At 43.2% G+C, this 1,071,628-nt stretch overlaps 24 protein-coding genes, 6 long non-coding RNA genes, 1 other non-coding gene and 1 pseudogene across 63 annotated transcripts in view; 13 read left to right on the top strand and 19 right to left on the bottom strand.

The window, feature by feature from the left end:
- LOC127599708 (multiple epidermal growth factor-like domains protein 11) overlaps positions 1-59,392 on the bottom strand; it is a 145,915-nt gene extending 86,523 nt beyond the window's left edge. Inside the window, 5 exon segments of the mRNA XM_052063863.1 lie at positions 1,901-1,993; positions 26,504-26,604; positions 30,082-30,183; positions 31,462-31,601; positions 59,217-59,392. Coding sequence (XP_051919823.1) covers positions 1,901-1,993; positions 26,504-26,604; positions 30,082-30,183; positions 31,462-31,577 — 412 coding nt within the window. The 5' untranslated portion in view covers positions 31,578-31,601; positions 59,217-59,392.
- Positions 1-84,436, top strand: part of LOC127599794 (ras-related protein Rab-11A) — a 180,330-nt gene extending 95,894 nt beyond the window's left edge. The window contains exon 4 of the mRNA XM_052064035.1: positions 84,290-84,436. Coding sequence (XP_051919995.1) covers positions 84,290-84,339 — 50 coding nt within the window. The 3' untranslated portion in view covers positions 84,340-84,436. The remainder of the gene's footprint in view (positions 1-84,289) is intronic.
- dis3l (DIS3 like exosome 3'-5' exoribonuclease) lies at positions 61,806-90,592 on the top strand. The gene is made up of 18 exons (XM_052063873.1): positions 61,806-62,073; positions 63,592-63,745; positions 67,994-68,122; positions 68,752-68,887; positions 72,268-72,435; positions 77,827-77,905; positions 78,019-78,198; positions 78,308-78,477; positions 81,142-81,303; positions 81,414-81,664; positions 86,376-86,468; positions 86,734-87,022; positions 87,169-87,404; positions 88,337-88,491; positions 88,613-88,791; positions 88,902-89,047; positions 89,296-89,467; positions 89,887-90,592. Exons 1-18 carry the CDS (start codon positions 61,944-61,946, stop codon positions 90,220-90,222), a joined length of 3,165 nt encoding a protein of 1,054 aa, XP_051919833.1. The 5' UTR covers positions 61,806-61,943; the 3' UTR covers positions 90,223-90,592.
- A 3,277-nt stretch (positions 90,593-93,869) lies between these two features.
- tipin (timeless interacting protein) lies at positions 93,870-108,648 on the bottom strand. Its single transcript, XM_052064023.1, has 8 exons — positions 108,553-108,648; positions 96,872-96,971; positions 96,635-96,728; positions 96,131-96,206; positions 95,928-96,050; positions 95,789-95,843; positions 95,523-95,720; positions 93,870-94,579 (listed from the first exon to the last, which is right to left on the bottom strand). Exons 2-8 carry the CDS (start codon positions 96,957-96,959, stop codon positions 94,353-94,355), a joined length of 861 nt encoding a protein of 286 aa, XP_051919983.1. The 5' UTR covers positions 96,960-96,971; positions 108,553-108,648; the 3' UTR covers positions 93,870-94,352.
- LOC127599766 (uncharacterized) lies at positions 102,351-107,559 on the bottom strand. Its single transcript, XM_052063990.1, has 6 exons — positions 106,890-107,559; positions 106,398-106,515; positions 104,527-104,704; positions 103,156-104,412; positions 102,913-103,004; positions 102,351-102,696 (listed from the first exon to the last, which is right to left on the bottom strand). Exons 1-4 carry the CDS (start codon positions 107,397-107,399, stop codon positions 104,079-104,081), a joined length of 1,140 nt encoding a protein of 379 aa, XP_051919950.1. The 5' UTR covers positions 107,400-107,559; the 3' UTR covers positions 102,351-102,696; positions 102,913-103,004; positions 103,156-104,078.
- Positions 108,649-112,824: 4,176 nt separating the features above from the next.
- On the bottom strand, positions 112,825-122,985 carry lctla (lactase-like a). 2 transcript variants are annotated; one of them, XM_052063950.1, is made up of 15 exons: positions 122,707-122,985; positions 122,468-122,626; positions 121,122-121,282; positions 120,709-120,796; positions 120,298-120,407; positions 120,067-120,195; positions 119,895-119,990; positions 117,479-117,533; positions 117,065-117,226; positions 116,013-116,287; positions 114,824-114,950; positions 114,557-114,756; positions 114,415-114,478; positions 114,207-114,280; positions 112,825-113,193 (listed from the first exon to the last, which is right to left on the bottom strand). In XM_052063950.1, the coding sequence occupies exons 2-14, from the start codon at positions 122,586-122,588 to the stop codon at positions 114,207-114,209; spliced, it is 1,662 nt and encodes a 553-aa protein (XP_051919910.1). In that variant the 5' UTR covers positions 122,589-122,626; positions 122,707-122,985; the 3' UTR covers positions 112,825-113,193. The 2 variants fall into 2 exon arrangements, with proteins under 2 accessions (XP_051919910.1, XP_051919909.1); XM_052063949.1 differs by lacking the exon at positions 114,207-114,280.
- Positions 122,986-134,061: 11,076 nt separating this feature from the next.
- crybgx (crystallin beta gamma X) lies at positions 134,062-140,292 on the top strand. The gene is made up of 6 exons (XM_052064093.1): positions 134,062-134,176; positions 134,515-134,563; positions 134,764-134,885; positions 135,874-136,009; positions 136,173-136,312; positions 140,028-140,292. Exons 1-6 carry the CDS (start codon positions 134,133-134,135, stop codon positions 140,290-140,292), a joined length of 756 nt encoding a protein of 251 aa, XP_051920053.1. The 5' UTR covers positions 134,062-134,132.
- A 908-nt stretch (positions 140,293-141,200) lies between these two features.
- On the bottom strand, positions 141,201-175,875 carry cars1 (cysteinyl-tRNA synthetase 1). 2 transcript variants are annotated; one of them, XM_052063896.1, is made up of 23 exons: positions 175,742-175,844; positions 174,158-174,385; positions 169,110-169,201; positions 168,437-168,525; positions 168,244-168,340; positions 166,994-167,092; positions 165,996-166,145; positions 165,691-165,831; positions 164,494-164,582; positions 164,282-164,403; positions 153,458-153,570; positions 153,226-153,354; positions 152,987-153,116; positions 148,569-148,672; positions 148,362-148,459; positions 146,772-146,961; positions 146,479-146,547; positions 145,692-145,773; positions 145,468-145,548; positions 145,077-145,144; positions 143,708-143,767; positions 143,527-143,610; positions 141,201-143,208 (listed from the first exon to the last, which is right to left on the bottom strand). In XM_052063896.1, exons 1-23 carry the CDS (start codon positions 175,761-175,763, stop codon positions 143,065-143,067), a joined length of 2,481 nt encoding a protein of 826 aa, XP_051919856.1. In that variant the 5' UTR covers positions 175,764-175,844; the 3' UTR covers positions 141,201-143,064. The 2 variants fall into 2 exon arrangements, with proteins under 2 accessions (XP_051919856.1, XP_051919857.1); XM_052063897.1 differs by lacking the exon at positions 174,158-174,385 and having other exon boundaries at positions 175,742-175,875.
- A 14-nt stretch (positions 175,876-175,889) lies between these two features.
- On the top strand, positions 175,890-190,581 carry pex16 (peroxisomal biogenesis factor 16). 2 transcript variants are annotated; one of them, XM_052064006.1, is made up of 11 exons: positions 175,890-176,159; positions 176,267-176,302; positions 177,828-177,904; positions 178,146-178,279; positions 179,661-179,761; positions 179,920-180,000; positions 182,740-182,892; positions 188,463-188,535; positions 189,242-189,361; positions 189,878-189,942; positions 190,441-190,581. In XM_052064006.1, the coding sequence occupies exons 1-11, from the start codon at positions 176,027-176,029 to the stop codon at positions 190,497-190,499; spliced, it is 1,032 nt and encodes a 343-aa protein (XP_051919966.1). In that variant the 5' UTR covers positions 175,890-176,026; the 3' UTR covers positions 190,500-190,581. The 2 variants fall into 2 exon arrangements, with proteins under 2 accessions (XP_051919966.1, XP_051919965.1); XM_052064005.1 differs by having other exon boundaries at positions 175,891-176,159; positions 182,737-182,892.
- Positions 190,582-191,129: 548 nt separating this feature from the next.
- On the bottom strand, positions 191,130-208,991 carry arfgap2 (ADP-ribosylation factor GTPase activating protein 2). The gene is made up of 16 exons (XM_052063957.1): positions 208,852-208,991; positions 207,848-207,966; positions 201,896-201,968; positions 201,583-201,714; positions 201,179-201,259; positions 199,937-200,042; positions 199,367-199,423; positions 197,893-197,945; positions 197,612-197,748; positions 197,382-197,513; positions 194,265-194,393; positions 194,016-194,168; positions 193,821-193,947; positions 193,229-193,316; positions 193,004-193,128; positions 191,130-192,923 (listed from the first exon to the last, which is right to left on the bottom strand). The coding sequence occupies exons 1-16, from the start codon at positions 208,921-208,923 to the stop codon at positions 192,903-192,905; spliced, it is 1,605 nt and encodes a 534-aa protein (XP_051919917.1). The 5' UTR covers positions 208,924-208,991; the 3' UTR covers positions 191,130-192,902.
- A 595-nt stretch (positions 208,992-209,586) lies between these two features.
- On the top strand, positions 209,587-241,441 carry LOC127599722 (uncharacterized). 2 transcript variants are annotated; one of them, XM_052063900.1, is made up of 14 exons: positions 209,588-209,934; positions 219,066-219,262; positions 222,962-223,099; positions 223,311-223,428; positions 223,863-224,049; positions 233,544-233,685; positions 233,811-233,966; positions 234,076-234,131; positions 236,365-236,409; positions 237,584-237,759; positions 237,907-238,307; positions 238,771-238,867; positions 239,901-240,180; positions 240,271-241,441. In XM_052063900.1, the coding sequence occupies exons 1-14, from the start codon at positions 209,815-209,817 to the stop codon at positions 240,459-240,461; spliced, it is 2,304 nt and encodes a 767-aa protein (XP_051919860.1). In that variant the 5' UTR covers positions 209,588-209,814; the 3' UTR covers positions 240,462-241,441. The 2 variants fall into 2 exon arrangements, with proteins under 2 accessions (XP_051919861.1, XP_051919860.1); XM_052063901.1 differs by lacking the exon at positions 240,271-241,441 and having other exon boundaries at positions 209,587-209,934; positions 239,954-240,175.
- A 2,610-nt stretch (positions 241,442-244,051) lies between these two features.
- On the top strand, positions 244,052-244,849 carry LOC127599828 (uncharacterized). Its single transcript, XR_007962180.1, has 3 exons — positions 244,052-244,217; positions 244,376-244,496; positions 244,602-244,849. It is a non-coding gene; the product is annotated as an uncharacterized LOC127599828 (long non-coding RNA).
- Positions 244,850-252,638: 7,789 nt separating this feature from the next.
- On the bottom strand, positions 252,639-306,039 carry ppfia1 (PTPRF interacting protein alpha 1). 12 transcript variants are annotated; one of them, XM_052063845.1, is made up of 32 exons: positions 304,899-306,039; positions 303,012-303,281; positions 287,246-287,347; positions 286,853-287,017; positions 286,668-286,742; positions 282,299-282,400; positions 281,326-281,559; positions 280,603-280,749; positions 279,268-279,402; positions 273,577-273,660; positions 273,350-273,481; positions 272,186-272,248; positions 272,038-272,117; positions 271,762-271,912; positions 269,826-270,049; positions 269,506-269,737; positions 263,963-263,992; positions 263,100-263,224; positions 262,809-262,978; positions 261,583-261,676; positions 261,193-261,204; positions 260,247-260,328; positions 259,931-260,131; positions 259,667-259,729; positions 259,235-259,261; positions 258,371-258,546; positions 258,151-258,248; positions 257,887-258,062; positions 254,893-254,961; positions 254,629-254,797; positions 254,371-254,444; positions 252,639-254,122 (listed from the first exon to the last, which is right to left on the bottom strand). In XM_052063845.1, exons 2-31 carry the CDS (start codon positions 303,279-303,281, stop codon positions 254,389-254,391), a joined length of 3,744 nt encoding a protein of 1,247 aa, XP_051919805.1. In that variant the 5' UTR covers positions 304,899-306,039; the 3' UTR covers positions 252,639-254,122; positions 254,371-254,388. The 12 variants fall into 12 exon arrangements, with proteins under 12 accessions (XP_051919805.1, XP_051919804.1, XP_051919807.1 ...); XM_052063844.1 differs by having other exon boundaries at positions 252,639-254,144; XM_052063847.1 differs by lacking the exon at positions 261,193-261,204 and having other exon boundaries at positions 252,639-254,144.
- Positions 306,040-313,778: 7,739 nt separating this feature from the next.
- Positions 313,779-331,784, top strand: LOC127599751 (src substrate cortactin-like). Its single transcript, XM_052063965.1, has 15 exons — positions 313,779-313,947; positions 314,962-315,070; positions 315,171-315,244; positions 315,324-315,453; positions 316,255-316,365; positions 317,863-317,917; positions 318,639-318,749; positions 320,749-320,859; positions 322,460-322,570; positions 326,133-326,188; positions 326,265-326,334; positions 328,178-328,428; positions 329,750-329,867; positions 331,107-331,175; positions 331,387-331,784. The coding sequence occupies exons 2-15, from the start codon at positions 314,987-314,989 to the stop codon at positions 331,521-331,523; spliced, it is 1,488 nt and encodes a 495-aa protein (XP_051919925.1). The 5' UTR covers positions 313,779-313,947; positions 314,962-314,986; the 3' UTR covers positions 331,524-331,784.
- Positions 331,785-336,073: 4,289 nt separating this feature from the next.
- Positions 336,074-531,727, bottom strand: LOC127599696 (SH3 and multiple ankyrin repeat domains protein 2-like). 4 transcript variants are annotated; one of them, XM_052063831.1, is made up of 23 exons: positions 531,503-531,727; positions 519,748-519,951; positions 519,128-519,199; positions 504,298-504,406; positions 503,045-503,196; positions 498,664-498,831; positions 494,878-494,994; positions 490,739-490,816; positions 473,825-473,891; positions 434,547-434,961; positions 422,693-422,832; positions 422,190-422,303; positions 416,425-416,506; positions 406,544-406,626; positions 404,672-404,796; positions 372,649-372,784; positions 371,266-371,346; positions 368,318-368,341; positions 367,377-367,415; positions 366,709-366,821; positions 365,032-365,137; positions 361,167-363,639; positions 336,074-343,094 (listed from the first exon to the last, which is right to left on the bottom strand). In XM_052063831.1, exons 1-23 carry the CDS (start codon positions 531,710-531,712, stop codon positions 342,566-342,568), a joined length of 5,637 nt encoding a protein of 1,878 aa, XP_051919791.1. In that variant the 5' UTR covers positions 531,713-531,727; the 3' UTR covers positions 336,074-342,565. The 4 variants fall into 4 exon arrangements, with proteins under 4 accessions (XP_051919791.1, XP_051919792.1, XP_051919794.1 ...); XM_052063832.1 differs by lacking the exon at positions 367,377-367,415; XM_052063834.1 differs by lacking the exons at positions 367,377-367,415; positions 368,318-368,341.
- Positions 344,358-349,901, top strand: LOC127599838 (uncharacterized). The gene is made up of 2 exons (XR_007962189.1): positions 344,358-346,364; positions 346,815-349,901. It is a non-coding gene; the product is annotated as an uncharacterized LOC127599838 (long non-coding RNA).
- LOC127599835 (uncharacterized) lies at positions 522,200-639,977 on the top strand. Its single transcript, XR_007962186.1, has 2 exons — positions 522,200-522,391; positions 639,821-639,977. It is a non-coding gene; the product is annotated as an uncharacterized LOC127599835 (long non-coding RNA).
- Positions 581,281-586,134, top strand: LOC127599750 (tubulin alpha-1C chain-like). Its single transcript, XM_052063964.1, has 5 exons — positions 581,281-581,453; positions 582,863-582,887; positions 583,400-583,622; positions 584,731-584,879; positions 584,961-586,134. Exons 1-5 carry the CDS (start codon positions 581,296-581,298, stop codon positions 585,936-585,938), a joined length of 1,533 nt encoding a protein of 510 aa, XP_051919924.1. The 5' UTR covers positions 581,281-581,295; the 3' UTR covers positions 585,939-586,134.
- LOC127599693 (golgin subfamily B member 1-like) lies at positions 588,914-651,723 on the bottom strand. 5 transcript variants are annotated; one of them, XM_052063820.1, is made up of 30 exons: positions 651,545-651,723; positions 648,540-648,593; positions 640,334-640,489; positions 639,202-639,339; positions 636,264-636,377; positions 633,592-633,744; positions 633,288-633,467; positions 633,022-633,144; positions 632,839-632,952; positions 631,032-631,335; positions 629,506-629,621; positions 628,373-628,490; positions 628,150-628,241; positions 627,894-628,044; positions 621,152-621,258; positions 619,702-619,792; positions 617,639-617,772; positions 617,392-617,439; positions 614,915-615,024; positions 614,463-614,631; positions 612,002-612,106; positions 600,639-611,870; positions 600,322-600,395; positions 596,686-596,713; positions 594,480-594,626; positions 594,138-594,254; positions 593,722-593,813; positions 593,278-593,370; positions 593,077-593,194; positions 588,914-590,071 (listed from the first exon to the last, which is right to left on the bottom strand). In XM_052063820.1, exons 2-30 carry the CDS (start codon positions 648,582-648,584, stop codon positions 589,913-589,915), a joined length of 14,628 nt encoding a protein of 4,875 aa, XP_051919780.1. In that variant the 5' UTR covers positions 648,585-648,593; positions 651,545-651,723; the 3' UTR covers positions 588,914-589,912. The 5 variants fall into 5 exon arrangements, with proteins under 5 accessions (XP_051919780.1, XP_051919779.1, XP_051919783.1 ...); XM_052063819.1 differs by having other exon boundaries at positions 619,669-619,792; XM_052063823.1 differs by having other exon boundaries at positions 607,413-611,870; positions 619,669-619,792; positions 651,545-651,721.
- LOC127599747 (uncharacterized) lies at positions 597,671-647,165 on the bottom strand. The gene is made up of 2 exons (XM_052063959.1): positions 644,007-647,165; positions 597,671-598,839 (listed from the first exon to the last, which is right to left on the bottom strand). Exon 1 carries the CDS (start codon positions 645,893-645,895, stop codon positions 644,309-644,311), a length of 1,587 nt encoding a protein of 528 aa, XP_051919919.1. The 5' UTR covers positions 645,896-647,165; the 3' UTR covers positions 597,671-598,839; positions 644,007-644,308.
- A 249-nt stretch (positions 651,724-651,972) lies between the features above and the next one.
- LOC127599801 (guanylyl cyclase-activating protein 2-like) lies at positions 651,973-656,547 on the bottom strand (annotated as a pseudogene).
- A 5,846-nt stretch (positions 656,548-662,393) lies between these two features.
- guca1g (guanylate cyclase activator 1g) lies at positions 662,394-675,251 on the bottom strand. Its single transcript, XM_052064045.1, has 4 exons — positions 674,939-675,251; positions 674,695-674,844; positions 667,977-668,073; positions 662,394-663,796 (listed from the first exon to the last, which is right to left on the bottom strand). Exons 1-4 carry the CDS (start codon positions 675,131-675,133, stop codon positions 663,675-663,677), a joined length of 564 nt encoding a protein of 187 aa, XP_051920005.1. The 5' UTR covers positions 675,134-675,251; the 3' UTR covers positions 662,394-663,674.
- Positions 668,095-674,529, top strand: LOC127599718 (uncharacterized). Its single transcript, XM_052063895.1, has 2 exons — positions 668,095-668,783; positions 668,862-674,529. Exon 2 carries the CDS (start codon positions 670,146-670,148, stop codon positions 672,651-672,653), a length of 2,508 nt encoding a protein of 835 aa, XP_051919855.1. The 5' UTR covers positions 668,095-668,783; positions 668,862-670,145; the 3' UTR covers positions 672,654-674,529.
- Positions 675,252-681,599: 6,348 nt separating the features above from the next.
- LOC127599816 (retinal cone rhodopsin-sensitive cGMP 3',5'-cyclic phosphodiesterase subunit gamma-like) lies at positions 681,600-696,168 on the bottom strand. Its single transcript, XM_052064060.1, has 4 exons — positions 694,063-696,168; positions 682,471-682,586; positions 682,349-682,386; positions 681,600-682,264 (listed from the first exon to the last, which is right to left on the bottom strand). The coding sequence occupies exons 1-4, from the start codon at positions 694,189-694,191 to the stop codon at positions 682,188-682,190; spliced, it is 360 nt and encodes a 119-aa protein (XP_051920020.1). The 5' UTR covers positions 694,192-696,168; the 3' UTR covers positions 681,600-682,187.
- Positions 696,169-742,331: 46,163 nt separating this feature from the next.
- On the bottom strand, positions 742,332-754,895 carry si:dkey-85k7.12 (up-regulator of cell proliferation). The gene is made up of 5 exons (XM_052064059.1): positions 753,653-754,895; positions 752,914-752,949; positions 749,647-749,748; positions 749,364-749,435; positions 742,332-747,125 (listed from the first exon to the last, which is right to left on the bottom strand). The coding sequence occupies exons 3-5, from the start codon at positions 749,684-749,686 to the stop codon at positions 742,444-742,446; spliced, it is 4,794 nt and encodes a 1,597-aa protein (XP_051920019.1). The 5' UTR covers positions 749,687-749,748; positions 752,914-752,949; positions 753,653-754,895; the 3' UTR covers positions 742,332-742,443.
- A 2,469-nt stretch (positions 754,896-757,364) lies between these two features.
- On the top strand, positions 757,365-758,619 carry LOC127599821 (uncharacterized). Its single transcript, XR_007962173.1, has 2 exons — positions 757,365-757,457; positions 757,574-758,619. It is a non-coding gene; the product is annotated as an uncharacterized LOC127599821 (long non-coding RNA).
- Positions 758,620-769,281: 10,662 nt separating this feature from the next.
- LOC127599714 (serine/threonine-protein kinase BRSK2-like) lies at positions 769,282-892,062 on the top strand. 9 transcript variants are annotated; one of them, XM_052063880.1, is made up of 20 exons: positions 769,282-769,682; positions 819,781-819,875; positions 837,185-837,270; positions 839,468-839,608; positions 840,102-840,218; positions 843,812-843,845; positions 844,863-844,931; positions 850,992-851,138; positions 851,430-851,461; positions 852,127-852,291; positions 852,442-852,539; positions 853,558-853,711; positions 855,086-855,145; positions 870,598-870,658; positions 878,398-879,055; positions 880,030-880,078; positions 880,402-880,525; positions 882,266-882,446; positions 884,272-884,364; positions 889,607-892,062. In XM_052063880.1, the coding sequence occupies exons 1-20, from the start codon at positions 769,589-769,591 to the stop codon at positions 889,822-889,824; spliced, it is 2,676 nt and encodes an 891-aa protein (XP_051919840.1). In that variant the 5' UTR covers positions 769,282-769,588; the 3' UTR covers positions 889,825-892,062. The 9 variants fall into 9 exon arrangements, with proteins under 9 accessions (XP_051919840.1, XP_051919841.1, XP_051919842.1 ...); XM_052063881.1 differs by having other exon boundaries at positions 769,283-769,682; positions 853,561-853,711; XM_052063884.1 differs by having other exon boundaries at positions 769,284-769,682; positions 890,092-892,062.
- On the bottom strand, positions 871,025-886,499 carry LOC127599842 (uncharacterized). Its single transcript, XR_007962193.1, has 2 exons — positions 886,260-886,499; positions 871,025-872,984 (listed from the first exon to the last, which is right to left on the bottom strand). It is a non-coding gene; the product is annotated as an uncharacterized LOC127599842 (long non-coding RNA).
- Positions 892,063-893,009: 947 nt separating the features above from the next.
- Positions 893,010-924,534, bottom strand: LOC127599712 (ankyrin repeat and BTB/POZ domain-containing protein 2-like). The gene is made up of 19 exons (XM_052063874.1): positions 923,076-924,534; positions 922,806-922,863; positions 920,259-922,042; positions 910,481-910,630; positions 906,910-907,117; positions 905,687-905,839; positions 905,165-905,330; positions 903,429-903,518; positions 903,245-903,346; positions 901,100-901,196; positions 899,886-900,021; positions 899,507-899,745; positions 898,865-899,043; positions 898,664-898,769; positions 898,495-898,597; positions 897,972-898,044; positions 897,812-897,880; positions 896,391-896,504; positions 893,010-893,580 (listed from the first exon to the last, which is right to left on the bottom strand). Exons 3-19 carry the CDS (start codon positions 921,106-921,108, stop codon positions 893,335-893,337), a joined length of 3,081 nt encoding a protein of 1,026 aa, XP_051919834.1. The 5' UTR covers positions 921,109-922,042; positions 922,806-922,863; positions 923,076-924,534; the 3' UTR covers positions 893,010-893,334.
- Positions 924,535-924,832: 298 nt separating this feature from the next.
- Positions 924,833-980,521, bottom strand: si:ch211-71n6.4 (USP6 N-terminal-like protein). Of its 3 annotated transcripts, XM_052063941.1 has the most exons (16): positions 977,777-977,910; positions 958,446-958,815; positions 942,879-942,952; positions 939,326-939,430; positions 938,127-938,212; positions 938,002-938,041; positions 937,309-937,389; positions 936,878-936,985; positions 933,179-933,288; positions 931,839-931,887; positions 929,592-929,712; positions 929,294-929,388; positions 929,114-929,179; positions 926,939-927,038; positions 926,118-926,270; positions 924,833-925,608 (listed from the first exon to the last, which is right to left on the bottom strand). In XM_052063941.1, the coding sequence occupies exons 3-16, from the start codon at positions 942,942-942,944 to the stop codon at positions 925,007-925,009; spliced, it is 1,782 nt and encodes a 593-aa protein (XP_051919901.1). In that variant the 5' UTR covers positions 942,945-942,952; positions 958,446-958,815; positions 977,777-977,910; the 3' UTR covers positions 924,833-925,006. The 3 variants fall into 3 exon arrangements, with proteins under 3 accessions (XP_051919901.1, XP_051919902.1, XP_051919900.1); XM_052063942.1 differs by lacking the exon at positions 939,326-939,430; XM_052063940.1 differs by lacking the exons at positions 924,833-925,608; positions 926,118-926,270; positions 926,939-927,038; ... (10 more) ...; positions 942,879-942,952; positions 958,446-958,815 and adding exons at positions 964,079-965,164; positions 965,951-966,178; positions 968,305-968,472; ... (4 more) ...; positions 973,870-974,290; positions 980,243-980,521 and having other exon boundaries at positions 977,777-978,047.
- LOC127599839 (uncharacterized) lies at positions 939,449-942,872 on the bottom strand. The gene is made up of 2 exons (XR_007962190.1): positions 940,562-942,872; positions 939,449-940,414 (listed from the first exon to the last, which is right to left on the bottom strand). It is a non-coding gene; the product is annotated as an uncharacterized LOC127599839 (long non-coding RNA).
- A 61,302-nt stretch (positions 980,522-1,041,823) lies between the features above and the next one.
- Positions 1,041,824-1,041,895, bottom strand: trnae-cuc (transfer RNA glutamic acid (anticodon CUC)). The gene has a single exon. It is a non-coding gene; the product is annotated as a tRNA-Glu (tRNA).
- Between the last annotated feature and the right edge of the window lie 29,733 nt (positions 1,041,896-1,071,628).

Below are 1,071,628 nucleotides of genomic sequence, written 5' to 3' on the forward strand. Positions count from 1 at the left end.
GAGGTCATTCCAGAGAGAGGGACCCGCAACAGAAAAGGCTCGATCACCTCTGAGCCTCAGTTTAGTTCTTGGTACTTCTAACAAAGACTGGTCCACAGACCTGAGGCGCCGGGCAGGTGTGTAGGGGGCGGATGAGCTCAGAGAGCTAAGGTGGCGCGAGATTATTCAGAGATTTGTTAACAAAGAGGAGGATCTTGAAAATAACTCTAAAATGAATGGGGAGCCAGTGAAGGGATGCCAGAGTAGGAGTTATGTGCTCCCTCTTACAAGTACCAGTCAAGAGGCGAGGAGCAGCATTCTAGACCAGCTGGAGGCGCTTGATGGAGGATTGGCTCACTCCAAAGTAAAGGACATTGCAGTAATCAATGTGACGAAGGCATGAATTACTGTCTCAAAGTGTTCATGTGAAAGGAGAGGTTTTATTTTGGCCAGCTGTCTAAGGTGAAAGAAGCTGGATTTATCAACGGCACCAATTTGCCGATCGAGTTTGAAATCACTGTCCAGTTTAAGGCCCAAGTTTGAGACTTAAGATAAGATCAGCTGTCCACTGTAGTCACTCAAAGGGTTAAGTACTGTCAAACAAAACCGCTTGCTGTTTTTTTGCCTCTTATTTTTTTATTACACTTGATTCTCACACACGTGCAGATGAGTTCTGCAGGTGGCTTATTAAAATGCAGGTGGCAGGTGACCTCAAGACCAACACGAGTTGATATGACAAAAGCATATCAAATAGATATGATGGCCCAAGATCCTAAAGACGTTCAAAAAAAAACAAAAACAAAACAAGCATATGAACCTTGGAATTGATCCTGAAACACACGGGGAGTCAATCCAGTGATCTTAAAAGCGGAGTAATGTGCTTTTGTTCTCTCGCCTTGGTCAGCCCAGAAGCAGTTTTGAAGTAATTGTAGACTGGAGTTGCTCTGTTTAGGAATACCAGAGATAGATTGCTATGGAGATAGATTTGTCTCCAAATTCATCACAGAAATACATGAGTGAGTTTCATGTTTTTCTGTGATCCACAAATATCTGCACGAATATCTGCACATTTACATTGAATTCAGCAAAACAGGACCATAATTTGTTTCCCTCAAACTTGCTGTATATTTTTCCTGACAGTGGTTCCGTCCTATCCTCCGCATGTCTGTCGATGCTTCAATTTTTTCCTTACCTGTAGGAGGTGGCAAATTTACCTAATCCATGTTTTGGACATGCCTCAGTTCCATAAGCCCCCCAGGCAGCAATAAAGCAAGGTAAACAATGCAGTGTTTGTGTGACTGATGACATGTCAATACGGCCGCACACAAACAGGTTGCAATGTAGGCTGTGAGAGAGGTTGCAGAGTTCTGGAGAAAATAATGAGACGGATAATCCAGCGAACTACAGCAGAATGATCACCATTCATCAAAGGCACTTTTTACTCTTCAGCTTCTGTGAGAAAAACTAACCAAAAAAAAACAAAAACAAATCATAGCCCCAAAAAATATTTGCTTTCCAAACCCAACATGTTCTCTGATAAGTAATGTCTCAGAATTAAACATTTTCTTCTGTGTGAGAACTGACATTTGCTCTGGCCGCATGAAGTTGATGAGTTCAACGATGCTCTCAACTTTTGCTGGTTTCTTTGAAGGGTTACATTTTTGTTTTTTGTTTTTTTTTCTCCTTGGAATTTAATGTGAGTTAATTACTTAGAGAGCCAGTCTGTACAAAATGATCGAGCCACTTGGCATTCAGGTTACTTTTTTTTTAAGATAAAATAAAAATCCACAAAAAAACCGAGATATAGCTCCACGTAACGTATCCAACACAAACTTCACTTCCCTCATACAGTTTTTCAGGACCTCATGCAGCGTTGCAGTGGATGCCAGATCTGTAAGCAGACAACTACATTTGAACTCACCGCTGGAGCAGTCCAGCCCTCCCCAGCCAGGCTCACATTGGCAGGTTTCAGGAGAGATACACCGACCATGGTCACACTCCTCAGTACACAAAGCTGAGATTAAAACAGAACAAAAACAATGTTCACCACAACCAGTTATCATACTCATTAAACTCTGAGAGCTGAATAAGACCCTGATGATGTGATTAAACTACAACCAGTGACTGACATAGATTGCTGCATCAAAATTTTAAATTTAAGTATGAATTTATCTGCATTGAAAAAAAATGCTTATGTGTGATTTGTTTATCAAATCAGTTATTCTTCTATGGATTTCACCATTAAAATTTGATGTTAATACATACAATCTACATTCGTGATGGACAGATTATATTATCAGGGATTATATTTTGCATTTTGTCAATGATCACCATCTGCCATTTTTTAATGACGTAATCCAACGGACGATAAACGGTCATTTGAAAACTGGATTATTTTGGCTCAGATGACTGTAGCGAGCCTCTGCCTGCTGTGACAACTCTCTAGCATTGGTCTGTCCACAGCACTTGATAGGTTTCGTGTGGAGTGGGAAACAGCCAGTCGGCAGTGAATGCTGCATCCTGCACAGTTCATAATTCGCCACCAGCCAGGCCACCCGTCGGTCATCGTCAGTCCGTCATTATTCCAAGCCAATCAAATCTGGCTTCGTCAGTCCATCCTTGTTATTTTAACATTGTCTCCATCATTGCTAAATTATAGTTCATAACTGCAATTATCCATCATTCCATCCATTTTCCGATCCGCTTATCCTCACAAGGGTCGCGCGGGGTTGGGGGGGGGGGGGTTCTGGAGCCTATCCCAGCCGTCTCCGGGCAGTAGGCGGGGGACACCCTGAACCGGTTGCCAGTCAATTGCAGGGAACACAGAGACGAACAACCATCCACGCCCACACTCACACTTAGGGACAATTTAGAGCGTCCAATCAGCCTGCCATGCATGTTTTTGGAATGTGGGAGGAAACCGCAGTTTATATATAGCGCTTATATAATATATATAGCGCTTATATATATATAACCACAGTACCCGGATAAAACCCATGCAGGCCCGGGAGAACATGCAAACTCCACACAGGAAGGCCGGAGCTGGAATCAAACCTGGTATCTCTGTGCTGTGAGGTCAATGCGCTATTCACTGGGTCACTAGGCTGCCACTGCAATTGTGCTTTGACTCTTCCTTATTTTTCGGCCAAGGAAGAACAAAGTTGACAGTTAGGAGTGCTATCTAAATTATGGGACTACTTAAAGACACCATACAACATTTATTATTCACCCCCCCAACAAACACGCAGAAGACATGCCGTGCATGTTTCCGTCCATTGTGAGTGAAACAAGCGTCTGTCAGTGACGGACTGAGCGGTTTAAAACAAGAACACTGATTGAAAGCATGTTTGCAAGCTTTTATGTGACAAAACCCCAAAATTCGCCATTCTTGCAAGTGTCCTCTGCTTCAATGAGATGCAAGCTCACAACAATAAGCGACAGAACTCTTTGGTCTGATAGACCACAGCTGAACTATTGGGCGTGAACATTGTAGGACATCAATGTTGGGAGGAAACCGGGCCAAAACCATTCTTACAGTGAAGCATGGTGGTTGTCACGCTGCAGCAATGTTTTTCAACAGGGAGAACTGGGGAATTAGTCAGGACTGAGAGAAAAATAAATACAGCGATTTGCAGGGATATCTTGAGCACACAGCCAAGGCTTGAACAAAAAAAGAAAAAGAGAGTGGCTTCGGGACCATTTTGTGAATGAATTGAGCAATTGAAATAGAACACCCCTGAAAAGAGATGACATCTTGGAGAAAACTTGATGCTCCAACGATTGGTGTGCCAGGCTTGTGGCATCATATTCAAATAGAACTGGGAGTGTAATTGTCGCCAAAGGTGCATCAATATCAAGGGACTGAGCAAAGGCTGTGCATACTTATAGAATGCCAGGCATGCCATTTCTTAGTCATTTGCTTTGAATACTTTTGCAATAATATCTACCCCAAAAATGGTTCATCTTGTCATTACAGGTTGTGCATAGGGTGTAGTAAAAATAAATTCCATTTAAGAATTGTTCCGTTTTACAGCTGCAACATTACAAAATGTGGAAAACGTGTTGTTAATGCTTTCCAGATGCACTGTACTTTTTTCATTTGAAAAATAAAACCCTAAACAAACCAAAACAAACAAACAAACAAGCAACCGGCTGTGCTCACTATTTACAATTTTAATTTTAGCTGAGACATTTTGGGACTGACCCTTTTTCACAATCTGAACCAGTTTTATTTTTCTTCTATGATACATAGGCCATAGATCAGGGGTGGCCAACCAGTCGGAGACTAAGAGACAATTTTTTTTACTGCAAAGAGCCACATCGTGCGGGCACGCACGCACGCACGCACGCACGCACGCACGCACGCACGCACGCACGCACGCACACACACACACACACACACACACACACACACACACACACACACACACACACACACACACACACACACACACACACACACACACACACACGAGCTGCAGTGGTTACTTACTACTTAGGTCAGCTTACGACATATTTGATGGAAGATCAACTTTTCAAGCGACGAACCTCCCGCAATAAACCCGATCACATGCAAGCATATACACACGCACGCGGGCCCCCAACCACACACGTGCGCATACATATGCATGCACGGCGAGATGGGCGACAGACTTAGTATTCATCTGATTGGTTGCCCTGTATGTCAATCATAAGCGCGAAACACCGTGGTTTGCCCATGAGCTGTGATTCAGTTGTCATCTGATTGGTCGCCCTGTATGTCAATCAAGTAACGGAATTGATGATAGGCTGATATAGTAAGTTCTATGTATTTAGTGCCGTTGTTTGAATGACAGCGCCACCGCCGAGGCGTTTTCGACGCTTGTCATGTGAAAGCCCGGGAGCCGCATTGAACCAGCCAAAGAGCCGCATGCGGCTCGAGAGCCGCGGGTTGCCCATCCCTGCCATAGATACTCAAGACAAAAAAAAACAGACAAAAAAACCCTAACATTTCCATCTTCAAGATATTTTCTGGAAACTATACAGATGGATATGACCTTCGTGCATAAAGCGTTCGTTCCAGTTCAATGTCAACTATATCCATCCATGCTTTATCCGAACCGCTATTAAACTTTTACCAAAAACTACAAAATGCGTGCTTAAGATAGGTTGGAAAATGGCTTACTTTAATCTCTGAAAGTAAATGAGTGATGATGCTCATGCTTCTGTTTAAATGTTACGCAACGAATAAAGTTTAATGATGTCTTGAATAAATTTGAGATTGACACAAGCAAAGTTAGGTGCAAGATGCAAAGCTTTATTGTGAACACTGATATATTTTGAGAAAAAAAAGTGGCAGTGTCAGCTGCACAAATACTATAAATGCATGTCATAGTTTAGCTAACGTCCTCAACATTTTTTTTCTGTTACATAACATCTATCCATCCATTTTTAACACCGCTTATCCTTAAGAAGGTCGGGGTTGCTAAAGCCTATCCCAGCTCACTGCGGATGAAAGGCTTACTACACCCTGAACTGGTCGCCAGTCAATCACAGGGCACATACGTACCCACATCACACGTGACTGAGTGGCAACCGATGCCACACTGCCCACACATTTATGCGTTAGTTTTTAGCTACCCTGAGCGGCTTACTTACATTAGGGAAAAGTTGCTGCGCATTGGGGAGTCTACGCTCGGTCTTTTTTCACCAGCACACGAAAATCCACAAGGTTTGTCTGAGCAAATCGCGAGCGGAGCGGCTGCGCTATACGGAGCATGGAAACGCCGCTGGAGGAGGGGGAAGCAAGCCGGCGTGCTCGTCAAGCTACGGCAGCGCGGATTTCTAACCCCGCTCCCATCTATCCATCTTGCTAATCTACGATCTCTGCCAAACAAGATGGATGAACTTCTTCTCCTCACAAATACCAACAAAACCTTTGCACGTTCTGCTGCGCTCTGCTTCACTGAAACCTGGCTCAGTGGCCGCCACCCGGATTCCGCGCTATATCTACCCGGCTTCCGCCTTCTCCGAGCCGACCGCGAAGTTATCAGGGAAATCGAAAGGTGGTGGGATTTGCTTCTATCTCAACAAAGAATGGTGCACTGATGTCACCAAACTTGACGCACACTGCAGCCCGGACCTGGAGTCGCTGTCTTTAAACTGCGAGTAATTCTACTCGCCACGTGAGTTCACCTCCTTTTTACTAGTCGGTGTTTACGTTGCGCCACAAGGTAACGCTAACACGGCGATACAAACGCTAGCCAAACAAGTAAACAAACTCGAACTAAAATACCCAGAGTCACCCCTAATCTTTTTGGGCGATTTTAATAGAGCACATCTCAACCGTGAACTTCCCAGATATAAGCAGCACATCGACTGTTTCACCAGAGAAGGCAACATTCTAAACCACTGCTATACAACAATCAAAAATTCATACCGATCGATCGCCCGTGCAGCATTGGGTCTTTCTGACCACAATTTAATCCACTTAATACCTGCATGCAGACAGAAACTCAAATGTGTTAACCCTGTCGTTAAGACTGTGAAAAAATGGACAGATGAAGCAAAGCTAGCTCTACAAGAATGCTTAGACTGCACTGATTGGGGCGTCTTTGAAACTTCAACGGGCACACTGGATGAATACACAGACACTGTAACATCATACATCAGTTTCTGTGAGGACATGTATGTACCAACGAAGTCCTTGCGCTCCTTTAAGAATAACAAGCCATGGTTTACTCCCAAACTCAGGCAACTCAGTAAAAAGAAAGAGGCCGTATTTAATAGTGGAGATCGGGCACTGTACAAACACACCTGAAACCAATTGACAAAGGAAATTAACATCGCATAGAGAAGCTATGCAGAGAGGATGAAAAAACAGTTCTCTGCTAACGACTCTGCATCTGTATGGAATGGCCTGAAAGCAATCACTAACTATAGAATGCCATCCCCCCAAACAGTGAACAATAAGGGTCTTGCTAATGAACTAAACATGTTTTTCTGCCGATTTGAAAAGGACACCCCCATTTCCCACACACACCCACCTCTACCAGAAACCACTCTATCTACCCCCCTCCCACCCCACCCTCTTTTTCTCCACTACAGATCCATGAATAGGACGTGAGACGGCTCTTCAAGCAGCAGAAGATCAAGAAAGCTGCGGGGCCTGACAAAGTGTCCCACTCCTGCCTTAAAGTCTGCGCTGACCAGCTGGCTCTGGTCTTCACACAAATCTTCAACAGATCCCTGGAGCTGTGTGAGGTCCCATCCTGCTTCAAACAGTCTACCATCATCCCAGTTCCCAAGAAATCGGCAACATCGGTACTGAACGACTATAGGCCTGTTGCCCTGACGTCTGTGGTCATGAAGTCCTTTGAACGCCTTGTGGTGACCCACCTAAAGGACGTCACCGGACCCCTCCCGGAACCTCTCCAGTTTGCCTACCGGGCAAACAGGTCTGTGGAAGACGCAGTCAACATAGGTCTGCACTACATCCTCAAGCACCTCGACAGCACAGGGACCTACGCAAGGATTCTGTTTGTGGATTTCAGCTCTGCGTTCAACACTATCATCCCGGAACTCCTCACCCCCAAACTTCTCCACCTCGGTGTGTCCCCTACGATCTGCCAGTGGATCCTCAGCTTCCTGACGGGACGGACGCGACAGGTGAGACTGGGAGCAACAACATCATCAACACGCACCACCACCATTGGGGCCCCACAGGGATGTGTCCTCTGTCCACTGCTCTTCACCCTCAACACAAACGATTGCACCTCAACAGATCCAGCTGTCAAACTCATAAAGTTCGCAGATAACACCACAGTCATCTGTCTCATCAAAGACGGCGACGAGTCTGCGTACCGCCAACAAGTGGAGCAGCTGGAGCTCTGGTGCAGCCGACACAACTTCGGGCTGAACACGCTCAAGACTGTAGAGATGATCGTGGACTTCAGGAAACATTCTTCTCCACAGTTGCCCCTCACACTATCCAACTGCCCTGTGTCAACCGTCGAGACCTTCAAGTTCCTGGGAATCACAGTCTCCCAGGACGTGAAGTGGGAAGTCAACACCATCTCTATCCTGAAAAGGGCCCGGCAGAGGATGCACTTCCTGAGGCTGCTGAGCTGAAGCATGGCCTGCCACAGGAGGTGCTACGACAGTTCTACACGGCAGTCATCGAATCAATCCTGTGTTCTTCCATCACGATTTGGTTTGGGGCCGCCACAAAAAAGGACAGTTTCCGACTTCAACGGACAGTTAGGACGGCAGAAAAAAATCATTGGCACCGCCCTACCCACTCTTGAGGACTTGCACACTGCAACAATCAAGATAAGGGCACGGAAAATCCTCCTGGATTCCCCGGACCCTGCCCACCACCTTTTCCAGCTCCTCCCCTCAGGCAGACGCTACAGATCCATGCGCACCAAATCCAGTAGACACTTAAACAGCTTCTTCCCTCTAGCCATTAACTCCCTAAACAGTCACTGACGTAGTAACTCTTCTTGTACTACAAATACTGCTACTGGTCACTCAAAAATGGTTCAATGATTTTGTTGTTTACGATGATACTAATGCAACGTGTTATACCGGAGACAAATTCCTTGTGTGTTCTACATACTTGGCCAATAAAGATGATTCTGATTCTGATTCTGACATGAGTCAGGCAAGTACACCACTACACCATCAGCGACTTCTATTACAGAACATCACGGATAAATTTAGATGTCGACTTAGTAAAAATAGGATGAAACAAACTTATTTGTGCGAAAAAAAAATATTTATTTTAAATCGCTCCTCTTGTTCTACAGCAATTTTTGTTATGCATTGCATAGTTTTAGGGCAGTGGGTAGTGGGGGTGTTTCAGGCGTATGGGATACCAAACCCCCAGCTGTGGGCTATTAGTAGTGATGTGCTCCACGGTTCGAATCCCTGAAGCATGTGCCGAATAATCTCAATGAGTGGTTCATGAATGGAGAGTCGAAATGCGTGTTGATGACGTTGAAGCCCTGCGAAGGGGGTGTACCACGTGACTGATTCAAGAAATGATACGATAGGTTCTAATGTGCCAAATAAAAGTGGCAAAGAAACGCTATGAATTCCCCTTCATACCAACTTACTATCACATACCCATCCACCCCTGCTTTCATCAGTACCATGTGAAAGAGTTCAAAAGCAGCTGAAATTCTCTGCAAAAAAGAAACCGCCTGAGTTCAAAAACTTTGGATACAATATTGTTTTTAAATAAAAATGTATAAGCACTTTATTTTGCCTCCTTATTTCACATTTTCACTTGTTGCATTAGCGCAAACATGGACTAAGTAACACAGAACATTTCATGTAAAAACACTCGTCAAATGCATCTTATTATGTGTTCAGAGCATGATTTACACCCCACCATTTTATTGCATGCACCAAGCATGTTATACATTTTCCTGTCCACATGATAGCGTAGTCGAGGAAATTATTCATCTTGAAGCGTGTGTGAAGTATTTCCCTGCAGGACTTCAGTGCTTTATGGGGCTTCATTTTGCCATCACTAGCTGTTAGGTCCCAGTAGGGCCGATGTCAAAGTTTGGTCCACCGTCTGTGGCAGGAGGCAGGGGTAGAGGGGCGGGGAGTACGAGCAGAACAGGGACCGCAAACTCTCCATAACCTTTATGGACACGATTTACTCGACTAGACGCCAGCATTATATTTCTACTCTTTGCAGATGATGTGGTTCTGTTGGCTTCATCAAGAAGTGATCTCCAACTCTCACTGGAGCGGTTCTCAGAGTGAATTAGATGGAGAATCGGCACCTCCAAATCTGAGACCATTGTCCTCAGTCAGAAGAGGTTGGAGTGCTCCCTCCAGGTCTCGATAAGATCCTGCCCCAGGTGGAGGTCTTGGGTTCTTGTTCAAGAATGAGGGAAGAATAGAGCGGGAGAAGGATGGGTGGAATGGCGCAGCTTCATCCAGGAGGGGCTGAGAGTAGAGTCGTTACTACTCCACATTGAAAGGAGGCAGATGAGCTGGCTAGGGCATCTGGACAACTCCATGATGAGCTGTTTTGGGCAGTACCCGAGGACCATCCAGAACACACTGGAGAGACTGTATTTCCTGGCAGAGAACGCTTCGGCATCCACCCGGAAAAACTGGACCAAAGTGGCTGGGGAGAGGAAAGTCTCAGCTTCTTTCTTAAGGTTGTGACCTTGAGACCAAATCCCTGCTAGGTGGAAGAACGGGTGGATGGATGTTTTTAAAAGACGAAGCCAGTATACCCACGCACCAAGCAGAAGCACATCAATTCCACATCACTTACAAACAAGATTCAAAATCCAGTGTTTATGGACTTTGAGGTAGACGTGGTAACCACTACCCATAATGCGGCCGTGAATCTTATTTGTGGATGTTGTGACGATGACTACGATGAATGATGCTGTGCTTGTGCTGATACCCCCCGCGCCATCTAGCGTCGTGAAAGGGTATAATGTCAAAACCCCGAATATAAGACGACCCCCACTTTTTCAGTCGTATTTCAATGCAAAAACAGCCGTCTAATATTCGGCCCAATACAGTAAAACATTGTATGTACGTGATGTGTGTCAGTTGTAGCTAAACCCACACACTTAAACTTAATGGAGTGAAAAGATCAGAGGACTCATCTTCATTATCAACTGCACAACTTGTTCAAATTCGACAGGCTGAACTTCTGTATCATCCCTTGCAGCTCATTTTGCGAGGATCACTTGTGCATCAGACGATGAATACTGCATCATTCATCAGGTAGGACGTGTGTAGGCAGACGACAGGCTGACAGCTCAGAGACTTTTGCTTCTCTATCACAGAGATATGATGTGCTACTTATCTTTCTTTCCTTCTGTCGAAGTAAGTGCCAGCTCAATAACAAATAAAGGTAACCTAAAATAAACTATGCAGAACTGCAGACTGATAAAATATGCCTGTCCGCAAAATGTGATCTTTGTAAGTGAATCTGCAAATTTCGAGGTCACCCATTTTAATTACATGGTCACAGCGAATATGTTTACACCGAATATGTTCACACCTCATGTTCTGGTTTCTGATTGGTGCAGGTTCAGAAACCGATGTGTCTTTTACCTTTCATTTGGCATTATTGTTTTCCTTTGACTAGAAATTACATTTTGAATTACTATTAGGTTGCCATTCACACATCTCTGCTCCTCGTGTTTCCTTCACTGGTTTTCAAGGTGCGGGGTTCGATTCTGCCTCAGGCCTTCCTGTGTGGAGATTGCATGTTCTCCGCATGCCTGCGTGGATTTTCTCCGGGTACTTCGGTTTCCTCCCACATTCCAAAAACATGCATGGTGGGTTAATGGAACACTAACGCGCTCATACTCACACCTAAGTCTGAGTGTGAGCGAGAATGGTTGTTCGTCGATGTGTGCCCTGTGACTGGCTGGCAACTGATTCAGGGTGTCCCCCGCCTACTGCCCGAAGACGGCTGGGATAGGTGATTTCTATACATATACTATATATGTTTGGAAATCCCTTGTTACATTTCGGCTTGTTGGTGATGTTTGTATTGCCGCCACATTGATAGTTTTACAGTGTGCCAATAAAGAAAGAGCCTTGGCTAAGGGAAAAGGGGGTGGTGTAGTAAGGTGGGGGATGGACTATTACTCACTGGTCCAGAGGCCCATTTTCATTCATCCATCCATCCATTTTCCGATCCGCTTATCCTCACAAGGGTTGCGCAGGGTGCTGGAGTCTGACACCCTGAACCGGTTGCCAGCCAATCGCAGGGCACACATAGACGCGCTCACACTCACACAGAGGGACAATTTGGAGTGTTCAGTCAAGCCTGTTTTTCGAATGTGGGAGGAAACCGGAGTACCCGGAGAAAACCACGCAGGCCCGGGGAGAAGATGCAAACCTCACAAAGGGAGCTGGAATTGAACCCGGTACCTCTGCACAGTGAGGTCGACGCGCTAACCACTGGACTACTGGGCCACGGCCAATTTCCAGACAGGTAAATTTGGGATTACATTTAGGGATCAAGGAATTAAATTGGAGAATCATACAATTTTGGTTGTTTGTAGTCCAGTCCGTGAAATTTCTACAGTTTGTGATGGTTGGGGTGCTATATAACATGCCATTGTTTGGCCATTGTGTTTTCTGAAGTCAAAAATCAACGCAGCTTTTCGCCAGTAAAATGTAGTGCTTAAGGGGGATATTGATTTCATGCACCAGGAGGACTTGGCACCTGTTCCCACAACAAAACTACCAAAAGCTGGTTAAATAACCGTGATACTACTGTCCTTAAGTGGCCCGCAAATCGAACAGACCTGAAAAGTTACAATCCCAAAAAAAGTCATGAAATATCTAAAAATATCTCACCAGTATTGTGACAATTTGATTTTCTAGGACGGTAATAAACTTGGGGCGGCCGGGTAGGCCAGTGGTTAGCACGTCGGCTTCACAGTGCAGATGTACCGGGTTCGATTCCAGCTCCGGCCTCCCTATGTGGAGTTTGCATGTTCTTCCCGGGTCTGCGTGGGTTTTCTCCGGTTTCTTCCCACATTCCAAAAACATGCATGGCAGGCTGATTGGAGGCTCTAAATTGTCCCGAGGTGTGAATGTGAGCGTGGATGGTTGTTCATCTCTGTGTGCCCTGCGATTGGCTGGCAACTGATTCAGGGTGTTCCCCGCCTACTGCCCGAAGACGGCTGGGATAGGCTCCAGCACCCCCGCGACCTTGGTGAGGATTAAGCGGTTCGGAAAATGGATGGATGGATGGTAATAAACTTGGGCGGAACGGTGATCAAGTGAATTGTTGATCCACTGGACCAATGGGCACTGTGAGGCAGATATGATGTGAGGCAGAGGTGCTGATCTTAGTGCTACACTCCTTCTCTGTTTTTTGTTCACCCCCCCCCCCCCCCCAAGTTTCGTGGCCTACCGTAGGAAACCTCGCCTTCCCTGAAGGTCAGCCCGCCCCACTCTGTGATCCTTTCTCAAGGTTTCCTACATTTTTTTTTTACCGAAATAGGATTTTCCTTGGTCAGATGGGCAGTTTAGACCCAGGGTTTGCCATTGATTTTGTTGAACTGTGGGCCTTTAAAGCACTTTGAGACTCTTTTGTGATTAACAGATATACACGAGAAACAAACTTGACTTGTCAGTGTGATGATGAGACAAATGAGATCACACTTGTTCCGTAGAGCAGGGGTCCCCAACCACCGGGCCGCAGGTCATTTGGTGCCGGGCCACACAGAAAGAATAACTTATATTCCTTCCATTTTGTTCATTTCGGAATATGAAAGATGTTTTATTTTGAAAAATTACCGGATTCTCTGTTATATCAGTCTACAGTATTTTACTCTTGTTGTAGGTGAATGCGCGCTTCTCGGTCACGTGATAGGTTACCGCATAAAAAACAAACACCTTTGAAAACTTTTTTAGGGAAGGGAAAGGCCCAGCCAGGAGACAGAAGATGAGTCTACGACTTTCAAGAAAAGAAGGCTACATTTAATAGACAGTATCAGAAGTCCTATTTCAAATATGGCTTATCTCAACGGGAGATTCACTCGCACCAAGCCTACTTTGCAGACTAAGCGGCGATGGTGAGTCGTATTTTTCATTCACTTTTTATTTGCGGCGTATCTTATTTTGAAGGCACGAGTAAACGTTCCCATAGCAACCAGAGAATGTTGCGGCCAGATAGGACGTTCCTCGTGTCATGATTCGTGTTTATTATTATGTTCGAAAATACCACACTTTTCATGCAGGTCATTATATTGTTGTGTCTATCCGGTCTTAAAAGCCGGTCCGTGAAAATATTGTCTGACATGAAACTGGTCCGTGGGGCAAAAAAGGTTGGGGACCTCTGCCGTAGAGTACAACCTGAAGATCAAATTCCACAGCCTCAGTAGTTTGGATAGTACAACATCACCAAGTCTGAAGTTGTTTGACATTAACATTGAAGATTTTGCAAAATTTTCATTACTGCATGCATGTTCCTTTTTATGACCCATTAACAGAGTAATCAATAGATTTCCCAATATCAGATTTATTACCAAGAAGCAATGTAAAAACAATTAAATATTCTACACTATCCAAAGAAAGGGTACGGTTGGGGTCTATTTATGTATGTTTTGCATATATTCAAACAAATTTTAAGTTATAGAACAAAATATAATTTATTATAAGATATACTTTATTTTTGGGGTGAAATTGTTAACGTTCAACATACACCTCGCAATATTAAAATTGGATGCCCTTCAAAAATACATTGCGACAATAGCAGTTCTCTCAAGTTACTGTGCGTATGTGCATGCGCTGTGTTTTGGCAGAGTTCTGGACACCAAAATAATTTGCACCGGGCCCTATAAGCCTAATGTTACACTTCTGGTTGGATCATAGCAACGTATTAATGCATAATAATAATAATAACAATAACTTATTGGATCTATACATACACTAACTTTAAGTGTAATGGTATTTCTCTGAACAGTGTTAAATATTTTTACACAAGTCATTCATAAATTTGACACTAAACTGAGCAGAAAAATAGAAAACTATAAAACTCAACTCTCTAGGTGTAAAAATGACACTTTGTTTTTTTATAGTGTTGATGTTTTGTTTTTCATGTTCCCGTGGGAATTTATTCATCTTTATATGTCAAGCTGTTGTGTTCTTTTCGGTCTGCAGCTGGGAGCAGACTCAAACGAGTCGCACCTGTCCCTCATCAGGCATCACATAACCTACTGCCTTTAAAGAGCCGGCGTCACTTATTGCCTTGCTCATGACGCTCCAAGTGCTAATTCCAAGACGTTATTGGCCCTTTTTTGCCTCATAGACTTGCCTCGTACTTCATCGTATTTTCATTATGCGTTCCCGGTGGATGTTCTCTGTGTCTTGGATTCTCTTATCCTTGATTTGACAAGCAATTTGTTTCTCTTGCTCCTTGCTTTTTACGAGCGGTTTTGGTTTATTCTAGCCTTTTCCTGTTTTGTTTGTTCAGAATCAGAATCAGAATCAGAATCATCTTTATTGGCCAAGTATGTAGAACACACAAGGAATTTGTCTCCGGTATAACACGCTGCACTAGTATCATCGTAAACGACAAAATCATTGAACCATTTTAGAGTATACCAGTAGTTTTGTAGTACCATTTTGTGGTGCAAGAAGAGTGACTATGTCAGTGACTGTTTAAGGAGTTAATGGCTAGAGGGAAGAAGCTGTTTAAGTGTCTACTGGATTTGGTGCGCATGGATCTGTAGCGTCTGCCTGAGGGGAGTGGCTGAAAAAGGTGGTGGGCAGGGTGCGGGGGATCCAGGAGGATTTTCCGTGCCCTTGTCTTGATTCTTGCAGTGTGCAAGTCCTCAAGAGTGGGTAGGCCGGTGCCAACGATTTTTTCTGCCGTCCTAACTGTCCGTTGAAGTCGGATTTTGTCCTTTTTTGTGGCGGCCCCAAACCAAACCGTGATAGAAGAACACAGGATTGATTCGATGACTGCCGTGTAGAACTGTCGTAGCACCTCCTGTGGCAGGCCATGCTTCCTCAGCAGCCTCAGGAAGTACATCCGCTGCCGGGCCCTTTTCAGGATGGAGATGGTGTTGACTTCCCACTTCATGTCCTGGGAGACTGTGATTCCCAGGAACTTGAAGGTCTCGATGGTTGACACAGGGGAGTTGGATAGTGTGAGGGACAACTGAGGAGAAGAATGTTTCCTGAAGTCCACGATCATCTCTACAGTCTTGAGCGTGTTCAGCCCGAGGTTGTGTCGGCCGCACCAGAGCTCCAGCTGCTCCACTTGTTGCCGGTACGCAGACTCGTCGCCGTCTTTGATGAGACCGATGACCGTGGTGTCGTCTGCGAACTTTATGAGTTTGACAGCTGGATCTGTTGAGGTGCAATCGTTTGTGTAGAGAGAGAAGAGCAGTGGCGAGAGGACACATCCCTGTGGGGCTCCAGTGCTGGTGGTGCGTATTGATGATGTTGTTGCTCCCAGTCTCACCTGTTGTGTCCGTCCCGTCAGGAAGCTGAGGATCCACTGGCAGATCGCAGGGGACACACCGAGGTGGAGTAGTTTGGGGGTGAGGAGTTCCGGGATGATGGTGTTGAACGCAGAGCTGAAATCCACAAACAGAATCCTTGCGTAGGTCCCTGTGCTGTCGAGGTGCTTGAGGATGTAGTGCAGACCTATGTTGACTGCGTCTTCCACAGACCTGTTTGCCCGGTAGGCAAACTGGAGAGGGTCCAGCAGGGGTCCAGTGACGTTCTTTAGGTGGTTCAGCACAAGGCGTTCAAAGGACTTCATGACCACAGACGTCAGGGCGACAGGCCTATAGTCGTTCAGTTCCGATGTTGCCGATTTCTTGGGAACTGGGATGATGGTAGACTGTTTGAAGCAGGATGGGACCTCACACAGCTCCAGGGATCTGTTGAAGATCTGTGTGAAGACCGGAGCCAGCTGGTCAGCGCAGACTTTCAGGCAGGAGGGTGACACTTTGTCGGGCCCCGGAGCTTTCTTGATCTTTTGCTGCTTGAAGAGCCGTCTCACGTCCTGTTCGTGGATCTGTAGTGGAGAAAAAGAGGGTGGGGGGGTAGGTAGAGTGGTTTCTGGTAGAGGTGGGTGTGAGTGGGAAATGGGGGTGTCCTTTTCAAATCGGCAGAAAAACATGTTTAGTTCATTATCAAGACCCTTATTGTTCACTGTTTGGGGGGATGGCATTCTATAGTTAGTGATTGCTTTCAGGCCATTCCATACAGATGCAGAGTCGTTAGCAGAGAACTAGTTTTTCAGCCTCTCTGCATAGCTTCTCTTTGCGATGTTAATTTCCTTTGTCAATTGGTTTCGGGCATGTTTGTACAGTGCCCGATCACCACTTCTAAATGCGGCCTCTTTCTCTTTCCTGAGTTGCCTGAGTTTGGGAGTAAACCATGGCTTGTTATTGTTAAAGGAACGGAAGGACTTCGTTGGTACACACATGTCCTCACAGAAGCTGATGTATGATGTTACAGTGTCTGTTTATTCATCCAGTGTGCCCGTTGAAGTTTCAAAGACGCCCCAATCAGTGCAGTCTAAGCATTCTTGTAGAGCTAGCTTTGCTTCATCTGTCCATTTTTTCACAGTCTTAACAACCGGTTTAACACATTTGAGTTTCTGTCTGTATGTAGGTATTAAGTGGATTAAATTGTGGTCAGAAAGACCCAATGCTGCACGGGCGACCGATCGCTATGCATTTTTGATTGTTGTATAGCAGTGATCTAGAATGTTGCCTTCTCTGGTGAAACAGTCGATGTGCTGCTTATATCTGTGAAGTTCACGGTTAAGATGTGCTCTATTAAAATCGCCCAAAATGATCAGGGGTGACTCTGGGTATTTTAGTTCGAGTTTGTTTACTTGTTCGGCTAGCGTTTGTATCGCCGTGTTAGCGTTAGCTTGTGGCGCAATGTAAACACCGACTAGTAAAAAGGAGGTGAACTCACGTGGCGAGTAGAATGGCTTGCAGTTTAAAGACAGCGACTCCAGGTCCGGGCTGCAGTGTGCGTCGAGCTTCGTGACCTCAGTGCACCATTCTTCGTTGATATAGAAGCAAATCCCACCACCTTTCGATTTCCCTGATAGCTTCGCGGTTGGCTCGGAGAAGGCGGAAGCCGGGTAGATGTAGCGCGGGATCTGGATACGGGTCACTGAGCCAGGTTTCAGTGAAGCAGAGCGCAGCAGAACGTCCAAATGTTTTGTTGGTCTTTGTGAGGAGAAGAAGTTCATCCATCTTGTTTGGCAGAGATCGTAGATTAGCAAGATGGATCGATGGGAGCGGGGTTCGAAATCCACGCTGCCGGAGCTTGACGAGCACGCCGGCTCGCTTCCCCCTCCTCCGGCGGCGTTTCCATGCTCCGTACAGCGCAGCCGCTCCGCTCGCGATTAGCTCCGAAAAACCTTGTGGATTTTCGTGTGCTGGTGAAAAAAGACCGAGCGTAGATTCCCCAATGCGCAGCAACTTTTCCCTCGTGTAAGTAAGCCGCTCAGGGTCGCCAGAAAATGACAAAAACAGGGATAATACTAGAGAGCGTGTGACCGGGGCTGCCATAGCTGTCGGCGCCTGATGACGTGTTACCAGCGTCCTTAGTTGTACTCTGTTGGTCTTACATTTTTAACATATTTTTGTTTGAAAGCCTCTTCTCTCTGTCTACGTTTGTGGCAACTGTGTTCTGCCTGGATTCCTTCCAACCATCTGACAATATATCTTAGTAATTGCATTTGGTACAAACACACAGTCTAACCCTATGTTACAGTCATTGCAATGCTCTTCTCAACTTGTTTTTGGTCTTTGGATGAAAGACATCACATCAGTCCATCAGCCAAGCATTTGTATTGTGACATGCAGCTCAACAAATCCAGAGTTGGGAGGGAAAGAAGTGATGTTCATGTTGGCCATCCTGCATTTGGCATCTTGCCTTGTTTTTGGTTCATTCCATTAGGGCACAGGTGTTAAACTCATTTTTGCAGTGGGCCACATTGTAGTTACGGTTTCCCTGAGTGGGCCATTATGACTATGAATTTTGTGAAACCGTAAAAAGGTTTGATCACCTCCACATATTGCATATACAGTGCACAACAAATTGTCACGTCCCGTGCCCGCCAGCAGGTGGCGGGCTTTTCCCTCCGCCAACTGCACACCTGTCCGTTATTTCGGGTTGATTATCTGCCTTTATTAAGAGGCTCTGGCAGTCCACTCACTGCCGGAGAATTCCACGCCATGCCATTGTTCTCTCGTGCTAATTCCTCTATTGTCGACTACTCGTTGCCTTCTTGCCTTGCGGCCATTACTCTTGCTATTCGCGTTAGTCACTAAATTGTATACATATATATTGCCTAATCAGTACTTCCTCGCACTTTGTTTTTTCAGCGAGCGTTTTCGGTTGTTTCCTTATTTCCTGGTCCTTAATTGACCAGCGCTTTTTGTTACCGTTTCCCTGTCGGGCTCTTTCTGTTAGTCATTAAAGACTCTTTTGTTTTTCTGACAAGATCTTTCCGTGTCTGCTTTACTGGGAATCCACCCCTTTATTTTGTTCTGTACGAGGCGATCTGTTCATCGCCTCGGGCAGAACGTGACACAAATTGGTGGATACCTAGTTTTGAAATGAGTCAAGAATAATGATTACTTCAGCCATTGTTTACGTTAATGTAGTACGTAATGAGATTATGCTTGCAGTATCTCTATGTAATGATGGACTACATATGACAATTTGAAATTTTGGTTCAGACTTCAGCAAGCATCATAGAAAAATTGACATGCTTGATTTGCCCTCGCTGGCCACACAAAATGATATGGTGGGCCAGATCTGGCCCCCAGGCCTTGAGTTTGACACCTGTGCCATAGGCCTACCCGATTTGCATGAAAAACACCTTTAGTTTCATTCAGCAGGTAATGCTCAATCGACGAAATGGTAGGTTGGCAACAAAAATTCAAATGTTTAAAAAAATAATTTTACCATGGAAATGGCAATCTACAGACAGTACTCCTAATTCCAGCTGCCGAAATTAAGAATAAATAATATAACAGGTGGTCTAAAGCAACATCTGTTGCTTAAAGCCGCTAGCCCACTGAGCAGTGAGTATTTGCCAGTGTTTTTGAATGCAGCGAATGTTAAATATTTGCCAAATGGTCGCCAGATGTTGGCCGTTAGGGCATTTTGAAATTGTTGAAAATGTCCTCGCGCCAAGAAAAATCATGAAAACTGTTGGCAAACATCTGGCGAACATTTGGCGAAAATTATGAAACAATTGTTCGACCTCAGTGGGAGAAGGGCTTTCAGATCTGTTTGTATAAGATGTTCATTCTTTTTCATGTTAGGCCAGAAGGGCTTGTATGTTAAGCATCTAGAACAGGCATGTCCAACTCCGGGCCTGGAGGGCGACTGTCCTGCCTGTTTTCCATCTCTCCCAGCTGCAATCATCAGCTCATCAGCCAGCTCTGAAGTAGCATTACAACGATCCTGATTATTTGACTGACCGAATTTTCAAATTTTAATTAAAAAAACAAACAAAACAAATGCAGCCATATCGGCACTCATATTGCGGAAAGACATATTGTTGATGCGCGAGAGAGGAGGTTACCCTGAACTACGAACAAAAGCTGACGTGACTCAGAGGCTCTGCACATGCACACTCAAATAAGGCGCATAATTGCTTCCCAGTGAGACGTTGACCCATGAGAGCATGAGTGGATTTATCCCGTGAGCTGATTGGCTGAGTATCATCGCCACTTTGTTGACTACAGTACATGTCGTATATTGTATTTTAGTGTTGTGTTCGCAATAACTTTTTTTGCAAAAGCAATAACTTTTGTTGATTAGATAAGCTGTGCTCCAACCCCACGCCACCGCTGAAGCAATGTGTCCCGGCTGTGTGGGAGCACGCTCGTCCCTCCACACAGATGGCACCATCAACAGGGACACATTATTTCAACGGGGGTGGCGGTGAGTTGGTTTGCTAACTTGACAGCGTCCGGGAGCCTTATTTTGAAGGTTTCCCCACCCGCTCAGCTGTTTTTTTAGACACATCACAAGAAAGCAGAGACAGCTCAGATGAAGGCTAAAGTGACAGCCAAAACTGTCAGCTTCGTAAAAGTTTTTTTCTTTTCTAAAAAAGAGCATTGAATGATAAAAAAGAAACCTTAAAGCAATTTCAACGAATAAGAAGACAAAATGAACATCACAACCCGACCCATCTCCACATTTTTTTCTAATTTAAAAACCTCAGCTAGACCATCAGCGCCTCCAGCCTATGAGTGAAGTGAGAACCACCTTGTACACCACGAACAAAAGCCACTTCACCTCTCTCAGAAGCCAATGATGGATGTTAATTCCTGTATAAGGTTGGATAATTAAAGATTTAAATACATACATGTACTGTTGTAATCTCTGTCTCAAATGTAAAGTATAAATCATGTTTACATATTTTACACATACTGGTACCTGTGATGTTTCTTGCTTGCAAAAGCATCAATGATCAGACAGATAATGAAATCGTGGACAGCGGCTCTTCCATCCAGCTTACTTGCGGATGTACATGTACATAATTGGTATGCTGTCAACTGCTTGTAGTCTTAGACCTTCACCAACAGAGAGTGATAACATACTGTGGAACAGCCGTGAGATCCCGGTTGACATGTGTATGCAAACATTACATCCACATACAAACACGAAAATTCCTAGTGGGGGCAAATCCTACTTATGTTGCTTTGTGACTTTTCACTTTTTTACCAATTAACAATGGAAAATAAGGTATTACTGTACCTAATTTGACGTGGATTTACAAAAGCATTTCGTAAAATTTTCATATGTAGAGTAATAATAATAAATAATACATCAAAACAGATTTTTGGGAGTATTTTGATGGTATATGAATGAATGAATGAAACATTTTTTGGAAAAGTGTTAAAGCATTGTACAGCACTTTGAGTTGCATTCTTATGGATGAAAAGTGCTATATAAATAAAGTTTGATTGATTGATTGATTGATTGAATGACAACTGAGCAAGAAATGGTATGCAGCCTGCAATAAAGTGTTTTATACAAAGTAAATCATAAACTATTCTGCAAAGCCACTATGGACGCCCGTCAATTTTGATTTGTGCCTCAAGCAGCTTTCTTTCTCTATGAAAGAAGGGAACCTTTCAATTTGCTCATGTTGAGAATGTGGCGACAAAAAAGCTGTCCTAATTTGTTCATGTTAGAAAAGCTAGAAGGCACACTTTGTACATAACCATGACTCGCATTCAAACCTGGCGCGATGTGCCGCTGGATGACAGAAGCAACGCTGCACAATTGACTTGTGGGTTATTTGTCTAGGTCCTACAGGAGAATCAAATGAGGTTGTTTACAAGCTGATGCTGAATAAAGGCACGCCATGTGCTTTCTCTTTTGCATCGGCTCCCCCCGGGCAACCCATTCACTTATGAAAAAGCAGCACTCGGCTATAGAATTTACCATCTAGAGTGGATAATTGATTTCTTTTGGGGAAAATACATGAGTATGAGATAAAGAAAGGTGATTAGACAAGATAGAAAACATTCATCTTAAAACAAGTTCTTGGGGAAAAAAAATCCTCAATTTCTGTACCAACAATATAAATACAGTTAAACCTTCTCTTCTGATCGCAGTTGTGATCCTAAGAGTAAATCAAAAGGAAAAGAGGCATTGGTCTTTTGAGTGTAGTTAACTCAGCCATCTTGTGTTGCCTTTTAAACCATTTAGGAAAAGGTTCTAAAGAGGGAGAATAAGTTAGGAATAAAACCTATTGCAGTAAAAAGTGTCAGTAATCTTCTTCAAAAACTATCTCTTGACTCAAATGGCTAAAGGCAAAATAACAGCATGATTTGTCAAAGTCGGTCATCTTTCGGTTTTATGTTAAATTGGACGGAATGAATATGTTTGATTAGAAACACATGAGAGATTATGCTCTAATCATCCCATCCGATGTTAAGGGGAGCATGGAATGATTATCATCATAACAAAATAATAATTTAAAAAGAGCCATTGATTTTTCAATTTCAGAAATTCCAGCTTGAGATTTGTTTTCCTTTGAGGACAAAGATATGAGAAGTCAACCTAAGTAGTAAGTGTCACGTTTCGGTTTTGCGGTCTGGCCAGCAGGTGGCATGAGCTGTCTTCCTAGCACACCTGCTGGCAATCGTTAATCAATAGAGACACTATTTAAGGACTCCAACGTTCTACACCTGTTGTGGGAGTATTGTTTATGGCATTGCTATCCTCACTGTTCCTTGACTTAGTGGCTTTTGACCTCGTCGTGATTTCGTGTATAGTTCTCAGTACCAAGTTTTGTGTAAGTACTGTTTTATTTTGATGATCTGGCTTTTGTGCGTGTACTAAGTGTTACATTGTTTTTTGTTCATAGTTTGCGTGCTTTACTTTCCTTTCTTGCCCTTTTGTGCAAGCACCTTTTGTTATTTGTTTGTCGGTACTCCCACCACATGGATCCTGTAGACATTAACAAGATCATGACCGCCTTGACCAGCCAGGGGCAACTAGTGGGCCAGAAAAGGCAGGAGCTCACAGAGCTCCGGGAGGCAGTCTCCGTCTTTGCCCAGCGGCTGGAAATATTGTGTTCACAAGGGGAACATGCGACCCCCCGAGAAACGCCACCCCCAAGGGTCCTGGCGGTTTCATCCGGGACACCCTCTTCCCCGATCGTCGGGCGAGAGCCCAATCTCACCCACCCCTCTCGTTACGGGGGAGAGCAGGCACTCTGCAAGCAATTCTTACACCAGTGCTCTCTGATATTCGACCAGCAACCAGCTACGTATGAGAAAGATAGCACGAAGGTGGCGTTCATTATGAGCCTGTTGACTGGTCAGGCGGCGTCTTGGGCAGTAGAGATCAGCAATGCTCAACCCGGGCTTCGGTCTTCCTTCCCAGAGTTTGTCGTCGAGTTCCGTCGCGTATTTCAACATCCGGTTATGGGAAGGGAGGCCGAAGGTCGGCTATTAGCTATTCGGCAAGGACGACAATCCGTTGCCGAATACTCCATCTCATTTCGTATTTTGGCCGCCCGTAGCGGTTACGGGGACCGCGCCCTGTGTGGTTTGTTTCGCCGCGGGTTAAGTGCTGCGTTAAAGGACGAACTGGCAACCCGCGACGATAGCAACAACTTGGAGGAGCTCATCGATTTGGCCCTCATTGTGGACAACCGCATGCGGGAGCGTGAGAGGGAACGTATGGAAGAGCGAGGAACTACCCGTTTTCCACCCCGACGTACGGGTCGTCGGCCGGCAGAGCATGGATCCCGGCGACCACCCGGACCCGAACGTCATTCGTGTTCCGATCCAGCCGACGCAGAGGAGGAGCCCATGCAGCTGGGAGGCGGACGGCTGGGACCAGCGGAGAGAGAGCGTCGGATTCGGGATCGGGCCTGCTTCGACTGCGGTCAACCTGGACACCGGGTTTCCAACTGTTCCTTGACACCGGCCCGCCCCTCCGGGCGCCCCGAAAACTGTGAGTTTGTGCCCGGTACTGCGTCACGGGAGTCGAGACGGGAAGAGGTCCATCCGGGACATTCACCAAGACTTGAGTTGGACGGTAATATTTATGGTCCGGTTCGGGTCATTTCTGTTCGGGCCTTGGTGGACTCTGGGGCGGACAATTGTTTTTTAGACCCCAGCTTAGCTAAGGAACTGGGTTGGCATGTTGAGGTCCTAAGAGAGACAAAGCGGGTTCACGATCTTGACGGGCGACTCCTGGCGGAAGTGAAAGAAATCACCGCGCCGGTGAAACTAAAATTATCGGGCAATCACATCCAATACCGTAGATTCTATCTCATGCGGTCTCGATCCGTACCGTTAGTGTTGGGGTTGCCGTGGCTGCGCGAACATAACCCTGTCATTTCCAAGGGAACGTCCGGCAATCGAGAGTTGGAGCGCATTTTGCTATACTCACTGTTTGCGCTCGGCGGCAGAAAAGAGATGGCCGACCCGTAACAAGCCACCAGAAGGTATTTGTTTGGATAAGGTTCCACGTATTTACCATGACATGCGCCAAGTGTTTAGTAAAGACCGTGCCCAGTCCTTGCCGCCTCACCGGCCTTACAACTGCGCCATCGACCTGTTAGAGAACGCTCCACTCCCGAATTCCCGTTTATCTCAGGTCTCTCAGCCGGAACAAGAGGCGCTGAGAGAATACATCAATAGCTCACTCTCGGCTGGCCTCATTCGGCCGTCTAAATCCCCATTGGGGGCCGGATTCTTCTTTATCGAAAAGAAAGACAAGACGTTACGCCCGTGTGTCGATTATCGGGGCCTGAACGAAATCACCATCAAGAACAAATACCCACTTCCGTTATTAGATTCGGGGTTCGCCCCCCTCCAATCCGCCACTTTTTTCTGAACCTGTTTTGTTTTGTTTATTTGGATGACATCTTAATTTTTTCCCGGACTCTTGCAGAACATCAACACCATGTCAGGCTGGTTTTGCAGCGTGTACTAGAAAACCGGTTATTCGTAAAAGCAGAGAAGTGCGAGTTTCACGTCGAGTCCATCTCATTTCTGGGTTTTATCGAGAAGGGTCAGCTGAGAGCTGACGAAGCCAAAGTTAAGGCCGTAGTAGACTGGCCCACGCTCACCAATAGAAAGCAGTTGCAACGTTTCCTGGGTTTCGCTAATTCGTTATTCGTTTGTATTTATCTCCTGGTCCTCGTTGTGGACCAGCGCTTTATGTTCTCGCATTATTTTCGGTGCGATTAAGACATTAAATTGTCTTTACGTCGGAGACCTTGTGTCTGTCTACGTTTTTTGGATCCCCCTCCCAAACTCGGTTTATCCGAGTACCAGTAACAGTAAGTAGCACTATGAAATTCGTCTTGTCTTCTTATTAGTTGAAATAAGTTAAAGGGTTTTTTTTTGGGGTTGGGGTGTGAAAAGAAAAACTTTCACCTAGCTAACAGCTTCGACTGTCATGTCAGCCTTGTCACTGCTTCGTTGTGGCACGTCTATACATATACAGTAATCCCTCATTTATCGCGGTTAATGGGGACCAAAACCACCCGCGCTAAACGATAATCCGCGAAGTAGCGTCCAATTAACATAAACAGGTAAAAAAATTTTTTTTTTTTAAAGTCCGCAAATGGTCCGCGAGAAGCTGCAAAAGAACAGCGAGTCACATAGAGCAACATATAAGGTACTGTACTCCATGTATATGTAAGTAAATAAATAAATATTTTTTCCAATATGTTTGAAAAAATATGCGATGCACTGAACCCGCGATAAACGAACCGCGAAGTAGCGAGGGATCACTGTATACATATAGATAGATAGATATACTGTATACACACACACACACACACAAACACACACTCATTTTTTTCGTGGGCCACTTTGGAGTTACGTCTTCCCTTGGAGGTCCGTTAAGACGGTGAAACCGAATAATTGTTAATCATTATTGATCAAGCGATTGTAAACAGAGTAACAGAATTATTCCAAAATGTCACTGTTAGTTATTATGTACGACAATTTGAGATTTCAGCAAGAAATTACAGATTTAAGCAAGGATCATGGAAGTTGACACAGATGATTTGCTTTCGCGGGCCACATAAAATGATGTGGCGGGCTGGATCTGGCCCCCGGGCCTTGACTTTGAGACCTGTGTTTTAATGCATATGAATACAGGATAGAGTAGAAGATGATTACCGAGTTAGTTCATCCCTCCATTTGACCAGGTTTTGTACCGCTTAAAATTCACTGCGATTTGAGACAATCACTTGTATGCTTTCAAATATAAATCTTCACTGTCATTGAGTGTCCTCCATAAAAGTAAATTAAATCTGTCTTCGCTGTCATTGGGTGTCCTACATCAAAATATATTTTGATATACAGGTATTGCAGTTTAAACCATTATTAATTTAAATGTAAATAAAGTATTTTTTTAAATCATTCTTTAAACTTTGTCATGATAAGACGTGACATTTTTTATTTTCTATTAGTTGTCAAGCAAAACATGCATTCCCATAGGACCCATATCATGTAAATGCAATGAATAAAAAACTGCCACAACTTACGAACACACAGGTCTCCTCTTTCAAAGAAACCAGGGCAGCACTGAGAGCGTCGCCTGTACATGGTTCTCACACCTCTTCTGTAGGCTGTCTTGTAGCTGATCCTGTATGAGATATGAACAGAAATTCACTGGTAGTTGGGGAAGAAACATGACCATATTGATGCAATTGTGTATCGATGAAAATAGTGTACGACATGACTGATTTTGACTCAGAGTTTGAACTATTTTGTTCAGCAGCAAATGTGCCAAACAGGGAGGAACCCGAGGCTCAAACTTCATGACCAACAAGTATTTTGACCAGACTGAAAAGTCAAACTCAGCTTTATGTATGGGAGTTGGTGATGGATTTCTGCAGGAAACAGTCCTCACCTGCACCGATGAACATCCAGGGTACGGACATAGAGAGGGTGACCTCCTACAAGTACCTGGGTGTTCTCCTCAACAATAAACTTGTTGTGTCTACCAACACAGACGCCCTGATCAGGAAGGGACAGAGCCGCCTCTTCCTACTCAAGAAACTAAGGTCTTTTGAGGTGCAGGGGTCACTCCTTAAGACCTTCTATGACTCTGTGGTGGCTTCGGCCATCCATTATGGCATTGTCTGCTGGTCAGGCAGCATCTCAGCCCGGGACAGAAAGAGACTCGAGCGACTGGTCAGGAAGGCCAGTTCTGTCCTGGGTTGCTCCCTTGACACTCTGGAGGAGGTGGGCAACAGAAGGATGCTAACTAAGCTAAAAGCTATGATGAACAGTCCCTCCCAACCCCTTCAGCCCACCCTGACAGCACTGGGTACCTCCTTCAGTCAGAGACTGTTCCACCCGCGCTGCAAGAAGGAGAGATACCACCGCTCATTCCTACCGACTGCTGTCAGGCTGCTCAATAAACAAACATGAAAACCTGGTCTCACCCCATCCATACATTGTAAATAGCAGTCACCTTACGCAGCATGCATGCAGTTGCATATATGCGTATATCTCAGGGATGGCAATGGCTAGTGATGAAAAAAGCGGAAAGGGGCATGGCCTGGACCGGGCGACCAACCACAACAAGTAAGACATCCTACACGTCCAATCGCATGGCTGTTTACAATCGGTAGATGGAAAGACTGAGGGAGAGCTCGTGAAAACTCGACATAAGGTACCTGACCCCCCCCCTAAAATTTTCTCAACGGATTTAGACGATTCACAAAAATGATCAATTTAAGAAATAAAACGGTGGATTTCTGCGTATCCGCGGAAAATTGTCTAAAATTGTCATCCCTGAGTGAAAAATAGAAATATATTTTACATTTGGTTTTATTCAAATGCAATAGACTTCAACTTGCCACATGCATAGAACTAAAAGTACGTACATCAGACACAATGTGACTTACAAACCTGTCCCACAAGAGGAAGAGCAGAGAAAAATCATGTTGCTTCATTTAATTCAGTGGTTCTTAACCTGGTAGATTTGTATTTCTCTTTTTTTTCCACTAGTTATACTGTATATGTGATTTTTTTTATTTATTTATTTTAAATGTAACAATGAAGATTCCAGGGCTGCTTGGTACTGTACCTTTAGTTATCATTCCAGTAGAGGCAGCACCAACGGTATGTATGAAACATGAGTTGCCACGCATATGTGGAGGCATCAGGAAGGAAGGCTTATCCACTTCTCCAGCTTGTCACTGTTATATGGAGCATAATCACTCATACTCTGCATGTGCACTGTGAGGGCTATAGCACTCACCTCCCCGCAAACCCAACAATCTCAACTGCAAACAAATTAATCTTGTAACTGTTGGGTTGTAACAAGATAAGTATCCAGAAAAAGTATGACTGGTTAACAAATGTTTTTAAAAAAAACATTTAATCAGAGATGGAAGTAAATGTTTCTGGATTTATTTGTGTCCTAATGCCAATAATAAGAAAAAGAATAAGAACAAGAACAAGTACATGTACTATAGTAATATCCATCCATCCATTGGCCAAACTACTTTTCCTCATGTGGGTCACAGACGCGCTGGAGCCTATCCCAGCCGCTTTCGGGCGGTAGGCGGGGTACACCCTGAACTGGCCAGTAGCCAATTGCAGGGCACACTTAGACAAACAACCATTCACGACGTTTGCATTGTGAGGCAAATGCACTAACCAGTCATCACCATTGCACTTGTTAAGTAATATATTTAGTAATATGAATTAAGGGTTTGTTTCAGTCACGGGTGGAACTTCTTTTCTGAGATGTCATAGCTGTGGTGTGCACACGTTTTTGTAGGTCAAACTTAAAAACAAAAAATGAAATTAGAGAAAAAAGCTCATGTGCTAGAAAAAACAATTACGACTTTTGAAATCAGTGTCAGTGACACATTTAGGGAGAGTCATCTACAAAGTCATCTGTGATTAAAATGTGCTGTTGATAAGTGTAGTTATCAAATGCAACTTCAATTTATCAAACCTGGATTCAATATTTGTTAATTTAACTCATGTTAGATGCTCATGCTCGTTATACGTCTTTGCAAGACCAATTTATTTGAATGTTCTGCTTTGCCTGGAGTTCTTCAAATATGTGTTAAAAAGGGTTATTGAAATAAATAGGTTTTCCAGGTATGAGAATTTCTCTCTCTCTCTCTCTCTCTCTCTCTCTCTCTCTCTCTCTCTCTCTCTCTCTCTCTCTCTCTCTCTCTCTCTCTCTCTCTCTCTCTCTCTCTCTCTCTCTCTCTCTCTCTCTCTCTCTCTCTCTCTCTCTCTCTCTCTCTCTCTCTCTCTCTCTCTCTCTCTCTCTCTCTCTCTATATATATATATATATATATATATATATATATATATACACATATATGTATATATGTGTATATATATATATATATATATATATATATATATGTGTATATATATATATATATATACACATATATACATATATGTGTGTGTGTGTGGGGCTGGATGCCATGAAGAAAGAGGCCCTTGTTGCTGCCAAATTTGCTAATGCTCTTGTTAAAATCGTGCAACTCTATTTCAGAAATATTTAAGACTGCTGATCAAAAGTCATGATTGTGTTTAGAATGGAATCTCTTAATTAAAAAAAATCTTGTACAAACATGGTACAATCATACCTCTTCGGAAAAGATGAAAGTAACTTAAATGTCGAAGTGAGTCCCTCCTCCCCAATCAAGGACGATGTTTTCTGACTTTTTTTTCCCCTCTTAAGTTCAATGACTCAGCTCTTAGCTGAAGGAGCTTAACTGGTGGCTATAAAGCTTAATGTGATCATTAAAGCCAATACGCTGACAGTCCTTCATGAAAATGACCACATCAGACAGGGTCGAACTGCCAAGTGTGAGCTAGACTGCCGGTCACACTCCGGTACAGCAATACTACACTGTCCTCTACTCTACATACAGAACCAGACAGCAGGAGGGATCTGGGAACACATGATTCCGTGTCTTCACTTGATAATTGACATTTTGACAGTGAACCAAAGTTAAGATTTTCTTCTTTTATATTACAAAGAACAAATGCCAACATTTATATTCCTGAATCATATCTATATAAGAATGGCTAATGAGGAGGAAACTAAGTAAAAACCTCCATAAAATGTTCATACCTGTGTCTTGTGCATTTGAACCAGTTGAGAATGTCAGTGCAGCGAGTATAGTAGACCTGGTCGAATGGATGAGCGTAAGACTCTTGGACGGTCACTGCGTAACTAGAAGAACAGTACATGCAGAACGTTAATATGCTGTGGCAGCAAAAGTGACAGCAACTTTCTCATCTAAAAAAAATGATGTAATAATGAGATAATCAAAAGAGCTTTGTGCAGCAGAAACTTCAATGGTTAATTCATAGACTTCTTTGACAAGGTTTTTAAGGTTTCATTAAAAAGTAACCAGAGCAAAGGCAGTGTTAAAGGACACCAAATGATATTCAAGGATTCATCAATGAATTTCAATTTATCAACTCAATTATGTGATTTTTACTCCTGTATGGTAATGTGTACTTTTTCCTTGAAAATCAACCGTGATGCATCCTATCATTCTTCATTATCCATTCATACACCCATCCATCCATCCATCCATCCATCCATTGTCTAAGCCGCTTATCCTCACGAGGGTCGCGGGCATGCTGACAATTGCAGGGCACACAGAGACAACCATTTGTGCTCACAATCACACCTCGTGACAATTCAGAGTATTCAATCAACTTTACCATGCACATTTTGGGAAAGGAGAAAACCAGAATGGCTACCCAGAGAAAACCCACGCAGGCACGGAGAGAACATGCAAACTCAACACAGGAAGGCTGGAGGCGAACCAGTCGTTCCTCCGAGTTTATCGATCACCGAACCAGCACCCGCTGTTACCTTGGTCAGAATTTCCACTTTGATTTTACGCTCTAGCTCTGAGTGGTAAGGCCACTCAAGTGGTGACATTAGCATCATTTTGAATTTACAGTCTCAGTCTGTCCTCAGGAGTAAACCTTTTTTGCTTGATTACTGACAAAACTGTCAGCCTAGATTTGTAACAGGAGTCTATTAGTTCACTGCATTATTTTAAGTGGCAATATTTTATTTTGGGTGGCCAGGTGGGCAACTGGTTAGCACGACGGTCTCACAGTGCAGAGGTGCAGGGTTGGATTCCGGCTCCAGCCTTCTTGTGTGGAGTTTGCATGATCTCCCCGTGTCTGCGTTTAGTGCGGGTAGTCTTTTTTCCACTCACATTCCAAAAAACATGCATGGTATGTCGATTGAATGCTCTAAATTGTCGCAGAGTGTGACTGTGAGCATGGATCATTGTTTGTCTATGTGCCCTACAATTGGCTGGCAACCAGTTCAGGGTGTCCCCCGCCTATTGCCCAAAGACAGCTGCGATTGGCTGCAGGATGCCCGCGACACTTGTAAGGGACAAACAGTTCAGAAAATGAACGAAAATTAATGAATATTTATATTGTGCGCTGTATATTGGCGATTTGAGTTTTGGAGCCTAACCTCTCCCAGTGGCTACACACGTTGGGATCATCTGGGTTTAGGGTGGTCACCAGAGAGATGAGGCCGAAAAGTCTGAGCCACAGCAGCACTTGGGGGGAGGGACCAACGACTCCCATTGTCCTCCACCCTCTTTCTTGAAGCTGAAGCAGAACATGAAAATCAGGTAAGCATACTCCGTGGTAGCATGCACATGACATAACATAACATAACAACCACTGGGAGGTACGGTTGGGGGCAAAAAAACGCTTCTGACAGCAGTAATTAAATAATTAAGTAATAATCTAAAGGGAGGAGAAACAAAACATCAACTCCAACTGGAAAATATGTTTTATATTAATATTGTATGACCTTTCCAGAGTATAGCTTTAAATAATGCTGCTATTTGTGGTGGTTTGCTTCATGATCATTAAATTAATTTAAAAAGGACCCACGCTAAACGGACAGGGACCGAGATGACGCACTAATAGCAGAAAGCCACCAATAATAGATGCCTGCATTGATATATTAAAAAAAAAAAAAAAAGAACCGTCTCACCCCCCCCCCCCCCCCTCGGGTGGTGTCCGTCCCTCATTCAGCTCAGGTCCTCTACCAGAGGCCAGGAAGCTTGAGGGTTCTGCGAAGTATCCTTGCTGTTCCCAGCACTGCACATTTCTGGACTGAGATGTCCGATGTTGTTCCCGGGATCTGTTACAACCACCCATCTAGTTTGGGGGTCACTGCCCCGAGTGCTCCGACCACCACAGGCACGACTGTAAATTTCCCCAGTGTGGGACGAATAAAGGATATCTTATCTTATCTTATCTTATCTTTACCTTCCAGGCTCTCTCCAGCTCCTCTCTGAGCCCTTGGGATTTCTCGAGTTTCTCGTGTTCCTGGGACCGCTACATCCGTTACAACGGCTTTCCTCTGCCCTTTATCTATGATCACGATATCTGGTTGGTTCGCCATTACCATCTTGTCAGTCTGGATCTGGAAGTCCCACAGGATCTTCGCTCTGTCATTCTCCACATCTCCATATATATATCCCTGCAGCCAGCGACGACTGCAGGGAAGCCAGCGACGACTGCAGGGAAGCCAGCGACCGTGAGGAAGCCGGGAGAAAACCAGCCTGCGACCACCGTGAGGGAGCCAACGACGACCGCAAGGGAGCCAGAGACGACCGAGAGGAAACTAGCGACGACTGCAGGGGAGCCAGTGACCGCGAGGGAGCCGGGAGACAGCGAGCCTGAGGCAGCCGGGAGACAACCAGCCAGCGCGCGTGAGAGAGCCGGGAGGCAGCCAGCCGGCGAGCGTGAGGGAGTCGGCGACGACCGCAAGGGAGCCAGCGACCACGAGGGACCCAGTGATGACGGCGAGAGAGCGAGCGACGACAGCGAGGGAACCAACGACGGCCGTGAGGGAGCCATCGACGACCGCGTGGGAGCGGGAAATTCACATCCCAAAAACATGAACTTCCAACCCTTTGAAGATATTGACGATAAGCCATTCGATCCCGAGAACAACTTGGACCCAGACAATAACTTCTTCAACAACAAACAAAGGGTAACAAACTTTGACTATTACCTGGATGAACAATTCAACACTAATATAAAATTGGAAAATGCACTTTCGGTAATACACTTAAACAGTACAAGTCTCTATAAAAACTTAACAAAAATTAAAGAATACCTGACTAAATTCAATAAATTTAAAATAATTGCCATATCAGAAACTTGGCTTGAAGATAAAACAACTGAAATGGAAATAGAAGGTTATGAAATGTTTGCAACTAATAGAGAAAACAAAAAAGGAGGGGGGGTTGCAATATATGTAGACAAAGCACTAAAATGCAGTAAAATCGAGAGATTGACAAACACAATAGAAAACCTAATGGAATGTCTAACCATTGAAATACACAATAAAAAGGCATCAAATATCATCATAAGTTGCATCTATAGGACACCAGGAACATGTATTGACACATTCAATAAAAAACTAACAGATATGCTCAGTTATTACAACGATAACGAAAACATGAATAATATGTGGTGACTTTAACATTGACCGCCTCAATGGCCGTTATGGAGTTTGTGGAAGCAATAGCCACTAATATAGACAACAAAGAATTTACTGTTGGGGTTTTCCTAGATCTAAAAAAAGCTTTTGACACAATAGATCACAGTATCTTATTGAAAAAACTAGAAAGATATGGCATTAGAGGTGTAGCTTATAAATGGATAAAAAGTTATCTAGAAAACAGATATCAGTACGTGCAACCGCACAATAAAAAAACGAATCAATTGAAAATCACTCACGGAGTTCCTCAGAGGGTCAGTGCTTGGTCCAAAACTATTCATCTTATAAATGATATCTGCAAGGTCTCAAAACTATTTAAATGTGTCCTATTTGCTGATGATACAACTTTTTACTGTTCTGGAATAAATCTGAAACAGCTCCTGACAACCGTAGAAAACGATTTAAACAAATTAAAAAACTGGTTCGACAGAAATAAATTGTCACTTAACCTGAAAAAATCGAAGTTAATTGTTTTTGGCACAAGACCAATCAAACACCAAGCTAAAATTAAGGTAAACTCAATTGAAATAGAGAGAGCGTATGAAACCAAGTCTCGGATTAGTAATAGACTCAAAACTATGTTGGAAACCACATATCGATAACGAGAAAAGAAAAATAGCCAAGACCGTAGGGAAAACCAAGGAAGTGCTAAATAAGAGATCTTTGTACACATTATACACTTCCTTATTATTACCATATATGCCTGCAAAACAAACACACTCCCTATTCTCAAACTACAAAAAAAAGCTATTCGAATTATTAATAGATCAAAATATACGGAACCCACAAATCCACTATTTATCAAATTAAATACGATGAAATTTTATGACCTGGTTGACTTTAAAATCGCCCAATTAATGTACAAAGCACACAATAACCCGCTCTGCCAAAACATTCAGAAGTTTTTCGAAATTTGAGAAAGCAACTATGAATTAAGAGCTGCCAACTTGTTCAAAAAACTCAAAACAAGAACAAACATCAAGCAAAGAAGTGTATCTAACAAAGGTGTTAATCTGTGGAATAATCTCGAAACGGACCTAAAAATGAGTAAATCGCTTGCTGAGTTCAAAAACAACTTCAAAAACATAGTACAAACAACCTACATCAATCAGAGTTAAAATGATAAATTCTAAACATTAAATATAATGATAAATCAGAACTAAGTTGATAAATAGAGAAAGGTATTGAAATATCCATTATGAATACAAGAGAAAATTGACACAAGAGTGTCAGGGTGAGGATGTATATAATCCCGATACAAACCAAAAGTTGTAAAAATATCACGGTTAAGGGTAAAGTATGAGCCTTATATATATATATAAGATAAGATATCCTTTATTCGTCCCACACTGGGGAAATTTACAGCCTCCAGCAGCAAGAATGTATGTAGAAAGAAGAAAGAGAAAAAAACAACAAACTACTATTACTACTAAGCAGTACTATTTACAATTTTCCTTCACATCATTTAATTATTATTATTATGATTGTTATTTTTTATTCATCAGCCTGACAGCAGTTGGTAGGAACGAGCGTCGGTATCTCTCCTTCTTGCAGCGCGGGTGTAACAGTCTCTGGCTGAAGGAGCTACCAAGTGCTGTCAGGGCGGGCTGGAGGGGGTGGGAGGGACTGTTCATCATAGCTTTTAGCTTAGTTAGCATCCTTCTGTTGCCCACCTCCTCCAGAGTGTCAAGGGAGCAACCCAGGACAGAACTGGCCTTCCTGACCAGTCGCTCCAGTCTCTTTCTGTCCCGGGCTGAGATGCTGCCTGACCAGCAGACAATGCCATAATGGATGGCCGAGGCCACCACGAGTTATAGAACGTCTTAAGGAGTGACCCCTGAACCCCAAAAGACCTCAGTTTGTAGACCAGCCCAGTTTGTCGTTCAGAAGAACACCAAGGTATTGTAGGAGGTCACCCTCTCTATGTCCATACCCTGGATGTTCATCGGTGCTGGTGAGGACTTTTTCCTGCAGAAATCCACAACCAACTCCTTAGTTTTCCTAGGGTTGATCTGGAGGAGATTCTGCTGGCACCAGTCCACAAAGTCCTTTGTAAGTCCCCTGTACTCCCGATCGTCCCCTTCTGTAATGAGGCCAACAATCGCAGAGTCATCGGAGAACTTCTGAAGGTGGCAGTTTGGAGTGACGTGTCTGAAGTCCAAGGTGTAGAGGATGAACAGGAATGGAGCCAGAACAGTCCCCTGCGGCGCTCCAGTGCTGCAGAGAAGCCGGTCCGACTCACAGCTCTGCAATCTCACATTCTGTGGCCGATTTGTGAGGTAGTCTATGATCCATGCTGTGAGATGGTGGTCCACTCCGGCGTTCTGCAGTTTGCCTCCCAGCAAATTGGGCTGGATGGTGTTGAAGGCACTATATATATATAATATAATATATATATATATGGGTGGCCCGGTAGTCCAGTGGTTAGCACGTCGGCTTCACAGTGCAGGGGTACCGGGTTCGATTCCAGCTCCGGCCTCCCTGTGTGGAGTTTGCATGTTCTCCCCGGGCCTGCGTGGGTTTTCTCCGGGTGCTCCGGTTTCCTCCCACATTCCAAAAACATGCGCGGCAGGCTGATTGAACACCCTAAACTGTCCCTAGGTGTGAGTGTGAGTGCGAATGGTTGTTCGTTTCTGTGTGCCCTGCGATTGGCTGGCAACCGATTCAGGGTGTCCCCCGCCTACTGCCCGATGACTGCTGGGATAGGCTCCAGCACTCCCCGCGACCCTAGTGAGGATCAAGCGGCTCGGAAGATGAATGAATGAATAGATAATAATAATAATAATAATACATTTTATTTGTGGGCGCCTTTCTAGAAACTCAAAGACACCTTACAACAAGCAGTTAAAATCACGAGTACAATGTTAAAAACTACATCAACTAACATAAGAAAAAATACAACAAAAATAAATAAATAAAATAATGGCTTTATGGTCTGAGTGAATAGGCTTGTCGAAACAGATGTGTTTTGAGGCGGGATTTGAAATGTGTTAATGAGGCTGTATTACGAAGGTCAGCGGGGAGTGAGTTCCATAGCTGGGGAGCAGAGCGACTGAAGGCTCTATTTCCCATGGTGACGAGGCGAGCAGGGGGGACAGAGAGGAGGACAGAGGAGGAGGAACGAAGAGAGCGGACAGGCGTAGGAATATGGATGAGGTCAGATAGGTATGGAGGGGCTAGGTCATGAATGGATTTGAATGTGAGGAGCAGGATTTTATATTGAATGCGGTGTAAAATGGGGAGCCAGTGGAGATGTTGAAGGACAGGTGTAATATGGTTTATGTATGGCGTGAGTGTGATAATGCGGGCGGCTGAATTTTGGACCAGCTGAAGCTTATGGAGGGTTTTTTGAGGGAGACCAAACAGAAGGGAATTACAGTAATCGAGTCGCGAGGTGACGAGGGTGTGTACAAGTATATATATATATATAAGCGGCTGGATAGCTCAGTTGGTAAGGCATCGGTTTGGCATACGGGAGACGGTGGTTCGAATCCCGCTTGGGGCAAAAATGAGCACATAACACCATCCAGTGTGGGTCCTTGGGCAAGACACGGGATGTACCACCGGACCATAACTGAAGTGGCTGATCTCAAGAAGTCCTATCAGTGGCTAGAGAGGGCTGGCCTGAAGGACAGCAGAGAGGCACTCATCCTGGCTGCTCAGGAGCAGGCCTTGAGCACCAGAGCCATCGAGGCCCAGATATACCACACCAGACAAGACCCAAGGTGTAGGTTGTGCAAAGAGGCACCTGAGACGATCCAACACATAACTGCAGGGTGTAAGATGCTGGCAGGGAAAGCCTACATGGAACGCCATAACCAGGTGGCTGGCATAGTCTACCGAAACATCTGTGCGGAGTATGGACTGGAAACCCCAAGGTCAAAATGGGAAACACCTCCGTAGGTGGTGGAGAATGACAGAGCGAAGATCCTGTGGGACTTCCAGATCCAGACTGACAAGATGGTAATGGCGAACCAACCAGATATCGTGATCATAGATAAAGGGCAGAGGAAAGCCGTTGTAGTGGATGTAGCAGTCCCAAGTGATGGAAACATCAGGAAGAAGGAACATGAGAAACTCGAGAAATACCAAGGGCTTAGAGAGGAGCTGGAGAGAGCCTGGAAGGTAAAGGTGACAGTCGTGCCTGTGGTGGTCGGAGCACTCGGGGCAGTGACCCCCAAACTAGATGAGTGGTTGCAACAGATCCCGGGAACAACATCGGACATCTCAGTCCAGAAATGTGCAGTGCTGGGAACAGCAAGGATACTGCGCAGAACCCTCAAGCTTCCTGGCCTCTGGTAGAGGACCCGAGCTGAATGAGGGACGGACACCACCCGAAGGGTGAGATGAGGATATTTTATATATATATATATGAAATAGGGGCAGGGTTTTTGCAAATTAGATCTCCATGGGCACGAGCTGTCATTTAGAATGAATTCTGAGTCATGAGAATATGCACTGTGATGCAAAAAAAATAAAAGAAAGAAAAAAGGCTAGTGCGCACGTGTGATGAATACGATGTTTTTTTTTAAACTTAAGAACATTTCTATGCATGTATTAGTGAATGAGGCCCGATTACATTAAATAAAATTACTGATAAAGACGAAATAAACATGAATAACAGAACACCTCAATTTGAGTAATTGTTGGCCCAAACAAGGTTACACCCATTTTAGAGAACAGTGCATCATCATAAAAATGTTAACGATAAAGGTAGACCTAACAGCAGGCGACGTGCTGGGAACCCAAAATACACCTAAGTGACTGCAGTCCTCGTAAAAATATACCATTAAGAAGTACCACGGCTATATCTGATCCTGACCCTTTAATGAACGCTAAAACCAGAACTCCAGTTTCATTAACAATACTAATCCCAGGGTTTTCCTCCAATGTGCCACCAAAGAGCCACTAAGATCTTAATGAAATGTCTACCTGCCAGAGCCTAGCAAAGCCATCAAATCTCAGAGCTTTATTAAGGAACTTAAGGCCTCATTGACCAGTTCACTCCCCTGTGGCCCTTATGTGGCTCTTTAATGATGGACAACACCATTTTGCTGACAGAGCGAGCTCACTCGATGGTCTCTCTGGGGTTTTGGGTAGACACAAAATTATGATGCACAGTTTCATGTGACTGAGATCGGTTCAAGGAGATGAAATTCAGAAGCAGGCAAGAAGATAAAGCTAGTAGAAAAATGGGGTCGTCATGCTGCAGCAGAGAACACATTGTGTTTTAGCATCAGACAAAAAAAAAAGATACAAGAGAATTGATTAATATCTCAAACGATTCATCAAAGACTGAATATCCTATTTCAGGTCTTTGGAGAGGCAAATTCTAAATTATCTAACACTTCTGTCAAACAGGTATAGGTTGTCAACAAACTCACACTAGGAGTGACTACATCATAAATATAAATAAAGTGAATACATTTTGTGCAAGTGATATTTAGCCATCAATTCATCCATTATTTGATCCAGCTTATCCTCGCAAGTTGAAGTTCAAACAAATTGGAAGAAAACCAAATCCCATCGCAGTAAATATGATTTTAGATAACTGTGGAGATGAAATATATATATATATATATATATATATATATATATATATATATATATATATATATATATTCAATATATTCATTCATTCATCCATTCATCTTCTGAGCCGCTTGATCCTCACTAGGGTCGCGGGGGGTGCTGGAGCCTATCCCAGCTGTCTTCGGGCAGTAGGCGGGGGACACCCTGAATCGGTTGCCAGCCAATCGCAGGGCACACAGAAACGAACAACCATTCGCACTCACACCTAGGGACAATTTAGAGTGTTCAATCAGCCTGCCACGCATGTTTTTGGAATGTGGGAGGAAACCGGAGCACCCGGAGAAAACCCACGCAGGCCCGGGGAGAACATGCAAACTCCACACAGGGAGGCCGGAGCTGGAAACGAACCCACGACCTCTGTACTGTGAAGCCGACGTGCTAACCACTGGACTACCGGGCCGCCCTATCTATATATCTATATATCTATATATATATATATATATATATATATATATATATATATATATATATATATATATATATATATATATATTCATCTCCACAGGTATCTAAAATCATATTTACTGCGATGGGATTTGGTTTTCTTCCAATATATATATACTTCGCCCTATAGGAGACAGGTATCAAACTCAAGGCCCGGGGGCCAGGCCTGGCCCGCCACATCATTTTATGTGGCTCGTGAAAGCAGATCAAACATGTCAACTTCCATGATGCTTTCTAAAATGTCTACCAATTTTTTAAAATTCGCTTATGTAATAAATAAGAGAGATATTGGAAGCATGTTCTTGTTACCAAAATTCTCATGATAGTAACTTAAACAACAGTGGAATCAATTTATTCTTCATTCAAGTTATTCTTCATTTCTTTGTATGGTTTCAATTATAACAGACCACCAAGGGAAACGGTAACTCAAATGTGGCCCCCGACAAAGATGAGTTGGACACCCTTGCATAACGGAGTGCATGACAGTCAACGTAAACATATTTTTAGGTTGGGGACTGACTGCTCATTTCAGGTTTAGTGCAGATGTAAGCTTTTAGAGCAGGGGTGTCAAACTCATTTTTGTCATGGGCCACATTTGAGTTACCGTTTCCCTTGGAGAAGAAGCCAAGAATAACATTTTATTCCGCTATTGTTTCAGTGACTGTAATGAGAGGTTTGGTTATAAGAAAATGCTTACAATAGCTCTCTCATTTATGACATATGAAAAATGTAAATGTTGGTACACAAGTACATGGCTTTCGCGGGCCACTTAAAATGATGTGGCAGGCTACATCTGGCCCCCAGGCCTTGAGTTTGACACCTGTGTTTTAGAATGACAATATGGCATTATTCTTTTTCTAGTCCATTTCTGACAGTAGGCCATGGCATTATAGACAATATTAACTTATTGTCATGTTGAGGCACGCATCCAGTTTGAAGATCATTTCTGGGCATTCTGGAATTGGTTACACTTTGGCAAGAAAATTGCTGACACTGTGTTTTGACACTGCGCAGCACCTAATGCTTATACAAAAAAAAAAATGAAGACCTTATCTTGCGCACATGACTAATATATCCAGTCCAAATTCTGAAGTAAGAGAAGTTTGTTAATGTATGGTTCATTCAAAGGCATCTGCAGACAGATTGTGTCCATGATGTTGTTGACGTAATAAGAAGTTGTTCTTCAAGTAGTTAGCAAACCATAATCACAGTGACACAGACTGAAGACAGGAAGACAGCTCTTGCCTCTTTTGTGCGATGCTCAATTGAAAGTGCACTAACCCTTGAAATCAGCCTAATCCGCCCATTCACTTCCTTTCATCTAGCCTGGATCAATAGTCAACAAGGCAATCCCGCCCAGGCTAGAATGACGGAATTAATAGTTATTGAGCCTGTCAATGAATTGATCAGCTAAGTCCCTTCTGCAATTAAGATGTCATACTTTTGTTGATGAAGGAGTTCTTCCATTTCACTGCCAGTGGTTTTCAATTATTAGCACTTATCACGCTTGCAAAACAGGATCAAAGAAAATGGCTGAACATATCTACGGTGACAAGGTTGAATTAATAATGCATAGGGCTGCCGAAGCTATGATCAGCAACAAAAAAAAAAGTCAATTTATTTTGCATCATCATACAAAATATACATGAGATTTAAAAAAATGCTACAGAAAAAACAAAAAACACTGACCTGTATCACAGGAATTCACGCATGTTTAAATTTAAATTAGAAGACTCTGACTTTACCCTGTAGCCTAAGCGAGCGGTCAATAGTTCCTATCCTTATTCAAGCAATTCAATATTTGGAGAGGGCTCAACAAACTGTATATATTTTTAACTGATGGAAGTGCGTCATTGATCAACAGTACTCTGAAACGAGGATCTCACTTAACATCAACACTTTATAATTCTCAACTCATATTCAATTTCAATATTATACATTAAACATTAGGGCGCCCCGGTAGTCCAGTGGTTAGCACGTCGGCTTCACAGTGCAGAGGTACCGGGTTCGATTCCAGCTCCGGCCTCCCTGTGTGGAGTTTGCATTTTCTCCCCGGGCCTGCGTGGGTTTTCTCCGGGTGCTCCGGTTTCCTCCCACATTCCAAAAACATGCGTGGCAGGCTGATTGAACACTCTGAATTGTCCCTAGATGTGAGTGTGAGTGCGAATAGTTGTTCGTTTCTGTGTACCCTGCGATTGGCTGGCAACCGATTCAGGGTGTCCCCCGCCTACTGCCCGAAGACAGCTGGGATAGGCTCCAGCACCCCCGCGACCCTAATGAGGACCAAGCGGCTCGGAAGATGAATGAATGAATGAATACGTTAAGCATTTACAATTCATTGGATGAGGCTGGACTGTTACTGCTTTATATACAAATAAATTCTGAATGTTTGGCACTTGTAAAGTTTTGTGTGACTGTATTCTCCCAAGAAATCATCATCAAATTTCAGAGTGTGCAACCTCGGGGGATATTTCACTGTAAAATGTTTTGTTTACCCAATTAGGAGAACTTGAAGAAAGAAGTATTGAATTGCAAATGATTAGTATGATCACAATACTATAAAGTATGTATATATATTTAATGCAGAAGGACAGGAGACAATACAGCTGAAGAGTTGACAGAACACACAATAACACATTTTAACATCATGGAAAGAATAGTGTTAAAGCTATTATGAAAGGAGAAGTTATGAGAGCCGGGTACTTGACACTGAACAGAGAGTTAGCAAAAGTTTATCACAGGACTGACACAGTTCGGGAACGAACTGAGTGGCGATCGGATCCCATAAACGTAGACATGAACAAAATGTGAACAAAAATATGTATTTAATAACAAAAGCGCAAGGGCAACGTATAAACAGAAATCGCTGGTCAAAAAGAACCAGGGAAAACATTACATGAACAAAATCCGCTTAAAAAGGCAATGAAATAGTATAATAAATCAAACGTTTAGAGTCCAATTTCACAAAACAAAAACATGAGCATGACAAAATCATATAAATACTTACAAGGCGAGAGACTAGGGAGCAAAAATGACAATGACAAGATCGAGACGTCAAGAAAACAACACTTGAGCAAGAGCAGCAACAAGGTCAATAATCAAGACGGAGACGTGGCGCTTGGGAAGTCCTTAAATACATGGCTTAACAACTTGATGATCGAAACGGCAGCGGGTGTGCACACTGGAGGCAAAGCCCCGTGCTGCCACCTGCTGGAGACGCACAACAACAGGACCATGACAAGGACTTAATAATGTCAAGGCTCAAAATGTTGGGGTTTGACTGATTCCTACTACTGTGTTAATTAATATCAATGTAATTGATAACTTGCCTTACACCACCAATCTGAAAAGCCTTTGTACACTGTCAAGTCTTTGGGCGCCGGTATTTTTCAATATAAATGTAATGTATAATTGCATTTAGTTGGTCCAGAGAGCTGAGTAAGATCTCTCTTTGTCCTCATATTTTGTGAGTGTGAGTGTTCAGTATTCCAAGTAAGCTTCCTGGTAACTTTTTCATTGCAACTGAAGCTAGTGCAGGGAATACATTCCGAATGATGAAATAAAGGTTCAGCAATTAGTAAAGTACACACACTCAGGACAATGGACTTGCTTGAGGCAATGTCAGAGATTTTCTCGGACAAAGTTAAAGAAATGACTCTGCACACAGGAAAATTGTCTTCAATATCGGCGGGAGCGGATCTCTGAGAGTGAACAATGGTTTAGTTGCTCCGATGATCACACACTCGAGCTCCCCTCCCGATAATTCAGACTTTTATTGTAACATACAAGGAAAACACTGCCCCCGATATTTGCATACCGCACCCCCGGTCCGGCCCCTCGGTAGTGATTGGTTACCTGTTTTTAAACATTGAACCACAAGTACGTTGGCGCCTTTTCTGTCTGGTCTAGATCGAATTAACATGTTGCAGACTTTGCGGATGGCCAATGTCGCCTGGGCGCGACGGGTGTTCTCAACTCGTCTTTTGTTGTTCAACCGCTGTTTCCGAATGATTCATTTCCCTTGGGCCGAGTTTGGCCCTTTCCCCCGTGATCGCCCACCTGCATTGACGTGCTAATTGTGGACTTCAACAGCCCTCCGGCCAGGTGGCCGGCGCCGTTGTGCACAGGCATTTGGGGGTGCTGGATACGCACCCAAGCGTTTAGATGTGCCCAGATTAAATGAAACTTTAAACATGATACAATTTTGCTCATAGATTCCTCTAACAGGCAGTCATTTTGTACCCTCTTGCTCACATCAACTGTTGGCAGCCACATGAACTGATGGCTTCCCCAAAACAAGAACTCAGCATGGGAATCACCAATCATCGCGTGCTCTACCTAAAAAAAAAAAAACAAAGCATTTAAGGTTAAAAGGGTTTCCTCCACACTTCTCTCACTGCCTGCCAACTATTAAAGGATCTGGGATAAAGTGTCATGATCTTTTTAGCGGTGAAAAAAAACAAGCCTCTGAATGTGGTTCATAATGTAGTTCAGTAGTTTGATAAAAAGTAATTTGATATGTTTCCGCTGCACACCGTTCGAGCTCTCACAGCACATCACTGTGCCCTGGCACACTGGTTGGGAATCCCTGATGTAGTTTACAGGTCCAAAGAGGAACAGCATGACAGCTACATTCACGCAGACCTCCCGCATGGCAACCGCTAGACTGAACTCTATTCTGCTCAATACGACATGGTCATTAAAGAATTTTATTTAGAAAAAAATAATCAATTCATTGGTTATTGATTTCTCACCTATTTTGTAAAAATGACCTTTGCCAACTTAAGACTTCCCTCACTCCCCTCAGGCAGGCGCTACAGATCCATGCGCACTAAATCCAGAAGACAGCTTCTTCCTTCTAGCCCAGGGGTGCCCAAACTTTTTGGATCGAAGATCTACTTTTTGATCAACTAACCTCACGGGATCTACCCTTACCGGCGCGCGCACGCACACACACACACACACACACACAAATTTAAGATTTACCTGCTTTATTTTATTTAAAAATTTTTTTTTTTGTGAAAATGAGACTGATTAGTGTGCAGTGTATATTAACACAAAAGTTATATTACTAACATGTACAAAGACACACAAATGGTTGTTTGTTTTTTTTGCTTCTCGACACTCCTCGGATCTACTTGGGACCTGTCTTAGATCTACCGGTAGATCAGGATCTACCTAATGGGCACCCCTGCGGTCTAACCATTAACTCCCTAAACAGTCACTGACATAGTCACTCTTCTTGTACTACAAATACTGCTACTGGTCACTCTAAAATGGTTCAATGATTTTCTGCACCAACTGTACAAATTGTCATTGTATTGTATTCTACCACTGTTCACTTTTGCTCTGCTTGATACTTTGCACATTGCCTCACAGTTGTCACTGGGTGGTACCACCGCACTACGGTTTACTTACATTACGAAATGTCCTTGCATACCTATTTGTCATGTCCTTGTTTACGATAATACTAATGCAGCGTGTTTTACCGGAGACAAATTCCTTGTGTGTTCTACATACTTGGCCAATAAAGATGATTCTTATTCTGATTCTGAAGAGAAAGTCATTGTAAACTAATGCAACCATCCACTATGAGTTCAAAAAATAAATACATTAATTTAAAAAAAGGCTCATTTTAAGAATTGACCTGAATCCGCTGGCCTGATATTTTATTGAGGTTAATGCATTAGTAAAAATCCACCACGCTTTCCAAGGATTTTCCAGTGTTCACCAACATACACTGGTGCACATGCTGCAAAAGAAAGTCTGTTCATTGTACGATGCTGCTTAATGAGTACAAACTAAATAACGACCGCTAGTTACTTTCCTTTTTGAACAAAGCCTGAATCAGGTTGCCGTCTGTGGAACATGAATAGTTGATGTGGCCTGACCGGTTTCAGAAACAAGGGTGCCCCATTTTCCTTGCTTACTAGATGAGAGTACGACCAAAGTGGACTGGACTTATTGCGGAGGGCAAACACCAGCAGGGCGGAAGCCAGCAAAGACTGACACGAAGATGATCAAACACGGTGCATCTCCTCACTGCAAACTCAAATGACATTCAAAACTTCATTAAAGTGATGAAATCTCTGGAAGAAAGGACAGGACATGAAGACACTGCGAGACACGCACCAGCGCAACGGCTCAGTTGATCAAAAGTCCTGCTTTTCTTTTGTGAGGTCATTTTATTTAAATCTCAACCTCACATGCCACATTTGAGTGGCATTTGTGTCTTAAAGAGCACTCACAGACAAGGGGGCAAAGACACTGAGATTTTGTGAAGTTCTTTTAGAACAAACAACTGATGCAAACTCTCGGCACCCCGGTCGGCACTTGTCTCCCGAGAGCCCCGCTATGTCAGCTGCGTAATTTATGAGTGAAATCTGTTAGGTAGTCAAGGTGCTGTAGCCTGTGAGGAGGTACCGTATTTCTAAAGCCCTTGCACAACTCCCATAAATTACCGGCTGTAATTTGTCAGGCAGGCTGGACCCTCCACCCATCTTTATATTGATTAAAGGCCTAAGTATGGTGCTGATTAAGCACAAGGCATTTAAGGATCAATCCAGGCTGTATCGGACCATATGGATTATGCGTAGACTTCTATAATATAGCCATGCACAAGTAGAATCTGCCTGACGATAACACCTGCCATTTCGTACATCAATAACAATGTTGCAAATTATAGCCAGATTGAGGAAAAATGGATGTTGCTTGGCCAAGGAAAGTTAAAATACATTTGTTTCATAAGAAATGTGTCAACAAAGCGGGTACCTTGGACACACAAGAGTCTGGAGCAAACACGTACAGCAAGCAAGGCTATTTTCAAGGGGTATTTCACTTCTCATTGCACATGCATACAAGGGAGAATCATTCAACAAAGAAGAGGAGATAAGATGTTAATAAAGGTTCATTGCATATTCCACGGCGAATGCCTGCCGTTCAAGGAAACTGCTGGTGGGATTTGCACAAACCCAAAAATCGGTGGCATAAAACAAGCATGCGTTGAACATGAAGCAAAACCAACTACCGGTACATTGCTTTTTATTAAATGCATACACTTTAGACACATCCCCATTTGATTGTTGATTCGGGAACATTTGGTTGTGATTGAGTTTGAATATGATTCATGGCAAAGAACAACTGTGTATTAATGACTAAAATAACATTTCTAAAGCCTAAATGTTGTCCTATTTGCAACAGAATGTTTTTTAATGCCTTTGAAAGCTCACAAAAATGTCAGAGGAGGTTTGATCCACTGAATCTGCATATTTCAGGGGTGTCCAAACTTTTTGCCAAGGGGGCCAGATTTTATGTGGTAAAATGTCGGGGGGCCGACCTTGGCTGACATTCTTTACATTGAACAACAATATTGTTCAACAAATTTTAGTAAGCCAGTCTGTTTCACATTTCCATTTTTATTTTAATTTCAACAATCTTAAGAATTTCTTTTGGTTCATTTGAAACAGGTATATCACATGCAACTGATTATTCACTTGACTTTTTCTTAAACAGAAGTCTCCTGAGTGCAAATTGATTGATTTGAAACATAAAATGTATCACCATGACTTTTAAACAGTCACAAAACCTTTGACTCGAACAACAGGCAAATGAACAAGCAATACACATATCCATAACTGCAAGGACCATTTGAAATATGACATATCAGTCAATATAAACACGGAGTGATGTCTTGTTAACTCGTGAGTGATGCCCTCTAGTGTCTAAATGCTATTACTCATTTAGTGAATGATATTACTCATTTAGCCACTAGAGGGAAGCAGTACTCTATGAAACATCACTCACCAGTCTACGAGACCTCAGTCAATGCAACACGTGTTCCATTGCGCCCAACCTGCGGGCCAGACGGCACTGATTTTATGACAGGGGCCGAGGGCCGGATGAAATTCGACCGCGGGCCGGATTTGGCCCCTGGGCCGGACTTTGGACATGCCTGGCATATTTGTTTTGCCTTTGAAGTGGCATTTTGGCTATTTTAGAGGGGCAAGACTCATTCCAAACGTAAACTGGTTGTCTCGGGTCCTGTTAAAAGAGCAACGTGAAAAAAGAAAAGCAATATCCAGCGTTACTTACGTGAAATGAGACGACTCGTATGAAAGTATTGTACTGAGCCGTGCAATCGGAAATGAACATCGTCACTTTTTATCAAGGGTGTTTTACTATTTTAGCTTTTCAAATGAAATTAATAGTAAACCTCTTTGGCACTTTTGTGACAGCTCCTGGTAATAAATGAGACTCACGAGGCACATCGTTTATTACTGTGAGGCACCCTCATCCATTTCTAAAGTTCAGAAAATTCCGAAAGAGTTTTGTCTGAACATGACTTTGACCACGGTTAACTACTTTTTACAGTTCACCGTATTACCGTTAAAAATATTGAAAAGTGGTGAAAATGTGACTTTCGAACAGGTGCCATGAAAAAGACATTGCAAAATCCAAACAAATTAAATAATCGGATCCCTGGGGGAGATTTGTTGAAATATGATTCTATATGAGCTGAAAAACTACAAAAAGCATCAAATGCATATACAGTACACGCCTTTTTTCCAAAGGGCATAATCAGCTTGGATGGCATCCATCCATAACCACCATTGCCACTTGATTCACGCTGAACCACTGCAATTCACCCAAATTGTATTATTCGACTCGATAGTTGACAGCTTTTCTTCCGCACGTTGAATACTGGTTGCTTCTGTTTCACTACAGACCACTAATATTTCAAATTGTCTTCCTTTTTTTTTTTTTTTACTGCCCCAGTTTATCTTATTTCCTTGTTTGAGACATACTTTGGTTGCACATGATACAGGAAAATGTGCGAGTTACATTCACAGCACAGTGTAATCCACACCTTGGCGCTCAGACATGTCTTGGTAGCATGCCCGGCAAATCATTTGTCTTGAATCAGCACAACAGCCTGCTGGTCAAGGGACCAAGACGTGTATACTGTAGATTACGGCGTCCCTGGAAGACCTGTCACAAATGTTACTAAATCAGCTAGATCCAAAATGCTTCTCAGAGACAGCAATTATGGTTCGCTGAGAGTCCAAGAATATAGAATAGCCTGATACATACTAGTGGTTTGCAAGGTAGGATGAAAGGTCATTGCGGGTAAAGATTTTTAGAGAAAATAATTTACTTTCTTGTTTGTTGTTTTTTTTTTTGGGGGGGGGGGGGGGTAAGGGAGCATTAAAGCACTCGTACCAACGTGACCCGATGAAATTCTGAACAGCTCAAAAATTACCGTTCCTAGTCAGGAGTATATGAAACTGTAAAACTACTCAGAGTATTATTTGGCCAAACATGCTTGGCCCTATTCCCTCCACCGTGCAGGAAATAAAAATGTTTTTGGACCAATGTTGTCATTTTTGCTAGTTTGAAGGAAAGTAGTTGCGAGAGGGACAGAAAAGTCACTAAATATTTTGAAAGCATTGCTGAATTTTCAGGACCCAGTCACTCTTGCTCGCTACCTGCCTTGTACTAATGACCACTCATAAAACAAAAGTCCAAATTTCAAAATAAAAGCACTGCATATTTTATAATTTTATTTTGACTCATGATCACTGTGAGGGTTGTTCAGAGACTGTGGGTGGGCCGGATTTAGCACCTGGACAGTACATTAGCCAGGTCTCGTATCGAGTGCTACCAGCGTGAGAAACAAAACGAGATCGTGTGGGGGATACAGGTAAAAAACAGCAAGAGCTAAAATATAAAACATTTAGCTGTAGCTGTAGCTGTAGGTGTAGTTAATTACAAACCGCGACACTGAAGGGTGCCAAAACATGTAAGAAGTCTGCAAATTTGAATGATAACTTACATAGGCGACGATGGTCACCGAAACATTAGCTTAGGCCACTGTTTTGTCATTCTAACTTTGTGTTATTTATTGAGAAATTTGGATTGAAACCCTTATTTTATAGCTGAAAAGATCCGGTATTAAAACTCAGTGGGGTGATTAATCCTAACAGCTCTGCCTCCCTACCCTCCCAGAATCATCCTTTCAAGTTCACTTGCTCTCATGCTAGCTAGTCAGATCAACTGAGCGTATTGGCAGACAGTAAGACAAGTTGTGCCAAGAGACTGTCGATGAGTGGTGATGTCCCCCCAGAGTGTGCTGGCACATTAGAAGATATATCAGCACTATTTGTAAAACGTCACGCACAGCGACGAACAAGACGGTCCACCATTCCTTCAAATAAACCGGATGATGATTGAACTTTACAGAGATACCAATTTTTAAATAAAACAGCTAAACCGGTTTGAAGCACTACTGTTTGGGTGTGGGGCTGCGTCAAACGCAGCAATGTTTATTTTTCAATTTGAGAAAGCTTGCATTGCAAAAAAAATCATTCCTAGGATGTACTTGCTAGAGGCAATTTTCTTTTTTAGTTTCCATCTTTCTGAATGCCAACTATTGCTGCCAAAGCTGTACCATATTTTAGGTATTGGACTTGCAGGACTGTTTCAACATCTACTGCAAACATTGATATGGAAAACAATGTCATCAATATGACTTTTTTTAAAAAGCTTTGAGGACAGCGTAGGAAAAGTAATACGACAAATGACAGAAAACATTTGATAAACTCATGGTGTTCACAGCCTCTCATTATTGACTGCCTGTAGAGTATCACGTATCACAGCTCACAAGTGTTTAAAACTTCAGTGGACTGTCATTCATAATCAGTATTTTGCTGTCACCCTGCTACAAACATTAAAGCAAAAGTCTCTGAAAGTTGCCTCAGATAATCGCTTAAGAATTCATACCTGAGCACATGCAGGTGCTTCTCATCCACAGCAGGACACAAATCAGCATTTTTCACCATTAGAAGACTGAAGGTCGTCATTATTGTCTTCCTGTACATCAAGCTGTTACATGTCGTTCTAGGATGAAAGTAGGTGAATGTCTACGTTTAACGTGATTTTATGTATTGAAGAAAGAGTTCATTCGCACTTGAGTTCCTCCTGCGTCATCCAACGGTCATTGTAGCCACCAGATAGAATCTGTCATATGTATGTTTCTGTAATCACTGACTGCGAATATGTGCCACAGTGACAATGAGCCTATTTGTTTTTGTCACTCATTGGAAACGTATGCCGCAGTAACTGAATCACTCATCGCACGCTGAATCATTATAGTCAGCCAACCACATGTAAATGCCCTAATCCGTTCCAAACCCCCCCCCCCCCAAAAGAAGTTCTGACTGTTTTCTAAAGCCGGAAAATGCATCAAACTATGCAACTAATACATGTTACAATCAGATTATTGCACTATAAATTAGAGTCATGCATAATGTCAAAAACAAAGAATAGAGTAAATAATAAAAATGACGGTCATTTAACTATTAACTGGGTCCTTCGTGTTTTTTTGCCCTCTTTAGTTCATGTTCTCTCTCAGAAGTGTTTTTTGCCTGGCGTTTTGTAAAGAAGTGATCCAAAGACGTTTGCTTTTGTCGGCTTTTGACAATCCTTCGAAAATATCCAAGGCAAACATCAGCATAGTGAGCGATCACAACTACTGGTGAACACTTTCTGGGTGATTCATTTACACGTAAAAAACTATCGGAGCGCCTCATGGCCCGAGAGGCTGATGACGAGGACGCTGCAGAGACATACAGTACATCTATCTATCTATTTATCGATCGACACACTTGGACACATTCGGTAGAGGTCCCTCTTAGCCAATGGGATACCAGGTTGATGCCTTGTAATAGCCAATGGCAGAGCAGCTATCAGTATGTTGCGTTCATGAAACTCGGAGCTGACAATTGCAGCCCATACTGTATTTTTACCTTTCGTATCTTGAAATTTATTATGTAACAAGAGGCAATATTTTCCTGTTGAGGCGTTTCAAACTTGACAGTTTCGTATGAAGAGACGTTCGTAAGTAGAGGTACCACTGTATATCATTATTCTGGGTGCTTTTCAATCAATATTTCGTCCATTTACATAATCCATATTCCTGGGGCCTAAACCTCCCCTGCCCAAATTTGAAGATTTTTTTTTCTTTTTTCAGAAATCTACATTATTGGTCACTCCACATGTGCATTCTATTTTTTTCACACAAATTACTGAAGTGTTGAATATGGCTTGCTCACTTTAACGACGCAATGTATAGGGTAAATAAATATGCCATTTGTCTCCTGCACTGATCATCAGAGTGAAAGCTTATGATTTTTTAAATACAAGTATTCCGCCTGATGCCTGCGATATGAACTTTGTATGGACATGTGCTCATTGGTCCGTGTACTCTGTTAAGAACCCTGCCGTAAAGAACGCAGCGCATCTTATTGAGACGCGTTGGCAGCGGTGACCGCTTGGACAGTTACTGGCCCTATCGAATAGAACAGGAAGGGAATCAAGTTTACAATGAGCATGTCATGCTGTGCTCGACTCGATTTAGTATAATCCACTATAATCCTTCCAGCTCTCAGGGTGTTCTAGAAGGGAACCTGACAAGGCTGGTTTACGAAGTAAACTGCTCCATCTGAAGGCCTAGTCCAAGTAGAAAAAGTCACTTCACACTAAACATTCAGATGAGAATGTAGGCATCCACAGCAAGCATTTCATCAACTCACATGTTTCCTGCTTTCTTGTGTTGCGGCACTTTGACAGCTGCACTTGACTCCCAAGGCAAACCAAACAGAATATATAACACAGAAAATGGACATTAAAAATTTAAACAATTTAATTTTGTCACATTTGATCATTTTCTTGAGTGTTTTCAGCAAAAAAAATAATAAATCTGAACCGTATTTGACTAAAGTGCATTGGGATGGCTCTGTCTTCCGTCGTGTCTGCTCACATCACAGTACCCCATCAGCAAGCAGGAATTACAAGATCACTCAAAAATCAAGACTAGACTGTTGAGGAGGCGGGCGAAGGGAGGGTTAGATTATGGTTACGGCAGCCAAAACAACAGCACTTCCACCAACCGGCAAACAGAGAAGCTTGACGAGGGAAGATGCAGAGTCAGTGACAGAGAAACTGAGACCTCACTGGTGCTCTAGAGTGAGATTAAATGGTCTCTGTTGAAGTGAATCTGGAGCTCCTTTCAGTTGGCATAAATCAATCTCATCAGAGGTGCCAAAGTGGAGCTATTTATTTGCCTTTGCCTTCTTGAGGACACACCGAACTCAGAAATCACTGAAGCCATTTCCATTTCCGTGTGTACTGTACGTTTACATAGCTGACTCGGCTTCCCGCACACTGATAATGAGATTAATTTTAATGTCCGCCCTAGTCAATGGTGTGACGTATACAATACTGTACATGCTTTTCACTTTTCAACACAATGTCCGGGCTTTCGCCTGCCCAATTTCACACAGCTGCTATCCTGCCTCTGGTACACCTTCGACACTAACAAGGATGCTGGAAAATTTGTAAATAAATTTCAACCCCCATTCCATGTTGGCAAATTTTACATAGAAAAAGCAAAGGAAAAGACATCTTTTAGTGGCAAATTGAAAATGGGTTGCATCCGCTGTGTGCCCAATTCCCACTTGTTACCGCGAAGTGGCACCATTCAAGATATTCATCATGGCATAACGATTTATTTTTTTTTAAAAAAACATTTCCTGGCAGGTACTGTATAGAATTTAATATTTTCAGACTGGAATCGGGCCTGTTCTGAATATGGCTCCAAAATCCAAAATGTATCAAATATCTGCCAATGCAAATGTAGCATGAATGGACAGGGCCGATATATCATCAATAAAGAGCCGGAGGTCATTGAAATACACAAATCAGTGACATCAATGCACGTGTCTGCCCAAACAACACAAAACACATGTTGTTATTTTGCAGTGTTCATGTGGCACGGCTGCCTATAAGTAACTGTTCAAAAACTGATATTGGATATATCGATCCATTTTCTGATCCGCTTATCCTCACAAGGGTCGCAGGGTGTGTTGGCGCCTTTCCCAACTGGCTTTGGGCAGTAGGCGGGCGGACACCCTGAACTGGTTGCCAGCTAAATCGCAGGGCACGCACAGACGAACAACCATCCAGGCTCACATTCACACCAAGGGACAATTTAGAGTGTTCCATTAACCTGCCACACATATTTTTGGAATGTGGGAGGTAACCAAAGTACCCAGATAAATCCCACACAGGAAACGGGGAGAACATGCAAACTCTACACAGGAAGGCCGGAGCTGGAATCAAACCCGGTACCTCTGCACTGTGAGGTTGACGCGCTTATTGGATATATGTTACTTGACATTTTAGGGGAATTGGACAGTAAAAAAAAAAGAAAAAAAAAAGAATATTGTCATTAAATCAGAACTGGGCATTTGGACCTGCAAAGCCTACATGGTCCAAAGGTGTGGATGTGAGCTTGAATGTTTATACAGTATGTCTCGACGTGAGGGTAAGCACTGTGACCGACCGGTATACAGTCCTTTTCTGTTTTATCGAAATTAAGTAACTTCACATCTTATATAAACTACCCATTGGAATTGTAAGTAGTGTTTCGAGCAAGGTAATCTTTCACCAGGTCAGAGTGATGTGTACTGAGCAGTAAACGATTTGGGGGAGCTTCAGCTGTCATACGTCTCTGCACAAACTTTGGATGACAATAAATGAAGCAAAATGCAAATTCATGATTCTGCTTGCCAAGAAATCTTAGACTTGGCTACACCAAACACACCTGTCTCACTTTCTAAGCATTTGTCCTAAAAAAATGTACCTATAACACACAACAACCCATGGAGCCTTGATAGCAAGTAAAATGCTGTGTATTCATTCTTGATAAGTAACAAAACACTGTCTAATGAACGTGTTATGCTGCCAATTGCCCCGAGGGGCGTCTTCATGGTTCAAGTCCATCACCCTCATTCCTGTCTACTCAGAGTGCCCACAAGGCAAGAAGCACTCTCAAAGTCTTTCACGTTGCCTTTCTATTTTGGCTTTTACGACACTTTGTCTTTGTATCGGAAGGAATAAGAGAGCCGATGGGCTGCTGCCCTTAATGGACTCACCCTTTTACCTTCACCTCGTGTGCTATTTGAATTTCATGACTGATGTTTAGCTTTTGCGTCATCTCAAGTAGAGCTCAGACTTCTTCGGAGCGTCTTCAAAATTCTTGACCATGTGTGACCGGCTGATTATGCTCTGCCAAATCAAATGAAAGCTTTTTATTTCCATTTCTGATATTTGTAAAAATAAACACATCATAATTGCATTTGAATAGAGGATGAATGGATTAATTAATTACTGCATGAGTTTATGCAAAGGTCGCTGGCTGCATTGACTGAAACATGTAGATACTAGACCGTGTCCTTGAGAAACAACGGCCAGTGTTCGCCCATTTATCAACACTGATTACACGTATTGATTTGACTGAAGGTGGAGGCTTCCGAGATGAAAGGGTTCAGTAGACTGGAAACATCGCGTCTGCTTTGTCACAGGTCGGAATACTGTCTTATAAATATTACCAAGATCTACAGAACCAACAACAAACACAATTACATTTGGGCACGGTGATTTATTTTATTATTTTTTTTTAATTGTTACTCTCCACTGGGGCTTGTGAAGTCACACTTTGACTTTCAAATATTATGGCTAGCCCCTGGTTTTAGCACATATCCTTATACAATAAAGACGTGGTGCTTTCAATAGGCAAGTTTCACATATTCATATTTTTACCATTAGTAAAATGGAGAAAAAAAAGTGACACGCACAATCAATTTCCTGCTTGCTTGTTGACCGCTATAAACACTGCAAATAAAATTTTTTAAAAAACTTATCGGGTCAAACTGTTGCATTAAAAATATACATTAACTCTAAAGGCAATTTCCGAGATGTGCAGCACGTAACTGCCACTTGTGTAAAGAGAACGACAGGAATGGTAGAAAGAAAAGGGAAAACAGTCAAACACTCTACATTCACTTTGACAGGTTGAGACGACGTCAATGGCGACACTCGAGTTGTTTTGAATGCAAGCTCTTCTATGTTCTTCGTCACGTCACCCCTTGTTGAGGCTGGTCCTCGTTTTGAAATAATGGGCATCAGAAAAGGCAAATGTGCAAAAACATGTGAAAAATAAATGTTATGCTCGCTCAACTGAGGTGATATGTAATATCTTGTGTGCCATCTTCATCCTAATTTGTGAACTGGCGTCAAGCAAGAGTTCAGCCTGGTTCAACTTCAGAGGTATTGCAACTTTTTTTTTTTTTCCCGGAAATTTTTGTTACATTTTTGTATTTGACTTTAATAGCGCGGCCCGGTAGTCCAGTGGTTAGCACGTCGGCTTCACAGTGCAGAGGTACCGGGTTCGATTCCAGCTCCAGCCTCCCTGTGTGGAGTTTGCATGTTCTCCCCGGGCCTGCGTGGGTTTTCTCCGGGTGCTCCGGTTTCCTCCCACATTCCAAAAACATGCATGGTAGGCTGATTGGACGCTCTAAATTGTCCCTAGGTGTGAATGTGAGCGTGGAGGGTTGTTCGTCTCTGTGTGCCCTGCGATTGGCTGGCAACTGATCCAGGGTGTCCCCCGCCTACTGCCCGAAGACGGCTGGGATAGGCTCCAGCACCCCCGCGACCCTAGTGAGGATCAAGCGGTTTGGAAAATGGATGGATGGATGGATGGACTTTAATAGCCACACTGTATTTAAAATGTTTAGGTACATTTTTCTTTCCCAATGAACAAATACATTCAAAATCTTTCTGAGCAAAAGAAAAGAGTGTATAGACCTACCTGGGTTTGAATCATCCTATTGACATACATGTACCGTGTATGAATTACATGAGATATTTCTGCTCAGATTTTTTTATCTTCAAAAAAGAGCTGACATTTGTGTCTAAATAATACATACATCATGAGACAGAGAAATGAAAAAGCAAAATGGAAAGACCAGATGAATGTGTTGGCAATCTGGGTGCTTCCAAATCTCTCAACGACATAAGATAAGACAAGACAAGACAAGACAAGACAAGACAAGACAAGACAAGACAAGACAAGACAAGACAAGACAAGACAAGACAAGACAAGATAAGATAAGGTATCCTTTATTCGTCCCACACTGGGGGACATGAGAGACTACCGAAGTGTGGAGGTACAGAAGTGTGGAGTAAAACGACTTTTTCCTGGCAAATACGTTCAAAAGTACTCACAAATATTTTTCAACGCAGTCGCAAGGAGGTGTCAAACCTACTCGCAAGTACGTTCGGACATACTCGCAAATACGTTTTTTTAGGCTAAACACTACAAACCTAGTATTTTTCCATGATGCCATGGGGTGTTGACTTGTGCATGCATTATGGTAAAAAAAATGCTGAACGTAAATCATGCACTGCAGACAAAATAAAACCATCAAATTTTGAATGTATAATATTTCCTTATTTAAATTTTTAATGTACTGGTACTGTATATTCATCCATCCATTTTCTGATCCACATATCCTCCCTAGGATCGCAGGGTGTGCTTGGGCCTATCCCAGCTGTCTTCGGGCAGTAGGCGGGGGACACCCTAAACCGGTTGCCAGCCAATCGCAGGGCACACAGAGATGAACAACCATTTGCACTCACAGTCACACTTAGGGCCAATTTAGAGTGTTCCGTGAATTTGCCATGCATGTTTTTGGAATGTGGGAGGAAACCAGGGTACGTGGAGAAAACCCACACTGGAAGACCGAGGCCCTGCACCTCTGCACTGGGGGGCCGACGTACTAACCAGTCGACCATGGGCCCGCTTTGTGCTGGTATAATGCAGGTCAAATGCTATCAATAGCCCATGGCACCAGAAAGAAATGCTGCATTTGTAGCATTTAGCCTACAACTACATTTGAACTTATTTGCAAGGACGTTCGAACCTATTTGCAAGTATGTTCCAATGTATTTGCGAGTACGTTCAAACATATTTGTGAGTATGGTTGAACAAACTTGCGAATAAATTTGAATGTATTTAAACACATTCGAACGATCTGGCAAGTAGGTCTGAATGGATTCGCCCGTCAAAATATTTTTACCTTACATTAGCAGCTCCATTCAGAAAAGAGAAAATGCTCAGTGTGTCCTGAAAATCCCAGAAGAAGATTATACTGCCTGTCACAAATTTATTACTGTATATGTGAAGGGCACACGTCACGCAATAGCCATTTATTTCCTAACTATATTATTAACATGCCAAACAACGGCCATAAATATTCTGAGATTAAATTTATTTTAAGGCTGTCCCCCTAATAAAACTTTATTTAATAATCAACGTTGTTGAGCTTACTGACACAATCATGAGTTTATATCTCTTACTGGTAACTCTGAAATGCTGCACTGAAATCACGCATAAAACTTGTTTCACATATTTTGATAATCATTCAGAATTAAGAATTACTTAAGGGATATTGTCTTCTGAAAGATTTGCTTTCTACATCTTAATTTATGTGGTCACAATGATAATCTTTTTTTAAACCTGAAATTACACCTATTACAAAGTGAAAAGGTGAGCAAACATCAAGTTTTGTCCAGTTGAATGAATCACACCAATCTGGATGTATTTGTAAACTCTGGCACAAGTGTTCCTGGCCTGAGTCTTTAAGATTAACTGTGGCTCCACCACTTCAACCAACGCCAACAAGTAGCCACCCCTGCAGTCTCATTTTGAAGAAAAAAAAACATTTAATTAAAGTAAAAGCTACCGAGTCGTCAAACACTGCATTACTGTTATTGCAAGGGCACATTTGTGACAAATGTTTCTGTGACATAATGTAGAGAGCACCACTCAGCGGAGCTTCTCACTAAATGGAATAACTTATGGAGAAAGAAAACAGAAATTGAATGTGACTTCTATCAAGCACTCGCCAGGCTCGGTGTTTTATTTACTACCATCGGGTTATTTGTCACGGGGTCACTCGGAGGAAATGCAGAGAATGTTCCATTTATTTGACACAGTGGAACTCAGTACCTTTGAAGCTCGGTGGGCAAGTGTTCGGAAAAACAGAAGCCACCTTCAAAACACAGCCTGACAATCTTGCTCAAGTCCGTCATCTAGTGGTACTACTAATTTCGGAGCCTGTGTAAAAGTCCGATTTCTGCTCTGCCTCAAGGGAATCAATGCATGACTGTCTGTTGTGAAGTCGCAAGGGAATCAATGTAAGAACAACAAACAACAATGATCATCCTGACATGTGTAATTAGTATCAAATATCTCCATTTCTGGAAATAGTATCCTGCTAGAAAATTGCCTCAGTGGGACTTCTTTGTTTGTTTGAGTGGCATCACCATCAGTAACAACTCACTTTACTTTTCTGTTAAGTTATTCAAATGTGATGTCAGAATTTTGAGGCTTCTTATTTTCGTACTTTATCCGCATTTACTGAGGCAACCACGTGTTTATTCACAAATATTATATATGTGTGTATAAATACACACACAGTATATATGCGTCAGAATACCGTATATTCATACTAATTTACCGTATTACAGTGAATAAAATTTGACAGTACTTTACGTTAAGAGTGAACTCTTAAAAATATCACCACATTCCAAATTCAACTGCTTAGAAAAAGTGACAACACTTTCGGAAAACAATGATCTACCGCGGCGTTTACAAGGGAGGGTGGAATGCGTGCTTTTAAATAATAAGAAACGTGAAACCAGGCGTCACGTACATCAAAATGAAAGAAGAATGATCTATAAACATCAGCTTGAGCGCTTACCTTTACGATGCGTCCTCAGAAAAGTTCATTATCGTAACTTGAATTTAAAAACTGCACGATGGTTACCATTTTTACTTCTGTATATATTTTTTTCCGTGAGAAGGCAATACTGAATTGGATGCTTGTAGTTAGGAACTTGTGCTCAGTGTGGGCTGATGTTCTTGCTGCAGCCTTTCTCCCGGTGCAGCCAAAGAGTAGCATAGGAAGCAAGATGAGTCACCCGCGTCAATACTGCCTCGGCTGTTGATAAACTGCGCCTGGTACCTTTTTCAGAGAGAATTTTTAAAATGACTCTTGTTTTGTTGCACTTTGGATTCTCCGGAGCCCTCGCCAACTGTCAATACTTGGATATTAAACAATATTGTATATGAGTATGATGCCGTGCAGTTTTACACAACTGTAAACTACACTGACGATATTAAACACGTCGTTCATACATAATAATTCCGTCAGGGTCGTACAGGTCATAGCCTTCACTTTGTAATGCCAGACATCGTGATTTTTTTTGTAACAGATGTTATTAAAATGGTGTGATGGTCGCCACTTGTCATAATATAGTGCCCAGCAAGGTTAAGACAAAAATGTTAGGATTACTGGATTCCCCAAGGTCAGCGATTCTCCACCATGTTGCCGTGGCAACCTAGTGTGTGATAAAAGATCATGCAAGGATGCTGTGAGTAATTTTCCAATTTCACTTCAATAGAATTAAAAATATATATATTTCTTGGTTCATCTATCAATGCCGGTGAGGTACAGTGACAGGCGGAACAATTAAATGCGTTTCCATTTGATTGCAGAGTGAAAAAATAAACCTGTGTATTTCCACGTGTTGACATTCACATCTCAATACTCTAAATCAGGCATGTCCAAAGTCCGGCCCGCGGGCCAAATCCGGCCCGCGGTCGAATTTCATCCGGCCCTCGGCCCCTGTCATAAAGTCAGTGCCGTCTGGCCCGCAGGTTGGGCGCAATGGAACACGCGTTGCATTGACTGAGGTCTCGTCGACTGGTGAGTGATGTTTCATAGAGTACTGCTTCCCTCTAGTGGCTAAATGAGTAATAGCATTCACTAAATGAGTAACAGCATTTAGACACTAGAGGGCATCACTCACGAGTTAACAAGACATCACTCCGTGTTTATATTGACTGATATGTCATATTTCAAATTCCTGTTTCAAATGAACCAAAAGAAATTCTTAAGATTGTTGAAATTAAAATAAAAATGGAAATATGAAACAGACTGGCTTACTAAAATTTGTTGAACAATATTGTTGTTCAATGTAAAGAATGTCAGCCAAGGTCGGCCCCCGACATTTTACCACATAAAATCTGGCCCCCTTGGCAAAAAGTTTGGACACCCCTGCTCTAAATCGTCATTTCCTGCAAGTACATCTACTTTCTGTTCAACTAAACAGGGCCAAATTTCGAACTAAGTAAATTTGCAAGTAAAGTGAGACAAGATTGTTGTTATTTCAATATTCATACTTTTGTGGCATTTTGTTTGGTGGATTACCATGAAATTAGATTTTTTTCTGCAAAAAATGGTTACCACTTTGGCTCATGAAAGGTTGGGAAAAACCTCCAATAGTTGCAGATTTGTAACTTTTTGACTGGTAAAATGTCAGCAGCCACTGTGGTGCCCGTGATCACCAGGTATAGCCCGAAGGACCACGTGGTTAGCCGCGGGTCTTGTATAAAAATAGTTCACCAGTTGATGTGAGATTGTTTTCAAGGAATGTTGTTGAAGTCATCATCTGAAAATGTCAACTATTGTAAAGTTTCATGAAAATAACGTGTTGCATCTGGTACATGCTCAGCGTTGTCATATCAAAGAATAGCAATAATAGTAAAGATAACATTTCAATTTGGGCGGCCCGGTAGTCCAGTGGTTAGCACATCGGCTTCACAGTGCAGAGGGTGCAGGGTTCGATTCCTCCCTGTGTGGAGTTTGCATGTTCTCCCCGGGCGTGCGTGGGTTTTCTCCGGGTGCTCCGGTTTCCTCCCACATTCCAAAAACATGCATGGCAGGCTGATTGGGCGCTCTAAATTGTCCCGAGGTGTGAGTGTGGGCGTGGATGGTTGTTCGTCTCTGTGTGCCCTGCGATTGGCTGGCAACTGATTCTGGGTGTCCCCCGCCTACTGCCCGAAGACAGCTGGGATAGGCTCCAGCACCCCCCGCGTCCCTAATGAGGATCAAGCGGCTCGGAAGATGAATGAATGAATGAATGAAAAATAACAATAATAAAGCTGCGATTGGCTGGCACCCGGTTCAGGGTGTCCCCTGCCTACTGCCCGAAGAGAGCTGGGATAGGCTCCAGCAGCCCCCGTGACCCTTGTGAGGATAAGCAGATCGGAAGATGAATGTTTAAATAAACAATAATAAAGCAACTACTGTACATGGACAATGTACAATTACGATTTAAATGTCCAAAAAATGCCATTAACTTTCTTACGTCTTAAGCTGGTCTATAGTAATGGTTTAACATGCATTTGTTGCCCTGGTAATTTAGTATACAGTATTTTCTTTTGCAAAGAAAATAACACCGTTATGTCCAATAGAACCTGAATAAAGGTTTTGACGTTGCGTCGTGACGTCATTTGTTATGCCCGTCTTTGCACTTCCGAGCAGTTGAGCTAATATGTTTCCAACTGTTTTCTCGCGTTACAGTCGAATAGATATCGAATACATCCTGACGTACGTATATTGCCTACCTCTTGACTTAACAAAATGATTAAGACAGAAAAAATTCTCCATCTGAAGAGCAGCCGGGGGCGAAAAGTCCGTGTTGTCCGCGAACATTATTTGAGGGAGCGAGTTCCATGCTACAGCTCTCTGTGTCTTGCCGGCTGTGACAACGGTAAACGTGATCCAAACAGTGAATGTGCTTTTTTAAAGCCACATATTCATATACTGAAGCTACTATTTTTACTCAAGAGCAGAACTGTTGGTGAAATGTATTATCTGACAGCGTTAAAGAGACGGTGGATATAATGTTGATTTTTTCAATGTTCATAATTTTTTTTAAACACTATTAATTTCATTAATATTCAAAACAATATGTTCTATCACACCAAGGTAAACATTTCAATGTAATTGTAGGTAAAGTAATCTCTAAATATAAAACAAGAGGCTGCCTTGTTTTGCCCGCCATCTTTCTGCGACAGATGCAACAACAATGCAATGCAGTTGTGCAGTCACTTGAGGGAATACTAGAAATTGTTTGTGATGACGTTTAGCTTGCACCTCTGAAGAAGAAAATAGTGGTGGGTTTGCGAAGTATGGTCTCTCTGCAGCTCCGCAGTGCGCGTGCTTTAAAATGCACGCGTTTCGATATTGGCTTGTTGCATTCTATTAGTTCACCGCTCGATGTAACTAAATTCTACACACTGTACCTTTAAAAGCCACACACCGCTCAAAATTCATTTTGATTCATCAGTACTGTGTATAAAGAATAAAATTGCAAAGACCAATGGCATATGATTCACTGAAAAAAAATTACGTCTATTAAGCTTCAAAACAATTACATAACATGGACGCTGCCATGTTGGACAAACCTGTATTTGTGAGGTTCACGTAATTCCTGAGACGTGTTATGTACTGACTGTGCACCAGACTGCATTTTTTGGATGTGTTTCCTGGTCTGTTGTGCTACAAAAATGCTGCACGATGTCATTAAGTAGTCCCACAGTTTAAACAGCTTCCATGTTTCTTTGAAAAAAAAATGCATTACCGCTGTAAATGTCTTTTTTTAAATTATAAATCATCAGTATGGCAGCGTACAGGGTGTGTAATCATTTTGATTATTAATCCTCTTAACCTTTTTTCCCCCACAGAATCAGACACCTATGATATTTGTACTTTTAATATTTATGTACACTACCTAATAGAATGAAGGAAAATAAATTTTGAATCGTGTGTTCCTTTAAATAGGTAAGATTACTGAAAAATCTCTTCAGTTAAATACAATGTTGAAGGTTCATCGTTTGTCAAGTTACTCTCAACAGTACGTGGCTATTTTTGCTCTTTTGAATACTTTGGAACACCATGCTGCAGTGAGGTTAGTGCAAAATACAACGATCACAATGAAAAGTATACGATGGCTACAAATGCAATAATAATATTTGCATTTACAAGCATTATGTATGTATGTAATGGTCTCACTTTATATGCGGATCTTACATTGGACGACACAAGTGATGTTTTCGTGGTGACAAGAATGTAAATAAGTGATTGTCTGTGCCAGTGCAAGTTGTCATGGCTGTAGTATAGAGACAATTTAAAGAAAATAAATATACCATATACTAAATAATCCAGTGGCTGCATAGGAAAGAGAACAAAAGTGTTTCCCTTTTGATTCCCTATCCAACCTTCACAGATGGCAAGGTGTTGCCGGGAGATTTGACCCACTATGTGGTGCCTGATGTCAGAGTGGTGGTTGACTACCAGGAGATCTTGGAGTTCAGAGAGCTGCAGGGAATCATCTACACTCAGACAGCCTGCCAAGCCGTCTATCACTGCAAAGGACGCAGGTGTGGACACTTGTTTTTTTTTTTCTAATTTGCCGTCATTATAGTTGATAAAGCACTAAAGCAGTGGTCACCAACATGGTGCCCGCGGGCACCAGGTAGCCCGTGAAGACCACTTGAGTAGCCCGCCAGTGCCTGGACATTGTGATTTGCTAGTAGAAATTATGATTTAAAAATGCAAACATTGGCAGTACTGTGAGACATTTCGAAACACGATCAAAGTCTGACAATTTAAATCATCAAGTATTAAAAATAACCCATCCTCATATTATTGAAGGTATTTTGGACAAATATGTTATTTCAGACGGGCGGCCCGATAGTCCAGTGGTTAGCACGTCGGCTTCACAGTGCAGAGGTACCGGGTTCGATTCCAGCTCCGGCCTCCCTGTGTGGAGTTTGCATGTTCTCCCCGGGCCTGCGTGGGTTTTCTCCGGGTTTCTCCGGTTTCCTCCCACATTCCAAAAATATGCATGGCAGGCTGATTGAACACTCTAAATTGTCCCTAGGTGTGAGTGTGAGCGTGGATGGTTGTTCGTCTCTGTGTGCCCTGCGATTGGCTGGCAACCGATTCAGGGTGTCCCCCGCCTACTGCCCGGAGACAGCTGGGATAGGCTCCAGCACCCCCCGCGACCCTAGTGAGGATCAAGCGGTTAGGAAGATGGAAAAAAAAAAAATGTTATTTCAGACGTGTATCAATTTGGTAGCCCTTCACACAATCGGTACACATGAAGTTGCTCTCACCCTCAAAAATGTTGGTGACACCTGCACTAAAGTGTGTTGTTTTTATTTACTGGTATTGAAAATCTACACCACATGACACCGAGGTGACTCAAACTGCAATAAAACTGCAATGGTAAACCTTAAAAAGTACTAGATGGCTCGCTGTATTACAACCCACCAATAATTGTTGTCTTTGCCTTAGTAGGCTCTTTTTTTCTCGCAGAACTAAATACTGTACATGGGTGACATAAGAACTGTGATTCTTTTATTTTATTCAAGTCAAATAATTTCTAACGCCCAGTTGCTTCATTAGGTGCCAGCCGATATCTGGAAACTGAAAATAGAAACAAGGAAAAGGGGGGAAATGCATAATTATATGGGGGGGGGGGGGGGCTATAGGGGATAAAGAAAGTAATAATCTTATGTGCGGGGGAGTTGTAATGATAAGTGAGCAATACATTTTTCGATATCTTTTTTTTTTAAGAAATATGCAAGCCTTAGAACAAACAGCCTGTGTTGAAGTTGTTGTGCCTGTTTGTGTAGAATGAATGGAAAGAAAAAAGAGACTTTAGTTGTATCCACCGTACTTGCAGTCTGGGTTTGTGGAGGTTTTTTTTTTTAATAAATTGCAATACTATAAACGCCATGCCAATGTTCATTGGTGCAGTACTATCAAATACTGAGTAGCCGGCTATTAAATCCAAATGCAGAACCAAGACACTGTCATTACTTTGATGGAGACAAAAAAAAAAGATGGCTTTGAGAAGAGGTGCAATCAGTACCTTCATGTTATTTTGTCTCATCAATATTATTCTTGTTCATTAAACTTGTTTCAGTATACAGTATCCTTTTTAATAACATCCACTAACCTTAGGAGTTAAAAATAATTGTCATGGGGTGACAATAAGGCAGACAGAATTTCAGAGAACATTTAGAATCCAATTTTGAATTGAGTAATTTATTCTTGATAGATTGTTTGCCGATAGTAGGTAGGCAACTGGAGTGCCAAGGAATTTGCTAGCGATGGCGACTGCTGACTCGTAGATCCGCCAGTGGCTGGCGTGCATGTGGTGCAGTCGTTGAAGGCAGCTCTCTGGTTGCCATGATGCAGTTTAATGGTTTGGAACAAGTTGAACGAGCCCCGGAGGTTGGTTATTAAAAGTTCAGAGGTCAGAAGGACTGATGACTAAACTCTAACTTTTAAAAGTCATTTCAAGCTTTAACAAAGGTCCACAACAACAGCGACTCGGCGCAAAAGTGATTACTTTTGTTCAAAATTAAATAACTTTCAATGTAAATACTAAAATAACTCATTTGGTGAAATAAATTGGAATAAATAGTCTGATCATATATCTAACTAAACGCTTTATACAGCAAGGCCGTTGTACGGGAGTTGACAGCGGTCACCCTCGTTAAATCGGAGCTTTGCTGATGAAGCTAGATGAGAATGAGCCGGTGACTTGAAATGCATCTCTCCAACACAAACATCCAGGAGTGCTGTTGACGAGCTTGATGAATATTGTAGAAATAAGGAGTCCCACTTGACTGGTTTCATTGCAATTTGTCGAACATTTATGCTGACTGCGCTGTTCTAAAATGTTGCATCGTTAATCTGATGAACTTTTACTTCTTACAATGTTAGGTGGAAATCGTTGATGTCATGCTGATGTCATACCGGATCAGAAATTACATTGTGTGGTCCTTGGAACACATGAGCTCTATTGAAACACAACATATGTGACTTAAGATCAGAGGTGTCAAATTCATTTTTATCGCGAGCCACTTTGGAGTTATGTCTTCCCTCGGAGAGCCGTTGCGACAGTGAAACCGAATGAATCATTAATCATTACATCATATTATTACTTGTACACAACAAATCAAATTTATGGATTACTAGTTTTAAAATTAGTTACTCTTTTTTTGTTGTTTGTTCAATTATTGTTCCCCCCAAAATATAGCAAAATGTCAATATAATTTATTACGCATGACAGTTTGAATTTTCAGTCCAGATTTGCGCAAGGATCACGGAAGTTGACGCACATGATTTGCTTTCACGGGCCACATAAAATGACGTGGCAGGCCGGATCTGGCCCCCGGACTTTGAGTTTGACACCAGTGCTTTAGATTGACTGAAGCTGTTTCTCTTGTTAAGCAAACATAATAAATGTTGAAGTCAGTGTCAAATAGATCCATGCCGCATTGTACAGTCTTCATATTTGACAGGTTACAAAAATGGCATTTCACCATGCTGAGGAAAATGCGGCTGGCATATAGACTCCACCATGCAAGCAAATTATGAGCCCAATCATGAGAGCAAGAGAGCAGCGTAATCAGCAGCCAATGTTACTGCTCAAATCGGAAGTAGAAAACGTCACTAGAACAACTAGAAAACACCACTTCAAGCAAAACTGTTTTTTTTCTTAATTATTGTTTCTAAACCAATTATTGTTGTTTATTTGGTATTGTTTAATTATGGAAAAAAACAACTACAATGAATATCACACGAGAGAGATTGATGTTTTTACTCACCAACCTTTTTGTTATTAGTTGCGTTTACATGGAGATTTAGTGTTTTTTGTCATTCTGATTGAAACCTTTCCGAATGAAAATCTCTAGCCACCTGTTTAAATTTGACGTGATCTTTTCCGATCCGCCGTTAAACATGCTCCACGCCGTTAATCCGATCAGCCGTGTGACACACGCAGATCGATGTGAACATCGTGTGATTTATCAGGATGGAGTTCTTTAGCACAGTCTATTTACCACGGCACTTGTGATACTTTTAACCTTCTTAGTAAAGTAACATATTGATTAAAACAAGTTACAAATACTTAAAAACAAGTCCTCCCGTTGGAGACGAACTCTGATAAGACACTGCTGTTTTAAAGTGCGTATGCGACGACATCACTGCGCATTTACGTCAGGACAGGAACGAAGCTTGGCTGTTCGAATATCTCTGATAACATGTGATGCGTTTTCATGCAGTGTGAACTATAAAATTCAGATTTTTTTCAAATCCTACCTGGGCCCCTCTGGATATAAATCAGACATGAATGTGATGCGTCATCACCCATGTGTGCACTCTCCGTGGGCAAGGAGACAACTGACAAATTTCCGTGATTTGCTTTTTTTGTTTTTAGTAACAGCGTTGCCTTTATATTTAACTGTAATTTAATCCACTTGAAAGATGAAGCGTAAAGTTGATATACAGTGTATGTGATGATCGTAATACAGCCACGTCAAATGGTTGATTTATTACACGTGGCAATGACGTGACGTTACTTTTAGTAGTCTCCATAAAATGATAGTGACGAGGTTGCCCGATTGATAGGATAATCCACTCTCAAACGATTTGTTTGTGACAGCCCTAATTAATTTGATCATCAATGAGGTGTTGCTAATTATTTTATCTCTACCACCACCTGAGTTTTACTACTTTCCTCCTGTCAGGCAAAACATTTGTATTTGAAAAGGATTGTTGCTTGTTTGTCTCACTCTTTTTTTTTTCTTTGTTGATATTTGTCTGTGCAGGCAATATAACCGCTTGCGAAACCTGCTCAAAGACCCCCGACATGACTGTGTTCTGTTTGCGAATGAATTCCAAGAGTTTTCCTTCTGTCAGCGGGAGAATGGGGAGAGTCAAGAACAGTGGCAGACAAGGTGAGCCGCTCCTGAAAAAACAGACACTCAACATTATGTTCAAGCCAGAACCAGTACGCTGTTGGTGTGTACAGATCTCAATCAAGTGTTGCACAGAAGAGCAAAGTCTGGAGCGAACTACTGTACTTTTTGCGTTCATCAGGCTGCAGTTTGCATGTTTTAACCTACAGTATGTTCTCACTGTTCTTGGCCTTGTTAATATTGCCAGCCAAAATCGGACTTTTCGCCCATCCAGATTGAAACCGAAAGGCTCTTTTGTATAGACCGAGCAATCGCAAAGCATATGAAATTGTTATTTGCGAGACAGCTTGAAGCCACATTCAGGAGGTAGTTTCATATCGGATTTGGAGAGGACACGTCTCAGTCTGAACAGCTCCAAACAGCAATCAGTTTTGACTGTCCGTAATGTCAATCTTACTGACGCAAGACACAGTGCGCCATACCAGGGATGGGGCCAATCAAATAGAGTTGAAATATTGCTCATGTGTGTTCCACATTCCTGATTGAAAAGGTAATCTGCAATAGTTGTAGTTACGAGTGTCAGTATTAGTTTGTAAGTGAATGTACATTTTTCCATTTCATTCATAGCATAGAAGATGCAGTGACTTCATGTTTGTTTGTGTGTGCAGGTGTGTGTACTCTGCAGCAGTTTGGTACTATAACCACCTCGCTGGTATGATGGATGTGGTGATGATAACAGAAGACCAGGACATTATTGCTCGGTATAGCAGCCTCCACACTGGAGTGTACGTCATCTCTGTCCAGGTACGGGATTGAATACAGCTCGGGTTCCCACATCACGACAATATACTGCATACAGCAGGGGTCACTAATCTTTTTGTAGCCGAGAGCTACTTTTTGGCTACTGATTTGTGCAACGGGCTACCCGTTTGATACACACACACGTGATGTTAAAACACAGTTTGAGAGTTCTGATGAAATACCGTTGCTGTGTCAACTCGCTGTTCGGCAATGAAATGCGAATTTTTAGGGTCTTTAGATGCATTAAAACTCATGAAACATTGCACATCCATCAAGCCTGACAAAGTGGCTGGGAAATTGAAGAAACATGAACTCTAACCAGATGAAAACAAATCAAAGAGAAGAGATAATGCTTTACTTGTGGAACGCTGAGCCCTCTTTCGAATGCTTTCTGCCATTTTGTTTCTCGCATCGAAAACTGCCCAAATCGATCCACACTATCTGCCTCAGTCGTCTGCCTAAATCAGGGGTGCCGAAACTTTTCGGATTGAAGATCTACTTTGCGATCAACGAACCTCCTAGGATCTACCCTTATCGGCATGCGCGCGCACACGCACGCACACACGCACACGCACACACACACACACACACACACACACACACACACACACTCACACACACACACACACACACACACACACACACACACACACACACACACACATGCACGCTAGTGATGGGAATTCCGGCTCCTTTTAGAGAGCCGGTGCTTTTGGATCGGCTCCCTAAAAAGAGCCGGCTCTTTTGGCTCCCAAATGGCTCCTCAGTTTTTTTTGTTGCTTAAATTAATTTAATACCAAAAATAACGTAATATTATGTGTAAAATGAAGTACGAATGCAAAAAATAGACATTATATCAAATATTTATTATTTATATGACTTTATTTATATTCTTCTGAACATACTCTACAAAAATAAAACAAAGTACAAAGACCCATCTCAAAACAAGGTCGTCAAAAAGTTTTAGTCTCTGAATGTGTATATTTATAAGCTTTTAACTATTTACAGTAAAACAATATAAGTAAGCTTTGAATACCACACAACAAATTATAAATTAAAAAAAGCTGCATCCAGGTAAAGGTTTTAGCTTGTCTTTAGCGAAGATTGGCATGAAGAAAAACCAAGTGCCTCAGCTTTGAGGGGTTGATCCTCTTTCTCCTCTCTGCTAATATTTGCCCTGTTTTGGAGAAGATTCTCTCTGAGGGGACAGATGTTGCGACAACACACAGCCAATACAAAATGGATGAAAATCCCTTGCAATCATTTTACCCAGTTCCTCGTCAATTTCTGTTCTGTTTTGCTGGTTTTATAGCTTTTTGCATAAAGTGGCTCATAGAGCTCTGGGTTGTACATCTAGGCAGTTGTGACATTGCAGCAGCAGCAACAGTTGCAGACACACTAGCACCTTCATTAATAGCTGGTTCCCTTGCTTGTCTTTTCTCTTCAAATTGTACTGATGGGTGGATATTTCTGATGTGCCTGTGCAGGTTATTTGTGGAGCCTGATCTATGGGATATTTTAACCTTGCACAGTCTACACGCTGCCTTTGAACTATCAATTAAATTGAAATGAGTCCATATTTCACTGCGTTTCCTATCAATTTTCTCACCTTTCCACTTTCCACCGTGTTGTTTTTTTTCACTAACTCTCTCGTCTCCTCGTCTGTCTTGTTCGCGTGCTGCGCAGTGTGCTGCTGTGTGTCTCTTCTCTAACCCCTCCCCCTTCTCTAAACTGCGCGTGTGTGTGTGTGCGTGTGCGTGTAACCCTCCCCTTCCGGCTCCCAATCAGGAGCCGGCTCCCAATGAGGTGGGAGCAGGCTCCCATCGTTCACTTCAAAGAGCCGGCTCTCGGAGCCGGCTCGTTCGCGAACGACACATCACTAATGCACGCACGCCATGATGAGAAACAGCCTGAAACTGAGGCATGCGACGCACTTTTGCAGCCTGTTAACTATCGTAGCTCACACATACCGTTTTAAAGTGCTTCCCTGGGCCCTCCTAGATTCCTATTCTTTGCCCGTGCCCTCGGTGAATTGTACAAAAAAAAAACAAACTCAATAAGAATAATGACGATAAAAGATAGAGCGCAACAGCTCTGATCACAAGCTGCAATTGCAGACTGCTGAGCGCTAACAACTTCCAGTGACGTAATCACAAGCCACCGTAAATTCAAGATTTACCTGCTTTATTTTATTTTAAAAATATTTTTGGGGTGAAAATGAGACTGATATGATTAGGGTGCAGCGTACATTAACACAAAAAAAATGTTACTAACATGTACAAAGACACACAAATGGTTGTTTGTTTTTTTCTCCTCGACCACCTTCGGATCTACTTGGGACCTGTCATAGATCTACCGGTAGATCAGGATCGACGTAGTAGGCACCTCTGGCCTAAATCATCTGACTTAGGCAGACAGTGTGGACTGTAACGGGTTATTAAGATTTTAATAAGTCTTTTGAGTGGCCAAGGACATTGGAAGAAAGACTTTAAAGAATTATGTTGCGCCGGAAGGAGTGTAAATTTATGCATATATCACAAGTTGGCCCCAAACATTATGCTATATGGCTAACGACATACAGTATTATAATTAGGGCTCGGGTTAAAAAAAATCCGCTAACATAGCTAAGTTGACAAAAACAACATAAAAACGGGGGTCATCGCTATTACCAGAGTCATCAACAAATCAGGTACCGGTAATCAAGATTTGTGAGTGACAGGCTAAATGTTTTATATTATTATAAGTATTTAAACTATTATTAAACAGTAGTGACATTCTTTTATGTGAAGACACTGATAATATTCATCATTTTGTTTCACTCTGTTCCTATGACATGTATTTCAAAAAATGCATTTTCAAATGATCACTTATACAACATTCCTAGAAAATGACAATGCCCCATCACTGGTGAGCTATTTTTGGAATAGGCCATCTTGGTCCTCTCATCCAGTGTATACCACACACAGCCTTTTTGTTACGATCCCAACCTTAATTTAGTTTGGTGCTGATAATAGGCGTAGACTATGCTGCGTCATTGGAATTTTTCTGCTGCATTTTTAGTAAGGGCCTTTCGGCCAGGTGTTGATGAGTTTAATCACAAATTTCCAAAACAACGGTAATGTATGTGTTTTGCACATCACACATTTTCTTTAATTACAGAAATTCTCCTCATTCCCGACTTGGTCACTATTTGCCTTGGGCGGGGGAGTGGAGGGGCTGAAAAACTCAACTATTTACCATTGTGTGCTCTTTGAAACGCCCTAGAATAGCACAACATGGTGCCAAAGCTCTGTCGAGTTGAAAAGTAGTACAGGAGAGCTCGCTTCTGTAATTTGCCACGATGCATAGTACAAACCTGTTGAATTTGTGTCATTATTTTCTAGGAATATTTGCAAAACTTCTGGTCAGAGCTACGGGCGGCTCATGAATTGTACAGCTCCATTTGCCAGGCTCTACAGCAGAAGGAGAGTGAGTGCACTGAAAAAGAGTTTACTGACCACTTACCAGCTGAAATCCTGGAGGCTGGTATCAAATCTGGACGCTACATTCAGGTACCACATCTCTTTTTGTGCTTGAGCCTAACTTCTGCATCATAAAGCATCAAGAGTATGATGATTCAAAGATGTATTCAGTTTCAGAACAAAAGAAGATATCTGATGTTTTACAAATTGTCTGCGGAGCACCATTGACATTTTTTTTCCTCCAGATTATTTTACAAAACTGACCCACTTCTGTGTGCTTTGTCATATGCACATTTGTTAATCACAAAGTCTTTTCCTGCTGCAGCTTTTTGGCATGTTAAATTTGATTCAAAAAGATGAAATGGACCAAATTTGGACAGAGGAGGTTTCCAGACAGTGTCGACATGTTATCCTAACTCAGACCAGTTCCCTCGGTCATATGAACACAATCCTTGATAAATAGGCGCTGGAGGAGCTGTTTTTACCTTTAATTTAACGAGTTCACAATTGAAATAATTTCACAGACTTTCTCTGCCCGCAACTTGGCAAGCTACGTTACATGAAAACTGCAGGTGTCGCTTGACAACAAGGAAGCACTGGCATGTCCAAGGCCAAAATATTAATGAAGACACCTTTGGAACTGTTACCAATTTTGAAAAAAAAAAAGCCAAATTTGGCTGTTTTAACAAACAGCTTGCAACTAAAATGAACTTGGTTGTGAAATTTCACGCGTGATCTGTGGGTAGGCATGCAGAGGCCGAACTATTATGTATATAAAAGCAATTAAAAAGTCAATATTAGTTAGTCTGCACATCCAGTCAGTATATTCATTCATTCATTCATCTTCCGTACCGCTTGATCCTCACTAGGGTCGCGGGGGTGCTGGAGCCTATCCCAGCCGTCTTCGGGCAGTAGGCGGGGGACACCCTGAATCGGTTGCCAGCCAATCGCAGGGCACACAGAAACGAACAACCATTCGTACTCACACTCACACCTAGGGACAATTTAGTGCTTCAATCAGCCTGCCACGCATGTTTTTGGAATGTGGGAGGAAACCGGAGCACCCGGAGAAAACCCACGCAAGCCCGGGGAGAACATGCAAACTCCACACAGGGAGGCCGGAGCTGGAATCGAACCCGGTACCTCTGCACTGTGAAGCCGACGTGCTAACCACTGGACTACCGGGCCGCCCCCAGTCAGTATATGTAAATTTATTATTGTGCTGCACCATCCTGGTCTTTCCCGTCATTTTTAATTGAATTCTATTCTCAGTACTGTTATCAAAGCTAGTCATTTGTGTTGACCAAATAATCACAGTAATTTTCAAAATTCATGATTTATTCAATTATTGGTTGCAGTTGAGTTATCGCAGGCAGTCGATGGAGCCACTCGCCATCATACACACGTATTCAACTTTGTTCGGACATGAATGTAATCTTTTTTCCTCTCATCTGACGACTTTCTATTCACCTTTGGCATTGATGACTGCATGCCAGCAGATTATTTATTCATAATAATTAGTATTAAATATTATGTACCGGTAGTTATTTATTTTCCCTTTTATGCAGATTTTCCTTTTTGATTTTTTCTGAAGTACTTGTCTTCACTTGCTTGACCTGGATGCTAGCCCAGCTGATTCGCCGGGTGCGATGCAGGTTACACCCTGTCATGATCAACAATTGTGGCTCCAGATTGGAATGTGAGGACACGAAAAACATGCAAACTCATCACAAATTTGAAAGGAAAGTGCATCCTACTCATTTGCTAGAAAATGACTCAGCCCGAGTCTTAAAGCCTTCTAAAGGGCCCTCTGTAAAGCCAGAATGCCTTATTACTCTGCTTTAATTTCAAGATAAACAAAAGCAAGCATCACTTTTTCTTCAGCACGGTGGCTCGGCTGATAAAATAAAACAGCACTACCAATCTTTGTATTCCCACCACTCTCAGTGAAAACGATTTTTCAACATTGTATAACCATAAAATTGTTCCTGTTCAGGACCAAATCTTGATCACCTCCTACTGTCAGATATGTCAAGCGCTATAATTAAAAAAAAACAGAAATCCCAAACCATAAAGGTTTATATGCAAATCAATCCATAAATTATTAGAAGCAATTGGAATTGGAAAGCTCTCTACTGAACTCTTTCATTCCACAAGAATTAGGCCCCGCCTACCATGCACGTACTTGTACGTCTAAGTCTTTTTTTTTTTTTTGCGTGATAAAGTGAGAAGGGCCTGATGCAATCTGTGAATGAGAATAAGCCGTTTGCATTGTAAATAATGTAAAAAAGCGACCAGTAGGTGGCAGTGGTGCCTTACGTGCTTGAAATACAATACAATACAATACATGCCGATTTATATAGCGCTTTCACATGCTTTTACTGAAAAAACTCTTTTTCTCGTTTTTGTTTTGCCCAGGAATCGCCATTTTCATGAAACCTAGCCATTTTGTAATGCAGATTGCTGAAGAATGGAAAAAGAAAAGAGAAAAAATTCTTCTGAAAGAAGAGAGCCTAAACTTTATTTTGGCTCCATGTTTATATAGCATTAGAACCAAATATTCTGTCAGCCTTGCAAGATCAGTTAAAATCCAGTAAAACGCTGTGATTGAGGGGGTTGCTCCAGTGAAAATGGCTGGGATTGAATGAGTTAATGTTGAGGTATACTGTATAATTTTGGTGGTTGAGGCGCGGAATTCTGCGAGTTGATGGCTGCAGACAGCTGCAACCACCCTTGCTGAAGTGATCGTTCCCATTGGCTCATCAGTTAAGTTACCCCAAAACATTTCGACCTCCTCCCGCCTCACTCCTCCAGTGTATATTCACCCACATGAGCGAACACGCGATACACGTGGCGGGTCTTCGTCATTCGCCAGCAAAGCAGACGTCCGTCAGTGACGTTAGTACTGAGGGAATGCCTACCTCTGCGTAGGCACGACTGCAGCGCTTAACACAAAATGCCCAAACTACGGCCTGCAGGCCATTTGCGGCTCGCCATCATCCATTTTTTAGTGGCCAGTGGCATATTACTAAATCTGACATTTGACACGGCCCACAAGGATAGCTTGAAAAAAAAGACAAAGGTGTTCAGAGTGAGAAAGTAGGATATAAAAAAAATGGGTGCCACTACTCTTCATAAATTGATTCACATTCTGAACAGCTTTTCTAGGTATGCAAAGATCAAAATGAACGATTACATTTACAACTAAAACAACACAATTTCTCTTCAAAACACTGAAAGCTAGTTGAAGCATTTGGAAACGTAAATTGTTTCTTGCACATTCTACTGTGTCAAGGTGTGACTAAACATGTCACATTTAATCATTGTCGCGTAACTGTTCGAAATAGGGTCAGCTTGATACAGTTTGCTTTTGTTTTGGTTCTGAATGTGGAGATGGGATTCGGCTTCTGTTCAGTGCAGGGGTGGATCTTGTCTCGTGTGATACAGGGCTATTGGCCACCCTAAAATCTTGAAAAATCCTAAACCATTTGCCTTATCACCATAATAGAAAGCTGCTATGTAACAGTTTTCCAGAGTAACTAGAAAATGTTCACAATATGTCAGTGCTCGCTTGACTGATTTCAGATTGTTTAATGAATTCAAGTGGCCGTTGCATTTTTAGGAAATGCGGCCCTCGAACGAAAACGTTTGGACACCCTTGGCTTAACATGATCAAGATGTCTTTGTTGTCAGAGTATTTACCACAAAGCTAGCGCATGTTTTTATGACCTCTGCGTTGGATTATTGTAATTATCTTAGCTGGCTGATCTAGCATTTTTTTCGCCAAATGCTATGGCCCGTGCGACTCGAACAAAGAGAAGTGACGTTTCACAAGTGCTCGTATTCAAACACCGTTTCCTTGTAAAATTAATAATTGAATTCAAAATCGGCACTCTCTGCTTGGCTCTCGACGAAGGTGGACGCTTTTCTGTTCTCCTCCTGTCCTCCCCCTCACCTTCCCTTGCTTGCCACCCAGTCTATGTGCTGTCCTTGTCTGACTTTCCTAGCCTCCTATTGTATTTTAATCCTAAAAACAAACCATGGAATTGGTTGGACTGGTCTCTCGATGCAATCGACAACATTTTCTCGACGAGAAGAGAAGGCAATGGGGAGCCTACTTGCCCCTTGGGGACATTTGCTGCCGGGTACACCCTAGATCCCTGGAGGAAGCGGAGAATGGTGTGCCTGTCAACACTGTCCGTTGAGGATGTGGAAGACATCTACATTATCGGCCTTCTGATAGCAGGTATGCTGCTGTTTGGTGTGAGCAGTTTCCTGTCACTTCCTATCACAAAATCCAACCGACGGGAGCGGCTTTATTGCAAGTGAAGAAGCTGCCGGTCTTTCTAGATGGCATGGCACGAATGTCCAACACTCAGACCCAAGCGGTGACTGAGTTCAACCGCAAAATGGATGCGGTTTTGGAGCGTCATTGCAAGATGGATAACAACTTGGAGAAGTTGCAAGCCGCGCTCAGAAAAGGAATCGCGGATTTGGCTCATCGGCGCCATTGAAGAGAAACAGGCCACGGACTCAAGGCTGTCTGGAATTGTTGGCAGCCTGTTCCTAAAACATCTGCTATCTGGACATCTCCCCTGGAAGAAAGTACGCACGGAAGCTAGTGCCCTACCGTCACCCCCTCCTTCTCGGCCATAGACTGATAAGCCAGGACTGTCTCCATAAGAAGACCTTGACGAAGCAGCTGCAGCCTGACACGCACACACAACCAGACTATCACACGCGCATACACACCCTTGTATCACCGCCTTTATTGTTCCCTTTTTTTCCCTGCGACATGAACTGATCTGCCGAGCGCTCAAATGGACTGTGCAGCTCGTCGGTCGGGCCGCGTCGTGCCCCCCCCCCATCCATCCGCCCCCTTATTACATGTTATGTCTTGTGACTTGTTGTAACTGTCATATGCTTGTTTACATGCTGGGGTCTTTTTTTCCTGGACTTAAATTATCCTCAGACGAGGATAGTGCAAGCATGTTTTTTTTCCCTCTCCTTCCCCAGTGGTTTCCTTTCTGAACTAAGATCTCGGAGCGCTGTACACACGGCGAGTACCGACAGGCCCTTTGCACTGTATCCCATGATCGTCATTGTTTTTCATGTTTCTTGTGCAGAGCGTGCCTGTTAAGTCCTAATTGCCCCACGGGGATAAATAGTTTCCTGAATCTGAATCTGAATTCTTCTCGCCTATATTTTCAATCCACTGATTGAAAGGGATTTCCTCGCAGTTGGAGTTTATGCACAAGTATGATTTGGCCAGCGTCACAGCACCATCTCGCCAAGTGTTTGCGTCTTGACTATCTTGTGGCCACTTTGCATACAGAGAGTGTTGTTGCTTTGCTCAAACTTACGTGTACCTTTTATTTCAAGCTCCAGTCAGGTTTGGCATGCCAGAGTCACCACATTTTGTTCCCCGCAAAATCTTCCTTCGATCAACATCAATCACAACGTTCCCCTCTGTTTGTTCAGGGAACTCTGAATGTCAACAAACACAGAGCACAGACGGAAGCTTCTGTCAGAACGGAGGGTCTCTCAGAGAAAGATACAGGTACGGTATTCCAGCTGGGTTTTTTCGTTTTGTTTTTCTTTGCGAGACATCCTCTTGACTGACCTTGTGGTTTAACGCTCTTGTATTCTCTGTCCGTCCTTCATCTGCTGTAGAGCTGAGCAGCGAGGTGTTGGTATATGGAAACAAGCATCGTAACAGGGCTGTGCATGGCGACGTGGTCGCGGTGGAGTTGTTGCCGAAGAGCGAATGGAGAGGGAAGGTTAGCACCCTGACCGAAGGACAGCCGGAGGAAAAGAATGGAGACGACACCCAAAGTCAGCCCATGCCTACAGGTGGGGCCCTCTCATCTGAAACTCCTCAACGTCTTTTGTCAAAAGCAGTCCAAAGTGACTTGTTCTCGTCCATGTTTTAAATCCACTGTCTGAATTATTAAACTTGCAGGATGCGTTGTGGGGATCTTGCAGAGGAATTGGAGGGACTATGTGGTCACGTTTCCTCCGAGGGAGAGCACACAGTCCCAGAGCAGGAATTCTCAGCGCATCCTGACTGTGCCTTGGGACCATCGCATCCCAAAGATCCGCATCAGCACGCAGCAGGCCGACGCCTTGCAGGTCAGCTTTGCGTTTTACTGTGGTAAAAAAACAGCCAGAAGAGTGTTTCGTAATTGAGTTGGAAATTAGATTTTGAACTGTTAATTTGATTTCAGCCTGAACATCAGATAAGCTGTCAGAAGAAGGAACAAAGAAAGATGTGGGAAAGGAGTTGGGTTTTTTGTTGGTGTTGTATTTTCGCCTTTAATAGTGCCTGTAAAGCCTCAGGCTAATGCAGTGGATTCGATTGCCTTTCTTTTTTTCTTCAAAACTTCAGTATGAAAGTATCACAGAGGTCAGTTGTGATTCGAGGTGTGACTCCTTACTACCCCCTTGATTCCATGATTATTATTATTTTTTCAATAATTCAGTTTGATTCATTATCCCCATGCATCACATTCAGTATGACAGTATTGTTTGGTTTTCATCAATAAATACAAGCAGTCAGGTACAAGCCTATTTTTATATTTTATTAAGGTAGTGCATTTTCTATAAAGTGGTGACATGAAGGGATCTTATATAGCAACTTCAGCATCCTCAGCAAATGTCGAAACCTGCCGTTGACCCATAAAGAATACTGCCAGACATTTTTACGATGAAGGCTCCCACAACCTGACTTACTGCTGACAGACACACGTCAATTCTTGCTTGCGGTGCTCCGCTGTGCATTTTCCACGGCCCTTGAAGTCAGCAACGCAAGCCTGTCCACTCAAAGTGTCTCAATAAAGGGCAGATGAATGATGGAAACAAAGTCCAACTGCGCTCGAGGGGTCTCAATATTATTTTTGTGCATGGTTTTCATGCCTCATATTTCATATTTAACTGCCTCTGTAGTGTCCTTGCTTAGATGTAAGGGCTTATTCTGAGCTAGGCAGCAAGCTGGAGACATGATGCAAGGCATTCTCATAGTTGTTTGTAGCTTTTAATCTAAAATGTCATTTGGTAGAATAAAAACTACGTGCATGGATTCCAAGCGGTTATACAGGGTGTCCATAAAGTCTCTTTACCATTTCAAAAATGTATTAAAAAACCAATTGATTCGATATTTTTTTCAGATTTGTTCTATTGTATTCAGCGTGTATTAAAGTTTTTTTTAACCTCTTTTAATACACTTCTACATGCGCACCATTAGTTGCACGAAGCACATCAAGACAGTCCTTGATTTCTTGCCATGTTCGCTGTAGCATAGCCTCATCAATTGTGGCAATGGCATCAGTCATCCTTTGCTTTATATGTCAGTAATGTCCCTTATCTTTGTTCGATACATGATATCTTTAACATAGCCCCATAGAAAGAAGTCCAGGGGAGTGATACCCGGTGAACGTGGCAGGCCGGGAATTGGCCCATCCCTTCCAATCCACCGGTCTGGAAATGTTTGATTGAGGACCCCACGAACATGCAGCCCCCAATGTGGTGGTGCACCATCTTGCTGAAAAATAATGGTTGGTTCAAGGTCATTCAGTTGTGGTGCCACATACTCAGTTAAAAGGGTCATGGTAAACATTTTCAGAAATTGATGTCTCGTTGAAGAAAAATGGACCAATTATTCGATTGCACATAATCCCACACCGCACATTCACCTTTGGGCAGTGTGATTAAAAAACTTGAATAAAAGAACAAATCTGAATAAAATATCTAATCAATTGCATTTCTAATCAATTTTTAGAATGGTAAAGAGACTTTATGGACACCCTGTACAGTATATGTAGTAATCCTTCTGGATTTTCCTGAAGGCACACTTAAAAGCATTTAATTTTCTCAAAGTCAAGTTCAGTCAGCTTTATTGTCCAATATGCTCTATGTGCAACATACAGCACAGATGGCATTTCTTTTTGCTCAACCACAGTGCAAACATGCAGTGCATTGAAAACACACAGCTAAAGATAAGGGCAGAAAAACTGAACTGCATAAAAAAGACAAGGTCAAGTTATTGTCAAATATGTGTAAAGACATGAATACATTATACACTATATACAAATAAAACAATAAATAGCAATCAACAGACAACCAAGGGCACTTGCGGTTATTGCGAGTTAAAGTTGGGTAGTGCGTTGTTTAAGTGCAATAATCGGATGTCAGATGCTGAGGGAGGGTCACAGTTCTTTAGCCTGCGAAGACAATACCAAAAGCATAGTTAACTACTGACTAAAGGAAGGAAGAAGGAGACGAGTAAGACTTCTAAGTATATTTAGCCTCTTGTGGATGTGATCCCACAAGGTTTGTGTGCCTTTTTGTTCAATCATTTGTCTCCCTAACTTTTGTCTTTAATTGATTGTTTTGTAATGCCATTTGTATTTCTGTTTCATGTTCGTGTTTGTGATCAATTCTCATGGCTTTGTTACAGCTGCAGCGGTTGTGAAGGCTCTATAATATTTACAAAGTTGTATTGGATTGTATAGAATTCCCTTTAGTGTATCACCATCTAGTGGCCACAATTGTAGCTTCTATTCTATGTGCTTTATAATGCGGTGCGCTCGATATTTGAAAACAGCTTTAAAATAGGCCATTCGTTGAAGGTGTGCCTTACAATCTGAAGCACCTTATAGTGCAGAAAATACAGTGTGTGTGTGTGTGTGTGTGTGTGCGTGTGTGTGTGTGCGCGCGTGTGCGCGTGCGTGTGTGTGTGTGCATGTGTGTTCTGGAATGAATTATAAAAACATAACCTTCCTCTCCGCTTTGCTTCAGGACCAGAGAGTGGTAGTACGCATTGACTCATGGGAAAGCACGTCATTGTATCCCAACGGACACAGTGTGAGAGTTCTGGGCCGGGCTGGCGAGCTTGAGACTGAAGTACAGACCATCCTCATCGAAAACTGCATCCACGTTCCTCCCTTCTCCGATGCACAGGTCAATGGACGAACGCATACACATAGATTCTGTTCAAATTATGTCGTGAAGAATGTCACAGCACTGGAATGTATTTCTTTTCACCTTGCCTTGTGTCTGGTTGTCCCCAGCTGAGAGAAATGCCTGCAAATTCGCCCGAGAAGCCCTGGAAGGTGGATCCTTCTCAGGTGGCTGTGCGAAGGGACCTGAGGGACAGTCACTTGGTGTTCAGCATCGACCCCGCGGGCTGCGAGGATGTTGATGACACGCTGTCTGTGCGGAGCCTCGCTGGAGGGAAGGTGCTGGAGCTCGGCGTCCACATTGCTGATGTGACACACTTTGTTTCTCAAGGCTCCCTGACTGACTTGGAAGCACGCGCAAGGTGAGTGACGGTGTTGTGCCCTGCAAAATAAAAATGATTATGTCCACGTGGAGGGATGACCGCTTCTCAGTCGTCGTCTTGATTTTTCTTTTCAAATCTAGTCTAAGATTGTTTTGTTTTGTTTTTTAAATTGATGAAAATGGGACAAGCAGTGACTTTTAAATGTCGTCACAGTGCGATTGAGAGATCTAATCAGCTGTAGTGAAATGGGATGAATGCGATGAAATGAAATGCAAACTGAAATATATAAAGTATGTGACAGTATGCTTGTTTTAACTGACAAGATGGACTACTTAGAGGGACAATCCAAAAGAAATAACTTGATAATCGATGGAATTGAAGAAAGGCAAGGAGAAACGTGGACCGAAACGGAGGAAAAAGTGCAGAAAATCTTCAAGGACCAACTGCAATTAAAGGAGACAATCGAGGTGGAAAGAGTCCACCGCACGGGGAGATACGAATCGGGAAGACCTCGACCAAGACCAGTCGTGGTGAAGTTTGAAAAATATAAGGACAAAACAATGATACAACAGAGAGCAAAATACCTAAAAGGCACCAAAATTTACATTCATGAAGATTATACAGATACTGTACGTCAAAAAAGAAAAGAATTGCTTCCAAAACTAAAAGCGGCACGTGAAAGAGGGGAAATTGCCTACTTGAGGCACGACAAACTCATCGTCCACCCCCGCACCAGTACTCCAATTCAAAGGGCTCCACTTCAACATGCTGAGAGCTGATTACCACCAGACGAAACTTAATGACTAAATACATATAGGAAACAAACAACACAAACATGGACTTTAAAATCTTTGATTACGCTGAACATAAGACATTCGATCCAGAGAACAACTTGGATCCAGACAATAATTTCTTCAATCATAATCACAGCATCACAAACTCAAAGTATTATACTGATGAACAATTCAACTCAAATGTAGAACTGAAAAATACATTTTCAGTGATACATATAAATAGTAGAAGTTTATACAAAAATTTCACCAAAATCGAAGAATATTTAACTACATTGAATAAATTTACAATTATTGCCATATCAGAAACTTGGCTTGATGATGAAAAAACAAGTGAAATGAAAATTGATGGATATGAAATGTATGCAACTCATAGGGAAGACAAAAAAGGAGGGGGAGTTGCAATATATGTAGATAAAACACTGAAATGCTGCAAAATTGAGAGCTTGACAAACACAACTGAGAATCTAATGGAATGTCTAACTTTGGAAATACACATGAAAAATGCATCAAATGTTATTTTAAGTTGCGTTTATAGGACACCAGGATCTTGTCTAGACACATTTAATAAAAAACTGACAGATATGCTGAGTTGTTCTAATGACAAGAAAACACGAATAATATGTGGCGATTTTAACATCAACTTATTAAACCCAAATGGACACAAAAAAACAACAGATTTCATAAATACAATGTATAGCAACGGTCTATTCCCAGTCATTCTGAGACCCAGCAGAATAACAGTGGATACGGCCACATTGATAGATAACATATTTATAAATAAGATCGATCACAAAAAGGAAAGTGGACTTCTCATAACTGATATAAGTGACCATCTACCAGTCTTTGTAGTCCTACACAATTACTTTGCTAGAAAAACAAAACCAAGAACCCATACATCAGAAATAAGACTTAGAACCCAACATTCCATTGCAGCTTTCAAGTTCGACCTAGACAAGCAAAATTGGTCTGAGGTCTACACAAATGATGATCCAAATACTGCGTTTGAAGCATTTCAGTCAACCATAACCTCCTTATACGATAAACATTTCCCAGTAATTAAAGTCACCAGAAAATTCAATGGACAAAGTAAGCCATGGATAACAAAAGGCAGTGAAAATGCATGTAAAAAGAAAAACACTCTATACAAATCGTTTCTAAAATCCAGAACTAATGAAGCTGAAACAAAATATAAGACTTATAAAAACAAATTAGTAAATATTATAAGAGCTAGTAAGAGAGACCATTTTCATGCATTATTAGAGCAAAATAAAAGCAATACTCAAGAAATCTGGAAAATCTTAAATCATGTAATTAGAAATAACTCTAATAAAGTAGATTATCCGGAGTATTTTATGAAGGACAAAAATACCATTATTGAGGAAACGGCAGAAATAGCAAATGAATTTAATGAATATTTTGTTAATATCGGCAGTAACTTAGCAAAACAAATTCCCGATCCAATAAACTCTTTAGAAATACATAAACACATAGAAAAAAATCCTTCCACAATGTTTCTTACTGCTGTGAATCAAAATGAAATATTAAATATTGTAAAAACATATCAAAGCAAAAAGTCAACCGACTGTTTTGATATTGATATGTCAATAGTAAAACATATTATAGAACTTGTAGTGCGACCCTTTACATATATATGCAACCTGTCATTTAAAGTCGGTATTTTTCCATCAAAAATGAAAACAGCTAAAGTTATTCCAATTTTTAAAAATGGTGAAAGACATTTCATAACAAATTATAGACCTATATCACTGTTACCACAATTTTCAAAAATATTAGAAAAATTATTTTCTCGTAGACTCGATAACTTCATTGATAAACACATGGTATTAAGTGAAAATCAATATGGCTTCAGAGAAAAACGGACCACCTTATTGGCAGCAATGGAGTTTGTGGAAGCAATAGCCACTAATATAGATAATAAAGAATACACGGTCGGGATTTTTCTAGATCTAAAAAAAGCTTTTGATACTATAGACCATGCTATATTATTGAAAAAATTAGATATGGTATCAGAGGCACAGCACATAACTGGATTGCAAGTTATTTAGAAAACAGATATCAGTATGTGCAGTTCAAAAACAAAAAATCCAACTTACTGAAGATTATCCATGGAGTGCCCCAGGGGTCAGTGATTGGACCAAAACTGTTCATTTTATATATTAATGATATCTGTAGTGTGTCAAAACAATTCAAATGCGTCCTTTTCGCCGATGATACAACCTTTTACTGCTCTGGAAAAAATATGACACAACTCATGAATATTGTAGAAAACGAATTGACAAAATAAAAAAAATGGTTTGACAAAAACAAATTATCTTTAAATTTAACAAAAACTAAGCTAGTTGTTTTTGGCACAAGACCAATTAAAGACCACATTAAAATAAAGATAAATTCAATTGAAATAGAACGCGTCTATGAATATAAGTTTCTTGGACTAGTAATAGATACCAAACTATCCTGGAAGCCACACATAGATAACATAAAAAGAAAAGTATCCAAAACTATCGGGATACTCCACAAAACGAAGGATGTGTTGAATAAGAGCTCTTTGTATACATTATATTACTCATTATTACTACCATATCTGACCTACTGTGTAGAAATATGGGGAAAAGCCTGTAAAACGAACACACTCCCTGTTTTAAAATTACAAAAAAAAGCAATCAGAATAATCAACAGGTCGAAATATATAGAACCCACAAATCCAATATTCATCAAATTAAACACAATGAAATTCTACGACCTGGTTGACTACAAAATTACTCAATTAATGTATAAAGCACATAACAACCTCCTTTGTCAAAATATCCAGCAGCTTTTTGAAATTAGAGAGAGCTGGTATCATCTAAGGGGCACTAATCAATACAAAAAATCCAGAACAAGAACAAACATTAAGCAAAGGTGTGTATCAGTAATTGGTGTCAATCTATGGAATAAGCTTGAAACGGATCTGAAAATGAGTAAATCGTTGGAGGAGTTCAAAAACAAATTCAAAAGATTAGTGCAAAATAACTACATGAATCTGAATTAAAATAGATACATTTGATATACTTATAAAATATAGTAATATAACTGTTTGTTCTTGTTTTGGATTTTGATCAACTTAACAGTTGTATTCAAGGAATGCTAATTATAATGAATATCAGAAAATTGAAATACAAAAGAAGAAAGAATAACAATATATATACAAACCAGAAGGTGTAGAAATAGAATAGCATAGTATACACAAGGGTAAAAATATTTAATGATATGTAGTTTTTCATTTCTTTGTTTTGAAAAATGAACAATCAGTTACATAATAAGGGGTAGGACTAGATAAGTTATTTACTTCCTCCTACTCCTTTGAGCATATAACTGTGATGTGGTTTTTTTTCTCTTTTAACTATTTCTAATTTTCCTTTTATAATTTTGTTTGACCTTTGTCAACCTGTTATTGCGTGTACTATATATGCTCAATAAAATAAAAAAAACAAACAAACAAACAAAACAAATCTTAAAGGGCGGTCATAGGGCAGGGGTCACCAACCCAAGGACCACATCGAGCAGTGGGCGGTAGCTCTCCAGTGTTGGAACATTGTGATTTCCTTGGAATGTTGTAGACATGATCATTTGAGAATAATCATTTCAATCAAAATTTGGAGGCATTCTTTTATGTGACGGGAGTTATATGTAATATACGGCATCTCATGGTACGATTAGGTGGTGTCACATCCCGTTTTGCCACAGGAGCCACAGCAATTCAGGGTCTATGAAAGCTGTTTGGGAGCGATCAATCACAATGTGTGACAACGAATGGGCCTCGATACTGCGAGAGAGCTCTTTGGGCTAAACATTTTTATTGAGCTGCCGTATGTGACCAAACCCCACCCACCTTTACCATGACCGTATTGACAAAAATATCAAATGTCCACATTGCCAATGCCTCACATGTGTTTCAGGGCTACAACTTACTACCTTGCAGACCGCAGGTATGACATGTTGCCAGGGATTCTCAGTGCGGATATCTGCTCTCTTTTAGGAGGACTCGACAGGTGAGTGGGAGTGTTTTATTTCACCGTGATTTACAGTCACTCCCAGTTTTTGTTTTTACATGACATTTCGTTTGTGAAAATCCACAATGGAAAGACCATATACTGCGTATATACTTTAGACGCAGACTATATATTCATACTTCACTCACTACCTTAAAACAAAAAGTAGCTGAGCTGCGATTCAATTTGCACCACTTGGAGTACTACGTATAACACATTTCTACAATTTTTAGGATTGATTCTCTTATAAATGTGTTAAATCCAGGTATGCAATGAGTGTGTTGTGGGAGCTGGACGCGCAAACCCTCGCCGTCAACAATGTGTGGTACGGCCGCACCGTCATTCGCTCCTCCTACCAGCTGGACTATGAGCTGGCTCAGGCCCTTCTCAATGGAGAGCAGGGCGAGGTTGCAGAGCTGACCCGGCTGAACGCTCGCGAGAAGGACGCCAAGTTGGCTGAGCTCAGGCACGCTCTGCAGGTGCTGACCCACGTGGCGCGACACCTGCGGGCGCAGCGAGATCAAGGTGGTGCTTTGGAACTGGAAGGGGTGGAGGTATGAGTAGTGTACCATTATGAATTTGTTGCACTAAAGGGCCAAGTTGGCATTGTGATCTCCCTGTACAGTGCAGTACCTCAACTTCCAATAAATTATGACTGCTAAAACACATCTTTTCTGGTCTTTTGTCATTTTGGTACCAGGTGCGTGCACAGCTGGACAATGAAAAAAATATCACGGCTCTGGTTCCGCGTCAGCCCCTCGAGATTCACGAGACAGTGGCCGAGTGCATGATCTTCGCCAACCACTGGGTGGCGCGCAAGATCCACGAGGCCTTTCCCCATCAGGCGCTGCTTCGGCATCACCCGCCTCCGAGACAAGAGTTCTTCAGCCAGCTGGTGGGCAGCGCCAAGTCCAGGGGCTTCACCATCGATACCAGGTTTGTCACAACAATTTCTCATATCAGGTTTTGCTTGTGGTGGTGAGAATATTTGCACAAAAATAGATGTTGGGAGCTCAAGAGCGTAATGTACCATTGCAGTGATTCACAAACAGCCTGTGCATTCATGCGCCACTGGAAATGATCAAATTTGTTGGTCCGAAAAATATTTATTTATTTACAAAAGGTGAAGAGCACAAATAGTTCATCTACCTATGCCATTGATGCTCCTCCCAGTTCATGACCATTTTTTTTCTGACATAAAACATGTGGCTTCGCTCAATAAAAGTTGAGAAATCCCGGTCTAAAGAACTAGTATTACATACTAGTTCCCCCCCTCCCATGAAAAATGTGTGTGTGTGGGGGGGGTGGGGGGGAATAGTACATCTTTATCTATCTATATCAGGGGTTTCTAACACCGAGCCTGGAGGGCTATTGTTCTGCCTGTTTTCCAGCTCTCCCAGGATAACACACCTGATTCAAATCATCAGGATCGTTCTAATGCTCCTTCAGAGCTGGCTGATGAACTGATCATCTAAATCAGCTGTGTTGCAGCTGGGAGAGCCGGAAAACAGGCAGGGCAGTAGCCCTCAAGGAAACCCCTGATCTACATGAGACTAATAAAGGTTTTCTTAACTTATATATCTGTATGTGTGTGGGTGATTAGCGCATCTGCCACACAGTGCATAGGTGCAGGTTTTGATTCTGGCTCTGGCCTTCCTGTGTGGGGTTTGCATGTCCTCCTTGTGTCTGTGTGGGTTTTCTCCCAGCCTATCCCAAACAGCTGGGATAGGCTCCGGCATGCCCCGCGACCCTCGTGAGAATAAGCGGATTAGAAAATGGTTGGATCGATGGATATACGGACACACACACACACACACACACACACACACACAAATACACACACACACAGTGACTTTGTATCTGTGTAGGTCCAATAAGGCTTTAGCTGACTCTCTGGACCAAGCTGTGGACCCACAGGACCCACTGCTGAACAAGCTGCTAAGAATGATGGCTACCCAAGCCATGTCTCAGGCAATGTATTTCTCTACCGGTGCAATTTCCCAAGACACGTATTACCACTATGGTATGTATGACACGACCTTTGACACTCCTGTAGTAATCCTTGGATATTGAGAGGCAATGAGCCATAAAGTTACTTCTTATGACATACTGCGCTAAGCCTATGACTAAATGACACTTTTCAGGTTTGGCTCTGGACCGCTACACACATTTCACGTCGCCCATTCGTCGCTATGCCGATGTGGTAGTGCACCGCCTTTTGACCGCAGCCATTGACTTGGAGAGTGGGCGGAGCCCTGCCAAAGCGCTAGCTAGTAACAAGGAGCTGGAGGAGTTGGCTCATCATATCAACAAGAAGAACAGGGTCAGTTCTTTTGTCTCTCTTCCAAAATTAGTATTTCCCAGATTTGATAGTTCTGAAGTGAATGCTTAGTCGGGTACATTCAGGGAATGACCATCATGTGACATTTTCAGGCAGCCCAACAGGTGCAGAAGGGGTCCACTGAGTTGTTTCAGTGTCTATATTTCAAAGAAAGGGACCCTGACAAGGACCAGTGCTGTGTGGCCGATGCTGTCATTTACGCCATCCGAGACAATGGTGTATTGGCGTTTGTGCCGCTGTAAGTTTTCAACTTGGCCAAGTCCTATTTCCCAAGTATTGCAATTAGATCCAAATCAACATGGAACTGTTTGACAGAGCTTTGACAGAGCTACTCAGCTAGCCATATAAGCGTGTGACGTAGTATGAAGTAGTGCTGTTTTTAGTGTTTTTATAAGCAGTTCAGAAAAGCAAATCGGGAATATATGCTTGCTTGCTCTTGACATCACAATTCATCACAATTTCACATCCAAAATGGTGCCTGCGTAGGTATGGCATGAAGGGGCCCGTCTACCTGAAGAACCGAGACGGTCAGGTGCTCTCTGCGGGACAGGACGGCGGCTGCGAGTGGCAGAGCGGTTCTGTGCACCGCTATTCAGACCATATTACGACCACGTCCCTCATGGGAACCACCACCTTCACGCTGTTCAGCCACATCACTGTAAGTGGCCCGGCCATAGTTTTACAGTACGCCATTGCTGATTTCTAATAGATGGTTTTGCTCTATCGAATGAAGAATGCGCTTAACACAACAGTTAGCAGTTGCTTTACTCACTTGATGTGGTAAAACTTGAATGAAAGTTTCCTTCCAAGTTTTTAAAGTAGACACTCGTCAAACAGGGAATTTGTTTGTGTACTGCCAATTTCAGTCCCACAGTTTTCTTTTGTCTACAATTTACTGTATACTTTGAAAAACTGTGAGCAGCCATAGCACAAATTAAAAACTCAGCAATATCCTCCCAACAATTACAGCAACGGTTGTGTCAGCTATTCTACCTTCTTCACAAGCGTTATTACAGTATTTGCATTGTTATAATCGAGGTGTGATGTAATCCAACTTGAGTTCTCTTCTTCCCTTAGGTTCGTATCTCCATACAGTCTTCACGTTGTCACGCCGACAGCGTCAACCTCGAGCTCATCAGCAACAGGCCGCACCAGAGCGTGACGCTCAGCCAGGCTCAGTCGCATGGCCGCAGCCAGCTGGTTCAGGAGGTGGTGCGCATAGCGGAAGAGGCGTCACAACAGGCTCGGGGCAAGGCGACACGCCAGCCGAAACTGTCCAGAGAGGAGCAAGAATTCTGCCAAAGCAAAAGCCCGAACCTCTATTTACTCTTGGAGGAGATCCGAGAGCTTTCACTGAAGGACCTTGAATATACAACTCCAGCCTTGAGACAGTCATGTACTCTGAATGCCTGATTGGACGTGGACTCATGACACTCTTTTCAGACTTTTTTTTTAAACAGGAAAAACGTTGTCCTTTCTTCTTTTTCCAGTCTTTAGCAATCGGCATTACAAAATGGCTAAGTTTAATGAAAATGACTATTCCTGGCAAAAAATGGAGAAAAAGAGCTTTTTGTAAAAGCATGCATTTCAAGCATGTGAGGCACCACTGCCACCTACTGGTCACTTTTTTACATGATTTACAATAAAATACAATACATGCTGATTCATATAGCGCTTTCACAATTTACAATGCAAACGGCTTACTCTCATTCACAGATCGCAACAGACCCTCCTCCTCTCCGACGCAAAAAAAAGACTTCGACCACAAGTACGTCCTTGGTAGGCAGGGCCTAATTTAAAAAAGATGTACAAGTACAATAAATACAAGATATTAACTGTTCAAACTGATCAACTTGATTGTTTTCAGCAAAGGATCATTAACTTTGAATTTTATGGCTGCAACCCGTTCCTAAAAAAATGAGACAGGTGGCAAAGAAAAGGCTCATCAAACACTGATTTAGAATATCCTACAGATGAACAGGCTTACTGGGAACAGGTGGGTGCCATGATTTGGTATAAAAAGTGCTTCCCTGAATTGCAAAAGCAAAGCCAAGATGAGGATTGCCTCTTTGTTGAACAACTATGTGAGAAAATAGTTGAGCGGTTTAAGGACAACATTCCTCAAAGTACAATTGCAAGAATTTTAGGGATGTCATCATCTTCCCTCCATAATATCAATAAAAGGTTCAGAGAATCCACTGTATGTTAAGTGGCAAGACCGAAAACCAACATTGGATGCCTGCTGCAGCCATAAAGAGTGGACCAGTATCGAACAGCATGGATCATAGACTACCTCACAAACCGGCCGCAGTACGTGAGGGTGCAGAGCTGTGAGTCGTACAGGCTTCTCTGCACCACTGGAGCGCCGCAGGGGAAAGTTCTGGCTCCATTCCTGTTCATCCTCTACACCTCGGACTTCAGACACGCCACTCCAAACTGCCACCTTCAGAAGCTCTCCGATGACTCTGTGATTGTTGGCCTCATTACAGAGGGGGACAATCGGGAGTACAAGGGACTGATGAAGGACTTTGTGGAGTGGTGCCAGCAGAATCTCCTCCAGATCAACCCTAGGAAAACTAAGGAGTTGGTTGTGGATTTCTGCAGGAAAAAGTCCTCACCAGCACCAATGAACATCCAGGGTATGGACATAGAGAGGGTGACCTCCTACAATACCTTGGTGTTCTTCTGAACGACAAACTGGACTGGTCTACGAACACGGACACCCTGATTAGGAAAGGACAGAGCCGACTCTTCCTACTCAGGAAAGTGAGGTCTTTTGGGGTTCAGGGGTCACTCCTTAAGACGTTCTATAACTCGGTGGTGGCCTCGGCCATCCATTATGGCATTGTCTGCTGGTCAGGCAGCATCTCGGCCCGGGACAGAAAGAGACTGGAGCGACTGGTCAGGAAGGCCAGTTCTGTCCTGGGCTGCTCCCTCGACACTCTGGAGGAGGTGGGCAACAGGAGGATGCTAACTAAGCTAAAAGCTATGATGGACAGTCCCTCCCACCCCAATCCAGCCCGCTCTGACAGCACTAGGTAGCTCCTTCAGCCAGAGACTGTTACACCCGCGCTGCAAGAAGGAGAGATACCGACGCTCGTTCCTACCGACTGCTGTCAGGCTGCTGAATAAAAAAATAATAAAATTAATTAAATGATGTGAAAAACAAGGGCGGTCCGGTACTCCAGTGGTTAGCACGTCGGCTTCACAGTGCAGAGGTACCGGGTTCGATTCCAGCTCCGGCCTCCCTGTGTGGAGTTTGCATGTTCTCCCCGGGCCTGCGTGGGTTTTCTCTGGGTGCTCCGGTTTCCTCCCACATTCCAAAAACATGCGTGGCAGGCTGATTGAACACTCTAAATTGTCCCTAGTTGTGAGTGTGAGTGCGAATGGTTGTTCCTTTCTGTGTGCCCTGCGATTGGCTGGCAACCGATTCAGGGTGTCCCCCGCCTACTGCCCGAAGACAGCTGGGATAGGCTCCAGCACCCCCCGCGACCCTAGTGAGGATCAAGCGGCTCGGAAGATGAATGAATGAATGAAAAACAATTGTAACTAGCACTGCGACCTTATCCATATTTGTATTTATATTGCACTTAATTGAACGGTGTTTGGGGTTTTTTTTTCCTTCTTTCTACCCACAATCTTGCTGTAGACTGTAAAATTCCCCAGTGTGGGCCAAATAAAGGATATCTTAATCTTAAAATTCCAAGTTAATTATTTGCTAAAAACAAAAAAAGTTTTATCAGTTTGAACAGTTCATCAATCCATCCATCCATTTTCTGATCCGCTTATCCTCACAAGGGTCGTGCGGTGTGCCGGAGCCTATTTCAGCTGTCTTCAGGGCAGTAGGCAGGGGACACCCTGAACCAGTTGTCAGTCAATTGCAGGGCACACAGAGACGAACAACCATCCACGCTTACACTCACACATAGGGACAATCTGGAGTGTTCAATCAACCTGCCGTGCATGTGGGAGGAAACCTGAGTACCCGGAGAAAACCCACGCAGGCACGGGGGAGAACATGCAAACTCCACACACGAAGGCCGCAGCCGGAATCAAACCCGGCACCTCTGCACTGTGAGGCCAACGCACAAACCAAATCAGCACTGGGCCGCCTGAACAGTTAATGTCTTGTCTTTGTAGTACTGTATATTCAATTAATGTTGAACATGTTATATATATATATATATATATATATATATATATATATATATATAAAATGATTTGGAAATCATTATATTCCGTTTTTGTTTCTGTTTAACACAATTCATTTCCCAAATTCATTGGAATTCGTACAACGAACGTATGAGTGATACATTAATGAGGACAAGTGGTTGCAGCTCAATTTTGCTGTTGTGCAGCATGCAAGCAGGTGAAGTTGCCGCACGAGGCTACTGTGCGACCGGCTGTGAGTTTGAGTGATCGTTGAGCGGGAGAGAAGCTCCGCAGCTGCCGCTTTTCATTGGGGACGCAGACTGTGGAATGAGAGAAGAGTCGCCAAACACAGTGCTAGTTGTGTTCATACATTTTGGGGGTAAGATGAGCTTCTCTTGCAATCTTGGAGTACTCGCTTTTGGGACATGTTTTGTAGTGCAAGATCATTCATTCATTCATTCATCTTCCGTACCGCTTGATCCTCACTAGTGTCGCGGGGGGTCGCTGGAGCCTATCCCAGCTGTCTCCGGGCAGTAGGCGGGGGACACCCTGAATCGGTTGCCAGCCAATCGCAGGGCACACATAGACGAACAACCATCCACGCTCACACTCACACCTAGGGACAATTTAGAGTGTTCAATCAGCCCGTCATGCATATTTTTGGAATGTGGGAGGAAACCGGAGCACCCGGAGAAAACCCACGCAGGCCCGGGGAGAACATGCAAACTCCACACAGGGAGGCCGGAGCTGGAATCGAACCCGGTACCTCTGCACTGAGAAGCCGACGTGCTAACCACTGGGCTACCGGGCCGCCCTGTTTTGTAGTGCAAGATGTGTGATATATTTTTAGATTAAATTTCAACAAATCAAGCATTGTGGTGGTGCTTTTACATGAAGAAGCTTAAAGATTGTACAGTCATGACATGCATTTAATTTAATACAAGTGTTAGTTTAGTGTGGAAGCAAACAAACAACACCCGGCCTAAACTCAAACGTGTCAATGAGCTAATTTGTTTTAGAGTACAAGGGGAGAAGGCTTCCTTCTGATCTGAGCAACCTCGACAGGAAAGAAGATGGGCACTTGAAATTGCTAACAAAATTTGCAGTATGCCTTTGTCTTTTCTTTTCACTTGACTTCACATTCTAACAGAATCTGCATACATTTGCTTTTGTGCTCTACTTTAACTCATTCAGTACCAGCCAATTCTGGACCAAGTCTGAAAAGACGTTGAAAAACGTCTTTGGGAGTGAATGTGTTAAGTGGAACGTAATTGCAACAGATTTTGAATCGTAAAACATCCCTTTTAATTACAACATGTATGATCTGTAAAGAGGAACAGCAGTTGAATGCAATGATTTAAAGCTAAATTGAGTCAAATAGTTCACATTATTCAGCATTCATCTGCATCGTCACTGCTCTTGCTGAGTGGTGGGGTGGGGTGGGCGCTCTCACAGCTTTCTAACAAAGTCGATGACTGGGAGGTCTTAATAGGCTGCTGGGAGTAGCTGATCCTGGCTGGTTCTTCATCATCATCATCCTCTTGTCCTTTGGAACGGTTGACACTGACAGCATGTTCTGAGTTGTTCACGGAGGACTCGCCTGCTTGCAATGACGAGTCTGAAGGATCACAATTTATACAGGAATTAGGAACATGACATCACTCATCATTTACAATGGCCAATGTTCCTTCTAAGCGTGTGAGCCATTGAATACTCCTCTCACACTCGTAAAAGCGGCAGACAGCCACCAGCATGCTCCCTGTTGTACTTTATAATTGAATAGACTTGGCAAGTAAGTTAGGATTTGGAAAGAAAGCCTCTTTGTCAGTCACCATACAATGTAGATACATTGATACAGTATCTCGCGCACCCAATTTAACATTTTTAATCCAATTGGATTTTTCATCTGAGGAACCAAGGGCGGCCCGGTGGTCCAGTGATTTGCGCGTCCACCTCGCAGTGCAGAGGTTCAATTCCAGCTGCGGCCTCTTTGTGCGGAATTTGCATGTTCTCCCCGGGTCCACTTGGGTTTTCTCCGGGTAGTCCGGTTTCCTCCCACATTCCAAAAACATGCAGGGCAGGCTGATTGAACACTCTAAATGGTCCCTAGGTATGATTGTGAGCGTGGATGGTTGTTCGTCTATGTGTGCCCTGCGATTGGGTGGGAACCGGTTCAGGGTGTCCCCCACCTACTGCCTGGAGACAGCTGGTATAGGCTCCAGCACGCCCCGTGACCGTTGTGAAGATAAAGTGGTTCAGAAAATGGATGGATGGATGGATCTGTGGAAGTAAAACCTTTACAATGTTTGACAGATTGATGGCGTGTGAAATTTCTGACAGACGCGCGGTCAAATTAAAGATTAAAGATGAGAGACCGACGATTACAGTTGAACTAGGATTGAAACAATGATGGACTGAAGACTGACTGGTGCCAAGGCCGCTTCTGAATGACAAATGACAGTTGCCACCACCTCTAAAACGAGGGGACATTGTCCACTGAGCAAAAGGAGTCTCATTTACAAACTTTGTCTTTGGATCCATTGAAATAAAGACACATTTACCCGAGAGCTGCTGCTGGCGAGCGAGCCTCTTCTCCAGGGCCCGCTGTCTGTTGAGCTCCATGCGTTGGCGCTGCTCATCTGTGAGGGAGGCGGCAAGTGGGCCAGCGGGCGCTGGGGTGGAGTGGATCGGCAACCTCTGACTGCTAAATGGATCGGAATCTCCCACCATGTCGGATTCGGGAGGAACCTCATCGTCCCCTAAGTATGGTAAATATTCAATGTTTAGAAACACGAACCGAAGGCACAATTTCCTAAGAAACACTTACCAGTAAAATCTTCATGTATCAGTGGCATGTCCAGGCGTATCCTTTTAAGACAAGTCTGCCGCAAGAAAAACATCAGACAACGACAAGTGCTGCAGACGTAGGGAACGGGATGGTTTGAATGTCCGTCTGTCTGTCCTACCTGCACCTCCTTCTTGGCGCCCAGCTTCTCCACTTTGTCAATGAAATCTTCAAACTGAAGTTTGGGGTACAACCTGTGCGCCCAGTTCTCCATCTTATGCATCAGCAGCCGCACGTCCTCCGCCTGGAGAGAGGAATACCACACACACACACACACACATTATGAAGCTCACTACGTTCAGAGATGTGACAAGAGAGTCTGACCTCATGCCCTTTGCCTTTGAAGTGGACATGGTCAAAAAGTGTTCGCAGAGCCAGAAGTCCTTTTTCAGACGTCAGTCTGAGGGGGGAAAAACAAAAAAAACATTTAACGCTGTGTTGTTCATGCTCAGTAGTTAATATGTAGGGACATATCAAGCCAATTCTTAGATAAAAAGTCCATCTAAAACAGTGGTTTTAACCTTCTTAGAGGTATCGAACCCAACCAGTTCATATACACATTTACCGAACGCTTCATTAGTGAAAAATAAATATATATATTTTTTACAAATTCAAGATGTAAAAAAAACCCCACATTTTTTCAAAACAGAAAAAAGTAAATGTCAAGCAATGTCATGCGATCATCTGCAGCCGGCGATGGCCAAGCAGGCGTGTCATAACTTATTGACATGTTGAGTCAGGTGTGTCTTAACCTCCATGGCAGAGGCTTCGTCGAACCCCTGAGACCGATTCACCGAACCGTAAGAAGTGGTGGGGGTAAACAACAACCTGTGGGAGTCCAACTTGGGCTGTGGTCTCTTCACTGTTTTCCTTTTGGCAGCGGGAACCTCAGCAAGCTTGGACACCTCACCAGCTTCTTCATCTGCATCGACAGCAAGACACAGTCATGGAGGGCATTTGATGATTAGTATTATTATCATCCAATCACTGGGGCAGGAGTGCCATTCTTTTTTGTATAATTGCCACAGTTTGGATACGAACAGCAGCGCGCGGGTGACTTCTCACCAAACGGGTCTCCTCGCTGGCCCGGGGACGGAGGTGGAGGGAGAGGAGAGAAGGTCTCAAAGCTGTCGTTTTCACGAGTTTTAACCATGATATCCAGCACCTACAGAAAGTGGCAAATGGGTATGAGCAACTCATTTTGTATGCCAAGTACCACCTCAAAAAATACTTGGCTCGAGGTTATTATAGTTAACGGAAACTCATGACTCAACTACAACTGAACTCATTCAGTACCAGCCAATTCTAGACCAAGTCTGAAAAGACGTTTAAAAACGTCATTGGGAGTGAATGAGTTAAATTGAGAGGAAATAAAAGAAAAAATTAAGTTGATAAAACTGACGGCAATTTTAGCAAAAAATGTCCTTCATTTTCTTCTAATTCAATTTATACCATACATAAGCTTTCTACTTTATTTCACACTTTTTGGGGGCTAAGTTTAACTTGGAGTTGACAAATACTTCCTATAGTTGAAGGGGAAAACAAGCATATTTCAGAAAAATAAATAAGTCAAAGATGCCAAAGATTTATTCCCCCCAAAATATTTTAAATTACATGCACCTATCACATGATGCAGTTTGAAAATGAAAAGTGCGCGCTTGAATAGAATTTTTAAAAAAACACACGCACACAACTTAATGATTCATTTACAATATGTTGCACATCAGGTTTTTTTTAATGTACCTCAATAAACGTTGAAAAGCAAACAAGTTGTAAAATATTGAAGGCAAATATTTAGTGCTTCAAAGTGAAATCCACGGTGCTGCCGCAACAAAAAATGATTTTTGAAATAGATTAAATTGACAAAAACATTTCCCCCATAAACTGATTAGAATTCAGCAGCATCCTATGCCTTTTTGGCTGGTGGCCCATGAATCATATTGTGATGGCCATGCCTAAAACAGCACTGACCATGTATCTTCATTATGTAATTAAATTATTTGCGTCATTAAATATTGTGTATGGTGAAATTTTTTTTGCATGTTTTTTTTTCCAGTATAAAATCTGAGTATTTAGCATTGGACATTTTCTGCGCTGTATATGTTATTGAAGCCATTCCTAATGTAACGTCTTTGGCAACCTGAATGTGAATTTCCCAATCAAAGGTCATTGTCATTGTAAGAGGACAGCAGACGGAGGGAGAATAGCTCCACAGCAGTCTTTATTCAGCCGCCTCCTTTTTGAGTGACCTCTTAACCCCTTTTGCATTCGCATCATCGCATGTATAACCCTTCGCCAATTCAATTCCATTTCAACAGCCCCCCCCCAATAAATATCAAATATAGATATCAATGTAAAAATAAATCCCCCTCCGTAAGTCGTCACCTTACCGTGGTGGAGGGGTTTGTGTGTCCCAATGATCCTAGAAGCTAAGTTGTCTGGGGCTTTATGCCCCTGGCAGGGTCACCCATGGCAAACAGGTTCTAGGTGAGGGGCCAGACAAAGCACGGCTCAAAAGACCCCAATGATGATAAAAATAAATGGATCTAGGTTTCCCTTGCCCGGACGCGGGTCACCGGGGCCCCCCTCTGGAGCCAGGCCTGGAGGTGGGGCTCGTTGGCAGGCGCCTGGTGGCAGGGCTTACACCCATGGGGCCCGGCCGGGCACAGCCCGAAGAGGCAACGTGGGTCCCCCTTCCCATGGGCTCACCACCCATGAGAGGGGCCAAAAGGGTCGGGTGCAATGTGAGCTGGGCGGCAGCCAAAGGCGGGGACCCTGGCGGTCCGATCCTCGGCTGCAGAAGCTAGCTCTTGGGACATGGAATGTCACCTCTCTGGCAGGGAAGGAGCCCGAGCTGGTGTGTGAGGCAGAGAATTTCCGACTGGATATAGTCGGACTTGCCTCCACACACAGCCTGGGTTCTGGTACCAGTTCTCTCGAGAGGGGTTGGACTCTCTTCCACTCTGGAGTTGCTCACGGTGAGAGGCGCAGAGCAGGTGTGGGCATACTCATTGCCCCCCGGCTCAGTGCCTGTACATTGGGGTTCACACCGGTAGACGAGAGGGTTGCCTCCCTCCGCCTTCGGGTGGGTGGACGGGTCCTGACTGTTGTTTGTGCATATGCACCAAACAGCAGCTCAGCATACCCACCCTTTTTGGAGTCCTTGGAGGGTGTGCTGGAGAGTACTCCTGCTGGGGACTCCATTGTTCTGCTGGGGGACTTCAATGCTCACGTGGGCAATGACAGTGATACCTGGAGGGGCGTGATTGGGAGGAACGGCCCCCCCGATCAGAACCCGAGTGGTGTTTTGTTATTGGACTTCTGTGCTCGTCACGGATTGTCCATAACGAACACCTTATTCAAACATAAGGGTGTCCATATGTGCACTTGGCACCAGGACACCCGAGGCCGCAGTTCGATGATCGACTTTGTAGTTGTATCATCGGATTTGCGGCCGCATGTTCTGGACACTCGGGTGAAGAGAGGGGCGGAGCTGTCAACTGATCACCACCTGGTGGTGAGTAGGCTCCGATGGTGGGGGAAGATGCCGGTCCGTCCTGGCAGACCCAAACGTATAGTGAGGGTTTGTTGGGAGCGTCTGGCGGAATCCCCTGTCAGAAGGAGTTTCAACTCCCACCTCCGACAGAGCTTTTCCCATGTTCCGGGGGCGACGGGGGACATTGAGTCCGAGTGGACCATGTTCCGTGCCTCTATTGTTGAGGCGGCCAATCTGAGTTGTGGCCGTAAGGTGTGGTTGGTGCCTGTCGTGGCGGCAATCCCCGTACTCGCTGGTGGACACCAGCAGTAAGGGATGCCGTCAAGCTGAAGAAGGAGTCCTATCGAGCCTTTATGGCCCGTGGGACCCCAGAGGCAGCTGACGGGTATCGACTGGCCAAGCGGACCGCGGCTTCGGTGGTCGCCGAGGCAAAAACCAGAGCGTGGGAAGAGTTCGGTGAGGCCATGGAAGCCGACTTCCGGACGGCTTCGAGGAAATTCTGGTCCACCATCCGACGTCTCAGGAGGGGGAACCAGTGCACCACTAACACTGTGTACAGTGGGGATGGGGCGCTGCTGACTTCGACTCGGGACGTTGTGAACCGGTGGGCAGAGTACTTCGAAGACCTCCTCAACTCCACCAACACGCCTTCCTTGGAGGAAGCAGAGCCTGGGGACTCTGAGGTGGGCTCTCCTATCTCTGTGGTTGAAGTCACCGATGTGGTTAAAAAGCTCCTCGGTGGCAAGGCCCCAGGGGTGGATGAGATCCGCCCGGAGTTCCTCAAGGCTCTGGATGTTGTGGGGCTGTCCTGGTTGACACGCCTCTGCAACATCGCGTGGTCAACAGGGAGCGTGCCTCTGGATTGGCAGACCGGGGTGGTAGTCCCTCTTTTTAAAAAGGGGGACCGGAGGGTGTGTTCCAACTACAGAGGGATCACACTCCTCAGCCTCCCTGGTAAGGTCTATTCAGGGGTGCTGGAGAGGAGGGTCCGTCAGGAAGTCGAGCCTCAGATTGAGGAGGAGCATTGTGGTTTTCGTCCTGGCCGTGGAACAGTGGACCAGCTCTACACCCTTAGCAGGGTCCTTGAGGGTATGTGGGAATTCGCCCAACCAGTCTACATGTGTTTTGTGGACTTGGAGAAGGCGTTTGACCGTGTCCCTCGGGGAGTTCTGTGGGGGGTGCTTCGTGGATATGGGGTACCGAACCCCCTGATACGGGCTGTTCGGTCACTATACCACCGATGTCAGAGTTTGGTTCGCATTGCCGGCAGTAAGTCGGAATCGTTTCCAGTGGGGGTAGGACTCCGCCAAGGCTGCCCTTTGTCGCCGATTCTGTTCATAACCTTTATGGACAGAATTTCTAGGCACAGCCAAAGCGTTGAGGGGGTCCGTTTTGGGGGCCTCAGTATTACATCCCTGCTTTTTGCAGATGATGTGGTCCTGTTCGCTCCTTCAAACGGGGCTCTCCAACTCTCACTGGAGCGTTTCGCAGCCGAGTGTGAAGCGATTGGGATGAAAATCAGCACCTCCAAATCTGAAACCATGGTCCTCAGTCGGAAAAGGGTGGAGTGCCCCCTCCGGGTCGGGGAGGAGATCTTACCCCAAGTGGAGGAGTTCAAGTATCTTGGGGTCTTGTTCACGAGTGGGGGTGGGAGGGAGCGGGAGATCGACAGGCGGATCGGTGCACCGTCTGCTGTGATGCGGACGTTGTATCGGTCTGTCGTGGTGAAGAAGGAGCTGAGCCAAAGGGCGAAGCTCTCAATTTACCGGTCGATCTATGTCCCAACCCTCACCTATGGTCACGAGCTATGGGTCGTGACCGAAAGAACGAGATCCCGGATACAAGCGGCTGAAATGAGTTTTCTCCGCAGGGTGTCCGGGCTCTCCCTTAGAGATAAGGTGAGAAGCTCAGTCATCCGGGAGGGGCTCAGAGTCGAGCTGCTTCTCCTCCACATCGAGAGGAGCCAGATGAGGTGGCTTGGGCATCTGATTCGGATGCCTCCTGAGCGCCTCACCGGTGAGGTGTTCCGGTCATGTCCCACCGGGAGGAGACCCCGAGGAAGACCCAGGACACGCTGGAGAGACTATGTCACCCAGCTTGCCTGGGAACGACTCGGGATCCCCCGGGGAGAGCTGGAAGAAGTAGCTAGGGAGAGGGAAGTCTGGGCTTCCCTGCTAAAGCTGTTGCCCCCGCGACCCGGCCCCGGATAAGCGGTAGATGATGGATGGATGGATGGTAAAAATAAATAATTTCATGTTAACTCCCCCCCAAAAAGTTTACAAATCAACTGTCGTGTTAAAAAGATGATTGACTAATGCAAGTGCACAAAACTTTAAATATTCAAGTCATGTACAACTACATTGTCAAATGTGCTGAATGTATCACATACAGCACATATTTCATATTAAATATTTAAAAAGCAAGAATGTATGCATTTCATTCAATTTACTGATGAAATTTATATTCCCCAGTCAGACCAGTGTCCGTGAACTTTGGGTGCCCCAAAAATTGGGATCACTTGGGCGACCGTTGGTGCAGAACACTGTTCAGTTATTGGTTTGGTCTGTAACATGTCAGGATGATAAAGGGAAAAAAGTTGACCATTGTTTTCCAAAGGAAAAGCAGATGTTTGCAAATGTCTCATTTTGATTTAACACAAACACAAAAAAAAAAGTCTAAACTGCTTTCCTGAAGGGCTACAGAATTCACGGAATCTTTCCTGTGGAGAGGCTAAAATTTTAGTATTTTAATTATTTCAAGTTAAACAATGGCTAGAAATGATTAATCAATTCAAAAAAATAATTGATTCAATTGAACATTGGTTAATCATTGAGCTTTGATAGCACGACTGCATACTATTCATTCTCGTGCTACCACATTTAAAGAATCACTGGATACCATGAAAAAGCTTGTGGCTTGGTCTCATGCCGATACAAATACAATGTACAAGCACACCAAACACTATCATCACAAATATAGTTACAATAACACACTATTGCTCTCACAGGAGTCGCACTAAAAGGACAACATGACAGTTGTGAATTTCCCTTTTGTTTTTTTAATTCTTATTCTTATTCAAGCGTACATTGGTCATTTGTCAGAGTCATTAGAGATATTTTGCTGAGAGGAGGTTTGCGAGCTGGTGTTGGGTCGACAGATCAGGTTGGTCATTCCTGCCTGTGTGATGATGCGGACGCAAACAAAATTCCCAGATGCTCTCAGACACAATGTGGAACTGTGAGACTTCAGTGTTCGGTTCCGTCCCGTCTGTTCAGTCGATCAAACTAGGCTGACAGGTCCTCTGGAATTGGGATTTTTAGGACCTCTTCCAAATATGGGCCAGGATCTGGCAACACCTTTTCAAAAATGAGGTCTAACACCTCCTCGACATAATCTGAAAATCAGAAAAGATAAACGTATTTGAAAATGTGCATTAACCCGGTGGCACCGTCAACAGTTCTCCATGGTTTTCACTTACATGATTATATCTCTTTACTATGAGGGCCATTTGAACAATCCTTAATAGTGCATATTTTCAACTTCTATGATGGCTATTTGCACATTTTAAAAAAAAGGTAAATAATTTGTAACTTGGGTAAGGTTGTTTTACCTGGTTGAGGTGTGCATTCCCCTTCCTCAAGAGCTGATGTTGTTTGAGGGCGCCCAACATTTTTATTAAAGTGCAATGCTGCCAGGTAGAGTCTTGGCAAGACCAAAAAACAATAATAATAACAATTTTTAGACAAGATAAAGATCTCGAGTGTGTATCTGTATATATTGTAAGTGAATATAGATAAATACAAACAGTATACATCATGAATGTTCAGGTCACAAGCTAGAAATTGCAGATTACCTGCATAACATTCCAAGAAAAGGAAAGAACACATTCTTGGGTGCAAAAGACAGAATGACATCGTGAAAGGACTCCAGGGATAATGTCTGGTAGTGAGGGCTCAACCTTTGCACATCTTTCAGAACTTTCCTGCTTGTCAGCACTTTTTCCAATCTGCAGAAAGCTGCTGTTCCTGGGAATGAATTTATAAAAACATTTTGCAGGAATAAAAATATCATTTGAGAGTAAAATAGAAACATTTCATTGTGAGCGTACCGTGGGTTTCAACATGTCCTCAAACAAATCCTTACAATAGTTTTGATTTCCACGCATTGGGAACACTACAGACTACATCCATTTTCCTAACCACTTTATCCTCACAAGGGTCACGGGGCGTGCTGGAGCCTACCCCAGCCGTCAACCATCCGCGCTCACACTCACACCTCGGGACAATTTAGAGCGTTCAATCAGCCTCCTATGCATGTTTTTGGAAAGTGGAAGGAAAACAGAGTACCCGGGGAAAACCCACGCAGGCCCGGGGAGAACATGCAAACTCCACACAGGGAGGCCGGAGCTGGAATTGAACCCAGTACCTCTGCACTGCACAGTCGACGCGCTAACACCCATTCCCATCCATCCGCCCTCTCATTACATGTTATGTCTTGTGACTTGTAGTAACTGTCATTTGCTTATTTATGTGCTTGGGTCTTTTTTTATCCTGACTTAAATTAACCTCAGAAGAGGATCGTTCGAGTGTGTTTTTTTTCCCCTCTCCCTACCCAGTGTTTTCCTTTCTGAACTCTGACTGTAAATTTCCCCATTGCGGGACAAATAAAGGATATCTTAATTTCTTCTCCTAGATTTAGTTAAATTACGTCTTTCACGCTACTCTACAGTGACGACACTTTAAAACTGCACTCCAAAATTGACATTTGCAAATTCTCTTATAGGGCACTTTTGAATGCATTGTTGCAAACACAGCCCAAGTCTTTATCCATTACCTTTTTAAGTTTGAAGAAAGATGAGCCTGTAGTATACACAGCAGCTGAAAGCTTGAGGTTTCCCACAGGTGTGTCTCCAATAATTGGCTGACTATTCCATTTTCTGGAGTACTGACAGTGCCGGCAATGCTGCGTTACAGAGAGGAATGTGCCTCTGCTTCTTGTCTGCACATCAGTAATCCGTTGACACACAGGGCACACCTCAAACAGCTCCAGTAGGCACCTTTCATGGACAACATATGCTGCCATTTTATGAACAGGATCAGAAGACTCCAGCCTATCAGCACAACAAGATATAATAGAGATGATAATAACTTCCATATTGACATATTTTAAATTTAAAAAACAAATAGTACAGTAATCTATCAAAATAGTGATGTTATTAACCCACGTTGCATTTGTTAAATCAGTTAAAACTGTGGCAGGGTCCTCACAGGTTGGATCCAGTGCGTCTGGAATGTCCATAAAAGAGCTGCCCTCTAGTGGGTTTTCCATATCCTCCTCCAGTTCCATGCGAGCTCTTTTACATGGTTTTGGGGAAGCAACAGGTGAGCTTCTTACATCTACTTCTGTGTGGGACAATGTTTCCAGTGAGCCATTGATTAAAAACAAATTATAATAATAATTTTAAAAATTAAAAAGAAAAGAAAATGAAATTCTTGAGAATGGTACATAGACCATACTGTACTGTACTCACTGTAACTGTACTTTCCGCCTACACTTGAGTGTTCTTGTTATCTGTGTGTGTGTGTGTGGTGCCGAGTGCAGCTCTATCTACAGGTCCATGGGAATCTGTCTATTGCCATGTGTTGGGGAGGCTTATTGTCAATCATAACATACTATTAGAACGCCTCAGAATGTGTATTTGGTATTTCAGGCTCAGCTCTTTCCTTGTTTCATTCTTTCTTCTCAGAGAGGACGCACCATTCATACGGCATCTGATTTTGTGATGTTACATGTGGAGTGTCAAAGGGTACCGTACTTGGCCCTCTCTTATTCACCATTTACATGTTTCCACTCGGTGACATCATCCGTAAATATAACATTAGTTTTTACCGTTATGCTGACGATGCACTATATATGCGGTTGCTGTAATCTCAAACTGTGCCGTGCTGAGATTAAACAATGAATGACTTTTAATTTTTGTCTTATTAACCCTGATATAACCCTCATTATGATTATCGGCCTTGGTCAGCATCGGAACCTATTCAAGGACACTACTGTCAGCCTCGATAAATGTACTATTACCTAAGGTGATTCAGCAAAAAAACGTGCCGTTATATTTGATTCAACGCTCTCTTTTCAAATGCACATTAAGAACATAACGAGAACTGCATTTTTTCACCTTCGCAATACCGCTAAGAGACGTCCCATTTTATCTCCTGCGGATGCAAAAATCATAATTCATGCGTTTGTTACGTCTCGCCTCGATTATTGTAACGGATTGCTCTCTGGTCTTCCCTTTCCAGTCCAAAAAGCTTGCAGCTATTACAAAATGCTGCAGCTAGACTCCAAATGAGAACAAAGAAGTTCGATCACTTTACCCCAATACTAGCCAACTTGCAGTGGGTTCCAGGTCATTTGAGATGTGATCTCCCATCCGCGGCCCCTTCCCAAGGTTTCTCATTACTTCCCAGATGTAATTTTTTTTTTTAGGTTTTTCCTTTGCCTTCCTGGGGTTTAAGGGGATGTCATGAATACTCGTCAGCTATGGGCATGAGAAGCCCTTTGAGACTGCTTGTGAATAAGGGCTAATTAAATAAATGTGACTTGACTATTTTACTTTCTGCCATCAAGAGGAACAGCATGCAGTTGTAATGCATGTCACTACGATGTCGCTGGCATGGATTGATTCATTCATCTTCCAATAGCTTTATCCTCACTAGGGTCGCGGGAGTGCTGCAGCCTATCCCAGCTGTCTTCGGGCAGTAGGCAGGGGACACCCCGAATCGGTTGCCAGCCAATCGCAGGGCACACAGAGACGAACAACCATCCACGCCCACACTCACAACTAGGGACAATTTAGAGCGCCCAATCAGCCTGCCATGCATGTTTTTGGAATGTGGGAGGAAACCGGAGCACCCGGGGAAAACCCACGCAGGCCCAGGGAGAACATGCAAACTCCACACAGGGAGGCCGGAGCTGGACTTGAACCTCTGCACTGCGAAGTCGACGTGCTAACCACTGGACTACCGGGCCGCCCTGATAATCATATATTTGTAATTAATAATTTCCCTTCAAAATAGGTAGAGTTGGGTGTACTTTTGAAGTTAGGTTGGAGTGTTTGCATGGACAGCTGTGTGCCAACTCTGCGTGTGGCCGGGGGGTCCGTCTGGCAGGCCACATGATGTACCACGGCTGCCAGTGCAGACTTGGTTGCCTATGAACCATGGACAGTAACTATTTATGCATCCCTATTCCATGTCAATTCGTCTCTAAGTAATTTCTCGCACTCAAAAATGTTTTGGGGTGTGTCAAGCAACTATAGCTATTATGCACAGTAAATATCAAGCCGATAATTAAAGGATATTAGGAATTATGATGTTATACCAATAAACCCAATAACATTAAAAAAAAAATCATAATAAATAAGAAAACCAAGAATGAAGATGAAATTCTAGCGAAACGAGAACTGCACGTGGGTGGAGAAATCATGGTCTGCTTTCAATGCATGCGGCCAGTCGTAAATTCTCTCCTCGCTCACATGGCTGAATGTCTTAAGTGAAGGGGAAAAAAATTGGGGGGAATACTTACACTTTCCTCATCTGTATCTTTGCCACGGACACTCGGTATGGATCCATCTTTTATAAAGAGTCTCATTGCCAGACCAGCTTTATACTGACCGAGGTTGCTAAAGCAGACCGACGCAAAGTGGTTGGCACAGACGACAAGATTTTTGCTGACAGAGGACGGAATGTTTCCATTGTAAATAAAATGAATCCACTTTGTCCTGATGTCCTCTCTGGCTGGCAGGCGATGTAGTGATGTGTGCCCATCTAAACATCCAACCACGTGGCAGGTCTGCTTCGCTTTTGACTTTGACATAATCGCAGTATCGTGTAGTCTGGCACTCACCTGCGAGGGAAAATTGTGGATCTTCACCCAGGTAGCTGCCAAGTCATGTGTGGAGAAACTTGGTGTAAGGGTGGTATTAATTAAATAAGTCCAACTCTTAAAGACTGAAGGGCCCCAAAAAAACATTTGCTTAATGACATTTCCTGAATTAAGCAGCTCATAAAAATGCAATGTCATTTGCACATGCATTCATGTCACTTCTGACTTTGGAGTCTGGTTTCACCATGCCATCAAGGCAGTATTTTACTGGCACAGGAATAACTGTGATACAGCTGCAGCTGTTGTGAAAGCGCTATATAAATCAGAATGTATTGTATTGTATTCATAATTTGAAGTCATGGACTCACTGAAAAAGAAGACAGTCAAATGCCCATTTTATTATTTTGTGTCTGAATAGTGTTCAAACATAACTAGAATTTTTGTACTAAGTAGCAAAGTAAGAGACTGTAAGACATCAAGTAAGATATCAAATTAAATTGTATTCCTATTTATGAGTCTTTGTCAAATCTAAACATGAAATGGCTAGATAGAGGTTGAGTTACACAGTCAAAAATTTACAATCATTTATTTTTTTTACTGTGTATAACTGATACAGCTGCAGCTGTTGTGAAAGCGCTATATAAATCTGAATGTATTGTCTTGTATACATAATTTGAAGTCATGGACTCACTGAAAAAGAAGACAGTCAAATGCCCATTTTATTATTTTGTGTCTGAATAGTGCTCAAACTTAAATGCAGAATCTTTGTACTAAGTAGCAAGAAAGTAAAAGACTGTAAGACAGATATCAAATTAAATCGTATTCCTATTTATGAGTCTTTGTCAAATCTAAACATGAAATGACTAGAGATAGAGGTTGAGTTACACTGTCAAAAAATTTACAAGAAAAACAAAATTAACATCCAAAAAACATCACAGAGACACTAAATTGATTACAGTACAACCTTTTCATTTTGGCAAATAACATAGCTAACGGAACCTTTCAATCACGCATGCGCAGTAGTGGGTGAGCAATGCGCAACCCCCACTTCCGCCCCAGCATCATGGCGGGAACCAAACAAGGATAAGAAGCTAAAGGCTTAAATGCTCTTGCTGTTTATATGACACCACCACGTGCATTTGCCATTTTACACCACTCTGCTGTTCACATATAATTTCTTATAATCACAAAATCACAACACAATTCTTAAGAGATGGCTTCCACGCTAAATTTGACAGAAACAGCTACGTTCGCGTTGAACGTATGTTTGGAAAACAAATGTAGCGTTCCGGCACGCACTGACTTGAACTCAAAGCAACTATTTAACATGCAATACAGCACAATTTAGAAAGATATGCCTTACCTGTCAGCCAAACCAGCGAACGCCGCAAAAGAACATACGGACAATTCCGACAACAACTTCCGGTATGAACCCATTTTTTATAGACCTTTATAGATAACATTTTACTCACAAAGTTATACGTTGACGTCCCCGCCATATTGAATGTGGAACAGTGAGACGATCGTCGAGGTTCCTTAACTCTGCTGCTTGGAGTCGAAGATATACCGGTAATAATAATATAGGCCTGGTTTCACTGACAAGGCTTTTATGAAGCCAGGAGTAGGCCTAAGTCAGACGAACAAAGCTGGGTCATTCACTGGTGTCTTGTATGAGCGTATCTTGCATATTTTTTTAGGTTTTGGAGAGGTTTTAGAGGTTTTGGAGAGAAAGTCAGAGAGGCCAGGCTGAGATGGTTTGGAGATGTCCAAAGGAGAGAGAATATTGGGAGAAGGATGTCGAGTCTTAAACTGCCAGGCAGGAGGCCGAGAGTAAAACCAAAGAGGTGTATGGGTGTAGTGAAAGAGGACATGAAGGTTGCTTGTGTAAGAAGAAGAGCGTGAGATGAAAATGAGAATTCTACAGGTTGAATTAGATATGAAATTAGAAGCGAGAGCAGTTCAAAGAAAGATGCACGAGACACCTTTGTAAAGAAATGAAATACATTGTGAAATTATATATTTTTTCTCATTTGACAAGTATTTATTGGAGTCACCACAGCCTACATTTTAGAACAACCTTGGTTGAGTTTCTCATTTAATTTTTCACCACTATACATAGACATATGTTGTCTACACTGAACACTATTAAGGCAAAAGCAAACCATAATCAATGCATTCCACGGTGAAATGTATCTATTTTCTCACTCAAGCGCTGCAATGTGAAAGCGGCTCTGAGTGCAAATTCTCGTTGGTTATTTGCTGTCACAGGCATGGGCACGTGGATCATTCTGGTCTTCTATTGGAAGGTCAGGACAATCCTGCTACTTCAAATAGTTGAGCAGCACAGCTATAGCATTGATGACCTTGCGGCATCTTCTTGGCTCAAAACAAAGTATATTGCATAAAGAGTGGAAATCGATTTTTCCACCCTCCAAACATGCACTCAACCTCTAGTGCGAATCTGAGCTCTGTTGTATACTTGCTGCTAAGGTGTTATGGGATGTGACCATGGTGGGAATAAATATGAACTCTGAGAATATTCACTGCCACCAAGTTGTCGTCCACTATGTTAACCTCTCTCAAACTGAGCACGCAATGAAGAATTTCCTTTCCAACGGGCAACAATGTTTAAAAAGTCTAAATTGGAAGTGTGCAGTCAGTATGCAGCCTGAACATTAGTGGAAAACCAGTTCTTACGCTTCCTGTTCTCCTCAGCATCAGGAGTTGGTGGACACTTGATTCTAACATGACATCCATCGGTACAGCCATTCACTCCTGGGAAGTTCCTATATTTGTAGAATCACACTTTATAGCTCTCTTGCTCAGCAGCATCAGGGAACTTCATGTACAAATTTCTCAGTTCACAAGTGGCACTGCAGACATTCCGAACTACTCTACACAATGTTGCTTCACTGGCACCACACCAATCACCAGTTTCACGATGAAAAGTTCCAAGAATGTAAAAGTGATCAGACCCTGGAGAGAACTGGGTACTGGCCTTCCTCTTTGAGTTATGGAAGAAAGTCTATGCTCAAGCAAAGCGGTTAAATCCAGTTCTGTACTTCTTTGTACATACGAAAGCGGTCTCGGAAAGTTCTTTCATCTAACCGATGACTCCTACCCACGAGTATTTGTCTGGCTGTTTTCTGTAGCAGATATTGGTCTTCATTTAGATATAGCAAATACTACATGCTCCCAAACCATCTGTGCGCTCCCTTTCATAAACAGTATTAAAATGAAGTTAAAGCCGCCACTTTGCAGGATGAATATTTCATTTTGGTCCTAGAGTAGCTCTAATCCACCTTTTTGAAATTGTCTTTGTTTAATCCAGAACAGATAAAATCAATGATTATTTTGAAATAAGTGCACCTGATTGAAAGTTAGCCTGGGACTAGGCTTAACACTGCTCTCCATGGCTTTGAGGGTGTGAGGGTCGGCCGAGATGTCGCAGTGTCGGACCTGGCATACGCAGATGACATCGCTCTACTTGGAAACACGTTCGAGGAAGTTGAAAACGCGCTGATGAAAATCCATCGAACGGCCCTGACCGTTGGAATGCGCATGAACGCCTCGAAGACCAAGATCATGTCCTCCCTCACCAACCCAGCTGACCAACGATCACTGTCACTGGAGGGCGTGACCCTGGAAAACGATTCCTTCACATATCTCGGCTGCTCTGTGCTTCCGTCGGGGCAAGGAGAAGCAGAAGTCGTGCATCGCATCGGGGCTGCCAGATCCGCCTTCGTGCGCCTACAACGCCATCTGTGGGGTCGGCGCGAGATCTCGGCAGTGACAAAGGGGCGTGTCTACCAGGCGATCGTGCGGACCATCCTGCTTTTTGGCTGTGAGACCTGGCCTATGAGAGTGGCTGACCAGCGCAAGCTGGAAGTCTTTGATAACGATTGCATCCGCCGTATTCTCCGCCGCCGCCGATCGGACCGGGTCCCCACTGCTGACCTTCGTCGCTGCCTGCACCTTACCATTCCACTTACCAGCGCACCTTACCATTCCACTTACCATTCCACTTACCCTTACCAGCGTGTCTCCTGCAACGCCGACTCCGTTGGTTCGGGCATGCGGCACGCCACCAGGAGGGAGAGTTGATCAGGGATGTTCTCCTTCCTGCTCCTTTGCCAGCCTGGCGCAAGCGGCGTGGTGGACAAGTCAAGACCTGGGCCACCACGATGAAAGAAGACCTCGCGTATCTTTCCGGCCCCTTGGTGGTGGGTCTGAGACGGTGGAACCGGGACTGGCTGAAGCTGTCGGTTGACCTGGCACAGGATCGCCGCGCTTGGGCCGCCATGATCAGGGATGTCGTGCGCGCCAAAGAAGAAGCCGGTTCAACCCGCCCAGGGTGAAGGCCGTTGCAAACAAAAACTGGGACTAGGCTTAAGCGTTGACTGCGTGACCCATCGTTTCCCAGTCAAAGCCAGACGCTCCATTTTTTACACCATCATTTGACAAACAGAATTTACTGACTCGATGGTCAAGTGGGAGACTGGTTAGTACGTCCGCCTCACAGTGCAGACGTTGCGGGTTCGATCCCGACTCCGGCCTGCCCAGGTTTTCTCTGGGTCCTCCGGTTTCCTCCCACATTCCAAAAACAGCTTAATGGAACACTCTAAATTGTCCCTTGGTGTGAGTGTGAGCGTGGATGGCTGTTCGTCTATGTGTGCCCTGCGATTGGTTGGCAACCCGTTCATGGTGTCCCCCTGCTCAAAGATAGCTGGGGTGGACTCCAGCACGCCCCATGACCGTTGGGAGGATAAGCGGATTAAAAAAAAAATAGTGGAATGATGAATTTACTGACTTTTTGGCATGAGATTTTTTTTTAAACACAAGTCTGTTTTATTAAACTCAGTGTTGCAACAAACAAACAGATCCCGATTTGATCGAATGATTATTGTACAGGTGTGCCTTCGGTGCTCCACAATAAAAGGACAAGTCTGCAGTGTGGGAGTCTGTGTGTAGCTTGCTGTGCCACATCTCTGAGGTGAATGGAATTCTCAAGCAAAGGAGAACTGCTTATGATTAATACATACATGTAGAAGGATTTGTTGCCAATAAGTGAGAGAAGCAGGCATTTTGTGTTGATAAAAAAAAAAGTTGTTTTATTTATTTATTCATTTATTTTACTCAGATCATGAAAAACTGAAGCAAAATCATACGTATCACTTTTATATTTTTGTTCAGTTTTTGGTCTTACAAGTTTGAAAGGCAGTTGTTTCCATCCATATTCCGATCCGCTTATCCTCACAAGGGTCATGGGGATTGCTGGTGCCTTTCCCAGCTGTCTTCAGGCAGTAGGCGGCGTATAACCTGAACTGCTGGCGAGCCACTCGCAGGGTACACATAGACGAACAACCATTTGCGCTCACACTCACACCAAGGGACAATTTGGACTGTTCAATCAGCCTGTGATGCATGTTTTTGGAATGTGGGAGGAAACCGGAGTACCCGGAGAAAAACCACGCAGGCAGGGGGGAGAACATACAAACTTCACACAGGGAGGCCGTAGCTGGAATTGAACCCAGTACCACTGCACTGGGAGGTCGAGGCACAAACCACTGGACCACCGGGCCACCGCAGTTGTTTCCATTCGTTGCAAATAAAACCAGTCAACACAACCATGGTGTTCTCATTTCTAAATCAAATAGCAAACTTTAATTCACTCTCGCAGACAGATCGTGACAGTTGGAGGCTATTTTTATATCCCACTTAGAGTTTGAAAAGTTTATTCAAAAGAGAACATCGAGACACGCGTACCATATCAATCAATTCTGATGACTATGTATGTGTTTCTGATTCTGACTCATTCTCAGATTGGCCTAATTCATTTCTCCAGGGCCACTGAGGTCTGATCATGTCAAGGGGGATCTGTGAGTGTCTCAAAAGCGTCTTTGCAGCAGGAACATGAGGAAGACTGCACCGAGGAGGATGCACAGCGTACACACGGTGGGAACCACAATCTCCGTCACCATCTCCATGTGGCCAATCAGTGGATCTGAAACACATAGAAGAAGAGAGACCGAAACGTCAGCAACCTTTGGCGATCCACAGGTCTTCATTCTTAGCTTTAATTAAAAAAAAGCTCTGATGAGATGACTCTTATTTATTCGAAATGTTGCTCACTGTTTTTCACTGAGCTGTCTTCTGTCCTGCACATGCTAAATTAACATGAAATAAATTGAGATTTCAAATCAAATGTTGCCTTCATATTCCCTCCAGACTGCTAAAGATATTCAAATGATCTGTAGTAAATAATTAACATGTACTCGCTGACCAAGATTCAACATGAGCTGTGTTTCCATTACTGTCTTTTCAAAAGACAGTAAAGTCTCAGTTAAGATCTGCACTCTCAAAGAGGAGTTCATTTCACAAATGTTCATTATTGAATTTGAAGTTCCTCTAAACAACACTGAATCACTTCTATTTTGACCTTCTCATGCAATTAAATGAAGTTGACTGAACGTCAGAAAGTCGTCTCTCCTGATGTGACGACACAGCAAATTACAACCGTAAAAATCAATATTCGATATCTCTGTCACAAAGTCAATCAAAATTGAAGATTATCTTCTCTTAAGAAAGCCCAATTGCATCACTGATGCATGTGGACCTCAAGTATCTGTATGCTGTTGTCAGTTAAAATGTTTTAGGACAAATTACTCATGTGATTGAAGGAGACGGTACCGTATGTCAAAACATTTGACCGATAATGCATATAATGAAGCGTTTAAAGTACTTAAATAATAGAAGGTCATTTGTTGTCATTATCATATATTATGTTTTCTAAACTGTAATATTTTGGATTGCGTGAACTATGAGCGATATTGTGAACGTGAGATGAAAATCTTGCATTAGCCAAAGTCATTCAACAGGAATCGCTATGTATGTATTGGTCAATTGCTTTTCTAATGCTATTATGAAACCCATCGATGTGCTGCATGTTAATATTCAAGTAAAATCAAGTAAGTTTGCTGGGAGAATGGTGTAGATCTGCGATTTCAACACTTGTACCTAAACTTCATCATGAACTGGCCAAGTCTTTTGCAATCCTGAATGTTCCTGACCTCCCTGGGATTTTCTTCTAGCTGGAGGGGCAAAGCAAAGAAAATCCCCATTAGAAAGCAAAGTAACAAGTTTGTGTTTGGTTCCATTTGGTTTATCAGTCCCGGCTGTAAAAAAGAAATACAAAAATAAAATTCAAGTGCTGGATTGTGCTTACCTGCTGCCAGGAGCTGATTGCTGGAAGAACATGTCTCGATTGCTTTCCTCTTCCAACTCTCCACCTGTAGGAATCGCCGAACCTCAATGAATCCCGTACGGTCTCATGGAGAAATCATCTGAAACGTGGTGTGTGTCGTTACCTCTCTCTGACTGGGGAAGCCATTCGAGCTGATGATGCGTTTATAGTACTGGACTGAAGCCTTTGGGTACCGTGGTTTATTTTTGTTCCTGAAGTCCACATAGTAGAGGCCAAATCTCTCGGAGTAACCGACATCCCACTCAAAGTTATCCAGGAGAGACCAGGCGGTGTAGCCCTTCACATTCACCCCATCTCTTACAGCTGGAACACAAATCAATCAAAAAAGGTTTACAGGAATGGTGTGCTATCTTCAGCATAGTGGCCTCACCTTTAAGCATCTCATTGATGTAGTCTTTGAAGTACTGCATCCTCCAGTCATCACACAGGTCGGTGCACAGCGTCTTTTCTGACACACCATTTTCTGTCACGTAGATCATCGGGTTTCCGTACTGACTCTGTGGGAGAGAGTTCCAAATATGTGGCACATTGTCCTGCCCTTGCCATTGTATGAAGCATGTGTCCTTGAAATGGGTGTAACCCTTTCATGCACCCTGTAACCTGATAACACGATAACTGCAGTAATCATGCGCCGACGCCACTCTCGCAGACGCATTTTGCCTCCGCGCCGGCCCTCTCCGGCGGTGCTAACCGCTGTCCCTCAAAGGCTTAATATTTCACCTTTATTTGTTTATTTATTTTATTTTTAAACGTTTTATTATCTGGGTGGCCCGGTGGTCCATTGGTTAGTGCATTGACCTCACAGTCGATGCAGAGGTTCAATTCCAACTCTGGAGTTTGCATGTTCTCCCCGGATCTACGTGGGTTTTCTCCGGGTACTCCGGTTTCCTCCCACATTCCAAAAACAGGCTGATTGAACACTCTAAATTGTCCCGAGGTGTGAGCATGAGCGTGGATGGTTGTTCGCCTGTGTGTACCTTGCAATTGGCTGGCGACTGGTTCAGGATGTCCCCTGCCTACGACCTGAAGATAGCCGGGATAGGCTCCAGTGACCCTTGTGCGGATAAGAGGATCGGAAAATGGATGGATGGAGGGTTTCATTCATCTTCCGAACCGCTTTATCCTCACGAGGGTCGCGGAGGGTGCTGGAGCCTATCCCAGCTGTCATTGGGCAGTAGACGGGGGACACCCTGAACCGGTTGCCAGCCAATCGCAGGGCACACAGAGACGAACAACCATGCACACTCATATTCACACCGAGGGACAATTTTGAGTGTTCAATCAGCCTGCCATGCATGTTTTTTGGAATGTGTGAGGAAACCGGAGTAAACTCACACAGGCCTGGGGAGAACATGCAAAATCCACACAGGGAGGCCGGAGCTGCAATTGAACCCGGTACCTCTGCACTGTGAAGTCGACATGCTAACCACTGGACTAACGGGCCGCCATGGAGGGTTTCATTATGTTTAATAATACAGTGAGTTACTTATTTTGTTGAGTGTAATCAGAAGCAATGTTCACATCTGAGTTATGTTCTACGATGCAGTTTTGTTGTGTACCTTGACAAAGTTCAACATGCGTCTGAAGCCCCAAGGCACAGAGTAGAGCCATTCGGAGCCAGGGTCGGGCCACTTTGGGTCAACCAGCTCCGCCAGGTCCCGATCTGCAAAGTAGCTGTCCCCAATGCTTGATGGATAATTTTTTTGCGTCACGTAGCGAGTCGTGAAGTGCCCGAGGCCCAGGAAGTCACAGGTACCCCTGATGTCACTCTTTTCCTGCGCTGAGAACACGGGGAGCCGCGAAGCTCCGAGGCCCTGTTGGCCACTCTTCCTGCCTTATGGTGAGAGGATATCCAGTAAGGTCCAAAAGAATTTGGACAGGGACACTCCTTATCCCATCACAGTGGTGAAATAAACCTGATTAAAGTTTAGACTCTCAGTTTTAATTTCTGACTTTTACAACGATGCAAACCCCAATTTCAATGAAGTGGGTACGTTGTGTAAAATATGAATGCAAACAGAACTACAATGATTTGAAAAGCCTCTTCAAACTATCTTTAATTGAATATGTTACAAAGACAAATTATGTCATGTTGAAACTGATCAACTTTTTTTTTGTGGTTGTTGTAAATATCATGTTCAATTTGATGCCTCCTATGCGTTCCCAGAAAATTGGGAGAGGGGAAACAAAAGATAGTTGAGGATTGCTAAAAAATAAAAATAAAAAGAAGAAAAAAAGCTTTAAAAAATGTTTGCCACGTTCTACGGATGAACAAGTTAACTTGAAAGTGTCATGATAGGCCCCCCGCCCGAAAGCTTCAGTTGTTCACAAGTCAGGACGGGGTAAGTTTTCACCGCTTTATGAACAACTGCGTGAGCAAATAATCCAACGGTTTAAGAACAATGTTTCTCAACATGGAATTGTAAGAAATTTAGGGATTTCACCATCTACATTCCACAATATCATCACATCTAAATGGCCTAGTCGAAAAGCAACATTGAAATCCCGTGATCTCTGTCACTGCAAATATTTCACCTAACTGGTGAAAGGACAAATGAATACCGAGTAAAAATGAGCAGTAAGTAGCCCGTAGCACGTGAGCAAGGCGTACCGATGTATTCTTTCATAACCTGAGGGTAGTCTCCCCTGAAGATGGGTGTGGCAAACCATCCCAAGTAGAACTGGATGTATCGCTCGGCTGCTTCAATATCTTTCTGGTTGCTGGCGTCCACTGGTTCACCCCAATCAGCTGTCAGCGAGATTCCGACTAGGCCTAAGCGCACAAATATTTTTGTGTCATGATGACGTCAAGCGGAATCCTCATGTCTCCATATATAAAATGTCACTTTTCAGGAAGACGGGGAAAAAAGTGTGTTTCTAAAATAAACAGACCCAAATAAGTCCGCTAGTATAACTGGGTGGGGAAAAAGAAGAAATTAACCAAGTTTGGGTATGAGAGGTTTCCACCCTGCAGTAAAAAATGATGTGACCGTTGTGAGTCATCTGGTTTCTGGTTGCTTGATACCTTTCTGTTTGCTCCTCCAGCCCTTGTCATATGTGTGCCACACCTTCGCATGTGCCTGTGGTAAAACAAATAGAAATGTTCAGATCTCCACGTGCAAGAGTTAATCACCAAAGTCAGTCAGATGATTGTAAATGTATTCATTGAATTCAACGCAAAAAAATCCCCTGTTGAGAGAATTTTGAGAATATTGACTTTTGAGAAGATGAAATTTGGAAGTTTTGGACAATTTTCAATTAAACAAGGTGTCGAAACGATAAATTGATTATCAAAATGTTTGCCGGGTCTTTTGCTAAGCATAGAGCTATACTGGGGCACAGGCCCCCTACGACACTTCCGCGGTCCATTATCCGTACCGGCCTTCATTCATCCATCCATTCATTCATCTTCCGAGCCGCTTGATCCTCACTAGGGTCGCGGGGGGTGCTGGAGCCTATCCCAGCTGCCTTCGGGCAGCAGGCAGAGGACACCCTGAATTGGTTGCCAGCCAATCACAGGGCACACAGAGACGAACAACCATCCACGCTCACACTCACACCTAGGGACAATTTAGAGTGTTCAATCAGCCTGCTATGCATGTTTTTGGAATGTGGGAGGAAACCGGAGCACCCGGAGAAAACCCACGCAGGCCCGGGGAGAACATGCAAACTCCACACAGGGAGGCTGGAGCTGGAATTGAACCCGGTACCTCTGAAATGTGAAGCCCACGTGCTAACCACTGGACTACCGGGCCGCAGAGATATTTTTAAAAAATTTAATATAAATCCTGTCGCGGAAATATATATGCCCTAAATCAGGGGTGCCCAAACTTTTTGGATCGAAGATCTACTTTTCGATCAACTAACCTTACGGGATCTACCCTTACCGGCACGCGCACATGCGCGCGCGCACACACACACACACACACACACACACAAACACACGCGCGCGCACGCGTGTGCACGCCATGATGAGAAACAGTCTGAAACGGAGGCATGCAACGCACTTTTGCAGCTTGTTAACTATCGTAGCTCACACGTACCGTTTTAAAGTGCTTCCCTGGGCCCTCCTAGATTCCTATTCTTTGCTCATGCCCTCGGTGAATTGTACACGAAGCAAACTCTGAATGAGAATCATGACGATAAAAGATAGAGCGCAACAGCTCTGATCACAAGCTGCAATTGCAAACTGCTGAGCGCTAACAGCGGTGACATAATCACGCGCCACCGTAAATTTAAGATTTACCTTTATTTTAAATTTTTAAATATTTTTTAGTGAAAATGAGACTGATAATATGATTAATGTTCAGTGTATATGAACACAAAAAAATATATTAATAACATGTACAAAGACACACAAATGGTTGTTTGTTTTTTTTCTTCTCGACACTCCTCTGATCTACTTGGGACCTGTCTTAGATCTACCGGTAGATCAGGATCTTCCTAATGGGCACCCCTGCCCTAAATGGACTTGATCGCCATGGCAAGAATTTAATTGATGGTGGCCAGTCCATTGAAATTATAATAAAATATAATGAACCAGTCCATGGCAGAAAAAAAGGCTCTACAACATCTGGTTCCTCCTGCACACACACAAACATACACACACAGCCCCAACTCCACTGTGCGTGTGTGTGGTGTGTGTGTGTGTGTGTGTGGTAACAATTTTAGCATTTGACAGGCAAATGTATTACTCTCCGAATATAGGAGAAATAATCAATGTCAGAACAAGACTAACTTATTGCAGCATAACAGAACATATCCGTTCTGTGCAAATAAATGCAAACGGATATTATACAGACTGTTTTGTTCCATATGCGAATGTCACATTGATGTGCTTGCATATTTTCAACAGGTCTGGCTAGTAGGGGTCTCTCTGATGCTCCACGTGTCATTGCAATGACTTTTTAGGGTTTTGTTATTGACCTAGACCGGGGATCGGCAACACGCGGCTCTCGAGCCAAATGCGTCTCTTTAGCGCCCCCCCCCCCCCCAGTGGCTCCGTGGGGCTTTTAAAAAAATCTTTGAAAATGGAAAAACATGGGAGGGAAATATATTTTTTGTTTTCATATGGTTTCTGTCAGAAGAAAACATGACACAAACATTACTAACGTTTTCCGATGGTGTAAAAATGTGTTGAATAAATAAATGTCAACATTTCGTCAACGAATATTTGCATCACAGCCCGCGACACACGTTTCTATTCGCAGGGCGGAATGTCAACAACAACAACCCACCTGACTGGGTTGTTGTTAAAAAATATATATATATTTTAAACAGCTGCCTTCCATGTACGATTCACCAAGGGTACTTGCTAACAATGGGACTCTGGGCGCCCAAGAAAAGCATTTTTAAACGGTACACGTGAGCTACGATAGTTAGCACGCTGCGAAAGTGCGTCCCGTGCCTTGTGCAAAGACACAACACTTGAAACGAAATACCTTGATGATATGGTGTGCAGCTCTGTAAGCTCCCATTCCTTTCATCTTCAAGCCTGGTGCATGTTCCCCCGTTTCATATCCTTCCACAGCAATCGACTGGAAACACAAGCCCTTCTATGACAATTCCATTTCATGGCAGGGAAGGCAACGTGTCATCTTTGCTTTTACATACCCAGGGATTGTTGAATGTGATCCAATACTTCACTCGGCTGCCGAACCTTTCAAAGCATAAATTGGCAAAGTCGTTGAAGTACTTGACCATGCTGACGTTCTGCCAGCCACCATATTTGTCCTGTAACGCCTGGGGGGGGGTAAAAACATTTCAGATATTTTTCTTTTTTTTTTTCAGGTTGTAATCAATTTTTCCAAAATTCAAAACAAATGTCATCGATTTGTTGTCAACCTGTGGTAAATCCCAGTGATACAAAGTAACAATGGGTGTGATCTTATTTTCCAGCAACATGTTGATCAGGTCATTGTAATATTTAATTCCTTTTTCATTGACGTATTCACCTGAAACAGATTCATACAGTCACATGGCCAGTAATGAAGTCAATCATTTGATACGTTCTTCACTTTAAAAAAGAAAACATGCCTTTGCAACATTATATTTACAATTGCATTTCATGTGCTTGTTTTAAGTTGATGCACGAAGAACAAAATCTATCCATCCATCCATTTTCTGATCTGCTTTATCCTCACAACGGTCCCCGGGGGTGCTGGAGCCTTTCCCAGCCATCTTCGGGCAGTAGGCGGGGGGCACCCTGAATCGGTTGCCAGCCAATCGCAGGGCACACAGAGACGTATACATTACCTTTGATTCCGCTTGGTAAAATTCTTGGCCAGGAGATGGAGAAACGATAATGATTCAGCTTCATGTCTTTCATTAAGTTAATGTCATCCTTAAAACAAAACAGCAAACATTACAATGTCACATTTTTGCTTTTTTTTTTCAGAAAAAGAAATACATTAAAGGTTAAGTGTGAAGTATTTTAACCCTTTCAGGGACAGTGGCTGCTACAGTGGACAGCTTATCATGTTATCAGGCCATCAGGGGGCATGAAAAAGGTTCAGCAGACTTTCACAACCCACCCGGGTTCATTTGTCTAAGGTTTGGTGTCTTCGATGCATTTACAATCAGTGTAATGAAGGGACAAAAGTGAGGAACAATATTGCACCGCTCCAGACATTCTTAAACACTGAATATTCATTTTAGGGCTTTCTCACCTTACATTTGTAGTACCCATCACACGAGGAATCCCCAGTTTCATTTTGAAATATTTTCCCCTTTTTATGGGAAAATGCGTCCCAGATGCTCATTCCCTTGCCATCGACATTCCAAGCTCCCTCGGTCTGATAAGCAGAACTGCCTGCCCCCCAGGTAAAACCTGCAGAGAAAATCACTCGAGTTACTCTTTTGCTTAATTTTTCATCATAGGCAAATGATTGTTAATGTTGTGCTTCAAAGACTTTGTTTGCCCTATTTAGCTTAGCTACTTCCTCAGCCACTACAATCTGCATATTGTTTAATTAGTACTGCAGTATTACCTTTGTGAAGGTAGATTTTTTGATACTTTTGCATTGGAAATTATGAGACTGAAGTCTGAGAGGAGAGACGTAATGGGGCCAATATTCGGCCAGTAATATTCTTCGACGAACGTGTGTGGTCCTGGTTTTAGCCGCCGGCTGTAATGCGCTGAAAAATAGTCAATGACGTGTCATTTTCCCCAAATTCACGAGTGACAGCCCACCCCGGCCTATGAGTATTTATATAGTTCAGTTTTAATACAAATGATTAATTACCGTATTTTTCCGAAGCCACTATTGAAGCTCCTATTCTATGCGCCTTATAATGCGGTGCGCCCTATACATGAACACAGGTTTAAAATAGGCGATGCATTGAAGGTGTGCCTTACATTCCAAAGCGCCTTTTAGTGCGGAAAATACGGTATTTCATATTCATTCTGTTGAACTTATTGCCATCTTCTCTGACAGTTGATGATTATACTTAGTCGTATTCCAGATCATCTCTAACAGTGTGAAGTCGCATGGCAGGTTCCAAAACAAATGACTTGGTGATTTGGGAACTTTTATTTACTTGCACAAAGAAAGATCGAATAATATTGACTTTGTACACTATTAAATTATTGGTGCAATACTGATGTTAAAACAAGTCAAAATGTAAATACTTTGTGATTTGGTATGATCCAAATGCAAACCGGTATCATTTTTACACTTTTTTGCCCCCAATGTTTTTTTTTCATTTATTTCAAAACATTTTATACTTAATGTGTTTTGTTAATTTGTCAGTGCCCTGCCCCTGTGTTTCATCAAAAATATACAGTATATTTGATGATTAACAGCGATTTTTGTTGTTGTTTTTTAAGAATTGTTTCACGAATTGAATAATTGTAGGATATTTTGAGTCCATTGTTGTGGACTTTGTTAGCATTTTGAAAATGTCCAGTTAAACTGCCATGGTTTTGAAAATGCCTGAAACAACTATGCAAAAGACATTCGCTACTCCTTGACATTTAGGATTGGTAAAAGGAGGTTGATGTTTGGACACTTACCTGTTGGGAAGGTCCCATAATAGAAAGATGTTCTTTCAGTCTTCGCCCAGTCAAAGTCCTCCCTGGCTGACATACACAGCACCAATGCAAACACGTGGCATAACTCTAGGCACCTTCGCATTGTGATGGTTGGTTCGGATCCTTCTTCTTTGATCACACCTACAGTAAAGAATAACAACATTAATAAACTGCACTTGAACAAAAAAAGGCTCAAGTGAAGACAGAAGAGTTGAACACACGAGTGTCAGATGTCCAGGTGTTGATCAAAAATCATTTTACTCAAACCCTAAACCTCAGGAATCATACTGTAATTTAGAAGATTGCTGGCTCTGACTCAAGAATCATTTGAGCCAGCTGGAAGACACGCTGACACAAAACCCTATGAGAGACAGAAAATATGCCAGCTTGTCCAGCGCTGCCAGGACAAGGGACATATTTTGTGACTGTCGTTTAAAAATGCCAAAATAATAAGTTCCCCGTGAGTACACCCTGGCTGCGGTGTAGCTCTCCCAACAATGGGCCGGGCTGGTCCGCCTACATGAACAAGTACATATACGTGTCTGACCTGCCGCTTATCCTGCATTGGAAACTTGCGGGAAGCTACTCGAAAGCAATGGAAATGTCTCCAATCTTCTGGGCTAGTTGAATGGGGCACCACTGTCACCCAGTGAGCGGTAACAAAACACAGTGAAGCATCCAGGGCATTTACTGCTTTCATCAGCTCACATACAGCAAGTCCACACACACGTGCGCACGCATGCACACTTCTATTTAAAATCAGCGAAGTGTGAAAATCTGCTGTGGCCATCAGATCTTTTGGAGCAAGTAGATTTTGCCACTGCAAGCACTGCGAGATTCTTAATTTAAATAAAATAGATTGGGACTCACCGTTTTGATTGCAACTATGACTCAATAGAATGTCTCTCCTTCGTAAAGTCACTTTTATTCAATAAATCGGCCTGCTAGGGTTCTTTATTTGCCCTCAAACAAATCTTGTGGCATTTTATGAAGAATGTGTGAAACAGTTCCAGTTTGCCACTATTTAAAGCACCGGTGTCAAACTCAAGGCCCGGGGGCGAGATCCGGCCCGCCACATCCTTTTATGTGGCCCGCAAAAGCATATGGGCATGTTTCTTGCTAAAATACCAAAATTGTAAATTGTCTTTGCTTTCAAAAATGTTGATATTGCAAGCATTTTTCATTGCCAATCCCCCGTTGTTAGCCAGTTAGCTCCGGGAGCTCGCTGGCTGCCTCCCTATGGAGTCTAAAAAAATATTAGCCTCTGAAAGCCACAACCAATTGCCACCAAAATTCATGTGCATATCCCCGCTATCATCCAATTCAATGTGTAAAAATAAAACAACAATCGGCACCATATTTTGTGGAGGTGATAGGCCTGATGACTTTTCAACAAAAGAGCCCACATTCAATGTCTTTTAAATTTGATGCAGAACACACAACAGAATGTGATAAAGCAAGCAGGAAACAATATTACAATGCTTACTTCCTTCCTTAAATGACATAGTCAGGCTGAGTTGTGCAACAAGCAGTCCCTTCACACACATTAAAGGCATTAAGATATGCTGAATGTAGTCATAAAACAATCTATTGAATGACTATGGATTGATTTTTACAAACATTTTACACCAAAAAGACACACTTACAGTTAGTTATGTCATATCCAAATCATGTTTATTCAAATCTAATGGGTAAAAGGACATGACTTTGAACCATATTAGTCAGAATGTTGCAAAGCTAAAAATGCATACATGATGATCATTAGACGGACACAAGACAAGTGTAAGACTGAATGCATTGGTAATATGTTGGAATACAAATCAATTTAATCGAATCACTTTGACGACTGTAGCTACTAAGAGCCTAACCGACGACCAAATGTCATCTGTGTGGTCTATTTTATAAAGCTTTGAGGCTTTGACTTTTTTCCGAATCAATATGGCAATGGCCTCAAAAGCTTCACAAGGCTTCATCAGCCCATCTCTATCTGTCATGATTTGGTTTGGGACCAACAGATGGCACTGTAGGGCTCCCCCTGCAGCTGCACACCTGTTAGTCGTTATGTAATTATTAGTTTTATAAAAGGACTCCCACCCGAACACTCAGTCATTGTTGCTGTTGGCTACCGTCATGTTTGTTTGGTCAGTCATGTTTCGGTCATGTTTTTGTTATTGAGAGTGTTTAGTAGTGATGGGTCCATGAGGCCTCATGAGGCGTGTCGACACACTGACACACTGTGTTGATACTGTGCTGATACTGTGTCACTGACCACTGCCACCTGCTGGACCTTCAAGATCCCTGCATCCAACCCACTCAACAGACTGAACTGACTGATAATTTTTTTGTATATTGAACATATAAAATATACAATTCGGTAATAAATTGGCAAAAAGTGAAGGTAAGATATAAAAAAAGGAAAAGAAAATAGTCATCATCACAAATATGTGTTCAAAGGAGTAGAAAGAAGTAAAAAAACCCTAGAGTCCTACCCCTTCTTATATATGAATTGATCATTTTTCAAAATAGAAAAGAAAGTCTACATATCAACAAATGCTTTTACCCTTATGTATGCTGTACTTATACATTTTTACAACTTTAGGTTTGTATATACAGTACATACTCATTGGAGCACAAGTATATGTCGATTTTCTCATATTCATAATGGATGCTACATTTCATTAATATATTAAATAATCTCATCAATGTATTCCTGATGTATTGCTATATTTCATGGGTGTATCGAATTTATTAGCTTAATTCTGATTTGTGTAGTTGTCTTGTACTACTCTCAAATTCATTTTTAATCTCAGCAAGAGAGTTACTCATTCCACAGATTTACACCTATTACAGATACACTCCTTTGCGTGATGTTTGTTAGTGTTTTGGATTTTTCTGTATAGGTTAGTACCCCTTAAATTATGACAACTTTCTCGAGTTTTAAAAAGCTTCTGGATGTTTTGGCAAAGGTTATTGTTTGCTTTGTACATTAATTGGGCGATTTTGAAGTCAACCAGGTCATGAGATTTCATTGTTTAATTTGATAAACAGTGGATTTGTGGGTTCTGTATTTGGAGCCAGTGATTGTTCCGATTGCTTTGTATTGTCGTTTTAAAACGGTGTTTTACTGGCATTTCCCCATATTTCCACACAATAGGTCAAATATGGAAGTAATAAAAGTGTGTACAAGGATTTCTTATTCAGCACATCCTTAGTTTTGGGAGGATCCCGATGGTTTGGGATATTTTTCTTTTATTATCTATTATGTAGCTGCCAGCACGGTTTTGCATCTACAACTGTTCCAAGACATTTTCATAAGGTCATTCATCGATTTGATGAAGTGTATACAATATCATTCACATCCATGCATTCATTTTGCAACATTCAATGTGTTCAAATAATGTGAAGATCATTTGAATGAGGATGCTTGTGGGCTTTGATTTCACATTTTTATTGAGAAAAATAAGATGCTCCAATGTTTTAAACTTCAGCCTGTTGCGTCTTTTACAAGCAATTTCTCCTGCTGTGAAGAACACACGCTCACAAGGGACGGATGTGGCTGGCGTACAAAGGAACTCCTTTGCGAGGTGGGAGAGGTTTGGGAAAGAAGTGTGTTGGTCCTTCCAGTACAGCTGCTTCCTGGAACCTTGATTGTCAAACATGGAGTGGAGAGTCAACCAATAATTACTGATTGTCAATTAATCATCAACATAGCAACCGTGAAAAGACGAGTGAACGTTTGTATACCTGGCGTAATACCGGGTGTATCGCGAACTTCATTCTCATGCTTGGCCCGATAATGCCTCAGCATGGTGGAGGTGCTTCTGTTGGCGAATTGACTTGGCAAATTCGACATTTCACCTGTAATGAAATGTGAATAAGAAGTAACTAAGAGTTACCTTGAAATGTATTCGGATTAACAACACGCCAATAATCTGAGAGGCACTCGGCGAGTGCCTCTCGCCGAGAGGCTCTCGGCGACAGAAGGCGATTTGAATAAATAAATAAATAATACATTATTCTCCAGGACATCAAAATGGTCCCACACGGCGGATGATTTGCGTCTCTGCTCCATAATCGGCAAGGAAGGCAAGGCACGAACACGAAGTCTGCACTGACACGAGCTTCGACAAGCGAGCGTGAGTGAGGTCTGGCTTGTTTCGGCAGGTGTTCCTTATAAACACTGTGTGGCGGGCTTTTGCTGCGTCAACGCCCTCTGCACTGAGTCGACGCCCCCTGGACTAAGTGGCGCAGCCTGTACTGTGCCAAGCAGCCGATGCAGGTGCAGTTCACGTGTCAATTAGCAGCCTGGACTGTGTCAACGCAGCCGATGTGTCAATTAGCAGCCTGGACTGTGTCAACACAGTCGATGTGTCAATTAGCAGCCTGGACTGTGTCAACGCAGCCGGTGTGTCAATTAGAAGCCTGGACTGTGTCAACGCAGTTCACGTGTCAATCACGTGACGTAATGAGCCAGCACATGCATCGACACGTGGTTTGCTCTGTGAGCCCGGCGCATGTGTCAATGCATCGGTGTCGCTGGACCCATCACTAGTGTTTAGTTTCTGCCATGGTTTTGTTTGTTACTTTGGATTTGTTTTGTTCTTAAGACTTTGTTTTGGTTTTAGTTTTCTCTGTTTTAGTACAATTTGTCAAGTACACAATGCTCCTCCCTCCTGCCTTCTTTTTGGTGTCCTCCACCACCTTGCAACGTGACACTATCCAATCTCCTCAAGGTTAATCTTAATACTTTCACCTTTACACACAAAATTCATATTTACTAACAATACAAGAGATACACAAGAAAAAAAGCAGCTCCCATTCAGGTTTTTTTTCTTTTTAATTAACCGGCTCGGCGCCCCAGCCTCTCCAACTCTAAGACTAACACAGACACCAGAACAATGGACATGGATTACTCAACGTGGGGAAGGTCACGCGATGTTGTATTACAGGAAGACAAACTACTGCACCCTAGGTACCACTCTATAGAAGCCTGCTCAACAGTTAAGCTATTCCAACTGTGTCCTTTTATCAGCCCAAATCCTACTTCCGCCTCCATGCTAAGCACAGAGTTAGGCATTCGACACAGAGACCTGCCTTCACACCCACGGACTACGTCAACATGCGGAAAAATTTGCTACTATATATCTGAAATCACAAAGTACATGTCCTCGCCATCAAACTAATAGAGGCAATGTCCGAGTTGGCTAGTGTGCCCTCTGGCATGGAGCCAATGCCCTTGAGGTTGCATTGTTGGGCCCACCTGCGACATTTCACAAGTACATCCACTCAAACGGATTTAATCCGATGAACTACAACAAGTGCTTTTCACTCACCGAACACCCAAAAGAACAAATACTGAACTCTGGATTATTCTTCTTCAAAACCTTTGTCCACTTTTCAGTTCACAATATTACAATTGCAACGTTAGCAGCAAATCAGGAGAATTTGAGTGCACACTTTTCACCTTACCTTTTTAGACAGATGTCCTTGATATTGTGCAGGGGATAGGCCGACCATGGCATACCCCCCGCCCACATAGCCCTCCTCCCAAAAAAAACAACGCACTTTAACTTCTCCAGAGATTACATCAGGTATCACGAATTGTTGGAGTTTTGGCGTCATCTTTTTTACCAAGGACCCAAAGCCCAAATTCATACACAAAAGCCCAAATTAGTGCACTCTTGCCACACTGGCCAATGTACACGGACTGAATCTGGTGCTGTCTCAGGCTGCGAAAGGCTTATCTGAGTGCAGAAATAGTTTTTGCATCACTCAGTGGGTTTGCCACATTTTTCTTTAAAGTCCACAAAGATGCCACGTTTTCTTGAGTCTGCACGCTGCTCAACATTGCCCAGAAACTCCATTTCTGGATGAAATTTTAAATCACGGATAGTGAGGACCGTGACAAACAATTATAATGCCTTCCTGCAGACTTTTGAGAAGATCATTGGAGGAACAGAACACATATCAGAGGTTGGCAACCCGCAGCTCCGGAGCGGTATGCGGGCGGATCTTTCATCCAATTGTTTTGGCTCTGTGTAGCTTGTGAAAATAAATTGTGGCAGACAAGACTAGTAAAGCTGTATCATTGAAATGGCTTGTATGAGTGGACCTTACATTTGTTTTAGTTAGTCCCAGACCCCTCTCCGTGAGCCGTCACCTTACCGTGGTGGAGGGGTTTGTGTGTCCCAATGATCCTAGGAGCTAAGTTGTCTGGGGCTTTATGCCAATGGCAGGGTCACCCATGGCAAACAGGTCCTAGGTGAGGGACCAGACAAAGCACGGCTCACAAAGCCCCTTATGAAAAATAAAATCGATGGTACTCAGTTTCCCTTGCCCGGACGCGGGTCACCGGGGCCCCCCTCTGGAGCCAGGCCTGGAGGTGAGGCTTGTTGGCGAGCGCCTGGTGGCCGGGCCTACACCCATGGGGCCCGGCCGGGCTCAGCCCGAAGAGGCAACGTGGGTCCCCCTTCTCATGGTCTCACCACCCGTGGGAGGGGTCAAAGGGGTCGGGTGCAATGCGAGCTGGGCGGCAGCCAAAGGCGGGGACCCTGGCGGTCCGATCCTCGGCTGCAGAAGCTAGCTCTTGGGACATGGAATGTCACCTCTCTGGCAGGGAAGGAGCCCGAACTGGTGTGTGAGGCAGAGAAGTTCCGACTGGATATAGTCGGACTTGCCTCCACACACAGCCTAGGTTCTGGTACCAGTCCTCTCGAGAGGGGTTGGACTCTCTTTCACTCTGGAGTTGCTCACGGTGGGAGGCGCAGAGCAGGTGTGGGCATACTTATTGCCCCCCGGCTCAGTGCCTGTACATTGGGGTTCACACCGGTGGACGAGAGGGTTGCATCCCTCCGCCTGCGGGTGGGGGGACAGGTCCTGACTGTTGTTTGTGCATATGCACCAAACAGCAGCTCAGCATACCCACCCTTTTTGGAGTCCTTGGAGGGTGTGCTGGAGAGTACTCTTGCTGGGGACTCCCTTGTTCTACTGGGGGACTTCAATGCTCACGTGGGCAATGACAGTGAGACCTGGAGGGGCGTGATTGGGAGGAACGGCCCCCCCGATCAGAACTCGAGTGGTGTTTTGTTATTGGACTTCTGTGCTCGTCACGGATTGTCCATAACGAACACCTTGTTCAAACATAAGGGTGTCCATATGTGCACTTGGCACCAGGACACCCTAGGCCGCAGTTCGATGATCGACTTTGTAGTTGTATTATCGGATTGGCGGCCGCATGTTCTGGACACTCGGGTGAAGAGAGGGGCGGAGCTGTCAACTGATCACCACCTGGTGGTGAGTAGGCTCCGATGGTGGGGGAAGATGCCGGTCCGTCCTGGCAGACCCAAACGTATTGTGAGGGTTTGTTGGGAGCGTCTGGCGGAATCCCCTGTCAGAAGGAGTTTCAACTCCCACCTCCGACAGAGCTTTTCCCATGTTCCGGGGGAGACGGGGGACATTGAGTCCGAGTGGACCATGTTCCGTGCCTCTATTGTTGAGGGGGCCAATCTGAGTTGTGGCCGTAAGGTGGTTGGTGCCTGTCGTGGCGGCAACCCTCGTACTCGCTGGTGGACACCAGCAGTAAGGGATGCCGTCAAGCTGAAGAAGGAGTCTTATCGAGCCTTAATGGCCTGTGGGACCCCAGAGGCAGCTGACGGGTACCGACTGGCCAAGCGGAACGCAGCTTTGGTGGTCGCCGAGGCAAAAACCAGAGCATGGGAAGAGTTCGGTGAGGCCATGGAAGCCGACTTCCGGACGGCTTCGAGGAAATTCTGGTCCACCATCCGACGTCTCAGGAGGGGGAAGCAGTGCACCACTATCACTGTGTACAGTGGGAATGGGGCGCTGCTGACTTCAACTCGGGACGTGAACCGGTGGGCAGAGTACTTCGAAGACCTCCTCAACTCCACCAACATGCCTTCCTTGGAGGAAGCAGAGCCTGGGGACTCTGAGGTGGGCTCTCCTATCTCTGTGGTTGAAGTCACCGATGTGGTTAAAAAGCTCCTCGGTGGCAAGGCCCCAGGGGTGGATGAGATCCGCCCAGAGTTCCTCAAGGTTCTGGATGTTGTGGGGCTGTCCTGGTTGACACGCCTCTGCAACATTGCGTGGTCAACGGGGAGAGTGCCTCTGGATTGGCAGACCGGGGTGGTAGTCCCTCTTTTTAAAAAGGGGGACCAGAGGGTGTGTTCCAACTACAGAGGGATCACACTCCTCAGCCTCCCTGGTAAGGTCTATTCAGGGGTGCTGGAGAGGAGGGACCGTCAGGAAGTCGAGCCTCAGATTGAGGAGGAGCAGTGTGGTTTTCGTCCCGGCCGTGGAACAGTGGACCAGCTCTACACCCTTAGCAGGGTTCTCGAGGGTATGTGGGAATTCGCCCAACCAGTCTACATGTGTTTTGTGGACTTGGAGAAGGCGTTTGACCGTGTCCCTCGGGGAGTTCTGTGGGGGGTGCTTCGTGGGTATGGGGTACCGAACCCCCTGATATGGGCTGTTCGGTCACTATACCACCAATGTCAGAGTTTGGTTCGCATTGCCGGCAGTAAGTCGGAATCGTTTCCAGTGAGGGTAGGACTCCGCCAAGGCTGCCCTTTGTCACCGATTCTGTTCATAACCTTCATGGACAGAATCTCTAGGCGCAGCCGAAGCGTTGAGGGGGTCCGTTTTGGTGGCCTCAGTATTGCATCCCTGCTTTTTGCAGATGATGTGGTGCTGTTGGCTCCTTCAAACAGGGCTCTCCAACTCTCACTGGAGCGTTTCGCAGCCGAGTGTGAAGCGGTTGGGATGAAAATCAGCACCTCCAAATCTGAAACCATGGTCCTCAGTCGGAAAAGGGTGGAGTGCCCCCTCCGGATCGGGGGGGAGATCTTGCCCCAAGTGGAGGAGTTTAAGTATCTTGGGGTCTTGTTCACGAGTGAGGGCAGGAGGGAGCGAGAGATCGACAGGCGGATCGGTGCAGCGTCTGCTGTGATGCGGATGTTGTATCGGTCTGTCGTGGTGAAGAAGGAGCTGAGCCAAAGGGCGAAGCTCTCAATTTACCGGTCGATCTACGTTCCAACCCTCATCTATGGTCACGAGCTATGGGTCGTGACTGAAAGAACGAGATCCCGGATACAAGCGGACGAAATGAGTTTTCTCTGCAGGGTGTCCGGGCTCTCCCTTAGAGATAAGGTGAGAAGCTCGGTCATCCGGGAGGGGCTCCGAGTCGAGCCGCTTCTCCTCCACATCGAGAGGAGCCAGATGAGGTGGCTTGGGCATCTGATTCGGATGCCTCCTGAACGCCTCCCTGGTGAGGTGTTCCGGGCATGTTCCACCGGGAGGAGACCCCGAGGAAGACCCAGGACACGCTGGAGAGACTATGTCACCCAGCTGGCCTGGGAACGCCTCGGGATCCCCCGGGGAGAGCTGGAAGAAGTAGCTAGGGAGGGGGAAGTCTGGGCTTCCCTGGTAAAGCTGTTGCCCCCGCAACCCGGCCCCGGATAAGCGGTAGGAGATGGATGGATGGATGGATAGTCCCAGACTGTGGAGTCCTAGAGTAAGTTTAAATGATGACACCTTCCAAATGTTCCATGATCCCAAACCATGTGTGTGCTCCCTTTCATAAATAGAACAAAAATAAAGTTAAGACTGTCTCTATTTATACCAATTTCATTTTAGTGCTAAAGTACCTCTAATCCACCTTCTTACCTTTGTTTAATCCAGAAAAGACACCATCGATGACTATTTTAAAATAAGTCTATTTCTTGCCTGTGAAACCCCATAAGTGTATGTTGTTTGTCTCGAAAACGTGTACGTATCACTTATGTTCTGTGAATGTACGTTAGGTGGCAGTGTTGCTATAAAAGTACTGTTGAGATGGAAAAGGAAGGAGAGGAGCTCTTTAATGGCACCTATTTGAGTTGTACAAACTAGTGTCATATCCTGTTAAGAAAATACCGTGTTTGGCTACATTCTGGCCTTGTTATTTTGACACCACCACTTCTTTTTTCAGATGTTCTGCAATTTTGGTGATCAGCATTTGCCTTCTTCAGAGACGTTTGCAAGCACTTGACACGTCAGTAGGCAGATTTGACGCGGAAAGCCCAACACCACCAAAACTGCTCAATATCTGTACAAAGCATTTTATTTGTGTTTGTTTAATTGTAGTTGTAAATTGTAAGATTATTGTGATCTTGAAATATTAAAATATGATTATTCATATATTGTATTTTTTTTTTTGTCGCTCAAAAATGCGTCACGCTCTCTGCCAGCCCGGCAAATCGCGATGCACAATATGCATTTGGAGTCCCGTTGATCTTCCGATTCACTGATGCATGTGAGCCGCTTTTCTCCAAAATGAACAATGTTAAAAACAAATACCGCTCCCGCCTCACAGACGGAAGTTGACAGTCCTGTGTAATGATTGAGGTGACTTCCTAAAGCTGCAGAGGTGCAGGAACAGAACTTCCATTAACCAAGTAAAATAAATATTCAGGCAATTGTATATTTACTTCTTTGTTCAGTGAAATAGTACTTTTTTTTTTGCACTGTATTTTTAAATTCCGGTCAATGCTCAAGGATGACTTCTCACGACATTTTTGTTTGCTAGTTCAGCTCTAGAGATTTACTCTAAATTCAACTTTTAATTCATTTGAAAGATACCATCAACAACACACTATTTTATTTTACAAATGTGTGTATATGTGAGTGTGTGTGTGTATAATATATTATATTATATTATATTATATTATATTATATTATATTATATTATATTATATTATATTATATTATATTATATTATATTATATTATATTATATTATATTATATTATATAAAAATATATATATTGTTTTTTCAATGGGTTACATCTCAAAGCATTTGCTGTGTGTATTACACTTCTCCCCAAAAGTGTGTTTCAACGCAATGTAGTTAGAGCTATATGAAACTGTTGGTGGAGTCTACACTACAGTGAGCAACCTCTCAGGGTCGTAACCTTTTCAGTGAACACAGTAGCCTGGAACTACACACAAAGCATGAATACAGTCATTATCAAGTGATGCATTGTTTACAGGCCCTTTTCCAAAATGCTGAATTGTTCAAAGCGAAACCAGCTAGCATGGCACTTTTCTGTGCACACAAGAACATGTCCGAATGTCAGATGCTTCTCTCACCTTGTTGCATTTGCAATTCTCTGACCTGATGTGTTCATGTCGACAGAGAAGACCATTGAGCATGTGCGTTTAGCATATCTATAGCCCTGACACCTGTTAAGAGAACCACGGTGAGCCTCCTGGATCCCCCGCACCCTGCCCACCACCTTTTTCAGCCACTCCCCTCAGGCAGACGCTACAGATCTATGCGCACCAAATCCAGTAGACACTTAAACAGCTTCTTCCCTCTAGCCATTAACTCCTTAAACAGTCACTGACATAGTCACTCTTCTTGCACCACAAAATGGTACTACAAAACTACTGGTATACTCTAAAATGGTTCAATGATTTTGTTGTTTACGATGATACTAGTGCAGCGTGTTATACCGGAGACAAATTCCTTGTGTGTTCTACATACTTGGCCAATAAAGATGATTCTGATTCTGATTCTGATTTCTAGCAGCTGTCAGCTCAACCTAACATGCTCTATTTAAGGAGCTTTCTTGCGGTCTCACTGAGCTGACATGAATATCTTTAGTAAGGTCCCAGGATTAGTTCAACAAACCAGGTATGTTGACAGCCATGTGCAGAACATGCAGGTCCTCTGTTCAGGTCAGTAGAAGTTGGTGGCGTTTGGATTCGCTGTTCACCACTGCTGTGTTCTTAGTGAGAGCCAAGTTTTCCGAAAACATCTAAAACGGCCGAGGAAACATGCACATTTTAGTCGCAAAAGTGTGGCTAAAATTTGAAGGCCTGAAATAACAAAAACTGGTTTTGCCTTTTTTGTCGTTATTATGATTAATGCTAAACTGAATGGGATTGATTATATTTTTTTGAATAGACAATTGCAGAGGATTTTCCTGATTGGATATATATTATGTGATGAAAAAATGTCAATATCTGCAGCAAGCTGGGGTCTGTGCTCCAACGTGCCTTCTACGGGTCCAGTGGGAGGGTAAGTCCCTGTATAACTTTATTTGTTGGTCAAAGCACTGAACCTATTCTGGTAGATGCTCTCCAGTGGAGATGCTATTAATGCTCTCTTTCAGTTGCATAATTACTCAGAACCAAATTTAGACAAACATGCTGTATAATGCTGCTTCTGATCAAGTGACGACATGACAGCCACGTCGACTGTTTTTATTTTCTTTCTAGGTGACCCTTTATGAGCAGCGTAACTTTGCAGGCAGACATTTGGACCTTACTTCTGACTTTGCAAGGCTCAGCGACAAGAATTTTTCAGAGAGATGCAACTCTGTGCAGGTGGATAGTGGAGCGTAAGTGCACACTGCAACTTACAGGTGAAAAGGGGACACAGCGACACTCCGATGCATAGCTGCCCCAGTCAATGGAAATCGGTGCCAGCTTTTCTTTCTCCTCTATATCCTGGTAATCAGAATTCAGATCTTTAAAAACACATACGATATGAAAAAAAATGATACCGTTAATGTAATATTTTTATCCCTCCAGATCTCACACGTCTTTTACACTTAAATTACAGTCCAGAATACCTCATTTGTCTATTTTGTAAAGAGTCATTAATAATTGAATGCCAGTCTTTAAATGTGGAAATATAATGTGTACCCAAATGAAATTAGGTTTTGATAGTTAAAACAAAATTGGAATATGTTGAAGCAGTGTATTCCATTTATCCATTCATTTTCCATTTCACTTATCGAGAACCGCAGCATTTGCTGGAGTCCATCTCAGCTGACAAAGGTTCCGGGGTCACTTGTCATTCACATGCCATGTACAACCAATCACACTTAGGTGCAAAGCTTTAGTCACTGAACGGACATCAATCACACAGTGGAGTCATCAAAATTAGTTTGCCCCTAAGTGAGTGTTGAGCAGCGTTTCCCAATTTTCATTTTGAAATGTATTTTTCATCCATCCATCTGTCCATTCGTTTCCAGACTACTTATCCTCAGGGCCACAACAGGGAGCTGGAGCCGAGACTTTGGGAGAAACACGTAACATGTCACATGAAAAATATTTAATCGTCAGCTAAATTCAACAATGATTAATATTTTGATTATTTATTAGTTCCCATGGGAGACACAGCCCTGCTTTGGACAGAAGCATTACTTGCAGTTACATCCAGATTTTCTCCAGCTGCCGTACTCAAAGGACATTCGCAGGAAAAGTTTGAATTTAATTTATAATGCGCTCATGATTTTGACTTTCACTACTTTACCAAAAAGAGTTGAGCTTTGAGGTCCGATCATAAAAATGCAGCTCATCACCTTTCTTCACCCACTGCAGATGGATCGGTTATGAACATGACAACTTCCGAGGTCGCCAGTGCCTGTGGGACATGTCTGACCGTGGCGAGTACAACTGCTATGACAAGTGGTGTGCGCAGGTGGATCACATCTCATCTGTCAGAGCCGTCAAGCAGGTGAAAGGGCGCACATAACACACCGGCAGGTGCAGACGAAACCCGTCATGCTGAAGGTTTCAGGAAGCTCCATTCTTATGGGTTGATGCCACATAGAAGACTGTTATTTCTGATGGAAAAATTGCTCCACGAAAATAACTTGGATAATGATGTTGCTTTGCAGGATAGCAACCCTGCGAAAGCTCAGCTGTTTGAGCGAACCGGTTTCTGCGGTAAGAAAATGGAGATCCAGGATGACATTCCGAACCTGATGAGCCGCTATAGCCTCGACAGAGTAACCTCAATTCGTGTACTGGGAGGAGCGTAAGTACAGCAAGATTTCATCCGTGCTACTGAGGGGCCACATAAGAGTGATTCTTGCGAACCAGATGTATGACAAGGATGCCATTTTAAATCACATTAAAAGATGTGTGTGTCTATTTTTTTAGTGGACACATGTACAGAATAGTATTTTAATATATATGAATGGGCAAAGGAGGGCGGCCCAGTAGTCCAGTGGTTAGCACGTCGGCTTCACAGTGCAGAGGTACCGGGTTCGATTCCAGCTCCGGCCTCCCTGTGTGGGGTTTGCATGGTCTCCCCGGGGGGCCTGCGTGGGTTTTCTCCCGGTGCTCCGGTTTCCTCCCACATTCCAAAAAACATGCATGGCAGGCTGATTGAACACTCTAAATCGTCCCTAGGTGTGAGTGTGAGCGTGGATGGTTGTTCGTCTCTGTGTGCCCTTTGATTGGCTGGTAACCGATTCAGGTTGTCCCCCGCCTACTGCCCGGAGACAGCTGGGACCTATCCCAGCACCCCCCGCGACCCTAGTGAGGATCAAGCGGTTTGGAAGATGAATGAATGAATGGGCAAAGGCTTCAATGGCGAAAAGCAACAAAAAAACAAACAAACAAACCAACCCCAAAAAACACTTTAAGCAGTCTTTAAAAATCCCCAAATTAATAGGTCACTGTTGTCTACTTTTAAAGGAAGGCTTCATTGATTTTATGTGTGTGACTTGACTGGTATAGTTTAGCTTGGAAAAGGTGCATAAGCTCTTAAAAAATATATCTCTATATAATTTGGCATTGAGATTGCTTTTGGCCAGGACCCGCTCCTTCTTTTTCTCTGATGCCAAAGTACAGTCTGCCGGATGGAGATGCTAGTAAGCAATGTCTGCCCTCTAGTGGTGAACACTGTTATTTCAGCGTAAAACTGCTCAGCTGCAGGAAACCTTCTACAAGTCCATCTTCCAAGCACAACAACCCAAAGCACCTGGGGATATCAACTCAATGCTTAGAGCAGGGGTGTCAAACTCATTTTTGTCGCGGGCCACATTCTAATTACGGTTTCCCTTGGTGGGCCGTAATGAATTTTGGGAATCCATATCAACGTTTAATCACCTCCACATATTTACATACATGGCGCACAACAAATTGATGGATAACTAGTTTTAAAATCACAATTCAAGAATAATGACTGCTATTGTTGATTACATATGACAATTTGACATTTTGTTTTAGACTTTAGCAAACATCATGGAACTTGACATGTTTGATTTGCTTTCGCAGGCCACATCAAATGATATGGCGGGCCAGATCTGGCCCCCGGGCCTTGACTTTGACACATGTGGCTTAACGAGTTCTGAGTGTAACCTGATAGAGATGCAGTCAAGAGTATTTTTTTTTCCAAGATGGCGCCCGAGTAGGCAGCCTTCGGCAAGTGCTCTTCAAGAGCCTTGCTTTTTTGTTCTTTTTTACTGTTTTTGTCTTTTGTTTTGTCACATGTTGTTTGTTGTTTCATTGTGTGGACCAGATATGGACTGTTTTCAGCGCTTTTTGGCCACGACATTCGTCAAAGGAGTATCAAGCAGTATCTGTGCTTGGTGGTTGCGCCTTCTCGGCAGCACGCCTGGACCAGCACAGATTTTGATTGGGAGGAATGTCGGCGCCATTGACTGTCGGTGCTGGACAGACCTGGGGCGCTTGTGTTTTTTGCGCCAGTAATGGGCAGCATTTTTCACAACCCCGATTTGTTCAGTGGCTATGTCAGCGCTGTTGGACAGTTGGCGATGAGGAGAGAGGAGCGTTGGCGAAGAGCGCCGATGCGTATTTGGGACCGCGAGTCACCGCTTGGAATTGAAATGGATTTCCATGGGACAGGAGAAGTGAACCAATCTCTTTTTCGTCAATGGATGCTACAGCTTCCTGTTGTAGTGATGTGTCGTTCGCGAACGAGCCGGCTCCCAGAGCCGGTTCTTTGAAGTGAACGATGGGAGCCGGCTCCCACCTCATTGGGAGCCGGCTCCTCATTGGGGAGCCGGATGGGGAGGGTTACACACGGACGCACGCACGCACGCACACGGACGCGCGCGCTGCAGTTTAGAGAAGGGGGAGGGGTTAGAGAAGAGACACACACAGCAGCACACTGAGCAGCACGCGAACAATACAGACGAGGAGACGAGAGAGCTAGTTAGTGGGAAAAAAAACAATACGGTGGAAAGTGGAAAGGTGAGAAAATGGATAGGAAACGCAGTGAAATATGGACTCATTTCAATTTAATTGATAGTTCAAAGGCAGCGTGGAGACTGTGCAAGGTTAAAATATCCCATAGATCAGGCTCCACAAATAACCTGCACAGGCACATCAGAAATATTCACCCATCAGTACAATTTTAAGAGAAAAGACAAGCAAGGGAACCAGCTATTAATGAAGGTGCTAGTGTGCCTGCAACTGTTGCTGCTACTGCGATGTCACAACTGCCTAGATGTACAAACCAGAGCTCTATGAGCCACTTTATGCAAAAAGCTATAAAAACCAGCAAAACAGAACACAATTGATGAGGAACTGGGTAAAATGATTGCAAGGGATTTTCATCCATTTTGTGTTGGCTGTGTGTTGTCGCAACATCTGTCCCCTCAGAGAGAATCTTCTCCAAAACAGGGCAAATATTAACAGAGAGGAGAAAGAGGATCAACCCCTCAAAGCTGAGGCACTTGGTTTTTCTTCATGCCAATCTTCGCTAAAGACAAGCTAAAACCTTTACCTGGATGCTGATTTTTTTCTTTTTGTTTTACAAATTTTAATTTATAATTTGTTGTGTGGTATTCAACGCGTACTTATGTTGTTTTACTGTAAATAGTTAAAACCTTATAAATATACACATTCAGAGATTGGAACTTTTTGACGACCTTGTTTTGAGATGGGTCTTTGTACTTTGTTTTTATTTTTGTAGCACTCCATGTTGAGTATACAATATAATACATGCTGATTTATGTAGCGCTTTCACAACAGGGGCAGCTGTAACAAAGCGCTTAACAAAACAGTATGTTCAGAAGAATATAAATAAAGTCAAATAAATAATAAATATTTGATATAATGTCTATTTTTTGCATTAGTACTTCATTTTACACATAATATTACGTTATTTTTGGTATTAAATTAATTTAAGCAACAAAAAAAACTGAGGAGCCATTTGGGAGCCAAAAGAGCCGGCTCTTTTTAGGGAGCCGATCCAAAAGAGCCGGCTCTCTAAAAGGAGACGGAATTCCCATCACTATCCTGTTGACTTTGAAACTTAGCTTGTAGCCGACGTGTGCACATTTTGAGCATGACGTCTCTGATCCACTGGTTAAAGGACACTTTGATTCTCTCCTCTTTCATCTCAAACTGCTTCAAACAACAAAGCGTGTGACGGAAAAGTTGTTAGGACTGCACGACTGTCCGTGTTTTATGTTATGTGTTGTGTTTATTATTTTACTTTATGTTAACTGTTTTGTAAAGCGCTTTGTTACAGCTGCCGCTGTTGTGAAAGCGCTATATAAATCAGCATGTATTGTATTGTATTGTATTGTAACATTGCTGAGCTGTAAGTTCTGGAAGGAGGAATGGTCCAAAATACCTTCTGACCTGTGATCAGGTCAGATCTGCAACTACAGATTTTGGTCGAGGTTAATACTGCCGAAGGAGGCTTGAGCAGTTTCAAAATACTTTACAGACTTCCAGGTTTACACTGTTTAACCTGTGTGTCTGTACTGTAGGTGGGTTCTGTATCAGGAGCCAAACTACAGAGGAGCTCACTACATTCTGGAGAAACGAGACTTCAACAACTTCTCAGACTGGGGCAGCCAGAGCCACACTGTGGGCTCTATGAGAAGAGCTTCAATTAATTCAGTTCATCGACAGTCTGTCCTACTGATTTTTTTTTTACACAACTATGTTCACTGTACTCACTTAAATAAACTGATACAACCCCGACCCCTCCCAAAATCACTTTATTCAAAGAACTGGAGAAAACGTCAATGAAAGTCAGATGCCAATTACAGCATGCAGTGAAAACAAACAATCTATCAGACGTTACATTACAAACACACAAGTTTGACACCAAACAAAAAATAGCTGTCATTTTTGTTTTAAGGACCTCCAGAAAATAATATAAATTTAGCATATTATACATTGTCAAAATATGGACAAATCTGAGCATCGATGAACGCGTACACTGAGGGAACCAGCATTGCAGTCACACCGACTAGCTGCAGCTTTCTATAAGAGACTGGCTGGGGCAGCAGAATGGCCATTTTGGTTTCTTTTGCACAACAAAAGTTCATAAAACGAGTAAAATTGAGACAGGTCCGACATGGAGAAACCGGTCCAGGACTGCGATTGAACCTTGAAATCAGAAATTAACCACAAACTGGGCCACAGCTTCTTCTGTTGGTGATGCGTGGGAGGTCTTGAAGGCATTTATCAAGGGTCATGCCATTCGTTATTGCTCATTCCGGGAAAAAAAAAAATCTCAGAAGGTGTAACAACTTGGAGAGGAAAAATTGCTCCGGCAGATTTCAATTAAGCAGGATATGCGCTCCGCCAACTTACTGTATCCACTTTGGTAAAACTTGCGTGATGAAGTAAATTTGATCTCGACCCAGAGTGTGGAGTTTTCTTTGTTCGGTCTTAAAATGAGTAAGATGCCTGCTCGGTACATCAAAATAAAGGAAGCCCAGCGAACTTTTCCGGTTATCAAAACACAGGATGGGACTCTGGTGTTCGTTCCCTGTGCATACAACAGGTTTAGGGACTTTTACTACATGAAAAATGTGTGTGTGTAATATGTACACACACTTATTTGAACACGCAGGTGTGTCACGCGTCTTCCGAGTTAGAAAAATATGTACACTCATTTTCAGAAGACACATTCCTTAAAAAAAAAAAAAAAAATATTGCAGTTTTTATTTGAAGACATTTCCAAGAGAATATCACATTTGTATTTGTCGACAGATACTAGTCTTCCACACTGAATCCTGTTTGAGCAAGGAAGTAAATGGTAAGTAAACATAAGGTTGTGACAATGACTGAATATACAGTATATCAATATACGGTAAATAGAATATCCATCCATCCATCCTTTCTCCGAACCGCTTGATCCTCACTAGGCTCGCGGGGGATGCTGGAGCCGTCTTCGGGCAGTAGGCGGGGGACACCCTGAATCAGTTGCCAGCCAATCGCAGGGCACACAGAAACGAACAACCACTCGCACTCACACTCACACCAAGTGTCAGGTTTGTCCAATTTGACACTCAGGAATAAACAAAAGGAAGCGACAGGAGACTCGATTCTGGTACAAGGAGGGAACGAGGAGAAGCGTTCGGTTTCAGTTCTCCGCACGTAACGATCTCCCCCTTCACCTCCTCATTTATTGGGAAAGCTACCATACTACATAGGTGTGTCCAACCTAAAGGGTGGGGGCTGTTGAACACACACACTGAACTTGTTTGACTATGTGTGTGTATGTGAGTGCAAATTACTTACATGTGTGCAATTGTCACAAAAACATCGCGCCGCAGCTGGTGTTGATGGCTCCATTCACTATTCACCCTTGCTCACTGTTTAGTCTTAATACTTGTATCTTTATTAAAAGCAGAAGCGTTCTTCATTGCAGGCATAATCAATTTATGATGTCAGGCATAAGCGAATGTATGACGACTAAAAATCAATCCAACACCTAGGGACAATTTAGAGCATCCAATCAGCCTGCCAGGCATGTTTTTGGAATGTGGGAGGAAACCGGAGTACCCAGAGAAAACCCATACAGCCCCAGGGAGAACATGCAAACTCCACACAGGGAGGCCGCAGCTGGAATCGAACCCGGTACCTCTGCACTGTGAAGCCGACATGCTATCCACTGGACTACCGGGCCGCCCTGGTAACTAGAACACCGTGTCCAAAAACACACCAAGTCATTTAGAATTACTTCATCAAATAATTTAGTCACCTGATATGAACTGTGGGCACCCGTCTTTGCATTTTAAAAAGTCTTCATATCGTTCCACAATTTGTGAGGTATCTACCCTTGCCTTACATTTGGAATCCTTCACATGTATTCTGCTATTCGGAACGGAATCTTCAATTGGGAGTTATAATCGAGACACATTCAATTTTGAGTGATTTTTAGGGCTACACCGAATAAATGTGACCACTGGCTTCTTTTTTTGGGGTTTGGCTTTCTGAATCTGGATGGGCCTGCGTTTCACGAACGCTGCGGAAAAAGTGGCCAATACTGTCACCGAATATAGCATTTGATTGATGGAAGGTCGTGGGTATAGGCAACAAATGCCTGCGACACTTTCAGAGCAGAAGGACCTTTGATCAAAGCACACAAAATGTGTTCACTGTGAGATCTTAGAAGCAGAGAGGATACCCCCACATTTTTGCGTTTGTTAAGGTGGCTCAATCATCTCAGGCCTTTACCCTGTTGCTAGTCTGCAGTCTTGTCAGTTTGGGGCTTTCAAGCAATGGCGTGCTGTGTGTTGAGGTTCATGGTGAGGCATTGGCAAAGTCAAATGTACACATTTAGGAGCTAAACACAGTGATGTATTTGCCGTGATTTTAGGAGACGGACATTAAAAATTCACTTTCCTTTTTGATTTGAAGGCAATTTTCAAATGGTAGACCAATATTGAGAGTTTAAGTCATGGTATACAAAAATGCAGCAGTTTTGTGAAACAAGACATTATTGGTATTTTTAAAAAAAACTAAACACAGATGATTGAATCAAATTTTTGAAAAATATTAATTCAATTATTTTTTTGCCACCACTGACTGCACGCCTTTGCTCAAAAGATACTCTTTATGTATCTTGTCTTGGTTTTCAAAAAGCTTGCGCAGCTTCTTTTCTTGACCTTTGCTGAGTTCCTTCCCTTCAGCATCATGAGTGGGGAAACCCTGTGGACAGACGAAGAAATGACATCACAAGAACTGTACACGCCCGAAACAATTGGTTCAAATATAGGAGGTTCAGCATGGCAAAAGGTCAGGGACATGGTACTTTTTCATGAATGCAAAACTGAAATTTGGCCAAGTCAGATGCGTTGGTTCACCAGCCTCACACAAGAATAATTTGTAAAAACCGACCAGATATTGCTCGCTTTCATTAAGGGTTTCCCAGGTATATCGAATTCCAGAAAATGCTTGCATTTTTGCTCATACTATTTTGTTGTCAGTTGACAGACGTCGTTTCAAAATCTAGCCAGGTTGTGTTACCGTTTTATCAAATTTGGAATATTTGTCCGTGTCTGCGAGGAACATCTCAAATGGAGGGATCTTCATTTTAGCCAGCTTTGCCATCTGAAACACAAAAGCCATGAACAAACAAATATATGTGAGAGTTTGAGTCACTGTAAAGGATATATTTTTTCATGAGCTTGAAGGGATCAAAACCTACCTCCAGTTCTTCTTTCTTCCTGGCGGCCTCCTCTTTCTTCCTCTGCTTCTCTTCCTCCAGCTGCAAAAACAACAGTTCACACCTTCAGTCTTGTTTTCAAATACACTACATCAATTTTGGAGCCTCTTATTCACCCAGATGCCACAGCGACAACGTCGGTTGTTTCGGGAGGCAAATACAGAAGGGTTCTCGGATGGCTTCACTCTTGAAAACAAACCTGAGGCGAGCAGCATGCTTCGGAACTTCACTCCCTCATTACCTCAAGTAGCATTGTGCTTGCCTAAACCGCTGATGTTAATTTAATTCATCAGAAAAAAATTCTTGTTGACAAATACTATAAGCCCATGTATGCCAGCGACATAGGAACACTAGAACAATTAAATGCTCTTCCGTAAGATGGCAGAAGGTAGACTAAACTTGTAGATCCACCAGCTGCCATTCATGAATACAGAATAAGTCATGATTTCAGCTTTGTGTTCACACAAACAGAGCCAGATTTCCTACTGTATTAGCGAGTAAATTGCAACATTGTTTCGGTTTCGTTCATGTGAGGGGCCGTTTCGGCTGTTGCTCATCGTAGTGTGCGTGTGTATGGTTGGACGCCCACTTGTTCATTGTTGAAAATACCTGGCTTATGGTCTTCTACATACATTCTTGCTGCTGGAGGCTGTAAATTTCCCCATTGTGGGACAAATAAAGGATATCTTATCTTATCTTAGTACTGTAGGAGTCAATTCTGTCATTATCATGTTGGTGTGTGACAGTTACAATAAATCTGTCTGAGCAGATGTAAATGTGTGTGTGTGTGTGTGGAAAGGATGCAGTGATGTTTATGTGTGCCCGTGTATGATGTGGCTCTTTACAGTAACGCAGTAAAAAAAAAAAAAAAAAAAAAAAAAAAAAAATAGATCTTAGTCTCTAACTGGTTGGCCACCCCTGAACTAGTGACTTTGACTAGGTTTGCCAGATTGGCATGAGTGAAACAAAACCCCTCTTTATTTTGTCTTTCCTTCCTTAAAAGGCAAATTGTGTCAAAGGGCAGATATCAATCTATCAACAAAATGACTTGCCAAGACATGTCGTTCAAGACTAAGTCAAGTCAATTAAATGCCAAGTCATGTCGGTCTTAAGGTTTTGGCAAGAAAGTTGCAAATCCTAAAAAAGCAACTTGAGTCTCACAAAATAAAGTCATTGATTCGAGTCCCCCATCTCTGCCTACAAGCACTAAGCAGCTACTTACAGTATGTATTTGAGTATCCTGCCCTTTCGTGCTGTGACACATTTTTTCAAATTTGAATAACCGCTCCTGCAAGGGAAGCTTGTGCTCACAATCACACATTGTAATTGAAAAGCTACCGCTGCTCCTTACCTTGACCTTCTCTTCCCTTTCTTTCAGTAAAATCTCCTTGTCCACCAGTTTCACCACGGATGCCAGTCCTGCCACAAAGTCACATTGCATCAGTACATGATAAACGACGCTAATTAGCAGTTTAATAAAACCGAATTTGGGTTCAACTGTCATATTAAAAAAAATATATATTTTATAGGGTGAGAGAAAAGCATAAATACCTAAATACCGGTAATGTACATCGCGCTTCTCTTCTCGTATTTCACTTCTCCAAAGAAAACATGATTCAAATTATTTTTTGTGCATGGCTATTCAGTGCCACCTAAAATGTGTCATTATTGTCAGACCATAAGCATCTGCCCACCATATGATTAAAAAAGGGGTAGACAGACAGACCGCTAGCTAGATTTACCTTCATGATCTTCAAGTCGGACACCCAGCTCCGGTAATGTTACATCACGGACATCATCACAAAGCTGCAGCAACTCCATGACTGGTAAAGAAAAGTTCCAAACAAAAACACACGTTTACACAGCTCTTGAATAAAACTAACACGTTTACACATTGTTTAAGAGTCTCACTTTAAATGTGACAAGAGAATTTCAAAATGGAGCAGAATTTGTTGGGTCTTCTTACCCTTCTGCTCTCTGGCAATTGTTCGGACTTGCTCTCGGAACTTCGAGAGGACTGAAAGGTAAGGCATCACAGTGCTCTCCAACTAGAAAAGACGACAGGAAATAATTCAGCATCTCTTGATCATGAGTAGCCATCATATGAAAACATCAACATGAACAACCGTAGTTTTAAATGTTGTACAGCAATTCATTTTGACACGTTAAATCAAATCCAAGAGATTTGATTCTTAAAACAGTTTTCGCGGACATCAATGACTTCCTGCTGTTTTTCAGCTGGTGAATAACCAGCCGTTGCTGCGGTTGTGAAGAAAGTATGTTACTTTCAAACCACTGTTAATTTCAGATTAACAGAGGTAAGCATGTTAAACAAAAACATCGGAGGGAATCTGAAGACGCCCACACAACCAAATCAGTAAACAAATAAAATATTGTCGTGATATTCCTGTAGTGTCAGTTCCCATGCCAACTACAACAACAAAAGTTGTGTCCAGGCTGCCTAACAAATGTGGTATTATAAATGACTTTGGTCACTAGCACAATGATATGAGGGAAAATATTTAGTTTGGTGGTCCCCTAACTGTTTCAGATACAAGACGCTGTTTCATGAGGATCTGTGTGACTCCTCATGGCAGTGATGTGGTGAAGTTCAATGGCAGGTGATGCACAAATAATTATGAGGCAAACCGAGTGCAGGCCTAACATTTAAAATAGATCTATAAGTGGAAACTGAGTGAGGAATCCTGCAAATATTGGTGGGATAGTGTCCAAAAAAAAATGTTGCATCTTACGTCAACATTCTGTCCTTCTCCTCCAACTGGGAAGCCAATGGGCTCTGATCCTTCAATTGCACCAAATGTCTAGATGACATGGACAACTTTTATGAGAGAGTGTTACATAAACATACAGACCAAACAACAATTTCACACTATCATAATTTGAAAGTAGCAAAATAGGGAGCGCCGATGTGGCGTGACCAATGGGACTTAAAAAAAAGTGAATTGGTCTTAACAATGAAGCATCCTGAAAAATAGAATTTGCAGACAGGTTAAAACGAGCATGACATGCCTTTCGATCTTCTCACCTTGAGCATTTGGGTGAGATACATGGCGATACTTTCCATTAGCATGCGGTTGGGTGCCAGCTTAGCACTTTTCTTGCTGGCGATGTAGCTGTTACTGTGGCTAACCAATTGCCTCATCTCCTCCATGACTGTGCGGGTGTCAATGTTGTCACACAGAGCCTCGTGGATGGCTGACTTCCTGTCGAAAAAGCTAAAGAATACAGACGACACTTGAACAATTTTGAATGATTTGCGACTATCATATTCAATTTGGGGCCTCGTGAGGAAAAACTAACAAACTAACAAACAAATAACCCCCCAACAGTACTCAAGCAAAAACAACTTCCAATATCTCCAAGTCTCAAGTCTAACATACAATTATCTAGGGCCCCTGTCATTTCAATCGCCAAATTTCACAACATTTTTAGCCTGATTTCACCATAACCAACACGCTGTTTGTTATAGCTATGATTGGTAGTAATCCTGCGCATGTTTCTTTCATGCTTGCCGCATCGCATGGCCGCATGCCACGCCGCATCAAGTATTAGAAGAGAAAATTCTCATTAGCACAGAGCTGTGTCCCCACATTATTGCCACTGCATATATTTTGCCAGCAAAGACTGAGTTTCACCTGTCCACATGAGAAGGAAGAGATGAGGAGTGTCAGGAAGCAAAAGGGGTAGAGTTCATCCGATTATAAGACAGGGATTGGCAATGGCTAGTGATGAAAAAAGCGGAATGGGGCGTGGGCTGGACGGGGCGACCAATTACAACAAGTAAGACATGATACACGTCCAATCGCAGGGCTGTTTACAATTGGAAGATGGAAAGACTGATAGGGAGAGCTCATGAAAACGCGACGATAAGGTACCTGACCCCTCTAAAATTTTCAACTGATTTAGACGATTTACAAAATTGATCAATTTAAGAAATAAAACGGCGGATTTCCGCGTAAAATTGCCATCCCTGATAAAAGCACAACAAGATTCTTGACGAATTTCGGCTCCTCTGTGAGCCACGGCTATTTGGAGACCGCTTTGAGGTGTATCTCACTTTTTCCAAAATTCTCAGTACTGCCAAAATATCTGACTCTTTACATCTTAAAATCACTCTGCCGCCAAGTCTCCAATTGGATGCCATATCTGACGCCACAGCAGCACTGTGCCCTTACTAAAAATGTGCCAATTCAGGTGGTACTGTTGCAACTGCAACTTGGACACATTGTAAAACAATAGTAAAACACAAAATCCCAAACAAAAATGATGCTCAACATTTCCGTCAATATACGTTTTACATGAAAAACGACCAAAAAACCCCCTAATAAAAAAAAAATCCAAACTATGAAAAAATATTAATCCTTTAAGTTAGTGTTTATCAGGTTACAGGCTGCGTGAAAGGGATAAAAACCAAACAGAAATACTACACCAAGAAGGTTGTACTTTTCATTGAAACTTGTTTGAGAGAAAATTACTTCATGAACTCCTAAATTGGTGGAGGGGTGGATCAGAACACGAGAGAGCCACATTTTGTCCAGTTTATGACCATTTCTTATCACGACTGACCGATAGAGGATGCAAGCTTCAACATGTGACATTGCCCTCTCTCTCGTACCTTTTATTAAGTGCTACCTCTGCGTCATCCCACTTTTCAAACTGCCCAGTGATGTCTGTAGGTGCACGCATAATATCCTTCACATTTAAGAAGAACTCCTGTTGATCGAAGGGATGAAAATAGCACGTTACAAAATAGCATTCTGGTTTCATTGACGATGAACAGATTTTTTTGGCGCAAAAGATCCATTTGACCTGTATTACATACATTCAGGAACTTCTCGAACTGGACAACTAACTCCATAGTGTTGGGGGAGTAATCCAAGGTGTCTTTCCATGAATGCATCAAGAAAGCTAGACGAAGCTGGCGGGCTGCAATAAGAACCAGAGAGATTAATTAGACTGTTTTTCTTAAGTGCTCTCAACATGTGACAGTAGTAGATTTTATACCAATCTGATTGAATGGATCGAAGCTGGTCAATATTTAGTATTTTATACAAAAATCGGGGATCGATTGTCATGTCAGTTTGGCTGCGATGAAGATGTACAGATTTGCCCATATTTACATACAACTGTTGTGACGTTATAGCTCAACTCGTGTTTGGCATGATCAGTGTTTCCCGTATCCTTGATTATCAAAAGTTTAGTCCGTCTGTCAACAACGGAGCTACTTCTGCTGGTTGTGATTGGCTGGAAATTCACTTAACTTACACAGGAGAGATGATTTTAAATTAAAGAGATGGGACATACTGTAGCCGGTTCTTTTTTTGACATAAATAAAATGTTTTTCTGCCTTTATCATTCTTTGGATTGCACGACTGTCCGTGTTTTATGTTATGCGTCGTGTTTATTATTTTACTTTATGTTAACTGCTTTGTTACAGCTGCAGCTGTTGTGAAAGCGCTATATAAATCAGGATGTATTGTATTAAAAAAAAAGACATGAATTATGGGATGTATTGTATTAAAAAAAAAGACATGAATTATGACTACTGTATTACTTTTTGAAGATAATATTGCACAAAATTATTTTCTTGTCGGTCTAAAAATGCCCTCATTGGGCATCTTCTTCTCACTGGAATTAATATTAAGTTGCATTGGAAACTGGACCAGAGCCAGCTCAGATGTTTAATCAATGGGTGTGTACACGAGACTGGAATTTCATTTCCAACTGAATAGGATGGATGAGTAAAACTTCACCTAAATTGAAAAAAATATATATATATATATATATATATCCAACAAGCTCAGACAGATTAAGATCCTTAAATTGATATAATGCAATATTTTATTTTTCCTTTGTGCGTGTAAATGTCTCAAATGTCCATCCATCCATCCATCTTCTACCGCTTATCCGGGGCCGGGTCGCGGGGGCAACAGCTTTAGCAGGGAAGCCCAGACTTCCCTCTCCCTAGCTACTTCTTCCAGCTCTCCCCGGGGGATCCCGAGGCGTTCCCAGGCCAGCTGGGTGACAGTCTCTCCAGCGTGTCCTGGGTCTTCCTCGGGGTCTCCTCCCGGTGGGACATACCCGGAACACCTCACCAGGGAGGCGTTCAGGAGGCATCCGAATCAGATGCCCAAGCCACCTCATCTGGCTCCTCTCGATGTGGAGGAGAAGCGGCTCGACTCGGAGCCCCTCCCGGATGACCGAGCTTCTCACCTTATCTCTAAGGGAGAGCCCGGACACCCTGCAGAGAAAACTCATTTCGGCCGCTTGTATCCGGGATCTCGTTCTTTCAGTCACGACCCATAGCTCGTGACCATAGATGAGGGTTGGAACGTAGATCGACCGGTAAATTGAGAGCTTCGCCCTTTGGCTCAGCTCCTTCTTCACCACGACAGACCGATACAACGTCCGCATCACAGCAGACGCTGCACCGATCCGCCTGTCGATCTCTCGCTCCCTCCTGCCCTCACTCGTGAACAAGACCCCAAGATACTTGAACTCCTCCACTTGGGGCAAGATCTCCCCCCCGACCCGGAGGGGGCACTCCACCCTTTTCCGACTGAGGACCATGGTTTCAGATTTGGAGGTGCTGATTTTTATCCCAACCGCTTCACACTCGGCTGCGAAACGCTCCAGTGAGAATTGGAGAGCCCTGTTTGAAGGAGCCAACAGCACCACATCATCTGCAAAAAGCAGGGATGCAATACTGAGGCCACCAAAACGGACCCCCTCAACGCTTCGGCTGCGCCTAGAGATTCTGTCCATGAAGGTTATGAACAGAATCGGTGACAAAGGGCAGCCTTGGCGGAGTCCTACCCTCACTGGAAACGATTCCGACTTACTGCCGGCAATGCGAACCAAACTCTGACATCGGTGGTATAGTGACCGAACAGCCCATATCAGGGGGTTCGGTACCCCATACCCACGAAGCACACCCCACAGAACTCCCCGAGGGACACGGTCAAACGCCTTCTCCAAGTCCACAAAACACATGTAGACTGGTTGGGCGAATTCCCACATACCCTCAAGGACCCTGCTAAGGGTGTAGAGCTGGTCCACCGCTCCACGGCCGGGACGAAAACCACACTGCTCCTCCTCAATCTGAGGCTCGACTTCCTGACGGACCCTCCTCTCCAGCACCCCTGAATAGACCTTACCAGGGAGGCTGAGGAGTGTGATCCCTCTGTAGTTGGAACACACCCTCCGGTCCCCCTTTTTAAAAAAGAGGGACTACCACCCCGGTCTGCCAATCCAGAGGCACTCTCCCCGTTGACCACGCGATGTTGCAGAGGCGTGTCAACCAGGACAGCCCCACAACATCCAGAACCTTGAGGAACTCCGGGCGGATCTCATCCACCCCTGGGGCCTTGCCACCGAGGAGCTTTTTAACCACATCGGTGACTTCAACCACAGAGATAGGAGAGCCCACCTCAGAGTCCCCAGGCTCTGCTTCCTCCAAGGAAGGCGTGTTGGTGGAGTTGAGGAGGTCTTCGAAGTACTCTGCCCACCGGTTCACAACGTCCCGAGTCGAAGTCAGCAGCGCCCCATTCCCACTGTACACAGTGATAGTGGTGCACTGCTTCCCCCTCCTGAGACGTCGGATGGTGGACCAGAATTTCCTCGAAGCCGTCCGGAAGTCGGCTTCCATGGCCTCACCGAACTCCTCCCATGCTCGGGTTTTTGCCTCAGCGACCACCAAAGCTGCGTTCCGCTTGGCCAGTCGATACCCGTCAGTTGCCTCTAGGGTCCCACAGGCCATAAAGGCTCGATAGGACTCCTTCTTCAGCCTGACGGCATCCCTTACTGCTGGTGTCCACCAGCGAGTACGAGGGTTGCCGCCACGACAGGCACCAACCACCTTACGGCCACAACTCAGATTGGCCGCCTCAACAATAGAGGCACGGAACATGGTCCACTCGGACTCAATGTCCCCTGTCTCCCCCGGAACATGGGAAAAGCTCTGTCGGAGGTGGGAGTTGAAACTCCTTCTGACAGGGGATTCCGCCAGACGCTCCCAACAAACCCTCACAATACGTTTGGGTCTGCCAGGACGGACCGGCATCTTCCCCCACCATCGGAGCCTACTCACCACCAGGTGGTGATCAGTTGACAGCTCCGCCCCTCTCTTCACTCGAGTGTCCAGAACATGCGGCCGCAAATCCGATGACACGACCACAAGGTCGATCATCGAACTACGGCCTAGGGTGTCCTGGTGCCAAGTGCACATGTGGACACCCTTATGTTTGAACAAGGTGTTCGTTATGGACAATCCGTGACGAGCACAGAAGTCCAATAACAAAACACCACTCGAGTTCTGATCGGGGGGGCCGTTCCTCCCAATCACGCCCCTCCAGGTCTCACTGTCATTGCCCACGTGAGCATTGAAGTCCCCCAGTAGAACAAGGGAGTCCCCAGCAGGAGTACTCTCCAGCACACCCTCCAAGGACTCCAAAAAGGGTGGGTATGCTGAGCTGCTGTTTGGTGCATATGCACAAACAACAGTCAGGACCCGTCCCCCCCACACGCAGGCGGATGGATGCAACCCTCTCGTCCACCGGTGTGAACCCCAATGTACAGGCACTGAGCCGGGGGGCAGTAAGTATGCCCACACCTGCTCTGCGCCTCTCACCGTGAGCAACTCCAGAGTGAAAGAGAGTCCAACCCCTCTCAAGAGGACTGGTACCAGAACCCAGGCTGTGTGTGGAGGCAAGTCCGACTATATCCAGTCGGAACTTCTCTGCCTCACACACCAGCTCGGGCTCCTTCCCTGCCAGAGAGGTGACATTCCATGTCCCAAGAGCTAGCTTCTGCAGCCGAGGATCAGACTGCCAGGGTCCCCGCCCAGCTCGCATTGCACCCGACCCCTTTGACCCCTCCCACGGGTGGTGAGACCATGAGAAGGGGGACCCACGTTGCCTCTTCGGGCTGAGCCCGGCCGGGCCCCATGGGTGTAGGCCCGGCCACCAGGCGCTCGCCAACGAGCCCCACCTCCAGGCCTGGCTCCAGAGGGGGGCTAAAAAAAAACTACAACAAAATATGAACACCAAAAGTACAGTACATGATTTTATTTTTAAGTGTGTTAAATATTCTCTCCAATTATGTGTGCCTTTAAAAACCTCAGGAATTTTATCTTGGGTGACACTGCTGTTGTTTTTGGTGCTCAGTCATCCAATAAAATGACACATGGTAAAAGAAATTGTAAATTTCATTCTGAGAAAAAAGAAAACTAAAAAGATGTACCTGTATTTTTTGCCAAGGCCTCCTTGATGGTGATAAAATTCTTCAGAGATTTTGACATTTTGCACCCTGCAATTGTCAGGTGACCAGTGTGCAAGAAGTAACGGACCCAGTGATCATTCTCAAAGTAAGCCTAAGGAAGAACGAAACCACAAATTGGATCTCTTTGATGATAAGCAGCTGGACATATTTCACATAACCTTCAACATTGATAGGGAAAAAAAAAAAAATTACTGTTGTACCTCAGACTGAGCCAGCTCGTTGTCATGATGGGGGAATCTGAGATCACAGCCACCACCATGAATGTCCATAGACTCCCCCAGCATGGAGCCAGCCATGGCCGAGCACTCAATATGCCATCCAGGCCTTCCCTATTAAAACATTCAAAAGGCCAAAGTCTTTATAGTTTCCAAACTTTGATCAATTGAACATAAAAGGCTCTCAATTAGAAAGCAGAAAGGAGACAATTCTCACCTTTCCCCAAGGAGAGTCCCACGAAGGCTCTCCTGGCTTGGATGCTTTCCACAAGGCAAAGTCATTAGGTGACTTTTTCTCAATTAATTGGTCCGCAGAAATGCTCAGGTCACCTACAAGACAGACAAAAAATAAATACATATATTAAAACACATGAATGATCGAGATCAACCCCCACCCCCCCACCCCCAATACGGTGCCGTAGTTGGCAGCCGTCGGCAGGTGCTCTTCAAGAGCCTTGCTTTTACTTTTATTTTTTGTCATAAATTTTATTTTTTGTCTACGTGGCGCAGCGGTAGCGTGCTGGGCTCATAACCCAGGGGTCGATTGAGCGAAACCATCCTCTGCTGTCTGGACTGCCCACGAGATTCAGAGGGAAGAGGCGGTGGCGGCGGAGGCACGGCACGGCACGGCACGCTCGACCAACAAGGCAGCGCGAGCAAGCGATAGCCAGCCGGCGTGGTTGGGCGAGAGGACGCTTCGGGACTCCGGTGGCGGCGGCGCCGGCAGCCAGAGCTACCACCACTTGAGACCAGCCTGCTGAACGGCTAATCCGGCAGCAGCGGCGGAAAACTTCGAACACTGCGGCGGTTCCGTCAGGGGAGGCCACAGGCTCACTGCCACGTCACCAACTTCCGGGTTGGCACAAAGATCACAGCACACCTCATCAACTAGCTGACAGCTGACTAGCAACAAAACCCGAAAAATGCCGCCCAAACGAGGACAAGATATTAAACAGGACGAAGAATTCATGACCCTTACGCAAGTCAACGAACTACTCACGCAACAAAAAGAACTGTTCACAGCACTTATTCAGCAACAACAGGATCACTTCAAAGGATTTGTAAAGATGATACTGGATTCAACAAACACACGACTCGACAATTTTTCCAGGGAAGTTCAAGAACTGAAAACAAGTCTTAATTTTACCCAAAAGGAGGTTGATGACATTAAAAAACAACAAACGAATGGAACTGACCATTGCAAAGCCATGCAAACTGAAATCTATAAAGTATGTGACAGTATGCTTGTTTTAACTGACAAGATGGACTACTTAGCGGGACAATCTAAAAGAAATAACTAGATAATCGATGGAATATAAGAAAGGCAAGGAGAAACGTGGACCGAAACGGAGGAAAAAGTGCAGAAAATCATCAAGGACCAACTGCAATTAAAGGAGACAATCGAGGTGGAAAGAGTCCACCGCACGGGGAGATACGAATTGGGAAGACCTCGACCAAGACCAGTCGTCGTGAAGTTTGAAAAATATAAGGACAAAACAATGATACTACAGAGAGCAAAATACTTAAAAAGGCACCAAAATTTACATTAATGAAGATTATACAGATACTGTACGTCAAAAAAGAAAAGAATTGCTTCCAAAACTAAAAGCGGCACGTGAAAGAGGGGAAATTGCCTACTTGAGGCACGACAAACTCATCGTCCACCCCCGCACCAGTACTCCAATTCAAAGGGCTCCACTTCAACATGCTGAGAGCTGATTACCACCAGACGAAACTTAATGACTAAATACATATAGGAAACAAACAACACAAACATGGACTTTAAAATCTTTGATTACGCTGAACATAAGACATTCGATCCAGAGAACAACTTGGATCCAGACAATAATTTCTTCAATCATAATCACAGCATCACAAACTCAAAGTATTATACTGATGAACAATTCAACTCAAATGTAGAACTGAAAAATACATTTTCAGTGATACATATAAATAGTAGAAGTCTATACAAAAATTTCACCAAAATCGAAGAATATTTAACTACATTTAATAAATTTACAATTATTGCCATATCAGAAACTTGGCTTGATGATGAAAAAACAAGTGAAATGAAAATTGATGGATATGAAATGTATGCAACTCATAGGGAAGACAAAAAAGGAGGGGGAGTTGCAATATATGTAGATAAAACACTGAAATGCTGCAAAATTGAGAGCTTGACAAACACAACTGAGAATCTAATGGAATGTCTAACTTTGGAAATACACATGAAAAATGCATCAAATGTTATTTTAAGTTGCGTTTATAGGACACCAGGATCTTGTCTAGACACATTTAATAAAAAACTGACAGATATACTGAGTTGTTCTAATGACAAGAAAACACGAATAATATGTGGCGATTTTAACATCAACTTATTAAACCCAAATGGACACAAAAAAACAACAGATTTCATAAATGTATAGCAACGGTCTATTCCCAGTCATTCTGAGACCCAGCAGAATAACAGTGGATACGGCCACATTGATAGATAACATATTTATAAATAAGATTGATCACAAAAAGGAAAGTGGACTTCTCATAACTGATATAAGTGACCATCTACCAGTCTTTGTAGTCCTACACAATTACTTTGCTAGAAAAACACAACCAATAACCCATACATCAGAAATAAGACTCAGAACCCAACATTCCATTGCAGCTTTCAAGCTCGACCTAGACAAGCAAAATTGGTCTGAGGTCTACACAAATGATGATCCAAACACTGCGTTTGAAGCATTTCAGTCAACCATAACCTCCTTATACGATAAACATTTCCCAGTAATTAAAGTCACCAGAAAGTTCAATGGACAAAGTAAGCCATGGATAACAAAAGGCATAGAAAATGCATGTAAAAAGAAAAACACTCTATACAAATCGTTTCTAAAATCCAGAACTAATGAAGCTGAAACAAAATATAAGACTTATAAAAACAAATTGGTAAATATTATAAGAGCTAGTAAGAGAGACCATTTTCATGCATTATTCGAGCAAAATAAAAGCAATACTCAAGAAATCTGGAAAATCTTAAATCATGTAATTAGAAATAACTCTAATAAAGTAGATTATCCGGAGTATTTTATGAAAGACAAAAATACCATTATTGAGGAAACGGCAGAAATAGCAAATTAATTTAATGAATATTTTGTTAATATCGGCAGTAACTTAGCAAAACAAATTCCCGATCCAATAAACTCTTTAGAAATACATAAACGCATAGAAAAAAATCCTTCCACAATGTTTCTTACTGCTGTGAATCAAAATGAAATATTAAATATTGTAAAGACATATCAAAGCAAAAAGTCAACCGACTGTTTTGATATTGATATGTCAATAGTAAAACATTATAGAACGTGTAGTGCGACCCTTTACATATATATGCAACCTGTCATTTAAAGTCGGTATTTTTCCATCAAAAATGAAAACAGCTAAAGTTATTGCAATTTTTAAAAATGGTGAAAGACAATTAATAACAAATTACAGACCTATATCACTGTTACCACAATTTTCAAAAATATTAGAAAAATTATTTGCTCGCAGACTCGATAACTTCATTGATAAACACATGGTATTAAGTGAAAATCAATATGGCTTCAGTGAAAAACGGACCACCTTATTGGCAGCGATGGAGTTTGTGGAAGCAATAGCCACTAATATAGATAGTAAAGAATACACGGTCGGGATTTTTCTAGATCCAAAAAAAGCTTTTGATACTATAGACCAGGTGTCACCAACATTTTTGAGGGTGAGAGCAACTTCATGTGTACCGATTGTGTGAAGGGCTATCAAATTGATACACGTCTGAAATAACATATTTGTCCAAAATACCTTCAATAATATGAGGATGTGTTATTTTTAATACTTGATGATTTAAATTGTCAGACTTTGATCGTGTTTCGAAATGTCTCACAGTACTGCCAATGTTTGCATTTTCAAATCATAATTTCTACTAGCAAATCACAATGTCCAGGCACTGGTGGGCTACTCAAGTGGTCTTCACGGGCTACCTGGTGCCCGCGGGCACCATGTTGGTGACCACTGCTATAGACCATGCTATATTATTGAAAAAATTTGAGAGATATGGTATCAGAGGCACAGCACATAAATGGATTGCAAGTTATTTAGAAAACAGATATCAGTATGTGCAGTTCAAAAACAAAAAATCCAACTTACTGAAGATTATCCATGGAGTGCCTCAGGGGTCAGTGATTGGACCATAACTGTTCATTTTATATATTAATGATATAGTGGTGTATGGGGTGTACGGGAGAGGTAGTACCCTTGAGGGCGATACGGTCGCAGCTGCATTGCTGATGCTTTATAGCTGGTTGATCCCTAACTGGTCCTCACCAACACCCAGCTCTTGTCTATGGCTCCAAGTAGCAGAGTTTCTGCGGCCACACCACGGTAAACTGCTTCGACCGGCAGGCTAAACTAGACAAGGGTAACCGGGGGGTCCTTGGCCCCCTGGTGAAGAGCTTGGAGAGGAGATAGGCACCACCAAGTTTAATCGCCTACTGAAATGTCATGAGGAATAAACAGTCAGGATCACACATGCCGGATCGGTCGAGGCCCGGAAAAACAACGACCGCGCTACCCACTGATTTGCCCCAGGGTGGGGACGACAAGTTTACTACTGGGACAAGAACACCATCAAGTCATCACAGCCTCCCAAGGAGTGATACCGTCATTGGTACATGGAATGTCCGCACACTGTATGCCTGTGGGAAAGTGAAAGAGCTGACCCATGAACTAGACAGATACAGGTGGGACGTCTTGGGAATGGCTGAGGTTAGGTGGACCAGCTGTGGTGAGACCACCACAGAAGAAGGTCACAAGATATGGTATAGTGGAGAGGAATCTAGACACCAACATGGAGTTGGCTTTATTGTCAACAACAGCAAAATTAACTCAGTCATCAGCTGCACGCCTATATCCAGCAGGCTCATCAGCATCCGGATCGCTGCGCGGCCCATGAATATTACCATCATACAAGTGTATGCCCCAACGATGGATTATGATGATGATGCAGTAGAAACTTTTTATGAGGAGTTAGAAAATACCGTCAAGGCAACACCCAAGAAGGACTTTCTCATTGTCCAGGGAGACTGGAATGCCAAAATAGGCACAGACGCACATGAGCACTGGGAAGGGACAGCAGGACGTTTTGGGCTAGGAGAAACGAATGACAGAGGGCTAAGACTTCTGGAATTCGCAAGGAGCCACAAGCTCACCGCAGCCAACACACTGTTTCCACATAAAATCTCCCGCAGAACGACATGGCATTCACCAAATGGTGTGACACACAATCAAATCGACTACATATTCACCCCACAAAGATTCAAGTCAAGCATCAACAAAGCCCAAACCAGAACGTTTCCTGGTGCGGACGTGGGAAGTGACCACGATATGGTACTGCTGACGCTCAGACTCAAACTTAAAACACAAAAGCAACACAGTACACCACGCATCAGGTTCAACTTAGACAAACTGAAAGACCCACAAGTTGCAGGAATATTTGAGGCAAGCATAGGAGGAAAATTTGCAACACTTAACCTACTACAAGACATAGACTCATTGACAGACACTATGGAGAGCATACTCGTAGAAACAGCGACAGAAGTATTGGGGAAGTTTAGAAAGAAAAATAATCCGTGGGTCACAGATGATATCCTTGATTTGTGTGACCATAGAAGGACATTAAAAAGGACCAAGAAGGATGACCCAGAGGCAGCAGAACAGCACACTCTGGTGAACAAAAATATCAGGAAGAAGATGAGGGAAGCGAAGGAGAAGTGGATCACAGAACAGTGTGAAAACATAGATGCAGGGATACGACAGGGCAACAGTAAAGCAGCATACGCCACATTGAAGACACTGACAAAGACACGGCAACATACAGCAACAATAATAGAAGATGGGGACGGTGCTCTGCTAACCGAAAAGACAGCAGTAACCAGAAGATGGACAGAGTACTGCCAGGAACTCTACAATTTCACAATAAAACCCAACCTTAACATAATCACCGACGCCACAAAGACTACCAGCGAAGATGCCGACGTGCCAATACTCCAGGCTGAAGTGGAGGAGGCAGTAAGGAGCCTGCAAATTGGCAAATCACCTGGCATCGACAACATTCCTGCAGAGCTTTGGAAACATGGAGGGCATGAGACAACAAAAGTACTCACACACATCTGTCAAAATATCTGGGTAACCAAGCAATGGCCCCAAAAATGGACACAATCTCTCGTTATTCCCATCCCTAAGAAAGGGAACTCAAGGCAGTGTCAGAACTACAGGACCATCAGCCTGATCTGCCATGCAAGCAAGGTGCTACTACGGATCATCCTGAATAGACTAAAGAGCAGGGCAGAGGAAATCATTTCAGAAGAACAAGCAGGATTCCGACCAAAAAGGAGTACCACGGAGCAGATCTTTAACATCAGATTACTCATCGAGAAACACCTCCAGCATCAACATGACCTTTACCACAACTTCATCGACTTTAAAAAAGCCTTTGACCGTGTGTGGCATGAGGGGCTGTGGCAGGTGCTCCGAAACTACAACTTCAACAATAATCTCATCCAGGTCATCCAATCACTCTACACAAATTCAAGTAGTGCAGTTCTCATTAACAACACTATGGGAGAACTTTTTAAAACATCGATCGGTGTCCGCCAAGGATGTCTTCTGTCCCCTGTCCTATTCAATGTCTTTCTGGAAAACATCATGGACGAGGCCCTTGAAGAGTTCCCCACCTTCATATCCATCGGAGGAAGACCCATCTGCAACCTCCGGTTCGCTGATGACATAGACCTTATGGGAAAAAGCGAAGCTGAACTCCAGGATCTTACCACCAGACTGGAAGAGGTAGCGAGGGCTTATGGCATGGAGATAAGTGCAGAGAAAAGCAAGATACTGGTCAATAGCCACAGTAAAACAACACCAACAAGCATCACATTGAACAGGCAAACCCTGGAAGTGGTTAAGGACTTCAAATACCTTGGGTCCTTTGTGAGTGAGGATGGCAGCTCCACAAAGGAGATTAAAGCAAGAATAGGCATCGCAACATCAGCCATGACAAGACTGGCCAGAATTTGGAGGAGCAATACCATCAGCTTCACGGTGAAGGTCAGGCTGTACAAGTCCCTGGTACTCTCCACCTTACTATACGGCTGTGAGAGTTGGACACTCACAGCAGACACGGAACGCAGGATTCAGTCCTTTGAGAACAAGAGCTACAGAAGGATGCTCCATATATCTTATAGAGAACACCGGACAAATGACTATGTCAGACAGCTAGTCACCACCCTCGCTGGAGAACAGGACCCCGTACCGTCAACGGTAAAACGTCGCAAAATGGCCTGGTATGGCCACGTTACAAGGCATACCTCGCTATCCAAAACCATCCTACAGGGGACAGTGGAAGGGAAACAGAGAAGAGGCAGACAGAGAAAGTGCTGGATGGACAACATTAAGGAATGGACTAACTGCAGCTTCCAGACCCTGCTACGAACAGCTAAGGACCGAGAGTGCTGGAGATCCCTGACTGCCCAGACCTCCACCATGGCACCCCGACGGCCTCTTAGGCCATGGGATGAATAAGAATAAGTGTGTCAAAACAATTCAAATGCGTCCTTTTCGCTGATGATACAACCTTTTACTGCTCTGGAAAAAATATGAAACAACTCCTGAAAATTGTAGAAAACGAATTGACAAAATTAAAAAAATGGTTTGATAAAAAACAAATTATCTTTAAATTTAACAAAAACTAAGCTAGTTGTTTTTGGCACAAGACCAATTAATGACCAAATTGAAATAAAGAGAAATTCAATTGAAATAGAACGAGTCTATGAATATAAGTTTCTTGGACTAGTAATAGATACCAAACTATCCTGGAAGCCACACATAGATAACATAAAAAGAAAAGTATCCAAAACTATCGGGATACTCCACAAAACGAAGGATGTGTTGAATAAGAGCTCCTTGTATACATTATATTACTACCATATCTGACCTACTGTGTAGAAATATGGGGAAAAGCCTGTAAAACGAACACACTCCCCGTTTTAAAATTACAAAAAAAAGCAATCAGAATAATCAACAGGTCGAAATATATAGAACCCACAAATCCAATATTCATCAAATTAAACACAATGAAATTCTACGACCTGGTTGACTACAAAATCACCCAATTAATGTATAAAGCACATAACCTCCTTTGCCAAAATATCCAGCAGCTTTTTGAAATTAGAGAGAGCTGGTATCATCTAAGGGGCACTAATCAATACAAAAAATCCAGAACAAGAACAAACATTAAGCAAAGGTGTGTATCAGTAATTGGTGTCAATCTATGGAATAAGCTTGAAACGGATCTGAAAATGAGCAAATCGTTGGAGGAGTTCAAAAACAAATTCAAAAGATTAGTGCAAAATAACTACATGAATCTGAATTAAAATAGATAGATTTGATATACTTATAAAATATAGTAATATAACTGTTTGTTCTTGTTTTGATCAACTTAACAATTGTATTCAAGGAATGCTAATTCTAATGAATATCAGAAAATCGAAATACAAAAGAAGAAAGAATAACTATATATATATACAAACCAAAAGGTGTAGAAATAGAATAGCATAGTATACACAAGGGTAAAAATATTTAATGATATGTAGTTTTTCATTTCTTTGTTTTGAAAAATGAACAATTCAGTTACATAATAAGGGGTAGGACTAGATAAGAAGATATTTACTTCTTCCTACTCCTTTGAGCATACAACTGTGATGTGTTTTTTTTCTCTTTTAACTATTTCTAATTTTCCTTTTATAATTTTGTTTGACCTTTGTCAACCTGTTATTGTGTGTACTATATATGCTCAATAAAACAAACAAACAAACAAGGCGTTTGTTTTTTACGTCGTGTGGACCCGATGTGGATTATTTTAAGCGTTTTTGGCCACGACATTCGTCAAAGGACAAGAATCTGTGCTTGGTGGTTGCACCTTCTCGGCAGCACGCGTGTGCCAGTACCGATTTTGATTGGGAGGAATGTCGGCGCCATTTGACTGCCTGAATTTGTTTTTTGTGCCTGTAATGGGCAGCATTTTTCACAACCCGTTTTGTTCGGCGGAGATGGTGGCGCTGGTGTTGGTGAGGCTGGATGGATGGCTTGTGGAGCTGGCCTGAGGAGAAAGGAGCATTGGTGTGGAATGCGGATGCGTATTTGGAACTGAGAGTCGCTGCTTGGAATTGAAACTGATTTACTACATGAAACAGGAGAAGTGAAGCGATCTCTTTTTTTCGTCAATGGACGCTACAGCTTCTTGTTTACTTTCAAACTTAGCTTGTTGCCGATGTGTGCACATTTTGAGCGTGACGTCTTTGATCCAATGGTGAACGGACACCTTGACTCTCTCCTCTTTCATTTAGAATTGCTTCACACAAAAACGCATGAGGGAAAAGTTGTTAAGATTGCACGACTGTCCGTGTTTTTATGTTGTGTTGCATTTATCATTTTACTTTGTTTTGTAAAGCACTGCATTACAGCTGCAGCTGCTGTGAAAGCATTGTATAAATCAGGATGTATTGTAAAATTATACTGTATCTCTGTAGGTGGCGCGTTAGAGTTTTAGCTTTTGAGAGGCAGTGATTTCCTTTTAATAAACTCGTGTCGACTTGATTTTTCTGTTTCGTTCATCTTAGAGGCCGTTACCGCTGTTGCTCATCAGGGCACACGTGTGCAAGTGCTTTATCCTCACGGTCACATGCATGCTGGCATCTATCCCTATTAGGGGGGGGGGGGGGGGGGAGACACACTGAACTGGTCGGCAGCCAGTTGCAGGGCACACAGACGAACAACCGCTCACAATCACACCGAGGGACAATTTACAGTGTCCCATTCATATACGATGCATGTTCTTGGAAGGTCAGAATTGCAATAATTGCAAAATATGTCATTATTTGGCGGCCCTGGTCCAGTGGTTAGCACGTCAACCTCACAGTGCAGAGGTACACCGGGTTCAATTCTAGCTGCGGCCTCTCTGTGTGGAGTTTGCATGTTCTCCCCGGGCCTATCTATGTCCCACTGAGCAAGAAAGACGCCTTCTCATTAAGGCCACTCCTATCCTGTCTGGAAGAAATCAAAACCCAGTTTGGTCCCAGTGGCCCTTGTACATTCCATCCTGTAGACTTGGGGCCCCCTGTCTTCTTATCTTAAGTCAACAGTCTCAAACTTGGGCCTTAAACTGGACAGTGATTTCAAACTCGATCGGAAAATTGGTGCCGTTGTTAAATCCAGCTTCTTTCACCTTAGACAGCTGGCAAAAATAAAATCTCTCCTCTCACATGAACACTGAGACAGCAATTCATGCCTTTGTCACATCCCGGTTCGATTACTGCAATGCCCTTTACTTTGGAGTCAGCCAGTCCTCCATTAAGCGCCTTCAGCTGGTCCAGAATGCTGTTGCTCGCCTATTGACTGGTACTCGTAAGAGGGAGCACATAACTCTGGCATCCCTTCACTGGCTCCCCATTCATTTTAGAGTTATTTTCAAGATCCCCCTCTTTGTTTTCAAATATCTGAATAATCTCGCGCCACCTTACCTCTCTGAGCTCATCCGCCCCCTACACACCTGCCCGGCCCCTCAGGTCTGTGGACCAGACATTATTAGAAGTACCAAGGACTAAACAGAGGCTCAGAGGGGATCAAGCTTTTTCTGTTGCTGGTCCCTCTATCTGGAATGACCTTCCACGTAACATTCGGCAAGCCTCCTCGCTGCCCATCTTTAAAACCCACCTCAAAACTCGCTTGTATTCTTTGGCATTCGACTCAGCATGACTTAGTTTTGTTCTTAGTTTTACCGTTTGGTGCTTTCTACCGCCTTTATTACCGATTTGTCTTACTGTTTATTGTGCATGTTAAATTGCTCATGTACAGCACTTTGTATGCAGCGATGGCTGTTTGAAAATGCTCTATAAATACTGTTGACTTGACGACTTGTGAGGATAAGCGGATCAGAAAATGGATGGATGTTCTCATCTACCTTCTCCCTCTTGTAAAGCCTTCTGATCTCCAACTGCCTCTGGCACAAGTTTGGCATACGAGTGCTGTGGACTGGCATCAAACTTTGCAGTGTTGAAGTAAACGGAGCTATTCGATTCATACCTGAAAACAACATTTTACTTGTTACCATTTTCAGTGAAATGATAAAGGATGTGTGTGAAAAGCCATAAATGTTGGCACATTGCACTTTACCCATATCCATTTGAGACAATCTTCTTCACAAACTCCACAATTTCTGGCACATACTCGCTCACGCGAGTAAGGACATCAGGAGGAAGAACCTGGAGAACAAAGATAATTTTAGCACAGTACGGTCGAGCACCGCATACTCTCGGTTGAGCAGCCGTGGATTTGCATATTTTCTGATTCTCTTTCAATTTGAAATTATATTTTAAATATTTTGTTTTGTTTTTTTAAGGAGGATTTCTTTTTGACATTGCCAGATTTATTTTGTATTTAATATAGAGTATTGATTCAAGACCATTGTTACATTTTTCTGTGGTGTACTCCAGGACAGACACTGAGGGCCGAATGCACAAAGAATGAAAAGTGGCCGCCCTTAGGGCTGCTCTTCATTTGCAACCATAGTTTGCAAATGAACGTCAAATTCACAAAGGAAATTGGGATCACGACACACCAGCGCAAACATGCCCACAAACTGACAGTTGAGTGCAGTTTGCTTGATGGGCCCAGTTAAGAAGAGACTCTTTCAATCAGTTCCTTTCACAATTCAAAACGCACCTGCTTATTCCACCTGTCATTTTGACTTAACCCTTTCAATTTTTCTTAATTATAATTAATTTCTCTCATTGCAGTTTTTATAGCTCATTTGTGAAACGTAATTTAACATTGTCGTGTCATTCAGTGCCAAGAAAGGTGCCTTCAAAAAATGCATGAGGCTGTTATGATGATTATTATTATGACAGAAAGATGAAATTATCATAATGTGAGCTTGGGGCCGTGACCGAAGACTGGGACTTTCATCTGACTGGCCCAGGCTGAATTGCTGTCTATCGGCACAAATGTATTAGGTCGAAAAGGGATGGGGGGGGGGGGGTGTTAGTGATGGGGTAATTCTGGATGACATGGAACACAGAGCATTCCCTTACACTGCTCTGGTAATGCATTCCCTTGCTCAAAAGAGGCTTCAACTGACTATAATAATAATAATAATACATTATTATTATTATGATCGCGGCGTCACTCAAACTGCGTGTGGCTATTAGAGCTGACATTCGTGAATTAAATGTCGTTTGTCAATGATACGCATCTACTCCATTTTCACCAGCTAGTACCACACAAAAGCCACGCAATCCTTCAGTGAATTCAGCTCAGAGTGGTTTGTGACCCGCTGAGACATTTCAAATAAAACCACGCCCTGCTACCTACGTTCAAGGCATTCATGTCTTTATGGTACTCTCCCTCCCAAAAGTTAGGCAGACTTGTGAAGATTGAGTTGTCCGTGACTTCACTTCCAAACTGACTGTCCAGCCAGTCAGACAGCATGTCCTTGGAATTTGCCAGTAGTGCCTAGGGTGAAAGATACACTTTGTGTATTTTCATGTTAAGCATCTTACCATAATACTGAAACCTAATCTACAATAATCAATTAAAAAGCTACACTGTAAACACAGTTGATTTTTCAAATGCTTAAAAGGAAGGAATTTGTTTTGATAACGAAGGCCAAGTCTTACCTGGGCCAGAGGTTGCACCACATCATCTGCTGCTTTACTCTCCAACGCTGCCTGAAGAGGCTTTAGAGCGCCAGTGATGGAGGCATCGAGCCTTTCTAGCATCTGTTTCTTATCTGCGTCAGTAGTTGTGGCCAAACGGGCCTGAAAGGGCTGAACATAAAAAGCATTTTCATATACAGCCACTTGCCAACCCATTCTCAAATACAGTGGTACCTCGCGTTACGAAATTAATTTGGTCTGGGAGAAATTTCTTAAGAACATTTTGTAAGTAAAGATGCGTTTTCCATGTAGATGCCCTAATCCGTTCCAACCCCCCCCCTCAAAAAAAAAAAAATTCAGACATGAATGTTTCCTAAAGCATAACAATGCATCATAATATGTAACAAATTAATGTTATTAGATATTTGCACAAGAAATGAGTTATGCAAAATGTTAAAAAAAAAATAATAATGATGTTCATTTAACTAGTCCATGTTCTCTCTCAGAAGTGGTTTTTGCTTGTAACAAGACAGATTGCAGTGATTACCGAAAATCTAATTTACTGACTTGCAATACCTTATAGCCGAAAGAAAAACATGCATTTGAAAATAGCCGGCATCTTAACAATAAGGTGGTAATATTAGCAAACTAGTTCAAAGTGGGATTCATGAAAGGTTATGTAATATACAATCTTACATAATTACAAAAAAAACTCAAGATGAATTCCTTTCATGTATCTTTTCAACAGCTGAATAGTCATCACTTCCACAATGGTTTTTAGTTCATCAAAAGATTATTCATATAATACCTGATGACTTTGAAATAAACATTATATATAAACATTTACATCAGGTACCAAATGGTCAGACTTACTTAAGCGCGTTACGACTGTCAAGACATTTGTAAGTAGAGGTACCACTGTATCCACCTTTAAACTTTTTAAGAGTGATCTTCGCATGTTTCGACACACAAACTTAGGGCTGATAACGGCATGAAAGTTTATTTCTGTAACTTCTTACCCCTCGGGCAGTCAGCACATCCTTCAGTATTTGAGCAGCTTGTGGTTGCTTCTCCTTGTACTGTTCCATTAGATAGTTTTGACGCGCCCTTTTGATGATCTGACAGAGGGAAAAAGGTTCAGATAATTTCTCGGATGGACTGCTTTAAATAGGTAGTAGAATTAAAATTAGAAGTCCCTTAACTCATTCAGTGCCAACCAAATCTGGACCAAGTCTGAAAAGACTTTGGGAGGAAATTAACTCAAATGAGTTAATTTCCTGGAGCGGTAAAGGAAAATGTCCTCAAGTGGTAATAAACAGGGCACTAATAAGGGCTCTGTTGTCATCTTTGTGAGCATCTGTTCACCCAAGTGTTGATGAATCATTTCATGCACCCTGTAACCTGATAACATGATTAGCTGTCCACTGTAGTAACCGCTGTCCCCGAAAGGGTTAATATTCTTCTCTTTTAAGATAACAGGCTTGAGAATTTCACTTTTTACTTTTTCATCCACCTTATTTTCTGTCACATTATTACTGTATATGTTTTATGTTCAATAAACAAACTCGCAATATAGAATGCCATGATGTGTCAGGAACAAGAAGAATATCTGCTGTGAAAGTATAGCAAAAAAAAACAAAAAAAAAACACAAGACCATCTGACTGGTGAGTTATCTAAAATGTACTGCAGCCATACATTCCTGGGACATGGGTGACCTCTGCTTGAGGAAGAGTTTGCATCAAGCATCAGAAGGCAAAACCAGTTTGGGGGTGAGTCCATAAGTGGGCGCCAAATTGCTCATGCAAATGACATATATTGTGGATTCAGTTTTAATTCTGTAGCTGCTTCGAATAGTGTCCACCACCTTGTTTGGCCATCCTTGAGTTGTGAATTTCACTATTAATCACGGGACTAGGCAGGAACAGGAGTGAAAATCAGTGGGGACAGACTGAAGCGGGAACTACAACCACAAATTCAACGAGAGTGGAAACGACAATGCAGTTAGATTTAATTTTCATTCAAATCACATCGATTTCCCCTTGGCATCAAATTTAACAATGCGTGGCTCCAGTTGCGGTCACGTCATAGTTGGAGGGCGGGCACTTTGTGGAAAACAGTCCTTTCCCAGTCACCCGCAGCATTGCAAATTGGATTTTAAAACCTGATATTCATATTAAGCGATAGTCTGTCAGTATTCATTTTTTCTCCCAACTCAAATCTTCTGAGAATAAGTGAAACTGAAATTCAAATTTTGTAGCTTGTACTTACTTTGTCATCTATGTCTGTGATGTTCATGCAGTAATAAACATCATACTTGAAGTAGTCCTTCAATACCCTTCGGAGGATATCAAAAGAGATGTATGATCTGGAAAGACATCAGGAATCAGAAATGTTCGGAACGAAGGTAGGTGCTTTGGTGTGGTCTCGGCAGACGGGATGCTTTTCACCGTGTGGCGCCTACCTGGCATGTCCCATGTGGGAGGCGTCATATACTGTCGGCCCGCAGCTGTACCAGGTGACCTTGTTTCCATTCTGAGGAACAAATAGCTCCTAAAATATTTCACAGGAAAGAAGTTAATAGTTGATGATGACATACTTTGTTGAAAACAATATCAACTTATCGAGATCCTTAGTTAGGTTTCTTAATTTATTCATTTTCACAACAAGCCATTCACTCACAAATCATAATGTGGACATTGTCTCAAAGGGGAAATCGGCAAAAGCAGGACATTCGTTTTTAGGAGAATTAATATTGCATGAATGAATGCCCATTGTTGGCACTGAACACACTTAATGCATGAAAGTGTCACTCAATGTTCCCCATCTGCGCATTCGCACAAATTGAGCATTCCTTGAACCATGGAATAAAATGGGAGTTTGAGACTTTTTATGTCATGAACCGGCCAAAATTGACTTGTCAAGACATCAATGTAAGGGAATCAATTTAAGCAAATGTAACTGAGAATTATATCGCTTCAATTTTTGAAAATCTTTTCAACACTAACAGAATGATTTTTTCCCCGTTCAGCGGGAGGTCATTCGTAAAAGAGCGGACCAGCAACAGAAAAAGCTCGATCTCCTCTAAACCTCTGCTTAGTTCTCACATTTTTTTGTTCAACAAATATCTTCCATACCTTTGCTCTGGTGAGACTATTGTAGAGTCGAAGCCGAGGAACATCTGTCCCAGATGGCGGAGACCACTGGGGCTGCACCCTCTTTCCTTTCCCTGAAATGAGATTGGCAAAAGTATGACACAACAGCCAACATTTACTTCTAATTTGGCGTATATTCCATGCAAGCACTGATCTGGACCGATGTCATTCCTCGGTCCACCTTCTAGAAACAAGATTCGAAAAGAATTGGGTCCTTGTTTAGGTATAAGAAGAAGAAGAAGAAAAACCTTTATTAGTCTCACAATGGAGAAATTCCAGATTCACAGCAGCAAAGTTATGAAATGAAGAAGTAGAACAAAAAAAAAATAGGAGCTGCTGGAAAGGCAGCCACTCTCGCGGCGCCATTTTGAAGTCAAAAATAACAAAAATAACAACACAACACAATCACAATAAGACAATCATCCATGAAAGTACAAGTCCCATCAGTTTTTTTGGAACACAATAACCAAGTGCACATGCATTACAGAGAAGGAAGGATGCATTTTTTTTAACTAATAATAATAATAATAATGCTCTTGCGACGCGGGGGCCCAGTCTCATTCGGCTGGGTCGTCGCAGTGCGTAGAGCCGATCAGCTTCACCAGGGTCCGCCAATGACCACGGTCATGGGCCAGGTCCGCTGCATCCTGCAGGGTAAGGCCCTGGTGTTTGAGATCTTCTCCGATGACATCAAGCCATCTGGTGTGGGGTCTGCCGCGTGGCCTTTTCCAGCCGGCTGTCGCTGGATCAAATGAGAAGATGGCACGAGTTGGGTGTTCCGGGGGTAATCGGAGGAGATGACCAAGCCAACGGATGCGCCTCTGAGCGGCCAGTCGGGATGCAGGGGGCTGAAGGGTATGTTTTCGGAGGTCTGAGTTGGAAACACGGAGGTGCCAGCTGATGTTCAAGATGGTTCTTAGTGACCTGCTGTCAAAGCCGTCGATCCTCTTGGCCTGGGTCTTGTTTAATGGCCAGGATTCTGCACCATACAGGAGGATGGGAAGAACTGCTGCGTTATAAATGCGCATCTTGGTCTTTTGGGACACTGAGTGGTGGCGCCAGAAGGGCCGCCACAGTGACTGCATTGCGAGGGCGCGTCTGCGGTCAATCTCTGGCTTGAGATCGCCGCTGCTGGTAATAGTGGAGCTCAGGTAGATGATGGAGTTGACAAATTGCACTTCGTCTGTGCCAAAGATCAAGGGGGAGGGGTTGGGTCCGTCACGATATACATAAGTTTGGTTTTCTGCCAGCTTACTTGGAGGCCCAGCTTTGCTGCTTCTGTTTGGTATATGGAGAGGGCACTGCTGAGGTGATGGAGGGAGTTGCTGAACAGGGTGGTGTCATCAGCGTATTCAAGGTCGGTCAGGTGGAAGTTGCCGAGCGACACGCCTGAGACTTGCTCCCGGACTCGGATCATAAGGTGGTCAATGACACAGTTAAATAGATAAGGAGCGGCCACGCAGCCCTGTCTGACCCCGCTGTTAATGGGGAACTCTTCTGAGTTGTTGTAGAGTCGCTGGAACAATGTGGTTATTTTGGGTGGCACTCCAAGGTATTTCAGAATGTTCCAAAGGGAGAGGGGGTCGACTGTATCAAAGGCAGCTTTGAGATCTATGAAGGCTATAAAAAGATGTTGGTCCTTCCAAAACTCTCTAACCTTCTCAACAATGAGTCTAACTGCTGAGATGTGATCTATGGTGGACCGGTTGGGCATGAAGCCAGCTTGTTGGGGGCAGCGATGGCTTCGAATGGCGGGAAGGGCGTGGGTGAGAAGGATCCGGGTGAACAGTTTTGCGGGTATGGAGAGCAGTGAGATGCCTCTGTAGTTGTTGCAGAGTTGCTTGTCACCTTTCCGCTTCCAGAATGGCAGGATGATGCCTCAGGTCCAGTCTGTGGGGGGCTGTTCTGCCACCCACACATGGTTAATGATGTGGGTGAGCCACTGGGCCATGGACTCACCACCTTCTTTGAGCAGCTCTGCGGTGATGGCACAGATTCCAGGGGCCTTGTGATTTTATTGCTGCTCTTACCTCGTCGATTGTGACTGGGTCAGTTTTGCAGTTGGGGTTGGGGGTGGTAGAGTTGGCAGCAGTGACAAGACGGAGGTCGGTGGGAACTGGAGGGTGATGAAGGAGGTTGCTGAAGTGCTCTTTCCAGAGTTCAAGGCAGTCTATTTCAGTGTTGATGCGATTTCCACTGGCATCCTTCATGAGGGCGGTCTTGATGTGTGGTCCGATGCGGGCTTGGCGCAGCATTTGAAAGACCTGTCTAAGGTCATTGCGCTGTGCTGCTGATTCCATGCTTTCGGCCTCTTCTCCCCAGTATCTCTCCCTGTCAGTTGCAATTGCCGCATTCCGTGCTGCATTGAGCCTCCGGTACTCTGTGATATCACCGCGCAGGCGAGCAGCACGGCGGCGGTCAATGATGTCGAGGGTCGGCTGTGAGATCCATGGTTGTTTGGGAAGAGATCTTGATCTTCCCAATACGTCCTGGGCAGACTGGTTGACCTTAAATTTGAAAGTTTCCCAGTCTGCGATGTCATCAACGGCCAGAGCGGTGAAGGCGTTGGTGAGGGAGCGGCGATATGCGGAGGCAGTGGTGGGGTCGCAGAGTCTGGAAGACATTAAGCGTGGCTGTGGCCTGATAGATGGGTCTGGTCGTATTTTAAGTCTTAGCTGGGCAACCAACAGGCGGTGGTCAGTGTTGCCCAACTGTGCACCTCTGAAGACCCTGCAGTTGGTGACAGAGGATCGCCAGCGGCGGGAGATGATGATATGGTCTATCGCCTTCCGGGTTCTTCCATCAGGGCTATACCAGGTCCAGTGATGGATCTGCTTGCGGGGGAACCATTTTTTAACTACCCAATTTCATTCCACCGATGTGACATGACTGTACATATTGACCGCTCAAGTGTATGCATTTTTGTAACCTGATACATAACATCCATGATCTCTCCTGTTGGTGATGGACGGTGACCACTCAAGCAGCAGACTTTGCAATCTCCCTCTGGAGCAGCCTCATTTGAGGGAGTCGGCCAGTTAGGCAGAGTGACACGGTTGACCGTTTTGAATTCTTTTTTGACGGCTGACGCAACTGGAACACTTTTTTAAGATGTGCCTTGGGTGTGTCCTTGCAGTTAATAATTGGTAAATGGGCTGGTACTCAAAGCACTTTTACACTGTTTCCTCATTTACTTGCTGTTGACACAGCATCAGGAGCTACTGGGGGTTCAGGGTCTTGCTCAAGGATACTTCAGCAAAGTTGCAATGGCCGGAGATTGAACCCCAAACCCAGGCCTGAGGATTTCACGGTAACGATCGTTACCGATAGCGTGTCGTTTCCGGGCCGTCATTTTGACGGTACCGAAAAATCGTTTCCCATAAAAGTCACAGCACACGAGTTGGCTGTACATGATCGAATGTGTCCTGTGTAATCAACGCGATTTCACTGTGCCTGTATGTGGTGTGCGAGTGTGTTTCTTCTCATTTACTTTCATTTCGTTTGTTTTTTCAGTGTTGGAGGAGCGGAACAGATAACGTTATGTGCGTATGTGGTTTGCTATTCTAGTCCGCAAATTGAGAAAGCGCGCGGATTACGGTTTGAGGTGGAGGCGAAAAAACCCCACACAAAAAGGTCTACTAATTATGACATTTAAGAAATGGGAATGCCAGTCACATTTTTCGAAAGAATCGTCTGAAGGGCGTATCACTACACTCTCCTCTGATGTACGCACAGAACATGAGAATACTGTACTTGCCTCAATACTTCCAAGGCAAGTATTGAAGTTGGTCATTCGATCTACAGGCTAATCGCTATGAAAAATATTATGAAACAGTATTGGTTATTCTATAATTTACTGGTTGTAGCATGGCAACTTTATGAATAAAACAGTTGTCACAAGGTGTAGTAATGCTAATGTTAACCGTCGGTAGAACTAACGATGACGTGTGGTAGATTCTTTCATCAAATTGATAGAATATTACACATGCATCGTTTTGGGAAGATGTCAAGCCACATCAATATTGTGCTTACCTGTATTAATGATTACCAGTAAATTAATCTTTGCAATGTGAGACTGGAAAAAATACTCAGATTTTGTGGTTCTGCTGTATTCATGATGCCATATGAGTACACCATATTTTGATCCATTTTTGTTGTTGAATAAACCTGGAGTACACAGCTGCTGATGTAATGTTCATTGTTAATGCATAGTTTTCAAACATTTACCCTTGAAACTTTTTACTTTTGAGTATTAAAATTCTTGATTATGAATATCATTCAAAATAGAAAAATGGGTTCCCATGATGAACGTGTACGAACCCAAAATTAGTTACTGTGGTTTCCCATTGGGTAATCCGACGGAACCAAAAAACGGTTACCGTGAATTTCCGAAATCCTCAGGCCTGCAAACCTCAGGGTTCACCGAGCCATGCCACCCCCAATTGAAGACTGAAAATAGTTGACTCGATTCAGAGTCAACGCTACAATAAAACTTGCATCAGATCAAAGCTTGTGTCAAACTTGAAAACAATTACCATGTGATCATCAGTTAATTTTCAAGGGCGCATGCAAGCACCGGCCCACTCAAGGTCGGAAGAGGTGGAACAATTGCATGGCATCTATCCACCTGGAATCATTAACAACCTAAACAGATTTTGAATGACAGTGAACAGAAAAAAACAGCCACTGTGGCAAAACAAGAAAATAAACTGTGTCGCTCTCATTTATTGCCCATTTCTTTGTGCGATTACCCGTAGAAAACAAGTACTTTTGGGGTGTGCGTTTGAATGTCTTCATCTACAGCACTCTAAAGTTTTCAACCATAATTTCAAACTGTGTGCAAATTCTGCAAACAAAACCATTCCAACAAAACAGTTTCAGTATCTCAACACCTGACCTTTACATGCATGCCATTCGTGCTAGGGTTCGTTGAAGGGGTGACTAACCACTTCCCCTGCCTGAGTACCTCAACACCCTAGCTGGTTCCGCAGACAAGTCTAGTCTTCTCACATCTTGGACTGTCTACTCACTGCTGCTGTCTGGGCTCAGGTCCTGCTGCAGGGATGTTATGTGTCTGTACCAACGCAGAGCGTGGACATGTTGTGGGTCTGGGGGCCTGTGGAGAAGCTTAAATGCTTTCCGGTCAGCCTGTGAAGGGCTGAAACCAGCCAGGTAGCTGCGAGTGGTTAGGTAGTCATTCAGTGCCACTGCCAGTGCGGCATCCTCTTTTATTTGGAGCAAGAAGCCATACTCAAAGGCTGCAAGATAGAAAGAAAGCAAATAGTTGCAGATAAGACTAGGCTGCACCAGCCTGAAACAGGTATCCCCTGGACAGCTGTGATTAGATTAGGTTAACCAGTCAAGGAAAAATTAGGGACAGTGCAAATGAAGGAAATTAGCAGAAACCTCACAAAAGTTAAGCAGCAACTCAAACGCCAGTTTGTCATCTACTGTACTTAGATTTCATCTTTGATATAATGGCATGCATTACTGTTGCCCAGCGATATTTTCTCTTCATTTTTTGTGAATTGTCATTTACAAAATACAGAAGGTACCACACAATGCAATGTACCTTCATGTCTCAGAAATGAGAAGCTTTAATCCTTATGATTAAAAATAAATAAATAAAATACAAATAAAAAAAGATGCTTTCACAGGTACTGCATTAAGAGCAATCAAAATATTCTTATACGACTATAAAATGCGACAAGGTTTCATATTTTGACCATCATCATTATTGTACAGCTGTTCTAGATAAATTGTAAGGTATGAGATCTTGCTGGTCGTGCATTTACAGAAACATCATTATCCACAAAAAATTAGGGCATAATATGATTACGAATATCCAAAGCATACCAATTGCCGTAATAACACATCAATTGAAGTCAACAGACACAAACAAATAAAAGAAAGCTGAGCAATTATTTGGATCCCTGGCGGGTAAAAAAAAAAAAAACTTTTGCTCGATCCTGCACACTAAAACCGAAACCGAACGTTTTCCCGTGAGCGTCCTCCATCGACTAAGAACGAAAATGAAGACAAGTCATAATGAAACCGAAACAATCGGTAAGTGATGGGAGCAAGCAAAAACATCAAAAATGAAGATTTAAATCGAGCCTACAACAGATTGCCAGTGTTTACCGAATTTCAAATTTAGTGACTTTAAGTACCTTAAACGAAAAAAAAATGTCTTTGAAAATAGCCGGCATCTTAACAATAAGGTGTTACTGTTAGCAAAGTAGTTCTCAGTGGGATTTATCAAAGGTTATGCTATATAAAATCCTGCATAATTATAGGAAAAACAAGAAATTCATTTCGTGCATATTTTAAATAGCTGAATAGTCACCAACAAAGTCATCACTTCCAATATGGTTTCTAGTTCGCCAAAAGATTATTCATACAATACATGATGACTTCGAAATAAACATTGTATATAAACATTTACATCAGGTACCAAATGGTCAGATTTACTTCAGCGTGTTACGACTGTCAAACACGCAAACGAGGCATGGCCACATTTTACAGTCAGAGAGCTAAGCTACGTATGATTACATGAGTAAAAGAAAAGCTATTTTAGAATTACGCTACAAAGGAGTTTAAGTAGAATAAAGTACCTTGCTCTCCTGAGGTGGACATTGCGACTCTGCTGGATGCTGATGCAACAATAACGTGTCAGGAAGAAGAATCCTGGGTTTAAGTACTCATGGAACCAATGTCCTTGAACCACGTGACTTGAGCAGCGGGACTAAAATAGAGGGAGGACCACTTTTTTGGAAATGTGTCCGACAAGCGGAAGTGAATAATGTTTACTTGTTCTTCTGTAGTTAAAAAAAAACTTTTTAATAACGGTGTTTGGAACAACCTTTAAATGTTCAGTGTGGATCTGAGTCGGTGCTAAAATGTCTCGATTTAAAGAGCACATTGATAAAGTGACTCGGGTTTATCAGCGTTATGCAGAGTATGTAAAAAAGAATCCGATTGCAACGGCCCAGGTGGAGAGCGCAGTTCGGACCATCTCTTACCTAATTGCAGGTGAAAGACTTCCCTGAATATTAACAATTCTTAACATGTACAAAAAATGCAGTTCACCTCTAGAAACCATCATCATCAAACGCTGTTTTTTCTTTTTTTTCGGACAGGAAGATTTGCCGATTCCCATGAACTGTCTGAACTTGGTAAGACAAAACTAAGTCACTAGCTTGCAAGATTCAGCATATTTATGTTGCCCCCCCCTCACACCTTTGATTGAGTGTATTATCCATCCATCTTCCGAACCGAGGCATGAGAGGCAAAATGTTAAGCGACCACAAAAGTCCAGTTGTGATGGAATCACTCCACTCAGCATGCATTTGGTTGGCACCAAAATGCATGTCATTAAGATGACAAAAAAAACTATTTGATACCACTGTTGTTTAGAAACTTTTGCTCTGCTTTGCCTTGCCTCTTTATTTTTAATATTTTCAATTTACTTATTTGTTTTGTTTTATTCAGTTAAATCTCTGCCAATGAATAAAATGTGCATTCCCGACTAAGGTTAAAAAAAGTATTCAAAGGCAAATGCACATTTTGACACGAAATGTTTTCAATCCACTGTGGGGAAAAACGAATGAACAATTAATTGACTCATTCTTTTACTTTTTTAAAGTATTATTAATCATATCCCTTTGTCTTTCTGGCTATACAGTAGCTCATCTTCCCATAAATGACATCATATTGTTCTTTAGAAGGCAAACTAGTTAAGACTGAATCAACACAGCCTATGCTGCTTTTAGTCAAGTAGTGCAGTTCATTTTGCCTGAGATCCTTCAAGAGAAGATTAAGAGACAATCAATTACACACAATCAATGTAATTCTTAACTATGCCAGTCCCAAGTACATTCCAGTCCAACAAGTTGCAAATGAGAGAATATATACAGTACAGTTCAGTGGTCACATTAAACATAAACGTGTAAAATAGGTTCAATCGCAGAATAAGTATTGATTCTAAGTTGCAGCATGCAAGTCGGTGGCCATTTAAATAATTCAGTAAATTATTCTATTTAAAGGAGTTACTGGAATACGCCTGCATCACATAACTTTCAATAGAATTGCCATTATCGATGAGAAAGAATGAAACTGAAAGCATGTCAAAAAGGAAACAGAAATGAGAAGATGCAATGAAGTTTCCAAGACATTTTTTGTAGATCACCTTTAGGCTGTGAATCTTGAAAATGGTAGTCCCCCCAAAAAATAAATATATATACATGTACACATTTTTTTCATATAGATAGAGGTCTTGCTCAGAAAGCCTCTTAGGTTTTGATAGCACACACATTCGTGCAAATATAATTATTATACTTTATAATAATTATTTTCAGTATGTATATAGAAATTGCAAAACTGGCCTTCCTGTAATTGCAATAGAGACACTATCAAAGATAAATGGACTCAAAGGAAAGCCAACAACAGTCTCTTGTATTGTCCTAGTTGACTAAAAATGAAAATGAAACCAACTCCGAATGAAACAGAAAGAAAGGGCTCGGCTGATGCAACAGATGGTAAGAGGTCAAAATGTCATTGACTTAATTCCTATTTTATTTTACATGATGTGAAGTGAACACATTTACATACAGATGACACCGGACAGAAGGGCAATTTGTTGCACGTTTAGGTTAGGATTGACATGTGTCAATGTTGATGGGATTCTGTTTGTGTTTGCAGTCTATTCTGCTTCCAATCTCCTGGTGCTGTTTAATGACAGCATTCTGCGCAAAGGGCTCAAGTGTGCCCTAACTGTGGTGAGCACCGTTCAAAGATGATGAAGTGCCATACATGTTTGAAGAAATTGTCTTTTAGATGCAAAGACTGCTGCAAAGAGCTTGAACCAGACGTCTCATTTCAGAAAGCAGGATGAATCATTGTAATTGTGATTGTGCTTGCACAAGTCGAGTGGTCGCAGCCTGGATATGTACATATGTGGAAAAAGAGTCAGTTTGCAGTTGTCGCCGTAATGTTAAAAAATGTTCTCCATTGTTCAAGTCCATCTCAGAGCAGAGAATCCTGACCTGGCTCTCGGTGTTGGAGTATGTGGAGGTTTTCCTTGAGATGGGCACCCAAAAGGTGTGCGGTGAAGTTGGCTGCTGGCTGGTCATTGGACTCATTCAAATTTTTAAGTAAGTGACTTTTAATAGGATTAGAATTTTGAATTTGTGTCAACATGGCATGCTGTACGTAAGGTTGGGCAGGACAGATGTACGTTATTGTGAATTTTTGTATAATTTTGCCGCACCTCCACAATAAATATGAAATAAAACAATGAGGATATGATTCATGTGTAGACTTTCTTTTTTTTAATTATTAAATCCATTTCAGTTTTCCCATTTACACTTGAGGCCTTGTAATATTATCAAGTCAGCAGTTTTGACAGGAATGACTGTGTGATGAGATTTCATGGTTACTTTGTAAGCAAAGTTTCATTTCTTCAGTGTTGTCATGGTAAGATACAAAAATGTGAAGGGTGTGCTCACTCTTCTCCAATACTGCATGCGTCTTCCAATTGACTGGCAACCGGTCTAGGGTGTAACTTGCCTTTCACCCCCGAAATCAGCTGGATAGGTTGCAGAGACTACAATGAGCAAAAGTGGCATAGAAAATTGCTGGATGGTTCGCAAGGTCAGTTGCAACCAATGTTCCCCCTAAGCTGCACACATGAGCAATTGAGCACCGCTCGCACTCTCTCAGCGCACATGGCGTTGCTGGCGCACACCCCGCACGCACACGATACATTTTTACACTCGTTCCTTCATTTCCACCCAACTTTAATCTACAAACGGGACACCACACTATTCCCACTTCCAGGAGTGCGACCGAGGGTGCGCACACCGTTGTTTTACGATACAATAGTTTACCGCATTCATCATGTTACACATACTGTACCCAGTACAGCACATTTGACAATAAAGTTGTCTTAAAGTTTACTTAGCGTAATTATGTTTAAATTAAAATAGAAGTAACAAACTTGGGTCGATTTTATTTGTGTCATAAAACTCCATTCAATGATTTGTACTGTTTTGATAGAAAGGTGGGTTTGACTTTTTTTCATAACAATACAATCGTCAACTCCACAAGCCATCCGTCCAGCCGCTCCAACCCAGACTGTCCCAACAGCGCCACCATCTCTACTGAACAAAACGGGGCTGCGAAAAATGCTGCCCATTACAAGCGCAAAAAATCACACACACACACACACACACACACACACACACACACACTTGTTACGATCGCAGGTTTTGGTCAGGTATGATACTGGTTTGGCCGCTGACGTTGCTCACGTGGTTCAAGGAATGCTCAGTGAGGTTTGTGGGAATGCTCATACGCCTAGAAAATTAGAGGTAACATTGGTTGTAACTATCGTATTTTGTATGTGTTTCGGTATACGATATAAAATGTGTATTATTGAACGTGCTGTATTTGCCAGGCAGTGCAGTGGAATTACAGGTTCACTGTCTGATCCTCCTCAGCTTACTTAATTTTTCTATCCCATTTCTCCCAAAGGGCAGTTTTTCGCCTTGTGCTTCTTTTGTGGTACAAATCGGGCATTCAGACTTCACCGCCCATCATCCCCCTTGACCGAGGTGCAGAAATTGCTGCAGAAGGTCAGTGATGTAAACTCTGGTAGTTTTATTTTTGTGCTTGACAATACAAGCTAAGAATCCCCTCCCCTCGTCCGCCTAAATATTGTACCAAACAAAACATTTGTGCACATGGTTCATTCCAAACCAAAAGGAAATGACCCATTTCCTGTTGTGCACAGAGGATGGGAGTGTGGAGCAGCAGGACGACGCCTGCTTTGTAGGCCAGAGGTCAGGCCGTGTCATCAGATCCCTGCATGGCGGTAAGAATTGGGTAACAATTGTTGCGTCTCATTATATTTTGCCATATGAAGACTGTTTTCAAACAATTGGAAGATTTGGGTGATAGGATCCTCATGATGTCTGGATAAAGAGGACTGGAACTTTTTCCAAGTCTAATCATTCTTACAGACAGGGGTGCATATTAACCTTTTGGTGTGGTTATGAAGGGAGCACAGAGGTTGTTGGTTGGTGCTCATTATTTTCGCAGCCTGCTGACCTCACTGGCAGTAGCGATTAACTCATTCAATTCCAGCCCTTTTCACTGGAGCAACCCGCTCAATCCCAGCGTTTTACTGGATTTTGACTGATCTTGCAAGGTCCACAGAATATCTGGTTCTAATGCTATATAAACACGGAGCCTACCAAAATAAAGTTTGTCCCCTCTTCTTTCAGCAGAAAAAAATATATTTTTCCATTCTTCAGTAATCGGCATTACACAATGGCTAAGTTTCATGAAAATGGCGATTCATCGGCAAAAAACGGAGAAAAAGCTTCTTGTAAAAGCATGCATTTCAAACATGTGAGGCACCACTGCCACCTACTGGTCGCTTTTTTACATGATTTACAATGCAAACGGCTTCTTCTCATTCACAGATTGCATCAGACCCTCCTCTCTATGACGCAAAAAAAGACTTTAGACGTACAAGTACGTTCTTGGTAGGGGCCTAATTTTAAAAAGACGTACAAGTACGTCTTGTGGAATGAAAGAGTTGAGCAGTGCAATAAATAAACAACGGAACTAAAAATAATAAAAACAAATGCATAACAGGGCTATATGCAAGGGACACACTTATTGTTAACCTTTGTTTATATTTACTGGTCTTTATGATTTGCATTAATAACCTTTGCATGAGTCTCCTCTTTGTAATGAAATAAAAGAAAAATCAGACGTTAAAATCGGACATGTTTACATGAACATTTGAATCTAAAGAAGCAGAGAGGACTAAATCAGATTCTTTCTCCCTCTTTGAACAAGAAATACTGCACTGTAATTTACTTTTCACATTGAAATAACTTCCATTCTAATTTTAATACTTAAGTGCCTATTTTTCAGACTATAAAGCGCACCTAAAAGCATTCAATTTTGCCAAAAGCCGACAGTGCGCCCAATAATATAAAGAGACTGTAACTCTCTTTATATTCGCCATTGAGTTGTTTCCCCGTTAAGTGTTCCTATACCATCTAGTGGCGATTATTAGCAGGAACCATTTGTAACCTTAGAGCAGTGGTTCTTAACCTGGGTTCAATTGAACCCCAGGGGTTCGGTGAATCAGTCTCAGGCAGAGCTTCTGCCATAGAGGTTGAGACACACAGAACTCAACATGTCAATTAGTTATGACACGCCCGCTTGGCCATTACTGGCTGGTTCATAAGAATAAGAATAAGAAAACTTTTTTTACAGTAGCAAAGTTATGAAAGGAAGAAAGTAGTTGAACAAAAAGTATAGGAGCTGCTGTAAAGCCAACCACTCTCGAGGCACCATCTTGAAGTCATAATAACATCATAACAAAATAATACAACACTACGCATAAGACACAGACAGTCATTCAATCTTAACCACATTTTGTGCTCAATTAAAAATGTATACTTTATACTTCTACTCATCTTTGTGTTGACTTTTTACATTTTTAATAAATGTGTTTTTTTAATGTCTTGAATTTGTACAAAAAAATCATATTTTTATCTTTCACAAATGAAGGGTGAAGAATGTGCATATGAACTGGTTGGGTTCGGTACCTCTAACAAGGTTAAAAACCACTGCCTTAGAGGGTTCTGCTTGACACGAATTGATATGTACATTCGCCACCACACACTCAGGCAATTACTTTGTGAGCTCTGCGCAGCCATTATTAAACGAAAATGATACCAAAAGCTAAGTTAACTACTGACTAAACGAAGGAAGGAGGAGACAAGGAAGACCTATACAATATTGTAGCCCATTGTGGATGTGAATCCACGAGGTTTTTGTGCCTTTTTGTTGAATCAATTGTCTTCAGAACATTTATTGTTTTGGAATGCCATTTGTATTGATATGTTTCATGTCCGTGTGTGTGACCAGTTCTCATAGCTTTATTACAGCTGCAGCAGTTATGAAGGCTTTATATCAACAAAGTTATATAAGTTTGTATTCCCTTTAGTGTACCACCAGCTAGTGGATGCATAGCGCAACCGCAGCCAATATTGTAGCTTCTATTCAATACGCTTTAATAATGCAGTGCACCAAATATATGAAGACGGTTTTAAAATAGGCCATTCATTGAAGGTGCAGGTACAGTGCAGAAAATACGGTATATATTACATATTACAATGGATAATGACATGAAATGATTCTATTTATTTCATGATGTGAATTTTAGGCCATCAGCCCTCAGCCTCCATTTTTACCCAGTTCATTATTGACAAAATGATGGAAAAACAATTTCCATACAATCTTACATGCACGTGCACTGAACATGTAAATTGGTGTAAAGGTTACATGAGCTGTATCAAATATTCTGCCTTTAGAGAGCTCATAACACTTAGTTTTCACACAATCAGATTTAGAATTACCAACAGTATTTGACAATATTGTGGTTGACAGTGGTGTGTAACTGCACTGCATCATACAAGCTTTGTCAAGGACTTTGGATAAATAGTTGTATATGAGTCAATATTAAGAACACGTCTTGCCAGTCACAATGTATCTGAGGCTAATTTCCCACTTCTGTGTGATGTAGCAGGGTCCTCTGTGCCACCCCGGCAGTGGGGAGCAGCCAGTGAGAAGAAGAGGAGTCGGAACTTGAGGGAAGAGAAGCTCCACAGCAAACCGACACCTTTGAAGCTGCAAGAGACCGTCGCTGAGACTGTGTCCATCAGTCGACCTCTTGTGCATTGTATCCTTTCTTATAGTACCACCTGTAAAACAAAACAGAACAATCTCTCTCTCTCTCTCTTTCTCTCTCTCTCTCTCTCTCTATATATATATATATATATTCATTCATTCATTTTCTGAACCGCTTAATCCTCACTAGGGTTGCGGGGGGTGCTGGAGCCTATCCCAGCCGTCTTCGGGCAGTAGGCGGGGGACACCCTGAACCGGTTGCCAGCCAATCGCAGGGCACACAGAGACGAACAACCATGCGCACTCACACTCACACCTAGGGACAATTTAGCGTGTTCAATCAGCCTGCCATGCATGTTTTTGGAATGTGGGAGGAAACCGGAGTACCCGGAGAAAACCCACGCAGGCACGGGGAGAACATGCAAACTCCACACAGGGAGGCTATATATATATATATATATATATATATATATGCATATACATATATACTAGCTGGTTCGCCGCCCTCCGGGCGGCTCATCAGCTAGTTCCTGCGGAAGGCTGGTAAGGTGGGCCTTCGGCCCACAAAAGTGTTGTTGCTTGGTTCAACTTTTTGTTCATCTTCATTGCTTATCGCGAAAATAAAGAGATGTTTAGCTCTACTAAATAACTAACAATTTCATTGCAATGCTTGTGGGTAGACAACATTTTTTCGCTAAGATGCCTGCGCGATCGTAGTGAGCCCCTGCCTGAGCGGCGCAGTGGCGGCGCGCAGCGGCGCGGTGAAGTAGGTACGTTTTGAAAAGGGACGGACGGAAGGACAGACCGCGTGCGGGACGACGCGCAATATATATATAGATAAGCGGCTGGATAGCTCCTTTGGTAAGGCATCGGTTTGGCATACGGTGGTTCGAATCCCGCTTGGGGCAAAAAAAAAATGAGCACATAACACCATCCAGTGTGGGTCCTTCGGCAAGATCCTTCACGCTAATGCCTACCTCATACAATGATGAGATGATCAGACGTTGCCCGGCCAAACAAGGTCTGCGTCAGGTGCTGGGGAAACAGAGCACCTTGATGAAAAATGGGCTACTGGAACAAACCGGAGATGGGCGAGATGCGATAACATGGCTCTGTTGGAATTCTACTACTCAAGCAACCCTGGTCAGAGGGGTTACATGCAGAGAATGTGGGCTAAATGGTTACTTCGAAACCCACAGTCACGGTTGACCACGAAACAACTAGTAGCTCAGTGTTCCAACATCCACAAACGGCAACTGCTGTCACAACTTGAGATTGATGAGGTACAACACAGGTTCCATGGTGAAGGGCCCCAGGCTGCCAGATCAGAGGAGGAGGTCATACAAGAGATTGGGAGGCAAGCCCCAATGAATTCAGATGATGAGATTGGGTGGCCAGCCCCAATGAATGAAATGCTGAGCGAGGCAGCAACTGACCTGAAAGCTAAGATCATGGCGAGAATGAAAGCTGGGCAACCTAGAAACCGATTACAACGGCTATGTGAAGTAGCATCTGAAAGTGTCATAGAAAGTGTGAATGCAGCAATGAGGGCGATCCCTACCGTAACGATCACAGAAACCAATGAGCTGATATACGCTTTAGCATCAGTGATCCAAGAGATGCTTGGCTATAAGAGCAACCATGGAAGCCATGAGATACGTTACCCACCGTGGAAAAGACGGTTGGAGGCTGAGATCAAGGCGGCCCGGAAAGATGTGAGTCAATTGACGGAGGCCCAGAGAGGTGTGATGAAAAGGCAGATACCAGAGAGGTACATCCTGATGACCATACCTAAAGCACTCGAAACTGCTAAACAAAGCCTCCGAGCCTTGTCCAGCCGCCTAAAATGGTACACGAAAGAGAATGAGGCCAGACGAATAAACAGGCTGTTTGAAAAACAACCTGCGAAAGTGTACGCTCAGTGGCAGGGTCCTAACAACAGAGCTGACCCACCAAGTCAGGAAACTGAAAGGTACTGGAAAGGCATATGGGAGAAGGAGGTTGCACATAACAGCAGTGCACAATGTCTGGTGACCATGAGAGAGGAGCACAGCAACCTCCCTGAATAGAACCCAGTTACCATAACAGTAGCAGACATACAGGAAAGAGTCTCAGATATGAAGAACTGGACAGCACCAGGCCCGGACATGGTCCACACCTACTGGCTAAAGAAACTCACAGCACTCCATGAGCGCCTAGCAGCACAAATGAACCAGCTGCTGAGGGAAGGGACTCACACTGGATGACCGAAGGGCGAACGATCCTGATCATGAAGGATCCCTCAAAGGGTGCGGCCCCATCCAACTATCGGCCAATAACCTGTCTCTCCACAACATGGAAGCTCATGACAGGCATCATTGCGGCTAAGATAAGTGGACACATGGATCAATACATGAGCGAAGCACAGAAGGGCATTGGTAGAGATACCAGAGGAGCCAAACATCAGCTCCTGGTTGACAGAACAGTCGCACAAGACTGCAGGTCCTGACGTACCAACCTGTGCACAGCCTGGATTGATTACAAGAAAGCCTATGACTCGATGCCACATACATGGATCACTGAATGCTTGGAGTTGTATAAGGTGAACAGGACCCTAAGAGCCTTCGTTGCGAACTCGATGAGGATGTGGAAAACCAAAGCCTACATGGAACGCCATAACCAGGTGGCTGTCATAGTCTACCGAAACATCTGTGCGGAGTATGGACTGGAAACCCCAAGGTCAAAATGGGAAACACCTCTGATGGTGGTGGAGAATAACAGAGCGAAGATCCTGTGGGACTTCCAGATACAGACTGACAAGATGGTAATGGCGAACCAACCAGATATCGTAATCATAGATAAAGGGCAGAGGAAAGCCGTTGTAGTGGATGTAGCGGTCCCAAGTGATGGAAACATCAGAAAGAAGGAACACGAGAAACTCGAGAAATACCCTGGGCTCAGAGAGGAGCTGGAGAGAGCCTGGAAGGTAAATGTGACAGTCGTGCCTGTGGTGGTCGGAGCACTCGGGGCATTGACCCCCAAACTAGATGAGTGGTTGCAACAGATCCCGGACATCTCAGTCCAGAAATGTGCAGTGCTGGGAACAGCAAGGATACTGCACAGAACCCTCAAGCTTCCTGGCCTCTGGTAGAGGACCCGAGCTGAATGAGGGACGGACACCACCCGAGGGGTGAGATGAGGATTTTTAAAAATATATATATTATATATATATATATACCGTATTTTCACGACTATTCGACGCACCGTACGGTTGGGCGCAGTCTCATTAATGGGTGACATTTCTGAATTTTACACATAGACAGACCGCACTGTACCAATGGGCGCAGTTTTACAGTGGTAAAACATACGCCAGCTTAAACATACGGCATGCATGCGCGCACGCTAACACGTTAGCTTGAAGCATACGGTAGCATGCCAAGACATACAGATACAAGCTAAAAACACGTTTTTAAAAAGGCAACGAAAGCAGAACTGAGTTCGGGTGTATTTTATTTAGCCATCGTACAATGTTCTCACGTTTTTCGATCAATCATCACCCAGAAATCCATCAAAGTCCTCATCCTCTGTATCAGAAGCAGAGGACTGCACATCCCAGTTGTCATTGAACGCATCACATGCTAGTGTGAGTTGCTACGCATTGCAGAGCGGAAAGAAGGAGCAGCAAAGACAACATTTCTCTCGTATGAAGCTTTCCCACATTTGAAAGTAAAGAACAAAGCGAAACATGGTGGCAACGCGTGGCTCTCTCGCTCTCTCTCTCTCTCTCTCTCTCTCCATATATGTATAAATACACGCCCACCCTTCCCTGATTGGCCGACTTCTTTCCCGCATGCCTGGCCACAGTCACTTCCGCCTTTTCTCTAGAAAAACAGCGTGTCGGCTGTCAGTCAGATTTTGGAACTCAGCGCATACAAAGGACGCTCCGCACCATAAGGCGTCCTGTCCATTTTGGAGAAAATTTAAGACTTTTAATGGCGCCTTATAGTCGTGAAAATACGGTGTGTATATTTTATATATATTATGTGGGCGGCCCAGTGGTTAGCGCGCCGACCAGAGGTCGTGGGTTCGATCCCGGTTCCGGCCTTTGTGTATGGAGTTTGCAATTCTTCCCGGGCCTGCGTGGGTTTTCTACAGGAACTCTGGTTTCCTCCCACAATCTAAAAACATGCATGGCAGGCTGATTGAACACTCAAGATTGTCCCTAAGTGTGAGTGTGAGCGTGGATGGGTGTTCGTCTCTGTGTGCCCTGCGATTGGCTGGCCACCGGCCCCGACCATTGTGAATATAGCTGTTAAGAAAAGGTAGAGAGAAGGAGAGCGGGGGGGGGTTTACAAATATACTTTATAGCAGTGTGAGTTGGTGGGATGTGGCCCCTAGGCCTTGTGTTTGATAGCCATGATCTAAACCTGGGGTGGCCAACCAGTCAGAGACTAAGATCCAATTTTCTTTACTGTGTTACTGCAAAGAGCCACATCATGCACATGGGCACACATAAATATCACCCATCCCTTCGTCTCATGTACACACACACACAGACCTCTGCTTTGCCACATGTATTATAAATGACACAAATTGACTCCTACAGTACTACGACCACAGGACAGTCATTTTCAACAATGAAGATTGTGTGCACTGTCTCACACACACAAACTCTCAGTTCAACCACGTCTGAAAACAAAAAATATAATCACGTTTTTCTCTTACTATGTTGTTTAGTCTTAGAGCAGGGACTTAGTATACAGGGCTGTCTAAGGGGGTGTTCACATACATCAGTGCTGCACTGATGTATTTTGTAGCGATATATCTTACACCAGTGTATATTTTGTGGTGCGTTCACATGTATAAAGCTGCTTACTTAAGAGAAGCATGTTAACCCTAATGCAGCCCCACTTGCATTCACACGGCGCTTTCTGCGTCTGTGCAAAACGGAAATAAAACATGCGCATGCATAAAGTGTACTTACTTTTCCCCGCCTTGTCTGTGACATATCGAATGACAGAAAGAAAGGAAAGAAGTGCAAAATACCCTGGATGCAAGTTATGCAATACCCGTATGCAATCAACTCTCTCACGTGTAGCGAGTCTACCCCTGTAGTGTTCACACGTCCCATTTTGTATCGGTGCTGCCCCGCAAATAAGCATTTACTCCAGAGTAAAATTTTAAACCACCTCCCGAGCAGGGTAAAATTTGCTCCGGTTTAAGCTGTTTTCAGTGGCTGCACCGGTATAACTTTGCCATGTGAACACCCCTAAACTCAGGTCCTGGAAGGCCGCTGTAGCTCCTGGAAGGCCGCTGTAGCTCTTGGAAGGCCGCTGTCCTGCATGTTTTCCAAGTCTCCCTGTTGCAACACACCTGATTCACATGATCAGATCATCACCAAGCTCTGCAGAAGCCTAACATTGAATCTGTTCATTTGAATCAGGTGTGTTGCAACAGGGAGACTTGGAAAACATGCAGAGTTTGACACCCCTGATTTAAGGTTTATGAACATTACGAATAAGCCATTGTCACATAAATGAAACAATTAAAAAAAAACAATTTTGTACAATTGAAAAAAATGTGATTGTTCCCATTGAAGCTTTAATTATGCGGTTGTCCTTAATGCGTCCTTTTTGACTGCAGTACTCAGCCTTGGACTGTGCGGAAAACAGTCTTGGAAGCCATGGCTTATCTCCGCAGGTCTGGAGCTTTCCAGGTTTGTAAATCTCCCCTTTTGCATGATGCTGTTCTTGTATCTGGACCAGTTGTTATTTTCGACTTGGTGTCGGGCATAACTATAAGTGGTGGAACGGTTTTTGAAAACCGTCTAAACCGACACTCTCGGGTTGGTTCCAATTGGAACCAAATGGACTGAGCACAATGGACGGAATTCATAGGCACCGACGCACCTCTTCATTTTTTTACTGTGAGTGTCTGAGCTTTATGAATCCTTATAAAGCTGATTGATAAGAACAGCTGTTATCTGGGTGCCTATTTTGTGGAATTTTAATTTTAAGTTGTAGTGTGTTCTTTTTACGGTTCTGAATGTGGAGATGGGATTTGGCTGCTGTTAAGTGCAGAGCCGCATCTACTCTGTGAGATCGAGGGCTGTTGACCACCCCAAAAACTCGGGGGTGGGGGAGGGGGTTGGGGATATTCAACTATTTGCCTCAACACTTTGAACAGAAAGCTGATGAAATTAACTAAAGTGCTTCCTTGACTGATTTCAGCGTGTTTCAAAAAGTTGACACATTTTAAAGTGGCCCTTTCACCTTCCATTTTTTCTGTACGCGGCTCTCAAATGAAAAAGTTTGGACACCCTTGCGTGAGGATGTTTTTGTTTTGTCTTGACATCTTTAGAACAGTGCACAGAGTTTTCATTGCCTCTTGTTTTGTTTTTTTCGGTGTATTTTCTTGTCTAGCTTTGCCGTGCTCCATGAGAGAATATTTGATAACCGATGGGAGAGGGAGGAGATGAGGAGAAGAACCTTTCTTTTACTCTACTACCTTGTCCGTTCTCCATTCTATGACAGATATTCAGAGTGAGTATGTTTGAAGGCCACTTTCAAGAAAACTTTGAGCTTTGTGCGCTCATCGTATGAAATGACCGAAAGTTGGAGAGAAGTACCTTCTGGTAAACGTATCAGAAAAACAAGGCAGAAGTCCACAGCAAAAGTGCATTCGGGACCTTAATATCGCCACTATCATTTTGCAACTCTCGTAAACCACCAAAACTATACAAATACTGTATGCTATATAATGAAATATATTCTTGTGTGCAGATTGCTTCACACATCGTTTGCTAGCCCAACTTGTTTTGCTGCGGAAAACCAATCAGAGTGGAAAGATTCTGAAATTATTGAGGCAAATTTTAAATTGGTTTGAAACGGTCCCATTGCTAATATGTGCCATTGGTGTTTGTCCGTGTATCAGCTATGGAATTTTTACTTCTGCCAAACACGCTAATCTATCTTTCGCGACAGTCCTTGATGAAAGGAATGTTACGTGTTGTTTAAAATTAAATACATTGGAGTAAAATACTTTTCCTTTGCGTGCAGGGAAAAGATTCTCTTCCTGCTGCGACTTCTGGCCAAGCATGTTCCTGGAATAGGCCTGATAGCGCGTAAGTACTCCTGATTCAGGTGTTTCAACTTTTTAAAACCACAATAAGATGGACATTCCCTGTTTTGATTCAACACTCATTATTTGACAAATAAATATGATTTTGTGTGTGTGTGTGTGTGTGTGTGTGTGTGTGTGTGTGAGTGAGACATGCTCTTGAGTCGTCTAGAAATTACATCAGACACAAAGCAATGGTAATGCTTGACAGCAAATTACTGGTGTTTAATACTCTTGCACCGAAATGAAGTATTTCGCCTGCAAGTTACTTTTGAAATCTGATTTCAGCAGGGGCGATGCAGTACAAAGTCAGATGCAATAGTTACAATGAGAGTTAATATCATCAACATCAATAAGTATCTAATTCCTTTGTTGAATGGTGACTGGGTCCAGTGACTTCAATGGTAATGAGGATCAGCGTCTCAAAACAATTTGTTTCCAAGTGTTGCAGGTGTTTTGAATCTTATTGCCCCTCGCACTAACAAATTGGTTGTTTGTTCAGGGCCTCTCATGGATTACCTGCCCACCTGGCAGAAGATCTACTTCTACAACTGGGGATAAAGCAAAAAAACAGATAGCCGTTGGAAGTAGACACGCTGCCACAACACAGAGTCCATCTGTAATAAATATTTAGTAACACTTTTTTCGCAGTTTGTCTAAGATAAGATATCCTTTATTTGTCTCACTTCCCTCGACATGACTGCAGTTTTAGTTCCATCTGTAGCAGAACACTCATGAAGGTGCGTTACCACCAGGTGGAGACCGGTCAACTTTGTGGCGTTTGCAGCAATGCAAAGAATGTGTCCACAGGAAGCAACATGACTGAGAATAACATGAAAAGTCTGAAAGAACTCCTCAGCAATTCCTTTGTCTCAAAGCTCACATTCACAGACTGATTTGATAATAGGGCTGACAAGTTTGTAATGGAGGCAGTTGACAGTAACCAGAAGGTGCACATCACTTGGCCGGTGATGCTGCAAAATCACTTTTGGAGCTGGTGTAACTATCAAAAACTGCACATTTACTCCAACTTTATTTCATACAGAGTACCTTTTGAAGCAAAATAAACTCATTTTACTCGGTCTGTTTTCTTTGCTCTGAAAGTACACTCATTTAAAGTGGTGGCTTGAGGCATACTGGTTAAATTGTGTGTGCTATGCTTGAAAACAGGGCCCTCCCCTGTTTTCAAGCACGAGGCTATCAGTTTTAATGATCAGACAGAAATGTACAAGTGAGCTCACAGCTCCCGAAGATCGTCACCAGTCAGTGCTTTGTGCAAAATGATACACACTTGGCCTGAACACTGAATGCAAACTTTTGACTTCAAAGTGATGCTAAAAATATATCGTTGCACCTTTTTATTTAGTATCACAATGACAAAACCGGACAAAACATGGAAGTATTTAACATATATCAGAGACCAAAGAAAATATAGAACTCTGACAACATTTTGAAAATCTAAGACCCAAACAAAAAATGTCCAACTTTAGATACAACTCTTGCTTCTGATAGACTACAACCACACGTGGTTTGCTTTATGAAAATAAAAACTCAAATGAACTGACTCACTCTAGCAACAGTCTCTAAAAAGGTGGGGAGTGAGAAGGAAGATTATCGTTATTCATGCAAAGCCTTTCCTTCTCTCTGTTTCATCTTGGGATGGGTACCAAAGACAGTACTATTTTTGTTAATGTTTTTTTTTTATGGACCGATTTGAGTCAGTACTACTGAGCACCGATTATCATGAAATCAAAATTGTCGGTTCTAAAGTATGTCTTCCGAAGCTGTGGGGGATGACGAGGGTTGGCGATTTTCCGTGGCGCACTTGAACATAACGGTGCACATCCACCAGCCTAATGACCTCACCCACTCACATCGGATTTAAAAATACATTTTCAGGTTTGGAAGCGAGCGAAGTTTGCTTGCCGCCATGCCAAACAAACACAATTTACGGAGTATATTGTAGCAATGGTGAAGCCTCGCACTTCCTAGCATGCTTTGGTTGAGCGCAGGGCGAAGTGGGGCGGGGTTTCTCTGTACTGGCGCTGGCCGGTGGTTGCCGAAGTCCCCAGGTCTCTGCAATTGGTACGGACCTGAGAGGGACGGGCCGGCTGGGTCCTGGCTTTCATCCATGCAGGGAGCCCGGCCGCTGCACCTGGCGCCAGAGAGGCCCGTCTTCTCTCAAGGAGTCGAATAATGCTGTGAAGGTGCGTGACTTCACCATTGTTACAATATTGATCCGCTGTTTTTGAATAATACTTAATACATCATAAGACTACATATTTTAAAATGTCATATGGGTGAGAAGTAGTGAAATCTTGTGGCCAAAATGTAGCGAGCATCAAGTACCGGTTTGGGTACATTCAAAGGATAAATTTGATTCCAGTCATTCTCTCTCATGTCCTCATTGGCGTCCTCTTCCAACAGTTTTTTTTTGCTATATTTCGGTGCAAGCTGGGTTCCAACTCATCACGTGCCGTGCATTCTTGAAAAACAAGTGCACAAGGAATGATAACACTAATACAAATGATTTAACACGCTTCCTTGCATTGTTCATGGCAAAGAACCGTGCCCTCTACTTTGGATATTGAAATATTAATGTATTGTTTGCGTTTTTTTAAGCTCTTTGTAATTGTAAAATTGTTAACCTTTATTTTTACTCCATCCTCGTTAGCTCATTTGTTTTCAATTCACGGTGTTTTGCTATTTGTCAAATTGTATTTTGAAAAATCATTGTTAAATTGAAAGATTTTGATATTACTGTTGAATAAACTGACAAATTTATTACCACAAACAGCAGAACCGTGGTACCGAAAATTGGTACAGTTGAATACCGGTATCGATTCCCAGATACCGAGAATCGGAACCAAACCAGTTTAAATATGAAAGGTATCCATCCCATCCCTAGCAAAATGCACCAGTCAAACGGGGCCGGTCATCTCGGGGCCAGTGTCTCCAAGCTGCTCAGTAGGAACCATAGCGATCCTGAGGCCGCACAAAAATTGCACAGATATGAGTGAACATTCATTTAAGTGGGTATTTCCTGAATTACGATCAAGTCTCACCTGGATGGTATTCATGACCCCGTTGGCAAGGACGGCCATCTTGCCCGCGACAGTCTTCACTCCTTGCTTGAACTGGGTGATGTCTGGACCAGTGGGAAGGACGTTGTCAAAGCCTGATGAGCGCCCTGAGGCCAGCATTATAAGAAACAAAACGGAAGCAGAATGTCAATCTGTGCCTTGACTGACAAGTAACAAGAGAATGTTGCAAGAGGTGAGGCGTGGTACCTTTATTGTCACTGCCATCTCCAAACAGGTCAGCCGAACTGATGGCCGTGCTTCCAGACATGCCCTCCAGTCGGCTCTTTGCCTCATACTGGCACGGAGAAACCAAAGTCAATGACTCACATCGCCACAAATCTCCATCAGACATTCTGTGCTTTCAGAACATTTCTTTTCAACCACAGACACTCTTCAAGGTTACAGTTGTTCACTGGCTCAGTTCTGCACATTTCTGCAGATATGTGCAAACGTGGGGGGAAACACAGACAGTTAATGGCTGTTTCGAGCTCCCTGTCAAGAACCAAGTCACCACTGTCCCACATGCATTTGAGCACACACTATTGAGCACAGTCTCAAGATTTCAACCATTGTCCACGATTTATCACAACCTAAAATCCACTGCAGGAGACATGGGTCAAATCTGACTGAAAATTTGGAGGACCTTTGGTGTATTGATCATTTTTAGAAAAGACCATCAAATTTCAGGGAGAAAGTATGACACTGCTGTCAAATTTCAGAAGAGCCTTTCACCCGAGCAGTGTGGAAGGGTGAAGAAGCAAAGTTGATGTTTTGACTGGACCCAATCCGAAAGGCTCACCTCAACGTTGCTTTCACGGCCAAAGAACATGTCCGAAGAGATGGCCTTCGCATTCGCAAACTTCTGCCTGGCCTCGCTCGACTCCGACACTGGGGCGGAAACTTCAGCTTTTCTTCTACTGGGAAGTCTTGAATGGATGCGATAACAATTAACTTTTCCATGCCAAGATGCCCAATACACAAGTGATTTTAATACCTCTCTCCTATTGGCTGAATACTGGAGATGGTCACTTCCTCTTTGGGCTCTTCTTTCTCCAGAGTCCAGGAGGTGCTAAAGGAGGCGGCCCCTCCTTCTGTATCCCAGCGCGATCCAAAACTGTCACCCACCAAGAATGGGTTATCCTTATATCTGGACAGTTTAATAAACAAGATGGAGCCTCTTATTTCATGACAAGTGTCCAAATAAAATCAAACAAGAGGTGCAAAGTGAAGATGCCACATGTACTTAGGGGGTCCAGAGGTGAAACCGGGCTCATCAAACATGTCCAATTTAGAACGAGTCGAGGTCTTGGCTCCCACTGGGGTTTCCTGCTCAATCACCTTCATCTCAGACATAACTGAATGCGACACAGCACTAAAAAATAAAAAATACAATTTTAATACCACACAGAGATTACCGAAGGAAATTCAAAATGCAGTTTCTACAAACGAAATTAATTTATTCAGGCACAAAAAAAAGCCTACCTGTCTATGTGCAGAAGTACCTAATTGTAATTCACCCCCCACCTTGTTAAATCACAAAGCAACTGTGACGAATAACATTTTCGGGAAAGCCGAGTTAAATCTCCAAGGCAAACACCCTTGCACCACATTTGTTGAATCAAGAAATCCCATAAATAGCACCTGTCAGACAAAGTGACGTAGGCTACAAGATCTCAAGAAACAAACACATCATGTCACGATTCGAAGAAATGCAAGAAGAAAATAGGAAAAAAGTTATGGAAATCTATCATTCTGGAAAAGCCATTTCCAAGAGTATGGGGCCTCAGCAAACCAATGTCAGAGCCATTGTCCAAAAATTGAGAAAACTGTGAACAGTGGCAAACATTCCCAGGAAGATTCATCCAGGGGGTGGCAAAACAATCTCGATTAGAACAACAACCAAAGAACTCCAGATCTTGCTGGCCTCAATTTTAGTAATTTTTTAATATAAGAAATAAAACTAAACTCTGAGTCAAAAATGCCGCCCACATTTTTCACACATTGTGAGGGTTTAAGATGCTGTAGTTTTGATAAAAGTTTCTCTCACTGATCTTCAGGGCCAATAACTAAACCCCAGTTTTGTCCTGATTGAGCTGTAGGAAATTCCCTACCATCCATGACTTAATATCTGAAATACAATTTCAAAGGGTGTCAATTGGCTCTGTGTTGACAGAAATGGCAATATATAGTTGTGTATCATCAGCGTAGCTTTGGAAGCTGACGCCCGTGTCTCCCTGTTGACATCCCCAAGAGGAAGCATGTTAAGATTAAAACGTATTGGGCTTAAAATTGAGCCCTGAGGAACCCCACATTTAATTTCATGGACTCTGGAGGAACAAGTATCCAAACTTACAAAATAACATACAGTATATCTGTGAGATAAGAATGAAACCAGTTGGAATGGGACAATGAATTCTGCGTCTACCAGAAAATCCTAAGGGGGGAGGGGGTCTAACAATTAGTTTGCGCCCTCAAACTCAAGCGCTCTTGGATCATACAGCAGGACCATGATCTGAAACACACCAGCAGGTCCACTCTGAATGGCTAAAAAAAAAGACAAATTTTGGTTTTGGAGTGGCAAAGTCAAAGTCCGGATTTGAATCCAATTGAGATGCTGTGATGTGACATTAAACGGGCAATTCATGCTAGAAAACCCCTCAATATGGCGGAGGTGAACGAAATTTGCGAAGAAGAGTGGACTAGAATTCCTCCACAGAAATGTGAAAGATGCATCATCAATTCGCGCAAACGCTTGATTTCAGTTATTGCTGTCAAGACTTGCACAACCCATTACTGGGTTCAGGGGGCAATTACTTTTTCACATAGGGACAGGTAGATTTGGATTTTTGTGTGACTAAAGAAATTCGATTTTTTTTCTGTTTCCCCTAGACCTCCCACAGTTGACCCAACCAGTTGAGCGCGATTGACTAGTTGGGCCCTCCTGGTCTATACTGACAACATAGTAATGACGTGAGGGGAATTAGTTTTCTAAAGAGGCACTGTTTTTCCACTCATTTGGAATTTGTGCGGTTGTGCAGCGTCAGACAATGAACAACATTCAACTGTAAAGTACGTTTAAAAAAAATGTTACTAAACTGAATTAGAATAATTTTATTCTAGAAAAAAAACATGAAAACACATTCCTTGATGAATTCAAGCTTCAATAATGTAATGATTAAATTCAAGTCTCCAGATTGGCCCTAAAATATGAGACCGCACAAGTACAATTTTCATACACTCACCCAAGTGTGACTTGTAAATCTATAGGTTTTTAAAAAACATATTTTTGTGCCTGACACACTTCCACTCTGCACTTTAGTGGTCAGTAGCACTAAAAAGTATGAGGAACGCTGCCCTCAAGTATGAATTATGATATATTTTTAATTATGTTGTGCTTGTGCATTGGCTGAATGTCTGTGCACACTGAATACCTTTGTAATGGATTTATTTTTTCAAACATTAATATTAATGTGTGTAATGCCTTGATTTTAGTGATCTTATATCACACAGTCGTAGCCATAAATGCAATTGTAGAGGAAAAAGACAAAATATGAACTCACCCCTAGAGGTTACAGCATTATTTTACGAATATGAAATAATGGCAGCCACTGATACATATTATAAAACTAAGCTCAGAGGCAAAAATGATGGCGTTTCACACATTGTGAGGGTTTAAGATACTGTAGTTTGGGTAGGCACTGATATATATAACCCCAATAACCTCATATGCCAAAGAAGAAAAATCCTCGACTGGTCGCCAGTCAGTTGTAGAGCACAGAGAGACAGACACCCACTGACGCTGACAGTTAAACTGTTCAAGTGGGAGCTGAACCAACGCTGCCTGCACCAAAATCAGACAAACTAATTCAGTTCAACTGCAAATTCTGTTGTCGATAGCGGCATATGTGTGCGAAATTTCCTGATCATACTTGCACCGTGTAGCTAAACATTAATTTTACATTGAAACTGTATATGGTCAGCTTAAGGTTTATTTTGTGTCAAAACGTGCACAGAAAAATGTGATTTGAAAATGTAGAATTTATCAGTAATGGAGGGAAATATGAACATGCCACAAAATGTTCTTCCAGAATTCCTAAAATTTTAAGTTAGGGGGGCCAATTTGATCCTAGTTTAAAAAGAAAAAAAAAAGAAATGTTTGTTTGTAGCGCTGTAAAATGACCCGTCAAGCAGCATAGCTCGGCTGAGCCGTCTGTCTGTTGTCGAAGAGTGACGACACATCCCCTCCATATTATCAGTGGCTAAATATTGTGTCCCATGTTACCCTGCAGGCTCTGCAAGATCACAAAGCCAAGTAGTGCATTAAACAAGACTTGACACAATGCATGCGTTGTTACGTCACCTCCTGTTTCCGAAGCCCATGCCCAGTCTCTCGGCCTGCTCCCTCTTCTTGCCTTCCAGGTTCTTCAGCTTCTTTTCCTCAAGCTTTCGGTCAATCTCGAGCTCTTTGTAGGCCAAACGCATGGAAGCCACACTGCAAAGGCGAAAATGAGGGTCAGCACAATTTTGAAATGCTCTACTTTCTCTTCAAGGGCCCATCCCTTCACACGAGAGGTTTATTGAGATTCTCACATGGACTCCTCCGCTTGTTTTTTTGCCTCGGCTGCCTGCTCTTCTCGTATCTTCTCAGCCACTTGGGCTTGTTTCTCCACCTCCGAAAAACTCTTGCTGCTCACCTTCTGAGCGCCGAGGCCCTTCTTTGCCCCCAGCTGCATCATGAGAGCATAGCAAACATCGTTGGCATCATAAGTGTATGCCCATCCAAATGGCTGATTTTTTTTTTCTTAATCAGCAAAGATGGCAACCACATGTTGGATGTGTAATGGATTGGTGAAATACAAATATTTGCTCACCCCTTTTTTGGCAGCCATTGGCTTCTTCTTCCCAATAATGGTTGGCTTAACATCTGTAAAATGAAGGGCAACCTGTTCATAAAGTCAAGCATATTATCTGAAGCATGAAAGAATTAGTGTGAGCAACTCCCAACACGAGACAGCAAACCAAGGCGTCATAAACAGTTGTGTGACTGCCAACATCCCCAATGAGTCATTTGCTCTGACGTTCTGGCAGGTCAGTAAAGATGAGCAAGTTTCAGCTCACAAACTACTCAGAGCCATGCTTGACTTCTTAAGAACATGTGTCATGAGAAAAAAAAGTACCGGTATATTCAGAGAACTGACAACGGGAGAAGAGAATCCTTTCATCTCTCGCATGCCAATGCTATGAGCATTGTCGTATGTCTGCGGCTCCCATTTGTCCAGGTGCCTTCACATTTGAAACGCTGACAGCAAAATTGTTGTAATACCAAGAAGTGAGCACGTAGAAATGACAGACCCAGACCTGGGTGTGTTATTACATGGACTGACAGAGGACTTGGTTGTAAACTGTACAGCTTTACAAAGTTGGAAAAAAAGGGCGTGTGCATGGCTGGGTGAGAGATGACGTGTTGGAGACGACATGTGTTGGAGTCATAATCTAGTACACGGGTCACCAACCTTGTTGAAACTAAGAGCTCCTTCTTGGCAACTGATTAACGCAGCGGGCTACCAGTTTGATCGTATGCAGGTGGGAAATAAATTTGCTCCAACCTCCTTCATATGTTATAAGTAATGATTACTGCTAATGAGATTCAATTCTGAGGAAACACGGATCACATGAGCGATTCCTCACATTAATTATAATAATAATAATAATAATAATAATAATTATTATGAAACAGATCACTATCAATTGGCCACACTTTATCATGAATATCTGCCAGTGTTCACATTTAGAAATGATTGCTACCACAATATTTCTGGAGTCTCACAGTGTCTAATCACTGGTGAGCTATTCTTGGAATAGGCCCGCGGGCTGTTCATGTCGTCCTTGAGGGCATCCTGGTGCCCGCTGGTACCACATTGGTGACTGCTGGCATGACATTTGGTTGCTGTGGCAATTCTCGGATGCTTTGGTCACATGTAATAAATGGTGAATGCCGAGTAGGGGCGTGCTTACCAGTAGTGAGGGGGAGAGAGTGGAGCGGGGTCGCCATACTTTTTGTTGACCACTCTGCTATGATACGCTGCGCTAGCTGTGTCATAATAGGTACACAAACCAATCCAGTGTGCGTGTATTTTTGTGTGTAACTGTGAAAGACACTGCTCTATTACTTGAGCATTCAGAACTCTGTGTGCTTCTCATGGCAATGTGATAAGCGGCGCATCAGATGGGTAACAGGGCCGAACTACTTTCTAAAAAAGCGACAAGGCTGTTTGATGACGCTGTGACAAGTGTGAATTTTATGACAAGGATGTGCATGAGCAAGTTCAGAGTTAGTGGGCTTACCAATTGTGGCTCTGGGTGATGTGCTCAAACCATCGATACTCGGCCCGTCCTCTGGCTCTGAATAAAGCAAAACAAACAATCAATTCATTGCAAGTTGCACATCTGCAGTATGTGAATGACTTGCTTCCGATGACTGAAACGAGGAGTTCTTCTAACGACTGGTTTCAAAACACATAAAAGAGGGCAGAGGATAACAATACAGCATCAGTATATCTCCAAAACAATCTGAATTCGTTTGACTCCATGACTTTCCAATGTTGGTCCTTTTCGCCACATTCAAATTTTTGGAGACAATTCAATTGGTGGTTTCCTTATCTGAAAGCAATGATCATCAACTTGCAATAAATAAAGGCGTACATTATTTACAATATTTATCTCTATCCAACATTGGCTTCACTTCCAAAAAGTGTTGAACTTGTGTGTGTGTGTGTGTGTGTGTATACAGTATATATTAGATATATGTGTAAAATACATGTTGAGTGCTGCGCTGAGTGTTGTGAATTGTCCACATTATGGCTGTGTTTTGTATAAAGCTGGTGCAATGATTGTGGTGGTGCAAGTTCTCCTCACGGCTGTCATCTTGGCTTTTGGCCATGGTGTCCCTCGGCTGCACAGCAACAGTGGCGCCATTCTGCTCCAGCTTTGAGGCTGTTGTCATGCTCCAGTCATTACAAGACTGAAAACGGCAAAACAATTCAAACAAAACAAAAATAACATTTTAAAACTCTTCAGTCTTAAATGTGTCTTAATTTGCCATGTCAAACCATAATTAATTAATAGTCCATAATTAAGAAGTTATACACAGTACATATACAGTATATCTTAATTCATCAAATCAGAGTGTATTTTTTGGTGTTTTGCGTGATATGATTACATTGTGCTCACTGACAATTCAGTGGTGTCCAAACTACGACCCGGGGCAATTTGCGGCCCAAGCATTTTTTTAGGGAGATTTTCAGATATTAACACAAAGCAATGTGTTCATTTTTGAGTGGAAGCACTGGATTTTGCAAGAAAGGAGACTGTATTGACAAGACTTTTGCCGTGTTTGGCCTAAGCAAATAAAGAGAAATTTAACGGGAGCACAACAATTTGTAAAGGCATCTCGACCAGCATTATGCAATGCAAACAGCAACAAACATGAAGAATCAAACAAGGCAGTTACCATGAAAAGGTCGTAGGACAGACCAAAAAGGTGCTGCTGCCTTATTTATTTAAAACTCGATCATGAACCTCCTCGTGCTCAAAGAATTACTTCTTATTGCGGAGAACGCATAGTGTCACGCTGCTGCAAAACAACATGTAAGCCCTTGGCAAAGTTGTATACCGTTACATACAGTTGTTCTTTATACGGAACAATCACAGCAGCAGGTTAATTTAATGTTCACACAAAACATTAAAGAAAGGACGACAGTGCTGATTAGAGGGTGGAGGTGGTTGCACACCAGTAATGTTACTTTCGGTGTTGAAAAGGACCCTCAGATTACCCTTCATTAGAGGAGATAAGATTCGCAAAATATGAGGCTTTGGTTTCCTTAAGCATAGAATTGAATTCAACTAACAGTTCTTTCAAATTAAAATGTACAAGAAGCTTGCTTCAGTTACACAAGCGCCCGGCTCTGCGACATTTGTGACAAAGCTAACAAATGTAGTCATTTACAAAGGGTTAGCGGTAGTCATAATACAAGGCTGTATGGGAGCAATCTCATTCAGAATGGTAGAGCACTGCCAGTTCAACGTTAGAACTTGAGTATCGACATCATCTTCAAACTTGGTGTCAAAATTTTCAAGACTGTAATCTTCCCAGCCTACCTGTGTGTGTTCTGCAAAGAAGTCTTGTTCGTTTTTCTCAGGAGCCGCTGCTGTTAGCCCCCCAGAAGAGTCAATCCATAGCTGCATTTTCAAAAATGAGGATGGGCACAAACATCAATTAAAGCCACTTTGAATTCTAACATTTACATTCATAGCATGTTGACAGCTATAGATAGTGTCATTCGTAAACACTCTCAACCTATGGCCTACAATGCGGCTTACATCCCTCGAGTCTGATTGCGTCTCAACAACCTCTGACACTAGACGGACTGATGTACTCTACTTTGATTGGTAATGATGTCTGTCGGCATACAAAATAGAACAAGCCATTATACAGTGGCAACTTAAAAAAAAAACTCTCACGGACATCCTTCCCAACTGGTTGAACTGTACTTAAGACTCACATCTGTTCCGTACTTGGACAGTGCAGTGTTGGCTTGCTGTCTAATCTTCTCCCTGTACATTTGCGCTGCACGGCTGTTATACTTGGCATTGTTGTCGTTTGTGGAGCAGCCATGCTGGCGGAAAAAGGCAGTCTTCAAACAGAAAGAGAAATTGGGTTATTTCCAGCATGCCTCGAACCGTCAATATTGCATTTGGACTCTGCGATTGAAAACTTACAAAAGTGTTCTTTTTTTTATTCATTTATTTATTTATTTTAAACTACTTTACTTTGGTCAAACGTGTGCTTTACTTGTCAGGCCAGTGTCAACTTACTGCATTGGCATTGCCTCCAACCTGCATACATCTAAGCTGAAACCAGTTCCAGTTGGAGTCTAACTCAGTGGATCTGAAAAAAAAAGGGGGTGAGTAAAGCATCCTCGGCAAGAGGGACAAATACAATTTATTTACAGTCGTAACAGACATCCATCCATTTTCCGAACCGCTTGATCCTCACTAGGGTCGAGGGGGGTGCTGGAGCCTATCCCAGCCGTCTTCGGGCAGTAGGCAGGGGACACCCTGAATCAGTTGCCAGTCAATCGCAGGGAACACAGAGACGAACAACCATCCACGCCCACACTCACACCTAGGGACAATTTAGAGCGTCCAATCAGCCTGCCATGCCATCCATCCATCTTCTACCGCTTATCCGGGGCCGGGTCGCGGGGGCAACAGCTTTAGCAGGGAAGCCCAGACTTCCCTCTCCCTAGCTACTTCTTCCAGCTCTCCCCGGGGGATCCCGAGGCGTTCCCAGGCCAGCAGGGTGACATAGTCTCTCCAGCGTGTCCTGGGTCTTCCTCGGGGTCTCCTCCCGGTGGGACATGCCCGGAACACCTCACCAGGGAGGCGTTCAGGAGGCATCCGAATCAGATGCCCACGCCACCTCATCTGGCTCCTCTCGATGTGGAGAAGCGGCTCGACTCGGAGCCCCTCCCGGATGACCGAGCTTCTCACCTTATCTCTAAGGGAGAGCCCGGACACCCTGCGGAGAAAACTCATTTCGTCCGCTTGTATCCGGGATCTCGTTCTTTCGGTCACGACCCATAGCTCGTGACCATAGATGAGGGTTGGAACATAGATCGACCGGTAAATTGAGAGCTTCGCCCTTTGGCTCAGCTCCTTCTTCACCACGACAGACCGATACAACGTCCGCATCACAGCAGACGCTGCACCGATCCGCCTGTCGATCTCTCGCTCCCTCCTGCCCTCACTCGTGAACAAGACCCCAAGATACTTAAACTCCTCCACTTGGGGCAAGATCCCCCCCCCCGACCTGGAGGGGGCACTCCACCCTTTTCCGACTGAGGACCATGGTTTCAGATTTGGAGGTGCTGATTTTCATCCCAACCGCTTCACACTCGGCTGCGAAACGCTCCAGTGAGAGTTGGAGAGCCCTGTTTGAAGGAGCCAACAGCACCACATCATCTGCAAAAAGCAGGGATGCAATACTGAGGCCACCAAAACGGACCCCCTCTACGCTTCGGCTGCGCCTAGAGATTCTGTCCATGAAGGTTATGAACAGAATTGGTGACAAAGGGCAGCCTTGGCGGAGTCCTACCCTCACTGGAAATGATTCCGACTTACTGCCGGCAATGCGGACCAAACTCTGACATCGGTGGTATAGTGACCGAACAGCCCGTATCATGGGGTTCGGTACTCCATACCCACGAAGCACCCCCCACAGAACTCCCCGAGGGACACGGTCAAACGCCTTCTCCAAGTCCACAAAACACATGTAGACTGGTTGGGCGAATTCCCACATACCCTCGAGAACCCTGCTAAGGGTGTAGAGCTGGTCCACTGTTCCACGGCCGGGACGAAAACCACACTGCTCCTCCTCAATCTGAGGCTCGACTTCCTGACGGACCCTCCTCTCCAGCACCCCTGAATAGACCTTACCAGGGAGGCTGAGGAGTGTGATCCCTCTGTAGTTGGAACACACCCTCCGGTCCCCCTTTTTAAAAAGAGGGACTACCACCCCGGTCTGCCAATCCAGAGGCACTCTCCCCGTTGACCACGCGATGTTGCAGAGGCGTGTCAACCAGGACAGCCCCACAACATCCAGAACCTTGAGGAACTCCGGGCGGATCTCATCCACCCCTGGGGCCTTGCCACCGAGGAGCTTTTTAACCACATCGGTGACTTCAACCACAGAGATAGGAGAGCCCACCTCAGAGTCCCCAGGCTCTGCTTCCTCCAAGGAAGGCATGTTGGTGGAGTTGAGGAGGTCTTCGAAGTACTCTGCCCACCGGTTCACAACGTCCCGAGTCTAAGTCAGCAGCGCCCCATCCCCACTGTACACAGTGTTCGTGGTGCACTGCTTCCCCCTCCTGAGACGTCGGATGGTGGACCAGAATTTCCTCGAAGCCGTCCGGAAGTCGGCTTCCATGGCCTCACCGAACTCTTCCCATGCTCGGGTTATTGCCTCGGCGACCACCGAAGCTGCGTTCCGCTTGGCCAGTCGGTACCCGTCAGCTGCCTCTGGGGTCCCACAGGCCATAAAGGCTCGATAGGACTCCTTCTTCAGCTTGACGGCATCCCTTACTGCTGGTGTCCACCAGCGAGTACGAGGGTTGCCGCCACGACAGGCACCAACCACCTTACGGCCACAACTCAGATTGGCCGCCTCAACAATAGAGGCACGGAACATGGTCCACTCGGACTCAATGTCCCCCGTCTCCCCCGGAACATGGGAAAAGCTCTGTCGGAGGTGGGAGTTGAAACTCCTTCTGACAGGGGATTCCGCCAGACGCTCCCAACAAACCCTCACAATACGTTTGGGTCTGCCAGGACGGACCGGCATCTTCCCCCACCATCGGAGCCTACTCACCACCAGGTGGTGATCAGTTGACAGCTCCGCCCCTCTCTTCACCCGAGTGTCCAGAACATGCGGCCGCAAATCCGATGACACGACCACAAGGTCGATCATCGAACTACGGCCTAGGGTGTCCTGGTGCCAAGTGCACACGTGGACACCCTTATGTTTGAACAAGGTGTTCGTTATGGACAGTCCGTGACGAGCACAGAAGTCCAATAACAAAACACCACTCGAGTTCTGATCGGGGAGGCCGTTCCTCCCAATCACGCCCCTCCAGGTCTCACTGTCATTGCCCACGTGAGCATTGAAGTCCCCCAGCAGAACAAGGGAGTCCCCAGCAGGAGTACTCTCCAGCACACCCTCCAAGGACTCCAAAAAGGGTGGGTATGCTGAGCTGCTGTTTGGTGCATATGCACAAACAACAGTCAGGACCCGTCCCCCCACCCGCAGGCGGAGGGATGCAACCCTCTCGTCCACCGGTGTGAACCCCAATGTACAGGCACTGAGCCGGGGGGCAATAAGTATGCCCACACCTGCTCTGCGCCTCTCACCGTGAGCAACTCCAGAGTGAAAGAGAGTCCAACCCCTCTCGAGAGGACTGGTACCAGAACCTAGGCTGTGTGTGGAGGCAAGTCCGACTATATCCAGTCGGAACTTCTCTGCCTCACACACCAGTTCGGGCTCCTTCCCTGCCAGAGAGGTGACATTCCATGTCCCAAGAGCTAGCTTCTGCAGCCGAGGATCGGACCGCCAGGGTCCCCGCCTTTGGCTGCCGCTCAGCTCGCATTGCACCCGACCCCTTTGACCCCTCCCACGGGTGGTGAGACCATGAGAAGGGGGACCCACGTTGCCTCTTCGGGCTGAGCGCGGCCGGGCCCCATGGGTGTAGGCCCGGCCACCAGGCGCTCGCCAACGAGCCCCACCTCCAGGCCTGGCTCCAGAGGCGGACCCCGGTGACCCGCGTCCGGGCAAGGGAAACTGGATACCATCGATTTTATTTGTCATTAAGGGGCTTTGTGAGCCGTGCTTTGTCTGGTCCCTCACCTAGCCTGCCATGCATGTTTTTGAAATGTGGGAGGAAACCGGAGCACCTGGAGAAAACCCACGCAGGCTCGGGGAGAACATGCAAACTCCACACAGGGAGGCCGGAGCTGGAATCGAACCCGGTACCTGTGCACTGTGAAGCTGACTTGCTAACCACTGGTCTACCGGGCCGCCCTCGTAATAGACAATGATATATAAAAAGAAATTAGAGAATCAGGTTTCCTACTCATTTGAGTTTTGAAAAAGTCCATACTTCGGTATCCAGAGTTCTCTGTAAAAGTGACATTTGTGGAGGATAGTTGCCTCGACTAACTCCAGTTACAAGTGATAATTGTACACCTCCAATGGCCAAGCTCTGCAGAAGCCTAACATTGAACCTGTTAATTTGAATCAGGTGTGCTGCAACAGGGAGACTTGGAAAACAAGTAGGAACAGCGGCCGTCCAGGACCTGAGTTTGACACCTATGTTCTAAGGGAATGTGAATACTATTCAATACCTCAGCAAATACATTTTCCAATTTGACAATGTTTAATAAACATCAACTTTAAGTATGACAATGAAATCAGTTATTACTCATATATTTGGTGTATTTATATGTGACGGTTGACACAAGCTCTCTGTCGGTCTTCGTTGACAGGATGGCAGCATAAAATTGTCCAAAGCTCTCACTGAAGTGTGCAATTTATATTTGAAAGTTGTTGTGCGAGGAAGTGTTTTGCCATTTTAACTCACAATTTTGTTGTTTTCTTTGGGTTGATTTCATCATTCTTGTCTGTAAGTTCATTGAAATTTTATGGAGTTCAGACTTTTGCCGCTTATGTCTCTTCCGTTTCCCCACCTCAAGTTTTTAGCAGCATCCTAGTCATAAAATATGCCATTATCACCAAATAAAGTAAATGATTAAATCACTCATTATTGTTTGAAATTTGCAAATTTCTGTCCTCAGACTCCCTATCAGATAATCTTTTTGAGCCATGATCTACTTTTCAAGTAGCCAAACTCCCCTAATCGAACATTTTTCTGTTGACGTTGTGGGTCAGAGGTGAGTTGGTACGACGCGGGTGCACATTTATCCACTCTTGATGGTGGATCGACTTGGGGATCGAACACACACTGCCAAAACGTCTCCGGTTTGGGGGCGCAGAGTACCGATCTGTGACCCAAAATTTAAGCACAACAGCTCAGCCGAGTACCATAGGGGCAGGAAGTGAGCTTTTGTGTACAAAGGAGTCTGTCTTACTGTAGAAAAAATAATACACACTGGGTGTGCAGTGTGTAGCATATGTTAACACAAAATATCAAATCATAATAATAAATCTATTGTCAAGGAATGTGAGCACTATTTGACTGTTGGTGTTTTATGGAGACAGCTTAAAGGGGAAGCATTTCTGCTACAGCCCCATGCTGTTCAGCAGAAATGTCGGTGCTGTTGGACCATCTGTGATGGTATGGATGGACGGCAGAGCTGAGGATGAGAAGTGAGGTGTATCCTTAATTTGGGGCCCGAAGGAGATGTGTACAAGAGTCGTTTTTGAAAAGTAAAGTGTAGAGGATCTAATTGGAACAGGAGACGTGAATCATTCTTTCTGTGCGCGCGTGTTACTCACCAACAGATGCTACCGTTGCTCGTTTACTTTCAAAGTTAGTTTGTAGCAGATGTGAGTGACATCACCCATGCATTGATTAAATCTCTCATCAAGTGCATGTTGGAGTGAAGAAGATGATTTTTGTTGGTTTGTATAATTAATGTTTTGGCTTGTGTTCCGTACAGTGCTTTGCTGCAGCTGTTGTGAAAAGCACTATATAAATTGGGCATAGTTGAATTGGGGCATGCTTCCCTCCAATAAAAGACGATTTGATACAGATAGGTTCATAGGGCGTGACACGATTCAGGGATGGTTCGATTTGAAAGTGTAATTATTCTATTCAGCTTTATTTAGTGCACTCACAACTTTTTTTGTTACAGCTCTAACATACACCGATGTCATTATCTGAGCTAATCAGAACCGTGTACACACTATGCCATGATAGAATATTGTGCACTCTCAAATACACATTGCAGCTGTGCTTCAAAGTGCCTTAAAAAAACACACAAATCTGAATGTTTTTGTAGATATCCACAATTTTTCGTTATAGAAAATGAAACTGTTTTAACAGTCTTGGAAACTTAGAATTTGATATAATTTACATTTTACTACACAATAGTGTCCATTTTCCATACTTTCGACCTGGAAATATGTTAAATGAAATGTGTTTCTTTTGCACACATGTGTAGGAACTTTGCTGCAAGACACTTGTCAATCATGCACTTGCATATTTGTCATTCTCTTTTTGTGACCAAAAAAAAACAACCCCGGAAGCCCACCTGATGAAGCTGAGGTGCACTCCAAGGGAACGGTGGATTCCAGAACAGTCAATGCACAAGAAGACGCCATATGGAATGCTCGCCCAGCTAGGGTTTTTCGCAGAACAGTCAAAACACACCTGTAGAGGGATAGTGCATAAACACTCCAATTTAAGCACCTTGCACCTCTGAAGTACAAACGCTTCTTAAATTTTCTCCACATCACACATAGACTTGTGGGTGACAGTAATTAATCCATGCTATTTTGTTAATCTAAGTTATTACAAAATAATTTAAAACATGTACAATAGAGACCGGAAACTACTGTATACTGTATCGTGATCACATACAATCTAATAAGAGCCGATACAGGAGTTGTAATCATATGTTCTGACTTTAGCATTGATTCACAGGGTCAAAGGTATGCAGCTGTATTGTTTTCATAACCATGTTCTGAAGTAGTCCCGAAGTGTATTGTCATTTTTAATCTTGTTGCTAAATACAAAGATATGGAGGCAAGTGCGAGACTACAGGATAGCGCTGTCGTTATTCAATTGAACGTAATCGGAAAATCGGCTACAGTTAAGAGTGGATGAGTACAGTAGGTGGGAAATTTTACTTCAAGTAATTGAAAAGCAGAACTACGACTGCAATAGGACGTGACATGAAACCCACCATCCTATAAAAATACCTATCAAATGAATTACTAACTCCACCACTCCACTTGAAAATGTAACGTGACTGTAATTTATTCCTGTAAAGGTGGATCGGTTCATTCGCATTTGGGCCCTATTTTTGACGTTGCTTATGTGCCATATGTGATTAGCTTAGAACGGCCAGCACAAGTCGTATACGTGGCCTTCATATTCGCTGGTTCACCGGCAGGCTAGCAGCTGTTAGCCACAGCTAGCTTCGACCGAGGAGCTGGGCCTCTCTTCACAAGACACGAAACGAGCCAACGACTATCAAACAAAGACACATCGACCGGGTGGAACACGTACAGTAAACGTGACCTACTGAATTACCTTGTTGGTAGGAATGGATCTCAGTCGTTTGAAAATAGTAAGTATTTCAGTCTTGTTTGGTTCGGTAGCCATCTTGCCACTCCAACGATTTACATACGATGACGTAACTACGGGAAGTCATGTGTCCCAAACTGGACATATGCGATTCTTACACCGGAAAAGCTGTCAGACCAAGAGAGCAGTGAGATTATGGTGCCAAGAAGCTCATTTAATATCATCTAAGGGTCGCCAATTAATTTTTCATTGGATCCCACGAAAGTGAGTCCTTCATAAAAATACAGGGTAAGAGTAGCTAAATGTGATTAATTACGGCTGTTAAAAAAACAGCAACACAAACTAGTCAGTTCTTATTCAACTGACTTATAATTTACTCATTCAAATACAGCAGGAACTCCGTTTAATTATGGATAGATCATCTAAACAATTTTGCATAATAGTGGATATCGCTGCTGGGGGAGTACAGTAGTTTAATATTTGAATAACAAGCCTTCAACTCCCACCATCACAGTACAGGAGTCACATTGCAGAACACATTCATTCTTTATACATTCTTACCCACTTATTTTTCCTCATCGCTATCGTTAGTTGTCTGTAACCTTCGACTGTAGTCATATGTCTTTCACAGTCTAGTGCTAAAACTGGCTCAGATTCCATTCTTCATTTTTCTAGAGAATGAAAAATAAACCAGTTTAACCAACAACAAAAAACGAACAAAAAACCCAGTAGTTTCTTGCTCTCAGTTCCTCAGGTCAGTCATGCAACTATGACTTTACATACCCCTGAACTGAAGTTCATCCTATAATTATCAAGAATGAGATAAAGAAAATTATGTTTGAGGTGAGAAAAGAAGAAAAACATTTCACTTGGTATCAGGTTTGACCTGTTAGGTGGACTTCAAAGCAAAACACCTTTCAGAGCTGAGGAACTGACAAAGCAGACGAAGAACAGATTCCTGAAGACATCATGGCAGCATGTGTCCTACTAATGCTATTGGCAGTACTGAGGTTAACTTCAACTGAAGATTTTCATGGAGATAACATTAGTTTTATTAAGCCACACAAGGACCCTGATGGAAATATTCAGGTATCGTGTCCCACTTTATGCTAATGTTATGATTCATGTTTTCCGACTCAAGGCTTTGTGTGACATGCGCTAATTAACGAATGGTGCTTTTAATAGTAACTCAGTAATTAAATGAGTAAGATAAAGTAAACTTAGCAAGAATCACAACAACAATCAACAATCCCCTTCGCAATATGGTTTGGGCCTCCAATTGGATTGAATCGCATGGCTCTAGTCTGAGTGGAAATTTTCTCCCAATGTTTGTATAGTTTTTTTCTCTGATTCTTCCTGTTTTGGAAACTTAAATTACTGCAGAAAACTTTAGAGAGCTATTTACCTGTTTTGGTTTTCATTTAGCTTAAAACATGCTGATGACCCTGGAAGGTCCCTACACTTTTTGTTTGAATTTTAAAACAAAGCTCTCTATTCTCTATGTTTAAAAGTTCTTCATGATTATTTTTTTTAATGTTCTGCCAAAAATAACCTGGATAGTTCAGGAGGTCACTTGCCAAAGCTCATATCTCTCCCAAAACAGTTTATCCATGTGTCAAGGTATTTAAATGAGATATCTATCTCATATAAATCGTCAAAAATGCATCGTTCCTCTGCCATTTATAAGCGCTACAAATTAAACTGCTGAGATTATTTGTAACTATGGCAGAGGTTGAGCTAACAAAATATAATTACGTGTAAAACTGGAGGGTTGGGGGGAATTTCCCTGCTTGAGATAAATAAATAAATAAATAAATAAATAAATAGATGAAAAAACTGCATAGACCAGAATGGTTTGGTTGTGTTTTCATGCGGGTGTTGCTCGGGTCACAAGTAAGAGCAAAACAGCAGTAGCACAAAAAGCAAAACGAAACAGTTCTGCAGGCAATTGATCTCAGTTGTTTATTTTCCCCCTCAAGAAAAACTCTTCTTTTTCAATTGGGTGATAGAGGCTTTTGGTTACATTGCTGGTGGAAAATTTTGAAAACATTTGTCTGGGTCTATTTTTTTTTTTTTTCACAAAAACCTTGCGTTTGAATAGGGCGGTGAAGACTTCTTATGTCCACTGAAGGTCTCTGCATGTGAGTATGAATGTTTGTCTGCCTCATTGTGTCAATCCTCTGACTGAGATATGATGGATAAAGTGCGGATTTCTGACCTCAAATCAACTGGGATAGATGACAGCTTTCCTGTTCCCCCGAACAGGATAAGTGCTATAGAAATGGATGTATGAGAGTAATTGAACAATTCAATTCATATAAAATATTAGTCTGTTTTCAAGTTCTAATTTAAGCTCAGCAAGGGGAACACTCGTCGTTCAGCATTGTCACGGTTCTGTGTCAGTCTGGCCAGCAGGTGGTATCAGCGGACTTTTGTGCACACCTGCTGCCAATCTATGATTAGTCTCAGTCTGTATTTAAGGAGCCCTCTGATATGCACATATCGCTGGAGTATTGCATTTTTGCCTTGCTACTTCTGTGCTTATTGACTGCTATTGCTATAGACCTCGTCGTGTTTCGCTTTTTGAACTCTCGGTGCCCATTACTTTGTAAGTATTAGTGATGGGTCCATGAGGCCTCATGAGGCGTGTCGACACAATGACACACTGTGTTGATACTGTACCGATACTGTTTCGCTGACCACTGCCACCTGCTGGACCTTCAAAATTCCTGCAGCCAACCCATTTGACAGACTGAACAAACTGATTTGATGATGACGTGTATACAATGCACTACCTCACTCTACCCAATGACTGGTACTGAATGAGTTAAAAGCTCAGTGTAGCCACAAGCGCCATTGTTTATGTTGTTTATGCTGTTTATATTGTCTATACTGTTCAGATTACATGTCTTTTTTTATATAGTGTAGCTGCTATCTTTTCTTAGCTGCGTGTGTTTAATGCACAGCATGTTTACATGCATGTATGCACTGAGGATTGAGAGGAAGAAATTTCATCTATGCTGCATGTCATACATAAAGCATATTTGACAATAAAGATGACATTGACCCTTGACAATATCATTCACATCCATGCATTCATATTGTATCATTCAATGTGTTTCAATAATGTGAAATTCATGTGAATGAGGATGCTTGTGGGCTTTGTCTTCACAATTTTTTTTTATTTAGAAAAATAAGATGCTCCAGGCTCCGGTTTTCCTCCCACATTCCAAAAACATGCGTGGCAGGCTGATTGGACGCTCTAAGTTGTCCCTAGGTGTGAGTGTGAGCGTGGGTGGTTGTTCGTCTCTGTGTGCCCTGCGATTGGCTGGCAACCGATTCAGGGTGTCCCCCGCCTACTGCCCGGAGACAGCTGGGATAGGCTCCAGCACCCCCCGCGACCCTAGTGAGGATCAAGCGGCTCGGAAGATGAATGAATGAAAAAGATGCTCCAGTGTTTTAAATTTCAGTCTGTTGCATTTAATGCATGCTATTTCCTCTGTTGTGGAGAAGACACACACACAATGGAATAAGACATGTAAAAAATCCGAGAGGCACTTGGTGAGACAAGGAGATTTTAATGAATACCTTATTCTCCAAAAGGAGATCAAAATGGCTCTACGCGGCGGACAATTTGTATTTGTCCGGAAGCTGCTCCATAATATGCACGTACTGTAGCAACGTCACTCGAGTGAAGCGCGTCTCAGCACTCAGCAGTCGATAGTCTGCTGCTCTCAGCTGTGCGCGCGAGCACGTACTTGCGGCGCCGACCCAACCCACGCCACATATTAAGCTTTGAACTACGACAACAGCTAAGCTAGCCTAGCCGATGTAATGATGGTCAGCAGACAAGGTTTACGTTTTATGTGACTTTTAATAGCAACGTGGCAGAGTCATCAAACATGCGGTGTGCTGACTCGCAGTCACTTTCTGGAACTCCCCCTTAGAGGCGGGACCTCTCAATCAACTGGAGTATGACGTACAGTACAAACGTTCATAAAACACTTCTCATATAATAATAGCCTATTATATGACAGCCGGCATGACGCTAGAAGTCAGACGGACCCCTTTTTTTCTGATAATCAGTGTGTTTTCCGTATTGCCCAAACATATATTTTTATTCGAGCGAGGGTGGGGTTTCGGCAATCGTCATCGTGTAGCCAGACGCACTTCCTTAGGATACACTGTGCGGGCTTTTGCTGCGTCAACGCCCCCTGCACTGAGTCGACGCCCCCTGGACTAAGTGCCGCAGCTTGGACTGTGCCAAGCAGCAGATGCAGTCTAAACTGCACCGGTGCAGTTCAGGTGTCAATTAGCAGCCTGGACTGTGTCAACAGCCGATGCAATCTAAACTGCGCCGGTGTGTCAATCACGTGACGTAATGAAGCGGTACATGCACCGACATGTGGTTTGCTCTGTGAGCCCGGCGCATGCATCAACGCATCGGTGTCGCTGGACCCATCACTAGTAAGTACGGTTTTTAGTTTGTGAATTGGCTCTCGCTTGCATGTAGTGGTTACATTGTTTTTTGTTTGCCTTCGCAATTCTTCTTTTCCCCCCTTGCCTTTTGTGCAAGCGCTTTTTGTTATTTGTTTTTGTGCCCTCTGGTCCTTGTTTTGACCAGCGCTTTATGTTACAACTTTGTCGGTGCGGATTTTTGTATATTAAACCCTTTTTTCTACGGAGAACTTGCTTGGTGTCTGCACTTCTGGGATCCCAACCTTATTTTGGCTTGCCCGAGCGTGACAGAATACTCCAGCCAACATGGATCCCGCAGACCTCTACAAGGTTATGACCGCCTTGACCAGCCAAGGACAACTGGTGGGTCAGCAGGAACAAGCGCTCGCGGAACTCCGGGGCACAGTCTCCCTGCTGGCCCATCGACTCGAAATTTTGGGTTCACCGGTGGAGCGGGAACCCGATATCCCACACCCACCGCGTTATGGTGGTGAACTTGGGCTCGGTGAACAATTTCTTCACCAATGCTCGTTGGTGTTCGACCAACAACCATACAGCTATGCCAAGGATAAAACTAAGGTGGCATTCATAATGAGTCTGTTGACTGGTCAGGCGGCGTCATGGGCGTTGGAAGTGAGCAATGCTAAACCCGGCCTTCGGTCTTCCTTCCCTGAATTTGTGGCAAAATTTCGGCGGGTCTTCCACCATCCAGTGATGGGAAGAGAGGCCGAAGGTCGTTTACTAGATTATCGGCAAGGCAAGCAATCAGTGGCCGAATACTCTATTTCTTTTCGTATTCTGGCCGCCCGTAGTGGTTACGGGGACCGCGCCCTGTGTGGCTTGTTTCGCCGCGGGTTGAAATGTATCATTAAAGGACGAACTGGCAACCCGCGATGACAGCACCAATTTGGAAGTACTCATTAAGCTGGCCCTTGTTATGGACAACCGCCTGCGGGATCGCGAGCGGGAACGTAGGGACGAACGGGGAAATGCCAGTGTCCAGCCCCGACGTGCGAGCGGTCGGCCGGATTACCGCGAATCCTGGCGGCCGTCTGGACCAGAGCAGCACCCCGGTGCCAGGATCGTCGCCGCTGAGGGAGAGCCTATGCAGCTGGGCGGAGGACGTGTGGGGCCGGAGGTAGGACGACGACGGATTCGTGACCAGGCCGACGGCGGCCAACAAGGACATCGAGTTGCCGACCGTCCGATGACCCCAACCCGCTTTTCTACTCGCACGTACAACCGTGAGTCTGCACCCAGCACACAATATCGGGAGCCTAGAGGAGGGGAGTCCAGGTCGGGACTCTCCAAGAGACTTGAGCTGGACGGGGCAATCTATGGTCCTTCAAGGGCTTTTCCGGTTCGGGCACTGGTGGACTCAGTGTCAATAAAATAATCGTCTGATCCCAAGTTGACTAATGACCTGGGTTGTCCGATAGAGGAGTTAGATGTGGCTAAACGTGTTCACGATCTCGATGGGCGACTCCTGGCGGAGATAAAACAGATCACGCGCCCCTTAATGTTAAAGGTCTCTGGTAATCACGTTGAACAGAGGCGATTTTATCTTATGCAGTCTCGGTCCGTACCTGTTATCCTTGGGTTACCCTGGCTAAAGACCCATAATCCTGTCATCGCATGGGATCGCACCGCAATTGAGAATTGGAGCCCATTCTGTTACGCGCATTGTCTGCGGTCGGCAGCTGGGGGTAGAGGGCTACCTCGCACCGACCCGCCCAAAGCCATTTGCTTGGACAACGTTACAGATCCATGCGCACCAAATCCAGTAGACACTTAAACAGCTTCTTCCCTCTAGCCATTAACTCCTTAAACAGTCACTGACATAGTCACTCTTCTTGCACCACAAAATGGTACTACAAAACTACTGGTTACTCTAAAATGGTTCATTTAAGGTTCAATGATTTTGTTGTTTACGATGATACTAGTGCAGCGTGTTATACCGGAGACAAATTCCTTGTGTGTTCTACATACCGGTACTTGGCCAATAAAGATGATTCTGATTCTGATTCTGATTCTGATCTATCATGATTTACGCCAAGTGTTTAGTAAGGATCGTGCTCAATCCCTACCTCCACACAGACCGTACGACTGTGCTATCGACTTGCTGTCTAACGTCCCTCTACCGAGTTCTCGACTTTATCAGGTTTCACAGCCAGAACAAGAGGCTTTAAGGGAATACATTGATAGTTCACTCTCGGCTGGCCTCATTAGGCCATCTAAGTCCCCATTGGGGGCCGGGTTCTTCTTTATTGAAAAAAAGGACAAGTCGTAACCACCATGTGTAGACTATCGGGGACTAAATGAGATAACCATAAAAAACAAATATCCTCTTCCACTATTGGATTCTGCATTTGCCCCCCTCCAATCCGCAACCGTTTTCTCAAAACTAGATCTACGCAGTGCTTACCATTTGGTCCGCATTAGGGAGGGGGACGAATGGAAGACTGCTTTCAAAACACCATTGGGCCATTTTGAATATTTGGTCATGCCTTTTGGGTTAACCAACGCTCCTGCCGTGTTTCAAAGTTTAATCAACGACGTGTTGAGAGATTTTTTTGAACGTGTTTTGTTTTGTTTAATTAGATGACATATTGATAATTTCAAGGACAATCAAGGAACATCAACACCACGTCAGGCTGATTTTGCAACGTCTAATGGAAAATCGTCTTTTTGTAAAAGCAGAGAAGTGAGTTTCATGTTGGGTCTATTTCATTCCTTGGGTTCATCGTGGAGAAGGGCCTGCTGAGAGCCGATCCTGCCAAGATTAAGGCGGTGGTGGAATGGCCGACACCCACTATGAGGAAGCAGTTACAACGTTTCTTGGGGTTCGCTAATTTCTACCGTCGTTTTATTCGTAATTACAGCCAGAGAACACTTCCATTGACCCGGTTGACGTCCGTCAAAGTCCCGTTTCGGTGGGATTCAGAGGCCGACGGGGCGTTTGCCGAATTAAAGAAGTCATTCACTAAGCCGCCCGTGTTGCAACACCCTAACCCTGATATTCCGTTTGTAGTAGAGGTGGACGCTTCGGATTCAGGAGTGGGGGCAGTGCTATCTCAGCGTTCACCAGTCGACCAGAAGATCCACCCTTGCGCCTTCTTTTCACGACGTCTCAGTCCTGCTGAAGCCCACTATGATGTGGGAAATCGAGAATTGTTGGCCGTCGTGCTAGCCTTACAGGAATGGAGACACTGGCTCGAAGGAACTAGAGAGCCGTTCACCGTGTACACCGACCACAAGAACCTCGCATACATTCGCTCGGCCAAGCGTCTGAACTCCTGTCAGGCCCGGTGGGCACTCCTGTTTACACGCTACAATTTTACGCTCACCTACAGCCCCGGATCCAAGAATGTGAAACCTGACGCCCTATCTCGGATCTATGACCCAGCGGCCGAGAGCGGTGTACCCCAGAGCATCCTACCGGACCACCGCCTCATGGGAGCGCTTAGGTGGGAGATTGAGCGGACGGTACAGGAGGCCCAAGGAGGCACGCCACCAGGAGGGCGAGTTGATCAGGGATGTTCTCCTTCCTGCTCCTTTGCCAGCCTGGCGCAAGCGGCGTGGTGGACAAGTCAAGACCTGGGCCACCACGATGAAAGAAGACCTCGCGTATCTTTCCGGCCCCTTGGTGGTGGGTCTGAGACGGTGGAACCAGGACTGGCTGAAGCTGTCGGTTGACCTGGCACAGGATCGCCGCGCTTGGGCCGCCATGATCAGGGATGTCGTGCGCGCCAAGGAAGAAGCCGGTTCAACCCGCCCAGGGTGAAGGCCGTTGCATACATACATACATACAGGAGGCCCAAGAGGGAACCCAAGTTCCTGCGGGATGTCCTTCCGGAAGGCTATTTGTGCCCCCACATCTGCGCGCAGAGGTGTTGCAGTGGGGACACACATCGAAGGTGGCATGCCATTACGGGGTTAACCGGACATTGCATCTCGTCACTCAGCGGTTTTGGTGGCCTGAGCTTCGAAGGGATGTTTTGGACTATATCAAAGCCTGCTCCGTCTGCGCATGCAGTAAGGTCTCACATCAGCCTCTGGCTGGTTTGCTACGACCCTTACCTGTTCCTCCTCGACCTTGGTCCCATATTTCAATGGACTTTGTCACTGGCCTCCCTGTTTCCCGGGCAAAGACCGTTATCCTCACCATTGTGGATCGCTTCTCCAAGTCCGCCCTTTTCATTCCGTTGTCCAATCTGCCGTCCGCCCTAGAAACCGCCGACCTCCTCATCAGCCACGTCTTTCGCCTCCATGGGATCCCGCTGGATATTGTGTCGGACCGGGGTCCCCAATTCGTCTCCAGGGTGTGGAAACGGTTCTGTCGCGCCATGGGGGCAACGGCAAGCCTGTCGTCGGGATACCACCCCCAGTCCAACGGACAGACCGAACGGATGAACCAGGACCTGGAGGCGGCGCTACGTTGTGTATGTCTCCACCGTCCCTCATCTTGGGCCGTCCACCTGCCTTGGGTGGAGTACGCGCATAACACCCTGGTCTCCTCAGCCACAGGTCAGTCTCCCTTCATGTCTGCCTATGGCTATCAGCCTCCGCTTTTCCCATCACAGGAGGGGCAGGTGGAAGTTCCGTCGGTACAGCACCATCTCAAGCGGGCCCATCACGTGTGGAGGGAGACCCGGGCAGCCCTGTCGCGCACCGCCACCAGAAACCGGCAGATTGCAGATCGGCGACGTCGCCCGGCACCAAGCTATCAGGTGGGGCAGAAGGTGTGGCTGTCTACGAGGGATCTGCGTCTGGCCGGCACTTCGAGCAAGTTGGGGCCCCGCTTCACGGGACCGTTCATGGTGGAATCGATCGTCAGCCCCGGCTCCGGCTGCCGCCCACCATGAAGGTCCACCCAGTCTTCCACGTTTCCCTGCTTAAGCCGGTGGCCTCCAGTCCCTTGGCTCCGCCTCCCACCTCGCCTCCTCCTCCGCGGATTGTCGACGGTGACCCGGTGTACACGGTGAGGGAAATCCTGGACTCTCGGCGCAGGGGTAAGGCGTTCCAGTACCTGGTCGACTGAGAGGGCTACGGCCCGGAGGATCGGCAATGGGTCCCCCGCTCCTGGATCTTGGATCCGTCCCTTCTCCGCGCCTTCCACACTGCGCACCCATCGAAGCCAGGTGGTCCGCCAGGAGGCGTCCGTTGAGGGGGGGGGGGGTACTGTCACGGTTCTGTGTCAGTCTGGCCAGCAGGTGGCATCAGCGGACTTTTGTGCACACCTGGTGCCAATCTATGATTAGTCTCAGTCTGTATTTAAGGAGCCCTCTGATATGCACATATCGCCGGAATATTGCATTTTTGCCTTGCTACTTCCATGCTTATTGACTGCTATTGCTATAGACCTTGTCGTGTTTCGCTTTTTGAACTCTCGGTGCCCAGTACTTTGTAAGTATGGTTTTTAGTTTGTAAATTGGCTCTCGCTTGCGTGTAGTGGTTACATTGTTTTTTGTTTGCCTTCGCGATTCTTCTTTTCCCCCCCTTGCCTTTTGTGAAAGCGCTTTTTGTTATTCGTTTTTGTGCCTCTGGTCCTTGTTTTGACCAGCACTTTATGTTACGACTTTTTCGGTGCGGATTTTTGTATATTAAACCCTTTTTTCTACGGAGAACTTGCTTGGTGTCTGCACTTCTGGGATCCCAACCTTATTTCGGCTTGCCCGAGCGTGACAAGCATAGTGTACAAATGGAAACACGAGTGAGTTCTAACATTCATCTGATCTATTCTCCACAACTTGTGTCTGTAGGTGGCCTTCCATCACCGACAGAATGGCAGGAATAACTGTGTTCATTCAGCACCTTTTACATGTGAGGAGTGTAAAAGCTTCGTCCAGAGTATTGTCATGCAAACAGACCAGGACAACACGGGCCAGGGCAGATGGTGTCAGTCTGGCAGACTGACCCAGGCAAACGTCTTACCGAATGTTTCCCATATTTCTCTGAGGTACATGACCAAAGGCTTTCAGATTCCTGATCATTTTTAATGGCCTATGAACATATGTTACACATAAGCCGTCAAATGAAAAGCTGTTCAATGTTGACATTTTCTTCATGTATCTATTCGTATTGGAAGTTGCCAAGTTTATATTCATTTTATGGAAGACTATGTGCCATAATAGCTTTATGATAGATCATTGCACAATAATAAAGAAAAGGGGGTTAACTTAAGGTAAAGAATATGTATATCTTGGGCTGTCCAATTATTGACAGCAAAAACAATTGTCATAGCAGCATATTTTCTGCACTATAAGGCGCTTTTTATTATAATGAATGGCCTATTTTAAAATGGTTTTTGAATATAGGGTGCACTGCATTTATTATAAGATGCATGGAATAGAGGCTACAATAGTGGCTGCAGTTACGCTATGCATTCACTAGATAGAGCTACACCAAAGAGAATTCATACAGTGTAACCTCAGAAATAAGACCACCTATGTTACTGCTCAAGGTGGTCTTATTTTCGGGGTGGTCTGATTTCTGAAGTGGCATGCAGTAATGATAATGCAGAAGTAATGTGGCTCACATGCAACAATATACTGTAGCGTCATGTACACACAATGAGTAATAAATGATGGATTGTACATGCAACTGTATTGTACACAAAAGAAATTTAAGCATTTGAATAGTCTATGTATGTATAAGGCAAGAGAAAAAAAACTACATATCACCGCTGGCTCGCTCTCCTGACAGCTTAGCGCCTCCAATGTTGTGCCTTGTTTTGAAACGATCCAGCCAACCGTTGGACGCTTTAAAGACTTCGTCCTTTTTAAGCTCCTTCGCGTATTCTCATGCCTGTTCCTGGATCATCTGTCCTCTGATAGGGATATTCTGGCTGTGCGCTTTCTGAAACCATCGCCAAGTTAGCTCGTCCACGTCGTCGTAGTCACTTCGGTAGCACAGGCGTTTTCTAGAAGAGCTAGCGTTTGCTTGGTATGCGTCTAGGAGCTCCCGTTTCTTCTTCAAAATGGTTTGGATTTGAGTTTTTCCAACTCCAAATCGCTCAGCCAATGTTCGCTGGCTCGATCCTGGCTGCTCACTGGTTCGAATAACTTCAATTTTCTGTTGTAGCGTCAAATCAATTCTCTTCTTGCTTGCTACCATTTTCACACCTGGTCGCAATTATGAGGCGATAGCTTCCTGGGACCGGATATCGCGGTCGCAATTCTGAATTCCGGGGTGGTCTCATTTCTAGGGTTTCAATACAATAAAATACATAGGCGTTCTATTTGGGACTGTACAAAACCGGTCGTATTTTTAAGGTGGTCGTTTAAATGAGGTGGTCGCATAGCGGGGTTTCACTGTACAATACAGCTTTATTTAAATAGAGCTTTCACAACCACTGCAGCTGTAACAAGGCCATGAGAACTGGTCACAAACACGGACATGAAACATATTAATACAAATGGCATTAAAATACAATAAATGAAAGACAAAAGTTATGAAGACAATTGATTCAACAATAAGACACGCACATTTCGTGGGCTCGTAATTCACATATCCTTAGAAGTTGCTTATTTCGTTCTTGCTTTGTTTAGTCCAGGGGTCGGCAACCCAAAATGTAGAACCAGACCCATATTGGACCAAAAACCCCCCAAATATGTTTGGAGTTGCAAAAAATTAAAAGCCTTATATAAGCCTTACATTGAAGGCAACTACATGCTGTATGAATCTTGTTGAGGAGGGGATTTGTCCATTTCCTTACGACCCTCCTTGGACACAGGTTCTTTTATTTCTCTTTAAGGTGGAAGAAAGACCCAACACCACGTCGTCTTTTCTGCAGTTTATCACAACACAATACGAATCGATTCAGGCTCCCGAAAGTTTCAGATTTCGTCAGGAAGCGTAGAAAAAAAAATCCATCCAGTCACGAGATTATATCGAGAGAATATGATAATGAGAGGCAGGCAGTTCCGCTTCCATGCAAATTCTGGAAACAAAGAAATTAACATGTCATTTGACCCGGTGTGGCTGGAAAATTTTGGGAGTGGTGAGGTGAGACCAGACCACCACTCCCCACCATTGTCTTCGGTCTGAGCTTTGATGTGATGGCATGAACACACATACAGTATTTGAAATAAAAGTTCCTCTTTTGATGTTAAACATGTCCTCTGGAGGGGCCCCTAAAAGTAGTGGGGGTCAAGGGGCACTAAGGGTGATTGTAATTACAGTAAGCAGGAAATACCTTCAACAGCATACTACGTTCTTTCTTTCAAGTGTTTGAGCAGCTCCAAATAACAGAGGGGCTAAAAAAAAATCACAGTAAGGAATAAATTCCTTAATCTATATTAGCTATATTTGCCTACTATCAAAATGACTAAGTTGGCTACAAATACACACGATTCACGATTAAATGTTTTTCCCCTGCAATGCATTCTGTAGAGAAGCGGTGCCCAACCTTTTTTGACAGATCTACTTTTCGATCAACCAACCTCCCACGATCGACCCTTTAACGCACACGCGCATACACACGCATGCCATAATGAGCAACAGCCATAACAGCCACAAAGATGAACGGGGTATGGGATGCACTTTTGCAGCGTGTTTACGATCGTAGCTCACGTGTTGCATTTAAAATGCTTCTCTCAGCCATCCACATTCCCATTCTTTGCCAGTCCCATCGGTGAATTGTACATGAAATGCTGTTTTTTTTTTTTTTTTCACGACAGCCACCTGTCTGGCATCCCGTTCTGCTAATAGAAACGTGTGTCGCGGGCTATGACGCAAATCCTCATTGACAGAAATGTTTACATTTGATATTTATTCTACACCATTTTAAAGCATTGGAAAACGTTAAGAATGTGTGTCTTGTTTGTCTTTCTACAACAGCCATATTACCCCCCCAGCCCATCTTTATACATTTTCAAACATTTTTTGAAAAAGCTCCAGGGAGCCGCTAGGGCGGCGCTAAAGAGACGAATGCGGCTCTAGAGCCGCGGGTTGCCGACTCCCGGTTTAGCCAATGGTTAGCTATGCTATTGGTATTATATTCATTTTATTATGGCTGCGCAGAGCTCACAAAGTAGTTGTCTGTTTGTTGGAGTGTATGTTGGCGATGCACATGTCAATTAGTGTCATGTAGAACCCTTTTATGTTACAATTGGTTCCTGCTAATCACCACGAGATGACATTGAAACACTAACAGGGAAACCACTCAATGGGAATATAAAGAGACTGTGACAACATATATGAGCCGCATCAGATTATCGGGCACACTGTCGGCTTTTGAGAATATTGAATGCTTTTAGGTGCGCCTTATAGTGCGTAAAATATGGTATTTATCTCAACATGCCACTTGACAAAAATGAAACAGTGAGTACCCGTTTGTAAGTCACCCTGCTGTGCTAAACCCGCATGCTTAATTTTGGACCAATTTACTATTTTTTTCATGTTAAACAGGGGAACCACTTTACAGTATAAATCAAGTCTACCGGTACTTCTTATTTGATAGGCGGCTTAAGTCACTCAACCCTGGAAATTTTGCGTTGTCAGCCCCTTTCATTCTCTTTCATTCTAGTCACCGACATTTGTGTCACATTGGAACAGGACCATATTTCTGGAATGATGAATGTTGAAAAAAATGTGTTTTGAGGCATATTTATTCTGAAAACTAATGAGAGAATGGCGATGACAATATTTCTTTCAGTAACAAAGGTTGCTGTTGGGCAACTAACAATGACATGAAAACTAATTGGACAGACTATGCCCATATGGACCTCAGAACACGATCGGACACTGAAGCCCTTAACAACTGTCCCGTAACAACTACGGTGTCCTCCCTAAGGTAAATAAACGTTTCCTAAGACCCAATATGCAATAAACCACATGACAGAAGATTAAACAGTTAATTTTGAATTAACTATATGTTTGAAGTACAGTTGTTATCAGCAAATGGATGGATGGGTTGGATTGTGGAACTTGCAATTTCAATGAGCTCCTGATCAAGGACTGAGGTTTTTCTGTTGACTATGAATAATGTGACTGTTTTCATGCAGGGTGCACCAGAACTGTTTTTCAAATATTCATCTTTTAGCATATGATCCAGATGGAGATCACGTGAAGTGTCACTTGCCTGCAGATGCTGCGGTTCATAAAAATATCACTCTCAATGAGGTAATTCCTGAATATTTGTTACCTATTTGTTAAAAGGGCAACATAGTTTGTGGCTTTTTATGTAAGCATGGCCAACCAACAAGATAGAAAAATATGTATTCGGTTGACCGCCGCTCTTAATGGGGGATAGGGACCAATAATGAAAATCCACATAAATTGACAGCCATTGAAATGCCTTGTGGTGGGAGGGAGAAATTGTTGCTTAAAAACCCAAAATATTTTTCAAATTATGTTGAGTTATATTTCCTCCGTGAAAAAATGGAGGGAAATGAAGAGAAAATCCTGGCAAAAAAATTCACACATTTGCGTTCCCGCGGGTGCTGAGTATGCGGGGGTCGACAGTACCTCTCTGCGTTCAAAATACAAAATTGTCAAAGAATAATAGAACATGAATGGTAATGACCTGCTCCGTTTCATTTTTTTCCTTGAACCAGAATACTTGTGCACTTGAAAAGACAGGGCATGTCAGCGAAGGTGTCTATGTATTTGAAGTCATGCTTCAGGATTTTCCCACGAAAAGAATCAGTTTGTCCAATGGAAATGGAACCTTGAAATACTGGGAAACCTCAGATGAAAACGCATCACCTCTTTGCAAGCTAAAACTGCAGTTCTTACTCGAAAGTAAGTGATTCTTTATCTATATATATATTGCGCGTCGTCCCGCACGCGGTCTGTCCTTCCGTCTGTCCCTTTTCAAAATGTACCTACTTCACCGCGCCGCTGCGCCGCTCAGGCAGTGGCTCACTACGATCGTGCGGGCATCTTAGCGAAAAAATGTTGTCTACCCACAAGCATTGCAATGAAATTGTTAGTTATTTAGTAGAGCTAAACATCTCTTTATTTTTGCGATAAGCAATGAAGATGAACAAAAAGTTGAACCAAGCAACAACACTTTTGTGGGCCAAAGGCCCACCTTACCAGCCTTCCGCAGGAACTAGCTGATGAGCCGCCCGGAGGGCGGCGAACCACCACCTTACCAGCCTTCCGCAGGAAATAGCTGATGAGCCGCCCGGAGGGCGGCGAACCAGCTAGTATTCTCTAATTGTGAAGAGTTGACAAAACTTCTTTAACAGATTGACACCAGGAGAAAAAAACAGATTGTAACACCAGTCTGACATGCTGGACATGTTCTTTGACTGTCCGGAGAAATAAATTAGATTGTCAACAAAGCAAACAAGAAAACTGGTCTCATCAGATGTCATTGATGAGAGCCTGAAAAACAGCTGCTACAGTTGTAAGTCCAAAAGGCATTACCAGATACTCCAAGTGGCCAAGAGAGAGAATCCCCCCTTTTATTCTCACCAAGAGGTCCAATTTGGAAAAGATTGTTGCTTGATGGAGCGGGCCAAAGGCCGAGTCAGTGAATGAAAGAGGATACGTGTTCTTCCCCATAATGTCATTTAGGATCCGGTAGTCCTTAAAGGGCCGAAAAGTGTTGTCCATTTTATCAACAACAAAGAATCCTGCCCCCAGTGGGGGCATAACGAGGGACTAATTAGTCCTGCAGCAACGGAGTCGGCTATATAAACCTCCATGGACTCCCTGTCAGGCCTGGACAGGTAAAAAAAAATTGGAAGTGTAAGGAGCACTTATCACACTCGTAAGTTCCATGAGGTGGGAGAGATGACGCATGATCCTTAAACCTCCTTTCGGTCATTATGATGGTGAGCTTAACCGTTACAGTGGACAGCTTGTCAGGTTGTCAGTGTGCATGAAAGGGTTTAAGTTAGTTAGTGAGTTAGGGAATGTAGCAGTTTGCAGTCATTTTATCTTCATATACAGTATACCGTTGCAAACTAAGAACTCAGGTCCTCATTTGGTACAGTTGAAATAGCTATGCCCCTAACAAACAGTCATAAGTCTTCCTTTACATTTGACCGTTTTAAACTCATTTATTTAAGGTTATTCACAAACATTGTACTCATTATGTTATATATTATGTCATTTTTCATTTGCACTACAAATGGAATCTTGCTACTTATGGTCATTTAGTCACCGTTAGAGTGTGCCGGTGTGGGTTTTCTCCGGGTACTCCGGTTTACGGTTTACTCCCACATTCCAAAGACATGCATGGCAGGCTCACTGAACACTCTAAATCAGTGGTTCTTAACGTTGTTAGAGGCACCGAACCCAACCAGTTCATATGTGCATCCACCGAACCCTTAGCGAAAAACAAAAATATGATTCAAGAAGTGTTCCGGGCGGCCCAGTAGTCCAGTTGTTAGCACGTCGACTTCACAGTGCAGAGGCACCCGGTTCAATTCCAGCTCCGGCCTCCCTGTGTGGAGTTTGCATGTTCTCCCCGGCCTGCAGGGCACACAGAGACGAACAACCATGCGCACTCACATGCACACCTAGGGACAATTTAGCGTGTTCAATCAGCCTGCCATGCATGTTTTTGGAATGTGGGAGGAAACCGGAGTACCCGGAGAAAACCCACGCAGACCCGGGGACACATGCAAACTCCACAGAGGGAAGCCGGAGCTGGAATTGAACCCGGTACCTCTGCACTGTGAAGTCGACGTGCTAACTACGATCGTGCGGGCATCTTAGCGAAAAAATGTTGTCTACCCACAAGCATTGCAATGAAATTGTTAGTTATTTAGTAGAGCTAAACATCTCTTTATTTTTGCGATAAGCAATGAAGATGAACAAAAAGTTGAACCAAGCAACAACACTTTTGTGGGCCAAAGGCCCACCTTACCAGCCTTCCGCAGGAACTAGCTGATGAGCCGCCCGGAGGGCGGCGAACCACCACCTTACCAGCCTTCCGCAGGAAATAGCTGATGAGCCGCCCGGAGGGCGGCGAACCAGCTAGTATTCTCTAATTGTGAAGAGTTGACAAAACTTCTTTAACAGATTGACACCAGGAGAAAAAAACAGATTGTAACACCAGTCTGACATGCTGGACATGTTCTTTGACTGTCCGGAGAAATAAATTAGATTGTCAACAAAGCAAACAAGAAAACTGGTCTCATCAGATGTCATTGATGAGAGCCTGAAAAACAGCTGCTACAGTTGTAAGTCCAAAAGGCATTACCAGATACTCCAAGTGGCCAAGAGAGAGAATCCCCCCTTTTATTCTCACCAAGAGGTCCAATTTGGAAAAGATTGTTGCTTGATGGAGCGGGCCAAAGGCCGAGTCAGTGAATGAAAGAGGATACGTGTTCTTCCCCATAATGTCATTTAGGATCCGGTAGTCCTTAAAGGGCCGAAAAGTGTTGTCCATTTTATCAACAACAAAGAATCCTGCCCCCAGTGGGGGCATAACGAGGGACTAATTAGTCCTGCAGCAACGGAGTCGGCTATATAAACCTCCATGGACTCCCTGTCAGGCCTGGACAGGTAAAAAAAAATTGGAAGTGTAAGGAGCACTTATCACACTCGTAAGTTCCATGAGGTGGGAGAGATGACGCATGATCCTTAAACCTCCTTTCGGTCATTATGATGGTGAGCTTAACCGTTACAGTGGACAGCTTGTCAGGTTGTCAGTGTGCATGAAAGGGTTTAAGTTAGTTAGTGAGTTAGGGAATGTAGCAGTTTGCAGTCATTTTATCTTCATATACAGTATACCGTTGCAAACTAAGAACTCAGGTCCTCATTTGGTACAGTTGAAATAGCTATGCCCCTAACAAACAGTCATAAGTCTTCCTTTACATTTGACCGTTTTAAACTCATTTATTTAAGGTTATTCACAAACATTGTACTCATTATGTTATATATTATGTCATTTTTCATTTGCACTACAAATGGAATCTTGCTACTTATGGTCATTTAGTCACCGTTAGAGTGTGCCGGTGTGGGTTTTCTCCGGGTACTCCGGTTTACGGTTTACTCCCACATTCCAAAGACATGCATGGCAGGCTCACTGAACACTCTAAATCAGTGGTTCTTAACGTTGTTAGAGGCACCGAACCCAACCAGTTCATATGTGCATCCACCGAACCCTTAGCGAAAAACAAAAATATGATTCAAGAAGTGTTCCGGGCGGCCCAGTAGTCCAGTTGTTAGCACGTCGACTTCACAGTGCAGAGGCACCCGGTTCAATTCCAGCTCCGGCCTCCCTGTGTGGAGTTTGCATGTTCTCCCCGGCCTGCAGGGCACACAGAGACGAACAACCATGCGCACTCACATGCACACCTAGGGACAATTTAGCGTGTTCAATCAGCCTGCCATGCATGTTTTTGGAATGTGGGAGGAAACCGGAGTACCCGGAGAAAACCCACGCAGACCCGGGGACACATGCAAACTCCACAGAGGGAAGCCGGAGCTGGAATTGAACCCGGTACCTCTGCACTGTGAAGTCGACGTGCTAACTGGGCCGCCCTGTTAAAACATTGAAAGAATACATTTAAAAATCACCCGGCGTACTATCACGACAGTCACACATTGCGTACTGAGCAAACTAAATGTCCTGCGGCACCGATTGGACAAGCGATGTAATGTGATCATCTGCCGCCAGTGATGGCCAAGCGGGCGTGTCATAACTAATTGACATGTTGAGTTGGGTGTGTCTTAACCTCCATGGTAGAGACTCCGGCGAACCCCTGAGACTGATTCTTATTGAGATAACCTTAAATGATATTTCAAAGCTTTTTAAAATTTAATCTGCTATAATTGTCAAAGTACAGCAAGCGTCAGTGGAGAGCTAATGTGAATGAAGCATCATGTAATGTATAGGTGTCAAACTCAGGTCCTGGAGGGCCGCTGTCCTGCATGTTTTCCAAGTCTCCCTGTTGCAACACACCTGATTCAAAGGATCAGATCATCACCAAGCTCTGCAGAAGCCTAACATTGAACCTGTTCATTTGAATCAGGTGTGTTGCAACAGTGAGACATGGAAAACATGCAGGACAGCGGCCCTCGATGACCGGAGTTTGACACCTATGGTGTAATGAATCTTTAGCTGAAGCAATATCCCAGCGGTTCAGGAGGCTTTATTTTGGTCATCACTTGGCAGAGACAGAAGCAGGTAGCAAAACATGTCGACAACAGTTTATTCTCAAGAAGGAAAGGGGAACTCAGCATGCAAACGGTGGAGGCACAGAGGACTGGCTCATTGGCATTTCAATCACAGTGTGATTATCTGTTTGTGCCTGACTGCGAGCACCGTCTGGTATGGCTAAAGAGGCCGATCCGGGAGTGACAGTTCCTGTTGCAGTGGATGCACCTGAACACACAGTTGGAGGGGGGCGCTTGTTTGTCCTGGCTGTTCTTTATCCTGGCTCTCTTGCCTTCTGCCGATGCTCTCATAATCTCCTACCCTCTGCACAGACCACGTGCCAGTTCTTGTTTCCACTTTGGGCGGTTCTGGGCCAGTGACTCCCATCCCTTCACATCCAACTCAACAGCCTTCAAGTCCCTATTGCAAACGTCTTTGAAACGAAGCTGTGGCGGCCCTGTGTTCTCTTTCCAACTGCAAGTTCTTCATAGAGCAGATCTTTGGGGATCCTACCGTCCTCCATCCTGCGGACGTGGCCGAGCCACCGAAGGCGACACTGTTGAGCCTCTTTTCTTCCAGGACTCACTGCCATACAGTAGGGTGCTGAGAACACAGGCCCTGTAGACTGCCATCCTGGTGTTGGTCGTCAACTTGCTGTTCTCCCACACGCGTTTGGTGAGCCGGGCAAGAGTTGTGGTGGCTCGGCCGATCCTTCTGTTCAGTTCAGGGTCCAAGTCAAGCGAGTCTGTCACCGTGGAGTTAAAGTAAGTAAACTCCTTGAGCACATCCAGCTGGTAGTTGTTAATGGAGATGGTGGGTTGGCTTTCCGTGTCCTGAGTCAAGATGTTGGTCTTCTTGAGACAACTGATGGTCAGCTGAAAGTCGCTGCACGCCCTCGAGAAACGATCCATGAGATGCTGAAGATGTTTTTCCTTGTGGGCAGTGACAATCGCATCGTCCGCAAACAGCATGTCTCTGATCAGGACTTTGCGGATCTTGGTCTTGGCCCTCAGTCTCGCCATGTTGTAGAGGCCGCCGTCAGAGCGAGTATGGCGGTAGACACCCTCAGTGGAGTTCCCGGAAGCATGCTAGAGCATGACAGCGAAGTAGATGCCGAAGAGGGTTGGAGCAAGCACACATCCCTGCTTAACACCGCTTTTCACATCGAAAGAGGAATATGTTACGCCGTCAAACTGGACGACACCCTTCATTCCGGAGTGGAAGGAACGAATGATGCTCAGCAGCCTCCCCGGGCAACCAATCCTGTCAAGGACTTTGAGAGGCCGTCGCGGCTCACAAGATCGAAGGCCTTGGTCAGGTCAATGAAGGCAACATACAATGACTGGTTCTGCTCTCTGCATTTCTCCTGGATCTGACGGAGCGAGAAAATCATGTCGATGGTGGATCGTTCCGACCTGAAGCCACACTATGATTCGGGGTACACCCTGCCAGCGAGCTTCTGGAGTCTGTTCAGGACCACACGGGCGAAGAGTTTCCCCACGATGCTCAGTAAGGAGATGCCTCTGTAGTTGTTGCAGTCACTGCGGTCACCTTTGTTCTTGTAGAGCAGGGGTGTCCAAACTTTTTGCCAAGGGGGCCAGATTTTATGTGGTAAAATGTCGGGGGGCCGACCTTGGCTGACATTCTTTACATTGAACAACAATATTGTTCAAGAAATTTTAGTAAGCCAGTCTGTTTCACATTTCCATTTTTATTTTAATTTCAACAATCTTAAGAATTTCTTTGCGATTGGCCGGCAACCAATTCAGGGTGTCCCCCGCCTACTGCCCGAAGACAGCTGGGATAGGCTCCAGCACCGCCCGCGACCCTAGTGAGGATCAAGCGGCTCGGAAGATGAATGAATGAATGAATAAGAATTTCTTTTGGTTCATTTGAAACAGGTATATCACATGCAACTGCTTATTCACTTGACTTTTTCTTAAACAGAAGTCTCCTGAGTGCAAATTGATTGATTTGAAACATAAAATGTATCACCTTGACTTTTCAATAGTCACAAAACCTTTGACTCGAACAACAGGGAAATGAACAAGCAATACACATATCCACAACTGCAAGGATCATTTGAAATATGACGTATCAGTCAATATAAACACGGAGTGATGTCTTGTTAACTCGTGAGTGATGCCCTCTAGTGTCTAAATGCTATTACTCATTTAGTGAATCCTATTACTCATTTAGCCACTAGAGGGAAGCAGTACTCTATGAAACATCACTCACCAGTCTACGAGACCTCAGTCAATGCAACACGTGTTCCATTGCGCCCAACCTGCGGGCCAGACGGCACTGATTTTATGACAGGGGCCGAGGGCCGGATGAAATTCGACCGCGGGCCGGATTTGGCCCCCGGGCCGGACTTTGGACATGCCTGTTGTAGAGGGTGATGATGTTACAGTCACGCAGGTCTTAAGGTACCTCACCGTCTTCCCAGCACTGGCAGAATAGGTTGTGTAGGTGGTGCAGCAGAGGTTCTTTGCCGGTCTTGATCACATCTGCTGGGATACCGTCAAGGCCAGGAGCTTTCCCGATGGGCAGGCTGTCGATGGCTTTGCTGAGCTCCTCAAGGCTTGGTAACTCGTCTAGCTCCTCCATGACGGGTAGGCGCTCAACAGACTCTAGGGTGGCATCGGAGATGGTGGTTTCTTTGCTGTAGAGGTCTGAGTAGTGCTCTACCCACCGCTCCATCTGCTTGCTCTTGTCTGTGATAGTCTCGCCTGTCTTCGTCTTGAGGGGGGCTGTCTTGCTGAGTGAAGGATCTATGGCTTTCTTTTCCCGTCAAAGATGCTTCTGATGTTGCCGGTGTCTGCGGCTCGTTGGATGCCATCACAGAGATCCATTCAGTACTTGTTGGCGCAGCGCCTCGCTGTAGCCTGGACTTGACTTCTGGTAGCTCGGAGAGCCTGCAGTGTGGACTGGCAGGGATGCTGGTGATGTTTCAGCAGTGCTGTGTGCTTCGCTTCCATTACGGCACTGAGTTCCGTCACGTTTGCCTCAAACCAGTCCTGGCTTTTCCTTGTTCTCTTGCTGAAGATGAAATGGGCAATGTCGTGGATGGTGTTGCGGAGGAGGTCCCACCTCTGTTCCGCGTTTCCTTCTGGTGGTTTCTTCTCCAGGGCGTCTTTCAGGTGCCGGGCGAGTGCCTCCACCATGTCCACATGGTTTGCCTTGGCTGTGTCGATGCGGGGCTTGCTTGGTGGCTTGGCTCGGTGTAGCTTCTTGGGCTGGAGTCGGATCTTGCAGCAGACCAAGGAGTGGTCTGTGTCGCAGTCAGCGCTGGGGTAGGAGCGTGTGGTGAGAATGCTGCTTAGCTGCTTACGGCGGGTCAAGATGAGGTCCAGCTGGTGCCAGCGCTTTGAGCGGGGGTGGCGCCACGACACCTTGTGCTGCGGTTTGCTCTGGAAGAAGCTGTTGGTGACACACAGGTCTTGAAGTGTGCACAGTTTCAGGAGACGTTGTCGGTAGTTGTTCATGTCACCCACTCCCAAAGGGCCGAGGCAACTGGGCCATGATGTGTGGTCGGATCCAACGCCGGCGTTGAAGTCCCCAAGAAGAACAAGTTGGTCGGTGGGTTGATCTTTCTGGATGGCTGCCGACAGCTGGTCATAAAACTTGTTTTTCGCCTCCTGCATGGAGTATAGAGTAGGGGCGTAGACGTTGAACAGGGTGACAGTGCCGACTGCAGTGTGAAGTCGCAAGGTGAGAATACTCTCAGTCGCTTCTCCACCAGGCTCTATCATGCTCAGCAGGGAGTTCTTGACAGTGAAACCAACGCTGTGCTCTCTGGTCTCGTCGGCAGCTTTCCCGCACCAGTAGAAGGTGTAGTCTTTCTCCAGGAGAGATCAAGTTTCAGCAAGGCGGGTTTCTTGCAGCACAGCAACGTCAATGCCTCTCAGCAGCTCGTTGCTGATCACTGCTGTCTTGCGGACATCGCTGATGTCCATTAGGTCTGACGTCAGACCGGTTGTCCTAACATTCCATGTTGCAAGTTTTAACAAGCTTTTGCTCCTTGTTGTGTTACTTTTGTTGTTTCCTGGTGCATCGGTTTTACAGTCCACCTTTCAAACTATTCCTGGTCCTAATCCCTACGCACCCATTAAGGAAAGTGAACTGTGGCGGGGTAGCACCTTACTGTCAGGTGTGTATGGAGGACCTGGTGTTGCCTATGCGCTAGATACCCCCTCTCCACGCCGTTGATGTTGTCCAAGGGAAGGACGGGGCCCAAGCAGCTTGGCATCGACGTCGCAGAAGTTGCCGGGCCGCTGAGAGAGTTTCACAACGCACTGCCTTAGGGACTCCAACTCCGGATTTGGCCTCTGGGTTTACTCCCGAAGGAAGATTGCCGACCAAGGCTAAGGAGCTCCTCCCACCCCACGGGTCGCAACTCGCGGCAAACGACTCTCCCCATTTGTCGCCTCTTACGAACAGCAAGGGGGTGCTAGGGACTTATTCTACACTGGGCCCCCACAGGGAAGAGGAGGACTGGCTCACTGGAGAATATTCAACAGAAGTGCAGTGGACACCAGCAAAACATGTGGGATGGCATTCCCAAATGATTCTCCAGCAGCATCTTGCTTGCAGAACAGGCCTTTTATGGAGAGGCTGGTGACCATAATGCAACCTGGTGCCAGCCCTTCCTGCCAGGAGAAAGAGCCCCCACACACACGAACAGACCTGCTATGCACTCTAAAACAGAATCACGACAGTCATGCCTCAACCCCTGCGACCAAACTCCTTTGAATTCTGCATTTTCAAGTGCATTCATTTTATTTCAATGCACTGCAGCCATTGATGCCAAGATTTCAAAGTCACGTTCCGCAGGAAATCATGCAACTCCCATGCAGTCATGATGAGTTCAATCAAACAAAACATGGAATTTATGTGGTTGCTGGCTGACCCGGAAAAAATGATACATTTCATTTTTGTAACTCAGCCATTTTGTTTGACTGGCACTTCCAATTCCATAGCTTTTAAGTTTATTGTGCGCTTGCAGTGCTCTCCCAAAACAGAGGGGGCATTTCTGCAAAGTGTCAGGCGTCAGCTACAAACATGGCCGAAGAGCTGTATTTGTTTTCCTTTCAAGATGCACAAACAAAGTAGCAGCCAGTAAAGTCCTTTGTTGTTTTTCTGTGTCTCAGTAATTGTCTTTTTTTTTCAGTCCTGCCTTCACTGCCGATTTGTGAACTTGGTCATGTGCAACCCAAGTTCTTGGACCCAACACCCAAACATGGTGATGTGCTTCATGCTACAGTTGGTGATGAATTTATTCTTCACGCCAAAGCACAGGCTCATCGTGCTACGTAAGGCCTCCCTTCCATTCATCATTTATTATCTCGAAAACATTTCTAACATAACTGAGATACATGCTACCAAGACATTTAGAGATGATTACTTGGCTTTTTTTCCTGTCTTTGTCTTCTCGAAGCATTAATGGCTTTCAGGTCAGCGGCCCGCACAATATGAATAAAGAGTTCGCTGATGGTGAACACGGGATAGCTGGTCTTACCTTAACCTGGACACCACAACATAGTGATGTGTACAGAGTTGTACCAGTCTGTTTCACTGCAGAGACAAATGAATCGTAAGAGCTCAATGATATTGACAATGTTGGATTCATTTTTGTTGTTGTTTATAAAAAACAACAACGACAAAATTGGTAACATTGACCTGTTATCTGCTATGTATTTCAGCCAATCAGCGATGAGGTGTGTTGTTGTCATGGTGAGCAAACCAGCAGCCTTTCATGGTTCGTTAATCCAATTTATTATTATTATTTTTGTTCTTGTATTATCCATCCATTTTCAACACCGCTTATAATAAAGAGGGTTGTGGGAATAGCTGTAGCCTATCCCAGCTAGCTGACTTCGGGCGAAAGGAGGAGTAACCCCAGAACCTTTCCCCAGCCAGTCAAAGGGCACATATATAGAGACAAACAACCATACACACCCACATTCACACCATTCCTAGGTGGGAACCGATCCCACGCTGCCCGCACACAAGTCAGGCCAGTGTACCACTACGCCATCAGTATTCATTCATTTTCCGATCCGCTTTATCCTCACAAGGGTCACGGGGCGTGCTGGAGCCTGTCCCAGCTGTTTTCGGGCAGTAGGCGGGGGACACCCTGAACCGGTTCCCAGCCAATCGCAGGGCACACACAGACGAACAACCATCCACGGTCACACTCACACCTAGGGACAATTTAGAGTGTTCAATCAGCCTGCCATGCATGTTTTTGGAATGTGGGAGGAAACCGGAGCACCCGGAGAAAACCCACGCAGGCACGGGGAGAACATGCAAATTCCACACAGGAAGGCCGTAGCCTCTGTGTGTGTGTGTGTGTCTGTATATATCTATATATATATTGCGCGTCGTCCCGCACGCGGTCTGTCCTTCCGTCTGTCCCTTTTCAAAACGTACCTACTTCACCGCGCCGCTGCGCGCCGCCACTGCGCGCCGCCACTGCGCGCCGCCACTGCGCCGCTCAGGCAGTGGCTCACTACGATCGCGCGGGCATCTTAGCGAAAAAATGTTGTCTACCCACAAGCATTGCAATAAAATTGTTAGTTATTTAGTAGAGCGAAACATCTCTTTATTTTCGCGATAAGCAATGAAGATTTAACAAAAAGTTGAACCAAGCAACAACACTTTTGTGGGCCGAAGGCCCACCTTACCAGCCTTCCGCAGGAACTAGCTGATGAGCCGCCCGGAGGGCGGCGAACCAGCTAGTATATATATATTCATTCATTCATTCATCTTCTGCACCGCTTGATCCTCACTAGGGTCGCGGGGGGTGCTGGAGCCCATTCCAGCCGTCTCCGGGCAGTAGGCGGGGGACACCCTGAATCGGTTGCCAGCCAATCGCAGGGCACACATAGACGAACAACCATCCACGCTCACACTCACACCTAGGGACAATTTAGAGTGTTCAATCAGCCTGCCATGCATATTTTTGGAATGTGGGAGGAAACCGGAGCACCCGGAGAAAACCCACGCAGGCCCGGGGAGAACATGCAAACTCCACACAGGGAGGCCGGAGCTGGAATCGAACCCGGTACCTCTGCACTGTGAAGCCGACGTGCTAACCACTGGACTACTGGGCCGCCCGTATATATATATATATATATATATATATATATATATCCATCCATCCATTTTCCAAACCGCTTAATCCTCACTAGGGTCGCGGGGGGTGCCGGAGCCTATCCCAGCCATCTTCGGGCAGTAGGCTGGGGACACCCTGAATCGGTTGCCAGCCAATCGCAGGGCACACAGAGACGAACAACCATCCACGCTCACATTCACACCTAGGGACAATTTAGAGCGTCCAATCAGCCTGCCACGCATGTTTTTGGAATGTGGGAGGAAACCGGAGCACCCGGAGAAAACCCACGCAGGCCCGGGGAGAACATGCAAACTCCACACAGGGAGGCCGGAGCTGGAATCGAACCCGGTACCTCCGCACTGTGAAGCCGACGCGCTAACCACTGGACTACCGGGCCGCCCTATATATATATATATATACTGTATATATATATATATATATATATATATATATATATATATATATATATATATATATATATACAGCATTTAACATTTGTTTTTATTGAATACAAAAATAAAAACGAACAAATCTGCCCTAAAGAATAATTTCAAGTAACTGAATTTTAAAAACAAAAGTCAAACAAAATCAAAACTATTATGAAAAATCTAAATCTAAATGATATTCTCGATCCCACTTGACTTTGGATGTGAGATGGCGTATGGTATGTTTAGGTTCAGTGGTGGCATGCGTGGTCACAGAAAACCTGTGCACAAACGATGTAGTGTGAGCAAATTATAGCAACATGTATGCTGAGAAGAAAGAGACCAGTAACAAAATGCATTTAATAGCATAATCAAATTTGTATCGTCTGTCCGTCACACTCTGATTTTCATTACACTTTGGATTGTTCCTAATATTGTGTATTTTTTAGATGGAGTGAATGAGGGAATGTTTGAATCATCATTCACGCTCACAGGTACAGTGTTCATTTAAACTACCATGCTTCTTTTGTGAAATGGGCAAGGAAGCCAAAGTCCCTTGAGAAAATGAACTTATGCAAACATGGAGAGAATATACAAACTCTACACAAAGGGCAGAGGTACCAACCACTAGTCTACCATGCTGCAACATTTAGATCAAAATTTTAATTTTAGAATCACTGTCGGTGTCCTCGTTCACTCGTTTGTTTGGTTGCAGGCAGCATGGGTTGAAGTCCCAGTGTCAACGCGTGTATGAACGATCTCGATGTGTGCCAAAGGGTTAATTGTCGACCAGTGTAGGTTATCGTCTGCTTTTTGCCTGAAGTCCATACGACCCTAAAGTGTTTCGTAAAATGGTGGATTTAAATTTTTACAATGTTAAAGATAATACAATGTTTAATTTATTAATGAACCACAATCAGAAAGCTTATTTGGTTTGAAGAATAGTCTACTTTCTGTATCGGTGTACAATACCTGGACTCGTTGTACTAGAGAAGAGAGGTCATATAAATAATACAAATTTAACTTCATCCTATCATGATCCCGAGCTCATCTTACGTAGCGAATCGAACTAGAAAACTATTCATCCATCCAAAATTTGAAACCGCTTATCCTCAGGGCATGCTGGAGCCTATCGCAGCTGCCTACGGGGAGTAGGCGGGGTACACCCTGAACTTGTTGCCAGCCATTCACAGGGCGCACATAGACGAACAGCCATCCGCGCTCACACTCGCACCATGGGACAATTTAGAGTGCTCAATCAGCCTGCCATGCATGGTTTTGTAATGTGGAAGGAAACCGGAGTTCCCGGAGAAAACTTACGCAGGCCCGGGGAGAACATGCAAACTTGGAACCTTGTAATTGAATCCTGCATCTCTGCACTGTGAGGTGGATGTGCTAACCAATCTGCCACCATGCCCCCGTCATCACTTATCAGGAAACAAAAACAAAAAGAATTTTCAACACTTGAGATCAGTGGTGCCCAAATCTGGTCCTTGTTAGCCCCATCCAACCCAGTTTTGCAAATCCTTATCAACCTTCTCAAAGCTTGCTAATGAGCTGATCAATTGAATCAGGTGTTTTGGAGGAGGGGAAAACATTTTAACATTCAGCTTGAAATGATCTTTTACTGATTGGTTGATACTGTATCTTCATGAAATGTGATTACAGGTCCAACAGTTGTGACCTGCGCAGCCAACCGGATGATGGTTGCTATTAAGAGATCGACATTGCCTGATGTGGATGTCAACTCCCTCTCACTGAATGACCCTTCATGTTTGGTCACTTATAATGCCACTCACATCATTGGCTCCATGTTGTTCAGCAATTGTGGCACAACTATTGAGGTGACTGTTGACTTTTTCCCCCCTCCATATTTCCCAATTGATCACAATTATTGTGCAACAACGGGGGTATTCTGAGTACATCTCAAATGTTGCCCGTTTGTTCTCATCCGTCAATTTCACCTCACTTCCTTTTCTCTTCAAAAACAGGATGAAGAAAAGTATATTTTTTTCAGGAATCAGATCCAAACCTTACGCAATCCATTGAAAGTTGTATTCCGAAGAAACACTGTGAAGATTGGGTTCTCTTGCCAGTTCCCCAAAAGAGCCACAATCTCCTCAAGTTATGCCATTCAGAAGTCTGATTACATTTTCAGCGACTCCAGAGTCGACACTTTTAGCTATTTATTTGACGTTTATACGGATGCCAGCTTCACAAATAAGGTGCAGCCAAGTGCTTTCCCAGTGCAGGTCGACTTTCTTCAAAACGTTTATTTGAGCCTGAAGGCAGAGTCAGGACTGGCAAATGTACGTTTGTTTTTGGACTCGTGTAAAGCCACCCCGGATGACAACCCTGACAATGATGACTTCTATGACCTTGTCAAGGAGGGGTGAGTACTGATACAAACTGTTTCGGGCATGGGTTGTCAAACTCATTTTTGTCGCGGGCCACATGGGAGTCACCTTTTCCCTTGAAGGGTCATTATGACTGTCAAACCATAAGAAGAAGTCAGAAATAAAAGATTGTTGAAGCCACTGTAATGAGAATGCTTACAACATCTCTTATTTATTACATATGAGAATTTGAAAATGTAAAAGATTTTCGCAAGCATCAATCATGGAAGGTGACATGTTTGATTTGCTTTTGAGGGCCATATAAAATGATGTGGCAAGCCAGATCTGGCCCCCAGGCCTCGAATTTGAAACCTGTGGCTTAGGGTGTCCAATAATTAATGGGACCATCCTGTGAACACATTTGGGCCTTTCACAATAAAGAGGAAACTATAGGAGATATAATAATGAGTAAATCACTGAGTGTCAGCTATGTTCTACATGTAATGTTTTCCCTTACAGGTGTGTCAAGGATCCGTCTTTAAGAGTCGAAACGGTTGATAGATTGTCGTTCCACTTGGAGTTTCAAGCGTTCAGATTTGACGGAGACAATGATCAGGTGACTGAACATCACAATCCTCCCTATCGCTCATTTAAAAGACTTTCCAACTGCATATAATATGCAATCAAATTTACTTCCACAATAAGAATGACAACATAAAAAAAAAAACATTTCATTTGTCCCTACCAATGCTGGTTCAGTATACATCCGAATAACTCTGTTAGAAGAATCTATGAGGAAAAATGTATCATGTATTTGGGCGCATCGAAGCGTTTGGGTGCATACCGGCACCCCCAAATGCCTACACACAAAGGCGCCGGCCATTTGGCCGGCGGGCTGTTGAAGCCCACAATTAGCACGTCAATACAGGTGGGCGACCACAGGGGAGAAGGCGAAACTCGGTCACAAAAGGGGAATGAATAATCCGGGAACAGCGGTTGAGCAACAAAAGACGAGTTGAGAACACCCGTCGCGCCCAGACGACATTGACCATCCGCAAAGTCTACAGCATGCTAATTCGATGTAGACCAGCCAGAAAAGGCGCCAATGTACTGGTGGTTCGAGGTTGAAAAACAGGTAACCAATCACTACTGAGGTGCCCGACCGGGGGTGCGGCATGCAAATATTGGGGGCAGTGTTTTTCTTGTATTTTGCACATGTTACAATAAAATGTGGAACTCGCGGAGACGGGACTTTGAGTGTGATCGCGGAGCAACAACCGTCGTTCGCTCTCAGAGGTCCGCTCCCGCCGATATTGAAGACAATTTTCCTGTGTGCCGAGTCGTCCCTTTAACTTTGTCCGAGAAAATCTCTGACAAACTCTTACTAGGACACATTTTTCAATAATTTAATTTAAAAACAGTTGAGGAATGCTCATCAAACACAAATAATTCAGTCACCTGTCAGCAAATAGTGTTTGCATCTAGAGTTTGTCAAAACAAAAAATGAATAAATGAATCTAAAAAAAATCTCAACTGGTTGTCCACGACCCCACCAAAATCGGTCCCCAAACGCCTCCAAACGAGAGCTGTCGATTCTAAAATGTTTTCAATGAACGTTCATCAAATAATACCGACATGCCACCTTACAGGTCTACATCACCTGCACAATCCTCATGTGTGACGTGAACGATCTCCTGTCCAGATGTGCCATGGGTTGTCTGAACGAGGAGTTCCGCAGGCGCAGACGAGCAGTGGGCATGCAGACCTCCACGCAATCCCTGACTCAGGGTCCTTTTCAATTTGTCAGCGAGGCTCTTCCTAGTGGAGCTGTACATCACAACAATGCTGAGATGATGCAAGCTGACGCGAGAGAGAACGCCGACATGGACGATGTTTATGTGATGAAGAAGAGTGACACTCCAAAGCCAGGTTGCCTTTCTATACTGTAGATCACCACATATGGATCTCATGCACCTGTTAACCGTATCATTTAACATCTGCACTCATGTCTTCTGTCAGTTTCTGGAGAAACCAAATTGAGCAGAGTACGAATGGAAATGAAGAAGATGCTCAGCACCAACATCAGCACTATGGTCTTTGGTGGTGCGTGCTCATTGTCTGTGGTAGCGTCGGCTGTGGCTATCGCCTACCACGCACGAAAGAGCAAAGGAAATGACCAGAAGCCTCTTCTGGCTTCTTCATGTGACTGATTGACTGACTTACCTGTTTATGGTTGAATGGATTGGTTGGGACCTTTGCCTCTTGGTTGTGAATGTTGTCATGGCAATAAGTTATTTACAGTTAACTTGATAAGGACAAATATGCTAAGGGAGAAGTGTGTAATGAGTTTGGTCATCAAAGTATGATTAAAAACAACGGTTATCATACATATATTGTCCAGTAATGAATCTCAGGACAATGACGTATTATAAGCATATACTGCGATTGGCTGGCAAACAGCTCAGGGCGCTCAAGTCAGTTCCAAAATAAGCTGCAGTACGCCTGCGCAATCCTCAAGAGTCAAGAGGATTAAGTGACTTGGATAATGGTTGGATCAGAATCTGACCACATCTCCCAAAGTCCGAATGATAATGAATACACATCTTAATACACACCAATGCTGGAAAACCTAGAAAACAAATCTGTTCCACCATTGACTTGGGCAAATTGAACTTTGGGATACGTTGTGTCTGTCTCTTTTGTTGAATCTTAAAATATCCATGCATTATCTGATCTGATAATTATACTTCAAAAATGTATGAATTAATATGAACACATCCACTAAAGCCTTTCTTTTCAAATGAATGTTAGAGGGTTTATAGTATTTGATTATTTTACCATTATATTTGAATGCATCAGGCATAATTCCATCAATGCGGCCATTTTTTGCTACAACACAACTACATTGTGCGGTACTTTAAAAAAAAAAAAAACATTGCCACTGACGAAAATGTAGATGGAGAGTAAAGTGAAAATGACACAATGTATGAATTCTGGATGCCAAAAAGAGGACTAAGGATTTTAAAAAAAAGGATAGGAATTGTAAATGTTTTTTGAATGCACTGAATTTTTGTATGAATGGCAGAGGGCCAATTAAAGCTCTGTGTGAACATAAACCAAAACAGCTTGACTGAATAAAGATTGAAACTGTCAATCATATACACTATAGTAAAAACAAACTTCCAATCGGTCTGGTTTTTCCAGTTGTTTGTAATTAATACTATCCACGTCAATACTGCGAGACGTTCTCTGATTGCTTGGTTTGTGAGGTCAGGTTCACGCTTAACCTAAATGAATATTGGGTTTTAGTTTACAAAAATGTTAATGCTATGGCTGTAACTGCAATCTAATGTCCATTTTCTACAGCGCTTCTCATTCGGAGCCCAGATATACTGGACCATATCCCAGCTGACGTTGGTTACAACAGTTGCTTTGAAATTATTTATGGTTGATCTTAGGGTTCATAGCAATTTACTAAAAATAATTGATTGGATTTGTAGAATACAGAAAATTTTGCGGAATGAATGAGGGATAAAAAAGTTCAGCTGCATTGTTCAACACCATCGAAGCATATTTCAAAACACAATTTAACACGTTTTGCAATCACCAATCGTGTCACGTGAGGAAATTCATCAAGGCATGTTAGCACGCTAATGGCCATCAGCAACAGTTATTTATTTTACGAAAATGAACGAGGTGAAAAATTTTAAGTTGGAATGGGAAAGAGGAAAGGTGGACTTGTACTTTCCTCATTCATTTGAATACTTTTTTGTAGAACATGTGGAATTGTGAGAAAACTGGGGGCAGAACTTATTGTAAAAAAAAAAAACAAGCACATATGTCTGGAATTTTGTAAACATGTTTACACAAGATTTCATGTGTTGAATAGGTTGAGAAATAAAGACAAAAAAGTAATTGTGAGAATGCTCTTTACTCTTCACACAACAATACAGGATCAGAGAAATAAGACCAAAATAATGAAATAAACTTAAACAAGAGTGAACATGAGATTACTCGCAGGACAGTTGTGATCTGCAGAAAGCATTTCATGCTACGAATCATATCTTGATTCATAAACTGGAGCATTGTGGGAATCCCACAATGGCCCTGACAAGGCAAATAAGACACTTAAAATAAAGGCTGCCGTTTGTGAAATTGGTTGCGTTTCAAAATTTTGGGACATTGTGTGTGTGGTAGACCCACAGCCGGTCAATGTTAGGAACAAAAATGTTCATATAATATCTTGATAATATACTGTATGTAGTTTACTACCGACTGAAATTTGATTTGTTTGCAGTAGACAAAAGTACTCAAGTGAGAAAATGCAACATACCGGTAGTTTAGATATAATTATTCATTCATTCATCTTCCGAGCCGCTTGATCCTCACTAGGGTCGCGGGGGATGCTGGATCCCATCCCAGCTGTCTCCGGGCAGTAGGCGGGGGACACCCTGAATCGGATGCCAGCCAATCACAGGGCACACAGAGATGAACAACCATCCACGCTCACACCTAGGGACAATTTAGAGTGGGGAATCAGCCTGCCACGCATGTTTTTGGAATGTGGGAGGAAACCGGAGCACCCGGAGAAAACCCACGCAGGCCCGGGGAGGACATGCAAACTCCACACAGGGAGGCCGGAGCTGGAATCGAACCCGGTACATCTGCACTGTGAAGCCGACGTGCTAACCACTGGACTACCGGTCCACCCTAGATATAATTACCTCGGAGTTCAAATAAATAAATAAATAAAATATGGTTTGCTAAAAACAGGTTAGCAACAAATTTAAGACAAAATTAATTGCATTTGGAAACAACCAAGTAAAAGTATGAATTGACTAATAAATACAGAGATAGAAGAGGAGATCAAAAGCTATTCAATTCTATTGTATTTATAGAGCACTTTCGAACAGCCATCGCTGCATACAAAGTGCTGTGCATGGAGCAATTTAACATATACAATAAACAGTAAAACAAATCGGGAACAAAGCTAGGGAACAAATGTCCAAATTACCATCAGGTAGGGTTATTGCAAAAAGTGCTTCCAGACAATAGTGTGAGGCGTTTCTGCAGGAACAGAGACTAAAACAAAATTACGAAGTAGACTGGACATAAACCACACACTTAAGCTGTCATTGTCTCCTATTACCCCGAGATGGGACCGTCTAGTTGCAGAAAATCAAGCTCGGGGCTGTGGTGAGTTGTCATTTTCATGCACTTTGACTTTGCGTTGTATCGTATTTTGAAGGCATTAAACATTACCTTAGCAATCAGCGTTGCGGCCAGATTAGACGCTCCTTGTGTTTATTATTATATTTCGAAAACCCCAGTTTTCATGCAGCTCATACCATATTATTTTGTTGTATTAACCCGCCACATCTTATATGCCGGTCCATGAAAATAAGGTCTGACATAAACCGGTCCGTGGGGCAAAAAAGGTTGGGGACCCCTGCTATTAGTGATGGGTCCAGCGACACCGATGCATTGACACATGCGCCGGGCTCACAGAGCAAACCACGTGTCGATGCATGTGCTGGCTCATTACGTCACGTGATTGACACGTGAACTGCGTTGACACAGTCCAGGCTTCTGAGTCCAGGCTGCTAATTGACACATCGACTGTGTTGACACAGTCCAGGCTGCTAATTGACACGTGAACTGCACCAGTGCCGTTTAGACCGCATCGACTGCTTGGCACAGTACAGGCTGCGCCACTTAGTCCAGGGGGCGTCGACTCAGTGCAGAGGGCGTTGACGCAGCAAAAGCCCGCCGCACAGTGTTTATAAGGAAGTGGGTTTGGCAACACAATGCCACTTGCCGAAACAAGCCAGACCTCACTCACGCTCGCTTGTCGAAGTTCGTGTCAGTGCAGACTTCGTGTTCGTGCCTTGCCTTCCTTGCCGATTATGGAGCAGAGACGCAAATCATCCGCCGTGTGGGACCATTTTGATGTCCCGGAGAATAAGGTATTATTTATTTATTTATTCAAATCGCCTTCTGTCGCCGAGAGCCTCTCGGCGAGAGGCACTCGGCACTCTCAGATTATTGACATGTGTTGTACCATTCTAATCCGAATACATTTCAAGGTAACTCTTAGTTACTTCTTATTCACATTTCATTACAGGTGAAATGTCGAATTTGCCGGGTCGAATTGTCATACACCAACAGAAGCACCTCCACCATGCTGAGGCATTATCGGGCCAAGCATGAGAATGAAGTTCGCGATACACCCAGTATTACGCCAGGTATACAAACGTTCACTCATCTTTTCACGGTTGCTATGTTGATGATTTAATTGACAATCAGTAATTATTATTGGTTGACTCTCCACTCCATGTTTGACAATCAAGGTTCCACGAAGCAGCTGTACTGGAAGGACCAACACACTTCTTTCCCAAACCTCTCCCACCTCGCAAAGGAGTTCCTTTGTACGCCATAGTGATGTGTCGTTCGCGAACGATCCGGCTCCCAGAGCCGGCTCTTTGAAGTGAACGATGGGAGCCGGCTCCCACCTCATTGGGAGCCGGAACGGGAGGGTTATAGTGATGTGTCGTTCGTGAACGAGCCCGCTCTTAGAGCCGCCTTTTTTGTTTCTCCAGTTGTTTCCCCCCCCCCCCCCCCCTTCGGTTAAAGCCGCACGTGATTGGTCAAGATCTGTGGTAGACGGGGGGGGGGGGGGGGGTTCACACACACACACGCACACGCACGCGCACACACACACGCTATAGTTTAGAGAGGGGGGAGGGGTTAGAGGAGAAGAGACAGCAGCGCGCGAACGAGACAGACGAGGAGACGACAGAGCTAGTTGGCAAAAAAAAAAGAACACGGTGGAAAGCGAAAAGGTGAGAAATGGATAGAAAACGCAGTGAAATTTGGACTCATATCAATGTTATTGATAGTTCAAAGGCAGCGTGTAGACTCTGCAAAGTTAAAATATCCCATAAATCAGGCTCCACAAATAACCTGCACAGGCACATAAGAAAAGTCCACCCATCATTACAATTGCGAGAGAAAAGACAAGCAAGGGAACCAGATGTTAATGAAGGTGCTAGTGTGTCTGCAACTGTTGCTGCTGCTCCAATGTCACAACAACTGCCTAGAAGTACAACCCAGAGCTCTATGAGCCACTTTATCCAAACACCCATAAAACCCGCAAAACAGACCACAATTGACGAGGAACTGGGTAAAATGATTACAAGTGATTTTCAGCCATTTTCAATCGTGGATGACAAAGGATTCAGAAGATATACTCATGCTCTCAATCCAATGTATGCAATTCCAAGCAGGAAAACGCTTTCACAAAGAATCATCCCAGGCCTCTATGACAGAGAACGTGCTGCACTCCAAGAACGGGTCCAAAAAGCCATCGCCAGACCACTACATCCTACATGTCAGTTACATGCCACTTTGTTGAAAATTTCAAAATGGTGACCTGTCTGCTGGATTGTTTTGAGTTCAGTGAAAGACACACTTCTGAGAACTTAGCAGAGGAGCTGCTCAAAGTGGCCAAAGAATGGAATGTGGAAAACAAAGTGGTTTGCTGTGTAAGCGACAATGCAGCTAACATCACCAAAGCATAGTGATGGGTCCATGAGGCCTCATGAGGCGTGTCGACACACTGACACACTGTGTTGATACTGTGCTGATACTGTGTCACTGACCACTGCCACCTGCTGGACCTACAAGATCCCTGCAGCCAACCCACTTAACAGACTGAACTGACTAATTGTTTTGTATATTGAACATATAAAATATACAATTCGGTAATAAATTGGCAAAAGGTGAAGGTAAGATATAAAAAAAGGAAAAGAAAATAGTAATCATCACAAATATGTGTTCAAAGGAGTAGAAAGAAGCAAAAAACCTACCCCGAGTCCTACCCCTTCTTATAAATGAATTGATCATTGTTCTAAATAGGAAAGAAAGTCTAAATATCAACAAATGCTTTTACCATTATGTATGCTGTACTAATACATTTTTACAACATTAGGTTTGTATATACAGTACATACTCTTTAGAGCACATGTATATGTCGATTTTCTCATATTCATAATGGATGCTACATTTCATTAATATATTAAATAATCTCATCAATGTATTTCTGATGTATTGCTATATTTCATGAGTGTATCGAATTTAGCAGCTTAATTCTGATTTGTGTAGTTGTCTTGTACTACTGTCGAATTCATTTTTAATCTCAGCAAGAGAGTTCCTCATTTTACTGGTCCGTTTCAGAATCATTCCACAGATTTACACCTATTACAGATACACTCCTTTGTGTGATGTTCGTTCGTGTTTTGGATTTTTTTGTATAGATTAGTACCCCCTAAATTATGACAACTTTCTCAAATTTTAAAAAGCTTCTGGATCTTTTGGCAAAGGTTATTATTGTGTGCTTTGTACATTAATTGGGCGATTTTGAAGTCAATCAGGTCATGAGATTTCATTGTTTAATTTGATAAACAGTGGATTTGTGGGTTCCGTCCATTTGGAACCAGTGATTGTTCCGATTGCTTTGTATTGTAGTTTTAAAACAGTGTTTTACTGGCATTTCCCCATATTCCCACACAATAGGTCAAATATGGAAGTAATAAAAGTATGTGTACAAGGATCTCTTACTCAGCACATCCTTAGTTTTTGGGAGGATCCCTGTGGTTTGGGATATTTTTCTTTTATTATCTATTATGTAGCTGCCAGCACGGTTTTGCATCTACAACTGTTCCAAAACATTTTCATAAGGTCATTCATCGATTTGATGATGAAGTGTACAATATCATTCACATCCATGCATTCATTTTGCAACATTCAATGTGTTCAAATAATGTGAAGATCATTTGAATGAGGATGCCTGTGGGCTTTTATTTCACAAATTTTTATTGAGAAAAATAAGATGCTCCAATGTTTTAAACTTCAGCCTGTTGCGTCTTTTACAAGCGATTTCTCCTGCTGTGGAGAACACACGCTCACAAGGGACGGACGGATGAGGCTGGCGTACTAGTGATGGGAATTCCGGCTCCTTTTGGAGAGCCGGCTCTTTTGGATCGGCTCCCTAAAAAGAGCCGGCTCTTTCGGCTGCCAAATGGCTCCTCAGTTTTTTTGTTGCTTAAATTAATTTACTATCAAAAAATAACGTAATATGTGTAAAATGAATTACTAATGCAAAAAATAGAGAGTATATCAAATATTTATTTATACTCAACATGGAGTACAACATGGAGTGCTACAAAAATAAAAACAAAGTACAAAGACCCACCTCAAAACAAGGTCAACAAAAAGTTCCAATCTCTGAATATTTATATTTATAAGCTTTTAACTGTTTACAGTAAAACAACAAGTAAGCATTGAATACAACACAACAAATTATAACTTAAAATTTATAAAACAAAAAGAAAAAAGCAGCATCCAGGTAAAAGTTTTAATTTGTCTTTAGTGAAGATTGGCATTAAGAAAAAACAAGTGCCTCAGCTTTGAGGGGTTGATCCTGTTTCTCCTTTCTGTTAAAATTTGCCCCGTTTTGGAAAAGATTCTTTCTGAGGGCACAGATGTTGCGACAACACACAGCCTCCGTGTCATCACATGTGTAAGGCGTGGGTACAGTGAATCCTTGGCCTCCCACCAGCTCAAAGGGTCTGCACTTCTCTGGAAAAGGGGCTCCTCAAGATAGGATCTCACTTCCAGAATTGCATCTGATGAAGGATTCCGTCTTGTAGTGCTTCCAGTTACTCGTTCTTCAAAGAACCTCCAAACAGCACATGCTTGTGGCTCTTCTTGTTGTTGCTCTGCTCCCTCTTCTCCCTCTTCGCCCCCTGGCAGTGGAGTTGTCTGGCTGGCTCTTGCTGCTGCTGCAGTTATTCTTTGAAGAGCTTCATCAACCGCTCTATTGTCAGTGAAGGCCAGCTTCTTGAATCTTGGGTCAAGAATGGTGGTTTCTGACAGAACAGTGTTCCATTCCATTCTGTGGAATTTTCTGTCCATGGATGCACAGAGAGCATCCACTAACTCTTTCACCTTCCCTGTGGTTACGCTGGTCTGATGCTCAGCTGTCACTTTCTGAAGACCCTTGCACACACAGCCTTGTGATGACACGGAGGCTGTGTGTTGTCGCAACATCTGTGCCATCAGAAAGAATCTTTTCCAAAACGGGGCAAATGTTAACAGAAAGGAGAAACAGGATCAACCCCTCAAAGCTGAGGCACTTGTTTTTTCTTAATGCCAATCTTCACTAAAGACAAATTAAAACTTTTACCTGGATGCTGCTTTTTTCTTTTTGTTTTATAAATTTTAAGTTATAATTTGTTGTGTTGTATTCAATGCATACTTGTTGTTTTACTGTAAACAGTTAAAAGCTTATAAATATAAATATTCAGAGATTGGAACTTTTTGTTGACCTTGTTTTGAGGTGGGTCTTTGTACTTTGTTTTTATTTTTGTAGCACTCCATGTTGTACTCCATGTTGAGTATAAATAAATATTTGATATACTCTCTATTTTTTGCATTAGTAATTCATTTTACACATATTACGTTATTTTTGATAGTAAATTAATTTAAGCAACAAAAAAACTGAGGAGCCATTTGGCAGCCGAAAGAGCCGGCTCTTTTTAGGGAGCCGATCCAAAAGAGCCGGCTCTCCAAAAGGAGCCGGAATTCCCATCACTAGTACGCCAGCCTCATCCGTCCGTCCCTTGTGAGCGTGTGTTCTCCACAGCAGGAGAAATCGCTTGTAAAAGACGCAACAGGCTGAAGTTTAAAACATTGGAGCATCTTATTTTTCTCAATAAAAATTTGTGAAATAAAAGCCCACAGGCATCCTCATTCAAATGATCTTCACATTATTTGAACACATTGAATGTTGCAAAATGAATGCATGGATGTGAATGATATTGTACACTTCATCATCAAATCGATGAATGACCTTATGAAAATGTTTTGGAACAGTTGTAGATGCAAAACCGTGCTGGCAGCTACATAATAGATAATAAAAGAAAAATATCCCAAACCACAGGGATCCTCCCAAAAACTAAGGATGTGCTGAGTAAGAGATCCTTGTACACATACTTTTATTACTTCCATATTTGACCTATTGTGTGGGAATATGGGGAAATGCCAGTAAAACACTGTTTTAAAACTACAATACAAAGCAATCGGAACAATCACTGGTTCCAAATGGACGGAACCCACAAATCCACTGTTTATCAAATTAAACAATGAAATCTCATGACCTGATTGACTTCAAAATCGCCCAATTAATGTACAAAGCACACAATAATAACCTTTGCCAAAAGATCCAGAAGCTTTTTAAAATTTGAGAAAGTTGTCATAATTTAGGGGGTACTAATCTATACAAAAAAATCCAAAACACGAACGAACATCACACAAAGGAGTGCATCTGTAATAGGTGTAAATCTGTGGAATGATTCTGAAACTGACCAGTAAAATGAGGAACTCTCTTGCTGAGATTAAAAATGAATTCGAGAGTAGTACAAGACAACTACACAAATCAGAATTAAGCTGATAAATTCGATACACTCATGAAATATAGCAATACATCAGAAATACATTGATGAGATTATTTAATATATTAATGAAATGTAGCATCCATTATGAATGAGAAAATCGACATATACATGTGCTCTAAAGAGTATGTACTGTATATACAAACCTAATGTAAAAATGTATTAGTACAGCATACATAAGGGTAAAAGCATTTGTTGATATTTAGACTTTCTTTCCTATTTAGAAAAATGATCAATTCATATATAAGAAGGGGTAGGACTCGGGGTAGGTTTTTTGCTTCTTTCTACTCCTTTGAACACATATTTGTGATGATGACTATTTTCTTTTCCTTTTTTTATATCTTACCTTCACCTTTTGCCAATCTATTACCGAATTGTATATTTTATATGTTCAATATACAAAACAATTTATCAGTCAGTTCAGTCTGTTAAGTGGGTTAGCTGCAGGGATCTTGAATGTCCAGCAGGTGGCAGTGGTCAGTGACACAGTATCAGCACAGTATCAACACAGTGTGTCAGTGTGTCGACACGCCTCATGAGGCCTCATGGACCCATCACTACCTGCTATAGAGCATAGGTGTCAAACTCCGGTTGTGGAGGGCCGCTGTCCTGCATGTTTTCCACGTCTCACTGTTGCAACACACCTGATTCAAATGAACAGGTTCAATGTTAGGCTTTTGCAGAGCTTGGCGATGATCTGATCATTTGAATCAGGTGTGTTCAACAGGAAGACTTGGAAAACATGCAGGACAGTGGCCCTCCAGGACCTGAGTTTAACACCAATGCTATAGTCTATAGGGTGTCTATACTATAGACACCAAATATATCGCACTCGAAACCCACAGGGAGTCTACAGAGAATTAGAAATTACGCAAAAGTTTTTCTCAAAATTTTATAGTCTATGCAAAGGGCACCCAGCATAACTTTCAAGTCATCAACTGCGAGTCAGAATAATTGGAATGTTTTTAAGCAAACCTCCCTCCCAATGACAACAGTATTTTTAATGTTTTAAAGGTTCACAATAGGGTTGATCGTCAACAGGAGAGGGGCTGGGGGTAGAAGTTCATCTCATTTTATGTCCATAGCAGTTCATGATGCAGAGGAATGGTAAGGCATTATTTTAAAAAACATTTATAGTAAAGCCGGGTCCGGCCTTCCTGAGTGGAGCCGTCCTGTTCTGTTCTCTCTGTGACTATGTGGGTTTTCAGAGTCCTTCCATTTCCTCCTACATTCCAAATAATGTATATGCATGGCAGGTCAATGGAACACTCTACACCAGGGATGCCCAACCTTATTGACCAAAGATCGACTTTGGAAACGATTAACCTCCCGCGACCGACCCAATCGCAAGCATGCAAGGATACAAACTTGCACACACGCGGGTGGCAACCATGCACATGTACGTATATGAACGCACGCCACGATGAGCAACAGCCGTAACGGTCCCGACACTGACCAAAACTTAGAGACACACAAACCCCCCGACCCCTCGCGATCGAGTTGGGATCAGTCCGCGGGCTATCGGTCGATCGCGAAGTGATGTGTTGAACGCACTATGGAATGTGTTACAAAGCCTTTCATGGACCAAGGAATAATGAAATTTGATTGTAAGACTTAAAATTTATATGTTGGTGATCTACTTGATAAATCAAACGTACCCTCAACTCATTTTTTATTTTTTTGTAATTTCAGTGTGTCTAATGTCCAGCAGAATTTTTTTGTTGTTGTCCATGTTCAAGCTAACACCAAGCTCAAATAGTGATCCCACGCTATTTCGCGGTTCGATTATCGCGGCCTCGGTGCATCCCGTTTTTTTTCTCCAAAGTACAGTACTGCATTCAGAAAAAAATGACTCGGCGCGACGTCAACCAATGACAGCACGAGTGGATCTATTCCATGATGCAGTCATGTTGATTGGCTGTGCATCTTTGCAGCCCTGTCCAGCAACCGCCCCAAGTTTCTTATCACATGGGTTACTGTTTGATCAGTGTCTAATCACGTGGTTGTCTAGATCAGTGTTGTGTTTACTACGCATATTAGTGTGTGCCAGTGTGCATGAGAGAGAGAGAGAGAGAGAGAGAGAGAGAGAGAGAGAGAGAGAGAGAGAGAGAGAGAGAGAGAGAGAGAGAGAGAGAGAGAGAGAGAGAGAGAGAGAGAGAGAGAGAGAGAGAGAGAGAGAGAGAGAGAGAGAGAGAGAGAGAGAGAGAGAGAGAGAGAGAGAGAGAGAGAGAGAGAGAGAGAGAGAGAGAGAGAGAGAGAGAGAGAGAGAGAGAGAGAGAGAGAGAGAGAGAGAGAGAGAGAGAGAGAGAGAGAGAGAGAGAGAGAGAGAGAGAGAGAGAGAGAGAGAGAGAGAGAGAGAGAGAGAGAGAGAGAGAGAGAGATTGGGCCTGTACGAAAAAAACAGCATGTGTCTCTTAGCCTCCCTAATTGTCTAATCATAAACGCATAGGCAGTGCGCAGCGGGATAGCTGGCCAGCAGCTTGCTGGAGGCTACACTGTCAGAAGTGCAATAAAGGAATGCTGATGAATGTTTATTACTGTGTAAGGTTTTAAAATTAAAGATTTAAGTAAAATGTGTACTGCTAGAGTCTTTGTCTCAACATGTAAATTATAAATACTGTTTACATATTTTAAACATGTTGGTACCGACAAAATATGTTAGACATACAGCACATTTGACAATAAAGTTGTATCCAATCCAAAAAATCCTTATGCAAAAATTCCTAGGGGGGCGCGGTGGGTGGGGGCAAACCCGACTTCGCGGAATTTCGTCTATCGCGGGTGATCTCGATCCCCATTAAGTGCGATAAGTGAGGGAATCACTGTACAGGTTTTGAAAAATCAAAGTTTTGGTCTTTAACTAAAAAAGGAAAATCTGTTTCAGTATTTTATTGAAAGTAAGCAATAAATAATACTGTGATAAAAATAGTTTAGAAGTACTCAGACTGTACATTGTTACAGGAACAGACAATAGAAAAGGGAAGAGCAGGACAAACAAGAGCAACATGATTTCCACAGGGCATGAATGAGAGAAATTACAAAAAAAATGAAAATAGAATTTGCAGTTTAGACTGTACTAAAGTGTTAAAGCCGGTTTCTTCCAATTTGCCATGGAGCTTCATGTGAAACCATTGTGAGAGAGACAAGACCTAAGGGGTAGAAACCGCCCCAACAACTACATAACTTCAGCTTTGATCGTGAAGACACAACATAAATGAGTAATAATAAATAAAAACAAGAAGACAGAGGCTAGTTAATAAAGAATAAGGCTTGATATAAAGTCTTTGTAAAAAGTTTGTAAGAAATGTTTGAGCCTGTCTACTTGCAGCAGGGATTCACAGAGGTTTCAGGTTCAGTGAAATTGGTCCGTCCAAGCAAAGAGTCTTTTCTATTCTTCTGTATGTTAAACCTCTTCCTGTGCAGATAGGTCGTCTCCAAAGATGAGGGCTTTTTCTTTGTGTGGTTGAAGAGACGGGCTAAAAGTTGGTCGGGACGGGAAAGGGAGAAAGGAAAAGGAGTTCTTGCGAGCAAGGTGAACGAGACAACCTGGAATTTTACTTATACTCGCATTTAAAGTGGCCCTACCTTTATTTTTCCAACTACTGATATATGGCTTTAGTTTTTTTTAATTCAAAACTTTCCATTTGGATGCACGCACACGTACACATTCACACATGCAATACTGTGATTCACGTGATATGTGTTGTCAACATCACCTGGCTTGCCAGCAGTTATTTTAATGGTGATGGTCACAGTGTTGATCAGTTTGCAAAATGGTCTCCAGCAGTTTCTGATATTCACACACTCGCTGACCTACTTAACAGCCGCATTTCCATACAAATAAAAACACAAGTAATATGCAACAAAAAAATTGAGCAGTTAAAAAAAAAAGGGGGGGGGGTTGGTAACGATATACAATTAAATTATATCACAGGTCAATTAAGCATTGATTATATTTCAAATCAACAAGGAAGAAAAATACATCCGATCAAATAAAGATTATAAAAAAGATTAGATAAAATGTCGGTTGGTAGAAATATACAAACTCCAGACAATTGAATCATTCAGTTACATAAATCTGAGAGGTGAAGAGTACAGGAAGGAAATGTAAAAAGTTGAAAGCGATTGAGGCAATAAGATTACACTATATCCTAAAATCATATAACTGTCCCATTGGTTTACATAAATAACAAATGCGGATACATCGACACAGTTTCCTCTAGGGACACTGAGATCGGTGAGTGAGAGCTCTCTCTGTGATGGGATATATTTTTTGTGTCCTTAAAACAAAATCTGTTAGTTCATCATCCTGGTCTTGAAAGCAGGGAATTCCCCTTCATCTTCAGACCAGCGGTTACCTATAGAAATAATGAGGATAAACTGAGATGGGAAAGAAGGGGTGTGAACAGACACAGGAGGGGAAGCAGAATAGAGGACAGGGACGGATGGGAGGGAGGGAAACAAAAAGAGCAAAGAGAAAAGGCGTGAAACGTGCGTCGCTCGAGCTGAAAAGATCAATAAAGCTATGCTCTGCTTGTGAAGAGGATCGCTTGCTGAGATGCAAGCCACACCAATTGTGTGCCCGTGTGATGTGATGTGATCTTACCGTTGTGTGAGGTTTGTGTTAACAAGAGTAGGTCCTGACTGTAGCAGTGTCCAGCCTCTGTATAGACTGGCTTCCTGCGTGTGCATGTTGGCAAAACAAAAAAATAAAAATCACATGCAAAGACATGCCGTTAGTCACAGCATCGCAAACTGCACAGCAAACAGGCCATTCAAGATCAATGAAAAGTACAAACCCTTACGAGGCCACAACAACAAGGCATTTGTAGCGCAAAACCATGCACTGGCAACTGTCACTTACCTTCCATTGGACTCCTCTTTGGCTGTGTGGAGGCAGATGAGGCGTTGCTGCCGGTCACCCTGAAATTGGCAGGCAGAGTGTCTGACACACCCAAAGACATCCCCCTCATGTCTTTGGGCCTGAACTTCTTTCTCCATGACGGAGCTCGACGGAAGTTCTTGTCGTCATCCTGGAATAAAGAAGATTCAAGAGAGAGACAGAGGGGGAAAAAAGTTGGCTTTTTTTCATCCTCTCTTGCGTCTGCAGACGTGCTTTGTCCATCACCTCTTCCAACCTCCTGTTGGTACCAATGGCCAGCAAGCTGTTGTACTCCCGCTCAAGAGTTGCTCTGGCCTAGAAGAGAAAAACTGAAATTACAGGCTACATCTTTTAGTTGCTATATTGATGAGTGTCTTGCATTAGCAAGGCCCACATAAAAACAAAACGCAGCATTATGGGAGTAAGCAGACACTACAATGTATTGCTGCCACCTGCAGGACTACATATGAAAAATATCACACTTTCAGCATTTTCTTTTGTTCCGGTGAGTCAGATGCAGGGCGGGGAGTGGGACTCATTATCAGCCCTGGAGTTTCAGGGCTCAGACCGGCCCACTTTAGGTCATAACATTTTACTGAGATCCACATGTACTCATCAGTGTGGCAATCTATAACAGCGGACCATTTCCTCCAACAATATTAATTGTATTTGATGAAAAATCAAAATGACAATTACATGTGCTTAGTTGAACAAGTATGAGAACATAAATAGTTCAAATGGGCAAAAGGACAGGAAGGGACCAATTTATCAGATGCTGTTTCGCTACCACGGATAAGGCAACTCAGACTGCATTTCCTGATGGTGTTTGTATTTTCAGGCCTATTCACACAACTTCCAGTGAACTACTTAGCAGACAGACTGAACTTTACGACTGCCGCACAGCGACAGTAAACAGAGATTTTCCCATCATCCTTCGTTGCCGTTAGAAATACCACTTGTGACTGTGTTATGGCCGTTAAATGCATTACACTCAGGCCTGAGGATTTCGGAAATTCACGGTAACCGTTTTTAGGTTCCGTTGGATTATCCAATGGGAAACCATGGTAACTAATTTTGGGTTCCGTAGACGTTCATCATGGGAACCCATTTTTCTATTTTGTCTGATATTCACAATCAAGAATTCTGATACTCGAAAGTATAATGTTTCAAGGGTAAATGTTTGAAAACTATGCATTAACAATAAATATTACGTCTGCAGCTGTGTACTCCAAGTTTATTCACAAAGTCAATGGATCAAAATATGTTGTTTAACACACTTATTGTACTTCAATTTAAAATTCACAATTATTGTATTCTATTGAATTTTGAGATATTGCAAGATTCATTTTGTCAAATGTTTATTCAATATCAATGAAATACTATGGCCATCAGAAACACATACCTGTACGTGTACACAATACTTCAGTCCCGGCTATATAGTATGGGCCACAACTACAGCTGACACGGGTAACTTGATTATGTGTGTGTACTACTTATGTAAATAAACATATCAATGGCTACTCACCCCATTATTAATACAAAAGCATGTAATAGGAATTCAATGATTGAAATCATGTGATGAATCTTTAAAAAATGACATTACTATATAGAGACTTATTGTTGCTGGCTTGACGTCCTCCTCCCAAGACGACGCATGTGTAATCTACTATCAATTTGACCAAAGAATCTACCACATGTTATCCTTAGTTCTACCGACAGTTAACATTAGCATTACTACAGCATGTGACAAAGGTTTTATTCATAAAGTTACCATGTCTACAACCAGTAAATTATACAATAACCAAAACTGTTTCATAATATTTTTCATCGTGATTAGCCTTTACATCTAATGACCAGCTTGCCTCGTAATCGTGCCTCCCGTCGTATCTCGCTGTCGTGTTGTGTGCATACATCACAGGTGAGTTTAGTGATACGCCCTTTGAACGATCCATACGAAAATTTGACTGGCATTCCCATTTCTTAAATGTCGTAATTAGTAGACCTTTTCAAACTGTCATTCGCACGCTTTCTCACTTTGCGAACTAAAATAGCAACCCGCATGCGCACATAACATTATTCCCCCCCACACGATCGTGACCATGAAATCCTCAGGCCTGTACTTTGTGCAGACAGGGAGAACAGTTACAGTTAGGGCTGATCCTGGTACTCGTTTTAGATAAGTATCCGTTACGGATAGTGATATTTTTGATGAGTATGAGCTGTTATCATCTGTACTCGTGCTGAAGCAAAATCGTGATTGGGTAACTAACTACTTATCGATTCACTCTTCCCGCTCGGTGTTTGGCCAGTCACACACACAGCAACCGCCCCTCCCGAACCGTGCCTCACTCGTATACACGCATGCAGACACAGTGACTGATTATCTCTCTGTGCTTGCTTGGCTTGACTCCAGCTTGAGTCAGTGAGTCACTTAGTTTTCCTTCAGCTGGTAAACTTTGTTCATAATGTAGGCGGCGCATTTAACAAGACAGAGCTGTTAGTGGCTCGTGTTGCCTCGGTCACGCACTGTGTGTGCGCTTCATCTTCTTGCTTTTAATGTGGCCGGTGATATGAAGTCAGTTGGAAAAACAAATACCGTGAACAAGGCAGACAGTTTATTCTGCCCACTCGGAGTACCAATACGGGTACAGATAATTTAGATGGGTGAACAGATAGAAACAGCGCTGTACTCTTATCGTTTGTTGCTTGTAGTTGTGTATTGTAAATAGTACTGCGATTTATCCATTTGTGTTCATATTGTATTTAATTGAAAGATGTTTGTTGTTTTTTTTTTCCTCTTTCTCCTTTCTTCTTTCTACATACATTCTTGCTGCTGGAGGCTGTAAATTTCCCCAGTGTGGGACGAATAAAGGATATCTTACCTTATCTTAAATTATTCTTAGATTTTATCATGAATTGTTATCCCTTGGTGACACACAAGGACGTCAGTGTTATACATCATATAATGACCTGCATGTGCGTGTTAGTATATTTGTACAACAAGGTGAAAGGCGGATTCACGCATCGTGGAGTAGTGGCCCAGAGCACCGTACAGTGTACAGTAGCTCCGCCCAGTGGGAAATCTCCAGAATGTAAAGATTAATCGCTCGGGGCCTAGTAAAATACATCTGTACATAATTCTAACGATGGTTATTTTTTTGCAACAATTTGTTTTGGAAATGTGTTGTTCTGTTGTTGGTTTCAAGGTCTGGGTAGTACAGTGTTGGTGTACGACTATACCTGAGTGCTCTGTGTGGGAATCTGCAGCAGTAGTGCCAGGGTGTTGTGATCGAAGGTTTCATCCAGGCAGAGCAGTGCGCCATGGACACCACTCTCATAGAGGTTGGCACTGTATTCTTTCAGCCCAATAGCCTGAACCCAATTGATCAAACGCTCATTGCTCCACACCAGCACATCTGAAATCAGAAATTGGCAACTTATTATGCACAATTCTGTCACCATGGTGACTTTCAAATGCATACTTATTTTGACTGCTTTTGTTACCATTAAATTCCAGCTGAGACTCTTCCCTTCTCCTCTCCAGTTCTTTCCGGTCATAGTTGAGCCTCCTCAAACACATTACTCCACACTGAAAACTGTTCCTATTGAATAGAAATTGACCGTTGTTGACGAGTTATTTGCAGCAAATTGCTTTACCAAAGAGTATAGCATGCCGTATTATGATTAGAAAATGGAGAGACTGCTCCTCTCCATTGTGCATTACCTGTGGAAGCTGTCAACCATTTTCAGCTGTCCGCGGAGGTCTTTCTTGGTAAGGTGATCAAGCATGCGGGCGTCTACCAGAGACTCCATAAAATATGAGCGGTACTGTGGCAGACCCAAGCTGGGAAGCCACTCATTACCAATCCATTCATGATTCATATCTCCGTACGCCAGTGTCTAGGGGGGAAGAAATATATATACATATGAAAATATTCTTAGACAATCATCAGGAAATATACAAATTAAGAAACACACAATTATATAAAAGGGTAATTTTATATGATAAAGTGGCATCACTTATTTAAAAAATTAGTGAAAACGTATTACATGAAATGTTTTCTCTCTCTCTCTCTCTTTTTTTTTTAAACAGACGGTAACTACGAGCCAACCGATATGGGTTTTTTTGAGAATGCCGAATTTTTGGCAGAAAGACCCAACACGCACATGCGCGCGGGCGCACGCACGCACGGACAACCCATCTCCTCTTTTGCGTTTAAAAATTCTAAATTGAAAAATGGAAAACAAGCCTTCATCTGATTTTCTATTATGTGTTCATCAAACAAGTCAGGAAAAAAAATACACCCGTTTTTGTTTATTTCCCTTGACCCGGAAGACGTTCTTCTACAACAACCTTTGTCGTTCACTTTGCATGGATGGAAGATAATGATTAGATTATTTTTAAAACAGGCCCACGGGCTACACATGTAGTCCATGGGGGCTACTTGGTGCCCGCGCGAGTATTACGTGAGAGACTCTTGGTTGAGTGTGTTGAGTATTGCAATTTTGGTTTTGATATTACATCGTTCCAGACTTAGTTGTTGAGCATAAGATAAGTGAAAGGGTGACATGCATCATATGTTCCAACCTGGGCCCAGCTACTTTCTTCGTCCTCCTGGTGTTAGCATGGTTAGTGAGCATGGCGACGAGAAAAGAAAGGCTGGGTTAGTGAGACTGCAGCGCTGGGTTAGAAGAGCTGGAAGTCAAGTTTTAATGTCATAATCAAAGTCAAGGAAGATGACAAAACTCATTCTGAGCAGAGACACACAACATAATCCGAAAAGTCAGCATAAATCCATTCCAAGCAAACTTTGACAAGACATCTTGGACAAGACAGTGTTCCAAGTAGCTCACAATGTTTAGTTTTTTTTTTTTGTCCATGTACAGTGGCTAATCACAACAAAACCAGAACATTCTTATCAATTTGCAAACATAGATATTTGGCCAACATGGAACAGGCCCAATAGTCACCAAAGTTGTGAGAAACAAACCAGGGTTCAGCCAGTCTGGAAAAACTAACCGTGGGCGGTGTAGCTGCCAAACTTTCCATTTCTTCATGTGTGACCCAAACGTTTCCTGTGGTCTGATCATTTGACACCCCCAATCACAAGTGAGTGAAGTGTGCAGAGAAGGGACAGTGGTGCAGGACAGAAGAGAAAAAGATCAGGAAGCATTGGTTGTTATAATAAAAAGTAAATGCTTAAAATGTTAATCGGTGTGCGTACCATGCTCAGTGGGATTAAGAAATGTTACAGAGTGTGTTATTTCTGTATGAGACAAATACCGTTCTGGAGGTGGGAGGGGCAGAAGGACTGGTGAGCGACATGATTTCCTGGATGGCAAGACGAAGTTTCAGACGATGTAATGGGTTGCTAATGCCAATCTCCCGCTGGATTTCGGTGTCAGAAAGTGCTGACATAATGGCTCCGCTCTTTACGTTTGCACGACAGGCGGCGACATACCAGGCTGGCATGCCCACCCACAGCTGGGCAAAGGATGAGAGACAGGAAAGATTCATCACAGAACCAAAAAAAAAAAAAAAAACAATGTTATATGATAATAGTTAATTGTAATAATATGTTTTCAGATCAATGCAGTACCTCCAGCCAAACGACAACGGTTGGTCCATCCCACTGGGCAAAAGGCAGGCCCTGCCTGCGTGCCTCATCTAACAGATCGTGCCTGACAGAAAAAAATGTTACTTAAAACAAGATTTAATTTGAGCTAAATTGAACTAAACCCAATCTAAGCACACAAACCTATCCCAACAAAAGACATTCATTATCATAGCAGGCAAAAACAAAGAGAGACATGCAGTGCAAGAAAACAAGACATTCTTATCTGTAAAAACACAGATGCCTTTGAAGACCAGAAGTGTGTCAAAATCTTCAAAGCCCTTTCAAAGCCATGACTATGCAGGTTCAAACAGAAGAGCATTTAGTGATGCATGTGAAAGCTAATTGGTAGCCAAACCATTTCTCTTAAAATAGAAAAGAGGCACAGCCTGTATCAAGAGAAGTATTAAGGACCTTTACAATCAGTGTAAAAATATATTATAGTCAATCCATATACAGTTCCGGTTCATTATTAAGGAGCTGTGTAACTAAAAGACAATCCCTGTCAAGTTTTCAGAAAGCTGGAAGGCATATGTTAGGGCCCTGACAGGGAATTCATTCACTGGTGTGGAAACGCCATGTAATCAATGCTAAATGTGTAGATGACCACCAGAAGGCGCAGTTCCTCGCACATGCACACAAAAGGTCAACAAAACTAGGAAAAAGATTGTTTCAATAATGGTTTTCTTCAAGACGTTTTCAGGCACTGACTGATTATGCATTCTGCCACATGTTTGTATAGAAACGTATTTAGCAACCATTTTCCCTCTGTGCAAAACGTCATGCTTTTTGAGCTAAATACTGTAGCCAAAATCAGCACAAAGATTCATGTTAGGTAAAGAGTAGTACGGGAAAGTGATCAGACATTCGGGAGAACCGCAGCCATGAAGACCCAAGTGTGGGAAGAAAAAGCAATCGTGAATCAACTTACCCTGTCTTTGGACTACACAGAGAATGAGCAGAGGATGATAAAAAAGGGGGAATTGGCAACACAAACATACAAAAAAATAACACGAATTGATACTAAAGTACCTAAAGCTATGCCTCATTGAAATTAAATCTATAAAAAAACAAAAAAAGTGAAAAGAAAACGTGGGGGGAGGTGACTGCAATGGAAAAGCTTATGTGGAATGGAAACAATATAATAATAATCAACTGATGATGGGAGTGAGCAGGAGGAGCCAGGTGGGCAGGCAGTGTGTGCGTACATGAAACAGCATTGGAATGTAGCAGGAGCACAAATCCAAAGGATTTACAATGAACACTATTATATGTGTGAAATGAGTGGAGTACAGTCTTTCAACAATCGAGTGACACCTACTTCTTCTGTAGTTTTCTGTTCTTTTCTGCAGGGCCCCCCAAGGTGCCCATTCCTAAGCCATCCTTAGGTGAGCTCTCCGCTTCAGGAGTTCCAGCTAGGAACAAAATCACAATGTTCAATGCTGCTGAAAGACCTTCCACATTGCTTAATTCTATCCTCTAGCGTGGGTTGTTTAACGCAATGAAAATGTAAAATTTAAATATTTATGAACTCTGCCATCGGCTGGTGACCAGTCCAAGATGTCCCATGTCTTTTGCCCAAAGATGCAAAATGGATGGATGGACCGTGGAGGTAAATAGCCTACACACTCCCTGTTCAAAAGCAAGGTTTTTGGAATAGATAAAAAGAACTGCATGTTTGAAAATATGATAAATTCACTCCAATACTGTGTTGTCACCATGGAATAAAAGGTGAGCGTGCACCACGAGCCTCTACGAGATGGATAAACCCGGCTCTTACCGAGGATATATTCAAGGCTTAGAAGGAATACATACTTAATAAACTGCACTGGGATGACTTTCAGCATGTACATACATAAATTACTCGCTTGCCTGGCCCTATTACCTGTGTAAAACACTAAAAAAAAGGCTGTGCCTGTCAGTCAATCTTCAGGGTTTAGAGAGGCTTGTCATATTTCATTTTTGTGCTCTCAACTCACCATTATTTAGAAAGTGGTTTCACAACAATTGCAGCTGCCCTCAAGAGCTGCACACAAAACAAAATGTTTTGTGCTTTGCACAGCATTTACATTCAAATTTTGTTTTAATAAACTTTTATTGACCTCAATAATGCAGAGTAGTTTCTCATATCCCTCTCACGCTTTGTTGGAGAAATACTAATCTCAGATCATGACTACTGTTGAGGTGTCCTTGACTTGAGAATTGACCCCTACCCTAAACTCCAAGAGGAGAAGTGAACCTTTCACTCCAACATCCCTCTTTACATGCGTGCATGTCTGTTCTCTGGTTCTTTGTGTAATGTACAAAATAAATTCAAAGTGGTGCGCAGCTGTATTTCCTCCTGAGAGATTATAATGAGTATGTATTGAGTGCTTGAGACGCACTACCAAATGCCCTGCACGTCATGTGCTGTACAGAATGAGCACTGTTCACGTCTGGTTTATATATTCCAAAATCATATGACGGCCAGTATTTTACGGGGGAAAAACTGCTGCGATATAAACCAAAGCAGAAATTTTAACACTGTGATCTGCACTACTCCCTCACCTTGACTGGGAGAGTCCTTTCCAGGAATGCTAGGACGGCCCTTCTCCTTCTTCCCAAAAAGGCGTCCAATGGAAGACTTAATGCTCTTCTTCTTGGCTGCCTTGTTGAGAGAGTCCTGGCTGCTGTTGCTGCTGCTGGGGTTGCTACCCTGCCCATCTTGCACGCCAAGACTGGAAATACAATTTAAAAAAAAGATTACCAAGCATTCGGGGATCAATGGCACAAGATTTCCTCCTGTTGTGTCAAACTACATGTATAAAATATGTTTTAAGTGACAAGGAGAACGCTGACCCTCGAATGTCTCTTATGTCCTCATGGCTGGCAGCATGACCTGCTTCCCTGTTTAGGCGCATCGAGCGTGGAGTGGTGGGGGGTGATGTCTCACACTGGATAGTAGTTTTGTCATCCTGAGCAGGCTGTATAAACAGCAGAAGAAATGAACGAGATCCAGCACTCAAATTTCACCGTTCAGGCCAGAAGTAAAATTAAAGGATTTGGACTGAGGCTGTGAAACAGAATGCCATACAAAATCATAACCTTTACACCAACACTTAAAAGTGGAATAAAAATATGACTATGTTGCATTTTCCTTTGACATATTTACTCCATTCAGACAAAATAAAATACTCATGGTAGACAACAATTACACTCTTGAATTACCTCTAAACAAGAGAAGTGACTACAGTATTTTCTTGATGACAGTTGTGTTGATGACAACCGACTGGATCACAAATTTGTACAGTGGACCTCCACTATTTGCAGGGAATAGGACCGAGTGAGATCACAAATAAATATGTCGAAGTGGCGCTTGCCGAAAAGTGATTGCATAGACTATATTAATTAAAAAAAAAAGATCTAAAACAAATTATGTTCCCAAAACCTTTTTCGCAACACATAAATCAAAAATTCTGATCATGATGAAGAATTACCGTGTAGCGGGCAGTCCGGTGTAAAACAACATTTGACTGCAAAACAGAGTGTAGGCGTTAACATTGATGGTGCAGATGGGGTGGCTTGGTGGGAAAACAAGAAAAAGAAGAAAATCCAAAACAAAAACTAGCAGGGGTCCACTGTGCATCACTGCAGAGAGAAACTAAAGCTAAACAGTTTGGTTCCAGAGGGGAGTGAGGCAGTGCAGTGGGCTTATAGTTTACCTTCCTGCGGTGCTTGCGCAGGTCACTAGGCTGAAGCATGATAAATTAAAAAAAAAAAAGAAAAGACAGGAGAAAAGCAGTTAGTGAGAAGCAAGACAGAACACCAGTGAAATCAAGCCATGCGCAAACACCCCAAGCGGAACACATGAGTAGCTACTGTTTGTGTTGAATAACCAAACTAACGCCAAGAGGACAGTCAATGACTGATTATGAATAAAATAGTAAAATCACATGTTCCTGAATCGGTCAGGCACACAACACAAGTGAATAAAGAATGGCAACAACAAACAACCAAGCTGGAAGTTGCAGAAAGTCAGAGCATTTGGATAGGTGCAGCCAAGCTCAAAAACCCTTCTGAGTAGGCAAGCAAATGTTTGGGTTGGTCTAAAAAAAAAAAAAAAAAACAGTTAGCTAGCTGGCTTGCTGCTATACGTGTCATTGCACCATATGGTCAAAGTCTTATTACATATGTATAGGCCAGAGAAGTCAAGTCTTTTTTCCATTATTCGCCTTGAAAGTAGGCTGCACGCTCCCCCCTCCCTCCCGCATTCCATAGAGGCCTGGCATGAGCAGAACAAATAAATCATCAGCTTGCCACATTTCTGTGGAAGTTTGTTTTGCCCCAAGAGCAAAATACAGATTCATTCATATCCTTCTCTCTACTCGACATTGTGAGGTCAGGGCATGGAAGAGATTAGTGAGCTATAAAAGGGAAACAGTAAGTGGAAATTGAGGGGTGAGCAGAAAAGTAAATCTAATCAGCCAAAATGTTGCTTTCTATGATGTCCCTTGTTTTAGATAAAGGGTATTCAAAACAGCTTCAGTGGTGAGTTAACTGTACCGAAATGACAAGCGTTCCGTATAACAGCGCTGGTAATTATTCCTGAGGAAAGCAACTTAACTACAACAAACACACCTCGTCTTTTTTCCTCTATGTATTTACAAATTCAATTTCAAGGAGTTGAGACATTGCGTTGAACATCAATATTAAATGATTTGCAAATGATATTCTTTTATCCACCCACCTGTTCGCAAGGAGCTTCATTCACAAGCAAAGATGGGGTGAGGTTCACCTCTTTGTGAACAACTCCGTGAGAAAATAGTCAAACAGTTTCAGAGCAAAGTTCCTCAACCTACAATTGCAAAGAATTTTGGGATCCCATCATAAACGGGCCATAATATACAACAAGCAAGAATGGAGGAACTTCCACCTACAAAGCTTCAACAATTAGTGCCCTCAGCTACCAAATGTTTATTGAATGTTTTTAAAAGAAAAGGCGATGTAACAGATGATCCTCTCCCAGATTTTTGGAACAAGTTGCAAGTTTATCGTTTGAACATTTCATCTATTTTCTTTGTAGTTCATTCGATTAAGTATACTGTAGGTTTAACATGAATCATTGTACTCTGTTTTTATTCGTATTCAACACAATACCGCAACTCCTTTGGAAGTGGGTCCGTATAATTTTCTTCCCTCTAAGTAATGAACTGAAAGAGATGGTTAAAAAAAGGAACCCCAAAGACTCAGGAGTGACTTTTTTCACCTTTTATAGTCTTATGCAATTTCTTAAATTTATGTGTGGATTAGGCTTTGCCATTATCTTTTATACTGCCCATAAATGCCAGCATTTTTTATGCCTTTTTTGCCGCATCGCTGTTTGCTGTAAACACCACTGGCGACATGGTGGGGTGGGATCGAGCTGGCAATTGTCCGGCTTGGGAAGTAATCTCGGATGCGGTACGATGCCTGTAATGACACGGCATGGATGTTCACTTTACACCTAACTAACTTCTCCTTCTGTGCTGTACTGGAAGCAACTGCTGCTGTCCCAACACTGCCTTTTGTGTCAAACAATAAGCACGCACTAACATCATCATGTTCAATTATCTGATTGCAGGATGCCATGTTGCTGTGTCAAAACACACAGTAGCAATATTCTGCACTGATGAGTGGGGGGGAAAAAAAGCAAAAGTAGGTAATTATGACGATTATTCATCAATTATTTCTAGATATTTACATAAAGTAATGGTATGCATAAAAAAATTCAAAAGAAGTAACAAAAATACATTAAGGTCCTAATTTGCTAATTCATCAGGAAAACAAGAGGAAACAATTGGTAGCCCTCAAGTTATATGAGGACTCGACAATTCTTGCAGCTTATTGATTCCTGAAAAATCTGACTACCACAACCAAACTGGAAACCAATACGCCAGACCCCAATTAAAAAAAAAAAAAACTCGTTGGACGATAGCCAGACTGCACCTGTCATAGAGTGGAAGTATGAAAATGTGAAGAGATTTGCAAGTACCTGAAAATATGGTACAAAGCTACAGACTTGAGTATGTGGAATGAAGTCAGTTGCTCCAAAAGGTAGGTAAGTTACTGTTGGCTGGTAGAGGGAGCTCTGGATGATGCAGGGATCAACACAATAATGCTATAGTTTGTGGGAGGGGGCAGTCACATGTAGACATGGTTATACGCTTGCATACACACAACAAGTAAGTGTACTTGTAGGAGTAATGAAGGGAAACCTTGGAACAGTACAAAAAAAAGGTTGACAATACTAAACAGATAAATGAAGCATTGCACAAACGCATATAATAAAGAAACCATGAGCAATCTGGCAAAATTGTTTCAACTGGATTCAAATTGAACTTTGTATATGCCATGTGAAATTAGCACATTTAATACAAGAAAGAAATTAATAATGAAAATAACACAATGGTCGCTATTCACTCATCGATCACATTTTGCACAAAATTGACAACAATTAACAAATTCAGAGACATGAGATAAGCCCAAATGTTCATGAAGATGCCATGGGTTTGTGAAGCTCATGGTGCTTGGAGCCTTGAACATGGCGTGACAGTGTGACAATAAGCCGGCGGCTGCTTGATTCTGACAGTAGAGGTAACAACACAGTTTTAAATTGGAGTTGAGTGGATTAACACTGAAAAAAAACCCAACGTAATTTTCAGCACAGTACGCTACATCACTACTTTATGACACTCTGTGCGTGTCAAAGCCTCTGCAGGTAATTTCGCTGAAAATAGCTTGCGGCCTGTGTCTCATCGCTAAGCAGATATGATTTGTAAACATAAAATGTGATTATTGTTAGAAATTTGAGTGAAAAATAAAGTGCATGCGAGTGTGACAGTCGCCTCTGGATTGTTTAATTGTATTTTATTAAAAAAAATAAAAATAAAATGAAGTCCTCATGCCCACTGCAGGCAGGCCGGAGCGGCATTATTCGAGTAATGGATGGAATAATCGATTCTCAAAAGATTAGTATGTGGCAGCCCTAACAGACATTTATTATAGAGCTGTCAGTTTAGCGCATTTGTATTGGCATTCATTTAAATGAATTTTAATGGGATTAATTTTTTTGTCGCGAGATTAACGCGGCACACATCACAGCGGATGTTACGTTGCTCTATAAATAAATCAGAAACAAAACAACAAGCCCGCTGCATAGGTCCACGCACGTTTGTTTTGCCAGCCACGGCAGCGCAAGACACCGATAACGGATACTTAAAGAGTTTATGAAGGGAAAGTTTACTTTTTTTTTCTTCTTTCTTCTTTCTACCTACATTCTTGCTGCTGGAGGCTGTAAATTTCCCCAGTGAGGGACAAATAAAGGATATCTTATCTTAAAAAGTTGCCAGATTGCTCCACTGACAAGACAAAAGTTACTTGTATCATATACAGTAGGTATACGATGTATGCCACTGACGCGATTGTTACTTGTTTGGAACTATTTTGTGTGGAAGGTTACAGTGTTCCGTGTCCGTATAAATAGAGCGGGTGGAGCTTCTCTCTGTTCGTCTGACAGTGACGGTGCGCTGAGGAGGTGACATGACAACAAAAGTTCAGCGGTGCAGTGGTAGCGACCTAGCGAAAATAAAACGTCTCTCCGTTTCGCTCTGTTCTTTACTTTCAAATGTGGGAAAGCTTCACACGAGAGAAATGTTGACTTTGCTGTTGCTGCTCCTTTCCGCTCGGCAATGCGTAGCAACTCACACTAGCATGTGATGCGTTCAATGACAACTGGGATGTGCAGTCCTCTGCTTCTGATACAGAGGATGAGGACATTGATGGATTTCTGGGTGATGATTGATCGAAAAACGTGAGAACATTGTACGATGGCTAAATAAAATACACCCGAACTCAGTTCTGCTTTCGTTGCCTTTTTAAAAACGTGTTTTTAGCTTATCTGTATGTCTTGGCATGCTACCGTATGCTTCAAGCTAATGTGCTAGAGTGCGCGCATGCTTAAGCTGGCGTATGTTTTACCACTGTAAAACTGCAGCCATTAGTACGGTGCATCCTGTGTATGTGTAAAATACAGAAATGTCTCCCATTAATGAGACTGCGGCCATTAGTACGGTGCGTCGAATAGTCGTGAAAATACGGTACTAGTTTACCTTAGATGTGCACTTGATAATGTTATATTGGTCTGTTTTGATTCCATAAAAAGAGCTGTTAAATCAGCTGCTGTGTGACAACATTTTTTTCACTGTTGTTGATGGACAGTAATATTGTGTGAGAGATTATGTGTGAATAACTGTTCCAACTGAAAAATGTTCATGTAAAATTGAAAATCGAAATTGTTATTTCAGTAAATATTTGCATTTTGCACATAGAAAAGTGATTCATGATTCCATGTTGATGAGAGCAGTAAAATGGGGAAAAATAGGCCAAAAATATATAAACAAAAATTCAGAAGCGAACAAAAATGCATGAGTAAATTATTAATTTTTATTTAAAATTAATTAATTTTTAATGAATTTGAGTTAATTATGACATTTGCATTTTTCATTAGATTAAATATTTTAATCGTTTGACAGCTCTAATTTATTACATAAAGATACTTTTGTTTCTTGTATGAATCCATTGACAAGTTGCATTATGTGCTGCTGGTATGAGGCCACACTATTTACAGAACACATGCGGCTCTGTTATGGTGATCTACTATCGGCCACACACCAGACGCAAACTGACCAAATCAGAAAAGTTGCCTTAAACATAAATAGTAATTGAAGCGAGAGTAAAAAAAAAAAAGAGTTCCTAGAGAGAATAAGCTGTTTAGAGAATGAGTCTTATTTGAGCAAGGGGAAGATGAACCAAAGTGAGACTGTCTACTTGCTTCCACAATTTTAGGAAATACTGGTGCAGTGGCAGTTACCTAATCATCTGAAAAAGTTTGTTAGTTCAGCACACCATTTCACATCCTAAGCCAGTCAATCATTTTAATTTTCTTTTACTTCATCGATAAAAAAAACAGACACAAGAAACAATGCGATTTTGTTTATTACCTGCTAAAACTTTGAGAGATATGTTGTGAAAAAGGACCAATCCTCGCTACTGTATTTGCCAGATGCCGTGCATGGAATAAAATGATGTGCGCTGACAATATTGATAAACTCTGAATTGATCAATGTGATAAATAATGGAGGGTAATTGTGATTTCGGTTGAATCCCACAGCTGTTAAACCAGAGAGGTTCATGTGTAAATAAACAAACAAATAAAATGAAGTCTTACCAGGGTCATGACACCCATCCGGTCTAATTCTCTGTGGGGGCTGCGAGGAATACGTCTTGGTGTTGAATGTCCTGAACCTGGAGGAGAGCTGCCAATAGGAGAGCCTGCACACAGTGAAGGCGGCAAGGAGCTCATTGAGCGGAAACGTCCTCCAAGGCTGTCGCCGCTGCCCACCCTGCACTCAATTTCCTCAGCCCGGATGGCTGTGTTTTCCTTCTCTTCTTGAATTATTCTAAAGGAATAAAGAAGGCAATAAAATGATTGTGACCCACACTGAAACAAAACAATTTGTGGTGTTTTTTCTGTCTTGGCTGTAGTACCTAATTTCATTGTTGATGGCATCAAGCTGCTCCTGCAGCATTAAGGCCAGAGTCTGTGCATCTGCCTGACCACTAGGGGACAGAAGGTCAACAGAGCTGAAGATAGTCTCTCGATCCTCCTCCAAGTCTGAGGCATCCATATCACTCTCAAAAGCCTGGGCCACATTAGCAAGCACATTGGCCTGTTGGACACGCTCCCACTCCTGCTCATTAAGAGTCTGAACCTGCGTTGAATAAACATAATTATTGGAAAACAAGAATGACAGGGGAGATTAAACAGTCACCTATGTATTTCATTCGTCATTAGTAAAAAACAGCCAAATTGACGTCACTGTTTATTTTGCTCATGGTGACTTACATGACGCTGATATCCAAAGGTGGACGCAAACAGAAAGACAAAGCAGATTTTAAAAACCAACATCAACAATTACGTGTGAATAAATTACACATGATAGAAGGGACAAAGAAACAGAAGTAGGATAAAACCCAAAACAAAAACAAAAAAAACAAAAAATATCACTGTTAACAAAGTGCCATTAATATTGCAGAAAAAAATCTGTTTTAAAGAGCCTGGAAAGTCATTTTTGAGATGGCATAGCAATATGAAGTGTGGACTCCAGCGATATGAACTATGCGAGCCTGGAGTAAAGAGAAGATTGATTTAATGGCCAGTGAGCTGCTTCTACATTTTTACAATGAGCTCTGCAATTTTATCCACTGGTACACATGAAATTATAAATTTGGTCATGTAACGAGGTTTGTATTGCATATACTTGACAGCACACAGACATGCATTGCAACTCTCATCACTGAAGTCAATTTCTCATGTGTGCCATCGAGCAGCGGTTGCCCCCCCCCTCTCTCTCTCGACTATCGTCCTAATTTTGATATAAATATCAAGAATGTTCATGTCTTGATGATAATATGATCATGCCAAAACGCCCATCCCTCATATTGAGTTCCGTCATTTCATCAGTAGCTATCCACCATTACTCAGTAATAACAACTTTGGCCCATTTCGTCTGCTAAAATATGAGTTCCTGAAGTGTCATGTATTATAGTGTTATTTGGGTTGCAGTGTCTCGTGGAACCACGTACGGGTCACAGGCAGTGGTAAATTGGTCAGCCGCAGCGTCAGTCCGCTAGTGGGAGCTAGTGGCTACCTAGAAGGCTAGTTCGCTTCCAGACCATCGGCAAGACTGTCCAATTCGCCACTACCGAGCTCTGTGCGTTGGTCCACGCAAGAGGCGCTTCAGGGAAAGTTCACAATTTTTTAAACACTGTGGCACACATTATTCAGAGTGTGGTCCACACTTCAGACATACCGTATGTGATCACAGAGCTTTGAGCACATACAGCAAGATGCGTGTGAATCGAGTGGACCGTGTTCCCAGTCTATTTACAGTGGTCTCATTTTTTCAGCCTTTTGAAGCCTGATTTCATATACTTGGCAAGTTAGCAGTCTTGTTAACAGACTCTTCTCTTTGGTGTATCGAATTTATACATCTACATTACTCTACAGCACAGCTCTTGCGCTATATCTTTGATCGTCATTATTCTCATTCAGAGTTTGCTTCGTGTACAATTCACCGACGGCACGGGCAAAGAATAGGAATCTAGAGGGCTGAGGGATGCACTTTAAAACAGTACGTGTGAGCTACGATAGTCTACAGGCTGCAAAAGTGCATCGCTTGCTTCTGTGTTTGGCTTCTCATCACGGCGTGGGAGCGGTAAGGGGCAATCCGGGAGGTTGTTTCAACAAAAAGTAGATCCTCGGTCCAAAATGTTTCGGCACCCCTGCTTTACAGGGTCTTTAAATGCATCCAATTTAACAAGGGGCGAATGTCACATTCAACATGTGATCCATTATATACTAAATCAATATCATGTGAGCGTATGCATTTCTACACTAAAGTAATTAAATAAGACAGCTCACCTTGGATGGTTCATCTCTAAGCGCTGCTACTCTTCCTTTTTGGGGCCGCCTCAATACAAGAGCGCTGCCGTAGTGGTCTGAGTTACTGTCCATCATAGAGGAAGCAGAAACTGGATACCTAAAGTCTGGGGTACTTCCCAGCTGTGATCGACTAGCAAAACCCACCGAACAAAACAATTAGTAAGAATATCATTGTGTTTGTGCACATTTAATGTATACTTAGACACGCCACATATCACAGAGATCACAGATGGAGGTTAAACACAAACCACTTACCCATGTAATAATGAGTTGCTTCTGCTCCTACCCTGTTCATTCTCAGCCCTTAACGTTTCAATCTGAATCAATAGCTGCTCCTATAGGACAGGATGTTTCAATTTTAAGACAGAGAAACCTTATACCTTTAAAGACATACTTGATTCACCTTTTCATGGTGAGAGTCCTCAATCAGTTTCTTGGTGTGCTCCAGTTCCCTTATGAGGGCATTCTGAAGAGAGAGTAACAAAGCCCCGACCACACTGAGCAGTAAATAATTGCGAGTCTTTTTGAAGGCAGTGAATGTTACATTCTCGTAAGGGTTATTTCAAGGCCGCAAACATTTGCCAAAACTGTCGCCAGACATTCACCTGTATTTTCTTGTTGCAAGAGTTTTGAACAGGTTCAAAATTTCCTTGCGAGAAGGGGGAAAAAAAAAAAAGAATTGCGAACATCTGCAACCTTGAACAAACCCTGACAAACTCAGACGAGAACCACAACATTTGCTGCTTTCGCAAATATTCGCAATTGTTCGCTGCTCAGCGGAATAGGGGCTCAAGACAGAGTAACTGATTTGCACCATGACTTGTCACAAACAATGAGTAATAAAGGCGGAGCACTTTAGGGACAGTAGTGATAGGAGCAGCAATTATTCTGACTAGTGAATCCTTAGTTGGCTGTACCACCCAGGATTTGGTCCCACACTTTTTTTAGGAAGATACAGCATGATGATATCTGGCATATCATAGTTTCAAATGATGAAAATATTAACAGTGACTCATGATATTTGCAAAATATTACGCTGTGACAAGAACTCTGTTTGCAACAAGCAGAGGCTGATATAGGACTTTGCAATAGTCTTCCAGAGAGAGATTTGTTGTTTATTTAAGATTTGACACCCCAACCACTAGACTGAAAGATGAAGACCGATTTGATTAGGTATTGCAAGTAGATGACAAGCATGCAGTCTCTGTTGCCAAAATGTGAAACGGGGTCGTGAGCACCTTAGTGAATGGAAGCGAGATGAATGGGAAGCCGTCCTTTATGAAGCAAATTGTGCTAGTTAATTTAGATGGCTGTTAACGTGAAAAAGTACGGTACACATTCAGTCTTGGATATTTATTTATTTTAGACGGAAAGGATTTAACCTGATGCGTGTCACAGATGGGATTTCTCCACCTTGGGTGCGCAGTCTGACAGACAGACACTTCTCAGCGCCTTAGCTTCATTTTCTCTCCCCAAGTACCATGAGAAGCATTAAAAAAAATGACACTCGCGCTGCTGCGACAGGATGACTAAATGAGTATTCACAACACAAATGAATGAGTACTACCTTGTCCTCCAGAGCAGACATCCTCTCTTTAAGGTGAAGCTGGAGTCTCTCGTTGGACTCAGACAGGAGCTTGTCCACTGTCTCAGAGAGACGCTTGTTGTGCTCCTCATTCATCTTCTCTCTTTGCCTTGCCTGACAACAAAATCAAAAAAGCAAATGTTGATCATTTCCAGTGGACATTTGTCCTATTTAATAATTATGGACTTCCCATCTTGCCCATTTCTTACCCTGAGCAATTCCTGGTTCTTCTCCTCCAACTGGGCCTCCAGCTGCTTCAATCTCTCTTCCACATTACCATGGCGTTCCTCTGCCTGAACAAGACAAACAAAAAAACCAAATGCATTTATTATTCATAGTGCTGGTACTTTGCTTGTCCAGTGGCTTTCCATACTCAATTCTCTCCAAATTAATGTCTCTACAGCTAGGCTATGGTCTCCCTTGTAGTGGCCAGTCATCCTTGAGAGGGTTGAGGGACAAAGCCGAAATCCTTCAAAAGGATGAAGCCACCTAATTCCATAGACAAAGCTATAGCATGTAGTACATTTGTACACAAACAACAGCTACCAGCAGTCACAATGCACAAGTTTGGAACAAGTCAAAGGTAACTAAAACTCCAAAAGCAGATCTATCATTTCATCACGAAATAAGATGACAGACATCTATCTGTATATGTATAAGAGGTATTAGCGCGATCAAGGCATCTGTGGTGACACATTTAAATTGCTTTTGATTATCATTTTGTATGGCAGGCTCTTCCAGTTTTTTGTTTTTTTGTCAGTGGGAAGGGTCTTGTCGGGTCTATTTGTAAACCAATTGGCACTTCCTGTTTGTGTTAGCAAAGATTGTGTGTTTGAGGAAAAGAGTGGCAATACCAGCCACAGAGCACTTAAGTGCATAAACACAGACCTGTCACCACGGTTGGGCCATAAGAGACTGTGCCTGCCCACCAAGATGCTTGTGCCCCACATTTGTGGTCCGGATTTCTAAAAATAAACTTCAATATTATTATTTGTAATCATAGGAAATATTTTTGTGTTGTGAAATAATGTTGAGTTGCTTATCACTAAGCCAGGGATGTCAAACTATTTTTTTGTCGCGGGCCACATTGTCGTTCCGGTTTCTCTTGGAGGGCTGTTATGAATTGTGGGAAACCATATAAATGTTTCATCCCCTCCACATATTACATACAGAACGCACAACAAATTAATGAATAACTAGTTTTAAAAACAAAAGTCAAGAATAATTACTCTTCGTGTGGATTACATATGATAATTTGATATTTTGGTTCAGACTTTAGCAAACATCATGGAACTTCACATGCTTGATTTGCTTTCGCGGGCCACATAAAATGATGTGACGGGCCAGATCTGGACTGCGGGCCGTGACTTTGACACCTGGGCAGTAAGCCATTAAAAATTAAGAATCAGTGGTGTAATTTTTGATTGATGGCGAGTCTTACCTGCAACAGCCAATCAGGATCATACTAAAAATAATCTTGGGTATGCAGGCAGAGTTCTGCACATTTTTCAAATGAAGCAATTTTATGCCATGTCGGGAGAGATGTCTGGAAAATACTGTATGTATGTACTGTATTTGTAAATAACGAGAGCCGAGGACACCGCAGGAAGTTGGCACTTGGAGCAGCAGATCTAAAAGTCAATAGAAGTGTGAAAAAGCGGACGCTGCTCAACTTAAAACACTAATCACTTGACACCAAAATATATGTGGATAGCTCTACTTATACCCACATTACCCTACAAAAATATCAAAGTTTCCCCGATATTTTGTATTTTATGGACAAAGCGCTTCTCTCATTAAGTGACAGAAAGCGTGGTTGTAAGCGTCTCTACGGAGAGGAAAATGCTATCGCCGTGATGGCATTTTCCGATACTATCATGCTGATAAACTTTCAGAGGTTGTTGTGAGTGTAAGGGAAGATGTCAACGTATATTTTGGTGATCATTGATCACAGTTTCAAATTAACCGACATATAGTATCCGACATTATACGTTTAGACTGTCTTGTCACGTTACACTACGGCAAGTGAGGAGGATTCTATTACATTAGTGTCAACAACGAAAAAGACATTTGAACTTGGGCTTGACAATATGTCTCTCATATTGAAATCAACACATGAACATTCAGTTTATTATTATAAAATGAGGACAATATTAGTCAGGTGACCTTGCCACGCTTGTGTTGCATGTAAAACTCAGTTCAACCAACCACATTCTTCCTTCTAAGTTTGCCACTGATGGGCAGCTAAAACCAGCTGATGACAATCTTGCGGAGGGCGAGAGTGCGGAGGGACACACGCATCCGCTGCTGCTGAGCCAAAGACACTCATGGAATCCACTTACATGTTCGCTGTCAAGTATATACGGATGGTACACATATGTTTTAGAACACTCTGTGACCATATTTATAACCTCCAAGATACTAGTAGAAAAAAAAAATGGCAGAGCTACTTGTAAAAAATGAAAATACAGCCCGCACCTCTTCGACCCATTCAATTCCTGCGAGGCACTATCCTATTTCGTTTGCAACCCATGTCTTCATTGACTGCCACCATTACTTTATATTTTCATAAATATTCAAACAATGTAACATTGTATAGACACCCTCATATCACTGGGAGTCGACACATCGCATGGCCATGTAATCAATGCATCCACAACAATTGTCATGTGTGGGGGTGAGTGGTTAACTTTTTTTTAAATTTCAAGCCACACAACACATCTATGCACATTCCGAACCACTTACACTTACTACGGTTGTGCATGGACAAATTGGTACAGAACAACACACACATTGATGCAGTTAACACAAGTGCGCACGCAAACACAACAAACACTTCTGCTATCGCATAAAATTATTGACCATTATAGGACAGTTGCAGTACAATGTAAATTTAATCATTTTTAATTTATTGCTGATTTTATTACGGTTTATGGCTGTCAGTAAGTTTAGAAAAAAAAAACCCTACACTTTCTGGATCCTGTTGGATTGATATTTTGTTTTTTTTTCTTTTGAAAAAATGTTTAGTTTTCACTGAACAAATGGTTAGAGTATATCTTTATTGTATCATTGTTGAGATATCTGATAGTAATTTTAGCCATATTGCACAGCTCTAATTTCAACCCATTCCAAATAAGAAAGCGTGGGGGGCCGCAAACCCTTTGGACATCTAAACTGAAGATACATTTTCTTTTCCATTTTTCTTTTTAAAATCTGCTGCCGAGACCTGTTGAAATGGGTTGCCTATTAGAAGCATATATGTGACTAGCTGGTTCGCCGCCCTCCGGGCGGCTCATCAGCTAGTTCCTGCGGAAGGCTGGTAAGGTGGTGGTTCGCCGCCCGTAGGGCGGCTCATCAGCGAGTTCCTGCGGAAGGCTGGTAAGGTGGGCCTTCGGCCCACAAAAGTGTTGTTGCTTGGTTCAACTTTTTGTTCATCTTCATTGCTTATCGCGAAAATGAAGAGATGTTTAGCTCTACTAAATAACTAACAATTTAATTGCAATGCTTGTGGGTAGACAACATTTTTTCGCTAAGATGCCCGCGCGATCGTATTGAGCCACTGCCTGAGCGGCGCAGTGGCGGCGCGGTGAAGTAGGTACGTTTTGAAAAGGGACAGACGGAAAGACAGACCGCGTGCGGGACGACTCGCAATATATATATATATATATATATATATATATATATATATATATATATATATATATATATATATATAAAAAGATGTGTCTATTGTGTTCGCCATAAAATCGGGAAATAATATTTGTGAAATTGAGTTGGCGTGATATATTGCACAATGGTTTGGTATTAATACAGTGAGTTCTTGCGTTGAAACACTCAATAAGGCGTTTATGTAAATGTATTGTAAATAAATATTTAATATAAAACTTGCCAGCGGTTGTCGCAAAGGGTGCCATAAGACTATTGACAGGGAGTGCTTCGCGAATATATCCAAATATATGGCGCAAAGTAAGTGCTGTGTAGGATATTAATAATGATTGCCCCCTATGCATTTCAAGTGATCCTCTTAAGGCTCTGGCAACGGGTCTGACTACAGACAAGGGTAAATTAGGGCTACAACCCCAGCTAAATAAGACCGTTTTAAAATATGATCTGTTCCCTCATCGAACCAAGGCCTTCTTTGCAAGAGAATACAAAGCCTATTTGATACTCTTTTAAATTTTGTGATATGCAGTAAATGTTGCCATGAAAAAGTATTTGTCTTCTTCTCAAATTCAATGTACTTCAATGTTTAAGATCAAACAAATGAAGCATAAAGATAAAGATGACCCAAGTAAACATTAAAAAAGTTTGGAACCTAAAAAAAAAATAAAGTATGCATCACATAAAATCATGTTTTTAAATGGTAAATGTATTTATTCAACTATTCAAAGCTACCGGGACTTTGTGAAAAAGTACTTGCCCTTTCAACTTGATAATTGGTCGGGGCATCTTCAGCAGGAACAACAGAAATCAAGCGTTTGTCTAGAACTGACAATGAGTCTTTCACAGCCGCATAGAGATATTTTGGCCCACCCTTTAATGCAGAATTGTTTTTTTACAAGGGAGGAGGGCAAGTAATTTTTTTTTTAATATCCCGCCCCCAAATCACCATTTAAAAACTGAATTTTATGTGTACTTGGATAATCTTTGTCTGATACTTAGATGTATTTGATTTTAATCATTCAAGGGGTGAAGAATGTGAGAAAGGCAAATACTTTTTCACAGCACCATAATCCAAGAGATTAGTTATGTACAGTCAAACCTCGGTTTTCGACCGTCTCTGTTCTCGACCAAAAATTTCGAGTTTTTTATGCCTCGGATGACGACCGAATTGCGGTTCTCGAACAAACTGAGCGCACTTGAATGCGTCAATTGACTCCTCTCACCTTCCTTACACGAGGAAGTGGCGCTTCCTCAGTTAGACGAGGAAGTGACGCTTCCTCGTGTAGTGCTCCATTGTGAACAGACTTGTTCAATAAAGGGTTTTTTTTAAGAGCATGGTTTCGGTTTTTGAACAGCCTTCTGGAACGGATTATGGTCGAAAACTGAGGTATGAATGTATTATCGTATTACTATAGATGTATCATGGCCTGGTTAAATTCAGTAACAGAACAAAATTTAGTTGATTGGATCTAGGAAGAGTTAAAAGATTTTGTCCTCCTGAAAAAGTTGGTCTACCTTTTGAGTCTTAGAGCCTTTAAAGCCGCACGGAACACACTACAGATACAGTATAGGAAGGAAGTGATGAAGGTAAATGCATGATCACAAAAAAGTTGAGCACAACCTGATGAAATAGTTGCAAATTCAACACAGAATTACACTTTCGGTTCATTACTTTGAAAACCTCATTGGCCGAGTTGAATTAGAAATAAATCTCTCGAAATTAGGGATACCTACATGGAATACATCGAAAAAAAGGGAAAGATACCCAACTAACACCATCTTTTTTTCTGGATCCCCTCTGGGTATCAATCATGTGACTCCAGCACATTACAGAGATATTGTATTACATAAAACAGATGCCACACTTAAAAATCTGATGACCTTAAATGTGAATAACACTGCATAATTAGGAAATATTGGGAGCCAAAACTAATGCTTAAATGGTGCAGGCGGCCTGTTTAGTTACGCAAACACTTTCCGGGATACAGCTTGTAACTATAAATGGACATAAAGAGGCCAACGATCTCCAAACAAATCTCCAGTACTTGGACCACAAAACAATGGTTGCCCCTCTACATACCAGACAGTTCCCACCTTAACTCACATCTTTCTGGGCCAAAAATGAAATAGAGAGGCTTTGAAAGTGTAGCAGTAGAACTGCACAGCAAAAATTTAAGTACCTCTATCCATGCAGTAAATAAAAAGTGAAATTCCCAGTGATGGGCAGATAGCAATACCTTTGTGAGGGCTGCTACTCTTTGTGCTAGCTCAGCCTCCACCTCTGGCAGAGTTTCTGCTTTGCGGATAGTCTGCTGCAGCTTCTGCTCAGCTAGTTCCAGTTTCTCTTGAAGCTGCCGGTTTCTGTCCTCAGTCTGTGCAAGAAGGAAATCGTCATTGATAAGACGTTGAAGACCTCTATGCGCGCACACACACACGCGCGCGCGCGCGCACGCATGCACGCACGCACGCACGCACGCGCACACACACACACACACACACACACACACACACACGCGCACACACGCGCACACACGCGCACACACACGCACACACACGCACCCACACACGCAAACACACACACACACACACACACGCACACGCACACGCACACGCGCACGCACACACACACACACACGCACACACACACACACACACACACACACACACACACAAACCCCTGTTAGACGTACCCAGTTTACGTTTTCACCCCGATAACGTTCACATTTCAAAAGTTGCGATTTCACGTAATGAGTTTTTTATTTGTCGATTTTGCTTACAGCGAACACCGTTGTAATGTAAACTTCAGTACAACGACCAGATTTTCCCCCACAAAATAGTGAAAAGGCCTTTGTTACAACGATCCGTGGGAAGCCAACTGCCACCGTGACTTTGCTTATGAACAAAATGTACAGCGCGGGACTCCGTGCCGTTGTTTGGCAATGCTACTGATCAACTCCTTCATTGTTGTACTTCCGGTGGCACAGCGTGAAAACATGTCTGGTAAATTTAAGCAAATCTCGCTTTCTGTGAAGGCTGAAATTGTCTCTCACTTTCAAAAGGGAGTCTCCCAGACAAAGCCGAGCACGAAGTCACGATTTTGTCAATCATCCATAATGGCAACAAAAATCATGGCAGAGTTCGAGGCCTACAGATTGAAAGATGATCATAAATGGCCTCGAGGCGCGCACCTCCTGAACCGGAGAAGGCACTGATAATGTTTTCGGTGATGACGTAGAAACGCGACGGTTTGTTTAATTTCTAATAAAATATTTTTTTTTCTTCATACTGGATACATGTATTTGTAATTGACATATTTATGCGATATTACATGTTGGTATTTTTAAATGTTCATACTGTATTATACATCGTAGCTGGCGGCCATTTTAATGGAAATGGTTACAAGGAACTACCGTTATAACATACAAATTCATTATGTCACTCATAATGACCGTTATAACGTACAAATTCATTATGTCCCTCAGTGACATGATGCAGCGAGGTTCATCAGTAAAGTTGTGCTTAGAACTCAGTTAAAATGCTCCAGCAGACATCAATGTAGTTGGCTAACTTACTTGTCTAAAGAGCGACTCCTTGTTAGCCACTTCATTCTCCAGCTTGTCATTCAGGTCGTGGACGGACGTAGCCTCCCGCTGAGCAGCCAGGTAGCGCTTCTCCAGAGTGGTGATCCTCTCTTCCATATCCTCCTTCTGAGCCATAGACTGTAAGGGGGAACAAATACATAGACATTATTGCTGAATTTTTAATCATAAAACCAAAATACGAATGTGATCTCTTTTTCAGTTTACTTCAGTTGACAAACATATGAAAAGATTCCAATTGCGCTGCTAACACAGACAAAATAGCACAGGAAAAACATTTCAATTAAAGTAACTAATATTTACCAACTAAATACAATATACAGTATTATCTACGCTCGTTGAGATTATAACCATGCCCAAAAAACGTTTTCCAAAAACCCAGTCCGAAAAAGTTACACCTTCTCTGTACCTCCACCTTAAAGGTTGACCAAAATCCGGAAATTGAGGATGGTATCCGTAACCAAGGCACCAAGGTTTCTCTCAGTACTCATGTGCATGTCACCATCGCAAATGTCTTCTTTCTCCTTAATGTACACTTCAACGTGTATTGTTTCCCAAAGTGGGATATGTTAAAAAAATAAAAAACATAAAACAGGAAAGGAAATAAGGAAGAAAAAATATGATCATTCCCCTCTGGCTATATTATACTAAAAAATTAAGGATTAAAACAATGCCACTAAACAAAATTGTGCTTACTTCTCTGATGTCTCTCTGTAATCGTGTATTCATGTCTTCAGACTTTATGAGGTCTTTTCTCGCTATATCCAGATCTTCCTCCAGCTCACTGATTCGGGAGACCATTGCAGCCATGCGCTCCTTCATCTGGCCCAGATCATCGGTCTGACGGTTCACCACCTCCTGGAGTTCTCCAACCTTGTTGAAAGCAGGAGCAGACTCATCCTCCTGACTGAGTGATCCATCAGATGACCGCTATGGATGAATAAATAACAATAGTCTATATTAAAAGTAGAGATGCAACTTTGGATTGTTTGGAAGTATTAAATAGAGTGGTAAAAAATATTTTAATCAACCATTACTCCATTTTAGGTAAATATATTGATGTGATCTAAATTAGTCTTTGTATCAGAATTAAATAAAGAACATCATTATAGTGTATCGCCACACAGTGCTGAGGCATTTCGGCGAATAAGTCGCTCACAATGGCAAAGAGAAGCTAACAGGACAATTAACAATGCAGTACAATGGCTGACTGGCGACGTGGCAATCTTTGAATGACATCACTTGCGGGAGATTGCCGAACAAAAGGATTTTCGTTGTTAAAAGCTCACCCGGAGTGCTTATTGTGTTTTTGATAACGTATCGGCCGGATGTGAGCCTTCATGGTGCAGACATCGCTTACATATGCGATTTATGTCCACATACGAAAGAGGCCTAGGTTGGATTTGACAAAAATCTGAATTGTACTGTTGACCCTGAAAAAAACACAAGTGTCAAAAATGAGTAAAACAAAAAATTATAAATGGAATTGAGCTTCAATGTGAAAATGGTCTTAGTTTTTCCAACCAATCTTGTGAATGCACATACTCATGCTGTAATAGCTAAACGCAGAAGGATTTAATTAAATTAACCACACAGATGGCTGACACTTGTCACACAATGGCTTTCTCACACGCTTGTCTTTCAACCATGTGCTAATAAGTAACCTCACCTTTCCATTAGTGCTTGGTGTATTTTCAGAGTTGTGGTTGACCTCACTGGTTCCATCTGCCAATCCCCTCTTCTGGCAGCTCTGCTCCCTGAGGTAAGCCAACTGCACAGATAGTTTGTTAACACACAGTTAAGCCATTGATTCATCTGAGACCGAATTTCGATTGATCATACATGTTACTTTTTTACAACGATGGGGGTCGGGGGGTTGTGTGTGTGCGCATATATATTATATATATATATATATATATATATATATATATATATATATATATATATACACACACCGTATTTTCTACACTATAGGGCACACCAAAAAGTTTTCCATTTTCTTCAAAGCTCACCAAGCGCCTTAAAATGCGTAGCGTCTTTTGTATTGTCATTACGGTAATATGTCGACTCCAACATGCTTCCAAAGTTATGACTTGCTGTTGGTTCAGTGAACTGTGTCACTGCTTTATTAAGCAGGTTTGTGTTGTAGCTCCGAAAAAAGGAGAGCTGTGGGGTTCATTTTTTAAAACAGTCTCAACAAATACACATACGTCTTTGTCTGTCTCCGTGCCTTCTTGCATTCGACTTGAGAGGCGTTCAAGACCACATCCGAAAAACGTAAACTAACGATTACTTCACTGAAACTACAAAAATGGAAAATAATATATCAAAACTGAAAAGCAAGAGAGGATATCACAAAATAAATTCCATAGCCCCGCCCCCATCCAGAATTTATATTGTCATTTCATCTTTTGTGAATACACAACAAAGGAATAAATAACTACGACTGACATTTTGTTGTGTTATTTTGACTTCAAGATAGCGCCGCGAGAGTGGCTGCCTTTCCAGAAGCTCCCATTTATTTAGTTCTTCTACTTCTTCCTCTCATAACTTTGCTGCTTTGAAGAGATAATTTCTCCATTGTGAGACTATTAAAGGTTTTCTTATCTTATCTGATTGTACTGTTGGAGCTACGATAATGGAAATGCCAATGCGTTTTTCAGAGGTGGTCATGAACGTCTCAAGAGTTGACCGGAAGAAAAGAAGGGAAGGAGACCAACAAAGAAGCACCTGTATTTGTTGAAAAAAAGAAGAGCTTCGGTGGTGGTTTTATTTATTTTTTTAAACACAGACTTTATTAATGGTTTTCAGTCTCAGCAAATACAGGTAATGTACGTCTTTGTCAGTCTCCGTGCCTTCTTCCGTTCCACTCGTTCATGGCCGCCTACGAAAAACGTAAATTAATTCTTACTTCAATGAAACCACAAAGAAAATCAAGAGACGAAATCACAAAATAAATCCTATAGGGGGGATACAGAATTTATTTTGTGATTTCCTCGCTTAATTTTCTGTTTTGATGCATTATTTTCAATTTCCGTGGTTTCATTCCAGTACAGTAATAGTAAATTTACATTTTTCAGAGGCGGTCGTGAACGCCTCTCGAGTTGAATGGAAGGAGCGTAGTACCATCTAGTGGAAGCATTGTAGATTACGCCTTTTAATGCGAGGTGTCTAATGTATGAAAACATTTTACAAAATAGCCATTCATTGAAGGTGCGCCTCATAATCCAGTGCGTCTTTTAGTGCGGAAAATACGGTATATTTTATATATATATATATATATATATACATACATACACACACACACACACGCACACGCGCACACACGCGCACCCAGGACTTTGAGGGCATGAGTGTGTGTGTCTCAGGAACAAAAGATGACTACAGCATTAAGTGCTTCATCATGAAGCATAGATAAAAATCTAGGACAGTTCAACATGCTCTAGGGCAGTGGTCCTCAACTAGAAATGCTGTAGGTCCACTTTTTTTTTATAAGACCACGGTCCGGTCCCATGCACGGTGGTCATGGGGAGCAGCTATATGCCCATTTAGTATGGTCAAGCCAAGCTTATACAAATCAACACTCCTCACAACCAACCAATAATGGGGTGCATGAAAATAACAATTATTCACTTTGCCAGTACACGGCAAATAATGAGAGGTATTGTGTTGAGGCAGAGGAACTCTTTTATTTTGTTAAGTTGTGCCTGCTTAATAATAGAAATAGCCCTTTTAGGGAAATACGACATTTTTTACTTTAACTTTGTTAAACAGTAGTTGTCTTTTTTTCCCCTTAATTTAACAAAAGCAAAACAAAATATTCATTTTACCAAAATAAATACTAAAAATGAAAACAAAAATATTATTTTCATTTGTACAATTCCCCTTTTCACATCCCCTCTAAAATCATTGAAAAATATATCAGAAGAGGAGTTAACCATCTTAAATACTGACACAAGGGAGCACAGGAATGTGCAGTGCTGTTCTTCCACTAAAGGTGAATGCAATGTCTGAGGCATGCAAATATTATTTGAGGACGCCATTGGGATGTTCATTTAACATGTTGCGGTGTTCTGCTGTTAAACAGCTGCAAAGATCCCAGGGTAGACGGGAGCAAAACTGCACACAATCGAAACGTCCCGCGATTTGTCTTGTCTAATTGTCTTGTGCGGCTCTCCTGTGCTGAAGCTGTGAGCATACTGTGGCGTCGCGCATGCGTCTGTTTCCTGACACAATCATCCATTTTGAATGCGTGACGCTGATGTATGGGCACACCTTAAGTTCAGAGGAGCCAATCAGCGCATCGTTATCGCCGACATGCCCCCGGTCTGCAGTTCGTCAAACATTATACACACACACACACAGAGTCGCGCTGTTGCATCCTCTGCAATACATCTGTTCGTGCACGCAAATAATACAACGGATAATTTTAACAAGCGATCGCGGTAATGCGCAGATTATAGTCCAAAAATGGAAAATGTATAACGTAAAAATCACTTTATAATTTATTATTTTATACAATTTGCCGAGGGTTCGGACAGAGGAGGCCCGGACAGAGGAGGTCGGCGGTCCGGACAAAGGAGGTCGGCGGTCCGGTCGTGGATCGCGGTCCGCCAGTTGAGGAAGAGGGCTCTAGGGTTTTTGTCAATCTTAATCCCATTCAACAGGAAGAATTCAAGACTCGTCTGTCCTTCAAAATGATGTGCACATATAGTAGTGGCATCGGCTTCAGGATGAATAAACAACAACCAGTATGGAATTAAAAGAGAAAAGTGCGTGAGCAGTTGTTAATATTAAATCATGTTAAGTCCAGTAAAACCAATGTTTTATTTTCAAAATGATATATGTCAACTAAAGGCGTAAAATGTATTACAATTTTAAATAGTAAAAATAATCATTGATAGCCATCTATTCAGACTCGTCCAAATTCTCAAATGTCATTGATTTCTGCAGTCATTCATGAAAGCAGACTGATTATCTTAACAGACTGATTATCTCTAAATTAAAAAAGAAAAAAAGAGTAATAATAAATAAAGGGAAAATTAACCAAAGAAAATATCTATCTACATTTTTGGAAAGAAATAATGAAACGGGCCTTTGTGAAAATGTTGGCCATCTTAATTTTTTAGGCAATTACTGCAACTAATCAATTTGTGTAATTTTCAGACATCTGCACCTCTCAACAGGTGTTGTAACCCACTTGTTATGGCATCTCACTCCTTGCACAGATGTTCAATAGGATTTAGATCAAGGCTCAAAACAACTCCAGAATACTGTAGTCCAATGGTTTGCTCTGAGTCATTCTTCAGTCTTTTAGCTGTGTTTATACGATTATGACTACGATTATGTAGTCATAATCCTGTTGCAAGACCCTCGGCCTGAAACGGAGTCCAAGCTTTCGGACACTAGGAAGCACATTTCTCTCTTTGATTTCTTGCTCCCCTGTTTACACAGATGTTCCTGGCTTTTGTCTTTCCCTGTGTGTCCGTTTGTATGTTATTCCTCGGCTGACATGGTATTGTATTAACAACGATACAAGTATTTCTGAGTTATTAATGTTGTGCTGCTGGGGCGGCGTCACCAGGTTTCCATAGCTGGCACTTTTAAGCAGCAGCATTGATTTTTGAGAAAAGTCACCATAGTCCATTTGAAAAACAAACAAAAATACATTTATATAGTCGAGGTGGAATTAGATCTGGTTGAAAATATTGTTGAGGCTGAACCTGAGGATTATAGAGGCCTGGAAAGAGCAGCCTCCCATCAGCGAAGACGAGACGTGGTGACACAGTTCAAGGCATCATTATAATAAAATTTTGGTTGTTCAGGATGGTCATGACATTCTTGGATGTATAGGCCAGGGAGTTCGACCTAAACCCCGACCCCTGACCTAAACCTTTTAGTGATTTATGGACCACTGTCTCCCTGTGTGTGTGTGTGTGTGTGTGTGTGTGTGTGTGTGTGTGTGTGTGTGTGTGTACTGATAGAATGAAGTAAGAAATCAACAAATGAATATTTACAGACAACAGAAATCACCTCACCTCTTTATGCGACATAGTGAGCTGTTCCTCCAAAACACCGCATCTTTCCAAGGCGACTCGCAGTCTCTCCCTTACCTAGAAAATGTGAACAATTTCAGACAATCATACCATTCAACAGTCATGAAACTGCATGCATACACCGTAACCTCATGGTAAGCGCTGCATTATATGGATCTGAGTCCTACCTTCTCATCAAGGGCTTTATGGTGTTCAAAAAGTGACTTAAGGGCTTTGAGGACTTCCACTTCACTTGAGACTCCAGCAGGAGACTGAGCTTGCCGTTTCACTACTGTCATTCTCAGACTACGTTCGTGACGAGAAACCAGGCACTCCAAATGCTCCAGGAGGAGCTGCACAAAACACCAATTATGGAAGAAAATAAGAACAATCGCATTGCGTTACACAGACAAACGTTACATTAATAATTGCCACCAATATTTTTACTAGTATAATTCAGGACAATTATTTCCATTGTTTAAACAAACATAACTTGGTGATTCAAAACTGGAAATGCTGAATGTATAGTGCAAGTCTCAAATGTTACCCTTGTTATTAAACATGACAACATTTCAACTCACCCGTGTGTTGTTTCTCTCAGCTTTCAGTTCTGCAATCTCTTCCTCCTTTTCTAAAAGTTGTTCCCGGCACATGTTCACCTCCTTTGTTAATGCTGCAAACTCCTACAACAAAACAAATGTAAAAACAAAGTCTTTATACCAAGCACACAAAAAAAATGCATTAAAAAAAAAAAGATTGGTAGGTATCAATGCAATTTTAATTGCGGCTACTACAATGGGACTGCTTATTGATCCGGTGCATTAAAGGCATTCTTATCTATACTTTTTTGGTTTAGAAAAACACAAAAATATAATATTTGAACTCACACTACTCCTTGCCTTTGCAACTGTAATGACATTGTTAAATAAATAAATTTACTATAATTTACAGAAAATGTTTTTATTTTAAGTCATTTTTATACAGTATCAGGCAGGTCTCCTCCTACAAATACTTGGGGATTTATATAGATTGCGTGCTTAACTGGCAGACACATGTATCAAAGGTCTGTTCGAAGATCCATCAGCGCCTTCATTTTTTGCGACGTCTCAGGAATTTGGAGTAGGCAGAAGCATTCTGTTAATCTTTTATAGAGCAACCATCGAATCAGTCCTGCGCTTTGGAATAACCATTTGGTTTGGGAACCTAACTGTTAAATCTAAGGCTCATATAACCAGCTTGGTTAAGACAGTAGGGAAGGTAATAGGACAGCCCCCACCCCCTGCTCCCTCGGACATATATGTGCAGTCCGTTACTCAACAGGCAAACAACATTTTAAACAATCCTTCTCATGTTGCTACACTCCCAATTTGAGCTCCTAAACTCAGGAATGAGGTATAGGACTCTTCTCTGTAAATTAAACCAGTATAAAAACTCATTCATACTACAGGCTATCATTTTAATCAATAAACAATTAGAGGGAGGCAGACAGACAAACGGAAGAACACTAGTGTGGTGGGGGTGTATGTAATTGTCCTAATTATGTATGTGTATGTCAATGTACACTATGTAGCAGCACAGAGGGACTGTCCTCCGAGACATGTTTCTCCTATGGGAGACCTAATAAAAAGTCAAATCAAATCAAATACTGTTAAACGTGGTATCAACACATTAAGTGTAAAGAATTGTCCATGTCTGGTGCATACTAGTGGGCTGCAAAAAGCACTTCTGTGAGAGATGCACCTTTTTTTAAAAATATATATTTGTTAAGATTGCTTGTGTTTCTCCGTGATATTTTAATGATTGATGGCACTTGGTCCAAGGTGCACTAATTAGTGATGTTGCGACATCATCCCTCCATCCCTGTCCCTCTCCAGTCTGCAGGCATAACCACTCAAAACTTTTACATTCGTCTAAAGCAGGGGTGTCAAAGTCAAATGGACGGAGGGCCAGATAAAAAATTTTGCTGCAAGCTGAGGGCCGGACTGATCGAATGTTCATTGAACATTTTAAAAATGACCACATATAGTTTACTGAACCAAGGTTAATTGAAACTGAAAAATTAAAACACATTCCAATATGATCAGACAAATGAAGCAACATTTTCTTATCTCCGTCAGTAAACTTTAATTTTCAACAGGCATAAAAAAATGGAACCTTTAGTTTTGTTGTTCTTACAACACCATAATGATAGTATTGTATAACCATCTTGCCATTAACTCATTCAGTACCAGCCAATTCTAGACTAAGTCGGAAAAAACGTTTAGTAAAAACAGCTTTGGGAGTGAATGAGTTAATTAGAGCGCACAAATCTACCAAAGCTGAATTGTTGTTTACAGTTAAATTCATTGATATTGTGTAATATTTGTATTTGTCTGTCCGGCAGTTTGCTCTTTTGCAGGCTATTTTCGGTTTCATAAAAAGATGCCCGGCAAACAGGAGGTACCATTATGATTTTGGAGGTGGACGGTTCCAATGATACGATCTTGAGGCAAATGGTATACTACACATTCCGGTACGCCACCTTTCTCAAGATCCTCACCAAATTTGTAATTGGTTCTAGCTTGTTCAAAGCCCTCCACATTTGTGCGTAGACCTTTGAACTGTAGTTGTCCCATTAGTTTAATTTACAAACTCAAAATAACTACTGTGGGTTAAAAAAAAAAAAAGAACTATCACAACGATTGGTGGGACAGGGTGAAGATCATAAATTATTGTGTTTATTGAAATTGTTTTAAAATACAAAGGCAGACAGAAATAGAGCATTCAGTACACAAACAGGGTCTTGGGGTGTGTGGGGGTTGTTCATGTATCCAGGAAGTAATGGAACCGCCTGTTCATTTATCCCCCAAAGTATTCTTTTTATTCTTCAGCCCAGTCACTGAGCTCCTCCAAGGTCTGGCCCAGATTCTGCCTATTGGCTATCAAGGTCTGCCCTCTGACAGCCAATGATACACCACAGGAGGCAAGCCTTTGAGTAATTACAGAGTAGCTCACTTCCTACATTCCAGAGCATTAGCAAAGGTTGTGCAGTACAGTGCCCTTTAAGATTCGCGATTCACTCGCATTGTCGGCCTTCAACCCAGCTTTTCTTGTACAATAATTGGGCCTCTTTTGCCCTGAAAAAACAAAAACAATCCCTGAAAATCTAAATCGAGAAATTCACAAAGATGACTTGCAGCAAAGTGACAAGGAAAATACAGCATTTTCAAAAGTTGTAACTGACAAGACAGAAGTCAAAGACGAGCCGAGTCTACGGTTTATTCCCCATATAAACAACAATAGCTCATTTGGTATTCTGTTTACACAACATAGCAGCAAGAATAATGCCTCCTAACCCGGAAACCAAAAGTCGTACAATGCCCCTCAAGGCATTGGTGAATGTCTGAACTATTGTGGGCACCACATTTAAGAGTATTTGTAATAATGATTGAAATTAAAATGTAATTATTGTTCCTGTTCTTTCAAATTATCTTCCAAATGTTTTTAATTGGGGAAGATTAAGAAACCAGGGTCCATTTATTACAAAGCAAAAATACCTAAACATCTACCAATAATGATGATGTGAAGAAAAATAAAACTAATATTTTTGTGTGGTTGATATAAGCTTTCATGGCTTATCTAGTCTGGGCGCCTGTAATTTGGTGTGAGCATTTGTAAATGAGGGGGATGTTGATTTGAACTTGACAGAGCTGCCCTGTAAGCCTTTGAACAGAAGAACGGATTAATGGGAAGTACATGAATGTGTGCCAACCTATTAAAGCTACAGTGTTCGAAAACCCTTTTCAGGTACAAGTGCACAACACAAGGCATGGAGCCTCAGAGAGCACGATCAAACGGCACAAATGAACTACTTTTTTGTATTATTGTTGGGGTTAAAGCAAAAAAAATAAATAATAATAATAGTAATAATAATAATTATTATTAATAATAATAAAAATTGGACTGAAAACTTGTTCTGCTTAAAATGACTGCAGTCAATTAATGGTCAATATTTTGCTGTGCAGTGGGGTGTACATTGATTCGTTTTAAATGATGTCGTAAATGACAAGTAAATATTTTGTCCAAACGGGGATTGAGATTCGAACACAAAATATGAAATCATTCAACCGTGTACTGGATGCATTAAAGCAGTGGTTCTTAACCTTGTTACCGTGGTACCATTGACCGAACCCTTCTTTAGTAAAAAATAAAAATGGTATTTTTTTCAATTTCAAGACATTAAAAAGTGCATTTATTAAAAACATAAACAAACACAAATAAAGTATGTTTTTTTGAACTCTGTGGTAGAGGCTCTGTCGAACTCCTGAGACCGATTCACCGAAAAGCCTAGGGTTTGATCGAACCCAAGTTAAGAACCACTGCATTAAAGTAAACAATGAGTGTCAATAAGGGGGCCGTTCCTGCAACTTTTTGTGCATTCCGATACATTTTAATGAGTACAAGGCCCTCTATAACCGAAAAAATATTAAAACTAGAATCTGCATTTAGTGGCATAAAACACTCACACTTCAAATTTTAAATTGGACATTTAGAATACAGTCCACATTTTTGTCTGTTGTCAAATGAATGGCACAAAGTTTACTCTGTCGCACCTTGAGGTTGCTGAAATATGAAATGCATTTCAAATGAAATTTTTACTCTTATAATGTAGTTTATAGTTTTGAGGCAAATTTGGCTTTGTAGCTTACAGATATGTCATGAGTGCAAAGATATGACACGTGTATATAGATAGTCTTGCCAGTACATTCTTATCAATAGTGCATCATTGGATGCCACTAATGCTTGAGATGTGGTTCAGGAGAAGTCATGCTCTGCTATGAAAGCGCACAATTGCACTTTTAGGTCGCAGACACAGAGAGCCATTGATGCCGGTGCGTTTGTTGTTGTTGCCAGGACCCCGGGTGGTTATGAGTTGTGCTCAAGAGAACCAACTGCAGCCTCGTGTGTGGCTTCTGACCAATTTGGTTGAATGGCCCATATAAGCATGAGCAGAGAGTGAGGGATTCTCTCTTTAATACATTTATCTAATAACAATCAATACATTTACATCATTAATAAGCTTGTGAGGACAAAAATGAAAACTACATGCAGCTACGTAGTTGTTGGGTGTATGCATGACTTCCCCATCTGGAAACGACACTATTGATTTATGACCTCATTAAGTGCAACCAGTGGCGAACAAGCTCGCTTGTCACCAAATAATTTACACTAATTAAACTTGTACTTGAAGCTCTGTCGTGAGGATGTGTCACAATCGCTAACCAGTCTGTCAAACTCTCAGCTCCTTCAGCTATTTGACATTTAGCAAGGAGGATCCCTTCTATCAGGCAAGCCAGGCTTATTTAGGGGCCAACTATCAGCTTTCTTCTCCCTCCAAACAAACCATGAAGACAAACCCACCACTCTGCCTCTGTAGGAGACGTGTCAGTGGGTATGTACGCATCACACTAACTGCATTTCTGCTACAAAAAAACAAAAACAAAAACCAAACAAAAAATCCCAACCAAAAAAATGTGACATTGTGAAATATAAAACTAAACTACTTCACTTCTATTTGGCAAGATATTTGCACATTTGAATCACTTCATAGATTTGTTACATTTTAAATGAAAATCGTTTTCAACCGATACTGAAAATCTCGTAATGTCAAGTAAAAATCACAACTCAGGACGGTTTTCTGATTGAAAAAAACAAAACAAAACAAAAAACCAAGTAAGATTCAACATTTCAAAATTCAATACACCATCAATCCAAATGGCTTATCCTCTATCCATCATCCATTTTCTGAATCACTTATGCTCAATAATATCATTTTAATCTTCAAGGCAACTCCTCCCATCTGATATACGGGATGCCATAACAATAATTTCCAGTTTAGCTGTGCGGATTGCAGTATTTTGTATATTTTTCTGTTCGAACACTGATGAAATTGCCTTTTATGTTCTTCAAAGATGAAAGAAGCATTCATGTGGTTCCAGAGAGACCTTGGTGAAAATTGTACACAGACATCCACCCAAGCACTTAATTCCAGTCTTTCACGAAAACACCAGGTTCCAATCATCCATCCGTTTTCCGAACCGCTTTATCCTCACAAGGGTCGCGGGGGTGCTGGAGCCTATTCGAGCTGTCTTCGGGCAACAGGCGGGGGACAACCTGAACCGGTTGCCAGTCAATCGCAGTAACGGCGGGTTATTTTAGGAATTTGTATGGTTCTTTCACTCAATTTATTATTCCTTGTAATCCCTTCGTCAGAATGATACTTTCAAGAAGAATATCTTATTCACCACCGTTGTGGCTGTGTTTTCTGTTTCCGTAGTAAAAACTCATGTTGTTTAACCGCAGTAGTACAGATCAGGCCTGGGCCTGCCAATTACTTGCATTTAGGTGACGTAAGCATTCCAGCGATGTGAAAGACACATCACCACCACTTATCACAAACACTTGATTTCATTTATTGTCGTCAAATGTGGCACAACCCATTATTAGGTCAAGGGGGCAATGGCTTTTTCACATTGGGACAGGTAAGTTTGGATCTTTTTTTTTTGGGGGGGGGGGGGGTCTAAATAAATTCAATTGGCATTCAGAAACTGCATTTTGCATTTCCTTAGGTTGTTTCTGTGTGATAATTGGTTTGATGAACTGGAATCTTTGTGTGTAATAAATTGCAAAGACATCAAAAAGGGGAAAATACTTTCACTGTGTACAACCTATTGTTCATTTTAGTCGCCACATCTTTTGGCCGCCTGCGGCCCAAATTGGACGCAGCATACAGCCCTGTAAAAGACTCACAACAAGGCCGCCATCTTTGTGAGCTCCTTCACAGGCTTGGTTGTTTTGATCGTGTGGTCTATGCACACGAGATCCAGACACTCCTAAGTTCAAGTGCAGGAGCAGAATATGGAAAGGACTGCTTGCATATGGCCCTCTGTGAGCCGTCACCTTACCGTGGAGGAGTGGTTTGTGTGTCCCAATGATCCTGGGAGCCAAGTTGTCTGGGGCTTTATGCCCCTGGCAGGGTTACCCATGGAAAACAGGTCCTGGGTGAGGGACCAGACAACGCACGGCTCAAAGACCAAAGAAAATTAATGGATCTAAGTTTCTCTTGCCCGGACGCGGGTCACCGGGGCCCCCCTCTGGAGCCAGGCCTGGAGGTGGGGCTCGTTGGCGAGCGCCTGGTGGCCGGGCCTACACCCGTGGGGCCCGGCCGGGCTCAGCCCGAAGAGGTAACATGGATCCCCCTTCTCATGGGCTCACCACCCATGGGAGGGGCCAAAGGGGTTGGGTGCAGTGTGAGCTGGGTGGCAGCCAAAGCCGGGGAACCCTGGTGGTCCGATCCTCGGCTACAGAAGCGAACTCTCGGGATGTGGAATGTCACCTCTCTTGCATGGAAGGAGCACCAGCTGGTGTGCGAGGTGGAGAAGTTCCGACTGGATATAGGCGGACTATCCTCCACACACAGCTTGGGTTCTGGTACCAGTTCTCTCAAGAAGGGTTGGACTCTCTTCCAATCTGGAGTTGCCCGCGGTGAGAGGCATAGAGCAGGTGTGGGCATACAGAATCCCCGATCAGAATGAGTTTCAACTCCCACCTCCGGCAGAACTTTTCCCATGTCCCGGAGGAGGCGGGGAACATTGAGTCCGAATGGACCAAGTTCCATGTCTCTATTATTGAGGCAGCCAATCTGAATTGTGGCAGTAAGGTGGTTGGTGCCTGTCGTGGCAGCAACACCCGTACTCGCTGGTAGACACCAGCAGTAAGAGATGCCCCAAGCTGTAGAAGGAGTCCTATCGGGCTTTTATGGCCTGTGGGACCCCAGAGGCAGCTGATGGGTATCGACTGGCTAAGCGGAACGCAGCTTCAGGGGTCGCTGAGGCAAAAACTCGGGCGTGAGAAGAGTTCGGTGAGGCCATGAAACCCGACTTCCGGACGGCTTCGAGGAAATTCTGGTCCACCATCCGGCGTGTCAGGAGGGGGAAGCAGTGCACCACTAACATTGTGTATATTGGGGATGGGGCGCTGCCGACCTCAACTCGGGACACTGCGAGTCGGTAGGCAGAGTACTTCGAAGACCTCCTCAACTCCACCAGCACGCCTTCCTTGGAGGAAGCAGAGTCTGAGGACTCTGAGGAGGGCTCCCTCATCTCTGTGGTTGAAGTCACCTATGTGGTTAAGAAGCTCCTCAGTGGCAAGGCCCCAGGGGTGGATGAGATCTGCCCGGAGTTCCTCAAGGCTCTAGATGTGGTGGGGCTGTCCTGGTTGACACGCCTCTGCAACATCGTGTGGTCATCGGGGAGAGTGCCTGTGGATTTGCAGACTAGGGGGTGATGTTTAAAAAGGGGGACAGGAGGGTGTGTTCCAACTACACTCCTCAGCCTATTTCAGGTCTATTTCAGGGGTGCTGGAGCGCAGGGTCCGTCAGGAAGTCGAGCCTTAGATTGACGAGTAGCAGTGTGGTTTTCGTCCCGGCCGTGAAACAGTGGACCAGCTCTACATCCTTAGCAGGGGCTTCGAAGGTCTGGGGGAACTCGCCCAACCACTCTACATGTGCTTTGTGGACTTGGGGAAGGCGTTTGACCGTGTGCCTCGGGGAGTTCTGTGGGAGGTGCAGGGTACCGAACCCCCTGATAAGGGCTATCCGTTCCGTATACCAGCAATGTCAGAGTTTGGTTCGCATTGCCGGCAGTAAGTCGGAATTGTTTCCAGTGGGGGTTGGACTCCGTCATGGCTGCCCTTTGTCGCCGATTATGTTCATAACCTTTATGGACAGAATTTCTAGGCACAGCCATAGTGTTGAGGGGGTCCGTTTTGGTGGCCTGAGTATTACATCTCTGCTTTCTGCAGACAATGTGGTACTGTTGGCTCCTTCAATCAGGGCTCTCCAACACTCACTGCAGTGTTTCACAGCTGGGTGTGAAGCAGTTGGGATGAGGATCAGCACCTCCAATTCTGAAACAATGGTCCTCAGTCGGAAAAAGGGTCGAGTGCCTTCTCTGGGTCGGGGAGGAGATCTTGCCCCAAGTGGAGGAGTTTAAGTATCTAGGGGTCTTGTTCACGAGTGAGGGCAGGAGGGAGCGGGAGATCGACGGGCGGATCGGTGCAGCGTCTGCTGTGATGCGGACGTTGTATCGGTCTGTCGTGGTGAAGAAGGAGCTGAGCCAAAGGGCGAAGCTCTCAATTTACCTGTCGATCTATGTCCCAATACTTAATTTAGCTATGCGTATGTGATAATTACAAGACTTCTGTTTGAAGTGTATCTTCTGGTAAGAAGGGCCCACCCAAAAAAAAAACAAAACAACAACAAAAAAAGATGACGTACGTGGCTAAAGAGTAAAATTGACTTAACATATTGACAGGCCTAAATTGTGGATTCATTAAATTTCTATTTGGGTCCAAAGGCCATTGATAGCTTATCAGAAGACCCCCAATCACTAAATTCAAGCCACAGTACACTTCACAACAATGAGGCATGGCGGTGCAACCATAACGGTATCAGGATGTTTCTTTGACCCACTGAAGAGACGGGCCTATTTACCGCAGAGCAGGAATCCTAGGTTGATTAAACCAACAAACATGGGTTCGTCCATTATAGCCGACTGACTGTTAAATTAAAGTACTTTTTTTTCGTGGATTAAAAAAACCCAATAGAGTCCAAAATTATTGGAAATAAATGAAAAAACTATTGGAACCGTTTTGGAAAGATTTTAGGGCCGCCAAACACTGACTGATGTGTTTGAATCTGACTGAACACTCGTGCAGAGTTTGGCAACTTTTTTTTATAAGTAGCTGATCACTGGCACTGGTTATGTGGCGATTCAAAATTTGAATGGCAATATCGTAAACTTCAGCCAATTACATTGCACATAAAATTGGACATGCTAAAAATACATTTGTGTGTTTTACGCAACCAAAAGCTTGTGGTAAAAATGTACACGAGTGGTATGTACCACTCTGGGTACAATTAAGTGAATGTAAGCGAGCCCCACCTTTTAATATAGCCACACAATTAGCCACACTTGAATCTTTATTCTAACCCACATTCTCTTTATGAAGCAACCTGCATCTTTCTTGACTGACACAATCTTTTTATGGATTAAAAAAAAAAGTGGTCCAGTCCGAAATATTGTATAAGGAGCCTCAGAACCCATAAGAAATTGCTCAGTGTGTGGACTTAGTGGCCAACTGACAATTTTTTTGCGATAAGATATCCTTTATTCGTCCCACACTGGGGAAATTTACAGCCTCCAGCAGCAAGAATGTATGTAGAAAGAAGAAAGAAGAAAGAGAAAAAAACAACAAACTACTATTACTACTATTAGATGGTCTGGTCTAAGTCTGGTTTGGAAGCATAGCGCAGTGTGCGGTAGATCTTAAGGGGTGTTCACACGGCAAGATTTGGTCCGGCGTAGCCCCGGAAAAAGGCTTACACCGGACCAAATTTGATCCACCTCAGAGAGGTGTTTTAAAAATTTGCTCCGGAGCAAATGCTCGTTTGCGAAGCAGCACCGATGTAAATTTGCACATGTGAACGCAACTGGGTTAAATTTGCTCCAGAGCAAATGCTTGTGAAGCGTACGTACGGCGAAAATGCGTTGCTTTGGTGGCCTGTCGGACTTCCATCATGTGTTTTTTTTAATAACGACTCAAGACTTGGCTGGTAACATCTTTCCTTTTGTGGGAGACTGAACTGTTTCGGAGTTGTTTGTGTAGTTTGTTCCTTTGTTGCGTGTTCACAACCCCCCGCCGCCCATGATTTATTTTGTGATTTCCTCTCTTGATTTTCTGTTTGGCGCATTACGTATTTGCTTTTCTGAGTGTCATCGAAGTCATCGTTGATTTACGTTTTTGGGGGTGGTCACTCTCGAGCAGAAGGCACGGAAACCGAGAAGGAGAAGGACGTGTCTGTCCAGTAGTCGTTTGAGTTGTGTATACGTTTTAAAAAGAACCAACACGACAGCTCATTTGTCTTCTGTCGTTTTGCTCCGCTGCAGAAACTGCCGTGTGAACGCAAGTGGGGCTGCACCGATGCTGTGCCGGTGCAGACACGATCAGCGGCTTTGTACGTGTGAACGCGCCACACAATTTGCTGCGGTGCAAAATATATCGTAACAAACTACATCGGTGCAGCGCCGGAGCAAATGTGTGCGGTGTGAACACCCCTTTAGGCTGTGGTCAAATAGGTGAGCGAGTATGCCTGGTGGCACAAATGACGCAGTTGATGCGACGTGAATGGGAGTGAGACCGCAAATTTGCTTATTTCCCGGCGTTTGAAGATTTGAACTTGAAGCTGCATTGCGTTGCAAACACCCAGTCAGCATGGAATCACAATTTGATTTTTTGAAATAATTCAGCCATATCAGTCAGTCTTCATTTTCATCAGGGCTAAGTGAAACTGATCCGTCGATTGAATGACTCTGGTGGCTCTAAACACATCTCATTAATGCAGCAAACAGCTGGACAATTCAGCGGTCCGTGTATTGAGCAGTGTCCAAGGACTTGACTCCGAGGCCAAGGCCAAGGACTTGACTCCGAGGCCAAGGCCAAGGACTTGACTCCGAGGCCAAGGCCAAGGACTTGACTCCGAGGCCAAGGCCAAGGACTTGACTCCGAGGCCAAGGCCAAGGACTGATTTTGAAACTGAGGCCTAGCCGAGGACATGTATAAAACATTGCTATCATACCACTTGGCAGGTCTTCATGATTTGCAACACCCCTCCATCATAACCCTTTGCACTCCCTAATGCTTGAATGAAGTGTTTTTATTCAAAGAGTAGAACAGTCGGGGTATGTGTTATTTATACTGAGAAAAAAATAAAATCATATGGTATACATCAGTGGTCCTCAACTAGAAATGCTGGAGGTCCACTTTTTTTTTTTTATTAAGACCAAGGTCCGGTCCCATGCATGGCGGTCATAGGGAGCAGGGCTATATGCCCATTTTGTATGGGCATATATAAAATAACAATTATTCACTCTGCCAGTACACAGTAAATAATGAGAGGTATTTTGTTGAGGCACAGGAACTCTTTTATTTTGTTAAGTTGTGCCTGCTAAGAAGATGCATCAAAATATCCATTTCCTTTAACAAACAAATCAATGCCTCATTTCCTTTTGTACAACAAGTGGCAAGAACTCAGTCTTTAAGGTGCAAAAAAGTGTACATTATGTGCATTTAATGAGAGAAGTTACATTTTGTGCTTGTTGCCAAGACTTTGAACTTTGGCATAAAAGGTGTGATGGCCAGGCGGAGACACTGATGCAAGTGTTCATTGGTGAGTCTAGTAAGGTACTTGTTCTTCACAATATTCATTGTGGAGAATGCAGACTCACATCTGTAAATTGACCCAAACATTGTGAGAATGTTAATTGCCAGCTTGGGCAGCAGAGGATAATTAAAAGAGCTGTGCTCTGTCACATAGTGGCGTTTAATATTTTGACTATTGACCAGAGCTACCGTCGTTAGGCATATTAGACACAGTGGCTTGGTGCTCGACAGAGGTAGAATGAAAGCATAGTTGTCAGTCCATTCTTCATTGAAACGCCAATTTTCACTGTCCACCTTTCTTTTTGAAGCAATTTTAGAGGACGCCATTGTGACGTTTATTTACCTGTTCTGCTGTTAAACAGCTGCAAAGACCCCCTGGTAGATGGGAGCAAAACTGCACACAATTGAAACCTTCGTCTTAATTGTGTGTGCGGCTCTCCTGGACTGAAGCTGAGCACACTGTGGCGTTGCGCATGCGTCTGTTTCCGGCCACAATGAACTATTTTGAATGCGTGTGTATTGGGATAGACGCGTGCTGACGCTTATGTATGGGCACACCTTAAATTCAGTGAAGGCAATCAGCGCCTCGTATATGCTGACGCTTATGTATGGACACACCTTCAGTTCAGAGGAGCCAATCAGCGCATCGTTATCGCCGACATGCCCTGCTCAACCAGGGTCTCCAGTCAGTCAAACATTATACACACAAAGTCGCGCTGCAGCGGTCCTCTGCATTGCATCTGTTAGTGCACGCAAAGAATACAACGGATAATTTTAACAAGCGATCGCGGTAATGCGCAGATTATAGTCCACAAATATAAAATGTATAACTTAAAAATCACTTTATAAATTATTATTTTATACAATTTGCCGAGGGGCCGGACAGAGGAGGTCGGCGGTCCGGTCGTGGATCGCGGTCCGCCAGTTGAGGAAGAGGGGTATACATTTATGAATTAATGTTTTAGTGCAGTAGTTTCTTAATATGAAGTAAATACTCAACAGGCATGACGTGGCACGGTACACAAGTTGAGAAGTGACTTTGCATAGAAGTCAATCACTGACTGCAGAAAAAGCGCTAATCTCTCAGTGATAATTTTACAGTTTACCGGCAGCGAGTCCCAGGGACTCGCTGATCAGAAAAGTATGAGTGCCATTATGGATTGAGAGAGTCCCAAATTTCAAATTTTGAAAGGGTCTACTTATTCAATTGCATCTGATAATAACACAAACAACAACATATACATACAATGATAAACAAATGCTGCAAAAATATAAATAATTCAGGAGCAGGCCTGAGGATTTCGGAAATTCGTGGTAACCGTTTTTCGGTTCTGTCGGATTACCCAATGGGAAACCACAATAACAAATGTTGGGTTCCGTAAACGTTCATCATGGGAACCCATTTTTCTATTTTGACTGATATTCATAATCAAGAATTCCGAAACGCAAAAATATAATGTTTCAAGGGTCAATGTGCATTAACAATGAACATTATATCAGCAGCTGTGTACTTCAGGTTTATTTCAAAAGATAAATGGATCAAAAACTGGTGTAATCATGTGGCATCATCAGGGTATTTTTTCCAATCCCACACTGCAAAGATTGACTGGTAATCATTAATACAGGTAAGTATTGATGTGGCTTGACATCCTCTTCCCAAAACGATGCATGTGTAATCTAGAGATCAATTTGACAAAAGAATTTAACACACGTCAACATTAGTTCTACCAACGGTTAACATTAGCATTACTACACCTTGTGACGATGGTTTAATTCATAAAGTTACCATGCTACAACCAGTAAATTATAGAATAACCAATACTGTTTCATAATATTTTTCACAGCGATTAGCCTAAAATATAATGACCTATTTGCCTAGTAATCGTGCCTCGCGTCATACTTCGCTCTCGCGTTCTGTGCATACGTCACAGGTGAATTTAGTGATACGCCCTTTGGACGATTCATATAAAAAAATCAGACAAGCATTCCCATTTCTTAAATATCGTAATTAGTGGTGAATTTTTTTCGCCGCCATCTCAAACTTTCATCCGCGCGATTCCTCAGTTTGCGGACTAAAATAACAACCCGCATGCGCACATAACGTCATCTGTTGTGTCCCCCCCCAGCCCCCAACACTGAAAACAAAACGAAAGTAAATTAGAAGAAACACACTCATCACATCACAAACACACATACAGGCGCAGTGAAATCGCGTGGATCACAGTCAAATCAAGTGCGGTGACTTTTATAATTAAACTTTTTTTCGGTACTGTGAAAATGACGCCATGGAAACGACACGCTACCGGTAACGATTGTTACTGTGAAATCCTCAGACTTGCCGTAGTTTTTTTGTTTGTTTGTTTGTTTGTTTTTCCTGAGAAATTTCCTTGCGTTCCAAAAACGCACATTGTTTGGAACTGTGCGTCCCGTGGGAAAATTATGCGCCTAGGACACAGAGGTAGAGATGGCTGAATCTCAGTCTAACCATTCTCTGAGTACTACTATTATTACCACTACCACTAATACTACATTAATTAATACCTTCAACTTCACAATAATAATAATAAATTAAATCAACCATGATTTTAAACTATGTATTATCAATATTCATTATTCCAAACATGAGAAAGCAAATTCAGCAAACATAACTGGAATCGAGCAAAAGGACTCCAAATCCCAACGGCCAAACCCGGAAGTGAAGTGCCGACATTATTGACTCCAGCTGTAACGTAAATGACTTGGTTCAAACAAACATTCTAGTGCGACCGCACAAACGTGACGACTGTGCAAAAATAACTAAATAAAAGACACCACTGTTACAGAAAGGCTTTACAAGCTATTTAAACTGCCGATCGCAAATGCAACAAACCGTGATTGAAACTAACTGTGATGCCGCTCTTTACACGTAGCGCTAACTGTTACCTGTCAGTGGCAGACCCGCCCCCCTTAAAGCGACAGAGTTAATCCATCAATATGGGTGGGTTTCCTTCGATGGAAATTATTAGATTCCATCGTGATTTTTGCGGTCCTTATACAAAGGGATTCAAGGCTCTAATCCCTCATTGTGTCCGAGGACCGGCAATCCGAGGCCAAGGCCAAGGATAAGGACTTGACGCCCGAGGCCAAGCCAAGGACCAAGGACCGCCCCTCGGTCCTCGAGGCCAAGGACCGGCTCGAGGAACACATCTCTGGTATTGAGTATCAAGCCTTTTATAAGATCATGTACGCATACTTGTAACACTACTCCAAGAAGCGGTCCCTGATACTACTACATGGTAACATCAACGCATCGAACATCCATCATTATATTGCAGAGCTGTCGCACATAGTCGTTGACATTCACAATTTTTGTTTTTCGCTCAACTAAGTGACATTATACATAACATTACACACGCTATATACATTAAGTAAATTCACAAGTGTAACCATGCATGCTTTGCACAGATATGCTAGAAGTCTTTACGTCCATCTATGTGGCCGGTGGGTCGGGGGAAAAAATGAGCACGTAAATCAAGCACTGGTGCTCCTCTGAGAACGACAATTTCTTTTTTGGGGGGGGGGTACAACCCTGCTTGTGTCACAAATGCTGATTCTTGATCAGCTACACATCTGAGGTGGAAACGCTAATCAAAACGTTTCAAAGAGACTTCTGTCATGGCGCAAAACACGAACCAGGAAAGCATTCATTTGGGACACAAGGCAAATGTTTTAATCATGCCATATAGCCCACTAGAAGTGTGGCTTTTGATAAAAAATAAACTTATTTGCGAAAAGATAAGTCGCCACCTATGCTTGTATTTGGAGATGAATGGTTTTCAGTTGAGACTGTCAGCATCAAATTGTCGAAAATCAAACGATTGGAGAGCATTATTTTTTTTCTTCAAAATTGACGACTTTTTTATGGTATGACAAAATGTAGGATGGCCTTCCCATCCATAAGCTGAAACTCATTTTGGAACTGGACTTCTTTGTGATGCTCACAGGTCAATTCTGGACATGGGCAAAGCAAATGTACATCAATAACACATGATAAGAAAAAAAAATGAAGAAAGGATGATTATGTGCTGTGTACTTATACTGTCTTACCTGCGGTAAAGCAGTGTTGAGCTGTCTCTGAAGAGAGTCCCTCTCATGGCCGATCTCATGCAGCTTACCCTGAGCCAAGCTCAGATTTTCTTGAGTCTCTCTCAGAGTCTCAAGAAGACGATCCCTCTCCTCCAACATGGACACCATCAAAGACTCAAAATGACCTTCAGAGTCTGACTGTAATGGGGAGCCGGACCCTCGACGACCTGTACCACCTCCTCCATTGGGTCCTTCTGTCTCACTGATGGTGGGCATCACTTCACACATCATCTATGGATTGAAAGAGAAGTTAGGACATTGACAGGAAAAGAATCACAACAATATGGAAGCATCACAATTAAACAATACTGCTGTCTTTTATAGCCAATGCAAAAGTGGCTATGAGTAGAATTGGTGGCTGGTGGAGGAGAGGCTTTATATTTTCAAAAATATATATGAAATGTTCGAAACCTACAGCTACTAAGATCAGTAGATTTCATATAGCAGTTATCCCTGCTCGTCCATAACCAAAAAGTATGACAGAAAACAACTATGTAAGCACACGGAAGAATGTGACTAGCCAAGTTATTTGATATTATAGTTCGAGATAGGATATTTTTATATTAAGTATATTCATGTCTTGGCATTTATAACGTTGAAAATGCATTTGCTGTGACACAGTCAATAGTCAACAAAACATACCTATTGCAACAGCCTCTTTATCAAACAAATTGGTTGAAACTGCGACAAAACACAACAACTGTAGTTCCATTTTTGGAAGCTTATGGGTAAAGGCTACCATAACAACCATGTAACAAAGTTTTACAGAATTACAACCAGTCTCTACAACCTGGAGTTTTAGGTCCTTCACGCAGATTGCTAGAAATCAAATACATTGGATTTTGCATTCCAACAAGGGAACAGATTAAACCTGGAAGAAGTTAATGGATGCAAGAAAAACACCAGTTGACCTCACATGCCAACAGCAATTACCTTTCATGAACTACTTGTGGAACCGCATATTTGTTTGTACTTACAAGTAAACCGGACAAAATGCCTACACTTGTGTCTAGCCTTCATCAAAACTGAAGGAAAAAACCCTAACCAAAATCACATGGAATCAGGTGCCGTGAAACGAAATTACTCTGTGCCATATGCAGGCAAATAGTCCAGTTCAAACCTGCCATTCCGTGTCGCTGAGTTTTATATCGAATAGAAATGCCGGAAAAAATGGAAATGCTGGCAACTACTGGGAATGTAAAAGGGGAGAGAGCTGTAATTGAGCTGTGATGCTCCCCATGTGCGAGCTCGTTAAATGGAGACAACAAGCAAGGGGGACGAGAGGTGTGAAGTTTGATTAAAATTCAGTTCTGTCAGATGCCGTGTGGCTGTGAGAAAACAAACATAATTGTGACAACATTCCGTTCTGCTGGGTTCTGTGCAAAAGGCAAATAAATGCCAGACCTACGCTTCCAGCAATTTTTGCAGGGTATCTGTGTCCAACAGGTTATGAGTTCATGAGATGATGGTGATAGGGATAAGCATGTGTCATGACAGATGGGAGGTGCAAATACATCAATACCATGTACACCAAAATACAAAGTTTCAATAAATGGAACGACATTTGAAACTTATCCTTGGTCAACATCTTTTCTCTGTAGAAGACCTAGCTTCAGGACTTGCATTCAATGGTCTTCAAATAGGTACACCTCAAAAACACCAAATATTCTCTACATTTAGTCACCCATTTGCACGTGTTACTTGTTACCGATGCAATATACTCAGGAAGTTGGTCAGACGTCAGAAGTCCAACAAAAAAAAAAGTTTGACGTCTGTCCATATAACACAAACCACTATAACTTTGCGTTAGTGGTTGTTTTTGCACTTAGATAATGAAATTACAAATACCTTTAAAATTAACAATATTCCCCAGTGGCAGGTAAACGAGGTCCAGGTACTCGTTTCAGGTCGTGAGGGGAATAGCCAGATACCCAGACATTAAAATATTGACTCCTCTCAGAAGGTGGAATCGTGTGTATTAAGGCTTTGGGTATGTTTCCACTGTAGACAAGGCCTCAAAGCAAGCCCATTGGAGGCAGGATTCCAACTTCAGCTGGCTAACTTACACAGAGCTAGCTAGCATTAGGCAAGTAAACTGGTGATTGATTCAGTGATTGCATACCTACAAGTGTTTTCCTTACGTTTCAAACAAACGACTTTAAAAAATAAACCTTTTCCGGGTGGATTTATCGCTTTCAAACATGTAGACAGCAAACGATACAGCAAGCAATGTGACGTGGAAACTGCTGTGCGCTCACTAGCCTCAGCTTAATTTAAAGCTAAATTCTTTGGCTTTAAATCCGTTTGGAGTCAACAGTTAGTCAACGTTAGCTACTGCCAGCTACGTGGCTAACGTTTGCTAGTTGGAAAGAATAACTTCGCCGAGATAACGATGCGAAGTTAGCTAAAAGTTGATCAAATGCCAACATCTCTCGGGTCTATGTGCCAGACATAGTCTAATGTGTCGACACGTTCTTACAATACCGAGGTAATACGATAAACTAGACAAAAACGATTAGTCGCTCAAGTAACGTTAGCGCGTCAGCTAACATTAGCTTTCCGTCGACTCCGAGCTGTAGCGTCACCACATCGAGATCAACTCTCAAACTTCCAGAGAACGTTGAACGCTAATTTTCGTCGAGCTGGGAAATCCACAGGTCGCATAACATCCCATTGTTCGGGTTCACGATGTTATATCCTTTCCTTTGGGGGATATTTCCACGTTAGCGTCTGTCAGTCCAGTCCTTCCCTGACGCGACTGCCTGCCAGCTTGGGCAGTCGGGACAGCCAATGATGGCCTTTCGTGAGCTTTTTCATGAGCCTGGTCGTCCGCGGCAGGGGAGCTTTTCTCGTCTTGACAACAGGAGAGGAGGGGGGAAGCTGCCACGCTCTGCTTCTTCTTGACAGGACCCACCCCCCCCACCCTTAAAAAAATAAATGACATAAGCATTTAAAATATTTACTTGGTGTTCAACGGTACAAGCATAACACACCTTCAGTTTATTGTCGAGCAATAACAGCTTGGTTAGCATTACTAATTATTTGTGGATTGTAACCGGCAATGTAAAGCTAAAGTAAAACCTATTCGTGCAATGTAACAATGTGCGTATATAGAGATAACATACAAATGCCTTAAAGTACACAATTTTTATTCCAACGTTGTATTATTTTTCTTTTTCCTCGACGGTAGTTGTAACTAGGAGGCATTACAATACAGGTACTTCTTTTCAAAACATTGATTCAATTTTAATGGCCCAAAAATGTGAGTAAGGGATTACTGCATTAATGTTACAAATACTGTATAGTACTAGACTTAAAAAAATGCCTTTTTATGTGACCTACATTCTTGGTTTAATTGCCGATAAATCAATTGCGCCATCTTGTGGGGAATGAAGGCAACATAATTTGCAATGATTTTTACCCTTTATTGAGCATGTATGAATAATTCAATTTTACGTCCAAAATTATTCATTCACCACGTTATTTTATGATAAATAAGGTTCGCGTTTTATATTTTGAAATCTAAGATAAGATAAGATATCCTTTATTCGTCCCACACTGGGGAAATTTACAGCCTCCAGCAGCAAGAATGTATGTAGAAAGGAGAAAAAAAACAACAACAACAAACATCTTTCAATTAAATACAATATGAACACAATGGATAAATCACAGTACTATTTAAAATTTTCCGTCACATAATTTAATTATTATTATTATTATTATGATTGTTATTTTTTATTCATCAGCCTGACAGCAGTCGGTAGGAACGAGCGTCGGTATCTCTCCTTCTTGCAGCGCGGGTGTAACAGTCTCTGGCTGAAGGAGCTACCAAGTGCTGTCAGGGCGGGCTGGAGGGGGTGGGAGGGACTGGCCATCATAGCTTTTAGCTTAGTTAGCATCCTTCTGTTGCCCACCTCCTCCAGAGTGTCAAGGGAGCAACCCAGGACAGAACTGGCCTTCCTGACCGGTCGCTCCAGTCTCTTTCTGTCCCGGGCTGAGATGCTGCCTGACCAGCAGACAATGCCATAATGGATGGCCGAGGCCACCACCGAGTTATAGAACGTCTTAAGGAGTGACCCCTGAACCCCAAAAGACCTCAGTTTCCTGAGTAGGAAGAGTCGGCTCTGTCCTTTCCTAATCAGGATGTCCGTGTTTGTAGACCAGTCCAGTTTGTCGTTCAGAAGAACACCAAGGTACTTGTAGGAGGTCACCCTCTCTATGTCCATACCCTGTATGTTCATCGGTGCTGGTGAGGACTTTTTCCTGCAGAAATCCACAACCAACTCCTTAGTTTTCCTAGGGTTGATCTGGAGGAGATTCTGCTGGCACCAGTCCACAAAGTCCTTTGTCAGTCCCCTGTACTCCCGATCGTCCCCTTCTGTAATGAGGCCAACAATCGCAGAGTCATCGGAGAACTTCTGAAGGTGGCAGTTTGGAGTGTCGTGTCTGAAGTCCGAGGTGTAGAGGATGAATAGGAATGGAGCCAGAACAGTCCCCTGCGGCGCTCCAGTGCTGCAGAGAAGCCGGTCCGACTCACAGCTCTGCAATCTCACGTACTGCGGCCGATTTGTGAGGTAGTCTATGATCCATGCTGTGAGATGGTGGTCCACTCCGGCATTCTGCAGTTTGCCTCCCAGCAAATTGGGTTGGATGGTGTTGAAGGCACTATTGATATAATGATTTAATATTAACAGTGTACTTTGTTACAGATCATTTATTCCAACGTTTCCCTTTCAGTTTTATCGGGAATTCTTATTATTTTATTCCAAGACCAAGATTACACACATCCATCCATGGAGACGGTGCCAGTGTGATGTGTTTCAAGTCCGTACTTAAGCGGTGAGTGAGTGGGCAACACGTTTTTATCTTAACATTCGCAACGCGTTAATTTTGCTACTCATATGCCGCTGACTTGTTGATACAGTGGATCACAGTATTCTGCTGACTCGTTTGCAGCACTTGGTGGGCATTGGCGGCAGTGCTCTTGAGTGGTTTAGGTCCTACCTAGCTGACAGGACCTTTTGTGTCAGCCTTGGCTGCTCTGAGTCACGCACTGCTCCCATGTCATGTGGTGTTCCACAGGGCTCAATTCTGGGGCCTCTGCTGTTCTCGCTGTATCTGCTCCCATTGGGTTCCATCTTAAGGAAACATGGTATTCCCTTCCACTGCTATGCAGATGACTGCCAGATCTATGTCCCACTGAGCAAGAAAGACGTCTTCTCATTAATGACACTCCTATCCTGTCTGGAAGAAATCAAAACCTGGATGGCACAAAATTTCTTGAAATTCAACGAAAAGAAGACAGAGGTGACAGCTGGCAAAAATAAAACCTCTCCTCTCACATGAACACTTTGAGACAGTAATTCATGCTTTTGTCACATCCCGGCTAGATTACTGCAATGCCCTGTACTTTGGAGTCAGCCAGTCCTCCATTAAGCGCCTTCAGCTGGTCCAGAATGCCGCTGCTCGCCTCTTGACTGGTACTCGTCAGAGGGAGCATATAACTCCCACTCTGGCATCCCTTCACTGGCTCCCCATTCATTTTAGTTATTTTCAAGATCCTCCTCTTTGTTTTCAAATCTCTGAATAATCCCACGCCACTTTACCTCTCTGAGCTCATCCGCCCCTACACACCTGCCCGGCGCCTCAGGTCTGTGGACCAGTCTTTGTTAGAAGTACCAAGAACTAAACTGAGGCTCAGAGGGGATCGAGCCTTTTCTGTTGCTGGTCCCTCTCTCTGGAATGACCTCCCACTGAACATTCGGCAAGCCTCCTCGCTGCCCATCTTTAAAGCCCTCCTCAAAACTCACTTGTATTCTTTGGCGTTCGACTCAGCATGATTTTACCATTTCGTCTTACTGTTTATTCTGTATGTTAAATCGCTCCATGTACAGCACTTTGTATGCAGCGATGGCTGTTTGAAAGTGCTCTATAAATACTGTTGACTTGACTTGACTTGATCTATGCTGTCCGGTTGGAAGGAAAGGGAGCGACTTAGTTCCACGTGTCACAGCGTGCGACCACACCCGGGAACATCTCCAACTTCGAAAAGACATTCAGATGAGTGACTGGACGTGGAACCGGAACAAAGCCAATATGCGGTCCAGAACCAAAAACATGTACTTCTCCGATTGCACTGGTGATTTTGATCATCAATAATAATAAGAAGAAGAATAAGAACACATTTATTTTGAAAGTGCTTTTCATCATACTCAAAGACACAAACGAGTATAAAATATGGGATGAAAATGTATACTTTCAAGCCAAGCATACATGATTTAAAACAAACACAGAAGAAGGAAAAACAAAGCAAAAATGGGTAAAAGAGATCAAAAGGTGTTAAAAGCATTGTTTGTTGGTTTGTTTATTGAACATAAAACATATACAGTAATAATTTGACAGAAAATAAGGTAGATAAAAAAGTAAAAAGAAAGACATCAGTCTTCATTCAACACAGTTATTATGTTCAAGGGAGTAGGATGAAGTAAAAAACGCATCTAGTCCTACGCCGTTATGTGTTTATATCTACTAAATCATTTTTATATCAATCAGAAAAGAAAAAAGTAAGAAGAAGTCTCCATTAAGGTTCAAACTTTACCCTTAACCGTGATATTTTTACAACTTTTGGTTTGTATTGGGATTATATACATCCACACCCTGGCACTCTTGTGTCAATTTTCTCTTGTATTCATAATGGATATTTCAATACCTTGCTCTATTTATCAACTTAGTTCTGATTTATCATTATGTTTAATGTTTAGAATTTATCATTTTAACTCTGATTGATGTAGGTTGTTTGTACTATTTTTTTGGAATTTGTTTTTGAACTCAGCAAGCGATTTACTCATTTTCAGGTCCGTTTCGAGATTATTCCACAGATTAACACCTTTGCTAGATACACTTCTTTGCTTGATGTTTGTTCTTGTTTTGAGTTTTTTGAATAAGTTGGTACCTCTTAATTCATAGTTGCTTTCTCGAATTTCGAAAAACTTCTGAATGTTTTGGCAGAGCAGGTTATTGTGTGCTTTGTACATTAATTGGGCGATTTTAAAGTCAACCAGGTCATAAAATTTCATCGTATTTAATTTGATAACTAGTGGATTTGTGGGTTCCGTATATTTTGATCTATTAATAATTCAAATGGCTTTTTTTTGTAGTTTGAGAATAGGGAGTGTGTTTGTTTTGCAGGCATTTCCCCATATTTCCACACAGTAGGTTATATATGGTAATAATAATGAAGTGTATAATGTGTACAAAGATCTCTTATTTAGCACTTCCTTGGTTTTGTAGAGGATCCCTACGGTCTTGGCTATTTTTCTTTTTACGTTATCGATTGCATTGCGGAAGAGGTGAGTTTTAAGAAATGATTTGAAGGATTGGAGGTCAGTACAGTTGCGGATGTGTTGTGGTAGAGAGTTCCAGAGGATGGGGGCGGCGACAGAGAAGGCTCAAGCGCATTCAAGCACAAGTAACTCGTCAAATCATAATGTTCTCTCCTATTTATGAGGCGACAGATGGTTTTGGTTTTGGTAAGAGAAGATACACCGACAACGATTTTGTGATCACAATGTTTATTGTGATCAAGAAAAGGATTTGTAGAAAGAAGAATTTACTTCTTACTGTGTTGAACTACTTCCTTTGTTGCTTTCTAATCACACCTACCTGTGTACGAGTTTTCTAGTAAAAATGTTTAACATCATATAAGGAGCTGTTATATCAAATATTTATGTTTTGCTGGCGCCAACCAGAAAGGACAGGCTGAAGGGCGGGGGAACTAGTTGTCTATCTCCTCATACACATCAATTTTTATGAACACCCTGGATTACACTGGATTTTTGTCTTTGGGTCAATGTTTTACATGGGGCACAACTGTGCACCTCTCATTTGCATATTGCCTCAATATTAGCACGTCTACTGTCTGTTCAAGCGCACGTCTAAAAGCAGGCTCACATCAATTCCTGCTGAGTTATGATGTTGCAATACAGAAAAGAAAAGAGAACACAAGACATTCAAGTGTTGGGTCTTGAATCCACTTTTAGCGAAATAAAAAAACCTGTGTGCAAAAGATCGATAAATGGGCAAAATTGCTTTGCAGGTCTTAACGAAATAACAGTCAAGAATAGGTACCCACTCCTGCTAATGGACTGTTCTTCAGTTCTTTACACACTGATACCATTTTTGTCTAAATTCAATTAAAGCAATCCATTTGGTTCGAATTAAAAAAGGGGATGAGTGGAAGACATCTTTTAATACTCCTATGGGTTGTTTTGAATAAATGGTTTTACCTTTTCGACCAGGGGTGGGCAATTATTTTCCCAGGGGGGCCAAACGAGAAGCAGAAAATATTGTGGACGGCCGGGCCAAAAGTTAGAAATCTACTCCTGATTTCGATTTTATTTCTACGTTGAAATAAGTTAATGACATTGTTTACAGAAGCTGATAAGAGTATGTATTATTATTTGTCAAATGTAGTATTATTTCTAGATAATGAAAGTGCAGTTATTTTACAGAAAAATGATTTATTCAGTGAAATTCTGCAAAACAATTCTAATTGTGAAACACTTGTAACTCTTTTTCAGTAAGATGAACACTACAATGCTTTTTGATTTTAAAATTCCAATGAAGATAGCACAATGTCTTTGTATGCCAGTAATAATGTAACAGAACTCACGTTTTTTTTGTCCCAACTGCCAAACAATGTAGAAAAAATACAACCAAGCTTGTTTCAGTGTTTTGATTTTTTTTTTCTTGTTCAGGAGAGATCAATCTAGCCCAGGGGTAGGCAAACCGTTTGGTTCGGGTGCCACATTGATTTCTAAATTTGACAGGTGGACCGGGTCAGCACAAGATACGGTACATATAAACCACTGATTTTGAACCCTGAAACATATACAACTTCCGCCCCTCCCGTAAAGACGGAAGTCCCTGGTGAATGTCTTCCTTTTGGGTCACCACTGGTCACACATTGTGCGAGATCTTGCAAGTCTGGCTTTGATGGAAACATCCGTTGAAACATTTTACAATTGTTTGTCATCATTCCGGTCTACAATTCTCCATAACCTATAAACAGTACCTGAAGCGACTTTACAAAGACTGATATGAATTGTACATATGGGATGGTTCTTAGTCCACTCTGGTCAAACAAATCAGCAACAAGATGGTCCATCAGTAACCTGCACTAATGCAGTACCGTAGTCAAGTACAAATTAAAGTATTAGTTTGAAAAACAATTCTAAGACCACAACATTATGAAACAGCTAAACGTAAGACGGTATGGCCGTGCTCTGTTCCGCCGCGTACAGACTTGCCATGTTTGTTTAATATTCAAATGAAATGTTCAAAACTATGATTTGAAATGGATAGATGAATCAATTAAACTCAAATTTTTGTGTTTATGTACAGGTGCTTGTCATAAAATGAATATCATGAAAAAGTTTAGTTATCTCAATACTATTATTCAAAAAGTGAAACTTGTGTATACATACTTTCATTCCAGATGGATACATTTCAAGGGCTAATTCATTTAAATTTAGATGTTTACATCTGAAAACTAATTTAAAAAAACCCTCATTCACTATCTCAGAAAATTTGAATATTTTGAAAGTCATATGCGAGACATGGGTTTCAACTGTCGCATTCCTTGTGTCAAACCACTCTTGAACACCAAACAACGTCAGAAGCATCTTGCCTGAGAAAAAGGACTGGACTGCTGACGATTGGTCCAAAATCATGTTCTCTGAGGAAAGCAAATTTGGCATTTCCTTTGGAAACCACAGTCCCAGAGTCTGGAGGAAGCAGGGGGAGTCATCGAATCCACGTTGCTTGAGGTCCACTGTCAAATTTCCACAGTCAGTCATGGTTTGGGATGCCATGTTATTTGCTGGTGTTGGTCCTTTGTGTTTCCTGAAGTCCAAGGTCAATGCAGCAGTCTAGAGGGAAATTTTTACATCACTTCCTGCTGCTGACCAGTTCCATGGAGATGTAGATTTCATTGTCCTACAAGACCTGGTGTCTGCACACAGTGACAAAGTTATCAGTACCTGATATAGGGACCATGGTATTCCTTCTTCTTGACTGGCCTGCAAACTCGCTTAACCTTAACCCCATAGAAAATCTATGGGGTATTGTGTAGAGGAAGATGCGATACACCAGACCCGGCAATGCAGAAGAGCTGAAGGCCACTATCAGAGAAACCTGGGCTCTCATAGCACCTGAGAAGTGCCACACACTTATCGACTCCATGCAACGTCATATTGGTGCAGTAATTGTGGCAAAAGGAGCCTCAAGTCAAGTCAAGTCAACAGTATTTATAGAGCACTTTCAAACAGCCATCGCTGCATACAAAGTGCTGTACATGGAGCGATTTAACATATACAATAAACAGTAAGACGAATCAGTAATAAGTAATAGCCTCAACTAAGTACAGTATTGAGTGCTGTACATGTACATAGTTTTCAAGTTTATAGTTTTCGGTCGGCCATTTATAAAACTCCTTTCTTTGTATAGTTTTATTCTAATTTTGTGAGATAGTGATTTTTAAAAAAAGATCCTTTTGAGGTATATGTACAGTAATCATCTAAATTGAATGTATCAGGCTACACAAGTTTCACTAACATTACTGAAACAAATAATCTTTTTCATGATATTCTAACTTTTTGTCGAGCACTTGTAATGTCAACGTACGGCGGTCGACAGATCAAAGGCATTACGCAAGAGCGCACCACACGCCCATTTGTGTCGTCATCACGTCTGACAACGGGATTCAGGGAGAACAGGAAGATCCCGACAGCGTTGAGCGTTCCTCTCCATCTCGATCAGGGCGAAAACACGCTCACGTTATTTTTTCCTGAAGATCCGACTGAGTGGATTCTGGACGCAGCTCCATTTGTCTTGGACGGTGAGCGTGGAAATCTTAATTCCATTCGAAAATGTCTTGGCCTCTCCGAGTTTGCGCCGACTGCGTAATCGCAGTTGGCAATGTTAGCATAAGCAGCTAGCTATGTGGGGAAAAAAGGAGCAGGAAATGCCGCAGACAGACTGTCACACACAATTCCGCAACCCAAGCACAACGCTGTTGGCACCTGAAATGCGTGTGAACATATGCCGACATAATTCACAAAAATAAGGGGCTCACCTTTTTCCACAGCTTCCTGGCAAGACGGCACGTAAAATTTGAATGTCATTGGTCAAAGGGTAAAAGACGTTCCATTTGTGCTGTTTCCGTTTCAAACAATTGCTGTGTTATATGTGCTGGGATTTAGCTCCCTGAATATGAAATACCTGGCTGACTTTATAAAGTGCACGCTTCAGCCACTTTACGTGAGTCATCAACTTCATCAACGAAGAAAGGATTATTGGGGATTACCCAATTCGAACGTATACCCTCTGTCGGACACTCTTTGTTAACCTTATCAAAATCATTCCCAAACGACTGCTGTCATAATCAGAGAAATGCCAGATATTCAGGGTTCGTGCACGAGTCGTAGAAGGGTGTGGTTGTGTCGTCGGAGTTCGGCATGTCATGTTGGCAACACACAGGCGATTGCTTCCTGGTCTGTGTGAGCTTGTTTGTGACTACACTTTTTTTGTGAAGATCGAGGAAATTTCCACTTTTCGACGCTTTCCCATTTTTTCCTTGTAATACACAGATCTAAAATGACATCAGGAGGAACAATAATGACCACCGATCAAGCAATGCCAAAGCTAAACACCATTGTTTGACATTTAAACACCATTGTTTGACATTTAAACATTTGATCTCTATTTTGTGTCAAGGTATAGACCTTCAATGTGATTCCAATAAACAGTACATGGAGCTAAATGGACATACCTGTATATAAAATTGTCATCAAATTTAACATGGTTAATATCATCTCTGTTTGCATTATTGAATGCGTTTTTGTACTTCAAGAGTGTTTGACAAGAGCTCACGAAAGATGTGGAAGGCAGCAGCAGGACAGTCAGTTAAAGTGACTGTAGATGATGGAGGTGACGACTGGGAGACTGACCCCGACTTTGAGGTAGCTTTGCACACCATCTTCAGCCACGTCTCCTTTTATGTGACACAGAGTCATTGTCCTACTCACCATCTTTCTGTGTATTTTCCCCTTACGTTTCCAGAATGATTTATCCGAGAAGGAGCAGCGTTGGGGTGCTAAGACAGTTGCTGGCTCAGGACATCAGGGGCACATAAAGTGAGAATGTAGTTTTCTCTGTCTGCTTGCAGGACCAACCACAAATGTGTCATTAACTTATTTGTCCCCGTTGGAATAGTATCCACCAGCTGCGCGAAACCGTGTCAACGGAGCATACTAGCTTGAAACAGCAGGAGCTGGATAACATGCCCAAGGCATCGCATGGATATGGAGGAAAATTTGGGGTTCAGCAGGACCGCATGGACAAGGTGCAGGAAAGCAAAATCTGCTGTTGATTTTATTGAGGTTGTGGATAATGATTATTTTAATAATCGATTAATCTGTCTATTATGCTGTCGATTTAAAAACATGTTTTCACTTCCATTTATTAAAAAACAGGACATTCTTTCAAATTGACAGTGCAAAAAATGCAGAAATTAATCATGAATCAGTGACTGGTTTGTTCCGTAACATATCAGAAAATAGGCAAATTGTTGACTGTTGTTTTACCCAGTCAAAGCAAATGTTTTCTGATTTGTTTGCTTCTGCACAAAGATAATCCGTCTGCTTTCATGGAGGACGACAGAAGTCAGATAATATTTCCCGTTGAGGATTTGTACAGATTTAAATTAAAAAAAAATCTCACTGATTCATTGATCATCAAAAAGAATAATTGCTTTATATTGCCTCAAGTGTTTATTGACTCATTATCTTTGAATCACTTTAAAACAGTTTTTGAGATGTAGTACTTATTACTTGTCTTTCATTGGCAACACATCGGGAACTCAATTGTGTTGTTTCACAATCATCTGTCCTGGCAAGAAGCTCGGTCCATTCAGTCTTTCCTCTTCAGCTAGCGCAACATGAATTTGATGAGTGAGCGATACTTCATTGTGTGTGTGCATGAATCTCTGATGAGCTAGCTCAGTTTCCAGTGATACCGCTCATTTTTTACCGCCCTCTCTCTCTCGTTGATCACCCTATTTTAATCACCGCCAATAACAGAATGCATTCTGATGGATGACTCCGTATTGTTGTGTCCTGACGATATTGGGGTATATTTTGTACAGTCTGCTGTGGGACATGAATACCAGAGCAAGTTATCCAAGCACTGCTCCCAGACTGATAACTCGAAGGGCTTTGGAGGGAAGTATGGAGTTCAGTCTGACCGCGTAGACCAGGTATGTCCGATTTCTGATCACTTATTGAAAACTTCAAATGTCTGGATGAATTTTAGTAGTAGGAGGAGCATCAGCAAAAGTAGTAGCTGTTTGTTGAAATGACACCCAGCAGTATTGAGGTACCGTAATTTCCTTGAAAGGGAGCTGAGCAGCAAATTTTGCATCAGACAAATCAGCCAGGGCCCTTCGCTTTAAGATAAGATATCCTTTATTCGTCCCACAATGGGGAAATTTACAAGCAGAACCAGAGCCAATAATTTTTTGCTTGCAAAACCATGTTGAATGTTCTTTGGCTTTGATCACTGTTGCCTTGGTGGAATAAGAATTAAACAACTTAATCCATCCGTTTTCAACCATCCCATTTTCGTGGTATTCCGCGTCCCTGCTCTTGACCGAAGTCAACATAAAATGGCCCTCGCGCCTCAATTGCAAATGTCTCACCTGTTTTCTGGCTTTGGTCTCGTGATGGTTGCAATGCAAGCGCAAGGGCACTTTTGACGTCAACTCAAGTCGATAGAAGAGGGCCAAAATGACTGTCTCCTGACATGGAGAAAAATGTATGGATTCATTGACTTTCTTATTCCACAAATACTTTATCAATCCGAATATTGTTTAGACTGGGGGTCGGGGGCACATAAAATATATTTTTGTCAAGAACGTTTTTGCCTTGAGTTCCCCTTTTTGCTTTGTCTTTTTATTTACGCGTGGAGTTGCGGTTATTTATTTTTCTTACATTTCCATTGTGCTATTAAATATAAGACACCCAGGTTTACATATTGTAATCACAAAAAATGCAGTTTAATTTTTCCCCCATTGCTATTTTCCTCCATTTTTCTTGAAAGACTTCAAGACCCACTCAAAGCTTTTTGTACAACTACTCACCAAGTTTTGTTTCTTCCCCCTCTATGAAACACACTCTTTGCTTATATGCAAATGTTATATGTCCGCACCCCTTCCTTTTCTATTTTTTTCCAACATCAAAGTTCATGAGCCTTTGTGTCGAGATGGCGCGTTCAACATCACTTTTGTTTGAAAGTCCATTGTAAACTTTAGCGTTCCAGGCGCCTTGTTGGCTCTGCAAATTGTATGTGCTGTAATACTGACTGCCGCCACACATGGAGGTATCGTATTGTTAGCTGGTCGCTATCGAATAGCTGCCATTCAGATATTCAATTGTTCTACACGGTGCACACATCATCAAAACATCACACTGCTGACCCGCGATGCCCTTTTCCATTTACACATGCGTCACAGCGACTTTGACCCTCCCTCTGTGAAGGCAGAATGCAGAACCGCTCTCACCCCTAAGTCCGTCTACTGTGTTACTCATTCATACTGAACTGTTGAATGAGCGTTGTAAAGGCAGGGTTGTAAAGGTGCAGTAAATCCACATTAAAGGGATTTCAATATTGATACATGTGTCATTATTACTTGTATTTTGTTGACCTAAATCATTTGAAATACTGTATTGTTTTCCTTTTTCTGCTATTATTATAGTCTGCGGTGGGCTTTGAGTATGCTGGGAAAACAGAGAAACACGCCTCACAGAAAGGTGACGTTGCAACTTTGGTAACTGAGCTCTAACCCCATATCACAGTTTGAAATTTGCAGTTTTATCTGAAGCGTTTGGTTACTTGACTGTTCCTGCATCAGTCTTTGATATTTATACTGATTTACACTTGAAGAGTAGTTTTTCTCCTCAAGATTGTTGAATATTTGGCAGGAAACCAATGATTTGTTTGTTCCCTAAGCCCCGCCGGTCTCTTTTGGAACATCAACTGTTTATAAGGGAGAGACTGCAGCTGACAAACTCGTATGATCCCGATGACAACGTCCTCTAATCAGCAGTTCGATGATCCTTGATTACAATCTCCCTTTTTTAATTTTGTCCTTTGGTTCAAAGCTTGCAAATGTTATTTCAGCCATTGAAATTTAAAAAAATACTTACAAATGACTTTTTTTTTTAATCATTTAAAAATGAAAAGGCATAAGCACAGTTTATAAAACGAACGCCTTCCACAATCCCATTGGGCTGTATATGTAAAATAAAAAACCATGCATAATTAATTTAAGAACTAAATGCATTAATTCTGAATGAAGTCAATACACATTTTTATCATTCCATTTTATGAATATTTAATATGTCACATTTGATATTAAAACCTCCCCAAAATGCCAGGGAGTTTCCATGTAGGCTTAGATATTGAAGTGACCAGCCCTTCGATTATGTCTCACCCTGACCACTAAACATCTCACTTTTGCTTTATTTGTAGACTATAACACTGGGTTTGGAGGGAAGTACGGTGTCCAGGCAGATCGCGTTGACCGCAGTGCAGTGGGCTTTGATTACCAAGGCAAAACCGAGAAACACGAGTCCCAGAAAGGTTGGTTTTCAGTTCAAACATGAAACGCACATGAGGGCCTTCCAAATGAAGAGACCACAGGAGGGAAAATTCTTGTAATCCATGCCAGACTGTGTTGCTGTCATTCCTTGTCATTTTAGTGTGATTATACATGTTGAGCTGAGCGTCTGTTCTGTTTGGGGCAGTATTTGTTTCCAAAATGACTTAATTCCACTGGCTCATGGTTGTTATGCCAAACCCACTACTACCTAGAAGTACAACAATAAAACGATCAGTTCACAGCTAATTGATTGATCAAATAAATCGGTGATTACTTTGACAATCAATGAATCACCTTGAGACCGTGTTTATCTTAACATTGTCCAAATCCTTAAAAGTTCAGCCTTGCAGCAATAAATATTCTCAGATTACTGTTGCCCTCCATTGATTATCTTTGTGCTGGATCATAATAAGGTATATGCAAATATCTGTTTTTCTCTGGGGAAAACAATTAACACCTTTGCCAATTTTCTAACATTTTATGGACCAAACTAGTAACGGAATCAAAAACATTTTGTGTATTTTTTGCATTGTCAATTTGTCATGTTTTGGAATAAAGGGGTTGAAAAAAATGGAGAGATATTTCCAAACCAGTTAATTGCTTAATCAACTAAATAACGGACAGACTAATTGATTATCAACACATGAATGTACAGCAAAATATGAAGTACATAATTAAATAAAGCCCTACCTGTTTATACAATTTGATGGAATTAGGTTACTATTTTCTCAAATTCTTTTGGCCACGTAAAGAAATGTTTTATAGTTCTCCACTGTCTTTAAATTCAAGGTAAAATGTCAACACTTGACCTGCATTTATGAGCCTGTCCAAGCAGCGCGCTCAAGGTGCTGTGGCGGGCAAGACGAGAGACACACTTGGAGTGTACCACTCATAAAAGTGTTTGCATCTTCCAAGTTATGAAGAGTATCCATCCATCCATTTTCCGAACCGCTTGATCCTCACTAGGGTCGCGGGGGGTGCTGGAGCCTATCCCAGCTGTCTTCGGGCAGTAGGCAGGGGACACCCTGAATCGGTAGCCAGCCAATCGCAGGGCGTTATGAAGAGTAACTGATCATTATTGAATTGAACCCCACTTGAAACATGAAGCATAAAGTGGACATATAGTACAGAGTGTAACAATAATAATAACTGAGCCATGGGAGAAGGTTGATTTGTGATGAGTCAGTGGTGTATCATCGACTTTAATTGCGATCTCCAGGAAATTATGTTGCGAGACAATCGTCTCATTTCTGCAAATATTCGTCCCTCTGCCCCCTTGCTCCTCTGTTAAAGTCCTTGTGTCTTTGATCGGATCTCTCGTTGGAAGGGAGGACAGTGCAAGCAGAGAAGCAAGGCCGTAGGATGTAGTAAACAGAGAAATGAAATGAACAATGACATGCAAGATAATATTTACTTCCATGTAAAAAGTGCCTGGTGACGGCTTGTTTTGTGTGCATGCACGCATGCATGTCACTTCACAGGCGAATCCTCCTCATTAGAAGTCCGATTTTTTTTTTTTTTTTTTTTGGTTGTTCTTTCAGGGAGGGTAATGTGAACGAGTACATAAAAGGATGGGAATACAAAACATCCCAATTGGTCATCATGCCCTGCATGCAGTGTGAAAGTAGCCTAATTGTGAGCTGTCTGGTCCCTTTCGAATGCTGCACGGCCTTTGACGGCTGCCGTCGAGGCAGTCCTCAGCGGGCCACGCAACCTCCTCCGGCGGCATTTCCCCGTGTCAAGGCACCACATTCACTCAATTCAGCGGGCCCTCGGCACATGTTTACGTTCTCGCAATTACTATTTTAGCTGTTATTTCAGTGACAAAAGTCATTCTGACTGAAACAGGAAATCCTTTTTCCGAATTTTCACTACTCCATCCACGTGCGGACCATCGTCGTTTAATCATCCTGTTTCTTTCTCTTTTTTCTCCTCATCGGAATGCCTCCTGCTTCACCATTTGCTGTGGCCTTTGGGCAGATTATACCAAGGGTTTTGGTGGGAAGTTTGGCGTGGAGACCGACAAAATTGACAAGAGTGCTGTGGGCTTTGAGTACCAGGGCAAAACCGAGAGGCACGAGTCTCAGAAAGGTTGGTATCATTGTATAGAAATGAACAAGTGACTGACATTTGACACAAGTTCACTTATATTGTCTGCATACTGAAATGCACATAATTTTGTACCCATTCCCATTTTTTAAAGGTTCCAAAAGGGGCTTCACTTGTTTTTTAAAAACATTTTTTGAGTGTAGCAATTTGCCATGCTGTGCATTTGGCACTATCACTTCATTGTTCATCCCTTCAATGAATCACCTTGCTTAAAAATTAAATGGGATCGTTCAGACAGCCTGCAACTCTGCACACCAGCTACAGTGCCTATTCGTGCGGTAATTCTGTTTCCGCGGCGGACGTTTCATGAATATTTCATTGATGCCTGTAACCCAAGTTGGATGTTTAAGGTTAAATTGCCAGTTTGTCACTTTCTCTTATCTCAACCTGAGAGATCTTAAATTCTGTGTACATTGTCATTCAATACATTCTGAAATATTCTTGCTGAAGGTAGATCACGGACCAAATATACAATACTTCTTGATATCGCCAGAATACTTAGAACAACACCTTTCGCGTAATGAAAGGGAAGGAAGGTGGTGAAAATGTTTTCAAAAACCTAACTGAGCCAGAGAGTTACCTGCTGTATCCATGTTCGATGTTTAAGAGATCTATAAATTGATTTGAACACTTAGAATCTGCCCAATATAAATCAGTACACAGTCTTTGAAGTCTTTTAAAAAAATGTTTCCTATATATACATTTCCCACTAAGCACAGGAACATCCGTGATAGATTTTTTGTGAATTCATATTTTCTAGACCTTTAAGGCTTTTATTTTCATGTCCAGATTTTCGCAACTCCAATATTGATACATTGTATTTTTGTGTGCACATCATCAAGTCTCTTTTGCAGTCAATGGCACATGTTTCTGGGAATATTTTGCAGCGTAGCATGCCAGAGAAGACAAAGTAAGGGTTTCTCAACAAATCTGTGGAGTTTTACTGATTTAGCTGAATTAATGTAACATGACAGGAAAAATGATGGCGACATTTGTAACTTAACCATTATTGACGCTTCAGCCTTCAAATTGTTGACTTTTGTTTTGTTTTGTTTTTGGTTTTGCTAACGTTCAGATTTTTCGTATCTATTCCCTATTTTGTCCACTGTGCTAAAAATGCCATTGCTCAAGTGTTGTTGTTTTTTTTGTTCCCAGAAGCTCTGAATGAGAATGTGTGGTCTGTCCAGACTTGCCTGGACTCTAAAGCACAGCACTGCAGAGAAACTATCCTGTAGCTGCTTGTCTGACAAACTTGACAATGTGATACTGTCCTGCTTGCTTGGCTAACTGTCGACTGCAGATATGTCTGTTTGAAAATAAGGGACGCCAAGAATTTCCCATCATGCTTCCAGTAGCCACATTTTCTAAATTGCAGCAAGTTGCAGCAGTGACACGAGCTTGCATCCTGACTACTTTGGAACCACATTTCTCTGCGTGATCTGCTCCCATTGGTTGTATCCGACAAAAACTGTATAAAATTAATTCCCCCTTCAGTTAATTCTCAAAATAAAATTTCAAAGGTCGTTTTTTTCCTTGCTCATTCAGTAAGTGGACAACAACTCTTTGTGTCATGTGTCTCCAGACTATGTCAAAGGATTTGGTGGCAAATTCGGTGTGCAGACAGACCGTCAGGATAAATCTGCTCTGGGGTGGGACCACCAGGAGAAACTACAGCTCCACGAGTCACAAAAAGGTACCATCTTTGACTTGTTCAGACATACAGTACATGGATGTTGCAGATGGCCGCCCATGAAATATGAAGTTTGCGTGTGCATCTATACTGTGGTGCCTTGGATGGATAAAACACATGGAATAAACGAGATTCCCTTAAGATCCTTGTTAAGTCATCAATTGTGCTCAGAATTTGGACAAAAAGACAAAGTTAGAGCAGTCAATTGGCCGAAAAAATAGCCTCCACTTTTCACAGATATTTTGTTGGGAGACATGATTATTTCCCAAATTGGTGATAAATTGTCAAAAACATTGCCTGCTCAAGGTGAATTTTGGCAGGATTTGAAAATAAATTTTAATAACGGCGATACATTGTTGGCTTGATATCTTGTCATATTTACATCCAGTGCGGTTTTTTTTTCTCTCCGGAATTATTGTGACTCATCAAAGCTCAAGTGCTTCAAGTTTAACACTGCCTGAGTACACCATTATGTTCATCCATGATAGTTTGTTCTGAAAAGAAATAAGAAAATGTCCAATTTCTCCTCTGCAGGCTTTGAAATGCCTTCCTCTTTTTCTGATGGGGCTTCTCTTTTGGTGTTTGATGTGATGTATTGCAAAGGATAATTACTTCCTCACTGTGTGAGTCAAACCAAAAGGGGAACAAAGAAAGAAAGTTGGAGGCCTGGCTAAAATGTAGAATTAAACGTCAGGCATTGATTCAGGAGATACTCTCACACAAAGCAGACTGGAAAAAAATCACTGCCTGTGTATCATTGTAGCTTTGAATATCGCAGGTTGAAAATAGTTGAGTCAAAAACATACAAAGTCATAAGCACTGTCAAGACCAAATGGGTATTGGACCTTTAATAACCCGGTCTGTGTCTCCGCCACGAGAGGTCTGCCCTTGTTATTATCCATGTTTGTATTGTATTGTATGATCTTTGTTTGTCCATACTGTCTGTATTTGTGTGTGTTATGTTGCAGACTATAAACGGGGGTTTGGAGGTCAGTATGGGGTAGAGGTGGGGAGGCAGGACCAGAGTGCCCTGGGCTATGAGTACAAGGAGAACCTGGCCAAGCATGAGTCACAGAAAGGCACAAATAATTTTCTCAACACCTTCCCGTATTTTAGAACGCCTGGTCTATGTCTTGCCATCCCTTGACAAAATACATGTGGTATCATCAGCTTCAAAGCCAATGATTGACTGATTGTTTTTTTTTTATTTTTTGTCGTTGATTATATCCCTTCTTTTTCAGTTCATGGCCATGTTCTACTTTGCCGAAACACTGGCTCTCCTCTTTCAGTTAACTCCCACCACTGCTGGGCTGTGCTCCGCTGTCTCATACACTGAACTTTGCACGTAATTTTATTTATTTATTTATTTATTTATTTATTTTTAAAGAGGTTTCTAGTGCTGCTATACTCCATCGTCCTCCAATGTCAGTTCAACTGAGGCCAGGATGTTGTGTCCCCACAAGGCTAAACTCTGTATTTTTATTGATATTGCTTTCGTGGGATAAGAATTAAAAAGATGAGTGCATATCTTTCATCCGTTTTAGGAGGCTGCCATTTTGGGTTTGACTTGCGAGCGTGGTCACAGCTCACCTGTTTTCTGCGTTTGGTCTTGTGATGTTCACGTTGCTTGCCCAAAGGCAGTTTTGACAGTTTCAGAATGTGGTATTTTCTTTCAACAGCAGAGGGCAGTATCGAGCAAAGTGGCTTGCTCCTGAGATATTTTTAATAATGAATGGATTCATCTAATTTCTTAGTCCACAATCTCAATATAAACATGAGTACAGAGTTTAGACTCATAGGGGCACATAGAACATATTTTTCCAAGGGAAATTTTTGCCTTGAGTTCCGCTGTCATAATCTTAATAGGTTGTTTCAAAGCTGCTCAATGTAAAAAAAAAAAAGAAACGAAAAACAAAAGCCCTCAGATTGATGGCAAACAGGTGGGCAGTAAATTCATAAATGGATGGCCTACTCGGTATACCCAGCCTATTGTAAATGCACGTATTATGAATGAGATTACAGGTCCAAGTTGTGGAATTCTCCAGGAAAGTACTACTATTTTCCAAAACGGTTGGTTGGCCTGTGGCAATGTTGTTTCTCCCCTCTCCTCCAAACCTACTCCTGAGCCTTCATTAGAACTTCCAGTAAATGTAGCAAATCTACAACAGGCACGAGTAACCGTATGCCGAAATGGTAATTTTAAGGCAAGAGTGTCCAGCTCTGGTCTTCGACGGCTGATGTCCTGCCCGTTTTAGATGTTTCTGCTGTAACACGCCAGATTTAAATGATCAGCTCATCAGCAAGCTGTTCAAAGGTGCAGAAGGAGCATTAGGTCTCTATTACGACTGCCTTCAATGATGTCATGCAGTAGGGCTGAACGATTTAAAAAAAAAACATCAAATTGCATTTTTTTTCCTTCAATATTCCCATACTGATTTAGTATGCAATTTTTTTCAAGGTGCTTCTCACATATTTTTTAAAAATAAGCCCAACCAATAACAGACGCTTTATTACATACCGTAAGTACACAAAAGCCGACTAACCAACTTTTTTTTCTTCCAAATTGACACCTTTGAAAATTGCGTTTTGCTACATTGCAATGTCGATTTGGATTTGATGAATTTTCAGGTCCAATCACAAGGCCCCTATAGGAGTACATAAGATGGCTGTGCTACATTCCATAATGACAAACGTGAAATTTGAATCACATTTTTTTTCTGGCAATATAATGTATTGGTTAGCATTCAGCACACTTTGGACTTGCATCTTTGAATCTCCATCGCTATATCTGTGGCGTTTTCTTTGGGTACTTGGACGTCTTTCCAAAAACATCGGTGAATTGAAGAGACTGAACTGCGCGTAGGTGTGACTGGCGACAACTCCAGGGCGTACCCTGCCTCTCACCCCAAGTCAGCCGGTTAAGGCTCCAGCTCACCTCGACCCCAGCGATGACAAGTGGTTAGAAGTTGAGGATGGCTGGATACATTGTTGTGCCTCAATGATCAGTTTCCCCTGCAGTTTCTCGCACTGCTATGATGCGTATTTCTTTTGTTTGTTATTTTGGGCCAGTGCATTTTGTTGCATGATAGTCGCTTAGTGGTATGATCATTGCATTTTTAGCGATGTCTTCCAATGAGACCAAGCAGAGACATGGCTGATTTTGAGTTTGTGGCAAAAGCGAAATGGCCGCTTGACTGTCCAAGCGCCTGGCTTTTAAGATTGCCCGTCTGCTGTGCATTTTTCTGTTTCTCCCTCCCTGAAACAGGTTTGCATGAGTCCATCATCCTATTCTTCTGAATCTTCCAGTTTTAGTGTTGCGTGAACTAATTCAACCACAGTCTGTTTCATCGGAGCTCTTACGAGGTCTCATACAAAGACTTTTTGTAGGTACCGCTCATGAATTTGAATATAGTCACTAAATTAATGCAGAAATGAAAAGCAGCTGCACAAAATTAGAAGCTGTACAGAAAACGGATGGATAGTTGTTTGGAAAGTGACTGTGGTTGAAATACCTGGGGTAAAGTCAAATGGATCCTCCAATTCATTACCTCTTCTCCTCCCCTAGATTACTCCAAAGGGTTTGGAGGAAAATTTGGTGTCCAGAATGACAGGATGGATAAGGTACATTTCTGTTTGCATCCTTGTGTACATGTCCATGTAGATGACTGTGACACATTTCTTTGGCTGTGCTCGACAGAGTGCAGGCACATTCGAGGATGTTGAGAAGCCCAAATCATCTTACCAGAAAACCAGACCTGTGGAGGCTGGTAAGCATTGACCAGTATCTGTTGTTTCTCGCGACCTCAAACTTGACGTTGCGATGCCTGGCAATTTTGAAAGCTGAGAAAACTCCACTACTTTGAATGCACTGGACTAGCCAAGCTAACAAACACAAATAGAGGCTGTTTTCCTGACAGTCACTCATTTTTTGCAAGGGAAAAACTGTTCGGATTTTGATAAATAATTAACTTATTCAATTCAGTGGACGTTTCGTATTCATCAAGTGGAGTCCTGCTGTTTAGAATTCAGCCCAAGCATCCGTATAGTACTCGCACTCGGCACCTATCCTTAGTAATGACTTTAACAGGTCACTGATGGTGGCTGAGTGACATCGCTTTGGTTTTACTATCAGCACTGCTTTTGAGTAGAAGATAAATATTATGAGGTAAAGTCTGAATTCTACTGAAGGCTAAAGTTTGTTAAGGTAGCGAATGTTGAGTTAGCATCAGGATTTGTTCAAGCCCAACTGTTTTGTTTTTTCTTGAACATCTTGCGACAAAAAGCAAAACACAAAAGTTTGCGACCATTAAAATTGTTGGCAAACGTCTGGCAGCCTTTAGCGGCCTTGAACGAACCTTGATGAAAAATTAACATTCAGTATAACAGTTGCAAACCGTCACCACTCAGCGGGATACAGGCTTAAATCTCAGCTTGTCATCTCGATTAACTGTGAACATGTTAGAAGTCAGACAGGTTTTGGCACCTCACACCTGAATAGAATACATTGTCTTCCCTGAGCCCGTTTGTAATCTTAAACGTTCATAAATGTCACCAGCACTTCTCATTTGTCTGTCTCATAAATATCACTACAACACGTATGTAGTCTGCCTACAAAACGTAAGAGCACAGATGTTTCTGCTCCTGTACGACAAGTGCTTCCGGTGAAACTCCATTTAGCAATTTGCCTTTTCTTAATATTAAGCGCTATTCTGATTGTTTAATGCTTTATTTACGTCTTTGGGGGAAGTTTGTGTCTGTCGAGGCATCTGTGATTGTATGAAAGGATGAAAATGAAATGATTTTCAGATGTCTCAAATGTAACGGCAAGTTGTGATTGTATGATTATGAATGTGGAGGGATATTGCTAGTTTTTCAGGTTACAGCTATGTGTTACGCAGTGTGAGAAGCATTACAACAGAGATCCAGTCGCTCATCCATGCCAAGGATGAGGTTCCACTGAGCGCGAATGCGAATAATGTAAAATGTGTATGTTGTGGTCGGAAATAGAAAGTGTGTTGCGATTGTTAGAAAAGATGATGCGCTATCAAAAAAGCCTTTGATGTTCAACTCGAGCCATGCAGTGAGTCAGCGATAGTCACAGCATGTTCCACAGTTTTATGTCTTTATTTTGCCATCAAAAGCCCTTTCTCAGTCTTGTTTTATCGTTAGTGGTGTCACAAGAACAAAAAGCCATCATCAAAGGCAAGGTTCTGCTTGGTGTTTCTTTTCACAAAAAAAAGTTTTCTCTGCTTTCTGAAACCGGTGTTAAGTTTATATGGCCAAAAATACTACCTGTTTTGATCCCAGTGTTGTTAGAGGAGAGGGCTTTGTAGGTGTAGCCAACATCATATTGTTTTGTTGTTTATTTACACGTCAGCGAGTAGGCTTACTGAATCAACAACGCCTCTGCTGGTTGTAGCCAAGTAGTTCATTCACCATTTTCCTCCAGTTCTTTCAAAAATGCTATTGAGCAACAATTTGATACAATCGGTATCAATTTAGACAGATACTGGAACTAATTCCTGGTTGTGCACTTACAAAAGCGGAAGTGGTTGCTTTCAAAAACTGATCCCCAATCTCATTTCTCCAATTGTTTTTCCTTTCATCCAGCGGGCAGCAGCACAGGAAGCATTAAGGCCCAATTTGAGAATATTGCCAGGCAGAAGGAGGAAGAGGACAGAAAGAGAGCTGAAGATGAGCGAGCACGTCGACAGGCCAAGGAGAAACAGGAGCAAGAGGAGGCACGGCGTAGAATTGAACAGCAGGCCAAAGCTCCTTCTCCGGTTCCTGTTGCGGCGAGCCCGAGTCCCACTCCCAGCCCGACTCCACCGGTCCAGACTTCTTATTCTTCAGCATACGAGGTGTGCTTCCAGACGTAGAGGACTTTCTACTTTGTTTGTCATACGGTCATAAATTAGACAGAAAAGAAGACTGCAGTTACACAGCACAGTACTCTGTGTTGACATTTTCACAAAACTGCAAAAGAAACAGGAACAGCTCTGCCATAATCTACTGTCAACTTTTTCCCCATCCCTGTTGTTGCACTTTTGAGAACGCAGACAACTTTGGCCAGATCAATTAATCGGCCTGAAACTATATACCGTATTTTCCACACTAAAAGGCGCACTGGATTATGAGCCGCACCATCAATGAATGGCCTATTTTGCAATTTCTTTCATACATTGGTCGCACTGAATTATAAGATGCAATCGACATCTGCATTCACTAGATGGAGCTACGCTCAAGCAAATGCCAACAGAACGATCAGATGTCAGTAAAACGTAATTAATATAGCAGCGACACAGTTCACTTAACAGCAAGTTATAACATTGACTCGTTAACGTTGAACTCTCTTGCCGCTGCTCTATTTCCATGTTCAACTGCGTAACTGATCGCCTTAAGTTTGAACTCTGCGTTGTAAACGTGTTTATAACAAAGAGCCATTTTGGGGTTTCAAATATTACCGTAATGACCAAACGCAAGGTGCATCGGATTTTAAGGCGCGCTGTGAGCTTTTCAGAAAATGGAAGGCTTTTAGGCGCGCCTTATAGTGCGGAAAATACGGTAGTAACAGTCCAAAAATCCCATCCAAAGAAAAGACCAAAAAACTATAAATTTTTCTCTCTTGTGTCAAGAAATAAGGGAATCGATGAAAGTACTTATTGTATTCATTTTATTTGTAGAGAGAGAGTGAGGGAGAGAGTTATTCATTGGTTATCAAAAAAATGTATTCTGCCACAGGCCTAAAAAATTGGTTGGGCCGCTGTACCAACAGTTTGCACCCCAGACTCCCAAGTGATCTACAAACAGCATGCAAACAAACATACAAAGAATGTGTTCTACAGACTACCTTATCCTAGTCAAGTCAGTTTTATTCATATAGCGCCAACAGAAATCTTCTGAAGACACTTTGGAGATTGTGCAGAGAGGACAATGGGCCCAGTAACAGCTGTTGTGCATGTCGCCTGTTTTAGGACACCATAAATAATAGCAAAGAAACTTCATAGCAACAAGATAGAGTTGCTATGAAGTCAATTACATAATGTACAGTAAAAGAACGCATGGTGTGCGTCATCTGGTCGTAATCTGCAAAGATTTACCAGTAAATCCACGTATGTGCTTTCTAAGCAGATGCCAACGGTAAATCCGCACACTTATAACGGAACATATTATCATCATTAGATTGCAGATGATTTTACCAGCGAAGCTGCTGATGGGAATGGAGACCAGCTGTATGATGACCCAGAACCACAGGGTCACTACGAACAGCCGGAGTCGCTTTACCAGAGCCCGCCTGAGGGTAAGCTTCTTGATATAATCTATACCGGGGGTCGGCAACCCGCGGCTCCAGAGCTGCATGCCCTAGTGGCTCCCTGGAGCTATTCTTAACATTTTCCAATGCTGTAAAAATGTGTAGAAAATTAAATGTCAACATTTCTGTCAATGAGGATTTGCATCACAGTGTAAGCGCGTGCGGTAACGGGTCAATCGCAGGAGTTTGGTTGGTCGAAAATTAGATCTTCCGTCAAAAAAACTCTACAGGATGCAGTGCAGGGAAAAAAAAAACATTTAATCATGAAGGCTCATTGTGTATTTGTATCAAACTTAGTCAATTTGATAGTCAACTGATATAGCTAATATAGATACACACCGCATGTGTTGCCTTCAATGTAAGCCTCAGTTTCAGGCTGCTCATCATGGCGCGCGTGCGTGCGTGCGTGCGTGCGTGCGCGCACCCCTGGGCTAAGGAAATCTAAGGAGCTTCATGAAATGTTTTGTAAAAGATCTGTTCGTTAAATTTCAACATTTTCCGAATGTTCTTGTGCTTCTTTAGACCAAAACAAAGGAAAGACATTATTTTGGTTATTTATAGCAGAGTATGGTATAATTTTAATGGTCCGGCCCACTTTACATCTACCGAGGCCATATGTGGCCCACCATATGAAATGAATTTGACACACCTGATGTGGAGAAAAGTGGGTCGAAGATTGGCCGGGTTAACCCACAGCTGAGGAGAAGTTATGATGTAATTTACATTTCAAAAACCAGAAGCCATTCATTTACGAACGTGATTGCACTTTAGTTTACATATTTAAATATTCAGATATTAAGATTTGAATGAGGCAAAATAACATGCTTTTTCTCTCAAATATATTTTTATACTGCAGTCATTTGTTTCAGATGTACTGTAATTATTTTCTGTATACAAATTTGGTGTTCAAAAAGTATTTTTTCAAACTTGAGTCTTGAAAAAGAGGGGGTCGTCTTGTAATCAGGGCCGTCTTATATTCGGGCCAATACGGTATTTGTTTTTGTTGTCTTTTGCGCTGATTGGTCATTGCAGGCTCACTGTCTTCATTACTAATTCTTGATAACATTTTATGAGTCAATTTAGTTTTAGCAAATGTGTCATGTTTTAAGGATATATCAAAGTGGCAGCCCCTTGCAATTATCATTATTATTATGATTACATATTATTATTATTATAGTACTGAAGCTCTCAGTCGGCGAGCCCTAATGAACGGCCGTTCTGTTGCAGAGACGCAGCAGTATGAGACCGGTGAGGACGCCGGGGTGACCGCGGTTGCCCTGTATGACTACCAAGCAGGTGAGGCTACTAAAAAGCTGTGAAAATGTTGGTGCTGGAACATGTTTTATTAATGTATTGCATTCATCATGGGAACTTTGTTCCATCTTAATAGAATAAGATGGCAGAAATGCTTGAGATGTTGGATTTAATTACTTGATTCTTATTTCTGCATCTCAGCTGCAGTTTATTTGTGTCTACGTTCATGACCAATGAGAACTTCCCATTTCAGCTGGAGAAGATGAGATCTCCTTTGACCCCGATGACATCATCACCAACATTGAGATGATTGATGAGGGCTGGTGGCGTGGCGTTTGCAGAGGGGCTTACGGTCTCTTCCCCGCCAATTACGTTGAAGTTCGGCAATGATGTCACCGTACCCAAAAAGGAGAGGCTGTCAACTTCGATTTTTCTCATGCGTTGGTCTATTTTCTCTCCTTTTAATTTCGGAGCGCTCCAACACTGTGCAAGACATCTTTAAATCGGCATTCTTCTGCTCTGCGCCTTTTTCCATCAGCACCTCAAGTATTTGGTTTTGCATTTGTTTTTTGTTTGTACGTTGACTTTGTTCCTTTGAGTGAAGCACACTCTTACCTTAGAATGACTCAACTCCTGGAGAACATGAAAGTAGACCAAAAAAAGTTCAAGCTTTGGCTGCATTGATCTACAACTGAAAAAATAAATAAATAAAAAACAGAACCGGATGCATTTTCCACACATTATATATCGAGATCAAAAGGTACTGCACCTATTAAGATTAGTTTTTACCAAAGACCTCTGTGTTAACAAAAATGAGCATGAGGGAAATATTAAGGGGGTGACTGCATAGGAATTATGGCCTGTCCAGTACCCCCAGCAGGGACCAAAACAATTTGACGATAACCCCTTGTACACCTCCTTGGTCTATATTTCCTTAGGTGCGCAGTTACTTTCACTGCGACCAATTTTGATATTGCATAAAAACCTGAAGCTTTGTTTGTAAATTAATGCAGCATACAAATCTGTTTTAGTCCACCATCTTTGGACACAGTCGTACAGGTTTTCATCTTCAAGCTGTTCACAGGTTTCAGGGGACCTTCATCTAAATGTACACTTGGGCAAATCACAAACTCAATATTACACGACAACTCACTGTTGAATATTGTTGATCGCATTGAGTTGCGCAGAGAGCGATCAAGAGTTATGATACTTAGAGAGATGGTCTGGTTAAAAATGTTTAATGTTCCATTGCGGGTTGCTGTTTTGCTTTGTTTGTTTTGGATCTGGACACGTCTTGTGGATTTGTATGTGTCCAAAATCTTGCACCTTGTGTCTTGGCATTAGGTGTGGCTGTGTCACTGTTCAGGAGAATTACTAACATGGTGACTAAACGTGTCCAGCTCAGTAAGGAAGAAAAAAAAGTTTGCCTGCAGTGGAGGTATCATATCAAATTGTTATTGGAATGTTCTCTCCAAGCACTATATATTTGTAACAGGCTGCTGGTTGGTTGTGTAGCGTAAATAGGGTGTGCGTGTGTGTGTGTGCGCACGCGTGCGTGCATACATTGGTGAGCGCATGCCTGCGAGAAATTTTATTCTTTTGCATCTTTTGGGGTTTTATAATAAAGTGACCTTTTCAAATGATTTTTTTCTGTTCTTATGCTTGAGTTACATCAACCCTGTTTTTTTTCCCCCCCCCGCCAATAAAGACATTTATTGTACAGTGGTGTATACTGAATGTTATTACCGGTACTTTGATTACACATTCGGACGATATCAAGTTTGTTGGAGAAAAATTTTGACATTCACAAGTTGCAAGTATCTGTTGTTTCCACTGCAGCCATTTAGATAGGAAAGCTACATTCTCCAAATAAGGTCAGCATTTGAAGCTGTTATGATTTGTTATTTTGAGAGGTAGAGAATGTTGAGGAATGGGAGCTGTCAATTTGCTCTTGGCCCTTCCTTGGTTACAGATTCTTTTATCTCTCTATAAGGTGGAAGAAGACCCAACACCACGTAGTCTTTTCTTCAGTTTATCGCAACGCAACACGAATCGATTCGGGCTCCTGTGAGTCTCAGATTTCATCAGGAAGCCCCGAAGAAACACATTCATGAGATTATATAGAGACAATATGATAATGAGGGGCGGGGAGGTACGCCTCTCATGCAAATCCCGAAACAAAGAAAGTAACATGTCATCTGACCCGGTGTGGCCGGAGGAAGCCAGGAGCGGTGAGGTGAGACCAGACCACCACTACCCCCCATTTGGTGCGATGGCAGGAACACAGATACCTGAGATAACAGCTCCTCTAAAACATGTCCCGTGGAGGGGGGCCCCAGAAGTGGTGGGGGTCGAGGGCACTAAAGTTGATTGTAATAACATTGAGCAGGAAATACCTTCAACCGTATTGTAAATTGTTTCTTTCAGTGTCTGAACAAACACAACCAACAGGAAGGAACAACACCATAAAGTATAGACCACTGCTGCTGGTCACAGATCTTGAGATTAGGGTTCCTCTTTGAAGGCACTTGAGAGCCTTCAGGGACTTTTATGAGGTGGTGGAGGCAAGAAAACCCTTGGGGGGCTGTTAATTAACCAAAGGGAAATGGGCTCTAAACTTCACAGTACATTCTTTGTTTTAACTACTTCAGCAGATTCTCAGGAGAGAGACTAGTGTCAATAGTTCTCATACCAAGATAAAATTCAACAATGTTCTACTACTACTTCTAGCGGAATAATTCCTTAACAAGAACTATTGTCCTTTGTTGGAATTACAGTGAATTATCTTTAATGGTAAATGGTGCTCTAAATCTTTCATCATGCCTAATTTTGTGCTTACATACATTTATGGAATGAAAGCAGCAAAATAATTTTGATCGATGCATAATACATGCCATTTTTTACATTGTCGATGAGGAGAGAGCTGTCTCAAAATCATTGACAGTAATACATCCACCAAAATATATTTGCGATTTTTATGTGTTTTTGTTATGTTATACCTGCTTTTATCATTGTTGATAATTGTTTATCATTGACTGTGTGTGAATTGTCGAATGTGCGTTTGTAGATCAGCGGAAACACAACGTTCACGTGTTGCAAAGCCACCCATTTCCCGACCGCTAAGAGGTAGTGTTGCCGTGTCCATTGAACGGAAATGGGCTGGATTTTTTTTTCTTTATATTGTAGATACGTCCGTTTTGCGATCAGCTTTATCCTCACAAGGGTCGCGGGGGTGCTGGAGCCTACCCCAGCTGTCTTTGGGCAGCAGGCAGGGCACACCCTGAACTGGTTGCCAGCCAGTCGCTGGGCACACACACATAAACAGCCATTCACGCTCACACTCACATCTATGGACATTTTAGAGTGTTCCATTAACCTGCCATGGATGTTTTTGGAATGTGGGAGCAAACTGGAGTACCTGGAGAAAAACCACACAGGCACCGGGAGAAAATCCAAACTCCATATAGGGAGGCCTGAGCCAGAATCGAACCCTGCACCAATGCACTGTGCGGTCGACGCACTAACCCAGGCGTCAGCAACCCAAAAATTTTAAAGAGCCATATTGGACCAAAATATACTATTGGAGCGACAAAAAATAAAAAAGCCTTATTATGAAGGCAACACATGCTGTATGTATCTATATGAGCTATATTAGCCTGCTATCAACATGACTAAGTTGGCGACAAATACACAATGAGCATTCATGATTAAAAGCTTTTTTCCCCTTGCAGTTCATCCTGTAGCGGAGGGGTGCCCAAACTTTTTTGACAAAACATCTACTTTTCGTACAACCAGCCTCCTGCGATCGACCGGTTACCGCACACGCGCGTATCCGCACACACTTACACACGCATGCCGTAATGAGCGATAGCCATAACGGCTACTGAGATGAACAAGGCATGGGACGCACTTTTGCAGCGTGCTAAGTATCGTAGCTCACGTGTACCGTTTAAAAATGCTTCTCGTGGCCACCCGGATTCCCATTCTTGACAAGTACCCTGAGTGAATTGTACATCAATAGCATTTTACAACAGCCCCGACTGACATCCCGTCCTGTGAATAGAAACGTGCGTCGCAGGCTATGCCGCAAATGTTGACATTTAATATTTATTCGACACATTTTTACAGCATCGGAAAGCGTTAATAATGTTTGTGTCAGGTTTGTCCTCTGACAGAAATCATATTAAAACAGAAACATATATTTCCCTCCCATTGTTTTCCATTTTCAAACATTTTTGAAAAAGCCCCAGGGAGCCACTGGGGCGCTAAAGACCCGCATGCGGCTCGAAAGCCGCGTGTTGCCGATCCCCGCACCAACCAGTCGACCATCGGGCCAAAACACACTATGGTATTACAGGTACATTATTGTTTCAATATTCGGCGGCACGATGGGTGACTAGGTAGTGAGCATGTTCGCCGCACAGTGCATAGGTGCAGGGTTCGATTCCGGCTTCGGCCCTCCTGTGTGGAATTTGCATGTTCTCCCCGTGCCTGTGTGGGTGTTCTCCGGGTACTCCGGTTTCCTCCCACATTCCAAATACATCCATGGCAGGCTGATTGAAAATTGTCCTTAGGTGTGAGCGCGAATGCTTGTGTCGATGTGTGCATTGTGATTGGCTGGCAACCAGTTCAGGATGTCCCCCACTTGTTGACTAAAGACAGCTGGGATAGGCTCCAGCACACCCCGCGACACTTGTGAGGACAAGCGGATTAGAAAATGGATGGATGGATAGATAACGCAACTTGGTGAAAATATTCCTCGGAGAGATGAAGCTTTTCAAGGTGTGAAAATGGGCCGAATTTATATATTAATATCAATGATCAAGTCTACACAATATATTTGATGTCACCCCTTCTATCTCCAAGCCGTTTTGTTGCCAGCGCGCAGTGCCCCAGTGACATGCCCGCACAAACAAGCAATCAGTGAGGGGACAACAACACTAGTGCAACGTTCTATTTATTTTTTTACAGTGACTTTTGGTTGCCATACAAGAATTCTTGAGGATTTGAGGAGGCGGGAGGGAATGAAGAGTGCACTTACAGGAAAATTCTCTCTATTCATTTCAGTAATTAGTTGATTCTATGATGACTTTCGAAGCACAAAATTACAGCAACATAGAAAAAAAATAACAAACACAAGTCTTTTCACAAATTACTGGAAAACAGCTTAGTCTAGATCAAGACTTAATCAAAGAATAAAATCTAATAATGGAACCAAAATATGTTTAGAAAAAGACAGAGAGGGTTAGCCAAATGTTGAACGATGAGAATAGTGGGAGCAGCATTCAAAGGCGGCAGTGGAAGTGGGTTTAGTGAGCCATGTTTTTCCTAAACAAAGGATTCTCACGACATCTACTCGGCTCTACATTTGCAACACAGAATATGGTTTGGTGACCTGTTGACCCACAATGATTTTTTTCCTCCTTTTTTTATGTTTTTGGGGGAGAAAAGGGGGGCCTTTATGTACGTGTTGTTTTAGTTCCCTACTAAGTTGGCCAGCAGACATATATATATATATATATATATATATATATATATATATATATATATATATATAAATGTACAGATTTATATCGATTTGTTTCAATACACAGGCTGCACTCTCTCGAGGCAGGATTTTGTTTCGAGAATGACAGATTAGGCAAGTGGCGGTCAGAAAATACCTGATTTTTGTGGTCACTCGATTGGCCAACATCGCCGAAATCTACCACATGAGTCGATAAATTGCATCTAGGCAACAGTTCGTTTAAATACAGACAAGTAAGCATAAGGTGATATGTCACTTTATAATGGGAAATTAAAACATAACAAAGGAGATTCATTCAGATTAAATATTGCTTCTTACAAAACCTTAAATGATAATATCCACGGTCGTAGCCATTTAATATTTCTGTATTTGGCAAATCCACACACCAGTGCCGAACACCTTTTTCAAGATAATCTCTATAAAATGTAATAGAACTCTATACAAATGTTTAAAAATACTGTGCTTGTCGACCCCTGCTGACACACGTCACTCTTTTGTTTGAAAATAAGTTGCAGCTTTATAGCTGCGTTGTCCCGTGCCGGCCTCTGCGCCGCTAATGTTCACAGAACACACAGCATTTGTCGTTTCATCCGACGCCTCCGAGGCAGCCCAGCGTGATAAAAACCAATCTCGAAAAGTACCGTTGATCTCTTTGCAGACACGAGGGTTGCCGATGTACCAAAATCACACACTAAGTAAACTCCGAAATAATCCGCTTAGTCGCAAACGGCAGATGTGGGGACGGAACCAAAGGGACCCGGCACCTTATTTAAGGCATCCTCATTGGGATGATGGGACGCTGCTTTGGATGTCAGGTCTGAAAGGAACCCTTCCTAAGATTGTTTCCACTCTAAGCCTTTTAATAATTCTATACATGCACACAATTAGACTCTTGTTAAAACACTCTTATATACACATTTCAACCCTGTATTGGACTTGCGCACCACCTAGCCAGCTCCGGCATAATAAAAAGCGATCCAATTACAATGCTTGATACTGTTTTCGTCTAATCCAAGCCGATAGGTGCCTGATTGTTTCTTGCGATGGTTAGGGCTCAGGGGGAGCGAGTGGATGTATGTGCGTGTTCACACTCTTTCGGCATAAAACCCTGAAGCCGGCAAAGCAATTCTTTTGTGACGGTCTCAAGCTATGAACCAACTTCAGAGAGGAATATTTCCACTGTTTATCTCGAAAGACAAAGCGCTACGACATGTGTGCATCCCTACTATTTTGGTTTTTTTGCTCCACTCCATAAAATGTATCTTAGTGCAGCATCGTTTATGATATGAAGGGATGTCATCTTGAGGCTTTTCCATTGATACGACCATCTTGATTACTCACAATGAAGATGGCGTTGCCTTGAAAGGGAGCTTTTGTATAAAACAAACATATTGAGTTATACTGCAGCTATATATCGGCTTCATGTAAGTAATTAGTTGAATTGAAATACCGCTTTTTCCACACTAAAAGGTGCACTGGATTATGAGGCTCACTTTCGAGGAATGGCCTATATTGTAATTTTTTCATATATTGGATGCACCGCACCTTAAGACGCAATCTACAATGCATCCACTAGATGGAGCTACGCTCAAGGAAATGTCACTCGAGCGAAGCGCGCCAAAGCTGTCTATAGTCCGCTGCTCTCTGTTGCGAGCGCGTGCACGTACGCACATGGTTCAACCAATCAGCGCCGACGCAACCGCGTCACAGATCAAAGAAGCTTTGAACAAGCGACAACAGCTAAATAGCTTCGGTTTTGAGGTGCGTTACTACAGAACGATCAAATGTCAGTAAAAATTATTTAATAAAGCAGCGACCCAGTTCACGGAACCAACAGCAAGTTATAACATTGACTCGTTAACGTTGAACTCTCTTGCTGCTATTTTATTTCCGTGTTCTATTGTATGTCTCCAGCAAGGAGCCATTTTGGGGGTCGACATATCACCGTAATGACCATACACAAGGCGCATAGGATTTTAAGGCGCGCTGTGAGCTTTTCAGAAAATGGAAGGCTTTTAGGTGCACCTTTTAGTGCGGAAAATACGGTAGAAAGGATTAAAGGAAGATTGAATTCTGGATCCAGATGAATAAAATAGTCTTCAATTTGACAACTCTGCAATCTAAAACAACGCACTTGTACTGATCGTTTTCAAGGACAAGGGGATCAGTCCCATTCCGGGTATCTCAAAGCTGCGTTTACTCGGTGCATAATCAAATATATATTATATCGTGTTTGCAGCTGTTTAAAATTCCTGAGCCAGACTGGCCGTTGACTCCTTTTTTTTTTGGTGTGGAAAAAAAAAGACTCACCGTTGGGCTCTAGATGACAAAACGTCCACACACAAAAATCTAATAGCTCCTCATAGTGACATCAGACCACTTGTGAATTACTTTACCATCTATTCACTTACGCTCTATACTTGTTAATGAAAGAAAACACCAAGCAATCATGTAATAATGGCCAAGTTATACTGAGAAAAGCGTCACGGAAGAGAAAAGCACACAGGTAACGTGCTCAGCAATCGCATGTATTGGTCGTATTTGTAAAAGAGGTATACAATACTCATAAAATTTGCGGTAATATTTTGACAAATGTGTTGTGAACGTGTCCAGTCAAGTGACGTGCAAGTGACGGATGGATGTGGCATCCCGCAAGAAAACAGGACTTGTGAAGGAAGAGCAGCAGCACTTCTTTTTCACCCCGTTGATCACCGGTTGTGGCAACACTGCGCAGAGTATCACATTATTCTCAAAAACCGAGTATGCTAGCAACGCTCCAGACTCAGTCCTTCTCGTATTGTTTTGTTGCTCCTCGCTGCCGCTTTCAATCTGTCGAGCTGTGCTTTTACTGCTTGAGTCGCAATGGTTTGTCTTGCTGGCTTGCTAGAGTGGGGCCCAAGTTACGATCACACATTTTCAAACATAAAACAATTACATCAGTGACATTTTGGTTTGTCCAATTGGAACAGTGTGGAAGTTCTTGAGCAGCAGTGGTCTGATATCACGTGAAAAGTGTCCATTGTATTTGAAAAAGGCTAACTATATATATATATAGATATATAGATAGAGAGAGAGAGAGAGAGAGAGAGAGAGAGAGAGAGAGAGAGAGAGAGAGAGAGAGAGAGAGAGAGAGAGAGAGAGAGAGAGAGAGAGAGAGAGAGAGAGAGAGAGAGAGAGAGAAGAGAGCGCTATGGTCCCATTGTAATAAATAGTATACAATCTTTTAACGTGGGGTGCACAAGTGCCTGGTTTTTAAATGTCTCCTTTCTCCAACACACCTGATTTAACAGGTAGATCCAGAAGTATTTGGTCAATGACATTTTTTTTTGTCTGTTCTCACAACCACCATGGATTCGACAAAAGCTTAGTGAAGTGTAGCGTGACATGACTTCCATGCAATCCATCTACTATTTGTTATTTCCATTTTCAATCGACAATTTAAAAAAATATAAGTGATTATCCGGTTATTTCTTGAATATAATGTAAAAAAAAAAAGTGAATTTTGATATTTCAGTTTTGGGCTCAGGTCAAAACTACAAAACGGAGAATGTCATTTTAATTGGTCGGGTTCACAATAAGCATTAGCATAGCTAAGTTAGCATCTTAGCCACCATAATCATTCCGGACCACGAGCACCATCCAACAAATGGCCGAAGCATCATCGGCTAGACTAAAAGTGACACTGTCTATTAAAGTGAAGCACTGCTTTTGGCTTCATGCATTATTATGTCTGACACAGAAGATATGTTTAGCTGAAGTCAATCAGAACCAGTTAGCAAGCATTTTGTTTTCCTTCTGCAGAAAATAGAACAGATATTCTGGGGCCCTGCCTCTGAACCTGATCAGGACACCCCCCCCTAACTTGCACCGTATTGTGTTTACATTCATGAAAGCATCTCTTCGTTATCGATTTTGAGAATGCATATTTTTGACTCTGCCTGTGAATACTGTTTTTCACCGCAGAAAGTGTTCTTCCATCATCGACTTCAATCATCCTCCCTAATTTTATTCAAGCTGGTGATTGGGGTTTCTAATCGCAAATGTTATAATTCTATTGTCGATTTATGTTGTTTTTTGGAGTCTTTGTTGCATTGGGATCTCTTTGCTTCATTTTTCTTGAAAAAACTAAGTGGACCATACTTAGAAAAATAACCTTGCGAGTCCAAATAATACTTTTGACCTCCTGAAAATGGATCTGCCATCTCAAAAATGTCTAAGTCCAAGATAGTAACTCGTCAGGCTGAAAATCTACACTTTGATACAATTTTGATTGTTTCATTGTGAATGAATTGTCCCAAATCACAAGTGTGATGTTTCGATCTGGTTAAGTTCGGTTTTGATTCATGTGCCCTTTTTTTGCCACCTGTTCTCATTATCAGTGTTCCTTCTGTGTAACCAATTTGCTCCCTCAACCCTTTGTGTGTTGTCCAGGTGTTTCTCGTTGTCTCGTCACTTAGCTTGAATTTAGTTCCCTGAGTTTCTGCCACTCTTTGTTGGGTCATTGTGAGCTGTGAGTATGTGAGCATACGTGTTCTCCTGTCATGTTTTGTTTCCTGTCTTAGTTTTGTTTGTTCCTCGTGATTTCCAGGCATTTTTTTTGAGTACTTCCAGTTAGTGTTTTTTCCATTGTACTCCTGTGTGTATTTTTTGTTAAATACCTTTTGATCAATCAACCCTGCTTTTTGGGGTCCTACAACTACCATTACGCGAAACGTGACAATAAGTCTGTTATTATTTAAATACTTCTGGACCTACAAATTTGAATTGCAGTATTTTGTTTGCCCCAAAGATACTTTCCATTTTACTTTACTACATGCATCTCCTCCATTAGCCTTGAGCTAATCAGTCAAAAACTGCTCCTTGAAGATGTCTAATGAACTCAGCCGTGAGTCGCGGGGGTCACCACTGCAGGGATTCACCGTGCTGCTCAGAGGAAGGAATTAGTAGAAGTCAAGCTCGGGTTTCTCTGTATGGAATATCCTTAATATGTATCAAGCACACACACGCCTACACACCAAGAAATCACAAGCTGATACGAGTTGACCCCGATTGAAGTGCTCCAACGTTGTTGAAGCCTTTGGATGGCATCACTACTGGCGTTGGCCTTTTGGCAATGCGGAGGCGGCCTTGGCGCCACACTAGGAGCAAACGGCTCGAACGACCACCTCGATCCACATTCTACTCTCTCGGGAGAAGGCGGTCGCAGTGACGGTGTGTCGATATTCATGCTTCATGTGTGCATGTCTGCGAAGACGGCGTCTTCTTCCTCACGAAATTGTGTGCAGTAAGTGTGCGTGTGTGCTTCTTGTGGCCATCACGTATGAATTCAAATATGAGCTAATAGTTCAGGTGAAAACCAAAAGTGTTTCTCTATAACCTTAGATGGAGTCAGAAATATAACTCCGGTAGGACTCTAGTGAAGAAATATTCTCATATTATTCTCTAGCAAAGATAGAAAAGGATCAAAAAGAAGGAAAAAAAAAAGGCCAGCTCTGCTGGTTTTCATGCACCCACACGTGGGGCACAGGGAAAAGGTCTGTAGTATTCCAAAGCTGTAGTTGGATGAGCGTGAGTTTTTCATGTGGAATAAATGACTTCCAAAGTTTGAGGATCCATTGATCCGGGCGGGCGGGGACAGTCCCTCATCCCGGCCTCTCCCTCTCGCTCCCCTTGATGTCACCCAGCAGCTTCCTCTCCTCCCAACGTCCCACAATCCTCTGATGCTCGAGGCTGCAGGAGGGGAGGCTGACTGGACCGGAGTGCTCAGATGAGGGTGAGAGAGGACAAAAAAAAAAGGCAAGAGGCATCATCGACTTGGACAAAAGCTCCCATGACTGGAGTAGACGTCCTCTGAAGAGATTGCTCAAAGTGTCTCCTGCGACGCGCTCTTCGCTGTCCTCTGGGCTTATCTGTCCTGCAGCAGCTTGAGGGCCCTCTCGATGTTCATGCGGTGGCCCACCCTCGTGACGCCGAGGTCTATCAGGTCCTCTTTTTGCAAGGAAGGCAGGTGGGCGCCCTCGATTTCATTATCCAGGAAAGCGTCTCTGTGCTCGCCCAGGTGAAGGCTCTCCAGCCAGTCGGCCACATCGAATTTGCTCCACAGCTCGACGGGCTTGGAGGCGAAGGGCTTGCCCGAGGCCACCACCGCCTGCATGAGAGTCAGCGGCGACGGCGACCGCGAGCTGCCGCTCCCGCCGCATGACGAGCTCAGACTGTAACCTCCGCCGCTGCCCATGGGCGGGGTGGGCAGGCCGAAGACATCTGTGAGCGTGGGTGACACAGAGGGTGGCAGCGAAGAGCAGGGGGTGAGGGAGGAGGCGGAGTCCGGAGGGCTGCAGGGGTGTGTCTGAGAGGGGAGGCTGCTAGGAGGTGTGGAGGTGAGGGCGGCGGTGGCGGCAGCGTTGTTGCGCATCCCTGAGTCGTCTGAGGGGGGCCTGCAGGAGTAGAGAGGAGGTGACAGGTTACCATTTGTGACATTTGTGGTGCAAATAAAAAAAAAAGGAATTTCTGAACTGTACACCTGCTATTGGCATCTAAAAACTACTGTCCTTTCTCAGTTTTGGATTTTTATCTTTTCCAATGGTGAAGCACAAACCGACAAAAATGGTCATAGTTTATTCGTCAACTAACTCCATTCACAATTTATAAAACGATTCAAATGTTTCTTATCAATTTTGACAGGGTACACCACCTGAAATATGGAAGAAAACAGAAAGTGATGAGAAACCAGCAAATAAAACAACCTCTTCTGAATGACAGAAAACAGACTGCATTTGTTTACGTACAAAGATTATGAGTGGGATTACTAGGACGAGGATCAGCAACACATTTTTATTTTCCAATCAGCATACAAATGTAATGCTATTAAAAGAGCGGTAGATGGCAGTGTGTACAAATTCTTTTTTGGACCTAAAAAAAATCACGACCGGATGGCAATTTAAAGCCTTTTAACTTGCTTCTAGTAGATGATTTTGCCATGAAAAGATGATCCAGACTAAATTCAGCTTGACAGGGGCATATTCATTAAACAATGTTGACAATTTAGTAAATGACTGCTCGTGTCGTGTTTATGGACTCTGAATAGCAAGCGACCACGTCAGGCTGCCTTTTGCCCAAAGTCAATTTGCAGAGTTCCCAGTGACAACAGGATAAACGGTACGTATTGAAAAAAGATGGATGGAAGTTTGCTATGGGGTACATTGTATTGCATTCAGGCAGTTGCACTCATTTGTTTGATCATTTCAATGTCGCCAAAAAAAGGTCACTAACCAAGGGCCAGTTGTCCAAAGGTAATCTGAATAGATTGGAGTTATTCAATCAAAATTTGAAAAGGAGTTGTTCAAAAAGGGAAAGCAGGATTGTGAATTGGATCAAACCTTCAGTTTATAATGTTCAAAACATTTCAGTAGGCTCTAGATACCTTTGATCAAAAAAAGAAAAGAGAACGCCATTATCATGATCCCACCAGGAGGCAGGCTTTCGAGGTGCATTTCAGTAAGAAATGTAGCAAAACTTTAAAGCAAAGCATAAAAAGTCGTCAAATAACCAATTGGTATGATTTTGTGTTTAGTTTTTTTTTATTTGTACATTTGTTGAACTGTTAAAGTGATGAATTTGACAAACTTTCAAATAAGCCTTTCAATGAAGTAAAAATGAAATCAAAATAAGTTTGCCTAAATAAACTAGCTCTCGCCCCCCCCAAACAGATATCAGTGATATATTCCATTTTTCAGTGGCATTCATAACTTTATGTTAATTTCAAAGAGACAACATTATTTAGTTTGTTAACTTTTGGTCATTTGATCTACCCCCCCTCCCCCACACAAAAGACTCCTTCAAAATAACAACAATGTATTTGTTTAAGGATATTTGTTATTTGTTGTGGCTCAAATGTGCGTTCGTAAAATAAATCATAAATAGAAACACATCTCACTAAAGTGACCCCATGTTGGCTCTTCTACCTGTTCTTGTCATAGCAGGTAGGCCACATTTAAGAAATGTTGAAACGGTTGATCTGGATCAGAATTAATCAATCCAATGTTGCTTTAAAAAAAATGGCATAAAAGTAAAACGGATTACCAGATAGCAAAAAATCTGAATTATTTTATCCAAATGACATTTTTTTGAAGAACTGTCCCCAAATATGAGGAATATCTCACAGTATCATTAAGTACAATTCTAAACCACTGCAAGTTACAACCACAAAAACAAACAATGTCTATGCTGAGAGCATGAAACAGGCCACATCTGACCTTGACATAGTCAAACTACTTTTTTTTTGTTACCAGCAGCTTGCTACATCTACCCTAGATATGTCGCTTCCCTGCTTGGAACATATGGAACAGCCCGAGGGGAAGTGATGGGGCCTGGGGGTCATTCTGCCAAAATGGAACTGGACCATTTACATGGCATGGCCACTTACAGGATGAAGTTGGGCACTTTTCACCATCAGCCTCTTCACAGGAAACCGTGTAGGATGGATGCAAAGGAGACAGAGGACATTTGAGACACAAGATGTGTGATAAACATCATGTATGAACACGCACGCACGCACTCACATACACACGCATGAGATAGGAGGCCCAGAAGAACATGATGCATTAATGAACTGACAAGTCCCTGCCATCTGTCTGCCTTCTGCTTTGTCGAAGCCCATAACGTCATAACAGCCCGTAACGTAATAGCGACCCATACCATAATTAATATTTCCTTTTTAAAATGTGATAAAAGTCCCGAACCTAGAACACAAAAACATCTTTATAAATGTAATAACCAATCCCATAATTTATTAATATACTACCATCACTTTATTATTATTTAGATTCTTTGATATAAACGATGAAAATGCATGCTCTCTTGTTTCCTTGTCTCTATTTGTACTATTTGCTTGTTTCACTTAATGCTTAGAGATATTATGTCTAAGACTACCCTTGGTCCCTTGGTAACATTGATGGACAGAATTTCCAATTGTGTTCCCAAGACATTTTGACATAACCTGAAAGGCTAAGGAGCAGCTGACAGAACTCGAGGTCATGCTAACCATCAACGTAAAGAGACAAATACATGGAGCAAGGGAGACCGAGTGGGAGAGAGAGAAAGAGAGACAGACAGATGCATTTTCGCAGTGAGAGGATATTGAAACATCAGAAGTTAAATCAAGCAATATTTGCGTGTTATTACGCTATGGGCTCAGTTATTACATTTTAAATGGTTTTTGTTTTTTCCCGTTCCTGATCAAATGTTATTACGTTTTAAATTCAAGGCTTTTATTACGGTATTGGTCAGTTATTATGTTATGGGTCTATTACAGTAAAAAAACAACACACACACACACATTTATTATGGTATGGCCTGTTATTACATTATGGAGTTCTATATTTCACTCATCCTGCTCCCTTTATTTTTTTCTCATGGACCAAGATGCATTGGACTTCAGCCAAGCTCCCCCCAAAAATGATACTGAGACTTCTATCATCTATTAAGCCACTTTTTGTTCCAAGGGACCTCTGTAGATTAATTGCACATTAGACTAATTAGCAGAGTGCCTCATTTTCCTTCTTTGACTTTATTAATATTCTTTGCACCAAAATTCACATGCAGAGGTGGGCGGTACACCCATGCAATCGAGTCTCTAAATTTCACAGCATTTCTCTTTCTCTTTGCCTGAACTGCTTCCAATTGTGAATTTGTAAGATGGAGTTTGTGTGTGTGTGTGTGTGTGTGTATATATATATATATATATACACACACACACTAGCTGGTTCGCCGCCCTCCGAGCGGCTCATCAACTAGTTCCTGCGGAAGGCTGGTAAGGTGGGCCTTCGGCCCACAAAAGTGTTGCTGCTTGGTTGAACTTTTTGTTCATCTTCATTGCTTATCGCGAAAATAAAGAGATGTTTAGCTCTACTAAATGACTAACAATTTTATTGCAATGCTTGTGGTTAGACAACATTTTTTTCGCTAAGATGCCCGCGCGATCGTAGTGAGCCACTGCCTGAGCGGCGCAGTGGCGGCGCGGTGAAGTAGGTACGTTTTGAAAAGGGACAGACGGAAGGACAGACCGCGTGCGGGACGACGCACAATATATATATATATATCTTCATTTTTTGTCCAGTCAGATTTCAAACTGCTGCCACGCCAACTAAATTTCCCAGAGCTTTCAGAATCAGCACTGCTGGCTGATGGAACTTAAACAACATGAGCAGTGGGATTATTTATTAAACCAATCAGATTGGAAATTCATCATCATTGGCTCTTGGTGTCAGAATTTGCTTGGTGAGTACAAGCCATTTTCATATTAATATAAACAGCCATGGGGGGAAAAAAAGACCACTTGTGTTTCTTCATTTCTTGGTGCTTTTAAATGCCTAATGCAACTAAAGGTACATTTGTTTGGACCACTCTATTGATGACAACAAAACAGCTCATATGCATCCAATTTAAGATCAAAACAGTTTCCAAAAGGCTCTTTTGATAATAACCAAAATCACTTAAGTTCTTACATCAATGTAAAGCCAAAAACGGTGCTATTAGGCATTGCGTGTTTCCTTTTGTGTCAGTTTGTCGCTTGATACACTCTGAGTGGCACCAAACATGAAACTCAGCAAGAAATGAAAGAAAACAAAGTGGTCTCTTAATTTTGTTTCATGGCTGTATTTATGTAACATTCATCATTGACAGTGAATAAAAGGTATTTTATTAAAATCGTTTTGTCATTCCATCTGGACTGCTTTGAAGTGGCTGAGATGCGAGTTGTTAGATTGTTTTTTATTTTTATTTTTTAAATCCATGCATATTTTATACTGCTTATCCTGAATAGGGGCGCAGCGGACTTCAGGGACCCTGGATTGGTCACAGGTCAATTGCAGGGCACAAATACAGTAGAAACCCCCAAAAACCGTACACTCATATCTATGGATGATTCAGAGCAAGGGTACCCAATATCCATCCATCCATTCCATTTTCCGAGCCGCTTGATCCTCACTGGGTTGCGGGGGGCGCTGGAGCCTATCCCAGCCGTCTTCGGGCAGTAGGCGGGGGACACCCTGAATCAGTCGCCAGCCAATCGCAGGCTGCCCAATATGACAATTGCGATTAAATCCACATTGAATGCCCACAAATAACATGGATGTCCCACCTCTGGTCACACGTAACCCAAGGATGCAACTGAAGAGTAAAATATTGACACAATTGAGGAAAAAAGCTCTCGACATGTATATGAAATGGTTCAACTCCCTCAATAGGAATAAACATATTATGTGGACCAGATTGTGACACGTGAGTGGATTTTCTCTCCCATCTCATTCGCCTCCCGCAAAAAACCCAAATCCTATCCCATCCCAGTCCCAGAACATCATAAAAATAAAAATCCTGTCCCATCCTGCTCCCGGTGAAAACAACTCTCACTCACATGGCATGGGAATCTTGCAGGATTCCTGAAAAAAATCTAACATCTCTCAACATCGAATGTGCACATGTATAACTGACCTCAACAAGCTGGCTTCCTGCCCAACCGGTCCCTTATAAGCCACATCTCTGCTCTTCGACTCATTGTTGAGAAGGTCAGAGAGTTTTGGAAGGACCAACATCTCTTTATAGCTTTCATAGCTCTTAAAGCTGCCCTTGACACAGTTGACCACCTCTCCCTTTGGAACATAGTGAAGTACTTCGGAGTCCCACCCAAAATAACCACATTGTTCCAGCGACTCTGTGAGTTGTGTTCGTGTGAATGGAAAGGACTCAGAGTGACTCCTCATTAACAGCGGGGTCAGACAGGGCTGAGTGGCCGCTCCTGATCTTTTTAACTGTGTCATTGACCACCTCATGATTCGAATCCGGAAGCAAGTCTCAGGCGTGTTATTTGGCAACATCCACCTGACCGACGTTGAACACGCTGACGACACCACCCTGTTAACTCCCTCCAACACCCCAGTAGTGCTCTCTCCATATACCAAACAGAAGCAGCAAAGCTGGGCCTCCAAGTAAACTGGCAGAAAACAAAACTTATGTATATTGCTGACGGACCCCACCCTTCCCCCGTTTTTTGGCTCAGACGAAGTACAATTCGTCGATTCCGTCATCTTCCTAGGCTCCACCATGACAAGCAACGGCAATCTCAAGCCAGAGATCGACCGCAGACGCGGCCTTGCGGTTGCAGCTATGCATCTCGACTGGCCGCCCAGAGGAGCATCTGCTTGGACATCCCTTCCGATCACCCCAGGAACACCCCACTCCTGCCATCTTTTCATTCGACCCAGCCACCGCCTGGCTGGAAAACCCACGCAAAAGACCCCACACCAGATGGCTTGATGTCATCAGGGAGGATCTCCAGCACCAAGGGCTTACCCTGAAGGATGTGTAGTGTCTGTTTTATATTAGTATTGTGCTACTTCATAAAATACGTTAGCTAATCGTAGTAGATAGAGATAACGAGCATGTGGTTGTCAAACAGAAATGAATATGTCAAACAAACGTGAAACCAAGAAGCTAATTGTATATTGATGAAGCATGTTAGCTACTTACATGTCAAACAAATGTGAAAATGAGAAGCTAATTGTATATTCATGAAGCATGTTAGCTACCTACATGTCAAACAAATGCAAGAATTGGAGCGAAATGCATATTAATGATACTTGTTAGTTGATTACATGTCAAAGATGGAACATGGAAGATGGGACATAACGTATACTGATGATGCTTGCTAGCTATTTCGTGATGGCCCTCAGTAGATTAGCAAAATTACACTCCATCGGATTAGCTACACGCGTGTCGGTAACGACTGTGGTATGTTCTCAGTAATTACTTTAGGTTGCCAAGCCGACGAAGACACAATCAAATCTAAAGATTCGTGTGCATTGAGTTAGCATGACTACGGGAATACGAGAACATCAGAAATCCACAAGCAATCACATAAAGGCCCAGTAGGGGCCCCTATTATATTTTTTACAACAAAACAATTGTGACACCATTATAATCCAAAAGCCAAGTTGTGAAGTAATTGTAGATACCATTAAAATCTAGCTAACGAAGAAAGCCGGAGCCAATCAAAATTACACAACGCATTATGATACCATTAAATGATCAAATGATCGTAGAAACTAACCAATGAAATGAGAGGGGTTGGCCCCTCATATCGCTATAAAACCTGTGTGTAATCTCGGGAGAATTCAGAGTTTTTCCGATGTGCACATCTGTACCTCTCCGGGTTCTGATTGAATAAACTCGTTTGTGACCAGCCTCCACCTCGGCCTCTGGACTTAGTCTGTATTTAGACTTTAAACGATCTCGGCTTCAAGCTCTTAGAAATATCTGGTGTGTCCCCTGATCTGCGGCTCGACTAAGGAACGGCTCTTTTTTTTTTGGTGTCGGCCCACCGGACCCCTTTTGCAGAGAAGCCAAGATTTTGATGTCCCCAGCCACTTCACTAGCTTCTGAGGGGATGCAATGGCGTTCTCAGGCCAGCTAGGAGACTTCCTCCCGGTGGAACGTGCCCAGAACACCTGACCAGGGAGGCCTCTGGGAGGCATCCTCATCAGATGCCTGAGCCGCCTCATCTGGCTCCTCTCAACGTGGAGGAGCAAAGGCTCGAGTTTGAGCTCCTCTCGGATGACCAAGCTTCTCACGCTATCTCTGATGCTTTCGGTCACGACCCACAGCTCGTCACCATCGGCGAGGGTAGGAACGTAGATCAGTTGGTAAAATGAGAGACTCGCCTTTGGGCTCGGCTCCTTCTTCACATGAGGGACCGATACAAAATCTGCCTCATTCCAGCTGCTTGCACCGCGGTATCCACCTGTCGATCTCCTATTATATTCTTTCCTCACTAGTCCTCACTTGCCCCCCCCCCCAAAAAAAACCGTATCATCTACCATCTACTAAAAGTACTATTACCAAAGAATAAGTTTGTGTTCTTGCAGTAAATGGGGTTGGAATGTTTTATCAAATTAAATAATCATTAGCAGTCATCATGGTGAAGTAGTGGTTAGTCTGTTTCACGGCTTTGAGGTTTGGGATTCCATTGTCTGACGATATGAATATGAGTTTGAACGGTTGTTTGTCTATATGTGCCAATCCAATCAAGAATTTTGTTTTGGAGACTAAATATATTGTGCTCCTGAGTTAATGTTGCTGAACTAAATTTGAATTTATTATTTATTGATATTATTTCATTTACCGTAAATTCCGGTCTACAGACCGCACCCGATTAAGAGCGCATGCTCAGATTTATGAAGAAAATCAATTTTGTAATTATATGCGCCGCACCGTACTATAAACCGCTGGCCAATGAGTAGGTGGGGGTTTGCTTCTGCGTCCCTGCCGCCGTGGAGCGGTCCCCCGCTGAACCCCCCCAGAAAAAAACGGCAACATTTCTTAAGGTGAAAATAATCTCCATATTTTTATGAGCATGATAAATGCATTTGCACAACGAAATTACGCTGGCACACATAATAAGAGGCCAGACAAAGAGAGATCTTGATGTGTATCTGCGTAATTACGAGGAGAAATACTGCAGCCCACTAGGCTTTAAATCGAATAATGCAAATCATATAAATGGGAACAGATATATGAAATTATTTCTAGAGTCAGCCGCTTAAAAATGATCATCGTTGGCAGCTTTAGGCCCGATGCTGCATGGCTCAAAACATAGGTAAAATGTGTTCTCTCGTGGCCGCTTGTTTTCAGTATGACGGGGAGTCGCCTTTTTTATTTACAGTCTGAGTAAGAGGTAAATCAAATGTCAGAGGGTCTTCGTCCATATTTATTATTTCATCTGGGGTGATGGAATTCTTCTCTATCTTTGTTTGTGTGAATGTGTGGAACGAAGCAAGTTTGTCCTCGTAATTGGGAGGGAGCTGCTGCCACAACATCGTGCGTGCCCTAATAGACAGCCTTCCATTTCATGAATTTATAACACCACGACGGCCCACCTTTAAAACCTTTAAAAGCTTTGTTTGTCTTTTTAGACTGGCACAGTTCTTCTTGCCGGAGCCTCAACCTTCGCACCATCGATTCATCTATGTCAAGATTACGGGCAGCAGCTTGATTTCCTTCTTTTACTGCCAGAGTGATCGCTTTTAGTTTAAAAGCTGCATCATATGGTTTTCGTCTGGTATTCTCCATGTTGATCAGGGTTAGAAGAAAGACTGAAATAAGGAAGTTGTGATTACCGGTAATCATACAATTTCATTGGACCCCTGTGTACTACTCATTCATTTTATTGGTCGACTGTTGCTGGGTAACACATTTTCCCCCCCGCTACGGCAAAAAGAGGGAAAGTTGTGATTAGTCATACAATCTCATTGGACTCATTCATTTTAATGTCACGTTTTTCCCGCGATGGAAAAAAAATAAATTTAAAGTCGCTTCATATTACACGCCGCAGTGATGAAAGTGTGGAAAAAAAGTAGCAGCTTGTAATCCGGAATTTAGGGTACTTTTCAGAATGAAATGGTGCAATAAGTTGGTCAAAAATGTTTACCCTTTACCCTTTAAACAAGGATGTTTTTTCCCCCCGTCAATACTACATACTAAAAAAACGCTTTTAATAAAGTTTTCTTAGCTCTAAGTTGAACTATATTTCTTTCTTTAATGTTAATGAGGATACAATCTAATGCTGATGTGTACATATGACAATTTTATAGACAAATGATATTTATAGTGGCGGCAGAGGAGGGGGTGGAGGGATTGTTTTCTTCTTGTTAGGGTGGGCGTAATAGAAATAGATTGAGAAGCACTGGAAGCAACCATAATTATGTTATAGCTTACCTGACTGTCTGTGGTCCGCCTGGGATGGTCAAGTTAAAATGTACTTGAGCTTGTGAATGCATCACTCTGTTTGTGACTGTGGGAATCAGAGAGAGTGAGAGACAGCTAGCAAGCGTGTGTAGGGCTCATGTTTTGGTGTCACTACAGCCTTACCGAAGTTGTCTTGTGTTGTAAATAAACATCAGTTAACTGTTTAACATCTCTCATGATCCTCTAGAACAGGGGTGCCCAAACTTTTTGGACCGAAGATCTACTTTTTGATCAACTAACCTCCCGGGATCTACCCTTACCGGCACGCGTGCGCACACACACGCACACATGAACGCCATGGTGAGAAACAGCCTGAAACTGAGGCATGCGATGCACTTGTGCAGCCTGTTAACTATCGTAGCTCACACGTACAGTTTTAAAGTGCTTCCCTGGGCCCTCCGAGATTCCTATTCTTTGCCCGTGTCCTCGGTGAATTGTACACAAAGCAAACTCTGAATGAGAATAATGACGATAAAAGATAGAGCACAACAGCTCTGATTACAAGCTGCAATTGCAGACTGCAGAGCGCAAACAACCTCCGGTGACGAACTCACGCGCCACCATAAATTCAAGATTTACCTGCTTTATTTCATTTTTTAATTGTTTTTTTTTTGTGAAAATGAGACTGATAGGATGATTAGGGTGCAGCGTACATTAACACAAAAAATATATATTACTAACATGTACAAAAACACACAAATGGTTGTTTTGTTTTGTTCTCCTCGGATCTACTTGGGACCTGTCTTAGATCTACCGGTAGATCAGGATCTACCTAATGGACACCCCTGCTCTAGAAGATGTTATAATTTATTGTTATCAAAATATTGTTTGGTATCGTCAGGCAGCAAGCCTCGATGTCAAATAGATTAAGTTAGTCCTGCCCCGGTGTCTCATTAAACTCAGAGGACGCTATTTTGGTAGACTGGCGAATGAGGATTGGCCGGGAAAAGCCTACTTCCATCCCTCAAAGGCACACCCCAAAATACCTGTGCAAAGTTTAGCAAAATAGCAAAACAAAGAAAACTCCACCCTTGCACACAGTTGTAATGCACAAAAAATACTTCTAGCTGCCTTTCACATAAGTTGTCATACTTGACAGACCATTTGAACACATGTAAAAAACACAAATCGTTTGTGGTCAGCCTGGGCTGGCACATGGAAAATGCCCTTGACTTTTTACGTTAATTGGTTGCGCGGTCGATTTGGAGTGAATCCTAAACTGGTGATTAAAACATTTATAGACACTGTGGAGACAATCATAAAAAACATTCATAATTAAAAAAAAAAATAAAGCCCTTTCCGCACCCGGTAAAAAGCCATCTATGAGAGTTGTATTAGTAATTGAGAATAAATGCATCTTTGGGGGCCAACTGTATTTTTTTTCAATCATTAAACATCATTTGGATTTTACCGTCAGTCAATGAGTGGTTGAGGTCTGGAGCCCGTGCACATGACAAGTCAGTGGGTGAGAAGAGAAAATCACTCTTGATAACGGCAAATAATGAACGGTTACCTTCACTGAGTGGATGGCATTATTTTGCAAATTGCAGATGAGCGATGTACGATGTCTAGTGTGACATTTTGTTTATGGCGGTGTATCCCAACCTTTATTGAGCCAAGATTCTAAACAAAAATGTCACAGAAGTAGATGCACAGGTTAAAATATCATCTAACCCTGCATAGCTTTCCTTTTTTTCCTACCTATTGCTATGTGCCGCTGGCATCGGTAAATGAGCAAAAATATTAAAAATTAATATTATTTGCAGTCAATAGACAATGGCTAATTCAGACCATTTAAATCCAGTTGGATATTAACCTTAAGCGACAAAATTATGACGCAAAATATTGACACTTTTTCCATTTAAGAGTACTCCACTTTTGTTGACAGCGGATTAGACATTGCCTGTGTGTTGTTTTATTTTGAGGGGACAGTGCAGTTATACAAGCTGTACAATTGACGGCTTTACGGTGTAAAGTGCAAAGCGTCATTTCTTCAGTGTGTTGAGAGATGAAAGAATATTGACAAAATGTGAACTCACTTTTGTGAGATACTCTCAAATGTCAATACACTACATTTTCACACAGGAGGTAAGTCATATTTAGACCAGATATTTGGAAGAAAATGAAAGAAAAGCAGTAAGTACAGCAGGAACTGAAGGTGCTCCTTTTTTCGGCGTGACAACTTATTGCTACATCAATGCGTAAACTGGTTCATACACGAACACCCTGTCCAGTTATTTAGCCACAACTTTCCATGATTATGTAAAGGCAAAGCACACCAATTTGAGAGATAGGTGGACCGTATCATCAGTGGACATAAAACTGGGGGGAGCAGAAAGAATTTGAGTATGTCCTGTTCTGGACTTCGGTGATGCGCAGCTATATCGATGCCGGTGAGGTGGTGGGAGACTTGCTTGCACCATGCCCACACACCCTCACATCTTATGATTATTTGCTTCTTTCTAGCACATCCACTTCACACATGAAGGGTCACAGTCATTGGTGAACATGCACATGCTGCATTTATTTATAGAAGCCAGGGCTCTCTCTCTCTCTCTTTCTCTTTTCGCTCTTGCTTTCTCGCACTAACTCACTTACTCACTCACTCACTCACGCTCGCACGCACACACACACTCAGCTGTACCCGGTTACGTAATGGTGGTCTACAAAAGCAGCGTGGCATGTGACCTGAATAAAATGATGTTGAACTCCGCTGTGGGTTAGGCTTGCCATCCTCCCGCTCACACACGCACGCACACACGCATGCGCGTGCAAACATGTCCCTCCAACTCAGGCTGACATCACCGCAGGCCTCAAGGCTGCTCTCATCAGCTGGTTGCCTGGCAACCGCTTCGTCCACAGGCACAACCAACGCACATTTAATCTGGGAGGCTAAGAGAAAGGGATAAAAAAAGATAGAAAGGGGGGGAAAATCCCTATCAGCATCCAAAGGAACAGAAAAAGGGGATCTTAGCACTGCTACCGAGGTTCATTCCAGTACAGTGACGAAGAAGAATGAGGGCAGGAGAGTGTGCACAATAGCAAGTGAGCCGAAGATGAAGTAAGTCAGGGTAAAAAAAAGTGAGTGAGAGGCCGGCCATGTGTGAATCTAGGACATCTTCTGTTTGTATGTTGCCATCTGTTTGGTAGCCAGGAAGGCAGGCCCCCCTATCCCCTCCGTAGATCACTTGACATGAGGGCATTGTCACTATCTGGTCAAATACTTTGTGTGAAGGATGATCATTGGAGACCCCAGGGGTGTATACCAACGGATTTATACGCCGACACAACCACACAATTGCTTAAGAACAACAAACAAAAACATCAGATTACAAGCAATTGGTAGACTCCACCAGGACGTTCAGCGATGCTTTTGGGCTCAGGACTGAATACGACCTGTTCATCAGTCCGGCCTCACAGTGACGTTCTTGTTCTGATCACATCAGACAACATTCCGTCAAACTATACTCACATCAAACGACACCTACGGTGCAATATTTTGAGCTATATAAGTCTTTGCAATTAGAGACCAGTATAATATACTATGGACATGCCACAGCAATAAAGACATTTGGGGCAACTCCAATGGTTTGTGCCTACAAGGGGACATGCAATATTATGCAAAACCGACATTTAATTGCTGGTATTCAAATGTGAGAGATCATTTGAATGAGACAGGACCGTCGGCCAAAACCATCTGATTTCAACAGGCTTTGCCTCCATTTCAGTAGTCATCACACAGTGACCCACAGAATAGTCAAGTCAAGTCAAGTCAGCAGTATTTATAGAGCACTTTCAAACAGCCATCACTGCATACAAAGTGCTGTACATGGAGCGATTTAACATATACAATAAACAGTAAGACGAATCAGTAATAAGTAATAAGTAATAAGGCGGTAGAAAGCACCAAGCAGTAAAACCAATAGCAATCTAAGTCATGCTGAGTCAAACGCCAAAGAATACAAGTGAGTTTTGAGGAGGGATTTAAAGATGGGCAGCGAGGAGGCTTGCCGAATGTTCAGTGGGAGGTCATTCCAGAGAGATGGACCAGCAACAGAAAAGGCTCGATCCCCTCTGAGCCTCAGTTTAGTTCTTGGCACGTCTAGCAAAGACTGGTCCACAGACCTGAGGCGCCGGGCAGGGGTGTAGGGGCGGATGAGCTCAGAGAGGTAAGGTGGCGCGAGATTATTCAGAGATTTGAAAACAAAGAGGAGGATCTTAAAAATAATTCTAAAATGAATGGGGAGCCAGTGAAGGGATGCCAAAGTAGGAGTTATATGCTCCCTCTTACGAGTACCAGTCAAGAGGCGAGCAGCGGCATTCTGTACCAGCTGAAGGCGCTTGATGGAGGACTGGCTGACTCCAAAGTACAGGGCGTTGCAGTAATCGAGCCGGGATGTGACAAAGGCATGAATTACTGTCTCAAAGTGTTCATGTGAGAGGAAAGGTTTTATTTTGGCCAGCTGTCTAAGGTGAAAAAAGCTGGATTTAACAACGGCACCAATTTGCCGATCGAGTTTGAAATCACTGTCCAGTTTAAGTCCCAAGTTTGAGACCGTTGATTTCAGATAAGGAGATAGGGGGCCCAAGTCTACAGGATGGAATGTACAAGGTCCACTGGGGCCAAACAATATCACCTCTGTCTTCTTTTCGTTGAACTTCAAGAAATTTTGTGCCATCCAGGTTTTGATTTCTTCCAGACAGGATAGGAGTGGCCTTAATGAGAAGGTGTCTTTCTTGCTCAGTGGGACATAGATCTGGCAGTCATCTGCATAGCAGTGGAAAGGAATACCATGTTTCCTTAAGATGGAACCCAATGGGAGCAGATACAGCGAGAACAGCAGAGGCCCCAGAATTGAGCCCTGTGGAACACCACATGACAGGGGAGCAGTGCGTGATTCAGAGCAGCCAAGGCTGACACAAAAGGTCCTGTCAGCTAGATAGGACCTAAACCAATCAAGAGCACTCCCGCCAATGCCCACCAAGTGCTGCAAACGAGTCAGCAGAATACTGTGATCCACTGTATCAAATGCTGCAGTTAAGTCCAATAAAACCAGACACACGTGGTCTCCAGAGTCATTTGCCAGGAGGATGTCATTAGAAACGCGTAACAGGGCTGACTCCGTGCTATGCATCGTCTTGAAACCTGACTGGAAGACCTCCAAGATGTTATGTTCATCCAAGAAAAGTTTCAACTGCATGTGCACCACTTTTTCCAGAATTTTGGAAATGAAAGGCAGTTTGGAAATGGGTCTGTAACTTGACAGCTCATCTGGATCAAGACCAGGTTTCTTGATCAAGGGTTGGACCACAGCATGTTTAAACTGTTGGGGAACTACACCAGAAGAAAGGCTGCTGTTGATGATATCCAAGACCGATGCACCAACACTCGGGAGAACCTCCTGAAAGAAGCGTGGGGGAAGAGAGTCGCAAGGGGAGCCAGATGGCTTCGTCTGAATACCTGCAGTTTAGACAAGAACTGCTAATCTCGAGAACCAAATCATTTTGAATCCACTGACAAATGACGAACATGGCGTTAAGATAAATGAACAACAAACTATAAAGCAACATGCCCGGCGCCTCAGGTCTGTGGACCAGTCTTTGTTAGAAGTACCAAAACTAAACTGAGGCTCAGAGGGGATCGAGACTTTTCTGTTGCTGGTCCCTCTTTCTGCAATGACCTCCACTGAACATTTGGCAAGCCTCCTCGCTGCCCATCTTTAAAGCCCTCCTCAAAACTCACTTGTATTCTTTGGCGTTCGACTCAGCATGACTTAGCGATGGCTGTTTGAAAGTGCTCTATAAATACTGTTGACTTGACCTGACAACGTGTGCACCAGCCAGCACCACAAGATGAAAACTGTCAGAGTTATTGCAGTAGAAACATTGGCAACAAAGTAATGGGGGAGGGAAGGGAGGGATAATTTAGATGCATTATTCATGATCCATTCAACGCATACATCTTCATGAAGAGTGGAATGAGTGTTTACTACCACATCTGATATTGGCAATTCAGCATACAACATTTTTTTGTCATCCTAGCATGAATCATTATGCAGTAATATACTGTACGTAAAGGTCTATTCAGATCACCTATATTGCACTGGATATTGATTTTCATGAGAAATTGCCATGAGTCTGTTTGTGACCAACAGGTCTCCCTGCAGCTGCACACCTGTTGGTCGTCATGTAATTATTGCTTTAAAAGGACTCCCGCCACGACCACCCGGTGTCGGGTCATTGTTTGTTTGTCCTGTCATGTTTGTTTCTGTCATGGTTCTGTTCCTGTTAGTTTTTTGCCACAGTCATGGTTTTGGTTTGGTAATTTGGATTCCTTGTGTTCTTAGAACTTTCTTTGTTTAGGATTTAGTTTTCTGTGTTTTTTATCAATACAACTCGTCAAGTTCACCCTGCTTCTCCCTCCTGCCTGCTTTTTGGGGTCCCCCACCACCTCGCACCGTGACAGAAATAATGATCAAAAAAGATAAGTACAACTGCGTTTTCAGAAATGACAAGGGGAACCAATCTCAAGGGGACTGCCTTGTGAACACACTGACTGGAGTTTGGTTTGTTAATTTGTTTTTGATTTACACACTGATTCCGCTTCAGGTGCATCTTGGGTTTCATTACCTTATTCCAGGACCGTTTCACATGAGTAAAAGGCGAGCCTAACAGTGGCTCAGTCATCTGTATGCCAGACGATTTGTCACCTCATAATGGATCCTTTCCATGGTCTCATTAAACTACTTCATCTCTTTCAGGAGTTGCCTCCAACTACCAATGCTGGAGCGCTCTGCTTTCCTCAATCAGTTTACCTTTGGTTTCGGTCCCAACTGAATCATTATTGTTGGAGAAACTGCTGGAAGCAAATTACTGCGCTTGTAGATAACCTTTTATATTGAAATAGTTTGCTATCTCACATTAACAAACACAAGTAGCGGAGGTGAACATAACTCCTGGAAGAGACAAACGGGAAGCGGTCTGACAACACAAGGGGCTACTGTATTTTATTTCATTTCAAGTAAAAGAATATTCACAAGCATGAATTACATAAATGAAAAATTCAAGAAACGCTGCAGGTAAACTAACAAATGTGAAGCACGCTCTTTTTCGTCTATGACACATTCCTCACTCCAAATTTACGGACAACTTTGCAGTCTTTCAAATCTTTTCTTGACGATGGCAGGGTACGATTGGATATGGCCGTATCAAATTGTGACATGTCCTAAGTCCATGTTAAAAACGAATACCCAAGCTGAGAGCTTCATATGACATGACAACAGCCGATGGACCCTACCTGTGAGGGTGGACTTGGGGGACATGAAGGAAGAAGAGATGAAGGAACGACAGGAAACTGGAAAAAATGGAGATGAGCTGAAAATGAAATGAGTACAAAGTGTAAGGTCAACAGACCAAGCACTGATGATGGAAATGACGATAACACGGTCACATGTGGCATGAAGCGTGAATGGAATGATGCAAGGCAGGAGTAGCTGCTGGGCATCTCAGTGTAATTAAGAAAAATGGACGCAACCATTCTGATCTAACTCTGTTTATTGGAACAGAAAAAAAGAAGTGCCCAAAGCAATCAACAATTTTTCTACACCTCTCTGATGAGCGATGGACTGTCCATGCAAAATGCATGACACCATTGAATTATTTATTCCGCTTTTTATTTCCTCCCACATACTGAGATGTGAGGTTAAAAAAACATGAGCCGATGTAGTTCAGGTACTGTTTCCACAAAACCGTTGTCCCACATCTTTGAGTTTTATAAAATGGATTTTTACTCATTCTGTCTCTCCTAAAACATGATGAGATCATCGTCAAGTAACATGTTTGCACTTGTCATTTTCATGAAAAAGTGGGGCGGGGGAAATGAGCATCGGCCAAAAGTCAGACAAGCCAAATGACATAATGAGACACAAACTTCAAAGCACTGCTCTTAACTCTAGAAAAACAAAAGATAAATCCCTATCTGGCAATAAAGCCTCAAGCCGGCATACGACATTCTTACGACAGTCTGGTTTGACGACAACCTTTCATTAAATCACACTTTTACATTTCTATCAATTTAACTTGACAGAGGTATACAAAGCCCTCAACACAAGATATCCATTCAAAATCTGCCGGTCCTGATAAATTGGACTACTTTGAAGCTGGCAGCAAATCTCGCTGCTCCAGCTCTGCCATACATTTTTAATCCCTCCCTGATATTCCCCAGGTGGGGAAATTTGCCTTTGTTCTTCCACTATGCCGTCAATTCAGGCCCGACCAGTTGCTACACCCAAAGAAATTCTAAGAGAGTAAAGCATAAGATTTAAAATAGTCAAGTGCGGTGTAATTAATTAAATATTGCAAAACTACATTTACGAATACTAACTCAAATCAACAAGAGCATCTTAGCAGCTGCAGCCATTTTCAGCAAGCATTCTTCATAACTACGGGTTATAACCCCAAAACAACCCGAAAGTGCTCACAATCTGAGACTGCTAACAAAAAACAAATCATAGGTTGGAGTGTCTCTTCTAGCATTGGCAATTAAGTAGCCCAATCTCAACACCCACTATCTTTCAAATATTTCTGAGATATGCATCACAGCATTGGCGCAAAAACTGTCTGAACAAAAAAACTAAATGAGAAATACTGTATGTTTAACCAGCAACACCACAGCAGTTTAAAAGAAAGGAAATAAGTGTGCCATTCTATACCTTGTTCCAAAGGCCCCTTGGTTCCCTGTGGGGGAGTCGAGGCTTTCTCCTGACTTGGGTGGTCTATCGCGATTCATGTGTTGCAGAATGGAGCTCAACTCTGTGATAACTATGTTCTTGCTGTCTGGTGTAGACGGAGGACTATGAAGCTCAGGAGGTTGATCACCCCATAGCTTTGATGTTCTTTGAGTGGGCGTCCTAGGAGGTTCAGAGGAGGAAGGAGGAGCCTGAGGTGGTGACCCATAAGATTCCGGTGGTTCTTCAATTAGAGCATCATGATAAAGTGAGGTTCTGTTGATGACTGATTTTCCTTTGGGTTTGGGTGGTACAGGGGGTCTATCCACTAGGAAGGAATGCCCATCTGCAGTAGCATAAAGGCTCTCCAGGGTGGTGTCACAGAAGCCTCCCTCTGACGAAAGGGTGGAGATGCTAGACACGGTGCTAGTGGTGTCCATGTGCTGAGGATCCCCACTGCTGCGGCTGTCTACCTCTTCAATGCCGGAGTCACCGATCCCTGACTCTGGGTCTGGCGGGGGAGGAGGATATGAAGGGGGAATACTGTTCGTCACCTGTTTATGTTGGTCAGTGACAAGTGGAGGGGCATGGGCATTGTATGGGGGTAGCAGAGGCCCCCCATTCCTTCTCTGTTGCTGAAGCATCTGTGCAATGGCACTAGCCTGGTCATCGGGGATGTCAATGCTGTTTGCAAACTCTAGGGGAGGTGGGAGAGGCTCTGTGAAGTCAAAATCCTCGTCAACGTCAACTGACGCAAGAGGAGGAGGGGGGATACGGAAGGGTAGCTTCACAGGTTCATCCAAGGATTCCCCTAAAGGAATGCTACGTCTTCGCATTGAGGAGGGCTGGGGATTAATTGACAATGTTGGGCCACTGCGGGGATCAGGTTGATTGGGGTCTTTCAGCTCAGACGGTCTGTTGCTATCCTGCCCTTCCAACTCTTGGTTATTTAACTTGCTTGCCTCTGTACTGGTGTGAACCATTAGCAGCCCTGCTGACTTGGGTGTGTCAGCCACATCCGCTGGCGCACTTTTCCTCTCCTCAAGTGCCTGATGTTGTCGTTCTTCCCGGCCCGGGTTAGACTCGTATTTCTGCTCAGTCATCTGCCTCCGCAAGCCACCTCGCCCTGGGCGGCCCATGGTTGCAGAGGAGATTGCAGCAAAACTTGTCTCAATCCCAGACCGCAACTTGGTATCAATAAAAAGTGGCTGGTTGAGGTCTAGTTTGTGGCTTGGCTGCAGGGGGAGGGACTGAGCTTCATGTTTGGGAGTTTGCGGAACCTGAGGAGGATTTTGATGATGATTTTGTTGCTCCTTCATAGCTCGGTCACGAGCCGCGAGTGCCAAAGCAAGAGGAGAATTAGGGTCCAGAGGTTTACCAGTGACAGGGTGACGGTATGTTCCATTGGCCCGGTAGTGGCTCTTTGGGGGCGTGGCTGGGAGACTAACAGGGCTGTCCAAGTTGGGACACTGTCCTGTTTTTGTGTTTAGAGGCTCCCGAACAACGGTGGGCTCTGGAGTGTTGAAATCTGTCATGTTTCCACTGCCGCCCCCGACAGGAGGTCCGAGGTTGACTGGTGGAGCCATCATCCTTCTAAGTCGCTCATCACTACTAAACATACCTTCATCGATAGACTTTGACTGCCTAAGGCGAGGGGTTGGGGTAGGACCGATTGAGTCATCATCCCCCATATCTATTGACTGGAAGGCAATCGAGTGTTTTTTTGCCTCGAGCCTTTTCTCCCGGTCCCGCACTGCCCCAGCAATAGCTGCCGCAAATGGGTTGGCGAGAGACATTGGATCTTCAGGGCGCAGACCACCACTTCCACCAACAGTTGGCATTAAAGATGGGTGTTCTGGAGTCGTGGGCTCTATCTCCATACTGCTACCCTGGCTGCTTTTGCCACTGCTGCTGGTGGATGGCTCCTTGACAATGATGGTAGGAATGGGGATGGAAGAGCATGTTCGCTCAACAGGTGTAGTCGGCATGGAAACTGGGCCCGAGGGGCTTGCTGGAATATGACATGTTTTTTCTGGGCTGTCCTCGACATTTGACTGTTTTACTAGCATGCCCTTCCTTCGGGCTGGTTTCGCTGGCACATACAAATTTTTATTGCCAACCTCAGAGTAAGGGTTTTCAGGCACCGACGTGCGCCCTCGGGTGCGTGGGCTCTCAAAATGCTCTGAACTCTGTCTGTGATAGCCCCTCCTCAATGTACCAATATCTGTAGTTCTACTAATAGTCGTTACTGCGTTAGGCGAGTTCTGGGTGAAGCTGGGTCTCGTGGTACTGTAACTCTTGGGTGTTGAACCAGCTGGTGAGTTGTATGCTGGTGGCGAGGGGGGTGAAATGGCTGGGGGAGGAGGGATATCCTCGGAAGTATCTGGCATTGAGAGGCTGCGAGAGAATTTAAGATGAGGAGGCGTAAGGAACCCCTGTTTTTCCTCCTCTGTTGTACCTTGAAGATATTGATCAGAAAGAAAATAGAGAATAAATAAATTAATAAATTAATAATTGATCACAAAATTTATGTTTCAAAGGATGAATTAACGAAGAGTTTAGATGTGAGTTCATAATTTTAATTTTACATAATAATTAGGTTGTCCCTTCAGGAATGTACAGAGAGAAAGTGTTAATTCCGCAGAGAACAATGCTCATTCTGCGGAGAGCAATTCTTGATTCCGCGGCTTGAAAGGTGATTTTCTGCATACGGTGTGATAATAAATTAATAGGAATTTAGCCACGCAGATCATTAATTTCTAACACGCAGCATGACATCATCTTTAGTAGATGTCACCATGAAATGAAGAGATTTAAAAGCCTAGCTTCATTCCCCCAAATATTTCTACCTCCTCCCGCATCCCTCCTCTGTAGATATGAGAGGATAAAATGAGCCCCTAGATGCTATACCAAATCTACTTCTGTAAACACTGTCTTTTGTTCGCATCACTTAACGTCGTGCCTCGTGCATGTCACATCACGGATGCTTTCTGTTCACCTTTTTCTTTGTAATGTGAATGAGCATATAAAAAGATTGGACAGAATTCATGTGTCATAAAAAGATCGGATTAAACCAAAAAAAAAAGAAAAACTAACTGGCCATCGTGCCCTGCAGTGCAACCATTGTCTTAGATCCTGTCTCTCTAATTGCGACATCTATCTGCCAGAATGAAAACTACATGTAAATGTAATATTCTGCACCTCACCCTCTTTTCCATGAACTGCTTTGTATTCCACTATGATTCCCGGGGGTTCTAATTCGGGTTAGGGTAAATCATTGCAAATGATTTTAACTTACAATGGACAAAACGACAATCGTCAATTCCAAAATAAATGATCAAAATATTAACATGAAAGTTGATTTAAAAACTATGCATAATGTAATAGATATGGAAGGTCAGCGTACAATTATTGACAAAAATAGTTTTGATTTTGACAAATGGATATGAGCTTGCATGGCTTCACATTTGCAGAAGATGCTCTGTTCTTTCACATGGTCATTATTGAAGGGTCACGTCTAGAAACCTTGTCGTCATGTAGCTGACCAAAGAATGTTATGTCAGAAAAGGGCCTGATTGCTGCCATGATAATATTGTTAATCAGTGAGTTATTAATAACATATTGCATCTCTACATACAGTGGCGAAATGCTGGTCATGATTGTTCATTTTAAGAACGTCCAGTATTATCAATGGAGCCTTCACTTTGCTAACGTTATCACAGTAATTTATGCATAATTAGCTTTAATACCACTGGAGTACAACAAGCAAGTCCTCCGTGCATTAAAGTGCACAAGAGGTTGCCAGTCAGCAGCCTTTCCATCGTACACACACACTTCAGAGTTGTCATACCTATGGACTTTTGCTTCCTAAGCATGCCCTTCTCTGGTAATCCCAGAAAGGCCCCTGGCACAGTGGGCGGAACCACTGCTACTCCCTGGCGGTCATGGTACATGGACTGCAAACGTTAACATTGCCAAAAAGAGAAAACAAGCATTTTGAACATTTTGAACGTGATAGGGGTGCCTTCATAATTTGACTGAGAGTTGCATTATTGAAGCATTCTTGCTGAAAGTCTGTGTGTGCATGAAATCAAAGTACATGTCACTTCAGACCACATCCATCTGCTGACATGATTGTCTTGGAGCAGGATGTGGTTGCATGGAATATTCTGTTACGACTTGGCGTTGAGGCTGGAAGGACTCAGGTATCTAAAGCAACAAAAAAGTAGGCTTGGATAAAGGACGATGGAGGGTGGGGCTGGTTGCTGGACAGTGAGTAAGGTGCCTAACGCCTCACTGCTTGGAGGTGGAGCATAGCAATTTCAACCCAACTCCCTTGCGCGCCTCATTGTAGACCCACTGACTGTTTGTGGATGTATTGTCACATATTGTATGTTTTTTTTTCATGGTTTTCTGGCTTTCTTTCACATTCTAAAAACATGCATGTTAAGATCACTGAAAATGTGAATTCTTCTAAAAGTGTGACTGTGAATGGTTGTCTACGTATGCTAAGTAATTGGCTGGTGAGCGGTTTCGATTTGCTTGAAGTCAGGTGGCAGGGGTACGACACACCACACATACTGTATATTATATATCCATCCAACATCGTTATCCTAACACGAGGGCCTGCTGGAGTCTATCCCAGCCTTCTTCGGGCAAGAGGCAGGGTACACCCTGAACCGGTTGCCAGCTAATCAAAAGGCACACCCAGTGATCAACAACCATCCACACGCACAATCACACCTAGGGACAATTTGGAGTGATCCATTAACCATGCATGTTTTGAGAATGTGGGAGGAAACCATAGTATCTGCAGAAAACCCACACAGGCATGTCATTAGCATATCCAATAATTTTTTTCAACTGAATTAATCAAGAAACACAAATTGCTCAATCTTAGTTAAATGGAAAACTCAGATCTTACATTAAAATGAAAGGAAATAGAATTGATCTGTTCCAGCCCCAGAACCAAGTCGCCTTTGTGCATGACTTTGCGTATTAGGAACCGTGAGTTGCCGCTTGGAATTGAAATGGATTTCCATGGGACAGGAGAAGTGAACCAATCTCTTTTTTCGTCAATGGATGCTACAGCTTCTTGTTGACTTTGAAACTTAGCTTGTAGCCGACGTGTGCACATTTTGAGCATGACGTCTCTGATCCACTGGTTAAAGGACACTTTGATTCTCTCCTCTTTCATCTCAAACCGCTTCAAACAACAAAGCGTGTGACGGAAAAGTGGTTAGGACTGCACGACTGTCTGTGTTTTATGTTATGTGTTGTGTTTATTATTTTACCTTATGTTAACTGTTTTGTAAAGCGCTTTGTTACAGCTGCCGCTGTTGTGAAAGCGCTATATAAATCAGAATGTATTGTATTGTATTGTATGACCATGTACGAGAAAAAAAAGTGACCTCCCCAGATCTCATCAACACATTTTTCTAGATATGTACCTCTTATGATTAGAACTTAACCCCCCCCCCCCCCCCCCCAAAACAAAACATAGTTGAGTTCAGTTGTGTTATCTTACATTTAGTTCGGTGGGTGTAATCAAGCAGCGACTGGATGGGCGTGGCTTGATTGTTGCGATCTTCATATCAACCGGCGATGTCTTCTGGGCATGCGTCATCTCTTCAACTTTATCTGCAAAAAACAAAAGCAATTCTTAATTTCAGGAAGAAAGAAGACAAACTGCCAAGCCGGATTTCAGTTTGCAAAGCTTCAATCAGGATCTCATGAGGCAAATGCAAGCGAATGATTCACAAGATCCTCCCCTGCACGCTTATGTTGTGGATGAAACGTAATACAGAGGGAGCAAGTGGGCTGAGACGGAATGTCTTGGCTGTGTCAAAGCCTTGGAAGCCGTGCAAACTCTTTCGAAGCAGCCGACTCAATAGCATCATCCAAGTCTTCGGGTTGTTCCTCAGTCACTACCAAATGAGCAATTCAGTAGTTCATCTCACAAGTATGCCGTTATCTTCTGTCTGGTCTCGCTCTCTCTGTTGTTTGTCGAATCTCCAAATAGATCAACGGCATACTTGGCAGGACTGAACTCCCCTCCGTGATGATGCCAATTGATCAAGGGCCCACTTTGTGTTTTGCTCATGGAAGCTACATGCTAGCCCTGATCTGGCCTCACATCACCTCCCCCGACTCTTTCTCATTAGAAAGCTTCCATGCATTATGGGGTGTGATTACTTAGAGTGACTCGGAAAACAATCCTCTTCTTCTGCACATCTACACATAGGAGGGGAATGGGGAGCGGGGTTAGGGTGTGGGAGGGGAGGAAAGGAGCATCAATGACCTTAACTCCTTTACTACAGTCACACACACACACACACACACACACACACACACACACACACACACACACACACGCACACACACACACACTAAAATACACATTTCCTTTCTCTTGAACCTGCCTCTCAATTGGATTTCAGCTACATCATATCACAAAACACTGTTGCCTTGGAAACCTATCTCCGACTGAAACATTTCTTCTTTCTTTCTTGGAATAAACCTGTCTCCTCACACAGACGCACACGTGTATTGTACGCACACACAAACACATTAGCCTGCAGTGACATGCGGGGTTCAAGAAAAGACGCACGCACACATGAAGAAAAAGAAATGACTTTTTTTTTTAGGTTTGACCTGATAATTTTGTTTGTTTTGCTGACATACACAATCACAAACACATTTATATTTCTCAGCATATCATGTTTTGGACAGATTTCTGATGTTAGCGGTATACAAGAAGATTGTGTGTCATTCTGCATAAAAGATTTAGGAAACAATTTGTGATGGGCTACGATTTAAAAACATCCCGACAGTGTTATATCAACTTAAAACAAAAAGGTCCAAAAGAACAATAAACAATACATTGTGGTACAGCAAGTGCGTCGAATGGGCAGAAGAACTTGGAATACATTTTCACGTTACAACATCGACTCATGCAGTGGCTAAGAAAGACAACAACAGTATCAAAAATATGACATTGAGTGACCCTATTTCGGTTAACTGAAGTAAGTCACTCACAAAATAATAAATATGGGAGTGTTAGCTGATCGCAGAAAGGTGGAGAAAATGAAGTAAATATCGAGTGTCGTTGTGTTAGCATGCCTATGATAACTTACCACCTTTCTTTTTCCTTAGAGTGGCTTGGGGTGACAGAAAATATTGTTGAGTCTTGCGAGTACAAGACAGACCCCATTTCTTTGGAAAACAATTTGCTTCTCATCATTTAACATTTGTTTCTATGCTACACCAGTAAACCCATCTTCCATTCAAATAAAATATAACTGTACATTATCGTTACCAGGCTGGCTATGATACATTCAAGTGCAGTACACTTACCAACGCTAGAAAATAGGACTATTCAGTAAATGGAACGTAAACATGTAAGATCAGCAGCTGTGGAGAGAAAAACATGCTGACCACATTTATTTTTCCATCAGCATTTTTCTGCGAAAGTCAACTTGTTCACCAGCCATTAAAAAAAATAAAAATACCCTTCACCCCTTTCCATGCTCTTTGTTCACCTTTCACACAGGGCACACGACTGCAGTTAGGGATGATGAATCCAAGTGTTTACACTAAAGCATGAGCTGCTTAGAAAAAAGAAGTCAATGACAAGACTGGCACATTTATTTTAATCATTTGCCTATAAAAGCACACAAATGTGCACGAAAATGCATTTTGGGGTCTTGGTTTCCAGAATTTGAATTGTATGTATGCACACACGCGCACACACACACACACACACACACACACACACACACACACACACACACACTAGGGTAGTCTAAATTAACACGTTATGAATGAGTTAACACAAAGCCCCTTAACACAACAACAAAAATTGTATGCCGAATAACACATCCCCCTTTATTTGTAAAGCCCTGTACTTGGGGAATTCTGGTAGCGACGCAGCACACGAGTCAACGTCAGTATTACCCTCCAGAAGAAATGCACTGCAACTGCAGCCAATATACACATGTGTTTAAAGAGGAGAACACTACAGTGGAGGAGCAACCATTTGGACTGTTGGTGTACCACCACCTCTCCCCTGTATGAAGAGGGGAACGCATTTTGTAGGTGATTAGCATGAGGACATTGGTTGTTGCAGCTCACAAATGGCCCTTTTCCACCGCGCTTGTGCTAGTGCTAGTTCCGGGCCTGTGCCCAGTTCTTTCTTTTTCCACCACCAAAATTGGCTCTATCTCTGGTGCGTGAAACTGGTGCTTAAGCTGGCCGCAATTATTTGTTGGGCCGGACTCTGGCACCAACTACAGCGGGGGGCGGGGTTATCATGACAATCGCAGATGTAGATGAATGATTCCCTGGACGCACGGAAGTTTTGCACAAATTATTGAGTGGTGAACTCTCACCACAACAGCAATCGCGGATTTGCCGAGAGAGCATGCGATCTCTGACTCGCAGCCGACCTCGAGATCATCTATTATCATTAAGAACACGAGACATGCAGACATGCAGTCAGCAAACGCTTATATAAGCGTTTGCTGACTGCATGTCCCTGACTGTTTTATATACTACTTGTACTACAAGTATAATCAATGCTATGATTAATTACCTAGCAGATGCTTACAGTACATTATTATTATTATTATTAATAGCACAGGCGCTCTTGGCTAAATGTTTGGAAGCTTTACGATGACGTAATGACATAGCTTCCTCTTGGATCTCTGCTGGTGGAAAACCAAACACGTTCTTTGTACTAACTTGTTAAGCACCAACTAAGCACAGCGCTGGCCCTGGCGCCAAACAAGCACCAAGTTTTGGAAAAGAGGTAAAAGGGGTCTGCATGGCCACTCTCAGGGCCTTTTGAGAGCCAAGAGCTAAATGTATGGCCGTCTTGTTGTTTAGAAGGACTCCAAATTACTTGCTCTTTAGACGCGAGCCGTATTTCATTCTATTTCCCCATAAGATAGCTCGTGTAACATTATCAGTTTTATTTCTGGCTTGTTTGCAAGAAAGCCAGTCACTCAGGACATTGTGCATTAGTACAAATCAAATAAGTAAATAACAAAATAAAGGGATGCAACCTTGTTCAAAGGCTTCACTGTAACACAATTTTGCAATAATAAAAAATACAAACATAATTATGAATATATCCAGGTGCCACGGTGGGCGAGTGGTTTGCACATGGGCCTCACAGTACAGAGGTGCAGGGTTCGATTCCGGCCTCAGCTTTTTTAAGTGGAGTTTGCATGTTTTCCCCGTGACTGAGTGGGTATTCTCGGGGTACTCCGGTTTCCTCCCACATTCCACGAACATGCACGGCCGGCTGATTGAACACTCTAAATTGTCCCTCGTAATGTGAGCGTGAATGGTTGTTGGTCTATGTGTGCCCTGCGATGGGCTGGCAGCCAGCTCAGGGGGAGGATAAAGCAGTTCAGATAATGGATGGATATTTAATGCATACATTTGACTACACTTTTGCTCATCACCTAGTAACTGGACACACTATCTACTACTATAAATTCACTATAAATTCAAAATCAATCTTCTGCCTCTATGTCATGCTACTTTCATTCTGGCTTTTCATACCCTTTCATATTTCCTTCCTCATTATCACCTTGTACACGTCTTGGCAACTTGGCAAGCGCAGCCTATTAATGCCAATATAAGACTCTGAGGTGATGCTCAGAAACACAGATACTGAAAACTAACGGACAGACAAATAAATACATTCATATCATACTAATGAGAATGAGAATGTATTGGTTTGTTGTTGTCATCAGCAGCTTCCATGCATTATGTTGAGAGTGGACAGGAAATGAGGAAGGCGAGACCAGCTCACGTGAATTACAGTACATTTGATGGAAACTCGAACAGCGCCATTGCCAACCAAAAATCATTCGGCTGCTGCAAGCTGGCGGGGAAAGAAGCGGGGCAAAATGGGCAGCGAAAGGTTGTGCAGCATAAAGCGCTTACCTTTATCCACTAGTTATTCAAACAATTAGAATACGATAAAGGCACAAGCAAAAAGAGAAGACTTGTTAGACAATGACTTCCCAACCACTGACCATGTGGAGTCAAATTAAAGGTGTCAAGCTCTCACCGAGTTCCTCCAATTCGGATGTCATTGACTTGGAGCGCATGGACAGGGCAGTCGTGGGAGCTCTCTTTGGTGGCGGAGGAGCTGAGGGTCAGATGGACAGAGTTACCACGGGTATCAGTTGTGATGTTAAGATAGTGGAGGTGATCAAATAACATTTTATGATTCTAGGTTTGATCCAACGTTTTTCACTCAATGAAAACATTTCATTAATTGAACCGATTCTATTGACGGTCTGGTTTAAGTTAGCACTTCTGATTAGCTGTAGTCACAAGATGCAGATCTACCAAAGGCTTCAATATAAGTGCCTGTAGTGCACTGAAAAAAAAAGCAGACACTGAATATGGATATAAATAATGCAGAGGTTCAAATACTCCAGAAACAGCCTTACAAATGTTTTATAAGGAAGGAAAGTGCATTTCCTAAATGGAGAGGAGACACACAACAGTGACGTTGGTTATCTGTTCTGAAAACTCTTTTCGTTTTGAGTTCATTTCGGTTTGTCAGTATATAGCTCAAACAGTGTACTGGACTGTCTTTTGAAAAACACTCAATGTTAAGGTTAAAATTGCCATACATGATCAAAATTGGTGATTCTTTGGCCTTTGCTAAAATCTCAAGTACTGTTATGGCCTCAACCACATTAAACTATTGGCTATATTTAACGCAGTGTAGTGTACCACAGTCAAACCTTGGTTTTCGAACGTCTCTGTTCTCGACCAAATCGGTTTTCGACCCAAAATGTTGAGTTTTTTTATGCCTCGGATTACGACGGAAAATCGATTCTCGACCAAACTGAGCGCATTTGAATGCGCCACTTGACTCCTCTCGCCTTCCTTACATGAGGAAGTGACGCTTCCTCGTGTAGTGTTCCATTGTGAGCAGACGTGTTCAATATATATATATATTTTTTTTAAAGAGCGTAGTTTCTGTTTTCGAACAAATTGGTTTTCGAACAGCCTTCTGGAACGGATTATGATCGAAAACCGAGGTATGACTGTACAGTCTGCACTCGTTGATCATCCTCAAAATAAACTTCTGAAGCCTGAACAATGCAAGTTATGTGACAAACCACTAGAAATACACCGTACCTAAATTACGGCTAAACTAAAGAGGGAAAACAAATTGGATGGTCAACACTAAACTCAGTACATCACCGAACAAATGTGACATTTCAGAATCCACTCCATCGAGTAATTTTACCAGTTCAAATAATAACACGAAAAAAGGAGCATGGCTGATTTTTTACAGACCATAAGTTGATGACGCATGGAAAAGGTTCTCCAGTGTATCGTTTGAACTTACAAAGAGTAACGAACCTGCTATGACGTGACAACATTTTGCTTAATGGGAACAATCCTGCTGCAGGATTTGATAACATTCTACCTTTTTTACGTGCTGTGTCCTCGGGGTCCAGATTCCGGCTCACTGTCACCACCTTGATCCAAAGGCGGTTCCCACCTTGGCGGATCATGTTGACCACCTGTCTGTGGCCAACTTTCACCACGTTCTCTTGATTCACCTAACACATGAACACACACACACACACTCACACAAATGAATTTAGTGGTAGGGGTTTGAGAAAGCTATTCAGCCAAGAAAATCTGACGTGAACACTTCTGTGCACATAGAGTAAAAATTGTAATTAAATGGTTAAAAGTACATGTCACCTGGGTGCATAGTTGAACAAAGTGAAGGCAGACGAACGCTAAGCTGTGCTCATTCAGACCTGATGTATCTGCAATCTGCATTGTAACCCGGCTGATTTTAAGAGTAAAATATCGTTGTTTGGGAGTTTGAACAGTGTTGCACAGTAGGTCACGTGAAGATGTAAAAGACTCATTGGCAGTTCAACAAAACACTTGATTTCAACCAGTTATTAAGTTTAGGGAGCAAGCACTTTTTCCCCACATAGGACCAGGTAGATCTAAATACCACATTTTCTATTTGGTTTATCATTGACTACTATTTAAAACTGTGAGATAATCTTAAACATGAGCAAAAGGTTACGCGGTGAAATGTTTTGTAAACTGCAATGCCCGCTGACAATATGAACTATATCCACATGTGAGATCAGCTAGAAAAGAAACCTTTACAGTCTCACATGATAGCTATGGAAATTCAGGCTTGATGGACTCCTCTGTACACGTCCTTTTCCTCTCCAGTCCCGCCCCCGTCTACTCTTTCATACAATAACATCTATAATATTATGGATCATAAAAGTGGAGGATGATGGAAATGACAGCGGTAGGAGATAGACGGCATGAAAAAGGATTGGAGGGAAAGACAGGGAAATCTCTTTGGGTTTTAATCGCTCACGTAGTACAGTGCTGGGATCACACATCACCAGGAAAGGGATTGTATTAATTAGAAACACCACAACAGCTGTTTCACAATGACCTCCTCCACACACTCGTGCACGCACTCGCACACATTACTTTGCATAGGGTTAGGATTATGTAATTTACTCCTTCCTCCACCCTATTATACAATAGTGATGGTTACAGATAGAGACGTTCAGTACAGCTCATGTGGACACACAAGTAACTTTTCTGCAACTAAGGTATATTTTATCCTCTTTGTATCAAACTACTGGGACAAAAAGTACAACAAATCAATCCTAAATTAAATATCAACTTGTGATATTAAACGCATGTCCTTCCTGGAGGTACTGTATACTGTCCAGCCATCGATTTTCTTTTTTTTTCCCAGCACAAGTAGTACTCAAAATTATTATATCAGTGGATTCTATCTCAGCTGACTCGACATAAGAGGTTATACATGATGGACTTAAATCCTGCGGGCTTCATTAGTATCACATTTTTTATACCTCTAAGGTACTCAAACCCCCTGACCAAATCAGAATCAGAATCGCCTTTATTGTCATTGTATTGCATCCAAAGAAATTTGGGTGCCACTCCTTAGTGCATTTCGAAAAAAATAAATAAATAAAATAACAGTTTAATAAATACTAAACTCAGCAACAACACAACAACAACAGCAGTTGTGGTAGTGTCACACAATCACACAATGATTAATGTAGATGATTGTCAGGAAAATTAAGTAACAGCTCATTCCAATGAGGGCTCACTATTTTGCTCAAGGATACTTCCACCCATCCATCCATCATCTACCGCTTATCCGGCGGCAACAGCTTTAGCAGGGAAGCCCAGACTTCCCTCTCCCTAGCTACTTTCCAGCTCTCCCCGGGGGATCCCGAGACGTTCCCAGGCCAGCTGGGTGACATAGTCTCTCCAGCGTGTTCTGGGTCTTCCTCGGGTTCTCCTCCTGGTGGGACATGCCCGGAACACCTCACCAGGGAGGCGCTCAGGAGGCATCCGGATCAGATGCCCAAGCCACCTCATCTGGCTCCTCTCGATGTGGAGTAGAAGCGGCTCGACTCTGAGCCCCTCACGGAGGACCGAGCTTCTCATCTTATCTCTAAGGGAGAGCCCGGACACCCGACGGAGAAAACTCATTTCGGCCGCTTGTAACCGGGATCTCGTTCTTTCGGTCACGACCCATAGCTCGTGACCATAGATGAGGGTTGGAACGTAGATCGACCGGTAACTTGAGAGCTTCGCCCTTTGGCTCAGCTCCTTCTTCACCACGACAGACCGATACAACGTCCGCATCACAGCAGACGCTGCACCGATCCGCCTGTCGATCTCCCGCTCCCTCCTGCCCCCATTCGTGAACAAGACCCCAAAATACTTGAACTCCTCCACTTGGGACAAGATCTCCTCCCCGACTAGGAGGGGGCACTCCACCCTTTTCCGACTGAGGACCATGGTTTCAGATTTGGAGGTGCTGATGTTCATCCCAAACGCTTCACACTCGGCTGCGAAACGCTCCAGTGAGAGTTGGAGAGCCCTGTTTGAAGGAGCCAACAGCACCACATCATCCGCAAAAAGCAGGGATGCAATACTGAGGCCCCCAAAACGGACCCCCTCAATGCTTCGGCTGCGCCTAGAAATTCTGTCCATAAAGGTTATGAACAGAATAGGTGACAAAGGGCAGCCTTGGCGGAGTCCTACCCCCACTGGAAACGATTCCGACTTACTGCCGGCAATGCGAACCAAACTCTGACATCGGTATTATAGTGACCAAACAGCCCGTATCAGGGGGTTCGGTACCCCATACTCACGAAGCACCCCCCACAGAACTCCCCGAGGTACACGGTCAAACGCCTCCTCCAAGTCCACAAAACACATGTAGACTGGTTGGGCGAATTCCCACATACCCTCGAGGACCCTGCTAAGGGTGTAGAGCTGGTCCACTGTTCCACGGCCAGGACGAAAACCACACTGCTCTTCCTCAATCTGAGGCTCGACTTCCTGACGGACCCTCCTCTCCAGCACCCCTGAATAGACCTTACCAGGGAGGCTGAGGAGTGTGATCCCTCTGTAGTTGGAACACACCCTCCGGTCCCCCTTTTTAAAAAGAGGGACTACCACCCTGGTCTGCCGATCCAGAGGCACCCTACCTGTTGACCATGCGATGTTGCAGAGGCGTGTCAACCAGGACAGCCCCACAACATCCAGAGCCTTGAGAAACTCCGGGCGGATCTCATCCACCACTGGGGCATTGCCACCGAGGAGCTTTTTAACCACATTGTTGACTTCAACCACAGAGATAGGAGAGCCCACCTTAGAGTCCCCAGGCTCTGCTTCCTCCAAGGAAGGCGTGTTGGTGGAGTTGAGGAGGTCTTCGAAGTACTCTGCCCACCGATTCACGTCCCGAGTCGAAGTCAGTAGCGCCCCATCCCCACTGTAAACAGTGTTAGTGGTGCACTGCTTCCCCCTCCTGAGACGTCGGATGGTGGACCAGAATTTCCTCGAAGCCGTCCGGAAGTCGGCTTCCATGGCCTCACCGAACTATTCCCACGCTCTGGTTTTTGCCTCGGCGACCACCGAAGCTGCGTTCCACTTGGCCAGTCGATACCCGTCAGCTGCCTCTGGAGTACCACGGGCCATAAAGGCTCGATAGGACTCCTTCAGCTTGACGGCATACCTTACTGCTGGTGTCCACCAGCAAGTACGGGGGTTGCCGCCACGACAGGCACCAACCACCTTACGTCCACAACTCAGATTGTCCACCTCAACAATAGAGGCAAGGAACATGGTCCATTCGGACTCAATGTCCCCCGCATCCACGGGGACATGGGAAAAGCTCTGCTGGAGGTGGGAGTTTAAACTCTTTCTGAAAGGAGATTCCGCCAGACGCTCCCAACAAACCCTCACAATACGTTTGGGTCTGCCAGGACGGACCGGCATCTTCCCCCACCATCGGCGCCTACTCACCACCAGGTGGTGATCAGTTGACAGCTCCACCCCTCTCTTCACCCGAGTGTCCAGAACATGCGGCCGATCATCGAACTGCGGCCTAGGGTGTCCTGGTGCCAAGTGCACATATGGACACCCTTATGTTTGAACAAAGTGTTCGTTATGGACAATCCGCGGCGAGCACAGAAGTCCAATAACAAAACACCACTCGAGTTCTGATCGGGGGGGGGCCCGTTTCTCCCAATCACGCCCCTCCAGGTCTCACTGTCATTGCCCACGTGAGCATTGAAGTCCCCCAGCAGAACAAGGAAGTCCCCAGCAGGAGTACTCTCCAGCACACCCTCCAAGGACTCCAAAAAGGGTGGGTATGCTGAGCTGCTATTTGGTGCATATGCACAAACAACAGTCAGGACCCGTCCACCCACCTGAAGGCGGAGAGAGGCAACCCTCTCGTCTACCGGTGTGAACCCCAATGTACAGGCACTCAGCCGGGGGGCAATGAGTATGCCCACACCTGCTCTGCGCCTCTCACCGTGAGCAACTCCAGAGTGGAAGAGAGTCCAACCCCTCTCGAGAGAACTGCTACCAGAACCCAGGCTGTGTGTGGAGGCAAGTCTGACTATATCCAGTCGGAAATTCTCTGCCTCACACACCAGCTAGGGCTCCTTCCCTGCCAGAGAGGTGACACATTCCATGTCCCAAGAGCTATCTTCTGCAGCCGAGGATCGGACCGCCAGGGTCCCCGCCTTTGGCTGCCGACCAGCTCACATTGCACCCGACCCCTTTGGCCCCTCTCATGGGTAGTGAGCCCATGGGAAGGGGGACCCACGTAACCTCTTCCGGCTGTGCCCGGCCGGGCCCCATGGGTGTAGGCCCGGCCACCAGGCGCTTGCCAACGAGCCCCACCACCAGGCCTGGCTCCAGAGGGGGGGCCCGGTGACCCGCGTCCGGACAAGGGAAACCTTGGTGTACATATATATATATATACGGTATTTTTCGGATTATACGTCACTCCGGATTATAAATCACACATGCCAAAAAATGCATAATTAAGAAGGAAAAAACATAGAAGTAGCACTGGAGTATCAGTCACATTTTGGGGGGAAATTTATTTGATCAAATCCAATGCCAAAAACATACATGTCATCTTTAAAGGCAATTTAAAATAAAAATAAAATAGAGAACAACAGGCTGAATAAGTGTACAGTATACTAACGTTACATGACTGACATGCCTGGTAATGTCATTAACAACGTAACATATTAAGAGTTATTCAGATAACTCTAGCATAAAGAACATGCTAACAAGTTTACCAAACTATCGGTTTCACTCCAAATCACTAAATCCAATGAAATCTTCATCTTCGGTGTTACTTTTTAACAACTCCCCCAACTCGGGAGGTAGACGATGTGCCGCTTCCTTTTCTACATCGCTTACGTCAGACTTATCGTTGATTTATCAACACAAGCCAAGAGCGCCCTCTTGTGTTTTAATGTGAAAATAACATGTGAAATGACATAATCATGTGTTAATAATTTCACACATAAATCGCTCCAGAGTATAAATTGCACCCCCGGCCAAACTATGAAAAAAACTGTGACTTATAGTCCGGAAAACACGGTATATATATTTGGAGGAGCAGGAAGTTATCGGGTAACGCTATCGGTGGAAAAACAAAAAACTATTATCAGGCATCCATAATTGTACTGCCATAATTTATACTGTACATAGAAACTAGCAATTTGTGTGTGCCGGCTTCCTGTCAAATAAAGCAACAGACAGTATTTAACTGTGAAACCCAGTAACCAAAAAATAAAAACCTGGGACCACCTAGCTCTTTGACAACATTGTTGAACAACCAATCTACTATACAGTATATGCATACTGTGAAGCAGTCATTATTTCCCATCATGTTATCAAGTGGCTACTAAGTGGCAACCTGAGGCCTTCCCAATCTGGATAAGTTAGGAGGTCCCTCATGTGTTCCAATTCTTCTTCCAATTAGAGGTGTCCAGACATCCTGCGGCTTAATTAGATGAGTCATTAGCTTCTTTAGATGCAGAGGAGTGGAGACACTACTCTGAGCTCCTTTATTTGATGTCCAAATTCTTAGTCCTGGTTTCACATTTCACTGCAATCTCCTTTGTAACCAGAGATTTGGACCTCATACAACTTTATGGTCTGTTGTAACTTGACAGATGATGCCTCACCAGTGCTTGAGAGTACCATTGCCATTGAAAATCAAGAGATACTGGACATCAATCACTTAGGGCAACAATTAAGTCTCATTGCAAAAAAAAGAGAAGACTAAAATGTGATTCTATCATCAGATCAAGAAGCACTGGTTTCCATTTTCCCTGTTTGGAACGTAAACGAGCCTTGCCAGATGAGTCACAATATTATCGGCAGTGAGAGTTGCCTGGTCACCATCTTAACCCTTTCAGGGACGGTGGTCACTACAGTGGACAACTTATCATGTTCTCACATTACAGAGTGTATGAAAGGGTTCAGGTGTACCCGCCACTCACCCAAAGTCTCCCGGGTTTGTCTCCAAGACTCTCGTGAGGATAAGCGGAACAGAACATGGATGGATGCATGTTGAGATATTAGGGCCTATTTGGAAAGTCATGTCTAATTTGTATGCCCTTTCCTCACGCTTGGTTGGAATCAGTCATCGGGTCGAGAAGAAATGAAAAGGTGCTTCCTTTCAAACGTAGGAAAGGAAAGCACAGTCTTAAAAGAATTTCACTTCTCTTTTCCTACCCAACATCATTATTATTTTTATTTTCATTGTACAATTGCTGACATAAGACCATGTCTGACAGACTTCACCTACAAAGTATTTGCATCATAATAAAATGATAGAAGTATCATCAAAAGTCATTCACAGGGTCCACCCATCTAAATAGTTTCCACAACCATTCAAATAAAGATACCACAGTAAATGTTTTTGTGAAGGATCCTCTGAAGATGTTTTCTTCAAAAAATATGCAAATATGTTCATAATTTGTTTTCTTTTTGTATGGTACCACATCTTTCCTTTTGTTGGTTTGACACATGCGCAATTGTTGATGTCCTAATCCCCAAAACGTTGAAAATGAAGTCAAACAATGCATGAGGACAAATCAGACACTCCAATTATCTGAAAGGCATTAAATCTGGATCTATCTGCTTATATTTGAAATGTATTTTTGTAATACGGTATTCTGCCTATTTGCCACCCCAGGTGATTGTGTTTGAAGTTTGTGTTTTCTGAATATTAACAGGCGGAAAAAAGTCTCTATGTTGCTTTCTCTTTTTCTATCCCCTTTCTTTCACTCGAAATGACAGCATATCACTTGCGCATGTTTTGGTACTTCATAATTTATTTGTTTACCACAGTTTTTTCTGTGTGGACAGTTAAGTTTGTCTTGGAATTATTTAGGAAAATTTTCATGTTCACATTGCTTCTGTTCACTAGCCTGTAATCTTGATGCATGTTTCTTTATATACATACTGTTCTTTATACCCACTATACTGTCTGTCCTTTAAAGAAATGTAAATAAAAGTTTGTTGCTATTTTTTTTGTTTCTAGCGTGAAACTGGAGCGGCATTCTCACAGGATGGGAGTTAATTTTAACTTTAATTATGAGATTGTGATGGTACAGGAGAAAAGGTTCAGGATGGTCCAGTGGGTTTGGGGTCAGGCAGGGGGTGACCTGGACAGATACGCAGCTATTTTTAATGTCGCTGACCTCCTAAATGGGAGCGGTACAGCGTAGGAGTCATTCTGAACAGGAGCAAGACAGGAGTGAGAGTTGTCACACGGAGTGAGATAAGACAGGGTTTTTTTTTACTATGGTCTAGGACTGGGATAGGTAGGCATTTTTTTCTGTGGGATTGGACGAGAGTAAAAGTCGCCTCCAATGTCACCTTGCAGTCCCCATTCAGCAGATGAGCATTCAGGGACTCGGAATGGCGCAAAACACTTTTATCCCCAAATCCTCTCAGAAAATGGCACAAATTGAATGCCACATTAGCAGGCTTCACGGTTTTCTTCTTGATTTTTATATATCCAACATTTTAACGAACATATTTTCTATTGATATTGATCATGTTGTTCATCCATTCATCCATTTTCCGATCCGCTTATCCTCACTAGGGTTGCGGGGGTTTGGGGGGCGGGGGTGGTGGAGCCTATCCCAGCCGTCTTTGGGCAGTAGGCGGGGGACGCCCTGAACCGGTTGCCAGCCAATCGCAGGGCACACACAGACGAACAACCACTCATGCTGAAGCTCACACCTAGGGACAGCTTAGAGTGTTCAATCAGCCTGCCATGCATGTCTTTGGAATGTGGGAGGAAACCGGAATACCCGGAGAAAACCTACGCAGGCCCGGGGAGAACATGCAAACTCCACACAGGGAGGCCGGACCCACATGACATTGAGCTTGTCACACGGCGGGGTAACCACAATCAAACACATGCCAACAAGAAAGGAATAATTTCCACATTTGTTTGCAAAGTTGCAAGGATAAATTCAATGATAGCATACAACTGTGACAGATGAAGCCTGGAGGCCAATGCTTCCTCGAAATTGTTCTCACATCCTACTTGGATGCCAAATGTATACATTGCATCCCAAAAATGATAATAATAAATCAAATTAAAACCTGAGATGCATGGGCTTTTTGTATTTTCATATTCACATCATACAAAGCAATGGAAAAGTTGATTTGACGCATGTGGTTGACAGAGTGGGAAAGAAAAATCAGTAAAAAAAGACAGAAAATGATGAGAGTGTGGGAGGATTTCAGACTGAAATGTGCACCGGTGTTATTTAATCATTGACACACAGACCTTGATCGAAGGTGCCCACTTGTGTAATTTGACCTAGTCTCAGGTCCTATATGCTACACAGCTTCTTTACAGTGACATTAATATTGTTATACATTACATTAATATTGTTATACATTACTAATATAACATGCCATGAACTGGTGCATGCGTACCAGTTCAAGGCGTCCCCTGCCTTCTGCTCGAAGAAGGCTGGGATAGGCTCCAGCATGCCCCACGACCCTTGTGAGGATAAAGCGGTTCAGAAAACGGATGGATGGATGGAAAATAGCAAATACTGTATTCAAGCCCTAATTTATTAACAATTATTATGACGGATTTCTTGATAATTCAAGTCAAGTTGGGATGATTCACGACATAAAACGTTTTATAAAATCCTTAGTCCTAAAGCGATTCTTACAAACTTGGGCTCATTTGATCTGTGTCACATTTCTATACAATGATATCCTATATTATGATATACAGTGTATAGGTGGTTAGATACCCCTCCGTGAGTCGTCACCTTACCGTGGTGGAGGGGTTTGTGTGTCCCAATGATCCTAGAAGCTAAGTTGTCTGGGGCTTTATGCCCCTGGCAGGGTCACCCATGGCAAAGAGGTTCTAGGTGAGGGGCCAGACAAAGCACGGCTCAAAAGACCCCAATGACGACAAAAATAAATGGATCTAGGTTTCCCTTGCCCGGACGCGGGTCACCGGGGCCCCCCTCTGGAGCCAGGCCTGGAGGTGGGGCTCGTTGGCAGGCGCCTGGTGGCCGGGCTTACACCCATGGGGCCCGGCCGGGCACAGCCCGAAGAGGCAACGTGGGTCCCCCTTCCCATGGGCTCACCACCCATGAGAGGGGCCAAAGGGGTCGGGTGCAATGCGAGCTGGGCGGCAGCCAAAGGCGGGGACCCTGGCGGTCCGATCCTCGGCTGCAGAAGCTAGCTCTTGGGACATGGAATGTCACCTCTCTGGCAGGGAAGGAGCCCGAGCTGGTGTGTGAGGCAGAGAATTTCCGACTGGATATAGTCGGACTTGCCTCCACACACAGCCTGGGTTCTGGTACCAGTTCTCTCGAGAGGGGTTGGACTCTCTTCCACTCTGGAGTTGCTCACGGTGAGAGGCGCAGAGCAGGTGTGGGCATACTCATTGCCCCCCGGCTCAGTGCCTGTACATTGGGGTTCACACCGGTAGATGAGAGGGTTGCCTCCCTCCGCCTTCGGGTGGGTGGACGGGTCCTGACTGTTGTTTGTGCATATGCACCAAACAGCAGCTCAGCATACCCACCCTTTTTGGAGTCCTTGGAGGGTGTGCTGGAGAGTACTCCTGCTGGGGACTCCATTGTTCTGCTGGGGGACTTCAATGCTCACGTGGGCAATGACAGTGATACCTGGAGGGGCGTGATTGGGAGGAACGGCCCCCCCGATCAAAACCCGAGTGGTGTTTTGTTATTGGACTTCTGTGCTCGCCACGGATTGTCCATAACGAACACCTTGTTCAAACATAAGGGTGTCCATATGTGCACTTGGCACCAGGACACCCTAGGCCGCAGTTCGATGATCGACTTTGTAGTTGTATCATCGGATTTGCGGCCGCATGTTCTGGACACTCGGGTGAAGAGAGGGGCGGAGCTGTCAACTGATCACCACCTGGTGGTGAGTAGGCTCCGATGGTGGGGGAAGATGCCGGTCCGTCCTGGCAGACCCAAACGTATAGTGAGGGTTTGTTGGGAGCGTCTGGCGGAATCCCCTGTCAGAAGGAGTTTCAACTCCCACCTCCGACAGGGCTTTTCCCATGTTCCGGGGGAGACGGGGGACATTGAGTCCGAGTGGACCATGTTCCGTGCCTCTATTGTTGAGGCGGCCAATCTGAGTTGTGGCCGTAAGGTGGTTGGTGCCTGTCGTGGCGGCAATCCTCGTACTCGCTGGTGGACACCAGCAGTAAGGGATGCCGTCAAGCTGAAGAAGGAGTCCTATCGAGCCTTTATGGCCTGTGGGACCCCAGAGGCAGCTGACGGGTATCGACTGGCCAAGCGGACCGCGGCTTCGGTGGTCGCCGAGGCAAAAACCCGAGCGTGGGAAGAGTTCGGTGAGGCCATGGAAGCCGACTTCCGGACGGCTTCGAGGAAATTCTGGTCCACCATCCGACGTCTCAGGAGGGGGAAGCAGTGCACCACTAACACTGTGTACAGTGGGGATGGGGCGCTGCTGACTTCGACTCGGGACGTTGTGAACCGGTGGGCAGAGTACTTCGAAGACCTCCTCAACTCCACCAACACGCCTTCCTTTGAGGAAGCAGAGCCTGGGGACTCTGAGGTGGGCTCTCCTATCTCTGTGGTTGAAGTCACCGATGTGGTTAAAAAGCTCCTCGGTGGCAAGGCCCCGGGGGTGGATGAGATCCGCCCGGAGTTCCTCAAGGCTCTGGATGTTGTGGGGCTGTCCTGGTTGACACGCCTCTGCAATATCGCGTGGTCAACGGGGAGAGTGCCTCTGGATTGGCAGACCGGGGTGGTAGTCCCTCTTTTTAAAAAGGGGGACCGGAGGGTGTGTTCCAACTACAGAGGGATCACACTCCTCAGCCTCCCTGGTAAGGTCTATTCAGGGGTGCTGGAGAGGAGGGTCCGTCAGGAAGTCGAGCCTCAGATTGAGGAGGAGCAGTGTGGTTTTCGTCCCGGCCGTGGAACAGTGGACCAGCTCTACACCCTTAGCAGGGTCCTTGAGGGTATGTGGGAATTCGCCCAACCAGTCTACATGTGTTTTGTGGACTTGGAGAAGGCGTTTGACCGTGTCCCTCGGGGAGTTCTGTGGGGGGTGCTTCGTGGGTATGGGGTACCGAACCCCCTGATACGGGCTGTTCGGTCACTATACCACCGATGTCAGAGTTTGGTTCGCATTGCCGGCAGTAAGTCGGAATCGTTTCCAGTGAGGGTAGGACTCCGCCAAGGCTGCCCTTTGTCGCCGATTCTGTTCATAACCTTTATGGACAGAATTTCTAGGCGCAGCCGAAGCGTTGAGGGGGTCCGTTTTGGGGGCCTCAGTATTACATCCCTGCTTTTTGCAGATGATGTGGTGCTGTTGGCTCCTTCAAACGGGGCTCTCCAACTCTCACTGGAGCGTTTCGCAGCCGAGTGTGAAGCGGTTGGGATGAAAATCAGCACCTCCAAATCTGAAACCATGGTCCTCAGTCGGAAAAGGGTGGAGTGCCCCCTCCGGGTCGGGGAGGAGATCTTACCCCAAGTGGAGGAGTTCAAGTATCTTGGGGTCTTGTTCACGAGTGGGGGTAGGAGGGAGCGGGAGATCGACAGGCGGATCGGTGCAGCGTCTGCTGTGATGCGGACGTTGTATCGGTCTGTCGTGGTGAAGAAGGAGCTGAGCCAAAGGGCGAAGCTCTCAATTTACCGGTCGATCTACGTCCCAACCCTCACCTATGGTCACGAGCTATGGGTCGTGACCGAAAGAACGAGATCCCGGATACAAGCGGCTGAAATGAGTTTTCTCCGCAGGGTGTCCGGGCTCTCCCTTAGAGATAAGGTGAGAAGCTCAGTCATCCGGGAGAGGCTCAGAGTCGAGCCGCTTCTCCTCCACATCGAGAGGAGCCAGATGAGGTGGCTTGGGCATCTGATTCGGATGCCTCCTGAGCGCCTCCCCGGTGAGGTGTTCCGGTCATGTCCCACCGGGAGGAGACCCCGAGGAAGACCCAGGACACGCTGGAGAGACTATGTCACCCAGCTTGCCTGGGAACGACTCGGGATCCCCCGGGGAGAGCTGGAAGAAGTAGCTAGGGAGAGGGAAGTCTGGGCTTCCCTGCTAAAGCTGTTGCCCCCGCGACCCGGCCTCGGATAAGCGGTAGATGATGGATGGATGGATGGAGGTGGTTAGATATTTTTTTTGTAACATACCGATATCGGGTAACTTCTGATCTTCGATTTTGGACAGCTGTGACACTTTTTTAGCCACTGTGTGAATGTCTAATGTTGCTCAACGTGGAAGGCTAAGGGAGTTTGTGTGAATGCTCAAACTCGTGGAAAGTTAGATGGCAAGACACCACAGCAATACAACACAGCAACTTTATGGTTGAACATTTAGTCTGATCAATAACATACCAAAACACACATACTGTAGTAAAACAAATAAGCCTTCTGTCATCTGAAGCAGAAGAGATGAGTAGACAGTTTAAAAGTTCCACAACATTAAGCATCAACCTGCCCATTTAACTGAAAGTGGTCAGATGGGAATTAATCTGATTTTCTATCCACTTTGATGACAATCATGTTTTTCTACTGCAGTTACTAATACCTGATGCGATAAATCCATTCTAATCCGCCCAATAGAGGCATCAACAATTATGACACAACAATTATGACACACTTCTAATCTGGTCTGTGGTGATGGAGAGGTTTTAAGGTCATCTCATCCCTCCACTAAAAAGAGGAAGGAGGGATGCGGGTCAGAATAACCACTTTATTACAAATTGGGCCACAAGACAACCAAAGCGTATGTGACCAATAACAATACATAATGCAGTGAAACTCCTCTACAACGAAACCTACATGGGCGAAAATATCCAGCGTGAAAAAATATCTTCATGCATTAACACCTTCTCCTACAACAAAAAAAAACCTCTATTGCGTTATACGAAAACTTATTCTCTGCTCTTGCCTCGCGACGAGATTCACAACAACGAAGTCTAATGCAACAGCGACCTCTACTGCTTCGTAAGGAAACGACAACAGCAACCACCACACTGGTTTACACATGTGCAGTAGTCCAGGAAGTATTTGTTATTGTTAGTTTCAGATGCAGCAAGAATGTTGCATTGCTAAAATGTCTACAAAATGGACCTTTGGATGTCAAGCAGCTAAGACGAGAAGAGCTCTGACACTGGAAGAGAGGGTAAAAGTGATTAAAATGAAAGACGGAGGAAGAAAAATAAAATACATTAGCCAAGAAATTGATGTCAGTGAAAGTGAATGCTTATCGTAAATTTCTCTTCCCTTCTTTCCCTTTTTTTCTTTCTACACTGACTATATGAAGTGTCAAATAAGTGTGTGCTCATACTTATGCACTATTGGAATAAAAATAAAGAGTACAGGTACGTTTGTGTGTGCGTGTACCAATACGTTTGTGTGTGTGTGTGTGTGTGTGCGCGTGTGTGTGTGTGTGTGTTTACATCTGAAATCAAATTTGCTACGGTGAAAAGTCCCCTGTTGTGAAAAATTTCGTGCCCCAAACATGATTTCGACCTCCTAAGCTCTATCAACCACTTGGGTTCCATCACCATTGACGAAGTCTTCCATTTAATGCTGCCCGTCCATTAGCAATCTGAAGCTGCCCTTGTTTTCTTGAATTGTGCTTTTGGGTTAGTACTGGTATCTTGACAGCCATGCGATGACCCAGCTCCCATCCTATCACTATGGTTCCTGACTGCTTATCTTCAAAATCGTATTTTACAACAGTTTTAAACGGATATTGTCTTAGTTAAATGTTGATTCATCCATTCTACAGACCCCAGGCCACATTTTCCAAGCACCGGATCCTTTTTGATGCTGTAAAGTCATATTCAAGCTACACTACTGAGACTGCATCTCCAGAGTCTCAGTGAGGCTTTACTCTTAAAAGCTGCATTATCAGTGTTTCCACAGTGACACATAGAATGTTCGTGGTTGCTTAGCAACAGTTGCTGTGTGATACTGCTGGAGGTGGGAGTGGTGCTGAGGTTTTGATCACTGTTGGAGTGGTGGATCATCATAGCAAGTCATTATTCATCAGGAATTCATTTTATTGTTTTTTTTTGTTTTTGTTTTTGTTTTGTTTAGTTTTTTTGTCAATACGCGTCTTTGCCAAATGTCACTCTCCATTTGCTTCTCCCTGTGAAGCCAACTTAAAAGGTTTTGGTCTCATGCCGCATTTCAACGGTGTCCAATGTTGGGCTTGATTTAAAAATAAACATCAGCTCCCAGAGCACAGTGGGTTCAGGCATGCTGCTCTTTATGTGCTGCACCGAAAAATGTATTATTTATGGGAAGTGATGCTGCCACTCTGTTATTTTAAGACTGTAAGTAATGTAACTTTTTATTTCTTTTGGGCTTGAGTGTGTTCATAAAGAGGCGGCCCGGTAGTCCAGTGGTTAGCACGTCGGCTTCACAGTGCAGAGGTACCGGGTTCGATTCCAGCTCCGGCCTCCCTGTGTGGAGTTTGCATGTTCTCCCCGGGCCTGCGTGGGTTTTCTCCGGGTGCTCCGGTTTCCTCCCACATTCCAAAAACATGTGTGGCAGGCTGATTGAACACTCTAAATTGTCCCTAGGTATGAGTGTGAGTGCGAATGGTTGTTCGTTTCTGTGTGCCCTGCGATTGGCTGGCAACTGATTCAGGGTGTCCCCCGCCTACTGCCCGAAGACAGCTGGGATAGGCTCCAGCACCCCCCGCGACCCTAGTGAGGATCAAGCGGCTCGGAAGATGAATGAATGAATGAATGTGTTCATAAAGATCTGTGAAGGTAGATTGAGGTGTTGTGTTAATATTGAGTAAATGATGAGCCAAATTTCAAATGAGCACTGCCGGCCACACACTACAACGGAACCCCTCCCAATCTAACTTAGTAACAACTAAGTTACAATGACGTTTATGTCATAAAAGTGTTCATTAAAAGCAAAATCGGCAAATGAAAAATTAATTACCGTAAATGAAATTGGTACTTTGAAATGTGAATATTATGGGTGTGAAAACGTAAACCAGGTACGGTGAAAAGAGGTTCGACTGTACTGCCCGAAGACAGCTGGGATAGGCTGCAGCATGCCCGCAACCCTCTTGAGGATAAGTGGGTTAGAAAATGGATGGATGAACCGTAAAAGGAGTCAGTGATTGTGTTGTGGTTCTTTCACATGACTTCTCTGAAGGCAGCGTGGGTTCAGTTGCCACTCAGTTTTGGTGTGAACCTGAGTGTGAATCTTTGTCTCCCTCTTTGTGTGCACTGCGGTTGACTTGTGATCAGTCCAGGGTGCAATAGGTCAGCTGGGATAGGCTCCAACCCCACCGTGGCCTTGAACAGGATATGCGGGATAGAAAATGAATTAATGAATCGACTGTAAGGGGAGCCTGGGGAAAAAGGGCCTTATTTTGTAACTACATCAAGTATTCTGAATCATGTGCCTTTTCCTGGCTGGTAACACAATAAAACAGACATTGAATTCAACTTTTCAGTATGAACATAAAACTGCATGTTACCACAACGCATGTAGTACAACTTAAATAAAACATGAGGGAATTTTTTAAATGAATTATTCACTAATGGCACTAAAATAAAAGGTCAAGCATAGAATCATTTATTTTAATGAGCTCGGGTCAGCTCCGTGGCCACGCAAGCAGAACTGGGGTTCGGGAAAATAAGGTCTTACTCAGAGGACATGAACATAACGAAAGCTTATAGCTTTGAACCGCTTTTCCTTATGGGGTTCGCAGGCGTGCTGGAGCAGTAGGGAAGTAGGCCGGGTACACCCTGAATAGGTTGCCAGTCAATCACAGGGCACACACAGGCAAACAACAACCTTTCATGCTCACAATCACACATAAGAATATTCTAGAGTGATCAATTAAACTACCATGCATGTTTATGGAATGTGGGAGGAAACGGGAGTACCCAGACAAAACCCACACAAAGACGGTGAGAACATTCAAACTCCAATCAGGAAGGCTGGAGCTGGAATCGAACCATGCACCTTTGCACTGTGAGGTGAATGTCACCACACACCCTTGCACGTGACAGTTGTGTATGCATTGATGCATTACATAGTGATGTAACGTGGACTACCAGTGATTTGAACAATGCCAGCCTGGATTGCATTTTGAGGCTCCATATACAATATGTCGCATTGTATGACTTTTTCATTAGTCCACAAAAAGATGGTGGCAGTCACCGAAGACGCGCATTGCGACAGAAATAGGACACAGCCAGCGTCTCGCTGGTCCATTCAAGTGAATGTTCGTACATTTTTATAACAACATCTTTTCCCGAAAATTCCCAATGGTCAACGCATCGTTGGTCTTAACCGAAGTGCTGAACCGCATGGACAAAGCAAATGCATGCAAACAACCTACTGACGTCAAGCAATGAAAGATTGATGCTGCTCTGAGCTGTGAATCACGCATGTACCTGCTAATGTGTAGTGTACACACACACACACACGCACACACACATACACTTGGGATATGGGATGCAAACTGACAAGGACAGTACATGAATAAGAACAGAATGTCATTCTAAAGACATGATCTCCACCGTTTTAGCCCATATGCACAGACGTGGGAAATATAAGCCATCATGGCTCAAAGCGGTGGAGTGAATGAGAAAGGGCCGAGGATCAAAGATGTGACCATTTTCCAACCAAAGATGAGCTGCGACAGATAACAAGCTGTGCGAAATCCCCTCAGTGAGTCTGCCTTGCACTGCCTATGACAGCTATAGGCTAAACAACCCGTATGAAAACACTTCTGAAATGATCACTATGGCTATACAGTAGTTACAATCACTTTCTAACACAAAAGAGATGGACAGAGGGAGAGGGAAAAATGTGCAGTGTTCATGACACTTCACTAAAGCTAGCACGAACTGTGTATGCATACAACTTCATTCATAATGCGACCCAAATATTGTAATAATGTTGTCTGAAATTTCTCCCTTTTCCCCAGTCATGAAAACGACCACATTCATCTTCCACCCTTTACTTATTTTCTCTCCAAAGGCCAACACAAACATGGCAAGCTGTAAATTTCAATGCACCATTGCCATGACAACAACCCGAGGTGGACGCACACCGCCGATGCAATAGCGCTGTGTATAGAGCCTGATATTCACTCATTCGTAACTGAAATTCAATGTATGTTCCATTGGGCACTGTCATGGCTTGGTAAATAAACAAATGATGCTGCACAAGACACAAAAACATTGTCTCAACAGAAAAAGAAGTTTAATGCATTGAATCTGTTACCATCCTTGAACACTTTCAAGTCCTTCGAGTCAGAATGAAATACAGTGAACCCTCGTTATCGCAGAGGTTACATTCCAAAAAGAACCTGCGGTAGATTAAATCCATGAAGTAGTCAGTTTTCCATCCATCATCCGATCCGCTTATCCTCACAAGGGTCGCGGGCATGCTGCGGGCAGGAGGCAGGGGACACCCTGAACCGGTTGCCAGCCAATCGCAGGGCACATAGAGACGAACAACCATCCGCGCTCACACTCATACATGCGGATAATTTGGAGTGTTCAATCAGCCTGCCATGCATGTTTTTGGAATGTGGGAGGAAACCGGAGTACCCGGAGAAAATCCACGCAACCCTGGGGAGAACATGAAAACCCCACACATGGAGGCCGGTGGTGGAATTGAACTGCACTGCACTCTGCACTGTGAGGTCGACGCGCTAACCACTAGACCACCGGGCCGCCTGTCGTCAGTTTTATTTTTTACAATTATAACATTCAATAATGTACTGTAGAATTTTTAAAACATTAAAAATAAACATCTTCCAAATAATTATGCGATATATATTTTAGAAAATACTGTAAAAGAATACTTTTACGGGGTTGGACACATTTTGACTCACGTGTATTTCACAGTTCATCTGACTTTGGAGCATTTTTTTCTGCTGAAGGCAGTGTTCCCCCCGAGAGAAGAACATTCATTCATTCATTCATCTTCCGAGCCGCTTGATCCTCATTAGGGTCGCGGGGGGTGCTGGAGCCTATCCCAGCTGTCTTCGGGCAGTAGGCAGGGGACACCCTGAATTGATGCCAGCCTATCGCAGGGCACACAGAAACGAACAACCATTCACACTCACACTAACACCTAGGGACAATTTAGAGTGTTCAACCAGCCTGCCACGCATGTTTTTGGAATGTGGGAGGTAACCGGAGCACCCGGAGAAAACCCATGCAGGCCCGGGGAGAACATGCAAACTCCACACAGGGAGGCCGGAGCTGGAATCGAACCCGGTACCTCTGCACTGTGAAGCCGACGTGCTAACCACTAGATCACCGGGTCGCCTGTCGTCAGTTTTATTTTTTACAATTATAACATTCAATAATGTACTGTAGAATTTTTAAAACATTAAAAATAAACATCTTCCAAATAATTATGAGATATATATTTTAGAAAATACTGTAAAATAATACTTTTACGGGGTTGGACACATTTTGACTCACGTGTATTTCACAGTTCATCTGACTTTGGAGCATTTTTTTCTGCTGAAGGCGGTGTTCCCCCCGAGAGAAGGTAATTTTTGGGATGTGCCGTATTTTCCGGACTAAAAGGCGCACTGGATTATGAGGCGCACCTTCAATGAATGACCTATTTTGTAATTTTTGTCACTTTTGTCACAATTTTTGACCCACTGAATTATAAGACGCAATCTACAAGGCATCCACTAGATGGAGCTACGCTCCTTCTGTTCGACTCGCGAGGCGTTCATGACCGCCTCTGAAAAATGTAAATAACAATTACTTCAATGAAACTACGAAAAGAACGTATCAAAACAGAAAATCAAGTGAGGAAAATCACAAGATAAATTCTATAGCCCCCCCTACAGAATTTATTTTGTCATTACCTTGAGTGTAGCTCCAACAAAATGATCAAATGTCATTAAAATGTAGGAGACTGGACTGTCTCAGAAGTGTTAGTGTACTGTATTCACAAACGAGGAAATCACAAAATACATTCTATAGGGGGGCTATAGACTTTGTCACATCCTGGCTCGATTACTGCAATGCCCTTTACTTTGGAGTCAGCCAGTCCTCCATTAAGCGCCTTCAGCTGGTCCAGAATGCCACTGCTCGCCTCTTGACTGGTACTCGTAAGAGGGAGCACATAACTCATACTCTGGCATCCCTTCACTGGCTCCCCATTCATTTTAGAGTTATTTTCAAGATCCTCCTCTTTTTTTTCAAATCTCTGAATAATCTCGCGCCACCTTACCTCTCTGAGCTCATCCGCCGCTACACACCTGCCCGGCGCCTCAGGTCTGTGGACCAGACTTTGTTAGAAGTACCAAGAACTAAACTGAGGCTCAGAGGGGATCGAGCCTTTTCTGTTGCTGGTCCCTCTCTCTGGAATGACCTACCACTGAACATTCGGCAAGCCTCGCTGCCCATCTTCAAAGCCCTCCTCAAAACTCACTTGTATTCTTTGGCATTCGACTCAGCATGACTTAGATTTGTTCTTGGTTTTACTGTTTGGTGCTTTCTACCCCCTTTATTACCGATTTGTCTTACTGTTTATTGTGCATGTTAAATTGCTCCATGTACAGCACTTTGTATACAGCGATGGCTGTTTGAAAGTGCTCTATAAATAGTGTTGACTTGACTTGCTATATTTTGTGATTTCCTCGCTTGATTTCTGTTTTGAGGCATTATTTTCAACTTTCGCAGTTTCTTTGAAGGAATCGTTAAATTACGTTTCTCTGAGGCGGTCTATGAATGCCTCTTGAGTCGAACGGAAGAAGAGAAGGTACGGAGACGGACAAAGATGTACCTGTATTTGTTGAGACTGTGAAAACCATTAATAAAGTGTGCGTTAAAAAAAAAACAACAACAACACCACAGCTCTCCTTTTTTCGGAGCTGCAACAAAAAATTGATAAAGCAGCAACACAGTTCACTGAAACAACAGCAAGTTATAACATTGTAAGCATGTCTACACCAAGGAACCATGTTGAAGTCGAAATATTACCGTAATGACCATACACAAGGCGCACCAGATTTTAAGGCACGCCGTGAGCTTTTAAGAAAATGCAAGACTTTTCGGTGCACTTTATAGTGCGGAAAAAATTATCGTCACTCAAAGTTTGTTTCATCTGCAATTCACCAATGGCACTGACAAAGAATGAGAACATGGAGTGCCAGGAGAAGCATTTTAAAACGGTACACGCATATACGATAGTTTCTTCACACAACACGCTGCAAAAGTGTGTCCCATGCCTCCGCGTCAAGTCTCTGCCTGGGTGCACACGTGTGTGTGTGTGCGTGTGTTTATGCGTGTACGTGGACTAACGGGTCGTCATCAGGCGCCGACAGGTATGGCAGCCTCGGTCACACGCTCCCTAGTATTATCCCTGTTTTTGTCATTTTCGTTTGTTTTTGGCGACCCTGAGCGACTTACTTACACGAGGGAAAAGTTGCTGCGCATTGGGAAGTTTACGCTCGGTCTTTTTTCACCAGCACACGAAAATCCACAAGGTTTTTCGGAGCTAATCGCGAGCGGAGCGGCTGCGCTGTACGGAGCATGGAAACGCCGCCAGAGTAGGGGGAAGCGAGCCGGCGTGCTCGTCAAGCTCCGGCAGCGCGGATTTCGAACCCCGCTCCCATCGATCCATCTTGCTAATCTACGATCTCTGCCAAACAAGATGGATGAACTTCTTCTCCTCACAAAGACCAACAAAACATTTGCACGTTCTGCTGCGCTCTGCTTCACTGAAACCTGGCTCAGTGACCGCCATCCAGATCCCGCGCTACATCTACCCGGCTTCCGCCTTCTCCGAGCCGACCGTGACACGGAGCTATCAGGGTAATCGAAAGGTGGTGGGATTTGCTTCTATATCAACGAAGAATGGTGCACTGATGTCACGAAGCTCGACGCACACTGCAGCCCGGACCTGGAGTCGCTGTCTTTAAACTGCAAGGCATTCTACTCGCCACGTGAGTTCACCTCCTTTTTACTAGTCGGTGTTTACATTGCGCCACAAGCTAACGCTAACACGGCGATACAAACGCTAGCCGAACAAGTAAACAAACTCGAACTAAAATACCCAGAGTCACCCCTGATCATTTTGGGCGATTTTAATAGAGCACATCTTAACCGTGAAATTCCCAGATATAAGCAGCACATCGACTGTTTCACCAGAGAAGGACATTCGAGACCACTGCTATACAACAATCAAAAATGCATACCGATTGGTCGCCCGTGCAGCATTGGGTCTTTCTGACCACAATTTAATCCACCTAATACCTATATACAGACAGAAACTCAAATGTGTTAAACCGGTTGTTAAGACTGTGAAAAAATGGACAGAAGAAGCAAAGCTTGCTCTACAAGAATGCTGAGACTGCACTGATTGGGGCGTCTTTGAAACTTCAACGGGCACACTGGATGAATACACAGACACTGTAACATCATACATCAGTTTCTGTGAGGACATGTGTGTACCAACTAGCTCCTTCCGCTCCTTCAACAATAACAAGCCATGGTTTACTCCCAAACTCAGGCAACTCAGAAAAGAGAAAGAGGCCGCATTTAGAAGTGGAGATCGGGTATTGTACAAACATGCCCGAAACCAATTGACAAAGGAAATTAACATCGCAAAGAGAAGCTATGCAGAGAGGCTGAAAAACCAGTTCTCTGCTAACGACTCTGCATCTGTATGGAATGGCCTGAAAGCAATCACTAACTATAGAATGCCATCCCCCCAAACAGTGAACAATAAGGGTCTTGCTAATGAACTAAACATGTTTTTCTGCCGATTTGAAAAGGACACCGCCATTTCCCACACACACCCACCTCTACCAGAAACCACTCTACCTACCCCCCCACCCTCTTTTTCTCCACTACAGATCCACGAACAGGACGTTAGACGGCTCTTCAAGCAGCAAAAGATCAAGAAAGATCCGGGGCCCGACAAAGTGTCCCCCTCCTGCCTGAAAGTCTGCGCTGACCAGCTGGCTCCGGTCTTCACACAAATCTTCAACAGATCCCTGGAGCTGTGTGAGGTCCCATCCTGCTTCAAACAGTCTACCATCATCCCAGTTCCCAAGAAATCGGCAACATCGGAACCGAACGACTATAGGCCTGTCGCCCTGACGTCTGTGGTCATGAAGTCCTTTGAACGCCTTGCGCTGAACCACCTAAAGAACGTCACTGGACCCCTGCTGGACCCTCTCCAGTTTGCCTACCGGGCAAACAGGTCTGTGGAAGACGCAGTCAACATAGGTCTGCACTACATCCTCCAGCACCTCGACAGCACAAGGACCTACGCAAGGATTCTGTATGTGGATTTCAGCTCTGCGTTCAACACCATCATCCCGGAACTCCTCACCCCCAAACTACTCCACCTCGGTGTGTCCCCTACGATCTGACAGTGGATCCTCAGCTTCCTGACGGGACGGACACAACAGGTGAGACTGGGAGCAACAACATCATCAATACGCACCAGCAGCACTGGAGCCCCACAGGGATGTGTCCTCTCGCCACTGCTCTTCTCTCTCTACACAAACGATTGCACCTCAACAGATCCAGCTGTCAAACTCTTAAAGTTCGCAGACGACACCACGGTCATCGGTCTCATCAAAGACGGCGACGAGTCTGCGTACCGCCAACAAGTGGAGCAGCTGGAGCTCTGGTGCAGCCGACACAACCTCGGGCTGAACACGCTCAAGACTGTAGAGATGATCGTGGACTTCAGGAAAGATTCTTCTCCACAGTTGCCCCTCACACTATCCAACTGCCCTGTGTCAAACGTCGAGACCTTCAAGTTCCTGGGAATCACAGTCTCCCAGGACATGAAGTGGGAAGTCAACACCATCTCCATCCTGAAAAGGGCCTGGCAGCGGATGTACTTCCTCAGGCTGCTGAGGAAGCATGGCCTGCCACAGGAGGTGCTACGACAGTTCTACACGGCAGTCATCGAATCAATCCTGTGTTCTTCCATCACGGTTTGGTTTGGGGCCGCCACAAAAAAGGACAAAATCCGACTTCAACGGACAGTTATGACGGCAGAAAAAATCGTTGGCACCGCCCTACCCACTCTTGAGGACTTGCACACTGCAAGAATCAAGACAAGGGCACGGAAAATCCTCCTGGATCCCCCGCACCCTGCCCACCACTTTTTTCAGCCACTCCCCTCAGCCAGACGCTACAGATCCATGCGCACCAAATCCAGTAGACACTTAAACAGCTTCTTCCCTCTAGCCATTAACTCCTTAAACAGTCACTGACGTAGTCACTCTTCTTGCACCACAAAATGGTATGACAAAACTACTGGTTACTCTAAAATGGTTCAATGATTTTGTTGTTTACGATGATACTAGTGCAGCGTGTTATACCGGAGACAAATTCCTTGTGTGTTCTACATACTTGGCCAATAAAGATGATTCTGATTCTGATTCTGATCACAGGAGGGTTGTTGCTTGTTAAGGCGATCTTCGGTCAAAAAAGTTTGGGCATCCCTGCTGTGCAATGTGCAGAGCCTGTTGACATTGGTCTACAGTCCCTTAGCCAATTAGGATGGCTACAGACACAATGCACTGAAAAAAAAGTACAAAAAAACCTGCATAATAAAATCTCTGAAACAGCAAAGCCAAGAAAGGTGAGCTGAGTTATAGTGTGGGTTCAGTGTAGAAAAAAATAAAACCAAATATTTAGAGTTGTGCATGAATAGAGAAGTTAATTGACCATTAAAGACGAAAGCCGAATCAGCCTTTTTGCATAATAGTTAAAACAGCTCATATTGTCTCATGTATTGGCACGTGTTTTGGGTGGTGAAACTTATGCCTCCGGGGCGGCCCGGTAGTCCAGTGGTTAGCACGTTGGCTTCACAGTGCAGAGGTACCTGGTTCGATTCCAGCTCCGGCCTCCCTGTGTGGAGTTTGCATGTTCTCCCCGGGCCTGCGTGGGTTTTCTCTGGGTGCTCCGGTTTCCTCCCACATTCCAAAAACATGCGTGGCAGGCTGATTGAACACTCTAAATTGTCCCTAGGTGTGAGTGTGAGCATGGATGGTTGTTCGTCTCTGTGTGCCCTGCGATTGGCTGGCAACTGATTCAGGGTGTCCCCCGCCTACTGCCCGAAGACGGCTGGGATAGGCTCCAGCACCCCCGCGACCCAAGTGAGGATCAAGCGGTTCAGAAGATGAATGAATGAATGAACTTATGCCTCCGTATGTGTGATGTAGTGTTGCAGAATGAATCAGGTAAAACGGAGAGCTAGCAACAAACTTTTTAATGATACAAAAAAGGATGACTATTGGGTGTAACCATGCCAGAACCGGGGCGTAGTTTCTGGTGTCATTTCTGCTTTCCATCTCCCCCACCCTCCAATGCCCTCTCTCTCGTTAACGGCCATACCACAGGGAACGGCAGAACTTGAGACCTATCTGCAAGGTTTACTAGAGTATGTACATAGGGAGTACACGCCATGTGTGAATAGGGATGGGAACCGAAGCTGCGGTACTAAACTGATCTTGGGGAAGAATTAAAAAAAAATGTAAGCTCCACTCTTAACCATTCTCTTCACGGTCTTGGAGAAATTACTCAAATTAATCAGCAATTTCGGCTATATGAACGTTATTTTACACCTTCTGCCTCCTTGTCGTTTCCAACTAACAAAAAAACAATATGTTCGTGTAAAATGCATGTTCACAATCGGAGGCGACCCGTGCCACTTCACTGCTGTGCATGTTATTTTGATGGGTGGAATCAGTACAGTATTTGCTTAACGGTGGCAGTGACTCTGCCGTCTCAGCCCCATCTACTTGGGCTTCAAAGTCACATCGTCACCGCGCTTGGGCGCAGGGGCAGTGAGGTCAAAACATACGCATCGCTAGCTGGCCTTGTTTACATTGGGTTAGCTCTGTTGTAACGAACGTAGCAGCATGACTAATTGGTTTACACTCAATGAAATTATTATAGTAACGTAAAAGTTTAGTCATTCTTTGTATGATTGCAGATACCCATTCCTGTGTGTGAACGCATGCTAAGTTCAAATGAGCATTAAACTGAGCTGTTAAGCTGTCAGTCTATATAACCTAGCAAGACAGTGTATCTTTGTTTACCAGCTGCTGGTCTCTCATGCCAACAAGTGAGACAAATACAAAAATACCCTTATTAGCTTAGCGCTCGCTAGCAGCTGGTGTGACACAAGCGGACAGATTTAAATTGGTCCAAAAGAGAATCCTGGGTTCTTCTGTTCGCCACTATATAGTGATCCTTGAAGTTAAAGTAAAATATTCCTCTTTGTAGGTTAATGTGGCTTCATTAGTGCGTCAGTGTACACTTTGAAATGTAGGGCACATTTCACAAAAATACTTAATGTGATGCAAATTTGCCTTTCATGGCAGCAGAGTGGTGAAAGCAAAGCAAGCATGTTGTGGCTGATGACTGATTTCATTTCTGACAGAGGGACAGTCGTGTCTGGAAGCTCGTGTGCCACACAGGTTACAACGGGTACTGTAATGTCTTAACGCCATATATGTCATGTTAGGTTATGGTAATATATTGTAGCATCTACTATGGATCACGGAGGCACTAGTCAGGGAACTCATGTTTATGAAAAACCAAAACACAACTACTGTAGGGCCGTCTGACGCCGAAACACAACAGCACACATGCTCTCTCTCTCTTGCCCCCTCCCTCTCTCTCACTCCCACACTCGTGAACAGATTGACACATTCAAAAACTCAGAAAGAGGAGCACTCATAATTAGAGAACATGACAGAGTTGCTACAAACCCCCCAATGGCAACACACAACAAAACACACATACCCAAGTTCGTATTACAATGTAGTACGTCAGCGTCCTTTCTACTCTTGAAGGATTTGTTTTATCATTTCGAGTACACACCTCATTTTAATTTTGTAGGTGAATTCAATACTATTAAATTACATAGATTTGTGAAGCACAACAAAATGTTTTTGATAATTGTTTATTAAACGAAAAGAAAATGAATCATGATTGAGAAAACGTTAATTAAAAGTTGAATGGACATTCATCTTAAATGCCTTTGTTTTTAATATTTACACATATCTTAAAGAATTAGAGCTAGAAGCTGATGATGGTTATTCTGTGGATGAGCAGCTTGCTGGAGTGATATATTGTGACGTACGTAGAATAATCTCGACTATGACTGGTGACTAGTCAAACGAGCACAATCGCTTTTGTAGCAAATCCACAACATGTTTACCCACACTAGAAGCCAGCCAAACCTCATTGCTAGCTTGCTTGTTGTGGCGTAAAAAGTACAGAGGTTGCCTCGAGTGCCTTCGTCCTGCCCACAGGTGATGTAAGCGCATTAAGCCAATGTTAACATGCGTGCATCCAACCCAGCAAAGCCTTTTGGGACAGTCTCCATGGTTTGGCAAAACTCAGTTTTGCAAGTGAGTGTGTTTTAATGAGAGCCATAATATGCTCATTTTGAATCGCAAACTGTGATGCAAAACTGTTCATTTTGAGCCTTGATGGTTAACCATACTTAAAATTAAGCATTCTGTCATTATTGACGGAAAGTCCGCTAGTCCTTCACTGAGGAATGCCCGTTTTGCTGACGATTGATGGAAAAAAAATAATGAAGCACTGACAGTGGTGGATTTTCATCCGTCAGTGTAATCAGCACAACAAACATTTTAGGAGTTAAAACAGCTACAGGCAGCCACAAACATGACTCCCACCGTACTTTTACAGTTCAATAGACTGGCAAATAAGTGTTTAAGTATGTGTGCTCATAGGGCAGGTGCTATCTGATGTAGATTTACCATTTTAATGAAATTGGATTTTTCATCTGTTGGAGTTTCTTTTTGTGGAGAGGCAGGGGGATGGATTGACGATAGACAGACTGGTGGACTGGTGAAATTTACTGACGGAAGCAATAACAGAAGCGCAGTTAAAATAACAATGACGGACTGACCGACCGACCGACAGTTACAGTTTGGTTCGGCGGAAAATAATGACGTATTGACGATGACGTATGGGTGCCCAGGCCGCTGACGGATGACAAGTGTCAAAGGTCTGTAAATTGCCCACCTCTGCTCATAATTACCCGAGGATGTGACTTAAGATAGAAGGAGACGCATAAGCTGTGAAAAGAGGTCAATGGGAAAAATATGAGAACCAAGAAGTCGAGTGTAAAAATTATCAAGAGCAAGAGCTCCACGCACACAAAAACTGACGCTCCATTTAGCAGCATCACAAACTAAACCAATTTCCATGGCAGGGCCGCTTATAAGAGACACGGTAATTATGAAGTTATAAGAATGCTTAAAATAGACATGCAGCTTGTCCTCTGATTGGCTGCTCTTCCAGTGATATAAATTGTAAATGAGGTACATGCTGGAATACTTGCTGGTTGCAGTCGATTGCAGGAACCAAAGAGACCATTCATGTCGACAATGTTGGATAACTTCAACGTATTCAATTAAACTTCAAATCATGGAAAGAACATGCAAATTCTACACAGGAGGGCCTCAGCCAAGATTCTAAAACAAACCCTCCCAACCACTATTCCAAGGTGCTACCCATGATGATTTGGGGGTTGGGGGGGGGGGGGGGGGTGTATACCGTAAGCTTTTGGTTGTTGTACTGAATACAGCAGTGGTTCTTAACCTTCTTGGGGGTACCGAACCCAACCAGTTAATATGCACATTAGCCGAACCCTTTGTTAGTGAAAATTTTATATATATTTTTGTCAATTTCAAGATATTAAAAAAAAAAAAAACCTCTATTGTAAACAGAAAAAAGAAAATCAATTTCATGGGATAACTATACTTTTTTTTTTAATTGAACGACATACTATCATGACAGTCACACATTGACTACGAAGCGAAATAAATCTCCCACAGCACCGATTGGACAAGCAATGTAATGTGATCATCTGCAGCCAGTGATGGCGTGTCATAACAAATTAACATATTGAGTCGGGTGTGTCTTACCCTCCATTGCAGAGGCTCCGTCGAACCCCTTAGACCGATTACTCGAACCTCTAGGGTTCGATCAAACCCAGGTTAAGAACCACTGGAATACAGTGTATCTCACTCATCTTCAAGTTTCTGGCACATGCCTAAGGTTTTGTCCATGCATCCATCCAATGTATTGCTTATAATTATTAGAGTTGCAAGTGTGCCTGAACATATTCAAGCTATCGGCGGCGGAGAAGTCAACTACACCCCAGACCTCGTTTTTAGGGGTAGCACATGAAATGTAATGGGGGAGCCCAATTACTTTTATTACCCTACAAACAACTGCGTCCATGCGTGCGTCCCTCGTCTGCAACAGTGGAGTGAGAGAAGCACTAGTTTACTAATTAATTCTGGCGCTCGAAAGGAGCCCTCACAATTTACAACGTCACTCGATGCGCTGAAAACATTATTGTTGTGTCGTCACGTGGTGGAAAACAACATTGTTGTGCTTGCGTGCGTCATTGCGATTAATGCTACGTGTGCTCGGCTTGCACAATCCTCTCGTTTTGAGCCTCTTTTTTCTTTTCTCAGTCTAGCGAGGATAGCCCATTTTCCACTCAAAATCTCTCCATGTGCTACATTTTTCAATCAGGAAAATTATAATGGCTTGCATTTTCAATTTGATCAATCTGTTTTGGAGAAATAACTAAATAGCTAACTACTTTCAAAACGTTTCTGCCCTTTCAAGTATGATGTTACTCAACATGTGTTCATCTCAGTCACGATTGTTACAACGCAAACAACATAGTGAAGAGATACGACAGGACCATAACTACCTTGGCCACTGGCGATGCAGAAGTAGAGAATTGACGGTACAAACATGTAAGAATGAGCTTGGTGATCTACATATGAACATTAATATTACACTGGTTTGGGGTACGCCTTGAAAGGTGTACTGTCTATGTACAGTACGTTGTTCAAAGAGGGTTCCAGCTGATTCAGGATGTCAAGTTTAACTTCCAGGATTTCAAAAATTACAATTAAAAATATTATTTTTGTTTTGTATGACATTGGTGGGGGGCGGGGTGCTGGGGGGTCAGTCAATATTTGGCATTTCCTCATTTGGGTCAACAATGAGCTGGAGCTTCTCCAGCTGACTTTGAACAAAAGGCGGAATACACCTCAAACTGCCGACCCTTCATCGGGCCCATGTAGACAAACAAATCAGTGCAGGTTCAATTCCAGCGCCGGCCTCCCTGTGTGGAGTTTGCATGTTCTCCCCGGGCCTGCGTGGGTTATCTCCGGTTTCCTCCCACATTTCAAAAACATGCATGGCAGGCTGATTGAACACTCTAAATTGTCACGAGGTGTGGGTGTGAGCATTGATGGTTGTTCGTCTCTGTGTGCCCTGCGATTGGCTGGCAACTGGGTGTCCCTCGCCTAGTGCCCAAAGACGGCTGAGATAGGCTCCAGCACCCCCCGCGACCCTTGTGAGGATTAAGCGGATCAGAAAATGGATGGATACAAAATGAATGTGAGAACTCCACAAAAGGGATTCTACTCGAATGTCAGAAATGCAACACACACGTGATAACCACAAGTTAATCTTTTTATTTCAATCTGTACAAAGATGCATAAGAATTAATTCAGGTTTTCCCACAATGCTTTATAAATCTGGTGGGCTGCTAGGCTTTTTTTTGCCCGCCGCCAGGCTCAGGTGTGATGGGCAATTTGGGGTGCGCAGGCATCCTTTCAAGACGTGGCAACTAAAAGGAGTTAAAGGCGGTACACCTTCAGAGACTTCAGAACCAGCTGAAGTCTCCTCGACTTTAAAACCCCTGTTTATTCCAAATATTGAGGCCCGGGGTAAAAAATGTTCACAAGTGCGCTTCAGGCAGCCGCCAGAGCGCTTGGACACCGGACTGTTATGATGACAAACGAGCCGTGCATTTTCCGATTCAACTCTACTTTTACCTTCGCTCTTGGATACTTCTAACCATGTGGACTTAATTGACATGGATGACAGTGCAAATTAAGAAGATGAAGCAACTTTTTACTGCACTTTCAATATCCCGGATGAGAAAATGCGACCCGAGGCACCTGCGTGGATTGTTGTCAGGTCGGGCTAGCGCCATAGTTGACGGAGGCAACGGAATCAAAAGCGGTGCAGCTGAGAAGGGCCAATCACAGGGGGCACGTAGACCAACGACCAAAGGAACTAAGGCCCCACACCGAAAAAGTCCACATTTGGAATGACACAATCTGTTGGCATTTTCACAGATGTTGTCAACAAAAAGAAAAAGATCAACTAACTTGAATAACGTTGAGTCTGTTAGAAAAAACACAATTTGTCATTTGATCAAAATGTGGGTGACCATTAATGCAAAGCAACCATTCACCAGGAAGAATACAATATCGGTGGACGCTAAAATCAAAACATTTTATCATTCATTCAGTCATCTTCCGAGCCGCTTGATCCTCACTCGCGGGGGGAGGGGGGTGCTGGAGCCTATGCCAGCTGTCTTCAGGCAATAGGCCGGGGACACCCCCAATCGGTTGCCAGCCAATCGCAGGTCACATAGAGACAAACAACTATGCGGGCCCACACTCACACCTAGTAACAATTTTGAGTGTTCAATCAGCCTGCAATGCATGTTTTTGGAATGTGGGAGGAAACCCGAACACCCGGAGAAAACCCACGCAGGCCCGGGGAGAACAAGCAAACTCCACACAGGGAGGCCGGAGCTGGAAGCGAACCCGGGACCTCTGCACTATGAAGCCGATGTGCTAACCAATGGACTACCGGGCCGCCTAACATCTCATCAACAATGACAAAAGTATGTTTTATCCTGGGTTGATAAAACAAAGCCAGAAAAACAAACAGTGCTTCCACTTTGAACTGTTATGATAAATAGGGCAGCATCATGAGTTGATCTGGTGACAGTAAGCTAAACTAATGGCAAACCAAAACAAATAACATATTTTTTGCAGGTTGCTCACAGGCAACTCTCGTATTAGTGTCACCAGCCAGCAAATCAATTTCAAAAGCAGACAGTGGCATTTCCAAGCTTATTTGAATTGCCGTTACTGTGTTTCTGAAGCAACGGTAATGTGGTGAAAAACATGAGGGGGTGTCTAATAATTGTATTCTATTGCGTTAAAAGGATCTTTTCGGGGGTTATATAGGGGAGGTTACAAGTTGATTTTCCATAATGCAGCTAGCATCAGAACGCCAGCAGTAATGTCACAAAATAACGCTGACAAGGTTCAAAACATAACAAATCCTACAACTTAGTTAACTCGAGAGTTTTTTTCATCGGTTGATGAACTACTGTCTCAATAAAAAAAAAGTGCCATAAGTTAACATAGGGCATGATCTAGTGTAAACAAACCATATGTATAGCCAGCCGAATGGAAAAAAAAGGTCTTATATGTCTATGTATTACTTTGCTGACACTATTATTCCAAAACACTTGAAGATTGAACTCAACATCCTGATTTATCAACAAGAAAAAAAAAAAACCAAGCGATGCCAAATTTATTACAAGTTTGATTTTGTTGAATGCAAACAACTCACCACCCATTCCACCTGACTAACATTACATAAATCCTATTCGCAAACCAATTGCACTGTCAATAGAGCGAAAAAGAGTTGCAGCAGCTCTTACCTCGATGAGGAAGTCCCCCGTCCGGAGGCCCGCCTGCCATGCCACGCCCCCCTCGTCCACCGACTCCAGATACTGCAAAGCAGGGAAGGCCGGGGTGGGCGTGAACTCCTCAATGGGCGTATCCGCTTTGCAGGAACAGCGACAAAAAAGGGAAATGACAAAATGACCACTTGCACAATCTGATGATTTTGGTTAATTTGTTGCTGATGGACGTTGGTATATTCCAGTACTGGTCTACAAACTACAACCACAATAACACACAAGCACTTGTATTTTGAAAAGAATGAGGTAAAAACCCATCATTTCAAATTCCAATCGAGTAAACAGCAGCATTGGAGGAGGAGGTTTCGAAAATAAAGCACAGCCTTAGACAAAAGTTACCTTGAAATGTGTGGTGAATCAAAGCCAAGTCATTGAGAAATCTTTACACTGATGAATTGCCGAGTGCTGTAGAAAAAGTAGTCCACTGAAAGTGCAATTATGTGTATGGAGGAGCACAACCCCTCCCCCCATGAATTGTGCACTACCCAAAACAAAATGATTTGTTTATCAGCGATTCTCTTTGACTTTGTCATTAATTGGGCTTGAACTGACTTTGTGTTGCTTTCTTTCCCCACACACACATGGTTGCAACTGTTGCTTGCTCACGGGGAGGTTACAAAATATTGTGGGCGGAATGGCGACATGTGACACTTCCTATAAGTCATCCCACTGGAAGAGCGATAGCCTAGAAGTATGTGCGAGTATTGCGTGATAGGGATGAGCATGTTTAGGTGTCTGCGATTGGCTGGCAATTGCTTTAGGGTGTCCCCCGCCTACTGCCCGAAGACGGCTGGGATAGGCTCCAGCACCCCCGCGGCCCTGGTGAGGATTAAGCGGTTCGGAAAATGGATGGATGGATGTTTAGGTGTCCGGCTGTGAGGGTGACAGTGAGATACGGACAAAGCAGTAAGAAAGGATGGGAGACGAGCAGGGAGCAACGAACGGCAGAATATTAGGGAGCAAAAGAGGATGTAAGCCTATGTGACAGCTCGAGCATGAGTGTTAGTCCGTGTGGTTTTTTATGTGCATTCCCCCCATTGCAGGATAAGCTTGGCTGGGTCAGTTCCCCAGGGTGGTGGCAGTGTGTGTCAGAAAGACTAGAACATTCCTATTGTTTTTCAAGCCAAACCTCTCCTCTTCGCCCATCTCTACCTCCCCCCACTCCCTTTCTTTTTGTTTCTTAAAGATGGGAGCACGGAACACGAATTGTATCTCTTGACGTAGCCGCAGCATAGACCCATCGCTCCACACGCAGTAGCCAGCGAAACACAACGTGGATTATGACATGGTGAGAATTGTCATAGAAAACGACGCAGCGGTCCAAACTGTCTATTTTTAGAGTCAATCTCAAGGCTTGGCGAAATATCAAACAGCCTGGCGAGGACACTCACATCACAGACACTTCATGCTGTTTTCAAGAAAGGTGCCGATGGGATCTGCAAGGTGCATCAAAAACCACAACTGGAAAGACGGATTTGTGGAATGTTGTGTCTGCCATGAATGGTGGTGAAATGTGAAAAAAGAACATGAGGGGAACATCTTCAATTGCATCCACCAAAAAAAATGTAAAGAAAAGAAAAGAAAAAACGAAGAAAAAAAGAAAAACCTCTGTATGCATGCTGGATAGCAAATAAAGTTGCTTCCAAACCCAAAATGGTGAACTAACCCACCGAAGCACTATTCTTCTAAATGGGATGAGTCAATCTCCCACAAAATATTACACATCTCACATCATCATGAGTGAATTTGGAACTCCGACTGTTTTCATGAGTGACTGACTTGTGGGAAAGGCAGAAAATAATTTCAAATTCAAAAAAGTGTGAGAATTACCTTTTGCTCCTCGCAGGACGAAGCCAAATCCTTCATTCTCCTTCTTCTGGAGTACGACCGTCTTCTCGTCCACCACGCAGTCACTGTGGAGAAGATGCCGAGCAGAGCGGCCGTTAGCACAGCCCATCATTCGCAGCATGGCCACGGACGCCCTGGCCGAGTGGAGGTTCATGCTGGAGGAGAGCGAGTCCGGCCGGGGCAGGGCTACCCCGACCCCACCCCACCCCAGCGGGCTCTGCGTATATCACACGGTATGACAGTGGCCCCGGCAGCCTGGCGACAGCATCTCCAGGAAAGAGGCGACCCCCACCCAAAAAAAAAAAAAAAGACGACGTAATTCCCTTCTTTGCCACCACCTTCTTCGTCTTCTTCCTCCGCCGGCGCTCCCGGGGAGCCTCCTGAGCGCAGTAGCGGGCTTGACGCCGCGGTTACCCCCGCCGCTGCTGCCGCTGCTGTTGCTGCTTCCTCTGCCGAAGCTCCGGCCAGCGATGTCCGTCCGCGCGCTCCAAAGGAGGCGACATCGGGCTGGGCGGAAGCGCCTCACGGCCCGAGAACAAGACTGGGCTCGGGAAAGCGGAATCTCATCGTTATGAAAACTCGATGAGGATGGGGCGCTATCGTGATGAGGTGTGAGCCACTTCCGAGACCAGCTGTTACGGCGTGCGTGCGCGCGTGCGCCGTGCGAGGACGCGTGGCCCTCATTTGCTACTGCCTGTGTTGAACTCACCGACTTATCGGTTAATTGATTCCAATAAATCATGAGGCGTGATGGCTGTCAGTTCAATTCCCTGTCCTTTGTTATGCCTTTGCAGTTTCACTAATTACTCCCAATAACAACTTCTGCTGTCGAACAGAACCGATTTTTGCCGAGTCGAAAATGTGCCACCTGTAAGATTATGTTAAATTATTAATTATTTTCATTTGATATTTGAGCATTATATTCTTTTATGTTATAGTTATCAAAATTATATACTGTTTAATAATTGTTGAAACATTATTATGTTCTCTTGCGTCCGATTAGCTGAAGAGAAGCAGCAAGTGTTTTGGTGACTGAAAGGGGGTTGGTTGTGTTCTCGTTTATCCGTTCGGAGGTGCAGGCGTTCTTTTTTTCTTTCTCCTTTTTAATAAACTGCATTAAAGGATTCCATATCTCCATCTGTCATTCGTAAAGAAGAGCCATTCACTGAAGAACAACGAACCCCTCAACGAACTATAACCAAAAAATCGACAAAAAAAAAAGAAGAATCAATTAGTCTACTTTTTGCCAAATTGAATAAACTGTGGCTCCTTGGTTGAACGTCAATGGAACATAAATTGACACATTTAATTAGTTCCAATAAAGCAGGGGTGTCAAACTAATTTTTGTCGCTGGCCACATTGTAGTTACGATTTGCCTTGGCGGGCTGTTCTGAATTTTGGGAACCATATAAATATTTAATCACCTATACATATTACATATACAACACACAACAAATTTATTAACAACTAGTTTTAGAATCAGAAGTAAAAAATAATGACTGTTATTGTGGATTACATATGACAATTAGAAAGTTTTAGTTCAGACTTCAGCGAGCATCATGGAACTTGACATGTTTGATTTCCTTTCGCGGGCCACATTAAATGATGTGGCGGGCCAGATCTGGCCCCCGGGCCTTGAATTTGACACCTGTGCCATAAAGAGTCCATTTACAAAACAAATCATTTAGAAAAAAATAAGGTTTCAATGAAGTGAATGGAAACAATGATTTTTTTCAGAGTGAAGTTAAAAATTAATATAGTACAATACAGATATAAGTTAAAAACACAGTTTATTGCTGACTAATTAAATATGTTCGTGTATTTCTGGTTTTGTAATCATCAGGGAGCATTCTTTGCCCATTTATTCATAACAGCAGTCTTAGCTTTGTCAAAACAGTTACTCCTTTAAACATTGGCTGCTTTTATTGCCTCTTTATTCTTGGCAAAAAGGAGGATGGTATTTTATGCTTAACCAAACTCCAAAGCGAACATGAGCATCTCATTTTCATGTTACGCTCCTTCCTAAATTTCTTTCAATAGAAAATTCATTTAGTTTCCGAATAGATTAACGAGCATTTTCAGTTTCTTTGGATGTATATTGAGGGCAAATTTAGAGCAAAGAACATAGATCAGTGGTGTCAAACATAGATTTCAACATAGACAAATGTTCTTGTGCTTCTTTAGACCATAACAAAGGAAAGCATCCACTGTATTTTTCTTGAAGTCATCCAACTGGTGCAATAGTCCTACTACCTGACGTTACATCTTGAAGTTGTGTAAGGGATTAGACAAACACAATATTATCATGTTTTAAAGTTTAAATTTTGTCGCATGTTTGATTGACCTCGAACACATGTGTTCACACATCTTGCACACAATGGAGCACAAAGAATCAGGGGTCAAATTAGGGGTGTTCACACGGCACACATTTGCTCCGGCGCTGCACCAATGTATTTTGCGATATATTTTGCACCGCAGCAAATTGTGTGGAGCGTTCACACATACAAAGCCGCTGAACGTATCAGCACCGGCACAGCGTCGGTGCAGCCCCACTTGCGTTCACACGGCAGTTTCTGCAGCGGAGCAAAACGACAGAAGACAAATGAGCTGTCGTGTTGGTCCTCTTTAAAACGGATACCCAACTCAAGCGACTACTGGACAGACACGTCCTTCTCCTTCTCGGTTTCCGTGCCTTCTGCTCGAGAGTGACCACCCCTGAAAACGTAAATCAACGATGACTTCGATGACACTCAGAAAAGCAAATACGTAATGCGCCAAACAGAAAATCAAGAGAGGAAATCACAAAATAAATTATATGGGCGGCGGGGGGTTGTGAACACGCAACAAAGGAACAAACTACACAAACAACACCGAAACAGTTCAGTCTCCCACAAAAGGAAAGATGTTACCAGCCAAGTCTTGAGTCGTTATTAAAAAAAAACACATGATGGAAGTCCGACAGACCACCAAAGCAATGCATTTTTGCCGTACGTACGCTTCATAAGCATTTGCTCTGGAGCAAATTTAACCCAGTTGCGTTCACACGTGCAAATTTACATCGGTGCTGCTTCGGAAACGAGCATTTGCTCCGGAGCAAATTTTTAAACCACCTCCCTGAAGTGGATCAAATTTGGTCCGGTGTAAGCCTTTTTCCGGGGCTACGCCGGAGCTAATTTGCACGTGTGAACGCTATACTGGGGTAGCCCCGGCGTAGCACCGGACCAAATCTTGCCGTGTGAACACCTCTTTTGAAGTGAAGGGACCCACAAGCGCATGGTACCTGACCACATCAGAATCAGAATCATCTTTATTGGCCAAGTATGTACAACACACAAGGAATTTGTCTCCGGTATAACACGCTGCACTAGTAACATTTCAGAAAGGAAGATTTATCTCTCCCGAGTAAACACATTATTAACTGACAAATTGGAAAGGAAGATTTAACTTTGGGCGAAAGGGAGTACTCAGTACGCTCTAACATGAGAAAGGGTCCCTAGCCAGGTTACGGATGTATTCGTTCGTGGAAAGGCAACTCATTAAAATGTATGTTTCTGTTGGTTTATGGAAGTGGACGCTGGTACCAGGGGAATGCCTTGGCCTTCAGGGTTCCACTGAGGGGGCGACCCATTGGGGCCGTCCAGGGGCGGTGTATGTAAATGAAGATGGGAGTGTTTTTCTGATGTATTACTTGTAATTTGCAAACACAATCAATAAAAAAGCCGGCAGAGGCTGCAGAGATCGGGTGTCAGTTGAGGAGCGTACACGGAGTGGCTTCATAGAAAACAGCGCCTCCTGCCGGCAGTGAAAGTCGATCTGTTCCTGCGCTCAAACCTTTGTTCAACTGCCTGAGCGAAAATCTCTGACAAATTGTTGTCTTCTTTTGAAAAAATCTTATCACTTCTCATTGTCATCATGGTCAATGTGATGTGATGAAGAAAAGCAGCACAAGAACCAGTTGTGAAAGAGTGTCCACTTACTATAATTTGTCTTATATCGGATGCAAGGATTACACTGAAGACACACATGGGCCATGCCAGAGAGAAATACTAAACAGAGCTCAAGAGAGCTCAATAGAGAGAAAGAGAGAGCTCAAGAGAGAGAGAGAGAGAGAGAGAGAGAGTGGTGCAATCCTAGCAACTGTTCCCTTAGCAACACGATCTGTCTGGAGAGGAAGGCGGCCCGCACTGTTGGTACACTGTAGGTTATCTGACTGCATTCCCTTACACACATATGTGCACACACGCATGCACGCACGCACACACACACACGCACACACACACACACACACACACACACACACACACACACACACACACACGCACACACACACGCACACACACATGCACGCACGCACGCACACACACACGCACACACACACAAACACACACACACACACAGACACACGCACACACACACACGCCTTCATCCACCCAAATCTGACAGCTTCGCTAGGTCAGTGCACTGCAGCGTGTAACACAAACCTGACAATTTAGCCACAATGTAATCTTTTTCAACAAGTGATGGCAGGGGCTGCGGTGGGCGTTAAAGGAATGGGACTCTGAATGAGGACATGCTGGACGACACACTGTGAGGATGAAGTGCAACTTTAACATCTAGATTTTGAACTGTAAAATAGGAGGTCGGCATGAACAATAGTGAAAAAGGGATGTTCGGCAAAGACATATTCTAAACTCGCTGAACTTGACAACTAGCAATTGTGGACAGGGATTCCGAACCTCCGAGAATGGACAGCGCTTTCATCTGCATAGAGTCGTCTGCGGCATGTGACTTTTTAATAGGCCCTCAGTCAACAGCTTCATCAGCACTTTATCGAGAGCTGATGCATCATGTCGAAAAAATAACATCTGGCTCCTCTGCCTGTCTACCTCTCTCTCTCAGCATGCAGCCCCCAGGCAACCAAAATGACTGATTGTTAGCACACTAGTCTGATGTCAAGGGCAATGGAAGAGACCATGCCACATGAATACCAAAACAAAAAATCATCATCCTTAAGTGTACATTTAAGCAGAACAAGTGTGGTTGAAGCACTAACATCCATCCAGCAATTTTCTACATTGCTTGCCCTCATTAGAGGTCACACGCTGACCTGTCCAATGCATTGGGGGGGACCCAAATATTGTGACCCTAGAAACAACTTTCGGCATGATAGGCTGTTGCACATTAGATTCCATCAATCAAACAATATCACACCAGTATTTCTTTATAGTTTTAATGTCTGAGTGATGAACAACCCAATACTAGCATTTCTTGGCCCAAAAGAACTATGATTGTAGTTGTGCTACTTAATCAATGATTCACAGCAGTGTTGGCCAAAACAGCACTTGAGACCAACTCAAAACATAGGCCCCTTTAGTTCTGTTCACTTGCTTGTACTCTTGAACCTAAAGAGCTGTAACTAGTTTTGATATTGAACTTGACTATTCTAGTTCTCGAAAGTATAATTGTTGCAGTAATTCATTGTCTGGACCATTCAAATTATTTGTAAATTTGACTTGACTTGGCTTTATAAGTTTAGTTTGGTGAGAACAATAGATTGTGGGTTTTTTGTTTGTTTGTTTGTTTGTTTGTTTTTAAGACAGAAATATACACCCATGGTGTTGGTCTGGATGAGATGCTTCAAGTGTTAGCAAGAAGGAAATGGCCCCTTCCACAGGTGCACGTCTGATAAGACGGCACTTTTTTTTTCCAGCCGCTTTTGTTGCTACTCTATTCCAGGCGGCAACTACGCCAAATGGAAAGCTGAGTAAAATAATTATTTGTCTTTCCTTCATATTTCTTCATACTCTCTTTCCAATGTGGTAGTTTAACCAAGTGACACTTCAGGTGAAGCTGCCATCGTTGTGTTTGGCCATTGTGCAAGAGTGGTGTGTGTGTGTGGGGGGGGGGGGAGGTGCTAATGCACTGCATTGGCTACTAGCCACTGGCTACTTGTTCACTAACCAGCCTGTTTCGATCGAAAAGTGAGTATTTCTGTTGCATTATTGTGGGCTACAGGCAAACGAATGCCCATTCTTGTTGTTAAATGATGGGGCATCATGTGAAGCCAACTGTGACAGAAACAAAACATATTTTTTGCACCTGCCAATGCTAGTAAGCGTAGCTATATTTCAATATACAATTACTATACAAAGAATTTACTGTTGGGGTTTTCCCAGATCTAAAAAAAGCTTTTGACACAATAGATCACAGTATATTATTGAAAAAAAATAGAAAGATACGGCATTAGAGGTGCCATAGTAGTTTTTTAGAAAACAGATATCAGTACGTGCAACTCATCAATAAAAAAACGAATCAACTGAAAATCACTCACGGAGTTCCTCAGGGGTCAGTTCTTGGTCCAAAACTATTCATCTTATATATAAATGATATCTGCAAGGTCTCAAAACAATTTAAATGTGTCCTATTTGCTGATGATACAACTTTTTACTGTTCTGGAATAAATCTGAAACAGCTCCTGACAACCGTAGAAAACGAATTAAACAAATTAAAAAACTGGTTCGACAGAAATAAATTGGCACTTAACCGTTTCTCGGATTAGTAATAGACTCAAAACTATGTTGGAAACCACATATCGATAACGTAAAAATAAAAATAGCTAAGACGTAGGGATCCTCTACAAAACCAACGAAGTGCTAAATAAGAAATCTTTGTACACATTACACACTTCATTATTATTACCATATATGACCTACTGTGTGGAAATATGGGGAAATGCCTGCAAAACAAACACACTCCCTATTCTCAAACAAATAGATCAAAATATACCCAACCCACAAATCCACTATTTATCAAATTAAATATGATGAAATTTTATGACCTGGTTGACTTTAAAATCGCCCAATTAATTTAAAAGCACACAATAACATGCTCTGCCAAAACATTCAGAAGTTTTTCGAAATTCGAGAATGCAACTATGATTTAAGAGGTACCAACTTATTAAAAAAAATCAAAACAAGAACAAACATCAAGCAAAGAAGTGTATATAGCAAAGGTGTTAATCTGTGGAATAATCTCGAAACGGACCTGAAAATGAGTAAATAGCTTGCTGAGTTCAAAAACAAATTAAAAAAAATAGTACAAACAACCTACATCAATCAGAGTTAAAATGATAAATTCTAAACATTAAATATAATGACAAATCAGAACTAAGTTGACGAATAGAGAAAGGTATGGAAATATCCATTATTAATACAAGAGAAAATGGACACAAGAGTGCCAGGATGTGGTTGTATATAATCCCGATACAAACCAAAAATTGTAAAAATATCACGGTTAAGGGAAAAGTATGAGCCTTAATGGAGACTTCTTTCTTCTTACTTTTTTCTTTTCTGATTGATATAAAAATGATTTAGTAGATATAAACACATAACGGAGTAGGACTAGATAAGTTTTTTACTTCTTCTTACTCCCTTGAACATAATAAGTGTGTTGAATGAAGACTGATGTCTTTCTTTTTACTTTTTTATCTACCTTATTTTCTGTCAAATTATTACTGTATTTGTTTTATGTTCAATAAACAAACTCGCAACTCGCATATACAGGCTATCCATAAAGTCTCTTTACCGTTTCAAAAATTTATTAAAAAATGCAATTGATTCGATATTTTATTCAGATTTGTTCTATTGTATTCAGCGTTTATTAAAGTTTTTTTTAAACCTCTTTTAATACACTTCTACATGGGCACCATTAGTTGCCCGAAGCACATCAAGACAGTCCTCGATTTCTTGCCATGTTTGCTGTAGCGTAGCCTCATCGATTGTGGCAATGGCATCACTCATCCTTTGGTTTATATGTCAGTAATGTCCCTTATCTTTGTTCGAAGCACAATATCTTTAACATAGCCCCATAGAAAGAAGTCCAGGGGAGTGATATCTGGTGAACGTGGAAAGAACATTAATTTCTGCAAATGTTTACCTTGACCTTTTAACTGAATATGTGGCACTACAACTGAATCAACTTCAACCAACCATCATTTTTCAGCAAGACTGTGTAACACCATATTGGGGGCTGCATGTTCGTGGGTTCCTCAATCAAACATTTCCAGACTGGTGGATTGGAAGGGATGGGCCAATTCCTTGGCTGCCACGTTGACCAGGTAGGTAGCAATGGATGACCGATGCCACAATTGATGAGGCTACGCTACAGCGAACATGGCAAGAAATCGAGTACTGTCTTGATGTGTAGAAGTGTAGTAAAAGAGGTAAAAAAAACCCCTTTAATAAACGCTGAATACAATACAACAAATCTGAATAAAATATTGAATCAATTGCATTTTTAATACATTTTTAAAATGGTAAAGAGACTTTATGGACACCCTGTAGAATGGAGTTTTTCTGTTTCCGTCTACCGTGACTTACACATGAAGAAATGTATGTTTTTGGTGTTGGATAAAAGGGACAACACTGCCTGCTATTTTAGCACAACGTAGAGTGTGCGTTTGTGCATGCAGAAGCTGGGGGACACGCATGTTCAACATTGTGTTGCGTGTGCCATTGTCCACAAACTTTTTCGTGCTCACCAAATGGTGGTGATGCTGAGATTGCAGAAATCTGGTCAGCTTGGATGATTTGTAACTTGTGCCAGCAGGCTGAACAGATGTAGACAAAGTGACTCATTCTTCTTTCTTGTGTTTTGTTTATGTACATGTAATTTTTAAGTAACAGTGAAGTGTAAATATGCAGTATAATTACTTTTTTAAATCTATTTTGTAACCAAAAAAATAAAATAAATGTGTACTCTACCAAAAATAGCATGACCGAGAGAGGTGTACACAACTGGCGCCTGAGAAAAAAAAACAAAAAACATCCATAGATATGAGGAGGTAGATACGATGCTTCTTTTGACTTGTGTAATAAAAGCAACGCTTAGCTAATTTTTCATTCATTTTAATGGGTCAGTCACCTTTGCTAACATGGCCGCAACAAATGTACTTGGACTGCTTTGATGGAAAAGTTGCCCCTGCCATCATCGGAACCACATTGGTGCGCTTCTTAGCGTGCTTTAGTCCAGGGGTCGCCAACCTTTTTGAGAGTGAGAGCTACTTCATGTGTACTGATTGTGTGAAAGGCTACCAAATTGATACACACCTGAAATAACATCTGTACAAATTGCATTTAATAATATTAGAATGTTATTTTTCATACTTAATGATTAATTTACATTTTCAGGCTCTGATCATCTTAAATATTGTCTCACAATACTGCCAGTGTTTGCATTTTTAATTCATAATTTCTACTAGCAAATCACAATTCTAGCACTGGTGTGATAATGGAGCGGTCCTCACGGGCTACCTGATGCCCCGGGGCACCCCGTTAGAGACCCCTGCTTTCGTCTATTCTAATGTTTAGCTTTGACAAGAGAACAGCATAACCTTGAAACACGTGACCAGTCTCAGACTTCAGGAATGGGTCATTTCATGCCAAATCACCCAGTGGGAAGGTAGCAAATTTTGCAAATCAATATAATGGCGTTAAAATGGTGACTGAATAATTTGGGGGCTAAATGGACACGACTTTCCACAAACCCGCAAATGCACACAAGCACAAACACATTCAGGTGGGACCGGAAGCAGTGAACAAGACAGCAAAACAAAGGAACTTTTTGGCACATGATATCTTGAAATGCTTGGGATTGAATATAACATGTAATTCAATTATTTACTGAAGTAGAAAGCAAAAGCTTGTCTTCCGTATTGCACATGTACTTGTCTGATGATTGCAACTTCATTCAATAAAGTGCAAAATACATTTGACGTTAAATTGTGAAGAGGTTTTAAAATATGGAAAGGTCGAAGATTGTCCCTCTTTTATATTGAAATGAAGGAAAACTGGGTAAGGGTTTACCTGGATGCATCAAAGCTGTCGTAGGATCCCACAGTGTAGTGTCTGAACAGTTTCCGTCTGTCAGCACGGTCCGCGCGGGAATCTGGCACAACACAACAATGAGATCAGTGTTAATATCCCGTCATTGGCAGTACATGAAGATGAGGTACTTCAGACAGCTTTTCAGGCAATCCAATGAAATGCACACACACAGAAACACACATTTGTCTCAGTAACTATAGAAAACACATCACATCTTCATCAGTTTTTCATAAATTGATGCAGAATTGCAAAACACCGTTGCCGTATGTTGACTCATTCATGAACAGAGTTGTTCAATTCTTACACAGCGTTGCATACTCTTTACTCTGAGCACACTGGACCCAACCTCAAAATACAGCTGCGGAATTACAACATTTAGGGACACACACATTAATTTGATTTGCAAATGAAATCTTCATCCCACTCGTTTTCATTACATGACGGATAAATGGGTTGAAAGCGTGAAGCAGAAGTTCGTTACAACAAAGACATATTCAAGAGTAGGAATGAATTTAATTTTTTTTTTGAAAAAAGAAACTCAACCAATGTACTGGTTGCACTGCTGCGAGTAGATGAAAATTGTAGTTGCGCCGTCCCAAACTTTAGGGGCAAAATACAACCATTTTGGGGCAGGTTGGAGCATTGCTTTCCCACTGGGGTATAATTTGGAATGGTTAAGGTCATCTCTTTTGTGGGTGTGTAGAGGAATTGTGTGTGTGTGTTGGACTTAACTGCAGCATTTGATACAGTGGATCACAGTATTCTGCTGACTCGTTTGCAGCACTTGGTGGGCATTGGCGGCAGTGCTCTTGAGTGGTTTAGGTCCTATATAGCTGACAGAACCTTTTGTGTCAGCCTTGGCTGCTCTGAGTCACGCACTGCTCCCCTGTCATGTGGTGTTCCACAGGGCTCAATTCTGGGGCCTCTGCTGTTCTCGCTGTATCTGCTCCCATTGGGTTCCATCTTAAGGAAACATGGTATTCCCTTCCACTACAGTGCAGATGACTGCCAGATCTATGTCCCACTGAGCAAGAAAGACACCTTCTCATTAAGGCCACTCCTATTCTGTCTGGAAGAAATCAAAACCTGGATGGCACAGAATTTCTTGAAATTCAACGAAAAGAAGACAGAGGTGATATTGTTCGGTCCCAGTGGCCCTTGTACATTCCATCCTGTAGACTTGGGCCCCCTGTCTCCTTATCTAAAGTCAACAGTCTCAAACTTGGGCCTTAAACTGCACAATGATTTCAAACTCGATCGGCAAATTGGTGCCGTTGTTAAATCCAGCTTCTTTCACCTTAGACAGCTGGCAAAAATAAAACCTCTCCTCTCACATGAACACTTTGGAACAGTAATTCATGCCTTTGTCACATCCCGGCTCGATTACTGCCTTCAGCTGGTCCAGAATGCCGCTAAGAGGGAGCACATAACTGCTACTCTGGCATCCCTTCACTGGCTCCTCATTCATTTTAGAGTTATTTTCAAGATCCTCCTCTTTGTTTTCAAATCTCTGAATAATCTCGCGCCACCTTACCTCTCTGAGCTCATCCGCCGCTACACACCTGCCCGGCGCCTCAGGTCTGTGGACCAGACTTTGTTAGAAGTACCAAGAACTAAACTGAGGCTCAGAGGGGATCGAGCCTTTTCTGTTGCTGGTCCCTCTCTTTGGAATGACCTCCCACTGAACATTCGGCAAGCCTCCTCGCTGCCCATCTTCAAAGCCCTCCTCAAAACTCACTTGTATTCTTTGGCATTCGACTCAGCGTGACTTAGATTTGTTCTTGGTTTTACTGTTTGGTGCTTTTTACCGCCTTTATTACCGATTTGTCTTACTGTTTATTGTGCATGTTAAATTGCTCCATGTACATCACTTTGTATGCAGCGATGGTTGTTTGAAAGTGCTCTATAAATACTGTTGACTTGAATTGACTTGACTTGTTAATGATAAAGAACAACTTTTTAAAGCACAAAGGTGGCTTTTTTGAAGAAAAAAAAAACAAAAACAAGGGGGCTAAATGAGTACTCAGCTCTCCACTTGTCAAGTATCATTAATATTTACTCTGCTTTTAGCCTTTCAAAGGAGGCCGTCTTTTGCTTCCTGACACTAAAACCTGTCCATCTGTCTTTCCATCCATACTAAACTCTTCTTGTCTTTGTTGTTCGGAAAGTGGCCACATGATGCCAAATAATTTGCTTACTAAGACGCATGTCACAGTCGGTAATTTTTGGGACTCTTCCGAAGAGTCATATTAACATTTCAGGTGATGATAGTCATCGGTCAAATAGCATTTAAATGGGTTTTTAAAAATCATAGCAACAATGTAAGATGAAAAAGTTGAAAATAAAATACTTGGACAACTGCTTTAGTAATCCAAATCTCAGTATTGAGAACAGAAATATGACAAGCATTGTAACATTTTTGAATGTTTGCATCATTCACATAACCAAGATCTCTACAATCCCTTTAATGACTTTGCCATTGAAGCCGATGCAAAAATAAATAAATAAATAAATAAATGGAGGGTGTGTAAAATGATTACATATTAGCGATTCCAGACAGCAGCAACTTCAAAATTAACAAATCTAGAATGGAATAAAATTCTATTCTAGATTTGTCATTTCAGCGTAATTTTTCCTTGTCTTAATGCGCCATCTTTTACTTCGCATAGACACTCAGACCAGCTGTCACACTTTCACAGAAACGGCATTCCCCCTGATCCGGCTTACATCTTGTCATCTTTGCAGGAACATTTTCTTCTCCCCCTATCTCTGTGCCCACAGTGTCACATTGAAGGAGGGAGGGTGCAGCTGGAAGAAGATGATCAAGCAACAGCACAACAGCAATTTGGGAAAAAAAAAAGAAGCGAGGAGTGGTACAATCTAAGAATAGAAGAATGAAACACCTACAGTGTACATGCACACACGCACACACATGAACACAAACAGTTGTAACTCATGTAGGGACTGGAAAATTACAAATTACGAGGTTTCCCCCTCAACATTTCCCATTTTGCACTCAACAGTATCTTGAGTACCCCCAACCTATCAATTACCTTCCAAAAGGCAATATAAATTGGGTTAGGTGGTGACATGATCATCCAGCTTCGGCATCCCAGTGTGGAGTTTGCATGTTCTCCTGCGTGGGTTTTCTCCGGGTGCTCCGGTTTCCTCCCACATTACAAAAACATGCATGGCAGGCTGATTGAACACTCTAAATTGTCCCTAAGCGTGAGTGTGAGCGTGAATGGTTGTTCGTCTCTGCGTGCCCTGCGATTGGCTGGCAACCGGTTCACAGTGTCCCCCACCTACTGCCCGAAGACAACTGTGATAGGCTCCAGCAACCCCTGCGACCTCTGTGAGGATAAAGCGAATCCATGGACTACAATGTTTGCATATGATGTGGTGAGTGTAGGCAACAGATGGAAGCAAACCTAGAAATGGCATTGGGAGACCTGGAATGAAGGCCGGTCGAAGCAAGACCAAATACACACTTTGACACTTTGACAATGAAAGGGAGGTCAGTGGAATGGTGACGTTACAAGTAGTCGAGACGGAGAAGGTGCAGCACTTAAGGTACTCAGGATCTACCGATCAGAGCAATGGAGGTGTGGGGGAGAGGTGAAGAACAGCTTAAGGCTGCATGGAACAGGTGGGGGAAAGGGTTCAGGGTGACCTGAGACAGAAGGGCAACCTGGAAGATTTACAGAAAGAAAACAATGTTATGTATAATTTGGGGACAATGGCAATGACCAGAGGATAGGTGACGGAGTTGGAGGTGGCATATTTTGAGTTGCTGAGATTGTATTTGGTTGTGATGAGGATGGACAAGATCATGAATGAACTCGTCAGAAGGACAGAACAGATCGGAAGGTTGGGAGATAACGTTAGAGAGAACAGATTAAGATAGTTGTTGTTCAGAGGAGAGACAGTGGACAGATATACTGTATCTGTTTAGAATGCTGGAAATTGGAGCCACCGTGTAAGAAAGGAAGAGGAAGATAAAAGAAATGAATGGATGCGGTGAGGGAAGCTTTAGCACAGGGGTGTTAAACTAATTTTTGTTGCGAGCCACATTGTAGTTACGGTTTCCCTTGGAGGGCCGTTATGAATTTTAGGAAACCATATAAATGTTTAATCAGCTCCACATATTACAGACACAGCTCACAACAAATTGATGGATAACTAGTTTTAAGATCAGAATTCAAGAATAATGACTGTAATTGTGAATTCCATATGACAATTTGAAATTTTGGTTCAGACTTTAGCAAGCATCATGGAACTTGACATGCTTGATTTGCTTTCGCGGGCCACATAAAATTATGTGGAGGGGTCAGATCTGGCCCCCGGGCCTTGGGTTTGACACTGTTGCTTTAGCAGATAGAGATACTGTGACATGAAAGTGATATTAAGCACAAGAAGTCAGTGGGAGCAGTTTAATAACCCGACTCAGTTGGTAATTATTTTGACATTTTTTTTTAGTCCCCCGAACAATCAGCACATGCGCATGCATGTCTCAGCCATGGTTTTAACTGAGGCTACATGCCTGGGAGTCACCATGCTCTGACACTACCCTTGGACGTTCCATGTTCGCAAGCTGAGCTTCGGGCACTTTGGGTAGGACACAACATTAGACGAGCTCCTCGTGCCAAAGGCCTTCAGTCAAACTGTAAAATAGGCCACCCAGAGGAAGGCAAAGAACCAGAGAGAGCAGAACAATTTGCTTCCCATCTGCCTCTATCATTGGTGACACGCGAGCTTAGGAAATAGATGAAATCCGAATAAGACCGGACAACACTGTGCTGTATGATTATGCCATTCATCAGTCAGAGAGCATAATACAAAGAGATGGAAAAAAATTCATAGAAGTCGAAAAAAATTCAAGACATTTACTCACTGGAGTCAGTCTATACAGGGCAATATTTAGAAGCGCATGAACTAGGATGCATTGTGATGCTGATGGAAGACCTAGTGTGGTGTGATACATTCAATAACTAGCCCCAAGAGGAAATCAAACCGCATTTGAGTTTGCGTGGTAATGCAACACTTGGCTTTGAACTCCACAGCTTCGGGAGACACAAAGGCTGAGACACATGACATTTATGTGTTTGAGAAAAAAATAGCCACTTGCTATTTTGCATGGCCTTGGAAACTTTAGCATCCTGTATTGACCTTGCCGCCATGCTTCGCACAGAACTACATGCGGCAGCCATGCCCTATACCAGGGGTGCCCAACCCACGGCTCGCGAGCCCATGCGGCTCTTTGGCTGGTTCAATGCGGATCCCGAGCTTTCACATGACAAGCGTCGAAAACGACTCAGCGGTGGCGCTGCCATTCAAACATCGGCGCTAAATACACAGAACTAACTACGTCAGCCTATCGTCAATCACGTTACTTGATTGACATACAGGGCAACTAATCAGATGACAACTAAATCACCGGATTCAGATGCTTGCATATGCGCATTCGGGTCGATGACGGGAGGTTCGTCGCTTCGAAAGTCGATCTTCGGTGAAATATGTAGCAAGCTGAGCCAAGTAGTAAGTAACTACTGCAGATCGTGTGCGTGTGTGCGCGCGCGTGTGTGTATGTGCGCGATGTGGCTCTTTGCAGCAACACAGTGGGTATAAGTCTCTGACTGGTTGGCCACCCCTGCCCTATATTATAAATCAATGTCCCCCCCCCCCCCCCCCCCCCACCGCCCTCCCGACCCACCCAAGAGTCTTCCTCTGGTAATTTAACTTACAGCTCCTCTCCTCAGTGGCCTTGGCCAGGATCTCCTCCACACAGTCGGCTGGGAACCAGCCCACCTTGCCACGGGCGCTGCCCTCCCAGTAGCCACCTTCCCCGATGCTCAGAACTGGCACGCGGGAAAAGGAAAGAGGAGGTGAAAAAGGACATAAGTCTCATGTACGTGAAAACTAAAAAAACTCTCGTGAACATGAAAACTCCTGCTACACATACGTACGGAAGAGGATTATCCTCCTCCGTATACACAAGACTTGCTTATGGCAAAACATTTTCGGGCCAAATATGGTATATAGAGGTAGACCGTTTCAAGACAAGTACCTGACCATATTCCAGACACATGACATGATGTACCAGAAAAAGCACACTGGATATATTTGTATGAGAAACTAGACAACATTTACATTAGGTTCGGACTATTGCAGGAGGAAATTCTGAAAATGATGCAATGCAAAACTCTAAATCGATCACCGTGACTGTGTATTAAAGGTAAGACCTTACCTTTGACTCGATCATTCTTATAGAGGTTGATCTCTCCTTCGGCCTGGGGAGTGTAAGGACGAACCACCACAAAGTGTCGCCCTGGGACAGCGCTGTACAGCTTCCTCCTGCTGCCTAAGGCTTCGCCATGACTGCTGGGACTGACAAAAAAAGACGCACTATTACTGGAGCGTAACATCCAGATACAGTCATTTGATGGCCACGTTTGTTAAGACTTCAGTAGACCCACCCTGATCATATGCACGTTTTATTTCACCTTGGTGTTCAATTTTTGTGCTGATTAAAATCCTGCAAGGGGAAATTCAACAGACACTGCGACTTATCTGTGTCGTACACTTCAGAGAGAACCAGATCACACATGCGACTGAGATGACAGAGTGAAGTGGGTGCATAAACAGTGTTTGAGCTGATCAAGGGCACCTCAACGGTAGGATGGGAACAAGCTTGGATCTTTTGCTATTTTACCTTGAGTCCACAGCGGGACTTAAACGTGACCCTCCAGGTCAAGTTCTTTCAGATAAGCAAATGCGGCCCACTCACAAATCCATTTTGAACAAATTCCAGTCAAGTCAGACTCAGAATCATCTTGTTAAAAGTGAGAACCACTCTTCCATTTTCTGTCCTATATGGTTTGTACAGTACATCCTAATTGTGCAAAATTTGAAAAAAAAAAAAACAACAACAACAACATTGCAACACCTTCAAAAGTGCTTTCTAACCAAATAAATACTGCATCTCTGCAGATGGGGCACTCAAAATGTACATACACTGTACATAAACTATTTTAACATATTAGTTTGAGTTAACCCACTGATGCAACGATTTCTTGGCAGGAAATTGATTCATTAATCTCAACTCACAGGATTTCTCTGTGACTCAAGACCAAAAATCACTTTGGGAAATTAAGCCCAAAAAACTACATAAATAAATTCAAACCCTGAACCAGTTAACAGTGAGGCACATGTGCTAACCACGAGGTTACTTTGCTGCTGCTGCTAAAAACATGTGATTTCATGTTTTATACTGATCAGGTTTAAAGACAGCAGAATCTCAAGTGCTTCTTTGTCAAGTCACTGGAGTAGAGAAAAGATAACTAACAGCATTACAGTGTTAGTTGCCGGACTACACGTGATATTGTAGCGCCACTTACTGGTCAATCTTCACACTTCCACAACAAATACAACATCAATGAATTGGATTTACTTAGTCCTAAATATATTCGAACCCCTTGGATATTAAAGCAAATAAGTAATAACACGACAGACTTTTTGAAGACCCCCGCCCCCCACCCTCAGCTATAAATCAAGATTCCGTTTCTATAATTGACATTGAATGTATGGAACAATCAATGGGTTCTGTTTAGCATAAGTTATGTCAGCATAAAGAAATTATATATATATATATATATATATATATATATCAAGCAAAAAATGTTTTTATGAGAATGACATCCAGTTTTTAAGAATCACATGGACTCAAATGGGCAGGGAAGTGCAAACTACAGAAGTGTGAAGAGGAAATGAAGAGAAGGAGCGATGGATTGAGATAAAGGGATTTTTTTTTTTAAGTGGGTCACCTTGTCCTGTAGACTGCACTCCTCGTCAAACCTTCATGGGCCTTTGGAGAGTTAACCCAGTTCAAAACCGAGCGTGCATGTGACTGCTTGCACACTTTCGAAAGGAAAGTCATGAACTGCAGGCAGAACAGCAACTGTGTATCCCGAGCAATGAGAAATTCCATAAAAAGGCAAATTACTTCCGTGACATGTAACACTTCGCTGATTTGATTGACGAGTGGGATCTTGTGTCAATACGACACAATTCCTCTTCTCCTTTTCATTTTGTAACTATAGATTCTCTCTGTGTTTCACCAAGCATTGCAGAATCAAGGCACTTAATTGACATCAGAAAAATCGTATGGCGCATGATCAAATTAAAATGTTTCTAAAAGTATGAATCATAAAATAATGTTTCATTGAACTAAAAGCTGAAACACTCGCAGAAGGCCTTGACTTATTTAGTTATGTGAAAGGCAACAGGTAGATAGATACACAGGCTTTTTTGTACCTCCTTTAGCTGTCTAATGGAAGAGCATTTAATTTGTACTGCCTGCCAATATATGTCGCTTGCATCAATAGATGAACAAAGATATATTTGTAATTAATACCTCACCTCCCAAAAAATTATTTTTCTTCTTCTTAAAAAATGCTAATTAAATAGGGCTGGGAGTTGAGGCTTTGACTCAATAAAGAAAATACTCCAAAGCCCAAAATATTAATAAAACATATATTTTAAAATATTGAACCCCACCCTCCAACAATCTATAGGTACCAGCCCAGAAATACCCCATCCATTTAAGAAAATGAACAGATTTTCCCCAAATTCCTGATAGCCACTCTGCCAGCTGCATACCATTTAACATTACACAGGCACTTTGCTAACACGTTCCATCTCTTTTGCAGTGCATTAATACAACAGCAAATAATCAAAAATGGCAATTAAGCAAACAATCCTTTTGCTACAAAACACTATGTGAGAATAGACTTGCAAGAAACATAAGCAGATCAAAATTACTGTTATAAGCATTGAATAAGCCACGAGTATCACATTTCATTTGCTGCAGACTGGTACAGCTACTGCCATTCAAATTCGGAACGTTCCTGTGAGAGACCGACATTAGCTTATACACAGTTCATGACAAAGAAGGAAAATATCTGATGCTCCTGAAGGAAGAAACTAAAGATGCAGCAGCTTAGCCAAAGACTTATGCGTGTATGTAGTATCCTTATGTGAAGGTATCACAATACAATCAGAATCTAATACATTCCTTTGGGAATAAATACCAGCTATTGTCTTTTAGAATGTGATCGAGCCAGGATAACATAATCTCAATAATTGGTATTATGTACATTTTCAAAGTCAGTGATAAAATTTTAAAACACATTGGGGATTTTCATTCTGCACACCTTTGACATGTAGATAACCAGTGCTATAAGTAGGCCGCTCACAGCTGTATGGAGTACCAGCACTTCTGAATTTTGTCCTCGAGCATCCTGAGACGTTTGACGGCGTACCGGGAGCGACTCATGAGCTCACAGTACCTTCTCTCTCGATCTATTTTTAATAATAATAATAATAATAATACATGACATTTGTAAGCGCCTTTCACAACACTCAAGGACACTGACTTTCTCCTGAACTTACAAGTTCTTCAGAATCAGAATCATCTTTATTGGCCAAGTATGTAGAACACACAAGGAATTTGTCTCCGGTATAACACGCTCCACTAGTATCATCGTAAACAACAAAATCATTGAACCATTTTAGAGTATACCAGTAGTTTTGTAGTACCATTTTGTGGTGCAAGAAGAGTGACTATGTCAGTGACTGTTTAAGGAGTTAATGGCTAGAGGGAAGAAGCTGTTTAAGTGTCTACTGGATTTGGTGCGCATGGATCTGTAGCGTCTGCCTGAGGGGAGTGGCTGAAAAAGGTGGTGGGCAGGGTGCGGGGGATCCAGGAGGATTTTCCGTGCCCTTGTCTTGATTCTTGCAGTGTGCAAGTCCTCAAGAGTGGGTAGGGCGGTGCCAACGATTTTTCTGCCGTCCTAACTGTCCGTTAAAGTCGGATTTTGTCCTTTTTTGTGGCGGCCCCAAACCAAACCGTGATGGAAGAACACAGGATTGATTCGATGACTGCCGTGTAGAACTGTCGTAGCACCTCCTGTGGCAGGCCATGCTTCCTCAGCAGCCTGAGGAAGTACATCCGCTGCCGGGCCCTTTTCAGGATGGAGATGGTGTTGACTTCCCACTTCATGTCTACAGGCCTATAGTCGTTCAGTTCCGATGTTGCCGATTTCTTGGGAACTGGGATGATGGTAGACTGTTTGAAGCAGGATGGGACCTCACACAGCTCCAGGGATCTGTTGAAGATCTGTGTGAAGACCGGAGCCAGCTGGTCAGCGCAGACTTTCAGGCAGGAGGGGGACACTTTGTCGGGCCCCAGAGCTTTCTTGATCTTTTGCTGCTTGAAGAGCCATCTCACGTCCTGTTCGTGGATCTGTAGTGGAGAAAAAGAGGGTGGGGGGGGGGGGGTAGGTAGAGTGGTTTCTGGTAGAGGTGGGTGTGTGTGGGAAATGGGGGTGTCCTTTTCAAATCGGCAGAAAAACATGTTTAGTTCATTAGAAAGACCCTTATTGTTCACTGTTTGGGGGGATGGCATTCTATAGTTAGTGATTGCTTTCAGGCCATTCCATACAGATGCAGAGTCATTAGCAGAGAACTGGTTTTTCAGCCTCTCTGCATAGCTTCTCTTTGCGATGTTAATTTCCTTTGTCAATTGGTTTCGGGCATGTTTGTACAATACCCGATCTCCACTTCTAAATGCGGCCTCTTTCTCTTTCCTGAGTTGCCTGAGTTTGGGAGTAAACCATGGCTTGTTATTGTTGAAGGAGCGGAAGGACTTCGTTGGTACACACATGTCCTCACAGAAACTGATGTATGATGTTACAGTGTCTGTGTATTCATCCAGTGTGCCCGTCGAAGTTTCAAAGACGCCCCAATCAGTGCAGTCTAAGCATTCTTGTAGAGCTAGCTTTGCTTCATCTGTCCATTTTTTCACAGTCTTAACAACCGGTTTAATACATTTGAGTTTCCGTCTGTATGTAGGTATTAAGTGGATTAAATTGTGGTCAGAAAGACCCAATGCTGCACGGGCGACCAATCGGTATGCATTTTTGATTGTTGTATAGCAGTGATCTAGAATGTTGCCTTCTCTGGTGAAACAGTCGATGTGCTGCTTATATCTGGGAAGTTCACGGTTAAGATGTGCTCTATTAAAATCGCCCAAAATGATCAGGGGTGACTCTGGGTATTTTAGTTCGAGTTTGTTTACTTGTGGCGCAATGTAAACACCGACTAGTAAAAAGGAGGTGAACTCACGTGGCGAGTAGAATGGCTTGCAGTTTAAAGACAGCGACTCCAGGTCAGGGCTGCAGTGTGCGTCGAGCTTCGTGACATCAGTGCACCATTCTTCGTTGATATAGAAGCAAATCCCACCACCTTTCGATTTCCCTGATAGCTCCGTGTTGCGGTCGGCTCGGAGAAGGCGGAAGCCGGGTAGATGGAGCGCGAGATCTGGATGGCGGTCACTAAGCCAGGTTTCAGTGAAGCAGAGCGCAGCAGAACGTGCAAATGTTTTGTTGGTCTTTGTGAGGAGAAGAAGTTCATCCATCTTGTTTGGCAGAGATCGTAGATTAGCAAGATGGATCGATGGGAGCGGGGTTCGAAATCCACGCTGCCGGAGCTTGACGAGCACGCCGGCTCGCTTCCCCCTCCTCCGGCGGCGTTTCCATGCTGCGTACAGCGCAGCCGCTCCGCTCGCGATTAGCTCCGAAAAACCTTGTGGATTTTCGTGTGCTGGTGAAAAAAGACCGAGCGTAGACTCCCCAATGCGCAGCAACTTTTCCCTCGTGTAAGTAAGCTGCTCAGGGTCGCCAAAAACAAACGAAAATGACAAAAACAGGGATAATACTAGGGAGCGTGTGACCGAGGCTGCCATACCTGTCGGCGCCTGATGACGTTCACTAATTTGCGTACTGTAAAAAATGAGTGTGTGTTTCTTCTTTTTCTTCTTTTTGAGATTTGTGACAGATATTGAACTGCCTCTTACATTGGGCAGCGGTTCTCTGCGTGCCGTGGGGGGAGTCTTTTGCAATAGATGTGACTTCCTCTGGTCAATTTCACATCATCTGCTTGCAAATCCATAGATAACTAAGTGCTTTGCGTGCGTTGACGTCTTGAAGGAGGATTCCAGTCTCCTTGTTGCTGAAGTTGGGGTCTCTTCCAGCTTCTGTTGCATGTCAAGACGTTTTAAGTGAGTCAGTTGTGCCACATTTAAAGGGATGGAAAGAAGCCACTATATTGACTGGGCACGGTTGGAGTCGGCTGTGCTGACGCTCAAAAGGCGCAGACAGCCTCTGACTAATGTCAAAATGTATCTTTAGTTATCCATAGTCCATGACTCAAATCAGTAAAAGCGGGTGGTGATGACATACGTTAATATTACAAGTAAAGAGCAGCCAGCTAGATGAGCTCTTTTGATTCATTTGTTGCTCGCGATATCTAATCAACAATAATTGCACAGAACAAGAATGGCCAGACTGTTGGTCAAATGACCAAATAAGGTATTAATTAAAATTGTATGTACATGTGTGTGTGTGTTTTCAATAATATTTATTATCTATTATACACTGGTTTAGTAATGAACATAATGATTTGCTGCTACTCACCGCTTAATCTACCTGGCAACAGTCGATCGAATAAGGAGAGTATGGCACTTATTTGATTTCCATTTATAGCACTGCAGAAAACATAACTCAATAACTTGCAAAACCGAGGCACAATATGAATGCATATATGTGAAATAACATTGCATTTTCTTAAGAGAAAAAATCCACCATTCTTATATGGAATCCGGAAAACAATGTGGGACTGCGCCACTTCTGTTTTTTTGATGCAACTAAGATTGATGTACAAGGTCAGCAGCAGAGAAACCATCAGCCATGCGTTTTAGCAATTTCCCAGGTGGCTCTGAGGTGCTAATTAGATAGTGTTGATTAAGACCAAGCGTGCATAATGTGTGCTATTATTGTACGATCACCAGAGAAAAGGAGTGAAAGGGAAAAGATGCAGAGATAAACATTGGAGAAAGGGACATGACGATAGCATAACACTGCCACACTGAAGGAGCACAGATAGAGGGAAACATTATCATCTGTAATCAGATTACCAATGTCAAGATGGTTGCAAAAGCAGACAAAATTAATTCTGCAGTCTCAGGCTGTGTAGGTGAGAAACACAACGTGTCATGAGACTTGTTTCATTGAAGGATAACAAAAATATGTGATATGTTGTCAGACTCGACCCAGATCTCACAGTTTCGGGCAGGGGGGTCAAACAAATAATTGTCGCAGGCCACATTGCAGTTACCGGATGATTGGGAAACATAAAGAATTTCTTCAACCAACTATTGTTTAAGTCACTGTAATAAGAGTTTTGGGAATAAGAAAATGCTTAAATATCTCTCTTATTTATTAAATACGTATAATTTGAAATGTTGGTATGGATTTTAGCAAGCGTCATAGAAGTTGACATGTTTGAGTTCCTTTCACGGTCCGAATAAAATGATGTGACCAGTTCTGACACCCCAGCCCTTGAGTTCGAAACCTGTGATTTTGGGGGACACGTGAAATGCACGAGTAGGCTCAATTTTCTATTGTTACCCTTACAAACAAATGTGTGTGTTGGTGGCGCAAATGCAACAGTGGAACATCTCCAGCGTTGGTGAGAGAAACACGACCTTATCAATCATGTCGGCTTCGGTCAGGGTTTATGATATTGCTCACTACCACTGAAAACGTTCTGTCGTGTTTGCTTCCTGTTGTGTAATGTAACATAAAATTGTGCTGACGTGCTTTGTTGTTAGTTGCTGAACATGAAAGGCACAACAACTCGCTCTTGTATCAATTCAAAGTAGCCCCAAATAGTGGTGGATGATTTATATTCTGCCACAAAATCCATCAAATTGGGGTCTGCAGGCCTCTCAACTTCGGTCCAAATTCCCTGTGCGGATGTCACTCGGCAGGAGTGACATCCGAGTTAGGAGTGTATTTGTTATTGGCTGACAGCAAGCGTGAAATGACGTTTGTGTTTGGCGGGCCTCAGCGTTACATTCAAAGGCAAATGTACAAATGAGGCGTACGTGCAAGTGGGAAAACCTATGTCTGTGATTTTGAGATAGTAAGCTCTCAAATGTTCGTTTCTAGATATCACTCCTTTCTTCTTTCTACATACATTCTTGCTGCTGGAGGCTGTAAATTTCCCCAGTGTGGGACGAATAAAGGATATCTTATCTTATCTTATAATGACAACTCAAAAACGGCACTTTGGGCGACTGGTTTGCACGTCGGCTTCACAATGTAGCGGTGCAGGATTCGATTACGGCTGAGGCCTTCCTGTGTGGGGTTTGCATGTTTGCCCCGTGTCTGTGTAGCTTTTCTCCGGGTACTCTGGTTTCCTCACACATTCTACAAAAACTCACGTGGTTAATAGAGCACTCGAAATTAGGTGTGAATGTGAGCGCGAATGGTTGTTCGTCTCTGTGTACCCTGTGGTTGGCTGGCGACTGGTTCAGGGTATATCCCATTTTCTGCCCAAAGACATCTGGGATAGGCCCCAGCATGCCCACGACCCTCGTGAGGATAAGGGGATTTGAAAATGGATGATGGATGATAAATCGTTTCGCCACACAGCAAGCATGACCACATAGGGCGGTCAACATAAGGACATCAGCAGGGGCAATGCCAATGCCAAAACACACACGCGCACACACACACACACACACACACACACACACACACACACACACACACACACACACACACACACACACTCACACACACACACACACTTCAAACCTATTTGGCCGTTGATTAGATTCCATCAATCAAACACCGACCTATGACCAGCACGTTGGGAAGGGTCTGTGTCTTGCGTACTATTTTAAGACCAATTTATTTTTTGCATTCTTGCCTATGTACTTCTTTAGACCTCGAAAGATAATAGTCATTTTTTCTCTGGTGTTATTAATTCCTTCAATGAACTATGCGTTATTTAACTGGAAGTGTAACACTACTACTGTGACTTTACTGTTAAATGTAACAATGTCGATCCCAAGTTTGTCCTAACATTCATCCCATATTCTTTCTCACATCTCATCAGGAAGCTGTTGCCATGACACTGCAGGGGTGACTGACAGCTGCAACAGTGCACGTGTGTGCCAGTATGAGTGTATGCTGCATGTTTGCGTGAAGCGTGGGCTCCCGCGTGTGTGTGTATTTGTGTGTGTGTGTGTGTATGCGTGCCCTGCAACTAGAAAACACCAACTGGGAGCACGGGGATGGCACAGAGAGTGTGGGTGAATGATTGATGATGAGGAGGTGCGGGTACGATGGGACGAAGGGTGAATATAAGAAAAGCGGAAGGCGTTCAAAGACAGCTGGGTGGACAAGCACGGAAGGTTCACATCCAAGTCTTTTCAATTTACTTGAAAAACAACAGAAGTTACTTTTCTTAACACTTTGGATGAAAAGGAAAGCAACCGAGTTGGAGATGGATGTTTTTCCTTTGACAGTAACGACAAGGAAAACTGATGTCACCGTTTCATTGAGGTCGTTTCCGATGTTTCAAAACTCTGAACATTGTATTACCTTTCCAAACTGTGTGGGAATTTTCTGAAAACAGTAGCTTGTCCCCCAACCAGCTGACAACATTGTTCATGTGCAATTAAAACAGGCAGATGATTTATACACAATTCATCTACCAGGAAACGTCATGTGCCCAATATTCCGCTATGATCCAGCCATTCAGCATATCTGGGTGGCAGCAGCCAAAGTCGCGATGTTCAGATCACCCTGTCCTCAATCCTATACTGCTCCTGTTCCATAAGGGTAAAACCTGAGGTGTCCCAAGGCTAGCCGTCAGACAAAGCATATCCTCGGTACTTCCAGAGGCTTACTACTGGTTGGACATGTCTGAAAGACCTCACCAGGGAAGTGTAGGGGAAGCATCTGAGCTACACTCAATGATCTCACCACTCAAGCTGGCTTCTGAACATATAGGACGTAAAAGCAAAACTAAGGCTCCTTGCTGGAAGACTGGAAGATTTTCTCTATGTATGAGGCCTGTGACGGAAACAAATGTCAGCCGCTTCCGTCTACAAACTTGTCCTTTCCCATTAAAGCCGAGGTGTCTTGACTGAACACATTTCAGCTGAAGGTGTGAATATCGCACAAGTCAAAAAAGAAAAATGCAGAGGTGAAGTAAAACCTGACTGGCTTTGAATAGCTGTTAGTTGAGACTTGAAGCCTCTGTCAACAGCCACATTACTTCGTTGACACCCCCGACGATTTTGGCGAAGCGCGCCATACACTTGAGAGTGATGTCTTGTGAGACAACCTTCCTCCTCCATTTCTCAGGCCCTTCTTTCATCACACCATGACGGTAAACTCTTCATTCTTTTCTTTTATTCAGCCATCATCAAAAGCCTACTCTCCATCCTTTATATTACTGCTGTACTTTCACACTGTCTCTGTAATATACAATGTCTCTCCCTCCCTTCTATGACTTTGTACAGAGAGTGGGTAGTGTCAGTTCTGCACAGTGCTTCCAAATGAGTCCATCTGCCAAGGAGGAGGAGGAGCGGTAGGAGGAGGCAGAGGAAGAGGGCAGTGAGCATGTGTCTTAATCGGGATTGACAGTTACATCGCTCCAAGATAAACACCCGTCACACGTTAATCCTCAGCTGATCACATTCTCTCGCTCATGCCGCAGATTGTGGACGGACACAAACAAATCAGGTGGAGGTGGCGACCCACACAAACGCGTATGCGCATCACATGCCCTCTTTATTGTTTTTCGTATAAAAGGTCATGCTGCATGTCGGCGAGCTCTGATGTGCTATGAGGACACAGCTGGAGTTCTCTTCTCACCTCTCATTTATTAAATGTATTACTTTCAACATTAGTTCAGCCAAATTACAAAAAAAAAAAAAAAAAACCTCAAGCCCAGCAACACGTTCTGATATTGTTTCAGTGATTTTATACATTTGACTGTGGCTGAAATAGCTATATATTATCTTATGACCAGTTAATATCTTATATATTAAATGTTGTCTAAAAAAAACTAGATATGAAATGTCTATCAGTCTTCATGAAGATAAGTATTCTTTGATCGAATTGTTTACTTTTAATTCATTGAATGATCTATTTTGTCCTTTCCTTTCTCTGCTACGACTTCTGCCCAAACTTCTGCAATATCTGATCTGTTGACTCCCTGGAACTGGAGTTGTTGTACATTTACTTTAGAGTTTGGAAAGAAACCTTCGCACCCGAGGAAGATCAACCGATCAGAGACAGAAGACATGGCAAATAAGATGTCAATCATTTTCCGTGCACTCTCGCGTAGCCCGATCATTGGCACACATGTGCCGCCTCATGCTAAACTGTTAGCTTGCGCTTTAACAGGTTTATGACTATTTTGGAATCCACCTCAGGAAAATGAAAAATTGCCCACCCCCCATTTGCTAACAACTTGGCAAGAGTAGCAAAAAGAAGCAGAGTGAAGGGACTTCACGCAGCTGAGAAGAAGAAATGAAACGAAGCAGAATCAGCAACATTTCTGCTCGACACATCACTTTTTAAAAAATACTATTATTTGTACTTTGTAAAAAAATAATTCTGAAACAGATACATTTCAAGTGAGAGCATAACAAATAATATTACTGAGCTAGCATTAGCACTGTAAACAAGCCAACATCAGCCATGTTTACAGTGCTAATGCTAGCTCAGTAATATTATTTGTTGAAGCTGGATAGTTCTTTGTGACAATTCATTGCAACAACCCACGTTCACAATTGCATGACATGATGACTGGCCATGTTTGAGAACTTGGGCTTCTACATGTCAGTACATGGCTTTGGTCAGACGTGGGGTGGCAGGCAGGTGGATTTGTGAAGTGACGCAAAAAACAGCAAGCTCCCTCTTTAAAACTACTTTTAAAAACTGAACTGTAAGTTTTCTGGTTCTGATCCCAGAAACACCTCTGAGTGGGATAAAATGCAGTTCTACGTGCATGGATCTAAGGAGACCACAATCATTCATACATATCAACAAACGTGCCAGATCAATGTGTCAATACCTGCACGGTCAACATAAATTAGACTATTGAAAAGATATTTGGAAAGTCCCATAACAAGCGATAAATCTAAAAGATGAGATTGCTGAGTTGAAATTACCCACCTGGGTTGGCGGTGTGAGGGGACAGCCCGTCGAGCTTCCTCCCCAAGCCGGCTGAGTGAAGGCGACCGGCTCCTTGACCCCCTTCCCATGGTCCGAACAACCACATTGCCATTGGGGCTGCCGCTGGGCATCTGCTGAAGCTGCTGAGGTGACAGGCTGCGATGTAAAGCTGAGGAGCCAGGCTGCGAATGACCCTGCTGGGGGGCCCTGTTTGGGTGTTGCTGAAGATGGGGTCCCCAGTGGCTGGGTGAACCGTGCTGCTGGTACTGACTGACCGTTAGGTTGTTGTCACTGTTGGAACGCAGCAGGACACGTGGAGCCGATAAGGATGTGACGGACTGGCTGTTTCCACTGTTGGTGCCAGACGATGGACCCTGGCGTCGTTTGGAGTATGCTGGAGCCTCACGGAAAGGCACTGCAGGGGAGTAACGGAGGGAAGACGTCATTTGACAGTCCCGATCAATTGTAGGTGAAGGAGACAAAGAGCACGAGGCCTGAAAAAGCAATATTAGCAGATGCGCATTTTGAAAACCAAAAACCAGTATAGATGAATCAAATTTTTGTAATCAGCACTGCGTGTAAAGTTCACACTTTTAAATACATGAAATATATATTTTTGTTTAATATAACATGTTTTTACTGTCTACGCACAAGACTTCTGGAACGCTTCACACTGACCTGATTTTTCCAAAAGCTCTGTTTTAAGGACAAAAAAGTATGTTTCAGTATGGACAAAAGGAAGGCAATTACTTCAAGTTGCTCTCATTTATGGACATTTTAGAAATACAGTACACAAAACTAGTGTCCGACAAAGCTCGATGCTTTCTTTTTCTCCAACAAAACAAAAAACTGAAAAAATATTTCAGGTGATCTCAACCACTGCGTTTCCAACTTACTTCCCCCTCTGACAGCCATAATGTGTTCCCTCCAAAAAAAAAGACAAAACCTCCCCTTTCTAATTGCCCCCCATCACTGATAACACCAAAAACTGTCAAGAATGGTGAAGAAATTCTTGACAACCAACTATCTTGTTCCGCCCGCCTCTCGCCAACAACTCAATCTTGGACACCCTTCATTGTAATTTAATTGCAGACTTTGATGACAATTACAGATCACCTAAGTTCTGGTTCCTTACGGGTTTACGCGTGCAAAAATGCATGCAAACATGAACATTCACACAAACAGATTCGGAAGATGACCTACGAATTAGACGTACCCAGCATTGCATCTGCCACTCATGCAAAGCTGTCAATCAGCTCATTTTGCTCATTTTGTGAGCAGATTAATTGTGACCGCTTATCCTACATCTTTAAATTCTGCATCTAAAAGGCAGGCGCTAAATCAGCACGCAAAGTTTTGCCAGTATAGCACAGATGAGAAGCAGGGGAGAGAACTTTTCAGCTTGCGGAAACATTTTAAAACCCGAAAACAAACAGACAAAAACATCATGACGCATCGTCTATGCGGCAAAACGAATGTGGAGTTTCACGCAGCAATGAAGCAATTTTAAAGCGCTGTGCTAAATCTGTCAAAATTCTCCTTCAAAGATTTGAAAAATGGATGGACAGACCGAACTAAATTCATACAAGTCAGACAACTTAACAAACATACTCAAAGAACCCTTAGTGAGATATTCTGTAGCTATTAAAGGCTCCATTGTTGTTGTCATTGGTTTCAAATGATCCTTCGTATTTGTGATCAGTTTCGGTGTCTTGGAAAATGAGTGACAGCCGACGTCTAGCCATCTATCGACCGTCCTTATTGACTTCTTGTGTTTTTCCACACATTGTGCTGAGATTTCTCAATCGATAACCCCGCAATCAAATCTTTCATCTAAAACCAATATCGGACATGAATGTCATCTCCCCAGCAACATAGAGTGACCCATATTGAACCGAGCATGTTCCTTGGCGACACGCCGCATTCTGCTTTCTCTCTAACCTTCATCTGTATTTATCAGAATGACTGTGAGTTGTATTCCACCAGCCGGTGACGCATGTGCTGAAGCAGTAATGGAGGGAGGCCATGATTTCCCCACGGACACTTCCCTTCGTTACACTGCGAAATGACAAGCCATCACCGGCGCTCCTTGTGACCACAGCAGACGGCCTGAAGCCATTTCGATAAGGAGCGCATGATAACGAGCTGATTAGTAAAATCGCAGCCAGCAAGCGTTGTCTGCGATTTGCTGCGGTGAAGTTCATGCTCTTCGCTTTTTTTTTTGTTTTTTTGTTTTTTGAGCGGAGAGAACCTTAAAGGTTTCAGTGAGTCATTATCACATTCCCAGAGCAGAATCAAAGGCCTTTATCTCTCCGTACACTACAGACGTGTTGATGAAGGAAAGAGGTGCTAATATCTAATGAGCTAGCACATTGTGGTGCCGCCACTCTATCCGTGTCAGTCGCACAGCTTCCCGTGTGGAGCTGCTTTTAGTACTCCCTTGGATAAGCAACCTGGGTCCACTTAGTGATCTCGCTCATTTATGTTCAGGTAAAAACCTGAATTGATAGAATATACAAAAATGCAAACGTGGAACACATCAAAACTTAATGATTGGTATTTTATTATTTTGATGTTATTTTAAATTTCAAAAGCAAATAGTATCAGCACGTCGGGCTCACAGTGTAGAAGGGCAAGGTTCGGCCTCCCTGAAGTTTGCAGGTCCCCACCCTGCCTGTGTGGGTTTTCTACGGGTACTCTGGTTTCCTCCCACATTCCAAAGACATGCGTGGCAGGTTAATGTAAAACTTTAAATTGTCCTTAGGTGTGAGTGTGTGTGAGTGCAAATGGTTCGTCTGTGTGTGCCCTGCGAGTGGCTGGCAACCAGTTCAGGGTGTGCCCCCACCTACTGCCCGAAGATGACTGGGATAGGCTCCAGCACGTCCCGCGAACCTTGTGAGGATAAGCGGAGCAGAAAATGGATGGATGGATAGAAGCAAATAATATGCTATTATTTGTTTACGATATTATAACATAACAAAACTGGCCAGTTAAAAAAAATCATAAACTCCAGGGGTAGTGTACTCCGGTTCTTTGAGAGCTGTATCTGCCTGTTTTAGATCACTCCCTACTCCAACACATCTGATTTAAGGGTGACCAACTGTCCAGGGTTTGAAGCTCATTCCATTGCGTCCCGCAAATTCAGGCCGCGTCCCGTGTAAAATCTGTGTTTGCTCTAATAACAAACTTGGTCACTATGTCGTCCTGAGCCCGAGGCAGCCAATTTAATAGTAGTTGAAAGCTCTGTCGCTGCACCACCCCTCAGTTGAACAGCTGACTGGGGTGACAGGTTGCCATCAACCGCTTTTTGGTTGTCATGAGGCTGAACGTGCGTGCAGCAAAAGATCGACAAGTCAGACACGCTGGCACATGAATGAGCGCGAGCTTTCGATGAAGTCGAAAGTGGAGAAAGAAACTCATGTTGGTGAGCCGAAAAGAGAAGATGTGTGTCCAGGAAAGATTGGGAAAGTCAGAACTTGTGGGGAGCAAGGGCTGAGGGGGATACTGAGAGGGTCTTTTTTGCAAAATGTTGTTTTCAATCAGACATGGAGGGGGATGCGATGTCCAATGACACAGGCTGACGGAGACACAGCTCTGTGGAGTTGTGCAGGAATTCTCGACCAGTGTGCCGTGGCTCATTATTGTGCCTAAAGAGAACATCAGGTGTGGTGTGGGGAATGATCCAAAATCAATTATGCAGATGAAAAGTGTGTTCTTTTATCATTAAAAAAATCTTCCTGTTAATTTATCTATGCCAACCATCTACAGGAAAAGGAAGAACAATCAAATGCTCTTCCACTAGATGGCAGAAGATGCATCATTAACCTGTTGTAGAGTTCTTTTTAAGTTACTATTATATGTTTTCAAATCTTTAAATGACCTCACCCCTCCTCACCTCAGTGAGGTCCTCCGCCCCTACACATTATTTGAGGTACCAAGAACTAAGCAGAGGCTCAGAGGAGATCGAGCCTTTTCTGTTGCTGGTCTCTCTCTTTCGAATGACCTCCCAGTGAGCGTCTGGCAAGGCCCCTCGCTGCCCATCTTTAAAACTCGGCTCAAAACTCATTTTTATTCTTTGGCTACTGAGTCAGCATAAGGACTTGATTTTTAGTTTTACTGTTTTAGTGCTTTCTACTGTCTTTGTTATTAATTTATTGTTTTAATGTTGATTGTTTTATATTATACTATTATAAATGATATTAGCTCAATATACAGCACTTTGTATACAGCGGGGGTTGTTTTAAAGTGCTTTACTAATACAGCTGAGTTGAGTTGAGTGTAGCCTTTTTTTGTGAGTGCTTTTGCTTAGTGGTGTGCCGTGACATTTTTTCCCCATGTGAAATATGTACCTTGGCTCAATAAAGGTTGGGAAACACTGGCATAGTGAAAGCCCATATATTATAAGCTATTCAAATTAATTGAAGTTATGTTCCTTAGTGGCCTATTCATGATCATACATCAGCAGATGTTCAGGGTAATAGGGCGTTGTTAATATATAAATAGGTATGTGCTAAAAATGTGTAAACCGCTGTTAGTGAGTCTGTCCGTGGCATGGAGATGCTGCATCGCTACCATGCCGAGATGTTGTCCCTCCGAAACATACCCCTTGTCCCTCCTTGGTCTTATTAGCGGGTAATCACCTTGATTGATCATGATCATTGCAGGCTTCGATATGAGCTTGCTGATGAGCTGATCATTTGAATCAGGTGTGTTGAAGTAGAGAGAGAGAGAGAGACACACATATTATCTATCTATCTATCTATCTATCTATCTATCTATCTATCTCTATATATATATAAAATCCTCGTCTCACCCCTTGGGTGGTGTCCGTCCCTCATTCAGCTCGGGTCCTCTACCAGAGGCCAGGAAGCTTGAGGGTTCTGCGCAGTATCCTTGCTGTTCCCAGCACTGCACATTTCTGGACTGAGATGTCCGATGTTGTTCACAGGATCTGTTGCAACCACTCATCTAGTTAGGGGGTCACTGCCCCAAGTGCTCCGACCACCACAGGCACGACTGTCACCTTTACCTTCCAGGCTCTCTCCAGCTCCTCTCTGAGCCCTTGGTATTTCTCGAGTTTCTCGTGTTCCTTCTTTCTGATGTTTCCATCACTTGGGACCGCTACATCCACTACAACGGCTTTCCTCTGCCCTTTATCTATGATCACGATATCTGGTTGGTTCGCCATTACCATCTTGTCAGTCTGGATCTGGAAGTCCCACAGGATCTTCGCTCTGTCATTCTCCACCACCTTCGGAGGTGTTTCCCATTTTGACCTTGGGGTTTCCAGTCCATGCTCCGCACAGATGTTTCGGGAGACTATGACAGCCACCTGGTTATGGCGTTCCATGTAGGCTTTCCCTGCCAGCATCTTACACTCTACAGTTATGTGTTGGATCGTCTCGGGTGCCTCTTTGCACAACCTACACCTTGGGTCTTGTCTGGTGTGGTATATCTGGGCCTCAATGGCTCTGGTGCTCAGGGCCTGCTCCTGAGCAACCAGGATGAGTGCCTCTGTGCTATCCCTCAGGCCAGCCCTCTCTAGCCACTGATAGGATTTCTTGAGATCAGCCACTTCGGTTATGGTCCGGTGGTACTTCCCGTGTAGGGGCTTGTCCTCCTATGATGGTCCCTCTTCCAGCTCCTCATCCTCTGTTCCCTATTGTCTGAGACATTCTCTGAGTACGTCATCCGTTGGAGCCTTCTCCTTGATGTAATCATGGAGCTTGGATGTTTCATCCTGGACAGTGGCTCTCACACTTACTAGTCCCCGGCCTCCTTCCTTTAGGCTTGCGTACAGTCTCAGGGTGCTGGATTTGGGATGGAACCCACCATGCATGGTTAGGAGCTTTCGGGTCTTAACGTCCGTGGTCTGAATCTCTTCCTTTGGCCACCTTATTATTCCTGCAGGGTATCTGACCACTGGCAGGGCATAGCTGTTTATTGCCCGGGTCTTATTCTTGCCATTGAGCTGGCTTCTTAGGACTTGCCTCACTCGCTGGAGGTATTTGGCCGTAGCCGCTTTCCTTGTTGCCAGTTCGAGGTTGCCATTGGCTTGGGGTATACCGAGGTACTTGTAGCTGTCCTCAATGTCTGCTATTGTTCCTTCAGGGAGTGAGACCCCTTCACTACTTTCCTCTACCTTTCCTCTCTTAGTCACCATTCGACTACATTTCTCAAGCGCGAATGATATCCCGATGTCACTGCTGTAGATGCTGGTTGTGTGGATCAGGGAATCTATGTCCCTTTCGCTCTTAGCATACAGCTTTATGTCATCCATGTAGAGGAGGTGACTGATCATAGCTCCATTTCTGAGGCGGTATCCATAGCCTGTCTTGGTGATTACTTGGCTTAGGGGGTTCAGTCCTATGCAGAACAGCAGTGGGGAGAGTGCATCACCTTCGTATATGCCACATTTGATGGACACTTGGCTTGCCATTGGCTTCAAGTGTGGTTTTTCCACATCCTCATCGAGTTTGCAACGAAGGCTCTTAGGATCCTGTTCACCTTATATAACTCCAAGCATTCAGTGATCCATGTATGTGGCATCGACTCATAGGCTTTCTTGTAATCAATCCAGGCTGTGAACAGGTTGGTACGTCGGGACCTGCAGTCTTGTGTGACTGTTCTGTCAACCAGGAGCTGATGTTTGGCTCCTCTGGTATCCCTACCAATGCCCTTCTGCGCTTCGTTCATGTATTGATCCATGTGTCCACTTATCTTAGCCGCAATGATGCCTGACATGAGCTTCCATGTTGTGGAGAGACAGGTTATTGGCCGATAGTTGGATGGGGCTGCACCCTTCGAGGGATCCTTCATGATCAGGATCGTTCGCCCTTCGGTTAGCCATTCTGGGTGAGTCCCATCCCTCAGTAGCTGGTTCATTTGTACTGCTAGGCGCTCATGGAGTGCTGTGAGTTTCTTTAGCCAGTAGGTGTGGACCATGTCCGGGCCTGGTGCTGTCCAGTTCTTCATATCTGAGACTCTTTCCTGTATGTCTGCCACTGTTATGGTAACTGGGTTCTGTTCAGGGAGGTTGCTGTGCTCCTCTCTCAGGGTCACCAGCCATTGTGCACTGCTGTTATGTGCAACCTCCTTCTCCCATATGCCTTTCCAGTACCTAAATATATACACACACACACACACACAGATTCCTGCACTTGCTGCACAGTGAGGACCGAGTAAAAAGGCCTACAAAGCGAGGACCACCCTTTCTGCTTGAAAAAGAAATGAAAAAGACACATTTCTAGACACAGGAGGGCGCCCTTAGGCAATACATTCCTTTAGATTAAATAAAACACCAAAGGTTAAGAAAAAGTTTTTAACTAGATAAGTGAGGACCGGGCACTGGCCATGCGTTCTTAATGATTGTGAAGTAGATTAGGTGCCGTTCACCTTACTAAACATTTAATGATGTAAATTTATAATCAGATATATTATTTTTAAACAGTTTATCACCATTAACAGGGTACTGTCATTTATTTAGTTTTATTTAGTTCTGATATTTGTGTGTTCAATACGCCACATGTTTGCACTGTGGCTGAGAGAGGAAAGTATTTTAATCTGTGCTGTACATTACACAGAGAGCATATTTGACAATAAAAGCTGACTTGACTTTATGATTTATTTTTGACAAACAAAAGTACTCTTATTCAAAACTTACAAGAACACCTGAAAAACTTCAACCTTCAAAACGCACACTAAAAAAACTTGCTGCGCCACAACCTGACACATGAACCCACATATACCCTACCAAATAACTGTGCTTTCAAACTCTATTCCTTTTCTCCCCTCTCTCTCATCCCATTCCCTCTCTCCCTTCATCTATCTCCCCCCTATGTCTCTCCCTCTCTCTATCTTTCATCTTCAAGCTTTTTTCCCAATTACATATCTTTTAATAATTTCATTGTGGAATATCTCTCCATGTGCGGTCTTCAAGGTCTGGCGATGCTTGACTACGACACTTAACGCAGTCATCTTTCCTTGGAACTTTCTTTAATGCTACAAATTTTGAAAGGTGTCGATCAATTGCTGCTCTTTCCTTTGGAGTCCGGGTCTCTTCCTTTTTTTAGTTTCCAATTCTGGAGGGGAAAAAAAGAGGGTTATTAGTGGTTTAGTTGAATATAAACAGACATTCTTGAAGTTGTATTAAAATCTGAACACTGCCTTGACTGATAACAGGACCAGAATAAAAACTATCAAAAATGCATTGATTCAAAACATGTTTTAGGCATCTAGTTTAAAGCAACTTTTTGACTTAAAAACACCTCAGCAGCAATTTCCCTCAAGGCATGATTAATGAGTGTTATGCTCTTTACATTATTTAACATTTTTCAATATCCTTAAAATTAATGTGGGTTTTTTTGCCTAGTTTCCGCCTTTAATGTCTTGTTTGTCTATGTGGGCCCCCCAATTGGGTGGCAACCACTAAAGGGTGTACTCTGACTACTGCCCAATGACGGCTAGGATAGGCTCCAGCATGCCCCAAACTTTTGTTTTCTATTTCTGAAGCCTTCTATTGTGAAGCACATTCAGAAAAAAACAGTCTTTGCAAGTACAGTGATCCCTCGTTTATCGGGGTTAATGGGGACCGAAACCACCCGCGATAAACGAAAATCCGCTAAGTAGCAAAACCCCCCCACCCTCCGTATAGGTATTTGAACATGTGTATGAGTATAAATATTTATAAGGCCAAATGTAATGGTATACATGCATGTTTGTAGTAATTAACAGTACTTAATGCTATATACTAATATATTTAAACATGTATAAGTTAGGTTAGGTTAGTGTATAAATAACGAAATACAGTAAACACAGTCCTGTATATGTTGCTCTATGTGACTCGCTGTTGTTTTGATCATTTTCACTGCCTCTTGAGGACCTTTTGCAGCATTTTCACTTTTTTTTAATGAATATGTTTGAAAAAATCCATGACACACCGAGGCCGCAATAAATGATAATCCAGCGGCACTGTTGACGTTCATGTTTCGAAGCTACAATCAAAGCCTGAACCACTGTGCCGATTTCAGAGCAACATATGTGGTGAATATTATCTAATAAGGTATGCATTACCAGTTTTCCTTGTTTGCAGTGAAATGTATTATTTTACAATCCATTCAAATGTCAGATACCAAATATGTAACTTCTGGTTGCTGATGGTGTATTGCAGGAGTGACCAACTCATTTTTGGCACAGGCCACATTGTAGTTATGGTTTCCCTTGGAGGGCCATTATGAATTTTGGGAGACCATATACATATTTAATCACCTCCACATTACATACACCACTCATAACATATTGATGGATAACTACTTTTAAAATCAGAAGTAAAACGATTGTTCTTGTGGACTTCATATGACATTTTGAGATTTTGGTTCAGACTTTAGCAAGCCTCATGGAATTCGACATGCTTTATTTGCTTTTGCAGGCCACATAAAATGATGTGGCAGGCCAAATCCGGCCCCTGGGCCTTGACTTTGACACCTGTGGTGTAGTGGTATACTCGCATGACTTGTGTGGGATCAGTTTCTGCTCAGTGATGGTGTGAATGTGAATATTTCTGGCTGCAAACATGATTTCGTTGTCGAGAGGTTCGACTGTATCTCTCCTTGGTCAGATTTTTTTTTAAATTGGATTCAATTACAATCAGTGTGTTACTGTAACCAAATTATATCATAACCCTGTAAGAGAAATTGCTATACAATAGAAATTGAAGACAATTTTACAACTGAGGAGACCACTTCAACGACTCGTCTTTCCATCTGCAAGTCACAGTGACTTGTGCTGTTTGAGTTTCTTAAATTGTTATACGGATCTATCCAACAGAAATTCATCTTACCAACTTCACTATGTTCTTTTCGAACTGCTGTCTTCTTCTTCCCAAGAGATCTGTGTCCAGTCTTTTTGTCCTCTTCATCTAAGAAAGTTGGCATGTTAGTATAATGGTAATGAAACTTTGAGTTGTGTTGACGATGCACTGACTCACCGCTGTCTTCAACATCATCGTCGTCATGTGTAAGTGTTGCAATCCTCTTTCGTTTGGTGGCGCTCCCTGATGTTGATGGTTGTTCTTGGCCATGTGTGAAAGATGCGTCATAGACTGTAAATAATAATAATAATATACTTTGGGTGAATATGCTTTGATGATACACATTTGTAATTCCTGATATATTGGAATGTACAAAAAACAATCAGGACTTGGAGCGGGGGTGTCAAACATACGGCCGGCGGGCCGTTACCGTCCGACAAGCAGGTTTGATCAGGCCCGCAGGATCATTTAAAAGTGAAAAAAATGCAGAAAAGACATGGAACGAAAATTTTGAATAACATGCAATTCATGGAGTATCCGCTAGGGGACACACCGTTTTGATCAGAGTAGAAAGACACATTGTTTTGAGAAGAAGACAACAGCAGTCTAAGTCTGTCACTGAGACGGACGGACCCAAAACAGCAGATGCTATCAAGGACATTTTAATTCATTATTCTTTACACATTTAATGGCACTCTCTTTAGTTTGTAAGGTATAGGCAGGGATTAAATTTATAATTTATATGCACAAGGCTTAAAAATTCCTTTCTTCACAAATCTCCTTTAATCTAAAAGCGCATCACTGTATTTTTCAACACCAATTACTTGTTTAGTGCCCTTGTACAATCAGTTGCGATGCATATATGTGAATGAAAAAAGTCAATCGTACATTTGTCTAAGGAAATCTAAGGTGCTTCATGAAATGTTTTGTAAAAAGATATGTTCATTAAATTTCTACATTTCCGAATGTTCTTGTGCTTCTTTATAGCAGAGTACGGTATAATTTTAATGGCTCGGCCCACTTAACATCTACCGAGGCCAATGTGGCCTGAGTTTGACAGAGTGAAATGAGTTTGACACCCCTGACTTAGAGTAAGAAAAAAAATCGTACTAATGCCAGGTCTGTAACATGTCACTTGTGCCAATGTTAGAGACTCACCCAATCCATGTCTTCCCAACATTGTCTTTTTTTTCTTGACAGTCTTCTTAACTGTCTTATGGCACACCCCTCCATCTATAAAATAATGTTTTGATAGAATCAAAGTTCTTTCCACATGCATCTCAGAAATATGCCAATAATACAGCAAAAGAGGATTCAAGTCGGACAAAAAAACATTACCGCCATATTCACTGCCAGAAACATCACTCATGTCGTCATCAGCGTCATCAGCATAATTTCTTTCTTTAATTGACTGCATCTTCGGTGGCCTTTTGTAGGTGCCTTGGAGCAAGATGATGTACTCAAATGAAATTCCTTACATCTCAGAAACATAGCAATGGTGCAGTGACAGATGGTCCAAGTCAAACTGAAAGCATTACCTGTGCTTTCAGTGTCCAAGTTGGTACTGTTACCGCCTCCATCATCTTCATCATCAGATCTCGTTGCTACAGCTGAATGTGGCACTTCTCATTCTGTGAAAGATGACATTTACACCATGTAAATATGGATGGAAGACATTCACTCTTGCTCCGAGAATGAAAGGGTTTTCTCATTTATGCAAATGGTCTGGACACAGAGAAAATGAGAGCTGTCAAGGTGAAGGAATTACTAAACATCCATCCATTTTCCAATCCGCTTTATCTTCACAAGAGTCGCAGGGCATGCTGGAGCCTATCCCAGCTGTCTTTGGGAGGTCAGCGGGGGACACCCTGAACAAGTTGCCAGCCAATTGCAGGGCACACAGAGACAACCATCTCAAACTCACACCTGGGGACAATTTAGAGTGTTCAATCAGCCATGCATGTTATGGGAATGTGGGAGGAAACCGAAGTACTTGGAGTAAGCCCATGCAGGTATGTGGTGGGAAAAATAAGCAAACGCCACATAGGAAGACTAGGACCGGAATTGAACACTGCACCTTTGCACTGTGAGGTCGACAGGCTAACCAGCTTTAATCAGTAGTAGTTTAACGGTATTAGAACGGTATCGATCGCATGTTATCACTAACTCCCTGTTTGATTAAAAGTTCTGTCTTTGATCATTGTTCGTTACTTTTAATCCACAGGACAGATGTGTGTCAGAACAGCACACGTGTGAGGATAGTGAGAGGCAGCTGCCTGTCAAGTTGCTGCAACATCCCCCCAAATAACTCGACATACATATGTGCGTGCTTTTGTTTGCTTATTGTTATCATTGAAAAAAAGGTTCTGGTTAAAGGTGCCAGAGGCAGAGGCAACTGGGATCAAGTGGTGTCTAACTAAAAATTGTTGTAACTTAGAAGTAGGTCATTTGGTCAACATTAGGGCTAACGTTTGAATGTGATTAATTTGAAATGATTCAAGGTTTCTATATTAATTCCAAGCATGAACTCTAGAGCATATATTGGCATCCCTCTTCCTGCTATGACTACTAATGTTATTTTTATTACATACCATCTTGAGCTTCCTGTCGTCTCCCTGGATCTGGTCTTCTCTTTTTGCCACTTTTCAGACCTTTGGTTGAGGTGGCTGCATGTGCTCTTCCTTTTGAAATATTCACAGTCAGAAATCAGAAAACATAATTTTACACTAAAATATGAAGGTAAAAGAAAATATGCCGATAAAGACATGCACACTGTCGTGGAAACAAAGACAGAGGGAGAAAAGAATAAATGGAAGGGGATGACTTTAAGAATATATTAATTTACATACCAGTGATAACAGAGTCCAGGGTTTGCAGACTCTTTCCCTTCAGCGACTCTGTCCCACGTTCCATCGCAAACAGTAGTTTGGCAATCTTGGCCACTTGGAAAGTTTTATCGGTCTGCCGATAAAACTCACAATGGACTCTAATGTCGTGTCCCATAAAACGAGCAACTTGCTCGAGTTCCTGATTGTTCAGGTCGAGAAGCTGACATAAGGTAGCAACATGCTTCCTTAATTTTGTTGACCTCAACAGTTCTGGGTTTTTGGCCTTGCTCTCTTGTGCGTATTTTCTGAGGCACGTGTCACATCCACGAAGATTGGTGGTAGTTCCTTTTTTGGCCATCATTTAACTTCTCTGTTCCTTTCGATTTCATACCTTTTTGTTTTGATTTACATTTTGCCTTGAGGGCCTTAGCTTCATGCAAATCAATGTGGTCCTTTTCTGATCCACTGCTGTTGGACGACCGGGACCCCCTCCCTTCACTGAATGCTGGTTTGTGGTCATCTCCACTTTGGGCGGATGACACAGACTCCTCTGATGATGATGATGGTGTTGACCTTGTGGAGAAGGCTCCGGAATGAGTCTCAGCACCAGGCCTCTCTTTGAGAAGAGGTGTATGTTGCCCTGATGGTTGGGCTTTACGCATTTGAGCCTACACATCAGGGCAGAAGAGGGAAAAACAGGGAAAATTGTTAATTTTGTAGACAACTGAGATGGTGAAAAAGAGTTTTATGCTAGATCTCGGGAATTCTGTACAAAGTTTATCTGTCTTTGCCAATGTTTTCAACACTTGTCTTCCAACTTGCATTCATGAAAATACGACAATGTTTTGTCGTCACACATTTTCACAGGATGGAAAGTAGACCAGATGGAACTAAAACCTCCATTAATAAAACAAAGTATGAGTTAATCAGCATGCATTTTCTAGTCTCATGGAAAAGAGACAAATAATATAATTTATTAAATTAAAAACTGGGCAAAAATCGATGGACATTTTAGTTGACAGGCAGAAAAAAAGAGTAAAATGAATATGATTATGTAAATTAACTCAAAATACGATAGTAATAAATAAAATGGTACAGAGTAGTATTTGAACCTGTGATGATAAAACTCATGTTGGATACACGCTTCGGATGCTCTGTGAAATTAAGCAACTGGCATTTAAAAACACAGTAAAGCAGCTCGCGTTGGCCTGCAATCCGCCTCATTCATTCGGTATTTAATTTAAAAAATACATTTTTCTCGAGAAAAAATGGTTTCTGGCTAGACTAAACATGTCTAGTTTAATATAATACAGCGAGCCAGAGCACTGGTTCATTTGTCTACTTATTTCAATTCGGTATGAGTACAGAAACTAACAATTTCTGTCTCATTTTTGCCGAAATATAAACCACATAAATTCAACGCGACGCGGCCTTGCCGTAACCGCCTGAGCGCAAGCCATGTGCGTTGTTCCTAAATTGCTGTGTTCGTAGTTTGCCATTGTTTCTTCGTGTAGAAAAAAACTACATAAAGCAGCTTTAAATTAAAACCAATTGACGGCCTAGAGTTTACAGTACGCCGCGAGTAACAAGTCCTTCGGTGCTCAGTACGCAGATTGTTACGACGACACTCGTATTCGCGGGTACCCGTCTCTCGACAAAGAAAGGATGATTACTTACCTGAGCATTCTCATTCTGACGGTGGTGCTCCCGGTTAGGGGCAAGTCTTCTCCGTGTTTTCTCCATGTCGTTAAAAAGCCAAATGGTGTTGGTTGTCCCGGTATAGAAATATAAATGGCTGGAGTGCGCCGAAAAGTATCGCGCGAAGACAACGCTCCTCCAGCCTTTGAAGCCAACCGCTTCTTAATTGATGCGAGGGGGAGAGTGGGGGGATGGGCAGAGCAGCAACTTCGGAGCGAAAACTCTACTTAAACATGATTAACCCTTTCATGGTCTTCTCACTTTAACGTTTCATATAACATAATCAGAAATTCACACAAATTCTTAAACTACATAAAGTATTGTAACAACAGTCTTCTCCGTGTTTTCTCCATGTTGTCAAAAAGCCAAATGGTGTTGGTTGTCCCGGTATAGAAATATAAATGGCTTGAGTGCGCCGAAAAGTATCGTGTGAAGACAACGCTCCTCCAGCCTTTGAAGCCAACCGCTCTTAATTGATGCGAGGGGGAAAGCGGGGGATGGGAAAGAGCAGCAACTTCGGAGCGAAAATTCTACTTAAACACGATTAACCCTTTCATGGTCTTCTCACTTTAACGTTTCATATAACATAATCAGAAATTCACACAAATTCCTAAACTACATAAAGTATTGTAACAACATTTCAAAACACTTTAGTTATTAATTTATCAATCAAAGAAATTAAAACAAATAAAACACCTACACTGTGTATGCAATGCTCTGCTTCGGTTATTACAGTTTGGGATATTGTCAAAGCTGTTCCATATTTATGTTTGTCCATTTTTCCTACTTCCAAGACTACAACTTCACTTCAACAAGGTGACCGGCTCCCTTCCGCATCCAGCATTTAACAGTGCTGCCATTGAAACCAATATACCACGAAACTGTCAGAAGGGCTCAAGTTGTAGTTTATCAATGTAGTCATCCAATAATACTGAAATAACAACCTATATTTCCAACCTGCCTTTCCAAAAAGATGTGAAATGTTTCTTAATTTAATACAGGGGTCTCACACTCACGGGCTACAAGACGCTAATTTCAGGCCCCTCACCTTGATGTGAAACTTTGCGTCAACGAAGCGAGTCTCCACTTTGTCCCCCCCCCCCCCCCCCAGAAACCAAATATATGTCACACCCTAATTACTGTCCATTGCATTCTTAAGTACTCATCAACGAGTGGGTACTTAGCCACTGACAAAGACGCAGTTGTCCTGCACAATCTCTAATGTAGACATCTTTTTTTTTCAAACCAAAAGTTCATTTTTACAGTGTAGCCATGTGAAAAGCTGTTCTAAAAGGACATGCATGGATGAACAACCATCCATACTGACACTCACACCTAGGGACAATTTAGAGTGTTCTATTATTCTTTCATGCATGTTTTTGGAATGTGGGAGGAAACCAGAGTACCTGGAGAAAACCCACACAGGCCCGGGGAGAACATGCAAACTCCATACAGGGAGGCTGGAGCCAAGATTGAAGGTTATCAGAACCTAGCAAGGGGCCGGTTGTGATTTGCTGTTGTAGGAACTGATTGACTAAAGGGCCGTTCACACGGCACACATTTGCTCCGGCGCTGCAACGATATATTTTGTTGCGATATATTTTGCACCGCAGCAAATTGTGTGGAGCGTTCACACGTACAAAGCCGCTTCACACGGCAGTTTCTGCAGCGGAGCAAAACGACAGAAAACAAACGAGCTGTCGTGTTCGTTCTTTTTAAAACGTACTGTATATACAAAACTCAAGCGACTACTAGACCGGCACGTCCTTCTCCTTCCCGGTTTCCATGCCTTCTGCTCGAGAGTGACCACCCAAGAAAACGTAAATGAACGATGACTTCAATGACACTCAGAAAAGCAAACACTAATGCACCAAACTGAAAATCAAGAGAGGAAATCACAAAATAAATTCTATGGGGGTGGGGGGTTGTGAACAAACAACAAAGGAACAAACAACTCCGAGACAGGGGGTTCGGTACTCCATACCCACGAAGCACACCCCACAGAACTCCCCGGTCTGCCAATCCAGAGGCACTCTCCCTGTTGACCACGCGATGTTGCAGAGGCGTGTCAACCAGGACAGCCCCACAACATCCAGAGCCTTGAGGAACTCCGGGCCTTGCCACTGAGGAGCTTTTTAACCACATCGGTGACTTCAACCACAGAGATAGGAGAGCCCACCTCAGAGTCCCCAGGCTCTGCTTCCTCCAAGGAAGGCGTGTTGGTGGAGTTGAGGAGGTCTTCGAAGTATTCTGCCCACCGGTTCACAACGTCCCGAGTCGAAGTCAGCAGCGCCCCATCCCCACTGTACACAGTGTTAGTGGTGCACTGCTTCCCCCTCCTGAGACGTCGGATGGTGGACCAGAATTTCCTCGAAGCCGTTCGGAAGTCAGCTTCCATGGCCTCACCGAACTCTTTCCATGCTCTGGTTTTTGCCTCGGCGACCACCAAAGCTGCGTTCCGCTTGGCCAGTCGATACCCGTCAGCTGCCTCTGGGGTCCCACGGGCCATAAAGGCTCGATAGGACTCCTTCTTCAGCTTGACGGCATCCCTTACTGCTGGTGTCCACCAGCGAGTACGAGGGTTGCCGCCACGACAGGCACCAACCACCTTACGGCCACAACTCAGATTGGCCGCCTCAACAATAGAGGCACGGAACATGGTCCACTCGGACTCAATGTCCCCCGTCTCCCCCGGAACATGGGAAAAGCTCTGTCGGAGGTGGGGGTTGAAACTCCTTCTGACAGGGGATTCTGCCAGACGCTCCCAACAGACCCTCACAATACGTTTGGGTCTGCCAGGACGGACCGGCATCTTCCCCCACCATCGGAGCCTACTCACCACCAGGTGGTGATCAGTTGACAGCTCCGCCCCTCTCTTCGCCCGAGTGTCCAGAACATGCGGCCGCAAATCCGATGACACGACCACAAGGTCGATCATGGAACTACGGCCTAGGGTGTCCTGGTGCCAAGTGCACATGTGGACACCCTTATGTTTGAACAAGGTGTTCGTTATGGACAGTCCGTGACAAGCACAGAAGTCCAATAACAAAACACCACTCGAGTTCTGATCGGGGGGGCCGTTCCTCCCAATCACGCCCCTCCAGGTCTCACTGTCATTGCCCACGTGAGCATTGAAGTCCCCCAGTAGAACAAGGGAGTCCCCAGCAGGAGTACTCTCCAGCACACCCTCCAAGGACTCCAAAAAGGGTGGGTATGCTGAGCTGCTGTTTGGTGCATATGCACAAACAACAGTCAGGACCCGTCCCCCCACCCGCAGGCGAAGGGATGCAACCCTCTCATCCACCGGTGTGAACCCCAATTTACAGGCACTGAGCCGGGGGGCAATGAGCATGCCCACACCTGCTCTGCGCCTCTCACCGTGAGCAACTCCAGAGTGAAAGAGAGTCCAACCCCTCTCGAGAGAACTGGTACCAGAACCCAGGCTGTGTGTGGAGGCAAGTCCGACTATATCCAGTCGGAACTTCTCTGCCTCACACACCAGTTCGGGCTCCTTCCCTGCCAGAGAGGTGACATTCCATGTCCCAAGAGCTAGCTTCTGCAGCCAAGGATCGGACCGCCAGGGTCCCCGCCTTTGGCTGCCGCCCAGCTCGCATTGCACCCGACCCCTTTGGCCCCTCCCACGGGTGGTGAGACCATGAGAAGAGCTTTAAGCTAGCATTTTCAAATTCTGATTAGAGTCGGCATACTTGAAACATGCAATATTCCACAGTATTTAAGTTTGAGTCATTCGTGTGGACATGCAGCAAGGTCATGAGCAATATTTCTTCTAATTTTCCATTTTTAATAGCATTCACACAAACTGCCTGAGTATTACTTGGACCACGGTGAGCAAAATCAAACAAGCGTTACACCTGTCTAAAACCTGAGATCACAAGTTACATGAAGCAGATATGTTACAAAACAAGCAAAAATCAAACCACTGAATAGAGAGTTGTAACATATATACCAGCCCTCATTCGTTACTTTTATTTTAGCATGGGTCTTTTCAAGAATAATCAAGTCTCAATACAACCTGTAGCAATATGGTCCCACACTGCCTACTCATTAATCATGGAAAGCATGTCATTTAGTTAAACACAAACATTTCTAGTCTCCTGTCCACCGAAAAGTGTGAAAGAGGTTTAAACAAACAAAGAGGCTCATTTAAGGGGCTCGTAAACTATGTCCACATATGGTTTTCGTGAATTAAGCGGTCTCAAGGGGTGTTCACACGGCAAAATTTGGTCCGGTGCTACACCGGGGCTGCCCCAGTAGAGCGTTCACGCGTGCAAATTAGCTCCGCCGTAGCCCCGGAACAGCTTACACCGGACCAAATTTGATCCACCACAGGGAGGTGGTTTAAAAATTTGCTCCGGAGCAAACGCTCGTTTGCGCAGCAGCACCGATGTAAATTTGCACGTGTGAACGCAACTGGGTTAAATTTGCTCCAGAGCAAATGCTTGTGAAGAGTTTACGTACGGCGAGAATGCGTTGCTTTCACGCTCTGTCGGACTGCATGTGTTTGTTTAATAACGACACAAGACTTAGCTGGTAACATCTTTCCTTTTGTAGGAGACTGGACTGTCTCTGAGTTGTTTGTGTAGTTTGTTCCTTTGTTGTGTGCTCACAACCCCCCACCCCCATATAATTTATTTTGTGATTTCCTCTCTGATTTTCTGTTTGGCGCATTACGTGTTTGCTTTTCTGAGTGTCATTGAAGTCATCGTTGATTTGCGTTTTTCGGGGGCGGTCACTCTCGAGCAGAAGGCACGGAGACCGAGAAGGAGAAGGACGTGCCTGTCCAGTAGTCCTTGAGTTGTGTAATCGTTTAAAAAAAACAACAACACGACAGCTCATTTGTTTTCTGTCGTTTTGCTCCGCTGCAGAAACTGCCGTGTGAACGCAAGTGGGGCTGCACGACGCTGTGCCGGTGCTGACATGCTCAGCGGCTTTGTTCGTGTGAACGCTCCACACATTTTGCTGCGGTGCAAAATATATCGCAACAAAATACATCGGTGCAGGGCCGGAGCAAATGTGTGCCGTGTGAACACCCCTTCAATGTTGCCTGCAGCTGCGCGTTGTGCGCGCCAGCATCACCGTGTGCGGCTGGGAGCACGAGAGCTACGCAAAATTGCTCACGAGCACAATTTAGAGGGAACATTGGTCATGCGGACATTTGGCGACTGATTCACAGGCTCTTCTAAGGAAAACCATGCCTGCAAGCTGAATTCTCGCAGTATTTGTGAATTCACACCAACTCCAGAATCCATCCAATAAAATAAAAATATGTGCCATCCTGGGCGGCCCGGTAGTCCAGTGGTTAGCACGTCGGCTTCACAGTGTAGAGGTACCGGGTTCGATTCCAGCTCTGGCCTCCCTGTGTGGAGTTTGCATGTTCTCCCCGGGCCTGCGTGGGTTTTCTCCGGGTGCTCCGGTTTCCTCCCACATTCCAAAAACATGCGTGGCAGGCTGATTGAACACTCTAAATTGTCCCTAGGTGTGAGTGTGTGTGCTAATGGTTGTTTGTTTCTGTGTGCCCTGCGATTGGCTGGCAACCGATTCAGGGTGTCCCCCGCCTACTGCCCGAAGACAGCTGGGATAGGCTCCAGCACCCCCCGCAACCCTAGTGAGGATCAAGCGGCTGATGAATGAATGAATGAATATGTGCCATCCTATTGTCAATCCCCATGATAAGTTATTTTATGATAAGATATTTGATTAATTCGGCTTGATGCACTCAGCAGGAGTTGGCCACCATGTGCAAACACGATGCAGTCTCTCAACGGCTTTCAATTCTCGCACACATTTTATTCATAAACTCCTGTATGTAAGTGTTCTGCCCACAGTAAAAGTTTCGGGCCATTTCATTAATAGAAATCGTGTTTAGAATATTCATTTAGTTATCGCGGTGCATTGTGGGTAGCAGACGCCGTGTTGGTAGCAGACTAATCGTTCCAGAAAGCCCGATTGTGGTCGTTGCAACTGGTCCTCCTGAGTTATATTCCTTTCGTTTCACCTTCGAAAGCAATGGCTGTAAGTCTGCTTGTGCTTAGAATTATTTAGAAATGTGTTTCGGAGATCGTTTTTCTTCAATTGTTGTCATTGAAACTCGCTAGCTCAGAGTACAGTACTGCTAACGACATAGCGATGATGCTAAATGAATGCTAACAACATAGCGACGATGCTAGGTCGGTGCTAGCGAGCTAATTAGCATGCGAAAGAATCGCGAAAACGCCTTGTTTATCGTTGTTTGTCACACATCGAGCTGCATTTATGTCTTTGTTTAGTACCAGATGATTTGTGTTGTATTTATGTACACGAGGTTAGTGTTTAAATCTGTTCATTTCAGTTTCACTCTACATTTCATTGAGCTGATGTCACAGTTGTTCACTGTATGTGTACACATTGAAGAGATATGTCAGATCGTTTTAAAGTGCTATTTTCTTTGTCCAATTGTAATGGTCAGACAGTTTAAAATTATGCTAAATGCAACGTTTATTTGTGCCTCAACAAAAACAACTGATGAAAAGTGGCTTTAACGAGCCTCAGACCTCTCTTTTGTGATGTAATACATTTTTCTACTTGTTTAAGTACAGTACTTTTGGATCTAGACAATGTAAAATGTAATGTAGACAAGAAAAAAATTCTATGTCCCTTCATTGCGTTCTATTGAATACAATTAAAGTTTTGCAAAAATGATGGTGGATTTTGGGTAGGACTGAGGCTTTACTTAATTTGGGTACTGTTATTATTAATTGCATTTCCAATTTTAATCGGATACATTTAACCAAATCACATGGAAATAATAGGAGTCCAACACAAACTCAGAACAAACACATTCAATAAAATACATTCCTCACAAAAAAATTGAATTCACATAACTTGTAAAGGTCTTTGAAAAACTAACAAAAAAAGCTATGATGGCCAGTCCCTCCCACCCCCTCCAGCCCGCCCTGACAGCACTTGGTAGCTCCTTCAGCCAGAGACTGTTACACCCGCGCTGCAAGAAGGAGATACCGACGCTCGTTCCTACCGACTGCTGTCAGGCTGATGAATAAAAAATAACAATCATAATAATAATAATAATTAAATGATGTGAAGGAAAATTGTAAATAGTACTGCGATTTATCCATTTAAGATAAGATAAGATATCCTTTATTCGTCCCACAATGGGGAAATTTACAGCCTCCAGCAGCAAGAATGTATGTAGAAAGAAGAAAGGAAAAAGAGAAAAAAAACACAAAATAATAATTTTTATCCATTTGTGTTCATATTGTATTTAATTGAAAGATGTTTGTTTGTTTTTTTTCTCTTTTTCCTTTCTTCTTTCTACATACATTCTTGCTGCTGGAGGCTGTAAATTTCCCCAGTGTGGGACGAATAAAGGATGTCTTATCTTAAATAACTATTTCTCAAGGTGGCTCTTCAAAGAGCAACAAGGGGATTTGTCATTTATAATTTTGGTCCAGTACCAAAATTCGACACTAGTTGAAGTAGAGAGCAAAAAGTGTGAAATTGTTGCAGTACCAAATTTTGACACGAGCTGCAGTAGAGAGCAAAAAGTGTGAAGTTGGTGCAGTACTGAATTTCGACAGAAGCTGCAGTAGAGAGCAAAAAGGGTGTGAATTCCCGGCGAAAAATTCTCAACATGGACCCATTCTGGGGACCTTTGGGGAAAAGCACAGGGTACCCGTTTTGGACACTTTGGAGTTGATTTAGAGGGTGTCAAAGTGAGGACCGGCCAAAATGTCCTCACTTCGTCAAAATGTCCTCACTCCGTTGGTTAAAAACTCACGCCGGTCCTCACAATGTAGTGAGTACAAGAACACACACACACACACACACACACACACACACTGTACATATATAGGTCGTAGTTCAGTCTACAAGAATCTGGCCTGAAGAAGTGAGGTCGGCCAAGTCCCATGACAGCCCAAAGTACTAAAAGTGGGACTCGGAGCGAGAGAGGTACATTTCTATTGAACCATCTTGCTGCTCTGGTGCTTGTATGTGAGCAGAGGGACTAACAATAGTAAGAAAGAAAAAAAAACACTTTTTTGCACAACTTTTATTTCAATTTGTTTATATTCGACAGTGGGATTTTTGTCACTTTAAAAAATACATGGTATACAGTATACTGTATGTCCATTTCCAAGCAGTAATGCATATGCAGGTATGACTTATTTCAATTTTAAAGTGTCAATTACCTAACACAGTTTATTGGTTAGGGCGGCCCGGTAGTCCAGTGGTTAGCACGTCGGCTTCACAGTGCAGAGGTACCGGGTTCGATTCCAGCTCCGACCTCCCTGTGTGGAGTTTGCATGTTCTCCCCGGGCCTGCGTGAGTTTTCTCCGGGTGCTCCGGTTTCCTCCCACATTCCAAAAACATGCGTGGCAGGCTGATTTAACACTCTAAATTGTCCCTAGTTGTGAGTGTGAGTGCGAATGGTTGTTCGTTTCTGTGTGCCCTGCGATTGGCTGGCAACCGATTCAGGGTGTCCCTCGCCTACTGCCCGAAGACAGCTGGGATAGGCTCCAGCACCCCCCGCGACCCTAGTGAGGATCAAGCGGCTCGGAAGATGAATGAATGAATGAGTTTATTGGTTGTCCAACAACTCTATTTGGACTTGATGGATCAGTTCTTAACAAAACGCCAGGCAGAAACTACCGGTACTTCTGAGAGAGACTATGAACTAAACAGGGCAAAAAAACGATGGGGACGCAGTTAAACGCCAGTTAAATAACCATCATTTTTATGGTTTACTCCATTCTTTGTTTTTTTACATTCTGCACAACTCTCATTTATTGTGCAATAATCTAATTGTAAGATGTATTTGTTCCATATTTTGAGGCATTTTTATGCTTTAGAAAGCATTAATGTCTGAATTTTCTTTTTTTGGGAGGGGGTGGGGGTTGGAACGGATTTAGGCATTTACATGGAAAACGCACACCACTTTCAAAGTTTTCTAGTCAAGAAATTTCTTCCAGAAAAAAAAAATATTTCATAAGTAGAGGTACCACTATATGTGGAAGCTTTTCTATCGTCCATGGCTTAGATTTTAAGTCATACTTCTTGGCAGTGATATATAGTTATATGTTTACTGTCTTTATATCCTACAGTCTGTGGGAGTTTTATCAACTTTTGTTGTCCTGCTGTCCATTTTTCACTGATTTCGGCATTTGTTGTGTTAAGTTTTCAACTCCTACTACTTTGCATTTTGCACCTGTCCTGTAAAGCATTTCATAAGCATTATCTGTGAAAAGTGCAAAAGGCAATACTTACTAATAGAGCTGTCAGCGTACCGTAAGTTACCAAAACAATAAAACGTCACGTCAATTAAAGGCAAGTACAGTCAAGTGTGCAATGAGTAAAAATAACCACATTTCATTCATTCATCAAATCAGGAACGTGTCTAGACCCACAAAATTTCAAATCCTTAAAGGTCAATTGAGAACCTGACCCAAACTTTCAGGAGCCAATAGAACAAAAACTAAAATGCTGGATATGAGAAAATCCGAAACCAACAGAGACTTGACCCCGGCGTGCAATGCAGATGGTGAGGCCTTGTCTTCCAGGGGAAGAGTGTGACAATTGCACGGACATAGATAATACGGACATGAACTTTTCCAACGAGCAATTCAATACAATTAAATTTATTCAAGAGAGCTTGGCTTTTCAGATCATCTTATTTACATGTTAAATATTATTTATCAAACAGCTGACAATTCTCTCTCATTAGACTGAATGGAGTCAACTCTTTTTCAACTTTCTCAACTTTTTACTCACCGGTAAAAAAACAAAACAAAACAAAAAAAAAACCCTCAACTGCAGCTCATCACTCTTGCTGCCTACACCTGCTTCAATCAAAGCAGGTTACATTATGTGCTAATGAACCAGAATTGCCTCGTGTACCTCATGTGACGTCACAAAAAATGCAATTCTCGGCCAATCTGTTTGAAATGTTGTGAAATTGAAAACTCAAGCGCACACAAGGTTATGAGATGAAATTTGTCAATTCATCAAATATGAACATGTGAGAGTTTTTCCTACATTTTGGAAGTTTCACTGTGTCTTGCATGCAATAGGGAAAATTATGCTGAAGAATATTGTCTCACTTCTCACCATTCAGTTTCAATCATTATGCCAGGGAGCAGTTGCAGGTTCAAATAGACACCATTCAGGATCAAATTCAGATGACACTCCATTTTAACACTGTAGAATCAGATCGTTTGCAAGTCATTTAGCACCATGCTCTCCACAAACATGCGGTGTGATAAACCGGAGAGGGGGCACCCATCATCCGGGCGTACCCCAGCCCAGTGTCGAATGGCGTTCCGCGCGGCCGGGGGGTGGGGTCCCCCTGCCCGCTAACCTTGACCAAACGGGGGGCGGCGACGCTACGGTATCGGCACTTCTAGGCGGGATTCTGACTTAGAGGCGTTCAGTCATAATCCCGCAGATGGTAGCCTCGCACCATTGGCTCCTCAGCCAAGCACATACACCAAATGTCTGAACCTGCGGTTCCTCTCGTACTGAGCAGGATTGCTATTGCGACAACACATTATCAGTAGGGTAAAACTAACCTGTCTCACGACGGTCTAACCCAGCTCACGTTCCCTATTAGTGGGTGTTACATTCGAGTTGACACAGCCTATTTTATTAGTGAGAGGTGCGAGGGCCTCGTTACAATGTTTTTAACACTGGTCGATTTGCATTTTACCTCCAAAATAGTCACTTTTCAGGGGACCCCAACAAGGCCAGGTTTGTTCAACCATTCATTTGTGTCATCAAAACAGGTATTACATTTCATAACTTAAGATTGGTCAATAATTTGCAAAAAATAACACGGACACATTTGGATTGAACAATAGTTTTGGTTTCTGAAAAAAAACAAAACAAAAAATGACATTTACAATTTACCAATTGTGACATTGTGTTTTTTGGCCTTTAGATATAGTGTCAGAAAGAGTTAGCTATTTGAAATTAAAACATCTATCTTATTGAATGGCCTACAAAAGTCAAACTTTTACATGTTTCTGCATTTTTTTTACATTCAAGATTATTTTAATGGTACGACAGCTTGAAAGGCATGCATCCATGTATCCATTCAGCTTCATTTATCCTTTTCTGGGTCCTTTTTTGGCCATTGGGCTTTTCAAACAGTAAACCTTTGGACAGAGAGCCAACACTGGTGAGCTGGAGTCTACCTGACTGCGAGAAGTGAGGCACACCCTTGAATGGTCACTTGTCGATTGCAAGGCGCATATAGCCACACATTCTCACCATATAGGCAATTTAAAATCTTTAAATCAAATTTAAATTCTTCAAATCAAATTCAAATTTATTCTACCTTCTGCTGAAACATAAACTACCGGTATATGAGAAAACTACTGCCCCAACGTGATTATTAAGGTATCCTACAGTAGTTGTTAATGCTTTAAAGAAAACCGAACGTGCGAATGTATTGTATTGTATAATATTGAGCTGTAATTTAAAACATGTCACTTTCGTGTTGAACACGATCCACATTCTTGACACTGTTTTTCCTCACCGAGATGCAGCAGGTGAAAGCAACAACACGCTTTTTCCATTCACACTCTGACAGATGGATGGGCTCTTTGGATTCCGTTCGGTTGAGGGTAACAGAACATAATTACGTCGGGTGTGAGCGTGTTTTTTCCCCCTCTTCGGAGTTCAATTTTCTATGGCTTTAGGTGACCCAAAAACTGATCCAATGTCTCTCTTTCTCGTCCGAGAAAAAAAAAAGTCAATTAGCGGATTTCTCTTGTACTGTTACCTAAATAGGCAGCGACCTACCTACATTCCAAGAGAAATATTCAAAAAAGACGAGCACCTTGAGTGACACTTTTAACACACAGTGTTATCACGTCGGCTACCATTATAAACTTTAATCACATAACTTCTCGATAGTAAAAAAAGTGATAAAAGGTCCTACCTTCCTTTTTTAAGGCATTGATGATGGACTTCATTGTGGCTGCTCGACTCACAGTTTGATCATGTCCCGTTACTTTTTTTTTTAATTCCCCCCGTCCGATTGCCGTTTCAGAACCAGGGAGAGCGAAAATGCGCAAAAGAGAAACGGCGGGCTGCAACCATGATCCCGCTCGTTCTTTTCTCTCCAACTGCCGGCTTGGAGAGTGTGTGCCGCCCCTTCCACTAACGCGCGCTCCCCGTCGACTGACACAAGCTCGAATGAACTTGCACCGCCTCTCTCACACACACACGACAACGAAGCGCACAATCGTTCTTCGTACTGGACCGGATTGTATTTAAAGTGGCAACGAAGACGAGGAATGCGTGGCTACAGTCACACACTGACGATCTGTATTAGAAGATAACGATGCAAAGTGAGAAGGAAGATTGCATTAATGGTCACACAAAGCAAAGTACCGAGTAGCAACCTTATAAAGCTTGAAAGAACAGCAGAGGCCACGCAGGGTATTTCCAAGTGGCAGAAATCCAAAATGATGACAAAAACATTTGTGGTTGTGCCTCCAGAAAGACTATAGGCACACACAAAATGTTTCTTCTTCATCTTGTTTTTTTTTTTTTTAGATTCCCTTTAAATGACAGGTGTCAAAGTCAGGGCCCGGGGGTCAGATCCAGCCCGCCACATCATTTTATGTGGCCCGCGAAAGCAATTCACGTGTGTCAACTTCCACGATCCTTGCTAAAATTAGCACCAAAAATTTTATGTATTACAAAAAATGTTGAGATTTTGTGATACTTTTGTTACCCTGTCACTCGCTCAAACAATAATTGAACAAAACTGGTAATACATCAATTCGTTGTGTACAAGTAATAATATGTATACATTTATTCAGTTTCACGGTCATACCGGCCCACCAAGGTAAGATGTAACCCCAAAACGGCCCGTGACAAAAATAAGTCTGACATCCCTGCTTTAAATGATAAAAATATAGTTTATCCATCAGAATGTGCAGGTGATTCTGGCGGAGCAGCCACTTCTACAAGGACAGACTGGGAAACTAAACCTCCATAACTGGGTTAACGGAACACAATTTCTAACAAGTAAGGGAAATGATTCCCGAGCATTTATTGATGATGTGACTGTATGAATTTTGAAGTGTTTCGGGCAACATTATCTTCTCATATTCAGCCAAATGAAACCAAGTCAGTCGAAATATGATTAAAATGACAAAACTGAATAGACAGAACTTGAAAATTTTGTATGAGCAGACGTTCGTATGTAGAGATACCACTGTATTAGAAAGTGGGCGGCTTGCATAACAATTCGAAGATTGTATTAAATGGTCAACTGCATAGCACGTCTGCCTCACATTGCAGAGGTGTAAGGTTCGATTCCGGCTCCGGCCTTCTTGTGTGGAGTTTGCATGTCCTCCCCGGGCATGCGTGGGTTTTCTCCAGGTACTCCGGTTTCCTCCCAAATTCCCAAGACGTGCGTGGCAGGCTGATTGGACACTCTTAATTGTCCCTGGGTCTGAGTGTGGGCGCGGATGGTTGTTCGTCTCTGTGTGCCCTGCAATTGGCTGGCAACCGGTACAGGGTGAACCCCACCAAGTGCCCTAAGACAGCTGGGGTAAGTTCCATATGTTTGAGTTTAGTTTTTCCAATGTATTCCTGTAGTTTTAAAAAATACTGTATGTATTTTCTTCAATCGGCGGCCCGGTAGTCCAGTGGTTAGCACGTCGGCTTCACAGTGCAGAGGTACCGGGTTCGATTCCAGCTCCGGCCTCCCTGTGTGGAGTTTGCATGTTCTCCCCGGGCCTGCGTGGGTTTTCTCCGGGTGCTCCGGTTTCCTCCCACATTCCATAAACATGCGTGGCAGGCTGATTGAACACTCTAAATTGTCCGAAGGTGTGAGTGTGAGTGCGAATGTTTGTTCGTTTCTGTGTGCCCTGCGATTGGCTGGCAACCGATTCAGGGTGTCCCCCGCCTACTGCCCGAAGATAGCTGGGATAGGCTCCAGCACCCACCGCGACCCTAGTGAGGATCAAGCGGCTCGGAAGATGAATGAATGAATGAATTTTCTTCAATCCACCTTGCTCCTCCTGCCTCCCTGCTTTTTGGGCCCATGACCATCACGGACTCATGACACTGTTGAAGCACATTTTGTATGTTTCATTTCACATCTATATTATTTAATTTCAATTTTGTCTGTTTAACTGTTTGAAAAAAAAATATTCATCCGTTGATTAATGACATCATTGAGGTTACGTTTACAGTCACAAAGATGAGACTTGAATCAATGTCCCCAAATGTATCGACCTGACTGCATATTTATTTATACATGCTGCACTTAGATATTGAATAGCCTTTCACTTTGTTCAAACATTTCTACCTATGAGGTACTCATACCTGTGAACTCATACGGTTTAGCCATAGTTCATACGGATTTTGTGGTGAATCTTACGTATATGCCCATATTGCACAAATCATACGGATTCTGAAAATTTCCGTTTTTTTTCCCCCAAACAGGTAGTTCCGTTTGCTTTTGCCCAGAATGGTGCTCGTCTACTCGAATGCTTTCATTTCCGGAGTACAACTCTGAACACAGTAATGCCACTAAGTAGAATGATGATTAGACATTAACCAGACATTGTATTATGGAGGGCGGCCCGGTAGTCCAGTGGTTAGCGCGTCGGCTTCACAGTGCAGAACACTCTAAATTGTCCCTAGGTGTGAGTGTGAGCGCGAATGGTTGTTCGTCTCTGCGTGCCCTGTGATTGGCTGGCAACCGATTCGGGGGGTGTCCCCCGCCTACTGCCTGGAGACAGCTGAGTTAGGCTCCAGGACCCCCCACGACCCCAGTGAGGATCAAGCTGTTCGGAAGATGAATGAATGAATGTATTATGGAGATCTACAATAAATATCATTGAAAAGTTTGTGGGGTTTTTTTCTGTGCCGTTATTTTGACATATAAAATGCTTTGGTATGTTATAAGGATTTTTTGCTCTTTATAATGATTTTTTTGGTAGTTTATAAAGGTTGGCGCTCCGAAAAGTTGACAGGTATGGGTACGGTACTCAAAGATATTGCTCGGTTACGCCAGATAGAGGAGAAGAAGATAAGTGAACAAGCAATGGAGGGGTGAAGAGCTTCTGCGTAAAACAAACCCTTGGTGTTGCTTAGCAACTTAGGGGGGGGGGGGAGAACTTAATATATCATTAAAGCTACAAATGCACACCAACATACATGAACTGTATGATGAAACACACATCAAAATGAGATGCGTGCACTTGGCAGGACTTGCTGCTTTGTTGTGCTTTTATGCCACTCATGACTTGATGTTGTAGTACTTGGGAATGATGGCTTGTCTAGGTAGGAGTTGTCTCAAATTTGCTGTCCTTCTTGCCTCAATAGCTCCATAATGGTGACAGCAAATTGAAGAATTGATTCCACCTAAGAACCACATTCCAACTCTGATGAAAAGCCTGTTGTACTGTCCAATTTTAATTGATTTTGCCTATTATACCGACTGACTAAAGAAACAGGTTGGCATCAGAGTGAATAAAATTTGGTTATCTAACGAATGAGATTTTGACATTTTCATTCTTCTCAGTCACATGCAGTCAAAAATAACCCGGACCGAAGAGAAAAAAGAGGAACATTGGAATAAATGAATAGATTAGAGTGGAGTGATCGTTTGTTAATATGCACAGCTAAACTACCGGGTAATCATTATTCAGAAACACTGATAACATATCTTGACAACTTGACTGTCATGGCATGCGTTTTGTTTTTGTTTGTTTTGTTTGTTTTAAATGTGGTTCCTATTTCTTCATCGGTCTAAACTAAACTAGGAGCGTCAAACTCATTTTTGTCGTGGGTCACATCGTAGTTACGGTTTCCCTTGGAGGGCTGTTATGACGTTGAATTTTGGGAAACCATATAAATGTTTAATCACCTCTACATATTAAATACACAGCGCACAACAAATTGATGGATGACTAGTTTTAAAATCAGAAGTCAGGAATAATGACTTGCTTCAACATTGTTCACATTAATGTAATAAGGGGTTTGGTCATGAGAAAGTGCTTGCAATGTCATGTTATGATGGATTACATATGACAATCTGAAAATTTGGTTCAGACTTTAGCAAGCATCATGGAACTTGATATGTTTGATTTGCTTTCGCGGGCCACACAAAATGATGTGGCGGGCCAGATCTGGCTCCTGGGCCTTGACTTTGACACCAGTGAGCTAAACTAATTTTGGAGCAATCCATAAGAATCAATTTTCAAAGCACTAAATCAAATCACGACACATGAACTTTGAGCTTCTTGAACAAATGATTTTAAAAAAACACTTGAACTGGTGCCGATATAGCCCGCCACACAACCAATTTAAATTAACTTTGAATCTCTGCATTACAAATGACAACTAAGGAAATGTGCACAGTACTGGACATAATAAAGAAGCTATTTCTCAGTGGGCGAGGGGAATGTTCATCTTGACTGAATGACATGACAATGTTGACTTTGACTTCAATTCAGCGATATTTTTTCAAGCACTTCAGCCACTGCAAGTCAATCTCATTGGATCAGAATTTCCAGTTTAATTGTCATCACCTTTAAACCTAAAACTCTGGAAAGTGTGACTGTGGTGCCATCTCCCAAAGGGGAACTTAGGTCACATTTTATCTAAAGCAAAGCGATTTAAAAATGGAATTGGATTGTTGAATTGAATTGAATTGAATGAGATTGTTCCCTTTCCAGCAAAGTATCTCTGCTATATAACTTTGCTCTGGATGAGTAAAAACTGCTGTGAGCGAGTTAAACTGTTGTTTGTTTTTATTTCTGTCGCACACACACGCACTCTCTCACACACACACACACACACACACGTAAAACCAAACCAAGTCATTTGCTCGACAGTGTATAATCTAATTTACTCAAAAGTCTGAAAATAGAAATGAGAGAAATAAATTGTGTGTGTATCAGACATATTGCATGTGAGTGTGTACTTGCAGTGCATTTACAAGTGTGGTCAATCCAGCTCCGTGTTGGATTATCACGCAGTTGCAGAGGCACATCTGTCCATCATTCTTAGACTGGTTTATAGTTGTATGGAGAGCCACAATGAAGCAACAATCTTCTACACACACCGTGACTGTCATTATTACTCTTTTCTCCAACAAGTCAGCAGTCCATTATGCAGTTTGCATTTTGTCACACGGTCTTTTAATTTTTTATTTTTTTTCCCAGAGACTGTTGATTAATAGCTCAAATTCATTGCAAAACCAGGCAACACTTAGTTGAAGGTTATGACTTAGTTGACTTCAACACTTAGTTGAAGGTTGAACACACGCATTGTCACAATACGCATGTGGATATGATGACGACAGGGTGCAATCATACAAAAAAAAAGTTATTGGACTACTTACACTAACTTGTCGGAAACATACCGCCTGATCCACCCTCATTCACCAAGAATTGTTTCAAATAGGTTTTTGTTGAAGAAAGTTGAAAGAAGTGTGTGGCTTGCACCAAACCGGGAAAAAAGACAACAACAAAAAAATGTAAAACCAAAAAGACAAAAATGGACATGCACAGACGAGCGACAAAATGTAATATAATTGAGCAAACAATCTTCAGAACAATTAAATGCAACATGGTCGGGCAAAATAATGGTTCCGTTTTGCCTTATATGAAAAAGTTTTTGGAAATCTATAAAAAATGTATACGAGTGGTCAATGATATATACTTTAATCATCATCTGTCGCATGAGTCATGAAGATTACAGCTCTCTTATATCTGATTGTAAATTCAAACTAGGCGAATGTGGTGGACTGTTTATATTATTAAAAAAAATTACAATACCCTACCATAAAATAACATTTAAATTAAAAAAAATCTGCTACAGTAAGAATGATTTAATCCATAAAAATAGGGGACAGGAAAGGGTTCCCAAAGACATAAAAAACAGTTCTATCAATTTTAAATAGTTCCCATTCGTTTTAATAACTCGTCGGTGACATACTTTTCGTCAAAGTACCCTCAAAAATTACTGCACACTTAACCAGTTTTGAAGCCTTCTGGAATTAAGTTTGTTTTTCGGGAAGTGTATTATTCTCATGCAAATAAAACAACCACTGCTCACCCTCAGCACCTACAGCTGAGCCACTGACATGCCACCTTCTGTTAATAATAATGATAAAGATCAAAGCTAAGGGGTTAACGTCTACTTGTGGACGCAGAGCATAGATAATAAAGAACAAAAGACAGTCCCTATGAAGAAAAGTGAACAATTTCCCCTTTTGGAAGCCACATACACCACACTTCGTATATTTACCAAACGGTCAGTTACGGAAGCCCAAACAGCAAAGGGAGAGCCAAAAAATTTTCAGCAGTGACAAAACATCTCACTGAGAAATGGCCAGAGGTGGCCGTGCATGCTTGTGTCACTATTACACCATCTACAGTCGGGGTTTCATGAAATAAAATGGCACACATGCTGCATGCCAACGTTTTCATCATAATCATAAGCAAGCAGGAGTAGAAGTCTAAGTAAAAACACGCCAACGTTTTGCTGATTGTCGTTTGCGAGCAAGTCCTATCATAGACAGCATTTACATTCCACGTACAAAGAGTTTTTCTTGAGTATGTCGACGCCGCAGCCGTATTAGATGTGGCAAAGTGAAGCAAATTGTGAAGATGCTTCCTCGTTGGAGATGTATCATCAAGCAGAAACTCACTGGATTAAGACGGAATTATTGCTTTTGATTGTATGATGCTAGCAAGCCTCCTCGCTGCCCATCTTTAAAGCCCTCCTCAAAACCCACTTGTATTCTTTGGCGTTCGACTCAGCATGATTTTACTGCTTGGTGCTTTCTACCGCCTTTATTACCATTTCGTCTTACTGTTTATTGTGTATGTTAAATCGCTCGATGTACAGCACTTTGTATGGAGCGATGGCTGTTTGAAAGTGCTCTATAAATACTGTAGACTTGACTTGTTGACGAGCTCCGTTTTATATTTGCTGAATTTGCGACAAATAGGAAAGATGGGCAGATGGGCTGACATATCGCTTCGACCTGGTTCAGCAATTGTCTCCTACAGAATTGACAACAAAAGGAAAAGAATATTAATATTCATTTTAGATTTCCAATGCGTTTATGGCTCCCATTGAAGATTGTATTAAATGGTTCAAATTCCTCTTTTGTTGCCGACACTAATGTAATATGTCCGTCCTCACTTGCCATACGTACCATGAGCGTCTAAATGTAGGAATCTAAACGTTGTGTAATGTGCCAAAACTGCAATCCATGGTCACCAAAAAATATGTTGACATCTTCACTTATGCTCACACCAACCTTTGAAATGATCGTCCAAGGATCTTAAGGTGTTTTCCTCTTCATAGAAGCGCTCACTACAAAGCTTATGTCACCTTACGAGAGAAGCACCTCATCCATAAAATACACAACACATGACATGCCTTATCACATTACACAATGCCGCACTTTGAAAAAATATGCAGGAAATGGGGGTCCGTGCAGGACGGACGGATGGACCGTTCCATCCCAGGGATGGAATGCCCATCTCTGCTTCAGTTCGATTTTCACTGTGGTCTCAAACCCCTTGCAGCAGAATGAGTAAGGGATCTTATTGTTTTTGAATGTGTGGTGTTAAGTTAAAGTTGATCAATTTGAACATTAAATATCTTGTCTTTGCAGAGTTTTCAGTTACATAAATATTGAATGAACCTGATTTGCAAATCATTGTAGTCTGTTTCCATTTACGTTTAACACACCGTTCCAACTTCATTGGAGTTGGGTTTGTATATTTCATTTTGATTTCACAATGTCACACAAATGATTACGAACAAATATGCAGCACGTCTCTTGAACTTTGCTCATATGCTCAGTTTGTTTCACAAGCAGCTAACATTAAAATATATATGAACGTCTGCAACGCAAGCAAAGAGTATCAGCAACTAAAGATTTATGGAGCCTTACGTCTCTCTCTCTCTCTCTCTCTCTCTCTCTCTCTCTCTCTCTCTCTCTCTCTCTCTCTCTCTCTCTCTCTCTCTCTCTCTCTCTCTCTCTCTCTCTCTCTCTCTCTCTCTCTCTCTCTCTCTTCTCTCTCTCTCTCTCTCTCTCTCTCCTCTCTCTCTCTCTCTCTCTCTCCTCTCTCTCTCTCTCTCCTCTCTCTCTCTCTCTCTCTCCTCTCTCTCTCTCTCTCTCTCTCTCTCTCTCTCTCCTCTCTCTCTCTCTCTCTCTCTCCTCTCTCTCTCTCTCTCTCTCTCTCTCTCCTCTCTCTCTCTCTCTCTCTCTCTCTCCTCTCTCTCTCTCTCTCTCTCTCTCTCTCTCTCACATACGCACGCACACGATCGCAACACATACAAGGTAGAAAAGAGCGAGCACCCCCCTCTGCAACAGGCTGAGCCCATAGTGGCCTGTGGGAGATCCAGGAGGAAAAATGTTCCCCATCCCCAACATATAGCATGAACAAATAAGTGGAGCAAAGACGTCCAAACAATGACTGAACACCTTGCAAAAAATCAAACCTTTGTGTGCTACAAAGAGAGAGAGAGTTTACATTGTTGTTGTGTTTGAAGATATCCTGCATTACGTTTCATTTTCCATTCCAATTTGACCAGGTCAGTGCTTACTGATTCTGCGTTCTGATGAATGGTTTCCATGAGAGAGACATTTGCAGGATTGGGTTTTTAGATTAGATTCATTTTTGTCTCACTCATCATTCATTTCCCACTCAAACGCATCTTTTTCTCCTTCCTTCATAAATTCATTTGCTTTCATCTTTTCCTCATTTTCTCCGAGGCCCTGTAATCCCCTCTGTGCTCTACAACCTCATGTCCTGTGCTGAGCCACAATCAAAAACCCTTGGTGCATTTCACCAGTAATATTGCATATTATCTACTGCACATATTGAATAAACCTGGAAGTTTCAGCAGATCAATGCTCGTTAGTAAATGCATCTATAGGTCCTTTTGCATATTGTGAAAAAGTTCATTATTTTCTGTAATGTACTGATACACATGAGACTTTCATATATTCATTCATTACGCACAACCGAAGTAGTTCAAGGCTTTTATTGTTTTAATACAAGCTTCAGATTTTTTTTTGTCCCGGCCATGGAACAGTGGACCAGCTCGACACCCTTCGCAGGGTCCTCAAGGGTCCATGGGACCTCGCCCAACCAGTCTACATGTGCTTTGTGGATTTGGCGAAGGCGTTCGACCGTGTCCTCGAGGAGTTCAGTGGGAGGGTGCTTCGGGAGTATGGAGTACCGAATGCCCTGATGTTAAGGTCGGGCTGTTCGGTCCCTATACCACCGATGTCAGAGTTTGGTTCGCATTGCGGCAGTAATTGGAAATCGTTTCTAATGGAGGGTTGGACTCTGCCATGGCCCGCCCTTTGTCGCCGATTCTGTTCATAACCTTTATGGACAGAATTCTAGACACAGCCAAGGTGTTGAGTGGGTCCGGTTTGATGGCCTCAGTATTACATCTCTGCTTTTCGCAGATGATGTGGTACTGTTGGCTCCTTCAAGCAGGGCTCTCCAACTCTCACTGGAGCGTTTCGCAGCTGAGTGTGAAGCAGTTGGGATGAAACTTAGCACCTCCAAATCTGAAACAATGGTCCTCAGTCAGAAAAGGTTGGAGTGCCCTCTCCCGGTCGGAGGGGAGATCTTGCCCAAGTGGAGGAGTTTAAGTATCTTGGGGTCTTGTTCACGAGTGAGGGCAGTAGGGTCGGGGAGTTTGCTGTGATGCAGACTCTGTATCGGTCCGTCGTGGTGAAGAAGGCGAAGCTCTCAATATACCGGTCGATCTATGTTCCAACACTCACTTATGGTCACGAGCTATGGGTCATGAACGAGATCCCGGTTACAAGCGGCCGAAATGAGTTTTCTCTGCATGGTGTCCAGGCTCTCCCTTAGAGATAAGGGTCGAGACGTTTCTCCCCCACGTCACGAGGAGCCAGTTGAGGTGGCTCAGGCATCTGATAAGGATGCATCCTACGCGCCTCCCTGGTGAGGTGTTTAGGGCATGTCCCACCGGCAGGAGACCCCGGGGACGACCGAGGACATGCAGGAGAGACTATGTCTCCCAGGTGGCATGGGAACGCCTCGGGATTCCCGGGAAGAGCTGGAAGAAGTGGCTGGAGAGAGGGACATCTGAGCTTCCCTGCTAAAGCTGCTGCCCCCGTGATCCATCTCCGGATAAGCGGTAGAAAATGGACGGATTGATGGATGAACGCTTTGGACATTGCTGTTTAGACACTTGTACCAAAGAAAGGGTGGCAATCATTGCTTATAGTCTGCATATGTAGTAAAACGTGAAATGTAGAACACATGGCCACAGAGTGATCGAATCAGCTACTATTGATCGCTTTCAATGATCACACCTTTTTTTTCATGAATAATGATCGTCCACCGATAAATTGGAGCATCCCAACTAATAGTTTTAATAATTACATTTATCACAGCAGTAATTTCAATATAATTACCACATTTGTGTGAAATATTATCGTTCCATCCCCTCTTATTTCTGGTAAGCTCCCATACTGTACCGGATGTACTGTAAGAGTCTGATTGGGTTCAAAAGGGCAAATGAAGGTAAATGCAGCAAGAGGTTAAGTTTGTCAATAATTTGAGATTCCACTTGTTTGAACACTCAGGGGTCGATTTACTTCTATCCCATAAAATGGGTGCGAAATTGGGTGTTTACTCTAGGGTGTGCCGGTTTCATCAATGATTGCGATGTGGATGCTCCCCTTGGGTAGATGCCCGAGCTGCTGCCCTGTCGGCCCTCACCTCTGCACACACCTGAGACCGCCATATTTAAAAAAGAGTTTTGCTCATTAGGGCACCATTCACCATGTATGAAAATCAAGCTTGAAATGTGGAAATTGGAAGTATTAGTTAGTGGAAGGGGATACACACACATTACTTACAAAGTAGAAAAAAAAGACTCGGTGTGCTATTACATCATTCTGAAGTTCCATACTGAATAGACAATCTGTTGCAAGATTTTTGTTTTTGGCATTTCAAAAATATATGTTCAAAAATAATGTTCTACGCCTTTGCTAAATTGGGCCAGCTTTGCTTACTGATTTGTACCTGAATTTTAGACACTGAATTTAAAAAGTAAAATCAGCCATCGTAGTACGTTTCAGGTATGATAAATCACACAGAGCATGCGAATTAAATCTATTATCGCAGGGGTGCCCATTATGTTGATCGCGATTGACCGGTAGATAGTGGACTGGTCCCAAGTCGATCACGAGGGGTGTAGAGGAGAAAAAAAAAACAACCATTTGTGCATGTTAGTAATATATTTTTTGTGTTAATGTACACTGCTCCCTAATCATCCTATCAATCTCATTTTCACAACAAGTATTTAAAAAAAATAAATAAAATAGAGCAGGTAAATCTTTAACTTCCAGTGGCGCGTGACCTGCGTCACCGGAAGTTATTAGCGCTCAGCAGTCTGCAATTGCAGCTTGTGATCGGAGATGTTGTGCTTTATCTTTCTTTTATCATTATAATTATTCTCATTCAGAGTTTGTTTCATGCACAATTCACCAAGGGCACAGGCAAGAAATAGGAATAGGAATCTAGAGGGCTGAGGGAAGCACTTTAAAACAGTACGTGTGAGCTACGATATTTAACAGGCTGCAAAAGTGCGTCGTATGCCTCCGTGTCAGGCTGTTGCTCATCATGACGTGTGTGTGTATGTGCGTGCATGTTTGCTGTAACGGATCGATCGCGGGTGGTTGGTTGATCGAAAAGTCGATCTTCGGTCCAAAAAGTTTGGGCACCCCGGTATTAGCGTACGCTTCTCCCAAAATACAATTTTTGCGTGTTTGGCAGATTCTATGCTGGGCTGTTAGTAGATCAGCTTCCACATTTGTCTGCGTGAGCAATCAAGTTTGCACAAATTTTTGCACGACCATAATTTCAGTCAGTCAGGTCGTCAGTTTCCTGAATACAGTAATTGAATCAGTACATCAACTGAAATACATTTGGTGTGTTAAATATTATATCATGGAAAAAGCGATGGATTCAGCCACAAAAAGCATGACGCAGAGGAAACAGAGGGGTCGTCATTACACTTCCATTGTTTTAAAAAGCAGAGAGGTTCAATGGTTCAATTAGCATGTTGAAAACAAAACAATGATTAAAACTCTGTGAATGAGTCTCCTTTGCCTTAAATTCCAAATTTTCAAACTGCAATTTGCTACAGAGCCGTTCTCACTTGAGATTACAAAATACAAATCAAGCAGTAAAACGCAGACATTGAGTGAAATTGCTGTGGTTTACTCAATACTTTTAAAGATCAAGATTAGTTTGTGCATGTTTGTGTTGGTTGTGGTTTTATGTCCCACCCAAAGATATGACTTTCAATATAATAAATGACTCCACAGTCGAGTCGTACCACTCCTGAAAAATTCTATCCAATTTCCAACTTTGAAATCCCTTATCAACAGCACAGAAAAAAAAAATCTGACACCTTCATCCCAAATGCTGCACACCATGCACGAAACTGAACATCATGTTGTATAACACCCCATAAACTCACCCAAATTGAAATAGATGTAAGAGCCTTTTAATCCATTTCCCAGTTTCATCACATCCATCGTGCAGACACCCCCCCACTATCACCTGAGGAAATCAACCAATCAAATTCATCCATGGCCCATCGAGGATTCTAAGCATTGGTCTTTTCTGTCAACCTAATCGGACTGGGATTGTCTTGGTGTAAACAAAAACTTTCATCCTCTTGCTTCTCCTAATCCCATCGTGGGGATTAAACTGGAAGGTTGTTTAAAAAGATCGTGGCATGGAGGATTTGTAATGTATCCCAGCGGGGATTCAGAAATACACACTGGTGGCTGAGAATGAATACAGTCGGCAAGGGATGGAAAGCTAAATTCAGTCAAGGGGGATTGAACCTATATTTGTCTCCTTACTCACCTATATGGGTCTCTTTGTGGTTCTTGATCAGCTCAGCAAGATCAAAGTTCCCAGCAATAATTGCAACCTGAAGAGAGAAACGGAACAGCTCTAATATAGAAAAGATACAATGTCATAAACACTCACCAAAACTGCTCTGCAATCACTTGACAGCTAAAGATTATTGGGAAGGTTGCATTCATTTTCACCAACAGCTGGGTATTACACACGTGTCAACAGATTTAACAAGAAATAAAGGAGCTGTGCGTATTCCACGTAATCTCTGTCACGTTGCCAATCATTGAAGTTGAATGCAATAAAATTAAAGTATTCTTTCCCCCTCCTTTAGTGTAAGTCAGGGATTCCTCTGACTTCTAATCTTCATGGTTTTAACCATCTGTGGCCAGGAATCTTATAATCTGTGACACACACACACACACACACACACGAAGATACACACATGATACTGTGTGCAGTCTTCATGAACATGCAAGTCACATGTTCATATGTCTGTGTGTGTGTGTGTGTGTGTGTGTGTGTGTGTGTGTGTGTGTGTGTGTGTGTGTGCGTGTGTGTGTGTGTGTGTGTGTGCGGAGAGGGGGGGGCTGCTTTTAAGCTTTCTGTTATCTCATCAAAACAGATGACTGGCATTGCTTTTACAATGTTCTGGGTATTATGAAAAGTACCATAGGGCTTTTTTTCCAATCATCTTTAGTTAATTCAAAATCAAAACATGTTCTGAGATAACTAGCGCAAACAACAGGTCTTGTAAGTAACAATGGTTTCCTTGATTGTAAATGATATTGGCTAAATTAAAGTGGATGGTGTGAGATACTGCATATGTTTTGTTTCTGTCCACTAGAGGACAGTAAAGGGATTTTTTCTTTCTTAGAAGGCCGGAGAGGTTTTTTCTCTCAATGACCCACATCTCCTGTTGACATGCACCTGGTGCTTACGGCTTCAGCAGGCACACTGATATGGGACGTTACAGGACCTTTCATATCCACTGATTTGGAATACACAGTCTTCATGGGCGCACGCATACACACACACACACACACACCTCAAGGGAGACCCAGCAGCATTATATAAGCATGCATGTTCTCAATTCTGCAGAATATATCAGGAAGGAGAGAGCGATGGAGAGCAAGTGAATAATAAATCTGCAGTACGATGCCCCCTTCCTCCACAGTTGACCTTTTCTTCGAAAAACATTGAATTTCTCAGAACAGGCACTTGGGGGTGTGGGGGGGGGGGGGGGGTCTCTTTTGATTACTGTATACCAGAATCAGAATCAGAATCAGAATCATCTTTATTGGCCAAGTATGTACAACACACAAGGAATTTGTCTCCGGTATAACACGCTGCACTAGTATCATCGTAAACAACAAAATCATTGAACCATTTTAGAGTAACCAGTAGTTTTGTAGTACCATTTTGTGGTGCAAGAAGAGTGACTACGTCAGTGACTGTTTAAGGAGTTAATGGCTAGAGGGAAGAAGCTGTTTAAGTGTCTACTGGATTTGGTGCGCATGGATCTGTAGCGTCTGCCTGAGGGGAGTGGCTGAAAAAGGTGGTGGGCAGGGTGCGGGGGATCCAGGAGGATTTTCCGTGCCCTTGTCTTGATTCTTGCAGTGTGCAAGTCCTCAAGAGTGGGTAGGGCGGTGCCAAATATTTTTTCCGCCGTCCTAACTGTCCGTTAAAGTCGGATTTTGTCCTTTTTTGTGGCGGCCCCAAACCAAACCGTGATGGAAGAACACAGGATTGATTCGATGACTGCCGTGTAGAACTGTCGTAGCACCTCCTGTGGCAGGCCATGCTTCCTCAGCAGCCTCAGGAAGTACATCCGCTGCCGGGCCCTTTTCAGGATGGAGATGGTGTTGACTTCCCACTTCATGTCCTGGGAGACTGTGATTCCCAGGAACTTGAAGGTCTCGACGATTGACACAGGGCAGTTGGATAGTGTGAGGGGCAACTGTGGAGAAGAATCTTTCCTGAAGTCCACGATCATCTCTACAGTCTTGAGCGTGTTCAGCCCGAGGTTGTGTCGGCTGCACCAGAGCTCCAGCTGCTCCACTTGTTGGCGGTACGCAGACTCGTCGCCGTCTTTGATGAGACCGATGACCGTGGTGTCGTCTGCGAACTTTGAGTTTGACAGCTGGATCTGTTGAGGTGCAATCGTTTGTGTAGAGAGAGAAGAGCAGTGGCGAGAGGACACATCCCTGTGGGGCTCCAGTGCTGGTGGTGCGTATTGATGATGTTGTTGCTCCCAGTCTCACCTGTTGTGTCCGTCCCGTCAGGAAGCTGAGGATCCACTGGCAGATCGTAGGGGACACACCGAGGTGGAGTAGTTTGGGGGTGAGGAGTTCCGGGATGATGGTGTTGAACGCAGAGCTGAAATCCACATACAGAATCCTTGCGTAGGTCCCTGTGCTGTTGAGGTGCTTGAGGATGTACTGCAGACCTATGTTGACTGCGTCTTCCACGGACCGGTTTGCCCGGTAGGCAAACTGGAGAGGGTCCAGCAGGGGTCCAGTGACGTTCTTTAGGTGGTTCAGCACAAGGCGTTCAAAGGACTTCATGACCACAGACGTCAGGGCGACTGGCCTATAGTCGTTCAGTTCCGATGTTGCCGATTTCTTGGGAACTGGGATGATGGTAGACTGTTTGAAGCAGGATGGGACCTCACACAGCTCCAGGGATCTGTTGAAGATTTGTGTGAAGACCGGAGCCAGCTGATCAGCGCAGACTTTCAGGCAGGAGGGGCACACTTTGTCGGGCCCGGGAGCTTTCTTGATCTTTTGCTGCTTGAAGAGCCGTCTCACGTCCTGTTCTTGGATCTGTAGTCGAGAAAAAGAGGGTGGGGGGGGTAGGTAGAGTAGTTTCTGGTAGAGGTGGGTGTGTGTGGGAAATGGGGTGTCCTTTTCAAATCGACAGAAAAACATGTTTAGTTCATTTGCAAGACCCTTATTGTTCACTGTTTGGGGGGATGGCATTCTATAGTTAGTGATTGCTTTCATCTCCACTTCTAAATGCGGCCTCTTTCTCTTTCCTGAGTTGCCTGAGTTTGGGAGTAAACCATGGCTTGTTATTGTTGAAGGAGCGGAACGACTTCGTTGATACACACGTCCTCACAGAAACTGATGTATGATGTTACAGTGTCTGTGTATTCATCCAGTGTGCCCGTTGAAGTTTCAAAGACGCCCCAATCAGTGCAGTCTAAGCATTCTTGTAGAGCTAGCTTTGCTTCATCTGTCCATTTTTACACAGTCTTAACAACGGGTTTAACACATTTGAGTTTCTGTCTGTATGTAGGTATTAAGTGGATTAAATTGTGGTCAGAAAGACCCAATGCTGCACGTGCGACCGATCGGTATGCCTTTTTGATTGTTGTATTGCAGTGGTCTAGAATGTTGCCTTCTCTGGTGAAACAGTCGATGTGCTGCTTATATCTGGGAAGTTCACGGTTAAGATGTGCTCTATTAAAATCGCCCAAAATGATCAGGGGTGACTCTGGGTATTTTAGTTCGAGTTTGTTTACTTGTTCGGCTAGCGTTTGTATCGCCGTGTTAGCGTTAGCTTGTGGCGCAATGTAAACACCGACTAGTAAAAAGGAGGTGAACTCACGTGGCGAGTAGAATGCCTTGCAGTTTAAAGACAGCGACTCCAGGTCCGGGCTGCAGTGTGCGTCGAGCTTCGTGACATCAGTGCACCATTCTTCGTTGATATAGAAGCAAATCCCACCACCTTTCGATTACCCTGATAGCTCCGTGTCACGGTCGGCTCGGAGAAGGCGGAAGCCGGGTAGATGTAGCGCGGGATCTGGATGGCGGTCACTGAGCCAGGTTTCAGTGAAGCAGAGCGCAGCAGAACGTGCAAATGTTTTGTTGGTCTTTGTGAGGAGAAGAAGTTCATCGATCTTGTTTGGCAGAGATCGTAGATTTGCAAGATGGATCGATGGGAGCGGGGTTCGAAATCCGCGCTGCCGGAGCTTGACGAGCACGCCGGCTCGCTTCCCCCTCCTCCGGCGGCGTTTCCATGCTCCGTACAGCGCAGCCGCTCCGCTCGCGATTAGCTCCGAAAAACCTTGTGGATTTTAGTGTGCTGGTGAAAAAAGACCGAGCGTAGACTCCCCAATGCGCAGCAACTTTTCCCTCGTGTAAGTAAGCCGCTCGGGGTCGCCAAAAACAAACAAAAATGACAAAACGGATAATACTAGGGAGTGTGTGACCGAGGCTGCCATACCTGTCGGCGCCTGATGACGTTTACAAGTAGGGAACTTCATTTTATGGAATATCATTTATAGCTCAAATTGCCTAGTCCAGGGGTGCCCATTAGGTAGATCCCGATCTACCGGTAGATCTAAGACAGGTCCCAAGTAGATCCGAGGAGTGTGGAGAAGAAAAAAAACAAACAACCATTTGTGTGTCTTTGTATTAGTTATATAATTTTTGTGTTAATATACACTGCACACTAATCATCTTATCAGTCTCATTTTCACACAAAAAAAAATTTAAATAATCAAATAAAGCAGGGGCGGCCCAGTAGTCCAGTGGTTAGCACGTCGGCTTCACAGTGCAGAGGTACCGGGTTCGATTCCAGCTCCGGCCTCCCTGTGTGGAGTTTGCATGTTCTCCCCGGGCCTTTGTGGGTTTTCTCCGGGTGCTCCGGTTTCCTCCCACATTCCAAAAATATGCATGGCAGGCTGATTGAACACTCTAAATTGTCCCTAGGTGTGAGTGTGAGCGTGAATGGTTGTTCGTCTCTGTGTATCCTGCGATTGGCTGGCAACCGATTCAGGGTGTCCCCCGCCTACTGCCCGGAGACAGCTGGGATAGGCTCCAGCACCCCCCGTGACCCTAGTGAGGATCAAGTGGTTAGGAAGATGAATGAATGAATGAATGAAAATAAAGCAGGTAAATCTTAAATTTGTGTGTGTGTGCGTTGTGTGCGCCGGTAAGGGTAGATCCCGTGAGGTTAGTTGATCGAAAAGTAGATCTTCGATCCAAAAAGTTTGGGCACCCCTGGCCTAGTCAATACAAAGGCATAGTTTAAAGTGAAATGACAGTTCATTGTGCCAAATATATCAAGTCCCTATTTAGACAATTAAATGACTCATGGGGCGTTGACAGGGAAGGGTTTTTCTATGTGAATGTTGGCTCCATTGCCAATACGTGTCTCTCGTGTCGGCATGCGTGACAAAACACTGCAGGCTCTTCTCGAAGGAATGCACGATGGCCGCGCACGCTCGGTGGACGGACTCGAGTAACACATCTGGATGAAGTGACGTGGTGATACATGAATTCGTCAACTTAACTTTGACCTCATTCTTCATTTAATGATGACTCCAAGTGTGAAGCAACATCTCACTGGACTGGTCAATGCCTGGATGACCGAGTTTTTCACCCTCTCTCTTGGCCTGTCAATATTGAATATTTTTAGAATTAATTGTTCTTTGAATTATTCTCTTGATTACAGTGGAGGACAATGTAAAGGATTTTTTTTTCTAGTACGTCAGGTTTTTTTTCTCCTCCGCTTACCCTTCAGATTGGCAAAATTCCACTGATCAGCTCTTGTAAGATTACACTAAGAAGAGTTGATTATGTTTGGACTCATCTATAAAGCTACATGGCAACTTGTTCCTGCAGTCACAATTGAGACAGTGCGGAGAGTAGTGTGAGCAGTTGGTAGGTCGGTACTATCAATACCTGCAATAGAAAGCTAACATGAATAGGAATTAAGAGGATGAGTACTGGCTTTACTCTTAACCTTGACTGCGTGGGCATACCGTTGTAAGCTCTATTTCATTTTATGCTTTTTGTTGTAGTTTTCAAAGCTTTTATTTTTCCTTTAAATTCTGATAGGCCCTTGACCTTTGTAAGCTCCTGGGCTGCAGTCCATGTCAGCCCGTTGGTTAAGGCGCGCCTGTGTGCAGGCTTTCCCTGTCAGATAGGTTGAGAAACTCAGTCATTTGGGAAGGGCTCAGCGTTGAGCCGCTGCTCCTCCATGAGGAGCCAGAAGTGGAAGCGACTTCGACTTTGCACCATCTTTGCTACCTCAGATGAGTCAAGTCATGTCAAGTCAACTGTATTGATAGAGCACTTTCAAACAGCCATCGCTGCATGCAAAGTGCTGTATGATGAGGGGAAGGAAATGGATTGGTACTGAAAATTACTGCAGCCTAAAATGTAACAATTTTTAGCACAACATTCTGTCGTCTTTTTATTATAATTTTTGCTGTTGTACAAGATATACACGTTAAATACCATATTTTACCAAAAGCATTCCATTTTCCCAAGAGCCGAGAGTGTGCCCTATAATCCGATGCACCTATTATGTGGTGTCACAGTCTCTTTATATTCCCTGTTGAATTGTTTCCCTGTTAGTGTGTTCCTACTCCATCTAGTGGTGCTTATTAGCAGGAACCAATTGTAACCTAAAAAGGTTCTGCCCGACACTAATTAATACGTGCATTTGCCAACCCACACTCAAACGGAGAACTACTTTGTGAGCTCTGTGCAGCCATAATGAAACATAGATAATACCACAAGCATCGTTAACTACTGAATAAATGAAGGAAGAAAGAGACAAGCAAGACTTTCATTCATTCATTCATCTTCCGTACCGCTTGATCCTCACTAGGGTCGCGGGGGGTGCTGGAGCCCATCCCAGCCGTCTCCGGGCAGTAGGCGGGGGACACCCTGAATCGGTTGCCAGCCAATCGCAGGGCACACAGAGACAAACAACCATCCACGCTCACACTCACACCTAGGGACAATTTGGAGTGTTCAATCAGTCTGCCATGCATGTTTTTGGAATGTGGGAGGAAACCGGAGCACCCGGAGAAAACCCACGCACGCCCGGGGAGAACATGCAAACTCCACACAGGGAGGCCGGAGCTGGAATCGAACCCGGTACCTCTGCACTGTGAAGCCGACGTGCTAACCACTGGGCTACCGGGCCGCCCACAAGCAAGACTTATACAACATTTTAGCCCCTTATGGATGTGAGCCCAAGAGATTTGTCTGCCTTATTGTTGAATCACATATCTTCATTACTTTTGTCTTTTATTTATTATACAGTATTTATACAGTATGTTTCATGTCCATGTTTGTAACCAGTTCATGTGTTTGTTACAGCTGCAGTGTTGTGAAGTTTCTTTAAAATAAAGCTGTACTGTGTTGTATTGTACAGTATTCCCTTTGGCATAGCTCCATCTGGTGGATCCATAACGCAACCATAGCCGCAATTGTAGCTTCTATTCTATGCACCTTATAATGCAGTGCGCCTTATATATTAAAACAGTTTTAAAATAGGCCATTTATTGAAGGTATGCTTTGTCATCTTAGGCGCCTTATGGTGCAGAAAATACGGTATTTGAAGCACAATAGTCTAGGCAGCAGATTGAAGCGGACTTTTTAATTGTATGTTGCATCACTGAAGTTACTGCCCATCCATCATATATGAAGTTTCAAAACAAAGTATTGCTTTTTTGGGGGGTTTCGTTTTTTTGGGGGGGGGCTGCTTTATAAAACGTCTGTAGATGTGTTTGGATATGTGCCTGCTGCATGTGTTAAATGCAAACATCGAAAGCTCGACACACTAATTCTAGTGTAATTAGATGGCTAGCTGATAAGGGGTGAAAATATAGCTGAAGCTTTTGCTTTCTTTTGAGGGGCTTGGCTGAGCTTCACACTCCCTTTTTTGTTTTAAAGTAAAAGTCAGATGCTGAAATCATTTCAGGTTTGAGCCCAAGCAGTATGCATACACAAGCTCCACCTCTGGTCAATCCAGTTACATTAGCATCCCCCCAATTGTGGGAGTGGGGTGAGCTGTGGTTCACTTTCATTTTGCATGAGACAAGTGCCCTGGAATATTTTAGCCTTATTACAGGCCAAAGTATGTCACAAATGTGTTTAAGACACCTGACAATTGTATTATTTTATGGGGGGAAATCGCACAATATAAAACCTTTATATTCCATGTAGGGTAATTGTAAATGATGACGCATGACAAAAACAAGATTTTTAAAAAATCGACAAAAGCAACGGGAAACACAGTCACAATGTATTCTTCATTATCATCGCACCACCCACCATCAGCACCACTACTGCCAACACCATCATCACCGCCCTCACATTGATTCTTTTCTTGTTCCAGCTGGTTGCCATGGAGACATATGATTGTGTATAACTGAAGTAAATGTGTTGGGGGAGGGAAGGAGGAGCAGGAAGAGAGTGGGGCACTTGCAGCTGAGTTGAACACCGGAAATGAGTCTGCTCAACCACGGAGGTGGGAGCATTCCCGCTCACGGGAACCAATCAAGAGTCCAAACGGGGAGTAAGCACCTGATGGTATAATTAATCAATTATGGCAATTAACATGCAGGGGGGTTCCTTTGAATTCCAACCATGAGATGGTAAATCACGATTGAAAGGTATCATCCGTCCTTACGCATTTCAAATAAGAAGTCAACTTTTGTTTGTCTTGCACAATAAACAATAGAGTTAAAGGTGGCTGCTAAATGTTGGGATAACAAGAATTTGGTTCAGGTTTCTCGTTCTCTTTCTTATTCAATTCAGTTCTCATTTTGCCGTTATACAGAGCACAACAGATTGGAACCAAAAAATTTTTTGACTTTTAGAATTTCAGCGGTCAACACCCCAAAAAAAGCCGATCCTACTTAGGAATCATTTATTAATAATTAATATCTGAAATCTTAACAAAAATCAATACATTTTAAAATGATTTCTTTTCAGTCGTCCCTGACACACTGGCCGTCAAAGCCGTCTTTTTCCACCTTTTTGATAGCTCTCTGTCCATTGTACAAGGTAAAGATGTGGACATGCGGAATTCAAGCTGATCGTGGAACGCAGAATGAGAGTTGAACCGCTGCCATCCAAGACCAGATTGTGATGTTTAACACCTGAGATTCAATGCCCATGTGCAAAAAGCAATTATTTCTGATATGCTGATGTCGGTTCACAATTGATCATCGGCAATGGCTGCGACCACACGCACTAAAGTATGTGAGGTCCTGCTTCTGCAAATTGGGTCTGAAAGAGAGATGCAATAGAAATGATAGCTTTACTGCTCTACCTCTGATGCACCAATATACAGGGACGGTAAACTGCAACTACCTTGTATGGGCTTTTCTGCGACCAGTTTCAGTTGCTGTCATAAATTTTGTCTTCAGTATCTTCAATACATTGTGACATCATGAGAGGTTCACCAGGGAAAAAGGAGTCTTCTTGGATCAAAGTTTCAGCAAAAACAAGTTTCTTTTTCTTCCTTTTACAAGTGTCAGAAAAAAAGGTTAATTTCTGTGTCAAAACAGATTTGCGAAAATGTAAAGGTTCCAACTAAAGTCTGTTCTCAGAATTCAAAAACAACTTTCCTCCACGTTGCGTGGGCTACTCCTTGTGGCTCTTTCCAGTCCTCTTCCTTCCTCTTCTCGCTTCCTCTTCTTTTATGTCCTTTCTTTTATACCAAGCCTGCTTTCATGAAATGGCTTCAGCAGCAACACCTGTTGGGGTTGTGAGACATGCTGGGAAACCTATAGTTCGTATTGTCAGCCAATTTGGCGTGCGCCACAGGCTTCTGAAACGCAATGTAACGTCCTTTTTATTTTTTAGATTTTATTTTTGGCAATACCACCTAGCACGAGTATAAGCATGATCAGATGTTATTTTCGCCCGTAATGGCACATCTTACATGCTGATCAATTTTAACATGGGCATACTTTCAGCTTGCTTGATTAAAGTTACTGCTGTGTGTCACTGTCATGCATTTATGGATCATTCCAAAATCTGAGGTTATTTTGCGTCCCACATAAAAAATGTACTTTTACTTGTCCTGAGACCAAAGTGTGAAGGTTTTACCCAAAATTGTCCTACAATTCTGGAATGACCCTTAGAGTGTCAAACAATAGCAAGAGAACTTTTCTAGTGTTAGCATGCTTTTATTTTGAAGGCCTCTACAGGATGTTTACACCAATGATGCCCGAGTGTTGCCAAACTGATGGGGAGGGATTTTTGCCTACGGTTACAAATAAGAGCCAACAATGTGGAATATGCATTGCAATCTGTTTGGCCTGATGGCTGCACTGCCTTGTCTGGAACCTGCAAAATCAGCCATGTTTCTGTTATGATAAAAACAGTCCTGAGCTTAGCGATTTCCTTTCATGAGCAGAGGATTCGTGTGCATTGTGTATGTCATCGAAGCGAGAAAGAAAGTTGGAAAGTGGCTCACGAGGAGATTTTAATGAATAGAATGGTGAATTAAATGAGGTCCATGAGAGGATCAAAAAGGAAAGATGAAAGAGATGACAAATCAAACATAGCAAAAAGTGGAGTTGTTCAAGAATTTTTCGCACCCTAAATGCCCCTTATGAATGAGGAGGAAATGGGCATGTGACAGATAAATTTTGTTGCAATACATTTTTTTGTTTTTGTCAAGAATAAAGAACTGGCTGCGGTACACACACATAAACACACACGCACACACACACACACATATTCAGACGGTACACTGACACATGAGATTATCAAACGGTATGGCCACACACCCACGCAGTGTAATTAGGAGCACAAACATCAGCACAACGAAAGCGTGCCTCAGTCAGCTGTGCCTGAACTCCCGCGTTAATAATGTGGCTCCTAATGATGTTGCTTGAAAGCGGTTGTCAAATGTGCAACGTGCCCACTCTTTTTAAGGAGGATTAGACTTGCTGATTATACCACTAAAGAGCTACCATTGAAGAGTCAGAAGTCCTTAGCAGTATTCTGCCTATGGAAATACGCCGTAGCGTAAGGTAACCGGAGTAATGCTGTGAGCAATCACCTATTTCACATGAGCGTGATTGTACACAATCTTGAATTGAGAAAATGTTGTTTCCGTACCATTAACAAAACCAAACACAAATTATCATGGAATGGTCGGCTTTTAGGGCGTTTGAATGCTTTTAGGTGCACCTTATAGTGTGGAAAAAACGGTACACAAAACAGTACAGGGACAGACTAGACTGGGTGTTTACTTTGGGTGCATTTGGAAATGCACTCTGTGCATTTCACGTCATGGCGAAGCAGCCATGAGCTGTCTTGTCACAAATCTCGCCTCTTCTTGTGAGCCGAATGAAGCAAATAGCATTGGAAATCTGTAGGGTTGAGGTTGACTGCCACATTTAAGGGAAAATTGCAGAGTTTGTAGTATGTTTGTTGTTTTGTGACACCAGTCCCGGAAGATTTCTGGCACATATCATATATTTCTTGGATTAGCTTCTTTGCTATCTGAAAATGTTATTTTCATTAAATAAGTTTTAGGGCGGCCCAGTGGTCCAGTGGTTAGCGCGTTCTCCGTGTCCTCCAGTTTTCTCCCACATTCCAAGACAAGCATGGCAGGCTGATTGCACACTTTGAATTGTCCCTAGATGTGAGTGTGAGCGCGACTGGTCGTTCATTTCTGTGTGCCCTGCGATTGGCTGGCAACCGGGTGTTCCCCGCCTACTGCCCGAAGACAGCTGGGATAGGCTCCAGCACCCGCCGCGACCCCTGTGAGGATAAGCGGATTGCAAACCTTAGCATCTTTACTAGTTCTGTAGAACCTTCTTACGTTTTCTCCAGTGACCAACTGCAATGTTCCAAATCTCCTCGGATGCCAGCCACTCAGAACACAGGCACAAATCAGCTTTTGCTCTTACGTGTAGGTGGAGAGTGCAACCATGATAAAGATAGTAAGTGCCAAAGAGCGCTATTTTCCTCTTGAAAACAAGTGAGTCCACAGCATGTCTAGTGGCTGCTTGTCGTTGTGTTGGGGTCACTGTCAGTAGGAGAGCTTCTGTTTGGGCCTCTTGTGTTTGACCTTTTACAGATTTTGCCCAGATTTTTTTGCTGAGAACTAGCGGCTCTCATGTAAACCTGTTTTCTGTCTGATAACGATGCCCTGCTTAACTGGAAATACATGTTAATGGCTGGTCAGCAATTGTGTTTCTTTCCCTTGCTAACAGTTAAAGATGCTAAATTACCCAACATTGTATTTTAATATTGCCTAATCTTGCACAAGGAGTTGCCAAGCCTTGTGTGTGGCTTCACAAGAATAATTTAAGAAAACATTTATAGCCTTTTCCTGCCCTAATTTTGTCAGAACACAAACCCGTGACTGTGAAAGACCTAGAGAAAGTAAAACGTCTCCAGTGATGTCATCGAACCAAGTGTAGTCATTCGAAATGAGGTCTACACAAAACCGTAGAGAGACTTCCGCGCAAGAAGGACCAACACAATCAACATAGCCTGACTGTGTTAGGGGGAGTTAACCCCCCCCACCCCCTTCCAGAATAGTTTGCCCGCTTCCAGAATGGTTTGCCCCTGCAGCACGGGGGAAGTGCGTGCCCTTTTTTGTAGGGCGGGCAGTTTTGATTACAGCGGCACATAATGAACACTGGTGTCTGGTGTCTCGTTATTCTTCAACAAACATACAGAAACAGACTGCTGTGTTGAAAGCAAACTTGATAAAAACGAAGTATGCAACCATGGTTTAAATCCACTATAGGCTGAGTACTAGTGTACCTTAGATGTGCACTTTATAATGTTATATTGCTCTGTTTTGATTTCATAAAAAAAGCTGTTAGAGCAGCTGTTGTGTGACAAAATATTTTTTTCACCGTTATTGATGGACAGTAATATTGTGTGAGAGATTATGTGTGAATAACTGCACCAATTGAAAAATTGTTCACGTAAAGTTGAAAATCGAAATTGTTATTTCAGTAAATATTTGCATTTGGCACATAGAAAACTCATTCATGATTCCATGTTGATTAGAGCATTAAAATGGGGACAAAATAGGACAAAAAATGTAAAAGGAAATTCATAAACGATAAAAATGTGTGAGTAATCACGATTAATTTTTTAGTTCATTTGAGTTAATTATGACAGTTGCATTTTTAATTAGATTAAATATTTTAATCGTTTGACAGCTCTAATATATAGATGGGTGATGGGTGGCTGGTAGATAGATAGATAGATAGATAGATAGATAGATAGATAGATAGATAGATAGATAGATAGATAGATAGATAGATAGATAGATAGATAGATAGATAGATAGATAGATAGATAGATAGATAGATAGATAGATAGATAGATAGATAGATAGATAGATAGATAGATAGATAGATAGATAGAGCGGCTGGATAGCTCAGTTGGTAAGGCATCGGTTTGGCATACGGTGTGACTCGCTGTTGTTTTGCAGCTTCTCGCGGACCGTTTGAGGACTTAAAAAAAATATATATATATATATATATTTACCTGTTTATGTTAATTGGATGCGACTTTGCGGATTTTCTTTTATCGCGGGTGGTTTTGGTTCCCATTAACTGCGATAAATGAGGGATTACTGTATTGTATTGTATCCTTTCAGTGTAGCACCATCTACTGGATGCATAGTGCAACCCCAGCCACTATTGTATGCAGGGATATGCATAATGCCGAATTTATGAAAACAGTTTTAAAATAAGCTATTCATTGAAGATGCGCTTTATAATACGAAGCGCCTTATAGTTTAGAAAATACGGTAGGATTCAAGTTCAATTTTGGTGATGGTCTGCACTTTACTGAGCCCCAATTTAGTTGACAGTGTTGTAAACAGTTCAAAAAGATTTACTCCAAAATTTTCGAAATTAAAACCATGTGTGTGTGATTTGGGAGTACAAACATTCTGTTTTTCAATATTATGATTATGCACAGATAAAAGGAAAAATGAGATAAGCGTAATCATTTCACATGAATTTTTTGTGGTAAACGACTGCTCGTCCTCGCAGCTCAGAATCATACCATTGTTTCTAAATTCTCTATATTCACTCACAGGATGAATAAAGCATCTGTTTATGCATCCATCCATCTTGAAGAGGCCTGATTGTTCATCAGTCCAGAAACAAATATTGGCTGCAGTGGTGTGTTTTTTGAAGCAGTCCACGAAGACTGCAAACAACTTCCTTGCATGACCGTGCTGGATTTGCAATTCGGTGTCATGTCTACCAAGGCTTGTTGACTTTGTTCCCTTCCTGTTTTATTAAATAGTTATAATTGACTCTTTGAATCATTTCAACCATCTGGTATGAGCAAGGTTTCGTTTCTTGATCCCTCAAGTGCACACAAAACTACTTGCTGGTCATGTGTGTTATTACTAGCAGTTATATTAAAAGCGCACAATGATTTTCACATCTATTATGACTCTTGAGAATGATGAATTACAAAAAATATATGATGTATAAATAAATAAGTACATACATAAATAAATAAACATTATGGCCAAAAAGGGAATAGGCCTAAAACAATACATTTGACTGTGTCACATCATGCAATGTGAAGATGCAGTATGTGATTCTGCAATCAATTCGTACTCTCAATACAGACAGTGGATGGAGTGCCACAACACTTTATGATACCTTAGAAAAGGACTCTCCGACGATTTCCAGAATTTGCCTCAGCATTCACACATACAGTATATGTTGCTCTACACACCATCAACTTTATTATTGTTCTTTTTTATTCCTCCCGTTTTTTGACTTGTTACTCTTTCCACATTTTTCAACCGATTCTTACCGTTTCCATTCTTACCAACCTCACCCTACCCAACCTCACCGGCTGTGCTTGGAATTTTCTCATTCCAAAGGTTTTCCCAAACGTCAACATTTTTCAACCAAAAATATCCCAATTCATTCCCAATGGCACATTGATCATTTGACATTTACATCTTTCTAATATGACATTCAAAACCATAAGCAAACATGCCAAAAATTCCCACTTACCAAAAAGTACCAAACACATTTTCCCCATTAAAATACCCACAACAAAATTTCTAAATTATTTTCTTTTTGTTTTTACTCCTAATTTCTACGGCTTTGACCGATTCAAACTGTTACAACTTTAAACTGTCCATTTTATCATTATCGAACACTATTATTTTCCATACGTCTGAGCATTCACACAAACTCTTTGGACCTTCTTTGGACCACAGCAAGCAACAACAGATACTCACACTAGAGGGTGATATTTTTTCATTAATGCCACAGGTCCCAGGAATCCAATAGGATGGGAGTCAATTTTGACTTTAATCAAGGGTTTGGGACGGTACAGGATGAAAAGTTCACAGGCGCAGATGAGAGTGGGATTATCCAGGAGGGGGGAAAAACTCAGACAGATACACAGCCATTATTAATTCACATGACCTACAAAATGGGAGTGGTACCGGAGTGGGAGTTGGTTTCACTGGGAGTGAGATGGGACATTATTATTTATTTATTTTTTTGTGTCTTCAGGGCAGGCCGATATTTTTTTCTGAGGGAGTGGGATGGGACAGAGATGAAAGTCCACTCCTATGTCACCCTCTAATTCACATGGTGGCTCGACCAGTATCTCACCCGTCCGAAACGGTTACATGTCACTGGTACACATTTTGGCCTGAAATGTTCCCACACCTTCAGTCTTTTCTGTCTTTTTTGAGGAATTTTCCTTTCCCACTCCATCAACCACTTGGGCCAAATCAACGTTTAAATTTTCTGTATGAGGCGAATACAGGTTGTGTTTTTTTTTTAATTTAATGTAGTTTGCTATGTATATATTTGATGTGTGCTGAGGGGAGTAAAACGGTGCGCAGTTTAGAGAGAACATTAGCCACAAGACATGATTATTCTACTCCGTACCACAATGACATAAAAACGGGAGTTCAGAACATTCTGATATGTACCACCATTCCTCTACCAAAGCCAACAATGGGATGTAAATAAAGTACTTTGTCGAGGCTAGTTAAATTGGCACATTGGCAAATATGGTTAGCACATCAGCAAGCATCCTAGCATTACTTGAGCTGTGTTTCCATTTACTAACACTAAACTGCTCTTGTTGACAGATTAAATGAAGAGCAAATTAATTGGAATATTGCACATACAGCACATTTGACAATAAAGTTGTACTTGATACTTGACTTGATACATGATTTTGTTCATCGTGAATTACAACTATACCCTAGTCTCCACGAATCATCACTTTTATTATGGCTAAATTGTGTTATCGTGACTCCTTTCCACAATGTTGTATGCCGTAAATGTGTTAAGTTTCAGACAGGTGCGATTTGTCATGGGTGACGCAGCGTTCCTGCAATACTAGCCAGAAATAACAACAATTCAATGATACCAGCAATCTTCAGGAGTTGCTGAATGAAATAGGCCTCAAGTCTAAAGAGCAAATGGCTTGGAGTCACTCCATGTGACAAGTTGGGCATGTACGGCAATTGGCACTCAAAGGGATCGAGGAGTATCCATGCAGACCCCTTTGCGAGCTCAATTAACCTAGCTTGGTGCTAACTCTTAACCGGCAGTCCACCATATTATTATGTGAAGAAACTTCTTCACTGGGATACTTGCTAGTGTTTTACACTATACTTTTTTATGGTAATACGGTATTAGAATTGTTTTCTTTACTGACATTTTCTCATCATATAACGTTTTTTTTTCAATCACATTTGCTGTTTTAATTTTTTTTGTGTGGGCCCCTATTATAGAGTTAAATGTTAGTCGAACATTATAAAATAACATTTGTATTTTTATTTTTACTAATACATCATTGAGCTAAAACTTGAGATGTTGAAGCTGACAAAACATATTTTTAAGCCATAAAATATCTCAGTGAATAAAGTTAAAGACGCATAACTTCCCACAAAATGTCATTGAAACGTAACACATCTTATCCAGTTTTACCAAGAGAGACATTTGCAATCCCTTGTGAGTAGCTGACCTTGACCATATTGTACTGTTTCAATGGAAACAACGTGAAATGTACACTAAATGCTTTCCCTATTTGGTGAAAGCTAAAATCAATTTGTTTTAATGATTAATATACAATGGGGGAAGACTTTTTCAGTTTCTCTTATTTTTAACCGTACCTGAAAAGGACTCTGGCTGTTGTAGTTCCTCACTTCTTTATCAGCGCCACGAAGAAGCAGCACTTTGGCACAGTTATCCTGAGGAGAAAGAAGGCATATTTTAAGAAAGAAGAAAAGGGACAACCCATGACAACACCGAGGCTCTTCAATTCTCCTACTTTGGTCAGGAGAAAGGTCACTTGTCTTCCCATGAAATGAGAAGAATTGTCCAAAGCAAAAGAAGTCAGTCGAGCAGGAACTGTTTAATATCATCCCATCCCTGGCGTAGGGAGAGGAGAGACAACAGAACATCTACCACCTATGTCAGGAATGCAGCCTTGCTGGCTGTTATGTGTGTTTCTATTCCTCCACTCCAATGATGGAGAGAGGGAGGACGAGAGAAATCGAGAGAGAAGAGCGAGGGAGAAGAACAGAGAGATTGAGACTGCTGAGGGGCTCGAATCTGCTGCACAAATCGCCCACAAAGTGCTCAACCACGCATGGACTCTGCGCACACAAACACACACACACACAAACACACACACACACACACACACACACACACACACACACACACACACACACACACATACACAAAGACTTTTTTTAGATCCATAACAAGCTATTGAGGGTTAGAAAATGGCTCATACTGACACCGACTCCTATGCAGATACTGATACATAGCAAATGTGAGCATTAAATCATATCACGGATACAATTTTGTCAGTGTTACACCAACGCTGGTGTTGTTTTTATTTACACATTTAATATCACAGTATTAGATGACTTGGCAGCGTATCTCGGGTGTACTTTTTTAAATAGAACATGATCCTGCAAGGAGAAACGTAATACTATTTTTTTAATAGATGCAAAACCACCATATCACAATCATCTGAGGTGTTGGATTCAAGCATCTTCGGCCATTCCTTAAATTCAACATTGCATCTGAACTTGTGTTACGGTAAATTGTACCGTATTTTCCGCACCATAAGGCGCTTCGGAGTGTAAGGCGCACCTTCAATGAATGGCAATGAATATTTTATAAATGGGAGGGGAAAAAGCTTATTATTCGGCTGCAAACTGAGGAAGGAGGTTGTGATTCTCGGGTCGGTCGCTGTCTTCCAGCTCAGAATTGTCATCTTGTTGCAGGGTCTCGAAAATGGAAGCGTGATGTGTATAGGCACGACAAAGTTCCTCGACAGAGTAGCCGTAGTATGGCTTTTGATTGACAGTTGATGGCCGAGTGGTGGGTGGGTTCAGCGTATTCAACATGTGAGAGCAGAGACAATTTTGATTTTACACGATTTTGAAGCTCTACTTAATACATTTGTCGATAATTTTAATCATCCAAATTTGACAGGGTGTGCGAAATTTAAAAGAGGTTTACTCTTGCTTCAGCAGGACTGAGCAGAATTACCAAAGTCATTATTGGGAAAAAACAAAGAATGCAAAACAAATTCAACTAACAACAGTCCAGTTGCCTCGATTTAATCTCTCCAGACTATCACGATTTGGATGACTGAGAATTTACATAGACAAAAAAAACCAAACAGTATTTTTAACCAGGATTTTTTAAAAATTGACATTCATACAGGTAATTCAAATGAAAGAGGCAATATGCACATTTAAAAAGACTATATTGACGCAGTCACATGATGTTAGTGGATTCTGACAACAACAGAAGTGAAGCTGAAGCTGGGGGATGGGGGGGGGCATGGTTATGGCTTTTTAGCAAACGTAAACTTCGTGTTCCAGTCCTTACTGTCCATACACTGTAATCATAACCAAAGTCTTTTCAGTCAGTCTTTTCAGGCTTTCCTGCCACCCAAGCAAAGTTACTTACGTCCGAATCACCGCACTCATTGTGACTTAGACTGGTTCAAACACCTACAATGTTAAAAGACATTACTCAAACATTGTGTCTGAGGTGAAGGTTTCCTTTATTAATAACTACTAATTGTCTGTTCATAATACGCAATTCAACTAACTTCCACCTGGAGGAAATCGAACCAGCAGACGTGGTCAAAAGTGAAATGAAATCACAGAGTCTACCCATTAAACAAACACAAACGTGCGCCCGCATGCACAATTGCACGAATGCACACACACACACACACACACACACACACACACACACACACACACAGAAACATTCATTCATTCATTCATCTTCCGAGCCGCTTGATCCTCACTAGGGTCGCGGGGGGTGCTGGAGCCTATCCCAGCTGTCTTTGGGTAGTAGGCGGGGGACACCCTGAATCAGTTGCCAGCCAATCGCAGGGCACACAGAGACGAACAACCATCCACGCTCACACTCACACCTCGGGACAATTTAGAGCGTCCAATCAGCCTGCCATGCATGTTTTTGGAATGTGGGAGGAAACCGGAGCACCCGGAGAAAACCCACGCAGGCCCGGGGAGAACATGCAAACTCCACACAGGGAGGCCGGAGCTGGAATCGAACCCGGTACCTCTGCACTGTGAAGCCGACGTGCTAACCACTGGACTACCGGGCCGCCTCACACAGAAACAGTTTTAACATTATGTCTTAAGCATTCATTCATTCATTTTTCAAACCGCTTTATCCTCACTAGGGTCGTGGGTGGGGGGGGGGGGTGCTGGAGCCTATCCCAGGTGTCTTCGGGCAGTAGGCGGGTGACACCCTGAACCGGTTTCCAGCCAATCACCTGGCACACAGAAACGAAGAACCATTCGCGCCCACACTCACTCCTCGGGACAATTCAGAGTGTTCAATCAGCCTGCCATGCAAGTTTTGGAATATGGGAGGAAACTGAAGTACCCTGAGAAAATCCACGCAAGCACGGTGAGAACATAAAGGAAAGCCAGAGGTGGAATTGAACCCGGTATCTCTGCACTGCGAAGTCGACATGCTAACCACTCGACTGCCAGGCCATGTCTTAAGCAGTGGATGATAATAGTCTTGAATCAATTTGTGAATCTTTGCACAGCTCAATAGTAACGAGCCAAACACAGCCGGAGAGGTGTCAAGAGTAGTGCATTCATTGGACTTTACATTGATCTGATTGGCTGGTTCGGATGCCAGATATTTGGAATTTTAAGCAAAATCAGTAACTGGTTGTAATGTCATAATTTGCTGATCACTCAATCATGTCATTGATCGGCAAAATATGACATGACAGGAAACGCAATCTGGTTCACACCAGGGACATTTTGTGGCAATAGTTTGAAATATCTTTTTTTTGGGGGGGGGGGGGTAACGCTCCATCCTCAATGCCATTTTTCCTGTTTTCTGTAGAATCTTTAGGGTTTAATTTTTCCATTTTCATTTCTCAATGTCTTTCAATGGACATTTTTCAGAACTTTGCCTATTCATGCACCCGGTCACTCCTGTCACGTCCCGGGGTTGCCAGCAGGGGGCGGGCTTTCTGCCCGCCGTTTACACACCTGTCACCCATTAGGGAGTAATTGCTCAGCCTTTATTTGGACGCTCTGGCAGTCTACTCACTGCCGGAGAATTCCACGCCGTGCCAAAATTTCTCTCGCCCTATTTCCTACTTGCATTGATTCATTGCCTCTTAGCCTTGTGGCTGTTATTACGCGTCATTGTTCCTCTTACTAGTGAAATTTATTCTTTATCTAATCTGACCCTCCTTGCTATCTTTTTCCGCAAGCGTTTTCTGTTGTCCTTTTATTTGATCCCTGGTCCCCATTTTGACCAGCGCTTTTTGTTATTCTCCCTGTCGGGTTATTTTGTGTTCGTATTAAAGACTATTTTTGTTCTTTGACAAACATCTTTCTGTGTCTGCTATTTCGGGGATCCTCTTCCTTATTTTGTTGTGCACGGAGCGATCATTCTATCGCTTCGGGCACAACGCGACAACTCCCAATTTCCCGCAATAGCGGGGGTCGACTGTACATTAAGTAAACAAAAAAAAAGTTTAAATAAATTAAAGTTTTAAAAAATTGGATGGATTGGTCCACCACACCCCCAACTTGCTGATCAAAATGTAATATTTAAGTAAGGTACAGTTATTTCTACTGTAGCTGTTATCTTATATTTTTCCAATAATGTTCCTTCCCATTTCTTGGACACATGTCTAACTGGATAATTGACACCTAGCTATATGTCGATCTTTACATTCACAATATTGAAGAAACTTTGTGCCCACTATACTCACCTGGTTATAGAGAGCACAGATGTGTAGGGCAGAGTTTCCTGAGGCGTTCTGAGCACTCATGTCTGCTCCGTAGAACAGAAGATGCTCCAGGTGTTGCACGTGTCCATGTCGGCAAGCCTAACAACACAAGGATTGCAGCACATATCAAAATATTAAATCCAACTGTTAATTCGACCAGCGCAGGCGTTGCAGTACCGTTCATTTACACTAGATGACAGCGTGCTGCAAATGAGCTGAGAACCAGAATAACAGGAAACCATGCTCAGTTTGAACCCAGCCACGAAAAAGAAAAATCATGAAAGTGAGCAGTAGATTAAAGGCATTAAATACAGTAAAAAATACGATAAATGCATCAATCAGAAAAAAGGATTCAAGTGTAAAAGCAACTGCATTTATTGAGCAGATCACCAGAAATGTGCCTCAAGCAAGAGAGTCACATTCTGTTTCACCCAAATACATATAGAGTGAACTACAGCAGTATCAAAGAGAGAGAGTTGTGTTTGTCATATTTAAAATGTGATCAAAGTTGGTCAGGCCACCACTTAACGATCCAAAAACCATGCATCCATCCATCCATCCATCCATCCATCCATCAATTTTCTGATCTGCTTTATCCTCACAAGGGTCGTAGGGTAATGTAAAACATACTAACATATATTACAGGAAAAAAAAAATCTGAATTATTTCAAGTGATCCCTCATCAAACAATAGCTTACTGGAGCTCTTGCTGTTAGAATGTGAAGTTATGATTTCCCGAATGATGCAGAAATGACTTTGAGGACATGTAATTTTCCATATTTCCACATGCAGTCTTTTCTGAGTGAGTAACACCAGAAAAAAACTAGAATGTCGAGATATAGTTACTTCCAAGAACATGTATAATTACATTTGATGTTTTACATCTTTAGTGCGTTTTTTAAAATACAAGGTATTTTGGTCAGTAATAACTGAAAAAAAAATCACTTTCAATATGACATATTCGTGGATACAGCTTGTAGTTTTACAAATATTGAAATATAGACTCTGGAGTCCCCACAAGATTGTAGCGCTGTGTAACTATGACATATGGGTGAACAGACAGTTTCTCTACCCACCATTTAATTTTCTTTCTTTTTATTCCCTAAAATTGTTCTGAGTTACAGTTATACAGTAACACCGAAGGTTTGAAGAAATCATGGTATTTTTGCATAATCCAACCAAGGACCAAAGAAATAGGGAGTAAAAACAATGGCTATTTATTTGGCCTTAGAATTGTAACAGTTCTTCTCCATCACATGGACTGCCTTATACTGAAAGGTTGAATACACACACATTAAATAATTTGTATTTTTTTAATCTTAAATGAGTATTTATCTTTGATGGACCCGATATGCAAAGATGAAAAAAAGAAAAGTTTAGGTCGTGTGTGTGCGCGTGTGTGTGTGTGTGTGTGTGTGTGTGTGTGTGTGTGTGTGTGTGTGTGTGTGTGTGCGTGTGTGTGTGTGTGTGTGTGTGTGCGTGTGTGGTGCTCAGGTAATCTCAACAGTCAACACAGCTCACCAAACACATGATGATTCTCATCCACCACCGGTCAAGCATCCAATTCCCGAGAGAGAGCTCTCGTGTGATCACACATGATTTGATAAAAATACAAAGACAACCAGGCTCTTCCGGGTATGCACCTATAGTTGGATGACCGCAGCTGGTGGTAATGTCGGCAAGGTAATACTTCGTTTGGAAGGTATTTCATGCCGTCTGGGGACCGCACGTTCATCCAAAAACAACTAAAGACAGCTGGGAAAGCCTCCAGCACTCCCATGCCCGAGTGAGGCAAGATAAACTCAGCTTCGAAACAAAGTTTCATGAAGCACAGTAGCTTTCCACCCAATTGTTTTGCTCATGATTCATGACTGGTGATTCATTTTCTCTATGGCGCATCAAGTGATCAAGAAGACCATACAATAAAATCTAGAGCAGGGGTCACCAACTTCGGTTCTCAAGGGCCACTATCCTGGCCACTTTCCTTTCTCCAACACACTGCATTCAAATGATCAGCTCATCAGCAAGCTTTGCAGAAACCCGATCCTGATCGTGATCATTTGAATCAGGTGTGTTGGATGGAAACATCTAAAACATGCAGGATAAGGGCCTCGAGGACCAGAGTAGGTGACACCTGAAATACCGTGCAAATATGACTTAAGTAAGAAATACATCATAAGTACAATGTTTATAAATATAAATAAGTAGGAGTTGAAAACTGACGAAATTTCGCGAGGTATAATGATACGCACAAATCGAGCCCTCGTCTTCATCGGTCACATGACTTGTTGGGAAACGAAACTCGCGCCGAATCGGGGCTTCATTTGGACCGCCCACTCTTGCTCGAAACACACTCAAAAGCATCAGTATGTCACTAAAAAGCGGTTCATAAAATGGATGGATAAACATCGGGTAGGATATGACTGTGTTTTATTTACTGACGATTTCACGTCATAGCTTGCAGAGTCAAATAGCCTAGGGGTACTCGGCTTGTAAATACTGAAAGTTCCATGTTATGTTCTATATGCATGCAGAAACTATGAAAAAAAATCACTGTGGTCTGTAAACACAGAGAACTGTACAACACAATTGTCGCCCACAAGGCAGCAGTCTTGGAGAATGATGAGAGAGGAAATTGGCATGTCTGGTAACACTATTTACTTGGGATCACATCAATCCCGTTGTAATCCCAAATATTTCATGAGAGGGATGAGGGGGTGGCCTTTTAAAAAAAAAGTTTTTCATGTGGGTGCGTGTTTTTGTGTTCGCGTACACGACACCCAGCCTAGCGTCCACAAAAAAATACTTGTTTCCATTTTTTTTAAAGCAACGAGTCGGTCACCTTTAACTTCCATCGCACGTGACCTGCATGACAAGAAGTAAATAGAAGTCACATATAGCTTGCAGCTAATGATCAGAGCCGTACAGAAATTTGGAGGGTTTATTTTCATCTGAAGCTTGTTTGTTTGATCTGCAATGTAACAATGGTCGTGGCAAATAAAGGCAATCTGGTGCAGCATTTTAAAATGGATCGGGATGTTTCCTGCAAAAAGAGCACAATGTCTCGTGATTCGAAGAAAAGAAGAAAAAGTGTTGTGAGGTTTTGTACTGCCGGCTGGTCTGCGATGTTGACACTTAACGAGTCGATGTCGGGAGCTTCCCTGTCAGTTTTTGCACAACCACCAGCCGACTGACTGACTAGTGACATTCATGCAATCTTTTTCTCTGTCATATCGGAGAAGGTAGAAATCTTCCTTTTCTCTGTTGCGGCATGACATGAATGAAGCGGCAACATTTGTACTCTCAAGATTAAAACTCCCACAATGTGAAATTGTCATTTCGCCTTTGCTGTGAATGTAACATAAGAACATACTTGCAGGAATTATTCTTTCTATTGTATAAGCAGCCAAAAAGCTGCTATTTGTGTCTAAACCGTGAGCGATTTGGAAAGGCAAAGGATTTGGAAGTGAGATATGAGCAGTCTGATAAAACTGATGGTCTACACACACACACACACACACGCAAACACACGCACACACACACACACACACACACACACAGACAATGTGGAGACGCTTACAGTGTTGTCATAGCTGCAGGGCGTCTTGCCCAGCATGTCTTTTATCTTCTCTAGCGGGTAGCAGCTGCCACACTGTGTGTCCACGTATTGACCAAAAGCAAGCTACTCCATATAACTCGTTCAAATTGCCTCTGTGAAAATGAGTGCATCTGCTGAATGAATGACGTGGGGCGCTTGTGTGGGTATACCTGGTGAATTTCATGCCAGCCATTTTCATCCTGACAGCACACAGAGGCGCGATGGTTTAAAAGGAGCTCGCCGCAACCTGGGTCTCCTCCCACAACCACGCTGTGATACAGAGGAGTCAGACCACGACTGTCCTTGTAGTCTGGAGATGCTCCCAGCTCCAACAGTGTCTGTAAAATGAGTACAATGAGGGTGTGAGTGGCGAGTCCAAAACAAATAGGACAGAAAAAAAGGGTCCCTGAATTATTGAGCAAGCTCCGTCACCCATTCCAGTTTCTGACTGAGTCAAAACGTGGTCAGTTGGTTTTCTAAGTGCCGTAACATTGTGCCAACCATGTAGCGTGGACCAGAAAAATATACATGTGAGCTTCTCTTTCGACAGTACATTGTACATAGTGCAGACAAAAGAAATCAAGCATGATGTCAAGCCTCACAAACTGCAATAAAGCTACAAATCTTGCAGTCACAGCAAACTAGAAGATAGTCGTGTCACAGATTTTTTTTTCATCGGGTCACATCATTTCTGTCCTTGTTCGATGAACATATGGGCAGCCCTGTCCACTTTGATGTTTGAATGACAATGACAGGGGAAGGACAATGATGGTGCTGTGCCAGTGGATCGAGAAATTGCACAAACCATGAAAATTACAGGTGAACATGCAGTCTTGGTCATGGCTGCCTGGTTAAAACACTGGACAGCTTAAGTGCCACTGAGTCGCCATCACCAGAAAAAAAATGTGTATGATTGCAAAGTTTGACAGGAGTGACAGTAACTGATTGAAACACTTACTGTAATAGGAATAGTTAACAAATGCTAAAAAGGACTCCCTTTCCTCACATCCATATTCGATCGCTTGTGTCATACCGTATTAGCCCGAATATAAGACGGTGTTTTTTGCATTGAAATAAGACTGATAAAGTGGGGGTTGACTTATATTTGGGGTCTAGACATTATACCCATTTACGACGCTAGATGGCGCCAGACATCATTGAAGCGAATGCTGAACTTGACTCCCAGGCCAAAGTGAACCCCTGCCACGAAGAATAAAAACAAAAATAAAAAATAAAAATAAATTTATTATAAATTTTAAATTTAAAATAAAAAATAGCAATCAGAAATAAAAGAGAAGAAAATAATAGAAGAGATAACAGAAAATGGAGAAACGTCGTGACAATCTGGAGAAAAGTGGGTCGAGGATCAGCCAGGTTAACCGGCAGCTGAGGAGCAGTTATGATGTAATTACATTTCAAAAACCAGAAGCCATTCATTTACGAATGTGATTGCACTTTAGATTTGAATGAGGCAAAATTACATGCTTTTTTTTCTCAAATATATTGTTGTACTGTAATTATGCTCTGTATAAATATTTATTTGGTGTTCAAAAAGTCTTTTTTTCAGACTTGAGTCTTGAAAAAGAGGGGGTCGTCTTGTAATCAGAGCTGTCTTAAATTCGGGCCAATGCGGTACTTAAATAGTACATAGTTTTTTCTGCGGGAGGAGGGGTTGTTTTGTTTTTTAGGTCATTACACTAGAACCCAAATGGCATGTGTGGAAATTCAAAAATTCGAAAGGGCTTTTGGCTGCGGGAACCTATCGTGGTAAACGTGGCTCAAAGAGAAGGTGAGCATAGCAATCCAGTTTGTGTGGGACAGGCTATTGGATGAGGGTTTTGGCTTTCTTTAAGTGGCGTAAAATATCGCAGTGGCTCCAACTGCCATCAGTCCACTGGCTGTTGGAGCGGTGCACGATGCCGAGACACACCATGACTTCCTCCCTTGCTGTGCAAGAATTCTTATTTTTGAATTATGAGAATAATCGGCTTCACCCTATGCTTAATGCTTGGATTTCTGAGGTCACCTCGCACAAAGATGATTTCACATGCTGCTTTTATGCGAAGACAATGGGGGAAAAAAATAAAACACCAGAACTGATTTAAACATGTCACATGCAAAAAGATGAATATTAGCTGGTCAGGCGCCCCCCCCCCCCTCTTCCCATTCATCCTTCCCCTTATTACATGTTATGTCTTGTGACTTGTTGTAACTGTCATATGCTTATCTATGTGCTAGGGTCTTTTTTTTTTATCCTGGACTTAAATTATCCTCACAAGAGGATAGTTCGAGCATGGTTTTTTTTCCCCTCTCCCTACCCAGCGTTTTCCTTTCTGAATTCTGATCGTAATTTCCCCATTGCGGGACAAATAAAGGATATCTTAATTACAATTGTAAAACTGCCTTTTCACAAAGGTCAATGAGATTTAGGCAATGAAACTGATGTATCAGGAACATCAAACTGCAAAAGGTCATGGTTAGCATATGCCTATAGAAAACCAGTTGTTATCCCTTAATCCCTCTATAGGTGAAAAAAAACATGAGTATGTTTGGTTGCCTGTGGAGTCATGTCGGAACATATTTTCTCTCAGCAATGGGATTACAACCGCGAGATGTTGACAAAAGCAGGTGTGACTAAAACATGAAGCAAGCAGAGCATTAACATTTATGGGTCTGATATATGAATGATATATGCATGTGCGGGCGGCCCGGTAGTCCAGTGGTTAGCACGTGGGCTTCACAGTGCAGAGGTACCGGGTCCGATTCCAGCTCCGGCCTCCCTGTGTGGAGTTTGCATGTTCTCCCCGGGCCTGCGTGGGTTTTCTCCGGGTGCTCCGGTTTCCTCCCACATTCCAAAAAACATGCGTGGCAGGCTGATTGAACACTCCAAATTGTCCCTAGGTGTGAGTGTGAGTGCGAGTGGTTGTTCGTCTCTGTGTGCCCTGCGATTGGCTGGCAACCGATTCAGGGTGTCCCCCGCCTACTGCCCGAAGACGGCTGGGATAGGCTCCAGCACCCCCCGCGACCCTAGTGAGGATTAAGCGGTCCAGAAAATGGATGGATGGATGGATGGATATGCATGTGCAAAAACAGGTTTAAACTTGGCTGCTCATGCAAAGACCTGTGGTAGCTGATCGACAAACTTGGTGCACCCAGGAATGAGACTCTCAAACAGGCAATAGTTTTGTGCGGTTCATTTCGTGAATTTTGATATTTGATCAATTTAGCACACTCAATGTGACTTGCCAAGCTCCACATGAATTGCCACGGTTGATTTTGCATCTTTTAAATACCGTGTCTGAAAGTTGTCCACCCAAAAGAAAAACATGTGTATCAACTTGCATAATCCATCCATCCATTTTCTGGTAAGCGTTATCCACACAAGTATCGTGGTGCATGCTGGAGCCTATAGGAGTTTATTGTGTTCAATCAGCCTGCCATGCATGTTTTTGGAATGTGGGAGGAAACCGGAGTACCTGGAGAAAACCCACGCAGGCACAGGGAGAACATGCAAAATTCACACAGGAAGGTCAGCACCGGGATCAAACCCACAACCTTTGCACTGTGAAGTTGACGCGATAAAAACTCAACCACCGGGCCACCCGACTTGCATGATGCTTAAAAAATGTACCAAAATGTCAAAATGTCATGTGTAATGGATTTTGCAATAATTTTGTTACGTTGTCTACAGTCACTTGAACAATAATTGACAAACTATTATAATTGACTGCCCTGCGATTGGCTGGCAACCGATTCAGGGTGTCCCCTGCCTACTGCCCGAAGACAGCTGGGATAGGCTCCAGTACCCCCCGCGACCCAAGTTAGGATCAAGCGGCTCGGAAGATGAATGAATGAATATTATAATTGACTGATTTCAAAACTAGGAATCAATTAATTTGTTGTGTACAAGTTATAATGCCATGAGATGATCAAATATTTTTGTGGTTTCACTGTCATAAAAGCCCCGTGTGGGAAGACGTAACTTCAGAGTGGCCCGTGACAAAAATGAGTTTGACCCCCCACCCCTGATTTAGAGCTAGTCACAAGAAGGTATCATGCCATATCGCTAATGACAAAACTCCTTTCAACGCTGCATTTTCTTGTGTCCGGGTCATTTGTGCACACTCTGGAGTTGTTTGGAAGTGGTGTCCAAAGCTTGAGATGCAGTGTTACGCAGTATAGGGAGAGAGGGAGATGTGCTTAGTGCAAGTAAATCAAACCAAACATGGCTTTCATGTTATAGCTGGCTTCCCAAATATATTGCAGTGATACATTTCTTTTCTGGAAATGTTTGGGTTTTATTCATTTCTTCCACAATTACATTCAATTCAAACATTTTAAATGTAATTTTGTGCATATGGTACTCTACCAAAATGTTCATGGAGAAAACCATCAGAGCTACCTAAAGCGCAAAACCGTATTTTCAATACGTCAGTTTCCACAACTGTTTGCCAACAGCACACGCAATCGGTTAAAGTGAGTGAAAAGAACACACAACTGAGCACCTGCTATTTTGGCACTTGGTGAATCAGGCCCAATATTTTCTCTTACCGTGAGCGTAACTTGGTTCTTGGAACGTGCTGCTTTATGGAGGGCTGTCATGCCGTCTTTGGCTCTGAAGTCCAAGTGGGCACCCCCATTCTTAAGAACCTTGATCATCTCCACCACGTTATCCAGATGTGCTGTAAAGGTCAAAGGGCTCTCTAGAAGTGACAGAAACATACAGTAGAGTGTGATTGGTATTTTAAATAGCAGACATGATGGTATTCTTGGGTATACAATATACAGTACATCAACATGGCTTCAGATTGTTTTATTTTACACCATTTTTTATTCTTACGTTTACATTTTACAGCTCCTCACAGGTACAGATAGAGAGCAGCCAACTTGGCTTCTGAGAGGTAAATGATGCCCTCTTGGCATTCATTGCAGCCTGATTATCTCGGAAGGTGGGGCTCCAATCTACACACCCTTTTCAATGTGTCTTCTTTTTTTCCAAATGGGCTTTGAGGGTTTTTTTTTTCTTGCCTGGTTGTGGGGTTTGGATCAGAGGATATCGACTTTATCTTTATCAAGTTTTGAAGGTAAGATCAATTTAAACGTACCTATTCCATTAGAAACACTCGCCCCTTTATTTGATAGATATAAAATATAGCAACGCCGTTTGATTCTGTAATTGTTTGACAGTATTTTTTATTATTAAGTATTATTGCTTGTTGTTATTATGCTATTGTTCCAATACTATCTGCATTCTATGACATGCTGATACCAATCTATCTCAAATTATACAGTGGCTTCAATTCATAATTATTCTCCTGCTTCTGTGAAAATAAGTTAATGGAAAAGATAATATGATGACACATTGTAGATAAGACTGTTGAGTCCAGTGTCATTTTAAAAATGGTATTTAGACTAAACTAACTGCTTAAGTCAATGGGGTTGTTGATGTTTGAATTAGTACAGGTGCAGTTTCATGAATGACAGGGTATGTATGGTTTGGGTTGAAAGGATAAGGTCGTACCAGGAAATAAGATTCTTGGAATAACTAACTGCATGTTTCCACCTTTGTGTGTCACTTGTGAGTTCCATGTCAGAAAACTCCAAATAAACAAAATAAACAGCGGGCATACAGTCACACACAAAAACAATTAGCAAATTTAATAATAATAACATATTTCCTAATTTTTATTGTTACGATTATTATTATTATTATTAGTAGTAGTAGTATGGTTGTTATTATTAGTAGTATTAAACAATTCATTGCTATATTCAAAGCTTCGAGTTAACATTTGGTGTTGACTTACCACCAGTGTCACTGTCATGGTAGTTGGGATCAAGGCCTTTCTCTAACATCTTAGACACTTTGTCCACCTGATTGTGGAGTATAAGGTCCATGAACTTCTTCAGATTGGCCTGCATAGCCACAGAAGAAAATAAATTATTAGAATTAAAAAATATATTTCTGTCACTCGTGGTGCAGTACATTCACCTGACTTTGGTGCAGACATTGAGGGCTTGCTGTTGGTGTAAATGTTAATGTGAATGATTTCCAGTCCCTCAATGTGCACTGCAATTAACTGGCGACTAGTTCAATCAAGGTATGGTCCACCTTTTGCCTGAAGTCAGCTGGGATAGTTTCCAGCTCCTCTCGACCCTGAACAGAATAAGCGGTTGTAACGCACCTCTCAAGGGTTAACTGCATAGGAGAGAAAGGAATCACTCTCAGTCGCCGGAAATGTGATACAAAAATCCTCTTCCCCACAAGGGTCGCAGGGCATGCCGGAGCCTATCCTAGCTCTCTTCGGGCAGTAGGCGGAGTACACCCTGAACTGGTTTCAGCCAGTCGCAGGGCACACATATATGAGCAACCATCCGCGTACACACTCACACCAAGGACAATTTAGAGTGTTCAATCAGCCTGCCATGCATGTTTCTGGAATGTGGGAGGAAACCGGAGTACCCATACAAAACCCACACAGGCACGGGAGAACATCCAAACTCCACACAGGAAGGCTACAGCCGGAATTGAACCCTGAACCTCTACACTGTGAGGCTGACGTGCTAACCAATTGACCACCGAGCCACGCAAGATTAACCTCAACAAAAAAATAAAAACTGAATCAACCGCCCCAATTGGCTGTAACAGCGTAAACGGAAATGGATGGATGGATAACTTAAGGCGGGTTGGAGATCCAGAACTGATTGAAATTGAGGTTGTGCTACACAACACTGTTGGTGTTGAACAATAACAGGAGCGTGATAAAATAAAAATAAAAAATTTGACGGAACTATGTTATAAAAGGTTACTGAAAGCAAGAAGCATAGAGGGGCAGTGGGGCAGAATTTAGTGAGCGGTGACAGAGAAGAATGGATGTTCTTCTTTCCGGTTCTGTTCCCATTTGCTTTCATTCCAGGCCGCATGATAAAAATAGATAGGAGAACAGCTCCCTCAAGGACAGGACAAAATGAGGGAATGATATAGCAGAAGAATATGAAGCCAATATGTAGTGATCAAAGAGTGGGAAGAAAATCTGGGATGACGAAGACAAAAGGCACAGAACACCTCAGCATATATTAATCCAAATATCAAACTGGGATCTAAATGTAATTGAAAGATTTCCATCCATCCATTTTATAGGATTGCAGATGTGCTAGACTCTAGCAGCTAGAGCCTAGCACAGAGAGGGTGAGTGGTGGGGGTACACCCTAAGTGGTCACCATCCAGTCACAGGTCACAAAGAGACAAAAAAAACTGTTTGGCAGTTTGATTTTAGCGGTATAGATAAACGGATAATTGCAAAAAGGTGAAAATTGCAATTCACCACAAATTGCAATATTTGTCACTCCGCTCATTCAGTTGACAAAACGAAGCTTTTTACATGGGACTATTTCTCAGCCCCATGTATCGAGATATTTTACTACACAGTGCATGATAAAAAGTGGGGGGCATACAGGACCACACATTCCTAACCGGATGTATGCAAAATGCCAATTTAAATATGTCAATGTCAATTTTCTTTCTATGTTACGTTTCATATGGTAAGCATAAGGTCAATATGCTTCAAGATAAAAAGCAAGATGGCAATACATTAATAATTCACATTAATATAAACAAACTGACAAACCGAAAAGCTACCGTAATTTAAAAGTTAGTGAGTGTTGGACCACTAACTAAAAGCACCTTCAGCTGATGTTGAATGTATAGGAGGTACATCAAAGAGAGATATCCCAGTGGATCAAAAGTGTCTATCTAATATCACCCCCATTAAGAGATATAAAAATGAATAAAATCGATTCTGGACTTTACTGGAAGCCAATGAAGATGTTCTGGTGTGATGTGCTTATATCTGTTTGTTTTAGCACCATTTTGAATCAGGTAAAGTTTTTTAAGTGCTGGATTTGTTAAATCATCAAAGCACTTAACAAATGGTCAAATGCACTCTTGGAAATCACGGAAATATTCATTTCAAAGTTGAGATCTTCGTAAAAAAAAAAAAATGACACGTCGGTTTCTGATGTGCTCAGTGGGTTTTACAGAGAAAGGAGTCACCAGCAATGAAACCAGATGCATCGGAGCCTTTGGGTCTACAAATAAATTTCTGTTTTGTCATCAAGTTGAAGAAAATTCTCTCTCAAGTGTTGGAGTTGGCATTGCAGTGAATGAAATCCTCAAGTGGGCGTAGATGTCAGGTCAGAGATTTTCTCGGACAAAGTTAAAGAAATGAAAAGTTAAATGATGTGAAGGAAAATTGTAAATAGTACTGCGATTTATCCATTTGTGTTCATATTGTATTTAATTGAAAGATGTTTGTTGTTTTTTTTTTCTCTTTCTCCTTTCTTCTTTCTACATACATTCTTGCTGCTGGAGGCTGTAAATTTCCCCAGTGTGGGACGAATAAAGGATATCTTATCTTATCTTAAAAACGACTTGGTACACAGGAAAATTGTCTTCAATATCGGCGGAAGCGGACCTCTGAGAGCGAATAACGGTTAGTTGCTCCGCGATCACACTCAAAGTCCCGTCTCCGCGAGTTCGACATTTTATTGTAACATATGCAAAATACAAGAAAAACACTGCCCCCAATATTTGCATGCTGCACCCCCGGTTCGGCCCTCGGTAGTGATTGGTTACCTGTTTTTCAAACTTGAACCATCAGTACATTGGCGCCTTTTCTGTCTGGTCTACATCGAATTAACATGTTGCAGACTTTGCGGATGGCCAATGTCGCCTGGGCGCGCCGGGTGTTCTCAACTCGTCTTTTGTTGTTCAACTGCTGTTCCCGAATTATTCATTCCCCTTTTGTGACTGAGTTTCGCCCTCTCCCCCGTGATCTCCCACCTGCATTGACGTGCTAATTGTGGACTTCAACAGCCCTCCGGCCAGGTAGCCGGCGCATTTATGCACAGGCATTTGGGGGTGCTGGATACGCACCCAACCGTTTCGATGTGTCCAAATTAAAATGAAACTTTAAACATGATACAATTTTGCTCATAGATTCCTCTAACATGTCATCAGCATACGAATGATATGATATGTATGCCGTAATCAAAGCAAGTGTGAGCATGTATCAATTAAACAGTAGAGGGTCAAGAATAGATCCTTGTGGAACACTACACGGAAAGATGACATGTACTGACTTGCAGTCACCGAGACAAACTGAAAATGGTCTATTCATGAGAGAGGAGGAAAACCAGTTAGGACGAGTCTCCCTGGGGCCGATATGGTGTTCAAGACGATAAAGCAAAATGGTACGACTGCATCAAAAGCGGCACTAAGATCGAGCAGAACAAGGATAGAAACTTTAATGTTGTCAAGATTAATTTTGAGGTCTTTGCCAACTCGGAGGAGAGCGCTGTCTGGACTCTATGCATGGCAGCGCATGACATATTTCCGGTGGAAAATACAGAGGCGTACGAGCTTTTGGCTTAAGACAATTTTAAAAATAACGTAATTCTATAAAATTGTCTTAAAAATAAAATAATTATTTTAAATTGTCTTCACATTGTTTTTTGTAATACAGTAGATACATTCCATAACTCAGAGCTGATGCTTTACACAGGGGAATTGGCCTCTGAAATTGTGACTTTTCCAAAATAGAGAAATCCTTCCAGCCAACTCTGTGGTATGCTGGCAATTATGTTCAACCTTTTTATTTGCAAGGCACCCGACCATGAGAGAGAGGATTTCAGCGGCGCCATCATGAAGCTTCATGGGAACATTTATCCTCATCCTGCAGTTCGTAGTATACGCTTGTCATTACTATTTTATAATTTGTCTTTTGTTTTTAGAAGCTCAAATTTGTTGAATCTGTTCCATAGAACGTGACAAAGGCTTTGTACTCTCTTCTGTGGTTGTTTTTGTGCCCTCAAAGTTGAGCTGAGCATGTCAAAATAAACCGTGCAAGTCTGTGTTCACAAGGTCCAACATGTACTGTGATTAAGCAAACGGCTCATTAAATGCTTTGGTCGCTTCGCCGCCACTTGGATAAGTGAAGCAAATAATTAAGGTAATCTGCCATTTATGATAACTTGGCATAATTCCAGCAGATTGCGAGTATATTTTAAAGAGTTGATACTATTACCATGTGCAGGACTAGCGACTGGAAAATAGCATGTCTCTATAACCCAAATACGGAAATGGTGCGTGCATATATTCCATTCATCCATCCATTTTCTAATGCGCTTTATCCTCACAAGGATCACGGGGCATTCTGGAGCCTATCCCACCTGTCTTCTGGCAGTAGGTGGGGGAGACCCTGAATTGGTTGCCAGCTAATCACAAGGCATACACAGGCGAATAACAAATTTACTCACACTTACACATCGGGACAATTTAGAGTGTTCAATCAGCTAGTCATGCATGTTTTTGGAATGTGCGAGGAAACCGGAGTACCCGGAGAAAACCCACGCAGGCACGGGGAGAACATGAAAACTCGACACAGGAAGGCCAGAGCTGGAATCGAACCTAGTACCTCTGCACTGAGGTAAACTGCATATTTGCAGGTCAGCACTCAACAATTTGCAGACTCACCGATTTTTTTCCTCTACTTTTTGGGGACTTTTAAATGATTGTACAGTCAAACCTCGGTTTTCGAACGTCTCTGCTCTCAACCAAATCAGTTTTCGACCAAAATATTTCGAGTTTTTTATGCCTCGGATTACGACCAAAAATCGGTTCTTGACCAAACTGAGCGCACTTGAATGCGCCACTTGACTCCTCTCGCCTTCCTTACGCTTCCTCGGGTAGACGAGGAAGTGACGCTTCCTCATATAGCATTCCATTGTGAGCAGATGTGTTCAATATATATATATACACACACGCACACACACACACGCACACACACACACACACACACACACACACACACACACACACACACACCCAGGGATGCCAAGCGGCTCGATAGCTCAGTTAGTAAGGCATCGGTTTTGCATACGGGAGACGGTGGTTCGAATCCCGCTTGGGGCAAAGAATGAGCACATAACACCATCCAATGTGGGTCCTTGGGCAAGATCCTTCACGCTAATGCCTACCTCATACAATGATGAGAGACAATAAAACGAATGACATGCCGGCTCGGCCAAACAAGGTCTGCGTCAGGTGCTGGGGAACCAGAGCACCTTGATGAAAAATGGGCTACTGGAACAAAGCGGAGATGGGTGAGATGCGATAACATGGCTCTGTTGGAATGCTACTACTCAAGCAACCCTAGTCAGAGGGGTTACATGCAGAGAATGTGGGCTAAATGGTTACTTCGAAACCCACAGCTCAGTGTTCCAACATCCACAAACGGCAACTGCTGTCACAACTTGAGATTGATGAGGTACAACGCAGGTTCCATGGTGAAGGGCCCCAGGCTGCCAGATCAGAGGAGGAGGTCATACAAGAGATTGGGAGGCAAGCCCCAATGAATGCAGATGATGAGATTGGGTGGCCAGCCCCAATTAATGAAATGCTGAGCGAGGCAGCAACTGACCTGAAAGCTAAGATCATGGCGAGAATGAAAGCTGGGCAACCTAGAAACCGATTACAACGGCTATGTGAAGTACCATCTGAAAGTCTCATAGAAAGTGTGAATGCAGCACTGAGGGCGATCCCTACCGTAACGATCACAGAAACCAATGAGCTGATATACGCTTCAGCATCAGTGATCCTGGAGACTCTGGGCTATAAGAGCAACCATGGAAGCCATGAGATACGTTACCCACCATGGAAAAGACGGTTGGAGGCTAAGATCAAGGCGGCCCGGAAAGATGTGAGTCAATTGACAGAGGCCCAGAGAGGTGTGATGAAAAGGCCGATACCCGAGAGGTACATCCAGATGACCATACCTGAAGCACTCGAAACTGCCAAACAAAGGCTAAAGCGTTACACGAAAGAGAATGAGGCCAGACGAATAAACGGGCTGTTCGCAACACAACCTGCGAAAGTGTACGCTCAGTGGCAGGGTCCTAACAACAGAGCTGACCCACCAAGACTGGAAACTGAAAGGTACTGGAAAGGCATATGGGAGAAGGAGGTTGCACATAACAGCAGTGCACAATGGCTGGTGACCCTGAGAGAGGAGCACAGCAACCTCCGTGAACAGAACCCAGTTACCATAACAGCGGCAGACATACAGGAAAGAGTCTCAGATATGAAGAACTGGACAGCACCAGGCCCGGACATGGTCCACACCTACTGGCTAAAGAAACTCACAACACTCCATGAGCGCCTAGCACTACAAATGAGCTGAGAGATGGGACTCATCCAGAATGGCTAATCGAAGGACGGAACATGAGAAACTCGAGAAATACCAAGGGCTCAGAGAGGAGCTGGAGTGAGCCTGGAAGGTAAAGGTGACAGTCGTGCCTGTGGTGGTCAGAGCACTCGGGTCAGTGACCCCCAAACTAGATGAGTGGTTGCAACAGATCTCGGGAACAACATCGGACATCTCAGTCCAGAAATGTGCAGTGCTGGGAACAGCAAGGATACTGCGCAGAACCCTCAAGCTTCCTGGCCTCTGGTAGAGGACCCGAGCTGAATGAGGGACGGACACCACCCGAGGGGTGAGATGAGGATTTTATATATATATATATATATATATATATATATATATATATATATATATATATATATATATATATATATATAATTTTTTTTTTTTTAAAGAGTGTGGTTTCGGTTTTCGAACAGCCTTCTGGAACGGATTATGGTTGAAAACCGAAGTATGACTGTATATTCCAAAAATGAAATGAGAATTTTCGACCCTCTTTTTGTGCCTAACGGAAACTTAGCACAAATCACAGTCTAACTGGGTGGAGTTGTCTGGGTTTTTTTGTATTGACCAAGATCCACGCAGATAGAATGCGGCCTTTGCGCCATTGTGCGCCATTGCAGGATAGAATGCAGACGACTCACAGCCAATCAAAGCAGCTTCCCTCATTCCCTTTAAAATGAGAAAGCAGAAATTTACCTTTTGGACTTGGTGCATGATGTGAATGATGTAATTGGGTTATTGGAGACTGTCTTGCACCGGTGATCGTGAACCCTTATGTGACCCTTTTTTCCATTGTGCATACTGATGCGTATTTATGACAATAAGCCCCTGGTGTTACATTACGCACCATTATGAGTATTGTGCACATTGGTTAGGGTTCAGTCTTTTCTTTTTAGAGATACAAGGGAAGCAGGACGAATGACGTAACGCAACAATCAGATTTTGCAAGCCGTTTTAACACTGCAAGCCTCCATTTTAATAAATACATTTAGTGAATTGTAAATGTTTTCGATGATTGAATTTGAAATTAAAATACATGCATTTGAACACATGGAAGGAATATTGTACCTCACAAGTAATTTCAGTAACCTCTAAGGATTACAATACTTTCAATCAAAGACACAAAATCAAAAGAGGGCCAAGCCTGTGATGTTGTGTCACAGACCCTTTTCCTTCTGTGTTACTGTTAAAGCTTGTTCCCTGTGTTTTTTTTTGTTCCTTTTAATTATCAGGCTGGGCGGGTCAGGAGGGTTCACACACCTACAACTGATCCGCAATTACCTCCCGAGTATAAGACCTCTGCTGATTTGCAAGCAGGTGCCAGATGATTCACGTGTTATGAGTGATATTTTGGCCATTCCCGATGCACGCGCTCAGTTCCCGAAACTTTCATTTGTCATCCTATCAGTGTCTCCCTGTTGAGCCTGGTTCCGCATTTCCTTCAGACTACTTGATTCAACAATGATCCATTGTGCCGTTTCGTCTCGTCATCAGCTTCACAACATTAAGCCAGAAACTCACCTTCTTGTTGCCAGCCAACCCTTGTGTCCTGACCGAGATCATCAGACTCTCGCTTTCATTAAACAGTCCCTTAAATCTCTCATCAAAAGTCTCCTATTTGCTTTTGGGTTAACTGCTATCTTTGCTTTTGTTATGCCATAACAGAGCTGTCAATATAGTAAAAGTAAAAGTGGTTGATATTTAGTGCTATGTGGCATCCAGGAAAGATTTCCACTTGTAGGCATAGCTGCACTTTGCAACAGTAAAAATGGCTCTTAAAAAATTGGCCAAGTAATCATTAATAAGTCACTCACAATTGCGCCAGATAACCACTGATGATATAAACGCCTCAGTTGTTATACCATGCAGGTGGTGCGACTCATGCTGGATATCCAAGTGCGTCACAGGATGCTGTTTTAGGCACTCAAAAAAAAATCTGGAAAATTTAAATACTGAAAAACAGCAACGCTGTGCTCCACGGGTCTCGGTCATTGCACATATATTCTGCAATTATTTTCCAACATACAGCATGCATTCAAAACAAATCTCTGAAGTCACTTTCCAAGGTCTCATACAAGCTGTCTGTGCCAAGCAAATGTTGGGTGAGCACAGATGGATGGCTGCTCCTTCGACGACAATGATGAGTCACTGCTCGTTTAATATCTGGAAATGCCAGGAGTTCATAGACATGCCCCAAAATAATTCATTCATTGGATTGGACAGGAAAGAAATTGCAAAATGTATCATCAGCATTCACTTTTACTTATATAAATTTCTTGCATGATGTATTTTATTTTGCTTTCTCCATCTTTCATTTTTATTACTTTTATCCTGTCTTCAAGCATTGAAGCTTTTGTTTTCTTAACTCCTTGGTCTGCAAAGGTCCGTTTTGTAGTCATTTTAGCAATGCAACGTTCATGCTCTGTCTGAAACTAACAATAACAAAAACGTCCTGTACTACTGCACATGTGTATGCCAGTGTGGTGGTTGCTGTTGCCGTTTTGGAGCTAAGCAGTCGGAGTCGCTGTGGCAGGCTGAGGTTGGATTTGACTTTTGCGGAAGGCTTGTTTTCGTCGTAGTGAACCTCATTGCCAGGCAAGGGTGGAGAAAAGGATTTTGTATTTTCGTTGTAGGGGGAAGCAGAGAAGAGGGAATGGCTTTCATGCATGAAGTTTTTTCACACTGGGTGGTATTTTCACACATGTAGGTTTCGTTGTAGAGGTGTTTCACTGTAAGCCAAAAAGAGTGCCTGCAAACATTTACACTTTGGCACAACAGGATCTTATTCACTGTGGGAGAGCTGCCTTGGGCTTTCTTAAAACAGCTTGGCAGGGGAAACAAATCTTCAAATCGCCCAACACCCTTGACTTTTACTCTTGTGCGTGGGACAGGGAGTGACGAAATGCTCTGCTGTTGGAGCTGGCAAGGAAAAAGAGACTCTTCATGAACATGGGATGAACCACGACTTTTCATACACATCGCCTGCCAACGAGTTGACAAGAAATGAGCTTGATACGCTTACTGTATTTGAAGTTCCCGAGGTGAAGCGCACGTCACTTTTATCTTCACCGTAATAGTTAAAGCAATAGTAATAGTAAATAAATTAACTAGCATAATACATTTGGTGTTTCATTGTAGTGTTGCATCCTTCTACAGCAGTTGATGTTTCACTTTTCAACATTGCCCGTGGAGTCGCTTTTTTTCAAATTGAATGAGATGCGTTTCCTCATTTGGAAATCTTTAGCAGTTTTTAAGTCTTGGGACCTGATTTACTAAGATAGCAAAGAGAGGTTGTTCGATAGTGAGCTTGCTGACGAACTTAGGGGCATATTATCCCGTTGGCACCCAAGTCAATTCCTTACGTGTGTTTCTTAGGCACTTTCATGAGACATGAGAATCCCATGGAGACCCATTTTTGAAAATATGGTACACTTTGAGAATGAAATAACTTGCATCGTGGATGCAGAGGTCATCGCCAGTAATGTGTGCGCGGATCATGAGCAGGCTACATTGAAGGTGTGTGTGTTTTTGTATTTACTTTTTCAGAAATCCAATCAAAGCTATTTTATCAGATTAACATGCTCCTAAAATTTAGCACACGGTGCAAATTGAGAATTGACCAGATTGCCAAACCATGCACGGTGAGCATGGCGCTTGAGATACCACCCCCCAAAAATATTTTTAATTGAATCATATTTGTATATATTCATGCTATTTAAGCATTGAAAAAATGTCCATATGTCTCATATATGTGTGTGTAGGTGTTAGAGTTTTTCTCGGACAAAGTTAAAGAAATAACTCGGCACACAAGGAAAATTGTCTTCAATATCGGCGGGAGGGATCTCTGAGAGCGAACGACGGTAGTTGCCCCGATGATCACACACTCAGCTCCCTCTCCACCAGTTCGAACTTTTATTGCAAAATACAAGAAAAACACTGCCCCCATGATTTGCATACCGTGCCCCCTGGTCCGGCTCCTCGGTAGTGATCTAATCTACCCGAATACACAAGTCACAGACTTTGCTGATGACAAATGTCCACCTGGGCGCGACAGCTGTTTCCAAACCGTCTTTTGGTATTCAACAACTCTTTGTTCCCAATTCGTTAATTCCCACTTTGTGAGTGAGTCAAGCCTTTTCCATCTGTTCGACCCCCTTGCTTTGACGTTATTACTAAAAAAAAAAGCCCTCCGCCCAAACGGCCGACACCTCTGCGCTGAGTATGTCCACACATGCACAAATTAACCGAAACTTTAAAAATGATACAATTTTGTTCATAGATTTCTCTATCAGTAGGTAAGTAGGTTAGGTAGGCAGGTGGGTGGCTGGTAGATAGATAGATAGATAGATAGATAGATAGATAGATAGATAGATAGATAGATAGATAGATAGATAGATAGATAGATAGATAGATAGATAGATAGATAGATAGATAGATAGATAGATAGAGATATAGATAGATAGATAGATAGATAGATAGATAGATAGATAGATAGATAGATAGATAGATAGATAGATAGATAGATAGATAGATAGATAGATAGCTTCCGATCTTTGCCAAACAAGATGGATGAACATCTTCTCCCCAAGACCAACAAAACCTTTGCACGTTCTGCTGCGCTTTGCTTCACTGAAACCTGGCTCAGTGACGCCACCCGGATTCCACGCTACATCTACCCGGCCTTCTCTGTGCCGAACGCGACATGGAGCTATCAGGGAAATCGAAAGGTGGTGGGATTTGCTTCTATATCAACAAAGAATGGTGCACTGATGTCACGAAGCTCGACGCACACTGCAGCCCGGACCTGGAGTCGCTGTCTTTAAACTGCAAGCCATTCTACTTGCCACGTGAGTTCACCTCCTTTTTACTAGTCGGTGTTCACACGGCGATGCACTAGCCGAACAAGTAAACAAACTCGAACTAAAATACCCAGTCACCCCTGATCATTTTGGGCGATTTTACTAGAGCACATCTTAACCGTGAACTTCCCAGATATAAGCAGCACATCGACTGTTTTACCAGAGAAGGCAACATTCTAGACTACTGCTATAAAACAATCAAAAATTCATACCGATCGGTCGCCCGTGCAGCATTGGGTCTTTCTGACCACAATTTAATCCACTTAATACCTATATACAGACAGAAACTCAAATGTGCTAGACCGGTTGTTAAGACTGTGAAAAAATGGACAGATTAAGCAAAGCAAGCTCTTCAAGAATGCTTAGACTACACTGATTGGGGCATCTTTGAAACTTCAACGGGCACACTGGATGAATACACAGACACTGTAACATCATACATCAGTTTCTGTGAGGACGTGTGTATCAACGAAGTCCTTCCGCTCCTTCAACAATAACAAGCCATGGTTTACTCCCAAACTCAGGCAACTCAGGAAAGAGAAAGAGGCCGCATTTAGAAGTGGAGATCGGGCACTGTACAAACATGCCTGAAACCAATTGACAAAGGAAATTAACATCGCTAAGAGAAGCTATGCAGAGAGGCTGAAAAACCAGTTCTCTGCTCACGACTCTGCATCTGTGTGGAATGGCCTGAAAGCAATCACTAACTATAGAATGCCATCCCCCCAAACAGTGAACAATAAGGGTCTTGCTGATGAACTAAACATGTTTTTCTGCCGATTTGAAAAGGACACCCCCACTTCCCCACACACCCACCTCTACCAGAAACTACTCCATCTACCCCCACCCTCTCTTTTTCTCCACTACAGATCCACGAACAGGATCCACGAACAGGACGTGAGACGGCTCTTCAAGCAGCAGAAGATCAAGAAAGCTGTGGGGCCCGACAAAGTGTCCCCCTCCTGCCTGAAAGTCTGCGCTGACCAGCTGGCTCCGGTCTTCACACAAATCTTCAACAGATCCCTGAAGCTGTGTGAGGTCCCATCCTGCTTCAAACAGTCTACCATAAACCCAGTTCCCAAGAAATCGGCAACATCGCAACTGAACGACTATAGGTCTGTCGCCCTGACGTCTGTGGTCATGAAGTCCTTTGAACGCCTTGTGCTGAACCACCTAAAGAACGTAACCGGACCCCTGCTGGACGCTCTCCAGTTTGCCTACCGGGCAAACAGGTCTGTGGAAGAAGCAGTCAACATAGGTCTGCACTACATCCTCAAGCACCTCGACAGCACAGGGACCTACGCAAGGATTCTGTTTGTGGATTTCAGCTCTGCGTTCAATACCATCATCCCGGAATTCCTCACCCCCAAACTTCTCCACCTCGGTGTCTCCCCTACGATCTGCCAGTGGATCCTCAGCTTCCTGATGGGACGGACACAACAGGTGAGACTGGAAGCAACAACATTATCAACACGCACCACCAGCACTGGAGCCCCACAGGGATGTGTCCTCTCTCCACTGCTCTTCTCCCTCCACACAAACGATTGCACCTCAACAAATCCAGCTGTCAAACTCATAAAGTTCACAGACGACACCACGGTCATCGGTCTCATCAAAGACGGTGACGAGTCTGCGTACCGCCAACAAGTGGAGCAGCTGGAGCTCTGATGCAGCCGACACAACCTCGGGCTCAACACGTTCAAGACTGTAGAGATGATCGTGGACTTCAGGAAACATTCTTCTCCACAGTTTCCCCTCACACTATCCAACTGCCCTGTGTCAACCGTCGAGACCTTCAAGTTCCTGGGAATCATAGTCTCCCAGGACATGAAGTGGGAAGTCAACACCATCTCCATCTAGAAAAGGGCCCAGCAGAGGATGTACTTCCTGAGACTGCTGAGGAAGCATGGCCTGCCACAGGAGGTGCTACGACAGTTCTACACGGCAGACATCGAATCACTCCTGTGTTCTTCCATTACGGTTTGGTTTGGGGCCGCCACAAAAAAGGACAAAATCCGACTTCAACGGACTGTTAGGATGGCGAAAAAAATCATTGGCACCGCCCTACCCACTCTTGAGGACTTGCACACTGCAAGAATCAAGACAAGGGCACGGAAAATCCTCCTGGATCCACCGCACCCTGCCCACCACCTTTTCCAGTTTCTCCCCTCAGGCAGGCGCTACAGATCCATGCGCACCAAATCCAGCAGACACTTAAACAGCTTCTTCCCTCGAGCCATGAACTCCCTAAACAGTCACTGACCTAGTCACTCTTCTTGTACAACAAATACTGCTACTGGCCACTCTAAAATGGTTCAATGATTTTCTGAACCAACTTTGCAAACTGTCATAGTATTGTATTCTACCACTGATCACTTTAGCTCTGCTTGATACATTGAGCACAGCGTATGAGCACAGCGTGTTGAGCACATTGTCTCACTTACATTATGAAATGTCCTTGCATACATATTTGTCATGTCCTTGTTTACGATGATACTAATGCAGCGTGTTATACCGGAGACAAATTCGTTGTGTGTTCTACATACTTGGCCAATAAAGATGATTCTGATTCTGATTCTGATTCTGATTCTGATTCCTGATGGTCTGATTGTTTTTATCAGGTGTTTTGGAACATGGAGACGTTTAAACCAGACAGGCTATGGCTTTCGAGAAACTGGAGTTCCCTACCCGTGCTTTATAGCCATTAATAAAACACCTACAATCTGTCAGTTTAACTGAGGCTTGACGGGTTGGGACATAACACCATCAGCATACTACTGCCATTTACATTCCTTTGCAAACACCCATCCATCCATTTTCTAATTCGTTTATCCTCACAAGGGTTGTCGGTGTACTGCCTGTCCTAGCAGTGGGCCCAACCTTGAACTGGTTGCCAGCCAATTGGAGGGCACACATAGACAAACAACCATTTGCGCTCACAATAACACCTATGGACAATTTAGTGTGTTAAGTTAACCCCCCCCCCCCTGAACGTTTTATTTATGTATGTATGTATTCATTTAGTTGTTCAATTGTTTATTTATTTATTGTCGTCTGTTGGGAAAAGCAGAGTACCCCGAGAAAAGCTACTGTATGTAGGCACAGGAAGAACATGCAAAGTCCACACAAGAAGGCTGGAGCCCGGGAATCGAACCCCGAACCTCTGCACTGTGAGGCAGACGCTAACCGGTTGATCACCGTGCCACCAATCAGGAATGAATTTATGTAAAAGCATAACAGAATCGATGCCAACTCTGATCCTATATCCTGACCTGCAGGAGAGGCATGGGTGTAAAAAACCCATTTTTTCAGGAGTGCAATGGAGTTCATTGAAATCACACAATTAATGTCATCTTCCCAAGGCAACTAGTTCTACACTTTGCAGTAGTCAGTTAAAAGCAACTTCCTTAATCTCGAGACTAAATATTATCGGGTCATAATTATAATAATATACATAATTTTGATAATTTTTATAAAGAATATAATATTTTTTTCTGTTGTAGGCAAATTCTTACCTTTGTATGAAGTTTGGCAATCTGTTTCTCATCCAAATTGGGCTGCCTGTAGACTCGGCTCTTGTAGCGAAACTGTAATGGCAAAGACAAGTGCTAAAAATGTAATAGATGAAATATCCCTGTGGATAATAGTCTACACCATTCGAGTGTTGGTTTCAGCAATTTATTAATACTTAATTTAATTTGAGGAAAATGATAAAACATGACTCAAACATGTTCCGACCCTTTCATAATGTATTTCTGCTCATATTCACAAATCCACACCAAGGTATCTCTTTTCAACGCTGGTGCAAACATGACACAGGCAGGTTAAACCCGCAGATGAGCGCAGACTGGCGAATCTGCGAGAGGGAGTGCTGCGCTGCTGTGTGAGTGGTCACAGCTCACTTCAGTCATGGCCAGTCAAAGCAGATCCTTTTATTCCCATTTTGTAAGGCTCGCTAATTGCTCACTAGCGTCTCAACATGATGGAAGCAAATCGGAAGTGGGCATTTGGAGAGCGCACAGGCCCTGATAAACATTTGTAACAATTACCTGTAGTCTGACACAATTTGCATATTGTGTATTTTCTGCTTACTAATGTAATTATTGTGACAAAAAATATCTAAATGGATGCGTACCTCCAAACATGGAACACCTTTGCTGATTGGCTGAGGGTAATCTCGGAGGTTACGTTCTTCGTCCAGAAACTTCCCATCTCTTCCACCGTTGGCGGGCTGGAAAAGGCCGTAGTTGAGCACATCCTTCAGGCTCTGATTAAGTGTACATAGGATCCTTTGCTTGGCAACCCAGACTGTGGAGTTCGGATTGAACCGCATACATTTCTGGGAGTGTAAGAGAAAGCAAAATAAGTAAGAAAAATTAAAGCAGCAGTTAAAAAAAATCTGCACAATTGTAATCTTTTTAATCTAAATAGATTTCACATTGATGTTATGTTCACAACCTTTTCGTAGAACATCAAATTTTTCTTTGGGGAAAAAAAAAAGGTTCGATTTGGACAATGTTGACACAGCTCTCTACTGCTAAAATAGTCCAATTCAGAGGTGGCGGAGAGTGGGTTCAGTGACTGTGCCCTATGAACCATCTTCCACCGCAGACTTAGCACTTCAAGGATGAGCTGGCTGTGCACGATGACTCTTCCTCCCTTGAATATCTCATTTGTTTGGACAATCGACTGAAGGAGAGACACCGGGAACATGGAGCAGAGCGGTACCAAGCCTGAGCTCCGTCCAATTCCAGCTGTCCATGGTGAGGACCCGATGCAGCTCGAAGGTGGACGACTGAATGCCAAGGAGAGATTGCGGTGATTCTCGTCTGGTGCCTGTTTCTACCGCGGTCTAGAATCACAGAGTAGCAATATTCCCGACAAGACCTTCACACATGAAGTTTGAACATGTCCTCTTTATGAAATGTGTAAAAACTCAATAATGCAATTTCCAAAAGTTATCACTGAAAGATCACCAATTGCCAAGAATAACCAGTCACCACAGCTGCAGCACACCTGCCGGCCAACCTTAACCTTACTGCCAGCAGAAGAACAATTTCGAGCTTGGCAGTAAAATGCCTAAAAAGAAGACAAAGGTGGCAAACAATGGACAATGCATCCTGCCTGATGGCACCAGCAACCACATCAGCGCTCCGCTTCACCCTGCATTACAATGAATCTTTCATTCGTATACAGTACCACAATATCTCAGCAAAACATTGGAGCTGTTTACATAGACAAAGAAAAGAAATTACCTTCTGTAAAGCACACAATGAGTGAATCTGAAATAAGCTGCTGCGGCTGCTCATTGTATAGTTAATCACAAGTCATATGAGAGTTTGCGTGCCAAATTATTATTCTGGTTCTGATTTACTAAAGTTTGTGTGTGCCAAAATGAGCAGGAGCTTGATTGCTCGATAATTACCATGACATACAATATCTTCCATTGAACATTGACATTTTAGAGCATCTGAATAATCTAAGAGCTGACTTTTAGGCAGTCACAAGGAGTCATATCATGATGTCACCTATGACACTGCGGTGGCTCAGAGACGCAGTTGCAAGGAAAGATTACTTTCCAAGCACTGCAGGACTGAGAGATTCAGGTGGTTATGTCTTCCGGCCGCCATTGGACTGTCAAATGGATCATGTTACGGTAGTAGTAGGTAGTAACTTTATTTGGATCATAGATCATGGATCATGGATCATAGACTACCTCACAAATCGGCCGCAGTACGTGAGATTGCAGAGCTGTGAGTCGGACCGGCTTCTCTGCAGCACTTGAGCGCCGCAGGGGACTGTTCTGGCTCCATTCCTGTTCATCCTCTACACCTCGGACTTCAGACACGTCACTCCAAACTGCAACCTTCAAAGTTCTCCGATGACTCTGCGATTGTTGGCCTCATTACAGAAGGGGACGATCAGGAGTACAGGGGACTGACAAAGGACTTTGTGGACTGGTGCCAGCAGAATCTCCTCCAGATCAACCCTAGGAAAACTAAGGAGTTGGTTGTGGATTTCTGCAGGAAAAAGTCCTCATCAGCACCGATGAACATCCAGGGTATGGACATAGAGAGGGTGACCTCCTACAAGTACCTTGGTGTTCTTCTGAACGACAAACTGGACTGGTCTACAAACACGCACACCCTGATTAGGAAAGGACAGAGCCGACTCTTCCTACTCAGGAAACTGAGGTCTTTTGGGGTTCAGGGGTCACTCCTTAAGACGTTCTATAACTCGGTGGTGGCCTCGGCCATCCATTATGGCATTGTCTGCTGGTCAGGCAGCATCTCAGCCCGGGACAGAAAGAGACTGGAGCGACTGGTCAGGAAGCCAGTTCTGTCCTGGGCTGCTCCCTCGACACTCTGGAGGAGGTGGGCAACAGAAGGATGCTAACTAAGCTAAAAGCTATGATGGACAGTCCCTCCCACCCTCTCCAGCCCGCCCTGACAGCACTTGGTAGCTCCTTCAGCCAGAGACTGTTACACCCGCGCTGCAAGAAGGAGAGATACCGATGCTCGTTCCTACCGACTGCTGTCAGGCTGATGAATAAAAAATAACAATCATAATAATAATAGTGAGGCGGCCCGGTAGTCCAGTGGTTAGCACGTCGGCTTCACAGTGCAGAGGTACCGGGTTCGATTCCAGCTGCGGCCTCCCTGTGTGGAGTTTGCATGTTCTCCCCGGGCCTGCGTGGGTTTTCTCCGGGTGCTCCGGTTTCCTCCCACATTCCAAAAGCATGCGTGGCAGGCTGATTGAACACTCTAAATTGTCCCTAGGTGTGAGTGTGAGCGTGCATGGTTGTTCGTCTATGTGTGCCCTGCGATTGGCTGGCAACCGATTCAGGGTGTCCCCTGCCTACTGCCCGGAGACGGCTGGGATGGGCTCCAGCACCCCCCGCGACCCTAGTGAGGATCAAGCGGTACGGAAGATGGATGAATGAATGAATAATAAGAGTAATTAAATGATGTGAGGGAAAATTGTAAATAGTACTGCGATTTATCCATTTTGTGTTCATATTGCATTTAATTGAAAGATGTTTGTTGTTTTTTTTCTCTTTTTTCTTTCTACATACATTCTTGCTGCTGGAGGCTGTAAATTTCCCCAGTGTGGGACGAATAAAGGATATCTTATCTTATTTATTATTTTATTTGATGCTTTTGTTTCTCTTTCGAGTTGACTTTGAACATTCTAATTAAGATATCCTTTATTTGTCCCGCAATGGGAAAATTACAGTCAGAATTCAGAAAGGAAAACACTGGGTAGGGAGAGGGAAAAATTCTGTATGGAAATCATTTTTGCTACGGGACAGGACCTCTCTCTCTCTCTCTCTCTCTCTCTCTCTCTCTCTCTCTCTCTCTCTCTCTCTCTCTCTCTCTCTCTCTCTCTCTCTATCTTGTGCATTTGAGTCATTTCATTTCAAGAGAATTGCTACTGGCCTGTCGAAGAGTAGTTTTGTGGGTGTGCCTTTTCAAGTTTTCAAACACAATGTAAAGCACTATGGACACACATTTGGGAGAAGTTAAATCAAACAGCTGTGATTGGCTGGCAACTGATTCAGGGTGTCCCCCGCCTACTGCCCGAAGACGGCTGGGATAGGCTCCAGCCCCTCCCGCGACTCCTAACCATGCATGGGAATGGCAAAACAAACTCAAATTTTCCAATTATGGGTAGGCTCCAATTAATGTCGAGATTATGTGCCTTTAACTAAGAGAGACCTAAAACAATCAGTCACATGGGAGTGGGGGGGGGGGGGGGCATGATAAAAAGTCTCCTTTGTTTTATGTGATTTCCTGAGAGCATTGTATCTGCTCCCATTTGGTTCCATCTTTAGGAAACATGGTATTTATTTCCACTGGTATGCAGATTACTGTCAGATCAATGTCCCACAGAGCAAAAAAGATGGTTTCTCATTAAGATCACTTTTATTCTGGCTGGAAGAAATCAAGACCTGGATGACACTAAATTTCTTGAATTTCAATGAAAAGAAGATGTGATGGTACCAAATCCACCCTACACAAAGTCGACAGTTTGTCCCTCACAGTTGATAATTCCACTGTATCACCTGGGTGTCATCCTCGACAGCTCGACCCGTTCCGCATATTTCCACCCCTGTAATATCGACCGTCTCCGTCCCTCTCTCACTCCTCACACCACTGCTATCCTTGTTCACAGTCTCGTCACCTCCCGTATCGACTATTGCAATTCACTTCTTTTCGCCATCCATCACAAATTCCTCCATAAACTTCAACTCGTTCAGAATTTAGCAGCCTGGATCATCATGAGAACCCCCTCCTTCCATCACATCACCCCCATCCTCCGACAGCTCCACTGGCTCACTGTCAAACTTAGAATCAAATTCAAAATACTTCTCTATACATTCAAAGACATTCATAACCTTGCCCCCCCCCCCCCACCCCTATCTGTCAGATCTTCAGATTTCCATTCCCTCTCGCTCCCTCAGGTCCTCATCATCCCTCCACCTCTCTGTACCCTCTGCCCGTCTCAGCACAATGGGGTGCAGAGCCTTCAGCCAGTCTGTCCCCAAACTCTGGCACTCACTTCCACCCAATATTCGTAATATTGACTCTCTTCCCACATTCAAAATCCAGCTCAAAACCCACCAATTCAGACTTGCATATTCAACTTAAATCTATCTCTTCTTTTATATATAATTTGATCTGTGGTTTTATTGCTTGCCCTTGGTTGTAAAGTGTCATTGAGTGCTGTGAAAGCATACCTGTCAACTCATACGGTTTAGCCATAGTTCATACGGATTTTGTGGTGAATCTTACGTATATGGCCGTATCGCACAAATCATATGGATTCTGAAACTTTCCAGGGTTTTTCCCCCCCTAACAGGTAGTTCTGTTTGCTTTTGCACAGAATGGTGCTAGTCTACTCGAATGCTTTCATTTTTGGTAACTTTCCAGTAAATCACGTGGTTCCTTGTTGAAAACAGCAGAGTATTTATTGCACATTAATCAGGCATTGTATTATAGAGATCTACTGTTAGAGGAATCTATGAGCTAAATTGTATCATGTTTAAAGTTTCATTTAATCTGGGCACATCTAAACGTTTGGGTGCATATCCAGCACCCCCAAATGCCGACACACAAAGGCGCCGGCCATTTGGTCGGCGGGCTGTTAAAGTCCACACTAACACGTTAATACAGGTGGGTGACCACAGGGGAGACGGCGAAACTTGGTCACAAAAGGGGAATGAATAATTCGGGAACATCGGGTGAGCAACAAAAGACGAGGTGAGAACACCCGTCGCGCCCAGGCGACATTGGCCATCCGCAAAGCCTGCAACATGTTGATTCAATCTAGACCAGACAGACAGAAAATGCGCCAATGTACTGTTGGTTCGAGGTTGAAAAACAGGTAACCAATCACTACTGAGGTGCCCGACCGGGGATGCGCTATGCAAATATCGGGGGCAGTGTTTTTCTTGTATTTTGCATATGTTACAATAAAATGTAGAACTCGCGGAGACGGGACTTTGAGTGTGATCGCGGAGCAACAACCGTCGTTTGCTCTCAGAGGTCCGCTTCCGCCGATATTGAAGACAATTTTCCTGTGTGCCGAGTCGTTTCTTTAACTTTGTCCGAGAAAATCTCTGACATCTACAATAAATATTATTGAAAATTTCGTGGGTTTTATCTGCCGTTATTTTGACATATAAAATGCTGTGGTATGTTATAAGGATTTTTTGGGGAGTTTATACAGGTTGCCGCGCCGAAAGGTTGACAGGTATGTGAAAGGCGCTTACAAATAAAATGTATTATTATTATTATTTGGTCCCAGTGGCCCTCATACATCCCATCATCCCATCCTGCAGACTTGGGCCCCCTTGCTCCTTATCTTAAAACAACAGTATCACACTTGGGGCTTAAACTGGACATTGACAGGGTTTTAAATTGGACCGTTAATCCCAGCTTCTTTCAATTTAGGCAGCTGGCTAAAGTAAAACCACTCCTTTCTCATGAGCACTTTGAAACAGTAATTCATTCCTTTGTCACATCCCGGCTGGATCACTGTATTGCACTTTACTTTGGAGTCAGCCAATCCTCCATTAAGCGTCTCCAGCTGGTCCAGAGTGCTGCTGCTCGCCTCTTGACTGGTCCTCATAAGAGGGAGCACATAACTCCTACTTTGGCATCCCTTCACTGGCTCCCAATACATTTTGGAGTTCTTTTTAACATCCTATTATTTGTTTTCAAATCTTTAAATGACCTTGCGCCACCTTACCTCTCTGAGCATCTCCGCCCCTACACACCTGCCTCAGGTCTGCGGACCAGACATTATTAGAGGTACCAAGAACTAAGCGGAGGCTAAGATGGGATTGAGCCTTTTCCCTTTCTGGTCTCTCTCTTTGGAATGATCTCCCACTGAACATTTGGCAAGCCCCTTTTGCTCCCCATCTTAAAAACCTGTCTCAAAATACATTAGTATGCTTTAGCTTTTTACTCAGCATGAGACCATTTTTTGTTTTACTGTTTTAGTGCTTTCTACTGTCTTTGTTATTAATTTATTGTTTGTTGTTGTATATATGATCTTTGCTCCATGTACAGCACTTTGTATACAGTGGTGGTTGTTTTAAAGTGCTCTATAAATACAGTTGAATTGAGTTGAGATGAAGAGAATTGGTCGAAAATTTGACCTCTGCCATGAGACTCCCGTCAAGATCAATCGCTCTATTGACCTCGGTAAGTTCCTCTGTCGGACAGCCAAGAGCTTCAACCACACATGTAATTGTGGGCTTGGAGGACAATACTGATAAATACATACATGATATGTACTTAATGTTTATTGTTTCATAACAGTTGGCCTATTTTGCAGTCAAGTCAAGTCAGCTTTTTTTGTCAAATATGCTCTATGTCGAGTGTAAGGTTGTGGCCAATGTGAAGGTAGGTCTCTCCTCATTATTACCTGCTACTACTCTGTGAATGCATTGTTTAATAATGTTGTAATAGCCCATGCTCATATTACTCAAAATGTGGTTCCTGTGATTGGAAAGAGTAGAACCTGTCAATGCTTTGTCAATACGTCAGCATTGATATGTACTGTATGTACATACATTTATGAGTTTACATTTTAGACTTATGTTTATGTGTATGCTTGATCACCCCAGGGCATGTACTTTAATGCATATTTTGGGTGAAAGGACGCGCATGCATTGTTGGGTATTTGACCATTTTTCCAATAGTAGTGGTGGAGTTTACCATTGTGTGTTTACCATTCATGTACCGGTACTCAAGAATTTTTTAGCTCAATAATTTTTTACACTTATTACTTTGTATTTTACTCACACACACAATTATGGTTGGGCTGAAAATTGGGGTGTATGCTTTCACTAACACGCTCGTTTTCAAATATATAAGTGATGGGCCGTGTGTGGGGAAATCACGCATCTTCAAGTACTTCAGAGGAACTAGTGTGATGTGTTTAGTTTGTAGACCTCGTGTTCTGCATACTCATTTTCATAATCACGCCTGATTGCTACATGTGGGCCACTCTGTTAAGTATGCGCAGTCGCGTGCATGCTCTTTTGGCTACATGCTAGCCTTAATGTGCGTGTGCTTGCATGATACATGTGACCGCTTTTTACATACTTAGGTTGAAGGGAATTGCATGTACCGGCAGACACATGCATACGTTCTAGAGGGGAAGGGAAACAACCATCCCTGAGAGGGTGTATTTGACCTGTGTTTTGGGCTGCAAAAAAACCTCCCAAAAGACATTGTCGTGAAAGCTGACACAAAAGTGTAGATGTTAGAAAGCGTAATGAAGGAATGGTTGACCAAGTGTTACGGCAAATTTTAAAATGTATTTATTTATTTAAAGCGGAACCTGTATGTATTTAATAATTCACTTGGGCCATTGACTCCCCAGACACTTCATTGTGTAATCTCATACACCAGGGGTGTCAAACATACGGCCAGCGGGCTGGAACCGGCCCCCAAGGAGGTTCCATCCGGCCCGTGGGATCATTTAAAAGTGAAGAAATGCATAAAAGACACGGAATTAATAGTTTTAATAAGGTGCAATTCATGGAGTATCCGCTAGGGGATGAACTGTTTTGATCAGAGAAGAAGACAACAGCAGTCTCAGCCTGTCACTGAGACAGACCCAACACAGCAAACGCTATCAAGGGCATGTGAATACTTTATTCTTTACCGATTTTATAGCACTCTCCTTAGTTTGTAAGGTGTCGGCAGGTATTAAATTTAGATTTTATATGCACGTGTAAATGGTCTAAAAATTCCTTTCTTTATAAATCTCATTTAATCTTAAAATGCATTACTATATTTTTCAATACCAATTACTTGTTAAAGTTGTGTGCCTTTGTACAATCAGTGGGATCAGTTGCACTGCATACTGTATATGTGAATGATAAAAGTAAATTGCAGGTTTGTCTAAGGAAATCTAAGATGCTTCATGAAATGTTTTGTAAGAGATATTCATTCATTCATTCATTTTCCGAACCACTTGATCCTCACTAGGGTCGCGGTGGGTGCCCAGCTGTCTTCGGGCAGTTGGGGGGGGACACCCTGAATCGTTTGCCAGCCAATCACAGGGCACTCAGAAAAGAACAACCATACGGGCCCACACTCACACCTAGGAACTATTTTGAGTGTTCAAAAATGTTTTTGGAATGTGGGAGGAAACTCGAGGACCCGGAGAAAATCCACGCAAGCACGGAGAGAACATGCAAACCCCACATAGGAAGACCAGAGCTGGAATTGAACCCGGTATCTCCGTACTGTGAAGTCAACGTGCTAACCACTCGAATACCGGGCCACCCTGTAAAAAATGCGTTCATTAAATTTCAACAGTTTTCTAATGTTCTTGTGCTTCTTTGGACCAAAACAAAGGAATTACATATTATTTTGGTTATTTATAGCAGAGTAAGGTATAATTTTAATAGTCCGGCCCACTTAACATCTACCAAGTCCGTATGTGGCCCACAATGTGAAATGAGTTTGACACCCCTGTCATACACCATAAGCCGTCCAGGGGAACAACATTAGACACATCGACCCATACATCATATTACACTCATATCGTATAAAAGCAAAATACCGACTGCTGTCAGGCTGATGAATAAAAATAACAATCATAATAATAATAATAATTAAATGATGTGAAGGTAAATTGTAAATAGTACTGCGATTTATCCATTTGTGTTCATATTGTATTTAATTGAAAGATGTTTGTTGTTGTTTTTTTTTCTCTTTCTCCTTTCTTCTTTCTCAATACATTCTTGCTGCTGGAGGCTGTAAATTTCCCCATTGTGGGACGAATAAAGGATATCTTATCATATCTTAATACCTGGGGCATACCGGGTAATTAAAAATGACGGCTTTATGAGGACGTCATGCAAATAAATCATGCACAATTCCCAACAGCACACGCTCATAAAATATGTCATGAATGCAAAGCATCCAAATATTTAGCGCAACTATAAATAATAGTGCAGTTGTAAATTCACGTGACTTCATTGCATGGAAAATGGGTTCAGTTTGGTTCAGTTTTTTGTGAACATGGGTGGACGCCTGTCTCTATTTCTCGCATTGAAAAGGTAGTTGCCCTTTTCTCCAAATATTCCTTTTTTGGGATAGTTCCACCACTTTCTTGTTTATAAGTAAATATTAAAAAAGATAACCCAAGTAAAAACAAAATACAGCTTTTAAAAGGTAAAGGATGTGCCACAACTTAAGACAGCTATCATTGGGTGAGAAGCAGGCTTCCCACTGAACTGGTCGCCAGCCAATGGCAGATTTTATTTATTAAGGAAAAAATGATTCAAAGCTACCTGTGCTTTGAATGGACTGTGTGAAGAAGTAATTGGCCCATAAAAGTAATAACTGCGTATAGAGGGCCCCTAAACCAAATAACACATCTGTGGAGAGATTTGACCCATGCACATGTCAATTTGTGTTGGGCAAAACCCTTTTAGGTTACAATTGCATTCTGCTAATAATTTCCACTAGACAGCATAGGAACACGAACAACTCAACTCAATGCGGAATATAAAGTGACTATAATGCCATACATAAAGTGCATCGGATGATAGGATGCACTGTTGGCTTTCGGGAAAATTGAATGTTATAAGGTGCGCCTTATGGTGCGGAAAATACACGATATACAATTACACTTAAACATTTAGGGAGGGTAGCTTGGTCAAAAAAGTAAGAATTTGAGACCAGGGCAAATACTTTTTCACAGCACTGTATGTCCCCGTGACCACTCCAGTACGAGGATAAGCAGTATAGCAATGGTCACCGGCCTTTTTGAGACCGAGCGCTTCTTGACTGACTGGTGCTGATTAATGCAAAGGGCTATTAGTTTGATGTGCTTATTAAATAAGGAATGTGCTCAAATTACCTTAATTTTATGTTATTATTCCAGATATTCAACTACACTATGTAAAGGGACCGATCATGTTAATGATTTCTCGTAATAATCCAGTAGTCAAACAGGTAAGTATCAATATGAAACATGTTTCTATAAATCTGTGTTTACATTTCCAAATGACCACTTCTACAACATTCCTAAGAAGTCAAAATGTCCAGTCACCAGTGAACTAAGTTGAGAACACTCTTCTGTTCCTTGGGAGATACTTGGTGTAAACGAGCACCAACATGGTGACCCCCTGCACTATAGAAAATGCACAGATGGATCCACACATTCCACAGTCTGAGCTGTTTATTTGACTTTCGAGTTCGATTTATTCAAAGTCAATTCAGAACCTAAAGCAGACGAAATACCAATTGAGATGAAATTCCATTTGTATTGTGTCTCTCACTATAGTTTCAGTATGCAACATCCGTTTGACCCAAAGAATGCGCGGATGTTTGAAGTTGTGAGAGATGGCACTAACATTTTCAGAAGTGTTTTAATCTTTCTCCTAATTTCAAAAGATTGAAATAATCAGAATGCTTACAGAATACAGAAACTGCCAACATATAATGTTGACAATAAAATTGTTACATATTAATTAATTCCACAGACAAATTAGAGAAGATGGTACTGAAGTATAGAACAGCATAGTTAGAAGCATAGGACAGAAATTGGAGCAGAGAGCGACCTAAACCTGTATAAATTGTTGAGATATGTATGAAGAAGGCGGCCCAGTAGTCCAGTGGTTAGCACGTCGGCTTCACAGTGCAGAGGTGCCGGGTTCGATTCCAGCTCCGGCCTCCCTGTGTGGAGTTTGCATGTTCTCCCCGGGCCTGCGTGGGTTTTCTCCGGGTGCTCCGGTTTCCTCCCACATTCCAAAAATATGCATGGCAGGCTGATTGAACACTCTAAATTGTCCCTAGGTGTGATTGTGAGCGTGGATGGTTGTTCGTCTATGTGTGCCCTGCGATTGGCTGGCAACCGATTCAGGGTGTCCCCCGCCTACTGCCCGGAGACGGCTGGGATGGGCTCCAGCACCCCCCGCGACCCTAGTGAGGATCAAGCGGTACAGAAGATGAATGAATGAATGAATGAATGTATGAAGAAATAAATATAACAGAAAATAGACTTTTGTTGTCAATAACATTCATGATGTAGGCTTTAGAAGCTCGAGAAAATGACAACCTCACATATTTTCTGCATGCTCAGCTTAAAAAAACAGGTGAGTCGTGACTGGGTGTAGATGGAGCCTTGAGCAACTGTGATTGTCATTTTCACTGTACAGAGAGCGGCAAAATGCCTGCGACTGACGATGGCGAATAACAGGTGGATTTATTCCATCTTATTCCAAAATATGAATAAAAATGCAGTGTTTACACAAGTGAAGTAAGACACATAGAATATAATATTGTCGTGCACATTTTTGAGTTGACATCCACTCTAAGGCCCCCTTGCCTCCATCATCCATCAAAGTCACTCACCGTCTGTTGCAGGTCGGGGATGATAATCCGGATGACCTGTGAGTTTATGTGTACGTCGTCTATCTGGTGTGACAAAGGCTCAGCGGTGGCCCTTATCGTTTCATAAATGGTTTCTTCATGGGAGCTTTCAGAGGCGCAGTCGTCGGAGTAATCAGAAAAACTCTGGGCCATCTCATCCTCACTAGAAGTGGGGCTCCGCGGGATCGTCATCAGGCCTGTCAGATTTTGCTGCGTCAGACAAGGAAAAGCAGGAGTCAATCAGTCAGTCTTCCTCAGTTGCTTCATTACAATACATTCAACCATTTTGGCGGTTTTCTATGACGTTGTTGATGAAGTTTCAAATTACGAAATGCCTCAACAGGAAATGATTGCCTCTTGTTACGAAAGCAATTTCAAGATACGAAAGGTAAAATACAGTAATGTCTGCTACTCGCTGCTCTGCCACTGCCTCTTACCGAGCATCTTCCTGCCTTCCCATTCGATTACAGTGCCCTCTACCGTACGGATCTACTTATGTAGCTAGGTAATATATAGATATATATCGATGCGGCGTCCTTGTCATTCGCCCCTCAGACCATGAAGTGTTCAGCTTGTTTTAAGTAAATGTGAATCACCCAGAGTAAGTGTTGAGTAGTCCGGCGATTGCTCACTATGCTGATATTTGCCTTGGACATTTTCGAAGGATTGTTAAAAGCGGACAAAAGCAAACGTCTTTGAATGCGTTCTTTACAAAAAAAAATTCTGAGAGAGAACAGGGGACTAAAGAGGGCAAAAAACGATGAGGACGCAGTTAAAAGTTGTTTGTTAAGCGCTTTGTTACAGCTGCCGCTATGGTGAAAGTGCTATATAAATCAGCATGTATTGTATTGTATTGTATTGTATTGTATTGTATTGTAAAAGTTAAATGATCATCACTATATGACCATCACTTTATTCTTTACTCTATTCTTTAGAGGGGGTTCTACATTAAGCACAACTCTCATTTATTGTGCAGTAATCCTTTGTAACATGCATTAGTTACATATTTTGTTTCATTCTTATACTTTAGAAAACATTTGTCAGAATGTTTTTTGGGGGTTGGGGGGCTTGGAACGGATTAGAGCATTTACATGCAAAACGCGTCTCTACTTATAAAATGTTTTAGTTGAGACATTTCTCGCAGAACCTATTCATTTCATAAGTAGAGGTACCTCTGTAGAAGACATTCATAAAATTTGGAATGCATAAATATTTGGAGGGTGACCGATGTGCAGTATATCATGTATCTCTTAATCAGGTCACAATGTTGCTGCGGCAGCTGAAGCTGTTCCTTTGAGTTACAAGGTGTGACACTTTTCAGAAGAAACTATCATAATGTTGCTCATGTTAGCTGACAGCCAACCCCTTGGAATTGAAACCGAGAGTAACCTCCAAAGAGCTGACTGTGGAAAAATAGTCACTCACACAGCTGACAATTGCACTGTATGTGGCGAGAGTTACAATTTTCCAGAGCATGATTGAAAACCATTCAAAATTAACCGAGCATTTGTTTTACAGTGTCATAAGGATGAGTGATAATGTGGTACAATTTTCCATCTTTCATGAAATGCACAGCAGCAGTTCAGGCAGGCACTGACTGCAAAGAATTGTAATTGAAATGGCAAAAAAGATTATATTCACAATTATGTCAATTTGCACAGTTACTACTGAGTGGTGAAAACTCAAAATCAAGATACTCTGCATTAAATTCACGTGGCACATGCCATTTTGTTGAGCTGTCTTAAATTAAAGATGGGAATCTACACTTCACTCATATCTTGGTTTATTGATTGTTTGCATACCGGCATGTAAACAAAGTCATCGAAGGTCAGATCATAGATAATCTGTCATGGTCCAAACCTAACATACAGTTGTGCTCCAAAGGTTACATACCCTTCGGGCCAGGGGCAGTCGAAAAAAGGCAAGACCTCTGTCAAGGCTTAGGCTTCAACATTTATCAGTCACATTTGTCAGGCATAGGTAGTATTGGTGTGTTTGGCAAAGCATGTCAATTTGAGAAAAGAATAAAAGGCACGTAAGGATACAGATAGTCTTCAGTATTTTAAAAAAATAAACACAGATTGCATGCCTGTGTGAACATAAGAGATTAAAATGAGAGAAAAGAGCAAGCTCTTCGTGTCATAGTTAATCATTTTTGTTCTGGCTTGAGCGAGAATGCTCATTGCTACATGAAAGTGCACTCTTTTCTCAAGTATGCTTTTAAGAAATTGGCTAACTTTCAAATTGCACAGACACAGAAGTGACTTGCAAAAAACTACCGGTAGTAAAATATTTTCGACAATTGGCATTCTGCTTGCATTTGTTTATCTGCACTTATTTGCTCTTTCGAATGCTCTTAATTCAACTCCTATCAATGTTTTTTTTATTTCATCCAGACAGCATATGTACCACTGCTTAATTGTTATTGTCCTCAATTACATACGGGTTTCCTGCGGCGATTATGATTTGATGTGATGATTTTGACAAATCAAAAGTCAACCGGATGGCAATCAATCCATCATTGGTCCCTAGAGGCACCAAAGGGTGGTGATGTTTTTAAAGCAATATAATAAAGCTCATATGCATGCAAATTAAAAGCGCAATTGTTTTTGTTTGATCCCCTCTTCATTTAAACGAGAATGATGGGAGCTGACTGAGACTGAAAAGGAGAGTGACAGGCGTAATCACCAAGGCATTCATGCTGCTCGGCATGGCGCTTTTTTTGTTTGGCTTTATTCAAGATCCGTCTTCTACCAGGGGAATCATCTGGCCCCCCTCATGGGATTTTTTAAAAATATTTAATATGTTTGCGAATAATATTTACTACACATTTACTGCATTACAACTCAAAACATCATTATGTACAGTTTGATGTTCATAGCATCTACCGATGTCAGGCTGCTGAAAAACAATTGTAAATAGCACAGCCACCTTATCTATATTTATATTTATATTGCAATTAATTGAACGGTGTCCAGTCCATTGAAACTTTACATTCACTTTATTTTGTGAATGCAAACACTTTGTTTTTCTTCTTTCTATTCACAATTTTGCTTCTGTAGACTGTAAATTTCCCCAGTGTGGGACGAATAAAACATATCTTAACTTACCGGTAATCTTAATGATTAACCCTTTCAGGGACATCGGTTACTACGGTGGACAGTTTATCATGTTTTCAGGTTACAATTTAGAGTGTTGAATCAGCCTGCCATGCATGTTTTTGGAATGTGAAAGGAAACCGGAGTACCCAGAGAAAACCCGCGCAGGCCCAAGGAGAACATCCAAACTCCACACTGTCACGCCGCGTGCTCGCCAGCAGGTGGCGGGTTCTCCCGCCGCCTGTTCGGCACACCTGCCCGTTATTTCGGGCTGATTACGTGCCTTTATTAGGCGACTCCGGCAGTCATCTCACTGCCGGAGAATTCCTCGCCGAGCCATTATTCGCTCTCGCTATCTATTTGCGCTATTGCTATTTGCCTCGTTGCATACTTGCCTTACGACCTATACTTATTGCCCACTTATTTCGACTTTCGATATTTCGTATTTTTATACTATTTCCACCAGCGCGATTATCTCCTCGCGTTTGCTCTAGCCGCGAGCGTTTTCTGTTTGTTTCCTGATCCTTATTTGATCAGCGTTTTCTGTTAATTTCCTGATCCTTATTTGATCGGCGTTTTCTGTTACCGTTTTTCCCTGTCGGGCTCTTTCTGTTGTTTTTTTCGTTCTGTCATTAAAGACACCTTATTTTGTGACAATACTCTCTCTTGTCTGCTTTACCTGGGATCCAACTTATTTAATTCATTTGTTCTGCTCGGAGCGATTTTTTTTCCCCTCGAGCAGAACGTGACACACACAGGGAGAACGAAGCTGGAATTGAACACGTTACCTCTGCACTGTGAGGTCAATGCGCTAACCACTGGCCCACTGGGCCGTCTTGTTAAAAATATTTAAATATGGGTGGTCAGTCAGGAAAACATGGGACTCTAAAAATGCAGATTTTCTTCTAATTTGAGGCACGGTCAATTATGCATGATGGAAGACACTATAATGAATATCTGAACTACAAAACAAAGACTACCCACACGAAGGCACCATCCTGAAGCCCATTTTTACATTAATACCATTCAAGTTTAATGTTCAGCAGAAGGTTTAATGGAAAATGTTCCATTATACAAACATGACCCAGTTCCGCCAAATGCTTACATCTGAGTCCTGTCTACAGCCAATGAATATTCATGAGAAACTATATTGAGTAACAGGAGGGAAAGGAGGGAATAAACTATTCAACCCGACCTGCAAATGAGGCCCCAAAATATTCAGTACAGTATGTTTCATGACAGTCAGTATACAATTATAAAATTGTACAATTATAAAATGGTATACTGTCAAATATCAAATATGACATCAGTGTACGAAACCTGTTGGCCAACTTTGTTGTTCAAGCTCATCACTGCCTTTGCACTATTACTTGGAACGTGCTCCACCTTTAGTGGACGCAAATGGATGAGAAGTCAGCAGATGGAGTTGAATTCAATCTGATCAAGACATAAATAGAATCTGCCAGACAAAGTGAAGAAGGCTATAAGATCTCAAGAAACAAACACATCATGCCACGGTCCAAAGATTTTCAAGAAATTAATGGACCTTGAGACATAAGTGAAGAAGTAAGTTACTTTACCAAAAGAATAATTTGCAACAACCCCATTGGGCGGCATCGGATAGTGATTATCTCCTGCTCTTGTGCAAGAAAAGGGTTGTGCTTAAAATGGTGGTATTAGTGGAAAACAATTTTCAGTAACTTTATTCGTCCCACACTGGGGAAATTTACAGCCTCCAGCAGCAAGAATGTATGTAGAAAGAAGAAAGAAGAAAGAGCTAAGGAGCCCATTTTGATTCGGCACAATGCACTTACAAATGCCCTACTTAAGTGAAAGTGCATTCCCAATTGACTGTGTATATTAAAAAAAAAACATTTGAATTGTTTAGCATTTCGAATCAAGGTATGTGTGGGGATTTCTTTTCTTGATATTCATCCATCCTATTGAAAAGGTTAACTTGCAAGTAATGCAAAAATGAAACCTGCAGTAAATTTCAGATAAAACTCTATGGAAGACTTTGTGAGGTCAAAAGTCACATTTGCGGTCAAGTGTGGCCTGTACAGTGGATGACTGGTCGATTGAGGTTGTTTTTCTCCTTGTGTCTACAAGGTACACCCAAAGGACAAATATGCCTGAGGTAACACCATCTGAGGGTTTTTTTTTTCCTTCCTCGGGAATGTGAGCTCAGGATAAATTCTGTCAAGGGGGGAAATTCTTAGAATTGTTTTTGTTTTCTCTTGATTTCGCGAATGTGATTTGGCTACACATGTCAGAAGAGAAAGAGGCATAGTTTACAGATCAATGACCATTCCAGTATTTGGGAAGATTGCAAAGGGGTCGCGAGAAGTAAACAAAGATGTTGGGCGTCAGAGCATCTGTTTTTGGCGGAAAATGTCTTCGTTTACAGGGGCAGAGAGTGAAGGAGGTGAGCTATGGAAGGCCCACAAGTACGGATGTGATGGCACCACGAATGGCACATTCAGTGAAGGGCACCGTGCCAGCAGTTGACAGACATCCACTCTTGCTGTATTGGGACATAATTGTTTGGTTTGAGGGTTTAATAACCCGAATAATAGAGAAATAATGCTCCACTTGGGCCCGGTTAGACAAAGTCGCTGTGCTATGACTGGTACAAGACATGTTCGACTTATGGTTGGCTGCTGTAGGCTTAAGGGTGGCTGTTGCCTGTCACTAGGCTAAATTCTGTCCTTGTCGTATCACTAAGATAGATTAAGATTAAGATTAAGAAAACCTTTATTAGTCTCGCAATGGAGAAATTCCAGATTCACAGCAGCAAAGTTATGAAAGGAAGAAGTAGAACAACAAAAAAATAGGAGCTGCTGGAAAGGCAGCCACTCTCGCTGCGCCATTTTGAAGTCAAAATAACAAAAAATAACACAAGACAACACATAGGACAGAGACAGTCGTGCAATCTTCACCACTTTTCTGCATACACTTTGTTGTCTGAAGCAGTTATAGATGAAAGAGGAGAGGATCAAAGTGTCCTTTCACCAGTGGATCAGAGACATCATGCTGAAAAATGTGCACACGTCTGCTACAAGCAAAGTTTTGAAAGCAAACACGAAGCTGTAGCGTCCATTGACGAAAAGAGATTAGTTCACTTCTCCTGTCCCACATAATCCGCTTCAAACTCCAAGCCGCGACTCCCAGCTCCAAATCCGCATCGGCACTCTGCGCCAACGCTCCTTTCTTCTCATCGTCGGCTCCTCAAGACCTCCATCCATCCAGCCGCAGACCGTTCAACAGCACCGATCTCTCTGCTGAACAAAGCGGGGCTGTGAAAAATGCTGCCCATTACAGGCGCAAGACACAAGCGCCCCGGGACTGTCCAGCAACGACAGTCAAATGGCGCCGACATTCCTCCAGTCAAAAACAGTGCTGGTATACCCATGCTGCCGAGAAGGCGCAACCACCAAGCACAGAGTCTCCTCCTTGATTAATGTCGTGGCCAAAAAATGCTGAAAAAGGTCCACATCAAGTCCACACGACGTAACAACAAACACAAAGTGACAAAAGAAACACAAGAACAACAAAAAAAAGCAAGGCTCATGAGAGCACTTGCTGACGGCTGCCTACTCGGGCGCCATCTTGACTTGCCTGAGATGTCACTTGTGAAGGTATATGAACTGTGTTTTTCAGGAAACAAATGGACTACGCACTCTCTCAACATGTCATGTATAATTATTTGTATAATTATGGTAACTGGGTTCTGTTCAGGGAGGTTGCTGTGCTCCTCTCTCATGGTCACCAGACATTGTGCACTGCTGTTATGTACAACCTCCTTCTCCCATATGCCTTTCCAGTACCTTTCAGTTTCCAGTCTTGGTGGGTCAGCTCTGTTGTTAGGACCCTACACTTTCGCAGGTTGTGTTACGAACAGCCTGTTTATTCATCTGGCCTCATTCTCTTTTATGTACTGCTTTAGGCGGCTGGACAAGGCTTGGAGTTTCATGTGCTTCAGGTATGGTCATCTGGATGTACCTCTCGGGTATCGGCCTTTTCATCACACCTCTCTGGGCCTCCGTCAATTGACTCACATCTTTCCGAGCCACCTTAATCTTGGCCTCCAACCTTCTTTTCCTTGGTGGGTAACATATCTCATGGCTTCCATGGTTGCTCTTGTAGCCAAGCATCTCAAGGATCACTGATGCTGAAGCGTGTATCGGCTCATTGGTTTCCGTGATCGTTACGGTAGGGATCGCCCTCAGTGCTGCATTCACACTTTCCATGAGACTTTCAAGCGGTACTTCACATAGCCGTTGTAATCGGTTTCTAGGTTGCCCGGGTTTCATTCTCACCATGATCTTGCACATCATTGCGCATTCATTGGTGCTTGCCTCCCAATCTCTGGTATGAACTCCTCCTCTGATCTGGCAGCCTGGGGCCCTTCACCATTGAACCTGCGTTGTACCTCATCAATTTCAAGTTGTGACAGCAGTTGCCGTTGTGGATGATGGAACACTGAGCTACTAGGTTGTTTTATGGTCAACCGTGACTGTGGGTTTCCAAGTAACCATTTAGCCCACATTCTCTGCAGGTTAACCCCTCTGACTAGTGTTGCTTGAGTAGTAGCATTCCAACAGAGCCATGTTATCACATCTCGCCCATCTCTGCTTTGTTCCAATAGCCCATTTTTCATCAAGGTGCTCTGGTTCCCCAGCACCTAACGCAGACCTTGTTTGGCCGGGCACCGTCTGAGCCGGCATGTCATTACTTTTATTGTCTCTCATCATTGTATGAGGTAGGCATTAGCGTCAAGAATCAGTTATGTTTTCATTTTTTTGCCCCAAGCGGGATTCGAATCACCGCCTCCCGTATGCCAAACTGATGGCTTACCAACTGAGCTATCCAGCCGCGTTATGTATATATGTGAAATTTTGGTTGCTGGTGAACAAAATATCAGTCGGCGTTGAAGGTTGGGGACAACTACCCTACCCAATCTCCTTCAATACTTACACACACACACACAAAACCCCATTGCTTCACTATTAAGGGGTGAAATATGTGTCACCAGAAACTAAATCTGAAGCATTTATATTTGAAGTTGAATGGCTGAACTTCAATAAGTGCATTGAAAAACTGAATTCATAAATTGAATAAAGAGATTGCGGCACAGTGGTCAACGGGTTAGCACAGGTGCCTCACAATGCAGAGGTCTTGGGTTCAAATTTGGCCCCGGCCTTCCTGTCTAGACTTTCCATGTTCTCCCGGTGCCAGCGTGGGTTTTCTTCGGGTACTCCGGTTTCCTCCTTTCCACATTCCAAAAACATGTATGGCAGGTTGATGGAACACTCTAAATCAGGGGTGCCCAATGCGTCGATCGTGATCGACAGGTAGCTCGCGGACTGGTGCCAAGTCGATCGCGAGGGGTGGAAAGGGAAAAAAAAACAACAAACATATGTGTATCTCTATGAATGTTTGTAATTATTGTTTTTGTGTTAATGCACAGTGAACCCAAAACATCCAATCAGTCTTACTTTCACAAAAAGTATTTAAGAAAACAAAAAATAAAGCAGGTCACGTGCGGTGGCGCGTAACTGCGTCACTGGAAGTCGTTAGCGCTTAGCAGTCTGCAATGGCAGCTTGCGATCAGAGCTACTGCGATAGAGCCTTTATTATTATTATTATTATTATTATTATTATTATTATGTATTGTTGTTGCAGCGGAGACTGTGGAAGAGAAGTGAAGAATAGAGTGCAGGCAGGATGGAACAGCTGGAGAAAAGTGTCAGGATTTGTGATACAAGGGTGTCAGCTACGGTGAAGGGAAAGGTTTACAGAACAGTTGTGAGAGCAGCCATGATGAACGGTCTTGAGACACTAGCAATTGGCAAAAGACAGCAGGCAGAGTTACAGGTGGCTGAGTTAAAGATGCTGAGATTCTCCATAGGAGTGACAAGGATGGACAGGATCAGAAATTAGGTCATCAGAGGGACAACCCAGACAGGAAAGTTTGGAGAAAAAGTTAGAGAGGCCAGTCTGAGATGGTTTGGACATGTACAGAGGAGGGACAGTGGATACATTGGGAGGAGAATGTTAGAGATGGAGCTACCAGGTAGGAGACAGAGAGGAGGGCCAAAGAGGAGATTCATGGATGCCGTGAGGGAAGACATGCAGGTAGTTGGAGTCAGAGTAGAGGATGCACAGAACAGGGAAATTTGGAAATTAATGACTCGCTTTGGCAACCCCTGAAAAGGGACAAGCCGAAAGGAGAAGAAGAAGATTATTATTATTATTGTCAGGCAAAGTGCATTTCGTGTACAATTCACCGATGGCACTTGCAAAGTATGGAAATTATGGAGTGACGAAAGAAGCATTTCAAAACTATACACATTACAGGCTGCAAAAGTGAGTCACATGCCTCCGCGCCAGGCTGTTGGTCATCATGCCATGCGGATATGTGTGCCTGCGCATGCACATGTGCGCAGTAACGAGTCGATCGCGGAAGGTTGGTTGATCAAAAAGTAGATCTTTGGTCAAAAAGGTTTGGGAACCCCTGCTCTAAATTGTCCCTAGCTGTGATGATTGCGAGTGTGAATGGTTGTTTGTCTATGTGTGCTCTGTGATCGGCTGGCAATCGGTTCAAAGTGTACGCTGCCTCTGCCGAAGACAGCTGGGATAGGCTCCAGCACGACTGCAACCCTTGTGAGGATAAGCCGCTTGGAAAAATGGATGGATGGAGTAGTCGATAGAATTTTCAGCAGTTTTTTTTCTTCTTTACACCCCTCGCGATTGACTTTGGACCAATCCGCGATCTACCAGTCGATCACGATCGACTGAATGGGCACCCCTGATTTAAGATAAGATAAGATATCCTTTATTCGTCCCACACTGGGGAAATTTACAGCCTCCAGCAGCAAGAATGTATGTAGAAAGAAGAAAGAAGAAAGAGAAAAAAACAACAAACATCTTTCAATTAAATGCAATATGAACACAAAATGGATAAATCGCAGTACTATTTACAATTTTCCCTCACATCGTTTAATTACTATTATTATTATGATTGTTATTTTTTATTCATCAGCCTGACAGCAGTCGGTAGGAACGAGCGTCGGTATCTCTCCTTCTTGCAGCGCGGGTGTAACAGTCTCTGGCTGAAGGAGCTACAAAGTGCTGTCAGGGCGGACTGGAGGGGGTGGGAGGGACTGGCCATCATAGCTTTTAGCTTAGTTAGCATCCTTCTTAGAGTGTTCCATTAAACTACCATGCTTGTTTTTGGAATGTGAGAGGAAACAGGAGTACCCGAAGAAAATCCAGGCAGGCACGGGGAGAACATGCAAACTCCACACAGGAAGGCCGGAGCCAGAATCGAACCCTGCATCTCTGCCATGCGAGGCCAACATGCTAACCAGTCGACCACCGGGCCTACCCTGCTTGTATTTATGACTTTGTGTGATTGCTCGTGCAACCAGTGTACAAACATGTACAGATGTGCAAAGTGGAAGTCCCGCTGCTGGTGATGTGCGCCTAAACTGTCAACAAATAATTCAACAAAGGATTATTGAGCCTGCTGTTATTGTTATTGTCACCTCTGCAATAATCACACAAGCAAGATGGCTGGTCAGTGGAGACCAGTCATTGCTTTCTTTCCATACACTGAACCTGGCTTGGAGCACAGATCATTCATTGCATTAACCATATATTTTAAGAGTGAACCAAATACCTCTATAACTACTGAATTATACTGTCTGCAAGTTGAGATGGGGTCAGCATTTTAAAATGCTGTCATGTTAAGATCATGGTTCATCCATCCATCCATTTTCTGATCCACTTTTATCCTCATAAGGGTCGCGGGGATGCTGGAGCCAATCCCAGCTGTCTTCGGGCAGTCGGCGTGGGACACCCTGAACCGGTTGCCAGCCAATCACAGGGTACAAAAAGACAACCAAACATCTGCGCTCACACTTACACCTCAGAACAATTTAGAGTGTTCACTAAGCCTGCCATGTATGTTTTTGGATTGTGGGAGGAAACCGGAGTACCCAAATAAAACCCACACAGGCACAGGCAAGACATGCATAATACACCCAGGAAGGCCATAGCGGGGATCGAACCCACGACCTCTGCACTGTGAGGTTGGCAGGCTACCACTGGAGCACTGGGCCACCTGATATCATCATATTGAATACAAATGCTTTTCTTGTCACTTGTAGGCTTTGTCACGTGATTTTTGAGCTTGTACGTATGTGTATGGAAGTACATGCAATTTTTTTTATCCACCTAAACTCATCAAAGGCAGACTTTAATCTGCTGGCGCCCAGAGTCAAACCCATGACCTCTGCACTGTGAGGCGGACGTGCTAACCGCAGCAACTGCAGTCAGAGAACAAAACTTAATTTTAATTAATTAATTAAATTTAATGTATGATCTGTACATTGTCAGTGAATATACATCTGACGGCTACTTTTATCCTTGGAATTTGCCGGAGAGCAAATTATGAAAATTAAGACTTTTATTAACATTGCTAATTTCCACAGCACAAATAAATATGCTTTATTTGCATATAATACACATGTACACGTGAAAAAATGTCAATGAAAAAAGTAACAAACTCCTATTGTCTAAAATAACACTGTATACACCTGTGTGTATTTTAACTACCGGTACCCCAAAAAAGAATCATTGCCATCATTAAAATAAAATAAAATACTATTATATAGCATAATCATCTGTGTGACCATTTTCAAAAATCTAAAGACCAGTACTGCATTAATTCAACTGTTTTTGCTGAGGTTTCCTCAAATGAAATCAGTGAAAGGCTCATTTGTCAGTCTGGTTCCGGTTATGAGATTTGATGTCATTCATGTCAGAAAAGGTATTCTTATCTTGATGGTCGTGTAACAATGATTCCTGGCCACAGCAGATATCGCTTCATCTCATATCTTACAACCATATGTGGGCTTTTTGTGTTGTGAATTGTCCAACACGCTCCTGCCAGAAGCCTCTCCCTCCAGCAACAATCACCACATACCATAAAAAAATATCTCTGTGTCTCAAAACATGCTGTTTATCTCCCGTTTTTGGACCGAGGTCCAGAACGCTGACAGTATCAAGTTTTGGAAATCTCATGTTTTGATGCTCCTGTTGAAGTTTGATATCATTACAAAATGTGAGACACTAGCTTTTTAGGGCAAGGTTTTCTCTTCCTTTGAACGTATATTGTATGCAGCATGTTATTTTTTGCAAAAATGCAGCAGAAAGGTTTGGCGAGGAGGAGAAGAAAAGGCCGGGAACAACGTACGCAAAGAATCAAAGAGCGGTAAGGATCCACAACATCAGGCAGGAGATGAAAACGCTGAAGTCCCAGTACAAGGCGGCAGGACAAGAGGAACGCACTGGCCTGGCCCAGCTAATGTGCATCCTACGGAAAAAGATTAGAGTTCTCCGCCGTGCAGAGTGGCACCGGAGGCGGCGACGCGAGAGGGCACGGAAGCGTGCTGCTTTCATCGCTAACCCCTTCAAGTTCACAAAGGATTTGCTGGGGCAGAAGCGGAGTGGCAATCTGGTCTCCTCGCAGGAAATCATAAACCAACATCTGAAGCAGACGTACAGCGACCCCGCAAGAGAGCAGGAGCTGGGAGAATGCAACATCCTCATAGACCCCCCTGAACCTGAAGAGCAGTTCGACATGTCGGAGCTGCAGCTAAAGGAAGTCAGGGAGGTTGTCCGCAGAGCAAGGGCAAGCTCTGCTCCAGGACCGAGTGGCACTTCATACAAAGTGTACAAGAACTGTCCCAAACTCCTGCTGCGTCTGTGGACAATCCTGCGAGTCTTCTGGAGAAGGGGAAGGATCCCTGAACAATGGAGAATGGCTGAAGGGGTATGGATCCCGAAGGAGGAAAACTCCACTCAGCTAGACCAGTTCCGCATCATCTCCCTGCTGTGTGTTGAGGCAAAGGTTTTCTTCAGTGCTGTTTCCAAGCGGCTGTGTACCTACCTGGCAAAGAACTCCTACATCGATATATCTGTCCAGAAAGGTGGCATCTCAGGAATTTCAGGATGTTTGGAACATACCGGTGTGGTCACACAGCTTATTCGGGAGGCCAGAGAGAACAAAGGTAACCTATCAGTGCTGTGGCTTGATCTGGCAAATGCATTCGGCTCCATTCCACACAAGCTCATCCAGCTCACTCTGACAAAGCATCATGTACCCAGCAGATGCAGAGATCTCATCGCTGATTATTACAGCAATTTCAGGATGAGGATCTCTTCAGGAGCAATGACATCCAGTTGGCAGAAGGTGGAGATCGGCATCATCACAGGGTGTACTATCTCTGTGATACTGTTCTCGCTAGCCATGAACATGCTCACAAAATCTGCTGAGCCAGAGTGCAGAGGGCCCCGCACGAACTCCGGACAACGGCAACCACCCATCAGGGCATTCATGGATGACCTCACAGTCACGACAGAATCAATCCCAGGCTGCCGGTGGATTCTGAAGGGTCTTGAAAAGCTGGTGGCGTGGGCCCGGATGCGTTTCAAACCCGCCAAATCAAGATCTATGGTGCTAAGGAAAGGGAAGGTGGAAAAGAAGTTCCGGTTCACCATCTCAGGCACAGCCATTCCATCAATCTCAGAGAAGTCAAGAGCCTAGGGAAGGTTTTCGACTGCTCTCTGAGAGACACAAAATCTATCCAGTCGACATGCACGGAGTTGGATGGCTGGCTGAAATCAGTGGACAAGTCAGGCCTACAGGGGAAGTTTAAAGCCTGGGTATACCAGCACGGCATTCTTCCCAGGATCCTGTGGCCCCTCCTGGTCTACTCCGTCCCCATCTCGACAGTTGAGACCTTAGAGAGGAAGGTCAGCAGCCACCTCCGGAGATGGCTAGGATTTCCAAAGAGCCTGAGCAGCATCGCTCTCTACGGAAACAGCAACAAACTGCAACTGCCCTTCAAATCCTTGGAGGAGGAATTTAAGGTCACCAGAGCCAGAGAAGTGGTTCAATACAGCGACTCAAGAGATCCGAAGGTGGCTAAGGCTGGGATCCAAGTGAGGACTGGCAGGAAATGGAGGACAGAGGAAGCGGTTGAAGAGGCAGATGCAAGGCTCCGGCACAGGTGCTTTACTGGAGTGGTCACACGAGGTCGAGCTGGGCTAGGATCCTTTCCATCTCCCCAGCTGAACACCAAGGGGAAGGAGGGGCGACGTCTTGTCCAGGACGAGGTGAGAGCAGCAGTGGAGGACACAAGAACCTGCAAGGCTGTGGGAATGAAACAACAGGGTGCTTGGACAAGATGGGAGAACGCAGTTGAGAGGAAAGTGACCTGGGCAGAGCTTTGGAAAGCAGAGCCTCAACGCATTAAATTCCTCATCCAGGCAGTTTATGATGTGCTCCCAAGCCCGTCAAATCTGCACACATGGGGCATAGCAGAGACACCGGCATGCTCGCTCCAAGCGAGGAACCCTGGAACACATCCTCAGTGGCTGCACAAGGGCACTTGGAGATGGACGGTACAGGTGGAGGCATGATCAAGTCCTTAAGACTATCGCGGAAGACATTACCGCAGGGCTGGCATGGGCTAAACAGTTCCGGCCCTCCAATAAAACCATCGCCTTTGTCAGAGCTGGGGACAAGCCTACCGCGGCCAGCAGAACATCATCTGCAGGCATCCTGACATCTGCAAGAGACTGGCAGTTGTTGGTGGATCTTGAAAAAAAGCTGAAGTTCCCCAGCCATATTGCAGTTACCACCCTACGACCTGACATTGTCCTCGTATCGGAGTCCACCAAACAAGCAGTGCTGCTGGAGCTGACAGTGCCGTGGGAAGATCGCTTGGAAGAAGCCTTTGAGAGGAAGCTCTCCAAGTACGCAGGACTGGTCAGCGACTGCCAGCTGGCTGGTTGGAGAGCAAGGTGTTTCCCTGTGGAGGTTGGTTGCAGAGGATTTGCAGCCCGTTCCTTGGCCCGAGCCTACTGTAGTTTAGGCATCGATGGAGAGAGGAAAAGGAGAGCCATCCACAATACCACTGAAGCGGCAGAAAGAGCCTCAAGATGGCTGTGGCTCAAAAGAGGAGATCCATGGAGTCATGGTAGCTAGCTAGCTGTCTGGACACAGCTGTCGGGACTTGATCAACCCCGGCTGGGTCACCTGGAGGAGGGCGTCTGATAGTTGAAAGACCCGAAACATCCAGTGAATCCAGGAACATCACTGATGATGTGTCCAGACTAGGCATCAGTAGATGTATGTACACAGCTGAAGTATGCCAATGCTCGAGAAGCTGTCCATGCCATTAGCAGTGAGGCTCGTTGGTATTTCAGAACTGCCGTGTTTTTGTTCATGCATTAAGAAGTATTAAGTGAAAGATATCATATTTACAGTACAATTCACATGTAATTACACATATACACTAGAGGCAAGAAAAATTCACATTGAACTCAGATCAACACCCCCCCCCGGTCCCCACCCCGCCCCCACCCCGCCCCCTTCCACACTTTGAACACGTGTTAAACGAACAGAAGCTCAATCTTGTAGAAAGACATGTACTCATAATAAATCGTCAAAACATAAGGTCCTCACAGCTTTTGGGATGAATGTGCGAATTCCACACCCAGAAAGCCGCGACAGCTCAAGATCATGTTGATGCATGCATTAAGGGCTGCTTTTGTTCATGTAAAGGAGAGTGAAACATTTGATACTTGAGTTAGTTTTCAAATACAAACACAAATCATACTTTTGCAAACATCCATCTCATTGCCAAAAGACACAATCCTTACCGCCTTTTTCTATATTGACCAATGATACTAGGGACATGGACACTGGAGAGAATAAGAGTGATTATGAGTATCTCTGGACACTAATTTGAAATACGCTCTTAAAAAAAACAAAACAAAACAAAACAAAAAAAAACTACCTCACCAAATAGGAAAAACTACATGGTGCTGGGCTGAAATATAGATATTCAAATTACAATTAACAGTATGAAAAAAATGTACTTATGTTAAGAAGAGTGGCAGTAACCGTATTTTCCGCACTGCAAGGCGCTCCTAAAAGCATTCAATTTCCTCAAAAGCCGACACTGCGTCTTATAATCCGATGCATCTTATAGATCGATCAATATTCTGATTTCTTGGACGTAGTATTTTAAATATTCTGTAAAGCGCTTTGTTACAGCTGCAGCGGCTGCAAGCTCGAAATAAATGAAGCTGAATTTATATTCCCTTTATCATAACTCCATCTAGTGGATGCATAACACAACCGCAGCCACTGCTGTAGCCTCTATTCTATGCGTCTTATAATAAGGTGTGTGCCCTACATATGAAAACAGTTTAAAAATAAGCCACTCGTTGAAGGTGCGCCTTACACTCCGGAAAATACGGTACTTATATGGGAGACGTAAGTCATTTTCATTTGGTTATTTGTTCCCCTTGCTTCAAAATGCAGCCTACACATTTTTGGCTTACAGGATGCACTCATCATCAATAAGATGTCACTGCAAAAATAATGCAAACAAAGAGAAGTGCCACAACAGCAATAAGTGGGTTGAGTGTACAAAACCCCTGTCTCATAAATTGGTGTGATTGTCTTCCAGTGAGTGTCACATTTTGGAGACATCTAATGCATGCGTACTGAGTGTTTTTTTAGGGGAGGCGTCTTCCCCAAAGTTGTTAATATAGTAGAAAAATGAGTGACTCCGTATGTTAATCCGTTTTCATGTCCTGTAGGTGTAATAGCCAACCGTTGCTGTCCATATCATGGTTATATTTCTTCTATATATGACGAATAAGAATAATTTTTGCTCAATATGTGGATTAAAAAGAAAAGAACATAAATGTCTGCTACACTGTGTAGGCCTTTCACCCCCTGAAATGCAGTTGAAGTGTCTTTTTTTTGGAGGGGGGGGGGGTGGACCAGACAAGATTGACAGTTCAGATTTTGCAATCTAAATCAAACTCAGAGGCTACATTTTGCATCGCAAAGTACAACGAAACTACAGCAGGATTACTTTTGGTTGTCGTATCGATATGAAGCGATTCCCCGGCACTATTTTACGCCAGCTCGGTGTTATACGTGTGCGTTTGTAGTTCCTTTGACTAGCGGCATAACCTTCTAGTTACGCAGCTCTCCAACAAATCTGATCACGAGGAGATGCTGAACATACAAATAAACCATGAAAAATACATAACAAAACTGTGGTTAGATACGTTGACTGTCGAATATACATACCGTTTTTTTTTTTTTTTTTTAAACTGTGGATTGGTTCCCACGAATAACAAAAAGCAACACATCACTCCCGCCCAGCCCCCCTCCCGTCCCATTTCCTTTTTCACAAAGCAGGAATGACGTCCATAAACGCTGCATCTAAAGAGCATAGAACTCGGTCAACAAGAGAAAATAAACAATACAAATATACCTTCATGTTAATACTTAATGATACAATGTACACAATGTGTTTTTCCCCCCCCAAACAATCAAAATGAGTAATGCAAAACTTTTTATCTCGTAATGCCCTAGCTATAGAGCATTTTTCCGACACTCTGAAATCACAGTATTTTTCAAGACAAAATCATATCTACAATAATCAGCACTTGTTTCAAACCCTAACGAAAAGTAGACCCCGCTGCCCTCCCATCACCTGAAAAGAGAATCTATAAGTTTACGCTGACTCTAATGCACAATTGTGGCGACCAAACATCGCGTGATTGATGTCCGATCAATGGAACGCTACCACTTCAAATGAAATATAAAATTTAACAAAAAATAAAAAAAATAAAATAAAAAAAAGAATTACACGTATTTCAAACAGGTTCGGTGTACATGGTGGAACCAGAGATTTTTCGTGCACTTTGTATTCATGGGCTACATGGGGGGAGATTAAGGTGAGAGGACTGGGGAGGGGTTCAAGGACCTTGCTCAGCTGATGCCTGACCGGACAAGCCACCACTGATTTCATGAGCTGCAGTAGAGGATTTCTGATTACAAGAAGAATCAATAAAAAGTCAATGGGGGCATCTTCTCTCTCTCTCTCTCTCAAGAGCTTTTGCTTCTCTTTTTTTTTCCTTCTTCTTCTTTTTCCCATTTTTAGTAGCAAAAATATCATGCAGTCTCTAGTTGTTGGTGGATCTTGAAAAAAAGCTGAAGTTCCCCAGCCATATTGCAGTTACCACCCTACGACCTGACATTGTCCTCGTATCGGAGTCCACCAAACAAGCAGTGCTGCTGGAGCTGACAGTGCCGTGGGAAGATCGCTTGGAAGAAGCCTTTGAGAGGAAGCTCTCCAAGTACGCAGGACTGGTCAGCGACTGCCAGATGGCTGGTTGGAGAGCAAGGTGTTTCCCTGTGGAGGTTGGTTGCAGAGGATTTGCAGCCCGTTCCTTGGCCAGAGCCTACTGTAGTTTAGGCATCGATGGAGAGAGGAAAAGGAGAGCCATCCGCAATACCACTGAAGCGGCAGAAAGAGCCTCAAGATGGCTGTGGCTCAAAAGAGGAGATCCATGGAGTCATGGTAGCTAGCTAGCTGTCTGGACACAAGCCGGGACTTGATCAACCCCGGCTGGGTCACCTGGAGGAGGGCGTCTGATAGTTGAAAGACCCGAAACGTCCAGTGAATCCAGGAACATCACTGATGATGTGTCCAGACTAGGCATCAGTAGATGTATGTACACAACAGGGATATTGTTCGTAAGTTATAATCTTATCTACATTTTCTTTGTAATGAGCATCACCCCCCCCCCTCCCTCCGACAGCTGATATTGTAGTTTTTTTATGCTAATTCCTAAATAGAGACAGCACGTAGGATGACACTGAATACCAAGCGTTTGAACTAACATATTCAAATGAAAATGAGACACTAGGCGACGCTACCGGTATACAGTTCAAAACATATTTGTCACATATTATATTCATCGTAAAAATATGACTAAGGGTGTAGCAACAAAAACGATCCACTTGATTGAATTTGCCTCTTTGGTTTCCTGAGTCATGATTATTGTAACTGTCAGGCCCGGCTCCGTTTCTTGTAGTCATTGTTCACATCTTTTGAGGAGACGAGCGACTACACCACCAAGTTCCCAAATGACCAAAATGGAGCGTAGCAGACCATACTCATTTTCCTCTTCATTATCTGATGTGTCACTCTTCCGCATCTTTGCTTTCTAACTCTTGTTGTGTGATTAAACAATTATCCTCCGAGAGGCAGACACTAAAGGTTTATCAAACCAGGCAGAGGCATGAAAACCCAAAGGCTTTTATCCTCCTCTTATACTGCAGATGACGTGTAGGTGCTAAAAAGTAATGTACCAAGCTATTGTTGGTGTTTTACAGGCTATCTAATAGTTCTCACTTTGCATCTTTAAAAAAAACCTGGTCGCAAGACAGAGTTAATAATGATTATTATTGTGGCATTTTACGGCGTAAACAGCCTATAAAGATGTGAAGTGAGGATAAAGTGAATCTCACTTTGAATTAAAGCACCGCCAGTGGCCCAGAGAAGTAATTGTAGTCCAAGTGTGGATTCGTAAAGAAGTAATGAAGGAGAAACAGAGAGATGAATGGCTGCTGTTCACTGAAGCAAAGTCTTATCTCTCCTTATCTTACCCTCCCTCCACAAATGTAATTTCCTCTTATCAGTGATAAACAGACCAAAATAACAACAATACAAGAATGCAATCAATTGATCAATTCTTGAGCTTGTTTTATTTTTATATTTTATATACATATATTAAAAAAATATATAAGATGGTGCCCCCTGAGCAGCTGCCTCTCCAGCATGCAAATTTACCCAGTGTGGAACAAATAAAGGTTATCTTATCTTATCTTATCTTGTTTTTTTTTGTTTTGTTTTGTTTTTTAGTTGAGACATAATGTTATGAAAATGTAACATCACAGTGATTGTGAATAAAATTGTCCCAGTTCTGCATGTTGACCTTGCAAAAACAAATCAAACCTCCTCAGTGAGCACATTGTAATAGCTTTCATTTTTTAATACAACATGATATAAATCAGCAACCCTACGTACCGTTTGCACAACAGTGGTTAACCGTGGCAACCAGAATGTTTTTTTACGCAAAACTTCACGAAATTGAATTGAACATGATGACGTTGAAATCATTGTAAAGTAATTCTTACACCGAGCCGTCTCTGTTAGTATGTATTTGCGACAGTACCCCTATGGATCTATAAAACACCATCCCACTTGTTTTTTTCCAGTCACACATACAGTCGTCAGTATCACATATAGTCTAAACCAGGCATGTCCAAAGTCCGGCCCGCGGGCCAAATCCGGCCCGCGGTCGAATTTCATCCGGCCCTCGGCCCCTGTCATAAAATCAGTGCCGTCTGGCCCGCAGGTTGGGCGCAATGGAACACGTGTTGCATTGACTGAGGTCTCGTAGACTGGTGAGTGATGTTTCATAGAGTACTGCTTCCCTCTAGTGGCTAAATGAGTAATAGCATTCACTAAATGAGTAATAGCATTTAGACACTAGGGGGCATCACTCACGAGTTAACAAGACATCACTCCGTGTTTATATTGACTGATATGTCATATTTCAAATGATCCTTGCAGTTGTGGATATTTGTATTGCTTGTTCATTTCCCTGTTGTTCGAGTCAAAGGTTTTGTGACTATTGAAAAGTCATGGTGATACATTTTATGTTTCAAATCAATCAATTTGCACTCAGGAGACTTCTGTTTAAGAAAAAGTCAAGTGAATAAGCAGTTGCATGTGATATACCTGTTTCAAATGAACCAAAAGAAATTCTTAAGATTGTTGAAATTAAAATAAAAATGGAAATGTGAAACAGACTGGCTTACTAAAATTTGTTGAACAATATTGTTGTTCAATGTAAAGAATGTCAGCCAAGGTCGGCCCCCCCCCACATTTTACCACATAAAATCTGGCCCCCTTGGCAAAAAGTTTGGACACCCCTGGTCTAAACCATTGCTGCCTGACAGCGTGAAAATTAACAATTGTGGCACATGGTCCAGTGATGCATGTTGACATTATCCATGAACAAATGCCACAGTAAGTATGGATACTATTCAAATCTTCAAATGGCACGTCACAACAACAAGCAAGGCGGGGAAGCCAAAAAAAAAAAAAGAAGAATTAAGTAATTTAAGGCGCAGTTGCAATCTGTGTTTTCTGTGCCATATTTAGAATTGGAATGGCAGGTTAATCGACTTTCAGGTCGCAATTGTATGTACAAAAGCACGGAGCGAAGGGATGATGATGATTGCATTCATTTGAGGGGCTGCCACCCTCACTTCCAGTTTAAGTTGCACAATGGCTTGTGCTTTTCTTATGATCAAGCTATTCACAGGAGATGGAGGGAAGACACACAATACAAATGAAAGTTTGAGAGTGGGGCTGGGGCTGGGGGCATACTGAACAAAAGAATTGTGCCAGATTTTTTTAATGTTTTTTCATTGATTTACTGTCTGATTGACAGTGAAATAACAAAGTCTTGAGAAATGAGATCAGAAATACTTAATTATATTATCTCAGTGCCGTGAAAAAGTATTAGCCCCCTTCCTGATGTCTGTGTCCTAGGCATATTTATCAAACACAAAGATTCCTGTTCATCAAACCAATTTTATTGTCACACAGAGACAACCCAAGGAAATACAAATTGCTGTTTCAAAATTCCAATATAATTTATTGAGACGCACACAAAAAACACCAATTCAACACCATCCAGCGCAACTTACTGGGAGACAAACTGCAGAACGCCGGAGTGGACCACCATCTCACAGCATGGATCATAGACTATCTCACAAACCAGCCACAGTACGTGAGGGTGCAGAGCTGTGAGTCGGACAGGCTTCTCTGCACCACTTGAGCGCCGCAGGGGACTGTTCTGGCTCCATTCCTGTTCATCCTCTACACCTCGGACTTCAGATACGCCACTCCAAACTGCCACCTTCAGAAGTTCTCTGATGACTCTGCAATTGTTGGCCTCATTACAGAGGGGGACGATCGGGAGTACAAGGGACTGACGAAGGACTTTGTGGACTGGTGCCAGCAGAATCACCTCCAGATCAACCCTAGGAAAACTAAGGAGTTGGTTGTGGATTTCTGCAGGAAACAGTCCTCACCAGCACCGATGAACATCCAGGGTATGGACATAAGGAGGGTGAAAGAGACTGGAGCGACTGGTCAGGAAGGCCAGTTCTGTCCTGGGCTTCTCCCTCGACACTCTGGAGGAGGTGGGCAACAGAAGGATGCTAACTAAGCTAAAGGCTATGATGGACAGTCCCTCCCACGCCCTCCAGCCCGCCCTGACAGCACGAGGTAGCTCCTTCAGCCAGAGACTTGTCATGTTCCTGTCCTTGGCCTGGCCAGCAGGTGGCAGACTGAGCAGACTTTCTGGCTGCACACCTGCTGCCAATCTTTCAATTACTGAAATGTGTATTTAAGCACCCGCAATCTGTCTTCTGAATGTCGGAGTATTGTTTATGCCTTGCTGTTTCCATGCTCATAGACTATTCTTGCTGTAGATCTCGCCGTGTTTCGCTTTAGAACTCTCGGTACCAATGGTTTTGTAAGTATTGGATTTTATTTTGTGATTTGGCTTTCTCTTGCGTGTATTTTGATACATTGTTTTTGTTTGTCTTCGCGATCCTTAGTTTCCTCCCTTGCCTTTTGAGCAAGCGCTTTTTGTTGTTCGTTTTTTGGGCCCTCTGGTCCTTGTTTTGACCAGCGCTTTGTTATCTCTTTAGTTGTGGCGATTTTTGTATTAAAAACATATTTTTGCAACGGAGACCTTGTTGACGTCTACACTCTGGGGGGTCCAAACTTAATTTGGCTTGTCCGAAACGTAACGAGACTGTTACACCCGTGCTGCAAGAAGGAGAGATACCGCTGTTCGTTCCTACAGACTGCTGTCAGGCTGCTGAATATTTTTTTCAAAATGATTAAATGATGTGAAAAACAATTGTAAATAGCACTGCGGCCTTATCCATATTTGTATTTATATTGCCCTTAATTGAACTGTGTTGGTTTTTTTTCTTCTTTCTACCCACAATCTTGCTGCTGTAGACTGTAAATTTCCCCAGTGTGGGACAAATAAAGGATATATTACTTACTTACTAAAAAAAAAAAAAATCTAAGCCTACCTGTCCCAATGTGAATAAGTAATAATAGTTCCGAACCCAACAATGTGTTGTGCCAAGCTTGGCAGCAGTAACTGAAATTAAGGGTTTACGCTAATTGGAGAGGAGTCTTTCACAATTCTGTGGAGAAATTTTGTAAAATGTAAATGTAAAAAGAACAACATTTAATACAAAACATTTAGGGCAGCGGTGGTTAGTGTGTCAGCCTCACAATGCAGAGGTGCAGAGTTCGATTCCTTCTTGTGTGGAGTTTGCATATTATCACCGTGCCAGTGTGGGTTTTCTGTGGGTACTCTATTTACTCCCACATTTCAAAAACAATGCATGATTGGACACTCCACTATAAATTGTCCCTAGGTGTGAATGCCGATGGTTGTTTGTCTGTGTGCCCTGCGATTGGCTGGCAAACGGTTCACGGTGTCCCTCGCCTACTGTCTGAAGACGGCTAGGATAGGCTCACACAAGCCCCAGGCTCGCGTATCCCTTGTGAGGATGCGCGAATCAGAAACTGGATGGACGGATGGGTTTTAAAGGTGATATAGTCTTTGATGAAAAAAGTTTGTCTAGCACTGACCAAGAGTTATGTAATTTTAATTAAACAATTTTCTCTTGTTGGATAATGGATGGATATAAAGAAATAAAAACCAAACCATATATATTGACAAGGTAAATATGTATAGTAAACTACAAGCAAAAGTAGCATCATAGGCTTCATATGGAAGAGACATTTCAGCAGGGCATCAGCTATAGCTCCCAGTAATGTGGGTCATGTTAATTACCGTGTCGACAATAACCTGATATTTATTCCGATCATGAAGTGCATTTCATCTAAAGATGTAAACATAAACATACTGGGATTTCATGGTTCTTTAAGTTTGTTGTCTAGTTTGGATTGGAGAAGCCACTGGAAAAACTATAGCGTGCAGGAGTATCCATTTGGAGAGAAGAACTTTCCAACCACATGTACACACGCTCAGGCTTTTCTGACACACACTCACACAAACACGACATCCACAATGTGATTGAAACTTAACTGGCAGAGAATGTAAAACAACTGCCTGAGTCTGCAGTGATACATCTATCCAAACGAAATGCACTGCTTTGCATCAATTAATCATATTAAATGAAAGCAGCAGTAAGAGAAGGTGCACAAAAAAGTCAAGTTGCCTGACTTTTGGCAGCACAACCCAAGGCAATGCCTAAAGCACATTGAGGCACAATTTCCACTAAGAACAATAGCGTACGGTCTTACCAAATACAGCACTAGAAGCAGCATCAACCACCAGAGTGATGGCGCAGCTGGAGCCTCCACCAGTGATCAGCAAGTAAGATGGGCTCCAACCATTCCTCTTGGAATTCTTTGAATCACTTGAAATCGGAAATGAGAAGGAGGGCCACCTGCTGTCCCTTAATTCTTTCACTGCCATTGACAAATAAATTCGTCACACAAAATCATCATGCCCGCTGCCTTTGACGAATGTGTTTGTCAAACCGTTTTTCTTTCTTTTTTTTAACAGGATGGGTGGACCAGTGCTACGTTAGTAGATGAGTTGATGAGTGGGCCAACGTCCGAGCCATCTTTTGTAAGTCTTCAAGGGAGGACGCAATTATTTAGCCCCCTTTAGATGGCAGAACCGCTGTTGATGAGTGATCAGCCAATGTGAAAAAACAAGAAAAGAAGAAAGAAAGTGGGGTGGGGGGGAGAGGTGGGATGGGGCCTAAGACATTCTGTACTATAGAACTGAGAATTACAGATGGCTGACGGTTAAAGTCGAGGCAGCCGTTGACTGGAAACGTACATCAAGAAAACATTGCTGAAATGCTGAAATAATGTGGCACATTACATTGTCAGTAATGGTGCCAGTGCAGCAATGACAAGAAGTGTTTCATTCGATTAACCTCATTACTCAAAACTTAACACTGCTGTTAATGCCAATATATTTAAATGCTGTTCCTTCACTGATCATGACTGCATATATTTCAATGATGTCCAGATCATGCATCCGTCAAGAGGGCCCTTCCCTCTACCGTTGGGAGAGCAAAGAAGATATTTTAAAAAAAAACACAGTGGAGCAATCAAAAAATGTTATTTTGTGGTGTTTATTTTTCTATAATTCACAGGATGGCAGAGCTGTTTCTCTCCGACATATTGTGAATGTGTGAACACACTTTTAGTTGGTTCTCAAACTCAACTCAAGATATATATTTTTTTCTCAAATGTAAAAATTGTCAATAGCTATAATCGGGGGGAAGATATGCCCCCCTCCCACACACACACACACACACACACGTGCGCGCACACGCACTTGTATACACATGCACAAATACACACATTAACATGCTTGTACTGTATATTGTTCAAGGATCACACAGTTTGGTCAAATTTGAAAATTGTAAATTCTGGAGTTATACATTGCATAAAAATTCTTTCACCATCAAAACCTTCTTCTCAATGTTGGTTATGATGTTCGAGATGTTTTTTTTTCACTTTAAATTAGAGCTGTCAAACGATTAAAATATTTAATCTAATTAAAAATGCAATCGTCATAACTCAAATGAACTAAAAAAATTAATCGTGATTACTCACATATTTTTTATCGTTTCTGAATTTCCTTTACACATTTTTTGTCCTATTTTTCCCCATTTTAATGCTCTCATCAACTTGGAATCATGAATCAGATTTCTATGTGCCAAATGCAAATATTTACTGAAATAACAATTTCAATTTTACATGAACATTTTTCACTTGGAGCAGTTGTTCACACATAATCTCTCACACAATATTACTGTCCATCAACAATAGTGAAAAAAAATATTTTGTCACACAACAGCTGCTTTAACAGCTTTTTTAATGAAATCAAAACAGAGCAATATAACATTATAAAGTGCACATCTAAGGTAAACTAGTACTCAGCCTATAGTGGATTTAAACCATGGTTTCATACTTCATTTTAAAAATTAATACACAGGAAGCCAGAGCCTGAATCGAACCCTGCACCTTTGCACTGTGAGGCCAATGTGTAAGTACGCTAAACAGCAGAATACACACCCTCTCTACTCATCATAGATTATCTTAATACTATGCCAGGAACTCATTTCTAACATCTGAGTGGTGGTGGAGACTTCACACTTCAATTCATATGAAAGGCTGCCTGCATGCCTCAGTAAGTGCTGTTGCAGCAAATGAGCTGGTAAAAATAAAAGTTCATACACAATCGTACGTGTGAACAGCAACTATGAACTGTAGTGCATCTATCCAAGGGAGATGTTGATTTGGTTCAAGAAACCAAAACCGAATAGATGTGGAATAGAGCTCCCAATAGGGGAGTTGCACGATCGCTTATGACAAACGTTTTCATTTGAAGGCCACCGACAGAAATATGGAAGGCTACAAGGGATGCCTTGAAATCCTTCTACTTCAATCTGCTTTACTAAATGCACTAAAGCAAGTCAATCAAGCAATTAGATATTGTTTCTATTTTCTAGTCATTAGTCTGGAACGGGGGTTGGAAACTCGGCTTCTTCAAGAGCCATAACCTGTCTGTTTTAGATCTCTCTTTACTTTCGATCTCTATTTTCAAGATTTTGAGGATGTCCTCTGATCTGTGGCCACACAGACGGCGGCTGAAGCAAAATCTTTTGAATGCTTAGATTGCAAGAGGCAAAACAAAAAAAAATGATTTTTTTAAACCATTGAGTTAAAAAAACTTACAAATGGATAATTGTGTCCGTTTATGATAGATTAAGAGGAATCATTCGGGAATACTGTGAATCGAGTCAGAAATTCGTGTCATTATTATCATCCCAGAGAGTTATGAGCAAATGCCACAGACTATATGGGTGGTTAAAAATTGTAATGTGTATGACTCCCTTTTTTTTTGTTGATGCTACAACTACAGTAGGCAAGAATACTTCAAAAATATAATGCTAGAAGCAAACTCAATTCTTTGTTTGGTTTCCAATCTTTACTTTCTCATTCAGACTATTTCAATGATAATTATTATTGATGTTGATGCATGAAAGCATATGTTTACTTGAATTGAGTTCAGTCAGAACGAGTGAAGTGGACTGATTCATATTTTGTCGACCCGTGTTCACAAACGCTTATTCTGATTTTGAAACGAGATATTTCATTATGTATTATTCTTTTTGTTTAAAAATAGGACACTCTTTTAAATTTTGGGAATAACTAGGGACTGTTTGATTTAAAACGTATCAGAAAAAAAAGGAAACAAATCTTGATAAATGTTCATAAATGCTAACAAATATCTTGCTTTGCAAAACAAAATTTCTGCTTTCCCTGAAGACAACAGATATTACATTCAGCAGACTGCTTCTTTTGGTATACTGTTTTTGCCTCTTACCTCAACCTGAGTTTGACAGTTTGGAAATTGAGTTATACTTCCAGTAAATGTGAGTGTATGACCATGAGTTGGTTTAGAAATTTACATCCACCCCACCCTGAAATAATAGCTACACCCCTCGACAAGAATAGCATGAGAGAATTTTATTTTAGGCTGGGGGCGGCCTAAAAAATGTTTTGAAAATGTGCTATTTCCAGGAATAATTACCGGTACTACCAAAAGGGATTGAAATACACTATTGGGAGCCCTGATGCTTTACACGCAGAGGTATGACCGTCGGGACCACCTGCATGTTTTTCGTGTAGTTGCTCTATTTGCTCACCTGGTTGCCTAATTTGTTGTTCATGGGAATGGTATTAAAACCATAAATTAATAAGACATTTGTTGTCAGCGGCTTACTAATGCAGTATACCCGCGTGTCACCCCTCAAGGCGGCTGGATAAACGGAGGAAAAATCTGCGTGACAATCTCTTGCTTTATTAGAATTAGTGGGTGTCCAGTATAACACACACAGCATATATAGTAGGGATGTGAATCTCAGCACTGAGGACGATTCGATACACATCTCGATGCACTACCAGCGATGCAATACTTAAACGATACATGGAATTTTCTGGCGACACGATGCGATACGTTTCACCGTCTTCACGATGTGATACGATGCGATACGATGCGATACACATTTAGTTCAAATCACTGCGATCCGATACGATACAGTGCAATTTGTTGTGATACTGTGTGTGCAATTAAACATGATGCAAATACGCAAAGAAAAAAAGTTTTAAAAAAGATGGAATTCAGTATGGTATTGCAAAAAGTATACCACTTTATTCCTTATAAACAGTAGAACGTGTAACACAACTTATTTAAGCCCTTTCACAATTGGGTTTTGTGCAAAGAAAACGTAAACAATTTGGCACCTGAGACTCACAGCTGTTGCTGTAGTGTAAACACAAACAGACTACTCACTGAGTGTCTTATATGAAATATCCATCTCCATAGGACAGAAAAAAATACAATTGAAACAATGTGGCAGTTAAGCTGCTGTGTGTATTGTAGCGTACACAGACCACTCTCACTGAGTGACAGTGAGTGTCAAAATGAAATGTCCAAAAGAGTCATCGATATATAGTTTTTCCTTGCGCGGTCACAGTGAGCTGCAAGGGGACCCCCAAAATAAGAGGCGATTTTTTTCTGATCCTGACCTGGTTTGCCAAGTTTCTCCGGTGTCCAACGAGGAACTGGACGGGGGTGGGGGGGGGGGGGGGGGAGAACCTTGTCGGTGATGTGGTGCCATCGTTTTAAGTGGTCTGCATATTTGTGGCGCTGCCGTTGTATGGCTTCGTAGTGCGACATTCTTTGCAAATTACCGAGGTTTTATCAAGCTTTCCATCTTTCTTTTCGAAGCCGTATTTTCCAAACATAATATCTGAATGTTGCGGGTGCATTAAATAAAGTAGTTTCCTCGCTGCTGCTTGCGCTAACTTCCATAGTGTTTCGCAAGTAGTGTACTGGACTGTATGTACACTCACGACTTCCGTCCGCATTCAACACAAAACGCAAAGTAATGATGGTGCGTTCAATGCGCCTAGGAAAGGGCAGACAGGTGACGTTTAACATGAATAAAACGGTGCTTGAAACGGATTTTACCAATACCCACCAATGCATCGTGATGAATCTCGATTTCACCCGTCAATCGCGTCGTACCCAGTGAATGAGCCGATGCACTCGCATCGCGCACGTGCGCATCGATGTATCGATTAATATCGATTATTTTCCACACCCTTAATATATAGTGGACAACACGGAAGTTGGAACAGGTCCTTCAAAGTAAGACAGGAAATAATTGAGAGCATATTTGTCTGTTCACAACATTGTACCTTCGTTGTCGCATATTCGTATTTCGTGCACATGTTCTAGCTCCGATTGCATGGCCACAAATTCGTATTTGGACTGCACGTTTTATCGACTGTAAATTGTGCTGATATTTTGTTGTCAGCCAGGAGCTTCATAGATTCGAGAAAGAAGAGACGGAAAACCAGCTGTCATAACTTTCGGGAGTTTGTTCTAAAATAAATCGTCGTCAGCAAGCATGCCGTTTCGCAACTCCGCGATGAGTTCATAAATAAAATGACTTGACATCTTCGGCTCCGTAACTTGTCAAATTCCACTTAAGATAAGAATCAACGAAGCACTTCAATGTTAACAAAACCACACCCAAACATAATACAATGTGTCAATCCAAGGTCGATGGAAAAAAGATAGCGAGCGAATTTTATTGTCAAAACCACAAGTTCAAGCACCAAGTTATTTACGCTTACCTTGACTGTCTTTGATCCACTCGACCTGCTTTAATCACTTGTCTTTTCGTCCAGTTTTTCTCTATTCTTTTAACATGACGAATTGTTTTTGATCCCAGATTCCGGAGGCACCCGGACAAACTTCCACGGAAAGCGCTGCTATGGAAACGAGCGGCTCTGTTCTGGGCACACCGAGAGTAGCGAGAACGGATGGGGAGGAAGAAGCGGGTGGAAGGGCTTTAAACTTCGATCTGCCGGTACGAAACCCGACTGTCTTGGCGTCGAAATTCGATGAGAAGCACCAAACTGCCGACCGGTGAGGACCCGAGTGAGCGCACGGGAACAGATGCGCTGCAGTGATCTGGAAGGTTGGCGTGGAGAGAAGCGGAGAGGGAGGGACCAGACACAGGTGGATCCATGCCCGAGGAACATAGGCTACTCTATTTTTGTCACCTCAAACCTCAAATGGTATTGATATTTCTAAAACAGCACTCCAAATCCAGCACGGATACCCTCGTGAACGCTTTCAACTGCAGCTTATCATGTTATCAGGTTACAGGGTAGGTGAAAGGGTGAACCATCAGAGGTTTGAAATTATTTTATTACTGTCGTACTTTGGCTATAATTCGTTACGAACCACCGAAATCTACTTTCCTCAATCCGATTGAGGATTTGTTTTTCTGCTTGGAGCTGGAGAGTGTGTGGGGGTTCAGAGGTCACTCCTCCATCCAATGGATGCTGCGAGTGAGCAATTCACAGGGGATCAGTATCGGGGGTGTTGACATGAGACATTTACACAGTTTCTTCCTTCGCTGCATCACAATGGAGAATATCAGTTGAAGGCTCAAATCTAGAAGGCCAACTTGAGAGCAGCGTGTCAATGGCCAGGGGGGATGAGGATGGTGGCCAGGAAACGAGGTGACGACACCAACCAGTGAAAGGGTTAATGCGGTTGCAAAACTTAATTTACAGCCCTGAAGGCTATGTATATATGTATTTTGTTTATATTTCGTACATCGATAGAATACTGTATCCGTGTTCTTTTAATGAACTCCACAGTAATGTGGATGTTACTTTGTGTGTGATTAAAAATGATTACACAAATTCCTTGGCAGTATGAGCAGTGTGTGTAACGCCAACAATTGGAGTTATGCTCTTATTGTGAAACCTGATATATATATATATTATATATATATATATATATATATATATATATATATATATATATATATATATATATATATATATATATATATATATATATATATTGTATATATTATATATATATAAAATATATAAAATTCGCTCGCTATATATATATATATATATATATATATATATATATATATATATATATATATATATATGATCCTCACTAGGGTCGCGGGGGGTGCTGGAGCCCATCCCAGCCGTCTCCGGGCAGTAGGCGGGGGACACCCTGAATCGGTTGCCAGCCAATCGCAGGGCACACAGAAACAAACAACCATTCGCACTCACACTCACACCTAGGGACAATTTAGAGTGTTCAATCAGCCTGCCACGCATGTTTTTGGAATGTGGGAGGAAACCGGAGCACCCGGAGAAAACCCACGCAGGCCCGGGGAGAACATGCAAACTCCACACAGGGAGGCCGGAGCTGGAATCGAACCCGGTACCTCTGCACTGTGAAGCCGACGTGCCAACCACTTGGCTACCGGGCCGCCCATATATATATATATATATATATATATATATATATATATATATATATATACACACACACCCTCTGCCTCTCGGCCCTGCACGGGATGGTGGAACACCCGGCGAAATGCTGTCACGAACTCAGGGAACGACGATCGGAGATTCGGCTTGGCGTCGCTGGTCGCAATCGCCCATGACGCCGCCGGACCTGTCAACAAACTCATCACATAGGCGGCATCATTAGCGTAGGCAGACGGCTGTTGGTCGAATATGAGTGAGCACTGGTGAAGGAAGTGACCACACTGCCCATGCTCACCCCCGTAACGAGGGGGGTGTGGAAGCGATGGCTCCCTCGACATAGTGGTATGTGAGAGGGGCGCTTCCGGGGTGGTCGGACGGGCCCCGGAGGGAGGGGGTCTCCGTTCCTCCACCCGCACTAAACGAGGTTCGAATTCGTCGAACCGATGAGCCAGCATGGAGACCGCGCCTCGGAGTTCCGAAATGGCTTGGCCCTGCTGACTCATCTGTTGCTCTTGTCGGGTAAGAGCGGACAATATTTTCTCGATATCTGCGGGATCCATGTTGGCCTGAGAATTCTGTCACGTTAAAAATGATTACACAAATTCCTTGGCAGTATGAGCAGTGTGTGTAACGCCAACAATTGGAGTTATGCTCTTATTGTGAAACCTGATAAAAAAAAAAAATCCTCATCTCACCCCTCGGGTGGTGTCCGTCCCACATTCAGCTCGGGTCCTCTACCAGAGGCCAGGAAGCTTGAGGGTTCTGCGCAGTATCCTTGCTGTTCCCAGCACTGCACATTTCTGGACTGAGATGTCCGATGTTGTTCCCGGGATCTGTTGCAACCACTCATCTAGTTTGGGGGTCACTGCCCCGAGTGCTCTGACCACCACAGGCACGACTGTCACCTTTACCTTCCAGGCTCTCTCCAGCTCCTCTCTGAGCCCTTGGTATTTCTCGAGTTTCTCATGTTCCTTCTTCCTGATGTTTCCATCACTTGGGACCGCTACATCCACTACAACGGCTTTCCTCTGCCCTTTATCTATGATCACGATATCTGGTTGGTTCGCCATTACCATCTTGTCAGTCTGGATCTGGAAGTCCCACAGGATCTTCGCTCTGTCATTTTCCACCACCTTCGGAGGTGTTTCCCATTTTGACCTTGGGGTTTCCAGTCCATACTCCGCACAGATGTTTCGGTAGACTATGCCAGCCACCTGGTTATGGCGTTCCATGTAGGCTTTCCCTGCCAGCATCTTACACCCTGCAGTTATGTGTTGGATCGTCTCAGGTGCCTCTTTGCACAACCGACACCTTGGGTCTTGTCTGGTGTGGTATATCTGGGCCTCGATGGCTCTGGTGCTCAAGGCCTGTTCCTGAGCAGCCAGGATGAGTGCCTCTGTGCTGTCCTTCAGGCCAGCCCTCTCTAGCCACTGATGGGACTTCTTGAGATCAGCCACTTCAGTTATGGTCCGGTGGTACATCCCGTGTAGGGGCTTGTCAACCCATGATGGTCCCTCTTCCAGCGCCTCATCTTCTGTTCCCCATTGTCTGACACATTCTCTGAGTACGTCATCCGTTGGAGCCTTCTCCTTGATGTATTCATGGAGCTTGGATGTTTCATCCTGGACAGTGGCTCTCACACTCACTAGTCCCCGGCCTCCTTCCTTTCGGCTTGCGTACAGTCTCAGGGTGCTGGATTTGGGATGGAACCCTCCATGCATGTTAGGAGCTTTCGGGTCTTAACGTCCGTGGTCTGAATCTCTTCCTTTGGCCACCTTATTATTCCTGCAGGGTATCTGATCACTGGCAGGGCATAGCTGTTTATTGCCCGGGTCTTATTCTTGCCATTGAGCTGGCTTCTTAGGACTTGCCTCACTCGCTGGAGGTATTTGGCCGTAGCCGCTTTCCTTGTTGCCAGTTCGAGGTTGCCATTGGCTTGTGGTATACCAAGGTACTTGTAGCTGTCCTCAATGTCTGCTATTGTTCCTTCTGGGAGTGAGACCCCTTCAGTGCGGACTACCTTTCCTCTCTGAGTCACCATCCGACTACATTTCTCAAGCCCGAATGACATCCCGATGTCGCTGCTGTAGATCCTGGTTGTGTGGATCAGGGAATCTATGTCCCTTTCGCTCTTAGCATACAGCTTTATGTCATCCATGTAGAGGAGGTGGCTGATTGTAGCTCCATTTCTGAGGCGGTATCCATAGCCTGTCTTGGTGATTACTTGGCTTAGGGGGTTCAGTCCTATGCAGAACAGCAGTGGGGAGAGTGCATCACCTTGGTATATGCCACATTTGATGGACACTTGGGTAAGTGGCTTGCCATTGGCTTCAAGTGTGGTTTTCCACATCCTCATCGAGTTCGCAACAAAGGCTCTTAGGGTCCTGTTCACCTTATACAACTCCAAGCATTCAGTGATCCAAGTATGTGGCATCGAGTCATAGGCTTTCTTGTAATCAATCCAAGCTGTGCACAGGTTGGTACGTCGGGACCTGCAGTCGTGTGCGACTGTTCTGTCAACCAGGAGTTGATGCTTGGCTCCTCTAGTATCTCTACCAATGCCCTTCTGTGCTTCGCTCATGTATTGATCCATGTGTCCACTTATCTTAGCCGCAATGATGCCTGACATGAGCTTCCATGTTGTGGAGAGACAGGTTATTGGCCGATAGTTGGATGGAACTGCACCCTTCGAGGGATCCTTCATGATCAGGATCGTCCGCCCTTCGGTTAGCCATTCTGGGTGAGTCCCATCCCTCAGCAGCTGGTTCATTTGTACTGCAAGGCGCTCATGGAGTGCTGTAAGTTTCTTTAGCCAGTAGGTGTGGACCATGTCCGGGCCTGGTGCTGTCCAGTTCTTCATATCTGATACTCTTTCCTGCATGTCTGCCACTGTTATGGTAACTGGGTTCTGTTCAGGGAGGTTGCTGTGCTCCTCTCTCAAGGTCACCAGCCATTGTGCACTGCTGTTATGTGCAACCTCCTTCTCCCATATGCCTTTCCAGTACCTTTCAGTTTCCAGTCTTGGTGGGTCGGCTCTGTTGGTAGGATCCTGCCACTGAGCGTACACTTTCGCAGGTTGTGTTGCGAACAGCCTGTTTATTCGTCTGGCCTCATTCTCTTTCGTGTACCGCTTTAGGCGACTGGACAAGGCTTGGAGCCTTTGTTTGGCAGTTTCGAGTGCTTCAGGTATGGTCATCTGGATGTACCTCTCGGGTATCGGCCTTTTCATCACACCTCTCTGGGCCTCCGTCAATTGACTCACATCTTTCCGGGCCGCCTTGATCTTAGCCTCCAACCGTCTTTTCCATGGTGGGTAACGTATCTCATGGCTTCCATGGTTGCTCTTATAGCCCAGAGTCTCCAGGATCACTGATGCTGAAGCGTATATCAGCTCATTGGTTTCTGTGATCGTTACGGTAGGGATCGCCCTCAGTGCTGCATTCACACTTTCTATGAGACTTTCAGATGGTACTTCACATAGCCGTTGTAATCGGTTTCTAGGTTGCCCAGCTTTCATTCTCGCCATGATCTTAGCTTTCAGGTCAGTTGCTGCCTCGCTCAGCATTTCATTCATTGGGGCTGGCCACCCAATCTCATCATCTGCATTCATTGGGGCTTGCCTCCCAATCTCTTGTATGACCTCCTCCTCTGATCTGGCATCCTGGGGCACTTCGGCATGGAACCTGCGTTGTACCTCATCAATCTCAAGTTGTGACAGCAGTTGCCGTTTGTGGATGTTGGAACACTGAGCTACTAGTTGTTTCGTGGTCAACCGTGACTGTGGGTTTCGAAGTAACCATTTAGCCCACATTCTCTGCATGTAACCCCTCTGACTAGGGTTGCTTGAGTAGTAGCATTCCAACAGAGCCATGTTATCGCCTCTCGCCCATCTCCGCTTTGTTCCAGTAGCCCATTTTTCATCAAGGTGCTCTGGTTCCCCAGCACCTGACGCAGACCTTGTTTGGCCGGGCGACGTCTGAGCCGGCATGTCATTCGTTTTATTGTCTCTCATCATTGTATGAGGTAGGCATTAGCGTGACACTTGGTCCTTGGTGTTATGTGCTCATTTTTGCCCCAAGCGGGATTCGAACCACCGTCTCCCGTATGCCAAACCGATGCCTTACCAACTGAGCTATCCAGCCGCTATATATATATATATATATATATATATATATATATATATATATATATATATATATATATATATATATATATATATATATATATATATATATATATATATATATATATATATATATATATATATATATATATATATATATATATATATATATATATGTGTGTGTGTGTATGTCACGTTCTGCCCGAAGCGATAACGGATCACTCCGTGCAGAACAAGGAAGTAAAGGGTTGGATCCCCGGAAAGCAGACAACGAAAAAATCTTGTCAAACAAAAGGTGTCTTTAATGACAAAAAACAGAAAGAGCCCGACAGGGAAAAACGGTAACGAAAAACGCTGATCAAATAAGGACCAGGAGTAACAAAGAAGGAGAAAAACAACTGAAAACGCTTGCGGAAAACAAAACACGAGGAGGGCCTGAATTGGCGAAAATACGATAAGTACAATTGTTAGAGTCTAAACGCGAAATCACAAGAGTATCGGCCGTAAGGCAAGAAGGCAACGAGTCAATAACGAATAGCGAAATAGAGCACGAGAGAATATGGCACGGTGTGGAATTCTCCGGCACAGAATGAGCTGCCAGAGCCACTTGATAAAGGCCTGATAATCACCCTCGAATTAAGAACAGGTGTGCAGTAGGCAGAGGGAAAAACCCGCCACCTGCTGGCAGTCACGGAACGTGACAATGTGTGTGTGTGTGTTTATACACACACACACATACATGGCACACACATACATGGCGCACACACAAAAATGGCACACCTTGAATGCCATTTTTGTTTAGAGAAATTACATAAAAATAGGTGCTACACAAATATGATTTAAGATTAAGATTAAAATATCCTTTATTTGTCCCGCAATGGGGAAATTACCATCAGAATTCAGAAAGGAAAACTCTTCTGAGGATAATTTAAGTCGCGACGCGGCCGAACATGACCAGCTGCACGGATTCACACGACCGCTCGCATGTCAAACCACGTCACGGGGGGGAAAAAGAATTGGAGCGATGAAGACGGTGATAACAAGGATGTGTATGCGCGTGTGGTTGTCCAGTTGTGTATGCGTGTACAGGTCATAGCTGCTTCGTCGAGGTCTGTTCATCATGAAGACAGTCCCAGCTTATCAGTCAATGGCCGAGAAGGAGGGGGGTGATGGTGGGGGCCCTAGACTCCATGCGTGCTTCCATCCAGGGGAAAGGCCAGATAGCGTTGTTTGTTTTCTAGGGACGACCGCCAACAATTCCAGACAGCCTTTCGTCCTTGGTCTGTATCTCTTCACTATCGCCAATCAGCCGGATCCGAAAACTCTTTCCACAGCGCGAATTCCAACTTCGGTGTTATCGATCACGCGGAGTCGCTCCAAAACCGCATCAATATTGCGGTTGAGCTCAGTCACCGCTTGAGTCCGAGTGTTGGACATTCGCGCCAAACCATCCAGAATGACCGGCAGCTTCTTCACTTCCAAAATGTATTGACAATATGACAAATTTATTATCATTGCTGATGTTATTCTGGCTTTCTCCCACATTCCAAAAGGATGCAGTTTGGTTCAAGACCCTGAATTGCTCAGGTGTGAATATGAGTCTTAATGGTTGTTTGTCAATACAGTTTGTGCCCTGTGATTGACTGCGACCAGTCTAGGTTGAACTCCGCCTCTTGCCTGTCAGCTGGCATTGATACCTGTATCCATTACCTGCCATCCTAATGAAGATAAGTGGTAGAGAAAATGTATGGATGGATGGTTTCTTCAAAAGGGTCCAGGCACATTTCAATTGTGTTCATTTATTCATTTACAATCACTTATTCTGTTCTGGGTTGTGGGTGAGCTGGAGTCTGTCCCAGTGAACTTTGTGGAAGAGTTTAAAATAGCTGGCACACACTGGACTGGTCACTTGCCAAACACAATGTTATGACAGGTGTAGATTTTGGTTTTGTTCAGCATCAGTATAAACATTGTAGGAAATTGTATTCATGTTACGTTAATATTTTTTTTTATGTTTTGAGATCAGAGGGAATAATGAAGGCTAAATATACTTTATGTTGAACAGTTTTGACGACTCTGCCTCATAAAAAAAAAAAAAAAAAACCTGTTGGCTAATTGTTAAAAAAAATCTGTAACCTGCCCTTTGAGCAAACAGCGATCTGTGAACTTGTGCCCTCCCTCTCCTTTTCACTTCCTCTTGCTGTCCGTGTGTGTCCCAGAAATGGTGGAGTCAAGGGTGCCCCCTGCAAATAAATGGTCATTACCATGACAACCACTCGACAAGCTGGAATTGGAAGATGCTGGTCATGGCAACAGTGGCAGGCAGCCAGTTCCAACAGTGTTTATACACACACACACATACATGGCGCAATTTATATATATATATATATATATATATATATATATATAGTATACAGTATATACAGCATATGCCTTATATTGCAAATAGCTCAGACTCAAGTTGGGATAAGAAGTGTGTGATTTTCAAAACTTTCTTTCAGCTTTCCTTCTCTGAAATCACTCTACACACTGAGAACAGTTGACTGGGTGGCTCTCTCTTCTCCTTCCTTGGAGGAAACCTGTATTTTTAGTTTCAGTTCACTCAGTGGCCATTACAGATGACTTTAGTACATAGCTTACACACTGGATTGGAGAAAAGAACAGGGGATTGTTTGTTCCCTTCTCATGACGTTCACGTTTTCTCCTTTTATGCTTCTGTTTGTCAGTGCTTTGCTTTTCAACCTGTTTTGTATCCACCCATCCATCTATCCATCCATTTTCAACACCATTTATTCTGAACAGGGTGGTGGGGGTGCTGGAGCCTATCCCACTTGGCTTCGGGGTAAAACAGACAACACCCTGAATTGGTCGCGAGTCAGTCACAGCGCACACCTGTTGTGTAGCTCCAATAAAAATCCTTCTGCTCCTCCACTGTTGGTACCGCTTGTTGTTTCCACAAATAAATGACATTAGTCAAGGTAGAAGGAACAACATAAATTACAGCAGTGACCTAAGTGCTCTTCATTAGATCAATTCAAATACATTTTTGAAATTACAATGACATTTTCTCAGTCGGGTTGTTCACTAAATTTCTTTTACTTTTAATTTAGAACTGGGATCATGTCATTTCAATTGAATTTATATAATTGAGTGAGCTTCCGCTTTTTTCTGTTGTTTTCTAATTGGCTGTGGTTCTGTATCACGTCACAATTTTTTAAAACGTGTTGAGTTTAATCACACAGGAGTCGAAGGAGGGGATCACACTGGGCCAAATTTTGTGGTTTTATTATTATGAGTATACCCCCCGATGTTTCGGCCCAATTTCTGATGTTGGGCCGAGAGGTGAATAAGCCATTATTCTTGACTTCTTTATATGGCTTCCCTCGAAGGGAAACTGTTCCTCAAATGTGGCCCACAATAAAAATGAGTTTGACACCCCTGCTCTAGATTGTAGAGGTGTGAATATGAGCCTCCATGTCTGCCTGCATGTGCGAGCTGGGAGCAGTCTAGGGTCTTCCCCCTGCAGCTTGCGCAGCCTGCAGGTATAAGCTCCAACTCACGTGCATCCCGAATGATGACAAGCAGTACAGAAAACGCAGGAATGGATTTTCATTCACTTCAAGTTTGAAAATGATTTGATTTCTTCAGAATTATTGGGGGCTGAGCATCCCTTCATTTCATACCCTATACTGGTCTCTCTCTGGGTAAGCAAATACTGTCACACTTTTCTATGATTGTTATATGTTTATTCAATAACCATAAAAAACATATTTACGGCATATCGTTACCGTGATATAAACTAGCCGACATCATGATCAAAGATTTTTCCACATCGCCCAGCACTACCTTTGGAATGAAGTCCAAACCCTCTCAATGCAAAAGCTTAAGTAAATGCAGGAAGACATCTGATTACTGTCACTTTCTTCGATCTCATCGTGTTATGCAATTGTTGTGATTACTTTTCTGACATTTTTAAACAACAACAACAACAAAACTCCGGATGTTAAATATATATTAAATAAGAAGGAAACAAAAATTGCATCAGAAAATCAAAAATAAGGCCCGGGCCCTGCCCTCCATGTTTCTTTTTAGTGTCGGGGGGTGTTTTGTGTAAGAATGTATTCAGCGCTCATTGACCTAGAAGAAACCGATAGAAATAAAACATTTCTTTTGTAAAGCTTTGCAATCCTTGCACTTGTATCCTATTAGAAGAGTTTCCTATGGGCGGTAAATAAACTATAAAGCTGACTTAATCTTTGGGCAAAATATGATAATTAACTGTAAGATCTCCACCCAGTGAGGCTCTGCTCTGCATTTTCTCTTTGAACTGGCTGATAAACAATGTTTCTCAGGGTCCCTTTGTATCTATGAAAATAAACAATTAATATTAGGAATGCAAGATGAGGAAAATGAAGAAGAAAAGGAGACAAAGAAGAAGAAAAATGACAACTCCTCGCATTTATAGACAGGAGGAGTGGAAGCGACTTGCATTGGATTCTAACCTTGGCCACTATGCGGAGCAGGATTCTGGTTATTAAAAGCCAATTTAAACTTTATATGAAACATTTTTACCTGTGTGGAGTTTGCATGTTCTCCCCATGCCCGTGTGGGTTTTCTCCGGGTACTCCGGTTTCCTCCCACATCCCAAAACATGCACGGCAGGTTAATGGAACACTGTAAATTGTCCCTAGTGAGTGTGATTGTGAGAGCGAATGGTTGTTCGTCTTTGTGTGCCCTGCGATTGGTTGGCAACCAGTTGGGGTTTATCCGGCCTACCGGCCGAAGACAGCTGGGATAGGCTATAGCACGCCCATGACCCGAGTGAGGATAAGTGGATTAGAAAATGGATGGATGGATGTTAGGAAAGGCCCTTGAAGGAATGGATAGTGACTGTTTTGGATGATATTCGCTGCGCAGATATGTACAGTACACATGTATGTTATGATAATTTTCACTCCTACACACTATGTACTCCTGCTGCATTTCATGAGAGAAGAAGAATTTCCTCAGTCTGTCAGTGGAGCACGGCTGTGATGGTAATCTGTCACTTAAACAGCTCCACTACCTGGAGATGGTGCCTTGCAGTGGATACTGCGGATTGTAACTGGTCAGAGGCATGTACAGTGTTCTCCTTTCTACCCAACTCTTGAGCACACGACAAAGCCCAATGCTCCTCCTCTTGATACTACCACCAGGACACAAACTGTTACTTAACACTTGACAGGTTAAAAAATAAATGTATGAATCGGGGGGAAAAATCCTTATATGACAGACTTTTATTTATCAAACTGTATCTATCGACATCAGGGGTGGCCAACCAGTCAGAGACTAAGAGCCAGTATTTTTACTGTGTTACTGAAAAGAGCCACATTATGCAGGGACTTTTGGCATTCCTTCTCTTGAACAATCCTCTTGAAATCTGGCTTGTATTCCTTTGTTGCCACTAGAAGCAGGCACTAACCTGCACGCGAGCTGCAGTGGTTACTTATTACCGGTACTTGGGTCAGCTTGCTACATATTTGTCCGAAGATCGACTTTTGAAGCGACGAACCTCCCGTATCGACCCCATTGCGCACGTGCAAGCATACACACGCGCACTCACGCGGGCGTCCAACCACGCACACGTGCACATATGCACGCACCCACGTACGCATGCCAAGATGAGCGACATCCGGAATGTCACCGAACATGAACGAAATCGAAACTCACAGACACACAAAGCCCCCCCTACACCCTCATTTCCTCCTCCCAACCCTCGCGTCGACTTGGGACCAGTCTGGCTCCTGGTGGATCGTGATTGACGTATTGGGCACACCTGCCTTAAAATCAGAGGTAATTCGCTGAGTAGCTTAGAGCTTAGCGCCATTGTTTGTGCATGAGTGGTGATAGTTGTCATCTGACTGTTTGCCCCTGTATGTCAATCAAGTAACGGGATTGATGCTGGGCTGACATCGTAAGTTCTGCTGCACATAGCGCCGTTGTTTGAATGGCAGCGCCACCGCTGAGACGTTTCCGATGCTTGTCATGTGAAATCCCCTGAGCCGCATTGAACTAGCCAAAGAGCCGCATGTGGCTCTTTGGCTAGCCGTGGGTTGGCCACCGCTGATCTGCAGTATCTAAAAAGATCTATCCATCTATGGATAGATGGAAAAAATGCTGCACCCAATTCATGATGGACGACTAAACCTAAATAGGTTTCAATTCAAATGATGAGAAGAGTGGCTGCTCTCCCCATCTGTGCCCAAAATAATTCCTCAAACATATTCCTCAGTGTTCCTGGTCTCAAGTTTGTTTCCAGTCAACTTCCCTCAGAAGGTGGCAGTTATTTTTACCCTTACATATCAAATTCACTTTCTCAACTGCCTCATTTTACTCGATTGTCCAAGCGTGCCCCTGGCAAAGAGTGAACCATGATGAAGCAGAAGAGCTTTGATTACAGAGGGAGTTCATTTATTTATTTTTGGTCATCTTCTTCTTTTTAATTCTTACCATATCTTCAGCTAACTTCCTTTCTGGCTTCCACTCCCAGATGAACAATCATAAGAAAAAACCCGACATTTAATTGCTCCAGGAGTCTTGAGTTTTTTTTTTCTTCCATAAAAATATCTACAGATACAGGCTTGGGTGACATGGTTGGTAAGGGCTAAACCGATTAATTAAGTTTACTTTTCTTTTCATGGCCCAACAAACACACAAACAAGAGCTTTAGTGATATCACAACACACACCAACGTCATGACACTTCCGTTGCTTTACGACAGAGTGTCATAACACTTGTCCAAGTATGACATGTGGCCACACTATGCTACAAGTGTGTGGATGTAGTTTACAAAGTAGACGAGAAGCACGCTCAATTGCAAAACATGCATGTGTCATGATTCGGTTTATGGACCAATAGGTGGCACTATAGGGCTCCCCCGGCAGCTGCACACCTGTTGGTCATAGGTAATTTGGGCCTTAAAAGGACTCCCAGCCCGAACACTCTGTGTCCGGTCATTGTTTGCTCTTGCCACTGTCATGTTTGTTTGTTTGCTGCAATCAGGTTTGTTTGAGTCATGTTTTGGTTGCTGTTCTGTTTTATCTTCAGTTATGATTTGTGTTTGCTACTTTGGACTTTGTTTGCTTAGGATTTAGTTTTCTGTGTTTTATCAATACACTTCTTCAAATACACCCTGCTCCTCTCTCCTGCCTGCTTTTTGGGGTCCACCACCACCTCGCAACGTGACAGCATGTCTAACCTCAAATATAATAAAAGCACATGAAGTGGATTAATTTTTTTGCTCTCAGCACATCAGCGAATAAATAAAGTCCACCACTTTGCCGTAAATCGAGTGATGAGGAAACGTTGTTTTATGTATGCTTGGAGGAATATGGGGCTTTGAACTGGTAGCGAGGGAAGACCTTGTTGTCATGGCAACTAATCAAGGCCAACTGCCTTTCATGTTAGATGTCCATGAAGGGCTGATGTTGGCCAAACAGACTCATTTCATTATAATAAGCCACATCTCTAACTTCCTGATGCAACTACTGGGCGTCAAAAAATTGTTTTAAGAGCCTGATTTAAATGACAACGGATTTGGAAATTGTTTGCTTGAAAGCTCCAACTTTAAAAATCAACAATCAAAAAAAACTGTCATGGAGGGTGGGGTGAAATATCAGTGTATGGTTTTAAAAGAAACACATCAAAACACATTTGGGGCTGGGGGGTGGGGGGGGGGGGTGGATAGCTATTTAGCTGTTCATCCACATACACAGCAGCGGCAGACCTAATTGCAAAGTGGGCCACAATATAGGGCAGTCTGAGAAAAAAACCCATGAAGGGCTAAAAAGAGGATAGGAGGCAAAGGAGAGCGGCGACGCAATGCAGGGTACAAACACAGCACATCCTATGACTTAATATGTAACCATCGCATGTTCAATGGCAGAGAACATTCATGTTGCCCTACACTGTATTACAATCGAGTATGTGATCACATTAACTGCTTGCAATTGGTAATCAGCTGAAAATTTCTCAAGTAATTTAAAAAACAATTCTAATTAGTTAGATGTTGAGATGGGGGCCCGGTAGCCCAGTGGCTAGCACGTCGGCTTCACAGTGCAGAGGTTCGATTCCAGCTCTGGCCTCCCTGTGTGGAGTTTGCATGTTCTCAACGGGCCTGCGTGGGTTTTCTCCGGGTGCTCCGGTTTCCTCCCACATTCCAAAAACATGCGTGGCAGGCTGATTGAACACTCTAAATTGTCCCTAGATGTGAGCGTGGATGGTTGTTCGTCTCTGTGTGCCCTGTGAATAGCTGGCAACCGATTCAGGTGGTCCCCCGCCTACTGCCCAAAGACAGCTTGGATAGGCTCCAGCACCCCCCGCGACCCTAGTGTGGATTGAGCGGTTCGGAAGATGAATGAATGAATGAATAGATGTTGAGTTGAAGTTATATTTTGTTTAGTTTTACAGTACAGTCAATGAACCAATAAACACTTATCAATGATACTTTTTGCTACGTTAAAGAAATCTGCTGGAGTTTGCCCTGTTTGGAAATACTGTGTAAGTTCCAGAATCGGAAAACAAGCAAACAACAAACCAAAAAAAACTGAGAGGTTGACAATGAATGAGCTGTGACTATATATACAGTGCCGTGAAAAAGTATTTGCTCCCCCCTTCTCACTTCTGTTATTTACCGGTATTTATTTATTTATTTATTTTTGCATATATATCGAATGGCAATTGAATTTATTATGGCACCAAAAAAAAAAATCCAAACCTTTCTGATCCTATGTGAAAAAGTAAAATAAAAATATATTTTTTTGTTTTTACTGGCAAGACCAGTGTCATCAAAAAGAATTGAGCAAAAGAACGAAACATGTTTAAATGTTGTCAATTTGTAAAGATTTTCAAGACTTCAAAAGTGGGCCAAAATTTAGCTCTTATTTCCAATTTAAAACAATGGAATGCCCTGTGCCTGAATGTCTTTTGCAAAGTGGTGTAAGAGCCAAGAGAAGCCTTTTCAGTCAAAATAAGCATAGGCAACCACTTTGATGAGGGCCTTGAATGCAGTGCCTGATAATGAGCTGGCTATAAAATGGCATTATTAAATAACATCAAATCTATAAAAGCTCCTGCATGTGAACGTGAAGCTTTGATAGCCTACGTCATTATTTCAGATGGGAATAACTCCACTCTTGAAACTCTTTGAGTTAATGTTATTGCAATTATGGCCATTGGTTTGCATTTATGTCACATTCGTTGGTCCCATTTCATGGTACTTCCAAAAGCAGGTAGTTTTATCACTAAGCCAAATGGAAGGAAAAGCAAATAATGTTTTCAAAATGCTACAATACTCATAGGACAGAGGTTACACTGGAAGTGTAATGAAAACATTGTATACCATCAGACATTAATCCTGCAAAGTATAACCCAATTGTGATGACGACGGCACTTAACGCCATTGATCCTACTGAGAGGATGAGGTCAAAGTGGGGCCACTGATAAATGCATACCCACAGGTTTATCTGAAGATTTCCCTTGAGATCTAAAAATCTTTATTTCTACTTTTGGTATCACAGAGAATCTTCATTGATTTCCTGTCATGGAGCAAACTTCTGTATGGTGCTTCGTCATCATTAGTGAACAGAGCAGAGCAGAGCAGAGCAGAGCAGAACTTGTCTCTGATTGTCTGAATTGCCTACAGTAACTCTTCTGTGCACGGTGGTGGAACAATTCTCACATTGTAAGTCATAAGAATTTTCATTCGAATACCAGCCTTGGTATATGGATTGTTCAAGTAACAATCAATTGAACAATGAGAAGTGAGACACAATGTCTCACAGGTGTGCAGCTCTTCCCCATTGACTGACAACAGAAAAATCAACAGTTGATGCAGAATGAGGTTTAACGAGTTGAATGAAAGATTTCTCATTCAAGTACTATATGACAGACTGGAAGTATTATGGAGGGGCCCGGTAGCAAGTGGTTAGCGCGTCCACCTCACAGTGCAGAGGTACCGGATTCGATCCCAGCTCTGGCATTTTTGCGTGGACTTTGCATGTTCTCCCCGTGTCTGTGTGGCTTTTCTCCGGGTACTACAGTTTCCAAAAACATGCATGGCAGGCTGATTGAACACTCTTAATAGTCCTTTGGGGTGTGAGTGTGAGCATGGATGTTTGTTTGTCTCTGTGTGCCCTGCGATTGGCTGGCAACCGGTTCACAGTGTCCCCCGCCTACTGCCCGAAGACAGCTTGGATGGGCTCTAGCATTCCCCGCGACTCTTGTGAGGATAAAGAGGATCAGAAAATGGATGGATGGACTTTGGCTATATTCACACTGCAGCTAAATTCTGTTTTTCCCATATGCGACACGTATCAGATTTGTTTATGCAGTGTAAAACATACAATTACAATATTTTTCTGAACTCGGCCTTTTCTATATGAGGATACAAATCGGATATCTATGCAATGCGTCTGCAGTAAGAATGCTCATCTGCACACATCAGATCAATATGTCATCATATCCTCACAAGGGTCACGGGGGGTGCTGGAGCCTATCCCAGCTGTCTTCGGCCAGTAGGAGGGGGACACCCTGAACCGGTTGCCAGCCAATCGCAGGGCACACAAAGACGCACAACCATTCGGTACAAGGAGAACATGCAAACTGCACACAGGAAGGCCGGAGCTTGGATCGAACCCATGACCTCTGCAGTGTTAGGTCGATGCGCTAACCACTCGACCAGCGGGGCGCGAACAGCTTCAGTGAAGGACATAAAATAAAAGAATTGGTTTGCTAGGCAATCGCAGGGTACACACAGACAAACAACCATCCACACTCGCACCAAGGGACAATTTCGAGGGTTTCATTAACCTGCTTGGCATTTTTTTGTTTGTTTTGAAATGGAGTAACCAGAGATTCCCATCTTTAAACTCGTCTCAAAACGCATTTGTATTCTATGGCTTTTGACTCAGCATGACTCAGACTTGATCTTACTTTTGATGTTTTTTGCTTTTTACTGTCTTTGTTATTAATTGTTTTATTGTTTTTATAAATGATACTTGCTCCATGTACAGCAATTAGTATACAGTGGTGGTTGTTTTAACGTGCTCTATAAATACAGTTGAGTTGAGTTGAGGGAAAACCCACACAGGCACGGGAAGAACATGCAAACTCCACACAGGAAGTCCGGAGCCGGAATCGAAATCGTACCCTGCTCCTTTGCATTGTGAGACCGACACACTAACCAGTCTCCCACTGTGCCGCCCTCACACAGAATCAGAGGTCATCAATCAATTCTGTCAAAATTAGATTTTGGTGAATACGGTCGATGGGCGGGGCCAATGCATTTGAAATTTGACAGTAAAAATCTTTGTTTACAGTGTAAGACTGGCATGGCTCAGGTGGTAAAGTGGCTTTTTCAACCTGAAGGTCGTGGTGTGGTCATCAACCCTTGAGTGACTTTTTAAAAATAAAACGATACTATGCAAGTAAAACTATTTTTCAAAAAATATCACATCATTTTTTTCATTGCTCAATAGGTGGTTCAGTGCCTTAATTTTCATCATCTTGACAGCAGTTGGGCAAAAGTTCTTGTCTTTTTTGTATTATTAAATAGAATTACTAAATTGTGATAATCCAATTGTCACAATAAGTCACAACTTGTCACAAGGAAACAAAGTGAGTGTTATCTGTAATTATGTACAATATTTTGGGAGTATCATTTATTTCATTGCCTTTAGCATGCTTCAGAATTTCTTGTTGACATCTTAGAATGTAGATGGGGGGGGGGGGGGGGCGTCACACATTTATTGAACGCCCCTTTCGTGAATCCTGCTTGTTCTCATTCCACCACCATATGTCCTTTTTCTTTTTTTCCCGATCGCTCTCCTTCAAAAAGCACATTAATCATCGCACTCGCCCACGTTTTCACCTCTACCTCCCCTTTTCCTCGTATTCCTCTGGTGTTTCAGGCAAGTGGGTCAGTGGCAACTGCAGGACTGCCTGAGAATCACGTGCACGAAAGGAACAGCGGTTAACCCAAAGAAAGGTTTTGGAAAAAAAAGAAAAACGTGTGTCAAGAGTGTTCCTCCAGAAACCACCAAATGGCTTAATTAAAGCGTGTGAAGACTGCTGCTCAGTGGCAAAAGTAGGAACAGAGGCTCGCCAAGTTTCTTCAGGTTTTTGTGACGTAAAAAAATCTACACAAAATAAATCAAAACAATATCAACTAACTCGTTGACTAACCCGTACAACTGAAGTGATAAATATACATTCTCCCGAGGGGAAGTCAAAATTAAGAACTGAAATGTGGTTGAACAGATTAGCACATCCTTTTATACTCGGTCGTGTTCAAAAATGTATTGTTTTTCTTTTGTTAAATGGTAGTCATCCTGTTAGCTGTATCATGTCAAAACCGCTTGGATGTTATTGATACTATCATTTAAATGCCAAATATTCGCATTCAAATCAGTAGTATAAATAATTGTTCAGTGACTCGGTTCGATCATTCCGGGATTTGAAACGGGTCAATTATGCCATCTAGTGGATTCTGGTAAATATCGAATGCCACAAACTGGTAACATCCTTTATCAACTCCTTTACAGGAAGTTCCTGCGACCTTTGGCACGTTGTTGTTTTGCGTTCACACCGCACCGCAGTTCCGTCGAACATTTATGCATTAAGTTGAGATGACCACACAGACGTATTTACAATGTAGGTGACTACAGAAAAAAAGAAACAATAATGGCATTAAGAACACGTTTTCAATTTGTGAAACGAATGAGATCCTGTTATGAACCATGAAAGAAATATCCATCCATTTTCCGATCCGCTTTAAACCTCACAAGGGTCGCGGGAGGTGCTGGAGCCTATCCCAGTTGTCTTCGGGCAGTAGGCGGGGGACACCCTGAACCAATCGCAGGGCACACAGAGATGAACAACCATCTGCGCTCACACTCACACCCGGGGACAATTTTGAGTGTTCAATCAATCTGCAATGCATGTTTTTTGTTTTTTTTTATGTGCGAGGAAATCGAAGTACCCAGAGAAAACCCACACAGGCACGGGGAGAACATGCAAACGCAACAGAAGGGAGGCCGGAGCCAGAATTGAACCCTGCACCTCTGCATTGTGAGGTTGACGCTCTAACCACGAGCTCACCGGACCGCCCGTTGCAATATAATAAAACAAATACTATTACAGATGGTAAAAGGTCAATTTACTCTTTTGTTTTGGCTGACATGCATGTATTCCTGACAAAATATTGAGAATGTTCCTGAAAGGCACATAGGTGTTTGCATATCTGGAAACAACTCCCGAACCCAGATTATGCAAACACCTTGTGCACTATCAGGAACCATTCCTCAATCATCTTTGTCAGGAAGATGCATGTCAGCCAAAACAAAAGAGTAAATCTGCAACCGTTTTACTGAGGTTGTTGTCAGTATTGTAGAAAAATTCTGCATCGTAATATGTACACTGTAGGACGGGTGGCACTGTGATCGGCTGGTTCACACGCCCGCCTCACTTCGGGGAGGTGCAGGATTCGATTGTGGCCTTCCTGTGTGGAATTAGCATGTTTTCCCCATGCCTGTCCGGGTTTTCTCTGGGTACTGCGATTTCCTCCCACATTCCAACAACATGATTGGCAGGTTAATGAAACACTCTAGATTGTCCCTAGTTGTGAGCGCAAATAGTTGTAGGTCGATGTGTGCGCTGCAAGTGGCTGGCAGTCAGTTGGGGAGTACCCCACATCCTGCCCGCAACCCTCATGAGTCATGAGGATAAATGGATTCGGAAATGATGGATGGATCATGTGTCCACCCATTTGGTTGCTTGAATTACTGTAAAATATTAAACACAGCTGTCAATATGATGCAATCGTTTTGCCACCATAATAATTTCAGGCAGAAAGCGACACACATAATTAATAACTAATAATAAGAATTATTATTAGTGAATAATTAATCATTCGTTAATTTTAATACAGCAGTGATTTACGTTTGTTTCCGAATACGTGCATCCCTCATGACGGCGTTATATATTTGACATAATAAGCGTGACTGGAGACATGTCGGGCGCCGTCAGTCTTTGGCACGTCCGCCAATCTCAGTTGCGTGTTGTCAGTTACAACGCATGGTGATGACGTCACTCACGGAAAGCCTTTTTGACGTTCTTTTCTCTTTTCCTCAGGGCTTGCATACGCTTCCCGAGTTCAACAGACGAGTGAGCGTGCTACTTCTTTGTGCAAAGTCAGCGTGTATCCATAAGAGTGTTTCCTGCTCTTTTACAAAGTGAGTCAAATCATATCACGTCTTAACAGTCAAGGTGTTATTGCTCGGGAGTCGATTATCGGTAAGCTCCATTATTTCCAACAAGATAGAAAATGATAACGGTGGTGAACATTCAGGCTTTGTTGTTTGTATTTTCGTCAAATATGGTTTTGAATAATTGCGTTAAAACGAGTACCATCGCTGCATATAGAATCTTCCAACATGTTGTATTTACTGTCCTTTATGACTCGTATGTGGTTGATTGCGTAAACAAAGTATTAGTAGCCCGACATTAGAAACCACAAAAAAAAAAAAAAAAAATCTAGTTTGAATACTTAACTGACAGCAACAAAAGTTGAAAATCATTAAATTGGTCAACAGCAATTTTTAATCCGAGATTGATGTCTCCCAAATTTATTTTTCATGCAGATTTTTTTTCACGGCTTTACCTTTTGGCTGACTCATCAGATTTTTGAGATATTTTCATCTTGTTTTTCAGTTTGCACGTAAAACTACGTTTTCTAGTAAGTGTTCAAAGTTATAAAACCCACCTGTCACTGAACCTAACCCTGAATTCATAAATGTTACGTATTATGTATATATTGTGAAAACCTGACGTGTTGGATAATAAAAAAGAATTGGAATCAGAAAAAAGCATCGAAAACAGTTTTTGCATCTGTTTTAAAAAAAATACAAAATAATTGGAAACCAGTTGGGTATACGAAAAAAGAAGAATTGGAATCAGAAAAAAAAGCATCGAAAACAGTTTACTCGCATCTCTACTTAAAAAAATTACAAAATAATTGTAAACAAGTTGGGGTTTTCCCCCCTAAAGGTTGGTGCAATTTATGTACAGTATTATGTCAAAATGGCCATAAATCGTGTACTTGGGTTGAGGGATGGGGCCAGAGCTGCTTCTTTTGGTGTCCATTAGTTAATGCGGGCTACCAATTTGATACACACTTCTGAAATAACACTTCTGCTTAAATTAACTTCAACAATGCTATGCGGTATTATGATTTATAGTCATTTATGTGAAGACTTAACAAACTGGCAATGTGTGTATTGTAGATTTTTTACGAACAGAAGTATATGCCATTATCTCCTTAGATGAAGTTAAGTGGTGAACTGTATACACTGCCGTGAAGATAAAATATTCCTTTATGGCTAAAGCATCATTTGAAGATTTGCCAGAGGTCACAATGTATTGTGACGAATCAGAACAACAGAGAAGTTGATCGGACCATCTTTGTGGTCGGAACAGGGACAATCCGAGCGGGAAAGTTCCGACGTCCCACATTCTTTGAATGCAGCATGTTTACTCTGCATCACTATGTAACAGTCGAACAGTGAGATTTTCTGCCACTTTATAAAGAAATGAACTCAATCACATGGTTCTAACCTGTCTAAACTGCTGCTCCTTCTTTCAGAAACCACTCTCCTTTAGGAAATATGGTGAGTGTGATTTGATTTCCCTTGGAGCATTTGATTTGAAATTCAAGCTTAGAAACTGGATGTGTTACCACTTTTGGTCTTTCTAAAAATAGCCATAATTTTTGAACCAAGGATGAAAAGGTGGTGGAGCAGCAACTTTCGAGAAACTTTCAACGGGAAATGTTACAAAGGAACTAATAATACTCAGTTGGCTAAGTTAGACATTTCCCGTGGACAATTAACTAAAACATTGGGGGCAATTCATAGAAACTGATTTACTGGTAAATGATCACACAAACATTACCATTAATTCTCCGTTAGTCCCTTGGAAACTTACTGTTGTTGAGACTTTCTTCTTGACCCATCCGGTGTCACCACAGCAAATTATATGCAGTTGATAAACTGAAGAAATGATAAAAAATTGAATTGTTTCACAAGCAAATATTACGTTGAGAATCCTTATCAAAGATGTTAGAATATATTCAATAGTAATGCTATCCCGATCAGTTAACATGATATTCCCTTCCCTGCAGCGTGAGTGTATCTCAGTGCACGTTGGACAGGCTGGTGTTCAGATTGGCAATGCCTGCTGGGAGCTTTACTGCCTGGAACATGGAATCCAGCCCGATGGACAGATGCCCAGTGACAAGACAATCGGAGGTGGGGACGATTCCTTCAACACTTTCTTCAGTGAGACCGGAGCGGGAAAGCACGTTCCCAGAGCTGTCTTTGTGGACCTGGAGCCCACAGTCATTGGTAAACGAACTCATCTCTGAACTGTTGTACATCAATAGGAACTAAATATAGGAACTATATAAGGAAATAGGAAGTCGTTCAATGCCCGTTGTTTTAAAACAAAGAGAACCACTCAGCTGGGATTCAGCTCCAGCACACCCGCGACCCTCCTGAGGTTCAGATAACGGATGGATGGAATCTGTTGAATGCCAGCCAATTTCGAGCATCTTTCATGGCTCACAGAATGTTTGTTTTATGATGAATATGGAAACACAGAGCATGCCAAATAAAGGATTACTTACTTATTTTGCTCTACCTTATTCCATATTTTTAGTAATCAGGAACCAGGGATGGTTTCACCCAAATAACCCAGTTTGGACCCCCCCCCCCCCAAAAAAAACAACGCTTGAAAATGTGATTTTTATGCTGATAAAAAAAATCCTGTCCCATCGTGAGACAAACTATGGTGAAAACTACTCTCATCACGTCCTGTTCCTGTTCAGCATGATTGCCAAAAATATTGCATTTTACTCATTAATCAACATTTTGTTGACACCCGTTCTCCCCATGGACTTTCACTATTTTGTGCAACATTGTTTTCCCTGCTAGATTATCCCGCTCCTGTTTGCTTCCATTAATTTTTTATCCTTTAACCTTATGATGAAAGGTAAAGTTGACTCCCATCCCATGGGAACCCTGAGGGATTCTCAAAAAACGCAGCCTCTAGTCTGTGCGTATCGTGCAGTGCGTCACGGGTTCTACTTCTAAATTAAAATAAGCTGTTCTCTTTTCGTTTTTTTATGACACTCTTTGTAGTAAAATTAACGTAACAAACGCACAAATGACCTGAAATGGTCAAATTTCCAGAGATCTTTCATGTTGTCAAGCATACAGTTTTGATACACAGCTCTCATCCAAAAGAAAGCCAATGCTGACATTTGCTGTCTGTATATATATAAATATATATATATATTTTTTCACTTTACCATTTTACTTATCAAACCAGAGTTGGCCAACAATTTTCTTCGCCCAATTCCAGAACAAAACAGTTGTTGACTCCTCATTAGGGACGCATTCAAATAGTAAATTTAGCACTTCACGTGAACTTAAGTTGGTTTGTTTCCCTTAGACGAGGTGCGCACAGGAACCTATCGACAGCTCTTCCACCCTGAACAGTTAATTACTGGCAAGGAGGATGCAGCCAACAACTACGCCCGTGGCCACTACACCATCGGCAAAGAGATCATTGACCTGGTGCTCGACAGAATACGTAAACTGGTGAGAAGCAAAGTGCACATTGAATTGCGATGAACAAAGACGAACGTGATGGCCAACACATTTCTCCCCCCGTGTCACCAGGCTGACCAGTGCACTGGCCTTCAGGGATTCCTGGTTTTCCACAGCTTTGGGGGCGGTACCGGCTCCGGGTTCACCTCCCTGTTGATGGAGCGCCTGTCTGTGGACTACGGCAAGAAATCCAAGCTGGAGTTCTCCATTTATCCGGCACCACAGGTGTCCACGGCTGTCGTGGAACCCTACAACTCGATCCTGACCACGCACACCACCCTGGAGCACTCTGACTGTGCCTTCATGGTGGATAATGAGGCCATTTACGACATCTGCCGCAGAAACCTCGACATGGAGCGTCCCACATACACCAATCTGAACAGATTGATCAGTCAGATCACTTCCTCTATCACGGCTTCCCTTCGTTTTGACGGCGCCCTCAATGTCGACCTGGCAGAGTTTCAAACCAACTTGGTACCGTACCCTCGTATCCACTTCCCTCTGGCTACCTATGCCCCCATCATCTCCGCTGAGAAGGCTTACCATGAGCAATTAACTGTTGCTGATATCACTAACGCCTGCTTTGAGCCTGCCAACCAAATGGTGAAATGTGATCCTCGTCATGGCAAGTACATGGCCTGTTGCCTTTTGTATCGTGGCGATGTGGTGCCCAAAGATGTAAATGCTGCCATTGCCACGATCAAAACCAAGCGCACCATCCAGTTTGTGGACTGGTGCCCCACTGGTTTTAAGGTGGGAATCAACTACCAGCCACCCACTGTGGTTCCTGGTGGAGACCTGGCCAAAGTTCAGAGGGCCGTGTGCATGCTGAGCAACACAACGGCCGTCGCAGAGGCCTGGGCTCGGCTGGACCACAAGTTTGATCTGATGTATGCCAAGCGCGCTTTTGTTCACTGGTATGTGGGGGAGGGAATGGAGGAGGGAGAGTTCTCTGAGGCCAGGGAGGATATGGCGGCTCTGGAGAAGGACTACGAGGAGGTTGGGGCAGACTCTGTTGATGATCAGGGAGAGGAAGGAGAGGAATATTAAGAAGTACAAAGGAACTAAAATACAGGAAAACAATGCTTGCTTAATTCCTCTGTGATCCTGCATGTATTTGTTGACTATCAGAAAATAAGTTGAGTTGGGCCACTCGAAAAGTTAACTACCCCACATTCCCTTTCTTTTTTCAAATCAGTTACGTATTTTGGACACAATTGCCAATTAAAGATTATTACCAACCTTGTTATCTGTATATTCTCATTCAACTCAACTGTATTTATAGAGCCACTTTAAAACAACCACGCTCTATTAGAAATGCTGTTCATGGAGCAAAAATGATTTAGACAACAACAAACAATAAATTAAGACAGTAGAAAGCACAAAAACAGTCAAACTACAAATCAAGTCTCATGCCGAGTCAAAAGCCAAAGAATAAAAATGAGTGGGACCGGCAACGGAAAAGGCTCAACCTCCTCTGAGCATCCGCTTCGTTCTTGGTGCCTCTTATAGATCTGATCTGAAGTGTCTAATTCTAATTAAATCAAATTACACACTATTGCCCCTACGCCAGGGGTCCCCAAACTACGGCCCGCGGGCACATTTGACCGGCCCTCTAACCCTCCCGTTGTCCTAGGGTCAAAATGACCCGTCACCGTGCTAAAAAAACCCTAAATTATATATTTTTTAACTTGAAATGTTATGACTTTTCCTAGATTGTTCCCAACTGCAGAAAAATTGAAATGTTTTTATTCACATTTCCATGGACGCTGTACAAAAAAAAAGTACAAAGGTGGTCTTCGGGGCAAAATGACCCATGACGCAAATAGGGTTGAAATCAAGGTCACAAAGTTATCTACACACCATAGAATGTTTCATTGTTTTAGTTGTGTCTCACATCAATTACCGTAGTAGAACACATGAACAAGACGGTAGCAGACATAAACAAGACAAGATAGGTGGCGTGCTCGTACATGGCAGAACTCTGTGGATTTCAAGAGAGTTGTTTATTATTTCCTGTTTTTTGTGAAGAACTCAGAGAGGTTTATTTAGTTATTTTGTTTCCTGACTTTTGGAAAGGGTTATTTGGTTATGTGTGGCTTTCTGGGAAACAATAAATTTTTTAAGCTCCTCTACGATCGTTGATGTTACAAACTGACACCGGCCCCCCATCAGAGAAGGGAAAAGTTATGTGGCCCTCACAGGAAAAAGTTTGGGGACCTTTGCCCTACGCGCTCCATCCCTATGCGGGTTCATAGGGGCAGAGGAGCTCAAGAGAGGTAAGGTTTAGCGAGGTACTTTAAATATTTGAAAACAAATACAGTAATAGGATCTTAAAAAGAACTATAAAGTTCCAAAGGGAGCCAGTAAAGGGATGCTAGAGTAGGAGTGATGTGCTCCCAGTACCAGTCTATCAGCAGCATTCTGGAACAACTGGAGATGCTTAATGGAGGATTGGCTGACTCCAAAGTAAAGTGCATTACAGTAATCCAGCCGGAATGTGACGAAGGCCTGAATTACTGTGTCAAAGTTCTCTTGAGAGAGGATAAGCTTGTCTTTAACCAGGTGCCTAAGATGAAAGAAGCTGAATGTAACAACAGCAACAATTTGCTGGTGCAGCCACTGTCAATCACTGTCCAGTTTAAAACCCAAGTGCGAGACTCTTTGCTCAAGATAAGGACCCTCGGGGCCCAAGTCCTCAGAACGGGATGGGATGTACAAGGACCACTGGTACCAAACATCACTTATGTCCTCTTTTCATTGAAATTCACAAAATTCATTCTTTCAGGTCATTGTTTTCAGGGCATTCTCTTTGAGAGAGTCAATTACAATTGACTCAATATGAATATGGTAATGAACAAGGTTTAGTACAAGGTCAATCATACCTGCTCCAATTGCAGTGATCTCCAACCAGGGTACCACAGGAAATTACCTAATTTAAATTTTAATTATTGAAAAAATTAATCACTATATCTTTGTTAATCCAAGAACAACTCAATGCTCTTCCATCCGATGGCAGATGGAACCATGAACTTGTTTATCACCTATTGTCATTCATACGACTCTTGTCAGCTTTGTTAAAAAAGGCCCATATCTCACTTTAGTCTATTTGTGACAAAATTAAAATAAGATCAGCATTTTAAGTGGTGATACCTTTGACAATTGTTTGGTAGTGCGGCATAAAGATGTTTGACCCCCCCCCCCCTTAAAAGTGTTCATTTCACGGATGATTTTCGGTTGTTACCGAAGTAGATCGAGCATTACGATGCTTCTATTCAGCCAAATACTCAAAAACTACTGTATTTGGAAAATCACAGAAGACCGTCTGAATATAACAAATGTCAATATTCAATGACTAAGTACAGTAAGTCAATGGCTAGATTTCAACTAGAGCATGATTCTTAATTACAGACAAAAGTAAAGTCACAAGCAGAAAGGAAAGCTGGCTCTGTCATATACTACTTCCATCTAAGTAATACATCCATCCATCCATCCGTTTTCTGAACCGCTTAATCCTCACTAGGGTCGCGGGGGGGTGCTGGAGCCTATCCCAGCCGTCTTCGGGCAGTAGGCGGGGGAATACAAATTTGTTTTATTTGCAGTATGTTATGTGGTCCAAATAGTAAAACACCCAAGTACTAATTTAACGTCACATCCATGTATCACATACCAGGTATTTGAACACTCCTTGTCCTCGTACTTTTGCACCTGTGCTTATTAAACAAATCTGAATTGCTATTGCTGTTAAACAGTAGAGAAAACAGCATCTTTGAAGAAGATGACTGCATGTGAGATGTTATCTATCTGAAATCCCTTGTTTGTTTCAAGGATGAAGGTCATTTATTTCAACCCTTCTCGAGAGAGAGGACAGCGATTCAAAAGTTAATCTCCCAGACATGAACGGATGCACCCCCGCCCAAAATATATCCCGATCTAGGTTAGAATTTCATGCATGAAAGGGTTAACATCCGGCCTCGTCAAAATTAAACCGTAGGAAACAATTAGTCATAGGCCAAGACAATAAAGAAAATCAACTGGCTTTTATTCTTCTCTTTAGATACGGTGATCTGAAAATAGTTCAGAGAAACAGAGTATTGCACCAAGTGCAGAGCTTCACGTCATCAAGGTCGACAATATCACAAACTCTTGAAAACCGTGGAAGTAACTGCACATTTTTCAGTAGTGTAATCTTTCATAAATACGTTCTGTTTACTCCTCACATCTGTATATACAGAGCACGTGACCATTGTGACATTTCACAGATCAGATATATATATATATATATATATATATATATATATATATATATATATAAAAAATCAGTAGATTGGGCAGAATAATATATCTGTGATGTCCATAAATAGGAACAAAAACCCTCAAGAGTGTTTTTTGCGTTGATTTACAATAACACAGGATATGAAATGAAGCATCCTACTGATCTCAGTGTTCGGATTTCGCGTGTCTGTCATTGAGATAATGAAAAACCCAGGTGCAGTTACAGTGCATAGATTTAGTCAGCATATGGATTACGTGCAATGTTTTAGACCGCAAGGAGAAATTGTACCAACATTTGTCGAAAGGAAACAACCACAAGAAGCGTGAATGTGTTGTTGTTGACAGTGAAATCAGGATGTGAGTTTAGATTTCCTGTATTGAGGAACATAACAGAGATGGCTTTCTTCTTGTTCGTGGGATTTCGTGAAGACTTCACATCCAAGGCTTCTCTCCTAGTCCTTATTTTCATATGGTTCTGGATAGGCTATTATCACTCCTTTAAGGCCTTGTGCGGCAAACCGAATTTACAGATTATGTGATTCACACCGTGCAATTTGTACAGCTACAACCAAATCTGTTCAGCAAAAATGACAATTGACTCTCCCAAGGATGAACATCCCGGTTACCTGACAGTGCCAGTGTTTTATAAAGCATGTCGAGTTGGGAGTGTGTAATATACACGTAAATTATTATCTAGTCAGCTGTTGATTTTAACCTTTGGACCAACGTCCAACTTGTTGATTACCTTTTCAGAGGGCACCGGTAAGGCACATTAGGACAAGCAGGTGAATTGTAACCAAGTAAGCAAGAAAGAAGTAACGTGAGCGTGCACGGCCCGTCAGCAGCCGGGAAAAGTACAGGCTTCTTCCTCTGAACCAACGTCTGCATGCCAGCATCCCACCTTTCACCTGGAAGTACAAGTGGCATACAAATCAAGACACTGAAATCTGGTTGGGGGAATAATTGCATTTCGAATAAGGCCCCAAAAAAAACTTGGGTAACAGAACACGCTGTCACAGTTTCTGCTTGGAAAAAACATGACTGTATAACGGGTGGAACCGATTTGTCGACACATCCACTTTATCACTCTGCAATTGTTAGCGCTTGACGACGATGAACCCTTTCATGCCACCCTGTAACCTGATAACATGATAAGCTGTCCATTGTAGTAACCGCTGTCCCTCAAAATCACCACTCCCATGTTTTTACATTAATACCAAGTGTAGAGAAATATTTGATTAAACATTAAACAGAATGGTAGCACAGGCTGACAACCAGCCGAAATGCTTCCGGGTTGAGTGAACGCTGGCGCGTGTTGGCTGCCGCTGCTCAACCCGTATTGTTTCATGTTTTTTGTTATTGTAAAGTGTCCTTGGGTGTCTTGAAAGGCGCTTATAAATAAAATGTATTATTGTTATTATTAAGTCAGCATATTTGATCAACCTATACTGTGATCGCCAACAGTGAATATCTGTTAAATTGATTATGATTTTTAGTTGTCACACATTTGCATATTATGAATGATAAATTCATTATGCCTGCAATGGAGAACACTTATGCTTTCAATAAAGATGTAATTATGCTTTTCATAAAGATATGCTCACATTTATAATCAAGAATGCTAAGTGCACTGTGTGACAGGCGCAATCACCTTTCCGAGAAAGTCGTTGGGAAGAGATCAGGTAATAAGACAAAACAAGAGCAAGGTCTGACGGAGCTGTCAACACCAGCTGCAACCAACTTACTTGGTGTTTTTGTAATGATTGGACACATGTAAATAATTTTCACTTGCATACACACACACAAAGTCAAACAAGTTCAGTGTTTTCAGTCTTCAACAGCTCTCACCCTTTAGGTGTGACACACCCATGTATAAGATTCCCAATGAGAAATAAATGAGAGGGGGAGTGGGAAGCAATTAAGCATTCACTTAGAATTTCATGGCTGCAACACATTTGATTTAATAAATGTTTGGGAACTAATGTTGGAAGCGTTGTAGGAAATCTTTGCCATGTTTGCTTGATGTACAGCTTCAGTTGTTCAACAGTCTGAGGTCCCAAGTTCATTGGAATTGGGTTTGCAATTTTGAGTATTACCACAACCATATGACTGACCTAAATACATTTAAAAAAGCATATACCACCATACAATATGGTATGTCCTTTTTTTTGGTGTGAAATCCCAATGGCGATTTTATCATGTTTTTTTCCATCTACAATTATTCAGGATATTTTGCAAATGATTTCAGAGAAAGAAAAAAAACAATTAACCATTTAAAATCTTAGTTCTCAACAGAAAATGGATAAATATATATATTTTTTACAATACTGTACTCCGTTTTGCGATACAATTCTCTTTAAAGTGGTTGAGGCTTCTTTAACTTCTATAGGTATGTATGTCCAACCTTTTTGAAACTAAGAGGTCCTTCTTGGCTACTGATTAATGCAGAGGTCTACCGGTGTGATAGGATGCATTTTTGAAATAAATTTGCTCAAACCGCCTGGATATGTTGTAATTAATGATTAGCGGTAATGAGATTAATTTTTGAGAAGACACGGATCACATGAGGCATTTCTCGCAACAATATCAACTGGCCACACTTTATTTTAAATATTTGCTACTGCTCACAAAATTATCACTTCTACAATATTCCTGAGTGTTTCAACACCAGTAAGCAAATTTTATTATTATTTTTTGAATATGCCCACGGGCTACTCGCTCCTTGGTGCCCGCGGGTACACGTTAGCGACCCCCTGGTCTATTACTATGAATAAAGTGAAATAAGTCTTATTTTATATTGGCTTACAAATAGCAAGGTGAAGTGCGATGTCCAGGTGAGATGAGTACAGCAGATGAGGTTCAGGGCTTTTAACTTTTAACTCCACTTTGTCACGTATGGCATTACAAGTAAAGTTAAGGAAGGCAGTGTTGGAAAAATATTGGCCACTGTGTAACTTGTAATGAGTGTCAAATACTTTAGCAGTCTAGACACTTTCGATGGGGATCGTATCCTTGCCAAGATAAAACACAACTGTCTCCGTTATGTCTTTCCAGCTTGTTTTGTCATGCGGAGTTCTTTTGAAATGCCTTAATCTCAGAGGTTTATTTTGCTCCTATATGGATGAAGGTGATCTTTGAAGTGCAAACCTCACTGCAAATTTTGGAAACAGTCGTTATTTGCTGTTTGGTGCTTTGGGAAAACCCAACCCAGTTCCATATTATCAACATTGATCCTTTCATGACCAACTCCTCACTTCTGCATTTATTAGCAGCCATTCTTCCTTTTACATAGTTGGGGGTGGGGGGGTGGGGGGGGGGGGGGGGAATCAAAATGGGAGGGACTAAACAAACCAAGAGACTACCTACAGCTCACTGATTGGTTAATTGGTGTGTCTGTCGCGAGGACGTGAAGTGGACTAGTCAGTGGGGTGATTTGGCAGAGTAAATGAAACTTTGTGCCTGCGAGGGATAATAAGTGGAACTGCATTAAAGAGCGGACGTCTGTGATCCCTGTGAATGTGACTGGATGAGTGAGTCAGGTGTTGGGGGTGACTGCACACAAGCCGAGGAGCATATACCTATGACAGCAAAAGGAAGCTTGTATTTGGAACCTGAAGGATAACAGTCACATGCACAGCGAATTGACAATGACAAAAGTTTAAATGGCGTCACAAATTTGTCATCATTGATGCAACGATCATCACCTTAGCGCCGACTACCAAAACAAACCAAAAAAATATGAAGACATTCAACCCCTGACAACATGATGAAAAAGCGCCAACCGCTGCAAGAAGAGGGTTACATGGCAGAAACGATGCTTAATAACCATCACAAAATGAATATCACGAGGCCCACTGGGAAAATCAACCCCCTCCGCCCCCTGTAAACTCCTAATCTAAAAGCTGCATTCTACCTTCCGTGTTATCAGAGGCTGGTTTGGGTTGAGGCTCACAGCTTCGCACTCGTCATCTGCTTCCATCTCGATACTGCTGAAGTCTCTCCGAATATCTTGAGGCAGTCTTGAACTGATGCTGCATATCAAAATATTTACTTTTGAGCACATCCTCACTGTGGTTATATGTCAGTTGATACAGGAGGTTTTTTGTGTCAAGACCTCTTTGTGCTGGCCTGGGCAAGATGCAAAGTCTCTTCGGCAGACTCCCTTCGGCACCGTTCATCTGCCAGACTCCGCTCTACCTCAAGTAGCCTAAAAAAGTGGAGCAAAAGTGGAACAGTCAAGGTCCCTGACTTTTGACAGTCCTGAAGTAGTATGGAGAACTACTTGTGCTGTATTTGAAAAACCATATCCAGAAGTAGCTAGTCAATGCAGAGTGTTCATTTATTCAACTGCAGATCGGGTGAGGCATGTATTGTTTTTGGAAGACATGACACAATATAGAGTATCCTGTTCATGAAAGAGCTCAATGACTCTTTTACTGATGTGAAAAATGGAACACTAATCACGCGTGACTCGCTGTGATGAGCCTTGACTGGACAACCTAAGATTACAACAACCAACACGACCACCGCCACCACCACCAAGTCTGAGCGACCTCACCTTTCTTGGAGCTGGCTGACTTCAATTGTTTGAGCAACTGTGTTGTTCCTTTCCTGAGGACCTCCGGGAGCCACCTCTAAATTGTCTGAACCCTGAAAGACAGGTAAGCAAATACTATTAATTTTTGTAAGACTCAAAACAACATTATACTAACTAAAAACATAAAAAGAAACATGAATTGTACAAGCATCAGAATGAGTGTACTCGAACAGCAGCAATGGAATTGATTGTGATCACTCTCGCTCGATGTAAACCCAATCGCAGAACAGCTAACTGAAAATACATCTTCGAGATAGAGGCCATCGGAGCATTTTTATCTACAAACGCTGAAAATGGAAGACAATTAAAATTTGGAGTGAGCACGATACACTATCCAAGCAGAAGATAAAATACATGGACTTCTCGAGAACCTTTACCTGGGCCTGGCCTTGCATTTCCAGCCAGTGGCATTGATTTTGGGTGTCCCTCAGGGTTTGGGACACGGCAAGTAGCTGAGCAGCCACAGCGGCCTTTTCCTCCACCGCCTGCTGTAGCTGTTAACGTGGACAAGAACATGAAGGATTTGCTGCATTTTTTTTCTTTCTATGATTAAAACGTCAAGCAACGTGGCTTAATTTTATTGCAAAAACTCCAGATTTTTCTGGGTGGGGGTGGGGGGGGGGTTCCCTTTGGCTCCTTGTGTGTGTAAATAGTTCAACTGTAAAGCGCTCTGAAAGTGAGATGTCCTGCAAGTTGTGTCATCCTCAAGTCTTTCAAACCTTTGAGTTAAGTTGCTGAAAGCACTGGTCTCGCTGCTGGATGTCATACAAACAGCGCTGCAGCTCTCTGTGCAGATGGACTCTCTCCACCTCCAGTCGACTCACCGCCTTTTCCATTTCACTCTGGCCTACCGGATTCACCGTTTCCTATTGTTATGATGCATAAATATTGACAGCGATCAATGGTTGACCACACACTCGTTATGAAAAAGTAAACATTGAAGCCCTCAACATTTTTTTAATGTGGAGGACAAAAGAAACCCCTCTACAATCAAATAGAGCGCTACATTCAGAATCTCTCTCAACTTCCTCTTCCAAACTTTTAAAGTTCAGGGATCAAGCTGGTTGTATAAGGTTACATAAAACCGTTGGCACACGGCGAGGCCGAACGTGACTGAACTGCAAAGCAGCGTGAGGGGTTCGGCAACCATGTTGCGGCCGACTGCTGGCAATTAGTTTTGCAGCAATTTGAAATTTGAATTGCAGATGAATCGCGTTGCAAAGTTACAGATGTCACGGCCAGTCAACAATGCCATGTCAGGTCACACCTTTGTGTTATTTTTGAAATGCCTTCTGCAGGTACCAAGCCAGAATGCCAAAGCCGTGTCCACTAGAAAATTAAGCTGAATTTCTGTCAGATGGTTTTTGGCGCTACCATAGTGCCAAGGAAATATGATGAAGTGGCGTACTGATTGAGTGACAAGCTTCATATGTCAGGATGGGGAAAAGTTTAACCAAGGAGGTGGATGAAGTCCACCTTGCCAGTAATTGACGCTATGGTGGTTTGACACATTGGTAAATAATCATCTGCGTCAGAGATGAAAGGCCATAACAGTTGTTTTTGGTCTAAGTGAAATGGAAATTTATCTAACAAGTACACAAGGTATTCTCGTGATTAGTGAGTACTCAAGAGTGAATGAATACTCGTACTGGTGTTGGGTCTGAAAAATTGTAGAGAATTGTAAATGTTTAGAGATTTAGCCATCCCGTTACCTCTGTGTCCCGCGTCCTAGACGCATAATTTTCCCGCGGGACGCACAGTTCCAAATAATTTCTGCACTCAGTGATTGACTTCTATGCAAAGTCATTTCTCAACTTGTCTTCTGTGCCATGTCATGTCTGTTAAGTGTTCATATTAAGAAACTACTGCACTAAACCATTAATTCATAAATGTATATACCGGTACATATACATGTCCTCAGCTAGGCCTCAGCTTCAAAATCAGTCCTTGGTCCTTGGCCTTGGCCTCGGAGGCAAGTCCTTGGTTATTGGCCTTGGCCTCGGAAAATTTCTCAAGTCCTTGGCCTCGGAGTCAAGTCCTTGGCCTTGGCCTTGGCCTCGCGTTGCCGGTCCTTGGACACAACACTGGTAAGTAGGACTTGGTCACAGGGCAGGGAATTACTGTAATTCAATTTCACTTATTACCTATAGGAAAGAGTGCTTCTTATTGAGCTGAGTTCAAAGGAAAGAATTGTTGTCGTTAGTGGTTTTAGTGTAATACACGTAGGGCCGCCACACACTGAGCCATGTGGAGGAATTCCACTGCACAATTACAGTGCGCGGCGGTTTTGCCACAAGATTTGAAGTGAAGCCGTGTCTTGCCTAGTGATTTTCAAAATTTCCATTGGAATTGCATGACGTGGCAACGTCGTAAGTTGCAGCCGATCAAAATGCACTGAAGCTTTCACAAGGAAGAAAAATCAATTTCCGGGTAATAGGAGGGCACCAGGGCCTGGGACACAGCCGTCAACCATGCTCCGTCAAGCGATCGAAATACAGCATATATGGCAAACATATTGTGTTTTACAACAATACTTAAGCAGATTTTGAATTCCGTATAGACGTGTAGATGAAATTGCGAAGCTTGTGGTAAAAATGAGAATTTTGATATAAAATTGAAATATATCATAGTAGAACTGCATTTTTCCAAGCTAAACTAATTACTAGCCGCCTTAAAAAAAAAAAACATGATATGGTACAATATTTTCTATGACGAGCTCACGAACAACAATACAGGCTTGTACAGTTCACATCACAAGGGGTCCTTATGATAAATTGCCCAATGAGTGGGGATGAGTGGCCAACTGTCGTTTATTTATTTATTTTTGTGATAGTCGGGTAGCAGTTGGTTTCGGAAGCATCACGCAATGTGCAACAGCCCTGAGATTACATGCCACAGTCAAAACATGATAGTACACAAATTTACCTCAACCAGTTCTGTGCCTCTTTCAGACCTGCAAGCAGTAGAAAAACGTTAATTCGCGGACATTTCTTTGGTATACAAGTGTGACAATATGATTACTGTCTGTGTGTAAATAAATAGATGCAGGAAAAACACAGATGTGATAGTTTTGCTCTTTGGTTTCATTTCGTTTGTTTGTTTATTGAACATAAAACATATACAGTAATAATTTGACAGAAAATAAGGTAGATAAAAAAGTAAAAAGAAAGAAATCAGTCTTCATTCAACACAGTTATTATGTTCAAGGGAGTAGGATGAAGTAAAAAACTTATCTAGTCCTACCCTGTTATGTGTTTATATCTACTAAATCATTTTTATATCAATCAGAAAAGAAAAAGTAAGAAGAAGTCTCCATTAAGACTCATACTTTACCCTTAACCGTGATATTTTTACAACTTTTGGTTTGTATCGGGATTATATACATCCTCACCCTTGAAACTCTTGTGTCAATTTTCTCTTGTATTCATAATGGATATTTCAATACCTTTCTCTCTTTATCAACTTAGTTCTGATTTATCATTATATTTAATGTTTAGAATTTATCATTTTAACTCTGATTGATGTAGGTTGTTTGTACTATTTTTTTGAATTTATTTTTGAACTCAGCAAGCGATTTACTCATTTTCAGGTCCGTTTCGAGATTATTCCACAGATTAATACCTTTGCTAGATACACTTCTTTGCTTGATGTTTGTTCTTGTTTTGAGTTTTTTGAATAAGTTGGTACCTCTTAATTCATAGTTGCTTTCTCGAATTTCGAAAAACTTCTGAATGTTTTGGCAGAGCAGGTTATTGTGTGCTTTGTACATTAATTGGGTGATTTTAAAGTCAACCAGGTCATAAAATTTCATCGTATTTAATTTGATAAATAGTGGATTTGTGGGTTCTGTATATTTTGATCTATTAATAATTCGAATTGCTTTTTTTTGTCGTTTGAGAATAGGGAGTGCGTTTGTTTTGCAGGCATTTCCCCATATTTCCACACAGTAGGTCATATATGGTAATAATAATGAAGTGTATAATGTGTACAAAGATCTCTTATTTAGCACTTCCTTGGTTTTGTAGAGGATCCCTACGGTCTTGGCTATTTTTCTTTTTACGTTATCGATATGTGGTTTCCAACATAGTTTTGAGTCTATTACTAATCCGAGAAACTTGGTTTCATACGCTCTTTCTATTTCAATTGAGTTTACCATAATTTTAGCTTGGTGTTTGATTGGTCTTGTGCCAAAAACAATTGACTTCGATTTTTTCAGGTTAAGTGACAATTTATTTCTGTCGAACCAGTTTTTTAATTTGTTTAATTCGTTTTCTACGGTTGTCAGGAGCTGTTTCAGATTTATTCCAGAACAGTAGAAAGTTGTATCATCAACAAATAGGACACATTTAAATTGTTTTCAGACCTTGCAGATATCATTTATATATAAGATGAATAGTTTTGGACCAAGCACTGACCCCTGAGTAACTCCGTGAGTGATTTTCAGTTGATTAGTTTTTTTATTGTTGAGTTGCACGTACTGATGTCTGTTTTCTAAATAACTTTTTATCCATTTATAAGCTACATAATATACTGTTCATAATATTTCTGCTCATAATATACTGTGATCTACTGTGTCAAAAGCTTTTTTTAGATCTAGGAAAACCCCAACAGTAAATTCTTTGTTGTCTATATTAGTGGCTCTTGCTTCCACAAACTCCATAACTGCCATTGAGGTGGTCCGTTTTTCCCTGAAGCCATATTGATTCTCACTTAACAGCGCATGCTTTTGTATAAAGCTATCAAGTCTGCGAGAAAATAGTTTTTCTAATATTTTTGAAAATTGTGCTAGTAGTGATATTGGTCTATAATTTGTGAACAGATGTCTTTCTCCACTTTTATAGATTGGAATAACTTTAGCAATTTTCATTTTTGATGGAAAGATACCAGCTTTGAATGACAGGTTGCATATGTGCGTGAAAGGTCGCACTCCATATTCTATAATCTGCTTGATTATTGTCATATCAATATTAAAGCAATCAGTTGACTTTTTATTTTTAAAAGTTTTTATAATATTTGATACTTCTTCTTGTTTTACAGCAGTAAGGAACATCATGGAGGAGTTTTTTTCTACGTATCTATCTATTTCAAACAAGTTTGTTGGATCAGGAATTTGTTTTGCTAGGTTACTGCCGATGTTGACAAAATACTCATTAAATTCAGTTGCTATTTCTGCAGTTTTTTCCAAAATAGTATTTTTGCCTTTGATAAAATACTCTGGATAATCAATTTTTTTAGGACTATTTCTGATTACTTGGTTAAGTATTTTCCATATTTCTTGTGTGTTACCTTTATTCTCCTCTAATAGTGCATGATAATGATCTCTTTTACTGGTTCTTAAAATATTTACTAGTTTATTTTTATAGGTCTTATATTTTTTTCTGCTTCAGTTCTGAATTTTAAAAACAATTTATATAAATTGCTTTTCTTTTTACATGCGTTTTCTATGCCTTTCGTTATCCATGGCTTACTTGGGTCTTTATACTTTTTGCAGACTTTAGTTAATGGAAAATGTTTATCATATAAGGAGATTATGGTAGACTGAAATACTTCAAACACTGTACTTGGGTCTTTGTTTGAGTAGACCTCGGTCCAGTTTTGTTTTTCTAGGTCTTGCTTAAAGGCATTGATGGAACGTTGGGTTCTTAGTCTTATTTCTGTTATACGAGTTGTTGAATTAGCTTTTCTATCGAAATAATTATGAAAAACTGCAAAAACAGGTAGGTGGTCACTTATGTCATTAATGAGAAGTCCACTTTCCATTTTATGATCAATCTTATTTATAAATATGTAATCTATTAATGTGGCCGTTAATGTTTCTTCGATTTCACATTTTCACAATTCCCAGTCAAACATCGGATATTAAATGAAGCCTAGTATGCCTTCAGAGCAAAAATAACCCTATCAATGGCACTGACTGCCGCAGTTGAAGTAGCAAACATCCCGGGTCCCAAGTTAGGGTACCAATTTGAAGGATGCAAGAACAGCCGATGCGAGTCTGCGCCACTATGCTGCATGCTAGCTAAGCCAACACTTATGATGGATAGACCCTCCCAGGCCCTCCAGGCAAACCTGACAGCACTGGGCTGCTCCTTCAGCCAGAGTCTGATACACCCGCGATGCAAGAAGGAGGTAGTGCTGCTCGTTCCTGCAGACCGTCAGGCTATTGATTAGACGCCCCTGAAAACATGGACTCACCCCCACTCACCCATTTTAAATAGTATAGCCACCTTATGCAGCATATATGCTTATATCTTGTGTAAAGTTCATTTTTAAACTTATTTTGTGCTTGCAAATACTTTGTTTTTCTACTTTCTTCCTTTCAAAATTTTGCTGCTGTAAATGTTGAAGGTCTTCATTGTGATAAAGGTTTTCTTATCTTATCCAGTAGAAACCACAAGTTTATAAACCTTACCTAAAATCACCCATATGTGGTGTTTTGTCACTGTCTGATGGATAGATTTAAAACTAATTTAAAATATAACATTTTGACTGCTTGGGTTTAGTTCCCCTTCATGAGTATCCACTACATGCAAGTATTTCAACATTTATTTATTTTTTTACCTTAGAACAGTTGTTTCATTTGGCAAACTACTGGCTTCTACGTCTGGTGTCAGTCGAGGCCGCAGCTCATTCATCTGCAAGACAAGCAACAGAAGACAAACAGCGTGTCGATTAAATGAATCTTGAACTCCCAGAGAACAGTCAACGTTATTGACAGCAGCTGATGTACATCACACCCGAACACCATGCAGAAGGTACCAGTGAAATGTTGAAAAAAAAGCAAATTTGACTTGACCCCACATGCCGAATGCAAAAGGAAACACTGTAAGGACACTGAAGTGCAAATGACAATCAAACCTGCAGATGACATTACTTACCGCCCCATGTTTTTCAATCTGGGAAGCACTTCCTTTTGACTTTTTCTCACTCATGGTACTGACAGTTTTCAGGCCTGACCATTGCCTGGATTCAATCACTCTCGTGGCCTCTGCCAATTCATCAACCAGCCTGTCACGATCATTTTGGAGGCTGGCCATGGATTTGGAGAATGCAGAGAGCTGCCTGCTGTAGGTGGAATTTTCCAGGTCAACCTGTTTCAGTTGCTTTTCCTTCGCTGACAGAGTTTTTCTTAGCTCGCCCAGCAACTTGTTGAGCTCCGCATGAGTGTTTTTGCTCTCCAAAGCTCGTAATTGGTCAAGAAGGATCACCCTTTCTTTGGTAAACATCTCCACATCAGATGTAGCATCCTGGAAACCGCGCTGAACTTTGTTCAGAGCTGCCTGAGTCTCCCTGAGCTCTTCATCATACCTGTTTCGCAAGACCTTGAAGTCTTCAATGAGCTGGTCGCGGTCATTCTGCAAGGCTGCCATGGCTTTGCAAAGGGACTCATTTTGAGCCTTTGTTTCTCCGTTTTGCCTTTGGGCCTCCAACAACTGTTGCTCCGTTTCCAATAGGCCTTTTGCTGTGACCCTTTGTTCAAACCTCTCTTTCTCAGTCCTCATTAGCACCGTCTCACGTTCACAGGCAGCCCATTCAGTATTGTGTTGGTCATCTGAATTAGCTAGTTTTTTGTCAGTTTTAGTTTCAAGCCGCTCCATTTGTTTCGTCAAGTCATGAATTTGGGTTTCCTGAGATAGAAGTTTTTGCTGAAGATCAATACATTCGGCTGTTTTAGTCCACTTTGCAACCACTTTGCCCTCAGTTGTAGCCTTCTGACTCACTCCATCACTTTGCAGTTTTGTCACCTGCGCTCTAAGTGTAGAAAAATCCACCTTCCTGACCTCTATTTCGTTTTGGAGAACTGACAGAGCTTCTGTGTGATCTTTTTCAGCTGCAGTCTTTTGCTTTTCAAGATTTTTTATTACATCCTCCTGCTTTTTTAGCAACACTTTTAACTGATTGTCTTTTAAGGATAAAACTTGATTCAAATCCTCTCTGTACCTAATGAGTTGGGCCCTGAGCATAGCGTTCTCTGAATTTAGGTCATCCATCTGATGTAATAATTTCTTAATTTCATGTTTCAGGCCTTTGGTTGCACCACCTTCATTGTCAGGCGAGTATTCTACACTTTTAAGTTCTGCATGGCTCTTTGCCTCAAGTATTCTGTGTTCGGACATCAGTTGCTCTTTTTCCCTCTGTAAAGACACAAATGACTTCTTGACCACTTCCATCTTAGCTGACATCTGCTCTTTTTCCTGCATTGACCTGTTCAAGCTAATTTGCAGACTTCTGACTGTGGCCTCACATTCTCTGAACTCTTTATCGGCCTTTTCTCTTTGGTATTGTAAAGTTCTTAACCTGTCCTTATAGACAGCTTCTTGGGAGTGACAATTAGTCTGAAGCTGCTGAAGATATCCTGACATGTGGTCATCCCGACAGGACAAAAGAAAGGAGATCTCAGCATCTTTGCTTTGGAGTAGGGTTTTCAATTGAAGGGAAATTCCCCTTTGGGTCTCAAATTCGGCCTTTGTTTTGTCATTCTCAGCCCGCAAAACAAGTAGCAGTGAGTCTAAGTCAGCATTTATCTTTTCTGTCAAATTGCAATGAAGATGTAAACGTGAAATCTCATCTTCTTGGTCAGCAACCTGTATTTCAAGAGTGGTTCGGTCTTGTTCCACCTTCTTAACTTGAGCACCGAGTTCATTTACTTGCACGGTCAAACGTTCGACAGTCTCAGAGAGATCCGCGTTGCTCGCACTCAGAACCAAGATCTGCCTATGATGAGCAGCAGAAGCAACTGAATACATGCTTACGGCACTCTCCAGTCTCGATTTGGTTGATCGGAGATCATTCAGCTCTTTTTCGCTCACCCTCATATCCTCTAGCAATCTTTTCATGGCTGAACCTTGTTCGGTGAGCTGGTTATCTTTCTCCAGCAAGGCGTTGAGGTACAAATCATTCCAACGTTTTGCAGCGTTTGCCCCGTGAGGCGTGGATGACAAAGCAGACAGTTTTGCTTCATTAGTCTCCAACGCTCGCTTTAGAAACTTCATCTTCAGATCTTGAGAGTCCATTTGTTGCGTTAGCTCAGTGACTTTCTGACACTCTTCATCATTCAAATTCTTGAGATCATCGATCTGTTTCTGCAACATCATGTCATTGTCATTAAATGAGTTGAATTCTTTTTCGACGGGAGATTCCTTTAATTTGGTTTTCTTTTCGGATCTAACATTTTCAAGAGAGAGTTTAAGGTGGTCTCTTTCCAACTGAAGTTTTCCAATTCTCTCTGTGGCCACCTGGATGTGAGTCTTGCACGTGATCAAATTGGCTTCAACTTGTTTGTTTTGCTCTTCAACAACAGAGATTTTATCAGAGCATTTATTCAAATCTTTTTTCAAGTTTTCACAGGAAAACTCTGAGGTTTTCAAAGAGCTCTCCAAATGCAAAATGTGCTCTTGGTATTTAATGCAGTTTTGTTGCAACTGATTTATTTCTTGATGTTTTTCTTTCAGAAGCTCTTGCAGCTCTTTATTGGTGATCTTGGACCCTTCCTCACCTCGCTGCATAGCCTTGAGCTTATTCTCAAAGTCTCGGACTAATTTAAGATGCCCATGCTCTTTTTCTTGGCGAAGTGTGTCATTTATCTCCTTGCTAATTGTAAGCTGAGAAGACAGCTGCAAGTTTTGGGCTTGCAAAACACTGATGGATTCAGAAAGGGCATCGATTTTTTTAGAATTGTTGAGGACCACGGTTTCCAGGTACTCATTTTCATTTTTTACCTTGTCTGAAGACTCTTGAACATTTTCTAGCTCCTCTTGCAGAAGACACTTATCATCCTCTAATATTCTAACCTTCTCATTGAGACTGATAGTTTCTTGGTTGTGCAGCTTCATCTTATCTTTAAGATCATGAATGGCATCGTCTTTTAGGCGCAGCTGCATTTCATGATCATTGTGTAGTTTTTCAATTCTTTCCGAAAGAGATTTAATTTCTTTCTGCAAAACATGACAGCTTTCGAGTTGAGCATTAAATTCAGCCTCCTTGGACTCAATCTGGGCGGTCAATGAACCATTCACACTTGGTGTCTCATCAAGTTTATGCTGCATGCTCATTCTATAAGAGCTCGATTCCATGCACCGTTTTTCGAATGAATGACTAGTTTGAAGCTTTTCAGTCAGTTCTCTGTTTTTAACCTGCATATCTGCAATCTGTTCTTTACAAGCCTCCAATGCTGACTTGAATTGTAGAATTTCGGTCTCGCAGTGTTGATTTGTCTTTGTCAGCTCACATATTGCCATTCTGTGGGCTTCATTGATCTCAGCCAGTTCTTTTTTAATGCTATCATTGGCTTGCTGCAGACCCTCAATCGTGTGTTGTTTTTCTTCTGAAAAAGTCTGCAGTTTCTCTTTCAGTCTTTCGTGTTCCTCCTCCACTTGCTTCGCTTGGCCCTGCAGAATTTCCATCTCTGTATCAGATTTGTGCAATTTTCTCAGGGCTTCCTGTCGATCGCTTTTGGCCCCTTCCAAAAGTTGTCTCATCTTGTCCATTTGTGTGCCTACATTCTCATATGCTTGTAAAAGGGTCTCATAGTCTTGCTTAAGTTCTGAATGCCTTGATTTCCATTTGGTCAGCTCCTCTGTCTGAGAGTCTTTCAGAGATTCCAGCTGGCAGGAAAACGCTTGCTTCTGCTGGGTGATATTCTCTATGGTTTGCTTCAAGCTTTCACATGCGTCTGCTAGACAACAATTCTCATGAGAGATACGATCAACTTCCGATCTAAGCTTCTCTTTATCAGTATTAATACATTTCATATTGATTTCCAGGTCAACATTATGTTGTTTTAGTCTTGAAAATGAGGATTCTAGGGCAAGACATTCAGCTTCCTTTGTGTTGATGTTTGCTGACAGATTTCCAACTTGCTCTTTCAAAGATGCATTTTCCTTCATGAGTTCTTTCCTTGAGACTAAAGCTGCTTGAAGTTTCTTCGTTAGGAGGGTCATTTTATAATGGCTGTCCTCATCACTGACTTTGCCACAATCTTGCGATTTATGAAGATGGTCGATTTCTCGTTTCATCTTCGTAATGGAAGCTTCATGGTCCGAACTAAGCTGCTGCAACTGCAACTGAAGTGCAGCGATCAGCTCATCCTTTTCTGACATTGCGGACTTAGCATCCTGAGGTTTCTGAGCTGTTTTCATGTCTTCAGCCCATCTATTCGCAGAGCTTAACTCCTCTTCCTTCACATGTTCTTCCTTGTTCCTCAGCTCTTTGAAATGGTGGCACTGGTTAAGCTGTGCATGAAGTCTACCTAACTCTGTCCTGAGGTCATTCATTATTCTCAAGGCATTTTCATTGTCTTGCTTCAATGAGACCATATCTGTTACTTTTTCAGTACAGTCCAACTGTGCTTTTCCAAGCATCTTAGTGAAACTGTCTTCCTTCTCACACAGCAGTTGCTGTGTCTCTGTCAAAACACTCTGAAGAGTTAACACTTGATCCAAATGAGTCTTATTTTTTTCCATTGTGTCTTGACACTTTTCACCATTTGTTTTCAGCTGACCTTGCTTCTCCTGTTTGAACACGACCTCAACACCTTTAAATTTTTCTTCGGATTTCTCAACCAACACTTTCTCTTCTTTTATTGCACTCTGAGTTTGGAGATTTGAGGCCAACGCTTCTGCGCTTTCCTCCATTAAGGTGAGAGCCTTGTCTTGAATTTCCAATTGTTTTGGCAATTTTGATAAAGGATGGCAATCTCTTTCTCTTTCGGCCAGGGAAGTCTTTAAATATTGCACAGTCGCATCCCTCTCTTGAACGAGGTGTCTTAAAATTTTCAGTTCATCTAAATTAGACAATGAGGTTCTCTGGAGTTGTTCCAGTTCCGCAAGACTCTGATTATATTTTAACTGGATGGCAGTGAAGTCATTTGTCTGCTGACAGTGTTGCTCCAAGAGTGCATTATATTCATTTTTCAGTTCATTGAACCTTTTGGTTGATTGTTTTTCAGTGTCTTCAGCGTTCGGCAGCGTCTCTTGTCGTGCAAGTGATGCAGCCTGGGTCTTGTTCTCAAGCATTGTCTTTTCTTGCTTCATTTGTGTCTGCTCGTTCTCTAACACATCAGCATTATCAACGGAGAAAGCATCATTAGATTGATCTGTACATCCTGTGATTTTATTCTGAAGCTCTTCCACATTTTTCATTAGGCTCTTCTTATCTCGTTCAAAACTATCTTCTTGCTCGGCAGCCCTTGCCTGAAGCTGGTGGATTAGGATGCTTTTCTCATTGAGTTGCTGCAACATTTCTGCCAGGCAACTTTCTTTTTCACTCACTGTCGATTGTAAAACCTTTGTTTCAGATTCCAGCTGTTCAGCAAGTTTTTCCGTTTGCATTTTGTGATAATGGATCTCCCGTTCTTTATCGAGGCATTCCTTTTCCAGAAGAGCAATCCTTTCCTCATACAGTTCTGTGGCAGACTGCGCTTGTGTTGTTGCTTCCACAAGTTTTTCTTGTAAACGTGAAACATCATGATCATTGTTGACACCGGCATATTTTTTTTCAAACTCCTCCACTTTTTTCAACAGCTCCTTTCGAACAAGAAGAGAGGCTTTAAATTTTTTCTTGATTATATCATTGTCTTTAGAAATCCTTGCAATCTCACATTTTAGGTCAGTGTTTTCTTGAAGCAGCCCAAGCTTTTCTGAAGTCTGAGTTTCATTCTCGCTTAGGGAACATGAATTACGTTCCTCTAGCGGCAGAGAAATCTCGTTAGACTGCCTAGCGGATGTGTGGTAATCTTGTTGAATCATGGCGAGTTGTTTTGATAGATAAGCGTTTTCCCCATCAAGTTTCACTCTTTCATTTAAAGCAGACTCCACGATTTGGGAAATGGATGCATCCTTTTCTTTTAACTGCTGACTGAGCCCAACAAGTAACTTCTTTTGATGACTTATCTGAATGGTCATTGAGTTGATGTGATCATCTTTTGTTTTAAGTTCGCCATGTAAAGACGAGTGTTCAAGAGAAGCTTCTGTCACTTTTTGTGTCTCACTCTTCAGCTGACTTTGTAAATTCTCGATTTTCTCCTGTAAAAGGGAAATTTCTTGCCTTTTTTTTAAATGACTCTTGTTTTCTTGATCAATTGAATTTGGCATTTTTTCAAAATCTGCTCCTGTACTATCCAACTTATTTTTCAAAGCATCTATCTCAGAGTAATGACTTGCCTCAACTTGTTTTATTAATTGAAGTAAATGTGATGTGTCCTCACGTGAAGGAGCGAAGACACGGGCTTCAGCACCACTGAATTTTGCTGCAAGTTGTTCTACCTCCCATTCTGCAGCCTTAAGAGTCTGTTGCAAATTTTCCGTCTCATTATCCTTTTCCTTGACTAATGCCATGACCTTTTCAAGTCGCACCCTAGATGTTGATGCCTCAAACTCTTTTGCACTGAGCAGGTCAGAACCTTTGCTAATAGCGGAGAATGCTTCAGCCAGTTTTTCTTGTAAACTGTCTAGGTCCTGTTTTAAAACATTCACCTTATCGTCTTTAGATGCAATTTCCTTTTCAACCTTACTCAACTGTTCTACCAGTAAGGTCTTAGCATGTTTTTCTCTGTCTAGAACGAGGAGCCACTCTTTTTCAGTGTCCTGTAGAATTTGCTCCATTTTATGGATGCTACCTTTTAATCGAGAAATTTCCTCATCTTGAGCACTAACCTTTGTTTGAAGGCTCTCCTTGTCGCACACCATTTGCTGGATGCTTTCACTCATGCTGCTGGTCTGCTGCTCCAACTGAACCTTGAGCTCCCCCTGGGACTCGCAAATTTGATGATGTCGCCTCTCCAGCTCTTCCTTCTCTGCAAGATGTTTTCTAATATCCTCGACTAAGCGTGTATTTTCATTGTTGACGGCTGTGAGAGAGCTCTGATACTCTTCCTTGGCCAAATTAATCTCTTCATGAAGCTTCTTGTTTTGCAAGTCAAGTTTCTGCATTTCAGAAATCAGGTGAGATGTATGTTTGGCTTGGGCTGTGTACTGATTGTTAATAGCATGTAAAGACATTTCTCTCTGCTCCAGGTTTTCTGTCAATGTGTTCATCTGCGCCACAACTTGAAGATGTTGAGCTTTTAGTCTTGCTATTTCAACTTTCATTGGATAGACACTTGTTTGATGTGAGGCAAACGCGTCATCCTTTTCCTTTGACAGCTGGGAATACAGGTTCTGTGTCTTCTCGAGTTCACGTTGGATTGCAGACAGCTCTTCTCTCAAAGTTTCTATCGTGGTCTTTGCTGTGTCGCGTTCATCTGATAGGGTCTGAAGGGTCAACACTTCGTCGGTCCTTTGGGACAATTGCTTTCTCAGATCCTGCAAATCCTCCAAATTGGCGGCGTATTTTTCTTGCAAGTCAATGAGGGCATTTTGCTTTTCCTCAGCTGACATTTTGTGTTTGGAAACGTCAGAGGACAGCATTTGCATTTCACTTTGTAACTGTGACACTAACTCTGTGCTTTCCATGAAATGAGTTTTGAAGAGCAACAACTCATCGGCCGTTCGCTGTAAATCTTGAAGAGATTGCGATTGTTCCATAAGACTACAGTCTCGTTCTTCCAAGGCCTTTTTGAGATTTTTTGTTTCTACTATTTGCATTTGGAGAGTACTGTTGATCTTGCAAGAATTTTCTTCAAGGTGTGAAATTTGTGCTTTTAGGATTTCACACTCTTTTTCTTTGTTTTTTAGGTTAACGTTCAAAGTTTCATTCGCAAGCGTGACATTTCGTTGATCTTCAAGACTGGACTGCTCTTTTCGCTCCAATATGTCTTTTAATGTTGTTGACTCTGAAGTAAGAGTTTGAACTTGATCTGTAAGTTTGCAAACAGAATCTCCAAGCTCTGTAACTTGAACCCTTAAACTAAATGTTTCATTATCTTTCCGTTTCAGCTGCTCCTCCTGCTCAAAAATCCTTCCTTCAAGTTCTTTCAGGGAGTGATCTTTTCCTTGGACGGTTAAACTAAGACAGTCCTTCTCTGACCGCGCAGTTTTGAGTTGGAGTTCGCTCTCATTAACTGCAGTTTTTAGGTGAGCAAGTGCTTCCTGTGATTTGGAAAGCTCAACAAAAGATTTCTGAAGCTCAGATTTCAATCTTACATTCTGATCATTTAGTGCTTGAATGGCATCTTTAAAATCAATGACCTCTGCTTTGATATGTTCATTCTCTTGTTTGAGTCGAGAATTTTCTAAAGTGATCGTCTGTACAGAATCCTTTAGGGTGGCAATTGTAATCTGCATTTCTGCTAAGTTGTTGTTCACGGCTAGAAGTTGACTCTCAAGTTTAGTCACGCATTGACTGCGTTTACTGAGCTCTTCTTTCTGGTTTTCAAAATCACTCGTTACATCTTGTAACATGTGTTCCTTTTGTTCTAACTGTTGCTTTGCCTCGAAGCATTCCTGCCTGACTGACTCAACCTCGCGTTGCATCTGCAACACGAGGTCCTTCTGCAGCTTAACTTCATTCTGATGAAAAAGACACTCATCTGATTTCTGCTGAAACATTGTGTCCTTCTCCATTAGCCCCGTCTTTAGGACAGACCCCTGTTCTTGAAGCATGGATATTGTGTCCTGTAACTGCAGTTGTTGGACCTGCTGGGCCTCCAAGAGAGATTTCTTTTTGAACAAAATGTCTTCTTTCTCAACCATTGAGAGGTTTAACTGACTAATTTGATTTTTTAGGTCATTCACTTGCTCTTGCAATGTTTGAATCTGCTGTTCCCTTTCACTCAGTGTTTCAGAAAGCGCACTACATTCATTTGTTTTCTCAAGCAAGTATTCTTTGTTTGACATTTCCTTTTCCTGGAGGACCTGCTTTGCATTACTTATGGAACCAATAAGCTCATTTTTTTCATTCAGAAGAGTATTAATTATCTTCGCATCATTTGTAACTTGTACCTCAAGTTTAAATTTCTCTTCTTTGAGCAGATTAGTCTCAGTTTTTACTTCCAAAGCCAATGAAATGTTGTGTGCCAACTCCTTTTGTAGTCGTTCATTCTCTTCTGTAAGACTAGTTATAGTCAAGCTAAAACTGGAGTTCTGCTCAAGAGTGACTTTAAGCTGTCTGTCAAGGTTTGTAACAATTTGTATTTTCTCATCAAGCTCCTTTTCTCTAGATTTGAAAACTGAGTGAAGTTGATGGTTTTCCTCCGCGATTGTCTGCATTTCAGCTTTAAGGGTTCTCAGCTCGGTTTCACTGGAGTCTGCTTCGGATTTGAGTTTTTTGGACTTTTCTTCCATTTCATTTTTTAGAGCTTTCACAGTCTTGTTCACACTATCAAAGTCATCTTTGTGTTTTTGGCACTGGTGAGCCATATTATCCATCATCCTTTCTCTTTCTTCCAGATCCTTCCAAAGCTGAGAGCGTTCGGAATTCAGTGATTCCAATTCCACTTGGAGCTCAGATACATAATTCTTATGGGAAATTATTTCATCCCGCAACCGGTGACACTCTTCCTGTTTTTCCTTCAAAGTTGTATCCTTCTCCAATAGCCCAGATTTCAGACTGCAACCCTGTTCTTGAAGAAGAGACAATGTTTCTTTAAGCTGCATTTGCTCACTTCTTTGAGCCTCCATTTCTGCTTGAAGATCGGAGGCAAACTGCTCTTTTTTTCCTACTGTCACACGCAACTCATCTGGGCCAGAACTGGAGCTCTGTAACTGCCCTTGCAATTGTGTGATGGCATCCTCTTTCTCCCTAAGTAACTGTTTGAGATGACTACACTCATTTGTTTTGGCCAGGACAACCTTGTCATTTGAGAGTTTGCTTTGCTCAAAACGTCTTTTTAAATCGCTAGCTTGTAAAATTAAATCTTCTTTATTTTTTTCTAATTCGTGAATCATATTGTTGTTTTGTAAATGTTGCGATTCCAATGTGGATAATTTGGCATGCAAAGAATCTCTTTCAAATGCCATTTCTGATATTGTTGCTACCCTTTCAGCTACTTCCAGCCCAAGTTTTTCATTTTCCTTTGTTAAGTTTTGTACTTGGTTCTTTAAATTGTTGTTCAGTTCAAGAGCAGATGTCAACTTGTCATTAAGTTGGTTTCCATTCAGATTCTGGAGTTCAAGGTTTTCAGTGAGATTTTTAAGCTTTTCTTGCAACTGCTGTTTCTCAGATTCCATGTGTGTTAAGAGGTCCTTCATTTTGGAGATATTTTCAATGCCGTCATCAAGTTCTTTGCGCAATTTCTTATTTTCAGATTCTCTCATTTGTAATTCTGCATTATAGCTCTGTCTCTCATCCGTTGCCTGTTCAGCGTTTGCCTTCATTTGGTTTTCCAGAGATGCTATGATTTCCTTGTATTTCTCCATTTCTTGTTGAACATTGTCCTCACTCTGTGCTCGGTCCTTTAATTCTTTGGACAAGGACTCTATGTCATGATTGAATTTTTGCACTTGGGACAGGAGTTTGTTCTTTTCATCCTTGACAGTTTTCAATTCATTTTCATATGTCTCTTCTTTATGACGAATATTTTTCTCATTGTTTGTATTTATTTCCTTGAGCTGCAAAATGAGTTCATCAGACTCGTGTTGCTTTTGGGTAGCTAAATTCAATTGTTCCTTTAGAGAAGTGATAAGTGCTTCACCTTCCGAAATTTGAGTGTGATGGCTCACAATCTGTTTCTGAGTCTGAGATTGGAGGTTCTGAATCGATTTTTTATCTTCCTTGGCCTGTTTTATTAGGCGGTCCATCTCTGCTACTTTAGATTTGTTTTCTTCTTTGGCCTTGTCTAACTCCATCTCAACATCTTTTAGATTGTCAACAAGCTCGGCCATCTTACTATTAAGGGCTTGCTGATCTGCAGTCTGCGAGTCTCGAAGAATTGCAGCCTCTCGATGTGCTTTTGTCAGTGCATTCTCTACTTGAACCATGTTTTCTTCTTTGAGTCGAAGCTCTTGTTTGAGGAATGTAATTTGTTCTGTAGACTCCAACATGTTGCTATTGAGTACTTTGTCTTTTTCCAACAGAGTTTCTTTTAGACTATCAATCTCCCGCTCACAACTTTGAAGATCATGAATAAGTTGGGCTCTTTCTTCCAGGTGGGAGGTGTTTAACTTGTCTAATTCCTCATTTGTTTGGTCAAGCTCCGATTGTAATGTGTCTAAGATGATGTCTTGCTTCAGACTCTGCAAAAAAAATAAACAAACAATCAGATAAAGTATCAAGAGCATGGGATGATTTCGACTTTTTTTCACTAAACATAAAGCTGCCAAAATGTGGTTATTATTGTCTCAAAATAGATTAGAGTGAAGCACACCTTGTCTCTCAGCCCACTCATCCTCTGTGTGAGGTCAGTAACCTCTGCTTTTAACTCAGAGCAGCGATTTTCTGAGATACTGCTTTTCTTGGAAACACTCTCAAGCTGAGGATAAGAAATTAGACAATTAGACCAACCATATCAAGCCAACAACACTATTAAACAACACTAAAGATGGCCATAAATCTTCAGGAGAATAGGTTTAAAATGGGGCTCACTGTGAAAAATTGAGTTCTTACAGGCTTTTAAACAAATAGTTGAGGCTCTGTCGTGATCAATGTGTAAAAGGATATTACCGTGTGACCTCCAGGTTCATGTTTTTAAGAAAAGCCTATAGATCTGCCTTTTCATATAAACTTTCCATTAGCATTTCCTCATTTTACCTATTTTGTCGTGCTACCCTTTTTTTACACTTGTCACAACTAGGATTTTACTCGATTTCATCATTTATTGTGAATGGTTGTGTGTCCATCAGTTCTTTGCGCGTGGCTGGTGACCAGTTCAGGGTGTAACCTGCTTTTGGCCCAAAGGCAGCTGGGAGCAAAAGCGGTTCGGAAAATGAATTCATTGTATACCGTAAATTCCGGATTACAAGCCGCTACTTTTTTTCCACACTTTCAACACTGCGGCGTGTAATATGAAGCGGCTTTTAATTTTTTTTTTCCATCGCGGGAAAAACATGGACCAATAAAATGAATGAGTCTTTCACTGAGGTCCAATGAGACTGTATGACTAATCACAATTTTCGCTCTTTTTGCCGTAGCGGGGGACAAATGTGTTACTCGGCAACAGTCGACCAATAAAATGAATGAGTAGTACACAGGGGTCCAATGAAATTGTATGTTTACCGGTAATCACCACTTTCTTATTTCAGTCTATCTTCTAACCCCGATCAACATGGAGAATACCAGACGAAAAGCATATGATGCAGCTTTTAAACTAAAAGCGATCACTCTGGCAGTAAAAGAAGGAAATCAAGCTGCTGCCCGTAATCTTGGCATAGACGAGTCGATGGTCCGATGGTGAAGGCTCTGGCAATAAGAACCGAGCCAGTGTAAAAAGACAACCAAAAATTTTAAAGGTTTTAAAGGTGGGCCGTCGTGGTGTTATAAATTCATGAAATGGAAGGCTGTCTATTTGGGCACGCACGACGTTGTGTCAGCAGCTCTCTCCCAATTACGAGGACAAACTTGCTTCGTTCCGCACATTCACACATACAAAGATAGTGGAGAATTCCATCAGCCCAGATGAAATAATAAATATGGACAAAGACCCTCTGACATTTGATTTGCCTCTCACTCGGACTGTAAATAAAAAAGGTCACTCCCCCATCATACTGAAAACCAGCGGCCACGAGAGAACACATTTTACCTGTGTTTTGAGCCACGCAGCATCGGGCCAAAAGCTGCCAACGATGATCATTTTTAAGTGGCTGACTATAGAAATAATTTCATATATCTTTTCCCATTTATATGATTTGTATTATTCAATTTAAAGCTTAGTGGGCTGCAGTATTTCTCCTCGTAATTACGCAAATGCACATCAAGATCTCTCTTTGTCTGGCCTCTTATTATGTGTTTCAGCGTAATTTCGTTGTGCAAATGCATGTATCATGCTCATAAAAATATGGAGATTATTTTAACCTTAAGAAATTTTGCGTTTTTTTTTTTTCTGCGGGGGTTCAGCAGGGGACCGCGTCAGCGGCCTCACCGGGAGGCGCTCCAGGCGGCAGGGACGCAGAAGCAAACCCCCACCTACTCATTGGCCAGCGGTTTATAGTATGGTGCGGCGCATATAATTACAAATTTTATTTTTCTTCATAAATCTGAGCATGCGGTTCTTAATCAGGTGCGGTCTGAAGCCTGGAATTTATGCTATATTCTGTCCTCATGTTGCTTTTATGTTCCAAGGTATGTTTGACATGTTTTTATAATTTTAGTCTTACTAATATCATTTACAATACAATACAATACAATACATGCTAATTTATGTAGTATGAGCCCTCTGCACCGGGACCTGTGGCACGCCATGGGATCAGGGTTCGCCATGCGTGCAAGCCCTTCTGTGTCGGTGCACCTTGCCTGTTGTTGTCTGAGGTCTGGTCTTCGTGCAGACAGTTTTCTGAGATTATATTTCTTCCCCAGGAAGTTCTGGACACACTCTCAGGTTTATTTGGTTATTATGGTTTTATTCCTAACCTGTGTGCATGTGTTTTGTGCATTTCTGTGTCCCATTAGGCAAATAGATGACAGGTAGATTTTAGTCCACATAGAGTACCTTTGAGCTGCATTCTGCGCATAAAGGGTACTGTACAAATTGACTGATTGATCTATTGAATTGGCCTTGAGGAAAAAAAATATTGATGGATTGCTCGGTATTGGACTTGAAACAGGTTTAATTCGCACAGTATGCATGCCCAGCTTTGTAAACAAAACAACAACAAAAGATTGCCAACACTTACTTTTTGCTCAGTCTGAAGGAGTTTGTCAGACATCTCCTTGTTCTTAATCTCTTTTTCACTCAAAGATTCTTTGAGTCTGTTGATAAGCTCAAGTTTTTCCGTTGTCTTGGCTAAGGTGTTTTCCTTCTCAAGGAGTGAGCTTTCCAGGCATTCTTGTGCGTCACTGAGCCTAAAAACAATAATCATAACAGGGAGTATTACATTTCTCAAATGAATCGTAAATATTTGCTTCCTTGTAAAACAGCAATGTTTTCACATCAGGTATTCCAAAACTTTAAATATTAGTTGTCAGTTGACATACTGTAACTGACCACCAATCACAAATAATGTAATCTATTCATCTACAAAACAGCACTAGAAACATTGCAATCTTAAAACCAAGTTGAGGGTGTGGGGGTGGGAGGGTGGTGGGGGGAAGCATACATTTTAATCATCACTGGAATAACACCTACCCCTTAAGTTGTTCATTGAGACTGCTAACCAGCAGCTGATGTTTTTCTGCTTCCCTATTCTGCTGACTACGCACACTGGCAAGTTGGGTCTGTAATTTTTCGGTCTCGTTCTGTAAGGACAGAAACATTACCGGTAATCAATACAGCCAGGATTTAAGTAACTTAAAGTCCTGGATATACACATGTGGACAAAACTTTTGGTGCCTCTTGTTAGTGAAAGAAAAACCCACATTGGTCACAGAAATAACTTAAATCTGAAAAAAGTAATCATTTAAATGGAAATAAACCAATAATAATCAGACATTGATTTTTCATTGTGGTTTAAGAGTATTGTTTAACAAAACAAACACACTCATGAAACAGGTTTTGGTAAAAATGACGGCACCCGTAATATTTTGCTGCACAACCTTTTGGCAATCACTGCAATCAAATGATTTTTGTAACTTTAAAAGAAATGCATGCACCTCTCAGTGAGTTATTTTGGCACATGAGTAAACGGCTGCAGTTGTCTCACATTTGACGGGCATTTTCTCCAGACAGCATGTTTCAGCTCCTTCCACAGATGCTGCTTCTCAATCTGGTGCTTCAACAGTATGCTTATCTAACAGTACTTTGTTTTGAAAAACACCAAAACGAAAATATTACAATTAACCGTTTAAAAAAAAATAAAAATTAATTGTTTTGCCACTCCAACTTAAAAATAAAAACAATAATTTACAGAAAAACTAAATAATTTGAACAAATCATTATTATACTGGGAAACATTCGACAAAGAATTTAGTGTAAAAGGCAAGGCAATTTTTATACCCACGGCAACTAAATGTACTTCATACAACCTAAAGCACAACATCTAAAAGCATTAACAAATCTGAAAACATTCACAGCTCAGAGAGAACAAAACTAGCTTATTAAAATAAAATGATCCTGATTCTCTGAAGTTGTTAATGGTAATATGGAACACAGATGAAGAAATCCCTAAATTCCTTGCAACTCTACATTGCACAATATTGTCCTTTTTTTTTCAGCTCACAGTTATTCACAAAGAGCTGCACCTCACCCCATCTTTGCTTGTGAATGACTGAGCAATTCAGGGACGCTTCTTTTATACCAAATCATGTTCCCAGTTAGCCTATTCACCTGTGGGATGTTCCAAGCCGTTGTCTGATGAACATTCCTCAACTTTCTTAGTCTTTATTGTCACTTATCTCTGATTTTTCTCGGAAACATATTGTCACTATAAAATTCCAAGCCAATCATTATTTGCTAAAATCAATAACGTTTTATCAGTTTGAACATCAAATATCTTGTCCTTCGGCCTCCTCTGATTGTGACTCATTAAACGTTTGATTCTTTGCATCATATCTTTTCTAGGGGTGCCATAATTTTTTTTTGCCCAGGCTGGTTTCATGAGTTTCTTTTACTTAAATAATTCTCTTGATTTATAATTCAAAATCAACGTCTAAATTTCAATGGTTACTTTTCAATAAATTTTCAATTATTGTAATTGTAATAATCAATTTGTCAGATACAACTTATTTCTCCAACCACTGCTGGTTTCTATTCTTGGTAATTACGAGGGGCATTCAATAAAAAAGGTGAATTTTTCAGTATTAGAATTTCTAATACAGATATAGTTTACTTTCTTTTTTTTTTCCAATAAAGTCTCCCAGCACTGTCACACACGTTTCCCATCTGTGCACAAGCTTCCATATCCCTTCAGCATAAAAATCTTTGGACCGATGTCTCAACAAGTCACTCACAACACTTTTAACTTCGTCACTTTAACAACTTCGTGCCAATTATTGTAAACTGCTGAGGCAGGTCAAGAAAGACATAAATAACAAACGTGGGGGTCATCAGTCAGAAGGAGTCATCTTGAATCATGACAAAGTGAAGCTTCACAGCAGTCCAAACGGTGCAGCCCATCAGCGACCTAGGCTGGGATCTGCTCCCTCATCCCCCTTCCGGCCCAGAACTTGCTCCTTCAAACTTTCACCTGTTTGGTCCCTTCAAAGCATTCACGAGAGGCACAAAGTTTGAAAGTTGGGATGGGAAAAGTGTGTGACAGTGCTGGGAGACTACGTTGGGGGAAAAAAAGTTAGTATTAGAAGTCCTTACAGCGAAAAATTCACCTTGTTTACTGAATGACCCTCATACTTTGTCTATGTGTGTTTAATTACCACTGCACACAGACGTCGATGACCAAAAAAAGTCGTAATTACCTGTTATTGTCACAAGTTGGAAAATTGGTCTGTAGAACATTATCATTAAGGGTATGCAATTTACCCATTAATTTTTCAAGTGCGTCAGGAAAGTTACCACAAGCAGTGACGCAGAGACCAAACATCGGACTTTCTTTGAACACTGTTCACAAAACATGCAATGTTATATTCATGGTTAAACACACACGCCACATCATTAGCAGTCACCGCCAGAGGTGCTATCCAGCGCACACATACGTCAGAGACCTAACACACCTGAGGGATGCAGTTTGGCTGCTCATCTTCATTTACATCAAACGTCACCTGTGTTAGAAGGGTTTGTTTCGATATCCCAGGAATTAGGGGCAGGGACATCCAAATGAATCGGCATTTATTCATCAGTGGGTAAATGTTTGTGTGTTAGTGAACGTTATGCTGTATGGGGGGGACGACATGGTTTGATGTCTCTCTAAGTCTTTAAGATCAGAGTTTGAAGTCACATGTGGGTGAAGGATGAGACTACCTGTAAGGTCTCAATGCGTGCCTGCAGCTGTAGACGATCTTCAAGACCTTGACAGCGCTCTTCTAGGCTCAGTATCTGCTCTTGTAATTGATTTCTTTCCAGCTCCAGCTCTTCCACAACAGTCCGCAAACCACCTTTAATTTTTAGGAAGTAAAACAAGCAGAAAGAAATGTCTCTGCTCAGTGTATACAATCTCATGCCAGTATTTACGTTGCATTCTTAAGTTAACTTTTATTCATCAATACTCATACAGTACTCATTTGGGGCTTTTACGTAATTGTTGAAACCATTCTTATTCCCGACGCGAGAGCGAACATTGCCAATGATTGTGATGACTTAAACAAGAAAAGGTCATGGGCAGTGCATTATTTACGGCACGTAAATGCTTTGAATCATCACCCCGACGCCTCACAAAGAACATCCAGTAAATACCAAAGGCAGTTTTTAAATTATGAGTTAATCTTTATTAACTTGAAAAAACAAATCTTTCTGCTGTGTTGTATTATTTTGTTATTATGTTGTTATGACTTCAAGATGGCGCCGTGAGAGTGGCTGGTTTTACAGCAGCTCCTGTCCTTTTGGTTCTTCTACTTTCTTCCTTTCATAACTTTGCTGCTCTAAATTGGGAATTTCTCCATTGTGATTCTTATTATTCTGGAACAATTTTTATCGATCTATCTATCTAGCATCGTTTTTGTTACGTATTTAAAAATCTGTGACTTGTTTAATAATCTCTCTGACAAATTGTTCTTTAATTAGGCGTCCCACGAAAATCAAACCTGCGTTGATATCTGAGCTGAATATCAGTGATCTAGGAAGGAGAAAAACTTTCCCAGAAAACCCTATGAAAACTTCAGAGCGAACTTCTACCACTCCATCTATCTACAATGACTTTTTGGCCAGATGCATGAGTATGTCTAATCGATCCTAAAATTGGTTCCTACTCTCATCAAATCAAGTCAAGTACAACTTTGTCAAATGTGCTATATGTGCAACATAGAGCATAGATGAAATTTCTTCCCTCTCACAACAATCCAGTCTTTGTCACCCCGACACGGGAGGGCAGCGTTGCCTAGCCTAAACAATATGCTGGTAACTTTCTATTTGTGACTCTACGGTTTTAACTGTAATGTCTTGCCAGAACTAGTTAATTAGTGTCGGGCAGAACCCTTCTAGGTTACAACTGGTTCCTGCTAATAATCACCACTAGATGGCATAGGAACATTGACAGAGAAACAACTCAATGAGGAATATACAGAGACTACTGCCCGAAGACAGCTGGGATAGGCTCCAGCACCCCCGCGACCCTAGTGAGGACCAAGCGGCTCGGAAGATGAATGAATGAATGAATGAATAACTCCATGTATAAGTCGATTATAGGGCACACTTTCGGCTTTTGAGAAAATGGAAGGCTTTTAAGTGCGCCTGATAGTGCAGAAAATATGGTACCGTAATTTCTTTCCCATGCCCACAAAATTAAATCGGGTCATTTGAAGCATGTAGTCTAAATTCAGTGCAAAAAAGCCCACAATAAAATGCATTATTATTAGTAGTATTATTTTTAAAAATGCAATCAATTGGGGGGGGGGGGGGGGGGGGCAATATTGCAAAATACAATATAGGCCCAAAGTTTGGCTCCAGTTTCATTCAAAAGCATGAGAAAGTGTGTCCAAACGCTTTGACAGGTTGTGTAGATAACTTCAGCAAAGTTCGGTACATTCACAATACTAACCCCAACAAACTAGTCAGTTCAACCAGCATGCACGTTGTGATGAAAATGCAAGAACATGAATGTGATCATTTGATTTAGTTGGACAATTTTCACAAAATGAACATTATTCTTAAAATCTTCAAAAGTAAGGCTTGACATATGATGGAAAGGCAAAAACAACCAAGAAGTACAAAAAAATGAATACAACAAAAATCAAAACATCTCCCAGTATTTATAATGTAATGAAAAACAAAAGACTGACCCAAATGTGAGGACAACCAGGTACATGCTGGTATAAACTGTCTAGCAGTTCTCCCACCTGTGCCAGATGTACTGTACTCAGGCCACCAACCTCCCATATTTTCTCCTTCCATTGGAGTGGTGCTCTCCGAGGTGCTGTGGTAGTCCTGGAATGGGGCTTTTCCATCAAATTCAAAATCCTCCTATGAGTAAAAACAATTCCATCAAACAGATGACATACAACAACTACTGTACCTTTTAAGGAACAAGACATTCTAAATCTCGCAAAAATAATCTCTTTTAGAGTAGGGGCTATTATAGAAGTTGAGTTGTTGGTAACGCATAGATTATGTCTACATGTCAGGTACTAATGCTTTGAGTGCAAAATAAAAACCTGCACACATAGCAATATGCATCTCACAATAATTGCAGGATGTTGAAATGCGGAATGGAGAGCAATAAAAAGCAGATCAAACGATCAAAGTACCATGATTTTGTAGAACAAATGGGGTTGGATATAAATGTCAGTATGTAGTAGAAAGTGAAATACAGCTGAGAAACATTTGAAAAAGGGTATTATAGGGCAGCGTAACGGGATTGGGCTCGCAATGTCTCAGCACTGACAGGGCAAATTTGAACTGGATTATTTAGAACAACGGTCCCCAACCTCCGGTCCGCGGACCAGCACCGGTCCATGGGTCATTTGGTACCGGGTCACACAGAAACAATAAATAACTTAAATTACTTCCATTTTATTCATTTCAGAATTTGCAAGATGTTTTATTTTGAAAAATTACCGGATTCTCTGTGACATCCGTCTACAGTGTCACTCTTGACTGTGTCAAGGCGCGCTTCTCGCTCACGTGATAGGCTACCGCTAAAATGAAACCGAGAAGCTCGCAAATTGAGTAAAAAAAACAAACGTCTTTGGAAAGTATCTTTAGGAAGGGGAAAAAGCCCAGCCAGGAGACAGAAGAGGAGTCTACGACTTCCAAGAAAAAGGCTACATTTAATAGACAGTATCATGAGTTGGATTAATCTCAATGGGAGAATCCCACACACCAAGACCACTCTGCATAATATGTACCGATGGTGAACCATACTTTTCATGCACTTTGTATTTGCGTTGTATCTTATTTTGAAGGCACGTTTAAACTTTGCCATAGTGACCAGACAGTGTTGTGGCAAGATAGGACGTTCCTCGTGTCATGATTCGTGTTTATTATTATGATTAGAAAATACCACAGTTTTTATGCAGGTCATATTAAATTGTGTTGTATTTATCCGGCCTTAAAGGGCGGTTCCCGAAAATATTGTCTGATATTAAACCGGTCCGTGGAGCAAAAAAGGTTGGGGACCGCTGATTTACAATATACAGTATGTGAAAGGATTTTATAGCCACAGATAATATACATTGGTGTTGTTGCTCTTTGTTCAACTTAATTCTCCCCAAATAATTCTTTAGTGAATTAAAATGTCACAGAAAACCTGAAGACATGATATGAGATGGTATAACTAAACAGCGAAGAGCAAACTCACAGAAATGTATTGTATGTGCCTACCTGCACGCTTCTTTGGTCTGGTCCAGCCAGCTTCTTGGTCCTGTGTTGGCTGAGGCCCTGAGCTTGAGCCAGTTCCTCCTCCAACTCCTGCTGCCGAGTGGCCAGTGCTGAATCGGAGCAGCCAGGAAAGAACCAGTCATCCTCAATCAGTTTTGTGCCACAGGGATGAGGGTTGGATTGAGGATGTCAGTATGGTTGGGAAATGGCATGAAATAGGGTTTGGATAAAACTAGTTAAGACAAGAAGATGGTGATTGCAGATGGTGGTTGTAGCGGGGAGAGGGAGATTGCCTTTAGAATTGTTTTATTTTAAACAGTGAATGCAGTAAAAGACAAAATAATGGAGGCATGGACTGAGTGACTATCGAGAAAGAAGAGGAACAATGTGCTGAAAGAATGTGGTCGCAACTTGCATGTTTCGATTGGGAAGAAAAAGTTCACTTTCTTCAAATATTTGGGAGATGAGAGAAGAAAATTGACCGAAGGCACAAAGTACAGACCAATTTTCAAAAAATCTTCATGGAAGTCAATCATCATGATCGTTGACTAAAGTCCATCAAGAATTGCAAATCAATTCTTTGATTGCAGTCGGGATTTTCATTTTGTCAGACGGGATGAAAGATCCTCAGGGTGGCTATTTTTCATTCATGTACAAAGCATGTTCCCATCCGTTTTGTGACAACAGGCTGACAGTGTGTAAGTAGAAGGGGCAGCTCATCGCAAGAGAAGTCAACAGTAGAATGGACATAAGGAAATTACTTAGGATGTGGGAATATAATCGCAGGAAAAAAAAAGAAGTGAAGCGAAAGGCCCATCTTACAACCTTGTTCACGGATATGTGCAAGCACTACCTCATAGAATGATTGCTATTGACAATAACAACTCGGGATGTTCGGTGCCACTTTATTTTTCAGACCGATACCAGTCTTCAACTCTTGAGTAATAACACGTACGGATACCACAAGTACTTTTTATACATTAAATTTCCCCCTGAAAACAATTTTAAGAAAGAGATATATCCCAAAAAAGTTTTTCCCCCTTAAAAATGACATGAAATTAAGGGCAATTAACCCTCGTAGTGCACCGCTTGCGATATATATAAAATGATGTTGAGTGGTTCGCGTGTCGACATCACAGTGCAGAGGTGCAAGGTTTGATTCAATGAATATTCATTCATTCATTCATCTTCCTAACCGCTTGATCCTCACTAGGGTCGCGGGGGGTGCTGGAGCCTATCCCAGCTGTCTTCGGGCAGTAGGCGGGGGACACCCTGAATCGGCTGCCAGCCAATCGCAGGGCACACATAGACGAACAACCATCCACGCTCACACTCACACCTAGGGACAATTTAGAGTGTTCAATCAGCCTGCCATGCATATTTTTGGAATGTGGGAGGAAACCGGAGCACCCGGAGAAAACCCACGCAGGCCCGGGGAGAACATGCAAACTCCACACAGGGAGGCCGGAGCTGGAATCGAACCCGGGACCTCTGCACTGTGAAGCCGACGTGCTAACCACTGGACTACCGGGCTGCCTGATTCAATGAATATCTTTCAAAAATCAATGCGATTGGTCAGTCCCATGTGGCAAAAATATTTGCAAAAAGGTGGCACGGTGATCGACTGGTTAGCAGTTGCGCCTCCCAGGCGCTTACTTACTAATATCATTTACAATACAATACAATACATGCATTAGTAAGTAACACTGCGTCTTCGGGCAGTAGGCGGGGGACACCCTGAATCGGCTGCCAGCCAATCGCAGGGCACACATAGACGAACAACCATCCACGCTCACACTCACACCTAGGGACAATTTAGAGTGTTCAATCAGCCTGCCATGCATATTTTTGGAATGTGGGAGGAAACCGGAGCACCCGGAGAAAACCCACGCAGGCCCGGGGAGAACATGCAAACTCCACACAGGGAGGCCGGAGCTGGAATCGAACCCGGGAAAATCAATGCGATTGGTCAGTCCCATGTGGCAAAAATATTTGCAAAAAGGTGGCACGGTGATCGACTGGTTAGCAGTTGCGCCTCCCAGGCGCTTACTTACTAATATCATTTACAATACAATACAATACATGCATTAGTAAGTAACACTGCGTCTTCGGGCAGTAGGCGGGGGACACCCTGAATCGGCTGCCAGCCAATCGCAGGGCACACATAGACGAACAACCATCCACGCTCACACTCACACCTAGGGACAATTTAGAGTGTTCAATTTGCAAAAAGGTGGCACGGTGATCGACTGGTTAGCAGTTGCGCCTCCCAGTACAGAGGTGCACAGTTCAATTCGGGCTCTGGCCTTCCTGTGTGGAGTTTGCATGTTCTCTCTGTGTGGGTTTACTCTGCACGCTCCGGTTTCCTCCCACATTCTAATAACATGCGTGGCAGGTTAATGGAACACTGTAAATTGTCCCTCGGTGTGAATGTGAGTGTGAATGGTTGTGTTTATGTGTGCATTGCGATTGATTGGCTGTTAACTAGTTCAGGGTATACACCGCCTACTGCCCAAAAACAGCTGGGATGGGCTCCGGCACGCCCGCGACACTTGTGAGGATAAGCAGATTTAAAAATGGATGAATGGAAAGGGCAATTATCTCTTATCTTATTTTCATGTGTTCATAAAATACATCTTCTGTTTGGAACACACAATAAAATGAATTTAAATAAATAAATACGTAAAATGAAACAAATAATCCAGTGGCCAGAAAAAGGCCCAGTCAAAATATGTGGTTGTCCAACTTCTGTTCAGTTCAAGATCTCTTGAAGAGCTCTGATGTCTTTTGCTGCTTTTGCCATTGTTTTGTCTCATTGGTGTTTGTTTATTGTCCTTCATCTGGACCCATTGTGGACTGTTTTTAGTGTATTTGCGTCGACATTTGTCAAAGGAGAATAAAGTTACTTGTATTTTGTTAAAAGAGGTTGGGCGCAGTCTTATCTATCTTAAGGCAGACGTAGGAGCCAGCCAAATCTATTGTTTCCACTGCATGGTAACCACATGACCGGGACGCTTCATATAAACAAGCTTCACATTGCTCGCTATCATAAAACTGCAATCACAGTTTAGGTGAGCATCCCTAGTTATCTCTAGTTATCTATGTTTTGTGATGAGCATAATGTCTCGGTCGCCCAAGGTACTCCTTACATCTTACTGTCAAAACACTCACTGCCCATAAAATCCAAAATATAGGTTTCTCCACTAAATAAAGATGAACATCGGGCCACTTTGTAACATATTTCTCCCACATTGTAATCCCATAAGGATTGGAAAATTGTTTCCATTTGGCAGTGTTAGTTTCCATGTGTCTAAGCATTCACCCAAACTCCCTGAGTATTCCTCAGACCACAATGAACAACAACAGAAATGAACACGGCGGCAAAACCAGTATATCATCTGTCCAAAAGCTCAGATCATAACACGTTACAAGACGCAGGTAAGTTCCCCCCCAAAATTCTCAAACCATCTATATATCAAAATTGAGCATGCCATTGCATAGATTTGTGACCAATTAAAGTAATTTGTAAGAATTGGGAAAGGACCTTTGTTGTAAATCAGCCCTACTTGACTTGTCCAAAGTCAATGTAAGTAAATGTGAAGTTTGTAATCATCATAATTGTTCATACATTTTGGCTTCAGTATTTGCTGTCTAATAATATCTAAACTACGATCAAGTGGAGAGTGACAGGGGTGATGTTTTTCATCATGATATGTGAGTAGACAAGTGGGTCAAAATGGAAATTAAATGTTGAATAATGGTATTACGAATCACAGTAACTGTTGAGATCCTGTAATTGTTAGATAATAATCCCAAGGAGGATTTTAAAAGAAAGAGGATCAGGGTTTTTCCTGCTTTCAAAATTGCAAGGCGGCCGCTTTCCAGCTAATTTTCTGCCGACCCCAGCCAGACCGATTGATGTCGCTCAACACAGAGTAAAGCTCCAGCTTTGCTGATTGAGCAATTGAAGTCCCTTTGCCGCAGCTATGTATTTTAACTGCTGTTGCAGTGGTGCGCCACTATGGAGGAGATATGTCAACAGCTGTGCACAATAAAAACCTGAAGCAACTACTGAAAAAGAAAGAGATCAAAATGTGTTTTCCCCCCGCTTGTCGACACAATTCGTGTCCTGATTAGAAACAATATTAGACAGGTAGAAGATGCAAAATAATGTATGAACATTATTTTAGCCTATATCAATTGAAAATTAATGAGACTAACTTCTACAAAAGCATTAACAGCACCGTTTAGGGTGGAGCTTGTTGATATTGCAATTTTTAAAAATTCAGGCCCAGGGACAGTTTAGTACCGGGGCTTGGCACCCAGCACTAGTCTTTTTTGACCTGTTGCACTGGTGCGTAGGGCTGGCACAAGCGATTGTGTTCAGAGTCGATGATGACCAAATGTAGTTGCGATTAGTAGACTAATCATGATACCCGTGTGATGAGAGATGAGTCTGGTTTTCAAGGCAAATACTGACTTTTCAGAGGAAAAAGGCAGGGCCTTATGTACCATACGTTTTGGATTTGACAACTCTGTTGGTAAAAGAAGGTTCTCCAGAATGGTTCCTACTCGATGATGTTTAACACTCAGTGTGTTCCAAAGTATTCAAATTTTGGGGGGGATTGCATGGCTTCAAATGTATTACTACATCCATTCATTTTTTGTTACACTTATCCTCACAACGGTCCTATCCCAGCTATCTTCGGGCAGTAGGCTGGGTACACCCTGAACTAGTTGCCAACTGCCAATCGCAGGGCAGACAAAGATGAACAACCATTCGCACTCACAATTCATTTATCACTCCCCTCTGTCACTGTCAAACTTGTGTTTAAGACTGCTGTTATTTGATCCCTTCTTAAGCGACATGGTAATACGACTTCTGAGTTTTGTAATGTTACATGCGTAGTCCCCACATTTTTCACTGTTATGCTGATGATACCCAACGATATATGTTGTTAGAAATTACTAATCCGATGTAATCTAGTGTGCCTTGCTGAGATTAAACAATGGATGTCTTTTAATTTTTTGCTTCATAAGATCGTTAAAACTGAGATGTTGATCATTGGCCCTGCTCGTCATCATCACCGATGCAAGGACATTACTCTTGAGTCTCGATAAATGTAACAAATAACTGATTTTTTTTCTCGATTTCATTTAGTGTTTCTTAAGGCCAGAAAGTTGCCATTTGAAATGACTTTTATTTTGTAGCATGTCTGTGATGTGTTTTTTTTTGGGGGGACAAAATTTTACTAAATGAACATCCTCAGAGACTGGTCATTCCATCATTTTTACCAAGGGTTTGATATGGTTCACTCAATTCTATGAATTCTTATTGCAATTAATTTTAGTGTGGTCAACAAAGAAATATTGGAGACAGAATTCAAAAGACAGAGAAACAGAGGGAAGAAATCAAAAGCAAAATCACACCAAACAGTGGGGTAGGAAGGCGAACTGAAACTAAGACTCAAATGTGCAGTCTACACCTGCACTGGCTGTAGCTCAACCCATTAAAGACAACATTCTGGGAAGCTGCAGCTAGTACAGATAGGAAGAGCTGCACCACTGCTAAAGAAGTAGCCTGCATGCACAAAACTGATGGGAAACTGCTCTGTGTGGCTACTCCCATCCATGGAGCAGGAGCTGGAGAGGGCAATTGGGGGCACAGGTCCTCATGATGGGACAGCACAGTGTCAATGAAGTATTCCTCATTAACGATGGAGAGAGCAATGAATAAAACAAAGAAAGGGAAAGTTATGTTCAGTCAGACAAAAGGACAAATAGTGAACAATAATAAAAAAAAATCTAGTTCCCTCTGCAGCAATAATTATGGTGACAGTGAAGAGGATGGTGGTGGGAGTTAGGATAAAAAAAGGGGTGGAATTCACAATGATTTATCAGTTCATGAGTACTACTGTACATTTATTTTTCGACACCAAAGAAGACATCATTTAACTAACTGGTAAGGATGTAACGGTAACAGTAAACCCTCATCATTTCACGCTTCGGGGGTTTCTGGTCTCCACTAACCGCGAAAACCGAGGGATTACTGTATTGCAAAAATTGCCACAATATCGTTGTTGTCATGTCAGGATATTAAAAGCAGCACATCTGTTGAAAGGGCCAGACTGTTTTCCATGTGTGCTGTTCCAACACCCTCTGGTTGTTGGTTTATTTGTGAAGTTGAACTTGAATTAGGCATTGGGCTGCGCAAATTCCCAGATGAAAGTGAATGCTAACATGTTTGAGTTGATCCACAAATGGGTGCGTTATTGATTGTATTATTGATTGCATGTCATTTATGTACACTGAGGTTAATGCTACCTGTGCTATTTGAACTAAGTGTATAATTATTAACGCAGCTAAATAGCGCTGGATAGACAAGATATTTACATGGAATCGCTCCCGTTTATTTTACTTGTATTTGTATTTTGTGTTTGACAGAGCTTGGTTTGTATCGCCAACCTCACCACAATATCATGATCATTATTGTATCATGAGGTTCATATTGTGAGAATATGGTTACATCCCTCCAAACTGACCAGAGATTTGGACTACATTCATCTGAATAAAGGCATGGCCATGAGTCAAAGGCTTAATACAATTCATTACACTTATCTTTTACTGCCGTTTGCACCATATTTGAAACATTAATTAACCATTGAAAGTTGAATAATGTTTTTAAAATTATTTAATTTAAAGATGCGTAACATTACTTATCGTCATCCTCTGGCCAAGTCCTTACCCTCTCTTTCTTCCTCCATGTGGCTAATGCGAAGGACCATGGCAGCCTTCTCTTCCCTGGCCTGATCCCTGGCACTCACGGCCTCGTCGACCATCTCCTGCCATTCCAAAACCTGGCTATGAGCATCATCAGCACTTCCGGATTCGCTTGCCTGTGGTCAAAAAGATTATGGGAAGTCAAGAAACAATATACATAGCACCTCATTGAAAATGCAAGCTTGGTCAGACTATTTGAAAAATAATCCTGGACCGCAGACCTGAGAAGTAGCTCTCTTTGTAAACTGCTCCAGGTCTGCTTGCAGTGTCCTCTGTTGCTCCTCATAAACCACCAGCTTAGCCTCTAGCATGTCTGTTGATAAAAGAATCAACACGCTGTGTGAGAATAGATTTTTATGCGATAAATGGTCAACATTAAGATTTAAATCTGCAGGTTTTCGGAATTGAAAACAAAACATGCCACCGCAAACTCAGTTTAAGTACCATGGTTTGCTTTGAGCTCCTCATACTGCTCCACCTTCCAAAGGTTTTCCTCTCGTTCCGCCTCCAATTCCGTAATTCGACTTCGCAGAGCAGTAAGATCAGGAGGCGCAATACCAGCCTTAAAAGGAAATAGTAAACATTGTTGATGGGATGAACTATTAATCACTTTCTGATCTGCATTTTTGCATTTTTATCAGACGTCAGGCAATAAAAGTAAAAAGTTAAATGCTGTTTTGCAGAGGTAAATTTATTAGATAATGCCATTTTCTTTGTCGTTACTTTGCTTTTATGTACTACTGTAGTAACTCTACTTAATATTGGGACAGCATGACTCAGTGGTAGAGTGGTCTTTTTCCAATGCATAGGTTGATGGTTGAGACCATGTTGAAGTGTCCTTGAGCAATATATACTGAATCCCGAGTTGCTCCTGATGCTGCGCCATCAGTAGGTGAATGAGGTAACACTGTAAAGAGCTTTGAGTACCTGAAAAGAGCCATAAGTGACAGAGCATTCAACAGTGCGTGTTAGAATGCAGTGGCTCTTCTGATGAACGTAGTGGAGCATGCAAACTCATGATTTTCATGTGCAAAGTGAGCATAAAAGAATATAGACATACACTCAAGCTGTGTGACCAGATTAAAATGTGTACCTTGCACACACTGAAAAATTCTGCACATTTGTGAGCATTTTACAAGCAGTCTCAAGCCATGATAGATAGATAGATTTATATCATATGACACCGTGTGTGAAGGTAAAAATTAACATTCTGCTTGGATGTCAGGAAGCATAGTTTGTGAACCAGCTGCAGCTGTTGCGAAAGTGTGATATAAATAAACATGTCTTGTATTGTACTGTTTAACCCAAGTGATAGTTCTCGATAAAAAATGTTTGTAAACTGATTTGTTAGTGAACCAAGGTTTCACACTAAAGGTGTTCCACCTTAATTGCTACATTTTTTTTCCTGGAGCTATGTAACAGCACAGTGTCAGATTACATATCCTTGTCAGTGGTATGATATTAACATTTCATCAAAAGTAGAAAATAAATTAAATCACAATAAACATTTCAACATTCATGAAGACAAGCATAAAAGAAACGCCTGATTAAATTTCTGGGTTGGTCGGTTATCTGACCTGACTTTTTTTCAGCTCCTCCTCCAACTGTCTGATCCGAGATTTCGACCAGGCTTTCATTTTTAGGAACTTGGCCTCCGATTTGCTGGCTTCATCCATTTTTTGCTTTGTTTGGGCTGACATACGGAAGAAAAGTAAAGGTAAAGAAATTGAATCAGTTCCATTTCCACAAGAACAATGAAGGGAACCTACTGATTGACTGTTCATTTGCATAAGAGTGGTTATTTATTTACTCCTACAACAAGCAATAAATAAATACATAAATAAAACATTTATTTACCGGTATATAAACAAAGAAAACCCGGCTAATATACAAATCCACGGCCGCCTGTAAGCTAATAATGACTGGGATTCCATATGCCTTTTAGTCAAAAAGTCAAAACATTAAAATGCATTTAAGTACTTCATTTGAGCCAATGAGGAGCATGGCGCATACACACTGCGAGTGTTCAAAATAGTACCTACCACTTTGACTCAATGTGAGCCAGGGAGATAAATTGTAGACAGCAAATAACCAAAGATCCATAAACCTTTGTGGGATGGTACTGAGCTATTCTCCTCATCAAGTCACAAAAGCATCAGAAGGGATAAGAGACGTGCTATGGAGGAAATTCAACTCTTTCCGTCATTTAACAAGGTGTGTGACCTTAATTGAGTGTCAAGAGTTTCATTAAGTTGTTTTACTGGAGTTTCTTCTCTTCTCATAAATATCACATTGATTCTATTCAAGATTAAAACAGTGGTGAGGTGGAGTCACAGGCAGATTCTGTCATCAAGACCATGTTGATACCCTTTGTGATTTATGAGTATGACATCATTATGCCAAGATCTAAAAAGATCAGATGTTTTTAGGGCTGTCACTCTTGAATCTTTTTAGAATCGATTATGCTTTCGCTTACTCCATCCATGAATAATCAACGCGCGCACACACACGCACACACACACACACACGGGTAAAATGTTTGATTGCATTAAGAACATATCTACAAATAAGACTGAAAGTCATTCAGTGCCAGCCATTTTGGAGCATTTTTACATTTTCAAGACCCACGGGAGATTGTGTTTAATGATCCTAGATACACCATATCTACCAAATCAAAGAATATATTCTCTTGTCTCATTAGGGGGGGAAATGTCTGATTGTTCTGCCTTTTTCTATTCTTTTATAATCAGCGGTAGAGAAAGGTAGGTTGCATCAAATGCAGCGATTTCTCCCACTGGACTTACAAACTGTGCTAATCTCATATCTAAAATGGGGTATCATTGATGCCATCATCTACTGGTGGTTGTGCATCAGCAAAGTCTGAAATTCAGGGTGAAGGAGCATCGGATTCTCCCTCACCCATTTCCGTTGAAAAACGGAATTGAAGTATACTTGTCAACCACAATGAAAGAGTTAAAAACATAGTATTGAGAAAGTTCTGTAATTTGTTTGGCATGGACTTCTCCACAGTGACATTCAATCTAGGTACGAACAGCAGAAAATGTCAAACCACTGAGGTGATTGGTTTCACAAAAGCACCGACCTTCCAACTCTGCGATCCTCTGGACAGAGGCTGAATCGTCAGATATGTTTTCAGTTTTTGGAGCCTCCTGATCGACAGATTGCGACGTGACTGCATTTCTTCTCAGATCATCAATCTGGTAGAGAAGATCCTGCTGAGTTTGATTCAACTGCGCCCGATGCTTCTCTGTCATTTGTCGAATCTCGACCTGCTGCTTGTCAATCAGGTCGCGAAGTTGGGCTCGCATCACATGTTTTTCTGCCTCCATTTTGGATTCAAGGCTCTCTCGTTCAACGTGTAGTCTCCGAATCCGCTCTGTTAGCTCCTGGCAATCAGAATAAGGGAGCTCATCACAGGGGGGCTTCAGGGATTCTATCATAGAAAGAAAACTAGATACTATAGTACATGCAATAAAACTCAACGTCCTTTGCTTTAATTGAAAGGGCGTGTCAGAGGAAGTGGCTTAAACCCTTTTCGGCAACGCAAAATTAGCGGTTTCTCGTGACGCTGGACCAGCTGGCCAATAAGTGCTGATGTAACAGCCTACCAGGAAGAAAAAAGGTTGCATATGTAAATAAGAAATGGCCTATTTAGATATATACTGTCCACAGCAACACTTTAATTGAATTTGTTTATTTAATTAAAACAATAAAAAAAATTATGGAAAAAAGCAATTTTATATTTATATACATATTTATAAAAAAAAGAAAATTGCCAAATGACTCAGAGGTTTTGTGCATGGCTGCAACTTGATTGGTTCCCAACGCCGACGTCCACCAATGACAGCATGAGTGGATTTACTCTTTGATCATGTGTAAGTGTCGTTTACGATGCGTGCTAGTGTGTGCGCCATGCGCGCATGTGTGTTGGTTCACTCTGCTCGTGCGCGAACGCCCACGTGGGGCATGTGTGTGCGCGGATGTGTGTGTATGTGTGTGGCTCGGGGAAGTGCGAGACAGAGAGAGAGAGAGAGTGAGAGAGAGAGAAAAGGCCTATAAGAAGAAAAGTAGCAGTATCTCTTCCATCCTTAATTGTCACATCGGCTGCACACTGCGAGATCGCTGGCCTGTATGTGCACAGCACATTTCGTCCCTCTCGCATTTTTTGGCTTTTTTTTAGTTTACTTCACGGATTTCACTTATCACGGGTTCTTTTTGGAACGTAACCCCCACAATAAACGAGGGATTACTGTACATCAAACTTGACAAATATAAATATCAACATTTTCTTATGTTAAATGTAATTAAGTCTTGGAAGTAGAAGTGTTTTTAGGGAGTTTCAGATCCGTGTGTTGGGCAATTAATTTGCTGGCCTCAAACTGGAAGAAGTGCACCCATATAAACACTTCTACATTGCCCGCCTCTCATTTTCATGACCTCCAATTTCCTTAAAACATCAGTGCAGGTATTATGGCAGCTATTATTCTGTTTTGTGCTCCAGTGTCCAGGCATTACATTAAAGAGAATCTCTCTCGCTTTTAATTTGAAGGAGCGACATTGTTAAGTGAAATATATCGCAGTTTACATTTTATCAAGGAAATGGAGTGGCATAAAAGTGAAAAGTAAAAGTTGCTGTTAAGTAAATCAAGGACAATACTCTGTTACATAACAAGACAGGTCATTTCAGAGGGTTGGGTTTTATCAAACTTAAGTAAAAAGACTACTTGTTAGTCTAAGGGATATTCAAAAGCACAATGCACTATATCTTTCAAAATTAACAGCAAACCTGTCAAGAAATTACGCTACTTTACAGCTATTTCCTTTGTGACATTGGACTATCTCATGTGATTAAGGTGCCAAATAGATTAGCATTGAGTGCATTTCCTCACCTTTATCTGCTGGTCCCTGCCATCCACCTCTGTCTGAAGAACATTAATGACCTGTGTTTTTCCAATCAGCACCTCCTCTTTCTCATGCAGTTTCTGTTTTAAAGCCTTCAGAAGCTGATAAAAATACATGCATGAAAGATTATTCAACAAGTTTTTTTTTTTTAAATAATGTTTGTGACCAACCTGCTCAAGATCAGCACTGGCATCAGACTTTGCAGCAAGTTTGAAGAGCTCCTGTTCATGCATCTGGTTGATTTCAGTCAGCTGATTATCTTTCTGGATGATTATCTCTTTGAAAGTTTGAATCTGAATACAAAGACAAAATAGATCATGGGTGCATATCGAGATGAAAATATATTTGTGTTATGTTATTCTATTCGCTAGAATTAAATATATTTTGTGCCTATCTGAGTATGATATTATCGAACAACAACAGCACAAAAACGTACATTCTGCTTGTACATTCTCTCTTTCTGACTGAACTGCCCCTTCTCTGTGTCCAGAAGCTCTTTGAGGCTGTCTGTCTGCTCTTGGAGCAAACTATAGCGTTCCTCTGCTTCTCCAACCTTCTTGGTCAGGTTCTGCACCAGCTGCTGAAGTTCCTGCATCGCTCCGTTGTCTTCATCTACCTGAAGAAGTATTGTACAGTTACATTTCAAAATATGCAAAATGTGACATTATTATTCTTGTTTTTTATTGCTGGATTAAATTTGAAGAACAGGGTTATGCCATTGTTGTCCTGTGAAAAACAACCTTCTGCCGCTTTGGTGTAATGGGCTGGTCTCCTGCCACTGCTGTTTGCAAGTGAATAATGTAGGCCTCCTTCTCTGCTAGCTTCCTGTCCTTCTCTGTCAGCATCACATCCATTTCTTCACCTCGGAGACGCTGTGCTTCTACCTCTTTCCTCTAAAAAAACATTGTTAACATACAGACATCAACTTTACTGTTAGTGTGGAGTCAATAGTGATACCGGTTTATTTTGTGTTCCTTAGTCTGATAGTTGGGGGTAAGAAGCTGAGCAAATGAGGAATTTCTGGTCCATTTGGATTTGAGCATCTTGAAAGAAAGAGGATTGACCAGTGTGCGCCCAGTTTTAATAAGATCAGATGTAATCTGACCTGCATGACCCAGGGGACATCCAGGTCCCAGATGGTTGGGATCTTAAGGCTGATCCCCTTCACAGCAGCGTGCTGCATACAATCTGTGGCTGTCACTGGCCCCCCTGTACCACATGGTGATGGAGGAGATGAGAATGGGATTGATGATGGCTGTGTAGGACCGCACCAACATCTTTGTTGACATCTTGAGTTTGCACTGTCTACGGGGCTGTTGGTACTGTAGGCTAACTGCAGTGAGTCCAGGAAAGGGGTGGTGATTGACTTGAGGTCACGGAGGGCCAGTTGTTCAAAGATGTTTTTGCCACAGGCCTTTTGGCATTGAGTCCTGAAATGTGGGGCTTCTTGTACATTTGTGGAGAACTCCATCAAGGTGTTGAAAATGTCAATGAAGACTGGCTCTAGCTGAACCAGTGTCTCAGTACTGTCTTTGGGGGAGTCGGTAACCAAGTCTGGGCCCAGGCCCTTCATCCAGTTCTTTTGGGAGGGACCCAAGCCGTTCCCAGGCTAACACAAAGACAGCCTCTCGAGAATGTCCTGAGTCGTCCCCAGGGCCAGCCTGTGAAAACTGGCTTTGAGATCGGCCGTGGAACAGAATTCTTTTGTGTGTGGTGTGTTGTCATGACATTATCGGAGCAGAGTACATACAATACAAGATTAGCTGTTCAAACACTGTTCATGTGTGGTAAGGGTGTGGAAAATAATCGATATTAATTGATGCATCAATGCGCATGTGCGCGATGCGTGTGCATCGGCTCATTCGCTGGGTATGACAAAATTGACAGGTGAAATCTAGATTCATCACGATGCGTTGCCGGGTATCGGTAAAATCCGTTGCAAGCGCCGTTTTATTCATGTTAAACGTCACCTATCTGCCCTTTCCTAGGCGCAATGAATGCACCATCATTACTTTGCGTTTTGTGTTGAATACGGACGGAAGTTGTGAGTGTACATACAGTCCAGTACACTACTCGCGAAACACTATGGAAGTTCGCGCAAGCAGCAGCGAGGAAACTACTTTATTTAATGCACCCGCCACATTCAGATCTTATGTTTGGAAATATTATGGCTTCGAAAAGAAAGACGGAAAGCTTGATAAAACCTCGGTAATTTGCAAAGAATGTCGCACTACGAAGCCATACAACGGCAGCGCCACAAATATGCAGACCACTTAAAACGATGGCGCCACATCACCGACAAGGTTCCCGCCCCCTCCCCGTCCAGTTCCTCGTTGGACACCGGAGAAACTTGGCAAACCAGGTCAGTATCAAAAATCGCCTCTTATTTTGGGGGTCCCCTTGCAGCTCACTGTGACCGCGCAAGGAAAAACTATATATGGATGGCTCTTTTGGACATTTCATTTTGACACTCAGTGAGAGTGGTCTGTGTACGCTACAATACACACAGCAGCTTTGACGCTGTGACTGCCAAAATATTTTCCAATGTATTTTATTTTCTGTCCCATGGAGATGGATATTTCATATAAGACACTCAGTGAGAGTAGTCTCTTTGTGTTTACACTACAGCAACAGCTGTGAGTCTCAGGTGCCAAATTGTTAACATTTTCTTTGCACAAAACCCAATTGTGAAAGGGCTTAAATAAGTTGTTTTACACATTCTACTGTTCATAAGGAATAAAGTGGTATACTTTTTGCAATACCATACTGAATTCCATCTTTTTTTAAACTTTTTTTCTTTGCGTATTTGCATCATGTTTAATTGCACAATATCTCAACAAATTGCATTAAATCGTATCGGATCGCATTGATTTAAACTAAATGTGTATCGTGTCGTACCACATCGTGAAGACGGTGAAACGTATCGCCAGAAAATTCCATGTATCGTTTAAGTATCGCATCGCTCGTAGTGCATCGAGATGTGCATCGAATCGTCCTCAGTGCTGAGATTCACATACCTAATGTGTGGGTTCCGGACCAGATTAAAAAAAAAGGGGTTAAGATATGAAGCAGAGCGCACACACACGTATGCACACACACGCAGCCCCCCCCCCCACACACACACACACACACACAAGCTGTATTGGTTCCGGGCCAGATAAAAAAAAAAGTGTTAAGATTTGAAGCAGAGCGGGTGCACGCACGCACACCAAAACTGTTGAATGCCTGGTTGTCCACCTTGTGTGTGGGGTCTGGCACAGAAAAAAAAATCTTTCAAGATTTGATAATCCTTTGTGTACCAGTCAAGTCAAGTCAACTGTATTTATAGAGCACTTTTAAAACAGCCTTTAATTTACCAGGCCTTTATCAAAGAGAAAAAAAAACTGTAAGATGAAATGGATGGGTTTCTTGCCTTCTTTTCAACCTCCTTCTTTCTTTGTGCCAGGTGTTGTTCTAGCTCCTCAACTTTTTTCTTCAGCAAGACAATTTTCCCCCGAGAAGCTGGATCCCCTCCTTCTGATGGACCCTACAAAAATATTGAATAAATTGCGACTGAAATTGCGTACAGTGGACATAAAAAATAAAAAGTATAACCTAGATCATTTTTCTTTTAGGTCAACTTTAATATATTTTTACGTCCACATCGCTTGAATAGTTATTAACATTTAATGCATTAATGGCGTTTTTTTCTTCCCAAATGTGACACATACCAGATTTTTTTCAGGTAATGTGATTTTATCAAATCCAAGCTGGGCCTCTTTCATATGTGGATATCAATCAAATATGATATCCACATATGATGATGATGTGTCAGCAGTACGAACACTCCTCCACACACATCTGATCTATGTTATCAAAAGCCCAGTATGCACTCCACCACCAAGGTGGGATAGATTGCTCGGCTACGCACTCCACCAGGGTGGGATAATTGCTCGGCCGAGTGGCGACATCATCTGTGAATCTGCAAAGTTGTCTTGAGTAACACTTGTGGCTTTACATTTGACTTAAATTTAATCACAATTGAAACATGAAGCATATGGTGGACATTACAGTTACAGTAGTAATCTCGCCTGCAAACTGTTCATTTTATTTTTTCCCAAGATGGCGCCCGAGTAGGCAGCCTTCGGCAAGTGCTCTTCAAGAGCCTTGCTTTTTTGTTCTTTATTGCTGTTTTTGTTTTGTCACGTTGTTTGTTGTTTCATTGTGTGGCCCTGATATGGACTGTTTTCAGCGCTTTTTGGCCACGACATTCGTCAAAGGAGCAGTATCTGTGCTTGGTGGTTGCGCCTTCTCGGCAGCATGCCTGTACCAGCACAGATTTTGATTGGGAGGAATGTCGGCGCCATTGACTGTCGGTGCTGGACAGACCTGGGGCGCATGTGTTTTTTGCGCCAGTAATGGGCAGCATTTTTCACAACCCCGATTTGTTCAGTGGCTATGTCAGCGCTGTTGGACAGTTGGCGTTGGTGCGGCTGGATGGATGGCCGCTGAAGTTGAGGATGAGGAGATAGGAGCGTTGGCGAAGAGCGCCGATGCGTATTTGGAACCGTGATTCGCCGCTTGGAATTGAAATGGATTTCCATGGGACAGGAGAAGTGAACCAATCTCTTTTTTAGTCAATGGAAGCTACAGCTTCTTGTTGACTTTGAAACTTAGCTTGTAGCCGACGTGTGCACATTTTGAGCATGATGTCTTTGATCCACTTTGATTCTCTCCTCTTTCATCTCAAACTGCTTCAAACAACAAAGCGTGTGACGGAAAAGTGGTTAGGACTGCACGACTGTCCGTGTTTTATGTTATGTGTTGCGTTTATTATTTTACTTAATGTTAACTGTTTTGTAAAGCGCTTTGTTACAGCTGCCGCTGTTGTGAAAGCACTATATAAATCAGCATGTATTGTATTGTATTGTATTTATTACGCGCGGCAATGAAGTGACATCATCATTAGTAGAAGTCTTCATTAAATGAGATTGAGGGACGTTGTCAAATATTTCAACCTCCTCCTGCTTAGCTACTCTGGGGATGAGATGATAATGTAGTGTGAATGTAGTCAATTACTGTACTCAAGTTTGGGGTGAAACGAGTCCTTTGGTGATTCAAGGACTTTGATTCAGAAAAATTGCCACAGATTTTTTTTCTGCCTTCAGTACCCATTTATTTGATATGCACATTGGGAAGACAGTCAAGTCTCTCGGAGGGCTGTTACGAAAGTGAAACCGAAGAAATGTTTATTAGTAGATTACTAGATTACTGGATTGGACTAGATTGGATTACTAGAATTGAAATCACTCAAATCAACCATTAGTTTGTTGTTGCTCAATTATTGTTGAGATCAGTGGATTGAGGCTAACAACATTTCAACGTGATTTATTACATGTGACAATTTAACATTTCGGTACAGGTTTTAGCAGTGAGGATGATTTGCTTTTAAGGGCCACATAAAGTGATGTGGTGGGCAGCATCTGCCCTCCGGATCTTGTCTTTGACACCTGTGCGCTAAACTCAGAAAGGATCCGAAGAAAAGCAAAACTGCTAAAGGAAGTGTTCTTGGAAGCGCTTGTCACACAGGAGCAGAAATATATGTGCTCTTCTTGCGTTTTGTAACCAGGCAACCAGGGAAATGGTACTTTGATTTAAGAACATTTCAAGTTATAGAGGGGCTCACGGGACCAGTTAAGTTTAAAATTTGAGGTTCCACTGAATTTATTCACGGGACCAGTTAAGTTTAAAATAGGAGGTTCCACTGAATTTATAATGCCACATGTACATGTTGGTGAATTGGATAAGCGGCCACTACATCACCAAAATACCCAAGTAGGTACACGTGCAGGTAACTGAGTGTGAGCAATTGAGAAAGCCGGCTCAAATGTGCACACATCGTCCTTTTAAAAAAAGGCAAATAGTGCTCATTAAGTTATGTGTCAAATTAGACATGCAGACTTGGGGGTTTATTTATTTATTTGCGGGATAAGGATTTAACCTGAAGCATGTACCCATGCCTCTCAAAAGATTTCCCATTTGCAATTTAGTTGAGCAGGTTACAGGTCATTGTAATTGTGTGAAAGGTTTAGAAATTAATCTTTTGTCTTTACATGACAAAAACCTGCCATTTGAACAGAATGTGTAGACATTTTAGCTGCATGTTAAATAATCTTATTTGAATCTATGACGACAATTTTACAATGACAAACATGATACATATAAGTAACATTTTATGGAACTGGAAATGTATAGGTTAAAAATTCTCTTTTGAAACTCCTTCAAATAGTTGGATTACAAATGAGGATTAAGTTCAATGAAATTGTGCAGTTACATCCACTTCTTGTTTGTGCAGAGTATGGTATCTTTACCTTTTTGTTGTGTGTGGGTGTATTTTGGCCTCCCATTTGTTTTTTCAGTTCTTCTAGCTGTGTCGTAAGAGACGTCACCTTGGCCTTGTTTTGGAGACGCAGCTTTGACAGTTTCGCTTCACATGCCTCCTTCTCCATCTGAAACAGTGACCGCATGGTATTTGTTCATTCTTAACAGAAGCCAATCATTTAACTGAGTGAGAAACAGGGAAAGGGTGGGACCAATAAGGATTTCTTGAGGCCGATGCAGATTTTTGGCAGAAAAAAAATACATATTAGGAATTAAGTACATTCAATTCCTTTTTAAATTGTGGATGAGTCCAAAAAAATCCACCTGCAGCATCATCAAAGGCCTTCATAAGGTTTTTTTCTCCATATTTGTGCCGCCTGCGATTGAATAACAAAACGTAACAGCAACCTGGGGCGGCCCGGTAGTCCAGTGGTTAGCACGCGGCTTCACAGTGCAGAGGTACCGGGTTCGAATCCAGCTGCGGCCTCCCTGTGTGGAGTTTGCATGTTCTCCCCGGGCCTGCGTGGGTTTTCTCCGGGTGCTCCGGTTTCCTCCCACATTCCAAAAATATGCATGGCAGGCTGATTGAACACTCTAAATTGTCCCTAGGTGTGAGTGTGAGCGTGGATGGTTGTTCGTCTATGTGTGCCCTGCGATTGGCTGGCAACCGATTCAGGGTGTCCCCCGCCTACTGCCCGGAGACGGCTGGGATGGGCTCCAGCACCCCCCGCGACCCTAGTGAGGATCAAGCGGTACGGAAGATGAATGAATGAATGAACAGCAACCTGCTCCACAGAAAACTGAAAAGCAAGCAAAAAAAAAGGTAAAAAAAAAACAACAACAACAATTTAAGCAGAGTAATAGCGAGCTGCGGCCCAGCACTGCGACATAAGCATTTAGCAATTGTACTTGGCACTCAGTCATGAGCAAGGTTGCACGCTTGTTTTTTTCACACCTTCAAAATATATCAAATCAGAAATTGGATGGATATAAACCACACCATAACAAGCAATTACCAGAAACTATTTATGGTTTTACAAGGCCTGGACTTAAAATTACCAAAAATAAGAATAAGTTATGGAAAATGGATGGATGGCTATATAGTAAAGACTTAGTCAAAACCTTGAGCTGCTCATCCTTGGTGCAAAGTACTGCATCCTTCTCCCGAATCAACTCTTTCAGCTGTGTGACGAGCTGCTGAGTTTGAACAAGTCTGTCTGTCATTTCTTCAGCTTGAACCTCTCCACTTAAGATGCCTCCATAGGGAGAGCCTGGGGCCTGGAAGAGAGAGCAGGAGAGACTTGTGAGTACTTGTCCACATTTCAAAATGCATTAGGCTGACAATGATGCACCGCTGGTATATCTCCGGCAAGTAAGGCTGCAAAATGTGAAGAAAAACTCTGAGTCTTACAGAAAGTGTAGGTGAATAAAGGGATTGTCCTGTTATTAAAACTGCATAGCTGTATGGTCGCGAAAATATCAGCCAAATTGCCAGTTCAAAAGCATTGGTCCTGACAACAAAAATAATTCTAGAGTAATTCAGCATTTTATCAAGATACATTTTTTCCCCCATTACTCCGGGAATAATGAATATTCCTTAAAATGTAATAATAATTTTTAGGTTTTGATTCTACACACTGACATTGCCTTGTTATATAATATAGTCTACCTTCCACAACGGCTTTGTCCTCCGGAGATACCTCTCGAGTCAAACTAGCTTCATATTTGGAAGATTACGCAGAGTCATTGCTGCCCATTAGCTTCACGTTCAGCTGCACGTTCGGTCTTTGTTATGATGACTTCCTGTTAACTGCTGCTTCTTCTAATTATACGCGGATTCTGTTTACTTACTTTACAACTTGCAAACCAAAGTTAGAATAAAAGCTGGAGTCTGACTGGCTGCAATCACACACATTTCTGCTGTATCTGATGAGTAAATATGCTCACAGCGGGTCACCAATATTCCAATTCTCAATCATATAACCAGTCCTACTTATACTGCCCTTCGGAAGGTAATCAACGGAATGGGACGTTCAGGGAGGCTTTCGCTTCGAAAAAAATATACAGTATATATTCTTTTTTTTTTTTTTTTAATCTGGAATCTGTCTCTGTGCGGCCTTGTACCATATGGGCTGCAGCCTGGTAACTGGGGGTCGGGGACCACTGCGGGAAGAAACTAAGAGGACATTGAATACCCTCATCATTTTCCTGTGAAAAAAAAATAAAAAAGCACAGCACCGAATTGACGAGCATCTACCTGTAACTTGAAAGGCTAGCCAAAAATTTGATGCTGCTAACACAGAAGAGCCTTAACTGCCTCAAAAGCCTTTTGACACTGGGTGGACCAGATGAACTCCGCCTTAGTCTTTAAGAGATTAGTCAGGGGAATACAACATCGTATAGGTTTTAGAGAAAGCAAGATGGTAGCCCGCCATGCCCGGGAATCCCATAAGTTCCTTTCTTTGTAGATGGCTGTAGAAATTCCTTCTCTGGCTGAATCTTTGCTTCCGCTGGAAGATCAAAATCATGACCTACTATCTTGCTAAGGTACAGTAAACTGCAGCTTTGGTAAGATCACATGTTGCTTGGTTAGCAGTCAACCTGGCCCACACCAGTCATTCAAACAAGACTTGCACATTCTGGACATGCTCCTCCCAAGACTTCAAATAGATGCCATCATCATCGAGGTACACAGCACACCCAGGCCTGACACAACCAGATTCATTTATATTTATATCTCTCTATCAACACATACACATATATGCAAAATGCATATACAGGTTATCATTAGTTCTATTTTCTAATGATATGCGTTGACATCAGTGACTCATCTTTTGTTTGTTTGTTTGTTTGTTTATTGAACATAAAACATATACAGTAATAATTTGACAGAAAATAAGGTAGATAAAAAAGTAAAAGAAAGAAATCAGTCTTCATTCAACACAGTTATTATGTTCAAGGGAGTAGGATGAAGTAAAAAAAACTTATCTAGTCCTACCCCGTTATGTGTTTATATCTACTAAATCATTTTTATATCAATCAGAAAAGAAAAAGTAAGAAGAAGTCTCCATTAAGGCTCATACTTTACCCTTAACCGTGATATTTTCACAACTTTTGGTTTGTATCGGGATTATATACATCCTCACCCTGGCACTCTTGTGTCAATTTTCTCTTGTATTCATAATGGATATTGCAATACCTTTCTCTATTTATCAACTTAGTTCTGATTTAAAGGTAGGTTGTTTGTACTATTTTTTTTGAATTTGTTTTTGAACTCAGCAAGCGATTTACTCATTTTTAGGTACGGTTTGAGATTATTCCACAGATTAACACCTTTGCTAGATACACTTCTTTGCTTGATGTTTGTTCTTGTTTTGAGTTTTTTGAATAAGTTGGTACCTCTTAATTCATAGTTGCTTTCTCGAATTTCAAAAAACTTCTGAATGTTTTGGCAGAGCAGGTTATTGTGTGCTTTGTACATTAATTGGGCGATTTTAAAGTCAACCAGGTCATAAAATTTCATCGTATTTAATTTGATAAATAGTGGATTTCTGGGTTCCGTATATTTTGATCTATTAATAATTCGAATTGCTATTTTTTGTAGTTTGAGAATAGTGAGTGTGTTTGTTTTGCAGGCATTTCCCCATATTTCCACACAGTAGGTCATGTATGGTAATAATAATGAAGTGTATAATGTGTACAAGGATCTCTTATTTAGCACTTCCTTGGTTTTGTAGAGGATCCCTACGGTCTTGGCTATTTTTCTTTTTACGTTATCGATATGTGGTTTCCAACATAGTTTTGAGTCTATTACTAATCCGAGAAACTTGGTTTCATACGCTCTTTCTATTTCAATTGAGTTTACCATAATTTTAGCTTGGTGTTTGATTGGTCTTGTGCCAAAAACAATTGACTTCGATTTTTTCAGGTTAAGTGACAATTTATTTCTGTCGAACCAGTTTTTAAATTTGTTTAATTCGTTTTCTACGGTTGTCAGGAGCTGTTTCAGATTTATTCCAGAACAGTAGAACGTTGTATCATCAGCAAATAGGACACATTTAAATAGTTTTGAGACCTTGCAGATATAATTTATATATAAGATGGATAGTTTTGGACCAAGCACTGACCCCTGAGGTACTCCGTGAGTGATTTTCAGTTGATTTGTTTTTTTATTGTTGAGTTGCACGTACTGATATCTGTTTTCTAAATAACTTTTTATCCATTTATAAGCTACACCTCTAATGCCATATCTTTCTAGTTTTTTCAATAATATACTGTGATCTATTGTGTCAAAAGCTTTTTTTAGATCTAGGAAAACCCCAACAGTAAATTCTTTGTTGTCTATATTAGTGGCTATTGCTTCCACAAACTCCATAACTGCCATTGAGGTGGTCCATTTTTCCCTGAAGCCATATTGATTCTCACTTAACAGCGCATGCTTTTGTATAAAACTATCAAGTCTGCGAGAAAATTGTTTTTCTAATATTTTTGAAAATTGTGGTAGTAGTGATATTGGTCTATAATTTGTAAACAGATGTTTTTCTCCACTTTTATAGATTGGAATAACTTTAGCAATTTTCATTTTTGATGGAAAGATACCAGCTTTGAATGACAGGTTGCATATGTGCGTGAAAGGTCGCACTACATATTCTATAATCTGCTTGATTATTGTCATATCAATATTAAAGCAATCAGTTGACTTATTTTTAAAAGTTTTTATAATATTTGATACTTCTTCTTGTTTTACTGCAGTAAGGAACATCGTGGAGGAGTTTTTTTCTACGCATCTATCCACTTCAAACAGGTCTGTTGGATCAGGAATTTGTTTTGCTAGGTTACTGCCGATGTTGACAAAATACTCATTAAATTCAGTTGCTATTTCTGCAGTTTTACCAAAATAGTATTTTTGCCTTTGATAAAATACTCTGGATAATCCATTTTTTAGGACTATTTCTGATTACTTGGTTAAGTATTTTCCATATTTCTTGTGTGTTATCTTTATTCTGCTCTAATAGTGCATGATAATGATCTCTTTTACTGGTTCTTATAATATTTACTAGTTTATTTTTATAGGTCTTATATTTTTTTTCTGCTTCTTCAGTTCTGAATTTTTAAAAACAATTTATATAAATTGTTTTTCTTTTTACATGCGTTTTCTATTCCTTTCGTTATCCATGGCTTACTTGGGTCTTTATACTTTTTGGAAACTTTAGTTAATGGAAAATGTTTATCATATAAGGAGATTATGGTAGACTGAAATACTTCAAACGCTGTATTTGGGTCTTCGTTTGAGTAGACCTCGGTCCAGTTTTGTTTTTCTAGGTCTTGCTTAAAGGCATCGATGGAACGTTGGGTTCGTAGTCTTATTTCTGTTATACGAGTTGTTGATTTAGCTTTTCTATCGAAATAATTATGAAAAACTGCAAAAACAGGCAGGTGGTCACTTATGTCATTAATGAGAAGTCCACTTTCCATTTTATGATCTATCTTATTTATAAATATGTTATCTATTAATGTGGCAGTGTGAACTGTTATTCTGCTAGGTTTCAGGATTACTGGGAAAAAGCTGTTGCTGTACATAGTATTTATGAAGTCAGTTGTTTTTTTGTGTCTATTTGGGTTTAATAAGTCAATGTTAAAGTCACCACCTATTATTCGTGTTTTCTTATCGTTGTAGTAACTGAGCATATCTGTTAGTTTTTTATTGAATGTGTTAATACATGTTCCTGGTGTCCTATAGATGCAACTTATGATGATATTTGATGCCTTTTTATTGTGTATTTCAATGGTTAGACATTCCATTAGGTTTTCTATTGTGTTTGTCAATCTCTCGATTTTACTGCATTTAAGTGCTTTGTCTACATATATTGCAACCCCCCCTCCTTTTTTCTTTTCTCTATTAGTTGCAAACATTTCATAACCTTCTATTTCCATTTCAGTTGTTTTATCTTCATCAAGCCAAGTTTCTGATATGGCAATTATTTTAAATTTATTGAATTTAGTCAGGTATTCTTTAATTTTTGTGAAGTTTTTATAGAGACTTCTACTGTTTAAGTGTATTACCGAAAGTGCATTTTCCAATTTTATATTAGTGTTGAATTGTTCATCCAGGTAATAGTCAGAGTTTGTTACCCTTTGTTTGTTGTTGAAGAAGTTATTGTCTGGGTCAAAATTGTTCTCGGGATCGAATGGCTTATAGTCAATATCTTCAAAGGGTTGGAAGTTCATGTTTTTGGGATGTGAATTTCCCGCTCCCACACGGTCGTCGATGGCTCCCTCACGGCCGTCGTTGGTTCCCTCGCTGTCGTCGCTCGCTCTCTCGCCGTCATCACTGGGTCCCTCGTGGTCACTGGCTCCCTTGCGGTCGTCGCCGACTCCCTCACGCTCGCCGGCTGGCTGCCTCCCGGCTCTCTCACGCGCGCTGGCTGGTTGTCTCCCGGCTGCTTCAGGCTCGCCGTCTCCCGGCTGCCTCGCGGTCACTGGCTCCCCTGCAGTCGTCGCTGGTTTCCTCTCGGTCATCACTGGCTCCCTCACGGTCGGTCGTCGCTGGCTGCCTCGCGGTCGGTCGGTCTTGAAAAAGTTATTGTCCGGGTCCAAGTTGTTCTCAGGGTCAAACGTCTTGTGGTCAGTAGGGTTGGAGGTCATCAAAGGGTTGGAAGGGTCATCAAAGGCTTCGAGGTCCATGTTTTTTGGTATGTGAATTTCCTGCTTCAGTAGGGTCAGAGCTTTTATTGTCTGGTGGTGAAAAATTCTCAGTATGCTGCTTGATGGTGTTGAACTCGAGCCTGTTGTGTTGGAGTACTGGTGCGGGGGTGGACAATAAGTTTGTTATGTCTTAAGTAGGCAGTTTCCCCTCTGTCACGTGCAGCTTTTAATTTTGGGAGGAGCTCTTTTCTTTTTTGTCGTACGGCATCTGTAAAGTCTTCGTTAATGTAGATGTTGGAGCCTTTTAAATATTTTGCTTTTTGTAGGATCCTTGATCAGTCCTTGTATCTTAGAAATTTCACCACAACTGGCCTTGGTCGAGGTCTTCCAGGGTCTTGTCTTCCTGTGCGGTGAGCTCTCTCCACCTCAATTTGCCCCTGTATCAGCAGTTTCTCCTTAAGGATTTTTTGAACTTTTTCCTCTGTTTCAGTCCACGTTTCTCCCGGTTTTTCCTCAATTCCATCAATTACTACGTTGTTTCTTCTTGACTGTCCTTCCAAGTAGTCAACCTTGTCCGTTAATACAAGCATGCCGTCACATACTTTGTAGAATTCCGTTTGCATGTCTTTGGAATGGCCAGTTTGACAGATTAGATTTTTTTTAATGTCGTCTTCCTCTTTTTGGGTAAAGTTGATGCTGGTTTTTATTTCTTGGACTTCCCTGGTAAAAGTGTCAAGTCGTGAGTTTGTTGAATCTATTATCATCTTGACAACTCCTTTGAAATTTTCCTGTTGTTGTTGCAAGAGCGCCGTAAAAAGTTCTTTTTGTTGCTGGAGTAATTCATTTACTTGAGTGAGGCTCAGGGAATCCTCTTCCTGCTTTGTGTCTTGCTTCTGTTTGGGTGGCATTTTGTCGGGTCTCGTACGTGTCCAGTAGGCTTGCTGCTGGGTGTTTCTAACGTGGCAAGTGGGTTTACCGGCTCCCTCACGCTCGCTGGCGTTTGGTTGGTTGGTCTCTGGTCGTGGGTTCCAGCTGCGTAGCGACTTTTCGCAGTTAGCTTCCGTGCTAACGTCCGCGGTTAGCTTCCGTGCTAACGAGCTAGCGTTTTCTGCAAAACTACCCAGAAATAACACCAATGATGATACACAAACTATTTTCATGGGTTGCTGAACAAACTACTGTGTCTCAAGTCTAAAAAGGAAGTGACATACAGTCACTCCAAGTGACAAGCTGGGCATGCACTCAGCTATTTGTTCTAAAAAAGGTCTGGGAGTGCCCATGCAGACCCCTTTGAGAACTGTACCAACCTACAGTAGCTCGGTGCTACATGCTAAAGAGCAGTCTACCAATTGTTTTCATTTCATCAATGCTTCTGATATATAAAATATCTAATACTTTAAAATGCCATTTCAGGCTTTAATTTTGACCAAATACCTGTAATGATTTTAAAGGATTTTTAATATCATGCAGAAACACTGATCCTGGTATAACAGTTAAAGATCTAAAATTACTGAGTAAATAAAATACAACATTTTCCCCCACTGATTCCAATCTATTTTTTCAACAAAATATAGAATATTTAGTACAAAAGAAACAATATCCCATTGAGTTTAAATAATTAATGTTAACATTTTTCTGTTTTGATTCTTCTTTAGTAAGTCACAGGTGAGCCATTTTTAGAACAGACCTGTGGGCTACTCATTTTGTTAGGTACGACATCAAGCTGATAATCGGTCCATGTGTAGCTTTCACTTTGAGTAATTTTAGAATGTTCCACTGATTGTTGTATAATCATCTACATTATGTTATTTTTGCATTTAAGTATATTACAAATCAATTTCACTGATCAGTTGCATACACATTTGACTTCGTGGATTTCATCTTTCCCTCATTCATGCGATACTTTGCAAAATGTACTGTACTCTGGGATATGTAGAAAAAATTTACATGTGGAACATTGTCCGCTGAGGATGAGGCAGAATTTAAGCTCTTGAGCCCTGACTGCCATGTCAAAAGCCTTGTGCTCAGCAGTCCCGCCGATGCCACTCTATCCAGACAAAAACAACAAACTGGGAAGTTGGTACTACATTTGTGCGTACAAAAGGGGCAGAAGATGAGTAAATTCACACTTAAAAGTTGTCTCATTCAATTCTTGCAAAAAGCGATTGTCAATGATCACATTCTATCCCACCGTACACCCTCCAATGACACCGTCAGAGAGCTCAATTCCCTGAGGTGTTCTGTGTTTTGTGTTATTATAGCAGCGAAACAGGCACCACTGCCACACGAAACACGTGATGTTGCGGCTAACGACAATCAAATGTAGCTGAGAGATTTTCATACTGTTTAGCCATGTTGGCAAAACGTTTTCCTGACCCTTTCAGTGCAAACCCTGAAAAAGCAAATATGATAAACTATTGTCTATTTTGATCACAAATCAACAATATGTCAATATTCCATTAAAAGGTTCGACCTGGGGGTGGATTACATTTGTCAAATGTAACCAAGTGAAGAGTTTGATCATTTTTGACATGTTTGTGGCTATGTTGTGTAAGTTATGTGGCTCACACATAACCACAATGTGTTTTCAACATTGCTGAGTTTCTCACTGGGCACTAACGCCAGTCACTTGATCCAAAAATGTGACCGTTTAAGTCATTAAAAGTTATGCACAGATACTTACTCCTGAGCCAGACTCTCCCTCATCATTGGAAAACCATTTCAACATGGTTCAGACCTTAAAACACAGGAAACACAAACATAAATTATTCACAATCAATAAACACTCATTTGCTAAAGGATTTTGAGGTTTATTATGATTATGTCGGACAGGCTGTTTCAACAAACCCATCAATGACTGGGAGGGGGGGGGGGACAGTGGTCACTGACATAACCTAAAAGTGACCAAATTAATAATTAATAAAAATCTACTGAAAAAAAATAACCAGTGAAACTCAGTCACTGTTTTTTTGGTCCAACAGAAATATGTGGCAACACAAACACAATAATGGGGTCCCCATTGTTGAACATTTTTTGAGGGATTCCTGCAAACAGTTTTTCCCTTTCATTCATTCAACACACTTTTGTTCGACTACCGGTACTTATGAGTCGAACAGGTTTGAAAGGTGCCTTCTCCAGATTGTGTTTCATCTTTTTTCACACATGTACAATAATAATTACCATATTTTCACAACCGTAGGCACACTTAAAAGTTCTTAATTTTCTCCAAAATGGACGGGGTGCCTTAGTCCCAAAATCTGTAAATGTGTGACTTCGATGAGGGCTCCGCTTGGCTGACTGATATTGTGCCGGCACACTGCTTATATAGATGAAAGGTGAACACGACTGCCACAATTTGTGAATGGATTGTGGATGCTTGGGCTAATGTCTATGTTTGCGCTATTGTTCAAGCTTTCGCAAAAGCCGGCATCATTTCTGAGTAATGCACAGCAACAAGGCTGACTCTAACAATGATGCGAGGGAACCTGGCATGTTTGATGGAGAACTACCTCAGCTGTTCATTTCAGATACAGAAGATGAGGACTTGTTGGATTTGTGGAAGAGGATTGATCAAAAAAGAATGCGAGTTCATTGTTAAAAACAATAAAGTATAAGCAAACTCTGTTTGATCCTGCTGCCTTTCTAAAAACATACACTGGCATGGATGCATGCTACCGTATTTTTTAAGCGAATGTGTGTTTCACCATGCCTGCGTCCAATAATAAATTGCACCTTGTGAATGTGATTGAACCCGTAACTAAGATTGCACCTTTTAATACAGTCCGCCATATGGTCCAAAAATATGGTACATCAATTGCCAATATTAATTAATGAAAATTATAGTTTCAACAAAAGTTACTGAAGTGATAATTGTGGGCTTTAACAGAGGGGATCCATCCATCCATCAATTTTCTGAACCGATTTATCCTCACAAGGGTCACGGGGCATTGGAGCCTGTCCCAGCTGTCTTCGGGCAGTAGGCGGGGGACACCCTGAACCGGTTGCCAGCCAATCACCGGGCACACAGAGACGAACAACCATCCACGCTCACACTCACACCGAGGTAGAATTTGAGTGTTCAATCAGCTTGCCATGCATGTTTTTGGAATGTGGTAGGAAACCCACGCTGGCCCGGAAGAACATGCAAACTCCACACAGGAAGGCCAGAGCCGGATTGAACCCACAACCTCTGCACTGTGAGGTTGACACGCTAACCACATATACAACATTTTTGTATTTACAGGTATGCTACTTACCAGGACAAAAGGGTGGGTGGCTCTTTACTTCTTTTTAATTTTCGACAAAAGCTTTTGAGATAATCACACAAATCAAAAGATTTCTGGAACCCTCCCTCCGGCCAGGTGGTGGTGCCTTTGTGCACAGGCATTTGGGGGTGCTGGATACGCACCCAAATGTTTAGAAGTGCCCAAATTAAATAAAACTTTAAACATGATACAATGTTGTTAATAGATTCCTCTAACAAACCCTCAATGATATTTATTCAAGGTATTTTCTCAAGAGGCAATTTCTCTCGCTCAGGTCTGAAAGGTGATCTTGCCAAATTGCATCCTTTACCTCATCCCACAATCAGTCCAACATTTTGTGGTTTAGCCATTCTTGGGTACTTAGTATTATTTGTTTTGCGACAATATCCTGTTGGAAGACTCCTGTCCTGCTGTTGAGGCCGAGCTTTCTGACACTAGCCTTGATAGTCTTCAGAAATGTCAACAAAATTGGAAAGAATTGAGCATTGACAGCACATGCAAAAAGCATGAAATATTTCAGTAGTAGAGACACAAGTCTTATGGTTATATTTGTGTTTGTATTTTTTGTATAAACTTCACAGAGGAGGTCAAGACTGACTCCTAGAATGGTCATCACGTTAGTTTGCACAGTTCAAACAATTGAGGTTTTGAGAATTTCATACTATCACTGTGATCAGTTACAGCGCATACAGTAAATGTGCACAATACAGTAAATTGAATCAAATTGCTAATTTTCCTTCAGAAACTAATGTGGAGGACGTTAATGTTTTGTAAAAAAGATCATTAAGTATAAAGGTAGAAACAGCAACATATTTTTATATTATATATATTAATTATGGTAAGACTTGATTTACTTAGTCCGGCCCAGTTGATATCAAATTACAACAACAATGTTTAAATCCGTGGTCTAGTTAATGAATTGCCACTGAGCTTGTCAATGTTCTCAACAGACCCGGCTGACAGTAAAAATCTGGTCTGACCGGATTCAGTTCACATACGACACAAAATAAGCTGCATGTATTACTAACTTGCAATTGGAACAAGAAATACAGCACTGTTGCATTGGCATAACTGATAAATAAGCGAAGGAGCAATAAATACGTATTTTTCCTAGCTATTATTAGTTACGATAACTAAAGAACACTAATTTAGTACGTTGTTTATCGCCAACCAGTGACTTGGGCTAATAGCAAATAGTTCCCTTCCGAGCCTGTTAATTGCAAACGTGCACCGTAGTATAGCTGGGCATGACAACAACTTAGCTTTAATATGGGGCTGAGATCCACATTTAGACTAATTCAAGGCCTCCAAGTATATAAAGTCTAGTTGGCAACTTATCTCGCTAGCTAAACGCTAGCATCGGAGTCGAATGTGCAAATGAGCGCTTTGAAGCCTTCGACAATCGGTCATCAAATTTACTTACCGGGGACATAAATTTATGACGATTCCATCGATGATCTCCCCACATGGGCATCTCCCCAGGAATGCATCACTTTATTACAGCAACCACAACATTGGAACCAGAATGGCAAAATGAATTGACCAAAATTGTCAACAACCAGACAGCTGAGAAAGCAGCGCATGCGCACATTCCTCCGCTATGGTGTTAGCAATAGGCAGCACACTTGCATACCTTGAATTTAATTATGAAACTTTTTTTTTAAAAAGCAGGGTGGAAAACATCGATGCCAACAGTTAGTCCCCGCATGGGGATGTTATTTACTATTATTGTTTACCTATATAATGACTTGAAAATGACTTGCTGTCTTTGACGTACGTTACAGTGTCAAATCATTTAAAGGCCCAACAAACAGGTTTATTTTGTTGTTTTGTTTTCCATCCATCCATCCATCCATCCATCCATCCATCCATCCATCCATCCATCCATCCATCCATCCATTTTGTAATCTGCTAACCTCACAAGGGTCGTGTTGGAGCCTATCCCAGCTCACTTTGGCCACTAGGCGGGGGTACACTCTGAACTGGTTGCCAACCATTACAGTATTTTTTATTTATATTTTAAAATTATTTTGAAAAATGATGGTTTTGGATGTGTGGAGGTGTGTGCGTGTGCCTTTAACTTGTGAGATAACGTTACGGTTTTAAATATTTAAAAAAAATCTTAATTTCATGACTGTTTCATGACCGTCAAATAAATAATGGGGTGATCAAGAAACACAAAAATGATTTGAATTCATGCATCATTGTCCATGCAAAATTCAATATGGATTTTATTCAATGATACACTAACGTTTTTGTCTCATTTTTATGTTGACATTCAATATTTTGACAGTTCATCAACAAGTTCCATTCCGTATATGAGTTACTGGCAATGAGGTGCATTAAATGCATATGCGTTTGAAATTCGTTTTAAAACTTAGAGAAACATTTATAAAAGTACCAAGCAAAAATGTTATTGTAAAATATGTGTAGGTAGTAAGAGAAACATAATGTTTTCTCCACATCAAATGAGGCTGTCACTGTTGTCTTCACTTTTTACTTTAACATTAACTGGTAAATGTATTTACATATTCTTATTGAATCTTGATCATTTAAAAACACATTCTTCATCCCCGCGACTGGACCGCACGTGGTTTCCAAATTCAAGACAACTTGCCGGCCTGGTCCTTCAACGGCTGAAAACTCTCTTCCTCGTGTAGCCTTCGTGGACCGCATAAAACATGGCAAATTTGAACAGGCTTAATGTGAATTTGGACACCACGTGAAGTCGAGTCAGGACAGAAGTGATGTCGTCCAGCTAAGATGTGACATTCCGAAGACCCAGCCTGTGAATTTGGACCTAGCCTATCCCAACCTTTGGGTGGTAGGCAGGGAACCCAAATGTGTGTTATCTTGAGGTCACAAATAACCTCTGAATTTCAATTCATTTCATCCAGGTCTTGAATAAGCTAAGCAGCCCCACACCATCACACTGTCTCAGGTCGAGGAGCTGTAGTCCACCTGAAAGCAACGCAAACTGTCATTCATATCAGAGTACACCCCTGACATTCAAACTCAGTGAATGTTTGTAAAAAAGAATAAATTCATCGGTTTAAACATTATATGTCTTCTATTTGTGGTATATTGATTGAAAATTATTCGTGAATCACTCTATTCTGTTTTTATTTACATTTTACACAACATCCCAGCGTCACTGGAATTGGGGTTGAAATACACACACATTTACACCCCCCAAAATCATAATAAAAAATTCTGACATCCTATGTAACCCAAGACAAATGTAATGGTATCTTATCTCTTTGTGGCAATGTATGTTGAAGGCTTGATCGTTTGTCTTTGTCATTGACATTGCAGTTGGAAATGCTGTGTATTTTATGTAAATAGGAGGAATCCTTTCCAGATCTTTTCACAAATTTGACCAGGAAAAATTTAAAAACAACACAAACTGTTTTTACATTCCAGTAGTGAGATAGCCGCACACCAGGCACACTGGTACACGGTGATGGGAATAAGTTTAAAGTACATCCAAGAGAGCACCAAGACAGCATCTACTCCACCGTAAAGGGAGATAAGTGGAAAAAAAACAAGAACCAGTAAATCTTCAGTCTACTTTTTGGCATATCAAAAATGTGAATGGTGTATAAATTCACACAATGTTCCGTGAGAATACAAGATTAAAACTGCAATGAGGTATTTTTGCAAAACACAGGACCCAGGCATATACATCAGTATAATGAATGAGTGCATTATGAGTTTGGGTTCTTCTCTTGCTGCTCAATAAACCAGTCACAGGGTGTGAAATCCAATTTGAGTTGATCCATTACCCATGGGTCCTTTTCTGCTCCTTCAATAAATTCCTCCAGGGAAATTTGACCTGACAAATGCAGAAGAGAAATTGCAAGTAACACAACACAACACAAAATCATTACAGTATTGAATTTATGACTTGGAATTATGATGTATCTTCACATTACTCTCTATATAGTTCCTCAAAGAAGGGATGTGAAATCAACCACTGTTTTTGAGACAATTGAATGACTTATTTACAATAATTGTTTAAGTGAACACAACTTACTGTCTTCATTTTTGTCCACTTGGGACACCATCACATATATCCTCAATGTTCTCTGGAGCACCAGGGTCAGTGTGCTTCTTTAATTTGTAGATAATCTGGGCAGATAAAAAACATTCATCGATATGTGAATAAGGATTACATTCAAATTTTCATCATTCAAATAATTCTTTCCACAGCATGATCTTTTCATCTTAATTTGCCATCTCTACAAAGTTTCCACAATTACCCAAAGGAATATTGTTGTATAATATTTGTAGTGATTTACACTACACTACTATAAGAATTGCAGTCTCTCATTTTAATGAGAAAAAAAGACATTATTTCAAACACTTTTCTAAATCGATGTTTATCCTTTGTATATGTTTGGACTATTTATTAAAACACCGATTGGGTGGCAACCAGTTCAGGGTGTAACCTGCCTACTGCCCGAAGACATCTGTGATAGGCTCCAGCACGCTCTCAACCCTTGTGAGGATACGCGGATCAGAAAAAGGATGGATGGATGGATGGATTCAAACATATGGAAACTAAATTGATGAAAATATATATCATGCTTGCATTTTATCATTTAATTATTCATCCTCTCGAAATAATTTGGACAATTCTTAAGGTAACCTTTCCAAATCCCACAATGGGGAAATCTATGCCTCCAACTTTGTCATGTTGCGCTTTCGGTTCCAATTCTGACTGGTGAAGTCGATAAAAGCTTAACCTTTCAACCACCCTCTAACCTTATAACATGATAAGCTGTACACTGTAGTAACCACTGTCCCTGAAAGGGTTACCGGTATTACACCAGCTCATAATCCAAAGTATACCACATCCTGTGTAGTTCATGATGTCATTTATGGCTGCTAATGGGACAAGTGCATTGGTGCTCATGTTCTGAGGTGAACAGCGTTCCACATCCAACAAATTGCTTCAAAACAGATTTGACGGTGCTTCACAGTGCACATATGCAGAATACAAAAACCTTTGCGGTGCTCCAAAAGCACACCCGAGTTTGAATGCTTTTTACTGAGTGAACATAAAAATTAATACCACAAAAGTCACAAATAAGCCGATAGTGAAGGTGGCTATAGTGGAGGCTGGCAAAACATGTGCGGGGGAAATTATAACAAGAACAACACACGAATAGAATAGAATAGAATAGAATAGAATAGAATAGAATAGAATAGAATAGAATAGAATAGAATAGACGAACACCATTATGGTGTGTGTATAAAGCCAACAAATTCTCACTTTAGCTAAACATATGAAGTTGTGGTTCTATTTTTCTACCAACAAATTGCAGCATCACACTTGAGTCAATCACTTGAGCAAAGCCTAATGACAAAAACGAGGTACATTACAAACCTTGATAATAGGTCTCACTTCTCCTCTGTCCAGCCGGCCATTCCCATCTCTGTCATATACCTTGAAAGACCATTTAAGTTTGTCCTCCAGTTTCCCCCGCAAAACAAGATGTACAGCTGCCACATATTCCATAAAGGCTAGCTTTCCATCCTAAAAAAAATACAAGGACAAAATAATCTCATGTATCATATTGCATTTCAGCTAGGACATACAAAGTGCAACATTTCAGAATCAAAGGTGGAAACAAAGTGGTCTCTGTCGAACAAATAGGAAATGTTACAAAATATTAGGTCATTGTAATAATGCTCCTGGAAACAAAGAATATTTATCTATCACATTACTACAATCTATGACATTACCTTATTTGCGTCAAACGATCGAAAAACATTTTCCATGTAGGCCGATTCTTCCTCTGAGGATTCGTTGTTAACTCGAAAAATTTTCTTGAATTCATGCAAGTGTAAATTGCCACTTGGACATTCACTTGCAAACCTACGGTACAGTGCCTGGATGTTTTTGCAGGGTAACTTCTTTATCAGAACCACTCTGTGCTTGACCCATTATTTTCAACCAAATCATATAAAAATGATATACCCTCCCTCAAAGAATTAGCAATATAAAAGTTGTCAAGCAACATCACTATGGATTATCAATTATTCCTGGGATTCGCCCACAGATTAATCAGTGCAGAATAAATTGAACTATTTCTAAATTTCACCCTAAATTGTATCTTCCAGTACATTTGTCTTAAAAAAATAACAATAAAAAAAAAGAAGTATCTATGCCTTGTTCTGGACAAAGCAAAACGTCATCCATAGTAACTACTGAAGAATTGGCTGTTAGTCATAAGCAGGAGAGCAAATTGGCCTATGTACAGAAGTGTTACACAGAGCTCTCAAAGGGATTAAGGATGACGTCATGAGGTTTTAGTTCAATGACTATTTTAGTTCAATGACTATATTACTGTCCATTTTGGTTTGTCTGTCCATATTTACTTAGACTAACCCACTAAAAATAGACCAGTTCTCCCTCTGCTGCCTTCGCCAATCCGCTTGAAAGCTTCCCTTCTCGGATTAGCCCTCTCACCGACTTTATTTTGACTAGTTAGGAGTAAACAAATAAAAAGTCTCGTGTCAGAGTAACCTTCGTTGTGATGTCACTTCCAGTCTACTTTTGCAGGCAAAGATTATAAGCTTGATGTTGGCAGGGGGGTTCTCTTTAACTTCCTCAAATGAATGGTGTGGTCATAAAAATATGCAGCAGAGTAATTTATCGTGTAAACCACCCGACGAACAACAGCATGGTGAATATTTACAAAAAGATGACCAAAGGCACAGCAAAATAATTAAAAAAAACACGACTGACAAAAAAATATAGATATTTACAAAACCACAGAGTAACATCCATTGTCAGTTAACGTTTTCTACTTGCTGTTGTTGTTGACAGGTAAATATTCACCTGTATTGTGGTCTCTCTCCCCCCCCCTCCCCATACCCCAAACTCGAAAATGCTCTTTAGTGTTTCACTTTTCATCTCCATTATCTCCATTACCTCAATCATCATCTTCCTTTCCTCTGTAAAATTCGAGCACCCTGTCATTCCATTATCGTCTGTTTCATTTTCTTGGCATCTGACACACAACCCTGTCGGATGTTTGCCTAAAGTAAATAGTGTACTGTTTAGCTTAGCTTGTATGTCCTATTCTCAGTCTGCTACCCACTGTTTCCACCTTCCCGCTCCCGCCTCCTGGACTCACATTTCTCACTTGATTTCGGAGCATGTCTAACTGTCTACCCTTTACTTCCTGATTCCATTCCTCATCTTTCATATTACATGCTTCCCTTCTGTCTTTAATAATTTCACAAGTGTATCAGTGTTTACTCTCACGATGCTTGTTTGACTATTTTGTGTTCCCTGGATTCCCACATGTGCAGGGATCCACAGAAATTTGACACGTGTGCCTCATTTCCTTCCTGCTGTTATAATCTTGTCACGTTTTCTCTTTCAACTCCTGTCTAAATCAAGAGGTTCCCATCTCAAGACTCCATAGCACTGAGCGGCTGAGTCACTACAGATCAGGGCCTGACTAACCACTACTACTTCTTCATCCACTTAAAAGCCAATATCAATACATAAGTCATTCAAAAGTGTATATACTTCAATTATCACTAGTCCTTCTCATCTCATCCCGTCACTTAGCACAACAGCTGTTTCTTTACACCCTGTTTCTAAATCCATTGACCCTTCTGAATAAATTGCGCAATATCTGTGTAATTCTTTCCCACTTCATCAACAAACTCATTTACCAAACGCTGCTAAATTCCAATCATCCTTAATTCCTAACATTTCCCACGCAACTGTGATATGCTCTGACATACATGCAGTGACACTGCTCCTACCCTTCTTCTTCTTTTAGTTTTTTTTTTTTGGCGAATTTGATTTCCCTGGCCTCTCCGTGAGCCGTCACCTTACCGTGGTGGAGGGGTTTGTGTGTCCCAATGATCCTAGGAGCTAAGTTGTCTGGGGCTTTATGCCCCTGGCAGGGTCACCCATGGCAAACAGGTCCTAGGTGAGGGACCAGACAAAGCACGGCTCACAAAGCCCCTTAATGACAAATAAAATCGATGGTATCCAGTTTCCCTTGCCCGGACGCGGGTCACCGGGGCCCCCCTCTGGAGCCAGGCCTGGAGGTGGGGCTCGTTGGCGAGCGCCTGGTGGCCGGGCCTACACCCATGGGGCCCGGCCGGGCTCAGCCCGAAGAGGCAACGTGGGTCCCCCTTCTCATGGTCTCACCACCCGTGGGAGGGGTCAAAGGGGTCGGGTGCAATGCGAGCTGGGCGGCAGCCAAAGGCGGGGACCCTGGCGGTCCGATCCTCGGCTACAGAAGCTAGCTCTTGGGACATGGAATGTCACCTCTCTGGCAGGGAAGGAGCCCGAACTGGTGTGTGAGGCAGAAAAGTTCCGACTGGATATAGTCGGACTTGCCTCCACACACAGCCTAGGTTCTGGTACCAGTCCTCTCGAGAGGGGTTGGACTCTCTTTCACTCTGGAGTTGCTCACGGTGAGAGGCGCAGAGCAGGTGTGGGCATACTTATTGCCCCCCGGCTCAGTGCCTGTACATTGGGGTTCACACCGGTGGACGAGAGGGTTGCATCCCTCCGCCTGCGGGTGGGGGGACGGGTCCTGACTGTTGTTTGTGCATATGCACCAAACAGCAGCTCAGCATACCCACCCTTTTTGGAGTCCTTGGAGGGTGTGCTGGAGAGTACTCCTGCTGGGGACTCCCTTGTTCTACTGGGGGACTTCAATGCTCACGTGGGCAATGACAGTGAGACCTGGAGGGGCGTGATTGGGAGGAACGGCCCCCCCGATCAGAACTCGATTGGTGTTTTGTTATTGGACTTCTGTGCTCGTCACGGACTGTCCATAACGAACACCTTGTTCAAACATAAGGGTGTCCACGTGTGCACTTGGCACCAGGACACCCTAGGCCGTAGTTCGATGATCGACCTTGTGGTCGTGTCATCGGATTTGCGGCCGCATGTTCTGGACACTCGGGTGAAGAGAGGGGCGGAGCTGTCAACTGATCACCACCTGGTGGTGAGTAGGCTCCGATGGTGGGGGAAGATGCCGGTCCGTCCTGGCAGACCCAAACGTATTGTGAGGGTTTGTTGGGAGCGTCTGGCGGAATCCCCTGTCAGAAGGAGTTTCAACTCCCACCTCCGACAGAGCTTTTCCAATGTTCCGGGGGAGACGGGGGACATTGAGTCCGAGTGGACCATGTTCCGTGCCTCTATTGTTGAGGCGGCCAATCTGAGTTGTGGCCGTAAGGTGGTTGGTGCCTGTCGTGGCGGCAACCCTCGTACTCGCTGGTGGACACCAGCAGTAAGGGATGCCGTCAAGCTGAAGAAGGAGTCCTATCGAGCCTTTATGGCCTGTGGGACCCCAGAGGCAGCTGACGGGTACCGACTGGCCAAGCGGAACGCAGCTTCGGTGGTCGCCGAGGCAAAAACCCGAGCATGGGAAGAGTTCGGTGAGGCCATGGAAGCCGACTTCCGGACGGCTTCGAGGAAATTCTGGTCCACCATCCGACGTCTCAGGAGGGGGAAGCAGTGCACCACGAACACTGTGTACAGTGGGGATGGGGCGCTGCTGACTTCGACTCGGGACGTTGTGAACCGGTGGGCAGAGTACTTCGAAGACCTCCTCAACTCCACCAACATGCCTTCCTTGGAGGAAGCAGAGCCTGGGGACTCTGAGGTGGGCTCTCCTATCTCTGTGGTTGAAGTCACCGATGTGGTTAAAAAGCTCCTCGGTGGCAAGGCCCCAGGGGTGGATGAGATCCGCCCAGAGTTCCTCAAGGTTCTGGATGTTGTGGGGCTGTCCTGGTTGACACGCCTCTGCAACATCGCGTGGTCAACGGGGAGAGTGCCTCTGGATTGGCAGACCGGGGTGGTAGTCCCTCTTTTTAAAAAGGGGGACCGGAGGGTGTGTTCCAACTACAGAGGGATCACACTCCTCAGCCTCCCTGGTAAGGTCTATTCAGGGGTGCTGGAGAGGAGGGTCCGTCAGGAAGTCGAGCCTCAGATTGAGGAGGAGCAGTGTGGTTTTCGTCCCGGCCGTGGAACAGTGGACCAGCTCTACACCCTTAGCAGGGTTCTCGAGGGTATGTGGGAATTCGCCCAACCAGTCTACACGTGTTTTGTGGACTTGGAGAAGGCGTTTGACCGTGTCCGTCGGGGAGTTCTGTGGGGGGTGCTTCGTGGGTATGGAGTACCGAACCCCCTGATACGGGCTGTTCGGTCACTATACCACCGATGTCAGAGTTTGGTCCGCATTGCCGGCAGTAAGTCGGAATCGTTTCCAGTGAGGGTAGGACTCCGCCAAGGCTGCCCTTTGTCACCGATTCTGTTCATAACCTTCATGGACAGAATCTCTAGGCGCAGCCGAAGCGTTGAGGGGGTCCGTTTTGGTGGCCTCAGTATTGCATCCCTGCTTTTTGCAGATGATGTGGTGCTGTTGGCTCCTTCAAACAGGGCTCTCCAACTCTCACTGGAGCGTTTCGCAGCCGAGTGTGAAGCGGTTGGGATGAAAATCAGCACCTCCAAATCTGAAACCATGGTCCTCAGTCGGAAAAGGGTGGAGTGCCCCCTCCAGGTCGGGGGGGAGATCTTGCCCCAAGTGGAGGAGTTTAAGTATCTTGGGGTCTTGTTCACGAGTGAGGGCAGGAGGGAGCGAGAGATCGACAGGCGGATCGGTGCAGCGTCTGCTGTGATGCGGACGTTGTATCGGTCTGTCGTGGTGAAGAAGGAGCTGAGCCAAAGGGCGAAGCTCTCAATTTACCGGTCGATTTACGTTCCAACCCTCATCTATGGTCACGAGCTATGGGTCGTGACCGAAAGAACGAGATCCCGGATACAAGCGGCCGAAATGAGTTTTCTCCGCAGGGTGTCCGGGCTCTCCCTTAGAGATAAGGTGAGAAGCTCGGTCATCCGGGAGGGGCTCCGAGTCGAGCCGCTTCTCCTCCACATCGAGAGGAGCCAGATGAGGTGGCTTGGGCATCTGATTCGGATGCCTCCTGAACGCCTCCCTGGTGAGGTGTTCCGGGCATGTCCCACCGGGAGGAGACCCCGAGGAAGACCCAGGACACGCTGGAGAGACTATGTCACCCAGCTGGCCCGGGAACGCCTCGGGATCCCCCGTGGAGAGCTGGAAGAAGTAGCTAGGGAGAGGGAAGTCTGGGCTTCCCTGCTAAAGCTGTTGCCCCTGCGACCCAGCCCCGGATAAGCGGTAGAAGATGGATGGATGGATGGATGGATGGATGGATGATTTCCCTGGTGCATTGTTATCATTTTATGTTTGAGCATTACATTATAATCTTTCACGTTAAGGTTACCTAAATTATATTTCCTCTAATAATCACTTAAACATGTTTATGTTGAGAGCGTCTGATTGGCTGACGCAAAGAAGGAAGTGTTTTAAAAGCCGGAAGGTGTGTTCTTGTTGGTACTGCGGAGGCAGACGTTAAAAAAAAAAAAAAAAAAGAAGTCCAACTCTCCTTTTTGCCCATTCTTGACATAGAGCCATCCATTGCAAATATAAACCCCTCAATTGATACAGTGACTCCCCACCACACTGCTCCTACCCTGAACCATTTTCTTTTAGTTTTTGGCAAATTTCATTTCCTTGGTGCATACCGCCACCTACTGTAGAGGAGATCGCAAGGGGACTTGGCAAGTAATGTTATCTACCGTAGCTTGCCGGTCAAAGACCAAGGAAACAGGAGAAACTAAGGATGACACACACGCACTGTACACAAACAATATATCTTTATCCTAGAGATCTAATCATATCATTCAATATTGCATCTTCCTTAAAAATGTCTTCTTTCTCTTTCCCTCCACTCTACTTTGTATTCTGTGTACTGACACTCCAATAGTAAATGATCCACACTGCAGTCTCTACAACCTGATAAACACCACATTGCTCATTGCGCTTTCTCATCAACCCTAGTGCTCCATTATATCCCAAATTTATCCGACTATATACTACTTATCGCTTCTACTTAATCCTAATATGACCTAAATGTAAACTTTTTTGTAAACCAGTTGGATGGAGAGCTTAATGGGTTCAGAGGACTTCATCTGCCCATCACCCCAAAAAACAGGCCTTTTATGTATTGTCGGCCACATAGCATAATTGTCATTTATCAATATTTTTGGAAGACAAGAACCCCCTCACACACACACACACACACATTTTTTAGAACACACATTTTGGGGTTTTCTTAATATTGTAACAAAACATTCAACCAGATGGGTGTACAAGTAAGCGGCAGGAAAAATACCCAATTAAAAATCACGATGTTCTGCTCTGTATATGTCCATTCGCATTTAGTTTTGTTTAGTTGGTGATTGTCAGGACCGGGCCACCTTCATGGTTTGTGAGCTACTATTACAACTACTGCTACTACCTGTTGTATTACTACTGTGATTATTGCTATTGCTACCTAAAAAGTGAGCCAGTCTGGACGGTAGTATAAATGTTAATGCGTGCATGTGGGCAATAAACAGAAGGAAAAGAAAGTCAAGTTTGTATCCCGCTTGTCTGTTCTGTCCACCCTTACAGAGGGAGTTAGTTTGACAAAAAAATCAGTTGAATTTTACACTGACTATTGGTCTCGGTGTGCTGTTTGCACAACTATTCAGTGGCAAGAACTCATACTGTTGTATTTTAACCATTTGTAAAGGAGATCACAAATGATTTATCCAATTAACCAGCATAATGTTCTATGTTTATTTCAATCCTCTCTCAGCATCACTTTACGGTTTATGAAAGAATTGTAGAATATTTGTCAAAAGCTGAAATAATAATGGGATTTGATTCATTTGTCCATCTCATCAAAACATTTCAGATAAACATCCATTGTGTCCGCAACGATGCTTAGCTGCCATACAACAAAGCTTTGCACACAAATACCAAAGGTGGAATAATTGGAACTTGTATTTTGCCGTACGTGCAAGCGCATTATTTAAAAGGAACAAGAAATGAAATGATTCAACTAGATAATGGGCCGAGCAAATTTGAAATGTACTTACATTTGCTCTTTAATAATACCATTTCTGAAGAACAATGAGCGAAGTATTTTCTGCATACTTTCAGAGTTTTTATTGTTTTGAGTGACACAAGACAAGCCACACAAATCACAAATTATTACAACTTTCACTCTAATTCTCAAATTTAAGCATTTGGTTTCCAATCTAGGGCAGCCCGGTAGTCCAGTGGTTAGCACGTCGGCTTCACAGTGCAGAGGTACCGGGTTCGATTCCAGCTCCGGCCTCCCTGTGTGGAGTTTGCATGTTCTCCCCGGGCCTGCGTGGGTTTTCTCCGGGTGCTCCGGTTTCCTCCCACATTCCAAAAACATGCGTGGCAGGCTGATTGAACACTCTGAATTGTCCCTAGGTGTGAGTGCGAATGGTTGTTCGTCTCTGTGTGCCCTGCGATTGGCTGGCAACCGATCAGGGTGTCCCCCGCCTACTGCCCGGAGACAGCTGGGATAGGCTCCAGCACCCCCCGCGACCCTAGTGAGGATCAAGCGGCTCGGAAGATGGATGAATGAATGTCTCTCTTGAACCAAAGCTGAGGATCCTCTCGCTCAGATCACGGAAGTTTTCCACAATTTTGGATGACCCAGCTAGCAGCGTTGACATTCACCTTGAAGAGGTTCATTACCCATTCATCCTTCTGAGCTCCCTCCATGAACTCTGCTAAGGATATCTGACCTGTGTGACACAAGCACATAAGTGACTTCAATTCAAAGAAGCTTATGATTTCATAACATCATATTGAGAAAGTCCCTTGAGTCTTTATTTCAAATACATGCAGAATTTTAACCCTAGAATATCAGCATATAACAAGAACATTTTACTTGAGTGACGTATTGATTCCAATGATATTAAAATTAATTTTGAATGACATGTTCATTGCTGGCGGCCCGGTTGTCCAGTGGTTAGCGCGTCGACCTCGCAGTGCAGAGGTTGTGGGTTCGATCCCGACTCCGGACTCCCTGTGTGGAGTTTGCATGTGTTTGCTGCGTGGGTTTTCTCCGGGTACTCCGGTTTCCTCCCACATTCCAAAGTCGTGCATGGCAGGCTGATTGAACACTCTAAACCAGGCATGTCCAAAGTCCGGCCCGCGGGCCAAATCCGGCCCGCGGTCGAATTTCATCCGGCCCTCGGCCCCCGTCATAAAATCAGTGCCGTCTGGCCCGCAGGTTGGGCGCAATGAAACACGTGTTGCATTGACTGAGGTCTCGTAGACTGGTGAGTGATGTTTCATAGAGTACTGCTTCCCTCTAGTGGCTAAATGAGTAATAGCATTCACTAAATGAGTAATAGCATTTAGACACTAGAGGGCATCACTCAGGAGTTAACAAGACATCACTCCGTGTTTATATTGACTGATATGTCATATTTCAAATGATCCTTGAAGTTGTGGATATGTGTATTGCTTGTTCATTTTCCTGTTGTTCGAGTCAAAGGTTTTGTGACTATTGAAAAGTCATGGTGATACATTTTATGTTTCAAATCAATCAATTTGCACTCAGGAGACTTCTGTTTAAGAAAAAGTCAAGTGAATAAGCAGTTGCATGTGATATACCTGTTTCAAATGAACCAAAAGAAATTCTTAAGATTGTTGAAATTAAAATTAAAATGGAAATGTGAAGCAGACTGGCTTACTAAAATTTGTTGAACAATATTGTTGTTCAATGTAAAGAATGTCAGCCAAGGTCGGCCCCCTGACATTTTACCACATAAAATCTGGCCCCCTTGGCAAAAAGTTTGGACACCCCTGCTCTAAACTGTCCCTAGGTGTGCGTGTGAGCGCGGATGGTTGTTCGTCACTGTGTGCCCTGCGATTGGCTGGAAACCAGTTCAGGGTGTCCCCCGCCTGCTGCCCGAAGACAGTTTTGATAGGCTCCAGCACCCCCCCTCCCCGACCTAGTGAGGATAAAAGCGGTCTCCTAATCAGTTGCCTTGGGTAAATGTTAAAATTCTTTGGCACTATGCCTATAGTTAAGACGTTGTGGCATCCATTTCAACTTCAGTTCAGGTACCAAACATGCCCTGAAAAAGGCCACATTGGTGGTTTAGGATTGTAGTGGGGATTCAACAGCGGCACCCCTCCAAATTACAGATTACACACTACCTGCGGACCCAAGAGGTGGAGCGAATTCATTCATGAGGCTCAAGATTGTAATCTTTGTAGAACTTGGGAAAATAGTTTCACGCAAGATACCTTTGTTGCCATTACCGAATATCCGCCGTTGTGCGATGACATCATTTAGGAACAGCGGGAGAAAAAGATGAATGCACTTTAAAACATCCATCCATCCATTTTCCGATCCACTTTATCCTCACTTGGGTCTGTCTTCGGGCAGTAGGCGGGGGACTAGCCAATCGCAGGGCACACAGAGACAAACAACAAGCCGCACTCACACTCACACCTATAGGAACGATTTTGAGTGTTCAATTAGCCTGTCATGCATGTTTTAGGAATGTGGGAGGAAACCAGGGTACCCGGAGAAAAGCCACACAGGGTGAACATACAAACTCCACACAGGAAGGCTGGAGCTGGAATCGACGGGCGAACCATTAGACACCGGGCCGCCCGCACTTTAAGATTAATATTAAGATTAAGATATCCTTTATTTGTCCCGCAATGGGGAAATTACAACCAGAATTCAGAAAGGAAAACGCTGGGTAGGGAGAGAGGGAAAAAAACCACGCTCGAACTATCCTCTTCCGAGGATAATTTAAGTCCAGGATAAAAAAAGACCCTAACACATAAATAAGCATGTGATAGTTACAAGTCACAAGACATAAGATGTCTTGTGACATGAATGGGAAACAGGATGAATGGGAAACAGTGCCTTCATTTCCTGTGTCAGAAAGGAAGCACCTTTTCTTTTCATCTTGCTTTGATCTAATGATGTTTTCAATAAAGTTTCAAGAAAGGTTGAATAAAGGTTAGGAAACTTGACAAATTTGTGATTTTTTTTTTTTTTGAAACAGTGGTTTGTTGACGTGAGACGGCTCTTCAACCAGCAAAAGATCAAGAAAGCTCCGGGGCCCGACAAAGTGTCCCCCTCCTGCCTGAAAGTCTGCGCTGACCAGCTGGCTCCGGTCTTCATACAGATCTTCAACAGATCCCTGGAGCTGTGTGAGGTCCCATCCTGCTTCAAACAGTCTACCATCATCCCAGTTCCCAAGAAATCGGCACCATTGGAACTGAACGACTATAGGCCTGTCGCCCTGACGTCTGTGGTCATGAAGTCCTTTGAACGCCTTGTGCTGAACCACCTAAAGAACGTCACTGGACCCCTGCTGGACCCTCTCCAGTTTGCCTACCGGGCAAACAGGTCTGTGGAAGATGCAGTCAACATAGGTCTGCACTACATCCTCAAGCACCTCGACAGCACAGGGACCTACGCAAGGTTTCTGTTTGTGGATTTCAGCTCTGCGTTCAACACCATCATCCCGGAACTCCTCACCCCCAAACTACTCCACCTCAGTGTGTCCCCTGCGATCTGCCAGTGGATCCTCAGCTTCCTGACGGGACGGACACAACAGGTGAGACTGGGAGCAACAACATCATCAATACGCACCACCAGCACTGGAGCCCCACAGGGATGTGTCCTCTCGCCACTGCTCTTCTCTCGCTACACAAACGATTGCACCTCAACAGATCCAGCTGTCAAACTCATAAAGTTCGCAGACGACACCACGGTCATCTGTCTCATCAAAGACGGCGACGAGTCTGCGTACCGCCAACAAGTGGAGCAGCTGGAGCTCTGGTGCGGCCGACACAACCTCGGGCTGAACACGCTCAAGACTCTCGAGATGATCGTGGACTTCAGGAAACATTCTTCTCCTCAGTTGCCCCTCACACTATCCAACTGCCCTGTGTCAACCGTCGAGACCTTCAAGTTCCTGGGAATCACAGTCTCCCAGTACATGAAGTGGGAAGTCAACACCATCTCCATCCTGAAAAGGGCCCGGCAGCGGATGTACTTCCTGAGGCTGCTGAGGAAGAATGGCCTGCCACATGAGGTGCTACGACAGTTCTACACGGCAGTCATCGAATCAATCCTGTGTTCTTCCATCACGGTTTGGTTTGGGGCCGCCACAAAAAAGGACAAAATCCGACTTTAACGGACAGTTAGGACGGCAGAAAAAAATCGTTGGCACCGCCCTACCCACACTGCAAGAATCAAGACAAGGGCACGGAAAATCCTCCTGGATCCCCCGCACCCTGCCCACCACCTTTTTCAGCCAGTCCCCTCAGGCAGATGCTACAGATCCATGCGCACCAAATCCAGTAGACACTTAAACAGCTTCTTCCCTCTAGCCATTAACTCCTTAAACAGTCACTGACATAGTCACTCTTCTTGCACCACAAAATGGTACTACAAAACTACTGGTATACTCTAAAATGGTTCAATGATTTTGTTGTTTACGATGATACTAGTGCAGCGTGTTATACCAGAGACAAATTCCTTGTGTGTTCTACATACTTGGCCAATAAAGATGATTCTGATTCTGATTCTGATTGATAGTTTTACAGTTTCATAAATGTTCAAGTCAGATTTATTTTTTTTGCCACGGGTAAAAATCTGAGTCTGTCCTAATCCTTTGCGACCATGTTCAAGTTTTTAAGATACAGTCATTATTTAAAATGTAATAAAATGATTTAGGATTTTTATGGGGGGTGGGGGTTTGCGTTAAAGAGGGAAAAGGAAACACAAGTGTGCTCCTCAAAACTGCTTTTTCAAATGCGTTTGTTCAGCAATTTATTGAACATGTTTTCAATCCAATTAAATAAAACACCACCACAGAATGCTCCACCGCTGTATACATAATCACTTGTACTATTCTTTTTCAAATGACAATGATTCCTTACCATCGTTATTCTGGTCAACCAGTTCAAAAATTCTGTCACATACTTCGGACGGTGTCAAATCCATATCGATTGTCTGGCTCTTGATTTTGTAGAGAATCTGTGTGATAAATGTAATACAGGTCACACACACACACACACACACACACACACACACACACACACACACACACACACACACACACAAGCATACATTGGACTGCGGGCATATATAGTATCTCCTAATAACTGTTGCTTATCCAAAGTTTTGAAATGTTGCAAAAATAAACCAAATGTTATGTTCACGGTTAAAAATCAGAACTATTTATGTCAGGTAAATCAGTTCATATGATGGTGGGCTAATTTGACTTGGGTTTAGAGGCTTACTGTAAAGTCCAGCCAGATATAGATACCTAACCTAACTTCTCATCCAATGAAGTGAACCGACCCATATGTGACTTTACAGTCGTAAGCTGTTGAGGGCAGTTCATTAAGCACACTTGCAAGGATTAATGTAACTGGCGCCAAGACTGAGTTGTTGGTTGCCATGACAGCAAAAAAATAATTTATTTTAGGCTTGTTGTTTTGCTAAAGTATTTCATATTTTTAGTGAACTTTCATATTTGTTTTTCCTTAACTCCTCTGAATATGTTATTCGGAATGTTTGTTAAAAATCACTTCCGGGTCAAGTGCTGTGTATAGCGAGGAATGAGAGAAAGATCGAGAAGACAACGGGAGACGGAGAGAGAGAGAGTCAGAGAACTACGATACCGTGTGATCTACGTGATTTATCGTTATTTGATCTACTTTCGGTTTACCAAGGTGCACACGGTATGTCATTTTGTGTTATTTATTTAATGTCCTGTTCAAGATATTATAATTTTGATTGTTGTTCGAAATATGTTTTAGTTTTCACGGTGTTCCATGAATAAACGTTTTGGACATCAGTACGAGGCGTCATCCTTGACCGGGGTAGATACAGTGAAAACGTGTCCTCATCCATCCTTCTGGAGGCTTCGGCGCGCAGGTGCTTCCCCCACGGCAAGCTAAGCTATCGGCTTCGGCGCACATCACGTAGCAAGCTACGAGCTACATCGAGCGTCGTCGCACTCCACCCGCGTGCCACGCAGCTATCCACGAGCTACTTCGATCGTCGTCGCACTCAACCCGCAGCAAGCTACAGGCCTCAGCATGCATCGTCGCTCCTCAACCGGCAGTAAGGCAAGATTTTAACGCGCGACGGTGCTTCTCATCCTGTAGCAGCTAAAGGTTTCGGTGGACATTAACCAGAGTTGGTAAAGGCCTATACAGCTTCCAGTAGCTCACAAAGTAGATGGATAGAACATAGGCGAAGATTATCATAAATGAGAACTAATGAATGTGAGTTCTTGAATGTGTGAAAATATCTGTTGAATGTTTGACAAGCGCATCATTGTTATTATTGCTCTGTAAAACTCAGGTTCTGAAGTTTGAAAGCTCCAAAAATGTCTCAATATAGTGACAGTCGGTGTGATGAGATGCAAGAGCATGAAAATGTGGAAAGGGAGGCTGAGGCAAAAATAAGAAAATCCTCTCGTTTAAGACATTTGACACCTAAAATGCAGGAACTAAAGGAGAAAGAGTTCATTCAAAAGGAAGGCAAGTTGAATGTAACTTATGAGAAATGGAAAAGTCATGTTAGAGAAACCCGAAGAAAGTTAAAACAATGGTGCCCTGAGCAAGACATGTACGACATGATGGATGAAGTTGAGAAGCTAGAGGGTGAGATGAAAGAAATATACGACAGTGTCCGAAGCCGGACAACACCAAGTCAAGAATTACGGCGAAAAGTTGATTCATGTGTAGCGGCAACAGCAGACTTACTGCAAGTAATGAGAATCCGTCTAACAGAATATGAAGAAGATTTTGATGCTGTGGCAGAAAACGCAAAATTACACATGCTGCTAGATAACGAATATGCCAGGTCCATATATGGTTCCACCGCCTCCATTGTTACAGCACCCAGTGCCAAGCCTTCCGGACACCCGTCCGAATCACCAAGCATTTCAGTTAAGCGGGCCGAAATGGCTGCTCTTCTGGCTGCGAAGGAAGCTGAGATTAACATGGAAGAGGCTATTGAAGCTCAACGTCAGCAGTTGAAAAAACTTGAAAATCAGAGAGACATGGAAGTAATTAAGGCACAGTTAGGTGTATATGAAGAAGAGGAAATTAAGGAAAGGAATGGTACGAGCAGCCCCGTACACACCAAAGAGAATGTTGCCTTTCCTTCTTCTCACCATGCCCCACGTCACGAACAGCAAACTACAAAATGAGACAACCTTGGTTCAGATATTACAGGAATCATTAGCACTCAGTCGCCTTCCAAACCCAGAGCCTACAGTATTCTCAGGTGATCCTCTGAACTTTATACAGTGGAGTACAAGCTTCAAAGCTCTGATAGAGAGGCGATGCTCAAACCCTGCAGATAGGTTGTTTTATTTACAAAAGTACATAGCAGGGGAGGCAAAATCTTCTCTTGAAGGCAGTTTTTATAGAAGAGATGAAGAAGCCTATCAGCAAGCATGGGATCGACTCAACACCAGATATGGTAATTCCTTCATTGTGCAGAGGGCTTTCAGAGAAAAACTCAACGGATGGCCAAAGATTGGTGGGAAGGAATATTTCAAATTGAGAGAATTCAGCGATTTCCTACAAACTTGTAGCAACGCTATGCCTTACATAAAGGGTCTGCAAGTTTTGAACGACTGTGAGGAGAACCAGAAAATGCTGGTGAAACTACCCGATTGGGTGACATCCAGGTGGAACCGTCATGTCACAGAGCAGCTAGATGAAGGTAAAGACTATCCAAGTTTCCATAACTTTGCAACATTTATATCTAAAGAGGCACGCATCGCTTGTAATCCGGTGTCGTCTCTATACGCATTAAGACAATCTACTGAGATGACAGTAAAGGGAGGTAGGCAATCAAAAGCAAACACATTTGCTACAAAGGTGAGGATCCAAGATCCGCAAACCTCTACAGCCGATCAAGACCCCAATGAAAACGATTTACGAGATGCCGAAAATCCAGGCATATGTTTATGCTGTGGAGAAGAACACTCTATACATAAATGTAAGAAGCTTATGAAAATGTCTTCAGAGGAAAAGAGAAAATACATCTATGAAAATAAGCTATGTTTTGCATGCCTGAGAAAGGGTCACAATTCTAAGGCATGTAGAAATAGAGCCATGTGTGGAGTATGCCTAAAGAGTCATCCAACCGCATTACATGAAGATCGTTCTCCAACGGAGACAGCCTCAGCACAGAACACCACTGAAGAAATCACATCCTCACTATCTTGTTGTGTCAAGGGAAGTGATGTTGTGAGTACATCAATGATTGTGCCCGTCTGGATCTCAGCACCTAACGCACCTGAGACAGAGACCCTAGCTTATGCGCTGTTGGACACACAAAGTAGCCACACGTTTGTTGATCAAGAGTTGTGCGCAAAGCTTAAGGTAGACATGGACCCAGTTAAACTGAAACTCTCCACGATGATGGGAAAGGACTCAGTGATAAAAAGCGAAAGAGTTTGTGGACTTAAAGTAAGAGGATTTTCCTCAAATATTTCAATTGACCTACCTCCGGCCTACACAAGAGACTTCATTCCTCTTGACCGGACACATATTCCTACCCGCAAAACAGCCACTTCATGGAAACATCTTGTTAACATAACTCAAGAGATACCCCCACCAACGGATTGTGGCGTTGGATTATTGATTGGCTATGACTGCTCCCGAGCCTTGATTCCAAGAGAGGTCATTACTGGAGGTGACTACGAGCCTTACGCTGTCAAAACCGATCTTGGCTGGAGTATTGTGGGAGGAGTAGCACAATGCGTAAATGCAGGCGATGTGACTGGACTTTGTCTTCGAGTATCTGTCAAAGAGTTACCACCTGTAACACCATCAGCCATCATTAAAGCCCTTGAGTCTGATTTTGCAGACACAAAAGCAGGTGAAAAAAGCATATCTCAAGATGACATTCTCTTTCTGCAAATCTTAAAAGGAGGCTTCCAACTAAATGAACACGGTCACCTCGAAATGCCACTTCCTTTCAAAGCACGACCTCACCTCCCAAACAATAAGGTCCTGGCTTTGGCACGACTGAAACAACTGAAAAGGAAGTTGGACAGAGATCACAAGTTCAAAGGTGACTATCTGAAGTTTATGGAGGGCATCATTAAAGATGGTGATGCAGAGAAAGTACACAACCCTGCAGACCATGCCTCCAGAGGCCTGAACGTGACGGGTCTCATCAACTCAAATTGGCTCACCGGTCCAAGGTTTTTATGGGAGAGGGATATAGCCATAAACGAGGTGACACCTGAGCTACTGGTGGGAGATCCGGAGGTGAGGATTGTACAAGTGTTAAAGACAGAAGCTGTAAGGCAATTTGACATTCAAGAGCTTCTGTCACGGATTTCAAAATGGGCAACAGCATTTAACGTCATTGCTCGCATCCAACGGCTAGCCAAGAGAATCAAAACCACAAAACCTGTAAACGTAGAAGAAAAAAGGCAAGCTACACTGACCCTTGTTAAACTGACACAAAAGGATGTCTTCCAAAAGGAGATGAGCATGCTTAGCGAGAAATCAGGAAAACTGCCTTGTAACCATCAACTTTATCAGCTTGACCCGTGCCTCAAGACGGCATATTGAGAGTAGGAGGAAGACTAAGAAAAGCAGCTGTGTCGCTTGAATTAAAACACCCAGTAATACTCCCTAAAGACGGTGCTCTCACAAACCTCATTATTAGTCAACATCGCAACAAAATACAACATCAAGGCAGAGGACAAACTCTCAATGAGTTACGGAGTAATGGATTTTGGATTGTTGGTGGGAGTAAAGCTGTAGCTCAACACATCAGACGGTGTGTACAATGTAGAATTCGCGCACCACCAGAGGAACAGCGGATGGCAGACTTACCCAGTGACCGGGTTGATGCAACACCACCATTCGCTTACTGTGGTATGGACTGCTTCGGCCCCTTCCACACCAAACGGGGAAGGAAGGAGCAAAAACGGTATGGCCTGCTCTTCACGTGTCTGTGCTCCAGGGCAGTGCATATTGAAATTCTTGAAGATATGACAACCGATGCCTTCATCAATGCCTTGAGATGCTTTGTAGCTATCCGTGGAGCCGTTAGACATATAAGATCTGATCAAAACACTAATTTTGTGGGAGCAAGAAATGAGGTGGCAAAGGCGCTAAAAGAATTAAATCAAGAAAGATTAGCCTCCTACCTTACAGACAAACAATGTGATTTTCAGATGAACACGCCACGCTCTAGTCACACTGGCGGGGTATGGGAACGTCAAATCAGGACAGTGAGAAGTGTACTGAGCACTGTCTTGGCCCAAAGCGCTGGAAGGTTAAATGACTCTTCCCTAAGGACTTTCTTTTATGAAGCTATGTCCATTGTAAACAATCGGCCCTTAACTGTTGACAACATCAGTGATCCCACAAGTTTGGAACCTCTCACGCCAAATCATTTGATTACAATGAAGTCTTCTTTACCACTTCCCCCACCTGGCAAGTTTATCCAGGAAGATCTCTACGTCAAAAAACGGTGGAGAAGGATTCAATATCTTTCCGAACAATTCTGGCACAGGTGGAGGAAGGAATACCTTGCAAACCTTACCCTGAGGCAACGATGGCTTACACCAAGGCGCAACATGGTAGTTGGTGATGTTGTGATCATCAAAGAGGATGATGTCCCTCGCAACGAATGGAAACTTGCTAAGGTTATTGAAGCAAATCAAGATGATGACGGACTGGTGTGAAAAGTAACCGTACAGATAGGAGAACGAAAGTTAGGGAGAAAGGGAGAGCGCCTCAATAAGCCTTCCGTCGTTCAAAGAGCCGTACAGAAGTTAGTGGTTCTAGTTGAAGGCAACTAGGGAGAAAGCATCAGATGCTGTAAGTTAAGGTGTCAAATATTCAATCTAGAATAGGTCAATTTTTGGAATATGTAAATTCCATTGTTTGTTTGAATGACATTAAATTTGTCTCGTTTAAGGACACATCAGAACAAGGGTGAAATTACTGTTGATTATTTTCAAGGGTGTAAAGTATTTTTTCATTTACAAATGTTACTCCAACAGTAATTTGGTGGGAGTGTAACTGGCGCCAAGACTGAGTTGTTGGTTGCCATGACAGCAAAAAAATAATTTATTTTAGGCTTGTTGTTTTGCTAAAGTATTTCATATTTTTAGTGAACTTTCATATTTGTTTTTCCTTAACTCCTCTGAATATGTTATTCGGAATGTTTGTTAAAAATCACTTCCGGGTCAAGTGCTGTGTATAGCGAGGAATGAGAGAAAGATCGAGAAGACAACGGGAGACGGAGAGAGAGAGAGTCAGAGAACTACGATACCGTGTGATCTACGTGATTTATCGTTATTTGATCTACTTTCGGTTTACCATGGTGCACACGGTATGTCATTTTGTGTTATTTATTTAATGTCCTGTTCAAGATATTATAATTTTGATTGTTGTTCGAAATATGTTTTAGTTTTCACGGTGTTCCATGAATAAACGTTTTGGACATCAGTACGAGGCGTCATCCTTGACCGGGGTAGATACAATTAACGTTATGAAACGTTTTCATCATGACATAATACAGAATGGCAAAATATTTTTCATTCGATGACAAAACACAAATCACAGAAGAGTGGTTAGGGCTCGTGATTTGGCTTACCCTTATTAGCCGTTTCACCTCTTGCCGGTCTAATTTGCCATTCCCATCCTTGTCATACATCTTGAAAGACCACTTGAGCCTGTCCTCAAGGTCCCCTCGTAAGATCAAATGAAGCGCTGCAACATACTCCAGGAAATCGAGAGCATTGTCCTGTGATCAAAACCGAGATTTTACAAAGACGGGGGTGGGTGCATTAACAAAGATTATAACAATTCGACGTCTTGTTTTGTTTGACTTCTTTTACCTGATTGGTGTCAAATGAGTGGAAGATTGTCTCAATGAAGAGAGACTCCTCCGCAGAGGTGCTCGGCACTCCGAAGATCCTCTTAAACTCATGTAAATGCAATGCGCCGCTTGGACACTCCTTCATGAAAATTATGCACAGCTCCTGAATCTGTGCTAAATCCATCTCCTCGCCGTGGCTTTCCTCGTGTCCCATGGCCTTGATTTGTTTTGAAAAAAAACCCCAAAAACAAAGGCTGCTGAAAATGCTAAGATGTCTCCAGGTCACAAAGACGTGGACTACAACAGTCAGTCAAACAGAATGTCCAGGTTCTCTCTTTGCAGGGAGCAATAAGGTAGGCTCTTAAGAGGACAAGCGGATTAACTTACTGACCACTTCATTGCTGCCTGACGAGATGCATGCTGGGAAGTTTACCAAGTTGTCAACCTGGGTTGGTTTATATAATTCCGAAATTCAGCTATCGCTCATTATCAAATGCCTATCTGTGCTGTTAAACAGATCCACCACTAGGTCTCAAAAGTAATTTGATATTTGATGGACAAATTGCCCTCGTCTATGTAAATGAGCCTCATTGATAAGCCTCAACGTCTAATTTACTAACACCAACACGAATAGCCACGTGCAATTTGAGTGAAGCATAACGTCTATTCACTGTATTCCTTCACCGCATCAGCCTTTGCGTGAAATATGGGTGTTGCGGTACAGTGAAAATGCCGTTTTGTTTACATGGAAATTGTGCGAGTCCACTTTCTATAATAGTTTAACTACCGGTACATTCCAAACTGTCACTTCAGACGTGAGGCAAAGAGCAATCTCAAAAGCTATGAGGCGGATCAGTACTACAACTAACGCATTAATAAAGTTGGTTGTGTTTTGTTTAAAGAGGTTCAATACAGTCTTACTTAAAGCAGACGGAGGACGCTGCCAAATCTCCTACTTCCCATTTACCAAAACATGAAGGCAAACACCCATGTTGAGATGAGTTAAGTACAAGTCACTGGCGAAGAACAGCGTAACTTCTGAATCCGCTAGCGCAAATTTATTTGATATTTGAAGAGCGAGTATTTTCCAAATGTCTATCTATGGCATTCACCATGTCTCATGAAAATGCCACGATCTGGAAAATTTGGTAGACTGGCGTCTGTGCAGTCGGCATAACTTCATTTTCATGCCAGGGCAAATTGAGTCTTGGTGCACCCATCCGGGCATTTTGGCCTATGGAGTTGCTGCATTTCCGACGCACCTACAAATTTGGTAACAGAAGGTAGTCTGCTCTCAGAGTAGAAATGGGTGCATCGTCATTTTCGTGCAGGGGATATGGTTGAGTTCAGCTTGTTTGTGAATTTGGTAGATATGCTACACCTCACTGAATGCCGACTGCTGTCAGGCTGCTGAATAAAAATAACAACAATAATAATAATAATTTAATGATGTTTACAATTGTAAATAGCAGTGCGATTTATCCATTTTGTATTTATATTGCACTTAATTGAACGGTGTTTTTTTTTTTTTCTTCTTTCTTCCCACATTCTTGCTGCTGGAGGCTGTAAATTTCCCCAGTGTGGGACAAATAAAGGATATCTTATGTTTCCGCCTCGCCCCCCCAGCGCATCTGCAAATTTGTGTACAAAAAGTATCGGTAGCTCAAATGTAGCGCTTTTGGTGTAATGCAGTGTTTCTCAAATAGGGGGCGCGTTTGACCTCAGGGAACATGCATTTTATTTGTTTTGGGGTTTTTTTTATTGTCCGAGAATAAAGTGCAATTGCACCTCCACTACATTAGAGGCACTGGCGTTCTCATTGGCAGAGTGTGCGTAGGGAGCATTCGCTCTGTGTTTTGTTTGCACTGAGCATGCGCGCTTTGCACACAGCACAGAGTATGAGTAGACACGAAGTCGACAGGCGGAGAGAGACGGAGATGAGACAAACGAAAGTCCCCCAAAAGCTAAGACGAGGAAATATGACGAAGCGTATGCAGCAAGGAAAGACTAATGACTGTGTCTAAAAATGTTGGCAGCGGACAGCATGAAGCCAAATAAATTAACCTTACACCCCAATCACGCTGATGAGCCGCTTGAGATTTTTTCCAGCGAAAACGTGCCGAATATTGCCATCAATCATCCGGCTTTGTGACTGCTACTCATAGCCATTAATCCAGACATCATCTTTGATTTAAAAAAAATCAGCACAAATTATTTTATATATTTTTGTTTTGCTGGTTAACGTTTTTTTTTTTTTTTAAATATTGTGCTCTGAGATAATGCATTCAAACTACCGGTAATCACCAACATTATCATATATTGATTATATGTAATTCAATTTATCAGTATCATATGTTTGGCATGTTCAGTCAAAAAAATATTTACAGTTAAATTAAGGATTTAATTTTATTTGGGAATTTCAGATGCACTTTAAATATTTTCTGTTACAGTTACTAAATCTATTCTTTGTTGTAAATTGGTCCATATTTCTCTTTTTTATTCCCTTATACATTAATAAGGATGCAGTGTTATGCAAAGGTGTACTTATAACAATTTTATAGACAAATTATACTAATTATAGTCACGCGGGGTGTTGTGTCCGAAAAACGTGAGGACATGACTTGCTTTTTCAACGGTCTTTTTTATTCCCTGATGTCACAGGTCTCAGTTGTCACCCAACCCACCAATGCTTTGCGACACTGCCGTAAAATCGTGTAGCAGTATGGTAAACGGCCATATGCTACATTTACCCCCTCCCTTGATGGAATCTGGAAAACTTCTCAAATCACAAACAACTAGACAAGGGACAGAACAAAGCCCTTCCTGAGCTGAGCAAACCGGGTAGACTGCCGGTTTACCCGCTTAGCCTTGTGGGTATTCTGCCACGCAACAGGCTAAGCACTAGCTAGAACTCAGTCACGTAGTCGTCTAAATAACGAGGTCGGAGGCGGACCCGAGCTGGACCAGGCCCCGGTCCCTCGGGCACAGCTGGTTCACCATGTTCTTGAAGGCGCCTCACCGGTGTCCCAGGACAAGCAGTAGGAAAATCGTAGTCCCTGTCGGAGAGGTCCAGATCTGCTACAGGTCTTTCATTCAAAGGAGTAGGTGATGCCACTCTCCTGAGGCGGCTGGCATGCCAACGTGACCCGTCGGCCAGACGGAAGGTGGCTGGTCCAAGTTGAGCAGTAATCTGGACAGGCGCTGTCCAGAATGAGTCCAGTTTGTGTGAACGGCCGGGCCGGCGAATGCGGACCCAATCTGACACCGTAAGTGCGGGTTGCTTCGCCCGGTGCTTCTCATCAAATCGCCGCCTCATCCGCTGCTGCTCATTGGCCACCCTGCTGGCTGGAGAGAATGCTGATGCTGGAGTGGCTCTTGTTGGAGGACGGAGGCGATCAAGGGGCAGCTGCAATTCGCGTCCCAGCATAAGGGAAGCTGGGGAGGTGCCAGTCGTGGCATGAGGTGTTGCTCTGTAATGCAACAGAGTGCCCTGTAGTGCGGAAGAGAAAGGAAGGCCATCCGCCAGGTGTGCTCTTAGTCCATTCTTGAGGGTTTGGTTGAATCTCTCTACGCCCCCGTTGGGCTGGCGGTGATACAAGGCGGTCCTGATATGCTTTATTCCCCTCGCTCCCGTGAAAGCTGCGAAGTCGGCTGAGATGAACTGAGGCCCATTATCCGTCGTGATAATGTCAGGCACGACCCATCGTGCAAAAAGAGAGGATAGGAAGCCCGTGACGACCTCGGTTGTGATAGACCCAGCAGCCAGAACCTCGGGCCATTTTGAGTGGAGGTCGTATGCCACCAGGAGGAAACGCTGGTGATGAGGCATGGCATGGAGTTCACCGCAAATGTCGACCTGGATATGAGTCCATGGGCCGGCCGGCCACGCCACGGGTTGCAGAGGGGCGGAGGGGTGTGGCCAGTCTTGCCACTTGTGAGGCACGCTGAACAGTCCTTGACCATGGTCTCCACATCGTTGTCAATACCTGGCCACAGACCAGGCCCCTGCAGCGTTGCTTGACCCTCACGATACCCAGATGACCCTCGTGAACCATGGTCAGGATGCGAGGCCTCAAGGTGACAGGAACTACAGTGCAGAGCCCCCTAGCCACACAGACATCATTCCAACAAGAAAGCTCACCCTTCACCCGGTGAAAAGGTGCAAGTTCCTCTGAGATCTTTGCGGGCCAGCCCTCACGGATGAAGGTCCGGAGCTTGGATAGTGTTGGGTCTACGGTGGACGCTGCCTGAAGGTCTTGCAGTGAGACGGCGGCTTGGAGGGGTGTGTGGAGATGGAGGATCAAACCTTGTTCCAAGGTGTCACGGTCTGTGTCCGGTGCGGGACTGGGCGTGGCCCGGGAAAGCAAATCTGCCACCACGTTGTCCCTACCTGGTGTGAACTGGGTGGTGAAATTGTAAGCTTGTAACCTCTCAGTCCACCTATACAACCGCAGCGGCTTGTGCCCTGACCCGGTTGTAGGTAATAAGGCTGTGAGAGCCTTATGGTCGGTGCGGAGTGTAAAGTGTCGGCCATACATGTGCCACCTCTCACATGCCCAAACACAAGCCAGAGCCTCCCTCTCTCCAACAGAGTACTTCTGCTCAGCAGAAGTGAGTGACCTTGACGCAAAGGCTACCGGGCGCTCCGTCCCGTGATGGAGCTGAGACAGCACAGCCCCAACCGCAGTGTTGGATGCGTCACAGGTCACGAACGTTGGGCTTTCCAAGTCAAAATGGGCGAGTACTGGTGGGGAGGTGAGCTGTGTCTTGAGCCGGCGAACGGCTGCTGAGCATACCGGCGTCCACGACCACACGGCGTCCTGCTTTAGGGTGTGAGGCCGAGCCACAGTTGGCACAAGGTCTGCGTGTGGCGGCCCCTTGACGTCTGGCCACATTTACCTCGGCACCGTCGTAGGTGGAGGCGGAGTCTGGGGCCTGAGCAGTCGGAGCGACAATCTGAGCCAGAGCAGGAGAGCGTGAAGCGGTGGGTGTGTCTGGATTCGCGAGCCGCGCTGCTAAGTGTGTTGCATTCTCGAGTTGGAACGCCATTTCCACAGCCTTCGACAGCGGGAGGTCGTCCGGCGACAGTAACAGTTTCTCCCGGAGCTTGGGATCAATCGTGTGCTCCGCTAATTGGTCCCGAATCATCTCCTCCTCCAAGCGGCCGAATTTGCAGAGGCCCGCCAAGCACCGCAAATCGGCAATGTAGTGGTGTACCGGCTCGCCCGTGTGTTGCCGTCGTTAGCGAAAGGTAATGCGCCGGACTATCACGCTCTGCGGAGCAGCGAAATGTCCAGCCAATAAAGAGACACAATCTGCATAAGTCCGTGCGGGTCCGAGAGTACGGAAAATGCGCTGCCCCTCGACGCCCAAGCTGTGCACTAGCATAGCCGTTAGCCGTGCGTCGCTTGCCTCGTTTAGTCCGATCGCCGTCAGATATGTTGTAAAAGAGTCATACCAGCGGGACCACGGGACTGGTGGCTCACCGGGGAGCGCAAGGAACGAGGGGAGGGGAGCTGCGTTAAAGTCCATCTTCGTCGCCAAAATGTTGTGTCCAAAAAACGTGAGGACACGACTTGCTTTTTCAACGGTCTTTTTTATTCCCTGATGTCACAGGTCTCAGTTGTCACCCAACCCACCAATGCTTTGCGACACTGCCGTAACATCGTGTAGCAGTATGGTAAACGGCCATATGCTACACGGGGGTTGGGGGAGGGGTGCGAGATGTTTTCCTCTTCCTAGGTGGGGCATGACAGAAAATAATTGAGAACCACTGGTGTAATGTGATTTTGGTTTATTGGATTGAGGTGCAGGATGTGTGGTGGACATCATGGCATTTCATTCATAAATGTAAGCGTGGGTCAATCCCTCTGAAACATTGCAGAAAATAATTTAAACGGATTGTGATAATTAACATCTGAAAAAAAATATTTTCATAGTGCACCTTGTCACTATTGGGTTGGTGACGGGCGTGGTGGGGGTGCATGCAGAGAGCTGGGCCACCATGCATCCACAGTGCCTGTACTCCACCAATATTCCACTGGTCGACGTAAATGTATTCGGTGCACATTGATCGGCTGATCACTAATTGATTGATGTGCATATTAAAGGGGCTTCCTGGTGGGATAGAGGGGGTGTATACTTTGAGAAAGGTGCGTCCACATCATGAATATAAAAAACAAATATTTTGTATCACAGATGCCATCCTGAGTTGTACTTTCCAATGCGGATAAAAGGCGATTTGGTGATCAACTGGTCATCATGTCTGACTCACAGTGCTGCGGTTGAGGGTTCAATTCTTTCTCTGACCGTCCTGTGTGGACTTTACATGTTCTCTCTGTGCCTGTGTGGGGTTTCTCCCGTTTCCCTTTTCCTTGTAAATGTACTACACTTGTATGTGTCTGCTTTGGGGCCAATCACCTGCATTTTACGCAGCTCTAGATAACAGAATCATCCATCCGAATGGAGTTGCACACATCCTCTGTCTAGAGACTGACGACAAGAATTCTATTTTTACACGTCGTAGTTCATTGAGCATTTTCTTCATGATGTCATTCCATCATCAAAAATACCTCACAAGATCTCAAAAAGTCTGAGGAGACTTTTTCTTCCTTTTTTTCCCCCAACTAAACTTCATTCCAACTGCAATAAATAGAATTAAAAATAAGCAACACATCAGCCCAGTGGTTTGATACCTCTTTAATTTAAATGTACAATCCTTATTGATACAAGTGTTTTTTCCAGGTAAGCAATGCTTGTTTGCTAGTTACCAGGTACTTGTAATCTCCACAATCTTATTTTCAGGGGAAAATGAAATGGAAACAACAGTTTCCAGTATTAACAAATACTTTCTTGTCTGACATTGTTGCCAAGAGGTTTTGCTGTTTGTATTGTAAATGATATAATTTCGGGAATGTCAAATTAGCATTTCCAAAAATAAAAATTGGTTTCTCTAAATGACCATTTGCGTATATAGATTTTTTGTATGGAGGGATGTTCTGTTCATTTAGTAAAACTACTGAAAAGCACATTTGTAAGATAAATAAACTGTAAATAGAGATGTAACATTTGAATAGCAGAAAGTGGAGAACGTTTTTCCAGAAAATGCAAAGATGCAGTATAAATCCAATTTGGCGAGTGGTGACAAGAAAACCTCTGTGTGAACCTGAGCTTCACAATTTCTCCCACAGATATGAATTCACTGTTCAGTATCGCTGCTTTTATGGATATACTCAAGTCAGCCAGTCGTCGAAGGCAGTTTTGTGATTCTAGACAATGCCAAACTGAGCCAGGTCGCTTAGTTCTATGTCACCAAATGCCTCCCAGGGACAGATGACTGCAGAGTCTGAACAGTAGATGGACAAAAACATCATATAAAGTTAAACTAAATACCCCAAAATGTTCAAGACTCCCCTTTTAAATGACTTACCCCCAAGTACCTCCATCCCTGGAACATCATTGTCAAACCTTTTTGGGGAAAAGAATATAAGCATCAATGTTTGCTGATGAATGTGTAAATTATGTCCAAATATCGAATATAGAGGAGCTTACCCCTTCTGCCCAGCTTTGGGAGCCTTGCTCTTAAACTGTCTGGTTTCCTTCTTTTTGAATTTAGGAGGAGCGGCCTTGTTTCCTTGTTCTCCTGCTGATGTGTTCATCTTGGAAGCCTTTAATTAAAACGTGGAAAAGGGAAGCCCTAATTTCACTGAGCTGCTCATTCAAACATGTCTCTTGTGTTGTGACCCCACATTCATCATACTTTCATACATCTTATAGAATGACTCAAGTGTAGCAATGACACATTATTTCCAACATACTTGCCAATACGTTTGAATGTACTAACAAGTACATTTGAATTAAAATGTCGGTCCAAAATTTTACTCCTCATTGGCAGTTTCACACTTCTGTACATTGGTAATGGTGACTTGTAAAAAGAAGCGTTCAAAAACATGGATGGTTTTGATTTTATACTGTCAAATAAGGTTTGTGGCTGGCTACCAGTTCGGGGTGTCCCCCGCTTGCTGCCCGAGGACAGCTGGGATGGGCTCCAGCACCCCCGCGACCCTAGTGAGGATGAAGCGGTTCGGAAGACGAATGAATGAATGAATGATAAGCATGAGGGAATGTTTCATTTAGTAACAAAACTTTCTTTGACTTCTTTCATCCAGTAGATGTCCCCATGTGGCTTTCACTGAAGCACCAACGTTCCGAATCTATTTTAGCAGAATTTGAAGGAAAGACTCAATCAACACTTCATAAAGCATGTGTCCATCTCGGCAGGTGCCTGTCTGATGTCCCAAAGCAGAAGCTCCTCCTCCTCATCCATACAAATAAAACTTTCCTTACATGATTGTGTTAAAAATAGTCGCCATCGTGTTGCCTTAACTCTTATTCGCTGATTCTTCTTTTATGCTTGGGCTTCTTCTCAATTTTCCACCTTTGGCTGTGCTACAGCACCATTTCAGACATAGCATATCGTACCTTCAGCGGCTTGTGGGCACACACGTTAATTGAAGCGTTTCCATGTTTACAAGATTTTTTTTTTTTTTTTGAAGGAACAAAACCGGTTCTGTTTCTGCGCGACCAGCAGACTTCAGTCTAAACTTTACAAATGAGAACATTTTTATATTTTAATGATATTTGTGCCAGTGCTGAAGTCAAAAGTAAGCTGCAACACAATTAGTGTGCATTAGTGGCCAAAGTTTGCTTCTAACGAGATTACTCGCCTCCATCTCATGTTCTGTGACAAAAGTGGATTAGAACAAGGATTATAATCTATTATTCACCAAACGGATCCCTTGGGCAAGGTCGATCTTGGGAAAGAGGAAAAATTAACATGGGATTAAATCAAGTGAGTAGGAAGGTTAGTCTAGCATGCCGTTGTTCTTCAAGGCCAAGTAGTGTCAGAAACTGCAATGTCAGCAGGTGCAGTGACATAGTGAAGCTTCTCGGAGTTGTAGAGCCACCAATTTCGCCTTTTACTGAACAAAACCTCTGAGGATTTCTTGATATGGCAACGCAATCCATCCATCCATTTTCCGAACCGCTTAATCCTCACTAGGGGTGCGGGGGGATCTGGAGCCTATCCCATCCGTCATCGGGCAGTAGACGGGGGATACCCTGAACCAGTCGCCAGCCAATCGCAGGGCACACAGAGAGGAACAACCATGCACGCTCACACACACACCAAGGGACAATTTAGTGTGTTCAATCAGCCTGCCATGCATGTTTTTGGAACGTGGGAGGAAACGGGGACACCCGGAGAAAACCCACGCAAGCCCGGGGAGAACATGCAGACTCCACAGAGGGAGGCCGGAGCTGGAATTGAACCCGGTACCTCTGCACTGTGAAGTTGACGTGCTAACCACTGGACTACCGGGCCGCGGCAACGCAATGTTGGAACGAATTCAACTTTTCCACCGTGGAGCGTGGTTTCAAATTTTCGCATATTCAAGCCCCCCCACCACACCCAATCACTGCGTCCCCGTCTTAACGAATGACACTTCCAATAGGATATTTTGGAATTTTTTACCCGCAAGCCTCCTTTTCACGGTCTCACAGACTATTTGTTTTTATCTTATTGTCCCGCTTATAATCTTTACAAATACCTTTCAAATTAAGTTTGATCCTTGTGAAAATTGTAATCTTGAAAATGATTTTTTTTCAACATTTGTTGGCTCATTCATATTCAAGTCCATGATAGAGCAGTTTAGTTTGACTCTCTACACTTTACTACTTTAAAAACTACATTTACCATCAAAGAAGAAATGTTGCATTTGTTTTTGAGAAACACTGAAGGCAGGAACAATTGATACCAGTTGTAGTTAATGTAATAAACGTTGTATATCATCATATTATCTACTCTAAGAAACACCACATCCGACATAAATACTTGATCAGATGTTTACATAAAAGAATCAGTATGGGAAAATAACACCCCAAAAAAATTTACTTGTTGTTTTAGGAGTGCTGTCTTCCAAAGAAATTTCTCTTTGCAGAGAAGAGTCAATAAAGTAGCTGCAAGACAAAGACTGAGCCTTCTTTCTTCTTGCAGTCTCTCTATCGGTCACCTCATCATGTTCTCACCTTACTTTTATAGCCATGGTTTAAGCACCTCCCAGCAATGGTTAAGTGACAGATTTGGTGGTCGTAAACCGAGTGGTGTTAACGGGTATTTTGAGTGTTGATCTAACAAGGGGTTTAAAATGATCAAATCCAGTTATCCTTGGTTTAAGGTAAATAAGCCACTGTGGGCAAACCCTGAAAGAACAAATGAATAACGACGAAGTAATTCAGTCAGTCAAAATTGTAGACTTTCTCATGATGTCGAAAGATTGACAAGTACTAAATCTAGTTCGAAACCCTACACAACTAAAACAAAATCACATTTTCTTGGACTAAGGCCCTCTTCGTGTTCCTCGCTATGGCTCCTCAGTTGTTTGGTGCTAAGCTGTACAATGGCTTGAAAAGAAATTTCTTCAACCCAAAATATATTTTTGAACAAAAAGTATTTTATATACTGGTAGCTTATGCCCATGCATTACGCAATGTGAAAAGTGTGACGTCACGAAGGTCCTACCCTTAACTGACTTGAGCTGGATTATCTATACGGCTATCTCAAAATATGCCACTTTAAAGACAGAGGTTATAAAAAGATTGCTTTCATAACTACACACACCAAAAAAAAGCGCCATTTTCTTTGAACACAGGTCCCAACGTGTGGCAAGAGACATTTCTTATGATCTAATAAAATGTATTATTATTATTACAGCAGGGGTGTCAAACTCATTTTTGGTGAGGGCCACATTTTAGTGACCGTTTCACTTGGAGGGCTGTTATGACTGAAACCATATAAAGAAGTCATGAATAACTGTTAATTCAACCATTGTTTTAGTTACTATCATGAGGGGTTTGGTAGCAAGAAAATCCTTAGAATAGATCTCTTATTTATTACATATGAGAATTTGACATTTTGGTAGACATTTTAGAAAGGATCATGGAAGTTGACATGTTTGAGCTGCTTTCGTGGGCCACATAAAATTATGTGGTGGGCCAGATGTGGCCCCCGGGCCTTGAGTTTGACACCTGCGATCTACGGGTTTAATGGGACCTTTACTCTTTGAGCTGTTATAGTGGACCAACATTCCCAGGAAATTTGGGCACAAGAGCATTCCTGGGATCAGAGTTGCCATGTGCATACACAGTACCAACCAAAATCTAGTTTAGGTCCATTTTGACAGCAGTTGATTGATGACAGTGTTGCTGCACTTGAGTTGAAACGTAACTTAGTCACTTGAGTGATTACTTTCTTTAAAGGTAACAAATGTAGATTACAAGTTACTGTAATGACTACATTCAGCAGATACAGACAACCCCGTTTAAGATACAAACGACATCCGGTTACTTTTACTAGTAACCTCCTGCTTTTTTTGGTTTGTTTTTGTTATCTTAATGAAGCCACTGTCAAAACTCTGTTGACAGCACAGAGTATACAACAAATCTTAATATTTTCATTTTTAGGGGTCACAAACCTAAAACAGAAATCTCCCTCTGACAAAAATGTGAATTTGAATCCTCCCACAAAGTATTTCACAATGTTCGTGACAGACAGTCGCCCTCTCTTTCCTGAGTGTTCTGTAATCTAGTTATTTGTTTAAGATAAGATAAGATAAAATATCCTTTATTTGTCCCACACTGGGGAAATTTACAGCCTCCAGCAGCAAGAATGTAGGTAGAAAGAAGAAGAAAAAAAACAACAAACACCGTTCAATTAAGTGCAATATAAACACACAATGGATAAATCGCAGTGCTATTTACAACTGTCTTTCAATTCATTTAATTATTATTATTATTATTATTATTATTATTATTATTATTGTTATTTTTATTCAGCAGCCTGACAGCAGTCGGTAGGAACGAGCGTCGGTATCTCTCCTTCTTGCAGCGCGGGTGTAACAGTCTTTGGCTGAAGGAGCTACCAAGTGCTGTTTAGTGACTTTAGTGAGTACTAGTGTGAGGAATGTCAATATCTCGGCTTGACAGTGACTAACAATGGAGACCTCAAAACAGAGGTCGACCTTTGCCGCGCCCTTGCAGCCTCTGTCATGCAGCCCTTGTGGAGACCGCTGTGGCGCCACCGGCACATATACCGGGCAACAAAATCTACAATGCCTCAGTCGTCTCCGTCCTCCTGTACAGCTCCGAAACCTGGCCACTGAATAACATTCTTGCGGCCAGGCTTGATGGCTTTGACTCCAGCCCTCAGGAGGATTGAAGGCATCTCGTGGACCCAGCACATCACAAATCAGGCTATAAGAGACAAAACCAAACAGCCACCAGCCTCTCGTCTCACAGTAATGTGCCGAGTGCGATGGTATGGCCATGTCATCCGCCTGCCCCAGGAACACCCAAGCCGCACCATCTTGGCCTTCAACCCCCAGCAAGCTGGCTGAAGACGACCCAGAGGTGCCCCCCACACTCGCTGGCTGGATGTAATAGACGTGGACCTTGAGGCCTGCAATGTGACCCTGGCACAAGCTCAACATCTTACCCATAATAGACCCAGATGGAGAGACCTCGTTGCAATGTTTGGCTCTACACGCCATGAAGTGCAAGAGGACTAAAGAAAAGGAAAGAAAGAAAGTGTGAGGAATCAGGTGTCCTTCTGTATCTTCTTATTCATTATTTTTTATATTGCAATACGTTTGTCAGGGCGGCACCATGGCTGAGAAGAATGTGCTGTGATTTTGCAAAGTCTATGGATATTGCAGTTTTCCAAACACGTTGAATATTGTACTTTGTACAGTAGTTGGGTAAAGAAAGGAGAGTTAAATTGTTGAGTGGAAGAAAAGATAGAATGAGATTAGGTCTGTGACACGGTGTAACCTGGTGAGTGTATCCGTGGCACAGTTCAGAAACAGAATTAGATTTAGTGGCCATGTATGCAAGAAACACACAAGGAAATCACTTCCCAGTTACAACCGGTTCACAAGAACATAGACAAGATTGACATGGATGAGACAGAACAAGGAATCTGTCAGAAGTCATAGGTTCAATTCCGGGCTGTGTGGAGTTTGTATATGTTCTCCCCGTGCCTCTGTGGGTTTTCTCTGGGTACTCCGGTTTCCTGTCACATTCCAAAAGCATGCATGGTAGGTTGATTGAACACTCGAAATTGTCCCGAAGTGTGTCCATGTGCGCCCTGCGATTGGCTGGAAACCAATTCAGGGTGTACTGCTCGAAGACAGCTGGCATAGGCACCAGCACACCCCCAAGCCTTGTGAGGATGAGTGAATCGCGCTGATAGATCTCCATGTTCATGTATGCTCATTCTGGTTAAATACAGTACATACTGTATTTTAGCAAGGGGAATATTCCTGTCCACTTTCAATCCAGATCTGTATATATGTAACTAAGCAGACCTCGTCAGTTGATTTACTCAGTATTTATGTAACTTTTAGGGAGTATTTAAATCGAGATCAGACATTTTAGATGACTGTTATGTACCGGTAGTATCTGGAGGTTCAATAAGAGTTTTGTCATTCCAGACAGTAGATTTAGGAGTATTTATGGAACAGAGATTTCATAAATTGATTCACTGCTCTGGGAATTATTCATTCATTCATTTTCAGATCCGCTTATCCCCACCAGGGTCTCGGGGGGTGCTGCAGCCCATCTCAGCTGTCTACTGGCAGTAGGTGGGGGACACCCTGAACTAGTTGCCAGCCAATCACAGGGCACATAGAGAGGACTCATACTCACACCTAGTGACAATTTAGAATGTTCAATCAGTCTGTCATGCATGTTTTTAGAATGTGGGAGGAAACCAGGGTACCCGGTGAAAACGCACGAGAACATGCAAACTCCACACAGTGTGGCCGGAGCTGGAATTGAACCTCTGCACTGTGAGGTCGATGCGCTAACCACTGGACAACCGGGACGCCGCTCTGGGAATTAATGACTCTCATATGTTGACATTTTGGTTGGCTTCAGAGGATTTTTAAGGACTCAAATTGGGCTCTGGCTCAATACGTTTTCGAATGACTGCATGGATGTTTGATTCAAACCATACGAGAAAAATAATGCCATATACTGTACATCCATGAAAATGGGTTTTCTCAGTCTAGAGGGTGCTGAAACACTCCCACTGAAAATGGTTCACGTATCCACATCAAACAAATAAAAAGTGAATGTCACAGAAAAGGTTATTCAAATATGAATTTATTATATTTGTAACATTCGTTAACATTAAACAGCACACAAGCATAGATTTACATTTTATGTGTATACAACCCAAGCAGGAGTACAGTGTGTTACACTTTTACAAATGCTGGGCTAAAGAAGGACAACAAGGTACTATACTCCTAAAAGTGACTAGAAGAAAAGAAAAGATTCTTAATGTTGAAGCTGTAGCAAGCGGCGCAAAATGTGAAATGTTACACCTCAAGATCTTCTTCCATGTCACATCACACGGCTGTTCCCATTTAAGACCCAACCAGCTTTCCAGTAAACATTCAAAAGAACAATCAATCTGAATGAATTGCGTTTTGGTAGCACAGTGTTTAGACAATCCCAAACTGGGCCAGATCACTCAGCTCCATGTCACCAAAAGCCTCCCAGGGGCAGATGACTTCTGCATCTAAAGCAAAGCGAGAAAACACATGTTCAAACAGTGTTTGGGCTTTCTCGCTACTTACTTAATCCAGTGACAGGTACCTCTGATGCCATCCATCCCAGGAACATTATCAAATCTAAGAAGAAGATTTCTCCTAATTTAATTTAATAAGTTAACATTGTAATGACCCAGGACTTGTGTTGACTGTTAACTTACTCCTTCTGTCCAGCTTTGGGAGCCTTGCTCTTAAACAGTCTTGTCTCCTTCTCCTTTGACTTGGGAGGATTGGCATTGGTGCCCTCTGGTTCCGCCGCTGCATTCATTTCTAGGAAATCAATAAATTACTGCATTATTTCCAACCAATACAGTAAAACATTTAATGAATGGAACACACTTTTGAAATAAAATAGGACCAAGTGAATACACGGCTGCCGTTATTTCGGTATACAGTAGATGCCCACATTTGTTCACTATTACAGTATATTCCCGTAAAAAGCTGTTCTAAAAATACAGTGTATCAAACCATTTTACAAACAGGTTTTTCTAAGAAGTCGTGTCAGGGGTTGTCACAGCAAGTCATTTGTATGTTTGGCAGTTTTTAAACACCAGATGTCCTTCTTATGCGTGCAACAAAGCCATTTACTGTGGTTGTTGGTGGTGAGTGGGGTTGAAGGGGGGGGGGGGGTTCTCCATGTTGACTAGGATATGAACCCCAACCACAGTGTCCAAAATCAGCAGTGTCACCCACTGAGCCACCCAGCCACTCTCAACGTTTTCTAATAATGTTACACTCAGGGCGCTATTTTCAACTCCGGTTCAAGTTTAGTGTGAAGGCTAACTGTGCATGTATGGATGGAGATTTCTTTTGGTATTTTCGTAGAGCAGTGAAGTTAGAAAGGGATGCTTGCACGGAATCCCCAAAAAGTGAAGGAAACACATCCTCTAATTCCTTTTAATTTCAGCGTCGGCAAACCACGCGGTCTGCACAGCGAAAGTATAAACACATCCGCTGGAGTCCAGATAGGAAATAAGATGCACAAAAAGTATGTTATAGAAACTGCAAGATCCCCCCTTGTGGAAAAAGGGTAGTCACTGTGAAGTGTGCACTTCATCTTCCACCACAATCGTGCGTCTGTTTGTGATAACCCTTCACTACCAACACACACACACACACACACACACACACACACACACACACACACACACACACACACACACACACACACACACATGCACACACACACAAATACACTAAGTAGTGACAAAGCAAGACAGAGTGCTTTTATAAATTAAAAGGCGATAATAATAATGCACTCAATGAATTGATTTGTATAGTGATTCAGAGGATTTGATGTACTCTGTTATCATATTTATTCATGAAATACAATTACATCCACCATACACGTCTGTATAGTAGGTATAGTAGTAAGGTATAGTACCCCTGCCTCAACTCGCGGATCGCAATCCACTACCGGACCGCCGACCTCCTCTCACCAGACCCATGGCAAATTGTATAAAATAATAATTTATAAATTATTTTCTTTTAATTTATTATTTTCACAAATGATCTTCTCATGGCAGCAGACTCTGGCCTTCTCTCCATCCTCATCCTCCTTGACCTGAGTGCAGCCTTCGACACAATCTCTCACTCCATCCTCCTCAATAGACTCTCTACCATAGGCATCACCAACACCCCTCTACATTGGTTCCACTCATATCTCACTGGCCGCTCTCAGTTCATTCAACTTGTTTCTTTTACTTCACAATCCCTCCCCGTTTCTTCTGGTGTTCCCCAGGGTTCTGTCCTCGGTCCGCTCCTCTTCATTGTCTACCTCCTTCCACTCGGAAACATTTTCCCCAAATTTGGCTTACACTTTCACTGCTTAGCGGATGACACCCAGCTCTATCTCTCCAGCAAACCCGACGCTTCTCTCCCACCCTCGTCCCTCTCTCACTGTCTCTCAGAAATCAAATCTTGGTTCACCCACAATTTCCTCAAGCTAAACAGCAATAAAACTGAACTCCTACTCGTCGGTACCAAATCCACTCTAAACAAAGCCGACAGTTTCTCCCTCACAATTGATAATGCCACTATATCTCCTTCCCCCCAGGTGAAGAGTCTGGGTGTCATCCTTGACAGTTCACTATCCTTTCACTCCCACATCAATAACATTACCCGGTCCGCTCATTTCCACCTTCGCAATATAAACCGCCTCCGTCCCTCACTCACGCCGCACACCACCGCTATCCTTGTTCACAATCTCGTCACTTCCCGTATCGACGACTGCAACTCACTCCTCTTCGGTGTCCATCAAAAATTCCTCCATAAACTTCAACTTGTTCAGAATTCAGCAGCCCGGATCATCACGAGAACCCCCTCCTTCCATCATATCACCCCCATCCTCCGACAGCTCCACTGGCTTCCTGTCAAACTTAGAATCAACTTCAAAATACTTCTCTATACATTCAAAGCCATCCATAACCTTGCGCCCCCCTATCTGTCAGATCTTCAAATCTCCATTCCCTCTCGCTCACTCAGGTCCTCATCCTCCCTCCACCTTTTTTCTACCCTCTGCCCGTCTCAGTACAATGGGGTGCAGAGCCTTCAGTCGCTCTGCCCCCAAACTCTGGAACTCACTTCCTCCCAACATTCGTAATATTGACTCTCTTTCCTTAATCAAAACCCAGCTCAAAACCCACCTATTCAGACTTGCCTACCCGCCTTAAATCTTTCTTTATTTATTATTTTATCTGTGTCTTACTATTGGTCTTGGCTGTACAGTGTCCTTGAGTGTTGTGAAAGGCGCTTACAAATGTGATGTATTATTATTATTATTATTATTATTATTATAAAGTGATTTTTCCGTGATACATTTTATATTTGTGGACTATAATCTGCGCATGACCGCGATCGCTTGTTAAAAATATCCGTTGTATTCTTTGCGTGCACTCACAGATGTATTGCAGAGCACCGCAGCAGCGCGACTGGACTGTGTGTTTTTTTATGTTTGACTAACTGGAGACCAGGCGGCCTGGTAGTCCAGTGGTTAGCACGTCGGCTTCACAGGGTTCGATTCCAGCTCCGGCCTCCCTGTGTGGAGTTTGCATGCCCGGGCCTGCGTGGGTTTTCTCCGGGTGCTCCGGTTTCCTCCCACATTCCAAAAACATGCGTGGCAGGCTGATTGAACACTGAATTGTCCCTAGGTGTGAGTGTGTGTGCGAATGGTTGTTCGTTTCTGTGTGCCCTGTGTGCCCTGCGATTGGCTGGCAACCGACTGCCCGAAGACAGCTGGGATAGGCTCCAGCACCCCCGCGACCCTAGTGAGGATCAAGTGGCTCGGAAGATGAATAAATGAATGAATGAATGAATAACTGGAGACCCTGGCTGAGCATGGCATGTCGGCGATGACAATGCACTGATTGGCTCCTTTGAATTTAAGGCGTGCCTACACATAAGCGTCAGCACGCGTCTTTCCCAATACCCACTCATTCAAGATGGATGATTGTGTCAAGAAACAGACGCGTGCGTGACGCCACAATGTGCTCACAGCTTCAGCCCAGGAGAGCCGCACACAGACAATTAGACACAACGAATCGCGGGAGGTTTCGATTGTGTGCAGTTTTGCTCCCGTCTACCCGGGGATCTTGCTGTTTAACAGCAGAACACCGCAACATGGTAAATGAACATCACAATGGCGTCCTCTAAATTTACTCCAAAGAGAAAGGTGGACAGTGAAAATTGGCGTTTCAAAGAAGAATGGACTGACAAGTATGCTTTCATTCTACCTCTGTCGAGCACCAAGCCAATGTGTCTAAATATGCCTAAAGACGGTAGCTCTGGTGAAGAGTCAAAATATTAAAATGAGTATTTTGTTTTGTTTTTGTTAAATTAAGGGGAAAAAAGACAACTACTGTTTAACAAAGTTAACGTGAAAATGTCTCATTTCCCTAATAAAAGGACTATTTCTATCATTAAGCAGGCACAACTTAACAAAACAAAATAGTTCCTGTGCCTAAACACAATACAGTACCTTTCATTATTTGCTGTGTACTGGCAAAGTGAATAATTGTTATTTTCGTGCACCCCATTATTGGTTTGGTTGTGAGGAGTGTTGATTTGTATAAGCTTGGCTTGACCATACTCAATGGGCATATTGGTCTTATTAATTGGTATTATTGGTCTTGGTCTTATTAAAAAAATAAGTGGACCTACAGCATTTGTAGTTCAGGACCACTGGTATAGTCCTTAAACTTCAAAATGTCAACCTGTCCAAAGTGTCAACGATTTTCACCTCTTGAGCCTGCCCAAATCCAATCTTCAAATCAGTCTGATGTGTCAAAATAATTAACCCGTAGGTTCGGAAAACAACCCAGCATTTAAAGTGTTGACCTGACGAGTCATAAGTCCGATGCCCCTCCACTATGTATCGACTGGGATAGGTCAATTATTGATCCGTAATTAAATTTCAAGTCACTCCAAACTTCAGTACAACTCATAAGACAATGTATGGTGCCAGCAGGACCCTAACCTGTATGTCAGTTTGGGGTTTGGTTGAATCCAGAAGAAGACGACGCAGTCTCGAAGGCCTGAAAAGAAAAAGATGCAAAACAAAGGTAATTTTCTCTTTCTTTTTGCACTCCCTGTTCTGTGCTTTCATTGTGCCGTCCCCGTTATATCATGGTCATCCACAAAGCCGTAAAGAGAGCTGAGGCAGGGATATTATCATGAGGGATTATCTTCAGAATTTGAGGACAGTGTGTACCCGTGTTGCAACATGTGCCTCATCTGTTCATTCATGTTAATTTTTCATGTACACAGGCTGCTCATTCTCACCAGTAATTCTGCTTCAATGCAGCATGATGCAGCACAAGCTGTATCCGGTAAATATTACTGCTGATTGCAGGACTCAATTTAACATTTTATTATAGTTGTAGAATATACAGTAGTAGTGTATTGGACAGTGGACCTACACCCTACAGCAGGAGGTCCCCAACCAGGGGAAAATTTAGATTTTTGTCTAATTGCTCAATTTTGAAGGTAAGCCCCCTATCATGATTTTACTTCCATTGTGTAAGATAGCAGCATTTTCACCATGTACAGTAAGTATTTGTGTTTGATTGACAGTAAAAAGCTGAGTGGGGCGTTACTTATATAGGAGAACTTTTCTACGTTTAGTACTAAAAGCACTTTACACTGTTTCCTCATTTACCATCTGATGACACTTCATGAAGAGCAAAAGGGGGTTCGGCCACTCTCCCACTGAGCCATGCCACACCGAATGTTGGTTTGCTGTTCAACAGTTTTGTGCCATTCTTGACTGTTTTTTATTTTTTTATTTTTATTTTTTTGCAAGAGAGCCCTTTGTACCTTGCTGATGTACATGGTACGTGGTTATTTTGTAGTTTACTTCAAACCCTTTGTTGTTGGGTGAATGTAGTGGTATGTAAAATTGAGAAATCTCATGTGAAAAATAAAATACATTAAATGGATGTATTTGGCATTCCGCTTGCATTTTGAATTTTTGTCCATATTTCCAATGGTTCAATGTGGTCCCCCAGCAGCACTGATGGAAAACGGTGGCCCCCTACAGTATTTAAGTTTCCCTTTTGTAGTATGGGGCTAATGAGTTGCAAAATTCTACTGGTGCCTTAGTTTTTTTTTTCTGTTCTGGCAACTACAAACAGTTGCTGCTTTTCATTGTTTATACACAGTGGACATGTGGATAGGACGTCTGCCTCATAATCCTGAGGGTGGGGGTTCAAATTTGGGTGCCTGCCTTCCCGTGTGGGGATAGCATGTTCTCCCCATGCTTGTGTGGGTTTTCTGCACTACTTCGGTTTGTTCTGACTTTCCAAAAACACGCATGTGAGGTGAATTGAGACTCTAAATTGTACATAGATGTGTGTGAAAAATTGTTCTTATCTATACACGCCCTGCGATTGGCTGGTGGCAGCTCCAGCTCCAGCTCACTGTGATATAAGTGAGGACACGTGAAATAGAAAATGAATGGATGGATTCATTGGTTTGTTGATTCTTCTCGTTCTGAATGTTGAAGGAAAAGAAAATTACATTTTGACTCCTCCAGTACCCTATTTTCAAATTAATCAATTGTCCTAAAAACAGTATCCTGACACATTTAAATTTGATTAGATTACAGAACATTCGATCATATAACATCTGGATATTGTCTACCAAAAATGATGCATTCTTTTTACAAACTTAATAATGAAATTTTACCAAAGCTAAATCACGGGTGTTTAAAAACTAAAGATTGTAAACTTATTGCAGGTGATGACACACGGCAAGGTAAACAGAATGTTATCACCGTCACAAACAGCAGTAAATATGGAACATGCTGCTAAGTCCTTAACTGGATTACACAAGGTGGCCTCTTCTGTGAAAGTATTATGCATAGTTGCATATTACAATTCATACATACTGCAGTACCCGTATTTAAATGGTAAATGGGCAGTAACTTGTGTAGATTTTTGTTACAACCTGAATTTGGTCTGAAAATAGGGAAAAATAATCATGACAATAATTGTGCTGTTTCCTCAGCAGACTTTATTTGTGTTTACGATTTGCAGTACAATCCAAAGAAAAATGCCATATTAAATGGACATTTACATGAAATAAAATCATACATTTGCAGTCAATTCTCTCTTTACCCAATGATTTCTGCTCAACAAGAAAAGGCACCGTTACGTTTTACAAAATGTCTAATATTCAATGTAACATCAAAAACCTTCCATCTTCTCATACCAGTGGAACTATGGTTACATTTAGCTCCAAAGATAACTACCTTCCTCTATTAGCAAATGGACACGCACACACACACGCACGCACGCACACACACACACACACACACACACGGAGTCACGGACGCTTTGCATGCACTCACGCTCGCACAAGCACGTGCAGTCATTGACGCACACAGTTGTTGACGCACGTCCACGCACGCACGCGCGCACACACACCACTCGTGAAAGGGGTAGTCCCCTTTATTGCGCCTGAATATGTTGAAAAGGCCTGCAAATTGCCCAGTTTCTAACTAAGGGGCGTCAAACTCATATTTGTCACGGGCCACATTGTAGTTATGGTTTCCTTTGGAGGGCCATTATGAATTTGGGGAAACCCGATAAATGTTAAACCCCTTCTTCATAGGCTCAGTGCCTGTTAATTGGGGTTCACACCGGTAGACGAGAGGATTGCCTCCCTCCGCCTTCGGGTGGGTGGACGGGTCCTGACTGTTGTTTGTGCATATGCACCAAACAGCAGCCCAGCATACCCACCCCTTTTGGAGTCCTTGGAGGGTGTGCTGGAGAGTACTCCTGCTGGGGACTCCCTTGTTCTGCTGGGGGACTTCAATGCTCACGTAGGCAATGACAGTGAGACCTGGAGGGGCGTGATTGGGAGGAACGGCCCCCCGATCAGAACCCGAGTGGTGTTTTGTTATTGGACTTCTGTGCTCGTCACGGATTGTCCATAACGAACACCTTGTTCAAACAGGGTGTCTGTTGGATTCACCTGGCGCTTTAAGAGGGGCGGGGCTGCCACTGACAGGCGACCGTTCGCGCGAGGTACAAAAAGCAGAATCGCATTATGTTGCGTGAGTGAATACACTCACTTCGTCGTCGGCATGGCCCAATGGTTATTAACTGCTTCTGCTACTGCTTCTGATACTGCTACTGCAACTACTTTCATTTCATCTACATCTACTTTTGCCGCAAAATGTCCAAATAAATGTATCAAGAAAGTACAGAAAGAGTGATCCTTCCATGCTGGCCGATGATCCCTTTTCAGAGGGCCGTGAAAAACGGAATTAACTGAACAGTAATAACCATCGAGGTTGGATAGGATCCCTCAATGAGTTTCAAGCCTTGAAGAGGAATCACTCTCCAAGCAAACCAACACCTTGTCTATTCAGTCCTGAGATTGGCCAAAGGAGCACCGCCAACTAGTGGGAAAGACCCTGGTAAAATAAGCTCTGGTCAGACTAGGAAAATGGACTCCTGTGAACTTGAAACCCTCAGAGTGAAGCGCTCTGCTGCGCAATCTTCTTTCACAAAGAGGACCAATAAGCTTGCCTCCAGAGTCAACCTGTTGGGAGGGAAAGCCCTAATTGATGAGCTGAAGGCCCTTGAGGTAGACTATGAGATGGTCAGTGATGCAGGATTCGACTATGCTGAAGCCCTCAGTGCGGTAAAGGGAACCGAGGATGAAGAGGACAAGGCAGAAGAAGAAGTGGCTTGCATCGCAGAGAAAACAGCTGAATGCCTGCGCAAATATACTGAAACTGTTGAGCTCATCCAGGAAACAATCTGGACGAAGTTCGCTGCAGATGACATCATGGAATGTATTTCCGGTGCAGAGGCTAAAATGGTTCAACTGGAGAGCTGCAACATAAACAAATTACATAAAACTGACTTTGAGCTCACCAGAAATGGCCTAAAGGAGAGGGTTGGCGAGCTTGAGAAAAAATGCAGTCACTGGGACGCATTAATCTCATATGCCAACACAAAGGTGTTGAAGGAGAAGGTTCGAGCTCTATGGTGCCGGGTTAGAGACTTTGAGGATAGCTGGCGAAAAGAGACGCAGAAAAGTCGTCCGATGTGGATGACAAGGCCCCACTGAAAAAAGGGTCAGACAAAGCAAAAAGCATGCCTGATCCTGTCACCCCCACAGAGCCTACATTCACCGGTCTGAGTCTCAAGCATGAACTTCCTTCAGGCAACACCACCCCAAGTGTTCCATTTAATCCCACACAAACAACCATCTCAAATCCAGATACCAAAATCAAGACATCTAGTGGACCAGTTGGTGGCAGCATTGGAGCAGCATCAACTGCCTTGAGAACACCGCCAATGGACCAGAGTGCTCCCCGAGGTAACCCTGACATGTATCCTGGAGGGTACGAGTCCATCGGTTCCCTCTCGAGAGAGCACGGCTCCCCACATTTTCAGGTGACATGACGGATTACTTCCGGTGGAAGGCTGAGTGGGGAGAACTGGAGCAATTGGGGAACCCTTTTAGGACGGCAAGTATAACAAGATTCCATCTCCTAGGAAGCCTTAGTGATAGGGTGAAGAAGGACCTGGTCCTGTCCAGTTGCGGGTCCGCTGAGGAAATGTTCCGGCGTTTGGACAACAGATACGGGAACAAAGCAAGGATTGTCCAAACAAAAGCAAATGAGGTTCAAGGCCTAGCCCCTGTAAAGGGGGATCACCCTAGAAAAGCGATAGAGCTAATCCAAACAGTGGAAAGGGCTTTAAGCAACCTTCTTATCCTGGGTGAAAAGGATGTGATGAAGAACCGACTGGTGGCACAGTCACTTGAGAGTAAGTTACCAAACTTTCTAAAGGAGAAATTGGTAGCTTACAAGAATGAGCCAATGAATGGCTTTGCCCTGCAGAACCACTTTGAGTGCCTTCTCCAATTCCTAAAGAGACAGGGGGTCATTCTTGAGGAGCTGGACCAGCTTGAAACAAGTCTTATAGAAAAGTCTCCATCTGAGAAACGTCCGATAGAAACAATCGAGAAAAGGGCTAAGAAGGCTTTCTCCAGAGTCACTGCAGGTCAACGAGGTTCTGCGGGAAGGCTACAAATCGCATGCTCTGCCTGTGGTGATGAAACGCACACTGGAAGGCTTTTTGCATGCAAAACATTCAGGGATATGGACCTGGCAAGAAGAAAGTCTCACCTAAGGACCCATGGGATATGCAATCGATGCTTAAGCATTCATCCGCAGAATGGCTTTTGCAACCCGGGGTTCCTCTGCAGTAAAGCAGACTGCCGTCAAGATGAGGCTCACCACTACCTGCTGTGCCCCAGGTTCGCCACTCGAAAAGACGGTGGCAGTAAAGACCCAGTGAAGGTGGCAAAAAATCCTCTTGGCCTAACAAGCCAGCAGAAAGAGTTTCTTGCTACACTATCCCCAGAGCAGAGGACAGAGTACAGGAAAGTCTTCTCAAACAAAACCACCGCACCAGTACTGGAAGTGTACCAAAAGAATATCCAGTGCTAATGATGCTCCTCAAGGTTACGAGCAATTCTGGCCATCTGATTGGTACATTGATTGATCTTGCTTCAGATACTAATTACATCACAAACACTGGAGCCAAGCGTTTAGGACTATGTGGTGAGGACATCAAACTGATTGTGCATGGAGTTGGCGGGATGAGGAAAACAGTCATGACCAGGAGATATACCCTTCGGTTGAGGGTAGAGACTCCTGAGGGAACAGTGGGAGTGCACAAGATTGTCTGCTATGGCCTGGAATGCATCGCAGAGGTCACCCAGAAAGCAACACCATACCAGCTTCAAGGCTTCTTCCCTGGGGTTGCTACTGAGGACTTGGTCCGGCCCACCAAAATCGATCTCCTCATTAGTCACAGGGAAGGTCGCCTGGTCCCACAACCAGTTCAGAGAAACGAGGACCTGATTCTCTGGGATGGCCCACTTGGAAAGACAGTTGGCGGGACCCACCCTGACCTCGTTGAGAGGGTGGAACTAACCTTCCGCCAATTCGACACTCATGAGAACTGCCTCAAAAGTGTATGAGGAGGTTCTTGTGGACTCAAGTGATCCAAACCCTCTGTTGACAGAGGACGAAAAAGTCATTAGTAACACCACTATAGCTAACAAGGAAGTGTTAGAGTGGTTCAGGTGGGACAGTATCGGGGCAGCGTGCGATCCTCAATGTGGGGGCTGCAAATGTGGCACGTGTTCCCCAGGAGGAAAGGAGATGACTCTCGGAGAAGAAAGGGAGTTGGAGAAAATCAAGAATTGCCTCACCTATGTCCTAGCAGACAAACACAGCCAGTCACCCCACTGGGACGCCGCGTATCCCTGGCTAGGAGACCCGGCCTCTCTCCCTGACAATCGCAGAGCTGTGGAGGCTACTTTCAGGAGAACCGAAACTAGGTTGCAACGAGAGCCCGCCTGGAAAGCAGCGTATAGTGAGCAAATCCACGACATGGTCAGAAGAGGTGCAGCCGTCAAGCTCTCAGAAGAACTAATGTCCTGGAAAGGGCCTAGGTGGTACATTAGCCATTTGGTCGCCCCAAACCCCCACTCTGCCTCAACCCCTGTCAGGATAGTGTGGAACAGCAGCCAGGAGTTTCAGGGTTGGAGCCTGAATGACCTTCTCTACAAGGGTCTGGATGTACTTAATCCAATAAGAGGAGTTCTCTTACGGTTCCGAAGCGGACGACATGCTGCCCTGGGTGATGTACGAAAGATGTACAACTCCGTTTGGCTTAAAGACAAAGAAGTCCACTTGCATCGATTTCTGTGGAGGGATGACCCCCAGAACGAAATAGAAACGTTTGCAGTTGTCCGAGTGAATATTGGCGATCAGCCAGCAGGCTGTATAGCCCAAGTCGCAATGCGACAGACAACTCAACTTCCACAGTTATCATCAATGCTCAAAGAACGCAGAGTCATTGAAGAGGACTGTTACGTTGATGACATCCTGACATCAGACAACAAAATCGATGTGCTATGAAGGATAACTGTTGGTGTTGAGAAGATATTGAAGGCTGGGAGTTTTTCTCTAAAACCCTGGGTCTTCTCTGGCCAAAGTGGGAGGGGGAAAGCCCAAGGCAGTCCCCAGTCTGGCACTCCAAGCACTCCGACAATCCTCATACTCCCAAATCAGCTGCAAGAGGAGGACAGTAAAGCCCTTGGCGTTGGGTATGAGCCTGAGTCAGACAAGTTCTGCATCCTTGCTTCGATCAACTTCTCGAAGAAAAGGGGGAAGATGAGGACTGGGCTCAACTTAAGGGAGGAGGAAGTCAGGAGGAGCACTCCTGAGCCACTAAGCCGACGTTTGCTTCTTGGCCAAATCGCCAGCCTCTATGACCCAATTGGTCTAGTTACCCCTGCAAAACAGAAGGGAGTAATCCTTGTAAGTGAATCCTTTCAAGAAGCAAGAAAAGATCGTCCTGTGAAAGATACATGGGATGATCCGCTGTCACCAAGACTCCGGGAGGCAGCTGTTACACTCTTCGAGGAGTCTGTAAGGCTCGGCCAAATAAGATTCGACCGAAGCCTCACACCCACTGAAGTCTTAGGCCCCCAGTTGGAATTACATTTTCTGATGGGAGTGAAGCCTCTTACGGAGCTGTACTTTATCTTCGCTGGGAAACCAAGCCTGGTCAGGTCATCGTGAGGCTGGTGGAGTCTAAGGCCAAGCTTACTCCTCTCGACCAGAAGGGGGATGGAATTAAGGCTGAACTGTGCGGTGCGGTGATCGCTACTCGCTTAAAGAAATACTTTGAGAGGCACTGCCGCATCCCAGTCGATCACTGGGTACACTTAGTAGACAGCCAGACAATCCTCGGTGCAATCCAAAAGGACAGCTATGGATACCAAACCTTCTTCGCAAACCGGATCGGAGAAATCCAGAAGACCGGTCCGGTGGACACCTGGAAGTGGGTTGAAGGATGCCTTAACATCGCAGATATCCTCACAAGGGGTGCGACCCCTGAGAAGTTGGCCGAAGACTCTGAGTGGCAGACCGGGCCTCAATTCCTCAAATGGCCTGACATCAGGAAAGTAAAAAAAAAAAAACGATTGTGGACCCGAACGCCATCAGAGGGCAATTCCGCTTGGGCCGAGTCACAGCCACAAGATCCGACAAGCACGGAATCGTCAGGGACGTTGACGTCAAAGTTTGTGCCGGACTGCCAATGATGAACACTGAGAAAAGAGACAGAACGCGTCAACAACTCCCACCAACCATCATCCTGCAAAGAGATGTAAGGAGGCTGGTTGTGCTTATCCCAGCAGAAGACTTGACTCCAGCTGCAACTCTGTGACCCGGACTCTAGCTCCAGTCAAGACCCTCTTAAGACATTATTTGGCTGGTTGGTGTAGGCGGATCGCTGCCACCGTGCCCACACAAAATGTACACCGTACATACACGAAGTTGAGCACCCATGCCTCATAAAGCCACTGATCCGCTTGGGGGCTATGCTCTTCACCGAAAACAGGAGGCAACATTGGACAAATGGTCGGGGGAGAAAAAAAAAAAAAAAAAACACGGTTGTAATGTTTATGAACTTGTCACTGAATGGGGTCTTTAATTATGTGTTGATGTAAGTTCCCTGGATGGGACATCGGGAACTTAAGTGGGAGGTGTTGGATTCACCTGGCGCTTTAAGAGGGGCGGGGCTGCCACTGACAGGCGACCGTTCGTGCGAGGTATAAAAAGCAGAATCGCATTATGTTGCGTGAGTGAATACACTCGCTTAGTCTTCGGCATGGCCCAATGGTTATTTACTGCTTCTGCTACTGCTTCTGATACTGCTTCTGATACTGCTTCTGATACTGCTACTGCAACTACTTTCATTTCATCTGCATCTACTTTTGCCGCAAAATGTCCAAATAAATGTATCAAGAAAGTACAGAAAGAGTGATCCTTCCATGCTGGCCGACGATCCCTTTTCAGAGGGCCGTGAAAAACGGAATTAACTGAAGTGTCCATATGTGCACTTGGCACAAGGACACCCTAGGCCGCAGTTCAATGATCGACTTTGTAGTTGTACCATCGGATTTGTGGCCGCATGTTCTAGACACTCGGGTGAAGAGAGGGGCGGAGCTGTCAACTGATCACCACCTGGTGGTGAGTAGGCTCCGATGGTGGGGGAAGATGCCGGTCCATCCTGGCAGACCCAAACGGATTGTGAGGGTTTGTTGGGAGCGTCTGGCGGAATCCCCTGTCAGAAGGAGTTTCAACTCCCACCTCCGACAGAGCTTTTCCCATGTTCCAGGGGAGGCGGGGGACATTGAGCCAGAGTGGACCATGTTCCGTGCCTCTATTGTTGGTGGCTGTCGTGGCGGCAACCCCCGTACTAGGTGGTGGACACCAGCAGTAAGGGATGCCGTCAAGCTGAAGAAGGAGTCCTATCGAGCCTTCATGGCCTGTGGGACCCCAGAGGCAGCTGACGGGTATCGACTGGCCAAGCGGAACGCAGCTTCGGTGGTCGCCGAGGCAAAAACCCGAGCGTGGGAAGAGTTCGGTGAGGCCATGGAAGCCGACTTCCGGACGGCTTCGAGGAAATTCTGGTCCACCATCCGACATCTCAGGAGGGGGAAGCAGTGCACCACTAACACTGTGTACAGTGGGGATGGGTTGCTGCTGACTTCGACTCGGGACGTTGTGAACCGATGGGCATAGTACTTCGAAGACCTCCTCAACTCAACCAACACGCCTTCCTTGGAGGAAGCAGAGCCTGGGGACTCTGAGGTGGGCTCTCCTATCTCTTTGGTTGAAGTCACTGATGTGGTTAAAAAGCTCCTCGGTGGCAAGGCCCCAGGGGTGGATGAGTTCCTCAAGGCTCTGGATGTTGTGGGGCTGTCCTGGTTGACACGCCTCTGCAACATCGCGTGGTCATCAGGGAGAGTGCCTCTGAATTGGCAGACCGGGGTCGTAGTCCCTCTTTTTAAAGGGTGTGTTCCAACTACAGAGGGATCACACTCCTCAGCCTCCCTGGTAAGGTCTATTCAGGGGTGCTGGAGAGGAGTGTCTGTCAGGAAGTCGAGTCTCAGATTGAGGAGGAGCAGTGTGGTTTTCGTCATGGCGGTGGAACTGTGGACCAGCTCTACACCCATAGCAGGGTCCTCGAGGGTACGTGGGAACTTACCCAACCAGTCTACATGTGTTTTATGGACTTGGAGAAGGCATTTGAGCGTGTCCCTCAGGGAGTTCTGTGCTTGCGGATATTTATTTCTGAATTAAGTGTTGAGGTGGCAAGAAAGAAATTGACTTTTACAAAGGAACCATGATGTTTTTGTTATTTGTATGAATTGATTGGAGAAATGCATTCACTGTTTTTCAAATTTCAATTTTGGATCTGAGAAATGTACCTTAGTGACTGCGAAAAATGGTGAGACATGAAAATACATCACTGACAAAATTGTTGGGATAATTTATGACATACAGTCTGAATGACAAATATGCTGCTGTTCCTGAACACCATCCATCCATCCATTTTCTAATCCGCTCAACCTCACGAGGGTCGTGGGTGTGCTGGAGCCAACCCCACGAACCAACTTCAGTAGGTGGGGGACACCTGGAACTGCCTGCCAGCCAATCGCAGGGCACACAAAGACAAACAATCATTCATTTAGAATGTTCCATAAACCTGCCATTCTAGAATGTTGATATGGCAGGAAAGCGGGGTACCCGGAGAAATGTCAAAACGCAGGCATGGGGAGAACATGCAAACTTCACAGAGGAATGCCAGAGTCGGAACCGAATCCTGCACCTCCGCCGACGTTCTAAACGTTTCCCACCGTGTCACCCCGAATTGCATTTATTGATTGCATAATTGAACAGTACTTTTCCCTCTCCACACGGTTTTAGATTCTTCGACCAAAGTTGGGAATGCTGTTGGTGGGTGTGGCATCTTTACAGTAATTTTGTCACTTAAAAAAAAAAACTTTCAGACCCCAAACCAGATGTACCGCTCTCCTCTCCCGGCGTGGAGGACGGCGCAGGTTTTAGCCCTCCAGTTAGACGTTGTCAGACCGCGGTGCTCCTGGCACACCCCAACGTGGAGTTATTGCACGGTCACCGGCACAGCAGCTCCTATACAGGCAACAACGTCCGACAAAGGAAGGACTCTTCCTGGTGCACGCTGCAAGTTTGGCCAGTATTGAGTACAAACACAAGAAGGAAGTCAGAGAGGGAATCGCAGTGAGGGAAGAGGCGGTGGTGGCGGAGGAGGCAGCGGCGGCGGAGGCACGGCACGGCACGCTCGACCACCAAGGCAGCGCGAGCAAGCGATAGCCAGCCGGCGTGGTTGGGCGAGAGGACGCTTCGGGACTCCGGTGGCGGCGGCGCCGGCAGCCAGAGCTACCACCACTTGAGACCAGCCTGCTGAACGGCTAATCCGGCAGCAGCGGCGGAAAACTTCGAACACTGCGGCGGTTCCGTCAGGGGAGGCCACAGGCTCACTGCCACGTCACCAACTTCCGGGTTGGCACAAAGATCACAGCACACCTCATCAACTAGCTGACAGCTGACTAGCAACAAAACCCGAAAAATGCCGCTCAAACGAGGACAAGATATTAAACAGGACGAAGAATTCATGACCCTTACGCAAGTCAACGAACTACTCACGCAACAAAAAGAACTGTTCACAGCACTTATTCAGCAACAACAGGATCACTTCAAAGGATTTGTAAAGATGATACTGGATTCAACAAACACACGACTCGACATTTTTTCCAGGGAAGTTCAAGAACTGAAAACAAGTCTTAATTTTACCCAAAAGGAGGTTGATGACATTAAAAAACAACAAACGAATGGAACTGACCATTGCAAAGCCATGCAAACTGAAATCTATAAAGTATGTGACAGTATGCTTGTTTTTACTGACAAGATGGACTACTTAGAGGGACAATCTAAAAGAAATAACTTGATAATCGATGGAATTGAAGAAAGGCAAGGAGAAACGTGGACCGAAACGGAGGAAAAAGTGCAGAAAATCTTCAAGGACCAACTGCAATTAAAGGAGACAATCGAGGTGGAAAATGTCCACCGCACGGGGAGATACGAATCGGGAAGACCTCGACCAAGACCAGTCGTGGTGAAGTTTGAAAAATATAAGGACAAAACAATGATACTACAGAGAGCAAAATACTTAAAAGGCACCAAAATTTACATTAATGAAGATTGTACAGATGCTGTACGTCAAAAAAGAAAAGAATTGCTTCCAAAACTAAAAGCGGCACGTGAAAGAGGGGAAATTGCCTACTTGAGGCACGACAAACTCATCGTCCACCCCCGCACCAGTACTCCAATTCAAAGGGCTCCACTTCAACATGCTGAGAGCTGATTACCAACAGACGAAACTTAATGACTAAATACATATAGGAAACAAACAACACAAACATGGACTCTAAAATCTTTGATTACGCTGAACATAAGACATTCGATCCAGAGAACAACTTGGATCCAGACAATAATTTCTTCAATCATAATCACAGCAGAACAAACTCAAAGTATTATACTGATTAACAATTCAACTCAAATGTAGAACTGAAAAATACATTTTCAGTGATACATATAAATAGTAGAAGTCTATACAAAAATTTCACCAAAATCGAAGAATATTTAACTACCGGTACATTTAATAAATTTACAATTATTGCCATATCAGAAACTTGGCTTGATGATGAAAAAACAAGTGAAATGAAAATTGATGGATATGAAATGTATGCAACTCATAGGGAAGACAAAAAAGGAGGGGGAGTTGCAATACATGTAGATAAAACACTGAAATGCTGCAAAATTGAGAGCTTGACAAACACAACTGAGATTCTAATGGAATGTCTAACTTTGGAAATACACATGAAAAATGCCTCAAATGTTATTTTAAGTTGCGATTATAGGACACCAGGATCTTGTCTAGACACATTTAATAAAAAACTGACAGATATGCTGAGTTGTTCTAATGACAAGAAAACACGAATAATATGTGGCGATTTTAACATCAACTTATTAAACCCAAATGGACACAAAAAAACTACAGATTTCATAAATACAATGTATAGCAACGTTCTATTCCCAGTCATTCTGAGACCCAGCAGAATAACAGTGGATACGGCCACATTGATAGATAACATATTTATAAATAAGATTGATCACAAAAAGGAAAGTGGACTTCTCATAACTGATATAAGTGACCATCTACCAGTCTTTGTAGTCCTACACAATTACTTTCCTAGAAAAACAAAACCAATAACCCATACATCAGAAATAAGACTCAGAACCCAACATTCCATTGCAGCTTTCAAGCTCGACCTAGACAAGCAAAATTGGTCTGAGGTCTACACAAATGATGATCCAAACACTGCGTTTGAAGCATTTCAGTCAACCATAACCTCCTTATACGATAAACATTTCCCAGTAATTAAAGTCACCAGAAAATTCAATGGACAAAGTAAGCCATGGATAACAAAAGGCAGTGAAAATGCATGTAAAAAGAAAAACAATCTATACAAATCGTTTCTAAAATCCAGAACTAATGAAGCTGAAACAAAATATAAGACTTATAAAAACAAATTAGTAAATATTATAAGAGCTAGTAAGAGAGACCATTTTCATGCATTATTAGAGCAAAATAAAAGTAATACTCAAGAAATCTGGAAAATCTTAAATCATGTAATTAGAAATAACTCTAATAAAGTAGATTATCTGGAGTATTTTATGAAAGACAAAAATACAAAGACAAAAAATTATTGAGGAAACGGCAGAAATAGCAAATTAATTTAATGAATATTTTGTTAATATTGGCAGTAACTTAGCAAAACAAATTCCTGATCCAATAAACTCTTTAGAAATACATAAACACATAGAATCCTTCCACAATGTTTCTTACTGCTGTGAATCAAAATGGAATATTAAATATTGTAAAAACATATCAAAGCAAAAACTCAACCGACTGTTTTAATATTGATATGTCAATAGTAAAACATATTATAGAACTTGTAGTGCGACCCTTTACATATATATGCAACCTGTCATTTAAAGTTGGTATTTTTCCATCAAAAATGAAAACAGCTAAAGTTATTCCAATTTTTAAAAATGGTGAAAGACAATTCATAACAAATTATAGACCTATATCACTGTGACCACAATTTTCAAAAATATTTGAAAAATTATTTTCTCGCAGACTCGATAACTTCATTGATAAACACATGGTATTAAGTGAAAATCAATATGGCTTCAGAGAAAAACGGACCACCTTATTGGCAGCAATGGAGTTTGTGGAAGCAATAGCCACTAATATAGATAATAAAGAATACACGGTCGGGATTTTGCTAGATCTAAAAAAAGCTTTTGATACTATAGACCATGCTATATTATTGAAAAAATTAGAGAGATATGGTATCAGAGGCACAGCACATAAGTGGATTGAAAGTTGTTTAGAAAACAGATATCAGTATGTGCAGTTCAAAAACAAAAAATCCAACTTACTGAAGATTATCCATGGAGTGCCTCAGGGGTCAGTGATTGGACCAAAACTGTTCATTTTATATATTAATGATATCTGTAGTGTGTCAAAACAATTCAAATGCGTCCTTTTCGCTGATGATACAACCTTTTACTGCTCTGGAAAAAATATGAAACTACTCCTGAAAACTGTAGAAAACGAATTGACAAAATTTAAAAAATGGTTTGACAAAAACAAATTATCTTTAAATTTAACAAAAACTAAGCTAGTTGTTTTTGGCACAAGACCAATTAAAGACCAAATTAAAATAAAGATAAATTCAATTGAAATAGAACGAGTCTATGAATATAAGTTTCTTGGACTAGTAATAGATACCAAACTATCCTGGAAGCCACACATAGATAACATAAAAAGAAAAGTATCCAAAACTATCGGGATACTCCACAAAACGAAGGATGTGTTGAATAAGAGCTCCTTGTATACATTATATTACTCATTATTACTACCATATCTGACCTACTGTGTAGAAATATGGGGAAAAGCCTGTAAAACAAACACACTCCCTGTTTTAAAATTACAAAAAAAAGCAATCAGAATAATCAACAGGTCGAAATATATAGAACCCACAAATCCAATATTCATCAAATTAAACACAATGAAATTCTACGACATGGTTGACTACAAAATTACTCAATTAATGTATAAAGCACATAACAACCTCCTTTGCCAAAATATCCAGCAGCTTTTTGAAATTAGAGAGAGCTGGTATCATCTAAGGGGCACTAATCAATACAAAAAATCCAGAACAAGAACAAACATTAAGCAAAGGTGTGTATCAGTAATTGGTGTCAATCTATGGAATAAGCTTGAAACGGATCTGAAAATGAGCAAATCGTTGGAGGAGTTCAAAAACAAATTCAAAAGATTAGTGCAAAATAACTACATGAATCTGAATTAAAATAGATACATTTGATATACTTATAAAATATAGTAATATAACTGTTTGTTCTTGTTTTGGATTTTGATCAACTTAACAATTGTATTCAAGGAATGCTAATTATAATGAATATCAGAAAATCGAAATACAAAAGAAGAAAGAATAACTATATATATACAAACCAAAAGGTGTAGAAATAGAATAGCATAGTATACACAAGGGTAAAAATATTTAATGATATGTAGTTTTTCATTTCTTTGTTTTGATAAATGAACAATTCAGTTACATAATAAGGGGTAGGACTAGATAAGTTATTTACTTATTCCTACTCCTTTGAGCATATAACTGTGATGTGTGGTTTTTTTTCTCTTTTAACTATTTCTAATTTTCCTTTTATAATTTTTTTTGACCTTTGTCAACCTGTTATTGCGTGTACTATATATGCTCAATAAAACAAACAAACAAACAGACAAACAAGCAAACATGCTGTTTAAAAACAATTCATAACAATTGCTGAGGGTGTGTACATTTACCTCTTAGTTTAAGCCTCTTGATCATTGATAGTCCTGATCCTGTGCCTGCTGTCCTGTAGTTAAGTTGTTTTTTTCATGGATAAAGCAGGCCTCACATATTCAACTACTGATTCACTCCAGTTTAGGAAGACAAATGAAGTGCAGGAATGTGGACCTGCTAGGTGTTTTGTGAGAAAAGTGATGTCATTTGTGGGAGGAACATTGGTGCATGCACTGTTTAAAGTTTTGAAATTGTCTTGTCATTCCAAATCTCAAGATCAGATTTAAATTCTATAAAGAACATAACAATGTTCTATGAAATTTTATGCACAAACAAATGTGTCTGTCGATAAAACCATCTTTTGTTTTCTCCTCTTTGGTCTGTGAGGTGAGGACCGATGGCTCTGTTTTCCTGCAGTACTATGCAATTATAGTGGTAGACAGAGATAAGCACTGTTGGGGGAAGAGCGGCCTCCTCTTCCCCGTATGTTCGTTGAATTTCCGACGAGGAGAATGTTGGTAATCCAAATAAAGGCTGGAGGCGATGAACAGTTCCTTCGAAGGCTTTTAATTTATTTTCTGCAGTTTACAAATCGATTCGGGCTCCTGAGGGGTCCAGATTTCAATCAGGAAGCATAAAAGAAACACATTCATGCGATTATATCGAGACAATATAATAATGAGAGGCGGGGAGGTACGTAGATTCATTTTTAACAATGTTCATTTTCAACAAGCAAAACTGACTTATTTTGAACTCTTTTCTTCTCTTCATTTGTCTACCCCACGCGGGCACACTGCATATCAATTTTGACCTCACAAATTTACAGACTGCAAATGATCTCCTTTAATGCTGAAAGTGTCTCTCAAACCCTTCAGCGCTTGCTCCTTTGTGATTCTCTTCCAGGCCTGTGGAACATTTGCCGGCTTGGCCTCAAACTCTTTTGCAAATTGGTTATTGTAGCGTACCAGGACATACTTCCAATAGTCTGATGCTTCCATTGTGGGATCTGGGGGAATGTGCCAGTCAGGAAAGACGGTTGCGTAGTCTTTGTATTGAACCCACTCTCCTTCTTTTGTGGGGTTGGAAAATATACAATCACTCTGCACGTCAGTTGTACACAGAGATTCAACGAGGTCTTCTGTGATATGATTCATGTAAGTTCCAAGACCCTGTGGTCGATGTACAGCCGCATGATGTTTTCTGTGTTCTTTGCCACCTGCTTCACAGGGAACTTTACAAAATGGACACTGCTGTCCACATCCGAATGTTCTCGTGAATAGCTCATTCTGTGGTTTGATTGCAAGTTTATTGAGCGTTTCGGTTGTGCTGTCAGTGTTGGAAAATTCATCAAGGAGTGTTTCCTTTAATGTCATCAAGGCTCCAATGAAGCTTTGTTTAAATGACTCGCACGTGCTTTGGATCTGGAACAGACTGTGCTGTTGTGCCTCTTCTGATATTACAATGTCTTTAATCAGACATTTGCGCACTTGGTTGACGAGATTCGGAATGTTTGTGTCATCATCTGACAACTTTTTTGAGGCCTGCTCAATTGCATTTAATAACTTACAAACTACATCCTCCAACTTCTTCTTCTTCAATTTGCACAATAAACCGTCTTGGTCCATTTTTTGGCGTATGTGATCACGGATCTGATCCTTCACATACGTTTCATAGTAACAAATGTACTTGACAAAACTGTTGAAGTCATCTTTCAGCAGTAACTCTCTCTGAATGTCGAATTGGAAACACGAGCGTGAACTGTAAGTCATGGAATGACTGCTTGTCAAAATCTCATCGACAATGTCAATTCCCAAAGATCGGTTGATGCAGTCTTCAATGGCCGGCTTGATACAAAGCTGGACAAAATTGTTTGCTTTGCGTTGGCAGTGATCGCTCTCTTTATATAAATCCAGAAAATCCGACAAGTATTGTTGCTTGTACCTTTCCAACTGCGTTCGGGGGTCATTGTTCGACAGGAATCGTTGGTGCATCTTGAGAAATTCTCTTGCGGCAATGCCACAGATATAAAGTTTGAGGTCAATCTCGAACTGAGTATTGGTTTGGTGACACTTGTATCCTTGATCAAGCAATTCATCAATCCTCTGCAGCAGATCCCTTAGGAAAGAGTCATGGTAGTCACCATTGGACTTCGTTTTATCACGGATAAACTGAATGGACGTTGCAATGACATTGTCTGCAAACAATTGTAAATTGCCCTTGTACATATGTTGAAATTTCTTCATGATGGAGTCAACATGGTCGCTTCTGGTCTTAAACGGGCCCATTCCAAAATGCATGAGGTCTTCAATCTTTCTGAAGTTCTCATTCACGTTCCGATGGAGAACATTTTTCCTCAGTTGGGCGAGAATGTAGGCAGGTATGTCCTGTTCGTTCACTGTGGGTACGTTGGCCGTAGTGGTAGCCCACATTTTGTCAAACTCCTCTCTCAGTTGGTCATCAGACAGCCTGACGTCTTTGAAGTCATTCAGAAGTTTCATGACTCTCTTTTCAATCACACCACGGTACTCTCGTTGGATGTCCTGGGCCTTTTTCAAACCGGTCTTGAGCTCAAGGACTCTGTCCAAATTAGTATTCACTGAATACAGAATATCCTTGGACACACTTGTGATACTATTAATGAAGTCCGTTTTGTATTTCTCGATCAAATTGACACGGCCGTCTTTCTTTTGGTAATAATCATAGAGTTTGGCATTCAATTTGCCTTTTTGTACTTCAATTTCCCCGCATAGTTCTGATTTCTTTGATGCCACCACTGCGTCCCATGTTTCCGAGTCAGCCTCACTGCTTGCATTTAAGATTTCAAATTCTGCTGCTGTCTGCCAAGAGAGGATTTCTTTTCGCATCTCCCATTCCCACTGTGAAAACTCTTTGCAGAGGCTGTCGTAAGCATGGGCCACAAGTGTGTTTCTGAAACTAAAGATGAAGTTCTCATACTTCACTGACTTCCACAGACTTCTCATCCATTCGAGAAACTCGGGGAGCTTTGAGAAGGCATCGCTCCTTTGTTTTCCAACTGTCTCCAGGAGATTTTTCTTAAACTCCGCGACAGCCTCACTGTAACCAATGTTCACTGGTGCCATTGGAGGCGTCCCATGCCAAAGTCCCGGGATATTCCAGTTGTTGTGTTCCAAGTCATAGTCAACCACATCTGTGAATGCCTGAATCAAAGGGTTTCTCTCCATTTCGGATGCAATTTCTGTCATTTCGTTAAGTTGGTCCAACAAATGTTGACGTTCTGTCAAGTTTTTGGTATGAGCTGAGACTCCGGCCACATTTTGGTGCACGAAATGACAGATTGGTTTTTTCCCTATTTGTTTCATTCTCATGATGGCATGGACGACAATTTGCAGGACGTCTTTCATTTCGACTGCATTCTCCATTGCAATGTTGATCACGGTGACATCACTCAAGCCGATGACGAAGGTCGCCAGTTGGTTGTCATGCTCGTAGCTATCTTCGAGTTGTGCAAGCTCAGGGGATTTCAGACCTTCGGTATCAATGAGAAGGATGAAGTCGCAACCCAACTCAGTTTGTATATCGTCTCCAACTCTGAGGAACAGCATGTAAGCCCCTCTTGTACATCTGCCGCTGCTGACCGGAAAGTGAACGCCAAACATGGTGTTGAGGAGAGTTGATTTTCCAGTACTTTGAACACCAAGCACAGCCAGAACTAACAGCCTGCTCTTCCCTCCGACCTTCTTGTGAAGCTCCATGAGAACATCTGTCACCCACTTCTCTGGGATGTTTGATGCATCTCCGTCCAAAAACTCCAATGGATAACCATCCAACAGCATTTCAGCAGCGACAGCAGGCAAATGAACCAATTTCTCCGCGCTATCGTCTGACTGCATGGAAACCTCGTAGTTGAGTCCCATTTCTCTCATGTAATGTTCCACTCCTAAGGAGCTCTCAGACAAATTCTGATCAATCTCCGCAATGAGTTTGGCGTCTTTATTTCTGCATTGCTCTTTGAATTTGTTACGCAGAGCAGTCAATTTTTCACGTGAATGGGTATTAAAGATGAACTTCATCCACTTCAAGAAATAAGTCCTTCTCTCTTTGTCACTCATTGCCAAAGTGTCAATAAAACATTGCATTCCTTTGGGCCGCTTCTGTTTCTTTTGCGCTTCCCAGATTTGTCTTATCTCATCCTGAAGCTGAGCTTTGTAATGCTCAACGCCAACAGTGGCAACCTCATTTATTCGGCATGCCTTCATCTCCAATTGTGAAAGCCTCTTCCAATTTTTTCCTTGCAAAGGAAGTTCTTGTTTTTTGTAGTGTGGTATACTTCGGACACTAAGGCCCCTCATGATCTCTTCAGCAGCTTTTTTCTGCTCGAGGGTTTGGTTTTCATCCAGACGCAGGCCCAATTCAATGGCTTTTTCAACCATATTTTCAATACTTGTTGTGCTTTTGACGTCACGCAGTAAGTTCTTGATGGCTCCACAAAGTCGCTGAGAAAATTCTGCCACATTCACCCGTGAGTCTTTGATTTTAACCTTGCTATTTGGTATATCCAGTTCTTGCAGTGTTTTCTTGACAGACACCATGTCGTCCCGCCCATTTTCTTTGCGATTAACAACAAAATAGATTTTGGATTTTGCAGCTTGAAGAGCCGTCAGAATTTGATGCTCCTTGTCTTCAATTTTGTCCAAGAATACAAAGATTGCATTGGACACTTCATAAAGAAAAGTAAATTGTGTGAGTGACTCACAAATGTTTCCTCGCAAATTGGCAAATGTAACTGGCTCTGGGAAGACGTCAAGATTTGTTCTCCCACAAGGAAGGAACCAGCAGACCTCCACCAACGTATTTGAAATTTTCCGAGGCCGTGTCCCTCCTTCCATGTCTCTGTGTAAAAACATATTGTGATTCTGCTGGCCGCGACTGAGGATGTGATTCAAAAAACGAGATTTAGATAAACTGCAGTTTTTTAGCCTCACAAAGGAAAAAAATGGAATAGGTGCTTGCGCAATATTGTTCTCGACGAATCCTCTCGTTTGACACAAATCATGTGGACACCACTCTTTGACGATTTCCCTCAGAGCCCACAGCATCAGAGTACACTGGTTGTTGCAATGGGGCAACAGCAGTGGGACCGAAAACTGACATAAAGACATCTTGAGGGCCATTTCCTGCTGCAAGAAGCTGTCAGCACAAAGAAATAGACCTACTATCACGTCAAGGGGATGAACTGTGCTTTCTGATCCACATGCCGTGTAAATGTCCAGGAGGTCAAGACTGTCTTCATGTTCTTCATGGCTGCTTAATATTCGAGTGCAGTACCTGCATCCAGCATTGATTTGGAACAGTTTTCTGAGGAAATAAAATGGTATTTCATCCTCTGATAGAACAACCTTTTCGTAGATGCTGCTTTTGTTGACTTCCAATAGAGATTGAAGAGTGAGTTTGTTCGGATAGTACTTCTGCAGCCCAACGTTGGAGAGGAAGTCGAACAGAACTGTAAAGGAGAAAGAGAAGATGATTTATTTAATTAACCATTTCAAACACAGATTTGTGTTCTACTTGGATTGTGCCTGAACTTGAAATGCTGAATGACATGCATCTCTCTCATAAGCACATCAAGAAGTTAAACCAACATTTTTGCAAAGCTACAAGCAGACAAAACCCTGCATGCCCCGAAAGTCGGGTGGGGTGTTTCACTGGACACTTATATCTAATTGTATCATCTTAGCTCAACTCAACTGTATTTGAAATTCGTATTTGTATTGTGAAAGGACACTTTGATCCTCTCCTCTTTCATCTATAACTGCTTCAGACAACAAAGTGTATGCAGAAAAGTGGTGAAGATTGCAGGACTGTCTGTGTCCTATGTGTTGTGTTGTGTTATTTTGTACTTCAAAATGGCGCTGCAAAAGTGGCTGCCTTTCCAGCAGCTGATATATTTTGTTGTTCTACTTCTTCCTTTCATAACTTTGCTGCTGTGAATTGGGAATTTCTCCATTGCGAGACTAACAAAGGTTTCCTTATCTTATCTTATCTTATTTATCGAGGACTTTCAAGCCATCGCTGCATACAAAGTGCTGTACATGGCTGAATCATATGCTAATGTCATGCTTGCTGTGTACTGTGCCTATCATTGCTCCAAGCTTTGGGTATAACTCCTGCATTATACAACGCAAAATTGAATATGCTACGATTATATGCGGCTCCAGTGCGTATTAAAACACGCTAGCCGTGTCAATTTCAGTTTAGTTTAGCGGTCAGCATGGCTTGCAGCTTATTTGCCACCACGAAGAAAATACATTGTCGTTAAAGTTGACACGATAGCGTGAATGGTGGAAAGCCTCATGAAGGAATGATTGACCGAGTGTTACAGCAAGCCGGGATTTTTTTCATTTTCATTTTCAAACAAAGCATTCCTCGACATGGAACGGTGCCATTTTTTCAACCAGCGGTGTGACTTCCGCGTTCAGGCGAATTAAATGTAAAAAAAAAAGTATGGTATGTTAAATGTTGAAACCTCATTCTGTGTTGACTTTGGCTTGAGAGTCAAGAAACTGTTCTATCCCTATTTCCAGCCTCCATGGGCAGGTTGCACATGATTTTTTTTCAGCTGCACCCAAATTGAGTTCAGACCAAAGCCCTATTGTCCTCTTCTCATAATTAGACATGTAAAATATTTTATTGTCGATACTTTTATAAATGAATTTACCTGTTGGGTTTTGTCCTTCGGTGCTCACTGCAGCCATGTTTTGGGATGTGATGGCTTGTCTTTAACAACCTAGAGGCAACACCATTGTTAGGTCTCTCCTGTGTTTTTTTATCACTCAATTTAACCCCCAGAATTGAATTGTCTTTTGAAAAAAAAATCACTTTCACACCCAAAATATTTCCATCCATCCTTTCATTTTCTGATCCACTTTATCCTCACAAGGGTCGCGGCACCCAAAATATAGAATACCCAAAATGTTGCTGATTACTGGTTTATCTCTCTCTCGCTCACACACACACACATGCACACAATTCCCTGGTGAAAATGTGTTTTTCATTATCCACATCTCAAAATTTCACTTACCTTGCATGTCAGCCTCCAGCATTCTAAAGCTGACTGTACCACCGTACCACCGTATTTAAGGGCATTTAACAGAAACAGAAAGCATTTGAGAAACCTGAAAAGCAGGTCTCCTTTGAATTGTTTTAGCTCCTTCTTTGGCTGTTAGCGTTACACACTGTACATGGGAAGGTACTGTGCAGAAATATTAACTTAAATATTTGTTGTTAGCTGGTTTGATCCGATAGTATTATTTTGGTCAGTCATAAAACCATTGATTGATGTTATATCAATTCAGTATTTTGTTTGATATAATGCTATTGTGTGGAAGTGATTGACAAGAAATAGCAAAGTCAATACTTTTTTGTTGTTAGTATGACGATGTGTATTGATTCCTTTTGGACTGGTCCTGAAAACACCCCCAGCAACTACATTGCATCATGGCGTGATGCAATATAGTTTCTGGAGGTGTTTTCAGTACTAGTATATATGTTTTTCTGTACCATGTGGCAAGTAAGTTGAGGTAAAGGACAACATATTTTCACTTTTCATGTCACTATGTTCCTCAATGGAACTATGTGAAACTGTACCCGGAGAAAACTCACGCAGCCATGGGGAGAACATGCAAACTTCACGGAGAAAGGCCGGAGTCGGAAGCGAATCATGCACCTCTGCCGACGTTCTAACCCGTCCCCCACAGTACTTCTCCCTCTCCACACTGTTTTAGATTCTTCTACCAAAGTTGGGAATGCTCTTGGTGAGTGTACCAAATCTGCAGTATTTTTGTCACTTCAAAAAAAAACTTTTCAGACACCAAGCATGATGTTTAAAATAAATTCATACCAATTGTAAGGTAAGTGTACATTTGCCTCTTAGTTTAAGCCTCTTGATCATTGATACTCCAGATCCTGTGCCTGCTGTCGTGTGGTTAAGTTGGTTTGTTCATGAACAAAGCAGGCCTCACACATTCACCTACATAGTCACTCCAGTTTAGAAAGACAAATGAAGTGCCGGAATGTGGACCTGCTAGGTGTTTTGTGAGAAAAGTGATGTCATTTGTGGGAGGAACCTCGGTGCATGCACTGTCTAAGGTTTTGAAATGTTCTTGTCATTCTAAATCTCAAGATCACATTTAAATTCTACAAAGAACATAACAAGACTACGAAACTTTATGCACAAACAAATGTGTCTGTCTATGATACCATCTTTTGTTTTCTCCTCCTTGGTGTGTGTCTGTGTGGTAAGGACCGATGGCTCTGTTTTCCTGCAGTACGATACAATTATAGTGGTAAACAGACATAAGCACACACACACCACAACCTTGTATAAACATTATGAGTGAGTCAGTATGCAGAACAGTGGATGTACTGTTGGCTGGTTTCTATGGATGGAAGAAAGTAAAAGTGACTGGTAATGTCACTTCTTAAGAACATTTACTGATCAGTCATGGTTACAGTTGTAAACAATAGTAATTCGCCAGTTTAGTGAGAAAGTGCTGCCTCTGTGACTGAAAATAGGATTTAATCTTTGTATCCACACATTTTGCTCGCTTCGTGGCAACGCCCTACCTCTGGACTCATGTTGGCATGGTAACAAAAGCTGTACTCACCATTGATCTAGTACGAAGCATGGGACAACCATTGGCATCTATCTATCTATCTATCTATCTATCTATCTATCTATCTATCTATCTATCTATCTATCTATCTATCTATCTATCTATCTATCTATCTATCTATCTATCTATCTATCTATCTATCTATCTATCTATCTATCTATCTATCTCTCTCTCTCTCTCTCTCTCTCTCTCTCTCTCTCTCTCTCTCTCTCTCTCTCTCTCTCTCTCTCTCTCTCTCTCTCTCTCTCTCTCTGTCTCTGTCTCTGTCTCTCTCTCTCTCTCTCTCTGTCTCTCTCTCTCTCTCTCCTCGTCTCCCCTCCATCCATTGCCCTAACCTGAAGTAGAACGAATGAATTGTGTGTTAATTTGGCTAGGTGATGTGGATCACAGATTATTTGTGCATTGATTGAATGTAATAATCTCCTGTTTACGTAGATAAATTCCCTGTCTGATGGTGCAGTCGTCCCCAACCAATGGTCCGGGTGATATGTTTGAGAATTGTGACATTACGTGACCAACTGCGAGTTTTGAGCATCACCTGTTGTGAAAGCGCCACATTAATAAAGATGTATGTTATATTGTAGCAAACGTGGCAGAAATGTCCGCCAATAAATGAAAGAAGAGGCAATAAACACAAAGTAACAGTTACAAATTGACCAAACGTACAGCTAGACAGGGAGCTGACAAGCAGCCCAGACTTCCAAAGACTGCAATTGCTTGGTAACCAGTTCAGGGTGTAACCCGCGGACTACCCAAAGACATTCATTCATTCATTCATCTTCGAGCCACTTGATCCTCACTAGGGTCGCGGGGGGTGCTGGAGCCTATCCCAGCTGTCTTCAGGCAGTAGGCGGGGGACACCCTGAATTGGTTGCCAGCCAATCGCAGGGCACACAGAAACGAACAACCATTCGCACTCACACTCACACTTAGGGACAATTTAGAGTGTTCAATCAGCCTGCCACGCATGTTTTTGGAATGTGGGAGGAAACCGGAGCACCCGGAGAAAACCCACACAGGCCCGGGGAGAACATGCAAACTCCACACAGGGAGGCCGGAGCTGGAACCGAACCCGGTACCTCTGCACTGTGAAGCCGACGTGCTAACCACTGGACTACCGGGCCGCCCTACCCAAAGACAGTTTTGTGGAATTGACTTCATCACACCTGCAAGCCTTGTGACGATATGCCGATGGACTATTTTGACAAGAGAAGCTCCTTCCCAACGTTTGTGTGACTGTGTCTGGGGGAGGAGTAAGCTGTTATGCATGGTATCCATCTATCCATGCATTTTCCGACCCGCTTTATCCTCACAAGGATAAAAAGCAAGAGAGTCCAACAAACCTGATGAATTATTTGAACCCAAGTGAACAGCATGAACATGCACAGTAGGTTATGTCTTGATTATATGTTACGACTGGCGCGGCACCACTTCCAGTATCTCTTGGCAGGTGCCATGAAAAATTGGCGAATTGACATGCCCAGAAGATGGCCATGTTTGGAGGGAAAATATTCTCTCAGGGGTCATTCATTACCATTGAAACTGAGTCATAAATTGCTTGTTTGTCAACAGGTTTTCATGAGGTTTACTTTTTATGTCAATACCAGAACATGTGCTGTCAATACAGAACGTCTAAAAATTGCTATTTTTTAGCCTGTGAAATTCCCAGTTCTTTTGGTGTCAGTCTACGTCACGAGGCGCCACTGCATGCAGCACAGGGTGCCCGCATCCATTGTTTTGCACTACATTGTGATTAGCAGATGAATTGTATTGTTTTGCAGCAGTAGTTGCTGTGAAAATATTGTCATGCCCTTCAATGTGGACGGAAGGATGCACACAGTCGCCGATGCAGTCTGTTCGTTTTTAATAAACAAAAGCAGGCAGCAAACAAACACATTTACAGGAGCTGCTACTGGCCACAACTCACACCCATGCCCTCCACACTCAGACTAACTGCCGGAGCCGCTATTTCCCCAACCTGACCGGTCACCTCTCTATGACGTCACCTGTGACTCAACTAACCCAGCGCTCGAACACACAAATAACAACAAACAGATATTACAGTCACAAGACGTAACATTTAATAAGGGGGAGGATGAATGGGAAGCGGGGAGAGGGGGGGGGCGGGGGGTAACCGCGACACCGTGACGAACCACGTCATGGGGGAAAAAGAATCGGAGCGATGAAGACGGTGATAACAAGGATGTGTATGCGCGTGTGGTTGTCCAGTTGTGTATGTGTATGCGTGTACAGGTCATAGCTGCTTCGTCGAGGTCTGTTCATCATGAAGACAGTCCCGGCTTATCATTCCATGGCCGAGAAGGAGGGGGGTGATGGTGGGGGCTCTAGATTCCATGCGTACTTCCATCCAGGGGAAAGGCCAGATAGCGTTGTTTGTTTTGGAGAGACGGCCGCTAACAATTTCAGACAGCCTTGAGTCCGTGGTCTCTATCTCTTCACTGGCGCCGATCATCCCAAATCAGAAAACTCTTTCCGCAGCGCGGATTCCAACTTCTCCATGTTGTTGTCGATCGCGCGGAGTCGCTCCTAAACCGCAACAATATTGCGGTTAAGCTCAGACACCACTTGAGTCTGAGTGTTGGATATTCGCGCCAAGCCATCCAGAATGACCAGCAGCTCCTTCACTTCCAATAGAGCCGCTCCCGTCGTTTGAATTTTGCGATAGAACAGAAAGCTGCCAACACCAAACAGCAGCATACTTGTTATCAAAAGGTCAATAATGTAGATATCTTCCACATCCTCCACGGACAGTACTGCCAGGCACACCAGTCTCCACTTTCTCCATGGATCCAGGGCGTATCTGGCAACAAGTGTCCCCGGAGGGCAAGCAGGGTCCCCACTGCCTGCTCTTTTCGTCGAAAAACTTTTGTCGATTACATCGAGAGATCAGCCAACTAATTCCATGGTTAGTTCTTCAGATGAAAAATACGGTAGGAGGCTCGGAAAAAGTTAGACAAAGACAGCACAAAGACTAAGTGGCGAGCAAGGAAAGGGTGGGGTGAGGGCAGGAGTAGTGCAAAAAAAGCGTCCGCCTTCGTCGAGAGCCAAGCAGAAGGAAGAAGCGGTTGGGATGAAGATCAGCACCTCTAAATCTGGAACCATGGTCCTCAGTCGGAAAAGGGTGGAGTGCCCTCTCCGGGTCGGGGAGGAGATCTTGCCCCAAGTGGAGGAGTTTAAGTATCTGGGGGTCTTGTTCACAAGTGAGGCCAGGAGGGAGCGAGAGATCGACAGGCGGATCGGTGCAGTGTCTGCTGTTGTCAGGCCGGTCCAAATTGACACTCAGGAATAACCAAAAGGAGGAGACAGGAGACTCGATTCTGGTACCAGGAGGGAACGAGGAGAAGCGTTCGGTTTCAGTTCTCCACACGTAACCCTAACGATCTCCCCCTTCACCTCCTCATTTATTGGGAAAGCTACTACATAGGTGTGTCCAACCTAAAGGGTGGGGGCTGTTGAACACACACTGAACTTGTTTGACTATGTGTGTGTATGTGAGTGCAATTCACGTACATGTGTGCAAATGTCACATAAACATCCCGTTGCAGCTGGTGTTGATGTCTCCATTCACGGTTCACCCTTGCTCGCTGTTTTGTCTTAACAGTTATCTCTTCCCAACCACGTCCTCGGAAAGGTGGTTGCGGCGCTAACCTTTCACACAGTACAGCAAGCAAAAGTGAGCACATAATGAAGAATATATGATTATAGATGTGAGTAAATAATAAAGGATATATCTTTATTGAAAGCATAAGCGTTCTTCATTGCAGGCAAAGCCAACTAATGAATGCAAGCATAAGCGTTCTTCTTTGCAAGCAAAATCAAACTATACTGACAGGCAGAAGCATTCTTCATTGCGAGCATAAAATGACGACACGAGAATCAACCGAATAATACGTGAATGTATGATTACTAAAAAATAATAAATCCAACAGCTGTGATGCAGACGTTGTATCGGTCTGTCGTGGTAAAGAAGGAGCTGAGCGAAAGGGAGAAGCTCAATTTACCGGTCGATCTATGTCCCAACCCTCATCTAAGGTCACGAGCTATGGGTCGTGACCGAAAGAACGAGATCCCGGTTACAAGCGGCCGAAATGACTTTTCTCCACGGGGTGTCCGGGCTCTCCCTTAGAGATAAGGTGAGAAGCTCGGTCATCCGGAAGGGGCTCAGAGTAGAGCCGCTTCTCCTCCACATCGAGAGGAGCCAGAAGAGGTGGCTCGGACATCTAATTAGGATGCCTCCTGGACGCCTCCCTGATGAGGTGTTCCGGGCATGTACCACTGGCAGGAGACCCCGAGGACGACCCAGGACACGCTGGAGAGATTATGTTACCCAGATGGCATGGGAACGCCTCGAGACATGCCAGGAAGAGCTCGAAGAAGTGGCTGGGGAGAGGGAAGTCGGGGCTTCGCTCCTAAAACTGCTGCCCCCGCGACCCGAGTTAAGGTATGTTCTTCAACTTTGAAACCTCATTCTGTGTTGAGTTAGCTTTAGAGTCAGGAGACTTATCCATCCATCCATCCATCCATCCATCCATCCATCCATCTTCTACCGCTTATCCGGGGCCGGGTCACGGGGGCAACAGCTTTAGCAGGGAAGCCCACACTTCCCTCTCCCTAGCTACTTCTTCCAGCTCTCCCCGGGGGATCCCGAGGTGTTCCCAGGCCAGCTGGGTGACATAGTCTCTCCAGCGTGTCCTGGGTCTTCCTCTGGGTCTCCTCCCGGTGGGACATGCCCGGAACACCTCACCAGGGAGGCGTTCAGGAGGCATCCGAATCAGATGCCAAAGCCACCTCATCTGGCTCCTCTCGATGTGGAGGAGAAGCGGCTCGACTCTGAGCCCCTCCCGGATGACCGAGCTTCTCACCTTATCTCTAAGAGAGAGCCCGGACACCCTGCGGAGAAAACTCATTTCGGCCGCTTGTAGCCGGGATCTCGTTCTTTCGGTCACGACCCATAGCTCGTGACCATAGATGAGGGTTGGGACGTAGATCGACCAGTAAATTGAGAGCTTCGCCCTTTGGCTCAGCTCCTTCTTCACCACGACAGACCGATACAACGTCCGCATCACAGCAGACGCTGCACCGATCCGCCTGTCGATCTCCCGCTCCCTCCTGCCCCCACTCGTGAACAAGACCCCAAGATACTTGAACTCCTCCACTTGGGGCAAGATCTCCTCCCCGACCCGGAGGGGGCACTCCATCCTTTTCCGACTGAAGACCATGGTTTCAGATTTGGAGGTGCTGATTTTCATCCCAACCGCTTCACACTCGGCTGCGAAATGCTCCAGTGAGAGTTGGAGAGCCCCGTTTGAAGGAGCCAACAGCACCACATCATCTGCAAAAAGCAGGGATGCAATACTGAGGCCCCCAAAACGGACCCCCTCAACGCTTCGGCTGCGCCTAGAAATTCTGTCCATAAAAGTTATGAACAGAATCGGCGACAAAGGGCAGCCTTGGCGGAGTCCTACCCCCACTGGAAACGATTCCGACTTACTGCCGGCAATGCGAACCAAACTCTGACATCGGTGGTATAGTGACCGAACAGCCCGTATCAGGGGGTTCGGTACCCCATACCCACGAAGCACCCCCCACAGAACTCCCCGAGGGACACGGTCAAACGCCTTCTCCAAGTCCACAAAACACATGTAGACTGGTTGGGCGAATTCCCACATACCCTCAAGGACCCTGCTAAGGGTGTAGAGCTGGTCCACTGTTCCACGGCCGGGACGAAAACCACACTGCTCCTCCTCAATCTGAGGCTCGACTTCCTGACGGACCCTCCTCTCCAGTACTCCTGAATAGACCTTACCAGGGAGGCTGAGGAGTGTGATCCCTCTGTAGTTGGAACACAACCTCCGGTCCCCCTTTTTAAAAAGAGGGACTACCACCCCGGTCTGCAAATCCAGAGGCACTCTCCCTGTTGACCACGCGATGTTGCAGAGGCGTGTCAACCAGGACAGCTCCACAACATCCAGAGCCTTGAGGAACTCCGGGCGGATCTCATCCACCCCCGGGGCCTTGCCACCGAGGAGCTTTTTAACCACATCGGTGACTTCAACCACAGAGATAGGAGAGCCCACCTCAGAGTCCCCAGGCTCTGCTTCCTCCAAGGAAGGCGTGTTGGTGGAGTTGAGGAGGTCTTCGAAGTACTCTGCCCACCGGTTCACAACGTCCCGAGTCGAAGTCAGCAGCGCCCCATTCCCACTGTACACAGTGTTAGTGGTGCACTGCTTCCCCCTCCTGAGACGTCGGATGGTGGACCAGAATTTCCTCGAAGCCGTCCGGAAGTCGGCTTCCATGGCCTCACCGAACTCTTCCCACGCTCGGGTTTTTGCCTCGGTGACCACCGAAGCCGCGGCCCGCTTGGCCAGTCGATACCCGTCAGCTGCCTCTGGGGTCCCACAGGCCATAAAGGCTCGATAGGACTCCTTCTTCAGCTTGACGGCATCCCTTACTGCTGGTGTCCACCAGCGAGTACGGGGGTTGCCGCCACGACAGGCACCAACCACCTTACGGCCACAACTCAGATTGGCCGCCTCAACAATAGAGGCACGGAACATGGTCCACTCGGGCTCAATGTCCCCCGCCTCCCCCGGAACATGGGAAAAGCTCTGTCGGAGGTGGGAGTTGAAACTCCTTCTGACAGGGGATTCCGCCAGACGCTCCCAACAAACCCTCACTATACGTTTGGGGCTGCCAGGACGGACCGGCATCTTCCCCCACCATCGGAGCCTACTCACCACCAGGTGGTGATCAGTTGACAGCTCCGCCCCTCTCTTCACCCGAGTGTCCAGAACATGCGGCCACAAATCCGATGATACAACTTCAAAGTCGATCATCGAACTGCGGCCTAGGGTGTCCTGGTGCCAAGTGCACATATGGACACCCTTATGTTTGAACAAGGTGTTCGTTATGGACAGTCCGTGACGAGCACAGAAGTCCAATAACAAAACACCACTCGGGTTCTGATCGGGGGGGGGGGCCGTTCCTCCCAATCACGCCCCTCCAGGTATCACTGTCATTGCCCACGTGAGCATTGAAGTCCCCCAGCAGAACAATGGAGTCCCCAGCAGGAGTACTCTCCAGCACACCCTCCAAGGACTCCAAAAAGGGTGGGTATGCTGAGCTGCTGTTTGGTGCATATGCACAAACAACAGTCAGGACCCGTCCACCCACCCGAAGGCGGAGGGAGGCAACCCTCTCGTCTACCGGGGTGAACCCCAATGTACAGGCACTGAGCCGGGGGGCAATGAGTATGTCCACACCTGCTCTGCGCCTCTCACCGTGAGCAACTCCAGAGTGGAAGAGAGTCCAACCCCTCTCGAGAGAACTGGTACCAGAACCCAGGCTGTGTGTGGAGGCAAGTCCGACTATATCCAGTCGGAAATTCTCTGCCTCACACACCAGCTCGGGCTCCTTCCCTGCCAGAGAGGTGACATTCCATGTCCCAAGAGCTAGCTTCTGCAGCCGAGGATCGGACCGCCAGGGTCCCCGCCTTTGGCTGCCGCCCAGCTCACATTGCACCCGACCCCTTTGGCCCCTCTCATGGGTGGTGAGCCCATGGGAAGGGGGACCCACGTTGCCTCTTCGGGCTGTGCCCGGCCGGGCCCCATGGGTGTAGGCCCGGCCACCAGGCGCTTGCCAACGAGCCCCACCTCCAGGCCTGGCTCCAGAGGGGGGCCCCGGTGACCCGCGTCCGGGCAAGGGAAACCTAGATCGATTTATTGTTTTCATCATTGGGGTCTTTGAGCCGTGCTTTGTCTGGCCCCTCACCTAGAACCTGTTTGCCATGGGTGACCCTGCCAGGGGCATAAAGCCCCAGACAACTTAGCTTCTAGGATCATTGGGACACACAAACCCCTCCACCACGGTAAGGTGACGACTCACGGAGGGGACCAATTTGTCAGTCAAGTTTAAAATCACTGTCCAGTTTAAGCCCCAAGTTTGAGTCTGTTTACTTAAGATAAGGAGACAGGGGGCCCAAGTCTACAGTATGGGATGTACAAGGGCCACTGGGACCAAACAGAATCACATCACAATAAAGATTGTCTTTGATTGGGACAGAGTACCTTTCTAAAATTTCGAGATTCGAGCCCTTTTGAGAGAGAGAATCGAGCGTTTTTGCGAAATTAAGGTTCAAGCATTTTTGATTGATTGTTGTTGGACTGTGTACCTTTGAGAAAATAAAGAGAATGATGAGGTTTGAACACTTCGATTTAAAACAAATATGGAGGGAGAGTTTGTTAGGGAAAGTGAATGGTTCAATTTGCGACAAATACCAAACCATTTTGAAATAGTGTTCCTGGGTGAACTGGTGAAGATGTGTGTGTGTGTGTGGGGGGGGGGGGCAGCGATTGCCTGAGAGAGGACGAGAGAGTGAGAGAGAACAGTGAAAAGAGTGTATGAGTAACTGTGAATGGAGGTTCGCAACCTCATCCGAAAATTTGCAAATGGGGATACAAATCAGTAAAAAGGTAGAACCACGGAGGAAAAGGATCCTGATAAGAAATTAACATGTATGGATGGGAAGTTCGTAAACAGCCAATGATCTTCCAATACAAGTCGTCTACATATGTGGATAATATATGATTTTGCTGGCCAGCTAAACACACATAAAATAGCGCACCTGCAGGATTAAATAGCAACTGTATAACTATAGGCTTGTTTGCTTAATTGTTCGAAAATTGGACCTTTCCTTCTTGGCTTCCTGTTGGAATGCAGTCCGATTTTGAAGAAATGCGGAAAGAGATTGCGGCTTGGTCAATAGTAACTAAGCCGTGACCAAAAGAACGAGATCCCGGTTACAAGCGGCCGAAATGAGTTTTCTCCGCAGGGTGTCCGGGCTCTCCCTTAGAGATAAGGTGAGAAGCTCGGTCATCCGGGAGGGGCTCAGAGTCGAGCCGCTTCTCCTCCACATCGAGAGGAGCCAGATGAGGTGGCTTGGGCATCTGATTCGGATGCCTCCTGAGCGCCTCCCTGGTGAGGTGTTCCGGTCATGTCCCACCGGGAGGAGACCCCGAGGAAGACCCAGGACACGCTGGAGAGACTATGTCACCCAGTTTGCCTGGGAACGACTCGGGATCCCCCGGGGAGAGCTGGAAGAAGTAGCTAGGGAGAGGAAAGTCTGGACTTCCCTGCTAAAGCTGTTGCTCCCGCGACCCGACCCCGGATAAACGGTAGATGATGGATGGATGGATGGAACAAGAAGTAGACGTTTGGTTTACTGTATTGGCCTGAACTCACCTTATGTGCCAGTGTGTGGGTGCGTTCTTGAATGAGATGAAGTGTTTGGCTGATGACAAGATTAAAAGTTTGGAAATACTTACTTGGTTGAGAGTGATAACAAGGTGAATATTTTAGTTTGTCTGTAGAGTTATGTCTACGATGAGAAGACATCGCATGCCAGAGCATTTATTAATCTTTGCTTTTGTGTAGATAAGCACAGTTTTTGGCGCGACTCATGACGTCATGTTTGTTTCATGTTCTAGCTTTCACAGTGTAGAGCGATTGTACGACGCACAGTATTGGATACTTACAGAGGGTGAAAGGCACATGAAATTGATAGTGAGACAAGACATAAATTGAAGAAGAAAGTTTAGCATGTTGAGAATAAAAACTAAAGAGGAGCAGACAAGTGAGGTAGACACAGTGTGAGAGAGGAGGTCATGACCCAGAAAGTCACAAGATGTTTAGAAGATTGTTTGTAAATTACAAACACACAATTGTTCCTGTGCTCTTCAAAACTGAAGCTGTCACCCCAATCCTGAAAAAAAAACGGTTCAGATCCCAATGACTTCGATAACCTACGCCCCATTTCCCATCTTCCCTTCATTTCGAAAATTCTGGAGAAAACTGTCGCCTCTCAGCTCCTCTCCCACCTCACTGACAATAGTCTTTATGAACAATTCCAGTCCGGCTTCCGTCCCCGTCACAGTACTGAAACAGCCCTCATAAAAATCACAAACGATCTTCTCATTGCAGCAGACTCTGGCCTAATCTCCATCCACATCCTCCTTGACCTGAGTGCAGCCTTCTTTGATCTGGGCAATCGGCCCCCGTCAGGGACTTGCCCCCCCTCCCGGGTCCCACACCCGGCACGAATCCCGTTGGTGTCTAGCAAGGTTCCCCGCCAACATTTCCTTCCCACACCTCCCGCAAGCTACCCTTCTCCCTCCGCGCCCACCCTCCCCATTCGCCCTTCGCCCCGCCCCCCCTGCCCACCCTCCACGCGCCACGCCCGCTCCCTCCCTTCTCCCTCCTTCCCTCTCCACCTCATACTCTCTGCAGACTCTTTCACACCCTCTCACGTGCAGCAAAAACTGAAAAAAGGTGAATCTTATATTTGTCTCATTTCTTTTCACAAAATCTGCCTTGAAAATGGATTTAGAATGTTGATTGGGACTTCAAAACACTACAGGATCAAAGCTTGAGGTCTCCCCAAGAAGAAGGTTGAACATGTATGTGTGCAGTGAAGGCCTTGATTTGGATGACTTGTGAGTGTTACATGTCATGAGTTTTTAATTATTTGTGTAAGTTGAGGGGTTTGTTGTTTTTCAGTGGATGGCTCTTCTTTGCGAATGACAGTTGGAGAGATGGAATCCTTTAATGCAGTTTATTAAAAAGGAGAAGAAAAAGAAAAAAAAAAACGTCTGCACCTCCGGGCGGTAAACGAGAACACAACTCCGTAACTAAAATTCTCTTACTTTAACAGCCAATCAGAACCTATCGACATAAAAAAATGTCTAAGCAATTATTAAACAACAAAATATAATTTAGGAATGCTTAACATGAAATAATATGATGCTCAAACACAAAATGATAATTAATAATATAACATAAGCTTACATTCTTCCCCCTCCCACCAGAGAAATGTCCTCATTTCTACTCTGATCATTCAACTGTGGAATCCAGGGTACAACAAATGAACAACATTATGCAGGGGTGGTGCGCACCAGGATGTCAGAACAAAGTCCTCGAAACCAACATGGCCTGGGTGTGTCAAGGAACTAAGGGTGTGGAAAATAATCGATATTAATCGATACATCGATGCGCACGTCCGCGATCCGAGTGCATCGGCTCATTCACTGGGTACGACGCGATTGACGGGTGAAATCGCGATTCATCACGATGCATTGATGGGTATCGGTGAAATCGCGATTCCCTCACGATGCATTGATGGGTCCGATTCAATCGCCGTTTTATTCATGTTAAACGTCATATATCTGCCCTTTCCTAGGCGCAATGAATGCACCATCATTGCTTTGCGTTTTGTGTTGAATACGGACGGTAGCCGTGCGTCACATACAGTCCAGTACACAATGAGCGAAACATTATGGTAGTTAGCGCACGCAGCAGCAAGGAAACTACTATATTTAATGCAGCCGCAACATTCAAATCTTATGTTTGGAAATACTACGGCTTCGAAAAGAAAGACGGAAAACTTGATAAAACCTCCGTAATTTGCAAGGAATGTCGCACTAAGAAGCCATACAACGGCAGCACCACAAATATGCAGACCCACTTAAACCGATGGCACCAGATCACCGACAAGTTTCCCTCCCGCTTCCCCGCCCAGTTCCTCGTCGGACACCGGAGAAACTCTTGGTAAACCAGGTCAGGATCAGAAAAAAATTGCCTCTTATTTTGGGAGTCCCTTTGCAACTCACCGTGACCGCGCAATGGCTATAACTAAGGCCACTGCTTATTTCATATGCAAAGACCTCCAGCCTTAGCGTGGTGGACAACGAGGGTTTCAGACAGCTCGTGCACGTTTTGGAACCCAGGTATAAAATACCAGACAGGTCTGTGTTCACTTACAAACATATTCCCGATGTGTACAACAAAGTGAGAAGTGAGATTACTGTGTCGCTGAACAGTGCGCAAAGAGTTGCACTTACAGTGGATGGGTGGACATCTTGCACTATAGATTCATATATATATATATATATATATATATATATATATATATATATATATATATATATATATATATATATATATATATATATATATATATATATATATGAATATTTCATATAAGACACTCAGTGAGAGTCTGTTATAGCAACAGCTGTGAGTCTCAGGTGCCAAATTGTTTACATTTTCTTTGCACAAAACCCAATTGTGAAAGGGCTTAAATAAGTTGTTTTACAAGTTCTACTCTTTATAAGGAATAAAGTGGTATCCTTTTTGTAATACCATACTGAATTCCATCTTTTTAAAAGCTTTTTTTCTTTGCTTATTTGCCTCATGTTTAATTGCACAATATCGCAACAAATTGCATTGTATCGTATCGGATCGCATTGATTTGAACTTAATGTGTATCGAATCGTATCGCATCGTGACGACGGTGAAACATATCGCCAGAAAATTCCATGTATCGTTTAAGTATCGCATCGCTGGCAGTGGATCGTGATGTGTATCGAATCGTCCTCAGTGCTGAGATTCACATCCCTACAAGGAACTGGGACTTGAGGCCAATGCTGCAGGCAGAGCTGGAGACCTTCTGTCCACAGCAGCAGATCCGAAGGCAGACCGCAGCCTTAGGTCCACTTGCACTGTCCCGTCAGCCGGAGTGTGTGGAGATTGACGACTCTAAAAACTGGTGATGAATCAACGCTGAGGCGTCCAGGTGGAGCAACACCCGCAGCAGCCACAGAAGTAGCAGCTGAATGAGCCACTTCAGGGGGTTGACTAACGGACGTCTCAGAATTGGACATGGGGAGCTCAAAAAGGTTGAATAATGACAACAATAATGTCCAAAAATAAAGCAGGGGGGGGGTTGAAATAATCAAACTGCAGGAAACCTCAAAATCTCATCCAAAAAACTGACTAGCAGCAGTCATTCAGTAGAGCGCAAAAATCCACGTGGCTAGCAAGATGACAGTTAGCAAGAAAAAAAATCGTTGCATAAATAGAGTCAAAAAGCCACAAAAAACATACCAACACCGTTGCCACCAATGTAAGTTGAGGGGTTCGTTGTTTTTCAGTGGATGGCTCTTCTTTGCAAATGACAGATGGAGAGATGGAATCCTTTAATGCAGTTTATTAAAATGGAGAAAGAAAAAGAAAAAAAATGTCTGCACCCCCGAACGTTTAACGAGAACACAACTCCGTAACTAAAATGCTTCTGCTTCTCTTCTCCTGCTTCTCTTACTTACTCTAACAGCTAATCAAAACCTATCAACATAAAAAAATGTCTAAGCAATTATTAAACAACAAAATATAATTTAGGGATGCTTAACATTAAATAATATGATGATCAAACATAAAATTATAATTAATAATATAACATAAGCTTACATTTGTTTTACAACTGCTCCTGTTATGCTACTATTTGACGGTAAATTCCAATTATGATTGACATTATGACATTGTTTTCTGCGCATTTCTCTCGAAAACTGATAAGAACCATCATGGCTGCTAACGTGAGAGAAATGATGGTCTTGTGTTATGAAATTATGTAAATTTGTTGATAACTTTGCTGTCATTGAGTTGGATTGTGCCCTCTAAATTTAGTTCAACACGAGTGTTTATGTTTAAGGGTCACGTGTGGGCAATTTGAAGTTGGCTTTGTTCATTTAGAATGACTGCGTGTTATAAGGTCAACAGGCATTTTTGAAAACCGCACCCAAGGTGGTGTTAACCAAGGACAGTAAAAAAAAAAACAGAATGAATACACAGGATTTAACCCTGTAATATTCTTACCACTTCCTGGTGTCTGTCTGTCTGTTTCTTTGTTTGACATTTAAACAGATTGTTAGGAATTGACTGAAGAGCAGAAAAATAATCACAAATCTGAAAGACAAATGCTGTTCAGTTACCACATTTAATTGGGATTCGTAAGTGCACAGTGCACACAACATGCGTTGATGACAAAACAACAAAAGATGCAACTTCTAAATTTTTTGGAGGGGGACTACGTTGCACACTGACTGTAAGCGATGGGATAACATTTTACAAATTGAATTCTATTTAATATGCGGCAACAAATTCCAATCGATGAACGGAGATAAAAGGGGGACTACATTGCAAGATGGGGTTTATGTCAGCACTGACAGTGAACCCGTTTTGCCCAAAATTCTTTTTACGTCATAGATTACATCACGCATTGGCAGGGGGAATGGTGTCTCTGGTTAAGGAACATTATACAACCTACTGTTTTAACCTATGTCGAGAACACATTGTGTTCGACATGCATTCAATTTCATCAATGACTCTCATTGATGAAATTGAATGCATGCTCAGTGATCATTTTAAAGTTTACCCCCAGCGAGTGCCAGGGACTCGCTGATCAGAAAAGTATGAGTCCCATTATGCATTTAGAGAGTCCCAAATTTCGAATTGTGAAATGGTCTACCTATTCAATTGCATATGATAAAACACAAACAACAACAACATATACAGGACATACAATTATAAACAAATGCTGCAAAAATTTAAATAATTCAGTAGCAGGCCTGAGGATTTCAGAAATTCACAGTAACCATTTTTCGGTTCCATCGGATTACCCAATGGGAAACCACGGTAACAAATTTTGGGTTCCGTAAACGTTCATCAAAATGTGTCATCGTTAGTTCTACCAACAGTTAACATTAGCATTACTACACCTTGTGACGAATGTTTTATTCACAAAGTTACCATGCTACAACCAGTAAATTATAGAATAACCAAGACTGCTTCATCATATTTTTCATAGCGATACAGCGAATGACCAACTTCGTCGTATCTCGCTATCGTGTTCTGTGCATACATCCCAGGTGAGTTTAGTAACACGCCCTTCGGACAATTCATCTTAAAAGTTGTAATTGGTAGACCTTTGTGAGTTTTTTTCGCCACCATCTCAAACTTTCATCCATGCGATTCCTCAGTTTTTAAATTAGAAGAAACACCCTCAGACACCAGACCACAAACACACATACAGGCACAGTAAAATCGCGTTGATCACACAGGAGAGATTCGATCGCGTACAGTCAACTCGTGTGCGGTGACTTTTGTGGGAAAGATTTTTCGGTAACGTCAAAATGACGCCAAGGAAACGACACGCTACTGGTAACGATCGTAACCGTGAAATCCTTTGGCCTGCCTCAACCATCTGGTTACCTCTGCGTCCCGCGTCCTCGACGCATAATTTTCCCGCGGGACACATATTTCCAAATAATGTGCGTTTTTGGGACGCAAGGACATTTCTCAGTCAAAACAACAACAACAACAAAAAACTACGGCAGGCCTGAGGATTTCACGGTAACTGTCGTTACCAGTAGCGTGTCATTTCCGTGGCGTCATTTTAACGATACCAAAAAATCGTTTAACCATAAATGTCACCGCACACGAGTTGACTGTACGCGATCGAATCTCTCCTGTGTGATCAATACGATTTCACTGTATGTGTTTTTGTGGTGTGGTGTGTGAGTGTGTTTCTTGTAATTCACCTTCGGAGGGGTGGGGTGTAACAGATAACGTTATGTGCGCATGCAGGTTGCTATTTTAGTCCGCAAACTGAGGAATCGCGCAAATGAAAGTTTGAGATGGCGGGGCATATCACTAAACTCACCTGTGATGTATGCACGAGAGCGAGATACCATGAGGCACGATTACGAGCCAAGTTGGTCATGAGGTCTATAGGCTAATCGCTATGAAAAATATTGAAACAATATTGTGTATTCTATAATTTACTGTTTGTAACATGGCAACTTTATGAATAAAACATTTGCAACAAGCTGTAGTAATGCTAATGTTTACTGTTGGTAGAACTAATGATGATGTGTTAGATTCTTGTACTTACCTGTATTAATGATTACCAGTAAATTAATCTTTGCAGTGTGAGATTGGAAAAAAATACTCTGATTTTGTGGTATGCTGTATGATGATGTATCATGTATCATGATGCCCAAAAGTACATCATATTTTGATCCATTTATTTTATTGAATAAACCTGGAGTACACAGGTACTGGTGGAATGTTCATTGTGAATACATAGTTTTCAAACATTTGCCATTGAAACATTATACTTTTGAGTTTAAGAATTCATTCATTCATTCATCTTGATTATGAATATCAGTCAGTACCTCAACTTCACCTGTTTTAAGGAGGTCCAAGCGTTACATTGTGGAACTGAATGCAAGCTGAAGATACAAACATTTTTTTTTTCCCAATCCATTTCCTCCTGCCACCCCTTGCGGTCGACTCGCAACCAGTTCGCTGGCTCCCGGTCGATTCTGTTCGAGGTATTGGGCATCCCGCCTTAAAATCAGAGGTAAATCACTGACTAACTTAGCGCTCACCGCCGTTGTTTGCGCTTGAGCGGTAATGCAGTCATCTGATTGGTTGCCGTCTTTATCAATCAAGTAACGGGAATGATGATAGGCTGACGGAATACGTTCTGTTTGAATGGCATCGCCACTGCCAAGGCGTTTTCGACGCTTGTCGTGTGAGAGCCCGAGAGCCGCATTAAACCAGCCAAAGAGCCGCATGCGGCTCAAGCCGCGGGTTGGCCACACCTGTCATATGTGATCAACTCTAAACCTACAGCACCCTCTGTTGGCTATATGTATTACAATCACATATCAAAACATCCGCTTTTCTTTCGACAAATTACGACCCGCTGTTTTTTTTTAATCCGGCCCGCCGATGGTTGGCACAGTACACAATTAAGGTTCGATGTAAATGTTTGTATTTACTCATTTGGACTTTTAATGACAGACATTTCAACGTCAGGTGGTGCAGTTACTTGAAGTTGCAGAGCAGAGCAAAGGGAGGGAGGGGGACACGATACGGAAGTCCGCAGTAGTAGCGCTAAATCAAGTAACTCCGCTCGATACGACGGAATAAGTGTGTCCGCGCCGCTATTTTCAATCATTGATTCCAAAACGACGACATGCAAGGGACTCTTTATTGCAGTGAGTTTTACTGGAATTGCGAACATTTTTACGTCCTGTAGATCATGGCATCCAAACGAAGAGGAACAGTAAGTGAAGTGCATCTGATTAACCCTCGTAGTCCACCGCTTGCGATAAATGTATAATTATGTCTTTGAATCAAAGGCAAAGGCATTCGGAAAAACACGAGAGAGCTGAAACGTATGGGGGGGGGGGGGGGTCTAAAATGGCCTAAATTTCATGACGTCACCGGCTGATAATTCTCAGGCATTGCAGCAATAATAAGTAATCTTCACTATTTACATATTTTGCACCATAGAGACCGATTATAATTCATATTTTTGAATGCATCGTAAACCTAATGTGTAAACATGCATTTCACGCAATTTTTACGTCAATCGCTTTGTTTTCACTTGGACAGACGTATGCATGCCACATTGTTGGGTTGAGGTCATTCCAATTGTGCAACTTTTAGGTGGGGCCAGAGGATCGCAAATGAGTTTGCCTTTTTGCAGGAGGCTTCAAACTAATGCATTTTACATGAACACGTCCCGTCGGGATTGTTAGTAGGGCTTGGTTGGGATCTCCAGAGACATTTTTTTTTCCTTTTGCAAAAAATAAAGAATAAAAAATCCCAAAGAACTAATAAAAACTATATATGTATGGATAGCACAGATGCCTCTGAACATTTTGAGTGTTTGAAAAAAAAAAGAATGTTTGTATAACAGAAAATACATCATTACAAAAATTGTAAAATGCGTAACTGAGGGTTTTTTTCATTTGAATGACCCAAGGGTTAAACGAAGCGGGTTTCAAAGTCCGAAACATTCAAGAGGCGCTTGGAGTCTGAAAGACTCAAATCTACGCGACTTTGAAAAATAAGGAAGCGATTCTTGCTCAGTCCGATTCTGCGGGTTTCCATGCTCAGGGTGAATTGTATGCAGCTCGACGGACAGTTGTGCGACGCTTGCGATTCATTAACAACTCAGCAGGTGATTGGCCACATTCAAGAGGTGTGGTCCTGTAACTCAGAAGAGCTAGATACGGATCAGACCTGCTGTCTGTTGCCTTTTTAAGAAGTTGCTTGACAATATGCACACCTTTTTCTGCTTTACCATTGGCTTCTGCGCGTAGGGGACTAGATGTTACATGACGAAAGCCGTACTGCATCATGAAGTGCACGAGTGGTTAGTCATGCAGCACATAAAGTCTGCCCTCCCCCACCCTGGACCCCTACCAGTTTGCACATCGGCAGAAAAGATCAACTCGACTGCCGATGTGTCAGCGCTGCTCCTGTCTTGGTCGGGCTGGGTCGGGTCATCTGCACATCAGTGTTCTCCGCTGCAGGGTCTGCAGTGTTGACGGCCAGCCCTGGAGTACCCTGTCGAGATGCCGTGATCAGCCCTACATGATGACCACTCGGCAGGATGAGCACCCCAGAGCTCCCAAGGCCAGCACACATTTTGCAGCTTTCAGAAAGTCCCATCGTAGAATAAAGGGATCACTCATGTCAGCTACCCAAGCTGAATGGGTTGTCGACAAACCCCCAAAGACAAACACAAATGTCCCTTTGCCTCTCATCTCACACAAAGTTGTCATGGGTTGACGCCTTTTGCCGTACTTCTTGAGTGTTTCCATTGGCTCAAAAGTGGCATGACGTATCCATGTAGGCAGCTCCCTCATCACCACTTCCAGAAATTCTGGGATTACCTGCGGCTGCTGCTACAAAATGTACGACCCCTGTCTCATGGTCTGAATACTTGGTGGCACCATGATGCCTCTCACGGTTCACTCTTGGTACTGTATCAATCTGAAATTTCCTAGAGGGTGTTGATATTGTTTATTTCACGTAGCAAGGTGGTGGTGGACCCCAAAAAGCATGCAGGAGGAAGGAGCAGGGTGTACTTGACGAATTGTATTAAACATAGAGAAAACTAAATCCAAAACCAACAAAGTCCAAAGTATCAAACAAAAATCATGACTGAAGATAAAACATAACAGCAACCAAAACATGACTAAAACAAACCTGATTGCAGCAAACAAACATGACGGTAGCCAAGAGCAAACAATGACCCGACACTGAGTGTTCAAGCTAGGTGTCCTTTTAAAGCCACGAATTATCTAACGACCAACAGGTGTGCAGCTGCAGGGAAAAGCCCCACAGTGCCACCTGTTGATCACAAACAAAAACAGGACAGTTTAGTTTGTGGTTTATGACACAATGTTTGTCTTCTACAGTACATCACACACGATTTGAGCACTAAGAACACACTTGCTACACTTTGCTCATCATCTGTGAGATCTCGAACAAAAATTGGTTAAAATGATAAATATCAGCAAGTCCATGAAACCCTTTATTGACTTGGCCACAGCTAGCCACATGATTCATAAAATCTGTGCAGTATTCTTGCATTTGTGATTATTGAACCAGTTAAAAGAACTATTAATCTGGCCAATTCAGGACCCAAATACTTTCAGATTTTTCGGACGCGCCAAAGAATTGGAGCAGCTGTTGAAAATATTCTGTCTGTGTCTAAATACAGTATTTAGTGGTATAGTACCTTGATTTAACAAGAGTGTGACATTTTTTGAGTTACCCTTGTTACAAATTCTATGACTTTTTATCAATTATTTAATTCAATGACAAAGCATAAAAATTGTGTGATATGAAATATTCCAATTCATGTTTTAAGTTTACACACACAGACACAGAGAGACAGAGAGAGAGAGAGAGACAGAAAGAGAGAGACAGACAGAGAGAGAGAGAGAGAGAGAGAGAGTGATATGAATGTAGCGGCTGGATAGCTCAGTTTGGTAAGGCGTGGGTGAGAGACGTGGGTTCGAATCTCGCTTGGGGCAAAAATGAGAGCACATAAGACCATCCAGTGTGGGTCCCTGGGCAAGACTACGCCTACCTCATACAATCACACAGTCACGGTTGACCACGAAACAACTAGTTGCACAGCGTTCCAACATCCACAAACGGCAACTGCTGTCACAACTTGAGATTGATGAGGTACAACGCAGGTTCTATGGTGAAGGGCCCCAGGCTGCCAGATCAGAGGAGGAGGTCATACCAGAGATTGGGATGCCAGCCCCAATGAATGAAATGCTGAGCAAGGCAGCAACTGACCTGAAAGCAAAGGTCAGGGCGAGAATGAAGGCTGGGCAACCTAGAAACCGATTACAACGGCTATGTGAAGTACCACCTGAAAGTCTCATGGAAAGTGTGAATGCAGCACTGAGGGCGAGCTCTACTGTAACAATCACAGAAACCAATGAGCTGACATACGCTTCAGCATCAGTGATCCAAGAGATGCTTGGCTATAAGAGCAACCATGGGAGCCATGAGAAATGTTACCCGCCAAGGAAAAGACGGTTGGAGGCTAAGATTAAGGCGGCTCGGAAAGATGTGAGTCAATTGACGGAGGCCCAGAGAGGTGTGATGAAAAAGCCGACACCCGAGAGGTACATCTAGATGACCGTACCTGAAGCACTTGAAACTGCCAAACAAAGGCTCCAAGCCTTGTCCAGTCGCCTAAAGAGGTACACGAAAAAGAATGAGGCCAAGCGAATAAACAGGCTGTTTGCAACACAACCTGCCAAAGTGTACGCTCAGTGGCAGGGTTCTAACATCAGAGCAGACCCACCAAGACGGAAACTGAAAGGTACCGGAAAGGTATATGGGAGAAGGAGGTTGCACGTAACAGCAGTGCACAATGGCTGGTGACTTTGAGAAAGGAGCACAGCAATCTTCTTGAACAGAACCCAGTTACCATAACGGTGGCAGACATTCAGGAAAGAGTCTCAGATATGAAAAAACTGGACAGCACCAAGCCCAGATATGGTCCACACCTACTGGCTAAAGAAACTCACAGCACCCCATGAGAGCCTAGCTCTCTAGCTAGCAGCACAAATGAACCAGTTGCTGAGGGGTGGGACTCACCCAGGATGGCTAACTGAAGGGCGAACGATCCTGATCATTAGGATCCCTCAAAAGGGTGCAATCCCATCCAACTATCGGCCAAAAACCTGTCTCTCGATAACATGGAAGCTCATGTCAGACATCAATGCGGCTAAAATAAGTGGACACATGGATCAATACATGAGCGAAGCACAGAAGGGTATTGGTAGAGATATCAGAGGAGCCAAACATCAGCTCCTGGTTGACCATACAGTCGCACAAGACTGCAGGCCCCGACATACCAACCTGTGCACAGCCTGGATTGATTACAAGAAAGCCTATGACTCGATGCCACATACATGGATCACTGAATGCTTGGAGTTGTATAAGGTGAACAGAGCCTTCATTGCGAACTCGATGAGGATGTGGAAAACCACACTTAAAGCCAATGGCAAGCCACTTACCCAAGTGTCCATCAAATGTGGCATTTTCCAAGGTGATGCACTCTCCCCCCTGATGTTGTGCATCGGACTGAACCCCCTAAGCCAATGTTGGAGGAATCTATGAGCAAAATTGTATCATATTTAATATTTCATTGAATTTGGGCATGTCTAAACATTTGGGTGCATATCCGGCATCCCCAAATGCCTGTGCACAAAGGCGCTGGCCACCTGGGCGGAGAGGTGTTGAAGTCCACAATTAGCACGTCAATGCAGGTGGGCGATCAGAGAAGAGAGGGCTAGATTCGGTCACAAAGGGGAAATGCATGATTCGGGAACAGCGGTTGAACAACAAAAGACGATTTGAGAACACCCGTCGCCACATTTGTCGTCCAAAAAGTCTTGAGAGTTCGGGCTTGAGAAATGTAGTCGGATGGTGACGAAGAGAGGCCAGGTCGTCCACACTGAAGGGGTCTCACTCCATGAAGGAACAATAACAGACACCGAGGACAGCTACAAGTATCTCGGTATCCCACAAGCCGATGGCAACCTCGAACTGGCAACAATGAAAGCGGCTATGGCTAAATACCTCCAGCGGGCGAGGCAAGTCCTAAGAAGCCAGCTCAATGGCAAGAATAAGAACCGGGCTATAAACAGCTATGCCCTGCCAGTGATCAGATACACTGCAGGAATATTCAGGTGGCAAAAGGAAGAGATTCAGACCACGGACGTTCAGACCTGAAAGCTCCTAACCATGCATGGAGGGTTCCATCCCAAATCCAGCACCCTGAGACTGTACGCAAGCCGAAAGGAAGGAGGCCGGGGACTAGTAAGTGTGAGAGCCACTGTCCAGGATAAAACATCCAAGCTCCATGAATACATCAAGGAGAAGGCTCCAACAGATGACGTACTCAGAGAATGTCTCAGACAATGGGGAACACAGGATGAGGTGCTGGAAGAGGGACCATCATGGGATGTACCACCGGACCATAACTGAAGAGGCTGATCTCAAGAAGTCCGATCAGTGGCTAGAGAGGGCTGGCCTGAAGGACAGCACAGAGGCACTCATTCTGGCTGCTCTGGAGCACTCCCTGAACACCAGAGCCATTGAGGCCCAGATATACCAGACAAGACCCAAGGTGTAGGTTGTGCAAAGAGGCACCTGAGATGATCAAACACATAACTGCAGAGTGTAAGATGCTGGCAGGGAAAGCCTACATGCAACGCCATAACCAGGTGGCTGGCATAGTCTACCAAAACATCTGTGCGGAGGATGGACTGGAAACCCCAAGGTCAAAATGGGAAACACCTCCGAAGGTGGTGGAGAATGACAGAGCGAAGATCCTGTGGTAGAGGAAAGCCGACAAGATGGTAATGGCGAACCAACCAGATATCGTGATCATAGATAAAGGGCAGAGGAAAGCCGTTGTAGTGGATGTCGCGGTCCCAAATTATGGAAACATCAGAAAGAAGGAACACGAGAAACTCTGGAAATACCAAGGGCTCAGAGAGGAGCTGGAGAGAGCCTGGAAGGTAAAGGTGACAGTCGTGCCTGTGGTGGTCAGAGCATTCGGGGCAATGACCCCCAAACTAGATGAGTGGTTGCAACAGATCCCGGAACAACATTGACATCTCAGTCCAGAAATGTGCAGTGCTGGGAACCCTCAAGCTTCCTGGCCTCCCGGGCTGAATAGGGGGACGGACACCACCCGAGGGGTGAGATGAGGATTTTTAAAATAGATATACAGTATATATATACATATATATATACATACACACACATTATATATGTTTTGGTCATAACACAGTACTGCTTTTATTGTCCAAAGAGGGCAAAAATACACAGGAAAAAATAAGAACTACTGAACATCTTGAGAGGTTGAAAGAAAAGTAAACATTCAGGAATAATACATTTACCATTTTTGTATGTTGCGTTATTTAAACTCATTTACCGGTACAGCAACTGCAGCACAAGGTTAAGAGCCATTGCTTGGTCGTTTTTTTTTCTTTCTTGTTTTGCTTTGTCTTGCTCGCAAGTTTTCTGGAGATGAGCTTTTAGCATTTCACCTCGAGATGGCGGCAGCAAACTTCACAAGAAAGTGAATAAACTGCCCATCAGTAAAATGGCTCTTTTTTGTGTGCATGTATTTTGTGTAATTTTGCCAACTGTGGCTCCAAAGAAAGTGGGTGCTGGAACAAAGTGGATGATGTCCCTTGGCCCCTCCCGAAGTACTCCATGTGCAGTTTCCCAGTTTGGCAGACAGGAACAGTTCCTCATTAAAAAAAGGTAAGAATGTTTGTTTCAAGCAGTTTATTTACTCCCAGCTGATGCTGACTCAAAACCAAAACAAAACAATAAGAATAACAACATTTGGGAGTTCAACCAAACCACTTGACTTTTGTCTTTTGGAAGTCCTCTACCCTTATCCAAACGCATAATGTGGAACGTCATAGATAGGCGAATAATATTTCACGATGCACTTAAATTCATTTCTGACAGTGTTTATTTTCAACGAGCAAAACCGTGACATATTTTGAACTCTTTTCTTCTCTTCTTTTGTCTTCCCCACGAGGGCACACTGCAAATATTTTTTTACGTTACTCATTTACTGACTCTTCATTTATGCCGAAGGTTTCTCTCAAACCCTTCAGCGCTTCCTCCTTTGTGATTTTATTCCAGGCCTTTGGAACATTTGCTGGGTTGGCCCCATACTCTTTTGCAAATTGTTTATTGTAGCGTACCAGGACATACTTCCAATAGTCTGATGCTTCCATTGTGGGGTCTGGGGGAATGTGCCAGTCAGGAAAGATGGTAGCGTAGTCTTTGTAGTCAACCCACTTTCCTTGCGTTTCGGGGGTTCGAAAACGCATGTTACTCTGCACGTGAGTGGTACACAGAGATTCAGCAAGGTCTTTTGTTTTATAATCCTGGCATCTTCCAAGACCCTGTGGTCGATGCACAGCCGCATGATGTTTCTTGTGTTTTTTGCCACCTGCTTCACAGGGAACGTTACAAAATGGACACTGCTGTCCACATCCAAATATTCTCTTGAATAGCTCATTCTGCGGTTTGATTGCAAGTTTATTGAGCGTTTCGGTTGTGCTGTCAGTGTTGGAATATTCATCAAGGAGTGTTTCCTTTAATGTAGTCAAGGCTGCAAAGAAGCTTTGTGTAAATGACTCGCACGTGCTTTGGATCTGGAACAGACTGTGCTGTTGTGCCTCGTCTGATATGACAATGTCTTGAATCAGATATTTGCGCATTTGGTTGATGAGATTTGGAATGTCTCTGTCATCATCTGACAATTTTTTTGTGGCCTGCTCCATTGCATTTAATAACTTACAAACTACATCCTCCAACTTCTTCTTCTTCAATTTGCACAACAACTTGTCTTGGTCCATTTTTTGGCAGATGTGTTGAAGGATCTGATCCTTCACATATGTTTCATAGGAAGAAATGTACTTGACAAAACTGTTGAAGTCATCTTTCAGCAGCAACTCTTTCTGAATGTCATATTGGAAACACGAGCGTGAACTGTAAGTCATTGAATGACTGCTTGTCAAAATCTCGTCGACAATGTCAATTCCCAAAGATCGGTTGATGCAGTCCTCAATGGACGGCTTGATACAAAGCTGGACAAAATTGTTCGCTTTGCGTTGGCAGTGATCGGTCTCTTTGTATAAATCCAGAAAATCCAACAAGTACTGGCCCTTGTACTTTTCCAGCTGCGTTCGAGGGTCATTGTTCGACAGGAATCGTTGGTGCATCTCGAGAAATTCTCTTGCGGCAATGCCACAGATATGAAGTTTGAGATCAATCTCGAACTGAGTATTGGTTTGGTGACACTTGTATCCTTGATCAAGCAATTCATCAATCCTCTGCAGCAGATCCCTTGGGAAAGAGTCATGGTAGTCACCATTGGACTTTGTTTTATCAAGGATAAACTGAATGGACGTTGCAATGACATTGTCTGCAAACAATTGTAAATTGTTGTTAGATCTCTGACAATTGTCCTTGTACATATGTTCAAATTTCTTCCTGATGGAGTCAACATGGTCGCTTCTGGTCTTAAACGGGCCCATTCCAAAATGCATGAGGTTTTTAATCCTTCTGAAGTTCTCATTCACGTTCTGATGGAGAACATTTTTCCTCAGTTGGGCGAGAATGTAGGCAGGTATGTCTTGTTCGTTCACTGTGGGTACGTTGGCCGTAGTGGTAGCCCACATTTTGTCAAACTCCTCTCTCAGTTGGTCATCAGACAGGCTGCAGCCTTTGAAGTCACTCAGAAGTTTCATGACTCTCTCTTCAATCACACCGCGATACTCTCGTTGGATGTCCTGGGCCTTTTTCAAACCGGTCTTTCGCGCAAGGACTCTGTCCAAATGAATATTCACTGAATACAGAATATCATTGGACAGACTTGTGATACAATTAATGAAGTCCGTTTTGTATTTCTCGATCAAATTGACACGGCCGTCTTTCTTTTGGTAATATTCATAGAGTTTGGCATTCAATTTTCCTTTATGTGCTTCAATTTTCCCGCATAATTCTGATTTCTTTGATGCCACCACTGCGTCACACGTCTCCGAATCAGCCTCACTGCTTGCATTTAAGATTTCAAATTCTGCTGCTGTCTGCCAGGAGAGGATTTCTTTTCGCATCTCCCATTCCCACTGTGAAAACTCTTTGCAGAGGCTGTTGTAAGTATGGGCCACAAGTGTGTTTCTGAAACTAAAGATGAAGTTCTCATACTTCACTGACTCCCACAAACTTCTCATCCATCCGAGAAACTCTGGGATCTTTAAACAGACGGAGCTCCTTTCTTTTCCAACTGTCTCCAGAAGATTTTTCTTAAACTCCGCGACAGCCTCACTGTAACCAATGTTCACTGGTGCCATTGGAGGAGTCCCATGCCAAAGTCCCGGGATATTCCAGTTGTTGTGTTCCAAGTCATAGTCAACCACATCTGTGAATGCCTGAATCAAAGGGTTTCTCTCCATTTCGGATGCAATTTCTGTCATTTCGTTAAGTTGGTCCAACAAATGTTGACGTTCTGTCATGTTTTTGGTATGAGCCGAGACTCCGGCCACATTTTGGTGCACGAAATGACAGATTGGTTTTTTACCTATTTGTTTCATTCTCATGATGGCATGGACGACAATTTGCAGGACGTCTTTCATTTCGACTGCATTCTCCATTGCAATGTTGATCACGGTGACATCACTCAAGCCAATAACGAAGGTCGCCAGTTGGTTGTCATGCTCGTAGCTATCTTCGAGTTGTGCAAGCTCAGGGGATTTCAGACCTTCGGTATCAATGAGAAGGATGAAGTCGCAACCCAAATCAGTTTGTATATCGTCTCCAACTCTGAGGAACAGCATGTAAGCCCCTCTTGTACATCTGCCGCTGCTGACCGGAAAGTGAACGCCAAACATGGTGTTGAGAAGAGTTGATTTTCCAGTACTTTGAACACCAAGCACAGCCAGAACTAACAGCCTGCTCTTCCCTCCGACCTTCTTGTGAAGCTCCATGAGAACATCTTTCACCCACTTCTCTGGGATGTTTGACGCATCTCCGTCCAAAAACTCCAATGGATAACCATCCAACAACATTTCAGCAGCGACAGCGGGCAAATGAACCAATTTCTCCGCGCCAACGTCTGACTGCATGGAAACCTCGTAGTTGAGTCCCATTTCTCTCATGTAATGTTCCACTCCTAAGGAGCTCTCAGACAAATTCTGATCAATCTCCGCAATGAGTTTGGCGTCTTTATTTCTGCATTGCTCTTTGAATTTGTTACGCAGAGCAGTCAATTTTTCACGCGAATGGGTATTAAAGATGAACTTCATCCACTTCAAGAAATAAGTCCTTCTCTCTTTGTCACTCATTGCTAAAGTGTCAATAAAACATTGCATTCCCCTGGGCCGCTTCTGTTTCTTTTGCGCTTCCCAGATTTGTCTTATCTCATCCTGAAGCTGAGCTTTGTAATGCTCAACGCCAACAGTGGCAACATCATTTATTCGGCATGCCTTCCTCTCTAATTGTGAAAGCCTCCTCCAATTTTTTCCTTGCAAAGGAAGTTCTTGTTTTTTGTAGTGTGGTATACTTCGGACAGTAATGCCCCTCATGATCTCTTCAGCAGCTTTTTTCTGCTCGAGGGTTTGGTTTTCATCGACACTCAGGCCCAATTCAATGGCTTTTTCGGTCATATTTTCAATACTTGTGCTTTTGACGTCACGCAGTAATTTCTTGATGGCTCCACAAAGTCGCTGACAAAACTCTGCCACATTCACCCATGAGTCTTTGATTTTAACACTGCCATTTGGTACATCCAGTTCTTGCTGTGTTTTTTTGACTGACGCCATATCGTCCCACCCATTCTCTTTACGATGAACAAGAAAATAGATTTTGGATTTAGCATCTTGAAGAGCTCTCAGAACTTGGTGCTCATTGTCTTCAATTTTGTCCAAGAATATAAAGATTGCATTGGACACTTCATAAAGAAAAGTAAATTGCGTGAGTGACTCACAAATATCTCCTCGCAAATTGGCAAATGCAACTGGCTCTGGGAATATGTCAAGATTTGCTCTCCCACAAGGAAGGAACCAGCACACCTCCACTAACGTATTTGAAATTCTCCGAGGCCGTGCCCCTCCTTCCATGTCTCTGTGTAAAAACATATTGTGATTCTGTTGGCCGCCACTGAGGATGTGATTTAAAAAATGAGATTTAGATAAACTGCAGTTTTTTAGCCTCACAAAGGAAAAAAATGGAATTGTTGCTTGCACAATGTTGTTCTCAACGAATCCTCTCGTTTGACGCAAATCATGTGGACACCACTCTTTCACGATTTCTCTCAGAGCCCACAGCATCAGAGTACACTGGTTGTTGCTGCAATGGGGCAACAGTAGTGGGACCGAAAACTGACATAAAGACATCTTGAGGGCCATTTCCTGCTGCAAGGAGCTGTCAGCACAAAGAAATAGACCTACTACCAGGTCAAGGGGATGAACTGTGCTTGCTGATTCACATGCCGTGTAAATGTCCAGGAGGTCAAGACTGTCTTCGTGTTCTTCATGGCTGCTTAATACCCGAGTGCAGGACCTGCATCCAGCATTGATTTGGAACAGTTTTCTGAGGAAATAAAATGGTATTTCATCCTTTGATAGAACAACTTTTTCGTAGATGCTGCTTTTGTTGACTTCCAATAGAGATTGAAGAGTAAGTTTGTTCGGATAATACTTTTGCAGCCCAAGGTTGGAGAGGAAGTCGAACAGAACTGTCAAGGAGAAAGACAAGATGATTTATTTAATTTGCCATTTCAAACATATTTGTGTTCTTGTTGGATTGTGCCTGAACCCGAAATGGTGAATGACATGTATCTCTCTCATAAGCACATCAAGAAGTTAAACCAACATGTCAATATGTTTGCAAAGCTACAAGCAGACAAAACCCTGCATGCCCCGAGAGTCGGGTGGAGCGTTTCACTGGATACTTATATACAAGTGTAGCATCATAACTGAATTATGCTAATTGCATGCTTGCTGTGTACCGTGCCCATCATTGGTCCAAGCTTTTGATACATCTCCTGCAATATACAACAACTCACAAAAAGTTTGGGACATTTCACTTTCAGGTGGATTTTATGGAAAATGTACGAAGCTCACGCTACAGTGATATATCATGAAAGTAGGGACATTTAAGTAGAAAGATGACTGGTGATTTCCTCATCTCAGACAATTTCGTAAAACAAAAGTTAATAACAGAGGGTACACCACAACAAAAAATTCCAACGTCCTTCTCACTGATGTACTGGCGTAGTGTACAGTCATTCTTTTCTGGTACCGTTTCGTGACTCAATTTTATCTCCAGCGTCCAGAGATTTGCTAATTTGCTTGCCATTTTGCTGTGCAAAATTGAATCCGCTCCGACTTAATGCGGTTCCAGACGGAAGTCTGGAAAAGTGGACTCACCCAAGCACTTAACTGCAGTGTTAAAAAAACGCTAGCCGTGTCAATCTCAGGTTAGTTGAGCCCAAGGTGTCAAACTCAAGGCCCGGGGGCCAGAGCTGGCCCGCCACATCATTTTATGTGGCCTGCGAAAGCTGCTCAAACAAGTCAAGATAGTGACTTAAACAACAGTTAAATCAACAGTTATTCTTTTTCATGGTTTCAGTCAAAACGGCCCTCCAAGTGAAACAGGAGCTAAAATGAGTTTGACACCCCTGGTTAAGCAGTCAGCATGACCTATAGCTTATGTGCTACCATGAAGGCAATGATTACTGTCTCAGGAGTGGTCAATACAGTCAGTACACTTAGTAGATGCACACAGATACTTCCTCGATTCAGTTTGACCACTACTGGAAGCTGGCTGTTTTGTACATACAATACATGCTGATTTCTATCTCTTGGTCCAACAGAAACGCAATGATATATTATTTCACCATGTGCTGTGTGTTTGTCTGCTTTGCTGCATGGCATAGAAGGGAATTTCTTAATGCTTACCCGAATGAGTACACAGCTTTTCAAGTTTTCAAAAGTTAAAGAAAAGTACCGTAATTTCCGGACTATAAGATGCTACTTTCGTCACAGCTTTCAACCCCGCGGTTTATTCAATTATGTGGCCTGTTTAAAGATTTTTCCAACGGCCATGTGACACCGTCATGTGTCACAGTGAAAAGGACCAGCCACAAGGGGGCGCATTACACCTGTGTTTCGAGCTGTTCTGCAATCCGGAAAGCTGTGTGGCCAGGTCTACGAAACACTTGACCGAACACAAAATAATGTTTATGAAGGCTTTATTCATGACTGAACACAGAAAATATACAGCATTCATGAGCTAAAAGACTGATATTTCAAATGGGACTAACAACTCCAAACTCCAAAAGTATCCAAAAATAGGACAAAAGTTGGCGCTTGTGAGCGCTTTCAGGCATGTTGTAATATCAGCAGAGTTACAACGCCGTTTGCAGATACAGTACATCCGAACTGAATGAGCACAGCTCAGCGTTCGTCTCACGAGATTATCTAACACTCCTTTCAAAGTAACTGTGTTCCATTTGTTAAATGAGGCTGCACTTACTTCAACAGTCATGGTATTATTCGCCTTGTTTCATATGCCAAAAGAAAACCTCCCGAAAGACATTGTCGTGAAAGTTGACACTAAAGCGTGGATATTAGAAAGCCGAATGAAGGAATGGTTGACCGAGTGTTACAGCAAGCGAGGATTTTTTCCCCCCCCGATTTAAAGAAAAGCATTACCCGACAGGGAAGGTTGCCTTTTTTCTGTGTTCAGGCATTATTTGAAAAAGAAAAGTTAAGGTATGAAACCTCATTATGTGTCGAGTTTGGCTTGAGAGTCAAGAATCTTTGTTCCATCCCTCTTTCCAGCTTCCATTGACAGGTTTCACATGATTTTTGTTTTCAGCTGCACCCAAATTGATTTCACCCCAAAGCCCTATTTTCATAATTAGACATGTAAAATATTTTCTTGTCTATTCTTCTAAAATAGAATGTACCTGTTGGCTTTTGTCCTTCAGTGCTCACTGCAGCCATATTGTGGGATCCTCTGATGGCTTGTATTTCACAACCTAGAGGCAATATAATTGTTCAGTCTCCTGGGTTTTTTTTTAAACACTCAATTTAAAACCCAGAATTTAATTGTGCATCCTTCCATTTTCTGATCCGCTTCATCCTCACAGGGGTCGTGGAACCCAAAATGTTGCTGATTGGTTGATCTTACACACAAATTACTTTGTGAATATTTGTTTCTCATCATCCACAGCTCCAAATTTCACGTACCTTTGTTGGATGGGGCGAGGGGCTTTTTTCCACTCTGCATGTTCATTTAATTTTGGGTCGTGAGAATGTTGGTTATCCGTATCCAGGCTTGTCTTGAACAACCTACAGACAATAACATTGTTAGGTCTCTCCTGTGTTTTTTTAACACCCAGAATTGAATCGTCTTTTGAGAAAAAAATATAATTCACTTTCACCCCAAAAACATTTCCATCCATCCTTCCATTTTCTGATCCACTTTATCCTCACAAGGGTTGTGAGACCCAAAATGTAGAATACCCAAAATGTTCCTGATTCTCACACACACACAAATTACTTGAAGATTTGCTTCTCATCATTAACATTGTTCAGTTAATTAAGTTTTTCACGTCCCTCTGAATAGGGATCGTCGGTCAGCATGGAAGGATCACCCTTTCTGTACTTTTTGGACACATTTATTGGAGCACTTTTCAGCAGTATCAGAAGCAGGTAATAACCTAAAGCACACGTAAATGCAGTAAAATAAATAAATAAATAAATACAACTCTCTTTCTGCATCACGATGTAAATATGTATAGAATTGACAATTGTTTTATTTTAACAATACATTTAATAAATAGTTTAATCAACCATGATTTCACTATGCATTATCGTCATTATTTTAAATGTAAGAAACCATACATCACAAACTTATCAAGTCGACTCGAACAAAAGAAATACAAGTCCCAAAGGTGCAACCCAGAAGTGGAGCGCCGACATGATTAAGCCCAGCTGCAACGCAATTTACTTCGTTTGCAAATTGCACCTGGACAAACATAACTATGCAAATGTAACCGAGTCTCTGGAAAGACTAGACACAAAATAATTTTTATGTGGGTTTTTCCCCGACTGAACAATGAGAAATTGTACAGCTTTAAAAAGTCTGAGATGTAAACTGAATTTTAAAAGAGTTCGAAAAGGGATCTAAGAGATTAAAGAAAATTAACACATTAAAGACAATTACGCCACAATAGACAACAGCAGTGGCTTGCTTAATAGGGAAACAGAAATAAAAACACATTATTTCCAAGCCACAATACTGTACTTCTTAGTGCAAAACAAATAATCATTACAACCCAATGTTTTGAGATGCAGACACACTTACTCGATATGTTCCGGTGTGTACAAAGCACGTGAAAAAACACAAATGATATCCCCTCTAAAGAACAGATAACACAGTTCATATAATTTCACAGTCCAAAAAAACCCAACATATTTACATCTTGTAACATTGCGAACACTTGCGCTGTACAGCTGATCACACAACTCACGAGTGGTAGATTTTAAATCCCTAACCACGATATTGTGCTCTACAAATACCATTCAACTAATTAATCATCTGTCCAAAATTAACACCTCGCATGCGTCATGGTAAACTAGTTACCAATTACCTGAATATCGCCAGGGTTACGACGACGATCATGGGTGTATCAAGTTGGGACAAGCAATGGGCACTAGTGATGCTTTTAACTATGTACAGTAAAACAACATAGGTAAGCTTTGATTACCACAAACACATTCGGAATTAAAATTTGATATTTTAACTTTGCACAGTCTACACGCTGCCTTTGAACTGTCAATTAAGTTGAAATGAGTCCAAATTTCACTGCGTTTCCTACCATTTTCTCGCCTTTCCAGTGTGTTGTTTTTTTCTCTGTAGCGCCATCGAGCGCTCTCTCGTCTCCCTGTCTCTTCTGTTCGTGTGCTGCTCGTGCTCACAGTGTGCTGCTGTTGTGTCACCAACTCATCCCCCTTCCCCTCACTGCTGCGTGTGTGTGTGTGTGTGTGTGTGTGTGTGTGTGGGGGGGGGGGGGTTATAAGTAACCCTCCCACCACGGATCTTAACCAATCACGTGTGGCTTTAACCGAAGGAGGGGGGGAAAACAGAATTAAAAAAGTGGCTCCTATTCGGCTCAGACACGACAAACTGCCACCTTCAGAAGTTCTGCGATTGTTGGCCTCATTACAGAAGAAGAAGAAGAAGAAGAAGAAGATCGGGAGTACAGGGGACTGACAAAGGACTTTGTGGACTGGTGCCAGCAGAATCTCCTCCAGATCAACCCTAGGAAAACTAACTAAGGAGTTGGTTGTGGATTTCTGCAGGAAAAAGTCCTCACCAGCCCCGATGAACATCCAGGGTATGGACATAGAGAGGGTGACCTCCTACAAGTACCTTGGTGTTCTTCTGAACGACAAACTGGACTGGTCTACAAACACGGACACCCTGATTAGGAAAGGACAGAGCCGACTCTTCCTACTCAGGAAACTGAGGTCTTTTGGGGTTCAGGGGTCACTACTTAAGACGTTCTATAACTCGGTGGTGGCCTCGGCCATCTATTATGGCATTGTCTGCTGGTCAGGCAGCATCTCAGCCCGGGACAGAAAGAGACTCGAGCGACTGGTCAGGAAGGCCAGTTCTGTCCTGGGTTGCTCCCTTGACACTCTGGAGGAGGTGGGCAACAGAAGGATGCTAACTAAGCTTAAAGCTATGATGGCCAGTCCCTCCCACCCCCTCCAGCCCGCCCTGACAGCACTTGGTAGCTCCTTCAGCCAGAGACTGTTACACCCGCGCTGCAAGAAGGAGAGATACCGACGCTCGTTGCTACCGACTGCTGTCAGGCTGATGAATAAAAAATAACAATCATAATAATAATAATAATTAAATTATGTGAAGTAAAATTGTAAATAGTACTGCGATTTATCCATTGTGTTCATATTGTATTTAATTGAAAGATGTTTGTTGTTGTTGTTTTTTTTTCTCTCTCTCCTTTCTTCTTTCTACATACATTCTTGCTGCTGGAGGCTGTAAATTTCCCCAGTGTGGGACGAATAAAGGATATCTTATCTTATCTTATCTTAAGAGCCGGTTCGTTCGTGAACGATACATCACTAGTGGGCACAGTTCAGCGACTACCTTCTCGTGCATGTCACCCTTACTTCCCTTCCTGGTCTGATTCTCACACGCTGCATATGTTCCCGCGTGTTTTGATCTAGTGTGGCTCTTAAAGTGACAGTGCTACATTTGTTAAACACTACAAACGTCTAAGTAAGGTTCACCTGATTACACAAAAAATTGTTAAATAAAGACACCACTGTGCTAGCAGCACGTTAGCCCCTGTGATTGCATAGCGATGCGGCAAACATAAAGCACAACGGACACATTGCAAAGCAGACAAACATAGCACCCGATCATGATGGAATCTAAAAGCTAACTTTACATATGTGGTAAAGAAAAGCACACGCGTGGCTTACCATTGGGCCATTCCGACGACGAAGCGAGTGTATTCACTAACGTAACATAATGCGATGCTGCTTTTTATACGTCGCGCGAACGGTCACCTGTCAGCTTAAAGCGCCAGGTGAATCCAACACACATCTCCAAATTTCACTCACCTTTGTTGCAGGGGTGCGGGGGTGGGGGTTTCTTATGGTCGTTTAATTTCGGATAGTGAGAATGTTGATTATCCGAATACAGGCTGGAGACGATGAATAGTTTCTTCGAAGCTTTTATTTCCAGAATATTCCGGGCACCAATGAGTTACAGACAATGACTGATGTCGCAAGTGCAAAGACGCAAAGTACTCACAACATATTTATATTATCAGAAGGGCGTAACAGAAACTGTTGTGCAGCATCGAGACTTTGCACTAGGCAATAAATTTCTATTTACACCGGTTCTAGCTGGTATCAACTGCCGGATTCCTATGCCCTGGGCAACAATTTAGCATGGTTAACTGATATGTATGCTTCAAGGACACATCAGGCTATAAAACAGAGTCTCATTGCGGACATGAGGAAGTTATACAGGCATCACTAAATGTGGGCAGAAGACACACTTCACCTTGCATGTCAACCTCTAGCATTCTGAAGCGGACTCTGTACCACCGTATTTTAGGGCAGTTAAATAGAAACAGACAGCATTTGAGAAACCTGAAAAGCAAGTCTCCGTTGAATTGTTTTAGCTCCTTCTTTGGCTGTTCGTGTTACAAACTCTACATGGGAAGTAACTGTGAAGAAATAGTGACTTAAATATTTGTTGTTCACTGATTTGATCCAACAGTATTATATTGGTCAGTGATAAAACCTGTTGAGGTGTGCGCTTCGTTCAGGATGCATTAGGGATAATAACGACGAGAGATGAATTTTCTTGCTTAACTCAAACTTGTGTCATGTTTCTTTGCCGTCTGCACAGAGAGCAGCCCCTTCTCATCACCACTGCACAGGAAGAAGTATTTCGCGCCGAGTATAGACTGGATATGGCGTTGTATCTTGGGTTGCCAGACCCGTTCAAAATAAAGAACACATCACATCATTACAGAAATGAGGATACAAGATATCGTATCTTAACACCCCTACTTCTACTCAGTTTGCTGTAATGTAAACAAAATTAAATGCACCAAAATAGAAAACAATGTGGACTCTGGGTCACACATTTCAAATCCCAAGAACACTGGGTGCAAACTCAATTAACTTTGTCAGAAGTGCCTTTTAAGTATCTTAACACATGTTTCACAGTGACCCACTGCTCCTCTGTCGGTTCTGCAAAATACTGTGACAACCTGCTTACCACAAAGCTTAAATCTGGCCTGGTACAAGTGGTCAGATAGATTAGGCAACCTACTGCTTCTCTGTAGGTTCTGACATCACTCATTTTCACTGCATCATTTGAATATTCCAGCTTTTGTTCACAGGGCGTTTTTCGTACTTTACAGTCTTGCATATTGAAACGCTCTAATATCTTGTTAACGTATTTCTCCTGTGACATTTTTACACATCCATCAGACAGATTGAAATCGATACCTAGAAAATGCTTGAGTGTGCCAAGATCTTTCATTTTGAACTTTACAGAAAGCATCTCTTTCACGTCTTTCAAAATCATTTCATTGCTGGCCGCGATAATCAAATCGTCGGCCCATATGATTTTGATCACCTAGTCACTTTTTGACTCTTTCTTGACGCTGTCTTAAATTCTTGGGCAGCTTGCTACCAAAACAACATCTGCTATCTCGACCTTCCCCTGATGAAAGTATGCACGGAAGCTAGTCCCCCACCATCACCCCCTCCTTCATACATTCCCTTGTTTCACCGTCTTCATTGTTTATGTCTTGTGACCTGTTGTAACTGTCATATGCCTGTGCACAAGTTTTTTTGCCTCACTCAAATTATCCTCAAAATGAGGGTAGTACTAGCGTGGGTTTTTTCTCCCCCTCTCCCTTCCTTGTGGTTTCTTTCTGACTTCCGGATTGAGTGAACGCTGACGCGTTTTGGCTGCCGCTGCTCAACCCTTATTGTTTTGTGGTTTTTGTAATTGTAAAGTGGCGGCCCGGTAGTCCTGTGGTTAGCACGTCGGCTTCACAGTGCAGAGGTACCGGGTTCGATTCCAGCTCCGGCCTCCCTGTGTGGAGTTTGCATGTTCTCCCCGGGCCTGCGTGGGTTTTCTCCGGGTGCTCCGGTTTCCTCCCACATTCCAAAAATATGCATGGCAGGCTGATTGAACACTCTAAATTGTCCCGAGGTGTGAGTGTGAGTGCGAATGGTTGTTCGTCTCTGTGTGCCCTGCGATTGGCTGGCAACCGATTCAGGGTGTCCCCCGCCTACTGCCCGGAGACAGCTGGGATAGGCTCCAGCACCCCCCGCGACCCTAGTGAGGATCAAGCGGTTAGGAAGATGAATGAATGAATGAATGAATGTAATTGTAAAGTGTCCTTGGGTGTCTTGCAGGTGCTTATAAATAAAATGTATTATTATTATTATTATTATTATTATTATTATTATTATTATTATTATTATTATGATGATGATCATATCACTTGTTGTTCCTCAATGGAACAATGTGCAACTGCAGTCTGCGGCTCTTCTACATTCCTCTTTGTCTTCTAGTTCTCTGAAATCATAACAGCATCAGTGATTATATCGGCAATTATTGCAAAAGAACATCATAACACTAAGGAATTGAATTAGATGTAGAAGCATGATCCATATCCCTGGAATAGAATTTTATTTTCATTGTCATGTTAACAATACAAACCATTTTCCCAAATTGCTTTTAACCTTCTTTCTGGCATCAGTCAGGAAGACAGAATGCTCACTTTAAAGTCAGAATTTTGAGCTAAAAGTGAGAATTTAGCCAACTTTTTTTATTTTTCATTGACCTGAAAACTTTTCTGTAGCATTCTTTCCATTTTAACCCTCAGGATGCCCCAGTGGGAACAGTGAAGAAAAATGCTGTGTGAATTCTGTGATTGGGTTTTGTGGCTGTAGAATTTATCACAAGTTTATAGTGTGCCTCAGCACATCGGTAAATGTTTCGATTAGGACATTGGCACAAAGTTCAGTTTTTTAACCCACGAATTGGGTGAGTAAAACGTGCTGTATGTTGATGCAGGTGTGATTAATTTTCTGTTCTTTAAGATTCAGATAAAGTGGAAGACGATGCAGTGTACTGCTCTCTTAATGGCATACAGTAGATGGCACCATGCTCACATTTATAAGCAACATGATATTTGACTTGGAATGAAGCTTAGACTGTATTTCAATGTTTATAAATATGCTAGTTTTGGGATTATGTTTTATATATCATGCACGTCACTTCACTAGATTTCATATCATATTAAATATACAGGGCGGCCTGGTAGTCCAGTGGTAGCACGTCGACTTCACAGTGCAGAGGTACCGGGTTCAATTCCAGCTACGGCCTCTCTGTGTGGAGTTTGCATGGTCTCCCCGGGCCTGTGTGGGTTTTCTCCGGGTACTCCGGTTTCCTCCCACATTCCAAAAACATGCATGGCAGGCTGATTGGTCACTCTAAAATGTCCCTAAGTGTGGGTGTGGGCGTGCATGGTTGTTCGTCTCTGTGTGCCCTGCGATTGGTTGGCAACCAATTCAGGGTGTCCCCTGTCTACTGCCCAAGGGCAGCTGGGATGGGCTCCAGCGCTCCCCGCGACCTGATGAGGATCAAGCGGTTCGGAAGATATTAAATATACAGGTATGTGCAAGAAACTGGACTCCTTGGCCAAAAAGAAGAGCATGTTGAACCTGAAGGATTGGGTACAAAGTTTGAAGTGCCATTTGTACTGGTGTGCACTTTCCTCCCAGACACCGGAGGAAAAGAAGCAGAAGTGGCTGGCATGTGTGGACCACCTACAGAATGTGCACGATAGTTGTTTACATGCTCCAATTACTAGAGAAAAAGCGTGGCTAGTGCCACTTTTTTGGTTCGATGTTGCCTGCTAGTTAATCCTAAAAAATAAAAATATTGTACCTTGTAAAATCATTTAAAGGTACTGAAGTCAATGTCGCAGTGGTGGAAATCCTGACAAAGACCATGTTTGTCAACAATGTCATGAAGATTTCTCACCTCGGACAGACCAGTGGATGGAAGCTTTTCACAGTGTGGTGAATGACTTTGTCCCAAAGATGTACCACTTCTCGTACAGAGGAATGAAAATGTCAGTTTTCTTTAACACACCTGTTAAAGAAAACTGACATGCATGAAATGTAGACGATAGTGAAATGTAGAACTTTGAGATATAAAGTTATTTCATCACAATTTGACAATTTTTTAATAAGATAAGGCATTTTTTGTTCTATTCCAGAATAATTCTTGCTGCTCTGCATTACAATGAAAATGCTGGCAGACCACAGAAAGTGACAATGCACAACAGCAGTCTGTTGTGCATTGCAACAGTACAGAACAGACAATGCAACAGTAGGAATGCACTCCTACTGTATCGTTTATCCCAAATATAAGAGTGGTGGGTATTCTCCGGGAAAGATATTGGTGGATACAACTTATGGTAAGTTAATAAATAAAAAGTAATTCCAGGCAAATGCATGACATACTGAGTATAATCCATATGTCGTCCAAATATTTATCATCCCAATATGTTGTTGTTGTTTTTTTTTTTTGTAGACTATGTGAATGACTGCCTGTAAGAGGTGATGAAACTGACTGCCATTCAAAATAAGTACAGAACTGGTGATGTGTGTGTTGACCTGCAATTTCTGACAGCAGCACTGAACAGGCCGGACAAGTCAGCTGTTATTGCCGAGCACCAGACTAGATTCCTCAAGAAATTAATCACAGTTCTGGAACATTTCTCTGTGAAACACGAAACCCTTTGAATACAGCTGACTCCTCTTCTCCTAGTGGTGGAAAATGTGTCCTGATACAAGACATGGCGCATGCTGGGAGCATATCACGGTTGTCCTCACCAAGAAACTTCCAGCACCAGCGCATCCTATGGCCCATCAAATGCCTTGCCTTTGTACTGCTGCTTGTAGGTCATCCATGCCACCTGTAATCCATGTGGGTCTAGGCCAGGGGTGGGCAAACCTTTTGGCTCGGGGGCCACATTAATTTCTAAAATTTAACAGGTGGGCCGGGTCAGCACAAGATACAGTACATATTAAAAAACTGCATATGTTGAAAGTCCATACCAAACATCAACAGATCAAAAGCAAAACATATTTTTTTAATGAGAACAGTGACACAACTATGGTATATAGTAGGGTTGGGCAATTATTTTCCTGGGGGGGCCAAATGAGAAGCAGAAAATATTGTGGAGGGCTGGGCCAAAAGTTAGAAATAGAAAATAAAGAAGATAGCACAATGTCTTTGTACGCCAGTAATAATGTAACATTCTCCTCCACCATCACACTCAGCACCGGTTCTCCTCAAGGATGTGTACTGAGCCCCCTGTTGTTCACGCTCTACACATTTGACTGCTCTCCAACTCTTATTAGTGGTCCAGTTTGCGGAAAGTTTTTAAGATGATAACAATCAAACCATTCTAGGAAATGTTAATTTACTCGAGCCACAAGCAATTCACTCTGAGCATTGACATTGCCAGAATCGGACTGAGTAAGAATCGCTTCCTTGTTTTTCTAAGTCTTGTAGATTTGAGTCTTTCCAGGGGTCTCCTGAATGTTTCGTACTTTGTACCCGCTTCGTTTAATCACATACATATCACTTTCCCTTCCATGGTCATTACTCTCTCCCTCTTTCTTCATCTTCCCCTCCCTCCCTGTGCTCTGCTACTTGAAGTAACTGCGCCACCTGGTGTTGAAATACCTGTCATTACATGTCCAAATGAAATGAATGCAATCAAACCTTAATTGTACGCCAATCTCCGGCGGGCCGGATTAAAAAGACCAACGGGCCGGATCCGGCTTGCGGGCCGTAGCAAACACTGCTGTAGGCATATGCTGGCATTTACCACAAGTACACTTGAAATAAAAAAATAAATAAAAAAAAGTAAAATACTGAGCGATGACACCATGAGCATAAATTGTATTGAACAAGCATATTGCTATACCCATCAATCAATAATTCTGTTGTTAATGAAAACATTTGATTCAAATGGATTTGCAATACTGGACAAAAGTTTTAAAAAGTCATTCAAAAACTCAAGTACAAGTCAAAAAATTATTTGCAAAAAAGAATACTCAAGTACCGAGTAGGCTAACTGCTTGACTGCTACACCCTGCCGATGAAACTCATTCTGGCCGCTTGTATGTGGGATTTTATTCTTTCAGTCACGACCAACAGTTTATAACCATAAGTTAGGGTAGGAATGTAGGTAGACCGGTAAATTGAGAGCTTTGCCCTCCGGCTCAGCTCCCTCTTCACCACGACAAAGCGTTCCAGATGCCATTTCACTGTATGTGCCGCACCGATCCACCTGTCAATCTCCCGTTCCATCTTCACCCCCCAAGATACTTTTCTCCTCGTTTGAGGCAGGATCTTATCCCCCAACTGGAGAGGGCACTCCACCCTTTTCCATCTGAGGACCATGGTCTCAGATTTGGAGGTGCTCAATGATAATTTTACAGTTTACCCCCATCCAGTCCCTGGGACTCGCTGACCAGGCCTGAGGATTTGAGGAATTCACAGTAAACGTTTGTCGAATTACCCAATGGGAAAACACAGTAACTAATTTTGGATTCCGTAAACATTCATCAAGGGATCGCATTTTTTGATTTTGACTGATACTGTATTCATAATCAAGAATTCTGAAACTCAAAAGTATAATGTTTCAAGGGTAACTGTTTGAAAACTATGTATTAACGATGAACATTACATCAGCAAGATAATTCAGGGCATTAATGACCACAACTATCGAATTCACAGACGCCTGATATTCTCCATCCATAGCAAAATTATTGCAAAATTATTATTTGTTGGCAACAAGAATGATTGTCTTGTGCCAGCCCAAAAACACAAGATGGTGTTCAAAAATTGGTCCAGTCTAAAAAATAAAAATAAAAACACACATTAAAGTTGCATTTTTGTTGTGGTTATCATAAGCAAATGTAGCATTTGTTTGTTACTGTAACTTTGCTTAGCTCTCTGCATTGACTGATGAATAAAAGTGCACTTGTCTAGTCAAGTGGCTGGCAAACCACTGTTATGTTCACTGCCTTGTTCGCTAAAAAACTCCACTGTTGTGCTAACACAGACACTTTATCATGTCAGACAGTCAGGCCCCTTGTAGGACTAGGATATTTAAGACGTATTATTACACATGTGAGGCGATTAGAATGTCTCACTTGTATAGGTGCTGCAGTTACTGTCTGCTACAACTATGAGCCATTAAAACCATCGAGGGGGAACACCACAGAGTCCTGAATTGAGGAGAAAACTCAAAATTGATCAGTGCATGAGGGCCACAACCTCCCCCAGCTCACATTTTGGGTGGCTGTTGTGGGGGGAGTGTCACTGGTGTTGTTGGTGTCACTTTAAATTAAAAGGAAATCATTTGGGTAGAAGCTGTCTCTTGGCAACTGGGTCTGACATAATACTATGGTGGCCCCGTCTTTGTTCGGGATACAGTTGTAGGGGTGGGGGTGGGTGTGTGTGTGTGTGGGGGGGGATTTGTGAGTAGATAAGAGGGAGGCAGATGGGGTTGGGGGAGAGAGAGGGTGGTAGCAGGACCCGGGATCCATCTGCCATAAAATGTGTTGCCTTTTGTTGTGGAGGCGACATATAGCTCACAACTGCCAAATCCAGTAAATGTGGTCAAGCTCTCTGTCCCCCCCACCCCCCCACCCCACTCTCTCTCTCTCTCTCTCTCTCTCTCTCTCTCTCTCTCTCTCTCTCTCTCTATTTCGCTCTCTCTCTCTCTCACCCTCACCCACTCTCTCTCCTGCCACACCCTCTCCCTCACCTTCGCCCTCTCTCTCATTACTGCTTTCTCACTTTCTTTTTTCACTCCAGTTTTCTCTCTGTCTTTCTCACACCCACACAGTCTTTGTAACACTTTGTAAACTTAGTTTTTATGTTTTTCAAATTTGGAATGTGGTTTGATTGATGGTGTCACTCCTTCTCATTCATATCTTGACCTGAAATGAATCATGCATCCTAACATGCAAGCGAATGTGTTTGTGCACACCTGTTTGCTAATTTGACAGGTGTGTTTAAAAAAAAAATGCAGCTGAAATACAACAATTTTAATCTTCAACATACATCAATTAAAAAAACGTACAAAAGTATAAAAGTTATTGCAGTTTTTTTTACAATAAAACAAGAATACTAATTACTAACAAATGGGACAAATTATCTGTCTGATGTTAAGGCTGTTCATTAAAGCTGGCAACTATTAGTTATAACATTATAGGTTTATCTCGCTGTGTAGCTCAGACTAAGTACAGATGTCTTCGTGAAAACGGTACAATACAACATACAACAACACAACTAATTCTGTGCACACAAAAATAGTTGACCTCATATATTAACTCGTATAGTACTCATACCGTGAAGGAAAAAAATCACTGGTCAAACTGTGAAAACAAAATGCACCGATAGCTTAGGTAGGATTGCAAAAACTTTAATGACAATTTTGTGTCCATTAACCTGCCGTGCATGATTTTACAATGTGGGAGAAAACCGGAGTACCTGGAGAAAACGCACGCAGGCACGGGGGAACATGCAAACTCCACACGTTTTTTGCAGCCCCAAAACTGTATGCGGCTATTAGCGATGCTGTTAGTGAATTAGACGTTGTTTATCAATTAGACTCATATGCATAAAGGTGGGTAATTTCTCTGCCAAATTTAGGCATATTACCTCATTTAAATATGTGCAAATACCACTGTTGCACCGAGACGCATTCTCGTTGGCATCCCAATTAGTGACGCATTTCACCATCTGCACCTGCTTTGTTGATTAGATGCTATTTGTTTGCTCAATTTTTTTCAGTTAGCGCTGACCAAAAGCCATGCAATCCTTTTGTGAATTCGGCCCTCTGTGATAAAATTAGGCGTTGCAACAGTAGTATAACACAGACCCGACTCAACATCTCACACTGATAATCGTTCTCTGCCTCTTCCGTGTCTTTGTCCTACTCTGTGTTCTCTCTGAAAGCTAATGTCTCCAAAGTCCTCAGTCTCTCACTCTCTCTGGCCTTCATCGGGCACTGTCTAGAGATTGGCCTCATATTGTTTGTGCTGAAACAGAAGAACATTTGTTTCTGTCTATTTTTAACTCTCGACAAAAAACAATGCAGATGAATATCCAACATTTCACCACAACTACGAAAAGCCAGCATGGAAGGATTCCCGATTCAATAAGAGTTCCTCCCATTTTTTTAACGGAAAACGTTTCCTTCACTTTAGGGTTTCCCAATTCAGAGCTATTACTAAACCTGTTTTGTGAAACAGACCCCTGCTTATTGGAAGAAGCCAGGCAGTCACATGACTGCATACAAAGTCTCTGCGACCCCACACAGATGCAAAATTTCTAAAGTGACTGTGTTACATGAAGCATGACAGAAATCTATAATTACCCTTCGAATAAGCTCGAGCCAAGCCTGGTAATGATAGGCACTTTAGAAAATGGATGGATAGACTATGAAAAAGCAACAGCTAAAGTATGTCATGTGTCATCTGCGTTTGCCCAAACAGTCTACAAGAGTTTCACTTGGAACTTGACAAATATACAAAAGGCCGTCTCAACCTCGGAAACTGTATTGGTCCATCGAACACAACCAGCAAGTCAACCACACTACGTGAATGCGAATTGCTGTTTGTCAGACCCACCGTTGGAGTTCTTTGTTGCTTGCCGTAGAAGGGGGTGTGAGCAGGGGCCTAGCCAGAAATATTTCAGTGGTATGGCCAGGGTGACACAACACCTTAGAAAGAGATGCGAGTTGGCAGATTTTATATTGGTTTTGAGTGTTGAAACATATCAGGATTGCTTGTAAAAGTGGGTGAATGCACCTGTCAAAGTATGTATAAAAACATCTAATTAAATTGTATGCACTTATTTATCTCTGCCTGGCGGGGCTATTTTGCTATTTCAACTGAGGCATGTGACGCACTTCTGCAGCCTGTTAACTATCGTAGCTCACAAGTACCATTTTAAAGTGCTTCCCTGGACCCTCCTAGATTCCTATTCTTTGCCCGTGCCCTCGGTGAATTGTACACGAAGCAAACTCTGAATGAGAAGAATGACGATAAAAGATAGAGCGCAACAGCTCTGATTACAAGCTGCAATTGCAGACTGCTGAGCACTAACAACTTCCGGTAACGTAACCAGGCGCGACCGTAAATTCAAGGTTTATACCTGCTTTATTTTATTTTTTTAATATTTATTTTGTGAAAATGAGACTAATAGGATGATTAGGGTGTAGCGTACATGAACACAAAAAAATACGAACGTATGTTACGAACATGTACAAAAGACACACAAATTGTTGTTTGTTTTTTTTCTCCTCGACACTCTTCAGATCTACTTGGGACCTGTCTTAGATCTACCGGTAGATCAGGATCTACCTAATGGGCACCCCTGCATTACACTATAACCAAATGGTGACCAAACTACGGCCTGTGGGCCAGATCCGGCCCGCCTCCACATTTGGTCCGGCCCCCCTGAACAATACCATAGAGTATTTTGATTTATTTTTCATCTATGTATATTTGTATTTTATCATAAAATTTGGCTTTGCCAATAAAATATTCCTTAGTTATGAACTATTTTCATGATTAACTATTAGCTAGTAACAGTTTCATAAACACATATAACGTGACATTTGTTCCATCCTTCTGCGGTCTGTGCCGGTATCTGGCAACCCCAGAAAAAAAAAAATCCTGAACCCGTCCCTCTCAAAGACAATGTAATCATGGCGAAAAGGTGAGGTAAGAGAAAAAAAATATTTAGAATACAGGGAATTTGACCCAAAATGGAGAAACGATTTTTTTTTCAATGCAAAGAAAAGATTGTCTGTCTCATCTGTCGGTGGCGGTATTCAAAGAATACAATCTGTGGAGACACTATGAATCCCGTCTGTTATGATTCGGTTTATGGACCAACAGGTGCCAGGTGGCATCCTGGATTTGGTGGCTCCTTCAAAAATTGTGCTCCCAAAGCCTAAACCCGAGCCATGGTTTAACGACATTACGCGCGCAGCTAGGCAGGAGTGTCGCAAAGCTGAACACTGGTGGAAAAAAGACAAATTGCATATCTCTTATCAAATTTGGAAAGACTGGTGGCGTAACTACCAGCTCACAGTAAAAGAGGCCAAAAGAGAATATCTGTCGGACCTTATTCTAGCTAACCGTCACAACCCATCCGCACTATTTAAAACAATAGATTCTGTACTCAAACCCCCTCTGCCTACTTGCTCGGATTCCTCACCCGAGATGTGCAACAGATTCCTTCAGTTTTTCATTGATAAGGTCTCTACAGCTAGCACTCCGTTCTCAAATACCGCATCTGACCCCTCTGTCCATGTTCCATGTTCAGCTGTACTTAATTCTTTTGATACTGTGTCCTTGGCGCTTTTGGAGGATGTAGTTTACCAGACGAAGCCATCTGGCTCCCCTTGCGACTCTCTTCCCCCACGCTTCTTTCAGGAGGTTCTCTCGAGTGTTGGTGCATCGGTCTTGGATATCATCAACAGCAGCCTTTCTTCTGGTGTTGTTCCCCAACAGTTTAAACATGATGTGGTCCAAACCTTGATCAAGAAACCTGGTCTTGATCCAGATGTGCTGTCAAGTTACAGGCCCATTTCAAAACTGCCTTTCATTTCCAAAATTCTGGTCAGCCCTGTTACGCGTTTCTAATGACATCCACCTGGCAAATGACTCTGGAGACCACGTGTGTCTGGTCTTATTGGACTTAACTGCAGCATTTGATACAGTGGATCACAGTATTCTGCTGACTCGTTTGCAGCACTTTGTGGGCATTGGCGGCAGTGCTCTTGAGTGGTTTAGGTCCTATCTCGCTGACAGGACCTTTTGTGTCAGCCTTGGCTGCTCTGAGTCACGCACTGCTTCCCTGTCATGTGGTGTTCCACAGGGCTCAATTCTGGGGCCTCTGCTATTCTCGCTGTATCTTCACCCATTGGGTTCCATCTTAAGGAAACATGGTATTCCCTTCCACTGCTATGCAGATGACTGCCAGATCTATGTCCCACTGAGCAAGAAAGACGCCTTCTCATTAAGGCCACTCCTATCCTGTCTTGAAGAAATCAAAACCTGGATGGCACAAAATTTCTTGAAATTCAACGAAAAGAAGACAGAGGTGATATTGTTTGGTCCCAGTGGCCCTTGTACATTCCATCCTGTAGACTTGGGCCCCCTGTCTCCTTATTTGAAATCAACGGTCTCAAACTTGGGCCTTAAACTGGACAGTGATTTCAAACCCGATTGGCAAATTGGTGCCGTTGTTAAATCCAGCTTCTTTCACCTTAGACAGCTGGCCAAAATAAAACATTTCCTCTCACATGAACACTTTGAGACAGTAATCCATGCCTTTGTCACATCCCGGCTCGATTACTGTAATGCCCTGTACTTTGGAGTCAGCCAGTCCTCCATTAAGCACCTTCAGCTGGTCCAGAATGCCGCTGCTCGCCTCTTGACTGGTACTCGTAAGAGGGAGCACATAACTCCTACTCTGGCATCCCTTCATTGGCTCCCCATTCATTCATCCATCCCATCCATCCATCCATCCATCCATCCATCCATCCATCATCTACCGCTTATCCGGGGCCGGGTCACGGGGGCAACAGCTTTAGCAGGGAAGCCCAGACTTCCCTCTCCCTAGCTACTTCTTCCAGCTCTCCCCGGGGGATCCCGAGACGTTCCCAGGCCAGCTGGGTGACATAGTCTCTCCAGCGTGTCCTGGGTCTTCCTCGGGGTCTCCTCCCAGTGGGACATGCCCGGAACACCTCACCAGGGAGGCGCTCAGGAGGCATCCGAATCAGATGCCCAAGCCACATCATCTGGCTCCTCCTCGTGGAGGAGAAGCGGCTCGATTCTGAGCCCCTCCCAGATGACCGAGCTTCTCACCTTATCTCTAAGGGAGAGCTCGGACACCCTGCGGAGAAAACTCATTTCGGCCCCTTGTATCCGGGATTTCGTTCTTTCGGTCACGACCCATAGCTCGTGACCATAGATGAGGGTTGGAACGTAGATCGACCGGTAAATTGAGAGCTTCGCCCTTTGGCTCAGCTCCTTCTTCACCACGACAGACCGATACAACGTCCGCATCACAGCAGACGCTGCACCGATCCGTCTGTCGATCTCCCGCTCCCTCCTTCCCCCACTCGTGAACAAGACCCCAAGATACTTGAACTCCTCCACTTGGGGCAAGATCTCCGTCCCGGCCCGGTGGGGGCACTCCACCCTTTTCCGACTGAGGACCATGGTTTCAGATTTGGAGGTGCTGATTTTCATCCCAACCGCTACACACTCGGCTGCGAAACGCTCCAGTAAGAGTTGGAGAGCCCCGTTTGAAGGAGCCAACAGCACCACATCATCTGCAAAAAGCAGGGATGCAATACTGAGGCCCCTAAAACGGACCCCCTCAAAGCTTCGGCTGCGCCTAGAAATTCTGTCCATAAAAGTTATGAACAGAATCGGCGACAAAGGGCAGCCTTGGCGGAGTCCTACCCCCACTGGAAACGATTCCGACTTACTGCCGACAATGCGAACCAAACTCTGACATCGGTGGTATAGTGACCGAACAGCCCGTATCAGGGGGTTCGGTACCCCATACCCACGAAGCACCCCCCACAGAACTCCCCGAGGGACACGGTCAAACGCCTTCTCCAAGTCCACAAAACACATGTAGACTGGTTGGGCGAATTCCCACATACCCTCAAGGACCCTGCTAAGGGTGTAGAGCTGGTCCACTGTTCCACGGCCGGGACGAAAACCACACTGCTCCTCCTCAATCTGAGGCTCGACTTCCCGACGGACCCTCCTCTCCAGCACCCCTGAATAGACCTTACAAGGGAGGCTGAGGAGTGTGATCCCTCTGTAGTTAGAACACACCCTCCGGTTCCCCTTTTTAAAAAGAGGGACTACCACCCCGGTCTGCCAATCCAGAGGCACTCTCCCTGTTGACCACGCGATGCTGCAGAGGCGTGTCAACCAGCACAGCCCCTCATCATCCAGAGCCTTGAGGAACTCCGGGCGGATCTCATACACCCCTGGGGCCCTGCCACCGAGGAGCGTGTTAACCACATCGGTGACTTCAACCACAGAGATAGGAGAGCACACCTGAGAGTCCCCAGGCTCTGCTTCCTCTAAGTAAGGTGTGTTGGTGGAGTTGAGGAGGTCTTCGAAGTACCCGGCCACCGGTTCACAACGTCCCGAGTCGAAGTCAGCAGCGCCCCATCCCCACTGTACACAGTGTTAGTGGTGCACTGCTTCTCCCTCCTGAGACGTCGGATGATGGACCAGAATTTCCTCGAAGCCGTCCGGAAGTCGGCTTCCATGGCCTCAACGAACTCTTCCCACGCTCGGGTTTTTGCCTCGGCGACCACCGAAGCTGCGTTCCGCTTGGCCAGTCGATACCCGTCAGCTGCCTCTGGGGTCCCACAGGCCATAAAGGCTCGATAGGACTCCTTCTTCAGCTTGACGGCATCCCTTACTGCTGGTGTCCACCAGCGAGTACGGGGGTTGCCGCCATGACAGGCACCAACCACCTTACGGCCACAACTCAGATTGGCCGCCTCAACAATAGAAGCACGGAACATGGTCCACTCGGGCTCAATGTCACCCGTCTCCCCCGGAACATGGGAAAAGCTCTGTCGGAGGTGGGAGTTGAAACTCATTCTGGCTCCCCATTCATTTTAGAGTTATTTTCAAGATCTTCCTCTTTGTTTTCAAATCTCTAAATAATCTCGCGCCACCATACCTCTTCCGCTCATCCGCCCCTACACACCTGCCCGGCGCCTCAGGTTTGTGGACCAGTCTTTGTTAGAAGTACTAAGAACTAAACTGAGGCTCAGAGGGAATCGAGCCTTTTCTGTTGCTGGTCCCCCTCTCTGGAATGACCTCCCACTGAACATTTGGCAAGCCTCCTCGCTGCCCATCTTTAAAGCCCTCCTCAAAACCCACTTGTATTCTTTGGCGTTCGACTCAGCATGATTTTACTGCTTGGTGCTTTCTACCGCCTTTATTACCATTTCGTCTTACTGTTTATTGTGTATGTTAAATCGCTCCATGTACAGCACTTTGTATGCAGCGATGGCTGTTTGAAAGTGCTCTATAAATACTGTTGACTTGACTTGACTTGACTGTAGGGCTCCCCCGGCAGCTGCACAGCTGTTGGTCATAATTAGGGCCTTAAAAGGACTCCCAGCCCGAACACTCAGTGTCGGGTCATTGTTGCTTCTTGCTACTGTCATGTGTGTTGCTGTTTGCTCTTGGTTTCATGTTTAGTTCATTGTTATGTTTTAGCTTTAGTCAGGGTTTTTGTTTGATACTATGGACTTTGTGTGTTTTGGATTTAGTTTTCTTTATTTTAAATACAATTCTTCAAATACACCCTGCTCCTCCCTCCTGCCTGCTTTTTGGGATCCACCACCACCATGCTACGTGATACCGTCACAACAACAAGTACGATTTATTGCATGGGCAAATGAGAGCAGACAAACTGTCAACGCTAAAAAGAGGAACGTTAGCTCAGCAAAATACATTTGTACGCCAAGCTCAGCTGAACCAGCCATCTGTTCGGGCTAGCTTTCGGTTTGCTCAACTGATAGCAAGCAGCGGTAAGGAGAGTTTGTCAAGAAATGCACGAATGCTGTCGCGGAGGTGGTGTTTCCCGAGAAGAAAGACGTCTTTAATACCGCAAGTGTATCAAAAAAAGTTATTTGATTTTGTGTGGGTTTCTGGGAAACGATACATTTTTCCGTCTAGGTACTCTTGCAGTCACACATCTGCTGTTACAAACCCCCATCAGAGAAGCGAAAAGTTATGTGGCCTTCACAGGAAAAGGTTTGGGGACCACTGCCTTACAGTGAGAACAACAACAAACGACAACTACAACTACAAAATCAAGAACATGCATTTTATTATGCCACTTTTCACTCATCCCAGCATGAAAGTAAACAAGCATTAACTGAATATTTTGTATATTTTTGTGAGATGTCCATTTTATAAGTGGAGGTGAACATTTGCAAAGGCGACTTCCTACACGTGATTATGCTCTGGCAAAGTGCTTCGGGGGAAAAAAAACCAAGCAACAACGTGTGGCGCTCCTTTGAAAACGACAGCAAAACTGACCTGGGCAGGTTGCCTGTGGCTGAGGGACGTTTAAAGCTTTTATTTTGAAAGAAACAGCCGGAAGTACACTGCATCATTTTCACATCGGGGTGTAGGGCGAGACGGAGACAACGGCGGTTGATGCTGTCCCATCATCAGTTCACACCCAACGGCGCTGCAGCGCACCGCTCCGCGGACTGTACCGCCATGATACTCCGGTTCAAAACCTTCAACTGAACCGCCTTGAGGACGACTAGATCCGAGGACAGCAAGGAAGGGACGTGGATATACACGCAAGCGGGCGTACCTGCGGACACGCCGACAGAGGCAAACTCCACTGCGCAGCACGATTGTGGTTCTCTCCCCAGAAACGTGTCCAAGTTGGACAAGAAATATATCCTCGCTCCTGCGTATCAGTTCACGCCTCAACATGTCTTCGTCGGGCAAGGAGGCTAACAGTGGGCATTGTGCCAACTATGTGGGACCCTATCGCTTGGAGAAGACGCTGGGAAAAGGACAAACAGGTTAGTGATCCCGAGTAGCTACAGCGGCGGATGCGGCTGCCTTGTTGGTCCTCGTCATCGCCGCACCTGCCTTGCTGACATAGCATGTGAATCGAAGGCTGTGCCTTGAGGTTGTCGGGATGTGGGCAATGGGAAGTGAGGAACGCCTGGAATTGCAGATGTGAATGTTGCGTTTGCGGCTGTGCGGTGAAGGTCGCTCTCCTTGTGGTGATGATGACGGTGGTGGTGGTGGTGGTAGTATGCCTTTAATCCTTGTTGTCAGGCAGAGAGCGCACAGTGATAATGGCATGTAATTCCCTTATAGCATCCATTCATCACATGGCTGCTCTCCGCAGAGGCCGTTGCGCTGTCCGAATATCAGTTCGGGCTGACGCACGCACACGCACGTCCTCAATTGTGAGCCTTTGTATTAGCTTGACAAGTTGATTCAACTTTGTGGTTGTTGATGATGTTTCGTTTACTTCTTCTCCACGGCGCCAGATTTAGTAATAACTCCGAATCTGTTCACCCTAAAATGAGGAAAACTGAGTTTTCCGTTTCAAAAATTCAGGTAACTCAAACCGGACAAAGGTGGGTAAAGCTTGTTTCAGAGAGATAGAAGACTTAAGCTCTCGGCCAGTTACTGCAGTAACAGAGTACCGAACCTTTTCTCAATGAACCTTGAGTTTCTCTCTCTTTCCGCCGTCTTTCAGAGCCACGCGGGCCAATTCATTCCCTCATTCATTCAGCAGGCGAGTTTTGACGTAGCCTAGTTCGGCTGTCATTTAATTAAAAAAAACATGCACACAAACATGGCACGCGCTTTTGATAATGATCACATTGATGAAGGTGCAGCATTATTGTGCTGAGAACTGAAAATTTATCGGGAGGTGGTTATCAAACCATGCACGAATGTTTTAGCATTTTCAGAAAATTGGCTTTTTGAGTGGTACCGTTTTATGTCCATCATCCACATACACAACCTAATCTGCCCTTAAATTTGCAACCTAACCAATCATAGTCATGCTCTGACATCCTGGCAGATATTGTGTGTTGCTCTGTTTCTTTTTTTTTTGTTTGTTTGTCTTTTTTGGGGTACAATGTTGGAAAAACTGAGCATTTAAATAAGGCAACTCTATGCAGAGCGGTCAGAAAAGGGTGTCATGCCGAGGTTGGAACAATGTTTTTATATTTCATCTTCAGCTGTTGCCAAGTGTGTTGACCCCCCCCCCCCCCCCCCCCATTGGATTGCACCAAAAGGAAATAAATCAATAGGCAGCAAATTTCCCCTGCTGTATTATTGTGATTGCAAAGGTCTACATTGAAAGTTAGGCGTTGACCCGAACAGCCGTGTTCTCCCACGCCGTCTCCCTCTCTTTAGCAGCTGCATCGGTCTTCCTGAAAATGTGTTAAAACTCGCTGCAAGAGCACATTAATATTTCTAGTTTAGTGGGGTGAAGAAAGCAGTCACCCTCTTCCGCATTTCCATTGTGACTCATCGAATCAGAGATCCATTGATGCTAGCTTCTCATAGTTGTGGTGCATGCGCTTAACTCCTGGTGAAAACACGCCGGGTTGATTAAACTTATTCAAATCCGATTTTCTGGATCCAGAAAATCAAGGTTTCCGATTGCAGAGTAGATCAACTCAAAGTTCAGCATTAGACACAGTTTGTTGAACACTCTTTGTGAAAGTAAAGTACTTTATGTCGTGTGTTCAGGATTTACATTTCAAAACAAAAGTTCAACATCATGGAAATTAACCCGCAGCCTTTCAATCGACTAAAATACAAGGAATTTAAAATGGTAGTTTTAATGGGGTTTTGTTATTGATATATTTAAAGATCTGAAGTTGGAAATCATACAAAATATGATAGGATAGGAACTCACATGTGCAGTTGTCACATTTCGGTTTTTCGGTCTGGCCAGCAGGTGGCAGGAGCGGTCTCTCTAGCACACCTGCTGGCAATCATTAATCAATAGAGACACTATTTAAGGACTCCTACGTTCGACACCTGTTGTGGGAGTATTGTTTTTGGCATTGCTTACCTCATTGCTCATTGACTAGTGGCTTTTGACCTCGTCGTGTTTTCGCGTGTAGTCTCGGTACCAAGTTTGTGTGTGAGTACCATTTTGTTTTGATGATCTGGCTTTTCTTGCGTGTACAAAGTGTTACATTGTTTTTCGTTCGTAGTTTGTGGGCTTTACTTTCCTTTTCTTGCTCTTTTGTGCAAGCACCTTTTGTTAGTCGTTTTTGATTTACCTCCTGGTCCTCATTGTGGACCAGAGCTTTATGTTCTCGCTTATTTTCGGTTCGGTTTGGACATTAAATTGTCTTACTTCGGAGACCTTGTTTTTGTCTACGCTTATTGGATCCCCCTCCCTAACTCGGTTTACCCGAGTACGTAACAGCAGTAAAACAGCTAAAATGGCTTTAAAAGGAGGCGAGGTCAACATAACCAGCCATTAAAGAACCCAGAGGTTAAAAGTGGAATTAATTTATTTCAGCCACAGAGGTTCTCAGTAAACTGCACGGGCTTTCTTCAGGTTCCATTCTCAAAATATGCATGGCAGGTTAATTCAAGACCCTAACCTGCCCATAGTTATGAATGATTGTTTATATGTGTGATTGGGTGGTGACCCGACCAGGATGTATCCTGCCTCTTGCCAAAGTCACCTGAGGTTCCAACTCAGAGTTGAGGACATGTAGTTGAGAAACTGGATGGACCTTTCAGGTTCAACTCCTACATCAGAAAAGCTTTATTAATTCTACAAGTAAAGTAACATTTGAACATGCTTGAGTGTAATACAAGTATAGAAAAGTGAACCACAACATTACATAATACAAATAACCGGTACGATGCCTGACAGACACTGAGGGAGATGGAACAGGAAAGTGTTTGCAGAGTGACCCCAAAGACATTTTGTAGGTAATGAAAGACTCAATGTACGTGTACCCTATTGATCTATTGACAGAGCGCGTGGGGCCTTCTTTGCAGAACCAAACACGATCAAAATCACAGACCTGCATTTACAATTTAAATAAAGTTGTAATCATTTATCCATTCTTTTATCTTCATTTCATAGTGATTGTCTTGGCCTACTGGTAGTTTGTTTGTGTGTGTGTGTGTTTTTTTTCCCAAATTGTATTGTCCAATCAAATTTCAACTTCAATGTGTTGCCGTGTACATATTAATTCATGCAGCGCCTTCGGGTCGTCGGGTGCAGCACATGCACCCACACACACACACACACACACACACACAACCACTGAAATCTCTGGTTCTTTTTTTAGCCAATCAGATTGTAGATTTACCTGTGGAAGGTCATCCCGCAGTCCTAGTACAATACAATACAATTCATCCTGATTTAGAGAGCGCTTTCTAGTGACAAATGAGTTTGCTCATCCTCTCACTGGTTCAGCAACTATCGTTTCTAATTGATTCAGCTCGATGTGCAGCCGTAGCTTAATTTACGATGGAGGATGGTGTCAAACAATGTTTAAAGTTTCACTTTCAAGAAAAACTGAACGACTTTATGAGGCTAGGTGAACCAACACTGCTTTGCTGAGTGAATTGTTTCAATCTGGAATATTTTGGGTGGGCACTTTTGGACAGATCGGTATTCCGTCCCTGGTACGGATTTGTCTGTCCGTCCATCCTGCAGGGATGCCCATAGCAATGTGTGTGAAAATGATTCCACGGCATGTGTGCTTGCCTTGCATTTCGGTCTTTTGTTGTTGCATTTTTCTTTCCCGCTCCGTCAATCACATGTGCCAAATATATATTTTTGATTTCTTTTTTCTCAGGTTATTAACGATTAATAATTACTTTAAATTTACTGTCTTAATGCGCTGCCCACATTTGTTTTGTGTGGAGAGGGTGAAAGCAGTGCGCAATTGCCCACACACGCATCTTAGAGGGTACATTGTCCAGTACGTCCCTGGTGTGTATCCACTGGAGTTGTTTGTGGTGTTTCAGGGTGCGGAATGATTCTAAATAACCTCATCACATCACAGTGGCTTGATACTAAAATTGGCACAGAATAAAGTGGATGAAATGACAACCTCATTGAACAAGCTTTCCTGGCGTTTAGAATTTATTGCATGCTAAAATAAATGTTTGTGTCAGCACAAAAATACATCAATGTCAAGGGTTTGGTTTTAAGAATATGCAGTAACAGCCTGACAACACTGTAACTCTATTTACCATCATATAGTCACCCAGTTAGCGCAGCTGCACCACGCACTGTATGAATGGCTCAGGTTTAGTTCAGCTGTCCCGCCATCTGTTAAAACATGGAATCAGAAATGTGAAAGGTATTGCCCTGCAGTCCCAGCATGGACAAGAGTCGTGCCTCATTTGCCGAGGGTAGATGAAAGAGTCACAACTGGTTAATGACTTTGTACCTATAGTTGGAATTTAATGACTACGTATAACAATATCTCACAATAAATTTACAATTAATTTGACTAAGCTATGTAAATCTGTGCATTGAAGTCATATGATTGTCGATCCGGTGAGTTGTCAGTGAGCTGCCGTCAGTATTTCAGGCTGGCCGACTACGGCCGAGTCATCGGCGACAGCTAAACAGCGTCCAGAATGGACACACCGAGACTACAGGGGTCCGATCACCTGACAAATAAAGAATAAAACAGTGTTTTGCTTCTTCACAATGGCCCGCAGACCTCAATGACATGTTTTCCAATTGCTTTTCATTTCGCCAATCACCACGTTGTGCGTGTGTATGTGTGTCTGTTCTTTTGATTTCTATTGTTTTTTTTTTTCCTTATTTGGCTCTATGTGATTTCTGCCATTTTCACACAGATGCAATGTTCTGAGATCACTTGATATTGTACCAGAATGTCCATCCATCCATCCATTTTCTGATCCGCTTTGTCACGTTACGCACAAAGCAGGGAAAGGAACTGCTTCGTACGTAACAGAGCAAACGAGAATAAGTGGATCCCCGAAATAGCAGACACTGACAAGGACTTCATCTCAAAATAATATTTATTATAAACAAAAACTCCACCTAATAAAAAACAGAAAATGCTGGCAAAAACGAGAACCAGGAAATAATGTAACGCGAAAACAAAAAGCACTTGCAAAAAACGGCAAGGAAAATGATTAGACGATTACTAGTTCAAGTGTACACTTTGAATCATCACAATGGGGAGACAAAAATGTAACAAACACCAATCGTATTAGAATAATGTTTACAAACATGGGCAACAGCACTGGCACGGCATGCAATAAGTCGACAGCCGGAGCGCCTGGATATAGCAGGTGCAATCACAGACAAATAGGCAGCAGATGTGCAGGCAGCAGAAATGAACGCCTGCCACCTGCTGCCAAATACGGGACATGACACGCTTTATCCTCACAAGGGTCACGGGGAGTGCTGGAGCCTATCTCGGCTGTCTTCGGGCAGTAGGCGGGGGACACCCTGAACTGCTTGTCAGTCAATCGCAGGGCACACAATAGGTGTGTTCACACGGCACACATTTGCTCCGGTGCTGCCCCACTTGGGTTCACACGGGGGTTTCTGCAGCGGAGCAAAACGATAGAAAACAAAGAGCTGTCGTGTTGGTTCTTTTGAAAACATACACAACTTAAGCAACGACTGTACAGGCCCGTCCTTCTCCTTCTCAGTCTCCGTGCCTTCTGCTCAAGAGGCGTTCAGTGACCGCCTCCGAAAACGTAAATTAACGATGACTTCAATGACACTCAGAATAGCAAACATATAATGCGCCAAACAGAAAATCAAGAGAGGAAATCACAAAATAAATTCTATGGGGGGTTGTGAACACACAACAGAGGAACAAACTACACAAACAACTCTGAGACAGTCCAGTCTCCTACAAAAGGAAAGATGATGTTTGGGGACCCCCCCCCCCCCCACGTTCTAGTTGAGATGGTATATCCCAAGAGGCAAGGTGCCACTTGCTACTGTTATTGCCAGTTGCCATTCTATAATCTACTAAAGCACCAGTCAACTGTCATCAAGTCTTGTGTCGTTATTCGACAAATAGTTAACGGAAGTACAACAGCACGAAAGCAAATCCCCCCAAACAAACGAGCATTTGCTCCGGAGCAAATGTTTAACCCTGTAGCATTCACACGTACCATTTTACATCGGTGCTGCCCCGCAAACGAGCACTCTGCGGTAGACCGGAGCAGCACCAGACCAAATGTCACCCCTATAGATGAACAACCATCTGCGTTTACACTCACACCGGGCCGCCTTGTACCAGGATGTATTGAAAATAACTGTGTAATGATGTGTCGGCCCGGAGCCAGACCCCACGCCTTCTCCCGGAGACCAGGGGCGCGCCGAGGCGTTCCGCCTCTTCCCGGGCGTCAGCTGAAGGATCCGGTGGGCCGACAGAAAAGAAGCGAAGAGAGGTTTCTTAGTTGAGCCGCAGATCAGGGGACACACCAGAAGTTTCTAAGAGCTTGAAGCCGAGATCGTTCGAAGTCCAAAAATAAACTAAGTCCAGAGGCCGAGGTGCAGACTGGTCACAAACGAGTTTATTCAATCAAAACCCGGAGAGGTACAGATGTGCACATCGGAAAACTCTGAATTCTCCCGGGAATACACACAGGTTTTATAGCGATATGAGGGGCAACCCCTCTCATTTCATTGGTTAGTTTCTACGATCGTTTGTTAACTTAATGGTGTCATACTGCGTTGTGTAATTCTGAATGGCTGTGGCTTTCTTCGTTAGCTAGATTTTAATGGTATCTATAATTACTTCACAACTTGGTTTATGGATTATAATGGTATCAGTTTTTCTGTTTATAAAAATGTAATAGGGGCCCCTACCGGGCCTTTGTGTGATTGCTTGTGGCTTTAACCATATCCGTATGCGTGGCCACCTAGGGATGATTTTTGCTGGGCAGACTACAGGCATTTTGCTAATCTTAACAATGACCATTTCAGGACGGCTAACTTGCTTTGCTATGTTCTGCTAATCTTAACAATGACCATTTCAGGACAGCTAACTTGCTGCGCTATATGTTCTGCTTATCTTAACAATGACCATTTGAGGGCAGCTACCTTGCTTTGCTATAATAACCACATTCCATTGTAGGGTCGTTACCTTGTGTAGCTATAGCAACCATACTCATCTCCCGCACGCTACATTGGAATGTAAAAGGCTTGTATTCTTAACCTTCAAACATACACCGTTTAACATAGAACAGATTCCCCAATACACACGCACTCAGTACTCTCTTTGCTGCGTAGGTCAAGCCGTTGATGAAATGATATAGAAAAGCATTGAGTGTTTTGTCCGAATGAAACCTATTAGAGGAGGTCAAAAGTTGGTAGCTAACATGCTTCGTAAATATACAATTAGCTTCTTGGTTCCACATTTGTTTGACGTATTAATTTCTCTGTTCGACATCCGTATGCCCGTTTTTTTCTCTATCAACTACGATCTATTAACGTGGTTTAACACAATATTAATCGGAGACGGTTGTTAGCTAGCAAATCAGTGCATGCGGAAGAAGCAAAGCAACAGATAAAAACATCGCATGAACTAATAAATGAAGCTCATCAAAAGGCTAGTTTTACTTACACTTGATCAAGTTTGCATTATGAGTGTCTTGAGAAACTTTCTGAATATGGATGCATTTTATATCATGAAACCTTGACCGTGGATGATCAAATAAACACTGACTTTAGGATCAAGTTGCATGCGGGGTCCATTGGAATGTGTCATCCAGGTTACTTCATAGAAGAATTATGAATGAATGCTCTGAGCCAAGTCCTCCTTTGTGAGTCAGTGACGTCACTATCCTAGTTCTCGTGTCGACACGAGTGCTGTCAACAGTGGATTATACCTTTGTGCTGCAGAAGCTCCTGCCCATGATACTTTTTCTAGAGCAGGGGTCTCAAACTCCGGTCCTGGAGGGCCGCTGTCCTGCATGTTTTCCAAGTCACCTTGTTGCAACACACCTGATTCAAATGATCAGATCATCAGCGAGCTCTGCGGAAGCCTGACGTTGAATCTTTTCACTTGAATCAGGTGTGTTGCAACAGTGAGACATGGAAAACATGCACGACAGCGGCCCTCCACGACCTGAGTTTGAGACCCCTGTTCTAGAGTAACATTTCCTGATACTGAAATTTCTTCATACTGAAATTTGAATTTTTTTCATGAAGTGAAATGTCTTTTATATCTAAAAACGCCCAATCTAGAATAATGCACTTTAAGTCTTTAACTGAAAGTTGGTTCCACATACAGTATTAAATTTCTGCAAGATCACGGCAGACTGTCAAGGTTTGACCACTGAAGTCCAAGCCGTGGAGCCATATGATTGTGTCGCCCTTATTTCAAACCAGTTCTCAGGTGTCTAAATCTGTATATTTACATATACGTAATACCTTGATATGTAATGCTCAAAATACCAATTACAGCACCCCTTCAGCCTCCCAGCAGCGCAACCAAGACACACACTATGAATTGAATCAAAAGACTGTTGGAAATAAATTATTAACATTTAATGTAACTTGTAAATGTATTAGTGTTTAGCCCAGCAGATGCTTAGGGGCTCTCACTGCATGCCACTGTGGCAAGCGGGTTCTGTTTGCATAAGCGGAGCCCAAACTCTCGTCAGACAATGAAATCATTTTCACTCGTTGAGTCACAACTTCATACAAAACGCTTCATAAAGTTCTCAGTTAGTGCATTTTGTCCACCTATGAGGCACATCATACAGCGGAAATGTAGCCAAACACAAATACCCACCGCCCTCACCCCTACAACAACTTCTGAGCGCCACTTATCAGAAGATAATGCTGTTTGCGGCTGCTGCAGCCTACAATACTCAATGCAACTCAACTTGAAAGTGGCAGATATTCGCAGGTTAGTTAGTAGGAGTCAGTAATGAGAAATTTCTTGTAGGGGAAGTTATTATATAAATTACCCGAATTGTGACGACACAATTCTCAACATGAAGAATGGCTTACTAAGACACATTTTCAGCAAAGGGCAGCCAACAGGTTTACTTGGTTGTTTAATTGGTGAGTGCGCAGACACTTCAAAAACAATTTATAAAATACAAGAAATTAAACTAGCAATTTTCAATAATAAATACAATTTATAGCTCAGAAATCATATACTACAACTAAGGTAATAAAAATCACTGTCAAAAATTCTTTCGATCTGGCAGAATGTTTATGTCAGCTTATTATGCGAGCTGTCAGAGCAGCTGTTTACACCTCATTTTAGAGATCATTAAAAGATTAACTCTTTGTGAAAGGCGCTGGTGTCAAAGTCAAGGCCCAGGGTCCACATCTGGCCCGCCACATCATTTTATGTGGCCCGCGAAAGCAAATCAAGCATGTCAAGTTCCATGATGCTTGCTAAAGTCTAAACCAACATTTCAAATTGTCATATGTAATCCACAATAACGGTCATTATTCTTTACTTCTGATTTTAAAACTAGCTATTCCTCAATTTGTCATGTGCTGTTTATGTAATATGTGGAGGTGAGTGAACATTTATATCATTTCCCAAAATTGATTATGGCCCTCCAAGGCAAACCGTGACTACAAAGTGGCCCGTGAAAAAAAATGAGTTTGACACCCTTAGTGTATGGTGACTTCTATTTTATATACCGGTACCAGAGATTGCTGTGACATGAGCTGGCCCATTTAAAGCAGAAAGTCAGGCCGAGGCGTTTTCAACGCTTGCCGTGTGAAAGCCCGGGTGGCGCACTGAACCAGCCAAAGAGCCGCATGTGGCTCGCGAGCCGCGGGTTGGCCACACCTGATCCATTGTAAAGGTTTATATAACTTTATACATAACTCAGACATTTTTTCATAGCCCCGCAATGTTCAACGCAGCATCCTTCTTGTGCTAATTTCTGCTATGTAAATTTGAAATTATTTATAGTTTTTTTAAATAAAGGGATGGAAATATACATTTTGGATTCATCGATGAATTCTTGAAATAATTGTTAGTTGCAGGCTTAATGACAAAGTTTTAACTCTGGGACTTCTTGAAAATATACTTGATCTCCATGGCAAATTTTGTTTTGAAAGTCTAGGAAATTGAATTTGTGCTTTGTGGTAGCATTCTATTAAGCTCTGATTCAATTTGTCATTTCTTTGGTTTATCGTGTTCAAAATGTTTTTCATCATCCTCCCCATGAAGCAAACCTAGAGTGGAAATGTTTAGTGTTTTGTCTCATACACACGGGACTGAACGAGTTTTGTGAGAACGTTAACCTCATATACATGTGGACATAAAAGAATGTGCCAGTACTCATGTGACAACTGCGGTGGAATCTCAAGAATTACCCCAGTTGCTTGTTATTAATATTACTAGTGTAGCTTTACTACCGGAGACAAATCCGTTGTGTGTTCTACATACTTGGCCAATAAAGATGATTCAGATTAAGATTCTGAAGAAGAGTCAAGCTGTTGGTTGGCGACTGTTGTTATGAATTGAATGCTCCAGTGCTGAATTGGCAGTAAGGGGAGGTCTGTATGGCATATCATTAAACCTCCTCCTTCATAATGCTCACTGTGTGTGTGTGTGCGTGCGTGTGTGTGTGTGTGTGTGCGCGTGTGCGCGTGTGTGTGTGTGTGTGTGTGCGCGCGTGTGTGTGTGTGTGTGTGTGTGTGTGTGTGCGTGCATGCGCGTGTGCGTTCTGAACCCAGGGGACTTCTGAGGCTGTGTACCAAGCTATTCTTAGCTTGTTGAAGTAAACGTCATTTGCTCTTGTGTTTTTTTTTCCTATTAATATTATTCCGCAAAACAGTTTTACATAGATTCAATTACGACATTCTCGGCGTGCATTGTTAATGATGGTTTATGGCCGTGACATTTCCTTCACGTTCAAATTTAAATTCTATGTCTAGTTCATTTAATCTCTTGTTTTTCAAACGGAATTCGTTTTGATTCACATACCGAAACCACTTTGGGAGAGATCATCCACGCTAATCTGGCCATCAGGCTTCACTTCTGTCATGTTTAACACCATCACTGATAGGTAGGCTAGCGTACTGTTCTCAGCAATGAGACTTCAGTTGAACAATGCAACCATGGTGTGTATCCAGCGACTGGATGGTGTGAGGCTGTGCTGAAAGAACAATTACTCTGTGTATTTGTGGGGTGTGTGAGAGAGATTGAGCAAGCGTATGTCAGGACTGAAGCACTCCTCTTCATATTTTCATTCCCTTGGCCTGATGCTCATTTGCAAAGTCTTGGTCAACAGTAGGCATGGTTGCCATGGTTTCGTGTGTCATCTCGTGACAATGATCACTCTCTTCCTTCAAACTGCCCAAATGCTTTTTTTTCTCGGGCTCTCACTCCTTTTGTATGGGTGGGTGATAGAATGCTTACATCTCTTTTCAATTCTTCTTTGTAATTGATTTCGAAATATTTAAGGTTATCGAAAAATGTTTTTAAAAAATATCTTATTTCTGTCTTCTTTTGGTTTTCTTGTGCCCTTGACTCATGAAAGCTTATGTTTACAGCCGAGTGCTGACTGAAATTTGTGTTTCCACTGCTTTTATTTAGAGATACAGAGGCTGCCTTTGTGAATAACTACATGATAGGCACTGACGTCATTCGTCTTGTAGATGTGAAAATTTGAAAAAGCATCCCTGGTCCCAGTGGTAAAGTGTGCGTGTGTGCGTGTGTGTGTGTGCGTGTGTGTGTTTGTGCGTGTGTGTGTGTGTGCCTGTGTGTGTGCGTGCGGGTGTTTGTGCTTACTTGTGGTTGCGCATGCCTGTGCCTGTGTAAACGCAGGAGAGAAAGCCCAGCACAGATGGCTGCCTTTAGGTGGCTGAGATATCCAGCTTCATTATCAGCAGGTTGCAGGTGGCAAAACTCCCACCATTTTCAACATGAAGGCTCATGTATTCTGCCATATGTAAGTGTGTGTGTGTGTGTGTGTGTGTGTGTGTGTTTGATGTTGTGTATCAGCAGCATGCACACATAACACAGACAGGTATCTTTTTTTTTGTCCAAAGGTTGCCACATTAAATGCAAATGAGTAAAAAATATACGATCCAAGTTTTCATTTTATTTCTCCAAGGTGTGATTTTGTCACGTTGTACCCGAAGCGACAGAATAATCGCTTCATGTACAACCAAATAACTGAAAGTGGATCCCCGAAATAGCAGACACAGAAAGAGGTTTGTCAGAGAACAAAAGGAGTCTTTAATACAAACACAGAATTACCCAACCGGGAGAATAACAAAAAGCTCTGGTCAAAATAAGGACCAGGGATAAAATAAAGAGAACAACAGAAAACTCTTGCGGAAAAAATAGCAAGGAGGGTCTGATTGGACAATGCTATAAATTTCACTCGAGGAATAACGACGCGCAATAACAGCCACAAGGCTAAGAGGCAATGAATAATTCGAATAGGAATTGGGCGAGAGAATTTGGCACGGCGTGGAATACGCCGGCAGTGAGTAGACTGCCAGAGCGTCCAAATAAAGGCTGAGTAATTAGTCACCAATGGCTGACAGGTGTGTAGGCGGCAGGCAGGAAGACTGCCCACTGCTGGCAAACACGGGACGTGACAGATTTACCTGTTAAAACTTAGCATAAGTGTGTGTGTGTGAACTTCCACAGCATCAGCGGGATCTCGTTGTTCAAAGCTATTTCCAGGACATTAAATATCACGATGCACAAAAGACAGTCTTCATGGAATTGGGATGACATGTCACAGCACTAAAATTGATGGCGACAAGGAAGTTGGTCAGAGAGGCTGTCAAGAAGCTGAAAGAAACATTGAAGGAGCTGCAGAATTTCTGGCAAGCAGTGGCTTGGCTTTAGTACACGCGACAACAATCCTCCATCTTTAAAAATGTGGGCTTAGGGTGGAGAATAATTTATCTTTATTTATTTCAGCAACTATTATTAAAGGAGTAACATTTTAACTGACGGTGCCAGGGTCCCCTTGCAATAACTTAACCGAGCGTACGTTTGCAATTCGAAACAGCACCACTTTAGCCACCACTTTCCAGAGCAAGATAAGAGTTACATTACAGTGGCATGAACACTGTAAGACATGCTGGGAAATGCCCCCACCTCTGATTTTACAACATGCCACAGCATCGTTTAAAAAAAAAAAAATTATGGCCTTATGGAACAATAGGCTGTACCCCCAATCATTTCGTTGCTCTTTCAACATGTGGCTCCAATGCTTTGGATCAATGCTTTGGATCAATTGGTGTATGAGCAGCTGAGTGAATTGACACCAGCCTTCCCAGTATGGCTAGCGGCACTTTGCATGCAGTTGTTGAGAATTCCCTTTTTATGGTTACCTTTGAGTGAAGCTTATTGTGTGGTACCTTAATTTGTATGTGTCAGCTATTGCTTACAGAAATTAAAAGCTGTTCCTCCCAAAAGTCAAAGTACACCTGTCCATTTCCTGTGTGACTCAAAATGGTCTCTTTATTAACATAAATTTACATGCTGCTGCTGTCAAGCACAATTTTCTCGAAACCACTATTTCTCAGTGATTCAAACATACCATACAAAAACTTCACATCCAAGAGCGAGAATAGATTTTTTTTGAAAAATAAAATATGAAATTGACTCTTTTTGGATTTACGAGATTTCCCCTCAACACGGGCGATGATATGGGTCGCAACACAAAACCTTACCGAAGCATAAATGGCCATGGTACGCTAAAAACATGACAAAGATTCTGCTCGGCCTCACAGTGCAAAGGTTTAGGGTTCCGGCTCTGGCCTTCCTGTGTGGGTTTTCTGCGGGTTCTCCGGTTTCCTCCCACATTCCAAAAACATGCATGCTAGGCTATTGGAACACTCTAAATTATCCCTATGTGTGATTATGAGCGCAAATGGTTGTTGTATGTGTGCCCTGCGATTGGCTGGTAAGCAGTTCAGGGTGTACCCTGCCTACTGCCCGGAGACGGCTGGTATAGGATCCAGCACCCCCCACTTACTCTTATGAGGAAAAAGCGGATTCGAGAATGGATCGATGGATTGAATCATGCCTTTTTCAATTCACATGTATTTAACAACAACAACAACAACAACAAATCATTGAATTTTAGTCTGTTAAAATTGGTTCATCCTTTTTGGCATTCAAGCAAGAGTGTGCTTTGAGTTTTCACACACTTTGCGAAAGAGTTTGACACCCCTGCTTGGGGGTGTGCTATTAGCCATGAAAGCACCCCGCTTCTCACCACAGTAAGTTCTGTTTCACGTACACCGTTTCTTTCCAATGCTCGCTGACTCCAGCGACAGCAGTCATTCCCTCTTGTTTTTGCAATCTGTCGGAGGCTAAATCTCAACACTCTCTCTTCATCCCTGCAGCTTGAATGAGTCATTATTGGGAGGAAGCCTGATTTTCATCTTCTTAACCAGACTAATGCTTAGCCAGGCCCCCCCTTGCGGGACAAATTCTACTGATGCAGCCACATGTGGTCACATGCTTCAGCATGAAACAAGTCATTCTGCGGAAAAGGACACTGAGAAATTATGACCAAATTGATCCTGTCAGGGTGGTGTTTGTCAATAATTGCGCAAAGAATCAATTTCATGGTGTTGTGGGGGAAAAATGTGGCTACTTACTGATACAGTTTCCACGGTAAAAGGATAAGGATATTAGCCAGAAACAGACAGAGAGATCATAGCTAAGGACAGGAAGAACAAAGTTCACCAGATTGGAATCACAATTAAGAAATTCTTGTCGATCCTATCAGTGAGAAACGTGTTTGCCTCTGGCTCACTTGCATATTGCCATGCAGTTCTTTGTCCACTGATTGCAAAATTGAATTTACATTTCTGACAGTTACTACAAAGCCTAAGAAGCTGAGTGTTGTTTGAATAAGATTATCAAGAAGAAAACAAAAACACACTCAAAATAAAACAAACATGTTTTGGTTGTCATCCCAGTTGACTCAATAAACAAAACAAAAATGGCAGGTAATTTCTGCCCTTCTTGCAAGGGGGCAATACATGATGGAGAATTAGAGGCAGTGACAGTCTCTGGCATCAGTAATGCGGGCCATATTCACCCATGTTCATTGGAGGGAAAATAATTCTCCCAACAAGTTAAGTCTGTCCTTTGCGCCCATTCATGCCAGTTACACACTCTTGGTGGAGCAATCCTCACATCTGAACATCCCCTGTCAAGAGCTGAACTTGCGCATATTCATTCTCCTGTGGACTTAAGCTGTTTGTTTCTTACAGGCTACAGAGGCTATAGTCTAAACCCTGGGAAAGTGGAATTGCATATTGGATTTGTTTGGATGCAATTACAGTAGAATATGCATCTACTAATAATATTGTAATAAACTTTAAGCCAAGATGGTTGCATGCAAAGGTATAACGACATGTCATGATTGACATTCGAGACCGAACATTACAGGTGCGTCATACGCTTCCAGCGATGATGAAGCGAATTTTGTGTCTTTGATTCTTATAAATGAATCAATAAAAGAAATTCAACACACCAGTATTTACAATTGTTATTGTTTATTTTGGTCCCAACATGCTGAGTTAAGGTACCGTATTTTCTACATTTTAAGGTGCACTTAAAAGCATTACATTTTCTCAAAGGCCGACAGCGCATATTTAAGGTGCACTTAACAGCATTACATTTTCTCAAAAGCCGACAGCGCGCCTTATAATCCGATGCACTTTATATATGCATCAATATTCTGACTCATTGAATGTACTGTAGTATTTTAAATGGTCCGTAAAGCTGCAGCAGTTGTGAACGCTCCATATAAATAAAGCTGTATTGCATTATATTCCCTTAGCATAGCTCCATCTAGTGGATGTATAACGCAATCGCAGCCACGATTGTAGCTTCTATTCTATGGGCCTTTTAATGCGGTGCACCCTATACAGTATCACCGTTTAAAAATAGGCCATCCATTGAATGTGTACCTTATACGCTGAAGTGCCTTATCATGTGGAAAATACATTTTAGCTGGTTTGTACACCATTTCATACTGGTTGCATTTTCTGAGGTTTTTTTTTTTTCCCTCTCCCTACCCAGCATTTTTCCTTTCTGAATTCTGATTGTAATTTCCCCATTGCGGGACAAATAAAAGATATCTTAATCTTCTATGACACTTTTTTGTTTCTCCCAGATGCGCTGTGTTATAGCTGTCACATTCCCCGACTGGGCAAGTTTACACATATTTTCTTCATAGTCTGTCAAAGTATAGTATGTGTGGAAATTGAGGAGAGAATTCTCTTGTGTGAAGGGATTCTTGGCTGTCCAAGCTGTTTCGAATTTGCCATGTATTAATTCATGTGCTTGTGTCCTGGACCTCTCCCTAAACAATTAGCATTATTGTTTCCTGGGAAAAACTTTAATTAGCCCGTGCAGTGAAAATACACACATAGATCATCGACTTGGGAGTGCAAGAGATTGCTTCCTTATTTGGGGTAAATAAGCAGCACATGTTTGGACCAATTGAGTCAAAATATTTTTTGGAACAGAATGGATTGTGTTGCCACCTGCTGCGGGATCTTGTTCGCTTTCATCAGTGAAGGATATTGAATATGTGTGGTTGACATGTGCATGGATCATTAAGGGAGAAATTAGGTGTTTGAATCCTGCTGGTGGCAACAGAAGCCATTCATTTCTGTCTTATCCATCGTATCAGTCTCCTTGCGGCTGAAGCTGGAGGTAATAAAGTAAGTTTCAAGAAGCAAGAATAATCATCCGTCTGATGTACTGAGAGCTATCAAGTGTTTCAGCACTTAATCCCATTTGTCAAGAAGTTTGATAGCTTGAAATATGTCTATTCACGTGGTCATAATTTAAAAAGAAAATTGCCAATTGCAATGATGATGAAGTTACAGCCCACTATGGTTCACGAAATGTTGAAAGTAAGTGTTTAGAATTGATTTCCAATGGTTGTTGTTCTTCAGGTAAGGGCACAATTAAAAATTAAAGAAAGAGGAGAGCATACAGCCAATATTACTAAGTCATTTAAAATTATTTCAATTATAAGTTATTATTTTGAGTGAGTTGTCATGAATTATATTCAATGACTGTGTAGTAACACTCACAGAGGCTATGAGAGCTGGCAAACATGCCATCACTCTTGGCACACACTTCCAAATGGTTGAGGGAAAGAGTGATGACAAAAGATCCCAGCACAGCATCAATCATGATGCACACACGACACAAGGAATGATCGATTTCAATTTTCGTTGTCAGATCCATACCAGTATGAGTACTCAATTCAACTCTTGGGTGGTTATCAATAGCATTAGCAAGTACCACTCCTACTTTTGATTCATTAAAATAAAGAAATAATAATAATAATATTAGTAATAAAAATAAAGAAATACAAGGACGCATTACTTTTGAAGAAAGAACTATTTATCTCACTGTGGCATTTTTCCATAAAATTGCATGTAATTAATGGCAATTGTCTTATCTTTTTCCATTTATTCATCAAACACACGTTTGATGGAACACACATTAAAATGAATACGAATGAATATATTTATGTACAAAAAGGTGGTTGAATGGTTAGCGCGTTGACTTCACAGTGCAGAGGTGCAGCGTTTGATTCCGGCTCCGGCCTTCATTAGCGAAACAAAAAAATAAAGTAGAAATGAGTTGATGAGTATGTGGAAAGGATTTCCTGCCTTGGTGGGAGACCTGACGCGGGGGCCAGGCGATGCAGTTTTGCAGCCTATTAACTATCATAGCTCACCTATACCATTTTAAAATGCTTCTCTTTACGCTCCAGATTCCCATTCTTTGCCAGTGCTGTCAGTGAAATGCAGATGAAACACACTCTGAATGAGAATAATAATATTAACAATAAAATATATGGTGCAACAGATCTGATCGCAAGCTGCAATTGCAGACTGCTGAGCGCAATCAACTTCCGACGGCGCAAGTCAGGCACCACCGTAGATTAAAGGTAACCTGCTTTATTTTATTTTATTTTTTAAATACTTTTTGTGAAAGTGAGACTGATAGGATGATGAAGGTGCAGTGTGCATTAACACAAAAAGTATATTACTAACATGCACAGAGATAGTTAGATGTTTTTTTTAAAATATTGTATGGTTGTAGCTTATTGTGGTACATAGAAATTAAATAAAATGAAAGGTGTGAAGCTGCTTGTTAAGAGGTTTATTGTTACTTTTGCTATAGGAATGCACTTTCCTACCTTACCTTTCATTTCTCTTCTTAACCCATGAACGCACTTCCACTTCCCAGAATGATTTGCGTGGCTATACTTGTTCTTATATTCAAATAAAATCCTTTTCTATCTATACCTCAATCGAAGGTTATCAAGTAAAAATGGGCAATGCTAAACTTGTAGATCTTGTAATCCTTGCAGCCCAATAGACAGCCCTTTCACTTTAAAAAAAAACTGATGAAATTCTACAGACATGTTATTGTTCTCCCTACTGTAAACAGTATGTTATCACAATCCAAAAGCAATTTGGATTTTACGCCTCAATCAGCTCCTACCATGTGCGGGCATGGGTCACGGTGTACTACGGTTCATTCCTGATTAACTCTGTGCCAGTTCTCAAGCTGGGGTAGGACTATATACTAGAGCTGTTAAACGATTAAAATATTTAATCTAATTAAAAATCCAACTGTCATAATTAACTCAAATGGACTAAAAAATTAATCGTGATTACTCACACATTTTTTATCGTTTCTGAATTTCCTTTTACATTTTTTGTCCAATTCCCCCCCCCCCCCCCCATTTTAATGCTGTAATCAACATGGAATCATGAATCAGTTTTCTATGTGCCAAATGCAAATATTTACTGAAATAACAATTTCGATTTTCAATTTTACATAAACATTTTTCACTTGGAGCAGTTATTCACACATAATCTCTCACACAAATATTACTATCCATCACCAACAGTGAAAACAATATTTTGTCACACAACAGCTGCTTTAACAGCTTTTTTTTAATCAAATCAAAACAGGGCAATAGCAATATAACATTATAAAGTGCACATCTAAGGTAAACTAGTACTCCGCCTATAGTAGATTTAAACCATGGTTGCATACTTCGTTTTTCTCAAGTTTACTTTGAACACAGCAGTCTGTTTCTGTATGTTTGTTGAAGAATAACGAGACACCGGACACAAGTGTTCATTATGTGCCGCTGTATTCAAAACTGCCCGCCGTACAAAAAAGCGCACGCACTTCCCCCGTGCTGCTGGGGCAAACCATTTTGAAAGGTGGGGGGGAGGTCACTCCCCCTAACACAGTCAGGTATGTTGATTATGTTGGTCCTTCTTGTGCGGAAGTGTCTCGACAGTTTTTGTGTAGACCTTATTTCGAATGACTATACTTGTTTCGATGACAACACTGGAGACGTTTTATTTTCGCTAGGTCGCTACCGCTGTCAGACAAACACAGAGAAGCTCCACCCGCTCTATTTATATGGACGCAGAACTCTGTAACCTTCCACACAAAATAGTTCCAAACAAGTAACAATCGTGTCAGTGGCATACATTGTATACCTAGAGAGAGAGAAGAACAGATAACTTTGGTCTTGTCAGTGGAGCAATCGGGCAACTTTTTTAAAGTAAACTTTCCATTCATAAACTCTTTAAGTATCCGTTTTCGGTGTGGCTGGCAAAACAGACATAGGCGTGGACTTCTGCAGCGCGCTAGTTGTTTTGTTCTGGTGTATTTATAGAGCAACGTAACATCCGCTTGTGACATGTGGCGCGTTAATCTCGCGAGAAAAAAATTAATCCTGTTAAAATTCATTTAAATTATTGCCAATAAAAACGCGTTAAACTGACAGCTCTACTATATACATTTTTTTTACTTCTTCCTATTCCCTTTTGAACATGGACACTGTGCAAAACGATGACTATAGATGTGCCTTATTTTGTTTAGATTTTATATATCCATACAATAAAAAAATAAAAAATCCTCGTCTCACCCCTCAGGTCGTGTCCGTTCCTCATTCAGCTCGGGTCCTCTACCAGAGGCCAGGAAGCTTGGGGGTTCTGCGCAGTATCCTTGCTGTTTTCAGCACTGCACATTTCTGGACTGAGATGTCCGATGTTGTTCCCGGGATCTGTTGCAACCACTCATCGAGTTTGGGGGTCACTGCCCCGAGTGCTCCGACCACCACAGGCACGACTGTCACCTTTACCTTCCAGGCTCCAGCTCCTCTCTGAGCCCTTGGTATTTCTCGAGTTTCTCATGTTCCTTCTTTCTGATGTTTCCATCACTTGGGACCGCTACATCCACTACAACGGCTATCCTCTGCCCTTTATCTATGATCACGATATCTGGTTGGTTCGCCATTACCATCTTGTCAGTCTGGATCTGGAAGTCCCACAGGATCTTCGCTCAGTCATTCTCCAACACATTTGGAGGTGTTTCCCATTTTGACCTTGGGGTTTCCAGTCCTTACTCCGCACAGATGTTTCGGTAGACTATGCCAGCCACCTGGTTATGGTGTTCCATGTAGGCTTTCCCTGCCAGCATCTTACACCCTGCAGATATGTGTTGGATCGTCTCAGGTGCCTCTTTGCACAACCTACACCTTGGGTCTTGTCTGGTGTGGTATATCTGGGCCTCAATGGCTCTGGTGCTCAGGGCCTGCTCTTGAGCAGCCAGGATGAGTGCCTCTGTGATGTCTTTCAGGCCAGCCCTCTCTAGCCACTGATAGGACTTCTTGAGATCGGCCACTTCAGTTATGGTCCGGTGGTACATCCCGTGTAGGGGCTTTTCCTCCCATGATGGTCCCTCTTCCAGCGCCTCATCCTCTGTTCCCCATTGTCTGAGACATTCTCTGAGTATGTCATCCGTTTGAGCCTTCTCCTTGATGTGTTCATGGAGCTTGCATGTTTCATCCTGGACAGTGGCTCTCACACTCACTCTGAGACTGTACGCAAGCCTCCTTCCTTTCGGTTTGCGTACAGTCTCAGAGTGCTGGATTTGGGATGGAACCCTCCATGCATGGTTAGGAGCTTTCGGGTCTTAGCGTCCGTGGTCTGAATCTCTTCCTTTGGCCACCTTATTATTCCTGCAGGGTATCTGATCACTGGCAGGGCATAGCTGTTTATAGCCCGGTTCTTATTCTTGCCATTGAGCTGGCTTCTTCGGACTTGCCTCACTCGCTGGAGGTATTTGGCCGTAACCGCTTTCCTTGTTGCCAGTTCGAGGTTGCCATTGGCTTGTGGTATACCGAGGTACTTGTAGCTGTCCTCAATGTCTGCTATTGTTCCTTCGGGGAGTGAGACCCCTTCAGTGCGGACTACTTTTCCTATCTTAGTCACCATCCGACTACATTTCTCCATCCCGATGTCGCTGCTGTAGGTCCTGGTCGTGTGGATCAGGGAATCTATGTCCCTTTCGCTCTTAGCATACAGCTTTATGTCATCCATGTAGAGGAGGTGACTGATCGTAGCTCCATTTCTGAGGCGGTATCCATAGCCTGTCTTGGTGATTACTTGGCTTTGGGGTTTCAGTCCTATGCAGAACAGCAGTGGGGAGAGTGCATCACCTTGGTATATGCCACATTTGATGGTGTTTTGAAACAGTTCTGATACTCAATTTGAATGAATATCAAGTTTTATAAAGGATCGTCTGAGATAGGCACTCAGAAATAATGACAAGACACTTCTGGCTACCAACAATAGGCACTTTATTGGTCCCACACAGAAATGACAACACAGTTCAAACAAGTTGTATGAAGCTAAAGAACTCTTACCGTGTGCCAGTAGCTAGGAGAGCCAACACCCTAAGCAGAGTGAGCTTCAATACGAGCTAGGCGTTTGTACGGTAACCCATAGCGGACTCTGCTGAGGAGCATCGCTCCCCTCCTTTTATAATCAAGTGGCATTGATCTCAATCAAGTTTTGACAATTCAAACAAAGCAGACTATGAAGTCGTCAAGGCAGGCTAAATAGTTTATCTCTGAAGTCGTCAAAGCAGGCTCCAGAGTCCATCTCTGAAATTGCTTAGGCAAGCAAGTCACCAAGTCATGCAATCATCTCAAAGCAGTTTTTTTCACTGAGAAGAAATACATTGATTAAAGAAAACATCACAAAATATATTAATATACCAGATGGACACTTGGGTAAGTGGCTTGCCATTGGCTTCAAGTGTGGTTTTCCACATCCTCATCGAGTTCGAAACGAAGGAACCTGCGTTATACCTCATCAATCGCAAGTTGTGACAGCAGTTGCCGTTTGTGGATGTTGGAACACTGAGTTACTAGTTGTTTCGTGGTCAACCGTGACTGTGGGTTTCGAAGTAACCATTTAGCCCAGGTAGGCATTAGCGTGAAGGATCAAAATGGTTGGATTGATGTAATTGTTTTTTCGCATTTCATGTAATTCTGCGCCAGTGAGCCGCCCACGTGACAAATGGGAAAACACCTTCCTATCTGAGAACAGATGTACCGAGCTCTCAGTTGGCACATCAGCACCAGTGAAGGTGCTGATGTACTGGAGGAGGAGCTGGCTGCAGCTTCCAACCTCCCTGAAGCATAATCTGACATAAGAGTGTGTGTGTGTGTGTGTGTGTGTGTGTGTGTGTGTGTGTGTGTGTGTGTGTGTGTGTGTGTGTGCGTGTGTGTGTGTGTGTGTGTGTGTGTGTGTGTGTGTGTGTGTGTGTGTGCGTGTGTGTAGTCAATATTGGGGGCAGGTAGGTTGATGTTATGGGTATTGGGTGAAGAGGCATGAGAAATCAATTTTGTGTTAACGCTGGCAGGTAACTACAGGTACCTCAGCTTTCCATTTTCACGGCTCATTCCTTGAATCTGGGGAGTTGTCGGTCAGAGTTGAAATACATTTTATCAAAGATCTTCATTAAAACGTGTAAGGTAACTAATAACATTTATTTGAAGTTTAATTGTGCTTATTTGGCACTTCAAAAATATACTGCATGTATTGTTAATTTGATTTATTGAGGTCACTTTTTCTGATTTGGGAATAGATTTTTTTTATTGTATTCAGTTGTTTATTATTTGTATATTTTGAGGTCCCATGCCATTAAAATATTTTCTTTTCGCAAGGCAAGGGTGAGCAAGGTTAAACGATAAGTTGCATCCATATTAGATGTGGTTTAAACAAATACGAGAGCGTAGAAAGAAGTCTTAAGATTTAAACATTTCATCAGTGGGTGCTATTCTAATTTAATTGGAGAAGGCATCTCAGAGTGCTGAAAAGTGAATGCCCTGGAACAGGGGTGTCAAACTCACACTTGCAATTTTGGTATTTTAGCAAGAAACATGAAGGGCTGGATCTGGCCCCCGGCCTTGCGTTTGACACCCGTGCTCTAGAACCTGTGGACTTCAATTTCAGCTCTCAGTGTCATCAAAAAACATACATGTTGCAAGCACAAGACTTGGGATGTCGTGATTACCTGATGATTTTCACAGCACTACCAACGTGTCAGGCTGCAGTGGTTGGGAATCAGTGCTTGATGGAACTTATTGTTTCATAAGAAATGGATCAGATACTTCACCCAGTGGTTGTTTGTATCATGATATATATTGATAATCTTATAAAGAGAGCTGGTATAGCTCACATACACACGCACACACACTCACAAATTTTCCCTCATGATGACATCAAACTGTTTAGAAATGAAAAAAAATAACCCATTCGGGCATATATATCATGGATGCTTTGTGTTTTGTGCATAAATAAAACAAATGCATCAGGACAATGTTTAACTCTTCTTCAACAAATCACATCAAAGGAAGGATGTGGAAGGTGTGCACTTTGAATGCAGCTGACACAACGAATTATTTCCCTACTCGATCAATCACCAATCGTCGCGGCATCTCGCACCGGCAAGCAACTGCTCCGATATAGCCATCATTACCATACGGCTTGGATTATTTAAGGTAAATACAAATGAATAAGAAAGACACTTAAGATGGGAGTACATTCGAATTTGATTTAACTTTGCAGCTGATAATTTTTTAAATGAGGGAGCAACCTCACGTGAAAATGCATCAGGACAATGTTTAACTCTTCTTCAACAAATCACATCAAAGGAAGGATGTGGAAGGTGTGCACTTTGAATGCAGCTGACACAACGAATTATTTCCCTACTCGATCAATCACCAATCGTCGCGGCATCTCGCACCGGCAAGCAACTGCTCCGATATAGCCATCATTACCATACGGCTTGGATTATTTAAGGTAAATACAAATGAATAAGAAAGACACTTAAGATGGGAGTACATTCGAATTTGATTAAACTTTTCAGCTGATAATTTTATAAATGAGGGAGCAACCTCACGTGAAGGTTATCGATACTGAGGCCAAATTCCTTTTTACTCTCAGTGTTGAGTGCGGCGGCCCGGTGGTCCAGTGGTTAGCGCAGTGACCTCACAGTGCGGAGGTACCGAGTTCAATTGTGTGTAGTTTGCATGTTCTCCCTGGGCCTGCGTGGCCCAGGGAGAACATGCAAACTACTGGGTACTCCAGTTTCCTCCTACATTCCAAAAACATGCATGGCAGGCTGATTGAACACTCAAAAAAATTGTTCTTAGGTGTGAGTGTTAGCGTGGGTGCTTGTCCGTCTCTGTGTGCCCTGCGATTGGCTGGCAACCGGTTCAGTGTGTCCCCCGCCTACTGCCCGAAGACGGCTGGGATAGGCTCCAGCACCCCCCGCAAGCCTTGTGAGGATGCACGGATCGGAAAATGGATTGATGCATGGGTGTTGTGTGTGTTCCAAAATAGAACCAAAAACTATGCAGAGTTGCCTTAATGCTTTGAAGAATAATATAAAAAATATATAACAAATAAAATAAAACAAGCAAGAAAAAAATTCTTTCTGCTTGGCTTTCGACAAAGGCGGACGCTTTTTGCACAGCTCCTGCCCTCACCCCCACCCTCTCCTTGCTCGCCACTTAGTCTTTTTGCTGTCTTTGTCTAACTTTTCCGAGCCTCCTATTTTCATCCGAAGAACTAACCATGGAATTAGTTGGCTGGTTTCTCGATGCAATCGACAAAAAATTTTTGACAAAAAGAGCAGGCAGTGGGGAGCCTGCTTGCCCCCCGGGGACATTTGCTGCCGGATACGCCCTGGATCCATGGAGAAAGTGGAGACCGGTGTGCCTGGCAATACTGTCCGTGGAGGATATGGAAGACATCTACATTATTGGCCTTTTGATAACAGGTATGCTGTTGTTTGGTGTTGGTGCTGTTCTATCGCAAAATTCAACCGATGGGAGCGGCTTTATTGGAAGTGAAGAAGCTGCCGGTCATTCTGGATGGTTTGGCGCGAATGTCCAAGACTCAGACTCAAGCGGTGACTGAGCTCAACCGCAATATTGATGCAGTTTTGGAGCCACGCCACGCGATCGACCACATCATGGAGAAGTTGGAATCCGCGCTGCGGAAAGAGTTTTTCGGATTTGGCCGATCGGCGCCACGGACTCAAGGCTGTCTGAAATTGTTGACGGCCGTCCCTCCAAAACAAACAACGCTATCAGGCCCTTTCCCCTGGATGGAAGTAGGCATGAAATCTAGGGCCCCCACCATCACCCCCCTCCTTCTCGGCCATGGACTGATAAGCCGGGACTGTCTTCATGATGAGCAGACCTCGACGAAGCAGCCATGACCTGTACACGCATACACATAGACAACTGGACAATCACACGCGCATACATATCCTTATTATCACCGTCTTCATCGCTCTGATTCTTTTCCCCCGTGACGTAGTATTATCTGCAGAGCGCATCGGGGACCGTGCAGCTGGTCAGTCAGCTGCGTCACGGTCGCCCCCCCCCCCGCCCCTCCTTCCCCTTCCCATCCATCCGCCCTCTCATTACATGTTATGTCTTGTGACTTGTTGTAACTGTCATATGCTTATTTATGTGCTTGGGTCTTTTTTTATCCTGGACTTAAATTATCCTCAGAAGAGGATAGTTCGAGCGTGGTTTTTTTTCCCTCTCCCGACCCAGTGTTTTCCTTTCTGAACTCTGACTGTAGGTTTCCCCATTGCGGGACAAATAAAGGATATCTTAATATCCTTTAAGATAAATCTTAATAATTCAAATGCACTGTGCCAAAGCAAACGCAAATAAACACTTGTTTTGGTTGTTAGGTTTGTTTTTATTTAAACTTTAAGTTTCATTGTTATGTGTTGCCATTGAGGGATTGTGGCAAATATGTCATGCTCCGAGTGCTCTGATTACCAGCTGTAGACAGATAGATAGATAGATAGATAGATAGATAGATAGATAGATAGATAGATAGATAGATAGATAATCATTGCCACAAATTGAATCACCTACTTGCATTGGTGCATTCTGAGCACACACACATTTGCTCACACGCAAACAGAAACTCAGCATTGCCAGCACTTTTACCACAAAGGCAGGTGGGTGGGATCAAGAGGAGGCTGGGGTGCAAGAGAAAGTAGGAGGGGGATGGGCATGCATGGTGGAAAAAGAATAAAAGCTATGGGTTGCGGGGAAAGATAGAAGAGTGGGGGAGGGCGGGATTATGAGCTCCAAAAACTGAGAGCTCGCAAAAAAAAAAAAGAAAAAATGGAAGAACTGCCAAACTGCCACAATGGAAGAAAAAAGAGAGCTAAAGCATCAGGGGAAGTCATGGTGAGAGATTGCACACGGGATAAACAAAAAAAAAAGAGAATGTCTTTGTGATGGGCAGTGTGATGCCCTGATTGCCAAGTGTTAAAGCTAAGTGAGAGTGGTGTCATCATTTTCAATTGGCACCAATTTTTCTGAGAGCTTAATTAGCACTGTGGTACAGCCAATTAGATACTCCGTGTGATAGTTACACCTCATTTAATTTTTTTAAGCCTAGAAAGAGGACTGCATTTGAGTTTGCTAGATGCAGAGGTCAATGCAAAGATGGACAATAAAACATCAAACACAATATATGTTGTGAAACAGTTCTCTCAAGTAGAATCAAGTCTTTCAAATGGCAAACAAAAAGTAATATGTACTGTACATATTTCCCTTTTTTTTAAAAAATGATGAGTACATCAGAAATTGTCTTCCATCGCAAGCCATCAGTACAATCGATATCTATCTTATCCAATCGATGGCTTGGTGCTTCAGAACACAGCGAGCCATCTGGTGAGATCTGGATTCACACCCTTGGCTGTGGAACCGTTGAGAACATGGCGCAGAAACTCGAACCGCTCAATTTGCATAACTGAAATTGATGGGCAGCACAAAGACTACCATTATCACCAATTTCCAAGTTGAATTCAGCAAGGGGCGGCAAAAAGATCACATCACAATTTTTTAAAAACTAAAAAAACCATCATGATTTTATCATGAGTCTTTTTTTTGGTAGATTGTTTTATTTAGACGATACAGATAATACATTGTGAGCGCGGCGACCTCACATTGCATAGGTGCCGGGTTCCATTCCAGCTCCAGCCTCACAGTGTGGAGTTTTTATGTTCTCCCCGGCCTGCGTGGGTTTTCTCCAGGTACACCGGTTTCCTCCCACATTCCAAAAACATGTGTGGCAGGATGATTGAACACTCTAAATTGTCCCTAGGTATGATTGTGAGTGTGGATGGTTGTTTGTCTGTGGGTGTCCTGCGATTGGCTGGCAACCGGTTCAGGCTGTCCCCCGCCTACTGCCCGAAGATGGCTGGGATAGGCTCCAGCACTCCCCGTGACCCTTGTGAGGATAAGCGGATTGGAAAATTAATGGATGGATGGAGATAAAACATTCAAAACATGTGCAAAACCCTAAAATAAGGTTTCCGAACAGGTTTTTATTCAAATAGTTATTTATCAAAATGTGCAATGAACGTTAACATAAAAAGGCAAAGAACAATAACCTATTTTAAAATCCTCAAATACAATTGAAAAAAAATAGACTGTCTGAATTTGCTATTCAATCTTATCACAGCATTCAGAGTTTTTCACGGCTGACATGTTTTTTTTCAAATGGAATGCCCTTGTTCAATGACTGGGTTACCGTGGGCTGTATTAGCTCGGCGCTAGCAGCTGTCTCTGGTTGCCATCTGTCCAATCTCCATTTTGTTTGACAGTCGGCGTCGTCTTTTGGGTGCTGTCTCCTCAAGTGATTAAATAAGTTTGTCGTGTAGCCATCCGATGTCTGAATCGAACCTCTGCAAACTTTGCATGTGATTTTGGTTTAGCCCTTGGCCTCTGGGAAAAAAACAAACCAAGCCCACCCTGTGGAGGTGGATTTATTGTTTTTTTTTTTTTTTTTCGGGACCAACTCTGTTCCACTTTGGCTTTCGGTCATGGCTTTCCGCGATACAAACAAATAGGGAAGGCAGGACATCGACTGCACTGTGCACTGCGCATACTGTGATTTAGTTGGTCAGGTGTGGGTCAGCGGCTCTGAGCCCCGATAGTGCTAAACTGGATAGAATTGGCCTCATGTAATTGTTATCACTTATGGTGGCCTGAAAAAACTGCAACATTTGCTTTTAAGTCAATTCACAAGCCAAGCCTATAAATAGTGCAAGCAAATCTTCCCATGAGAGATACAGTTTATTTCTGTATTCTCTTGCAGTGGAATACTGTGAAAAAAAAGCATGTGTGCATCTGTTTTTTTTTTCAAGCACCAGAAAAAAATATGGTGGCCGCTAATTTCCAAACATGAGGTTTTAACATTCATTTTGTTCATTTTGCAAAGACACATTCTTCTCTTGCTTGATGATTTCATTTTGAAAATATCCTGCAATGTGGCTATTCTTTAACCAGTGAATTTGTGTGATTGCTGTCCATCTGTCTTCAGACTGTCTCTCTGTGCCAGCTGCTGTCTGCATTCAATTCATCCACAGCTAAGGCCAGAAGAGCCAGCTCTTTGTGGCCCATTGTTGCTTCATGATGGGAGGTTGGGCCTAATTGGCTAGAGTCCTATCTGTCACACAGTATGGGCCCTTGAACGTGGAAGAAGTGTGCTGATTAATTGGTGGCTTTTTAGTTTGGGACTCTTCAAAACACTTGAGTGTTGCCCTTGAAAGCCTCACTACACCATTGTTTGCGGACCGATGCTTAGCTTTAGCCGTTGAAAAAGACAACTGCAGCGCTGTTTCATGTATGATACCCTCGAAAAACTCAGACATACTTTTCAGTCAGCTCCAATGCATGTTTGCATTTCATATAACGGAACTACAATTCTATTTTGATCATCATCATTCCTTGTAAACAAAGGCATTGTAGAATTTTGAAATCTTGGAGCCAAATAATGCCGGTATCCATCCATCCATTTTCCGAACTGCTTGATCCTCACTAGGGTCGCGGGTGGTGCTGGAGCCTCTCCCAGCCGTCTTCGGGCAGTAGGCGGGCGACACCCTGAATCAGTTGATAATGCAGGTAATTTTGGAGAAATACAGGTCGAATGCTTGAAATAAATTTACTGGATTTTACAAGGCGCACCGAAAAGCATTCAATTGTCTCAAAAGACTGTGCGCCTTATAATCCAATATGCCTGATATGGATCAATATTCTGATTTCTTGGATATTTTAAAATTTCTGCTAAGTGCTTTGTTACAGCTCTATATCAATAAAGCTGTATTGTATTGTATTGTATTGTATTGTATTGTATTCCTGTAGAGTAACTCCATCTAGTGGATGCATCATGCAACCGCAGCTACTCGTAGCTTCTTTTCTATGCGCCTTATAATGCGGTGCGCCATATATCTGAAAACAATTTTAAAATTCACTGAAGGTACGCCTTATACGCCGAAACACCTTATCGTGCATAAAATACAGTACATGCACAGCAATTCTTTAAAAGTATCTGGGCCCTACTGACATGAGTATATCGTCGATCAATCCATGATCAAATGTCTCCAGCACTCATCCATTGGAGATTTGCAGACAGCTCGGGCCTATGTGGCCGACAAGGAGTGAGAGCCACAATACAGCCTGCCTATATTGCCGGTCAATCAGAGCGCTGACACACGGCGGCTTTTACGGTACGTCGCTGTCTTTACAGCTGTCTTGGGGACATTGCTCCCCAGGCTCAGCCTCTGTGGTTGCAGCGTGACAGAACGGTTGCAAGATGAAGAAATTATGAGGGATGGTATTTTGGGAAAGGGGAGGGACCTGGACAAGAGTTTGATGGATGGAGCAAAGTTTAATTTAATTAAGATGTGACTGTGGGTGAGGAATGCGATCTATACTTACCCGATCATCCCTTTGTCTCTGCATTGTCAGGTCCAATGGAGGCTTCAGTCTAGCTCAGCATCTAACAGACAGACTGGTATCTTTATGCAAATGGAGTTGTCATTATCTGTAGAGGGCGACATGACGAAAGTAAAAGCAGACGCAAGCGGACTGAATTGGGGTATCGAAATGAAATGACATTGGTCAAAGCCGGAGCTAGTCATCACTTGCAGGAAGTTACGCTGCTGAAAGGGGCAGCTGAGATCAAACGATTCAGCCATCAAGGTGTTGTTTTGGAAGAACTCAGGAAGGTCCACCAGTGCATGAACACACACAAACACAATACTTGTCTCATTCACCAGTTGTCTAGCTTTCTGTTGTCGACCATTGACTCCCTCTCAGAAGGAGAGGGTACGCAGCAGCTTGGATGATATGTTCAGCATAAGCGATGCAAATGTGTCTTGCTGTTGGTGGTGCCATGGTTTTGAGCAGTTTACGGTATATTTAGATGTATAATCCTGTACCAATCCTCTAACTGGTTTTGCAGCTATCACTTGGGTGCTGAGAGATTCTTGGACACTCAGCTGATATAAGCTGTATATATATTTGATGGGTGACAGTATAATGACTTTTTGTCAACAGTTCATACCACATGGTGCTCTTTCCACCCTAACAAGGTTTTCCTCATTTGCATTCTAGAATTTAGGAAGAATCTATTCTCATCTCGGTTGAAAATGGAGGAATTTCTTGGGATCATTATATTTGGCAGAGGAAGGTTCTGGGACGGTCTGTGGTGGATTAAACTGTGTCAAAGATGGGAGCTGCTGACCTTTGTCCTCACGTTGCCTCAGCATGCAGGTCTGATTAAAGCTCGGTTGGGCTTGGCTTCTGGTCAACAATGGACTTATTCGTAGTTTAAATCGTTTCTATGGAGTGATTATTCTATCCAAATGACCAAGCAGTTTATACTTCTTGACTCCAGACAGGTGCCCTTGAGCAAGGTACACCCTTCATATTCACCCCACCCCAAAAACAGCTTACAAGGGCTCATCGCTCCTCTTCTGTTGACTTCTCCGTCCATGCCTATCATGTGTGGTCAGCTCCTCTGTGTGGTGGGCATCTAAATATACAGCTGAGTGTAAATCAGATTTTCCCCTTGAAGGAACACAATCGGTATAAAACAAATAACATAACTGGAGGTTACACATCAATAGGGCTGTTCACACGGCACACATTTACTCCGGCGCTGCACCAATGTATTTTGTTGCGCTATATTTTACACCGCGGCAAATTGTGTGGAGCGTTCACACGTACAAAGCCGCTGAGCGTGATAGCACCGACACAGCGTCTATGCAGCCCCACTTGCGTTCACACGGCAGTTTCTGCAGCGGAGCAAAACGACAGAAAACAAATGAGCTGTCGTGTTGGTTCTTTTTAAAACGTATACACAACTCAAGCGACTCCTGGACAGGTACGTCCTTCTCGGTCTCCGTGCCTTCTGCTCGAGAGTGACCGCCCACGAAAACGTAAATTAACGATGACTTCAATGACACTAAGAAAAGCATACACTAATACGGCAAACAGAAAATCAAGAGAGGAAATCACAAAATAAATTATATGGGGGGCAGGGGTTTGTGAACACAAAACAAAGGAACAAACTACACAAACAACTCTGAGACAGTCCAGTCTCCTACAAACGGAAAGATGTTACCAGCCAAGTCTTGTGTCGTTATTAAACAAACACATGACGGAAGTCCGACAGAGCACAAAAGCAACACATTCTCGCCATACGTACTCTTCACAAGCATTTGCTCTGGAGCAAATTTGACTCAGTTGCGTTCACACGTGCAAATTCACATCAGTGCTGCTTCGCAAACGAGCATTTGCTCCGGAGCAAATTTTTAAACCACCTCCCTGAGGTGGATCAAATTTGGTCCGGTGTAAGCCTTTTTCCGTGGCTACGCCGGAGCTAATATGCACGTGGGAACGCTCTAGTGGAGCAGCCCTGGCATAGCACCTGACCAAATCTTGCCGTGTGAACAGACCTAATGTTCGGCCAGGTTTGACTGATGAGGCTGTAATAGATGTTTAACAGGGCATGGCATGGCAATTATGTAATCGTGATTTCGATTAGGGCTTTTCATCGTCAAATAAACTCTTTCAGAAAAATAATCAATGTGCCGAATGGAGTGACATGTTTTTTGTAGTATGTACAATGGTTGTGATGCAGTTTCCCATTACACCTGAGGACACCAGGTTACATCACTGACAATGTGTTCAGATACATGTATTTTAGGACTCGTATTTCATGATTTACAAAACCAGTAACTTGTTTTCTAGTTATTGTGTTCCTTTTCATATTTGACCCGCCCCCTAGACTTTTGTTGTTGTTGTTTTTTTGCATTTTGATGCAACAATGCACATCCATATTATAAGAGGGCAAAACAACCTGAAAACAGATTATACTATTTTCACAAGCAGAATTATTTCCAATTTCATTAATTACGACTGAGACTAAAGTGTTGGATTGTCCATCTATGTTGAGCTCTACAGTGTTGTCATATCATTCACAGATAAAGAAAACAACATCAACCCAAAATGACAAATCCTTTATTTCATTTAATAGGACGTTATTATTAAAATGTGCTATTCCAGCTTTTACCACATCATCATCATCATCATCATAGCTGGCCCGTGGGCCAAGCTGCTGTGCTATATAGTTGCAAATCTGTCATGAATAAATGATTGCATATTTTTGGTGTAGTTTCCCTGGAGCTGCCTTTGCTTCGAGTTGCATGTCCTCCAGATCTAAATCCAGACGCTGACACGAAACCAATTTACATTGCTGTCCTGTGTATGGTTGTTGTAATCTTTACTCTCCATAATGCATACACTAATATTCAGGCTGAAAGGCATATTCGCACAGAGGTATTTGGCACATCAGACACACATACGCTTCAGCCACCATTAAAAGAGATTTTCTGCCCGACTTGTTCATTAAAACCAAACCTCCTTGTTAAATGACGATGTTAAATGATCCATTCGTTCTTGATAGAAATGACTGCAAATGTGATTACCAAGGAGGGTTTGGCTTTTTTTTTCATGAAATGAAATGAATGGAATGGCAGATTAGGAACTTTAAACATCTACAATGTCTTTTTTTTTTGTTTGTTCGTTTGTTTTTCACACAAGACGCTCCCAAAGAGCCACCAGATATGTGTTTAGGCTTTGTTCTTGTTTATATAGTGTTGATCATATTTGCATAAACGATCGATAACTTATTATTTGAAATGTACGTCCAAAAACACAGATTGTAAAGACAAGAAAATTGATCCAGAAAGGGATGATTTTTCAAAAAATATTTCAATAATATTCCACTGTGAGGTCATAGGACAATTGTAACACATAAAATAACCCCCACCCCTTATCCCCATTCAGATCAAAGCATCGTTCAAATGTGAACTAAAAATGTGAAGCAAAGACGTGTGTCGTGAATTGTATCGCTGTGGCACATTTTTTTTCATTTTTGCAATGCTACAATGTATTGTGGATCCCGGACCAGCTTCATGTAAACAAATCCAATGAATTGTATTGATGCAATTTTATATTTTAGTACAGGGTTTGCTACAAATTCAACAAGAGTACCACGAGTTTTATGTTGTTGGTATGATGTCAAACTTATTGTGAATTACAAAAAATAATATACCTGTAAATGGAGAGTAATAATTATAATATTTTTTTTAATTAAAAAGGTATATTTCTGTGCATTTTTTTTGCAACTCAAACAACAACAGCACACATTGATATGCACTTCACGAACTACCTTCATGTATTTTTGTTGTTGATGATCCAGAGATTTTCTCCCTTGTTTTTCACCAGTGAGAAGACCTATTTAGGGAGATAAGCCAAGAGTGACTGGGGGACTCGGGTACAGAGTACAGAGTGTGAACTGCAGGATATTTCCTTTGTTTGGAGATTTGCTTGTGTGCACAGAAACGATTGCGCTGGGGTCAAGCCCCCTCTCACCTGATCTTCCGTACCTCCTCTTTTCTTCACACCAGCCGTTCCAGTGGAAATGGGATGTAGAGCAATGAGAGCTTAACCCCAACCCCCATCGTCCCTACCACCACACGCAGATGTTGCATGTCTGCAACAACTCTAAACCCCCCTCTATCGCTTCTTTTTTTTTTTCATAAAACCTCCCTTTACACTGCGGATGAACCTCGTGCTCCACTTTTCCATTTACCCCAATAGACGTCAGGACATCCTTTTGTGTCTGGAGGAAAAAGGAATTTAATTGGAGCACGGAAATGCAAGCTAAATAAGTCTTTTTTTTTCCTTTTTCTTTTTTTGTTTACAAATATGATGAAGGGACATGAATAAAAGTGTGTTGAAGGCTTTAGGACTGAATATACACCCAAAGACAAAGATATATACAGCGCATTAGAGAAACTGAAATGTTTCATTACATAGCATTGTCCATCATGGACAGAGATGTCCCATTTTTTTTTTTTTTTGTTTTACTTGTCCAAAGAGCTCAAATTGCATGAATTGACACTCTAAAAGATGGCATTACCCGAAATGAAAGATAGTAAATATGTCGTGTGTGCTTTCGGTGTGTGCACTTCAGTCGTCAGTCTTGCTGGCCAAAAGCTACAGTTAGTACAGTACTCGCTGCGCCATCAGTCGGATGGATTGTGCACGGCCACTTGCAGAGACCTTTGATTGCAGCTCGGCGCCTGCAGAGGTTGAGACTCTGCCCACGGAGACTGACAGCTCAGCCCTTCAGCTCACTCAGCAGCATCACATATTCCACACTGAGACACACAAATGCGGGTTAGCTGGATAAACTCGAGCCTATCTACAGCCCAAATGAGGAAGAGGCCAGCTTTATATTCAGGGTGATTTATCTTTTAATAGTTGTTCAAGCTGTGTTCAAGCACATAGTTGTGTTGGCAATATCACGTATATCACAATGATTTGAGAACGTTCTTTTTTTTCTAATTGTATTCATCAGTTATTTATATATTTATATATATATATATATATATATATATATATACAGTATATATATATGACAGAGAGAGAGAGAGAGAGAGAGAGAGAGAGAGAGAGAGATTTTTTTAAAATCAATGTTGGACTCATACGCTCATCAATTCTTGTTAATTACAATCTTCAGGGTAAAACTTTTTGTCTATATGGGTCCTCAAATTGGGTGGTAGCCAGTTCAGGGTTTCCTTGCCCAAAATCCGCTCAGACAGGTTTCAACACACCTTGTGCGGAATAGTGGATGGATGGTTATGGAGCACGTTTTAGAATGATGTATGTCTGGATTTCAGTCGTATCTTTTGTCGCGAAAAATAAATATGTTATGTGCATTTGTATTCAGCTCCCCCCATGTCAATATTTTGTAGAGCCACCTTTCCCTGGAAAAACAGCAGCAAGTCCAACGGGGTATGTCTCTACCATGTTCATTTAGAGGTGGAGGTTTTGTTTCTCCACTGTTCTCTGAATAAAACCTCGAGCTTATCCAGATTGGATGTTCAAGTCTTGACACAAACGCTCAATAGAATTTAGGTCCAGACTTTGACTGGGCCGTCCTCACACATGAATATTCTTCGATCTAAACCATTTCATTGTGACTCTGGCTTTGTATGATTATGATCGTAGTCTTACTGAAAGCCTGAAAGCTGAGTCTTCTTGTTGAACATGCAAGTTGTCACATTTGCCCATTGTTCTGAAACTGCACAGTGCTGTTATCTAATCTAGCCCTTGGATTTTGAAAGACAATGACACCTCAGGGCACAGTTTAAAATGCCTGCCATGATTTTTGTCCACATTGTAAGCAAAGACCCAACGACTCCTGTGATGCTTTGTATGTATTTTGAATCTTCTTATAATTTATATTTATCATTAAACAAGCTGTTGATGCTCGCTGTCTGCCACAATACCTTTCACCAATGGTGAGCCTCTAGATAGAACACTTACGTTTTGAATCAGCCACTTGGAGCCACACACAACGACACTTACAAATATTGAAGCATTTATTTAGCGCAGGGGGTGGAATTTGTCTCTTTCCATTCCTTTCAATGGAGATTGGGGAGTATTAACATGTGTAGCCTGAAGTAGATTATGACTGAAAACTAGGTTAAAATGAATGTTTGGGAGCTGGACCTAATGCCAGCATTTGTTGCCTTTAATTGAATTGGGACGTAAGACCAAAACATGTAATGGCAAGAATACAGTAGGTTGTTGAAGCTGTGAGTGTGTGTGTGCATTGTGTGTGTGTGTGTATGTGCGCGTGTATGTGTGTGTGCGTGCGTGCGTGTGTGTGTGCGTGTGTGCGTGTGTGCGTGTGTGCGCGTGTGCGTGTGTGCGTGTGAGAGAGAGAGAGATTTGCTTGGGCTACAGCCTTTGCTCCTTATCTCTTTGTCTGAGCTTTAAAACTGTTCAATAAACGCTGTGTGTGAGAGTCACGTTATTTACTTTGAGTTGTTCCTGGTTCAATCATGGGCCCTAAATGTCATCCACTCTTCAGATTAAATTTGATTGAGACATTTAGCAGAAAGGGGTAAAAAAGCTCTTGGACCTTTTGAATTTGTTTTTCCTTTAACGGATGCCCTTTTTTTCAAGAGAAAAGTACACACATTTTGATCATATAGTTGGTTGAAAATGTCAACAAAATCAATCAACAAAAACTTTGTTCACTCCAGTCACCGTTGACTGCTGTAACCTATTTTCATAATTATATTAGAATTAAATCGATTAAATATCTCTCTTCATGTGATCTCTGAAGCAGATTGAAGAGATGACCTCACCATTAACAAATTCACTTCAATACAATATTGGTTAGCAAATATGGGTACACTAATAACATAAATATATTTATTAATTCATTCATTCATTTTCCAAACCACTTTATCCTCACTAGGGTCGCGGAGCTATCCCAGGTGTCTTCGGGGAGTAGGCGAGGGACACCCTGAATGCTGAAAACTAGGTTAAAAGGAATGTTTGGGAGCTGGACCTAATGCAAGCATTTGTTGCCTTTAATTGAATTGAGACGTAAGACCAAAACATGTAATGGCAAGAATACAGTAGGTTGTTGAAGCTGTGAGTGTGTGTGTGCATTGTGCTTGTGTGTGTATGTGTGCGTGTGTGTGTGTGAATGCTGTTGTTGAAGCTGACGCCTTCAGCTGGTCCAGAATGCCGCTGCTCGCCTCTTGACTGGTACTCGTAAGAGGGAGCATATGACTTCTACTCTGGCATCCGTTCACTAGCTCCCCATTCATTTTAGAGTTATTTTCAAGATCCTCCTCTTTGTTTTCAAATCTCTGAATAATCTCGCGCCACCTTACCTGTCTGAGCTCATCCGCCCCTACACACCTGCCCGGCGCCTCAGGTCTGTGGACCAGTCTTTGTTAGAAGTACCAAGAACTAAACTGAGGCTCAGAGGGGATCGAGCCTTTTGCTGGTCCCTCTCTCTGGAATGACCTCCCACTGAACATTCATTAAGCCTCCTCGCTGCCCATCTTTAAAGCCCTCCTCAAAACTCATTTGTATTCTTTGGCGTTCGACTCAGCATGACTTAGATTTGTTCTTGATTTTATTCGTTGGTGCTTTCTACCGCCTTTATTACCGATTCGTCTTACTGTTTATTGTGTATGTTAAATCGCTCCATGTACAGCACTTTGTATGCAGCGATGGCTGTTTGAAAGTGCTCTATAAATACTGTTGACTTGACTTGAATTGGTTGCCAGCCAATCGCAAGGCACAACCATCCACGCTCACAATCATACCTAGGGACAATTTAGAGTGTTCAATCATCCTGCCATGCATGTTTTTGGAATGTGGGAGGAAACCGGAGTACCCGGAGAAAACCCACGCAGGCCCGGGGAGAACATGCAAACTCCACACAGGGAGGCCGGAGCTGGAATTGAACCTGGTACCTCTGCACTGTGAAGCCGACGTGCTAACCACTGGACTACCGGGCCGCCCTAACATTAATATAATGAACCAATTTTGTTCAACCGTGACTAGTTTATAATCTGTTACAATCGTTTTTCCATTTGGCTGCTGCAGACAATGCTTGAGATGGTTGGAGGAACAGATAATTAACACTCGCAGCCTGTCTAAATTATTAGAGCTCAAAAAGAGTGTCAGTCTGACAGCGTGTTCCGTGCACTATTCATGTGCATCTTTGTGGTGGACGCTTTCATTTTTTGGACTCAATTATAAATGTAGGGGGGAGCGAATGAGAAGGGATGATGTCATCGCTCCTGCAGCATGCTTTGTTGTTCTGAATTATTATTATTATTATTATTAAAGTATTTTTACAACCATAGGGCACACTTAAAAGCCTTAAATTCTCTCCAAAATGGACAGTGTCTAATAATGCGTCTTGTGTATGCACCAAGTTCCAAAATCTGTGAATGCTGTTGTGTGACTTTAATAAGGGGTCCGCTTGACTGACTGATATTGTGCCGACACGCTTGTTATTTTGAGGAATGGCAAACATAACTGAGGGTAGCATGCGGATGTTAAAGTGGGAAGCTGGGAATGAAAGAGGACGCTAAAGGCACATCCCCAGTAGGTGTATACAGTATAGTACATAGGACATGCATTGTGCGAAACAACATCCTGTAAATGGCATCTACGAAGTGACATGCTTTCGAAGCACAGTTTGAACTGCAAGCTATCAGTTACGTGGAGGACCAGGGGAATAGAGCAGCGAGATCAACTGGTGCTCGATTCTTTCATTTAAATGAAATATCCATCTATCCACACCGTGGCGCAGCAACATCCTGCCGATTACAAGGAAAAGCTATCAGTTAGGCGGAGGATCATAGGAATCAAACAGCCGTGAAAGAATTCAACATCAGCTAATCCACGGTGCTTGCTAATTGTGTTTTATGAAATGGCATCATCTATCCATTCGGGTCAGGACGACCGTGGAGCAGCAAGATGCTGCGGATTACAAGGAAAAGCTGGCCATTTTCGTCTCCTACTGCAGTAGAAAGTGTAATGCTCTGTGTTACATTAAAAAAAACACTTTTTGGGAGATTTTAATCCTTGAATTTGCCGCTCTGCCGGCCTCACTTGGCTTCCATTACCAAACACATTTCAACATACCCGCTTGGGCTTGGCAAGCGATGAAGGACAAGCATATTTTGCATTTTGAAATTAAACAAAATAATTGCTGGTAAACACATGCAGTCCAACAACAACACTAACATGGGCGAGGAGCCGCTCACTTCCGACATCCTGATGAACCACACTGAAGCCAAGAAGGGCACCAGCACGGTAGTAAGACGCACAAGCAAAAATCAAAAACTGTGAAAATGTGGTTGCACAAGTGTTAACACCCCCCTATAACTGGGGATGCAGCTGTGTTCAGATGTAACCAATCACATTCAAACTCATGTTAAATGGGAGTCAGCACACACCTGCCACTATTTAAAGCGCCTCTGATTCACTCCACAATAAAGTTCAGATGCACAATGTCCGAAGAGAGCTTGCAGTATCAGAGCAATTTTATTGTTCAAGGTATCGGTCAGAAGGGGAAATGAATTTGCAAGGCATTAAATAAACCGGGCGGCCCGGTAGTCCAGTGGTTAGCACGTGGGCTTCACAGTGCAAAGGCACCGGGTTCGATTCCAGCTCCGGCCTCCCTGTGTGGAGTTTGCATGTTCTCCCCGGGCCTGCGTGGGTTTTCTCCGGGTGCTCCGGTTTCCTCCCACATTCCAAAAACATGCGTGGCAGGCTGATTGAACACTCTAAATTGTCCCTAGGTGTGAGCGTGAGTGCGAATGGTTGTTCGTTTCTGTGTGCCCTGCGATTGGCTGGCAACCGATTCAGGGTGTCCCCCGCCTACTGCCCGAAGACAGCTGGGATAGGCTCCAGCACCCCCCGCGACCCTAGTGAGGATCAAGCGGCTCGGAAGATGAATGAATGAATGAATACAATACAATACAATACATGCTGATTTATATAGCGCTTTCACAACAGCGGCAGCTGTAACAAAGCGCTTTACAAAACAGTTAACATAAGGTAAAATAATAAACACAACACATAACATAAAACACAGACAGTCGTGCAGTCCTAACCACTTTTCCGTCACACGCTTTGTTGTTTGAAGCGGTTTGAGATGAAAGAGGAGAGAATCAAAGCGTCCTTTAACCAGTGGATCAGAGACGTCATGCTCAAAATGTGCACACGTCGGCTACAAGCTAAGTTTCAAAGTCAACAAGAAGCTGTAGCATCCATTGACGAAAAAAGAGATTGAATTAAATAAACCAGGGTTCACCAACACGGTGTCCACTGGCACCTTGTCGCCCGCGAGGACAACATGAATTGCCCGCCTAATCTAAAAATAGCACAACTTGCAAGTGAGCTGCATCAATGATACATTTTTTACTGCCACTATTTTTTTTAAAAACACCCTTGCATTTATATAGATTTAAAAATAACAATGTCTTTAAAAATAAAAATAAATAAACTATGTTTATTATCCGACAAGTTAAGGTGAACTCTACCTTGTTCGAATTTCAGTACTCTACACATGAGAATGCAGATGTGAGGAAGTGAATGGGAGGAAGAATTGTTTTTACTACCAGCAAAGGAAGCTGCGTGAGTTTCATTTGCGGAGTAAATGCGGCGAAAGCAGAGCGGCACAATATGGAGCAACACTTCACTTTGCGTTATCAAAGTTACAACGCTAACTACCCCCCGGGAAGCATTCTATGGTCAAAGAAGATCCGTGAGCTAAATGCAGCTTTGGATAAGCAGCAGTCTATTTTTACTTAAAAGCAACCAAAGCCTCATTTAAAGCTACACATTTTCTGGGAAAGAAGAAAAATGTCTTGTTGACATAGTGGCATGCGCACAGCAGCTGTGAAGGTCAATAGCCTGTTTGGTTCAACCCATCTATGTGAGTCTGCATTTTTCTTTTTCGACCTTTATCACAAACAAACACAGAACACGGGTCATTGACGCACATCTGCAAGATTCACTCAGACTTACAGTGTCAAGTTACACACCTGATTATGACTCATTGGTAAACAACACACAATGCCGGTCGGTCTTCACACACAAAAAAAAACCCAATGTTGTCACTTGCAGCATAGTAGTGTCATGATAAAGGTGAATTCAAATGTGTCAATATTGTGTAATTCAAGGCTGGAATCCATCAGTTAATTCATTCAGTACCAGCCAATTCTGGACCAAGTCTGAAAAGACGTTTAAAAACGTCTTTGGGAGTAAATGAGTTTTAATCACCTGGTTGAATCTGAGGATCATTTTCTTGTTGTTCGGTGACTTTGCACTGTACTACATAGAAAAAGAAAGTGTTAAATATCTTATCTGTCCTGAGTTATTGATAATTAATCATATATATATATATATATATAGAGGGGCGGCCCGCTAGTCCAGTGGTTAACACGTCGGCTTCACAGTGCAGAGGTACCGGGTTCGATTCCAGCTCCGGCCTCCCTGTGTGGAGTTTGCATGTTCTCCCCGGGCCTGCGTGGGTTTTCTCCGGGTGCTCCGGTTTCCTCCCACATTCCAAAAACATGCGTGGCAGGCTGATTGAACACTCTAAATTGTCCCTAGGTGTGAGTGTGAGTGCGAATGGTTGTTCGTCTCTGTGTGCCCTGCGATTGGCTGGCAACCGATTCAGGGTGTCCCCCGCCTACTGCCCGAAGACAGCTGGGATAGGTTCCAGCACCCCCCGCAACCCTAGTGAGGATCAAGCGGTTAGGAAGATGAATGAATGAATGAATGAATATATATATATATATATATATATAGAGAGAGAGAGAGAAACGATTGTAACAGATTATAAACTAGTCACGGTTGAACAATATTGGTTAATTATATTTATTTCCGTCTGGCCCGGTGGGGCAGTGGTTAGCGCGTCGACCTCACAGTGCAGAGGTATCGGTCAAGTCTAGCTCCGGCCTCCCTGTGTTGAGTTTGCATGTTCTCCCAGGCCTGCGTGGGTTTTCTCTGGGTACTTCAGTTTCCTCCCACATTCCAAAAACATGCATGGCAGGCTGATTGAACACTCTAAATTGTCCCCAGGTGTGAGTGTAGATGGTTGTTCGTCTGTGTGTGCCCTGCGATTGGCTGGTAACCGGTTCAGGGTGTCCCCCGCCTACTGCCCGAAGACAGCTGGGATAGGCTCCAGTACCCCCCGCGACCCTTGTGAAGATAAAGCGGTTCGGAAATGAATGAATGATTGAATATTTATAAATGGCGTGGTGGAAGAGTCGTGAGCGCATCGACCTCACAGTGCAAAGGTACCGAGTTCGATTCCAGCTCCAGCCTTTCTGTGTGGAGTCTTCATGTTCTGTGAGTGCGGATGGTTGTTCGTCTCTGTGTGCCCTGCGATTGGCTGGCAACCGGTTCAAGGTGTCCCCGCCTACTGCCCGAAGACGGCTGGGATAGGCTACAGCAAGCCCCGTGACCCTTGTGAGGATAAAGCAGATCGGAAAATGGATGGATGGATTGTTAAAAGGTGGTGTGAAGACGTTTTACAACCACTGTAAAATTTTGTTTAACTTTATTTTTTTTAAGTTCATTATTTTTCTTGCTTTTATTCAAAAGCCCATGCAGCAGTCGTGTTGCCGCACAGTTTGGAGGTGTTGGAGAGCGGTGGGGAGCGTTTAGCTTTGAGTTGCACTAAAAGAAAGGAAGCAAATGAGGTGAAAAGCAAAATGTGACGATGGAGAGGATAAAGACTCAGCTGGGGTGTTTCAAAGGGCGATCCGTCAAGAGAAGGGCCAGTAGGTTTGAATGAGCGAGCTAAAAATAGTTGAGTATCTCTGAAGACATCATGGAGAGTGGAGGAATCACCTCTGCAGCCTCCAGCAAAACGACCAACAGAAGCAGCAAGCAACTGAGCATATTGATGTGTACTAGTCACTGTGGAGTACTTGGCTTACTTGTATGTAAACTGAGCCTTACACGGCATGTTTGATGTGCCTGTGCTCCTTAATCAATTCATCACCATGGATACAGAAACCAACCATGACTCTGGTATTCTTGATTACATTTGTCCATGCAGTGTGCTCAGCATGACATATTCTCCAGACACCAATCACTCATTAGCTTTCTGAACAGTAGCACAGTTTCACTTATTTTTGTCATAGTAGTGTGAAGGAATTCATCTTGGGAGGCAGTTTGAATGCCACTAGATGTTTTTGGTGCTAAGCCTAATATTTATGTTTGCGTCATGCCGTTTCAAATGAGTTAACAAATGTGACATCGTGCCGAAAGCATATCGCTAGCTCTGATATCTGCTGTCCCTGAGCTGTACGATGCAGTCTTCCAAATAACCAAGCATGCTGTTTTGTTCATTTTCTGAGTCAAGGTATTTTACAATTAATATATATTTGATAATCTCAACTCAACTCAACTGTATTTATAGATCACTTTAAAACAACCACCGCTGTATACAAAGCGCTGTACATGGAACACATATATATACAATAAACAATAAAACAATAAATGAATAATGCACACAGTAGAAAGCACAAAAACAGTAAAACGAACATCAAGTCTGAGTCAAAAGCCAAAATGAGTTTTGAGATGAGTTTTAAAGATGGGCAGCAGGGGGGCTTGCTGAATGTTCAGCAATTATATTATCATTATCATCATTAGCAATTATATTAGTTTATATATTAATGGTGATTAATTGATTGAGTAAAAACCAAAACCACCACCATAATGAATATATTATTTTTTAAATTAATGAACACACACATTTTCAAATGATTCAGCAAACCAGATTAAAACAAACAACAATTGTCAGAAACTACAAAAAAATAATCACATGATTAAAAAGTAAATAAATGAATAACTTATTGTATATTCATGAACACTGACATTAATTGTGGTGAAGGCCTGTAGTTCCTGTCCTGGGTTCCTTTTCCATGTTTTGTTCATTTGTGGAGAATGACTCCCACAGTTTCACACGACAGCTCTATCAGCAGACACTTGCTTTTTATGACCCACAGTGCCACATGCTCCAACATTGGACACTAGCCAAAACAACACAAAATAAACAACACACATGGTGAATTTTTTTTTTACTTGGCCAGACAAAAACGATCAAACATTAGCTACTAGCCTAAAGCTCGTGTGACAGAAAACTCACAGAAATTAGGCACACTTAGCATGGCTAGCTGCAATTACAGCGTCCAATGACCAGTCAAATCACAGCCTTGGCGATTTGGACTTGAGTTTTATGTAACAGCATTTATATTGCAGCTCCATTAGGATATGTTCATGCAAAAATGTCTTGATGCGCAACAAATGTATTTTGTTCTTTCTATGTAGCCCCACTCGTGTAAACACGACATATGATTAATATAACACTTGTGGAAAATGAGTTAACCAATAAAATTTACACGGTTTGGTCCTTCTCACTGGGCAGCCATTTTGCCACTTTCAGGCTGAATTATCCAACAGCTCGTTCTCGGCGCGCCTGATCTTTTAAAGACAGCTGATGGTAATGCATGACGCCACAGCTCTGGAGGGAATGCCTTTCGATCCCGCCAGAAACTGAACCACAACAGAACAGAAACATGACAACTATAACATCCAAACATAACAGATTGAGAGAATGAAGCAGTAGTATGGGTAAAAAATTGGAACTCATGAATAATGCCTGCTGTTTTTCTCACATTTGGAGAGCCGATCCCAGCCATTGTTGACCATCCGCCACATTACTTTCGCATGCCACCTCGCCACGTGGGATCGCCGCACTGGAGACACACCTATTCACACTGTCATGTTTTAGTTTGGGACCAACAGGTGGCACTGTAGGGGTCCACTGCAGCTGCACACCTGGTGGTCGTTTGGTAAATAGTTGTATAAAATTCTCGCCCGAACACTCGTGGTCGGGTCATTGTTGCTGTTGGCTACTGTCATGTTTGTTTGTTGCTGTTCGTTGGCTGCTGTCATGTTTGTTTCAGTCAGGTTTTGGTCATTGTTATGTTTTATCTTCAGTCATGTTTTTTGTTTGATACTTTGGACTTTGTTTGTTTTGGATATAGTTTTCTGATTTCTAATACAATCTTTCAAGTACACCCGGCTCCTTCCTCCTGCCTGCTTTTTGGAGTCCACCACCACCTTGCTACGTGACACAGAATGTGTGGACCAAAGCCACTCCTGCCATCGAGTGATGATAAATCATTCTGAAATCATTCCCACAGCCTACTTACTGAGGAGCAGCACGAAGCTCTTTATTGATGAATAAACATTTTTGCATCTTAGCACTAAATTAAAGGCTTTTTGCGAACTTATTTTTACATTTTTCCTTCATCAATCTGTTGCTTCAAATGAAGACAGTTGGATGTTAAAGAGGACATTACAAAACCCTTTCTTATAGTTTTGTTGAAGTGGCCGATGCATACCATGAGCCCCTAAATCACAGCAGTTATAAACTTTCATATGGAAAAAAACCAAAACAAAACACTTGCTTAAGACCATAGTTGATTCAAATGTCCTCTGTCTGCAGTATTTGACACCGTTGGCCCCTAGGTCCTCAGAGATTGGTGCTCCTACCTTTTTTATTCATTTTTTAACCTGATACCTCTTGGCTTAGTCATCAGTCACTTTAATGAGGTTTAATACCACTGCTATGTCAACGACGCAGAAATCTACAGGACAGGCACAGACCTTTCGTCATCATAGTCACATCATTGTCATCGTCACTGCCCACTGTGTCTGTGTCCTTTAGATGAACAGCTGCAAAACTAAAACAGTTTTACTTGGTGGCCTATAAAATATTGAACATCAGCCATAATTAGCACTGCTTTCTCTGACCACAACCTTTGAATATCAGTCACCTCAGTGTTATGTACGAATCTTTGGATCTCACATCAATCATCACTACAACACCGTCTTTCATCATTATCAGAGCTCTTTTTGACTCTCACCCTTCCGAACATGGAGAAGCTTGTCCACAGCTCTTTTCCCCCTCCAGACTGAATTAATGTAATGTGCTACTCATCAGGATCCCGAGCAAAATCATCCAAAACTAGAAGAGGCTGCTAGGATCCTGATGAGAGTACAAAGGGAGCACGTCACTCGCCTGTCTTTCATTCACAACACTGAGCATACTGATATTTGTACTTGAATGTTTGGTTTCACAACAAGTGCTTGTGTGTTACTGAGAAAGAAGCGATTCGTCGATTTCCACACACACCCACATGCACGCGAATAGAGTAATTGAATAGTGGACTTAGAGCAGCTGTCGGGCTCAGCTGGTCTACGGCCTTGGGGACCATCGGTGTCACCACACTTTAAACAACCTCTGAGGTGTGTGCGGAGGTGGGGGGGGGGGTGTTGGTTTATCTGGAATCATCTGTATGAAATGATCAGGGGCAATAAAACTGGGGGGGGGGAGCGTTTTCAGGGCCATTGGGTCTTCAAAATACAAAGACTAAATTGTATTATTTCATGGATGCACCGTTATTGCTTGTATGAGTAATACGTGAATCAGAAAAAGAGCACTATTCAGTCTATGACAGTCAACTTAAAGAAAAAGCATGATCAGAATGAAATAATCAAAACCCACTTGCTTTTATTGTATTTAAACAGCTTGAAATGGCTCTTTTCAACTTCATTTACAGTACACATGCACACAGGTAGCAATGAAAACAAGTGACGCGTACATTCCATTGTGTTTCATATTGCAATTGCATAAGCTTCCATTTCAAGCCGAAAGTAGAGCTTTTTTCCCGCCGCAGTATTCTGCAGTGTTCTACAACCTGTAATCTCTTTGTATGAGAGTCTTTGCCGTATTAGCAGAATTTAACAGGCGCGCCTTTGCGAGGAAATCATCAGCGCATGATTCAGAGCCGTGGTCTGACAGGCAGGTCAGGTCAGGTCAGAATCATGATCAAAATTAATTTGCACAGGAAATCTAGTTATCCCCACGTGATAGACGCACGGAAAGGCGTGAGAAGCAGAACTGAGCAGCGAATAGTAATCTCTGGAGAAGGTGAGGATAGAGGCTAATTATAAAGCTCTGGCTTGAGGCACCACCGACAGGGCTGAATATTTTACTAGATTTGCATATGAACTCTGGTCATGGATGTGTAATGGGTTCAAATGTGTGTTATACTTTTCTCATGTCAAAGTGTTCGGAATTTCTTTGATCTGGTTTGATCTTGGACTTTTTATCATCTGCTTTTCAGAATTAATGTAATTGAAATTTACCTGACTGTTAGTTTGCTGAAATTACCTACAAGAGGCCCTGCCGCAATAAAAACCTGCAGGATACAACTGCTTTTGAATTATTCAGCAGATAAATGCGTGTACAATAATATAAAACATCCAGCTGTGTTGTAAGCCAATATACGACTGCTCAGGGTGGAATGAATAATATCAATTGAAAAGCAGTCATTACTTTAGTATTATTGAATTCATGACGGTTTATTAAGGTTTGTTGAGTTTAGGTTTCATCTGCATTTCCTGTGTCGGACTTTCTCAGAGTGGAAGATGAAGATTCTTGTTCCAGGTATGAGAATGTTGATTGCCAAATCCCAACTTTTGGAAGATGACATTTAACCAATGACAGATTCAAAAAAAATAAATGATTTAATTGGCAACATGGTCAGATTTGGCTGGGTCCTGCTGTTGTCGCTCAATAATTTGACCCAGCAATCGGTGTGTGCACAACACAGGTATCCATTTGAAGCGCTTGTGACATCAATTAGAAAAAATGTCGCCATTGTAAAATACTTAGGGCTGAATTCACTAAAACGATTGTATGGCTTTTGCTTGGAGTGAACCGGTAAAAATGGAGCAAACACATTGTGATTTGGTACAGGCACCCAATGACTTGGAGTTCTTTGCACATTTTTAAGCAGGGAAGCACAGACTTCCTTCTCCCTAGTCACTTTATCCAGCTTCTCATGGGAGATCCCTGTTACGTTTTGGACAAGCCGAATTAAGTTTGGACCCCCAAAGTGTAGACGTCAACAAGGTCTCCATTGCAAAAATATGTTTTTAATACAAAAATCGCCACGACTAAGAGATAACATAAAGCGCTGGTCAAAACAAGGACCAGAGGGCACAAAAAACGAGCAACAAAAAGCGCTTGCTCAAAAGGCAAGGGCGGAAACTAAGGATCGCAAAGACAAACAAAAACAATGTATCAAAATACACGCAAGAGAAAGGCAAATCACAAAATTAAATCCAATACTTACAAAACCATTGGTACCGAGAGTTCAAAAGCGAAACACAGCGAGATCTATAGCAAGAATAGTCTATGAGCATGGAAATAGCAAGGCATAATCAATACGCCGACAACCAGCAGACAGATTGTTGGTCCTTAAATACACAGTTCCTTAATTGAAAGATTGGCAGCAGGTGTGCAGCCAGAAAGTCTGCTCAGTCTGCCACCTGCTGGCCAGGCCAAGGACAGGAACATGACAATCCCAGGTCGTTACCAGCCGAGAGACATACACTCTCCAGTGTATACTGGGTCGTCCTCAGGGCATGCCTGCAACACCTCATCAGGGTAGCGTTCAGGTTGCATCCAAAAAAGATGCCCGAGCCACCTCATCTGGTCGCTCTCAATGCAGAGGAGCAGCTTCTCGACTTGGGGCAGGATATCAACCCTGATCTGGAGAGGGCACTCTAGCATTTTTCGACTGAGGACCAGAGTCTAAGATTTGAAGGTGCTGATTTTCTTCCCAAACACTTCACAACCCTGACAGACCCCATGAACCCTGCTGACTCGCAGTGGTCCCTCTCCCTTCAGTAAACTTTGGCCCCTGCCAAGTGGTGGTGTCTGCAGGGGAGTTTCTTGTCCCACATATGCTTGTAGTTCAACTGAACTTGGAAAGGAAAAGTGTGCAGTCATTCCATTCCATACATTAACACAAAAGATGTTTTAATTTGCAAACCACACAACTCCACTTGAGCCCCGTCCACTGTTCCGCTCCCCAAAAAAGAAAATGCAAAATGCTTGATACACAAATGCACCATCTGGTGTATTTAAAATTATTTTCACAGGGCATGCTTGTATTAATTATCTTGTTGATGGTGAAAGGGTAGCAGGCTCTATAGAAAGTGAGGAGGGGTGGATTTATTTTCTCTCTATTCATATTTTCTGGTGAAAGAAAAAGCCAGGTTGAATTTTGGAGGGCCAAATAACCAGATATAATCATATTTATTGGTGTTTATTTCTCTGAGCCTACATTTGTTGGTAGTATATTGAATAGGGTCAAATTAATTCAAGTTGTCTTTCAAAAATAAACTTGCATTAACGATTTGGCCTGTTCCCCTCTGCTGTGTTATTTTGATATTGTCTAGTTTATTTAAACATTAATGATAGAGCTTAGCCCATGACCATCAAGCTCGTGTGATCTGAAATGAAAGCCTTAAATGTGACCAACATTCAAAGTTTAGAATGGAAGGACAGAGTGGATGCTTGATGATGAACTCATCAGTCAACTCGTTACGCTTCACATGTATTATCTTTCACAAATCTGTTTTTGTCTGTTCCAGTTGGTAGTGGATAAAACATATTGGATCAGTGATATTGGATCAGTGTATCTACCTAAGGCGGCTAAAATGTTTTTAGTTTATTTTATTCACCTCTTCTGATAAAATTCTTTTGGTTCGTGTTTGCCAATATTGTTGAAAAGATGATGATGAAAAGATGTCTACAATCAACAGAAAATGATAACAGATTCTGCTGTTTCTGGAACCATTTCTCATTGCAATTAGGTTGAATGGTTGGAACATATCTGCCTTTTTTTGTGGTTAATAATTGCTCCTGGTCACATGACACAACCTACAGCTGTAATCAAATTGATTTGACTTGACTTGACTTGACCCACCTGAAGCGCAATGATACAAATGCGTAAGTGTCCTTATCCTTATCCTCATTATCTTTGTCCTTATCCTTATCCTCATGAAGGCCGCAGGCCTTCTGGACCTGCGATTGGCTCCAGCAGGCGGTGTAGATGTTTTTTTTGTTCAGGGTCTAAATTTCATGCAATGCTTTTGTTGCAGGACTGGTCAAGCTGGGCGTCCATTGTGTCACATGCCAGAAGGTTGCTATAAAGATTGTCAACAGAGAAAAACTCAGCGAGTCTGTTCTTATGAAGGTAAGACATTTCTATCATTTGAGATGAGAGTTGGAGTCGCTGCTTTTACTTCAGAAGTGAAGAGTTGTGTCGGTTCTCACTGTAGAAGACATACACTATTACTGAAATTTGATTCATTGTTAATGGAAATCAAATGACAGAATTGTGAATTTGTTTGAGCCACTGCACTTTATCAAGACCGAGACTGCATCTGCGGTCGCCATAACATTTTTCTGCAATGATGTACATTTTGCAGGTCAAGCATGTCAAGTCATTGCACTGCCTAAAACTAGATGAGTATGATTATCAATTATTTTAGGCTGGATTAATGCAAAAATAAAAAGTTTCCCTCGCAACCCCATACACGCACAAGCGGGCGTGTGCGCGCACACATGCACACACACACCAGGTCCACAAAAATGTTGAAAATTGACACAATTGTGATCATTCCAGCTCTGTACAACACCACAATGGATGATGGATATGAAATGATGAAAGAATCACAATGTGCTTTAAGTGCAGACTCCAAGCTTTGATTTAAGAATATATACATCCAAATCAGGTGAACGGTGTCGGAATTCCAACACATTTTATATGGGCCTTTCTTTTTAAAGGACCATAAGTAATTGGCCAAAATCACGATAATAAATCAGATTGTCACTTTTCAACAAATTCTTTGCAAACGACGACAGCCTGAGGTCTTGAACCTATGGACATCACCAGACGCTGCATTTCGTCTCTGGTGATGCTTTGCAAGGCCTCTGTTGCAGCTGTCTTCACTCCTTGTTCTTCCTGTTCTTGTGGCATTTTACTTTGTTTGGTGAAATGCATGTTCAATCACATTTATTGCATACCATTGCACTTCTTTGGTTGCTTTCGCAGTATGCTTCAGGTAATTGTGGAATTGCACTCTGAAGTGGCATCCACTGAGTTTTGAAGCAATTGGTGAAAAATGAGAGGCTAGTATTGCACTTAGGAAGGCACACTGCTGCTTCTTTCAGCAATCACTTCATCAATACATAGAAGAGATCCACACTTCCGCTGGCACGATGACCACCATACTTCACTGATGAGGTGTGGTATGCTTTGGATCTTAAACAGTTCCTTCCTTTCTCCACAGTTTTCAATTTCCATCATTCTGGTACTGTCACGTTGCGTGGTGGTGGTGGACCCCAGAAAGCAGGCAGGAGGGAGGAGCAGGGTGTTCTTGAAGTATTGTATTTCATAAAACACAGAGAACTAAATCCAAAACAAACAAAGTGTTCAAAACAAATCCAAAGTATCAAACAAAACCATGACTGAACCTCAAAAAACTAGAACATGACAGAAACATGACCGGAACAAACATGACAGCAGCAATTCAACAGCAACAAACAAACAAGGACCCGACAATGAGTGGTCGGGAGGGAGTCCTTTTAAATGGCTAACAACATAATGACCAACAGGTGTGCAGCTGCAGGGGGAGCCCTCCAGTGCCACCTGTTGGTCACAAACCGAAACATGACAGGTACAAGTTCATCTTAGCCTTATTTGTCCATAAGATGTTGTTCAAGCACTGTACAGGCTCTTTTACACATTTCTTGGTAAAGTCTATTTCTAGATTTCTAGTCCATTAGATCAGTGATTGGCTCATTTTGCTGTCAATCAAAAAGAGATTCACCCTCAGACAGATCATCCAATCATCATGCAGAAAAGCTGAGCTTCCTGGCCAGCGGTTAAACGCCCACTGCCCATAGACTCCCAGAGACGCTGAGCGTCCAATGGGCAGGACAAAACCAGCATTTATCTAATGACTCGTCTCGTTTCAGTGCATTTGGACAACAGGCTCTGAACTCTCTAGACACCCAGCGGCTGCGCTATAGACGCTCAGCATCCACACAGTTTAAAGCACAGTGAAGCTGCGGGAATGAATGAGAAGAGAATCGCGTCGTAACCAGTAATAAGAAGCTGATTCTGAACAAAAGTTGAGTGCGTTGTAGCGCATATTTAGTCAATCACTTGTACACACAATTGTATGTACACACATATATTTGATCACTTACTTTTTGACATTTTAGGGGAAGCAGTCTTAGAGCAATCACCTCTGCATTGTATACATAGTTCAGTATTGTATAATGCTGTAACTGTGAAAAATAAAGCTGATTATCAAGTACAGAGTACAACTTTATTGTCAAATGTGCTGCACATTTGCTTGCCATTTTGGACTGTGAAACATACAGCACATTTGAAATTTCGTCCCTCTCACATATTTTTGCTTTTTTTTTATTTTTATAAATCCTACTTCACAGATGTCACTTATCACTTTTTGGAATGGAACCCCCGCGATAAACGAGAGATTACTGTACTCCTAGTGGTGAAACCTCTGTTATTTCCGAGAGTGAAGTCCTCTCTTCATTGTTGACTTGGACAGATATACGCACTTCCTGGGGAGTGTTCTTGGTCTGGGCAACTGTTGTTTTTCTTGTCGAGGGAAATGAATTTTCTGTTCCCTCCACCGTTGTCTTCCAGGTATTTTGGTGTTACTGAGCTCGCCAGTGTATACTCTCTTTTTAAGAATGGACCAAACAGTTGATTTGGCCACACCTAATGTTTTGGCTTTGTGATGTCTTTTTTTTCTTTTGAGGTGATTGATGGCTTTGTTCATTGATAGTTTTATAGAGTCCATATTGAGAGATGACCTCACTAGATTCCAAGTGAATATACCTTAAGTGAAATGAACTCTAATCCTTTTATCTGATCCTTGTAAATTATGTAAAGAAGGAATGACGCACACCTGGTCATGGAACAGCTGAATTGGCAATTGTCCAATTACTTGTGGTCCCTTCAAAATGCGTTGTCATTCCGACACTGTTCACATGATTAGGATTTATAATACCTCAAAGTGGCGGCCCGGTAGTCCAGTGGTTAGCACGTCGGCTTCACAGTGCAGAGGTACCGGGTTCGATTCCAGCTCCGGCCTCCCTGTGTGGAGTTTGCATGTTCTCCCCGGGCCTGCGTGGGTTTTCTCCGGGTGCTCCGGTTTCCTCCCACATTCCAAAAACATGCGTGGCAGGCTGATTGAACACTCTAAATTGTCCCTAGGTGTGAGTGTGAGTGCGAATGGTTGTTCGTTTCTGTGTGCCCTGCGATTGGCTGGCAACCGATTCAGGGTGTCCCCCGCCTACTGCCCGAAGACAGCTGGGATAGGCTCCAGCATCCCCCGCGACCCTAGTGAGGATCAAGCGGCTCGGAAGATGAATACCTCAAAGTAAAGCTCAGAGTATGCTCTTATTGCACATTTTGATTGTTTCATTTCAAATCCATTGTTTTGCATTAACAGCTTTGACACTGTTAATGTCCAAATATTGATCGACCACATATAAACGGCACAGTGGTTGACTGGTTGGAAAATCTGCCTCACAATACAGAGATCCCAGTTCAAATATGGGCTGACCTTCCTGTGTGGAGTTTGCATGTTCTCCCCGTGCTTGCGTGGGTTTTCTCAAGGTTCTCCAGTTTCCTCCCACATTCCAAAAACATGCATGGCAGGCTGTTTGAACACTCGAAATTGTCCCTAGGTGTGAGTGTGAACATGAATGGTTGTTTGTCTATGTGTGCTCTGCGATTGGCTGGCAACCAGTTCAGGTTGTACCCCACCTACTGCCCGAAGACACCTGGGATAGTCTCAAGCACACCCGCAACCCTCATGAGGATAAGCAGTTTGGATTATGGATGTATATATTTTTTGAACAATGATGATTATAGAAGAATTACTGTGTAATTTAACAGTATGCAGATTTTTTTTCGGAAAATGGATGGATATATATATATATATATATATATTTCTCTCAAGATCAGCATTATTTTGGATATTCACTGCCTTATGATCGTCAAATGAACCCAATCAGATTTTTTTACTGTGGAATAATTTCAAAACATGGAATATTAATAAACTAAAATAATTAAATAAACAAATAAACATCCATCCATTTTTCGAAGCGCTTTATCCTCACAAGGGTCGCGCAACACATAACAATGAAACATAAAGTTTAAACAGCCTGGCATCGGCGTGGAAGACGCCATTATCTACCTCCTCCACTCAGTGCTGTCACACTTGGAGAAGGCTGGGAGCACTGTGAGAATCATGTTCTTTGATTTCTCCAGTGCCTTCAACACCATCCAGCCCAATTTGCTGGGAGGCAAACTGCAGAACGCCGGAGTGGACCACCATCTCACAGCATGGATCATAGACTACCTCACAAATCGGCCGCAGTACGTGAGATTGCAGAGCTGTGAGTCGGACCGGCTTCTCTGCAGCACTGGAGCGCCGCAGGGGACTGTTCTGGCTCCATTCCTGTTCATCCTCTACACCTCGGACTTCAGACACGACACTCCAAACTGCCACCTTCAGAAGTTCTCCGATGACTCTGCGATTGTTGGCCTCATTACAGAAGGGGACGATCGGGAGTACAGGGGACTGACAAAGGACTTTGTGGACTGGTGCCAGCAGAATCTCCTCCAGATCAACCCTAGGAAAACTAAGGAGTTGGTTGTGGATTTCTGCAGGAAAAAGTCCTCACCAGCACCGATGAACATCCAGGGTATGGACATAGAGAGGGTGACCTCCTACAAGTACCTTGGTGTTCTTCTGAACGACAAACTGGACTGGTCTACAAACACGGACACCCTGATTAGGAAAGGACAGAGCCGACTCTTCCTACTCAGGAAACTGAGGTCTTTTGGGGTTCAGGGGTCACTCCTTAAGACGTTCTATAACTCGGTGGTGGCCTCGGCCATCCATTATGGCATTGTCTGCTGGTCAGGCAGCATCTCAGCCCGGGACGGAAAGAGACTGGAGCGACTGGTCAGGAAGGCCAGTTCTGTCCTGGGTTGCTCCCTTGACACTCTGGAGGAGGTGGGCAACAGAAGGATGCTAACTAAGCTAAAAGCAATGATGGCCAGTCCCTCCCACCCCCTCCAGCCCGCCCTGACAGCACTTGGTAGCTCCTTCAGCCAGAGACTGTTACACCCGCGCTGCAAGAAGGAGAGATACCGACGCTCGTTCCTACCGACTGCTGTCAGGCTGATGAATAAAAAATAACAATCATAATAATAATAATAATTAAATGATGTGAAGGAAAATTGTAAATACTACTGCGATTTATCCATTTGTGTTCATATTGTATTTAATTGAAAGATGTTTGTTGTTTTTTTTTTTTCTCTTTCTCCTTTCTTCTTTCTACATACCGGTACATTCTTGCTGCTGGAGGCTGTAAATTTCCCCAGTTTGGGACGAATCAAGGATATCTTATCTTATCTTAAATAAAAACAAACCTAACAACCAAAACAAGCGTTTATTTGCGTTTCCTTTGGCACATTGCATTTGCCCCTCCGTGAGTCGTCACCTTACCGTGGTGGAGGGGTTTGTGTGTCCCAATGATCCTAGAAGCTAAGTTGTCTGGGGCTTTATGCCCCTGCCAGGGTCACCCATGGCAAACAGGTCCTAGGTGAGGTGCCAGACAAAGCACGGCTCAAAGACCCCTTATGATGAGCAAAATCGATGGTACCCAGTTTCCCTTGCCCGGACGCGGGTCACCGGGGCCCCCCTCTGGAGCCAGGCCTGGAGGTGGGGCTCGTTGGCGAGCGCCTGGTGGCCGGGCCTACACCCATGGGGCCCGGCCGGGCTCAGCCCGAAGAGGCAACGTGGGTCCCCCTTCTCATGGTCTCACCACCCGTGGGAGGGGTCAAAGGGGTCGGGTGCAATGCGAGCTGGGCGGCAGCCAAAGGCGGGGACCCTGGCGGTCCGATCCTCGGCTGCAGAAGCTAGCTCTTGGGACATGGAATGTCACCTCTCTGGCAGGGAAGGAGCCCGAGCTGGTGTGTGAGGCAGAGAATTTCCGACTGGATATAGTCGGACTTGCCTCCACACACAGCCTGGGTTCTGGTACCAGTTCTCTCGAGAGGGGTTGGACTCTCTTCCACTCTGGAGTTGCTCACGGTGAGAGGCGCAGAGCAGGTGTGGGCATACTCATTGCCCCCCGGCTCAGTGCCTGTACATTGGGGTTCACACCGGTAGACGAGAGGGTTGTCTCCCTCCGCCTGCGGGTGGGGGGACGGGTCCTGACTGTTGTTTGTGCATATGCACCAAACAGCAGCTCAGCATACCCACCCTTTTTGGAGTCCTTGGAGGGTGTGCTGGAGAGTACTCCTGCTGGGGACTCCCTTGTTCTGCTGGGGGACTTCAATACTCACGTGGGCAATGACAGTGAGACCTGGAGGGGTGTGATTGGGAGGAACGGCCCCCCCGATCTGAACCCGAGTGGTGTTTTGTTATTGGACTTCTGTGCTCATCACGGATTGTCCATAACGAACACCTTGTTCAAACATAAGGGTGTCCATATGTGCACTTGGCACCAGGACACCCTAGGTCGCAGTTCGATGATCGACTTTGTTGTTGTATCATCGGATTTGCGGCCGCTTGTTCTGGACACTCGGGTGAAGAGAGGGGCGGAGCTGTCAACTGATCACCACCTGGTGGTGAGTAGGCTCCGATGGTGGGGGAAGATGCCGGTCCGTCCTGGCAGACCCAAACGTATAGTGAGGGTTTGTTGGGAGCGTCTGGCGGAATCCCCTGTCAGAAGGAGTTTCAACTCCCACCTCCGACAGAGCTTTTCCCATGTTCCGGGGGAGGCGGGTTCCATTGAGCCCGAGCGGACCGTGTTCCGTGCCTCTATTGTTGAGGCGGCCAATCTGAGTTGTGGCCGTAAGGTGGTTGGTGCCTGTCGTGGCGGCAACCCCCGTACTCGCTGGTGGACACCAGCAGTAAGGGATGCCGTCAAGCTGAAGAAGGAGTCCTATCGAGCCTTTATGGCCTGTGGGACGCCAGAGGCAGCTGACGGGTATCGATTGGCCAAGCAGGCCGCGGCTTCGGTGGTCACCGAGGCAAAAACCCGAGCGTGGGAAGAGTTCGGTGAGGCCATGGAAGCCGACTTCCGGACAGCTTCGAGGAAATTCTGGTCCACCATCCGACGTCTCAGGAGGGGGAAGCAGTGCACCACTAACACTGTGTACAGTGGGGATGGGGCGCTGCTGACTTCGACTCGGGACGTTGTGAACCGGTGGGCAGAGTACTTCGAAGACCTCCTCAACTCCACCAACACGCCTTCCTTAGAGGAAGCAGAGCCCGGGGACTCTGAGGTGGGCTCTCCTATCTCTGTGGTTGAAGTCACCGATGTGGTTAAAAAGCTCCTCGGTGGCAAGGCCCCAGGGGTGGATGAGATCCGCCCGGAGTTCCTCAAGGCTCTGGATGTTGTGGGGCTGTCCTGGTTGACACGCCTCTGCAACATCGCGTGGACAACAGGGAGAGTGCCTCTGGATTGGCAGACCGGGGTGGTAGTGCCTCTTTTCAAAAGGGGGACCGGAGGGTGTGTTCCAACTACAGAGGGATCACACTCCTCAGCCTCCCTGGTAAGGTCTATTCAGGGGTGCTGGAGAGGAGGGTCCGTCAGGAAGTCGAGCCTCAGATTGAGGAGGAGCAGTGTGGTTTTCGTCCCGGCCGTGGAACAGTGGACCAGCTCTACACCCTTAGCAGGGTCCTCGAGGGTATGTGGGAATTCACCCAACCAGTCTACATGTGTTTTGTGGACTTGGAGAAGGCGTTTGACCGTGTCCCTCGGGGAGTTCTGTGGGGGGTGCTTCGTGGGTATGGGGTACCGAACCCCCTGATACGGGCTGTTCGGTCACTATACCACCGATGTCAGAGTTTGGTTCGCATTGCCGGCAGTAAGTCGGAATCGTTTCCAGTGGAGGTAGGACTCCGCCAAGGCTGCCCTTTGTCGCCGATTCTGTTCATAACCTTTATGGACAGAATTTCTAGGCGCAGCCGAAGCGTTGAGGGGGTCCGTTTTGGGGGCCTCAGTATTTCATCCCTGCTTTTTGCAGATGATGTGGTGCTGTTGGCTCCTTCAAACGGGGCTCTCCAACTCTCACTGGAGCGTTTCGCAGCCGAGTGTGAAGCGGTTGGGATGAAAATCAGCACCTCCAAATCTGAAACCATGGTCCTCAGTCGGAAAAGGGTGGAGTGCCCCCTCCGGGTCGGGGAGGAGATCTTACCCCAAGTGGAGGAGTTCAAGTATCTTGGGGTCTTGTTCACGAGTGGGGGTAGGAGGGAGCGAGAGATCGACAGGCGGATCGGTGCAGCGTCTGCTGTGATGCGGACGTTGTATCGGTCTGTCGTGGTGAAGAAGGAGCTGAGCCAAAAGGCGAAGCTCTCAATTTACCGGTCGATCTACGTCCCAACCCTCACCTATGGTCACGAGCTATGGGTCGTGACCGAAAGAACGAGATCCCGGATACAAGCGGCTGAAATGAGTTTTCTCCGCAGGGTGTCCGGGCTCTCCCTTAGAGATAAGGTGAGAAGCTCAGTCATCCGGGAGGGGCTCAGAGTCGAGGCGCTTCTCCTCCACATCGAGAGGAGCCAGATGAGGGGGCTTGGGCATCTGATTCGGATGCCTCCTGAGCGCCTCCCCGGTGAGGTGTTCCGGTCATGTCCCACCGGGAGGAGACCCAGAGGAAGACCCAGGACACGCTGGAGAGACTATGTCACCCAGCTGGCCTGGGAACGACTCGGGATCCCCCGGGGAGAGCTGGAAGAAGTAGCTAGGGAGAGGGAAGTCTGGGCTTCCCTGCTAAAGCTGTTGCCCCCGCGACCCGGCCCCGGATAAGCGGTAGATGATGGATGGATGGATGGCATTGCATTTGAAGTTTTTTTTTTGCTTATTTTATTAAATTTTTTATAGTTTTTATATTATTCTTCAAAGCATTAAGGCAACTCTGCATAGTTTCTGGTTCTATTTTGGAACGCACGCAACACCTGTTCATCCTCACAACGGTTGCATGGGGTGCTGGAGCCTATCCCAGCCGTCTTCGAGCAGGAGGCGGGGGACACTCTGAATCGGTTGCCAGTCAATCGCAGCGCACATAGAGACGAACAACCATCCGTGCTCACACTCACACCTAGGGACAATTTTGAGTGTTCAAACAGCCTGCCATGCATCTTTTTGGAATGTGGGAGGAAACTGGAGAACCTTGAGAAAACCCACGCAAGCACGGGGAGAACATGCAAACTGCACACAGGAAGGCCGGAGCTATAATTGAACCCAGTACCTCTGCACTGTGAGGTCGACACGCTCAACACTGGACCGCCAGGCCACCCATAATTAAACATTAAAAAAATAATAATTCGGAACCAAACCAGCTGATCCTGATCTTTGACCAAAAGCACCACATAGCTACAGTACTTTGCAAAGAACCTGCTGATTTCACCACACAGTGCAATTTTTGTGCCATCTTTTGTTGCGGGTAACAAAGGTAAAAGCAGAAGTGGATCCAAAAGCGAATGGCAAGAAGGATAAGTGTAGGGTTAAGTGGTCTGGGAGGGCAAACGCGGAGCCAGGCTGGGCAGGGAGGCACTGGAAAAAGACTCAAAATCAATTGGTTTTGCACCAAAATCCAAAATGGCAAGCGTGTGCCCTCGTAATGGCCAAAATACCACTCATAATGTGCGAATAATCTGGCACCCACTTGCAGATCAGCAGAGGATTTATGCACAGGAGGTGATTGCTGATCAGCGGCAGATGTGGCAACACCCTCTGGTCCAGCCTGCTAATTAAAGGAAAGAAACAACCAGGAGGTCCCCAGAAGTGGACTTGCCAAAATAAAATGAGCAAGTGATATTAAATACACAGAAGGAAGACAACACATCCTTCTTATTATCGTCTCTCTCATTTTGTAAACATTGGGCACTAAATTGTCTCTACACAAGCTCGCTCGATGTTCTCCAGATGTTAGAGTCTTTTCTGTCATCCTTTTTTGTACAGTACATGCATATTATTTTCATGAATGAGTTCCATCAGTCAGGTATTTGAGTACACTGCCCAATGTTGCATAATTGAGTTTTTTAATTAATTAGTTCCAACTGATGGTGGTCTCTCTCTAATTCATCGACAGGTGTTTGTGTTGTGTCTTTGCAATCTAATGTTAGAAAATGAGCTAAAATCAAATTTAAGAACCAATTTATCCTGGTTTTGGTTGGTGGGTTGTTTGCAATGTAGTGATGATTGAGTCATCTCTGAACTGCTGTCAGTGGGCCCTATTTTCTTGCTCGCCACAAGTCTAATGTTCAGTGCAATCTGTGCATGGGTGGAGTTTACCTTTTTTGGGTGTTTTTGTGGGTGGGTGCAGTTAAAAATGGACATCAGCACCATTGTGGAACTGAATACAGCTGACTTGTTTCCAGGCCAATTCAAGCGGCTCCCCTCATTCCCTTTAAGTACAGCACGTGTGGTCTACATGGCGGATGCATAATGGACATGCCCGAGTCCGTGCAGGAGATCGGCAGGGGCAAAGTACATTTATAAAGAAATGCAAGAAGCTCTTCACTTGTGGTAGTTGGCCACTTCTCAGTGGGCACTTGGAGACCGCCCTCAACAATCGTGCGTCTGTCTGTGCATGGCAGCATCAACCAATACCCTCCACAACCCTCCAATCCCCTTCAACACAAACAACCACACCAGTTGTGGGCCAGTACGGCGTGGCCTTATATAAAATAGCAGTAAAATTCTTATTCTAATTATTATGAAGGCGGCCCGGTAGTCCAGTGGTTAGCACGTCGACTTCACAGTGCAGAGGTACCGGGTTCAATTCCAGCTCCGGCCTCCCTGTGTGTAGTTTGCATGTTCTCCCCGGGCCTGCGTGGGTTTCCTCCCACATTCCAAAAATATGCATAGCAGGCTGATTGAACACTCTGAATTGTCCCTAGGTGTTAGTGTGAGCGTAGATGGTTGTTCGTCTCTGTGTGCCCTGCCTACTGCCCGAAGGCAGCTGGGATAGGCTCCAGCGCCCCCCGCGACCCTAGTGAGGATCAAGCGGTTCGGAAAATGGATGGATGGATGGATAATTATTATGATTATGATGATTATTCAGTGTTTGTTCAATGAATTAATTTCTACAGCATAATCATTCAGAAGGTTTAATGCACTGATGTCATGTTTCTGAATGAAATATGATAACATCCACCACATACATCAGCAGAGGGCATATTCTTTCTATCTGCGCCTGGATCAAATCCAACAATATCTCATTACACCACTTGAGCCACAACTTAGACCTGGGTCCACATGGTCTAAAGTCTAGTCCACTCTCTGTCACCCGACTGTCAGGTATGCCGAGTGTGTGTATTTAAAAAAATAACACCCTCGATCTGCCAGAACGCCCACAAAGTCGCAGTCTGCCAAATTCCCAAAAACTTATTTTTAGACGAGCAGGAACATAACGTGCGAAAATAGTGCCCACTCTGTTGTGTTGCTCGACAAAATATGTTGGAACTCTTTTAGGCAGGATATAACTACCATATTTTCCATACAATAAGGCGCACCTAAAAGCATTTTTTTTTAAACCGGCAGTGTGGCTTAAAATCCGATGCACCTTAAATATGGTGTTACAGTCTCTTTATATTTCCCATTGAATTGTTTCCCTGTTACTGTTCCAATACCATTAGCAGGACCCAATTGTAACCTTAAAGGATTCTGGCCGACACACACTCAAACAGACAACTCCGTTCTGAGCTCTGTGCAGCCATAATGAAATGAAAATAATACCAAAAGCATAGTTAACTACCTACTAAACCAGGGGTGGGCAATTATTTTCCCGGAGGGGGGGCCAAATGAGAAGCGGAAAATATTTTGGAGGGCCGGGCCAAAAGTTAGAAATAGAAAATAAAGAAGATAGCACAATGTCTTTGTATGCCAGTAATAATGTAACACTATCCTCTACCATCACACTCAGCACCGGTTCTCCTCAAGGATGTGGACTGAGCCCCCTGTTGTTCACACGCTACACATTTGACTGCTCTCCGACTCTTATTAGCCGTCCAGTTCGCGGAAAGTTTTTAACATGTTAACAATCAGACCATTCTAGGAAATGTTCATTTACTCGAGCCACAAGCAATTCACTGGAAATTGCCAGAATCGGACTGAGTAAGTCAAGTCAAGTCAAGTCAACAGTATTTATAGAGCACTTTCGAACAGCCATCGCTGCATAAAAAGTGCTGTACATGGAGCGATTTAACATACACAATAAACAGTAAGACGAATCGGTAATAAAGGCGGTGGAAAGCACCAAGCAGTAAAATCAAGAACAAATCTAAGTCATGCTGAGTCGAACGTCAAAGAATACAAGTGAGTTTTGAGGAGGGCTTTAAAGATGGGCAGCGAGGAGGCTTGCCGAATGTTCAGTGGGAGGTCATTCCAGAGAGAGGGACCAGCAACAGAAAAGGCTCGATCCCCTCTGAGCCTCAGTTTAGTTCTTGGTACTTCTAACAAAGACTGGTCCACAGACCTGAGGCGCCGGGCAGGTGTGTAGGGGCGGATGAGCTCAGAGAGGTAAGGTGGCGTGGGATTATTCAGAGATTTGAAAACAAAGAGGAGGATCTTGAAAATAACTAAAATGAATGGGGAGCCAGTGAAGGGATGCCAGAGTGGGAGTTATATGCTCCCTCTTACGAGTACCAGTCAAGAGGCGAGCAGCGGCATTCTGGACCAGCTGAAGGCGCTTAATGGAGGACTGGCTGACTCCAAAGTACAGGGCATTGCAGTAATCCAGCCGGGATGTGACAAAGGCATGAATTACTGTCTCAAAGTGTTCATGTGAGAGGAGAGGTTTTATTTTGGCCAGTTGTCTAAGGTGAAAGAAACTTGATTTAATAACGGCACCAATTTGCCGATCGAGTTTGAAATCACTGTCCAGTTTAAGGCCCAAGTTTGAGACCGTTGATTTCAGATAAGGAGACAGGGGGGCCAAGTCTACAGGATGGAATGTACAAGGGCCACTGGGACCAAACAATATCACCTCTGTCTTCTTTTCGTTGAATTTCAAGAAATTTTGTGCCATCCAGGTTTTGAGTTCTTCCAGACAGGATGGGAGTGGCCTTAATGAGAAGGCGTCTTTCTGGCTCAGTGGGACATAGATCTGACAGTCATCTGCATAGCAGTGGAAGGTAATACCATGTTTCCTTAAGATGGAACCCAATGGGAGCAGATACAGCGAGAACAGCAGAGGCCCCAGAATTGAGCCCTGTGGAACACCACATGACAGGGGAGCAGTGCGTGACTCAGAGCAGCCAAGGCTGACACAAAAGGTCCTGTCAGCTAGATAGGACCTAAACCACTCAAGAGCACTGCCGCCAATGCCCACAAAGTGCTGCAAACGAGTCAGCAGAATACTGTGATCCACTGTATCAAATGCTGCAGTTAAGTCCAATAAAACCAGACACACGTGGTCTCCAGAGTCATTTGCCAGGAGGATGTCATTAGAAATGCGTAACAGGGCTGACTCCGTGCTATGCATCGTCTTGAAACCTGACCTCCAAGATGTTATGTTCATCCAAGAAAGGTTTCAACTGCATGTGCACTACTTTTTCCAGAATTTTGGAAATGAAAGAGTAAGAATCGCTTCCTTGTTTTTCAAAGTCTCATAGATTTAAGTCTTTCCGACTCCAGGTGTCTCCTGAATGTTTCGTACTTTGTTACCCGCTTCGTTTAATCAGATACTGTACATATCACTTTCCCTTCCATGGTCATTACTCTCTCCCTCTTTCTTCGTCTTCCCCTCCCTCTCTGTGCTCTGCAACTTGAAGTAACTGCGCCACTTAGTGTTGAAATACGTGTCATTACAAGTCCAAAGGAAATAAATGCAATCAAACCTTAATTGTGCACCAATCTTGGGTGGGCCGGATTAAAAAGACCAACGGGCCGGATCCGGCCCGCGGGCTGCGGTTTTCCCACCCCTGTCAGTCTGAGTATCGTTTAGTCACTAAACGATACTCAGACTGACAGAACCACCTCCCGCCTGCTTCGTGTCTTTATTTGTGGGGCTAAATAAAAGTAGGGTTGGTTCAATTTAGTATATATGGAAAAACTTTGCGCTTAGCACGTATATATAGCACGTGGCGGTATGCACTTTAGAGCTGCAATCTGTCAATGAAGAAGAAGAAAGAAGTGGTAGATGTTGAAAAGTATTTTTTGACAGGTGTAGGAATGCAAGCAACTTGGATTGGATTGGACCTTGGGTCACAATGCAGAGGATTATTCTGGTCAAACCATTTTAAACATTAAATGAAAACTTTTTGGCATTTTAGGAGTTAAAACGGTGGTAAGCAGCCACCAACATGTTCCCGCTGTACTTAACAGTTCAAGAGACTGACAAATAAGTACCGGTATATGTGAAATGTCCGTACGGTGGTTGACTGGTTGTCACTGGTTAGAATTTTCTCCGCTTCCCTCCCACATTCCAAAAATATGCTCAGTCGGTTAATGGAACACTCTAAATCAGGGGTGTCCAAACTTTTTGCCAAGGGGGCCAGATTTTATGTGGCAAAATGTCGGGGGGCCGACCTTGGCTGACATTCTTTACATTGAACAACAATATTGTTCAACAAATTTTAGTAAGCCAGTCTGTTTCACATTTCCATTTTTATTTTAATTTCAACAATCTTAAGAATTTCTTTTGGTTCATTTGAAACAGGTATATCACGTGCAACTGCTTATTCACTTGACTTTTTCTTAAACAGAAGTCTCCTGAGTGCAAATTGATTGATTTGAAACATAAAATGTATCACCATGACTTTTCAATAGTCACAAAACCTTTGACTCGAACAACAGGGAAATGAACAAGCAATACACATATCCACAACTGCAAGGATCATTTGAAATATGACATATCAGTCAATATAAACACGGAGTGATGTCTTGTTAACTCTTGAGTGATGCCCTCTAGTCTCTAAATGCTATTACTCATTTAGTGAATGCTATTACTCATTTAGCCACTAGAGGGAAGCAGTACTCTATGAAACATCACTCACCAGTCAATGCAACACGTGTTCCATTGCGCCTAACCTGCGGGCCAGACGGCACTGATTTTATGACAGGGGCCGAGGGCCGGATGAAATTCGACCGCGGGCCGGATTTGGCCCGCGGGCCGGACTTTGGACATGCCTGCTCTAAATTGTCCTTAGGCGTGATATTGAGTGTGAATGGTTGTTTGTCAATGTGTGCCATGCGATTGGCTGGCAACCAGTTCAGGATATATCCCACCTATTTCCTAAGGACAGCTGGGAGAGGTTCCAACATGCCTGCAACCGTCATGAGGGTAAAGCGGTTCAGATAATGGATGTATAAATGGTTGTGATTTTTCATATGTTAGTCTATGGCGTCTTTTTTGGAGGGGGGCATGTGGAGGGGAGCGGGGGCTAACAGACTGATGATAGACGGACTCGCAGAACGGCAAAATTTACTGAAGTAATAGGTGATGGAAGTACTGTTAAAATAACGTGATGGACTGATCGACTGGCGATTACTGTTTGGTCGGCTTGAAAAAATGACAGCCTGACGATGATGGACGGTTGCTCAGGCTGCTGACAGATGACTTGTAACGAACCGTCAACATTTTGTCAATTGCCTACCTCTGATAACAAAATTGTTATTTGGGAAATACTCTTTCTCTCTTCACTTAAAGGGGCCACATTCACACAGACACAGATAGCACATCACACACATTATGATGTCATAGTAATGATCATAACAATTAAAAATAGTAAAACCATTTCAAATTTCATCCACGTTTATCATAAACCATACACTGTTTTATCCCGACTTACTCCTGTAACTGTTGTTGACGGTGCTTGGGTTGGTGGAGCAGAAAATACTCTTTTCAGTTCATCACTCCAATGATTCACTGCTGACCTGACCTTAATCTAGTTGGTCACTACATCAGTCAGCCATCCTTGGGTGCAGTTCTTAGGGAGCTTTCGCCCTTTTTGATGCAATCATTGAGGAGACTTTGACGTTATCTCTCTCCAAACTATAGATGTCAGGAAGAGAAAGAGAATGAAATGAACACCATTTAAATGCTGTCAAACGTATGTGTTTGAAATACATTACTGACACATTGTAATTTTGGCTGTTGCTCAGAATGGTATGAAATAGTAATATTGCCCCTTGTGAGGATGAGCGGATTGAAGAATGAATGAATGAATGAATGAATAAAATCTACCTGGCAATAATTTATGCTGTTTTTTTTTTGAAGGGTGAAGGCTGGAAAAAATGAATATCTCCATTAATTTCAATAGTAAAAGATTATTATAGATTGAAGTGTTTTGAGTTACGTGTGGTCACGGAATGAATTCTTGAAGTGTGCACTCATGTATGTTTGTGTATGTGTGAGTGTGTGTGTGTGTGTGTGTGTGTGTTTGTGTGGCCGGGTGTGTGGGTGGGTAGGTGTGTGTGTGTGTGTGTGTTTACAGTATATGCTCCTCGTTTAACTAAATAATCTCAAACACGCTCTTTGTAGTTATTCTCTTGTTTTAGAATTCAAGAATTTAGTTCCACCTCTTCTGGACGGCCCATCCATCATAACAACAGATGGCGGCTTGATGAGAGAGTGGATGTTCCAATTTATCACCACTCATGCCCTTCAACTCTCTATCATGCTTCAATTAAATGAGGATTCAGAAGCAAAGCTCTGGAAACAAAGTCCATCCTCATAATTCATTAAGGGATATACAGTATTCACACACCTTAAACAGGCCAGGCGTCGTTTACCACACTGGTTCAGACCTTTGCTTTTATGGTTCTGGTGCAGATCAAACAACCAGATCGAGACACATTGTTTGAGGTGGTCTTGGTGCGCCTCCAAACGGCACTTCGCTTCAGGTGTGGGGGAAAAAAAACCAAGAAAAACCCAAAACACTGCTGATCCGCACCAACTACAGGATACACGTGCCGTTTGGCGCCTAACAAGCCATCGTAGCCAGACTTCATGGGGAAAAAAGTAGCCTGTAGTGAATGCTGTACTTAAGTTTATATCTGATCCTCCATCTTCTGTTTAGCTACGTTGCTACCAGCATTCTGTGGGTTAGGGCAAGCAGAGCACATCATTTTCCTAGGGTTACTGAAGTCATTCACTGACACTGTTCCAAAATTACCCCGCCCAGGGCCGTCACCTTATCGTGGTTGATGGGTTTATGAGTCCCAATGATCCGAGGAGGCATGTTGTTTTGGGCTTCATATCCCTGGTAGGGTCACCCATGGCAAAAAAAATGATCCAATGTGAGTGACCAATGTGAGTGACCAGAGTATCTATGAGCCAAAGTATGGCTCATAGAATTTATATGATGAATGAAATATTTGGACCTCGATTTCCCGAGGATGTTTGTTGTGTAACTCTCTATAAGTTAGTTATGTATGTAATTTTTTTCCCCTTATTTGACTAACACATGTATTTGTTTTCTTGTCCAGGTTGAGCGGGAGATAGCCATCCTGAAACTCATAGAACATCCTCATGTATTAAAGCTACACGATGTCTACGAAAACAAGAAATACCTGTAAGTACAATTAATATATTTTTGTCATAGTAAATAGTCATAAGTACATAAAAATAAAAACTATGTATGTACTCTATTTACTGTATATATTAGGGATGTGCATCCCATCAATAAAAAATGATTCAATACATAGTTTGATACATATTTCGATACATCGATAACGATACAAATGAAGAACTGTACATTTTCAAGTGGAACAATTCAATTTAGTTTGATTGAGTGGAATTATGACTCGACTCAATATGCTGTGGTTGTAGCTTTTGTCATGTTATTTAATATGCAACTGTATTCAAAATCACTCCAACGCCCAAACTATTCGAGTTAATTACATTCAAAGAAACTAAATCAAATCGTCAGCAACAACGAACCAATTTATACCTGGAGTGCATCCCTCATCAAAGGCAGTTCGTTTTGTCTATCATGATATGGGGTGTGATTCAATTCAAGGACGGTGCATTATAAAATGTAGCGATCCAATTTGGTCTGGTTTAATCAAAAATAGATGTGTAGCGATCAGGGTCTTATGCTGCTGGTCCCGACACAATACCGATACAGTATATGCAAAGTAAATGCACTGCACTAACCGTCCCACAGTAATGTTGTTGAACAGAATTTAAAAAATGTGGAAATAAAGATTAATTTTCTCACACTGAGCAGCTAATGTCGCTCCTGAGCAGACCTCATAACATTTAAAATGCACTTTATTTTTAATGTTTACTGAATGCACATTCAGATGTAACTTTAATATTTACTGTATTCTTTATTATCTGTATTAACTTTATTATCTACTTTTACGTAGGATGCTTTCTCCCCAACTTGCTTTGGCACTGTATTTTCCGCACTATAAGGCGCTTCAGAGTATAATGCGCACCTTCAATGATTGGCCTATTTTAAAACTTTTTTTTAATATAGGACGCACCGCTTTATACGTATTAGAATAGAAGCTACAATAGCAGCTGCGGTTGCATTGCGTTATGTATCCACTAGATGGAGCTAAGCGCAAGGAATGCAATACAACACAATAGGGCTTTGTTTTTATATAGCTTTCACAACCGCTGCAGCTGTAACAAAGTGCTTTACAGAACATTTAAAATACTACCTCCAAGAAATCTGCGTATTGATCCATCTGAGATATGAGGCGCATCGGATTAAAAGAAACTATTCCCATATCTGTCCAGCTCCCCTTTGAACATTGCGTGCAGGCATGGGTGTTCTTACGCTTTTGAGTTTGGTCTTTCACGCATTACGTCAACTAATTATTTCTTTGGACTTTATTTTGTCTTGTTGTCAAGTAATGAAGACAATCAGGGGAAATTTATCGGAATAAAAAATTGTTTTTACAAGTAAAATATTACGGAGTCAAAGTGAAAGTGACCAAGAATGAATGGATGAAATAAAGTACCGATTTGTGAACATGCTACCGAGGTACAGTAGCGAAGTGCTTGTACTTTGTACTCAATGATGTTACCCAAGTCATTGTGTAAGATGTAGATTGAAACTCCATACATTTTTGTCTACATTCATTTATTGTGTATAGTGGCTCTGCTTAGTTAGCATAAATGAATGCCTTATTTTGTTATTGATCGATGCACCACTGTCAAAGGGTGCAGTAATATGCTGTGAAGACAAGCATGGTTGGAGATGCAAACAGTTTGCCATAGAACATTGCACACTCACAAACCACATGCGAAGGCATTTCAAATTTAAATAACTGTGACAGTTCAACGGTTGAGCAGATCTCTTAATCTGCTAGTCCATCAGGATGTGGAAAAAAGATGAGACAGCAACGGCCGCCAAGAATCACCACTAAGCCTGAGACAAATGAATGGAGGTGAAAATTAAAACATTCTAAGCATACCCAAACCCAAACAAATTTTTCTCTGTCATTTCCATTCAGTGGTGACTGAATATGTTCCAATCCCAACACAGTGTACCTAAGGCCGACCTTATGAATGCAGTAATTGGTCTTCTTATGATGGTATTTGAAGAATTTAACCAATGGAAAACCCAACATTTATCGCATCCACAAAAAATGAACTAATAAACTATTTTATTAGATTCTCAACAAACAAAATATTTTTTATCATACAGTGAAAAAAATGGTGTTGTTGAATATACTCCTTTCACATGTAAATAACTTACTTTAGTCGAAATACTCAAGGACGAGTTTAAAGTGTAAAATCTTGCCTCTTTGCAGGTACCTGGTGCTAGAGCACGTGTCTGGTGGAGAGCTCTTTGACTACCTTGTGAAGAAAGGCCGACTGACGCCAAAAGAAGCACGAAAATTCTTCCGACAGATCATATCAGCTCTGGACTTCTGCCACAGCCACTCCATATGGTGTGTCACCTTTAATATCTAACCCAGGGATGGGCAACTTAAATGCTGGAGGGGGCCACAGTTTTTCATCGGTGCTAATGGGGGGCCACATAGGACCACACACCTCCTAACCAGATGTTTGACAAAAATGCTGATGGGAAGATAAAGAAAACATGTGCATACATGCAAAATACCTGCTCTGCATATATTTCATTTTTGATCGTGCAATACAGTTAGCAATATGCTTTTCGTGGTTTGTCATCCGCGTTTGTTTGGAAATGGACCATACTGTACATATATTTTCTGAGCAAATGTTATTGTTTTTAACTTCAAAAAAATGTGTCACAAATTGGCAGTAATAGGAAGATTCAATCTGCATTATTGAGGTTACAAACCTGAGCTGCGAACAGTGGTAAAGCTGTGTTTGTAACGAACCTTACAGTTATATCACGAGCAATGTTTAGTGTGTTTGACTTTTGTAACCGTTTTTTCTCTTTCGCGTCCTCTCATCCAGCCACCGAGACTTGAAGCCGGAGAATTTGTTATTAGATGAGAAGAACAACATCAGGATAGCAGACTTTGGCATGGCGTCTCTGCAGGTCGGGGAGAGTCTGCTGGAGACCAGCTGTGGGTGAGTGTCTAAAATACAAAAAGGCGCACAAATTTTTGATTTGCTTTTTAAAATCTTTCCAATATTTTGATCAAGATTTAATGAAATTTTTATTAAACAGCTGCATGCTATATAATGTGCACTGTACAGGTCACTGTTGAGTACTATAGAGGGAAGATGCTGGCAAGGGCAGTCAGCATGCTTACCTTAAAAATATTCTCAAAAATATTGCAATTAGTTAAACGGTTGTTGACTTAGTTAATACTTCCCTCCATCCATCCATTTTCCGATCCGCTTTATCCTCACAAGGGTCGCGAGGCGTGCTGGAGCCTATTCCAGCTGCCCTCAGTTTTTCAAAAATATTTTGCTTAAAAATTGTCAGCTTGATACTGCTGGGTAGTTGTCATTCATAAAGTGCCTTTCCACTGATGCTAAAAGGGAAGGTGCACTCCTGAAATTTATCGTGTTTAAAATCTCTTTCTGAAGCAGTCCATGATCCTTTAAATTTTCTTCAAATATACAAATAATTAAATGAGGGCAACATGTGGTGGACTTGTTCGCACATCCGCCTCAGTGCAGAGGTACAGGGTTCGATTCCGGCTCCGCAGGCCTGCCTGGGTTCTTTCCGGGTACTCTGGTTTCCTCCCACATTTCAAAAATGCATGCCAGCTTAATGGAACACTCTAAATTACTACGAGCGTGTGATTGTGAATCGTGAATCGTTGTTTCACGATTAATATTAAATAAATCCATATTTGAAATAATTGAATGTTCAATTAAATAAATAAATATATGGGTCCATCAATGTTGAAATTTAAAAAATCAAAATAAATATAAAAATAATTAACTAAATATGATTAGATAAAATAATGAATCTTTTTTTAATTTAAACAATGTACTTATTTAATTTTTGCACTGTTGGTCCTCTATAACCTACCACAGTCACCTGTTGATAATGATGTTGATAATATTTCATAATGATACACAGCCAAATGATGCAAGGACCTATACACAAGTCCTGGAAGCTGCAAACTGTTCATATGAAGTAACATGACATAGTTGAGTAGCTGAGTGTCAAAAAACATTCAATTTATTTCCCTTGGGGAAGTACTTGGTTGATTTGGCAGTTTGTTTTGGCTCATGATCATTCGGCGTGACAAAGTCGATTTGGTCGCATCATTCTTTAACTTTCTTTTAAATGTTTCTGGAGACTACGTTAATTGTGCCGCTGCCATTATGGCGCATGAATGAAGATTAATGAGCCTCTGCTGGAAGAAGTCATGTAAAACAAAGCCGCGATATGACCTCCTCTGGGTTTCAGAGATGAGCTTGTATAATTTGTATCATTTGCATATCCTTTCCATCACTATTTGTCTATGAAATCCAATCCCCGGTAGAATTCTTTTAGCTTGCCGCTATGCTCTTTTGGCAAATTCTAGAATTGACTTCTGATTACGCCTGCTACTTCTTTGGATCCTATGGTTTTGTCTTTGAGCTTTTGTTCATGGAATCTTCTGCCAAAAGTAGCTTGTGATACTTTGATACAGTCTTTCTTTATGATGACAAATCATTGAGGGATTGTGCAGCCATCTTTTCATGAGTAAAAAGTCGGATGACTTTTCGCTTGGTGTATGACAATGACGAAAATAAAAAATGCTACTCGGGGAGGTGTCGCTCTGAGCAGGAAGACTGAAAACATGAACAGGTGAAGGAGATGGCATTTCCATTAATTTTTGTAAATAAGGGATAGAGTGCGCATCCACATTTGTTCAGCACAGACATTTGAGGAGACACTTAAAGGGAGTCACACTATCTGCTTCATTTATTCAACAATGAGTCGACACAGGCAGTGGACTCATAAAACTCTTTGCACAAATGTCAGAATAATGACTCTATTAAGCAATGCTCGGAATGATTGTTACGAAGAATTCACGTTCAGGATTTTTTTCTTTCTTTTTTTTTTTTTTGCACTGTGATTTCTATCTTCAGTTTTAAAAGTCCTGATCAATATTTTAAGCCAGGGGTTGTTTTCGCAGGCACATATAGTTTCTCATTTTTCATCTTCCCTGGCAAGAGTTGTAGTAAAGCAAAGCAAGTTGTAAATATTGATTTGTAGCTAGACCAACAGTTAACCTTTTGCGGGTTCCTTAAACAATCGTCAAATGTTGAAAAACGGTCATTTTTCTTCTACGTGTGTTTATGTTTCTCCTCAGAGATATTTTATCAATGTATTTTTTTGGAGCACAAAAAAGCTCTAAACCAGGGGTGCCCATTAGGTAGATCCTGATCTACCGGTAGATCTAAGACAGGTCCCAAGTAGATCCGAGGAGTGTCGAGAAGAAAAAAAACAAACAACCATTTGTGTGTCTTTGTACATGTTAGTAATATATTTATTTGTGTTAATATGCACGGCACACTAATCATCTTATCAGTCTCATTTTCACAAAAAAAAAACATTTAAAAAATAAAATAAAACAGGTAAATCTTAAATTTGTGTGTGTGTGTGTGTGTGTGTGTGTGTGTGTGTGTGTGTGTGTGTGTGTGTGTGTGTGTGTGTGTGTGTGTGCGCGCGCGCGCCGGTAAGGGTAGATCCCGTGAGGTTAGTTGATCGAAAAGTAGATCTTCGATCCAAAAAGTTTGGGCACCCATGCTCTAAACAATAAATTATAGTCATGTCAAGTCAAGTCAAGTCAACAGTACCGGTATTTATAGAGCACTTTCAAACAGCCATCGCTGCATACAAAGTGCTGTACATGCAGCGGTTTAACATACACAATAAACAGTAAGACGAAATGGTAATAAAGGCGGTAGAAAGCACCAAGCAGTAAAATCATGCTGAGTCGAACGCCAAAGAATACAAGTGGGTTTTGAGGAGGGCCTTAAAGATGGGCAGCGAGGAGGCTTGCCGAATGTTCAGTGGGAGGTCATTCCAGAGAGACGGACCAGCAACAGAAAAGGCTCAATCCCCTCTGAGCCTCAGTTTAGTTCTTGGTACTTCTAACGAAGACTGGTCCACAGACCTGAGGCGCCGGGCAGGTGTGTAGGGGCGGATGAGCTCAGAGAGGTAAGGTGGCGCGAGATTATTTAGAGATTTGAAAACAAAGAGGAGAATCTTGAAAATAACTCTAAAATGAATGGGGAGCCAATGAAGGGATGCCAGAGTCATCATTTATATGACAAGCGCATTTTTTTAAAAACTCGACGCAACTGCTACAAACTAATTGTGTGATGTAAAAAAAAGGCCTGAACATCCTTTTATTTTTTAAATTTACATACGGTATATTTTATTTATTTTTATGTAAGGAACGGTCAAATGTTTGTCTAGCCATGTAACTCAAACCAGCAAAGTAATATTTTATTACGTTATTGCTTATTTCATGAAGCAATGTCGTATTTAGTTTTGCTTGTATTGCAAAGTTCAGGTTCCCAATGTTATGTAATGTCATGGAGGGGTTTGTTCAACCCCTCTCAGCGAGAAGGTTGTGTGATATTTAGTCATTTCTTCTTCAGTATGTTGGCTGCTGGCTGTGTTTCCTTTGAGTGAATATGATGTGTGATTTAGTGGACCACTTTGAGTACTATCCAGCATCATTCCCTCTGTGCCTCTTTTACAGATCGCCACATTACGCCTGCCCAGAGGTTATCAGGGTAAGTGCTCTCTCCTTTGCCCTCTTTCTGTTTGCTGTCTTTTATGAAACAATAGTAGCGCCAACCTCCTGCAGCGACTCTTACGTCACTGTTGCAATCTCTTGGCATTCACTATATTCAGCTTTTTTTTCTGGCCTCAGACTATTTTCCCTTACTGAGAGGAAATATACTTGATGTCACTGCTACTCTTATATTATTTATTATGCAGTCATGCCATTTTTGGCTCTCTTTGTTTTCATGTTTTATACCAGAGCAACCTTTTTGAAACTGAGAGTTGCCCATTTGATACATGCTTCTAAAATAACAAATCATCAAAAAACAACATCCTCAAATTAACTGTAATTATTGTATGTGTTATGATTAATAAATGATATTCATCTATGTGTAGATATTGATCATATTACTGTAATGTACTTCACAATCAGAAACAGATAAATACCAGTATCCAACACTTTTAAAATTTAAATTTAAAAAGATCAACTCTACAATGTTACAAGGAAATCACAATGTCCCATGGCTTCTAAGCTACTTATACAATAGGATCGCGTGCTACTCATGTGGCTGACCAACCTGATGCCCATGAGCACCTTGTTTGTGACCACCTCTTTGCAATTTTGCTGATAACTAAACCTTAATAATACCGTAGATGTAATTTATGAAACGTATAAAACATTAATTCTTTTTAAATAAAAAAATACAAAGTACTTCATAAACCAGTTGTTGACTCCTCTAAATGGCAATGTTGGTTTAAAGAAAAAAAATGGAAAAAATGTCAATCCAGTGTGCTTTCAGTCCTATGTTTAACAGAGTGCCATCTAGAGGAGTCAAAAATACAAACATGGTTCATGAAGCATCTTGAAGCTTCATTTGCCCCATCTTTACTGTACAATATGTGAGCTTTTTTTGGTGCCAAGACACAGATGACAGTGATTTGTAGTTTAGTAAACTATCTGCATTTAAATGATATATCGTAATGTTCTGTGGGTTTATTTTTCTCTCAATGTATATGTCTACAAGGGGGAGAAGTATGATGGCCGAAAAGCAGATGCATGGAGCTGTGGAGTCATCCTGTTTGCACTTTTAGTGGTGAGTTGTTTTTTTTTTTTTAATCCCACTTGGGTGGTTTCAAACTTGTTTTTGTCATTAAGTCTTCCCTGTTCTTTTTTCAAACACATATTACAGTATTTTCATTCTTTGCTGATATCATCTTAGGCCAAATGTTTCTGCAATTAAATTTGATTGTGGTTTCAGCAGTTTGCATTATGGGAACTTAAAAGGAAATCCTCTTGAATGGCATATACTGGGTAGTGCAGTGTTCAAGTAGTTAGCAAATCCGCGTCACACTTTGGAGGTTGGGGCTCTGAATCGTGACTTGCATCAGTTTTCTCTGGGTATGCTGACTTCTCCGCAGAATCCGAAAACTTCTTTGGTTAATTGAAGACTCTTAAGTTGTTCTTAGTTTTGAATGAGTGTGTGCGTGTGCGTGTGCGTGTGCGTGTGCGTGTGCGTGTGCGTGTGTGTGTGTGTGTGTGTGTGTGTGTGTGTGTGTGTGTGTTTGTGTGTTTGTGTGTGTGCGAGTGCATGTAATGAAAAATAATATATTGCATCAAATTATGTTCCCCTTTAGTTCAATGGTCGATGCTTTACATTGCTGTTCTTTTTAAAATCCAATAATTGTCATTGATGGACATATTTTCTGTTCAAAAATTTTACATTCAAAATGCAATTGTGTTTGGCTCCAATAAAAACGTATCCAGTTCTTTACCGACTTTGCCACGGATTCGATTGTAGGAACACATCCGATATGCAGTGATGACACCGTACACCGAGGTAATTTTATAATCGAGGCTTTCATAACATCCATCCGTCCATTTTCTGATCGACCTATCTTCACACGGGCCGCGGGCCTGCTGCAGCCTGTCCCAGTTGTCTTCTGGCACGAGGTGGGTACAACCCGAACTGGTTGCCAGCCAATCGGAGGGCACACATAGACAAACAACCACTGCTTTCATATTATATTTAATATAAGTAGGCCAATATATGTTTTCTTTTAAACAATAAACTTGAAATTATCTTGAATATTCTTTTTGTTTTTATTGCTATCACATTGTAGAATAGTGTGGAATTGATTGAAGCAAAATGAAATATTCAAAAGTGTCGTCTTTACCTGATTTGAAACATGTTTCAATGGAAGTAAACATTGATATAGGGTCATGTTCTATTTTGTGTTCGTATCTTTATATCAGACTCCAGAGGAGTAGTACCTCACCAATCATGAATTTAATACTGTCAAGAAATGGACACCGGTCTCAAGGTGTACATGTCATTTATTTTAAATTGGGGGGAAAAGGCCCATTGTGGCATTTTAGTACAAAACTGCAGTGAAGAAATAGGAATGGCATACATTGTAAATTGCTCTTATTGGTTTCGCGGCGCAAATGATCATGGTCGATGTGGTTCACAATGCGGTGTTCTGCTGGTCACATGAATAACACTTAACATCAAGGCACTCATTGCCAATTCACACATTGTGAGTCGAATAAATATGTGGAGAGTAGCTCAAAGGTGTTTCCTTCCCCTTCATCTGGCAATTAGAGTGGGTCCTAAACAGCAACTCATTCATTCATTTTCAGTACCGGTTCTCCTCATGAGGGCCGTGGTGGCGTGCTGGAGCCCACCCCAGCTGATTTCGGGCTAAAGGCAGCAGCCCGAACTGGTTGCCAGTCAGTCACAGGGCACTTATAGAGAAGGACAACCATTCATACCCGCAGCAACATATCACTGAGTGTGAACCAATTCCACGTTGCCAGCACACAAGGCAGGAGAGTGTACCGCTACACTATCAGCAACTTATTGGTCTTAACCATTGGTGGCCAAAACATGCATAGCAGTAATTCAAATTAAACTGTGTAATTAACCAGAAGGTTGTAGAACTGCTCAAATGGAACACAATCTGGCCCTCGAAGCAGATGTCGTGGCTCTTTTAATATTGCGATATTGTGATTTTTTTTCCCATTATCTTTAACATAACTAGTAATTTCTGGATGGCGAGAAGAAGTTTAGTAGAATAAATTATTATACTTAACTTCTTCTTTAAGATATGATGATTATTAATCATATCTTAATGGCGGACATGAGAGTTGTGTGAGACATGACTGTTGAGAAAAGATTGTGGTCACACTGTTCAAAAAAAGTGTTGTTATTGTATTACTATTTGTTCTCAGACTACACACACATACTTCATTTTGGAAAATAAAGGTGACGTCAAAAGGAAACGCCTGCACTCGTTTGTGACTTGCAATTGCAACAATCAACTTTCATGTCTCTATTTTTATATCACAAAGATGCACCTTACACAACATCAAAACACTGTAATTCACACACACACAAAAAATAGAGTGCTCTCCTTGACATGCCCTAACAGCATGTTTACTTGAGCATTTTATGTCCTGGAACACTGAAGTCTTCTTCTATCCATCTATCCATCCATTATGCGAGCCGCTTATCCTCACAAGGGTCGCCGGTGTGCTGGAGTTTACCCCAGCTGTCTTCAGGCAGTAGGTGGGGTGAACCCTGAAATGGTTGCTAGGAAATCACAGGGCACACATAGAGCAGTGCAGGTTGTGGGTTCAATCCCGGCTGCGGCTTTTCTGTGTGGCGTTTGCGTGTTCTCCACAGGCCTTACGTGGGTTTTATCCAGGTACTCAGGTTTATTCCCACATTCCAAAAGCATGTATGGCAGGCTGATTGAACACTCTAAATTGTCCCTAAATTGTCATTAGGTGTGAGTGTAAGCGCAAATGGTTGTTCAGTGTGTGCCCTGCGATTGGCTGGCAACCAGTTCAGGGTGTACCCTGCCTACTGCCCAAAGGCCGCTGGCATAGGCTCCAGCACCTCCGAGTGTTAAATAAAGCAGATCGGAAAATGGATGGATGGATGGATGGGAGTGAACCAGAGTAACCTGCGCCCCTGCACTGTGAGGCAGATGTGCTAAACAGTTGACCACTTTGCTGACATGTTATACTTTATATATAACCTTGTTTTATAAAGTCACTGGCAAAAATGTTCTGTTTTAGATTACGCCATGCAGTCACTGACCACAACAGTTGATTATCAGGCCAAATGATCATTTTCAGATGTCATCCACATAATGCTTATAAATCTGGTATGACAAGTATCTAAAACATCATGATATGGCAAAAATATTTTTGTGGATTTTGTTATAAGGGTTAATGAACATCTCAGTTGCCAAAAATAAAAAAATTCTGGCTATTCCTTGATTACAGGGCTAAAAGCCACACTTTCAAAATGAGATACATTTTAAAGACCAATCAATCTGGTGCAGTTCAATACTGCTCTCTTGCAAGCTGAAGCAATACGAAAAATGAAAAGTATACTTCGCCATCGTCACCAATACCACAGTGGATACACAACACAGGTGGGAACATAAGCGTAACTTTCTAATTATGCTTCCTATTGAATTATACATTTTAACAGTCAAACATCTCCAGTAACAGTCGATGATGGTCAAGCATGGTGAACGAGTCTTTGGCGAATATTCGCGCGAATTTTCCTGAAGCACACAGTAAAATGGCTCCAATGAAAAAGGATCACAGCAGATGTTTTCTTCTCATCGCTGCACCAACTTTTTCAATGACAATTTAGTTGTGGAAGATGCATGTTACGTAAATTGCAATCTGTGCAATCTGCATGTGTTTCATTTTGATTATACAATCAGTGTCAGTGGCCATCTGGCTCTGTTCTGCTCATTTTATTGACGTCACCAAGTGATCTCCTCAGCTGGAGAGTACAGAGTCACAGACCTGCTTCATCATCACTGGCACTGATGACCGATATCTCTTACACACAGCATCCTCTTTGTCAAAGTTCAACTAATACATCAATGAGCATCTGACAGTCTATTTCCATGAAAACAGAAGGTTGCTTTTGTGTGTGCTTGTAAAATTACACTGCCTCTATACCTCTAAAGTCCCCCAACGACTGTCGGCCAGGCTTCCACTGGATCATTCTAAGTAAGGGCTGGAGTTTCCATGTTTGACCTAGTTGCATCACAACTTCTGGCACTGATGACGTCAATGAGCTACAAGAGTGTGAATTTGTGTGTCTGTGCAATTCTCCCGTAGAATGATGATCATCTACGCTGTTTCAGATATCCATTAAAATAAGTTCTAAGTGATGTTGAAGTAAGACGTTTGGACTCACTGTTCAACAGCCATAGAACCAGGAAAATTGTATTGTATCCTACATTAGGTGCACAGCATTATAAGGTGCATAGAATGGAAACTACAATAGTGGCTGAGGTTGCATTATGCATCCACTCGATGAAGCTACACTAAAGGGAATACTGTACAATACAATACAGCTTTATTTATATCGCACTTTCACAAACGCTGCACCTCTAACAAAGCGCTTTAGAGAACATTTAAAATTCTGCGTCCAAGAAATCAGAATATTGACCCATATATAAGGTGCATTGGATGATTAAGCGCACTGTTGGCTTTTGAGAAAATGTAATGCTTTTATGTGCACCCCATAGTGCGGAAAATATGGTGTGTGTGTGTGTGTGTGTGTGTGTGTGTGTGTGTGTGTGTGTGTGTGTGTGTGTGTGTGTGTGTGTGTGTGTGTGTGTGTGTGTGTGTGTAAGGCAGCCCGGTGATCGAGTGGTTAGCATGTTTCCCTCACAGTGCAGTGCAGAGCTGCAGGGTTCGATTCCACCTCCAGCCTTCCTGTTTGCATGTTCTCCCTGTGCCTATGTGGGTTTTCTCCAGGTACTCTGATTTCCTCCCACATTCCAAAAACATGCATGGCAGGCTGATTGACACTCAAAATTGTCCCTCGATGTGCGTATGAGCGTGGATGATTGTTTGTTTCTGTGTGCCCTGCGATTGGCTGGCAACCAGTTCAGGGGGTCCCCCGCCTACTGCCCAAAGACGGCTGGGATAGGCTCCAGCACCCCTGCAACCCTTGTGATGGATGGATGGATGGATGGATGGATATTTCCAATTTGAAGACTCAATTGCAATTTCAAATTAACTGCAACTAATTAAACAAATGGAATGACAAAATTGACAAATGTTATATTACAAAAACTGCCCCCATTTAAAGTTCCATCCATCCATCCATTTTCCGAACCGCTTGATCCTCACTAGGGTCGCGGGGGGCGGGAGGGGGGGGTGTAGCGCTGGAGCCTATCCCAGCCGTCTTCGGGCAGTAGGCGGGAGACACCCTGAATCGGTTGCCAGCCAATCGCAGGGCACACAGAGACAAACAACTATCCACGCCCACACTCACACCTAGGGAGAATTTAGAGCGTCCAATCATATGCATATTTTTGGAATGTGGGAGGAAACCGGAGCACCCGGAGAAAACCCACGCAGGCCCTCTGCACTGTGAAGCCAACGTGCTAACCACTGGACTACCGGGCCGCCCCCATTTAAAGTTAATTATTGCAATTTTTTTTTTCAAGTCGAAATACTCTTAAGTAAATTTGCATGTAAAATATTGCATTTACATCCCAGGAAAACTAAATGTTCGTCTAATTGGCAGCACCAGTTACAAAAATACATTAAAAAAAACAAGTTTCGATTGCTTTCATATCAAATAAAGCATCTAATACATTAAGCTGTAATTTATGTTGTTCCTCTTGAGGAGCCACTCATGATTTCTTGTTTCTTTTAGACTGGGACAATTTACAGTCACACAAATAGACCACTGTTAATGTAAACTTTATAGCAAGTTGACATGCTGTGGAACTCATTTTTTAAGCTGTCATATGAAATTTGTACCAGTCGAGGGTCTTGCCAGACATATTACCGCATACATATGCGGCCAGAGGTATACTCTCCCAGTTTGCAAGACACACGCCATGCGATTTCCGTGACAGTTATCTGGAGTGGCACCTGGTGGTCAAAACAGGGTAGCACATCATCACCCCAACCCCCGCACTCTCCCCGCAAACCTCCCACCTCCACCCCCGATATCCGCCAGTGCTAGTGATGTAAATAAGCGGTAATAAAATAACTTGGTAGCACACGGGGAATGCCGTTCTATTTACGTTCAATAATGAAAATAAGGACAGTACATGTAATGCACCGTTAATTTGAGTTTTCCACTTTTAATCACCAGGGCGCTTTGCCTTTTGATGATGACAACTTGAGGAATCTTTTGGAGAAGGTGAAACTCGGAGTTTTCCACATGCCTCACTTCATCCCGCCAGAATGCCAAAACCTCCTTCAGGGCATGATTGAAGTGGACGCTTCGAAGAGACTGACGGTAAGCCACGTATGATCATCACTCTAGCACCTGAGACGTGCCAACAAATAACTCGTTTGTTCACTTTCAGTTGTTTACAGCTCATAATTCAATTTAGGTTATTCAGGCAAAATATACAATTCGGAGACAAAGCTGCTGCACTCTAATATCATTGTCAATTATCAGTGCGATCAGGTTCAAATATGGAACTACATTCATCATAAATCATTAGAAATTACGATTAACACATTTCCAATGGCACCTTATGGTTCAGTTAATCTTTGTCTTTGTTTTTTCTCTGTTGTGTTGCAGTTAGAGCAGATCCAGAAGCATTCGTGGTACCTGTAAGTAAATCAACCATGCTAAAATATAATGAGCATATTGAATGTTACTGGAGGACATGTAGCACTATTTTTAATTCTTGTTACATGTGTGACAGTTGTCAACTGTCGTTTGAAGTGGCCTAAAACATTTTCTACTACCCGACAAGTGTATTTAAATCAAACTTAGTATCCCAGCATGTGTCCACTATATTGCACCCCAACAAGTACGTGGCAATAGCATTCCGGTAACATCGTCGGGCCACCATGTCGTAGTTATAGTTTCTGTGGAAGGGCCATTAAGACTGCGAACCCAAATAAATGATTTATGATTGTCATAAACTCAACAAATTGAGGAAAAGCTCATTTATGTAAAAGGGGGCAACAAAAGAGCCTTGCATTAATGCCATGTTTTTCAAAGTGAAGGCAATTTGTAATTTTGGTATTTTAGCAAGAAACATGAAGTCAGTGCACATGGTTTCCTTACGTGGGCCACATCAAATTATGTGGCGTGGCCGGATCAGGCCCCCGTGCTTTACATTTGACACCTTCGACTTTGAGTGGCAAGTGACACAAACAACAGCAAGATGTTGCAGCCTAACGTGGCTACCAAATCTGGGCTAATGACTGACACTGAAAGCAGTTTGGGGCTACGGTGAGTGAGTTGCGTTGTACGTGTTGTGTTGTAGCGCTGGAAAAAATGAGCCTGAGCCCGAGCAGCCCGTCCCCAGGAAAGTGGCCATCAGAATGCTGGCTACAGTGGAAGAGATCGACCCAGATGTCCTGGAGAGTATGCATTCCCTTGGCTGCTTCAGGGATAAGGATAAGCTGACCAAAGACCTACTGTCTGATGAGTGAGTTAGAAGTCAACATGCAACTTGCTTGGCATAGGGGTCATTGATGCACCAGTCACACAACTCCCTCCTCTTGAATACGCATCGTGTTGTCATGTCAACTGTCATACCAGCATGCACTTCGCCTCTTTGCCTTCCCTCTGTCCTTAGTGACAATCAGGAAAAGATGATCTACTTCCTTCTCCTTGACCGCAAGGAGAGATACCCAAGCCACGAGGACCAGAACCTTCCTCCACGCAGTGAAATCGGTATGGCTCATCCAAACGGAAACACAAATGTGATATTCATGGTGTACGGAAGACGTGGTTTAAACTCCAAATGCTCTTTGGATTTCATCCTGTGTCATCAGTATACGTTTGGCTGACTTTGTGGTTTTGAAACAGTGAGATTTTTACAATGTACACATTAAATGGTAAGGTCTATACAAGGATTATCTTATTTTATTCATCTATTTACAGGCACTTAGTTTCTTTAGTCAACTGCTAACTATGGAAATCTTCACTGTAACTCTTACTACTTATACATCATACGCACAGAGAGCGAATCAGATTATTGATTCAATTATCGTGTATGCAGCCATTGTTGAGCCTTTTAATTGGGCTTTTGGGGTATTACGTCCTCCAAAAAACCTTGGTAAAATGTATTTACATTTGGAACCTTCTGATTGCATGTAAACCAGTTCAAGGCGTCCCACGCCTACTGCCCAAAGACAGCTGGGATAGGCTCCAGCACCCCCCGCGACCCTTGTGAGGATGAGCAGATTGAAAGATGACGCATGTAATGACGCTTAAATTTTGAAACTGTCACTGTGTTTCATACAATTCTCATACTTGTCCAAACTATTTACTTTCTTAGTCTCAACCCAACTCAATTGTATTTATAGAGCACTTTAAAACAACCACTGCTGCATCGGTGTATAGGAGCGGAGAAGCTCAGAGAGGGGTAAGTTGGGGCGAGTCCATTTAAAGATTTGAAAACAAATAATAGGATCTGAAAAAGAAAAAGAATCTAAAATGTATAGGGAACCAGTGAAGGGATGCCAGCGTAGAAGTTATGTGCTCCCTCTTTCGAGTACCAGTCAAGAGGTGAGCAGCAGCATTTTGGACCAACCGGAGACGCTTAATGGAGGATTGTCTGACTGCAAAGGAAAGTGCATTACAGTAATCCAGCCGTGATGTGACAAAAGAATGAGTTACTGTTTCAAAGTGCTCATGAGAAAGGAGAGGTTTTACTTGAGTCACTCACTGAACTCGGAATTGTGCTCAGCAGACCCTCCCAGGAAGCGTGTGGACTCACCCATGCTTAGCCGTCACGGGAAGCGGCGACCAGAGAGGAAGTCGATGGAGGTGCTTAGCGTCACAGAGGGAGGATCACCCATCCCCGTACGGCGAGCCATCGACATGGCAACTCATGGTCAAAGGTAGGAGACTCAGCGTTTGGCTTTCGTTCTTTCTTTTCACCTTCACAGAAAGTTCTTAACATTGTCATTATTTAAGATACCGTATTGGCCCGAATATAAGACGGCCCTGATTATAAGACGACCCCCTCTTTTTCAAGACGCAAATTTGAAAAAATAGTTTTTGAACACCAAATTAATTTTTATACAGAAAATAATTACAGTACATCTGAAACAAATGATTATAATAATAGGAGAAAAAGCATGTCATTTCATGTCAAATCTTAATATCCAAACATTTAAATATGTAAACTAAAGTGCAATCACATTCGTAACTGGATGGCTTCTGGTTTTTGAAATGCAAATTAAATCATAACTTCTCCTCAGCTGCCGGTTAGCCGATCTTCGACACACTTTTCTCCAGATTGTCGCAACGTTTCTCCATGTTCTGTTATCTCTTCTATCATTTTCTTCTCTTTTCTTTCTTACTGATATTTTTTTCTTCTTCGTGCTACCGCTATTTTTATTTCTATTCTTCGTGACAGGGGTTCGCTTTGGCCTGGGGAGTCAAGTTCAGCATTCGCTTCAATGGTATCTGGCTCCATCTAGCGTCGTGAATGGGTATAATGTCTGGACCCCCAAAATAAAACTTTTTCAGTCTTATTTCAATGCAAAAAACACCGTCTTATATTCGGGCCAATACGGTAATTGACAATGCCAGAGACTAAAGACACTTTTATTATTGTCACAACAGGGGAGGCTTTTACTCAAACATAAGAAGTATGGGATATTTTTTATATTCATTGATACTTAGACATACAATAGTTGACTGGGAATTTACTCATTCACCTACATGATTAAGAGTGCCAGTAAGGTTCAGTCAATAGGTCAGAGACTGAGTTCCAAATACTGTATGCCCTGATCCCAAGTCAAACTAATCTGACTTAAAATAGTTTTTAAATAACAAAGATCTGGCCCTCGCCGACACCAGTTTTTAAAAAGTATTCCTAAATCCCATCCAAAATAATGTCAGATAGAGCTTTGAAAACACAATGGCCCTTCCCGGTGCCTGCCAATCCTAGTTCTGCCAATCCTAGTTCATCTCAAAAAGTGTCTCAACGTTTTTCCTGATTCGATAGGTCAGCACATGTCATTGAATTTTCAGATTTCCTCAGCTTTCACCGAGTCAGCAGGATTTTTGTACGATGTTGTTATTGGTATTATGAGTACGTTTTCATTAGGATTATCATCATCATAATCATCGTTACTATTAACTTGCTCAATATCACAGCGATTGATTGTAGCATTGCATGCTTGTACAGTCGGATTCCTTATATGACAGCCTTTCTGTCTGTTTTTCTTTCTTGTTTTGTTTTTTTCATCCACCCCCACTTTTAGCAAATCTGTTTTCAGTAAAAGCTTGGATATCACAAACGCTAACTGCAGCATGGAAGAAAGGTATTGGTCCATTTTGTTCATGATAAAATATTTACTTCTCATTTCATTGGTGTTTTTGTGTGGCGTCCATTTAAACTCTTTTCGTCTGAATTTCATGACTATTTTTCTGTGGTTAAAGCCTCATCAACATACATTCATATTTGTGTTACATATTATGTTTTTCTAAATGTGAATCCTGGTGGAATCGTATCAGTTACAGCAAGGAAGACATTGAAATGTTTTTCTTTTATTAATTATTATTTATTTATTTACTGCCTCGCAGTTCTGAGTTTCAGAGTTCTGGTCTTCATGTGTCGATGCTCCAACTTCCCTCCACATTGCAAATTTCCCCCTGGTGTGAAGGGATTTTGTCTACACGTTTTTGGCACCATGACTGTATTTTCCAAGATTATCCTGCATTTTCCTGTGCTTCCCACCTCGAACCCAAATTATGAAAATACATTTGGAAAATGTTCTGTAATCTTACCAAGAGATAAACAGACGTCATCAAAATATGAAAAGTCCGAAGCAATAAAGGGACAAACCATAACAAATTAATAGGTGCAGGAAGTTGTCGTGAATGTTTGTGTGTCCTCCGGGATATTGACTCATGATGTATTGTTTTCACTTTTCACTTCCAATAAAGCCAAATTGTCCATGAGCAGTTAAATCTACAATTCTTCAACGACGTCAGGAGAGCAGTGTCTTGGCAATGAAAGGAAGAAGGAACATGAAAAGTTAATGACACATGAATGAAATATTGAAAAGCTTATGAAGTCGGGAAACAAAAACAACACATAAATCTTGCAGATTTATGCTTGCCCTTATATTGAAAGATAAATTATTAATCTGTTATGTTGTATTTTGTCTATTTATTTTCATTTTTATTTTATTGAAAATATACTCAGAGTTCTATCCAATGAAATTTGTAAACATTACATTAGCTAGACTATATATTGATACGTTCACTCACCTGCCAAAAGCATTGAAATAGTAAGCACACTTCCAATAATTTTGCTTTCAGAATATGAATAGGAGACAAGAGGTCAATGTTTCATATTTGATTTCCACACTCTGAAAAACACTCCTGAGGATAACAAATTTAGTTTTAAACCACCGTTTTTCATTTGATCAAAGGCGTTGGACCACGTCACAGAGTGTTGTGTTTTCATTGCCTCAGTGTGTCCCACTACGCTGATTATTGACACAAAATTAATGAAAAGGATCCATTTGTGATCGCAAACATGCAACCGCACCTGTGAATGTTGTTTTATGCTTTGGCATAAATAGCTTCTTCTGGGATGGGCTCATTAATCTTCAATGATGATGTAAGACATGGTGGCAGCAACAAAAGGAACTCAGAAGAGTAGAGGAACATTTTGTCTGTCAATTTAAATCCTCTACCATGGAGAAAGAAAATAATGACTCAAAACACAATGCCAAAACATCAAAGGCGTTCATCAAAGGCAAGTACCGTAAGGTAATTACACCGCCCACATCAGCGCATACATTTAGCTTCAAAAGTGATTTCTCCACCCCCCCCGCCCCCCCCCCCCCCAAAAAAACAGGCCACTGTGAAAGCCTTGAAAACCATTTTGCCAAGATGGAAATGAATCTATTTTAAGTTAATCTGTTCCTAAAATATTGCTCACAGGCAATATGCTATCTCCAAAGTCGTGTGTCAAAACATAAATACAAATACCTGAAAAGAAAAGTTGAAATGTTGACCTTTTGTATAACCTCCTTTGACATCAAACCCAAATGCTTTTCATCTACTCATCCATCAAAAATAATAGAATATTTGATATTTTTTCTAGCATGGACCAGGTCGTGATGAATAACAGTGATCAATTAACAGTTGAACATCATTCTCATTTGAGTCACTGCTGCTCCAAAGATCTGAGATCAGATGTCACTCAAGCCATCAATTGTTTTATATATATATATATATATATATATTTCAAATCCTGCCGACAACGCCAAGCGGCTGGATAGCTCAGTTGAAGCGGCTGGATAGCTCAGTTGATAAGGCATCGGTTTGGCATACGGGAGACGGTGGTTCGAATCCCGCTTGGGGCAAAAATGAGCACATAACACCATCCAGTGTGGGTCCTTGGGCAAGATCCTTCACGCTACCTCATACAATGATGAGAGACAATAAAACGAATGACATGCCGGCTCAGACGTCGCCCGGCCAAACAAGGTCTGCGTCAGGTGCTGGGGAACCAGAGCACCTTGATGAAAAATGGGCTACTGGAACAAAGCGGAGATGGGCGAGAGGCGATAACATGGCTCTGTTGGAATGCTACTACTCAAGCAACCCTAGTCAGAGGGGTTACTTCGAAACCCACAGTCACGGTTGACCGCGAAACAACTAGTAGCTCAGTGTTCCAACATCCACAAACGGCAACTGCTGTCGCAACTTGAGATTGATGAGGTACAACGCAGGTTCCATGGTGAAGGGCCCCAGGCTGCCAGATCAGAGGAGGAGGTCATACAAGAGATTGGGAGGCAAGCCCCAATGAATGCAGATGATGAGATTGGGTGGCCAGCCCCAATGAATGAAATGCTGAGCGAGGCAGCAACTGACCTGAAAGCTAAGATCATGGCGAGAATGAAAGCTGGGCAACCTAGAAACCGATTACAACGACTATGTGAAGTACCATCTGAAAGTCTCATAGAAAGTGTGAATGCAGCACTGAGGGCGATCCCTACCGTAACGATCAAAGAAACCAATGAGCTGATATACGCTTCAGCATCAGTGATCCTGGAGACTCTGGGCTGTAAGAGCAACCATGGAAGCCATGAGATACGTTACCCACCATGGAAAAGACGGTTGGAGGCTAAGATCAAGGCGGCCCGGAAAGATGTGAGTCAATTGACGGAGGCCCAGAGAGGTGTGATGAAAAGGCCGATACCCGAGAGGTACATCCAGATGACCATACCTGAAGCACTCGAAACTGCCAAACAAAGGCTCCAAGCCTTGTCCAGTCGCCTAAAGCGGTACACGAAAGAGAATGAGGCCAGACGAATAAACAGGCTGTTCGCAACACAACCTGCGAAAGTGTACGCTCAGTGGCAGGATCCTACCAACAGAGCCGACCCACCAAGACTGGAAACTGAAAGGTACTGGAAAGGCATATGGGAGAAGGAGGTTGCACATAACAGCAGTGCACAATGGCTGGTGACCCTGAGAGAGGAGCACAGCAACCTCCCTGAACAGAACCCAGTTACCATAACAGTGGCAGACATACAGGAAAGAGTCTCAGATATGAAGAACTGGACAGCACCAGGCCCGGACATGGTCCACACCTACTGGCTAAAGAAACTCACAGCACTCCATGAGCGCCTAGCAGTACAAATGAACCAGCTGCTGAGGGATGGGACTCCTCCAAACTCCTTGGCTTACTCGCAGTTGGAGGGTTCCCCCCGAACGGGGGGACAAATCAAGGAACCAATCCCTGCACCCCGAACGGGGTGCCCTTACGGCCGTTTTTTTTTTTTTCGGCTAACCGCCCCCTGAACCTGGCAGGGTGGCGGGCGGACCTTTTGCTCCAGGCGGGGGACATAGAGACAAATCCGGGGCCCACACAGACACTCTCACGCACGCAACAAACACACACACAACAAACTACCTGGACATGCGACATTTGCACACAACAGATTACAAGAAGACAGACATCCTTCAGATGCAACCACCACACACCACACTGGGTACACAAACATTGCACAAACATAAACACTAGACAATACAACATAACATGGAAATGCAGACTACATCCCAAAACACCACCACGAACAACAACACCTCGTAGGACACCAACAGGCAGCAGAGCACAAACAGACCAAAACAACACACTCGCCTCACCAACACTACCCTCAAACGCAACACGGACAGACAACTCCAACAGAGATACAACAAACACAAGACCACCCCCCCAAACCTGGACCTGCAATAGCTGCAATAGAATCATCACACGCAGACAAACCTCACTCAGATGCAACTCAACACACCCACACTGGATACACAGACATTGCTCCGGCATCACCACCCGCCAATACACAAACACGTGGACATGCAGAACACACACGCAAACAACAAACACCCCAACACCACAACCCCCGAACAACCCACAAAGAACAACACCCACCAACAAAAACAACAAACACACACTGACCATACTACAAATAAACATCAACGGCATCCAAAACAAGAAAACAGAACTAGAAGAACTCGCCTTACAACAGCACGCAGACATCATCACCATACAAGAAACCAAACTAGAAAAACAACACAACACACCTCGTCTCACCAACTACACCAGCATTAGGAAAGACAGAGAACACAAGGGAGGAGGAGGACTGCTCACATACATTCACAAATCAGTCACTTTCACTCCCATGAACATCCCCAACAACATTAACACCAACACTACAGAAATTCAAACCGTAAAGATTCACATAACCAACCACAAAAGACTACACATATGCAACATGTATATACCCCCCAGAGATACCACCCGACCAGACCACGCCACAGAAGACACAGACATCACCAACACCTTCCAATACATAAACTCGCTGAACAACACCATTCTAACCGCAGACATCAACGCTCACTCAACACAATGGCACTCTCCCTACGACGACCACAGAGGCACCCTCATTGCAGACATACTACAGAACTCCCAACAAATCACTCTAAACGCAAACACACCTACCAGAAAACCTACAAACATCAACCAACAACCAACATCACCGGACATCACAACAGCCAGCAACAGCATCACAAACAGAACAACATGGACCACAATACACGCACTCAGTTCAGACCACCTTCCTATCAAAATCACACACAACACGCGTGCTCCTTTCCGCCTACAACAACACCTTCAAACTTACACAAATTACAGGAAAGCAGACTGGGAAGGATACACCTCTGAAATAGAATCAGCACTGGAGAACTTAACCATACCTGACAACATCCACACAGCCAACACCATGCTCACAAACCTCATACTTACAGCAGACAAACACCACATACCCCACGGAAAAATAAAAAGCAAATCACTTCTCCTACCACAACACATCAGAACACTCATCAGCCAAAGAAACGACATCAGACAACAAAACCACCAAGACCCACGCATCACAGACCTAAACAAAGAAATAGACACACAAATCCAAAAACACAAACAAGAGCTATGGAAAGAACACTTAACGGATGCATGGAACCACAGACACAAACAATACATACTCTGGAACACAGTAACAAGACTATCAAACAAAGAACAAAAAGCACCAGAAAACACCACAATACAGTTCGGACAACACACGGCAATATCCAACAAACAGAAAGCACGAGCATTCAACAAACAATTCACCAACATAATACAACACAAAACCAACAGAACATACAGACAACTACAACGCAAAATACGAAAACTCAACACCACGCCCATAACCATCACAGAACAACAAGTCAAACAAGCACTACAACGCTCCAAAAACAACAACTCCACAGGCCCAGACAACATAAACATCAGACATCTGAAACACCTAGGCCCCAAAGCAATAACACTACTCACACACACTTACAACACATCACTCAACACCAACACCATCCCCGCAATATGGAAGACTGCAAAAATAATCCCAATACCAAAACCCAACAAAAACCACGCACTCGGCCCATCCTACAGACCAATAGCACTACTCAGCCCAATAGCCAAAACAATGGAAAAGGTAACACTACCCTTCATTACCAACAACACTCAACTACCCTCTCACCAACACGGCTTCCGAAAACAACACTCCACAACCACAGCACTACACCACATACACAACATCATAGCCACAGGTTTCAATCAACAAAAACCACCACAACGAACAGTTGCCATAGCCCTAGACATGTCCAAAGCCTTTGACACGGTAAACCTACACACACTCACAAACAAACTCAACAACACTAACACCCCAAACATCATCATCAAATACATCTTCAACTATATAAGGGGACGCAGACAATACACTCAATACCGGGGGGAAACATCAGAACACAGAAACACGAAAACGGGGGTACCACAGGGGGGAGTACTTTCACCAACACTATTCAACATATACATGGCAGACTTACCACAACCACCTCCAAATGTACACACAGTTACATATGCAGACGACATCACCATTCTATCCACACATGTCAAACCACAACAGGCACAACAACAAGTACAAAAATATCTCCACGACATATACAACTGGACAAAACAGAACCAACTCACACTCAACGCAGACAAAACCACCACCACTCTGTTCACACCGGATCCGGCAGAATACAGCAACAGGCTCACTTTACAAATAGATAACACCACCCTACCCACAGTCCGCGAACCCAAAATACTGGGATTAACATGGGACCCCAAACTCACCTTCTCAAAACACACACAACACACTCTAACCCCCCACAGTCCGCGAACCCAAAATACTGGGATTAACATGGGACCCCAAACTCACCTTCTCAAAACACACACAACACACTCTAACCCGCGCCAAGCAATCAAACAAAATACTTAAAGCCTTAACAACCACTCACTGGGGAAAATCCAAAGAAACTATACTCACCACATACAAAGCAACCACACTCACACGCCTCGAATACGCAAACACTATATGGTCACCAACACTATCGGACACAAACAAGACAAAACTCCAGACCACACAGAACACAGCACTCAGAATAGCAACAGGATGCACACAAGACACAAACATACAACATTTGCATGAGGAAACAAAAACTCTCCCACTGAACACCCATCTAAAACTACACGCATCGCAAATCAGACAAAAATCCCAACACCCAACCCACCCACTACACCCACTCACTCAACAACCACCACCACCCAGACAAAAGAAACAAACAATCTTCCACAACAACAACTACACACACAACAAAGACACAGCACCACAGGACACCAACAACGACACCATAAAGCAGAACATGAAAGACATACACACCCACTTTGTACAAACACACTTGGACACCAGACAACACAACAAAGTAATACATGCACCAGCACCAGAAATAGACCCATCAGAGCAAGACCTACCACACAGAACCAGACAACTCCTAGCACAACTCCGAACCAACAAATCACCAGCCCTCCACTCCTACCTACACAACATTACACCGGACACACACCCAACACCACTCTGTGCGCTATGCGGCACGCAAGTGCACGACACACAACACCTGTTCACCTGCACAAACATACCCACCACACTGACTCCGGAGGACCTCTGGCGAAACCCAAGCGGAGTGGCGGCCCTGCTCGCCCGCTGGGCGGCGGAGGGGGGTCTGGGGATCCGGGAGACGGAGTGAGGGCCCGGTCCCCCAATGTCGGGGCACGGGTGGGGTCGACAACAACAACAACAACAGGGATGGGACTCACCCAGAATGGCTAACCGAAGGGCGAACGATCCTGATCATGAAGGATCCCTCGAAGGGTGCAGTTCCATCCAACTATCGGCCAATAACCTGTCTCTCCACAACATGGAAGCTCATGTCAGGCATCATTGCGGCTAAGATAAGTGGACACATGGATCAATACATGAGCGAAGCACAGAAGGGCATTGGTGGAGATACTAGAGGAGCCAAACATCAACTCCTGGTTGACAGAACAGTCGCACACGACTGCAGCTCCCGACGTACCAACCTGTGCACAGCTTGGATTGATTACAAGAAAGCCTATGACTCGATGCCACATACATGGATCACTGAATGCTTGGAGTTGTATAAGGTGAACAGGACCCTAAGAGCCTTCGTTGCGAACTCGATGAGGATGTGGAAAACCACACTTGAAGCCAATGGCAAGCCACTTACCCAAGTGTCCATCAAATGTGGCATATACCAAGGTGATGCACTCTCCCCACTGCTGTTCTGCATAGGACTGAACCCCCTAAGCCAAGTAATCACCAAGACAGGCTATGGATACCGCCTCAGAAATGGAGCTACAATCAGTCACCTCCTCTACATGGATGACATAAAGCTGTATGCTAAGAGCGAAAGGGACATAGATTCCCTGATCCACACAACCAGGATCTACTGCAGCGACATCGGGATGTCATTCGGGCTTGAGAAATGTAGTCGGATGGTGACTCAGAGAGGAAAGGTAGTCCGCACTGAAGGAGTCTCACTCCCAGAAGGAACAATAGCAGACATTGAGGACAGCGACAAGTACCTTGGTATACCACAAGCCAATGGCAACCTCGAACTGGCAACAAGGAAAGTGGCTACGGCCAAATACCTCCAGCGAGTGAGGCAAGTCCTAAGAAGCCAGCTCAATGTCAAGAATAAGACCCGGGCAATAAACAGCTATGCCCTGCCAGTGATCAGATACCCTGCAGGAATAATAAGGTGGCCAAAGGAAGAGATTCAGACCACGGACGTTAAGACCCGAAAGCTCCTAACCATGCATGGAGGGTTCCATCCCAAATCCAGCACCCTGAGACTGTACGCAAGCCGAAAGGAAGGAGGCCGGGGACTAGTGAGTGTGAGAGCCACTGTCCAGGATGAAACATCCAAGCTCCATGAATACATCAAGGAGAAGGCTCCAACGGATGACGTACTCAGAGAATGTCTCAGACAATGGGGAACAGAAGATGAGGCGCTGGAAGAGGGACCATCATGGGAGGACAAGCCCCTGCACGGGATGTACCACCGGACCATAACTGAAGTGGCTGATCTCAAGAAGTCCTATCAGTGGCTAGAGAGGGCTGGCCTGAAGGACAGCACAGAGGCACTCATCCTGGCTGCTCAGGAACAGGCCTTGAGCACCAGAGCCATCGAGACCCAGATATACCACACCAGACAAGACCCAAGGTGTAGGTTGTGCAAAGAGGCACCTGAGACGATCCAACACATAACTGCAGGGTGTAAGATGCTGGCAGGGAAAGCCTACATGGAACGCCATAACCAGGTGGTTGGCATAGTCTACCGAAACATCTGTGCGGAGTATGGACTGGAAACCCCAAGGTCAAAATGGGAAACACCTCCGAAGGTGGTGGAGAATGACAGAGCGAAGATCCTGTGGGACTTCCAGATCCAGACTGACAAGATGGTAATGGCGAACCAACCAGATATCGTGATCATAGATAAAGGGCAGAGGAAAGCCGTTGTAGTGGATGTAGCGGTCCCAAGTGATGCAAACATCAGGAAGAAGGAACATGAGAAACTCGAGAAATACCAAGGGCTCAGAGAGGAGCTGGAGAGAGCCTGGAAGGTAAAGGTGACAGTCGTGCCTGTGGTGGTCGGAGCACTCGGGGCAGTGACCCCCAAACTAGATGAGTGGTTGCAACAGATCCCTGGAACAACATCGGACATCTCAGTCCAGAAATGTGCAGTGCTGGGAACAGCAAGGATACTGCGCAGAACCCTCAAGCTTCCTGGCCTCTGGTAGAGGACCCGAGCTGAATGAGGGACGGACACCACCCGAGAGGTGAGATGAGGATTTTATATATATATATATATATATACATATATATATATATATATAAAATGTTTTTGTTTCCCCCCTCCGTGAGTCGTCACCTTACCGTGGTGGAGGGGTTTGTGTGTCCCAATGATCCTAGAAGCTAAGTTGACTGGGGCTTTATGCCCCTGGCAGGGTCACCCATGGCAAACAGGTTCTAGGTGTGGGGCCAGACAAAGCACGGCTCAAAAGACCCCTTCTGATGAGTAAAATTAATGGATCTCAGTTTCCCTTGCCCGGACGCGGGTCACCGGGGCCCCCCTCTGGAGCCAGGCCTGGAGGTGGGGCTCGTTGGCAGGCGCCTGGTGGCCGGGCTTACACCCATGGGGCCCGGCCGGGCACTACCCGAAGAGGCAACGTGGGTCCCCCTTCCCATGGGCTCACCACCCATGAGAGGGGCCAAAGGGGTCGGGTGCAATGTGAGCTGGGCGGCAGCCAAACGCGGGGACCCTGGCGGTCCGATCCTCGGCTGCAGAAGCTAGCTCTTGGGACATGGAATGTCACCTCTCTGGCAGGGAAGGAGCCCGAGCTGGTATGTGAGGCAGAGAATTTCCGACTGGATATAGTCGGACTTGCCTCCACACACAGCCTGGGTTCTGGTACCAGTTCTCTCGAGAGGGGTTGGACTCTCTTCCACTCTGGAGTTGCTCACGGTGAGAGGCGCAGAGCAGGTGTGGGCATACTCATTGCCCCCCGGCTCAGTGCCTGTACATTGGGGTTCACACCGGTAGACGAGAGGGTTGCCTCCCTCCGCCTTCGGGTGGGTGGACGGGTCCTGACTGTTGTTTGTGCATATGCACCAAACAGCAGCTCAGCATACCCACCCTTTTTGGAGTCCTTGGAGGGTGTGCTGGAGAGTACTCCTGCTGGGGGACTTCAATGCTCACGTGGGCAATGACAGTGATACCTGGAGGGGCGTGTTCGGGAGGAACGGCCCCCCCCGATCAAAACCCGAGTGGTGTTTTGTTATTGGACTTCTGTGCTTGTCACGGATTGTCCATAACGAACACCTTGTTCAAACATTAGGGTGTCCATATGTGCACTTGGCACCAGGACACCCTAGGCCGCAGTTCGATGATCGACTTTGTAGTTGTATCATCGGATTTGCGGCCGCATGTTCTGGACACTCGTGTGAAGAGAGGGGCGGAGCTGTCAACTGATCACCACCTGGTGGTTAGTAGGCTCCGATGGTGGGGGAAGATGCCGGTCCGTCCTGGCAGACCCAAACGTATAGTGAGGGTTTGTTGGGAGCGTCTGGCGGAATCCCCTGTCAGAAGGAGTTTCAACTCCCACCTCCGACAGAGCTTTTCCCATGTTCCGGGGGAGGCAGGGGACATTGAGCCCGAGTGGACCATGTTCCGTGCCTCTATTGTTGAGGCGGCCAATCTGAGTTGTGGCCGTAAGGTGGTTGGTGCCTGTCGTGGCGGCAATCCCCGTACTCGCTGGTGGACACCAGCAGTAAGGGATGCCGTCAAGCTGAAGAAGGAGTCCTATCGAGCCTTTATGGCCTGTGGGACCCCAGAGGCAGCTGACGGGTATCGACTGGCCAAGCGGACCGCGGCTTCGGTTGTCGCCGAGGCAAAAACCCGAGCGTGGGAAGAGTTCGGTGAGGCCATGGAAGCCGACTTCCGGACGGCTTCGAGGAAATTCTGGTCCACCATCCGACGTCTCAGGAGGGGGAAGCAGTGCACCACTAACACTGTGTACAGTGGGGATGGGGCACTGCTGACTTCGACTCGGGACGTTGTGAACCGGTGGGCAGGGTACTTCGAAGACCTCCTCAACTCCACCAACACGCCTTCCTTGGAGGAAGCAGAGCCTGGGGACTCTGAGGTGGGCTCTCCTATCTCTGTGGTTGAAGTCACCGATGTTGTTAAAAAGCTCCTCGGTGGCAAGGCCCCAGGGGTGGATGAGATCCGCCCGGAGTTCCTCAAGGCTCTGGATGTTGTGGGGCTGTCCTGGTTGACACGCCTCTGCAACATCGCGTGGTCAACAGGGAGAGTGCCTCTGGAATGGCAGACCGGGGTGGTAGTCCCTCTTTTTAAAAAGGGGGACCGGAGGGTGTGTTCCAACTACAGAGGGATCACACTCCTCAGCCTCCCTGGTAAGGTCTATTCAGGGGTGCTGGAGAGGAGGGTCCGTCAGGAAGTCGAGCCTCAGATTGAGGAGGAGCAGTGTGGTTTTCGTCCCGGCCGTGGAACAGTGGACCATCTCTACACCCTTAGCAGGGTCCTTGAGGGTATGTGGGAATTCGCCCAACCAGTCTACATGTGTTTTGTGGACTTGGAGAAGGCGTTTGACCGTGTCCCTCGGGGAGTTCTGTGGGGGGTGCTTCATGGGTATGGGGTACCGAACCCCCTGATACGGGCTGTTCGGTCACTATACCACCGATGTCAGAGTTTGGTTCGCATTGCCGGCAGTAAGTCGGAATCGTTTCCAGTGGAGGTAGGACTCCGCCAAGGCTGCCCTTTGTCGCCGATTCTGTTCATAACCTTTATGGACAGAATTTCTAGGCGCAGCCGAAGCGTTGAGGGGGTCCGTTTTGGGGGCCTCAGTTTTACATCCCTGCTTTTTGCAGATGATGTGGTGCTGTTGGCTCCTTCAAACGGGGCTCTCCAACTCTCACTGGAGCGTTTCGCAGCCGAGTGTGAAGCGGTTGGGATGAAAATCAGCACCTCCAAATCTGAAACCATGGTCCTCAGTCGGAAAAGGGTGGAGTGCCCCCTCCGGGTCGGGGAGGAGATCTTACCCCAAGTGGAGGAGTTCAAGTATCTTGGTGTCTTGTTCACGAGTGGGGGTAGGAGGGAGAGGGAGATCGACAGGCGGATCGGTGCAGCGTCTGCTGTGATGCGGACGTTGTACCGGTCTGTCGTGGTGAAGAAGGAGCTGAGCCAAAGGGCGAAGCTCTCAATTTACCGGTCGATCTACGTCCCAACCCTCACCTATGGTCACGAGCTATGGGTCGTGACCGAAAGAACGAGATCCCGGATACAAGCGGCTGAAATGAGTTTTCTCCGCAGGGTGTCCGGGCTCTCCCTTAGAGATAAGGTGAGAAGCTCAGTCATCCGGGAGGGGCTCAGAGTCGAGCCGCTTCTCCTCCACATCGAGAGGAGCCAGATGAGGTGGCTTGGGCATCTGATTCGGATGCCTCCTGAGCGCCTCCCCGGTGAGGTGTTCCGGTCATGTCCCACCGGGAGGAGACCCCGAGGAAGACCCAGGACACGCTGGAGAGACTATGTCACCCAGCTTGCCTGGGAACGACTCGGGATCCCCCGGGGAGAGCTGGAAGAAGTAGCTAGGGAGAGGGAAGTCTGGGCTTCCCTGCTAAAGCTGTTGCCCCCGCGACCCGGCAACGGGTAAGCGGTAGATGATGGATGGATGGATGACAATCTCTGCGCGCATTCGCAACGAAGTGCATCAAAATGTATAAATAGTGATATTAGTGATTGTAGATCGTCAATGTACATTGAGACAGACACTGCTCTCCTGACGTCGTTGAAGAATTGCAGATTTAACTGCTCATGGACAATTTGGCTTTATTGGAAGTGAAAAGTATATATATATATAAAAGAAAGAAAAAAAGTGTTAAATATCTTATCTGTCCTGAGTTATTGATAATTAATCATATATATATATATATATATATATATATATATATATGATTAATTATCAATATCTCTCTCTCTCTCTCTCTATGAGAGAGAGAGAGAGAGAGAGAGAGAGAGAGATATCGGGTGGTGTCCGTTCCACATTCAGCTCGGGTCCTCTACCAGAGGCCAGGAAGCTTGAGGATTCTGCGCAGTATCCTTGCTCTTTCCAACACTGTGCCTTTCTGGACTGAGATGTCCGATGTTGTTCCCTCTATCTGTTGCAACCACTCATCCAATTTGCCCAGAGTGCCCTAACCACCACAGGCACGACTGTCACCTTTACCTTCCAGGCTCTCTCCAGCACACTTGTACATATTAAGAAAAGCCAGACGTCACAGCGTTTAAAAATAAATATATATACTATATCATTTGATGGACACTTTGGTAAGTGGTTTGCCATTGGCTTCAAGTGTGGTTTTCCACATCCTCATCGAGTTCGCAACGAAGGCTCTTAGGGTCCTGTTCACCTTATACAACTCCAAGCATTCAGTGATCAATGTATGTGGCATCGAGTCATAGGCTTTCTTGTAATCAATCCAGGCTGTGCACAGGTTGGTACGTCGGGACCTGCAGTCTTGTGCGACTGTTCTGTCAACCAGGAGCTGATGTTTGGCTCCTCTGGTATCTCTACCAATGCCCTTCTGTGCTTCGTTCATGTATTGATCCATGTGTCCACTTATTTTAGCCGCAATGATGCCTGACATGAGCTTCTATGTTGTGGAGAGACAGGTTATTGGCCGATAGTTGGATGGGACTGCACCCTTCGAGGGATCCTTCATGATCAGGATCTTTCGCCCTTCGGTTAGCCATTCTGGGTGAGTCCCATCCCTCAGCAGCTGGTTCATTTATACTGCTAGGCGCTCATGGAGTGCTGTGAGTTTCTTTAGCCAGTAGGTGTGGACCATGTCCGGGCCTGGTGCTGTCCTGTTCTTCATATCTGAGACTCTTTCATGTATGTCTGCCACTGTTATGGTAACTGGGTTGTGTTCAGGAACGTTGCTGTGCTCCTCTTTCTGGGTCACCAGCCATTGTGCACTGCTGTTATGTGCCTTCTCCCATATGCCTTTCCAGTACCTTTCAGTTTCCAGTCTTGGTGGGTCCGCTCTGTTGTTAGGACCCTGCCACTGAGCGTACACTTTCGCAGGTTGTGTTGCGAACAGCCTGTTTATTCGTCTGGCCTCATTCTCTTTCGTGTGCCGCTTTAGGCGGCTGGACAAGGCTTGGAGCCTTTGTTTGGCAGTTCCAAGTGCTTCAGGTCATCTGGATGTACCTCTCGGGTATCGGCCTTTTCTGGGCCTCCGTCAATTGACTCACATCTTTCCGAGCCGCCTTGATCTTAACCTCCAACCGTCTTTTCCATGGTGGGTAACGTATCTCATGGCTTCCATGGTTGCTCTTATAGCCAAGCATCTCAAGGATCACTGATGCTGAAGCGTATATCAGCTCATTGGTTTCCGTGATCGTTACGGTAGGGATCGCCCTCAGTGCTGCATTCACACTTTCCATGAGACTTTCAGGTGGTACTTCACATAGCCGTTGTAATCGGTTTCTAGGTTGTCCAGCTTTCATTCTCGCCATGATTTTAGCTTTCAGGTCAGTTGCTGCCTCACTCAGCAGTTCATTGGGGCTGGCCTCCCGATCTCATCATCTGCATTCATTGGGGCTCGCCTCCCAATCTCTGTTATGACCTCTTCCTCTGATCTGGCAGCCTGAGGCCCTTCACCATGGAACCTGCGTTGTACCTCATCAATCTCAAGTTGCCATTTGTGGATGTTGGAACACTGAGCTACTAGTTGTTTCGTGGTCAACCGTGACTGTGGGTTTCGAAGTAACCATTTAGCCCAGATTATCTGCATGTAACCCCTCTGACTAGGGTTGCTTGAGTAGTAGGATTCCAACAGAGCCATGTTATCGCATTTCGCCCATCTCCGCTTTGTTCCAGTAGCCCATTTTTCATCAAGGTGCTCTGGTTCCCCAGCACCTGACGCAGACCTTGTTTGGCCGGGCGACGTCTAAGACGGCATGTCATTCATTTTATTGTCTCTCATCATTGTATGAGATAGGCATTAGCGTGAAGGATCTTGCCCAAGGACCCACACTGGATGGTGTTATGTGCTCATTTTTTGGCCCCAATTGGGATTCGAACCATATATATGTTTTTTTTTTAATGCTGTGGCATCTGGCTTCTCTTAATACCTACAAGTGCGCTTTCTGCCTATTTATTTGTGTTCTCTGTCTTACTGAATTGAATAATTAATGCCAGCTGACTTTCATTGTTTTGTGCATATGTGTGTAGGTCACGGTCAATCAGCGGAGCGTCCTCCGGTCTGTCCATCAGTCCACTCAGCAGTCCAAGGGTAAGCGTCTATCCTTGATACCGATTGGTTTCCTTCAGTGCAGCCTCACTGGCTTGCTACGCTGCCATGCCATGGTGTGCACACACATGCAGATACTTTATTGTATGTAAGACACTCATCGCCAGCTCCTAAATGACACTGTCCATCATCAACCTGTGTGACAGGTCAGATTTCTAAAAAGATGTAAGTTGCTTCCGCCTTTTATTGTATAATTTGTCATCAAACAACAAAAGCCTCAAATGGTACAGGATGGTACACGTAACGGTATTTTGGACCATAATTTTCGATGTATGTTTAGCACATCAAGAGAACAACGTTTTCTCCGTCAGAATTACCTTTTTACCCCGCTTGTCAGTATATCTTGCATTTTGTAGTGCACTGAATATGAGGAATGTGACAATATCCAAATGTCAAAAGACAATATCACCACACAAACCTCACATAAATTATGAAAAAAATAATAATCCAGATTATTTTTATTGAGACCTGTTTCACAATAATAAACAATTTAGTGATGCTTAACTAAGTATTTATGTAATTACTAAAAGTCAAGTACCAAATACACAGGGCATGTAATCATAGCCTCATGCCTAATCATTTCTGCACCTTCAACATGCTATTCTATTTTTATTCTTGCAGTCGTTAAATAAAACTATAATGTAATATAACTATTAATAAAATTAATTAGTCATTAAGTCAGATAAGAATATACTTAAATAATAGCAATTTAGCAACGCTAAAAATAAATTTCAGGTGTTCCTTTGCATTTTGGCCTCTTGTTGGCAGTGAGGTGCCGTGCATGGATGGAGTGAATGAGAACAGAAGTTGCGATTTACCTCGATTACTAACACTTGTTTTTCACAAGAATTTTTGCCTTGGAGTGGAATTATTTACACAGTGTTCGTGTCTGAATATTCTCTATTTGATGGTGTGACACTCCCAAACACCATGTTTTCTTTCACTTTAGCATTTGAATGGGATCCACCATTGGTTTTATCATGAGCACTGGTGATATTTTATTAACGAAGCATGTTTTGTATTTGAATACATAATTGTGCAAATCTTTTTTATTGAGTATTTAGTCCTACAGTAGGCAGCCTGGTAGTCCAGTGGTTAGCACGTTGACTTCCCAGTGCAGTGGTACCGGGTTCTATTCCAGCTCCGGCCTCGCTGTGTGGAGTCTGCATGTCCTCCTTGGGCCCGCGTGGGTTTTCTCCGGGCACTCCAGTTTCCTCCCACGTTCCAAAAACATGCATAGCAGGCTGATTGAACACACTAAATTGTCCCTAGGTATGAGTGTGAGCGCGCATGGTTGTTCGTCTCTGTGTGCCCTGCGATTGGCTGGCAACCGGTTCAGGGTGTCCCTCGCCTGCTGCCCGAAGACAGCTGGGATAGGCTCCAGCACCCCCCACGACACTAGTGAGGATTAGGGAATCCATCCATCCATCCATTTTCTGAACCGCTTAATCACGCTGAACCACGACAGACCGATACAACGTCCGCATCACAGCAGACGCTGCACCGATCCGCCTGTCGATCTCCCGCTCCCTCCTACCCCCACTCGTGAACAAGACCCCAAGATACTTGAACTCCTCCCCTTGGGGCAAGATCTCCTCCCCGACCCGGAGGGGGCACTCCACCCTTTTCCGACTGAGGACCATGGTTTCAGATTTGGAGGTGCTGATTTTCATCCCAACCGCTTCACACTCGGCTGTGAAACGCTCCAATGAGAGCTGGAGAGCCCCGTTTGAAGGAGCCAACAGCACCACATCATCTGCAAAAAGCAGGGATGCAATACTGAGGCCCCCAAAACGGACCCATCAACGCTTCGGCTGCGCCTAGAAATTCTGTCCATAAAGGTTATGAACAGAATCTGCGACAAAGGGCAGCCTTGGCGGAGTCCTACCCCCACTGGAAACGATTCCGACTTACTGCCAGCAATGCGAACCAAACTCTGACATCGGTGGTACAGTGACCGAACAGCCCGTATCAGGGGGTTCGGTACCCCATACCCACGAAGCACCCCCCACAGAACTCCCCGAGGGACACGGTCAAACGCCTTCTCCAAGTCCACAAAACACATGTAGACTGGTTGGGCGAATTCCCACATACCCTCAAGGACCCTGCTAAGGGTGTAGAGCTGGTCCACTGTTCCACGGCCGGGACGAAAACCACACTGCTCCTCCTCAATCTGAGGCTCGACTTCCCGACGGACCCTCCTCTCCAGCACCCCTGAATAGACCTTACCAGGGAGGCTGAGGAGTGTGATCCCTCTGTAGTTGGAACACACCCTCCGGTCCCCCTTTTTAAAAAGAGGGACTACCACCTCGGTCTGCCAATCCAGAGGCACTCTCCCTGTTGACCACACGATGTTGCAGAGGCGTGTCAACCAGGACAGCCCCACATTATCCAGAGCCTTGAGGAACTCCGGGCGGATCTCATCCACCCCTGCGGCCTTGCCACCGAGGAGCTTTTTAACCACATCGGTGACTTCAACCACAGAGATAGGAGAGCCCACCTCAGAGTCCCCAGGCTCTGCTTCCTCCAAGGAAGGCGTGTTGGTGGAGTTGAGGAGGTCTTCGAAGTACTCTGCCCACCGGTTCACAACGTCCCGAGTCGAAGTCAGCAGCGCCCCATCCCCACTGTACACAGTGTTAGTGGTGCACTGCTTCCCCCTCCTGAGACGTCGGATGGTGGACCAGAATTTCCTCGAAGCCGTCCGGAAGTCGGCTTCCATGGCCTCACCGAACTCTTCCCACGCTCAGGTTTTTGCCTCGGCGACCACCGAAGCCGCGGTCCGCTTGGCCAGTCGATACCCGTCAGCTGCCTCTGTGGTCCCACAGGCCATAAAGGCTCGATAGGACTCCTTCTTCAGCTTGACGGCATCCCTTACTGCTGGTGTCCACCAGCGAGTACGGGGGTTGCCGCCACGACAGGCACCAACCACCTTACGGCCACAACTCAGATTGGCCGCCTCAACAATAGAGGCACGGAACACGGTCCACTCGGGCTCAATGTCCCCCGCCTCCCCCGGAACATGGGAAAAACTCTGTCGGAGGTGGGAGTTGAAACTCCTTCTGACAGGAGATTCCGCCAGACGCTCCCAACAAACCCTCACTATACGTTTGGGTCTGCCAGGACGGACCGGCATCTTCCCCCACCATCGGAGCCTACTCACCACCAGGTGGTGATCAGTTGACAGCTCCGCCCGTCTCTTCAACCGAGTGTCCAGAACAAGCGGCCGCAAATCCGATGATACAACAACAAAGTCGATCATCGAACTGCGACCTAGGGTGTCCTGGTGCCAAGTGCACATATGGACACCCTTATGTTTGAACAAGGTGTTCGTTATGGACAATCCGTGATGAGCACAGAAGTCCAATAACAAAACACCACTCGGGTTCAGATCGGGGGGGGCCGTTCCTCCCAATCACGCCCCTCCAGGTCTCACTGTCATTGCCCACGTGAGTATTGAAGTCCCCCAGCAGAACAAGGGAGTCCCCCAGCAGGACTACTCTCCAGCACACCCTCCAAGGACTCCAAAAAGGGTGGGTATGCTGAGCTGCTGTTTGGTGCATATGCACAAACAACAGTCAGGACCCGTCCACCCACCCGAAGGCGGAGGGAGGCAACCCTCTCGTCTACCGGTGTGAACCCCAATGTACAGGCACTGAGCCGGGGTGCAATGAGTATGCCCACACCTGCTCTGCGCCTCTCACCGTGAGCAACTCCAGAGTGGAAGAGAGTCCAACCCCTCTCGAGAGAACTGGTACCAGAACCCAGGCTGTGTGTGGAGGCAAGTCCGACTATAACCAGTCGGAAATTCTCTGCCTCACACACCAGCTCGGGCTCCTTCCCTGCCAGAGAGGTGACATTCCATGTCCCAAGAGCTAGCTTCTGCAGCCGAGGATCGGACCGCCAGGGTCCCCGCCTTTGGCTGCCGCCCAGCTCACATAGCACCCGACCCCTTTGGCCCCTCTCATGGGTGGTGAGCCCATGGGAAGGGGGACCCACGTTGCCTCTTCGGGCTGTGCCCGACCGGGCCCCATGGGTGTAGGCCCGGCCACCAGGCGCTTGCCAACGAGACCCACCTCCAGGCCTGGCTCCAGAGGGGGGCCGGGGTGACCCACGTCTGGGCAAGGGAAACCTAGATCAATTTATTTCATTCATCATAGGGGTCTTTGAGCCGTGCTTTGTCTGGCCCCTCACCTAGAACCTGTTTGCCATGGGTGACCCTGCCAGGGGCATAAAGCCCCAGACAACTTAGCTTCTAGGATCATTGGGACACACAAACCCCTCCACCACGGTAAGGTGACGACTCTCGGAGGGGGCGCAGAGATTGTGAATTGAGTCAAACTGTGGAGGAACTCAAACGTGTCACGTTCCCCTTCATCTCGCAATTAGTGTTGGTTTTCAACGAAAGGTGGCCGACAGCCAATTCAAAGCTGCACTAATAAACTAACCACCAGAGGGTGCCTGAACAGCACAACTGGAAAACAATCTGGCCATTGGAACAGATGTGCTGCTTCTAATCTCGTAACATGACGACAACAATTGTGTCATTTTAATGTCACTACATTGCCGTTATCTTTAAATCCCCACAGAATAATGTAATTTATTTCAAGGATACCGTTATTTAAAAGCGACTCTTTCGAATCGTAAATTGCCTGTTATTCCTTGACAAATTGTTTACATGTGAGAGTCAAGTACTGAAAAGTAGTGGTTCTCAACTGTCACTATGGGAACTGAATGCTCCTATTGTTGCAAAGTCGCGACTTGCAATAATAATAATAGCGCCTTTCACAACACTCAAGGACACTTTACAATCAATAGCAAAACAATAAAACCACAGATAAAATTATAAATAAACATACAGAGACAAGAGCGATACTTGGTTATTGTATTATGGGTTACATTTTTGCATGTACTATATCTGAAGATCATTGCGTGCAACACGTGTTGCAGGCAATAGAAAGTACGTCAAGAGTTTACACTTTGTCACTGTTACATTCAGCGGTGAAACTGAAATTATTCCACATTTGATTTTTGAAAGAAGTCAGTGCATCTGTAGACTCTTCCGCTCATGTGAGTGCCCATGTTTTCTGTTTTACCATGACTGTGAGCTGCACTTTGAAACCAGATTACAGTTACAACTCTGAGTGGGCGAAAGCGCAACAGTGACTGGATATTACCTCACAGGGGACATTTTTTTCTTCTGCCTGCGGATGCACACAAAAAATACAGACACACACTAAAGCAAGACGTCAATGCAAAATGAATTGCAAAACCGAAAAACCACAATCCAAAAGGGTTTACCCCGGCAGAATGTACCGAATGATTACTCGTTGCATCCACATCATCCGGGATTATTTGATTTTAATTACCGGTAATGTGTTTCCCTCGTTGCTAACTCAATAGATGTTTATAATGAAACGGCACTGTCATTATCTATTGGATTGGTAGACGTGAAGTTTCTTGCAGTCGTGAATTTTAGTCGTGTCTTTTTTTTTTTTATTTAATATACTGTTGGAAAAAAAAGTGTGCAAACGCTTTGGAACTACCTGGATTTCTGCATAAAATGCACATAAAACATGATCTGATCTGCATCTAAGTCACAACAATGGACACACTGTCTGCTGAAACTAATTCAACACAAACAATCGCTTTGTAGTCTTTGCATGTTTTAATTGGACACACCATGTAGACACTCACCGTGCAAGGGTGGAAAATGTACAGCTCCAGTTCAGAAAACTCTGAGGAAAGTTGATAACAGTCATGATCATTTGAATAAGGTGTATTGTAGCTTTGGAGAGAATGAAAACGGGCAGGGCAACAGCTCATGACGACCGAGTTTGGACACCCCTGTTCTTGTCTAATGAATGGATTTGGGATTGAATTGCTACCTCTGGGCTTGGATACGTTGCTGTCTTTGAAATGAATTCCAAATTAGAGTTACAGTACTGGTTGTAGAAAAGTACTGTGAAACCACACTGTCAAAAATGAAAAATGCTGCATATTTATAGTCATTTTCTGCAATTCGACAAATTAGTGAAACCCCACCCCTCCCACCCCCAAAAAAGAGAATGCTTGTGTCCTGCTCTTGATTGTTTATTAGTCATTTCTGCAAAATATGTAAAGTATTTGTAATTGGAACGAACACAATCCGCATGAGCGCGCTGCCATAGGCTGGAGCATACTGATGTGGCTCACGCGTGGAGGCAGCACTTTCCCAGCATCAGAGGGTCGCTGTGTTTATATGCTGCATGCGGAGTTTACATTAAAAGGATTACCGTATTTTCCGCAATATAAGGCGTTTCGGAGAATAAGGCGCGCCTTCAATGAATGACCTATTTTAAAACTGCGCACCGCATAAGGCGCATAGAATAGAAGCTGCAATAGTGGCTGAGGTTGCGTTATGCATCCAGTAGATGGAGGTACGCTAAAAGCAATACAATACAATACAGCTTTATTTATATTGCGCTTTTGCTACCGCTGCAGCTGTAACAAAACGCTTTACAGAACATTTAAAATACCACGTCCAAGAAATCAGAATATTGATCCATATTTAAGATGCATCGGATTATAAGGCAGGTTTGAGAAAATTTAATGCTTTTAGGTGCACCCTATAGTGCGGAAAATACAGTATTTATTTTATTTCATTTTCACATGCACAGACATGCACTTGAAGACTGTGAAATACCATTTGTGGTCAAGTGGTTGTCAAACATGTTTTATTGCCACAAGAACAAACTGGATGGTTATGTCTGACTGGAGCTGCTACAGTTTGTTCAGCTGTGGATTTTCGCTATTTTGATGAGGTCACTCATTACACAGCCTTGCGTATCCACAGCAATGCATGTGATCTGCTGTCTTGGGTGGAGGGTTAAGCTTTGTCAGTTTTCAACTGGTTCACTTGCTCTTGGTTAGGGGATGCACCGATATATCTGGCTTGGATTGCTGTGGTGGACCTTCGGGTGAAAAAAATCCAAATAAGTGATTGGCTGTCATGTGACGACCACATTGGCATAGATCAAGAACGAGTGGAGGGCAAATAGAAATGAGGCCATTTTGAACTCATCCTGTGTTGAAATTATTATGAGGGATGTGATGCTTGGTAATTCTGATTAAAAGTGCTGTTAAAAAATGATTGTAAAGATAGTAGAGATCTAACACGAAAAAAGTTGAATAAAAAAATAACCAAAAATTGAGTTAAAAAAAAAGAGGACAGATCGACCCAACTTTGTGAGTCATTCATTGAACACACAAACACAAACAACACAAAAAGTTGGGTCGTTTTGTGGTTTATTCATTCGACCCAAAAGTAAACGCAAAAGTTGGATCCGTCCATTGTTATTTTGACCTAATTTGGGTTAATTTTGACCCGGCAGTTCCGAGAGTGATATAAATACATAAAAGTGGCCATTGTATGTCAAAGTGAGTGGAAACCCAGGTCAGCTGTTTTGATTTCGGTGCATCTCCGCTGTTAATGCATCATGAATGCTCCACTGCTGCCTACTGATTGGCTCATAAACACTTTGCTAATCGCATGTTCTGTTTTTTTTTCTTTCTTTCTTGCACTCTCACCACTTCCTGCCTGCTCCACTTCTCACCACACGCTTTTTTTGCCATTTCCTGCTGTGTTTTATTTATGGGAATGAACTTTTATCGGGCCATGGCGATGCCGCACTTTCTCTTGGCTGACTCTGCTGTCATGTTTACTGGTGCATGACAAATCACAGCCCAACAGGCGTTTTTTCATCCCACCCCAGTCCCCAGACCTGTGTCAGTCCCCCAATTGCAGCCCCACCCATTCACTAGAGGTCCGCCTTAATGGGGTGGGCGCTCGCACACCCAACTCCTTCCAACCCAAGAGGGGGTCTCCCCTCATGCACCCACGCACGCAGACCCTCCCTGCCAAGCCCAAAGTGTCTGCGAAGCCTCTGCTGACTACCAGGTCCAACCCACTTCCCAACACGGCCCAGACTTCCTCCAACCCCAAGTCTGAGCCCTCTACACCCAGCCAGCCTTTAGCACCCTGCAACCCGAACAGCCCCCATGTGAGGCGCCACCCCCCGCTTACCGTCCCCCCAAAGCTCTCCATCCCCCTGTCTCCCGTGCCTCCTATGTCACCCCTGCGGCGCCACCACCTGCACCCTGACCACAATGGCAAATCTTTCCCCAACTCGCAGGTTACCCCCCATCCTTCCCCCAGAGGAAGCCCTCTCCCCACTCCCAAAGGCACCCCGGTGCATACGCCAAAGGATAGCCCAACTGGCACACCTAGCCCAACACCTCCACCCAGCCCCTCGATCGGGGGCATGCCCTGGAGGACGCGCCTCAACTCCATCAAGAACAGCTTCCTGGGCTCCCCTCGTTTCCATCGCAGGAAAATGCAAGGTAAAGTTAGAGTGGAGGATTGACATCTTGAGACTGGCCAACCATATGGGTACCATAGTTTTGTGAAACAGTAAAAACAAGTTACTGAGCTAACACTAAATGCAACCCAAAATTTAAACACAGTGATATGACATGGTAAGATATACAGTGGATGGCATGGTGGTAAAAAGTAACTTTTTCTTTATCTACAGACCTAATCTATGGATAAAAACTGAGATGTGATTGTCTGAGATGATTAATTAGCAACTCGCTTATCACTGCCGCCAAGTCATTTTCACAATGTGTTGTTAACACACATTGTACATGACAAAATAACAGCCATGGTTGGTGATCATGCATCAAAAGACTGTTGCAATACAAATGATAAGGCTCTTTCCACATCACAAACACTCATTTTGGATTACTTTGAGAAAAAAATTACACTTACCCAGATCTGCGAAATAGACAGCTCGTAATTTTTGGGGTGTTAAATCAATTGAGCGGTATGTTAACTAGTTAGCACATATGCCTCATAGTTCAGAGGTTGTGAATTTAAATTGCTATGTGGAATTTCCATATTCTCACAGTTATTTTGTGGGTTTTCTCCCCACATTCCAAAAACACAGATGTTGTGTTCACTGACCACTCTAAATTGTCCTTTGGTGTGAATTGTCTGTCTATTCTGTATGTCCCCTCTAATTAGTAGGTAACCAGTTCAGGGTGTTGCTCTGCCTCTCAAAGTCAGCCGGGATACCCTCCAGCATACTGTACATGTGCCCCCAATCAGGAAAACTGTAAAAAAAAATGGATAGATAAATCAATTTGTTGGTTCAGTCTGAACATGTTTAACAGTGCAACATCTCAAGCCATTTGGCCACAAAACATATTTCATCCTTTCATCGCATTTTGGAAAAAAAGCTCTTTAAACAGATATGTATACACACACACAAGCACACACACTCAAATGTCGACTGACCAAGTTCTTGCATGTGCAGTGCCCACACAGGAGGACATGTCCAGTCTCACCCCGGACTCTTCTCCAGAGTGAGTAACACAGCAGTACATTTTAGGATTCTCCAGGATCACAAACTGCTTGAGAGAATGGTTTTCTGTTTTTGTTATTTGTTTTTTTTTTTTTTGGGGTGGGGGGGGGGGGGGTAAATTAACAATGAATACTTTTTTAAAGTATTTCTGACTATATGTGGTGGGTAGTTTTCAATGTCTTCGATAAATTGAAGCAAATAATGAAAATTGATTTTTCATGAAAAAGTGGTTTCAAAAAGTAATACCTGCAGGAGCGTAAGGTTATTGATGAGATCTGTTTTTAAAGTTTCACTTTTGATCTCATCTGTCTAATTCCTCTGTAGACTTGCAAAAAAGTCATGGTTTGGGAACTTCATCAACCTGGAGAAGGAGGAGCAGATCTTCATTGTGATCAAAGACAAACCTCTGAGCTCCATAAAGGCAGACATCGTCCACGCTTTCCTCTCTGTAGGTCTCTTTCATTGTCTTTTCTCGATGAACCCTCCTGAAACGCACTTCAGCTTTTATTTCCGGGTAATTGCATGAGAGTCTTTGCTTAAGAAGATGGCACGTTTGGTTTGAATCCACAAGTTAGAGGTGTAACTAACATGACGCACAGTGGTGAAGCTGATGTGAAGATCAATCAGAACCCTGGCACAATACAGCGATGTGGAATGCCCAAAAGACAGAAAAAAACCACTTGCGCACAAAGTAGCAGACTTTGACAAATCAAAGCAGGAAAGTAAATATAGTAGCTGCTGATGTCAGAAATGTGTGAGGCCCCAAAACAACAATTGTTAGTGACATCAAGAATAACAACAACCTCCGCAGGTTACAACCATCTGTTTTGTTAGAAGAATTCATGAACAATTATACAGAAACTACACCAGAAAATCCAAATCAATCTTCACGTGTAATAGGAAGGCCACACTGGGAATTGCCAGAAAGTACAGAAAAAGATCCCAAAAATCTGCTAGAATGTTTCAGGGATTTACAAAATGTTTTTGTCTACAGAACAAATACATTTGGAGGGGATCTTTTATATGCATTAAAGTTAACTAAATATATGTACATTGAGAATGTCATCACATTACCAAACTCGTAACAAAACTATGTCTGAAAACACTATGCCTGGAATTGGAGGGACTAGCTTTGTTTGACTGCTTTTCCTATGTGGCATATTTTCATTTCACAAACACATCACCATTGGGCCTTACATGTCTTGCTCTTCATCGTTGACCCTGGAAAACACCACAGGGTATTTTAAATTAAAGGTCCCCTATCTTGGTAGACTGGCCCCCGTGCACTCAGCGTCAAAAAACGTCCCTCACTTCATTTTCAAGTCTCGTCTTTCGTGTTTGGGACCATGTTGTGCCCATTTGGGCATTCTGGCGCATGAATTTGCCTCAACCTGGACTCATCGGATCATTTGATAACAAAAAGTAGGCCGCACTTGACATCTTTTTCATGCAGGGACAATGGTCTAGTTGAGTGTGTTTGTGGATTTGCTCGATGCTCTGTGCCTCATTATGCATTTCTGCCTCGCCTCCAATACATCTGCAAATTTGGTTTCAAAAGTAGACAACATTTTAAAAGGAGGTCTATTGTGCAGGGGAGATGGTCAACCGCGATTTTGTTGTATTTGATCAAGGCTGATCGTGGTTTGCTTAACAACCCTTAACAACCTTGGAATCCCCCCCCCCCCCCCCCATTGACGTTTCGATATTTGGTGTACGTTTATCAATCGAGTAGTATGCATGTTAAAGGGGCATCTTGTTGGGATAGATGGGGTATGTACTTTGAGAAAGTAGAAGAAAATATGAACATATTTTTGATTATGTAGAACAAATGCCAGTGTCGTTAGAGCCCAAAGTTGCGTGGCTCAGTCAGGCTTGGCTTACTCGGGTGTGCGCTACGTCCACCCTGAATTTGATGTCAATGAAGGATGCCATGAGGATTGGCCGGCAAAAGTGTACTTCCATCCGACAATGGTACACTTAGGCGCAATTGCTTTGTTTCTACCAGGGCAAAGTCTAGCAAAATACCACGACAAAGAAAACGCCACTCATGCGCAGTTAGACTGCGCTTTGCGCTAGACTTGCACCCAGCAAGAAAATAGGATGCCAAGTCTTCTATGCCCTTCTTTTTGCTTTATGCTACCGTTACATCTGCTTCACTGATGCAGAAATGGTCTTCTCTCCTTTTCAGATACCCAGCCTGAGCCACAGTGTCATATCCCAAACTAGCTTTCGGGCTGAGTACAAGTGCACGGCTGGTCCAACAGTTTTCCAGAAACCTGTGAAGTTCCAGGTGGACATCACCTACTCAGAGAGTACCTGTGCCACAAAGGAGAATGGCATCTACTCTGTCACCTTCACACTGCTCTCAGGTCAACTATATAGCACACTGCACACTATTTTATGATGCAGTGACTGTCCATTAAATTAACTGCATGCCAAATAACCTTTGCACTCAAAAGAAAATACAGTACATATCATTAATGAAGTGAAAATTATTGTTCAGTCAACTAAATTTAGTTCACAAATATGCTTTAAAATATTTGAGAGACCTTTGTATCTATCATTTGAAATATTGAGCACCTAAAATTTCTACAGAGTTAATTTTAAATTCAATGGACAACTGTTATTACGGAAGAACACAATGTGGGTGTTCGACTGGTTAGCATGTCTGCCTCAGAGTGATTCCGGTGACGTTTGCATGTTCGCCCCGCGGCTGGGTGGGTTTTCTACTGATAGTCCAGTTTCCTCCCATATTCCAAAAACATGTATTGCAGGTTTATGGAGCACTCTAAATTGTACCTAGGTTTGATTGTGAGCACGAATGTTTGTTTGTCTATGTGTGCCCTGCAATTCAGTTCGGTTCAGGGTGTATGCCGCTTGCTGCCAGAACACAGCTGGCATTGTTTACAGCTCACAGGTGACACTTGGATAATAGATGGATGGATGATTCTATACTATTATATCCTACTCTGTTGTATTCTCACAAATAGACTTGCTCCTGCACATTGATGGTATCCTCATACAGGAAAATAGTTAGCCTCCAGCATAGCGGTGGGTAACCTGTAACTCTATAGCCATCTTCTCTCTAAACACTTGGAGGAACAAGAAGAATCATCGTTTTATTTCTCATGTACACATATGATATTTGACCACTGGGGATCCAGATACTTCAGTTTCTTCCTGCAGTCCCGCCAAAAAGTCTATGTTTGCTTTCCTGAACACTCTAATTCAGTAGGAAGAATGGGAACGTGTTGTCATCTGAAAAGAAACCCAAAGTACAAGAGTGTTCCAAAGGTCTTGGGCACATTCTGACATTGAATATCTCGGAAACTATTAAAAATATAAAAAAACATCTGGTAAATTCAGAAAGCTTGTAATCTCAATTTTTACATGGAACGTTCAAAGACGTTCAATGTGAGCACCATTGGTCACACGACACACATTAAGATTAAGATTAAGAATTAAGATTAAGAAAACCTTTATTAGTCTCGCAATGGAGAAATTCCAGATTCACAGCAGCAAAGTTATGAAAGGAAGAAGTAGAACAACAAAAAAATAGGAGCTGCTGGAAAGGCAGCCACTCTCGCGGCGCCATTTTTGAAGTCAAAATAACCAAAAATAACATCAAGCCAATTCTTGCCAAACGCGTCCCAGCATTGCATTGTCATTGGTTGCAACAGCTTCTGTTATTCGTGCCTTCAACTTAAAGCATAAGCACTCATCCGTTTTGAATTTACCACGCCATCTCACGACGGACTTCCTCTCTGGTGGCTCTTTTCCGAATTATCTGCAAAATGCATGTTGAACAACAGTCCATGATTCAGTTTTTGCAAATTCAAGCACACAAAACGCCTTTTCTGGTTGAGTGAATGCCATTAATGGGTCTGAAAAGAAATTCAAAAATCAATAGCCTTACGAAAAATTTAAGGTAATTAGCTTTAAAACGGCACAACTTTTATTTTACTACCATTCATAGTTAAGATAGTTAAGGAGTTATGGGGACTTCAAATGTGACCAAGACTTTTGGAACACCCTGTATTTGAAGAAACCAATCCTTGCTTGAAATCAAGAAAACGCTACAGATCATGTTCCACTTCAGTCTGGCTGGATTCCAATCAAGAGCGTGACATACTCCTCCCTGGGTGTCGTTGATGACGTTTCAAATGTTATAAGAATAATTTGCTTCATCATCAGGTCCCAGCCGACGTTTCAAGCGTGTGGTGGAGATTATTCAGGCCCAATTGCTCAGCTCCAATGACCAGTCAGGCATCCAGCCCCAGATCTCCGGTAAGTTATTAAACTCTCCCTCTTCTCCTTTATCCCCCAAACGTTTTCCTCACAGCTCCCTCCTGCCTCACTTGGCCCTGGCACTGATCACAGCCACACTCGGCTTTAACTAAATCAGCTCGGCTAAAAGCACTGCTTTTGCACACCGCATCCCAAAATGCATGTACGCGCCAGCAAACCATGATCGGCAACATGCACACTCAGTATGAGGTAGTCACAAGGTTTGCAATGCGTAAAGGGTCTTCCATCCCCACTGTAATTCATCCCCGTTGAGAAGAAATCCCACAGGCTTTTGAAGAGAAGCACATTTCGGCTGTGAATTAGATTTTTTTTTTAAGTTATCAGTATGCTGAGTACCTACCATAACTACAATCGTAAATGATGGTATGCAGTCATATTTTGGATTGGATTTAACGTTTTGGGCTGCCTTAGGACAGACGGATTTTTGAAAAAAAAATGTCACTTCACGTTCTATGTCTTAATGTGACGCGGTGGAATTCTCCCCATTTTGTGGTAATTGAGTTGATAATGGTTCAGTTTTGTGATGAAACAGAATAAGAACCCAGCCACATGTCAGAATCACACTGCTTTCCATGTGTTGCTTACATTGCTGCCATCACCATCAGGACGCATATGTTTGCCTGTCTGACAGGTCCAAGCATGAGTGTAATGCTTTCTAAAATGAAGCATGGCCTGTGATGTATTATTTACAAATGTCAAGAATCTCAATAGAGAGTCTTAAAGAGAGATGTAGAAGATAATCTGATGTGTCCAAGGTGCGCATTCAAGTCTGTTTAACTGCAGGACAAAAAATGTCTTTCAAGAGGAGAAACATTGCCCACATTGAATTTCCCAGTATCCTCGCCAAGCTTATAGTTAATGAAATCTAACTTGATAGCTGAGAAGACTGAAGTATGTTTACATGTATTTCTTTTTGTATTTGTAAATACTTGTAGACTATTGGTAGTCAAGTGTATACAGTACTTTTTGGTTCCATTTTAAAATACACTAAACATTCATCCATCCATCCATTTTCTGCTCCGCTGATCGTGTTAACCAGTCTGCCACCATTCCGCCCCTATACTAAACATTTACAGCTAAAAATCTGCAGGCCACATTATCGTCTTCAATTTAAGTTGCAACATCGTTTATAAACGACACGTATTAATTGTGTCAGCAATGCTGGTACAAGATGAAAGGTTTAATCAAAACTGAATGTGCTAGCATCTTAATTGCCTTTATTTTTAGTTTGTATAGACCTAAAAGAATCCAGGCTATTAAAGAGTGATGATGATTATTCAAGAGCAGCTGCTTGATGGTGTGATATGCTGCGATTTATATATGATCAGGTTTCTCGATTTATTCCGACCGTTTTCTTTGACTAGTCGGCAGGCAAAATAATTGCTTTCGGCAATCCAAGTTCCATCCAGCCATCCATTTTCTACCGCTTATCCTGGGTCGGGTTGCGGGGGCAGCAGATTTAGCAGAGAAGCCCAGACTTCTCTCTCCCTAGCCACTTCTTCGAGCTCTTCCCAGGGGATCCTGAGCCGTTCCCAGGCCAGTTAGGTGACATAGTCTCTCCAGCGTGTCCTTGGTCATCCACGGGGCCTCCTGACGGTGAGACATGCCCGGAACACCTCACCAGGGCGACATTCAGGAGATATCGTAATCACATTCCTGAGCCACCTCATCTGGCTCCTCTCAATTTGGAGGAGAAGACAACACTGAAGACGAAAACCCCACTGCTCCTCCTCAATCTGAGGCTCGACTTCCCGATGGACCCTCCTCACCAGCACCCCTGAATTGGGCTAACCAGGGAGCCTGAGGAGTGTGATCCCCCTGTAGTCGGAGCACACCCTCCGGTCCCCCTTTAAAAAAAAAAAAGGGACCACCACCCCGGTCTGCCAATCCAGAGGCACTCTCCCCGATGACCTTGAGATGTTGCAGGGGCGTGTCCAAACAAGACAGCCCCACAACATCCAGAGCCTTGAGGAACTCCGGGCGGATCTCATGCACCCCTGGGGTCTTGCCACCGAGGAGCTTTTTAACCACATCGGTCGGTGACTTCAACCACAGAGATAGGAGAGCCCACCTCAGGGTCTTCATACTCTTGTGAGTGATTGTGAGTGTGAATGGTTGTTTTTCTATGTCTGCCCAGTGATTGACTGGCAACCACTTCAGGGTGTACCCCACCTACTGCCCGAAGACAGCTGGGGTAGGCTCCAGCCATCCCGTGACCCCTCAGCTTGGATTATGGATGGATGGAGACACTTACTAAAACTAAGAGACCTGCTCGAAAAACAAATTAAAACCACCCGCACTGCTGAGGCATTGTTCCTTAGGAAGCACGACAATAGCATCGCAACAAACCATAGCCCTGAATAACATAAATGGCAATGGGTACTATAGAGATATATTTGACCAGATAAAAGAAAGAAGGCAACAATACAACGACTGGTATCTTCTAAATCTAGTCAGTTAAATATCAATTCAATTAAAAAGATTGTGTGAGTGCGTCTGCGCTAGTATATGTGTACCTGTGCAAACCTTGCATGGTAATCGCTAACGCCGTGTTGTACGTCGCTACTCATCAGCTTTCCATTTGAAAATCCACCGCAGTGAAACATGATGTATCATGCAAGTCTCTGTGTTTCTGGAGAATAAACATGGTAAGTGAATCAAAACAACAAGGCGACAAGATGGACAAGATTTGGAGACCAACTTTCAGCTTCTAAGTAAATTTGCATTTATTTGTCGGCTGTACTGATGCATGTTCTATCCTCTCTTGACTGTGTTACTGCACTTACCAACTGCCTTTGTCTTAATGGATGGATGTTGTTGTGATGGAAGTAAGATGGAGAGCTAAAAGGAGCTTTGGAAGACGTTTTTGCAATTTAAGACAGATCTACGACAGGCTTGATAGAATGACCTAGCAAATGCAGCTCAACTCCACTTTACTGATAAAGCGCTTTAAATTAGAACAGCTGCAGCTGTAACAAAGTATGTAGGCTGGAACATAAAAGACAATAAATGTAATAGCAGTTATACGAATGGAAGTGGATAAATCGAATAGATATACAGTACATATATGATAAAAATATGCGCTTCCTTCACATTGGCATTTTGGATACAGGAGGCCACGAGTTATTCCCTCTTGTTTCAGTCTACATGTTGTTTGAATTTGCTTGTCTATGAGAGAGACGAACAAGACTAATCTTTAGTGTGCGATGTGAGGTCGCCGGAATGTAGAAATATGAATAATGCAATCACAAGAGGCATGATATCTGTTTTAATGTAAACAAACAACTGCAGTTGTCTATCCCACACACACATGAAATTCTTCAAATCCCCTTCAAATCCTTGCTCTCGCTTCATTTGACTACTTCCCTCTCAACTGATTGATACTCGGTACTTCAAGTGAAAGAGTAAGTTCAAGTTTGAAAATCGGCCATAGGAACACAGAATATATATTTTTACAAAGCCTACATTTACTGCCCCAAAACTGCAACTGTCTGGAAGCTTGTTGCAAATGAATAAACTGTAATGCTTGATTTCAACCAAATAAAAGTGTTTTTTTTTCAACAAGTTTTGTTTGAACAAGAGCCGCAAACAAGCTGCAACTGAAGGTGGTGTCAACAAAAGCCTGGAAATTCACAAATGAGTGTCCACGGGCTCCAGATGGCTACACTTGTTCTTTGCTCACTTTCCAGAATAAATCCAAATAAATCAGCGGTGCATGAAATGATCCATTTCTAAATGTATTAATTGGATCGGTGGCTGCAGAGCCAGATGGGTTGTGTGGTTCTTCTGCGGGCCACTGTCATGAGTTGTCTTCCACTGTGCCAATTAGCCCTCCATCTCAGCAAAAGAAAATGAGACTGATTAAATCAATTTGATATGCATCCCTCACCAGAGTTGACAACGCCCACTTTCTGCTCTCTATGGTCCATTGTCTTCAGTTCTGAGTTCGGGTGCTTTCAATCTGAGACCCCGTAATTGAACTACAGTTCATTACTATTCGGTTCTCAAATCTGTATTCAATTATATCTTGTATTTGGAGATCATTTGAATGTACCAACGTCATGTAACTTGTGATCTCAGATTTTGGACAGGTGTGATACTGTTTTTGTCCAAATAGGGGTGGATCCCACAAATGTAGACAGGGACAAAAAGGTCTTTACGAAAAGCTTTATTACAGAAGGCGCAAGACCGACAAAGGACAAATTAGGTTGCTGGTACTCAGAATCAGGATAAAGCATAAATAACAAGAAGCGCTTGCAGAAGGCAAGGAGAAACGAGCGTAAATCTTTTGTCATAAAAAGACAAGGAAATCCAATTATGAGAAAAATACAAACGAGCATGATGACTCATACAACATAAAAACAATTTACAAAACCAGATAAACTATGGCATGAACAAGAGCGGAATGAACCAGGTAACAAACATCGAGAAAATAATTACTTGCGACGAGAGTCGTGAGCAAGGCGAATAATACAACAGCAAATGGTCGTCGTGGCAGTCCTTAAGTAGTCCAGTGCTCAAAAAGCACCTGTACAGGGCGCCGTGTGCGACGTGGTCCGTTCCTGAAGCCGATTGGCTGGTGTGAGGCATTTTATAATGTGGTCCTAAAGGCAAATGTGGCGATTTTCTGTGCGTGGCCCCTCGGCCCATCGCACCAAACGCCTCGTGTAACAGTGCCCGACCACGTGAAATGCATTGACTTGATGTATGGAATCGCACCACCAGAAATGCTCACCTCACGTATGAACGCAGCACAAATGTGTTTCATGTCAAAGAGTTCTTTCTAATGTGGTCCAAATTTCATCGTGTGCAGCCTTTGCTTTTTTCAGTAAAAAATTCTCAGGATGAGATTGCCTACACTGACCAGTCACACTATTATGATAAGCATCTCCTGCCTTCTTAAGGATAATAATGTCACATTTTTAGTGACACTGTGTGTCATTATTTTGGTTATAGATAGCGGGGGTGGTGGCAGATACAATGAGGTGACTTGCAAAGCAATAAAAACAGAAGTCAGAGCGGATGATGTGTGACCATCGAGAGCCTGTCGGATGCAACACACCCACACGTCCCTCTCAGATGTGCAAGAGTCTCGTTTTCTCCAGCTCTGTTCTTCCTCTCATCCCTCTCCTCATGTTAACTCCATAGCTCATCTGTTTTTTGTTCTCTCTCTCTCTCTCTCTCTCTCTCTGTTTTTTCTGTTCTTTATCCGTCTGTGTAGGCAGCCCGTTGAGTAACTTCTTTGACGTAATTAAACAGCTTTTTTCAGACGACAAGAACACCCAAGCGTCCCACTCCCCCGGCGCTCCTGTCGAGTCTAGCTCCCCCGCCAAGCATGCTCCCGGCAGCAGGTCCCACCAGCCCCCGCCCAATGACTCGAAATGCCCCGCTGGCAAAGACAAAACAAAGACGGCTACCAGGACACAAGAACAACCTTAAGGAGCAGTCGCTGTGCATGTCTAGATGAGAAAGGTTGTTAACGGGTCATGAAACAAGATGGAGAGCTGCTTGTGTGGCCCTTTAGATGGGACACACCACTCAAATATTTCTTTGCCTTTGGATTTTATACAGCATAATGGGAATGGCTATTTCAATTAGTTTGTAGCAATTGTACTGCAGCTGTGTTGGCTCCGCCTTCTGTCACACTCTCTTTCCCCGGGGTGTGTTCCTCCCATGTTTGATAGATTGACTTGTCTCTGTTACCAGGGATCATCCACAATAACTATTAACCTCGGCACCTCCTTGAGAACGGCCTCCAGTGGTCGGCCTGCTTGCGGCCCTCCGTCGCCACCAGCGTGTGCAGAAAAGACTGAGCACTCGCCGTCACTTGGCTCCACTTCCCTCTCTTCAAGCCCGTTGTCAGTCCCATTTCACGCCCCCCCCCCCCCCCCCCCTCGCCCCGCCAGCCCAAACTCTTCCTGGATGAGTTGTAGGATGGAAAAAAAGTAGTAGCCTTAAGACAGGACGTTTGTCCATTCGCACACATCTTCAACTTTATTTTTGCTTCAGTTCCTCCCATCTGTACATGAAAACACGCCGATGTGAACAAAACAAAAATGTGGGATGTATGGACTTGCACGCAAACGATAGGAGGGGGAAGGAAGCAGAGCCAGATGGTGAGAAGGATAACTTATATGGTCTGTGATTCTTTATCAAGATCTCTTTCATTGAATTTTTAAGCTTTGTTTCGAATGCGGCCCAATCATGCGCGGGGCTCGGGATTCTGCATTAAATGAATGACCTTCTGTTGTACAGATTAAGTGTTGTTTCGTAGCTACATAAACTGTTGTTGTGACATGTTTTTCGAATTATTTGGAGACGTTCTGTTCTCAGTAGTGAAGGCCTGGTCACATCGGGAACCCATAACTATAAGAAAACATTGAATCCTAAAATGAGTCATTTGCTGACATTTGGAATTGCAAAGATGATATTTTTTTTGGGGGGGTGGGGTAGAATTTTACAGTTTGTTTTACGTTTGAAAACACTATCCCTGCAGATGTCAAAGCAGTTAAAACAACATTTGCGTTACAACTCACCAGATAATTGATGTAAGTGGGCTGGCATCCCTACGAGTATTTTTTATTTGGCGTTTTTTTTAAATTCGTAATTCCAACACGAAACGACGACTGAATCCACTCACCATTTGGCATTTATGTGCATTTCTTTATTTTTTTTTTACAATGAATGCAGGATGCCTTGACCTGCTGTGACTGGGCCTCTCTGACAACACATCTCATTTTCCTTTTGCACTTTTAATGAGTGGATCAGAACATTTAAACCCTGACTTGAAATGTTTTTTTTTTGGGTTGGGGGTGGTTATCGAATGCAGGATGAAGATTGAACCAATGCTATGTCTATTTTTGTACTTTATTTTTGTTATTAATTTATTCTCTTATTTATCAAATATGTTGAAGCATTTTTGGTCCCGTTATTTGCTTTTGCCATTTTTATTTAAGTTATTTGGCGGCAGAGATGTTTTGTGGAAGTTCGTTATTTTTCTCTCTCTGGGTGAAAGTAACATTGTAATATACGTTTGGGGAAATGATTGACCCTAATTTAAGAATGTAGATGTAGCTCTTTGAAAGGAACAATCCCTTTGTTGTTAACTATAAGTTTGTATGATGACTCAGATCACACCAAGCTCTCATCTTGTAAATAAGACAGGTTGACTTACAAGCTTGTTTCAACACACCAGGAGGATTCCTACTTAGTTTTGACCTCCAAAGGTTGTTTGCATGTTCAGCATTTGTCTTTTCTTTGCATGTCGTTGTAAGACTTGTTCTCCTGTTCCCGTTTTCTCTTTCAACTAATTTATGTTACCAATGTGCTTTGGTTTTATTTAGTCATACTTTTTCACTCTGACCTTAACCACTTCTTTTCGTTGATGTGCATACCATTTGCCATGGTACCATCCTCCCGACTTTGTGTCTCTCCACGTGGGACCTCGCTGGCGACCGGGTCACACACTCAGCTGCGTGGCTGTTGGCTATTCAGTGACGAGTTAAAAGCAATATCTTTCATTGTTGGCTTTCCTCTTTTTCTACATTGTGAATACAGAGCACACAACATGGACTCTGAGGATAACGAATGAGCGGGATCACCAGTGGCAATGCATTCCCTCGTGATGTTACTGTGAACAACTTCAGTGCAAAAGGAAATAAATCTGTTGACTTTGGAGATGGGTGTACTTTTGTTAAAACTGTTGAGTCAACACGTCAATGGTTTACACAGTTGGGTTTGATTATTGTGCTGCATAATCTTTGCAGTGATTCTTCAGATATTAATCCCTACTTTACTTGATCTCATAAAGACACGCGTCGGTCTAAAGAGGACCATTGTAGACTCCTTTGCTGTTAAGGTGATATGAGAAACAAACAGTTGAACGATATTTTTTTAATGTGTTATTTTAGAATATCAACGATTTCAGGGCATCAGTCTCACAAAACTATTGTAGAAAATGATTTAGAGGGGGAAAATTCAGGTCATTCAAAATAAAGCATTTTCAACGTGCAGTATGTGTCTGGTGTGTTGTGGTCGAAGTGTTGTTTTGCGTGTCATCCTTCTAATGTATTGACCACCCACTCACTCTTGAAGGAGAAAGTGTTTCTTCATTTTTAGTGACACAAAAGGATTTGGAAAAACAATTCAGGGTTCATTGCACGGTGTAAAAAGAAATGATAAAGATGTGTCAATACATTCAAGTAGCGCACATTGCCCTGAAATTGAAATACGTTGTAAAATTCAGAATTAGACCAGACTTTGGGGAGGGGGGAAATACGAATCTAAAACCAGTCGGAACTTCAACTAAATTTCACTTTTTGTTAGACTCGTCTGTACCTCACGAGACATCAATTTTCAAACATCAAATGAGTAAGCTTCATGTGCATGTTATTAAATGTATTTGATTTTATTTGTTGCAAGGTGGAAGAGAGATAAACACATCCACCTCACAATTCAGAGGTTGTGTGTTGAAATTCGGGCTCTGGCCTTCCAGTATGGAGTTCACGTGTTTTCCGCCATTCCCGTGTGGGTTTTCTTCTGGTATTTCTGTTATTATTCACATTTCAAAAAGATGCACGGTAGATTCATCAACACTCTAAATTGTCCCTAGGTGTGAACGTGTGTTTGTCTATATGTGCCCTGCGCCTGGCTGGCGACCAGTCCAGGATGTGCCCTGTCTCTCAGCCAAAGTGTCCTTGGATAGGCTACTGCACCCTTGCAACCCGAGTGAGGATAGGCAGTACATAGAATAGGTGTATTGTTTTCAATTTTTATTCTATAACAAAAGACCAGCCTGACAGGGATCAACATTAAATGGTGAGATAAAAAGTTGTGAAGAGAGTAAGAAAAATATACTGTATATCCCAAGCGTAAGTAGAATCACATTCATGCATCATCTCGCCAGTTCGTTTTCCCATAAGATATGGTATGTTCAAGAACATGATGGTTTTACTCGCGACAACTAGTATGGAGAACGTAAAGTCTATTAATCAGTGCTGCCTCCAGATTCTTAAGGAGGCCAGTCTGGTTCTGGTCCAGTCCCAGACTATACCACTTGCCCGTCCTTGTGCAGAACTGCTCCTGAGCACTCGCACAGAACAGCAGGCGATGGAAGTCCTCCCTGCTCAGTAGCTGCTCCATGTTCTTTAGGAAGAATCCTTCACAAAACCTGTACAGGTCATCCGCTCTGTGGAACTGTGAAAACACACACGTAGCATTACCGGTATATTGATGGTGACTTGAGACAAATTCATGCAGGTCTTTAAAATGTATCTTGTTTTCTCAACATCTTCATCACTAAACCATAATTGGTGTTTAGTTTTGTCAATGGAAAATTTTGTGTCTTCTCATAGGCTCACCACCTGTGTGAGCGACCATTGGGGTCCGGTGGCCTCACACCGCCTTTGAGTCAAGGGAATGGTCCCTGACTATTGTTGGTGCCTATGCACCAACTGAGGACATGCTTTTTGAACATACTGACATTCACTCTGGTAAACGAGAGGGAGGCCTCACTCTGCCTTCAGGCCAGGGGGATGGGTCCTGACTGTTGGTTGTGCCTATGCACCGTTCTACTGGGCGACTTCAGTGCCCACATGGGCAATGACAGTGAAACCTGGAATGGCATGATTGGGCGGACTGCCCCCTCCACAATCAGAATCTAAGCGGTGTTATGTTAGTAGTGCACCATTAACACTGTGTTTAATGTATATAGGTCGGAGCTGACCTCAACTCGGGATGTTGTGTCATTGAGGAGAATACTTGGAAGACACCCTCAATTCCACCGACACACATTCTTTTGAGGAAGCAGAATCTGGAGACTCTGGTAAGGTCTCTGGGAAGGTCTCCAGAATTCCAGGCAAGTCACATCGGCTGGAGGTTATGGGGATGACCCAGAACACGTTGGAGAGACAATGCCTGCAGCCTGGCCTGGGAATACCTTAGCATTCACCAGAAAGATCTGGACGAAGTGACTGGAGAGATCAAGTCTGGCCCAGGGTTGTAGTCCTGAGGTCCGGACTTACTCCTTTTTTTGGGGAGGGGGGGGGTGCTGGGGGTTGGGTTTTTTTTGTTTGTTTTTTTTGGTCTCGGACTCGACTCAGACTCCTTGGCATTTGACTCTGACTTGTATCGGACTCAGCTGTTGGACTAGTAAAATATAAAAATATATATTAATGTCGACCTGTTTTTTATTTTATTTTTATTTTTTTGTGGCAGCGACACATTCATGTTCGTTCATTTGCTTTGAATTCGGCGCTGTTTTGTAGATGCCTTTCCTCCTCATCTCTCCCCAGAGGTTGACCGCCATTAATAAAGCAACATTGTTTTTGAAAAGATTTTGGTTGTTCATCTGCACACTTGATTAATAAAGCAAGCGTTCCATGCAGTGTTGTAACTGAATGAGTTCAATGACCGAAAGGTTATGGTCATTCACATTTTGGGCTAATGTGAACTGAACGAAGTGTATTTCTGCCTGATCAAAGTATGTGCAAACACATTCATTCTGGTACCTGAGAACGACAGTTCATTATTCTTTTCAAGAGGGCCACATTTCATTTGTCTTCCAGGAGAAAACCCGGAAGACGAGCAAAACAAATGGTCAATGAGCTTTCATATGTCAGGGTGATAAACACCGTATTTGGAAACCCAAGCAGTACAGAGCCTCCCGCAGTATGTTAAGCATAATGATGGCTTGGAGGTGGGGAGGGGGGATGGTGGATTTGGCAGAAGTATTTGGTTACTAACAAATAGTAAGGTCCTTGTGTGTTACTTCTAAGGTCCTTGTGTGTTACTTCCTGAAAGACATTAGACAACCTTGCGGGGGTCTCAGCACGCGTCTGGGTAGCCTGAATACCAGATGTTAATGGGCGCAGACAAATCTTGACCAACTCTAGTATAATCATTAAGCAGGGAATGTTAATATAAAAGAAAAAAAACATACTAACCATGGCCATCAATGTCTCATTTGGATGAGATCACCATGCATCAAAAACTCTTGTGAACACGGCGGACCTCTGGAAATTCAAAAGCTACAAGCCTGTGATTGATCCAAGTGTCACGTTAAATCCACAACGATGAGTGTCGCAGAAGAGAGGATCGTTTCAGAATTATTGAAGTTCCTTTTGTATTTGTTACTTAACAACAATCTTCATGAGTCAATGTATTGTGCTCTAATGTTGAAAAACTGCAGTCTTAATTTCTCATTTAAAAAAGAGCCTTCAAGCAACAAGTTGGTTTTTGTTTTTTTTTAAACCAAGAAATCGTCAGGTTCGTGAAGAAATGTGTAAATTGAACTTTCCAACTTTCCAATTGACCACTGATTTCATGCCATCTAAAAGTGTTGAGCAAAATGACACTCTTCAGTTTTTTTCGGCCATTCATCCATTTTCTAATCTTCTTATCCTCTCGAGGGTTGCGGGGCATGCTGGAGCCTTTCCCCGCTGTCTTTGGGCAGAAAGCGGGGGACACCCTGAACTGGTTGCTAGCCAATCGCAGGGCACACAGAGACGACAACCACCCGCGCTCACACTCACACCTTTGGACAATTTGGAGCCTGCCATGCATGTTTTTGGAAAGTGGGAGAAAACCCACACAGGCACGGGGGAGAACTTGCAAACACCACACGGGAAGTCCATGACCTGGAATCGGACCCTTCACCTCTGCACTGTGAGGCCAGCGTGCTTACCAGTCGACCACCGTGCCTTTTTCTGGCCGTGGAATTTGCATTTTTCTTATTGTTTACTCTTGATCTCATCTGGACTTGGACACGGACCTTTTTAGACTCTGACTTGATTTGGATTCACTCTGACCTTTGTGACACGAATTTGATTTGAACTCAATAAAGGTGGACTTGACTCCAACCCTGGTCTGGCCTTCCAAGCTAAAGCTTTTGCCCCTGCAATCCAACCAACGGGTAAGCTTCTATGAAGAATCAACCACTCAATGAGAGATATTCTTTTGAAAACACTTCAGCCAAATTGGTAGGCTCGATAGGGTTGAAAAGATACCTTGCTGGTGTTGTAGATGTCAACAGCATTATCCAAAGTCAGGCTTTGCGACAGCTTTATCTCACAGCATTTCTGCAGACCTGTAAGCTGGAAGAACCTGGCAGCAGGCAACAGCTGCAAAATAAAATAAAAACAGTATGTTTACATAATATTAACAGTAAGTGTCAAAAACATTGATTCATTGATAGTGTTGCATCGCTATTTCTCTCAGAAGGGACCTTGATATGGCATGCAAACGCTGGCATCGGTACCTGAGAGTACGTAAGTAACGCCCTGATGCCATTTGCTGAATACCGATACTACTATAAAACTAAACACAGCGGCTTGTGTATTACTCTCGCATGGCTCTCACTGATCTGTGATCGCACGTGTTCAGTTCATAGCTCTCGCTAAGGACCCTAACTTCTGATTTCATTTTACACCCAATGCTTTGTTTCCGCTGGCATATTCAAGGAATGATAACATGAAGACGAGCTTAGGTTTATCAGTCATTGATCTACTTAATGTATAGTTTGGTGAAAAGGCCACCATAAGGACACCTGACCATTATATCTACACATTTGAAGCAGTCGCTCAAAGACGATGATGTAGGGAAAGATGACGGGGTTGGGTTTGTATCAAATTTAATAAATGTAATTGCACTCCTGCATTAGACAATGAAAAACATTTTTTTGTGTTTTTCTTAAATACACTTTTTTGTGATACAAAGTTTGCCCTTTTACCTCTGTGGGGTTGGGTAAATTAAAAATTGTCAAACAATCTAAAGAAATCGAGTTCGAGGTGGGGCGGTCATCGACTGGTTTGCGCGTCGATCTCACAGTGCGGAGGTACCGGGTTTAATTCCAGTTCCGGCCTCCCTGTGTGGAGTTTTTGCATGTTCTCCCCGTGCTTGTGTGGGTTTTCTCCGGGAACTCTGCTTTCCTCCCACATTCCCAAAACATTCATGGCAAGTTCACAGAACACTCTAAATTGTCCCTAATTGTGTCGGTGAGTGCAAATGGTTGTTCGCCTGTGTCTGCCCTGCACACCCTGCGACCCTTGAGGATAAAGTGGATCCAAAAAATGGATGGATGGATCTTGAGTAGATCTGAATTTTCACATTCCTGAATCTACCATCCCAATCTGCACTCTTCAAAAGGTGAGATTATACAGAACTCCAGGTTACTTCCTGCACACTGAGGTAACAAATGTCCTTTAAAAATGAAGATATGTATTTGTATTGTATTTGACAGAAAGGTAAAGATGCAGTTTTGATCAAGGTGTGGTTTTAACAAAAAAATGAAATATGATGGCGGATTTGTTTTCAGATTACAACAAAACTATTCTTTTTGCTCGTTTATTTCTAACTTTGGAAAACAAATTTGCATAGCCGTTGTGAGGACTTGCAACACTGCAGCAGGTAAAACGCTCAGGTACTTTACCTTCCTGGCTTCGGAAAGTGAGACAGTCAGCCCCTCGGTCCCGCCACAATAGAGAAATCTCATCATTGTCTGTTGAGATACACACAACGTGGCAGCAGGTAATGAGGCTAGTCAAGTACAGTCAGTCAATTACTAAAAACATAAGCGAATAACAGTCTACCTGAAAAATGCTGTAGGTAATGTGACTGACGTGGATGACGTTGTCAAGGGAGTTGCTCAGAATTTGTCGGAAGCTGTCTTGACAAAAGTGTCATTCGTTAGTTTTCTGAAACCATAAATGATCATTCAATGTAGATTCAAGAAAATGTCCACATTTTTAAATCAATATATGGAGTTCCTACATTCCTATTATATTCTACAAAATGATGGCACCCAGGGATTAAGAATCTTAAAGAAACAGGAACTTCTAAAGTTGTGTACAATGCTTCGATTCAAAATTCAACATTATGTTATAGGTTATCATTTTGCAGAATATTTTACAACCCCGACCACAAACATAAGAAGAGTAAAAGAAATTGTTGTCACATGTATGTATTACATAACCAGTACTTACTTTACAGCATCAACATTTTGTTGAAAAATGATTAGAGGCATTTCATACAAGAACTGACAAGGGTTAAGTCACAAAAATGACATTGTGTAGTTGATTAAAAAAAACAAACAAACAAACAAAGGAATCATACTGTTCCGAAACCGACATCAACAACACCCGGTGAGCAAAGAATGGGCGTCCGTTCACCATGAACGTTACATCAGACATTTCACGGTTATTCAGGAAATGAAGATCTGTGGACACGTGCAACATTTAATCCTTTGGTAAATTCTGATAATAATTTTGCAGTGCGAGAGTACCAAGTTGTGTTGACTGTGTGACATCAATCGGTGGGATCGCAGGAACAGCGGAAAAGCCATAGCAATGAGAAATAACAGACGCCAGCCTTTTGGTTATAACATAGTCCTGTAGATGGAATTCACAAATTCAAGTCGACTTTATAAAGAACGTTTTGCAATGTTTAATAATGGAGATAATAATAAGAAATAAGAAACATGTACCTTACTGTTTTCAAGCATGTTGAACATGAGCTGAATGCCCTTTGACACCAGTTCAGGGGTGTAGTCCTCGCTTCTTATGGAGCGGAATTCTGTGAGCAGAGAGATGATGACTTCGTCCCGGGACAGTTGCTGAGCTCTGCGGAGGGACTCCAGCCAGATGTGAAGCCTCCAAGGCACACCTGGACAAAATATGCCACATACATCGTTTATTATTTTACTGCGATTGGCTGCTATCCGGTTTCAGGGTCTCCTCAGCCTTCTGCCCAAAGACGGCTGGGATAGGCTCCAGTATGCCCCGAGACCCTCGTGAGGATAAAGCGATTCAGAAAATGGATTGAATGGATTGATGGTATATTGTTGTTTCCTTTACTTTTATTATGTGCTACTACTTATTATGGTCCTGGAATGTGTGCAAATAATTGGCCAAACCACAGAGTGTCGTTATTCTGCTGCATTTTCCTGAGGACTGAGTAGGCACCTCACAGTTATTGTGATACTTGTGGAATGAAAATCTATTTGAGAGATTATCGTCCTGAGGTGTACTAACACACAGGACAAATGAGTGAAAGTAAATTTATGTGAAACAAATGCAAAAGAAGCTTTCGGGGCTCAAGCATTCCAAGGTTCTCTTCATGTGCTCACCCATTGCTCGTAGCTCCATGGTAATGTCCAGGTAACCATGCTCTGCACTGTAGTATGCTGCTTGCTGAAGGGCTTTCATCCTGGTCTTACATAGTTTCGGGATGGCTTTTGAGCAGTCGGAAACAGGAGACCCCATTGGAATGGGTGTCTCCTCCACTCCTTCAGCGAGGATCTCCTCCAGAGAAAGGATGTCCTCCTTCCTCTGCTGTGGTTGGAGCAGCAGTCTTCTCAAAACGTTTCTAGACAAAAGCAGAAAGTTGATTTGATCACTGATATATCATGGACATCAGGTGTGATTTGGACACTATGTGGGGGTCAAATTTAAATAGTAGGCATGTCCATATTATTACAAGGCCCAAAAAAAGGGTCAATGTCTCACCGGTGTCCGTGTGCAGCCGCATAGCTGAAGCAGTTCATCTCCTCATACAGAGGTGATGGTAAAGAGCTCCCGTGATGCACTCTGAGCAAAGGATCAGCTCCATGGTTGAGCAATAAACTCACCATCTCATAGTGACCTGGAATAGCAATATCGAAAAATCTATTTTTGGTACCAGGTCAAAACTAAGCAATTCATACCGAAACATTAAACGTGTTGTGAATATTAAAGTTCTTTTCCCATTATACAGCATGCTGTATTCGCCACCCAGTACATATACTGTCCAGAAATGATTCATTGATCAGCTGACAACTAATGGATTAGCAGAATTTTAGCTTCTCAACAGTAACTTACAGTTTCTACAGTTCGTCATAAAAACAGACTTGCATGAAATCTAAATCAAATCTTAACTTTTACTTTGGAAAACAGTGGTTGACATTTTTGTTCATTTTCTGACATGTTATGGACTAAAATATGATCAATTTGTTGGTGCATTTTCTATGTATGTCCTGTTTAATGCATAAAGGGAAGGATATTCATTTTTTAAATCTGATTCATCTACAAAATTATTAAAATAATCATAAAATCATATCATCGGTCTTGAACTAAAGATTATATTAATATAATCTGTCCGTTATTTAGTACAAAGTAGATGAATGAGATTTTTTTTAAATCACGTTTTAAGTTCTATCCCTTGATTCAAGAAATAGGACATAATTTCAAATTGGCACATATATATCGAATATAAACCTCTTTTTTTCCCCTAATTTATAACAACTTAATCATTAATGGAACAACCACACATATTTCCTTGATGGATGAATAAAGTGTCTGGTTGTCGCTAACTATCTATCCACCCATCCATCATCCAACCATCCATTTTCTGATCCGTTTATCCTCACAAGACTCGCGGGGAGTGCTGGAGTATACTCCCAGCTGTCTTCGGGCAGTAGGCGGGGGACACCCTAAACCGGTGGCCAGCCAGTCGCAGGGCACACACAAACGAACAGGCATTCGCTCTCACACTCAGACCTATGGACAATTTAGAGTGTTCAATCAGCCTGCCATGCATGTTTTTGGAATATGGGAGGAAACCGGGGTGCCTGGAGAAAACCTGTGCAGGTATGGGTAGAAGATGCAAACTCCACTCAGGAAGGCTGGAGTCGGAATCGAACTCTGAACTTCTGCACTGGCGAGGGTTACGTTAATTTCAGTACCTGCAGCAGCAGCAAGCTGCAGCGGCGTCTCAGCAGAGTTCTCCCTCCCATCCAACAGGACTCCACCCTCCACATCGGCTCCGGCCTCCAGCAATAGCTACCACGGGGACAACAGGAACAGCATCTCCTTTACATTATTGATGTTGCTGTTTATCCAGACACGCTCGTTTGCTCATTGTCAGTCTCGCATCGATGTGGTGGATCGGCTATGTCCTTTTCCACTGCAGTAGCATCGCCAAGTACAAATCAATTCCAATGAAGTTGGGACCTTGTGTTGAACATAAATCAAAACAGAATAATGTACATTGATTTGCAAATCCTGTTCAACCGATATTTAATTGAATACACTATAAAGAGATGATATTGACTGTTCAGACTGATAAACTTTATTGTTTTTAGCAAATAATGATTAACATTCAATTTTAGGGCTCTAGTCTAAAAAGCTGGGACAGCTGGCAAAATACTAAGTTGAGGAATGCTCATTTGGCACTGAACATCCCACAGGTAAACAGGCTGACTGGGAACAGATGGGTACCATGATGAACGGAGATTTCCTGAATTGCTCAGTCATTCAGAAACAATGATGGGGTGAAGTTCAGCTATTTGTGAACAACTATGTGAGAAAATACAACAGTTCAAAGACAATTTTTGAACATATAATTTCAAGGAATTTAGGGATTTCATCATTGACGGTCCAAAATATCATTGAAAGATTCCGAGAATCTGGAGCGATCACTGCATGTAAGTGGTAAGGTCGAAAACGAATGAATGTTGAATGTTTTCAACTAAAATCTTGTAATGTGTTTTATTTTCGGTAGTGAGGCCTACCTAGTGTGTTTTTTTTCCCCCATGTTGAATAGTGTTGGCATGAACATTGCGTATGAATCGAAACACTCTAGTCTATAGTGTCATTACGACATCACTGTCAACACGACATTCCGATGCGTGTTGAACGTTTCACATATTTGTAAATGTTACTCTGACAGATGTATCAGATGTGTGTGGATGCATCGGGACATTTGATTGATGGTGGCAAAATTAAAACCCGAGGTATTAAATTAACACAGATGCATTTTCAGTGTACGGATCCTGAAACAATGATGAACTCCTTTCACTTAACTCACAGTAAAGTATCAAACCGAGGCCAGTTTATTTGAACATAAAGCAGGAAGACAAAACTCATTCTGTTATTTAAATCACAACAGGTGAATACACGGGGTAAATATACCTTCTGCAATCTACTGTATTTTTATTGCATTTAACCCTTTCATGTCTACTGTTTGTTTGTTTGTTTATTGTTTATTGAGCATATATAGAGTAGAAAGAAGCAAACAACTTATCTAGTCCTACCCCTTGTTGTGTAGTAATATGAATTGATCATTTTTCAAAACAATGAAGAAAAAGAAAAAATCTACATATCATCAAATACTTTTACCCTTATGTATACTGTACTTATCGATGTATACACCTTTCGGTTTGTATATATATATAAAAATTCTTTCTCCTTTTTATATCAATTATCTCATATTCATTATAAATACTGCATTTCTTGAATACATTTAATAAGTTGATCAAAATCCAAAACAAGAACAAACTGTTGTATTACTATATTTTATAAGTATATCAAATGTATCTTCTCAACTCTTTTGAATTTGTTTTTGAACTCCTCCCGTGACTGTAACCTGATAACATGGTAAACTGTCCACTGGAGTAACCGCTGTCCCTCAAAGGGTTAATTGTTCTGGTTGTTACTAAATGTGAGTGACATAGATATTTGTAATCAATACTGAAGTAATTGTCATGCAGATTGAGGGGGAATCATTATAGTTTAAGGTGATCAAAATCAGGGCAAAGGGCAGCATACATCCTGGACTAGTGACAAATCAGTCACAGAGCACAGACAGACAATTTAGAGTGAGATGAAATGCACGTTAAGAATGTGAGAGGAAGCGAGCTCAGCCAAGATTTGAACCAGGAAGCTCACTGTGGCAAACGTGCTAGCCACTCGTTAAACCGTGCTGCCTCCTATACAACATACCAACGACATATCATCTGACCTTTTGGCAAGGCCTTGGTAGCTCAAGAAAATGAGTGGGTAAATAGAATAGATAATCAATTTTAATCCAGAATTTAAAATAATCGAACCTGAGTGACAGACAGGTGACTGTGCAGCACAGCAAAAGTTAGAGCTACCCAGTGTCGACTGCCGGGGTGGACAGATGGGTTTCTGACAGAGCAGCTGGGGACCTATACAACAGCAACATTGCAGAGTCTTACTCCACGTGTGCAGGAAGAATGTGTAGGAGAACCAATAGCTGCTTTTTTCTGCCTGCAAATCCAAGTTAGCCCCAGCATTTATGAGCATCTGCACCAGAGCTTCGTCTCCACCAGAAGCAGCATACATCAAAGGAGTCATTCCCTACAAACACAAACATACAGTCATATTTTTTCTTTCTGCCTACATTCATGCTGCTGGAGGCTGTAAATTTCCCCAGTGTGGGACAAATAAAGGATATCTTATCTTATCTTTAAGTGCCCAGTGTGATATACTGTGATGATCTCCAGCCATGCATTTCTCGGGAGATTTGACATGCATTCTCAATTTTGATTTGACAGTGATACTTTTCAGAATAAAAACGAAAATAATTTTTATTGACTTATTACCTATGTTAAGAGCTGCAGCTGTTCTGGAAGTGCGGTATAAGTAAAGATGTATTGCATTGTATCATGGCATTGTATTTTTCTTTGAGAAGAAGTTTTTGTAAGCAATAACTTCACCTTGGATAGAGTGATGACACCATCAGCTGTGCAGTGTTCCTTAGATTCCTAAACCTATTAGCTGCCATCATTGTTGGATGCCTATTTGTTAGCAAATGAAAGCCCAATCTGAAAAACGCCCCTCTTAACCAAGATTGTTAAGAAAGTGTTTTTTTAATCAACACAACAATTTCTAGAACTTAAATGATGTTTTTGAAAAATATAAATCAGTTTTCAGACCTCATCCCACTCAAGAGAGCTCTTCTTAAAGTACTAGAAGATCTTACAAGACTGAGGCAGGAAAGGCATAGCAGCGTTTGATACAGAAGGTTGGAAAACAGGTTGGAATATTGAGTAGAACTAAATGGAAGTGCCCTAAAACGGTTCAGGTCTTACTTTGAAGGACAGAGTCACATTGTGACATTTGGAAGTTTTAAATCTGATTACATGGCCATGATATCTGGTGTGCCTCAAGGCTCAGCCCTAGGACAATCTTTTGTTCAGCCTACATATGTTAGCCATTGGTGAAAATCTTCAGAATGCTAATGTTAGCTATCGTGGCTATGCAGTTGATACGCAGCTAGGTCTATTAAATAATAGACTACAATTGACAATACTTCAAGTGAGGTGCTGTATCACAACGTGGGCCGGAAAATGTGTTTTTCTTTAAAAAAAAAAACATGGGGGGGGGGGCGTAAGGGGGGTCATATTACCCCAACAGCAAAATCACATTTAATCCAGACCAATTAATTCATAACAACCACTGGCTGTGTCAGTGGTTTAGGAACGTGTAGGGTTACACAAATAACCCAGTTTGGGTTATTTTTGAACCAGCGGTTTTAAGAGTGGTCTTTTAGCGCATTTCTACAATCAAATTTTCCATTATCATATTCTCACACTATACTTTCTTTGAGTAATTTTAATAAATGACCTTTTATTTGTCTAGTTTGCGTTTGCATGTTTCCCCTTTTTTAAATGTCTCTTCAAATATGTTGCCCTTAAACGTTGTTTTTTAAGTATGTGAAGCATTGTCAATGAAATGCATGATACAATGTAAACAACTCTGCCTTGCCCTGCTTTTTCTTTGGACATTACATGTCTGTGTCTATAAACGCACAGCTTATGTGGCTATTGCAGGCTCATTGTTGCTTCTTGTGAATGTACATTTTGACCAATACCAATTTTATCAATTTCAAGTAATTTCTGGGACCATTGTGGGTTTTCATATGATCTTCAACCCACTGCCTCTCGATACCTGTGGCACACAGCTCAATTTCTTTCCAAGGTTTTAGCGCAAACTCTCCCCACCTGATCATCCATGGTATCAACTCCCTGAGCTCCCAGAAGCTGTGTGGCTGTGTGGATGAGATCTGCTCTGCCACACGACAGCATTTTAAAGCCTAGATCCATCTGGAACTTCATGGAAGCCGCTTCTGCACCTAGACACTTAAATGACTGTAAACAATACTCCAACCTGCACGGAACAAACAAACAAATACAGAGTTTACTCAAAGTTGGAATTGACATATTTGACAGTGTTTAGATTATCAAAGCAAAATGTTGGAGGTCAGCTACTTCTGACACAGAGAACACCATGATGTATATGCATGATGTATATGCACAAGAAATATGCAGTTGATCCTGGGTAATTGCTTTTACATATTTGAGACAGCATCTACGTTGCTGGTGCCAAATATTTTTTCAACATTGTTTGTTATTTTGATCTTATTGTTTCCTTTACAGGCAATGTAATCTCTGGGAAGGTCAGCCTTTGTCGCATGCAAAATGGTCATGGTGGGAGAGTGTAATTTATAAATGTGTTTGTCTTACTTAAGCTGTCTTGGTTCACAGTCCAATCCAGGTAGAAGCTGCCGGGCTGTCTGTCTGACATCCTCGCTGTCCACTATCTGGCTGCAACGATGTTCAGCATGCACCAGAGCCACACGAATCCACTCAATGAGCGGTGGACGCAGCAAAAATGGCCTGGAAGATGTTAGCATTTAATAGGAAAAAAAGTCAATATTGATGTTTTGATCTTGTCTTCTGGATAATTTTTTATCATGGTTGACAAATTTGCCCTTGCAACCTCAGCAAGTCCCATTTGCCCATTCGTCCCCCCTTCATTGTGTTTCATTCATCCAATTTTGTCCCATTTAATCCAATCTCCCTTGGACGCTGATTTGTTCATTCCTTCTCCAGGGCCTATTTTTCCTCCTCGGAATCGCGGTCATTTCAGCTCAGGACTTAGATATCTTAACTTCCTTCACTATAGATGACAGAGGAAGTTGGTGCAACCTTGATTCCCAACCAACTTCACAGATAGGTACTCATTCTTGATCTTCCTTTCTCCTCGTGTTGTTAAGGTCATCATCATTCCACTTTCCCACAATGTTTTGCTGCATTTTACACCTGTTGGTTCCTAATGATGATACAACTGGATTACTTTGGCCTAAAGTTAATTTTGGCCCATGCCGGCATTCAGTCCAGAACAGGTTGTCGCAGTAAGATTGTCCATGTAACAACTTAAATTCGATTGTGGATACCTGAACCCCTGCTCGCCCTCTCATTTATTTCTCATTGGAAATCTAATACGTGGGTGTGTCCAACCTAAAGGCTGAGAGTTGTTGAATACACACTGAATTTGTATGACTATGTTTGTGTATGTGAGTGAAAATTAGGTACATGTGTGTCAGTGTAGAATCATTACAAAAACACCAAGTTGGTTGCAGCTGGGGTTGACAGCTCCATCCACATCCAACCTTGCTCTTGTTTTGTCTTATTACCTTATCTCTTCCCAACCACTTACTCGGAAAGGTGGTTGTGTCCCTGAACTGTCACAGAGTGCACTTACCATTCTTTATGATACATGTGAGCATATCTTTATGAAAAGCATAATTATATCTTTATTAAAAGCATAAGCGTTCTTCATTGCAGGCATAATCCATTTATCCTTGTAGGCAAAAGCGTTCTTCATTGTAAGCATAATCAATTCATCATTAATAATATGCAAATGTATGATAACTAAAAATCATATAACGTACAAAATAGCACACCTCTCTCTTCTCAACATCGTCATTGGAAGTTCGACATTTGGATTTTCCAGTGATTCCATCTGCTGGCTGGACAGGAAGTAGTAGAGTGTGCGAAGGGAATCAGCAGCCCAGCACACTGAGCGTTGATTGGCTGAGCGAGGAGGACTGATGGAAGAAGTCGAACTTCGCAGACGATGCATGTGGTGCATCGCTCTAGATACCAGATCACCTGAGCAAAAGCATCACATGTTTTAGGAATAATTGGAGAAAAGTCAGCTGTCCACACAGTTATTTTCAGTGTCAATAAACTTCCATTCATCAATCCATCCACTTGCAAAACAGCTGATCCTGCTATCCTACTCAGTGTCATGGGATGCTGCAGCGTAACCAAGCTGACTTTTGCGAACTGGTCACCGGTCGGTAGAAAGGCACACACAACCACATTGTCACTGAGTGAGGGTGCCGGTGCAAATCCTTTTGATTCCTCAATTATTCGATGGAAAAGTCCATTGGATATCCATTCATGCGTCCATTTTCCGACCCGCTTCGCCTCACAAGGGTCACGGGGGGTGCTGGAGCCTATCGCAGCCATCTTCGGGCAGTAGGCGGGGGACTCCCTGAACTGGTTGTCAGCCAATCGCAGGGCACACAAAAACGAACAAACATCCCCACTCACACTCACGCCGAAGGACAATTTAGAGTGTTCCATTAACCTGCCACGCATGTCTTTGGAATGTGGGAGGAAACCGGAGTACCCGGAGAAAACCCATGAAGGCATGGGGAGAACACGCATACTCCAAACACAAAGGCCAGAGCTATATTCAAACCCACGACCTCTGCACTATGAGGCAGACGTGCAAACTAATCTGTCAACCACCCCAAAAAAAGGATATGCCAAAAGCTTGGTTGGCAAATATGCAGTGACACATTTGAATCTGGCGCATCTACGGTAATCGTTTCAGTTGGCAAGCACAGCTGTGTGCCATTTATGTGAACTGGATTCGATTGTTGACAGTTTTTTGCTTGAATTAACTTTTATTCGATAAACGTTTACAGTATTTTAACTCATTTGGTGATTGTGATTGCTGGAAAGAACACAAACATTATAAAAAAATAAAACATTTAAGGTAACATATGTCAAATATTTATGGAAAATAGTGATTACCAAACAAGAGGACAACTTACTGTTTGATGATATGAACAAATCATATTTGCCTGTTGGACTAGCGATGCCTGCCCACAGCACACAGCGATACACAAAGCATGCACAGCCCTTCGGCAGTCGTACGAGAGTCTCCAAACTGAACACATGGTGATTGCATTCCCTCCTTCGACCACGACGGCAGTCCAAATAAAGAACCTCTACTCTTTCCAGACGTATTATTGTACGAACCCGCTTGCACAAAGCGACACATACTGTAACATAATAACCATCACCACACCAAGTTTCAGAGCAAAAGGCATCGGCTAGACTGGCCAACATCGACTGCCCAAAAATTATGCGAAAGCTTAAATTTGAGAATGCCCTTTACTTTGGAGTCAGCCAGTCCTCCATTAAGCGCCTCCAGCTGGTCCAGAATGCCGCTGCTCACCTCTTGACTGGTACTCATAAGAGGGAGCACATAACTCCTACTTTGGTTTCCCTTCACTGGATCCCTATACATTTTAGAGTTATTTTCAAGATCCTATAATTTGTTTTCAAATCTCTAAATGACCTCGCGCCACCTTACCTCTCTGAATTCATCCGCCACTGCACACCTGCTGGCGCCTCAGGTCTGCGAACCAATTATTAGAAGTACCAAGAACTAAACTGAGTCTCAGAGGGCATCGAGCCTTTTCCATTGCTGGTCCCTCTCTCTGGAATGACCTCCCACTTAACATTTGGCAAGACTTCTCGCTTACCATCATTAAAACCCGCGTCAAAACTCACTTGTATTCTTTGGCATTTGACTCAGCATGACCCAAATTATGATCTTAGTTATACTGTATGGTGCTCCTTACCGTCTTTGATACTGATTTGTTCTTTTGCTTTACTGTTGTATATTTTAGTTGCTCCATGTACAGCACCTTGTGTGCAGCGATGGCTGTTTGAGAGTGCTCTATAAATACATTTGAGTTGAGATGAGTTGAGTTTGAGAACATCTGCCGCATAAGCGCAGGTTAGCATTAGCTAACATTGTTGAGAGCGTTGACTTTTAAAAATAATGATTAGCCAAGTTGCCAACACGAGAGTGGCAGTAATTGTGTTTGACCGCAAGGCTAAATTAACCGATAAGTGTAATTGGCAGCTTGGTTTGGTGGCTACATTGAGTGTCACAGATCGGTCGTAAAAATGTAAACGTTCTAAACGACCCTACTTCTCCATTCCTGCTTACTCTCTACACCTCGGACTTCAGCTCCGTCACTCCAACCTGCCACCTTCAGAAGTTCTCTGACAACTCCGCGATCAGCGGCCACATTACAGTCGGAGATGATCGGGAGTACACCCTTACTCTCTCCTGGGCTGGTCCCTTGACACTCTGGAGGAGGTGGGCAACAGGAGGACCTTCCCACCCCCTTCAGCCCACCCTGACAGCACTGGGCAGATCCTTCACCCAGAGACTGATACACCCGCGCTGCAAGGAGAGGTATTGCTGCTCGTTCCAGACCTGAAAACCTGGACTCACCCCCGCTCACCCATCTTTAATATGCTGATACTGTATCTATATTTTATTCATTCATTCATTCATCTTCCGAGCCGCTTGATCCTCACTAGGGTCGCGGGGGGTGCTGGAGCCTATCCCAGCTGTCTTCGGGCAGTAGGCGGGGGACACCCTGAATCGGTTGCCAGCCAATCGCAGGGCACACAGAAACGAACAACCATACGCACTCACACTCACACCTAGGGACAATTTAGAGTGTTCAATCAGCCTGCCACGCATGTTTTTGGAATGTGGGAGGAAACCGGAGCACCCGGAGAAAACCCACGCAGGCCCGGGGAGAACATGCAAACTCCACACAGGGAGGCCGGAGCTGGAATCGAACCCGGTACCTCTGCACTGTGAAGCCGACGTGCTAACCACTGGACTACCGGGCCGCCACTCTATATTTTATTGTTTATATTATTTACAGTATATACTTTTTGTTCTTCTACTCATTCATTCGTAATGTTGTTGCTGTAAATCTGAAATTTCTCCATTGTGAGACAAATAACAGTTTTCTTATCTTACTTGATGGCTGTAGTCCAATTTTACAAATAATTTACAACAAAAGTGAGGCAAAACAATGTTGTAATGGTAAGCCATTGACAATATAGCAAGCCAAATAAACAACTTTGAATCGAAAAGGCATCGAAATGGGTAGGGCTAAGAAAAAAAACCTGCAATGAGATAATGAAATGCTATGGCCTGCATGGTGTGAAGGTGCCCTTGTTTCATTCTGGCCACAAGCCCTATATTGTTATGAATTGTGTGGGTGTTGGCAGGTTAAAGATCATGAGGCTACCACTGGTCACAGTTTAAACAAACATACACGAAACACAGAAGCTAACTGTAATGATAGCGGCACACGCACAGAACCCCACCCCGACCCCCCAGCATACACGCACACTTACTGAGTTCTGCAATGCTGCCCACACAGGTGACAAGCAGGGCGTGTTGCAACATCCGCAGCTCCATCTGAATATATGTGTCTTCCTGGCTCTCCAGCGATACCTCAGGAACGATTTTGGAATGCTTGACATGAGCTGGCCATGACATCTCACCTAAGCACATGCACAAACTCAAACAGTCAAAACAAGTTACCAAGAAGTCACTCTTCAGTACTTTGTATCTGTGCAATACATTTTTGGTTTTGCAAGCAAAATTGATTGTGTGTGCTATTCAAGAGAAAAAAAGTTTTGTAAATATCCATCCATTTTCTAAACACTGTTTTGGTGGTGCGGGGGGCTTGAGCCCATTGATTTAGAACGCAAGGCAGAGAATGCCCTGAAATGATTGCCAACATCTCTGAATGGGAACTGAAACCCATCAGTCACATTACACACACAACAGCGGCATATCACAGCAGCTCGAGGCACACTTATTGTACTCTCTTTAACTCTCAAAAAGGGGACAGGCCTAGACTACACACAGAGGCAACTAACGAGAAGGTCTGCACTTCTTTCACTGGGCAAGAGGGTTCAAAGGGCGGGAGGGTTGCTATAATTGACTTGTTCTTTCACTTTATTGCCCGTCACTAACTGAATGAATTAATGATTGAAGGTTATTTTTATTAACAGCATGGACGTACTGTATTGGCTCGAATATAAGACAGTGTTTTTTGCATTGAAATAAGACTGAAAAAGTGGGGGTCGTCTTATATTCGGGGTCGAGACATTATGCCCATTCACGGTGGTAGATATTGAAGCAAATGCTGAACTTGACTCCCCAGGCCAAAGTGAACCCCTGTCATGAGGAATAAAAATAAAAATAGCGGTAGCACGAAGAAGAAAAATAAAAAATAGCGGTAAAAGAGAAAAGAGAAGAAAATAAGAGCAGAGATAACAGAAAATGGAGAAACGTAGCGACAATCTGGAGAAAAGTGGGTCAAAGATCGGCCAGGTTAACCGGCAGCTGAGGAAAAGTTGTGATGTATTGTAATGTACATTTCAAAAACCAGAAGCCATTCATTTACGAATGTGATTGCAGTTTTGTTTACATATTTAAATTTTCAGGTATTAAGATTTGAATGAGGCAAAATTACATGCTTTTTCTCTCAAATATATTGTTATAATCATCTGTACTGTAATTATTTTCTGTATAAAAATGAATATGGTGTTCAAAAAGTATTTTTTCAAACTTGAGTCTTGAAAAAGAGGGCGTCGTCTTATAATCAGGGCCGTCTTATATTCAGGCCAGTACAGTACTATGCAATTCTATCATAGTGGAGGTAAATGGCAAACTAAATAAAAACAAACCTCCTCAACAGCAGCAGGCATGCATTCTTTTATCATCTCCGCATTTGTGAACGTTTTTTTACATTTCTTGCCAAGGATCCATGCAACGGAGAGAAGCAGCAGTTGCTCCCTCCTGGACTGTGTCAGCCCGAGCCAAGTCACGGCATGTTTTATTAGTTTTCAGTGAGGTTTTTAATCTTTTCCTTGCGCAAATTTGAACTGGGGGGATAGTTGGGATCAAACTTGTCATGAGTTGTGATGAAGGGCCTCAGAAGGTCGTATTGTGTTGGGACTGAATTGACTTGGTAACAGCGCAAACACATCGGTCTGCCTGGAGAAGTTTCAATGCATGAATATCTGTTGGTCCACTAGGTATTAAACGCAACCTTTCCTGTGTTTGGACATTCTGTTTCAGGTCGGCTTTGCTACATGTCACTATAGGCTAAAGCCGTCAACCAAAGACATTCTCCAGTCAAACCAATTAAAGTTTGTGGGAGTGTTGGGATGCACAATGCACATCCCTCCCTGTCTTTTGTGCTGGAGCAACTATTTGCTGACACTGATATTCCTGACAATGAAAAGAGCATCAGTGAGAACAATTGCGAAAAGCCTTCGCTGACCAAGCTCGCGAGCTAGTTTGAAATCGTCATCAACAAAGAGAGTATGTGAAATATGGTGCACACTCTATATTCTGCAACCCTTCAACTCCTTTGAGTCAGTACATTGTACTTTAGGATAACTTTACACTTATTCGGCATAGCAAGAATTCAGTGCAAATTGTTTCTGATTTATATCAATTCTCCAACTCAATGCTGACCAAGTTGAAGTTCTGCATCCACTATGAGTACAATAGAAGTGGCTCTGTGAAGCACAACTGATCACAGACAGACATTTACAAAACTTAACAGCTTGGAAGAAGAACTTGTGCAAACTTGAAAAACAAAAACAAAAACAAAAACATGAAACACTCATTTCAAGCCAGGACCCTCCAGCGGTGGAACATCAGTGCTACCCTCTTCTGCATGATTATGACCAATTTTATCAATTTCAAGTAATTTCTGGGACCATTGTGGGTTTTCATATGATCTTTAACTCACTGCCAATTTCTTCCCAAGGTTTTAGCGCAAACTCTCCCCACCTGATCATCCATGGTATCAACTCCCTGAGCTCCCAGAAGCTGTGTGGTTGTGTGGATTAGATCTGCTCTGCCATGCCTAAAACATGAAACACTCATTTCAAGCCAGGACCCTCCAGCGGTTAATCATCAGTGCTACCCTCTTCTGCATGATTAAATGTACAGTACATGATTTGAGGGTGGCCCGGTAGTCCAGTCGTTGTCTTCACAGTGCGGAGGTGGCGGGTTCGATTCCAGTTCTGGCCTCCCTGTGTGGAGTTTGCATGTTCTCCCCGGGTCTGCGTGGGTTTTCTCCGGGTGTTGCGGTTTCCTCCCACATTCCAAAAATGTGCGTGGCAGGCTCATTGAACACTCTAAATCAGGGGTCACCAACCTTTTTGAAACCAAGAGCTACTTCTTGGGCACTGATTAATTTGAAGGGCTACCAGTTTGATACACACTTAAATAATTTGCCAGAAATAGCCAATTTGCTCAATTTACCTTTAACTCTATGTTATTATTAATAATTAATGATATTTATCTTTGTGAAAACACTGATCATGTTAATGATTTCTCACAACAAATATATAGAAACAGATAAATATCAATATGCAACACTTTATTTTTATATTTTTCAAACATTTGAAAATGATCACTTCTACAACAGTATTATGAAATCACAATATCCCATTTTAACTAGCTAGCCACTAACATTTTTTAACAAATCATGAATTACTTTGCACCATGTTTGTACAAATAATAACTCATGTAAAATACAAAAATCAACTCTCAAATTTTTAAATAAATCATGTCACACTTTGAACTGGACACCAAATCTGTTATCTGTTTCTATGTCAATTAGTGGGAAGCCTGGCATTGCATGCTGTTAACCAGTGTGTTGTACTCTGGTGTGTAACTTGACACTGCAACTCTGAGTGAGTCTTGCAGATGTGCATCAGTGAGGCGTGTTCTGTGTTTGTTTTTGATGAAGTTCATGTCAGAAAAGGCTGATTCACAAAGATAAGTTGAACCAAACAGGCTTGCAACCTTCATAGCTGCTGCGCATACACCACTGTACTTTTCTGTGTCAAGAAGGCACCAAAAGTTTGGTGCAGCCTGATGGGCTTTGAGGTGGAGGTCATTTTGCAGTGTTACAATTTCAATCTCCACCTGTTCAGCATCCAGGCTGAATGTTGCACTTAACTGCTCAGCAATACATGATATGTCCACGTTCATGAAAGGGTTAGAAATGAACGACACACATGGCTCAAGCTGATCCAGGTCACAAAACCTGTTCTCAAACTCTTGACCAACTCTGTTTATGACCTGAGAGTACTTTTCTGCAACTTTGTCAAAAGCCTCAGATGCAGAAGCATTGTCTTTCAGCACCATCTGCACAGAGGGAAAGTGCAGCACTTTTTTTCTCTGTAAATGCACAGAGAAAAGGATCATCTTAGCTTTAAATGCATTTAAAGCACTTATATCGGCGACAGTCTTACCTTTGCCTTGCAGCTCACAGTTCAAACTGTTCAGTTTCCCAGTAATGTCCGTTAAAAATGCAAGGTCAAGTATCCACTCAGTGTCCTCCAGCAGCACGGTGTCCTCACCCCTGGACTGCATGAACTCTTTGATTTCACCCAAAAGTGACAAAAAACGTTGCAAAATTCGTCCCCTGCTAAGCCATCGGATTTCTGTGTGCAGTAACAGGTCACCATATTCAGCTGACAGGTCCTCCAAAAGTACCTTGAATGTTCTGTGCTGTTTAGCTCTGGAGCGGATGCTGTTTATGATCTTCACGACGGGTGTCATTACGTGCTCAAAGCAGATCACTTTTGCACATAAGGCCTGCTGGTGTATGATGCAGTGGTACTGCAGAAAGTTTGGGAACTCTGGGTCAGCTTTACAGTGAGCAACGAATCCTGTGTGTCGGCCAATCATAGCAGGAGCTCCAACCGTAGTCACTGATACCAGCTTTTCCAGCGGCACCTTTTTTTCCACCAAAAACTCCTTCACTGCGTCATAAATGTCAACTCCTCTCGTAGTTGTCTTCAGGGGCAGTAGTGTCAGAAGTTCTTCTTTTGTGGAGAAATCATCAAACACCATCCGGATAAAGACCATCAGCTGAGCCGTACTGCTGCCGTCCACCGACTCGTCACACTGGATGCTGAACCACCGGCACCTCACCAGATCACGGTCCAGCTGGTCGGCCAAGTTCCCAGACATCATCGACACTCTTCTTACGATTGTAGTTGCCCCGAGTTGAACATTGGAGAGACTGGAGAGTACATCGGTTCCATACTTCTCGTCTTCAAGCACAGTTTTAGCAATTATCATCATTACTTCTTTGACAACATCCCCGTCTGTAAATGCCTTCTTTTTCTTAATCAAGAATTGCGTAGCTCTAAACGAGGCTTCGGTTGCTTTTTGGGAGTTTTTAACCGGTCTAGTGAAAAAAGACTGCCGTTTGCACAAAGCAGCCTTTAACTCACGGGCTTTCTCTGCTCACAGTGCGCTGCCCGGTGGGTAGTTAGCGTGGTAACTTGTGTGACATGTAGTGAAATGTCTCTCCACATTGTGCCGCTTTGCTACCGCCATAGTTGCCCCGCAAATGAGACACACGCAGGATCCTTTCACAGTGGTAAAAAAAAACTCTTCCTCCCATTCGTCGTGAAAATGATGTTTTCTTTCTTTTTTCTGCCATTTTTTGGGGTAACTCTTCTCCTCAGTTTCGTTGCGTCTGCTAGCTTGTTTGTATGAGCGCAACAAACGCTATGAACTATACTAGGTCAGAGTTCATTTATATTAAACACAAAAAACATTTTAAATTTTAAGTGTTTTTATATATATGTTGTCATTTGTAAGTTACATGCAAGTCTGATTTAAACAACAATAGCAAAAAAAATAAATAAATAAAAAATAGAGGCAGCTCACTGGTAAGTGCTGCTATTTGATCTATTTTTAGAACAGGCCTGCGGGCGACTCATCTAGTCCTTACGGGCGACCTGGTGCCCGCGGGCACCGCGTTGGTGACCCCTGCTCTAAATTGTCCCTAGGTGTGTGTGTGAGCGTGGTTGGTTGTTCGTCTCTGTGTGCCCTGCGATTGGCTGGCAACCGATTCAGGATGTTCCACGCCTACTGCCCGGAGACAGCTGGGATAGGCTCCAGCACCCCCCGCGACCCTAGTGAGGATCAAGCGGTTCGGAAGATGAACGAATGAATACATGATTTGACTTTTTAAGTGGTTTCAAAATGTTTTGTCTGGTATTCTCCTTTCCTGGAAGACAATTTCTGAAGCAATTCATTTTTTAATCTGCGCAAAGCATAACAACATGAGGAATTTTTAACCATGCCAATATTTGCAGTTTAATTCTGACTTGGCTTCAAACTTCCAAAATGTATACTACTCACAAAAACGTTAGGGATATTTTACTTTTGGGCGAACAAAATGCTTTCAAACTTTTGCAAGTGAACTTACTGTGCCCTTCTCTAAGTTTTTGAATGCACATTTCCAACTGTTGATATGTTTCGGTACTTTTTGCACAGGTGGCTGTACTCTACCAAGGAGCTTAACGGCAAAAGTCACAACCGGCGTCCTTGAATCGACCAATAAATGTCCTGGTTCACTTAGAGCTGGTGTTTAAAAAGTCGTCCTCATCATGCTTGTCACATTTTGCCATCATGAGATCAAGACGACACCTACCAATGGATCAACAGAACTTTGCCTTTTGAGATGATTCAAACATGATGTTTGTTCTCAGACAGGAAGTGGCCACTGAGCTTAGAGTGTCATATAGTGTCATCAGCAGGTTGCAATAGAGATACGGAGAGACTGGAAGAGTCACAGAAAGATGTAGAAGTGGACGTTGTTTGGCCACATCCCATGCTGATGGCCGCTACATTGGCATGGGGCACGTGTTTGTTGAGTTATTGACACGTTGAGATTTTTTGTTGTGGTGTACCCACCATTGTTGTTCATTTTTGTTTCAACGAATTTTTTGAGATGATGAAATCACCAATGCATCCTTCTACTTCAATGCCCTACTTTCATATGACATAGCTGTCATGTGAACTTTTTACATTTTCCATTAATTTTACCTGAAAGCCAAATATCCCAAACTTTTGCTGAGTATAGTATATGTGGAGGGATTTTTAAAAATAAAGTTGATGCAATGCCACATCTCTGTAAAGCAACATTTTCATTGCCTACCTTTGATGTTCTTGACTGGTCTGTATTTGGAAATAAGTGTGTTAAAAAATCAGCGTGACCAGAAGCATTACTGTGACCTAGGAAAATCACCTGGGGGAAAACTAAATAGATTTTTAGGACATTAATAATAATAAAATAATACTAATAATATATTTTGTTGACAAGAAACAATTGTGCCAGAAAATTGGTTTCGATTACTCTGTTGTGTTTAGGAAAATTGTGAACTGGGCTCTATTCATGCATACACAACAGGAGACCAGTCTTTGGAGAACAAAACACAAGCCACTGTTTTGTGATTCTACCTGTGGCCCCTAAAAACACAGGCGCGCACACACATACAGCTCGTCGACTGCGCCGAACACTGCACGGTTTATATTCAGACTTGAGAGCGATTAAGCCATTTCCCTCAACTAGAATCAATGAAAAATAAAAACACTTAACGAGGCCATGTTTCAAAAGCATCTTTGGATCAAGTATTCGTTTATGTGTGTCTCCCAAATGAAAACGGAGCCTGTGAGAGAACAACAGTCCTTTTCTGCTGCCAAGAATAAAGCAACTCCTGTGTTTAGCTACGGGACAACACATTTTCTCCCCCGAAAAAGTTTGTTTTAATTAATAAGTTATGGCTGAGGTCAACATACCCTTGCAGTTCAACAAGAGTATAACAGGTCTATGTGTACGTTTCTTTTGTCTTACAATGTGTGTCCAAAAACTAATTCATACATGAATAGTATCCAAGATTTGGAAATTCTATGCAATCATGGAATTCCCGTTACAGATAAACTGACTTGTAAGTTCACCCAACAGGGATTCATTTCACAACAAAACGGTTAAGATCATTCTTATTTCAATTTACCTGCATTTCTTTTTATTGTGCGAACATTATTGTGGGCAAAGGGTGTGCAAAAGCATGACTTATTTTTAAATCATGGCAAATTTCAATTAGACTGACAACCAACAGACAAATAGGAAATTCAATGTGTCACATAAAGAAACAAACATAGCTACAAAATGTAGTGAATTAAAGCTTTTTTAAAATCCCTCACATAAAGTGCGTGCCACATATTTATTATTATTTTAAAATTGTTATTCTATTTTTAGAGAATAATTATATCACTAGTTATCAATAAAAATGCGTTAACAAGTTTCAATCTACTTGTAGTGTTGATTTATTATTATTATTATTATTTGACAGTGACAAAATCATTTGGGGACTTAATTTAAAGTGGAGAAAAAACATTTTCTCAAATTTCCTTGACTGAATTCTTTCTGTCGACTTCACAGTGCAGAGGTACCAAAATTCCAGCTCCGGCCTCCCTTTGCGGAGTTTGTATGTTCTCCCCGGGCCTGCGTGGATTTTCTCCGGGTACTCCGGTTTTCTCCCACATTCCAAAAACATGCATGGCAGGCTGATTGATCACTTTACCTCTCTGAGCTCATCCGCCCCTACACACCTGCCCGGCGCCCCAGGTCTGTGGACCAGTCTTTTTTAGAAGTACCAAGAGCTAAACTGAGGCTCAGAGGGGATCGAGCCTTTTCTGTTGCTGGTCCATCTCTCTGGAATGACCTCCCACTGAACATTCGGCAAGCCTCCTCGCTGCCCATCTTTAAAGCCCTCCTCAAAACCCACTTGCATTCTTTGGCCTTCGACTCAGCATAATTTTACTGCTTGGTGCTTTCTACCGCCTTTATTACCATTTCGTCTTACTGTTTATTGTGTATGTTAAATCGCTCCATGTACAGCACTTTGTATGCAGCGATAGCTGTTTGAAAGTGCTCTATAAATACTGTTGACTTGTTGACTTGACTCTAAATTGTCCCTAGGTGTAAGTGACGGTGTGCATGGTTGTTCGTCTCTGTGTGCCCTGCGATTGGCTGGCTACCAATTCGGGGTGTCCCCTGCCTACAGCCCGAAGACAGCTGTGATAGGCTCCAGCACCCCCCGCGACCCTCGTGAGGATGAAGCGGTTCGGAAGATGAATGAATGATTTCTTTCTTTTTTTTTTCCATCAGAACCGGCACTAGAAATCGACCACTTGTTAAAAGAGAGAAGTGTATGGTGTGTTTTGTTCAAGGGATGTGACAGGCAGCTCTTGCGTGTTTGTTTGGTGTGTGGAACAGACACTATTGAGTGCCGTGAACCGCGTGCCTCCTGCAGGCTCAGATGGAATCAGAGCCCCTTTGTGTTCTCTGTGGGGTCACGGGCTAACAACACTCGCTCACTTCCTCCACCCGTCTTTTCCTGTTCAGCCTCATCGGAGCTTGGCCTGCATCCCAGCATGCAATGAGCCAGAGACAGAGAAGCATGACGCCTCCCTACAGGGTGGTATACTTGATAGATCTGCTAATGTATTTACTTTTCTTCCTGATGTTTAATTTCAATGTGATCATAATAAATACAACAATACTGACTGTGAAAAATCCACTGCTTCTAGAATTCATAGTTTGTATTAATGGTGTGAAATAAATTGTGGATAGAATTAGGTGGCCTCTTTTTAAAGATTAGATCTGTTGATTTCTCTGCATCATCTTGTCTAAATACTTGCTTGGTTCTCTGGCTCTACACAGATTTTTACCTCACACAGTCCTAAGAACCTTACATCAAATTGTTATGAGATATGGATGCCAAAAGAATGCTGTTGTCAGACTTTGCTCGGCATTTTTTTTGGAAACATGTTTTGTTTTTGTTGTGCATCGCATCCTCCAAAACCACACTTGATCGAGGACCTGAATAATATCGAGGACCTGTCGGGTGCAATTTTTTTTTCAAAATTGGTATCTTAAACATATCGTGTTTCTTACCAACCAGAAAGCATTATGACCACTTGTTCCATCTAAAAAGATACCGTATCACAGCCCGGGCCTTTACAAATATTATGCTCTGATATGGAGATTACAACAACAATGTATTTCTAACTGTGGGGTTGCTGCTGTGACTGTTAGGGCCCCTGCCACTGTCACATAGGGTCCATAAATTGACAACTTTTATCACTCATTTGATCGTGCAAGTTGTCACCATTGACTTGTACTGATTACATACAAGCTGAAAACAGCGAAGCACATAGTAGTTGGTATTTTTCGACTGACATCAAAAATAAACAAATGTTTTGTTTGTGTAATTGGGAGTTACTGACCATTTGCATTTTTGCCACAGATGAGATGTTCGTAGACCTGGAGCAGCCCCCACAGCTCCGTGTCGTTGTTGACGGACGCTTCCAACATCTCGGCGGTGATCGGATAGCAGGTGATGCTGCCGGCCCTCTCATCACTCAATGTGGGGGTGAACCCGGCTGCCTGCAACGCACGACCCGCGACTTCCTCCGCTAAACGTTCAACACATGTCGTCAGGTAGACAGCGGCGAAGTCGTGTACGCGCACCGACACGCGCGTTTCGACCATCCATCTGAAGAAGCGAGCCACCGAGAGGGACAACCCGCACCGCGCGGATTTGCCAAGCTGACGCACGGTATCCCAGGAGCTCATGCAGTGCAGGGACACCGCCCTCACCGCGGAGAAAATGCACTTGTCGGCCAAAGTCCAGCTCAGGACCAGTCTCACGGCGCTCTGCACCTCCTGCCGTGTGCATCGTTTGTGGAGATCACTCAGCCGCTGTGCTTCTCTGGAGATCCGCACCAAAGCCCTCCCGAGCAGCACGGAAAGTCGGCGGACTGCTTCTGCGGTGAACGCATCATCCGAACCGATTGCCTTCTGCACGACTTCTCTCAGCTCCTGCTCGGTCCATGGATACTCTTCAAGTTCGGGTAGGATGGGACATTTGGCCACCCAGTCCGTCGCATCTTCTGGAAGCGTGCTCAGCGTGTCCCAACTTCCGTTTCTGCTGGACAAGGAGACGGTGTGACCCTGCTGATTCTGACTCAGCCTATCAAAGGAAGACCGCCTGAGGGAACGGCAAGGATATCGAGCCGCGATGCCCGAATCGAGGCTCAGTGACTCCACGTTTTTCACGAACAAACCGCTGGACATGATGCAGAATTGCAGATCAATGTATGGGACTTAAACTCATGGAGCGGCTCGGGGCATTCAGAGTAAGATTTTCTCCGGGCTGGTCTGACTGCCAAAGGTGGGGGGAGCTATGAAAAGTGTGACTGCGCACAAGCCAACTACGATGATGCCCAGTAGATCAAAGTGACCCAAAACCAGTAGCACCGTTCAAGTTACGCCACATCTGCTCCACAGCGCTACCTGGCGTTTTGGGTGGGACACCGTGGCACCACCGATTCAGTTTTTGTCCCCTGAATGCTTTAACTCAAACAGTGCTTGTTGTGGCACAATTTCTAAACACTACCACTCACAAAGTTTGCAAAACTGAAAAGCATAAACTCTGCTTTGTTTTGAGTTTGTAAATGTTAGGATGCATTGTTTGTCCACGGTGTCGCCTCTCCCTTTTGTTGTTCCCTTCACTGGTCATTGCGCTTCAAACGCAGGATACATCAGCCTTAAAAAAAAAAAAAGAAGAAAAGTATGACTTGAGGCCTCTGCCATGGCGGGCTGGCTCACTGTTAGAATTGCACCGAATGAATATGTCCCCTTAGCCTCCTTTTCTATTCAGTAATTTATTGTTGGACTCAATTTGAGTATATCAGTGGCGTACTTGGAATATTTAATGCATTAAGCGATTTTTAATGGAGATCACTCATTTCTTTTTCAGACGGATTTTTTTTTTCAAATCATTGACGAATCACACTTGCAACGAACATGTTTAGATTATTAATTAAATATGTAGGTCCCATAGCAAGTTTTTATTGTTTAAAGACAGAGGACAGTGCAGCCTTGTGCTCAAAAACAGTAAAACGCCGCCATCTTGTGGTTGTTTTAGGTTCAGCATCGCTTTCGCACAGAGCTGGAGTTGAACTCTGCTGACCGCTCCGGTCATTTTGTCCGAATTTCCATTTCATTCCTGTGAGCAGAAAACGATGCGTTATTGTGTGTTTTGTATTAACATGCAAGGATACCCCCGCGACCCTAGTGAAGATCAAGCGGTTCGGAAAATGGATGGATGCCAAGCGCATTTTCTTTACTTTATGTCTGTTAAACTCTGGCTTTAATTATTAAAATGTTCGATTCCAGCCTGCTTGGTGTGGTATTGACGTTAAATGTACAGTACTGCAGGTTTTTGTGACAGGAGAGAAATGCATCAGCCCGAAACATAGTGAGTTCCTACTAAATGTAGACAACTCATATATATATACATATATATATTGACGGGGGTCACAACTATGATGGTCTCGAGCTTCACGTTGCTGCCGCTTCAAGAATACCAGACACTAGGATGTGGCTTTTCCCTTTTTTTATTGTCTGCAACACAGTATGGCAAGATAGGTTAAGTCACGGGCTTTTCAGTCTAGAAAATAATCTGTGACTTCCCTGGTAGCTCTGGCTGAACTAAACATCATCCACAAGAAGCTAAATGCACAACAAATCAAAATATACAACATAGGTGATCGTATATTAACCATTTACAAAGAAAAGGAAAAAAAACACACTTTCACTGGCATCTACGTGATGCCGCTGAACGCATCACATGCAGCAGAACGGCTGCACAATGCACAGTAATGGCGGCCGCGACAACCCGCGCGGGTACACGCCAGCCACACTAATAGTCAAATGAAAAACAACACGAAAAACTATATACAGTACAATCAAAAGGAAAGAAGCATTACCTGCAACACAGTATGGCAAGATAGGTGAAGTCACGGGGCTTTTCAGTCTAGAAAATAACTGCGCAACAAAAAAAAAACACCTGTTAACTCAATGGATAAAAAACTTTCATTCGACAAAACTTAAATTAAATGACGACACAAAAAGCAATGTGGACTCGGAACAATTCCGGGAACTAATTAAATACACAGCGCCGTAGAAAAAGGGAAAACAAAGTGAAATATTGTAATTAAACTAGAATGAATCCGGACCGTCAATGAAACCTGACTTACCCTGTGACTTCCCTGGTAGCTCTGCCTGAACTACGACGGGAAGCTGGTGCCATACCGTGCGCTGTTGCGTCACTTCCGTCATAATTTAATAAACGCAATATATCACTCCTATATATATATATATATATATATATACACACACACACACACACACACACACACACACACACACACACACACACACACACACACACACTAGTTGGTTCGCCGCCCTCCGGGCGGCTCATCAGCTAGTTTCTGCGGAAGGCTGGTAAGGTGGGCCTTCGGCCCACAAAAGTGTTGTTGCTTGGTTCAACTTTTTGTTCATCTTCATTGCTTATCGCGAAAATAAAGAGATGTTTAGCTCTACTAAATAACTAACAATTTCATTGCAATGCTTGTGGGTAGACAACATTTTTTCGCTAAGATGCCCGCGCGATCGTACTGAGCCACTGCCTGAGCGGCGCAGTGGGGGCGCGGTGAAGTAGGTACGTTTTGAAAAGGGACAGACGGAAGGACAGACCGCGTGCGGGACGACGCGCAATATATATGTAGATATACACACACACACACGCACACGCACACGCACGCACACACACACACACACACACACACACACACACACACACACACACACACACACACACACACACACACTCATACATTTTTTTGCCGTAATTATAAATGTATGACATTTCCATTGTAGTTGTTTTTTTCACCAAAATTTACCTCCATACTAAAGCTCAATGAATTTGAAATTTGAATTTAAATGTAAGTGTCAGACGTCGTAGTGGAGATTTGTAACATTCGGACACTTTTTCGTTCGCCTTTGGTACATTTATTTGGAACTTTGCTGAAGGGATACCGTACTGCCGAACTGCTGTTCTCTAACCGGTAGCCGCCGAAGAAGCAAAATCGCTTCAAACAAGGCCTCAAAATATCAGTACAAAAAGGCAAACGGCCAAGCAAAGGTTTCACAATCTTTGTTCCACGATTTTTCCCCCAAAAAATCAAACCTACAAACATTTTAAATAAGTCAAAAAGAGTGATACCTGTATTTGACTTTTCTGCTTGAAACTGTATTACACAAAGCTTAAGTAGCTCTGAAGTTTAAAATGAAAATGATCCTATATTTCCTATGAAGACATTGATTATAAACACTAGAATACTGGAAATCTTGAAAAAGAGTTACAGTATTTCAAATACTGACCATTATGAAAAATAAGCTGAGCAAAATACACAGCTCAAGGGTCCTCTCCACGGGGCCTGGAAAATCACTCCTGGATGATGATGTTCATGGGTAGAACTAATCATATAAGCGGGAGGTTTGGCGAATTGTCTCCATGAGAAGAACTTAAGAAACATGCTTGTAGCGGCATTCAACTCCTTACCTCAGAATCGATCCAATCGTCTCTCTTGTCCTTCGTCTGAAGATGTTTTAGACGACCATTATTGAAAGCGTTGTATTTTCATCGCGTTCTGCGGCCATGGTGATGCGCAGTTTGCAAAGAAATATGATGCTGTTTTTGAGGGTCTTAAATCTTTGCAAATATAGAAGGCCTGGAAAAAACATTTATATTTTAGAGGGCTTTCGTCCTATTTGTGTCATTAGTCGTGATAGCAACTTTAAAGGGTCCCCCACCCTCAGTTTTATTTTATTTTATTTTGCCATGCTCAATGCGTGTACTAAATTTGGTGGATTTTTTTTTTTTGTTCGTGGTGAGTTCCTCAAAAATGCAATTCTTTATGGACAAGAATAATAATAAGAAGAAATGAAATAAAGTTGTGTTGATACTTTACTGGGGACAACACCGCCACCGACTGGTGCAAATGTACCTCGTGCTATCCTCTCCACAGAGCAAAGAATGTTCACAAGGCAGTCAAAATGCAATGTACATGGAGAGGACCAATTATGAGCCTCGAACAAACAACGGGCATTTTTCATCAAGTGTTCAGGCCTGGTCCTGGCTCAGGGACCTATTGGAGGACAGAGAATCCGACAGCTGGACTAGGGAACTACCCTGCGCTATCTCTGCTGCCATTTCACTTTCCATTTGAGCAGAAAATATGGGGGCCGATAGAGTCCTTAGGACCCTTTTGGATGATCCCTCAGTGCTAATTGTCGCAGGAGTGACTTCTGTTGAGTGTATATTTGTGAGTCCTGAGTGGTCAGCTTGCACCTCAATCTCCCACTCATAAGACTGTGAGAGCTGATCATCAGTTCCAGTTGCTTGACTCTCTGGGGGCTGGTAAGGCGGTGGTCCCGTAAGTGGGAAGTCATCTAAAGTGTACAGGGCCTGGTTATGGATGATAATAGGGTCAGGAGAAGGAAGAGGGACCTCCTCATGATCAACGGGATGGAGATCATTGATGTCTTTGGTAGGGCTCTGGTCAGGGGATATGGAATCGACCTGGTTGGATATGATGTGCAAGCTGAGTCCTGCTTTGGGACAACCTCTGCCCGTGGGGGGCTTTCCTCTGGATGGCGCCAGTGGAGTCAGCAGCACTGGAAGCTCCTGGCCCAAAGGCTTCCGTGGCAACTCTTCAGGCTTACCTGAGAAAACGAGTAGATAAATACTGTTCAAAGAAACATTTTGTGGAGCGGTTGGGTTCGGTTAGCACTCAAAAACATTTCAGGTGGACAGAATACTGTATGTGTTGCTTTGGGTTTTTCTGTGTGTATCTCGCATCTGGTTGCTGTGTTTGTGTTAGTGTCTCTCCAGGAAACCTACTCCAGCTTCTATTTTAGGTTCACTGATTGCTCTAAATTGAATAGAGATGTGAATATGAATGGTTTGCAATTTACAATGGATTTATTTAAAAGGGGCGGTGGATATTGATGAACATTCACTGTAAATATGCAGGAATTAGCCAGTGGCTACTTTCCATCGTAAACAACTTTCCAGGTTGTATCTGTGCCAGGCCTGCACTGTCCTGTGTTGTTGGAAAAGGCACTACATATAGGTTGATGAGATATTTTCCACACTCGGTGCATTGGTTGTGGTCGTACAAAAATAAGACACAATCTGGAAGCAGTCAGGATTAAATTGACCAGTTATATACCTGGGGGAGGAAGATCCAGCTTCATCTTTCGTAGTTCAGTCATAGAGGCCTGTAGCTGTTCAATGACCATCTCGTCACTGTAAAAAAACGTCTCAGCAATGCGCTCCAGCAGGAACTCTCGAAGTTCCTCCAAGGACATCTTCGAGAGACGCTCTGTCCAAATACAGATATACACGCATGAGCCTATGTTAAGATCATGCAAATGATACAAAAACATACACCTCAAAACTTCACAGTCTGAGCTGAAAGTGCTCAAACAGCTTGCATGGACCACCATCATACACTACACAACCAAAAATGTCCCTTACTAAATACTATCCATCCATCCATCCATTTTCTGATCCGCTTATCCTGACAAGGAGCGCGGGGGTGTGCTGGAGCCTATCCCAGCTGTCCCCGGGCAATAGGCGGGGGGCACCCTCAACTGGTTGCCAGTCAATTGCAGGAGGGCACACGTTGACAAACTCAATCTCACATCTAGGTATGCGCTAACCAGTGGAGCTAGAGCGTGTTTGTAATTGCTTTGGCTGGCATCGGAGTTTCTTCGCTGTGTTCACGTCCGTCCGAATGCACTGAGACAGAAGATGAACGATTCTTTTGCTAAGAATATCTCAACAGGGCAAACTATTACTTTGTTCAAGGTGAGGCATCATCATGTGAAAGACAGAGGCAAAGCACACAAATTAATGCCCGAGTAAACCTGTTTCCTCAAATAATGTAGAAAGAGTAAATAAGAAATGAAGATTAAAAAATATGTTATGATACGTAAGAGTGTGTTAAAAATACTGACAATATCAATGGCATGCTGCTTGTCATCTTACTCTTGTGTAGCTTCAAGATGACGTAGGACATGGCGGTGAGGAGCCTCTCTCCCTCCAGAATGAAAATGTCCCACAGGCGAAGGGTCAAAGTAAACGGGGTCTGCAAAAATCACATCATCACGATGGATTATTGAATCTGTGGGATCTTCTTCTAGCCAAAGCGGACAATTTGTTTAGTTTTGTTTTAGAAGCCCACAGCGAGACGACTCTGTGGGAAAGAGAAGTGCTGACAGTGAGCCGACGGTGCCAAACCCCCACCACAGAATTGTGGGCCTAAATTGGTTTGGGAAAGCGGAACGGTTCGTATTGCTTCTGATGCAGCATTCCAGAGATTTAAAAAAAAACAAAAACGATACAATACTCTGCAGGGGTGCCCATTAGGTAGATCCTGATCTACCGGTAGATCTAAGGCAGGTCCCAAGTAGATCCGAGGAGTGTCGAGAAGAAAAAAAACAAACAACCATTTGTGTGTCTTTGTACATGTTAGTAATATATTTTTTGTGTTAATATACACTGCACACTAATCAGTCTCATTTTCACAAAAAAAAAAAATTAAAATAAAATAAAGCAGGTAAATCTTAAATGTGTGTGTGTGTGTGTGTGTGTGTGTGTGTGTGTGTGTGTGTGTGTGTGTGTGTGTGTGTGTGTGTGTGTGCGTGCGCGCGCCGGTAAGGGTAGATCCCGTGAGGTTAGTTGATCAAAAAGTAGATCTTCGATCCAAAAAGTTTGGGCACCCCTGCTCTATGTAGTGGGCAATATATATCGTCATTGATTTTTATCATCAATGTTCCTTTCAAAATGGGCAATTTGATTTAATTAAATCCATTGTTTGGCTGCAAAGTAGGAGGAAGTTATTAAGGTCCTCATTCAACGAGTCAGCATTCATAGACTGCAAAGGAGCAGGAAGTGATAAGTCTTCATTTCGCGAATCAGTGGCCACATGACTAAATGGGCCAAGTCGAGTGCAAGACAGCATTGTTTCAAACTGAGGAAATGGAGGAGTCTATCGTCAGCCTGGGAATTATTCACTGTTGACAGGACTGAAGTTGCCACACTTTGAAAACTATCCACCAAAAGATCGTTGTATTGGTTGTGACTTTAAATGTAGATGCATTTTTCTTACCGTCTGTGTGGAAGACATCCACAAACCCATAAATAACATATTCCAGGGTGACATAAGTGCACAAATCACGCTCCCTGCATTTTCCAATCAAGTTGCCAGCCATCGCAGGGCACACAAAGACAACCATTCACACTCAGAGTCACCCCTCGGGGCAAGTTAGTGTTCCATTTACCTACTGGAGGAAACCGGAGTACCCGGAGAAAAGCCACGCAGGCACGGGGAGAACATGCAAACTCCACACAGGAAGGCCGGAGCTGGAATCGAGCAATGCACCTATGCACTGCGAGGCTGACATGTAACAAGTCAAGTACGGTACCGTGATACAAATCACCATGTATCAAATAAAACATATATGTTTTTTTTTTTTAATTTTGACTGCTATAGTAGCTGGAAATGGTGGACATTTGCATATGACACATCAAACTTTGTTGATATCTCTTATTAGGGAGAATTTTTAAAAACACCTTTTCCTCATTCTAATAGCTGTAATAGTTGGCAGAAGTAGACCAGTACTTGTTCAAAATGTGATGATATTTGTCATTTGGGATAAAAGGGTGACATTTAAGTGAAATAAACATGAACAAAAACACCCTTTAAAAGCCTGGACATCATTTTAATAACTTCATTGTTAAATATGGCCATAGAATATTGTTTCACAATATTTTGGAGAAGATACATGCAGCAATAACAATAAAAAATGAATGAGAAAGATATGTTCCGAAACGTATACAGGTAATGTTTCTGTGAAGCAAGTTCAGATTTTGACTTATTTTTTGTCATCTAATTATTGTTCAGAAGTTTTTGTTTTTTTTGGGGGGGGGGGGGCGAATTCCCCAGATCGCCTACTCTTACTATGAATATGGATGGGATTTCAAAGAAATTTTATAATGGACCACTTAGGTGATTTGCCGTATTTTCCGCACTATTGGAAAATGCGTGGTAGTTTAATTGATGCAAAAAAAAACCGTGAAAATGAAATGTAAATGGTGGAAATAAGGTGTGATTGGTACTACTGTCAATGAACTATTGTGTCTTTTTGTGAATTTACTCACCCTGTCAATGAAACATTGTAAGAACCATTTAGTACTGTAAATGCCTGTCGACATCTGTTCTTTGTCCTGCAGAGAAACACATTTATGGTAATTCTTATTAGAATTGAAAACTTGTACACGCCACTCCATCTTTACAGGTGTATTGTGTGCACTACGCAACACTACACGCTGACGTCTCACCATATGTTTCTTTAGTTTGGGAATGAGTTTGGAAATGATCTGATCATGATGTGCCTGGAATCTCTGAAGTTTGGGGAAACCGGGAACAAAAAATCCTGAAAGAAGGGAAAATGGGTGGACGTTGTGGGCAAGACAACAGAGATACATTCAAATGAGATCCATCCTTGTTTGAAAGAGCAAAATCAGAACGCCCAACAGGAAGTTGCATGGCCCTGCACATCCCAAGAGCAACATACAATGACCATTTCCTATTCTTCGGAGCACAACAGTGTACGTCATCTTCAAAACATCATCTCACCATGCATGGCGTGTTTCTGGTTGGTCAGCAACTGTGACAGAGCCCAGAAGGCGTCTTCTTCATTCATGTACATGAGCAGCAGTGCAGCGATCTGACTCATGCCCTGGCAATAACTCACTTCCTGCAGAGCACAGGACAAGGTGAAAACAATTACACAGAGAGGTTCCCACAGCTCTTTGGCTCATGACATCCCTGAGGGTGAAATGGCATCACAGCTTCAGGATAACCAAATCCAAGACCAAGTCTTTTTTGTGACATTTAGCCTTAAGAATTGCAGCTAACAGCTGAACTGGACATAATCCCGAGCACCCTCCCACTCCTTACTTGCTAACACCTTCCAATATGTTTGACTAATCCAGTGGTTCTCGATTATTTTCTGTCATGCCCCCCCTAGGAAGTGGAAACATCTCGTGCCCCGCCCCCTGCATGACTATATACAGTATCATTTGTCTATAAAATTGTAAAAGAACACCATTGCGTAACACTGTATCATTATTAACGTATAAGAGAATAAAAAAAGAAAGAAATACGGACCAACTTACAATAACTAATAGCTTAAGTAACTGGAACAGAAAAAGATTTAAGGTGCATCTGAAATTCAAAAATTACATTAAATCCTTAATTTAACAATAAATATTTTTTGACTGACCATGTCAAACCATACGGATACTGAAAAATAAAATTACATAAAATCAAGAGAACAATATTAAAAAAAGAACTTTAACCAGCAAAACAAAACTATATAAATGTATTTATGTTTTGTTTTTGTTTTTTTTTTAATCAAAGATGATGTCTGGATTAATGGCTACAATGAGCACGTTTTGCAATGCACAGCTTTTCGAAGCGAGGTTTGAAGCAAGGCACAGCAACTCTCGGCTCCTGCTCAATGTGTAGCTGGGACTTGTATTTCAGTTTACTGAAGTAGCAGTCACAAAGTGGCATGATTGTTGGCAATATTCGGCATGTTTTTGCTGGAAAAAAAACTCTTAACAGCTTATCAGCGTGATTGGGGTGGAATGTCTTTAAGTGGCGCTTTAATTTATTTAGCTTCATGCTGTCCGCAACCAACATTTTTAGACACAGTAAGCACATCGATCCTTCCTTGTCTGCCACCGCAGTCATAGTGAAGCCAAGTGCTCCATACTCCTCGTCTTATTTCCTCCCTTAGAATGCTCCCTGCGTAAAGTCTGCCAATGAGAGCGTCACTGCCCTCTAACGTAGTGGAGGTGCAACTGCACGTTATTTTAGGACAGTAAAAAAAAAAAAATTAAAAAGCATGTTCCCCGAGGTCAAACGCGCCCCCCTTGACGGAGCCTCGTGCCCCCCTAGGGGAGCGCGCCCCACTATTTGAGAAACACTGGACTAATCATATATATTTTTTAACAATTGTAGTCATGCTAAAAAAAACTCACTAATAATAAAAAAAATAACTATAGGATGAAATGTTTGTAGAGAAACTATGCGAATGCTGAACAGCTGACACTGATCTGAAATGCTTTTATTTAATATAGAATGTGAAACTTTAAGTTGGAATTGTTTGAAGTGGTCATGAAATATGGCAGGGTGGAGGTAAACGCGTGCAATATTTTACAATTTGAGGATTTTATTGTGAAAATATTGGCTATGGGAGTTGTTGAGGTCCTCACACTTTGAACAGTATCACCATGGCGATAAAAGTCTCATATTTGGGATTTTTCTTCTCTGTTTTGGCAGTGAACTCTAAAGTATGTGAAAACAGTTTCGACTCGGGGTGTAAAAGAATTCCAAAAATAAACCATCATAAACTGATCTATCTTTTGTAAAAGAAATTGATTTTATCCATTTAAAATCAAACAAACATGAACGGCAAACAGTCAGATGTAAATTTTCCTATGAATGAAAGATTCTTGAATAAGCAAAATAATTTTGAAAAAAAATAAAAATAATAAAATGGTAGTGGGCTCCAGCATGCCCAAGACCGTCGTGAGGATAAGTGTACTAGAAAATGGATGGGGAGACGGATGGAATAGTATATAAACTGTAACATCTTCAATACTTAATACTCAATACAAAAAAAGGCACAACAACAATAGCTGGTCTTATGTAGTGATATATTGCGGTGACATATCAAGTCATTTCCGGGTTACAGATGCTTGCAGTGAAGGTGAAATAAGAAATGAATAAAGATTTGAATCACCTTCATAACAGTTTGATTAGTTCAACTACTACAAGAGTGCTTTTTATGATGGAAGCAAAAGTACCACTTACTGTGTTATAGGCTGAATACGCCGACAGAACATTGAAGAGAGACTGCTGTCTGCCAAAAAAAAAGGGAGGGCATGTTCAAAATAACAACCTGAGTGAACTATTTCCTTGTTACTTTTACCTTGTATTGTTTGAGCGAAAACATTCACAAAATCCCATCCAAAATCACGTGGTAGATGGCCTTTCAATAACAGCTACTTTTTTTCTTCATACTTTTTACTTAGAGGTACTTTGAATTTTCGACTTTAGTTGACTTCGGTCATAATCAGAAATACAGGTACCACATTCTTGCAAACCACTGTTAGCTTCTTCCTCAGCTACATATTTTGTGTAACATATGCAAAAACATCTGCAATATAGAGGACAGCGAATATACAGTCTACAGCGTAAACCACATCTAACCCTCGACCATAAGGAGGCGAATTAAGCGATCAACTACACAGTGGCTGGAAACATTCCTTCAGAGAACAGGAGCCCAACCTCTTCAACTTTCTTTTATGACTGAGATGTGCATTTTGCAGTTAAAACGAGACTGCTGCTCAATACTTTCCAGTACCGCTTCCAAAATAGGCCAGTGATCTATTACAATGACATCATGCTGTAGAGCGCAACATTCCATTGAAACCAAAGCATAGCCTGCTTTTTTTTCTCTCCCTCTCTCAGTCTACAGTGGGGTTGCAAATGTAAAGGCTTACCAGAAAAATGCTCCCCGATTTCATGACGTAATGATATCTAGAATAACCTCCAGCACGTCCGTGACCCTCGTGAGGATAAGGGGATTAGGAAATGGATGGATGCTTGATATCTAAACCAATTTAACTAAATTGATAAGATGAAGTTCCTCAATTCCGTCTCAACTATGTTTGATCTTTATTTTGAGCCTTACTCAATACCTTAACTTAATAGTCGGCCTCTTCTTTTTTAAGGGATGAACTGTTTCTAAACAAAGTGACCTCCTGGAATGGAGATGTTTGAGATGATCAGTTGGATGTTTCCATTAATAGCTGTTGATTGGGGTATTTTTCCGCTACACTGGCATTTCACTTTAAGAAGTTTTCTCAATTAGTAGCTGCCAAACAAGAAAGTGACATCTTTCATTATCCATTTGTTTAAAAGAATGGACCTTTTTTGAGTGCATGAAAATCCTACCAGGCTGAATTGAAGTGGCCTGTGAATCTGCAACACAATTGACAAAGAAATGGAACGTTTGGCATTCGTCAGTCACTCTCGCAATCAAATTCAAAATAAGCTCGAGAACCATCCTATTATATGTATTGTCTTTTGAAGTTATCCTTTTGTTGATTGGTCTGCTTGTGGATCAAAGCGTTAAAATGAATCCTTACTTGACTCCAAAGCGGTCCATGAACATGACGTGATTGCGGAAGGTCCTGTTGATGTCGAGGTCAATCTGTTTAATCTCAGATGAGTACAGTTTGGCTTGTTCCTTCATATTCTGTGACACCAAGAAGTGAAGACGTTATGAGTACCGTAGTTTAAGATGTGCATACTGTGTATATTTATGAAAGCCAACATTTCATGAAAGGATGATGATTGCAATTGCAAGATAAAGTAACACATGGAAAGATGTATTTACACTGATTTCACAAGGTAACTGAAATCTTAAATAGCATGCAGGGTCATATTTCTTTTCACAATTTGTAGGATCCCAGATTAGCAGCAAAGACAAAGGACATGGCATTTACCATCCGAATTGTTGCTAATTCATGACAGGCCTTAGACTGAGCAGTTGCAGATCAACAATGAATAAGAACACTGTGAATAAGGGCGTTCAGAATCAAAGCTCACAAATTCATTGCCAAAGTAGTCCAGGATTTTTTTTTTCATATGTTGTGATATCATGTGATATGAATCAAGTACACGATGCTTGAATAGCGCACCGCTAACTTATTCCAGCTTGATTGTGTGACGACAATCTGATCATGCCCCAAATTAAATTTACACAGAGCAAAGCCCCTCCAACTCCTTTACCGATGTGGAGTAACCTTTGGTTCATCTTATTGAATTGAAATTAGAATAAAAAAGGTTAATGATCATAAAAACAATTTTGGTTTATACATAGGGGTCCACACATGTGAACATGCCAAACAATTGCGCAGGATTTTGCGTACAGCCCCTGTGGAATATAAGATGATGGGGAACCAATTAAAATTGACAATATCTATTTTTTAACCCTGGAGAGCCCACGGGGTCAAATTTGGCCCCAAAAAATTCAATCCTTCAATCCTCGCGTGGGCAATGACAGCGAGACCTGGAAGGGCGTGATAGGGAGGAACGGCCCCCCCGATCAGAACTCGAGTGGTGTTTTGTTGTTGGACTTCTGTGCTCGTCATGGATTGTCCATAACGAACACCTTGTTCAAACATAAGGGTGTCCATACGTGCACTTGGCACCAGGTCATCCTCGGACGCAGTTCGATGATTGACTTTTTGGTTGTATCATCGGATTTGCGGCCGCATGTTTGGACGGGTGAAGAGAGGGGCGGAGCTGTTAAATGATCACCACCTGGTGGTGAGTAGGCTCCGATGGTGGGGGAAGATGCCGGTCCGTCCTGGCAGACCCAAACGTATCGTGAGGGTTTGTTGGGAGCGTCTGGCAGAATGCCCTGTCAGAAAGAGTTTCAACTCCCACCTCCGGCAGAGCTTTTCCGATGTCCCGGGGGAGGCGGGGGACATTGATTCTGAATGGACCATGTTCTGTGCCTCTATTGTTGAGGCGGCCAATCTGAGTTGTGGCCGTAAGGTGGTTGGTGCCTGTCGTGGCGGCAACCCCCGTACTCGCTGGTGGAGACCAGCAGTAAGGGATGTCGTCAAGCTGAAGAAGGAGTCCTATCGGGCATTTATGGCCTGTGGGACCCCAGAGTATCGACTGGCTGAGCGTAACGCAGCTTCGGTGGTCGCCGAGGCAAAAACCCGAGCGTGGGAAGAGTTTGGTGAGGCCATGGAAGCCGACTTCCGGACGGCTTCGAGGAAATTCTGGTCCACCATCCGACGTCTCAGGAGGGGGAAGCAGTGCACCACTAACACTGTGTACAGTGGGGATGGGGCACTGCTGACTTCGACTCGGGACGTTGTGAACCGGTGGGCAGAGTACTTCGAAGACCTTCTCAACTCCACCAACACGTCTTCCTTGGAGGAAGCAGAGCCCGGGGACTCTGAGGTGGGCTCCCCTATCTCTGTGGTTGAAGTCACCGATGTGGTTAAAAAGCTCCTCGGTGGCAAGGCCCCAGGGGTGGATGAGATCCGCCCGGAATTCCTCAAGCCTCTGGATGCTGTGGGGCTGTCCTGGTTGACACGCCACAGCATCATCGCATAGTCATCGGGGAGACTGCCTCTGGATTGGCAGACCCGGGTGGTGGTCCCTCTTTTTAAAAAGGGGGACCGGAGGGTATGTTCCAACTACAGAGGGATCACACTCCTCAGCCTCCCTGGTAAGGTCTCTTCAGGGGTGCTGGAGAGGAGGGTCCGTCGTGAAGTCGAGCCTCAGATTGAGGAGGAGCAGTGTGGTTTTCGTCCTGGCCGTGGAACTGTGGACCAGCTCTACACCCTTAGCAGGGTCCTTGAGGGGACGTGGGAACTTGCCCAACCAGTCTACATGTGTTTTGTGGACTTGGAGAAGGCATTTGACCGTGTCCCTCGGGGGCTTCTGTGGGGGGTGCTTCCGGAGTATGGGGTACCGAGCCCGCTGATACGGGCTGTTTGGTCCCTATACCACCGATGTCAGAGTTTGGTTCGCATTTCCAGCAGTAAGTTGGAATCGTTTCCAGTGAGGGTTGGACTCCGCCCAGGCTGCCCTTCTGTTCATCACCTTTATGGACAGAATATCTCGGCGCAGCCGAAGCGTTGAGGGGGTCCGTTTTGGGGGCCTCAGTATTGCATCTCTGCTTTTTGCAGATGATGTGGTACTGTTGGCTCCTTCAAGCAGGGCTCTCCAATTCTCACTGGAGAGTTTCGCAGCCGATTGTGAAGCGGTTGGGATGAAAATCTGCACCTCCAAATCTGAAACCTTGGTCCTCAGTCGGAAAAGGGTGGAGTTCCCTCTCCGGGTCGGGGAGGAGATCTTGACCCAAGTGGAGGAGTTTAAGTATCTTGGGGTCTTGTTCACGAGTGAGGGCAGGAGGGAGCGAGACATCGACAGCCGGATCGGTGCAGCGTCTGCTGTGATGCAGACGGTGTATTGGTCTGTCGTGGTGAAGAAGGAGCTGAGCCAAAGGGCGAAGCTCTCAATTTACCGGTCGATCTACGTCCCAACCCTCATCTATGGTCACGAGCTATGGGTCGTGACCGAAAGAACGAGATCCTGGATACAAGCGGCCAAAATGAGTTTTCTCCGCAGGGTGTCCTGGCTCTCCCTTGGAGACAAGGTGATAAGCTCTGTCATCCGGGAGGGGCTCAGAGTAGAGCCGCTTCTCCTCCACATCGAGAGGAGCCAGGTCAGGTGGCTCGGGCATCTAATTAGGATACCTCCTGGACGCCTCCCTGATGAAGTGTCCCACTGGCAGGAGACCCCGAGGACGACCCAGGACAACGCTAGAGAGACTATGTCACCCAGCTGGCATGGGAACGTCTCGGGATCCACCAGGAAGAGCTCGAAGAAGTGGCTGGGGAGAGGGAAGTCTGGGCTTCCCTCCTAAAGCTGCTGCCCCCGCGACCCGACCCCGGATAAGCGGTGGAAAATGGATGGATGGATGAAACGCTACCCTTAAATCCCAAAGGGTCAAATCTGGCCCTCATCCTAAATTAGGATTAAAGCATTGAATATTTGAAAATACATGTATTTTGGTGTGCAGTGAACATATAGCAGTCATTTAATGTATAATTCATCATTTTCCAAAGAAGAAAAGGGAACTTGGGTTCTCCAGGGTTAAAGAGAAAACATTTCCATAGTTTTGCTTTTACTACGATTGTCCGTGTCCATGTATTAGAACAACTTTGACTGTTTTTCCCGGTTCTGGGTGGGCAATATCAAAATACAGCACACTCATTCTCCACACTTTTGCTCAGTCAAATTATAACTGTGTTTACCTCATATTTGCCCTCGTTGACCTTCTTAGTGTTCTCCACATCCAACAGCAGAGACCAGACACGACCTCGAAGCTGGACAGGAATGCCTTTGTAGACCCGTTTCACCATCTGACAGCATCAAGTCGAGGAGAGTAAAAATGTGGCAAATGCAAAACCAGAAGTTTTAGTTGGGTAAGATCATTGTCCTGTTTAGACCGTCAACATGCTCGTAACTTTGTTGTTGTCATAACAGATGCATTCAGTCATCTTTGATGGATCATGTGAAAAATATCAAAAGAGCAGAAAGCATCCAAAACATGAGCATACTATCAGCATTTTAGTGCTAGGACCTAGCGGCTAGGTCTTAATAACCAGTCTGTCAGCTCCTTTATTGTCTTTTAGGATCGAGTGGTCTCCCATCATTCTTCTTGGATATGTTGGCTGCTACTCACTCTGTCACTGTTTTTGTATTTATCCCACTTCTTCACCATCTTCAGCCATTTTTCTGCTCTCTCTACCTCGAGATGTTTCAGCTGTAGAAAAAAACAAGCAATGAAGTGAGCAAGTGAGTAGAAGGACTGACCTCTACTGCTACTTCGTTACTTGTCCCTTTCACATTGACTTCATGCAAGATTTCCACATCAGCGGCATAACAATAAAGCCGGCTTTTCGTGGCATTTGTCTGTCAGATATAAATGCTGGAAGGGGCAAGTTTCTTTCAGACACTCATTGCAGCGTTGAACATTTAGATGATTCGTGTGTGGGGACACCAGAGACAGCTCTGAACAGAAAGGAGTGAGGGTGTTGACCTTCACACATCCCTTCACACAGGCGCCGTTTTGCCTCCCTGACCGGCCTCTGACACTATGGGCTCTATATTCATAAAAGGCGCAGATGCCCTCAAGTGTAAAAACTGTCCCAACTTGATTCTTGTGAGGGTGCAATTCTTGCTTTGATATGGTTGATGCGCTGGAATATACCCAGTGCACCTGATAATCTGGTGGGTGGCAGTGGACAAAACTTCACGTCTGCAGGAATCATGTCACACTACCAGTGCAGGAAATGTGAGGCAAATTTTGTGAATTTCATTCGGGCATAATTCATGTCGCTGGTTTGATAACTTGGAAATGCGCAGAACATTGTACCTTTTCTTCATTTGCAGTTGGTTCAGGCAGCTCATTTTCACTAGAAACCAAACAAATCAATCAATAAATAAATAGGACTAACAGAAAGATATTGCCACAAAGTCACAGACCAAGAATGGACTTACTGCATGAACCCGAGGCGATCAATAACTTTATAGAGCTTGTAGTCAGCATCTTCCCAGGGGGCAATCTCAACCCCACCCTGTCTGCCCTGGAGACACAATCACGCATGCCAATAAATCAAGGTTATAAATCAAACTGAGGCAAGGAAAAAAAAACGGTTGTCGGTGGTCAAATGAAGTCAATTACACTGGGGAACACATTGATAGAAAAAAATCGATTGCATTAGATTTTAAATTGCCGTCACTTTTATTCTCCGCGGATTACTAGCAAAAAATCCACTGATTCGCTATAGTAAGACTTGTCATTTTATGATTATTGGGCTCATCTACAGCTATGTGGCAACTTGTTTGTGCAGTCACAATTGAGACAGTGTAGTGAGAGGGGTGTGCAGCTCCAAAAAGGTTAGTACTATCACAAACAGAGCTAGGAAAGGGGTAGTAAGAGGATTAATGATGGCTTTTCCCTTAACCTTGTGACCCTGGGCCTTCCTTGTAAGTCCTATTTAATTTTATGTATTTTTTCAAAGATTGTAACATTTCCATCTTACCGTCTTATTTACATTCACATTTATTTCTTATTTTTCCAGAAAATGGTCATCCTGTAGCTCAAAAACCTTATGTGAGAGAGAAAAACCAACACCAATTTTGGGTTCCGCATGCACATGTGTTAAAATCAGCTGTCAGACCGAGCTTAAAAAAAAAAAGTAAAAAAAGTTGTTTCCTCAGTGTTATCTGATGGCTGAGCAGTGGAAGAAAACATTACATTTGCAGAATCCCACATGGGGCAGGCACAGCACAGTTGAAAAATTAAGAATGATGAGACAATGAGATAAAACTTCAATCCTTCAAATCATCCCTAAAAACTCACCTGTTCCGCTATGCTTTTAATACCTTTTAATCTCTTTTACCCATTTTTCTTTTGTTCATCTAAATGTGCTTTTGTAAATTATGTATGCTTGTTTTAAATGCACATTTTTATCCTGTGTTTTTATGCTCTTGTAAAGTGTCTTTGAGTGGGATGAAAAGCGCTTTCAAATAAAAGTTGTGGCACAGGTGGTATAATGCGATTTGGGGGAATTTGGTCTCGGCCATTGGTTCCTAACCTTGTTAGAGGTACCAAACCCAACCACCTCATATGCGCATCCACCAAACCCTTAGTGAAAAATAAAAATAGGTTTCAAGAAGTGTTCCTTCACTTTTACCGGTCCGAGATGAGAGTTGCTCAACTTTGCGTGACAAATCATGCAGATAGGATGCTGAGTCCCATCACGTTCCGTGAGGTATGTGAATCCTCGTCCGACCTCTTTCTTTTTTTGCTTGACATAGCATGTGTTAAAACATTTAAAAAAACAAAACAAAAAAAGTCACGACACTCACACGTTGACGATTGAGCAAACTAAATTTCCCGCAGCACTGATTGGATAAGCAACGTAATGTGATCATGTGCAGCCAGCGATGGCCAAGCAGGCGTGTCGTAATTAAATGACATGTTGAGTCAGGTGTGTCTTAACCTCCATGGCAGAGTCTCCGTCGAACCCCTGAGACCGACTCACCGAACCCCTGGGGTTTGATCGAACCCAGGTTAAGAACCACTGATCTAGGCGCAGGCAGACGGATTCTACACTCTGCTGATATGTGTTGTCGATGTCATCGTATTTCATTAATAAATATGACAGTGCACATCAAACCATCTGAATCATTGTTGTAATAAGTTAAATGAATGCATAATCATTATCATCATCACCTATATTAAATAAGACCCGAAGTCTTGCAAGGCATGCATTTCTATTTTATTTTTCTTTTCTCTTTGATATTTAGGCTAATTGGGACCTGATGAGTGTAAAAACAAAGAATGATCTTTTTACTTGATGAAACGTCCTCGTAAGTGGACGCCAGGCCCTTATAGTCCAAAATTTAACAGTCTTGAAAACCAAAGACGTCATGTCCACACATGTGGACGCCAGGTCCCACATGGCGTGTGGACGCCAGATCACCCCGGGTTGCGGCACGGCTATTACGACACAATCTATCGAGGTGGAAGGTGGTCCTCCAAGTGACCCCTTCACAACAGCGATCTGTGAACACCCACGGTAAGTTGACATCACCCAATAGTGGGGGTCTGCTTGCAGTCCTTTAAAAAGCATTTTTTACATGCTTTGATCTTCGAGTCTCTTTACCAGAATTTCCACTCACTCTGACAGCACCCCGCCATGAACTCCGATACATTTTGAGAGGGTAGAAAACATATAGCTTAAAGTCATTACGTTGACATTAGTTTGCCAAAATGAAACCTGATGTTGCCCTGCGATTGGCTGGCAACCGATTCAGGGTGTCCCCCGCCTACTGCCCGAAGACAGCTGGGATAGGCTCCAGCACCCCCCGCGACCCTAGTGAGGATCAAGCGGCTCAGAAGATGAATGAATGAATGAATGAAAAACCTGATGTCAACTGCATTCACAAGCATTCTCCAGATCTGTCACACAGTCAAATTGTATGATTTGGTCCACAAAGAAAAACCAAATACAATCAATACATTCAGTATATAGCTCCAGGTCTTGAAAATCCATTTCTGTGCATTCCTAATTCAATCAAACTGTGCAAATACACACTCTGTAAATCTGGAAAATGAATGAAAGTGCCGGTCTTTGAGCATTCAAGACTCATAGTGGTTACAAAGCAGCATACATATTCATTTTCATTTTTGTCAAGAGTCATTTTATGGTGGTAGAGGTATCTCACAAGGGAGACATGCCAAACAAGACAGTTAGTTTTGACAAACACTATCATGCTGTGAGCTTTATTTGGTTCCAGCTGTGCCCCAGCTGGAAACCTGCATTAGAATGTATGCATTCCTTTCGCTGGCAACTTAGCCAGAAATCTGTAAACGTCAATCAGTGCAAAGTGTGTCACAGCTGTTGCTATGGCTAGACAGAGCAGACCACTCTACAGCCCTCCTCCCCACCGCTCAGACATGAAGCTAAATTTAACCTAACTCTCCATCTTTCAGCTCTACATCAGCTTTTGCAAACCTACAATGAAGCTGGATGAGGAATTCAACTTTAATTCAAAATGTTATTGATTTACAAAGTAAATCAATAACATTTTATTGTAGTAAATCAATAACTACCTTGATATTCATTTATCTATCTATCGATCCTCATGCAAATAGATGCTATGCCGTCACTCTGAGACAAAAGAAAACATTTATGGCTGACTGAATGACTCGTTGAAGACTTCATTCGACAAAGAAACACTGGCCCACATTCTCGCATCCAATGCACATTATACAACTAATCTAAATGGCTTTTGGCAACACGAACGCATCCACCTGCGCACGCCCACACAAGTTTGTTCTCTTCTCACCCAAGAGTTACACAAAGCAACAAACAGATGTAATTTCACATTTTCATTCGTCTCAACATTCTCGCTTCTCTTCTCACCTCTTCCTCCTCTTCTTTGCGCAATATCGGATACAGTGGAGTCCAGGATATGGCTCCAGTGAACAATGACTGTGTGTGATTTTACTTCAACTGATTTACAGCAAACACTTCATCATTCCTAAAGTGGAGGGGTTCACATTTCTTGGGGTCTTCTTAACGAGTAAGGAAAGAAAGGGAGGAGGCGAGATCGACAGGTTGATTGGTTCAGTGTCTGCAGCGATATAAAGTTTGCGTTGCTCTGTCGTTTTGACAAAGGAGCTGAGCCAAAAGCTCTCGATTTACTCAACTGTCAACTCAACTCAACTGTATTTATAGAGCACTTTGGTTAACATGCTCCTACCTTCACCTGTGATCACGAGCGGTCGGTGGTGAGTCGTGCCCGAACAACAAAGTTGTTAGATACAAACGTCCGAAATGAGATTCCTCTCTTTTGAAGCTAGTATGAGAAGCTCAGTCATCCAAGAGGGACTCAACGTTGAGTTGTTGCTCTTCTGCATCGAGAGGAGCCAGATGAGGTGGCTAGGGAAACTTGTTAGGATGCTTTCTGGACACCTCCCTGGTGAATTGTTCGGGCATGTTTCGCTGGGAGGACGGAAGGTCCTTGGAAAGAAGCGCCCGGGATACGCCGGAGAGGTGTCTCTCAGCTAGACTAGGATCCTCCCGGAAAGAGATGGACATTGTCGGCGGGGAAAGGGAATTCTGGATTTTCCTACTAACGCTGCTGCCCCCGCAACCCATCCCCAGATAAGCGGAAGAGAATGGATGGATGATGTAATCCTTTCATGCACCCTGTGACCTGATAACATGATAAGCTGTCCACTGTAGTAACCGCTCCCCATAAAAGGGTTAAACTCATGACTGAAGACCAAGACATATCTATTTACAAAATTATTAAAATGTAAAGTTTGAGCAATCGGACGGAAAGTCATGAACTGTGAAACCTCGGTTCATTAATCAATTTATTCCGAGACTCTGTTTGTGAAAAATAATGAAGTATTTTTTTTCCCCTTAAAATGAACTGAATTACATTTAAGAACCAAGTTGTCAAGCCATACTGAGGGCTAAGTTGGAGCAAAAACACGAATGTGAAAAACGTTAAACACGGAAATAACAACGTACACCGCGTGTAAGAGACTCCATGTGGATACCTTGATTTTGAAAAAAACGGAACCCTAGTTTGTGTTCCGAAGCAATTATTTTTCTGAACATTTTGTTCGTAATCCGATTTGTTCGAGTTAGTTATTAAAGGACAACTGGTCTATATTTTCTGTGAGCTAGTAAAGAATTGATGATATGCTTTTAGGCACAGACTTACCGTGGCATATTTTAAAATGATGTCAGCTCTTTCCTCAGCAATTAATGTCTCAATGTCTTTCTTCATGTCAATATCTGTAGGAAAGAGAGCAAAAGTGGTAAGAGACAATAAAAAACAAGAACAGAACAGAATAAAGCCAACTTTGTGATATTGGGCTCCATGTATTGATAACAATTCCACTTAGCCGCCATTATTGTGTAAAAATGCCAATTTTGTCTTTCAGAGTAACTGATTTAATTTACGGCGAGAAACAGTTTCGTTATATTATGTCGAGATATTCTTCTTGGTGAATGCTCAGGGCATTGTGAATAAGTTCATTTTCACATTAAAGGATCCATGCCATACTCTCACCTTTTCTCACACACTGAACAAAGCAAACGTCACGGGATCTCTTGTCAATGTGTTGTTTCATTGTCTCTCCCACACTGAAGGGTCAAGATTGTAGTTTGGGTTTGATATATTTCTTTTGTGGCCCCAGTTATGGAAACATTCTGACACACCTTGAGTGTAACTGTGTTTGCGGCATGCCTCCATTCTCTTCCACTTATCTGGGATCAGGTCGACAAAAGAGGCTATTTGAGTGCTCTTGTGCTTTGTTTGGTCCCTTACCGAGGACCCGTTCATCTTGGGTGCCACTGGCTGGGGCAAACATCTCGAGACAACTTGGCTCCACGGGTCAATGGCACACACAAACCCCTCCACTGGGGAGGGGAACATGTTGGTTGTTTGATAATCAGTTAAACTACCATATAAGGGAAGTAACAATACATTATAGCAACACGTTCCACTCCGGAATTTCCAAACTCTTTATTTGATTTATTTAAATCCCACCCTGTTCTTCAAAACAGAAAGAAACACCTGCAGCAGTTGTTTTCTTCAAAACAATAAAAAGAGCAGCTAATTGTCTTAACTTGGCATCGAGTAGTAAATGGAACAGAAGAAAATAGGCTGCGAAGTAGCTAAGGAGGGCTACAACAGAGAAAACAGCAATTTATGGCATGATGTGAGTGGCTCTGATAGCTGAACATCTATGTGGGCCACTTCACTGATCAAACAAATCCCGGCCACAACCAAACTAGAACTACAAATCATCTCCGTACACTAGAACCAGGGTATTAATCCTGCTTTAATCTGCATCCTGTGTGCAGATCTCCACTAATTGCAGGACCATAAGTAGCAAACTCGACACGCAGCACCACAGAAGACAAAACAAAAACATCTGGATTAAGTACCGGTAGTTCTGTATAATAGGGTTATGGAATCTATTTATATCTATTTATTTATTTATTTTGAAACAAACTGATTCCTGGACCCAGAATTGGGCTGCGGATTCATTATGGTTGCAGACTGGTAGCAAAAAATTCCAGGCGATCTTTATTTCATGACTCTACTGTTATACAATTTATCGTTTGTCATTCAATTGTGTTATATTCATGGTTTTTCATCCAGGTACTGGATTTATTCTATTACTTTATGACTTTATTGCTGCATTCGCATCGCTTAGTGATGGATTTTGATGTGTTTCAAGTTATGTAGAAATGTGTAGGAGTGGAACACTTATAAACTTCCTATTCATAATAATAATAATAATCATAATCCATAATTTAGCATTCCTATAGTGACCTAATTTCAGGGGAAAAAATACATTGAAGTACAGTAGACAACATGGATACATTTGTTTTTTTCATGTCAGACTGGCGCGCCCATTAGGTGAAAATTCACTACAATTACATTCAAGTACGATTAACGCTTAATTTCTATTCAAAAGAAAAGTGCATTTCAATTAACATAATTAATCAAAAAAGTGAAGAGGAGCAAAGAGAATTCGTGTGAAATCAGCGTTCCTGCCCAGGCTGACTGGTGACGGTGACTTACTGTGACGCTTAAGTACACTGATTAGTTGCTGTATATTTCTAAATTCATGATGGGGGTAGTCACACTTTAAATGGTATAAATAAAATAATTTCAAGATTGGGTAACATAATTTTCGATCTCCAATGTGTAATGCGTAAATACTTTAAGGTAAAACAAGTTTGAGTTAAAACCACAGGGCCTCATTTGTTGTGGAAAAAAGTGAAACAGTAAAAACATCAAGGCTGTTGTAGAAATTCAATATGTGTGTTTGCCTCACTGTACTTTAACTTATGGCTTAGTCCCTGCTAGTCAGTGGTCACCACATTATGTGTCTGGTACACATATTCACAAAATCATATTTTCTTGTCTGCGATTGGCTGGCAACCAGTTCAGGGTGTATTCCGCCTACTGCCCAAGGTCAGCTGGGATAAGCTCTTAGCACACCAGCCACCCTTTTTCCCTTAAAAAAATCAAGAACATACTGTAGGTTAAATAAATACAATCATAATCATGATTACTATGCTACCTTTGGTCACAAAACCCTTGCACATGACATGCCATCTTACTCGACATACCGCTCTTTCAAAGCTAAGCACCCTCTGTCAATAAGTTAGTCGCTACTCGCTCCATTTGTATTGTTTCATTAAATAGTCTCACAGTACACAAAAAGCTAAGGACATCGTAATGATGAATGTAGTTCTTTTTCAGATCATCTTTTGACATTAATATGGTATTGGTTAAGTGTGCAATTTTACATTTTAACAAATGTGAATTATTCTCAGTTTTAATGAAGAAGTGTGTTTTGTGTTCGATTCCGGCCCTGGCCTTCCTGTGTGGAGTTTGCATGTTCTCCCCGTGCTTACCGTGGGTTTTCTCCACGTAGTCCGGTTTCCTCCCACATTCCAAAAACATGCATGGCAGGCTGATTGAACACTCTGAATTGTCCCGAGGTGCGAGTGTGAGCATGAAAGGTTGTTTGTCTATTTGTGCCCTGCGATTGGCTGGCAACCGGTTCACGGTGTCCCCTGCCTACTGCCTGAAGACAGCTGGGATAGGTTCCAGCACGCCCTGCGAACTTCGTGAGGGTAAAGCGGCTCAGAAAATGGATGGATGGATGAATAGCGTGTTTTGTACAGCTATAGTTGTGTTATTTGATTGTGTGCAAAGCAAAAGAGCAAATTATGAATCAGCCCCATTGGCGCGAACTCATAATTTTAGTGTATTTCTAGAAATGGTGTGAAATGTCAATCTGTGACTTTTATATGCATTAGATTCCAGTTTGTCAATATTTCATTCTACAGCAGTGTCAATCTCAATGAGGAGTCTCCAAACCCTTTGTGGTTCAGCAGGTTTTTCACAATGAGCCAATTCCAATGCATACTTGTTGTAAATGAATCGTATAATAATTACCGTACCTAACCAACTCCTCCCATTTTCTTTTGCAGCTTCTGCAGTCCGGCCAAATCAGCCCAACTTCAGCAATAGCAGCAGCCGTGGCAATCTTTCCACAAATCCACATCATCACAAGCTGTTTAACAAACCCTAAACCCCATTCTTTCACTTTACACCGCTCCCTACCAAATAATTAAGTAGGTACAATGACATGTGATGTTGCAGTCCTATGTAACATTCATCGTGAATCGTAGTGTAACAAATTCCAGCTCGAGCAGCTCAATTATATGTTCGCAAAACCTCACTCCTCTGAGGTCTCAGATAGTGCTGGCCTTTTACTAGTTTTTAGCTTCGCAGTCAGCCACTCCGCTTCCCGGCAAACGGCAAGGTGGTGGCACGGATTTGAACTCCGAGTTGGGGGACGCTGCATAAACACGATCAGTTATGCATATATAAATCCGCATGTATTGTATTGTATTGTATTGTATTGTATTGTATGTGCCCCGTTTTGTACTTTGTGGACCAGGCCCTCCAGAGCAGAGGTGTCAAACATACGGCCTGCCGGCCGAAACCGGCCCGCAAGGAGGTTCAATCAGGCCCGCAGGATTATTTAAAAGTGAAAAAAAAGCATAAGAGACACAGAATGAATATTTTTCATAAGGTGCAATCATTGAGTATCCGCTTGGGGACGCTGTTTTGATCAGAGAAGAAGACAACAGCAGCCTCAGTCCGTCACTGAGACAGACCCAACACAGCAGATGCATCAATAGCACTCTCACATTTACACATTTAATTGCACTCTCCTTAGTTTGTAAGGTGTAGGCATGTCACGTTCCGTGCCTGCCAGCAGGTGGCGGGTTTTTTCCCTCTGCCTACTGCACACCTGCTCTTAATTCCAGGGAGATTATCAGGCCTTTTTAAAGTGGCTCTGGCAGCTCATTCACTGCCGGAGAATTCCACGCCGTGCCATATTCTCTCGTGCTCTATTTCGCTATTTGTTATTGACTCGTTGCCTTCTTGCCTTACGGCCGATACTCTTGTGATTCGCGTTTAGACTCTAAGATTTGTACTTATCGTATTTTCGCCAATTCAGGCCCTCCTCGTGTTTTGTTTTCCGCGAGCGTTTTCAGTTATTTTTTCCTTCTTTGTTACTCCTGGTCCTTATTTGATCAGCGTTTTTTGTTACCGTTTTTTCCCTGTCGGGCTCTTTCTGTTTTTTGTCATTAAAGACACTTTTTGTTTGACAAGATTTTTTCGTTGTCTGCTTTCCGGGGATCCAACCCTTTACTTCCTTGTTCTGCACGGAGCGATCTGTTATCGCTTCGGGCAGAACGTGACATGGCAGGGATTACATTTAGATTTTATATGCACGTGTAAATGGTTTAAAACTTCCTTTCTTGATAAATCTCGTTTAATCTTAAAGTGCATTACTATATTTTTCAATACCAATTACTTGTTAAAGTTTGTACAATCAGTGGGATCGGTTGCAATGCATATTTGTGAATGATAAAAGTAAATTGCACATTTGTCGAAGGAAATGTAAGGTGCTTCCTGAAATGTTTTGAAAAAGATAGGTTCATTAAATTTCAACATTTTCCTAATGTTCATGTGCTTTTTTTATACCAAAACAATGGAAAGACATATTATTTTGGTTATTTATAGCAAAGTATGGTATCATTTTAATGTTCCGGCCCTCTTGACATCTACCGTGGCCCACCGTGTGAAATGAGTTTGACACCCCTGCTCTAGTGGTCACTGCACACCCCTTCATGCCATGATCCAAACTCCCAACCGGGCAAGGAAAAAGTCAAAATCCCATTTCAAGATAAAAGAGGAAACTTTGAGAAGGGACCAAACATTCACAAAACATTCTCAAAAACATATTCATACCGTTTTTTCCCTGTCGGGCTCTTTCTGTTTTTTGTCATTAAAGACACTTTTTGTTTGACAAGATTTTTTCGTTGTCTGCTTTCCGGGGATCCAACCCTTTACTTCCTTGTTCTGCACGGAGCGATCTGTTATCGCTTCGGGCAGAACGTGACAGAATTCTCCGGCCAACATGGATCCCGCAGATAGAGAAAATATTGTCCGCTCTTACCCGACAAGAGCAACAGATGAGTCAGCAGGGCCAAGCCATTTCGGAACTCCGAGGCACGGTCTCCATGCTGGCTCATCGGTTCGACGAATTCGAACCTCGTTTAGTGCGGGTGGAGGAACGGAGACCCCCTCCCTCCGGGGGCCGGCCGGAAGCACCCCCCTCACATACCACTATGTCGAGGGAACCATCGCTTCCACACCCCCCTCGTTACGGGGGTGAGCATGGGCAGTGTGGCCACTTCCTTCACCAGTGCTCACTCATATTCGACCAACAGCCGTCTGCCTACGCTAATGATGCCGCCAAAGTGGCCTATGTGATGAGTTTGTTGACAGGTCCGGCGGCGTCATGGGCGATTGCGACCAGCGACGCCAAGCCGATTCTCCGATCGTCGTTCCCTGAGTTCGTGACAGCATTTCGCCGGGTGTTCCACCATCCCATGCGGGGCCGAGAGGCAGAGGGTCGGCTACTCGCCCTCCACCAGGGAAGGCGATCGGTCGCAGACTACTCTATCGAGTTCCGGATTCTGGCAGCACAAAGCGGATACGTGTGGACTGTTTCGTCGCGGCCTGAATTCTCAACTCAAGGACGAGCTGACGACCCGCGACCACAGCACCGACCTGGAGGAGCTGATCGACCTCGCTCTCCTCATGGACAATCGCCTGAGGGAGCGAAGCCGGGAGCGTGGGGGAGATCGTTTTCCGTTCCGACGCACTCCATACCGTGAGGAACATCGTGGAGTATTCCGGGAGACAGCACCCGCGGAGGAACCTATGCAGCTGGGAGGCAAAGACGTTGGTGGAGAGGAAGGAAGTCGCAGTTTCAGCCGTCGAGCGACTAGTGACAACACCCAAACATCTCCTCACGCCACTACCAGTCATCCAGGATCGTTTTTTCACGTCCATCCCGAGTACTGTGAGTCACGATCCCGCGCGTTAACTCCCGAGTCTAGACGAGTCGACGCGTGACCGGGACACCCCAACAGACTGGAGCTTGAGGGGGAGATATTTGGTGATTCCCGGTCAAGGCGGGTTCGGGCCCTGGTAGACTCAGGAGCAGACGACTGCCTGATGGACACCGAGCTCGCATCCGAGCTGGGTTGTTTTTTGGAGGAACTTATCGATAGAAAGCGGGTTCGTGATCTCGAAGGGGCGTCTCCTGGCGGTCGTTACACATAGAACGGAGCCATTGAAGCTCCAACTTTCTGGTAACCATGTCGAGCATCGGCGTTTTCTCGTAATGCGGTCCCGCAACGCTCCTATCATCCTCGGGTTACCCTGGCTCAAGGTACACAACCCCGTAATTTCCTGGGCGCGCCCAGCAATTGATAGTTGGAGCCCATACTGTTATCAACACTGTTTACAGTCAGCCGTCGGGGGGTACGAACGTGTCACACCCCCCGAGGATATCTGCCTTGACGGAGTGCCGGATTGCTATCGGGACCTCAAGGAGGTATTCAGCGAGGACCGCGCGCGTTCTTTACCTCCACACCGCCCCTACGATTGCGCAATAGACCTGCAGGCGGGCGCCCCGTTGCCGACCTCGCGGCTGTATCGAGTGTCTCAACCTGAACGCGAGGCGTTGACGGAGTCCATTAACAGCTCGCTCACTGCAGGCCTCATTAGACATTCACGTTCACCGTTAGGGCCGGGTTTTTTCTTCGTAAGAAAGAAGGACAAGACCCTGCGACCCTGCGTCGACTATCGTGGGTTAAACGAAATTACAATAAAGAATAGATACCCACTACCCTTGTTAGATTCCGCCTTTGCCCCATTGCAATCCGCCACCGTTTTCTCAAAATTAGATTTATGCAGCGCTTACCACTTGGTCCGTATCAGAGAGGGAGATGAATGGAAGACCGCTTTTAAGACCCCTCTGGGCCATTTCGAGTATTTAGTGATGCCTTTCGGGCTTACTAACGCTCCTGCCATATTCCAAAATCTCATCAACGACGTTTTAAGGGACATGATTAACATCTTCTGTTTTGTTTATCTGGACGATATATTGATTTTCTCCCGGTCTTTACATGAGCACCAGCAACATGTTAGGCTGGTGCTACAGCGCCTATTACAAAACCGGCTCTTCGTCAAGGCAGGGAAGTGTGAATTCCATGTTCCCGTCATCTCCTTCCTGGGGTTTATCATTGAACGGGGTAGGTTGCGAGCAGACCCCATTAAGACACAGGCAGTCACAAACTGGCCGGTTCCAACTAACCGCAAGGAACTGCAGCGTTTTTTGGGGTTTGCAAATTTCTATAGACGGTTTATCCGTGGCTATAGTCAAAAGGCGCTCCCCTTAACCCGCCTTACGTCTGTTAAGACCCCATTTAAGTGGGACTCTACCGCGGACGCAGCATTCGCAAACTTAAAGGCGGCGTTTACCAGTCCCCCCGTACTTCAACATCCTGACCCTGATCTTCCCTTTATTGTAGAGGTGGACGCCTCGGATTCAGGGGTGGGGGCGGTGCTGTCTCAACGCTCTCCGATCGACCAGAAGCTGCACCCCTGCGCCTTCTTCTCCCGTCGACTCACAGCGGCCGAAGCCAATTACGACGTGGGCAACCGTGAACTGTTGGCTGTTGTCTCCGCCTTGCAAGAATGGAGACACTGGCTCGAAGGGGCAAGGGAACAGTTCACGGTCTACACGGACCATAAGAACCTCGCTTACCTCCGTACCGCCAAGAGACTAAACTCCCGTCAGGCCCGGTGGGCCTTGTTCCTCACCAGATTCAACTTCATTCTCACATACTCCCCCTGGTCGAAGAATACCAAGCCCGACGCCCTTTCCCGTCTCCACGACCCTACGGGAGGGGATCGGCCCCCGGAAACCATCCTCCCGGCTCAGTGCATCGTGGGGGTCGTCCAATGGGAGGTTGAGCAGCGGATCCAGACTGCCCTGGAGGGGGTTCAGGTACCGGCGGGGTGTCCAGCGGGGAGACTGTTCGTGCCTCCGCCCCTGCGGTCTGAAGTTCTGCAGTGGGGACATGGGTCCAAGGTGGCATGCCATCCGGGGGTGAACCGGACGGTGCAACTCATCGCCCAGCGGTTCTGGTGGCCGGAGCTCCGGAGCGACGTGACGGAGTTCGTCAAGGCCTGCACCTCCTGCGCATGCGGCAAATCTTCCCATCAACCTCCGGCGGGATTGCTCCAGCCGTTGGCCATTCCGCCACGCCCCTGGTCCCATATCGCTCTGGACTTCATTATGGGCCTTCCCTCCTCCCGGGGTCGTACGGTCGTGCTCACGATCGTGGACCGCTTCTCCAAAGCGGCTCATTTTGTGCCCTTGTCCAGGTTACCGTCGGCGCTGGAGACCGCCAACCTCCTGGTCAAACACGTTTTCCGTCTCCACGGCATTCCAACTGACATTGTGTCGGATCGGGGGCCCCAGTTTGTGTCTCGCGTCTGGAAGCGGTTCTGCCGGTCCCTCGGAGCTACTGCCAGCCTGACCTCCGGCTACCACCCCCAGTCCAACGGACAGGCGGAGCGCGCCAACCAGGATCTGGGGGCGGCCCTCCGCTGTGTGTGCCTCCACCGTCCCGCATCATGGGTCGACCACTTACCATGGGTGGAGTATGCACACAACACCCTCGTCTCCTCCGCAACCGGCCGATCACCGTTCATGACCGCTTACGGCTACCAGCCGCCACTGTTCCCATCACAGGACGGGCAGGTGGAGGTCCCTTCCGTTCAGCACCATCTTAAGCGGGCCCATCACATGTGGAGAGAGGCCCGGGCTGCGTTGTCCCGCACTGCGACCCGGAACCGGCAGATCGCAGATCGTCGTCGGCGTCCGGCCCCCTCATATGTGGTGGGACAAAGGGTGTGGCTGGCTACGAGGGATCTTCGCCTGGCCGGCTCGTCGGCGAAGCTGGGACCCCGATTTACTGGACCATTCGAGGTCGAGGCCGTCATCAGTCCAGCTGCAGTCAGGCTCCGGCTGCCACCCACCATGAAGGTTCACCCCGTCTTCCACGTCTCCCTACTCAAACCCGTGTCTTCCAGTGACTTGGCTCCTCCTCCCACGCCGCCGCCACCTCCGCAGGTGGTCGAGGGTGGTCCAGTGTACACAGTGCGTGCCATCCTGGACTCTCGGCGCAGGGGCAGGGGTTTCCAGTACCTGGTCGATTGGGAGGGCTATGGGCCGGAGGAGCGGCAATGGGTGCCTCGCTCCTGGATCCTTGATCCGTCCCTTCTGCGCGACTTCCACACCTCTCATCCTTCCAAACCGGGGGTCCGCCGGGAGGCGTCCGTTGAGGGGGGGGTACTGTCACGTTCCGTGCCTGCCAGCAGGTGGCGGGTTTTTTCCCTCTGCCTACCGCACACCTGCTCTTAATTCCAGGGTGATTATCAGGCCTTTTTAAAGTGGCTCTGGCAGCTCATTCACTGCCGGAGAATTCCACGCCGTGCCATATTCTCTCGTGCTCTATTTCGCTATTTGTTATTGACTCGTTGCCTTCTTGCCTTACGGCCGATACTCTTGTGATTCGCGTTTAGACTCTAAGATTTGTACTTATCGTATTTTCGCCAATTCAGGCCCTCCTCGTGTTTTGTTTTCCGCGAGCGTTTTCAGTTGTTTTTTCCTTCTTTGTTACTCCTGGTCCTTATTTGATCAGCGTTTTTTGTTGCCGTTTTTTCCCTGTCGGGCTCTTCCTGTTTTTTGTCATTAAAGACACTTTTTGTTTGACAAGATTTTTTCGTTGTCTGCTTTCCGGGGATCCAACCCTTTACTTCCTTGTTCTGCACGGAGCGATCTGTTATCGCTTCGGGCAGAACGTGACAAGGCAGGGATTACATTTAGATTTTATATGCACGTGTAAATGGTTTAAAACTTCCTTTCTTGATAAATCTCGTTTAATCTTAAAGTGCATTACTATATTTTTCAATACCAATTACTTGTTAAAGTTTGTACAATCAGTGGGATCGGTTGCAATGCATATTTGTGAATGATAAAAGTAAATTGCACATTTGTCGAAGGAAATGTAAGGTGCTTCCTGAAATGTTTTTGAAAAAGATAGGTTCATTAAATTTCAACATTTTCCTAATGTTCATGTGGTTTTTTTTATACCAAAACAAAGGAAAGACATTATTTTGGTTATTTATAGCAAAGTATGGTATCATTTTAATGTTCCGGCCCTCTTGACATCTACCGTGGCCCACCGTGTGAAATGAGTTTGACACCCCTGCTCTAGTGGTCACTCCACACCCCTTCATGCCATGATCCAAACTCCCAACCGGGCAAGGAAAAAGTCAAAATCCCATTTCAAGATAAAAGAGGAAACTTTGAGAAGGGACCAAACATTCACAAAACATTCTCAAAAACATATTCGACTTTTTCCCTTATGAGACCAGGCAAAGAAAATACTTTATGTTGGAGCTTGATGGTGGCATTTTCGAAAAAAATCAACTTTTTATGTGGAAGTATCTTAACATGGCGAGGGCTGCGAATGTCCTTTATAGCTGCTCGCCATTCTAGTCATTCTTTTTTTTCTTTCATGTACAACAATTCTGTCCGTGTTTGTAGGACATAAATTTGTAGGACCTTATCGCAAGGCCGTACCAGATTGAACAAATTCAGGGCAACGAGATTAAAGACAGCCAGCCGAACATAGTCCTGTATATTATATAAATCAGCATGTATTGTATTGTATTGTATTGTATATGACATACTGTAACTTCAAACGTCCAATTTTCCACCAACTTTAAAATTATAACTTTCTTCTGAAGCATATACTATCATCTGCATGTGGTCAGTGCACTAATTCAGAGCAGCACTCTGGCAGTAATTCAACGACCAACGGGGGAGGCCCACTTTGGGAGAGCGCAGAAGACAGCGGCGCAACATTAACGCTTGGATTTCAATGAAACACTCGCTTGAGCACTGATAAAAAAAACAAACAACAACAACAAACAAACAAAAAACATGAAAAATAAGTCAATAAAACGTTCTCTGACTGAACTTTTAGGATGTGAAAAAAATGTAATGAAATGTCTTTTCTCACTGTCTTTCAGTTTGTGTTATCTTGATTATATTCCTGTTTTGTTTGCTCTGTTTTTTTTCTTCAGGCGCCTTTGGAAGTGCATTTTCTTGCCAGTGTGCTTTCTTTCCATCCACATACTGTATACAGTACTCTTAAGTACCACTCTGTTGTCATTTTGCACTTCCTTAAGTAGGTTATGCATATACTGCGTCGATAAAATATAAATAAGATAAGATATCCTTTATTTGTCCCACAATGGGGAAATTTACGGCCTCCAGCAGCAAGAATGTATGTAGAAAGAAGAAGAGAAAAAAAACAACAACAAACATCTTTCAATTAAATACAATATGAACACAAATGGATAAATCGCAGTACTATTTACAATTTACCTTCACATCATTTAATTATTATTATTATTATGATTATTTTTTATTCATCAGCCTGACAGCAGTCGGTAGGAACGAGCGTCGGTATCTCTCCTTCTTGCAGCGCGGGTGTAACAGTCTCTGGCTGAAGGAGCTACCAAGTGCTGTCAGGGCGGGCTGGAGGGGGTGGGAGGGACTGGCCATCATAGCTTTTAGCTTAGTTAGCATCCTTCTGTTGCCCACCTCCTCCAGAGTGTCAAGGGAGCAACCCAGGACAGAACTGGCCTTCCTGACCGGTCGCTCCAGTCTCTTTCTGTCCCGGGCTGAGATGCTGCCTGACCAGCAGACAATGCCATAATAGATGGCCAAGGCCACCACCGAGTTATAGAACGTCTTAAGGAGTGACCCCTGAACCCCAAAAGACCTCAGTTTCCTGAGTAGGAAGAGTCGGCTCTGTCCTTTCCTAATCAGGGTGTCCGTGTTTGTGGACCAGTCCAGTTTGTCGTTGAGAAGAACACCAAGGTACTTGTAGGAGGTCACCCTCTCTATGTCCATACCCTGGATGTTCATCGGTGCTGGTGAGGACTTTTTCCTGCAGAAATCCACAACCAACTCCTTAGTTTTCCTCGGGTTGATCTGGAGGAGATTCTGCTGGCACCAGTCCACAAAGTCCTTTGTCAGTCCCCTGTACTCCCGATCATCCCCTTCTGTAATGAGGCCAACAATCGCAGAGTCATCGGAGAACTTCTGAAGGTGGCAGTTTGGAGTGTCATGTCTGAAGTCCGAGGTGTAGAGGATGAACAGGAATGGACCCAGAACAGTCCCCTGCGGCGCTCCAGTGCTGCAGAGAAGCCGGTCCGACTCACAGCTCTGCAATCTCACGTACTGCGGCCGATTTGTGAGGTAATCTATGATCCATGCTGTGAGATGGTGGTCCACTCCGGCGTTCTGCAGTTTGCCTCCCAGCAAATTGGGCTGTATATACAGTGATCCCTTGCCACTTCAGACTTCAAGTTTTGCTGTTCCCCCCCCTCCCCCCCAAAAAAAATATTAAATAAATAATAATACAGCCACATCTGCACCCTCATCGTGGAGAATACGCTTTGTTTCATGTTGATGTGCTAAAGAGAAGGTTTCCCTGCATGCCGAACAAAGAGCTGACGTGACTCATACATCTTTTTCCACCCAAAAAAAAAAAAACAACAACAACAAAAACCCACCAACTTGGTGCTTGTTTGGTGCCAGGGCCAGTGCCGTGCTTAGGTGGTTCTTAACAAGTTCTTACGAAGAACGTGTTTGGTTTTCCACCGACAAAGAGCCAAATGGGAGCTACTTCATTATGTCATCGTCAAGCGTCCAAACATCACTGGTAAAGTGCACCTAAATAGCGTTTGATACACGATATCGTTCTCAAAGCACGTCACAAAGCCTCACCTTCACCTATTCCCATGCACAGTCATCCACCAATGGACGGCTGTTGCCATGCAAGGCACCCCCCTGGGAGCAAACTAGGGTTCAGTGTCTTGCCCAAGGACCCTTCGACAATGGACAGTCAAAGCTAGGATTCAAACCGGCGATGACCTGCATGAGCAACTGAGCCTCAATCACAAAAAAAAAGAAACTCTTAAGACTCTTAAGATGCATTTGTGTTAGTTTTCATGGAAATGTACTTAAACTTACTTTGTTCTCTCTGCTTTGTTCTTTATCCATTGTTGTAGCCCAGATGCTTTGTTTATTGTTCACTTACCTCCTGTCTTGTTCTCTCAGATTTGCTTCATTTGTTTCACACACACAGTTGCATGCAATTTTGTAGTAATTCATGTATGTTTTATTTCCTTTTGTATGACATATGAATCGTTTCCGTAAATTTCATTGATCATTTTCCACTGGGTTTGTTTGTCTGTGAGTCTGACCAATTCTGCAATGCATTTTACCCTGACCTTTATTATTTGAGGGTTATCTGGATTTGCAACTTTTTTTTCATTTTCTTTTTATTTTTTTACATGTCATACCCCTCTATATAATCCCGAAATATCAAAAAGGACGTTCAGCCATTCTGGTTGGGATTAGTAATACAATGCATCAGTGCTGACATTATCAAACTCATTTTGACCAGAGATCTTCATCGTAGACATTTTTTCTTCATGGACCAGGTGAAAATGGACGATTAAGGGGTTCATTGTTATTTCCAAGCAATATTTTAAAGTGTAGGTAGCATTACTAATACTGTACTTTGTAGCATGTTCTGAACTCCTCTGTCAATGCCATTTTTGAATTGAGCAGAATAAAGACTGCGTTTTTCATTCAAATTGCACCAGGTATCAAAATAGAGCGTGCTGTGTGTGTGTGGTCCCTTCAGTCAGCGAAATGAGCATCCATCAGTGAGATTTGACCCAGTTCGTGACGATTACACTGGCAGGTGAAAACCCACTTCCACCAGTTCTTAGTCTGAACAATTGGTTAGTTAGCATGTCTCCCTCACAGTTCCTGGGCTTCGATTTGAATTGCAGGTGCTCAGGTTTCCTCCTGAATTCCAGAACAATCCATAAGACAAAAAAGATCAGACAAATAAATATATGAAACAGATTTTTGTTCGCACATCCCCCTCACAGTGTAGAGGTGCATCATTCGATTCCCACGTCAGCCCTCCTGTGTGAAGTTCGCCCTGTGCCTGTGTGGGTTTTCTCCGGGTCTTTCGTTTTCCTCCCACATTTTCCCCAAAATACAAGACAGATTGATAGAACACTCTAAATTATCCCGAGGCGTGATTGTAAGTGTGAATGTTTGTTTATCTATGTGTGCACTACCATTTGTTGGCAACCAGTTCAGGGTGTACCCCTCCTACTGCCCTAAGACAGCTGAGATAAGCCTCCAGCACCCCCTGAAACCCTGCTGAGGATAAAGTGGCTCGGAAAATAGATGAATGGATGGATTTTTGTTGTTGTTGACGTTTTGTTTTGTTTTCACATATTTGGTATTTGCATAATTTAAAAGTAATTAAAAGTAATCAAGTTATGTTACTTCAATATAATGGTACTGTACTTGGATTAGATTACAAACTATAGGGAACTAGTAACTGCATCAGAATACATTTTTCAAAGTAAACTTCCCAACCATGTTGGTCAGTTAACTTTTATTACTTTGACAGACACTAATGTGTGCTATGAAACGAAGTTAGTGTGGCTGGTGTGGAGGGTTTACCGTCTGTTGAAACCAGGGCAGACTAATCACATTTTGGGGACTACAACACACTGCTGAACACCACCGCTTCAACCCGTATCTCATCATCTCAAGGCTCTGATTGATTTGAGGAAAAACAGATCTGGTGGAAATCTCCAGGCAGATTGAGATGTGGGAAGCTTTATCTCTTTAGGCACCCTATTGCCTAATAATTTGGGGTATTAAATGTCTGAAACCTAATCTGTATACTTTATCTTAAGTTACCTATTTTTGGGGGGTGGTTCCACATGTGTGCAATTGAAACAAGATTTTCCATCCTTTTGGACAAACAACACTGACCAGAAGCTTAAGATATTGTAAGTGCTTCCATCTTCAGTTAAAAGAGCGACAGTACTGTCCTGTAACACAGTTTACACGTTTGATATTGCTGCATCAGCAGCAGGCCCAGCAGCAGCTTCATCGTTTTAGTTAAAATATTCATAACCACCCAGTCTGCCATTCCTGCTCCTTCATGCTTACCCGGTGTCGTAGCATAAAACGACGCGAAGATTCATTCATTGGAGGCGAATACAAAATCATTCGGGTGGTAAACAAACCTGCAGCATTCAATGCAAGCCACAACGATGGAAACACATCCTTTCATTTATCGATAGTAGGAAAACAACATTTGGATCTACACACACGGGAAGAAAACGAGTAATTACCGTCTTCTTGGGTTGGAATTCTGCGCTATCCGTGCAGGAACACAAGTCCGTATTCTTTGTTCATTCTTCGTTGAGGTGAGCGCCTGCAGCCCGAAGCACCTGGCTGAGTGTCTGAACAACAATAGCCTGCCGTCATCAAACCATCGGTTTCGAGAGATAGCTCCAGCGCATTTCTCACACCCACACAAGCAGCTCACACATTAGGAAAACAGCAGAAGTAGCGGAGGTGTTGACAACAGCGCCGCTGAGTGGCACCAAGTCAGGATGGGCCGCATAGCGCTTGAAATCCAGATGTCATTTGACAGCTTTCTGCAGACTGATCTTGAATTCTTCTACCACCATCCCTGAACGCTGGAAGAATGCAGCGGTTCTGGAAAGACAGAATATTATCATGCATATATACTGTATGTGCGTGTGTGTGTGATTGTGTGTGTGTGTATACTGTATATATATATATATAAATATATACATATACTGTATATATATACTGTACTAGCTGGTTCGCCGCCCTCCGGCCGGCTCATCAGCTAGTTCCTGCGGAAGGCTGGTAAGGTGGGCCTTCGGCCCACAAAAGTGTTGTTGCTTGCTTCAACTTTTTGTTCATCTTCATTGCTTATCGCGAAAATAAAGAGATGTTTAGCTCTACTAAATAACTAACAATTTCATTGCAATGCTTGTGGGTAGACAACATTTTTTCGCTAAGATGCCCGCGCGATCGTAGTGAGCCACTGCCTGAGCGGCGCAGTGAAGTAGGTATGTTTTGAAAAGGGACAGACGGAAGAACAGACCGCGTGCGGAACGACGCGCAATATATATATAGATGTATATATAAAAATATAAATATATACATATACTGTATGTATATATAAAAATTCCTCGTCTCAACCCCCCCCCCCCCCCCTCGGGTGGTGTCCGTCCTTCACTCAGCTCGGTTCCTCTACCAGAGGCCAGGAAGCTTGAGGGTTCTGCGCAGTATCCTTGCTGTTCCCAGCACTGCACATTTCTGGACTGAGATGTCCGATGTTGTTTCCGGAATCTGTTGCAACCACTCATCTAGTTTGGAGGTCACTGCCCCGAGTGCTCCGACCACCACAGGCACGACTGACACCTTTACCTTCCAGGCTCTCTCCAGCTCCTCTCTGAGCCCTTGGTATTTCTCGGGTTTCTCGTGTTCCTTCTTTCTGATGTTTCCATCACTTGGGACCGCTACATCCACTACAACGGCTTTCCTCTGCCCTTTATCTATGATCACGATATCTGGTTGGTTCGCCATTACCATCTTGTCAGTATGGATCTGGAAGTCCCACAGGATCTTCGCTCTGTCATTCTCCACCACCTTCGTAGGTGTTTCCCATTTTGACCTTGGGGTTTCCGGTCCATACTCCGCACAGATGTTTCGGGAGACTATGCCGGCCACCTGGTTATAGCGTTCCATGTAGGCTTTCCCTGCCAGCATCTTACACCCTGCAGTTATGTGTTGGATCATCTCAGGTGCCTCTTTGCACAACCTACACCTTGGGTCTTGTCTGGTGTGGTATATCTGGGCCTCAATGGCCGAGCTGAATGAGGGACGGACACCACCCGAGGGGTGAGACGAGGATTGTTTTTAAATTATATATATATATATATGCACGGTATATATAAAACTAACATAGCTTAATACTAACACATAATGGGCAACTCATGATATCGGCTAATGTTGTTGTGAAGTTATAACCTTTTCAACAACAGATATTTGAACACAAACAGTGGACCTCCAAATATAGAGAGTCAGTATAACAATCCTGTGACATGTACATTTTATCCTTTGTGCAAAGCGACGAATATTACTGTAGCTTACTGTGGAGTTGAGGCTGTCTCAATGTACAGTGTAGCCATATGGCAGTATTATACTGACACCAGGTGGCCAAGGTTTTCAAACACTGGATTAACATTTATCAATGACCTGCTAATACAGAGGTGGGCAAACTACGGCCCGTTGGTCTTTTTAATCCGGCCCGCCGAAGGTTGGTCCACAATTAAGGTTCGATGTGAATGATTGCATTCATTTCAATTGGATTTGTAATTACAGGCATTTCACCACCAGGTGGCGCATTGACTTGAAGTTGCAGAACACGGGGAGGGGGGGCGGGATCTTTTAATAATAATAATAAGATATCCTTTATTCGTCCCACATTGGGGAAATTTACAGCCTCCAGCAGCAAGAATGTATGTGGAAAGAACTTTCGACCACTTAGGACCTCTGTATCGCTCAACTTCTACTGGTCTGATCACAACCCATCTGCAGAAATGCACAGGCTAAAATAGGTAATCAACAGCACTGTCGTCATTAAAAAAAAGTATATTAATGCAGTACTTTCATGCTTTTGTTCTTTTGTTGATGTTTGATATGGACTGTCAACAAAAATGTACCATAGCTCGTGCTGACCAGGCCCTTCTGTCAAATTTTAAAAGTCAATGTGGCCCCCGAGCCAAAAAGTTTGCTCACCCCTGTGCTAATACAAAGTAAAATGTACAGAATATGGTCCGCGATTGACTGGCAACTGACCCTTGTGAGGATCAGAGTATCGGAAACATGGATGGATATTGTGGACTAGCATAAATTAAATTAAATTTATGTTACCAATTGGGAAAAAAAAACACCAAATAGTCACAAATTATTTTATTTGGCTTTATAACAGCTTTATAACACACATTTCAACATACTTGTTTTTGCAAATATAATTCAAAACATATCCAACAGTGTCTATTCACAGGCAAGTGCAAATGTCCATAGCCAATAAACAAGGTTAAGAAGTCGTGCAAAGAGCCGTGCGTGTTATGCAGTGGCATTTTTTTGAAGGGGACATATTTTTGCAATAATTATTCTGAATATGTTGTATGTAAACATAATTAGGACTTTGTAACAATCCTGTATATAAATAATAAATAACTGGCGATGTGTCTGTGGCATGTGTCACATTCTGTCCATAAACGCATGGTGAATGACGACTTCAGAGATATGTGTGCTACAACGGAGCTGGGACGGTTGGCATGAAAGTGTTGGGAGTTGGGAGGTAGGCTGTAGCCCTGCTAGACATCTGTGTAGCCCAAGATGAGTTCCTACAGCATTTTATTTGATATCCTAAAATATAATTGTGAATGATTTTCTTAGCGGTGGCCAGGTGGTCGACTCACAGTGCAAAAGTGCAGGGTTGGATTGCGGCTCCAGTGCTCTGATACATCCAACCATGCATTTTCTAATCTGCTTTGCCTCACAAGGGTCATGGGCGGGCTGGAGCCTATGCCAGCTGTCTTCGGGCAGTAGGCGGGGGACACCCTGAACTGATGGCCAGCCAATCCCAGGGCACACATAGATGAATAGCCATTGACACTCTGTTAGAAGAATCTATGAGCAAAAATGTATCATGTTTAAAGTTTCATTTATTTGGGCGCATCGAAGCGTTTGGGTGCATACCTGGCACCCCCAAATGCCTACACACAAAGGCGCCGGCCATTTGGCCGGCGGGCTGTTGAAGCCCACAATTAGCACGTCAATACAGGTGGGCGACCACAGGGGAGAAGGCGAAACTCGGTCACAAAAGGGGAATGAATAATCCGGGAACAGCGGTTGAGCAACAAAAGACGAGTTGAGAACACCCGTCGCGCCCAGACGACATTGACCATCCGCAAAGTCTACAGCATGCTAATTCGATGTAGACCAGCCAGAAAGATAAGATAAGATATCCTTTATTTGTCCCACAATGGGGAAATTTACAGCCTCCAGCAGCAAGAATGTATGTAGAAAGAAGAAAAGAAAAAAAAAACAACAACAAACATCTTTCAATTAAATACAATATGAACACAAATGGATAAATCGCAGTACTATTTACAATTTACCTTCACATCATTTAATTATTATTATTATTATGATTGTTATTTTTTATTCATCAGCCTGACAGCAGTCGGTAGGAACGAGCGTCGGTATCTCTCCTTCTTGCAGCGCGGGTGTAACAGTCTCTGGCTGAAGGAGCTACCAAGTGCTGTCAGGGCGGGCTGGAGGGGGTGGGAGGGACTGGCCATCATAGCTTTTAGCTTACCGGTAGTTAGCAATGTACTGGTGGTTCGAGGTTGAAAAACAGGTAACCAATCACTACTGAGGTGCCCGACCGGGGGTGCGGCATGCAAATATTGGGGGCAGTGTTTTTCTTGTATTTTGCATATGTTACAATAAAATGTGGAACTCGCGGAGACGGGACTTTGAGTGTGATCGCGGAGCAACAACCGTCGTTTGCTCTCAGAGGTCCGCTTCCGCCGATATTGAAGACAATTTTCCTGTGTGCCGAGTCGTTTCTTTAACTTTGTCCGAGAAAATCTCTGACACACTCACATTCATACCTAGGGACAATTACCCTCCCAATAAGACGGTGATCTGTTTGCAATCGTGAGGGGGAAAACTGTGGAAAAATGCATATGTGTAAATACAAAAATAAAAATAAACCTATGATTGTATAATTTCCACATCAGCACTAAGCCTTCATTTTTTTCGTCATAAGTGTAAACACTGAAACAATTTAAACATCAATCTGATGTCAAAACCCCTCTTGAATACAAACTGGTTACATCATAGGATATGTCGAAAGTTGGGAAATTAAAAATTCCCAGTGGTCTATCAGCAATTCACCAAATATGCAGTAGCATGCGGCGTGTCCACAAAAGCATCTCAGCAAATGTAAAGAAAAAACACAATTGCCTGAGATAAAAAACAACAAGTGTCCCAGAGGTCTTAGTATCACTAAGACTTAGTGATACTAACAATAAAGACAACCGGTTCAGGGTGTCCCCCGCTTACTGCTGGGATAGGCTCCAGCACGCCCCGCGACCCTTGTGAGGATAAGCGGATCAGAAAATGGATGGATGGATTTTCATGTTGGCAATATAGTGAAAAAAAAACCCAAATGATTTTGGCTCTTAATTATTAGAAACGTTTTTCAAAAAAAGCTTTATCCACAATAATATATCCAATATTAAACACAGGAGAATATTCCCTAAACATATTGCTTCAAAGAGGATGAATGAAGCAACACATCTGCCACCAATAGGCTTTCTTGTCGATCAAAATTTCCCGAACAAATCAATTTCACAAACTACCGGTATTCTCATTTGGGTCAATGATGGCGTAATGGCTCATTTGTTCGATTTGGGTGCAGGCAGAGTGGGTTTATTTCCCACTCAGTGGAGCTTTGAACGTTGCTTTGAATGTTGCCTTACTCTTGCGTGACCTATGACTGAAGAACGACCAGCCCAAGCCTTAACAGAACAAGTGGAATAGAAAGTTGAGCTGTTGTCAGTTGAATTTCTTGCATGGCACTGACTCTGCAAAAATGTTTACTGTTCAAATCTGTCACTCCTCCTGTGTGGATATTGAAATCTATGATCTATTGTGTGGATATCCTTCCACTATCACTTTTGGGCCGATCGTTTGGGACTCTGAATGTTTGGCCAGTGGTCATGAGCTGAGACAAAAGCCAGCAAAAAACTTGTTTGGGGAGCTCCTTCGAAAAGGGAAACAGGCCAACTAATGTGGCACAAGAAGAGCGTCCGACTTGCAAAAGAAAAAAAAAAGCTGTATTGAAGAAACAAAATCATTAGTATGACTGAAGGTTTATTGATTGTTATGTAATGCTGCAAGTGGCTCACAAACGAGGAAATGAAGCCATTGAAAATGCTTTTGCACATTGGCCATTAAAAGACAAGCATTTAGAATTTTTTTCAAGGAAAAAAAATAATATCCCAAGATTGGACCAGTTCGTCAAAGAGAAATAATGCCAAGATCGACATTACGACAAAAACATTCACGGTGTATATTAAACTATTTGTTTCTCCACCGGTCCATTAAATATGTAATATAGTGTATGTAAAACCGGTCCGTGGTGCAAAAAAGATTCTTGACAGGTGCACTGCTTTAAAAGTAATTGAACAGAAAGAATGACATATATTAAAAACACAGAGAAATTGAGGGAGTGCATGGTTGCGCTCGCTTGTGTGAGCGTGTGTGTACGTGTAACGGGTCGATCGCAGGAGGTTGGTTGCTTGAAAAGTATATCTTCCGTCAAAATAGGGTGCCCCCCCCTGATTTAGAGTTCCATTATCCTGCCATGCATGATCTTGGAATGTGGGAGAGGAATACGGAGTCCCCGGAGAAACTCCATGCAGGCATGGGGAGAAAATGCAAACTGTGTGTTGTGTGTTGTGTGTGTGTGTGTGTGTGTGTCTACACACACGAATACACGACAAAGGACATTTTCTTACTTGTGTCTTAGGCAGAAAGTTTCGGTTGAAAGGTAAGCCTGACTTCAAGAAATGTGAAATATTTTATAATTTTCGCAACATGTTTAAAAATGTGTCATACAATTCAACAAAGACAGGCTGCTGTTAAAATGTAATAATGTTTTTTGTTTTTTTTAATAAATTGTGATATACTTACAAGCAACTCATACAGAATATATTCCCTTTTCAACAATTTTTGAAGCACGGCCAAGCAAAAGACAGCTGAACAATTTTTGTCTTTGCACGTCAGTGAACGCCAATGTATGATCAGTTTATCCACGCATAGGCAAACAGGCCGTTCTCCTTCCACAACTGACAGCGCGCAGCTGAATATTCGTTGACAAACAAAAGTTTGCTGGACAGGAGGGCAGTGGCTGCTGGGTAAGCGGACCACCCATCAACCATCTTCCCTGTAGGAGACAGAGATTTTAAGATTACCAGTCGTCATGAAATAATAAGCATACAGTATAATCTACAGGCGATTTACAAATCAATACTGTAGTTCCATAAAACTCCATATAGTGCAGCAGATAAACAAGATGAAATTTGCTACACTTATAGGTAATGACGTCACAAAAAGCCTTAGATATAGAGCCATCATGAATTTTAAAAATGGTGCCCATGGCAGCCATTTATTTTGAATGGCCACCAACTTTTTTCTTATAAATGATCTAAATATTATGATATTTCAGATATATTTACCACACATAGTACTTGGACAATATGTCCAATGAAAAACTGTCATTAAATATTCAAGATGGCCGCCATCACTTTTATAACTGCCTGATCGGGGCAATCTCAATATCAAATCAAATCGTTCATTTTTTTATGATGCAGAATTCAAATTTTGAACTTGGAAATTGGCCAGAAGCTTCCTTCTATCACTCTGCAGTGTTCACAACGTTTGACCACTGGTGACAAAATGGCAGCCATCGGGCCGAAATCAAAATAATAATTGCAAGAAAATAGAGCTATTATCTATTTTATTGTATTAAATTGTTGATCCAATAAACTCAAACATTTCCCCAAATCCTAAAAATAAAAACAACCCAACCATTTCATAAATTGAAAACTAATGGAGGGGACGTTGAAGCACAACCAGATGCACAACCAGGGCACACTGTGAAACTCAGTATGGTGATCAGTGCTAGCTAAATACACAATAACTCAAGACACAGAAGCAGAAGCACTCTCACCTGTTTTGGCAAAGTTCACAAGATGCTGTGTTACAAGATCCTGGAAACTCTTGTCTAGATAAGAGAGTGGTTTCCCCAGAACTAACTCCAGTCCCCCAAAGAAAGCAATGATATCCAAGCAGTGGAAAGAGAAGCGGCTGTGAAACGGCATCAGAGGAATAGTTGTGTTGACTGCTCCAGAAGGTGTGTGTGTCACCACATAGCGGTAAACAGGACTCCGAAGGGCCGCTGCAGGAACACAAGTTCATTGAAAAGGCAATGTGAGGCAGGAATCCTACACCAAAATAATTCTAGATTATTAAATGATAACAGAACAAATGATCATGGAAAACTATCCAATTCAGTGAATAGCGGTTTCTTAAAACAAAACAAAACCCACCATATTATTATACTTGGAGACAAAGCTTCCGAAGAACTTAACCCTTTCAGGGACAACGGTTATGACAGTGGACAGCGAATCATGTTATCAGGTTACAGGGTGCATGAAAGGGTTAAAATTATGTTTAAGATAGATCAACTCTTGATATACAGTATAAACTATTCAAAAGACAAGGTTTTGGGGGGTGGAATGGAGAAAACAACAACTTCAAGACTTCCCACTTTCTGCTTTCCAAATATTTCAGTTCCTTCTTGAAATTAGAGAAGTTCCGATGCCAGGACCTCATCATCGTGTGGTCAAAGCTGCTGCAAAAGTGTTAAATGTTTTAATATTAAAGGTAGACAGCAAATTGACCATTGTTCAAAGTTTAGGGAGAGTGTTAGAAACAGAATGTCGGTTTTGCATTAACATCACTCACGAATAAAATAGGTTGTGAAGTCTCGGATGGAACGCTGATACCTGGTTTAGGGGTGGTGTCACCTGCATTTGACCCTGATTGGTGCACATTTGAAACTGAAGTCCCGCACCTTACGTCATGATTCAAGTTCACTGGTTAGCTTTGGCATCATTCCTCATTGCTTGCAAGACAAATTCAAATTTTCCTAAGAGAGGCAAAACTCTCACATGATGACATTTGATGAAAAACAAAATTGCCTTCTAATTTGGTTTTCATATTGTTTAAAACAAATTGGCCTATCGTTGCATCTCATATGGAATTACATGGCCAACTGGATGCATTAACACGGTGTTTAACGTTTTAGTTCAAGCAGGTGCAGGCAGCTTTAGTGACAAGCTCCATCTATCGATTGGGTGTTGAACATTTAATATTTTCTTTCAATGTTACTTTAACAATGGCAGATGTGGCTGCAGTGTGTATATATACACTTTGCCATAGTTTTTTTAATTAATTAATACCCCATGTGTTGATTTCAGGCCAGCAGGTTTGCAGTGTACAATGTATTTTAATGTACCGGTAATATGAATAGGGCAGCACTGTGGGCGACAGGTTTGCACATCTGCCTCACAAAGCAGAGGTGTAGGGCTTCCTTTCTGTGTGACGTTTGCATCTTCTCCCTGTGCCTGTGTGGGTTTTCTCTGAGTATGTTGGTTTCCTCCCACATTCCACATGGCAGGCTGATTGAACACTCTAAATTGCCCCAAATTGTGTGTGTTGGTGCGAATGGTTGTTCATTTATGTGTGCCATGCAATTGGCTGGCCACCAGTTCAGGGTGGACCCGGCCTACTGACCGAAGACGGCTGGGATTGGCTCCAGCACTCCCCGCGACCCTGGTGAGGATTCACGGTTCAGATAATGGATGGATAGATGAATAGAAATACATGCTGTCCTCGAATTAACATCCAAAATCTTACCTTTATTCAAGGGTTGCGAACAAGTATGCTTGTTTCAAGCTTAGATAAAACTTTCTGCATGTCAGCTGACCGGAACATTTCTGCTTTTAATTTCATTTGAAGACCAATTTTCAAGATATATTGCATAATTCACACTTTTGAAGAATTCATTGAGTATTTTCATTCATCCATCCATTTTCAACACCGTTTATCCTGAAGAGGGTCACAGGAGGACGCTGGAGCCTGTCCCAGCTGAATCTTTGGGCGAAAGGCGGACTGGTTGGCAGTCAGTCGCAGGGCACATGCAGACAAACAACCATGCACACCCACATTCACACCGTCGCTGTGTGGGAACCGACCCCACTCTGCTCGCACACAAGTCAGGCGAGTTTACCACGACACGATCACACTATCAGCGACTGAGTACTTTCATGATTCTATATCTAGAAGACACTGAGAAATGAAAGAAGATATTAGAGACTGAATAAAAGTTGTTGTGCCCCACGTGGTCTCATAACAGCACACAGATGCAGATCTCAAATGTATGCATGATCTGTTTGATGAAAGCAAACTTTTTTAAGCTATCAGGACAAAATTATAACAATCATTAAGAAGAGGATTTACCAGCGGCCTTCTGGGCAAGATCATTGTTGGGACATGTCACTCTGATGTCAGAAACCATGGTCGTGTAGGCTCGCTCAGGACAGCGGTCTGTGGTGGGGCAGGGGTCGGAGGAAGGATAAAGCTCCAATGCCGCTTTAGGAAGGTTCTCGCTAAAAGACTTGAGTTTTTCTGAAAAGGAGACAAGTAATGACACATATATCACAAAACTAACATCCTCAATTTTAACACATTTCTGAACATTTCCAACGCGGTTCTTGTTTCAACTCAGAGTGGGGGTACTGAACAAAGAAATGCAGCAAAGTATGAGGCTCGAGCTACTTAAATTAGCCTGGCTGTGATGTAACAGTAAGTCCTTATTCTGACCAGATTGGTTCAAAACCTTTCTGAGTGGTAGCACAAAATATTTACGACACTTGAAAGGAGGACTCCCGGTGAATCTATAGACCCGATGATGTGTACAAAAACAAATACAAAGTTGTTTTTCTATATTATTTCTCCTTTGGGAACATGCCATCGAATACACAAAATCAGTCTTTTTAAAGTAAATATTTCAAACATAATCATCCCTGTACGCAGTTACTTTTTACTTTCACAAATCTATGCCCAAAAAATAAAGTTTCTATTCAGTTTTCCTTTTATTGTTAGGTGGCCTGAAGCAACTGACAAACAATGAAGCCTTTCTGCAATGGGGTTATCAACCTTTTTGAAAGTGAGAACTACTTCGTGTGCACTGACTAATGCAAAGGGCGAACAGTACGACACATACTTCTCAAATAACAATTTAGCTCAAATGACCTTTAAATATGTTTAAAATTCAAACTTTGAATTCATAGTTGATGATAGTCATTTATGTGAAGACATCAATCAGGTTAATGATTTAACCAGATAGGAAACAGACAAATGTCACTAACACCCTATTCCGAGAAATCTCTGTACAGGTTTACCTTTTCAAATGGTTATTTCTACAGCAACACGAGGAAATCACAATGTCCCAACACTGGTGAGATGGTCTACAGGCTACTTGTGGGCTTCTTGGGGGCTAACTGGTGCACCAGGTTGACCTTTGAATTCTGACTATATTCATTGGTTCGGAAAAATGAAGGTCTTCATTTTGAAAAATGCTTTGACATAGATTCTTTTGTATCCATGTTCACTCTCTCAGAAAAAGTATTGCTTTACATCTCCCTGTTTTCAATTTATTGCATGCTCGAGCTATTGAGCCGCTCTGTGGGCTTCGTTACCTGTCACAAACCACTTGTAGTCGCCCCAGGTCCACATGGAAATATTTTCAGGCGATGGACTGCAGAGGAAACAGTCGTTTGATCACAGTTACAACTGAACTATGAATAAAAAACTTGAACAGGATTAAACTTCACCTGAAGTCCACTTCCTGCTCTGTTGTCCCAATGACGAAGGGAACATCATTGTAAGCTCCTTTCTTTTCCCATATCTCAAACGGTGACGCTTCAAGGACATAACCGTCCACCACTGCAACAGGACCACAGAAGAGCCCCTTGGTCGGAAGGTTAACCAGGTCATCTGCAGCCCAGGAGGGGTATTGCTGCCATGGTATGGCCTGTCACAACCAAAATTTTGTTGGGCGATGAATGCATTTGATCATCTGCGGCTGGATATAAATTCCTGTTCGTGTTTTGAACTTCAGTCCAAAAGTGAAACCTAACGAGAGACTCTTCAAATACACTATGCTAAGAAGCGAATATACAGTATGTTGACCTTATTTTATACATTCAAATATTTAAAAGAAAGAAATAGACCACATTTTCTTGTCAGATAAGAAAGCAAGGCCACTTCAAAATAATAATATCCATCCATCCGTTTTCTGAACCGCCTCTTCCTCACATGGGTCGCGAGGGGTGCTGGAGCCTATCCCAGCTGTCTTCGGGCAGTAGGCGGGGGACACCCTGAACCTTTTGCCAGACAATCGCAGGGCACACAGAGACGAACAACAATCCATGCTGTCACTCACACCTCGGGACAATTTTGAGTGTTCAATAAGCCTGCCATGCATGTTTTTGGAATGTGGGAGGAAACCGGAGTACCTGGAGAAAAGCCAAGCAGGCCCGGGGAGAACATCCAAACTCCACACAGGAAGGAGGCCAGAGCCGGGATTGAACCCACGACCTCTGCACTGTGAGGTAGACGCGCTAACCACAGGTCTACCGGCCCGCCCCAAAAAAGGCTCCTCACTGAGAAAATCTAAGTTGGTACCTGTAATATCTCTTTAACAGAGAGATGTCGAAGGCATGCAATGTCCTTGCAGCCCGTGTTCTTCAGAAAGACCAAATTGTCCGACTCAGCCTGTTCCAATGTGGCATTGTACACATATGAGCCACTCATATCCACTGCGGCATGGAAGAGACCCTTTGCGAGCGGCGACATCATCAGGGTCCACACGGAAGTTCCACCTTACAGTGAAGAAAAACATGTTATCACAGGAGCCCTTACTTGAGTGGACCGTGGCCCTCTTCCTGTTATTTTTACTCGGAAGAATGACTTTGGAGACACAACAATATGCTCCTCAATTTGTGAATTCCAGCAGCAGTGTATGCCTCAGGTCATTGCCTAATTAGCTTCCATTCTATTTCACGTGACAATCAGAGACTCCAGATCAGCCAACCTCTGTGTTTACCACACACACACACACAAGTATTTTCAGTAATAACTATAGAACGTCAACCATTCTCACTCTGGGTCTGGATAATAATTTTGACACATCCATTAATTGAACTTTTGCTGACTTTAGGAGGAATCACACTGAAAATCGGTCAATCAGTCTGGGTAACCCAGATTTATTTCATCCATCAATCCATCCATCCATCAATTTCCTGATCTGCTTCTTCTCACAAGAGTTGCAGGGCGTGCCAGAACCTATCCCAGTTGTCTTCGGGCAGTAGGCAGGGGACAATCTGAACTGGTTGCCAGCCAATCGCAGGGAAAACAAAGACGAACAACCATCCGCGCTCAGACTCACAGGAGGGACAATTTAGAGTGTTCCATTAAGCTGCCATGCACACGCATGTCTTTGGAATGTGGGAGGAAACCAGAGTACCGGGAGAAAACCCACGCAGGCACTGGGAGAACATGCAAACTCTCCGCAGGAAGGCCACAGTCAGAATCGAACCCTGCACTCCTGCTCTGTGAGGCCAACGCGCTAACCTTTCGATCTCCGGGACAGATTTATTTAATTATTTTCAAAACGAAACTCCATAACTAATTTCTACAAACATCTCTTAGCAAGGGTGTTGCATGAATTTGTAGACTTGGATAAAGGTGGGGTGGCCCAGTGGTCCAGTGGTTAGGGTGTAGACCTCACAGTGCACAGGTCGTTGGTTTGATCCTGGCTCCGGCCTTCCAGTGTGTAGTTTGCATGTTCTCCACAGGCCTGTGTGGGTTTTTTTCCAGGTACTCCGGTTTCCTCCCACATTCCAAAGACATGTATGGCATGCTGATTGAACACTCCAAATTGTCCCTAGGTGTGAGCAGGGATGATTGTTTGCCTCTCTGTCCCCTGCAATTGGCTGACAAGCGGTTCAAGGTGTCCCCTACTGCCCGAAAACAGCTCCGATAGGCTACAGCAGGCGTGGCCAACGCGCAGCTCTTTGAGCATGTGGCTCTTTGGCTGGTTCAGTGTGGCTCCTTGGGCTTTCACACGACAATTGTCGAAAACGCCACGGCAACGGCCCTGCCTTTAAAACAACAGTGCTTAATAGATAGAACTTACTAAATCAGCCTATCACCAATCCCGTTACCTGATTGACATAGAAGGCAACCAATCAGATGACTGAATCACCGCTCATGTGCAGACAAAGGCGCTAAGTGCTCAGTGCAAAGCGAGTCAGCGAATTACCTCTGTTTTTAAGGCAGGGGATGTTCAATATGTTGATCGCAATCGACCAAGAGCAAGCAGACTGGTCCCAAGATGACTGCGAGCAGTGGGAGGAAGTAATGTGGGAAAAAAATTGTGTGTTTGTGTTTTTAGGTTCGGGCGCTCAGGCTGTTGCTCGTCGTGGCGTGCATGCATGCATATGTGCGCGTGTGTGTGTGTGCATGCGTGTGTGTGCGTTTGTGTATGTTCATATGCTTGCACGTGCGCGATCGTGAGAGATTGGTGCTCCAAAAGTCGATCTTTGGGCAAAAAAAGTGTTTGTGTGGCTCTTTGCAGTAACACAGTAAAAAAATTGGCTCTTCGTGTCTGACTGGTTGGCCATCCCTGGGCTACAGCATGCCCCGCGACCCTTGTGACGATACCGCGTATCGGAAAATGGATGGATGGATCGATAAAGGTCTCAATCAAAGTTTTAAACTTTTGCCATTGCAGCGTGCTTGCATTGGAGCCAAGTGATGTGTCATGGCACCGCCAGACGTTATGATAGACCAGATAAAACTTAAATAGAATATTATAATCATTAACATGCATAACGCTGACATTGGGCCAGCGATGCATTGAATTTTTTTTCAGCTTTGGCTTATTGCTGTGCTCTTTAGATTACTTTTCAAATTAGGAAACTGAATATTTAATTAAGCATTTATAATGGTTGCTATCCTGTTATCTTAATGCAATTTTATTCAAATACTTCGGTGAGGTTTGCAATGTGTTGTGTTCATCTTTCTACTGTATAGTAGATTAAATGAATGGCAAATTTGATTGATGATTAGAGGCATCCCCGACCTCTGATCTCAGTTAAGTGCAGCACTCAGGGGAAGCTTTACCACTGTTCCCAGTTTTCTTATTTGTTCTTTAATTGGTTTGGAATGTGGCATGACATGTTTCTGTTGGAGATCTTGAATTGTTGTCTTCTGTCTGACGGGAACTATTTTGTGACTTCTTAATTAAACACATTTTTCTATAATTAGGTCACACATGGCCAGTGTAATTGAACTAACTTTCCAAAAATGGTGGTTAATCATTGTTAAATGCATGCTTTAGCAAGGGGGGCAATTATCATTTCACGTAGGGCTTGACTGGTTTGGATTATTTTGCCCCAAATGAATTAAATAATCATTTAGAAAATTTCTTTTGTATTCACTCGGGCAGTCTTTGGTAGATTAAAATTGGCAACATGATTTGAAATATTTAAGCGTGATAAATGTGAAAAAGTGTCCAATTAATTGTTCCGGGCAATGTGAATCTATTATTGACAATAAATAAAATATTGTTTTCTTACCTGAACTCTGGCCAAAGATGGTAACTTTCCCAGGATCGCCTCCAAAAACATGGATGTTTCTTTGTACCCATTTTAATGCAAAAATCTGGTCCATGAAGCCATAATTCCCTATGGAGGAAGAGAGGGCTTTCTTTTCAATGTCTCATTTTTCAAGTTAAAAAAAAATCCACTATATTCCTTCCAAGAGTAGAAGACAAGAAGTAACTGTCAACACAAAGAATTAGTGTATATTTTTTGAAAATTGCATTGCTTCTGTAATCTAACACAATGTACATAGTGATTCATTATTTGAGATTGAAAGCTTTCTGACAATACATATCTGCCAAACTTGTGAACCGAACCAGAAACCCATGCTTGAAATAAAGCAAATACAACTGACCTGAAGTGTTTTTCGGAGAGCCTTCCCTTAGTATCTCCAGTGCCAGGAAGCCAAATGCATTGAGTCTGTAATTGAAGCTGACGTACACCATCCCAGTTTCTGCTGCAAGCTTCTCCGTGGGTGAGTAGCCTTGCTCGCTACCACTGAACATGTGTAGATAACCTCCATGGATCCAGACCATGACGGGCAGCTTTGCGTCGGCCTTGAGCGTTGGTGTCCACACATTGATGAAGAGACAGCCCTCTTGGCCTATCACCTTGCCTGTGCTTGACAGCGGTTGCACTTGAGGACATACGCCGCGGAAGCGGGTGGCATCCGTGACGCTATCCCGACACACTGGGTCGGCAGGAGGTGCCCAACGCAGTTTACCAACTGGCGGAGCAGCATATGACATGCCTTTAAAGGAGTAGGCCCCGTTTTTCTGCAAAATGTGGTGGATTACAGTTCATTCAATGTGGATTAATAGAGACAAAACAGTCATATAAACATATTCTAGCTGAGAGAAAATGCCACGGTTGCATTACTATTACTATTACATTTTAAGGACGGAAAATACGTAAACTTTGTCAGGGCGAGAATGGATCACCACTGTGAAGTGGGCAGTTGGTGACCGCCTTGTACCTAGATCGTTCATCTCGTGTTCATGTCGTCAACTCTCTCACAAAGTCAAGTTATGAGGATGCAGATGTTTGATATTTTTTGTAAACATTGACTGGGAAATGTTCGACCAGTTTTAAGTTAATATCTTCCTGTTTACTGTTTCAATAGAGATGAGGGAAACTAATATCCCAATCGGTTGGTTCAGATCTTGTAGTGTAGTGTAATCCAGTAAGTCTACTTCAAAACCACAAAATAATGACCCAACACAACTTATTTTAAATAAAGGTGTATATATGGACAAATGATGCATACTGATTTTTGTCAGTGTAATCGTTGCTAACCGAGTCAAGTACTGACACGCCTCTTAGCCCGTCACTGATGGACGCCCATTTTGCTGACGACTCAAAGCAACATGCACTGAGGGTCCGGTGTGTTTGTTTGGGGGGTGGGGGGGCGGGGGTGAGAGAGTGAACTGAATAGGTGTGTGAGTGCTCCTCTTTTTAATCGGATCACTGCAGGGACTGTGTTGGCCTACAATCTTTGTTTGAATCTAATTTTTTTGTGTATTTATTTTAATATAAAATTGTAGGATTGCAATTCTGTGTTAGATGGTTGTGAAATTATTCATATTCAATACTGTCTTGTGTGTTTGTTCGCGAGCAGGTTTGCTTCCATTAACTATTTATACTGTACAGCAGGTGTCTCAAAATCAGGTCCTGGAGGGCTTCTGTCCTGCATGTTTTCCAAGTCTCCCTGTTGCAACACACCTGATTCAAATGAACAGGTTCAATGTCAGGCTTCCGCAGAGCTTGCTAATGATCTGATCATTTGAATCAGGTGTGTTGTAACAGGGAGTCTTTTAAAACATGCAGGACAGCAGCCCTCCAGGACCGGAGTTTGAGACCCCTGCTGTACAGTCAAACCTCGGTTTTCGAATGTCTCTGTTCTCGACCAAATTGGTTTTCGACCAAAGATTTTGAGGGTTTTTTTTATGCCTCGGATGATGACCGAATTTCAGTTCTCGAACAAAGTGAGAGCACTTGAATGCATCGCTTGACTCCTCTCGCCTTCCTTATGCGAGGAAGTGACGTTTCCTCGGGTATACGAGTTAGTGACGCTTCATCATTTAGTATTGCATGGTGAACAGACGTGTTCAGTAACCTTTTTTTTTTTAAAGCGTGCGATTTCGGTTTTTGAACAGCCTTCTGGAACGGATTATGGTCGAAACCCGAGGTATGACTCTATATGGAAACGCTCTGCGGTTCTTGCACACTAGGTGGCGGTATTTAGTAAAGCACTGTAATTGGAAAAAAGAGCCGAGAAGTAGAAGGAGGAGGACGAGAAGGACACGACAAAGAGGGTGTGTTTGTATGTGCAGCTCTTTGGGCATAAACCCTGTTATGTAGATACACTGATCGTGCACTCCATTTACCATTTTTATCACACTTATTTTGCTCGCACTCAATTGAACCCCGCAAACAAGATAAAGTCTTGAATATAAATAATTTCACCAACATTTTACATAAACCCACAACCACAAAGGTTTATATGTAGATCAATACACGTACATAAAATATAAGACTCACACAAAGATAGTAGAATAACTGACTGGTGGAGCAGTGAAGTTTACCGAAGAAAGCATGACGGACTGACGATTAAAGTTTGGTTGAGTTATAAAGAAATAACAAACTGACAATGACGGAAGGGTAAATTGTAAAATGCCCACCTCTGATTATTAATATGATTCATATGTACCTATAATACATCTGAAAGTTGTTTTTGTCATCAAAGGGAGAAAGAATTGAGAGTGGTGTGAAATTAATTTGAAAATAATTTAGAAAATATTTGCTTTCGTTAAGAGTTTATTTTATACATTGTCTGTGTGAGGCTTCTGACTCTTCCTTGTTTTGCCTTCAGCACGGCATCCAATTAGTGTCACATTCCCAGCCTGTACAGGAATGCAATTCGAAAGAGTCCAAACTGGTTTTAGCTCATTTCATAGGCAACCATAAATGGTGAGCTGCAAGCAGTGGGAAGACAGTGAGGAGCATGTAGCTCCTTTTTGCAGCCACAGTATTCTTCACCAACACAGTGAGTTTCAAGTTCAACAAGGAAAATTGTCTCTCACCCTGGAGGATATTCCTTTATCATATTATTTCTGAATGCTCACACTGAGCTTCCCCGAGACATTGTCGAATGTTTTTTTTTTCTATCACATCTATTCGGGTGCAGATATTATGACAGAAGTGATCTCTAACGCTGGAGACTTCGGCCAGTAAGGTGAACTGAAATATAATTCACGAGGTGAAACTCTGCAACATCACACTCAAAGGGAAGTCTTGCAAAGACAAATTTGCCTTGCTTGAGAGAACAGTTATCAGAATAGCTAATGTAGTCTTAAAATCACTTTAGAATGTTTTTTGAAACATTTAATGCAATGCCAACACAATGTATGATGCATCAAGTGTGCAATTGCTCTGGCTTAGCGATTTTCAATTAAAATAAAGTCGAATGTAGAACTAACTTTGACATGGTAAGCCATCATTAGGATGTGTGTTTATTTTTGACATTTTGAGATGTGTATTCTGGCATCTTATTGCTGTTATGTGAATTGCTTCAAGAATGCAGTGAAATAAAATTGAACTGACCAATGTGCAACCATCATTGACCTGTCACCTATATTGTACACAATTACAGTTCTACCTCTGGGTACCTGATTTTAACAATGATTCTACAGATTGTTTCACCATGCTGTCACACATACTTACTACAGTAGTAGCAAAAGATTAAGCATTTCTCCAAAAGCAACACTCGTAAACCAATCCCTTACATATCATTTGAGGAAGATAGAGTCCTTGAGAAAACAGAGTATGTATCCTTTTTTCTGTCTAAATGTGTTAAGTGTCAGTCCAAAAGAAGATAAGTGGGGGAAATTGCTACGATAGAGAACGGTAGCCACAATTTACATTTCAACAGCAGACGTGTGTACATTTTGAGCGTGACGTCTCTGATCCACTGGCAAAAGGACACTTTGATTCTCTCCTTTTTCATCTAGAATTGCTTCAAACACCAAAGCGTATACGGGAATTGCGTTTAGGTTATGATTGCATGACTGTGCGCGAGTGCATGGTCGTGTGTGTGTGCGTGGCTCTTTGCAGTAACACAATTGGCTTTTAGTATCTGACTGGTTGGCCCCCTCTGCCTTAGCCATAGAAGGTTTGAATATTTGGACAGATCAAATCTTTTTTTTCTTTATTTATATTTATAACTCGATGAACAAAGTACTCATCAAAAATTAGAAACTCACTTGTCTTCCTCTGAATTTGCCACAGTCAGTGGTCACTTGGACAAATCCAGATGGGAGTGTCTGGGCTACATAGCCCAGGTAAGTGGCCAGAACAAGGAGACCCAGCACCCCGAGGCAGATGAGCAAAATGCAGCGTCTGGAAAGCACCAGGAAAGGGCTGATGTAGTGTCTGTGTCGAACATATTGCACCTCCTCTTCATCCTCCTCCTGCACCAGGTAGCGGTACTCGTTCCTTTCCGGTACCTCAAAGGCATCCTCATTCATCTTCTATCTAGAAGGAGACACAGAAAATACAACTGTAAAATACGTTGCATTCCAGGTGACATGCGTAGTGCTATGTACGATGGCGGCGCGGGCACCCGCAGCGAGCGGCTCCTCTCTCTCCTGATGTTGAGAGGAAAGTCATCTGTGCTCTATGTTGCACATGTAGCACATTTGACAATAAAGTTGACTTGACTTGACTATGGCTTATAATGGCTTGATAGAGCACAAGGAAGTTAAGTTTGTGTCCTCATGTCCTAGATTCAGTCATATAAGATACACTCTCAAAAGGTTTTGTGATTACAGACTCATTGCACTTTTTTAGAGAAACGACCACATACTGGGATTACATACCAGGAAATCAACAGCAGTCTCACGTTGTTTTGTCATTTAGTTAAAAAGGGACATACACAACTATATAGTCCATGCAATTATATGGTGATGGCGATTGATAGGATTTTTGCGATTTTGATGCCATACTTGATACTGCTTATCAATCCGATTCATTATCAGTCTTCACTGGGTGAGGAAAGTAAATAACACAAATGTGTTTGCTTGTTTTAACTCTTTAATGTCTTCACCTTTGGACAAAACAATCCAGCATATTTATTATGCACTCATAATTGTCAGTACGGGGCTTCGACACAGGACACTTTTGCAGGAGTCTGAGTAAAATTATTTGAGGATCAGCGGCTGAAAATTCAAAACAGGCAAGGCTGTGGAAACAAGGCAAGGACTGGTCAGATCTGTGGCGAGAGGCTGGAGTGCACACATAAGGACCAAGCACACTGACGCAAGACAAAGAGAGACAAGGACCATTTAAACACAAGGTAAAGGGCAACAGGTGGAAACAAGCAGGGCAGGGCTGACAAACAGACTGGCACAGGAGGATGAGCAAGTGACCTGAAAGGATAGGAGGGTCATTCTTTCATAATAAAAAAGGAAGTGACCAGACAAACAAACAGCCCTCACTACAGTGTGACAATCTTCTGTAATATATTTTTAGATACCCAGGGAGACACCCTGAACTGGTTGCATTGCATACATAGACAAACAACCATTCGCGCTCACAATCACATCTAAGGACAAGTGAGAAATCAATATACACAGCAAATCTTAACTATGTGCATTATTTACAGCCCCACTAATCTGAGAAGAACACGAATAACACTGGTCAACGGCAAATTTTAATCAGAGATAGCTTTGTATGTCCCTAATCTTCAGTTCTTTTTTCAAGCATATCCAGTTTTTGAGATGCTTTTTTTAAAGTTTGAACTATGAAAGCTTGCGCAGTAAAGATTTTACCATGCGTTATAATGCGTAGCGATGACGTTTCATAAAAGAAGTCCACCTGATTAAAAATAGACGACTTGCATGTAAATGAAATGGATGGCGCACCAAGTGACTATCGCTGTCTGGTTAAGGACTAAAATAGAAAAACAAGAACATTGACTGAAGAGTGGTCATTTAAGCAGCTTATAACGCTTACTGTCAAATTATTCAACAGGAAAGTGCATCTCTTTTTCAACAAACTACATTCTTGCAAAGTAAGAAGGCGGCAGGATTCCATTCCATGATTGTGCATTGTGTAGAAAGACAGCTTGTGAACACAAGCCGTTGTGCGATTCCATTAATGGCTTGTGGCGCACAATGGAAGTAATTTCCTGAGGGACTGGAAAGCGGAAAATAAGTTAGTTACCCATAGTGTAACTCGGTGCGTTAAGTTACAATAGTGTTTTCGTGATTTATCGTGCAAACTTTACTGTCAGATTTGGGTGAGCACGGTTCAGCAACAGCGATTTCCTAACTTCTACGCCAAGCGCTCACCAACAGGAACATACAAATACAAATCCGGAAAAAAATGCAGTTGTACATTTCCTTAACACAGGAAGGATGGATTTAACGTGATCCAGGAGACTGTGTAGCAATACAAAAATGCGTGTTGATCTTGCGCACAGTTGCTGAACGACCGTTTGTCCTTTATGTCAAAATATATGACAAAAGAGACAGCTACGTTTCCTGCAGATATTGGTTACACTGTACTGTCTGCATCTAGAGCTGGACCGAGTCAGTTACAGTTAAATCACGTCCCCATGTTTACCAAATAGGGACTTCATTTCGTAAACATCAACTTCCTCTGCAATTACAGAGCTGTTAAATCAGTTCGTGGAAAACACATTTGAATCCCTATTTTCCTCTGCTTACCATGTGCTGAAAAATACGACTGGAACACAAGTAAACTCCAAAAAGCGATCAGGAACGCCAACACTTCAAAAGACGAGTTCATGCCATCATCCACTTCGATTGTCAATATGTTTTCACTGTGCATTACGGTAACACGATGTCAATGATCTCCTGAAGCCTCTTTCAAAATAGAAGTACAAACGAAACACCGATGCTCGTGATTTACAAATCACTAGATTGAATATTTCCTATGCAGCCATTCTGCTGCTGGAAAAAAAGTTGATTATCTCTGGCTTCATCAAAGAGCTGATGTTGTATTTCAAAATAAAAGTCATTTTAAATCTGTATTAATTATTATTAATAATAATAACAATAATAATGATCATGATAATAATGTGTTCAAAGTGAGATTACATTTTTATTAAGATCTGGTGTTTAATTTAATTTTTTTAAAAGTAATCTGAAAGTGTCATGATTCGGTTTAGGGACCAACATGTGGCACTGTAGGGCTCCCCTGGCAGCTGCACACCTGTTGGTCATAGGTAATCAGGCTTTTAAAAGGACTCCCAGCCCAGGGTCATTGTTGCTTCTTGCTACTTTCGTGTTTGTTTCAGTCATGTTTAGTTCATTATGTTTGAGCGTCAGTCCTGTTTTGGTCATGTTTTTGTCATAGAGAGTTTTTAGTTTCTGCCATGGTTTTTGTTTGTTACTTTGGACTTTGTGGGCGGCCCGGTAGTCCAGTGGTTAGCACGCTTGATCCTCACTAGGGTCGCGGGGGGTGCTGGAGCCCATCCTAGCCGTCTTCGGGCAGTAGGCGGGGGACACCCTGAATCAGTTGCCAGCCAATCGCAGGGCACACAGAGACGAACAACCATCCACACCCACACTCACACCGAGGGACAATTTAGAGCGCCCAATCAGCCTGCCATGCATGTTTTTTGGAATGTGGGAGGAAACCGGAGCACCCGGAGAAAACCCACGCAGGCCCGGGGAGAACATGCAAACTCCACACAGGGAGGCCGGAGCTGGAATCGAACCCGGTACCTCTGCACTGTGAAGCCGACGTGCTAACCGCTGGACTTAATTTGTATTCATTCATTCATTCATTTTCCGAACCGCTTGATCCTCACGAGGGTCGCGGGGGGTCCTGGAGCCTATCCCAGCTGTCTCCAGGCAATAGGCGGGGGACACCCTGAATCGGTTGCCAGTCAATCACAGGGCACACAGAGACGAACAACCATCCACGCTCACACTCACACCTAGGGACAATTTAGAGTGTTCAATCAGCCTGCCACACATGTTTTTTTGGAATGTGGGAGGAAACCTGCGCACCCGGAGAAAACCCACGCAGGCCCGGGGAGAACATGCAAACTCCACACAGGGAGGCCGGAGCTGGAATCGAACCCGGTACCTCTGCACTGTGAAGCCGACATGCTAACCACTGGGCTACCGGGCCGCCCTTAATTTGGATATTAAATGTAATTAATAAAATGTACTAACAACCATCCATTTTCTAATCTGCTTATCCTAACGAAGATAGCCCAGCCGTCAGTGGGCAGGGTGCTGAACTGGTCACACATAGATGAACAACCATTCCCTCTCAAAGTCACACCTACAGAATATTTAGAGTGCTTAATCAACCTGTTATGCATGTTTTTGGAACATGAGCGGAAACTGGAGTACCCAGAAAAAAAACCCACGCAGGCACACAGAGAACATGCAAACTCCACACAGGAATGCCGCAGCCGGAGTTGTGCCTTGCACTTCTGCACTGTGAGGCCGAGGTGAAGCCCCGCACCTGTGGACCTCTTTCAACCCCTTGGATAAGCGGAAGAGAATGATGATGTGATTTTAGCTGTGTGAATGTCAATTATGTATGTCACTTATTGGTCCTGAAAAAAATAAATACATAGTTGTTGTGGGCTGATAGGTGCCAAATGTGACACACAAATGATTCTGATTCAATGACATTTTTCAGTGTAGTTCTTCAATTACTCAACTCTCTTGTTGAAAGTATCTGACCACTCATACACCAGACCTTAGATTCACAAGTTTGTATCGCCAGTACTCATGATCACATTTGCTAATGATGACTTGACTTGCTAATTTTATGGCCAATAGGGTTAAGCCATTTAAATTTTTTGGGGTTGTTTTAGACTCACATCACATTCATTTGTGCGTGCTGGAAATTTCATGTTGCCTATTGTGTAACCATATTTTTAAATATTGGATGAGTTGCCAGATGTCATAGCACAATCTCAAATAACCATCTTAAATAAAAAGAGTGTGTGAGTGTGTGTCATGCTCCCTGTCATGTGGTGTTCCACAGGGCTCAAGTCTGGGGCCTCTGCTGTTCTCGCTGTATCTGCTCCCATTGGGTTCCATCTTAAGGAAACATGATATTCCCTTCCACTGCTATGCAGATGACTGGCAGATCTATGTCCCACTGAGCAAGAATGACGCCTTCTCATTAAGGCCACTCCTATCCTTTCTGGAAGAAATCTGACTCGATCTGACTCGATGTACCGGTATATAGTTTTGTCCACTTACACAACAACAATCTTGTTAAACAACACTTATTTCTTTGTGTTTTTGAAATATTTTACATCCAATAAATAAAAGAAAAGTACTTGCTTCTTGTAATCTGATCCAAAAGCATAATTTTGGTACTCTATTTCAGGGAGCAGAGAACACAGAAATGTGAGCCATTGAGTAGTATGAGACCCCTGTATCTAGCTCACCAATCGGCAACCTTTTACACTCAGAGCAATTTCGACTGGGGTTCCACGCAAAGGACAACACTGGGAGCCGCAAAAACACTTTTTGACATCTGAAATTACGATATTAGCTCGCATATTTTGAGTGAAGAAAAATAATACTTTACGTTAAAAAAAATTGATACTTTGAGATCACAATTTTAAAATGTCCAACTACAATTGAACAATCAAACACAAAATACTTTGTTGAGATACTGTGTAGTTTGGGAGTCGCTGGGCTTTCCACGCATGTCGCCTGACACACTAAGTGCTCACAAATGTCTCTGAAGAAGGCGGATTCTAATCACCTAAATTGCACAAGGTCTGATGAAAGAAGTGGTGTTGGGAAGAAAAATAACAAGGCCATAGTGTAACCAAACACTGTATTTTCTTGACAGGCAATTAACAGTACAATATTAGTTCATAGAGCTCACTGTAGTCTCCATTAGAGAACTGCTCTCCTTCCTTTTTCCATCTCGACAGTATTTTTGTTGCAACACTGCTATCTACTGTACAGTCAGAAACAGAACAGAAGTAATACACGTTCGTGAGATGAATAACATAGACTTCAATCTAACACTTATAATTTATTTGCCCAAACCACGTGGAGCCGCAACATAAGCGTGAGCATAAGCATTCCATCAACACTGAAGGAAGGACTGTCAATCTGTCACTGACGGATGCCCGTTTTGCTGAAAAATGATTAATTATGGGAATGACCGACAAAGCACTGATGGGAGAGGGTTTTATTCCATGCATGACTGGGATTATTACTAGCTGGGTCACTACTGAAAGACCAATCAGTCCATCACTGACAGACTCCCATTTTATTGGCGGCCGATGGAAACACACACATTATGTGTTTGGTCGTGGAGGTGAATACAACTGATTTCAAGCAGAGAGATGAGGGTCTCCTCATTATCCGACAGGAAACAAAAAAAAAAGCTTGACCATATCTGGTCAATCAGGTGACCTACCTGTGTTGGCTGCTAATTAAATCTTGGTTCCCTTTAACCAAATCTGCTCATTTTTTTAGGTCGTTCAGGTGTTACGGTTCAACTGGCTTCCGGATGAAATGGCTCTTGATTCTAGCGGTGATCATTAGTGCAAGGTTACTCCAGTAATTTTGTGTTTTCTGTCATCGGATTCATCATGAACTACATCAAAAATTGTGTGTGTGTGTGCATGTGTGTGTGTGCATGTGTGTGTGTGTATGTGTGTGTGTGAGTTTTAACTTTATTTAGCGCTGTGTGCATTTTGTGGAGCCCCTGCATGTTATGTTATATTACTCTTGACACAGATAGGCTGTCAATGACTCAACATCGTTGGTAGAGACGGAAAAAGAAAATCTGATGTCCGAAAGTAGTGGTGACTAACTGTAATTTAGTGATGACATAAGCGTGGTTAAAATAACAATGATGGGCTGAAGATGACGGACTGGTTGACGGTCCTAAAGTTGCCGTGACAAATTCTAGTTCAACGATGATGGAAGTGAGGTTAAAATAACAAGGACAGAATAACTGATTGGTTCATCTTGAAATAATGACGGACTGATGATGACATACATACATCATTTATAGTATTAGATAAGATAAGATATCCTTTATTCGTCCCACAATGGGGAAATTTACAGCCTCCAGCAGCAAGAATGTATGTAGAAAGGAGAAAGGAGAAAGAGAAAAAAAAACAACAACAACAAACATCTTTCAATTAAATACAATATGAACACAAATGGATAAAAATTATTATTATTATTATGATTGTTATTTTTTATTCATCAGCCTGACAGCAGTCGGTAGGAACGAGCGTCGGTATCTCTACTTCTTGCAGCGCGGGTGTAACAGTCTCTGGCTGAAGGAGCTACCAAGTGCTGTCAGGGCGGGCTGGAGGGGGTGGGAGGGACTGGCCATCATAGCTTTTAGCTTAGTTAGCATCCTTCTGTTGCCCACCTCCTCCAGAGTGTCAAGGGAGCAACCCAGGACAGAACTGGCCTTCCTGACCAGTCGCTCCAGTCTCTTTCTGTCCCGGGCCGAGATGCTGCCTGACCAGCAGACAATGCCATAATGGATGGCCGAGGCCACCACCGGGTTATAGAACGTCTTAAGGAGTGACCCCTGAACCCCAAAAGACCTCAGTTTCCTGAGTAGGAAGAGTCGGCTCTGTCCTTTCCTAATCAGGGTGTCCGTGTTTGTAGACCAGTCCAGTTTGTCGTTGAGAAGAACACCAAGATACTTGTAGGAGGCCACCCTCTCTATGTCCATACCCTGGATGTTCATCGGTGCTGGTGAGGACTTTTTCCTGCAGAAATCCACAACCAACTCCTTAGTTTTCCTAGGGTTGATCTGGAGGAGATTCTGCTGGCACCAGTCCACAAAGTCCTTTGTCAGTTCCCTATACTCCCGATCGTCCCCTTCTGTAATGAGGCCAACAATCGCAGAGTCATCGGAGAACTTCTGAAGGTGGCAGTTTGGAGTGTCGTGTCTGAAGTCCGAGGTGTAGAGGATGAACAGGAATGGAGCCAGAACAGTCCCCTGCGGCGCTCCAGTGCTGCAGAGAAGCCGGTCCGACTCACAGCTCTGCAATCTCACGTACTGCGGCCGATTTGTGAGGTAGTCTATGATCCATGCTGTGAGATGGTGGTCCACTCCGGCGTTCTGCAGTTTGCCTCCCAGCAAATTGGGCTGGATGGTGTTGAAGGCACTGGAGAAATCAAAGAACATGATTCTCACAGTGCTCCCAGCCTTCTCCAAGTGTGACAGCACTGAGTGGAGGAGGTAGATAATGGCGTCTTCCACACCGATGCCAGGCTGATAGGCAAACTGCAGCGGGTCCAGTGACGGGCTCACCAGCGGTCGAAGGTGGGCGAGGATGAGTCTCTCCAGCGTCTTCATCAGGTGAGACGTCAGCGCCACCGGTCTGTAGGTGTTCAGCTCCTTAGGGTGGGGCGTCTTGGGCACTGGGACCAGGCACAAAGTTTTCCACAGCTGTGGAGCTCTGCCCAGCTTCAGGCTCAGGTTGAAGATGTGCTGGACAATGTTACACAGCTGGCCAGAGCAGGTCCTGAGGAGCCGGGAACTGATCTTGTCCGGACCTGCTGCCTTCCTCACATTCATCTTCCTCAGTTGGTTCCTTACCTGCCCTGTTGTGACGGACAGGCAGGAACCAGGTGACATACTGGGTTGATGAGAGCTGGTCGAAAGAGGAGGGGGAGGAGAAGAAGTCCTCAGTGAGAGAGGTTGCAGTTTGTGGTTGGGGGAAGGGACAGACGACTGGTCGAAACGGTTGAAAAAATGGTTCAGTCCATCTGCCCAGTCCTTGTCCTTCTCGATCACTGTCTTTGGGCTGTCATGGCCTGAGATGGTTTTCAGGCCCCTCCAGACACCAGTGACATTGCTGGCCTGTAACTGGTCCTCCAATTTCATCCTGTATATCTTCTTCCCCTCCCTGATCTTTCTTCTCAGCTGAATCTGCACGGCCTTCAGCTCCTCTCTGTTTCTCGACCGAAAAGCTCTCTTCTTCTCCTTCAGCAGGGTCTTTATGTCAGGATTAATCCATGGTTTGTTGTTGGAAAAACACCGCAGAGTTCTGGTGGGTACGGTGTTCTCCTCACAGAAGTTTATATAATCCGTGATGGTGTCAGTGAGTGCATCAATGTCCTCCCCATGAACCTCGCCGAAGAGTTCCCACCTGGTTGTCGCGAAGCAGTCCCGCAGAGCATCTTCAGCTTCCGATTACCATTTCTTGACCATTCTGGTCACAGTTGGCTGCCTGTGCACCAGGGGTTTGTACACAGGCTCGAGAAATACCAAGTTGTGGTCTGCTCTTCCAAGAGGGGGGAGGGAGAGGGGTTTATATGCCTCCTTGGTATTGGCATAAAACAAGTCCAAAATATTATTGTCTCTAGTGGCACAGGTTACATACTGCTTGAAGGTTGAAAGGGAGGACGACAGAGAGACATGGTTGAAGTCCCCAGAGATGATCAGCAGGGCGTTGGGGGACTGTCTTTGCAGCCTGCTCACGACAGTCACAGGCTGCATCACCATTAGCCGACGGGGGGATGTACACTGTCACGGCTATGACGTGTGAGAATTCCCTCGGGAGATAATGGGGCCTGAGGCTAATGGCTAGCAGCTCAATGTCCCGGTTGCAGAGTTTGTCTTTGATCGTGATATGCCCCGGATTGCACCATTTGTCGTTCACAAAAACAGCAAGTCCCCCACCTTTTCTCTTTCCACTCCCTTCATTCCTGTCCGCACGTATGAGTTGGAAGCCTTCCAACTCGACATGTGTGTCCGGAGTGATCGCTGTTAGCCACGACTCTGTGAGTAGCATTAGGCTAACCTCGTGGTACTCCCTTTGATGTCGCGTTAGCGCCGCCAGCTCATCCATCTTGTTAGGGAGCGATCTTACATTCCCCATGATGACGGACAGGAGGACATGTCTGTACTTTCTCCGCCTTGTGCGGCGGTCCTTCCCGGCTCGACACCCTCGTGTCCTCCTCTTCAACTCTCGTGGGATATCCGGTTTGTCACCGGCCAGTAGCCCGCTGTTAGCCCGCCATGCTAACAGCTGGTCCTTACTGTAAAAAATGGAGTTGCGTGTGCTATCTGGATCTCCGTTCACAGGATACGTAAAAAGATTAAAGCAAATAAAGGAGATGAGCATAAATGAAGCTGCCCCTCTCCCCCCATTGGTTTGGGGTACAAAACCACGCAAAACAAAATGGGAAGAAAAAAGTAAAAGGACAAAAAGAAACTCAAACAGGGATATGAGCTGCTGGAGAGGCAGCCACTCAGGGGGCGCCATCATCAAAAAAAAAAAAAATCATTCAAAAATCATATCAATTGCTTTTTGAAGGTGACCCTCCAATACATGGCATTTTTACATAATGGACGCAAGCTACATTTTCCTGCAGTGTACTTGCTATCTACAGTAGTTGTATTTTATTGACAGTTAACAATATGGCAGGCCTAATTTCAGCATATTCAGCGGACACGCAAACAGTGATTCAGAGCAGAAACAGAGACAATTTGCTCTCAACTTTGAAACCTCATTTGATATAGCTTCTTCAGTTATTCTCGTTTTTCCACGGCCCTCTGAATAGGATCGTCAGTTAGCATGGGAGGATTACTTCGTGATTTTTTCAAAATCATTCAAATTTGCCAAGTTTGTTGGCAACATTCTTCTATGTCACAGGTGGCAAACTCAAGGCCTGGGGGGCAGATCCGGCCCGCCACATCATTTTATGTGGCCCACAAACCAAGCATGTCAATTTTGATGATGCTTGGTAAAATCTCTACCAAAATTGAATATTTTTATATGTTATAAATAAGAGACATACCGTAAGCATTTTCTTGTAACCAACCACCATTACAGTCAATTGAAGAATAGTTGATTGAACCGTTATTATTTACTTTTTTATTTGGTTTCAGTCATAATGGTCCTCCAAGGGAAATGGTAACTTAAATGTCAAATTTGTCACAACAAAAATGAGGTTGACACCATAGAATCTATGTGCTCCATCGTATTTCAAGGGTCTTTATATGGCACACACCTCCCACCATTTAAATCAGTGTTTTTCAAACCCTGTGCTGTGGCACATTGGTGTGCCGCGAGACATTGTCAGGTGTGCCACGATAAAATATCCAATTTGTATGCCTGTGCGGTCTGTCACCCAGAAAGTAATCGTGTAGTACCCTCTTATTCTGCTAAGTAGCAGCAACAGCTAGCCAATTGCCTTGTGTTCTCGCCAAATTTAATTTTGCTGGGAGATTTCAATATTCACATGGACAACCCCGACCTGCCACTCACAAGAGACTTCACATCCTACCTGGAGAGTCTCGCGATACACTGTCTCACTGACTTCCCCACCCACATCAAAGGCCACACATTGGACTTGGTTTGCTGCTCCGGCCTCTCTTCCTCCAAGCCCACTGCTGATGTTTTTCCTGAAACTGATCATTTTCTCATCACTTTTAACACCGTACTCCGTCTCTCTACAATCAAAACCTCCCGCCTCATTTCTTTTCGTAATATCAAAAATATCAACATTGACACCTTCTGCTCCATTATCGACTGTTCCCCGCCTCCAGACGCCCTTTCAAACCCGGATGACCTCACCGCTCACAACAATTCCTGCCTCACAAATACTCTAAATTCTCTCGCCCCCCTGAAGACCAGGACTGCTTCATTCTCTACATCTGCCCCCTGGTTTACACCCGCTCTTCGATCATTGAAATCAAAAAACCGCCAACTTGAGCGACTCTATAAGAAAACCGGTCTCACCATCCATAAGGACATGTACACTACCCATATCACTAAATACAAGGACCAAATTGCACAAACCAAATCCAGCTACTACTCTGGCCTCATCCTCTCCAACGTAGGAAATTCAAGATCTCTCTTCTCCGTCATGAACAAAATCCTCCGGGCCAACTCTCTCCCCCTCCACCTGTACTCCACAGCAACCTGCAACTCCATAATGGAACGCTTCAACCACAAAATCCTCAAGATCCACCACCAACTCCATCACAACCTGCCTGCTCCCCCCCCCCCCATCTGAAACTTCTTCTCCTTGTCATTTTTTCTCCAGTTTTGTTCTACCAACGACTGCTGAATTATCCGACCTCATACTCAAATCCAAGCCCACCACTTGCCAGCTTCCCTTCATCCCTTGTCAAATCCTGCCTTCCTTCTGTGCTTCCTCACATATCTGCTATTATCCACTCCTCACTCTCTTCTGGTATTGTCCCATCACTCCTCAAAACCGCTGCTATCACCCCCACACTGAAAAAACATGGCTCTGACCCCAACAACTTTGATAACCTCCGCCCCATCTCCAACCTTCTATTTATCTCAAAAATCCTTGAAAAAACTGTTGCTGCTCAACTCCACTCCCACCTGTCCCTTCACTCTCTCTATGAACCCTTTCAGTCCAGTTTCCGCCCCCGCCACAGCACAGAGACTGCCCTAATCCGCATTGTAAATGATCTCCTCATAGCATCTGACTCCGGTTTAGTCTCCATCCTCATCCTCTTCGACTTGAGCGCTGCCTTTGACACAATCTCTCACCCTATCCTCCTCAATAGACTCTCCTCCATTGGTCTCTCCCACACTCCCCTCAGTTGGTTCCACTCCTACCTCACTGGCCGCACACAGTTTGTCCAGCTCAAATCATTCACCTCAAAGGCCTCCCCAGTCACCGCAGGTGTACCACAGGGATCTGTCCTAGGTCCACTTCTCTTCATCATCTACCTCCTGCCTCTTGGCCATATCCTCCGCAAATTTAACATTGACTTTCACTGCTTTGCTGATGACACTCAGCTCTACCTCTCCTGCAAGCCAAACTCCATACTCCCACCCTCCTCCCTCACCTCTTGCCTCTCCGTACTCAAAACATGGTTCACAACAAACTTTCTTAAATTAAATGCTAATAAAACGGAAGTCCTCCTTCTTGGCACCAAATCCACTTTATCCAAAGTAAACAGTTTTTCCTTCAACATTGACAGTTCCCTCGTGTCCTCCTCCCCCCAGGTTAAGAGTCTGGGTGTCATCCTGGATAGTATGCTCACCTTCCACTCACATATCAACACCATCACCCGCACTGCTTATTTCCACCTCCGCAATATTACCAGACTTCGCCCTTCCCTCACCCCCCGCACCACTGCTATCCTTGTCCACAGTCTTGTCACATCCCGCCTTGATTACTGCAACACTTTCCTCTTCGGTCTACCTCAAAAGTCCCTTCATAAAATCCGGCTGGTCCAGAACGCCTCTGCTCGTATCATCACAAAAACATCTTCCCACCAGCACATCACCCCCGTTCTCCAACAGCTCCACTGGCTCCCTGTTCAACATCGAATCAACTACAAACTGCTTCTATATACATCCACAACCTGGCGCCTCCTTACCTATCTGACCTTCTCCAGGTGCATATCCCCTCTCGCTCCCTCAGATCCTCGTCCTCCCTCCGCCTGTTAGTGCCCCCTGCCCGACTGATCACCATGGGAGCCAGAGCCTTCAGTCACGCTGCTCCAAAGCTCTGGAACAACCTACCTCCGGACCTCCAAAACTGCACAACTCTTTCCACTTTCAAGTCCCGACTAAAAACACACCTGTTCAGGATTGCCTACAAAACATAGCTCTTCCATTTCCCATGTTTTTATGATTTTATGTCCTGTTTTATATAACATCTCGTTTACAAATTTTTACATTGTATTTTCTTATTGTTTGTACAGTGTCCTTGGGTGGCATGAAAGGCGCTTTTAAATAAAATGTATTATTATTATTATCACTAGAGACAAGCGAATTTGTGCTGCATGAATGCAGGGTGACAGTGAAACAATAAATATGAAAGATTATAAAATACTTTATTCATGAAAGATACTTACTGCCCATTTGATTCCAATTCAAGGTGTTATAACGTTATTCTTCAATGTTAAAAACGGCCATACTAACAAAATAACACGTTAATTGTTAAAATAAGCGGGATATTTTTTTCACATTTTCAGCCAGTGGTATGCCGTGAGATTTTTTCAATGAAAGAAGTGTGCCTTGGCTCAAAAAAGTTTGAAAAACACTAATTTAAAGGACCTTGGATTAAATTAAAATACATTTTAGGTGTCATGAACTATGGACATAAATGAGAGAGGCAATTGTTATTTAGATTCAAATAGTATACATGTAAGCTTATGTTAAATTATCAATTATTTTCATTTTATATTTGAGCATTATATCATATTATAAGATAAGATAAGATATCCTTTATTCGTCCCACACTGGGGAAATTTACAGCCTCAAGCAGCAAGAATGTATGTAGAAAGAAGAAAGGAGAAAGAGAAAAAAAAATGTTAGTTACTTAAATTATATTCTCTTTAATACTTTCTGAAACATTCTTTTGTTGCTTGCGTCTGATTGGCTAAAGAGAAGCAGGAAGTGTTTTTGTGACAAAACAGTGTTTTTGTTTTTGTGGGAGGTCTCTGGAATGACCTCCCACTGAACATTCAGCAAGCCTCCTCGCTGCCCATCTTCAAAGCCCTCCTCAAAACTCACTTGTATTCTTTGGCATTGAACTCAGCATGACTTAGATTTGTTCTTGATTTTACTGTTTGGTGCTTTCTACCGCCTTTATTACCGATTTTTCTTACTGTTTATTGTGCATGTTAAATCGCTCCATGTACAGCACTTTGTATGCAGCAATGGCTGTTTGAAAGTCTATAAATACTGTTGACTTGACTTGACAAAAAGGGGGTGCACAGTGCAGACGTTATTTTTTTCTTTTTTTCTCCTTTTTAATAAACTGCTTTAAAGGACTCCATCTCTCCATCTGTTATTCGTAAAGAAGAGCCATCCACTGAAAAACAACGAACCCCTCAACTTACATACATTTTGATTCCGTGTAAAATAGATGTACAGTACAGGAGTTCGGTCAGGTATCTCTCCTGGCAATGGCAACGCTATTTGTGTGTGTGTGTGTGGGGGGGGGGGGTCGGGCGGCGGATGAGTGCGTGAGAGAGAGAGAGAGAGAGAGAGAGAGAGAGAGAGAGAGAGAGAGAGAGAGAGAGAGAGAGAGAGAGAGACCGTGGGTGCTGGGAAATAACAGGCAGCCGCCGCTGTTTATTGGATAAACGTGATATGAGAGGGCGGGGCTTTGTGGGAAGGTGGTGGTCCTGGTGGTGGTTGCGATGCGGCGCAGTGCTATTGGCACAGACAACCTCTCTCATTCAATCCGAAGATGTTTTAGTGAGAGTTTGCTTCCCAGTTACCGTATGGTAAATAACGTGTGAACCAAAGATTATGTTCGACAGCAACGTCCACACTGCTCCAACTCAGGAATAGTGTTTCATCCCGGGAAAATTCTGTATTTGAAGGCAGTCTCTTCGTTCCAAGCGCTACAATTTTAGTCAATCTCGTCTACTCCGGTACCAGCGCACGGACGGTTGTCTGTATCATCTCAGGGGCGCAGTTTGTTTTTTTGTGCTCGCATCATATGCACGCAACTTCTGGATAGAAAACACTACAGGCTGCCTCCTCAGAGTGTTAGCCTTGATTTGAAATGGATCTTTGAAAGGCTTAGAACTTCTATGGAATAACCAAAAAGAGCAACACTTGGGGTAATATCTACAGGCAAAGGTAAGTTTTATTAATATTATTACTATTATTTGATTTTTTCTATTTCTTTGTGGCAGGTAAATGTTCAACTTTCACTTTAGAACATTTTGCACAGATTGTCAGAGCAGGTTACATTTGTGGATTCGTAGAGTTTTGATGTATGTAACTGGGGGGGGGGGGGGGGGGCACAAGTGTTTATGGACAAAGGGGGCTAAGCCAGGGCTCGACAGTGCAGCCAATATGCTCGCAAATGTACCCATTTTTCAATGTGGGTTGGTAAAAATTCCCTCTGGTCGCTCCTTGCGAGTGTGTTGTAACGCTCCAACTGATACACACTGCAGAAGCGTTCCAACTCTTTTGTACTTCTCTCAAACTGCGCACAGAAGACGGAACCCATGTCAGGTTAAAACCTTCCTGTATAAAGTCTGGATTTGTACTTTGCCTTGTTAATAACCATCTAACTGAACTAGCACTATTTGTTTTTATAAAGGATGGCAACTCGCTCCCATTAACTGGGGCGCTCACGACCTGCTCCGCATTTTGGCTACGGAGACTGTGTGCTTGGCTATTTTCAGTGGTACATGTGGGATTATAAATACTTTTATTACTACTGTTATAAAACACTTGATGTGTATGGATGATTGGGTCTCAAACTATTAACTTGTGTTAAGCATTTGTGAATTTAAAACATGAAAATTTATTGTGCGTGTTATTTAGACTATTTACATCACAGTATTTAGATGTTTGTAATTTAAGTCAAGTCAAGTCAAGTCAACAGTATTTATAGAGCACTTTCAAACAGCCATCGCTGCATACAAAGTGCTGTACATGGAGCGATTTAACATATACAATAAACAGTAAGACGAATCAGTAATAAGTAATAAGTAATAAGGCGGTAGAAAGCACCAAGCAGTAAAATCAAGAGCAAATCTAAGTCATGCTGGTTTAATCCAAACCCAATTCCAATTTAGTTGGGACATTGTGTTAGTCATAAATAAAAATTTAAACAATGATTTGCAACTCAAATTGAACCTATATTTAATTGAATACACAACAAAAACAAAATATTAATAGTTGAAAATGATACGTTTTATTGTTTTAGCAAATAGTCAAACTTTGAATTTTATATATATATATTAATACACACGCACGCAAGCACACACACACACACACACACACGCACACACACACACACACACACGCGCACACACACACACACACACACACGCACGCACTCGCTAACTAATAGAACCTTCCTGCGTGGAGTTTGTATGTTCTCCCAGTGCCTGCGTGGCTTTTCTCCGGGTACTCTGGCTTCCTCCCACATTCCAAAAACAGGCATAGCAGTTTGATTGAACACTCTTGTCCACAGGTGTGATTGTGACTGTAATTGTTTGTTTATCTATGTATGCCCTGCAATTGGCTGGCTACCAGTTTAGGGCGGACCGCACCTACTGCCCGAAGATGGCTGGGGGAGGCTCCAGCACACCCGTGACCCTTGTGAGAATAAACAGATTAGAAAATGGATAGATGAAATTGTTTAACTGTCAGTAATTATTTCACTGCTTTTCACTTTAGTTTTTGCCATGGTATTGTTTTCTTTTTGGTATTCTTTTTATTTAATTTTTATAAAATAACAGACCTATTTTTAGCCGCTGGTTAGAAAGTTCTTGTTACAGTAAAATATTTTTACAAATATGTCTTCAGTTGCTGTCAAGTTCAACCTTTACATCATACGAAACTATGATAAGACAGCTGAGACAACTTTGCCTCAGCAAGTATGGTCGCACTGTCCCGACACAAAAAAGGGTGTGACCAGGTCTGTGCTGGTGCCACCTACTGAAAAAGTCGGTACTAATGCAAAAGTTGTCGAGCTCTGTGAGACTCCAGGACATGTGCAGGATGTGAACAAATCAAGAGTGTGACCGCATTTCACAAGCAGCAAAAAAGTCTGATAATACTATGTCAAAGTTTAAACTCAACAAATTATCTGTAGTGTTATGCCAGTCTGTTTTAATACAGTACACAAACACAGGAAATATTTTGGCGGTGTGCCGACCCCCCCAAAAAAGATATGTCAATCCCAGCGCTGGTGTTTGTTCTCTTCGTTGTGGAAGACTCTGGCCCAGTCCATAATGTGGTTTTCCTTTTTGCAGCGTTCAGTGATGGCTGATATATGGTGTTTCTGTTGTGTTTCTTTTTTATTGCTTTTATTTGTCTTGCTGCCTTTCCACACTCCTATTTATGGTCCCTCTTTCTTGTCATAAAGCCTCCTCCCTTGTCTTTAGAGTGATTTGACCGAATGTTGTAGTCTGGCCTTTGACGGGTGTGTTGATGTCCGATTTTCTTCATTGGTCTTTGGATGCGATTTGTGACTCCTCTTATGTATGGCAGCATTGCCGCACCCTGTGTTCTTGTTTACGGTATTTGTTTGTCTTACCCCCCTGCCTGTGCTGTTTTGTTTTTTTTTTTGACCTGTCCTGCTCCTTTGGCTCTTACCCATTGTGGATATTTTTCAGTGCGGTCTTTTCCTCCCGGATTCTGTCTTCCAGGTCTGTAATTATTGTTCCCCTTTCATGTCGCGTTCTGAACACTGACAGTGTGTGGATCATTTCGATGTCCCGAGGAGGTATGGGTCAGTGCGTGTGGGTTTTCCTGTACACTTTTATTTTGATGTGTCTCTTCTCTTTTAGATGGATGTTTAACACTATTAAGGCTATGGATTTGTCTTTTTCATCTTCATGAGTAAACCTGATGCTAACAATGTCATCTATAGTGTTTAAGTGGACGTAGAGTTGTTGAGCGTGTTCTCTTTTGACTTTTTTTTCAAAATGACATCCATGTAGTGTTTCCATAGTGATGGTTTGTATTCCACCGAGGTTGTTGTGAGTGGTTTCTGTTCAAGGTCTTCCAGGAAAAAAAAATTGACATGATGACTGGCCTGGTCTTCTATGGCAAATCCTTTTTTTATCTGTAGATGGTGTTTCTGAATTCAAAGTAACGGTATGTGGAAATGGCAATAAAGTGATGTCCTGTGGTCTAATCCTGGCTAAATGTTTGCCATATTCTCTTAAGATTCAGTTCTAATGCACATATTTATCACATGTGTAGGAGGTGCAAGAACATTTCGGAAACTGTCAAAGTATCACATCTGCATTTGTGTTCATTTCAAATGTATATGCAATAATGGCGCTAACAGCTTACTGTCTGTGTTTGTCACGTTTCGGTTTTGCGGTCTGGCCAGCAGGTGGCATGAGCGGTCTTCCTAGCTCACCTGCTGGCAATCGTTAATCAATAGAGACACTATTTAAGGACTCCTACGTTCTACACCTGTTGTGGGAGTATTGTTTATGGGATTGCTATACTCAGTGTTCATTGACTTAGTGGCTTTTGACCTCGCTGTGATTTCGCGTATAGTTCTCGGTACCAAGTTTTTGTGTAAGTACTATTTTATTTTGATGATCTGGCTTTTTGTGCGTGTACAAAGTGTTACATTGTTTTTCGTTCATAGTTTGCGGGCTTTACTTTCCTTTCTTGCTCTTTTGTGCAAGCACCTTTTGTTGGTCGTTTTTGGTTTGCCACCTGGTCCTCATTGTCAACCAGCGCTTTATGTTCTCGCTTTATTTTCGGTACGATTAAGACATTAAATTGTCTTTACTTCGGAGACCTTGTTTCTGTCTATGTTTTTTGGATCCCCCTCCCAAACTCGGTTTATCCGAGTCCTTAACTGTGTTAAGGGCTGTTCACAAATAACATATTCCAGGATGAAATATGTGGCACAAATCACATCATATTAAATATAATATATTTTATTATATATTCATGTACAATATTGCAAAATATGTTTGATGCAATTTAAAACAAGAGCTTTGTCCATCCATAATTATTCTGTGGAGCAAATGCACGTTTGTAATATTTTGGTGGAAAATCAAGAAATTATTGTGTGTGAGTTTTTGGAAAAAAATATGGAGATATTTATTTATTTGTACTTATCGCCCTCCCCTCGTCAAGACTATCCATATACAATTCATGTGTCATGTCTTTACACACATAGCATATCTGCAAGTCAAAAAGGTCAACTTGACAAAAAACTGCAGGCTGTACATTTCTCCCAAAACATAATGGTTGTCCTCAATTTTAGTTGTATTAATATTTCAGCAATCTCAAAGTGCTATAGAATAAAAATATGTGGCGTGAATGAGGCGACAAATGAAAATGTGCACCGCATTCTAAATGCCCTCTTCAAATTTTATCTAAATGCTTTATACCAACAAATGCAGGTTCTTGGACACATATTATTACACCACCAGAAAGCACCTTGTACCCATTAAAATTAATCAAAATGCATAAAATAAAACAATAAAAAATCTGAAAATCCCTTCTTTAGTGACGCCCATTGTTTACTTTAATGCCTCCATTGCACAGTTTTCGGCCTTTAGATTTTGTTTTTGAAGATATCTCTCCCCGTTTGGACAAAAAACATACGTGCCATGTCCAATATTATTTAAAAAAATAATTAGTGTGCGCCTTTTGCACTGCAAAATTTGAGTTAATTGACCACAGTCATTTTAAGCATAAAAGGTTTTCAGTCAAATTGATTGAAAAAAAATTTTTTTTTTTTGCTTTAACCTTTGGGTGAACCAGAAGGGATTTCTTTGTTCTGTTTTGCTGAGTGTGGAAGTTGGTTGTGCATAAGCTCTTTTGCCAAATGGAGCAATAACTTTACATCTGATTAAATGTTGTTTTTTTTTCATCCATGAAAGAATATTTCAGCAAATATAACTTCATGGCAACAGAGTTCTGGCATCGAATCGTGGCCTTGACCTTTCTTCGTAGAGTATGCGTGTTCTCTTCCCACTTTTCTCACTTTTCTTAAATTTCCTTCCACAGTCCCATAACATGCATTGTGTACTCATTGGAGACTTAATACTGTTCATAATAATTGTCTGTATGTGTTGAGTGATTCACGAGTGACCTTCCATGTGCCCTGCTTCTCAGCCAAAGTCACCGATGTTAGACATGAGCTCAGCCTTGACCCTGAACAGTACTTATTTGTATTAATCATCATTATCTTGTGATTGCAGAATTTCTTCCTCCTCCACCTTTACCCACGGTTTCCTCCATCTTTCCACTCACATTTCGCTTTCTGCTAATGGCTTTTCCATTAACTCCACCTGATGGCAGTTAATATATTCACAGCCTGTGGTCATAATGAGAAGTAAATGTGTTTGACCAAGCAGAAGGAGACTTGAGTGGGAGGCATGCTTTTTGTTGTCACAGATGAAACAAAAACACGTATGACATGCAGTTTTGTGTTTAATGGAAACTGTTGCCAAAGGGCCTGAATGTAACATCCTGCAAAGTTTTGTCTCTGTGCGTCCTGCTTGTTAATGTAACCCATGTTGAAAAAGCACTTTCTACTTTTCTCTGCTCATGCTGCTCTACTATGAAACAAGATTTTTAAAAAATCATTACAATTAATGAATTTAGTGTTGTCATAGTCTAAATCAGTTCAGTCGGATTATATGTAGTAAGTAGTTGAGTATGGTGTTGTGTGTGTATATGTTGTACAGATACAATGTATGTGTTCAGGGTCATGATAAAACCTGGGCCAATTCCAGATTCCAAAAATTTGAATACCGGTTCACGAAAATCCCTAAGAAAATATGCCTCATCATAAGCACAAGATTGACATATGCATATCATATGCATATCATGACATATGATATGCATCACAATATCATATGTCATGGTTCCTTGACAGACAAGTGGCCCAATTTAAAAATAGTTTTTTCAAATGTCAGGTATTGCTCAGGCACTTTTTGTCTTGACTTGCAAGCAATTTGAGCTACACAATGGTGGCAGCAAACTTCACAAGAAGCTGTTGGGCAAATTGTGTCCTATCGTTCAAAAAAGAGTATTATGCATGGTGTACAGTCCACGTACAGTCAAACCTCGGTTTTCGTGCATAATCCGTTGCAGAAGGCTGTTCGAAAACCAAATTGTTCGAACACCGAAACCACGCTCTTTTTAATAAAAACACATTTCTTGAAGACGTCTGTTCATAATGAATTTTTTTTTTAAATGCTACACGAGGAAGTGTCACACTCGCTGTTACTTCCTCGTGTAGCAAGGAAGGCGAGAGGAGTCAAGTGATGCATTCAAGTGCGGTCATTTTGTTCGAGAACCGAAATATGTTCGTCATCCGAGGCATGAAAAACCATTTTGGGTCAAAAACCGAATTGGTCAAGAACCGAGACGTTCGAAAACTGAGGTTTGACTGTAGGTTATGCTGAGAACTTTTAGATGAACTCATACAATACTCAAAGGCATATATTCTGTAACTTATACACATCATAATTTCCGCCGGGGCAGAAAATAACCTAAACATGGCATAGAGAAACCAATGTATTTGAGTTAGGCTCGCAATGGCAATGATGCCCACATACAAGTACCGTATTTTCACGACTATTCGACGCACCGTACGGTTGGGCGCAGTCTCATTAATGGGTGACATTTCTGTATTTTACACATAGACAGACCGCACTGTACCAATGGGCGCAGTTTTACAGTGGTAAAACATACGCCAGCTTAAACATACGACATGCATGCGCGCACGCTAACACGTTAGCTTGAAGCATACGGTAGCATGCCAAGACATACAGATACAAGCTAAAAACACATTTTTAAAAAGGCAACGAAAGCAGAACTGAGTTCGGGTGTATTTTATTTAGCCATCGTACAATGTTCTCACGTTTTTCGATCAATCGATCACCCAGAAATCCATCAAAGTCCTCATCCTCTGTATCAGAAGCAGAGGACTGCACATCCCAGTTGTCATTGAACGCATCACATGCTAGTGTGAGTTGCTATGCATTGCCGAGCGGAAAGAAAGAGCAGCAACAGCAAAGTCAACATTTCTCTCGTGTGAAGCTTTCCCACATTTGAAAGTAAAGAACAGAGCGAAACATGGTGGCAGCGCGTGTGTGTGTAGAAAGAATTGAACAATTGTGCAAGTACCGTAATCCATCAAAAACGCCGCGTTCCCTCTCGTTGTTGCGTATTGTGGCGTAACTCGCCCAGCGCTGCCTCTCACTCTTTGTAAAGTTGTGTTTGCCATCGATCATCCATTGTTCCCATGCCGTTCGCAACTTTACTTTGAACGCCCGGTTGATGCCAATGTCCAGCGGTTGGAGTTCTTTAGTCAAGCCTCCGGGAATAACGACATGCTCAGAGTTCATTTGCTTGACTTGGTTTTTCACCGCTGCTGTGAGATGGGCACGCATGCCAAAAGCATAACCGGTGGCTTTAAGTTTGAACTGAGCTTCGTAGGCGTGTCTCTTTGTCGAATTTATTTTCAGGGGTTCTTAGAAACCAAAACCGGAGTTGTTTTGCAACAATGCACATTGCCACACTCTATACAGGTATTGGTACCTGCTTGCGGCGTCCCTTTAGCGTCCACTTACACGCCCACCCTTCACCATTGGCGGACTGCTCCCCAGCTTGCCTGTCCTCTCTCCCTCTCCCTCTCTATATATGTATATATACACGCCCACCCTTCCCTGATTGGCCGACTTCTTTCCCGCATGCCTGGCCACAGTCACTTCCGCCTTTTCTCTATATAAACAGCGTGTCGGCTGTCAGTCAGATTTTGGAACTCAGCGCATACAAAGGACGCTCCGCACCATAAGGCGTCCTGTCCATTTTGGAGAAAATGTAAGACTTTTAATGGCGCCTTATAGTCGTGAAAATACGGCACTTCCTGTTCTACAAACACCAAGATGCCTTGCAGCTAGAGTAAGAACATAGAGAGAAGACAAACTAATGTCCCTTTCAGTGGAGGTATTCCGATAAGTGTTTATGTGACCAAATATTCGGTTTAGAAAAGGGGTAACTGACGGGGGTTTCATTCAGGTTTTTAAAATCCCTACTAAGGGCATACTCTATTTGTGTTTTTGGGTGTGTTTACATGGCCTTTAAAAATGGCAATGAATTAACGTTTAAAAGACCAGTGTGACGAATAGAATATTTGAATCGTATTTTCCCTTGCACGGTCACTGGGGACCCCAGTCTGGGGTCGCTCTCTGGGGCCAGGTTTGGAGGTGGGGGCTCGCTGGCAAGCGCCTGGTGGCCTACCCCGATGGGGCTGAGCCCGATGAGGCAATGTGTGTCCCCCTTTCCAAGGGGTCACCACCTGTGGGAGGGGCCAAAAGGCTAAGATGGTTTGTGTATAAATTGTCATCCTATTGTTCAAGTTGTCATCAAGTTGTGGCTGGTTGGTAAAGAAGCGTGTCAGAGCAAATGGTATTGAGAGGCGATTTCAGGTTTGGGGAAGAATTTTTTGTTTTGTTTGTTTTTTTCTACCCAATACATTTCAGTGGGTGACAATTATATGCAGATATTGACTGTTGACGGGCTGGGCCTGTCCCAAACCCCGCAAATAGCGGGGGTAGACTGCAACAACTTGTTTAAATTGATTATTGTTTTCTTTTTTCTCACTTTTTGATCGGTGATCGGCTTTAAAATCCTGATGGTGTACGGCTGAGTGTTTAAGAGGGTTTGTACTCTACTTGTAAGACATGAAATCCATATTTTCTTATATGGCAGTTTAGAAATACAAAGCTTTCATAATGAAATGGGGGCTCTTCTTGGGTCACAAGGAACACACTCTAATTGAGACACACTCATTTTTGACGCCCCCCCCCCCCCAAAAAAAGCGGTAAGGCAGAGGGGTGACGGTTTGACTGGAGCAACTGTGTGTGGAGGGGAGGGGTGTGCAATTTCATCAAACTGTCATGCTAATGTCACACCTGTCACTTGGTGCAAGAATTGAATGCATGTGGCATAAAATATGCATTGGGATTAGGTTCACACCTATAAATGTGGGCCACTGATTTTGTCTGCAGTACTGCAGATGAAAATACAGCGCATTCTCGCACACATGAGCTGCTATTTTGCTCACCATTCATCCAGAGTCATGAATGTTTGTATGTTCGTTTTAAAGGGGCAGTCAGGGGGAGGGTGGCAGAAATGTCATTTCACGGAAATCGAGTTCATCATCATCATCAGGAGATCATAGGACCACATATCCAATGACGTTTTTGGTAGGAACATCGGGCATGGCGAAAACATCTGATATGAGTGACACTGCATGTAAAAACCGCTAACTGCAATCTTGAACAAACCCAGACCAAAAACATTTGGCCCATGCAGAAACACTTGCAAACCTTCACTGCTCAGTGACATAAGGGCTTAAGAGGACTCTTTGAAAGCACAAAGACTGGAATGAGGAGGGTGTCAAAGTTCAACTTAATCCTGTGGCTAATAACAAATGTGCCATGTCTTTTTATGACACCCTGCAGGTTTTACTTAGAACTACATTATGGGTGAGATACTAGATAAGATACAAGAATGAATTCAGTGTCTCGCACATCACTCTTTTTAATATTCTTTCCATACAAGTGTTAAAAAAGGTGAACCACTATCAAACATTTTTGACAAGTTACAGTGTGCATGCTGATTCTGGAGTCTTTTGCTGCTTTGAAAGTGAGTCCCCATCATGTACACTTTTACACTTTAACTGCTGGCTCGTTGACTGCCTTCTATTTGAAATGAATTACACTCATGCCACTATCAATCACTCATGTGGATATGTGGAGTCTATAACAGGGGCAGGAACCCACAGCCTGCAGGCCTGATATAGCCACATAGATAATAGCCTCTGGGCCTGTTGATGCGGCTCATTTGGCAGTTTTAAATATAAATTCAAGGTAAAACAATGTTGATAGTTTTCATTTTTCTGTGATAACATTGATGAATCCGCATTGACGCAGCCTCAGTCAATGAACGCACCGGGTCTGTGAAGTTCGGTCCCATAAGAGAGATTGATGCGCGTCGTTGTTACAGCTGCCACTGTTGTGAAAGCGCTATATAAATCAGCATACATGTGTGTATGTATGTATGTTGTGTGCGTCAACAGAGAAAAAAAAAACAATGAATATAATGAGCAAAATGAATTATTTGGGACTTGTTGATTGAATAAGGCGGCTTGGTAGTACAGTGGTTAGCACGTTGGCTCCACAGTGCATAGGTACCGGGTTCGATTCCAGCTCCGGCCTCCCTGTGTGGAGTTTGCATGTTCTCCCCGGGTCTGTGTGGGTTTTCTCCGTGTGCTCCGGTTTCCTCCCATATTCCAAAAACATGCGTGGCAGGCGGATTGAACACTCTAAATTGTCCCTAGGTGTGAGTGTGAGCGTATATGGTTGTTCGTCTCTGTGTGCCCTGTGATTGGCTGGCAACCGATTCAGGGTGTCCCCCGCCTACTGCCCGAAGACAGCTGGGATAGGCTCCAGCACCCCCCGCGACCCTAGTGAGGATCAAGCGGTTCGGAAGATGAATGAATTATTGAATAAGGAAGCCACTGTATTTTATGATTGTGATGCACAGGAACGGCCGCCCGTAAATACACTGGCCGTTCGGGAAAATTTACATATTTTCCCAAAATACCTGATGGCATCTATGAAATGGTTCATCAAATCATATATTAAGCAAAATATCAGTTTCATTTTTCTTCTGCCATTGAGGCTTCTGTTCATCCAAATTAGCATTGAAAAAGACAATTGCTGACTCTTTTCAAGCTTGAGGCGGTTTGTCCTTTCAGAGAACGTTTGTCCCGTTTTAGAGAAAACACTTAGAAGTCACTGATGTTGTAACAACGCATACCTTCTTCACCATGACCTTGCTAAACGTCGGACATGCCACTCTTCTGGCAGCCCTCCACTGCCAGGGGACGGACGAAGAACGGATCAATACAAAAGGGCCGTTCAGACGGCACACATTTGCTCCGGTGCTGCACCGAGATATTTTGTTACGGGATATTTTGCACCGCAGAAAATTGTGTGGAGCGTTCACACGTACAAAGCCGCTGAGCTTTGTACGTGTGTACGTGTGAACGCGTTCACACGGCAGTTTCTGCACCGGAGCAAAACGACAGAAAACAAACGAGCTGTCGTGTTGGTTATTTTTAAAACGTACTGTATATACACAACTCAAGCGACTACTGGACCGGCACGTCCTTCTCCTTCTCGGTCTCCGTACCTTCTGCTCGAGAGAAATGAACGATGACTTCAACGACACACAGAAAAGCAAACACTAATGCGCCAAACAGAAAATCAAGAGAGGAAATCACAAAATAAATTCTATGGGGGTTGGGGGGTTGTGAACAAACAACAAAGGAACAAACAACTCCGAGACAGTCCAGTCTCCCACAAAGGAAAGATGTTACTAGCCAAGTCTTGTGTCGTTATGAAACAAACACATTACGGAACTCCGACAGAGCACGAAAGCAACGCATTCTCGCCATACGTACTCTTCACAAGCATTTGCTCTGGAGCAAATTTAACCCAGTTGCGTTCACACGTGCAAATTTACACCGGTGCTGCTTCGTAAACGAGCATTTGCTGCGGAGCAAATATTTGACCCACCTCCCTGAGGTGGGTCAAATTTGGTCCGGTATAAGCTCTTTTCCGGTGCTACGCCGGAGCAAATTTGCACGTGTGAACGCTCTACTGGGGCAGCCCCAGTGCAGCACCGGACCAAATCTTGCCCGTGTGAACAGCCCTATTGAGGGGCTGGAGAAAACCGCATTTCAATTGCTAGCCTTCAGCTCAAGTTCTCAGAGGTAAATTGTTTGATTCACCTTACTTGAGGTGCCGGTGATATAATTTCTGTTGTTATTTATTTTATCCTGTCTCTGGGTTATTTCAAGACTTTGCGGTGAAGCCTTGATGGAAATGTCATATTTGACAACCCCTTTTTTCTCTTGGGAGTTTATTATGAACAATCATTCTTCCAGCAGTCCTGACTGTTTATTGGAACCCATATTGTCCTTCTTTGTAGCAGTACCGATCCAGACTGCCTCAAAATGCAATGAATGACGCAAGTCCAATTCGAGTCACACCCCAAAGATATTCATCTTCCTATTAACCGACCGATTAATCGATGGTTATGGCAGGTCAAATATCGGCCAAATGACAGATGTTTGCTGATTATTTTGACCATTATGTATGCTAACCATTTGACAGTTGTGTACAAGTGATTCTAGTCTCATTATTATATTATTACACATAAATCTATACCATAACCTTGTATCTGTAAATATGGAATATATGATGCCATTATTCAATAAGGTCATTCTATAGACCTGTCATTCAAAACAAATCAATTCCTAATTTTTAAGAGCAATACCGGTACTTTGGTCAGCAATGCAAGTTGTGCAGGGAATTTACCGGGAGGTCGCTATTTTACAGAGATGGGCATCATTAGTTGGGTGAGTCTGTCAGTGAGCTTTTACCAGTTTTTCTGGCCTGCTGAGTCCGTCCGAGTTGTAGGCAACTAGATGGACTGGGCTCACGTAGCTTGGCCTGAAATAATGACGGAAACGGTGACGGAATGTCAGCCTCTGCTAATTTACACACAATATATATTACAATACACAATACAATGTATATATATCAACATAAATGTTTTATATATGACACACAAAAACACATATCGGACAGATAAATGTCCTTTGGACTTTATGAATTAAATGCCACACAATGCATTCGCAAAAGGCAAGTAATTTAATTATTATTATTATTTAAACAATGTACTGTATTTGCAGTTGAGAGGCGTGTTCATTTATGTATTATGTATATATTTTTAATTTGTTTTTTTATTGTTTATTGAACATAAAACATATACAGTAATAATTTGACAGAAAATAAGGTAGATAAAAATGTAAAAAGAAAGAAATCAGTCTTCATTCAACACAGTTATTATGTTCAAGGGAGTAGGATGAAGTAAAAAACTTATCTAGTCCTACCCCGTTATGTGTTTATATCTACTAAATCATTTTTATATCAATCAGAAAAGAAAAAGTAAGAAGAAGTCTCCATTAAGGCTCATACTTTACCCTTAACCATGATATTTTTACAACGTTTGGTTTGTATCGGGATTATATACATCCTCACCCTGGCACTCTTGTGTCAATTTTCTCTTGTATTCATAATGGTTATTTCAATACCTTTCTCTATTTATCAACTTAGTTCTGATTTATCATTATATGTATTATTATTATTATTATTATTATTAATGTTTAGAATTTATCATTTTAACTCTGATTGATGTAGTTTGTTTGTACTATTTTTTTGAATTTGTTTTTGAACTCGGCAAGCGATTTACTCATTTTTAGGTCCGTTTCGAGATTATTCCACAGATTAACACCTTTGCTAGATACACTTCTTTGCTTGATGTTTGTTCTTGTTTTGAGTTTTTTGAATAAGTTGGTACCTCTTAATTCATAGTTGCTTACTCGAATTTCGAAAAACTTCTGAATGTTTTGGCAGAGCAGGTTATTGTGTGCTTTGTACATTAATTGGGCGATTTTAAAGTCAACCAGGTCATAAAATTTCATCGTATTTAATTTGATAAATAGTGGATTTGTGGGTTCCGTATATTTTGATCTATTAATAATTCGAATTGCTTTTTTTTGTAGTTTGAGAATAGGGAGTTTGTTTGTTTTGCAGGCATTTCCCCATATTTCCACACAGTAGGTCATGTATGGTAATAATAATGAAGTGTATAATGTGTACAAGGATCTCTTATTTAGCACTTCCTTGGTTTTGTAGAGGATCCCTACGGTCTTGGCTATTTTTCTTTTTACGTTATCGATATGTGGTTTCCAACATAGTTTTGAGTCTATTACTAATCCGAGAAACTTGGTTTCATACGCTCTTTCTATTTCAATTGAGTTTACCATAATTTTAGCTTGGTGTTTGATTGGTCTTTTGCCAAAAACAATTAACTTCGATTTTTTCAGGTTAAGTGACAATTTATTTCTGTCGAACCAGTTTTTTAATTTGTTTAATTCGTTTTCTACGGTTATCAGGAGCTGTTTCAGATTTATTCCAGAACAGTAGAAAGTTGTATCAACAGCAAATAGGACACATTTAAATAGTTTTGAGACCTTGCAGATATCATTTATATATAAGATGAATAGTTTTGGACCAAGCACTGACCCCTGAGGAACTCTGTGTGTGATTTTCAGTTGATTCGTTTTTTTATTGTTGAGTTGCACGTACTGATATCTGTTTTCTAAATAACTTTTTATCCATTTATAAGCTACACCTCTAATGCCATATCTTTTTCAATAATATACTGTGATCTACTGTGTCAAAAGCTTTTTTTAGATCTAGGAAAACCCCAACAGTAAATTCTTTGTTGTCTATATTCGTGGCTCTTGCTTCCACAAACTCCATAACTGCCATTGAGGTGGTCCGTTTTTCCCTGAAGCCATATTGATTCTCACTTAACAGCGCATGCTTTTGTATAAAGCTATCAAGTCTGCGAGAAAATAGTTTTTCTAATATTTTTGAAAATTGTGGTAGTAGTGATATTGGTCTATAATTTGTGAACAGATGTCTTTCTCCACTTTTATAGATTGGAATAACTTTAGCAATTTTCATTTTTGATGGAAAGATACCAGCTTTGAATGACAGGTTGCATATGTGCGTGAAAGGTCGCACTCCATATTCTATAATCTGCTTGATTATTGTCATATCAATATTAAAGCAATCAGTTGACTTTTTATTTTTAAAAGTTTTTATAATATTTGATACTTCTTCTTGTTTTACAGCAGTAAGGAACATTGTGGAGGAGTTTTTTTCTACGTATCTATCTATTTCAAGCAGGTTTGTTGGATCAGGAATTTGTTTTGCTAGGTTACTACCGATGTTGACAAAATACTCATTAAATTCAGTTGCTATTTCTGCAGTTTTTTCCAAAATAGTATTTTTACCTTTGATAAAATACTCTGGATAATAAATTTTTTTGGACTATTTCTGATTACTTGGTTAAGTATTTTCCATATTTCTTGTGTGTTACCTTTATTCTGCTCTAATAGTGCATGATAATGATCTCTTTTACTGGTTCTTATAATATTTACTAGTTTATTTTTATAGGTCTTATATTTTTTTTCTGCTTCTTCAGTTCTGATTTTTAAAAACAATTTAAATAGTTTTTCTTTTTACATGCGTTTTCTATGCCTTTCGTTATCCATGGCTTACTTGGTTCTTTATACTTTTTGGAGACTTTAGTTAATGGAAAATGTTTATCATATAAGGAGATTATGGTAGACTGAAATACTTCAAATGCTGTATTTGGGTCGTCGTTTGAGTAGACCTCGGTCCAGTTTTGTTTTTCAAGGTCTTGCTTAAAGGCATCGATGGAACGTTGGGTTCTTAGTTTTATTTCTGTTATACGAGTTGTTGATTTAGCAACAAAATGATAAACTGCAAAAACAGGTAGGTGGTCACTTATGTCATTAATGAGAAGTCCACTTTCCATTTTATTATCAATCTTATTTCTAAATATGTTATCTATTAATGTGGCCGTGTCAACTGTTATTCTGCTAGGTTTCAGGATTACTGGGAAAAAGCTGTTGCTGTACATAGTATTTATGAAGTCAGTTGTTTTTTTGTGTCTATTTGGGTTTAATAAGTCAATGTTAAAGTCACCACATATTATTCGTGTTTTCTTATCGTTGTAGTAACTGAGCATATCATTTTTTTATTGAATGTGTCAATACATGTTCCTGGTGTCCTATAGATGCAGCTTATGATGATATTTGATGCCTTTTTATTGTGTATTTCAATGTTTAGTCATTCCATTAGGTTTTCTATTGTGTTTGTCAATCTCTCGATTTTACTGCATTTAAGTGCTTTGTCTACATATATTGCAACCCCCCCTCCTTTTTTGTTTTCTCTATTAGTTGCAAACATTTCATAACCTTCTATTTCCATTTCAGTTGTTTTATCTACATCAAGCCAAGTTTCTGATATGGCAATTATTTTAAATTTATTGAATTTAGTCAGGTATTCTTTAATTTTTGTGAAGTTTTTATACAGACTTCTACTGTTGAAGTGTATTACCGAAAGTGCATTTTCCAATTTTATATTAGTGTTGAATTGTTCATCCAGGTAATAGTCAGAGTTTGTTACCCTTCGGTTGTTGTTGAAGAAGTTATTGTCTGGGTCCAAATTGTTCTCAGGATCGAATGGCTTATAGTCAATATCTTCAAAGGGTTGGAAATTCATGTTTTTGGGATGTGAATTTCCCGCTCGCACGTGGTCGTCGTTGCCTCCCTCACGGCCGTCGTTGGTTCCCTCGCTGTCGTCGCTCGCTCTCTCGCCGTCATCACTGGGTCCCTCGTGGTCGCTGGCTCCCTTGCGGTCGTCGCCGACTCCCTCACGCTCGCCGGCTGGCTGCCTCCCGGCTCTCTCACGCGCGCTGGCTGGTTGTCTCCCGGCTGCCTCAGGCTCGCTGTCTCCCGGCTCCCTCGCGGTCACTGGCTCCCCTGCAGTCGTCGCTGGTTTCCTCTCGGTCGCTCTGGCTCCCTTGCGGTCGTCGTTGGCTCCCTCACGGTGGTCGCAGGCCTGTTGTCTCGCGGCTTCATCACGGTCACTGGCTTCCCTGCAGTCGTCGCTGGCTTCCTCGCGGTCATCATTGGCTCCCTCACGGTCGGTCGTCGCTGGCTCTCTCGGTCGGTCTTGAAAAAGTTATTGTCCGGGTCCAAATTGTTCTCAGGGTCAAACGTCTTGTGGTCAGTAGGGTTGGAAGTCATCAAAGGGTTGGAAGGGTCATCAAAGGATTCAAAGTCCATGTTTTTTGGTATGTGAATTTCCTGCTTCAGTAGGGTCAGAGTTTTTATTGTCGGGTGGTGAAAATTTCTCAGTATGCTGCTTGATGGTGTTGAACTCGAGCCTGTTGTGTTGGAGTACTGGTGCGGGGATGGACAATAAGTTTGTTATGTCTTAAGTAGGCAGTTTCCCCTCTGTCACGTGCAGCTTTTAATTTTGGGAGGAGCTCTTTTCTTTTTTGTCGTACAGCATCTGTAAAGCCTTCGTTGATGTAGATGTTAGAGCCTTTTAAGTATTTTGCTTTTTGTAGGATCCTTGATCTGTCCTTGTATCTTAGAAATTTCACCACAACTGGCCTTGGTCGAGGTCTTCCAGGGTCTTGTCTTCCTGTGCGGTGAGCTCTCTCCACCTCGATTTGCCCCTGTATCAGCAGTTTCTCCTTAAGGATTTTTTGAACTTTTTCCTCTGTTTCAGTCCACGTTTCTCCCGGTTTATCCTCAATTCCATCAATTACTAAGTCGTTTCTTCTTGACTGTCCTTCCAAGTAGTTCATCTTGTCTGTTAACACAAGCTTGGCGTCACATACTTTGTAGAATTCTGTTTGCATGTCTTTGGAATGGCCAGTTTGACAGATTAGATTTTTTTTAATGTCGTCTACCTCTTTTTGGGTAAAGTTGATGCTGGTTTTTATTTCTTGGACTTCCCTGGTAAAAGTGTCAAGTCGTGAGTTTGTTGAGTCTATTATCATCTTGACAAATCCTTTGAAATTTTCCTGTTGTTGTTGCAAGAGCGCCGTAAAAAGTTCTTTTTGTTGCTGGAGTAATTCATTTACTTGAGTGAGGGTCAGGGAATCCTCTTCCTGCTTTGTGTCTTGCTTCTGTTTGGGTGGCATTTTGTCGGGTCTCGTTGCTAGCCGGATGTATGCTAGTTTGTGACGTGTCCAGTAGGCTTGCTGCTGGGTGTTTCTAATGTGGCAAGTGGGTTTACCGGCTCCCTCACGCTCGCTGGCGTTTGGTTGGTTGGTCTCTGGTTGTGGGTTCCAGCTGCGTAGCGACTTTTCGCAGTTAGCTTCCGTGCTTAATAAATTGTCTGATCAATTAATAATGTGTATTTCTTTTTGATTGGCCGCAAAACATTCATATAGGTGGGGCCCTAATTCTTATATATCTTGATTTGGGTAGGTCAATGTCATTTTTGTTAACATATTTTTTGGGTGCCTTTATACTAAGATTTTGTACACCGCATTATAAATTCTGACCGTGTTTGAAATCATGGGTTAAGGACCAAACTGAAACCCAAGACTTGACTTGTTAGTCATTGTCTCCGTTTTACTTTTCAGCATGATTGCAGGAGAATTTCATCCTTAAAACATTATCATGATTTTTTTGTTGTTGTTTAAATTTTTTTGGAGTTGGCAGGTTTGTGTTACCACTTGTCAGAATTTTTGAGCAGGCACCAAACTAACTTTTTCATACTGTATAACCTTTTGGCTCCTCCACTTGGAGTACTACTGCAGTGGTTTAGTAGAAGGTGCCTGATAAAGTCATGATATGCAGTGGAAATAGTCTTGGACTTGAAAAGCTCTACTGACAGAAAGATGTTTGATACTTGTTTATGCTAAACATGGAAACACAGATACTGCTGAAAAACGTGTGGGCAGGCCTGAGTGGCAGAATGGTCGTCTCTCAACGCAGCGGTTGGGGGTTTGAACCCCAACTATAGTGGTCATGTCAAACTGTCCTTGAGCAAGATATTGAACCCAGTTGCATCATCAGTCGAAAATCAGGTAACAGTGTAAAGCACTTTGAGTACCAAAGGGTTGGGTTTTTTTTTTTTTGTGAAAGTCCATTTGCCATTTACAATTGTTGATGAGTCAGAATTTTCCTGTCATCTGCGGATGATTGTGATGACATTTCTGATAAATGGCAAATGGAAAGAGCAACACTAGCAAAATCCTGCTTTCCTTCAGTCGCTGAGTCAGAATGTGGGCCAGGAACGGACTGAGGTAAAGATGGCTGAAGAGAGGCTATTAAATATTTCAGGAGGAGCAAGATTTTTTTAAGAGCTGAAAACCGGGCCCGGAGAGTTTTCACTCTTGGAAATCCTCAATTTTTGTGTTTGTTTCAGATATTAATTAATTCATGGATAGTTATTTACATTTACAATGGTACAAGCCAAGGGATAACAATGGTAATGCACTATACAAAATGCTTATTTTGTATTATAAGGAAAGTGCTCAGGTACTGTTTGTGTTAATGTAGTCTAAGGAGCCGGTCCCTCTTTTGAGATACCAGCCGTCCAAAATGTGTGTGGATGTGTGGTGGTAAACCTAGCAGTGGTTTAAAAAAATCTTATCATGGGGCAACATTGGCCATGTGGGAAAGATAAACTTGCTGCCTGCCACCATTTAGTCCTGGTTCGATTCTGGAAGGAGAATATGGACAACATTAAATGAAATTCAGCAAATGTGGACAGACAGAGCTGAAGAGGACGCAGTAAGGGACCATCTACTGGACCTACAGCTGAGGTGTCCTAAAGCAAGAGACTGATTTCCTGAAGTGCTCAACAGGCACAAAAGCAACACCCTGCTGAGTGTGTGCCTGTGTATGTTTGCAGTGTTTCTACTGTAATGACTTAAAAGCAGAAGTTATATGTCATGAATATGCATGTACTGTATATCCTAACAATTTAGAGGCTTCTATTCTATTCTCCCGGAGCTGATTAAACAAGCAATTTGATCACAAAGACAACATATCCCTTCATTTAAAATACCGAGCTCAATGTTGCAGCAGTTCGTTAGTTAGGTTTTTTTTGTGAGTGATTTTTTTTTTCCTTCTTGAGGATTTTTTTTCCTTTCAATGACCAGAATCAGTATAATCTTTATTGGCCAAGTACTGTATGTTGAAAAACACATAAAGAATTTGTCAAGAATTTGTTTCCAGTGGTGAGGAATAGGGATCAACATGGAAAAACGGAAGCTACAAAAACGAAATACAATAACTGTCAGAGAGATGTTCATTCTTGGCAAAAATGTGCTAAATGCGACAATGGACGGCAATAAGAAGCCATCGGAATGTCTTGATTGTACAGAGCTCTGACGGGTCAACCAGAGGAAATGAGCTGGAAGATGTGGTGACCAGGAAATAGTAAAGCTGGGCTATGGTGACAATGTAATTGTGAAGATGATAGAAATGAGATTTGAAATGTCATTTTTTGTTTCGATCGTCATTTGTCATCTGCAGCAAAGTCCATGTCATATCATCAGACAACGCTTGATTTGATGGTTGAAAGTGTTCACTCATTAATCTTATGACACAGGTCTGCCACCCTGTGGCAGACTGAAAAGCAAAAAGTGGAATTGAATTATATCTAGTCATGCTGCATTTCAAATGTGCGGCTAAGAGTCACTAAAATGTAATGAATAACATGGGTGGGTGAAAGCAAATCACGAATACTACTGCTTTTGGGAAAGATGAAGCTAACAACAACAACAATGGTGTGAGTGTAGCATTAGCCATTGTGCGATCATTTAAAGTTGCCAAAGAGGCCATAAAATGTTCCTATCTTTCTTCATCTTTATTGTAAAAGTTGTTATTATTGATTTGATCAATGACTGTAATTTCAATATATTGCAGATCTTGAGTAAAAGATGTGTTTAATCTTTTTTTTTTTTCAGAAGCTGGTCCATCTTTAATTGTGCGTATTTGTCTTTCGGATGGTAAAGCTGTTTTGCGAGCTTTGCCTCCACCGTTCTGCATTTACAACACTAACTATAACTGTTGTCAGTTTTATACATGTTTGGCCCAATGTCAATTTGTGAGTCTAAATTTAAAAAGGAAAACAAAGTGAGATATTTATATCAGTCGAAGAGACAAACTGCATTGTGTCCCGAACTTGGATGTGGAAGTGTAGGTGTGGGCGGCACTGCAGCTTTTCCACGGGAAACGTATGGGGGGATTTGTGGTTACAAAGTAATGGACTGAGGTTCAGTGCTATCTGGTTTTCATGGTAAATTGGAAGCAATGCCTCTGTTAATTGTCTTTTGTAACTGAAGAGTTTTTTATTTTTATTTTGTTGTTGTTGTTTTTTTTTACGTATGTACTTTTATAACTGTGTGTGGGCTGTGACTCAGGTCTTCAGCGCACAAGCTCACCTCTCTATGCCCACACGCACACTGGCCTGCTTATGTGTATCACGGTGAGAGGTGGATATATGCTGACATCATAAGTGGGTTTGTTGTTGTCGAGATTCGTGACTTCCTGGGTGTTTCGGGTAAAAATAAACCCTCACAAGCTTGTGTACTGCCAAATTAACTATCCAAAAAAAGTTGTGGCGCCTGTCTGAATTGTTGTTTGGCTAAGATAAATCTAAGCATCACCAAAGACCAACAACACTAAAAACATCAACATTAATCTCCGAAGACCAAATTAATATCAGCAGTTCTCATCCTTGCTGGTACAGGGAAAATATAAGTACAAGGATTAAAGGCAGGATCGAAACGCAAATGGCAGCTGAGCTAACAAATAATTACACTATAGGCTGAATTTAGTTTACAGATATGATGTTAACAGCTTTGAGACAAATACTTTTGATTTCTGTGAAATCACGTAAGTGAGGGCAACTATCGAGAGAGGAGTGGTGTCCATATGTAAATATCAGGGCAAACTGTTTCATGTTTACAGGGCGTTACGAGTATTGTGATACTTACTACAAGCTGAATGAGTGTGCAGTCGATAATTACAGCTAAAAAACAGCACTGAGTTGGGGTGGCTTGCACCCCAATTTTTTTTCAAATGGCACGTCAACATAAGCGTGGCCTCCTTGTATTCAGTCACACATTCACTTTGAGCTATCCACTTGTGATTAGATACTAGTGGCCTCAAAGCACGCTTAGAACAGGTTCTAAATTCATTCGCACGACTGATATCGAGTGTGCGTAAGGTAAAAAAATGGTATGTAGATATCACATAGATATCAAATGTGTGAACACCTGTTGTCCGCACATGTACTGTACCTAAGTAATGTGTGTTGATAAATCCCACCAGTTCTAAACGTCCACGCTCGTTCATGTCCAGCCCCATTTGTATTGAAAAATGCGTCCTATTGACCACATGTGGTAGCAGCAATGGCTTTAAGAAATCCAAAAGCATGGCAAAAAGAGTGGAGAGAATCTGCAAGACAGCCAATGAGGTAGTACTTGGCTTAGACGTGGACGCAAATAAATACTATTTGGAATATTTCTTGCAAGTTTTACCAATAAAGGAAAAAAATGGTTTGAAAAGTGTGTGTGTGTGTGCATATACTTTATATATATATATATATATATATATATATATATATATATATATATATATATATATATATATATATATATATATATATATATATATATAACATGGAAGCTCATGTCAGGCATCATTGCGGCTAAGATAAGTGGACACATGGATCAATACATGAACGAAGCGCAGAAGGGCATTGGTAGGGATACCAGAGGAGCCAAACATCAGCTCCTGGTTGACAGAACAGTCGCACAAGACTGCAGGTCCCGACGTACCAACCTGTGCACAGCTTGGATTGATTACAAGAAAGCCTATGACTCGATGCCACATACATGGATCACTGAATGCTTGGAGTTGTATAAGGTGAACAGGACCCTAAGAGCCTTCGTTGCGAACTCGATGAGGATGTGGAAAACCACACTTGAAGCCAATGGCAAGCCACTTACCCAAGTGTCCATCAAATGTGGCATATACCAAGGTGATGCACTCTCCCCACTGCTGTTCTGCATAGGACTGAACCCCCTAAGCCAAGTAATCACCAAGACAGGCTATGGATACCGCCTCAGAAATGGAGCTACAATCAGTCACCTCCTCTACATGGATGACATAAAGCTGTATGCTAAGAGCGAAAGGGACATAGATTCCCTGATCCACACAACCAGGATCTACAGCAGCGACATCGGGATGTCATTCGGGCTTGAGAAATGTAGTCGGATGGTGACTAAGAGAGGAAGGTTAGTCCGCACTGAAGGGGTCTCACTCCCTGAAGGAACAATAGCAGACATTGAGGACAGCTACAAGTACCTTGGTATACCACAAGCCAATGGCAACCTCGAACTGGCAACAAGGAAAGCGGCTACGGCCAAATACCTCCAGCGAGTGAGGCAAGTCCTAAGAAGCCAGCTCAATGGCAAGAATAAGACCCGGGCAATAAACAGCTATGCCCTGCCAGTGATCAGATACCCTGCAGGAATAATAAGGTGGCCAAAGGAAGAGATTCAGACCACGGACGTTAAGACCCGAAAGCTCCTAACCATGCATGGAGGGTTCCATCCCAAATCCAGCACCCTGAGACTGTACGCAAGCCGAAAGGAAGGAGGCCGGGGACTAGTGAGTGTGAGAGCCACTGTCCAGGATGAAACATCCAAGCTCCATGAATACATCAAGGAGAAGGCTCAAACGGATGACGTACTCAGAGAATGTCTCAGACAATGGGGAACAGAAGATGAGGCGCTGGAAGAGGGACCATCATGGGAGGACAAGCCCCTACACGGGATGTACCACCGGACCATAACTGAAGTGGCCGATCTCAAGAAGTCCTATCAGTGGCTAGAGAGGGCTGGCCTGAAGGACAGCACAGAGGCACTCATCCTGGCTGCTCAGGAGCAGGCCTTGAGAACCAGAGCCATCGAGGCCCAGATATACCACACCAGACAAGACCCAAGGTGTAGGTTGTGCAAAGAGGCACCTGAGACGATCCAACACATAACTGCAGGGTGTAAGGTGCTGGCAGGAAAAGCCTACATGGAACGCCATAACCAGGTGGCTGGCATAGTCTACCGAAACATCTGTGCGGAGTATGGATTGGAAACCCCAAGGTCAAAATGGGAAACACCACAGAAGGTGGTGGAGAATGACAGAGCGAAGATCCTGTGGGACTTCCAGATCCAGACTGACAAGATGGTAATGGCGAACCAACCAGATATCGTGATCATAGATAAAGGGCAGAGGAAAGCCGTTGTAGTGGATGTAGCGGTCCCAAGTGATGGAAACATCAGGAAGAAGGAACATGAGAAACTCGAGAAATACCAAGGGCTCAGAGAGGAGCTGGAGAGAGCCTGGAAGGTAAAGGTGACAGTCGTGCCTGTGGTGGTCGGAGCACTCGGGGCAGTGACCCCCAAACTAGATGAGTGGTTGCAACAGATCCCGGGAACAACATCGGACATCTCAGTCCAGAAATGTGCAGTGCTGGGAACAGCAAGGATACTGCGCAGAACTCTCAAGCTTCCTGGCCTCTGGTAGAGGACCCGAGCTGAATGAGGGACGGACACCACCCGAGGGGTGAGATGAGGATTTTTTTTTTTTTTATATATATATATATATACACACACATACACACACACACACACACACACACACACACACACATATATTTTCCGATCCGCTTATCCTCACATGGGTCGCAGGGGAGTGCCTACACCCTGAACCGGTTGCTAGCATATCGCAGGGCACACGGAGACGAAAAACCTCACACTCCCACTCCCACCTAGGGACAATTTAGAGTGTTCAATCAGCCTGCCATGCATGTTTTTGGGATGTGGGAGGAAACCAGAGTACCCGGAGAAACCCCACGCAGGCTCGGGGAAAACATGCAAACTCCACACAGGGAGGCCGGAGCTGGAATTGAACCCGGTACCTCTGCACTGTGAGGTCGACACGCTAACCACTGAACCATGCCTGAGTGAGGTGATATGTGATATACCGGTGTATACTTATATATATATATATATATATATATATATATATATATATATATATATATATATATATATAGTTGCACGATTGTTTGCGCAACAACACCAATATATCAACCTATATAGCTAACTAAGGGGAATGACAATATTAGGATCATGTCGTGTTATAGTGTACAAGGCACCAATCCATAGCATCTCCAGTACATGCATGGTCATTTCATTTTTTTTTTTACATATCAACAGTCCCTTCACAGTCTGTCTTCACACCCGCAAATTGAACACAGTGTTCTCCCTCACCATAATGAAACGACCTGACAAAGCCGGCGGGCATTCACCCACGATGGCTAGCCTTTCTCCTACTCCCACTCCAAATCCTCTAACCTCTGACCTTCCACCTCATCCTATCTCGGACTGAACACGAGATTTGCTTGCAGGGATATCTGCTTTGCTTGAAGTTGAGCGGGCTTCACTTTTGATTAGTTTCTGTTCTCATGAGAGGTGCGACCTTTGGCCTCAGGCAGGGTTGTGACAGAAGGGCACTGACTACAAATGAAAAGACTTTAAACACAAAAGAATTTCAGAAATGATGATTTGCATCATCATTTAATTGTCAATTTTTTATGGTATTGGTGAAGCTGAAACTTTTTTTTCTATTATAACAGTGGTCTCCGTACAATCACCAGTCTGTGGCTTAGTACGCGTCCATTTGTACGGGGCCACAAAAAGAGACAGACTTTTTCCCCTCCATTTATTTTTTTATTTAACGGAGCATTTATGTCTGCACCCCCCACGCGCCCAATAGCATTTTCACACATGTCCAAAACCTGAGATCGTCAGTTCCACGATGTAAGTGTGGAGGTAACATTCTAAATCTATATCAAAATAAAGAATATAATTGAATTGAGATTTGTGTAGTGCTCTACCTAAAAATCTTCAATTAACGAAAGTTCATCAACGAACATATTTTGCTGCATGTGAACTGAAGTATTTCTCCCCGACGAACGTTTTTGTGAACGCGCTCATTCTTGCTTCCAGGTTTCATTAGTCTTCCAGGACAAAAAATTTTCATCCAAATTTTCACCCAGAGTCTTCATATGTACTGGGAGTAAAAGTACCTTATTCGGAAACACAAGCCACCGAGCCGCAGACAGCAGAAAGTGTCATCGAAAAGGCTGAGAGGGGGGAAAAAAAACAGCCATGGTGATTAACTCACTCGGAAGTCTGTATTGGTTAGCAAGAAAGAGTAAGACAAGTCGACAATACACATTCTTTTTCCTTTTTGATTTTGGGGTCGGGTGTTTGCAGGAAGTAGCAGGTCTGTGTGTTTTACGGTAGCCTGAAGACGATAGTAGGGTTTAGTTAGAATGTTTGTGACAGCCCATTACCCACCTCTGAATGGTTTCTACGTTGGATTTTACACGCGCTTGCAAATTAAAGACTGCAGCCCTTAATTTCTCATTTTAAAAAGAGCATTCAAGAAACAAGGTTTTCTTCATTACTAATTGTACCAGTATGGATTGAATAGGTGCCACCTATTCGATGCATACAAGGGAGAAATGCCAATATTTTGAGAACAATGGCTTGATGTAACATATTGTCAAAAAAAAAAAAAGAATGATGTATTTGTTCATTTTTTTTGAAGGATGCCATCCATCCATCCATCCATCCATCCATCCATCCATCTTCTACCGCTTATCCGGGGCCGGGTCGCGGGGGCAACAGCTTTAGCAGGGAAGCCCAGACTTCCCTCTCCCTAGCTACTTCTTCCAGCTCTCCCCGGGGGATGCCGAGGCGTTCCCAGGCCAGCTGGGTGACATAGTCTCTCCAGCGTGTCCAGGGTCTTCCTCGGGGTCTCCTCCCGGTGGGACATGCCCGGAACACCTCACCAGGGAGGCGTTCAGGAGGCATCCGAATCAGATGCCCAAGCCACCTCATCTGGCTCCTCTCGATGTGGAGGAGAAGCGGCTCGACTCGGAGCCCCTCCCGGATGACCGAGCTTCTCACCTTATCTCTAAGGGAGAGCCCGGACACCCTGCGGAGAAAACTCATTTCGGCCGCTTGTATCCGGGATCTCGTTCTTTCGGTCACGACCCATAGCTCGTGACCATAGATGAGGGTTGGAACGTAGATCGACCGGTAAATTGAGAGCTTCGCCCTTTGGCTCAGCTCCTTCTTCACCACGACAGACCGATACAACGTCCGCATCACAGCAGACGCTGCACCGATCCGCCTGTCGATCTCTCGCTCCCTCCTGCCCTCACTCGTGAACAAGACCCCAAGATACTTAAACTCCTCCACTTGGGGCAAGATCTCCCCCCCGACCTGGAGGGGGCACTCCACCCTTTTCCGACTGAGGACCATGGTTTCAGATTTGGAGGTGCTGATTTTCATCCCAACCGCTTCACACTCGGCTGCGAAACGCTCCAGTGAGAGTTGGAGAGCCCCGTTTGAAGGAGCCAACAGCACCACATCATCTGCAAAAAGCAGGGATGCAATACTGAGGCCACCAAAACGGACCCCCTCAACGCTTCGGCTGCGCCTAGAGATTCTGTCCATGAAGGTTATGAACAGAATCGGTGACAAAGGGCAGCCTTGGCGGAGTCCTACCCTCACTGGAAACGATTCCGACTTACTGCCGGCAATGCGGACCAAACTCTGACATCGGTGGTATAGTGACCGAACAGCCCGTATCAGGGGGTTCGGTAGTCCATACCCACGAAGCACCCCCCACAGAACTCCCCGAGGGACACGGTCAAACGCCTTCTCCAAGTCCACAAAACACATGTAGACTGGTTGGGCGAATTCCCACATACCCTCGAGAACCCTGCTAAGGGTGTAGAGCTGGTCCACTGTTCCACGGCCGGGACGAAAACCACACTGCTCCTCCTCAATCTGAGGCTCGACTTCCTGACGGACCCTCCTCTCCAGCACCCCTGAATAGACCTTACCAGGGAGGCTGAGGAGTGTGATCCCTCTGTAGTTGGAACACACCCTCCGGTCCCCCTTTTTAAAAAGAGGGACTACCACCCCGGTCTGCCAATCCAGAGGCACTCTCCCCGTTGACCACGCGATGTTGCAGAGGCGTGTCAACCAGGACAGCCCCACAACATCCAGAACCAAGAGGAACTCCGGGCGGATCTCATCCACCCCTGGGGCCTTGCCACCGAGGAGCTTTTTAACCACATCGGTGACTTCAACCACAGAGATAGGAGAGCCCACCTCAGAGTCCCCAGGCTCTGCTTCCTCCAAGGAAGGCATGTTGGTGGAGTTGAGGAGGTCTTCGAAGTACTCTGCCCACCGGTTCACAACGTCCTGAGTCGAAGTCAGCAGCGCCCCATCCCCACTGTACACAGTGTTCGTGGTGCACTGCTTCCCCCTCCTGAGACGTCGGATGGTGGACCAGAATTTCCTCGAAGCCGTCCGGAAGTCGGCTTCCATGGCCTCACCGAACTCTTCCCATGCTCGGGTTTTTGCCTCGGCGACCACCGAAGCTGCGTTCCGCTTGGCCAGTCGGTACCCGTCAGCTGCCTCTGGGGTCCCACAGGCCATAAAGGCTCGATAAGACTCCTTCTTCAGCTTGACGGCATCCCTTACTGCTGGTGTCCACCAGCGAGTACGAGGGTTGCCGCCACGACAGGCACCAACCACCTTACGGCCACAACTCAGATTGGCCGCCTCAACAATAGAGGCACGGAACATGGTCCACTCGGACTCAATGTCCCCCGTCTCCCCCGGAACATGGGAAAAGCTCTGTCGGAGGTGGGAGTTGAAACTCTTTCTGACAGGGGATTCCGCCAGACGCTCCCAACAAACCCTCACAATACGTTTGGGTCTGCCAGGACGGACCGGCATCTTCCCCCACCATCGGAGCCTACTCACCACCAGGTTGTGATCAGTTGACAGCTCCGCCCCTCTCTTCACCCGAGTGTCCAGAACATGCGGCCGCAAATCCGATGATACAACTACAAAGTCGATCATCGAACTACGGCCTAGGGTGTCCTGGTGCCAAGTGCACATGTGGACACCCTTATGCTTGAACAAAGTGTTCGTTATGGACAGTCCGTGACGAGCACAGAAGTCCAATAACAAAACACCACTCGAGTTCTGATCGGGGGGGGCGTTCCTCCCAATCACGCCCCTCCAGGTCTCACTGTCATTGCCCACGTGAGCATTGAAGTCCCCCAGTAGAACAAGGGAGTCCCCAGCAGGAGTACTCTCCAGCACACCCTCCAAGGACTCCAAAAAGGGTGGGTATGCTGAGCTGCTGTTTGGTGCATATGCACAAGCAACAGTCAGGACCCGTCCCCCCACCCGCAGGCGGAGGGATGCAACCCTCTCGTCCACCGGTGTGAACCCCAATGTACAGGCACTGAGCCGGGGGGCAATAAGTATGCCCACACCTGCTCTGCGCCTCTCACCGTGAGCAACTATCGGGGTGAAAGAGAGTCCAACCCCTCTCGAGAGGACTGGTACCAGAACCTAGGCTGTGTGTGGAGGCAAGTCCGACTATATCCAGTCGGAACTTCTCTGCCTCACACACCAGTTCGGGCTCCTTCCCTGCCAGAGAGGTGACATTCCATGTCCCAAGAGCTAGCTTCTGCAGCCGAGGATCGGACGGCCAGGGTCCCCGCCTTTGGCTGCCGCCCAGCTCGCATTGCACCCGACCCCTTTGACCCCTCCCACGGGTGGTGAGACCATGAGAAGGGGGACCCACGTTGCCTCTTTGGGCTGAGCCCGGCCGGGCCCCATGGGTGTAGGCCCGGCCACCAGGCGCTCGCCAACGAGCCCCACCTCCAGGCCTGGCTCCAGAGGGGGGCCCCGGTGACCCGCGTCCGGGCAAGGGAAACTGGGTACCATCGATTTTATTTGTCATAAGGGGCTTTGTGAGCCGTGCTTTGTCTGGTCCCTCACCTAGGACCTGTTTGCCATGGGTGACCCTGCCATTGGCATAAAGCCCCAGACAACTTAGCTCCTAGGATCATTGGGACACACAAACCCCTCCATCACGGTAAGGTGACGGCTCACGGAGGAGAACAATGGCTTGATGTAACATATTGTCCAAAAAAAAAAAAAAGAATGATGTATTTGTTCATTTTTTTTGAAGGATGTACTTTGTTCAATATTTTTTATGTGAACTCTGAACTGAACAAGTTCATTAAAAAAAAAAAAGAAACTTTGAACTAGTTTGTGTAAAACTAAAACAGCTTTCCCAAAATTAGATTTGTGACATGGTTAAAATGAGCCGGATTGGTAAGACTTACTGAAGGGTAAAGGATTTTATGCCACTTATATCGCGAATCAGCCAAAAGTGACTTGAATTGTCCAGAAATCAATATAAGGAAATACTTTTTAAAAAATCATAATTTTGAAAATAAATTGCTTTTTTAAGATAAAAAAAAACTATGAATTGAAGAGTGATGTGAGTTTTCTCAACTCAACTGTATTTATAGAGCACTTTCAAACAGCCATCGCTGCATACAAAGTGCTGTACATGGAGCAACTAAAATATACAACAGTAAAGCAATAAAACGGTAACAAAGATGGTAAAAAGCGCTGAACAGCAAAACATGTTTTCATCCACAATATGTGAATATAAAAATGGTTGAAAAGGTAATCTACATGAAATGTTATTATGGCTAATGACCAGAAGTGGGCATTACGTCAGACGACGAGAAATCTGTAAGTCCGTCACTATTTTAAGCCGACCCACGTGGGCCTAGTCCATCCCTTGTTGGGGATAGTCAATTGGCATCGAGAGTGTATTTTCCTCGTCACGCACAGGTGCCGCACAAGCCTACACCCAGCCAAATAAAGAAAAATAATTTCAATAAAATCAGACACACACGCACAAAGCATAGTGATTGGTGAAATAAAAACAATATGGGTCACATTTCTTTGAGTTCTGTGGGACTTAACAGTGCATAACAGTGCTGTGGGTGCATACTGGCAGCCACACTTCCGCCAGCATGCTCCAGGGCAGCTGTGGCTACACACGTAGTTTACTACCACCAGAGTGTGAATTTGCAAGTAGATGAATAATGCATTATATGTGAAGCATCTTTGAGTATAATGGAAAATACTGTATGACTGATGCATTGTTATTATAATGACAATGCTGTAATACAGTGGTTCTCAATTATTTTCTGTCAAGGAAGAGGAAAACATCTCGCATCCCCCCCCCCCCCCCCGCACAACTATAAATAGTATCATTTGTCTGTAAAATTGTTATAAGTACACCTTTGCATAACAATGTATCCTTATTAACGTATAAGAGAATAAAAAAAGAAAGAAATATGGACCAACTTTATGGACCAACTTACAACAAAGAATAGCTTTAGTAACTGGAACAGAAAAGATTTAAAGTGCATCTGAAATTCAAAAATACAGTTAAATCCTTAAATTAACAATAAATATTTTTTGACTGACCATGTCAAACCATACGATACTGAAAAATAAAATTACATAAAATCAATAACTAATAATGCATTCAAACTAATTACCAACATTATCTCAGCACAATAATAATAAAAAAACTTTAACCAGCAAAACAAAAATATATAAAAGAATTTGTGCTTTTTAAAAAAAAATCAAAGATGGTGTCTGGATTAATGGCTACAATGACCACGTTTTGCAATGCACAGCTTTTAGAAGCGAGGCTTGAAGGAGGACACAGCAACTCTCGGCTCCTGCTCAATGTGTCAACCTGTATTTTAGTTTACTGAAGTAGCAGTCACAAAATGGCATGATTGTTGGCAATATTCGGCACGTTTTCGCTGAAAAAAAAACTCTAGCAGCTTATCAGCGTGATTGGGGTGTAATGTCTTTAAGTGACACCTTAATTTATTTGGTTTCATGCTATCCGCTACCAAGATTTTTAGACACAGTAAGCACATCGATCTTTCCTCGTCTGCCACCGTAGTCACAATGAAGCCAAGCGCTACATATGTCTTGTCATACGTCCTCCCTGAGAATGCCCCCTGTGCAAACTCTGTCAATGAGAGCTCCACCTAATGTACGGGAGTGCAACTGCACATTCTTTTAGGACAGAAAAAAATAAAAAAAGCATGTTCCCCGAGGTCAACCGCGCCACCTTTGACAGAGCTCCGCGCCCCCCAAGGGGGCAAGCCCCACTATTTGAGAAACACTGCTGTCATATGACGTTATGATATCAGTGATTTTTTTGTTTGACTGTAGTTGAACATTAAACATTGAAGGACTTTCAGCCTTCATGTTTGTCCAAGACAAACTATGTTTCCATTTGATCTTCCCTCTTCTATGAATTGTTAGACCACTAATGAATTCTCGTGTTTATTACTGCGTCCTGTGGTGTGTGGTCACAGGGTGCAATAACTTGCCTGGTTCAGTTACTTGGATGACCAAACCCCCCCCCCCCCCCCCCCCTAAACAATGTTCATCCATCCATTTTGAACACTGCATATCCTGAACAGGGTCGCCAGCGTGCTGGAGCCTATCCGAGCTGTCTTTGGGCAGTAGGCAGGGTACACTCTGAACTGGGTGTCAGCCAGTCGCAGGGCACACATAGATCAACCTACCATGCATGTTTTTGGAATGTGGGAGGATACCAGAGTACCCAAAGAAAACCCACTGTAGGCATGGGGAGAACATGTCCATTCATCCATCCATTTTGTAATCCGCTTATCCTCACAAGGTTCACGGACGTGCTGGAGACTGCCCCAGCTGACTTTTGGCAGAAGGCAGGGTCCACATTTACTGACACGTACACCCTGAACTGATTGCCACCCAGTCGCAGGGCACACATAAACGAACAACCATTTGCGCTCACAATCACACCTAGGGAAAATTTCAAGTGGTCCATTAACCTGCCATCCATGTTTTTAGAATGTGTGAGGAAACCAGTCGAGCATCGTTGATTCCGATGTCATTTTACATTGTGTCTGCATCGATACTCAAACTCTCTGGCTCCTGAGGCCCTTGCAGTTAAGCTCTTGCTGCTCCATATTGATATTGATGATGGAAAATGAAGATATGATGGAAAAAGAAAGTGTGTTTATAAGTTTCTATCTTGCAAGTCTAGTTAGAAAGTGTTGTTTAGCCATTGCGTCTCATAATGTTAAAACACAGGCTGTCATGATACGAGGTGGTGGAGGACCCCAAAAAGCAGGCAGAAAATAAGAATTTTTTCAATGCAACATCTTTTCTTTGTCTCATACACAAGAATTTTCTTTTTTTAAAATGCTATAAATGTGATGTTTTCACCATGAAGGTGATGACTTATGACCTGAATAGTGACAGCGTAATGTGTTTAGCAGCGCTAGCTAGCCAGCCGAAGTTCGTTGCTAGTTACGGTGTAGGTCTTCTTCTTTTGCTTCTGGCTTTTCCCTTCTTCTCTTGCCTCCATCTAACCCTGTTTTGTGCATCCTCTGCTCTCACACCAGCTACCTTCATGTCCTCTTTCACTACATCCATAAACCTCCTCTTTGGTCTTCCTCTTGGCCTCCTGCCTGGCAGTTCAAGACTCGGCATCCTCTTCCCAATATATTCACCCTCTCTCCTTTGGACATGTCTAAACCATCTCAGTCTGGCGTTTCTGACTTTCTCTCCAAAACCTCTAACATGAGTTGTCCCTCTGAACTCATTCCTGATCCTATCCAACCTGGTCACTCCCAAAGAGAACCTAAACATCTTCATCTCTGCTACCGCCAGCTCTGCCTCCTGTCTTTTTATTAATCTGTGTTCACTGTTTGCTATTCAATGGATTTTGATGAGGCGCAAAATGCAACATTGTACTTGCAACCTGTGATGCAAAATCGCTTATTTTGAGCATTGAGGGGAATACAAAAACACTGTCAATATATTTTTTTTTTTGACGTGGCCAATTGCGTTGGACAGTTACATCCTTGTGCTAATTATTACAGACTTTTATGGAGGAGTAACCATGAGCGAGTGACAATAAATAGTTTCAAAATAAAATGGATGCTGCAATATACCAGGGGTGGGCGCATCAGTAAATTTTGGTCATTCGCTAACCGTCTGGTCACAGGCAGTCATCATTATTTTAGGCCGACATTAATTACATTAAATACAATTACATTTCGTCACAGCTATTTTAGGGCCATCTGTTAGGGTGGTTCTGTTTGTGACCAACAGGTGGCACTCTAGGGCTCCTCCTGCAGTGGCACACCTGTTGGTCATTGTGTCATTAGTTCATGTTGTGTTAAAAGGACTCCCTGCCTGATCAGTTGGTGTCGGATCATTGTTACTGTTGTATTTGTCTCTGTACATGTGTCGTGTTTTGTTTTCTGTCTTTTGTTTTTTTTTCTGCTTTGGTTTCCTGTGATTTTCTGGATTTTATGGAGTTTTTGAGTTAGTTTCTCCAGTGTCCTCACTGCTTTTGGGGTCCTCCCATCAACTACCAACACGGTAACACCATCAGTTTAAAAGAAAACAATTTCCAATCAGAACAGTGCTCAATCTAATTCATTTCGAAACAATTTGGACCGCTATAAACACATTACTGCTCATACCATTACTGCTCCTGCTTCTCATCCCTAAAATGCTTCTCATCATTTTATTTTGGGTTCATGGTGATCTGAAGGGTGGCTGAAAATTGCTTCCATTAGTGCTTACTCCGTCATTGTTTCAAAGTCAGTCGTCTGTCCGGTGGACAACGCCCACCTCTGCAATCTACCTATATTCAAAAATAAAAAAACAAACAAACAAACAAACAGAATCAAATGCTGTGCCATTTTCACTGTGGAAGATCCTAAAAACTTCCACAAAGGAAATGCTTGTCCGTGGAATCTCTTCGATGCTCGACCCTCATGCTTCGACGCACATTTATCACAGTTGAGATGCTTCTTAATATGGCGATATGAGAGCATCAAAGGGCAGGGCATTTAAAAGACATGAGATCCACCCACGCTTTCTCATAGCAAGCTTGGCAGAAACAACCCGTGACTCACAGATAGAGCCGGAACACCTCTAACCTCACATTTAATCTCTCTTTACCTTAAACAGTATTAAATAGGAACAGGAAACTCTTGCCATCTCTGCCTGATGCGCAAAACTTGCTCCATGTTATTGTATAATGGTTTAATGTATTGTTGTTTTAGTTTCAGTGACATCGTTGGGCGTTACCTGAAGTTGAATCTGTCTATTTTACAAATGCTCTTTTAATGTTCGCGCTCTTACAAAAAAAGGGATTAATTTGAGCTATTTACCAGTCACTGACTACTTTTGAGAGTGCCCCCCACCACCACCACCACCACCACTATGTACCATATTTTCCGCACTAAAAAGCGCACTGGATTATGAGGCAAACCTTCAATGAATGGCCTATATTAGATTTTTTTTCATATATTGCACGCACTGGACATTAAGGCGCAATCTACAATGCATCCACTAGATAGAGCTACAGGTACGTCTTTGTCCATCTCCGTGCCTTCTCTTCTTCCGTTAGACTCGAGAGGCGTTCATGGCCGCCTCCAAAAAACGCAAATTAACTATTCCTTCAATGAAACTAAACTATGAAAATTGAAATTACAGTAATGCATCAAAACAGAAAATCACAAAATAAATTCTATAGCCCCCCGACAGAATTAATTTTGGCATTTCCTTGGGCGTAGCTGCAACAAAACGATCAGATGTCAGTAAATTTGACTTAGTTTTATTGTTTGGTGCCTACTACCATCTTTGTTACTAATTATTGCCTTATTGTTCTATGTATATGATAGTTGCTGCATGTACAGCACTTTGTATGCAGCAATGTCTGCTTGAAAGTGCTATAAATACAGTTGAGTTGAGTTGAGTTAAATTGGAGGAGACTGGACTGTCTCAGAAGTGTTTATTTATTCCTTTTTTGTATTGTATTCACAAATGAGAAAATTACAAAATAAAATCTGTAGTGGGGCTATAGAATTTATTTTGTGATTTCCTCGCTTGATTTTCTGTTTTGATGCATTATTTTCAATTTTCGTAGTTTCATTGAAGGACTAGTTAATTTACTTTTTTTCCGAGGCGGTCATGAACGCCTCTCGAGTCGAACGGAAGAAGAGAAGGTACGGAGATGGACAAAGACGTACCTGTATTTGTTGAGACTGTGTAAACCATGAATAAAGTGTGCATTTAAAAAAACAACAACACCACAGCTCTCCTTTTTTCGAAGCTGCAAAGAAAAACCTATTTAATAAAGCAGTGACACAGTTCACTGAACCAACAGCAAGTTATAACATTGTTCCCATGTCTCCAGCAAGAAGCCATCTTGGTGTCGACTCCTATTTTTCTAAAGTAACAGTGCTTGACTACAATTTTTGGAAATTCTATGTACCTTTGCTGACAAAAGCCACCTACACCTGGTGTAATAGAATTAATGCAATGGAAATGAAACAAACTACCAAGTCAGAGCCCAGGGTACAATTGCTCACAAGAGGCTCCCTGAATTGAAAGCTACATGGTAAAGAAACAAATCAGAATTTTTGACAGTTTGTTAACAGACATTGGGTATTTAGTTCATTAAGAAGTTCAGGCAATTATTAGTCGGCTATCCGATATTAAAAATGGTAAAAGATGGCCTTATGTAACACTATCCCGCGCACATTTATTGACCCTTTTTTTTCTGCAACAAACATTTACAGCAGTTCAGTAAGGTTGTAAAATGTTGCGCACTGTGGGAAGACCTGCACTAATGAGGTGTCACTGTGAATACATTTAATTTTGAAGAGAGACAGACTGGCTTGTAACCTCAAATAGGTCACGGAGAAAATAGCTCATACTTTACCTGCCTGCAGGCTTTCCTTCAACCTTTGACATTCAGATATAACTTTACAAGGCCTTAAGTAGGTAGAACCTGCAAGTAGCACATTGTCACCACTCTTTCAAGCTGACTTTTACGACCTCAACATCTTTTTGTCGATGAAGCGCTGCAGTGCTTCCATGGCAACCAGTGTATTATTTTACAATGGCATCTAAAATTAAGGCAGACAAAAAGACCTACACCGTAATTTAAGATAGCCAATAGCCTTAATTGTTGCATTCGTGCCCCAACCGTTGCTTCCATAAACGCACTGGAGTACTGCATTTTTCTTACTCAACTTGTTTCTGTCTGGCCTGAAGGTAGCCTGGCCTGGTAAAGGCAGAGTAAATGTAAACTTAGGGTGTTTGTCCCCTCTGGAATATGTTTGTGTGTCGGTCGGTCTGTCTTTTGTGGGATTTATTTCCTCGACAAAACAATGGTTGACATTGCTACGCCACAAACATGTTGAAGCTAAATAATAGATCATTAAATCAACCACATAAAACCCGCTCAGTCTGGCTTCATAACGTTGTTCAAACCTTTCCATATGTGTTTTACAAGTTAAAGGTAAAAAAGAGGAGTTAATCAACGTCCACCAAGTGCTGCAAACGAGTCAACAGAGTGCTCCACTGTATGAAATGCTACAGTTAAATCCAATAAAACCAGACACACGTAGTCTCCAGTGTCATTTGCCAGGAGGATGTCATTAGAAACGTGTAACAGGGCTCACTATGTGCTTTGCATCTTCTTGAAACCTGACTGGAATAACTCCAATATGTTATGTTCATCCAAGAAAGATTCCAACTGCATGTGTACCACTTTTTCCAGAATTGTTGAAATGAAAGGCAGTTTGGAAATGGTCCTAAAACTTGACAGCACATCTTGATCAAGGCCAGGTTTCTTGATCAAGGGTTAGACCACAGCATTTTTAAACTGTTAGGGAATTATACCAGAAGAGAGGCTGCTGTTGATAATGGCCAATATTCAGGAGAACCTCCTTAAAGAAATGCGGGGGAAGAGAGTCGCAGGGGAAGCCAGATGGCTTAGTCTGGCAAACCACATCCTGTAAAAGCGTCAAGGACACAGTTTCAAAAGAATTTAACATAGCTGAACACGGGATGTGGACAGAGGGATCAAATGTAGTATTTGAAACAGGAGTCTAAGCTGTAGAAACCTTATCAATGAAAAACTGAAGGAATCTGTTGCACATCTGAGGTGAAGAATCCGAGCAAGTCAGCTGAGGTGGTTTGAGTACAGAATCAATGGTTTTAAATAGTATGTGTGGGTTGTGACGGTTTGCTTGAATAAGGTCCGACAGATATTCTCTTTTAGCCATCTGGTAGTTACGCCAGCAGTCTTTGCAGATTTGATAAGAGACCTGCAATTTGTCTTTTTTCCACTTGCGTACGGCTTTGTGAAACCCCTGCCTAGCTGCGCGACTTTTGTCATTAAACCAAGGCTCGGGTTTAGGATTTGGGAGCACAGTTTTTGAAGGAGCCACGGCATGATGAGTTGAACTCAGAGGCGAGTTCCTCTGTGTTAGATGAGGGTACGCAAAGGTTATTAAAGGCATCAGAGAACCGACTAGCAGTGAGAGGATTAAAAATTCGGGGGTTGCAACTAGGAGCGGCAAATTTTACAGCAGCACGCGATAAGACTACATCAAATAAAACTGCCAGGTGATCAGAAATCCCATCTTAAAGGACTTCCAGATTCGACACCGGTAGACCATAAGCAAGGACAAGGTCTAAAATATGTTCCTGTTCATGTGTCGGGCTGCTCAACAATTGCACAAAATTAAAAGTGTCAATAAGTCTTAAGAAGTCCTTTGCTAGTGGTTTTTCCAGACAGCACACATGGATAGGACGATATGATCATATCTGAGCCTAATTTTCACAAGAAGGGTTGACAAATCGCTTAAAAGGTCTTTTTTGGGGTCTTTATTCTCCCTCTTATAAGAGAACCCTACACTCTTCCATAAGTGGGTCAAAAATGACCCATAATAAAATTAAGAAGAAGAAGAAAAACCTTTATTAGTCTCACAATGGAGAAATTCCCAATTCACAGCAGCAAAGTTATGAAAGTAAGAAGTAGAACAACAAAATATAGGAGCTGCTGGAAAGGCAGCCACTCTCGCGGCGCCATTTTGAAGTCAAAATAACAGAAATAACACAAGACAGCACATAGGACACAGACAGTCGTTCAATCTTCACCAATTTTCTGCATACACTTTGTTGTCTGAAGCAGTTCCAGATGAAAGAGGAGAGGATCAAAGTGTCCTTTCTCCAGTGGATCAGAGACGTCATGCTGAAAATGTGCACACGTCTGCTACAAGCTAAGTTTTGAAAGCAAACACAAAGCTGTAGCATCCATTGACGAAAAGATACGTTAATACGTTTTTATGAAATTGTTGTCATTTTGGTTAAGAATAATCACTTGTATAATATTTAGTCTTATATTTAGGACCATAAAAGAATGATTGCATGTTCGAAATATCTTTATTTTTCACTTTTTATTATTTTTGAAAAAGAAGATTAACCAGAACAGCAATAGAAAAATGTGACTCTCCATTGTGTGTGTGTGTGTGTGCGTGTGGGTGTGTCTGTCTGTGTGTATATATGTGTAGAACTGTCCAGTCATTGATTGACATTTCCTCTCTCTTTTCCCTGTTTGCCTTCTGTCTCATCCACTGTATGCAATTCAGACAAATTACCTGTTTCTGGCAGTGATCATTGCACACAGGTGTATTGCATTTCCACACCAATTGTTGACATTGCGATCTTGCGATGTTACTTGGGCAGATCTGACACCTTTTTCTCTTTGGTTGGCCCTGTTTATTTCTTTCCTGTGTCTGGGTTGTGGCTTTTGTCACCCCGCACCTTTCCATTGCTTCAATAATCAGGGTTTGCAGTTGGGGGCAGCTTTCCTCATGTGTTGTGTGACAAGCTCCTTTGACAGCTCTTTGAGGAACAGCCGTCGTGCATTGGTGATGCCGCTCTTGAAATCTGGGTGCTGAACCATGAAAAAAAGGTGTAGGCATTCAGCGTGCCGATGTCAATTATGTTGTACCACAGCACCTTGGGCCACCTATGTGTTTGGCGCTTGCACGTGTAGCTGCCAACAATCTGGTGTCTACACCTCCTTTTGTCTCATTATAAAATGTAATCACTTCTGTTTTTTTCTTTCTGCAATGTTCATCCACTGCTTTGTCATGGTGCATCATGCTCAGGAGCACAACAGCTTTTCCTTTCTTTCTGACATAGCTGACCATCGTAGGGCTGTCGTTGAATCCAAACTCTGTGCTGTAAACCTCCCTGGACTTGGAAGGCTTCATCAGAGGAGGGATGTCAGTCTTGTTCTGACGTAGAGTCCCCACAAAAGTGAGATCCTTCTCCAGGAGATGCTGCGTGAGTGGCACACTGGTGAAAAAGTTATCCATGGTGATGTTGCGACCTGTTTCTAAATCTACTACACAACTGCTGGACAGCGACCCGGTAGTCCAGTGGTTAGCACGTCAACTTCACAGTGCAGAGGTACCGAGTTCAATTTCAGCTACGGCCTCCCTGTGTGGAGTTTGCATGTTCTCCCCGGGCCTGCGTGGGTTTTCTCCGGGTACTCCGGTTTCCTCCCACATTCCAAAAGCATGCGTGGCAGGCTGATTCAACACTCTAAATTGTCCCTAGGTGTGATTGTGGGCGTGCATGGTTGTTTGTCTCTGTGTGCCCTGTGATTGGCTGGTGTCAGGTCGGTCCAAATTGACACTCAGGAATAACCAAAAGGAGGAGACAGGAGACTCGATTCTGGTACCAGGAGGGAACGAGGAGAAGCGTTCGGTTTCAGTTCTCCACACGTAACCCTAACGATCTCCCCCTTCACCTCCTCATTTATTGGGAAAGCTACTACATAGGTGTGTCCAACCTAAAGGGTGGGGGCTGTTGAACACACACTGAACTTGTTTGACTATGTGTGTGTATGTGAGTGCAATTTACGTACATGTGTGCAAATGTCACATAAACATCCCGTTGCAGCTGGTGTTGATGTCTCCATTCCCGGTTCAGCCTTGCTCGCTGTTTAGTCTTAACAGTTATCTCTTCCCAACCACGTCCTCGGAAAGGTGGTTGCGACCCTAAACCTTTCACACAGTACAGCAAGCAAAAGTGAGCACATAATGAAGAACATATAATGATTATAGATGTGAGTAAATAATAAAGGATAAATCTTTATTGAAAGCATAAGCGTTCTTCATTGCAGGCAAAGCCAACTAATGATTGCAAGCATAAGCGTTCTTCTTTGCAAGCAAAATCAAACTATACTGACAGGCAGAAGCATTCTTCATTGCGAGCATAAAATGACGACACGAGAATCAACCGAATAATACGTGAATGTATGATTACTAAAAAATAATAAATCCAACAGCTGGCATCCTGAACGGGAATCAAACTTGTGTAGCAGTGGTGAGAGCAGCGAATCTGAGCCATGATTAGACCATCAGGGAGGTTGCGGTTCTAAAACTCTCTCTACGTCAATCAGGTAAGGGGGGAGGCCTTTGGGCAAAAGTCAACGCTTCGTGACCTCATGCCTTTCACAAAAGCAGATATTCTCTGACCGGCAATCGAACCCGACCACAGCGGTGAAAGTGCCAAATCTGAGCCACGATACCATCAGGGACAGAGCTCCTCGAAAAACTGTTTCCCCCTCAATCTGTTAAGGGAGTGACGAAGCGGCAAAGTGAATGCCTCGTGAAATGAACCAATGCCATTCACAAAATCAGCTTATCCCTGACAGGGAATCGAACCTGGGATGTGGCAGAGAGAGCGCACAAACTGAGCCACTAGACTAGGGGTGCCCATTAGGTAGATTCTGATCTATCGGTAGATCTAAGACAGGTCCCAAGTAGATCCGACGAGTGTCGAGAAGAAACATCTCAGTAATATATTTTTTGTTTTAATATACACTGCACACTAATAATCTTATGAGTCTCATTTTCACAAAAAAAATATTTTAAAAATTAAATAAAACAGGTAAACGTTAAATTTACAGTGGCGCATGATTACATCACCGGAAGTTGTTAGCGCTCAGCAGTTTGCAATTGCAGCTTGTGATCAGAGCTGTTGCGCTCTTATCCTTTATTGTCATGATTCTCATTCAGAGTTTGCTTTGTGTTCAATTCACCGAGGGCACGAGCAAAGAATAGGAATCTAGGAGGGCCCAGGAAAGCACTTTAAAACGGTACGTGTGAGCTACGATAGTTAACAGGCTGCAAAAGTGCGTCGCATGCCTCCATTTCAGGTTGTTTCTCATCATGGCGTGCGCGTGTTTGTGTGCGGGTAAGGGTAGATCCCGGGAGGTTAGTTGATCGAAAAGTAGATCTTCGATCCAAAAAGTTTGGGCACCCCTGCACTAGACCATCAGGGACTGAGCTCTTCTAAAAGCAGTTTCACCCTCATTCTGGAAAGGGAGTGACATAGTGCCAAAGTAAATACCTCATGAACTGAATTCATGCCTTTCACAACAGGAGGTATTCCCTCAGATTTGAACCCGATTGCAACGTTCAAAGCGCCAAATCCTAGCCACTCGACAATCAGGGAAAGAGCTATTTGAAAAACTTTCTCCCTCAATCTGTTAAGTGAGTGACGTAGCACCAAAGAAATTGCCTCGTTAACTGAAGCAATGCCATTCACAGAATCAGCTTTTCCTTGATGGGAATCAAATCCGGGCCGCAGCAGTGAAAGCGCCAAATCCGAGCCACTAGACCATCAGGGACTGATCTTTTCTAAAAAGTGATAACTTTTTTAGAGAGCGCGGTAACTAAAGTCTCGTCAACTGAACCAATACCATTCACAAAAGGAGCTTTTCCTGACCGGGAATCGAACGCAGGCTGTGGCGTGGAGAACAACAAATCCTACCAACTAGACCATTAGGGACTTAGCTTTTCTAAAAACTGTTTCTCCCTCAATCTGTTAAGGGAGTGACGTAGCACCAAAGCAAATGTCTCATGAACTGAACCATTGCCATTCACAGAATCAGCTTTTCCCTGACCGGGAATCGAACCCGGGCCGCAGCAGTGAAAGCGCCAAATTCTAGCAACTAGACCATCAAGGACTGATCTTTTCTAAAAAGTGATACTCCCTCAATCTGTTCAGGGAGTGACGTAGCGCCAAACAAAATGCCTCGTGAACTGAACCGCTGCCATTCACAAAAGCAGCTTTTCACTGACCGTGAATCGAACCCGGGCCGCGGCAGTGAGAACTCCAAATCCTAGCCACTAGACCATCAGGGACAAAGCTTAGCTAAAAACTGTTACTCCCTCAATCTTTTTAGGGAGTGGTGTGGTGTCAAAGAAAATGCTCGTGAACTGAACCAATGCCATTCACAAAAGCAGCTTTTCCCTGACCGGGAACCAAACGCCGGCTGCAGCGGTGAAAGCGCAAAATCCTAGCCACTAGACCATCAGGGATTGAGAGCTACTGAAAACTGCTTCTCCCGCAATCTGTTAAGAAAGCGACGTAACGCCAAATTGATTGCCTTGTGAACTGAACCAATGGAATTCATAAAAATCAGCTTTTCCCTGACCGGGAATCGAACCAGGGCCGTGGCAGTGAGAACGCTAAATCCTAGCCACTAGATCATCAGGGACAGAGTTTATCTAAAAACTGTTACTCCCTCAATCTTTTTAGGGAGTGGCGTGGTGCCAAAGAAAATGCTCATGAAATGAACCAATGCCATTCACAAAAGGAGCTTTTCCCTGCCCAGGAATCGAACCCGGGCCTTGGCGGTGAAAACGCCAAATCGTAGTCACTAGACCATCAGCGAGTGAGCTCTTCTGATAACTGTTTCTCCCTCAATCTGTTAAGAAAGCAACGTTGCGCCAAAATGATTGCCTCGTGAACTTTTGTGAATGGCATGAAATGAACCAATGCCATTCACAAAAGGAGCTTTTCCCTGACCGGGAATCAAAAGCGGGCCGTGGCGGTGAGAACGCCAAATCCTAGCCACTATACCATCAGGGATTGAGCTCTCCCGAAAACTGCTTCTCCCGCAATCTGTTAAGAAAGCGACGTAGCGCCAAAGTGCCTTGTGAACTGAACCAATGGAATTCATAAAAATCAGCTTTTCCCTGACCGGAATCAAACCCCGGCCGCAGCGGTGAAAGTGCCAAATCCTAGCCACTCGACCATAAGGGACTGATCTTTTCTAAAAACTGTTACTCCCTCAATCTGTTCAGGGAATGACGTAGCGCCAAAGAAAATGCCTGGTGAACTGAACCAATGTCATTCACAAAAGTAGCTTTTCCCTGACCGGGAATCTTACCCGGGCCATGGCGGTGAGAACACCAAATACTAGCCACTAGGCCATCAGGGATCGAGCTCTTTTGAAAACTGTTACTCCCTCAATCTGTTAAGAAAGCGGCATAGCGCAAAAAACATGCCCCGTGAACTGAACCAATGCCATTCACAAAAGGAGCTTTTGCCTGATCGGGAATCGAACCAAGGCCGTGGCAGTGAGAACGCCAAATCCTAGCCACTAGACCATCAGGGATCGAGCTCTTTCGAAAACTGTTTCTCCCTCAATCTGTTAAGAAAGCAACACCGCGCCAATGTGATTGCGTTGTGAACTGAACCAATGGCATTCATTAAAATCAGGTTTTCCCTGACCGGGAATCGAACCCGGGCCTCAGCAGTGAAAGCTCCAAATCCTAGCCACTAGACCATCAGGGACTGATCTTTTCTTAAAACTGTTACTCCCTCAATCTGTTCAGGGAGTGCCGTAGCGCCAAAGAAAATGCCTCGTGAACTGAACCAATGCCATTCACAAAAGGAGCTTTTCCCTGACCGGGAATCGAACCCCGGGCCATGGCGGTGAGAACACCAAACTCCAGCCACTAGACCATCAGGGACTTATCTTTTCTTAAAACTGTTACTCCCTCAATCTGTTCAGGGAGTGACGTAGCGCCAAAGAAAATGCCTCGTGAACTGAACCAATGCCATTCACAAAAGGAGCTTTTCCCTCACCGGGAATCGAACCCAGGCCATGGCAGTGAGAACACCAAATGCTAGCCACTAGACCATCAGGGATCGAGCCATTTTGAAAACTGTTTCTCCCTCAATCTGTTAAGATAGCAATGTCGCGCCAAAGTGATTGCCTTGTGAACTGAACCAATAGAGTTCATAAAAATCAGCTTTTCCCTGATCGGGAATCAAACGCGGGCCGTGGCGGTGAAAACGCCAAATCCTATCCACTAGACCATTAGGGATGGAGCTCTTGTGAAAACTGTTTCTCCCTCAATCTGTTAAGGAAGCAACGTCGCGCCAAAGTAATTGCCTTGTGAACTGAACCAATAGAGTTCATAAAAATCAGCTTTTCCCTCACCGGGAATCGAACCCGGGCCATGGCAGTGAGAACACCAAATGCTAGCCACTAGACCATCAGGGATCGAACCATTTTGAAAACTGTTTCTCCCTCAATCTGTTAAGATAGCAATGTCACGCCAAAGTGATTGCCTTGTGAACTGAACCAATAGAGTTCATAAAAATCAGCTTTTCCCTGATAGGGAATCAAACCCGGGCCGTGTCGGTGAAAACGCCAAGTCCTATCCAGTAGACCATCATGGATCGAGCTCTTTTGAAAACTGTTTCTCCCTCAATCTGTTAAGAAAGCAACGTCGCTCCAAAATGATTGCCTTGTGAACTGAACCAACGGAGTTCATAAAAATCAGCTTTTCCCTGACCGGGAATCGAACCCGGGCCGTGGCGGTGAAAACGGCAAATCCTAGCCACGAGACCATCAGGGATTGAGCTCTTCTGAAAACTGCTTCTCCCTCAATCTGTTAAGGAAGCAACGCCGCGCCAAAGTGATTGCCTATTGAACTGAACCAATGGCATTCATAAAAATCAGCTTTTCCCTGACCGTTAATCGAACGCGGGCTGTGGCGGTGAGAACACCAAATCCAGCCACTAGACCATCAGGGACTGACCATTTCTTAAAACTGTTACTCCCTCAATCTGTTCAGGGAGTGACGTAGCGCCAAAAAACGCCTTGTGAACTGAACCAATGCCATTCACAAAAGGAACTTTTGCCTGATCGGGAATCGAACCTGGGCTGTGGCGGTGAGAACGCCAAATCCTAGCCACTAGACCATCAGGGATTGAGCTCTTTTGAAAACTGTTTCTCCCTCAATCTGTTAAGAAAGCAACGTCGCGCCAAAATGATTGCCTTGTGAACTGAACCAATGGCATTCATAAAAATAAGCTTTTTCCTGACCGGGAATCGAACCTGGGCCGTGGCGGTGAGAACTCCAAATCCTAGCCACTAGACCATCAGTGCCTGATCTTTTCTGAAAACGCCTGATACGTCATCAGGCGCCGACAAGTATGGCAGCCTCGGTCACACGCTCCCTAGTATTATCCCTGTTTTTGTCATTTTCGTTTGTTTTTGGCGACCCTGAGCGGCTTACTTACACGAGGGAAAAGTTGCTGCGCATTGGGGAGTCTACGCTCGGTCTTTTTTCACCAGCACATGAAAATCCACAAGGTTTTTCGGAGCTAATCGCGAGCGGAGCGGCTGCGCTGTACGGAGCATGGAAACGCCGTCGGAGGAGGGGGAAGCGAGCCGGCGTGCTCGTCAAGCTCCGGCAGCGCGGATTTCGAACCCCGCTCCCATTGATCCATCTTGCTAATCTATGATCTCTGCCAAACAAGATGGATGAACTTCTTCTCCTCACAAAGACCAACAAAACATTTGCACGTTCTGCTGCGCTCTGCTTCACTGAAACCTGGCTCAGTGACCGCCATCCAGATCCCGCGCTACATCTACCCGGCTTCCGCCTTCTCCGAGCCGACCGCGACACGGAGCTATCAGGGAAATCGAAAGGTGGTGGGATTTGCTTCTATATCAACGAAGAATGGTGCACTGATGTCTCGAAGCTCGACGCACACTGGAGCCCGTACCTGGAGTCGCTGTCTTTAAACTGCAAGCCATTCTACTCGCCACGTGAGTTCACCTCCTTTTTACTAGTCGGTGTTTACATTGCGCCACAAGCTAACGCTAACACGGCGATACAAACGCTAGCCGAACAAGTAAACAAACTCGAACTAAAATACCCAGAGTCACCCCTGATCATTTTGGGCGATTTTAATAGAGCACATCTTAACCGTGAACTTCCCAGATATAAGCAGCACATCGACTGTTTCACCAGAGAAGGCAACATTCTAGACCACTGCTATACAACAATCAAAAATGCATACCGATCGGTCGCCCGTGCAGCATTGGGTCTTTCTGACCACAATTTAATCCACTTAATACCTACATACAGACAGAAACTCAAATGTGTTAAACCGGTTGTTAAGACTGTGAAAAAATGGACAGATGAAGCAAAGCTAGCTCTACAAGAATGCTTAGACTGCACTGATTGGGGCGTCTTTGAAACTGCAACGGGCACACTGGATGAATACACAGACACTGTAACATCATACATCAGTTTCTGTGAGGACATGTGTGTACCAACGAAGTCCTTCCGCTCCTTCAACAATAACAAGCCATGGTTTACTCCAAAACTCAGGCAACTCAGGAAAGAGAAAGAGGCCGCATTTAGAAGTGGAGATCGGGCACTGTACAAACATGCCCGAAACCAATTGACAAAGGAAATTAACATCGCAAAGAGAAGCTATGCAGAGAGGCTGAAAAACCAGTTCTCTGCTAACGACTCAGCATCTGTATGGAATGGCCTGAAAGCAATCACTAACTATAGAATGCCACCCCCCCAAACAGTGAACAATAAGGGTCTTGCTAATGAACTAAACATGTTTTTCTGCCGATTTGAAAAGGACACCCCCATTTTCCACACACACCCACCTCTACCAGAAACCACTCTACCTACCCCCCCACCCTCTTTTTCTCCACTACAGATCCACGAACAGGACGTGAGACGGCTCTTCAAGCAGCAAAAGATCAAGAAAGCTCCGGGGCCCGACAAAGTGTCCCCCTCCTGCCTGAAAGTCTGCGCTGACCAGCTGGCTCCAGTCTTCACACAAATCTTCAACAGATCCCTGGAGCTGTGTGAGGTCCCATCCTGCTTCAAACAGTCTACCATCATCCCAGTTCCCAAGAAATCGGCAACATCGGAACTGAACGACTATAGGCCTGTCGCCCTGACGTCTGTGGTCATGAAGTCCTTTGAACGCCTTGTGCTGAACCACCTAAAGAACGTCACTGGACCCCTGCTGGACCCTCTCCAGTTTGCCTACCGGGCAAACAGGTCTGTCGAAGACGCAGTCAACATAGGTCTGCACTACATCCTCAAGCACCTCGACAGCACAGGGACCTACGCGAGGATTCTGTTTGTGGATTTCAGCTCTGCGTTCAACACCATAATCCCGGAACTCCTCACCCCCAAACTACTCCACCTCGGTGTGTCCCCTACGATCTGCCAGTGGATCCTCAGCTTCCTGACGGGACGGACACAACAGGTGAGACTGGGAGCAACAACATCATCAATACGCACCACCAGCACTGGAGCCTCACAGGGATGTGTCCTCTCGCCACTGCTCTTCTCTCTCTACACAAACGATTGCACCTCAACAGATCCAGCTGTCAAACTCATAAAGTTCGCAGACGACACCACGGTCATCGGTCTCATCAAAGACGGCGACGAGTCTGCGTACCACCAACAAGTGGAGCAGCTGGAGCTCTGGTGCGGCCGACACAACCTCGGGCTGAACACGCTCAAGACTGTAGAGATGATCGTGGACTTCAGGAAACATTCTTCTCCTCAGTTGCCCCTCACACTATACAACTGCCCTGTGTCAACCGTCGAGACCTTCAAGTTCCTGGGAATCACAGTCTCCCAGGACATGAAGTGGGAAGTCAACACCATCTCCATCTTGAAAAGGGCCCGGCAGCGGATGTACTTCTTGAGGCTGCTGAGGAAGCATGGCCTGCCACAGGAGGTGCTACGACAGTTCTACACGGCAGTCATCGAATCAATCCTGTGTTCTTCCATCAGGGTTTGGTTTGGGGCCGCCACAAAAAAGGACAAAATCCGACTTCAACGGACAGTTAGGACGGCAGAAAAAATCGTTGGCACCGCCCTACCCACTCTTGAGGACTTACACACTGCAAGAATCAAGACAAGGGCACGGAAAATCCTCCTGGATCCCCCGCACCCTGCCCACCACCTTTTTCAGCCACTCCCCTCAGGCAGACGCTACAGAACCATGCGCACCAAATCCAGTAGACACTTAAACAGCTTCTTCCCTCTAGCCATTAACTCCTTAAACAGTCACTGACTGACTCTTCTTGCACCACAAAATGGTACTACAAAACTACTGGTTACTCTATAATGGTTCAATGATTTTGTTGTTTACGATGATACTGCAGCGTGTTATACCGGAGACAAATTCCTTGTGTGTTCTACATACTTGGCCAATAAAGATGATTCTGATTCTGATTCTGATTCTGATCTGTTCAGGGAATGAGGTAGCGCCAAAGAAAATGCCTCGTGAACTAAACCAATGCCATTCACAAAAGTAGCTTTTCCCTGACCGGGAATCAAACCCGGGCCATGGCGGTGAGAACACCAAATCCGAGCCACTAGACCATCAGGGATTGAGCTCTTCTGAAAACTGCTTCTCCCGCAATCTGTTAAGAAAGCGACGTAGCGCCAAAGTGATTGCCTTGTGAACTGAACCAATGGAATTCATAAAAATCAGCTTTTCCCTGACCGGAATCAAACCCGGGCCGTGGCAGTGAGAACGCCAAATCCTAGCCACTAGACCATCAGGGACAGAGCTTATCTAAAAACTGTTACTCCATCAATCTTTTTAGGGACTGGCCTGGGCCAAAGAAAATGCCTTGTGAACTGAACCAATGCCATTCACAAAAGGAGCTTTTCCCTGACCGGGAATCAAACGTGGGCCGTGGCGGTGAAAACGCCAAATGCTAACCACTAGACCATCAGGGATCGAGCTCTTTTGAAAACTGTTTTTCCCGCAATCTGTTAAGAAAGCGACGTAGCGCCAAAGTTCCTTGTGAACTGAACCAATGGCATTCGTAAAAATCAGCTTTTCCCTGACCGAGAATCGAACCGGGGCAGTGAGAACACCAAATCCTAGCCACTAGACCATCAGGGATCTAGCCATTTTGAAAACTGTTTCTCCCTCAATCTTTTCAGGGAATGACAGAGCGCCAAAGAAAACGCCCCGTGAACTGAACCATTGCCATTCACAAAAGGAGATTTTCCCTGACCGGAAATCGAACCCGGACCGTGGCGGGTAGAACACCAAATCCTAGCCACTAGACCATCAGGGACTGACCATTTCACAAAACTGTTACTCCCTCAATCTGTTCAGGGAATGACATAGCGCCAAAGACAATGCCTCGTGAACTGAACCAATGCCATTCACAAAAGGAGCTTTTCCCTGACCGGGAATCTAACCAGGGCCGTGGCGGTGAGAACGCCAAATACTAGCCACGAGGCCATCAGGGATCGAGCTCTTTTGAAAACTGTTTCTCCCTCAATCTGTTAAGAAAGCAACGCCACATCAATGTGAGTGCCTTGTGAACTGAACCATTGGCATTTGTAAAAATCAGCTTTTCCCTGATCGGGAATCGAACCGGGGCCGTGGCGGTGAGAACACCAAATCTTAGCCACTAGACCATCAGGGATGGAGCCATTTTGAAAACTGTTTCTCCCTCAATCTGTTAAGAAAGCAACATCGCTCCAAAATGATTGCCTTGTGAACTGAACCAACGGAGTTCATAAAAATCAGCTTTTCCCTGACCGGGAATCGAACCCGGGCCGTGGCGGTGAAAACGGCAAATCCTAGCCACGAGACCATCAGGGATTGAGCTCTTCTGAAAACTGCTTCTCCCGCAATCTGTTAAGAAAGCGACGTAGCGCCAAAGTGATTGCGTTGTGAACATAACCAACACCATTCATGAAAATCAGCTTTTCCCTGACCAGGAATCGAACCCAGGGCGCAGCGGTGAAAGCGCCAAACCCTAGCCACTAGACCATCAGGGACAGAGCATTTCTAAAGACTGTTACTCCCTCAATCTTTTCAGGGAGAAATGTGGCGCCAAAGAAAATACTTTGTGAACTGAACCAATGCCATTCACAAAAGGAGCTTTTCCCTGACCGGGAACCGAACCCGGGCTGCAGAGGTGAAAGCACCAAATCCAAGCGACTAGACCATCAGGGAAAGCTCTTATAAAAACGGTTTCCCACTCAATCTGTTAAGGGAATGACGTTGTGCCAAAGTGATTGCCTTGTATTAAATCTTGGTTCACCCACAATTTCCTCAAGCTAAACAGCAATAAAACTGAAATCCTACTTGTCGGTACCAAATCCACTCTAAACAAGGCCGACAGTTTCTCCCTCACAATTGATAATGCCACTGTATCTCCTTCCCCCCAGGTGAAGAGTCTGGGTGTCATCCTTGACAGTTCCTTTCACTCCCACATCAAAAACATTACCTGGTCCGCTCATTTCCACCTTCGCAATATAAACCACCTCCGTCCCTCACTCACTCCGCACACCACCGCTATACTTGTTCACAGTCTCGCCACTTCCCGTATTGACTACTGCAACTCACTCCTCTTCGGTGTCCATCAAAAATTTCTCCATAAACTTCAACTTGTTCAGAATTCAGCAGCCCGGATCATCACGAGAACCCCCTCCTTCCATCATATCACCCCCATCCTCCGACAGCTCCACTGGCTTCCTGTCAAACTTAGAATCAACTTCAAATTACTTCTCTAAACATTCAAAGCCATCCATAACCTTGCCCCCACCTATCTGTCAGATCTTCTTCAAATCTCCATTCCCTCTCGCTCACTCAGGTCCTCATCCTCCGTCCACCTTTTTCTACCCTCTGCCCATCTCAGTACAATGGGGTGCAGAGCCTTCAGTCGCTCTGCCCCCAAACTCTGGAACTCAACTTCCTCCCAACATTCGTAATATTGACTCTCTTTCCTTATTCAAAACCCAGCTCAAAACCCACCTATTCAGACTTGCCTACACACCTTAAATCTTTCTTTCTTTCTTTATTATTTTATCTGTGTTTTACTATTGGTATTGGCTGTACAGTGTCCTTGAGTGTTGTGAAAGGCGCTTACAAATGTGATGTATTATTATTATTATTATTATTATTGTGAACTGAACCAATGGTATTCATGAAAATCAGCTTTTCCCTGACCGAGAATCGAACGCGGGTCGCAGCTGTGAAAATGCCAAGTTCTTCTCGGATCTACTTCGGACCTGTCTTAGATCTACCGGTAGATCAGGATCGATGTAATGGGCACCCCTGCACTAGACCATCAGGGATAGAGCTTTCCTAAAAACTGTTACTTCCTCAATCTTTTCAGGGAGTGACGTGCCGCTAAAGAAAATGCCTCGTGAACTGAACCAATGCCATTCACAAAAGGAGCTTTTCCCTGACTGGGAATCAAACCCGGGCCGTGGCGGTGAAAATTCTATCCACTAGACCATCAGGGATCGAGCACTTTCTATAACTGTTTCTCCCTCAATCTGTTAAGAAAGCAACGTCTCGCCAAAGTGATTGCCTTGTGAACTGAACCAATGGCATTCATAAAAATCAGCTTTTCACTGACTCGGAATCGAACCCAGGCCATGGCGGTAAGAACAACAAATCCTAGCCAATCGACATCAGGGAATTTGCTTTTCTAAAAACTGTTTTTGCCTCAATTTGTTAAGGGAGTTACGTCGCGCCAACACGAATGTCTCGTGAACTGAACCAATGCCATTCACAAATTCAGCTTTTCACTGACCGGGAATCGAACCCAGGCCGTGGCGGTAAAAACGAAAATTTCTAGTCACTAGACCATAAGGGAAAGATCTCTTCTAAAAACTGTTTCCTCCTCAATCTGTTCAGAGAGTGACGTAGCGCCAAAGAAAATGCCTCGTGAACTGAACCAATGTCAATCACAAAAGGAGCTTTTCCCTGACCGGGATTCGAACCCGGGCCACAGCGGTAAAATCGCCAAATCCCAGCCACTAGACCATCAGTGACCGAGCACTTTTGAAAACTGTTTCTCCCTCAATCTGTTAAGGGAGTGACGTAGCGCCAATGTGAATGCCTCGTGAACTGAACAAATGCCATTCACAAAAGGAGCTTTTACCTGACCGGGAATCTAACCCGGACCGTGGCGGTGAGAACACCAAATCCTAGCCACAAGACCATAAGTGATTGAGCGTTTCTGAAAACTGTTACTCCATCAATCTGCTCAGGGAGTGACGTAGCGTCAAAGCGAATGTCTCGTGAACTGAACCAATGCCATTAACAATATCAGCTTTTCCCTGACCGGGAATCGAACCCGAACCCGGGCCGCAGAGGTAAAATCTCCAAATCCCAGCCACTAGACCATCAGGGAAAACTTAACCTGTTAAGGGAGTGACGTAGCGCCAAAGTAAATTCCTCGTGAACTGAACCAATGCCATTCACAAAAGAAGCCTTTTCCTGAGGGGGAATCGAACTCGGGCCATGGCGGTGAGAACACCAAATCCTCTTCACGAGACCATAAGGGACTGAGCTCGTCTGAAAATTGTTACTCCATCAATCTGTTCAGGGAGTGACGTAGCGCCAAAGGGAATGCCTTGTGAACTGAACCAATGCCATTCACAAAAGGAGTTTTCCCCTGACAGGGAATCGAATCCGGGCCGTGGCGGTGATAACGCCAAATCCTATTCACTCGACCATCAGGGATTGAGATCGCCTGAAAACTGTTTCTCTCTCAATCTGTTAAGAAAGTGGCATAGCGCCAAAGTGATTGCCTTGTGAACTGAACCAATGGCATTCCTAAAAATCAGCTTTTCTCTGATCGGGAATCGAAACCAAGCCGCAGAGGTGAAAGCACCAAATCCAGGCAACTAGATCATCAGGGAGAGCTCTTCAAAAAACTGTTTCCACCTCAATCTTAAGGGAGTGACGTTGCGCCAAAGCGGAAGTCTCGTGAACTGAACCAATGCCATTCACAAAATCAGCTTTTCCCTGACTGGGAATCGAAGCCAGGTCATGGCAGTAAGAATAACAAATCCTAGCGACTAGACCATCAGGGAATTGGCTTTTCTAAAAACTCCCTTAACAGATTGAGGGAAAACTGCAGAACGCCGGTGTGGACCACCATCTCACAGCATGGATCATAGACTACCTCACAAATCGGCCGCAGTACGTGAGGTTGCAGAGCTGTGAGTCGGACAGGCTTCTCTGCAGCACTGGAGCACCGCAGGGGACTGTTCTGGCTCCATTCCTGTTCATTCTCTACACCTCGGACTTCAGACACGCCACTACAAACTGCCACCTTCAGAAGTTCTCCGATGACTCTGCGATTGTTGGCCTCATTACAGAGGGGGACGATCGGGAGTACAGGGGACTGACCTCCAGATCAACCCTAGGAAAACTAAGGAGTTGGTGGTGGATTTCTGCAGGAAACAGTCCTCACCAGCACCGATGAACTTCCAGGGTATGGGCATAGAGAGGGTGACCTCCTACAAGTACCTAGGTGTTCTTCTGAACAACAAACTGGACTGGTCTACAAACACGGACGCCCTGATTAGGAAAGGACAGAGCCGACTCTTCCTACTCAGGAAACTGAGGTCTTTTGGGGTTCAGGGGTCGCTCCTTAAGACTTTCTATAACTCGGTGGTGGCCTCGGCCATCCATTATGTCATTGTCTGCTGGTCAGGCAGCATCTCAGCCCGGGACAGAAAGAGACTGGAGCGACTGGTCAGGAAGCCAGTTCTGTCCTGGGCTGCTCCCTCGACACTCTGGAGGAGGTGGGCAACAGAAGGATGCTAACTAAGCTAAAAGCTATGATGGACAGTCCCTCCCACCCTCTCCAGCCCGCCCTGACAGCACGCGGTAGCTCCTTCAGCCAGAGACTGTTACACCCGCGCTGTAAGAAGGAGAGATACCGACGCTCGTTCCTACCGACTGCTGTCAGGCTGCTAAATAAAAATAACAACAATAATATTAATAATAATTAAATGATGTGATGTGTGTGATGTGAAAAACTATTGTAAATAGCACTGTGATTTATCCATTTTGTATTTATATTGCACTTAATTGTGTTTTTTTTATTTGTTCTTCTTTCTACCCACATTCTTGCTGCTGGAGGCTGTAAATTTCCCCAGATTAAATAAAGGATATCTTATCTTATAGAGCGCATCAGCTCTTATCACAAGCTGCAATTGTAGACTTCTGAGTGGTAACAACTTCCGGTGACGTCATCACACGCCACCGTAAATTAAAGACTTACCTGCTTTTTTTTTTTTTTTTTTTAATTTTGTGAAAATGAGACTGATAGGATGATTAGGGTGCAGCGTACATTAACACCAAAAAAATATATTACTAACATGTACAAAGACACACAAATGGTTGTTTTTCTTTTTTTTCTCCTCGACACTTCTCGGATCTACTTCGGACCTGTCTTAGATCTACCGGTAGATCAGGATCGATGTAATGGGCACCCCTGCACTAGACCATCAGGGAAAGAGCTCTTCTAAAAACTGTTTCCTCCTCAATCTGTTCAGGGAGTGACGTAGCGCCAAAGTAAATGCCTCGTGAACTGAACCAATGCCATTCACAAAAGGAGCTTTTTCCTGAGGGGGAATCTAACCCGGGCCGTGGCTGTGAGAACACCAAATCGGAGCCACTGAACTTTCAGGGAAAGTTCTCATCAAAAAACTTGTTTCTCCCTCAACCTGTTAAGAAAGCTTTACTCTGATGATTGATGCCATTGTTAAATCCAGCTTCTTTCACCTTAGACAGCTGGCTAAAATAAAACCTCTCCTCTCACATGAACACTTTGAGACAGTAATTCATGCTTTTGTCACATCCCGGCTGGATTACTGCAATGCCCTTTACTTTGGAGTCAGCCAGTCCGCCATTAAGCGCCTTCAGCTGGTCCAGAATGCCGCTGTTCACCTCTTGACTGGTACTCGTAAGAGGGAGCACATAACTCCTACTCTGGCATCCCTTCACTGGCTTCCCATTCATTTTAGAGTTATTTTCAAGATCCTCCTCTTTGTTTTCAAATCTCAGAATAATCTCACGCCACCCGAACTATCTGAGCTCATCCGCCTCTACACACCTGACGGCGCCTCAGGTTTGTGGACCAGACATTATTAGAAGTACCAAGAACTAAACTGTGGCTCAGAGTGGATCGAGCCTTTTCTGTTGCTGGTCCCTCTCTCTGGAATGACCTCCCACTGAACATTCGGCAAGCCTCCTCGCTGCCCATCTTCAAAGCTCACTTGTATTCTTTGGCATTCGACTCAGCATGATCTAGATTTGTTCTTGGTTTTACTGTTTGGTGCTTTCTACCGCCTTTATTACCGATTTGTCTTACTGTTTATTGTGCATGTTAAATTGCTCCATGTACAGCACTTTGTATGCAGCAATGGCTGTTTCAAAGTGCTCTATAAATACTGTTGACTTGACTTGATTTGACTTGATGAGAAATCGAACCCAGGCCGTGGCGGTGAGAGCACCAAATTCTTGCCACTATACCATCAGGGACTTATATGTTTTTTAAACCATCTCTTTGTCCATCTGTTAATCAGATTTGTCCATCTGTTAATCAGATGGACAAAGTAGCCACACCTGTTGGTGTTTTGTGGCATGCCGGGAAACGCAGTGTCTGGATTGTCGGCCATTTTGGCGTGCACCACAGGCTTCTGGAACTGAATTGAGCGTCTATCAACTACACATCCTCGTGGGATTAATCTCTATCTTCCGAATCGCTTTATCCCCCGTGGGATTCCACATTATATATACAGTATCTGTGTACATATCCAGTCAAACCTCGGTTTTCGAACGTCTCTGTTCTCGACCAAATCGGTTTTCGACCGAGCACATTTGAATGCGCCACTCGCCTTCTCTTGACTTCCTTACACGAGGAAGTGACGCTTCTTCGGGTTGACGAAGAAGTGACGCCTCGGTTGTGAGCAGACGTGTTCAATCAAGATTTTTTTTTTAAAAGAAAGAGTGTCCATTGTGAGCAGAAGTGTTTAAAGATTTTTTTTTAAAAAGAGCGTCCATTGTGTGTCCATTGTGAGCAGACGTGTTCGAAGATTTAAAAAAAAAGTGTCCATTTTGCATATATTGTGAGCAGACGTGTTCAAGAAAGATTAAAAAAAAACACGTTTGTTGAAATCGATGCAAATTGGACTGTTATTTTTGCATGAAACGAAAGAAAGCAAGTGGAAGTTGTAAAGCTGGTGAAAAAAGAGAAAAATAGTCCGCAAAACTTCAATTTAAGAAAGATTTGATCGTTAAATATGAATCAGGTGTGCATGTGTCTGTGTTGGCTCAGGAGTTCGGCATGGCGAAATCAGCAGCATCCTAAAAAATAAAGATCGCTTGTGTTTAGTGAACAAAGGCCACAAATATTAGAAGAAGTGGAGAAACGTTTGCTTGTTTTCATAAATGAGAAACAACTAGCAGGGGACAGTCTTAGCCAAGATCCCATTTGTGGCAAAACAAGACAATTGTATGGAGATTCCTAGCTTGGCTCCTGAAGAGTTTGATTTTAAAGCAAGCGGAGGATGGTTCGAAAAGTTGAGGAAAAGAAGTGATTAGTCATTGGGAGGCAGCCAGTTCAGACAAGGAAGCTGCTGAAAAGTTTAAAGTTGAGTTTCAAAATCTCATCAAGGCTGTCACGTCCCGTGTTTGCCAGCAGCGGGCAGGCCCTGCTTGCCACTTGCACACCTGTCACCCATTGGGGACTAATTACACATGCTTTATTTGGGCGCTCTGGCAGTCGACTCACTGCCGGAGTATTCCACGCTGTGCCATTACTATCACCGATCTCTTCTCGAATTAACCTTTGACTTAAAGCCTCGTGGCTATTATTGCGCGTTATCTCACCTTCTCGTGTGAGTTTATGTCGTTCTCTTAAATATTTCTCCTTGCTATTTTTCCGCAAGCGTTGTATCCTTATTTATTTTCCTGGTCCTTATTTTGACCAGCGCTTTCTGTTGTTTCGCTTAAACGGGTATTTTGTGTTTATATTAAATCTCATTTTTGTCTGACAAACATTGTTTGTGTCTGCTATTTCGGGGATCCACTTCCTTATTTTGTTGTGCCTGAAGCAATTATTCTATCACTTCGGGCACAACGTGACAGAATACGCCAGCCACCATGGATCCCGCAGACGCAGAGAGAATTTTGTCCGCTCTGTCCCGTCAAGAGCAACAGATGAGTCAGCAGGGCCAAGCCATTAGGGAACTTCGCGGCGCGGTCTCCATTCTGGCTCATCGGTTCGATGATTTCGAACCCCGTATGAGACAGTTGGAGGAACGGAGAATACCTCCCCCCGTGGTTCATCATACCACCACTGGGGCACCCGTTTCCTCCCCCACACTGATTAGGGAACCGGCGCTTCCACACCCCCCACGTTACGGGGGTGAGCACGGGCAGTGTGGGCACTTTCTCCATCAGTGCTCGCTCATCTTCGACCAGCAACCTTCCGTCTATACCAATGACGCCGCGAAGGTTGCATATATCATGAGTCTGTTGACAGGTCCAGCGGCGTCATGGGTTATAGCGACGAGCGACGCAAAGCCGAGCCTCCAGGCAATCTTTCCACGACTTCGTAACGGCGTTTCGCCAGGTGTTCCACCATCCCGTACGGGGCTGAGAGGCTGAGGCCCGGTTACTTGAACTCCACCAGGGGAGGCGATTGGTGGCGGACTACTCGATCGAGTTCCGGATTTTGGCCGCCCAGAGTGGCTACGGTGACCGGGCGCTGTGTGGACTGTTTCGTCGCGGATTAAACACCCAGCTCAAGGATGAACTGGCGACCCGCGACCACAGCTCCGACCTGGAGAAGTTAATCGAGCTCTCCCTACGGCTGGACAACCGCCTGAGAGAGAGAAACCGGGAGCGGGGAGGTGATCGGTTCCCGTCCTGGCGTGCCACGTACCGCGGGGAGGACCGTGGGACGCTTCGAGCAGCAGGACCCGGAGATCACCCCCGATTCCGGAATGTTGCCACCGAGGAGGAGCCGATGCAGCTGGGTGGCGAAAGCTCTGGATCGGAGTGGAGAAGGTACCGTTCAACGATCGGGCTCGGTCTGACAGCGGTCAACAAGGACCTCATGCTGCTCCCAGCCGTCCGGAACCTCCACCATCCTCGTTCACCGAGAGTTGTGAGCACGACCACGCGCCGAGCCTCATGTGCCTCGGCGAGCCGACTCCCGGCCGGGACACCCCAGGAGACTGGAACTCGAAGGCGAGAAATATGGGGGGTCCCGGTCGCAGCGGGTTAGGGCTCTGATAGACTCGGGGGCTGATGGTTGTTTTATGGACACCGACTTCGCCTCTGACTTGGGTTGTTATGACGAGAAGTTGGCCAATAAGAAGCGGGTTTGTGATCTCGATGGGCGCCTCCTGGCGGTCGTAACGCAAAGAACAGAACCACTAAGACTCCAATTATCCGGAAACCATGTCGAGCATCGCCGATTTTATTTAATGCGGTCTCGAGCCGCTCCGGTTGTTCTCGGTTTGCCCCGGCTCAAGACTCACAACCCCGTGATTTCCTGGGAGCGCCCGGCAATAGAGAGTTGGAGCCGGTACTGTTACGAACATTGTTTAGGATCAGCCGTAGGGGAGCACGAACGGTGACGACTCCCCCGAAACTATCTGCCTTGACGGAGTGCCAGATTGCTATCATGACCTACGACAAGTGTTCAGCAAGGATCGCACACGCTCGTTGCCCCCGCAACGTCCCTACGACTGCGCCATAGACCTCAGGCGGGCGCTCCGTTGCCGAATTCGCGGCTATATCAGGTGTCCCAACCCGAACGAGAGGCACTAACGGAGTACATAAACAGCTCGCTCGCTGCAGGTCAAATTAGAGCATCGCGATCACCGTTGGGTGCGGGATTTTTCTTTGTGGGGAAGAAAGACAAGACCCTGCGACCGTGTGTGGATTAGCGTGGGTTGAATGACATCACAATCAAAAATAAGTATCCGCTGCCATTGTTGGACTCCGCCTTCGCTCCTTTGCAAACAGCCACTCTATTCTCGAAGTTAGATTTACGCAGTGCTTACCATTTGGTCCGCATCCGGGAAGGTGACGAATGGAAGACTGCTTTTAAGACCCCACTGGGTCATTTAGAATATTTAGTCATGCCCTTCGGGCTGACAAATGCCCCCGCCGTATTCCAAAGCCTGATCAATGACGTATTAAGGGACATGCTGAACATCTTCTGCTTCGTCTATCTTGACGATATTTTAATTTTCTCCCGGTCGTTACAAGAACACAAGCAACACGTCAGACTGGTGTTACAGCGTTTATTAGAGGACAGGCTCTTCGTCAAGGCAGAGAAGTGTGAATTTCATGTACCCGTCATCTCTTTTCTGGGGTTTATTATTGAGCAGAGCAAACTGAGAGCAGACCCCAACAAGACGGAGGCGGTGACGAACTGGCCAACACCGGCTAACCGGAAGGAGTTACAGCGCTTCTTGGGGTTCGCTAACGTCTACCGTCGTTTCATTCGTAATTACAGCCAAAAAGCGCTCCCCCTGACCTGACTGACATCCATCAAGGTCCCCTTCAGATGGGACTCAGATGCGGACTCGGCATTCGCAAGTTTAAAAGCAGCCTTCACTAATCCTCCCGTACTGCAACATCCTAACCCTGACCTCACTTTCATTGTAGAAGTGGACGCCTCGGATTCGGGAGTGGGGGCGGTGCTGTCCCAGTGTTCCCCGGTCGACCAGAAGCTGCACCCCTGAGCCTTTTTCGCTCGTCGACTCAGTGCAGCCGAGTCAAACTATGACGTGGGCAATCGCGAACTGCTGGCGGTGGTCGCCGCCTTGCAGGAATGGCGCCACTGGCTCGAGGGGGCTAAGGAGCCATTCACAGTTTACACGGACCATAAAAACCTGGAATACCTTCTCTCCACCAAGAGACTAAACTCCCGTCTGTCACGTCACGTGCCCGCCAGCAGGTGGCGGGTTTTTTCCCTCCGCCATCTGCACACCTGTCCGTAATTTGGGGCTGATTATCCTCCTTTATTAAGAGGCTCCGGCAGTCCTCTCACTGCCGGAGAATTCCTTACCGTGCCATTGCTCTCTCGCGCTATTTCCTCGATTGATATTACTCGTTGCCTTTTTGCCTTACGGCCACTACTCTTGTTATTCGCGTTGCATCTAAATTGTATTGCTCTAGATTACCGATTTCGGTACTTCCTCGCTCTTTGTTTTTCCGCGAGCGTTTTCGGTTGTTTTCCTTATTTCCTGGTCCTTATTTGACCAGCGTTTTTTGTTACCGTTTTCCCTGTCGGGCTCTTTCTGTTTGTTATTAAAACCTTTTGTGTTTCATACAAGATCGTTTTGTGTCTGCTTTACCTGGGATCCACCTCGTTATTTTTGTTGTGCACGAGGCGATCTTTCATCGCCTCGGGCGCAATGTGACAGAATTCTCCGGCCACCATGGATCCCGCAGACATCAAAAAGATATTGTCCGCTCTTTCCCGACAAGAGCAACAGATGAGTCAGCACGGCCAAGCCCTTTCAGAACTCCGCGGCGCGGTCTCCATGCTGGCTCATCGGTTCGATGAATTCGAACCTCGCTTAGTTCGGGTGGAGGAACGGAGACCACCACCCCCCGGGGTTCGTCCTTCCACCCCGGAAGCGCCCTCCTCATATCCTACTATGACGAGGGAGCCATCGCTTCCACACCCCCCTCGCTACGGGGGTGAGCACGGGCAGTGTGGACACTTTCTCCACCAATGTTCCCTCATTTTCGACCAACAACCATCTTCCTTCGCTAATGACGCCGCGAGAGTGGCTTATGTTATGAGCTTGTTGACAGGTCCGGCGGCGTCATGGGCGATAGCAACCAGTGACGCGAAGCCGATTCTCCGTACTTCGTTCCCCGACTTTGTGGCAGCGTTCCGCCGGGTGTTCCACCATCCCGTGCGGGGCAGAGAGGCAGAGGGCCGGCTACTCGCCCTACACCAGGGAGAGCGATCGGTAGCAGATTACTACATCGAGTTCCGGATCCTGGCCGCCCAGAGTGGATACGGCGATCAGGCGTTGTGTGGTCTGTTTCGCCGCGGACTAAACCCTCAACTCAAGGACGAGCTGGCGACCCGCGACCACAGCACCGACCTGGAGGAGTTGATCGACCTCTCCCTCCTCATGGACAATCGCCTGAGGGAGCGAAGCCGGGAGCGTGGAGTTGACCGGTTCCAGTTCCGGCGTACATCCACAGAGGAACAGATGCAGCTGGGAGGCAAGGACGTTGGTGCGGAGGAAGGAAGGCGTCGTTTCAGCGATCGAGCGACGACTGACAGCGTTCAACCATCTCCTCACGCCGCAACCAGCTATCCGGGGTCGTCATTCCATGTCTACCCCGAGAACTGTGAGTCATGATCCCGCGCGTCACCCCCTGAGTCTAGGCGAGTCGACACGCGACCGGGACACCCCAACAGACTTGAGCTCGAGGGGGAGATATTTGGTGGGTCCCGGTCAAGGCGGGTTCGGGCCCTGGTAGACTCAGGACCGGATGACTGTTTAATGGACACCAATCTCGCGTCCGAGCTGGGTTGTTTTTTGGAGGAATTGATAGATAAGAAGCGAGTTTGTGATCTTGATGGGCGTCTCCTGGCGGTAGTAACGCATAGAACGGAGTCGCTAAAACTTCTACTCTCCGGCAATCATATCGAGCATCGCCGGTTTTACATAATGCGGTCCCGCAACACTCCGATCATCCTCGGATTACCCTGGCTTAAGACTCATAACCCCGTGATTTCCTGGGCACGCCCGGCAATAGATAGCTGGGGCCAGTATTGTTATCAGCACTGTCTCCAATCGGCCGTCGGGAAGCACGAACGTGTCACACCCACGGAGGAGATCTGCCTTGACGGAGTGCCGGATTGCTATCGGGATCTGAAGGAGGTGTTCAGCGAGGATCGTGCACGCTCTTTGCCCCCACACCGCCCCTACGATTGCGCTATAGACCTGCAGGCGGGCGCTCCGTTGCCGACCTCGCGGCTGTATCAGGTGTCCCAACCCGAGCGCGAGGCATTGACGGAGTATATCAACAGCTCGCTCGCTGCAGGTCTCATTAGACCATCGCGTTCACCGTTGGGGGTGGGTTTTTTCTTCGTAGGGAAGAAGGACAAGACCCTGCGACCCTGCGTTGACTATCGTGGATTAAACGAGATTACAATTAAGAATAGATACCCGCTACCCTTGTTGGACTCCGCCTTCGCCCCATTACAATCAGCCACCATTTTCTCTAAATTAGACTTACGCAGCGCTTACCACTTGGTTCGCATCCGGGAGGGTGACGAGTGGAAAACAGCTTTTAAGACCCCTCTGGGTCATTTCGAATACTCGGTTATGCCTTTTAAGATAAGATAAGATAAGATATCCTTTATTTGTCCCACAATGGGGAAATTTACAGCCTCCAGCAGCAAGAATGTATGTAGAAAGAAGAAGAGAAAAAAAAAACAACAAAAACAAACATCTTTCAATTAAATAAATAAATAAATTCAATTAAATATGAACACAAATGGATAAATCGCAGTACTATTTACAATTTACCTTCACATCATTTAATTATTATTATTATTATTATTATGATTGTTATTTTTTATTCATCAGCCTGACAGCAGTCGGTAGGAACGAGCGTCGGTATCTCTCCTTCTTGCAGCGCGGGTGTAACAGTCTCTGGCTGAAGGAGCTACCAAGTGCTGTCAGGGCGGGCTGGAGAGGGTGGGAGGGACTGGCCATCATAGCTTTTAGCTTAGTTAGCATCCTTCTGTTGCCCACCTCCTCCAGAGTGGCAAGGGAGCAACCCAGGACAGAACTGGCCTTCCTGACCAGTCGCTCCAGTCTCTTTCTGTCCCGGGCCGAGATGCTGCCTGACCAGCAGACAATGCCATAATAGATGGCCGAGGCCACCACCGAGTTATAGAACGTCTTAAGGAGTGACCCCTGAACCCCAAAAGACCTCAGTTTCCTGAGTAGGAAGAGTCGGCTCTGTCCTTTCCTAATCAGGGTGTCCGTGTTTGTGGACCAGTCCAGTTTGTCGTTGAGAAGAACACCAAGGTACTTGTAGGAGGTCACCCTCTCTATGTCCATACCCTGGATGTTCATCGGTGCTGGTGAGGACTTTTTCCTGCAGAAATCCACAACCAACTCCTTAGTTTTCCTCGGGTTGATCTGGAGGAGATTCTGCTGGCACCAGTCCACAAAGTCCTTTGTCAGTCCCCTGTACTCCCGATCATCCCCTTCTGTAATGAGGCCAACAATCGCAGAGTCATCGGAGAACTTCTGAAGGTGGCAGTTAGGAGTGTCATGTCTGAAGTCCGAGGTGTAGAGGATGAACAGGAATGGAGCCAGAACAGTCCCCTGCGGCGCTCCAGTGCTGCAGAGAAGCCGGTCCGACTCACAGCTCTGCAATCTCACGTACTGCGGCCGATTTGTGAGGTAGTCTATGATCCATGCTGTGAGATGGTGGTCCACTCCGGCGTTCTGCAGTTTGCCTCCCAGCAAATTGGGCTGGATGGTGTTGAAAGCACTGGAGAAATCAAAGAACATGATTCTCACAGTGCTCCCAGCCTTCTCCAAGTGTGACAGCACTGAGTGGAGAGGTAGATAATGGCGTCTTCCACGCCGATGCCAGGCTGATAGGCAAACTGCAGCGGGTCCAGTGACGGGCTCACCAGCGGTCGAAGGTGGGCGAGGATGAGTCTCTCCAGCGTCTTCATCAGGTGAGACGTCAGCGCCACCGGTCTGTAGCTGTTCAGCTCCTTAGGGTGGGAGGTCTTGGGCACTGGGACCAGGCACGAAGTTTTCCACAGCTGTGGAGCTCTGCCCAGCTTCAGGCTCAGGTTGAAGATGTGCTGGACAATGTTACACAGCTGGTCAGAGCAGGTCCTGAGGAGCCGGGAACTGATCTTGTCCGGACCTGCTGCCTTCCTCACATTCATCTTCCTCAGTTGGTTCCTTACCTGCTCTGTTGTGATGGACAGGCAGGAACCAGGTGACATACTGGGTTGATGAGAGCTGGTTGAAAGAGGAGGGGGAGGAGAAGAAGTCCTCAGTGAGAGAGGTTGCAGTTTGTGGTTGGGGGAAGGGACAGACGACTGGTCGAAACGGTTGAAAAAATGGTTCAGTCCATCTGCCCAGTCCTTGTCCTTCTCGACCACTGTCCTTCGGCTGTCATGGCCTGAGATGGTTTTCAGGCCCCTCCAGACACCAGTGACATTGCTGGCCTGTAACTGGTCCCCCAATTTCATCCTGTATAACTTCTTCCCCTCCCTGATCTTTCTTCTCAGCCGAATCTGCACGGCCTTCAGCTCCTCTCTGTTTCTCGACCGAAAAGCTCTCTTCTTCTCCTTCAGCAGGGTCTTTATGTCAGGATTAATCCATGGTTTGTTGTTGGAAAAACACCGCAGAGTTCTGGTGGGTACAGTGTTCTCCTCACAGAAGTTTATATAATCCGTGATGGTGTCAGTGAGTGCATCAATGTCCTCCCCATGAACCTCGCTGAAGAGTTCCCACCTGGTTGTCGCGAAGCAGTCTCGCAGAGCATCTTCAGCTTCCGATGACCATTTCTTGACCATTCTGGTCACAGTTGGTTGCCTGTGCACCAGGGGTTTGTACACAGGCTCGAGAAATACCAAGTTGTGGTCTGCTCTTCCAAGAGGGGGAAGGGAGAGGGGTTTATATGCCTCCTTGGTATTGGCATAAAACAAGTCCAAAATATTATTGTCTCTAGTGGCACAGGTTACATACTGCTTGAAAGTTGAAAGGGAGGACGACAGAGAGACATGGTTGAAGTCCCCAGAGATGATCAGCAGGGCGTTGGGGGACTGTGTTTGCAGCCTGCTCACAACAGTCATCAGGGCATCACACGCTGCATCACTATTTGCCGACGGGGGGATGTACACTGTCACGGCTATGACGTGTGAGAATTGCCTCGGGAGATAATGGGGCCTGAGGCTAATGGCTAGCAGCTCAATGTCCCGGTTGCAGAGTTTGTCTTTGATCGTGATATGCCCCGGATTGCACCATTTGTTGTTCACAAAAACAGCAAGTCCCCCACCTTTTCTCTTTCCACTCCCTTCATTCCTGTCCGCACGTATGAGTTGGAAGCCTTCCAACTCGACATGTGTGTCCGGAGTGATCGCTGTTAGCCACGACTCGGTGAGTAGCATTAGGCTAGCCTCGCGGTACTCCCTTTGATGTCGCGTTAGCGCCGCCAGCTCATCCATCTTGTTAGGGAGCGATCTTACATTCCCCATGATGACGGACGGGAGGACATGTCTGTACTTTCTCCGCCTTGTGCGGCGGTCCTTCCCGGCTCGACACCCTCGTGTCCTCCTCTTCAACTCTCGTGGGATATCTGGTTTGTCACCGGCCAGTAGCCTGCTGTTAGCCCGCCATGCTAACAGCTGGTCCTTACTGTAAACAATGGAGTTGCGTGTGCTATCTGGATCTCCGTTCACAGGATACGTAAAAAGATTAAAGCAAATAAAGGAGATGAGCATAAATGAAGCTGCCCCTCTCCCCCCCATGGGTTTGGGGTACAAAACCACCCAAAACAAAATGGGAAGAAGTAATAAATAAAGTAAAAGGACGAAAAGAAACTCAAACAGGGATATGAGCTGCTGGAGAGGCAGCCACTCTCCTGCCGTGTTCCAGAACCTGATTAACGACGTTTTGAGGGACATGATTAACATTTTTTGTTTCGTTTATCTTGACGACATTTTGATTTTTTCCCGGTCACTACACGAGCACCAGCAACACGTTAGGCTGGTGCTACAACGTCTACTGGAGAACCGGCTCTTCGTCAAGGCAGAAAAGTGTGAATTCCATGTCCCCGTCATCTCCTTCCTGGGGTTCATTATCGAACAGGGCAGGTTAAGAGCGGACCCCATTAAGACGTGTGCAGTCACTAACTGGCCGGTTCCTACCAATCGCAAGGAACTGCAGCGCTTTTTGGGGTTCGCCAACTTCTACCGACGCTTCATCCGCGGTTACAGTCAGAAGGCGCTCCCCTTAACCCGCCTTACATCCATTAAAATCCCATTTAAGTGGGACCCGACCGCGGATGCGGCGTTCGCGAACCTGAAGGCGGCGTTTACTAGTCCCCCCGTACTACAACATCCTGACCCTGATAATCCGTTTATCGTGGAAGTGGACGCCTCGGATTCAGGGGTGGGTGCGGTGCTGTCCCAACGTTCTCCGGTCGACCAGAAGCTGCACCCCTGCGCCTTCTTCTCCCGTCGACTCAGTGCCGCCGAATTCAACTACGACGTGGGCAACCGTGAACTGTTGGCAGTTGTGACCGCCTTGCAGGAGTGGCAGCACTGGCTCGAGGGGGCAAAGGAACCTTTTACCGTTTACACGGATCACAAGAACCTCGCTTATCTCCGCTCCGCCAAAAGACTAAACGCCCGTCAGGCCCGGTGGGCCCTCTTCCTCACCAGGTTCGACTTCGTCCTTACCTACTCTCCTGGGTCCAAGAACACTAAGCCCGACGCCCTTTCCCGTCTCCACGAACCTGCGGGGAGGGACCGATCCCCGGAGACCATCCTCCCGAGGCTGTTCGTACCTCCTCCCCTCAGATCTGAGGTTCTGCAGTGGGTACATGGGTCCAAGGTGGCGTGCCACCCCGGGGTGAACCGGACGGTGCAACTCGTCGCCCAGCGTTTCTGGTGGCCGGAGCTCCGTAGTGACGTGACGGAGTTCATCAAGGCCTGCACCTCCTGCGCCTGCGGCAAGTCGTCCCATCAACCTCCGGCGGGACTGCTCCAGCCGTTGCCCATTCCTCCTTTTCCGTGGTCCCACATCGCCCTGGACTTCATCACGGGCCTCCCGCCTTCCCGGGGTCGAACTGTCGTGCTCACGATCGTGGACCGCTTCTCCAAGGCTGCTCATTTTGTGCCTTTGTCCAGGTTGCCGTCGGCGCTGGAGACCGCCAACCTCCTCGTCAGACACGTCTTCCGTCTCCACGGCATTCCGGCGGACATTGTGTCGGATCGGGGGCCCCAGTTTGTGTCTCGCGTCTGGAAGCGGTTCTGCCGGTCCCTCGGAGCTACGGCCAGCCTGACCTCGGGATACCACCCCCAGTCCAATGGACAGGCTGAGCGCGCCAATCAGGATCTGGGGGCGGCCCTCCGCTGTGTGTGCCTCCACCGTCCCGCATCCTGGGTCGACCACTTACCCTGGGTGGAATATGCCCACAACACCCTCGTCTCTTCCGCCACAGGCAGATCACCATTCATGACGGCTTACGGGTACCAGCCGCCGTTGTTTCCATCCCAGGAGGGGCAGGTGGAGGTCCCTTCTGTACAGCACCACCTTAAGCGGGCCCATCGCGTGTGGAAGGAGGCCCGGGCTGCGTTGTCCCGCACTGCGACCCGGAACCGGCAGATCGTCGTCGGCGCCCGGCGCCCTCATATGTGGTGGGACAGAAGGTGTGGCTGGCAACGAGGGATCTTCGCCTGGCCGGCACGTCTGCAAAACTGGGACCCCGATTCACTGGACCATTCGAGGTCGAGGCCGTCATCAGTCCCGTCGCAGTCAGGCTCCGGCTACCGGCCTCCATGAAGGTTCACCCCGTGTTCCACGTCTCCCTGCTCAAGCCCGTGTCTTCCAGCACCTTGGCGCCTCCTCCCGCTCTGCCGCCACCTCCGCGGGTGGTCGATGGTGGCCCGGTGTACGCGGTACGTGCCATCCTGGACTCTCGGCGCAGGGGCAGGGGTTTCCAGTACCTGGTCGACTGGGAGGGCTACGGGCCGGAGGAGCGGCAATGGGTGCCCCGCTCCTGGATCCTTGATCCGTCCCTTTTGCGCGACTTCCACACTGCTCATCCATCCAAGCCGGGTAGTCCGCCGGGAGGCGTCCATTGAGGGGGGGGTACTGTCACGTCACGTGCCCGCCAGCAGGTGGCGGGTTTTTTCCCTCCGCCATCTGCACACCTGTCCGTAATTTTGGGCTGATTATCCTCCTTTATTAAGAGGCTCCGGCAGTCCTCTCACTGCCGGAGAATTCCTTACCGTGACATTGCTCTCTCGCGCTATTTCCTCGATTGATATTACTCGTTGCCTTTTTGCCTTACGGCCACTACTCTTGTTAGTCGCGTTGCATCTAAATTGTATTGCTCTAGATTACCGATTTCGGTACTTCCTCGCTCTTTGTTTTTCCGCGAGCGTTTTCGGTTGTTTTCCTTATTTCCTGGTCCTTATTTGACCAGCGTTTTTTGTTACCGTTTTCCCTGTCGGGCTCTTTCTGTTCGTTATTAAAACCTTTTGTGTTTCATACAAGATCGTTTTGTGTCTGCTTTACCTGGGATCCACCTCGTTATTTTTGTTGTGCACGAGGCGATCTTTCATCGCCTCAGGCGCAACGTGACACTGTCAGGCCCGGTGGGCCCTACTACTGACCCGATTCAAATTCATTATCACATACTCTCCGGTGTCCAAGAACACTAAGCCCGACGCCCTTTCCCGTCTTCACGACCCCGTGGAAAGGGACCGGGCGCCGGAGGCCATTCTCCCGGCCTGGTGCATCGTGGGGGCGTTGGGATGGGAGATCGAGCAGAAGATACAGGAAGCTCTGGATGGAGTCCAGGTCCCGGCTGGATGTCCCACAGGGAAGCTGTTTGTGCCCCCACCTCTGCGTTCGGAGGTGTTGCAGTGGGGGCACGGGTCCAAGGTGGCTTCCCATCCTGGGGTGAACCGGACTGTGCATCTCATCACCCAGCGGTTCTGGTGGCCGGAGCTACGGAAGGATGTGGTGGACTACATCAATGCCTGCTCCCCCTGCGCCTGCGGCAAGACCTCACGTCGGCCTCCGGCGGGATTGCTCCAGCCATTGCCCATCCCCCCTCGTCCCACATCGCCCTGGACTTCGTCACGGTCCTTCCTCCATCCCGTGGCCGGTCCGTCGTCCTCACAATCGTGGACCGATTCTCTAAGGCTGCCCATTTTGTTCCTCTGTCCAAGTTGCCGTCTGCACTGGAGACCGCCGACCTCCTCGTCCAACACGTTTTCCGTCTCCATGGCATCCCGATGGACATTGTCTTGGACTGGGGGCCCCAGTTCGTGTCCCGCGTATGGAAGCTGCCGGTCCCTCGGGGCCACGGCCAGTCTGACCTCGGGATATCACCCCCAGTCCAATGGACAAGCCGAAGCTGCCAACCAGGATCTGGGGGCGGCCCTCCGCTGTGTATGTCTCCACAGTCCCTCCTCCTGGGTCGACCACCTACCTTGGGTGGAGTATGCGCACAACACCCTCGTCTCTTCAGCCACTGGTAGGTCCCCCTTCATGTCGGCCTACGGGTATCAACCACCGCTGTTCCCGTCCCAGGAGGGACAGGTGGAGGTCCCGTCTGTGCAGCATCACCTCAAGCGAGCGCACCGCGTGTGGAAGGAGGCCCGAGCTGCACTGTCCCGCACGGCAACCCGGAACCGGCAGATCGCGGACCGTCGTCGGCGCCCGGCACCTACCTACGTGGTGGGGCAGGAGGTGTGGCTGGCAACGAAGGACCTTCGCCTGGCCAGCACATCTGCGAAACTGGGGCCCCGATTCACCGGACCGTTCGTGGTCGAGTCCATCATCAGCCCCGTCACGGTCAAGCTCCGGCTGCCGGCCACCATGAAGGTTCACCCTGTATTCCACGTCTCCCTACTCAAACCGGTGGCTTCCAGTCCCTTGGCTCCGTCTCCCACTCCGCCCCCTCCTCCGCGGGTCGTCAACGGTGACCCGGTCGGTGTACATGGTGCGGGCTATCCTGGACTCTCGGCGCAGGGGAAAAGGGTTCCAATATCTGGTCGACTGGGAGGGCTACGGGCCGGAGGATCGGCAATGGGTCCCCCGCTCCTGGATCCTTGATCCGTCCCTTCTGCATGACTTCCACGCAGCTCATCCGTCCAAACCGGGTAGGCCGCCGGGAAGCGTCCGTTGAGGGGGGGTATTGTCACGTCCCGTGTTTGCCAGCAGGGGGCAGGCCCTGCTTGCCACCTGCACACCTGTCACCCATTGGGGACTAATTACACATGCTTTATTTGGGCGCTCTGGCAGTCGACTCACTGCCGGAGTATTCCACGCCATGCCATTACTCTCACCGATCTCTTCTCGAATTAACCTTTGACTTAAAGCCTCGTGGCTATTATTGCGCGTTATCTCACCTTCTCGTGTGAGTTTATGTCGTTCTCTTAAATATTTCTCCTTGCTATTTTTCCGCAAGCGTTTTCTGTTGTATCTTTATTTATTTTCCTGGTCCTTATTTTGACCAGCGCTTTCTGTTGTTTTGCCTAGACGGGTATTTTGTGTTTATATTAAATCTCATTTTTGTCTGACAAACATTGTTTCTATGTCTGCTATTTCGGGGATCCACTTCCTTATTTTGTTGTGCCTGAAGCAATTATTCGCTTCGGGCACAACGTGACAAAGGCCGAGGAATGTCTTCCCCAGCAAACTTTTAATATGGACGAGACTTGTGTGGATAAAGCGGTTCAAAAAATGGATGGAGGGATGTTACCTCGTACCGTAGTGAAGGATTGCAGACAGCGCGTCCATAGTTACAGTCGATACTTTAGGGTTTATAAATTCAAAGTCTAAAAGAATGCAATCTACAACTGTCACGATGAGAGAAAGACAGAGTTCATGTTCAATTTTTATGTTACAATGTCAATGTTTATATTAAAATTGCTAAAAATAAAACATACAAAATGTTTGTAGTTTGTTGTTACCTGCTCTCTTATTACACGTGTATACAGCTTATGGTGTAAAATAGTTGAAAAAAATGCTTTTACAAAAGTTTTTTTCTAGACTTGGAACGGATGATTTTTTTTAACATTGATTCTAATGGGAATTATGATTTCGGTTTTCGAACAATTCGGTTTTCAAACAGCCTTCTGGAACAGATTATGGTCGAAAACCGAGGTTTGACTGTACACACTGTCACGATTCGGTCTAACCGAATCAAGTTTTGGAACCCAAAAGTGTAGACGCCAGACAAGGTCTCCGAAGCAAAAATATTTAATGTACAAAAATCGCACCGACAAAGTAGTAACATAAAGCGCTGGTCAAAACAAGGACCAGAGGGCACAAACAACGAACAACAAAAAGCGCTTGCTCAAAAGGCAAGGGAGGAAAATAAGGATCGCGAAGACAAACAAAAACAATGTATCCAAAATACACGCAAGAGAAAGCCAATTCACAAAATAAAATCCAATACTTACAAAACCATTGGTACCGAGAGTTCAAGAGCAAAACACGACGACATCTATAGCAAAAATAGTCTATGGGCAAGGAAGCATCAAGACATAACAATATTCCGACAACCAGCAGACGGATTGTTGGTTCTTAAATACACAGTTCCTTGATTGAAAGATTGGCAGCAGGTGTGCAGCCAGAAAGTCTGCTCAGTCTGCCACCTGCTGGCCAGGCCAAGGACAGGAACATGAGACACACACACACACACACACACTTGCCAAAAGTAGATAAATAAGGGCATTTACTTTTAGGGTTACTATAACATTTCAATTCGGGTTAAGACCAATGTTTCTTTTGCCTCTATGTGATTTCGGTTTTCGAACAATTCGGTATTCAAACAGCCTTCTGGAACAGATTATGGTCGAAAACCGAGGTTTGACTGTACACACACACACGCACACGCACACACACACACTTGCCAAAAGTAGATAAATAAGGGCATTTACTTTTAGGGTTACTATAACATTTAAATTTGGGTTAAGACCAATGTTTCTTTTGCCTCTATGTGAGACGCAGTGAGTGTTTGCACACTACAAGGAAAAATGTGTTATAAACACTTGCAAACTGATCGAAACTGAAAGCCTTTCCTTTCATTTCACAACGTTGCATACCGCAGCTGTAAAAAAGAATCTCGCAACGTGAACCTCTTGTACTGCTGACAGTATGCAAGGTGACACCAATCCTTTCTCCCTGTTGTTCCTCCTTTTTCCACCAATCTCCTCCTATTTGTCAGAGGAGCTGAAATAAGAACAAGAGGGAGGAGAGGGGGCTGAAATCAGAGTCCTCCCCTTGGAGGTGGAGGCGATTTATAGCATGTTTGTGCATGAGGTGGAGCAGTGGGAGGAGTGCGGGAGAGGAAAGGACATGAAAGCATGAGGCAGCGACATAAGTTGAAGAAGTGGGACAAAAGTCTTCTGAGAGCAAAATAAAAGACCTGTGGAGTGTATTGTTTGTGTCCGAAACACTGTGGAAAGAAGCATTAAATAGCAGGGGCATGTTATTTGATTCTGTTCCAAAGGATGATTAAATAAGTAACTCCGTGTTGGAGTCATACCAAGTTTTGGACAGGATATACACAGGTAAGGACAAAGGTCACTTCTTGCACTTGCAACCTGGTGGCGTTTTCTTGGATAAAATGACAGCTGAATATCTATATTTTTTGGTACTATTCTATTTGACAGAAAGATTCCCTCGTTTGGTGTTAACTTTAGTCTTTCATATAACTACTCTCCTGTTTTTACCATCCAGGTTTGAATTAGTTGTGATATACTGTATGCTGTGCCCAAACACTCACAGTGGGCAGTATAGGTGAAGAGTCGTGTGTTAAAAGTGTTGTTGCTTTCTTTCACTGTGAATAGCAAGAAAAATTGGTTGTCGTTGTCGTTTAAAGGCATGAGATGGATTGCATACAGCGTGAAAAGGTTTCTCAAAATCTCTTGGAGAAGAAAATATTTGAGCAGTTCCATTGTCTTCCTTGTAATTGTCGTTCACACATACACACTAGGAAATTGAATATTGCTAAACTCACATTTTACAGATGAACATGATTAACAATGTTTTGTTTTGGGAAAGCACAGTAACATATGAATAGATAAAGTTACCGGTACATTGTACTCCAACTCTGTATAAGAATGACCAAGCAAAGTCCTCGTTTGACCGAATGAACAATCCAAACCTCCTGAGAACACAAAGAAGCTTTAAACAAGTGTTGACAATGTTCCCCTTCAGCAACAAGGTTTTGTGGTCAAACAATATTCCATTTGTTAACGACAATCACTTAAAATAAGTGTCGAAGAGTAAAACAGAAGATCTGTTAACCCCCACTATGTACAGGGGTTCGCGGCCAGCCGGCAACGCGAAGAGTGAAAATTTGTGTTGCCCCCACACTCCCTGTGCATGTGTGATGTCACATCAGCTTTTGTTTCAGTGTTATTTAGGCGAACATATTAGCAATTGCTCAGCCTCGCGTAAAGGTGGTTTGTTTGAGATGTGACGTCATAAAACAGAAACACAAAGAAGGATTTCCTCGTAATAAATGTCGAATTTGAAGCACAGTGCAACTATTTATGCAAGGTGACATATCACTCCACGAGGCTGTCTTACAATGCGTGGCGAAATAGGGTCTACAAAAAAGGTAATGCAAGCAAAACACTGAGGTGAGTCATACTTGATTCTATTCAACCATTGACAATACACTCAAAATATTTTTTAATGATTCTTCTCCCACAAATCTGTCCACGTTGCAGAGATGTGTTCCTCGTGGATCGAGGGGCGGTCCTTGGTCCTTGGCCTCGTAGTCAAGTCCTTGGTCCTTGATCTTGGCCTCAGGAGTCAAGTCCTTGGCCTTGGATTGCAGGTCCTCGGACACAATGAGGGATTAGTGCCTCGAATCCCTTGCATAAGGACCGCAAAAATTAAGAAAGAATCGAATAAATTCCATTGAAGGAAACCCATATTGATGGATTAATTCCGTCACTTTAAAAGGGGCGGGTCTGCCACTGACAGGTGACAGGTGACAGTGAGCGCAACGTGTAAAGAGTGGCATCACAGTATCTTTCAATCACGGTTTGTTGCGTTTGCAATCGGCAGTTTAAATAGCGTGTCAGCCTTTCTGTAACAGAGGTGTCTTTTATTTAGTTATTTTTGCACACGTTTGTCACGTTTGTGCGGTCGCACTAGAATGTTTGTTTGAACCAAGTAATTTGCGTTGAAGCTGGAGTCAATAATGTCCGCACTTCATTTCTGGGTTTGGCCGTTGGGATTTGGAGTCCTTTTGCTCGATTCCAGTTATGTTTGCTGAATGCCTTCTCATAGTGATGGGTCCACGAGGCCTCATAAGGCGTGTCGACACAATGACACACTGTGTTGATACTGTACCGATACTGTGTCGCTGACCACTGCCACCTGCTGGACCTTCAAAATCCCTGCAGCCAACCCACTTGACAGACTGAACAAACTGATTTGATTATGACATGTATACAATGCACTACCTCACTCTACCCAATGACTGGTACTGAATGAGTTAAAAGCTCAGTGTAGCCACAAGCGCCATTGTTTATGTTGTTGTATATGCTGTTTATATTGTCTATACTGTTCAGATTACATGTCTTTTTTTATATAGTGTAGCTGCTATCCTTTTTTAGCTGCGTGTGTTTAATGCACAGCATGTTTACATGCATGTATGCACTGATGATTGAGAGGAAGAAATTTCATCTATGCTGCATGTCATACATAAAGCATATTTGACAATAAAGATGACATTGACCCTTGGCAATATCATTCACATCCATGCATTCATATTGTATCATTCAATGTGTTTCAATAATGTGAAATTCATGTGAATGAGGATGCTTGTGGGCTATGTCTTCACAATTTTTGATTTAGAAAAATAAGATGCTCCAGTGTTTTAAATTTCAGTCTGTTGCATTTTATGCATGCTATTTCCTCTGTTGTGGAGAAGACACACACACAATGGAATAAGACATGTCAAAAATCCGAGAGGCACTTGGTGAGACAAGGAGATTTTAATGAATACCTTATTCTCCAAAAGGAGATCAAAATGGCTCTACGCGGCGGACAATTTGTATTTGTCCGGAAGCTGCTCCGTAATATGCACGTACTGTAGCAACGTCACTCGAGTGAAGCGCGTCTCAGCACTCAGCAGTCGATAGTCTGCTGCTCTCAGCTGTGCGCGCGAGCACGTACTTGCGGCGCCGACCCAACCCACGCCACATATTAAGCTTTGAACTACGACAACAGCTAAGCTAGCCTAGGCGATGTAATGCTGGTCAGCAGACAGGGTTTACGTTTTATGTGACTTTTAATAGCAACGTGGCAGAGTCATCAAACATGCGGTGTGCTCACTCGCAGTCACTTTCTGGAACTCCCCCTTAGAGGCGGGACCTCTCAATCAACTGGAGTATGACCTACAGTACAAACGTTCATAAAACACTTCTCATATAATAGCCTATTATATGACAGCCGGCATGACGCTAGAAGTCAGACGGACACATTTTTTCTGATAATCAGTGTGTTTTCCGTATTCCCCAAACATATTTTTATTCGAGCGAGCGTGGGGTCTAGCTTGTTTCGGCAATCGGCATCGTGTCGCCAGACGCACTTCCTTAGGATACACTGTGCGGGCTTTTGCTGCGTCAACGCCCCCTGCACTGAGTCGACGCCCTCTGGACTAAGTGCCGCAGCTTGGACTGTGCCAAGCAGCAGATGCAGTCTAAACTGCACCGGTGCAGTTCACGTGTCAATTAGCAGCCTGGACTGTGTCAACGCAGCCGATGTGTCAATTAGCAGCCGGACTGTGTCAACGCAGCCGATGTGTCAATTAGCAGCCTGGACTGTGTCAACGCAGCCGATGCAGTCTAAACTGCACCGTGCAGTTCATGTGTCAATCTGTGAAAAATATTATGAAACAGTATTGGTTATTCTATAATTTACTGGTTGTAGCATGGTAACTTTATGAATAAAACATTCGTCACAAAGTGTAGTAATGCTCATGTTAACTGTTGTTAGAACTAATGATGACGTGTGTTCAATTCTTTCATCAAATTGAGCGTGGATTACACATGCATCGTCTCGGGAAGAGGATGTCAAGCCACATCGATACTTAGCTGTATTAATGATTACCAGTCAATTAATCTTTGCAGTGTGAGATTGGAAAAAATACTCTGATGATGCCACATGAGTACACCAGTTTTTGATCCATTTATTTTTTGAATAAGCCTGTAATGTTCATTGTTAATGCATCATTTTCAAACATTGACCCTTGAAACATACTTTTGAGTTTCGGAATTCTTGATTATCAATATCAGTCAAAATAGAAAAATGGGTTCCCATGATGAACGTTTACGGAACCCAACATTTGTAATCGTGGTTTCCCATTGGGTAATTCGACGGAACCGAAAAACGGTTACCATGAATTTCCGAAATCCTCAGGCCTGCTCCTGAATTATTTATTTTGCAGCATTTGTTTATCATTGTATGTATATGTTGTTGTTTGTGTTATTATCATATGCAATGGAATAAGTAGACCCTTTCAGAATTCGAAATTTGGGACTCTCTAAATCCATAATGGCACTCGTACTTTTCTGATCAGCGGGACACGCTGCCGGTAAACTGTAAAATTATCACTGAGAGATTACCGCTTTTTCTGCAGTCGGCGATTTACTTCTATGCAAAGTCATTTCTCAACTTGTGTTCCGTGCCATGTCATGTCTGTTGAGTGTTGATTTACTTCATATTAAGAAACTACTGCACTAAAACATTAATTCATAAATGTATACCATGTGATTTTATTTTTTGTCTCGGTATAAATAACACGTACCCTGACTGTTCTACTCTTTGAATAAAAACACTTCATTCAAGCGTTAGGGAGTGCAAAGGATGGAGGGGTGTTGCAAATCATGAAGACCTGCCAAGTGGTATGATAGCATTGTTTTATAGATGTCCTCGGCAGTCCTTGGTCCTTGGCCTTGGCCTCGGAAGATTTCTCAAGTCCTTGGCCTTGGCCTTGCCCCAGAAAATTTTCCAAGTCCTTGGCCTTGGCCTTGGCCACGGCGTCACGTCCTTGGCCTTGGCCTAGCCCTCGGGTTGCCGGTCCTTGGACACAACACTGCCACGTTGTCATCATCTGTGTCTGACTTGATCAGCTTGCGAATTTTGCCATCATACATGATGCTTTTCGGTGTGCATTATGGTGTTGAAAATACGGTGTGTGTGTGTATGTGTGTGTGTGTGTGTGTGTGTGTGTGTGTGTGTGTGTGTGTGTGTGTGTGTGTGTGTGTGTGTGTGTGCGCGCGCGCGTGCATGTGTATATAAATAAATAAAAAATCCTCAGCTCACCCCTCGGGTGGTGTCCGTCCCTCATTCAGCTTGGGTCCTCTACCAGAGGCCAGGAAGGGTTCTGCGCAGTATCCTTGCTGTTCCCAGCACTGCACATTTCTGGACTGAGATGTCCGATGTTGTTCCCGGGATCTGTTGCAACCACTCATCTAGTTTGGGGGTCACTGCCACGAGTGCTCCAACCACCACAGGCATGACTGTCACCTTTTCCTTCCAGGCTCCCTCCAGCTCCTCTCTGAGCCCTTGGTATTTCTCAAGTGTCTCGTGTTCCTTCTTTCTGATGTTTCCATCACTTGGACTGCTAAATCCACTACAACAGCTTTCCTCTGCCCTTTATCTATGATCACGATATCTGGTTGGTTCGCCATTACCATCTTGTCAGTCTGGATCTGAAAGTCCCACAGGATGTTTGCTCTGTCATTCTCCACCACCTTCGGAGGTGCTTCCCATTTTGACTTTGGGGTTTCCAGTCCATCCTCCGCACAGATGTTTCAGTAGACTATGTCAGCCACCTGGTTATGGCGTTCCATGTAGGCTTTCCCTGCCAGCATCTTACACCCCGCAGTTATGTGTTGGATCGTCTCAGGTGCCTCTTTGCACAACCTACACCTTGTGTCTTGTCTGGTGTGGTATATCTGGGCCTCAATGGCTCTGGTGCTCAGGGCCTGCTCCTGAGCAGCCAGGATGAGTGCCTCTGCGCTGTCCTTCAGGCCAGCCCTCTCTAGCCACTGATACGAGTTCTTGAGATCGGCCACTTCAGTTATGGTCCTGTGGTACATCCCGTGTAGGGGCTTGTCCTCCCATGATGGTCCCTCTTCCAGCGCCTCATCTTCTGTTCCCCATTGTCTGAGACATTCTCTGAGTACGTCATCTGTTGGAGCCTTCTTCTTGATGTATTCATGGAGCTTGGATGTTTCATCCTGGACAGTGCCTCTCACACACACTAGTCCTCAACCTCCTTCCTTTCGGCTTGCGTACAGTCTCAAGGTGCTGGATTTGGGATGGAACCATCCATGCTTGGTTAGGAGCTTCGGGTCTTAACGTCCGGGGTCTGAATCTCTTAATTTTGCCACCTGATTATTCCTACAGGGTATCTGATCACTGGGAGGGCATAGCTGTTTATTGACCCGGTCTTATTCTTGCCATTGAGCTGGCTTCTTAGGACTTGCCTCACCCGCTGGAGGTATTTGGCTGTAGCCGCTTTCCTTGTT

This window comes from Hippocampus zosterae, chromosome 4 (genome assembly GCF_025434085.1).
Source record: "Hippocampus zosterae strain Florida chromosome 4, ASM2543408v3, whole genome shotgun sequence".
NCBI classification, from domain to species: Eukaryota; Metazoa; Chordata; class Actinopteri; order Syngnathiformes; family Syngnathidae; genus Hippocampus; species Hippocampus zosterae.

Bases quoted from the DNA above. Each gene is read 5' to 3' on its own strand.
- crybgx (XM_052064093.1), top strand. From the start codon at position 134,133: ATGAATATCTTTAGTAAGGTCCCAGGATTAGTTCAACAAACCAG. The intron at 134,886-135,873 runs GTAAGTGCACAC...CACCCACTGCAG, and splicing joins GTGCAGGTGGATAGTGGAGC to ATGGATCGGTTATGAACATG. The intron at 136,313-140,027 runs GTAAGTACAGCA...TCTGTACTGTAG, and splicing joins ATTCGTGTACTGGGAGGAGC to GTGGGTTCTGTATCAGGAGC.
- LOC127599693 (XM_052063819.1), bottom strand. From the start codon at position 648,584: ATGTTGAAATGGTTTTCCAATGATGAGGGAGAGTCTGGCTCAGGA. The intron at 633,745-636,263 runs GCAAGAAACCCA...ATGTTTTTTTAG, and splicing joins AGAAGGAGGTTGAAAAGAAG to AGGAAAGAGGTAGAAGCACA. The intron at 590,072-593,076 runs GTAGAATGCAGC...TTGTACTTCCAG, and splicing joins AGCCTCTGATAACACGGAAG to GTGAAAGGTGGGATGCTGGC.
- dis3l (XM_052063873.1), top strand. From the start codon at position 61,944: ATGATTAAGACAGAAAAAATTCTCCATCTGAAGAGCAGCCGGGGGCGA. The intron at 78,199-78,307 runs GTGGGGCCCTCT...TTAAACTTGCAG, and splicing joins AAGTCAGCCCATGCCTACAG to GATGCGTTGTGGGGATCTTG. The intron at 89,468-89,886 runs GTAAGTGGCCCG...TTCTTCCCTTAG, and splicing joins CGCTGTTCAGCCACATCACT to GTTCGTATCTCCATACAGTC.
- tipin (XM_052064023.1), bottom strand. From the start codon at position 96,959: ATGGTTAAAACTCGTGAAAACGACAGCTTTGAGACCTTCTCTCCTCTC. The intron at 95,721-95,788 runs GTAAGTGTTTCT...TACCATACTTAG, and splicing joins GATACATGAAGATTTTACTG to GGGACGATGAGGTTCCTCCC. The intron at 94,580-95,522 runs GTAAATGTGTCT...GTGATCCTTCAG, and splicing joins TCGCCAGCAGCAGCTCTCGG to ACTCGTCATTGCAAGCAGGC.
- si:ch211-71n6.4 (XM_052063940.1), bottom strand. From the start codon at position 978,040: ATGAATGAGGATGCCTTTGAGGTACCGGAAAGGAACGAGTACCGCTAC. The intron at 969,605-969,680 runs GTGAAGTTTAAT...TTTCCTCTGCAG, and splicing joins GAGCAGGAAGTGGACTTCAG to TCCATCGCCTGAAAATATTT. The intron at 968,473-969,545 runs GTAACGAAGCCC...TCTCCTTTTCAG, and splicing joins CTACAAGTGGTTTGTGACAG to AAAAACTCAAGTCTTTTAGC.
- LOC127599722 (XM_052063900.1), top strand. From the start codon at position 209,815: ATGGCAGCATGTGTCCTACTAATGCTATTGGCAGTACTGAGGTTAACT. The intron at 237,760-237,906 runs GTGACTGTTGAC...CTTCAAAAACAG, and splicing joins ATTGTGGCACAACTATTGAG to GATGAAGAAAAGTATATTTT. The intron at 238,868-239,900 runs GTGACTGAACAT...GCCACCTTACAG, and splicing joins TTGACGGAGACAATGATCAG to GTCTACATCACCTGCACAAT.
- LOC127599747 (XM_052063959.1), bottom strand. From the start codon at position 645,895: ATGGACCTCGAAGCCTTTGATGACCCTTCCAACCCTTTGATGACCTCC.
- LOC127599712 (XM_052063874.1), bottom strand. From the start codon at position 921,108: ATGTCCAGCGGTTTGTTCGTGAAAAACGTGGAGTCACTGAGCCTCGAT. The intron at 907,118-910,480 runs GTAAGTGTGCGT...GCTTTTGCTCAG, and splicing joins GGGCAGCATTGCAGAACTCA to GTGATCTGGTATCTAGAGCG. The intron at 903,347-903,428 runs GCAGAAAAAAGC...GCTGTTGTATAG, and splicing joins GGGCTAACTTGGATTTGCAG to GTCCCCAGCTGCTCTGTCAG.
- pex16 (XM_052064005.1), top strand. From the start codon at position 176,027: ATGTCTCGATTTAAAGAGCACATTGATAAAGTGACTCGGGTTTATCAG. The intron at 176,303-177,827 runs GTAAGACAAAAC...TTGTGTTTGCAG, and splicing joins CCATGAACTGTCTGAACTTG to TCTATTCTGCTTCCAATCTC. The intron at 189,362-189,877 runs GTGAGTATGTTT...CTTTGCGTGCAG, and splicing joins TTCTATGACAGATATTCAGA to GGAAAAGATTCTCTTCCTGC.
- LOC127599766 (XM_052063990.1), bottom strand. From the start codon at position 107,399: ATGCATGTGCAAATGACATTGCATTTTTATGAGCTGCTTAATTCAGGA. The intron at 106,516-106,889 runs GTAAGTATTCCC...CATGGTTCATAG, and splicing joins AAGATACAGATGAGGAAAGT to GCAACCAAGTCTGCACTGGC. The intron at 104,413-104,526 runs GTGGGTTAATAA...TTGTGCTGATAG, and splicing joins ACTGATTTAACAAATGCAAC to GCTGGAGTCTTCTGATCCTG.
- LOC127599751 (XM_052063965.1), top strand. From the start codon at position 314,987: ATGTGGAAGGCAGCAGCAGGACAGTCAGTTAAAGTGACTGTAGATGAT. The intron at 318,750-320,748 runs GTTGGTTTTCAG...GCCTTTGGGCAG, and splicing joins GAAACACGAGTCCCAGAAAG to ATTATACCAAGGGTTTTGGT. The intron at 329,868-331,106 runs GTAAGCTTCTTG...GTTCTGTTGCAG, and splicing joins TTACCAGAGCCCGCCTGAGG to AGACGCAGCAGTATGAGACC.
- lctla (XM_052063949.1), bottom strand. From the start codon at position 122,588: ATGCGAAGGTGCCTAGAGTTATGCCACGTGTTTGCATTGGTGCTGTGT. The intron at 114,757-114,823 runs GTGAGGCCACTA...TTTGTGTTCCAG, and splicing joins CATCAATGAGATGCTTAAAG to CTGTAAGAGATGGGGTGAAT. The intron at 114,479-114,556 runs GTAACGACACAC...CGATTCCTACAG, and splicing joins GCTTCCCCAGTCAGAGAGAG to GTGGAGAGTTGGAAGAGGAA.
- guca1g (XM_052064045.1), bottom strand. From the start codon at position 675,133: ATGGGACACGAGGAAAGCCACGGCGAGGAGATGGATTTAGCACAGATT. The intron at 674,845-674,938 runs GTAAAAGAAGTC...TTTTGATCACAG, and splicing joins ACTCATTTGACACCAATCAG to GACAATGCTCTCGATTTCCT. The intron at 668,074-674,694 runs GTAAGCCAAATC...TTTATCACACAG, and splicing joins AGGTGAAACGGCTAATAAGG to ATTCTCTACAAAATCAAGAG.
- si:dkey-85k7.12 (XM_052064059.1), bottom strand. From the start codon at position 749,686: ATGCAGAGTGGAAAAAAGCCCCTCGCCCCATCCAACAAAG. The intron at 749,436-749,646 runs GTACGTGAAATT...TATTGCCTCTAG, and splicing joins CCTCGCCCCATCCAACAAAG to GTTGTGAAATACAAGCCATC. The intron at 747,126-749,363 runs GTACATTCTATT...TCTCCTTGACAG, and splicing joins TGAAGGACAAAAGCCAACAG to TTCTGTTCGACTTCCTCTCC.
- LOC127599750 (XM_052063964.1), top strand. From the start codon at position 581,296: ATGGTGATGACGTCACTCACGGAAAGCCTTTTTGACGTTCTTTTCTCT. The intron at 581,454-582,862 runs GTGAGTCAAATC...TCCTTCTTTCAG, and splicing joins GTTTCCTGCTCTTTTACAAA to AAACCACTCTCCTTTAGGAA. The intron at 582,888-583,399 runs GTGAGTGTGATT...CCTTCCCTGCAG, and splicing joins ACTCTCCTTTAGGAAATATG to CGTGAGTGTATCTCAGTGCA.
- ppfia1 (XM_052063843.1), bottom strand. From the start codon at position 303,281: ATGATGTGTGAAGTGATGCCCACCATCAGTGAGACAGAAGGACCCAAT. The intron at 262,979-263,099 runs GTCAGCGTTCTC...TTGTATTTCCAG, and splicing joins GACATAAGAGACATTCGAGG to TCTTGGCGTGCAAGATGGGC. The intron at 260,132-260,246 runs GTACTGCATTGA...TCCTTTGCCCAG, and splicing joins CCGTTGTCGTTTGGCTGGAG to CTGTGGGTGGGCATGCCAGC.
- LOC127599718 (XM_052063895.1), top strand. From the start codon at position 670,146: ATGAAGAAGAGGAAATTAAGGAAAGGAATGGTACGAGCAGCCCCGTAC.
- LOC127599816 (XM_052064060.1), bottom strand. From the start codon at position 694,191: ATGAAAGCACAGAACAGGGAGTGCAAAAAGAAAGAGAAAATTACCTTT. The intron at 682,387-682,470 runs GTAAGCTCCTCT...TTCCCCAAAAAG, and splicing joins CCCAAAGCTGGGCAGAAGGG to GTTTGACAATGATGTTCCAG. The intron at 682,265-682,348 runs GTAAGTCATTTA...TCTACTGTTCAG, and splicing joins AGGGATGGAGGTACTTGGGG to ACTCTGCAGTCATCTGTCCC.
- LOC127599714 (XM_052063880.1), top strand. From the start codon at position 769,589: ATGTCTTCGTCGGGCAAGGAGGCTAACAGTGGGCATTGTGCCAACTAT. The intron at 851,139-851,429 runs GTAAGCCACGTA...GTTGTGTTGCAG, and splicing joins ACGCTTCGAAGAGACTGACG to TTAGAGCAGATCCAGAAGCA. The intron at 880,079-880,401 runs GTGAGTAACACA...ATTCCTCTGTAG, and splicing joins ACCCCGGACTCTTCTCCAGA to ACTTGCAAAAAAGTCATGGT.
- cars1 (XM_052063896.1), bottom strand. From the start codon at position 175,763: ATGTCCACCTCAGGAGAGCAAG. The intron at 168,526-169,109 runs GTATGGAAGATA...GAAATATTTTAG, and splicing joins ATAGTCTCACCAGAGCAAAG to GAGCTATTTGTTCCTCAGAA. The intron at 148,460-148,568 runs GTATGTAATACA...TTCGATCAACAG, and splicing joins AGTTCGAGAAGTTCCTGAAT to GAGTTCTTCTTAAATGTGAA.
- LOC127599696 (XM_052063831.1), bottom strand. From the start codon at position 531,712: ATGACGATCCCGCGGAGCCCCACTTCTAGTGAGGATGAGATGGCCCAG. The intron at 422,833-434,546 runs GTGGGTAATTTC...TTTTTTTGTCAG, and splicing joins CCCTCACACCGCCAACCCAG to TCCCAGCAGTCATGGCGAAG. The intron at 416,507-422,189 runs GTAAGTTAAATT...GTGTTGTGCCAG, and splicing joins GGCCACTGAGGAGAGGAGCT to ATTCCCGCGCGGACCGTGCT.
- arfgap2 (XM_052063957.1), bottom strand. From the start codon at position 208,923: ATGGCTACCGAACCAAACAAGACTGAAATACTTACTATTTTCAAACGA. The intron at 207,967-208,851 runs GTAATTCAGTAG...ATCCCTCTACAG, and splicing joins GATCCATTCCTACCAACAAG to GTGTGTTTTGACTGTTCTGC. The intron at 193,317-193,820 runs GTGAGCCTTTCG...TCTCCGTGCCAG, and splicing joins GCCGTGAAAGCAACGTTGAG to TATGAGGCAAAGAGCCGACT.